The following is a 1,058,019-nucleotide window of genomic DNA, read 5'->3' as shown; positions in this document are numbered from 1 at the left end:
GTTGGAGAACTTATTTTATCTTTCATAGCAGTTATTATTTTAGGCTTCGGTATATTTTTATGTGAAAAGAGGTAACCTTACAGTATCTTAATCTAATTAAGGTTTCTAAGAGTTCCTGATTTTATTAGATATTTACCCTATCTTCTCTCAGCTTGTGTGATTGAATGGGTTCTGTAAATGTGTTATTGATCTAGTCTAAAAACAGGTCCCTTGTTTTTTCTTTTTTTTTAATCATTTTATTAGGGACTCATATACAACTCTTATCCCAGTCCATACATACATCAATTGTGTAAAGCACATTTGTACATTCATTGCCCTCATTATTCTCAAAACATTTGCTCTCCACCTAAGCCCCTGGCATCAGCTCCTCATTTTTTCCCTTCCCTCCCCCTAATGAACCCTTGATAATTTATAAATTATTATTTTGTCATATCTTGCCCTGTCCGACATCTCCCCTCACCGACTCTTCTGTTGTCCGTACCCCAGTGAGGAGGTCACATGTTGATCCTTGTAATCAGTTCCCCCTTTCAACCCCTCCCTCCACCCTCCCAGTATCGCAACTCCCACCACTGGTCCTGAAGGGATTTTCAGCCCTGGATTCCTTGTGTTTCCAGTTCCTATCTGTACCAGTGTACCTCCTCTCGTCTAGCCAGATTTGTAAGGTAGAATTGGGATAATGATAGTGAGGGAGGAGGAAGCATTTAGGAACTAGAGGAAAGTTGTATGTTTCATCATTGCTATGTCACACCCTGACTTGCTTGTCCCCTCCCCCAGACCCTTCTGTAAGTGGCCTACAAATGGGCTTTGGGTCTCTACTCTGCACTCCTCCCCTCTTTCACTATGATAAGATTTTTTGTTCTGATGATGCCTGATACATGATCCCTTCATCACCTCATGATCGCACAGGCTGGTGTGCTTCCTCCATGTGGGCTTTGTTGCTTTGAGCTAGATGGCCGCTTGTTTACCTTCAAGCATTTAAGACCTCAGACACTATATCTTTTGATAGCCAGGCACCATCAACTTTCTTCACCACATTTACTTATTCACCCACTTTGTCTTCAGCAATTGTGTCAGGAAGGTGAACATCATAGAATGCCAATTTAATAGAAGAAAATATTCTTCCATTGAGGAAGTACTTGAGTGAAGACCCAACATCCATCTGCTACCTTAATACTTAACCTATAAATATTTGCGTATGTACATGACTTTATTTAGACCTCTATAAATGCCCTTTGCTTCCTAGCTTTTTCTAAAGACAACAAAATGTGCAACTTTGGGTGCCTTGATGTGTCTTAAAATATATATATATAGTGTATAACATGAACACAGTAAGCTCATCTGCCACACAGAGGAGATTTAGTGTATGCCAGGAGGGACAGCAAAACAAAACATTAAAAGTAGGTTGTTGTTAGGTGCCATCACATCAGTTCTGGCTCATAGCAATGCTATATACAACAGAACAAAACAGCCCAGTACTGTGTCCTTCTCACACTCGTTTTTATGTTATAACCCATTGTGGTGCCCTCTGTGTCAATCCATCTTGTGAAGGGCCTCCCTCTTTTTTGCTGCCCTGCTACTTTACCAAGTATGATACCTTCACTGGTGATTACGCTCACCTGATAGCATGTCCAACGTATGTGAGAAGTCTCACCACCCTGCTTCTCAGTAGCATTCGGGTTGTATTTCTTCCAAGGAAGATGTTATTCTTGAGGCAATCCATGGTACTTTCGATATGTTTTGCCAGTACTGTAATCTGTAAGCAAAGGTTTGGGGCGGGGAGGGTTGTTCAGTATTCCTTATTTAATGTACCAACTTTTATATGCGTATGAGGCAATTGAAAATAACATGATTTAGGTCGGGTACACCTTTTCAACACTGTACAGAGATCTTACACAGCGGATTTACCCAATGCAATGCATCATTTGATATCCTGGCTGCTGCTTCCGTCACGTAGATAAACATTATGAACCTGGGACTTCTTTGCATTGATCAGTACAGAAGTATATCCAGAATATTTCCTTATTATCATTATCTATGAATCTTACATGAATTGATTCACTGTTATCATATATTGTCTGATTAAATATCTCTTTTTTTTCCCTTTAACCGAGAAGTCATTCAGAACCTTTCTCACTACTGCTTGCTCTATTGTTTGAACTAAGAAGGCTTGTTTGTGGGTAGAGATCAGATTTTGTAATACACTTAACTCTTTTGAGATACTCTTATTCTCCTTCCATTCAGAGCTGAGCTCAACAAATAAGTTAATGCCTGCTGTATGCTAGTTATCTCCTCTCATTCTTTCTGTACCGCAGTGAGCAGTGAAGTCCGTGTCCTTGTGGTGGTGGTTGTTAGGTGCCATTGAGTCACTTCCAATCCATAGCAACCCTGTGCACAACAGAACAAAATACAACATGGTCCTGTCCCATCCCCACAATTGGTCTTATGCCTGTATCAATCCAATTGTTTGTTGCTGCCAAGTCTACTGTGACTCTTTTGTAAGCTTTTATATAATCAAATGAAATGTGGCCCAGCCCTATACTGTCTTCACAATTGTTGGTATAGTCAAGCCCACTAATGTGATCACTGTTTGCGTAACTTTCAACTTAGGGGGCTCTCCTTCTAGGTCTATATCGGACAGTATGTTCTTGTGATCGTTAAAGTTTTCCTTGCTGATTTTTCAAGTAGATTTCCCAGCCTTTCTTCCTCATTTATCTTAGTCTGGAAGCTCTAAAAGCTGCCTACCATGGGTGAGCATGCTGGGATTTGAAACAACAGTGACCTATCATCCAGCATCACAGCACAACAGATTTTCTTGTCCTTTTCATTCATTTTTCTTCTCTAGGGTTGGGCACTACTGACCACTCTTTTCTCAAAACTCTGCTCTTCCTGGTTCTCTCTAGATATCACTTTTTGGTTAACCTAATTTTCTGATCATTCCTTAGCTATTTTTATGGTTTTCTTTCTTCTGTTGACTTGACAATCTTATCCAGACAGTATTCACCCAGGCTTCTGTGCATGTGTTCTCTAGCTTTGCCCAGGAATGCATGCTAAAACCCACTACCATTGAAGTAGTTTACTCACTGTAGTGACCCTATAGGACAAATAGAACTGCTCCTTAGGGTTTCTGAAACCATAAACTTTTAAAAATTATTCAATACTTTTTTGGGGGGCTCCTACATCTCTTATCACAATCCATACATTCATCCATTGTGTCAAGCACATTTTTACATGTTACCGTCATCATTTTCAAAGCATTTTTTTCTACTTGAGCCCTTGATATCAGCTCCTCATTTCCCCGTTCCCTCCCTCGCTCATGAACCCTTGATTAGTTATAGATTGTTCTTTTCATATCTTCCATTGTTCCCTGTCACCTTCACCTACTTTTCTGTTGTTGGATCCCCCGGGGGGGCAGGGGCTTAATATGTTGTTCCTTGTGATCGATTCCCCCTTTCTCCCCCACCTTCCTGTTGTCCTCCTGGTATCTCTACTCTCATTGTCGTCCCTGAGGGGTTTATCCTGGATTCCCTGTGTTGCAGGTTCTTATCTGTAGCAGTGTACATGTTCTGGTCTAATCCAATTTGTAAGGTAGAATTGAGGTCATGATAGTGGGGGAAGAAAACATTAAAGAACTAGAGGAAAGATATGTTTCCTGTGACCCTCCTGTAAGATGTCCAATTGTTGACAGATGGGCTTTCGGTCACCATTTCATGTTCCTCCTCCCCCCCACCCCACCCCCTTCACATTGATATGATTTTGTTCTGGGTCTTAGATACCGCATACCTGATCCCATCAACACCTCATGATCACACAGGCTGGTGTGCTTCTTCCATGTGGGCTTTGTTGCTTTGGACTTTGTAATGAAAGTAGTGATACCAGGAGGGGAAGGGGAAGGTGTTGGAGAAAGGGGGAACCGATTATAAGGATCTACATATAACCCCCTCCCTGGGAGATGGACAACAGAAAAGTGGGTGAAGGGAGATGTCAGACAGTGTAAGGATAGTGTCATATGTAGTGAGGTAGGCATTCCAAACCAACCCATGTGTATGTTGACCTTTAGATATGACAAATGGGGACATGGCAGTCAGTGTAGAAAGGAAGGACTTAACAACACAAGTATTTTAAACAAGTGATGGATTGAGAGAATTTGATTTCTGCCTCACAACAATCAATTTCAAGTATACTAAGGGCTTAAATACAACATGCAGATTTTTTAAATGTTTGTATGAAGAATGCCTTAGAATAAGAAAAAATATACATAAAGCGCTAACTATAAAAGATGATTAAAGCAACTATATTTAATTAAAGACATCTTAGGCAACGTAAGCAATTTAAGTGAAAGGAGAATCACAACTTGAGGTATTTGCAATATAAATAATTAAAGGATTAGTAATATATAAATGATTTATATTTTAAAAAATCAAAAGGACTTGGGAAGACATTTTATAGAAGAAATGCATAGAGCTTATAAACAAATTTAAACTACATCAAAGCAGTGATAACTAGTAGAGTATAAATGAAAGACCACATAGAATTCTACTCTATACCCAACAAATTGAAAAATTAGAGTCTGACAATACCAGATGTTGAAGGTATATATAAGGCACGGTTCTCTAGTCAAGCAAAACCAAGACATGTATATTTTTAAAATTTCTTTGTATAGCAAAAAGGAATATAACAAATTAGTATCCACAGCAGTACAGAGAGCTCAGTCCAACTCACTTTTGTGAGTCAGTTAATATACTGAAGGTCTTTCTAACTCATGCAGCCACTAGCCCAAGACCAAGGAAGCAGACAGTAGAAAGATGAAATGGCAAGGTAGAGCAGAGGCCAGTGGCTCAGCATAGCAAAGTAGATCACAGTGGAGCTTCACAGGGTAGCAAGGTGACTGGCTGGAGGTGTGGCATGTGGAGCAGTGGCAGGTGAACAGACTGAACCCACAAGCAATTGACAAAGGCAAGATGCAGCAGTAGCACAGCATGGAATAGCAAGGCGCGGGACACATTCTGGCAAGGTGGTCCAGAGCACTGAACGACCTACAGGTAGCACAGCACACATGATGAGGCAGGCCAGTTTGCTTAGGCAGCGTGCTCGTCCAACCACAAAAGGGTGAGAGGGCACCTTCAGAGAGCCATATATTTCAGTTGTACCCCTAAGTGAGGTGATTGGGCTGTGACCTGATTAACAAACTGACTTCCACCCATATCTTACAGATGCTATGCTGACACAAAAACCTAACTCTCAGCAGATGAGAGTTACTACACGGGGTGTGTGAGGAGGCAACACTGTTCTAATGACAAGTATACCTCACCAAATTGAGCAGTTCTCTAGATATGTATCTGTCAGAAACTCCTGTACATATACTGCTGGAGCTATGTGTGAGTTTTGTTTTATAGTGATGGGAAAAGGCACTTTGATAAAGGGTAGGGCTGCAAATTTATTAAAGTAATTATTGTCAACACAATGTAACTAGGAAAAAGTGAATTGGCAGAGGTTGTGAGATAGATATATTCGCAGAAATGGTGGTCATGTGGGGGAAGCAAAGCAGAAAAACTTTTAAGACTGCTTATGCAGAGCCAAACAACTCAAGGGTTTTTATTTTTTGGTTTGGAGTTTTAGAGTCATATTTTCATGGGACCTCCCAGTTAATTGACTTTATATTAGTGCTTCTTTTCTACTTTCTGAGGTCATTAAGGTTTACAAGGGACCATTGAAAATTCAACAATGGTCTCTGTTCATCTGGAGCAACTTAAAAAGCCAGAGTAGAAAATTGTCCCCACAAATAATTGCTTCTTTTGCCATGAGATCAGAATTCATGGTGTCTGACTACCATTAGTGAACATTTTGATCAAAGATCTTGTAGAAGAATCCTGATCAAAAGAGGGAAGTGCAGAATAGAATTTCAAAATTCAAGGAATCCAGATTTTCTAGAGCCATGGACCCTGTATGAACCCATGATGCTATTGTCCTCATCTGATCTTTAAACCTTAAATATCTCCTCAAGTCATCTAAAAACCAAACAATACTTTAGCTTAACTAGTAACGAATGTCTTCTTTAAGCATTGAGCTCTTTTAAGCTCTATAGGAAATCAAGTTGACAACAATAACGGGAAATACTGAGCTTAGAAGGCGGTGAGTTATATTAATGATAAATAACTCAGAAAAGGAGGGTGAAAATGGTTACACACTTCAAAGTCAGTGCCCTGAATTACACCTGTAGAAATTGTTCATTCTATGTATAATTTGCTGTATATATTAATAACAAAAATATATTTCTAATATATGCTCATAGTAGTATTCACTAACAGTTAAGAACTCAAAAGACAAAAATAGCAGGTTACTAAAGAATGGACAAATAAATTAGATATATCCATGCTAAAGTGTATTATTCAAGAGTGAGCATGAGGTTTTGAGTAGAAAGAGAAAAAAGAGGAGTTGATATCAAAGTATTCAAGTAGAAGGAGAATGTTTTGAAAATGATGATGTCAACATATGTATAAGATTCCCTTGAGATCATTTTTGGATTTTTATAATATCTGTAAGATCTCCCAATAAAATGTTTTTTTTTAAAAAAAGAGTAAGCATGAGTGAATTAACAGCTATACTTCATGAATAAGTCAATGTTGGAAAATATTTAGAAGCAAAACATTCTAAGAGATCATATATAGTGTATTTCTATTAAGCTCAATACCAAATAAAAACAAAAATCAATATTATCCAGCCATGTATATGCAATAAAACTATTGTAGAATTGTTTGTTACTATTGTAGGATAAGAGAGGATTATACATATGTTAGTGTTCTCATTCTTTTATTAGGTGGTAAGTTTATGGTTGCTCATAATGCTTTATTACTAATATATATAGTTTTGTGTTAAATGTTATATTTGATACATATAATATACTGTTTAAAAGTTGATAAATTATAAAATGATAGGATAAACTGGGATGGTAGTTTTGTGAATAATGTTCTGTATATGTCAAGTATATTTTTTTAATCATTTTATTGGGGTCTTGTACAATTCTTATCACAATCCATACATACATCAATTGTATAAAGCACATCTGTACATTCTTTGCCCTAATCATTTTCAAAGCATTTGCTCTCCACTTAAGCCCTTTGCATCAAGTCCTCTTTTTCCCCCTCCCTCCCCGCGCCCCCCTCCCTCATGAGCCCTTGATAATTTATAGACTGTTATTTTGTCATATCTTGCCCTATCCGGAGTCTCCCTTCACCCCCTTTTCTTTTGTCCATTCCCCAGGGAGGACGTCACATGTAGATCCTTGTAATCGGTTCCCTCTTTCCAACCCACTCACCCTCTACCCTCCCAGTGTCGCCCCTCACAGCCCTGGTCCTGAAGGTATCTTCCACCCTGGATTCCCTGTGCCTCCAGCTCCTATCTGCACCAGTGTAAAACCTCTGCTCTATCCAGACTTGCTAGGTAGAATTTGGATCATGGTAGTTGGTGGGAAGGAAGCATTTAGGAACTGGAGGAAAGCTGTATTCTTCATCGGCGCTATGTTGCACCCTGACTGACTCATCTCCTCCTCTAGACCCCTCTGTGAGGGGATCTCCAGTGGCGGACAAATGGGCTTTGGGTCTCCACTCTGCACTTCCCCCTTCATTCACTATGGTAAGATTTTTTTTTTAAGATGCCTTGTACCTGATCCCTTCGACACCTCGTGATCTCACAGGCTGGTGTGCTTCTTCCATGTGGGCTTGGTTGCTTCTGAGCTAGATGGCCGCTTGTTCACCTTCAAGCCTTTAAGACCCCAGACACTATCTCTTTCGATAGCCGGGCACCATCAGCTTTCTTCACTACATTTGCTTATGCACCCGTTTGTCCTCAGCGATCGTATCATGGAGGTGTGCACCCAATGATATGATTTTTTGTTCTTTGATGCCTGATAACTGGTCCCTTTGGAACCACGTGATCACCCAGGCTGGTGTGTTCTTCCATGTGGACTTTGTTGCTTCTGAGCTAGATGGCCGCTTGTTTATCTTCAAGCCTTTAAGACTCCAGATGCTATCTCTATTGATAGCCAGGCACCATCAGCTTTCTTTACTACATTTGCTTGTTCACCCACTTTGGCTTCAGCAGTTATGTCGGGAGTGAGCATCATAGAGTTCCAATTTAATAAAAGAAAGTATTCATGCATTGATGGAGTGCTTGAGTAGAGGCCCAACGTCCTTCAGCCACCTTAATACTAAACCTAAAAATATAGACACATAGATCTATTTCCCCAACCTCATACATATATTTGCATGTACATGTCTTTATCTAGACCTCTATAAATGTCCTTTGCCTCCTAGCTCTTTCCTCTATTTCCCTTGACTTTCCTTCTGCCCCACTATCATGCTCCATCTCCACCTGGGTTACAGCTATACCTCTTCGTTGTGTTACCTTATCCTTGATCATTCCCTACCAGGCCTGCCACTCCCACCTCACCACCAATTTGGATCCCATGTTGCTCCCTTGTCCCTGGGTTTGTTAACACCACTTACTTCCCCCCCTCCCACCTCCCCCTATCCCAAATCCACCAGGAATTGTCGGTCCCATTGTTTTTCCTCCAGGTAGTTCATCTAGCCTATCTTATGTCAAGTATATTTTTTAAGGAAAGGAAGAACATTTTCACCCAATTGACTAGTAAAGATAGGGAGACAGGAGAGTAATACTAACGTTGCGTCTGGGTCTTGACCAATAGGACTAAAGCAGTATGTAAACTCAGGGTGGTAGAATATGAGGGTAAAGATTCAAAAGGTGGATGATGAGAGCTTGTACATGCAATCATATACACTGGCCTTAATCTAGAGCAGTGGTTTTCAACCTTCCTAATGCCAACACCCTTTAATACAGTTCCTCATATTGTGGTGACCCCCAACCATGAAATTATTTTCATTTCTACTTCATAACTGATTTTGCTACTGTTGTGAATTGTCATATAAATATCTGATATGCAGGATGTATTTTAATTGCTAAAAATTAAACATAATGAAAGCATAGTGATTAATCACAAAAACAATATGTAATTTTATATTGTGAAGTATTTATTTCTAATTACAAATAAATTAAATTTTGTCTTGAAGCATGGTGTAGCATGGGTAGCAGTCTTTATGCTGGGTACTCATATGTGGACGTATCTGCATGTGGGTGGACCTCCCTGGAGATGGATAGAGAAGCAGAGTCTTAGTTCCTAAGACCATCAGAAATTTGTGTTTTCCGATGGTCTTAGGCGACCGCTGTGAATGGGTCATTCGGTCCCCAAAGGGATTACGACCTACAGGTTGAGAACCACTGATCCTAAAGGGTGATGGGGAAGAACCATTAAAATAATTTTCAGCTTGCACTCTGAATTACAGATGTGAAGAGGGGGTAATGGGTGTGAGGTTAAAATCAGGTCAGAAAAGAGGGCAATCATCTTTTCTTGCTGGTCTGTTAGGGTCATGAGAGAGGAATAGGGAATCACGGGAGAGATGATTCCCAATATCTGTCTTTCATCAGTGAGTGTGTAGTGGTGCTGCTTGCTGAGATTGGGCATGTAGCAGGAGAAAAGGTATTAACAGAACAGATATAGCATGACTATTATGAATATTACTGTTAAGTGCTGTGTAGTCGGTTCCAAATCAGTGACCCTATGTTGGATAGCTACATAGAGCTCAGTCGTGTGCCATCTTTAAGCCATTGCTGTGTTTGAGCCCATTGTTGTGACTGTGTCAATCTATCTCTTTGATTGTGTGTCTCTTTTTCATTGACCCTTTGCTTAATCAGGCATGATATCCTTCTCCAAGAATGACTGGTCCTTTCTGGTAACGTGTCCAAAGTATATGATGTGAAGTCTTACCATCCTTCCTTCTAAGGAATATTCTGATTGTACTTCTTTTGTTCATTCATTTGGCAGGTCATGGTATAATCAATATTCTTTACCAACTTCAGACTTCAATTCTTCTCTGGTCTTTTCTATTCATTCTTCTATCCATTCTTCAGCATTGGCATGCTACTGGGGCGATTGAAGTGGAGACTAGTCAGGCCATGGTTGTGGGTGAGATAATTTACAGAGACCATAAAAAGAGCCTAAAGTGTAATTTAGAGGCCTAGAAGTGGAGGATAGCCATAAATACAGTGAAATGCTAAGGAGACCAGAAGAAGACCGTTTCAAGACATGGTAAGCAGAATCCAATGCTATCGAGTTCTGCTAATAGGATACAGAACACTTATGGCACTTGTAAGAGTAGTTGATGTGGAATTTTGAAAACCATTGCTAGAATGTGTTCATTGAAGTTTGGGAGAAGAAGAAGCTTTGTCAATTATTTAAAGATAGGTTGTAAAAGGAACATATCTTATTTTTACTTCAAAATAAGATACGTGCAGTATGCATAGGAAATTGTTCATAGTTTAAAACAAAAACCAACTATAGTCCAGCCCTTCAATGGGTCTGAAGGACAGTGAACTGGCCCCCTTTTTAAAAAGTTTGAGGACCCTTGCTCTAAAGCACATGTGCTGCCATCATCATTTTCAAAGCATTCTCTTCCCACTTGAGCCCCTGGTATTAACTCCCCATTTCTCCCTCCCTCCCTCTCCTGACCTCCCTCCCTCCCTCATGAACCCTTGATAAGTTATATATTATTTTTTCCATATCTTAAATCATCCTCTGTTGCCCCTCACCCACTTTTCCATTATTCTTTTCCATGGGAGGGGGTTCTAGGTTGATCCTTGTGATCGATTCCCCCTTTCCCCAACCTCCCCTAAGCCTCCTGGTATCTCTACTGTCCTTGTTGACCCTGAGGGGGTTATATGTCTTGGATTCCCCATGTTTCAGGCTCTTACCTGTAGCAGTATGTGCACTCTGGTCTAATCCGACTTGTAAGGTAGAATTGAGGTCATTGATAGTAGGGTGAGGGAGCTTGAGGAGAGTGGTTTATTTCACCGGTGCTGTACTGCCCCCCAACTGGCTCATCTCTTCCCTGTGACTGCTCTGTGAGAGGATGTCCAAGTGTCTACAGATGGGTATTGGGTCTCTACTCCATATCCCCCTTATTCACATTGGGTATGGTTTTATTCTGGGTCATAGATGCCTGATACCTGATCCCATTGACACCTCATGATCATACAGGCCGGAATGCTTCTTTCATGTGGACTTTGTTGCTTCTGAGCTAGATAGCCGCTTGTTTATCTTCAAGCCTTTAAGACCCCAGATGCTGTATCTTTTGATATGCAGGCACCATCAGCTTTCTTCACCATATTTGCTTATGCACCCATTTTTTCTTCAGTGATTGTGTCAGGATGGTGAGCGTCACAGAATGCTGGATTGTTAAAACAAAGTGTTCTTTTGTTGCGGGAGTATTTGAGTTGAGGCCTAGTATTTTTTTTAATCACTTTATTGGGGGCTCTTACACCTCTTTTAATAATCCATACATCCATTGTATCAAGCACATTTGTACATATGTTGCCATGATCCTTTTCAAAACACTTTCTATATGAGCCCTTGGTATAAGATCCTCTTTTTTTTTTTTTAATCATCTTATTGGGTCCAACCTTAATTCTTTTTTTTTTCTTCTTCTTTTACATTTTATTAGGGACTCATACAACTCTTACCACAATCCATACATATACATACATCAATTGTATAAAGCACATCCATACATTCCCTGCCCCAATCATTCTCAAGGCATTTGCTCTCCACTTAAGCCCCTTGCATCAGGTCCTCTTTTTTTTCCCCTCCTCCCTCCCCGCTCCCCCCTCCCTCATATGCCCTTGGTAATTTATACATCGTTGTTTTGTCATATCTTGCCCTATCCGGAGTCTCCCTTCCCCCCTTCTCTGCTATCCCTCTCCCAGGGAAGAGGTCACATGTGGATCCTTGTAATCAGTTCCCCCTTTCCAACCCACTCACCCTCCACTCTCCCAGCATCGTCCCTCACACCCTTGGTCCTGAAGGTATCATCCACCCTGGATTCCCTGTACCTCCAACCCTCGTATGCACCAGTGTACAGCCTCTGTCCTATCCAGCCCTGCAAGGTAGAATACGGATCATGGTAGTTGGGGGGAGGAAGCATCCAGGATCCGGGGGAAAGCTGTGTTCTTCATCGATACTACCTCACACCCTAATTAACCCATCTCCTCTCCTAAACCCCTCTATGAGGGGATCTCCATTGGTCGACACTTGGGCCTTGGGTCTCCACTCTGCACTTCCCCCTTCATTTAATATGATATATATATACATATATATACATACATATATACATATACACATATATACACATACATACACACATATTTTTTTTTTTGCATGATGCCTTATACCTGGTCCCTTGGGCACCTCGTGATCGCACTGGCCGGTGTGCTTCTTCCATGTGGGCTTATTTGCTTCTGAGCTAGATGGCCGCTTATTCACCTTCAAGCCTTTAAGACCCCAGACACTATCTCTTTTGATAGCCTGGCACCATCAGCTTTCTTCACCACATTTGCTTATGCACCCATTTGTCTTCAGCGATCCTATCATGGAGGTGTGCAGTCAATGATATGATTTTTTGTTCTTTGATGCCTGGTAACTGATCCCTTTGGGACCACTCGCTCACTCAGGCTGGTGTGTTCTTCCATGTGGACTTTGTTGCTTCTGAGCTAGATGGCCGCTTGTTTATCTTCAAGCCTTTAAGACCCCAGTCACTATCTCTTTTGATAGCCGGGCACCATCAGCTTTCTTCACCACATTTACTTGTTCACACACTTTGGCTCCAGCCGTTGTATCGGGAGAGTGAGCATCATAGAGTTCCAATTTAATAAAAGAAAGTATTCATGCATTGAGGGAGTGTTTGAGTAGAGGCCCAAGGTCCTTCCGCCACCTTAATACTTGACCTATAAATATAGACACATAGATCTATTTCCCCATCCTCCTATATATATTTGCATGTACATGTCTTTGTCTAGACCTCCATGAATGCCCTTTGACTCCTAGCTCTTTCCTCCATCTCCCTTGACTTTCCTCCTGCCCTACTACCATGCTTCATCGCCACCTGGGCTAGAGTATACCTCTTCTCTAAGCAACCTTACCCTTGATCATTTCCCACCAGGCCTGCCACTCCCACTTCTCTACCATTTGGGGTCCCATGTTTTTCCCTTGTCCCTGGGTTTGTTAACACCACTTCCTTACCCCCCCCTACCCCCCCACCCCAAGTCCCCCCAAAACTGTCGGTCCCGTTGTTTTTCCTCCAGATAGTTCATCCAGCCTGTCCTATTCAGACAGACCTGTGGAGTCACTAACATGCACGAAACTAGACAGAGGAAAACAAAGCAACAGTATACAACCAGACAACAAAACAACAAAAACAAACCACTGACAAAGAACAGAATAAAACAGTTCACAAGAGAAAAGCTTGTAGTTAGTTCAGGGATCGTTTGCTGGCCCTTAGGAGCGTTTTCCAGTCCAGTCTGTTGGGGCACCACGCCCTGGCCCCGAAGTCCACTTTCAGCATTCCCTGGGGACCTTGCCACTCCATTCCCTTGCTGTTCCGCTGCACTCCCCCAGTGATTTGCCTCGGTGTGGTGGGATCAGGTCAGGTGCAATTCCCACACTGTGTCTCCGGTGCTGTCCCCTGTATCGCCCTTAGTCACTGAGGGGCATCATGTCTCATAGTGGGGCCAGCCATGTTGTTCTCTCTGTGGACTGGCTGCTCTACTCAGGAACATCATCATCATGGCCTGGTGGGCCAGGCTGTGCTCCACTCTCTCCTCCTGCCCCTTCATCTGCTCCCGTGTGCTCTGATCAAATATGTCCATCTCCCAGAGCTGCAGAGTCAATGTCATCCTTTGGAAAAAATTCTTTTCGGGGGAGGGGCAGGAATCCACTTAATTTATGGTGCTGGGGTCAGCCTCCCCAACCTTAATTCTTAACATATAGATATGAGTTCATAGTTCTATTCCCTTCTCAATATATATGCCTATATTTACACCTCTATAAGTGACCTTTGCCTCCTGGTTCTTTCCTCTATATCCTTTTTACTTCCCTCTTGTCCCACCATCATGTTCGGCCTTCATTAGGGTTTAGTAATTCCTCACTGCTACATTGCCCTTGATTGAGACCCACTAGGCATCTTACGACCTTCCTTCTATTGATTTTAGTTCACTTGTTCCCTTGTCCCTGGTTTGGTTCCCCCACCCCATTTCCTTTCTCCCACCTCCCCTTCTCCAGTATCCCCCCAGAACCATTGGTGCCATTATTTTCATCTCCAAATTATTTATCCCTCCTATCTTATCTAGATAGACATTAAACGCAAAAAAACAGGCAAAGCCAAATAAGACAACAAAGGAAGGCAAAATCAACAAAATAATGACAACAACAGAGGACAAGAACAAAATAGTAGCAAAAAGAATGCCACTGACAAAAATGAAAAATCCTATAAATAGTTCAAGGTCTGTTTGTTAGCCGTTACGAGTGTTTTCCAGTCGAGTTTGATGGGTTGCCACACTCTGTCTCCCAAGTCTATTTTTGGTATTCCCCGGGGGTTTCATCAATCTGCTTCCCCTGCTGCTCTGCTGCATGCCCTCAGTGCATCCCCCCAGCGTGATGGGGCCAGACCATGCACTATTTCCGCACTGTGTCTCCAGTGCTGTTCCCTGCAGCCTCGTGGGTCAGTGAGGGACACCTTGTCCTGTGGTTGGGCTGGCCCTACGATCTTCCCCGTACGTTGTCTGCTCAGAGCAGGAACATTGTCCTCAGGGCTTGGTGAGCTAGAAGGGCCAGGATGTCCTCTCCTCCCACACCATCCCTTTGCATTTCTCCCATATGCTCTGCTCCTACGCACCCTTCTCCCAAGCTGTAGTCCCAGTGCAGTCTTCTGAGGGGAGGGTTGGAGGGTTGTCAACCTAGTTGGGACTGGGGCTGGCCCTGCAGACCTCTCTATTGGTTTCCTGGTATATGACAATATGTCGTATCCACATCTTTGCACATCAAGTTGAAGCCTGGTCTTTCTCCTCCTTTGGAGATATAAACAATGTCCTCTCCTTGAAAATTTTTTTAATCTGACTTTCAGAGAAACTGACTGTACTTTTTGTTTGTTTTCAAATATTAGTCTGCAATAAAACTGGCTTCTATTGCATAGGTTCCCAAACATTTTCAGAAAAAAAATTGCACACGGTCCCCCTAGCAATTAAAAATTTTTGTAATAATGCCCATAATCCAGGATAAATTATAATGTATGTACTTTTGCAGTCTCCCATGGGTCATTCCAGCATGCCCCAAGGGGCAATATCACCCACGTTGCAAATACTTCACACAATAGTTACACACAACCTCACCCTCCAGATAGATGTTGAGACCAGGAAGGGAGGAAGGGCAAATATATGATGCCATGACCTCAGGCACCCCACTACACCCCACTTGTCTCACCAAGTGTCTTTTCATGTGGCCCTCTCTGCAGCCCTCAACCCTGTCCAGAAATGGCCCGTTCACGTCTGTGAATATGTACTATCAAAAACTTTACTTACACATGAAAATTTTGACTTGGAATCATGCTTCTACCATATGAAATCTTTATGAGTAGAGAATGAAGGACCAATGAAAACCATCCCACAGCATAACACACTGAAAACATTAGCCAAAAAGAAGGATCCAGGAGTTGATAGAATACCAATTGAAATGTTTCACCAAACTGATGAAGCACTAGAAGCACTTACTGTGTATACTAGAGTATGAACCAACCCGATATCAGCTGAGGCACATAATTTTACTGAAAAAAACGCATTTAAAATGTGCTGAAGATGTAGTGAAAAGCTAATGGTGTAGAAAGCTAATGGTGCCCAGCTATCAAAAGATATAGCATCTGGGGTCTTAAAGGCTTGAAGGTAAACAAGCAGCCATCTAGCTCAGTAGCAATAAAACCCACATGGAAGAAGCACACCAGCCTGTGTGATCACGAGGTGTCGAAGGGATCAAGTAGCAGGCATCATCAGAACAAAAAATCATCATTGTGAATGAGGGGGTGTGTGGAGTGGAGACCCAAAGCCCATTTGTAGGCAATTGGACATCCCCTTATGGAAGGGTCATGGGAAAGAGACGAGCAACGATGAAACACAACTTTCCTCTAGTTCCTAAGTGCTTCCTCCCTCCCCCCCTCCCCCGCCACCATCATGATCCCAATTCTACCTTACAAATCTAGCTAGACCAGAGGATGTATACTGGTACAGATAGGAACTGAAAGCAGGGAATCCAGGGTGAATGACTGGGAGGGTGTGTTGAAAAGGGGAATCTGATTACAAGAATCTACATTTGACCTCCTTCCTAGGGGATGGACAACAGAAACGTGGGTGAAGAGATATCGGACAGTGTAAGATATAAAATAAGTTATAAATTATCAAGGGTTTATGAGGGAGGGGGAGCAGGGAGGGAGGGGAAAATGAGCTGATGCTCGGGACTTAAGTGGAGAGCAAATGTTTTGAGAATGATGGTAATGAATGTACAGATGTGCTTGACACAATTGATCTGTGTATGGATTGTGATAAGAGTGTATGTGCCCCTAATGAACTGATTTTTTAATGTACTGAAGAACTCGGTTTATACTCAAGTATATATGATATTCATCTATGCCAAGAAATTTGGAAGACAGCAACTTGGTCAGCTGAGTGAAAGATTCATATCTGAACCTATTCCAAAGAAAAGTGACCCAAAAGAATGCTCAAATTATCGGACAAATTCAAGTAAAATTTTGCTTAAGACCATCCAACAGTGGTGATAGCAATACATTGGCAGAGTGCTACCCGAGGTTCCCAGAAGATTCAAAAGAGGTCTTGGAACAAAATCTCTTACTGCTGATATCAGACGGATCTTGGCCCAAAGCAGAGAAAACTAGAAAGATGTTTACTTGTGGTTTATTGATGATGTTCAGGCATTTGCCTGGGTGGATCATAACACTGCATAACATTGAAAAGAATGAAAATTCAAACACACTACACTGTGCTCTTGCAAAACTCGTACATGGGTCCAGAACCAGTTGTGAAAACAGAACAAAGGACTACTCTATGGGGGAAATCAGGAAAGGTGTGTGTCAGGGTTGTATCCTCTCATCATACTTACTCAATCTATGTGCTGAGCAAATAATCAGAGAAGCTGACTTGTATAAAGAAGATGGCATCAGAATTGGAGGAAGGCTTAGTAACCTGTGATAATGCAGAGGACACACTTTGCTGGCTGAAAGTGAAGAAGACTTGAAATACTGATGAAGATCTGGAATTGTAGCCTTCAGTGTGGATCACAACTCGATGTAAAGGAGAGCAAAATCCTCACAACTGATAATAAGATAAATAGGGGAAAGATCAAAGTTGTCAAGGATTTTGTCTTTCTTGGTTCCACAATCAGTGCTCATGAAAGCAGCAGTCAAGAGACCAAAAGACAAGTTGTATTAAGTAAATCTGCTGCACAAGACCTCTTTATAGAGTATTGAATTGCAAGGATGTTACTGAAAACTAAGGTATGCCTGACAAGCCATGGTATTTTCAATTGCCTCATATGCATGTGAAATTTGGACATAGAATAAGGAAGTCCAAAAAAGAATCAATGCATTTGAATTGTGCTGTCAAAAGATATTGAAAGTACCATAGAGTGCCAAAAGGACAAATAGTCTGTCTTGGAAGAAGTACAGCCAGGGGTATTGTGACAGTTACATAATCTGTCAACTAGAGTAAAGGGGTGGAGTCTAGCTTATCAATCAGGCCTGTCAATAGCCAAAGAGGCCTCTGTGTGGACATGCCCTTCTGAGGAATCTGGGAACTCCTATCTTCCCCCCTGGAGGTAGACACACACTTTCGCTCTGCTACACATTCCTCTTGACAAGCCAGATGGAGCTGTGCTGATAGAGCCAGACCCCTGGAGCTGGAGGAACCACATGGAGACGCCTGCCAGCACTGAGATGCTTCCACTGCCACTGGATCCACAAGACTTTCCACCCACTGACCTGTGATCTTGCATCCGGCACCATTACCCACTGGCCTATGATGATCTTGCATTCAGTGTGAGTGAAGAGGAATTTATAGACTGGTAGCACACATATGGGCTAATATTGTAATGGGCTTGATCTGGGCTGGGATGTTTTCTCAATATACAATTTCTCTTTTATATAAAGCTCTTATACACATGAGTGTCTATGAATTTGTTTTTCTAGTCAATGCAGACTAACACAGAGATCCTTAGAGGCAAGAATGGTAAGCCTTCATCTTTCATACTTAGACATATGCAGAGAGACATCATGTTTGGTAGCAGGGAGGGGCAGGGAAAAAGAGGAAAGCCCTCAAGAAGATGAATTGACACCATGGTTACAACACTATAAGAACTCACGATGTGGTAAAAGAGCCGAACCTGACATTACTTAAAATAGAGGGATGCTAAAGTGAAGAAGATGGTTTATTCAAGGTGAATGAAAAGATGTGAGACAGCAGTGATTACAAAGCTAGGGATTATGTCCTGACAGAGATGTCAGCACAACCCTGGAACTATATGGGCCTAGTGCTTAGCTTGGTTGAGTCATTTAATACCTTTGGCATTGAGGGGGAAGGAAGATGCTAATTCTGGATGGTTTGTATCAGATTAGCAGGAGCATCTGACTTAAGAGAGCAGAATAATTATTGGGTTTTATCAAGCAAAAAATAAAAGCATGGTGTTTAATTCGAGATGCCACCTTTAGGGTTTTTTGGGGGTTTTTTTTACTTAATGTAAAGTTGAAGGACATAGGGGACAGTTAAGATTTTGGTATGGTGGAAAGAGAATAAATGCTAAGGACTTAGTAATGTAAGTAAGGACTTAGTAATGTAAGTAGCAGTTATCTGTTGGTATTTGGTGGGGTAAGAAAAGTTAATCAACTCTTGCCTACTATAAAATGAGGGCAAAAAAGGATTCCATCCAATGTTTACTATTGTCCTGTTAGGGATAAATGCAAATTATCAGGAGGAAAAACAATTGTGTACTAATTCGCTTTCAAATTATGACTACAAGTCTTATTACTATTTTCTGGTAAAAATCTGCGAGAAACCATTCATTTAACAAACTGCTCTTTAGAGATTTATAGATACAGCTTTCCATCCTGCCATAGCTATCTAAATGATGACTCAATTATTTTTTTCCTTCTTGTATTCTTTTCTAAAAAGTTGGGTGGATTTTGCTTGTCATTTGAGCATTTAAACAATTTCCCAAAAGTTTGTAATTTTAAACTTTCTGTTAGTCTGGGTAGACTAGAGAAACAAATCCAGGGAGATTCATGTATAAGAAAGAGCTTACTATAAAGAGCAATTGTATATTAAGAAAACATCCCAACCCAGTCCAGTTCAAGGCCATAAGTCCAGTATTAGCCCATATGTCCAAAATCAGCCTATAAATTCCTCCTTCAGACTCATGCAACACATACAATGATGCCGAATTCAGGAAGATCACAGGCCAATGGGTGGAAAACCTTGTGGATCCAGTGGCAGTAGAAGCTGGTTTGTGTCTCCATGTGGCTCCTCCAGCTCCAGGACTCTGGCTCCTGATTATCAGGTAGCTCCATCTGACTTGTCATCAGGAATGTCAAGCAGGGATAGTGTGTGTCCCACCTCCGGGAAGGAAGACAGGAATTCCCAGAGTCCTCGGGGGAAGGCCATGCCCATACAGAGGCCTCATTGGCTGTGACCTGTTTGACAAGCTAGACTCCAGTCTTCACATGTTACAGAGTATGTAACTGCCACGAATTTATATAAGCTGAAAACAAAAACATGCCCCTGCCTCACTAAAATGCCCTTTTGCTCCTCATTTAAGTATATGAGAACTGGTTCAGGATGGGGCAGTATTGGGATCATGGGGTCACTAAGAATTGGAAACAACTGGAGGGCACGTAACAACAATAAATGATGAAGAACAACAGAAGTGCTTTAATTATCACATGAAAATATGTGCCCTCGTGTTAACTGCTGAGTGAATTCTGACTCGTGATGACCCCAGGTGTTACAGAGTGTGCGAAGACTGCAATCTTAACTGAAGCAGATTTTCCGGCCTTTCGGGCGTTACTTCTGGGTGGGTTCAAACTGAAAACATAGGTTAGAAGCCAGGTACAAACCTAGTAAAAATAAATCTGTTAATCACCAAATAGTCTCCTGTCATTGACTCTGTCCTGATCACTCCTTTAGTTTGCATGCCTTGGCCCTTTCTCAGTCACTTTTGTGCTGCATTTTTAAGGACACACACATTGCTTTGTAACACTTACTGTTCCATCATATCAAGAAGAATTTATACAATCACTACCACAATCAGTTTTAGAACATTTTGTTTCATGGTTAAATCACTTTTAAAATGAGTCGTATAATCACAATTAGTTCTAGTGCTACCTACTCCCTCCCGCATACATTGTTGGCTCCCCCAATCCCCTCCCCTCACCCTCCCTAACTGCCACTCTCCACCACCACTTCCTCTAAATGTTTGCATCATTTATTAACTATGCATCCACTCCTGTGCTTCACAAACTGGAAACCCAACAAGAACAATTAAAAAACAAAAATAGTGGTATAGGTAAAATAATATAAAGATAAAATAATGTATGAAAGAAAAGACCATTAACACTTATAGTGTGTATTATTATCTCTCAACTAGAGTGTAGGGTATATAACAGGAAAAGAATAAACTCTCCAGCTTTCCTTGTATGTTTTTAGAAACCAAAAAGTTTGAAATGAGCAGATGCTTAGAAAATGCTTGTTAACTATTCATCTGACTTGAAAGGCACTGTGAGAGGAGCCCTGAGTCGGATGTGCTGTTTAAGTTTTCAGTGAAAGCTTGGTGATGAGCTGTAGGTTTTATCATATGTGCCTCTTCAGATGTCTCCAGTGATTACTAACGGGAGGACTTTGGGAAAGTTAAGTAGCCTCTCTACGCTGTAGCTTCTCCATCTTTAGAATAGATACTTCCCTCATAGGTGCCAGAATCAAAATTTGAAAATCCAGGGAAAGGAAGGGGAAAGCAGTGTTCTTCGGTGATAGGGTTCTTGCCTTCCATGCAGGAGACCTGGATTCATTCCCAACCAGAGTGTCTCGTACAGCTGAAACCCATCTGTCAGTGGAGACTTGTGTGCTACAATGATGCTAAACAGGTTTTAAGACCTTGCAGACTAAAACGAACCTGGAAGAAAAACTTAAAAACAACCAATTTCAGAAAATCCGCCAATGAAAACCCTAGATCATGATAATTCAATTCACAACTAATCATTCATATGGCAAAGAAGCAGGCATTTTGTTCTGTACCTGGTATCATCATGAGTAGTCAGCGGTCATGTTATTAGTACCCACCACAAAAAGCATTCAGCACAGAGCCTGGCTAAAATGATGAAGATGGCTTAAGGAGATGAAGAAGAAAACTACATTAACTAAAGCGTGATAATGAAGACACTTGGGAGACGTTCCATTTTTTTCAGAGCCATGCAACAAATATACCTCATTTCTTAGATGTGTGTAAATCTAATTAGACACTGCCAATAGCATAGTAAAGCTTAGGGATGTGACACCTGCTGTCGTGATGTGGTGTGACTGGAAATTCTCCAGAGACACGACCAACTCTGTCGATGCAGTGGGGAGCTATTACAATCAGGTTGCAAATTAAGAGAAGGTGTTTAATGACCTTTACCAAATATATTCTAACTATAGCAGTTTGAGGGATTAAGTACCTTCTCTATATGAGTTTTTATTTTAATTTCATATAGGCTCATTCCTAAAGAAAATCATAAGGGAGTCATTTATTTGTTTTCACAATTATGGATCACCTTCCTGTTACAGGATTCACATCTTGCAAATGGAGTCGTCTTGTCATCAGGGGAATTATATGAGAAATAATGGGTAGTTTATGTATGATAGGGTGAATAATTTCTCAAAAATATGTGATTAAATTAAGTGTCTTGAGTAGGAAACAATAGGGGCCCTCATTAAGTGTTGGTGAGACTTTAAGTTGGTGCAACTACTATGGAAAATGATATGATACTTCCTTTAAAAGGTTAGAAATAGAAATGGCACATGTCCCAACAGCTTCAGTATGTGCTATATATCCATGAGAAATAAGAGCTATGACATGAACATGTTTATTAAAACACTATTCAAAATACCACAAGGATAGAAATAACTTATATGTCCAGTACATTGGGCCTCCACTCAAGTACTCCCTCAATGCAAGAGTTCTATTAAACTGGCATTCCATGATGTTCACCTTCCTGACAATCACTGAAGACAAAGCGGGTGCATAAGCAAATGTGGTGAAGAAAGCTGATGGTGACCAGCTATAGCGTCTAGGGTTTTAAAGGCTTGAAGGTAAACAAGCGGCCATCTAGCTCAGAAGCAACAAAGCCCACACCGAAGAAGCACACCAGCCTGTGTGATCCACGAGGTGTCAAAGGGATCAGGTATCAGGCATCAAACAAAAATATCATAGCATGGTAAATGAGGATGCGTGTGGAGGGGGAACCCAAACCCCATCTGTAGGCAACTGGACATCCCCTTATGGAAGGGTTGCGGGGAGGAGATGAACCAGTCAGGATGCAGTGTAGCAACGATGAAACATACAACAACTTTCCTCTAGCTCCTAAATGCTTCCTCACAACCCCCACCCACTATAATCCCAATTCTACTTTACAAATCTGGCTAGACCAGAGGATGTACACTGGAACAGATTGGAACTGGAAACAGGAAATCCAGGATGGATGATCCCTTTAGGACCAGTGGTGAGAGTGGTGATACCAGAGGGTGGGGTAGAACCGGGTAACCGATTATGGGGATTGAGATATAATCTCCCTGAACAATGGACAACAGAAAAGTGGGTGAAGGGAGATGTTGGACAGTGTAAGATGACAAAATAATTTATAAATTATTGTGAGGTTCATAAGGGAGGGGAAAAATGAGTTGATGCCAGGGGCTTACATGGAAAGCAAATATTTTGAGAATGATGAGGGTAAAAAATGTACAAATGTGCTTTATACAATTGATTTATGTATGGATTGTGATGAGTTGTATGAGCCCCAAATAAAATGATAAAACAAACTTATATGTCCATTAATGGAAAAATGAGTAAATAGATGGTGTGATATGATACATACCACCAACATATTACTACTCAGTATTAAAGAATAACAACTCTGCAAAGCACCTCATAATGTAGGAAGAAAGACAGCTACTGTGACAGGAGTCCTGTGGATATTTGGCCACTTCTTCATGCAGTTTGTGCTGTCAGATTCTGCTTACGTCCGTTCTTGTATATAATACTTCTATTTAAGGAAGTACTCCTGTACACATCCAACTTTATAATTCTGTGGGTCAGACAACCCTGTTCATGATATGCACCACAGGCTGCTCAGTGACTTGGTACCCACAGTTAGACAATCTCTATTACCCAGTAACTATTTCTCAAAATAATCATCTGACGAGTATGGCAGGCCTTTGCTCCAAAATCCTAGGAGTCTGTGCTGTGATTTACTAATAAGCATCTGCCAACGATTCCAAACTGCATCTTTATCTTCTATTGCCCCTTCAAGCACTAAAGCGTCCATTGAATCATATGGCTCAGTGTGTATGGCAGCCTGAACCTGTTGCAGAACCTTCTCTTGTTCTGGTCCCCACACAAAAGTATCAGCTTGAGTCACTTGATGAATAGACTAGAGCAGTATCCAGAAGGACCCATCATATATTATGCCTCCTTTTTTAGCTGTGGGTGGAAGAAGATACAATAACAGTCTTCACCCAAGTAGGAATATCTCAACGTGCCTCATACCACTTGACCCCTAGAAATTTCACTCAGGTGGAATCTGCCTAACGGACAAGAAAGTCAAAGTAGTAATAAGAATAGTCTGACATATGGATTTAAGGAGCTTTGGCCACTTAGGCAGGGTGTGAAATAGATGGGAAATCTACTGAATATTTTCTTGATCTGCACACATAGAAGAATTCTAAATCAGGTAAAGTCTAACTTTCTCCAGAATAGAGAAGCTAATTTCCACTGTTTAACATATAGCTGTTTTAACAAAATTAGATACTTCCTCTTTACTAGGTCCACTCGGCATAAGGCCATAATTTAAAGCACCAGTGTGGCATCTTGTGGAAGAGAAAGGCAATCAAGGTCTCTGTGGTTTATTTACATTATGATTTGGAGAGGTGATATTCTTCTATGGTAGCATGGCAAACTGCTGAAGGCAAACTGCTTGTGCTGATCCTTAGAAAACAGAACTGAGGAAATGGATGTTGACTAGATCAATAATTTCATACCAGGTACCATAAAATGTATGTATAAATTAGTTCAAACAATGTGACAATTTCTAGAACAGCAGTTAACACGGTGTCACCGTATAGTTAAATTTATCGGAATCCACTGTCATTGCCCAAAATCTAGTTTTTATTACACAGGACAAATAAGTGAGTTAAGTGAGGGAGTGGTCGGTATCATCAGTCTGCATCCTAAAAGTCCTTGGGGGTGGTACTTGTAAGGAATTTTGGGGCGCGAAACAGAATCAAAGATCCAATCGGCAAAATTTAGAAGCAGGCTTTATTGGGAGGCTTGCAGGCGGATTCAGCAACTCAGGGAATTGAGATACTGAAACCACACTTTGGAAAATTTAGGCTGCGGTTTTTATACCCCTGCTGGCAGGCACAGCGGGGAAGGGTCCAAGCTGGGGAGGATCTGTGCACACAGGTGCTTCAGAAGGGAGAAGGTCTTGACCTTATCTATATGCCAAGGATGGCTAGAGTGGAGTGTGCATATCTTCAGAAAACATTCTGGCTCCGGGAGGAACTGGCTCCAGGAGGAGCCGGTTCCAGGAATGTGAAGGTTGAGCAGGGGAGGGGGAGATCAGTGAGAGAGGGAGGTCAGTGAAAGGGAGGTCTAGGAGAGGTGAATTCTGAGAGGCAAGCTGAAGGCACCAGATTCAAAATGCAATCCCTTTTGCCAAGGTCAGGCATACCCAACTCTGCCTTATAGTGAAAAGGGGCGGAGTCAGTCTCTTCTGTAACTTCTTCCTGCGGACACAAGGACGACGAACTCAAACCAGGGAGGGGATTTTAGGCAGAGTACTGGAATGCCTGGCCTGGCATAGGGTGGAGAGGCTGGTATTGCTGCAGCATCATCTGGTGGACTGCTATACGGGTGATCTCACGGAGCCGGTTTTGCAGGAGCTGAATGAGACAAAGGGCAATTAAGAGCAAAATTATAGCTAAAATTATGGGTCCTAGTATGGGGGCTAGGAAGGAGTACAGAGAAGAGTTCCACCAGGAAGAGGATTCGTCTGTTCTGAACCTGGTGTTTTGCAGCTTACGGTTTAGCTTGAGGGTCTGGACTCTAGTTTCCACAATTCCCCACAGCATTCCTCTTGGAGGAAGAGGCAGGTTCCTCCTTTTTCAGCTGTGATGAGGTCTAAAGCGCGGTGGTTCTGCAAGGCAACTTGGGCAAGAGAGGTTATTTGTTTCTGCAGGGAGGCTAGAGACTCAGCAAAGGCATCGATTGCCAGCTGGAAGCATGCGGATAACTTGTCTGCTGTGATGATAGAGTGTCCAAGGGTTCTGCCGCCGAGTCCTACTGCACCTGCTGCTGAGGCTAAAGAGATGCCCACTGCTATCGGGAGAAAAACTGCTCTTTTAGTATGGCAACTGTATACCTGGATGTATTTGTCCTGGAACTCAGCTGGAGTGTATATAGTGAGCTGCGGAACCAGAGTGACGGGCAGGCACAAAGGTTAGAGGTGGGACTGATGTTCAAATGCTTAGTGAGTGTATAGTTGCAGCAAAAGAAAAATCCTTCTGGGGCTGTTAGTGGTTTGGAGGGGACCTGGGTGACATTACATGTCTGTGCAGATGCATTGGAGTAGCAAAAGGGCACTTGAGTGTTTTCTGGTTAGATGTCTAAGAAATGTTGCGGAGCAAGGACAAGTATGGAAGGTACGAAGCTAGCGGAGGGCAATCAGTTGCAGGAAAAAGCGAGAAAAGGAAAGGTCGTTCATGGAGTATTTCGAAAGGACTGAGGCCGGACGGCTCCCGAGGGGCCGTGTGAAGGTGAGTAAGAGCAAGAGGTAATAGTTGAGACCAGGACAGCCGAAGTTCAAGTGTGAGTTTGGTGAGCTGTTGTTTTATGAGACCGTTAGCTTGCTCAACCTTACCAGAAGACTGGGGGTGGTAGGCTGCGTGGAGTTTCCAGCAGATGCCCAGTGAGGCGCTAACTGCCTGCCTCACCTTACATATGAAGGCTGGGCCGTTGTCCGACTGAATTGAAGAAGGCTGGCCAAAACGAGGAATGGTGTTTTGAAGAAGGTGAGCGGCGACTATGCTTGCACTCTCAGAGGAGGTGGGAAAGGCTTCGATCCATCCTGAAAATGTGTCAACCATAGTGAGGAGATATTTAAGCCGCTTATATTTTGCCATGTGGGTAAAGTTTATCTGCCAGTCCTGTCCCAGTAGGTGCCCTCGCATCTGGTGGAGCTGTTTATGAGGGTGTTGAGCTCCCTGGCTATTGGAGAGGGCACCAATGTTGCATTTTGCATGTACTGTGTTGATAGTGCCCCATAGTCCAGTGGGGTGAAATATGGGAGTTAGAAACTTGTAGAGATTGTGAATATCGGTGATGATTGTTTCCTGTTGTAACTTTGGGAGAATTAGTAAGTTATATTTGTATACCCACTCTTTTCATTGAGGAAGAGAGCAATACTGGGTGTTTTCCTGATCAGTGTAAGTTGGAGTGTAAGTGGGAGATAAAAAGCATACTGAGCTAGGAGTGGGGAAGTTGTTGAGCTAAGTCAGTAAGAGGATTATGCTACGTGAATGCAAATAGGAAGTGAGAGTCTGGGTGAATAGGAATAGTAAAGAAAGCATTTTGAGATGCAGGAAGGTAAAGTGGGTAGTGCTTGTAGGGATTTGGGAAAGGAGAGTGTAGGGGTTAGAGACCACAGGGGTGATGGGGACCACTGCAGCATTGAACAGGCGGAGATCCTGCACGAGGCGGTATTATCCATTAGGTTTCTGTACTGGTAAAACAGGGGTGTTACATGGTGAGTTTATAGGGGTGAGCAGACCTTGTTGAATAATTTGTCTCTTATGGGTTTTTTACATTTTTCCTGAGGATTGTGGGTGGTATGTAGCGTGAAGTTTTCAGTTAATTTTAAGGGAAGTGGCGACCTGAAGAAAAAGAGTGGCCATTGGATTGATGATCCAAAGGCCAATTTTATTTCCAAAGTACAGCTTTATATATGAATGAGGCAAGGGTATATAGCTTGCATAGTGTAACAATAGCATCCTGATATAATTGCTTTAAGCACAAACAATTCCTTGGGACTAATTTTATTTTAACAAGGGCAGCTGTGTTCTCAGTTTACTTAATGCATCTCGGAACTTGGGAAAGCATAAAGACACAGTGTCTTAAGAGAGTTACCAATACACTTTCGTTAAAACTCAGTGATTCTCTATAATTTCCCCTTTTTTTATTTTATAGCTAACACTGAAGAGTTAAAAGGCAGTTATCTGCTGAAGCTGTAGTTTCTCCCAAAAGCTGCAGGGCACAGAAGCAGAACATTTGATTAAGCTGAACTTTATGCAAGGTTGGGATCATCTGCTTTTTTCTCTTTTTATTACAAACCTAGAACAGTTTTACCCAGAACAATCGTACCTTCCTTACCACCTAGAACATTCTCAATTTTGTTATCACTCAGAACAATTTCAACTTCTTTATTACCTTCTCCATCACATCACATCCTCATCACATCCTTATCACATATTCTGTCACATCCTTACCACATAGTCATCACATCCTTATCACATCCCTTATCTTTCTTTACTGTTTTGGGGGCATACCCAGTTTTCTGACTCAGTTTGACTTGATCTTACACAAACTTTTACTTTTTCCTTACTTCTGCTTGGATCTGCCTAACAATTCCAGTTTTGTTTGCAATAAAAGTAACCTTAGGCCTAGTCGGTGGGTTTTAGAAATAGGGAACTGCAGTCAGTTGGGGTAAACCTCAGGATGTTTAAAAATTTAATTAATACTGGGGTGTGATGGGAAGCAACAGAGGGGGTGCTGGTGTCCCATACCTCTGGTGACACTTTTGGTAGGCGGGAAACAACAGGGGGCACCAAGGAGGTATGCTCCTGATTATCAAGCATAAGCATTAGGAGGTTAGGAGCAGTTGGGAGGCTAAAAAGGAAACAGAAGCCTTTAGCTTGGATACAATATCTCTGCCTAGCAACGGGGCCGGGCAGGAGGGAGTGACTAGGAAGGAGTGCGAAAACGGAGTTTTGCCAAAAGTGCAAAACAGAGGTTGGGTCTGTCTGGGGGTTGAGGGGGACCCATCAAACCCTACCACAGAGATCTGGGAAGGGAAAGTAAGGGCCTGAGTGAGAGGGGATTACAGAATAGGTAGCCTCCGTACTTGCTACCTGGAGCGTGACCCTGGGCTCAGCGAGGGTTACCGGAGTCGAGGAGCCAGGGCCTCTTCAGTCCATAAACCCCAGCAGCTCCACACCTTGCAGCTCTGTGCCTGGAGTTTCCTGGACTCGGCGCCTCGGCTTTGCTGGGCCGGGGCAGAGCCAGGGTCAGGCAGTCCGACTTCGAGTGGCCTGGCCGTTTTCACAGCAGGCATGGTTTGTTAGGAGGCTTGGGGTTGGGGCAAGCCTTTGTCCAGTGGCCGTCTCGGCCACATTTGAAGCAGGCTCCTGGCGGTAGCCGCTGACTCCCCTGGGGAGCGTGGTGGCGATGGACGATGGACGGGATTGCCTGCCGGCCTTAGGGCTGCTACCAGGGCTTGGGAATGGAGGTTAACTATTTGTTGGACTCTCGCCTGGTGAGTGGCCTCAACCATCTCCTCTAGGGCGTTAAAGACTTTAAATGCCATTTTTACCAGATCCTGTATAGGGGTCTCAGGGCCCCTCTCAGCCTTTTTTAGCTTCTTTCTGATGTCAGGGGCTGACTGAGAGATGAAATGGGAGGCTAAAATAGAAGCCCCGCTCTTAGACCCTGGGTCTAAACGGGTATATTTGGTGAGTGCCTCCTGGAGGCGGTTAAGGAAAAGAGCCGGGTTTTCGTCTGCTTTTTGTGTAACTTTTTCAACTTGTTGTAATTAACTACTTTATTCGAGACTGTCCCCAGGCCCCTGAGGACATACCTAAGCATGAGATTTCTATGTGGGAGGTCAGACTCCCGGCAGGGTTGGTAATTCCAACCCGGGTCCTCTAGTGGGATGGCGTGCGCCCCCAGAGGGACGTCTGGATTAATGGTGTGGTCTTTGCTATCTGGCGTCCGGCCTTGGTCACCTTTGCATATTCCTCAGAGGTAAGGGTGGAAGCGAGGATTACTTGGATGTCATGCCAAGTTAAATCATACGTTTGGGAAATATAGGTAAATTCTTTAATAAACTTAGAGGGGTCTGCCGAGAAAGAGCCCAGACGGGTTTTTATTTGTGGTAGATCCTGCAAAGAAAAAGGAACATGGACCTGGACGAGTCCCTCCTGGCCTGCAACTTCCCTCAGTAGGTAATGGGCAGCAGTGTGAGCAGCTACCAGAGAGGATAGGGGAGAGCTTTCAAAATTGATCGGCGAGGATAGCCGGGAGCTGTTGGATGACCGGTCAGGCTGCGAGGAGGGTGGAGGGTCCTGGTAAGGTGGTGGGAGCAGCGCGCTGAGGAGTTCGGGTAGTTCCCCGAGAGTGGGGGGGTACTGGTTTGGGGGGCCTGTGCTAAGAGGATTTGACGGGTGGAACAGTGGCTACAGAGCTGGGATGGGAGGGGGGAACGCAAGTCCCAAAAAGCCTGCACATAGGGGACTTCAGAATCCTTACCAGTCCTCCTACAGTAATTGTCCAGGTCCCGTAGAATTGTGAAATTGAAAGTGCCAGTCGGGGGCCAATGAGACTGATTACCAAGACGATATTGAGGCCAGGCAACTTGCGAGAGAAAAACAAGCTTTTTCTTTTGCACGTTTTGGGTATATCCCAGGCTAGAGAAGTTTTTTAAGAGACAGCCCAGTGGAGTCAATGGGTCAATTTTGGACTGCCCAGCGCCCATGGTGAGAGAGGGAGGAGAAGACAAAGAGATTCAGCTTACAGACACCGCAGAGGAGGTGTGAATAGGAAACACACAGCTAGGTGAAACATTCCTAGGCTAACCCTCTGAGAGTTAGTCCAGTCTGGGGGGTTAGGGGGGGAGTGCCTGGTGCCCATGGTGAGAGTCAGAGGGAGTGAGCAGAGACAAGGTTTCGGCTTTCTGGTGAACAGGTCTAGGCAGGAGGCTCCCAGGTGTCCCCAGTGAGTCCTGCCTAGGATGGCGGCAAAGGAGAGAGGGAGAGGGATTGAAAAGATGTCTCAAAGACAATCACTCTCAGGCGGCGACCCCTGGGGTCTGCAGAAGGAGAATTCCTGGTGTGGCCACTCAGATGGGAAAACTCCAGTGGAGCTCAAAAGCCGAAACCAAGCCAGAAGGGAGTGAGAGGGAGATAGAGAGAGAGAGTGTGTGGAAGAGGGAGACTCACCAGGGCATCCGTAGACTGGTTTGAACACGTCCAAGCGTGGAAGGCAAGGAGATAGGGGGGCTCTCAGAGGACCCCCAAAGGAGGGGGGAGCCGAACGCCTATTCCGGGCGCCGCGCCTAAAGGTCCTGGAGATTTGGGGAGACAGGGGGGCTCTCAGGGACCCCCAAAGGAGGGGGAAGCCGCACCCCTATCCCGGGTTTCGGTACCAAGAATGTAAGGAATTTGGGGGCACGAAACAGAACCAAAGATCCAATCGGCAAAATTTAGAAGCAGGCTTTATTGAGAGGCTTGCAGGCGGATTCAGCAACTCAGGGAATTGAGATATTGAAACCACGCTTTGGAAAATTTAGGCTGCGGTTTTTATACCCCTGATGGCAGGCACAGCGGGGAAGGGTCCAAGCTGGGGAGGATCTGTGCACACAGGTGCTTCAGAAGGGAGAAGGTCTTTGACCTTATCTATATGCCAAGGATGGCTAGAGTGAAGTGTGCATATCTTCAGAAAACATTCTGGCTCCGGGAGGAACTGGCTCCAGGAGGAGCTGGCTCCAGGAATTTGAAGGTTGAGCAGGGGAGGGGGAGATCAGTGAGAGAGGGAGGTCAGTGAAAGGGAGGTCTATGAGAGGTGAATTCTGAGAGTCAAGCTGAAGGCATCGGATTCAAAATGGAGTCCCTTTTGCCAAGACCAGGCAGTACTTATATCAGGAATCCCTTCAGGAATGTGACAGTGCTTTTGGTTTACGATTTTCATAGGTAGATAGTTTTAACGGTGTCTGCTTGGCTTTTTCTACCTTAATAGCTTTCATTTCACATGTCAAGGAGCTAATGTGTGGGTTCTGCCAGTTGCTATATACATCTACTTCAATTTTACATGCTAGAACTGGAGAAGTAAGTACAATATTGGCTTGTAGACCTACTTTGAAAGGGACCGGAGCTAGGACTTCATTAATAACATACCATGTAGCCCCACTCTGACTCAGAAGTGATATTTTGTATCTCCTGGAATTAGTCTCAATTTAGGGCCAATATCCTATAATCCCTGAAAAGTCACCCAAAAAAGATCATAGATTCCTTTGGGGACGGCTTGGAGAAAGGCAAATAGTGTATATTTTTGGTGGTGGTGTGGGCTCCTTCATCAAGAGAACCTGGGTTCGTCTTCATTCAAGGAGTTGTGGGTTTGTAAATTGGCTCAACTCTTGTAATTGATTGTGAAACCATGGCTCTCTATTCTGAAGAGTCAAGTTAAAACTTTACCTGACCTATAATTCTGTTTGTGCAGACCAAGAAAATATTTAGTAGATATCACATCTATTCCATGCTATAGACACCCTGCTTAAATGGTCAGCTCCTTAAATCCATATGTGTCAGACTATTCTGATTACTACTTTGACGTTCTTGTCTATTAGAGTACCACACTCACCTTGTCTCTATTGATTAAGTGCTGCCATTTAGGCCCCTACCAGCACAAGTACCAATAAGCCCCATTTTACTTAGGTGTCTTAACTTAATTACAGCTATTTCCATTTTCAAATCTTGAAGATTGTCACAGCAGTCTTCAGGAATGCTGAGGCTCAATCCATAAACTTGTTTTACTCCACTGTGTGACCTTCAGGTACTGCACATATGGCTCTATGGTTCTATCTTGATAAATTGACTCAACATGCCAATATCCCTGAGCTTTGGGGAACAGTATATCAAGGCAGGTCTGATACCTCAAATTGTAGGCTACTATACAATCCATGCTACAGCGAGTGAAGAATATGTGCTTAGCACCAGCCTGCATGATCCAAAGATGATGATAACAAAATCCAAATATGATGAAGGAAAAGGTATCAGAGCTGAAATTTGGAACGCCCAACTGGTAAAAGGCCATGGAGAACAGTGGGAATCCAAAATGCATCTGCAGATAGATTAAGCTTTTGGCAGATACCCTCTAGCCATAGGCAAGGGACTGCATAAGCTTTACTGTCAGAGCTAATCACATACTTGATTACAGTGACTCAAACCATGGTGTAATATATTTGGTCAGTTTACATCCCTCTTGACCCAACCTGAACTTGCTCTAGATTCAGTTATTTCTCACTTGTTCCATGACAGGGACTTTTTCTCTGACTTTTTAAATATTAATGGTGGTCGTTTCTTACTCTTTAAAAATTTTTCATATTATTATTTTCTCCTTGCTGTTTTGGTTTTCTTTTTTTTAATTTAATAAATCTTTTAATTGGGGTTCATACAACTCTTATCACAATCCATACATACATCAATTGAGTAAAGCACCCTTATACATTCGTTGCCCTCATCCTTCTCAAGATTTGCCTTCCACTTGGGTTTGGTTTGGTTTTCATTGTCTTTTGGGTTTCCCAGTATGTGAAGCAAACAAGGAATGGATACATAGAGACAATAACTGATACACTGGTTTATCAGGAATGGGGCGGTGATGGTGAGGGTGTTCGGGAACCAAACAATGAGTGCTAGAGGGTAGGAGGAAGCATTAGAACTGATTGTGCTGGTATATATAACTCTTTTAAAAAAACAATTTACCTGTGGAAGTGTACAATATGTGAATATTACATCACGAAAATGACCCCAAAAAGGAAAGAAAACCAAACAACCTGTAGTTACCATGGGAGAAGGGAAAAGAGTTTTTGCTTAGGGGCATTGAGTTTATGTTCATGGTGGTAGAACCATTTGGAAAAGGCTATCAATAACGATTGAACAACACTAAGAGTATAACCAGTGTTCTGAATTATGCATGTGGAAGATACTGAATTGGAGAATGTTTTGTTGTATTTTTGCCACTATTAAAAATAAAAATTACATGAATACTAATAATAAGGAAGAAGAAAATGTAATGTACATTGTAATGATTGTATAACTCTTCTTATGATTGAGTCATTTAATTGAATGGCATCTGGATGAAGTGCCAATAAAACTGTTCAAACCAATCTGTGGTTAGTTGCCCTGTATGAATAAATTCAGACTTATTCAAATTTGTGTTCCTTGCACAATTATCCCATACTCTTAATAGCCATTATCACATATATTTTCTAGATTTCTGTTTATATATATTAGAAAAGTCTAGCAGTTCTTTTGGAGTATAGGGCATCTCTTCCCAGGTCACAATCTGTATGTCATCTTTAAGGACTTAAGTCTAATTATAGGTCTAGAAGCAAAAATAGGTGGCAGGCTGTTTCCCGGGAGCATTGAATGATGTCTTAGAAGACATCTTTCTCAGTCTATGCCTGAAACAATACCCCAGGTGCCTTATCAACAGATAAAGTTAGCCCATCAAATGTGGGTGTAAGGGATCATTGTTTTACTGATAATGGATTTTCAGACAAATCTGGAGTAATCTTCTCAAATGGGCTGGGGGGTAGTGCTCTTGAGAGGAGTGATACAATGGAATTTATGGTTATAACGCCCCCAGTTTCCTGGTTATCTCCGTAAGTGTCCCCACTCTATAAATTTCAAGATTCCATTTCCTCCCAATCAGTAACCTCACTTTAACTCCAGACAGGTTAGGAATTCATTTCCACTGTAATTAAACCACTCAGACAATAAGACTCTAGGTTTTGTTTTCAGCAACATCAGCTGTGTTACTTCAAGAAATAATCAAACGTATGGAATATTGTAAGAGTCCCCAATAAAATAATTTTTTAAAGGCAAAAAAATAAGATGAACTGTTAATTCACACATCACAAGTGGGTCCACATGGTATCATATATTGAGAAAGTAACCATTATAAAATCAGACCTGCTGCTGTGGACCCTATAAAACACATGAGAACTGTCCCATAGGGCTTCTAAGGATGTATTCTATGGAAGACTGCCACTTTTTTTTCAAGTGGTGCTCAACTGCTGGCTTGGGTGGGTTCAAACAGCTGACCTTTCTTTTAGTGCTTTAACCATTGCAACACCAGTATTCCCAAGCATATGTAGCCAGTCTACAAATATTACTTCCATAATGATACATTTTAAATGAAATAGGGGACAAAACAGAACAAGGACAGAGAATAAATTGGTATTTGTCAGATAACTGAGAATTTGACTCCAGAGAAACCAAAGTAAACCTTTTGAGGTGATGGGATGCTTCCTTATTTTTAAAGTGTTATGGGTTACATTCATCTATGTGCTAAAACTCATAGAGTTGTACACCAGAAAAGGTCAATTTTACTCCATGTAAATTAAAAAATCTGAACATAAAATAACAAAGGAAAGAATCATGTTTAAGACCTGAAGTGCTACTCAGTAAAGTTGTATGTAGAACATTGTCTTTGTGACCTATGTTACACCAATTGACATTGTTGTCCTTGAAACTATGGTCCTGATACCCTATGGTGTCTGTGGTACTTACATAATTTCATGTCAACTTGAAGATATAAACAAGGGTAGGGGTGATGTCTAGTCTGTCAATCAGGTCACAGCCTGATGCTGACTCATGGGGGTGGCCTTCTCATAAGGAGGGTCCTGGAAACCTCCCCATATCTGTTGGCCTTCACCTTCTTGCTGGTGGACCCTGATTGCAGCAAGAGCCACCACCTTTGGATCCACATGACTTTTGCACCCACCATTCTGTGATCTTCCTGCATTTTGCATCATTGCATGTGGCTGTGTGAGTCTGAAGAGGGACTTATGGACTAGTATGGGATTTATGGACTTGAGTTGGACTGGGCTGGGACATTTTTCAGATATATATATACTTCTTGATGTAAACCTCTCTCTTACACATATATAAGTGTCACTGATTTGTTTCTCTAGTCAACCTGACCTAACGCATTGTCCCAGTGATTCATTCCCTCAAGGAGTTTGGTTATGTTTAAGTAGTTTTCATAATTTTGTTTCCTGTATGTTCCATCTTATTTATGGATATATTTGTAGCAGTAAATACACATATACAAATATCTTCTGTCAAACCTGTATAAACTTGTGTGTATACTCTGACTCTCCCTGTCCCGCCTGTGAGTGTCTATCTAAGCATCTATTTGTAAATTCCAATTATATATAACAGTAGTTACCTCTGTTGTCTTTAACCTTGTGAACTTCCTAGTCTTCTCCTGTAACCACTATGTTTTACTAATCTTCCTAGTATTATGTATTGATTTTTTTCATCCAAATTATTACTTGTCTCCCCACCAATGACTCCCTAATCCCTTCCCCTCCTGTTAACCATCAAAGAATGTTTCCTATGGTCTGAAATTTTATTTTTATTTGCTTCCACTGCCACTGGATCCACAAGACTTTCAATACACAGGTCTGAGATTTTCCTGCATTCAACTTCATTGCATATGTTGCATAAGTTTGAAAAGGAATTTATAGATTGGTATCAGACATATGGGCTAATATTAGACTTATGGACTTGATCTGAATTGGCCTTGGGTGTTTTCTTTTTTGGGAGGTGGGGTGGAGGTGGTGGGTGTTTTCTTAATATAAAATTATTCTTTGATATAAAGTTCTCTCTTACATATATATGAGTATAAACACATGTGGGGTTAATTTAAGGGCCGAGAGATAAATGGCTCCGTGAGCCTTGCCTTTCAAGTTCTCTGATTTCTTGATTTGTGATGGTTGGACCAGGGTGGAGCTGCCTTAGCCAATTCCCTGCTTCAGCTGGTAAGCCTCACTTCCTGCAAGACATCCCTGAGAAGAAGCTGTATGGACCTAACCTGATGCAGTCCTGGATGCTGGAGCAGCTTTGTGGAGACCCCTGCCAGTGCTGAGATGCTTACATATTCACTGACTCAGCTTTCCTCCTGCATTCAGCATCATTGGGTGTGTTTTGTGGATTGGTGTCAGACATATGAGTTAATGTTGGACTTGTGGGATTGGGCCGCACTGGGTTGGGATGTTTTTTTGATGTGCACTTAAGATTTATATAAAACTCTCTTATACATGAGTTTCTGTGGATTTGTTTCTCTAAAGTACCCAGACTAATACAGAGTGTCAATGAATTTGTTTCTCTAGTCTACCCAGAGTAATAGAGATATGTCCTATTTCACTCTTATGCAAATGGTAGCCACCACTATTTCCTAAAGAGAGTTTCAGCTATTTGTGAAAGAAATGTTTGTTGCTGGATAGCTTTACATGTGGGTCCTCAATTCTGCTCCTTTGGTCTACATACCTAATGCATATCTGTACTAGTACCATATTTTGACTGCTGAGGCTATGTAGTAGGATTTGTACTGTGCTCATCTCTCAGTTGGTGTTTAGAGTTGGTATTTAGGTTTTCTATCTCTTTAAAGAATAATGCTGGAATCAAGATCAGAATTGCTTGTTTGTAGAGTGCTTTGGGTAATATTGACATTTTCACGATGTTGTCTTCCTAACCATGAGCATGATATATTCTTCCTTTTATCTAGGTCTCATTAGGTTTCTTGCAGTAGTACTTTGTTGGTTTCTTTTTACAGGTTTTTTGTTACTCTGCTTAGCTTTATTCCTAAATATTTAATCTTTTGCAAGGCTAATGTAAATGCTATTGTTTTCCTTCATTCCCTTATAAAACACTCTTTGTCAGCATAAAGAAATCTAGCTGATTTTTATATGTCAATCTTGAATCCTGTCACTTTACTGAATCTTTCCATTAATTCTACTAATTTTCTATGTCTAGGATCCTATGCATAGGATCATATCACTTGTGAGCAGAGAGAATTTTACTTCTTCTTTGCCAATTTGAATGCATTCAATTTTCTTTTCTTGTCTAATACCTCTGGCTAAGACTTCTAGCATGATATGGAAGAGGAATGATGCATTCTTTTCTGGTTGCATTTGAAAGAGGAATATTGGTGGTTGGTTTTGTTTATATCCTCTATACTATGTTGATTAATTCTCTTTCTATTCCTATTATGTTGGGTTTTTTAAATTAAGAATGGTTGTTGAAGTTTGTCAAATGTCCTTTCTGTATCAGTTTATCTCATTATGTGGTTCATTTCTTTTGTTTTCATTATGTGATGGATTACATTAGAAAAATATTGAAACCCTACTTGGTCATGATCCATTATTTTGGCTTATTTTGGGTGCATTATTTATGAATATAGCTAGCGTTTTGTTGAACATATTTTGCAACTATGCTCATGAAGGATATTGTTCTGTAATTTTTTTATTAATGATGACTCTGCTTGGTTTGGGTATCAGAGTATTGCATACTTCATAAAATAAAATTGAAAAGGGTCTATACTTTTCTATGTTCTATAATTTTTTCAGTAGAATTACTTCCTGCTCTTCTATGAATGTTTGGTAGACTCCAATAGTGAAACTGTCGGAGGTAGGACTTTTGTGGTTGTTTTTGTTGAGCGTTTTAAATAACTCAATCAATGTTTTCTCTTGTCATGAGTCTGTTAAGGTTTTTTGCTTCAGTTGGTGTTTGCTTAGGTAGGTAATGTGTGTCTAGAAATTTTCCCATTTCTCCCATTGTTCTTGCTAGGTGCTGTTGAGTCTTTTTTGACTCATAATGTGGAACAGAATGAAACACTGCCCATCCTGTGTCATCCTCATAGATTTTCCTATATTTTAGCACAATGTCAATCCATCCTATTGTGGAGCTTCCTCTTTTTTTGTTGTCTGTTCAGTTTACCAAAAATGATATCCTTTTCCAGGATTGGTCTCTCCTCGTAAAATGAGACTGAAAATATGTGATACATAGTGTTGCCTTGTTTGCTTCTAAGGAGCAGTCTTGTTGAACTTCCAAGACAAATTGGTTTATTCTTTTGGCAGTCCATGGTACTTTCAATATTCTTTGCTACCACCATAATTCAAACAAGTCAATTCCCCTTTGGTTATCCTTGTTCAAGGTCCAACTTCTACATGCATATGTAATGATTCAAAATATTGGATCTTGCATCAGGCACACCTTAGTGACATCATAGCTTTTGAACTAAAAAGGTTTTATGCAGCATATTTACCCCCATACACTGCATCATTTGATTCCTTGATTGCTGGTTCTATGGGCATTGTTTAGGAGCCACACAATATGAAATCCCGTTTAGTTGTCAAACTTCAATCTTTTCACTAGTTATCATGATGTTACCTATTATTCCAGTTGTGAGGATTTTGGTTTTCTTTACATTAAGTTGTGATCCATATTGAAGGATGAAATATTTTATCCTCATGAGGAAGGTTTAATATAAAGGCAGCAGATGCACACTGGGTCTCCTCTCAAGTACTCTCTCAATGCAAGAACAATTTGTTCAATTAAATTGGCATTCCGTGACACACACCTTCCCAACACAATTGCCGAAGACAAAACAGGTGCATAAGCAAATGCAGTGAAGAAAGCTGATAGTGCCCAGCTATCAAAAGATGTAGCATCTGGGATTTTAAAGGCTTGAAGTCAACAAGCCGTTATCTAGCTTAGAAGCAACAAAGCCCACATGAAAGAAGCATACCAGCCTGTGTGATTACGAGTTGTCAAATGGATTAGGTATCAGGCATCAAAGAACAAAAAATCATATCATGGTAAATGAGGGGCAGTGCAGATTGGGGACCCAAAGCCCATCTGTAGGCAACTGTAGGGTCATGGGAGGAGATGAGCCAGTCAGGGTGCAGTGTAGCAATGATGAAATATACAAATTTCCTCTAGTTCTTAAATGTTTCCCCCACTATCATGATCCCAATTCTACCTTACAAATCCAGCTAGACCAGAGGATGTACACTGGCACAGATAGGAACCAGAAACACAGGGAATCCAGGACAGATGATACCTTCAGGACCAGTGGTGAGAGCAGTGATACCAGAGGGTGGAGGGAAGGTGGGGTAGAAAGGGGGAACTGATTATAGGGATCTACATATAACCTCCTCTCTTGGGGATGGACAACAGGGAAGTGGGTGAGGAGAGGCATTGGACAGTGTAAATATGACAAAATAATAATAATTTATGAATTATAAAGGGTTCAAGAGGGAAGGGGGAGCAAGGAGGGAGGAGAAAAATTGAGGCGCTGATATCAAGGGCTCAAGTAGAAAGCAAGTGTTTTGAGAATTATGAGGGCAGCAAATGTACAAATGTGCTTGCCATATAGTGGATGTGATAAGAGTTATATGAGCCCCAATAAAATGATTTTAAAAATAAAATTTAATTAAAAAAATACAAACTTTCAGCAAGTAAAAAGCTATCTGCAATATCTCAGGTTGTTGATAAACCTCCATACCTGATGCCTCTTTCTTTGACATATAGTCCATATAGTCCAGTGTCTTAGATTATTTGTTCAACATACAGATTAAATAATGATAAAAAATACACAACCCTGACGCAAGCCTTTCCTGATTTTAAACCATGCAGTAATCCCTTGTTTTATTTGAAAGATTATGCAGGTTCTATTGGGAGAATGGAGAATATCTGGGAAAAGTTACATGGGAAGTGCCTGTGATAATATAAATGCTCTCATTGGTCTGAGGGGGTGGCCCCAATTCCAACTACGTGGACAGCCCCACCACCCCCACCTGAAGAATTCATTTCAGAGGACAGCACTGAAGCTCAGGGAGAGGGACATGTCTGATCAAAGCATAAAAGAACAAATGAAGGGGGAGGAAGAGAGAATGGAGCACATCCTGGTCCACCAAGCCCTGAGGATGGTATTGCTGCTCAGAGCAGCCAATGCACAGAGAGGATCATAGAGCCAGCCCCACTAGGAGACACAATATCCCTCACTGACCCAAAACACTACGTGGAGCAACACCGGAGACACAGTGCAGGAATTGTGCCAGATCTGACCCCACCTCACGACTAGGGTCGTGCATAAGAACAGCAAGGGGAGCAGAGCAATGAAGTCTTCAGAGAATATCAAAAATAGACTTAGGAGCCAGGGCATGGCACCCCATCAGGCTTCACTGGAAAATACTCCTAAAGGGCAACAAACAGACCATAATTATTTATAGGCTTTTCTTTTTGTGTGTCATTGGTTTGTTGTTGCTGTTTTGTTTTGTTGCTTTTTTTGCTCTGTCTTTTTTGTGCATATTATTATATTTATATATTATATCTAGATAAGATAGGCAGGATAAACTATTTGGAGGAGAAAACAACAGGACCAATGGTTCATGGGGGGGGGGATGGGCATGGGAAAGGGGGAGGGGGGAAAGACAGACTAGATGAATAATCTGGAGGAGAAAACAACAGGACCAATGGTTCATGGGGGGGGGGAGGAGGGAATGGGCATGGGAAAGGGGGAGGGGGGAAAGACCGACTAGATGAATAGTCTGGAGGAGAAAACAACAGGACCAATGGTTCTGGGGGAACACGGGAGAAGGGGAGGCGGGGGTAAGGAGGTGGTGCTGACCAACCCAGGGACAGGGGAGCAACAAGTGATCCAAAATCAGTAGCAAGGAGGGTTTGAGTGGCCTAGAGGGATTCAGCAAGGGCAAGGTTACTGAGAGAAATTACTGAAATCCAAATGAAGGCTGGGCATGATAGTTGGACAAGAGGAAAGTAAAAGGAAATGGAGGAAAGAACTAGGTGACAAAGGGTATTTATAGAGGCCTAAAGACTGGAATGTACATATGTAAATATATTTATATAAGAGTGTGGGAAAACAGATCTCTGTACATATATTTACAGATGTAGTATTAAGGCAGCAGGTGGGCATTGGGCCTCCACTCAAGCACTTACTCAATGCAAGAACATGTTGTTCTATTAAATTGGAATTCCATGATGCACACCTTCCCGACAGGCTTGCTGAAGAAAAATGTGTGCATAAGCAAATGTGGTGAAGAAAGCTGATGGTGCCTGGCTATCAAAAGATATAGTGTCTAGGGTCTTAAAGGCATGAAGATAAACAAGCGGCCATCTAGCTGAGAAGCATCAAATCCACATGGAAGAAGCACACCAGCCTGTCTGACCACGAGATGTAGAAGGGACCAGTTATCAGACATCAAAGAACTACAAATCATATCAGTGGGTGCCCACCTTCCTAATACAATCACTGAAGACAAATGTGTGCATAAGCAAATGTGAAAAAAAACTAATGTTGCCTGGCTATCAAAAGATATTGCGTCTGGGGTTTTAAAGGCTTGAAGATAAGCAAGCGGCCATCTAGCGGAAAAACATCAAATCTTCATGGAAGAAGCACACCAGCCTGTCTGACCACAAGGTGTAAAAGGGGCCAGTTATCTGACATCAAAAACTAAAAATCATGTCAGTGGGTGCCCACCTTCCTGATACGATCACTTAAGACAAACGTGTGCATAGGAAAATGTAGTGAAGAAAGCTAATGGTGCCCGGCTAACAAAAGATATGGCATCTGGGGTCTTAAAGGCTTGAAGATTAACAAGTGGCCATCTAGTTCAGAAGCAACAAAGTCCACGTGCAAGAAGCACTCCAGCCTATGTCGAAGGGATCAGGTATCAAGTATCAAAGGACAAAAAAATCATATCATTGTAAATGTGGGTGAGCGCAGATTGGAGACTCGAAGCACATAGGTAGGCAACTAGACACCCCCTCACTGAAGGGTTGTCGGGAGGAGATGATCTAGTCAGAGTGCAGGGTAGTAACAATGAAACATATAACTTTCCTCTAGTTCTTAAATGCTTCCTCCCCCCCACTATCCTGCTCCCAATTCTACCTTACAAATCTGGCTAGACCAGAGGATGTACATTGGTACAGATAGCAGCTGGAAACACAGGGAATCCAGGACAAATGACTCCTTCAGGACCAGTGGTGAGAGTGGCGAAGCCTGGAGGGTGGAGGGAATGTGGGATAGAAAGGGGAATCAATTACAAGAATCTACATATAGCCTCCTCCCTGGGGGATGGACAGCAGAGAAGAGGGCATGGGGGAGACGTCGGACAGTGTAACATATGACAAAATAATAACAATTTATGAATTATGAAGGGTTCATGAGGTAGGGGTGGAGCGGGGAGGGAGGGGAAAATGAGCAGCCGATATTAAGGGCTCAAGTAGAAGGGAAATGTTTTGAGAATGATGATGGCAACAAATGTACATATGTGATTGACACAATGGATGTATGTATAGATTGTGATAAGAATTGTACGAGGCCCCAATAAAATGATTTCAAAAAAAGGAAACTAACATTTGACTAACTGATGTTAGATATAAATTGTAACTCTTTCAGATTATGTACAAATTGATTTAGAGACAGACTTGAAAGATATATGAATGAATGGAATTTATTCACAATGTAGAGACTACCTGTACAGTGTCAACAACCAACCCAACAGTACTTGCTCTCTTCAGGGAGGGTTGCAGGAACTCAACTTATGCTCTAAAGAGATGGTTCTTCCTCAAGAAATACTCGGATTTATCTTTTTGTGCTTGGAAAGAACCAGGATCTTGCTTCATCTCTTTTCTTGAATAAAATATGTGTGTGTGTGTGTGTGTGTGTATTGTTTGTAAGCATAAACATTTAAAGTCAGAGATATATTTGAGTTTATAGAACTTGAGAGATTTGCTTCTTTTATTAATTAGAGAGAAACACCCATTTATATGTACACACACATTCATGTGGTTAATTTTGTGCATTTAAAATATACATGTTCACGGGATATCTGCTTCTGTTCACAGAAAATTATGTTCATCATATATCCAGGATAGGAAATTGCTTCTCTATCACCCCTCCCACCCCCAATCATTTATATATAGCTCTCAAACTATAAACCAAAGTCTGTTGTTTATTTACACTTGAAGCAGGCAACAGCCTGCTAGAGGATGACTTGGAATTCACAACAAATTCACTACACACTTGTCAGCTGAGTCCATTCACAGAATGACCTAGTCATACAAACTGTGGATAAGCTTTTTCATCTTCCTACAATGCCAATCTGTCTAGAGGAGGCTGGGCTTTATGTAGATATGTTAGGGTATAGATTTCTCCCTAGGATATGCTTTTTAGTCATTTGCCTGTGACGTTTTTGTTTCTGTGTAAAGCCATCAGCTGTCTGGAAGTAGGAAATAGCCCAATGATACAGTTTGGGGAAGGAATAAAGATAATCACCATCTTGAGCAGAAAGGAATATGAACTATGAGCAGATGTAGGATAAATCCTCAGGGGAAAGTCAGCTTCCAGTGCCCAAATTAAAGAAATCAAATGTTTCAATGCCTGGGTTAAAATAAGGGGGCAAAGAGGGATAGCAGAAAACAGAGTGAGACAGAAGGCTAAAAAAAGAAAACATGTCTGGACAGGTGAGGACTTACTTTCTTCCAAAAATATAAATTGCTGTAGAGTCAACTCCAACTCAGGGCAACTATGTGTGTCAGTAAAACCTGTATTCCCTAGGGTTCGCATAGTTGTTTCTGAAGCAGATCACAGGCCATTTTTCTGAGGCATTCTGGATGAACTCGCACCTTCAACTTTTTCGTTGGTAGCCAAGCATTAATCATTTGTACCACCAACGGACTCATATGATAAAGTTGTTGTTGTTGCTGTTGTTAGGACCCATTGAATTGGTTTCAGCTCATTGGGGTTATGCACAACAGAATGAAACCCTGCAATATTGTTGCTATATTTGAGCTTATTACTGTAGCTACCGCATCAATCCATCTTGTTAAGGATCTTCTGCTTTTTCTGCTGACCCTCGAGTTAAAAAGACTACAAACATTGTCTTTGTCAGGGACTGGTCCTCAGCCCAATTATGAGCTCAAACAAAAGAACAATTGTGAAGATGGTACTGGACTGGGTAGCATTTTGTTTCATGTTATATAGGGTTGCCATGAGTTGGAACCAACTCGACAGCACCTAAAAACAACAACAAAGAAACAAAAAAATCTGTACAAAGACATCTACAGAGAAACTATTACAAGAAATCAAAAAGCACTGTACAAATCAAAGAATATCCTGTGTTCTTGTTAGAAAGACTTAATATTATGAAAATGCCGTTTCTACCCAAAACAGTCCATAAATACAATGCAATTTTGATTAAAATCCCAAATTAATTCTTTAAAGTAATGGAAAAACTAATGACCAACCTCATATGGAGAGGAAAGAAAGCTAGGATAAGCAAAAACAAACAAACAAACAAACAAACCAAAAAAACCTTCTAAAAACAAAGAAGGAGGCAGTGCACTCCTGATCTGAAAACCTAATACACAACCGCCAGAGTAGTCAAAACAGCCTGGTGATGGTGCAATGATAGATTCACAGACCAATGGGACAAGATTTAAAAAACAAAACAAAACAAAACAAATCCAGAAATAAAAGCATCTACCCATGAGCAATTGATTTTCAGCAAATGACCAAAAAACATTCAATGGAAAAGGGACATCGTACTTAACAAATGGTGCAGGCAAAATTGAGTGTCCATCTGCATAAGAATGAAACAAGATCCATACCTTGACCCATGAACTCAAGATGAATTAGAGACTTACATATAAACCCCAGAAATATAAGGCTCATCAATGAGAAAATTGGGATGAACTTAAGTGAATACACAGTGTGGTAAATCATATTGTCTAGAGAAACAAACCAATGACACTTATCTATGGATAAGAAATGACTTCCTATTAAGAAGTTACTTTTCATCAAGAAGGTGCCCAGCCCAGTCCAATTCAATTTCACAGATTTAATGCTATCCCGGCCCTCTTAAAGTACATTGAGCTGCAAGACAATTATGCACTAGAGGGAAGCAGGAATCAGGCAGATCACAGGCAGGCTGGTGTAGCCTCATGGACCCCAGGTCCTAAGAGGGATGGCAAGGCACTGAAAGCTCTCAGAGTTCGGTGGTCCACATGGGGCAAACCCTAGAGGCAGGGATAGAGTCCCAATGGAGGCCCAGCAAGAGGAAGGTGAAGTGACAGAGAAAGAGGCAGTTTCCTGAGTTCCTATCTCTTATTCAAAAGGACACAACCTCAAAGAGGTGTCATCCAGCTATCACTAGGAGTACTATACTAGAAGTACTACACTAGGAGTTGGCTAGGACTGTCTAGTTGACATAAAATCACCAAACTATCACACACAGACTACCAAGTATAATAAAGGAAGCATACACAGTGGAATGCAAAATAGACCACTGGTAATCTATTAAAAATAAAACACGTACATCAAAAAAGTAAAACCAGAGCCCACAAATTGGGAAAAAATCTTTGTCAGTGACTCAATATTACTAAAATCTATATAATACTGCAACATTTCAATAAGAAGCCAACAAATCATGTAATCAAATGGTGAGCAAGAGCCATGAATAGACAATTCACAAAGGATGACACTTTTTTCATTTCCCACTCCTGAAATCCCCTGCTCTCCCTATCACCCACTCCCACCCACGCATCCCATATACATTCCTGTATTAGTTATCATCAAAATGTGCCCACTTCTCCTGTGAGTCCCAACTGTGAAACCCAATAGAAACAATAAAAACCAAATTTGAAATAAGGTGGTAAGGATAAAAGAATAAATAATATAAAGACCAAAATACAAATGATGACTAAGAAAGAAAAAAACCCTCATCAACATCTTTGGATAACACAATCTGGTGTGTTTCTTCTGTGTGGATTTAGTTGATAGCTACATTTAGATAGCTGCTTGCTTAAATACAAGCCTTTAAGACCTCAGAAACTATTCCAATTGATAGTTCCAATATCCAATTGATTGATTCCTCTATTCATCATCTGCTTTCTTCACCGCACTTTGCTGTAGCACCCTCATCTTCAGTGATCCTTTCATGAAGGTGAGTATTGAGCAGGGCCATGTTATCAGAACTAAGTGTTCTTGAATTGGGGCTAGAGTTAAGTAGTAGCCCAGGCTCCATCTGCTTGTCCATGGCATTTGCATGTCTCAGACTTATTTTGGTGGTTGTAATATTTCAAAAATCACAACCCTATAATACCAATTGCATCAGTTGCAGCCACAAGCCAACCATCAAACAAACAGAACCCCCCCTCACACACACACACACGCACAAAAAAGAGAAAAAATATCACACAAAAGCAAGCTACAAGCAGGAGAGTAAAAACCCATATGAACAAAGAAGAGCATTGTCAATCACCCTCCTGGGGTATATGTCAATTGCACTATTATCAGTATCAATTTTCTTAATGACCCAGCACTCCAAAAACAGGATGTGGCATCTGTATGAACAGTTTCACCTTGAGGCACAACTCACAGGTTTTTGTCCTACGCAGTTCACTCTCTCATTTCATTGGGCTCTGTTGACCCTAAGTATGGGGGTTGATGCCAGTGGTGGCCTGTCTGGGCTAACTCTCTCAAATATAGATCCCTGTTCAACAGATCCTAACCTGCGGGGTGGGCACTGAGGCACTACATGGATGGTGATCCTGAGTCCCCTTCCATCAGGCACCCAACAAGCTGGGGGTTCCTCCTAAAATCCAATGATTACCATTTCTACAATCTTGGGGGGCAGCTACTTTCTGCTTCCTCTCCCATCCAAGTACCCCAGCCCTCAGTCCAACGGTGTAGGCAGCTTTGAGGTAAGATTCAGTTCAGTTAGTGGGGTCTCTATGTTAATTCCTTCTGGTGTTGCCCCTCCATTGTGTCCTGCTGCCTGTCATGTCAGATTCCACAATAATCTTGGTACTTAATTTCAATATGGTACTTTCTAAAACAACTTGGACTAGAAATACCATGTGTTCCAGCAATACTTTTATTTTTGCATATACTCCAAAGAACTAAAAGAAAAACAGATATATGCTCTCCCATATCCATTGCAGCACAATTTACACTAGCAAGAAGCTGGAGACAGCCAAAATGCATATCAGTAGAAGAATGGATAAAGAAACTCTGGTACATACACAAAATGGAATACTCATTAACTCACTCACTCACTCACTGCCATTGAGTAAATGCTGAATCATAGCAACTCTGTAGGACAAGATAGAACTGCCCTGTGAATTATTGAGATTGACAGTGGAATTCTATGCAGCCCTGAAAAACTGCAATGAAGCCATGAAACACCTCATGACATAGATGGACCTGTAAACTATTATGCTGAGTAAATTGGGTCAATCAAAAAATCACAAATATAGGATTAATCCACTACTATAAGGATAAATATCAAGAAGAAGACTGGTATTTGCGTCACATCATGTAATCTTCTAATCTGGTCTCCTAAGCAACAAAGTAGAGAGCCTGCTGGAGTCAGTTTTTGAAGATGGGGACCAAGGGAGAAGACCATTCAGTTGTTGCCATACAACACTGTTTTATGGTCAACCCAAATCAACACACACTCCTACAAGAGTGATAAGCAAACCTTACTGGAAATTGAAATCAAGATAGGGGGAGGGAGATGTGTATTTCCAAGAAGGCTATCATATTTCTGTTGGGTAACTCAAGAGAAACAACCTCCCATGTGGAAAAGGCTTAACAATAATTATACAGACCCAAAAGGGGAGAATAAGCCCAGGACTATCTTCCTAATCGGAATTTTTTTTAAACCTAGCTTCTATCCAGCCCTTAGTGGCCCAGATCATGTACTGTGGACTACTGGGAGTTTAGAATTTGTCTTTTTAAAGCACACAATATATTTCTTAGGCTACACCAGAAGGATTCAATGTGGAAACTTCACCAAGTGAACTGGGATTTACTGCAAACTCACATGTAGATTTGTGGAACTGACATATTTTCTTGGACTTGAGGCTGAAACTCCATACTATGAGAAGCAGATGACTGATACCCAAAGTTATGAAATTGACAGTGGTTGGACTATGGTTTGGATCTCTTGCTTTAAGGTGCCCAATTAATGGTGCCCTAGGACTACCATATATTTACTGTTTTAATGCCCTCCTTGCTATTGATAGCATGTATGAATCTTATAAACATGGTTTTGCCTTTGTTAGTCAGTGTAATTGAAAGTTTTTCCCTATCACTAACCACCATTATTTGTGTACATAGTGTCCAGTCACTTAAGAATTTAATCAATATATTTCAGCAATTCAAGTATTGTGGTCTGAAACTGGCCTATACTTTTATAATTTCACTTTCTCAACAATGTTTCATAGTCTATACCATTAGCTAAATTAATGACACTGTCAATGATCTTAAGCTCCAAGGGGATGATGTATAATGTTCTCTACTATAACATGATAATGATGTTTCTAAAGTAATTCAGAGACATATATAAATCATTGATATACGATTGGATTTGGGGCTCACACTTAATTCTCACCCCAATCAGAGAGCAATTCATTCTTATGACATAGCCCTTCTCTATGCTTACCCTCATGAAGAGATCACTGAAGGTATGTGTGCAGATAACAAAGTGTGGTGAAGAGACTAGAGAACTATCAGAGAAAATAGCATCTGGGATCTTAAGGCTTGTCTTCAAACAAGCAGCTGTCTAAATGAAGCAATATATAAGTCTACATGGAAGAAGCACATCACCATTTGTGATCCAAGGATTGTAAATAATAAAAAACCAAAGGAGGGAAAGGTATCGGAGTTTAAATTGTGAATTCCTGGTTTGCAGAAGGTTATGGTTGACAGTGGAAGTTGAAAATCCACTGGTGGGGTCCCCACATGGATTGTCTCCAGGGAATCCCCTCTGATCAAAGCTGAGGGATGTGAATGGCCTTGCTACCAGACAGAGAACATTGTAAAGTCAATTATGGCAGATGCTGTTAGGTTAAAATGTAACACCTTATCATTTGATCTCCTTTTCACCCATTTTTAAGTTGTTTTAGTTTTTAATAATTTCTGCTTTCTCTTTGACTATGTTTTTCTATGTTTTATCTAGTCATTTTTGTTATTTTTGGGTGGTATGATTTTGAATGATTATGTTTTGCTTTGTTGGATTTCTGTATAAAAAATGCAGAATGGATACAGTAACTGGAAAGGGGCAGGACAGGGGAGGATGGAAGGAATAGGGAGATAGCAATAATGTGTATGAAAAGAAATGTCCTGAAATTGATTATGGTGATGAATGCACAAATTTTAATGTGACAGTGATTAAATTGTATGATATGTGAAATATATGCCAATAAATATACATTTTAAAGATGTTTTGGTGAATGGCCTTTAGAAATTGAGAAACAGGAAGGATCTCTAGTTGGGAAATATTACCTAGATAGTTTGAAAATATTTCCTATTTGATCATAAAGATTACATTTTCTTTATTGAAAAAACCTCTCTTCAAGAACATACAGGAGAAAACACACATGTGGACCTCACTAGATAGAATATACAACAATTAAACTGACTACATCTATAAGAAATGATGGAGAAATATAACCTTAAGTACATACCATCTAAATTTGGAAACCATCTAAAGAACAGATTTGGGCAGCTAGTGCAGTACATTGAGGCCCATCAACAGTAACAGACCAGGCAGAGCCGGACAGCACAAGGTGACTCTGTGCCTCTCAGACGAACAACAACAAAACCATCACATGGGAAAAGGCGATCCTAAGAAACCGTGAGGCAAAATGTCATCATATACATTTTTTTCCCCACAAACTTTCAGGGAGGAATACAAGAAGCAGCATTGAGAAGCTTCTGTCAATTTCTCAGTTTTCTAAAAAGTGGTCAGCAAGGTGGAAGACCATATCTGCTAACAAAAGGGGAAGTTTGAAGGCATGGCTTAGGTGGATAATGCTCATTATGAAAGATAAATGAAAACTTATATTCCTCCTATCGGGGAGACAAAAAAGTGCAGGGATCCCAATGCACCCATGAGACCTCCTTCAGGCTTTTCCTTGTTTTGTTCTGAGAATCGCTCCTAAATCAAAGGGGAGCTCCTCGACTTATTCATCAGGGAGGTTTAAAAGAGCAGGGAGAGGCATGGAGTATCACTGTGGCTGACAAACAGCCTTAAGAACAGGCCTCTAAGCTGAAGGAGAAATGTGCAAAGGATATTCCGCATACTGCCTAAAGGAAAGCTTGATGAGGCCAAAAAGGGAGCTGTCAAAGCTGAGAAAATCAAGAAAAAGAAGGAGTAAGAGGAAAACGAAGAGGAGGGGGAGAATATGAAGAATAAGTTGGTTCTAACTCAGTTTCCCCCTCCCCCTTGTCTATAAAGTATTTAACACCCTGTATACAATTCACTCCTTTTAAATTGAAAACAACTGTAATGTAAGTCTGTGTAAGATTTGTTTTAAAATTGTACAGTGTCTTTTTCTGTATAGTGGTTAACACAATACCAAATATATCTATATATACCCCTGTCCTGATGGTCTATTCAATAGCAACTAATTATGCCTATCAGGTACAGTAATGAGGGCTGTAAATTGGCATGGATATTTAAAGTGGGTCCTGTTGGTGCACAGCACAAATAAGTTAATATCGGAACAGAAGTTTTTGTGCATTTGTGTTTTTTTTTCTTTTCAGTCCTCCCTGATGTGGCTTATATAAAATGATTGTTGTTCTGTTAGCTGAATACCACTCTGTAATTGCAAAAACAAACCAAAAATGTTGGAATGTTTTTTTTTACATTCTGAATGTTTCTAAGTAAATAGAATTTTTTTTATTAAAAATTGAATAGATTTGATGCAATGAACAGTAGAGAGACAGGAAAAAAAGACCAAAATGGATGCCAGAAGACTCTGAAACTTGTTCTGTGTTATGTTGTTAGGTATCATCAAGTCAGTTCTGATTCATAGTGACCCTGTTGACAACAGAATGAAACACTTCAAGTCCTGTTACTTCCTCACAATTGTTCTTATGTTTGAGCCATTGTTGCAGTCGCTGTGTCAATTCATCTCATCAAGGGTTTCCTCTTTTTAGCTGCACCTCTCTTTTATCAAGCATGATATCATTTTCCAGGAACTGGTCTCTCCTGATAACAAATCCAAAGTGTGTGATATACAGTCTTACCTTTTTGTAACATTCTGGCTACACTTCTGCCAAGACAGATATGTTCGTTCTTTAGGCAGCACATGCTACTTTTAATATTCTTCTCCAGAACCATAATAGAAACACATGGATTCTTCTTTGGTATTCTTTATTCAATGTCTACCATTTTTCTCCAGCTCAAATATTTTATTTTATATGTAGGTAGTTTATTTTCTTTCTTAACTTCCAACAGTTTTATTGGGGGTGGTGGGGGGAGCATTGAGGAACTAGAGGAAAGTTGTATTTTTCATCATTGCACCCTGACTGGCTCGTCTCCTCCCTGAAACCCTTCTGTAAGGGGATGTCCAGTGACCTACAAATGGGCTTTGGGTCTCCACACCACACTCCCTGCCTCATTCACTATGTTAAGATTTTTTGTTCTGATGATGCCTGATTGATCCCTTTGACACCACATGATCGCACAGGCTGGTGTGCTTCTTCCATGTGGGCTTTGTTGCTTCTGAGCTAGATGGCCACTTTTTTACCTTCAAGCCGTTAAGTACCCAGACGCTATATCTTTTGATAGCTGGGCACCATCAGCTTTCTTTGCCACATTTGCTTATGCATCCATTTGTCTTCAGTGATTGTATCATGGAGGTGAGCACACATGATATGATTTTTTGTTCTTTGATGTCTGATAACTGATCTCTTCGGCACCTCATGATCGCACACATTGGTGTGCTCCTTCCATGTGGACTTTGTTGCTTCTGAGCTAGATGGCTGCTTATTTACCTTCAAGCCTTTAAGACCCAGTTGTTATATCCTTTGACAGCAGGGCAACACAACTATCTTTGCCATATTTGCTTATTCACCTGCTTTGTCTTCAGCATTTGTGTCGGGAAGGTGAGCATCATAGAATGCCAATTTAATAGAAGAAAGCATTCTTGCCTTAAGGGAGTACTTGAGTGGAGGTCCAGTGTCCTTCTGCTACCGTAATATTAAACCTACAAATATATGCACATAGATATATTTCCACATCCTCATATATAAATATATTTGCATATGGACATGTCTTTATCTAGACCTCTATAAATGCCCTTTGTCTCCCAGCCCTTTCCTCTATTTCCTTTTACTTTCCTCCTTTCCCACTATCATGCTCAGTCCCCACCAGGTTTTTAGCAATTCCTCTTGGTTACATTACCCTTGATCATGCCCAACCAGGCCTCCCACACCCTCCTCACCACCAATTTGGATCACTTGTTGTTCCATTGTTCCTAGGTTTGTTAACACCGTTGATGGTTTATAATCCTTATTCTAGCCTTTTGAGGAAATGCCGTAATTATTTTCAATATTGGGCGCACCATTTAGAAATCTCTCCAGTAGTGTATGAGGGTTGAAATATTCCTACACCCTCACCAGAATTTGCTTTTTAAAAAAAACTTTGTTATTAATTTTAGTGTGGAAGACAAGGTTGTCTAGAGAAAACAAAACCGGGACACATATGAATACACATACACAGAGAGAGCAAAAGGCAATATAACAGCTAATTAGTCCATACAGAAGTATAGAGGGTTCAGTTCACTTTTGTTAATATACTGGAAGTCCTTCAACTAATGTGGGCTGCTGAGTCCAAGGTCAAGGAAGCAGACAGCTGAGTTCTCACTTGGGCAAAGCAGGCAGGGTCTGCCAACGGGCAGCAAACAATGGGGGTGAGGGGGAAGTAAGTGGGTCATCAATAGTCAGTAGCTTGGGACCTTAACAAAGCAGGCCCAGATGGAATATTGAACTTATTCAATACAAGGTGACAGGATTGACCAGCCTCAAGCTTAAGTAATGTGTGCACCAGCAGCGCGGCAAAGCATGTCTTGAAAGAGCGTCAAGCTCTAGCAACGTGATCTATGGGTTGGCTTGGCCCACAGGTATTACAGCTCACATGTTGAAGCAGAGAATTAGCTAAAGCAGCAGCACACTGGTCAGATCACCATAGAGCAAGAGAGAGGGGGGTGGGCCTTACAGAGCCATTTATCTCTTTGCCGTCCAATCAAATTGCGATCTGATTAATCCCACATGTTCCTATTGGCCATGTTGGCACAATAAACCTATTACATCTAGGAACTGCTGTTTTGATTCACATTATGCTAATGACAAAGGAAGATAATGAACATCTCTTTATGTGTTTTTTAGCTACCTGCAACTTCTTTAGTGAAGTTTCTATGTCCTTTGCCCATTTTGGGATTAGTTGCCTTTTGCTGTTGAAGTGTTGATGTTTTATATTTTTAACTCTTTAGAGATATGACATTGCTAAAAATGTTTTTCCCAGTCTGTAGGTTCCCCTTTGAATCGACCTCAACCCTTTGTCCTAGATCATAACAGAATGAATTTACTCTTGACTTTTCTATTTTGTTGTATTGGGCTATATGTCTATTATTCACAAATGCAGACTATCTTAGCTATCATGGGTGTGTAGTAAATTATGAGATTAAGAAATACAAAGCCTTCTACTTTGTTTTTTTCAATAATGACTTAGTTACTTGAGGTCTCTTTATTTTCCGTATAAAGTTGCTTAGCTTTTTCATTTTGTTATTTATTGTTGTTGGAATGTGTATTAGAATTATATAGTATCTATAGATTGCTTCAGTCTTGTTGACATTTTCAAAATGTTAATCTTCTAATCATGAGCATGATATATTTTTTTCATTTAGGTAGATCTCTTTGTTGCCTACAGTAGTGGTTCTATGGTTCTATTTAAATTTTCATTTATTTGTTAACAATTTTATTGGTATATAATTCACAAAACGTAACAATTCATAAAACAGTTTAATAGTACAATCATGTAAAGAAGAGTTGTAAACTTATCACCACTCAATTGTCAAACATTTTCCCTTAATTTTTGTAGTCAGCCATTAATCCATCTATTGTCTCTGTAGCTTTACCGATCCTGATTTCATATACAGAGAAGCACTAAAAACAAACAAAGTTGGCAACAATAACACAGCAAAACATAAAAATCCAATAGAAAGGAAAGCATAAAATATTAAAACCAAAATTTTAAATGCATCTAAAGGCAGATCCATGAAAAAGTGTTAAATTTAAACCTACCTTCGTCTTCATCAATCCACTTTCTTTTTTTTTTCTACTCGTGGAAGAAAACTTTAATTGTTTTTGCAAAAGAAAAACCTGTATGAAGTAGAAATTGGTTTCAGTAACATTCATTCAGAGAGTGTGTGTTCTAGAAACTGGAGGTAACTGGATGTACACTTATGGCAGCAACTGAATAGAACAGTCCCAGATGGCTGGCGGAGGCCAACGCCTAATGAGGACGGAAGCCTTGTCTGTGGGGAATTTTGGGTGATACCTGGAGAAATATTATACTGTGCATAAACCACATTGAATTGTTTTCACAAGTGTTGTAAAGTTTCATATAGTAAAGGGTTTTTTCTACATGCACTTCAATTTCACAGCAAGAGTGGCAGAGAATACCTAAACACAGGAGAGAGCATTCTTGCAAGACATCTAACTCCTTGATATAATAATGCATACAATTCAAAATGATGACACTGTGATTACATCTAGGGCTTTCTGCAACTACAGGCGGTGGCTACGGAAAGCACGGGCCCCGGGATCAGTGTCTGGAAAGCAGCCACCACCTTCCTCTATGTGTGTTTTCTTTTTGCGTTTTTTTCTTCATGTTTCTTAATCAACTCTGCTGCTGTTGCTCCTTCTTAGCAAAACTGGTAAAAACAAAGTTGTAATCATTGAACATAGCACTCTGGCAATCAAGACGTTTAAAACCTTCAGTCTTCTGGGGCGAAGAAAGCACTGTGCAACATTTAGAACTCTGGTTTACAAACAGGGTGGTCACAAATTTTCCTGGCTTGAAGACTTCCACAACTTTTCTGATCAGGTCGTCATAGGAGGTCTGACTTAAGTTTGTTTCAAAGCTAACATAAGAAAATTCTGGTTCTGGAGTGATGTGAATAGTCCAATAAGTTCCATCCGATTTCATTCCATTCATTGAATACCCACAAGGATTGAATAGTGTAGCATCAATGACAGAACCTGGTATCAGGTCACGAATTCCACTCTCACGAGTGACATCCTTTGCAGTAACACCATCTTTCATGTAGAACTGGTCCATAACTGCTGGGTCAAGCTCACTCATCAGAATTTCCAGGGTTTGATCTGGCTGGCTGATTACTCGACTCTCTGGGAAATCCAGAGTATATAAGTACCAACAGTCAGAATTCATACATCCCATACAATACGCTGCTCCGTTTGGGAAAATTGCATTAAGAAACTCTATTTCTTCCTGGAAATTCCGGTGTGGGTACTCTTGGTGAGAAGGCTTCATGAAATTCTTACGAGAACAAAAGAAGCTTTGAATGGAGTCAAACCCACTGTAGTCCCTAGCAAGCTTCAACAGGGGAACCAGTGCTTTCAGTAAGAGGGTGGTACCACATGTCTTCAAAATGAAACGTCTCTTGGAGACAAACATGCTACTCTCACTGAGTACATAAGCTTCCTGCTTGTCAGTTTCTGTCACACTTATGATTGAACATTGCACATCCTTCAAAAGTATGTCCCATTCGGATCTCGGGATGGTGCGAAGATCCCCAGATCCTTGGTTTGCGTCGGGCTGCTGCCGGGAGAACCAAACCTCCAGCAGCTTCTTGGTGCCTTCGAAAAAATGTGCAGCTTCCCTCACCGTGACACTAGCGAACAACCAACAACCACAGAAAATCCACTAAATTAAATCTCTTCTCCCGCCGCTGCCGCCGCCGCCGCTGCGGATTGTTTCAGCTGTGTTTTAAAGTTCAGGCTCCATTTTTTTCCTATAATTGTATATTAACTTTTTTAAAAAAAGGATTAATAAAATTTTCCCGGCGTGTGTGTGTGTGTGTGTGTGTGTGTGTGTGTGAGCGAAAGTTGAATGTGAGTCTGTTGGAAATAGAGGCAGATACAGTTCAGTCTCTTGCAGTCCGCTGTTTCCCCGTTACAGAGAGCAGAGCGAGCACTAGCTAATGTCGCCGGCCATACTGTGAAAGCCCATCAATCCACTTTCTAATGCATGTTCACACTAGTAAGATACACATACAGAGATATATATATGTATATATATATATATATATATGAAACTGTTAAAATGGGTAAAAAGGGAGATCAAATGATGAGCTATTACATGTTAACCTAACTATGTGCACCATAATAGAGATTAGATTGCTCCCTGTATGATAACAAGGCTATTAACATCCTTCAACTATGATCAGAGGGGATTACCAGAGGTTTAATTAATATATGGACCTTGCAAATGTAAATCTGTAGAAATGACTTGTTCAGATGTAACAGTTAGATGGTTTTATGTCAACTTGAAGATGTATGAAATGTGTCCATCTGGACACAATGGACAAGTAGAATCCAACCTGTCAATCAGGTCACAGCCTGATGGTGCCTCCTTATAACTGGGGGAGATTGGGGAACTACCCCTCCTTTTCTTCCCCTTTATCTTCCTACTTTCTAGGACTCTGTCATTGACCCTGAGAGCTGCTGGAACCCTCCAAGGTTTCCACTGACCTTTGATCCGCATGACTCTGGCCTGTGATCTTCCTGCATTCTGCATTGTTGCAGTGGTTGTGTGAGTCTGAAGATGGACTTGTGGACTAGTGTGGACTTATGGACTTGATTTCGACTGGGCTGGGTTGTTTCATTTATATATACTTATAAGTTATAAGTTTATAATTATAAGTTTCATTTATATAATTACTTCTTGATATAAAGGCCTTTCTTATACATATGTGTCACTGGATTTGTTTCTCTAGTCAACACAACCTAGCACAACAGATTTAACTCTTAAACAACTGGAGACTTTACACCAACAATGGGGGCTGGGGATAGCACAATACACTCAATAAAGTTCATTCACAATGACAGAACCATGCCTACTAGATTAATATATGTAATAATTTAACAAGGTAAGCATTAAAATAGTAAGTATATGATAGTTTGGATTCATAATCTCATTTCTTTCTTTCTTTTTTTAAAAATACTTTTATTGGGGACTCTTACATATCTTATCACAATCCATATATTCATCCAGTGTGTCAAGCACATTTGCACATATACTGCCATCATTATTTTCAAAGCATTTTCTTCCCACTTGAGTCCTTGATATCAGCTCCCCATATTTTCCCCCTACTCCCCCTCACCCATCCTCCCTCATGAACCTTTGATAAGTTCTAGATTATTTTTTCTGCATCTTACATCATCCTCCATCACCCCTCCCTTTTCTTTTATTCATCCCTCTGGGAGGGGGTTCTAGGTTGAGCCTTGTGATCAATTCTCCCTTTCTCCCCAACCCTCCCCTAATCCTTCTGGTATCCCTCTTTGTTGGCACTGAGAGGCTTATCCTGAATTCCCTGTGTTGCAGGCTCTTATCTGTAGCAGTAGGCATGCTCTGGTCTAATCTGATTTGTAAGGTAGAATCGAGGTCATGATACTCGGGTGCAGGAAGCACCAAAGAACTAAAGGAAAGTTGTGTGTTTCATTGTGCTATACTGCACTCTGACTGGCTCATCTCCTCCCTGTCACCCCTCTGTGAGGGGATGTCCAATTGTCTACAGATGGGCATTGTGTCTCCACTCCATGCCCACCCCCCGCCCCCATTCACCTTGGGTATGGTTTTATTCTGGGTCTTAGATGCCTGATACCTGATCCCATTGACACCTCACAATCACACAACCTGGTGTGCTTCTTCCATGTGACTTTGATGCTTCTGAGCTAGATGGCCGCTTATTTATCTTCAAGCCTTTAAGACCCCAGATGCTATATCTTTTGATACGTGGGCACCATCAGCTTTCTTTATCACATTTGCTTATGCATCCATTTTGTCTTGAGCAATTGTGTCAGGGATGTAAGCATCACAGAATGCTGAATTGTTAGAACAATGTGTTCTTGTGTTAAGGGAGTACTTGAGTTGAGGCCCAATGTCCATCTGTGACTTTAATTCTTAACATATGGTTATGAGTAAAAAGTTCTATTCCCCTCTCGTTATACATATATATATATTTTTCATATGTACCTGATTTTATTTAGGCCTCTATAAATGTCCTTTGGCTCCTGGTTATTTCCTCTATTTCCTTTTTACTTTCCTTTTGTCTCACGATCATGTTCGGGCTCCATTTGAGTTTACTAACTCCTCGCTGCTACATTGCCCTTGATTAAGCCCCACTAGGCATCCTATGACCTTCCTTCCATTGATTTTTGTTCACTTCTTGTTCCCTTGTCCCTGGCTTGGTCCCTCCTCCCCCATTTCCTTTCTCCCACCTCCCCTTCTCCCATATCCACCAAGAACCATTGGCCCCATTCTTTTCATCTCCGGATTATTTATCCTGCCTATCTTATCTAGATAAGCATGAAGATACACTAATAAGTGCAAAAACCAAGCAAAACCAAATGAAACAACAAAGGAAGTCAAAACCAACAAAACCAACATAACAACAACAGCAGAAAGCAAGAACAAAATAACTATAACAAAAAAAAAAGCTACTGACAAAAATGGAAAAGGCTATAAATGGTTCAAGGTATGTTTTTTACGTTTACGAGTGTTTTCCAATCAAGTCTGATGGGGTGCCACACTCTGTCTCCAAAGTCTCTTTTTGGTATTCCCCAGACGTTTCGTCACTGCTGCCCTGCTGCTCTGCTGCATGCCCTCAGTGCGTCACCCCAGCGTGATGGGCCAGACCACGCACTATTCCCGCATGTGCCTCCAGTGCTCTCCCTGCAGCTCCATGCTTCAATAAGGGATGCAGTATCTCGTGGTGGGGCCAGCCCTATGTTCCTCCCATGCGTTATCTGTTCCCAGCAGGAACATAGTCCTTGGGGCTTGGTGGTCCAGGATATTCTCTCCTCCCTCTTCGTTCATTTGCTTTTCTGCCGTGTGCTCTAATCGAACACGCCCCTCTTCCCATGCTATAGCCCCAGTGCTGTCCTCTGAAGTGCATTCTTCTGAGGAGGGGATGGGGGTGTCCACATATTTGGGATTGAGGTCAGCCCCACAATTGGTTCCCTGGTACATGCTTGGCGACTCGGGTTGAAGCCTGGTCTCTTTCTCCTCCTGTGGAATTATAAATAAAACCCTCCCCTTGGTGGGTTAGTGCCCTCCTCCCCTGCCACCCATATCTTTGTTCTCTCTTTCTTTCCCCTTCTTATTTAGTTGGCTGCCGTATGTATCCCGGGATTGGGTTTGGCCCCTGCCATAGTTCCTGGACCTCACCCCAGGGATGTATGTATATGGTAGCTTTTCCCCTATGCCCCGTTTTTTCCCCCTCAAATTTACCTCAGTGGCCTCATATTGTACTTGTCCTTGTTTGCTTCCCATGATATCCTCCAATTCGTCCCATGAGACAATGTACTTCATGCGTTCAGCACTGCTTTTTAGTGATGCATAGTACTCCACTGTGTGTATGTATCACAGTTTTTGATCCAATTGTCTGTTGATGAAAGTTTGGGTTGTTTCCAACTCCTTGCAATTGTGATCTGTGCCGCAATGAACATTGAAGCACAGATGCCTGACCGTAGTTTGTTTCTTGCTTCTTCTGTGTATATGCCCAGTAGGGGGATTGATGAGTCATAAGGTATGTCAATCTCCATTTGTTTTAGATATCACCAATCTGATTTCCATAGTGGCTGTACATACCTACAGGTTCACCATCAGGGGATGAGAGTTCCTATCTCTCCACAGACACTGCAACACTTGTTACTTTCTGATTTTTTTAAATTGGGCCATCTTTGAGGGTAGTAGGTAGTATGTCATAGTTGTTTAAATTTGCATTTCTCTTATGGCTAATGATCAGGAACATTTTCTAATATGTTTATTGCCATTCAGATATCTGCCCCTGTGAAACTTATTTTCAGGTCCCTTATTTTCAGGTCCCTTTGCCCACCTCCTTAGTGGGCAGTTAGTTTTTTTCTTATTGTAAGCTTGCAAAGTATTGTAGATTTTAGCAATAAGGCCTTTGTCTGATGTGTCATTGCTAAAGCTGTTTTCCTAGTATGTGGTGTCTCTCATTACTCCCTTGGTGAATTCTTCTGGTATACACAGGTGATTTATCTTCACTATATCACATTTGTCAATTTGTGACTCCTCTGCATTTGCATCCTTCCCTATTTCTGATAGCTTATATATTCTCTGTGCCAAGGTTTTCAGGTTTATCCCAATCCCCTCATTAATGGCCCTAATAGTTTGGGGTTTTACCTAAAGGTCTGCTATTCACCTTGAGTTTATTCTTGTACATGGAGTGAGGTAAGGGTATTGCTTCATTTTTCTGCAGGTAGATATCCATTCTTCCAGCACCACTTATTGAAGAGGATATCCATTTCCCATTTGATATTTTGGGGGTCCTTATCAAATATCAGTTGCCTGTATGCTAATGTTTTTATTTTGGGGTCTTCAGCTCTTTTCCATTGTTCTGAATATTTATCGTTATACCAGTACCACACTGTTGTGACTACTGTAGCCCTATAATATGTGCTAAAGACAGGTAGAGAAAGCTCTCACACTTTGCCCTTCTTCTTGAGGAGTTCTGTCCTAATTCTGGGCTTCTTCCCTCTCCATATAAAGTTGGTAATCAGTTTTTCCAATTCTTTGAAGGATGATGGTATTCGTATTGGGATAGCATTAAACTTATACAGTGCCTTGAAAAGAACTAACATCTTTAGTACATTGAGTCTTCCAATCCACCAGCATGGGATAGTCTTCCATTTGTTGAGTTCACTCTTAGTTTCTTGTAATAGTGTTTTGTAGTTTTCCTTGTACAAATCTTTTGTTTTTTTAGTCAGGTGTATCCCTAGATATTTCAATTTGTGTTTGGCTATTGTAAAGGATACTACCATTTTATTTGCCTCTTTTGTGATCTTGTCTTCTGTGTATAGTAGTCCAATAGACTTCTATTTGTTGATCTTGTATCCTGCCATTCTGCCATATTCCTCTATCACTTCCAACACTCCACTTGTGGAGTTTAGGGAATTTTCGATGTATAAAATCATATAGTCTACAAATAATGATAATTTTGCCTCTTCTTTCCCCAGATGAGTACCTCTGATATCTTTTCTTTGTCTTATGTTGTTAGCTAGGGCCTCCAGTATGATGTTAATTAGGAGTGAAAAAAAAGGGGCATCCTTGTTTGCTCCCCTTTTTCAGTAGAATTGTTTTAGTTTTTTTCTCCATTGGCTACCAAATTGGCTGTTGTTTTTCTTATATAACTTGTACAATATTGAGCACTTTTCCTTCTATTCCTTTCTTCTTGAGTGCCTTGAACAGGAATGGGGGTTGGATGTTGTTGATGCTTTTTCTGCATCTATTGATATTATCATGAGTTTCTTATAATTTTTCATGTCAATGTGGCATATAATATTAATAGATTTTTGTATGTTGAATCATCCCTACATCCCTGGTATGAACCCCACTTAGTCAAAGTGAATTTTTTTTATATGCTTTCGTATTCTATTGGCCAGTATTTTGTCAAGGATTTTTGCACTGATGTTCCTTTTTAAAAAATCATTTTATTAGGGGCTCATACAACTCTTATCACAATCCATACATACATCAATTGTGTAAAGCATATTTGTACATTAATTGCCCTCATCATTCTCAAAACATTTTCTCACCACTTAATCCCCTGGCATCCACTCCTTGTTTTTCCCCTCCCTCCCTGCTCCTCCATCCCTCATGAACCCTTGATAATTTATAAATTATTATTTTGTCATATCATGCCCTGTCTGACGCCTCCCTTCACCCACTTTTCTGTTGTCCATTCCCCAGGGAGGAAGTCACATGTAGATCCTTGTAATCAGTTCCCCCTTTCCAATCCACCCTCCCACTACCCTCCCACACCACTGATCCTGAAGGGATCATATGCCCTGGATTCCCTATGTTTACGGTTCCTGTCTGTATCAGTGTACATCCTCTGGTGTAGCCAGACTTGCAAGGTAGAATTGGGATCATGATAGTTGTCGGGGGTGGGGGTGGAGGTAAGTATTTAGGAACTAGAGGAAAGTTGTAGTTTTCATTGTTGCTACATCACACCCTGACTGGCTCATCTCCTCCCTGAGACCCTTCTGTAAGGGGATGTTCAGTGGCCTACAAATGGGCTTTGGGTCTCCACTCCACATTCCCCCCATCATTCACTATGATATGATTTTTTGTTCTGATGATGCCTGATACGTGATCACATTGACACCTCATGATTGCACAGGCTGGTGTGCTTCATCCATGTGGACTTTGTTGCTTCTGAGCTATAAGGCCGCTTGTTTACCTTCAAGCCTTTAGGACCCCAGACATTATATGTTTGGATAGCTGGGCACCATCAGCTTTCTTCGCCACATTTGCTTATTTACCCATTTGTCTTCAGCGATCGTATTAGGGAGGTGAGCACACAATGATATGATTTTTTGTTCTTTGATGTCTGATAATTGGTCCCTTCAGCACCTCGTGATCACACAGGCTGGTGTGCTTCTCCCATGTGGACTCCACTGCTTCTAAGCTAGATGGCCACCTGTTTGCCTTTAAGCCTTTAAGACCCCAGATGCTATATCTTTTGGTAGCTGGGCAACATCAGCTTTCTTCGCCATATTTGCTTATTCACCTGCTTTGTCTTCAGCGTTTGTGTCGGGAAGGTGAGCATCCCAGAATGCCAATTTAATAGAAGAAAGTATTCTTGCATTCAGGGAGTTCTTGAGTGGAGGCCCAATTTCCTTCTGCTAAACCGACAAATATATGCACATAGATATATTTCCACATCCTCATATATAAATATATTTGCATATGTACATGCCTTTATCTAGACCTCTATAAATGCCCTTTGCTTCCCAGCTCTTTCCTCTATTTCCTTTGACTTTCCTCCTGTCCCACTATCATGCTCAGTCCCCACCTGGGTTTCAGCAATTCCTCTTGTTTAAATTACCCTTGATCATGCCCAACCAGGCCTCTCACACCCTCCTCACCACCAATTTGGATCACTTGTTGTTCCCTTGTCCCTGGGTTTGTTAACACCACTACCTTTCCCTCTACCTCCCCATCTTCCATGTCCCACCAAAACTGTGAGTCTGTTTGTTTTCTCCACCAGACTGTTCATCCAGCCTCTCTTATTTAGACAGACCTGCAGATATAATAACATACACACACAAAAAAAAAAACAGAGCAAAACCAAGCACCAATATACAACAAAAAAACATCAAACCAATGAAACAAAACAAAACAAAACACAACAAGAAAGAAAAGCTTGTAGTTTATCAAGGATTGCTTGTTGGCCTTTAGGAGTGTTTTCTAGTCCAGTCTGTTGGGGCACCACACCCTGGGCAATGGATATTGGATGTTGTTGAATGCTTTTTCTGTATCTATTGATATTATCATGTGTTTGGGTTTTTTTTAACCATTTTTCTGTCAATGTGGAGAATAATACTAATGGTCTTTCGTACATTGAACCATTCCTATATCCCTGGTATGAACCTCACTTAGTCATGACACATTATTTTGTGTGTGTGCTTTTGTATTCTATCAGCCAGTATTTTGTTTAGGATATTTGTATCGATGTTCATTATGGATATTGGTCTGTAGTTCTCAATTCTTGTGGGATCCTTGCCTACTTTAGGTATCAGAGTTGTACTATATTCATAGAAAGATTTTTGGAGGTTTCTTTACTTTTTCTATATTCTGGAAGATTTTCTGTAGGATTGATGTCAGTTCTTTCCTGAATGCTTGATAAAATTCCTGTAAAGCTATCTTGCCCGAGGGATTTTCTGTTGGTATTCCCTTGATAACGTTCTCTATTTCTTCTATTGCTATGGGTTGTTGAGGTTCTTGACATCCATCTGGGATAGTCTAGGGAGGGATTGTTTTTCCAAGAATTTGTCTATGTCTTCGAAGTAGTTGATGCCTTAATTTGTGTAAGTTTTGTGCCAGCATATCAACCACGAGTCTCTTATCCTTTTTCATGTGTACATGTATCACCATCAGCCTTCCTTTGATGCGTTCCTTTGCTGTATCCCAAAGGTTTTGGTGCATCCTATTTTCATTCTCATTGGTTTCTAGAAACTTCTTTATTTCATAACTGGTCTGGACCAATACCCACTCCTTTTGCAATAGAGTTATTCATCCTATAATTGTTTGCCCTTGTTTTCTTCATTATCCTTTGTTGATTTCCAGCTTTATGACACAGTGGTCAGAAAGAGCCATCTGTATAATCTCTATATGCTTGAATTTATACTGTGTCCCAGCATGTGATCTATCTTCAATTATGTACAATGTGAACTTGAAAAGAATGTGAATTTGTATGCATTTGGGTGGAAAACTATGAAAATATCTATTAGGTCAAGTCATCAAATTGTGCTGTTTAGGTCTGTAGCCTCCTTGTTAAGTTTCTTTCCCAGTGATCTATCTTTTTCAGAGTGGTGTATTAAAGTCACCTACTGTAATCATTGAGCCTGTGGATTTTTTATATCTTTTAGAATGTTTGATTTATGAATTTCATGGGTGACTCATTGGGCATGTATATATTTATTACGCTCACTGGTCCTTGGTCTACTGTTCCTTTGAGCTTGATATAGTGTCTCTCCTTGTCTCTTATTATGGTTTGTACCTTGAGATCAATTTTGTCAGATTAAGATTGCTACCCCTGCTTTTTATTTTTGCATTGCCGTTTGCTTGGTATATTTCTCTTCTTCCCTTAAGTCTTGTGTTTCTCTTTGATGTGTTGCCTTTATCTCCCTTCTCATTTCATCCTTTTTCTGTATTGCTTCCCTCATATCCTGTATACAAGCATTCTTAAATTTTCTTTCTGAGTCTTCTTCTTTTATGCATGTTGTTAGGTTCATGACTTCTTCCAGAATTGGCTACTGTTTGTCCTGCTTTTTCATTGAGGCTCTTGGGGATGGTTGCTTTTTATGTATTCTTTTAGAGGATCCTGGCACTATCTTCCAGAGTTGAAGAGCACTGGGCTCTCTCTTGGGGGACTCGTATGAGTGCTTCCACAAACTTCCTGCAGGTAGCTGCACTGGGGGTCAGGCTACCGGTGTGTCTTCAATCTTAACTTAGCCAACCAGTTCTCCATTGTTTGGAATGTAATTTGGATAGTCCTCTCACAGGACACTGGCCCAGTGGTTGTGGGCCTGAGAGGGTCACTTTTTACTGGCTGATCTCACAGTAAGCCATAGTTGTGTTTCTCATGGTACTTGGAGCACCATAGTTGGCTTGTGGTGTTTCCTATGCAACCTGAGTCCCAGGGAGGGCATGTGGGTGTACCCTATTTGGTGTAGAGTACCATAGATGGCAGGTGGAGTTACTGGTCTGAGAGATCATCATGGAGGTTGGGTGGATGTTCCCGCAGCAGTGTGGAGTACCACAGTGGATGTTCCCCCCAATCACTGTAGGGCCTTGAGATGTAGGCTGGAGTTCCCACAGCCGTTTGAAGGGTAAATCCCCCCACCCTCTTGGGGTATGATGGAGGACTGGCGTCATTTCCCCAGCTGTGTGTAAAGTCAACAAGTGCAGGGGGAGTGCCCCCAACTGGGCCATCAGAGTAGTCATAGGTGGAGGGGAGTGGCCTGGGGCCAGTAGTGGCTTGTAAAAGCAAAGCGAGGGAGAAGAGAAGAAAAAGAGAGAAAGGAAAACACAAAGACAAAAGCAAAATAAAAAAGCAAACCAACACACACAAAAAAAAATGCACAGACAAAACAAAAGTAAAAACAGCCAAATAAAGACTACAACAAAAAAGGAAAACAATCTGCTGAGACTGTGGTGGGAGAGAGAAGAGGCAGAAGAAGAGTAGAAAAGAAAAAGCGAAGGAAGAAGAAAAGAAAGAAATAGAGAAGAAAAAAATAGAGATTGCTGAGCCCCATGCCATGTGTAGCATTGCCCTGTCACAGGGAACAGGCTGGAGCTCTTCCAACTTGGTGGGTGGAGTTTCCCTAGGCAGAAGGTTGGGGTTGGGAAACCAGCAGTGGCTTGTGGAAGGAAAGTGAGGGAGACGACAGAAACAGAAAAGAAGAAAGAAAGAAGAAGATGGGAATAAAAAGAGATAGAAAAAAGGAAAGAAAGAGAAAGAGGGGCAGAAAACACAACTGTGCTTGCTAAGATTGACTGTGGTGGGAAAGAGAGAAGAAGAAAATAAAGAGTAAGAGATCGCTGATCCCTGATCACCTGAAAGTGGAGCCAGAAGAATTTAAACCCGGTCCTAAGGTGGCAGGTTGGTGTGCCCTTTTAGTGCATGGTCCCACCTGTTTGGGCAGAATTTTCCTAGTTGGCAAAATCACAGTAGAGGCCAGACTGAGCTTTCCTCGGCAGCGTGGAGCACTGTAGAGAGCTGTCACAGCTGCCTTGTGTGATGTGCCGCACTCCTACAGAGGGCAGGCTGGAGTGCCTCCTTCTGTGTGGGTTGAATTGCCCTAGGCAGAGGATAGTAGCCTGGAAGCCAGCAGTGGTATATGAAAGGAGAGAGGGGGATAAAAGAAGAAAAAGAGAGAACAAGAAGAAAAAAGAAAGAGAAAACAAAACAATACTGGGCCCATTGAGATCAACTATGGTGGGAAAGATAGAAGACAGAGAAAATAGAGAGAAAACAATAGTCACTAAAGAGATAACTGAGGCTTGATCACCTAACTGTAGGGCTGGAGGAATGCCAACCCTGTCTCAAGGTAGCCAGGTGGTTTGCCTGCTTGGTGTAGGGTCCCACCATTGCTGGGCGGAATTACCCTCGAAGGCAAGTTCACAGCAGAAGCCAGGCAGGGGTTCCTGCAGCGGTGTTGAGCGCTGGAGTTCGCTGGTATACCTGCCTTGTGCTGTATGCAGCACAGGAGCAGTTGAGTGGGGGGGTGGGGGGAAGTAATCCCTCAGCCTTGTGTGTGGCCTCAGGACAGACAGGACCTTCTCAGCTATGTGTAGGATCACTGAAATAATACAGTTACTCCCCCTGCCAGGCTTGTGGTACTAGCTTGTGCCAGAATGGCTGGTGCCCTAATAGCTCAGAGGTTTGTTTTGTGGTGTCCCCCCAGCCGGAATTTAATTAAGTTATTCTGAAATGGAGGCTTGCTCCTCCCTGTCTGGGCTCTGTAGCTAACTTCTGGCATTCCATAGCATAGGCCCCCTTATTATGCTAATGTATGTTCAAGGACTTGTTCTACAAGTTGTTTTGGAGTTAAACAATGAGCCTGGGATTTTCAGTTTTATATTGGGCTTATGGGGTGCCCTGATTTGGGGGCTGTCACACTGATCTCCAGAGGAAGAGATCCTGCTTATTAGAGAGGTTGTTTTCTTCTCAGCCAACTGGAAGTTAATTCTCCCCCTAGACTATGACTATCAGCTTATTTTCTGCTACACAGCAACCTGACTCAGGTAAATTTCCTTATGTCTTTTCAATTCCTCCAATCTAAGGCTACCCACCTATCCGATCCCCAGGCTATGAGCTCAAGGTAGCTAAGAGCGAAGAGCTTTGGTGTGGGGTCCTGTGATTAGTTTTCAGAGATTCTCCTCATGTATGGGATTATGTCCCCTTAGGGAGCCAGCCTGGGGAAATCACTACTTGGAGACAAACGAGGGCGCTGGTAGCTGTTGAGCTGGAGCCCATGAGCCCAGCACGACAAACCTAGAGAGATGTAGTGCGTCCTTGCTTCGCTTTGTGAGTGGAAAGCAAAAAAGGGCAGGTTTCAGGACATTCCCTAGTATTCTGTTTCTAAATTCAAGACTCCGCCTCCCAGTGAAAACCTCCCAATTTTCTGGTCTATCAGCAGGAGCTCTGGGTGGGTGAATCTAGCTGGACACCATCTTCTTAGATCTCCCAGCATCTCATTTCTTATTTTGATTATTTTTAGCTTTCTTTTTATTTTTGCTTATTTTCCCTGTGGTTTTTCAATTTGATTAGTCGTCTCAAAGAATCAACTTCTAATCTTATTGATTCTATTGTATTTATTTTTCTTTCGTTTTCCATTTCTGCCTGCTTTGATCTTTATTGTTTTCTTTCTCCTCTTGATGCTCTTTTTCTATTCACTTTTTGGAGCAGTTTTCACTACTTTATCTTAAGGTTTTAATGTATAAGGATACAGAAAACTCACAGACACAATTCATGATTAAACATGTTTATTAAGGAAATGTCAAGTTGCAAGGCTGGTGGAAATGCTCAGAATAGTCTTTCTGGTCTGCTAATAAGTGCCCCAAGTGGCATACCACTCCTCTGGAAGCCTCAACCAGAAGACATTCAGCTCAAGTTCCATGGGTCACCATACATAGTTCCCTAAATTAAATGCACAGAGATGTTCTGATTTAGGATGGTCATTCTGGTATCTATGAATGAAGCAGCCCCCATTCAGATAAACCATAGAGCTTTAAACCTAAGTGGATGGTGGCCTGATAACTCCTTGAAAAATGCAGATTGTTTCATTTCCCAAGAGACCTGCTTATTTTGTTGCATGGTTTGGCATCCTGTAATCACTGAAAAAAAACTGCCAATTACTTTTTGTGATCATTGCAAAACCTGATTTCTTTTCTTCTTTTTTTTTGGCACATGGTTTAAGATACATGACTTAGTTGATTTTTACTGAATTTTAAAGCAGTTTGGAAATACCACACTTCATTGTTTCCTTCTAACTCTGGATTTAGAAAAACTTAGAGTTTCTTAACTCAACCTGGTCTTTGTCTTTGACTAAAAGAGTGACAGGCAACCACCAAATAGACTAAAATAGTGACAGACAATCCCCATCAAATTGAAGCCTCATCTTCAATTAATTCTCCCAATATTCCTTCAAGTGAATCTAGGAAAACTGGAAGTCATCAAAAAGAAAAAGGAATGCAAAAAAATCAGTATCCTAGGGATTATTGAGCTGAAAAGGGCTGGTATTGGTCATTTGGATCAGACACTTGTAATGCTTACTATATTAAGCTAGTAATGAAAAATGAAAGACCTTTACCAACTTCTTCCATATGAAATTGATTCACATGTGATCAAAATACATTGATAATTGTTGGAATGCAAAAGTTAGAAACAATGAGGAAGTTAACAGAAATTGGAATATATGACTTTGGTGATGGAAAGTACAGAATTTTGCAAGACCAACTTCATCACAAATCTTTCTTCGACAAGAAGCACATATGAAATTCTCCAGATGAAATAAGCAAACTGGTTACATTTATGAGAAGAGAAGATGAAGAAGCTCAATTGTCATCTAAAGTGAAGCTAGGGGCTTACTGTTGAACAAGTTCATGAGAACAAAAATATGACCTTGAATATTTCCCACTTGGATTTCAAAATCATCTCAAAAATAGATTTGAATAATTGTCACTAGTGGCAGAAAATATGATGAGATATGAGAGGTTATCAAGAACGCCATATATGAAGAAAGTAGAGGGTTACTTAATACACAGGAAAGGAAGAAAAACTCAAAGTGAAAAAGTTGCTCTACACTAACTAAAGTAAATGGAAGAAATTATGAAGTAAAAGTGTTGAAAAGAAATTGCAAAGGGCACCTGGGTAATACAAAATATTATCATGAAATGTGCAAAGACTGAGAGTTAAAAAACCAAAAACATGCTCAGCATATCTTAAAATGAAAAACTAAAAATTTTAAGAACTAAAATATTCCAAACTCAAGTTATAATATTAAAAGATTCTATGGACAAAATATTGAATTATGCAGGAAAAATCAAAAGAATATGGAAATAATACACTTAGTCACTGTACCAAAAAGAATTAGTTGACATTCAACCATTTTAAGACATAGCATGTGGTCAAGAGCCAATGGCACTAAAGGAAGTAGTCACATGCTGAATGAAGGCATTAGGCAAAAACAAGACTCCAGGAATTGATGGAATTTGAATGGAAATGTTTCCACAACATTGAGAATCACTGGAAGTATTCAGTCACCTATGTTAAAAAATTTGGAAATCAGGTACCAACCCAATTGACAGGAAGAGAACCATATTTGGTCCATTCCAAATGAGATCCAGCATAATATAGAAATTATCAAAAATTATCATAAACAACACATATAAGTAAAATTTTGCTGATGACCATTCAGCAATGGTTGCATCAATACATAGACAGGAAGCTGCTAAAAGTTCCAGTCCGATTTACAAGTAGACATGTGACAAGGCATATAATTTCTGAGATCAGATGAAACTGCTGAAAGTGAATACAAGAAACATGTTTACTTGTATTTCATTGATTATGCAATAGCATTTGACTGTGTGGATCAAAACAAACGATGGATAGCCTTGAGAAAAATGAGAATTCTAGAACCCTTAACTGTGCTCCTATAGAACTGATACATGGATCATGAGGGAACTATATTAATGCAAGGTAATATTGCATTGTTTAAAATCAAGAAAGATGTGTGTTAGGTTTGTATCCCATCACCATACTTACTCAATTTGTATGCCGAGAAAGCAATCTGAGAAGCTAGACTCAATGAAGAAGAATCCAGCATCAGAATCGGAGGACAGTTTATTAACAACCTCTGATATGCAGATGATAGAACCTTGCTTGCTGAAAGTGAGGAGGACTTTAGACACTTTCTAATGAAGATCAAGGATTACAGCCTCCAATGTGTATTACAGCTCAATGTAAAGCACCACATCCAGAAGGAAGCTGAAACAAAAGAAGGAGAAAGGACGTAGTGGAGTACACCTGGGTCCACCAAGCCCAAAGTCGATAGACCAGCTAGAAGGGCCCGTCATACAGAGAGGACCATTCAGCTGACCACACTAAGAGATATGACATCCTGCACCAACACATGGCCCTACACGGGACAGCACCTGAGACATAATGGGGGATGGGCGACTGAGCTGACCCCGCCACACTGAGGCAAACACTGGGGGCATGCAATGGAGCAGCGGAGGAAGCAGAGCAAAGGGAGCCCGAGGGAGTAGAAAGGATGGTCTAAAGGCCAACAAAAGGACGTTGAAATACTAGCAATTTTTCTTTTAATATTTGCTACCTTTTTGCTTAGTCTTTTTTAATTTGTTTTGTTTTTTACCTTGTAAATTTGGTATGTTACTGGCTTTTCTGCTTATCAGTGTGTCGATGTTGCTTCTGTCAAAGCCATGTTCTTATGGGCCACTTGGGTGCAGTCAAAGTCATATCCATTTGTATGCACATATTACTATGTCAGCAGGTCCACCTAGACAAGATAGGCTGGACAAATAATGAGAGAAGAAAACAACAGGACCAATGGTCCTGGAGGGACATGAGAGCGTGGGAGGTAGGGGAAGGGAGGAGGTGTCGCCCAACACAGGAACAAGGGAACAGCGAATGGTTCAAAACCAGAGGAGGGAGGGGAGGGGAGGACTGGAAGGGAGTGACCAAGAGCAAGGTAACTGAGAGGAACTACTGAATCCAGAATGAAGGCCAAACATGGTAATGGGTTGGGAGGAAAGCGAAAGGAAATAGAGGAAAGGAGTAGGAGGCAAAGTGCATACAGAGAACCCTAAATACAGACATGTACATATGTAAATATATTTATGTTTATGGGGGCAATAGATTTATATGCATATATTTATAGGTTCAGTAGTAGGGTAGCAGATGGACATTGGGCCTCCTCATGCATAATCCCCCAATACAATAGCACCTCGCCCTGCTAAGCAGCCATTGCAGGATACCCATCTTCCCGACATGATCACTGAAGACAGCCGTGTGTGTAAGCAAATGTGGTGAAGAAAGCTGATGGTGCCCGGCTATCAAAAAATGATAAGCGTCTGGGGTCTTAAAGGCTTGAAGGCAAATAAGCGGCCATCTAGCTCAGAAGCAACAAAGCCCACAGAGAAGAAGCACACGGCCTAAGCGAATACAAGGTGTTGAATGGACCATGTAGCAGATACAAAGGAACAAAAACAATCATTGTGTGATCACCTTCCTCACATAATGGCTGAAGACGAAAGTGTGCATAAGCAAGTGTGGTGAAGAAGGCGGATGGTGCCCGGCTACTGAGAGATATAGTGTCTGGGGACTTAAAGGCTTGAAAGCAAACAAGCGGCCATCTAGCCCAGAACCAACCGAGCCCACACGGAAGCAGCACACCAACATAGGTGACCATGAAGGACAGAGGAGACCAGGTCTCCAACATCAAAGATGAGGTGGTGGTGAGAATCACGTCACCGTGAAAGAGGGGGAGTGCATGATGGGGACCTGTAGAGAGCTGAACACCCCTTCCAGAGGGGTAGTGAGGAGGAGATGGGCCACACAGGGTTCAGTGTAACAACAATGAAACTCAAAACCTTCCTCTAGTTCCTGAACGCTTCCTCCCCTCCCAACCATCATGACCCCAATCCTACCTTGCCTTGCGGACCTCGTTGTACCAGAGGATGTACAGCGGTGCAGTGGGGATCTGGAGGCACAGGGAATCTAGGACAGACGAACCCTTCAACACCAGCGGTGGGAGTGGTGACACCAGGAGGGAAGAGCATGTAGAAAGGGAGAACCGATCTCGGAGATCTATGTGTAACCTCCTCTCTGGGAGATTGTCAAGGGGGAGGTGGGTGAGGGGAGACGCTGGGGAGTGTAAGATAAGATATAATAATTATTTATAAACTATCAAGGGACCAGGGGTGGGATCGGGGAGGGAGGGGGATGGGGGGAAAAAAGGGGAAAACGAGCTGATTCCAGGAACCCAAGTGGAAGGTGAATTATGGGAGTGACGAGTGCAACGAATGTATAAGGGTGCTTTGCTCATGTGATGTATGTACAGATTGTGATAAGAGCCTTATGAGCCCCAATAAAAAGATTAAAAAAAAAAAGAAAGAAAATGATTAGGGCAAAGCATGTACGGATGTGCTTTATACAATTGATGTATGTATATGTTTATGTATGGATTGTGATAAGAGTTGTATGAGCCCCTAATAAAATGTAAATAAATTAAAAAAAAAAACTTCTAGGACACAGGTTCAGGGAATTCTTTAAAATAAAACTAGCAACATTACTCTGAAAAAAAAAAAAAAGAAAACAAAAATCCTCACAGCTGGACCAATAGGTAACATCATATAAACAGGGAAGAGATTGACATTGCCAAAGATTTTATCTTGCTTGTATCCAAAATTAATGCTCATTGAAGTAGCGGCCAAGAGTCCAAATTGTTGCTCTTGATTCATGTACAAATAGCTCCCTATGCCACTATGTATTTTTGAAAAGAACTAAATCCTATCATGTGATCTCCAGCTTCATTTCTATCAACAAGGTCATATTTTCCAACAACTGTTTTTCCTCTTTGTTTCCAATTTTTGCATTCCAGTTGCTAATAATTATCCATGCATTTGGTTGCATGTTTGATCAATTTCAGAATGAAGATAGTCAAATAACCTAAATAAATGAATAATAGTTATATTCATTGGATTTCCTTTAAGGTGGATAGATACAATGCTTTCACAGACAGCATTGTACTTTGAAATAGATCCTGAAATTTCCTTTTAGACAATGAATGAATGACATTCTTCTTGTTTCATTGTCAGCATAGTACACCATATGAATTTCTGATTCAAAATAGCCAATACCAGTCCATTTCAGCACACTGTTGCTTACAATGTTGGTTTTTTAAATATAATTTTATTGGGGGACTCTTACAGCTTTTATAGTATTTCATATATCAATTGTATCAAGCATATTTGTACAAATGTGCTTGACACAATGGATGGATGTATGGATTGTGAAAAGAGTTGTACTAGCCCCCAATAAAATGATTTTAAAAAGATATATCACCTGGGGTCTTAAAGGCTTCAAGTTAAACAAGCAAACATCTAGAAGAGAAGCAAGAAGCCCACGTGGAAGAAGTAAACCAGCCTGTACGATCATGAGGTGTTGAAGGGATCAGGTAACAGGCATCAGAAGATCTAAAACAAAACAAAACAAAAACATTTTTGAGTATGAGGGGGGTCAGAAGAGAGACCCCAAATCCATTTTTAGATAATAGGACATACCCTAACAGAAGGGATGATTCAACTAGGGTGTAGTATAGCACCGATGAAACACACAATATTCCTCTAGTTCTTTGATGTTTCCACACACCCCCACCCCCCAGTATCATTACTCCATTCCTGCCTTTCAGTTCTGGCTAGACCGAAGCATGTACACTGGTACAGATAAGAGCTCAGAACACATGCCATCCAGGTTAGGCAAATCCCTCAGGAACAGAAATGGGAGTAGCAATACCAGGAGGGTAGAGGAAAGGTGGGGAGAGAGGGGAGGAAAGGGAAACTGAGCACTATGATGGATATATAACCTTGCACCCCGCACCGGGGAAGACAAGCAATAGAATCAATACCTTTATGACTCTCTCCTCACTGGTCCTGGTGGGTGGAGGGTTCAGGGAAATACCCCTCTTAGCCCAAAGTCTATTTTGGGGGCTCATCAGGGGGGTTGTGGCATGGCTTTGCTACCATTGCTGCTCTGTTATGTTCCCTTCTTGGTTCACTACAGTGTGGGGGTGGTTAGACTGGACTCACTCCCTGCCGTTTGTCCCCAGTACTGTCCTCTGTCATGGTAAGGTCCAGCAAGGGTACATCATGCTTCGTTCTGTTGTCAGCCCTACAGTCCTCTCTGTGCCTGATGTCATCCTCAGGTCTTGGTGTTCCAGTATGAGGTCTAGTACTTCACTCTATTTTCTTCTTGGTTTGCTTCTGTGTGGGCATGGCAGGCCAGCCACTCTCCCCAACCTGTAGGTTTAGTGTAGCACATACTTCTAAGGAGGAAGGGGGAATGCTTAGTTTGGCTCCGATTGGGGTCAATCCTTTAGACCTTTCTGTTCATGAGTTGCTCCAGGTGGTTATGTTGCCCTCAAGGTTTGGTGCACTGTGGTGGGGTCTGCACTCACCCACCCATTTCTGTGGAGACAAAAACCCCTGGGTGGATTATTGCCCTACTCCCAGTGTGGAATGTTGATTTTTATGCATTCCATTTCATTTTTGACAGCTTATAATTTTCCTAGATTCATAATTCTAATTTCCTATTACTTATTGATATTTGAAGCTGTTTCTTCTCATTTTGAGGGATGCCCTATCAGCAAATGAAGGTACTGCTAGCTTCCCTAGCACAGACTTGACTCTATCCATATCATCACAGTTGACTACTTGAGAAGGCAGCTCTTCCTTAGTTATACTTTGAGTGTCTTACCACCTGAGGGGATCTTTTTTTTTAACGGGCACTTTATCCAAATAGCATACAATTCAAATATTCAATCATATGAAGAAGAATTTTGCAATTATTACCACTAACAGTTTTAGAAAATTTCTTCTTTGTATTCCTTGTTATTCATATAACTATTTTTTAATTGTGGAAAAAATATACACAACAAACATTTCTCCAATTTAATAACTTCTATATATATAATCCAGTGCCATTGATTTGTACTCTGTGCTGTCCAACCATTATTCATATAATTTTCCAAACTGTTCCACTACCATTAAATTAAACTAAAGTAAACAAAAATAAACTCAAATAAAATAAACTCCCCCTAAGCAAAAACCCTTCCTCTTCCCCCCATGATAACCATGGATCATGTTTGGTTTTTGTTTTCTTTTACTTTTTGTCGTCATTTTCTTGATTCACATATCATACACTTCCATAGTTAAATCGCTTTTTAAAAGAGTTGTCCATTCATCATAACAATCAGCTCTAGTGCTTCCTCTCTCCTTCCACATTCCTTGTTTGCTCCCCACATCTCTTCACCCTCCCAACCTACCACCACCCCTCTTCAACCCAGATAAACCACTGCATTGGTTATTATCTCTATGCATCAAATTCTTCTGTCCTTCACAAACTGGGAAACCTAACAGAAACGATAATAAATAAATAAAATGGCAAGAAGAAAATAATAACAATGTAAGGATAAAGATAAAAATACAAATAAAGAGTAAGAAAGAAAGACTACCATCAATATTTTAAAAGCCCAGTAAGAAATTTTGTCATGGAACAAGCAAGAAATACTTGTGCCTAGAACAAATTTAGTTTGGGTTAAGAGGGAGGTCAACTGACCAAGTATCGAATTATATCATGTTCTATCCTTAATAATCAAGCTTACAATAATCTCTGTCTGAAAATAAAGCCGTTTGAGTCCTTTGTCTGTGGCTAGAGGGGATCTGCCTGTGGCTTAATGTGGCTGGATACACTGCAGATGGATTTTGGTCTCCCATTGACCTTCATAACCTTATAGTAATTGGGTGTTCACAATTTAATCTCTGATACTTTTCCCTTTGTCATATTTGGATTTGTAATTGTCATCTTTGGATCACACAATCTGTTGTGCTTCTTCCCTGTGGACTTAGTTGACACCTCATTTCACGGCTGCTTGTTTGAATGCAAGCCTTTAAGACCCCAGATATTATTCCAATTGGTAGCTGAGCACTACCTGCTTTCTTCACCACACTTTGCTATAGCACCTTTATCCTCAGTGATTATTTAATGAAGGTGAATATCGGATAGAATGTATTGTTATCAGAACTTATTGTTCTTTGACTGGGGCTAGAATTATGTGGGAGGCCAGAATCCATATGCTTGTCCCAGGGTGAGGAGCCCTGTGGTTTACATTGGCAGGAGTAGAAAAATGGAAAAAATGTTCTGAAATTTATTGTAATGATGATTACACAACTCTTCTTAATAAAATCAAACAATTGAAGAACAAATGCAATCAGAAAAAACAAAATGTTCCAATTTTTAAAAGGAGAGAATTAAAAGAATATTGGAGTTCCAACTTTAGGGGTTTAACACCCAAATAATAGTATGCAGAATAAGATAAGGAAGGAACTAAAAAACAAAATTTAAGGACCTGAGGTTCCATTTGAAAGGGCCTAGGAAATGTTCAGGATATTGTCATAAATTCAGAATAGCAAGGCCAAATAATGAATTATGAATAAAAATGTACCCAAAACAAAAGATAAGGTCAACATGACCTAAAAGTGCAAAAGTAAGATTATTGACTAACTGCACCACTATATTCAGTCAACATATCAAAATGACAAGGTGGAATAAAGACACATTTAGATGTACAAAGTCTTATAAATTTACCTGTCATTAACCATGGGGATTTCAATTACCTGAAGACACTACTCCATCCAAACAATTGAATAAACCAACAAACAAATAAGTAAACAGAAAACTACAAACAAGCATGAGATACAGGAAACAGAAGATTCAATCAGATAGTAGAGAAACATGACTAAACATGACAAGTCACAAGTCATTGAAGACAAGCAGAACATACTGGAACCCATTAAGAGAAAATAAAAGATGAAATTGATAGAATATCTATTCCATCTGAATGTATTGGGAGGAATATTGATTAAAAAAACTAAGCAAGTGAGTTCTGGAGAAATACAAATATTTTTTCATTAAACTTAAAATAATTTGTTTACTCTGGATAAAATTTGAATAGCATTTATGAATATTGATCTTTCCAAAATTATGCTACAAGTAAATGTTTTGCAAAGTTGGGTTAGGGTATTGAATAGCTGGATAATAGTGGTGGAAAAGTGCAGGTAGTGAGAGCTAAGTAACAGAACAAGATTCAGTATGGTCCAAACAGAATAATAAAGAAGCAACTATTGAACCATATTGTTTAGATATATTAGGGTAGAAACCAAAAGAATCAGCTAAAAGACATGAAAGTGTTGTCCTATGAGAAAGAGAATTGAAAGGGGTGTGAATAGACTTGCTATCAGACAGAGGTGATTATGGCAGTTGTAGTTAGGTTGAACAATAATGTGTTATCATTTGATCTCCTTTTTAGTCCATTTTAAAGTTGTTTCCATTGTTGATATTTTCTGCTTTTTTGTTACTGAGGGTTTTCTCTATTTTGTCATTGTTGTTGTTTTTGTTTATTCATTTCTTGTTTTTGTTTTGTATAACTTTCTTTATATGAAATCTAGGGCAGGAAAATCTATAAAGTGATTTCCTAAGGGTATGACTGATGTAGTTGGGGAGCAGAAAGGGGGAGCTAACAACATGTATTCAGGAGAGAGGAAAATGTTCTGATTGTAGCAGATTACACATTTCTTAATATGACTGAACTACTAAATTGTATGTTATGTGAATTATATGCAAGTAAGACTATTTTTTAAAAAGAATGGAAAACAATAAGAAAACCCAAATCCTGTTCAACTCCTGGACTGAGTATATCCTACACACTACAACCTGACAGAAAAGGCAACATTTCTACTTTAGGGCATAAATATTATTTACCTTTGTCTCTGTTACTCTGCATACATGCCTGGTATTCAACAGAAAAAAAAAACTCACCGTTAAGAGACAAAACAGTCAATAACATCAGATTCAAAGATGATCCTATAGTCAGGGATTTTGGAACTATTAAACACTTTAAAATAACTATAATTAATATATTAAAGGATCAAGTAATAAAAAGCCAAATCATTGAATACCCCAAAGTGAAATTTCAGCAAACAGTTGGTGATAGAGCTTGTATTAACTTGGCTAGGGCAAGATTCTCAATTGTTTGGCAACCTGGGTCTTGTAATCCCCTGTGATGTAGCATAACACAGTGTAGTCAACTCCGTAGTTGGATCTCCTGTGAGCATTCAATTAGTTGTAAGAATATTAGGGAGGACTGTAGACCCTTATTAAGTCACAGCCCTGATGCAATTGAAAGAAAGTTTCCTAGAGAGTGTGGCCTATTTTCTATATGAATAGATATGGGGGGAAGCTTGCTTAGTTTTTTCCTGGGTCTGGAGCCTGTATGTGGCTCATCCACCCTTTGGTTCTTTGGACTTGAGCCAATGGCCTTTCCCATTGCCTGCTGAACACTTGGGTCATCAGTAACCTGCCATATGTCTTTGGATTCACTGACCTCACATGTCACCAGTGACCTACTGACCTTTGATTTATCCACCTCTACAAGCTGTAATAGCTTGTAATTCTCCTGCTGAACTTGGGCTCATCAGCCTATGAAGCTATGTGAGTAAGGAGAAGTCTCAAGTTTAACATTTGACTTATAGAACTCAGACTGGATGTGCCCACTTTTAAAACTATGAGTCATTTTCTCAGCATAACCATTTCTCATTTTCTATCCATCTCTGTCTCCCTCTCCCTTCTTCCCTCCCTCCTTCCTTCCCTCCATCTCTCTCTCTCTCTCTCTCTCTCTCTCTCTCTCTCTCTCTCTCTCTCCGTGGAGCACTGATTTTGTGAATTCAGTCTAACACTGTTGAAAACTCTTTTTAAAGTTAAATGGAAATACTAGAACTGAAAACATGATATCAGATATGAATACTTATTTGATGGGATCACTATAAAATGAGAAGAAAATGATTATAGAAAAATAGAAAATATTCAAAATTAACTTCAATGAGAATAAGAATGAAAATAAAATAAAACCAGGAATCCTAGAACAGTTGGACAACAATAAATACACCAACTTAGAACTGGAGTGCTAAAGGAAGAAGACAGATAAAATGGTGAAGAAATGATAAACCATGGATCCTAGGACATCAGAAAATCCCGGCTAGTTAAATAAAATGCACACACATGTATATACAACTATATCTAGGCATATCATAGTCAAATTTCTGAAAACCAAAGATAAAATAAAACTCTCATAGCCAAAAAATAAGAGATATTAATGTGAAGAGGTCATCAGAGACCTAATAGCAAGAAATTTTACAACTCATGTATATAGGGTGGATTTATTACTAGTAGAAAATATTTTAAACAGGGAAGTGATCTGATAAAATTTTATTTTAGAGTGATTTTTCCAGCAGCAATGTGGAAAGTTTGGCAGTGTCAAATCAGAAGGATAAATAAGTACATTGCGAGAGATACTTACAGTGAAATAATAAATAGCATGGGTAAACTCCATAAACATAAGCCTAAATGAAAATATAAACTCTCAGAAAAATTGCAAAACACTATAAAATGTATATATAACTTAAAAGCAATTAGTATTTAGAAATTCAAATTAGAATGAAAGATTTTGTTCATGAGCATGTTAAAAAACTAAGTGAGAGAAGGGGAAGTAATCAATAAAAAAATACACAAAGGTTTCAACTCTCTTAGTGATATGTATATTTTTGAAAGGACAAGAGTTAATTTTATTATTTTCATTCCCTGTATTTGAAATATAGTACAATAAACTCAAAATTAACAAAAACTTTAAAGAAAATGTTTTTATAAGTTCATGGAAAGGGTACATAAGTTTTAGACATGTTAATGAGATCACTGACAGAAAGTCAATCGTTGAAGAAAGCAGAATGGAAGAACCTGATGAGAAGTGATGGATACAGGTCCCTGAAGAGTATGAGTAGATTCGATACAGAGTACTATTAGAGAAAAAAATCAGCAAGAGGAAGGATTTCTCTCCCAGGACATGACCAAAAGAGGCAGAAAGATAAGTGGTGAATAGAAAGTCCAGCAGTGGTTGTTGTTGTTGTGATAGGTGCTGTTGTTTTGAGGCTACCCTGACCCATAACTACCCTACACACAACCCAACAGAACACTGTGCCTGCACCACCCTCATGATTGTTCCTATGTCTAAGCCCAGTGATGTAGCAACTGTGTCAGTCTATATCATTGAGGACCTTCTTCCTGTTCACGGCAACTTCTATTTTACCAAACATGGTGTCCTTCTCCAGGGACTGGCCTCTCCTGTCAATATGACTACTGTTTCCGTGAGCATTGATTTTGGATTAAGGTAACACAAAATCCTTGACAACTTCTATGTCTTCTCCATTTATGATGATATTACCCTATTGGTCCACTTGTAATGATTTGGGTCTTCCTTACATTGAGTTGTAATTCATACTAAAGGCTACAATCCCTGATCTTCATCAACAAGTTCTCTAATTGTTCCTTACTTTCAGCTAGCAAGATTATGTCATCTGTGTACCACAGGCTAATGAGCCTTTCTCCAATCCTGATCCCACATTTATCTACATATAGTCCAGCTTTTCTGATGATTTTCTCAGTGAAAAGATTAAATAACTATGGTGAAGTGAAACAAACCTTATGTACACCTTTCCTGATTTTAAACCAAACAATAGTCCCTTGTTCTGTTTGCACAACTGCCTCTAGATCCATGTACAAGTTCCAAAGGAGCATAATGAAGTGTTTTAGAATTCCAGTTCTTCTCAAAGTTATCTACAATTTATTATATTCCACAGAGTTGAATACCTTTGCATAGTCAATGAAACACAATTTTACTTCTTTCTGGTATTCTCTGCTTTGCAAGAAAGATGTGCATCAGGGTTGTAGTCTCTCATCATTCTCATTCAATCTTAATGCTGAGAAAATAATCAGAGAAGGTAAATTATATGAAAAAGAGTGAGGCAGACTTCCGGGAAGATGGCGACAGAGTGACACATACCAGAGGAACTCCGCAGAATCGAGCCCAGGAGAGTTGCTCAGAGGGAAATTCAACGTCACTGGATCACAGGAGGCGCATCATAAAGATAAGTAGGCACAGATCCACGGGGTTTTAAGGGGCTGAGGGCTTTTGGCTTACCTCAGTGGAAGCCGGCTGGGGCTCAACCCTAGCCTAGCCGCTGTGTCTGCCCAAGCCGGGACCATTTGGAGCCTGTATTGGGCTTGGCCTCAGCGCAGCCACAGTTTTCCCCTACCTGCCTCAGGGCAGGGACAGGGCCCTTGAGGCTCCACCAGCAGGGTTTGGGGTTCAGCTGCATTGTTGCTTCTGTTTGCATCTCTGCTCTATATTCCCACGCAGCTTTGGAGGGCTGCGCAGGGGCTTATTCGGGGCACAGCCACAGCTTGCCGTGCCGCGTGGGCTGAGCAGGGACTGAACCCAAACACCCACAGCTCCATAGACAGGGATCAAGCTTCAGCTACACTGCGGCATCTGTTAACATCTCTGTTCTCTGTCCCCCCACCTCTCTGGGGGCTGCTCAGCAGCTTTCTTGCGACTCTTCTTGGGGCTCAGCTGCAGATTGCCACTGGGGCTTGGGGCAGGGAGTGGGACTCAGCTGCATAGTTGCTTTTCCTTCCCTCACTTCCCTGTACCCCTGCACAGTCCGGTCTCACTTTTTAATTTTTCTCTCCCTCTTGTTCCTGAACTGCTCTCTCACACTCCATTGCAGACTTACAGGACACTCCCATTGCCCTAGGGCATTTGCGCCTGGGCCACACCCAGCTAGGTGAGCTCCACCCTGCATAGATAGCCCAGTGCTAGGGAAAGGCCTGCTTGCTCTCCAGGGGATACTCCTCGGACTCCTCACCAGGGAGTTCCTGCCTGTGTACCTGGGGACATAAGGCAGCTCAGCCAACACTTATCAATATTCAAACCAATAGCAGGAACTTCAGCCCAGCCTCTGCAACACTGGGGCAGGCAGCCGACCTGCCATCTGGGGCACTCCCCTGATAGGGAAGCCACAGAAAGATAAAGTGGTAGGTTAATCCCCTAGCAAAATCAGCTGTAGGCAGTTCGAAGAAGCATTCCTATAAGTCTTCCAGAGAGAGACTAGAAAATAGCACCTGGTCCCTCAAAAACAACTCAACGCAAACAGCCATCAGCCCCAACAACCTGAACGAAAAAACCGGAGAAACAAAAGACAAAGGCAGGAGATGTGCTGAACATAGCAACATACAAAGAAGAAGCAGACATTGAGATGCCATACAAAGAAACTCTCTGAATGCTGCTTGGAGCCATGCAGGATATGAAGGAAACAATACAGAAAGATGATGAAACGATAGAGGAGATAAAAGCCACACACCAAAGGGAAATACAGGAGCTTAGGGAGGAAATAACGAAAAACAATAGCAAAATTGTTAGGTGGCTTAGCCTAGGGAATTGGAAAGCCCAGGAGAGCCAGCAAAGGACAAAAGCTGGATTTTCCCGCCGGTGGGCTCGGATGGGCGTTACACCTGGAGCAGCCCACCTGGGCCGGGTGATTGCAATTCAGCCAATGGGATCAACCTGGGGTCATTCACCACACCTCCTCCGGGAACCCTTGAAAAGCCAGGGACCGGAAGGGAGAGGCTTCTTGGCTCTTGGGCTCTTGGTCTTGGCTTGCTTGTGCGGTCTGGTCATTTCGTGGGAGGGGAGAGATCCTTGCGTGTCCTGGAGCAGTCTCTGCCAGGCCGCATGGTCAAAGGAATCCTATGGGTGCCGCGTAAAACCTGATGCTTCTTTGAACTTTCATTAAATTCACTTGGATCACGAGCCTGGCTTCAGCGTGAAATCTTTCTCGCGCGGAGCCAAGGACCGAGGCTGAGATTTAGGCCAGAGAGAGAAACCTAACAAAATCATGTTCCTTGAGAATCTATTGGAGGAATCAGAGAACTGCATCAGTGTCTTGGAGGACAGCCAAGAAGACTTTAATAAACGTGAACAAAAATCTAATAAGAGCATCAGAGAAGCCAAACAAAACCTAAGAGCTATGTCTGATGCTATGAAGAGGAACAACATTAGAATTATTGGCCTACCGGAGGAAGACACAACAAAGAAGTCATCTGCAACAGTAGTGAGAGAATTCTTGGAGGAAAACTTCCCCAGCCTAATGAATGAAAACCAAGCAACCATCCAGGAGGCTGAAAGAACACCAGCACGACAGGACCCCAAGAAGAAATCACCAAGGCACAAAATAATTAAACTATCCAACTTTGAGGAAAAGGAGAAAATCATGAGAGCAGCTAGGGAAAAACAAGCAATCACATATAAAGGTCACCACATAAGGATATGCTCAGACCTATCAGCAGAAAATATGAAAAAAAGGAGAGAGTGGAGTAACATATTCCAAAAGTTGAAGGAAAACAATGCAAATCCAAGAATACTCTACCTAGCCAAATTATCGATCAAGATCGATGGAGAAGTAAAAGTCTTCCCAGACAAGGAAAAACTCAAAAAATACGTTACAACAAACGCAGCCTTACAAAAGATCCTCGCCGACTCAGTATGGGCAGAAGAACAACACTCACCAAGCACAAATAAGAGACCAACACATAGAACAACTTCACCCAGAGCACAACAAAGAGAAAACAGGCCCCAAGATAGCAATGGCTTAAGGATGGAAAGAAGTCAAAAATGAAACACACACAAAACACATACTAATGATAAAGGAAAGTAGGAAAACTCCCAACACAAAAGGTATAAAATGGCATCACAGAGTCTGCACATTGAGATAATAACCCTGAAAATCAATGGCCTGAACTCAGGCATTAAAAGACTGAGACTAGCAGAATGGCTTAGAAAACACAACCCATCAATTTGCTGCCTACAGGAGACACATCTCAAGGCTACTGACAAAAATAGGCTGAGAATCAAAGGCTGGAGAAGGACCTACCAAGCAAACAGCAATACAAAAAAAGCAGGTGTTGCAATCCTTATCTCGGATAAAATTGACCTCAAAGTGCAAACCATAAAAAGAGATAAGGAGGGACACTATATAATGCTCAAGGGAATCATAGACAATGAACCACTAAGCATTGTAAACATATATTCCCAGAATGAGAGACCAGCTCAATACATCAAGCAAACACTCCAAAAGATTAAGAAAGAAATCACAATCTCGACAATTAAAGTGGGCGACTTCAACACACCACTCACTGAGAAAGATAGATCACAGGGAAAGAAGCTCAACAAGGAGACTAGAGAGCTAATCTCCACAATCAGACAATTTGACCTAATAAATATTTACAGAATTTTTCATCCAAATATAAAATATTTCACATTCTTTTCAAGTCCCCATGGCACATATTCGAAGATAGACTACATGCTGGGGCATAAGGCAAATCTACATAAATTTAAGCACATTGAAATAATACAGACCTCTCTCTCTGACCACTGTGCCATAAGACTGGAAATCAACAAAAAGAAGACAAAGAAAATAAGAGCAAATAATTGGAGGATGAATAACTCTCTACTGCAAAAGGAGTGCGTACTGGTGCAGATCAGAGACAAACTCAGGAAATTTATAGAAACCAACAAAAATGAGCACACGGCATACCAAAGCTTATGGGACACAGCAAAGGCAGTCATCAGAGGAAGGTTCATAGCACTACAAGCACACTTAAGAAAGGAAGAGAGACTCATGATGGATACGCTGACACAAAATTTACAAAAACTAGAGCAGAGTCAGCAGGACAACCCTACTAATAGCAAAAGAAAAGAAATTATAAAAATCAGGGCTGAGATTCAGGAGAGGGAAAATAAAAAAAACTATGGAAAAAATTAACATCACTAAAAGTTGGTTCTTTGAAAGGATAAACAGGATCGATAGACCATTGGCAAACCTAACCAACGAAAGGAGGGAACAAATCTCAATAGCAAGAATAAGGGATGAAAGAGGGGTCATTATAACAGACCCTAATGAAATCAAAAGGATAGTTATACAGTACTATGAAGGATTGTACTCCAGTGAATTCAACAATTTGGAAGACATGGACAAATTCCTGGAAAAACAATCCCTCCCTAGACTATCCTCGGTGAACATCAAGAATCTCAACAGACCCATAGCAATAGAAGAAATAGAAAAGGTTATCAAAGGATTGCCAACAAAAAAAAAAAAATCCCCTGGACCAGATGGCTTCACTGGAGAATTCTACCAAGCATTCAGGGAAGAACTAATACCAATCCTACACAAACTTTTCCAGAATATAGAAAAATATGGCAAACTCCTGAACTCCTTCTATGAAGCTAGTATAACTCTGATACCCAAACCGGGCAAGGATCCCACAAGAATCGAGAACTACAGACCAATATCCCTAATGAACATTGATGCAAAAATCCTTAACAAAATACTAGCCAACAGAATACAAAAGTATATAAAACAAATAATTCACCATGACCAAGTGGGATTCATATCAGGGATGCAGGGATGGTTCAACATACGAAAGACCATTAGTATTATTCGTAACATTGACATGAAAAATATAAGTATCACATGATTATATCAATAGACACAGAAAAAGCATTCGACAACATCCAACACCAACTCCTGTTTAAGACACTAGCGAAGATAGGAATGGAAGGAAAGTTCCTCAAGACAATACAAGCTATATATGAAAAACCAACAGCCAAAGTGGTAGTCAATGGAGACAAGACTAACACAATCCCACTGAAAAAGGGGACCAGACACAGATGCCCCTTGTCCCCACTCCTATTTAATATCGTGCTGGAGGTTTTAGCTAACAGCATAAGGCAAAGAAGTGACATCAAAGGTATTCGTCTGGGGAAGGAAGAGGTTAAATTCTCATTATTTGCAGATGATATGATTCTATATATAGAAACTCCCAAAAGTTCCACAAGGGGAGTACTGGAAGCAATAGAGGAGTTTGGGAGAGTGGCAGGATACAAGATCAACAAACAGAAGTCCATCAGACTGTTATACACATCAGATAAGACCACCAGAAGAAGAGATCAAAAAGGTGGTACTCTTCACAATAGCCAAACACAAATTGAAATATCTAGGGATACACCTGACTGAAAAAACAAAAGATCTATATAGGGAAAACTATAGAACACGATTACAAGAAACCAAGAGCGACCTCAACAAATGGAAGAATATCCCATGCTCTTGGATTGGGAGACTTAATATAGTTAAGATGTCAGTTCTGCCAGAAGCACTATATAAGTTTAATGCTATCCCGATACAATTACCATCATCTTTCTTCAAAGAAATGTAAAAACTGATTACCAACTTCATATGGAGAGGGAAGACACCCAGAATTAGCAGAGAACTCCTCAAGAAGAAGGACACCGTGGGAGGGCTTGCTTTACCTGACTTTGGAACATACTATGCAGCCACAGTTCTCAAAACTGCATGGTATTGGTACAATGACAGATACACAGACCAATGGAAAAGAACTGAAAACCCTGAAATAAAAGCTTCAGCATACACATAGCTGGTCTTTGATAAGGGCCCCAAAAATATCAAATGGGAAGCCAATGCCCTCTTTAACAAGTGGTGCTGGAAAAAATGGATATCTACGTGCAGAAAAATGAAGCAAGACCCTTATCTCACTCCATGCACAAGAATAAACTCGAGGTGGATCACAGACCTTGAAGTTAAACCCCAAACTATTAGGGCCATCAATGAGGGAATTGGGACCAACTTGAGAACTTTGGCGCAGGGAATACACAGGCTATCAGAAATAGGGAAGGACACAAACACAGAGGAGGCACAAATTGACAAATGGGATATACTGAAGATAAAACACTTGTGTACATCTAAAGAAATCACCAAGAGAGCAATAAGAGATTCCACACACTGGTAAAACATCTTTTGCAATGACACATCAGACAAAGGCCTTATTACTAAAATCTACAATACTCTGCTAGCGTCCAAAAAGATAAAAAACAATAGCCCACTTGAAAGGTGGGCAAAGGACTTGAACGGAAATTTTATAGGGACAGAAATCCGAATGGCCAACAAACATATGTGAAAATGTTCCCGATCTTTAGCCATAAGAGAAATGCAAATGAAAAAAACAATGAGGTACCACCTGACACCCTCAAAGGTAGCCCAATTCAAAAAATCAGAAAGCAACAAGTGTTGGAGGGGCTGTGGGGAGACAGGAACTCTCATCCACTGCTGGTGGGCCTGTAAGTATGTACAGGCAGTATGGAAATCAATCTAGCGATACCTAAAACAGACGGAAATAGAGTTACCATATGACCCAGCAATCCCCCTGCTGGGCATATACCCAGAAGACGCAAGAAACAAACCAAGACCAGACATCTGTGCTCCAATGTTCATTGCGGCACAGTTCACAATTTCAAGGAGTTGGAAGCAACCCAAATTTCCATCAACTGACAATTGGATTAAAAAACTGTGGTATATACATACAATAGAGTACTACGCATCACTAAAAAGCAGTGGTGAACGTATGAGGCACATAGCGGCATGGGAGGAACTGGAGGAAATCATGCTAAGCGAAGTAAGTCAGGCACAAAAGGACAAGGACAACATGAGCCCGCTGAGGTAAGTATTAAAAAAAATTTTTTTAATGCAAAAGTGGCATAGGGGAAAAAGCTACTGTATGCAAACATTTCTGGGGGTGGAGACTGTGTAGTATGGCAGAGACCAGACACAAACCAGGGATGCACATGGTAGACAATGGTGGAGGAGGTGGGGAAAGGAAAATAAAAGGATGAATATAAGGAAGAAAAGGGAAGTGGGGGCATGGGGTACTAATCCACCCAAGGGGAGGGTATTGCTTATATCTCCACAGGGAAAGTGGGACCAGACTTCAACCCAGTGCCACAAGGTGTGAATGCAATATCCCGGCGTGGAGTAGGGAACCAGTGGAGATGTCTGGGAGGCTGGCCCCAGCACCATAAATTAAGTGGATTCCTGCCCCTCCCCCAAAAAGAATTTGTTTCAAAGGATGACATTGATTCTGCAGCTCCGGGATATGGACATATCTGATCAGAGCACATGGGAGCAGATGAAGGGGCAGGAGGAGACAGTGGAACACAGCCTGGCCCACCAGGCCGTGAGGATGACGTTCCTGAGTAGAGCAGCCAGTCCACAGAGAGAACAACATGGTTGGCCCTACTATGAGATATGATGCCCCTCAGTGACTAAGGGCGATACAGGGGACAGCACCGGAGACACAGTGTGGGAATTGCACCTGACCTGATCCCACCACACCGAGGCAAATCACTGGGGGAGTGCAGCGGAACAGCAAGGGAATGGAGTGGCAAGGTCCCCAGGGAATGCTGAAAGTGGACTTTGGGGCCAGGGCGTGGTGCCCCAACAGACTGGACTGGAAAATGCTCCTAAGGGCCAGCAAACGATTCTTGAACGAACTACAAGCCTTTCTTTTGTGAAGTGTTTTGTTTTGTTCTTTGTCAGTGGTTTCTTTTTGTTGTTTTGTTGTCTGGTTGTATACTGTTGCTTTGTTTTCCTCTGTCTTGTTTTCGTGCATGTTAGTGTCTCCACAGGTCTGTCTGAATAGGACAGACTGGATGAACTATCTGGAGGAAAAACAATGGGACAGACAGTTCCGGGGGTACAGACGGTCCCGGGTGCGGGAGGGGGAGGAGGGTAAGGAAGTTGTGTTAATAAACACAGGGACAAGAGAACAACATGGGACCCAAAATGTTAGTGAGGGGGGAGTGGCAGGCCTGGTGGGGAATGATCAAGGGTAAGGTTGCGTAGAGAAGAGGCATAGCTGTAGCCCAGGTGGGGACAGAGCATGGTAGTGGGGCAGGAGGAAAGTCAAGGGAGATGGAGGAAGGAGCTGGGAGTTAAGGGGCATTTATGGAGGTCTAGACAAAGACATGTGCATGCAAATATATATAAGAGGATGGGGAAATAGATCTAAGTGTCTACATTTATAGGTTTAGTATTAAGGTGGCTGAAGGACCATGGGCCTCTACTGAAGCACTCCCTCAATGTATGAATACTTTCTTTTATTAAATTGGCACGCTATGATGCTCACTCTCCTGACACAACTGCTGAAGCCAAAGTGGGTGAACAAGTAAATGTGGTGAAGAAAGCTGATGGTGCCTGGCTATCAAAAGAGATAGTGACTGGGGTCTTAAAGGCTTGAAGATAAACAAGCGGCCATCTAGCTCAGAAGCAACAAAGCCCACATGGAAGAACACACCAGCCTGGGTGATCGAGTGGTCCCAAAGGGATCAGTTATCAGGCATCAAAGAACAAAAAATCATCATGTCATTGGCTGCACACCTCCATGATAGGATCGCTGAAGACAAATGGGATCATAAGCAAATGTGGAGAAGAAAGCTGATGGTGCCTGGCTATCAAAAGAGATAGTGTCTGGGGTCTTAAAGGCTTGAAGGTGAACAAACGGCCATCTAGCTCAGAAGCAAAAAAGCCCACATGGAAGAAGCACACCAGCCAGTGCAATCACGAGGTGCCCAAGGGACCAGGTATAAGGCATCATGCAAAAAAAAAAAAAGAATATATGTATGTGTATATATATGTGTGTATATATATACCATATTGAATGAAGGGGGAAGTGTAGAGTGGAGACCCAAGGCCCAAGTGTCGGCCACTGGAGATCCCCTCATAGAGGGGTTTAGGAGAGGAGATGGGTCAGTCTGGGTGCAAGGTAGTACAGATGAAGAACACAGCTTTCCCCCAGATCCTTGACGCTTCCTCCCCCCAACTACCATGATCTGAATTCTACCTTGTAGGGCTGGATAGGGCAGAGGTTGTACACTGGTACATATGAGGGCTAGAGGCACAGGGAATCCAGGGTGGATGATTCCTTCAGGACCAAGGGTGTGAGGGGCGATGCTGGGAGAGTGGAGGGTGAGTGGGTTGGAAAGGGGGAACTGAATACAGGGATCCACATGTGACCTCCTCCCTGGGAGAGGGACGGCAGAGAAGGGGGGAAGGGAGACTCCGGATAGGGCAAGATATGACAAAATAACGATGTATAAATTACAAAGGGCACATGAGGGAGGGGGGAGCGGGGAGGGAGGGGGAAAAAAAAGAGGACCTGATGCAAAGGGCTTAAGTGGAGAGCAAATGCTTTGAGAATGATTGGGGCAGGGACTGTATGGATGTGCTTTATACAATTGATGTATGTATATGGATTGTGATAAGAGTTGTATGAGTCCCTAATAAAATGTAAAAAAAAGAAAAGAAAAAAAAGAAAGAAAATGATTAGAGCAAAGAATGTACAGATGTGCTGTATACAGTTGATGTATGTATATATATGGATTTTGATAAGAGTTGTATGAGCTCCTAATAAAACATTAAAAAAAAAGAGTGAGGCATCAGGTTTGGGGAAGGCTTATTAACCTGAAATATGCAGACGACATAAACTTTCTTGCTTAAAGGGAAGATATATTGAAGCACTTGCTCATGAAGATAAAGGATTATAGCCTTCAGTATGGATTATAACTCAATGTAAGGTAAATAAAAATAATTTCAACTGATCAATAGGCAACATCATGACAAATGGGAAAAGATTGAAATTGTGATAGAGTTTCTCTTGCTTGGATCCACAATCAAGGCTCATTGAAGCAACAGTCAACTGGTAAAAGGATATATTAGGTAAATCTTTTGCACGAGATCTCTTTAGAGTATAAGTCTAGAGTCCATAAGCCTGATATTATTCCATAGGTCTGATACCAATCTATAAAGTCCTCTTCAGACTCACAAAACACATGAAATGATGCTGAATGCAGGAAGATCACAAGAGAGTGGGTGGGAAATCTTGTGGATCCAGTGATGTTGTAAGCATCTCAGTGCTGCCAGGGGTCTCCATGTGACTTCTCCAGTTCCCAGGGCTCTGGTTTCATCAGGGTAGCTTCATGTGGTTTATTATCAGAAATGTCTTGCAGGGAGTGAGCCTTGTCAGCAGAGAGTCTCCAAGGGAGTGAGCTGAGACAGAGTGTCTCCCACCTCCAAGGAGCAAAAATACAGGAGTTCCAAGAATCCTCAACAAAATGCCATTCCCACACAGAAGTCTCATTGACTATGACCTGATTGACAGACTAGACTCCAGCTCCTTAACTCTTACTCCTCTCAAGTCCCAAATTGACACCACATTATGTAACTACCACAGTGAGCTTGAAGATAAATCACTCAATACCAAGCTCCAAGTAAAATCGTCCATACAAGGACTTTTAAAAATCCAAAAGAAGTAAAAGAATTATGTTGGACAGTATCAAGAGGAATAACATACATGAAATAGGAATTACAGAAGAGGAAAAAGCCACACACACACACAAAGTACAGGAAAAAAATATCCAAGGCTACTAGAAGAATACTTCCCTATCATTATGAAAGAGAAAAAGCGTAGTAAATAGAAAAAACATGGTAAGAAATGAAATGGGCAACATCACAATAGAATCAAATGAAATAAAACATTTAATAATACATTATTGTGAATACTTCAAGAAATTTGAAAATCTAGATGAAATTGTCAGATTTGTAGAAATATACTACCTACCTAAATTAAGACAGATTGATGTAGAAAACTGGACTGGACAAATGAATGCACCTATAACAAAAGGTCATTTTAAAAACTGTCAACAAAAGAAAAATCCAGGACCAGAGACAGCTTCTCCAGGGTATTCTATCCCAGTTACTCAAACTGTTCCAGAATACAGAAAAGGATGATAAACTCATAAACTAATTTTTTTCATAAATTCATTTCATGAGGCATGTATACCCAGATACCACAAACAGGCAGACATTACCAGAATAGAAATTTACAGATCAAAATCCATTATGAACATAGACACAAAATTTCTGCATAAAACAGTTTAACTGTTGAATTTTATGATAAGTGGATGAAGTATCATTAAAACTGTTTTTTTTAAAACATACATCATGAGCAAGTGGGATTCTTTTATATTTATCTTTGGCTAGGGAATGAATAATGAATGATGAATAAAACAAAATATGCTTTCAAAACCCCTGGTTCAGAGCTTGCACATAGTAGGTGCAATATGACTCAGAAATAATGGTGGAGTGAAGTTTTGTAAACTATAGCAATAGTAAGGCCCAGCTCAGACTTTGTTCCAGAATCCAGGTCTCAACAGCACATCAGTCATGGTGAACTAGGCAATGCTTATACCTGCTTTCTACAAATAACAACTTAACCAGGATGTCTAGGCCTATGTAAACAGTTCTTTTTTAAGAACTAGTTTTTTATTCCCATACCCCTTGGTTTATGAGCAGTTTCTTGAGAAAATTTTCTAGTCACAGGCTAATAAGCCATTTTCAGGGTAGGGACTGGGTCTTTAGCCCATTTGGTGGGGATGTAAGCCAGCATGCTGTAGAGAAGTGCACCTTCCACCTCCCCACTCCTGATGCCAGCCCTTCTGCTCCTTCCCTCCTTCCCACTCTTACTTCTGTGGTTTCCAGAGCAACCATAAAAAATATTACTCCACATATTATAGGAACAAATTGTCATTTCACTTTACTATTGTTTTAATTTAAAATTAAAGTGTGAAAATAACTCTAGTTTGAGAGAAATTCTTCTGGCAGACAATGCCTTTCGGAAAGAATAAATACATGTATGAGGAACTCAGGAGAAGCAGCAATGCTTAGAGTGTCTAAACTCTGATGTCGACACAATGTTAAATGAAAGAAAGAATGAAAAATGTAACATAACTTTGCTGTAAAGACTAGAAAACACACACACACACACACACACACACACACACACACACACACACACACACACATCTTAAAAGTAAAACTAACTCCTGGAAGTAATAATACATTTTGGGATGATCGGTGTCCCTCTCATAATCTCATGTCCACCCCAAACCTTGAAATGTGACCTCTTTGAAAATAGGGTCTTTCCTGGTTTTAGATGAGCACTGAATCCAATGACAGATGTCCTGTAAGAAGAAAGTCACATTGTAGAGAAGGTCATATGAAGATGTAGGCAGAGCTTGCAGTGATGTTGCCACAAACTAGAAGAAGGAGTCTCCTCTAGTTTGGTGACTTTCATTGTAGAGTTCATGCCTCCACAGCTGGGAAAAAATACATTTCTGTTCTATTCCAACAAAGAGCTACAGTCTCCGAAACCAGAGTGCCAGCTCTGCCCAATCCTATAGGGTCGCTCTGAACTAGAATGGACTTGATAGCAATGAGTTTTGAGTTTATGGTAATTTGTTATGGCAGTTCTAGGAAACAAAATGGGATATTTAAAATTAATATTGACATGTTTGCTCATTATTGGTAGTTAAAACCAGTGGTAAAGGAGACCTGGTGGTGCTGCCGGGTGAGTATTGGAATTGTTAACTCCAAGGCGGGTGGTCCAAACCTACAAGCCACACATCCAGAGAAGGATCGTGTTATCTATTTCTGTAATAATTCACAGCCTTGGGAACCCTCCAGAGGGAGGGTGGTTACCAGTTGGAATCAACTCAGTAGCGGTGGGTAGGGGTTGTAGGGTTGCACAATAAGTTAGGTACAGGCTTATTTGTGCATATTTTCCAGTCTGTTGTGAACAATTTCACTTTATTCATCAGCTCAAGGATTCTGCTTCTAGGTGTAGTTAGATCAGTGAGAATAAAAAAAGTTCAGTGGGAAATTCCTCGTCACAGGATGGCATAGAAACTTCTGAGAGTATCTGTGTCTGATCATCAGTTTCAGATTGTTGGCTGTAGTGCTATGTCATAGCTCCCAGCTGTGCTGCAAAGGAATATAAGATTCAGCAGCCACAAGAAGCAGTTCTACTCTGCCCTATAGGCTCACTGTGAGTAGAAATCAACTCAGTGGCAGTGGGTTTTGGTTCAGGACTCCCCGTAAAATGTCACATCGAGGTGGTAAGAGTAGACAGGTTTGCATTGTTTCTGAGTCAGGGGAAAGTCACTATTAAGGATAGTCTTAGCTCTCAATTTCAAATAAATACCCATTACGAGGTTAAGGAAGAAATCTTCTGTTTCTAACTTGATGAGAAATTTTATTAGTAATTTATTTTGAGTTTTGGAAGGTAATTTTTTATGATTATGTAGTCTTTATGTTTTAATCTATTAATCTGGTAAAATACATTGATAGATTTTTAAATAGGTTAAATCAACCTTGCTTTCCTGAGATAAAACCCACTTGGTCATAATGTACCATTCTTTTTTATGCATTGTATTTTATTTCTGATATTTTATTACAAATGCTAAAGGGGATGTATGGATATATGGCTATTGGTTTGAATTTCCTTTTCCTGTAATCATTTTTTAATAAATCATATTATTGGAGGTTTTACAGATGTTATAATAATCGATACATCAATGATATCAAGCGCATTTTTACATATGTTGCTATCATTTTCAAAGTATTTTCTTTCCACTTGAGCTTTGATATCAGCTCTTCTTCCCCCACCCACCCACATCCTCTTGTAATCTTATTGTCAAGACTTGTTTGGGTACAAGGAAATTAGTTAGAAGTGTTTTCTTTTTCGTTGTTTTCTGAAAGAGTTTCTTTTAATTTGGTATTATTTTTTCCTTATATGTTTGATTGAATTCACCAGTAAAATTATTTTGTCCTGAATAATTTGAAAGTTTCATCTGCCTTATTAAAAGTACTCTCCCTCACCAAAAAAATTATAACATTACCTAATCTTTTAAATGAGTGTAGAATCAGTGGTGAGTTGTGCTTCCTATCCCTTTATTGATTATTTGTGTGTTTGTTTTTATTTTTCATCAACTTAGAGATTTACCCATTTTATTGATCTTTCCAAAGTACCAGTTTTTTATTTTATAGACTTTATTGTATTTCTTTTTCTATTTATTTCTGTTCTTATTTTTAATACTTTCTTATTTATGCTTGGAGCTTCATTTGCACATAATTTTCTAGTTTCTTACTGGAGAGGCTAAAATATTCATTTGAGACCTTTCTTTTCTAATATGTTTAGTACTAGCAGTTTTCTTCTAACCACAGACTTTTCTGTATCCTACAAATTTTGATGTGTGCTGCTTCATTTTCATTCCATTCAAAATATGTTTTAAATTCACTGACAATGTTTTCATTACATATTAAAGGTGTTGGTTAATTTTCCAAAATGTCATGGATTTTGCAGGTATGCCTTTAATATTTCTTCTGTTGTGATCATAGAACATACTGCATGTGACAGCAATCCACTTATATTTATGGAGACTTATTTTATAGCCTACACTATGGTCCATGTTGGTGAATGTTTCATATACATTTGAAAAGAACTTGTGTTCTGCTCTGGATAGAGTGTTCTACAAATGCCAATTAGATCTATTTGGTAGATGAACATATCTTCAGTAGTCTCATTGATATTTTTCTACTTGCATTATTAATTAATGAGAAATTAATGTTGAAATCTCCAACTTTATTTTTGTATTTCCTTGACAGTTTAGGTTTTGCTTTAAAGCTCTGTTACTATATACATGTAAATTTAGGACTTACGTTCTCTTGATATTGACCTTTTATACTTTTGGAATAATTATCTTTATTGAAACATACCTTATCATATATTAGTAGAAGCATTACAGTTTTTCTTTGATTAAAATTTGCATGATACATCTTATTCCCTTCTTTAATTTTTAATATATTTGCATCTGTATATTTAAAGTGAATTTGTATAGCCAGTATACAACTGGGAATTACTTTTTTATATCCAATCTGACAACTTTACCTTGTAATTGAAATGCTTAGACCATTTACATTGGAAATAATTAACTATGTTTGGTTTGAATTTGCTTTTTGACCAATCTATTATTTGTTTCCCTTTTCTTCTTTTTCTATTTTCTTTTGGATCAACTATTTTCATTTTTAATTCTTTTTAAAAATCATTTTATTAGGGGCTCATACAACTTTATCACAATCCATGTATACATCAATTGTTTAAAGCACACCCACACATCCATTGCCCTCATCATTCTCAAAACATTTGCTCTCCACCTAAGCCCCTGGCATCAGGTCCTCATTTTTCACCCTCCCTCCCTGCTCCCCACTCCCTCATGAATCCTTGATAATTTATAAATTATTATTTTACCATATCCTGCGCTGTCCAATGTCTCCCCTCCCCCCCGCCACCTGTTCCCCAGGGAGGAGGCCACATTTTCATGGTTGCATTTTATTTCTATTTTGTGGGGAGGGGCTTATTAGCCATACTTGTGTTATTGCTTTATTATTATTATTATTGCGATTACTATAGGTTTTGTAAGATACATCTTTAATTTATTACAGTTCCACTTCAAGTAATCTTATACCACTCCATATATAGTATAAAACTTTTACAATCATCTACTTTCATTTCCTCTTCCTATTCATTGTGTACTATGGTCAAATATTTTACAGAACATTATAACAGTGTATCTCAACACACAGGGACCCTATAGGGCAAAGCAGACCTTTTTCCAAGTCTGTAAATGGAAGCAGGCTGCCACCTCTTTCATTTTTCTCCACAGATATAGTCAATTTGATTCATGTGTGGTCCATCTGGTGAGGCCAATGTCAAAAATCCCTGTTTATGTTGTTAAAAGAGATATTTTCAATGAATAAGTTATTGGTCTTTCAAAATTCCATAATTCAAATTCCTTCAGCATTCTTTCTATCACTGAGACCATGCTTTTTTCCAAGTGCTGTTTTTCCTTTGTTTCCAACTGTAGCATTTCAATTATCTTGATTTCATGTTGGATGGATTTCAGAATGCAGAAATTGGCCAAAATCTTCAATTGATTCATCTTTGGCATTAGTGGTTGGTGTAGAGTTGGGAAACAGTCATATGAATATACCTTCTTTGAGGGTGTGTAGACAGTATCATATCACTAACAGTGTTGCACTTCACGATAGATCTTACAATACTCTTGTCATTCCAAACACAGTAGACCACAGGATTATCTGATTCAAAATGACCAATACCAATCCTTTTTGTCTTACTGATGCCTAGCATATTTATCTTTATATCTTTTATTTCATTTTTTATGACTTCCAATTTTTCAGACTTATACTTTATACATACCATGGTCTGATTAGTAATAGATGTTTGCAACTATATCTTCTCATTGTGAGTCATGGTACCTCAGCAAATGAAAATCTCAAAAGTTTCATTCCATCTACTCCATGGAGATCGACACTACTTTGAGGAGGCAGCTCTCCAAAAGTCATAGTTTGAGTGTCTCTTAACCTGAATGGCTCATTTCCCTATATTAGAAATGATACTTGGCTATTCTCCAGGTTGTCACTAACCATTTTTTGTCCTTTCCAGAAAATCAGGAAAGTTACGTCAGTGCCGTATTATTTTACTATAGTTACTCAATCTGTATGCTTAGCAAATAACCCAAGAAACTGGACTATATGAATAAGTGTTTGGTGTTGTGATCAGAGGAAGGATCATCAACAGCTATGGGAGGCAGATGATACAGCCTTGCTTACTGAATGTGAAGAGGACTTAATGAATTGAGCACTTAATGATGAAGATCAAAGCCTACAGCTTTCAGCTCAACATAAAGAAAATACAAATCCTCACAACTGGACCAATAAAAAACATCTTGAAAATGGAGAAAATTTTTAAAAAGAAACAAAATTGAGAAAATATTGAAGTTGTCAAGGATTTAATTTTACTTGGATCCATAATCACTGCCAATGTTGTTGGTAGATGCCTTCCAGTTGTATCAGATTTATAGTGACCATACGCAAAACAGAATGAAAACCGCCTGGTATTGAGCCATCCTCACATTTGTTATTATGTCCAAGCTCTTCCTTGCAACCATCGTGCCAATCCATCTCATCCAGGACCTCCCTCTTTTGTGCTGCCCCTCCACTTTACCAAGCATGATGCTCTTCTCCATGGACTTGTCTCTTCTATAATATGTCCACAGTATGTAAGGTTAAATCTCACCAGCCTTGTCTCTAAGGAACATTCTGGCTGTACTTTGTCAAAGAGAGATTGGTTTGCTCTTTTGGCAGCCCATCATACTTTCAATATTCTTCTTAAGCACCATAGTTCAAATGCATCCATTTTTATCTGGGATCCAACGTTCACATTCACATGAAGTGGTTGAAAATAGCATGGCTTGCATCAGTCACACATTAGTCCCCAAAGAAACATTTTTGCTTTTCAATACTTTGAAGAGATCGTGTGCAAAACTGACTTTGGAACTTTCTCTTGAGCATAGAGTAGCTAAAGTATATCTAAAAAATGAAGGAAAAGAGTTGAACAGAAATTTCAAAGGACGGTTTGCTAATCAAATGAAAGCATTATAATAAAAGGTACAAAGACCTGAAGTTAGGAATCAGAAGGGATGGACGCAATCAGCGTATCTCAAGCTGACAGGCTGAATATAAAAATTCAAGCCTCAACCTGTAATATTGAAAGTTTCTATGAAAAAAAATTGACCAATGTAGGAAGCACTAAAAGAAGTTGGAAGGAATATATAGGGTCTGTATAAACATAATTTGCCATCATTCAACCATTTTAAGAAGTGGCATATGATCAAGAACTATTTAGATTGAAAGAAGCAGACCAAGCTGCACTGAAGGCATTAATGAGAAACAAGAGTCCAGAAATGGATGGAATATCAATTGAAATGTTTTAAAAAGATTATGAAGTCTTAGAAGCACTCACTTGTCTGTGCCAAGGAATTTGGACGACATCTCCTGGCAAACTGACTGGAAGAGATTCATCTTTTACTCATCACAAAGAAAGGAAAATTATCTAAGAGTACCATTAATATCACATGCAAGTAAAATTTCCTGATGATCATTAAACAACAGTTGAAGCAGTACATTCAAAGGGAACTGCCAAGAAGTCAATCTAGATGTAGAAGATAACATGAAATAAGAGGCAATATTGTTATATCAGATGGAGCTTGGATGAAAAGGGAGAATTTCAGGAAAAGGTTTATTTATGTTTTATTGACTATACGAAGACATTAAACTGTGTGGATTATAACAAACTATGGGTAGCAATAAGAAGAATTGGAATATCAGAATATTTCACTGAACTCATTTATGTAAAACCTTTACATATGAGGGAGTACTCTCCCAATAAAAAACCTGGATTTTTTTTTCAATTTCATTTTTTTTTAAAAACAGCCTTATCACCTTCAAAGTACTCTCCATTATACTTAATATATTTTTCAAATATGTGACTACATTCTTGGAAACATTTTTCAAACTCATCTGTTGGGATGACTGACAGCACCTCTCTCGTCTTTTTCTTCACCTTTTCTATGTAATCAAATCCCTGTCCTTTCATGTCCCTCCTCATTCATGGAAACAAAAAGAAGTCACATGGAGTCAGATCAGGTGAGTGGGGCAATAGAAGCATGTTGTATTTTGCCCAAAACTGATGGACTGAGATGACTACATAAGCAGATGCACTGTCATGGTGGCAAAACCAGTCCCCCATCTGCCACGAATCAGGCCTTTTTTGGGTTGTACACGCTTATGCAATCTTTTTAGAATTTCTCAATAGAAAGCTTGATTAACAGTCTGAAGGTGGAAAAAATGACAAATACACCCTGAGTCAACCTTTTCATCTGTTCAGGAAGTTGGCGGATATCCAGACGAGGTTTGTCATCAATTGAAATTTCACCTTTTTTGAAATGAGAAAACTACTCAAACCCTTGAATCTTCCCCATAGCGCTGCCCTTGTAAGTCATGCTCAACATCACAACAGTTCCTTTTGGATTTTTTTCCAAGCAGGAAACAAAATTTCACAGCCCCACACTGTTCTCTTAAATCAGTCATCACAAAAAAACGAAGTTCAAGCCAAACTGTTTTTATGAAAGAAATCACTGTAACTGGAGAGAACCTTCCCAGGAGACACCACTGGATACACCAACTCAGAGCAATTTCCTTGATGCTCATTGTGTTAGTCTGGGTACTTTAGAGAAACAATCCACAGAAACTCATGTATAAGAGAGAGTTTTATATAAAGGTTAAGTGTGCATCAAGAAAACATCCCAACCCAGGGCCGCCCAAGCCCACACGTACAACAGTAACCCATATGTCCAACACAAATCCACAAAGTCCTCCTCCATCTCACAAAACAGATGCAATGATGCTGACTGCAGGAGGAAGGCCAAGTCAGTGAATGTGTAAGCATCTCAGTGCTGGCAGGGGTCTCCATACGGCTGCTCCAGCACCCAAGGTCCATGTGGCTTCTTCTTGGGGATGTCTTGCAGGAAGTTAGCCTTGCAAGCTTAAGCAGGGAACTGGCTAAGGCAGCTGCACACTGGTGCATTCATCACAAAGCAAGGGACCCTAGAACTAGAAAGGGGAGGCTCACCTAGCCATTTATATCTCTCCACCCTTCAATTAACCCCACATGCATTTATCGGCCAGGTTGACACAATAAACTAACCAACCCACTCATCTAGCGGGGAAAAAACATGTACTATGAAAGCTGCACTCTGCCCAGTGCAATTCCAGTTTGTGTGTGTGTGGGGGGGGGTGCACCCCTGTAGACCTACACCTTATAGGCAGTTGTGAGAACAGAAAAGGGAATGTTGCATGGTTTAAAAACAGGAAAGGTGTGCATCAGGGTTGTATGCTTTCACCAAACTTATTCAACCTATTTGCTGATCAGATAATATAAGAAGCTGGACTATTGGAGGAAGATTTGCTTACAACCTGAGATATGTAAATGACTCATCCTCGATTGCTGAAAGTGAGGAGGACTTGAAGCACTTGCTGATGAAAATCAAAGACTGCAATTTTCAGGACAGATTGATTGTAACTCAATGTGAAGAAAATAAAAACCCTCACAATTTAGTAAAAAGAAAACACCATGATAAATTCAGAAATGATTTAAATTGTCAAGGATTTCATCTTGCTTGGATCAGCAATCCATGCTCATAGAAGCAGTATTCAGAAAAACAAACAATGTCTTGTATTGGGCAAACCTGCTCTAACATCTTTGGTGTGCTTGACCCATGCCATGGTCTTTCTAATCATTTCATATATAGGTGAAAGTTGGGTCATGGATAAAACGAATTGATGCTTGTAAAAAGAATGTTGGCAAAGAATACAATAAACTGCCCGAAGAACAAACAAGTCTGTCTTGGAAGAAGTACAGCTAAAATATATCTTGGTAGCTAAGCTAGAATGTGTGTGTGTGTGTGTGTGTGTGTGTACACACACACACACATATATAATGTTTAAAATGAATAGTTTGTCTAACTTTAAAAACTCCAAGTCAACTTCAGTTTTACTTTTCCCTCTTTTTAGTCACGTGGATCAAGATCTGAGGGGTAAGGACTCTGGAGGGTTTTTTTAATCTCACATATTTTTGACATATTATCAGGAGAGACCCGTTCCTGGAAAATGGCATCAACTTGATACAGTATGAGGGCAGCACCAAAGAGGAAGACCCTTGACAAAATGGATTGAAACAGTGGCTGGGGCAAAGGGCTCAGACATAACAATTGTAAGGATGGTGCAGGATCAGGCAGTATTTTGCTTTGCTGTATAAAGTGTCATTCTGAGTCCGAACTGACTTGGCAGTACCTAACAACAACAAAACCATTATTCATGTGGTAAAAAGAGAGGGTTTAAGTGATCATTTCTAATTTAAATCTTATTAGATAATTATAACAGATAAACCCAAACAGTAGTTACTATGGGTTCCAAAGGTCAACAGTTTGGGGGACTGACCCACTTCATTGTACTAAAACACTCCAATTACTAATGTCTAGAAAACAATAAAGGAACCCTGGTAGTATAGTAGCTCATGCACTGAGTTGCTAACCTAAAGTTCATTAGTTCAAATTTACCAGCCTCTCTGTGAGTGAGAGATGAGACTGTTTTTGTAAAGATTTACACCCTTGGAAATCCGTAAGTGTAGTTCTACTCTATCCTACAGAGTTGCTTTGAGTTGGAAGTGACTCAATGACAATGGCTTTGGCTTTTGGTTTCGTGCAGTTACATATTCTGTTAACATTTATTTGGGGAGGGATGAGTATATGACAAAGTACAGGAATAATTATCCTTCAGATGGGTTTTGTATAGAGTTATTGGGAGAGAAGACTGTGTCAAAGAACACATGTGCTCTTTATCTCAGTGTGAATGAAGGATTCAGCAAGAGAGGCATCTTGGAACAACAATAACTGCATAAAGGGATGAATGGATGAACTGTGAAGCTGGTTTCCCAATGCAGTATGACATTTGATATTCTGATCCCTGCTTCCATGGACACTGACTATCCCTTGTCTGTCAGTTTGTCTTACTGTGGTGGCTTTCGTGTTTTGATGCTGGAAGCTAAGTCCATGTTATTATGGACATGATATCAAATATCAGTAGGGTTACCTAAAGTGAGAACAGGTTTCAGCAGAGCTTCTAGACTAAGAACAGATAACAAAGGAAGAGGCTGTCCACTACAGAGAAATTAACCACTGAAAATCCTGGGGTAGCATTAAAACATTGTCAATTACTGAAGACCTCATAAATAGAAGCAAACCATTGTCAGAAATAGTGACAAAAGATGAGCCTCTTAGGAGAAAATGCATTCAAAATATGACGAGAAGAGTTACCTTCTCAAAGCAGAGTCAACCATAATGACTAAATGGAATAAAGTCTGCAGGAGTAAAGCTTTTGGGGCCTTTATTCGGGGCATTACTAAAAATGACAAGAACCAGCTGCAAAAGTCTACTAATAATCAGAAGATGAAATGTACAAGGTATGAATCTAGGAAAATGGAAAGTCATTGAAAGTGAAATGGAATATATAAAGATCGGAATAGTAGGCATTCATGAGCTGAAATGGATTTGTATCGGTCATTTTGAATCAGAAAATGATATGGCTTATTATGCTGGGAATGACACAGCGAGAGGAATGGAGTTGTATTCATCATAAAATGAATGTTTCCAGCTATATCTTGAAGTACAATGATATCTGTGATGGAATAATGTCTATTTCCAGATTTGGAAATGCAATCAATACAACTAGTATTCAAATTTATGCAACATCCACGAAAGCTAGTGATGCAGAAATGGATGAATTCTACCAACAGTTTCAGTCTAAAACTCATCAAACATGCAATCAAGATCTAGTGATAATTATTGGTAATTGGAAAGTAATAATTTGAATCAAAGAGGAAGGAACTGTAGTTGGAAAATATGTCCTTCATTGTGGAATTGAAGCTGGAGATTGCCTGATGGTAATTTTACAAGACCAATGACTTGATCATAGCAAATATCTTTTCTCAACAACAGAAAAGGCAACTATACACATGGACTTCTCCAGATGTAATGCACAAATCAAATTGAATCCATCTGTGGGAAGAGATAGGAAAAAGACTGGGCTCTTAAAGGTTTGTTTCCAAACAAGCAGCTAGCTTAGTGAGACCTCAACTAAGTCTTCATGGAAGAAGCACACCAACATCCATGATCCAAGGATTGCAAATGATATAATCCAAATTCAAAAGAGGGAATAGTGTTAGAGCTTAAATTTGAGAGTCTGGTTTGTGGAAAGCTATGGATGATAGTGCAAGCCAAAAGTACATTTGCAGGACCTACAGAGGGAATGAAAATCTAGTAAGTTCCCTCCAACCATAATTGAAAGATGAGAATAGACTGGTTATCAGACAGAGAGTAATGGAAAGATGAAAATAGTATATTAAAATGATAAACCTTGCCACTTGATCTCCCCTCTATTTTGGCCGTGATCTGGTAATATATATTCATGTTGGGTTTTATCGCTGTAATTTTTTCATTGTGAGTAGTCTTCTTGATCTTGTTATGCATTTTTCTATAAATTTATATAATTTCTATAAATTTATAAAAATAAATTATAAAACCAACTCTTAAATACTAAACCCTGATTTTTTTTCTTTCTGTTTAATTTTATTTATTTATTTTTTAACAATTTATTGGGGCTGATACAATTCTTTTCACAGTTCATACATATACATACATCAATTGTATAAAGCACATCTGTACAGTCTTTGCCCTAATCATTTTTTTCTCTTTTCTTCTTTTACATTTTATTAGGGACTCCAACAACTCTTACCACAATCCATACATATACATACATCAATTGTATAAAGCACATCCATACATTCCCTGCCCCAATCATTCTCAAGGCATTTGCTCTCCACTTAAGCCCCTTGCATCAGGTCCTCTTTTTTTCCCCCCCTTCCTCCCCTTTTCCCCCCTCCCTCATATGCCCTTGGTAATTTATACCTCGTTATTTTGTCATATCTTGCCCTATTCGGGGTCTCCCTTCCCCCCTTCTCTGCTGTCCCTCTCCGAGGGAAGAGGTCACATGTGGCTCCTTGTAATCAGTTCCCCCTTTCCAACCCACTCACCCTCCACTCTCCCAGCATCGTCCCTCACGCCCTTGGTCCTGAAGGTATCATCCACCCTGGATTCCCTGTACCTCCAACCCTCATATGTACCAGTGTACAGCCTCTGTCCTATCCAGCCCTGCAAGGTAGAATTCGGATCATGGTAGTTGGGGGGAGGAAGCATCCAGGATCTGGGGGAAAGCTGTGTTCTTCATCGATACTACCTCACACCCTAATTAACCCATCTCCTCTCCTAAGCCCCTCTATGAGGGGATCTCCATTGGCCGACACTTGGGCCTTGGGTCTCCACTCTGCACTTCCCCCTTCATTTAATATAATATATATATACACATACATATATACATATACACATATATACACATACATACACACACTTATATCTTTTTTTTTTTTGCATGATGCCTTATATCTGGTCCCTTGGGCACCTCGTGATCGCACTGGCCGGTGTGCTTCTTCCATGTGGGCTTATTTGTTTCTGAGCGAGATGGCCGCTTGTTCACCTTCAAGCCTTTAAGACCCCAGACACTATCTCTTTTGATAGCCGGGCACCATCAGCTTTCTTCACCACATTTGCTTGTGCACCCATTTGTCTTCAGCGATCCTATCATGGAGGTGTGCAGTCAATGATATGATTTTTTGTTCTTTGATGCCTGGTAACTGATCCCTTTGGGACCACTCGATCACACAGGCTGGTGTGTTCTTCCATGTGGACTTTGTTGCTTCTGAGCTAGATGGCCGCTTGTTTATCTTCAAGCCTTTAAGACCCCAGTCACTATCTCTTTTGATAGCCGGGCACCATCAGCTTTCTTCACCACATTTACTTGTTCACCCACTTTGGCTCCAGCCGTTGTGTCGGGAGAGTGAGCATCATAGAGTTCCAATTTCATAAAAGAAGGTATTCATGCATAGAGGGAGTGTTTTAGTAGAGGCCCAAGGTCCTTCCGCCACCTTAATACTTGACCTATAAATATCGACACAAAGGTCTATTTCCCCAACCTCCTATATATATTTGCATGTACATGTCTTTGTCTAGACCTCCATGAATGCCCTTTGACTCCTATCTCTTTCCTCCATCTCCCTTGACCTTCCTCCTGCCCCACTACAATGCTTCATCGCCACCTGGGCTAGAGTATACCTCTTCTCTAAGTAACCTTACCCTTGATCATTTCCCATCAGGCCTGCCACTCCCCCTTCTCTACCCTTTGGGGTCCCATGTTTTTCCCTTGTCCCTGGGTTTGTTAACACCACTTCCTTACCCCCCCTACCCCCCACCCCCAGTCCCCCCGGAACTGTCGGTCCCGTTGTTTTTCATCCAGATAGTTCATCCAGCCTGTCCTATTCAGACAGACCTGTGGAGTCACTAACATGCACGAAAACTAGACAGAGGAACATAAAGCAACAGTATACAACCAGACAACAAAACAACCAAAACAAACCACTGAAAAAGAACAGAACAAAACAGTTCACAAGAGAAAAGCTTGTAGTTAGTTCAGGGATCTTTGCTGGCCCTTAGGAGCGTTTTCCAGTCCAGTCTGTTGGGGCACCACGCCCTGGCCCCAAAGTCCACTTTCAGCATTCCCTGGGGACCTTGCCACTCCATTCCCTTGCTGTTCCGCTGCACTCCCCCAGTGATTTGCCTCGGTGTGGTGGGATCAGGTCAGGTGCAATTCCCACACTGTGTCTCCGGTGCTGTCCCCTGTATCGCCCTTAGTCACTGAGGGGCATCATGTCTCATAGTAGGGCCAGCCATGTTTTTCTCTCTGTGGACTGGCTGCTCTACTCAGGAACATCATCATCACGGCCTGGTGGGCCAGGCTGTGCTCCACTCTCTCCTCCTGCTCCTTCATCTGCTCCCGTGTGCTCTGATCAAATATGTCCATCTCCCATAGCTGCAGGTTCAATGTCGTCCTTTGGAACAAGTTCTTTTCGGGGGAGGGGCAGGAATCCACTTAATTTATGGTGCTGGGGCCAGCCTCCCAGACCTCTCCACCGGTTCCGTCCTCCACGCTGGGATATTGCATTCACACCTTGCGACACTGGGTTGAAGTCTGGTCCCACTTTCCCTGTGGAGATATAAACCATACCCTCCCCTTGGGTGGATTAATGCCCCATTTCTGTCATGCTGATTGTACTTACCTCAGGGGACTCATGTTGTACCTGTCCCTTTGGGTCTGGCTTACCTCGCTTAACATAATTCCTTCCAGCTCTTCCCATGAAATAACGTGTTTCATGTGCTCATCGGTGCTTTTTAGTGCTGCATAATACTCCGTTGTGTGTATGTGCCAAAGTTTGCTAATCCACTCGTCTATCGATGGAAACTTAGGCTGTTTCCAAGTCTTTGCTATTGTGAATTGTGCCGCAATAAACATTGGAGCGCATATGACTGGTCGTGTTTTATTTGCTGCTTCAACCGGGTATATGCCCAGTAGAGGGATGGCTGGGTCGTAAGGTAGATCAATTTCCATTTTCTTTAGGTATCGCCAGATTGCTTTCCACAGTGTCTGTACAAATCTGCACGACCACCAGCAGTGGAGGAGGGTTCCTATTTCACCACAGCCCCTCCAACACTTGTTGCTCTCTGATTTACTGATCTGAGCTAGCCTGAGGGGTGTTAGGTGGTATCTCATGGTTGTTTTGATTTGCATTTCTCTTATGGCAAGGGACTTCGAGCACTTTCTCATATATTTATTGGCCATATTGATCTCCTCTCTAGTGAAAGTTCTTCTCATTTCTCATAAAAAGCAAAGAACACCTCAATATCAGCAATACAATCAGGCTTGGTGCGTGAAACAGACTATCATTTTCTCATTTTTAAGCTTAGGTTGACCTTGAAGAAAATGGAAACAAGTTCATGAGAGTCAGAATACTATTTTGAGTATATCCTACTCAAATTTTGAGAACATCTTCAGAACAGATTTGATGCATTAAAGACTAATGACAGCATACCTAATTAACTCAGGGATGACATTAAGAAATCATACATGAAGAAAGCAAAAAGCTATTATTAAAGTTAGAGAAAACAAAATATTAAAAACTGAAGCAACTTTAGAATGGGTCAAAAGGAGATAAAATGATAAGGTATTAAATTTTAACCTAAATAAATCTGCCATAATAGACTTTACAATGTGTTCTGTCTCAGAACAAGGCTATTCACATCCCTCAACTATGGTCATAGGGAATTCACTGGAGGCTTAATCTATGTATGTACCCTGAAAACTCATTTTGGGCTTCCACTGCCATTCATAGCCTTCTACAAACTGAGTGTTCACAATTAAGGCTCTGATATCATTCCCTCCTTTAGATTTGGATTTTATTATTTATAATCCTCGGATCATATAGGTTGGTGTGCTTCAAAAACAAAACCAGGACACTTATTATTTTATACTTACACACACACATGGATAGATTTATACAGCAAAAAGGAATATAGCAACCAATTAGTCCACACAGCAGTACAGAGGGCTCAGTTCAACTCACAAGGGCTGCTGGGTCCAACGCCAAGGAAACAGACCACTGAGTCTTCCCTTAGGCCATGCAGGAAGTTCACCCACAGGCAGCAAACAGCAGGGTGGGTCATGAACAGTCAGCAGCACAGGAGCTTAGGGAAGCAGGCCCAGATGGGATATTGAACCCAAGCAATGCAAGATGATAGAATCCGCCAGCCTCAAGCTCAAGCCATGTATACACCAGCAAAGCAGGTCTTGAAAGAGCCTCAAGCTCTAGGGACACGATCCACGGGTTGGTTGTCCCACAGGTAGTGTAGCTCACAAGATGAGGAAAGTACTAGCTAACGCAGCTGCATGCTGATATGATCACCAGAGAGCAAGAGAGAGAGCGGAAGACCTTGTATCTCTTTGCCCTCCAATCAAACTGTGACCTTATTGACCCACATGTTCCTATTGCCCAGGTTGGCACAATAAAACTACACATCACAATATATATACATACCCAGGACAATATGGTTTCTTCACTACATTTTTCTATAGAATTTCATATCTTCAGTGATCTCTCCAGGAGGGTGAGCACCGAGCTAGGTCATATCATATGAACTAATTGTTCTTAGATTGGGTTTATATATGCTCTGGTTCACTTTACAGACATCATTATCAATTTATGATAGAGAATATTATATATCATTCTCCTGGGGCGTAAGGGGGATATTGTCATTAATTTGATAAGAGTCATTGATAATGACACTATTAATGACACTATTTAAAAAATAATTTTATTAGGGGCTCATACACCTCCTATCACAATCCATACATACATAAATTGTGTAAAGCACATCTGTACATACATTGCCCTCATCATTCTCAAAACATTTGCTCTCCACCCAAGCCCCTGGATCAGGTCCTCATTTTTCCCCTTCCTCCATACTCCCCCTCCCTCATGAACCCTTTATAGTTTATAAATTATTATTTTGTCATATCTTGCTCTGTCCTATGTCTCCCTTCACCCACTTTTCTGTTGTATGTCCCCCAGGGAGGAGGTCACATGTAGATCCTTGAAATCGGTTCCCCCTTTCCAACCCAACCTACCTATGCCCTCCTAAGTATCGCCACACTCATACCACTGGTCCTGAGGGGATCATCCACCCTGGATTCCCTGTGTTTCAAATTCCCATCTCTACCAATGTATATCCTCTGGTCTAGTCAGACTTGCAAGGCATGATTTGGATCATGAAAGTGTGTATGTGGTGGGGGGGAGGGAGGGGTGGAAGTATTTAGGAACTAGAGGAAAGTTGTATTTTTCATTATTGCTAAATCACACCCTGACGATCTCATCTCCTCCCCATGCCCCTTCTGCAAGGGGATGTCCAGAGGCCTACAAATGTGCTTTGGGTCTCTACTCCACACTCCCCGGCTTATTCACTATGGTAAGATTTTTTGTTCTGATGATGCCTGATACCTGATCCTTTGACGCCTTGTGATCGCACAGGCTGGTGTGCTTCTTCCATGTGGGCTTGGTTGCTTCTGAGCTAGATGGCCGCTTGTTCACCTTCAAGCCTTTAGGACCCCAGACACTATATCTTTTGATAGCCAGGCACTATCAGCTTTCTTCGCCACATTTGCTTATGCATACATTTGTCTTCAGCGGTCGTATTAGGGAGGTGAGCACACAATGATAAGATTTTTTTGTTCTTTGATGCCTGGTAACTGATCCCTTCAGCATCTCGTGGTCACACAGGCTGGTGTGCATCTTCCATGTGGGCTTTATTGATTCTGAGCCAGATGGCTGCTTGTTTATCTTCAAGCCTTTAAGACCCCAGACACTTTATCTTTTGATAGCCAGGCACCATCAGCTTTCTTCACCACATTTAGTTGTTCACCTACTTTGTCTTTAGCGGTTGTGTCAGGAAGATGAGCATCATCAATGCCAAGTTAATAGCAGAAAGTATTTTTGCATTGAGGGAGTATTTGAGTGGAGGTCCAATGTCCCTCTGCTACCTTAATACTATAAATATATGCACATAGATCTATTTCCCGATCCTCATGTATAAATATATTTGCATATGGACATGTCTTTATCTATACCTCTATAAATGCCCTCTGCCTCCCACCTCTTTCCTCCATTTACTTTGACTTCCCTCCTGTCCCACTATCATGCTCAGTCCCCACCAGGGTTTCAGCAATTCCTCTTAATTGCATTACCCTTGATCATGCCCAACCAGCCCTCCCACACCCTACTCACTACTGATTTGGATCGCTTGTTGTTCCCTTGTCCCTGGGTTTATTAACACCACTACCTTTCCCCCCACCTTTCGGTCTCCCACGTCCCCATGGGACTTTCGGTCATGTTGTTTTCTCCTCCAGATTGTTCATCCAGCCTATCTTATTTAGACAGACCTGAGGAGATAATAACATGCACAAAAACAAGACAGAGCACAACCAAGCAACAATATATAACAAAACAACATCAAACCAATGACAAAAACAAAACAAGAAAGAAAAGCTTGTAGTTAGTTGAAGAATTGTTTGTTGGCCTTTAAGAGTGTTTTCCAGTCCAGTCTGTTGGGGCACCACACCCTGGCCCCAAAGTGCACCTTCAGCATTCCCTGGGGACCTCGCCGCTCCATTACCTTGCTGTTCGATTGCCCCCGCCCCATCCCCTTAATGTTTTGCCTTGGTGTGGTGGGATCTGATCGGGTGTAATTCCCACACTGTGTCTCTGGTGTTGTCCCCTGTAGGGCTATGGGTCAGTGAGGGACGTCGTGTCTCATAGTGGGGCTGGCCATGTCGTCCTCTCTATTGACTGGCTGCTCTAATTGGTAACATCGACCTCCTGGCCTCATGGGCCAGGATGTGCTCCACTCTCTCCTCCTCCCCCTTCATCTGCTCCTGTGTTCTCCGATCAGATATGTCCCTCTTCCGGAGCTGTAGATTCAGTGGCGTCCTTTGAAATAAATTCTTTTGAGGGGAGGGGCAAGTGTCCACTTAGTAGTTGGTTTTGGGGCTGACCCCCAAGACCTCTCCACTGGTTCCCGACTCCACGCCAGCATGTTGCATTCACATCTTGGAGCACTGGGTTGAAGTCTGGTCCCTCTTTCCTGTGAAAACACAAACAATACCCTCCCCTTGGGTGGGTTAGTGCCCTGTGCCCCCGTTATCCTTTATTATTATTTTTTTCCTTTCCCCACCTCCTTTTTAGTTGTCTATCATGTGTACCCCTTTATTTGGTCTGGTCCCTGCCATATTACCTGGTCCTTACCCCAGGAATGTTTGTATACTCTAGCTTTTTCCCTATGCCCCCTTTGCCTTTTATTTTTTTAAAAGCTTACCTCAGAAGCCTTTCAAATCTTTCTATATTTATGTCAATGCTATCTTGAGGTCTGTTTTCTCTTTTTTGCCCTCTGGGTGAGGTTGTTCTATGTGGTGGTCTCTTATTTATGTTTGGTGAGTGTTGTTCTTCTGCCCATACTGGGTCGGCAAGGATCTTCTCTAACATATTCTTTGAGATTTTCCTTGTCTGGGAAGACTCTTACTTCTCCATCTATCTTGATCGATAGTTTGGCTGGGTAGAGTATTCTTGGGTTTGCATTGTTTTCCTTCAGTTTTTGGAATATGTTATTCCACTCTCTCCTCTTCTTCATAGTTTCTGCTGAGAGGTCTGAGCATATTCTTATTTGGGAACTTCCAAGGAACATAATAGTTAAATTATCCAACTTTGAGGAAAAGGAGAAAATCATGAGAGCAGCTAGGAAAAAACAAGCAATCACATATAATGACACTATTAATTTAGCCAAGGCTATTGAAGTGCAAACATTGTTTGGCAGTTACATAGTCTCCTGTCCACTTTAGTGTAGGGTGGAGTCAGTCAGGTCAGAGCTTGATGATCTCATTTGGAGGTATGAGGGAGATAAAAAGGTAACTGGAGGCCAGACCTACTCCCCTGCAAGACACATCCTATTGACAAGCCACATGAATCCATTTTGATGAAGCCAGAGCTCTGGAGCTGGAGGAGGCATGTGGAGACCCATGTCAGCATTGAGAGGTTTGCGCCACCACTGGATCCACAAGACTTTCTACCCATTGGCCTGTGATCTTCCTGCATTGGACATTCTTGCATGTGTTGTGTGAGTCTGAAGAGAAATTTATAGACTGGTATCGGACACATGGGCCAATATTAGAGTTATGGACTTGATCTGGACTGAGCTGGAATATTTTCTTAATATACAACAAACTTTTTAATATCATTTTATTGGAGGCTCATACAATGCTTATCAAAATCCATCCATCCATCCATTGTGTCAAGCACATTTGTACATATTTTGCCATCATCATTTTCAATACATTTTCTTTCTACTTGAACCCTTGGTATCAGCTCCTTATTTTTTCCCTCTCCCTCTTCAACCCTCCCACCCTCATGAACCCTTGAAAATTTATTAATTATTATGTCATGTCTTACATTGACCAATGTCTCCCTTCACCCACTTTTCTGTTGTCCATCTCCCGGGAGGGGGTTATATGTAGATCATTGTGATCAGCTCCCCTAACTTTACCCTTACCATCCCGCTATCACTATTCTCATTATTGGTCCTGAGGGGTTTATCTGTCCTGGATTCCCTGTGTTTCCAGCTCTTATCTGTACCAGTGTCCATGCTCTGGTCTAGCAGGATTTGTAAGGTAGAACTGGTGTCATGATAGTAGAGGGCAGGGGAGGAAGCATTAAAGAACTCGAGGAACGTTGTATGTTTCATTGGTGCTATACTGCATCCTGACCGACTTATTTCTTCCTGTGACCCTTCTGTAAAAGGATGTCCAATTGTCCACATATGGGCTTTGTGTCTCCATTCTGTCCACAGATGGGTTTTGGGTCTGGATTCTGAACTCCCCCTCTTTCACATTGGTATGAATTTTTGTTCTGGGTATTTGATGCCTGATACCTGATCCCATCGACACCTCGTGATCACATAGGCTGGTGTGCTTCAACCATGTCAGCTTTGTTTCTTCTCAGCTAGATGGCCAATTGTTTATTCTCGAGCCTTTAAGACCCTATATGCTATATCTTTTGATAGCCTGGCACCATCAGCTTTCTTCACTGGCTTTGTTTTCAGCCATCATGTTGGGAAGGTAAGCACAATGGAATGCCAGGTTAATAGAGCAAAGTGTTCTTGCATTGAGGAAGCACTTGAGTAGAGGCCCAATGTGCATCTGCTGCCTTAATACGTAGTTTATAAATATACCTACATAGACTTATTGCCCTATCATTACGTGTAAATATATTTGCACATGTACATGTTTATATTTAGACCTCTATAAATATCCTTTGCCTCCTAGTTCTTCCTTCTATTTTTTTAACTTTCCTTTTGTCCCACTAGCATGTTCAGCCTTCATTTGGGTTTCAGTAATTCTTTTTTTTAAAAATCTTTTTATTGGGGCTCATAAGGCTCTTATCACAGTCTGTACATACATCAATTGAGCAAAGCACCCTTATACATTCGTTGCACTCGTCATTCTCATAATTCACCTTCCACTTGGGTTCCTGGAATCAGCTCGGTTTCCCTTTTTCCCCCCATCCCCCTCCCTCCCTGATCCCACCCCTGGTCCCTTGATAGTTTATAAATAATTATTATATCTTATCTTACACTCCCCGGTGTCTCCCCTCACCCGCCTCCCCATTGCCCATCTCCCAGAGAGGAGGTTACACATAGATCTCCAAGATTGGTTCTCCCTTTCTACACCCCCTTCCCTCCTGGTGTCGCCACTCCCACCACTGGTGTTGAGGGGTTCATCTGTCCTAGATTCCCTGTGGGTTTCAGTAATTCTAATCGCATACATTGCCTTCTATCAAGCCACACCAGGCATCCTATACCCTCCTCGCCATTGATTTTCGATAACTTGTTGTTCCCTTGTCCCTGGCACAATTACTCTTTCATTTAAAGCCCTATCTTACTTATGTATGAGTTACTGTGTATTTGTTTCTATAGTCTACCCAAACTAACACAATTGTTGATAACAGGATATTATACAAGTATAGGCTAACTTCAGACCATAGGATTTGAATGGTTGACTTGTACAGATTAAATTCTTAAGTGGTTGAACACTATTTATACAAACAATGGGCGTTAGTGATGGGGCAAACCTTTCAGTAACACTCATTCACAAAGGCAGAATTGTGATTAGTACACGTGATAAGAAAGTACAAGGGCATTAAAATCATAACTATATAATAGTCTCAGACCACCATTCATTGGCCACCATCAAAGCAAGACATCCAAACTAAAGTCGAATTACCACCAATTCCATAACTTTGGGATAGCAGTCATCTGCTTCTTCTCACACGAGTGCGTTTTAGGCTTATGTTCAAGGGAGTGTCTGCTATCAATGGGTTTGAGGTAAAGCCCAGTTCATTAAGGCGGGGGGGCGGGGAGTTGCACATTCAATCTTTCTGGTATGGTCTATGAAGGATGTGGGGTACCCCCAAAGGACAGCGTCTGAAGTCTCAGTACTCCACAGCACACTGCCTTGTTTCCAGGGCTCTCTAGAAATTCCACTAAATGCGTGCAATTAGGAGCATAGTAGCAGGTGTATTTTCCCCTTGGGTGGTTTTGTTTGTTTTACATTTTTTGCTTTATTTTTGATTGAGAACTTTCTATGTTTTTTATAGTCACTGTTGGACTTTTTGTTTGTTTCTTTTATTCCTGTATGTGTTTTGTATAATCCTGTATATGAAATTCAAGATAGGTGGAACTATAGAAATAGTAACTAGATTGAGAAGTGCCTAAGGACATGACAAAGGATGATGGGAGGAGGGGGGAGCAAACGACAGTGAATATGAGAAGAAAGCATTCTGAAATTGATTTCAGTGATGATTGCACTAAACTTCTTAATATGATTGAACAATTGAATTTTATGATATGTGAAGTATATGCCAATAAAACTATTTTTACAGCTGTTTAAAAAGATAGAAAAGATTGGAATAAATGCCAAAGAAGACTCTGAAACTTGTGCTTAATCATAAAGTAAGTAGCTAGGGCAAAAGGAAGAAATGATGAAATAAAAGATTTGAACAGAAAATTCCAAAAGGCAGCTCCAGAAGACAAAGACACTGTTATAATAAAATGTGCAAAGATTTAGAATTAGAAAACCAAAAATAAAACCTGTTCAACCTATCTTAAACTGAAAAACTCAAGAAAAAATTCAAGCCTTAAGTTGTAATATTGACAGAGTCCATGGGCAAAATGTTGCATGATGCAGGAAGCATAAAAATAAAATGGAAAGAATTCAGAGTTACTGTACCCAAAAGAACTAGTCAACATTTAACCATTTCAAGGGGTTGCATAAGAGCAAGAGCCAATAGCACTAAAAGAAGAGTCCAAGCTGAAAGCATTAGCTAAAACTAGGGCCCAAGAATTCAAGAAATACCAATGGAAATGTTTCAACAAACTGATAAAATATTGAAAGCACTCATTCATTTATGAAAAAAAATTGGAAGACAGATATTTGAATATCTGCCTGGAAGAGCTCCCTATTTGTGTCCATTCTAAAATGGTGACCCAATAGAATGCTCAAATTATAGAACATTGATATCACATGCAATTAAAGTTTTGCTGAAGATCCTCTAACAACAGTTGCAGCAGTGTCTTAATAAGTTGCTGTCAGAGGTTCAGGACAGTTTCAAAGGATGATGTGGGAACAGGGATGTCATTGCTGATGTCAGATGGGCCTTGGTTCAAAGCAGAAAATACCAGAAAGATGTTTACTTGTTTTATTGACTATGCTAAGGCATTTGATCATGTGGGTCATAACAAACTATTGATAACCTTGAGAAGAATGGTAATTCTAGAACATTTTACTGTGCTCATGAGGAACTTGTACATGGATCATGAGGCAGTTGTGTAAACAGAGTAAGGGAATATTGCATGGTTTAAAATCAGGACACGTGTGCACCAGGGTTGTATCCTCTCACCATAGTTATTCAATCTGTATGCTGAGCAAATAATCAGAGAAGCTGGATTATATAAAGAAGAATGTGAAATCAGGATTAGAGGAAGGCTATTAACACCTTATGGTATGGAAATGACACAACCTTGCTTGCTGAAAGTATGTAAGAATTGAAGCACTTACAATGGAGGTCAAGGATTGTAGCTTTCAGTCTGGATTAAAATTCAATGTAAAGAAGACCAAAATCTTCACTGCTGGACCAATAGGTAATATCATGATAAATGGAGAAAAGTTTGAAATTGTCAAGGATTTTGCCTTATCTGGGCCCACAATCAATGCTCATGGAAGCAGCAATCAAAAGATCAAAAGACATGCTGAATTCGGTAAATCTGCCACACAAGACTGTTTTAGAATATTGAATATCAAGAATGTGATTATGAGGAATAAGGTGTGTCTGACCCAAGTCTTGGAATTTTCTATTACATCATATGGATGTGAAAATTAGAAATTGAATAAAGAAGACCAATGATCAATTGATGCATTTTAATTATGGTGCTAGAGAAAAATGTTGAAAATACCAACGACTGCTAAAAGGACAAACTGATCTGTGTTGAAATAAGGCCATCCTTAGGGAGAAGGATGGGGAGACTTTTTCTTTCATACTTTGGATATGTTATCAGGAGAGACATCATGTTTCGACATGGAGAAGGACATCATGTTTGATAAAGGAGAAGAGCAGAGAAAAAGAGGAAGGCTCTCAAGGAGATAGATTGACACCATGGCTGCAACAATGGGCTCCAGCATAGGAACAATTTTGAGGGTGTTGTTGGACCATGCAAGGTTTCATTATGTTGTAAATAGGGTTGCTATGGGTAGGAACTAACTCAAGGCACCTAACAACAATGTCATCTTTGACTTTACTGGTTGGTCTGTAAAATTGAATCTGTATTTCTGATATTCCTTGTCGGCAGTTAGGTTTTATTCAATCCTCTACAGCAGCAGTTCTCAACCTGTGGATCACGACCCTTTTGGGGGTCAAACGACCCTTTCACAGGCTTTGCTTGATTAATAACATTAGCAAAATTACAGTTATGAGACAAAATTATTATGAAATAATTTTATGGCTGGGGGTCACCACAGCATGAGGACCCTGTATCAAAGGGTTGCGGCATTAGGAAGGTTGAGAACCACTGCTCTACAGCATTGCACTTCAAGATATATCTTGAAATGTACGTTTTAGTGATGCGTATGATGCCATCAGTCTTGTATTTGTCCTTCCTTCAGAGTAAGCCATCGGATTGTCTTATTCAAACTGTCCAATGCTACTCCATTTCAGCTCACTAATGCCTAGGGTATCCATCTTTATACATTTTATTTCATGTTTGTGACTTTCAATTTTCCTAGAGTTATACTTCATACATTTCATATCCTGATTTATTGGCAAGTAATTTACATAACATATAATTCAATGGTTGTATCATGTGACCATATCAAGGAGAATTATACAATCACCCACACATCAATTTTAGATCACACTCCCCCGACTCATGGTCAAATCACCTCTAAGATGAGTTATGCAATCACCATCTGTTCTACTGCTCCCTCACCCTCCCTGTGGTATTTACATAGCCTGGTGTCAATTTGGGACTTGAGGGGATTAAGAGTGAATGGTGGAGTCTAGTCTGTCAATTAGATCATAGCCATTGAGGCCTCTGTGTAAGCATGGCCTTCTCCTGAGGATTCTAGGAACTCCTGGATTTCCTCCTTGGAGATGAGAGATACATACTATCTCTGCAAACTCCCCGAGAGACGCTCTACTGGCAAGACGCATGACGCTACTCCTTGGGAGCTGGAGAAGCCACATGGATCTACCCTGATGCAACAAGAACCTCTGGAGCCAGAGAAGCCATGTAGAGATCCCTGCCAGGGCTGAGATGCTTACAACACCACTGGATCCAGAAGACTTCCAAAACACTGGCCTGTGATTTCCTGCATTTGGCGTCATTCTGTTTCGTGAATCTGAAGAGGACTCTATAGACTGGTTTTGGACTTACAGGCTAATACTGGACTTATGACCTTGATCTGGACTGGCCTGGGATGTTTCTCAATATTCAATTGTTGTTGTATATAAACCTCTTTCTTATACACATATGAGTGTCTATGAACTTGTTTCTCTAGACTACCCGGACTAAATCTCGTATTCTTTTCTTTGTTTTATTTATTTTTTTTCACTCTCATATTCTTTACTTACTCTTGAAATCCCCTTATTGTCCTTATTATCTATCCCCGACTCCTGTATTCCCTCTAACCCATTGTATCACTTATTCTCATTATACATCCACTCCTCCTGTGCTTCACAGCTGGGAGACCCAACAGAAAACAATAAAATATCAAAATTGCATTAAGGTGGTTAGGGTAAAAACATAAAAATATACAGACAAAAAGACAAGTAATATATTAGAAGTAAAAGACTCCCGACAACATTCAAAAAGCCAGGGAAGAAATTTATCTCATGGAACCAGTAAGAGACACTTGCACCCAGAACAAATTCAGGTTGTCTATAGGGTGGTCAACTGGCCAAGTATCAAGGTCGATCCAGCGTTATCAAGATTACAATGGTCTCTGCTTGATAGAAAGGCTGTTCAAGACACTTGCCTGTGGGTAAGGGGATCTGCCAGGGGCTCAGTTTAGCTACATCCTCCGCAGAGGGGTTCGGCTCCCACTGTTCCCCCATAGCCCTCCACAAATTGGGTGATCATGATTTTTGTTCTGATGCTTTTCTCCTCGCTATATTTAAATTTCATAATTGTCGTCTCTGGATCACACAGGCTGCTGTGTTTCTCCTTTGTGGACTTAGTTGACATCTTGATTAGATGGCTGCTTATTTGTATACAAGCCTTTAGGACCCCAGACACTATTCTGATTGAGAGCCAATTGATAGCTGGGCACCATCTGGTTTTTTCACCATGCTTAGGTATAGCATTCTTATATTGTTATCATTTCATGAAGGTAAGTATTGAAGGTAAGTATGATAAAAGAACGGATTGTTCTTAAGTTGGAACTAGGAATTAGAGCAAGGCCCAAACATATTCCTGGATCTATGCTTTTTTTTTTTTTAATTTGGTGTAACCTGGGAGCCAATACCTATGCATATCATTCCACAATTCAATCATATCAAACATAATTATCCTATTTCTTCCATAATCATACATGTTTTCCAAAACCTACTTTTCCTACCTGGACTTCTTGGCATCAACTCCCTCTTATATCTCTTCCATCCCTCCTATCCCCTCCCCTGAAACCATTTTTATAGTTTCTTTCCCTGTAGGCTCAACATCCCTGGGTTTCATTTACCAAAAAACAAATAAACAAATAACACAGCTTCTAGGGGGTGATCCCCAATGGCGATGTATCTCTGAAATACACCTTAATATAAACGAGCTTAAGCATAATATAACAGGATTGCTGGGAAAAGATGTATCTTAATATAGGGCGTTGATGTACCAAGGCCTTGTTTGCTCACCAACTGTGGTAAACTGAGGACTTGGTAGAAAGTATTTGACCTTATTTCTATGCTCAAAACCACAGGCACAGAAAATTAGCTCTATTTTGAGAAAGAGCTCTAGTACTCTGAGATGGAAATCTTTTAAAATACATGTTCTTTAGGCTGAATAATATGGGCATACAATAGCCCTCCATTAAGGAGCAGACTTAAAGGAGCTACCATAATAGATGAACATGCTGTGTCTGCCTACTTCACTATGCCTGAGGGTTATTTGTAGAAAAGAGCAATCAGGATCTATACCTTGACCTTGCCACAAAATGTAGGAAACTCTGATATATAGCTATAGGTTCTATAGCTAACCACAGTAAAATATAGTAACCTCTGTTTTGACCTCTCTCTTTTCATTTTAATGGGAGATCTACAGATATTATAACAATCCATAGTTCAATTAGATCAGCATGATTATACAATCGTTGCCATTATCATTTTCAAAAATTTTTTTCTTCTTGTACTCCCCTTTGCCAGCCTGTCTGGTCCCCTGCCAGAAGATTCGAATTGGATGGCACGCTTGAGCTTGTGCCCATCCTGCTGCTTGTTCCTACTGCAGTGGGCTCAGACCATATTTGTCCTTTTGTGCTTGACTAATTTCACTCAGCATAATGTCTTCCAGATCCCTCCATGAGTTGAAGTGTTGCGTGGTTTCATTACTGTTTTTTAGGGATGTGTAGTATTCCATTGTTTGTATATACCAGAGTTTTTTTTAATCCACTCTTCCACTGATAGGAATTTAGGCTGTTTCCAGTTTCTTTCCTATTGTGAACTGTGCTGTGATGAACATGGAGGAGCAAATGTCGGTGTTCGTGATCTGTTTCTTATTTCTTTTACCTAATGGTATTGCTGGGTCATATGGTAGTTCAATTTCCATCTGTGTTAGGTATTGCCATATTGCCATCCATAGTGACTGTATGTATTTACAGGTCCACCAGCAGTGGATAAGAGTTCCTGTCTCACCACAGGATCTTCAATATTCGTTGTTCTCAGTTTTTTAAAATGGGCTACAGTAATGGGCGTTATGTAGTATCTCATTACATTCTGATTATTGATGAATGTTTGTAGCTATTTCTTCTCATTTTGAGTTGTGCCCCACCAGCAAGTGAAGGTCTCGAAAACTTTGGTCCTTCTATATAATTAAAATCATCTCTACTTTGAGGAGGCAGACATAGTTTGAGAGGCGTATCTTCTGTTATTATACCAGACAATGCTCTGCTGCTATTAATAAGTATTTCTGTAGCCTACCCTGTTCTTATTCTAAAAGCACAAGAATAAGTTTTGCCTTAGAATACTTCAAATGAAATTTTTACTATGGTTTTCATAGGCAATTTATACTAACGCTTACATGTATTTTTATCATTCCTTTTGCATGTAGTACTCCTGATTTTGTTTTATGGCTATAGTAACTTGTATTGACATCCATGGTTGCTATTATGATTTAGTTTAATTGTATACTTAACATACCCTGTTTCTTTTATCCTTTTAATTCTTATTATCATTTTTGTTGTCAGGAGTTTCCCTGAAATATTTGCTTATCTTTAATTTTATATTTTCATTTAAAATTATAGTATAATACAAATTAGAGAAATGGTCAAAGTATACTATAATAAAATTAGAGGAGAAGATCTAAAGAAGAAAAGAAAGTGTCTTAAATGAGGTAGAAATAATTCCTTTATTAATAAAGGACTGGAGTTGGAGGTCCAGACTGATGGGGATACTTGTTAGATTCCTCAGGTGGGAATGCCTCAGTCCTTGGCTTCGCAATAGAAAGAATTCACGTTGAAGCCTCGTTTGTGATCAGGCATTAACAGTAAACTGAACACAAGCCAGAGAGAGACAGAGAGAGAGAGAGAGAGAGAGAGAGAGAGAGAGAGAGAGAGAGAGAGAGACTGTGGCCCAGCCAGACAGGACCACCGAGGTGCAGCTCAAAAAGAGGGCTGCGGTCTCAAAGTTCTGTCCTTTTTAAGGGGGTCTGCTGGTGCTTGACGGTACTGGTTGACCCCGCTGGCTGAATTAAGCTCACCTGGCCTAGATTGAACACACCCTCATCCCCAGGTGTACTGCCTTCTCTGACTCCAGGACCTGAATTTATGCATTCCCTTTAGCCTTTATTGGCTTCCAACTTCCTGTATGGAGAGGAACAACCCCTATCAGGGTACATAACATATTCTGTTCTGCAAAGTCATTATGAGTCTTTTATCAAAAGGTAAGTGTGGCAAACATCTCCAGGGTTTGGGGAGTGAACAGTGGAGAGAGGAGAAATAGCATGGAAAGAATGAAAACATAACAAGGTATTTAAAAAAAACTAATTTTATTGGGGCTCGTACAACTCCTATCACAATGGATAAAGTTCAAAATTAGTTGGGTTGTTGGCACTTAGAAGTATAGGTAGGAAGGCCATAGGAAATTTTCACCAGAGACAGAGCTTGGGTGCCTGAAGTGGAGTCTGACCATTGCAGTGGATAATCTCAGTCTAGAAAGAGAGTAGGGTGTTAGAGCAGGACAAACAGGTTATGCCCTGAGTGATCTAGAAGCTCAGTAACTACACATTGCTGCAAAATATGCAGCCATAAATGAAATTAGTGCCTCTTGCCTTAGGCTTAAATTATTTGGTGGGTCTAGGAAAGGGCCCCAGCATGTATAGCATTAAATGACTCCAACTGTAGTGTGGTTTCATGAAGAGTAGGCCTTCATTGTTCTTCTTGTTAGTTTCCTTTGGATGGAAATGAAGAGAGCATTTGTTTACTGTTTTTGTTTTTGGTCTCTAAGAGTCAGAATTAATTATTAATTAGACTGCAGTAAGTTTGGCTTTGGGTTTGAGAAAGATATACTAAATGGATTAAAGTCGATGAGAAAATAATGAAAAATGCATTTTAAAGGTAGGAAAATGGAGTTAGTATCAACTGAAAAAGAAATGAAACAAAGGAATCTGGAGATTGTTCTGTGTACTTTATTAAGAACAAACTAGTCAATTCCACATATTGGAGAAAAAATAGAAAATGAATACTAATTGGCTAAGCAAAATATCTCTAAGACATAGGTTATAAATTGGAATATTACATGAGTGAAAGTACGGCAGATTACCTGGAGAAGCATAAGAGATGTTTAAAGTTAGTCAGTCAAATTAGAAAACTATGGTAAATTTCATTGAGAATTAAACAAACAAACAAGTGTTGTGGTAATAAAAATATGTAAAATAAATTATTTTTTCTACTTGAATGGAAATAGAAATCTGATTTTAAATTATAACTGTATGGTAGTGGGACTATAAAAACTCCTATCTATCTGTCTATAAGTACAGCATGATGTAGCTTATTTTGTAGTATAAATTGAATCTAAAGGAATGAAAGTTTTTAAATCACATGTTTCTACAAGTTTTTTGTTAGTTATAGTTTTAGGTGTTGATCACATATTGGTACCATTGAAAAGAATTTGTAGAAAAGTTTAGGAAGTAATAAAAATTAGTATAGTTATATATTTATGAATGTTAAAATCTAAGTCTTCAAATTGATCATCATAAACTCCATTTCAAGAAAGAAACCAGAAGAAGTGAGCTACAAAACCAGTTTATAAATATTTCAGTAATCAGAGTAGTAAATCACTTGGTGTTGTAAAGAACAAATGCTGTCAGAGTAAAATAATCTCCAATGACAGAATGACAATTATGCAGTGATGGGGGAAGGTGTTATATATAACGTTAGAAAGTATTATGGGGGAAGGTATTATATATGACTTTAGAAAGGATTTTGACTCTATTTGGAAAACAAATAAATAAAAATTTCAGGTAGTCAATATCAGAAGGAAATAAAGCGGGGAGCTGAAAAGGGACGTGGTGGAAGAAGACTGGTGCCTCAGAAATGCTGGTCAGGAGGGTTTCTCTGAATAATGCCAAGGAAGTTCGAAGGGAGAATGCTCTACAGAGGGCATAAGTAGGTGACCTTGGACTGTTTAACAGTCAAGGGAATAAGTAGGTGACATTGGACTGTTTAGCGCAGCAAGTGGAGAAGCAGCGTGAATAAAGCAGAGAAGACTGTGAAGGAAGGCAGTGGGGGTGAGTAGGAGGACCGAAAAGCAGGACCTTCTCAGTGCATGGTAGAGGCTGGTAGTCAACGCATTCAGGAAGCGATGTGACCAGCTCATGTCTGTGAAAGGTCACCTTGCTCTGTGTAGGGACAGGACGAGAGTGGGCCAAACGGGAGGCCAAGAGAAGCAGGTGAGTGGAACAGAGCCATTGACTTAGACCAGGATGCCTGCAGTGGACATGATTAGGAATACTCAGATAGAGAACATATTTAGAGTACATTGACTTGGCAGTGGATTAAACATGGACAATGAATAACAAGAGTTTAGTTTCACAACTGAGAGAAAACTTGAGGGAATTAAGATGTCTATTAAATTAAAACGAAAACCACCAGTGCACTTCTGCAATAGATATTTCAGCTTAGGTGGAGATTCTGGGATGACAGCACTATTTCTCATCTTCTGTAGTCAGTTCTGGGTTTTTTTTTTCTTTCTCCGTTGTCATTGTTGCTCTTATGTTCTTTCAATCTCTATATACCGCTCTTCTTGGACCACACTTCCTCTATATCTAGGTGACACCTTCCTACCACTCAGCTTACAAGCCACTTCTGTAGTGTTGGAGTGGTTAAGTTATGCTTGGGCTGCAATTTTCAAGGCCCACAGTTGGAAGCCAGAAGCCACTCCATAGGAGGAAAATGAGAGTTTTTATTCTATGAAAAACTCAAAGAGTCACCATGAGTCACCACTGACCAGATGGCAATGCGTTTTGTTTGTTTGTTCAGTCCTACAAGGAGCATCCCCTTATCATCCTTTCAGCTTACCCTCTTATGCACCCCCTAAAACACACACACGCACACATATACTTTGTGCTTGGTATAGCACTCACCTTTCTGCATTTACCTGTAAGCACCATAAAGACAGAATTACTTTGTTTTTGCTTATATTTCAAGTAGAGATCATAGAGCCAAGCAATAAATAATGCTGGATTGGTACCAAGGCATCAGTTGTAAAGCCTCTGAGTAAGTTGTAGAGGGGATCTGTCTTGGGCTACAGCTTTTTGCTCCCCTTACAGAACTCTGCTTATCAAGAGAAAGGGATTGGTGGATTTTGCCCATGTATCACAACATAGAAGCTGATCAACCATTTTCATCTTGAGGTTCATAGTCCTTTTTCTCGAACTGACATTTCTTAGTTCATCACCTTTAGATGTTTTACTGTTATTATAACTTTCAATGAAAAAAATTAAAAAACAAAGGAACATACATAATTATATTTGTATAGTAAGTTCATTATTCTGTTTATATTCAGATAATACTGTAGGAAGCAGTGTTAAGGTTCTTTTTTTTTTTTACTAGGCAAAGAATTTTATTAACCTCTGTTTCAATTTTTATTCCCAGGCTTCTTCAGCGTATCTGGCTGCAAAGAATGAGTCATGTATAAGCGAAACGTAAAAGAGCTGCAAAGTCCGAAAGGCTTGGGCTTAAAAATATTAGAGATCTAGATTTTATCAGATCCATACACAAAACAAATTTAAAAAGCAGTCATATAAAATAGCAGCTCCAAGTCACTTCCTCAAGTTTCATCTTCCCAGAAGCCGACTCAAATCAGTTAGCCTCATTCTTGGATGCCTCATCAAAGTTCTCCACAAGATCTGGAACCTCATCATCATCATCTTCTCCTGTAGCAAGTGGGGCCTTTCCATCCATAGATTGCTTTGGCAGTGCTTCAGCCAGTCTCCTTAAGCTAGTCAGGCTGTCTGCGCCCAGCTGGTTCAAGATGCTGGGGTGCATCTCTGTCAGCTGCTTTGTCTCAGCATGGCCGGTGATGGTGAAGGTGTTCGCAGCCAGTGATGCTTGGACTTTGGGGTTGTTAAAGTGGATCAGTGTTCCCTGGTTTGTAAACATATTCACCTCTTCAATACCAGAGATATTGTTGACCCCGAGCTTCTTTAAGGAGAACTGCAGTTTTTTGTCATCTGCTGTGGCTGTTCTGTGAACCACCTTCTTTCTGCGGGCAGTTCCTTTCCCACCAATGCGCACTTGTACCTGCAGTTTGGCGAGTTTCTCTTGATTCATGATCATCTCTTTCATCTTGTCGGAGCGGAAATGGGGCTGCGCGGGGGGGGGGGGGGGGGGGGGGGCTAGGGCTGGCGCTCAGGGGGTCTTTGGCAGACCAGCTGAGATTAGGCGCACACACGCGGGGGTGTGTTAATATTCTTATGGATTTTAAACCCTTCTAAAAGTTTTGCAATGTTGGATGCATATATTACACATTTTTTTCTCAGCATGACCTTTACCCTAGATAAATGAATCTCCTATAGTGAAATCAAGTTGAAGCTAGAATATAGTAGGCCTTGTGATTAAAATAAAAAAGCAAACCATAAACATCCAATATATTACATGTACAGAAAGTTCATTATGTGTGACAAGTAAAGCTAAAATATGGAGAGAATATTTTGGTAAATTACACAACTAGATGTGTATGTGTTCAAATTGGGAATACTTAAATGTATCCATTTGGGGTCTAAGCCTTTATACCATCTGATGAAAGAAAATCCCCCTTTTAGGGAACTCTTGGTATTCTTGGGACTACCTTCTTAAGCTGTAAAATCTTGATATTATTCATATGAAAAATACAATTACAATGGGGTCGAAGTTGAATCTGCTTGTTGTCTATGAATGTTTACCTTTGCTTTGTTTTCTTCTTTTTTAAAAAAAGATAATTTTATTGGGGGCCTCCTAAAGCTCTTTTAACAATCCGTACATCAATTGTATGAAGCATATTTTTGAAACATTTACTTTCTATTTGAGCCCTTGATATCTACTCCTATTTTTACCCCCGCTCTCTCCTCCACACACCCTTGTGACCCCTTGATAAATTATAAATTATTATTGTTTTCATATCTTAACACTGACCACTATCTCCTTTCACTCATGTTTCTGTTGTTCATCCCCCAAGGTGGGTGGATGGGGGTGTTATGTGTCCATCATCACAATCGGTTCTACTTTCCTCCCCTCCTCTCTCCACCTTCCCCTTCCTTCCTTGTATTGATATTCCCATTTCTGTTCTTGAGGGGTTTATGTAACCTGGATGCCCTGTTTCATGACTTCTTATCATTACCAGTGTACATGCTCTGGTATAGCCAGAACTGAAAGGCAGGGCAGTGGTCATGATAGAGTAGGGTGATGAAGCCTAAAAAAATCCAGAGGAATATTGTGTGTTTCATCGGTGCTATTCTGTGTCCTGGCTGACTCATCCCTTCCTTGTGACCCTTTGTGAAGGGAGGCCCTATTGTCCACAGATGGGTTTTGGGTCTCTGCGCCAACCCCCCTCATTCTCAACAATGTTTTTTTGTTGTCGCCGTGTTTTGTTTTGGGCCCTTTGATGCCTGTTACCTGATCCCACTGACACCTCATGATCGCACATGTTGATGTGTTTCTTCCACATGGGTTTGTTGCTTCTCTTCTAGATAGCCATTTGTTTAACTTCAAGCCTTTAAGACCCCAGATGCTATATCTTTTGATAGCAGGGCACCATCAGCTTTCTTCACCACAGTTGCTTATGCACCCATTTTGTCTTCAGAGATCATGTTTGGAGGGTGGGAATCACAGAATTCCAGGTTGTTTTTGTGTTGAGGGAGGGCTTGAGCAAAGGCCCCAATTCTATCCACTTCCTCTATGGATTGCCATATCAATATATGTACATAGGCCAATACCTCTATTTTTAGGAATGAATATAGAAACATATGTACACAGCTATGTTTATACCTCTATCTATAGCTTTGCTTCCTAGATATTTCCTCTGTTTACTTTTAGTTTCTTATCTAACGAACCTTGCTTTTATTGAGTATAATATTATAACCAGTTAATACTTATATCTCATAAAAACATAAGAATTAAGCAAACAAAACCCCCTCATTTAGTCAATTCCAATTAATAGTGACCCTCTATACAATTTTCAAGGATGTAGATCTTTACTGAACCCTCAATTGTGATAGCCTCAATTTTCTCTTTGTAAGCAGCTAGAGGATCTGAACTGGCAAACTTAGCAGCTCAGTACTTACAGCACCGCCAGGGTTCCTAGCCTTTTGTATAAGGAGACTAGACTGAATTCTGATAAATGAGCTATAAATGGGCATTATTGATGGAACTCTACAAATGGTAGGCAGATTCATGTGACATGGGCCCCTTTGCCCACCCTATACATCTTCCCAAATGCAACTTGGACCTGATTTCTGGCGCTGCAGCACCTGTTTACAACAAACTGTCAGGTGCCTCTGAGGATTAACTTCATATCCTAAACATGTTAGAGCTGAAAGAGAAAAGGGGCATGGCACATGGTTAAGTTATAGATCTACTACAGCAGCCTTGAACTAGTATTGGGGTTAATGTTACAGAAGAATAAAAAAAGGTACTATCTAAGCCCCTATTTTTTGGGACTTGTAACCAAATAAAATTTCTAAAAGGCAGTGGGTGTTTATAGGAAAGCAAGTGTGTTTGTGTTACAGGTAAGAATTCACTATAGAAACTATTTTTTACAGTTATAATAACATTGAAAAATTAGAAAAATCCATGTTCTAAAATGAGTATCAATATTATTTCTATTCTAAATTTAACAGGATCCACAGATAACTATTCATACTTCATCCCCTGCCTGAATTCTCCCCCACCTGCTGTGCCCCAGCTACTGATCACTCTGGGTATTGTATTTTGTTAGTTACTCACATTATTTGATGTTCACAGCATCCTTTGAAGGTACTTTTTACTATTTCTATGTGTTAGTCTGGGTACTTTAGAGAAACAAATCCACAGAAACACATGTATAAGAGAAAGTTTTATATAAAGGTTAAGTGTGCATCAAGGAAACATCCCAACCTAGTGCTGTCCAAGCCCACAAGTCCAACATTAACCCATGTGTCTGACACCAATCCACAAAGTCCTCCTCCAGCTCACAAACAGACACAATGATGCCGACTGCCGGAGGAAAGCCGAGTCAGTGAATGTGTAAACATCTCGGCGCTGACAGGGGTCTCTACATGGCTGCTCCAGCATCCAGGGCTGCACTGGGATAGCTCCTTGGGGTTGTCTTGTAGGAAGTCAAGCTAAAGCAGGGAATTGGCTAAGGCAACTGCACCTTGGTACAACCACCAGAGAGCAAGAAATCCAGGAACTAGAAAGGTGAGGCTCACCGAGCCATTTATATCTCTTCACCCTTCAATTTACTCCACATGTATTTATTGGCCAGGTCGGCACAATAAACTAATTCATCCTGTCTTACCAGATGGTAAAATAGATAGCTAAATAACTTACCAAGGCCATGAAGCTACTACCCTGTTTCTCCGAAAGTAAGACATCCCCGGAAAATAAGACGTACTTACAGTTTTGCCTCTTGTAGAAATATAAGGCATTCCCCTGAAAATAAGACCTCCCAGAAAATAAGGCCCCCTGAAGCTGGACTCTGCACCACAGCCGCGGGTGCCACAGCGCAGCTCGAGCAGACAGGAAGTGCGAGGTCTCTTTTAATAAAAAATAAACAATAAATGTGTACCGTATTCTTCTTCATGGAAAAATAAGACATCCCCTGAAAATAAGGCCTAGCGTATCTTTGGAAGCAAAAATTAATATAAGACACTGTCTTATTTTTCGGGGAAACAGAGTATGTGTAAAGAAGGACTAGAACTGAATTTATACTCAGTGGAAGATGTTAGCCAGGTTCACAAATTCGAAATGCCAGTTTCCTGGACATTTTGCAGGGACTGAAGGAGCTGTGGGCAGTGCAGTGGGTAACACTTTGGGCTGCTAACTATTGGGCCAGAGTTTAAAACCACAAGTCAGTCCATGGGAGAAAGATGAGTTTCTACTCCTGTAAAGAGTTAGTCTTAGAAACCCACAGGACCAGTTCTACCCAGCACTATAGAATCACTATGCATTGACTCAATGTCAATTGGTAGAGATTTCAGTTACCTGTTAAATCTTACAGCCAACTGCCCTAACCTAACAGAGGTTAAGGTCTGGGGGGTAAAGTGATTTGCCCTGGACCACTATTGTAAAGGTTGCTGGGGAGCCCACCCAGTATTGCCCTAGAAGAGATGCCTAGTTTCTATGTACTAGTTAAGAAAACTCTATGAAACATTACTGCTCCACCACACATGCGATCAGTATGAGTAGGAATCTATTCAATCACAAGAGGCCTTTTGTTTTGTTTTGTTTGGGAATGGAGGATTGCTAGAGATTGACATTTGTGGTTTAATTCTCATACTGTAATTCTCATTCTTCAGAAGTAAACAATTTCCTAGCAAGGATCATTAGTGGTACCAATCAATATTCCTTGTTGAAGTAAGGCTTTTATTTATGTAGACAAAAAGCGCCCTGGTTTGTCTGGTATCACAGTTTCTGGCATAGGCACTCGTACATACGCATTTGTTAAATTAATTTGCACCAAATTCTTTGCAAAGAAAACACTCCGGATTGTACGGATCATCTGTGAAAATCATGCTGCTAGACATTGTAGAATTTCCTTGTCAGTCGTGAAAGGAGGTAGTCTAAGTTTAAGATTCTGCCTTGTAGTATGTGTTTGGTAACCTTTTCTTAGAGATTACCCGCCCATGTGCCCAGGCAAGGATGATTCTGTGCAATCTCAAATACTGTCGAAATTACTGCCTTGGTTCCCTCCAGGAGGAAGGAGGGTGTGCGTTGGGATTAATTAAGGTCAGAGGGCAAGAGAATGAGTTGAAGGGCCATAGCTGGACGCAGAACGTGCACAGACCTGGTACCCCGAGCCACGGGTAAAGGGCTCTGGGTCAGGCAGGGCAGGAGGGCCAAAGTAGCGGGTTGCGGATTACCTGCGGCAGAGAGAGCTGGAGCTCCTCCCCGCCCGCCCCCGCGCCCTGCCTCCACCGCAGCACTGATCCAGGCTCCTCTGCTGGGAGCTACGCACTCTCCCACAGAGCAAGCCGGAGCCGGTGGCCGGGGCGGAGGCTGGGGGCGGGGCTAGCGCTGGCCCCTCCTTCCGCCCAGTGCGGTGCCTTGCTCACCTCCTCCCGCCCGCCCACTCGCCTCCGCCTCCGCTCTGCAGGCAGCAACCTCAGGGCGCTGGGCTCCCGGCCGCTGTGCAGTCCCTCCCGCCGCCGGCTCCGAGAGGAAGCAGCAGCAGGAGCCGCGGCGTGGGAGCCGCAGTAGGTGGTCTTTGGGGCTCCGCAGAGGAGGCTCGGAGCCATGGCTGATGGGGGCGAGGGCGAAGACGAGATCCAGTTCCTGCGAACTGTAAGCCCCGCGTGTTTCGTGTTCTCTCGGCATCCGCTAGCGGGGTCCGGGCCAGACCGGAGTGGGGAACGGAGCTGCCTCGGCGGGCGGTTGCTGGGTGTCCGTTGGGGATGCGGGCGGAGCTGGAAATCGCCCAGTGTGCGCAGGGTTGTGAACTGGGGCGAAGGAAGGGCAGCGTGCGTGTCTGTGCACGCTCGTGTCCAAACCAGAGACCTAGCGCTGCAAGACCACGGCCGCGGGCGAGGCTGAAGGATCGGTCCCGGGCCCCGCAAGAGCAGCGACTTGGAACTGCAGCCCCCTGCTCCGCCGGGGCGCCTACCTTCTCGGCCAGCCATAGTCCCCCCAGAGTGGGTTGGGGCCGGGGGACGGATCAGTACCCGTAGCTCTGGGTCAGAATTCCTCCGCAGCGCGGTTTCTCGGGCTTTCAGTCTGGGAACGTGCGCTGTCACAGACGAAACAGAGAAATGGATTCCCGTCCTTGTCCTTGGGGGCGCCATGACCTGGCAAGGAGGGGGTGAGCAGGAAACTGCCTAAGATTTTCACCAAGTCCAGGTGCTGCGAAAAGGAGAAGAGGAGGAGTTGCCTCTGTGATCAATTTGGTCACCTGGGGCTGCTGCTTTTTGTGGTGCATTGACTGCTTGCAAGGGTGGAAAGGCAGGGGAGCTCACGTGCGCACAAATGTGTGTGTGTGTAGAGGCACGTGTGTGTGTGTGTGTGTAGAGGCACGTGTGTGTGTGTGTGTGTGTGTGTGTAGAGGCACCGTGAACGTGTCGTTTTGTTACGGAATGCTCAGTGCAGCAAACAGAGACACACAGAGAGACAGAGTGGGAGGCTGGGGTGGGCGATGGGTGGCTGCCTGGACTTTCCACACTGGTGGCAGGTCATCTGGGGTAAGTTTGGCTTTACACTAATACATTTTGCCTTTCCCTAAGTACCTCTTGGCACTGCTCCTTCCTTCTCTTGATTTGTTCGAATACTGCAGATACTTCCCAGGCTGAGGCGGTGAAGGCTGAGGGCTAGAGAGCTCCTGCCCAAAAGCAAAACGTCAGAACTTCGTGTTAAGAATAACCTAGTTATTTATCCTTGGTACCAGATGGCCCCCTTCCCCACTTCCCTCCGTCTCCCTGAAAGGTTATTTATATTTACTTGCAGGTTTTCCCCCACCCTCCAACCGAAGACTGCACCTCTACTGTTAGCCCTTGCACTTCCCAGTTAGCACTACCTTCATAGTCACAGAAAAGGATTGGTTTGGAAATCGTAAGCAGACAGTAGCTTTCAGATTAGAATGTACTGAACAAGTGTGTACGAGAACATTGCAACGGCCTCCCACCCTCTCTTCTATTTATTTAACACTTATTTGCACATTAAAACGTAGGCTGAGGAGCCTTTGGACCAGATCCAAGCTGAGACATAGCAGGAGATTGTGAATTATTTGACCTATAAGCTGCCTGGTATGCCCCATTTCATATGCTGTTTGAGGCACTGTTGGTCCAGAACTTGTCTCTGCGGAGCCTGTTCACTAATAACTTGCACATGGAGAATTTTAAGCCCTCTAATAATTCATGCTCTGTAAAGTGGAAAAACTCACTGTTATCGAGTCAATGCTGACTCATAACGACCCTATAGGACAGAGTAGAACTGCCCTTGTGAGGTTTTGGAGACTGTAACTCTGTACTGGAGTAGAAAGCCCCGTCTTTTCCCATGGAGTGTTTGGTGGTTTCAAACTGTTGAAAAGCTGTTCTTGTGAATTGTACCCCAACGCATGGTCTGTCTATAAATCAATCAGTAAGCCACATGCAAATATATTTCTCCAAACCTCTCCAAATGAAGGGATCTTTTATTAAACTGGACAAAAGAGTTAATTGCAATGTAATTTTTGAATTAATTTGTATCAAACTCCATAGGGTTAAAAATAGCTAAAGAATTTTGCAAGATATGTACACTTAAGGGCTTTCTGCTGGCTTACATGTTGAGCTCATGGAGGTGGGGTTATCAGAATGCTTAATGGGGACTAAGGTAATGTGCTTGCCGAAGGGCTTCTGTACATATAAAGTAAAGTTAACTCTCTATCATTTGGCAGCTGCCTGTCAGCCCAAGCGACACCCTGATAAGTGGGTCCTAGGGAATAATCTGGCAGGCCTAAGCTAGGATTTTTCTTTTAATAAAACCTCCTCTGTAGGTGGTTGTGCTAATGACAAATGACCTTGAAGGAGGGAGTATAGTGGAGCAGAGGATTTTCCTCATGGAGTATTGACATCTGAAAGGAGAACATGCCTTCCACCCAACCTCCCAAATTGTATAATCTTAAATACTCAAATATTTTTTTACTTAAATACTTAACTCTTAAGTCTATTGTCCTGGACTCTATGCTATTCATTCTCTTAAGTTGGGTATGTGGATGGCTCAGAAACGTTAATGACTTCTAAATATGAATTGTAGTTTTCATTGAATTCATTTAGATTTTTGGAGGGTTCATTTATTTCTCTTTTGTGTGTAATTATGTCACTATAAGATCTTTATTAAAAAAAGATCTTTATTTAATTTTATCATTATTTTTAATTTTAATATAATATTCTTATGGACATATCTTACTCCTTCCACTATATCCCCCTTTAAAAGGCAAATACCCCGGAGAATGTTAACAATCTAGATAAAATAATTATAACTCCTGAAAGTACTGGATGAATCTATATTGATTAGTAAAAGAATATCAAATACTTTGTTATTAAAAATATAGTCGTGAAGTTGACCAGATGATTCTGGTTATTTTGATTAGAGCACCCTTGTTATTATCTTGAACACATCATTGTCCATCCATCCACAAAAAGCTTTTTAATTTTTTTCCTGGTAGGAGGTCTAAGATCTTTGTCAAGGGAAGCAGAGGTGAACTTTTAATAGACTAGATCCATGAAGCATATCTGCTACTGTAAATTAATTCCACATTTGTGAGGAGAAATTTTTATCACTTTGTAGTTTGTCAGCCCCCTCTCCCATCTCTTTTCCATTATAGTATTGTTTGTGAGTTTGTTACCATTCTTATAAGTGTGATATAGATTAGTGATCATCTTCAGTTGAGTAGCTTTCCCACCAACCAGAAATGTACTTACTGTGTCTATGGTTAAGTCCTACTGTGTATATGGTTAAGTCCTTGGCTGCTGACAGATAGATTGGAAGTTTGAGTTCAGCTAGAGGTGCTTCATATGAAAGGCCTCATGACCTACTTCTGAGAACTCAGGCTTTGAAAAACCTGATGGAGCACAGTGTTACTCTGATATACATGGGGTTTGATCTGAGTTGGAATCCACTCAGTGGCAATGAGTGGGTACATGTCAATAGTTGCTTCTGATTTCATCATCTTCCCTTCCTGCATCAAATCAGCAACCCTCCTTGAATATTCAACACCATTTTCATCCTAAAACTCCTTTCTTCATTCTACTACTTCAAGATCTTGTCACATTATCTAACTCTGTGCTTGACTTAGAATTTTGAAATATAATGTAGTCTGTCTTTTGATTCCATGAGTTTGCCATCCTTCGTGGAGCTTTCTTGGTTCACTCCAACAATTTTGACCATATCTTTTCCTCACTGTCTTCCGATCTTCTTACCGCCACACACTTTAACTCTTACTCGTTCTTGGAATATTTCATGTATGATAATTCTCCCTAAACTCTTTAGAGGGTTGAGACTGTGAGGTGTTATTTTCCCATGATGCCCACCACAGGGTTAACTAAACATCATAGAAAAACAGGAACAGGCTTGAGGGAAATGTTGGCAAACAGAAGATTGGGACTAGAGCAAAGAAAGCCCTCTAACCAAATTAGTTGTGAAGATCATGTGAATGTGTTCAAATGAAGAAAGAGTAAATCTGTAAAAATGAAGGAAATATGCAAAGATAATGGGTCTAGGCGAGGTGGGGAGAGAACATTGAATGAAAGATAAATTAAGATTTCTTCTATAGGCAGGAAAGTAAGAAGGTTGATGGGTTACATTTCAAAAGAGGAAAGAAGAAGTAAACTGGATAGGATAGGTGAAGTGGTGGTTGCTGACTGGGAGTGCTCAGTAACTTCCCACGGGCAGGAAAGTACAGTAGTCTCAAGCCTGTGAGGAGGGAAATTTGAGAAGGAAGTTGCAGTTCCCAATTTTTGGTTCACTTGAACTAAGGAGTGAGAGAATGCATTACAGATTGAATGAATTTAAGTGATTAGGCCTGCCCATTAGACAAACTAGATTCTGGTCAGAAATTATATTTTTAAATAAGAAATAGATCCTAGATTGTGAAATAATCCAGGGAGCTTTGTAGGAGTATCCAAGTGATATATTTTTATCTGTTATCATCTTATTGATCATGGCAAGACCATTGTGTTAAGTGACCTGGCTGTTGGAGGGGAAGATTCAGGGAAAACATTTTGTTAAAATTCTCTCTGTAAAGGTAATGGGGGGAGGTGGTACAATGATAGGTGCATTAGTCTGGGTACTTTAGAGAAACAAATCCACAGAAACACATGTATAAGAGAAAGTTTTATATAAAGGTTAAGTGAGCAACAAGAAAACATCCCAACCCAGTGTTGCCCAAGCCCACAAGTCCAATATTAACCCATTAACCCATATGTCCGACACCAATCCACAAAGTCCTCCTCCATCTCACAAAACAGACACAATAATGCCGACTGCAGGAGTAAAGCCGAACCAGTGAATGTGTAAACATCTCAGTGCTGTCAGGGGTCTCCACATGGCTGTTCCAGCATCCAGGGCTGCATCTGGGTAGGTCCATGTGACTTCTCCTTGGGAATATCTTGCAGGAAGTCAGCCTTGCCAGCTGAAGCTGGAACTGCTAAGGCAGCACCCTGGTGGGACCATCACAAAGCAAGAGACCCATTTATCCCTCCACCTTTCAATTAATTCTACATGTGTTTATCGGCCAGGTTGGCACAATAAACTACCTCAGCAGTATTCTTGCCTTTCAGTCAGAGACCCTCGTTTGTTTCTTGGTCAAGGCACCTCTCTGTCTTTCAGTGGAGACTTCATGTGTTGCTATGGTGCTGAACAAATTTGAGCAGAGCGTCTAGTTTATAGCAGATTAGGAAAACAGTACTGCTTGTGATATATTTCTGGAAAATCAGTCAATGAAAATCCTTCATGGTCCAATCCTATGGGTTTCCATGACAGGCTGAGGGGAGGTTTGACTGGACTAGCAGCAGCAGCAGCAGCAGCCACCATAGCAAGGTGAGGATTATTTGTTGTCTCTGAGGCTCTCTGCGAAGTTGTTTTGAGTTGTCAAATTTATAGTGATGGGGTCAGACAGATGAAAGCCATTTTGGAAGATGAACTAATCAAATCTTGCCTCTTTGTAGAAATATATTTTTTCATGGATTCTGGGGCCCTTGGAAAGTCTTGTTCTGATAGTTTACAACATCAATAACTAAATACCAAGAGATCTTTTTTGTAATTATCTCTTGCTTCTTAATAGAAAATGCTTCTCTTTTCCCCTTTTATCACCTTCTCCTGGGCTAGGTGAATAAGTCACCCATGTCTCTGGGGCTTCCTTAAAAGATAGGGTCAATCTCAATGCCTACCTGGAAGGTATATTCCCTGGTCCTGTAACCTACTCTGTTTTTGTTGTGTTTTTTTTAAATCGTATCAATCCATGCACACATCCATTGTGTCAAGCACATTTGTACATGTATTGTGATCATCATTTTTAAAACTTATTCTTTCTACTTGAGCCCTTGGTATCAGTACATTTTCCCCTATCTCACCTCTCCCTCCCTCATGAACCCTTGATAATATATATATTTACCCCCATGTAATCTACTCAGTATTCTGGGTATTTCTTCCCAAGAAATGGAATTCTAAGGCTTTATTGATTATTAATTTGGTGTATTTAAAGGATTTATACATATTGCTTCAGTGCTACTTATCCACCAAAGTTTTCCTTTCAGAACAAGGGCCAAAGAGAGCTAGTCACTGACACAGGTCAGCTCCCCCTCTCCTCTACCCCCCTCCCCCACTGCCAGCTCCCTGTCTCCACCATCTGGTGGCCATTATTTTTCAGGGGCACATGTCTCTTCTTAGGCAATGAAAACCTTAAATGTAGTTAAGGACTCAAAGCAGATACCAGAGAAAAGTGGTTAGAACAGCTCCACCTGCTGTTGTGAGCACTTCCTAGGTATGAGACGCAGTTGAGATAGGAGAGTAATTTGGGTGCTATGAGCAAGCACACATTTGCTGACAAAAACCCACCTACAATATAAGAGTATCTCTCTGTGCATTGAGGAGCCAGTAAGAGAGGGCACACACACAGTATATCATGGTGGCAGGATAATTGACTTTCTATGTTGAATTGGTTTCTTTTTACTAAGGTAAGCACTTTTTTGTCCTTTAAAACATAATTTAAAAGAAATTTCTTCATATTAATCTCTTCCTAATGAATATTTTTAGTTTCTTTTTGAAACTTTCACTTTGAATTCAGAATATGACATGATAGCTATCCATTATGTGTGATATGATATTCATGGATAAGTTATGTGATATCCATGGATGTCACTCATAGTTAATATATAATCAAAAGGTCAAACAAAGGATATTTTTGAGAGAATTAAAAAAGAGGAAGAAAGGGAAAATCAAATCTTTGGTTTTAAAACAATTTCGGTATTGTTAAAAGCTCTGAATACTACACTGAATTTATACCCATTAAAAGCCCTGCCCTTTTTATTTCTATAGCAGATTTCTACTTATCAACATTAAAGGTTGTCTTCTTTTAGATTTTCTTGATTTTTTTTATTCATTTGACTCTCAAAGACTTTTTCATGCAGAAATTTTGGTCACATGCACAAACAAAAAAGAAACACAGCCCTTTTCTTGATTACTGTTGCTCTGACCCAAGTACCACATGTTTGTAGCTTTTGAGAGTGGAGATTTATTTTCTTACAGCTCAGTAGCTGTGTTAATCCGGGTTGATTAGAGAAACAAATTCACAGACACTCATGTGTATAAGAAAGAGCTTTCTATGCAAAAGCAATTGAATATTGAGAAAGCATTCCAGTCCAGCGCAGATCAAGTTCCTATGTCTGACATTAGCCCATATGTCCAATGCCAATCTATAAATTCCTCTTCAGACTCACGAAAGACAGGCAATGATGCCAAATGCAGACAGATCACAGGTCAGTGAGTGGAAAGTCTTGTGAATGCAGTGGCAGTGGAAGCATCTCAGTGCTGGTGTGGGTCTCCACATGGCACCTCCAGCTCCAGGGCTCTGGCTGCATCAGTTTTGTCCTTAGTAATGTCTCGCAAGGAGTGTGTGTCCTGCCTCCAATGAGCTATTTATCAACTTTGCTCTAAATGAGGTCATCAAGCTGTGACCTGATTGACAGGCTAAATTCCACCTCTTCACTCTTAAGCCTCAAATTAGCACTAGATTATGTAACTACCACAGACCACCTCTTGTATGCGTGACACTTTCACACAGTTAGTCTGGGTAGACTAGAGAAACAAAATTCATAAACACTCATGTGTATAAGAATGAGTTTTAAAACATCTTAACCCAGCCCAGATCAAGTCCATAAGTCTGATATATTAATCCATAAAGTCCTCTTCAGACTCATGAAACACATGCAATGGTACAGAATGCAGGAAGATCACAAACCAGTGGGTGGAAAGTCTTGTGGATCCAGTGGTGTTAGAAGCTTCTCAGCACTGGCGTAGGTCTCCACATGACTTCTCCAGCTCTCTGCGTTCTGACTGCATCAGTGTAGTTCCACCAGGTTCGTCTGTAATAATGTCTCGCAGGGAATGAGTGTGTGTCCTGCCGCCAAGGAGCTAGTTATCTCCTTAGTTCCTCCAAATGAGGTCATCAAGCTGTGACCTGATTGAAAGGCTAAACTCCACCTCTTCACTCAAGTCTCCAATTGACAACAGATTACGTAAGGACCACAGTTAAAGCGTTAGCTGCTCCCTAGGGACTCCTGGGCTCTAATCTTTAAGTAGCCCTTTCTTCTAACGCATCACTGAGTAGCTTTGAACCACCAACCTGTAGTTTAGCAACAAAATGTGGCTCCCTTTGTGCTGGAAATGAATGTCATGTAAAACTAGAGGGAGGTATGATGGCATTCCTCTCTTGGGAGGTAAGTACATTAGAATATCCAATGTGAGCCCCATTCAAGGTCATGAGATTTCTTAAGCTACCAGTACCTCACAGGGTAGCTATCACATAACGTATATTTCTAGAATGAATTGGACTGACTTTGTGAAACAGCGATTCAGATACTATAGAATAGAACATTTCTAGGGAAACTACCAGCTATCTTAATTGAAGATGCCTAGATTTTATATCTCCTTGCCTTACCATATTATACCAGGTGCATAGGGTCTCTGTGAGTTGTAATCAACTTGATGGAAGTGGCAATAAGAGGCAATACCTTTGAGGTAGAAGCCAGCCTGAAATATAGAGTTGAAATTATCCAGTAATGGACCATGTCTACATTCATAGACCTGTGAAGGCCTGTTCAGAATGGATGGAAGGTGAAGAGGTGAGGAACATGACCTTGAATTGTACTCAGAGACCCTACCTTCAGAAGGTGAAATCTCTGACTGCAATAGTACATCGATTCATAGGAAGTATGAAAACCACGATGAGGGACTGTATAATGTAGAAAAACAAAAGGCAGTTTTAGGCTTCCGTCAGATTCTATAGAGATTTGTGAAAGTTCCACCAAAATTCATTTTGTAACGTTTCTGAACATTTTTAAGATATTTGACTTTCAGAACAACTGAAATTTGGCAGAGTGGGTCAAGGTGGTGAACATACATTTCAAAGTGTGTGTGTTTAAAGGTATTTTTACACAACTGTATTTCAGAGACACGCAGTAAGTATGAGCTCATAAAAGAAAATATATTCCGCATCGCTCCCCACTCCAAATCCTTTTAGAGAAGGACAACATATCTGGTGATTGAGGCAGTTGAACAACATAGCAGGTACAATTAATTCAGTCCTCAATACCTTTTTACCTGTTTTCCTCAATATCTTTTAGAATGTCTCCTTAGTTCCCTTTGGTCATGGACAAGTCTGACATAATTTGTCTAAAAGGACAATGACAATGTTGAGAGTCTATTATGAGATTACAAGTTGTGATTTTTTAGGCTCAGTGAAATGTCAGGAGAAAAATACTTGAGTCACAGTACAAATAAAATGCTGAGAACGAGCTGTTTCTGCTTGATGGCTGTCTAAGAAGTTTAGTGTTTCTGACCCCTCTGCTGTCCTCTTTATACCAATAAAAGAGGGTGCCATCTCTGAAGATGGGGCATCGTTAATGAGCAGAAAGGCCTGCTGTTTTCAAAAACAGCAACATTGTACAGGGAAGTTTGCAAAACGTCTTAAAAGTTTCACAAGAGGATGAATAAGATGGTGAATGAGATAAGAAATTGTGGGTTTATCCCTTCCTCCTCAATATCTGACCTCTTCCTTTTAGTTTATCTTGAAACTGTTATTGATGCTTGCTGTGTGCCAGACCTGTGCTTGCTGTGGGGATTCTAATCCTCTCTATGCAAATTGGATCAGGATGTAATACCGTTGGGGACCAGGTTTTTTTTATATTGAAAAAGTTTATATTTAGCATTAGCCAGCTGGGCTCACTTTAGATGATTCCAATTTGGTTGGCAACATCTAAAGCGTCATAGTCAGGAGACAGTCAAACATACGCCTTCTTCTCCCCGTCAGGCCTGGTCAAGGTGTTGACCTTGGCTACGTCAATGTCATAGAGCTTCTTCACAGCCTGTTCGATCTGGTGTTTGTTGGCTTTGACATCCACAATGAACACAAGTGTGTTGTTATCTTCGATCTTCTTCATGGCAGACTCTGTAGTCAGGGGGAACTTGATGATGGCATAATGGTCCAGCTTATTTCTCCTGGGGGCACTCTTCCGAGGGTATTTGGGCTGCCTTCTTAGTCTCAAGGCCTCGGGCCGCCAGAAGGTGGGTGACGTGCGGATCTTCTTTTTTTTTTGTGGCTGTGGACGCCTTTCAGCACGGCCTTCTTGGCTTTTAAAGCCTTTGCTTTGGCTTCCGTTTTGGGAGGGGTAGGAGCTTCCTTCTTTGCCTTCGGCGCCATCTTCGTGAAAAGGGTCCTAATTTTGTATTTTTAAAGCAGGTCCATGTTAGCATTCCTGATAGACTTACATGTTTGTAATTTCTTTAGATTCTTCTTTGAACCCAATGTAACATCATACTGGTTCCTTCATTAATGAATGAATAAATAAATAAAATTTTTGTCATACCTTCATTTTGTATTTCTATACAAGTCCGATTTTTACATTAAAAATGATCTATGGCGTTATTAATTGGCCTTGCAAAGTGGGTGGGAATTTGACACAGGGAGTGGTGGAAGATGGGGAGACTGGACTGAGGAAGAGAAGTGTTGTGATTATCTGCCTCAGTCCAGACGTACTCTCCCCTTTTCTCTGCTTTGTGCCCCAGGCTCTCACAGTTCTTGCACTCCAGACATTCTGCTTGGCCTCCTGCTGCTTCAGGTTGAGAAAGGGTAGCAGTTTTTCACTGTCGCTATTCAGTAGATTTACCACTATCTCTTGTTGGACTCTGTCACTCTGCCCACATGGTGGCCCTTCATGTATCTCCTTTCAACTAAACACTTTTGAGTGCTGTGTCTCAGGTAGGACTCTGAGAGCTCAGGTAGGAAGCATGCCTGGGAATGAGAGCATTTTAGAGTATGGGATATGATGTGCTAGGAGGTCTGAGGAACTCTGAGACCAGAGACTCAAGATTTATACTTTATTCAGAAGGTAAAGGGAAGCCTTCAAGGTTTTTTCTTTTTTTCCTTCTCAAAGAAAGTGGGTCAGAGTTGTACTTTAAGATGAATGTGGAAGCAATTTATAAAAGAAATTGGGAAATAGAAATATCAGAGAGGAACTGGAGCTGGTTCAAGATAAAAATAAAAACCAAACCATTTGCTGACTCATCAACTCTGCCTCGTGGAAGCTCCGTGTGTGCACAGAATTGTGCTCCATAGGATTTTCATAGGTACGACCTTTCAGAAATATCTCCAGCCCTTGCTTCTGAATCTGGGGGGAGTTCTAACTGCCAAACTTTCAGCTGCTTATTGAGTGCTTACCCAGAGATTTCTGTATAAGATAATTCAGGCTTAAATTATACCAGCAGTTGTAGAAATGAACAGATTGGGAGAGGTTGAAGAGCTCTTGCTGAGGAAGAATTTAGTGTATTGGTAACTGACTAGATGTGTTAGTCTGGGTAAACTAGATAAAAATCCACAGAACCTCATATATGTATGAGAGAGTTTTATATATAGGGTAGTATACATTCAGAAAGCACCCCAACCCAGTCCAGTCCAATTCCATAAGTCTGACTTAGCCCTTATGTCCGACATTGATCGACAAAGTCCTCATCAAACTCACAAAACGCACACAATGACACCGAATACAGGAGGATCACAGGCCAGTGGGTAGAAAGTCTTTGGATCCAGTGGTGGTGTAAGCATCTCAACCCTGCCAGGGGTCTCCACGCAGTTTCTCCAGCACCCAGGGCTGCATCAGCATAAGTCCATGTGGCTTCTCCTCAGGGATGTCTCGCAGGAAGTGAGCCTTGCCAGTTAAGGCACCCACACATTGGTCCAGCCATCAGAGAACAAGAGACCAGAGAACCAGAAAGGCGAGGCTCATGGAGTCATTTATCTCACCATCCTTCAATTAATCCCATATGTGTTTATGGGCCAGGTTAGCACATAAACCTTAACTATCTCGCTAGATATAAGCAGATGAAAAAGACAAAGAGTTGCTAAGAATAGTGGGGCCAACAATTTAGAAAAGTCCAAGAGAAGGGTTTAGAAGAAGGCAGCAGTATTTGTTGTGGGCATGTATTTTAAATCATAGTTCTGGAACTGTGGGCATAATATTTTGGAGAGAAGGTGACCTAAAAAGTTAATCTTGGAAGTCATTGACATAATAGAAAAATCATGAAAACTGATGGGTAAATGACCTGGGATTAAGGAGTATGTCTAGTGCTTGAGAGCTGCAGTTGTTATTGCGAAGACTGTGAAGACGGCAACCTGAGAAGAGACCTTTGCTATTACCATTAGGCACGCACTGGTGGTCTTTAAGAGGGAGGAGAAAGATACTACAGAAGATTAAGTGACTGGGTGGCACTGAGTGGGTGGAGTCAGACATCAATTAATTTTTCACCACACATGTTGATGAAGAAGAAAGAGAATTATTAAGGAAGAAAGAGAGAATTAGCTCTAGAGGGAAGCAAAGTTGACAGAAAGTTATTGAACTTTTTCTTTTTCTCATGAGATACACCGTAAACTAAGATTATAGAAAAGGAAAACTTAATGACTCACTGAAGTTCTAAATGGTATAGTGGTTACACGTTGGGCTGCTAATCACAAGGTTAGCAGTTCAAAACCACAATCCACTTCACAGGAGAAAAATGAGGCTTTCTACTCCTGTTTTAGGTTGCGTTGACTAGAAAAACAAATCCAGAGACACACATATGTGCATAAGAAAGAGCTTATATCAAGAGGCAATTATATATCAAGAAAACCTCTGAGCCCAGTCAAATTTAAGTCCATAAGTATGATCCTAATCTATATGTCTCCAGATTCACACAGCCACAGGCAATGATGCAGAATGCAGGAAGATCACAGACTGGTGGGTGCAAAATCGTGTGGATCCAAGGTTTGGGGAAACATGGCAGGGCTCTGGAAGCTCTTAGGGTGGTCAGGAAGCAGGAAAATGAAGGCAGAGAGAGAAGGAGTTTCCTTGGGGCCCTTCTTATGAGAAGGCCACACCTATAAGGAGGTACCATCAGGCTATGACCTGATTGACAGGTTGTATATCATCTGTCATCAAGTTGACATAAAACTCTGAAACTGCCACAACTTCCATCAAGAGTTACAGTCTCAGAAACCCACAGGGGCAGTTGTACCTTGTTCTATAGGACTGCTGTGAACTGGAATCAACTCCATGGTATGGATGGTTTTGTTGTTGTTAAAATTCTAGGTATAGAACAGAATTGAGCAATCATTATTGAACACACAAATAAATGGATATAGTCATTTAAAATTTTTATTTATTCTTAATAGTTTCACCATCATACAGTTCACATATCAGATATCTCACTAGTTAATTCACATTCACAAGAGTTGTGCAACCATCCACACTATTAATTCCAAGACATTTCTTATTCCTTGCACTCCTTGTTAGCGCTCCATTTCTTGCCAACCTCCTCTGCCATATCCCTTTGCAACTATTAACCCAATTTTTGTCTCTATAGGTTTACCTGTCCTGGGTTTTATATCCAGAAAAATATACAAGATCAAAACAAAACACAATCAAATGGCCCAACAACAATGAAGGAATGAACTAGAGAAATGCCTTAATGAAAAAGAAAGTATAACATATTAAAAACTGAAATTTAAAGCTAGGTCACAAGGGGATCAAATGATAAAGTATTACATTTTAATCTAAACACATCTGCTATAATCGACTTTACAGTGCTTTCTGTCTGACAGCAGGCTATTCACATCCTTCCTATATGGTCAGAAGGGACTTACCTGAGGCTACTCCGTGTAGAGACTCTGTAGGTAAATTTTGGGCTTCTACGGTTTTATCCATAGCTTGCCAAAAACCAGTTATTTGGAATTTAGGGTTTAATACTGTTGCTTCTGGGTTTGCTTTTTATTATTTACAATTCTTGGGTCACATAGATTGCTGTGCTTCTTCAGAGTGTGGAACTAGCTGAGGCCTCACTTGGATGGCTGCTTGTTTTAAGGAAGGTCTTTAAGATCACAGACAGTATTATTTCTGATATTTGGGCGCCATCTGATATCTTCACCACACTTTGCTATAGCATCCATATTTTCAGTGATCAATTGATTGGGGCAGGAATTGAGAAGGGCCATGTCATAAGAACTAATTATTCTTATATTAGGGCTCTGATTAAGTTCAAGCTAAAATCAATTCATGTATTTATGGTTTTTATATGTTCCTGATTCACCTTAAAGATAATATTATTTTGTTGAAGGACAAAAATTATCCCCATTGGAAATATAGTAGTTCTACTGATATTACCATTAATTTTGTCAATGGAGTAGAATTTAAAACACTGTTGAAAAAAGAAAAAAGATACATGAATAAACCATAAACCAAACTTGCTGCCAGCCAGTTGATGGATGTATACTGACCCTATAGGCAGGGTAGAACTGCTCTTGGGGGTTCCCAGGCTATAATTCTGTTTTACCCCCCAAAATTCATTTTACTGAGAGTTAATACAGGTATCATATCATTCCATTGTTAATCACATCAAGCTATATTGTACAATTGCTATCACAGTTTTCCAGCCCTTTTTAAGAATGCTTCATTATTTGCTGCTTTATCTAATTTGAGAACACATGTTATTTTCATTTGATTTTGCTTTGTTGTTGTGCTTTTGATGCATGACACTATGTAAAACTGAAAGAAATACTGCCCAGACCTGCACCATCCTTACAATTTTTATGTTTGAACCTATTGTTGAAGCCACTGGTCAATCTATTTTGATGAATGTCTTCCTCATTTTCACTGTCTTTCTATTAACTATGCATGATGTTCTTTTCTAGGGACAGGTCTCCACTTATAACATGTCTAAAGTACCTGTGATGAAGTGTCTGATCTTCTTTGCTTCTCAGGAGCATTCTGGCTGTACTTCTTCCAAGACAGATTTGTTGTTTCTTTTGGCGTTCCATGGTACTTTTAATATTCTTCACTAATACAATAATTAAAATGTGTAGATTTTTCTTCAAATTTTCTTATGTAATACCTAGCTTTCATATATGTATGAAGCAATTGAAAATACCATGGTTTGGGTCAGCTGCACCTTAGTCCTTAAAATCATATCCTTGCTCTTTGTACAGCCTATTCACACAGGCAATGCGTCATTTGATTTCTTGACTATTGATTCCATGGGCATTGATTGTGGACCCAATCAAGAGGAATTTCTTGACAAGTTCAATCTTTTCTCCATAACCTATTGGTCTAGTTATGTGGATGGTCGTTTTTTTATGTTGAATTTTAATCCACATTTAAGGTTGCAATCCTTGATCTTCATCAGCAACTACTTCAAGTCCCCCTCTTTTTCAGCAAGCAAGGTTGTATATTACTGGTTGTTAAGCTTTCCTCCAATGCTCATGCATTCTTCTTCATATATTCTGGCTTCTTGGATTGTTTGCTCAGCATACTATTTAAATAAATCTGGGGAGAGGATATAATCCTGATGCCCAGCTTCACTGAATTTAAACCATGTAATATTGCCTTGTCTAATAATTGGCTTTACAACCATGAACAGGTTTTGCAAAAACACAATATAGAGCATGAGAATTCCCATTTTCTTGTCTATCCATAGTTTTTTATGATTCACATAGATGAATGCCTTTGTGTAGTCAATGAATCACCAGCAAATATCTGGTTTTCTTGGCTTTCAGCCATCATCTGAAGTCAGTATTGATATCCCTCATTCCATGTCCTCTTCTGAATTCGGGTTGAATGACACTTCTCTGTTGATATATCACTGCAACCACAGTTGAATTATTTTCAGAAAAAATAATATTTACTCGCATATAATATTAATAGTATGATTTGATAATTTATTCACTCTTTTGGGTCACCTTTCTTCAGTACCTTTGGTTCTTGATCATATACTATCTCTTAAAATGGTTGAATGTTGATTACTTTTTTTTTTTGGTATAGTGACTCTTTGTATTCTTTCCATTTTCTTTTCATGCATAATTCAATATTTTACCCATGAAATCTTAGAATATTACAGTTGAGGTTGAATTTTTCTTTGGTTATTTGTTTAAAATATGCTGAGTATGCTATTCCTTTTTGGTTTTCTAACTTTAGGTCTTCTCACATTTCATTATAAATACATTGTTTTCTGGAGTTGCCCTTTGAAATTTTCTTTTTACTTGTTTACTTAATCATTTCTTTCGTTTGCTGTAGCTATTCTATGATCAAGAGAATTTTCAATCTTTTATGACATACAGTTTGGATTTTCTTATTTTTCTGCCTTTCCTGATGTTTTTACTTTCTTCATGTGGGATGGTCTTGATGCCACACCCCAGTTAATCAAATCTTCCGTTATCAATGTTCAGTGGACCAAATTTACATTTGAAATGGTCCTAAAATTCAGGAGGGATATAGTCAAGGTTATATTTTCAAGGTATGACTCTCATACACTTATTTTGAGTTGTTTTAAACTCCATCTTGAAGATATGATCCCCCAAAACCTGGAACTGTGCTGAGTAGAACTTTCTTAGTATGTTTTTTTTTTCCCCTGCAACACGAACATCCAGCAACTTGCTCTGAGCTAGTGCACCTGGTGGCGTCACCTGGAAAGATTCTCTCTGGCCTCAGTGAATTTTTTTGTAAAAGCAGTTTGGCTTGACCCTCATTTTTTTGAGATGGCAAATTTAAGAGACAGCATGCGGGTGTGAAATTTTGTTTTCTCTTCTGGAAAAATGCCCAGAAACTATTGTGATGTTGAACATAGCTTGTAAAGACAGCACTATGGGAAAAACTCAAGTGTACAAGTGGTTTTGGATGTCTGTCAACGTCCTGAATGTACAAAAATGTCGACCTGTCATACATTTGCAGTTTCTTCCACTAGATCAGACTGCTAATCAAGCTTTCTATTTAGAGGTTCTGTACAGGTTGTGTAACAGCGTATGGCAACAACAAAAAAAAGGAAAAAAAAAAACAAAGACCCGAGTTGTGACAGACAGGGACTGGTTTCGCCACCACGACAATGCACCTGCTCATGCAGCCATCTACTTGCACCAGTTTTTGCCAAAAAACCAAACAAACAGCATACCTCTCTTGTCCCATGCTTCTTACTCACCTGACCTCACTCTTTGTCACTTCTTGTTGTTTCCATGAATGAAAAGGAACATAAAAGGACAGTGATTTGATGATGTAGAAGAGGTGAAGAAAAAAACAAGGGAGGTGCTGTCAGCCATACAGACAAATGAGTTTGAAAAATGTTTCCAAGATTGGAATTGCACCCATTTAACAAATGTATTAAGTGTAATGGAGAATACTTTGAAGGTGATAAAGTTGTTTTGTAAAAAAATTAAATACATAGCTAAATTGTTTTTGTGTGTGTTGAGCGGGGGGGGGGGGGGGGGAAGCTACTCTTTCAAATTCACAATTGATGATCTGTTTCACAGTAAAGCACATTTCCTTGTTTTGATTGCTGATCCTGATGTCTCCATTTTCTCTTCCCACAGGTGTAATCAGTTTGATTTCTGTGTATTTCATCTGGAGAAGTCCATGTGTTTAGTAACGTTTATGTTGTTGAAAAAAGTATTTGCTATAAGAAGTCTTTGGTCATATAAAATTCTGTCATGTGAGCTCCAGCTTCATTCCTAACACCAAACCCATATATTCCAATTACTATCCATTCCTCTTTGTTACTAACATTTACATTTCGATTGCTAATAATTATCAAGCAATCTTGACTACATGTTGAATCAATTTCAAATGGAATAAGTTGATATATTTCTTTAATTTTGGTTTTAGTGCTTGGTGCATAAATGGGAATAATAGTTGTTTTGACTGGATTTCCTTGTAGATGTATAAATTTTATCCTATTAAACACAGCATTCATTCAAGATAGTTCTTCAAATGTCCATTTTTATGACAGTTTTCATGGTAAGCAATATAAATCTCTTAATTCAAAATAGCCAATATCAGTCCAGATCAGCTCACTAATGACTAAGATATTGGTCTGTTTCCATCCCATTTTGTTTTGGAGAACTTCCAATTTTCATAGATTCATATTTCATATATTCCAACTTCCAATTATTAATACATACTTTCAGCTGTTTCTTCTCAATTTGAGTTGTAGCCCATCAGCAAAGAAGTTCCTGAAAGCTTTATTCCATCCACATAATTATGGTTCACTCTACTTTGAGAAAGCAGCTTTTTCTTAGTCATCTTTTGAGTGCCTTCCAGCCTGAGTGGCTTGTCTATATCTGGCATTGTTTTGCTGATTTTTATAAGGTTTCACTTGCTAATTCGTCATAAGTGGACAGCCTATTCATTCTTCATAGTCTGATACTAGTCTGGATGCTGGGCTGAAACCTGATCACAGTGGTGCCTGTGATATTTGAATATCAGTAACACAGCTTTCAGCATGGAAGCAACGTTGCAAGACACCACAGTGTAACAAAGTGACAGGCACGGGATGGGACTTTTGCTGTAGTTTTGTATAATTTTATTTTCCTTTGGAGACCTTTTGTTAAGCAATTAAAATACATTCTTTATAAAATCTGAATTGGTTCTAAACTGGACACTTTTTATAGGGAGGTTGCCTGTTGTTGGTAATTAAATAATCAAGCTAGGTTTGAAGCAAGGACACCTTATTAGAACGGATGGGAGAAGTTCTTATCTCTAATGTTTTGTTTTGTTTCCCAGATTTTACTGAAAACCTTATGAATAGCAATGGAACATTGTTAGATGCTGAAAATGTCATGAATAGCAGTGGCATATTCTGACAGGTTGGAAGGGACAATGTAATTGACAAAGGGCTGGATGCTCAAAGTAGAATCAACCATCATGATGTGGATGGAGTAAGGCTTTCTGGACCTTCATAACTACTGAAAGACTACTGACCTTACATAGGTATATACAATTGTTATTTTAGCAAGCAGATAGCCTAGGAATATATTGGAGTAATTTACTGTCAGTTAACTTAGATCAGGGTTACCCTTGCCTCTGTGATGAGTAGTTTAGCTGGCTGAATCAATGTCATTTAATTCTGAGAAAATTTAGGAGTTTGTATTTCTCATATATTATCCCCACATTTTTATGTAATAATCACTATAGCATCTATAATTTTGTAACTTTATGTTTTTGTAATTAGTTTTGTCTTCTTAAAAATATAAGCAGTAAATTAGGTGTGCTTATTTCAGTTTGTTTTATACTTAATATCAGTGATTTAAAGCAGCTGCTTTCTTATTCACAATTGCCCAAAGGTGGAAACAACCTAAGTGTTCATCAGCAGATGAATGAATAAACAAAATGTGGCATATATGTACAGTGGAATATTACTGAACCATAAGAAGAAATGAAGTTGTACATGCTACAATATGGATAAATGGTGATAGTCTTATGCTTAGCAAAGATGCCCAAAACAAAGCATTATACGGTCCAATTTATATGAAATATCTACAAGAGTCAAATGCACAGAGCTGGAAATTTATTAGTGGTTACCAGGGTCTGGAAGAGGAGGTAAAATAGAGACTTATATTTAAAAGGGACTAAGTTGATTTTTGATAATGAAAACCTTTTAGAAACAGATTTGATGATGGTGTGTGACATGGTTAATAGATTTTTAAAAATAAATTTATTGGGGCTCGTACTTTTATCACAATTGTACATTTGTTGCCCTCAGCATTCTCAAAACATTTGCTTTCTACTTGAGCCTTCCTCTCTGCTCCCCTCTTCCTCATGAACCCTTGTTTCTGGTTCCTATCTCCACCAGTGTACATCCTCTGGTCTGGCTGGATTTGTAAGAATTGGGATCATGATAGTGGCTGGGGGGTGGGTGGAGGGGTAGGGGCGGCGAAGGGGGGAGGAAGCATTTAAGAACTAGAGGAAAGTTGTGTGTTTCATCATTGCTACACTGCACCCTGACTGGCTTATTTTCTCCCCATGACCCTTCTGTAAGGGGTGTCCAGTTGCCTACAGATGGGCTTTGGGTCCCCAACCTGCACTACCCCTCATTCACAATGGTGTGATTTTTTAATTCTTTGATGCCTGATACCTGATCCCTTTGACACTTCCTGATCACACAGGCTGGTGTGCTTCTTCCATGTGGACTTTGTTGCTTCTGAGCTAGATGGCCACTTGTTTACAACATGGTAAATATAATTAATGCCACTCAATTGTAGAAAAAATGATTAAAATGGCAAGTTTGTTATGTTTATTTTTTCATAACGATTTTAAATAAATATCTGCACTTTGTAACAAAAGGATTGTCTTAACCTCTTTAGTGAATTATTGACTACAACACTTTTTTAGAAGGAACCTGCTTTAGAGATGATAATTGTTATAGGATCACCTCAAAAGTGGTCAACCCAGTTTTTCTCTTTCAAACAATTTTATTAGGTCTGAATCCAGACATCATTCCATACTTCAAGCAGTGTTAAACCATCACTACCACAATCAGGTTCTTTCTTCTTGTAGTCCTTGATGTCAGCTGCTGCTAGCCCCTACACTTCATCTGCTGTACCCCCAGGAACCTTTATTTTAGTTATTGTCTCTATGATTCACCCATCCTGGGGGTTCATTTTCATAGGAAAATACATAATAGACATTCAAGAAGGCTACCAACAAGCACAAATATTTACTATGCATCACATATACAATTAAGAACCAAGAGTTTTCAGGGCAGGGCCCTCTGTCACATGACTTATATGGATAGCAATATGCAAATCCTGGACTTCTGCATGTTTCAGGCAAAGGAACAGAAAAAGGAAAAGTGCTATGCAGGAATGGGCAGGAAGAGCAGTGAACTAACTTTTAAGGTCTATTCTTTTCCTTACAAACAAAAATCATCAGCATAAACCAAATCCATTGTTGTTGAGTTGATTTTGACTTAGGGAGACCCACTGTGTAACTGAGTAGATCTGCTTCATAGAGTTTTCTTGGCTGTCGGCGTCACGGAAGCAAATTGCTAGACCTTTCTTCTGTGTTGCCACTTGGTGGATTCAAATCACCAAGCACAAATTGTTAGAGTCCAAGATTTTTGTTAAAGTCTTTTGTTGTTGTTGCTATTGTTCAATACATTGGAAATGAATGTATAGACAAAGATTTAAGAAACAAGAAAACGTTGATGTGTAATTGATTCAACACTATTGAATTAGGATATTGTGAAGGTAGAAAATATTACCCTGGTATTATGAAAAATTGGAAATTGCAACCAAAATAAGGTAAAATTCTTAACAATTAAGAAACTTCATATGACACTTTCCATGACTTTTATTAAACTAGATATCTTCAACTGACTGTTCACATGTACAACATAAATTAAGAGCGTTCCTTTGACTGGTCCTCATGTTAAATATTTTCCCCAGCTCTTTTCTCAGCTTCTTAAGGAGGCAGGCCACCATACCCATCACTTGAAAGAGTTTGTGAATCATTCCATCGTCATCTATTTGCTAGCAACCCTCTCCCCACCTTGTACTTCTGCACACGAAGACTTTGTGTTCTAGGAATACTGCATCAGAAAGTATTAAGCGGCACATAGAAGGTAAGTATGTTAGACAAAGACTGATATAGCATTAAATATATATGTGTGTATATATATACACACACACATCTGTATATACTCAATTCATTAGAAGGGGAGTACAATTTCTGTATTCCAAAAGTTGCCAAAAATGCCTTCATTTATCAGTAAAGGAAGTTAGAGATTAATTCTCCCAAATTATTAAACAGTAGAAAAATTTTTTTGAAAGTCACTCATCCAATGTATCCTAGAAAATTGGAGAGGCATGATCGGTTCCACCTACTTTCATCAAATAATGCACCTGTTGAAGTGTGGAGAGAAAAAGCAACTTCCAAAAAGAAGTATGTTATTAAGTGGTACACTTACTCGTTCTTAAGGTTGGGCGCATGTTTTCTAAACTAAATCTAAAAAGTAGAATGTGAAATCATTCTCATCCCTTCAAGGGCTATCCACTGGTTCTTGAATTAAAAATCTGTAACAAAGTAAAATGAACTCTGCACACACTTCCTCCAGAACAGGGCAGGGGTGTGTGTGTGTGTGTGAGTCACTAAAATGTCTCCAGAGAGGATACAGAAAGCGGCTTCAACAATTTCAACTGTCTGTTGCAGATTCATCAAAAATCATGCTTTGGTTTTAAACACTCCCCCTCTACTTCTGCTTTTTAACAGCTAAAGAAACACTAGTATTGACATATTTTTTTGACAGTATACAATCACATAAACTTAACTATACTGGCAGGGGGCATGGGAGCCTTGTCTCTGTTGAGTATATGTGGTAAGTACAGGGCATTGGACATTATTGCAAACATGAATTTTAATTTTTCATCTTTAGTTTGATTTAGACATTGCTTTTAATACAATGTCAACAGCAGCTGTGCAGAAAGGGCTCCGGAGAGAGTTTCCTAACAGTAAATACCCGCTGCTCGTCTTCGGCTCTGAGGGCTCTGGGGCAGTCGTTATTGCTTAATCAAGGACATTCTCTAGACTTTTCTGTGTGAGTAGAGAACCCTTCTCACTTTTGACCACCTTCCAGTCATGGGTCAGCTTTCCAGCAGTATCAGGGTGATGGGCTTCTATTTGAAGCAGTCATCTCTGAGATCATTTTGGCCCCAGCAAGCAAGAAAAGAGTCTTTGGATAGTGGTGAGTTAGTTATCTTGGGCAACCCGCTCTTCTTTCACATTTTGAAATGAAGATGGAGAGATCATTGGAAGACAGAGAAGAGCCATCTGTGGGCAACTCGGGTTGTAATCTGCCACGATTCTATTTCCCTGCAGTACCAAGAAGTCTCAGAATATATTGCTCTCCACCAATCATAACCCTGGCTGCATAGTTGTCAAAACTGTTTGTACACAGTTAGATGAAGATTAGTTTGTTGTGTAGTATATCAGGAGCATGTTTTACTTGCAGCAATATTTGTCTACTTTGCTGAAAGAGTTTTGTATCTACCTTAAGTATTGAGTATTCGATATTCACTTGAGCCTCTCCTCCAGGGTCTAGAGACCATGATTTTTAAACTCGTGTGTTCTGAGTTCATCCCATTTTGTTACCTTTGTCTTTTAAGGTAACCTGATGAAAAAGGAAGAGGTTGCTGACCTTAGGAGGGGTTTTAAGGATGTTGGTAACTAATCTAAGCCAGAGTTTGCTTAGTGGATTTTATTCCCTGCAACATCATTGGCACCCTTTGTGGTTAGGAGGGCTATCTAGAAGTTACTAGGTTTACTCTACCTGTCCACTCCCCTCTTCACCCCTACACAAGGATTTGTTTGTATTTTTACTTCAGCAACTCCCGATCTGGAGTCCTTGTGAAGGTTTAGTTGGGTGTATGGGCTCTGATTGTGTACTTATTCCCTTCATTTCTACCCAGTCCATCCCCGAGGAGACATGTGAGGGTCAGGAGGGAGCAGGACAGGGGTTCCAGAATGAAGTAAGAGGTCACCTCACTTTTATCACGGGGATGTGATGTTTGGGGCCTTTTGGAGGAGAGGTCATGGGCAGAGTTTGTGATGTCAAAAGTGTAAAGATTTGGAGCTCAGTGGAATTAACCTAGCATAAAGCAGTTAAACTTGTCCTCTTTAATGAGATTAAATATATAATAACCAACAAGTTAAACATATGCCTGGTGTGTGAAAGGCCCTAGGATTTGAATATATGTACAATTTTCAAATTACTGTGTTATGACTTGACATGTTATATTAATTCTCTGTTGCTTATTTTTTTAAAACTATATATTTTCATGGCTCTAGAAAAATTGTTTACAACTTGCCTCTCCAAAAAATGGGAGGCACACTCACATGAAGGCTTTGATTACCTGTAGCTGGCACTGCTTTAGGGAAATTTTTTTACTTGTTGAATGTCTTTTATTCTTTGATGAGTTGCTGTTGTTGTCCCACGTTACTTGAGCCAGCATGTGGGCTTAGTCTGATGTATCAACTGGTTTTCACTCCTTGTCCCTAGTTGTTAGTGAGTGTGTACATAGTAACTTGTGAGTGTGCGGTACACAACATGCCCTTCTGATTCTATGTCCAGTTTCAATACTTAATATTTAGTGCTCACCTGGCATTTCTTTGCAACCATTTTTTTCCCTTTTTTGTACCTCATCACCTAACAGAGATGAATCATCTGATATTATAGCTACAAAATCAGGATAAAACGTATGCTTCATACAAGTGTGGAGTGCATCCTTTGGTCCCTGAGGTCCTTGTGCACCAAACATCCTAAGTATAGGGACAGAGAACAGTGACACCAGAGTAGCTGCGGAGGAATAATAGCAGAAGAGCCAGAGCCTGGAAGAATGTTGGACTCACCAGCACTCAGAAGGAATTAATCTGAGCACCTTTTGGCAAGTGTTTTCTTGTGCAGTGAGGTGCCTCTAGGCACTTAATTGGTGGCGTTAGGTTTGCTAGACCCTGGAGCTAGAACTGAATGCCCTTGGGTTGAGGTTTATGATTGAGTGAGTACCTTTTGGACATTTGTAATATTGCTGGAGCAATGCAGCAGCCAGACTAAGAGGCTAAGGGGCAGAGGGGCGTGGGGGGAGGGAGACAGGCTTGACTCCAGGCATGACAAAGAAGAGGGCATTCTGACAGAACAACTGGAACAACTGCATTCTAAGAATTTCTCACTTAAATTTTAACCTATTAACTTTCCTAATAAACCCCACAATGATGAGCATGTTCTGTGTGTTCTGTGTGGCCATTGCAATGACTTTTCTAACCTAGCTGAGAACTAGAGAGTGCTGTATGAGGGATAGTGGTGTCAGAATTGCTAAGAAGGTTGGAGACTTGATTGTGGTGGTAAGTAGATAAAAAGCATGATGCACTGAAAGTTTTCTCCACTTCAATTTTATAGGGATATAACTGGTAAATAGTTGTAAATGGGTTGGCATATTATGGCATGTGTGCAAATTTGTGGACAGTTAGTGAGGTCTTGAACACCTGTAAGGTCACCTGGATGTCTACCACTTCCTTTCCTTTTCTTCTTGTGTTCGTGGATTCATAAAGTACGTATGAGAATGTGTTTTGCATGTCTACTGGATGTTGGTGCCTTTCACACCCCCTGCCAAACTCTTGTGCACATATGTTTTATGTAACTTCCTTAAGGAGGCTAATTTGCATGGTTTAAAATCAGGAAAAGTGGGTGTCAGGGCTGTACCCTCTCACCATACTTATGCAATTTGTGTGCTGAGCAAGTAATCAGAGAAGCTGGGTTACACAAAGAAAAATACAGCATTAGGATTGGAGGAAGGCTTATTAGCAACCTGTGGTGTGCAGATGACACAAACTTGGTTGCACAAAGTGAGGAGGACTTGAAGCACTTGCTCATGAAGATCAAGGATTGCAATCAGTAATAAGTTCAGATTACAACTCAAGGTACAGAAGACAAAAATCCTCACAATTGGACCAGTAGGAACAGCATGATAAATGGAGAAAAGATTGAATTCAAGAATTTCATCTTCCTTAGATGCACAATCAATGCTGGCCGCACAAGATCTTGAGAAATAAGATTACTTTTCTGTCCACCACGTTCATTCTTTCCAGTTTTGTTTCTGTGTTTAGGTAGTGCTTTTGTTGTAGTGTTTGTTAGTTGCTTATAGGTTGATTCTACTCATCATGACCCCACGTAGGTAGAATAGAAGTACGAGGAGCTACCCCCCCTAAAAAAATGGATTTTTTTCAAAGCTATGTATTTAAATTTTTATACAAAACAAGCTTATCACCTTCAAAGTACTCTCCCATTACACTTCATTATTTGTCAAATCTGCGATTCCATTCTTGAAACATTTTTCACTCATCTTCTGGATGGTTCCTTCGATTTTTTTCACCTCTCCCGTGATCATCGAAATCGCTATCCTTTCATATTCCTCTTCAGTCACGGAAACAAAAAGAAGTCACACAGAGCAAGGTCAGGTGTGTAAGGTGAGTGGGGCAAGAGAGGCATTGCTGTTTTTTGCCAAAACTGGTGCACTGAGATGGCTGCATGAGCAGGTGCATTGTTGTGGTGACAAAACCAGTCCCTCACCTGCCACACGTCAGGCCTTTTTGTCTCTCACTGTTATGAAATCTTTTCAGGACTTCTAAATAGAAAGCTTGATTAGTAGTCTGACTTGGTGGAATGAACCCCAAATGCACTATCCCGTTCACGTGAAAAACAAAAACAAATGCTCATTGTCTTGCCCTGTGATTTCATTTGATGAGTTTTTTTTTGGTGAGGTGACGATGGCATCTTCCACTGACTTCATTGATAGTTGCTCTCTGGGTTGTCAGCAGAGCACCTTGTCTCATCACCAGCAAGGACCTTGGAAAAAAGTCTGGATCGATTCAGAGCTGTTCCTGCAAACAATGGCGTTTTCCCATCCAACACTTTTTCTTGGTCCGTCTGAACCCGGGGCACAAATCTTACAGCAGCCCTTCTCATTCTCTCCATGGAGCTCCAAGAAAGTCCAGGTAATGTCCCCATTTCTTCCATGGTCCATCGTCGCCAGGCTTTGAGCACAAGTGCGCAAGTCTTGTAAACATTTTTGTCCATTCGAGAAGTTGACGGGTGTCCAGTATATGGTTTGTCATCAATCCATATTTTGCCTATTTGAAACGAGAGAACCACTCGTACATGTGAGTTTTTAAAATGGTGTTTACCTTTTAAGCTGTGTTCAGCATCACAACAGTTTCTGCAGCATTTTTTCCAAGCAGGAAACAAAATTTCACAGCCACAGGCTGTTCTTTTGAATCAGCCATCACAAAAAATGAGGTTCGAATGAAACTACTTTTACAAAAAATTCACTGTGACCTGAGAGAACTTTCCCAGGCAACACCATTGGGTACATAGACTTGCAGCGAGTTTCTGGATGCTCGCCTAGTAGGAAAAATGTGTACGATGAAAGCTCCGCCCAGCGGAGCAGAGCTTTTTCTGTCTTTGGTGGGGGTGGGGGCGGGGAAGGGGTGGTTACCCCCTCCTATCCTCCATAGTGTTTTCAATACTGTGACCTTTGTTAGCACATCAAGAGGCCTATTATTTTGGTACCTTATGTGGGTTTGAACATAAAACCTTTTGATGGGTAGTCCAGTGCCTAAATATTTGCTCCACTGAAAAGACATGTTTAATTAGTTATTCTCTAGTAGATAAATATATCTCTTAATATCTTGTTTTCTAAATGAGCAAAAGGACAGTATTCTAAGATATAGCAAGTTGTTGAATTTGAATTAATTATTTCAAAGACAAAATAACCCTTCCTCACCCGAGTTTCCAGAAAAAAAGAGGTCTTTCTTTCCCTCCCCAGTAGAAAACCAAATGCCTCATAAAATGGAACTGCTTGTGCTTGGATTGAAAATAGCCTGAAATGCACAGAGAAGTCCCCTTCAGTTCTTTACTGTTTTCACTTGCCGAGTCTCATTTTTTTAAGTGTTTCGGGTGTGTCTGAGATCTCTACTAGGTCTATTAATTTCATCCATCCCCAACTTAATTCACTCTTAATAGTGGGTCACTTTATTCCCTACTGAATCTCAGATTAGTTTCTCTTACATGCTAATGCAGAAAGCTAACATTTAGAAGTGTGTGTTTGAGAATAAGCAGAGCCCCTTTTTCCCATTCTTTTGACTGTCATATTTGATCAGCATTTTTATATAATATAATAACCATTTCTTCCCATCTACTGTATCATTCCTTTAAATTAATTTTATTATTGGAAGTAATTTTTTTACTCAAGAAATAATTCAAATCTATCACTTTTCCAATATGAGTCACTGAGAGGTATCCACACAGTCACATGACTAAAAAAATTAAGCTACTAAGAGTGAATTAAATAAAAAATATATCAAATTTTTATAGAACCTCATTTTAAATGTAGTAAAACCCACACTAAATTTAGCAAATAATAATTGCACTCTTAAATATTAAAAAAATAGAAATAATCGAGAAAATAATTCACATTCCTTTTCATTGTGTAGTTTATTCCATCTGATGTTGAAGTGTGTCCTATAAGTATAAAACGTCAGCCGATCAGAATGTGTAATACATTTTTAATTAATGTATGGCACAGTTTGTGACTGGTGGCTAACTTAAAGCCTGGTGGTTTCAACAGTGCCCTAGCAGAAGGGTTTGGTGACCTGATTCTGTAAAGATTAACCCAAACTAAAATTCATTGCTGTCATATCAATTCTGATTAATATCGAGTCTGTAAGAGTATAAATTATCTGTAGGGTTCTTTTAAAGCTCTTCATAAAATTATATTTATTAAAAATTAATATAGGCTCTTTGTATCGGGAGTTATGCTGTTGTTTTTAAACATATGTTTTTCATTGTGAATTTTGTAGGGGGTTTACATGTTAGAGCATCAGCTTTGCATTCAACAGTTCAAACCTCTCAACAGTCCTCACCCCTGTATTTTAATATTTCCCCATCCTCATTTTTCTTTGGTTTTTATGGATCTTTATCCTCCCTTTCACCCAACCCAATACCTGCCAACCTTCTTGGCATTTGCTTCATCTTCATTCCCTTTCTTTCCCCTTAAGAAAGTAAAAAATCTGTTCCTTTTGGTGTGCAAACTTTGCCTTTGTTTTTATCCTTATGCCCTTGAGGCTTATATTCTTATTATATGGTCTCATGCAGTATTTGCTTTTTGGAATTGAGTAACTTCACTTGGCTTAGGGTGGTAGTTACATAATTTGGTGTCAACTTGTGAAGGGGTAGAGTCTAGCTTGTCAACCAGGTTGCAACTTGATCTCATTGGGAGGTACCACCCAGATAAATAGCTCCCTGGAGGCCAGATACACTCACTCCCTGAGAGACTGTACTGACAATGAGCCTGATGCAGCCAGAGCCCTAGAGTTGGTGGAGCCATGTGGAGACCCATGCCAGCATTGTAATGCTTCTGCTGCCACTGGATCCACAAGACTTTCCATCCATTGGCCTGTGATCTTCCTGCATTTGGCATCATTACATGTGTTTTGTGCATCTGAAGATGAATTTATAGATTGGTATCAGACATTTGGGCTAATATCTGACTTATGGTCTTGGTCTGGACTGGGATATTTTCTCAGTATTCAATTGCTCTTGTATATTAAGCTCTTTCTTGAAAATGTTTTGGGAATGATGATGGCAACAAATGTTCAAATGTGTTTAACATAGTGGATTTATGTATGGATTGTGATAAGAGTTGTATGAGTCCCAAATAAAATGATTTAAAAAAAAAGCTTTTTCTTATACACATATGAGTGTCTATAAATTTGTTTCTCTAGTATACCTGGCCTAGCACACCTACTGTTCTTCGAGACCATGCATCTCATGAGCTATTTGGTGGTAATATTACTGTTTTTTAGTGATGTATTGTATACCATTTTATATTTATACCGAATTTTCTTTAGCCATTGTTCAATTGATGGACATTTGGGCTATTTTCAAATGCTTGCTATTATGAACAGTGCTGCGATGAACATAGGAGAGCATATATCTGTCTGCGCTATGATTTTTACTTCTTCAGGAATATAGCAAGTAGAGGTATTGCTAGTTCATGTGGGATTTCTATTCACAGATGTTTGAAGTAGTGACATATCACTTTACAAAATGGTTGTACATATTTACAGCTCTACCAGCAGTGTTTGAGTGTTTCTATTTCTCTGCACCCTCTCCAGTGTGTTTTCTCTCTCTCTCTCTCTCTCTTTAAATTAGCCTCTCATTGTCAGTGTAAGGTTACAGCTCATTGTTGTTTTGATTTGCATCTCTATAGCAAATGCTCATAAGCATTTTTTCATCTTTCTTAGGTATTTGGATGTAATTTCTGGTGAACCGTCTATTCATTTCTTTTGCTCAATTTTAATTTCAATTATTTGACTTTTTTTCTACCTTACTGAAGTATTCTATTTTTCAGTAGATTTTAGAGACTAGTCTCTTGTCTGTTGTGTGAGGGCTAAGTATTTTTTTTCCCCAGTTTGCGGGTTTTCTTTTCACTCTTTTTATGCACTTAAATGTCTTATTTCCAGTAGGTCCCAAGCATATATTTTGTCTTCTACACAGTTGTACTTTGGTGGTGGCTTTTATGTTGGGGGCTCATAGAACTCTTTTCACAATCCATACGCACATCCATTGTGTCAAGCATAGTTGTACATTTGTAGCCACCATCATTCTCAGAACATTTTCCCTCTACTTGAGCCCTTGGTATCAACTCAATTTTTCCCCTTCCCTCACCCATGATCCCTCGACAATTTAGAAATTATTATTTTTTCATGTCTTATATTGTCTGCTGTCTCCCTTTACCCACTTTTCTGCTGTCCGTCTCCCAGGGAGGAGGCTATGTGTAGATCATTGTGATCCGTTCTCCCTTTCTTCCCCAGCTTCCTCCCAGCCTCCTGGCATTGCTACTCTCATTATTGATCCTGGGGGGAAGGAGGTTATCTGTCCTAGATTCCCTATGTTTCCAACTCTTATCTGTATTATCTGTATGAGTGTACATCCTCTGGTCTAGCCGGATTTATAAGGTAGAATTGGGATCATGATAGTAGGCGGGGAGGAAGAGTCAAAGAACTGGAGGAAAGTTGTATGTTTCATCAATGCTACACATCAGGCTTTTTTTTTTTTTTTGTCTCACACTGATTTGCAACCTTTCCGGAACCTCTAAATAGAGAGTCTGACCTGCTGGAATGAACTCCAGATGCACTATCCCACTTACATAAGAACAAAACAAATGAATATTTTCTTACTCTTTGATTGCATTTGAGGAGCTTTTGGGGGGCGAGGTATTGATGGCATCTTCCACTGGCTTGATTGATGTTTACTTCCAGAGTCATAAAAATAGCACTATGTCTCATCACCAGCAATGACCTTGGAAAAAATCTGGGTTGCTTCAAAGCTGTTCTTTAAAAAAAATGGCATGTTTCCACTTGACGCTCTTTGTCCTGGTCAGTAAGAACCTGGGGCACAAATTTCACCACAGCTCTTCTCATTCCCCAAGTCTTCTGTTAAAATTCACTGAGCCAAGCTACAAGATAGACTCGATAACTTCCCTATTTCTTCAGTGGTCCATCGTCTTTGTCAGTCTTCATGCATTTTGTCAACATTTTTTGCCCATTTGAGAAATTGATGGACATCCAGAATGAAGTTTGACATCAATTGATATTTTGGCCTTTTAAAAAAGTGATATTTTTAATTCATCATTTTATTGGGGGTTATTTCAATCTTTTTTGAAATGAGAAAACCACTTGAGTGTTTCAAGTAGCAGTCTTTATAAGCTGTGTTCAACATCACAACAGTTTCTGCTATATTTTTTGAGGGCAGGAAACAAAGTTCCACAGCCACATGCTGTTTTTTTAAATCGGCTATCACAAAAACTGAGGTTCAGCGAAACTGCTTTTATGATCAATGTGTCCCGAGAGAACCTTCTCAGATGACGCCACTGGTGCACTAACTCATAGCAAGTTGCTGGATGTTCACCTAGCAGGTAAATTGCATATTACAAAAACTCTACCCTGCAGAGCTTTTTTTCCAATTTTGGGGGGGGACCCCTTGTATATCATTGCTGATGACAGACGGAGTTTGGCTGAAAGCAAAGAATACTAGAGAGATGTTTACTTGTGTTTTATTGACTATGCCGAGCATTTGACAGTGTAGATTACAAACTTTGTGGATCATAACAAACTTTGTGGATCGTAACAATCCATGGATAATCTTGAAAGGAATGGGAGTTTCAGGATGCTTGATTGTGCTCATGTGAAATTTGTACATAGACCAAGAGGCAGTTGTACTAACTGAAAAGGGGAATATTGCATGACTTAAAATCAGGAAAGCCGTACGTTAGGGTTGCATCTTTTCACCATAGTGATTCAGTCTGTATGCTGAACAAATTATTTGAGAAGCTGGAATATATGAAGATGAACGTGGCAAAAGGATTGGAGGAAAGCTTATTAAAAAACTTTTGATACGCAGATGACAGAACCTTGCTTGCTGAAAGTGAGGAGAACTTGAAACACTTGCTGATGAAGATCAAGGATTGCAGCCTTTAGCATGGATTACAACTCAATGTCAAGAAGACCTCACGACTGGACCAATAGGTAACATCATTGTCAATGGAGAAATGATTGAAATTTTTTGAAGCCATCTCATTTCCACAATCCATGTTCGTGGAAGTAGCTGTCAAGAGATCAAAAGATGCGTTGCCTTAGGTAAATCTGCTCCACAAGACCTGTTTAGAATATTGAAAATGTAGGATGATACGATGAGAACTAAGGTGTGCCTGACCCAAGCCAGGGAATTTTTAACTCCCTCATATGCATGCAAAAATTGCACAATGAATATGGAAGACCAAAGAAGAATTTAGTTGTTGTGGTGGATAGGAATATTCAAAGTAGTTGGAATGCCGAAAGAACAAACAAGTCTGTCTCTCCTTAGAGGCGAGAGTGGTAAGACTTTGTCTAAAATACTTTGGACATGTTATAGGGAGACAATAGTCCCTGAAGAAGGATGCCATGTTTGGTAAAGAAGAGGGCAGTGAAAGAGAGGAAGACTCTAAGCAAAATGGATTGACACAGTGGCTACAACGATGGGCTCAAACATAGGGACAATTGTGGGGATGGCACCTGAGGTAGGTAGTTTATTGTGCCGGACCAGGCTGAAGCTGCCTTAGCCAGTTCCCTGCTTCAGTTGGCAAGGCTCACTTACTGCAAGACATCCCCAAGGAGAAGCCACATGAACATACCGTGATGCAGCCTGGGTGCTGGAGCAGCCGTGTGGAGACCCCTGATAGTGCTGACATGCTTACACATTCACCGACTGGGTTTTTCTCCTGCAGTCGGCATCGGCGTGTCTGTTTTGTGAGATGGAAGAGGACTTTGTGTATTGGTGTCGGATATATGGGTTATGGGTTAATGTTGGACTTGTGGGCTTGGGCAGCACTGGGTTGGGATGTTTTCTTGATGCACACTTAACCTTTATATAAAACTCTCTCTTATACATGAGTTTCTGTGGATTTGTTTCTCTACCCAGACTAACACAGTGCTGGACCAGCTGGAGTTTCAATCCATTGTACCTGGGTTCACTATGCGTTGGAGTAGACTTGGTGGACCTAAGAATAACAATATATATGCTTCCTTCCTTATGTTTCGTAGTTTGTCTATGCCCTGCAGTAGTGCCCTTAAGTGTCACTATTTTCTTATTGATAATCTGAATAGCTTTGGACTATGTAGGGCAGTGGTTTTCAACCCCTCTCTTACAGAGGTCGCCCGATTTATGACAGTAGCAAAATTACAGTTATGAAGTAGTCATGAAAATAATTTGATGGTTGGGGGGGGGGGGTCACCACAACATGAGGAACTGTATTAAAGGGTTGCGGCCTTAGGAAGGTTGAGAACCATTGATTTAGGTCTTTGATCTAACCTCAGTTCAATTTTGTACATGGGGTGAGGGGTATAGCTCCTGTCTCATTCTTCTTTGCATGGAGATCCAGTTTTGCCATCACCATTTGTTGAGGAGATTTTTCTTTTTCCTATTAATTCTATTTGCCCCTTTGTTAAAGATTAGTTTCCTGTAGGTGATGGATTTCTTTTGAGAGTTTCTATTCTGTTCCACTGGTCTATTTACCTATCCTTGTACCACTACCAGGCTCTTGTGACTCTTCTGGCTGTGTAATAGGTTTCTAGGTCAAATGGCCTCATATTTCGTTCTTCTAAATAAGTTATTCGCTTATTCTGGGTTTCTTCACTCTCCACATTAAATTATTAATTAAAGAATTTATTTAAAGAATGTTTTTATTCTGGTTTAGAATTGCATTATATTTATAGGTTGCTTTGGATAGTATTGACATTTTCACAATAATAAGCGTTCTCCCACTTAATGTCATTCTTTTTTTTTGTTTCTTATAATAATCTTCTATAGTTTTCTTATACAAGTCATATCTTTGTAAAATTATTTTTTAATATTTTATTTTTTCAACAGTTTTATTGGCACAGAATTTACGCATCATACAATTGAATCATTCTAGGGAATCCCCACATCCCATGGTTACATCGCCTACAAGTCTTAGTTCTCTGGTTCAGTTTATTCCTAAGTATTTTGTCTTTCATGATTTTTGTAAATGGTTTATATTTTTAGAATTCTTTTCCAGCATACAGAAATTGTATTGATATTTGGCTTTAATCTGGTATCATACCACATTGATGAATTTTTTGATTTTTTCCATCATTCTTTGTTCTTATTGAACATTTGGGGCTTTCTGCATATAAAATTATATCATCAGCAAGTAGTGAGATTTTTCACTTCTATGGCCATTTGAATTCCTTTGATTTCTTTATTGTCTAAATACTTCCAGCATAATGTTGAATAAGAGTTGTGATAAGGAGTATCTTTGTCTGGTTCTCATTTGCAAGAGGCATGCTTTCAGTTTTTTTCCTTTTAGTGATGTACTAGTCACTTTATTGTCTTGGGAAATGTTTATTGTCTTGGGAAATGATCCTTCTACTCCTGTTTTAGTGAGTTTTTTATTGTTAATGGGTGTGGGATGTTGTCAAATGCCTTTTCTGTGTCAATTCATATGATTATTTGCTGATTCTGCATCTTGTTTATAGAGTGAATTACATAGATTTATTTCTTGTGTTTTTTCTGGTTTTATTTATTGTTAATTTTATTTTAATGATTTATTTATTATTAAAATAATTTATTATTAATTTGGAGTTTATATAGATATCATTCCATAGTTCAATTACATCAAGCAGAATTATACAATTGCTACCGCAGTTTCCAAATATTCTTGTTGTTGTGAACATGCAATGAACATGGGAGAGCATACGTCTGTTTATGATCTGTTTCTTATTTCCTTTGAGTACTCAGTAATGGTACTGCTGGATCATATGGTACTTCAGTTTCCATCTGTTTTAGGTATTGCCCTATTGCCTTCCATAGTTGCTGTACGTATTTACAGCAAAGCAGTAGTGGATAAGTGTTCAGCATTTGTTGTTATTAGTTTTTAAAGTTGGACTACAAATATGGGTGTTAGATGATATCTCATGGTTGTTTTGACTTGCATTTGTCAGTTGCCTAGTGAACGGGAGCATTTTCTCATGTATTTATTAACCATGAGAGTGTCATCCTTTGTGATTTTTCCGCTTAGGTCTTGTGGCCACCTTCTTAGTGGTTATTAGTTTTTCCTTTGTTGTAGGTTTGTAAAATACTGTAGGCTTGTAAAATACTGTAGGCTTGTAAAATACTGTAGGCTTGTAAAATACTGTAGGCTTGTAAAATACTGTAGATTTTAGCATTTAGTCCTTTGTTATGTTGTTACTAAATATCTTTCCCAATCTGTGGGCTCTCTTTTTACTTTTAATAAAGTCTTTCAGTGTACAAATGTGTTTTATTTTCAGCAGGACTCACCCATCTATTTTGTCTTTCATGTAGCGTGTTTTCTTTGTTATTTCTGATAGCCCATGTATTCCCTGCACTAGGGCACTTAGATTTGTCCCAATTTTCTCATTAATGATCCTGATAGTTTTACATATAGGTTTTTGATTCATCCTGAGACTGCTCTTGTGCATGGGGTGAGATATAGATCTTGTTTCGTTCTTCTGTAGGTAGATATCTAGTTTTTCCAGCACCATTTATTAAAGAGGGCATCTGCCTCCCATATAATGCTTATTGGACTTTTGTAAAAAATGTAGATGTTTTACATTTGGGGTTTTCTGTCCCAATCCATTGGTTTGTGTATCTATCATTATATTAGTAAAAGGTTGTTTTGACAACTGTGGCTGTGTAGTACATTTTGAGGTCAGGTAGTGCAAGACCACCTACTTTGTTCTTTTTGTTTTTTCAGTGTTTTATTTATTTATTTATTAAGCATTTTATTAGGGACTCATATACAACTCTTATCACAGTCTATACATACATCAATTGTGTAAAGCACATCTGTACATTCTTTGCCCTCATCATTTTCAAAACATTTGCTCTCCACTTAAGCCCTTTGCATCAGGTCCTCTTTTTTCCCCCCTCCCTCCCTGCTTCCCACTCCATCACGAGTCCTTGATAATTTATAAATTATTATTTTTTCATATCTTGCCCTGTCCGACGTCTCCCTTCACCCCCTTTTCTGTTGTCCGTCCCCCAGGGAGGAGGTCACATGTAGATCGGTTTCCTCTTTCCAACCCACTCTCCCTCTACTATCTCAGTATCGCCACTCACACCCTTGGTCCTGAAGGGATCATCCACCCTGGATTCCCTGTGCCTCCAGCTCCTATCTGCACCAGTGTACAACCTCTGCTCTATCCAGACTTGCAAGGTAGAATTTGGATCATGATAGGGGGGGGGGGGCGGGCGGGCGGGGTGGAGGAAACATTTAGGAACTGGAGGAAAGCTGTGTTCTTCATCGGTGCTACATCGCACCCTAACTGACTCATCTCCCCTAAACCCCTCTGTGAGGGGGTCTCCAGTGGCCAACAAATGGGCTTTGGGTCTCCACTCTGCACTTCCCCCTTCATTCACTATAAGATTTTTTTTTCTGATGATGGCTTATAACTGATCCCTTCGACAACTTGTGATCACACAGGCTGGTAGTGCTTCTTCCATGTGGGCTTTTTTGCTTCTGAGCTAGATGGCCGCTTGTTTACTTTCAAGCCTTTAAGACCCGAGACACTATCTCTTTTGATAGCAAGGCACCATCAGCTTTCTTCACCACTTTTACTTATGCACCCGTTTGTCCTCAGTGATCGTGTCATGGAGGTGTGCACCCAATGATGTTCTTTGATGCCTGATAACTGATCCCTTCGGAACCACATGATCACACAAGCTGGTGTGTTCTTTCTTTCTTTTTTTTTTCTGGTGTGTTCTTTTTGAGTAGTTCTTTGCCTATATTACCTCTCCATATGAACTCACCAATTTTTCCACTTCTATAAAGAATGATGTTGAAATTTGGATCCGGATTGCATTAAATTTGTAGATTTCTTTAGGTAGTATTGATATTTTCACAATATTGAGTCTTTGATCCACGAACATGCGATATTCTTTTGTTTCTATAGATCCCTTATGGTTTCTTTTTCTTTTCTTCTTTATATATAAGAAAGAATTTTTAGCTTTTGGTTTCTTGTAGTAATATTCTATAGTTTCTTTGTACAGGTCTTTTGTTTCTTTGGTTAGGTTTATTCCTAGGTATCTCAACTTTTCTGTGGCTGTTGTGAATGGTATTTCATTGATATTTTTTTTGGTATTTCTATCACTGGTATATAGGAATCCTATATTTCTGCTTGTTAATCTTGTATCCTTCTATCCTACTAAACTCCTCTATTGTTTCTAGCAGTTATATTGTGGACACCTTAGGAATCTGAAAATAGTGAAAGTTTCACTTCTGGTTTGCCCAATCGTATTCCCCTTGATTTCTTGCCGTTATTTTGTGATACTGGCTAGAACTTATAACACAATGTTGAATAAGAGTGGGGGTAAGGAACGTTATTTGTGGGTTCCCTTATTCCAGTGGTTTTCAACCTTTCTAATGCTGCAACCCTTTAATGCAGTTCCTCATGTTGTGGTGACCTCCAACCATAAAATCATTTCCGTTCCTATTTCATACTTTTGCTACTGTTATGAATCATAATGTAAATATCTAATATGCAGGATGTATTGTTACAAATTGAACATACTTAAAGCATAGTGATTAATCACAAAACAATATTTTAATGATATATTGGGAAATATTTATTTCTAATTACAAATAAATGACATTTTTGTCTTGAAGCATGGTGTAGCATGGGTAACAGTCTTCACACCGGGTGGGCCTATCTGCATGTGGGTGGACCTGCCTGCAGATGAATAGAGGAGCAGTGTCTTAGTTCTGAAGACCATCGGAAATACGTGTTTTCCATTGGTCTTAGGTGACCCTTGTGAAAGGGTTGCGACCCATAGGTTGAGAACCGCTGCCTTATTGGGTGGAAATGTTTTCAGCTTTTCTCCCTAGAATGTAATACTGACTATTGGTTTTTCATATATGGCCTTTATTATATTGAGGCTTTTCCATTTTAATCTTATTTTCTTGAGAGCTTTTATTATGAATGGGTGTCGGATATGGTCAATGCCTTTTCTGCTTCAATTGATAAAATCATGTGGTTTTTATCCTTTTTGTTTGTTTTGTGGTGCATTACACTATTTGTTTTACAAATATTGAACCATCCCAAGATCCCTGCTATGAAACCCACTTGGTCATAATGTATTATTTTTTTATTTATTGTTGGATTCTACAATCTTTTGTAATACTGCTCTATTAATCTTTTTATTTCATTAGGGTCTGTTGTGACTTCCCCTGTTTCATCCCGAATTCTAGATATTGTCGTCTGCTCCTTCTTTTCCTCTGTTAAATTTGTAAGCACTTTGTTGATCCTTTTACATTCCCAACTCTTTGTTTATTTTCCGTAGTTTTTTTGTTTTCCGTTTTCCTTTATTTGTGCTTTAATTTTTACAATTTCTTTTTTTTTTTTTTGCTGTTGGAAGGATTATGCTGTTGACTCTGTTCTAATTGTTGGGGGTGTTGTGTTAAGGTGTTGACCATGATTCTGTCTTCTTTTTTCATGTGAGCATGAATTGTGATTAAGTGAACTTTCATAACTGCTTTTGCTTTATTCTATAGGTTTTGATATGTTGTTACCATTCTTATTAGTTTATTTATTGAGTTTTTTACCTGTTCATCTATCTTTCTTTGAGAATGGTGTATTGTAATCACCTACTATATTTGTTGAACTGGTAATATCTCTTTTCATCTTTTTGAAGATTTGGTTTATGAATTTCCAAGGTTTTTCTTTGAGTGTATATATGTTTATATGGTTATCAGTTTTTGATCTTTTGACCCCTTGAGCATTATGTCATGTTTATTTTTGGCTCTCATTATATTGTGTACCTTGAGTTCTAGTTTGTCAGAGATTAATATTGCAACCAACCCCTTTTTATGATTGCTCTTAGCTTGGTACATTTTTTGCCATCCTTTGACTCTCAGTTTATTTTTATTTGTGAGTTTGAGATGTATATTTTGAAGGAAGCAGATTGATGAGTCTTGTTGTCTAATCTCATCTGCTACTCGTCTTTTGATTGCTGTATTTAGTCCATTGACATTCATTGTAATTAAATCTAAAAGTAGATTAGTTGCTGTCATCTTGTTTTATATATTAATTTCTTCCCTTTTTATAGGGTGTGTGTGTGTGTGTGTGTGTGTGTGTGTGTATGTTAGGAGTTTACACTTGTCTTCATTTCTCCACAACATCTGTAATGTTTTCAATGGTTTCGTTTCTAGTGTTACACCCTGTGATTGAGTGCTGTGGTTGGTGGTTTTCTGCCCATAAAGAACTGGAAAATATTTTTCATAATGCTGGTTTTATTTTTAAAAATTCTCTAAACATTTCCTTGTTTGAGAAAACTTTTGTTTTTCCTTCAAATTTGATGGAAAGCTTTGCTGGATAAAGGATCCTTGAATTACCGTTTTTGTCTTTCTACTTTCAGATGATGTTTTTTCGCTGTTTTACTTCCTGCAGGCTCTCTCAGAAGAGGTCTGAGCTTATGTTTATCTGTTTAACTTAATATGTGACTGCTTTTTTCTCTAGCTGCTCTCATGATTCTCACCTTTTCCTTGAAGTTGGATAATTTGATGATTATATGTCTTGCTGTGTTTTTTGGGTGGGGTTTAATCAATTTGTTGTTCTCTTTGCTACATGAATGGTTATTGTCGCTTCCTTTATTATGTCAGTGAAAATTCCCTTACTATTTCAACTGTAGACTTATTTGTTCTTACTGCTCAGGCAGGAATAATATTCTAATAATTAGATTATTATATTGCTTCATGGGATTCTACATCATCCTCAGACTTTCTTCAAATTCTGTCGCTTTTTTATTTGATTGTTTCTCTCATTTGCTGAATTCTGCTAGCCTGTCTTTCAGTTTGCTGATTTGATTTTCCATTTCTTCCATTTTATTGGTCAGATCTTGTACTTAAAATTTTTTTTAAAATTTCTGCTACGTCATTCCTTAACTAATGAATTTCTTTGGATGTGAGGTTTCTAGAAGCTACATTTTTTCCCCATCTGTTTTTAGAATTGATTCCCTAATCTCTTGTAAGGCCCCCAGCATCTTTCTCTTATATTCTGTATCTGAAATTCAAGGGTTTCTTCTACTGTTTATTTCATTGGGTTTGGATAGTCTTATGTTGTTAACTTCTGTTTCTCTTGAGTTTTTGCTTTTCTGTAGCTGTTTTTTTTTCTTCTTTGTGATGACTGGTTGCACAGCATAGTAGTTGAACTGTATGTAGGTGATGTGTAGACTTCTGGGTTGTGTAGGGAGTGAAGGGGTTGGCTCCTTAGGTTAGAGGAAGATCAGATAAATGCTTGAAATCCTGTTGTGTGTATATGAGGAGGGAGTGAAAATTCAGTGGGTAGGAGAAATAAAATATAAGTGCTTGGGAGTAGGTTTTAAATGGTGGTATTACTCATAAGAAGCCTTCCTATTCATTGTACTAATTTTTGATGAATTGGTCAAGAGCGTTATGAAAGATGTGTTGTTACTTGGCACATTATAAGAAAATATGTGTTACTGAGGTGCTGGAAGCACAGTCTTGAGGTAATGGTGGTTGAGATAGGTGAGGGTTATATTAAGAAATCTACCAGAGTCACTTACTAACCCTGTATATTACACAGGGAGAGCACAGCCCTTCTGTTTCTTTGTTGATAACACAAGTCTATTTTATGGTTGGTTTCTATACTACCCAGTACTATCTGCTCTTGTGTGTGGTCCCATGGTGGAAATAGACTATTACAGTGGGGGCCGAAGGGGCGGGGACTTCCAATCTGGAAGAAGTCCTGCTATGGGCCTAAGTCCCTTGTTCACCAGACACATAGAAAGTGGACAGGGGAAGCTGCCAAGAGACACAGGAATGCTGTGTTCCAGTACCATTGGGAAAAAGAATTTTCTGGTTTTCTTCCTTAAAAGAAGATACTTACAAGTCTAATATACTCTTGTAGCCACCAGTGGGTCCAATTTGTGTTCCTGTCTTACCAGAGCTGGATCCCTTTCGAGTTAGCTGGGAGTTTATATCTGATGGCCATTAGAGTTGCACCCTTGCAAGTAAGGGGGAAAAGGGGATTCAGTAAGGAAGTATAATTATGAAAGCTCTGTTCAGCTGGCTGTGGTAAACTCCTTCATTCAGGGCTGCCAGTGTTCCATGCCAGGGTGCATGGCCATGAGCTTCACTTGGGAGATGGTCTGGGTTGGGATACTCCTTGCATTTTCAGTCGCAGAGTGAGTGGAGAAGGGAAGAGGATGCCACTCCCCGTCACACTGACCCTGCTAAGGTAATGGAGAGACTTCAGAGAGCTAGGTCTAAAATAATCCTGGAATATTTGATAGTCTAGATCCTGCACCTAAATACCCAGAATTGGCCTCCACACCTGTCGATCTCTGAGCCACTGCAAGGGGAGTTGTAAACAGGGAATCTAGCTCAGTACCATCTTCTGGGCCCTCTTGATTGTTTTTTTAATGTTGAGTCTTCTTTACATACTGGATATGAATTCCACTTGAGCATGGTGTATTGTTTTGATGTTGTTGATATATTGTTTGATTATATTGAGAATTCCTTATGTTACAGTTTTTGAAGAAACTGGGTAAAAGTGTTGAATTTTATTTTTTCCTCTCTTTTCATCTGTCCACTGATTGCCATAAATTGTCTTTGGATGACTGCTTTTGCTATATCCCCAAAATTTTGCTATGTTTTTGAAATTTCACTCTAATTTGTTTCAAGGAATTTAAAATCTTATCTTCTACTCCATTTATTACTTAGCCATTTTTTAAGTAGTGTGTTATTCGATTTCATTGCAATAGATCTTTCACTGTTCTTCCATTACTGGTTTTGAATTTTATAGCATTGGGGTTTGAGAAAATGGATTGTAGAATCTTAATATTTTAAAACTTATTAATACTCGTTTTGTGACCTATTTATATTTGGTCTATTCTAGAGAATGTTCTGGGTGCACTGGAAAAGAATGTATATGATGTTCTTGGTTGCTGTGCTTTGCATATATCTAGGAAGTTGAGCTGATTGATTGTATTGTTTAGTTCTATATTTTTATTGACTTTATTTCCTGATGATATATTTTTCATTGAGAGCGGTATAATGAAGGCTCCTAGGACTGTGCTCTATTGTCCATGTCTCTTATCAACTCTAAGAGTTTGATTAATTCATTTTGAGTGTCTTTCATTGCAGGTGTATGTTTTTATTATTGTTATGTTATCTTGTTCTGTATTTCCTTTAACATGAGGTTAGCAGGGCACATCACTTGGGTGCATTTCGATTTCCTCAATGAAAATTGCAGAAACCATTTACATTAAATTCCTACTATTTATGCTGACTTTTATCCATTTAATGAGATAAATATATATTCAAATTATTTTTCTTCTCTTTTATTTCTTTTTTTTTTTTTAAAAAAAAGTCTATTTTTGCTTTATTTTTTTAAAACATTTTATTAGGGACTCATACAACTCTTATCACAGTCCATACATACATCAATTGTATAAAGCATATCTGTACATTCTTTGCCCTCATCATTTTCAAAGCATTTGCTCTCCACTTAAGCCCTTTGCATCAAGTCCTCTTTTTGCCCCTCCCTCCCCGCTTCCTCCTCCCTCATGAGCCCTTGATAATTTATAAATTATTATTTTGTCATTATCTTGCCCTGTCCGGCATCTCCCTTCACTCTCTTTTCTGTTGTCCGTCCCCCAGGGAGGAGGTCACATGTAGATCCTTGTAATCAGCTCCCTCTTTCCAACCCACTCACCCTCTACCCTCCCCGTATCGCCCCTCACACCCCTGGTCCTGAAGGTATCATCTGCCCTGGATTCCCTGTGCCTCCAGCTCTTCTAACTCTTATAATCTAGAAATTCTCTATGTGGTCTATCTATCTCTATTGATAAGCATCAATTTGACACAAACAGAAATTAAATGTTAATAAATTGGTTTCATTTATAAAAGCATTATTTCTGTCATAAATATTGGTTTCACTTATAAAAGCACTATTTTAGTCAAACATATAAGGATCGTCAAAAAGCTCTTAGAAAGTAAACTTCAAATGTAAAGAAAACAGTGGAGTGGAGATTGTCAGATGGACAATATGTTGAACCCAATATCACAGTGTTGTTTACTGGTAAGTATTATATATTTTTAATAAATATATATTATCACATAGTTTCATTTAGGTTAATAATGTTAAATTATGCTGTTTTTAAGTATATAAGTTTTTTTTAAAGAAAATGTGTGGTTTCATTCACATGTCCATTTGACACAAGTCTATAGCGATAGCTACATAAGAAATATCTCTAAACATAGTGTTAATCATTATGAGTGCATATTTTTGTGTCTTATGGTTTCTTTTTTTCCTTGAAATCTATTTTATTGGAGATTAATATTTTCACTAATTTTTTGGTGGGGGGGTTGTTTCCATTGATTTAGTAAAATTTTTCTATTTTTTGGTTTTTAGTTTATTTTTGTCTTTGTGTCTCAGGTATATTTCTTGTAGTAATATATTGATGGGTCTTCTTATCCAGTTTGCCTTGACTGGTGTATTTTAATCTGTGAGCAGTCAGTCTCATTATTGATACATGTGGGCTTGTTTGCTCTGTGATTTCTTCTTTGCTGACTTTTCTTTTCTAAGCTGTTTTGAGTACTGTTTTTATATGTTGATTTTAGGGGCATTTTCTTGTTTGTTGCTCTCAAGTTTGTCTGTGGCTATTATTGATTCTTTGTTGAAAGTATTCCCTTTAGTAAATTTTGTAATGCTGGTCTGGTTTTTATAAATTCCATTAATGTCTCTTTTTCTGAAAGTACCTTTTTTTCTCCCTTATAGTTGAGGAATAATTTTTCTGGATATTAGATTCTAGGTTGGCAGTTGTTTTCTTTCAGGATGTTATATTTGTTATTCCATTGTCTTCTTGCCTGTATCATTTCTGCTTAGAAATCCAAGCTTATTCTTACTGGTTTTCCTATACAGGCTACTTCTTTTTCTCCTAGCTCCTCTGAAGATTCTCTTCTTGTCTTTGACTACTATATACCTACCACAAGTTTGACTACTATATACTATAGTGTTTTTCTTTTCAATTCTATCAGTTTAGTGTTCTCTCGGTTTCCTCAATATTTATTTTCTCTTATTTTATGTGTTAGGGAGATTTTCATTCATGATTTTTTATATTATTGTCTATGCTGAGTTTTTTCTTGCTCGGAAATCTCAATGATACACAAGTTGTTCGTTTTCATATTGCCCCACATAAGTCTTTGGTTTACGTCATTACGTTGCTGTTTTTGTTGATTCTTTCTCTTTGCCAGTTGTAGTTGAGGGAATTGCCTTCAAACTCATTAATTTGCTTTCCAATTTGATCTCATTACTTTGTTCCTTTACCACATTGTCTAATTCTGTTATATTATTATTTATCTTTTGGAGTTTTATTTGGTGTAGGGTATCTGCCTTTGTTCCTCTGTTGTTCTCGTGAACATTTCCTTTATACATTGAAAGAAATTGAACATCAGTCTTATAAATCTATTTCGGGAAACTCCAAGATCTTTATTTAAAAATATTCCTTTGGATACTGGTGTTGTCAAGTTGTTTTGCCTATTTTGCTTGCTCGCTTTTTTTTTTTTTGCGTGTGTGTTTGCTGTTATTGACTGCTACTTTTGTGGCATGTGTTGCAGCTGTTAGTATTGTGAGGGTTGCTAAGCTCTTTTGTGAGTGGTTGGTTTTGCCTTGTAGGGTGTTGTGATAGGGGCTTCTTTGCTGGTGTGTAGGGGTGGCTGGGGGCTTCCTTGCTGTGCTGTGGGCATAAATGGGGGTGTCCTTGTCAACCTTCAAGGGAAGCTGAGACTTCCTTGCTGGGCGTTAATGGCGTTAGATAGCACAGATAGAACTTCACTGCAGGCCATCCTACTGTACAGGGCTATTATACAGTACTGACATGCCCATAGGCCACACACACTCCCACTGCTCTGGCCCAAGTAAGGCATGGTTCTGCACATAGAAGTGAAAATGTGGTGTTACTATAGTGTGATCTATCCAAGAAATACCAGGAAGAAATTTAGTTTTGAGCTATATTTTTTAAATCATAATTAGCATTATCTTATATTTGTGTCTAGGACCCATCTGTCAGTTTGTCATATTGTGGTGGCTTGTGTGTTGCTTTGTGTGGTTATGATGTTGGAAGTTACACCATAGTTATTTAAAATACCAGCTAGGTACTTGGTGAGGATCAGGACCATAGTGTTAGGGGACACTAAGATGAGCTTTCATAATATAGTTCATGTTACATGTTACTTTGGTGAGTAGTGACTATGGTCTTAAAAGCTCCTGAGCTGCCATACAAGGTTCAACTACTGGTCTTTCCCCATCCAAAGGAAAGATGAGTAGTGTAAATTGAAAGACATATGGAAACAATTAGTCCAGTGGACAAATAGAACACACAAGCACCAGTTTCCACAACCATGAGACCAGAAGAACAAGAAAGTCTCTGACTACCACTGCTACATGTTATGAAAGGAATCACATTAAGAAGGTCCTGGATAGAACTGGAGAAAAATGTGGGAGAAAATTTAAAAATCGTGTAAGAGGTCAGATTTACTGGTCAGATAGATTGGTAGAGCCCTTAGCACTATGGTTCTCATTCAACGAAACTGAACTCATCCCCATGTTAGAATAATCCACCACTTACAGTCAAAAGGGTAGCAGTTACTCAAAGACAAAATTCAGAGGATTTGGAAATAGAAACAGGAAACACTGGGAAAAAGTGGGATAAGTAAATGTATATTGAGGTCTGCAATACATGAGTTGAAACAAATCTGTTTGAATTATTGAATGTAAAACTAATAATCTGTTGTATAAACATTCACCTTGGTAAACTGAGGTCTTGGAAGAGTGTGTTTGGCCCTATTGCTACACTCACAACCGCAGGCATGGAAAACTAGCCCTATTTTGAGAAAGATCTCCATTGCTCCGAAATAGAAATATTTTCAAATTCCACATTCTCCAGATGGAAAATGTGGCCCCATATCCCCCAGCAATAGCCCACCAGTAAGGGGCAGTTGTAAAGGAGCTACCATAATTAATAAATCATTCCTGTGTCTAGCTACTTAGCTATGCCTGAGGGTTATCTGTAGATAAGAGCAATCAGGATCTATTCCTTGACCTTGCCACAAAATGTAGGAAACCCTGATCTGCTGTCCTCTTCTGATAAGGATCATAGATTGCTCCCCTGGGGCAGGCTCAGGGGCATTCAAGATCAACTAGCATTAGGTCAAGATGATGATCCACTTTATTGCTTATTTATTATAATACTCGCTTATGATATTACCCATTGGCTATGTAATATACTTGCAGTATGATGTGTCTGCCTTTTTGATAGATCTGTAAGCCCATCCATTGGAAAATACACTCACTCTCTTGGTCCTGACATAGGACAAAGAGCCCCTGTGCCCCACTGTCTGTATATCTGTATTTATAATTTTCATCATTTTCCACTATTGCAAAGTCACTTTTGAGGATCTATTTAAGTGTTGGGGACCCTGTACCCTGACACTGTTCTATAAACCTTGACCTAATTTAATATATATATATATATATTTAAAGAATAAAATATCTGCAAGGTCATTCATTGTGGAGTGAACTCAATGGAGCTCCCAGACTTAGACAAACTTGGCAAAAAGAACTGACACCCTATTTACAAAAGCTGATCTGTGTTAGACTGTCTCATTGGAAGCCCGATGGTACAGTTCTGGTCTGTCCTACAAGGTCATTATGGGTAAAAATTGACTGGTTGGCAATGAGTATGGGTAACTGACACAGTTCAGGCTTTGAAGAACAGGTCTTAGAATAATAGTTCTTAAGTGTTTTAATAGTCATGGGGATTCTATTTTTGAGCTAGAGCATCAGGAACTTGGAAAAAGGATCTCACCTATATGAGTTCTTTCATACAGACATCCAAGTCCATTGGGTAAAAAACAAGAGCATGTTTCCATCTTTCAATTAAATAAAAAAACAAATTGCTTCATATTGACACTCTTATAACTGTAGTTCCCAACTTTTTTTCTAGGTGTGGCTAAAGTTTCCCAATACTTGTTAACTGTTGACCACCCTATTCCAGTATGACCTCATACTAACACATAACGCCTTCCTTTTCAGAAATATAAAAACTATTTCCAAATAAGGCCACTTCATTTGTTCCTTGTTCACAATTACCAATATGTACTCTGGGGTTGGCACAGTGCAATCTGTGTATTAACCAATTAAATTCCTTCTAAAAACTTGCTGCCATGGAGTTGATTCCAACTCAGAGAATTGTCCCTGTGAGTTGGCTAGACTGTAATTCTTTACTGGATTAGAAAGCCTCATCCTTTCACCATCAAAATACATACTAAAAAATTCTACATGAAGGTGTGTTCCCTAATAACTCTAGGAGGTTTAAGCACAAATATATGAGGAGGCCTCAAAAACTTCATACAAAAAATATCATTGAAAAATACTGGAGGTAGCATCCAGTGATGGGATCTCCATATGTGGTTCTCACAGATGCAGCTTCTGGAGCATGCTGTGTACCCTGGGGATGCAGAATTCAGTGTCCCAGTGCTCTACAGCACCTAACCTGGGTTCCCAGGATACCCCAGATGGCCTAAGTCAATTCTTCCCACTAAAGACCCTACCCCACCTAATGTTTCCAAGAGCATCCTCAATCTGTTTTCCCCCTACCCTCAACAGACATGCACCTATTTTCCCCACAAACGTGAACCAGTCCCTTAGCCCACTTCTGAGCTGCCTCAGACACACATATAACTTGAGGACTTAAGCCGGAAAACACATTGTGTGAGAAAGCAGAAGACAGCTGTGCTAAGAGCAGTGTACTGTTGGTTGGTGGACAAACAAGATCTTGTTATATTAATGCCCTGAATGCCGTAATAAGAGATGTATTATTCCAGCAATCCTGTGACAGCCATTCTGTTACACTTTCCTTGTTGCTTGGGTATATTTGGTTTTCTATCAGAGGTGTGTCACCATTCAGGAGTCACCCTCTTGAAGCTGTGCTATTTGTTTCCCTGGTTTTCAATAGATGAGCTTAGGCTCATCTAAGCATTGAGCCTCTAGGGAAAGAAAACATAACATGGGTTTTGGAGGAGGAACAATATACTGTATATAGTCAGGTATAAGCTGAGTTTTTCAGCATGTTTTTAATGCAGTCTTTGTGGTAAAATTAGGTGCTTCAGCTGAAATACGGGTCGGCTTATAGTCGAGTATATATGGTAGGTGGTGGGGGGTGGGGAGGAAGATAAAAAGGAGATGATGTCAAGAAGCCCAGAAAGGAAAAGTATGTTTAGAAACTGATTGTGAAAGTAACTATATAATTTTATTTGACATGCTTGAACTATGGAATGATATGACATATATATTAATTCCCAAGTTACAGTAAATTTAAAAAAAGGGCAAAGATCTGGAAATGAGTTCTGGGCCTGAATTAACCCCTAGCTCCAACTTAAGCACAATCAGTTCTTACACCATGGCCCTACTTGATACTCATCTGCATGAAATGATCAATGCAGATAAGGATGCCACAGCAAAGTGTGGTGAAGAAAGCAGATGGTGCCCGGCTATAAATCATAATAGTATCTGTGGTCTTAATGGCTTGTATTCAAACAAGCAGTCATCTAAGTGAGGAGTCAACTAAGCCCACACAGATGAAGCTCACCAGTTTGTGTGATCCAAAGATGACAATTACAAAATTCAAATATGGTGAAGAGAAAAGCATCAGAGCTAAAATTATGAACACCCAGTTTATATAAGTTTATGGAGGATGGTGGGAGCCCAAAACCCGTCTTTCAGACTATCTAGTCAGATCGAGCCATTGGCAGATGTGCTCTAGCTAAGGCAAGAGTCCCGAATAGCCCTACTATTAGGCAGACCATTGTAATCTTGATTATACTGGATCAAATCTATACTTGACCCATTGTCCTCCCTATAGACATGACCTTAATTTGTTCTGGGTGCAAGTTATAGCATATAATTCCTTCCATGGTTTTTTGAATATTGATGGGTGCCTTCTAGCTCTCATGAATTATTTGTATTTTTTTCTTTATATACTAAGATGATTTTCTCCTTACAACCTTAATATAATTTGTTTTTCACTGATTTCTGTTGGTTTTCCCAGCAGTGAAGCACAGGAGTGGGTATATAATGATAACAACTGATACAAGTTGTTACAGAAAATGCAGGGATAGGGGATGGTCTATAGGGAATGAAAGGGCTTCAGGAATAAATAATGAAGGCGGGACAGAGAAGGAAGCACTAGAACTGATTGTGAAAGCACAGTTCATTTTAAAGTCAATTTAACCATGGAGATGGGGAATGCTCTAAGGTAGATGTGATGTTGATTGTATAATTCCCCTTGATATGACTGAATGATTGAACTTTTCAATTGTATATGTAAATTATGTGCCAAACTGTTGACAAAAAGAATGAGCTATATGAATCAAAGCTAGAAATAACAAAAATAATATTCCATTTAAATAATTAGAGTTTCTACACAGCTTTTTTGGAGCCCCCTTTTATAACAACCTTAATAAAAGGCATACCTTAATGATATTGAGTTTGATTGTAGATCACCATACTAAAGTAAACATCACAAAAAAGCAAGTCATATGGATTTTTTTTCTTTTCTAGTATGTGTAACAATTATGTTTATACTCCACTGTATCCCATCAATTACACAATGGCATTATGGAAAAGTCTAAAATAGTGAGAATTACAAAAATGAATCAAAGACACAAAATAAGCACGTTCAGTTGAAAAATGGGGCTAATAGATTTGTTTGACTCAGGATTGTCGCAAACCTTAAATTTACATTAAAAATAAATAAAACAAAGAGAGTGCAATAAATGGAGAAGCATTAAATTAAGGTATACCTGTACCTAGGAACTCAAATGTTGTTTTGCACATATAATGATGTCAACAAACAGCCAATTGTGACAGTGACACAATTGCTCTTGACTTTAAATTTCATCATTGGCCTTCCAACTCAAAATTGAGCCATACTCTTAGAATGTTTTGTCAAGTAAAAAAATCTCTCCATAAATTTCAGTAACTGAAAATTTTTTAACATTTAAAAGTCAAATAACAGCTAACACTCTTCTTGGAGAGCAGAGAGGGCAAGCAGTCCTTTTGAAACAAGAGTATACAAAGCCTAAAACCTTTCAGACAGCTTTTACTAATGTGTCTATCAAAATATGATTCTTCTACATCCAACAGTTTCTTAGTGCTGCTGTCACTAATTACCACAAAAATAGTTGTCTAAAAGAAATGTATTTTTACAGTCCTGGAGGTGAGGAATTTAAATGAGCTGGCAAGGCTGCATTCCTTCTGATGATAGGAAATAATTCATTAGCCCCAGGGCCCTTCAGTAGATCATCAAAGCTAGCAGCCACATAGTGCTTCAAGCCGCACTCTCTCTGGTACTGTTACCATTACCTCCTTTCTCTGACACTGATCCCCTACCTTCATCTCCTTAGACTACCCTTGTGATTATACTGGGTACCCCTAGATAATCTTAAATGATCTTTCCATCACAAAATCCTTAATGTAATCACATCTTTCAAGGTGACATAGTCACAACTTTGCAGATTAGGACCTTGCCAATTTGGGGGACATTATTTAGTGTGTCAAACTTATCACTGTATATTAACTGAATAGGAGTATTGTTAAAAGGTATCATTATTAACTTTACAAAAGCAAGAAACCTTCAATTGTAGAATCAATTTCAATTCCATAAGGTGAGTCCATGTGTTACAGAGTAAAACTGCTGAATAAGGGTTTATTGTCTGTAATCTTTATAGGAAAGATCCCTGTAAGCAGAGTGGTTAAGTATTTGGCTGCTACTCAAACCATCAGCAATTTGAACCTACCAGAAGCTCTAAGGTAGAAAGCGGTGGCAGTCTGCTTCTTTAGACTTCAAACCTTAAAAACATAATGGAGCAGAACCCAGTTCAAGATGGCCAACGAATCATATGGTGAGTGAATCCCTCCCCTACAATCATCAGAAAGATATCAAGAAATCCCCATGCCGAAGCCCTCAATGCCCAGCAAAGAAAACCTAAACCTAAACCTATCTGTCACCATTAAGTCCTAAAATGTGCCTAGTTTAACCAAGTAACTGAAATTTTAATTTAAATGACAGAAACGTAAAGAGATGCACAAGACTAGGGGCTATTGTATTGGATAGCTCTACTCTGTGCGGCCACTTGAACAGAGATAATGACCATAAGCTCAGAGCCCATCCTTTAGGGAAGAACTGACTTTGAGACAGACATTAGCATAGAAATTGATGGCACATAATTAATTTTTGATTTGGAGCAAGACAAAGATGGGAACTATGGCAGAGCCCAAGGCTAACACTTCTATGGGCCCAGGTAACTAAGAAGAGAGCAGTTTTAGTCCACAAAGTCATGGGGTTTCTATAGAAACATTGAAGGCTTTGGAGGAAGCGCTTAGCTTTGGACAAGGGCTGGAAGTAGAAATGAGAGTGGGTGTATAGGCAGGTTAGAGCTTGTTTTAGGAACTAGATATCAGAAGAGCCAGCGTATGGATTGGCAAGAGATAGAAGTGATTAAAGAGATTAATCAATTAGTTTGTCTGTACTTTAGGTAATTTTCATCTTTGGAAAGAGGAAGAAAAACTAGATTTGACATTCTTTCTTTTCCTTAGTAGAGGTTGTTGTTGTTGTCAGCTGTTTTCAAGTTGGCCCCTACTCACGGTGACCCCATGAACAATGGAACAAAAAGCTACCTACTTTGTACATCCTCATGATTGGTTGGGGACCAGTCTGTGTAATCTGAAAATCAGATAATGGATCACAACAGTCTTATTCCAAGGTAATTATGGAGTGACAGCTCAGAGTTTTGTTACATTGTGTATGGGCTCACCATGTCCCACAGGAGAATCTACCAGCTAACAACAGAAATAACAAGGGAAGCCTTGGCTTCAACTACGCAATTTGGAATTAAGTAATCCAGAGTTGGTCACTCTGCTTTTCTAGAGCCTAGTCTTCAAGTGATGCGGTCACTGCAATATTGGGTTCAAACGTATGATGATGTGTGTACATAGGACTTGTCATGAATCAGTACCAACTTCATGGCATCTAACTACAAGAACAACAACAACAATATACATGTAGGCAACCAAATTGAGTGGATTTCATCCTATGTATTTAGGAGAAATGTAACATTTCACTTTCATCATATCTAGAACACACTCTATAGCCTTGAGGTGCTAGACAAAATAATAGTGTTATTTATTGTAATTTACAGCAGGACTGCTAAAGCTGTTTATCATTGAAGGGAAATGTCTACTATGTAGGGACTGTGCATGCTAATAGCCTGATAAAACAAGATCAATGAGCTGACCATTATTGTTCCTTCTATAAGGGACAATTAACATCTGTGAGGCCTTTGGGAGATTTTAGAGCAAAGGAGACCAATCAAAGACAAGGCAGCATGTAATAAATTACTAATTGCCTGGCACAGGTAATGACTCAGGCAAGAGGAATCAGAGAAGTGAGGTGACAGCTGGACGTACAGGGAGATGGATTTGTGCTTGACTTTGAAGATGGTACATTCCACACAGGGGGACAGCATGAACTCTGCAGAAACATAACTAGCTCTGCTCAAATAGTTCTACTATAACAGTGCTCCTTTTCATGCAGAGGTCAGATTCTTCAAATAAGTCATTGTGAAGAATTGTGCTTGTGAAGTATCACAAGTAAATGGTGATGATCCTGGCTTTAGGATCTTGAACATTATTTTCTGTTCTCATAGACTTTCACTGGCCTGGTTTATGGGAAGGAGGCACACAAACCAGATTTGGCAGTCTCTTCCCTTTAGCAGAAGAGACACGTCTTGTAGTTATGAAATTAAGCAATGTCCCACTTCAAATACTTTCCACTGAAGAAGGCATGCCCTTTGCTGTGCAGTTGCCAGTCTGGGAAATATCTTACTGGGCATGTTTTGTTTTTGGATTAGATCACATGGAATTCTTCTTCAGCTCTGGCTATTTACACTCAAAATGTACCTACTTTTTCCAAACTGCAGGCTTTGTTCTTTCTTTAAACTACATAATTGCACTTTTTAGTTATACTCCCAATTTTCCTTTAAGAATTGTTTTTTGTAGAGCAGTGTTTAAAGGACAATGAAATGTTAAACAAAATGCTTAGGATCCTTTGGTTTTCTATTTTAATTTCCCTGAGCAGCCATACACACACACACACACACACACACACACACACACACACACAATCATTTTATTGGGGACTCTAACAGCTCTTACTACAATCCATCCATCCATCCATCCATCCATCCATCCATCCATCCATCCATCCATCCATCCATCCACTGTGTCAAGCATCTTTGTACATATATTGCCATCATCAGGTTCAAAACATTTTCTTTCTACTTGAACCCTTGGTATCAGCTTATTTTCGCCTCTCCGCCACCCTCCCTCCCTTATGACCCCTTGATAATTTATAAAATTTTTTTTCATGTCTTACACTGACTGCTCTCTCCCTTCACCCATGTTTCTGCTGTCTGTTCCCCAGGAGGGGATTATATGTTGATCATTGTGATAGATTCCCTCTTACTCCCTCCACCTTCCCCTTCCCCTCCTGGTATTGCTACTGTCATTTTTGGTCCTGAGGGGTTTATCTGTCCTAGATTCCCTGTGTTGAGAGGTCTTATCTGTACTAGTGTACAGGCTCTGGTCTAGCCAGATTTGTAACGTAGAATTGGGATTATGATTAAAGATTAGTATTAAAGAGCTAGAAAAAAGTTGAATGTTTTGTCAGTGCTATATTGCACCCTGACTGACTTGTCTCTTTTTTGTGACCCATCTATAAGGGGATCTCCAATTGACCACAATTGGGCTTTAGTGTCTACTCCGCCCTTGCCCCTCATTCACATCAATATGAATTTTTGTTCTGGGTCTTTGATGCCTGATACTTAATGCCATCAACACCTCTTGATCACACAGCCTGGTGTACTTCTACCATGTGGGCTTTGTTGCTTCTCAGCTAGATGGCCACTTGTTTATCTTCAAGCCTTTAAGATGCCAGACACTATATATCTTTTGATAGGTGGGCACCATCAGCTTTCTTCACCACATTTGCTTATGCACCCATTTTGTCTTCAGTGATCGTGTCGTGTCAGGGAAGGTGAAAAATCACAGAATGCTGGGTTATTAGAACAAAGTGTTCTTGCATTGAGGTAGTACTTGATTAGAGGTCCAGTGGTTGTCTGCTGCCTTAATACTTACCATATAAATATATGTACATAGGTCTATTTCCCTATCATTATACATAAATATATTTACATTTGTACATGCCTGTATGTAGACCTCTATTTCCTTTTACTTTCCTCTTGTCCCACTATCATGCTCAACCTTCATTTGGGTTTCAGTAATTCCTCTTGGCTACATTGCCCTTGATCTAGCTCCAGCAGGCATCCTATGCCCTCCTTACCATTGATTTTAGATCACTTGTGTTCCCTTGTCTCTGGGATTGTTGGCACCCCCTTTTTCTTCCCCTACTTCCCCCTCTCCTCCAGATTGTTTATCCCACTTATTTTATCTAGATAGATATGCAGAAACAATAATAAGCACAAAAACAATACAAGGCAAAAGAAAACAAAACAATAGCAACAAAAAAGGAAATACTTATAAGTCGTTCCAGGTCTGTTTGTTGACCTCTATGAGTGTTTTCTGGTGGAGGCTGATATGGCGCCATGCCCTGGCCCCAAAGTCTATTTTCTATATTCCTTGGGGACTTCATTGCTTTGCTCCCCTTGCTGCTCTATTGCACAAGTATTTAGTGTTTTGCCCAAGGGTGGTGGGGTCAGATGGGGTACAAATCTTCAGTGTTGTCCCCCATAGTGTTATGGGTTAGTGAGGGACCCATAATTTTATATTTTTACTATTTTTACAGGGAAATATACATTGATATTTTACTTGTTTGACTCCAGTGTGTCCCTTCTGTGTGGTGACACAGTAGTGATTCAGTAGGAGAATTTTACCTTCCATGCATGAAACCTGGGATTGAGTCCCTGGCCAGTGCATCTCATACACAGTCATTAGTGGAAGTCAGTGGAAGCTTGAAGGTTGCCTGTCAGTGGAAGTTTGAAGGTTGGCTATGATGTGGAATAGGTTTCAGAAGAGCTTCTAGACTAAAACGGACTAACAATAAAGACGTGGGAATCCAGTAAACCTGGTCACTTTTAGGATTTTGAGTTTTGCTCTACATTCCCATTTTGCCCAAGACCTTTAATGTGATCCATTTCTGAGCTTTTGATAGTGATAGGCAGGCAATCTAGTTCTTCTGCTTTTAGGATAATGGAAACTGATGCTTATGTAGTCAATTAGTTCATTGGAGTAATTATTTCCATATGTCTTATGATCCCAATTACTCATCTTTCCTCTAGATGGGAAGAGCAAATGATCTAAGTTTGCAAATTAGCCCAATGGATCACAGTGATCTCTGGTTCACAATGGTCTTATCAACCAAGAGTCATTGGGATGGTGCTGTACTGAACAATGTTTTTGTTCCATTGCTTTGAGGACCAACTTAATGGTTGCTAACAAAAGCAAATGCTACTTTTTGTTGTGTCATTGGTTGCAAGATGAGTCCAAGGAAGCGGCATATATATGTAAATATAAATACTTTTATGCTTTCAAGTTCACCACATTGTGACTTCAGAATAAAATATTTAAAGATTTTAACTATAAAATAAAAGTTACACAAAATTAACCTCCTGGACCAAATTGGAAAATTCCAGAAGTGTACTTATTGAACTCTTTTGGGAACCCTGGCTGCTAACTGCAAGGGCAGTAGGTGAAACTCCCAAGGAGAAACATGAGGTTTTCTACTTCTGTCAAGAGTTACAGTCTCAGAAACCTCACAAAGGCAGTTTTACCTTGCCCTATATGGTTGCTAAGAATCCACATTCACTGGTGACAGTGAATTTGTTTGTTTTGGATTTTGATATGTTAAGGCATGCTTTCTATGACTTGTCCATCAGGGGACAACATCTCATGCCCTGTTAAATTTCTGGGAATGTGTTCAGGAAGCCCTTAAGCACTTTTCTGGAGCTGCTATGGCATTAGAAAACTTATGCGCCCAAGTCGTTGAAATCAGTGCCTGGTCCAGCTACTGACTGTGAGAGCAGATCTCCAAATGCTGTGATACTCCTGATGTTAGCCTATTTTAACATCGCATGCCTGTCCAGCACTTTGCTGAACTTGGGGTTGACTAAGAGCCTTCTTAAAATTGGGTTGATTTTAGCTTGAGGATATATTTTATTTTCTTTCTCAGCTTCTGGATGGCACATATTCCAACTAGTATGATACAAGTCTTCCAGTGCAGTAAAGGATCCAATCTGTGTTCCGTAGGTAAATAAATAAATAGAGTAGAACTCTTTAGGACTGCCAGACTGACCTTTTCCAATAGCAACAAACCCTGAAAAGTAGTAAGAGTTTAAGGCCTTAAGTTAAAAGGGGAAGAGACTGAGATTCTTCAGTTATGGAATTAACAAATTCTAGACTATTTCGTGCTTTCTTCTCATACATTAATTTTTAATAAGGACAGATACCAGGACAGATTTGTGGGGATGTGTTTAGGAAGCCCTTAAGCACTTTTCTAAAGCTGTTGCCAGGACAGATTAGGACCATTTCTTTTTATTGGGTGGAATGCATTTTGTTGCTTAAATCCCACCCTAAAATGCATTGGCATCAAGTTAATTCCAGTTCATTGCTTAGATAATAATGAAATAATTTTTGTAAGTCTGGATTCTAGGTCTCTGGTATATTTACAAAGATTTCTACTTAATGCCTTCTTTGTTTCTCAGAGGTGCTTAGAATATTATCTTATAAGGGAATCAAGGAGAATAAATGGAAATAAAAATATTTCTATTATATAATCAATGCTGCTTCAAATTTTTTTCAAGGAAGATGTGGACTTGAATAGACGACTCCTAGGATTTTTTTTTGAGACAGTACAGTAATATTCCATGTCTACTCACTAACAATAGTAACGGTACTGTGGCGGGTTGGAGAACTGCAAAGGGAGAAGCCAAGCCTGATATTCTGAGATCTCTTGGCAAGTCTGTGCTCTAATCCTGTTGTCTTGTGCTACAGTTGCATCATCACATTGGTTCATGATTCGAATTTGAATTCAAATTTCTTTAAATTTTCTCTATTAAAACATATGCATATTGTTGAATATAAAAATCAAGATCAATTCCATTCTTTCAGTTTTTTCATATTATTTTATTATTTTTAAATCATTTTATTGGGGGCTCATACAACTCTTATCACAATCCATACATACATCAAATGTATAAAGCACATTTGTACATTAGTTACCTTCATCACTCTCAAAATATTCGCTCTCCACGTAAGCCCCTGGCATCAGCTCCTCATTTTCCCCTCTCCCTCCCCACTTTCCCCTTCCTCCCTTCTCCCTCATGAACCACTGATAATTTATAAACGATTATTTTGTTATATCTTACACTGTCCGACATCTCTTTTCACCCACTTTTCTGTTGTCCATCCCCCAGAAAGGAGGTTATATATAGATCCTTATAATCAGTTCCCCCTCTCTGCCCCACTCTCCCGCCACTCTCTGGTATCACCACTCTCACCACTGGTCCTGAAGGGATCATCCACCCTGGATTCCCTGTGTTTCCAGTTCCTATCTGTACCAGTGTACATCCTCTGGTCTAGCCAGATTTGTAAGGTAGAAATGGGGTCATTGTAGTGGGTAGGAAGAAAGCATTTAGGAACTAGAGGCATGTTGTACGTTTCATCATTGCTACACTGCACCCTGACTGGCTCGTCTCTTCACTGCAACTCTTCCGTAAGGGGATGTCCAGTTGCCTACAGATGAGCTTTGGGTCCCCACTCTGCACTCCCCCTCATTCACAATGATATGATTTTTTGTTCTTTGATGCCTGATACCTACCTCATCCCTTTGACACCTCATGATCACACAGGCTGGTGTGCTTCTTCGGTGTGGGCTTTGTTCCTTCTGAGCTAGATGGCCACTTCTTTACCTTCAAGCCTTTAAGACTCCAGATGCTATATCTTTTGATAGCCGGGCACCATCAGCTTTCTTCACCATATTTGCTTATGCACCCACTTTGTCTTCAGCGATCGTGTCGGGAAGGTGAGCATCATGGAATGCCAGTTTAATGCAGTTAGTCTTGCATTGAGGGTGTACTTGAGAGGAGGCCCAGTGTCCATCTGCTACCTTAATACTAAACCTAAAAATATATGCACATAGATCTATTTCCCCATCCTCATATATAAATATATTTACATGTGTATATGCCCTTATTTAGACCTCTATAAATGCCCTTTCCCTCCTAGCTCTTTCCTCTATTTCCCTTTACTTTACTCTTCTCCCACTATCATGCTCAGCCTTCATTTGGGTTATAGTAATTCCTCTCGGTTACATTACCCTTGAGCATGCCCTACCAGGCCTCCCACACCCTCCTCACCACCGATTTGGATCACTTGTTGTTCCCTTGTCTCTGGGTTTGTTAACACCACTTCCTTTCTCCCCACCTCTCCCTCTCCCATGTCATCCCCCGAACTGTAGATCCTATTGTTTTCTCCTCCAGATTGTTCATCCAGCCTATTTTATTTAGACAGACCTGCAGAGAAAATAACATGCACAAAAACAAGACAGAACAACCAAGCAACAAAAGAAAACAAGACAATAGCAGTAACTAAAAGCCAATGACACACACAAAAAACTAAACCCAACCCAACAACAAAAAAAAATAGAAAAGCCTGTAGTTATTCAAAGACTTTTTGTTGGCCTTTAGACGTGTTTTTCTGTAGAGTCTGATGGGATGCCAAGACCTAGCCCCAAAGTCTGTTTTTGGCATTTCCTGGGGACTTTGTTGCTCAATTCCCCTAAAATCAAGATCAATTCTGATGATCTTGTTGCTCCTATTCAGTCCCTATGGTAATGATAAAGGTAAGTTATTCATGAATAAAAATGGCATAGAACCTCAAACCTGTGCTGACGCATAGCAATCCAATAGGACAGGGTAGAACTGTCCCAAGGGTTTCTGAGACTGTAATTCTTTATGGGAGTAGAACGCAGGCAACCATAAGACATTTAAAATTGCAGAAAATTTGAAAGGGAAAGTCACTTGGCCTGGAACATGTCTGGAGACAGAGAGAGGACCTGTGATTTAGTAATGACTAAAAGGGAAGTATATATGAAGCCCTAAGTTCATTCAGGACCTGAGGCAGTTTCTCCTAAAGGCTGTTCAGAGCCTCTTAGTTCCTGAATCACATCAGATATATAAAAGACTTTGAGAAACATCACATTCCTCATCTTCATGGACACTGAGCCCTGTTGTTGCTAGTAGATCTTGAGTTGGTTCCCAAGGACAGACATGAAGTGCTGCCCAGTCATGCACGGCCTTCAGGATTGTTGACATATTGGGACCGCTGTATATTTTAAGTACCTTTCAACTGAGGGGTTTCATCTTCCAGCATTTACATGGGACAATGTTCCGTTGTGATCCATAGTGTTTTCCCTGGATAATATTTGAAAGTCAAGCATCAGGACTTTCTCCTTCGTCTGTCTTAGTTGTAGGTACTCTAATTAAACTTGCCCACAATGGCCGATCCAAAGGCGCATTCCTTCCTGAAAAATTAGCAGTGTTAACAGTAATTTTTAACAGTGGTGATCTGCAAGGTCAGCAGTTTGAAACCACCAGCAGCTCCTCATGAGAAAGACTGGGCTTTTTACTCCCATAAATAGTTACAACCTTAGAAACCCACAGGGGGTCATTGTGAGTTGATTCTGCAGCAGTGAGAGTTTTACCCACTACTAAAGAGTCCTGGTCGTGTTGTAGTTTAGGTGTTCACTGTAAGGTGGGCAGTTTAAAACTGCCACTCTGAGGGAGAAGGATGAGATTATCTGTTCCCGCAAAGACTGACCACTTCAGAAACCCTACACAGTTTGCTATAAGTCAGAATTGACGATGTTAGTGGTTTTGGTGTTTGGTTACTTTCTACTATGGATTTATGGAATGGCACATGCCATATTCTGTATTGTCAAAACCATGAATTATATTTTACAACAAATATTTAGGTATTTCTTGCTAAATGCATAATCATATGAGTAGGAAATGGTTAGTAATAATTATATTAAAATGATTGAGTGCTGGGCACTAACTTTTTATTCATTTTTTCTTCCCCCAAACATAATAAAATAGGTACTCTTATTTTCTATAGTTTATTAAGTTTAAAAACAGAGAAATTTGTAGTTCTCCCAAATTTAAACAGCTAATTGTAGCATAAGTGGGATGCGAACCTGGGGGTATTGGCTCCAGAGTCTGTGTTTTCAGCACTGCAGTATTCATCCTCTTGGTGCCCTTCACAGAACACCAGCAGTTCTCTCTTCCTGGTGCGAAAGTAACAGCTACCTCCACACCTCCTACTTGTGCCTCTTGACTACCCATGATAACTTAGGTTCACCAACCAGTTGCTGCCATGTTAACTCTAACTCAATGTGAATGTTGTGTGTGTGTGAGACTAGAACTATATTCCATAGAGTTTTCCATGGTTGGTTTTTTTCCGTAGTGAATTGCCAGGCATTTCTTCTGAGGTATGTTTGAGTGGACTCAGACTGACAATCTCTCAGGTGTTAACTGTGCCATCCAATCACTCCTAACAGTTAGAAATTTCCTTTTTTTTAAAAAAAAAAACAGGGTGTGCAGTGGTAATTACATAATCTGGTGTCAATTTGGAACTTGAGAGAATTAAAAGTGGAGGGGTGGAGTCTAGCTTGTCAATCAATGAGGCCTCTGTGTGGGAATGGCCTTATCCTGAGAATTCTGGGAACTCTTGTATTTCCTCCTTGGAGATGGGAGACACTTTCTCTCTCTGTTCATTCCCTGAGAGATGCTCTACTGACAAGTCACATGGCACTGTGCTGATAGACCCCATGCCCTGGGAACTGGAGGAGCCACGTGGAGACCCCTGCCAACTCTGAGATGCTTCTACTGCCACTGGATCCAGAAGACTTTGCACACACTGGCCTGTGATCTCCCTGTAATCAGCATCATTGCATGTGTTACATGAGTCTGAAGAGGACTTTATAGATTGGTATCAAATATATGGGCTAATATCAGACTTCTGTACTTGATCTGGACTGGACTTGGATGTTTTCCTAATGTACAATTGCTCTTTGATATAAAACTCTCTCTTACACACATATCAGTGTCCATGAATTTGTTTCTCTAGTATACCCAGACTAAAGCATGGGCTGAATCTGGAGCTTTTCTAGGAATGCATATTTAAAAAATAAGGACTAGGAAGGGTGGGGTAGTTGCATAACTTCATGTTATCTTGAAGATATATACAAGTGTAGGGTGGTAGTCAACCTGTCAGTCAGGTCACAGCCTGATGCTGCCTCCTTGTGGGAGTGGCCCTCTCATAAGGAGGGTCCTGGAGAACCTCCCTGTTTCTATGCCTTCACCTTTCTGCTTGCTGGTCACTCTGAGAGCTGTGGAGCCATGCCATGTATCCAACAACCTTGGATCTGGCCTCTGATTTTCCTGCTTTCTGCATTATTGTGTGTGGCTGCATGAGTCTGAAGAGGGACTTATGGACTAATATCGAACTTATGGACTTCAGATATCCTGGGCTGATATACAATTCTTGATGTCAAGCTCCTTTTTACACATATATGAGTGTCACTGGAGTTGTTTCTCTAGTTAACATGACCTAACACAAAGATAGTGAGAAATTTAAGAAAAGGAAAAGGAAAAGCCTAAAAAGGCACAGATAAATTAAAAAATCTTGTATGTGTATGCATTGTTTATTGTATGCATAATTTATTATTACTTCTCTTTGTGTATGCATTACTTACTGAACCTCCACTGCATACATCCAGGCATTCAATCATGGATTTAGAATTTAAACCAACAGTTGCTGAGTGAAAAGAGATAGAGAAAGGCAGGTGTTCTATGCTTAACTTTCTTGAAGTTTTCAGTCAGCCATGATTGCAGCCTTTGTTGCCTGACCCCAGGAGTTTCTCTGAATTTGTCCTGACCCGTGGTTGAGAAAGACCTCCTTATGTGGCAGGCCCCCTGCCTCCTCTTTTTCTCCTGCTCTTCTTGTTCTGACCTCACTCTTCATCCGGCTTTCCAAACCGCAAATCTTAGCACCTGGTTGCTTAGGAGAACTTGCCCTTTTCACCTCTTTCTAAGCTGTGTGCTGCTAAGTGAAAGATCATCAGTTCTTATCTTCTTCCTTCTCTTAAGAAGAGGCAGTCTGCTCCCTGAACATTTATTTACAGCCTTGGGAAGCCGCAGAGCGGTTCTGCATCTCTAGGCTTACTGTGAATCAGGATCCACTCCACAGCATTGGGTTCTAAGTTAATGGAAGCCTGTGGTGGCATGGCACCCAACTCTGGAACTGCATGGCTCTGCTGTCTTTCAGAGTTCTAAAGCTCCTCTCTGTCTTCCCTTTCAGTCTGACTTACTGCCAGAGGCCCTGTCTGTTTGAGGAAAGCTTTCCATTTTAGCTTTTTGGCAAAGATGAAATGACTTTTAGGTCCCCGGCTCAGAGAATAGACAAGTTCTGAACCTTGCCTCTGTCCATTTTGTTTCCTTAGACTTGCCCATTATATGCCTCCAGAGAAATCACCTGTCAAATTTCAGCCACTGCTATTTATGGTTGGAAAAATGCACCTCACAAATGAAACACATTTTTGTATAGATGCAATAATAGGTTCACTATTATCTCATATTTAAGACAGAGATAAACCTGTGATGCAGAGACACCTTCACCTGTGTTTATTTCTATTTATTATTATTATTTTAAGTCATTTTATTGGGGGCTCTTATAATATTACATACATCATTTGTATCAAGCATATTTGTGCGTATCCTTCCATCATCATTTTCATTTCCCAAATATTTTCTACTTGAACCCTTGGTATAAGCTCCTCCTCACAATACTACCTTACCCTATCCTATTTTTATTTTTAATTCATTTAGTCATTCAGCATTTCCTAGGTTTTGTAGAGGGAAAAAGCACACAAGCAGAAAATATAAATCCTGCTGATAGAATCTTATCAATTATGATTAAAGTATATGTACATACAACAAGCTAATTAATTTTATAAGCTTGTATCAGATACATACCAATGGGCATCCAGACAGGTTTCTAAACACAGCACGCACCTTCATTTGTGCAAAAGCAGAAATAAGCAACCTCATAGTTCATATAAGGGTTATTGCATACAATAACTCTTAAATAATTATATAGAGGACACTTTTCATCACTACTTCTGTTTTTCACCCAATCAGTTGATTGACATTTAATGACTATTTCTCTAAGACAAGCTAGGACAGGAAGAGGATGATAATTCCTGCATCTCAGTCTTTCTTAAAGTGTGTGCATCAATCAAGATGAATTAATGATGTAAGATAATATTAGGGATGTGCCCATGGTCCCTGTGTTGGTCTAGCTTAACTAGAGAAACATTTTCACCCACTCATGTGTATAAGAAAACTTTATATCAAAGAATATTTGCATATTAAGAAAACATCCTAGCCCAGTCCAGATCCAGCCCATAAATCCAATATTAGCCCCCTTGTCTGTCACTAGTCCATTAATTCTACAGACTCGCAGAGTGTGTGCAAAGATGTCAAATGCAGGAAGATCACAGGCTAGTGGGTGAAAAGTCTGTGGAAGCATCTCAGCACTCCCTTGGATCTCCACATGTCTCCTCCGGCTCCAGGACTCTGGCTCCATCTGTGTGTCTACATGTAGCTTATCTACAGGAATGTCTCGCAGAGAGAGTAGCAGTGAGAATGTGTCTGGACTCCAGTGAGCTATTCATCTCCGTTATACCTCCAAATGAGGTCATCAAACTGTGACCTGATTGACAGGCTAGACTCCATCCCTTCCTTGAATTGACATATTATGTATGTAGCTGCCACAGTTCCCCAGAGGGCCAGTGTTCTGGGAATGTAGAGGCAGGACAGATCATCGCAGGATGAGGTGGAGTGTGGTGGACTTGGGGCTGAGCTAAGGATTTTAAATGGATCAAATTTAGGTCGATGCATTGAGACAGGACAGGCAGGTGGTGAGAATGCCAAAGAAGTGTGAGAGATGCATTAAATCAATCTACCTAGGTTTGAGGTTGGTTTGGGGGGAAGGTGGTGGTGGTAATGATATTGTTTATCCAGAAAAGAAATCAAGGAAGGTAAGAAAAAAATTTCTATCACCACTTCCTCTCTGATATGCAGTACATACACATGCACACACCAACACTTATTTTCTATCTATTGGCTCATTTTTGGAAATAAGGAGTTCTTGTGGTACAAGGGTTAAATGGCTTGAGTATTGGCAGATCTATGGGAGAAAGATGGATCAGTCGGCTTCCATAGTGATCTCTCCTCTTAGAAGCCCTACGTGGCAGTACAGCTCTGCCTTGTAGGGTCTCTGAGTCAAATGTGACTTGACAGCCATTGCTTTAGTTCCGTTCTTTAGATATTCATCCAGAAGTTTAGTTTTGTACATCCTGCTCATTTTGTGAAGAGGCAGTCTACACTAGGGAAATGTAGGCATCAATAAATAAGTATAAACTCAGATGTCTTCCTTCTACCTTTGATCAAAAGAATGGGATTTAAAAATATTTGACAATAGAGACAAGGCGAGAAGGTTTTCTGTTTTTCTTTTATATGTGGGTACTTCCTAGGACTAAGGAGCCTTACTAGTGTAGTGAGTTATGAGTTAGGGTGCAAAGCAAAAGATTACCAGTTCAAACCCACCAGCTATTCCAAGGAAGAAAGATGAGCCTTTCTATTCCTCTAGAGATTTATAGTCTTGGAAACTCCCAGAGTCAGTTCTACTTTGTCTTAGAGAGTTGTTTTGACTCAATGGCAGGGAGTTTGGTTTTCCTAGGACTGGGAACTCCACCCTGGATATTAAACCATCATGAGGACTTAGTGACTAGGACTCAGGATTTTTAGTAGCAGTAGGGCTGGCTGGACAACTAAGATAAATTTATTCATTGGAAATTAGGTTTAGAGATAAAAACTATGCAATGGAAATGATTATTAGCATATTTTAGTATGCTTGGTTTTTGGATGTTTGACATCTGTGTTTGGGGAACTCTTTGGAGATTTTACCTCCCATAGCAGAAGCTGACAAAGTTACTTACTACCTCCTATCCCTGTGCCCTGCCCCTCATTGTGTGTCCTTGACCTTAGCACCACCTGGGACTTTGAACCTGAACTAAGCAGTGTGCAGAACCAGGAGACTCAGGTGTTGCGTGTTCTACTTGCAACAGTGTACTTTGGCTGGTGGCCTTCTTCTGGCCACCCAGCTACTTGTCCATTTTCCAAGATAAATTCTCCAGTTTTCCTGTCAATTCTATGTGTATCCATCAATGGCTGGTACTCTGTTGTCTACCTCCCTCTGTGGGCACTTATGCTAGGGATCGCATGTGTCTCTTTTAGTTTATCTGACCCTATGCTGAACTTCTCTAAGGGGTCCTTACTCTTTTGTGGCCGCAACTCCATCTTCATTCATAATGCATTTAACTCAGTGTCTCCTCATTCTTTGCCCAGCAAGAGTGGCCAGAGGTTTTCTTCTGCCCCACCCATCTTCCACTGTTTTATTTGCTTTGTCATCTGGAACAAGAAAGGATTACGTCAGGAATTTACTGACTAGTAGCTTGGAATTGGAGGGAATTAATTTGTACTCCCCAGGTGTTATAGTTGGTGCTCAAAAGCTTCCTTCAGTAGCAATAAGCTTCAACTTGTCCCATCATATTCTGGATTTTCTGCTTTCTACCAAACTTGTGTCTTTTCCACTTTCCAAAAAGTCTTCCTAGGTAATTGACATAAATAACTCTAATCCTCTGCGCTAATTCTCAGTGCTCTTACCTTGCATCAAGCCTGCCTTGTTTTTCACTAGGACTAATATGACAACCTTTTTATGAAGTTTCCTGCTAATAATATCTCTTTCTTCTAGTTGTCTGATTTTCAGATGTAGATCATATGGCCATATGTGTTATTGCTGAATTGTCTAGAGAAACAAAAGCAGTGGCACTCATATATATGTAGAAGGAACTTTATATCAAGAAAGCATCACAGCCCAGTCCAACTCATGTCCACGAGTCTGATGCTAGCAGGATTCCTCTTCAGACTTACGTAGTCAGAGGCCAAGGACACAGAAAGGTAAAGCGGGATGCAGGGATATCACAGGCTGGCAAGCGCGGAGTTCTGTGGCTCCAAGGTCAGTGGGAACATGCAGGCAGGGTGCAGGTTGTCTCCCACGGTCGGCAGCCTGTGTGGGGTGGAGGCTGACGTAGAGTTCCAGCAGATCTGACATGAAGGGTAAGAGAGGAAGGAGAAGTTCTCCTTCTCTCTCTCTCTTTTTAAATTTTTTTTTTCTCCTTGTCTCTCTTGAAGAAAAAACCATACCCCCCAAGGAGACATCATAGGGCTGTGACCTGATAATGCACTTAACACTTGATGTGACACACTTAACACTTTTATACAAATTGAAGTTGACATAAAATGTAACTACTGTACCTTCTTAGTCTGGAAGCTCAGCTGAAACCTGCCCAGCATTGCATAGATGGCTGCTGGCTGTTCTTTGGGTGCATTAGCTGAAAGTCAACCTGGGCCTCTTGCATGAATGGTGAGGATCCTACTACTGAACCACCAATGAATGCTAGAAACCTGTCCTGCTTTTAAACCTCTGAGGACTCCTTTCTACCTATAAGACAAAGCTTCTTTGCACAGCACTTCTTTCAGCTTCATTTTCCACTACTCTTCTGCCCCATTCCCGTGCAATAAGTTCATTGACAGCAGTACTTATCTGTTTTAAGATTTTTGTGGCTTTGTATGTACTGTTCTAATTAATTCCTTTCTTTACTTGGTGAATTCTGGTGGTTCTTTAGCCGTGGCTGCTCTCCGGTAATCTTTGTGTCTCTCTCAGGCTGCTATTGGACTCCCAATCAGCAGCCCCACAGGGCACCAGGCACATCATTTTTGCAGGTTTGGCTGCAAGTTTCTGTACGCATCCCTCTCACTGACTACACTCTTAAGGTTCTTGAGGATAATTACTGAGTTTCAATTTAATCTTAGAAACCAAGTTCAATGTGGGATGTCTGGGAGGCCTTCTGTAAAAGTTGTTAATTGGAATGAAGTTCAAATAGACTTATGTGTGCCCAGATGATAATGACTGTAAATTTCCCACAGTATTCCCCTTTCCCCGGGGGCTGCCTACCAAGGATTGATGCCGGTGATGAGAATCTCAGATCCTCTATAGTCCATAATGGGAGGTATTTTGGTGCCAAGGGCCTTCTGCAATCTCACAAAAGAGATTTCAGTAAGGTTTGCTGATCACTGAGTGTGAATCATCTCTCCTCCTAACAGAGCTTCAGTTCTGGCAGATGTGGCCAAGTGGAGCAGTTTTTGTCGGGGGAAAACCCACTTATTTATTGAGCACATACTCTGTCTAGGCACTCTTCTAGGTGCTTGTGCTACATTGTTCAACACACCAGCTGACCTTATGGAGCTTTGATTCTTTGGGAGACAGGTAATAAAAAATAAATATCCCGTGAAATGCAATCTATGGTAGAATTTATTGGGAACAATTAAAAGTAGAACACTTTAACAAGGGAGGCAGAGGAATGAGTTACAATGTGAAACCTGGTTATTATGATGGGTCTTCTAAAATGATCACCTGTTAGAAGACTTGGTGGTGGTAAGAGAACTAATTAGGGGGCCATCTATGATTCTAACCACAAGGTCATCAGTCCAAACTCATCAGTGACTCTGCAGGAGAAAGATGAGGCTTTCTGTCTCTATTAAGACATACAGTCCCAGACACCTCAGGAGAAGTTATATTCCATTCTATAAATAATTATAGTTTCAGAAAATCACAGGCACAGTTCTACCTTGTTCTATAGGATTGTTAGGAGTCAATGGCAGTGATTTTTTTTTAAGGGAGACTGAGATGTGCATCTGATTATGACTGCCCAAACAACCAATGTCATTGAGTCAATTATAACTCATAGTGACTTGATATAGGGTCTCTGGGGCTGTAAATCTTTATAGGACCAAGCAGCCTCATCTTTCTTCTTTAGAGCACCTGGTTCATTTGACCCACCGACCTTGAGGTTAGCAGTCTCTTCCCTGACAGTGACATCATCTCCTTGCCAATACCTAAACTGCAATATACCTGATGGCACCCCATAGGCCATGCCACTACTGTACAGCCATGGGCTTTAGTTCTGAAATTACTGCCTGTGAGTGCTTGCCTCTGTGGGTATGCTTAACAGAATAACTATGGGTAAATCTAACTTTAATTCTGAAAAAATGTTGCATTCATAGACTGTTAGTTGGAAGGAAACACATGTAAATTACTATGTATCTTCAATGTATGTATGTATATATGTATGTACGTATGTATGTATATATATTTAATTGGGAAATGGTAATTTTAGACAACAGAAAGCATTTTTTCTTCTTTTTAAATTGGCAAAGAAAGTGCAGTTAAGTTCAGACAGAGTTATTCTGAGAGAAGATTGCCTTGAAAAAGTTTTTAAAATTGAATTTTGCCTCTGAAGGTAATTGGATATTTGAAAAATGTTAAAATCCTATCTGATTACCAGTGCCTGATAGCCATAAAACCACCAGCACCCTGGCTTTTCGGAAGAGTCCTGAAAGATGCTCACTGGGAAACCCCTGCTGTTGCACTGGGTTTGTTGCTTTTATACAGAAGAACTGCAATTTATTTGGGGAGTGTGTGTTGGGGGGGGCGGTATGGCGGGCATGGGGGAAGTGTTTGAATTACCATATATACTCGTGTATAAGCTGAGTTTTTCCACACATTTTTTATGCTGAAATAGCCCCCCTCAGCTTATACTCCAGTCAGGGTGTTCTCTGGTCTCTCCTGCTCATCTGCCGGTGTTTGCAGCCTCTGTGGGTGGTCCAATGATTGCTCATATCATCTCTCATGTTTTCTCCTACACGCCAGCAGCCTCTATGTTATTCGTGCAGTACTGGGCAAGAACCTGCCCACTTCTGTGTGCTGGTACCTGGGGCGCACAGCATCTTTGTCAGAAGAATGTCTGATGCAGTGCTCTTCTCCTCCTGCTCTTCTCCAGGGCTGTGACAAATCAAGTAGCCTTTACAGTCTTACTCGGGCTTGGTCACACCCCATAGCTGCCCAGGCACTGCTGATTACAAGTACTGGTATATCTCTGGTCTTGGATATACAGTATGCTTATTTACAGTACTTAGTCTGCTATATTTTATTTTCTTATTAACCCCAATCTGGACCCATTGTTGACTATGCTTGCATAGAACAGTCTGTGTTAGGGCTCACAATATACAAAATGCATTGTGTACATACTGTGTTACTGCATGTGTGTGTTAACACGTCACATATATATGTGGTAATGCATATGCAGTCATGCAACACATGCAGTAACAGAGTGCATGCACCATGTGGTGTGCATATTATGAGCCCTAACACAGGCTACTCTATGCAAACAGTCATGTCATCACATTCTGGACTATCATCAGCCTGCATTAGGCCTCAAACTATACAAGCTGTGTTGTGTACTTGCGGCAAGGCTGCGTATGTAGTAATGCAGTGCATGTAGTAACACAGAGTGTATAGTATGAGCCCTAACACAGGCTGCTCTATGCAGATAGAGTCATGTCATCACATTCTGGAATATTATCATGCCAAACTCTCCACACCCTGAATTATTGTCAACTCCCTTGGTGATCCAGCATGTTTTGGGTCTAGTCGTGTCTTTTGAGTGTGATTCTTTTGGGGGATATCTGTTTTCTGTGGTGAAGTCTATCTGTCTTGCTGAATTCTATTGCCAATTGATTTTACTTGTTTATAGGTATACTGAGAGTTGCCTGGGCACCACTGTTTTTCCTGTAAATTGACCACTTTTAAAAACTATAACTAGGGCTTATTTTTGGAGTAAGGCTTACGATATATTTTGAGAATTCAATCACTATGGTATGGTATTTTTCAAAGTCTTATTTTTTAAAAAAAATCATGTTAGAAAATGGATCCCGATACTTCTAATCTTGAACCAGAACAAAAGCATAGGCCATATGAAGCCAGTTGCAAACTTAAGGTTGTGTCAAGAGCAGAGGAAAGCAATAACAGTATTGCAAGTAGGGAATTTTGGGTTGATGAAAAACAAGTAAGGGAGTGACAGAAAAGGAAAGCTGACTTGGAAAATATTCCAGAGGCAAAAAAAGCTCGACATGGTTGAATGATTTCATATGGAGCTCTAGAGATTGAATTGCATAAATGTGTTATGGAGTGTCGTCAAAATGGTTACTTTGTAACACGCATGGGAATTCTCTTACGTGCCCTTCAAATGACAAAAGACGACAAATTAAAATCACCAGTCATTGAAAATTTAGTTGCATCAACAGGATGGTGTACCCGCTTCATGAATAGGTTTGCCTTATGTTTGCAGCAAAGAACAAAGATTTCACAGAAGACCTCGATGAAAAGGTAATGACATTCCATTCATTCATCATGACACAAAGAAGGATCCATAACTATGACCTGGGTGATATTGGGAATGTGGGTGAAACATCTATGACCCTTGATCTTCAAAGCAACAGAACTGTGGCAAGTTTGGGAGACAAATTATTTTATTCAGAATCACAGGAAATGAAAAAAATCCAAAAACATTTCACAGTCATTCTGTCATGTTTGGCTTATGGAACTAAGCTAAGGTCTGTCATTAATTTTAAAGAAAAGACTGCCTAAAAAATGTCAAATTCCCACCATGAATTACAGTACGCACATATTAAAGGCTGAATGGATGAACGTGGAACAAAAATATGGGTGGAAGAAATTTGAAGCGAATGACCCGGAGCAGCCTTAAAGAAAAACATATCATTGCTCCTTTGGGGTATGCTTAGAACCCACACATCTGATGTCATAAAAAAATTGGCAAAGTCTTCTCAAGTTACTTTAGTCATTATTCCAGGTGGGCTTACTGCAGCTCCTAGATGTGTCTTTAAATGAACCTTCTAAAGACCGTGTGCAAAAGTGTGGCATGAATAGATGCCATCTGGTCAAACCGACTGACAAAAGATAGAAATCTGATGAAGCCCGACATAGAATTGATAGCAAAGTGGGTTCATGATGCATGGGAAGAGATTCCAGAGGACATTGTGTACTGCGCCTTCAAGAAATGTGGCCTTAGTTTGCTATGGGTGGCAGTGAAGACGGTGCTTTGTATGAGAGTGACAGCAGTGATGGTGATGACTGGGAACTCAGTGAGGATAACATGTCTATGCTGATAACCTCACACCGGGTACAGCTGAAGCTCTGTTTGGACATCTCATACAGATAATGATGAGGAATCGAGTTTTGAAGGATTTTAACTCTTGTGTTTTAGCTTGGTTGCTAATTGAGCTAAGGTTTTTATACTTTTAAAGTTATTGTTGATACCATGCTGTTTTTTGACCCTCTTTTCCACTTACAGTTTTAAAAACATTTAACCTACTGATTCCTCAATTAATGCAATTTCATTGTATCTATTTTTATTTTGAAATTTACCAGTAGCAGCTGCATTTCCCACCCTAATCTTATACTGAGTCATTACGTTTCCCAGTTTTTGTAAAATTAGGTGCCTTGGCTTATATTTGAGTCAGCTTATAGTGCAATAGAGCAAGTTAGATGGTTATTGGGATGACAACTAGTATTTTTCAGGGAAGAAAAGCCTTTTGCTTTAAGTATCATTTGCATGGGGCTCAGATAATCTAATGGAGCTTGAGAGTGGCCTGCAGCATGCAGAGAATCACCCAGTAAGACTGGTTTTGTCATGAGACAAACACATAGCCCGTGAGGTACAGTTGGCCATATCGCGATTGTGAGGTTGAGAAATCCTAATTCCCTTGCCCATTTGGTAGACCGGGGGTCCATGCTATAAACTGTTAATTTTCCTGCTAGAACTCTAGAGCCATATAATTTAATTTCCTCTTCTCCTGAGTTCACTTGCCAGTGTTTCTCCGACATGAGAATATATCACTATCACTGGAGTGTTTCTTAAAATGCAGATTGCTGGCACTCTGTGCCCAGTGCTCCTGATTAGGTCAATCTTAAGTGGGTCTGAGAATTTTCATTTTTGAGAAGTTTCCCATGAGAGCAGAGAACCACACAACTTCAATTAGAATTGTCAAGCTGGTCTCACTTCATCGCATCCCCATTCCATGTCACTCCTATCTTATAAAATGTTCTTCTTTACTCATTTTAATTACAACATCGAATACAGAGTCCACTCATTTGAATGCCTGAGAAGTTCCAGCTACTCTCCAAGTGCTTGCATTTGTTCGTTAGTCTTCACCTCAGCTTTGTGAAGCAACCTTGTAGTCCCATTTTATTGAGAATGGGAGAGTTACTATTAAATTATATGATATATGAATTATATGTATATTTTATATGAAAATATACTATTTTTAAAAGTTAGTTGAATATTTTTTGATGTCCCATTTATTTTTTATAATCCTTTCTATTTGTGCTTTTGTTATTCAGTAGGCAATCCACAAAAACTAGGTCTGACAATATTGTCTCTGCATTTTCTTCTAAGAATTTTTATGGTTTTTCATGCCTAAAGGTCAACAAACAGTCCTTGAACTAACTACAAGCTTTCTTTCTTGTTATGTTTTGTTTTATTGTTTGTCATTGATTTGTTATTGTTGTTTTGTTGTATATTGTTGCTTGGTTTTGCTCTGTCTCTGTTTTGTGCATATTATGTCCACAGGTCTGTCTAAATAAAATAGGCTGGATGAACAATCTGGAAGAGAAAACAACAGGACCGACAGTTACCGGGGGGGGAGGGGGCATGGGAGAGGAGGAGGTAGAGGGAAAGGTAGTGGTGTTAACAAACCCAGGAACAAGGGAACAACAAGTGATCCAAATCGGTGGTGAAGTGGGTGTAGGAAGCCTGGTAGGGTGTGATCAAGAGTAATGTAACCAAGAGAAATTACTGAACCCCAAATGAAGACTAAGCATGATAGTGGGACAAGAGTAAAGTAAAAGGAAATAGAGGAAAGAGCTAGGAGGGAAAGGACATTTATAGAGGTCTAAATAAAGATATGTATATATGCAAATATATATGAGGATGGGAAAATAGATCTATGTGCATATATTTAGCATTAAGGTAGCAGAAGGACATTGGGCTTCCTCTCAAGTACTCCCTCAATGCATGAATACTTTCTTCGTTTAAATTGGCATTCTTTTATGCTTACCTTCCTGATACTACCACTGAAGACAAAGCGGGTGAATAAGTAAATGTGGTAAAGAAAGCTGATGGTGCCCAACTATCAAAAGATGTAGCGTCTGGGGTCTTAAAAGCTTGAAGGTTAACAAGCGGCCATCTTGCTCACAAGCAGCAAAGCCCACATGGAAGAAACACACCAGCCTGTGTGATCACGAGGTGCTGAAGGGATCAGTTATCAAAGAACAAAAAAATCATATTGTGCGCTCACCTCCATGATACGATCGCTGAAGACAAATGGGTACATAAGCAAATGTGGCGAAGAAAGCTGATGGTGCCCGGCTATCTAAAGATAGAGCATCTGGGGTCTTAAAGGCTTGAAGTTAAATAAGCGGTCATGTAGCTCAGAAGCAACAAAGCCCACATGGAAAAAGCACACCAGCCTGTGCAATCACAAGATGTTGAAGGGTTCAGAACAAAAAATTGGATCATAGTGAATGAGGGGGGGAGTGCGGAGTAGAGACCCAAAGCCCATTTGTAGGCCACTTACTGGCCATCACCTTACAGAAGGGTCTTGGGGAGGAGATGAGCCAGTCAGGGTGTGACGTAGCAATGATGAAGCATATGGCTTTCCTCTAGTTCCTAAATGCTTCCTACTCCCCCACTGTCATGATCCCAATTCTACCTTACAAATCTGGCTAGACCAGAGGATATATACTGGTATAGATAGGAACTGGAAACTGGGAATCCAGGGCAGATGATCCCTTCAGGACCAGTGGTGTGAGTGGCGATACAGGGAGGGTGGAGGGAAGGTGGGTTGGAAAGGGGGAACAGATTACAAGGATCTACATGTAACCTCCTCCCTGGGGGCCGGACAACAGAAGAGTAGTTGAGGGGAGACGTTGGACAGGGCAAAATATGACAAAATAATTTATAAATTGTCAAGGGTTCATGAGGGAGTGGGAAGTGGGGAGTGGGGAGGGAGGGGGAAATACAGATCTGATGCCAGGGGCTTGGGTGGAGAGCAAATGTTTTAAGAATGATGGCAATGAATGCACAAATGTTCTTTACACAATTGATGTATGTATGGATTGTGATAAGTGTTGTATGAGCCCCTAAAATGATTTAAAAAATAAAAAGGAACCCCCCCCCCAAAAAAAAAGAATTTTTATGGTTTTCATTTACACATTTAGATCCCGAATTCCCTTTAGTGTTTAGTGTATGATGGGAGGCATGATGCTAGTTATGCAATGTTCTCTTTTCTCACAAAAATTTATTTTCTCATGGTTAGGATATTAGACGTCAAAATTCAGAGGATTGATGCTAGTGGAAAGGTTTTCTCTCTTTTGCTCCTGAGCAATCTTTATGTGGCTTGGCACAACACATATTTGGGGTGCACACAATTCAGTCCACAACAGATAGGGCAGTGATTCATTTTTCTGTATGGAGAACTCCAATTTTCCCAACCCCATTTATTCTTTCTTCCATTACTGTATCCCTTAATTTATCTGGCTTCATGATTCCCTTTTTAATTTTGTTTCTTTTTTTTTACACCCCACCTGCTGATTTTGTTCCTTTTTTTCCACCAAAATATTTTGATCAGTCCCTGGATGATGCAAATGCTTGGCTGCCATGTCAAAGTTTGGAGTTCACTCAGAGGTGCATTGGAAGAAAGGTGTGACAATCAACTTCTCAAAAATCCAGCCATGGAAACCAAATGGAATACAGTCCTCTGACATACATAGGATTATCACGAGTTAAAATTGACTCAATGACACCTGTTTTCTACCTTAGAGAGGTAGATGTTCCACCATTTCTTCTTTCTAAACTATGGCATTAAAAATAAATTAGCCCAAGGCTCCCCCTGTTCATGCTTATTCCTTTGGGGTAAATGATAATTATATTTTCCTCTGATATCAATCTTCACCTTTCCAGCCCACATAGAGTAATAATTATAGGTTTATTTTTTCTGGGGATTCAGTTTATTTGATTTATCCCCTAAATAGAACATACGCCTCTTAGGAATGGGGTTCATGATTCTTTTGTGACATGCAGCTGACTTTTAAAATAACAATTTTGTTTCTGACTCATACGTAGTTTATGTTTCATTGTCTAATTTGCTATCATTCTTGTGTTTAGCTCATCTATCTTTAATCCTGTATCTTGCTCTTTGCTTTTTTTAATGCCTAAGTGTCTTACTTTTCATAGCCCCAGAGTTACATAAATATTCTGTTAAATAGCTTAACAGAATCTCAATCAAGGGCTCAATCAAACATGCTCTTTCATAACTTATAACTTTTACATATAGTGTTTTGTAAAGGTCTTCTAAGTAAAAACACTTGATTTTTAATGGTTGAATAAGACCCCATACATACCGTATATACTGGTTTAGAAGCTGAGTTTTTCAGCACATTTTTTTAAACCTTTTATTAGGGACTCATATAACTCTTATCATGATCCATACAGGTACATGCATCAATTGTATAAAGCACATTTGTACATTCTTTGCCCTAATCATTTTCAAAGCATTTGCTCTCCACTTAAGCCCTTTGCATCAAGTCCTCTTTTTTTCCCCTCCCTCCCCGCTCCCCCCTCCCTCATGAGCCCTTGATAATTTATAAATTGTTATTTCATCATATCTTGCCCTATCCGACATCTCCCTTCACCCCCTTTTCTGTTGTCCGTCCCCCAGGGAGGAGGTCACATGTGAATCCTTGTAATCGGTTCCCCCTTTCCAACCCACTCACCCTCTACCCTCCCAGTATCACCTCTCACACCCCTGGTCCTGAAGGTATCAGCCACCCTGGATTCCCTGTGCCTCCAGCTCCTATCTGCACCAGTGTACAACCTCTGCTCTATCCAGACTTGCAAGATAGAATTCGGATCATGATAGTGGAGGGGAAGGAAGCATTTAGGAACTGGAGGAAAGCTGTATTCTTCATCGGTGCTATGTCACACCCTGACTGACTCATCTCCTCCCTTAGACCCCTCTGTGAGGGGATCTCCAGTGGCCGACAAATGGGCTTTGGGTCTCCACTCTGTACTTCCCCCTTCATTCACTATGGTAAGATGTTTTTTTGTTTTGATGATGCCTTATACTGATCCCTTCGACATCTCGTGATCGCACAGGCTGGTGTGCTTCTTCCATGTGGGTTTTGTTGCTTCTGAGCTAGATGGCCGCTTGTTCACGAGGTTTCAGCACATTTTTAATGCAGTTTTTGTGGTAAAATTAGGTGCCTTGGCTGATAGTCAGGTTGGCTTATACTTGAGTATATACGGTAGCTTATTTAATCAATTCTTCAAACTGGACATTTAAACTGTTTGTAAAGTTTGCTGATATAAAGAATAAGAAAATGTTTGAGAAGAATGGGAATGACAGAACACTTCATTGTGCTCACAAGGAACTGGCACATAGATCAAGAGGCAGTTGTGCAAGCAGAAGTAGGGGATATTGCATGGTTTAAATCAAGAAAGGTGTGCCACAGGGTTATATCCTCTCACCATATTTGTTCAGTCTGTATGCTGAGCAAATCGCCAGAGAAGCTGGCTTATCTAAAGAAGAATGTGGTATCAGGATTGGAGGAAGAGTTATTAACAATGTGCAATGTGCAGATGATACAATCTTGCTTACTGAAAACGAGGAGGAAATGAAGCACTTGCTGACGAAGAGCAAGGTTTACAGTCTTCAGCATGAATTGCAACTCAATGCCAAGAAGAAAAAAATCCTCACAACTAATAGGAAACATCACGATAAATGGAGAAATGATTCATGTTGTCATGGGTTTTGTTTTGTTTGGGTCCACAATCAATGCTAATGGAAAACAGCAGTCAATATATCAAAAGACATGTTGCATTGGGTAAATCTCCTGCACATGATTTCTTTGTAGAATTGAAAAGCAGTGATGTTACTTTCAGGACTATGGTGTGCATGACCCAAGGCATGGTTTTTCCAGTTGCCTCATATGCATGTGAAAGTTGGACATTGAAAAAGGAAGACTGAATTGTGGTAATGGTGAAGAATATTGAAAATACCACGGACTGCTAAAAGGACAAACAGATCTGTCTTGGAAGAAGTATGGCCAGAGGATTTTTTAGAGGCAAGGATGGGAAGACTTTATCTTACACACTTTGGATATGTTGTCAGGAGAAACTAGCAGTCAAGAAGTCAAACAATGTATTTTATTGTATTGAGCGAATCTGCTGCGCAAAACCTCTCTAAAGTGTTGAAGCGGAAGGATGTCACTTTGAGGACTGAGGTGGACCTGACAGAAGCCACGATATCAGTAGCCTCATATACATGTGAAAGTTGGATGCAGAATAAAGAAGAGTTAATGTCCTTACATCAATTCTTAATTTTGAAGTTTACTCTTTAATTGTAAGAATTAAGCCTTGGTTCTGCCTTCCCCGCAGTGGTGATTTTGAGTAATTTTAAATTGTACTGCATAAGATAATGTTATTTTGGCTAAATAAGTGAATCTTCTTATCTTTGCAATGTATCCTAAATGGGAAGAAAATCACAATGATTTGTAAGCTACATTAAAGTATTTCAACATAAAAAAAGAAGAATTAATGTCTTTAAATTATGATGTTGGTGAGGAATATTGAAAGTACCATGAGTTAGCAGAGAACAAATAAATCTGTCTTGGATGAAGTACATCCAAAATACTCCTTAAAATCAAAGATGACGTGACTTTGTTTCATATACTTTGGGCATGTTATCAGGAGAAACCAGTCCTTGGAAAAGGACATAATGCTGAGTAAAGTAGAAGGTTAGTAATAAAGATGAAAACATTCAAAGAAATGGATTAACGAAGTCGCTGAAAAAAAAAAAAGGTCTCAACATAACAGCTAATGTGAAGACGGCACAGGGCTGTGCAGTATTCCAGTCTGGACTCAGTGGCACCTTACACCACCGTAGTGGTTTTACTAACTGGAAACAAACACATACACTTCACTTAAAATTGATAGTTGTAGAGTTTAAGAGAAGAAGGAGGCTACTTCTAGTCCTTTGCCTGAAGAGCCTTCCTTCTCTGTCTAGGAAGGTCATTCTCTTGGACACATCCTCAGGAGGGATATACATGGAATGAATATTACACATGTATCCCGATCAGTTGGCAATCAATGTGGGAACAGATGAACCAAGCAACCTGTCCTCACAGACTCTCAGAATTTCATTTCTAAAAACCCTTATGCCATAGTAACCATTCTATAGAGAATAAACTTGGGCCATAAATACAGCAGCAGCAGCAGGAACAACCTCAACAACAATTGTACAACAATAATAGTAATTCAATAAGTACAAAGCTCCGTGAAGCATGCTGGAGCCTTAGAACAAACCAAACTGGGTTCTTTGTACTATTCCTTATAGTTTACCAACTAGGAAACGAAGATTCAGGACACTTACTTTCAAATAAGATTTGTATTTACTCTGTATGTTTTATGCTGATGTTATTATGTGCCGTTGAGTCTGTTCTGATTCATAGCAACCCTATGTAAAACTGAATGAAACTGCCCATAATCTGCCATTCTCATAACAGTTATGTTTGAGCTCATTCTTGCAATCACTGTGTCAGTACATCTCATTGATGATCTTGCTCTTTTCTAGTGCTCTTTTGTTTTACCAAGTATGTTGTCCTTTTCCAGGAATTGGTCTCTCCCAGTAGCATAGGTGAGATGAAGTCTTGTCATCTTTGTTTCTAAGGTTAATTCTGGCTGTGCTTCCTCTAAAATTCTAGGTTAGATTTTTCCCCCCTTTGTGTGCTTTTGGCAGTCCATGGTACTTTGAATATTATATAACAGCACTATAATTCAGATGCATCAGTTCTTTCTGTGGTATTCCTTATTCACTGTCCAAAATTCACATATATTTGAAGTAAATGAAAATACCAGGACTTGGGACAGGAATACATTATAACACTAAATTCCACTTACAAATGAAATATTTTGTGCATATTATCTTCTACCTATAGACTCTTAACAAATAGCAACACTTAAATTGGCTAAATTTTTGACATAAATATAGTGAGGGGGGTCAGAGTAGAGACCCAAAGGCCATTTGTAGACAATGGAACATACCCCACTGAGGGGTTCCAGGGAAAGGGTGAGTAAAGCACTGATGAAACACAATATACCTTTGGTTCCTTGACGCTACTTCACCCCCCACTGTCATGGCCCCAGTGCTGCTTCTCACTGTGGACTAGCCCAGAGCATGTAGACAGGCATAGATAAGAGAAAAGAACTCACAAGCTGGTGTGTTTCTTCCTTGTGGGTTTTGTTGCTTCTAAGTTAGATGGTCGCTTGTTTATCCTCAAGCCTTTAAGACCCCAGATGCTATATCTTTTGATAGCTGGGCACCACCACCTTTCTCCACCACATTTGCTTATGTACACATTTTGTCTTCAGTGATTCTGTCGTGTCAGGGAACGTAAGCATCATAGAATGCTGAGTTATTAGAACAAAGTGTTCTTGCATTAAGGGAGTACGTGAGTAGAGCCCTAATGTCCCCCTGATACCTTAATACTTAATATATAAATATATGTACATAGATCTATGTCCCTATTGTTATATATTAATATATTCATATATGTACATGTCTGTTTTTATAGCTCTGTATGTGTCCTTTGCCTCCTAGTTCTTTCCTCTATTCCCTTTTACTTTCCTCTTGTCCTACTATCATGTACAACTTTCATTCAGCTTTCAGTAATTCCTTTTGGCTACATTGCCCTTGATCAAGCCACCAGGCATCCTTGCCCTCCTTGCCATCAATTTTAGATCATGTGTTGTTCCCTTGTCCCTGGATTGGTTGACAACCCCCTTTCTTTCCCGCACCTCCTCCACTCTTGTGCCCTACATCCCACCCCCACCCCCAAACTGGACCTATCAGTCCCATTGTTTTTCCCACCTATCTTATTTAGATAGACATGTAGAGACACTACTAATGAGCACACCAGCCTGTGTGATCATGAGGTGTCGATGGGATCAGGTGTCAGGTATCAAAAGACCCAGCGTAAAACATCATGTCAATGTGAATGAAGAGGTGTGCAGAGTGGAGACACAGAGCCCAACTGTAGACAATTAGACATCCCCTTACAGAACGGTCACAAGGAGGGGGTGAGCCAGTCAGGATGCAGATAAATCTCTCAGGGCCAATAATGAGAGTAGTGATACCAGGAGGGTAAGGCGAAGGTGGGGGAGGAAAGAGTGAACCGATCACAATGATCTACATAACACTCCCTCCCAGGGGGATAGACAACAGAAAAGTAAGTGAAGGGAGACATCGGTCACTGTAAGACATGAGAAATAATAGTAATAATTTATAAATTACCAACGGTTCATGATGGAGGGAGGGTAGGAAAGGGAGGGGAAAAAATGAGCCCATACCAAGGGCTCAAGTAGAATGAAATGTTTTGGAAATGATGATGGTAACAAATGTACAAGTGTGCTTAACACAACGGATGGATGTAATGATTGTGATAAGAGCTGTGCAAGCTCCCAAGAAACGATTAAAAAAAAATAAAGGTCACAATATATGGAATCCAGAACCAGGAATGACAACAGTGATCCCAGAGGGTAGGGGAATGGGGGGAGGGATGGGGAGAGGAAAGGGGAATGGAGAGCAATGAGAGACACATAAGCACACACCCCTCCAGAGGGAAGAACAACAGAAACCATGGGAAAGGGAGACAGCAGTTGGTGTGAGAGATGAAAATAAAGATTTATATACCAAGGGGTCACATGGCTGGTGGGGAGGGAGGGGAAAAAAGAGGAGCTGATACCAAGTACTCAATAGAAAGTAAATGTCTAGAAAAGAATGATGGCAGCATATATACAAATATACTTGATACAATTGATGTATGTATTGTAATAAGAATTGTAAGAGCCCCTAATAAAATTGTCTTACACACACACACACACACACACACACACACGTAATTAAATACTTAAACTCAAGGTTTCTGGATTCAAATCTATAATTCTAAGTAGGGAAATTTCTAACCTACGTTTTGATGGAATGTTTTAAAAGTATAACAGCAGGAAATGTGACATGGGCCATCAGAAAGTTACATCATCACACCTTCAAATACCCATGACATAACACTACTATTTTATTAACTTTAGAGATGAGGTAACTGATAGTCAGAAGAATCAATAAGTTTGATAAAGGATATAAAGTTACTCAATTGGGGATATAGAAGTCAAATGCACATCATCTGACTCCAGACCAGAGTCCATGAAAAGAAATACTACATTATACTATCTCTGCTTTTACTCTTGAAAAGAAAAGCCATTCCTGTCCTTTCAAAGACAAACTAGAATAAACAAATTCTCAGTTTATCACTCAATGATACATATCGTGGAGTTCCTGGATGGAATATTAATTAAGCTTTTGACTGCTAGCTGAAAAGTTGGCGTTTCTGAATGAGCCCAGATACACGTCAGATGCCCGTCTGGTGATCTGTTTTGGAAAGCTCATAGCCTTGAAATCCCTATGAAGCAGCTCTACTCTGAACAGATGGGATCACCATGAGTCTAAATCAACCTGAAGGGAACTAAAACCAGCATATAGTATACTGTCCTGGTGGTAAAGTGGTTATGCATTGGCTGCTAAATGCAAGGTCAGCAGTTTGAAACTACCAACTGCTCCATGGGAGAAAAACGGGCTTTCTATGCTGGTAGAGTTACAGTCTAGGAAACCCATCCAGGCAGTTCTACCCTGTCCTATAGGGTTGCTATGAGTCAGAATCAACTCAATGGCAATGATTTTTTAAAAGAATTTTATGTAGTTTATTTTACAAGGTAGCCATGGGTCAAAGATGATCCAAAGGCAACTAATAACAACAACATATATGTTGTGAACAGAACTAGAATAAAAGTTATAACATGAGATAATGGACAAACATAAGAAAGAATGTGATCATAAATTTTCTCCATGACTGAACTGTCACAGTTGAATCAAGGTATATGCTTTTTCCTTGGTCTTTGCTGTAGTCTCAATCTCTGTCCCTTATTTCATCAACTAAAATGTTAAATGTGGAACAATGGCATGCCCCTTCAGGCTAACCTGGCCTCTCTTTCCACTCCTCAAATGCGGATCTTCGAAACAAATTGGCTGACCTTAGAAGGACCTACTAGAGGTTCTTTGTCTACTATTTGCTTGTGCACTATATTGTGTCCCTCCTTATCTCATTTTATGATTCGCATTTTGAGGTCAATTTTATCCAAGTTTAGTATGGCAACTCCTGCTCTTTTTGAATTGTTGTTTGCTTGGCACATCTTTCTCCAGCCTTTCATTCGGCCCATTTTTGTCTGTAACCTTGAGATGTGTCTCCTGTAGGCAGCAGATTGATTGGTTATGTTTTTCCTTATTTATTTATAAAATCATTTTATTGTCGGCTCATACAATTTTTATCACAATCCATACATACATCTAATGTGTCAAGCACATTTGTACATTTGTTGCCATCATCATTCTAAAAACATTTTCCTTCTACTTGAGCCCTCCATATCAGCTCCTCGTTTTCCCCCCTCTCTCCCACTCTCCCCTCCCTCATGAACCCTGCATAATTAATAAGTTATTATTATTTTGTCATATCTTATACTGTCGGATGTTTACCCTCGCCCTCTTCTCTGTTGTCCATTCCCCAGGGAGGAGTTTATATGTATATTCATGTAATTGGTTCACCCTTTCCACCTCACTTTTCCTCCATCCTCTAGGCATTGCTACTCTCACCACTGGTCCTGAAGGGGTCATTTGTCCTGGATTGCCTGTGTTTCCATTTGCTATCTTTATCGATGTATATCTTCAGGTCTAGCCAGATTTGTAAGGTAGAATTGGGATCATGATAGTGGGCAGATGAGGAAGCATTTAAGAGCTAGAATAAAGTTAAATGTTTCATCATTGCTACCCTGCACCCTGACTAGCTTATCTCTTCCCCACCACCCTTCAGTTAGGGCGTGGCCAGTTGCCTACTGATGGTCTTTGAGTCTCCATTCTGCACTCACCCTCATTTTTTTTTGTTTTAAATGTTTTATTAGGGGCTCATACAACTCTTATCACAGTCCATACATATACATACATCAATTGTATAAAGCACATCTGTACATTCTTTGCCCTAATCATTTTCTTTTCTTTCTTTTTTTACATTTTGTTAGGGACTCATACAACTCTTATCACAATCCATACATATACATACATCAATTGTATAAAGCACATCCATACATTCCCCGCCCCAATCATTCTCAAGGCATTTGCTCTTCACTTAAGCCCTTTGCATCAGGTCCTCTTTTTTTTCCCCCTCCCTCCCCGCTCCCCCCTCCCTCATGTGCCCTTTGTAATTTATGCATCATTATTTTGTTATATCTTGCTCTATCCGGAGTCTCCCTTCCCCCCCTTCTCTGCCGTCCCTCTCCCAGGGAGGAGGTAACTCACCCTCATTTACAGTGATATTTTTTGTTCTTTGATGCTTGATACCTGATCCCTGTGACAGCTCATGGTTACACTGGCTGATGTACTTCTTCCATGTGGGCTTTGTGGCTTCTGAGCTAGATGACCACTCGTTTATCTTCAAGCCTTTAAGACTCCAGATGCTATATCTTTTGATAACCGGGCACCTTCTTCTTTCTTCACCACATAAGCTTATGCACACGTTTGTCTTCAGTGATCATATCTGGAAGGTGGGCAACCACTGATGGATTTTTTTGTTCTTTGATTTATGATACCTGGATCCTTCTACACCTCGCATGGTCACACAGGCTGGTGTGCTTTTTCCACGTGGGCTTTGATGTTTCTGAGCTAGATGGTTGCTTCTTTATCTGAAAACCTTTAAGACTCCAAACCCTATTTCTTTTGATAGCCGGACACCATCAGTTTTCTTCACCACATTTGCTTATGCACACATTTTTCTTCAGCAATTCTGTCAGGAAGGTGTGCATCATAGAATGCATCATAGAATTTAATAGAGGCTCAATGTCCATCTGCTGCCTTAATACTAAACCTATAAACATATGCACTTAGATCTTTTCCCCCACCATCCTTTATAAATATATTCACATATATACATGCCTGTATTTAGACCTCTGTAAATACCCTTTTCCCCTAGTTTTTTCCTCTATTTCCTTTTACTTTCCTCTTGTTTCACTATCATGCTCAGACTTCAATAGTGTTTCAGTAATTTCTCTTGGTTATATTACCCTTGATTTATCCCTATCAGGATTGTCACACCCCCTTGCCACTGATTTTCAATCACTTGTTGCTACCCTGTCCTGGGTTGGTCAACACCACCTCCTTACTCCAGCCTCCCCCTCTCCCATTGCCACCACGGAACCATTGGTCCTGTTGTTTTCTCCTCAGGACTGTTCATCTAGCCTATCTTATCTAGAGAGATATGTAGAGATAATGATATGCCCCTAAAAACAAGGCATAGAAAGGCAGGCGACAAATGAGAAAACAGCAATGGCAACAAAAAAGAAAACCCATAAAAGAATAAGGGAGGGAATAAAGGAAAATGAGGAGCTGAATCCAGGAACCCAAATGGAAGGCGAATCTTGAGAATGATGAGGACAACGCATGTATAAAGGTGCTTTACACAATTGATGTATGTATCGATTGTGATGAGTTGTATGAGCCCCAATGAAATGATTTTTTAAAAAAAGATATAATAAAAGGAAAATATTTTTAAAAGATAGAAAAACCTATAAATATATCAAGGTCTGATTTTTAAACTCTAGGTGTGTCCTCCAGTCAAGTCCGATGGGTGCCTCACTCTGGCCCCAGAGTCTATCCTTAGTACTCCCTTGGGAGCTCCCTGCTCTGCTCCCACGGTTGCTTATGCCGAAAGCCTTTAGTGTTTTGCCTTGGTGTCACGGGGTCAGTCTGGGCCAGTCCTGACACTAACTCTAGTGTTTTCCCCCATAGGGCCCTGGGCCAGCGAGGGATGGTGTGTGTCATAGTGGGATCAGCCATATGGTCCACTCTGTGCATTTGCTGTTCAGAGCAGAGATATCATCCTTTAGGCCTGGTGTGCCAGGTAGTGGTCAACTCTCTCCTCCTCCCGATTCATTTCCTCCTGTGTGCTCTGATCAGACATGGCCCTCTCCCCTAGCTGCAGCTTCAGTGCCATCCTCTAAAGTAAATTCTTTTTGGGGAGGGGCAGTTGTCCACGTAGCTGGTAAGGGGACTGAGCCCTCAGGTCCCTCCACTGACTCCTCACTCCATGCTGGCATGCTGCATTCCTATCCCAGAACCCTCTTTCCCTGTGGAGACACAGGGTTTTCTAAGCCACTCTGCTAGCCTTAATCTTTTAATGCCTGAGTTCAGTCCATTGATATTCAGGGTTATTAGCTCCATCTCCGGACTCAGTGATGTCATCTTATACATTTTGTGTTGGGTGTTTTCGTACCTTCCTTTTAATTAGTGTGTTGTGTGTGTGTGTGTGCGTGTGCGTGTATCATTCTTGACTTCTTTCCATCCTTAAGCCAATCCTATCTTGTGGTCTGTTTTCTCTTTGTTGCTCTCTGGGTGAGTTTGTTCTATGAGGCAGTCTCCTATTTATTCTTAGTGAGTGTTGTTCTGCCCATACTGGCTTGGCAAGGGTCTTTTGGATTTCTTCTAACATATTCTTTAAGTTTTCTCGTTTCTGTGAAGACTCTTACTTCTACATCTATCTTGATAGATAATTTGTCTGGGTAGAGTATTCTTGGGTTTGCGTTATATTCCTTGAATTTCTAGAATATGTTACCTCACTCTCTCCTCTTCTTCATAGTGTCCACTGATAGGTATGAGCATATCCTTATTTGGGAACTTTACAAGTGATTGCTTGTCTTTCCCTAGCTGCTCTCATGATTTTCTCTTTTCTCTCAAAGTTGAAAACTTAAATATTATATGCCTTGGTGACTTCTTCTTACGATTTAGTCTACCTGGTGTTCTTTCAGCCTCCTGAATGGTTGCCTGGTGTTCATTCATTAAGCTGGGGAAGTTTTCCTCCAAGAATTCTCTCACTATTGTTGCAGATGACTTCTTTGTTGTGTCTTCCTCCAATAATCCAATTATTCTGATGTTGTTCCTCTTCATAGCATCATACATAGCTCTTAAGTTTTCTTCAGCTTCTCTGACGATCTTATTAGCTATTTGCTCGTGTTTGTTGAAGTCTGCTTGGCTGTCCTCCAAGTCACTGGTGCTGTTCTCTGCTTCCTCCAGTTGATTCTTTTGATCCGTGAGATCTGATCAATGCCTGCCTCATTTATGACATCATTGGGTTCAGGATATCTGCAGTTGTCTCGTGTTTCTCCTGTTCTTTTTTTTTTTTGTTGAGGTCGTTGGAGCTGACTGCACTTTGCGTTGTGTTGGTTTAGAGGAACTAGGTGCTATTTTCCAGGGAGTTGAAGAGCACTGGCTCTTTCTAGGAGACTCGTAGGAATGCGTCTTTGAACTTCCTACAATTAATTTTGCAATGGAATTAGCCTGTCACTTTATCCTCCTGTGGCTTCACTCTCAAGGGGATTGGCCCAGAAGGCTGCTGGTTTGCCTGCTTTGGTTTAGAACATCTCGAATTGTGGGCAGAATTCTGTGAGGCACTAAGGTCGGTTGGAGGAAGTTCCCTCAGTCACATGGGCCCAAAGAGGATAAAGAGGAGCTCCCCAGCCACACAGGAGAGGAGTGTATGGTTGTGTAGATCATTGCGATCGGTTCCCCCTTTCTCTCTTCCTCTCCCCCACTTACCCCTACCCTTCTGGTATCACTATTCTCACTCCTGTTCCTGGGTTCCATGTGTTGTGAACTCCTATTTCTTATCTATACCTGTGTGTATGGTCCAGTCTAGTCTGAATTGAGATGCAGGATCAGGGTCATGATAGTGGTGAGGAACCTCAAGGAACCACAGGAAGATGTGTGTTTCATCGATGCTTACTTCACCATGGTTAACTCATTCCTTCACTGTGGCCCCTCTGTGGCGGGATTATTCCATTGTTTACAGATGGTCTTTGTATCTCTGTTCCAACCCCCCTCATTCTCAACAATATGTGTTTGTTTGTTTGTTATGTGTCTTCTGATCCCTATCACCTGGTCCCGATGACTTCCCATGATCACACAGGCAGTGTCTTCTTTCATGTGGACTTGTTGATTCTCTGCTGAATGGCTGCTTGTTTAGCTTCAAACCTTTAAAACCCCAGATACCATATCTTTTAATAGGCAGGCACCACTCGTCTTCTTTAGCACATTTGCTTATACACCTATTTTGTCTTCAGTGATTGTTTCAAGGGTGAGCATCTCAGACTGCCGATTTGTTTGAACAAAGTGTTCTTGTATTAAGGGAAGGTATGGCAGAGGCCCAAAGTCCATTCACTACCTCAGTGTATTGCCATATAAATATATGTACATTGGTCAATACCTCAGCTTTTGTGGGTTAATGTATTTGCATATGTACACATCTATGTTTATACTTCTAGCCATTGATTTGCTTCCTATCCTTCATCTGTTTCCTTTTACCTTCCTCCTGCCGCACCATCACTTTATTCCTATTTTTGACTCTTGGTACTACCTCCTAGCTAGTTTGCTGTTGCTCCGAAATCCCCACCCCCGGATCCTTTTCTCCTCCTTGTTGTTGAATCTAATTCCCTTGTTGTTCTCCTGTCTATATTGCTGCTTGTTTATTGCCCTCTTCCCCCACTGCCCTCACCTCCACAGTCCCCTCAGGACTGTTGGTCCTGCTACTTTCTCCTGGGGATTACTTCCTGTGCCTGTCTGATTTAAGTAGGCAAACCAACTATGACATCGATCAAACAAAAAGCAAACAAAAGTTTGAAAAATGAAAAGGGCAAGAAAATTAAAAAGCGTGAGAGAAGAAATATGCTTTTCCAGGTCTGTTTGCTGAGCTTTATGACTATCTCCCCAATGGGCGTGGGGGAACTTTGGGACAGATTCGTTTTTCAAAATAAAATAAGGAACATAAAAACTACAAAATTCCAGCTTTGAAAATACCAGCAGTTTTAAATCTGAGCCTTGTAGAAAATAATTGTATTGTGCAAGTTAATTCATATAAAGAAAGATCATCATCCACTGGCTGTGACATTAACATATGAGTGTATTTTGTAGAGAGTAATCAGTTTGTGTTTGCTGGAAAGAAGAGAATTTATGGTGCTTGTGCACACAGGATTTCGGATGAAGGGGCCAGAAGGATATGGATTGATCCATAACTTAGCTGTAGTATTCTTAATTGGTTATTGTTGGGAAAGTGCTTGTTTCTACTTTTTATTTTGTTTAGGATAACAAATTTTCCGAGCAAATTGGTTTTCAACAATTAATATAGATTTTTATTCCTGACACTGATTGCAGTCACTTTCCATTCATTTTTCTTTTCCCTTTCTATTTCCTGAACTTAGCCCTAGCCGAATGCTGCCCCTTTGGTCTTGTAGGGTTTATTGTTCTAAGAGTTGTGTATCTCCTTGGTGTTATTTCTAACCTTTAGACCTGGCCATGGTTTGGCTAAAAGTTGAGTCATGGGAGTTGGTTCACTTCTAGTCTGAAGTGTGTTTGGAAGGTGTTTTTAAGGTTACTGTGACATAGACCTCAGAGGTTACATTGGATGTGAGTGATTCTGGACATTCTTTGTCAGCATTGATTTTATTAGAGATTTTCATCTGCTGAGTTATTTGCTCCCTGTCGTTCTTAGTCACAGGGGGGAAATAACTAACCTAAGGGATGACTTTAGTAAAGGCTGTTAAAAAACAAACAAAACACTTGTAGGTCTTGTGGGTTACCAGTTTTGTGTTACAACTGAAATGGTAATAGTTGACTATTTTTTAAAGGTATTTTACAGTTAATGAGAATATCTTCACTTTAGAGGGATTACAATTTAAGTGTAGATTTTGCAAATAGATAACTGAGGAATGATACCAAAGCCCCCATGACATCATACCTATTGACATCATATATCACGCCTCAACTGCATGTAGAAGATTAGTGAACTAAATGACAATTCTGTTTAGGCATAGCATTGCTAATTAAAGTCCTTGGTGAAAGCTCAATCAAAACACAAGTGTGTAATATCATGGATTTTACTTTTTCTTTGGACATTTTTTTTTGTTTTAATTTAGATGGAACAAGAAGAGACCACTGCTACTTAAAACATATGCTACTTCTCTCTTTCCCCCCCACTGTATAGATAGAGTTAAGTACATATTAACAAAAATGAGGGTCATGAAAGGTGCCACCCAGACCTCCCTTTCAGAGTTCAGAGAACCTGCTGTAAGCACCAGCTGCTACTCTTTGTGTAAATGGCAACGTTCATGCGGAGACTACCTTCTCCCTAGCCTAGGCTGTTCACAGCGCCTGAGCTGGGCCTGCATATATAAGTGCTCATGGTAAGCTCATTTGTTTCCTCATTAACATAATTTTGACTCTGTATTCATATTTTATTATATTACATATGCCTTTGGTTAAGAACTACCTTAAACATTTTAAGGAAAGAAATTGGAAATATAAGTTAATGAATACATATGTACACTCCACAAATAGTGATGAGCGTCTAGTTTTGACCTTTTTAGTGCTACAATTGGAAAAATCGCAGGTAGCAGTTGGAAACTTACTGAAGGATTTGTAAGTTCACTAAAGATTATCTGTATCCCAGTTCAGTTGCTATTAGAAGTAGAAACCCAAGCAGAATTAGATATGAAACAATTTATAAGATCAACACCCATGATGGTAAAGGAGAAAAGAAGTAGGTGTTGATAGAAGAACCTGTAAGAGGAGTCTCAGGTGGGGAGAGTAATAATTATTTTATGTGAGAGAAGTTTTCTGTCAGGAAGCAAGGGCCCTACTAGTGCCCTGCCCCACTCAATGCATCTTAGCATTGTTGACTTCATGAAGTCCCAAACTAGTGAAATACAAGTCTATAGTGTCCTGGCCATCTAGTGTTAGCTGAGGAGAGAGCTTAGCATTACAGAAGGAGAGGATATGTTATATGGTCCTATCTCTTAAAAAATGTGGTACTCAGAGATGAAGAAAATGGCTCAAAATTTGCTCCTATAAAAATACTGTATTCGCTAACAAACCTGCAATTAATTATATATGATAAATTGCATAGCAGAATGCTGTACGCATGCAAATAAGGAGTAGGTAGGCTTTTTAAGAAAAATCAATGCATACATTTTTCCTTACTTTGCTGTCTTGTTATCCAACATTTTACATTTATGACAATAGGGAAAACTCGATCCCACCCTTTTGAGTGTTAACAATATATGCTTGGTAGTAACAAACACTGGAGTAAGAGATGGCTGTGATGATTCAGGTTGTGTGCTTGAACTGTTTTACACAATGACTTGATCTTTAGACTCTATGTTGATAAGGGAAGAGTGGATATATATACATATATATATATATGCATATGTGTATATATATGAATGTATCTGTTAATGTATGTTTTTCATGAACTTTTCAAAGCCCCTTTCTGTGAGTGAGAGTTTGTGTATGTGTGTGTATTAGTCTGGGTATATTAGAGAAACAAATTCACAGAAACTCTTATGTATAAGAGAGAGGTTTTTTTTTTTTTTTAATAAAAGGTAAGTACACATCAAGAAAACTTCCCAACACAATGTTGCCCAAGCCCAAAAGTCCAACATTAGCCCATATGTCTGATACCAATCCACAAAGTCCTCCTAGTATCTGACAAAACACACGCAATGATGCCAACTGCTGGTGGAAAGCTGAATCAGTGAACATGTAAGCATCTCAGCTTTGGCAGGGGTCTCCACACGGCTACTACAGCATCCAGGGCTGCATTGGAGTAGGTCCATGTGGCTTCTCCTTGGGGATGTCTTGCAGGAAGTGAGCCTTGCTCCTTGGGGATGTCTTGTAGGAAGTGAGCCTTGCTAGCTGAATCAGGGGACTAACTAAGGCGGCTGCATCATGGTCCCACCATCAGAAAGCAAGAGACCCCAGAACTCAAAAGGTGAGGCTCAGTGAACCATTTATCACTTTGCCCTTCAATTAACCCCACATGTGTTTATTGGCCAGGTTGGCGAACTTTAACTATCTCAGTGTGTATAAAAATATTTTCAGATAAGCAAAAGCTGAAGAAATTCATTGTCAACAGATTATCAATATAAGAAACTTTAAATTAATTTCATGAAACAGAAATTTGGATATACATAGAGGTAAAATGCTATTCACTAAAGGGAGATTGTCATAAGTTCATTTTGCAGCAACCTTATAGACTGTAACTTGCGACTGCAATGCATTAGTTGTGCACCAAGCCTGAAATCCTTGGTGTAATCTTCTGTATAGCTTGTAATGTTCCACACTATATCAGACTGAACAGTTACAGATCAACCCATGCCATTGCCGCTCGCAGACCCTCCACAGGCTTTTGCACATGAAGAGAAAACATTATTTACAAATTCTTAAAGTCACAAAAGGCCTCAAAATACCCTGCCCTCCTTATTATCTGTTTTTATCACCTCCTCTTCCTTAACTATTCTGCTTCAACCATCTGGCTCCTTGGTGTTCCCCTCAAAAGGCAGCCATGGTCCTTTTTCTGAGTCAGCTGTGCCCTTCAAATGGAATGCCTGGTGTCCCTGGACTCACTCTTACTTCCTGCAGGGCCTAAAACAAACACTATCGTCTCAATGAGGGCCATCGGCTATCTTGCCTCTAATTTTAACTCGTCCCTTTCTCCACATACTCTTCCTTTCTGTCCCGTTTATTAATTTCCTAGGCATTTTACTAACATACTGTTTTGTCTATCCTGTTTATTGTCTAGACCAGTGGTTCTCAACCTGTGCGTCGCGACCCTTTTAGGGGTCAAATGACCCTTGCACAGGGGTCACCTGATTCATAACAGTAGCAAAATTACAGTTATGAATTAGTAATGAAAATACATTTCTGGTTAGGGCTCACCATAAACTAGGGAACTATATTAAAGGGTCACGGCTTGAGGAAGGTTGGGAACCACTGGTCTAGACACTTGTCACTCTAGCACCAGGATTTTTTAAAATGGTTTTGTTCTTTGCTGTACCCCGGTACCTATTCCTGGCATAACATACTCTGTTGACAGAAAACACGGACTAGATCACTGAAGCTGGATTGAAAATGTGAATTTTGGGGGAAGCTATAGATAGGGCATCTACAGTGTATCTACTGTATTTAACATGAGTAGAATGAGGGAGCACATCTAAGGAGAGAGGAGAAGAGGTGTGAAAAGGACTATGTCTTACAGATGAGGAGGATCCAGCCAACTATTGAGAAGAGTGGCCTGTGAGTTAGGGGAAAATGTAAATGACAGAGCTTAGTGATGAAAATGGTTCAGCATTGAGAATGATTGATGGCACCACGGTTCAGGTTGTTTCTTAATTTCTTGACATGTAATAGCCTACTTAATCCTGATAATAGCTGCTTTGAAGTAGATACTATTATTATCACCTGCACTTCACAGATATGGAAACTGAGGCACATATATATTAAATGAGTTACTTAGGATTTGAGCTTAAGGAAGCCTGGATACATATATTATGTTCCTAAATATAAAACTAGGTCACATATGCTAATCTCAAGTGTGGTGGTAATTGAGGACAAAATTCATTGCTGACCTTGGAATGAAGTAATAGAGATGAACTTCTGCTTGTAGTGCTTCATGAGCAAATAGAAGATTACCGTATATGCTCGAATATAAGCCACCCTGAGTATAAGGCGAGGTACCTAATTATTACCTGGGAAACCAGAAAAACTGATTGATTCGAGTATAAGCCTAGGGTGGAAAATGCAGAAGCTATGGGTGAGTTTCAATAATCAAAACAAATGAAAATAAAATTACTAAAATTTGAGACATCAGTGGGGTAATGTATTTAAATATTTATTTTAAATAAAAAACATCAATAAAGGGACAAGTTATTTAACATTAGTAAACTAGCACAGTAAGGTATCAACAATGATACCTTAAGAGTACGATTCCCTGAGCTCAATCAGCAACCAAGCTAAAATGTATAGAGCTAAAATCCTTCAAAACTGGATTCCTCATCATCATCCGTATCGCAATGCAGAGCTTCAGCTGGTGTGAGGTCATCGTAGAAGCTGTCTTCACTGAGATCGCCGTCATCACCATCACTGCTGTCATTTTCATACAAAGTGTAGTCTTCACTGCCATCCATAGCATTACTAATACTACATTTCTGGAAGGCACATCACACCATGTCTTCTGGAATGTCTTCCCATGCATCTCGAACCCACTTTGCTATTAACTCTATGTCAGACTTCACGAGATTTCCTCATTTTGTTAGTCAGGCTTGACCAGATGACACATCCATTCCTGCCACATCCTTCGCACACGGTCTTTAAATGGCTATTCAAAGATACATCCAGAGGCTGCAGTGCAGATGTAATCCCACCTGGAATAATGGCTAAAGTAACTTTACTAGATTTTGCCAATTGTTTTATGGCATTGATTGGTGGGCTCTGAACATATCCCAAACAAGTAACAATGGCTTTTTCTTTAAGGCTGCTCCTGGTCCTCGGTTCCAAATTTCTTCCAGTCATTTTCTTGTTCCGTCTTCATCCATCCAGCTTTTAACATGTGCACGCACAGTAATTCTTGGTGGGAAATTGATCTTTTTAGGCAAGGTCTTTCTTTTAAAATTAATGACAGGACGCAGCTTAGTTCCATTAGCCAAACATGATAGAACAACTGGAAAGTGGTTTTTTTTTTTTTTTCATTTCCTCTGGTTTTGAGAAAAAAATTTTTTTTCTCCTAAACTTGCCATAGCTCTGTTGCTTGGAAGATCAAAAGTCATGGCAGTTTCATCCATATTCTCAATATCTGCCAGGCCATAATTATAAATCCTTTGTTTTATAATAAATGACTGGAATGACATAATTTTTCTTCAAGGTCTTATGGCAATTTCTGGGAAATCTTTGTTCTTTGTCTCAACCATAGTAGGCCAAACCTATTCATGAAGCGGGTACACCATCCTGCTGATTCAGCAAAATTTTCACTGCCTGGTGCTTTATATTTGTCATCCTTAGCCATTTTTAGAGCACGTATGCGGATTCCCATGCATGTTACACAGTAACCATTTTGACGACACTCCATAACCCATTTATGCAATTCAATCTCTAGAGCCCCATAAAAAGACGTTAAACTATGACGAGCTTTTTTAGCTTTTGGAATCTGTTCCAAGTCAGCCTTCATTTTCCGCCACTCCCTCACATGCTTTTTGTCAACACAGAATTCCCTACTTGCAATACTGTTATTGCTCTCTTCTGCTCTTGACACAACCTTCATTTTGAAACCAGCCTCATATGACCGGCATTTTTGTTTTGGTTCAAGAGTATCCATTTCTAATAGGATAAAAATCAAGACTTTGAAAAAGAACCTCCATGGTGATCACTCCCCCCTTCACCCTCCATTCCCCCCCACCCCCCCACCCCCGCCGTGACATGTTAGCCGGGAGGAGGTGGGGGAGTCCATGCGGGCGGGGGAATGCAGGATGTGAATTAACACAGAGACCAGAGGGGAGAGACGGAGCGCAGCCGCAGACACATCCTTACCAGTTCAGCTGCCGGGGTAAGTGAATCACTACGGGTGCTTCTGCGCATTGGAGCCGTCCTCATCATAGGACAGCTCCGATTGGTTAGATGTGAGTAAACAAACATTCAGAGCCCTGCAGTGTCAGTGGGGCTTTGAATGAACAGCGGAGAAACTGCACGCAATCACCCGTGAGATAACGGGTTCTCGTCCATTACCTGGGGGGGGGGGGGTGTCGCCAGCAAGATGTTATACCTCACTGGGGTACCACTGACCCGTGTATAAGCCAAACCCCAGTTTTTCAGCACATTTTTTTTGTGCTGAAAAACTCGGCTTATACATGAGTATATACGGTAATTAGATTCATTGAGAATGAGTGTGACAGTTGTGTTTTATGTCACTGTGTCACTTGCACCTGCGTGAAAGTGTAGGGGTGCAGTTCAACTTATCAACCAGGTCACATCCTGATGATACCTCCTTGGGGGTGCGGCCCTTTTATAATTGACACACTGGAACTTCTCCCTGTCTGGTCCTTCACTTTTCTGCTCATTGGGATTTTGTGTCTCCCTCCAGGGACAGAGCCTGTGGCCCCTGACCCTGGGAACCAACCTCTGAGCATATAGGGCCCTGCTATATTCTCATTGATGTTGAATTTGTGTAACTCTGCACCTATGATATTCCTGCATCCTGCTTCCCCGTTTTGAATGATCAGCCTTTGGCTAAGTGAGTCTGAAGGAAGGCTCCAACTAACAAAGGGCCCGTGGACCCATTGACTTGGTTGACACTTATTGATATAGGCTTACTTCTTGATAAAAATTATTTCTTATACATATAAGAATATTACTGGTTTAATTTCTTTAGACAACTCAACTTAATACAATAAACAGCTCATTTAAACCATTTGACTTGGAGAGACGGAGAGAAGAGGGGTGATAGCTGGATTGGGATGCAGAGCTAAAATATTTTTGTGACACAGAAATCAAAGCATATCCATTTGCTGAAGTGAAGGGTCCAGTTAAGAAGGGGACATCTTGTTGCTTCAGCAGAGAGGTGAGTGATGCTCTTAAGAAGAGAAAGGAGGCAATGAGGCAGAACTTTTGTTTTATGTAGGAGCGAAGAATTAACATGAATGAAGGCAGAGGATATGGACACAGATGCAATTAATACAGAAATTATAAAGATTTTTTTATTATTTTAATTTTTCCGTGAAATATGGGGCCAGTTCTTTCACTGAGAGTAAGGTTTAAAAAGGAGATGCTGGAATGTTAAGGAGAGAAGAAATGAAATAATCTCGGGTGGGGTGAGTGTGAGCTTATCAAAAGAAAGACCAAACAATTTACTGTGGACCCACTTGGGTTTAGTGTTTAGATATTTGTAGTTAGCTGCTATCCAATTAGTTACTGACTCATGGTGACCCCAGGCACAATAGAATTGATGCTGCCCTGTCTCATACTGTCCCCATGCAGACTGGACTGTTTTGATCCATAGAGTTTTCATCAGCTGATTTTAAAATAAGTCTCCAGTGATTTCCCTCTAACCATAATTGAAGGATGGGAATACTGGTTACTTGACAGAGCGTATTAGAGAGATGACTAAAGTAGATAAAATGATAAATCTAACTTGAACAGTGAAAACCTCATTTGATTCCCCTGTTGATACACATTGGACTTGATCTGGCTTTTAATATTTTCTCTGTTCATTTTCTTACATGTTGGGGTTTATCTTATATTTTGTCATGGTGGGTACCCTTCTTGAATATGTGTTATTTTTTTGGTATGCTTTTCAGATATGAAATGCAGGATAAATGAACCTACAGAAACAACAACTAGAATAAGAGTATAGTGGGTGACGTGGGTACGTAATGGGGAGCTGATATACAAGAGTTCATAAATGAATAAAATTCTTTGAAACTGATTGAGGTAGCAATTGTGCAATACTGCTTGATGTGATTGAACTATGGAATGACCTGATGTCTAGATTAGCTCCTAATAAAATGGTTTAGCAAAAAAAAAAGTGAGGACTGCAAGATTCCATCTCAAGTACTTTGGACAAAAGAGACTAAGCTTAGTAACATAGAAGTTCAGTGATAGAGGAACATTGTCAACTACATGGATTGACAAGGTTCCTGCAACAATGTGGTCAAACATAACAACAATTGTGAGGATGATGCAAGACGGGGCTGCATTTTATTTTATTGTACATATGGTTGCTATAAATTGAAACTGACTAGACAACAACATAGTGTTACTCTGAGTCAGAATCAATTTCATGGCAGTGAGTTTTTTTATGGCACTCTTCCTGATTCAAGGCCTGATTATACCCTTAGGGTTTTCATTAACTGGTTGGAGAAGTGGTAGACCTCTCTTCCTATTCCATCTTACCTTAGAATCTCTGCTTAATGCTGTATTACATCATGAATGCAAGCCTACACTGACAGATGGTAGTGGCTTCTCTTGAGGTTCATTGGCTGAGAATCAAATCCCTGTCTTCTAGCTACAAGGTGAAAAATGCTACCATTGAACACCAATGCCTCTTCCACATGTAGTTTAAAGGTTAAAATGAAAGTTGTAAAAATTACGTATTTATAAGAATTATAGATTCTCAATCAGGTATATATCAATCTTTGCCTAATAAAATATGAGCAGTAAAAGCAAATCTCAATCCAACAAACATATTTTGGGCTTTCACAGACTTCTGAAATTTCACATTTTAAACTCAGATACTTTCCCTTATCCCAATGGATTTGGATTATATCATTTACAATCCTTGGATCACGGATGTTGGTGTGATTCTTCTATGTGAATTTAGATGATGTCTCACTTAGATGGTTGTTTGTTTGCAAACATGCCTTTAAGACTCCAGGTATTATTTTATCTGAGAGCCAGGTACCATCTAATTTCTTCACCATACTTTGTTACAGCTCCCATATCTTCTGTGTTACCTTCATGAGGGCAGGTATGGAGCAGGATCATATTGTAAGAGCTATTTCTTTTTAGATTGGAGCTTGGATTGAGTGTGAGCCCAAAATCCATTCCTGAATCTATGTGTTTTTTTAAATTACATTTTTATTGGTACCTAATTTACATATCATACAATTCCATAGTTCAGTTGTTCAGCCATATCAAGAAGAGTTGTACAATTCTTACCTCAATCAATATTAGAGCACCCCTTCCTCCCATTGTTAAATCGCCTTTGAAATGGGTTGTGTAAATCACAATCAGTTCTAGTACTCCCTCCCTCCTCCCATCTTCATTGTTTACTCCCTAAATCACCTCACCCTCCCTATCTCCCAGCTTTCACCTCTATATCCTCTATAAACTCTTACATCAGTTATTATTTCTATGCATCCACTCCTTTTGTGCTTCACAAACTGGGAAACCCAATAGAAACTCTGAAAAGCAAAATAGAAATAAAGTGGTAAGGATATAATAATAATAATATAAAGCTAACAGTACAAATGAATAAGAAAGAAAAGACTATCCTCAGTATTTAAAATTGGGAAGAAATTTTGTCATGTAACACAAAAGAGAGATTGAACAATTCAGGTTGGATCAATTGGGAGGTCAGCTGACCAAGTATCAAGTTAGATCCAGCATAATAAAGATTACAATGATCTCTGTCTGATAGTTCAGCTGTTTAAGACCTTTGCCTGTGGCTAGTGGAGGTTCTGCCAGTGGCTTAATCTAACTAGCTACTCTGCAGATGGGTTTTAGACTCTCACTGTCCTCCATAGCCTTATACCTTCATAGCTTTCTGATACTTTGCCCTTCGTCATATTTGAATTTTGTTTTTGTCGTTGTTGGATCACACAAGCTGCTCTGTTTTGTTGATTTTTTTTTTCTAAGTGGGCTGAGTTATCACCTCATTTAGATGGTTGCTTGTTTGAATACAAGTTTTTAAGACCCCAGACATGACTGACTGCCAGGCACCATCTGCTCTCTTCATCACACTTCGCTGCAGCACCGTTATCTTCAGTGAGCACTTGATGAAAGTGAGTATCAAGTTGGGCCATGGTATCTTCTTACATTGGGGCTAGAGTTAACTAGGAGCTTAGAATCCATCTACATGTCCATGGGAAATGCATGCCTCAGGTTTACTTTGTGACCAACATATGACAAAATAAAAACCCCATAAGATCAACTATAACAGGGATGTCAAACTCAATTAAAATGCTGGCTGTTTGGTGTAACAGGCAAGATTCACATGGGCCACATTACATATACAAATTTTGTTAAATTATATTTTGAAGTGAGGATTCAGAGATATTGATAGGATCATTAAAATACTATATAATTGCTTTTATTTAAACATTTATTTAATGTATTTATAAAACTAAAATTGTTCTATTTTACCTGAAACTTGCCAGCGCTTTCCTCCTACTATCCGTCACTTACCTCTTATGCTGTGATTGGAAAATATAACAAAGTAACTAAAAAAAAACATAAAATGTTGGGGAGCTGACAAACGTGATGCACAATCATAATGGCTTCCCTCTAAAAATGTTAACTAGCGCTGCCGCTACATCTGATTCATAACAGCACAACCCAGAGGTCTCTTTTTATTGGGATCTATTTACATTATGTGACACCGAGAGTGGCAGACATATGGCTTCCAAATGCCCCCAGAACGGAGTCAGCGCATTTATTAGACATGTCCACAGGCCCCTAGGAAAGGCACTGGGCCACGTGTATACTCATCTTCAGTAGTCAAAGGGTTAATGAGGGAATTGTGTGAACGGCATTGCCTCAATCTCCCCTTAGTGCTATTTTCTTCATAACAATTTAAAAATTTTATTTCAGAGCATTGTGGGCCACAAAAATTACCTTGGGGGTACATGCGACCCGCAGGTCACCAGATTGACACTCCTGAACTACACCAATTATAGCAACAAACCAACTAGCAAACAGATAAAAAAGAAGTGGGAAACAAACGCAAGCAAAACAAAAACAAGCTAAAAGTAGGGGGAAATCCATAGAAACAAAAAAGTACAGCATTGTCAATCATCCCCCTGGGGTGTAAGGAGATTGCACTGATAACATTGTCAACTTTCCAAATGCCACATAACTTCGGACACTGTCAGTATGGGAAGTCTATGTGAGTACATTTCTACCTTGAGCTGCATTGCCCTACACAGTTCGATCTCCCATTCTATTGTGCTCTGCTTATGGGAATTGGTGCTAAGGGGGTCTTTCTTGGATCAATTCTTTCAAGTGCGGATCCCTGCTCAGTAGATTTAAGCCTGTCATGTCACTGAGATGGCATGTCACCTGTCATGCCAAATGTATGGTGATTCAGGGACCCTTTCCATTGGACACCAAGGCAAGGGTTCCCTCCAAGGTCCAATTTCCTCCACTTCCACAGTCCTGTGTTGGTCCCTCTCTGCTTCCTCTCCCATCTAAATATCCCACTTTTCAGTACAACGGTGCAGCAAACATCCAGGCAGGGCTCTGTTCATTCAGCTTGGCCTCTATGTTAAGTCCTTCTGGTGTAGCCATTGCGTTATGCAATGCTGCCAGCAAAGTCAACTTCCATGGTCATCATGGTGCTTAGTCCATGGCGTGATTTATCAAAGATTGGGTAGAAACATATTCATAGTGTCTACCTAGGAATGTAAAATGTGGCCTATTTCCCCCCTAGGTTTCCTACCATCTTTGTTTAGCATCCCTTGTGATGTTACTTGTTTAGCATCCCTGATGTGAGTTTACTTCTCCCCAATCATCCACTATACTTACCAACAGAACTCTCAGAACCTCCTCCACAATGCATATGGTCCCCATCCCCAGGTCTTAGCTTGGTTTTCCAGCAAGATGCTCCTTCCATTCCTGTGTGTGTGTGGTGGCGGGGAAGGGAGATTGATTTGTTCCAGCCTTGTTTCCATGCTGTACAGCCTCAAGTGGTTGGTCATCTCCAATTTCCCCCGTCTTAGAGGAGTGACTCCAGGCATTGTGAGATCTTCTCCTTCAAGTTGGCTCTTGTGAAGTGTGCCAAAGAGAAGTGATGGCGGTAGGTTCATGGCGGTAGGTAGCCTTCTCAGTTTTGTTTATGACTTGGTCTTATGTTTTTTATTCTGCTTTTGGCTCACTTTATAATCATCCTTGTTAATTTATGGTAGAAAACTTATCTATCATCTCCCTGGAGCCTAAGGACCTTCTGTTTATAGTGTCACTGATTAGCCCATAATAGTAACTTTAAAATAATCTTAAGAGAGGCAGACTGAACAAGTGTAGGCTAACTATATATCTCAGTACTTGGATTATTCACTTGTACAGAATAAATTCTTATGTGACTGGATGCAATTTACACAATGTGAATTGTTGGTCGGATAGAACTTAATATTCACTGACAATGTCAGACAATGTCAGACACAATATTGACACAGGTCAATAGATCATGCATAGAATAAGTAGAGCATTGAAATAATAAATCAATGTTGGTCTGCCTAGCGACAATTCAATACTTTTCATTTAGCTGCCTTCTGTGTCTTCACACACCATGTAATTTCAGTCTGAAGTCCTTAGGTTACAGCTGGGTTTGAGGTAGAGTCTGGGGTTTCCTCATCGGATCTCTCTGGTATGGTCTTTAGAGTGTGTTGTGTGCCCTGAAGATTCAGGATTCAATATCTCAGTGTATTATGGCATATGGTTCGGGTCCCCAAGGGGTGTACATAAACTTGGGCCATATGAGGTGCATATTATCAGGTATACTCCCCCATTAGGGTTCTTAAAAGTATTGTTAATCAATTTTCTTTCTAGAACAATTTACTTGTTCTTTTGGCATGCATGGTACTTTCAATATTTTTTGCCAGTACCATAATTCAAAGGCATCAATTTTTCTCTTGACTTTCTAATTCAATGTCCAACTTTGACATGCATATGAAGCAGTTGAAAATACCATGCTGTGGGTCAAGCCGACCTTATTCCTCAAAACAACATCCTGTGTTGTCAACATTTTAAAGAGGTCTTGTGAAGCAGATACCCAAGGCAATGTGTCATCTGATTTCTTGACTGCTGCTTCCATAAGGATTGAGTGTGGATTGAAGTAGGTTTTAATGCTTGACAACTTCAATTCTTTCTCAGTTTATTAAGATGTTATCTACTGGCCCTGTTTTGAGGATTTTGGTTTTCTTAATACTGAATGTAATCTACATAGAAGGTTGCAGTACTTGATCTTCATAAGAAAGTGCTTTAAAACCATCTCATCTTTCAGCAAACAAGGTTGTGTCATCTGCATACTGAAGGCTGTTCATGGTTATTATTCTAATATCAATGCATGGCCAATAAAATTCAGTATTTATTAAAGTGTATTTTATTTAAAAGATGAATATAGAAAAGTTGATGAATCCCTGAATGTAATACATTCATATGTTTGTGTTTTTTGACAAGCATTTTGGGAAGTTTGCAATCTTTTAGGAAAAGCAATCAAAACCAAATATTCATCAGGTAACATTGCAGAAGTTAGCATGTAAACCAATAATTTCCAACACCTTTTTTAGCTTTCCTGTTTTATATAGTTAAGGCCCATTAGAATATTTATTTATCTCCATATAAAGTATCTGGATTTTTATGTGTCCATTTAGCATCTTGATCATTTTGAGGTGAAAATTAAAAATATATATCTTACTGGGGAAAATGAAGCTCAGAGACAAGATAGAAAGAAAGCTTTCCCAGGAGATAATGCTGTAAATTCAGACTTCTAGCCTCTGAATTTGTGGGAAAATAAACTTGGTCATTAAAACCACTCACTTGTGTGGCAATTTTAATGTCAGCCTTAGATAACTAAGACACTACTAACCTAAAAATGAGCGGTTCAAATTCACTTATAGGTGCCTGAATAGAAAGGCCTGGTGATCTACTTCGGAAACAGCTCATAATAACCTTACGGAACCTAGTTCTACCCTTCTAGAGCATAGTTCCACCCTTACGGAATATAGTTCCACTCTGGCAGGCAGTGAGGTCTCCAAGAGTGAAAGGTGACTCAGTGTAACTTTGTAAAGAAAGTATGCTATATTAATAGATTTGTACTATGTAAACTTGCAAATACCTCACTCATGAATGATCCACATAAATAGTAATCTGAGTAACTTTTTCCAAATCACTCTTCTCCAAAGCAAGGTACTTGCCAGTTTAAACACCAATTCAAATAGAGAAACCACTGACCTTTTATAATATAGACCATTAACAGAAGTCTGTGCAAAGTACTTCACTGCTGTCTTGGCATTGCCAGAGAGAACAGGAGAGGCAGTGATAACATGTAGCACTTGGTCCCTGCCCTTCTCCACCTACAGGACCCCAACTCATCTTTATGTCGGCAACGCAGAAAAATGGTGTCCGCAGTGATGGCAAAAGATTTGGCAGCGGGGCTTCCACTCCTCCCTCCGTGCAGATCTCGCCATCTGATCTTTGCGTTCTTATCTCCAGATCCTCCTCTGGAAGATTGCTCCGGGGGGTACGTATCAACGACTAGAGCTGGTATATGAGGTGGAGCCAGCGCCTAGAGCAGGCCAAGTTGACTGTGGCTTCCTGACAAAAGTTCCACCCAAACTCACAGCCACTCTGCTACTATCTGAGGCCATCAAGACTAATCTCAAAGAGCCTCTTGTTATTAAAAATTTCACACATGCTAAAGTTGATGTGTTAGTCTGGATACTTTAGAGAAACAAATCCATAGAAACTCATGTATAAGAGAGAGTTTTATATAAAGGTTAAGTGCACATCAAGAAAACATCCCAACCCAGTGCTGCCCAAGCCCCTAAGTCCAACATTAACCCATATGTCCGACACCAATCTACAAAGGCCTCCTCCATCTCACAAAACATCCACTATGATTCTAACTGTAGGAGGAAAGCCAAATCAGCGCTGGCAGGCGTCTAAACACGGCTGCTCCAGCACCCAGGGCTGCATCGGGGTAGGTTCATGTGTCTTCTCCTTGGGTTGTCTTGCAGCAAGTCAACCTTGCAAGCTGAAGCAAGGAATTGCTAAGGCAGCTGCACCCTGGTCCGACCATCAGAGAGCAAGAGACCCAAGAACTAGAAAGTTGAGGCTCACTGAGCCATTTATTGTTTCACCCTTCAATTACCCACATGTGTTTATTGGCCAGGTTGGCACAATAAACTACCTCAGTGGAGAATTGTACAGTGCAACACATTTACCCATCATCCAATTTTATTCATTAGCTTATGGCAAGTGTTCTTCCTTAGAAACTCACTATTTCCTTTTCCCCGATTATTTTAAAAACAACCCCCAGGCATATTTTTTAATCTCAGAATATATCTCTAAAATATACGGGATGTATCTCTAAAAGACAAGGATTCTTCTTTTTAAATATAACCATAATGCTATCACCATTTTCTCAGATTCAATAATTTCCTAAATGATTTATATCAGTCTCCATGACCAGAAAATCCAGTAGCCATCAAATTAATCCTGAGTCATGGCTAAGCCACTTGTGTCAAGGAAAGCTTCCAATTTAACACCTGACTTATGGATTGAACCACACTGGACTTAACTACGTCTTCAAATGTGTGAGCTAGCTTTTTTGATAAAAAGTTCTTTCTTTATATATCTAGATATCATTGGTTTTACTTCATCAGTGAAATCAACCAAGAATACCATTCTCAAGAGATAGGGAATAAAGCCCAAATCCATGCAGAACACTAGTGAATTCTTTGGGTTAACAGCTAAATTATTTTCCAAAAGCTATATAAACAGGTTAAGGAGTGTTTTATTGATCATTTGACTCCAAAAATAGCCCACAGCTTACTTTCTTTAGTCAACAGTTCTTCCAGCCTTGAGAGGGGAAATCTCATCATAGGAAATCAGTGCTGCTCTCAGGTGGCTTTAATCAGCTGTGTTTTTTCAGCATCTCTTAGGAAAAGCAATGAAGCACTGCCTTATCATTGCTTGAGGTCTCTTGTTTGTGTCAATATAAAGTAACAGTAAAAGAACAAAATAATAGTCTACCAGGAGCATTCAGAATTGTAAATCTAAATTGAGCAGAAATCCGGAATCTATTTGCATAGAAAACCATGCAGTTTGTAATCCAGCAGCTCCGTGACTCTTTTCCCTTCAGGGAAATTGGTTGAGGCTGGCAGTTGGCTAGTAATTATAGTGGAGCCCGGAGCCCCTCTGCCAGCCTGCAACTTTCCCTCCCACTCATTTTCCTCTGATAGTACATTAATCAATTAATGACAAAGCTGGCACTCCAAGGTTAAATACCCGTTAAGTGTTTAAATCTGTTCTTCTGAACAGCAATTTTAAAAAGTGCTAAGTACTGACTTAGAAAATTTTAAAAGCCATATTATTTTAATCTTTTTCTCAGACTCAAAATGCACTCTCAATGTCTAGTGTTGGAAAAGTATTTCCACTGTAGAAGACTCTGTTTCCAGTACAAACATTGGGGTGATTTAAGTGAAAATATGTAACAACTCAGAGAAGCATCATCTAAATTTGTTATGTTCATTTTCTAACATTGACCTTAAAAATGGGGTTTCAGGCACTCTATAGATTTTTTGGAAAAAAGATATTTGAGTTGTGATAAATCACCTTCAAGAACTTCTAAAAATAATAAATGAATTTCTCTCATACACATATCCTATCTGTATCTATTTATAACTGTTCCATGCATGCCAACTGACATATGTCCAAATTAACTGTTCCAAATGAACTGCGTCAGTGAATCAAATTCATTTCATAGAAATGTTATCACCTAATCTGAACAGAATAAATATTAATAGTAAAGTCCAATCATTATGACATCAATACAGAATAGTTTAAGTTTCAGTTAAAGTTTTTCTAGGGAACATGCAAGCCCTGGAGGTGTAATATTTATGTGTTGGTTTGTAACCCACATAGGCAGCAGCAGGTCTGAGGGAGAAAAGACCAGGCTTTCTACTCCTGTAACTGGCTGCAGTCTTGGAAACCCAGCACCGTTTTCATCACAGTGAGTTTGGTGTTTTTGGAGGGAGCATGCTCTCTCCTTTTTAAATCCCCACCAATTTTTTTTCCTTTTTTCATATACAAGGAGGGGTCTTCTCCATGGAAATAAGGAATTAAAAAAAAAACCACTGATCCCCCCCCCCACCCCCCCACCAACTTTTTGAAGCCCTCGTTTATATCCTGTTTCTATTAAGAACACCATTTACCAACTGCCAACACTGGAAACTTTAAAACCATTCTTAAACCATTCCTTTTAACCCTTCACCCTTTTCCCCACTGCCACTCTTCACCATTTTGCTTTCTGGCCTCGGTATCGTCTGCTGTTTAGTTGATTCTGACTCATACTGACTCCATAGGACAGAATAGAAAAACTCCATCAGATTTCTAAGGCTTTAACTAAAATCCAGTAGTATGTAGTTAATTACATTCCACCCCTGATGTTGTGACCTTCTTGCAGTAAACAGTCCAATACTTACCTGAAAGGTGTGTATCAGAATGGTATCCTTTCACCCTGATAGTTCAATGACTACATTGAGCAAATAACCTGAGGAATCTTCTCTATGAAGAAGAACACAGCATCAGGACTAATGGAAAGCTTCTTAAGATGACACCATCCTGTTTTCTGAAAGCGAGGACGTGCAGCACTTGCTGACGAAACTCAGCAATGGCAACTGTCAGTATGAATTACAACTCAATGTAAAGAAAACCAAAATTCTCACAATTGGACCAATATGCATCGTGCTGAACAGAGGGAAACAACTGAACCTGTCAAGGATTTTATTTTACTTGAATCCATAATGAAAGTTTATGGAAGCAGCAGTCAAGAACTAAAACAACATATTCCATCGTGCAACACTGTTGCACAGAACTTGTTGAAAGTGTTGAAGAACAAGGATGTCACTTTGTGGATTAAGGCTTTTCTGACCCACGTTATAGTACTTTCAATTATCGCACATGCATGTAAAAGTCGGATGATGAATAAGGAGGTTTCCGGAGGAATTGGTGAATTTGAATTACGGTGCTAGTAAAGAACATTACACATTCTACGGACTTCCAGAAGATCAAACAAATCTATACTGAAAGAAGTACGAAAAGGTTGCTCCTGAGAAGAGGAAAGGGTGAAACTTCCCCCCGCCCCCGCCCCCACCCCCACATATTTTGGGCAGGTTATCAGAAGGGGGCCAGTCCCTGGAGAAGGGTCTCATGCTCGGTAAAATAGAAGTTCCAAAAATAAATAAATAAACGGAGAAAGGTCTTCAATGAGATGGGCTGACACAATAGCTACAACAGTGGGCTCAGACAATAATGAATGTGGGAGTGCCATAGGACTGGCAGTGTTTTGTTTTGTTGCTGTGAGTTGAAACCCACTGAATGTCAACTAACAACATTTTTAAAATGTTTTATTAGGGACTCATACACCTCTTACCACAAGCCATACATACATCAATTGTGTAAAGAACATCTGTACATTCATTGCCTTCATCAGTCTCAAATGATTTGCTCTCCACTAAAGCCCCTGGCATCAGATCCTCATTTTTTCCCTCCCTCCACATTCCCCACTCCCTCATGAGCCCTTGATAATTTCTAAATTAGTATTTTGTCATATCTTGCCCTGTCCAACATGTCCTTACACCCACTTTTCTGTTGTCTGTCCCCCAGGGAGGAGGTCACATGTAGATCCTTGTAATCGGTTCCCTCTTTCCAATCCACTCTCCCTCTACTCTCCCAGTATCACCACTCACACCCCTGGTCCTGAAGGTATCATCCGCCCTGGAGTTCCTGTGCCTCCAGCTCCTATCTGCACCAGTGTACATATTTTGCTCTATCCAGACTTGCAAGTTACAATTGGGATCATGATAGTGGGGTGGGGGGGGGCTTTTAAGAACTGGAGGAAAGCTGTATTCTTCATTGGTGCTACATCGTACCCTGACTAAATCATCTCCCTGCACTTCCCCCTTCATTCACTGTGGCAAGATTTTTTTTGTTCTGATGATCCCTTTGACACCTCTTGATCTCACTGGCTGGTAGTGCTTCTTCCATGTGAGCTTTGTTGCTTCTGAGCTAGATGGCCACTTGTTTGCCTTCAAGTTTTTAAGGCCCCAGATGCTACATCTTTTGATAGCACCATCAGCTTTCTTCACCACATTTGCTTATTCACCTGCTTTGTCTTCAGCGGTTGTGTCGGGAGGGTGAGCATCAAAGAATGTCAATTTAATAGAAGAAAGTATTCTTGCATTGAGGGAGTACATGAGTTCTTCTGCCACCTTAATACTAAACCTATAAATATAGGCACATAGATCTATTTCCCCATGCTCATATATATATTTCCATATGTCTTTATGTAGACCTCTATAAATGCCCTTAGGCTCCCAGCTCTTTCCTCTATTTCCCTTGACTTTCCTCCTGTCCCACTATCATGCCCCGTCCCCACCTGGATTTCAGCAATACCTCTTGGTTACATTGCCCTTGATCATGCCCTACCAGGCCTGCCACACCCACCTCACTACCAATTTGGATCACTTGTTTTACCCTTGTCCCTGGGATTGTTAACACCACTTCCTTTACCACCACCCCTACCTCCCCCTATCCCATTTCCCCCCAGGAACTGTCCATCCCATTGTTTTTCCTCCAGCTTGCTCATCCAGCCTATCTTATTTAGACAGACCTGCGGAGAAAATAACATGCACATAAACAAGACAGAGCAAAATCAAGAAACAATATACAACAAAACAACAACAACAACAAACCACTGACAAAGAACAAAACAAAACACAAGAAAGAAAAGCTTGTAGTTAGTTCGAGGATCATTTGTTGGCCTTTAGGAGCGTTTTCCAGTCCAGTCTGTTGGGGCACCACGCCCTGGTCCCAAAGTTCACTTTCAGCATTCCCTGGGGACCTTGCTGCTCCATTCCCCTGCTGTTCCGCTGCACTCCCCCAGTGCTTTGCCTCGGTGTGGTGGGATCAGGTCGGCCACAGTTCCCACACTGTGTCTCTGGTGCTGTTCCCAGCAGGGTCATTTTTCAGTGAGGGACATCATGTCTCATAGTGGGGCTGGCCATGTGATCCTCTCTGAGGACTGGCTGTTCTACTTTGGGTCATCGCCCTCAGGGCCTGGTGGGCAGGATGTGTTCCACTCTCTCCTACTGCCCCTTCCCGTGTGCTCTGATCAGATATGTCCCTCTCTCAGAGCTGCAGATTCAATGGCATCCTTTGAAATAAATTCCTCTCGGGGTAGGGGTAGGCATCCACTTAGTATTTGGTACTGGGGCCAGCCTCCCAGACTTCTCTACTGGTTCCCTACTCCATGCCTTTATGTTGCATTCATACCTTGGGGCACTGGGTTGAAGTCTGGTCCCTCTTTCCCTGTGGAGATATGAACAATACCCTCCCCTGGGCGGGTTAGCGCCCCATTTTCCCAATACCCATTTCTTCCTTATTTTCATCCTTTTTTTTTCCTTTCCTCACCTCCTCCCCAGATGTCTACCATGTACATCCCTGGATTTGATCTGGTCCCTGCCATACTACACGGTCCTCAACCCAAGAATGTTTGTATAGAGTAGCTTTTCTCCTATGCCCCTTTTGCTTTTTAATTTTTTTTTAATGCTTACCTCAGTGGGCTCATGTTGTACTTCTTTTGTGCCTGACTTACTTCGTTTAGCATGATTTCCTCCAGTTCTTCCCATGTGCTTCATACGTTCATCACTGCTTTTTAGCGATGTGTAGTCCTCCATTGTATATATATACCACAGTTTTTTCTTTTGTTTTTTTTTTACATTTTATTAGTGGCTCATACAACTCTTATCACAATCCATGCATATACATACATCAATTGTATAAAGCACATCCATACATTCTTTTCCCTAATCATTTTCAAAGCATTTGCTCTCCACTTAAGCCCTTTGCATCAGGTCCTCTTTTTTTTTCCCTCCCTCCCCGCTCCCCACTCCCTCATGAGCCCTTGATAATCCACAGATTGTTATTTTGTCATATCTTGCCCTATCCGGCGTCTCCCTTCCCCCCCTTCTCTGCCATCTGTCTCCCAGGGAGGAGGTCACATGTGGATCCTTGTGATTGGTTCCCTATACCACAGTTTTTTAATCTAATCGTCAGTTGATGGAAATTTGGGTTGCTTCCAACTCCTTGCAATTGTGAACTGTGCCGCAATGAACATTGAAGCACAGATGTTTGGCTTTGGTTTGTTTCTTGCCTCTTCTGGGTATATGCCCAGTAGGGGAATTGCTGGGTCATATGGTAACTCGATTTCCATCTGTTTTAGATATCGCCAGATCGATTTCCATAGTGGTCTTACATACTTACAAGTCCACCAGCAGTGGATGAGAGTTCCTGTCTCCCCACAGCCCCTCCAACACTTGTTGCTTTCTGATTTTTTGAATTGGGCTACTTTTGAGGGTATTAGGTGGTACCTCATTGTTGTTTTAATTTGCATTTCTCTTATGGCTAAAGATTGGGAACATTTTCTCATATGTTTGTTGGCCATTCGGATTTCTGCCCCTGTGAAACTTCTGTTCAAGTCCTTTGCCCACCTCTCAAGTGGGCAATTAGTTTTTTGGTTTTTTTTTTCATTATGGAAGCTAGCAGAGTATTGTAGATTTTAGTAATCAGGCCTTTGTCTGATGTGTCATTACTAAAAATGTTTTCCCAGTCCACGGACTCTCTTATTAGTCTCTTGGTGAATTCTTTCGTTGTGCACAGGCGTTTTATCTTCAGTATATCCCATTTGTCAATTTGTGCCTCCTCTGTGTTTGTGTCCTTCCCTATTTCTGATAGCCTATGTATTCCCTGTGCCAAAGTTCTCAAGTTGGTCCCAATTCCCTCATTGGTGGCCCTAATAGTTTGGGGTTTAACTTCAAGATCCGTGATACACCTTGAATTTACTCTTGGGCATGGAGTGAGATAAGGGTCTTGCTTCATTTTTCTTCAGGTAAATATCCATTTTTTCCAGCTCCACTTGTTAAAGAGAGCATCTGCTTCCCATTGGATATTTTTGGCATACAGACAACTGATCTTTGATAAGGGCCCCAGAAATAACAACAGTTTTTATGGAAGCAGACTACCACATCTTTCTCTTGTGGAGTTACTGGTGGGTGTGAATTGCTGACTTTTCTGTTTGCATCCTAGAGGTTAACCAGAGTCACCCAGGCACATACTTCTGTCCAGATTAGTGTCAAAAGGTTTCTCATATTTTCTTACTCTGGGTCCAGACCTTTATCATCTCTCACCTAGTGAAATGGCACGATTGATCTCCCTATCTTCAGTCTGTAAATACATACCCGTAAGGCAACATTCTGAAACACAAACCTGGAACACACAACAGCAGTTGTTGTCAGGAGAACTCCGTTTGTGCGCAGCAGAGTAGAACTGTTTTTAATGGCTGACGTTTTACACGTCTTTCTTCTAGGGTGCCTCTTCATGGACCTGAACTTCCTATTTTCCTCCCACCATTTTATTAGTTGCCTAGCATGTTAACCACTGACATCACTCAGGTACTCCCCTAAATGAACCAGGATCAATTGTTTCCAGAAGCCCCTTGCTTTAAAAGCCTTTGATTACATCCGTAGCCTGCCCCCCTCCCCTTTACTAAGGCAACAACCTTAAGGACACTCTCTGCTTTAAAAACAGTCACCTTCATGTTTTGAATGTCATACACAATGATAATAATAGCAGCAATAATATTTCTACATAAGACAAATACCAAATATACACGTATTAAAGTGAACTTCCCTTAGCAGATGTGAAGATCGGAGCTGAATAAGAAAGCACAGATAGGTTACGATGAGCAAAATGTGAATTAAGTAATGCTTGAAAGAACTTTGCCATTTATCAGTGATCCTGCTTTAGCACACCAGGACACGCTATTGAATTTGGGTTCATTTTAAATTAGAATTACAAATCACTTCCAAGAGACCATTTTGAGGCGTGCTTTCAGCATGGCTAAGAGCCATGTCCTGTGGGTCAAAATGCTGTCTGAAAGTTTGGATGGCTGATCTTCTCGGAAAATGATCCCATTTTGACATAGCCATTACTCGACTGGCATCTATATCCTTGATTCAGTATTTGCTTTAAATAATAGCTCTTTGCAGAGTTTGGTCTTGCAAGCTTTGGTATCTGGATACTTCCCTCAGTTGTAGAACTATATTTGAATACTACCTTGTTGATGCTGCGATTATTCCTAAGTATAAAATTAATCAAAAGTAAAAGATGGGAGAAAAATTACTCAATCCAACTTTTAAAAATAGTTTACTTGGCATTTAATTCATATATATACGATTCAGTAATTCAATTACATTAAAAAAAGCATTGTGCAATCATTACCATAACCAATTTTAGAACATTTTCTTTTTTCTTGAAGTTGTTATTAATGCTGCATTTACTCTAACCACTCCTGCCATGCTCCTAGGTAATTATTAATTCAGTTACTGTTCTTATAGATTTACATATCCTTGATTTCATATATAGAAAACATACAAAGCAAAAACAAAAGGATAAAAATAACAAAAATGACTAAATAAAGCAAAAGCCTTCATTTAAAAGAAAGCAGAGAATATTAAAAGCAGGAATCAATATAAAATGAGTTCAAAGAGAGATCAAATGATAAACATGTTACATATTAACCTAACTCCATCTGACATAATTGACTTTATAATGCTCTCTGTCTGATAGCAAGGTTATTAACATCATGTGATTTATGCTTGTTAAATCCCACCTTCAAAATCATGACCCTGAAATTTAAAAGAAGAGAGATTTATGAAAGTAAAATTAAAACCACTGAGTGAAACCCTGATCACTTGTGGTAGAGAATTAGAATTCTCTTCTTGCAGCAGCACATGGAGTTGAGTAGAATCCTGACAAACAAAAGAAAAATTAAAGTCTTTGAGATCAAAATATGTGAGATTTTCTATTTATTTCTGTGGACATGCAATCCAGGAGGATTTATATAATCTGTCCGTAAATATACTACAGCATTTTATCTCTGCATTATTCCAATCGTAAGATACATAATTTGATATCTATACATCTATAGATACACAAATTGGCTTCAGCCTTGCCCAGAAAGTTGTTACTCAAGATTATTCTATTCCTATAGCTTTACTCCATGAATAACATTTCTAAGTCACATTTCAGCATGAAACTATGTGCTGTCTTTATATGCATGCTTTTTCATTTCAATCTCTCAAGAAGTCACGCCACAGATGTGGAGGCATATAGTAATGGTCAAGAGCAAAATCAGACAGATTCATTCAAATCTCAACTCGTTTCATACACCTGAATATCCTTGACACGGTTAATAATGTCTCAAGCAAAGGAAAAAGAAGGCAAGAGAGAATAATAATGAGGCCATCGGCCATAAGTGAGCCTATGCAGAGAACACTCAGCACTGTGGGTAGCACATAGAAATTCTCAGTACATGTGGATTTTTGTTGTATTAAGTGAATCTTCAGAAAATTTAAGAACACAGAACAGCAAGGAAAGGTGAAAATATCAGTGACAATGGCTTAGATATTTTGAAAATACTGAAATAAATCTTTCTAACCTAAAAATTGACAATAGTATCCAAATATGTTGGGTTCAGTTTCACATAGAAAACAAGGTTAGGCTGGATAGGGCAGAGGTTGTACACTGGTGCATAGGAGGGCTGGAGGCACAGGGAATCCAGGGTGGACGATACCTTCAGGACCAAGGGTGTGAGGGGCGATGCTGGGAGAGTGGAGGGTGAGTGGGTTGGAAAAGGGGAACTGATTACAAGGATCCACATGTGACCTCCTCCCTGGGAGAGGGACGGCAGAGAAGGGGGGGAAGGGAGACTCCGGATAGGGCAAGATATGACAAAATAACGATGTATAAATTACCAAGGGCACATGAGGGCGGGGGGAGTGGGGAGGGAGGGGGAAAAAAGAGGATCTAATGCAAAGGGCTTAAGTGGAGAGCAAATGCTTTGAGAATGATTGGGGCAGGGAATGTATGGATGTGCTTTATACAATTGATGTATGTATATGTATGGATTGTGATAAGAGTTGTATGAGTCCCTAATAAAATGTAAAAAAAAGAAAAGAAGAGAAAAAAAAGAAAATGATTAGGGCAAAGAATGTACAGATGTGCTTTATACAGTTGATATATGTGTATGTATGGACTGTGATAAGAGTTGTATGAGCCCCTAATAAATTGTTTAAAAAAAACAAACAAGGTTATCTGATAATCAAGTTATGAAATGTCCCACTATTACAATGAATGAAGAAATAAAAATAAAAAGCGAAGACAATGTATTGTAGTGGTCTATAGCAGGTGGGAGGGGGAAACTCCATCAACCTTGATAAGAAAATAACGAACTCTTTTCCCACTGTTAATGGAGTGGCACCCATGACTTACGTTGTTAAATGATTCTGCTGTTTTATTCATTTCAAGTGTACTTTGGTGACCTAACTATTAAATTTCACAAAAAGCACTTACTGAGATAAAGTAATTAGCCAGACCAAGTGCTTCACCGTTCACTCTTTAATCCCTTTTCAAGTTTTACAAGGTTATAGGTAAGCATAGAAAGCAATGTGGGACATTTTTTTGAATAAAATATCCAGATCTAAAACAATTCTCTTTCTCATGTTTGCTATTGATTTTGCCTTAGTTCTTGCGATCCCGCATCCCAGTACACTTGCCCTTTTAAAATTCCATTACTTTTTGAATTATTTATCTTTCTAAATTATTTTCTCACTCAAAAGGGAAATGTAGCTAAGGTTCCAGCCCAGAAGTAACCACAAAACTTACTAATGTGAAAAATATCCTAGTATATTAGGAAGGACTCTGGATTTCCCCAAATTTGAAAGTTGGGGTAGAAGGCAATTTATCTAGATCCTAATTTATTACCTACTCTGTACCTGGCAGAAGCCCTAGTGGTGCAATAGTTAAAGCACTTGTCTGCTAACCAGAAGGTCAGCAGTTCAAGTTCCCCAGCAACTCCAAGGAAGAAAGATGTAGCAGTTTGCTGCCATAAAGATTTACAGCCTTGGAAACCCTATGAGACAGTTCTCTTCTGTCCTAACCGTGTAACTGTGAATCAGAATGAACTCAATGGCAATGAGTATTTACCCGGCAGAGTCCCTGGGTGGTGTTTCAGTGGCTAACTAAAAGTTTGAGGGTTGGAGTCTGATTAGAGCTGCCTAGGACAATAAATCAGCCACTGAAAACACTATAGAGTACAATTCTACTTTGATCGTGAAAGCAGCACAACGGCACTGATTATGTACAAGTAACTGATGGTATCTCTCGTCATTCCAACAGCCCTACAAAATAGGTATTTTATCATATTTACAAGACAAGACAGCTGGAAAGAAGATTGAGGCGCAAGTCCATCAGTTCCCAAAGCCAAATTACTTCCACTATTTGGTGCTGCCTTTTAAAATAAACTTCTAATTACAATAAGCATTCTAAGAGTCACATACATATATTTTGATGAAAACCAATTGTGTTAGATGGATTGATTACAAGAAACAAAATCTTCATACATGTGACACTTCATACATGTGTAAGAAGGAACTTTATATCAAGAAGGCACCATAGCCCTGTCCAATGTAAATCCATAAGTCCAATGCTAGCTGCTTCCCCCTTCAGACTCATTTAGCTGCAGGCTAATGATGCAGAAATGATACAGGAAGATCACAGGCCAGCAGGTGCAAAGCCTCATGGATTCAAGGTCAGTGAAAATGTGGCAGGCTGCTGACAGCTCTCAGAGTATCCCACATGGAGTTGCCCCTGGAGGCAGGTACAGAGTCCCAGAAAACAGTAATATGGGGGGGAGGGGAGTGGGGAGGGATCCTCAGTGTCTGTCTTATAAAAAGGCCACACTTCCCAGGAAGCATCTTCAGGCTGTGACCTGACTGACAGGTTGGACTCCACCCCTTCACAAATTTACGTTGATGCAAAATAGAACTGCCACACCATTTTCTCAAAAAAGAGAAGTTGAGAAAGAGAAACTTTTTATTACTTCCTATTTATTCTACCACATGATTTGTATTAGACACAGCAGCCAAAGCCCTTTTGCATGTTTGTCATCTCCGCTACAATATACATGTGACAATACTTGTGGTGAAGCATGATTCAGGACAGAACTACCATGTCATATTAAATTTTAGTGTGATCTGACCATAAGGCTTTCTAAATATAATTGAGTCTGGCCTGAATGAAAGCCAGAGAAAGTAACATTAGAAGGTTAAGGTGAGTAGTGGCATTTCCCCCCCCACTGAAGTTGGCCAGCATCATTTTATTGGTTATTATGTTAACATGCCACCATCTCTCTGTCAGCTTCTTTTAGTGTGGTGTATATTACTCTGATGCTGAAAGCTATGCCACAGGTATTTCAAATCCACTAGGGTCCCCCATGGTGGAAAGCTTTCTGAGAAGTTGACAGATCAGGATAGATTAGGAAATATGGTAGTTACATAATGTGGTGTCAATTTGGGACTTGAGAGGATTAAGAGTGAAGGGGTGGAGTCTAGTTTTTCAGTCAGAAAATAGACAATGCGTCCTCTGTGTCTACATGGGCTTCTCCTGCGAACCTTGTTTTTTGCTTGTTTTTGCTCCTTGGAGGTGGGAGAGACTCTCACTCTGCTCACTTCCTATGAGACATCCCTGAGGACAAGACACATGGCACTATGCTGATAGATCCCCGTGCCCTGGGAACTGGAGAAACCACGTGGAGGCCCCTGCCAGTGCTGAGATGCTTACAACGCCACTGGATCCAAACACTCTCTACCCACTGGCCTGTGATTGTTCTGCATTCAACATCATTGCATGTGTCTCATGAGTCTGAAGAGGACTTTATAGATTGGTATTGAACATATAGGTTAATATTGGACTTATGGGCTTGAACTGGACTGGGCTGGGATGTTTTCTCAATATTCAATTACTCTTGTATATAAACTTTTTTCTCATATACATAAGCATGTTTATGAATTTGTTTCTGTAGTCTACCTGGACTAACACAGGAAGAAAAGCCTGTCCATATACTTTAATAATTAGCCAATGATGGCATTATGGATCACAATATAATATTGTCTAACATAATTTTGAAAGATAATATTAGAAGACACTCAGAATACACTGTGGCTGTGACAATGGGTTAGAGCACATCAAGGATTATAAAGGTGATACAAGACCAGGTAGTATGTCATCCTCTTGTACACAGGGTCACTGGGAATCTGATTCAATTTAATATCAGCTAGCAATAACAACATCCCAACAGAAGAGCCTTCACCTGTAGTGATCTATTTAGTCTTTACTGTTAATTTCTATAACAGACTCTGTGGTTTTCCAATAAACAGCATGTTCCAAGATTCCAAAACTTGAGATATGAGCTCACAAGATAATTGAGCTCAATAAATATCCGGTGAATACATACTATGTGCCAGAGAGATTACCAAGAGACTCAACAAATGTGTAAGTCATGGATCCTCTTATCAAAGAGCTTGTTTTACTTTATGTGCTTATCATGAGGCTGGCACTGAAAAGTTAATTATAATGCAATTTTATGAAGTCCCAAAATTGTGTAATTTGCTCTGAAACTCAGATTGTTGAAGATGCGAGACAATGATTCCTTGAGCAGAACTAGGATGGATTTACGAAGGGCTTAAGTTTACATTAAAAAGCGACTAGAAAAACCACAGACAATTTGTGTTGTTTAGTTCCTATATTCCTCATAGTCTCCTAATATTTTATTTCAGTGGATGCATCTGGTGTGCTACCCAAATGGCTGCACACGCCTTCCCCTTTATAGTAATAGAAACAGAGGAATTTACTATGATTAGTCAGACTAGCAAGTTGTCACTAGCTTAATTATTAATCTAAATTTAAAATAGTCTTAAGGTCCTATTATGATCCTTTCAACAAGAGAAAGACCTTTTAGCCTTGTATCTTCCAACTATATTTAAGTATGCATCTTATTTAATTACATATTTAATTAAGGGTATCATAAATCTTTCTGGACCCTGAATATTGTTATATGAAAAGGGTGTCCTGAGATTCTAAATCTATGCTTTCAGGTTATATGGTTGACACCAAAGACTTTTTGCAAAACATACAGAATAAAGGGAATTCACAGCCCCCAAATTTCAAAGCTTTTAGAAAATGAAGGACATTTAGGTTTAGAATGCATTAGGTTTGGTGTTAAGAATCCTTAGTAACACAATAGTGAGGTGCTTGGCTCCTAACTGTGCTTGGCCATTGGAACTCACTCAGCAGCTCTGTTGGAGAAAGATTTGGAGTTCTGCTTTTATGAATTCATCCAAGAAAACCCTATGAGGCAGTTCTATCCTATCACCTAGCTATCAATTCAGAAGCAGCTTCATGACACAAAACTATTGGTGTTTTGTGTATCATATTGAACTAATGGTAAATGAGTGACTATACTAGACTTTAAATGGAAAGAAACTCTAAAAGAAATATGATTCCAGACTACATTCACTTAAACAAACTCAGCAAGAGGATGTGTCTGTAATTTGAAGTTCAGATTTAAACAACTAGGATAGATGTGGGTAATGCTTAAGATGTGTTCCAAAATTAGAGTAACACATTCTCCAAGTGAAAGAAAACTGGCAAAATGACCATTCAAAACAGCCCACCTCTCAGAGGAGTGAAGAAGTTTTTAGTAGAAAGTTGTAGAAATGAATTTAAAGAGGATTTTAATGGTCACAATTGAATCCTTTTGGGAAAATCAGGCAACAGAGGAAAGAAACTGTATATCCCATAAACAGTGAGGATTGTTTACCCTAGGAACTAGGCTGCTTTGCTCTCTACATAGTTGAAGTGTGTTCCCAGGAGAGCCCACTCAGTGATTCTTGGAAGCCTTTCCCATGCATTCCTGTCTATATCAAGTGAGACAATTTTCTCCAAGATACACACCGCACATTACATTCAGCACTTTCTAATACCACTGTGTTTTTAGCTAACTTTGTTGTTGTTGTTAGCTACCATCGAGTTGGCAACCCATGCCCAAGGGAAAGAGACACTGGCCAGTCCTGCACTATGCCCATGGTTTATTCTGGATCAGACTATTGTGATCTACCAATTTTCAGTGGCTGATTTTCTGAGGTCGAACTCCAGCCATTTCTCTCTGGACTGTATTAATCTGGAAGCGTGGCTGAAATTTGTTCAGCTTCATAAAAATGCACAAACGTCTTCTGACTGAGTATTAATCCTAGGGCTCCTGCATGGGTGGGAAGAATTTTACCACCGACCCATCATTGTAACTGTGGATAACACACCCCAAACGAGAACTCATGATTCAAATGATTGGGATTGTTGAAATAAGGGTTTAAATTGTACTTAAAGAGTTCTCTGTACATTTCCAAATCCTGACATCTGATAAAGTTCTTTTGTTCCTTCTAAAGGATGGCTTTTTAGGAGTAATTCAACAACATATTGTATTTTCCTTATGACAGCCAGCACACCACATGCCAAATTTGTTACCAAATGGATGCTAACCTTAAATCTCTCTGCAGTCACTATTCATTGTCAGTATACATTCCTTTCTTTGGTGAGATTTTGAAGTCTTAAACATGATTTTTGTTTACTCAGACACAGTTCTAGCTGGAAGAGAACATCCTCTCACTTTTCACTAATGGATAGATCCTGACCTTAAAAAACACGTGTTTCCTGTACTCCATTTTGTTTCTCTCTTGCCATCGTCAGAATAAGCAAAGGGCACTCTCTGGGGCCCACATTTAGATAAGATAGTAATCAGGAATAAAACAAGAATTTGTGGACTCTTTAGGCAGCTGGGACTTTATAGTCACTGGACATAGCTTATCTGTAAGAGATGGCTTATGTACGAGAGACAGACTGCAAGGAAGCAGCATTAAGAGGAGAATACCTGCAGGAGACTGGTGAGGGAGTGTAAAAAGTAATACAAGGAGGGGGAGGAAGTCAACCAATGGGGCCATGGGAGGCCAAAGTGCCCAATCCCCAGCGAACTTGAGTCTGATGCAGACTTATAAATGTCCTACTAGCCAAGGCAGCGGGGACTGTCATGCTCCCAGACCTGCAGTTACAGGGAGGGGCACGGTAACAGCGAGATAAACTTACAGGCACAAACTTCTGTAGACAAAGTAGCTTGAGGAATTACATCCAAAAGGAGCTTCAAAAATTTGTGAAAAAAGCTTTCCAAAGTTGGGAGGAAAGAATATATTGTTTTTTAATTAAGAAGGAAGTAATACTATGAGACCTAGTTTTGCTATGGAGTCCCCGGATAGGACAAAAATGTGAAAATTCTGGATTAACCATAAGTTGGGGTTCAAGTCCACCCAGAGGCGCGACAAGTCCAAAGTAGGGAAATGCAGGTTATTGCGAGCTTAAGCAAATTTACAAAATTCTGGCTATGTACCTTTGGGCTATTCATCAAGATAAACTGTGAACGTTAAGTTGAAGAACACCAAGAATATAGATAAAGTCTTACTCAAAGGAAGAAGGAGTCAGGAAGGAACTCTAGATTTACTTAAACCAAGTCGCAACCAAGTCTATTCCAAATGGAAGCTGGTCCTATACGTGTCAAAGTGGGACTGCTTTGTGAGTTGTATTGCCAGTCCTTCCCTCTGAGGCACCTCTGGATGGATTCAAACGTCCAACATTTCGGTGAGCAGCCTGAGGAGAATACGCTATTTGTTCCATCCTGGAGCTCTCAAAGGAGCCCTGTGGCATAGTGGTTACGAGTTGGACTTCAATCCAAAAGGTCAGCAGTTTGAATCCACCAGACTCTCTGAGGAAGAAAGAAGGGACTTTCTACTCCCATAAGAGTTATAGTCTTGAAAACTCACAGGGAAGTTCTACCCATAAGGTCAATGTGAGTTGGCATAAACTCGATGGCAGTGTTGGGGGCTCTGAATTTTTTCACTCAAGGGCCTGTGCTATTGTGGAGCTAGTGAGGCCTAAAGTCTGGCAGAAATTACATATGCGACTTATTTCCACATTTCTTGGAGAAAGCAGATGTGACTATAACTCTGAAATCTTTCCTTGTACACAGCTTCCAGGGGAAAACCAAATCAACCATCTGTATGGACCAGTATGTGGCCCTCTGGAGGCCTTGAGCTCGTGGTGCAGATGCGGACCTCCCAGGAATGCTTTAGTCCAAAACTTCTTCACCTGCCTCACCTGGCAGCAGGAATTCCAGCAGTCATGCCACTGATAGGTTATTAAGGTCCCTTTCCCTCCAACCCTCTGAGGTATCATCAGGTTACTAGGACTGTTCCTCTTCATCTTGTCATATCATGTCCTTCCCTGGGGCCCATGTCCAGAAATGTTATTTAAATTTACCTAAGATAAATGGGGCTCGAGACAATTTTGTTAATTCATCGTCCCACCTTCTAACATTGTTTGACTTTCCTTTAGAGCAAACAGGACATAGAACCATGATACATCACTGAAAGTGCAGCATGAACAAGAGACTATACCTATTTGGCTTTATACAAGCAGCTGCTAAGTAGCCCTTCCGTCAAGAAGGTGAGCAAAACAAGTAGAAGAGAGCGCTGTTCAGAGCTTTCTCCTGTAGATGCTACAATAGATACTAAAGATAATCACCAAGCAATTGGTTTGGCGGGACCCACCAAGGCAGTGAGGACAATGTGACATCTGACTGACCTGCTGTGGTTGGCTCAACCCATAGGCACTCTTCTGGTCATTGAAAGGGACGGACTCCATTTGTCGGCCACTGGAGACCCCCTCACAGAGGGGTCTGGGGGAGGAGATGAGTCAGTCAGGTTGCGGTGTGGCACCGATGAAGAATACAGCTTTCCCCCAGATCCTGGATGCTTCCTCCACCCCCCCCACCGCCCCAACTACCATGATCCGAATTCTACCTTGCAAGTCTAGATAGAGCAGAGATGGTACACTGGTGCATATAGGAGCCAGAGGCACAGGGAATCCAGGGTGGATGATACCTTCAGAACCAAAGGGTGAGGGGCAATACTGGGAGAGTAGAGGGTGAGTGGTTTGGAAAGGGGGAACTGATTACAAGGATCTACATGTGACCTCTTCCCTGGGGAATGGACAGCAGAGAAGGGGGTGAAGGGAGACGCCGGATAGGGCAAGATATGACAAAATAACAATCTATAAATTATCAAGGGCTCATGAGGGAGGGGGCAGCGGGAAGGGAGGGGGAAAAGAAGAGGACCTGATGCAAAGGGCTTATGTGGAGAGCAAATGCTTTGAAAATGATTAGGGCAGGGAATATACAGATGTGCTTTATACAATTGATGTATGTATATGTATGGATTGTTATAAGAGTTGTATGAGCCCCTAATAAAATGTTAAAAAAATAAAAGTCAAACATACAAAAACCAAAAATAAAAAAGAAAGAGACGGACTCCTTCAAAGACATAGAAGCCATCATTGATTCACTGATGGTCAGTGACTCTAAACTATAAACACTGAGAAACATAGGAAGATCTGATAAAAAAACAAACCAAAATAAAACCCAACAATAACAGATAGCTAAGAAACATTTTGATAAAATTCCACTACTACAATTTTCTTAAACAAAGAAGGAGTAAAGGAGAATCTCCTTTTCTTGCCAAGGAGATTCTACCAAAAAGTCAGGAACAAGCCAAGGATATCTAGCAGCACTATGTCCGTTCACCATAGTCCCAGATTGTCTTCCTGTATAATGAGGTAAGGACAATAGAGGACGTGTATACTCTGTTGCTTAGCAATTTCATTCCTATGTATATTGGAAAAATGTTCTGATACTGTGCACCAGCAAGCTTGTACCCAATTGTGTCTCTCAGAGTTTGTGAGATTTAAAGAGAGAAAGGGGATAGGAGGAAGCAGAATGGCTGTTCATAAAACGTATACCATAATACATTTCAATATGTTTCTACATTAGAATATATCACAGTAGCTTCCCTCTTGACCTGCAGTTGATAGAAAAAGAAACCGAATTCAGCTTAGCTTTCAATATCAGTAGGTTCCAGAGAAGCCCACATACTGATAATGTGAAGGGATTTTATCTATGTATTTCAGATTAATCTCATGGTCCAAACAGAGTCAAGTTAATCAGGAATAGTTCAGAGTCACTTTACAGTACTTAACCCATGTGTACAGGAAACATATGGTCTAGATTCAGAAAATTCCACAGGTTCCAAGAGTCTTCGTATGACATCCCCACCCCTCCCCCCACACACACACTATCCAATTCTCCAACTTTAAAAGAACTTCATAGCCTTCATAAGAAACTCCACTAATTGGACATGCCGAATTTTAAACCGAGGAACCTTGGTGATATCAGCAGGTATGTACTTGTTTGAGCCCCCACCCACCAGCAGCTTGTCAAGACAAAAGATATGTCAGTTTGCTTCCATAAAGATTACAGCTTGGGAAACCCCACAGGGAGGCTTTATTGTCACCTGTCAGATTGCTATGAATTGGATAGAATCGATATTCAGCTTGGGAAACCCCATAGGGAGGCTTTATTGTGTCCTGTCAGATTGCTATGAATTGGATAGAATCGATAGCTATGGGTTTGGAGTTTCCTTTTAATAGCTTAGCTTTATTAAATTGTTTATTCAATTGTAAATAAGAAAGTTGAACAAAAGCATTTCTCTTGACTTCCTGGTATCACAGTCTGTTAAAAGGAACATAAGTGACCCTGTTTTTAATGAATTTTAAACAGGGTGTTTCAGATACTTGCAGATGGAACATTTTAAAGAGACTATTAAGACACAGAGCAATTTAAAGTAAAAGTCATCAGAACTTGATTTATGATAGCTAGCATAATCAGAGGATCTGTGGTAGTAATGCTGGGTAAGTTTGAACTAACCACAACTAACTACAAGGAGGAACGGAAAGGAGGATGAAGGTGGGGAGGAAGGAAAGAAACGTGTAGGTAATGTTTCTTGCCTTGTTAACACACTTGGTCAGGAAGATGTAGAATTGCTTACAGGCTATTTTTTTTCTGGACTAGATATATTAAGGATCTGGTTTTGCTTCTTTGTGCCATGTCAACAGTGCTTAGACCTTTACATTAAAAATTAAAGAATATATACATTATACATATAACCATCTATCACCTTACAAGTACATATCTTTTGGTAAAAAAAGGGAGAGAACCAAATTGCTAGTGGGGGCAAAGTGCCTCTCAGTACTTTTATGGATTCTAAGGAAGGAGTAGGTCTGTTACTGGCTCCTAACAGGCCACAACGATCTGCGTTTTGGTACATCCTGTGGGAATGCAGGCCTTTTGCCTTAGAATACTCAGACATTGAACCCTGAGTCTTCAAGGTACACAACATACTCCAAAGGCCGTAACAGAGGGACGTGATGTGGAAAATCCATTAGGTGAAGTAGGCGCTACCTCAAACAGTGCTGTAACCTGAGGACTTGAGACAGAAACTACATGGTGTATAAAGCAGCAGAAAATAACTAAATCAAGAATACTGAACTGATGGTAGGCACACTAACATTTACTTACTACTTCAATGCCCTACTTGCTATGTTAAGATATATATTATTCTGGCAGACTTGTGTCTGACATTGTTGGTGAATATCATTATAAACTTTGACCACCAACTATCACTGTTTGTGTAAACACTGTTCAATCACATACAGATTTATTCTGTACAAATCAATAATACATGGATTGCAATTTATAGTTATTCTACACTTGTTCAATCTCCCTTTCTCAATCTCTTTTTATACCATCCATTCAATGCTGAGTCATAGTGACCCCTGTTTACAGAAGTAGAAAGTCTTGTTTTTCTCCCTCTGAGTGGCTGGTGGTTTCGAACTGTGGACCATGTGGATCATAGCCCAAAGCTTGACCACTATATCAACAGGGTTTAAGTCTTTTGTCAACAGTGATTCAAAACTTATACCATGGAATAATCAATGACACTATAAACAGAAGGTCTTTATGATCCAGGGAGAAGATTGATAAGATTCTCTGCCGTACAATAACAAGGATGTCTGTAAGGTGAACCGGAGGCAGATAAAAAACAAAACAACAACCAACCTAGATTCAGGAATGGATTTGGGCTTACTCTTAATCCCAGCTTCAATTTAAGAACCACTAGTTTTGTTTTTAAATCATTTTATTGGGGGCTCATACAATTCTTATCACAATCCATATGTACATCCATTGTGTCAAGCACATTTGTACATTTGTTGCCATCATCAATTTCAAAACATTTTCTTTGTATTTGATCCCTTGGTATCAGCTCCTCATTTTTTCCCTCCCTCCCTCATGAACCCTTGATGTGGATTGTGATAAGAGTTGTATGAGCCCCAATAAAATGATTTAAAAAACCAAAATGATAACTCTGAATTAAATCTTAACACTTTATCATTTGATCTTCTCTTTTCACACATTGTGTGCTTGATCTTCCTCCCCACCCCCCAACAGTTTTATAGGCACATAATTTACCTGTAATACAATTGAGTAGTTCAATTGTTCAATATTATCAAGGGGAATTATACAGCCAACACCACATCTATTTTTGAGCATCTCCTCACACCCCCATGATTAAATCCCCTTTAAAATGAGTTGTGCAACCATGAATGTTCCCTTCCCCCTTACCCTCCTGACCCCCCACCCCCCACTCTTCCATTCCTTATCATACCTTGGATCAGTTATCATACAAGATGTTATGGAAATGCAAGGGTGGGGTGGGCAGACAATAAGGAAGGTTTAAAATTATTTCTGTGTGTGTTTTTTTCCTCCCTTATTAGAATTTTGTCATTGTTGGTAGCTTTATTGACTCTCTGTTATGTATTTTTCTGTTTTTTGGTGTATGAAATCCAGGATAGATAAATCTGTAGAGACAATAACTAAAAATGAGTTCCTGAGGTGTACGGCAGGGAGGTAGGCAGTGGGTGTGTAATGGGGAGCTAATAGCAAGGAGTTTAAGAAGTGAGAAAATGTTTTGAAACTAATTGTGGTAGCAATTGTACAATAATATTTGATATAATTGAATTTTAAAATGATATGATATCTGAATTAGCTTGTAGTAAAGTGGCTTGGGAAAAAAATTGTGACCTTAGAAATTGAAATACTGTATTTTATAATTTATTAATTTTAACTCATTCAACATGAGAAAAGCAAACTCACTATACATTAACATAAGTAATATTTTAATGAATAATTATTTAAATTTTTTAATGAGAAGCATAGCATTGGCTTACTTTTTTTGGGTAAATTTCTAATGTTTGGCTTGGAGAAAACAACTGAATTCTAGGATCTGGTTTGGTATTCACTTTGCTATGATATGTTGTTTTGTTTGAAGAATATGAAGAAAATATAGCCCCACCTCTGCACTCACCAAGGGAGTCAGCAGCACCTTTGGGTCCTAACATTACAGATTGAGTATCACTATTTTAAACTATTTTTTACTGTGCACCATTCCATTAGTAAACTTTAAGTTACTTACTCTTTTTTTTCTGTTAAATTAGTCAATGACTGTGCCGATAACATTGTCTTGCTTGCATTGTAATCACTATTTTTAAAAATTTGATATCTTTCTGCATAAATGCTGTGATTAGCCATTTTTTCTTAGTCATGTGGTTTGTGTCATAGAGACAGAAATAAGTTGCTTTCTCTAAACTTCAAAATATTTTATACGGTAAGAGCATTAACTTCAGAGCTTGTTGGACAGAGGTTGCCTAAAATTCCTCTCATCTGATTAAGGTAATCACATCAAGTCTTTCTCATTATGCTTTTCAGGCAAGTGTGAAGATTCAGCCAAGCATTTAGGAGCTTATATTAGATTCTCCATGTGATCTTCGAGGAAATTCTTTCAATTTAATAGACTAAGGCTACTTCCAGAAGTCTTTGAGCTGATATTCTGCAAGGAAAACCTTGACATTTATGGGCACGTATAAATGTCAACTTCTCTTTAAATCCTTTGTTTTCATCATTTCATTTAACCTTACAGCAATTCTAGCATGGGGAGATCTGAAGTCTTGGGGAGCTGAAGTTTCCGTTTTCATAAGCATAAGTTTAATAAGCAGACTAAGACTACTTACCCCATCCTTCATTAGCAGAGCTCACATTGTTTCCATGTACCCTGTCTTCCCCAGGAGCCTCTGAGGATAATGATTGTATCTTGGGAGTAGATACAGAGGTGTAAATGGAAGAGATAAGGGCAACCCTGGGGAGTGAAGATGACTGTCAGTTGATGATGTGCCTGAAGGAATGTGAGGTGTCTGCCATTCTGGAGCCGAGGAGCTCTAGCCACACCCAGATACTCCAGTTGTCCTTGCAGAGTTGTGAGCTCGGGCAGATTCTGTCTGACTGATCAACAGAGAAGCAAATGGGATCAGAGGAAGGTGGGTTCTGACCAAACTTCAGGTTGTTATGTCTCAAGAAAGTTAAAGCTCTAACTTTTTGATATGTTGTTGATATGAACTCCAACATATATATTAACTGGCCATCAAGATGAGCCATACCCATCAAGAGGAGTCATAGTTTAATATCAGGGAAGTTTAGCATCCGCAATGGTGGAGACTGGTTGAGAAACATCACCAATGACAACCTCAGGTCTGGAAAGAGGGGCCTGGGTTTGGGTGATGGACATGAGAAGGGAGTGAGTGAGTATAGCACAGGAGATCTAGGACTGGTGAGCTGTCCATACTTGCCATCCTTAAGTCTTCCCCTCTTATTTTTTTTCTCTCCTGTCACTTGTAAACTACAGTTGCATGGTGTTGCCTGTGCTTTGCAGTTCTTTTTATTTTTATTATTATTTTTAAATTATTTTATTGGGGCTCATACAACTCTTATCACAATCCATACATACTTCAGTTGTGTAAAGCACACGTATACATTCGTTGCCCTCTTCATTCTCAAAATCCACTTTCTGCTTGGGTTCCTGGAATCAGCTCCTCATTTTCCTTTTTTTCCCTCCCTTCGTCTCTGCTCTCCCCTCCCTCATTAACGCTTAATAATTTTAAAAATCATTATTGGGGGCTCATGCAACTCTTATCACTATCCATCCTTCCATCCATTGTGTCAACCGCATATGTACATTTGTTGCCATCATCGTTCTCAAAACATTTGCCTTCTACATGAGCCCTTAATATCAGCTGCTCATTTTCCCCCTCCCTTCCCACTCCCCCCACCTCTTGAACCCTTCATAGTTAATAAATTGTTATTATTTTGTCATATGTTACACTGTCCAACGTCTCCCCCTGCCCTCTTCTCTGCTGTCCATCCCCCAGGAAGGAGGCTGTACCTAGATTCTTGTAATCATTTCCCCCTTTCTATCCCACCTTCCCTCCACCCTCCAAGCATCGCCACTCTCACCACAGATCCCGGAGGAGTCATCTGGATTCCCTGTGTTTCCAGTTGCTCTCTACCAATGTACATTCTCTGGTCTAACCAGAGTTGTAAAGTAGAATTGGGATAATGATAGTGGGGGGGGAGGAAGTATTTAAGAACTAGAGGAAAGTTATATGTTTCTTCGTTGCTACCCTGAACCCTGACTGGCTCATCTCCTCCCCACAACCCTTCAGTAAGGGGGTGTCCAGTTGGCTGCCGATGGGCTTTGCGTCTCTACTCTGCACTGACACTTTTACAATGATATGATTTTTTTGTTCCTTGATGCTTGATACCTGGTCCCTTCGACAGCTCGTGGTCACACAGGCTGGTGTGTTTCTTCTATGTGGGCTGTGTTGCTTCTGAACTAGATGGCCACTTTGTTTATCTTCGAGCCTCCAAGACCCCAGATGCTATATCTTTTGATAGCCGGGAACCATCAGCTTTCTTCACCACATTTGCTTATGTACACATTTGTCTTCAATGACCATATCAGGAAGGTGGGCACCCACTGATATGATTTTTACTTCTTTGATGTCTGATAACTGGTCCCTTCTACACCTTGTGGTCAGACAGGCTGATGTGCTTCTTCAATGTGGGCCTTGATGCTTCTCAGCTAGATGGCTGCTTGTTTATCTTCAAGCCTTTAAGACCCCAGATGCGATATCTTTTGATAGCCGAAACCCTTAATAATTTATAAATTATTATTTTTTCTTATCTTACACTGTCCGGCATCTTCCTTCACGCACTTTCCTGATGCCCATCCCCCAGAGAGGAGGTTATATGTATATCCCCATGATTGGTTCCCCCTTTCTACCCCTCCTTCCCTCCTGGTATCGCCACTCTCACCGTTGGCCCTGAGCGGTTCATCTGTCCTAGATTCCCTGTGTTTCCAGATCCCATCTTTACTGCTGTGCATCCCCTGGCTGGTCTAACCAGGTTTGCAAGGTAGAATTGGGATCATGATAGTTGGGGGGAGGAAGCGTTTAAGAGCTAGAGAAAGGTTGTGAGTTTCTTTATTTGTACACTGAACCCTGAGTGACTCATCTTCTCCCACTACCCCTTTGCAAGGGATGTCCAGTTGTCTACAGATGGGCATTGGGTCCCCATCATGCGCTCCCTCCATTCATGATGATATGATTTCCCCCCAGCCTTCGGTGCTTAAAACCTGGTCCTCTCAGCCCTTCATGATCACACATGGTGTGCTGCTTCCATGTGGGCTTTGTTGCTTCTGGGCTAGATGGCCGCTTGTTTACTTTCAAGCCTTTAAGACCCCATATGCTATATCTCTCAATAGCTGGGCACCATCAGCCTTCTTCACCACAATTAACTTATGCCCACATTCATCTTCAGCGTTTATGTGGGGAAGGTGATCACACAATGATGGTTTTTGTTCTTTGGTGTCTGCTACCTGACCCTTCAACACCTTGTGTTCTCATAGGCTTATGTGCTTCTTGTCTGTGGACTTTGAATCACTATAGAGTAAACCATGAAATAAGATTATACATCACCACAAACACTTCTCTTTATGAAAATGCATTATCCCAGTTTCTTACCATTTATATATAGAGCTTGCTTTTTTAATTCATTCAGTAGATTTATTACTGTAATCTTGGGTTAAGACATTCACTAAGAGTTTGGTGGAGGAAGAAGAACTTGTGCAAACATGGCTTGGAAAGAGAAATTAGAACAAAAATAAGAAAGAAAAGAAAACAGAGAGTGTTAAGAATTTGGGGAAGGGCCATGTTCCATGTATGAAGAGGCAGTGCCCAGTAGGATAAGATGGTTGGTTTGGTTGATAACTAAAAACAGTCCTTTGTATTTAACAGATTAGATCCCACTGGTAACCGTTGTAGATAGCCTTCTTAGGGAAAGGGTGGGATTGGAAGCCTCAGAGCTTAATAAAACGAAGAATGTTTCAATGTTAATATGATATTTAGGTTAGAAGAGAAAACAACTATATAGTAAAATTTAAGAAAGTATATGTGTAAATAATGGGTTTCTCTTAAGACCTTAGTAAGAAAGTGAAATGTCTCAAGAGAGATTGAGCTTTATTGTGAAATCAGGGGATGGATTAAGTATGTGACATTTTTAAGTGACCCAATATTGTATCTAGTCCTTTGTTTCATTTAGAAACTTTCTTATGCTAAATTATCAGTGATAAGAGGAAAAGAATTGACTAGAAGAGAGGGTTCTTAATCTGTAAATTAGAATTTCTAGTACCAGTCAGATTTTCCATAATCCTTTTGACAACTGGAGAAATAGCTTCATATTGCATATTCATTTTGGGATGTCAATGTTTGATGTTTGTAGCTACCATTCAGTTGTCCCTGATTATGGTGACCCTCTGTACAAGAGATGCAAACACTACCCAGTCTTACACCGTGGTTATGGGGCTTGCCTGTAAAGCTGTTGTGATCAATAGCATTTCCGGGCAATTGGCTGGGACTCGAACGGAGAACTTCCACCACTCAATATGAGGAATTTCCAAACACAGCTAAGACCTGTTAGTTAAAGTGATCAGGGCTTGTGACTTCGTGTGGAAAGCTCCATCGTTTGCTACTTTAGGAAGTCTTCTGTCTAACTGCCTCTCCTACAGTACTTGCCTTAGTGTGAGGTGTAGCACTTGAATGTGCTGTTCTTGGAGTCAGTGTGGCAAGGCATGTAGGTCTTACATTGAATTGGTCTGACATCGCAGCTGAGCCTCTTGGAATGTGGCCGGAGTGAGTGGATATAGACGAGCAGACCACTGACAGCGGCGAGGAGCCCCTCCCTTAATGGTGATTAACGTGGCCTGTCTTGGAAGGAAACAGGATTCCTGTCCTTCCTCCCCTTACAAGATGGTGAAATGCTGGCTCTGTTCAATCATCCAGATGATTCAAGTTTTAGGTTTTCACAAGCTATGATGAAAAATAATTTACAAAACAGAGCTACTTTTCAGGAACCATAAAGAATCTTCATCACAGTTTCATTTAATTAACAAGAGAATATTTTTAAGAATCTTAAATAATTATTTTCTGTTAAATAATAGACTTAGTTGCGCGTAAATGTCTTGACATAGTTTCCTTTTATTTGGCTAGTAGATAAGGACTTGCATCATCCCTGACCACAGTGCCATTTGGAGAATGATGGTGTCTGTAACTAAGTTGGGATGGTCTCAGCCTGCTTTTTTAACATTGATTTTGTCCTATAGCAATGCTTTTATCTTCTTAACATGATAAATTTTGCTATAACTTTTGTTGTATATATATTTTACAAAACGTTGATAAGCTCTCCTGTGCACTCACAGAAAACAGGGCTAATTTCTTTAATTCAAGTATTGTTGATTCCTTATGAAGAGTCTTGAACACCACTATTATACAGGTATAGTTAGCATAACGTTTCAAAGTTTTGGTGACCTTTGGAATTTCTTTTGATTAGCTTTGTACTTCATACATGTAAAGCTCAGTATCATTCCTCAGAATGCTTATTTACTTCACACATGCCCTACTCTCTATTCCTTCTCCCAGCATTCATGTTGACATCCTATGGAATGCAGAAGAGGCACCGCAGTGTGAGTTCTCTGTTGTCAATAAAAATCACATGGAGCAAGCCTGAGTCCGTGGGTGGCACAGCTCAGCTAAGTGCTCAGCTGCTAACTGGAAGGTTAGAGAGTCAAGTCCACCAAGGTGGGGCACCTTCAAAGCAAGGCCTTGTACTCTACTTCTGAAAAATCAGTCGTTGAAAACTCAATGGAGCACAGTTCTACTCTGATGCACATGAGATCTAATGATGCCAACTGATTTCTTTTTTAACAGTTTTATTGGTATATAATTCACATATCATATAATTCAGTAATTCAATCGCATCACGAGAATTGTACAATCATCAAGACAATCAGTTTTAGAACACATTCTTTGTTTTTGTACTTATTATTATTGGCTCCCCATCTCACTTCATTCTACACCGTCAGACCCTAATTTGACTACTTTGGATTTCATATACAGAAAAACATCAAAACAAAACTATAACAAAGTAAAGCAGATAAAAACATCAATAAAAATAAATCATAAAGCACATCCGCACATTCCCTGCCCCAATCATTCTCAAGGCATTTGCTCTCCACTTAAGCCCTTTGCATCAGGTCCTCTTTTTGTTTTCCCCTCCCTCCCCGCTCCCCCCTCCCTCATGTGCTTTATACAATTGATGTATGTATATGAATGGATTGTGATAAGAGTTGTATGAGCCCCTAATAAAATATAAAAAAAGAAAAGGTAAAAAAAAGAAAATGATTAGGGCAAAGAATGTACAGATGTGCTTTATACAATTGATGTATGTATATGTATGGATTGTGATGAGAGTTGTATGAGCCCCTAATAAAATGTTTAAAAAAAAAAGTAAATTCTAGAAAAGAATAAGGGCAACATATGTACAAACATGCCTGATTCAATTGATGTATGGATTGTGATAAGAGTTATATAGGTCCCCAATAAAATGATTTAAAAAAAAATAAATAAAAAGTAAAAAAAATAAATCATAAAATATTAAATAGTAGAACAAATTTAAAAGGAGCCAAAAGGGGTATCAAATGATATTACATTTTAACTATGTCTACTATTATTGACTTCACATGCTCTAGATCTGATAAACAAGGTGATTCGCATGAGTCTTTTTCATATTTATTTATTTATTTATTCTCTCTTTTTTAAAAATCCCCCGAGGGGGTGCACCGTTCCTGGAAGTACTGCAATACCAGGTCGATGCGTGGAGTGGACGGAGCAAGCATCTATTCCAACTCCCTGCTCCAAAAATCCATTTAGTATATTGTCCTCGGATAGAAGACGTATCAGATATTAAGCTGATAAGAACAGATACTATGCTTGATCTTAGCCAAAAGGCCGAGAAGCGATACACATGAGTCTTTTTAATGGGCAGTGCAGACACAGAGAAATAGGGAGAAGACAGGGTTCTGTTCTCCCAGCTTCATGTTGTGTTTGGAAAGGTAAATGGTGGTATGTGGTTGTGTTTTCACAGGATCAGATGAGTGATGCTGATCAGTGTTAATGAATGTGACCAGGCCATTAGGGCCTTTGTGTCTGTGATATTGCCAATGTGTGTTGACAAGGCAACTAATATCCAAATGAGTGTTAAGTGTTCTGGCTCTGCTTTTGTGCACATGGTCAGGATGTAGTTCAGCTTCTGGATCACATAGTGTTCAGTTTTCCTTAGTAATAAAACAGAGAAGGCAGGAGGTTCTGCCCCCTAGTTCACCTGTAGAGATGAGGAAAGAAATGTACTGCTAGTTTCTGATCCAAGTAAATTACTTCCGGGGTTTAGACCATTGATTTCTTAGATTTCCATGAACCTAAGGTCTTCCACTTTAAAACGTCCTAGGAACTGGTCCTCTCCTTGAAATTCAGCTGGCCCTTGCATATAAAAGATACGTTCTTATTCATGGGCCATGGTCAGTGGTGTGTGTGTGTGTGTGTGTGTGTGTGTCTTTAGAGTGATGCATTTGAAAGCCAGTTTTCTCTCTCTTTTTCTCTGTAGGTAATTTACAAACATAGTTACTACCTGTGGCAAAAGCTTCCTGTTCCTGTAGGCTGCACATTGTCATTATGTTCACGTGTCTCTGTTTCACAGCTTATCAAATAGAGTAGGAAGAGGGGAGTCATTGTCTAGGAGCACTGAGCTTCTGCTAATGGTCACTGGGAAATTTGGAAATGGATAGTGATGATGAACATGATTAATGACACTGAATTATACATACATATCAAGTTAAGATAGCAAAATTTAAAATATACATTTATATTACCAACCTCCCCTGCCCAATGCACAGAATATACATAGTCTTAGAGTCCCTGCATGGTGCAAACAGACTGCAAACCAAAGACTGGAGGTCAGTTTCCCCAAGAGGTTCCTCCAAAGAAAAGCCCAGTGATCTGCTTCCAAAGTTTTCACCATCGAAAACCCTGTGGTGCACTGCTCGCCTTTGACACACCCAGAGGTTTGCACACGTCTCAACTAGCTCTACGGCAACTGGTGAGATCCTCAGCAAAGGCAGTGAAACCTGGGAAGACGGAAATGAAAATATTTTCTATTAATAGAGATGAAAGAAAAGTGGTAAATGTGGAAAACTTGTGAAATCCAGAAAAGGAAGCAAGCAAGTTCTGTGGAGTTTGGGGGTCCCACAGGGACCACAGTGTATGATTGAGAACCCAGACTCAATTCTGGATACAGTGGCATTTTGGTGCCAGCTTAACTAGACCAAATAGAACATGGAGTGAATGTATGAGGCAGTTAAAAAGTTTGTTTCTAGCAGTTTTACCAACATACAGTTTACATATATATCATCATTTCATTTGTTCAATCACACTCATAAGAGTTTTACAACCATCACCACCACCAATTCCTTATATACATTGTTGCTATTTCTCCATTTGCCACCCACTTCTCCTTCCATGTCCATTTGAAACTATTAATCCATTTGTTTCCATTGGTTTATCTACACTGGATTTCATATGCAGAAAAACATAAAAAATCAAAACAAAATAAGAACAGTGGCCAAATGAACCAGAGGAAAGCCTCAATAGTAAACTAAGGAGATATTAAATATTGGAACCATTATACACTGGATCAAAAGGAAGAGCATATGACAAGATGTCATGTTTTGATTTAGCTACAAGTATAGGAATCTGCCTTACAATGTAGTCTGTTTGGTAACAAGGCCTTTCCTGTCTCTGGTCCATAGTCAAAGGGATTCAACTGAGGCTTAATCTGGATGGGGGATCCTGGGAATGGATGTTGGATTTTCATTGTCATCCACAGTCTTCTGCAAACCGAATATTCAGAATTTAGGCTTTAACACCATTCCGTCCTCTGGGTTTGGTTTTTATTATTTGAAATTCTTGGATCATATAGACTTGGTGTGCTTCTGTGTTGACTTAGGTAATGCCTCACTTAAATGACTGCTTGTTTGAAGACAAGCCTTTAAGACCCCAAACAATATTCTTTCTGAATAACATTTTAAAACATCAAATAATTAAAGGGCTTTTTTCCCCAAAGGAAAAACTGTTGTTGTTGTTAGGTGCCATTGAATCGGTTCTGACCCAGAGTGACACACACAACAGAATGAAACACAGCCCAGGCTTGCATCATACTCGTAATCGTTCCTGTGCTTGAGCCCAATGTTACAGTCACTGTGTGCACCCATCTGGGTAAGGGCTTTCCTCTTTTCACTGGGCCTCTACTTTAACAAGCAAGATGTCTTTCTCCAGGGACTGGCCTCTTCTGACAACATGTCCGACGTGTATGACACGAAGTCTCCCCGTCCTGGCCTCTAAGCAACATTCTGGTCATACTTCTTCCACGGCAGATCCGTTTTTCTGTCCTCTTAGCAGTCCGTGGTACTTTAAATATTCTTTCCCAGCACTGCAACTCAAATGCATCCAGTCCTTTCTTCCTTGGTCTTCCTTATTCAATGCCCATGCATATGAGGCAGTTAAAAATAGTATGCCTGGGGTCAGGCACACCTTTGCCCCCAAAGTAATATCTTTGTTTTTAACATTCTGAAGATTTCTTCTGCAGAAGATTTGCCTACTGTATCATTTGATCTCTTCACTGTTGCTTCCAGTAGCATTGATTGTGGATATAAGCAAGAAAAAATGCTTGAAATCTTGCACCTTTTCCCCATTTATCATGATGTTTCCTATTGGCTCAGTTGTGAGGATTTTGGTCTTTACATGAGCTGGAATCTGTACTGAAGGCTGCAATCTTTTATCTTCATCAGCAAGCGCTTCAAGTCCTCTTCGCTTTCAGAAGGCAAGGTGTGTCAACTGCACATTGCAGGCTGGTAACATGCTATCTTCCAATCCTGATGGCGCGCTATGTAACCCAGCTTCTCTGATGATTTGCTCAGCATACAGATTGAATAAGTGTGATGAGGTGATGCAAGGCTGACACACACCTTTCTTGCTTTTAAACCGTGCTGTATTCCCTTGTTCTGTTTGCACAACTGCCTCTTAATCCATGTACAAGTTCTTCATGAGCAAAATAATGTGTTCTGAAATTCCTATTTTTCTCAAGACTATCTATAGTTTGTTATGATCCATAGAGTTGAATGCCTTTGCACAGTCGATAAAACTCAAGCAAACATCTTTCTCGTGTTCTCTGTTTTGGGCCAATAACCATCTGATAGGTACAATGATATTTCTTGTTGAATCTGGCTTGAATTTCTGACAGTTCCAATTCAATGTACTTCTGTAACTGTTATTGGATGATCTTCACAGAATTTCACTTGGCATTTGATATTGATGCTATTGTTCTATAACTTGTGTGGTCACCCTTCTTTGGAATGGGTACAAATATGGATTTCTTACAATCATTTGGCCGAATAGCTGTCTTCCAAATTTCCTGCTATGGATGAGTGAGTGCTTCCAATGATTCATCAACTTGTTGAAATATTTGAACGGGTATTCCATTAATTCCCAGAGCCTTCTTTTGTGCTAATACCTTTAGTGCAACTTTGCTTCTTTCAGTAATATTGGTTCTTGATTATGGAAATGGTCTCTTGTTTACTATTTTTGATACAATGAATATGTGTATCCTCTCAAATTTGCAATAAAGATGCAGTGATAATTGTGGGTTATTATAATGAAAAAATTGGAAAGAAAGAGGAAGTAACAGTAGTTGGAATATACTGCATTAGTTATAGATGTGAAACTTCAGATTGTATTAATTTCACAAGACCAATGATTTCTTCATCACAAAAACCTTTTTCCAGCAACAGATGTGCTGCATAGGAACACTAATGACAGAAGACCCAAAGAGCTGTGGGATGACATCAAGAACATCAACCAATGGCACACATATCGTAGAATCATTTGTGTTCAAATTGTAAAGTGGGGACTGAATTTTCAATGTCAATTTTCACTTTAAGCACAATAAAATGCTTTTAAAAAGAAAAAAAAGGAATGGAAGAAAGGATCAAAGTGGATGTCAGAAGAGACTGACACTTGCTTTTAATCCTATCGTAGTTAAGACAAATGGAAGAAATGATGAAGAAAAAGATCTGAACATAAAATTTCAAAGAACTGCTGAAGAAGACAAAGTAAAATGTTATAGTAAAATGTACAAAGACCTAGAGTTAGAACAAAAGAAGAAAAAAGAACACTGCGTATTGTCAACAGACAGAACTAAACTAAAAATCAAGCCTTGAGTTGCAATGGTGAAAGATTCTATGAGTAAACATTAAAAAATGAAGAGAAGTTATAAAGAATAAACAGTCACCATAGGAATTTGAACTTACATAAGAACAATTGATTTGTTCAATACTTGATTCCTTGGCCTCAGTTCAGTTGCTGATTTGAGCATATCCATTACAAGGAGGTGCCCCCCCCCCTGCAAAATGGAATATTGTTTTTCAAAGCTATGAATTTAAATTTTTTTTACAAAACAACCTTATCACCTTCAAAGTACTCTCCATTACACTTAATACATTTATCATATCTGCAATTCCATTCTTAGAAACAATTTTCAAAACTCATCAGTTTGGATTGCTGACAGCACCTCCATTTTTTTCTTCACCTCTTCTATGTCTTTGTCAAATCATTGTCCTTGATGTTCCTCTGCATTCACGGAAACAAAAAAGAAGCCACATGGAGTGAGGTCAGATGAGTAACATGCAAGGGGCAATAGAGGCATGCTGTTTTTTGACAAAAAATGACTGTGTGAGCAGGTGCATTGTTATGGCAAAACCAGTCCCCTATCTGCCACAAAGCAGACTTTTTTGTTGCACACTTTTATACAGTCTTTTCAGAATCTCTAAATTAAAAACTTGATTAACAGTCTGACCTGCTTTAAGAAAATCCAAATGCACCACAAGCCGACATCTTCCATTTGGGAAATTGACAGACGCCCAGAACGAGGTAGCCATCAATTGACATTTCACCTTTATTGAAGTAACAAAATAACTCATTCACTTGAGTTTTACCCATAGCACTGTCCTGGAAGCTGTGTTCAACATCGCAACAGTTCCTGTGTCATTTTTCCTGAGCAGAAAACAAAATTTCACAGCTTCACGCTGTTCTCTTAAATTGGCCTTCACAAATAATGAGTGAAACTGCCTTGACAAAAAAAATTAACTGTGATCATAGAGAATCTTCCTAGGTGATGACGCTACTGGATGCACTAACCCAGAGTTAGTTGCTTGATGCTCACCTAGTGGGAAAAATGCATACTAAGGAACCACTGCTCTGCCTAGTACAATTCCAATTTTGGGGGGTTACCTCCTAGTAGTTCTTCCCACAGATGTAGTTAATTTGATTTGTGTTTATTCCATCTGGGGAAATCTGTGTATAGTTGCCACTGGCGTTGTTTAAAGAAGGTATTTTTTTAAATCATTTTATTGGGGGCTGGTACAACCCTGATCACATACATACATACATACATACATACATACATACATACATACATACATACATTGTATCAAGCACACTTGTGCATTTGTTGCCATCATTATTCTCAAAGCATTTGCTTTCTACTTGAGCCCTTGGTATCCGCTCCTCAGTTTTTTCCTTCCCTCCCTACTCCCTCCTTCCTCGTGAACCCATGGTAATTTATACATTATTATTATTTTGTCATATCCTACATTGTCTGACATCTCCCTTCACCCACTTTTCTATTGTCCATCCCCCAGGAAGGAGGTTCTATGTAGATCCTTGTAATCTGTTCCCCCTTATCACTCCACCCTCTAGGTATCGCCACTCTCACCACTGGTCCTGAAGGTATCATCTGTCCTGGATTCACTGTGTTTCCAGTTCCTATCTGTACCAGTGTACATCCTCTGGTCTAGCCAGATTTGTAAGGTAGAATTGGGATCATGATAGTGGGGGCGGGGGGGAAGAGGTTAGCATTTAGGAACTAGAGGAAAGTTGTATGTTTCATCGTTGCTACACTGCACCCTGACTGGCTTGTCTCCTCCCCGCGACCCTTCCATAAGGGGATTTCCAGTTGCCTACAGATGGGCTTTGGGTCTCTGCTGTGCATTCTTCCTCATTTACAATGATAATATTTTTTTGTTCTTTGATGCCCAGATACCTGATCCCATTGACACCATGTGATCACACAGGCTGGTGCGCTTCTTCCATGTGGGCTTTGTTGCTTCTCAGCTAGATGACCGCTTGTTTATCTTCAAGCCATCAAGACTCCAGATGCTATATCTTTTGATAGCTGGGTACCGTCAGCTTTCTTCACCACATTTGCTTATGCACCTGCTTTGTCTTCAGCAATTGTGTCGGGAGGGGAGCATCATGGAATGCCAGTTTAATAGAACAAAGTGTTCTTGCATTGAGGGAGCACTTGAGTAGAGGCCCAATGTCCATCTAATACTTTATTATTAAACATATAAATATATGCACTTAGATCTATTTCCCCATCATCATATATAAATATATTTACATATGTATATCCTTGTATTTAGACCTCTATAAATGCCCTTTGCCTCCTAGTTCTTTCCTCCATTTCCTTTTACTTTCCTCTTGTCCTACTATCATGCTCAGCCTTCATTTGGGTTTCAGTAATTCCTCTCAGTTACATTGCCTTTGATCAAGCCCTCCCTGGCCCCTTACACCCTCCTCGCCACCAATTTTGGATCATTTGTTCCCTTGTCCCTGGGTTGGATATACCACTTGCTTTCCCTCAGCTCCCCCTCTCCCATGTCCACCGGAAACCATTGGTCCCATTGTTTTCTCCTCCAGATTGTTTATCTCGCCTTTCTTATCTAGATAGACCTGCAGGGAAAATAATATGCACAAAAACAAGACAGAGCAAAAAACAAAGCAACAAAAGAAAACAAAAAACAACAACAGCAAAATACCAATGAGAAAATAAAGAAAAACCTGTAAATAGTTCAAGGTCTGTTTGTTGAACTTTCGGAGTGTTCTCTGGTTCAGTTTGATGGGATGCCACCCCCTGGTCCCAAAGCCTATTTTTGGTATTCCCTTGGGACTACCTTGCTCTGCTTCACTTGCTGTTCTGTTGCAGACACTTAGTGTTTTGTCTCAAGTGTGGTGGAGTCAGATCGGGCACAATTCCCACACTGTGTCTCCCGTGTTGTTTGCTGTAGGACTATGGATCAGGGATGGATGTCTTGTCTCCTAGTGGGCTGGGCCAGATGGTCCTCTCTGTTCATTGGCTGCTCTGAGCAGGAATATTGTCCTCCAGGCTTGGTGAGCCTGGATGTGCTCCACTCTCTCTTCCTTCCCCTTCATTTGCTCCGTGTGCTCTGATCAGACATGTCCCTCTCTCTGAGCTGTAGCTTCAGTGCTGTTCTCTGAAGTAAATTCTTCTGCAGGGAGGGGTGGCTCTCCAAGTAGTTGGGATTGGGGTCCGGCCCCTCAGACCTCTCTACTTGTTCCCAGCTTCATGTTGGTATGTTGCATTCACAGAAAGAAGGTATTTTAGATATAGAGGCTATTGGCTTCGCAAATATCTATCATGAGCTCTCCACTTCCTTTCTATTACCGAGGCCATATTCTCCAACTGCTCTTCCTTCTTCTTATTTCTAATTTTTGCATTCCAATCACCAATTTTTATCAATTTATCTTGATTTCATGTTTGATCAATTTCAGACTGAAGCCTTGGTAGGATTCTTCAATGTCTTCATTTTTAATTTTAGTGGTTGATGTATAAATTTGAATAATAATTGTATTGATTATATTTCCTCATATGCAGATATATATTATCCTATCACACAGTGCATTGCACTTCAAGATAAAATTTGAAATGTCCTTTTTGGCAATGAATGCCAAGAATTCCTCCTGATTGTGTCATTTCTAGCATAGTAAACAAAATACTTCTCTGAAATTGGTCAGTACAGCCCATTTCAATTCACTACTGCCTAGGATGATTGATCTTTATGTACTCTATTTCATTTGTGATAACTTCCAATTTTTACAGGGTCATTCTTCATACATTTCAAGTTCCAATTATTAATAACTGCTTGAAGTTTTTAATCCTCTTTTGAGTCCTGCCCCATCAGTAAACGAAGGTCCCTGAAGGCTTTTCTCCGTCCCGCCCAGGATAGTTAACTCTACTTTGAGGAGGCAGCTCTCCCTAGGACATATTGTGATTGCTTTCCTGTCTCTGGGGTTGATCTTTTGCCACTGTCTTTGAAAATGTTCTCCTGCTCTTCTGGAGGTTTTCAGTATCTGGCAATATTATGTTTCTATTCATGTGATTTTTTAATGGCTATTCCTTTTTTGTAGTCTGTTCCTAATCTGGAAGCTCTATTGGTTGTGAATTACTTGTGATTTATCTCCAGCATCGTAGCAACACGTAAGCTACCACAGTACAGCAAACTGGCCGACAAGTGGTGGATATTGACATTAGAATATGGTAAATTTATTTTCAGCTTTTTGTATACACTAATTGCAGATTTCACTTTATTCCATTTTTTGTCTTTTCTTGCTGCCCTTTGGAATTTTCTGTTCATCTGTTTGATTTCATCATTTCTTCCATTTGCCTTAGCTAGTCTATGACTAAGAACAAGTTTCAGAGTAACATCCACTTTGATCTTTTCTTTCTTTCCTGTCTTTTTAATGAACTTTAGCTTTCTTCGTAAATGATGTTTTTAAAGTCCTCCCACAGCTCATTAGGTCTCCTGTCATTAGCTTTCAATGTGTCATATCTGTTCTTGAGATGTTTGCAATATTTAGGTGGAATATACTGAAGGTCATATTTGGGATCTTGTGGACTTGCTTTAATTTTATTCAACTTCAGCCTGAACTTTCTTAAGAGTAATTGATTGTTCTACGGTCAGTTCATAGTCTTTTTTTAGCCTTCTGATAATTGAGCTTCTATATCATATCTTTCCACAAATGTAGTCAATTTCATTTCTATGTATTCCATCTGGAGAAATCCATAAGTATAGCTGGTTTTTGTGTTGTTGAAAAAGATATTTGCTATGAAGAAGTTGTTGATCTTACAAAATTTTATCATACAATCTCCACCCTCATTTCTGTCTCTGGATCTATATTTTCCAACTACTGTTCCTTTCATCCTTCCAACTTTTGAGGTCTCCAGTAATTATGTATGCATCCTTGTTGTGTGCTTGATCAAATTCAAACTGAAAATGTTGCTAGAGTTCTTTATCACGTGCTTTTATTTGAATAATAATTGTACTGTGTGGATTTTCTTGAAGGCCAATTGACAAACACCTGGAACAGACAGCATTGTGCTTCAGGGTAGATCTTGAAATGATCTTTATAATAATGAATGCAACTCCATTCCTCTTGATTTTGTCATTCCTGGCACAGTAAACCATATGACTATCTTACTGAAAGTGGCCAGTGCCACTCCATTTTAGTTCACTCACCCTTGAGATCTCAATTTTTGTGTTCAATTTCAGTTTTGATGACTTTCCGTTTTCTTACATTAATAATCTGTGCATTCAAAGTTCTCATCGTTTGCATAATTTTGAAGTTGTTCTTTCTTATTTTGAGTTGTGCTTCATCAGCAAATGAAGCTCCCTAAGGCTTGGCTCCCACAAGCTCTACTTTAGTGTGCGCCATCATCAACTCAGCCGTCAGAAGCTGCTCCTCCTCGGAAGGCACTGTCACATTTTGCGTGCTTCCAGCCCTAAGAACAAGTCATCTAGCACTGTCTCCCTCAATATTTTGCTTTTATTCATTAGGCCTTCAGCCTCTGACTAAAGTTCAAAGCTATGCATAAAGTTTTCAATGGCTTCTTCCTCTGAAATGGACAGCCAGTTCCTTCTACATAGTCTGTTCTCAGTGTGGAACTCTGCTGACACTCTTCATTTTGAGTTACCCTGGTGGTCTTTGAAATGTCTGTGACACCGCTTCCAGCATCACAGCAACACACAAGCCACCCCAGTACAACAAAGTGACACACAAGCGGTGGTTGTCAGATTAGTTCACACTATGTCCTTGGTGTTATATGCATTAAATTAGCATTGGGTACAGAAGATTTACTAAAAAAAAACCCCCCAAAAAAACTCTGTTCATTTCTCTTTTGAGTTCAATACCATCTTTTCAAAGACATTATAGCAATTTTTTTTGTTTTTCATAATGCAAACATCATGACAAGTGAAGATATCATTAATCACAAGTGTCAAAAAATGGTAGCTTAAAAAACTATTTGGGTTTATTATTTAAGAATACTTAGTGACATGTACTTCTGGTATGATTTTTTTTATATTTCCATAAATTATTTTTAGTTCTATCTGAAACCCAGTAAAGAAATAATTTGCGACAAAGACAATATTAATTTTTTATTGTTGAGTTGAATGACCTGTGAAATGAGTCATGAAATAATAATGATCAAGTTTATAATAATGATATTTTCTCCTTATGTTTTTATTGTATACTGTATTCATTTCACAATGTTTTTATCTCTCTTATTTTATTGGCATCTCTAAGACTGCAATTCTTTTATGAACAGATGGCTTCAACTTTTACCCGTACATCAGGGTGGTGGGTTTGAACCATTGACTTTGCAGTTTATCCCATAGGACTTCTTAGGTGAGATGGGTTGAGGAAATTGATTCATTAAATAATTGGCCAAACACTAAACTATTGACACAGTTAGGGTTTCAAAAAGTTGGTGGGAAAATGAAATTAAAAGATAATGGAAATTTCTAACTTTTTAAAGCTCCTTGTATGTGGTCAGCTAGGGTAGACTGGCTGTGATATGGTTACTAGGATTTTCCTACAAAGAACAAAAAAACTTTGGATTTTAAATATGAATAAATATTTTTACTACCTGGTTCTTGTGATCTAGTGTTGAACTATTAACTACAAAGCCAGCAGGTCTAAACCACTCCCTTGGAAACTCACAGAGGCAGTTGTACTCTGTCCTGTAGGGTTATTAGCAGTAGGAATTGACTCGATGGCTGTGAATTTTGAGTTTGGATAGCATCAAGGGTAAAATAACTTTGCTATCAACTGAAAGATTGGTAGTTCCAGTCCATCCAGAGGATATAAAACAGACCTGGTAATCAAGTTCTGAAAAATCTACCCTTGGAACCCTTGAAGAGCCACTTCTGTGACACACATGATGCCCCATGAGCCAGTTTGACTCTATAGCAATTGGTAAAAATAATATTTTGTAAGTGAAGAAATGTGAAAAAGAGATACTTTCCATGCTAATACAAGTTACAATTAAATCTACTCTTTTAAAATAATTATTGTTTTTCTTTAAAAATGAGTAAATTTAAAAACTTTAAAAATATTGTATCCATATTTTGGCTACTTACTATTCTTGGGAAATAAAGGTTATACGTAGACTGTTAGTATTTGAAACATTTTATATACACTAATTCTACAAATAACAAGTTATAAAAATTTTACTTAAAAATACCTTATTGAATCATATGCATACAATGCAGTGTATCAATTTGTAAGTGGGAAGTCTGCTGACTTTCACAAGGATATGCATCCAGGTAATTATCTCCACAATCAGTTTATAGAATATTTTCATCATACCCCAAAGAGTCTCTTTTGTCTTTGCCATATTATTGTTCCTTGTCTTTTACCCACTAACAGATGTGTAATAACCACCTTCCCAATGACAGACCTGCCCTCCCTGTACTTAAATATCCATTAAGGGTCACTGAGTCCTCTTGTTGATTTGGGTGACTTAGAAATATGTTACACATAGGAAAGCTTTGTAAAATCTCTTCTTCCTTGATGACTATTGGGCTGTTTCCCACTTCTTGCTGTTGGGAACAGTGTTGCTGTATATATGGGAGTCCATTTGTCTCTTGCTTATTTCGAGAATATTATCACCAAAGACCTTGCTGAATTATACAGAATTTTTACTCCACGCTGTTTTAGTTAGTAGCATATGACATTCTACAACATATTTACAAATTCACGAGTATATGAATATCCTAGATCTCTGCAACCTCTCTGGTGTTTGTTGTTTTCTATTTTTTTTAACCTTCTCTGTCATTGTCAGTGTATGGTGGTATCTCATCATTGTTTTGATGTGCATCTCCTGGATTGCTAGTGGCTGAGAATTTCTTAATGTTTGTTCTCCATTTGGATCTGGTCTTTGGTGAACTCTATATTCATTTCTTTTGGCTATTCATATTTTTCTTATTGAATTATTGCAGTTTTCTATAGATTTTAAAGATTAGTTTCTTGTGCATTGTGGTGTCAATTTTTTCCCCACCGTGCATTCTTTTTTTCCCTTTTAATAACATCTTTTGCTGCACCCATGTCTTATTTTTAGTAGTTCCCACTCATATATTTTGTCATTTACTCTGTGTTTCCTTTCTTATATTTGCTAATGTCTCTAGACCTTGTAATAGGACCCTTAAGTTATTCCCTATTTTCTCAGTGGTGATCTTTATAGTTCTGGTCTCTGATCCCTCTTGAGTTTGTTTATGTACATGGGGTAATGTGTGGGTTCTGTTTTTACAAATGGAAATCCAATTTTGCCAGCACTATTTGTTGAAGAGACTATGTGTGTCCCATTTAAGGTGCTTTGACACTTTGTTGAATATCAGTTGCCTATATGTTGATGATGTAGAATTTAAATATATTTATTAGGAAGATTTTTTTTTTCAAACCTTTTTAGGTCATTGCCATATCATATAGAAAGTACTAAAACAACTTGATTACTGCAAAGGAAAAAATTCTAGGGTCATGAAGGATTTTAGCAAAGGTAAATGCCATGTTTACCTGTCTTGTAATGACCTGAGAAAAGAGTATAGGTTCATTATATTTAATAAAAACCATCATTGACAGCCTAGCTTATGATTTTTGTTGTTGTCTCGGCTTAATGTGCTCAGTGCCATTCAATATGGTGAAGTACAATAAAGGGAACTACAATGAAACAAGGAATGCCTGTATATAACTGCCAAATTACATCATTGCCCAGTCAAACCGACACATTACCTTAACCATCATGCCAGCATTACTTTCATCTTGTGCTCAGTAACTGTTACTGTCAGGTGTATATTGTTAATGCTAAAAGTAATCAGATAGTAGGAACTAGTGGTTATACATTGGATTGCTAAGTGAAAAGTCAGCGGTTCAAAACCATCAGTCACTTTGAGAAAGAAAGTCAAGATTTTCTACTCCTGTGAAGAATTACAGTCTTAGAAAACCATGGGACAGTTATTCCATGCTCTGTGGAAGAATTGCTATGAATTGGCATCAACTTGATAGCAATGAATATATATATTTTTAGAAGGTAATATTTTTTTACTACTTTAATAAATGAAAAATGTTGGATGACAAGATAGTTGGTGAAGGGTAGGTTTAAATAAAAGTATATTTGTGTGGAAATAGACTGGAGAATGAGGTTTACCTCATGCATATCACATATTATTTAAAATATTGTAGCTGTAAATATTCAATTTATTTATGTGAATAATCAATTGATTATGCAGGAAACAATTAAATAATTTCAGTCACTTGCAAAGATGTTTAAACATCTTTGTTCATATCAGACCAAAGATGATGTGATGAAGCTGAAACTGTGGCTATTCTTATATAGAGAAGACCTTTTCTGGGACAAATAAGAAAAGAAAAACTGGATAATTAACTTTTAAAGAATTTGATTCTGAATATCCAATATGACAAATTATATTGGTGGTGTGTCATAGGATAATATGAAACTTCTTTATGTTAGCATAACTAAAAACTCATCCTTTTTTAATAGTTTCTGTTTTTAAGGACATTTTTTCACAGCATTCATTGGAATTCAGTGAAGGATGATTTAAGTTGAATCTCATGGTCATCTGGTTCTACTATCATGGTGATAACATAGGTTTGAATCTGACTCAGTTACATATAGATAAAAGGTAAATGGTTAATTTTTTGTCTATCTGGAATATGTTTAATTTCCTCCCAGTTTGGGAAAATTATATACATTCAGTTTAAGACTTCAGATGAAGTTGTTTCTTCTTAAGGAAATTGTCCTGGCTACTAGCCCACATTGTACTGGATATATTTATTCAAAAACGTAATTTTTCAACTGGAGGGGTTAATTTGTTCCTGATGTCTGGGAATGACTTGCTCTAAGGGCCTGCTCTCAGAAGGGACGGTAGCAATTGCAAATATATTTTCATTGGGTTCAGCAACAGCTAGGATCTGAATAGTGTCAATAATTCATTTTGTAGTCCACAATTTAAAGGGACCTGGAGAATTTGAATATGGATTCTAAAAGTTACTAAGGAAGAGAAAGTGGGAAATATATATATGTGTGTGTGTGTGGAGTGTGTGCAGAGGATGCTTGAGTGTATAGGTGTGAGGTGAGTGGTGTGTGTACTTTTCTTTTTTCTGTATATAAAGGATAGTTCATGTAAGACATGGAAAATATTTACAATAGTTTGATGGGTTATCTACTTTTGTTTACTTTCCCTAAGAAATTAACACATTTAATTCAACTTCAGGACAATACCATATGAATTAATGTCAGATTAAGTAATCTAGGATCAATTTGACAAGTATTTACTAACTTTATGTCTATTTATTTATGGAATCTTATGGAATGCAATGTGAAATGAAATTTGGATATGGATTTTTTCTTCAGTATAAATTTACTTTCATGGTAGAGACAAAACTTTACTGGGTTAAATAAACAACAATACATAACAGTTTGGGGAAACAAGCTCAGAATCATTTCAGCTCTGTGTATCTATGAAAAATAATTTTGTATAATTAAATATCATCTACTGACGAAACTTGGGATACTAGTCATAAAACCAGAGTTTTATAAAATTTTAAAAGATTTTTTTTCCACCCTTGGGTATACTTTTAGTATTTCAGTTTGTTATCCTGACCCCTAAAGAGTAGAAACCTGGAAAATAGCATAATACATTTGGTTATGTTATCTATGGTAGTTGCTTCTGACCCATAATTACCCAATATACAATATTATAAAACACTGCCTTGTCCTTCAGCTTCAAAGTCATTGTTCTATTTGAGCCAATCATTGCAGACATTGTTATGAATCCATCTTGTTGAGACACACCATTCCACAAGACAGCCTCCTGCCCAAAGACACTCAGCTTTACTTGCTGTGTGGGCCGGGAAGTGTACCACTGTGTCTTGGGTTCTTCCTCCTGGTTCTGCCTCTCCTGTGCTGCTCCTCTGCCCTCGGTTGCTACTCTGGGGTCACACTGACTCATGGATCAAGGACGGTCAATGTGCAAGGACCTCAGAGTTCAAGGGGCCTCCAATCATGGCTCTTTTATTAAGAATCCCTGATTCCTTCTCCTTCTCTTCCCTACTGCCCCTCCTTCCTGCCACTGAGATCGCTCATTTTATACTCAGCAGATGGGAACCATAGTTAATAACCAGGTTAACAATTAGCTCATAATTGAGCCTTATATCAGTATTTTCCCTCACCTCCTTTTACCTGGTTCTATGAAGAAACAATTTGATGGGAGCAGCAAAGATTATATTAAATAATTCACTGCATTGCAGAGAGTAACAGTGGGGTATAAGCCATTCAGGAATTTGGCTCTATTAGATTAGAAATAAGATACATATTGATTACTCTTCTGCAGGAATGATATAAGAGTACCCAGTAAGGTAGGTGGTGGTGGTGGTGGTGGTGTTAGCTGCCATTAAGTTGACCCCTGACTCATAGTGGCCCCACTCGTTACAGAGTACAAATGCTCCTCAGAATTTTCTTAGCTGTTATCTTTGTAGTAGCAGTTTGTCCTTCTGTGGTGCTGCTGCTGCTGGATGGGTTTGAACTACCAACCTTTAGATTAGCAGCCAATTGCAAACTACTTTTGCCATGTAGACTTATCTGTAAAATAAGTTATTATTCCTATTCCTTCTGCCAGGCCTTCCCATATGATTTTTAATGACAAAGGATAATATTTGTAAAAAGATGGCAAGTGTGATGTAAAGAAACACCAGAGTATCTTTTAAAATTTTTTTTAAGTCTTTTAACTTTTGCACAAACTTTCCAGTATAGAGTGAAAATGAGACATGTTTAGCCCATTCCTGTCTTTTCCTTACTGGATATAGGAACCAGTCTTGATGTCTGTTTCATAAGTTTTGACAATTTGAGGTGCTGACATTGTTACTCTTGCTATATTTTAGAGTCTTGTTTTACTGGCAGAACTTGGACTTAACAGCTATCTAGTTTCCCCCCTAATAGTTCTAGTCAGGTATATTGACTTACATACAGTACCAGCTCATATGCATACTTGTCAGTTTGGATGAGATAGTTTTGTGATTCTTCTTGTGAAATTTTATTTGTGTATTTCTGGTTGGTTTGGAGAAATTGTACACAATGCAGATAAAATGTCATTTTCCTAAAAACTAGAAAAACTAAATCAAGTGAATGTTTAGTCCATAGGTTTAGAGTTTAAACTAACTTAGGCAGTACCTTTCCAAAAACTAATATCATGTGAATCTTGAGATACCCCCCTTTTCCTATTATAATCATCACTGAGGAATTCTTACGTGGCATTGGTTTGTATGGAGACGGCTTATGTTAGGTCTGCATGTACTAACAATATCAGGTAAATAAATATTTTAAAAATTGAAGTAAAAATTTTTATTCAAGTGTCTAAAAGACAAGGTATCACAATTTGGTCTCCTCAGTTGTAGCCTAGGTCTCCTCAGACAAAGTAGCTTCAACTGAGTGTGGGATTTGCGAATAGAGAAGCTGGAGAAAGAAATCTGAGGGAGACAAAAGTCCTCCTATGTAGGACCTGGAAAATTCTATTGGTTACAATGACTTTTGAGAAGGAAATTATTTAGCTATGTAGGAAAAGATTTTTTATCCTAACACCATTGACTTCCTTTATTACTTATAAGCTTTGTTTTAAAATATTCTTCAAAATAGACATATGTGTGATCTGATGGGTGTATTTTAATGTCTGATGATTTTCTGCTCTCATGGTTTTGCTACTTATTTCTAATTATAAGCCCTTCTCCCACCTGGAAGATCTAATCATCATTTAACAGAATACAGATTTTCCTATAGTCCTTTTCCTTTAAAAAGTGTACAGTGCTGCCTTTTAAAAAAGTTTTCATTGAAAAATTGTCATTATAGTCATCATTTAGGAATTCTAAAGATAGCTGTCTGTATTTTCAGTGTGCTGTTTCTGTTCCACGCTTTTCTCTCTCCTGTGATCTTTTGGCTCCATGGTGCTGGCGGGTAGGAAGGGGAAGGGTGCAGCAAAGCGGACCTGGGAAGCCAGATTGTGAGAGCTAGACCCTCTCAAATAAAATATGTATTAAATGAACGAATGTGGAACAACATAATCAAGTTTTTCTGAAAGATAAAGTCTTCCACGGTCATTTCCTAATAAATTTAGCCCCTACTTACATAATAAAAATATAGACTGGTTTTCATATATTATCATACTGGCATATTCATCCAATACTTTACTATATTTCACATGAGAGTCTATTTTTAGTACCAGTCCTCCTCCTGATGTTTTCATCCTTAAATTTAAAGTCAAGTTTTATCACCAGTCTGTACTTGAGTGCTACTATAACTTCTCCTCTGATCTGGAAATTAAGTTCACATGATATACCTGGACAGTTTGCTGATGTCTCCTGCCTACTCTCTGGCATATGTGCCTATCAGGTGACTCTCTTAAATCCTCTTGTCAAGATGTGCTCACTGTCTCTGTCATGTGCTCTGCTGACTCGATAGCCAAGATGGAGTTTTTGCCTGAGCCTATGCTCTCCTGACAGCCTGGACTAATGTGAGTGATTGATGGAGGAGGGGACTGCTCCCACCATCTCAGAAGCAGGCCAAAGACCACTAACGGAGGCATCACTGGGACCACCTGGGCCAAAGCTATCATGATTCCTCAGAGACTGATCACTGATCAATTGTTTTTCTTAATTTTCAATGGTGTTATAATTTTGCCTTTTTTTTCTGTGTTGGCATGGATACTGCTGTTAGAAATCGTGGGAGGGCAAGTGAAGCTGAGTTAGTAAGGATAGTGTTACTTCAGCAGAGATTTTTTTACACAGATTTATTAAATGTTAAAGTTAGGGTAAAAAAAGTTAGGGTGTGGGGGTATAATCCAATTCAGTGTTGGCCTTGAACATTGCTAAGGCTATCAGATATGCTTTAAATTTTAGGGTTCTAGAGCCTCACATCACAGGCTTGTCATAACCAAGTATACTCTCCTTACATGACACTGACCCAGGAGACTTGGGTGTAGACCATGCCATGTGTTTTACACACACGCACACACACACACACACACACACACACACCGAGCCAAGTGCCTCTCAGTTTATTACACTGCGGCATATTACTGTGATGCTGGAAGCAGTGTCATCAGTACTCAGCCTAGTCATTTAACGTTGTCTTCTTGTCTATTGTCTGGCAAACATGGCTCTCAAGTGTATCTCTGATTGAATCAGAATTTGAGTCAGGTGAACATGTTTTAGTGTAGTTTCTAGGAAGAAAAGCTTGGAGATCTAGTGCCAAAATTTAGCCAGGGAAAATGCTATGATTTACAACAGAAAAATAGCCAGTAAGTAAGATTTGGAAGATGAGCCCTATACAATGGAAAGCATTCAGAATAAATAGTGACCTCAAACATATCAATAGTTGTGAGGAAGGCTCAGGACTAGTCTACGTTTCATTCTGTTGTACATGAAGTTGCTAGAATAAAGTTAATAGTAACAACATATATTTATAAGTAATAAACTTATTACACAACAATAATGCTAAGATTTGTATTAATTGGTCATGCTTTTTAAGATGCATCCTTTTTATCATGATTAAAAAAATTTCTTTTGGAACAATTATCTAATGTTTTCAGTTAGTATTATTTCAGGTGAGGACATCATGAATCAGATAGATAGGCGTGTGCATGCTCATACAACTAGTAAACAGTACACCTGAGACAATACTCTGTCTTGCAGCACTGGATAGTTTACCTTACAGAAGGCAATTACAGTGAATCTATTTGCTTTATAATTTATCCACTTGAAAAGATTTTGTACCACGATTATCCCGCTTTTAAGAAGTACCAACAATGCTACACTTGATTTACCTGAACACCCAAGTACTTTCTGTGTATATTGAATGAGTGATATTTATATATTATTCTTTTTTATTTACCCCTCTTAATTGTCACTTGTACTAGCATGATGGATAAGTCAGATAACTGTGACACCTTTTATGTGGGGCATATTTCGTATAAACTGCATGGTGGAAGCAAATGAAGTTAATTAGGTGAGGGAAATTAAAATAGATAAATAAAATATTTTAATTTATATTTGCACAGAACAGCAAGATTTGCAAGAAGATAGGCCATTTTCGTGTGTTTGGTAGGTAACACTAAATATTTATTTAAAAGCAGACATCTATCTTGTTTTTGAATTTTTTTCACAGTGTTTTTGGAATTTTGCTGTATTTAATGAGGATTGTTCTTTTTGTTGTTCAACATTTTACTGGGAGCTCTTACAGATGTCATAGAATTCCAGAATTCAAAAAGATGATACATACTTGTACAATTGCTACTACAATTAGTTCCAAAACATTTACTTTCTTCTTGAAATCTTTGGATATCATCTCACCTTCTCTTTCCCCTCCCCCACTATTCCCAGGAACCCTTGTTTTTGCTATTATATATTACTACTATTCTATTATTGTTATCATATATATGCCGTATATTCCCCCCATCCAATATATCCATTCACCTACAATTCTGTTATTCACTCCTCTCGAGAGGAGTTATATAATTGTCATTGCTATCAGATAGATCCCCACCCCCCACCCCCCAACCACCCACCATCTTCCCATATTCTCAGGGAATTATTACTCCTGTTACTGCTCCTGAAAGGTCACCCATCCTGGCATTCCTGCATATAGTAGTAATTATACATATGAACATACACAGGTCTAACCGTATTAGTGAGGTGAAACCTAAACCTTGATAGTAAGGGGAGGAAATATTAAAGAACTAGAGAATATTTATGTGTTTCATCTGTGCGATACTGCACCCTGAATTCCTCATACCCATGCCCACCCCCCACGTGGTCTCTCTGTGAGGACCTGTCCAATTGATTTGCAGGTGAGCCTTGCGTCTCCACTTTATCTACGTTCCTTCACATAAATTTCATTGCTTGTTTTTGAACTTCTGATACTTATTCCCGTGGACACTACATGATCACACAGGCTGTTGTGCTTCTTCCATGTGGGCTTTGTTGCTTCCGTGCTTGATGGCCACTTGTTTGACTGGAAGCCTTTAAGACCCCAATGCTATATTTTTTAATAGCCGGGCACCATCAGCTTCTTCACAACATTTGCTTATGCACCCATTTTGTCTTCAGCAAGCTTGTCAAGATGATGAGTTATCACACAGTGTCACATTGTTAGAATAAACAGTTTTTCTACTCAGGTGAGATTTTAGTAGAGGTCCAAAGTCCATCTACTTCCTTATTGTATTTACATATATGTACATGTATAGACAAACACACCTCTATTTATATAATTATATATTTACATTTTTATATATCTTTATATACTTACAATATTTTTGCTTTCTTCTTCTTTCCTCTTTTTCTTTTTGTCCTGTCCCACTATTATGCTTACCCATTGGTCTTCTCTCAGTAATTACTCTCAGGAACTTTTCAACTGATCAAACCCAACAGGAACACTCCGTCCTCCTCACTGTCAATTTTATAACCCATGCTATTCCCCTGTCCCTGTCATTACTGGCTTACCATTTATCTCCCACCACCTCCTTCCTGCCCATGTTACCCGATCTCCCCAACTCTTACAAAATTTCACAGCCTCACGCTGTTCTCTTAAATCTGCCTTCACAAAAACAACATTCATTGTGACCAGAGAGAACCTTCCTAGGCAATGCCACTGGGTGCATTAGCTCAGAGCAAGTGGCTTGAGGCTTGCATACTGAGAAAAATGCATAGACTATCAAAGCTCTGTCCAGTGGAGGTTTTTCCCTCTTTTGTATAACAAGTAGGGTTATCTTGGTTCAAGAGCCAATTCAATGGCAGTTAATAACATTGTAATAATGAGGTTGAGCTTTCTCTATATTGCTTTTGTGTGTGTGTGTGTGTGTGTGTGTGTGTGTGTATGTTTTTGGGTTTTTTATTGACTGTTATTTGTTCATTTTTTCTGTTGGGATCTCTTCTCAATATATAAGAATTCTTTATATGAAAAAAAACTTTTAGTGAATTACGATGACAGTGTTTCTCAGCATTTAATTGCTCTTTAACCAGGTTTATGGTGCAGGTCATGTACATTTTTTTTCTTTTTTTACATTTTATTAGGGGCTCATACAACTCTTTTTTTTTACTTTATTGTTGGTGGGGAGAATATGCATTTTTTAAACAATATATTGGGGCTCATACAACTCTTATCACAATTCATACATATACATACATCAATTGTATAAAGCACATCTGTACAGTCTTTTCCCTAATCATTTTTTTCTCCTCTTTTCTTTTTTTATATTTTATTAGGGACTCATACAACTCTTATCACCATCCATACATATACATACATCAATTTTATAAAGCACATCCATACATTCCCTGCCCCAATCATTCTCAAAGCATTTGCTCTCCACTTAAGCCCCTTGCATCAGGTCCTCTTTTTTTTTCCCCCTTCCTCCCCGCTCCCCCCTCCCTTATGTGCCCTTGGTAATTTGTACATTGTTATTTTGTCATATCTTGCCCTATCCGGAGTCTCCCTTCCCACCCTTCTCTGCCGTCCATCTCCCAGTGAGGAGGTCAAATGTGGATCCTTGTAATCAGTTCCCCCTTTCCAACACACTTACCCTCCACTCTCCCAGCATCGCCCCTCACACCCTTGGTCCTGAAGGTATCATACACCCTGGATTCCCTTTGCCTCCAGCCCCCATATGTACCAATGTACAACCTCTGCCCTATGCAGGCCTGCAAGGTAGAATTCGGATCATGGTAGTTGGGGGGAGGAAGCATCCAGGATTTGGGGGAAAGCTGTGATCTTCATCGGTACTACCTCGCACCCTGACTGACCCATCTCCTCTCCTAAACCCCTCTATGAGGGGATCTCCAGTAGCCGACACTTGGACCTTGGGTCTCCACTCTGCACTTCCCCCTTCATTCAATACACACACACACACACACACACACACACACACATATATATACATATATATCTATATTTTTTGCATGACGCCTCATACCTGGTCTCTTTGGCACCTCGTGATCGCACTGGCTAGTGTGCTTCTTCCATGTGGACTTTTTTGCTTCTGAGCCAGATGGCCACTTGTTCATCTTCAAGCCTTTAAGACCCCAGACACTATCTCTTTTGATAGCCGGGCACAATCAGCTTTCTTCACCACATTTACTTGTTCACCCACTTTGGCTTCAGCAGTTATGTCGGGAGTTAGCATCATAGAGTTCCAATTTAATAAAAGAAAGTATTCATGCATTGAGGGAGTGTTTGAGTAGAGACCCAAGGTCATTCCGCCACCTTAATACTTAACCTATAAATATAGACACATAGTTCTATTTCCCCATCCTCCTATATATATTTGCATGTACATGTCTTGTCTAGACCTCCATAAATGCCCTTTGACTCCTAGCTCTTTCCTCTATCTAACTTGACTTTCCTCTTGCCCCACTACCATGCTCCGTCACCACCTGGGCTACAGCTATACCTCTTCTCTACGCAACCTTACCCTTAATCATTCCCCACCAGGCCTGCCACTTCCCCCTCTCTACCATTTTGGGTCCCATGTTATTCCCTTGTCCCCGTGTTTGTTAACACCACTTCCTTACCCACCCTAACCCCCCCACCCCAAGTCACCCTGGAACTCTCGGTCCCGTTGTTATTCCTCCAGATAGTTCGTCCAGCCTGTCATATTGAGACAGACCTGTGGAGACACTAACATGCACGAAAACAAGACAGGGGAAAACAAAGCAACAGTATACAACCAGACAACAAAACAACAAAAACAAACCACTGACAAAGAACAAAACAAAATACTTCACAAAAGAAAAGCTTGTAGTTAGTTCAGGGATCGTTTGCTGGCCCTTAGGAGCATTTTCCACTCCAGTCTGTTGGGGCACCACGCCCTGGCCCCAAAGTCCACTTTCAGCATTCCCTGGGGACCTTGCCACTCCATTCCCTTGCTGTTCTGCTGTACTCCCCCAGTGCTTTGCCTCCTTGTGGTGGGATCAGGTCAGGTGCAATTCCCACACTGTGTCTCCGGTGCTGTCCCCTGTATCGCCCTTAGTCACTGAGGGGCATCATGTCTCACAGTGGGGCCAGCCATGTTGTTCTCTCTGTGGACTGGCTGCTCTACTCAGGAACATCATCCTCACGGCCTCATGGGCCAGGCTGTGCTCCACTCTCTCCTCCTGCCCCTTCATCTGCTCCCGTGTGCTCTGATCAGATATGTCTATCTCCCGGAGCTGCAGAGTCAATGTCGTCCTTTGGAACAAATTCTTTTCGGGGGAGGGGTAGGAATCCACTTAATTTATTGTTCCGGGGCCAGCCTCCCAGACCTCTCCACTGGTTCCCTACTCCATGCCGCGATGTTGCATTCACACCTTGCGGCACTGGGTTGAAGTCTGGTCCCATTTTCCCAGTGGAGATATAAACAATACCCACCCCTTGGGTGGATTAGTGCCCCATGCCCCCACTCCCCTTTTCTTCTTATATTCATCCTTTTGTTTTCCTTTCCCCACCTCCTCCACCATTGTCTACCATGTGCATCCCTGATTTTGGTCTGGTCTCTGCCATACTACACAGTCTTCACCCCAGAAATGTTTGTATATAGTAGTTTTTTCCCCTATGCCACTTTTGCTTTTTTTTTTTTTTTTTAACTTACCTCAGCGGGCTCATGCTGTACTTGTCCTTTTGTGTCTGACTTACCTCGCTTAGCATGATTTCCTCCAGTTCTTCCCATGCCGCTATGTGACTCAGACGTTCATCACTGCTTTTTAGTGATACGTAGTACTCCATTTTATGTCTACACCACAGTTTTTTAATCCACTGGTCAGTTGATGGAAATTTGGGTTGCTTCCAACTCCTTGCAATTGTGAACTGTGCCACAATGAACATTGGAGCACAGATGCCTGGTCTTGGTTTATTTCTTGCCTCTTCTGTGTATATGCCCAGTAGGTGGATTGCTGGGTCATATGGTAACTCTATTTCCATCTGTTTTAGGTATCGCCAGATTGATTTCCATAGTGGCTGTACGTACTTACAGGCCCACCAGCAGTGGATGAGAGTTCCTGTCTCCCCACAGCCCCTCCAACACTTGTTGCTTTCTGATTTTTTTATTTGGGCTACCTTTGAGGGTGTCAGGTGGTACCTCATTGTTTTTTTCATTTGCTTTTCTCTTATGGCTAAAGATCGGGAACATTTTCTCATATGTTTGTTGGCCATTCAGTCAGATTTCTGTCCCTGTAAAATTTCTGTTCAAAGCCTTTGCCCACCTTTCAAGTGGGCTATTGGTTTTTTCCTTTTTGGAAGCTAGAAGAGTATTGTAGATTTTAGTAATAAGGCCTTTGTCTGATGTGTCATTGCTAAAGATGTTTTTCCAGTCTGTGGAATCTCTTATTACTCTCTTGGTGAATTCTTTAGATGTACACAAGTGTTTTATCTTCACTATATCCCATTTGTCAATCTGTGCCTCCTCTGTGTTTGTGTCCTTCCCTATTTCTTATAGCCTGTGTATTCCCTGTGCCAAAGTTCTCAAGTTGGTCCCAATTCCCTCATTGATGGTCCTAATAGCGTGGGGTTTAACTTCAAGGTCTGTGATCCACCTTGAGTTTATTCTTGTGCATGGAGTGAGATAAGGGTCTTGCTTCATTTTTCTGCATGTTGATATCCATTTTTTCCAGCACCACTTGTTAAAGAGGGCATCGGCTTCCCATTTGATATTTTTGGGGCCCTTATCAAAGACCAGCTATGTGTATGCTGATGCTTTTATTTCTGGGTTTTCAGTTCTTTTCCATTGGTCTGAGTATCTGTCATTGTACCAATACCATGCAGTTTTGAGAACTGTGGCTGCATAGTATGTTCCAAAGTCAGGTAAAGCAAGCCCTCCCACGGTGTCCTTCTTCTTGAGGAGTTCTCTGCTAAGTCGTGTACATTTTATTGGAGCAGTATATATATTTTTTCAATCTATATTTTAGTAAATAATTTGTTTCCCTCAGCATATCTTAAACTGAAACAACCACAGAAAAAGTTGAAACCTGGAGCTGCAAAAGATTCTATGGGAAAAATATTGAATGATACAGGAAACTTCAAGGGAAGATGGAAAGAATACAGAGCATGTGTGAAAGAACCAATGGTGTTGATGAAAGAAGTTCAAGTTGCACTAAAAGCATTATCCCAAAACAGGTTCCAAGAATTGATGGAATGACAATGGAAATTTTTCAAGAAACTGATGAAGCACTAGAAACACTTACCGTATATACTTGGGTATAATCCAAGTTTTTCATCACAAAAAAATGTGCTGAAAACCGGGTTTAGCTTATACAGGGGTCAGTGGTAACCCAGTGAGGTGTCCGTTATCTCGCTGGTGATTGCTATTTTTCCGCTGTTCATTCAAAGCCCCACTGACACTGCAGGGCTTTGAAGGTTTGTTTACTCACATCTAACCAATCAGAGCCGTCCTATGACGTGTATCTTCAAATAAGCTTTTTAAACACTGTTTGCAAAGGATGTGGCATGAATGGATGTCATCTGGTCAAGCCCTACTAACCAAAGGAGGAAATCTCATGAAGCCTGACATAGAGTTAATAGCAAAGTGGGTTCAAGATCCATGGGAAGACATTCCAGAAGACATGGTGCGACGTACCTTCAGAAATGTAGTATTAGTAATGCTGTGGATGGCAGTGAAGACTGTGCTTTGCATGAAAATGACAGCAGTGATGGTGGTGACGGAGATCTCAGTGAGGACAGCATCTATGATGACCTCACACCAGTTGAAGCTCTGCATTGGGATACGGATGATGAGGTGGAATTTCCAGGTGTGAAGGATTTTAACTCTTTACATTTTAGCTTAGATATTCTTAAGGTATCATTTTTGATACCTTATTGTTTTTGTTGAACCTATTTTCTACTTACTGTGCTGTTTACTAATGTTAAATGACATGGTCCTTTTTTTAAAAAAATAAACATTTTATTAGGGGCTCATACAACTCCTATCACAATCCACACATATACATACATCAATTGTATAAAGCATATCTGTACATTCTCTGCCCTAATCATTTTCTTTTTTCCCTCCTCTTTTCTTTTTTTATATTTTATTAGAGGCTCATACAACACCTACCACAATCCATACATACACATACATCAATTATATAAAGCACATCCGTGACTTGTGGTCCTTTTATTGATTTTTTTATTTAAAATAAATATTTAAGTGCATTACCCCACTGATGTCTCAATTTTTAGTACTTTTATTTTCATTTGTTTTGATTATTGAAACTCACCAATAGCTTCTGCATTTTCCACCCTAGGCTTATACTCAAGTCAATCAGTTTTTCTGGTTTCCCAGGTAATACTTAGGTACCTCGGTGCATACTCGGATCGGCTTATATTCAAGTATATACAGTTCTTGTCTATGCCAGGAACTTTGCAAGACTGCTACTTGGTCAACTGACTGGAAGAGATCCATATTTATGCCCATTCCCCAAAAGGTAACTGAACAGAATTCTCAAATTATAGAACCATAACTATAGTATCACACACAAGTAAAATTTTGCTGAACAACATCCAACAATGTTTGCCGCATTACACCAACAGGGAGCTTCTAGAGTCTCAGCCCAGATTCAGACCAAGTGGGGTAACCAGCCATTGGGAAAAATGCTTAACCACACTTTTATAGAACCCAAGGGAAAATTATCCTTGGTACTATGTTCCCAATTGGACACTTTTGACCTGATTTCTAACCCACCTTTGTTGACCCAGGTCATGTGCTATATACTACTGGTACTTTAGTGTTTGTCTTTTGAGGGGCACACATCTTTGAGGGGCATACATCTTCTGTAAGCCACACCGGGATTTGATGTGGAAACCCCACTAAGTGAATTGGGCTTCACCTAAAACTCAGCTGTAGTAGATTTAAGGAATAGACATACTTCCTTAAAGTTACAGCTGTGAGAAGAAGCTAATGAGTACTGTCCAAAGACGTGGGGTTAGTGGTTGTTTGACTTTGGTTCAGATTTCTAGCTTTGAGGGTGCCCAGTGAATGCTGCCCTGGAACTAACATGTTTGTTGTTTTAATGCACTCTTGCTTTCTCATGGCATGAATTAATCTGACCAGCATTGTTCAGCCTTTTGAATGAGTATAAATTAAAGCTTTTCCCTATCACCTACCCCCATTGTTTGTGTAAATAGTATTCAGTCACTTGGGAATTTAATCTGTACAAGGCAACAATCATGTATTGCAGCCTGGAACTAGCCTATATTTGCATAATTTCTTTTTCTCAGCAGTGTTTTCAATTCTGTTTCTCTTGCTAAATTTATGACTCTATCTATAGAATTACCTTATGCTCCAATGGTATGATTTATGATCTTTTCTATCATAAAATTTTTATGGTGTCTCTAAAGCGAAACTTTTTAAAATCAGAAAAGTTGTGTCTGGTTTATATCCTCTCATCATACTAATTTAATCTCTATGCTGAGCAAATAATCACAGAAGCTGGATTATACAAAGAAGAATTTTGTATTGGGATTGGAGAAAGGCTTATTAACCTGCACCATGTAGATAACACAACCTTACTTGTTGAAAATGAGGAGGACTTGAAGCACTTGCTCATGTAGATCAATAATTTTCCATTTTAAGCATGGATTACAACTCAGTGTAAAGAAGACCAGGGTCCTCACAACCAAACCAATAGGTAACATTGCTATAAATGGAGAAAACATTGAAGTTTTCAGGGTAATATCTTTTTTGGATCCACAGCCAAGGTCTGTAGAAGTCAAGAGATCAAAAGATGCAGTGCTTTCAGAAAATCTGTTCCACAAGGACCTCTTTAGAGTACTGGGAAACAAGTGTGTTCCTTTGAGGACTAAGCTGTGCCGGACCCAAGCCTTAGTATTTTTCATTGTTTCATATGCATGTGAAATTTGGGCACTAAAAAAGGAATAATTGATGCATTTGAATTGTGTTGCTGAAGAAAAATAGTGAAAGTACTATATGGACTGCTAAACGACAAATCTCTCTTGGAAGAAATATGACCAGTGTCCTTTTGAAACTAGGATGACAACACTTCGCCTCTCATACTTTGGACACCTAGTCGGGAGAGACCATTCCCTGGAGAAGATCATGGGTGGCAAAGTGGAGGGGCAGCAAAAAAAGAAAAAAAAGGACGGCTTTCAATGTGATGGATTGACATAGTGACTGCAACACTGGGATCAGGCAAAGGAACAATTTTGAGGATGGCATGTATGTTAGGCAGGGTAAGGAAACCAGGACACTTATGAGAGAGAGAGAGTGTGTGTACACACACACACACATATATACATATACATGCACACATATGGAAATGTTTACATAGTGAGAGGACATACAATAGCTCATTAGTCCTCACAGCAGTACCGAAGGATCAGTTCAACTCACTTTCCTGGGACAGTTAATAAACAGAAGGTCCTTTAACTCACAATAGCCACTAGTCCAAGATCAAAGAAGCAGACAGAGGAATCTGTCCTCAGCCAAGACAACACTAGACCCACAGGTACAGCAGGGTTTAGTAGCAACAGCAGTAAGATGAGAAGTTGAAGCAGAGCAGCGACCTGTAGCAAGACCTGTAGCACGGCAGCATAGCGAAACAGGTCCGCCAGGAGCCTCAAGCTGTAGCCATGCATAGCATGATAGGAAGATCCACCAGCAGCGTGGTGAAGTGGATCCTGATGGAGCGCCAAGCTCTCGTGATGCCCAACATAGTGACATTGTCCACGGGTTGGCTTGGCATGTATAGTATGTGGTTGTATAGCACGTGGTTGAGGCAAAGGACTAGTACAGGCAGCAGCAGCTGGTCTGATCACCAGGAGAAAGAGAGAAGGAGGCCAGCCTCAGAAAGCCATTTATCTCAGTTACCCTCCAATCAAGCCGCGACCTGGTTGACAGGCTAAAATCCACCCACATGTTCCTACAGGAGCCCTGTTGACACAGAAAACTTAACTATTATAGCATGGTACCCGTCGGTGTTTCTTTCTGTTGCACATAGGCTTATTATGGGTCAGAACCAACTGACTCCATGCACCTAACAACAACAACAAAGTGAATCAGAGACATGAATAAACCATAGCTATATTAATGGATTTTGGGTGCACACTTAATTCTAGATCTAACCTAAGAACAATTAGTTCTTATAAAATGGCCCTGTTTCTTGCTTGCACTCATAAATAGAAAACTGAAGAGAAGCATGCTTTAAGAAACTAGATGTTTCCCAGCTAACAGAAAGAATAATGACTGGGGTCTTAAAGGCTTGTTTTCAGATAAGCAGCCTTCTAAGTGAGACATCAGCTAAGTGGAAGAAGCACACCAGTGTGTGACCCAAGAATTGTAATTAATAAAATCCAAATCTGAAGGATGGAATAGTCCCAGAACTTATATTGTGAACACTTGGTGTGCATAAGGGAATGCATGACAGTGGAAGTCCACAATCTATTTATGGGTCAACATAGAGATTAATTCCCTTAGATCATAATCTAGGGGTGTGAATAGTCTGCTACCAGATTGAGAACATTGTAAAGTTGGTTATGGAAGATATAGTGAAGTTAAAATATCATACTTTATTATTTGATCTACTATTTAACCCATTTTAATGGTTCAGTTTTTATTATTTTCTACTCTCTTTTTGAATGAGTCTTTCCTGTGCCTGCGTGTGTTTGCGCGCATGTGTGCTATTGTTAGGTATTGCTTCTTGTTTGCTTCCTGTTTTGTATGATTTTCTGTATGTGAAACCCAACACAAGTAAATTTATACAGACAGGAATTGGATTAATAGTTACCTAGAGGCAGGGGTGTTTGTGGGGATATGAAGAGCTAACAGTGATTATGAAAAGGAAACATTCTGAAATTGATTGTGACGATTGCACATCACTTAATATGATGGAACAAATGGTATGATATATGAAGTATTTGGCAATAAACTATTTGAACATAGAGATTTTTAGAAAACAAAACTTCCTCATAGTAAGCCTCATATGTCCTTTAAGAACACCTATCAAAGTGACCTCTTTGGAATGTCAAGAAACAGCCCCCATAAAATTCTGAGTCAACCTGTCTTCCTTTAAGTTGAGGGTCCACCAGATCAACCTCAGAAGCCCCTTTTTTCACTTTTTAAATCTGTACCCTCTCCCCCCACCCCCACCATTTAAGGCACTTTGATGAGACAAAAGGAGCCCTGGTGATGTAGTGGTTACATGTTGGGCAGTGACTCACGTGGTTGGCAGTTCAAAACTACCAGCAGATCCTTGGGAGAAAGACTGGGCTTTCTTTCACGGTAAACAGTTCAATCTTGGACACCCACAGAGAGTCGCTGTGAGCCAGCATTGACTCTATGGTAGTGAATGAGACAAAGATAAGGGTATTACTGAGAGAACTAGTCTGTAGCCTTCTTAGTATCTCAGACTTTCATCCTGTTTAGACATGTTATGACAAGTTAGTAAGAGATAATTTGGGTATACATTTTTAAAAATCCATGTATAATACTTTCTAATATCAATTTTACATGAACTTTGTGAATGCAAAAGCCAAGTGGTCCTGTTGATAAAGTATGACATAGTTGTGTTCTCTGGTTAAATTTAACCTGTTGTTGATCCGAGGTCTGATGTCACTAAGATAAAACACAACTTACATGTAGGCATTGATTGGATGGAGAAAATGAAAGATCAGGATCACCTTCAGGAGTGGCCATTGAGCCGCTCCCCTCAGCATCTGATGCAGACACATGCATACCCCTCTTGTACTGCAAAAGAGGGTCTCTGTTTTCTTTGTACATAGAACAGATATAGTAGTGGGGCTGACAGGACAATATGACATGCATGCATAAACAGGATGCCGACTGTTTGAATCCAGAACAGGGAAGGAGTTTTCCCCCATAAGGAATATGAAGAAAGTGGAAAAGAGTGAGTCTCAATTCTCAAGCTCTCTTCTCAGGGAACATTCTAGCCCAAGAATTCTGCTTAGGTGGTTCATGCTAGAGTAAAAAGACTGTGCAATAGACCAATTCCCCAGTAGCAGTGATGACTACTGGCCCCCTTCTTTGTCCATGCAGAGAAGGTCTCAGAGTGTCTCTGATGTATCCTGAGTAAGCACTAACAGAAAGCAGTGATATGCTATGGAGGCTACGCTGTATTTGTTTTGCTCAGAGATTATTTCTGTGACTTTAAGAATGGGAAATAATAGTTAATAGGTACCAAAGGATTCATAAATATTGAAAATAGTTTATCGAGTATTAACTTAGTGGTCTATAAAATCGTTACCTTGATATGCAGGGTCCTATTGACATTGTAAGTAAAATCAGTTGGATGCTTTTCAGAACACATTATTTTTCTTCTTTGCTTTTCCACTCAGGAAACATCGATATGGTTTAATAGACCTTGTCGGTTATAGAAAGAAATAATATTATAAATTCGTAAGTGTTATTTTTCATTTTATGGTAGAGAAACAGTAAGAAAAATCCTTGCTGAATGAAAATTTTGAGTTATTGACTGTGATTACAGAATCAATGTGAAGCTATTCAGATGTATCAATGCTCATAAATTCTTTAGCTATTGGCAATAAATACTATTAATGATGATTACTTTTGAATATTGAGCACCTACTCATTTCCACATTGCATTATGTACTTCATATGCTTTATTTTTGATCCTCACAAAAATTTCTCAGAGTAAGTTTTTTTACAGGCTTAGTAAGCTTGCAAAATGGACCCAAGGTGATACTTGATTTTAACTCCTAAGCTGGTTTTATTTCTACTAACCACGCTTTATAATAAAGGTAATTTGTAATACTGAGTGCCCCTAACATAAAAATATTCTTTTGAATTTTAGTGAAATCTGTCTTTCCATAGAAGGTAATTCACTATGAAAGGTAAATTCAATATAATGAATTTAGCATTGAAATTCAGGAATCAAATGCTTAGCAATGGGATTAAATTAAATACCATATGCAAAGTTTCTACATTAGAACTGCTATCAGTTCTTCTTCTTTACCGCAGTCTCTGGTTTTGAATTTGTCTCTTGAAGCCCTGGTGGCACTGTGGGTCAGGTATTGGGCTGCTAACTGTATAGTCAGAGACTCAAATCCGCCTGGTGTACATTGGGGGAAAATGAAAATGTTTGCTTTAGTAAAGACTTACAGTTTCAGAAACCTTATATAGGGCTGCTATGTGTTGGAATAGACTCAATAGAACTGAGTTTTGTTTTTGATTTTAGTACTTTTTGAGGTCCAGTGGAATACAGTAATTAAGAGAACAAGCTGGGAAAGTAGGGTGAGCAGAGTTTGACATGGCGCTTCGTAATTTACTACAATGCATGAGTTGAGTGTTTTGTCTTCAAGTAAAATTTCTTAGTTCCACATGGTTTATACCAGTTTTAATTCAGAGGAAGAACTTTTCCAGCATTGGCTGATCCAGGTCATCTCTCTCTGTTTAGTCACCGTTAGTTCTATCTATGAAGTTGTAGCAACATGGCTGCAGGACTTCTGTAAGTTATACACAGACACGATGGATAACAGTGGATTGGAAAGAAAGGGGCCATTTCTTCTCATGGATCCTTCTTAGAGAGAGGTAGCTCTTTAAAAACAAAAACACTGTCCCACGAGACTTATTCTTTAGCCAGATTAATCAAGTGCTCATTTTTGAAATAATTATGAACACAATGATTTACCTTGTCAGCTTAGCATATGGTCACTGTTTGGAAGCACATGGCTCTGTGAGGGAGGGAGAGATACAAGCACAAAAGTACAGGAAAATCTGCTGGAGAGAAGAGAGGAGGAATAGGAAGTTAATATCCTTTATGAACCTTAATTTTCTCATGTATAAAAATGGGAAATCTCACCCTACTACCTAACCCACAATGTTGTCTAACAAGTAGGCATTGAAGACCAGCATAGAATAAGGGATTTGGGGAGTTTTAAAGCACAGGAGATTGTGTGGCACAAGTTCTGGGTTTGGTGAAGGCATAGTTACTTTAGGATATACATTTTTAAGTAATTTCTTGATGTCTTTTACTCATTTATTCAACATTTTTTGAGAGCCTCTCATGTGGCTTCCTAGGGGGCAGTGGTAGAATTCTTACATTCGGTGACGGAAACCCAGTTTGGTTCCCTGCCCTGTTATGACTTGTCTGTCAGTAGAGGCTTATGTGTTGCTATTGGCCTAAACAGATTTCAGCAGTTTCTAGACTAAGATAGTCTGACAGTGTAGTTAATTCAGGTCTTTGGAAGAAAGACCTGGTGATCTACTTGAAAAAAAAAAAAAGCTATTGACAACTGTATGAATCATAATGATCCAATCTACAGTTTTAAATACCCTTTTATACGTGGGAAAATTGAGTTTCATTGAGTGTATCACCATCCTTTCCCACCTCCCATCTTTCCAGCAGACTTTCAGGTCTTTGGGGGCAGGTATTCATTCCTCTAATGCTGAATTATGCACTGTGCATGCATTATATCTGATCATTATCATGGCTTCTCAGAGTAGACTTTTTACAACCGAAGGCATGCATGCAGGAATGTACTTAGGCAAAGTGGCTAGGAGAAACACAGGCACCTCCAAGTTCCAAGTATTCTCATGGATTTGAAGCATCCAGGTAGTCAAACTCTGCTTCTCTCATTAGTGAGCATTGTAGTCATGTCACTTTGCCTTGTAAATTGGTGAATAAAGTATCTCACATTTATAGTCTATTAAAATGATCATTTTTCTGTACAATGAGAATTTATTATTTGATTACTCAAAGATCGACATCAACACATTGATTTGATGCAACACCAAAATAGCTCAATCTCTCGTCTGCATGTTAAAAACATCAGGTTAGTTTAGGAAATGTGCAACAGAAGCAATTTACAGAAGAAAGTCAATATTCGAAATGGTGATATGATTAATTTTGTTTTGAGGACAGCCATGTCATTTCCAGCACTGTAACTTATTACATACTTCAGACATGTTATCTGGAGAGACCAGTCCCTGGAGAAGGACGTCATGTTTGATAAAGTGGAGGCCAGTGGAAAAGAGGGAGGCCGTCAGTGAGATGGACGCACACAGTGGCTGCAACGATGGGCTTCATAGGCCGGAAAGAGAAACACGAGCCTCAAAAACTGGATCCGTGATTCATCAGAATCTTTCCTTGGGGTCAGCTAATAGTATCCCATAGGACTCTAGGATAAGTTCCTGCATAATGCTTTGTTAAGGTGAAAAAAAATTCAATTTGGGGTACTTGTGGACAACCTAAGTGTATTCATTGAGTTGGTATTTTAGCAATAGGCTTATTTGGTCAATTAAAGTATACTCTAGTGAGTCAATTAAGAAAACTTTCTTCTTGTTAGCTAACAGAAAGTTGACTCTGATTCATAGCAATCTTATGTACAAAAGGACAAACTATTACCTTGTGCTGCGGCACCTTCCAGTACTAGATTGGACAATATTCTTCCACGATGCATAATGTTTTTGTGGGATAGAGTTTGGTTGTTGATCATCAGGCCTCTCTTCTTAGTCCTTGATAGTCTGAAAGCCCCACAAAAATTTGTCCACATCCGTAAACCTGCTGGTATTTGCAATATGAAAAATGAAAGATACATCATTGTTTCTATCATACTTATCCTATTTTGTTTTTTATCTTTAGAAGATATTGTTATTATTGTTTTTTACCATTGAGTTGACTCTGTCTCTGTCAAACAGAAGGAAGCATTGTCTGATCTTGTGCCGTTGTGCTGTTTCACTATTTCTCTGTTGTTTGCTGAACTTCTACTTTAGCAAGATGTCCTTTTGTAGTGATCTAGGTCTTTCCTGATGACATGGCCAAATAAAGTCAGTGTTAAAGCCCCTGCGGTTGAGTCAATTTTGACTCGCAGTGATGATCTAAGCCAAAGTAGAACTGTCCCATAGGGCTTCTGAGGCTGTACATTTTTATGGGAGCAGACAGCCCTATTTTTCTCCCAAGGAACAACTGGTGAGTTTGACATTTGTATTAGAAGGAGGGATGGCACCCCATCAGAATCAACGGGCAAACACTCTTAAAAGCCAACAAACAGTCCTTGAACTAACTACAAGCTTTACTTTATTGTTGTAATTGTGTTGTGTTTTTGTTTTGTTCATCATTGGCTTTTTTGTTGTTGCTATTTTGTTTTGTTGCTTGGTTTTGCTCTGTCTTGTTTTTGTGCATGTTCTTATCTTCGCAGGTCTGTCTAAATAAGATAGGCTAGATGAACAATCTGGAGGAGAAAACAGAGGGACCCACAGTTCCGGTGGGACATGGGAGCGGGGGTGGTGGGGGGAAAGGAAGTGGTGCTAACAAACCCAGGGACAAGGGAACAACAAGTGATCCAAATCGGTGGTGAGGAGGGTGTGGGAGGCATGGTAGGGTGTGATCAAGGGTAATGTAACCGAGAGGAATTACTGAAATCCAAACGAAGGCTGAGCATGATAGTGGGAGAAGAGTAAAGTAAAGGGAAATAGAGGAAAGAGCTAAGAGGCAAAGGGCATTTATAGAGGTCTAAAATAAAGGCATGTACATATTAAATATATTTATATATGATGGGGATTTATGTGCGTACATTTCTAGGTTTAGTATTAAGGTAGCAGATGGACATTGGGCCCTCACTCAGGTACTCCCTCGATGCAAGAATACTTTGTTCTATTAAGCTGGCATTCTATGATGCTCACCTTCCCGACACAATCACAGAAGACAAAGTGGGTGTATAAGAAAATGTGGTGAAGAAAGCTGATGGTTCCCGACTCTCAAAAGATATAGCATCTAGGCGCTTAAAGACTTGAAGGTATAAAAGTGGCCATCTAGCTGAGAAACAACAAAGCCCACATAGAAGAAGCACACTAGCCTGTGTGATCACGAGGTGCCAAAGGGATCAGTTATCAGGCATCAAAGAAAAAAAAATCATATCATAGTTAATGAGGGGGGGTGTAGAGTAGGGACCCAAAGCCCATCTGCAGGCAACTGGACATCCCCTTATGGAAGGGTCGCAAGGAGGAGATGAGTCAGTCAGGATACAGTGTAGCAACGATGAAACATACAACTTTCCTCTAGTTCCTAAATGCTTCCTCCCCACCCCACTATCATGATCCCAATTCTACCTTACAAATCTGGCTAGACCAGAGGATGTACACTGGTACAGATAGGAAGTGGAAACACAGGGAATCCAGGATGGATGATGCCTTCAAGACTAGTGGTGAGAGTGGAGGGTGGAGGGAGGGTGGGGTAGAATGGGGGAACTGATTACAGGGATCTACATATAACCTCCTCCCTGGGGAATGGACAACAGAAAAGTGGGTGAAGGGAGATGTTGGACAGTGTAAGATATGCCAAAATAATAATTTATAAATTATTAAGGGTTCACGAGGGAGGGGGAAGTGGGGAGAGAGGGGGAAAAATGAGAAGCCGATGCCAGGGGCTTACGTGGAGAGCAAATGTTTTGAGAATTATGAGGGTAACAAATGTACAAATGTGCTTTATACAATTGAAGTATGTGTGGATTGTGATAAGAGTCGTATGAGCTCCAATAAAATGATTAGAAAAGAAAAAAGGAGGGAAGTGACTCATCCTGAACTGTAGGAAATTCCAAACCAAGAATATCTGTGTACTCTTCTGTCACTCAGAACTATATCCAGATCACAGGTTTCATGCTCTGTATATTATCAGGAAGATGCTTGGAGAGTATTTTCTTGGTTAGTCTATCAAAAAGCATAGGGACAGAAGCCTAGGAAGAAACCTTCCTTTCTCATAGAGCTCTGCCATCTGCTTCTGTAATATGCAATCTAGAGTTGTTCTTTACTCTCTTATTATAAAGGTGAAGAAAATATTTATTTGAAATGTTCTATTCCTCTAAGAAAATTTATTCCATTTTTCATGAAGAATAGCTACCTTTGATTTATACTTGAAAAAATAATGAATTGAAACAAAAATGCTTCATCTTGTGGCTGACATAAACACAGAAAAGGAAACTAAATCGCCCTGAAAGTTTTAACACCTTCTAATAGGAATGCTAGGGATAATACTCCTACCTCTACTTGATTAATTTTAATGAGTATCCTGACATAACTGTCTCTTTTGTGACTCATCAATATAGTTTTAGACTCTATCAAATTGCTTAGTGGTTGGTCACTGTGATCATTAGTATTTTTGTGCCAACCTGGCACCTGTAAGAAGATATGGGTGGAGTTTAGTCTGTCAATCAGGTCCCAGCTTGATGACCTCATTTGGAGGTGCCACAGAGATAAATGGCTCTCTGGAGGCCAGCCACTTTCTCTCATTTTTTTCACAGTCTTGTTGACGAGCCACATGGAGACCTGTGCCAGCCCTATGGTGCTTCACAACCATTGGCTCCACAAGGCTTTGCACCCACCGGCCTGTGATCTTCCTGCATGCTGCATCAATGCACACGTGCCGCCTTGAATCTGAAGAGAGACTTATAGACTAATGTCAGACTTACTGACTGGGCTGGTTTTTTTTTTCCTTTCTGATACACAGTTGCTTCTTGATATAAAGCTCTTTCTTACACATGAATGAATATCGCTGAGTTTGTTTTTCTAGTCAACCCAGCCTAACAGAGTCACTTTTATAAAAGGTGAAAGCAACACTCAGCAAAAGTTTCACAAATGTATACTATTTATTTTCCAATTGAGATGTTTTAACCAGTTGTCATTGAAAATTACATGGATTTTAAAACAAAACAGGCTTATATTTTTATCAGATTAGATGTAGTACTGGCTCTGAAGATTAGATTAGTTGGCTCAATTGATGTTAATTCTGTACTGGGAATTTCTATAATGATTCTCCAAATATGTGATCACATAATTTTGACCATTCTTACTTTTCCTTGTATGAAAATTAAATCCTTGATAATTTTATGAGAAGCATGATATCATCCCAATGAATAAGAACTATGGAATGTCCTCTTTTGTGTATGTAGGTAATGATTTTGTATATGAGTACAAAGAAATAGATGTCTACTTTTCATTTCTTCTTTTAAGTCAGTGTAATGCTTTACTTAACAGAGTAGATAAGGCAAATGTATGTTCCTTAGCACCTCTTCAACAGATTTAGTTCCCTGTTTGTTATGTGGGTATGAATCTATGATGGGACAGCCAGCAGTAACATAAGGGAGCAGATGTGGTTTATTAGAATAAATACCATATTTCCCTATGTTTAGTTTTACCCACTTCCGCTCCCCTTGGGGCTAGAGATCTGTAAATCTAACTCTATACTGGGCTATGGATAAAGAACATCTTTCTTAACTGAGGGAATGGACCAAATATGTAAATTGCATGTAAATATACTCATAATTGGAATGAATTCAATGAAGTAAGTTTAAAAAACCATTAAATGGAAAATAAATTTAAATATAATGTTACTATGGACATTAGAAACTGTTAGACTGTGAATATGTATGTGGAAATTATGCACACGTTTGTCTTCTGCGATCATGTCAGGAAGGTGGGTCTCATGGAATGACTGTTTAGTTGGGCAAAGTGTTCTTGTATTGAGGGAGTATGAGTGTGGAGGCCCAATGTCCACCTGCTACCCTACAACTAAGCCTATAAATATATGCACATAGATCTATGTCCTTCATAATCATAAGTATATTTACATATGTACATGACTGTATTTAGGCCTGTATGTATGCTCTTTGCCTCCTACTTCTTTTATTTCCTTTTGCTTTCCACTTGTCCCACTACCATGCTCAGCCTTCATTTGAGTTTCAGTAATTCCTCTCGGTTACATTGCCCTTGATCAATCCTTACTAGTCCTCCCACCCCCTCCTTGCCACTGGTTTTGAATCATTGATTGTTCTCTTGTCCCTGCTTTGCTTAACACTTCTTCCCTACCCCCACCTCCCACTCTCCCATATCCCCTGGAACTGTAGTTCCTGTCGTTTTCTTCTCCACTTTGTTTATCCAGCCTATTTTATCCAGATAGACTTGCAGAGATAATAATATGCACATAAAATTGCGGATGGCCTTGACAGCACTAAACAATGTGACATTAAAAACAAGGGGATGACGGCAGCAACAACAACAAACTAACAAACAAAAAAGCCAATGACATACAAAATCTAAAGGAAGAAAAAAAGGAAAGAAAGAAAGAAAAAAGTCTGTTAATAGTTCAAGGTCTGTTTGTTGACCTTTTGGAGTGTTTTTCTGACTAATCTGATGGGATGCCATGCCGTAGCCCCCAAATCTACTTTTAATACTCCCTCGGGACTTCCTTACTCTGCTCCCATCACCGTTATATTGCATGCCTTTAGTGTTTTGCCTCAGTGGGGTCAGCTCGATCACACATGCCGCACTGTGTCTCCAGTGCTGTCCCGCATAGGGCCATGGGTCAGTGCAGGATGTCACATCTCACAGTGGGGCTGACTATATGGGCCTCTCTGTACATTGGCCACTCCAAGCATGTCTGTTGTCCTCTGAACTTGATGGGCCATGGTATGCTCTGCTCCCTTCCTCCCCCTTCATTTACTTCAGCTTCCTTCAGGGTATGGTAGGTCGGTTCCTTTCCCACACCAGACGGTCTATTTTCATTTTCTGTCACACTTCATTCCATGGTAGGGGTCAGGCTAATTCTGGTTGGGGCCGGGCATATAGTCCAGTTTTTTTAATGGATTCCTCTGAGCGTTACATTGCCCTCCTGGTTTGGCATATCATGGTGGGGTCTGTATGCATTCCAGTTCTGTGGTGACACAACCAAACTCCCCCCCCTCCCCTCGGTGGATTAGTACCCTGTTCCCCCCATGTCATCATCTCAGTTCCTTCCCACCCCAATTCTCCCTCCTCCTTCCCCCTTTCCCCTTCTTTATGTTGCACTAACATGTACCTACCTGGGTGTGGTCTGCCCTCCCGCTGCCTACCTATGCTTCTACCCGTTTATTGTGAGATAAGTGTCTATTCTTCTATTCCTGCCATGATAATTGCACTTACATCAGGGGACTCATGTTGTAACTCTCTTTTTGAAATTGGCTTACCTCGCTTTACACGGTTCCTTCCAACTCTTCTCATGAAATGACGTGTTTCAGTGCTGCATAGAACTCCATTTTGTGTATGTGCCAGAGTTTACTAATCTACTCCTCTATCGATGGAAACTTAGGTTATTTCCACATCTTTGCGATTGTGAATTGTGCCGCAATAAACATTGGAGTGCAGGTTACTGGTCGGGTTTTGTTACCTCCTCTGGGTATATGCCCAGTAGAGGGATGAATGAATCATAAGGTAGATCAATTTCTATTTGCTTAAAGTATCCCTAGATTGCTTTCCACACTTCCTATACAAATGTACACGGCCACCAGCAGTGTTAGAGGGTTCCTACTTCACCATAACCCCTCCAACACTTGTTGCTCTCTGATTTACTGATTTGGGCTAGTCTCAGGGGTGTTAGCTGGTATCACATGGTTGTTTCAATTTGCATTTCTCTTATGGCCAATGACTGGGAACACTTTTTCATATGCTTGTTGGCCATATGGGTCTCATCCCTAGTGAAAGATCTTTTCAGTTCTTTTGCCCACTTCCTTAGGGGGTTAACTGGGTTTTTTTGCAGGTCATGAGGGTATTGTAGATTTTAGTAATGAGCCCTTTGTGTAGTGTGTCATTACTAAAAATTATCTCCCAGTCTGTGTGTTGTCTTGTTACCATCTTGGTGAAGTCTTTCGAGGTGCACAGGTGTTTTATTCTTATTAAATCCCATTTTTAGATTTCCAGTTCACCTGTGTATGTCCCCTTCCCTATTGCAGTGAGCTTATGAATTCCCTGAGCCAATGCTTTTAGTTTTATCCCAATTCCCTCCTTGATGGTCCTGATAGTTTGGGGTTTAGCATTTAGGTCTGTGATCCACCTTGAGATTATTCTTGTGCATTGGGTGAGGTAAATGTCTTGTTTCATTTTTCTACATGTGGATATCCATTGTTTCCAGCACCACTTGTTCAAAAGGGCATCCGCTTCCAACTTGATGGTTTTGGGACCCTTGTCGAACATCAGTTGTCTATATGCTGATGGTTTTATTCCTGGGCTTTCTATTCTTTTCCACTGGTCTGAGTGTCTGTTGTTGTGCCAGTACCACACTGTTTTGACCACTCTAACTGTGTAAAAGGCATTAAAATCGGGTAGGGCAAGTCCTCCAATGCTATCCTTCTTCTTAAGGCATTCTGTGCTAATTCTGGGTTTCTTACCACTCCATATGAAATTGGTGATGAGTTTTTCCAATTCTTTGAAGAAGGTTGTTGGTATTGGAATTGCAATAGCATTGAACTTGTAAAGTGCTTTAGGTAAGATTGTCATCTTTACTATGTTAAGTCTTCCAATCCACGAACAGGGGATGTTCTTCCATTTGTGGAGGTCACTTTTGGTTTCCTGTTGTAGGGTCTTATATTTTTTCTTATATAGGTCTACAGGGTTTTTTTTGGTTTTGTTTTGTTAAATACATTCCTAGGTATTTCAGTTTGTTCTTAGTTACTGTGAAGGGTACTTCCTTTTTTATCTCCTCTTCCATGGTCCTATCTGATGTGTATAGAAAACCTATCGGCTTCTGTTGTTGATCTTGTATCCTGTCACTCTTCCTCTATCTCTGTCAGTACTCCAGTTTGGGAGCTTTTGGGGTTTTCAATGTACAGGATCATGTCATCTGCAAATAGTGATAGTTTCACCTCCTCCTCTCCAAATCAGATCCCTTTAATGTCCTTCTGCTGCCTTATATTGTTAGCTAGAACCTCCAGAATGATATTGAATAGAAGTGGGGACAGGGTGCCTCCGTGTCTTCTACCCCTTTTCAGTAGGGCTGTTTTTCTCTTTTCTCCAATAACTATGATGTTGACCGTAGACCTTTCATAGATAGTTTGCATCAGATTGAGGAATTTATCTTCCATTCCTATCTTTGTGAGTGTCTTAATTAGGATTGGGTGTTGTATATTGTCAAATGCTTTTTCTGTGTCTGTTGATATTATCATATGGATTTTATCCTTTTTTTCGTGATGTGGTGTATGATAGTGATGGATCTTTGGATGTTAAAACATTCCTGCATCCCTGAAATGAATCCCACCTGGTCGTGGTGGATGATATGTTTTATATACTTTTATATTCTATTGGCCAATATTTTGTTAAGGATTTTTGTATCTATGTTCATCAGAGATATCGGTGTGCAATTCTCTATACCTTTGTGGTTCTTGCCCTGTTTGGGTATCAGTGTTATGCTGGCTTCATATAATGAGTTTGAGAGTTTGCCATCTTTTTCTATGCGATGGAATACTTTGTGGATGATCATCAGCAACTCTTCCCTGAGTGCTTTGTAGAATTCTACTGTGAAGCCATCTGGCCCAGGGGCTTTTATGTTGGTAGCTTCATGGTAACACTCTCTATTTCTTCTTTCACTATGGATTTGTTGAGGTTCTTGACCTCTGTCTGAGATAATCTAGGGAGGGATTGTTTTTTCAAGTATTTATCCATGGCTTCCAAGTTTCTGAATTCATTAGAAAACAGACATTCATAGTATTTTGTGATTATCCTTTTAATCTCATAGGGGTCTGTTGTATTTATCCTTATGTCATCCCTCATCCTGGCTATATGATGTTTGGTCCTTTCTATCCTTGGTCATATTCACCAGCTGTCTATCTGTTTTGTTGATCCTTTCATAAAGCCAGCTTTTAGCTGCATTTATCTTTTGCATTGTTCTCTTTTCTTCCTACTAGTTTAACTCTGTCCTGATTTTTATTATTTCTTTTCTCTTGCTATTGGAGGGGTTGTTCTGCTGACTCTGTTCTTGTTGTTGGAGGTTTTGTGTTAACGTATCTGTCATAAGCCTCTCTTCTTTTCTCATATATGCATTTAATGATATCAAGCTACCTCTAATAACTGCCTTCGCAGTATCCCATAAGTTTTGATACATTGTATTCTCGTTCTCATCAGTTTCTAGAAACTTCCTAATATCCTCTCTAATCTGGGACTGTACCCATTCCTGTCATAGGAGATCATTGTTTATTCTCCAATTGGTTCCCCTTGCTTTTCTGGACATCCTCTTATTAATCTCCAGCTGTAGGGCATGGCGATCTGAGAAAGACGTCTGAATAATATCTATGTGTTTGAATTTACTCAGGCTTGACTTGTGTCCCAGCATGAAAATGACCCATGTGAGTTTGAGAAGAATGTGAAATTTTTTTTTATGTTTGGATGGATAGCTCTATAAATGTCTATCAGGCCTCGTTACCTAATTACATTATTTAGCTCTATAGCCTCTTTGCTGAGATCATTTCACAATGATCTGTCTTTGTCTGTTAGCGGAGTGTTTAAGTCACCTACTATGTTTATTGAATCCGTGATTTCTTTTTTCATTGTTTTAATAGTTTGACAAAATTTGCCGCACTATTATTGGGTGCGTAAATATTCAATATCCTCACTTGATTTACTCAGCCTTTGAGCATTATGTAGTGTCCCTCCTTGTCTCTTTTTATGGTTTGAACGTTGAGGTCTATTTTGTTGGGGATTAAGATCGACACCCCTGCTTTTTTAAGTTGCCATTTGCTTAGCATACTTTTTACCAGCCTTTTATTCTTAGCATGTTTTTCTGTGTGCTGAGGATTTGTGTCTTGCAGGCCACAGAGTGAAGGATTATGTTTTCTGAGACAGACCGCCAGTCTTTTTCTTTTTTTTACATTTTAAACATTTTATTAGGGGCTCAGACAACTCTTATCTCAATCCATACATATACATACATCAATTGTATAAAGCACATCCACACATTCCCTGCCCCAATCATTCTCAAAGCAATTGCTCTCCACTTAAGCCCTTTACATCAGGTCCTCTTTTTTCCCCCTCCCTTCCCGCTCCACCCTTCCTCATGAGCCCTTGATAATTTATACATTGTTATTTTGTCATATCTTGCCCTATTCGGAGTATCCCTTCCCACCCTTCTATGCCGTCCATCTCCCAGGGAGGAGGTCACATGTGGATCCTTGTAATAAGTTCCACCTATCCAAGTTCCAGGATCATTTGTTGGCCTTTAGGAATGTTTTCCAGTCCAGTCTGTTGGGCCACCACACCCTGGTCCCAAAGTTCACTTTCAGCATTCCCTGGGGACCTTGCCACTCTATTCCCTTGCTGTTCCGCTGTCCTCCCCCAGTGCTTTGCCTCGGTGTGGTGGGATCAGGTCAGGTGCAATTCCCACACTGTGTCTCCGGTGCTGTCCCCTGTATCGCCCTTAGTCACTGAGGGGCATCATGTCTCATAGTAGGGCCAGCCATGTTGTTCTCTCTGTGCACTGGCTGCTCTACTCAGGAACATCATCCTCACGGCCTCATGGGCCAGGCTGTGTTCCACTCTCTCCTCCTGCCCCTTCATCTGCTCCCATGTGCTCTGATCAGATATGTCCATCTCCCGGGGGTGCAGAGTCAATGTCATCCTTTGGAACAAATTCTTTTCCGGGGAGGGGTAGGAATCCACTTAATTTATTGTGCTGGGGCCAGCCTCCCAGACCTCTCCACTGGTTCCCTACTCCATGCCGCGATGTTGCATTCACACCTTGCGGCACTGGGTTGAAGTCTGGTCCCACTTTCCCAGTGGAGATATAAACAATACCCTCCCCTTGGGTGGATTAGTGCCCCATGCCCCCACTCTCCTTTTCTTCCTTATATTCATCCTTTTGTTTTCCTTTCCCCACCTCCTCCACCATTGTCTACCATGTGCATCCCTGATTTTGGTCTGGTCTCTGCCGTACAACATAGTCTTCACCCCAAAAATGTTTGTATACAGTAGCTTTTTCCCCTATGCCACTTATGCTTTTTTTTTTTAAACTTACCTCAGCGGGCTCATGTTGTACTTGTCCTTTTGTGCCTGACTTACTTCACTTAGCATGATTTCCTCCAGTTCTTCCCATGCGGCTTTGTGCCTCATATGTTCATCACTGCTTTTTAGTGAAGTGTAGTACTCCATTGTATTTATATACCACAGTTTTTTAATCCAATCGTCAGACTGATTTCCATAGTGGCTGTACGTACTTACAGTCCCACCAGCAGTCGATGAGAGTTCCTGTCTCCCCACAGCCCCTCCAACACTTGTTGCTTTCTGATTTTTTTATTTGGGCTACCTTTGAGGGTGTCAGGTGGTACCTCATTGTTTTTTTCATTTGCATTTCTCTTATGGCTAAAGATCGGGAACATTTTCTCATTTGTTTGTTGGCCATTCAGATTTCTGTCCCTGTAAAATTTCTGTTCAAGGCCTTTGCCCACCTTTCAAGTGGGCTATTGGTTTTTTTCTTTTTGGAAGCTAGCAGAGTATTTTATATTTTAGAAATAAGGCCTTTGTCTGATGTGTCATTGCTAAAGATGTTTTCCCAGTCTGTGGAATCTCTTATTACTCTCTTGGTGAATTCTTTAGATGTACACAAGTGTTTTATCTTCACTATATCCCATTTGTCAATCTGTGCCTCCTCTGTGTTTGTGTCCTTCCCTATTTCTTATAGCCTGTGTATTCCCTGTGCCAAAGTTCTCAAGTTGGTCCCAATTCCCTCATTGATGGCCCTAATAGTTTGGGGTTTAACTTCAAGGTCTGTGATCCACCTTGAGTTTATTCTTGCGCATGAAGTGAGATAAGGGTCTTGCTTCATTTTTCTGCATGTTGATATCCATTTTTTCCAGCACCACTTGTTAAAGAGGGCATCGGCTTCCCATTTGATATTTTTGGGGCCCTTATCAAAGACCAGCTGTGTGTATGCTGGTGCTTTTATTTCTGGGTTTTCAGTTCTTTTCCATTGGTCTGAGTGTCTGTCATTGTACCAATACCATGCAGTTTTGAGAACTGTGGCTGCATAGTATGTGCCAAAGTCAGGTAAAGCAAGCTCTACCTAGGTGTCCTTCTTCTTGAGGAGTTCTCTGCTAATTCTGGCTTCTTTCCTCTCCATATGATGTTGGTTGTCAGTTTTTCCATTTCTTTGAAGAAAGATGATGGTATTTGTATCGGGATGGCATTGAACTTATATAGTGCTTCTGGCAGAACTGACATCTTAACTATATTAAGTCTCCCAATCCACGAGCATGGGATATTCTTCCATTTGTTGAGGTCGCTCTTGGTTTCTTGTAATCGTGTTCTATTGTTTTCCCTATATAGATCTTTTGTTTTTTCAGTCAGGTGTATCCCTAGATATTTCAATTTGTGTTTGGCTATTGTGAAGGGTACCACCTTTTTGATCTCTTCTTCTGTGGTCTTATCTGATGTGTATAACAGTCCGATGGACTTCTGTTTGTTGATCTTGTATCCTGCCACTCTGCCAAACTCCTCTATTGTTTCCAGTACTCCCCTTGTGGAACTTTTGGGAGTTTCCATATATAGAATCATATCATCTGCAAATAATGATAGTTTCACCTCTTCCTTCCCCAGACGAATACCTTTGATGTCACTTCTTTGCCTTATGCTGTTAGCTAAAACCTCCAGCACGATATTAAATAGGAGTGGGGACAAGGGGCATCCTTGTCTGGTCCCCTTTTTCAGTCGGATTGTGTTAATCTTTTCTCCATTGACTACCACTTTGGCTGTTGGTTTTTCATATATAGCTTATATTGTCTTGAGGAACTTTCCTTCCATTCCTATCTTCGCTAGTGTCTTAAACAGGAATTGGTGTTGGATGTTGTCAAATGCTTTTTCTGCCTGTATTCATATAATCATGTGATTCTTATGCTTTTTATGTCAATGTAACGAATAATACTAATGGTCCTTCGTATGTTGAACCATCCCTGCATCCCTGGTATGAATCCCACTTGGTCATGGCGAATTATTTGTTTTACATACTTTTGTATTCTGTTGGCTAGTATTTTGTTAAGGATTTTTGCGTCAATGTTCATTAGGCATATCGGTCTGTAGTTCTCGATTCTTGTGAGATCCTTGCCCGGTTTGGGTATCAGAGTTATACTAGCTTCAGAGAAGGAGTTTTGGAGTTTGCCATCTTTTTCTGTGTTCTGGAAAAGTTTGTGTAGGATTGGTATTAGTTCTTCCCTGAATGCTTGGTAGAATTCTCCTGTGTAGCCATCTGGTCCAGGGGATTTTTTTGTTGGTAATCCCTTGATAACCTTTTCTATTTCTTCTTTTTCTATGAGTCTGTTGAGATTCTTGATGTCCACCGAGGATAGTCTAGGGAGGGATTGTTTTTCCAGGAATTTGTCCTTATCTTCCAAATTGTTGAATTCATTGGAGTATAATCTTTCATAGTACTGTGTAATTATCCTTTTGATTTCATTAGGGTCTGTTGTAATGACCGCTCTTTCATCGCTTATTCTTGCTATTGAGATTTGTTTCCTCCTTTCTTTGGTTAGGTTTGCCAATGGTCTATCGATCCTGTTTATCCTTTCAAAGAAGCAACTTTTAGAGATATTAATTTTTTCCATAGTTTTCTTATTTTCCCTCTCCTGAATCTCAGCCCTGATTTTTATAATTTCTTTTCTTTTGCTATTAGTAGGGTTGTCCTGCTGACTCTGCTCTAGTTTTTGTAAATTTTGTGTCAGCGTGTCCATCATGAGTCTCTCTTCCTTTCTTAGGTGTGCTATATTGCTATGAACCTTCCTCTGATGACTGCCTTTGCTGTGTCCCATAAGTTTTGGTACGTCGTGTGCTCATTTTCGTTGGTTTCTATAAATTTCCTGATTTCGTTTCTTATCTGCACCAGTATGCACTCCTTTTGCAGTAGAGAGTTATTCATCCTCCAATTATTTGCTCTTATTTTCTTTTTCTTCCTTTTGTTGATTTCCAGTCTTATGGCACAGTGGTCAGAGAGAGAGGTCTGTATTATTTCAATGTGCTTAAATTTATGTAGATTTGCCTAATGCCCCAGCATGTGGTCTATCTTCGAATATATGCCATGGGGACTTGAAAAGAATGTGAAATTTTTTATATTTGGATGAAAAGCTCTGTAAATATCTATTAGGTCAAACTGTCTAATTGTGGAGTTTAGCTCTCTAGTCTCCTTGTTGAGCTTCTTTCCCTGTGATCTATCTTTCTCAGTGAGTGGTGTGTTGAAGTCACCCACTATAATTGTCAAGTCTGTGATTTCTTTCTTAATCTTTTGGAGTGTTTGGATGACGTATTGAGCTGGTCTCTCATTTGGGAATATATGTTTACAATGCTTAGTTTTTCATTGTCTATGATTCTCTTGAGCATTATATAATGTCCATCCTTATCTCTTTTTATAGTTTGCACTTTGAGGTCAATTTTATCTGAGATTAGGATTGCAACCCCTGCTTTTTTTGTATTGCTGTTTGCTTGGTAGGTCTTTCTCCAGCCTTTGATTTTCAGCCTATTTTTGTCTGTAGTCTTGAGATTTGTTGTGTTTTCTAAGCCATTCTGCTATTCTCAGTCTTTTAATGCCTGAGTTCAGGCCATTGATATTCAGGGTTATTATCTCAATGTGCGGATTCTGTGATGCCATTTTATACCTTTTGTGTTGGGAGTTTTCCTTCTTTCCCTTCTTATTAGTGTGTGTTTTGTGTGTGTATCATTCTTGACTTCTTTCCATCCTTAAGCCATTGCTATCTTGGGGTCTGTTTTCTCTTTGTTGTACTCTGGGTGAGGTTGTTCTATGTGTTGGTCTCTTATTTGTGCTTGGTGAGTGTTGTTCTTCTGCCCATACTGAGTTGGCGAGGATCTTTTGGAAGGCTGCGTTTGTTGTAACGTATTTTTTGAGTTTTTCCTTGTCTGGGAAGACTTTTACTTCTCCTTCGATCTTGATCGATAATTTGGCTGGGTAAAGTATTCTTGGATTTGCGTTGTTTTCCTTCAATTTGGAATATGTTACTCCACTCTCTCCTTTTTTTCATAGTTTCTGCTGATAGGTCTGAGCATATCCTTATGTGGAAACCTTTATATGTGATTGCTTGTTTTTCCCTTGCTGCTCTCATGATTTTCTCCTTTTCCTCAAAGTTGGATAGTTTAACTATTATGTGCCTTGGTGTTTTCTTCTTGGGGTCCCGTCGTGGTGGTGTTCTTTCAGCCTCCTGGATGGTTGCCTGGTTTTCATTTATTAGACTGGGGAAGTTTGACTCCAAGAATTCCCTCGCTATTGTTGCAGATGACTTCTTTGTTGTGTCTTCCTCAGGTAGGCCAATAATTCTAATGTTGTTCCGCTTCATAGCATCAGGTTTTCTTCAGCTTCTCTGATGCTCTTATTAGATTTTTGTTCATGTTTATTAAAGTCTGCTTGGCTGTCCTCCAAGACACTGATGAGATTCTCTGATTCCTCCAAACGATTCTCAAGAAACATGATTCTGCTATTTTTTTTTCATGATCTCCTCGCCAAGTTCCTGTATTTCCCTTTGGTGTATGACTTTTACCTCCTCTATCGTTTCATCCTTTTTTTGTATTGTTTCCCTCATATCCTGCATGGCTCCAAGTATCATTCTGAGAGTTTCTTTGTATGGCATCTCAATGTCTGCTTTTTCTATGTATGTTGCTATGTTCAGGACATCTTCTGCCTTTGTCTTTTGTTTCTCCTGTTTTTTCGTTGAGATCGTTGGGGCTGCTGGCTGTTTGCATTGAGTTGTTTTTGAGGGACCAGGTGCCATTTTCTAGTCTCTCTCTGGAAGCCTTATAGGAATGCTTCTTCGAACTGCCTACAGCTGATTTTGCTAGGGGATTAATCTACCACTTTGTCTTCCTGTGGCTTCCCTATCAGGGGAGTGCCCCAGATGGCAGGTCAGCTGCCTGCCCCAGTGTTGCAGAGGCTGAGCTGAAGTTCTTGCTATTGGTTTAAATATTGATAAGTGTTGGTTGAGCTGCCTTATGTCCCCAGGTACACAGGCAGGAACTCCCTGGTGAGGAGTTTGAGGAGTATCCCCTGGAGAGAAAGCAGCCCTTTCCCTAGCCTTGGGCTATCTATGTAGGGTGGAGCTCACCTAGCTGGGTGTGGCCCAGGCGCAAATGCCCTAGGGCAATGGGAGTGCCCTGTAAGTCCACAATGGAGTGTGAGAGAGCAGGTTAGGAATAAGAGGGGGAGAATAATTATAAAGTGAAACCAGACTGTGCAGGGGTATAGGGAAGTGAGGGAAGCAAAAGCAACTATGTAGCTGAGTCCCACTCCCTGCCTGTGGACCTGTACGGGCTGCCTCAAGCCTCAGTGGCAGTCCGCAGCTGAGCACCCAGAAGAGTTGCAAGAAAGCTGCTGAGCAGCCCCCAGAGAAGTGGGGGGACAGACAGCAGAGATGTTAACAGAGGCTGCAGTTAGCTGAACCTTAATCTCTGCCTGTGGGGCTGTGGGGGGTTGGGTTTAGTCCCTGCTCAGACAATGCGGCATGGCAAACTGTGGCTGTGCCTTGAAACAGCCCCTGTGCAGCCCTCCAATGCTGTGTGGGAATATAAAGCAGAGACGCAAACAGAAACAACAATGTAGCTGAACCCAGATCCCTGCCAGTGGAGCCGCAAGGGTCATGTCCCTGCCCTGAGGCAGGTAGGGGAAAACTGTGGCTGTGCTGAGACCAAGCCCTGCTACAGGCTCCAAATGGTCCTGGCTTGGGCAGATAGAGAGGCTGGGCTAGGGTCATGCCCCAGCTGGCTTCCACTGAGGTAAGCCAAAAGCCCCCAACCCCTCAAAACCACGTGGATCTGTGCCTATTTATCTTTATGACTCGCCTCCTGCGATCCAGAGACATTGAATTTCCCTCTAAGCAACTCTCCTGGGCTGAATTCTGCGGTGTCCCTCTGGTCTGTGTCACTCCATCGCCATATTCCCGGAAGTCTCCAGTTTTTTTCTTTTAATGTATGAAATTAGTCCATTGGATTTCAGAGTTATTATCACAATCTGTGGATTCATAGTTGTCGACCCTGTCTTGTATTTTGGGTGTTTTCCTATCTCCCTTCATATCAGTGTGCTGTGTTAGAGTTGAGAGTTTCTATCCTGTCTTCTTTTGCCTCTGAGAGCCTGTTGTCCTGGTAATTGTTCCTGGCACATTGGCTTCTAGATGGAGATGGGCTGTATAGTGGTCTCCTGTATGTTCTTGGTGGAGGTTGATACTCTGCCAGTATCTTCCTCAGGGTTAGTTGTCTTGCATCATATTGTTTGATTCTTTCATTGTTCTGGAAGACCCTTATCTCACCATCTATCTTAATGGATAACTTGGCAGAATAAAAGATTCTGGATGAGGCGTTTTTTTCTTTCAGTTTTTGGAAGATGTTCCACTCTCTCCTCCTCTTTATTGTATCTGTTGATAGGTCTGAGCATAATATTACCTGCACTTCTTTGTATGTGACTATCTTACTTTCTCTTGCTGCTCTTAAAATTTTCTCTTTTTCCTCAAAGTTGGATATTTTTACTATTATATGTCTTGGTGTGTTCTTCTTTTTGTGCCTCGTCTAGCTGGTGTCCTTTCTGCTTCCTGTATGAGTGCCTGGTTCTCACTTGTTAGGGTGGGAAAGTTTTCTTCCAGAAATTCCTTTGCTATCATGGCTGTCAATTTGTGTGCTGTGTTGTGCTGCATTAAACCAATTATTCAAATACTATTCCTCTTCATATCATCTGTCATTGATCTCAGGTTAGCTTCTGCTTCTTTAATGTTTCCTTTCTGACTGTCTTTCCTGCTTTCTCAGGTCTGTTTGAGTGTCCTCGAGCTCACTGATATGATTCTATGCCTCCTCACTCCTAATCGTAAATTCTGACTTTGTGTGTGTCTTCTGTTATCTCCTCTGTTAGCTCTTGCAGTTCTCTTTGGTGTGTCCACTGTTGTGGACTTCTTCTCCATTCTTATTCTGGGTTGTTTCCTTCAGCTCCTGTTTTATTGCGAACAGACTTATGAAGATTTCCTTCTGTGACAGATCTGATTCTTCTATGAGAGATGTTAGCTCGGCTACTGTGTTTTGTCTCGCTGGTCTTTTTGTCAGGAGTTATGTGGTTGGTTGATTTTTCCTCGATCCTTTCATAGGCCTCATGTTTATGGGAGACCAGGGGGCCCTTATCTATGTTACTGATGAGGATGCTTTCAGGGGGCTACCTATGACCTACTATAGTGATGTGTTAGACTGCTGTGTAGGCAGAGTTCCCCAATGGTTTAGTGGCCAACAGTGGTCAGAAGTTTCAGTGACTGGAGTGGCGGCTGGAGCCTCAATGAATGCCCTTAGGCTGCTTTGACCTGGTTTGTCAGGGCACTCTTAGCAGCCCTTTTTGTCTAATAAAACAAAACATTAAAATTATTTTGGGAGGAAAAAGAAAAAAAAGGATAGAGAGAACAAAGTAAAATGTATAAGATAGAAGTAATAATAATGAAAAAGGAGGTCGCAAGAAGAAAAAAATGCGAGACAAAAGAAAGCAAAGCATGGGAAAGAAAGAAAAAAAGAAAAGAAAAACCAGCAGGAAAAACAATATACATTTCCCCCTCCTTTTCCATCCAGTTTCTAGAGATGTCTAATAGAAGACGGAGGTGAGAGAGGCTTTGCTGCCATGGGAAGTGGTGCTGATCTAGGACTCTGGAGCTAGGCTATGTGAGGGGGAAAATATTCTTCAGATCAGCATGCACTCCCCAGGTCCCTGAAGGCCTGTAGTGTTAAGCCAATAGGCAGAGACTACACCGGCGGGAAACGCACCACAGCAGCGAGCCACCTGCACTTGCCAGAAAGGGCTGGGGCCGCTAGGAGTTCTGTGGGAGATGCTGCCCGCAGCGCCGCCTCTTTGCCGGCATGAACGGGCGTAGAAGCTGGCGCTGGGACCCCACAGGGCACCACAGTGCTGTGAGCTGGCCAGGGCCAAGACGGCTCCACTGGGAGTGGAAAGCCATGTCGTTAAGGTTCCATAGCAGGTAGCTTCCCTTTTGAGCCACCGGCCCTGTGAACGGCACACAGCGATGGGGGCCAAGCCTATCGGACAGTGGCTGCTTCGGCTGGAAACAGAGGACAGTGTCGCCCGCCGTCTGCACTGGGAGGAAACAGTTCTGGCAGGCAGGCTTAGCGCTTGGAGTTGGCCGGTGCTGGGCACCCCGTAGTGCACCGCAGAGGCTTGGGCCTTCCGGAGCAGAAAAAGACGTCTCCGACAGAAACGCAAAGCCACATCTTTCGCCTTCTTAGTAGGCAGGAACACACCTTGTCCATGTCGCTGGCGGCAGCCCTCGGCACTGGGAGGAACTCCTTGGGGCAGGCAGGCTGAGCGCTGCGGCCGCAGGCCCAGGGCTCCACAGTCTGAAGTGGCTGTGGGGGAAATGCAGGGCCAAGTGTAGGAGCAGGATGGACCCTGGCAGCCAGCTGGCGCTGGCGGGAAGTGCACAGCGCTGGTGGCTGAGAGTGCGCTGCAGCACAGGCTCCTCCGAGGGAGGGATCCGGAGCTGGTGGGCGGGCGGGCAAGTGGGGTGCCGGTGGAGAAGCCCCAGGCAGCCATGGAGGTCCATCATCCCTCATGTAAGTAGACCAGCCAGCCTCTGGTAGATTGCAGGTCAGTTGCGGGGCTCTGGGGGAATGGAGGAAGGGGCCCGAGCCCAAGGGCGGATTCTTGCCACGTGTGGAAAGGGGAACAGTGAAAAAAGGAAACTTCTCTCCTCATGTGATCCCACGAGTGGGCAGCTGCTGTAGGGGGTCCCACCACAGCTGCGTGTGCCTCGGCAGTGCAGCCTGGCGACTCCTGGCGCGGGACCCTGTTTGGGAGTGGAGTGGGTCTATCGCTGGTCACAGCAGCAGTGATAGCGCGTGCTGGGTTTGTTCAACCTGATGAACCCAGATGTCCCAAGAATCGGATCCTGGATCATTGAGGCCCAAGCTCAGGACAATTGCATAGGGTGGGGGTCGGGTGCTGTCCCAGGAGGATTTTTCACTCACCAAACTCCTTCCACTGGGCTCCCTGGACAATAAACCCCCCTTGTTCGAAAGAGCCCTCAGTGTGCAGCTCACCTGGTCCGCCATCTTCCTCAGCTCATTATTATTTTTTAATTCTCTTTGTTTTGCATCCTGTGTTTTCCTCCTTTATTTACATAGTTTGATGACCACTAGCTTAATTTGAAAATCTTTATTAGCAGATATTTTAAAACAGGATTTTCAATTTTATTGGAAAATTAATAGAAAACGTTCTACTTTTGGCCTTCTTGTGGTACTTCATGTGATTATTTTAATAAGCTTGATACTAGCATGATTGTTACTTTTCATTTTTATTTCTAAAAAGCACCCTTCCAATGATGTATAGCTTATTAGTAGTACTTCTCTAAATGACTTTGTTTTTCCAGGTTTCTATGAATTTACTTTACAAAAGGAAAAGAGAACCTCCTCAAATGTATAAAATGACCCTAGGAGAATAAGCATTTGAGTCCTGTTACAAAATAGCTGTTTCATTGAAATTTGTTATTTAGCTTCAGTGCATGTTTGCTGTCATTTCTCTTGGACTTTGAGGCTTGGATTACATGGACTTTGACACGTAGAGAGCCCACTCATCCACTGCTGTTGATTAATCTTTTTTCTTTTTACCAGAAGGCACCTTTATGTGCTAATCATATGGATAAGTAGGAGGTTAAAGTAATTATAGGGTAAAGAAAGCATTGAAAACTAGCCCACTTGAGTTCTCATGAACCTGCATTTATTGGAGAGTAGAAAGTTTCATTATATTCAACAGCTGTAAAAGAATGTCTATTTCCAGAGTTGATTAAGGACAATGGGTTCAGATGACAGTTTAATAACCTGCCCCTTGCTGGCCATTGTGGTTCTGCCAAGAGAGTGTTGGTAGCATGGAAAGAAAACATGAGAGAGAGTAAAAGATAGAACCAAGAGCATGACACAGCTATTCAGCTAACAAAAGAAATGTGAAAAAGAACCACATAATAATAAGGAAAGGAAATAGTTATTCTAGAGAGAGGAAAATATGAAAGAAAATATAAGTAGTGGAGAGTTACACTGCCATTGGCATTCTCAGTAGGTAGAGACTGGACAAAAGGTTTGAAAATATTAATACAGCAATTATAAATGATAATAAGTATTTTTGCAGATTCAGATTAGAAGTAATCTAAAGATGATATATCTTTTTGAAAGATCCATTTATCTCAAAGGATCAATGCTACTTTGGATTGAGTTTTTCTTAGTGTTTGAGCATGTCACTCGTTACCAAGATGAACTTCCCTCTTCATTCACATTTAACCGTAGTTAGTGCTTGTACATAGACTTTCACCTGTTGCTTATTCTATGTTCAAAGTGCTTCCCTTAATATTTTTTGTAAAGGTTGGTAATGTTTTACAGATTCTTTTCATTAGCCTTATCCGGAACTGTCCTTATTTCTGCTTTAAATTTGAGAGGCAATTTTGCCGGACATAAGTTTCTGATGTCAGAAAATTTTGTATTTCAGAATTTTATGTAAGTTATTCCACTCTCTTCTTGCTCACATGGCTTCTGCTGAAAAAAATGAACTTTTTCTTACTTGTGCTGAAACATTGAATGAAGACTCTGTTTCTAGAAGAGATAACAGTTCTGTTACTAGATGCGATAAGGATTTTTCTCATGGCACCAATAGAAGATTTCATGAATTATATATGGAATTTGAGCTGCATTTTTGAAGCTCTGAGTTCATCTCTTTCCTTTATCAGTTTGTTTATTGTAAGTAGTAACAACCCGTATCCCTACAGTTCTCATCCTGATAAATTTGTAGAAAGATATCAAACACACGGCCACCCAGACCAACACTTCATCTTATCAAGGATGTTATTTTGGGTACTGATTTTGCTACCTCATGCCATGTATAAATATCACCCTTTTTACTATTAGCGACAGACTTATTAGAACTAGCCGATACAGAATCTGAATTCTCAGTGCCGTTAAGCCTAATATAACTTGATAACTAATTTAAAAACCACATTCGAACAATTTTGGTTTTCTAACAAAGCGAAGCCAGTGATGCTTGTGTGTATATTCAAAGAGATTTATATGGAGAAATGGGTCACACAGTCATAGAAGTGAGTAAGTTCAGTCTGGTTCAAGTCTGTGTGTCAGATGCTGAAGGCACATCCTCACTCCTGTGTAGTTGCAAGGGCTGATGAGCAGGAAGCAGGAAGACGAAGCAGAAGACCACAGGCTCGTGGATGGTGAGCTGAATGAATCCAAGATTGTTAGGCAACTGATGGCTCCTGGGATTCACAGGCAATATAATAGGATATAGATCAACCAGATACAGGATTCAAATCAAGCAGCAGATGTGACATAACTTACACAGACTGTCAATTCTTAGAATAGACCACACCCTGAATGAATCCTCCCTAAACTCTATGAAGACCGTGACCAGATGTGGTAGTTTTATAATCTGGTGTCAATTTGGGGCTTGAGTGAAGGGGTGGATTCTGATATTTCAATCAGATCATAGCCAATGAGGCATCTGTGTGGGCATGGCCTTCGCCTGAGAATTCTGGGAGCTCCTGGATTTTCCCCTCGGAGGCGGAGACACTTTCTCTCTGCTCACTCACTGAGAGGTTCTCTACTGACAAGGAATGTGGAACTACGCTAGTGGCCTGAGCTGGTACAGCCACGTGGAGACACCTGGAGCGCTGATACGCGTAGAGTGACATGATCTATAAAACTTCCCACACATTGGACTGGGATTGTCCTGCATTTGGGATGATTGCATGTGTTTAGTGAGTCTGGAAAGGACGCTATAGATTGGAATTGACGTATGGGCTAATGTCAGAGTTATGGACTTGATGTGGACCGGGCTGGGATGTTTTCTCAATATTCAATTGCTCTTGTATATAAACTTCTTTCTTATATACACATGAGTGTCTATGGATTTGTTTCTCTAGTCCACCCATACTAATACACCAGAAAAGATGTTCTAGTGTACCCACAATTGCTTGGCTTGTTCACAAATATCCCATCATGGAGTTGGCTGCATTTGTTTTAATAATATCTTGGGACAACACCCCCACTGGCTCCACCCCCACAAATCAAACTGTCATACAGCACAACACTTAAACTACTGTGCCACCAAACTTTCTGCTGTTCTTTTATTGTTCACTTAATCTTTATGATTGTTTTCTTTGTCGAGAATATTTATTAATTTTTATTAAGACTATACTATAATGTATTATCTTCTCAAGTTTAAAACAGTCCATTCTATCTTAATGCTGTATAGACTTCATTTAAAGTTCTATAACTTGAACCGATTATTTTCTCTTCTTGCTTTGTTGTTATCATTTACAAATTGATTACTCGGGTTCCATGTTTTCAGTCTTAGAGGTTTATTTTATTTTGTATACTTCTCTACCATAGCATCGGAATCAAAGCCATGCTATTTTCGATTGTTTCATATGCATGTAGAAGTTGGACATTGAATAAAGAAGCTTGAAGAAAAATGTATACATTTGAATTATGGTGCTGTAGAAGAATATTGAAAGTATCATGGACTGCTAAAAGGACAAACTGATCTCTTTTGGAGGAAGTGTGGCCAAAGTGTCCTTTGGAGTCAAGGATGGCAAGACTTCATCTTATAAACTTTGGACATGTTGTCAGGAGAGACCAGTTCCTGAAGGAGGACATTATGCTTGGTAGAGTAGAGGGGCAGGGCAGGAAAGGAAGGCCCTCAAAGAGACGGATTGGCACAGTGGTTGCAACGGTAGGCTCAAGCATAGAAACGTTTGTCAGGATGGTGCGGGGCCCTGCAGTGTCTGTTCTGTTGTGCACAAAGTAGCTATGAGTCCATGGCACCTGACAACAACATATCGGGGTTAATTTTTGTCTGATGTTGTTCTGTGCCTTAATAACAGGTTGTAGTCCATTATTAACACTCCGAAGGACCATTTTTACTAATTCTTTTAAAGGGAACTTAATTTCTACAGTTTCTTTTTATCTAGAAATGTTCTAATTTTGCCATCATATTTGAGGGATAATTTTACTGTATATAAGGTGTGGCTGTTTATTGGCAATTATTTTCCTTTAGGGCAGTGGTTCCCAACCTTCCTAATGCTGTGGCCCTTTAATACAGTTCCTCATATTTTGGTGACCCCACAATCATAAAATTATTTTTGTTGCTACTTCATAACTGTAATTTTGCTACTGTTATGAATCGGGCGACCCCTGTGAAAGTGTCGTTTGACCCCCCAAAGGGGTCTTGAGACCTTCTGCTTAAGGATATCCAGTATATATGATTCCGTTGTCTTCTTGTCTGTATCATTTCTGCTGGAAAATTAGATCTTAGTTAATTGCTTCTTCTTTCTAGGCAAACATTTATTTTTCCAGAGTTGCGTTTAGGATTCTTTCTTTGCCTTGGTTTTGGGAAGTTTGATTATGATTTGTCTGGTGATTTTCCCTGAGGTCTATCATGTTTGGGAATCATTGAACTACTTGAAGGCATATTCATCTTTCATGATATTAAGGAAGTTTTATTCAAATAGAACTTTAACAATTTTGTCAGTACTTTTAAGAAATCTCTTCCTGTTCTGGGATTCCAGTCACACATAAGTTGTTATTCATGATGCTATTCCCACACATTTTTTTTACTTTCTTCATCCTTTTTTCAACCTGTTCCTTTAACAGAGTCTTGTTACTAATTCTGTTTTTCATTGCTTCAATTCTTTGCTATGTTCATTCAATACCATAACTACTTCTTCCAAATTTCTACCTGTTTTTTATGTGATTTCTAATTTCCACTCATTTTGTCAATATATATTCTTGTATTTTCCTTGAATTCTTTCAGAATTTTGTACATTTTTCTCGATTTTGTGTGTGATCTCTTTGTTGTCATCCTTGGTTTTTTTCTTGATATCTTTCTTAATCTTCTGGAAGAACTTTAGTGTATACTTTTGAATTGCTTATCAGGTAATATTAATAGCATTTCTTTTTCGAGAAGATTTTTCTGGTTTTGTATTTTGATCACTTGTTTAAGCTATCTTATCCCGTGTGTGTGTGCACGTGCTCCATTGAGATATATCTTGTTTTGGAGACACTGGTGTTATTGTACTGATTTCTTGATTGGATGCTGCTTTTTCATCCTGGTATTTTGTTTTGTTTAATATGAAATTGCTTCAAAACATTTGCGGAAAATTTTATATTTGCTTATTTTCTGCAAACTTTTTGAAGTCCCCTTGCATATCTAAAAAAAAAATTGTGTGCATGCTCCTCAGGTCACTCTTCTAGCAGCATTGGGGTATGTAAGTCAACTTAGGAAAGAATGGGTGGGTGTTGGCCTCCATCTGTCATCAATCTAGTCATCCTGTTGCTGCTGGTATCATATTTCTGGTGAGTGTAGTACAGGTTTGGTAAGACTGGGTACTATTGCTGGTTTCTGACTGTTGTGGGAACACAGAGAAAAAAAGGTGTAATGAAAAAAGAAATATGTACACAGTTGAGTGATGGGAAGAGGTTAGGGAAGAGATTAAGAAAGAGATTAACATTGGTTCTAGTGTTAGCCCCCAAGCATGGCTGCTCAGGAATACAGATCTCATCTTAAGAGGAGGCAGATCACTAACAGAGGGTGGGGCAGGATATTGCTGACAGGGAGTTGGAGAGGGTATAGTGTTTTTTTCTGTAGTATCTTGTACAGTCTGCAGAGGCATGGAATGCCAGCCATAGAGGCAACAGGAGCAGGACAAGAACTCACCACGAGGAAACATTTGAAAAGAGGTCATCAAAGAACAAGGAGGAGAAAACAGGAAAGAAAAGGAGATGGAGGTGGGAGGGAAGATGTGGAAACTATGAAGAAAGTAAAATAGGAAGAGCTAAAGGGAGCAGTAGGGAGCAGTGACACAGAACAGGTGCAAATCCCAGCTGCCAAACATGGCTACAGTGAAACCACGACACACTTTTCTGTAGTAAGCATTGCCAGATGTAGAGAGGTGGGGATGCGTACTCCAGGCTGTGGAAGCAGGACTTGGGACAAACTTGCTCTGTAGGATCACACACACACAAATTTTATGTAACAGGAAAATAGAAACAAAAAGAATACAAACAGGGGAGAAGAGAGTGACAAACTATGAAGAAAGAACAAAGGTAAGGGGATTGTCCAATTTAGTACCGGCACAAGTGATTGTTGCCAAACTTGGCTGCAGTGGAAACATGATGTTTGCTTAACAAGACCATAGATCATCCATCAACTCCTGAGGATCAGTGGGTAGATACTGCTGATTTAGGAGACAGCTGGGACTGGGCATCTAGTTCTCGAGATTAAAAGTGCGAGGGGAATAAAGTGAAGAAAGTAGATTTTTAAAAGTGGGGAAGAGGAAAAATGAAAAGTAAAAAACAAAGGGAGAGATAAAAGGAAGAAAAACAAAATGGCACAGCACTCGTAGAGGGGTGGGTCTGGTTGTCTCCAGGTTGGTGGGCACTGGGGCCTGTGCTTTTAACCACGGGGGAGCTGTGTGTGGTGGGGGGAGGAAAATGATCATATATTTCTGGTTTCTGATTCCTCATGTGATGTTTGGTGCATTCCTCAATGAACAGAATGGTGGTCTGGTTCCTGCCCCAATTAAAATGGTGCTTGTAGTCTTTCAGAATGGCCACAGTATGCCTGGGTCACTGGCAATTCACTCTTCCATTTGCTTTCTTGTTTGTTGTTTTCATCCACTCTCCTCATCTAATTAATATTTGGTGGACTCCTTTGTAATTTCCTTTGATGCTTAGGTTTGTATGGATTCATCTGTATCAGTAGGTTGATGAGATTTTGGTAGAGGGCCTGGATAGAGTATCCACCTAGTCTGCCATCGTGGCCACACCAGGAACAAAAGATGAATCCATTTAAAAGACCACCTTATGTGGTCCTATTTTTTTATTTTGCCTTTTGCTGTTTATACTTTTGTTGTACTAGATAATCCGTTGTTAATAGCTAGATCTGACAGCATAGATAGGGATTTCTAATGAGAATTTTAGGCTTAAATGTTTTCGTTTACATATTTGGATCTCTAATCTGTTTTGAGTATGTTCTTGTGTGCATGGTGGGAGGAGTGGATCCTGATTCATTTTTCTGCAGGTGAAAATCCAGTTTTTCCTGATACGATTTATTAAACAGACTCTTCTTTCCACATCTAATGTATTTAGTACTCTCTTAAAAAATCAATTGACCATAGATGTGTGGATTAATTTCTGGGCTCTCAATTGTATTCATTTGGTCTCTGGGTCTATTGTTAAGTGTCTTGATTGCTGTACCAAAGAACAAAACAAAGCAAATCAAACTCACTGCCATTGAGTCAATGCCGACTCATAGTAACCTTGTGACTAAGTGTTTAAGGTAAGTAGCCATGGTAGTGTAGTGGTTAAGAGCTGGGCTGTGATCCATATCTCCAGCAGTTCGAAACCACCATGGGAGAAAGACTCGACTTTCTACTCTGTAAGCAGTTACAGTCTAGGAAATCCACAGGCTGTCCCTGGTTTTGGTTAACTGTTCATTTCACTTTCACATTTCTAATTGATAGTGTATAGTAATCCTAGTGATCTGTGTGAGTTCCCCTGTTGTTGTTAGGTGTCTAAGCATCAGTGGCCCAATGCAGAACAGAAGGAAACAGTACCTGATGTTATACTGGCCTCTTCATCTTTGCTATGGGTAGCCATTGTTGTATTCACTTCCTTAGTCTCATTGAGGATCTTTGTCTTTTTCACTGGCCCTCTCATTCATCAAGCATGTTATCCCTTCCAGGAATTTCTCTTTCATGATTACATGTCTAATATTGTCCTATCCCTATGTTACTGAAATCAATCTCACTTGGCCATAGTTTAAGCCCTTTAATATACTGTTGGATTCTGTTTCCTATCATTTAAAAATATTTTGAATCTATATTCATAAAAGATACTGTGCGTGTGCGTTGTCTTTGTTTTTGGTATTTGTTCTTCGGTGCTGTTGAGTAAGTTCCAACTCTTCACGACCTATGCATAACATGACGAAACCCTGCCTGGTCCTGCGCCAGCCTCACATTGTTCATATATTTGAGCCCATTGTTGCAGTCACTGTGTCAATCTATCTTGTCGAGGGTCTTCCTCTTTTTTGTTGCCCCTCTACTTTACCAAGCATGATATCTTTCTCCAGAGACTGGTTTCTTCTGATAGCTTGTCTAAACTATTTGAGATGAAGGTTTTGCATCTGAGGATTATTCTGGCTGTATTTCTTCCATGCTAGATTTGTTTGTTCGTTTGGCAGTCCATGATACTTTCAGTATTCTTCACCAGACCATAATTCATTGATTCTTCTTCAGTCTTCTTTATTCACTATCCAACTTTTACATGCATATGAGGTGATTGAGAATGGCATGACTTGGGTCGGGCACATCTGAGTCCTCAAAGTAATTTTCTTGGTGTTTAACACTAAGAGCTCTTGTGAGGCAGATTCATCCAATGCAGTGCATTGTCTGATATCTTGACTGGTGCTTTCATGAGCATTGATTGGAGATCCAAACAATATCAAAATCTTGAGAATCAAATCTTTTCTCTTTTTATCATATTACCTAATTGTCAAGTTGTGAAAGTTTTTGTTTTCTTGACATTGAGTTGTAATCCATACTGAAGGCTGAAATACTTTATCTTCATTAGGAAGTCCTTCAAGTGCTCCTCAATATCAGCAAGCAAAGTTTTATTAGCTGAATACCAAACTTTGTTAATAAATATTTCTCCAATCTTGATACCACATTCTTCATATAGCTAAGTTTATTACTCGTTCAGCATACCGATTGAATAAGTGTGATGAGGGTATGCAACCCTGACACCTACTGTGCTAGGTTGGGTAGACTAGAGGAACAAATTCAGGGAGACTAAATTTGTGTATAGGAAACAGGTTTATAAACAGTTTGTGTATAAGAAACAGGTTTATATACAAGAGCAATTAAATATTGAGCAAACATCCTAGTCCAGTCCAAATCAAGTCCATAAATCCGATATTAACCCAAGTGTCCAATACCAGTCTATAAAGTCCTCTTCAAACTCTTGAAACACATGTGATGACGCCGAATGCAGGAAGATCACAGGCCAGCGGATGGAAAGTTTTGTGGATCCAGTGGTGTTGTAAGCATCTCGACACTGGTAGGGGTCTCCACATAGCTATGTCAGGTTAGCTTCATGTGGCTTCTCGTCAGATATGTCTCACAGGGAGTGAGCCAAGAGTGTCGAGAAATACATGCAATGGCACCAAATGCAGGAGGAAATACAGGAATTTCCAGAATCTTCAGGGGAAGGCCATGCCCACAGAGAGGCCTCATTGACTGTACAGTGATTGATAGGCTAGACTCCACCCCTTCACTCACAATCTTCTCAAATTGACAACAGATTACATAACTACCATAGACCACCCCATGTCAATTTGACACTTGCACACAACTCTTTAAACATATATAATTTTCAAACAAATAATAAAATAATATCTGTACCTAACAGGATAAAACTAAAATGCATATAATTCTTTATGTGCCACTCTCATTTAAACATAGAATTCTGTAAGTGAACAACACAACAATATTCCAAATAGCAGTTGCAGTTAAGTAATACCTACCCCTTAATCCTATAAATATATTCCCCTACCTATTACAGTTTGTAAGCCAACCTCTTCATGCCTTTATCTGCCCCATTTGTGGTATCCAATTTCTATTCTGCCCACTTACATCAACCCAGTGCTCTGTGAAGAATCTTCAATCTAGTTATAATCCTTGTGATTCTGCATCCATAATCAAAGTCAAATCAGGACAGGTCAACCATATAGTCTGCAGCAGCATGCACCAATTCACAGGCTCAAAAATCTTCTGTTCATCTGGTTGGGTTCTAGTCAACTCAATGTGGCTGCCTAACATAGCCTCACCAGGGTGTCCATTGGTCACCTCGCCTTTAGACCATAGGCTTATCACCAATACTCAATAAGACTAGCCCCCTCGTGCTAGATCATGAACTTCAGACCAGTCAACCAGCTCTCATCTTCTCCTCTAATGCATGTACACAAGATCCACGGGTATCAGTGGCCAGACTCAACCCGTCTCTTCATTGCTGAATTTCTCTCACTTCCACTCAACAAATGGATCCAGGTGGTCACCTAGAAAGCATTTCAGCCTGCCTACAGGCTTCCTTTAACATTCAGTCCTAGAGTGGATATTTTCTTCAGGGATCCAGATTTTTTTAAGTTTCTGACAAAAACTTCTAGAGTTCAAACTTCAAAAAGCCAAGGAGTTCATTTTTCTTCAATCTGTCAACAGCCCCCAGCAAATCTCTTGGAATGCAAATGTCCAGAGTACTCCAAAACATTGGGTGTGACTTATCTTTTCAGAGCCTTCTTTGCAGGTGTGTCCTAAACTCATTTAGAGATCCAACTTTAGTGACTGAAGACAGGGGGCTGACAAGCTCTCTATTTTCATCCTTCCCAAAAACATTTCTATCAATCATTTCAATAATAAGCAGAAGAAATCTGTACAAAGTAGAATCAGATACTAAACTCAATTAAAACTGTCAAGTTCAATCCTTATTTAGCTTATTAAATCATTACCTAAACTATTCTGTTGATACAAAAATATGGGATTAGGCTCGGAGAGCATCAAACCAGATCCAGGCTTTCTGTCAGACATTTTGACCTTCTGTCAGCTATCTTCCTTAAGCAGCATGGTCTCTGAGAAATTCAATGGGCAATTTCTACCCCCGAACTCAAAATGTACATGAAACACATTCATTTTTGCCATTTCACAAAGGAATAAACATAGACTACAACCAAACAAAATAATCAGAATGTTAAGTTCCCTTATTCTTTTCAGAAAACAATCCAGTAAACCACATGGACATATCTACCTTCTGGCTAGCCAAAGAAGAAACATTACCATGAGGGAGAGGTCAAACAAACATCCACTCTCCATATTTATGAATTATTTCTCTAGTACCCCATTCCTGAGGTATCATAATGTGCCAGCCCGGGTAGACTCTAGAAACAAATCCAGGGAGACACTCATATGTATATAAACCTCTTATATACACTAGTGTCTCCCTGGAATTGTTTCTCTAGTCTACCTGGACTAACACATTATTAATTCATATCTAAAGATCAAATTAATGACTCAAGGCAAGTGAGTTGGAAATTTTGTGGATCCAGTGGCATTGTAAATATCTCAGTGCTGGTAGGGGTCTCCACATAGCTTCTCCATCTCCCAGGGTTCTGGCTATATCAGGTTGGTTTCATGTGCCTTCTTGTCAGAATGCCTCACAAGGAGCGAGCCAAGAGAGTGTCTCAGAACACATGCATTCATGCCAAATGCAGGAGGAAATTAAGGAATTTCCAGAACCTCAGGGGAAGGCCATCCCTACACAGAGGCTTCATTGGCTCTACAATGATTGACAAGCTAGACTCCACTCCACTCAGAATCTTCTCAAGTTGACAATAGATGATATAAAGTTACACAGGAGCACAATGAAATGTTCTGGAATTCCTCTTCTTTTCAAGCCTATCCATACTTTGTTAATGATATATCTTGTTCCATGTCCACTTCTGAATCTAGCCTGAATTTCTGGCAGTTCCCTGTAAATGTACTGCTAAAACCATTGTTAGATCATCTTGAGCAAAATTTTACTTTCATGTGATATTAATGATACTGTTCTATATTTTTTACTGTTGGGTCAATTTTCTTTGGAATGGATACAAATATCAATCTCTTTCAGTCAGTTGGCCAAGTAGCTGTCTTCCAAATTTGGAAGACAAATTTCCTCAACTTGAGGAAACATTTCAGTTGGCATTCCTTCAATTCCTGGATGCATGTTTTTGACTGATGACTTTAGTGCATCTTGTACTTCCTTTAGCATCATTGGTCTTTGCTCATGTGCTACCTCCTGAATTGGTAGATGTCAACTAGTTCATCTGTCCTGGATTCCTTGTGTTTCCAGTTCCAATCTGTACCAATGTATGTCCTGTGGTCTAGCCAGATAGATCTGTAGGGTAGAATTGGGATCATGATAGTTGGGGAGGAAGCATTTAACAACTAGAGGAAAGTTGTATGTTTTATTGTTGCTACATTGCACCCTGATTGGCTCATCTTGTCCCCACAACCCTTCAGTAAGGGGGTGTCCAGTTGCCAAAGATGGGCTTTGGGTCTTTGATTTTCTTGATGTGATCCCACATCTCATCCTTCTTCTGTCATTAGTGTTAATGACACTATTTTTGAAATCCCGGTGGGATATACCCTAGGCTTTATTTTACCTTTTGTGGTCTTGTTTTGAATGTTTCTCAGCTTTGAGGTAACCTTGAATATGAGCAATTGATGGTCTGTTGCATAAAAAAACCCCTTGGTCTTACTTTAGCTGCTGCTATTGAGCTTTCATAGTCTCTTCCCACCAATGTAGTCAATTTGATTTCTGTGTCGTCCATTTTGGGAAGTCTAACTATATAGACACCTTTTGTGTTATTGAAAGGAAGTATTTGCAATGAAAAAGTCATTGGTCTTACAAACTTCTATCACCAAGACTATTTTTCCCAACTCCTGTTCCTCTTTATTTACAACTTTTGTATTCCAATTACTAATAATTATCAGTGCATCTTGATTATATGTTTAATCAATTTCTGATTGAGGAGAGAAAAATTCTTCAATTACTGTATCACTAGCTTTATTGGTTGTTTTATAAACTTGGATTAATTGTTATATAGACTGAATTCCTTGTATGCAGATAGAGATTGTCCTGTTACAGAGTGTATTCCAGTTTACACTAGAGCTTGAGATGTCCTTTTTGATGCTGAATTGGATGTCATTCACTGGTCATTCCTTCATTGGTTCTATCATTCATAGTAAACTGTATCATTGTGTGATTCAAAATGCCCCAAACTAATTCATTTCAACTCAGTAACACATAGAATATTGATTTTTATGTGTCTCATTTCATTTTTGTTGACTTCCAATTTTATTAGAGTTATAGTTCATATATTCCAGGTTCCATTTATTAATAGATGCTTACAGCCATTTCTTCTCATTTTGAGACACACTCCATCAAAAATGAAGGTCCCAAAGACTTTTTCCATTCAAGTCATTTAGGTGGACTCTATATTGAGAAGACCATTGCTCCTCAGTCTTATTCTGAGTGCCTTCTGACCTTAGGGTCACATCTTCTGGCACTCTCTCTGACAACGTTCTGCTGCTGTTCATGAGCTTTTATGTATCCAATGATGCTGCATTGTTATCAATATGGATTTCAGTAGCTAATTCCTCTGAAGTTGACAACCTATTCCTTTATTCTCTCTTCTTAGGCTGGAAGGTCTGTTGAAACCTCTTCACAGGTGACTCTACTAGTATTTGAAATATGAGTGGCATAGCTTCCAGAATCACAGCAACACACAAGCCAACACACAACATCAAATTGACAATTTGCGGGGTTTGGGCTTTAGAAAATATTTTTCATTTTCATCTGTTTGGTTTGTCAATTGTGCTGTAAATTTTTGGTAGAATTCTTCAGTAAGACATCTAGACCAGGCATTTTTTTTGTTTGTTTGTTTCTGGGAGAAGTTTGATCACTGATATGGATTCCATTTTTATAAGTTTGTTGAGACTTTCTATTTCCACTTGAGTCACTTTCTATAGGTATATGTGTCTAAGAAATCTGAACATTTCATGTTGGTTATCCAATTGGTTATGGTTCAGTTTTTTTTTTAAATAACATTATATAATAATGTTTTCTATTTCTATTGGGTCAATTAGAAGATCTTCTCTTTCATATTTTTAGGGCTGTTTTTGTCTTGTTTTTTTTAAAAATCATTTTATTGGGGCTTATACAACTCACAATCCATACATACATCTATTGTGTAAAGCACACTTATATATATGTTGCCTTCATCATTCTCAAAATTCGCCATCTGCTTGGGTTCCTGGAATCAGCTCCTCATTGGGTTATCAATTTTATTGTTCATGTCAAAAAACTAATTTCTAGTTTTGCTGGTTTTATTTTTAGAAATTTGTTTGCTGTGATCTTTATTATTTCCTTTATTCTAGTAGGTTTAGGCTTAGTTTGAGCTACTCTTTCTAGTTTCTGGAGTTTTTGCATATGCCAATGATTGAAGTTTTTCTTAATAAAATTTCCTCTGAATATTGCTTTCATTGTGTACTGTATTTTGTTATGTTGTGTCTCATTTTCTTTAAAAGCTAGGGAATTTTAAAATAGTTTTTTGACTAATTCCTTGATTTATTGTTGGTTTAATAGTGTTTTGTATAATATCCATGTTTGCTCATTTTCTATTTATTACTGTTAGTTGTTTTTTGCTTTGCATCAAATCAGTTCTTCATCATATTTGATATCACAGCAACATAACAGATGATTTCTTATTAAGTGATGCTAATGTGGAAGTCTTGTAGTTTACTGTTTTGCATATACACATAAGTATGTTAGTATGCTAATGTGAAAGTCTTGTGTAGTTGACTGTTTTGCATACAGATTGCCTAATGAAATAAGTAATGATAATGGGAGATCCATGGCTTGTCTTGAATGTCAATGTCCCCAATCCTTGTTACTTTTCTGAAAATATAAAATGCTCTTTGAATGGATTCTTTAGTTTAGTTGAGAGTTCTGCTGTGCTGAATTTTAAAATGTACAAAATTCACATGTTTGAAAATCTAGTTTAGATTTTTCTTGTCATATCAAATCTGACTTTTCTTCTCCTCCCTCCTGCCCCTTCACAGGATGATGAAGTAGTTCTGCAGTGTACTGCAACCATCCACAAAGAACAACAGAAACTATGTTTAGCAGCAGAAGGATTTGGCAACAGACTTTGTTTCTTGGAGTCTACTTCAAATTCAAAGGTGGGATAAATTTATTTGTGGCTATTCAGATATCTATATTTTACTTAATGCATTAAAGTTATTAATCAGCATTGTACTGTTTTCTGTGGAATACATAACACAGATTAGGTCACAAAGTATTGCTTTTAGGGTCCCAGTTCATGCATGCACAGGTTTATTAAAAACAAAGTATGTTTAATCATTTCAGTAGATGGCTGCAAATGACTGCTCTTAGTAAAATATTTTTCTCAATCATGAAAGGGTGCCCTCACCCTTTTTTTAGAGGTTCATTTGAAACATTGCCTTTTGAAAGTATATGTTGGAACACTTACATTCAAAGCAGTCAGGTCAGCTCAGAAGGTAATGGCAAATTTTTGGTAATTATGAAGAGGTGATCTCTATAACTTTTTTGAGGGATAAAGAATGATGATAACCGGGATTATTCTGAAAATGTTTTCAGAATATTTAAAATGTCAATGGTGAGAAAAAAGCTAGGAAGTTTTCACTGAGGTTTGTCCCCCCCCCTTTCACTCCCCAATCCTGAGGAACACCTGCTTAGTCTTCAAGAGTTGTACAGGCTGCCCTATGAGAATTTCCTTATGTTGCCCCTCTAGATGATTTTATTCCCTAACCTCAAAGACCATTTCAGAAGAACATGATTGAGCCCCTTAAGCATGACAAAATCCCATTATGATTTGTTATCCATTGAGAAGGACAGAATTTGTTTTTCAGGGAAAGTTTGGAGAGATGGAAACACAGCCTTCAGACCTAGATAGGGGAATGTTGAGTAGCAATAGCTGCACATTTTTGTTCCATAATGTTTCTATTATTTGATAACAATGCCGTTTTGAAAAATTACATAGCATTAATAATTTTTATTATGTATTAGTTGGGGGTTGGAGGGTTACATTTCAGACCATTAATTCTATATTCAGTAGTTCAAACCACTCATCACTACCCTATCTATTCTATGTCCTCCCTATCTCTGATTTCTCTTCTCCTTCTATGGCTGGCACTCCTCCCTTTCACCAAAGATCTATCAGGCTTCTAGGCTACTGCTTCATCTTCCCACCCTTGTGTGCTACTCCTTGGGAACATGAAAAGTTCATTTTCTTTAGTATGTAAGTCTTTGTCTTGGTGTTTTATCCTTATAGTAGTAATCTTGTAAACCATTTTGTTCTTTTTTGAAGGACTAACTTTACTCAACAAAGTGTTCCCCATGTTCATCCATTTTGAGGTTTAATAATTTTTTTAACTATGTAGTGATACTTTTCCACATACCTTTATATTAACTATAAGGTATTTTTCTTTTTTCATTAGCCAAATTTTAATTGATTATGCAAAGACATAGGATATAATGGTTAACAAGAAAGGGCAATATTTTTATTCTTATGATTTTATATCTTAGTAAAAAAAGACGCAAGTAAACAGTAATATACTTTTACAACTGAAAAGGGATGTTAAAAACAATCAGAGTAATTTAGGTACATGTTTTGGAGACACCAATATTTTTGAGCAGATCAAAAGAATATGAGCGAGTGAGCAGTACTGAGTATTGAGCATTCAAAATGTAAGTCCCTGAGTTAGAAATGAGTTTTCAGACTATTGAAGCGTATCAAGGAGGCTGTTACAGGTGTTGAATGAAGAGTTGGAAATGAGGTCCCAGAAGGACCATATCATGTAAGGCCTTATAAATCATGATTAGAAGTTTTCATTCTTTTGTGAAGGGAGGGTTATTGGAGGTAAATGATATGGTTCAATAACAAGTTTCAAAGATTAAACCAGTTACTATCCTTAATTTTGACCCAGGATAACCCAGCTTGTGTCAGAGTAGAAATGTGTGCTCCATAGGACTTTCAATGGCTGGATTTTGGGTAGCAGATCACAAAACTGTTGTGTTTTCAAACCCATTTTATTGGGAGCTAATACAGATATCATGTCATTCCCAATTTCAGTCACATCAAGCAGTATTGTACAACTGCCACCACAATCAGTTTCCACACATTCTTTTCCTTCTTAAACTCCTCGGCACCAGCTTCCTCTTACCCTGCCACTGCACACCCCAGAAACCCTTATTCTACTTGCTGTCCCTATAGGGACATCCTGTACTCATCAAGCCTGAGTTTCATATACGGAAAAACAGGCAAACTGTCTTACAGAGATGCTTCTTGGTGAATTCAAGCCTCTATCTAAATTTGTATTTAGCAGCAAATGCATTATTGTTTGTACCACCCAGAGGTACAATAAAAAGCTTCGGCTTTAAAAGTTTCAGCGTAGGGAAAGTGAGCAAAGGTGAAATTTGGGAGGCTAGGGGAATTAGTGAAAAATAATTAGGGATTTTAGTAAAAATTGGAGGGTAGATACAAAAGTTCAGGTGAGAACAAGTGGTGGTCGGACAAGAATAGACTCAATAGTGATCGGTTTGGTGTATGCTTCAAGATGTACTAGCTAGTAGATCAGATTGCATAGTATACAGGAAAGACAAGCATGTCTCTGGTGTGGTAAATAAACAATAGTCACTTTAATGTTATTTTGAATATTATTTTTTTGGTTTACATGTTACTTTAACATACATTTTCACTTAATTCACAATGAGTATATAAGGAGTTATTGTTCCCATTAATTTACTGAAGAATTTGAAAGCTTAAAAATGTTAAGTTCCTAAAATACTTACTCTAACTTGGAGTAACAATGGTAGGAATAACTTTTCATACTTAGGTCTTTTAGCTTCAAAATATGATTTTTTCCTCCATATCATATGACCTCTTTGGTTTTTCTGTAAACAAGTAGCCAACAGTGTATATATACAGAGTTATTTACTTAGAAAAATGCAATGCTAGTGTTAATATTATAATAGTTTATGAGAAAATCTTACATATTCTGTCAGTCTTATATTAATTTTCTACTTGAAAGGTTTTTACTGAATATTTTCATTGTGCAAATCAATGCCATTTGTGGAAAACATTTATTCTTAAAAAGTAAATTGTTTAACATTTTAATTTTGGCCCTTTTTCTGTGTGGTTTGGGATGTTTTGAAGTTACTAGAACCATGTCGCTATCTTCGTGGAAGAGCGTTTTTATCTCTGCTTCCCATAGGAAATGATGGGTACTCTACTGCTGCCACAGTTACGCACGAGGTTATTGACAGTGTGAATCTCCCCAGAATAACCATGCAGCAAGGACTTGATGACCTGCTGCTGTAAATATGCCAGCCAGAAAATGCTAAAGCAGATTTCTACTCTGTCATATTGGGATCTGTATGAGTTGGAATCAACTCAACTCTATCCAATAAGCTGTAGACTCCTGTTTTAGCAGGAGCCCTGGTGGTGTAGGGGTTAAATATTGGGCTGCTTTCTGCATTGTCAGCACTTTAACCCCACAATTGGCTCTGAGTCCACCTTAGGCTCGAGGGAGAAAAATTTGGCTTCTGACTCCTATAAACGCAAAGGGCCCAATTTTCCGCTGTCTTGTACTCTGTTTCATCTTAGGCCACAATGAATCGGCATCGACTCGATGGCACTGAGTTAGTTTGTTTCTTACTGTTTTAGCTGTTATTCTCTCCCTCGGTTTTAATATAAGAGCTAATTTCCAATACTAAAAATAAATGCCCCCAATTCTGGAGTAGATACATCATATAATAGTCAAGGCATTGAAGTAGAACTAAACTTTCACTTTGACTAGGCACTATTTATGACCAATGAACTGGACATCTTAACACTTTGTGTCTTAGCTTATACTTTTCTGACATCTGAAAATTTGGATTTAGTTTGAAATATTGCAATTTATAAAAGAAGCACAAAGTAAAAAAGAAATTGAAGTCAAATAAAGCAGCCTGTTTTGTTCTTAATTTTAAATTCTTAACACAAAAACCATTTGTTTTCTTCCCGCTACTCAGATTACATATTTGATGACCCTACATGATGCCAGATTTTTTCGCTTCTTCAGTTTCCTTTGTCCTCTCACTTGTGTGTCCTTCCCATGCTTTCCTGCCTACTAAAAAGTTGGTTGTTTTTCAAAGCCTGGCATCAACAGTCCCTCTTCTGGGTTGCTTAAAAAAAAAAAAAAGTCCTAGGTTTTCCTTTGTTTCTTTTTTTTATTAATTGAACTAATTAGGAGATTTGCATATCAACCTATCATTTTTATATTCATCAATTTAGATAATTTATCAAACCTCCTAATAGCTTGCCCTGTTGCTCCTTTTTTCCCTTCTTCTTGTACAATAATACCTTCCCCTTCACTCACTCTAGTTAACACCTGTTTTCTAGTTTATTTCTTTCCCCACTGCTCCCCAGTCCCTGCACACAACATATGTGTCTTTTGGTATAAAAAACATCTTTTATTTAAAAAAAACAATGGTTCCTACAATATTTCTACTTTTGTGATTGTGTCTTAAGTGCTATTTTTCCATTTCTTTATGTTGGTAATCATACAAAAATACTAAAATCAGATGTCATCAAGTGAATTCTAATCTGCAGGGACAGTGCATTATAAAGTGTAGTTTTTCTATCCAAAGCCTCTAACTCCCACGAAACGGCTTTTCCTTGCATGGGTCTGGTAAGAAGATGGGGGAAGATGCTGATAGGATTCACCTGTGAGTAACTGTAAACAGGATTCTCTGGTGTGCCATCCTACTATGGATAAAATGAGCCCTCTGAGAAATAGGAGTAAGGATCTCATTACCAGCAAGAGGCGGGAGTGGACCTCCTGGATCCAGATGAGAGCTACAATATCAAAAGAGCAGCAGCATAACCTGAGCATGGAATAGAGTGACGGACCTTTCTAACTGATGACGTTAGTAATGATGAGTGCTTTTGTGCAGGAGGCCGGCTTGCATAGTGGGGGTGCCTCTGGGCACTTGAGTTGGGATATTGAACTTACTGACTCATGGTAGTAGAGATGAATGCCTTTGAGCTGAGGCTGACTGGAGTGGCGTGCCACTGGACACTTCTTCAAGGAGCTAGTTTGCTGACCCTTGGAGTGTAAGCTGATTGCCTTCGGGTTGACACTTATTGTACAGTGGTATGCCCTGTGGGCATTTGTTAGTAGACTTTAGGAAACTATAATATGTCATGATAAACACCTCAATCCTGAGCATTTCTCCCTGGCATTACAACTTGTTAACTTTCTTAATAAACCAGTTAATCATGAATTTTGTCTGTTAGATTTGTGTAGTCATTGCAATGAATATTAGAACATGGAGATAAAATAGAAAAATTAAGTCAAGACAGAATATATATGTCAGAGGATAATTATGCTCCTCAGAGCTTTTAATGACTATATATATTGTCAACAAGCCCTTCTTCTGAGGTGCAGCTTGGGGTTGATTCAAACTGCCAAGCATTTGGATGGTTGCCGAGAACTTAACCATTAGCACTACCCAGACACTATCTAAATATTGCTTAATTCTGTGCAATATCTACACTCTCATCTCTCCTTGAATAAGTACATGCATATACTTCACTTTACAGAGAAGCTGTATTATATTGAAGGAAAGTAAATGTGGCATTTGGATCGAAGGAAGGTTTATTAACAATCTGAGATATGCAGGTGACACAACCATGCTTGCTGAAACTGAGGAGACCTTGAAGCTCTAGAACAGCAGTTCTCAACCTGCAGGTCATGATCCCTTTGGGGGTTGAATGACCCTTTCACAGGGATTGCTCAAATCATAACAGTAGCAAAATTACAGTTATGAAGTAGCAACGAAAATAATTTTATGGTTGGGGGTCACCACAACATGAGGAACTGTATTAAAGGGTCGCAACATTAGGAAGGTTCAGAACCACTGCTCTAGAAGATAAAGATGAAATATTGTAGCCTTCAGTATGAATTTCATTTCAGTGTAAAGAAGACAAAAATCCTCCAACTGGATCAAATGGTAACATCATAATAAATGGAAAAAATATTTGAAAATTTCACGGATTTTATTTTGCTGTATCCCCATCAATACTCGTGGAACCAACAGTCAAGAGATCAAATGACTGGTTGTATTGGATAAATCTGCACAAGGACCCGTTAAGAGTGTTGAAAAGCAAGATTACTTTGAGGACGAAAGTGCATCTGACCCATGCCAGGTTTTGTTTTTTGTTCATTGCCTCATATGCCTGTGGAAATTGGACATTGAATAAGGAGGACTGAAGAAGATTCAAAGCATTTGAATTTTGGTGCTGGCAAAGAATATTGAAAGTACTATGGACTCCCCAATGGAGAAGCAAATTTCTTTTGGGAGAAGTATGGCTAGATTGCCTCTTAAAGGGAAAAGATAGTAAAGTTTTATATTACGTACTTTGAACTGTTGTCAAGAGAACTGGTCCCTGGAAAAGGACATCATGCTTGGTAGAGAGGCAGTGAGTAAGAGGAAGACCCTTAGAGAGATGGATTGACAGTGACCGGAACGGGTTCAAGTACAGGAACAGTGCGAGAATGACAGAGGATCCGGCACTGTTTCCATTTGGCGTGTATCGGGCTACTATGGGTTGAAATGAACTCGACTGCCCCAAATAAAGTGATATACTTCAAGACACATGCCTGATTTTGCACTCTGTGAGCCAGAGCACTTCTCATTCTTTCTTCTGCTTTCACACCAAGCACAGAGCCTTGAGTGAAATGCTACTGCATGCTGTCCAATTGCTTCTGACTCAGATACCTACATGGCTCTATAGAATGACCCCATCGAGTTTCCCTTGCTGCAGTACTTATGGGAACAGTTATCCATATCTTTTCAGATGATCCATAAAATGTAATGAATTACTAAGTTTGAATTGGAATCAGTAGACTTAGTTCAATTATACTATGGACTTTTAATATTTTAAAATAACAGTGTCAAAACATGAGATCTTGGTCCATACTTGAAAGATGCAAACCTGGGCCCAGTTTTGTGCTACACAGAGACATGTCTGCTTTTGACTTTCATTTTTTTCCCCTCAAATTGTTGTGTCCTGCATTCATTAAAAGGTGAGTAAAGCTCATGTGGGAGGGGGGGAAAAAAGAGGACCTGATGCAGAGGGCTTAAGTGGAGAGCAAATGCTTTGAAAATGATTGGGGCAAAGAATGTATGGATGTGCTTTATACAATTGATGTATGTATATGTATGGATTGTGATAAGAGTTGGATGAGCCCCTAATAAAATGTAAAAGAGAAAACAAAGGTGAGTAGAGCATAATGATTTCTGGTGGGAATTAGACACTGAATGCTGTATACTATTTATGTGTTTCTAGAAATGATATCAGAAATAGATTAAGGTACAGAATCTTTTAATCAAACACAGGGCTTACTTTTTCAGAAATATGAATTTTATTATTCTTAAAACAAAACAAAAAAATGCAGTGCCATGAAATTGATGTTCATTCCAACTCACAGTGAGCCTGGCCCTGTGAGTTTCTGAGACCAATTCTTTTTGGGAATACAAATCCTCTTCTGAGGAGTTTCTGGTATTTTTGAACTACTGGCCTTGCAGTTTTATTCTTGGATAAATACTATTCCTGCCTCAAACATAATCATAATGGTGTATAATTTCAGTATAGATTTTTATGCAGAAAATATAAACATTTACATATGTCTCAGTTACTTATTCATAATTCGTAACTATGGGTATTTGCTGTGTATTCTTTATGTGAATAACTTTTATCTTTGTTTCTATGTGTATAATTGAAAAATTCATTTCTTGCTTTTAAGAATGTATCACTTAAAGGCAAGTCTACTAATCACTAACGAAGATGATCTTACTCCCATAAACATGAGACTTTTTTACTCCTGTAAATAGTTCCAGAGTTGGAAACTCACAAGGAGGGTTTTACTTTGTCATGTGGCATTGCTATGAATTGGAATTGAGTGAATGTTTGTTGAATGGAATTAATTTTTTGATTTGTTTTTGACCTTTGACTTACCTTTGTGTGTATATGTTACTTTATAGATAAAAGTGAAAAATAACACTTTACATTTATAGTTGTATCTTGCATATATAGTGTATAATACATAATATATAACTTTATATTTAAAAGAGTGGTGATAAGGAGTAGCATTTTATCAGTAGTAATAAAGACATACCAAATAAACAAGCCCATGACTATTACCTGTTTTTTAAATAAGGTTTTTTGTATATTGTTTCCTATATATCTATATAGCTGTATAATAATTTAGTTTTAGATATATCTAAACCTCTAAACATATATCAGTATAGGTACAGATATAGATAAATAGACATTTTTGTTCAGGAAGTTTTCAGTATCTGTTATAATAATTACTCTTATACCAATGTCTTTGAATATCTGCTTTAAGTCCTTACTTTCGGGCTGCAAATACTTACCAAATTTTTTTCATCAGTAATCAGTCCACACATATAACGTTTGGCAGAGAGCACATTTATAAAAATACCATCTTTAGTCTGAATGGTTGGCAAAAGCCTCCAGTATCTCTGTTTTTTGGGGGGGGGGGGTACAGTAATTGTCCATATAAGCATTGTTGAAATGAGCTAATTATTTCTTCCTCCATCTCTTTTCTTTGGCATCTAATTTGAAGGACTATCTTTTTTACTTCCAGGTAATACTTATGAAGGAAAATCTTCAAAAAGTTCATGAAAAAAATGAAATAAAAAGATAATGGAATTTTTCCATGAACTTTTGAAGCCCCTTCATATACACATGTATAAAATAACTATGTAAGCATATACAGTTATAAAATGTTTTAAATAAAAGGACTGTTTCCTTTTTAACTTAAATGAAATGATAAATTTATATTCATTTAAGTAAATATATATTTTTAAATAATATGAGGGAATTGAAACCTAAACAATGATTATTTAAAATATGAACCCTCAATTTTATTACTTAAGTAAAAACTAATTAAAGATTGACTAGCACAGCTGAATGTGATGCCATTTATACTACAACAAGGAATTCAGAAGAGTAACAGTGGAAGAATATAGCAATATATGTATATGCAAATAAAAGGAAGTAAGTGTATGGAAACCATCAGTGTCAGCCATTGTCTAAATTTACAAGTAAGGAAACTCTTCACCATCACAAAGGTGATTCCTCTGGGATGAGACTCCTTGTCTCTCTGCTGGGTTTAATGATGAACTACAATGGCCACACAGAACTCACAGGCTATGCTCAGTATTACATCTTTTTTGGGGGGAAGTAACAGGCCACAATTTGGCGTCAGAAATGACTTGGATTAATCTGTATCCAACTCAGAAGAAAGAAGACTATTTTTCAACCAAGTCAGTTTTCAAATGTTTCTCAGCAGTGCTTTCCAGTATACCTTGCCTCCATCCCCTTTCTACTGCAGGACTCCACTTAGACCTGACTTCTGACCTGTTTGAACACATATAATAGTTCTTTAGCTCCACCAATAAGTATCCATAAGCACCCCACTGCTTCAACAAGCCTCTTGCCTGCCTGAAGGTACTCAGCACACTTGTTCTTGAATGATGAGGTCACTGAAGTTGTCTATCACTGGTCCTCATGGTTTGTATTTGCTGTTTTGTACCATCTTCACTGCTTTTTGTCTCCTGTTCTAGAAAGTTCTCAGCACAAGATCCTGGGTACAAAGGATATCTCCCGCTCCAGGTTCTTGATGGCACTGAGGTCCTACCTTGACCTTTGAGTGATTGGTCCTTTTAAAATCCTACCCTTGTCACCAAGATCACAAAGTGGTTAATCTCTTCAGAAGGCCACAGTCACCTAAGTTGCATGATAACTAATTGTAAAGTTTTAGGGACAAGGGACAAGATATGAAAGATAGAATATGAGTATCAGTTAATGAGTTTTATTTAGGGATGTTGGGAGTTACAGAAATCAAAGGGAATGAGATAAAAGGGATGAGGGTAGTTGAGGGAGATTGGAGTCTAATGAAAGAAAAGGAGACACCTAGCCTATAAGGTATAGAGGCTACAAGAACCTTATTTGCACAGAAAAACAGAGAAACAGGTTTTAATTCAGACTCACTAGCAAGCTACCATAGAGTTTGGTGAAGGAGTTAATGGGTTCTTCCTTGGCCACAGTCACTGGCTGCTATTTTATTGCAGAGAGCATGTGTATGGTCGAGAACCAGCAGGTTAGGAAAGAAGGAGCTGGCAGATAGAAGCAGAGAAATGAACCGAGAGAGAGAGAGAGCGAGTATGAGAGAGAGAGCTAAGAAAAACCCGAGAGCAGTAAGAGAGAGCAATAATAACAGTAAGCGAGAAAGGATGTTGATCTGGGTGTCGACAGCTGTCAGACAGGAGGGTTCCCATGCATCTTTCTGGTTGGATCCTTCTGCGCCACTGGGTGGACACTCACATCTGTAGGCTGTGTTGATGATGTTTGGCCTGGCAGCTGTGCAAATGAGATAGGGAGAAAGGATTTGGTTGTAAACAAATAACAGAGGATGAAAGCTGGCTGGAAGCTGCAAACAGTCTTGATATTGGACCCTTTACTAACCACTCCCCACATGGAGATTTTTTCCACCTTCGTTGTTTAATAGAATCACCAATATCTCTGTAGGATTATGGCCTAACAAATCACAGCAGCATTTCAAACCCTGTGTTAGAAATGCCATCCCAAACTGCTCCATGCCTCCTGCCACTGAGTTTATTCATAGCAACATTAGTGGATAGAGTAGAGTTGTCCCTGTGGGTTTCTGACCCTATAACTCTTTATGAGCGTAGACTTGTTTTTCTCCCATGGGGCAGCTGCTGGTTTTGAACTGCTGACCTTGTGGTTAGCAGTCCAACTCATAACAACTACATCAGGGCCAATGAGGCAGGAAACTCACTGCTTTGCAGTCCATTGGTCTCAACTTGACAAAGTATAAATTATATAAAAACCCATTAAAAGATGCAGAGAATGATTATAATGCTGAAAGACACACTTAACAATGAAAATAAAATAGTTGTTAATTCTTATGTTTCTAGTAATACAAAAACAACTTTCATAAAGCACAAATCCAGGAAATACAAGGAGAAACAGAAAAAAAATCTAAGATGGAGAGATAGCATAAGTCAATTAGAAAAAACAAAATGCTCAGCATAATTCATGAGATTAACCTTACAAATAAATGTATTGAGCTGCAGTCAATGAATATGACACTTTTAGTCAAAATTCTTTATGTAATATAATTCTGTACTTAAAGTCCGAGGCTCAAATCCCATCTTAGAGCGTATGCCCTACTATACTAATGGGCAGGATCAGGATAGCATTAAGACCTGACAGTTTGTCTAGGGTGTGAACCAAGTCACGCCCCTTGTTGGGAGCATCTTTCAGATTTATTTATGATTGTGTGTAATTTATGGCACTATCTTTTATATTCCTTGAATGGGTATAAATGCTGGCTCCACTGTACAATTATCAATCAAATCACTTGAAAATCAATACCTCTATTTATTGACTGACTTCGGTAGAAATAAGAGGACCTCCTTTGACATCTGGACATGTTTGACTTCTGGCCCTGGACCCTGCATTTGACTCACCTCTATCGGGGAACCTAGGTAAAGTCGAGGGACACTGAAAGGGAGGAAAGTCCTTGACAGGGTAGATTGACATAGTGGCTATAGCAGTGGGCTCACCCATATGAACAATTGTGTGATTACACAGGACCAAGCAATGTTTCCTTCTGTTGTGCAGAGGGTGGATAAGGGTCAGAGTCAACTTGAAAACACCCAACAACAACAATAACAATTGCCTGAACTTTTATTTGGGGACTGAACAGTATGTGAAATATTTTTTTAGATTTTCATGAGTTTCTGTGGGATATTACAGCAAATAGCAGAACTCAGAGCTATGAGGGGGTATTCTCAAGGGAGGAGTTGGGGACATGGAAGAGAATAATATGTGAGAAGTCTTAGACATTTGGGACATTTGGGACATTTTTAATCTCTAACTCCTCTGGACTACTCTGGTATGAATTTTTCTAAAATAAATTATTACCACATGTATGTTAAAATCTGAGCTTCCGAGTAAATCCATAAAACTGAAGCCCACTGTTAGAGAAGTCTGCCTCATAGAAGCCCCTTTAAAGGACAGCCAAGGAGCGTAAGCGTTCTCCAATGGCGAGTCTTCACAGAAGCAGACAGCTTCATCGTTCTCCCACTGAGTGCTTGGCGGGCTTGAATGGCTGACCCTTTGACTTGTATCCCATTTCACCATTTTCTTTAAATGCACATATTGAAAGAGTATTGACTGTGACTTAAGTCACAAAGAAAATCTCAGCAAGTCCCACAGTATAACAGAGTAGCAATAATAAAGTAAATATCAAGGAGTACAATGAGAAATTAATTTTTACGAGGTTAAAAATTCACACTCCCAAATAATCCCAGTATCTGGAAATTAAAAAAGAAGAACAATGTTAAATAAATCTTGAGTTAAATACATATAATTTAAGATTGAAAAACTATTTAAACAGGGATAATGAAAGCATTATGTTTTTGAATATGTTGGGTATACATAAAGAGGTTAACAAAATAGCATTTATAACTGTAAATACCTCTATTAGTATAGAACATTAAGATAAATTAATCAAATAACTATATTTATAAAAATAAAAGCAACATTAACAAAAACAATAGAATTAATGAAAAGGAAATTAATGTACTAATTTAATTTTTTAAAATGAAGTAGCTAAACTAGCAATTAAGCAAATCAATTAAATGGAAGGAAGGATAGAGGTTACTAGGGAGCTAATAATGAGTACAAGATTGAGGAAAATATTCCAAAACTGATTGTGACAAAGATTGGACGACTTTTCCTGATGTGATTGAACCATTGAATTTTATGATATGTGAATTATATGGCAATAAAACTGTTGGGGAAAATGGAAGAAAGTATGCATATTAATAAAATAAATATAGATTACATTAGATGGAGTATAACTACCAAAACTGAGGAAATAAAATCATACGCCATCTTTTTACCAGTAAATTTCAGAATCATTTTCTAGAAAATTAACTTTCCCACAGTTTAAATTGGACCATTTCAATTTTAAAAGTAGTAAAAGAGTTCCTTGGGCAAAAATTCCCAAGATTTGCTTAATATCTGCTTAACTGTACATTTTAATTATCCTGATTATAGAAAATGAACATTTTAAGAATAGAGTTGACGCATTGAACACTAGTGCCAGAGACCTGATGAGCTTGGGTAACATCAAGAACATTATATATGAAGAAAACCAAAGGTCATTAAAAGGACAGACAGAACAGCTCAAAGTGGGTGTCAGAGGAGACTCTGACACTTGGTCTTAATCGTAGAGTAGATAAAGTAGATGAAAGAAATGATGACGTGAAAATAAACAGAACAGTTCAAAGGGTAACTTTGTTTTCTCCAGGGGAGAAGACAAAATAAAGTTTTATAATGTAATGTGCGAAGATGTAGAAAATCAACAAGGAAAAATACACATCATATCTTAAGCTAAAAGAACAAGAAGAAATTATGATCTCAGGTTATAATTTTGAAAGATTCTATGGGCAAAATATTGAAAGACACAGGAAACATCAAATGACAATCAAAAGAATATATAGTCACGGTACCAAAAAAATATTCAACCATTCCAAGAGGTAGCATATGATCAAGAATGTGTAAATTATTGAACAATATCATTAATAACACATGGAATTAAAATTTTGCTGAACATCATTTATAGTTATAGCCTTCTGACAGAGAGCTACCAGAAATTCAGACCAGATTCAGAAGAGCACTTGGGACAAGGAATATCATTACTGAAGTCAGATACGGATCTTGCCTGAAAGCAGAGAATATAAAAAATATATTTTTTTCGTGTTTTGACATCAAAGTACAAAAAATCATATCATTGTGAATGAGGGGGAGTGCGGGGTGGGGACCCAAAGCCCATCTGTAGCAACGGGACATCCCCTTGCAGAAGGGTCTCGGGGAAGAGACGAGCCAGTCAGGGTGCAGTGTAGCAACAATCAAACATACAACTTTCCTCTAGTTCCTAAATGCTTCCCCTCCCCCGCACCCCTCACACTACTATGATCCCAATTCTACCTTACTAATCTGGCTAGACCAGAGGATGTACACTGGTACAGATAGGAACTGGAAACATAGGGAATCCAGGACAGATGATCCCTTCAGGACTAGTGGTGAGAGTGGCGATACCAGGAGGGTGCAGGGAAAGTGGGGTAGAAAGGGGGAATAGATTACAGGGATCTACATTAAAACCTCCTCCCTGGGGGACAGACAACAGAAAAGTGGGTAAAGGGAGACATCGGACAAGGGTTCATGAGGGAGTGGGGAGCGGGGCGGGAGGGGATAAAAATGAGGAGCTGATGTCAGGGGCTTAAGTGGAGAGCAAACGTTTTGAAAATGATGAGGGAAACGAATGTACAAATGTGCTTTATACAATTGATGTATGTATGGATTGTGATAAGCGTTGTATGAGCCCCCAATAAAATGATTAATATATATGTGTGTGTTTTATTGACTATGCAAATACTACATGGATCCTAAGAAACCTGAATAGTCTTGAGAAGCACGGGACTTTCACAGCCCTGAATTGTGTCCCTGTGGAACCGCTACATGAATGAAGAGGCAGTTGGTAAACAGAACAAGGAAGCACCTCATCATTTATATGCAGGAAATGTCAGGGCTTAAAAGTGAGGGTTGTAACCTCTTACCATATTTATTTAATCTGTATGTTGAGCAAATAACTTGAGAAGCTATACTTGATGCACACGAATGTGTCATCAGGATTGGAAGAAGGCTTATTTGCAATATGAAGATGACACAACCTTGCTTGCTGAAAGTGAGGATGACTTGAAGCACTTGCTAATGAAGAGGAAGGCCTGAAGTCCAAAAATTTCACAAGTGGACCAATAGTTAAAATCATGATAAACATAGAAAAGCTTGACATTGTCAAGAATTTTGCCTTGCTTGGATCAGCAATCAATGTTCATGAAAGCAGCGATCAAGAGATCAAGGGATGAATCATTTGGGTAAATTGGTTACACAAGACCTCTTTAAAATATTTAAAAGCAAGGATTTTTAGAACTAAAGTGAGGCTGACTCAAGCCTGGGTATATTCTATTGCTCATATTTTTGTCAAAGGTGGCCCTGGAATAAGGGTACTGGAAAAGAATGGATGCGTTTGAAGAACCAAATCTGCCCTGGAAGAAGTATAACCACAATGTTCCTGATAGGCCAGGATGGAGAGACTTTCCTCATGTTCTTCGATTATGTTATCAGGAGAGACCAAGCCCTTCACAAGGACATCATAGGTGGTGACGTAGAGAAGAGGAAGCGCCCCATAACAAGATGAATTCGCATAATTTTTGCAATAATGGGCTCTCACATAAGAACAATTCTGAAGATAGCACAAGACCGGGAAGTGTTTCGTTCTGTTCTGCATAGGGTTGCTATGAGTCAACAACAGCAATAGCAAAAAGAAGAAACATTTCCAAATTTATTTATTAAGTAAGTGTAACATAGATCCTAACATCCTGAAGGAAGTAATTTGATATGGAATGCTTACCATTTGCAATTAAATAACACTGTCAAAGATCTTTTAAAACAGTAAAAACCAGAATTACAGTAAAAGCAAATGTTTTGAGAATGATGATGGCAGCAAATGTACAAATGTGCTTGACACACAAGGGATGGATGTATGGATTCTGATAAGATTTGTACAAACCCCCAATAAAATGATTTTTAAAAAGGTAGATACTTAACCTCATATACTTCACAGAAATTAGCTCAAAATGTATCATGGGCATTAATATAAAAGCTAAAACTATAAATTAAATACACATACACAGAAGAAAATATCCAGCACCTTGGGGGCAGGCAAGGACTTCTTAGCAGAACTATGAACTGCAAAAGAAAAATGATCATGAAATTTCATCCAAATGAAAAATTTTGCATCTCAAAATATTTGATTAATAAAATGAAATACAAATAAATAAATAAATAAATAATAAAATGTATAGATGGGGAAGACTTGGTCATTCCAGCAATCACTGTTTCTATTTGTAGATTATACTCAAATATCTAGGGGCCCCCAAAAGAATAAATGGAAAAACTCTTCCAAAAAAGAAGAGGATTCTAAAAAAACAAACAAATAAATAAATAAATAAATAAATAAAAAAGAAGAGGATTCAGCACCAAGTTGTAAAATTAGCATACAAATGGAAATAACATTCTTCTAGACAAACAAGGATCAGTTAAAAGGTATGTTCAAATTTATACATCCATACATGTGTGCACTCAAACATACATTAAATTAGAAAGGGGTCCTTTGTTAATTAGTTGCTGATAAATAATTGTTAAATACAATTATGCACATTTTTCTATTTTATAACAAATATATTAATAGAAATGGTCTTATGTGTGCTTATAGTAATTATTAATTTCAGATGTGTATGGTACACAAAAGCATTTATGAACAGTGCTTGATTTGAAGTGCTATTTCTGATTCTCTTTGTGGATTTTTAAGAAAGTCAAGTAGAGGCACAAACTTTTGTGAAGATACTTCTGTGTTTTATGGAAAAGAATATGTCCATTGTCCCAGGGCATCTACTCTTGAAATAGAATATATGATATTACATTATTAACATTTAAAATTAATGATCTGTAAATTTGAAGCCATGGATTTTATTTTACAGTAAATAACTGAATAAAATGTCAGTTCCTAAGAGCTGATGTACTATTTGCCACATCTTTGTTAAAGTAAAAATTCACATTCTATGCTACTTGGATTCTACTGTGGATAATATTGACTTAAGTTTTAACTGTGGCCTGAACTGGTCTGTTTGCTGCCGGCCTTCTACTATCATGGATAAGCCACTCTTGGCTAGGGCAGCTTATAAAATTTGGTTTTTTTAAATCATTTTATTCGGGGCTCATACACCTCTTACCACAATGCATACATACATCCATTGTGTCACGGACATTTTAAAAATTTGTTACCACAACATTTTTAATTAAGTAAAATTATTACAAACAAACATTATTTCTCTGGAGATATTTAGGGTTTTCTGTAATATACACAAAGAAGCAGTTACTCTATAACTTAATTAGGTTTATTCAGTATATCAGCCGATGCAAAATAAATATTCCATATTTCTTAATAGTTAGCAGAATAACTGTCGTGAGATGAATTGGACCAGCTCTGGTTCAAAGAGTTAGTGTTAATGTTAGTTTAAATGATCGAGGAGAGAAAAGGCTAAAAAATAAGGCTCTGCAGCTCGGTGAAGGTTGGCTTCATTAATTGGTGAGGCAGTTTCCATGGGTATTCATTCATTCTACTCTTCAGACAAACCTGCAGTTTATAATAATGAACAATGATTAATATGGGCAATCGCATGAGATGCGATATGTTACTGAATGCCAGCTTGTTTAAATGGTCTAGACCGAGTGGAAATTCACTCTTTAATAATTAAGTATCTTATTATGTAACATTATATATAGTCTAGTTACTATAGGTTATTAGGTTATAGTTTTTAAATGTATGGGAACAAAAATTTTTGCAAAGATTTTAAATTGAGAAAAATCTGTTGTAAAGTGCGAATGATTTTAGTATAAGATCACAATTTGAGGACCACTGTTTTATGTGGCTCTTACCCACCAGCAACTCTGAAGGACAAAGATGAGGCTATCTGTTCCCATAAGTATTTACAGCCTCAAAAATCCTGTATAGGTTCACTATGAGCCAGAATTGATTCTACGTCAGTGTGTTAGTGGTTTTTATACAGGCACAATGACTTAATCTATGGTTGTGCTGTACCCCCCCCCCCCAAAAAAAAAGAATATTCTGCTTTTCCATCATTGTTTACTTCCTTTTAATAAAAGTCATTCTGGTTCAGTAGTCTTATTGCTGAAAGTCTGATCTTTTAAGCTTTAACTTTGTAAACTCAGGGTGGTGAAATGATTTTTTATCTTTGGAAGGACCTTTTATCTTTTATATTTATATTAGGAAGAATCCTAATACAACAATGATTCTGTATTTCTTGAGCTGGTTTCTATAAGGCAAAATTGTTAATTTTTACCAGGCTTCCAAAAGTCAATTTGAAACTTATAATCAGAGCAATATCAAGGCTTTAAAAATTTTCTTTTAATATCTATGACATCAATTTAATTAATAGAATTTCTTCCCATACTAGAACATGATATAACAATATGTTACTTTCAGTGAGTGAGTTCTTGTTTCAGGATATTATTCACCCTCATACATAATGCACTAGGATATTAATGATGCATAATATTGGATATTCCAGATGAACTACTCGTTTTATTCAAGTGAGAATTTTAGAATAGTAAAAATGTCAGAAAGCAAAAAATTCAAAAAGGCAAAAAATGCAAAAGGCAAAAATTATGTCTGCCATAAATCTAAACTTGTTTATCAATGTAAAGTTATATAAAATTAATTTAAATAATAAAACAGTACTATATGGCTATAAGGTGGCACAACCTTGCTTGCTGAAAGTGAAGAGGACTTGAGCACTTGCTGATGGAGACCGAAGATTACAGTCTCTGTACTGATTACAACTCAATAGAAAGAGAACCAACACCATGACCACGGAGCTAATAGGTCACATCATGATTAATGGAAAAAATTTTGACGCTGTCAAGGATTTCATCTTGCTTGGGTTCAAAATCAATGATCATTGGGGCAAATCTGCTGCATAAGACCTCTTTAGAGTATTAAAAGCAAGAATGTTACTTTGAGAAGTAAAGGGCACCTGATCCAAGCCATAGTATTTTCTCTTTTTATTAAATACTTTTATTGGGGGCTATTACACCTCTTATCACAATCCATACATTCCTTCAGAGTGTCAAGCACATTTGCATATATGCCACCATCATCATTTTTAAAGCATTCTCTTCCCACCTGAGCCCCTGATATCCTCTCCCCATTACTTCCCCCTCCCTTTCTCACCCACCCTCCCTTAGGAACCCTGGCTAAGTTGCCCCTCACCCACTTTTTTGTTATTCATTCCCCTTGGGAGAGGCTTCTAGCTTTGATTCTTGTATTCAGTTCCCCTTTTCTCCCCACCCTCCCCTAATCCTCCTGTTTTCTCTACTCTCCTTGTTGTGCCTGAGGAGTTTTTCTATCCTGGACTGGAAAACGTTCATAAAGGCCAACAAACAGACTTTGAACTATTTATAGGCTTTTCCATTTTTGTCAGTGACTTTCTTTTTGTTGTTATTTTGTGTTTGTTTTTTGCTGTTGTTGTTATTGCTTTGTTGCTTTTTATTTCCTTTGTTGTTTTATTTGGCTTTGCCTGTTTTTTTTGCACTTACTAATGTATCTGCATGTCTATCTAGATAAGACAGGTGGGATAAATAATTCAGAGATGAAAAGAATGGGACCAATGGTTCTTCGGGGATATGGGAGAAGGGGAGGTGGGAGAAAGGAAGGGGAGAGGGGTCCAACCTAGAGATAAGGGAACTAAAATCAGTGGAAGGAAGGTCATAGGATGCCTAATGGGGCTCAATGAAGGGCAATGTAGCAGCGAGGAATTACTAAACCTGAATGAAGGCCGAACGTAATGGTGGGACAAGAGGGAAGTAAAAAGGAAATAGAGGAAAGGACATTATAGAGACCTAAATACAGGCATTACATATGTAAATATGTATGTATATAATGACAGGGGAATAGAACTGTGTATATATATTAATAATCAAGGTTGCAGATGGGCATTGGGCCTCGACTCGAGTCCTCCCTTAACACGAGGACACTTTGTTCTAACAGACTGGAATTCGTAGTGCTCACCTTCCTGACACATTCGCTGAAGACAAACGGGTGCATTAGCGAATGTGGTGACGAAAGCTGATGGTGCCCGGCTATCAAAAGACATAGCATCTGGGGTCTTAAAAGTCTGAAGATAACCAAGTGGCCATCTAGCTCAGAAGCAACATAGCCCACATGGAAGAAGCACATTAGCTTGTGTGATCCTGAGGTGTTGATGGGATCAAGTCTTTGGCATCAAAGACGCAGAATAAAACCATACCCAAGGTGAATGGGGGTGAGGGGAAATGGAGTGGAGACTCAATGCCCATCTGCATACAATTGGACATCCCTTCACAGAGGGGTCACAGCGAATAGATGAGCCAGTCAGGGTGCAGTATAGCACCAATGAAACACTCAACTTTCTTCTAGTTCTTTGCTGCTTCCTTTCTCCCACTATCATGACCTGAATTCTACCTTAGAAATCGGATTAGACCAGAACATGCACACTGCTACAGATGAGTCATAGTATTTTCAATTGCTTCATGTGCATGTGAAAGTTGGACATTGAGTAATGAAGACTGAAGAGGAATTGATACATTTGAATTTTGGTGCTGGACTGCTAAAAGGATAAGCAGATGTTTTAGAAGAAGTAAGGGCAGAGTACTCCTTAGAACAGTGGTTCTCAACCTTCCTAATGCTGTGACCCTTTATAAAATGATTTTCATTGCTACTTCATAACTCTAACTTTGCTAATGTTATGAATCGGGTGACCCCTATGGAAGGGTCATTCGACCTCCAAAGGGGTTGTGACCCACAGGTTAAAACCCACAGGTTGAGATCCACAGCCTTAGAGAAAAGATAGGGAAACTTCATCTTGCATACTTTGGACATACAGTCCGTGGCAAAGGGCATCCTGTTTGATAAAGTAGAGAGGCAGTGAAAAAGAAGAAAGTACAATGGCTGCAATAAGGGGCTCAAGCATAGGAACATTTGTGGAGACGGCAAAGGACCAGGCAGTGTTTAGTTCTGGTGTGCACAGGGTTGCTATGAGACAGAGCCAATTCGATGGCACCTAACAACAACAATATGGAAATAAATATTAACATCGTATTTATTTTTCCTATTGCCTAATTCATTTTTACTTTCACAATATGACCAACGAAGTTGGAAAAAAAATCACAAGTATTCAGGCTGTCACAATGGGCTTTGGCACAGGAAAAATTGCGAGGATGGTACAGGACTGGGCAATGTTTCTTTTTGTTGATGGCATCTAACAGCAACAGGTATCTATAGGTTTTCTGTGAGTGGGCATCAACTCATCAGTGAATTTTTTATGTATCTAAACATAAGAAAAATATGACTTCTATCCTCTAGAAAATTGCATTTCACTTCATGTTTAAACATGTTTTGTCATATACAGTTTAGAGATGCTCTCAATGCGAGCATTGAGAGTTTATCTAATGTAAGCATATAGTACAAAAGAGTAGTATTAACTATTTCCAGATTGATCAGACTAGAATAAAAGAGGTTTTTAGAGCAGTCTTCAATACTTAAGTTTTGCTTGCTTAAATAACATTTGAACAGTAAAACATGGGTTAAATTAAAATATAAAGAAACATTTATGTACATTAGGTCAAGTGGACTCTGGTCTGTGAATGTTTAAGGCTATATCATGCATTCAAATGAGATTCCCTAAGGGAATATGCGTTATGGAAGAGAAGGTTTTTAGGTCAAGTTCTTTAGACATTTAGAGGTAGATTAGAGGAGAATGACTTCTTAAAGGAGACCTTTGTCTTTGTATCTGCTAACATATCAACATCCTTTCCTGAACGTTTATTATCTAAATAAGCTGAAAGAATGCATTAAGAATTTCATAATGTAAGAAGCCATTGGGAAATAAATGTAAATATTATATATAGTTTAATTTTTGGTGCTTTTTAAGCAACAGAATTCGAACAAATAAGCAGAGAAATAAAATTACACTTTTGAAAATTCTTTAATAAAGCCCACTTTACCCCTAGCCCCCCCCCCCAAAAAAGTGCTGATTCAGAGATTTTTGTGTTTTACAAATCTCCTAATCTTAGAGAATCATTCCTTCTTTAGTGCTAATATTAATACTAAAAGACAAATAATGAAGCAAATTTTCTTTCTTTATTTCTTCTGAGTTTAGGACCTTTTAATTTGTTCCAAAGTCACTGAAGCAAACTCTGTGCCCCACCCCTACCTCCACCCTGCAATGCAAAATAAGCAAACAAACAAGCAAAGAAAACAAACCCCCAAACCTTTCAGTAGGAAAAACCTGGGTTTATGCATAGGATGAAATGTCATTTCCACAGGGCTATGTACTCGGAATGTTCCCTGAAGACTCTGTCATGGTCTGGCAACAGTCTTTTAAACAGAAGTGGGAAAGAGTTATTCAAGCTTCACCATCTTTCATTGTGGCTTGTGGTCTCCTCCTCCTCTTCTTCCTCCCCTGAAGCCACGCTGCCCTCCTAAGCCTCCCTGGCCCTTGCCAGCGAATCCACTGAGGCCTCCTCTGCTTTGACCACCTCTTCTTTCAAACCCTTTTTCTTCCACCACTTCATCCCCTGAAGCCACATGTGCCCTCAGGCTTGGCCCAGTCCAGTGACACTTGCTGATGTCTACCTTGCCATCCTCCATTGCCTCCTTCACTGGTTTAGCATCCTCCTACTGTTGATGTTCAGGAAGCTAACCCTTTGGAAGAGCCAGTTTCCTGGTCAGGACTATCCTGGCCTGAACAGAGCCATGGCAGAGTTCTTTTAAGGCCTCCTAAGGGGTATCTGCAGACAGACCTTTGACAATTGGGTTTTGAATGGTGAGATCCATGCAGAAGGTAACCCCCCGAGTCCTTGCAAATCCAATCAGATTGCTCTGCCCTCGATTTCTTTATTTCTATTACTAGAACTTAATGCTTTGTAAGTATCTTCAAAGGAAGCAAATTCTATGGATGCATACCCTATTTCTGGTTCTGGGGCACCTGATAAGAGTTTCCTTCTCAAACACCTTCTGCAGTGTCTCTCCTGTTGCATTGTAGAAGAAGTTGCTTAAAACAAGTTTTGATTCACTGTTCCAAATTCTGGTCCTCATGAGGATCCTTCTCCCCAGTGTCGTCCAAGTACATGGAATGGCCATCGATCTCTGTCCCTTGCTTTTCAAGGGTTTTCCAGCATTAGCTTCTGTCTTAAACTCAAGATACACAATCCCTTTACTCTCCCATTCTTTGCTGATTAATCTGATATCCACATCTTCAAAGACTTCTTTTAATTCATCCTGAGTGACTTTGTAAGGCAAATTTTAGGCCAACATTGTCCTGGCATCTCTATCTGTTTTTTTATTGTGCTTTCCCCTAGGTCTCTCTAATTTACTCTTGTTGCCCAAAGCGTTTAAGCCATTGAACTCCAAGGCTTTTTCCAGGTCGTCAGCAGATGCCAAACCCACAGAGCCCAACTTCCTCATTATACCAATTCTAATGTACATCAAAGTTAGATGGTTTTGAACAAAAAGGTCACTGAGACTAATGTTTAATCCAGGAGCAGATTTATTGCAGGTCAGGATTCTAATACAGAGGCTACAAGCTGTAGTTTGTAGACAGCTTCCAATGTCTGTTTCTTGGCTCTGGGAGCACCTTTTTGCTCGGCCATTTCCTTCTTCCATTTTCCAGGTACTTTTTTGACAGATTCATCCTAGTCCTCCTCTTCATTAGCTTCCTCCTTGTTATCCTCATCCTCATCATTCTCGTCCTCAGCCATACTTTAAACAGGACTGCGTCTGTTGGAACTTTCTTGCTTTTGGCTGGTATGATCTCCATAGCCTCTTCTCAGGGTCATCGCCATCATCTTCATCCTCCTCCTCCTCCCTCTCCTCCTCCTCCTTTGAGGCACGGGGCAGTGGCTGATTTCATTGTGGCCGATTCACATTCCTCTACATTCTCGTCATCGTCTTCTCCACTTGTGCCTTTATCCTCCTCATTACTCTCATCCTTCTTGGCACTCTAGCCATTCTTCACCTCTCAGCTGATGAGACAGCTCCACTTTTCCCTGGGGTGGCTACAATGGCTTTGCCAGGCATCTGACTACTTTGGCTGGTATCACCACTTTCTTGGCTGATGTGGTGGCCACCTGTTTGCTAGGAGTGAGAGCTGCTTTCTTGGCTGAGGGGCAACTACCACCTGTTTTTGTTGGAGAAACTGTCACCTTCTTTGATAGCGTTACAGCATTCTTCTTGCCTTTTTTCTAAGGAATGATAACCTCCTCTTCTCCACTGCTTTCTTCTTCATCATTGTCTGACATGTCCTCTCATCCTATCATCTGCTTCCTAATTCACAAGAGGAGCCTTCTTCTGTGATCACCTTGATTTTATGGGCCTTTCCCCCCTTTTTTTATGATCACCACGAAGCCACATTTTTTATTGACAACTCAACCCCTACATATTATGGTACTGTACAAATTTTAAGTGGACCAACATTACATTCATGAAACAAATTTGTTTGCTGTTCCCATGCCAGGTACTTGAGTGAACAGTAGCAAACATGACGGTTCACAACAAGGCTTCAGTTCAGGAGAATTAGTATTCAAAAAATACATCTGTCAATTCATACCATGCTTATATGCCAAACCCAGGAAATTTAGTAACTAAATGACAAAATAAGTGATCACTGTGAAAGAAAAGTTGGGGATACAAATAATAGGTTTGAAATTTTGCAACTGGGTTTAAGAGAAAGCAGATATTAAGCAACTGAGAATTTGGGGGAAACATTTCATGTTCTGTTTCACAATAATTAATACATTGCAAAAGAACTAACTAGATTGCTAGTTCTTATGTGCTATCCTAATCTATTGCTTTATAGTTCTAAAAAGCCAGGCAATAATTCACATAAATGGGTTTTACAATAAGATTCTTCCACCTCAGAATAAAATAAAATTAATACAATATATATAACTCAATAATGAATTTTATAAAAGTATGGATGAGAAAGAGCAGCTAGGCCATCCACTTAAACTTCTTCACCTGTCTGAAAGCACAGAGCACAGGGCACTTACAAGGGGATATCTGGGAAAGTTGATCCCTGCCATGAACTTGCAGCCCAAGGAAGTATGTTAAAGTCCTCAGCTTCCTGGGGTTTGGCTTCCTCGGCTACAGAGCCGAGGGCTGGGCAAGATGGCCTGTAGAAGTTCTTTCAATGGCAAAAACTGAAGTGAGATATTTAGGGGGATGAGAGGAATGATATAAAAAAAATCAGATAAGGTGATTTTTCTTTTTGATACCACCACTATTCTGTGCAACAGTTCTAGGAAATCTTTGTCCAATGCTTCCATCTAACTGGCTTATACTGTTCAAAGGTAAGCAAATGAGGTATCAGCAATAACTTTTTAATAAAAATGTGAGAAAAAAAAAGGCTGGCCCAAGTTGGGGTAAAAACAAAGCCCTGCCACAGTCTGACCTGCAGTCAGGAGAGTTTTTGCCCCTGAATCTTAAGGGCAACCAACCTGGTTGGGGAATGCCAGTGTTGCACAGTTCAAGTCATTCAAGAAAGGCCTATGCATGCACATAAAGAAAGAATGGGTTCCCATGCTGGCAGCTTGGGGTGGTGAAGGGTATGCAGGGTGAGTGGTGACGAGGAGCCTACAGGCTGTCAATGGCAGCCACGGTGCTGAAGAGCCTGCAGTGCGCACTTTTGACTGCCTGCTAGAGCTTTAGACTGAGGCCACAAATTTTCTATTCAAAAGAAAACATCACTTTTATCTGGTTTGGTGTCATATGAGCGCCACTATTTGTTAAACTGTCTATCCAAATCTGTCCAATAGTGTTTTTTTCTGGGTGAGCATTTAAATCACAATTCCTAAGAGATTTAAATTTTTAAAAATTTTTATGTAGTTTGCTCTAAATGATAAACTGAAATTTATGCTTAGATTAAATTTGTAGAATGACATGCTACGGACTCTCCTTGTTTCTCCCTTTTATTTCACTAATGTTATAACCCAAACCAAACTCACTGCCATTGAGTTGGTTCAAACTCACAGCAACCATATAGGCCAGAGCAGAAGTGCCCTTTGGGGTTTCTGTTACCGATGGGAGTTCTGCCCTAATTTAGCTCCCAGAAGGTATGATTCTGCCTGAAAGAAAGGAACTATATGTGATTGTAGTCTTGTTTGAGTGTAAAATAAAAAAAGTATTAGGTTGGAAACATTCAGTAGGTTAACAATACAGAGGAATTACACAAAATAAGGTTATTAAACATTGGGCTGCTAACTAAAAGGTCTGTGACTCAAACCCACCTACCTTTCTATGGAATACAGATGAGGCTGTCTGCTCCCATAAAGATTTATGGTTTCAAAGACCCTAAGAAGTAGTTCTTCCTTTGCCTTATAGGATCTCTGAGTTAGACTTGCCCAATGGCAGTGGGTTTGTTTTGGTTTTGAAAGTGCACTTCCTCCAAGAGCTCTGCAGTAGGGAATTGTCTTGTCACTAGGTGAAGTTGTGTGTTGGACTTCTGAGGGATTTCAGCTTCTTTTCCCACCTGTATTATTTCAGAGCAGAAAAGCTTTCCTGAATGATGATGGACTCTTCTCGCTAATAAAAATGTTTCACATGCTCTGCTAAACTTTTGTTGTGTATTTTGAGTCTTTAATGACCTCATAGGGACTTTTAAGAGAAATGTTTTCATGGCAAATGTGATGCCAATATACTGGGACCTAAATTAATGGGTTTTAACTATGCAATAATGACCTTGAACTACTGACATAGTGGAGTTTAACTTGCTAGGATGGAAAGCACAAACCAAGGTTTAATCTTTTTTTCTTTTAATTATTTTATTAGGGGTTCATGCAACTCATCACAATCCATACATAGATCAATTTTGTAAAGCACATTTGTACATTCATTGCCCTCATCATTCTCAAATCATTTGCTCTCCACTTAAGCCCATGGCATTAGCTCCTCATTTTCCCCCTCCCTTCCCGCTCCCCACTCCCTCATGAACCCTTGATAATTAATGAATTATTATTTTGTCATATCTTCCACTGTCCAGTGTCTCCCTTCACCCACTTTTCTTTTGTGTGTCCCCAGGGAGGAGGTTATATGTAGATCCTTGTAATGGGTTCCCCCTTTCCAACCTACCCTCCCTCTACACTCCTGGTATCACCACTCTCACCACTGGTCCAGAAGGGATTATCCACCCAGGATCTCCTGTGTTTCCAGTTGCTATCTGTACCAGTTGCTATCTGTACCTCTGGTCTAGCCAATTTTGTCAGGTAGAATTGGGATCATGTTAGTGTGGGGGAGGGGAGAGGAGGAAACATTTAGGAACTAGAGGAGAGTTGTGTTTCATCGTTGCTACATTGCATCCTGACAAGGTTTAACTTTTAATAATGTTCTGAGAATAAAATTATTTGCTAAGATGTCTCATATTATGAGAAATATTGGTTGAGTCATTCTGAGGACATCTGTGTTATTCACTTTTTCATGGTGCAAGAGAAAATGCACTGGTTCTTGAGTCTGGGAGGCTGATTTTGGATCCGAGTTTTCACTTACTTTCTATTTGAATTTGAAAAGTCATTTGATATCAAATACTTTCTTTGCATTGAGTGTTACATGGAGAGAGCTGCTGTGTTTACTGAGAGAGGGTTATTGAGAACACTACAGAACACGGCATATAAACAAACAGTAAAGATTTGGGATTTTTTTTCCCTCTTGTTTTGGTATAACAGTTTGTGGTTTAGTCAACTCCTACGTGTGGCGACTTCAAACGTTACAATGCAAAACTGTCCTCCATACAATCACAATAATTCGATGTCCTAATGTCAATTCTGACTCATGGCAATGCTACACGATGGTAGAAGTGCTCCTGTGGGTTTCTGAGGCTATAATTCTTTTTGGAAATAGAAAACCCTTTCTTCTCCAGAATGGCTGCTGGTTTCGAACCACTGAACTTGTGGTTAGCAGCCCAATGCATAACTGCTATTCACCCAAGGTTCCTGTTCTCCATAGGGTTTTCAATTATTTTTATTTAATTAGATTGCCAGTTTTTTTTTCTAGATGCCCCTGAATAGACTTAACCTCGAAACTTTTCATTCGCAGCATTAACCGTTTGCACCACCCAGGAACTACCTGGAAGGGCTATTAAAAATTAAAGACCTGATACAAAAATCTACTTAATTTAAAAATATTCTTCATTTTTTATCATTGTAACAACCCCCCGAAATGGCTGCATTCCCATATCTACTAAACATGACTTTCTGGTGGCAAAAGACCGGTTGTGGTCCAGTGGCAGATTCTCACCATCCATGCACAAGAAACTTGAGTTTTATTTGTCATCAATGCAATTTATGAACCAAATGAACCACAATGGACATGTGCTTGTTGCTGTGATGTGGAACAGAATTTAGTTGAGCTTTTAGAAGATTATGCTAGACTAGGAAGAAAGTCTGGTCTTCTACTTCTGAAAACAAGACAGTGAAAATCCTGGAGAGCACAACAGTCTTATTCCCATAAATCACGGTTGGAACAGACCTGAGCAACAGTTTGCTTAGTTGTTCGCAGGAGTGGCAAAGTCAGGGTTTCTCACTGGAGCCAACGACAAGCTCGTTAAGACGCATTTCCTTATGTGTTCAAAACGGCACATATGATATATATGATTTTTTATATTTGCCCATTTATTTTAGTTTTGATATTGGAGAAGGCTAAATACCTTTAAAACTGGAGACTTGAAAATACCTTTTCAACTAAAGCATTCAGTAGAGTTCTGCTTCTCTCTATAAGCCCTTTTGTGATGATGTATGCTAATTCTCATGACTTCCTAGCAATTCACAAGACAAAATAGTACCAAATTTAGTGGGACTTCTCTCTTAATTTTCCTATTGATGGTTCTATAGTTTGTACTTAGATGTGGATAGCTACAGTGATAGGAATAAAATGGTTGGTGCTGGAAGAAATCATGTGACATTTCCATATAGTTTAATAAAACACTTATTAACTTGCTAGAGATGCCAAGTTTTATTCTTACAGCACTGCTCACATGGTGGGTGATATAAATAAAATCTATTCATTTTACTGCTATTTAAAATAATGTGTAACCAAGGGTTAGTAATAGATTTATGATAACTTGAGTGAATGTAATGGAAAAGCAAGGTTTCTGACCCACAGTAAGTACTCAACAGTGCTTGGGGGAATTAAACTGCTGAAGCCTTCTCTTCCCTAAGATGAAGGAGGTGATTGTGCAATAAGTTGTTAGAGGAATTCTAACAGTTGAGTGTGCATCTTTCATTTCTTTACAAATCTTAATGTTGAAAGTATTTTTCATAGGATATAGTGTTTTTGTATTTCCTTAGTGTTTTATATTTCTATAAGGGTTATTAATATCTTTTTACAAACTGCTAAGGAAACAGCACAATGTTTTGGTAGGCACATTGTAGAAAGCACAATTGTTTATACATGGTGTTAAGGAAACTACCATTTACTATATGAAATAATTTGTAAACCTGGTGATTCCAGAACTTTCTAAGTAGAGGATAAGCATTTCCAAAATAATTAAATGCCCTTGTTCCTAAAACTAAAGCCTCCTATTACAACTAGAATTTTCTTATGTAGTATTTTTCTCCTGTTACTATTATAAAACACCATTTTCTTAGTATTGAAGGCCACGGGTTAAGCAAATCTTACACTGACCAAAAAAATTCAAGCCTTGTATCAAAAGAGATAGTGTCTGGGGTCTTAAAGGCTTGAAGGTAAACAAGCAGCCATCTAGCTCAGAAGCAACAAAGCACACATGGAAGAAGCACTACCAGCCTGTGTGATCACGAGGTGTCGAAGGGATCAGGTATAAGGCATCATAAGAAAAAAAAAATCTTACCATAGTGAATGAAGGGGGAAGTGCAGAGTGGAGACCCAAAGCCCATTTGTTGGCCTCTGGAGATCCACTCACAGAGTGGTCTAGGGGAGGAGATAGGTCAGTCAGGGTGCAATGTAGCACCAATGAAGAATACAGCTTTACTCCAGTTTCTAAATGCTTCCTCCCCACCAACTACCATGATCCGAATTCTACCTTGCAGGCCTGGATAGGGCAGAGGTTGTACACTGGTGAATATGGGAGCTGGAGGCACAGGGAATCCAGGATGGACGATACCTTCAGGACCAGGGGTGTGAGGAGCGATGCTAGGAGAGTGGAGGGTGAGTGGGTTGAAAAGGGGGAACTGATTATAAGGATCTACATGTGACCTCCTCCCTGGGGGACGGACAACAGAAAAGGGAGTGAAGGGAGATGTCGGACAGGGAAAGATATGACAAAATAATAATTTATAAATTATTAAGGGAGCATGAGGAAGGGGGCTGCGGGGAGGGAGGGTACTTGATGCAAAGGGCTTAAGTGGAGAGCAAATGCTTTAAAAATGATTAGGGCAAAGAATGAACAGATGTGCTTTATACAATTGATATATGTGTGGATTGTGATAAGAGTTGTATGAGTTCCTAATAACATATTTTTAAGTGAAAAAAATTCAAGCCTTGATTTGCAATATTAAAAGTTTCTATGGGCAAAATATTGAATGATACAAGAAGCCTGAAAAGGAGATGGGAGAAATACATAGAATCAATTATCATCAAAAATGAAATAATTGACATTCAGCAATTTCAAGAAGTAGCATATGGTGAAGAGCTAATGGCACTTAAGGAAGATGTCCAAGCTTCACTGATGCCATTAAAAACAAGGTTCCAGGAATTGAAAGACTATCAATTGAAATGCTTTAATAAGCTGATGACGCATTGGGGACACTTACTCATTTTTACTAAGAAATTTGGAAGACAGCTACCAGGCCAAACAATGGGAAGAAATCCATATTTATGCCCATTACAAAGAGAAGTGACTCCGGAGAATGGAATATCCTTCATAGCACATACAAGTAAAATTTTGTTGAAGATCATTCAATAATTTTTGCAGTAGTATATTTACAGGGAGCAACAGTTGCAGGAATACATTGACAGAGAGCTGCTAGAAATTCAAGCCATATTCAGAAGAGAATGTGGCATGTGTGAGATCACCATCGATGTCAGATGGATCTTTGTAGAAAGCCGAAAATATAAGAAAGATGGCATTTATTTATTTATTTTCCTGTAACATAACAAAGTGTGGATAACATTGAAAAGAACGGGACTTCCAGAACACTTCATTGGGCTCAAGCATGACTTGGAAACAGATCGAGACAATTGTGTCAACGGAACAAAATAATACTGCATGGTTTAAAATCATGAAATGTGTGTGCCTTCACTATCCTTATTAATCTGTATGCTGAGCAAATAACCCAAGGAGCTGGACTATATAAAGAAGAACATGGTATTCTGTATTGGAAGGTTCATATATACAGATGGAAGGTTTATATATACAGGTTGATATATACAGTAAGCAATCTTGCTTGCTGACAGTATGAAGAACTTGAAGCATTTGCTGATGATCAAGGACTATACAGCCTTCTATATAGATTTCAACTCAATATAAAGAAAACAAAAATCCTCACAACTGGACCAATAGACAACATCATGATAAATGGAGAAAAGATCACTGGCATGAAGGAAATCAGTTAGCTTGTGTCCACACTCAGTATTCATGGAAGCAGTAGTCAAGAAATCAAAGAATGCATTATTGCATTGGGTAAATGTGCACAAATCCTCTTTAAAGTATTGTAAAGTAAGGATGTCAGTTTGTGAACCTTATATGCATGTGAAAGTTGGACAATGGATAATAAAGGCCGAAGAAGAATGGATGCATTTGAATTATGGTATTGGTGAAGACTGTTGAAAGTACCATGGACTGCCAAATGAACAAACAAAACTTTACACAAAGAATTGCTAGAATGCTCCTTATTAGCAAGGAATGCAAGACTTTGTCTTATGTATTTTGGTCATGTGATTAGGAAACATCAGTCCCTTGGAAAGAACATTATGCTTCGTAAAGTAGAAACGCCCCAAAGTCATTGCTATCGAGCTGATTCTAATTCACCACAACCACATAGGACTGGGTAGAACTGTCCTTGAGAATTTTTGAGACTATGGCAGTAGAACTAGTGGTTAGCATGCCGGCTCATAACCACTATGCTACCACGCTACTTGCTAAAGGTGGAAGTCAGTGAAAAATAGAAAAGACCATGAGGAAGATGGATTGACACAGTGGGTTCAACAATGTGTTCAAACACAGGAACTGTTGAGAGGATGGTGCAGAACAATTGTTTCATTCTGTTGTTCATAGTTGCTCAACAGCACTAGCTAATGGACCAGATCTCTGTGTGTCACTTCAAATTAAATGAATTTTCAAAAGTTTTTTTTAAAACTCATATAAATGTAATAGAAAAGTTAAATTAGGATGTTGCCTACTCAGGAAAAAATTCATTTAAGGTTTCAATACGAGTTTAAAAGGCAAAAATAGTTTCACACATTCCAAGTAATGAGCCTTAAATTTGAGCTTTACTGGAAAAGGAGTTGCATTTTTATCATATCATCACGCAATGTGTTTATTTCTGAAAATGTAAAGTTATATAGGTTAAAACAAGGTGTTAGCCTTCTAGGTCTTCAAGTTGCTCATCTGAATTTGAATATCTTATAACAATCGAATTGTTAGTTTCTGGTATCGATTTATTCTGAGCTGTGTGAGTTGGTTATTGTTACAAGTGTATTGTAAATTGGAAAAAAGTGGAGATGAAATGCTTCAGACAGAAGAATTCTGTTGAACAGAAATGAGCGGTGTACTACTATCTTGGATACTTTGTCTTTTTTACTTTTCTTTATGGATTATGCTTTGTTTTAAAAAGAAACCAATAATTTGTGAAGGAAGTGAAATTGGTGTAACAATGTACTTTTCAGGACGCCCTAGAAACTTACCAGACCAATCATTCTTTAACCACGTATAGCCATAAACATACACCATTGTGTAATGTGGATGAAATCAATACAGACTGAAGTTAGTTTGGAGAAAATAGAAGGATGATTAATTTAATGACTGGTAATATTATTGAATCTCATTAAGCGTGACACCAACCATTAGATTCTATTATGGTATTTTTCAAATGAAATATTTAGAAATATGTAATTTTATTATCAAATAATTATAATCCTATGAAGATCCAGCAATAGGTTACTTATATAGGATGTGTACGGAAAGATGTTGTGAATAGAAAGAGTGTATTTTAATCTACTTAATTCATTGCTTTAAAATGCTTTGCTGAAATTTTTTGTTTTTAAATTTTGACTCTGAATTTCTAAAAATGTCAGCATAAATAAAAATATTTAGACCATCACGTAAATCAGTGTTGTCCAATGTGGGCAATACTGCTCCTAACAGGTGCGGGAGTAATCCAGGATACCTGGTGTTAGAGTGGTTATGTGTTGGGCTGCTAACCACAAGGCCAGTAGTTTGAAACCACTTGTCTGGAGAAAGACAAGTCTTTCTACTCAGATAAAGAGTTAACTTTCTTGGAAACCCACGGTGGCTATTCTACACAGTTAGCATAGAATTGACTGGATGGCAGTGAATTGATGTTTGCATTTAGAGCCCTGGTAATGCAGTGGTTTAAACTCTTGGCTGTTAACCAAAAAGTTGGTGGTTCAAACCTATCAGTCTCTGCGCTGGAGAAAGATATGGCAGATTTCTTCTGTAAGGATTACAGTGTGGTAAACCCCATGGGGGGGGGCAGTTTTCCTTTGTCCTATAGGATTGTTTTAATCTTTGTTGTAAAGTAAGATGACAGGAACAAGAATATGGCAACCAAACAAACAAACAAACCTACCTAGAAAATTCCTATGGAACAGGGGGAACCTTTGGGAAATATGCATTTCTGGGATTATAGGGAAATACTGTGGCTTGAGTTTTATGGAAGCATAAAAGAAATGAAGATCTTACTTATCGCAGCAAATGGCAGTGGAGTTGAACATATCTGAACTCCTCTGGCTTCCTTATTGCCACGAGGCAGGGGTCAAACATGCCTCCTTGCTTCATCCTTTGTCACCTATTCTGACACCAACCATTTCTCCCTTATCACTCTGCATCTATGCTGGGTTCGATAATTCATCGCACTGGCCACACAGAATCCACAGACAGCATTCACTATTAAGGGAGTGTATTAGGAGAGTCAATAGATGACCACAAGTTAAGATCATCAAGCAGCAGGGATAGAGTCATTGGTCTCTTACACCAGCAGCCAAGTCTATATTTCCAGTTTTCATTCTTTCAGCCACATGTTCCCTTGCCTCCAGGGGCCTGGAAGCCAGGCTGCCTGTCCCACTGTCCCACAGTACCATAGTCTTGGGCCAGATAAGGAGAAGATACCTCATAGTTTTTGCCATGCTCTTTGAGTCTCTTATTCACAATTGCGGATATAGCTGGTTTCTGCCATTTCCTCCACTTCAGAAAGAGATCTTGGCCATGCGCTCCCAAGGTCCTTGGGGTTTGTTTTTCTGCTGCTGTTGCTGCTTCAAAGATGGCTAACCTGGCGCGCGAGCCCCCGGCGGCGGCGCTCCAGTCGCGGCGCAGAGCCCCGCCCAAACGCGCGGAGGCGGGCTGGAGCGGCGCCGGCGCCGGGGGCGGGCCCGGGAGGGCGGGGCCGTGGCGTGCCCGCTGAGGCAAGTCTGGGCCGCCCTGCCCGGTTGGCCTGGGCCACGGCGGAACCCAAGGGCTGGGTGCCACAGGATTTAGGGCCAGTAGAATGCTTTCAGCCTGCGAGCAAGCCTCTGAGGCCGCCGGAGGTTTCTCCTCCGCGTGTCTGCCCTCCCCCAAGAGCATGAACTCTGACAGCGAGGGGGTGCAGCCCTCCCATCTGCTGGGTGAACCAATCCACCTGGTCTCCCGCCATCCAAAGTCCGTTTCCATGAGAGGGGGCTGGGCTGGCCGCTGCTGCTCACAGGCCCAGCCAGGTGCCGAAAGGCGGGCGGTGCTGCCCGTGGCCAATGTGTTGGGGAGAGGCCTTGAGCCCCCCAGACCTAAGGGGAAGGTGGGGGCAGAGTTGTGGCCGCCCCTCAACCAAAATGCTGCACCAAAGCTCCCCCCAGCCCCTCCAGCATCGCCAGCCTCCTGCCAGGTGGGTGGCTGCGATGCACCTGCTTCTAGAAGCTGAGCAATGGACCAGCGGACTGCCCCCTGGCATGGCTGTCTGGGCCCCTCCCTTGTCTGGTGCAGCCAGAGACAAAACAGCCTTAAAGTCTGGTGGCCAGGGCATTGCAGGGCCGAAGGCGGCCACGGCAGCGGCCAGAGGGCGGGCGGCTTTCGTACAAGTCTAGTTCTGCTTCACAAAGTGTACAGAATTGGTATTTATGTTTCTCTTATGCTTCCTTGAAGCCATAGGACGTAGGGGCTTAAAAAAACAAAAATGAAACACACACAACAAAAGATGGCTCATCCTTATGGCCAGGGTGGTGATAATGAAAACTGACCAACCCCTCTCTTAACGTGACACATATCCTATTTGGATAGCCCTTTAACCTCTAATCATTTAGTTGGGGTTACAGACACATAAGTGCAAGAGCCATATTAAGAAATTTATTCCATATGCACATATCCTATTTGATATATATTTTTTCAATATACAAGTAAATTGGATAAACACCATAGCTTTATTGTCACTGGTAAAAATACACATTTTACAGGGGTCTCTGTGGGAAAGGTAATTTTCAGTTATTTGCTAACGTAAGTGGTGGTTTGAATTCACCCAGTGACACAATGGAAGAAACACCTGGTGGCCTATTGTAAAGATTATAGTCAAGGAACCCTTTGAGGAGTTCTACTCTGCAACATGTAGGGTTGACTGAAGTTGGAAGGGACCGACTTAATGGCCATGATTTTTTAAAATTCTGTGAATGAACTACACTCTGGTTTATGTCCGCCAGCTGATACATCTTAAAAACAAAAAAGCTAAAAAATTCTCTTAACTTTTGGACAAGCTAGAGATTAATATCTTCATGGTTTGCAAAAAATGTTGGTCCTCAACAAGTTGTAGCTCTTTGCCAAACGTCACTCAACAAATGGCGTGAGCAAACTAAAACAAACCTGCTTTAACTTCGGACCATCTGTTCTATGTGAACGTGTCATCTAAACATTTCTCTATGCGTATTTGGAAAAAAGATACCCTGGGATTCTGAGCTTTCAGTTTGATGTACGAATTTTTAAACTTAGGCAGATAAAATTACATTTCATTGCCATTTCAAGTTCAGGATCACTAATTTGCTTAAAGTATTTTCTACCTAATAGATGAAGAAATTCATGATGACTTCCCTACAGTCTCTTCCCTAATTATGCACAGACCTGGATTATATATGTCCTGATAAATTGATTATACTCTTTCCCTGTGCTTTTACTCCATCAACCATTTATTTTTGATGTTTATTTTGACATAACTGCATCACTTTGAATGTTAGTTGGGGCATAGTTTAAAAGGCAGTGTAAAAAAATAAGTCATTTACTTGCTTTGGTAATTGACCTTGTTCTTTTTAGTGTTCTTGTCGCTGTGAAGCTGGGCCCTGGCTCATGTCAATCACACGCACAATGAGATTAGACTTTGTGATCCATACGGTTTTCATTGGCTGCTTCTTCGGCCTTTCTTCCTAATTTATCTTCATCTGGAAGCTCTACCTACAAAGGTGGCGTCAATGTCTCAGTTTTTTTACAGAGGGAAACTATGAAAATAAATTCGAGGTTATCATCTTTAATGGAACATGTCAGCAGGTCTGTTCTGTCTCCCATAGAGCTACTGACAATTTGTTTACCAACAGAGCACATAATCACTGCATCTTTAGGGCTCTTGGGAGCCAAAAAATTCCATGCCAAATTAGAAGCAAAATATCTTGAAAAAACAAAATAAGACTTCTCTTTGAAGACATTTTGGAAGCTTTGTGTAAATGCATGTTTTATACCGATTTATTTTTGTATTTATTCAAATTCAGTATTATTTTGAAGCAACTATTACTTTCCCTCCCTTTTTGTTTTGTATGAACAGTCTTCTTGCTAGGTTAAGAATGGATGCTAGAAAGTGAAATAAATCTAGGTTTTAATCCTGGTTTGAACATTCAGTAACACTCAAACTAGAAGAAACAGTGGTGATGCTGTCAGGGAAGCAGTGGGTGGAGCCGCTAACTTCTAGGTCAACCACTCATACCCATCAGCCACTCTGAGGGAGAAAGATAGCCCACCAGACGGCTGCTATGAGTTGGGATTGACCTGATGGCTGTGGGGTTTGGTGGGTATCTGAAGATGACAGAGTTTTAGAAACATGTTTAATGTCTCTGCTTAGTCTTGTCCACACAGTGTATGTACTATGAAACATGTAAGAGCCAGAACTTTATGAGACTGCCTTTTTTTCTGAGTCTGTCAGCAAGCTTTAGAACACTGTTGACAGAGTACAATTTTATCACTTTTATCACTTCTCTATCACTTGTTTTAGTGGAAAATACTTGAGGTTTTTTTCTACACAGGTTCTCATTTTTGCAAATTTTGCTGTAAAAATCTTTACCATTGACTATCACAGTAGGTATTGATCAAGCTTCGAGTGCAGTGCTCATCAGAGTATGCACTCAATACACGATATCTATTATTTTAGCAGCAATGCTATTTTTAGGTGTTTAGGGTGGTACAAGTGGTCTGCACTTAACTGCTAAACTCACAATTTTGTGCACCCGCAGGAGAAAGGCTTACTTCTGTATAGTCAAGAAAACTTTACAGAGCAGTTCTACTTTATAACACATGGTGCGGACATGTGTACGAACCCACTTGATGACAATAGATTTGGCTTATTTTTTGTTGCAATCCATGGAGTCCCTGGGTGCTGCACATAGTTAACATAGTTAACAGGACTACTAACCAAGAATTTGGTGATTCAAGTCTGTTCAGAGATGCCTTGGAAAAAGTTCTAGCAGTTTAGCCATTAAAATCCTTTAGGGCATAGTTTTACTCTGGTATACATGGAGTCAACATGAGCCAAAGTCAACTTGAGAGTGACTTGCTTGGTCATAGATTTTTTTCCTTCCTGGTATGAATAATATAAATGATAAACTAAGCTGATTATTTTGAAGTTCATATTAGAGAAGCTACAGATACTTCTTTTTCTGTGATAGAAGCTAAATTTTGAGAAGGTTAACTAGATTTAAGTGGTTACTTTAAAGATGCTGAATTTGGACTTACCTTTTCCGAACAGAATGTTCCACCAGATCTTTCCATCTGTACCTTCGTATTGGAGCAGTCGCTGTCTGTCCGGGCCCTACAGGAGATGCTGGCTAACACCGTGGAAAAATCAGAAGGGGCAAGTACTTCGTTATGTGCAGTTGGAGTATTTTGATGAACTCAGCTACTGTAGGAATGATTTCTTTCAAAAGTATGGTGATTTTCATTCTTTGCTGAAAGAAGTCAATTCCCTTGGCTTGTGATTTCCTTATGTTTAACTTTTGGGTTTTGTTTTTGAGCAGAACTGTGATGTATAAAAGAATTTAAAAAGAAATATCCAACCTTCAGTGACCTATGTCTTTGTCTCAAATTTGCGTATATCCTTCATTTTTGGAAGTGTATTGACTCTATTAACTGCTTTTTTACATGGCCATTTGTCATGAAACTTCATTTTGTTTTTTAAATACCTCTAATCATATGACTATATGCAAAGCTTCTTTAGGGCAAGTGAAATTTCATGACACTGTTAAATATTTTAAGTAATGGAAGTATGGTGTTACTGATTTTTCAATTGCAGTTTTGCAAAGAGCTGATAATTTTATTCTTAAAATTAAAGTGATTATTCTTTCTCTCAATGTAAACATCCTTTTTTGAAGGGTTATTTTGGCTATTTAATCATGTTCCATGAAACTTACTAAGACTAATTTGGGGAATGTTGCCCATTCTAAACCAATTCAGGAAACCTTAGAATTCGCCAGGGGAATGAAAGATCAAACTTTATTTTCCTGATGTGCTTTTTGGTGAGTGAGGGGAGGGGGTAACGACAGTGTAATTGCTGAAGGGTCATGTCTGAAAAAGTATTCCCAGGAATAAAAATGAGTTACATGTCTTGCCCTCATTACTCATACCATAGCTTTTATGATTGTTAATTATAGTTCCAATTTGTTTAAATACATAAATTAGAGAGAAAGAGGTTGCCCTATCACCAACTCCAATTGTTCATGTGGATGGCGTCCAATCACTTAAGAGTTTAATCTGTATAAGTCAATAATTCACAGATAGTCATCTGAAGCTGGCCTATATTTGTGTAATTTCATTTTATCAATGATGTTTTAAATTCTATGCGACTAGCTCAATAAATGGCACTATCAATAGAATACCTTATTCTCTGGGAGATGATTGATATTGTTCTCTATCATAACATGATAATGATGTCCCTAAAGTGAAACACACACACACACATACCGTAGATTATATAAATGGATTTGGGCTTGCACTTAATTGCCCCAATCTAAGAACAATTAGTCTTTATGACATGACTCCACTCCATACTACATATAGATGTCACTGAAGACATGGGTGCTATAGCAAAGTGTGGTGAAGAAACTAGATGGTGCTAGGCTATCAGAAAACATAATGTCTGGGGGTCTTAAAGGTTTGTAATCATACAAGGCATCAACTAAATCCACATGGAATTAGCATACTAGCCTGTGTGGTCCAAGGATTTTAAATAATAAAATCCAAATCTGATGGAGGGAATGGTATCGGAACTTAAATTGTAAATACCTGGTTTGAGGAAGGCTGTGGAGAACAGTGAAGTCTAAAATCCATTTGCAGGGTCGTCACATGGATTAAGCCTGAGGTGAATCCCCTTTGATAATAATCAGGGACTTGAATAGCCTTGCCATGAGGCAGAGAGCATTGTAAAGTCAACTATGGCAGATGTAGTTGGGTTAAAATATTCTTTATTACTTGATTTTTCTTTTGATTCATCCTAAAGTTGTTTGTTTTAATATTTTCTGCTTTCTTTTTGATTGGGGTTTTTCTCTTTGGTCTAGTCATTGTTGTTTTTGTTGTTCACTTCCTGTTTTATTTTATTCAATTTTCTGTGTATAAAATCCAGCACAGGTAAATCTGTATAGACAGCCACTAGAAAAAGAATTAACTCAGCGCACGGCTGGGGAGGGTAGGTGGAAATGTGGAGCTAACAATGAGTATGAGAAGAAAATGTTCTGAAATTGATTGTGGTAATTATTGTACAATCCTTCCTCTTTTTTTTTTTTGGTCAAGAACAATGATAGTTTCACATTTTAATAGTTTTGGCTAGTAAAGATTTATATGACTTTTGTAATACACTTTTACTTACCCTTTGATAAAATTCAATCATTTTATTGGGGGCTTGTACAACTCTTATAACAATCCACACATACATCCATAGTGTCAAGCACTTTTATCGTTCTCAAAACATTTGCTTTCTACTTGAGCCCCGGGTATTCACTCCCCATTTCCCCCCTCCTTCCCTGCTCCCCATTCCCCATGAACCCCTGATAATTTATAAATTATTATTATTATGTCATATCTTTCACCATTCGACATCTCCCTTCACCCACTTCTCTGCTGTCCATCCTATAGGGAGGAGGTTCTATGTCGATCCTTGTAATCTGTTCCTCCTTTCTCCCTCACCTTCCCTTCACTCTCCTGGCCTAGCCACTCTAACCATTGGTCCTGAGGGGTTCATCTGTCCTGGATTACCTGTGTTTCCAGTTCCTAACTGTACCAGTGTACATCCTCCGGTCCAGCTGGATTTGTAAGGTGGAATTGGGATCATGATAGTAGAGTGAGGAAGCATCCAAGAATTAGAGGAAATTTATATGCTTCATCATTGCTACATTGCACCCTGACTGGCTCATCTCAGATTAAATTGGATCATATATAAAGTAAATGCCAATAAAACTAGTTTAAAAGTACTTAATGAAAAAGTATAATTAATAGAGAAAAATGTCAATTTTCATTTAACAGTATTTTCATCAGTGTTGCATTTTATTTATTTTATTTTTACACAGTTCAGGGTTTTATTTAACTTTTGCCTTAGTTCTAAGTAAAATTCAAACTTTAACAGAGTGAATAGCGATCAAGGAAGAGGAGATTTAATACTTTTTATTTTATAGTGAACTCTATGGCCATTTTGCAAGAGCTCCAAATATTTTAATATGTTGTATGTGTGTTTATTTTTCTCCCCAATATTTGGTTATAACAGCTCTGAAATAACTTGATTAAAATACAGAGATTATGTCTATGCATTTATTTTCTGTTTTCCTGACATATAATTCATAGTGGTTTAAATATACTAAAAAGAGTTGTACAATAATCACTACATGAATTTTAGAGCATATTTTTTATTCTTATACCCATTATTATTAGTTCTCCATTACCCCACAACCAACCCTGTCATTACCCTGTGGAATCATTTATCTGGTTGCTGTGTCTATGGATTACCAATTCTAGATTTTATATAAAGAAAATCATAAAAAAAATTCCCAACAATAGTAGAAAAATAAAATGCAAAAAACCAACCCAATAGAAATCAGAATATAATAAAACTATAACAAAATAGAAATGTGTCAGGAGGGAAAACAAATGATAATATTTCGATTTGGACTACATTTCTGAAGTAATCCACTTTCCAGTGCACTCTGCCTGAGGGCAAGATTATTCAAAGCCCTAGTCAATGGTCTGAGAAATTTCAATGGAGGCTTAATACAGGCGGGGAATATACAAATGGATTTTTGTCTTCTCTTGTCATCCATAACCTTATGTAAGTGGGTGCTGAGAAATTAAGCGTAGTACTTTTCTGTGTTAGGCCAGGTTGACTAGAGAATCAAATACAGTGACACCTATGTAAGAAAGACCTTTCTATCAAGAAGTGATTACATATCAAGAAAACTTCCCAGCCAAGTCTAACACAAGACTATACGTCTGACACTAGTTCATAAGTCCCTTTTCAAACTCACTCCGTCATATGCAATGATGCAGAATGCAGGAAGATCACTGGCCAGTGGTTGCAAAGTTATGTGAAACCAAAATCAGTGAAAACCATCACAGGGCTCCAGAAGCTTTTAGGGTGGACAGCAAGCAGGGAGGCAAAGAGAGAGAATGACCTGCCTCCAGAGAGCTATATATCTCAGTCATACCTCAAAGATAGGTTATCAGACTGTGACCTGATTGACAGGTTAAATGCCATCCCTACACTTTTTTAAATACCCTCAAATTGACATGAAATTACACAATTACCACATGTTCCTTCCTCTGGGTTTGGGTCTTACTTGGAGTCCTGGGATCATACAGGCTGGTGGACTTCTTACAAGTGGACTTTGCAAATTTCTCACTTAGATGGCTGATTGTTTCAAGATAAATCATTAAGATTTATGAAAAAAGGTGCTATTCTTTCTGATAGCCAGGTACCATCTAATTTCTTCACCAAACTTTGCTACAGCACCCACTGAATCCTCAGTGATCCCTTCATGAGGGCAAGTATCAAGTCAGGTCATGTGATAGGAACTAATGGTTCTTAGATTAGACCTACATTTAAAGGGCAAGCTCTAGGGTTAGGGTTAGGGTTAGGGTCAGGGTCAGGGTCAGGGTCAGGGTTACGGTAAAAAAAAATAAATAAATAAAGGGCAAGCTCAAAAGCCAGTCATATATCTATGATTAATATTTTTTTCTGGTTTCCTTTAGAGACATCATTACCCCTTGGGGGGGGGTATACATTATAAATGATCTCCATAGGGCATATGGTAATTCTATTGATAGTATTATTAATTTAGCCAATAGTATAACATTTTTAAAGCTGCTGAGTAAAAGAAAATATCCATGTGACCAAGATATGTAGATTGTTGATTTGTACAGATTAAAAACTTCAGTGACTGGATAATATTTACACAAACAATAAAGGGTGGATTTAGAGCTATATTTTAAATAAAATTAATTCACATAGGCAGAACCATGCCAGCTAGATGAACAGATGAAAAAAACAACCAAACCTAATCAAGCTCACCACCATCAAGTTGCTGCAGACGCACAGTGATCCTACAGATCAGGGTAGAACTGCCTCTGTGAGTTTGCAAGACTAGCTCTGTAGGGATGTAGAAGGTCCTTCTTTCTACCACAGAGCAGCTGGTGTTTTCAAACTGCTGACCTTGCAGTTACCAGCCCAATGCATAACCACTACTCCAAGGCTCCTTAGGAGAAAGCAAAGAGAGAAGCAAGAACCAAAGTTCAATAACCTACACACCAATAACCTCCTCACACTTGACTGTTTCATTCTTAGATCCAAGAAAGTATTTCAGTTCCTTAAAACTTCTTCAGGTGAGTTTAGGTAAAGGTCAGTTTGCTTAGGGTTTTCAAATTAGATACTTTGACTAGTGAAGGATGTTTTGCACCTGAAAAGGACAAAGTCTTAAGTCCCAGTTGTTTATAGCCCATGGCCTAAGCCACCAGTGGCTGCTTTGAAACTAGGTCAAAACTGACCATATCAGGCATATTCTCCCTGCTTTGGGGTATATATAAGTAATGCATTTTTTCCCAATGGCAGGTTGTACCACCAGAAGGGTAATTACCTTCCCAAAGATAGACATGCTCCTGAATACCCCTAGACTTGAATTTCCATTAAGATTCACCTACCACTCTTTAGGGGTATCAGTTGATATGTGATGACAGTAGAACGATGTTATATGGCAGGAACTGATTAGTCTTCTCCCCGTCCCCACATCATGAGAAATCGACTCAAAATGAGGTGCGGCTTCCCTGTCAAAGTTATTTTTAAGATGTACAAATAAGGGGGTGACAAATGGTTCATGGGCACTTGGCTGGCATACTACCTTACTGCTTGGCAGACCAGATTAGAAGATTAGATGACCTGAGAACAGAAGCCTACCTGTGTATTTATACTTATAGTATTGATCTCAATATTTGTCCTTTGTGATTGAACTAATTATACCCAGCATCATGGTTTCTAGGTCTATCCATATCATGAAGTGTTTGGGGGCCTCATCCCTTTTTTAGGGATTCATAGTACTATGATTTATTTGTTTCATTTATAGCTCAGTTTATGCAGTTAAAATTGATGAGCATTTTTCTGAATATTAATTAAGTTTTAATTCCTAGTATAATTTGAGACTTGTACTATATATGAACACAGATATCAAGTGGCAGTTAGCATGATATAGTTAAAATAACTTGGATTGTGGAGCCCACAGCATTATGAATAATTCTTGCTTTTTGAAACAATATTTATATCAAAACTATTATTAAAAAGATGTTTTATTTATTGGACATCGTAAGTATAGTAAATGGTCTGCTTAGTAAATATTCTACTTATGAAAGTATATTTAAAAGCTATAACCTGACAGTCATCTTTAGCAAAATGTATTTGTCTCTAGAAAAAATGTAGTGTCTAGGGAATCATTTGTTTCATTGATTCAACTAGGAAAAAATGACAACATTTTATATTTTCATCCAGGTTTTTGGTGAACCATTAAGTTGAATTTTAGAATTTAGATTATTATGATCTTTACCACTCATAGATTTAAATTTATTTACTATATTTTCCTCATTTGTCAGGGGAAGTCAGCCCCTAACACATCATTACGGGTCTAGTAGGCGCAATTGTACAGCGATAATAAGTAAAGATCATAGTAAAGTTATAGAGAGCATGAGAGAGATAGAAGTGAAGTATAGAAATAAATGAAGTCAAATAACAATTCATGGTAGCATGTGCACCTCAGCCCCGCTTGGTGGTCCACGTGGAGGGAGAGAGAGTTTTTAATGCTAGCCCAGGCTTTTATCTTCTCTGGGGACATGCAAGCCCCCTAATTACAGGTGAGGACATCCGTCACAGGAAGGGATTGTGCTATGATAGGATTAGATCTAATCATGCAAAGAAATCTAGACAATACAACTATTACTGAAATTTCTGCATCTAAAGCTAGTAATGAAGACATTGAAGAATTTTACCAACATCTTCAGTCAAAATTGATCAAACTTGCAAGAATGATGCCTTGTAATTATTGGCGATTGGCATTTAAAAGTTGAAAACAAAGAATAAGGAACAGTAGTTGGAAAACATGGCCTCAGTGATAAAAGAGAAGATGGTGACTACATGACAGGATTTTGCAAAATTAACAATTTCTTCATCATGATATCTATTTTCAACAATATAAATGACAATTATTCACATGGACTTCTCCAGATAGAGTACACATAAATAAAATTGATTCTATCTGTGTAAAGAGATAATGGAGAAGTTCAATCAATATCAGCAGGCAAAAACAGGCCAGGGATGACTGCTCATATGTAAGTTTGCGTTGAAATTGAAGAAACTTAAAGCACATCCATGAGACTGTAAACACAAGCTTGAGTATACTCCACTTGAATTTTGAAAAGCATCTTAAGAACAGAAGATCTGATGAACTGTGAGATGAAACCAAGACTATCATACATGAAGAATGCACCCATATCTTCTTACAGGTGCCAGTTCGACACAAAAAAAGTATCACAAGTAATTTTTCATTGTGTTGTACATGTGGTTTCAAAAAGGTGGAGGCAACTCAACACCAACTAACAATAGTTCTTTTCCATCTATTTGAAATTAACAGTGAAAATGAGAAATACACTCTCCTCAAGAAGAGAAAATTCTGGGCAATATTTCCAAAGGCTTAAAAGGGAAATGAGCATTGTCTTGGAAAGAAGAAGTAGAGAAATAGGACGATTGCTCTATTACTAATATCTGATATTCATAAAGAGTTATGTACCACATAAAGTTTTGGGGTAGTATCCAACTGCATATATATCTGTGATCTCTTAAGATTATAATATTATAAGATCATAAAGCCCAAATGGAGACTAGGACATAGGAAATATAACAGCTTTCTGGCATGAAACACTTGGACCTATGTTTCTTTTGTATAACACAATTTTTTGTTTGTTGATTGATTTCGTTATTTCTTACCAAAAGCAATGCCTGGACTAATTCAAAAGAGATACCTATTTCACAGACTATGCCTTGGACATTGAGTGATGCAAGGAGGTTCCAGTGTGCTTTTAAATTCATCATATCATTTTATCCTGCCAACAGTTCTTGAGGAAGGTCTGGCCCTAACTTTACAGACAAGTAATCAGTGAAGTCTCAGAAACGATGTGTAAATCTATATCAAAATCACCTCCCTGGACTGAAAGCCAATAGAATCACTTCACACTTCCTTGGCTTGCCAAGCTGACCCTGCGCAACTCACAATGCCCTCCTCCATACTCAGTATCCCGTCAGTGTAGGTGACTTGTTTGTTTCTAGGAGTCAAAGACAAAGCGACCTCTTTAGGCAGCAGTTACAACCTACTACCGCAACTCTGATCCACTTTAAGCCTGAACTGTGCCATAGTCCCCGTTTCTTCCCTCACAATACCTAATGTAAAGCCTCTCCCAGATGATCCAGATTTTTCATCTGTACTAATTCAAAATGAATATAAGTATTTATCTCATATGTCCTTCAATTAGATCATGAAATTGAGCAGAGGGTTAGTCAAATATCTGATGTATTCACAATCTGGATAGTTTCCTTAGTTACTCAAGAAGAAGGTGGCAAATTTACTAAACCTGTTCCATCTGGGCAACTGAAATGTCACTTTAACTTTTACTGATACCCATTCAAAGTAGGCTCTTCAGTGTAACAATATTCGAAGACATTCTTGAAGACGGAGGCTTAACAATGCAACAAAATGCTATTTACTAAGGACAGAACCATAACTATAAACAGAATAGTACATGCTTAGTAAAGCTACCTTAGTAAAGCTATCCTAAGTCACACATATAGTATGCCACTATAAAAAAACAATGACTGGAGAGTCAGTCATTGGTTTTTTACAGTGGCATACTATATGTGGGACTTGGGATAGGGGAAAGTGGGGGGAAAGGAAGTAGTGTTAACAAACCCAGGGACAAGGGAACAACATGGGATCCAAATTGGTGGTGAGGTGAGAGTGGCAGGCCTGCTAGGGTAAGGTAACATAACGAAGAGTTATAGCTGTAACCAAGGTGGGGACGGAGCATGATAGTGGGACAGGAGGAAAGTCAAGGGAAATAGAGGAAAGACGTAGGAGGCAAAGGGCATTTATAGAGGTCTAGATAAAGACATGTACATATGCAAATATATATATGAGGATGGGGAAATAGATCTAAGTGCCTATATTTATAGGTTTAGTATTAAGGTGGCAGGAGGACCTTGGGCCTCTACTTAAGCACTCCCTCAATGCATGAATACTTTCTTCTATTAAATTGGCATTCTATGATGCTCACCCTCCCGACACAACCGCTGAAGCCAAAGCGGGTGAACAAGCAAATGTGGTGAAGAAAGCTGATGATGCCTGGTTATCAAAAGAGATAGCGCCTGGGGTCTTAAAGGCTTGAAGATAAACAAATGGCCCATGTAGCTCAGAAGCAACAAAGCCCACATGGAAGAAGCACACCAGCCTGTGTGATCACGTGGTTCTGAAGGGATCAGTTATCAGGCATCAAAGAACAAAAAAAATCATATCATTGGTTCACACCTCCATGATATGATTGCCGAGGACAAACGGGTGCATAAGCAAATGTGGTGAAGAAAGCTGATGGTGCCTGGCTATCAAAAGAGATAGTGTCTGTGGTCTTAAAGGCTTGAAGGTGAACAAGCGGCCATATAGCTCAGAAGCAACAAAGCCCACATGAAAGAAGCACACCAGCCTGTGCGATCATGAGGTGTTGAAGGGATCAAGTACAAGGCACCATCAGAAAAAAAAAAATCTTACCATAGTGAATGAGGGGGAAAGTACGGAGTGGAGACCCAAAGCTCATTTGTCGGCCACTGAAGATCCCCTCACAGAGTGGTCTAGGGGAGGATATGAGTCAGTCAGGGTGAAATGTAGCACCGATGAAGAATACAGCTTTCTTCCTGTTCCTAAATGCTTCCACCAGCACCACCACCACCACCACCCCGCCACCGCCAACTACCATGATCCGAATTCTACCTTGCAAGTCTGGATAGAGCAGAGGATGTACACCGGTGCATGTAGGAGCTGGAGGCACAGGGAATCCAGGCGGATGATACCTTCAGGACCAGGGGTGTGAGGGGCGATACTGGGAGGGTAGAGGGTGAGTGGGTTGGAAAGAGGGAACCGATTACAAGGATCTACATATGACCTCTTCCCTGGGCGACAGACAACAGAAAAGGGGTTGAAGGGAGCTGCCGGACAGGGCAAGATATGACAAAATAATAATTTATAAATTATCAAGGGCTCATGAGGGAGTGGGGAGGGGGGGGGAAAGAGAGTACTTGATGCAAAGGGCTTAAGTGGAGCAAATACTTTGAGAGTGATGAGGGCAAAGAATGTACAGATGTGCTTTATACAATTGATGTATGTATGGATTATGATAAGAGTTGTATGAGTCCCTAATAAAATTGTTTTTTTTAAACTGTCCAGAAAATTTTAAAGGACAGCTTAAGAAGACAAAGTATTATAATGTAATGGACAAAGACAGAGTAAGAAAACTAAGACGTAAGGATACACGCTTAGCTTTTTTAAAGACCTGAAGAAAAAATTCAAGTATGGAGTTGCAATACTTAAAGATTCTATGGGCAAAATATTGGAAAATGTAGGAAGCATCTAAAGAAGTAAAGGAATACACAGAGTCACTGGACTAAAAAGTACAGTCAATATCCAGCCATTTCAAGGTAGTAACCTTAAGAACTAATGGTACTGAAAGAAGAAGTCCAAGGTCCACTGAAGGCATTGGCCTAAACTAGGTTCCAGTAATTGACAAAATACTGATGAGCAGATTTCAAAAAGCTGATGCGACACTGGAAGCCAAGATATTTGGAAGAGAGCTACCTGACCAACTGACTGGAAGAGATCAGTATTTATATCCATTCCAAAAAATGTGACCCAAGATAATGCACAAATTATAGAAAAATGTCATTGATATCACATGTAAGTAAAATTTGACTGAAGATCATACAACAATTGCAGCAGTACATTACTAGGGAGATCCCAGAAATTCAGGCAGGGTTCAGAAGACAATGTAGACCATGGATATCATTGCTGACATCACATGGATCTTGGCTGAAAGCGGAGAATACCAACCCAAAAGATGTTTACTTGTGGTTTATTGACTATCCTAAACATTTATCTTTTGGACCATAACAAACTATGGCTATCCTTGAGAAGAATGGAAATTCATTGTGCTCATGAGGAACTTGTCCGTGGATTAAATGGTAGTTGTGTAAACAGATGAAGGGAATACTGCATGGTTTAAAATCAAGAAAAGTGTGCCTAACTCTTTTCCGTAAGCTGAATAAATCATCAGAGGAGCTGGATTGTGTGAAGAAGAATGTGACATCAAGTTAGAACCAAGGGTTATTAAGAGTCTACGATATCCAGATGACACAACCTTGCTTGCTGAAAATGAGGACTTGAAGTACTTGTTGATGAAGATTTTCAGTATGGATTATGACTCAATGAAAAGAAAAACAAAATCCTCACAATTGGTCCAATAGGTAACATCACATAAATGGAGAATTGATTGAAGTCATTAAGAATTTTGTTTTCCTTGGATCCAGAATCAATGCATATGGAAGCAGCTGTCAGGAGATTAAACAACAGACTACATTGAGGAAATCTGCTGCAGAAGCCTTCTTTAAGGTGTTGAAAATCAAGGGTGGTACTTTAAGGACTGCTTTGAATGTGGTCAGCCTGATTCAAGCCACATTTTCAGTTGGCTCATATGCATATAGAAGTTGAACACTGAATAAGGAAGAAGATAAAAAACGTGTGGCCTTTTTGGTAAGAGAGCCAGGGAGAAGTTTTCTTCCCTTCACCTTCCTCACCCCTTGGACTCTGTGTGTGTCCGCAGGGGTGGCCCCATTGGAGCTGTCACACTGCTGTCTTCCCACCGACCTTGGTTTCATGGGACTCCACCCTCACCAGCATGTGATCCCCCTGCAGTCCACTTCACTGTTCTTTGTCTTCAGTCGGCAACTACATGAGTCTGAAGTGTGCTCCACATAGCAGCCAGCCTATGTATATGAGTTGAATTGGGCTGGATATCCTCTCGATATAAAATTACTCCTTGATAAAATGTTCTTTCTCACACACATATAAATGTCACCTGTTTTGTTTCTCTAAACAACCCAGCCTAATACAAGGACCCTTGACAAGGTGGGTTGATACAGTAACTGTTACAATGGGCTCCAACATAACAACCATTGTTAGGATGGTGCAGGACTGGGCAGTGCTTCGTTCTGTTGTACAAAGGATCAGTATTTATCAGAACTGACTTGGCAGTATCTAACTTGCTGTACGCTTAAGCATGTAGAGCAAATGTTCAAATGCTTTGCACAATATTATTGTGCCTCAGTTTTCTCCTGTATAGAGATAATAATAGTATTATTCTCATGAGTATGTTTTGAGATTTAAACAATTTAATATGAGGGCTTAGAACCATTACTTGGCTTTTTATAAAACATTATGTGTATGTTATTATCACAGTTATTATGATTTCAGCTTTTAAAATAGATGTCTAAGTGCCAACCACACGTGACCCTTCTGGAAAAAAAATATGAACAACAGACAAAATATTATTTACCTACAAACAATCCAATGACTTTAAGACACTAGAGTGTTAACTGAAACAGGTAGATTGTAGAGAGGAATGAAATTTGAAAGACCCAATTTGTATATGGAGAATTCCACATTTTTAGGACCTTTTAAAAACTAAAGGTAGACTGAAATAAATAACAGGAGGTGACTTAAGGCCTTAAGAAAAGCACACTGTCTTTCTGAGGGTAGAATTCAAGCCGTCGGAAGTAAAGGATAAGCCTGAAAAGAAAAAAAGCCAGAGAGAGGGAGCACCAAGTTTCTGTGTAAAAATTATTCTCAAATTACTGACTGACCATGAGCAATATTTGTGTAGCTCAGGCATCACTTGCCACCAAACCAAAAACAAAAACAGAAAACTCACTTGCCACAGGTAAGGGCAAAGCTACAGGGAGATTTTTGTTTCTGTATCTTAGATGCTTAGGGCTGCCGTAACAGATGCAGTAAAAACAGTGACTTTACATAACAGCTTTTTATATTCTCACACTCTGGAGACTTAAAATAAAAATCAGGGTTTCAGCTGTGTTGACTCACTTTGTGGCCTCTACTAGTTTATTAACAACCTTTGCTTATAAGATGGTCTTCACACTATATTTACTTCTCTCTCTGTGTTTGTTTTTGCCTATTTGATTGTTTTTATAAGATGCAACTTAGAAGTGATTCAATTTAGGATTCACCCTACTCTGATATCACTTAGTAAAATATAACTACAACAAAATAAAAACCCTATGTCCAAACACAGCTTAAGACTTCAACTTTATTTTAAGGGGACATAATCAATAATAAAATCTATAATGGGTGAAATAATGTTTAAAAATCTATGTCCTCCTGAACTTCAGAATGTGACTTTATTTAGAAATGGGGTCTGTGGAGTCTTATCTAAGAAAAGGAAACAAAAATCTATGCTGAGTTATCTCCAACTTGTGACACAGGTCTTTCAGAAAGCCCACACCTCTTCTCACCCAGCTGGCTCATGAAGCACTCAGCTCACAACAACATTGAGTGACTATTGTGAGTTCTCAGCTGAGGATACAGAGATACATAATAATGTATCTTTGCTCTTAAGCACTTCAGCAACCCGATAGCAAAGAGGGAAGATAGGTAACGAATGCTAGTGCAGCCTGCAGCGTGCTTGAGTAGTCAGTAGTTCAATGAGAGCACCAAGAAAAGACTCTCGAATCCAGCGCTATCCCTTGTTCACAGGAGCACCTAACTCAAAAGCAAACTCACTGCTATCGTGTTGATTCTGACTCAGCACCAGGCAGAATGGGCCTTGTTGGTTTCTGGAGCAGCTAGTGTTTTCAGACTGCAGATCTTGTCAGCTGCTCAACTCCTGACCTGCTGCGATACCACCAGGATTCCTTCAGATTACACCATGTTCTCATCAGATCAAATGTGAAAATCTGAATGAATTCTTCTGTTTACACTTAAGATGTTATGGCAGTGGGAGCCACTTATAGTTGAAACAAAAATCCACAAATTTATGCTGTTCACTGCAAGGTCATCAGTTCAAACACACAAGCAGCTATGTGGAAGAAAGGTGAGAATTTCTGATCTTGTAAGGGGCAGTTCTATTCTGTCCAGTAGAGTCACTGTGGGTTGGAATTCATAATGGCTGTGAGTTCGAATATAATTTAGATGTCCCTGGGTGGTGCAAACAGTGAATTACACTCAGATGTTAACAAAATTGAAGTTTCAATTCCAATAAGAGGTTCAAATCCACTCAGACACACAGGGGTCAACTAGATGGCAACTAGTATAAGTTCAATCACTTCACACTGTCTTCCAAGAGGCTTTGTTTACATTTGTGTTTAGGGACAATTTTGGTTAAAAACCATACAGTTCTTTCCCAACTATTCAATTCTGTTGTAGATGAAACTCAGCTATAGACAACAGATAAACTAGTGGGCCTGGCTGTGTGCTATTAAAATTGTTTATCGCTACTGATAACTTAATTTTTTTTGAATTTCATATGTCACAAAAGATTCTTCATTCTATTCTGTCTATGTATTTTGAAATGTAAAAATTAATTTATCTTGCAAGCTTTTGTCCAAGACAGGGGTCAGCAAACTGCGGCTCTAGTGCCATGTGTAGCTCTTTTGGTACTTACATGTGGTTTTGAAGTAAAGTTGACAATTTTAAAGGATATCACTCAGATAATGGTGATGTCGTTTCTTTGTTAAAATGTATGTATGGATCTCAAATAATTTTTAAATTATTGAGAGGGATAGCATTGGTTCTTTTGTCTTAAAAGTTTGTAGACCCATGGTAGGGAAGAACAAATTCACTTCTACTTTAAATAAAGGTTTTAAAAATTAGCCTCCAAAAAATTATATTACTTCAGAGATAGAGCTATAGTGCTAAGAAAAGCTTAGCATTTCTAAGCTTACTAAAGATCTTACTGACAATATCACCTTTAATCATCATATTATTTAAAGTCACAACTACATAAAGAGATGCCTACACCCTCCCCCCCACCCTTTAAATCATTTTATTTGGAGTGCTGACAGCTCTGTCACAATCCATCCATCCATTGTGTCAAGCACATTTGTACATATGTTTTCATCATTTTCAAAACAATTTATTTCAACTTGAGCACTTGATGTCAACTCATTTCCCTCATCTCCTACCCTTCCTCCCTCATGAATCCTTGATAATTTATAAATTATTATTTTTTCATGTCATATACCATCCACTGACTCTTCACTCACTTTTTTTGTTTTTCATCCCTCAGGGTGGCGGGGGAGGGTGTTGTATGTCAATCATTGTGATTGGTTCCCCTTTCCATCACCTTCTCTTCCTGGTATTGCTACTCTCATTATTGGCCCTGAAGGGTTTATCTGTCCTGTATTACTTGTGCGTGAAACTCTCATAAATACCAGTATACATGCTCTGGTTTAGCCTGATTTGTAAGGTAGAATTGGGGGATGATTTAATACTTTACAAGTAAAACATTCTTTCTGGTTTTTTGGCCTTCTGTCTGAAGAAATTCTACTTCTGCTCAGAAGCAAAGGGTGCTCCATATTAATAAATATTTGAGGGTCGTAGTTTCCATGAACTCCAGAGATCCTAGCATCAAACTCAATTAGGCATTCAATTTAATCAGCATGCAATTTAATCACAGTGGCAGAGCTCTGTCCTGTTTTAGATTATGAATCTTGAAGTAGAATTTCTTTTGATTACTGTCATTCAATTTGAATATCCTCAGATTTCTTTTGAATTTATAATAGAAGAATATTTTATGTGTGAATTTTTGATAGCAAATCGAATTGTAAATTTCTATGATAAACTATTCACAGGTATACAAGAGATATAAAGATATACATAACTGTTAAGGGGAAGAGCTAGTTCAGTGATAGTATTTTTGTCTTCTGTGTAGGAGTCCAGGCTTGAATGCCACCCAAATAAACAACCATATAGTTCACATCACGGAATGCCAATTTGTTAGAAAAATGTGTTCTTGTATTGAAGGGAGGTAAAAGCCAAGGTCCAAGGCCCGTCTGCAGCTTTAGTGTATTGCCTTAGAAATATATGTACATAGGCCAATACCACTATTGTTATAATGTATTTAAATAAGTGCACATCTCTGTTAATCTTCCTATCCAAGCCTTTGCTTCCTAGAGCTTGCCTCTGTTTTCCTTTTGCCTCCTCCTGCCCCACCGTCACTATCCCCATCTTCTTTCCCTTATTGCTTCCTCTCCACTAGTTGGATGTTGCTCTAATACGCACAGGATCTCTACCCTCTCCTAGATGCTGCTTCTGCTTCCCTAGTTGTTCCCCTCTCCATGACACTGTCCGCTCACCACTCCCTTCTCCCCACCTCCTTCTTCCACTACAGTGTGCAGTGAAAATTTAATTAAATCATTTATTCATATCTTCTGCACTTCAAGAATGGATCTGAGCAGTCTTTTGATTTCTTGACTGCTGCTTCCAGGAGCATTGCTTGTGCATCCAAGCAAGACAAAACTATCAACAACTTCAACCTTTTTTTTAATTTATCATGACGTTGCCTATGAGTTTGAGTTGTGGGAATTTTTATCTTCTTCGCCATGAGTCATACATAATCCATACTGAGGGCTGCAATCCCGGATGTTCTTCAGCCAATGATTCAGGTCTTCTTCTGTCTTCTGTAATCTGGAAGGCTGGCAATAAGCCTTCCTCTAATCCTGATACTAAATACTTTTTCATAGAAGTCAACTTCACTGGTGCTTTGCTCAACATGCAGATTGAATAAACATGGTGGCAGGATGCAACTCTGACGCACACCTTCTGATTTTCAACCATGCTGTAGTCCCTAGTTCCATTCACACAGCTGCCTCTTGATCAGAGTACAAGTTCTGCATGAGCACAATGAAGTGTGCTGGAATTCCCATTTATCCATAATTTGTGATGATCCACACAGTCATATACCTTGGCATAGTCAATAAAACACTTGTAAATATCATTTTGGTACTCTGTTTTCAGCCAAGATCCATACAATGCAGTAGTATCTCTTGTTTCACAATCTCTTCTGAATCTGGCCTGAACCTTGGGCAGTTAGCTTCCTGTCAATGTACTACTGTAAATTTTGTTGGATAATCTTCAGCAAAAATTTACTTGAATGTGATTTTAGTGATATTATTCTATATTTTGAATGTCCTTTTAGTCACCTTTCTTTGGAATGGGTACATATATGGATCTCTTTCCAGTCAGTTGACCAAGTGGCTGTCTTCCAAATTTTTTTGTATAGACAAGTGGGTTCTTCTAGTGCTTCATCAGCTTATTGAAACATTTAAATTGGTATTATATCAATTCCCGGAGCCTTGCTTTTGGCTAATAATTTCAGTGTAGCTTGAACTTCTTCCTTCTTGGTTCTTGCTAATATACTAGTTTTTTAAATGGTGGAACGTTGACTAGTTCCTTTTGCTACAGTGGTTGCATATCCTTTCCATCTTTCGATTCTTTCTGCGTCGTTCAAGATTTTCCCGATGGAAACTCTCAAGATTATAACTGGAGGTTTGAACTGTGTCTTGCATTCTTTCAGTTTAAGATATGCTAAGCATGTTCTTCCTTTTTGGATTTCTAACTCTAGATCTTTTTGGATTTCTAACTCTAGATCTTTTTGGATTTCTAACTCTAGATCTTTTTGGATTTCTAACTCTAGATCTTTGCACATTTCATTCTGATATTTTACTTTCTCTTCCTTCAGCTGCTCTTTGAAATTTTCTGTTCAGCTCTTTGACTTCATCATTTCTTCCACTTGCCTTAGGATTAAGAATGATTTTCAGTCTCTTCTGACATTCGCTCTGATCTTTTCTTTGTTTCCTATATTTTTAATTAACTTTGACTTTCTTCATAAATGACGATCTTGGTATCCTCCTACAGATGAACAAGTCTTCTATCGTTAGCTGTCAATGCATCAAATTCGTTCCTGAGACATTCTTGAAATTCAGGTGGCAAAGACTGAATGAAGGTGTTCTCTTTCACTGTTAGCTCCTGGCTTAGTTTGAGCTGTTGATATTGAGCTTCTCCATCTTCTCTTTCCGCAGATGTAGTCAATTTGATTTCTGTGTATTTCATCTGGAGAAGTTCATTTGTCTAGTCGCCATTTGTGTTTAAAAGATAAATGCAACAATAGAAAATAAAACAATAGTTACAACAACAAAAAGGCAACGACCAAAAGAAAGAAAGAAATGCCTATTAGTAGTTCAAGGTTTATTTGTTGTCCTTTATGAGCATTTTTCAGTTGAGTCTGATGTGGAGCCACACCCTCGCTCCACAGTCTATTTTTGGTGTTTCCTAGAACTTCATTGCTCTGCTCTTCTTGCTGCTCTGTTGCACACCCCCAGTGTCTCGCTTCAGTTTGGTGGGCTCAAGGCAGGCACAATTCCCACCATGTGTCCCCCATGGACCTATGGATCAGTGAGAAATGTGTCTCGTAGTGGGGCTGGCCCCACAACCCTCTCCATGCATTGGCTGCTCTGAGCAGAAATATCATCCCCTGGACTTGGTGGGCCAGGATGTGTTTCACTCTTTTTTCCTCCCTCCTCATTTGCTCCTGTGTGCTCCGATCCGACACGTCCCTCTTTTTGAGCTGTAGCTTCAATGCTGTCCTCTGAAATGAGTTCTTCTGGTGGGTGGTGGGGCGGTCCACTTCGTTGGTAATGGGGCCGGCCCTTCAGGTTTCTCTATTGGTTCCCTGCTTAATGCCAGTGTGCTGCATTCTTGTCTTGGAACACCAGGTTGAAGTTTGGTCCCTCTTTCCCTGTGGAGATATAAACAACACCCTCCCCTTGGGTGGGTTAGTGCTCTGTTCCCCTGGCTGCCCATACCTTTTGCTTTTTAACCCTCCTTTTTAGTTGGCTACCATATATATCCCTGGGTTTAATCTGGCCCCTGCCATATTACCTAGATCTCACCCCAGGATTGTATTTATACAATAGCTTCTTCCCTGTGCCCCTTTTGGATTTTTTGAGTTTACCTCAGTGGACTCATGTTGTATTTGTTCTTTTGTGCTTAGCTTACTTCATTTAGCATAATTTCCTCCAGTTCTTCCAATGCGGTGATGTGTTTCATGGGTTCATTACTGCTCTTTAGGGATGTATAATACTCCATTGTATGTATGTACCACAGTTTTTTAATCCATTCTTCTGTTGATGGAAATTAGGGTTGTTTCCAGCTCCTTGCAATTATAAACTGTATCGTGATGAAAAATGGAGCACAGATGACCGTGGTTTGTTTCTTGTCTCTTCTGGATATATGCCCATTAGGGGGATTGCTGGATCATATGGTAGCTCAATTTCCATGTTTTAGATATCATCAAATCGATTTCCATAGTGGCTGTACATACCTACAGGTCCACCAGCAGTGGACAAGAGTTCCTATCTTTCCACAGCCCCTCCAACACTTATTACTTTCTGATTTTTTGAATTGGGCTATCTTTGAGGGTGTTAAGTGATATCTCATAGTTGTTTTAATTTCCATTTCTCTTATGGCTAGAGATATGGAACATTTTCTCATATATTTGGATTTTGCCCCTGAGAAACTTTTGTTCAGGCCACTTGCCCACCTCCTGAGTGCACAGTTTTTTTTTCTCCTTGTTGTAAGTTAGCAGAGTATTGTAGATTTTAGTAATAAGGCCTTTGTCTGATGTGTCATTGCTAAAGATGTTTTCCCAATCTGTGCTCTCTCGTGGCAAATTCTTTTGATGTACACAAGTGTTTTATCTCTAGTATATCCCACTGGTCAATTTGTGCTATTGTTTCTTCTTCTGTAATTGCTTAGTTGTGCTTGGTCTAGTGTTTCTGCATATTGTTGTCCCTACGTGTCTGTCTGGATGGGATAGGTGGGATAAACTAGCCAGAAGATAGAACAACGGGATAACAGTTCTGGCAGGAGATGGGAGAGGGGGAGGTGGGGGAAAGAAAGTAGGTGTTTACAAACCCAGGGACAAGGGAACAACAAGTGACTGAAAATAATTGGTGAGGAGGGTGTAGGAGATCTGATAGAACTTGGTCAGGGGCAATGTAACTGAAAGGAATTCCTGAAACCCAAATGAAGGCTGAACATTTTAATGGGACAAGAGGAAAGTGAAAGGAAATAGAGGAAAGAGCTAACAGGAAAAGGACATTTATAGTGATCTAAATACAGGCATGTACATATGTAAATATATTTACTTATGCTAATGGAGAAATAGATCTATGCACATATATTTATAGGTTTAGTATTAAGGAAGCAGATGGACATTGGGCCTCCACTCAAGTACTCCCTCAACACAAGAACACTTTGTTCTAATAATCTAACACTCTGAGATGCTCACCTTCCTGACATGGTTGCTGAAGACAAAGAGGATGCGTAAGCAAATGTGGTGAAGAAAGCTGATGGTGCCTGGCTATCAAAATATATAGCGTCTGCAGTCTTAAAGGCTTGAAGATAAACAAGCAGCTACCTAGCTGAGAAACAACAAAGCCCACATGGAAGAAGCACACCAGCTTGTGTGATCATGAGGTGTTGATGAGATCAGGTATCAGGCATCAAAGGTCCAGAGCAAAAAAAATCATAATGTGAATGAGGGGGACAGTACGGAGTGGAGGCCCAAAGCCAATCTGTAAGCAATTAGACATCCCCTTACAGAAGGGTTGTGGGGAGAAGATGAACCAGTAAGGGTGCAGTATAGCACCGATGAAACATACAGATTTCCTCTGGTTCTTTAATGCTCCCCTTGCCCACCCCCACCCCTACTATCATGACTTTAATTCTACCTTACAAATCTGGCTAGACCAGAGCACGTACATGGGTACAGATCAGAGCTGGAAACACAGGGAACATAGGATAGATAAACTCCTCGGAATCAATGTTGAAAATAGCCATACCAGGAGGGGATGGGGAAGTTGGGGGGAGAAAGGAGGAACTGATTACAATGACCCTACCTAAAACCCCCTCCCAGGGAGATGGACAACAGACAAAGGGATGGGGGGAGACATCAGACAGAGCAAGACATGAAAAAACAATAAATTGTAAATGATCATGGGTTTATGAGGGAGGGAGGGAGGATGGGGATGGGAGGGGGAAAATGAGGAGTTGATACCAAGGGCTCAAGTAGGAAGAAAATGCTTTGAAAATGATGATGACAACATATGTACAAATGTACTTGAGACAATGCATGTATGTATGTATGTATTGTGATAATAGTTGTATGAGCCCCCAATAAAATGATTAAAAAGAAAAGATAAATGCAATGAACTAGTTGTTGGTCTTGCAAAAATTTCATCATGTGATGTCCAGCTTTATTTTTATCACCCAGACCATATTTTTCAACTACTCTTCTTCCTTCTTTGTTTCCTCTAAAGGTAGAGCATATCCTGTTTTGATAAATATATAAAGAAAATTGTATTAGTTTCTTGAATTGTTTTCCTTAGGAGAGGATACGTTTTATTTGTCCTTGTGAGGTTTGATTTTAAAAGATTGAATAACTGCATCGCATTGTGTTTAATTTATAATTTGTTTACACTCTGCCTCATGATCAAAAGCAATCATCACTCAGTCCATGCATTCATTAACATTGAAAATGAGGATTTTATATAACAGTTAAATATCTTGCAAAATATGGAGTGCCACAAGTCTTTTTTCATTTAGTCCAGAATCCTTTCTTAAGTCATAATTACGTATTATGTTAGCAAAGGAGGAAATAAGAATAGTTGTTTCTGTAACAGTAACACGGTAAATAAATTATTAAAAAGAGCTAAATTTTTCTGTTGTAAGCTGTCAATTGAAATTTCCCAAAGACTTCAAAAGAATTTTGTGTACATAATGAGATTACTTTTATTGTTTTATAATGTTTGAAAATAATCACTGTGTTTGTAGTTACATAATCCGGTGCCAACTTGAGAATATTATGAGTGAAGGAGTGGAGGAATTTAGTCTGTCAATCAGGTCGCTGCTTGATGACCTCATTTGAAGGCACGAAGGAGGTAAATAGCTCCTTGGAGATGGAACAAACGCACCCTCTGCTTTAAATTCCCAATAAGAAGACACATGGAGCTACACTAGAGCCCTGGAGCTGCAGGAGCCACATGGAGACCCCTGCCAACTCTGAGATACTTACACCACCACTGGATCTACAAGACTTTCTACCCACTGGCTTGTGATCTTCCTGTATTCGATGTCATTACATGACTGCGTGTTTAAAGAGAAATTTATGGACTTGTATTGACATATGGGGTAATATTGGACTTATGGACTTGATCTGGACTGGGCTGGGATGATGTTTTCTTAATGTACAATTGTTCTCTGATATAAAGTTCTCTATTACACACAGATGTCTGTGAATTTTTTTATGTTGTGTACCTGAACTAACAGACACTGTATTTAGCATATATATCATCTTCTAGGGCTTGCTTATAATAGCTGATAATTTTTAGCTTATTCCCAGGTATCCTTCTAAGTAGCATCTTCTTGTTTGATTAATTAATTTCTAAGGAAAAAAATTACAAAGGAAAATGCTTAAATGATCTAAGGCCAACCTTATTTCTAATAGGATGCTCATCATATAGCATCTAAGATGTACATATGAGGGGGTGATATATGGGACATCAGCATCACTTCTATATGTACATCTTAAAAACCACTTTGATAGAGGAGATTTCACCTCAGCTGGGTCAATTTGTCAAGATTGTGGGAGAGGGAGAACACCATTCAGTTGCTGCCATATACCACTGTGCTAAGGTCACCGCAAATCAACTGACACTCCCACAAGAATTATAACTGATCTTACCTGAGAATTCAAGTCAAGGTGATATATATCATCTAAGACATATATGTCTTAGAAAAGGCTATTGCATTTTGGTTGGTGCATAAACTGGGAGACCAGCCTCCCATTGAGAAAAAATTGCATATATATATATATATATATATATATATATATATATATATATATATATATATTCCTAATTGTATCATTTTAACCTAGTTTCTATCCACCTCTTGTTGACCCGGGCAGTGTACGATAGATTACTGGGCTTCTAGACTCTGCTGTTTGGAGGTACACAAGATCCTTCATAGGCCACAGCAGGTTTTGATGTGGAAACCCCACTAAGTGAACTGGTCTTTACCTCAAATTCACTCTGTAGAAAGTTTAAGGAAGCCCATACTCTTGGACTTAAGTTTGAAACACCTTAGTATGAGAAGAAGCAGATGATTGCTACCCCAAGATTATGGAATTGGCAGTATTTGTACTTTGGTTCAGATCTCTTTATTTGTGGGTGTCTAATGAAAGGTAACCCAAGACTTCCATATAGTTATTATTTTAATGTCTTCTTGGTTTCTTATGACATATATTAATCTTGGAAGCATGGCACTGACCTTGTGAATGAGTGTTATTGAAAGTTATTTTCTTGAACTAACCCCACTGTTTGTGTTAATAATGTCCAGTCACTTTAATGTGTACAAATATTTAATCTGGACAGATCAATAATTAATGTATTGTAGGTTGGCTATACATGGATAATTTCCTTATATCAACAATGTTTTAGATTCTGTACACTTGGCTAAATTAATAGCACCATCAACAGATTTACCTTATGCCTCAGGGGGATGATTGATAATGTTCTCTATCATAAAATGATAATTATGTCTCTAAAGTGAACCATAGACTTACATAAACCATAGACACATGAATAGACTTTGTGTTAACACTTAATTCTAGCCCCAATCTAAGTAAAAATAGTTCTTATAACATGGCCCTGCTCGAAGCTCACCCTTGAAGAGATTGCTGTTTTTATGGGTGCTTTAGCAAAGTGTGACCAAGAAAACAGGTGGTGCCCGGCTAGCAGAAAGAAGGACATTAAGAATCTTCAAGGCTTGTCTTACATAAAGCAACTTTATAAGTGAGGCATCAACTGAGTCCACCTGAAATAAGCACACCAGCCTGTATGATCTAAGATTGCAAATAATGAAACCCAAATCCAAAGAAGGGAATCATATTAGAGCTTAAATTGTTACAGGTGGTTTGCAGTAGCCTACAGATGATAATGGAAGAACAAATCCATTTGTAGTGTCCCTGCAAGGATCAAGCCTGTGGTAAATCCTCTCTGGCTCTAGTCAAGTAATGTGAGTAGCCTTCCTATGAGACAGAGAGCTTTGTGAAGTTAATTGTGGCAGATGTAGTTGGGTTAAAATGTAATACTTTACCATTTGATCTAACCTTTAGACTCATTTTAAAGTTGTTTCCATTTTTAATACTTTATGCTTTTTCCCCCTGCTTGCTTCTTTTTACTGAAGGTTTTCTATATATAATTGAATCATTTTTGGTTGTTTCCCGTTTGTGTTTTGTACAATTTTTTATATGAAATCCAGGATAGGCAGATCTACAGCCACAGCAACGGGGTTGATAATTGCCGAGGAGAATGGCAGAGGGAGGAAATGGGGAGCTTACAATGAGTTTTATAAGAGTTTGTCCTGAATTTGAATGTGATAATGATTGCGATTATGAATTCCTTAATATGATTGATTAATTGAATTGTCTGCCATGTGAGGTATACTTCAATAAAATCATTAAAAATATATTTATTTGCTTTTTAAAAAGTCACACAGTGATTGTGAAATCAATATACATGTATTAAGAAAGGGAGTTTAAAAATTTATTTGATTGTGACATATATTCAAAATTATTTGGTAAGGCCTGCCTTATTTCATATTGTAAAATTTTATAAAAGCAGAAAGACTGATATACATTTTTTTGCTTTCTGTATATTTCAGTAAGTCAGCATTATACTTAGGTGCCATATTTCTCAATTGAACTGTAGAGTTGATTTGGACTCACAGAGACTGGATAGGCCGAGAAGCATTGGCCTATAGGTTTTTGAGGCTTAGATCGTTTTAGGTTATTTGAAGGCTTAATGTCTTCTTCTGTGAAGTGGCTAATAATAACTAGTAATTCCTAAATTAGAAGGCTTCTAGGTTTGAGAGCTAGGCAAATATTCATTGTTTTTTTTTTTTAGTGCATTGCATTATTGTTATTTTGTATACCTCATAAATTTCTAGCTTATTTTTGAAGTTTTGAGTAATGGATTAATGAATATCTTTGTTTTAGGAGATTAAATGTTAGTCATTAAGAGTTTTTGAATAGTGTTCTCTACCAGGTAGAATTAGATTTGGGTGCAAGGATAAAATTTTAATTCATTTAAATGGCACTGATTTAAACATTTGGTAGCTATTTGATATTTATTTATTGTTTTCTTTCCACAGCAAGTTGATGTGGAAAAATGGGTATGTGTTTATATGTATTTATATACAAATTGTGGTTTAAGTAAGTGCATGTTTGCTGTTGCCTCTCATCTTTTTATTTTGCTTTCTAATGTGGCTTATAGTATTTGTGTTCAAAATAACTTCTGTGTGTAATGAACATTTCTTTTATAGGCCCCTCATTAGATCCTTATACATTTTTAGTTTTGGTTCTACTTAAATGGGATATACTAAAATAAACTGCAATCCTAGAATCATACAGTTTTTATATAATTGGCTTTATATTTACAATATGCTTTTGGCCAACAGAAAGGAATTGATTATTAATACAGTATATCTTTGCCAATAAACCCTGCCTGTTTAATTTAACAATTTCCTATTTAATCCTAAAGTTTTCCGTGTACAATAAGAAAAAAAGCAGATATGTATTTATATGGTCTTATAAAAGTGAGGTAAATGATATTGTCGTGTGGAAAGAATGCAGGATTCTGGACCCTGGTCTTCTTATCTGCTTATCCCACAAAATAAATAAATGAGTGGATGGTGGAGGGAAGGAACCAAAGGAAGGGCGCAGGACAGGAAGGAGAGCTTCATTATTCTGAGTAGGTAATCAGAGCAACACAGATCATGCCAGTTATTTTCTTCAAGAGTGTATGAACAGTGAGGTTTCTCATTGTTTTATTTGCCCACATGACTTATAAAACGAATCACTTAAGATTGATTTAGCTGATCACTTCATTAATAGGTTCTTCACTTTTCTTAGTTCTGGAATCCAGTTTTCTTGAAGCAATATTTTGAGAATATAGCTGCCTTTTCAATAGCTTTTTAATGTTCATACATTAGAAATTTTTGAACAGCTGTTTGCTTGCCAGGGCCAATTAAAGATTTTTCCCCCCTATTTTTCTGCTTCTTTCAGCCTCATATATTGTAAATATTCTTTTCAGATCTCCCATAATGGTGATGTCGTGTTGAAATTTGAGTACTGCCCCTTCTAAATTCCTGTGTGCAAATTGAATTCATCATCCTTCCCTTCACAACTAAGTGTTATTAATTTTATTTAAGTATTTCTTTTATAAGGTCCTGACTTTACTTTATTCTTAGAGTTATAATTCTAATCCATGCCTTAGTAGTTTTCTTACCTTGAAAATAGAAGCCTGTTTCTAAGAACAGATATGCCACCTCTATGTTTCTATGTCCACCACACACACACACACACACACACACAAAATTTATCATTCTGAGATAAGTTATCCGCCTTTTCTTCATCTTTGCATTTCCAATCTTTCTTTGCATCATTTCTATGCCATAATCCAGATTGATATTTCTTGAACCAACCACTCTAGTTTCTTTCAGTTATTCTGGACATAGAATATAGGAACACACACATGAATAGTACTGTATTCTCTTTTCTTCATTTTACATTTTTTTAATTTGATCTGCCTCACTATGCAGTTTTTAATTTTTTTATATAACAGCTCTTAACTTAAAATATATTTTACTTCATTTATTTGTAAATCCTCAGAGTAAAGAATACTTTATAGTTCTGTGATTTGTAAATCATCTTTACTGAAAATCATGAAGCTTACATTTACTGGTAACTATTGCTGTAGTGTGACGTAAGCTATCTCTGGGTCAGAGTTCTGTTGGCTCTCGGATTTGAATCTGCACTAGCTCTTTCTTACGCTACTGTATGTACTGTTGCATCAATGAGAAAGCACAGAGATGTTAAAACCTGTTCATTTAGGTGTGAAAGGTTCCCCTAGATTTATTTCAGAGCCCTTGTAATCATTATTATATTCATGTATCTTAGTACGTTGTAGACATCAAACTATTTCTTTTTTTTTTTTTTTGACAGAGAACAAAACAAAACACTTCACGAAAGAAAAGCTTGTAGTTCGTTCAAGGATCGTTTGTTGGCCCTTAGGAGCATTTTCCAGTCCAGTCTGTTGGGGCACCACACCCTGGCCCCAAAGTCCACTTTCAGCATTCCCTGGGGACCTTGCCACTCCATTCCCTTGCTGTTCCGCTGCACTCCCCCAGTGCTTTGCCTCGTGTGGTGGGATCAGGTCAGGTGCAATTCCCACACTGTGTCTCTGGTGCTGTCCCCTGTATTGCCCTTGGTCACTGAGGGGCATCATGTCTCACAGTGGGGCCAGCCATGTTGTTCTCTCTGTGGACTGGTTGCTCTACTCAGGAACATCATCCTCATGGCCTGGTGGGCCAGGTTGTGCTCCACTCTCTCCTCCTCCCCCTTCATCTGCTCCTGTGTGCTCTGATCAGATATGTCCATCTCTTGGAGCTGCAGAATCAATGTCATCCTTTAAAACAAATTCTTCTCGGGGAAGGGGCAGGAATCCACTTAATTTATGGTGCTGGGGCCAGCCTCCCAGACCTACTGGTTCCCTACTCCATGCCGGGATGTTGCATTCACACCTTGCAGCACTGGGTTGAAGTCTGGTCCCACTTTCCCTGTGGAGATATAAACAATACCCTCCCCTTGGGTGGGTTAGTGCCCCATGCCCCCACTCCCCTCATAAAACTATTTCTTACCGATGAAACATACAACTTTCCTCTAGTTCTTTAATGCTTCCTCCCCCCAACTAACATGATCCCAATTCTACCTTATAACTTCGGCTAGGCCAGAGGATGTACAGATAGGAACTGGAAACACAGGGCATCCAGGACAGATAAACCCCTCAAGACCAATAATGAGAGTAGCAATAACAGGAGGGTAAGGGGTAGGTAGGGGAAGAAAGGGAGAACTGATCACAGTACACTACATATAAAACCCCTCCCTGGAGGACAGACAACAGAAAAGTGGGTGAAGGGAGGCATCAGCCTGTGTAAAACATGAACAAATAATAATAATTTTTAAATGATCAAGGATTCGTGAGGGAGGGAGGGTGGGGGAAAGAGGGGAAAAATGAGGAGCTGATTCCAAGGCTCTAGTAGAAAGAAAATATTTTGAGAATGATGATGGCAACAAATGTACAAATGAGCTTGACACAATGTGTGTATATATGGATTGTGATGAGTTGTTTGAGCCCCCAATGAAATTACAAAAAAAGCAAAGTTCAAATTTTATGTTTGTCATTGTTTTTAGCAGTCATTTGGTTGGTTCTCAATTTACATTGATACCATACGTATTAAAATAAAAAATATCCATTCCTGTACCATCTCCATGAACAGTTGCAGATCAGACAATTATTTATACTGTTTTCTTTGACTGCTTTTGGAAGTTATCTCACCAAACCTTTCTTCCTAGTCTGGATTTCTGGAAGATCTACTGAAACCTCTTAGGAAGATTGAGCTTCTGTAGTGGGTATATTGAAAGGCAGCAGAAATCTATTTTTACTGTTGCCTGTCTGCTTAAAACTGCTCCCTGGGGCCAGTTCTCCTGTGTCATTGGGGTTATTTCTAGGATGGTGCTCATGAGGTACAGTGGGAAGGAGGGAGAAGAGGATGTTGGCAGGTAATGTCTCCTTTGATGATAATCATCAGACATGCCAAATATTTGAGGCCAACTCTTTCTTGTGTGTGCTTGAGAGGTTTTGCAGTCATTTCCTATTACCAGAATTTGCTGGCTTGCAGTTTTCTTTCTGCAGCCATACAAATCGTTTCTATGGTCAGCAATGTGTATGTATTTGGTCCCTGAATGTGTTTGTGCTCAGATTTCTTGGACCTTCCAGTTAGCATGAGATGGGTCTTTCCAGGTTGGCTCTACCATGGGTAGCCTCCATTTGTTTGGGGATAGTGCAATCGCTTCCCAGTTCTCCTCTGTCACAGGCCACTTCAATAAGCCTCTTGCTAGTCAATCTCTGGGCATTATGGATACTAGTATACTGAGTTTCAGCCCTTGGAGGCACAAGTCTTGCTGAAGCTACCCCCACTAGGCTTGAGGTGAAGACAACCTCAGAAGTTAGTGGGCTTAGAGCTTCTCTTTAAGAAACCCACCACCTCTTTCAATGAAACTATCTTCCCCACATCTGAGCTCTTCTGGCAGGTTTGGTGTGATGGCCAGCTATGGGCACAAGCTGATAATCAGCGGTTTACTGTAGCAATGTGAGCCATTATCGTGTGGCTTACAGTACATAGGACTGACCACTATTTTGTTCCTACACTGATTTCCCCTTTTAACATAGTTTATTCTTGTTTCCCTACAGCAGTGGTTCTCAACCTTCCTAATGCCACGACCCTTTAATACAGTTCCTCATGTTGTGGCGACCCCAAACCATATTTCATAACTGTAATTTTGCTTCTGTTATGAATCAGGCAGCCCCTGTGAAAGGGTCATTAGACCTCCAGAGCAATTGAGACCCACAGGTTGAGAACCCATGGCCTACAGGGTATCTTTAAGGGCCTCAGGTTTTCAGATATTTACAAACCCTATACAATTCTATGAGGACGTGACAATGGCCGGTAACATAAGTGTTCTGGTAATACTCTGGTTGATTTTACAAAGGGCAAATCAATCGGTTTCTCTCCCTTCATTTCTCTGTGTCTCCTCCAATATTCTTTGCACATTTGTACACTTGCTTAAACATAAGCCCACTGAGTGATCTAAAGCTGCTCTTCATATACAGAGAGAATTAACTTTTCCGAGTTCTCGGAAAACGTTCTACCCTGCCTTACCTTTACCCGCTAAAGCATTGACCCATTAAGGAGGCCTAGGATGCAGGTCGTGAGTGGGGATGGGAGAGATGGACTTGTTTTCTATGAAGCATTGTCCATAGGCAGAATGTTAAGTTGTATGCATATACTTTTTACATAGACATATGCTATTGCAATTGTTAAAATGCAAAATCATTAAAAATATCTTAAAGTCATGTTACGAGGAGCCACCGACCTGGTTCCAGCTCACAGGGACTCCGTGTACAGCAGAAGAAAATCCCGTCCAGCTGGTGCCATCCTCACGATGGATGTGTCATTCAAGCATCATCGTGTCGGTCCGTCTTGTCGAGGGGCTTCTTTCTTCTTGTCACTGCTCCTTACCAAGCGCAATGTGCTTTTCCAGGGACTGGCCTTTCTAGATAACATGTACAGAGTTTAAAAATGTATTACATGTTTATTTCTGTTATGTGATGGTTTGTGAAAAATTTTTTTATCAAGGTTCATTCATATTTGAAATAGCTGGAAAAATATGTCAACTCTTCCATGTCATTTTAGAGACTACTTTTATATGTAATTAATGATCTGAGTATAGGAGATATTGTATATCATTAGCTTGTTATTTTGCAAGTGTCCTGTAATGATTAATTTGTGATTTCTGATTTAGTGAAATTCTCTCTTGAGATAAACTGTGGAGACAGAAAGGCCCCCACACTGCTTCTGCTTCAAAATATAGGCAGCCACACACCTCAGGGATTTATGCACATGTTTCAGAGATATTAATGTTAGGGCTTATAGTAGCTTATTAGAATCACTTATTTTCTTTTTCCATTTTGGAGAGAAATTAGATTATTTCAAAAGAAAATACAATCAATTTAAGAACAGTCTGTGCACAGCTTTCTGTAATTGGGCTTTTACGCAGCAGCACGTACTCATTAGTTGTTACCAGTGACAGACAGGAACACAAAGGAAGAACAGTGTTATGGACTCTCTCAATATAGGGTCATTGTTTCCTTTCATTGTTTCCTGAGCCTCGAGTTAATATGTTTGTCTATTAGGGCATTCTTGGATATTTTCAGCTAAGGGGGCCCTAGAGACGTAAGCATTTATGCATGATATTTGCGTTATGAAATCTATTGCCAATATTATTCACAAATATACATATCCATAAGTGCTATTATGATACAGGCTTTGGATTTAGAATTTTTAATTTCATTTTAATTTTATTTTGCCTCATAAAATTTGTTGGGACATTAGTAATTTGAAACAGGCATCACTAAACCAGTCTTAGATGGTGAAAACTTTTTTTAATATAATAAAGTTTAACAGACAGTTCCTCTTTCCAAAAAAAAAAAAAATTAAAAAGAGAGATTACTCATTGAAACATTCTGGAGAGTGCATTTTAATCCAAAGAGAGAAATCGTAACAAAAGAAAATGAAATTATATGCTTATTTCATGTGCTATACAGCACAGTTTTACTACCTTAATAGAAACCTATTGCTAGGAAGACTTGTAAGCCTGACTTTGGCCTTCATATCAGACTGTTGCATTTGATAATTCTTTTATGACAGCACTTCTCCTCTCACCAATTATTTGTTTTGTTGACTTCTAATTCCTTACATAGTTATTCAGGAGTTGTTTCAATAAAACTTTTTTGAAAAGTTCTAAGACCTATTCAAATTCAGGATATTAATTTTTAAAAAGATTTTTTTCCGTAAGCTGGAATCAAACTTAAAAGAATTCAAGATTGAATCAAAAGGTATTACATTGTCAGGATTGCTTTTTCTTGCTTTGCATCAGTAATACGATGACACAATTTTGCATTCTCCTGATGGCCAACCTTGGATTGCAATTTCCAAATAAAATATTGCTATTTGATATGTTTTTCTACTTATTGCGGTTCACATATGCTGAGAAAATCACTGATGTCTTATAGATGTGCTAAAGTGACACAATCTTATAGCTCAAAGAACATTCTGCTTTTTTTACAACTATTTGATGCCTAGGGTCAGTGAGGTTTACATTAAACCATAGCAATTACTCTTCCTGTTTTTCATATGAAGGTAGCATTATGGATAAAGGGAGCCTTTTATGCCCCCACCTCTTGCTCACATTTGAACCTTCCTCTGATTTGTCTAGTTTGAGGTCATTAAACTAATCCTGGGACACTAAGTTACTGCTACTTGCATTTTGACTCTAATGAAATAAAAGCTTCCCCTTTGATCATCCCCCAAATATTCTAACTAGATAGAAAGTAATGCCGTAATTCATGCTATCTACCCCAATTGTTGTTGTTGTTGCTTTCCATTAAATTGATTCCGACTGCTCATGTCCCCATGTTACTGTGGAGAACTGGTCTGTAGAGTTTTCTTTATGGAAAGAGATCCCCAAGACTTTTCTTTTAAATGGGTGGAGTCATAATCCTTTAGATTAGCAGTCAAGTGCAAACCTTTTGTACTGTCTGAGAACCTCCATGCCACTCTATCAAAACAAAAGAAAAAATAGATCCACTGTTGTGCAGTCTTTTAAGACTCAAAGGTACAATATGTAGGGTTGCCAAGACGATTCATCTTTATGGGCACATGCAGTCTCCTCTTTCTCTTGCAGAGAAGCTGGTATGTTGAACTACTGACCCTGTGGTTAGCAGTCCTAGGTTTTGTAGTCATCCCTTATATGCCTTAGAATTCTAATTAAATTTTCATTTATATTTAGTGTAAAAGCAAAACTAATATTCTTCAAACTTAAAAGTCGGTGACTTTCTTTAGTATTTATCTTTAGGTATGATTTTCTTTTCCTTCCTTTTATCATGTCATTAACATTGAGAGGTTTTGTGTTGTTATGATTCCTGTTCTGCTTAACACTATTCATCTTATCTAGACAATGTTTAAATAAAGGTCAAGATGTCCTATTCATTATTTTTATTTTAGTATATTGTGTTTTCTTCTTTGTCTTTGGATAATTATCCTTTTCAAGTATTACATAATATTATATATATTTTGAATACCCGGCGCTTAAAGCAAATTGACTACAAAATTATTTTTTAAGTTAATATCAACAAAGTTCCAAATAGATTTTTATGTTCTTGGTTTTCATTTTAAAATAGTGTGAGTTGGCATGAACTTGATGGTGGCAAGTTTAATTTTTAAATATTAGTCTTTGTCCTCTGGCCTTTACTAGCGTGCAGATTTTTACCATATGGACAGCTAGCTCTCCTCTGCTCTTTGGTTCCTCTCCAGACATAAACAATTTAAAAATTCCGAGTTGAGGACTTCAGTAACTTCATTAGTTTTTAAAAGCAGTACAATGCAGAGAGAATCAGTACTTTAATCTAGACACAATCAGATGAGAACATTTGCAAAGAAAACTGAAAAAAATAGATGAATTCTGAGAACATGTTGAAAGAAATTCTCCTAAGCAGAAGAAAAAATATTTTATGAATAAACTATGTATTAGAAATGGTGTTCTATAGCAAATTGTTGGGTTTTAAAAATCAAATTAGGTTTAAAAATGAGTTTTACTATAACACCATTGCTATTTTCTTTTTAAAATGAAGGTGGCTATGCTTAGACTAGCATTTCCCCTTAGGGTTTATTCGCTTTCCTTATAGCTACATGTAGCCCTAGTATTAGATACAGAGCATCATTTTGCTTTCTCTTTTTAAACAGTGAAATAAGAACTTAGAGAAAATTTAATGGATCTAGAAAAAGTGAAGGAACACACACACACACACACACACACAGTGAAAAAGTATTACTGCCTGGTTTCTAGATCATAAATGTACAGGTTTAGTCCAAGCAAAACATATTTAACTTAGCCTGTGTAATCAGCAGTGGTTATAGACAAGTTCACTGAGTAAGGATATACTTGTTTTATTCTCATTAGGGTTCTTTAAATAAATAAATGTTCAATCGAGACAGTAGCTTTGAAGGGGGTCTTCTGGACCAGTAACTCAAAGTAGTGAGAACAAATTTAAAGGTTAAGGTGACAATCTGGGGGGGACTGCAAAGGGGTAATTTTAATAGATTTTTACCCTAGGACATAGGATGATCAGGGGAGCTATTATGAAGAAAAACTATGAAAACTGAAAATTGGGTTGGTGAGGAAAAGGGCAGAAAAACTGTACCAAAGATTTTGTTTCCCCTCCCAACTCTGCACCGGCTCCTTCATCAGGGGAACAAGGTCTCTTCTATGAGAATTTCATTGGAAACCTTTTCCAATCCACCCTATGGCCCTGATCCTGTCCCTTAAGATTTCTTTTTTGTTCCTTAAACTCAAAGTACATGTGAAGGGAGCGTGATTTGAGTCCTCCAGGAGAGGGCATCTGTGGTTTGGATGTGGAGTAATTCAAAGAACACAAAATTCTCTGGGGAAAGCTTGGAGAGGTGGAAACACTGCTTTCAGAAGGGTGTAGAGCTACAGGGAGGCTATTGCAGGAAATGATAGTTTCATATATTGGAATTTCCATTAATAAAGGTTGCTTTTTATGTACTTTTGTGTGTGTATGTGTTTATGATGTTTTCTAGCCAGAATAAGTGCTAATATAACACAAATCACAAGGCTGTGCTGTTTTTATTTGTAATCACTTTATTTGGAACTCGTACAAATCTTATCACAATCCACACATACATCCATTTTGTCAAGCACATTTGTACATTCGTTGCCATCATCATTTTCCAAACATTTGCTTTCTACTTGAGTCCTTTATATTAGCTCCTCATTTTCCCCCTCTATCCCTGCTCTCCCCTCCCTCATGAGCCCTTGATAACTTACAAATTATTCCTATTTTGTCATACCTTACACTGTCCAACATCTTGTGTCACCCACTTTTCTGTTGTCCACCCCCAGAAAAAGGTTATATATAGATCCTTGCAATAGGTTCCCCCTTTCCACCCCACCCTCTCTCCACCCTCCCAGTATCGCTACTCTCACCAATGGTCCTGAAGGGGTCGTATGTTCTGGATTCCCTGTGTTTCCAGTTCTTATCTGTACCAGTGTACATCCTCTGGTCTAGCTGGATTTTTAAGGTAGAATTGGGATCATGATAGTGACTGGACAGTTTTTTTTTTTTATTATCCATCTTTTTAAAATTTTATTATTATAAAAAGACTATTGGACTGTTTTTAAAAAGTTTCTGTGATGTTTTTGAAAGGTGCATCTCACAATATTTTGTATCTAAGGATTTTCTTATTATGTTGCATGTAATATGAACAGCTCAATTCAACATACTTGTCTATAATCACCTACTTCTAATTCATTGATTTTATTAATACCATTGAATTTCTTACACAAAAGATGAATTTCAAAAACTATTCATAGGGCATATTTTAAAGAATATCCTTTTATATTTATAAAATTTTTGACAAAAAAGCCTTGGTTAACTTGAAGGCCTGTACCTTTAATTTTTACAGTGCTTATTATGTTAAATACATTGAAGCACACATTGCAGTGGCATGTTGCACAGAAAAAGTAATACAAAGCAAAAAATTTTTAAAGTGTTGTTGCAGCTCTTTTCTAACATGCAATTGATATTATGCTTTATTGTAAAAACACTGTGTGAGATGTGTATGTTTTTATGTTTATTGTTCAGGAAGCTTTTATAAGTAAGTTCTTTTAAAATAAGTGTTTGAAATTATGGATATTTAACATTGTCTCTCTTTTCCTTATGTCCTTACAGAAATTCATGATGAAGGTAAGATGTTGGACTGTCTCCTATTTAAGTGCTGTGTGTATGCTTTAAGTTTGGTTACCTGTTGTTTTATTTTTGAGGTCATAGGTGTTATTTTAAAGTTAAAATATGAAATAAGGCTCTGGCAATTTTAACTTCAAATAACTAACTCACATTTTGATTTAACAGGTTAAACATTTGTTGTCTTTGAGTCATATTTTAAAATATTAACTTTTATTTAGCCAACCTTATGAATTTCTCTCATAAATCATAGACATTTTATAGATTTCCGTTTAGAATTTTTACTCTGTGGTTTATATTTACTATTTTGTCTGTAAGTCCTCTTCTTTGAACGAGTAAATTAGGAAATGAATACACTGGGAAATTAGAAGAGGTACCGAGAAACTACAGTCTTATTAGCTACTTCAGATTAGATAAACTCTCAACCCATTTTATATCTCAATGGAAAAGCTTTTAAAAGGTACCAAAACAGAGAGCAAATGCTCTGAGAATGATTGGCGCAGGGAATGTGCGGATGTGCTTTATACAATTGATGTATGTATATGTATGGATTGTGATAAGAGTTGTATGAGCCCCTAATAAAATGTTTTAAAAAAGGATACCAAAACAAATGGGCAAGATTATGTAATGAAAAAAATATGTGGTGAAGAGAGGAAGAGCAGAGAGTGGTTACTTTAGGTCACACAGTAGAACTGTGTGTGCGTGTGCGCGTGCGCGCACCTATCACCCATATCAAAAGCCCTGATAGCATCAAGGGTAACACATTGGACTACTAATCATAAGGTCACCAGTTCAAAACCACCAACTACTCCAAGGGAGAAAGATGAGTCTTTCTATTTCTGTGGAAACCCACAAAGAGAGTTCTACTCTGTACTGTAGGATCATTATGAGTTAAAATCTACTAGATGCCAATGACTTTGTTTGTTGAGCTTGACTACCTGTATCATATAATACTTATGAGATTTTATTTTTACTATAAAACATGAGAACCAACATTTAGAGATATTTGTTATCTTTTCATAAAAGCTTAGTATAATTTAGAATTTTTAAAGTGTTGCTTCAAAAGATCCCGCTTCTGAAAGTTTCAGATTGAGATTTAAAACATAACATTGAAGGAAGTAGAGTGCTCATATATATCTATGTGATTAGTGTAGCAAAGTCTATTGTTCAGATTTTACAGAAACTAGAGTTACTTACAAACCATAAGAAGTTGATAGTTTCAAAGTCGAGACTAAACAAATGTGGCGGCGGTGACGAAGACGGCGGCTACTGGGACGGCAGTGGCGTTGAACCAGGCGGTGGGGGTTACTCGGTGCGAATGTCTGGAGCTATAACGAACTGTAACCTTCAAACGGAAGCCAAGATGGGTGAAAAGAAACCCGAGCCTCTGGACTTCGTGAAAGATTTTCAGGAGTACCTGACTCAGCAGACCCATCACGCGACCATGATCTCTGGATCAGTCAGTGGGGACAAAGAAGCGGAGGCTCTTCAGGGAGCTGGAACAGATGGTGATCAAAGTGGACTGGATCACCCATCTGAAGTTTCTCTGGACGAAAACTCAGGAATGTTAGTAGACGGGTTTGAAAGGACCTTTGATGGGAAGCTCAAGGGTCGGTACTGCAGCTACGCCAGCAAAGGGACCGCCCGGTTTATCGAGCACAGTAGAATCCACACAGCGACCGGAGCAACCTCTCCCACCATCGGAGGCACAAGCATAAAATGGTACCAATGAAAAGTACCAGGTCTTCCCTGAGCAGCAAGAAGATGTGGGGGGTTTTACAGAAGAAGACCAGCAACCTGAGCTATAGCAGAAGAGCCCTGGTCAACCTGAGCCCGCCGTCCATGGTGGTCCAGAAGCCCGACTATCTTAACGACTTCACCCACGAAATCCCACACCTTCAGACGGACGCCTATGAGCATGGTGAAAACCACACCCACGGGGGCCTCCCAAGGGACCCCCAAGAACTCCTGGTTGACAACCCTTTAAATCAGCTCTCGACTCTAGCCGGACAGTTGTCCAGCCTGCCTCCAGAAAACCAAAACCCCGGCTCCCCCGTTGTAGTGCCCTGCTCCGACGAAAAGCCTTTCATGATTCAGCAGCCCTCTGCCCAGGCCGTTGTTTCTGCCATGTCGGCAAGTATTCCTCAGAGCGCCTCGCCCACCAGCCCCGACCCTCGGCCAGGACCCGGTCAGAGGAACTACAGCCCAGTGGCAGGGCCCAGCAGTGAACCAAGTGCCCACGCGAGTACTCCCAGCCTAGGAAACAGCCAGCCCAGCACGCCGGTCCCGACCCTGCCGGCCCAGGACCCCAGCTTCTGCACCACTGCCAGCACTGTGACATGTATTTTGCCGACAATATACTGTACACTATTCACATGGGATGTCACGGATACGAAAACCCTTTTCAATGTAACATATGTGGTTGCAAATGTAAAAACAAGTATGACTTTGCCTGTCATTTGGCACGAGGTCAACATAACCAACACTGATTAACAACAATCACCCCACACCTGGGGTTGGTTTGGGGGGATTTTTTTGGTGGGAATTTTTTGTTAGTGTGTTTTCGGTCATCCCCTTAATTGCACCCAAGAGCAGGTAAGGTGTCTGCTAATTTAAAGTTTATACATTTTAATTTATAGACTATAAATTTGACAGTGGAAACAAAATCCCCCACCCCATAAAAGTCTAGCCAGGGCCATCTCTGTGTTAGAGCAGCTAGCCGGCTGGGTGTCGGGTTTCCCCTTGGTTAGCCATAGGCGAATGAGAGTCCAGTCATGCTCGTAGGAGGTATTCATGGAAATCATCCCCTACATAGATCGTCCAGGAAACTGAAACTGGTACAGACTCGTGCGATTTCAGGGCAGGGATTGCAGTTGGCTATTCTTTCTGCCCTATTTCACAACGGGAGAACAGCTACTTTTCTTATAGAAAACCTGTTGCAATTTATCTCGGGGTGTGTATAGAGTAGGTGAGTTGCCTTGAAGTTTCTCTGAATTAGAATGCTATTTAATTCACATAATTTAAGTTGAAGCAATAGTTTCATTTCAACTGATAGGGGGATAGTAAATCATTTTCACAAGGGGAAATGTAAAACGAATTGATATTTTTAAAAAGTTATGGAAACATGAAGGAAAGTTCTTAAAAGAAATGAAACCCATGACTTGACATGGAAAATGTCATCCGTTTTCTAATATATCTGAAATATTGAGCTTTTAATTCTTAAAAGACATTCCATTTCTAGCTAGATTTCATGCTGTTTCCATTGGCGTCTTCTGATATTCCAGTTTATTTGATTTCAAACCAAACCCATATGAGACGGGCCCGAGAGAAAGGGTCATCTCGGGCGATGCTCGCTCTCACCCTGTGTGCTGGACCATGTTATTGCAGCCCTCCATCCGGGGTCAGGGCATCAGGTGAGGCAGTCATTCCGCCCATTCCTTTGATGACCAAAGAGGTACAATGGAGTGTCAGCCACCTTCCTTCCCTGGGGAAGGCCAGGCCTTCCACACAGATCTGGGATGCTTCCTTTGCTTGCCTTAGCTCCTGTCGATGTTCGTTTTATGGGTCCAGGGACACATGGAGAAATGGATCTGAACAGGTGCTCACAATGGGTTCTGGTGTCCTCGTGAGAATTAGCCTCTAAGGTCAGTAGGGCTGTAGATTCAGATTGTAAAGCCGCTTTGCCATTTTACCCACCTTTATGATGAGAACACTGTGGAGACTGATTGGAATGTCATCTCAGCAGGAGACCATACAGTGGGGTGAGAAGGGTCTAAGATGCATTTACACGTGGATGTCTGTTTACAGAAATGAGAGTTGTCAATCTAGAGTCATTTTGAACAAGAGGTTTTATATTGTGTAATTAGCTTACTCTGAAGAATAGCTTGGTCAAACAATAAAAGACATTGTTACTAAAAAAAAAAAGAAGTTGATGGTTTGAGTGAGATGAGAGAGAAGAACACTTCATTGAAGGTATCTGTCAACAGGGGACAGAAAATATCTTCCAAAATGGCAAATAACTGCAGTTAACCTTTTCAGTAGAAAATAATATAATTACATTGAGAAGATAGGACATTAGTGACTACTAACTTAGATAAATTAGCTACATACTGGAATGATGGCCATGGTTGATGAAACGATGTAAGCTCCAGCAAGATACAAAATGGTTTTCTTTGCAAATATTTACAGCTTAGCTAGGTTAGAAAACTAGGTTTTGTTACCAAATCTGCATAATTTTTTAATTTAATTACCTTGTTACCATTTAATGTCATATTCCCTTGAAGGATGGAGGGACAAAGTTCCTGAAAAAGGTATCTCAAGTTCTGCCATGAGTTCTGAATCATATTAGGAAAAAAACAATAATACAAAGCAAAACCAAAATAAAACAAATAGCTTCAGGAAAATAAAACAGATGATATGGAATCTGCTAAAACCAGATGATGTTGTGTCTCAAATAATTTAATAAGGCTCTGATTTCTTTTAACTCTGAAAAAAATTAAGGGCTTATTTAATAAATTTAAATATCCTGAAAATGTTAAAATTTGTTAAAGGAAGGTCATTATGCTGCTGAATTTGATTCAACTTTCACCTTTCTATCATGATTTGCTTTGAATTTTTCTCTTTGAACATACATTGTATAACACCTCAGAACTAGATAGATGTTTTCTTATTGAGATCCCACTTCTGTTTGTTGAACTAAACAGTGATTTAACCAGTGATTAAACCAGGTAACTTTGAGTCACTTCCATATTGTGGTGATCCCAAGTGTATCAGATGAAAGTTCTCTGATGTCACAATATGACAAATGTGTACAAATAGTCGTAGGGGAGCAGGAATCTGCACCCAAATGGCAGCTTTATTTTTTTTTTTACTTTTGCTTTATTTCCACCACCCCCACCACCCTCCCCTTTAAAAATATTGTTTTGCTCTCCTTTCCTGGTTTTCTCTTATTTCCTCTTCTCATGCAACCCTTTCCCACCTCCTGTGACTCCACAAGCCTCCCAGGCATAAAGAGAGAGGCCAAGCAGATCAGCAGGCCCACCCAAGTTATTATTTTTTTAAACCAGTTTTTTATCTTTTTGCCTGAGAGCACAGATCCACCCACAGCCACATTGCCATTAAGCCAGAACTCCAGTATTCACACCCAAGCCACACCTTCATCTTTAGTTTCCCCTTCTTTTCTCTGCACATTCAGACATTTTCATTCTTCTATTTCTCCTTACCTCTCTCTTTTTTCTTTAATATTCTGCCTCTTCATTCTTTTCGGCTTTATTGGTACACACACACACACAAACACATGTATATTAATCCTCTTCTTTTGCTCTACTTACTTGTTTACATTTTTCTCCTGCCCTTCCCACTATCTCTTTCTATTCACTTTCCTTGTGAAATAGTTTACATTATATGATACCTACTAATTTTTATTACCCTTACCTATTAATTTTTATTATACTTAAAAATATATTTATTATTATTACAATATTTTTGCCTAATCATATGGTCCCTTAAAATTTATTTTAACTTTTATTTTATTCTCTCCTCCGCCCCATCCCATTTTGCATACTTACTCAATGTTTCCTTTGTTCCTGAATTCCCCAGGAATAATGTGCACTATACGATAAGTAGGGAATAATATAATAAGAATACATGATAATGATATACATATATACCACCCTAATGAAACACCTGTAAAATACATCCTTCAAATGCTCACAGAGTTGAAGAGAGAAATAGACAGTTGAACAATAATAGCAGGAGGAGTCAACACACAACTCAGAACAATTATCCAAAAAGAAACTCAATTAAGAAAAAGAGGAGTTAAACAAAATAATCAACTGTCTTGGTGTGGGAGTTACACAGTTTCACGTCAACTTGATAAATAGAATGAAGAGGTGAATTCTAACCTGTCAATCAGGTCATAGTCTCTCTTCCTCCCTGGAGGAGGGTCCTACTTTCTCTCTGCTGTGCCTTGTTGTCAAGCCAATGGAGTGACACGCTTCCACCATCACTGGATCCACAAGACTGTCTACCCACTGGACTGTGATCTTTCTGTATTAAGCATCATTTCATGTACTTCATGAAGCTGAAGATGAATTTATAGACTAGTATCAGACATATGGGCTAATATCAGATTTATGGACTTTATCTAGACTGGGCTGGGATTTTTTTCTTAATATACAGTTGTTTTCTGATATAAAGTTCTTTATTACACACATAATACTTTCTCTGGACTTGCTTCTCTAGTTAACTTGGACTAACACACTTGATCTCCAAATATATACAGAGAATTCCACCTAACACAATGTACAGTAGACATTCTTCTCCAGTTCACATGGTAAAAACGCTAGAATAGACCATATGTTAGGCCACAAAGCAAGCCTTACTAAATTAAAAATATATATACCCTGCAAGCCGTGTTCTCAGACCACAATGCTATAAAACTAGAAACATACAGTAAAAAGAACAAGACCATAAACCACATGGAGCATGAACAGCATACTACAGAAAATGAGCAATAGATCAAATAAGGGATTGAATTGAGAAATTTATTCAAACAAATAAGAATGATAACACAACATACCAAAACTTATGAGGTATATCAAATGAAGTTATTTGAGGGAAATTTATAGCAATCAATGCACACATTAAAAAAAGAGGACAAATCCAAAATCAACATCTAACACAACTCTTCCAACAACTAGAGTAAGTGAAACAATATAAATCTTCCAATAACAAGAGAAAATAAATTTTAAAGATCAAAGTAGAAATGAATAAACTGAAAATAGAAAAATAATGGAGAATATCAGCAAAACAAAAAGGTGATGCTTTGAAGGATTAGCAAAATATACTAGCAAATGTAGAAAAGGAAAAGAAAGAGACGATGCAAATATCTAGGATTAGAGATAAAAAGACGACATCACAACAGATACAAATGAAATAAGAAAGGATACCAGCACTAGGAAAGACGAGCTTGATAATCGAGGAGAATGAACAAATGACTGGACCCCATCTATGCAAATTAATGAGGACAGATGTAGAAAACTTGAACAGACCTATAACACAAGAAGAAATAGAGACAATCATCCAGAAATTTCCAACCAAGACAAAACCAAGGAAAATCTGATGAATTCACAGAGAAATTCTACTAAGTATTCAGGGAAGAGGTGTTACCGATTCTACACAGATTTTCTGGAATGCAGAATAAATGCATATTCTCGAACTCATTCTCTGAAGTAAGTTTAACTCTGATGCAAAATCCAAGCAGAGACCCAATAAATATAGAAAATTATAGACCAATATCCATGATTAATATAGATGGCAAAAGTATTCAACAAAATTCTGACCAATAGAACCCAACAAATCAAAAAAAGAATTCATCTTGGCCCAGTGGGATTCATAACAGGGATGCAAGGATGGTTCAATATTTGAAAATCTATCAATGTAATCTACCACAAAAACTAGACTAAGAACAAAACAATCAGATGACTAAATGCAAAAAATGCATTTGGCCGTATCTAACACCCATTTATGATAAAACAGTCAACAAAATAGCAATAGGAGAGAAATTTCCCAACATAATAAGGGTTATATATGAAAAAATAAGTATCAACAGGATACTCAATGGGGAAAAACTAAAAGCATTTCCCATGCGAATGCAAACCAGGCAAGGATGTCCCCATCATCACTCTTATTCGATATTATGAAGAAAGCCTTAGCCAGAGTCATTAGACGACAAAAGGAACCCAGGAAATACAGTTGGGCAAAGAACAAGTGAAAATTTCGAAAAGAGCCTACCATAAGATTGTTAGAAAAACATAAGGAAGTTGGTAAAGTAGCAAGGTACAAGATTAAGAAGCAGAAATCATTTGAATTACTATATACCAGGAAAGAGCTCTTAAAAAGACAAGTAGAAAACAATATCTTTTACAGCAGCCACACAAACAATGAAGTACTTAGGAATGAACCTTGTACATATCTACAACCATTGTGGTAAGAAACACGGCACTACCTAAAGAAACACGGCACCACCTAAAGAAACACGGCACCACCTAAAGAAGAAACACGGTACTACCTAAAGAAGAAACACGGTACTACCTAAAGAGGAAACACGGCACTACCTAAAGAAACACGGCACCACCTAAATAAACACGACACCACCTAGAGAAACACGACACCACCTAAAGAAGAAACACGGCACTACCTAAAGAAACACTGCACCACCTAAAGAGGAAACACGGCACTACCTAAAGAAACACAACACCACCTAAAGAAGAAACACGGCACTACCTAAAGAAACACGGCACCACCTAAAGAAGAAACACGGCACTACCTAAAGAAACACGGCACCACCTAAAGAAGAAACACGACACCACCTAAAGAAACACGGCACCACCTAAGGAAACACAGCACTACCTAAAAAAACACGGCACCACCTAAAGAAACACGGCACTACCTAAAGAAGAAACATGGCACTATCTAAAGAAACACGGCACCACCTAAAGAAGAAACACGGCACTACCTAAAGAAACACGGCACCACCTAAAGAAACACAGCACCACCTAAAGAAACAGGGCACCACCTAAAGAAACACGGCACCACCTAAAGAAACACGACACCACCTAAAGAAACACGACACCACCTAAAGAAGAAACACGGCACTACCTAAAGAAACACGGCACCACCTAAAGAGGAAACACGGCACTACCTAAAGAAACACAACACAACCTAAAGAAGAAACACGGCACCACCTAAAGAAGAAACACGGCACTACCTAAAGAAACACGGCACCACCTAAAGAGGAAACACGGCACTACCTAAAGAAACACAACACAACCTAAAGAAGAAACACGGCACCACCTAAAGAAACACGGCACCACCTATGGAAACACGGCACCACCTAAAGAGGAAACACGGCACCACCAAAAGAAACAGGGCACCACCTAAAGAAACACGGCACTACCTAAAGAAGAAACACGGCACCACCTAAAGAAACACGGCACCACCTAAAGAAACACGGCACCACCTAAAGAAACACGGCACCACCTAAAGAAACACGGCACCACCTAAAGAAACACGGCACCACCTAAAGAAACACGGCACCACCTAAAGAAACACGGCACCACCTAAAGAAACACGGCACCACCTAAAGAAACACCGCACCACCTAAAGAAACACGGCACCACCTAAAGAAACACCGCACCACCTAAAGAAACACGGCACTACCTAAAGGAGAAACACGGCACCACCTAAAGAAACACGGCACCACCTAAAGAAACACGGCACCACCTAAAGAAACACGGCACAACCTAAAGAAACACGGCACCACCTAAAGAAACACGGCACCACCTAAAGAAACACGGCACCACCTAAAGAAACACGGCACCACCTAAAGAAACACGGCACCACCTAAAGAAACACGACACCACCTAAAGAAGAAACACGGCACTACCTAAAGAAACACGGCACCACCTAAAGAAACACGGCACCACCTAAAGAAACACGGCACTACCTAAAGAAGAAACACGGCACCACCTAAAGAAACACGGCACCACCTAAAGAAACACGGCACCACCTAAAGAGGAAACACGGCACCACCAAAAGAAACACGGCACCACCTAAAGAAACAAGGCACCACCTAAAGAAACACGCCACCACCAAAAGAAACACGGCACCACCTAAAGAAACACGGCACCACCTAAAGAAACACGGCACCACCTAAAGAGGAAACACGGCACCACCAAAAGAAACAGGGCACCACCTAAAGAAACACGGCACTACCTAAAGAAGAAACACGGCACCACCTAAAGAAACACGGCACCACCTAAGGAAACACGGCACCACCTAAAGAAACAGGGCACCACCTAAAGAAACACGGCACTACCTAAAGAAGAAACACGGCACCACCTAAAGAAACACGGCACCACCTAAAGAAACACGGCACTACCTAAAGAAACACGGCACTACCTAAAGAAGAAACACGGCACCACCTAAAGAAACACGACACCACCTAAAGAAACATGACACCACCTAAAGAAGAAACACGGCACTACCTAAAGGAACACGGCACCACCTAAAGAGGAAACACGGCACTACCTAAAGAAACACAACACCACCTAAAGAAGAAACACGGCACCACCTAAAGAAACACGGCAACACCTAAAGAAACACGGCACCATCTAAAGAGGAAACACGGCACCACCAAAAGAAACACGGCACCACCTAAAGAAACACGGCACCACCTAAAGAAACACGGCACCACCTAAAGAAACACGGCACCACCTAAAGAAGAAACACGGCACCACCTAAAGAAACACAACACCACCTAAAGAGGAAACACGGCACCACCAAAAGAAACAGGGCACCACCTAAAGAAACACGACACCACCTAAAGAAACACGGCACCACCTAAAGAAACACGGCACCACCTAAAGAGGAAACACGGCACCACCTAAAGAAACACGGCACCACCTAAAGAGGAAACACGGCACCACCAAAAGAAACACGGCACCACCTAAAGAGGAAACACGGCACCACCTAAAGAGGAAACACGGCACCACCTAAAGAGGAAACATGGCACCACCTAAAGAGGAAACACGGCACCACCTAAAGAGGAAACACGGCACCACCTAAAGAGGAAACAAGGCACCACCTAAAGAGGAAACACGGCACCACCTAAAGAGGAAACACGGCACCACCTAAAGAAACACGGCACCTCCTAAAGAAGAAACACGGCACCACCTAAAGAAACACGGCACCACCTAAAGAGGAAACACGGCACCACCTAAAGAAACACGGCACCACCTAAAGAGGAAACACGGCACCACCTAAAGAAACACGGCACCACCTAAAGAAACACGGCACCACCTAAAGAGGAAACACGGCACCACCAAAAGAGGAAACATGGCACCACCTAAAGAGGAAACACGGCACCACCTAAAGAGGAAACACGGCACCACCTAAAGAGGAAACAAGGCACCACCTAAAGAGGAAACACGGCACCACCTAAAGAGGAAACACGGCACCACCTAGAGAGGAAACATGGCACCACCTAAAGAGGAAACACGGCACCACCTAAAGAGGAAACACGGCACCACCTAAAGAGGAAACAAGGCACCACCTAAAGAGGAAACACGGCACCACCTAAAGAGGAAACACGGCACCACCTAAAGAAACACGGCACCTCCTAAAGAAGAAACACGGCACCACCTAAAGAAACACGGCACCACCTAAAGAGGAAACACGGCACCACCTAAAGAAACACGGCACCACCTAAAGAGGAAACACGGCACCACCTAAAGAAACACGGCACCACCTAAAGAAACACGGCACCACCTAAAGAGGAAACACGGCACCACCAAAAGAAACAGGGCACCACCTAAAGAAACACGGCACTACCTAAAGAAGAAACACGGCACCACCTAAAGAATCACGGCACCACCTAAAGAAACACGGCACTACCTAAAGAAGAAACACGGCACCACCTAAAGAAACACGGCACCACCTAAAGAAACACGGCACCACCTAAAGAAACACGGCACCACCTAAAGAAACACGGCACCACCTAAAGAAACACAACACCACCTAAAGAGGAAACACGGCACCACCAAAAGAAACAGGGCACCACCTAAAGAAACACGACACCACCTAAAGAAACACGGCACCACCTAAAGAAACACGGCACCACCTAAAGAGGAAACACGGCACCACCTAAAGAAACACGGCACCACCTAAAGAGGAAACACGGCACCACCAAAAGAAACACGGCACCACCTAAAGAGGAAACACGGCACCACCTAAAGAGGAAACACGGCACCACCTAAAGAGGAAACATGGCACCACCTAAAGAGGAAACACGGCACCACCTAAAGAGGAAACACGGCACCACCTAAAGAGGAAACAAGGCACCACCTAAAGAGGAAACACGGCACCACCTAAAGAGGAAACACGGCACCACCTAAAGAAACACGGCACCTCCTAAAGAAGAAACACGGCACCACCTAAAGAAACACGGCACCACCTAAAGAGGAAACACGGCACCACCTAAAGAAACACGGCACCACCTAAAGAGGAAACACGGCACCACCTAAAGAAACACGGCACCACCTAAAGAAACACGGCACCACCTAAAGAGGAAACACGGCACCACCAAAAGAGGAAACATGGCACCACCTAAAGAGGAAACACGGCACCACCTAAAGAGGAAACACGGCACCACCTAAAGAGGAAACAAGGCACCACCTAAAGAGGAAACACGGCACCACCTAAAGAGGAAACACGGCACCACCTAAAGAGGAAACATGGCACCACCTAAAGAGGAAACACGGCACCACCTAAAGAGGAAACACGGCACCACCTAAAGAGGAAACAAGGCACCACCTAAAGAGGAAACACGGCACCACCTAAAGAGGAAACACGGCACCACCTAAAGAAACACGGCACCTCCTAAAGAAGAAACACGGCACCACCTAAAGAAACACGGCACCACCTAAAGAGGAAACACGGCACCACCTAAAGAAACACGGCACCACCTAAAGAGGAAACACGGCACCACCTAAAGAAACACGGCACCACCTAAAGAAACACGGCACCACCTAAAGAGGAAACACGGCACCACCAAAAGAAACAGGGCACCACCTAAAGAAACACGGCACTACCTAAAGAAGAAACACGGCACCACCTAAAGAAACACGGCACCACCTAAAGAAACACGGCACTACCTAAAGAAGAAACACGGCACCACCTAAAGAAACACGGCACCACCTAAAGAAACACGGCACCACCTAAAGAAACACGGCACCACCTAAAGAAACACTGCACCACCTAAAGAAACACGGCACCACCTAAAGAAACACGGCACCACCTAAAGAAACTCGGCACCACCTAAAGAAACACGGCACCACCTAAAGAAACACGGCACCACCTAAAGAAACACGGCACCACCTAAAGAAACACGGCACCACCTAAAGAAGAAACACGGCACCACCTAAAGAAACACGACACCACCTAAAGAAACACAACACCACCTAAAGAAGAAACACGGCACTACCTAAAGAAACACGGCACCACCTAAAGAGGAAACACGGCACTACCTAAAGAAACACAACACCACCTAAAGAAGAAACACGGCACCACCTAAAGAAACACGGCACCACCTAAAGAAACACGGCACCACCAAAAGAAACAGGGCACTACCTAAAGAAACACGGCACTACCAAAAGAAGAAACACGGCACCACCTAAAGAAACATGGCACCACCTAAAGAGGAAACCCGGCACCACCTAAGGAAACACGGCACCACCTAAAGAGGAAACACGGCACCACCAAAAGAAACAGGGCACCACCTAAAGAAACACGGCACCACCTAAAGAAACACGGCACCACCTAAAGAAACACGGCACCACCTAAAGAAACACGGCACCACCTAAAGAAACACGGAACCACCTAAAGAGGAAACACGGCATCACCAAAAGAAACAGGGCACCACCTAAAGAAACACAGCACTACCTAAAGAAGAAACACGGCACCACCTAAAGAAACACGGCACTACATAAAGAAGAAACACGGCACCACCTAAAGAAACACGGCACCACCTAAAGAGGAAACACGGCACCACCTAAAGAAACACAACACCACCTAAAGAAACAGGGCACCACCTAAAGAAACACGGCACTACATAAAGAAGAAACACGGCACCACCTAAAGAAACACGGCACCACCTAAGGAAACACGGCACCACCTAAAGAAACAGGGCACCACCTAAAGAAACACGGCACTACCTAAAGAAGAAACACGGCACCACCTAAAGAAACACGGCACCACCTAAAGAAACACGGCACTACTTAAAGAAGAAACACGGCACCACCTAAAGAAACACGGCACCACCTAAAGAAACAGGGCACCACCTAAAAAAACACGGCACCACCTAAAGAAACACGACACCACCTAAAGAAACACGACACCACCTAAAGAAGAAACACGGCACTACCTAAAGAAACACGGCACCACCTAAAGAGGAAACACGGCACTACCTAAAGAAACACAACACCACCTAAAGAAGAAACACGGCACCACCTAAAGAAACACAACACCACCTAAAGAAGAAACACGGCACCACCTAAAGAGGAAACACGGCACCACCAAAAGAAACAGGGCACCACCTAAAGAAACACGGCACTACCTAAAGAAGAAACACGGCACCACCTAAAGAAACACGGCACCATCTAAAGAGGAAACACGGCACCACCTAAAGAAACACGGCACCACCTAAAGAGGAAACACGGCACCACCAAATGAAACAGGGCACCACCTAAAGAAACACGGCACCACCTAAAGAGGAAACACGGCACCACCAAAAGAAACAGGGCACCACCTAAAGAAACACGGCACTACCTAAAGAAGAAACACGGCACCACCTAAAGAAACACGGCACCACCTAAAGAAACACGGCACCACCTAAAGAAACACGGCACCACCTAAAGAAACACGGCACTACCTAAAGAAGAAACACGGCACCACCTAAAGAAACACGGCACCAACAAAAGAAACAGGGCACCACCTAAAGAAACACGGCACTACCTAAAGAAACACGGCACCACCTAAAGAGGAAACACGGCACCACCAAAAGAAACAGGGCACCACCTAAAGAAACACGGCACTACCTAAAGAAGAAACACGGCACCACCTAAAGAAACACGGCACCACCTAAAGAAACACGGCACCACCTAAAGAAACAGGGCACCACCTAAAGAAACACGGCACTACCTAGAGAGGAAACACGGCACCACTTAAAGAGGAAACACGGCACCACCAAAAGAAACAGGGCACCACCTAAAGAAACACGGCACTACCTAAAGAAGAAACACGGCACCACCTAAAGAAACACGGCACCACCTAAAGAAACACGGCACCACCTAAAGAAACACGGCACCACCAAAAGAAACACTGCACCACCTAAAGAAACACGGCACCACCTAAAGAAACACGGCACCACCTAAAGAAACACGGCACCACCTAAAGAAACACGGCACCACCTAAAGAAACACGGCACCACCTAAAGAAACACGGCACCACCTAAAGAAACACGGCACCACCTAAAGAAACACGGCACCACCTAAAGAAACACAACACCACCTAAAGAAACACAACACCACCTAAAGAAGAAACACGGCACTACCTAAAGAAACACGGCACCACCTAAAGAGGAAACAAGGCACTACCTAAAGAAACACAACACTACCTAAAGAAGAAACACGGCACCACCTAAAGAAACACGGCACCACCTAAAGAGGAAACACGGCACCACCTAAAGAAACACGGCACCACCAAAAGAAACACGGCACCACCTAAAGAAACACGGCACCACCGAAAGAAACACAACACCACCTAAAGAAACAGGGCACCACCTAAAAAAACACGGCACCACCTAAAGAAACACGACACCACCTAAAGAAACACGACACCACCTAAAGAAGAAACACGGCACTACCTAAAGAAACACGGCACCACCTAAAGAGGAAACACGGCACTACCTAAAGAAACACAACACCACCTAAAGAAGAAACACGGCACCACCTAAAGAAACACAACACCACCTAAAGAAGAAACACGGCACCACCTAAAGAGGAAACACGGCACCACCAAAAGAAACAGGGCACCACCTAAAGAAACACGGCACTACCTAAAGAATAAACACGGCACCACCTAAAGAAACACGGCACCACCTAAAGAAACACGGCACCACCTAAAGAAACACGGCACCACCTAAAGAAACACGGCACCACCTAAAGAAACACGGCACCACCTAAAGAAACACGGCACCACCTAAAGAAACACGGCACCACCTAAAGAAACACGGCACCACCTAAAGAAGAAACACGGCACCACCTAAAGAAACACGACACCACCTAAAGAAACACAACCCCACCTAAAGAAGAAACACGGCACTACCTAAAGAAACACGGCACCACCTAAAGAGGAAACACGGCACTACCTAAAGAAACACAACACCACCTAAAGAAGAAACACGGCACCACCTAAAGAAACACGGCACCACCTAAAGAAACACGGCACCACCTAAAGAGGAAACACGGCACCACCAAAAGAAACAGGGCACCACCTAAAGAAACACGGCACTACCTAAAGAAGAAACACGGCACCACCTAAAGAAACACGGCACCACCTAAAGAGGAAACCCGGCACCACCTAAAGAAACACGGCACCACCCAAAGAGGAAACACGGCACCACCAAAAGAAACAGGGCACCACCTAAAGAAACACGGCACCACTTAAAGAGGAAACACGGCACCACCAAAAGAAACAGGGCACCACCTAAAGAAACACGGCACTACCTAAAGAAGAAACACGGCACCACCTAAAGAAACACGGCACCACCTAAAGAAACACGGCACCACCTAAAGAAACACGGCACCACCTAAAGAAACACGGCACCACCTAAAGAAACACGGCACCACCTAAAGAAAAAACACGGCACCACCTAAAGAAACACGGCACCACCTAAAGAAGAAACACGGCACCACCTAAAGAAACACGACACCACCTAAAGAAACACAACCCCACCTAAAGAAGAAACACGGCACTACCTAAAGAAACACGGCACCACCTAAAGAGGAAACACGGCACTACCTAAAGAAACACAACACCACCTAAAGAAGAAACACGGCACCACCTAAAGAAACACGGCACCACCTAAAGAAACACGGCACCACCTAAAGAGGAAACACGGCACCACCAAAAGAAACAGGGCACCACCTAAAGAAACACGGCACTACCTAAAGAAGAAACACGGCACCACCTAAAGAAACACGGCACCACCTAAAGAGGAAACCCGGCACCACCTAAAGAAACACGGCACCACCCAAAGAGGAAACACGGCACCACCAAAAGAAACAGGGCACCACCTAAAGAAACACGGCACCACTTAAAGAGGAAACACGGCACCACCAAAAGAAACAGGGCACCACCTAAAGAAACACGGCACTACCTGAAGAAGAAACACGGCACCACCTAAAGAAACACGGCACCACCTAAAGAAACACGGCACCACCTAAAGAAACACGGCACCACCTAAAGAAACACGGCACCACCTAAAGAAAAAACACGGCACCACCTAAAGAAACACGACACCACCTAAAGAAACACAACACCACCTAAAGAAGAAACACGGCACTACCTAAAGAAACACGGCACCACCTAAAGAGGAAACACGGCACTACCTAAAGAAACACAACACCACCTAAAGAAGAAACACGGCACCACCTAAAGAAACACGGCAACACCTAAAGAAACACGGCACCATCTAAAGAGGAAACACGGCACCACCAAAAGAAACAGGGCACCACCTAAAGAAACACGGCACTACCTAAAGAAGAAACACGGCACCACCTAAAGAAACACTGCACCACCTAAAGAGGAAACACGGCACCACCAAAAGAAACAGGGCACCACCTAAAGAAACACGGCACTACCTAAAGAAGAAACACGGCACCACCAAAAGAAACAGGGCACCACCTAAAGAAACACGGCACCACCTAAAGAAACAGGGCACCACCTAAAGAAACACGGCACTACCTAGAGAGGAAACACGGCACCACCTAAAGAAACACGGCACCACCTAAAGAAACACTGCACCACCTAAAGAAACACGGCACTACCTAAAGAAGAAACACGGCACCACCTAAAGAAACACGGCACCACCTAAAGAAACACGGCACCACCTAAAGAAACACGGCACCACCAAAAGAAACACTGCACCACCTAAAGAAACACGGCACCACCTAAAGAAACACGGCACCACCTAAAGAAACACGGCACCACCTAAAGAAACACGGCACCACCTAAAGAAACACGGCACCACCTAAAGAAACACGGCACCACCTAAAGAAACACGGCACCACCTAAAGAAACACAACACCACCTAAAGAAGAAACACGGCACTACCTAAAGAAACACGGCACCACCTAAAGAGGAAACAAGGCACTACCTAAAGAAACACAACACTACCTAAAGAAGAAACACGGCACCACCTAAAGAAACACGGCACCACCTAAAGAGGAAACACGGCACCACCTAAAGAAACACGGCACCACCAAAAGAAACACGGCACCACCTAAAGAAACACGGCACCACCGAAAGAAACACAACACCACCTAAAGAAACAGGGCACCACCTAAAAAAACACGGCACCACCTAAAGAAACACGACACCACCTAAAGAAACACGACACCACCTAAAGAAGAAACACGGCACTACCTAAAGAAACACGGCACCACCTAAAGAGGAAACACGGCACTACCTAAAGAAACACAACACCACCTAAAGAAGAAACACGGCACCACCTAAAGAAACACAACACCACCTAAAGAAGAAACACGGCACCACCTAAAGAGGAAACACGGCACCACCAAAAGAAACAGGGCACCACCTAAAGAAACACGGCACTACCTAAAGAAGAAACACGGCACCACCTAAAGAAACACGGCACCACCTAAAGAAACACGGCACCACCTAAAGAAACACGGCACCACCTAAAGAAACACGGCACCACCTAAAGAAACACGGCACCACCTAAAGAAACACGGCACCACCTAAAGAAACACGGCACCACCTAAAGAAACACGGCACCACCTAAAGAAGAAACACGGCACCACCTAAAGAAACACGACACCACCTAAAGAAACACAACCCCACCTAAAGAAGAAACACGGCACTACCTAAAGAAACACGGCACCACCTAAAGAGGAAACACGGCACTACCTAAAGAAACACAACACCACCTAAAGAAGAAACACGGCACCACCTAAAGAAACACGGCACCACCTAAAGAAACACGGCACCACCTAAAGAGGAAACACGGCACCACCAAAAGAAACAGGGCACCACCTAAAGAAACACGGCACTACCTAAAGAAGAAACACGGCACCACCTAAAGAAACACGGCACCACCTAAAGAGGAAACCCGGCACCACCTAAAGAAACACGGCACCACCCAAAGAGGAAACACGGCACCACCAAAAGAAACAGGGCACCACCTAAAGAAACACGGCACCACTTAAAGAGGAAACACGGCACCACCAAAAGAAACAGGGCACCACCTAAAGAAACACGGCACTACCTAAAGAAGAAACACGGCACCACCTAAAGAAACACGGCACCACCTAAAGAAACACGGCACCACCTAAAGAAACACGGCACCACCTAAAGAAACACGGCACCACCTAAAGAAACACGGCACCACCTAAAGAAAAAACACGGCACCACCTAAAGAAACACGGCACCACCTAAAGAAGAAACACGGCACCACCTAAAGAAACACGACACCACCTAAAGAAACACAACCCCACCTAAAGAAGAAACACGGCACTACCTAAAGAAACACGGCACCACCTAAAGAGGAAACACGGCACTACCTAAAGAAACACAACACCACCTAAAGAAGAAACACGGCACCACCTAAAGAAACACGGCACCACCTAAAGAAACACGGCACCACCTAAAGAGGAAACACGGCACCACCAAAAGAAACAGGGCACCACCTAAAGAAACACGGCACTACCTAAAGAAGAAACACGGCACCACCTAAAGAAACACGGCACCACCTAAAGAGGAAACCCGGCACCACCTAAAGAAACACGGCACCACCCAAAGAGGAAACACGGCACCACCAAAAGAAACAGGGCACCACCTAAAGAAACACGGCACCACTTAAAGAGGAAACACGGCACCACCAAAAGAAACAGGGCACCACCTAAAGAAACACGGCACTACCTAAAGAAGAAACACGGCACCACCTAAAGAAACACGGCACCACCTAAAGAAACACGGCACCACCTAAAGAAACACGGCACCACCTAAAGAAACACGGCACCACCTAAAGAAACACGGCACCACCTAAAGAAAAAACACGGCACCACCTAAAGAAACACGACACCACCTAAAGAAACACAACACCACCTAAAGAAGAAACACGGCACTACCTAAAGAAACACGGCACCACCTAAAGAGGAAACACGGCACTACCTAAAGAAACACAACACCACCTAAAGAAGAAACACGGCACCACCTAAAGAAACACGGCAACACCTAAAGAAACACGGCACCATCTAAAGAGGAAACACGGCACCACCAAAAGAAACAGGGCACCACCTAAAGAAACACGGCACTACCTAAAGAAGAAACACGGCACCACCTAAAGAAACACTGCACCACCTAAAGAGGAAACACGGCACCACCAAAAGAAACAGGGCACCACGTAAAGAAACACGGCACCACCTAAAGAGGAAACACGGCACCACCAAAAGAAACAGGGCACCACCTAAAGAAACACGGCACTACCTAAAGAAGAAACACGGCACCACCTAAAGAAACACGGCACCACCTAAAGAAACACGGCACCACATAAAGAAACAGGGCACCACCTAAAGAAACACGGCACTACCTAAAGAAGAAACACGGCACCACCTAAAGAAACACGGCACCACCTAAAGAAACACGGCACCACCTAAAGAAACACGGCACTACCTAAAGAAGAAACACGGCACCACCTAAAGAAACACGGCACCACCTAAAGAAACACGGCACCACCTAAAGAAACACGGCACCACCTAAAGAAACACGGCACCACCTAAAGAAACACGGCACCACCTAAAGAAACACGGCACCACCTAAAGAAACACGGCACCACCTAAAGAAACACGGCACCACCTAAAGAAACAGGGCACCACCCAAAGAAACACGGCACCACCTAAAGAAGAAACACGGCACCACCTAAAGAAACACGACACCACCTAAAGAAACACAACACCACCTAAAGAAGAAACACGGCACTACCTAAAGAAACACGGCACCACCTAAAGAGGAAACACAGCACTACCTAAAGAAACACAACACTACCTAAAGAAGAAACACGGCACCACCTAAAGAAAAACGGCACCACCTAAAGAAACACGGCACCACCTAAAGAAACACGGCACTACCTAAAGAAGAAACACGGCACCACCGAAAGAAACACAACACCACCTAAAGAAACAGGGCACCACCTAAAAAAACACGGCACCACCTAAAGAAACACGACACCACCTAAAGAAACACGACACCACCTAAAGAAGAAACACGGCACTACCTAAAGAAACACGGCACCACCTAAAGAGGAAACGCGGCACTACCTAAAGAAACACAACATCACCTAAAGAAGAAACACGGCACCACCTAAAGAGGAAACACGGCACCACCAAAAGAAACAGGGCACCACCTAAAGAAACACGGCACTACCTAAAGAAGAAACACGGCACCACCTAAAGAAACACGGCACCACCTAAAGAGGAAACACGGCACCACCTAAAGAAACACGGCACCACCTAAAGAAACACGGCACCACCTAAAGAGGAAACACGGCACCACCAAAAGAAACAGGGCACCACCTAAAGAAACACGGCACTACCTAAAGAAGAAACACGGCACCACCTAAAGAAACACGGCACCACCTAAAGAGGAAACACGGCACCACCTAAAGAAACACGGCACCACCTAAAGAAACACGGCACCACCTAAAAAAACACGGCACCACCTAAAGAAACACGACACCACCTAAAGAAGAAACACGGCACTACCTAAAGAAACACGGCACCACCTAAAGAAACACGGCACCACCTAAAGAGGAAACACGGCACCACCAAAAGAAACAGGGCACCACCTAAAGAAACACGGCACTACCTAAAGAAGAAACACGGCACCACCTAAAGAAACACGGCACCACCTAAAGAAACACGGCACCACCTAAAGAAACAGGGCACCACCTAAAGAAACACGGCACTACCTAAAGAAGAAACACGGCACCACCTAAAGAAACACGGCACCACCTAAAGAAACACGGCACCACCTAAAGAAACACGGCATTACCTAAAGAAGAAACACGGCACCACCTAAAGAAACACGGCACCACCTAAAGAAACACGGCACCACCTAAAGAAACACGGCACCACCTAAAGAAACACTGCACCACCTAAAGAAACACGGCACCACCTAAAGAAACACGGCACCACCTAAAGAAACACGGCACCACCTAAAGAAACACGGCACCACCTAAAGAAGAAACACGGCACCACCTAAAGAAACACGACACCACCTAAAGAAACACAACACCACCTAAAGAAGAAACACGGCACTACCTAAAGAAACACGGCACCACCTAAAGAGGAAACACGGCACTACCTAAAGAAACACAACACCACCTAAAGAAGAAACACGGCACCACCTAAAGAAACACGGCACCACCTAAAGAAACACGGCACCACCTAAAGAGGAAACACGGCACCACCAAAAGAAACAGGGCACCACCTAAAGAAACACGGCACTACCTAAAGAAGAAACACGGCACCACCTAAAGAAACACGGCACCACCTAAAGAGGAAACCCGGCACCACCTAAAGAAACACGGCACCACCTAAAGAGGAAACACGGCACCACCAAAAGAAACAGGGCACCACCTAAAGAAACACGGCACTACCTAAAGAAGAAACACGGCACCACCTAAAGAAACACGGCACCACCTAAAGAAACACGGCACCACCTAAAGAGGAAAACGGCACCACCAAAAGAAACACGGCACCACCTAAAGAAACACGGCACCACCTAAAGAAGAAACACGGCACACCTAAAGAAGAAACACGGCACCAACTAAAGAAACACGGCACCACCTAAAGAAACACGGCACCACCTAAAGAAACACGGCACCACCTAAAGAAACACGGCACTACCTAAAGAAGAAACATGGCACCACCTAAAGAAACACGACACCACCTAAAGAAACACAGCACTACCTAAAGAAACAGGGCACTACCTAAAGAAACACGGCACCACCTAAAGAAACACAGCACTACCTAAAGAAGCTGGGAAGGTGGGTCCCATATGATACAGCAAGGTTTCTGCTGGGCATATACCCCAAAGAAGTAAGCTACACATCATAAAGAGAGCTATGCTCATTCAGACCCTTAGCAACACAGTTCAAAATATCAAGAAGCTTGAAACTGCTAAATAGTAGAATTGAATAAAATTTAAAAATGTAGCCTCCGGTATATACATGCAGTGGAATATTATTCATCCTTCAAAAAGTGTGAAAAAACCGTGAAACATCTTGTGATATGGGTGAATCTTGAAATCAATACACTCAGCAAAATTAATCACAAAAGGATTAATATTGTACAAGAACACTGCTAAAAGTGTAAATACCAAGACAAAGGCAGGCATTTGTTCTCAGATCGTGTAATCTTTTAATCCAGTTTCCCAAACACCAGACTGTGTGCATGCCTAATTCGCATGATCCACATATGACTCCCATATTTGTTCACCTTAATGACCACTTCAGTAGAGGCGGTCTTTTCTCCTGTTGGAGGCAAAAGAAGAAGACCCATCAGTTCCTTCTGTATAGCACTGTTCTAGAGTCACTCCAAATCAACAGATACTCCTACAAGGATTTTTAGTAAACCTTAATTGAAGTCCAAAGTGGAACAGGGTAGACAGGGGAGGCAGAGCTGGCTTTGAATAGGTTGCTATGCCTTTTTCCATGGGTAGTCCAGGTGCAACAGCGTTCCATTGAGAAGAAACTTGAGTATTTTTATATACCACGCTAAAGAAAATGCACCTGACAATATGTTCCTAATTGGGTACTTTTGGCCTAGTTTCTATATCACCCTTGGTGACCCTGCTTGTGTGCTATAGACAAACGGGCTGTTGGACACTGCCCTTTTGAGGTACGCAACATTCTTCAGAGGCCACGCTGGGATACCCCACCAAGTAAACTGGATTTTATCTTAAACTCACCTGTAACAGATGAAAGGAATTGAATTAGTCCCTTGGTCTTATGACTGAAGTGCCATGAGCTAGAGAGAATTCACTGGAGGCTTAATCCAAGTGGGGACCCTGCAAGTGGATTTACACATTCACTGTCATCCATGATTGACTACTATCCCAAGGTTAGAGATTTGTAGGTCAATGGATCTCTTATCGTATGCGCTCTTGTATAAGCTGAGTTTTTTGGCACATTTTTTGAAGCAAAATTAGGTGCCTTGGCTGATATTCAGGTTGGCTTATACTGAAGTACATACAGTATATTGAGTGGTGCTACCATATATTTGCTATTTTCATGCTCTCTTTACTTTCTTACGTTTTTATGATGTCTTAATCTGACAGGTATGGCACTGCCTGTGTGAATTTCCTTTTGAGCGCTCTGCCTATCTCCATATCTTATATAAATTGTATAAATAATGTCCAGTCACTTGAGGTTTTGATTGGTACAGGTCAACTATTTTGTCCAAATATCTGTTCTCTACATTTATACTTTCCTAAATGACATTTGAAATCCTATAAAACTTGATAAACGAATGAAACCCTCAATAGAATTCCCATCTTCTTCACAGGAGCTATCAAGACAGCGTCCTGGCCCAGTCCAACTCAAGGTCATAAGTCCAATGCTTGTTCATAAGCCCCTCTTCAGACTTACAGGCCCACATTCTGGGAATGCAGAATGAATGTAAACTGGGAAGCAGGAAAATCACAGGCTAGTGTGTGCAGAGTTATATAGATCCAAAGTTGGTAGAAACATGGCAGGACACCAACAGCTGTTAGGTCAGTGGCAGCATCCCACCAAGTAGGAAAGTGGAGGAACAGAGAGAAATATTGTCTCTATTGGTTCTTCTTGCTGTTATTCACACAGCTTATGATATCAAGAATGTGTCCTCAGGCTGACACTTAACAGGTTTGACTCCACCCCTAACCAGCAGTGTCTCTTTGACATAATCCTTCAGTAACACAGTGAAGAAATCAAATAGTGTGAGTTGTCAGAAAGAATGGTGCCTGGGGTCTTACAGACGTGGCTTACAACAAGCAGCCATCCAAATGAGGTGAGGAGGGGTAGGTTCACATGGAAGACTTATACCAGCCTGTGTGATCCAAGGATTATGAATAATAAAGCCAAATCATAAATAATAAAACCAAATATGGAGGAGGGAATGATCTTAAATTCTAAACACCCACTTCAGAAGGCTCTGGATGACACTGAAAGCTGAAACCCCTTGGAGGGTCCCACATGGGTTAAGCTTCTGGTGAATCCCTTCGGACTATTGTGAATAGCCTTTCTCTCAGACAGAGTGCACTGGAAAGTGGACTAATGCAGATGTTGCTAAATTTAAGTTGAACATCTTACCTTTTGACCCATGTTAAAATTGTCCTAGTTTTCATAAATTTGTGTTTATCTTTTCAAATGATGTTTTCCTCTGTGTTATATGCTGTTATTGTTTTGTGTGTGTGTTTTTGTGTGTGCACATATATGCACATGTATTTTCTCTATATGAAACCTAGGATAGGTAAACATATAGAGACAGTAACTAGATTAATAACTTCTTGGGATTATGGAAGTAGAGGTGGTGGTGGGGAAATGGGAGCTAATAACAATGAGTACATGGAAGAAGAAAATGTTCTAAAATTGGTGGCATTTACGTGTACATGGCTATTTTAATATGTTTAATGATTTAACTGTGTGATATGTAGATCATATATCAATAAAACTATTAAAAAATTTTAAAAACACTAATGCAGAAACACCTATTCAGTTAATTCTCTAATTGTACATTTCTAAACAAGATTCTGGGAAGCTAGAGGCCCAGGAATGGAACACCTAAAAATACTAAGTTGGTACTAAAATAATTTGTAAGCAGTGTGTACTCTAGGCTGTTTTTTTCTGCTTAACTTTCATGTGGTTGTTTTAGACACCTGTTCAATGTTACTCCTGCTCATCATCTCAGTAATAAGAAAGCCAAACCCACATATAGAAATAAATATTTTATAAACAATATTTAAAAAATCAAGTTGTACATCTTATTAAATCGTGTTTGGCTCTACTATAGCAAAAATATTTAGATTTATTTTAAGAGTTTAGATTTTTTTCTCATAAATGAGAAACAATTATTTAATATAAACCATCATAATAACCGATTGTTGTTGAGTCAATGCTGACTCATTGTAATGGTGTGTGTATCAAACTAGAACTATATTCCATAGAGTTTCCAATGACTATAAGCTCAAATGTAGGGTGCCAGGCCTTTCTTCTGAGACACTCTGGTTATACTCAGACTTTTCAGTTGCAGCTAAATGTATTTAATGACCCGGGGACTCTGGGTATTCTATAGATAATTACAGTAGTCCCACAGACTATTCTATAGGCTCCTGGTGCTGCTGAAGACCATAAAAAAGAACTGGTGAAGTTCATTAAGAGAGGATAACAGCAGTACACTGGCAGCTTGCATTTCCCAGGTGAGGTCAAACCTACATCACATTTGGGGATTAGCTGTAAAGGCATGTAAGTCCAGACAATGCTTTTACTAAGTCATCATCTTTCATGTAGTTGGAAGTGTTCAGTAAAATGATATGATTTTAATGATATGATTTTTAAATCTCCCTTTTATTTGCTACTAGAATAAAAATATTTGGAAAGAAATTGCTTGAGGATCAGTAAATATTCCTGGAACGAATGACTAGAGTTTTCAGGGCAAACTCTCACTTTCAAGACAGAGGAATACAGTCTGGGAGCTTTTTGTATAATGTCCTCTGCATTTGTACTGTGCCTTGCATACCAAAAATTTAAATGAATAGTAAAGAGTGTGTTATTTATGTGCTATTCTTTACTAGAGAATTAATGTAAATATTTAACATATAGTTAGCATTAATGTGAATGGAAAGTTTATGTGTGTTTTTTACAAATTAATTTTCTGGTTTCACTGTAATTTGGTGGAATTAAAAGCATTTATTTTGTGTGTTCTTGATGCCAATGGACAATTAATTTGTAAACTTGAAACACCAAGGTCTTTTTTTTTTTTTTACATCTTATCTTGAGCTGTTGGCCAGTTTTAAGCTTGCCTAACTAGCTTGTCATACAGTTAATTAATTATTCCTGGGTGGATCCTCATATCTAAATATGGTAGTTTCAATGTGTTTATTGTTTAAATTTGGGGGATTTGGAGGGATAATGGAAATCTTGTTTCTGAGTACTGGACAACTGTCAGAGGTATATTGAGATTTCCTTTGTGTAGTATACTGAAATTTCTTTCTCTTGTGTTTTCTGTTTGTTTCTTTTTTGAGTGTTTGAGTAGTCTCAGATCACACCTAAGATGGGGTGAGGTCGGGTCTAAAGGAATAACCGTAGAAGTGACTAGATCTTATGATCATACTAGTTAGATTCTGATCATTTTTATATTAGAGGGAGTCCATAAGCATTCGTTGAAGTAAATTAAGGCAAGACTCGGGCCAAATTTGAAAAGAAAATTGACATAGAACAATAGCAAGACATTTCTTTATGCATATCCCACATATAAAATTATCTTGATAAATGTTTGTTGGATAAAACCGGTCTGTTCGAGTGGAAATTGTCGTGTTGGGCTTTTGAAAATGTCATAGCCAATTAGAATACAGGTTAGAGGCAGAGTACCGAAGACCATGAGCTGAAATTGCATTCACCTAGTATTCATAACAGATTTATCTTTTAAGTAAAATAAAACTTTAATAACTTACTTTCAGATTTTTACAAGAGTGTTATTAAAACTCAATCTGTTGTGTTAGCATGAAAAATCTAGACTTGTCTAAAAATGTAAAACCTGTAATAGAAAAAAAATCCACATACTGAAATATAACATCTTAGCTAACCAAGTAGAACATTAGATTTAAGGATGCATATTTCTGGACTTTGAGCACGTTCAACTTGATTCAGTCATAGCCAACAAGGTAAGACCAGAAAATATCAGAATTTGTAAAAGTATGAACAGAATGATAACCAAATGGGAAATATTATAGGCCAATGCCCTGGTAGAAACATTATCTTCATTTTAGAAAACAGGAGCTGTATGTGTATTGTATAGCAACCAAATCTCTTGACCAATAGAGTTGGAACGCCACTGTTCCATTCAAAGATGACAGCCAATAATACAGCTTTTTAATATGTCACTTTTCATAATCCTAGAAATAAAACAGTCTTTCATATCAGCCTCTGCCTATTCTAATACTTTGACTATTAATTTGCCTATTCTAGGGCGTTGTCTATAGTTCCTCTCTGCTCCCGCTTCACTGCATTGATCATGATTGCACAGGACAGGATCAGTTGGATGCTCTAATATCTGTATTTGTATATATTTATATGTTTTATATATAGTTATATACATGCATACACATATGTTAGATGTATATTTACAGCTATCCATATATATGTGTATAAATATGTATATCTAGAGTGAGAGGGAGACAGGGAGAGAGGGAGAATGACAAACACACATTACCCTGGGTGGTATAAATGGCTAAACACTTGACTACTAACCAAAGGCTTGCTGGTTCAAGCCCATCTAAAAGTACCTCAGGAGAAGCTAACAACTGCTTCCCAAAAGTCATAGCCTCGAAAACACTGTGGAACACGTTCGTCTGTACAACGAATTGGTCACTGTAAGTTAGAACTGATAAAACAGCGACTGGTTTGGTTTTTATTTGGGATGTGTGCATGTGTATCTGTGTATTTAGGTACACATATATACTATGTATACACACATATATTGTATTGTCATGCTGTGGTGGCCTTTGTGTTGCTATAATGGCTATAATGGTGGAACGTATGTCACTGGTATTGTACATAGCAGAGGGGCTCACTCAAAGTGAACCATTTTCATCAGTGCCTAAACTAAGAACAGACTGCGAAGGAGGAATAGGCCATCAAATCCATTGTGAATCACAGTGGAGCATTGTCTGATACTAAAACTCATGCATGGCAACAGAACATTATCAGCTGTAGTGCCTGAAGATGAGCCCCTGAGATTGGAAGGCACTCCAAATATGATGGAGAAACAGCTCCCTTCTGAAAGTAGAGTCGACAATAACGATATAGTTGGAGTAAAGCCTTCAGAACCTTCATTTGCTGATGGGGCATGAGTCAAAATATGGAGAAACAGCGTTAAGCATAATTAATAATTCGATTATGCCAAGCGTGGATCTAAGAAAATTGGAAGTCATGAAAAATGGAATGCATCCAAATTGATGTGCTTGGCATTCATAAGCCAAAATGGACTGGTATTGGCCATTTTCAATCATATGGTTTGCTATGCTGGGAATGGCAAATTTAAGAACGGCATTGAATTCACCATCTAGAAAACACAACTTTCAAGAGCTATGATAAAGTACACTACTGAATGTAAGTAGTATAACAGCTATCTATCTGCATACAGGAAGATACAGTCAATTCAAATATTCAAATTCATGGAATCAAACTAAAGGCAGTTAGATTTGATGTAAACTTGAATTTGTATGAAAGTATAAGTCTGGAATTCAACTTATTGATCTTATTTGCTATCTTTTATCAAACATGATGTCCTTCTCCAGGGACTGGTCTTTCCTGACAACATGTCCAAAGTATATGAGGCAAAATCTCACCATCTTTTCTTTAAAAAAAAATCATTTTATTAGGGACTCATACAACTCTTATCACAATCCATATATGCATCAATTGTGTAAAGCACATTTGTACATCCATTGTCCTCATCCTAAAGAATATTCTGCCTGTACTTCTTCCAAGACGGAATTTGAGCACTTCACGCACCCTGTTTATCCAGTAGAAGAGATCTTCCCGATGCCGCTAAATGTGGATGCTTCATGCCTGGCAACTTAGCTTAATGGCCTGGCTAGCCTCCTTCCTGAATTAGGACGCTTTAAAGGATTACCCCTCATTTTCTTTTTATTGCATGGGAGAGGGGATGTTACATTTGGATTTTTTAAAAACAATTTATTAGGGGCTCATACAACTCTTACCACAGTCCATACATATACATACATCAATTGTATAAAGCACATCTGTACATTCTTTGCCCTAATCATTTTCTTTTTTTTTCTCCTCTTTTTTTTTTTACATTTTATTAGGGACTCATACAACTTTTATCACAGTCCATACATATACATACATCAATTGTATAAAGCACATCCATACATTCCCTGCCCCAATCATTCTCAAAGCATTTGCTCTCCACTTAAGCCCTTTGCATCAGGTCCTCTTTTTTTTCCCCTCCCTCCCCGCTCCCCCCTCCCTCATGTGCCCTTGGTAATTTATACATCGTTAGTTTGTCCTATCTACATTTGGATTTTTAACATCCTAAAACTTAAGTTACTTCTAGTATTTTGAGTAAAAGTAGGCTCTTCCACTTTTTCTGCGAAGAGAAGAGTGTAGCTGGAGTGAAGTACAGGGAGAACATGAGGTGTGGATAGGAAGTAAGGTACGGGCTGTGCCAGGCAGGGCTCCACGGGTGCTTGTGTCTTAAGTGTGAGGGAAAGCTTACTGGGGATGTGGAAAGGATTGGGGAAAGATGACTGCTTAGGAAGCTATTGCTTGTACCTAGAAGAGAGAGGCTAAGGTTTGAAGTTAGTTAATGGTAAAGAAAGCAAGAAACAAGTCGAAATCTTTAGTAATTGGATGATAGAGTAGAATGTCTGAATGATTTACGGGAAGAAAGAAACCTGGAAGTCACTCCCTTATTTACTGAAGTCAACTCTAGTGTTCACAAACTAGATAAAAATGCTAATCCCACAAAATTATTTTTTGGTTTGTTTGTTTTTGCTTTACCCATTGTACGTCTTCTTGCTACAGTACTTTGCTTGTCTGCAGCAGCTTTTACTTAATTCTTTCCTACTAAGCAGCATTTCTGAAGTTATTGCTTAAGTTCTGTGCCTCTCTGTCTTCTCCCCTTTCTCTGTGAAGACGGCTCAAGGAGGTGGTCATCGGACATTGCTCTATGGACATGCGATATTGCTGCGTCATTCTTACAGTGGCATGGTAAGTAGACCTGCTGACTCAGTAAGGTTACTTGTACAGGAACTATTGGCAGTAGCTTCACGGTAACTGTAATAAGCTTGGATACATCTATCTTTAGTTTAAACGGTGCCTGTTAAATTTTCTCCATGGGACAGGTTGCACGTTGATGACATTTAATGTTGATGACCTCCATTCTACCATTGTATGATCCTACGCTCATTATCTTACTTGAGATAGACTAAGTTTAAAGGAGAGAAGCATGAGAGCTGCATGGTTTTGATGTACTTTAGCCAGTTAATGTATTAGATAACTGAAATATCCTTACTGAAGATATAAAGTAAATTAAATGTACCTGGAAGTACTCGCATTTCTTCCAGCTCACTTTCCTCCCCTCTTAACTAGATGTTCTTTTTCGTATTTTTCAAAATCAGTTTCTCTTTTAACCTAAGAATTTACTAGATTTGTCATAAGAACAATTCCCTATTGTCTATTTTCTAAATATTTATAAAGTTTTATTCAATTCTTTAAAAATGCTTTTTCAAATTCTAACACCATAGATTTGTCCAAATTGGATTTAGAAATAAGAGATTCTATATGATATTCATAAGAAAAAAATAGTAACTTAAAATAAATAATTTTCTTTTCTTAATTTTTATGTATAGAGGAGAAATTTTTACAAGATGAAAATTATATTCTGATAATTTTTACATAGTATAATAGCATTAACACTTTCCATGGTTTTAAATTCTCCATTAATATATTTCTAGTGTCTACATGGTGTTCATATTTCTTTAGTTATAGTGAATCATTCATTATTATTCTAACAAAATTTTGAAAATGTTATGATTGCTATATGTTTCAAAACAGGAAAACAAGTACAGTTTCAATACCAATATAGATGACAGTTGACTCTCTCTCACCCACACCCACAAATTGTGGACCTGAATCATAAGTATTAATATGAAAATCGGATTCAAAGGACTGATTAATGGAATTCAACAGTACAGGGAAAGAAATATAGGAAAAGCACCAGTGTGGTTTTAATGATGCCTTAATACCATTTCCATTAATGCACTGTGTCATCCAACACAAATAAGGAAAAAATCTGATCTTTTTAATGAGGGTTGTGCAGTCTTTAATAAAAATCAATACTAATTCTTAGTAAAAATATTTATTTTAATCATTGATGATTATTTTTTCAATTTTAAGTTTCACAGTCAAATTAATAGCCAGCATGCTTAATTGTGATATACTGATATCATTCTTGATAAAAATAACTAAAGAAACCAAAAGCTAGAACCTATTCTATCACTATTATTGTTTAAGAAGTCTTCTATATGCTAAGATAGAAATTAAAATACTTTCAAAAAGTAGCTGGATAAGAGAAAGTATATTAAATTTACCTTTTTTTAAACTGTATAAAGCAATCACATATTAAAACATCATAGAAAAAAATCCAATTTCAATAATAATTAAAATACATAACCACATGAAATAACCTGAACAATAAAATGTGAAGGAATGTTTTAAGAAAACTACTCTTTATATGTAACAGAAGAGTTTGGGTGGCTTACTAGCCTTTAAGTTAAGCTCCTAACTGTAAGGTCAGCTGTTCAAAACCCCCAGTGGGGAGAAAAATGAAACTTTTTACTCCAGTAAAGAATTACAGTCTCTGAAACCTACAGGGGTAGTTAAACCCCATCCTGTAGGTTTGCTATGAGTCAGAATCAACTTGATGGCGATGAAATGTATACATAAGAGAGGGGCTAAGATCCTTGAATTGCTTATTAAATCTGTGCTCAATTTCAAGATGCTGCATTTTTATTAGCCTTTCGTTCCTCACTGAATCTCTGTAAGTAAGCAGATCTATGGAGAGCCATTCATTCTTTGAGTTGGCATGAATGGAGTTTAGTGTTTATTTAGGATGATCCTTGGTAATTTAGTGAACACGTGTTGGGCTACTAACCACAAGGTTAGTTCGAAACTACTAGTTGCTTCACAGGGTCAAGAGAAAGTTATCTCTTTCCATAAAGAGTTGCCGTCTTAGAAATCCACAGAAGCAGTTCTACCTGTCCTTATAGAATTTTTATGAGTTGCAATCATCATGAGTCCAAATCAACTTGTTTACAAGGAGTCTGGTTTGGCTTCGGTGTTTGCTTAGGAGCTCTGGTGTTGTAGTGAGTTTGAGTGCCCTGCTAGCCCAAACATCAGTAATTTAAATCCACCAGGACCTCTGAACTGATAAGGCTTCTGGTTCCCCCAAATTTATACCCTGAATTGCATAGTGTTTCTAAGTTGAGTTGGTCCTTGGGAGAGTTATGAGACTTTCTATTCCTGTAAACATTTACAGTCTTTGAAACTCACTCTGTCCTATAGGATCACTGTGAGTCAGCATTAACTCTGTGGCAGTGAGTTTTGGATTTTTGGTTTTAAACTTATAGGGTAGCTTTATTCTATCCTATAGAATCTATATAATGGCGGTAAGTTTGGCTTTTGATTTGGTGTTTATTTAGTAAGGATTGCTGGGGGCAGAGTCTACTGTCAACTGCCAGTCAGTGGTTCGAACCCATGAGCTTCTCCAAGGGAGAATGATGAAACTGTTCTTCCATAAGATGTACAGTCACGAAAACCTTAAGGAGTATTTCTTCTCTATCTTACAAGATTGCTGTGAGTCAGAATTGACTTAATGGCACTTGAATTGATTTGGTGTTTATTTAATGGAACCCTGGTGTATTTTAGGTAGATCTTGAGATGTTAAAACACAAGGTCAGCAATTTAAGTCCACCAGCTTCATTGAGAGAGAAAGCTAGGCTGTCTGCTTGCATAAAGATTCATAGTCTTGGAAACCCGAGGATCACTTTGAGTCAGAATCAACTTGCTGCTGGTGGTTTTTATTGTTTTGTTAGAGATTTATTTAAGAACCCTGGTGGTACTGTGAACTAGCATTAGGCTGCTAACCAAAGGTTGGCATTCACACCCACAGGAAAAAGATTAGGCAGTCTTCTCCTGTGATGATTTATAACTTCAGGAAGCCTGTGGGGGAGTTCTACTTTGTCTTATAGGGTTTCTATGAGCAGAGTCAAACTCAAAGACAGGGGCTTTTTGTTTGCGTATTTTTTTAGAGAAGCCGTTCCAGGTGTTAGTTCCAGTTGTGTGTATGACCAAGCCCTTATGCTATGGAACTTGAAATAATATTTAGTGGGATAATACCTAGGAGTTTCTGTGCATATTAGAAGACAGAATCCATGCTAATAGTAACATGTCCTGTATATTTTTGCCTCAGATGTCTGAAGCTGTCACTTTTTTCTCGAATAAAGGCAGATGGCTTGATACGCATATAGTTTAAATCTCATATTTGCAATCCTTAAGGATAAATGCAGGTTGCCTAGCAAATTCACACTTCTCACTGGTTAATGACATGTTTGGGGGCCATTTAAGTCCCTCTCCCGTAACTGAAGGAGTCAGTGCTTTGCAGACAAAAGGCAAATTCCGAGTCCTCCAGATCTCTGCCTTCTTACACTTATACACACCTACTTAGTTGGAGCGGTCCTGTTCCATAGTGGGCATTATCTGACCTCTTCGTGGGTTATCCAGTGTTGTAGGGAGTCTAATCTGGGATTGTTCAATCCCCAAAACTTCCTCAGAACTCTCAGCAAGTCTCTTGTTTTCAATGGCAGTGCACTTGGTTAGTGTGCATGTTGGTTTATGTTTAATTAAGGTACCATTAGTCTTTGTGTCTAAACTCTTAATACCCACAACAAGGCTTTTAAGATTGAAGTGAGGGTTGAAAACTTGCACTAAAGATAATTCTAACCTTTATGTCAAAGAATATGCAGTTAAGAAAACCAAAGGAGAAGAATTGAGGAGAGAGAGAACAATGGTGCTATGGGAGTTTGCTTTCCGTTAGGAAGCACACACATACTTGCACATGAAAAAGCTCACTGTACTGTGATTTGGTATATGCCAAAGTCAGTTCTGGGTGGATTTCCAAGTGTTACATTTAAAAATGAAGACAAAAGTAAATGATAACAGGGAATACTTGTATGCCAGATTTCCAACTTTCATATCAGACTGTGCTTTTCTTTTGATCATAAATGTTACATGATGCTACAGATGTGCAAACACATCCCCAGCAACTTGTCTTCTTTTCATACTGGAACACATTACTTTAGCTTTTGATAAGAAGAAAAAGACCACATTGTGTTTAGAAAATCACTCTTGATGAATGCTTTGCAAATGCCATTCTCTTTCTCAGACACATAGGAACCTGGGCACTGCATGAGAGTTTCTGATTTTGGAGAAAAAGACTGTATGAGCCAAGATAGATTATATAGATAAATTATGTGCAGAGTAAGAGATATGACTACAAACATTTAATGACAAGCACTCATTTTGTTTCTTAGTATCTCTGCTGCTTGTCCACATCCCGGTCTTCAACAGATAAACTGGCCTTTGATGTTGGCTTACAAGAGAACACAACAGGTGAGTGGGGGTGGGGCAGGCCTAGAAGGGGGGTGGTGGTGAGGTGGTGATAGTATTGGAGTCATTCAGAGAGAGTCCTGAAGAGATTGGTGGGAAAAAGTCATTAGACATAACAGAAGATAGTTTAGATGATGAATGGTATTCTGATTGAGTCAGGAAAAAAATGAATGATATTTCAAAGAAGGATTATAGCAGAAGGAGAAAGGGTACATAATTTCTGTTGGTCATTCCCACAAAATTAGTTGCATGTTAAAACTAGTCATATTTTTATGTGTTCAAATGAAAATTAATATGTATTAATGATGTGCTAAGTGTTACCTATACAAATTTGTATTAATTTAGGAAGTATTGCTACATAACTTTTGTTATTCTTCATCTGAAAATATCTTGAAATCTAAGCATTAATATAAGAAAGTCAAAGTCTCTTTCTCTCTGTCTAAATGGCATTTTGTCACAACTGTCTAAGCAGACATGTATTTATATATTTTAAAGTTTAAAATGCATGTATTAATATATTCATCCTTAAAGAATGGAAAGAAGAAAATTATCCTTAATTTCAATACTCCAAATATTTTCAATTTTACTTACTTTTTATATAAGAAATCACTTAGCAAATTTTAGATAACAATATATTGCAGGCATTTTTTTAACCAGCATCAGAGAAAAGTACTAAAATTTCTGCTATTATTGTTATGCATCACACAACCCAAAGTCTATGAAAATCAAAGGGCAGCAAATTAGACTTGATTACAGAGAGCAATATGAACAGCACGGTTGTACAAAGAATACAGTAAGATCAATATGAGTAGTAAATTTGACCTGTGTTAGCATAAATACTCTTTCAAGTGTTGTTTGCAGAATGGGGAGCAGTCAGGGACTAAAGTCTCAAAATGTAAAAAAAAATTTCTTTGAACATCATCTCATTTCATTGTGCCTCGTCTTAAGCTAATTTGTTTTCTAAACATTTTTGATTGTCTAAGAGATTCATTTACCTTTCTGAAATTTGTGTGAATGGAACAATTTACTTTTAAAGAAAGTGATTTTGCAGCCTTATTCCATTTCTCCCTTTTATTTTTGTGTCACTGAAAAATAAAACAGATGAAAGGTACTTCTCTATGTTTCATGTTTCAATCATTCTGCAGGTGAGGCTTGTTGGTGGACAATACACCCTGCCTCCAAGCAACGATCAGAAGGGGAAAAAGTCCGAGTGGGAGATGACCTCATTTTAGTTAGTGTGTCCTCTGAGAGGTACTTGGTAAGTATGAAAAATAGGATTATGTAGGTGATTTATTAAATAACAGGTCAATGAAATTATTGAAAACTATCTAGAAAATTGCTTATAAACAACCCTAGGTCTTTATTTGACTGATTATAAATAATTCCCTAAATAGGAGCATAATGCTGTATGAAAGTGCTGCTTGCTCTGGTCACTTAGTAAGGCTTGCCTCATGACCTTGGCATGCATCTTCCTGACTTTGATAGTGCTTACTCTTGCATTATTTTACTGGTTTTTTATAAATGCAATTGGATTAAGAATTCAATATTTTATGGTGTTCACTTTGTGTCCAATGAAAAGGATTATTAATGAAGTTGTGATTATTTGTTTGCTATTTATAAAAGCAAATTATATGAGAAACACTTGCATATTAAGAATGGATAAGCAACAAGAAAAGAACAATTTGTTGGTCAATAATTTCACCATAGTTCAAAGGATAAGGCTTGAGATTAGAGTATAGAATAATAGTATCATATTTAATATGGAATCTTTAGGGTTTTTGTCAGTAGAATGCATCTGATTAATCTTATTCATATAGTAAGTTATATTATTGCTGAAGTATCATCATGTACACAAGTTTGCAGAATTAAGGATAACACAGAATTAAATGATGGAAAAAATAAATCAGTATGAAATGGGGATTGTCTTTGGCTGGGTTCTCTAGAGAAGCAAAACACATATTTATATGGAGAGAAGTTTGTAGTAGGGAAATGACTCACACAGTGGTAGACATAGAAAAGTTCAAAGTCCAAGGGTCACATGTAAGGCTGGAGTTTTCTTTTGACTCATGTAGCTGCAAAGAACGAAGATTCTAAAGTCAGCAGGTCAGTATATGGCAGGCAATACAGCAGTCCAAAGAACCAGAGATCACATAATAAGCCAGATGCTATCTTCAGATGCAGCAAAAATCAAGCAAGGTTTTCCCCAGCACCCATTTATTTGGAAGCAGGCCACAACCTTGGGGGCACTAATAATGGGGATGACTATTATGTCTTAATTATCAATTCGTGTGCTTGGACATAACCTCTCCATGCACCAAAATGCTGTCTTTTGAATAGAACAGAGGAATAGCACATGGTTTGAAATCAGGAAAGGTGTGTGTCAGAGTTGTACCCATTCACAAAGTTTCTTCAATCTGTTTGCTGAGCAAAGAATCTGAAACTGTATCAAGAAAAACACTGCAGGGAGGATCATTAACAACATGCAACAATCAGCAGAGGACGTGAAGCATTTTGCGGATGAAGATAAAGGACTAGATCCTTCAGTGTGGCCCAAAGAAAACAAAAATCCTCAGAACTGGACCCACACAATGTAATTAGAATGGCAGAGAAGAATGAAGTTGTCAACGATTTAATTTTCCTTGGGTCAACAGTCAATGTTCATAGAAACAGCAATCAGGAACTCAAAATGTATTACATTGGGCAAATCTGCTGCACAAGACCTCTTGTGTTGAAAAGCAAAGCTGTTACATTGAAGACAAAGGTGCTCCTGACCCAAGCAATGATATTTTCAATTCCCTCATATATGTGTGAAAATTTAGCAATGGATAAGGAAGGCCAGAGATGAATTGATATATTTTAATTGTGATGCTGATGAAGAATATTTAAAGTATGTCAAAAGACAAAACAAATATGGTTCAGACAAAGTACAGTCAGAATCCTTCTTAGAAGCAACGATGGCAAGCTTTCATCTTACGTACATTAGATGTGTTATCGGGATATAGCAATTCTAGAGTAGAAGATAATGCTTGGTAAAATGGAAAGTGGCAAAAAAGAGGCAGACTTGCAATGAGAAGGATTGTCACAGTGGCTGTATCGGTGGCCTCAAATATAACACCAAGGGCCAGGATGGTGCAGGACTGGGCGGTGTTCTGTTCTGTTCTACGTAAAGTCATTATGAGTTGGGAACAACTTACAATGAGTGCGGCATTGAAGAAAGGCTTATTGAAAACCAGTGGTACACAAATGATGCATCTTTACCTACTGAAAGTGAGGAGGACTTGAAGCACTTGCTGACGAAGATCAAGGATTTCAGCCTTCAGTGTGCATTACAACTCAATGCAAGGAAGATGAAAATCCTCACAATTAGGTAACATCATGATAAATGGAGAAAAGCTTGAACTTGTCAAGGATTTTGCCTTGCTTGCATCCATCATCAATGCTCAAACAAGCAACAGTCAGGAGAGCAAACGATATATTAGGTAAATTTTCTACACAAGACTTCTTTAGAGTTTTGAAGAACAAGGATGTTACTTTGGGGACTAAGGTGCTCTTCACCCAAGCCATGGTATTCTCCATTGCATCAAATGCATGTGAAAATTGGACACTGAATAAGTAAGACCATAGCAGAATCTATGCATTTGAATTGTGGTGCTGGAGAAGAATATTTAAAAAGGAAAAACTGATCTGTATAGAAGAAATAAGGCAAGAGTGGTCCTTAGAGGCAAGGAGGGAAGACTTTGTCTTATATACTTTGACCATATTGTCAGGACAGACCAGTTCTTTGAGAAGGACATCATGTCTGGTAAAGTGGAGGTGTGGCTGCTTCAGTGGGCTCCGGTACAGAAGCAATTATGAAGATGGTACAGGATCCTAAAGTGTTTTGTTTTGTTGTGCATGGGTGTCTGTGGGTTGGAGCTGATGTGATGGCACCTAACAACAATAACAACAAACCACAACAATGAATTCAATACCACTTAACAACAACAACTGCAAAACCACCGAAATTATTGCCCAGTCAAGTTGACACAAAACCTTAACTATCAAAGTGACATTAGAAACTTTATATAAATATCTTCAGGAAAAGCTCATAGATCATAATGGATTAAGACTAAAATGAAAGTCAGAAATATATTGCATCATACACTGGATTATGAAAAAAATGTATTAAATCAAAAATATTATTTGTGAGAAACTAATTGGTTTGTAAGGCACCCTGGTGGCTGTGTGTTAGACATTGAACAGCTCACCCCAAAGTCAACAGGTCAACTGGCAGGAGCTATTAAATTAGAAGGATTGCCTAATATTGCATTGCAGTGAGAAGGAAGACAGACTGGCATGCCTCTGTAGTTTATCAAATAGTGTAGGAAGAAACCAACACATTTTTAGAACACATGAGTATGACTACTTGTACCAGCTTGTCAAATAAGCATTAAAATAGAAAAGCATGTGAGATTCCTGGAACAATTTTTTTTGCTTTATGGTATTTTAGTTTTAAAGGTTGCCTGAATTTAGCACATGCATGTTTATTAAATAACATTGTTAGATGGTAGGAATATTGTTTTGAACCTGCTGTTAGATTGAACAACAAGGAAAAATAAATGCTGCAACCTCTATAATTTGTGATTATAATCCTTTTTGGGAATGGGTTTCCTCATTTATATTAATTAGTAGTATTATTGTAGGTTGTATCTTGAGTCACTATTTTTTGAGATATATAAGATATTAAACATCCAAGCAGAGGAGAAATGAGAAATGCCAAAGCACATAAAGATTGCCTGGGAGCAGACATTCAGAGACAAAGGACTTTTCTCCAAAGTCAACAGAAAGAGAAAATCCTTCCTTCCAGTTGGTGCTCTGAATTTTTACTTTTAGCTCCCTAAATTGTGAGAAAATAAACTTCTGTTTGTTGAAACCATCCACTAAGTAACTAAGACCTTTGTTACTGAATATGGTTAGAGAAAAGTGGGGTGCATACCTGTAAGCATACTTGTAAAGCTTCATAAAATGTGGAAGTCGTTTTGGAATTGGGTGATGGGAGAAGCCGAAAGCATTTAAGTTACATAACAGTAAAAAAATCTCCCATTGCCTTGAGGAAACTGGTGGTAGAACTCTGATGGACAGTCACTCAGAGGTGAGGGCTCTGCCTCGGTTATCAAGTGCTGCTGTAGCAGAAATATCACAAGTAAATGAATTGAATAAGTAGAAATACAGTCTCTCACTGTTCGGAAGCTAGAAGTCCAAATCCAAGGCGTCAGCTTCAGGGAAGTGTCTCTCTGCCTGTCTCTCCCTTTCCCTCGCTCTCTGCTGACTCCCAATTTAGCAGGAAGGTCCTTTTCTCTTTTCAGTGTCTAGCAGACTGTAATCCTTGGAGATCGCCACGTGTCTTGGCACGAATCTTCTCTTGAATCTGAGAGGCTCCCAGCAAAACTACTTGTGTTCAAAAGTCATACTTTGCTCCAGGCTCGTTTTTCTTGGTAGGAGTAAGTCCTTTCACTCTCTGTTTTTATCTCTTGAAAGATACAAAGTATTGCAGGCCACACCCCAAGGATTCCCATTACATTAAATCTGACAATGTCTTAAAATTATGGACAAGATTTTCTGCAGCTCTTTTTTTGGAAGTGGGATACGGAGTCCTTCTTTGTCTGTTCTTAATCAGAATACTCTCCAAAAACCTGTTCACTTGATGTGGAATTTGAAATACTGGTGACACAGCTTCCAGCATAACAGCAACACATAAGCCATCACAGTACAAATAAATGACAAACAACAGAATGCTTAAACTTTAGAACAACATCACTGATATCACATGTGCGTTAGGCCTGGTTGCCTAGGGAAACAAATTGACAGCCGTATATCTATAAGAGAGAACTTTATATCATGAAGTAATTAATTACATATCGAGCAAACACCCCACTCTGTCCAGTCAAGTCCATAAGTCAGACACTATACATAAATCCCTCTTCTCACTCACACGGCTACATGCAATGATGCGGAATGCAGGAAGATCATAGGCCAGTAGGTACAAAGTCTTGTGGATCCAGTGACAGTGGACATCTTCAGGGCTCACACAGGCCTTAGTGTGTCCCGGTAGCTCTCCGCGTAACTTGACAACAAGAAGGTGAAGTCAGGGAAAGAGAGGAGCCAGCCTCCAATGAGTCATTTAAAATCAAGCTGTGACCTGATTGACAGGCAAAACTGTGCCCACAAGTTCCAATGGAAGCTGTGTTAGCACCAAAACCCAGTTTATCACAACATGCAAGTAAAATTTTACTGAAGATCATGCAACAATGGTTGCAGTAGTACATTGACAGAAATGCAGGCAGGGTTCAGAAGAGGACACAGAACAAGGAATGTCATTGTTGATGACAGAGAACTCGACTCAAAGCAGAGAATACCAGAGAGATATTTACTTTTACTTCAGTGACTGTGACAGGCAATTGTGTGAACAGAATAGGGTGATACTGCATGATTTATAATCAGGAAAGGTGCGTGTCAGGGCTGTATCATCTCACCATATGTGTTCAATCTGTATGCTGAGCAAATGTCATCAGAGAATCTGGATTATGTGAAGAAGAACTTGGCATCAGGATTGGAAGAAGGCCTCCTACCAGCCTGTACTATTCAGACTACACAGCCTTGCTTGCTGAAAGTCAGGTGGGTTGGAAGCGCTTGCTGATGAAGATAATGGATTGTAGCCTTCAGTATGGATTACAACTCAATGTCAAGAGAACAAAACCCTCACAAACTGAACAATAAGTAACATTGTGATAAAAGGAGAAAAGTTTGAAGTTGTCAAAGATTTTCTTTCTTGGATCCACAATCAATGTGCATGGAAGCAGCAGTCAAAAGATCAAAAGAGGAGTTGTTTTAAGTAAGTCTGCTACACGAGATCTCTTTAGAGTATAGAAGAGCAAGAATGTTACTTTGAGGATTAATTTGCACCTGGCCCCAGTCATTGTATTCTCTGTTGAATCATCTGCATCTGCAGGTTGGACACTGAATAGGAAAGAATGCAAAGTTAGAGGCATAGGAATTGTGGTGCTGGAAAGGAAAATTGAAAGCATGTGCTGCTTAAAGAACAAACAGTTCTGTATTGAGAAAAGTAAGACCAGAAGCAAGGATGGCAAGACTGTCTTACGGAATTTGGCCACATTGTCAGGAGAGACCAGTCCCTAGAGAAGGACATCGTGTTTGGTAAAGTGGAAGGATGGTGAAAAGAGGAAGGCCCTCAGTGAGATGGATTGACGCAGTGGCTGCATCAATGAGCTCAGGCATGGGAACAATTGTGAGGATGGAGCACAACCATCAACTATGAGGGTGGAACAGTGTTTCTGTTGTGCATAGGGTCGTTATGGGTCGAAGTCAACTTAATGGCACCTAACAGCAAAAACATTGATCCAAGTTTCTATGCATATAAGGAGACTAAAAACCATAGTTTGGATGAGGATCACCTTACTCCTCAAGGTAATATCTTTGCTTCTTAATAATTTTATTTAAAATTTTTTAAGGTGTCAGCAAAATAACTTTATTCACAGGCAATGGAGACTCCATGCAAGTTTTAAAAATCACTTCGTAATCATTTTAAAAGACCCAGTGTAACAGATTTGCCCAGTCTGTAGATTTCTTGGTGGCTGCTTCCATGGACATTGACTATCTATCCAAGAACACTGAAATCATTGACTTTTTAAAAATTATTATTACCAAAAAAATTATTATTACCATTTATCCATGAGGGCTTTGATTTTAATTTTCTTTAAAATCAGGTGTAGTTCATTTTTAAAGTTGCAGTTTTATACCTTAATCAGTAAATATTTCAAATTCTCTAAACTTTTGTCAATTCCCTTAAGCTTAATAAGGTCTCTTTTATCTACCTTTGGCAAGCAAAGTATTCTCATTTGTGTAGCTCAGACTCTTAATGAGTCTTTTTCCAAACCCGATGGCAAATTCTTCATACAGCCGGATTTCTCAAATTATTTGGTTAGCATTTATGAGAGGGTTTCATTGTTTCCATTATCTTTTTTTAAAATTGTTTTATTAGGGACTCATACAATGCTTATCAAATCCATATATACATCAATTGTGTAAATCACATTTGTACATTCATTGCCCTCATCATTCTCAAAACATTTGCTCTCCACCTAAGCCCCTGCATCAGCTCCTCATTTTTCCCTCCCTCCCCGATCCCCCTCCCTCATGAACTCTTGATAATTTATAAATTATTTTGTCATATGTTGTCCTGTCCAACGCCTCCCTTCACGCACTTTTCTGCTGTCCATCCCCCAGGGAGGAGGTCACATATAGATCCTTGTAATCGGTTCTCCCTTTCCAACCCACCCTCTCTCTACCCTCCCAGTATCGCCACTCACACCACTGGTCCTGAAAGGATCATCTGTCCTGGATTCCCTGTGTTTCAAGTTGCTATCTGTACTAGTGTACATCCTCTGGTCTAGCCAGATTTTTAAGGTAGAATAGGGATCATGATAGTGGGGGGAGGAAGCATTTAAGAACTAGAGGAAAGTTGTATGTGTCTTTTCTGCTACATCGCACCCTGAATGGCTCAACTCCTCCCCAAGACCCTTCTTTGAGGGGATGTCCAGTGGCCTACAAATGGGCTTTGGGTCTCCATTCAGCACTTCCCCCCTCATTCACAATGATATGATTTTTTGTTCTGATGATGCCTGATACGTGATCACGTTGACACCTCGTGATTGCACAGGCTGGTATGCTTCATCCATGTGGGCTTTGTTGCTTCTGAGCTAGATGGCCGCTTGTTTACCTTCAAGCCTTTAAGACCCCAGAAGCTATATCTTTTGGTAGCCGGGCACCATCAGCTTTCTTTGCCACATTTGCTTATTTACCCATTTGTCTTCAGTGATCGTATTAGGGAGGTGAGCACACAATGATATGATTTTTTTGTTCTCTGATGCCTGATAACTGATCCCTTTGGCACCTCATGATCCCACAGGCTGGTGTGCTTCTTCCATGTGGGCTTTGTTGCTTCTGAGCTAGATAGCGGCTTGTTTACCTTCAAGCTTTTAAGATCCCAGACGCCATATCTTTTGATAGCCGGGCACCATCAGCGCTCTCTTCACCACATTTACTTAATCACTCACATTGTCTTCAGCGGTTGTGTTGGGAAGGCGAGCATCATAGAATGCCCATTTAATAGAAGAAAGTATTCTTGTATTGAGGGAGTACTTGATTGGAGGCCCAATGACCTTCTGCTACTTTATTACTAAACCTATAAATATATGCACATAGATCTATCTCCCCATCCTCACATATAAATATATTTCATATGTATATGCCTTTATTTATTCTGCTATAAATGCCCTTTTCCTGCTAGCTCTTTCCTCTATTTCCTTTGACTTTCCTCTTATCCACTATCATGCTCAGCCTTCATTTGGGTTTCAGTAATTCCTCTCAGTTACATTACCCTTGATCATGCCTTACCAGACATCCTACACCCTCCTCACTACCAATTTGGATCACTTGTGGCTCCCTTTTCTCTGGGTTTGTGAACACCACTACCTTCCCCCCCCCCCCCACCTCCCCCTCTCCCATGTCCGTCCACCACCCCCCAGGAACTGTCAGTTCTGTTGTTTTCTCCTCCAGTTTATTCATCTATCCTATCTTATTTAGACAGACTTGCGGAGATAATAACATACACAAAAACAAGACAGTGCAAAACCAAGCAACAGTACAACAAAACAGCCACAACAAACCAATGACAAAAACCCAAACAAAACACAACAAGAAAGAAAATCTTGTAGTTAGTTCAAGGACTGTTTGTTGGCCTTTAGGAGTGCTTTACAGTCCAGTCTGTTGGAGCACCACGCCCTGTCCCCAAAGCCCACCTTCAGCATTCCCTGGGGACCTTACTGCTCCATTCCCTTGCTGTTCTGTTGCAAGTGTTTTGACTCAGTGTGGCACGATCAGATTGGGTGCAATTCTCACAGTGTGTCTCTGGTGCTGTCCCCTGTAGGGCTATGGGTCAGTGAGGGGCGTCATGTCTCATAGTTGGGCTGGCCATGTGGTTCTCTCTGTGCACTGGCTGCTCTAATTGGGAACACCATCCTCAAGGCCTGGTGGGCCAGGATGTGCTCCACTCTCTCCTCCTCCCCTTTCATCTGGTCCCGTGCACTCCGATTAGATATGTCCCTCTCCCAGAGCTACAGATTCAATGCAGTCCGTTGAAATAAATTTTTCTGAGGTGAGGTGCAGGTGTCCACATAGTATTTGGGATTGGGGACAGCCCCCTCCATTATCTTTTAACTCCATTATGCATGAACCTTTTGAAGCTTGCTTATAAATTGACTAAATAAAGTGAGCAATATTACCCTACGACATCCCGTTTTTCTGTTCTCTTCAGACAACCACTTCTTGACTCATATACAGGTTTGTGCTAAGCACAATTAAGTCACAGTGTTAACTGTAATTTGTTATGATACACATAGTTAAATACCTTCCAAAGTCGCTAAAATACAAATAAACATTTTTTTCTGATATTCTCTTCTTTTGGCCAAGATCCATTTGACACCAGTAGGTATATCCATTTTTCTATAGCTTCTTATGAATCCAGCTTATATAATAGTCATCAAACCACAGGCTAATAAATGTCCTCCACAATTCAGATACTAGATATTTAAATTTCCTCATTAAAAGTAGAAATTTAAAATATAACACAATAGCTCATGCCACTGAGAGTCAAAATATGAGTATCCAATGACAACCAAGAAACTATTATCCACACAACCAAAAACCTTGAGTAATAAACTACTCCTATGCTCCCTAATGTTTAAAACATAAAGAATGTTCACCTGCTTATTTTTTGTCACATATCCTCATCATGTTTGTAAAACCCTTTTCCAAGCCAGATGACTTCCTAGGTTTTTTAGCCTGCCATTCTTATCATAACGTTCCTGAGTCTGAGGCCTCCTACTTATATGCAGGTCTACTACAGTGTGCAGTAGTGATCTCAGTTGTTCCCCCTGACTTTCCATTCTGTAAAGATCTATTTTACCTAAATCCTTTACTAAATCTACTAGGAAGTAGCGAGGATATTAGAAGCAAGGATGGCAAGATTCTCTCTCATATATTTGAACTTATTATCAGGAGAGTCTGTTACCTAAATTCGGATATCACACTTGTTAAAGTAGTACATCAGGGAAAAGATGAAGACCCTGGATCATAGAGGTTGCCATCATTGCTGCCATGATGGGTTCAAACATCCCATGAGGATGGCACAGGACTAGACAGTGTTTCACTCTGTTGTATATGGTACATAAAAGATTTCTCTTAAAAACAAGACTAAAGACATTTTGGTCCCTGAGATATGTTCACAAAATTTTTATTAGTAACTTTTCTACTCAGTGGATATAAAATATTACCAGTTGCCCCTTCAATTCACCTAAAATTTGCTCTACCTTCTTATCTTCAACCCCATCTGCGTTTTCACATCATATTTTCCACAATGTCAGCCTTGTTTCTATGAAGCATGATCTCAACCTAGGTCCCTTTGTTGACAAAACTTGTTCCTCCAGTATGGTGAATTATTTTGTTATTCACTGTCTTAGCTATCTGTTGCTATATAACAGACATAGAACAGTTGGATGGATATGACTGCTCACTGAGCTTTGGGCAACCCACCTCATCTCTTTGACCAAATCGACCATTGGCACCAGACTCTCGAGTCAGTTTGATTACACAATACAATGAAGTGTTATAGAATTCCCATTTTTCTCAAGGTTATATATTGTTTATTATCATCCATAGTTGAATGCACTTATATAGTCAATGAAACACCAGTAGACATCTTTCTGGTATTCTCTCCTTTGAGACAAGATCCAGCTGACGTCAGAAATGATATCCCTTGTTCTACTGCTTTGTCTGAATCTCATATGAACTTCTGGCACTTCCTTGTGAAGGTACTCTTGCAACCATTGTTGGATGATATTAAGCAAAAATTGACTTGTGAGCCTTATCGGTGATAATTGTACTATAGTTTGAGCAGACTGTTGGGTCACCTTTCTTTGGCATGGGCACAAATATGCATCATATTTAAATATCCAGTCAGTGGATATCCACTCAGTGGTCCAGTCAGTGGACCAAGTAACTATCTTCCAGTTTTTCTGGCATAGATGAGTAAGTCCTTCCATTGCTTCTTCAGCTTTAAGAAACATTTTAGTTAGTATCCCGTCAATTCCTGGAGCCTCATTTGTGGCCAATACACTCAGAGCAGTTCGAACGTCTTCCTTCTTCATCATTGGTCCTTGATCATGAAGGCTACCTCCTGAAATGTTGGACTGTTAACTAGTTTTTTGACACAGTGACTGTTTATTCTTTCCATCTTCTCTTGATCCTTTCTGCATAATTCAATATTTTCCCATAGAACCTTTCAACAAAATCAAAAGGAATGACATATGACAAACTGACAGACAAGTGGTGGTAATTAATTATCAATGATCAGGGAAGAGGAAAGAAGAATAAATATATTCGAATTGTGGTGTTGACAAAGAATATTGAAAAGAGTGGACTTCCACAAGAATGAACAGATCTGTATTGTGGGAAGTATAGCGAGAATATTCCTTAGAAGCAAGGATAATACAAAAACAAGTTCCTTTAAGTTTTGTTCAAGATTGGTCTCAAGTTAGTAGAGGTTAGAAATGTCCCAAAATATTACTCTACTACTTCACAACCCCTGATGTCAATTGACACTCATCGCCTCAGTATTGTTCCTCATGTTTCAGAGTTCTGTAATTCGCTTCTGGTCAATATCAAATTGAAAGTTCAGGTGTCCATCTGAAGGATACTTCTCTTTACAAGGCTGCAGTAGCTGGTAAATCAGGTCAGGCGATAGGTCAAAACTCAGCCCCAAGGTCCAGAAGTCAGGCAGAGGAAGACAGGTGAAGGCTCAAAAGCAGGAGAGAGAACTTTACCAAAGTTACTTAGCACCAATACAGTGATTCAAAGTAGCAGAAAGCGAAAGCATCCTTAGCTGGAAACAGATGCATTCTGGGACCCTGTTAAGATGGCTACCTTAGTCCATGGTCTTGTGATGTCAAAAGTGTAGGTAGAGGACACACTGATTGCTTCTGTGCATCTTAGTTGTCTAGTGTGAGTCAGTTCCATGATCCAATGCTCCTGCTTCATTAAGGGTGCAGCTGGTGGTTTGTCTATGAAGGAAATTGCTGACACGTCAAGTTCATTCTTGCTTTAATATAGATTTCAAAGATAAACTCGCCCAGTCCCCTTCATTATTTTCTGAACACAGGTTTAAGTTAGTTACTGAGAATGCAACAGGGATATATTTCAAATGGAACTACATACTCTTTTTTCACTGGTGTCTTGATATTTGAAAGGCAATATTGAAGTCTGTTTTTTAGCCCATGTCCAGCTGTGATGCTACATTTGGGTGGGCAGACACTTATGTATTAGGGTTTACCAGAGACTGAAGTGGCACCTTCTTTTACCTCTTACATAGCATTTGTCCTACGGCAACAGCAGCTTGCATGTGGATGCTGCCTTCCAGCAAACTCTCTGGAGTGTGGCCCCAATCAGCTCAGGAAGTGAAGCTGCCCAAGGTAAAACGACCACTCGAATTGGAGGATGATTCCTTGATGAAAAGTTGTCAAACAGGTTTAGAATTTTGATAATGAGCTAGTTAAGTAAGGCTGGTTTTCATCAAAATGTTCTGTGACGTACACACATGATAACTAAAATTCCATTTAAATTTTTTAATAAAGTGACTTGTATTAAGATTTGTCTTACTTAATTTTTATGATATTCTAGATTTTAGGGTATTCTGTATGTTTTGGGTTCACTTCTAGGCATTGTTTTTGGCAAAATTTTGGGTGGAGGTCATTTCACAGACTAATGCCAATATTTCTTATTCTGTGGTCTTTGCCTTAGTGATGCAGCACAACAAATTTTATACAGTGGAGTATCAGGAAAATATTTACATTTGTTCTGATTTTTCTAATTTAAATCAATTGGATTATGTAAATTAATACTCATGCTGACACTATTGATGTAGAGTTGAACTGTGTACCATTGAGCTTTCATTGGATGATTTTTCAGTAGCTGATTGCCAGGTCTTCTGAGATACCTAAGGATCAACTCAAATCTCCAAACTTTCAGTTTGCAGTTAGCATGTAAACCATTTGCACCACCAAGGGACTCCTTATTTTGTAAAAATTTCCACTAAATTATAAAAATGCATGGTATCCTATTTGAATCTACCAGTTATAACATAAGTATATTAAAATTGGAGCCTATACATAATTATATTTCTAATGAGGGGGTTATGTCAGTTGAGGTTCTGAAATCTAATGGGAACATCATGGGCTGTGGGATTCGGATGCTGTATTTGGAACCTTCTAATTCTGTGAACTTGGCAAGTGACTTAAACTTTCCTAGATTACTCTATGTCTGTCTATGAAAAGAAAAAATGAGACCAGAGGGCCGACAGCTATGATAATAAACGACTTCTGCTTCCTCCAAGGGTATCTGATTGGTGGTGATGTTCTACGGCTCCTGCATGGACATATGGATGAATGCCTCACAGTTCCTGCAGGGGACCATGGAGAAGAGCAGCGAAGGTAGGCACTCAAGACCAAGGCATTACACCTGTGTGTTTAAATCTTGATGTGATTGTAAAAATTATAGCTATCTCTGTTCAGGCGATGAGTATAATAGAAAATAGGCCATACATGTCCTTCAGTGAAGTAGTTTATTTACTTACTTAAAAGTTCTCCCTCAATATCATGTGCTCAAGTGGGAAGAGAGTGCTTTGAAAATGATGATGGCAGTATAGGTGCAAATGTGCTTGACACACTGGAGGAATGTATGGTTTGTGAGAAGAGATGTACGAGCCCCCAATAAAAGTATGAAAAAAACACCCAGACAAGAGTACTGGGATATTAAGGTAATCATTCAGAAGACTACTATAATTTGCAACAGCTTTGCATGCATTAATTTTTTGGCTATAAAATAATTTTCTATAAAACAATGAATATAATTTTGAAAATGTCTGCAGATGTTATTTACAACAAAGGTTATTACTCATATAGTATTCAAATATCTACTAAGTAATACTGTTGTTGGTAGATGCCATTGAGTTGGTTCTAATCCACAGCCACCTTCTGTACAGAAGAACAAAACATTGCCTAATCCTGCACCTTTCTCAGAGTTGTTCTTATGTTTGAGCCAATTTTTGTAGTTAGTGTGTCTGTTAGTCTGGGTAGACTAGAGAAGCAAACCCATGGACACACATATGTGTATAAGAAAGAGATTTATATACAAGAGCAATTGAATATTGAGAAAACATTCTAGCCCAGTCCAGATCAAGTCCATAAGTCCAATATTAGCCCATATGTCCAATATCAATCTATAAAGTCTTCTTCAGAATCACAAAACACATGAAATAATGCCAAATGTAGAAGATCACAGGTCAGTGGGTAGAAAGTCTTTGGATCCAGTGGCACTGGAACATCTCAGTGCTGGCAGGGGTCTCTGCATGGCTTCTCCAGCACCCATGGCTGTATCGGGTTGGGTCCATGTGTCTTGTCAGCTGCTATGTCTCCCAGAGTGTGAGCAGAGAGTCTCCTACCTCTCAGGAGGAAATAATGGAATTCCCAGAATTCTCAGGAAAAGGCCATGCTCACACAGAGGCCTCATTGGCTATGATCTGATTGACAGGCTAGACTCCACCCCTACACGCTTAATCTTTAAATTGACAATTATATAACTAGCACAGTGTGGCAATCCATCTTGTCAAGGGTCATCCTCTTTTTCACTGTTCCTCTGTTTAACCAAACATGATGTCCATTTCCAGGCACTGACCTCTCCCGATAATATGTCCAAAGTCCATATGATGAGAGTTTTGTCATCCTTGCTTCTAAGGAGCTTTCTGATTGTACTTCTTGTAAGAGAGATAGGTTTGTACTTTTGGCAGTCCAAAGCACTTTCTGTATTCTTTAAAACACACCATAATTTAAATCCATCAAATATTTTCTTTCAGTTACATTTCTGTTTTCAAATGAAAGTACATATTCTTAAGTGAAATGATTGACCCAGATTTCTTATTTTAAGCTCATTGGAAATTACTAAGACTTCCTACCTCACCTGACATGAAATTATTTCTGTGTAAATTTAACCTGAGTATATATCACATCAATATGTCAGAGCTCTTTCTAAAACAGTACATTTTGATGACTTAAAAAATACTACAAAATTATTTGATTACCGTATATACTTGAATATAAGCCGACCCGAGTATAAGCCGAGGTACCTAAGTATTACCTGGGAAACCAGAAAAACTGATTGACTCGAGTATAAGCCTAGGGTGGAAAATGCTGAAGCTATTGGTGAGTTTCAATAATCAAAACAAATGAAAATAAAATTACTAAATTGAGACATCAGTGGGCAAATGTATTTAAATATTTATTTTAAATAAAAACATCAATCAAAGGACAAGTCATTTAACACTAGTAAACCAGCACAGTAAGTGGAAAATAGGATTCAACAAAAACAATAAGGTATCAACAATGATACCTTAAGAGTACTATTCCCTGAGCTCAATCAGCAACTAAGCTAAAATGTAAAGAGTTAAAAGCCTTCAAAACTGGATTCCTCATCATCATCTGTATCCCAATGCAGAGCTTCAGCTGGTGTGAGGTCATCATAGATGCTGTCCTCACTGAGATCGCCGTCATCACCTTCACTGATGTCATTTTCATATAAAGCACACTGCCATCCATAGCATTACTAATACTGTGTTTCTGGAAGGCACGTCACACCATGTCTTCTGGAATGTCTTCCCATACATCTCTATGTCAGACTTAATGAGATTTCCTCCTTTTGTTAGTCGGGCTTGACCAGATGGTATCCATTCATGACACTGACCCGTGTATAAGCCGAACCCCAGTTTTTCAACACAATAAATGTGCTTATACACAAGTATGTACAGTATAGGTAATCTTTTCTTTTGATTCATAACTCTTTGCTCTCATTATGAGTTTGCTATACTCATTCATTTTATCTTGTCATTAAAGTTATATAATAAATCAGATTTCTTAGTATGCATGAATAAGGAAGTAGTATAAATGAATTGAGGGGATAGGAAGGGGTGATGGTGTCTTCGTAAAATTTTAAGAATATTTTATAAATGCTGTGTTCCTAAGTGAATTTCTTAACCTGTGCATACCTGGTCTCATTGATGATTAGTAGATAAATATACACATGTACACACAATAAAATATATTATGTATATACTATATAGATTATGTAGTATATTTATAATACTGTTATGTGTATGTATATACACACATGTATACATATATATTTATACATACATACAATACATTGCACATATAATTTACTTATATAATATTGTATGTGTGCACATACATACAATATATTAGATAATATTGTTTATATAATGTTATATATTACATATATATTTGTTATAAGTTATTACTTATCATACTTTCTATATTATATATTACTTATATAACATATTATATATGACATATAACATACAACAATATTATGATAGATAATATTGTTAGTGGCTCTCAAGTCAGTTGCAACTCATGGCTGTGTAGAATAGAACTACTCTGCAGGGCCTCATATAAGCTATCTTTCAGAAGCGCATCACTAGAGATGTCTTCTGAGATCTCTAGGTGGGTTTGAACCCAACTTTCTGACTAGCAGGAGAGCACTTAACAATTTGTATCATCCAGGGAACTTTAGTCAATATATAACAAAGCTGATTTTAAAAACGTTCTCACATTTCATTTTGTTATTTCTTCAACCACTTACTGATTCTAAAGAAATTCCACCAGTCTCCTTGTTACCGTTTAGCAATCTGATTTGGTCTAGAGCCATATTTTCCAGGTAGGATTAGGCTTGAATGGTGGACTTTTGAAATTTCAGACTTAAGACAAGGATAGAAATAGCTATAGAGATTTGAACCCCTGGATTTCCGTAAAAATGAAGACATAAGTAAGACATAATTAAGGTGTTTGATTCAGCTGATGTAAGGTGATTTGGAGAAAATAAAAAGCCAACATTAAGAAAAGTAAATCTAATGAATTTCTCAGTTAAAATTTAACATACTTGTTCACATTTGGTTTATTAACTAGATCTAAATCTAATCAAGTTAAATCTAGACAAATAGACTAATTCAAGGGAAGAAACGGAAAGGAAAATTATCTTTTTAAAATTTCCAACTGCTTTTGTTGTATTTTGTCTGGGGTGAAAGTAAAAGTGACAACATAAATTTTGTTAGTTTTCTGTTCTAGTCATATCTTTATCTATCTATCATATATCTAATTCATCTATCTAATGTTTATATGATTCCTTTACTGTAGATTGAAACAGAATATTGTTGTTTTCAATCCATGCTCAATCATTTGCATTTTATACTCATCTATCCTTATAAAGCGTATCTATTTTCCCTTTGCAGTTACTTACTTAGGGTTATTGTAGTGAACTCAATCCCTGAATAAATATGTAATGTTTCTTTACGTGCTTTTTAGGCGTTTTCTTTTTAATTTTCCTAGTCCTTTTAAGTGACTTTCATCAGCGTGCTTTAGCCCCTGTCCATGACTCGGCAGCTCTGTCAAAGACTGTTAGGCACTGACATGGAAATATGGATTTTATACTGTGAGAATGTAAAAATTGAAACACATATTTTCACGCTGACATAATTTTTTTACCTATGCTTACTTCACTCTAAGTATAGGGGAGTGAAATTTTCCTCTAATTATTATTGAGCAGTTTTTATGTTTAGTGAGTGTTTTATGTGTATTTACTAGAGAAACAAATCCAGAGACATGCATATGAGGGTTGGAGGTACAGGGAATCCAGGGTGGATGATACCTTCAGGACCAAGGGTGTGAGGGACGATGCTGGGAGAGCGGAGGGTGAGTGGGTTGGAAAGGGGGAACTGATTACAAGTATCCACATGTGACCTCTTCCCTGGGAGAGGGACAGCAGAGAAGGGGGGAAGGGAGACTCCGGATAGGGCAAGATATGACAAAATAACGATGTATAAATTACCAAGGGCATATGAGGGAGGGGGGAATGGGGAGGGAGGGGGGAAAAAAAAGAGGACCTGATGCAAGGGGCTTAAGTGGAGAGCAAATGCCTTGAGAATGATTGGGGCAGGGAATGTATGAATGTGCTTTATACAATTGATGTATGTATATGTATGGATTGTGGTAAGAGTTGTTTGAGTCCCTAATAAAATGTAAAAGAAGAAAAGAGAAAAAAATGATTAGGGCAAAGACTGTACAGATGTGCTTTATACAATTGATGTATGTATATGTATGAACTGTGAAAAGAATTGTATGATCCCCAATAAATTGTTAAAATAAATAAATTTAAAAAAAGAAAAAAAAAGAAATAGCTTTATCCCAAGAAGTAATTATATAACAAGAAAACACCCGAGCACAGTCTAACTCAAGTCCATTAGACTGATAATAGTCATTATGTCTGCCTTCAGACTATGCAGCCAGTTGTAGTGATGCAGAGTGCAGAAGATCACGAGCCAGTATTTACCCAGTCACGTGGATCTGTGGTCATGGAAACATGGTGGGGCTCCAGCTGATCTTAGGGTGATCAGCAAGCAGGAAGGTGAAGGCAGAGAGAGGTGAGAGAGATCATTCTTCAGAGAGCTATCTATTTCAGTCACACCTTCAAGGGAGGTCACTAGACTGATCTGATTGACAGGCTAATCTCCATTCATATCTTTTTACAGGTGTCATGTTAGCACAAAAAAACTGTCCCATTAAAGGGGTTTTAGGATTATCGAAGAACAGATATGTCTCGGGAACTTTGGGATGTTGGGTGTAAAGAACAAGACTCAGATTCCCCCTGACTATTAAAATAGAAGTAGTGTAGTCAAGAAGAAATATATGTAAAACTGGGAGAAACTCTTCACTAAGAAAAATAGGATAGGGGAATTGCAGAAAACATGCCTGACAATTTTTCTAATAGATGACGATTAGTTAAGGTAGGGATATTTTTGAGTTTTGGTTTGATTTTTAATGACAATTTGTCATTCTGCTTTAAGCAAAACAGACCAAACAGTTGCTGTTGAGTTGACGCAGAGGAAAACTTCAGAGGGCTCTCTTTCTTTCTTTTTCTCTTATTTGTTTTCAGACGTGAACTTTTTTTCTTTAGGTCAGAGGGAGGCATGGTTTTCCAGGCGAGCATTGCTTCTTATCCCCGTGTATGTGTGTGTGTGTAGCATAGTTTATCTGTCTTCCCTTGATGAGCACACAGCCTTCCATCTTTGGGTTATTGTGATGCACATAGCTATCTATGTATCTGTTTGTGTTGCAGGGTTTTTTTTTTCTCTCTAAGAAATTTGCCAAGCAGAAGGATCCCTGTATGGTATGGTATTTCTGTTTGCTACAGTGGTTGCACCATTTTACATTTTCATCAGGTTCTATTCTCGCCACTCACTAAAACAAGAATATATTTTGTTTTCTTTTGAACTTTGTTTTTAATACTCTGATAAGATATCTCTGTTGTTTTGATTTTCATCTCTCTAATGATTATCATGATGTTCATATGATGTTGACTAATTGAAGTCTTCTTGGGTGAAGAGTCCGTTAATATCCTCTGCCCATTCTTAACATTGAATTGTCTGTTTCTTGTTGAGTTGTTGAAACTTTCTATACACTTTAGAGATCAGTCCTTGCCTGATATATCATTGCAAAAATGTTTTACCAGGTTGTGGGTATGTTGTTATTAAATCTTGTACACAAGTGCCTAATTTTTTGGAGGTCTCAGTCATCTGAATTGTCTTCTGTTGTTTATGCATTATTTATTATGTTTGATCATGTATTTATGTGTTATATTAGGGCCCCTAGGTTTGTTCACATTTTTATAGTTCTACGTTTTACAATTAAGTCTTTGATCCATCCTGAATTCATTTTTTTGTATATGGTGTGAATTATGAGTCCTGTTTCATTTTTTTCTACTAATGGATATACAGTTTAACAGTACTATTTGTTTAAGAAACTACCTAGTCCCCATTTAATGAGTATCAAAGATCAGCTGGCCATAAGAAATGGATTTACTTCTGACTCTCAGTTTGGTTAAAGCAGTATATACATAGGACAATGTACCACTTTCAGGCTATTTTGATTGTAGTGGGTTTGGAGACTAGGAAGTATGAGGTCTCCTAATTTGTTCTTCTGTAGTCGTGCTTTGTTTATCCAGGGTAACATTCCTTTCCCTATAAAGTTTGTGATTAGTGTTTCCATTTTTTCAAAGAATGATGTTGGAATCTGGACAGGGATTGAATTGTGTCTGTAGTATTGACATTTTCACAATATTATGCCTTTTTATCCTGAGGATGGTATACAATCCCATTCATACAGATCTCTTTTGGTTTCTTAAAGCGTGTTTGTAGCTTTCTTTGTGTAAGTCTCTAGTTTTCTAGTTAACTTTGTATCTCTAGTTATATTCATTCCTAAATATTTCATTTTTAGAATGACTGTTGTACTTGTTCTTTTATTTTCAGAATTCTTGGTTAGAGTAAATAACTATGACTGATTTCTGTACTTGATTTTGTTCTTGCCACTTTGGAAAATCTTTCAAGTAGTTCTACTAATTTTCATGCTGAGTTCTATATTTTCTATCATCTTCAAATAGAAATAGCTTCATGTCTTTTGGGGAACCATTTTTATTTATCATTCTTGTTTGTTTTTTTTTTGTTTTGGATAAAATTTCCAGCAAAATACTGATTAAATGACACCAGCAACAACAACAAAATCCAAACTCACTACTATTGAGTCCATCCTGATTCATAGTGACCCGATAGAACAGAATAGAACTGCCCCTATGGGTTCCAAAATTATAACTGTTTATGGGAGGAGAAAGCCTGGTCTTTCTCCCACAGAGAAGCTAGTAGTTTGAACTGCTGACCTTATGGATCACAGTCCAATGCGATCTATTATACAGCCAAATACGGAATAAGCATCATAACAATGGGCATCCTTTCTGGTTCCTGTTCACATGGAGATTGCTTTCATTCGCTCTCCTTAGAGACTCACCGTGGTCACTGGTGTTGTATACATGCACTCCATTGTGTTGAGAAATTTCCCTTCTCATCCTTATTTGTTAAGCATTTTTATTAGGAATGGCTGTGGTGTTTTATCTCTGTGGTGTCTTAACTCTTCTCTGTTGTGTGATATGATCATTTGATTCTTATCCTTTCTTTTGTTTGTGTGGTTGTTTATATTTATTATTTTTCTATTGTTGGATCATCCTTGCACACCTGGTATGAATTCTACTTGTTTATAATGTATTGTTTATTTTATATGTTTATAGATTCTATTGGCCAGATTTTGTTTAGATTGTTTGTATCTATGTCAGTGAGTACTATTAGTCTTTGCTTTCCGTTTCCGTGTTGTCTTTGCCAGTTTTTTATATTAAGGATATGCTTGTTTCATAAAATGAACTTCAGAATATATGATCCTTTTATTATTCTGGCATAATTGGTGTCAGCTTTTTTCTGAATGTTTCATAGAATTTACCAGTGAAGTTCTGTGAGACTGGACCAATAACCCTCATAAACATAAACAACATAAAATTCTCAACAAGATTTTAGTCAATGCATTAAAACTTCACACCCTCAAATCCACTGCCATTGAGTTAATTTTGGCTCACAGCACACCTTTATATAGGGCTTTTGAGAATATAAATCTTTCTAGAAACAGCTTCATTGTTCTCTTTTTTTTGAGTGGCTGGTGGTTTTGAATCTCTGACCTTGTAATTAGCACTGCAACACTTCCCCAACAGTGCCACCAGGGTATATAATGCCAGTTGAATTGAATTTGGTTCAGGACAGGTGTAATATTATTAGTAGGATTGCCTTTAAATTTCCCACACAAAGTGCACTTATTCCATACTGCCATCTCTTATCTTTTTTGGTGTGCATGCTTATCACTTCTGTTCTGTTTTTTAGCCCTTTTACATAGCCGCCTATAGGTGGAGATCTGCTTAATTGTGTTTCTTGCGAAACACAATTTGTGAAAGGAACAAATCAAAAAAGAAGCCGTGTATTTTGGACCAGTGTAAGACATGATAAAATAATAATAATTTATAAATTATCAAGTGTTCATGAGGGAGGGAGGATGGGATAAATGAGGAGCTCATACCAAGGGCTCAAGGAGAAAGAAAATGTTTTTGAGAATGATGATGGCAACAAATGTACAAATGTGCTTGACATAATGCATGTATGCATTGAGTGTGATAAGAATTGTATGAACCCCAAATAAATTGACTTAAAAATAAATAAATAAAAATATTTCTTAACTTAAAAAATGAAAAGAAAAAAGGTTTCATGGCTGTGACCATTTGGAAGCATATTTCTAGACCTATCTTGAAAGATGTCTCTGAGTGTCTTTGAACCTCCAACCTGTGGCTAGTAGTCAAGTGTCAAACTGTTTTCTACTCAGAGAACTGTGTGTTAATTGATGTTGTGTGCTGTAAAGTCTATTCTGATTTATAGTGGCCTTAAATAATAGAATAGAGCTTCCTCATCTACAGGGCTTTTCTCCCTGAAAGTCACTGGTGGGTTCAATCCGCTGGCTTTTTGTGAGTTACTGAGTGCTTAACTACTGTGCCACCAGAGGTATTTGTGGGTTAATGCGGGTGATTAGACCAGCTATTCTGCATCGAGTTGCATCTGAAATGAGACGTGGGGATGAAAAGAAAAGAAAGAGACATGTACAAAGCATGGGATTGGGAGGACAGCAGTCTGATGGACTGAAGTACTGAGTACATTCAAAGCTTGGTTTTCATACTCTCCTTACAAGGGAATGGTTACAAAACAAACACCAAAGAACTTAAAAAACATTCCTAAACTCTTATCTATGCAAATATTATTTAACTAGTCACACTTTCTTAACATTTGAATAATAAAAGCACTATGTTCTAAGACAAGCACTTGGATATGCAAGATTCAAAAGAATCTTAAAGAGGTCCTAAATAACTGAGTTATCTATCAATGTTTTTAGCTGTGAGGTCATTAATAACAGTTATTTTGCAATGCTTTTGTCTGCAAAGACACAGAGGCATAGGGGACTAATTGGTCACCCATCAATAAACACTCTGATCAGCTGAGGTCTCCTAGAGGTTAATTAGCGTGGTAATGTTTCCTCCCTGTGTCTCCCTAATCTTCTCCCCCATACAAATGGAGTGCACTTCTTATGCTCCTTGGAATTGGGTTCCACATGTTTTCTACAAGGCACTTCTCTTGCTACCATTTAGTCCTAAAGACTGAATTCAAGGAGGCTGTTGGGCCCATTGTCTTAGATGTAGGAGAGAGGGAAAAGGGAGGCAAAAAAGGAGGAAAGAAGAAAGAATTCTCTTTTCATATGCTTAAAAGACATTCACAACCAGAACTAGATAGTGCCTAGTTGCCACTAACACCTACTCAACAACACAACAGATGTGCCCAGAAAATGAGAGAAAATGTATAAAAACCTTAAGTTTTAAAAAAGGGGGGCCAAATTAAGAATCCTTTATAACTGTCACCCAGATATGCCCTTTAAATTTGGAATGTAGCCAATCCTTTGGGTCAACCTTTGGCCAATTTCAGATACGCACATAAAATAAACTATGTCACTCTTAAGTACAATCTCCTTTAAGCAACCGTCTGTAGATAGCCTAATGCTCAACATTTTCCCCAAAGAAAAGACGAGAGATTAATTGTATGTGCGTGGGAAGTGGGGAAGCAGGGAAGCTTGATTAGTAGACAAATAACAGAAATTATGAGAGTGCTGACATCTGAAAAGTGTAACCAATTTTAATGACTAACGTGTACGTTGTTGGTAGGTGCTATTGAGTTAGTTCCCACTCAAAGGGACCATACGCGTAGCAGAAGGACGCATTGCTGGTCCTGGGCCATCCTCATAACTGCTATGTGGGAGCCCATTATGACAGCCACTATTTCAACCCAACTTAATGAGGGTCTTCATCTTTTGGGGGGACCCTCTGCTTAAATAGTTAAATGAGAGCCTGAGTTACTTTGTAAACTTGAAACAAACATGCAGTTCCACAATTAGAAAATGTACAGTAAAAAATTAAAAAGACATGTAGATGTAGACCATGGACAATAATAGACAGTGTTGACAACCTCGGTCCCTTTCAAAGCAGCAGTTGAAAGACCAAAAAATAAAAATGAACAGGGAGAACTTTACTTTGGTTGTTCAGACAAGGAACATCCTTGGGCTAGAGATTCTAAGGAAAGCTCTTGGAAAAAAAAGAGGTTTCCAGGTTTATGCATGTACAATGGAAGTAAAATTGAGTGAATTTTGAATAATCAACAGGTTTTACATCAAGTAATGAATATGCACTAGGACAGGGTTATGAGTCTTGACAGAATGTGGCCTATCAAATCTCTCATTTTCAAAAATCTTCCAATTTGATGTGATGAGATTGTTACAGAAACTTTTGGTTCCTTTACCAAAGCACTTTTGGCAAAAGACACACAGAAACATTTCACTGAAGAGGACATAGGAAGAGTAAATAGCACAGTGAAAGATGCTCATCATTGTTAGTTATTACAGAAATACAAATTAAGAATAGATAAAATTCAGAGTGACAACAGCAAATATTCGTGATGATGCAGAAAAAGGATATCATGCTTGCAGGTTGTGGTAATGTAAAATGCTACAGACACTCTGAAAAATAGTTTGCTGGGAAAAAAGAAAAGAAAAAACACAATTAAACATGCAAGTCCCTATGGTCCAATAATTACACTCCTGAACATTTATTCCAGAGAAATGAAACATGTTCACACAAAGACCTGAATATTGATATTTCCTGGAAAACTGCTCTGTTTGTAATGGCAGTAACAGGAATCTGTCCAGATGCCATTCAACAACTGGTTTGTCAGGAAACTATGGTAGGACCACTGCATGGAATATTACTCAGAACTAAAAGGAATGAAATATGGATACACGCAACATTAAACAAAACTGCAGGTCCATTATGCTAAGTGAATGATGTAAATTTTTAAATGTTATATTCTGTTATAATTGCAGTTATATAACATTTTTGAAATGATACAGTTTTATAAATAGATGATGAATTATGGCTGCCAGAGGTTCGGAAAATTGTCAGGGAAGATAGGCAAGTAAATCGTATAGTTATAAAAGGTAGTACAATGAATGCTTGTGTAGAGATTGTTTAGTATTTCCACTATGATGATAGATACATGAACCTTTACAAATAATAAATAAGGATATATGCACATAAAAATGAGAAGAGTCTAAGTTGATAGATCTAATAAGACTGCTGGTATATTATATAAATATGTGTATGTTGGTTACAAAACTACTATAGTTTGGTATAATATTAGTATTAAGGGAAACTTATAGAGGATAAAGGATATATCTGTGTTATTTCTTATAACCAATTTATCTAGATTATGTACAACCAGAGTGCTTCTTAGAGGCAAGGCTTCATCTTACATACTTTGGACAGGTTGGACGTGTTTGCAGGAGAGGCCAGTCCCTACAAAAGGACAGCATGTTTGGTAAAGTACAGGAGTGGTCAAAAGGAGGAAGGCACCCCAGGAGATGAGTTAACACTGCAATAATGGGCTCAACGTAGGGAAAATTGTGAGGATGGCCCTGGAACAGTCATTGTTTTGTTCAATTGTACATAAGATAGCTGTGGGTCAGAATGGACTCAATGGCACCTAACAACAACAACAAAAGTAATATGCTGTACAAAATTATGGTAGATGAGGTTAAATGAAAATAACCCTGAGGAAAGATAAAAAGTATTTCTTAAGATAGATAAAAAATATTACTAAAACAAAGTTGTTTGATGATAATAGACAGCAAACAAGGAAGTCAAAATATTTGAAGCCAATCAATTGACTTTGAGTTAATAAAAACCAAGATTTCTGTGAGAAAGCCTTAAGAAGGATAGGGTCTGTCTCAAAGCCAGAGAATCTCATTATGGCTTTCAGGAAGTAAACTGCTGTGTTGTGAAAGTACATAGGATGGAGCCATGTGTCAAGGGCTAAGAATAGTCCCCACCTGTTGGGAAGAAAATGAAGGCCTCCATCACACATCTGCAAGGGTTTGAATTCTGCCAACTGGGAGCTTGGAAGAGGATATCTAGCTCCAGGTAAGGATTCAGGTCCATCCAACACCTTGATTTCAGCCTCTGAGATCTGAAAGACAACCCAGCTATGTGTCTTCCCAGGCTTATGACCTATTGTGGAATAATCAATAACTCATTTTTAAACTCTTTGGCGCACATACGAAGTCACCAGAATTTGAATCAAATTTATGGCAATTAACAACAACAATGATAATTCGTTATCGATTAACAACAGCATTAGTGAGCAGAATGAACTGGCACGGGCCATTTTGAATCAGACAATCTTATGGTCTACTGTGCTGGGAATAACATTCAAGAGGAAAGGCATGCATTCATTGTCAAAAATGACATTTCAAAATCAATCTTGAAGTACAATGCTGCCTGTGATAAGATAGTATCTATTGTCATACAAAGATGTTCCTTCAATACAAATATTATTCAAATTTATGCAACAATCTCTAAAGCTAGTAATGAAAAAAATGGAAGGATTTTATAAATGTCTATAATCTTAAATTGATCAAACATGCAATCCATATGCATTGATAATTATTGGGGACCAGAATGCAATGGTTGGACACAAAACAGAAGAAACAATAATTGGAAAATCTGACCTTGATATTAGAAATGAAGCTGGAGATAAAAAATAGAATTTTGACAGACCAACAACTTCTTCATTGCAAATAACTTTTTTCAACAACATAAATATACACTTCATGTTCTCCACATAGAATATATAGAAGTCAAATAAATTCATCTGTGGGAAAAAACGATGGGGAATTTTATTATCACCAGTCAAAAGGAGGGAAGGACCTGACTGGAACAAGCCCTTGATTGCTCGTGTGCGAGTTAGGTTAAAGTTAACTAAATTTAAAGTAAGCCCACTAAAGTCAAATACAACCTTGAGTATATCCTACCTGAATTTTGAGAGCATCTCAAGAATAGAGTTGACTGAATTATCTGTAGGATGATATCAACAACATGCACGAAGAAAGCAAAGCTTATTTAAAAGGCAGGATAGCAAGAAAAGAAAAAAGTGGATGTCAGAAGACATTTTGAACATTGTTCTTGATACCTAAGGCAAAAGGAAGACCTGATGAAGTAAAATAATGGAACAAAATTTCAAATAGCACCCCAAAGAAGACAAAGTAAAATACTATCATAAAATGTAAAAAGATCTAGACTAAAATGATAAAGGAAGATATGCTCAGCATATTTTAAATGGAAGGAACTAAATAAAAAACTTTAAGCTTCAAGTAATAATATTGAAATATTCTGTGGGAAAAATATTAAATGAAGCAGGAAGCCTCCAAAGAAGATGGAAGGAATACAATTTCATTGTACCAAAAAGAATTAGTCAACATTCTACCATTTCAAGAGGTACCATAAGTACAAAACCAATGATGCTCAAGGAAAAAGTTCAAGTATTCAACAAAAATAAGGTTCCAGGAATTGATGGAGTACCGGTTGAAATATTTAAACAAGCCGATGAATCCCTGAAAGCACTTAATCATCCATGCTAGGAAACTTGAAAGATGGGTATTTGGCAATTTGACTGGAAGAGGTCTATATTTGTACCCATTTCAAAAAAAAGTTGATCCAATAGAATGATAGACCAATATCATTAATATCACATGCAAGTAAATTTTTGCTGAAGATGATCCTACTATGGTTGCAGCAGCACATTGACAGGTCGGCTGCCTGTTAAGGCAGGATTAAGAAGAGGAAAATGTGATTTGAGGGCTATTATTGCTGATGGTAGATGGATCTTGACTGAAAGCACAGAATATCAGTGAGCTATTTATGCCCAGGCATTTGACGGTGTAGTTCATAACAAACTATGGTTGGCCTAGAGAGTAATGGGAACTCCAGAACAGAACTTGTACATGGATCAGGAGACATCTGTGTGAACAGGGCAGGGAATACTGCATGGTTTAAAATCAGGAAAGGTATGAAACAGGGTGGTATCCTCTCAAAATACTTATTCAATCTGTATCCTGAGCAAATAGCATACTGAGAAAGACAAAGAAACTATTATATGATGAAGAATGTAGCATCATGATTAGGGGATGACGAATTAATAACCTTAGATATGTAGATGACACAAGCTTTCTTGCTGAAGTTGAGAAGACTTGCAGCACTTGCTGATAAAGACAGGGGAATGCAGCCTTCAGTGTGATTACAACTTCATGTAAATAGACCCAAAGCCTCACAACTGGACTAAGAGCTAACATCAGTTGTCAAGGATTTTGTCTTGGCTTGGATTTACAATCAATGTTCATGGAAGCAGCAGACAAGAACTCAAACTATACATTGCATTTGGGTAAATCTGCTTCACAATACCTCTTTAAAGTGTTTAAAAACAAGTACATTACTTTGAGGACAATAGTGAGCCTAATCCAAATGATCGTATTTTCAATTGCTTCATATGCATGTAAACCTTTGGCATTAAATAAGGAAGACTGAAGAACAATTGATGAATTGGGATTGTGGTGCTGATTAAGAATATTGAAAATACCATGGACTGCCAAATGGACAAACACACACATCTTGGAAGAAGTACAGCCAGAGTGCTCCTTAGAGGCAAAGATGACAAGACTTCATTTACGTACTTTGGATATGTTGTCAGGAGAGATCAGTCCTTGAAGGAGGACATGATACTTGATATAGTAGAGATAATGATGAGCTTCATAATTTAACAACTGTTACACTGATATAATGATGTTTTAAGTATTAAATTTTCATACATAAAGTGATAGTTCATTATTTCATACCATTGATACTTAAGAAAGAATAATAAAAGAGAGACACAAAACTAGATTACAAGAGTTTTAAAGCAAATGTTTTGAGAATGATGAGGGTAACAAATGTACAAATGTGCTTGACACACAATGGACGTATGTATGGATTGTGATAAGAGTTGTACGAGCACCCAATAAAATCATTTAAAATAAAGAAAGTAAATGTTTAGAAAATAATGATGGCAACATATGTACAAATATGCCTGATACAATTTATGTATGAATTGTTATAAGAGCTGTAAGGGCCCCTTATAAAATGATCTTTTAATTAAAAATGGTAATGGACAAATATGAAATCGTACTTAACAAAAACAATAAATCTGTTATTTAAAATATTTACATATTACTTTTTAAAAATCATTTTGTTGTGGACTTCTACAGCTCTTATCAAAAATCTACTCATCCATTCATGTATCAAGCACATTTGTACATATGTTGCTATCATCATTTTCATAACATTTTCTTTCTACTTGAGCCCTTGATATCAGCTCCTCATGACCCTAACTCATGAACCCCTCATAATTTATAGATTGTTATTTTTTCATGTCTTACCCTGTCTGATGTTTCCCTTCACCCACTTTTCTGTTGTCCATCCCCCTTGGAGGGACTTATATGTAGATCATTGTGATTGGTCCTCCCCTTCTCCCCACAACTTCCCTTTCCCCTCCCAGTATGAGTACTCTCATTATTGGTCCTGAGGGGCTTCTCTGTCCTGGATTCCTGTATTTTCAGCTCTTATCTGTACTCGGGTACATGCTCTGCTCTAGCTCGATTTGTAAGGTAAAATTGGGGTCATGAGAGTAAGGGGGAGGAAGCATGACAGAGGAAAGTTGTGTTTTATTGGTGCAATACTGCACCCTGACTGGCTTGTCTCTTCCTTGTGACCCTTCTGGATGGGGATAACCAATTGTCTACAGATGGGCTTTGGGTCTCCACTCTGCCTTTCCCCCTCATTCACATTGATATGTCTTTGATGGGTCTTGATGCCTGATACCTGATGCCATTAACACCTCATGATCACATTGGCCGGTGTGCTTCTTCCATGTAGACTTTGCTCCTTCTCAACTAGATGGCTGCTTGTTTATTTTCAAGCCTTTAAGACCCCAGACGCTATATCTTTTCATAGCCTGGCACCATCAGCTATCTTCGCCACATTTGCTTATGCACCCAGTTTGTCTTCTGCAATCATGTTGGGAAGGTGAGCATTCTGGAATGCCAGGTTGTTAGAACAAAGTGTTCTTGCATTGCGGGAGTATTTGAGTAGAGGCCCAATGTCCATCTACTACTTTAATACTTAACATATTAATATATGTACATCGATCTATTTCCCTATCATTATAGATAAATATATTTACATTGCGTAGTAATTCTGGATTGATGTCAACACTTGCAATGTTCTTCTCTTTTATCTATGCATCATCAACTGTGTGATTTATCTTTAACCATCTTTTTGTTGTGTTTGATAAATTAGAAACAGTTTAGATGATTTCTCTTCTTTGAACCTAGTATGTTCATCTTTGAAAAATTCCCTTCCACTTCTGTTTAATTTACAGCAATTGTTCTGACAATATCTTGAGTTCATTAAACATTTTCAAGAATTGAAAAATTCAGTATCTCATGGGAATTTGGAGCATGACAAAGTTGAAATGAGTGACAGCATGTCACCCTCTAATTGCTTGGCACTTTTCCTCTTCACATTATGTTTGTTTACTGATGTAAGAAATGAGAGGGAATAAAAATGAATTCCATCAAAAGTGTAATATGTTTTATGAAATGAATAAATATTATAAGCATTGTTCTAATTTTTTATACATCTGTGACTTGAATGGACATTACTACAGGTATTTAGAATATGCTGTTGTGCAGAGAAACATTCAAAAGAGTAAGGGACCTAAATTTGTGATTTGCCCATTGATTGGGTGCCTAGCCGACCACCATAGAGACAACCTTGATCACAGATGCCATTTTAATAAGCAGGTTAAGAAACTCAACAAAAACTTAGATGATGGTTCTGTTGAACCAGTTGGAACTGACTGAACCCCTGAGTAGTGGGGCACAACAAAGAGGAAGGCCTTCACAAGATGGATTGACACAGTAGCTGTGACAGTAGGCTGCTGCATGGGAACAATTGTGAGGATGATGCAGGACTGGGCAGTGTTTAGTTTTGCTGTGCAGAGTTTCACCATGGATCAGAACTCACTCAGTGGCTCTTAACAAAATAACAAGATGACCAAAGTATTGATCAATGTGGGAACCATCAAAAGAAGATGGAAAGAATACACAGAATCACTGTACCAAAAATAACTAGTCAAAATCCATCTATTTTAATAGATGGCACATGGTTAAGAAGGAGTGGTACTGAAGAAGGAGTTCAAGCAGAACTAAAAACTTTGGCCCAAACCAGCTATCCAGGAATTGAATGAATAACAATTTAAATGCTTAAGTAAGCTGATATAGCGCTGAAAGCATTCACTTGTCTATGTCAAGAAATTTGGAAGACAGTTACCTGGCCAATCAACTGGAAGAGACTCATAGTTGTACCCATTCCAAAAAAAGGTTACCGAACAGAATGCTCAAATTATAGAACAATATAATTAATATCACTTTATAATTTAATTAATTCTCAAATTAGGTAATAATATAATTAAAATACTTTATCAATTTAATATACATTTTCTAATTATCATCCAACAATGGTTGCAGGCATACACTGACAGAAGCTGCCAGAAATTCAGGCCAAATAGAAGAGGAGGTAAATCAAGTGATAGCATAGCTGATGTCAAACTGCGCATTGTACTGCTCTACTTCACAAGATCTCTTTAAAGTGTTGAAATCAAGTACGGTACTTTGAGAACTAAGGCTCTGCTGACCCAAGCCAACATGCTTTCAGTCATCTCGTGTGCATGTGAAAGTTGGACAGTGAATAAAGAAGACAAGAGAATTGATTGGTTTGAATTATAGTGCTTTTGAAGAATATTGAAATACCTGGGATTGTCAAACAATAAGCAGTTCTGAAGTTGGCACAGGATTAAGTGGTGTTTCATTTTGTTATACTTAGCATTGCTACTTGATGGAACCTAATTGATGGCATCTAAAAATAACAATGGTGAGTCTAAACTTCATTGACCAGTCTTTTCTATAATACTATGTACAGGGTTGCAATAATTCATACTCTAGTCAACAGGGACCCACAATAGTAATTTATACCAAAAAGACATGAATCCTTCTTGTTAGCATACTTTTGTTTAAACAGTACATTTCAATAAATGCTGATAATTCTTGTGCATTCCTATGTTGATTTTAAAACTATTTTGTTAAGATCAATCAATAACTACAATTTTTCAAAGAGAATTGAATACTATGATGGATTATACATTAATTTAACATTAGTTTGTAAAAACACTGAGCATTTTCTTATATTCCTTTACAAACTTTTATTAACATAAGCAAAGTGCATCATTATGTCTCTTTCTTAAATTATGTTTTGTTCCTATAGCATTCTACATAAGCAGTTATTAAGTACTATAATTAGGAAGAAGATCTTCAGAGGCTGACAAAATATCTTCTCTTCATAAATTATATAATTAATTCAACATCAAAATGTGATGTGCAGATTAAATTATCATTTATTTTTATTCTCTCTGACATAAATTTGTTCCATGCTCTAGCTTCTCTCTTGAAAAAATGAAATCAAATTATATGTACATTTAGAAAGCAGGAAATTTGTTAGCTGGTTCTTAGAGCTTCACTGCTTAACAGTCATAAAAAGTCAACACTCCAAGTGAATGTAAATAAGAAAGAATGTCCAGTGGAGGGTCAGAAAAAATAAAAAGTGCTTGAGTAATAATCAGCTACGGTAAATAGTGTACAAATAGTTCCCAACTCAGGAAGGTGATCTGCTCTGATGAATCCATTGTGAGTTGATTTTCACATAAGTATAATACCTCATATTTTTAGTTCCATTTTTTGCTTTCATTAATATATTTATAAATTCCATCTTTGTATTTTATGGTTGAGGACATTACATGGAAATGCACAGATACATTTTAATATAAATATTTACACAAATGATAAAGATGAGTTGGACAACATTGGTATTTTGTTACAGTGGTACTAAGCCCAATTGTGGAAAGCTCTAGATTATTCTGGATTATTTCTGAGAATGAGGATGATGTTTTCAGTCACAAAATTAGGAACTGTTCTATATGTGCCTTTTTTTATTCCCTTCAAATATTTTGTGGTAACATCTCACTGCTTCTCAAATCTGTCTGCCCACTGCAACAAAGTTATCAGTGTTTGGGTCCATGTTTTCAAGCAACTGAAGCCCTAGATTTCATTTAGGGCGGAAACCCAGCTAATCTTTTCACTTTATATAGGTAATTAATTAATTAATTTTATATATGTTTGCGTGAATATAGTTTTGACAACATTGCTCTTTCCTATTGTCTGTACTCTCTCTCTCTCTTCTTTAGCATTTATTTTTTCTTGAAAGTTGATATCTGACCCATCAGTTCTCTCTGGAATATAATCAGTTCCACATATCAAATTCTAAACCAGCACTCTTGCCACATGAATGATTCTCCCACCTATCTTTCTCATCATATTATCTTGATCAAATGCTTGGTATGTGTTCACATAACTCAACTTCACTGGACCATCTGCCCCCATTGACCTTGCATACATATTCTCATAACTTCTTGCCAGGACGTTGCAATGATCTCGACGCGCATGGTGGTTGTTAACCAAAGTTTGTTGTAACTCACATGCATAGTAAGTTGGAAGTTTCAAGTACCTACTTCTGTAGGGCTTCTTTATTAGGATGAAACAAAGTTAGATTGGATACGCCCATTTGTTCTTTTCTGTAATTCAGTTATAATAATCCTATTTTTAATGCTCATTTATCAAACTCGATATTTAGGAGATGAAGTAAAATATCTGAAGTACTGTAGCTTTATCTGTATTTCTCTTGATGAGAAAACAGAAATAGTAACAATAGAAATGTGATTTACAATAAATTAGTTCCATATTTGGAAGTTATCTTTTCTCGCAATTAGTTATGAAAGAGAATGGATTCTCACTCTCATCCACCTGGCTCTCTCTGAGATTAAAATTGCCACTGTTGTGGGAATGAATTTCTAACCCGAGGGTCTGGAAACTGCATCCCATGACGCAAATTCAGTATGCTTTTGTAAATGCAATTTTATTGGAACATAGCCATGCTCATCTGTTTACATGTCTATTGGTGCTTTTGTATTAGAACAACAGACTTGATCAGTTATGACTCATAACTTTATTACCCCCAAAGTCCAAATTGTTTACAGCAAAACTCTGTACAGAAAAATTTGTCACTCTGTTTTAGACCATCCTTTCATGCTTTCAGTGAATCCTGAGATGGGCTGTAAGCCACAGTGCTGGAACATATGGCAGATTGTTTGCTGTGAGTCAAAGACTTCAGAAACCAATTTTGCAAAAGGGACAGAGTACTCAGGAAATGACATATATTTTAATCTTTGTAACATATGCATCATGAGCAGAGCTCAAAATTTTTATAGTGTCATTTTACTATCAGAGGATATGAGAGCATGTCCCCTAAAAGTCCTTAATAAAACTGTGTGTGAATTTGAGACCGCAAATACATTTATTTGATACCTAAAATGATTGGGCACAAAAGGGGTAATGGAGATAATACTTGAAAATGAAGTCTTCATAAGAGCCTACTTTTTCCTAAGGGCATCATTGTGCTCTACAAGAGTCTGGAACGGAGGTTGGCTGAGTTCTGATGAAGATTCGTTATGTCAATTTCTGCTTATAGTTAAACTATGTACAACGGAATGAAATATGGCCTGGTCCAGTGCCATCCTTGCAATCATTGCTGTGTGAATCCATTGCTGTAGCCAGTCAGTGCATCTCATTGAAGGTTTTCCTTTTTTTAACCTTTACTTTGGTCAGCACAGTGTTATCAGGCTAGTTCCTCCTGGTAATATACATGTTCAAAGTGTTCACAATGCAAGGTCTAGCCACCACGCTCATGTTGAAGAACTGTACTTCCAAGACAAATTTGTCCATTCTTTTGGAAGGCATGTTATATTCAATATTCTTTTCCAATACCGTAATTCCAGTACATCAATTCATCTCCAGTTTTCTTTATTCATTGTTCAGCTTTCCAATGCAAAGGAGATTACTGAAAATACTATACTTTGGGATAAAGTGCCTTAATTTCAAAGTGCCAATGTGTGCTTTAATGCTTCAAAATCTCTTTTGTAGCAGATTTGTCCAGTGTAATACTTGACTACTTCTTCCATGGGCATTGATTATGAATCCAGGTAAAATGAAATCCTTGACAATTTCGATATTTTCTCCATTTATCACAATGTGAATTGGTTTAATTATAAAGGTTTTTGTTCATTTTTTTATGGTGAAGTATAATCCACTACTTAGATCATATTAATATCTTCATTGCATTATCTTCGTTTTCAGCCAGCAATGTGCTATCATTTGTATATCATTGGTTTTTAATAACTTTCTTTAATCTCAGTGCCGAATCTCTTCAAATAATCCATCTTTTCAGATTTTTTCTTTAACATGTAAATTAAATTCCATATCTTCTTCTGAACCCAGGTTGGATTTCTTATAGTTCCTTGTCAATATCCTTGCCTATGTGCATCCTGATACTGTTGAAGAGATTCTGACTCATAATGATCATGTATGACAGTGGATTTTATATCCCATCAGGAGGCATAGAATAGCTTTTTGTATATTTTTATGATACTAAGATTCATCAATGAATTCCTAATAACTTAATCCAACCATTATAATTTAATGGCCAAAGTAGTGATGTTCAATTGTGGTATATTATTTAAAAGTATAAAAATGAATTTCTAAAATTTGCTGCCAAAAATATGAAACATGAACTGGAATATGCTACTGGATTTTAAGCAACTACCAGGTTAGTGTGCATGCTAAAATATACCATGGGTAACCAATTACAAAATTAAAAATGCAAATAGTGCAACAAGACAAATGATGTATTTTCCCCCAACAAAATAAGAAGAAGGTGAAAAAAGATACCTAAGAAATAAATGAATCTTTTGGGGATCATGTTTTGAGAAAGAAACCAAAAAAGACATATGTGAAAGAGTTTAAGAAACTTAAAATTAATTATTTGATATTATCAAATATCTAATCACTATTCAAGTGTTTTCAATTGTCTCATGGAGGTCTGAAATCAGAGCTTGTTAGCTGTTGTCTAATCAGTTCTGATTCATGGTTTTAGAAAAACAATGCAATATTTCCCATAATGTCTTTGGTGGTTAAAAAATTAATTGGATTTGGCAATTTAAAAGTCACCATTGAGAACTGGTTTGAAAACCCGCAGGAAGGTCTTCAATAGAATCTGGAAAGTGAATACAGCAGGAGAGGAAATGTGCCATTTTTGATACAAGCTAACCTGCATGTACTTAAATGAAGAGAAGGACCCACGGGAGAGGGAGATACTAACTTCTCTGAAAAGAACGTTACAGGAGGAAGATGAATGAGCTAAAACATAGCCCTTGAATGGGTAGAAGTTCTTTTTCAGCAGCTTTTTTAGGGAGTCTCTATGCCCTGGTGGTATAGTGTTTGTGTGGTGGGCTGCTCACCACCAAGTCAGCAGTTTGAAACCACCAGCTATTCCTTGAGAGACAGACAGGGCTTTCTACTCCCAGACAGAATTCTAGTCTGGGAAACTTACAGGAGCAGTTCTATCCTGTCTACAGGGTTAGAATCAACTCCATGGCGGTGAGTTGGGTTTTGGTTGAGTGCACAAAGATGAATTTGGATGATGTACGTATACGATTTAGCATATGTCTGGTACATTGACAAGTTATCATTATGATACTTTTGGATATTGTGTGTGTTTTCATGTTTGTGTGTGATCTGTATCTGAAAAGATTGTTTTGTAATTTTAAAATTTACATGTATATTTTTCTTGTCGTGGTGTACACATTGTATTACTAGCAACAAGATCAGCAATCGAGACCACCAACGAGTCAGTGGGAGAAAGATGAGGTTTTCTACTCGCCTAAAGAGTCACAGTCTCAGAAACCCTATTCTGTCCTACAGGGTTGTTATAAACCAGATTGTGTTGATGACAATGAATTTTTAGTTGATTTTAATATTTTGAAGCTCGTTATATTTAAAAATAAAAAATATTATCCTCACATTTCTTTAAAATGTTTTAAATCTCTAAAACAAGTTAGAACTGAAAATATTTTTATGTATTTTATTGACATAAAATATATTAAAATGCACTTAAAGTCATAGCGTTGAGTCAAATTCTATTCTAGTTTGAGAGAAAGAAGTTAGAATAGGTGAGAGAATAAGAATAATGGAATATGTTTACATCAAAAGTTCCCTTAAGGACAAACATGTTGATCATTGTTACTGTTATTGGGTTCCTTTTATTGTTAGATCGTCTGTCTCTTGCCTCTCAGTAGGACTTAAGCTGTCTGTCCATAAAATTCACATATGTTCTTTTGTAATTATCTTGAAAAATAAAGAATTCAACTAAAGATTGGCCTTTTTTGTTTCACAGAAATGTTCATTATGAAGGTGGTGCTGTATCTGTTTATGCACGTTCCCTTTGGAGACTTGAGACACTGAGAGTTGCGTAAGTAAATCTCTGAAACCTAGTATAACACTCCCAGGTTGCAAAATCGTTCTAGTGTTCTTAACTTGTGTATCTATGGGAGCGTTTATTCTAATAACGAAACATAAATGAATGCAATTTAAGCTTCTTCCTAACTTTACTTATAAAATTATGGTAGGGAGAGCAGGTGGAAACTGAGAAAATATAAAGTGAATTTGTAAACTCTGCTTTTGTCTCCAGATTGATTTGGTTTTGTAACAATATCTCATCCAGACTATACATCTTCTGGCCAAAAGAGTTGCTAGAAAGGAGTGACGGAAGGGTTGGAGACAGGACAAATTGTTTGCAAGCCAATCATGCATTTAAGTTATGATAGACTTGAGATTTAGCCTTCTAAAGGAACCTATATAACTTCCAAATGGTTTATGTAGAGGACTAACATGTGTCTGGTATTTAAATGGTCTGAACCAGCTCTGCAAGTGACTGTGTTTTGTATTCCTATGAAAATAATAAAATGTAGTTACTACAATGAAAGAGAGTCTGCTTAATTTCTTAATTTCTACATCCTTCCCCTACTCTTTCTGGATTTCCTTTCAGTAGGCATGCTCCTAATGTAGTCCTTGTTTGTGGGAATTCAGAAGTGTTAGGTTGAATGGAAAAGCATTTGGCATTTCTGGCTTGGGGGTCACATATTGAAATGGCTCCTATGTAATAGATTATGAGGTCATGTACTTCTGTGATGAAAGAGAGTTCCCTTGTTCACTTCCTTTTACTCTGTTTAAACAGACAACTCCCTGTCCGTGCCTGCCTCTGTAGTTCTGATGTTCACTTAATTATGTAATAGAAGTAGCAGGTTTTTGCCAGGATACAAGCATTGTTTTTTTACTCTTAAAATGCATGCTATTTCTTAACACACTAGCAAGGGGAAATAAAGTACACAAGCCAAGCCTAAAACATTAGTTCTTTTCCCTGCACATTTGTGCATATGGGAGAAGGTATCCATTTTGTCTAATGATTGTTGTTTAGAGAGTTGGACCACTATTGTGTGTTGCTAATCATTGACTTAGTCCCAGAAAAGCCTTGGGAAAATATTATACCCTATGTAATAGCAGAGAAATCTAAAATATGGTAATATTACATTTTATGAACCCCAAAAATGAACTTATAAAGCAGAAGAAATTTCAACATGAACAAGAGTAATTGCTGACTGTCAGCTTGTCTTGCTTGCGAATCACATAATACCTACTTACTTAAAAATAGTTTGATAGCTGAATTTAAAATAAAATCTGTATTGCCACAGATTCACTGTGTATTCATCATAGTAATAAAACAAAGGTAGAGTGAGAGAGAAAGACAAAAATCCAGACTCACAGTTATTAAATTAATTCTGAATCTTACCAACCCTAGAGGACGGAGCTCAGCTGTTTCATAGGGCTTTATGAGCTATCCACTCTCCATCTTTCTGCTGTGGAATTGTAGATGTGTTCCACCAACCAGTCTTTGGGTATAGCAGCTGAGCACTTGAACAACTGCACTTCCAGAGCTCCTCTGGCAGGTAAATAAGTAGGTGTTTGTTTTAGTGACTGATGCTATGTTTCATCTTCAGAAAATGAGCTCATCTTGAATTCTTTTAGATCTGCAGCTCTAAACTAGTGGGTCGTGACCTCTTTGGGGGTCATAAGACTCTTTCACAGGGGTTGCCCAATTTATGACAGTTGCAAAATTACAGTTCTGAAGTATCAATGAAAATAATTTTATGGTTGGGGGTCACTACAACATGAGGAAATGTATTAAAGGGTCGTGGCATTCAGAAGGTTGAGAACCACTGCTTTATATACATATGATAGTGATGATAAAATGTCTTTTTAAATTATTTTGAATAAGATATCAGAATAAAACACTTGAAAAAAAAGAAATGATAGGGAATGATGTAGTTGAATTGTCACTTTCCAAAATAGGTGGTACTATGTTATAACAGAATCAGGACACGAAGAAGGTTAAGTCCTTCTCTGAAAGTAATATTTTAACTAGTATCTTTTGTTCATTTTTCTATAATGTTTTTGATCAACTAATAAATATTTGTTGAAAATTTATAAGATGTCTAGCAGACAAGTATTATCTTTTTTGTTTTTGTAATTTTACCCAACATCACTTTTATTTCCCCCCAACAGTTTTGTTAGCATCTAATTAACATAAGTAAGATTTTTAAGCTACCTAAACAACACCATATGCATTGGACCAGTCCCCAGAGAAGGACAGCATGATTGATAGAGTGGAAGGGGCAGTAAAAAGAGGAAGGCTGTCAACAAAATGGATCGACACAGTGGTCACAGAAAGGGTCTGAAGCATTTGGTCATTTTCTCCTTGAAATCATGTTTCTGGTTACTCTCTTATGACAGAACTTTACCTAAAGTAATCTATATTAATGATTGAAACATTTTTCTCTGTTCATTTTATCAAATACCTTTGTGGAAAAAATATATCTTATTGTCATGTTTCTTGTGGCAAAAACCAGTTTGCTTAAAAAGAATGATTATAGAATTTGTTGAGTTGTTTTGTGATTTGCTTTTTGTGTTCTCAACATCAGCAACAATATAAATTATTGAAAATGAAATAAGACATAATGTGATTCAAAACTTTAAAATACTTTCATTCCATTCATTGATTATTTATAATATTGAGTTCCTTCTATATAAATAAATAGTTGATGATGAATATTTACATAATGAAAACAATGAAATTAATTGAAAATGCACGTCTTAGGGGATAAGGGATGTTATTGTATCTGGGTTAAAGGCGTATTCATTGGTGCCTATTATTTCAGATTATTTGGTTACTTGAGATTCAGGTCTTTGGTTCCCAGGCCAAAGCATCTTGTGTGAATAAGAACACCCTCCATTTTTTATGTATTAGAAAAAAATGATAGTAAAGGTATTGTTGGAAAGGAAAACTGCTAAAATTTCCTACCCAGCTGATTGGCCAAAATTGAGAATCTGAATATATATATATATATATATATATATATATACATATATATACACCTCTGGCCACAAAGGTAGGGAAATCAGATATCCTATTATGCATATCACCATTTTAGAGAAATTTTAGTATATTTATATAAGGAGAGTAAATGGATATTTATAGTAATGCAATTAGTAATAGCAAATGCTTGAAAACCAACTGCATTTCTGTCAATCCAAAAAACTCACTGCCATTGAATCACTTTTGACTCATAACAACCCTATAAGTTGTGACAGTCATTAAATGACTATTACATTATAGTTAAAATTAACAAAATAGAGTTAACTATATATATCTGGATGGATTGTGTAATAAAATATTTCACAAAAAGCCATTTTCAAAAAGATTCTATAATACTATTGATAGAAAGCTTGGAAGCCAAAGGTTTGTATAATTTTAGATGTACAATATGTAGTGCAGGTAAATATCACGAGTGCATGCACTAGAGTGATAGATACCCCGAATTAAAACAGAAGTTAATTGGGACAGAACTTCATTGTGTTTTTGATATTGCAACTTAAGGCAGATGTTGAGTACATATAGGTGCTCCCTATATTTGTTTTTATACCTTTGAGTGTTTTAAAAAATTATGTAGGTAAGAGCAAAAGAGGTGGTACAGAAATAAAGACATTTTATCTGTCACTTGCTTATTAATAGGGACAGTAAAAGGAGATGCAGCGGGAGGCTAGTGAGGCTACAAAGGAAGGACTTATTGGTTTAAAAAAGTCTACAGTCAGTTTGGCAGTCTGTCAGCCTAGTTTTCCAGATATACGGTAAATGGAAATGACATCTTGGTAAACTAAGGTTGGCTCTAAGAGCCATGATATTTTTAAATAAGCAAACGAAAGTTTCATCTTTACAGTGGCAAGTAACTTTGAAAAACTAAGCTTTTTACTGTACTTGCAAGCTAACAAGCTAGCCTGTCAAAATAATCTAGGGGAAAGACATAAGATTCCAGGGTCGGGAGTGCGGGGGTGGGGTGGGGGAAGCAACATCATTAACCAAGTACAGCAAGCAGCATGAGCTTTTTATTTACATCAATTCTTCTTGCTTCTTAACCCTAAGTAAACAATGATGTTGTGCTAGCAGGATTTGTGTTACAACAGAGGAACCCTGAGCTTGGGAACCCCAATGACTTTAAAGGGCTGTAGCAAACCTGACTACTCTTTCCCATAAAATAAAAAAACAATAAAGAAACAAGCTCCCTGCTCTTGGGTTGATGCCATTTCACAGTGACCCCATTGGACAGGGTGGAACTGCTCCAGTGAGTTTCTAGACTGTCACTGCTGAAGGAAGTAGAAGTCCTGTTTTCTCCCTTTGAGTGGGCGGTGGTTTGAGCGGGTGGATAGCAGCCATGATTTTGGTCAAGCTGATGAAGAAACAAATCTTCTTTGCTCTGTTGTCCAAGGCTACACAAGCATTCTTGAAATGGTCGTGCAGAAAAAGTTGTCAATATCTCCTGCTGGGAAGATGTGCAGAAAGTGTGCAACTACATTCTAGACTTGTATGAAGAGCAAGGGTCGAAATGCTCCCTCTTTCTTTCAGCTATTAAAATACGTAACTCTCAAGTCAATGCAAATACATAACTTTGGAGCCTCTTGAAGGACAGGATACCAAAATCTATGAAAGCATGAGAGGAAATATAAGAGAGAGATATATAAGACAAAACTCAATTTTTGTATGCTAGGTACATTGTGTAGACAATTCAGAAAAAGGGACTTCAAAATATATATGTAATTACTTATGTGCTTATTTATTACATAATGAAGGATTTATACACCATAGAGGTATATGATGAAATGTAAAAATAGAAAGTGAAATACAGATTTTGTTGCTTTTACAAAACAAATTCCAGATATGTTTTCAAAAATCATAGCTATTTCTTCCCTTCATACTGAGTCCACCACTTGTCTGTGAGCTTTTTGTGCTGTGTTACTTTACATGTTTCTGTGACTCTGGAAGATATGGCACCGTTATTTCAAAGATGGGCAAGGTAACCCCAAATGGTCACATTTTGGTGATGTTTTAAACTAAGACAGACTATTAAGAAGGTCTGGACCGTCTCTTTCTAACAGAGTTGCACAGTGAGGATGTTGTGAATGGCAGATGAACATTATGTGATATATTGGTGAAGATCAGCTTAAGATTTAAAAGCACTCAAAATAGGACTAGGGAAGAGCTGCTTCCTCAAGAGAGAGTCTACATAAATTATGCCGATAAAGTAAATCTTGTAGGACCTTTATTTGCTGATATGACACAACTCAAAGAGAGAAAAATACTGGCACACACCCATGAATAATTGGAATTACATTGTAGGAACAATGAGTCTAGAAAACTTAGAAGTTGTCAGGAGTGAAATACAACACATTAAGATTGATACCCTAGAAATTAATGAGCTGAACTAGACAGGCATTGGTCATTTTTAATCAGATAATCATATCACCTATTCAGACAGGAATTAAAAGTTTGAAAAGAATGGCATCACATTCTCAAAAACTTTTCAAGCTCTATCCTGAAGTTCAATGCTGTCAGTGGTAAGATAATACCCATATACTTACACTGAAGACCAGTTAATGCAAAGACCATTCAAATTTGCACACTAAGTCCTAAGTCAAGGATGAAGTTGAAGTTGCTTTTGGTGCCATCAAGTCAGCTCCGGTCCATAGTGATCCTATGCACACAGAACGAAACACCGCAGGGTTCTGTGCTATCCTCGCCAATGTTCCTATATTCAAGTTCATTTATGCAGCCAATTTGTCAATCCACTTCTTGTGCATCTTCCTTTTTAGTTTTATTTTTTGGCTACCCTTCCATTTTACCTAACATGCTGTGCTTTTCCAGGGATTGGTCTCTCCAAACAGTAGGCCCAAAGTATACCTCTAAGGAGCACGCTTCCCTTACTTTTTCCAACACTCTGGCCTTATTCTTTGAATGCCAGGAAGAAGTGGAAGACTTTTTTAAAACAAATTCTGCAATTTAATGTTAATCAATATGCAATCAAGAAACACTGATAACTACTAGAGATTGGAAGACAACAGTTAGAAACAAAGAAAAACACCAAGAGTGGAAACTATAGTCACTGTGATAGAAATGACACCAGAGACCACATGATAGCATTTTACAAAACTGGAGACATTAATTGCAAATGCTTTATTCATAACATAAACTGGTTGATTTCACAAGATGGAATACACAGGAATCAAATGGGCTATATCTGTGGAAAGGGATGGAAAACCTCAGTATAATAAGTTAGAGCAAGATCAACAGAACAGACCTATCGATTGCTCATATATGCAAGTTCAGGTTGAAGCCGAAGAAAACTGAAACAAGTCCATGCGAGCCAAAGTATGTCTTGTAGCACATACCATCTGAATGTCCAGAACATATCAAGAATAGATTTGACACATTGAACGTGAATGACCAAAGGTCAATGACTTTGTGGGATGACATCATACATGCAGAAAGTAAAAGGTCATTAAAAAAGAAAGGAAGGAAAAACAAAAACTGATGTTGCAAAGGGCTCTGAATACTTTCTTTTGTTGGTAAAGTAGCTAAAGCAAATGAAAGAAATGATGTAAAACAGGTATCATCTGTTTTGGGATCCAAGGGTTGCTTGAGAAGACAAAAAAAAGCTATATGTTGAAATGTTTCAAAACCTAAATTGGAATATCAAAAGAGAGGCATATAATCAACATTTTCAAGCTTGAAGAATGAAGTCAAAAAGTTAGGCAATAATTACAATATTGAAGTATGCTATGGCAAAACATTAAATGCAGTTCACCAAACTGACCTTCACCAAAGGACCTAAAACATAATGGGGAACAGATAGTCTCCTCAATAAATGGCACTGGAAAAATCGCATGCCCGTCCACAGAAGAAACAAGGCCAATGCCTCCTCACTCCACACACAAAAACAAACTAAAGATGAACCCAAAACCTAAGTAAATCCCAGAGTCATAAAAAGCACCACTGAGAACAATTAATGGCCCTACTCCAGAGCATAAATACACGATCAAACAACAAAACCACACACCATGTTGTGGTTAGGCGCAAGTGAGTAAGTTCCAACCCAAAGTGACCCTATGCACATCCGAATGGAGCATTGCCTGGTTTTATGCCATGTTCACAATTGTTACTGTACTTGAGCCCATTGTCAATCCATCTTGTTGAGGGCCTGGCTCTTCTTTTGCTGCCTAAGTATGATAAGTGACGCACCGTAGATAACAAATTGATGATTGGGACTTAACTAAAAAGAGGGCGCTTTGATGCACACTAGTAGGTCCCAGTCATCTACTGTGCGTGGTTTCTTTGTTATGCTAGAGAGTGTCTTTAGGTAAGAGAAAGCTTGAAATTGATTTTCACCTTCAGCCTCATGGCACAGTGTTGAAAGTCTTGGTCAGCAGGACAGGTCAGAGGTCACTTGCTATGCCTAGGGAGAAATATTTGGAAATGTACTTCTGGAATGATTTACCACCTTTCTATAGGACAATAGAAATTCTATTTGTGAAATTATGAGTTGAAACCCACTCAAAGCAGTGGATTTTGTTTTGTTTTGGAATTTGGATGACGGGCATACAGTAATTGCCTTCTGGTTAGGTTCACTGGAGGGTAACTATGAGACCTGAAGTTATTTTATGATGCTGCTAATCACAGTTCAGCATTCAGATGACACTGGTGAGAACTTTACACCACAACAAAAGAGGAGTGTGGTATCCACGACACCTTCAAGAAATTAGGGTAAAAACTATAAATGTAGTCTAAATTTTATAGTATCTTGTTAATGTAGGCTAAGTTGATGATGATTAAGATGAATGATTATTTGAAAAAATATTCAAATATTTCTTCAAATGTATTGTTCTCACAGTATATAAATTTTTAGTGTATAAATTTTTGTTTTTGTGATAATTCTACATTATCATCAAGGTTAATTGGCACATGATAATGTATTTAGTGTGAAACTGTTCCTATTTAAATGTTTTACAAGCAAAATCTATAGAAAAACAAACTAATTTAATATTCTCCTGCTAATTCTTCGTGGTAGTTTTGCAAGTCAAAAATCCAGATTAGGAAAATAACCCCAAATTGATATATACAATTGATATATACAAATTGATATGCAAAGCTATATGACATACTTCTCTTGAAACTCAGTGTCAAGTTAGCGCTGATGCATAGTGACCGCTGTGGGTTTCCAAGGCTGTAACTGTTTATGGCAAGAGGCAATCCAGTCTTTCTGCCACAGACTTGCTGCTGGTTTCAGCCTGCAGACGAGGAGCATCACAGTGGAATGCATAACCACTGCACCACCAGGGCTCCTCCCGGATTGTTTTAGAGTATACCTTTTCCCTTCATAAAATACCTGTCAGTATTCTCTTCATGTCATTTAGCTACCATTTTAGCTTATCTAATATCAATTTTGCCATCATAATTTCCTTTTGGCATGGTAAATGATTTTCCCTCATTTATTTATCTACTGTATTTTGTGTTGATATATAGCAATCATTTACCATTTCAACGTTTCTTTTACTTATATAATTCAATGACATTACTTAAGCTCATCAAATTGTGAAACCATCAACACTATTTGTTTCAAATTCTTCATCATCCTTGATAGAAGCTCAGCCTCCTGAGCAGTGATTCTTTCTGTCTCCCTCCTTCCTGCCTGTCTCTGAGCACCAGTAACAAACTTTATCTCTATGTGCTTACTTGTTTTAGATATTTTATACAAGTAACTTCATGCAGTATTGCTTGCATGTCTGACTTCTTTCACTCCACATGTTTCCCCCTGTTGCTCCATGGTACAGCAGGATTTCTTTTCCTTCGGTGGCTGAGCACTGTTCCAAATTAAATGAGTATGTCACATTTTATTCTTCTGTCCATCTGTTGAGTAATATTTAGGCTAATTACATGTTTTTATTATTATGTGTATTGTTGCAAACACTCATTTATTTGAGCAATTTTGCATTAAATGTTATTAAGTATGTGTCCTATTCACGATATGTAGGCAGTCATATAGCCCAGTTCTGTAGTTAGTGACATTCATGATATTAGAGCTGGGCCCTCTCTCAGCCCTGGAGTACAGGCATAGTTCTATAATGTATGCTACTATTGTGCAATGTGGACTCTGGATCTAGATTTTGTTTTCTGTTCTTTATGATAAATAGGGTAATATTTTAAACCAGATTTTAATAATCATAACTTCTTTATTTTAACTTTTCTCCCCTCTAGGCTTTTCACAACTCTAATTTTCTTGAGTCTTTTACTTTTGGTTGCTGTTCATCAATTTTTAATGATATGATTTTTCTACAACATTAACATTTAGATAGCCAAAGACAACCTAAATACTGTTCAATAGGAGAATGAATAAACAAACAAGGGTATATCAACAAAATAGAATAGTATAAGATGTTAAAGAATAAGGATGATCTGTGAAATACCTCATAACATAGATGAGCCTGAAAGACACTATCCTGAGTGATTAGTCAATCACAAATGGATAAATGTTGTATGAAACCATTAGTATAAAAATTCAAAAACAGTTTTCATACCAAATGGACACTCTTTGATGGTTGCCAGGGGCAGGAGAGGAAGGGTACATTAACTGCTAACTAGCAGGTAAGCAGTTGGTTGAAAGGGAAGACAGTATACGGTAAGAGTGAAGTCAGCAAAGAAGATGAAGGTTAAAAAAGACAACAGGGCAAGAGAGACAATACTATATATATAAAATCCTGAAATAACAATACAGTATGAGTGACTATGTAGATTAAGCATGCGTGCTGACACAGATGGGATAATTCAGACCATATCCATAGGAAGAAAAAAGTAAACTAAAGCATAGGGCTAGAATTCTATTGTCAATAAACTATGCTCTAAATAAACATTTTAGTTTAAATATATGATTTTCAACGAAATCTGTTTTAAGATTGACTATGATACTGTTATTTTTCATGTATATTCTGTGCAAGTACAGTTCAAAAGTATATTCTAATTTATTTAAATTTATAATTCTTCTTTCTGTAAGCATGATTATAGGTTAACTCAGAACACAAACTCCTAGTCTGCATTTAAAATTCTATATAGGATGCTCTGAAATAAGAAAATCTTGACTTAAACTTCATGATACTTGTGACTTAGATTTGTGGCATTGGATATTGCTTAATTGTTCTGAATAGTCATTTGTGATATGTAAAATAAGATTAATATCACAAACATAAGATTTTTGAGAATACTTAATAGGGGAATGCGTGCAAAGAACCTTTGTTCATTGTCTGACATACACATTTTACTGGCTGTTTCTCCTGTTATTATGGCTGTTATTGCATCCAGTCCTAATATTTTTTGTTAGATGGAGTGGAAGCCATATAAGATGGGGCCAGCCCTTCCGACTACGCCATGTGACAACAGGAAAATATTTAAGTCTCCTGGAAGACCAAAACCTTCTACTCATGGACAAAGAAAAAGCCGATGTAAAGTCTACAGCATTTACCTTCCGGTCCTCCAAGGTAAGACAGAAAGAGTATTTTTAATTTCTTGTATGGATATCCCTATTACATTTATTTTAATGTGGAAATGCAAAAAAATCAATGTTGTGAGCATGCTTTACATATATTTCCAAATTCTTAATTTTTCTCCAAACTGTTCTTACAGAGTAAAACTCATTTCTTGAATGTGCCAAAAGTGTTTCATCTAGCTAAGAGTTCTGCAGTTATATAGCTCCTTTCCTGTCCTTCAGGAGTTGACAGTAGTGTTTGCATCCCTGTGCTAGAGTATGATTAAATACTAATAATAAACTAGTTTGCATCTAATCAATTTTGCTTCAGGGTGATCCCATGCAAATCAGAATATACCGTGCTCCATAAGATTTGATGGCAACAAGTGTACAGCTGTGTTTGACACAATGGATGGATGTATGGATTGTGATAAAGAGTTGTTCGATCCCTCAATAAATTGATTAAGTAATTAAAAAAAGAATACATAATGAAGAAAAAAAGATTTTCAGTGACTGATTTTCAAAAGTTTATCTCATGTTTTTTCTTCTGAATAGGAAGGCCATTTCTTTAGACCACTTCTTCCTACTTCACTTATGGCTGATGAAGTGAAACCAGAATGAGCCAGATTTGTAAACTGTGGTGTACTGGAACAGTAACTGAAACAAGAACATATATGTGCTGATGCTCAAGTAGAAACTTAATTTTCCTTTCTCAAAACACAGGCAAAACCACGTTACTTTGCCAACTGTATTTCTTAGCAAGCAGAATTGAGTGCCCTGATGAAAAAAAACTGTCACAACCAACTGTGCCTCACCAATGTGTGTCACTCTCCATCCACAGTCCTAGCAATAATCCAATATTCTGCACCAGGCGCCTCAGAGAGCTGACTGTGCTTCTTTTGAGGCACTGTTCCAGGGCTTTGACCCATATTTTTCTCATTGTGGTTATTGTTCCACTTCACTTAACACCTAAAATTTCACTTTTGTTCCAATTTTATTGTGATACTATGATTGAAACTATTAGAAGTCCTGCTCATGAAGAACCTATGCATGGGTAGACTTGAATTCCAAATCTTTCAGCTAGTAATCAGACTTTAGACTAGACAAAATTAAAGGCACATCAAAATCTGATTGGAATGCAGTACTGTACTCCAGCATATGCAGAACTCCTGTGTGCTCGCTGACCCACCACACATGCCATGAATGTTGCACAGCAAAGTAACAAATGCCTAGAATAGTTTAGTGTCTCAATGTCACGTTCATTAGCAATAAAAGAAATACAGATTAAAACAACAATGAGATGTCACTTCACACCAACACTTTTGGCAAAATTCAATAAAAATGAAAATAACAATGCTTGAGACTATGTGGAGAGATAGGAATGCTTTTACATTGCTAATGGGACTGTGGAATTGCACAACCATTATGGAAATCAGTGCAGAACTTCCTTAAACAAATGCAAGTCCCTTATGATCCCCAATTATGAAGGAATGTATCAACAAACTCTGGTACCTTTATACCATGCACCCATTAAAAAAATAACAACTCTCTTAAACATCAAAATAGATGTTTTGGACAAAACTGGAAAAATGGTATGCTTAGAAAACTCAGGCAATCTTATACAAATAGATATTTAATATCACCATTATTATATGGAAAAACAAAGAAACACCAGCATACTTTATAAACCAGTAAAACAAGACTTTGATGAGTATAAGTAGGCCAGGGATGGAGGCAGTAATGGGGGATAGGGAGACAGTCTGCAGTGGGTAGGTAGATGAGAAACAACAACAAATCCACATATTTGGAATGTTTAATAGGATATTGGTATTGATTTCATTCTTGATATTGCCTGTGTAAATCTATATATAATGATTTTAAAACGTAATATATAAAGTAATGGATTATATCCACAATAATTATATTATATACTGTATGTTATATTAATATATTATATGTTATTATATATTATGTTTTTTTAAAAACTAACTAAAAACCTCCCTCCAGATTTCCTATCTCTCAAACCTAAATAGTGGTATGATGAGAGGGTGAGAGAGAGAGGTGGGGGTGGGTGTTTAGTAAAATTGAAATGGACTTGGAGTCTTTAGTGATAAAGGATTTCATGTAAAACAAACAAACAAAAAATACCTGTTCACTTCATATGTTCCAAAGAGTTTTTGAACTTAATATGCGTATCAGATGAGAGGAAATTTGATCAGATGAAACTGAATGGACCGAAGAGGGGAACTTCAAGGGATTGACACGTACAATGAGTGATGCAAAGTTACAAAAGTCTACATAGAAAACAAAATCTACAGGAGAGAGAAGAAAGTATAAATAAATAGTAAAAAAAAAACCATTGCTGCATTTCTGTTTTGTTAATTAAGAAAATATGATCAATATTTTTATTGTTGTGTGCCTATTGAGTCAATCCAATTCAGCAACCCTGGAGGACAGTGCAGAACTTCCCTTCCGGTTTCCTAAACTGTAATCGTTAACAGAAGCAGATGACCAGATCTTAGCTCCTGCAAAGAAGTTGGTGGGTTCAAAGAATGCATATTTTAGTTAGCAGCTAAGTAAGTAATCATTGTGATACCATAGATTCTTTACGAAAATGAATAGAAGGTGTAAATAACATATAAGAAGGTATATCATTCACAAATAAGAACCAGTTGTCATTGAGTTTATTCCAATTGATGGCTATCCCATTTGCATCAGAAAAACTGCTCTACAGTTGGTTTATTGATTTTTAGAATAAACCACCAGGTCTTTCTCTTGAGAAACCTCCTCAAGGACTCAAACCTCCCACCTTTTGGTTAGTAAGCAGACACTTATTTGCACTACCTCATGACTCTTACTCATCTATTGCATCTATATCCATATCTCATACTTGGAACTTTGGGGTGTCTAAGGCTGGCATCCTACAGGGATTCTTCTTCCAATTGGAATTTCTTTCACTTGTGAGTCTGCAAGCACTGACCCTAGGCTTTGCTTGGGAACCTAAGATTTCACCAACCCAGAACTTGAGAGATATAGTCAAAAGAAGGGACTCTCCTCACCTCCACTCCTTGATTTTTAAACAAATACTATTTATTTTAACAGTTTTATTGGCATATAAATCACATATCATACAATTCAATAGTTCAATCATATTAAAAAGGGTTGTGGAGATAATTATCTCCACAGTCCATTTTAGAAAATCCATTGTCTTCCTTTACTTATTGTTATCAGCTCCCCAATTCCCATCCACCTCCCTGTCATACGCTCCGAGGAGCCATCATTGCAGCCCCTGTCTTTATGTCTTCACGCATCTTGGATTTCATCTACAGAAAAAACATAGGAAAAATTCAGGGGGTGGGGGAAGGCCACTGAAGCTGCCACCTTAAAAACCACTTAAATAGAGGAGACCCCACCAAAGCCGGGGTGGCTATTTCAGAATTTGGGGAAGGGAAAGGGTTGTTCAGTTGCTGCTACACAACATTGTGCTGAGATCACACAAAGAAACAGACATTTCTAGCAGAATGATAATCGAAACTTAATAGAAACACAAGTCAGGATGGTGGGGAGTTCTCAGAGAAGACAATTACATTTCTGTTGGTGGGTAAGCGAGGAGGAGCAATTTCCCATAGGAGAAAAAAAAATAGGCTTAACAGTATTTGTATAGAACTCAAGGAGAGAATATGCCCAGTACTGTGTTCCTAATTGGACACTTTTGACCTAGTTGTTACCCAACCCTGGATGATACAGGCTGTGTGCTATAGGGGACCTTAGACTTTGTTCTTTTGAGGCAAACATCCTCCTCCATAGAACATACCAGAAGGACTTGATGTAGAAACCCACTTAAATGAACCGGAGTTTACCCCTAACTCACTTGTCTCCCTTGATCTTACGGTTGAAACTCCCTAGTATTTCAGAACCAGTTTACAGCGATCCCAAGGATATAGAACTGGAGTTTTTGGACTTTAGTGTGTATTTCTTGCCTTGAGAAGGTGTCCAGTGAATTGTGGCCTGGAACTACCTTACAGTTACTATTTTAATGGCCCCCTTGGTTTATTTTGACCAATTTTAATGACTTTTCTAAGGTAATAAAACATCTTCCATTTTTAAAGTTATGGTCCCCCAATTAAAATTTTAAAAATAATACAAACGATTCATATACTAAATTATGTTTTTCCTTCTAAGATATCATGCCTACAGAAACACATACCTAACAACTACGCAAACAAGAAGCTCACTGCCACTGAGTCTGGGCTGACTAATAGTGACCCTCTGGGTCAGGGCATATCTGCTTCTGCGAGTTTCTGAGAATAGCACTCCTATGGATGTAAAAAGCTCAGTCTTTCTTCCATGGAGCAGCTGGTGGTTTAAAAATTGCTGACCTTGTGGTTAGCAGCCCAGCGCAGAACCACTACATCACTAGAGCTCCTTAAGTGCTAGTGGACTCTTATTTCCTTTACAGTTCTACTTCTGTTAGCTTCCAAAGTTCATCTATATGGATCATAATAAATTATGGATAATTTTAAGGATAAAAATGTTTTAGATCTAATGAAAATAAATGTTATAGGAACTTAGAAAATTTATATATATATAAATATATGTGTATATCTATATATCATATAGATATATTTAAAACCTTATTGCTATATAGTAGATTATAACTCATAGGGACCCTATAGGACAGAGTAGAATCACCCCTGTGGGATTCTGAGACTTCAAATTTTTATGAGAGTAGATAACTTAATCTTTCTCCCTCAGCGTTGCTGATGGGGTACAGCTTCTGACCTTGCGGTTGGCAGCCCAACACCTAACTAACTACACCACCAGGACTCCAAAGTCAGGATTTGGCAGAAGACTCAGTAATGAAACATAATCAAATATAGAATGGTTTTTCATATAATCCTGGTGGGTCCTCTCTGTGGAAAATAGTTTACCCAATAAAGACCCTAATTTGGTTCATGTAGTTTTTTTTAAGAGACATTTTTCACTTTCTCTACTCTTAAGACTCCTCCAGGACCAGTGGTGAGAGAGGCGATGCCTGGAGGGTGGAGGGATAGTGGGGTAGAAAGGGGGAACTTAATACAAGAACCAATGTATAGCCTCCTCCCTGGGGGAGGGACAGCAGAGAAGAGGGCAGGGGAGACGTCGGACAGTGTAACATATGACAAAATAATAACAATTTATGAATTATGAAGGCTTCATGAGGTAGGGGGAAGTGGTGAGGATGGGGGAAATTAGCAGCTGAAATTAAAGGCTCCAGTGGAAGGCAAATATTTTGAGAATGATGATAGCAACAAATGTGCATATGCGCTTGATGCAACGGATGTATGTATGGATAGTGATAAGAATTGCACGAGTCACCAATAAAATGATGTTTTAAAAAAAGAACCTTGAACCATCATTCCACTATGCTGAAATGTCATTCTTGAAAATCACTCTTATATTATTCTTTATTAATCATACTTGTGTAGTTAATTCGGATGCATGCACTTTGATTTTTAGCTAACATTTTCATCATAACATCCCTCTGTAGATTACTTCTCCCACTTAACTCTTCGCCTTGATTCATTAACAGAAATCGTTTACTATTAGAATGATAGAATAGCAATCTCAGATAAAACTACCAATAGGATTACAAGGCTAGTGAAGCAATGAAAATTAAAATTACAATACATTTCCAGGACATTTTTCTTTGTATTTTATTTGAGATTTTTATTTTAAGCATACAAGCATCACACGATTAAAATAAGAGTAACTGTTAACAATGTAATATGTGCTAATGATGTGTTTGGTATAGTACCTGAATATTAGTATAATCCTATGGAATTTAGATACTATATTTAATCATTATTATGCAGATGTGGAAACTGAAGCTTCGACAATATAGGACTTCTATCTTGAATAGAAGTGTTAAATTATAGTCAGTTTTAGTAAGAATATTAAAGCTTTAAAATAATACTGGTAACAGAGTAGATAGATGTGTCAGTTACCACTGATATAATCTCTGACTGTGTTTAAAGAGAAGTTATTCCTCTTAATTCAAAGAGTAAAGCATCAGAGTTGGAGGAAGCCTTATTAAAATCCTTCCATATGCAGATGGCACAACCTTGCTTGCTAAAAGATAGGAGAACTTGAAGCACTCGCTGATGAAGATTAAGGATTGCAGCCTTCAGTGTGGAAAACAACTCATCTTTAAGAAGACAAAAATCGATAGGCACCTAATAAGCCGCATTGGTCCTGGTTTCTGTACATTGTCTGGGGACCCAGGCCATGTGCCATAGAACACTGGGAAAATGAATACTGGATCTTCAAGGTGAACATTACACTCCAAAGACCATACCAAAGGGAGCCTATGTAGAAACCCGATAAGGTGAACCAGACTCTAACTCACACACACCTATAACCTGAGGACTTAACGACATTACATGGTGTATGAAGAAGCAGAAGACAACCATACTAAGAGTAGTGAGCTGTCAGTAGGCAAGCCAACATTGCTTTATTACTTCAATACCCTAATTGCTGTATTATGATATGTATTATTCTGGCAGATCTGTGATTGACATAGTCAGTAAATATTATTGAAAGGTTTGCCTGAAAACCAATTCCAATTGCTTCTGTAAATAGTGTCTAGTCATGGAAAGGATTTAAGGTATTGCAATATGTAGTTAGATACACATGTTCAATCTCTCTCAATAGTGTTTTAAAAATTAGTACCATGGGATAATTAATGACACGATAAGCAGAAGTCTATTATGCTCCAAGGAGAGCATAGAAAAGATTTTCTACCATAATTACCAAGGATGTCTCTAAGCCAGAAGCAGATAAAAAACATAGATTCTTGAATGAATTGGGGCTCAAACTTAATCCTAGCTCCAAGTTAAGAACAATTAGTTCTTATGACATGACCCTGCTCCATACTTGCCTTTTTGAAGAAAAAAACAGAAGATATGGGTGCTAGAGCAAAGTGTGGTGAAGAAAGTAGATGATGCCCAATTATCAGATATAATAGTGTCTGGAATCTCAAAGGCTTGTTTTTAAATATGCAGCCATCTAAGAGAGACTTCAACTAAATCCACGTGGAAGAAGCACCCCATCTGTCACCCAAGGATTATAAATAATATAATCCAAATCCAAAGGAGGGAATAATTTCAGAGCTTAAATTCTGAGATTCTGTTGTTCAGAAGGCTTTGGATGACAGTGAAAGCCCAAAATACATTTGTAGCATCTATATAGGGAATAAGTGTCTTGTGATTTCCCTCTAACCATAATTGAGGGATGGGAATGGTCTGGTTATCAGACAGAGAGTATTAGAGAGGCAACTATCGGAGACTAAAATGATCAATCTGACTCGAATGGTTAAAACTTTGTCACTTAATCTTTTCCCTGATACACTTTGGCCTTGATCTAGTTTTAATATTTTCTGTGGCTTAATTTTTTTTCATATTGGGGTTTATCTCTCTGTTGTATTTGGAATCGCTGTTGTATGATTTTCTATGCTCAACAGTATATGAAACCCAAGATAGATAAACCTGTAGAGATAAAAATTAGAATAAGTGTTCTGGGGGTACTGTGGGAGAAGTGGGAAAGTAAGGGGTGTTAATATCAAGAAGTTCAAGAAGGTAGAAGATCTTTTGAAAGAGGTTTTGGTAGCAATTGTGCAATACTGTGATTGAGCTATGGAATTATATGATGTTTGGGTGTGCTCCTAATAAATAGATTTGGGGAAAAATGAATATTATGGGGGGAAATTACACAATAATTTACATAAAATAAAGGTATATCCTTCTGCTTTTATTTTTAGAAATTAAAATGTCAGTTGTGTACATTTATAATATCCCTTAGAGAATTTAGTTTCAATACTCCTGTTTGCAGTTGTAGTTAAAGCTTCCTTCTTTTGGCTTTTTCTCTTGGTATCTTCTTATATTCACTGTACTGTCAAGTTACTGCCTTATTGTTATTTTTATCTTAATTGTTCATGATATGACAGACATCTCATTCACTTATTATTACCAAGCATTGTTCATGCTCCATCACTTAATGATAAATAATGGTGTAGGATAGACATGTTCATGAATATCATTTTAAATTATGTTTTTATATTTTGCATTAATAAATATTCATTGAATGCAACAATAACAACAAACGAGGAAACCAAAATCTTCAGAACTGGACCAATAGATAACATCATCATAAATGGAGAAAATATGGATGTAGTCAATGATTTAGTCTTGCTTGATCCACAATCAGTACTTATAGAAAAGATCAAATGATGCATTACACTTCTCATGTGTTGAAAGGCAAGGATGTTACTTTGAGAACTAAGGTGTGCCTAACCCAAGCCATAGTATTTCGAGTTGCCTCATATGCATGTGAAATATTGAATGTTAAATAAGGAAGAGAGAAGAAGAATTAATGCATTTGAATTCCTGTGAGGGTAAACCATATTTTGGGAAATGAACAAATAACATCTAATTTTCATAACCACTCAAGGCCCCACAAGCCTAATCCTGAGTGATATTCTGTAACACTGAGATTTAATATTCTTTTTTCTTACCTACTCCCTCAGTCCAAGATATAATATTCTTTCTTTTTGTTGTTGTTTTGAACTTGTATGTTTATTTTTTTGTTTTCATTTTATTAGGGGCTTGTACAATGCTTATCATAATCCATATATACAACCATTGTGTCAAGCACAATTCATTCATTCATTAAACAAGTCTTTATTGTATAAGAATCCTGCCCTGGTGAGCTAATCTATAGTTAGGTGGGCAAAAAGACAGATTAGGGGCAGATTTAATAAAGTACCAGCATTTCTTTGTCGAAATACAGGGTTATATGGGCATACATGAACTAAGAAAGAATATCTATCTAAAGAGACCTATTACAGTCCAAACAAAGATTTCACCTCTCTTTCTTTGCTGGAGTAATATAGAAACATGATATTTTAATTTGACTAAAAGCGAAATAAAACTTGAGTAGATGTATCAATATTAGATCTGTCCTACCCTCCTTCCCTCATGAACCCTTGATAATTTATACATTATTATTTTTTCATGTCTTACACTGCTGTCTCATTTCACCCACTTTTCTGTTGTCCATCTCCCTGGGAGAGGATTATATGTTGATCATTGTGATCAGTTCCCTCTTTGACCCCCCCAACCTTCCCCTTCCCCTTCCCCTCCTGGTATCACTACTCTCATTTTGGCCCTGAGGAGTTTTTCTGTCCTGGATTCCCTGTGTTTCCAGCTCTTATCTGTACCAGTGTACATGCTCTGGTCTAGGCAGATTTGTAAGGGAGAACTGGGGTCATGATAGTGGGCAGAGGAAGCATTAAAGAACTAGAGGGAAGGTGTATGTTTAATTGGTGCTATATTGCACCTTGACTGACTCATCTCTTCCTTGTAACCTTTCTTTCTCTCTCTCGCCCTCTCTCTCTCCCTCCCTCTCTCTCTCTCTTCTCTCTGGCAATTCTTCTTGATATGACTGAATTATTAAATTATATGATATGTGGATGAAGTTCCAATGAAACTGTCAAAAAAAGATGCCAATTAAAATATGCCAACAAACTGATGAAGGGCTCTCACTCAACTATACCAAAAATTTGGAAGAGAGCTACCTAGTCAACTGACTGGAAGAGATCCATATCTGTTCCTATTTTATAAAAAAGTGACCTAACAAAATGCAAAATTATCTAAAAATTACCATTAAATGCAAGTAAAATTTTGCTGAAGATTATTCAACAGTGGTTGCAGCAGTACATCAACAAGGAACTGACAGAAATTCAAACCAGAAGAGGGTGTGGAACAATTGATATCAATGCTGATGGCAGATGGATCTTGGGTGAAAGCAGAGAATAGTGTTTCAATGTTTTCTTGTGGTTTATTGACTATAGAAAGGCATTAAACTGTAAGAATCATAATAAATGATGGCTAATATTGAGAAAAATAGTAATTCCAGAAGACTTCATTGTGCTCATGCAGAACTTATACATGAACCAAGAGGCCAGTTGCTCAAACAACTAGGGAATTCTGCAGGGTTTAAAACATGGAAAGGTGTGTGTCAAGGTTGAATACCTCTCCATTTGTATTCAATCTATATGCTGAGCAAATAGTGGCAGAAGGTGGTCTACGTGAAGAAGAGTGTGGCATCAGGTTGGGAGAAAGATTTATTAAGAGCCTTCAATATGTAAATGATATAACCTTGCATGCTGAAAGCAAGGGGTTCTTAAAGTACTTGCCGATGAGGATCAAGGACTCTAGCCTTTAATATGGATTGCAACTCAGCCAAATCTGTACAACTGGATCAATAAAAAATACCATGAACTTCCAGGAGAAAAAATCTGTATAAAAGTATATATATATATATATATATATATATAAAACAAATAACTTGTATCATGGATAGGACATATAACAAGTAGCTTGTACCATAAATATGATATATAACAAATAAGTTTTATAACCTTTATAGATATATCTTTATATATCTCTTCTTGAGAGCACGTACTAGTTAGGACTATATCCCAAGAACTAATACTTTTTAGATTAGGGCTACAATTTACTGTGAGCTCAAAATCCATTCATCTATCTAGGCTTTATATATGTCCCCAGTCCACTTTGTAAATATTGTCTCTTAGGCACATGGTAATTCTATTGCTATTACTATTAATTTAGCCAATTGTATAGAACTGAAAAACTGTTTCGAAAAGAAAAGCATACGTCTATAATATAGCTTTTTAGACTAAAATTCATTGATAGTTGATTTATACAGATTAAAAACTTAAGAGACTGGATCCTATTTACACAGATAATCGTTTGGAGGTCATGGAAAACTCTGAGTAAGCTCATTAACAATGGCAGAGCTCTCCTACTTAAATTGAGCCATGTCATGGAGAACGCAACGAGAGTATGAAAAAGGAAATGTATGGTAGTTTTCAATTGCCATTTGCTGGGCACCGTGCTTCTTCACACACTACACAAATATATTGTTAAGTCCATGGGAGTATGTAAGTTCTTTCAATGAGCTATTTTTGTGTTTAAGTTTATGTCTAGTTTTCTCAGTGGAGTTTCCAAATTGGATGTTTGGTGTGGCCATCAAAGATGTTGTACACCTCGTTTTCTAAAATCTAAAAGTCTAAAGTCTTGGTTTTCTATACATGGCCTGGGTTACCAAATGCTGTATAGAAAAGCAGTCAAAAGTGTCCTGTTAGAAATATAATGCCAGGTATCTTCTCTGCTTGGGGGATTTATGTAAGTAATGTTAAATATATTTTCCAATGGCAGGCCCTACCTATTATTACTTGCCTACATTGAAATGATCCTCTCCAAAACAGACTTATGCACTTGAATTTCCAGTAAGATTCAATGAGCACCCCTCTAATGTCTGTTGATTTGGAGTGACCATGGAACAAGAAGAATCAATGCATTTAAATTATGTTGCTGGTGAAAAAATATTGAAAGTAACAAGGACTGCCAAAAGAACAAACATCTGCCTTTGAAAAAGTACAGCCAGAATGCGATCTGGAAGCTAGGATGGTGACGCTTCATCTTATGGACATATTGTCAGGAAGGATCAGTCCCTGGAAAAGGACTTGATGCTTAGTAAAGTAGAGGGGCCATGAAAACGAGGAAGACCTTTGATAAAATAGATTGGCACAGTGCCTGAAACTGTAGGTTCAAACATAAGAACAATTGTGGTATTTTGTTCTGTTGTACGTAGGGTCACTATGAGTCAGAGCCAACTTGATGGCATCTAATAACAACATGGAACAATGTACAATGGGAGGTGCTGACAGGTCTTCTTCTGCCCACAGCATGAGAAACAGACCACAGTTACAGCGAGGCCTCCTCTAAGGAAGTAGTTATTGAGATATATAACTAAGGATCATGAACCCCTAATTGCTTGGGCACACAGAAGTAGAATCTTGTATGACCTTATATAGCTTTATAATAGTGGACTCATATAGTGTTTGTCATTTTTTGATGGACTTAGTTCATTCATAATAATGGTTTCCAGGTCTGTCCATTCCATGAGTTGTTTCAGTTTTATCAGTGCTTTTTTAGAGATGGATAACCTTCCATTGTTTTTATGTACCAGGGGTTCTTTATCCGTTCTTTTGTTTCTGGGAATGTTTGCAGCTGTGTCTCCTCATCTTGAGTTGTGCACTATGAACAAGTGAGTATAATAAAGGTCCCACTCTCACAGGGTTTACCTGACTCACTTCACCTTGGTTGACTCCACTCCAAGAAATCAGTTCCTCCTGATTATATTTTGAGTGCCCTTTGGCCCAAGGGACCCATTCTCTGCCACTGTCTCAGCCAGTATTCTACTTCCATTCATTAGGCTTTCAGTTTCTGACAATCTTTTGAAGCTATGCATAAAGTTTTCAGTGGCAACTTCTTCTGAAGTAGGGAGTTGAGTCTTTTTTCATTGTGTGTAGTCTAGAAGCTAGGCTAAACTTGTTCACTTTGGATGATCATGCTGGCCTTTGAAATACCAGTGACATAACGTCTAACATCAAGCAACAAACAAACCACCACAGTATGACAACATGACACACAAGTGCTTGAGTGCTGAGAATATGTGCATCAAACTTTCCACATGGTCTGCTATCCAGGCCTGGCCCTCCTGGGCCTGCAAGGTTGGCTGGCTGAGTTGACTCAGGGCCTGGTCAGAAATCAACTGTGCTGGGGATGTTGTGGGGCACAAAGAAGAGAGAGTGCTACTGTTCAGTCGTAAAGGGAAGTCTGAGCGCAGATGTTGCTGAGCTCCCAGTTTTTAAAGAAACTTTGTTCGACTTAGTTTTATGTTGATTTTCTTGCAACCAAGGAGCTCAGGCTCTCTCTCCTAGTGGACTCTCCCAGTAGCTCCTTATCTACTCTGCTTGTTATCTGGCAGCCATAGTCGCCCACTGTTTATAACTTATTTTGATTTAAAGTCCACTTTACCTGATATCATTATCAGATAAATCTGATCTTTTTCAGTTTAATGATTGCAAGGCATATTTTCTTCCATTTTATTCTAGATATTTTTGTGTATCTTTGTATCTGAGAAGTTGTTCTTGCAGACAACAAATGGATGGTCCATAGTTTTGTGTCCATCCTGGCTTTTTGGGCCTTTTACATGGGTTGTATAGACACTTCCCATTTAAAGTTATTCCTTAAAATAAAGCTCTACTTCATTCATTTTTATGTTTATTTTTGAAAGTGTTCTATCATCTTAGTTTTTATATTCTGAGAGTTCAATTTTTGTTTTAATTTGCTTGATTTCTTACCATGAGTCTGTTTGCTTTGTTCTACTTTTTCTTCTAAATGATTTTTCACGATGATTTCTTAGTAGGTGATCACATAAAATACATTACAAAATGTACAATTGAAGCAATGTTTAACAAATGAAATTACATTAGCATAATAAATCGATTTTTGCTATTGATCCTCCCCTCTTCATTTAAGGTGGTATGTTTCTGTTAACAGCAGTATACAACCGATATTCCATATGGATGCTTTGTACTTATTTCTTACAAACTTAGTTAGAATGTTTTTGGAATTTAATTATTAAATTTGATTTCTGAAATTTTATACTTTTGGTTCTTCTGACGGTCCATGTGTGGGTTTTTTTAAATTTTTAATCTCTTTTCTGTTCAAACACACACATAGACACACTCACACTCATGCACATACAGCAGTTCTGGATGCTTGATAGTTATAATTCAATATACATGCATGGGAAGAAGCGTGTACTTAGAAGCTGAGATAAGTGGTGGGTGCTAGGTCCTGTGACAAAAATGGAGGGTTCTACAGCTTTTTTCTAGTCACCTATAATTCTGAAATGTCCCCCTTGCCTGCTACCTTGGAAATTCTTCCTGGTCCTAATGTCTATCCATTCTCTGGCCTTAGTGAGATTCCCCAGCATTCTCTGACAGCATCACAGTCTCATTAAATGACTAATGAGCAAGAGCTACTGTTGTTAGTGAGTAGGTCTCCTAGCTTCGGTGGTGTCCCTGCTCCTTGTCTCCCATGCTTATGGAAACACTTTGGTTTTCTAACACTTTAGCTGCCAGTGAGATCTGCCATCTCAATCTGTTCTTGCTCTTATTCATTGTTCAGTGAGTTATTTTCTGTGTGTGTAAGTGGGAGCATCCACTCTTTTCCCCATCTTTCTCCATCATTCCAAAAATTAATAGGAATTTGTATAAAACATCAAGTTACTGTCTGAAAATTGCCAGCTTCTTTATAGCAAAAGATGCCTGTGCATGACATCCCTTTAAACCTAAGTGCCAGGGCTAGTTGAAACTGAATTGTAGCCTTGATTAGTTCATGAAAGCTCACCATCACTAACAACCTTCTCATCCTTATCATCACTGCACCTTTATTATGGCTTTAAAAGCTATTAGTGTTTATTTTCCCACAGCTCTATGCTGAGGGATTTGCAAATATAAGTTCATTTATTGTTCAAAAGGTACTTTTATTGCCTTTATTTATAGATGAAAAAACCGAGACTCAAAATTTTCAAGTGAACTATTCCAAAAGAACAGAAATAAAAAGTGGCAATTGTTGGACTCAAAACTGGATACTTTTGTCTCCAAAGTTTATGTTGTCAATCACCAATCAATAAAAAAATTATGGATGAATATTAAATATAAAATACTATTTAAAAATTTGATTTGGAGTTTTTATTAAGCAATACTAAATCATACTTTATGATCCAAATTTTCTGTCAATGTGAATAGTTTAAGACTATATATATATTTATTGTTATAGCTTCCTATTTTCATTTTCAAGGTATGTTGAGTGGAAGTGGAGTAGACAATTTGTCTCTTACTATTTCAGAGGGCTGTCTTTTTTCACAGATCATATCTATGATCAGATAATTTCTTTTGATTTATGCTAATGTTTTCCAAGTGTTTGATTATATGATTTTGTTTTCTCTCCTTAGGAAAAATTGGATTTAGGCATAAGAAAAGAAGTAGATGGTATGGGCACATCTGAAATAAAATATGGGGACTCAGTGTGCTATATACAACATGTGGATACAGGCCTCTGGCTTACTTACCAGTCTGTGGATGTGAAATCTGTGAGAATAGGTTCTATTCAACGTAAGGTAAGATTTGGGGAAACTCCAATTTATAGCAGTCATTTTATATGTGTGAAATGCTCAGACACAAGATGAAGAGTTAATTAACATTTTAGGTATATCCTATGTTCATTATTTCATATACTCGATGTATTGTTTGTTATAGGCTAAATTCAAGCATAAAGAGACCACTTTAAAAATAATGTAATGTAAACATTCCTGAGGGTATACTCTCCTTCATGGGATTTATATATTTGAATATTAAATTAGGAATAGACTCTCTTCTGGACTATAATCTTGCTGTATCCAGTTGAAAGTCCATGCTGCTGCTAGATTGTTTCCGAAGACAGAAATATTCATGTACTTTCTCAGCCCTAAGTTATTCAGGACATCTCTTTGCTCTCAACATAAAGGCCTAACTTTTTGGTAGCAAGCCTGATTCCTGTCTCACCTTTGCCCTATTTTCCTGTACTTTTACTAATCTGTAGTCATCATTTATAATTTCTTCAACCTGTCATTTATAGCACACACATTGCATTTCCTCTTAGTTTATACCCATCTGAGCCTATATGTGTGTGTGTGTGTGTGTGTGTGTGTGTGTGTGTCTAAAAGCAACTTCAAAAAGTTAACAGAACAATGGAATTAAAAGATTGTGGATGATTCTCAGTGTTACAATTGTTTGCCTTATTCAATATGAGCTGATGATTTATGTACTTGCTCTTTAATGGTATGTGAATCTTCTTCACTCTAGTATAATTGGATGGTTGACTTAAGCCCTCCTCTCAATAGATTCTTCCTTACAGTCACCTTCCCTTGCTGCACGTGCAGCTTTTAAATCATTGAAAAAGCGGATATTTTCTTTCGTACATATGCACACATGAGGCTATTAATAATCATATGCATCTTTTTAAATTTAATGATGTGCTTAGGAATATATCTCGTTCGTAACTCAGGGAGAGACCCTATTAATTCCTCAGTTTGAAATACCCTTCAAAGTTCTTTAATCCTCCATTAAATATAAAGATCATGTTAGGAATTACTTCCATTTCATATTATGTGCTTTGCCCTACTTGGAGTTATCATAACATATGTATATAACTTATTAACTTATATTTGTGTACATTTTATAAGCTACATGTCTCTCTTTCCTAATTTATATTACACTGTTTGTATATATACACTCACCATGCGGAATAATAAATATCACAAAGTAATAAGACAAATTTGATTTCTACAAATGTGAGACTTTAGAACACAATGCTGTAATGGAGCAGAGCATTGTATTTTCATACATGTGTTAACCTCCTTTGTGCATATATTCCAATATCGATTGCTCAGCATTACTGTGATCTACTTGGAGGCTGACTCTACACTGTTAAAGTTTAGTTGCTGTCCATCCCTACAAATCTTTTTAGAGCTTTGACTGGTGGTCCTCAGACACTATCCTACAAGACCCATATAAACTTTTAAGGGAGTGTTCCCTTGTCTTTGAAGCCTGTGATCTAAATTCATAAGCTTAAATGTAAATATCAGTCTGTATGAAGCATTATCTATTTCCTGTGACTGAGGCTCACTATTGTTAAGTTTTACTAGGGAAAATTAATATATACACAAAGTAAACAAAATAATATAGTGAATCCCTGTGTACCTATCACTAATCTTCAGACTTTTTAACATTCTATTATTGCCTCATCTGTCCTTCTGTCCATTTCAGAAGATTATTACTATTATTTTATTTTTAGTTTTGAGGAAAGTAAAATATATATAAATAGAAACGAGGACTTAAATATATATATATCCTGCGTTGTTCACAAACGTATTTTCCAGAATACACCTAAGGATTTTTTCCCCTAATTATAGTCACCACCCACATAGCCAACTGCGCTTATAATGTCCCTTGATTCAGGATATTTTAGAATACTTATCTCCTCTTACCCCATATTCATTTGCATTCTAGTTATCCTGTAGTTTAATTCATTCTTAATTATGGATTAAACTAAATTGAAAATGGAACTTATATTTCTCACATGAAACAGACATCACCTGAATCAGAATCAAAACCAAAGATTTGAAGTCAATTCCAGCTCATAGTGCTACTGGAGGACAGAGAAGGACTGCTCCATTGGGTTTGCAAGGCTGTAAATGGTGAATGGAAGAGAAATCCATCATTTGGCTGTTATTATTTCAAAGAGCGATGTTTTTAACTGAAACAGATTCTTACATTTTTCCTCATGTGGTCACTGCCGGCTCTAACCCTTTGAGTGGCAGTCACAAGCCTAGTGCCGTTCTACAGGGACCCATGACAGGCATATAGAGTGTCTTACTAGAGTAGTTCGGCAAGAAAGGTCTAGACGCTTCCAGTCTTGTTTGGGGTAGTGAATTAATTAGACTCTTTAGACCATTAGAGAGTTAATTTAAATAAAACTCGAAACCCCTCATACTTTTACAGAGTTGTACTTTTTCATATGGTTTTCTTTTTTAATTAAATACTTTCATTGGGCGCTTACGTTTCTTATCACAATTCATACAATCATCGATTCTGTCAAGCACATTTGTACATATGCTACCATCATCATTTTCAAAGTATTTTCTTTCTACTTTATATCAACTCCTCCTTTGCCCTCTCCCTCCCCCATCCTCCCTCCTTCGTGAACCCTTGATAAGTTATAAATTTTTATTTTCACATCTTAAATTATTTTCTGTTGCCCTTTACCCACTTTTGTGTTGTTTGTCCCCTGGGAGGGGTTATATGTTGATCCTTGTTATTGAATCTCCCTCTCTCCCCCCACCTTTCCCTCATCCTCCTGGTATCTCTATTCTCATTGTTAGTCCCGAGGAGTTTATCTATCCAGGATTCTCTGTGCTGCAGGCTCTTATCTGTAGCAGTATGCATGTTGTTGGCTCTTATCTGTAGCAGTATGCATGTTCTGGTCTAACCCTATTTGTAAGGTAGAATTGAGGTCATGATAGAGGGGGGAAGGAAGCATTAAGGAACTAGAAGAAAGTTGTGTGTTTCATCGGTGCTATACTGCACCCTGACTGGTACATAAGCAAATGTGGTTGGTGAAAGCTGATGGTGCCCGGCTATCAAAAGATATAGCATCTAGGGCCTTAAAGGCTTGAAGATAAACAAGTGGCCATCTAGCTCAGAAGCAACAAAGTGCACACGGAAGGAAGAAGCATCGCCTGAGGATTTCGATCTCTACTGTAAATATGTCACTACTTTTAAAGCTACTTACATTACATTAAAACTTTTTTTTGGAGATTTAAGTATGGCCATGAAATACTAAAAGTTTTCCACTGTGTACCTTCCAGTTTTTATATACCTCCTAGTTAGCTTATGTCTTTACATTATTCTTATGGTGATACCATGCACAATTGGATCGGAGCCTTGAGATGTATGGAGTTTCACTGGCTGCTTATTCAGAAAGCAGGTGAAATTATTTTTATTTCTGCATACTATTAGGTATTTTCATATTTGAAACTTAAAATAATATCACTGAATCTGCCTTTATTCCACTTAGTGTATATATTCCATTCAGTGTGAATGATCCTTATATTCATGGAATTTTTACATGAATTTGCCCACTGTGTATTGTTTTATGAAATCCTACTGCGCTTGATTAAGTAATATTTTATTTAGAGTTACTACAATGGTAATTCAGAAAGTATTGCTACAAAATCATAGAATCCTTCTAGTTTATTAGAGTTCAAGTGTGGATAGAATCTATCCCTAAGGCCTTTCAAATCTTGGATTTACTTTTCCAATCTGCACTAAAGGAATCATTCAATTTTCTACTTTCATAGTCCTCCTACTTATTTTTAATTTACTAAAAAGTCATCATTTCCTTTCAGCTATCTTTTTGTCCTTTCCTCACTTCGTATTGCTGGTAGTACTGATTAATATTAATTTTAATCTTTTTTTCTACCTTATTCCCTATTATGTTTTGATTTCTAATTTTCTTTCCTCTTGGTTTTGAGAGATTTATCTTCCCAAAGTACCCAATTTTAGGTTTGATTATCCTTTTCTAGGCGCTCTGGTAGTGTAGTGCTTCCAGGTTGGGCTGTGCACCTCGAGGGTCAGTAGCTTGAAACTGCCACTTTGGGACAAAGATGGGACTTTCTCTTCTCAGAAAGGGTTCTAGTCTCAAAGCTCACCAGGGCTGTTCTACACCCTCCTGTAGAATCCCTATGAGTCAGTTGTGACTCCATGGCAGACATAGAGAGAGAGAGACTTTGCCTTAATGCCAGTGAGGGTTTTGGTTTCATCATTTTCTCATATTCCCTTTGATTCCTAGTTCATTAAATATTACCCAATCTCACTTTATTACAATTATTTTGTCATTCTTTGTATAAAGCACTAAAATGAATATTTAGTTTCTTTATTTTAGTAATATTTTAATATTAAAGGTATTTAATGCTCTGATACTGCTTTAAATTTTTAAAGTTTTATTAGCACACGATCCACATATCATTCAATTTAATAGTTTGATTTGTATAAGGTTGTACAATTATTACCACAATTATTGTAGAACATTTTCTTCTTTATTATACTTATTAGCTCTCTATTTTCTCACAACTCTCCTTTTATACCCCCCAAGAAACCATGTCTCTATAGCTTTACCTATCCTGGATTTCTTATACAGAAAAAAAAAAAACATGCCAAAAAAACAAAACAAAAGAACTAACAACAATGAAAACATAAAAGAGAGGAAAAACCCTTAATAGAATATTAAGCAGAAAAGATTAAAGCTAAAACAAAATTTAAATCGGTCAAAGGGAGATGAAAGGATAAGGTGTTAAATTTTAACCTTACTGTATCTGTGATAATCTACTTTCCAATGCACTCTGAATGCTAGTAAGGAATTCACTTCCTTGGTCTATGGTCAGTGGGGAATTCACCAGGGGCTTGATACATATGAATTTCCCTTTCCCTTTTTAAAAATTTAAAACTGAAACAACTTTTAAATAGGTTAAAATATAGTTAAACCATGAAATAGTATGGCATCTAAATTATATGTCAATAAAACTGTTCAAAATCTGTCTATCTATGGATATGGACTGAAGAAAGCCAGATACAAAACTTCATGTTGCCTGTCCCATTTACATGTTGGGCAGAACCGACACGGTCAATCTGTACTATAAAAGTCAAAGGTGCTTGACATACTTTATGAATGTATGGATTGTGATAAGAGATGTGAGAGCCCCCAATCAAAGTATTAAAAACCATGTGGAGAACAGCAGCAGGAAGGGACAACAGCTAGGGGCTATGTGAAGATGGTGGAATGTTCTGTTTGATGTGAGTGTTACCTGGTTATTCATTTGGTAAATTTTGCCTCTTATCTGTCCAAATGTTTTACTTTAATAGAATGTCCAAAAATTTCAAAGTATTAGAAAACTAGCAATAAAATGAATATGTAATTTCAATGATTCAAAGTTTTAAAAGCATTGGTTTTGTTCTTATTGATTAATTGCTCTGATTGACTCAGAACTACTGTCACTCATAGTGGTGATGTAATATTTCCTTTGCAATGTAGTTCAGAGATGTACTTGGGCTGTGGCTCAATCGCTGCGTGTAGATGAAGGAAAGCACTGCTGTTTGCTTTACTCAGCTCAATAATTTTGTTAACTCAATAATCAAAACTGTAATGGGATGGATACATTGGGTGACAATTTTTTAGAAGAAGCTCTGCATATAACTTTAGCAACATATAACAACTTTTCATTCTCTTTTGACATATCTTTGGATTCTATGTATTCTTATGATTCTTAATATTTTAAGTATAGATTTTCTTATCTCACAAAGGAACACGTCTGTTTTGTTGATGAGGTTTTTCAACTTTTTCATATTCTTATTTATTTTCTACTTGTTCTATTTATTCTTGCGAGGCTGTTGAATATGTGAATATACCTATGAATTTTTCCATTTTTCGTACAATTCTATCACTCTTTATATATGTTGAAGTTCTGTTATTAAGTGCAAACAATGGTATTGTGTGCTTTCTTACAGGCTATCATGCACCATGAAGGCCACATGGATGACGGCTTAAATTTATCGAGGTCTCAGCATGAAGAATCTCGTACAGCACGAGTAATTCGTAGCACAGTCTTCCTTTTCAATAGATTTATAAGGTTTGTTTTCTGTGACTGTGGTCTTTATTTGATATTTTCATTTGTTATTTGGATTTAAAAATAGACAATTTAGAATAGTAATTAAAATAATTATTGAAATAAATGTAACTTGATACATTTCATTTGATAGGTTTACAGAACCTATCAGGAAATGTTACATGGTTTTGTATCTTTATTTTTATAGCAAACATAAAAAATACAACATGCTTTTAGAAATTCTATGTGTAACTGGAAAAGCGAAGATGAATAATTACACACACAAACACACACATATGTGTCATATATAGCATATCCGTCCTGTTGCTAGTTGTATTTAATTCATTTTGCAATGAGAGCCATGAAGCCTAGATCTTGGTGTGTTTGGACATATATTAAAAAATGAAATGACTTTTGTACACAGTTAAAACATTTGTATACCTCCATTACAATCCAAACTTTTGATCAAATTGCTCCCTGGTAATTTACCAATTTACATTTTGATCTGAGAAGGATTTCATCTATCTTTAAGCTTTACCATTTTCAGAGAGGGGGAGGAAACCCATATATATATATATATATATATAATTGTATTTTCACTTTTCATATGTCCCTCTTTGAAAATATATTTGTTGACTATTTATTTCTTTATTATTTGGGGGATTTACCATATTATTCTACCATACTTCTATTAAGGTATTAGAAACTTTTGCTATGGTTTCCATACTTCTACTAAGCTATTAGTCAACATATTGTGAATTCTAATTGTTTAGCCAATTTGTTGGTTGGAAATAATTTTAAAGTTTTTATTTAAAAAATTTATCAAATCAAATGGTGCAGTTACAGTATAGCAAGATGGCACCTATCCAAGATTATATAAATACTCATCTTTTTCCTGCTTCTTTTGTAGGTCATCTGACTGTATATGTCTATGTTCACACATGTGCACATATGTATGTAATTAAGGAATGTTTGGCATTTGGCTTCATCACATCCTTAGTGTTGCTCTAATTTTCTACATCTAAGCCATTAAATCCTGAGCTGCATCAGATAAAGTCAGGTTTAAAGGCAGAATGAGCACAGAATTTTAAATTAAATTTATTGAATGTATTATTTTAAGTGTTACTTTTGTTTATTGTCTCACTTTTTCAGATAGTACCCATCACTTATAAATTATATAAGCCTTGTTAAATTTTAATCCTGTATAAAATCAGTAGTTTCAAATATTACTGGAAATTATAACATTTAAAAATTATAACACTTAATATTTTCTATCTTATTCTTTCCAGCCATTCTTACTTACTACAGTCTATAATAACAATTAAGGATATTGCTCAAAGGCCTTTAATAATACCAATTTCCTTTATATATCTTTCAGTACAGAATTGTTCAAATATGTCTGGGAAAACTTCATATTAAAATGTGTTTTTTGTGCCATTTCAGATATTTCATATGATAAGTAATATCTAACTTGCGACCTTACAAAAAGACAACTGATTATTTGTTCTGAAGATGAACATGTCATGAACATAGCACTCCATTCATATATTAGTTGAGTAATGGTATAGCACTGTTGTTATTGTGAAGTGACACAAGTCATTTCTGACTCATAGTGACACTTTGTACAATAAAATGAAGCACTTCCTACAACTGAACACTCTCACAATTGTTGTGTTTGAGCCAGTTGGCAGCTGCTATATCTATCAATTAATCTTTGCCACAGTCTTCCCCTCTTCCTTGCCTATCTCCTTTTCCAAGAAAAGAAATTTTTCCAGAGAGAAATTTCCTGATAACATCTCTAAAGTTCAAGAGATGAGTCTTGCCATCTTCACTTCTTTATTTATTTATTTATTAATTTTTGGGGGGCTCATACAACTCTTATCACAATCCATACATACATCAATTGTGTAAAGCACATTTGTACATTCATTGCCCTCATCATTCTCAGCCCTTGGCATCAACTCCTCATTTTTTCCCCTGCCAACTCCTCATTTTTCCCCCTGCCTCCCCGCTTCCCCCACCCTCATGAAGCCTTGATAATTTATAAATAATTATTTTGTCATATCTTACACTGTCTAACTTCTCCCTTCATCCACTTTTCTGTTGTCCATCCCCAAGGGAGAAGGTTATATGTAGATCCTTGTAATCGGTTACTCCTTTCTACCCCACCGTCTCTTTACCCTCCCAGTATTGCCACTCTCACCACTGGTCCTGAAGGGATCTTCTGTCCTGGATTCCCTGTGTTTCCAGTTCCTATCTGTACCAGTGTACATCCTCTGGTCTAGCCAGATTTGTAAGGTAGAATTGAGATCATTATAGTAGGGGGTAGAGGTGGGTGGGAGGAAGCATTAAGCAATGAGGGGAAAGTTATATGTTTCATCATTGCTACACTGCACCCTGACTGGCTTGTCTCTTCCTAGCGACCCTTCCATAAGAGGATGTCCAGTTTCCTACAGATGGGCTTTGGTTCCCCACTCCGCACTCCTCCTCATTCACAATGATACGATTTTTTGTTCTTTGATGCCTGACCTGATACCTGATCCCTTTAACACCTTGTGATCACACAGGCTGGTGTGCTCCTTCCATGTGGGCTTTGTTGCTTCTGAGTTAGATGGTCGCTTGTTTACCTTCAAGCCTTTAAGACCCCAGATGCTATATCTTTTGATAGCCGGCCAGCATCAGCATTCTTCACCACATTTGCTTATGTACCCATTTGTCATCAGCGATTTTATCAGGGAGGTGAGCACACAATGACGTGATATTTTTGTTCTTTGATGCCTGATAACTGATCCCTTTGCCACCTGATGATCACACAGGATGGTGTGCTTTTTCCATGTGGGTTTTGTTGCTTCTGAGCTAGGTGACCACTTATTTACCTTCAAGTCTTTAAGACTCCAGATGCTCTGTCTTTTGATAGCTCGGCACCATCAGCTTTCTTCACCACATTTGCATTTGCACCTTCTTTGTCTTCAGCCATCGTGTCTGGAAGGTGAGCATGATGGACTGCAAGTTCAAGAGAACAAAGTATTCTTGCATTGAGAGCTGGAGGCCCAATGTCCATCTGCTATCTTAATACTAAACCCATAAATATATGCACATAGATGTATACAAGGAAAAAAGAGATATATATGTATATATATAGTGTGTATGTGATTTGGAAGATTAATTTTCAATTTTATCAATTGTTTAAGAATTTAACATTGCTGTTATTCAGGCCTATCAATTTGGTTCTGACTTATAGCAGCCTTGCGTACAGCAAAATGAAATACTGTGCAATAGTGTACCATTCTCACACTATACTGTATTTGGATAGGTCTTTTATCACTTTGGGTTGATTTATTCCTCAGTCTTACTTCTCCTGAGTAGCTGTTATAAATGGTACTGTTTTCTTGATGTTTTTTCAGAGCTCTCTTCATGATTATATTTTTTTCATGTGTTTTCAATGAACTTGTTTGTCACGAAACACTCCAAGTACACTTCATTTTACCTTGCCTCTTTTTATTTTAGACTCTCAGACTAATGTGTAGGTATGATGGATAAAACAATTGGAGCTATTTTTTAAAGTATTTTGAATTTTAAGTAACAATATTGTACATAGTTACATATCCCATCTCAACAAAAGAAATCAGTAATAAAATCTTGCTGCTGTTATTTTTTCGTGTCATCCAGTCTGTTCTGACCCATAGCACCCTTATGCACAGCAGGATGAAACACTGCCTGGGCCTGCTCCCTCCTCACAATTGTTCCTATTCGTGAGCCAATTTTTGGAGCCAACATGTCAATCCATTTCCTTGAAGGCCTTCTTCTTCACTGTCCTTTTACTTTACCAAACATGATGTCCGAATTTTCCAAACCCAATTTCTTCAGAGATAGGTTTTTCCTGATAACATGCCCAAAGTATGTAAGACAAAGTCTCACCATCCTTTCCTCTTCAGAAGCACTTTGCCCATACTTCATCAAAGACAGATCAGTTTGCCCTTCAAGCTGTCCATGATGCTTTCAAAATCTTTCCCCAGGACAATTCAAATGCATCCCTTCTTCTTCAGTTTTTTTTATTCAGTGTTGAACTTTCACGTGCATATGAGGCAAATGAAAATACCATGGGTCGAGTCAGGCACACTTTAGAACTCATGTAATGTCCTCTCTTTTCAAGGCTCTGAAGAGGTCTTGTGTATCAGATTTACTTAATGCAACCCATCTTTCGATTTTCCGGTGGCTGCTTCCATGAGCATTGATTGTGGATCCAAATAAGACAAAATCCTTGACAACTTCAATCTTCTCTCCATTTATCATGATGCTACCCATTGGTAACTTGTGAGAATTTTGGTCTTCCGTTTGTTGGGTTGTAATCCATACAGAAGGCTACAATCCTTGATCTTCATCAGCAAGCGCTTCTTGATAAACTTTCCTGCAATCCTGATGCCACATTCTTCTTCAAATAATCCAGATTCTCTGATGATTTGCTCAGCATACAGATTGAATAAGTATAGTGAGAGGATACAACTGTCTGCATCATCTTTCCTGATTTTAAGCCATGTAGTCTTTTTTGTTCTGTTCTTGCGGTGGTCTTTTAATCCATGTAGACATTCCACGTTAGCAACATGATGTGTTCTGGAATTTCCATTCTTTTTAAGGTTATCCATATTTTTATGTTACAATAGTCGAATGCCTTTGGATAGTCACTGAAAATCAAGTAAACATCTCTCTGGTATTCTTTGTTTTCAGTCAAGATCCAGCTGACATCTGCAGTGATACTGTTTGTTGCATGTTCTCTTCTTAATCTGACCTGATCTTCTGGCAGATGCCCATCAAAGTACTCCTGCAACCATTGTTGAAAGAGCTTGAGCAAAATTCACTGGCATGTTAGATCACTGATTGTTCTTCACTTTGGGCATTCTGGTGGTAAACCTATCTTTGGAATAGGTATGAATATTGATTTCTCCAGTCAATTGGCCAAGTAGCTGTCTTCCAAATTTCCCCCATAGGTGAGTGCTTCCAGTGCTTCATCAGCTTGTTTCCTGGAACCTTCTTCTGGGCTGCTGCTTTTACTGTGGCTTTCGCGTCTACCTTCTGTACCACCGCGCTGTTTCTTGCTCAGATGCTACCCCTGAAATCAGTGGGAAGTCAACTAGTTCTTTTTGGTGCAGTGAATTTGAGTAATCTTTCCATCTTCCTTCATCATGGAATATTTTGCCCACTTGGGGGAGGGGGAGGAAACATACCTCTTAAATCCCCCAATGCATATGGTGATCTTTGTGTTTCCCTCCTTCCACATTTCCTCCCTCCTGCTATAACTTCCTATCCCTCCCTTGTACTTTATTCTTCTTCGATTGCTGGCCTCCTCATAGTTTTCCAATTCTTATCTTTTGGTGTAAAAACAATGCTTCTTTTTCATTGTTTTTCCTTATAATAATGGTGTCATTAAATATTTGTCTTTGCAAGATTGTATTAAAACTTAGTTTTGCTTCCATAGTTTTCCCATTTCTTTCAGTGTTTCAAAGAGTTGTCATTATTTTTGTTGGTATATAATATTTCATTGTATGAATGCATCAGAGTTTATTTATCTATTCCTCTATAATCCAAGTTTTTAAACTGTTTCCTTGTTTTTGCTATTATGGAAATAACTGCAATAAATATAGGTGTGCGTGTATCTTTTACATCGTATTCTTAATTTCTGTACGGTATGTACCCAGTAGAGAGATTGCTGAGTCATAAGGTATTTGTATTTGCATTTGTTTAAGGAAGTGCCATAATGATTTCCACAGCGGCCGTACAATTCCACAATCTCACAACCAATGTAGACGTATTGTAATATCTTCGCATCATCTCCAGCATTTATGAGTTTCTGTTTTTTTGAATTTTTCTAAGAGTTGGTGTGATGTGTTATCGCTTTGTTGTTTTAATTTGTATTTTTCTAGTTGCTCATATAGTTATTGACCAGTCAATAGCAATTTTTCTAATTGCTCATAGAGTTATTGACCAGTCTTCGGTAAAGTACCTAGCCATCTCTTTTGTGTATTATTTTATTGGGTTTTTCATGTTTTCCTTGTTAAGATTTTTATTTATTTCTAGATTTTGGAGATTAACCCTTTATCTGAGGTATAGCTTCTTTATACGACAGAGTAGAGTTGCCCCTGTGAGTTTCTGAGACTGTAAGTCTTCATGGGAGTAGAAAGCCCCATCTTTCTCTCATGGACTGGCTGGTAGTTTTCAACTGCACACCTTGTGGATTACAGCTAAATATGTAACCACTAGGCAACCAAGTCTCCTGTTCCCAGAATTGTAGCTTCCCTTTTGATGAGCATGCATGTCCTACCTTAGAAGATTCTGGGTTCTATATTTTGTCTCCTATATGGTAGATATTTTCCATTATGTTTGATAGTCTGTGTCTTGTATCACAACCCTTAAGTTTGTCCCTATATTTTTGTTGATGTCCTTTCTTTATAATTGTGTGGTTTATATTTAGGTCTTTGATCCATCTTGAGTTTGTTTTTGTACACGGTTTGAGGTATGCTTTCTGTTTCTTTTTTCAGGTGAAGTTCCAGTTTTTCTTATACTATTTATGGAAAAGATTATATCTTCCCCACTTAATGTGTTTTAGTCCTTCATCAAAAATTAGGTGTCTATAGGTTCTTGGTCGTATTTCTGGCTTCTCAATTATAATCCATTGGTCTTCATATCTAACATTGTACTAGTACCAGGCTGCTTGATTTTGCTGGGTGTATAATAGATTTTTAAAATCTGGGAGGAGAGACCTCCTACTTTTTGGGGAGTAGGGATGGTATTTTATTTATCTTGGGTTTCTTTCCTTTCCATATAAATTTGGTGTTTGGTTTTTCTACTTCTTTGAACAATTGTGGTGGGATTTGGATCAAACTTGCACTGAATTTATAATTTTTTTCTAACAGTGACATATTCACATATTCACAATGATTAATCTTCCTATAGCTATCTGGGAGCATGGAAAGTTAATTCCATTTATGTACATATCTTTTGGTTTATTGTAAGAGTGTTTTGTAGTTTTCCTTTTCTGGTATGGTTTATTATTAAATATTTCATCTTTTGTATAGTTATTTTAAATGGTATTTTTATTTTAATACCTTTTCAGTATAATCATCTTTCATATACAAGGATCCAGCTGATTTCCAATGGAGCACTCTTTATTATTATACAAGAACCCAATTGAGTTCTGCTGGTTAATTTTATATTCTGCCATGTTACCAAATCTTTTGATTGTTTCCAATAATCTTTTTGACAAACCTCTGGAATTTTCTACATATAAGATTATGTAATCTGTAAATATTTCACCTCTTTGTCCATTTTGATTCCTTTTATTGTATTTGATTGTCAGCAGTTCTGGATATAACTTCTAGCACAGAATTGAATATGAGTGGTGACAGGGACACTGTTGTCTGGGTCCCCGTTGCAGCGATAATGCTTTCAGTTTTTTCATCATTGTTTCCCCCCTTTTTAAAAAATATGGCTTTTATTTCTTTAAAAATGTCCCTTCTATACTCCTGTTTTGTTTAATGTTTTTGTTCTGAATGAGTGTTAGATACTGTCAAGAGCCTTTTCTATATTGATTGCTATAATAATGTGGTTCTTATTTTTTGTGTTGTTTATCTGGTGGATTATATTGATTTTTTTCTCATCAACATTAGAAAAACCATCCTTGATCATTATATATTATATTTCTAAGTATATTTTAAAATTTTATTTGTCTAGGAATTTATTTAAAATTTTTGTGTCTGTGTTCATAAGGGATATTTCTATAGTTTTCTGTCCTTGCAGTGTTTTTTGCCTGGTTTTGAGTTCAGAGTTATGCTTGCTTCATAAATGAGTTTGGGTGTTTGCTGTGCTTTTTTATATTCTGGGGCTATCTGTGTAGAATTGGTGACAGCTTTTCTCTGAATAATTTATACATTCTCAAGTGAAACCTTCTGGTTCTACACTTGTTTTTCTCTTTTGATGCACATGTGTGTCTTATTGTTAGAATATACCAGTCAATGATTTTTTCTTTATCCATGTATGTGTTTTTCATTATGTTTGTTGGTTTGTCCCTCTATCTCTACATGAATAATCTTTCTAAGGTTTGTATTTAGGTGTTTAGTTTGTCTTGAGTTTGTTTTTGTATATTGAATGAGCTATGGGTCTTATTTCATTTTTCTGCAAATGGCAAATCAATTCAACCATTTGTTGAAGAGAATATCTTTTACCCATTTAATGGATTTCAGACCTTTGTTGAAGATCAGTTGTCTGTTAGTGGATGACTTTTTCTCTGGATTCTCTATTCTGTCCCATTGGTTTATGAATGTATCAGTGTACCAGGACCAGATTGTTTTGACTTCCTTAGCTTTCTTGTAGGTCAGAAAGTGAGGGACCTCCTGCTTTCTTCTTCTTAAGCAATTGTTTGCTTATCTTGGGTGTCTTGCTTTCCATATGAAGTTAGTGATTAGTTTGTCTCTTTTAAAAATGACATTGAAATCTTGATTGTAATTGCATTATATTTATACCTAACTTTGGGTAGGATTGGCATTTTCACTGTGTTTAGTGTTTCTGTCCATGGACATGATAGATTCTTCCATTTGTGTTGGCCTCTTTGGGTTTCTTGTACTAGTAGTATGTATAGTTTTCTTTATATGTGTCTTGTGTTTCTGCTTAGGTTTATTCCTATTTACCTCATTTTTATGTGGCTATTATAGTAAGTTGTATTATTTCCTTTTAAAAGGTCTCTTCTTTGCTATAGAGAAATCCAGTGGATTTTTGTAGGTTGTCATGCTGCTGCCCACTCATTTAATTATTTCCCACAATTTTCTTGTTTAGTCTTTCGTGTATTCTCCATATAGAACCATATCATCTGCAAATATGAGACATTTATTTTTTGTTTGCCAATTTGGATGCCTTTGAAATTTTTTGGTTGTATAATGACTTTAGCTAAGACTTCCAGCACAATATTGAAGGGGCGTGGCTATAAAAAGCCTCCATATCTATTTTGAGATCTCAAGAGGAATGCTTGTGATTCCTCCCCATTCAGCATGTGGTAACTATAGATTTTGTTTGTCTGAACTTTACCTTCTATGCCTATTTTATTAAGTATTTTTATCAGGTGTAGATGTTGGTGTTTTTTTTTATGTTGTAAAATCGAAGTGCTACTGTATTAAATGAGGCTTTTAACAAGGATGGACTGAGTTTTGGATATTCAAATCAGAGCCAACTGTACATTTACACAGCATTGTCTTTGCATGAAGCCCAAAAGGGCACAGCATGAAAAATGAGTGTTTCTGTAGCCCCTTTATTTTTGCTGATCAACAGTTTGCTAGAAAAGCAGCTACAGGTTTTTTACTAAGGTCTGAGACAGTAGAAGAGTCCAAAGTATCATGAATTCACCTGTAAATAACTTTATGCTGGAACATCAGCCAATTCTGGAACTAGGATGTTGGCTTTCAACGTGCTGCTTGAAGGTCTTAGGGTCTGGCATTTGTGGCCGACACACAGTGCAGGTATATATTAAAGTAGATTTTGTCCAGCTTGCTTTCTGGCATTTTTCTGCTAATGGATCTTCCGCTGCCCACGAGCCATACATAAGTGAGGAGAGGGGGGGGGTGCGGGGGGAGCCAAGATTACAGCACCCTCCTAGACTGGAACTGCAGGGGACATGGCCTCTGTTCCCAGGCTCCTGTCCATGCTGCAGCATGCTTTTCGCTGGGCAGCTCCTTCCCCAGGCCCTGGCAGCCTTGTGATCCTGGTCCTGGGGCGTGGCCGGGTTGCAGGTTGTTACACTGTAGATGTTGGATTTTAATGAATGCCTTTTCTCCATCAATTGACATGATCATGTAATCTTTTCCCCTTTGTTTTGTTTATGTGCTGGATTACGTTAATTGTTTTCCTAAAGTCGATCCATCCTTGCATTCTTGGTAGGAATCCAACTTAATCATAGGATATTATTATTATGTGATGGTTTGTTTTCTTCTGTTGGCTAGGATTTTGCTCTGAAGTTTTATATATGTTCATAATATGGGTTTATAATTTTCTATTTTGGTAAAGTCTTTGCTTGATTTTAGTATCAGGTTGTACTCACTTCATAAAATGATTTCAGAAGTTCACTACCCTTTTCTTTATTACGGAATAGTTTGTTTGGAATTGGTGTCAACTCTTCTCTGAATACTTGGTAGAATTTCCCAGTGAAGCCACTTTGTTGTAAGTTTTGAATGGCTAGATCAATTTCTTCTTTGTATGGGTCTGTTACATTTTCTACATCCATTGGTGTTAATTTAGGTAAATAATGTCATTCTAGAAATTTGTCCATTTTTTCTAGATTTTCAAACTTGTTGGAACAGTTCTTCATAGTATCCATTTATTATCTTTTTAAAACTTCAGTCGGTTTTCTTGTGATATGCCCTTTAAGAAATTTTTTCCCTTGCCTTATACTTATATTTTCTCCTTCTTTTCTTCTGTTAATTTTGTCACTGGTTTGATTTTGTTGCTCTTTTCACAAAACCAACATCATGTCTTACTGATTTTTTTCTGTTGTTTTGAAGTTCCCCAATTTATTTATTTATGTACTAATCTTCATTTCTTTCTTCTGATGGCTAGAGTTTTAGTTTGCACTTATTTATTTATTGAGAATGTTAGTTTGAGGTGTTGATTTTGGTTCTCTCTCTATTTTGATGAGTGCATTTATTGCTATAGGTTGCCTGCTGAGTTCTGCATTTGCTGTGTCTCAAATTTTTGTATTTTAATTTTCACTTGATGAAAGGACATTTTTAAGATTTCATTCCTTAATTTTCCAATTACCTAGTAGTTTTTAAAAAAAACTGTTTTATTGGAACATAGTCCACCGGTCATTAAATAGTTTAATCATATATTTCTATACAGTTATACAGTCACCACAATCGATTTTAGAATGTTTTCATCTTTTTTATACTCGTTGTTATTAGCTTCCCTCCCCGCCTCCCCTGCCATGCCCCAAGAAATCATTAATCTAGTTACTACTGGTTCTATAAATGAACCTATCCTAGATTTCATATTCATAGAAATATATTAAAAAATAAAATAACAAAGTAAAACAGAGGAAATTCTCAGCTTTACAAAAATTCAATTGATGGTGCCATTAATTTACCCAGTGCTCTAGAATTGCAAACAGTGGTGAGAAAAGAAAATTATACTAGTATAGACCAGCTAAGAACCACAATACATGAATTGTTGACTTTTACATATTAAACTCTTAAGCGACTGGTCACTATTTGCACAAACAATGGGGACTGGTGCTAGAACAAAACTCAATAATATTCATTGTCATAATATTCATGGGCAGACCCATGCCTACCAGATTAATGCCTGGCAGAATAAAGCAAAGAGGACATTAAAATATAGTAGGTATTTTAGCAGTCCCACCCCACCATTCTTTGGACACTCTCAGGACCAAAGAGCTGAACCAAGTTCAATGACCACCAATTCTATATATAATGGGGATAGAAAGTCATTTTCTTTTTTTCCCTTTAGGAACCTTTAGCCATAAGTCGCAGGGCTACAGGTGAGTTTCAGGTAAAACTCAGTTCACTTAGTGAAGTTTCCACATCAAATCCTTCTGATGTGGCCTGAATATTGTGTACTTTGAAATGGCCTGGATCACCGAAGGCTAGATAGAAGGCAGTTCAAAAATATTCATTTAGGAAGATAGAATCAGGCATATTCTTCCTTTGGATTCTCTATAAGGATTGTTAAGAATTTCCTCCCAATGAGAAGTTGATCCTCCCCATTTTCTTACCAACGGACATGTAATTGCTTTCTTTGAACCATGAATGCCCCTCTTTCCCATCCCGACTTGAATGTCCAGTAAGGTTCGCTTATCACTCTACTAGGAATGCCACTTGATTTGCGGTGACCTAAGCTCGATTTTGTATGGCAGCAGCTGAATAGTCTTTCCCAATAAAAAACAGACCCCGCTGTGATGAGGTTTCCTCTTAATCTGGGTATTGTTCTGTTTCTGTCTATTCTTGTTTCTGTATCTTCTTGTGGGTTTCTAATTATATAGCATGATGGTGTGGGAAACTGATTTGTAATACCTTGGGGTTTTGTAATTTATAAAGGCTTATTTTGTGGCCTCCATATTATCTATTCTAGGGAATGTTCCATATGTACTGTAAAAGAGCATACATTGTGTTATTGTGGGGTTTTCTTTTTAATAGTCCTTCTGTCTAGCCAGTTATTCTAAACCAGAAGCCTTGTTTTATGTAATTTTATTTTTTAATAATTTAGATTTTAATATTTGGTGTTTTAAAGTTTTTCCCAGGCAATGATAGTTGTGGATTTTAACACTCAGTAAGTATATCAAGTATGTTTGCCAAATGAACATGCCAATAATGTTTTCTTCAAAGGCTGAAAAATGCTTCATGATGTTTCTCTTGGTCTAGATTTTAAATGTATTTCTTTCAGGTAACAAAAAAGGATTTGACCAACTATTTCTGGTTAATAAACAACTTTTCTAAACCAGCATATTTGGAATGTATCTTTAAACCAGTAAGAAGCAAACAGAATGGCTGTGCCTGTCTAGGATAACCTAACCACCCAAACCAAACTCACTGCCATGGAATCAATTCTAGCTCATAGCAATCCCATAGGACAGAATAGAACTTCTCTGTGGGGTTCTCACACTGTAAATCTCTACAGGAATAGAAAGCCTCATCTTTGTGTAGAGCAGCTGCTCATTTTGAACTATTAATGTTTTGGTCAGTAGTACAATTTATAACCCACTATGATACCCATGATCCTCCTAGGATAATATAACAGTTAACAATTTCATCCCACAAAAGTAGTAAATGGTTTAGAAGTAAATGGTAAATCACTTTTTATATTAATGCTTACAATACAAAGGGTTTTCAAAAAGTTTTGTGGAAAACTGCATTAAGCGATAATGAAAAATTCCCCAAAGTTTTCAAAGTGCTTTTATATAACATCATTAATATATGACATCATTAATGGTCTCTAGGTGGTAGAAATGGTTGGTGCTAGAGCTAAAGGTTGATACTTTAAACCCACCCAGCAGAGCTGCAAAAGAAAGGCCTGGCAACCTGTTCTCTAAAAGTTACAAGAGAAAAAAATGCTACAGAATGGTTTTATTCTATAACAAAGGGGGTTACCATGAGCTAGAAATAAACTTCAAAATAATAAATTTGATTATGGTTTGCACATAATATAATTCAAAATTTCTGGCATAAATAAATTTATTATTGCTGTTTACATTTTCCTTTTACAGTGATATAGTGAGTAAGGCACAACTGTGCCACACTCCAAATAAATACAGGTGGATCACTAATGCAGAGAATTGTTCACCATTTATTTTAGAGGCCTTGATGCCCTCAGCAAGAAAGGGAAGTCTCCCACAGTAGATCTGCCTATAGAGTCTGTAAGTCTAAGTCTGCAGGATCTGATTGGCTACTTCCACCCACCAGATGAACACTTGGAACATGAGGACAAGCAGAATAGACTTCGAGCTCTGAAAAACCGCCAGAATCTTTTCCAGGAAGAGGTGAGTCCCTGTCAGCTCCCATTTGTTTCTCTTCTCGCTGAGACCATAGTTTCATCATGGGGAAATTTCTTACCTATACATTTGGGTTTACAGAGCTAGAGGAGCGCCCCCTCCCTTGGCAAGGAAAATTTTATACTACTGTATCCTCAGTCCTCCACTGGTCATGTCTAAGCACCATCATCTACTTCATGTTGGCTACATACTGTAAATAGAGAATCTTAAACCGGGCGACTGAGGATAGGTTTCAGAGAACATTCGAATTTTCAAACTGTTTTTCAAATTCTTTGGGACTCTGAACTATGCCTAGGATCCACCTGAGAGCATTGTGTTGGTGATGGAAGCTGCCTACGGGGGATCATCCTTTCTGGCAGAACTAGGGCTTCCCTGCATTTGCAGGGCAACCCCACTCTATTGCAGATTTTAAGTTTCTAGGCATAATTTTACTTCTCCAAAAAGTCCAGTGCCCCAAAGAGCTTAAGCGCCCTATTTTATATTCACTGTACCAGAAGGACCGTGAATTACTTAATGCCCTAATCAATGTCAGAACCAGGACTATAACAAGGGTTTCAATGCAGGGCTGATGGCAAATCAGGGTAGCTCAGTAAACATTCCATTCCTTTCAGTGCTCCTTGACTGTCAGTAATGAATATTTCTTAGTCAAAATATATTTGTCAACGTAGCCAAGAAAAAGTTTAGAGGACATTGCTAGTTTCTCATTCCTTAAATATATGTTACAGCTTAAAAACAAAAAATCCGCTGCCACCACATGACCCAGCACGTGCTCCACAGGGAGTTCAACTGCAGAAGTCGGTCACTAGGCTTTTCTTCCTTCTGACCCACCTCCGGGTCCGTGCACTTGCCTTGACAACCAGGAGATTAACACAGAGAATGTTAACTATTGACACTACTCAGGGACTCTCCAAACGCCAACATTGTTTTTTAATTTTCCATCAGAGACCTTTGACTGTGACATTAATTTCTGAAGATGTCTTCACTGTGTCGACAAATGAGTACCTTCCTGTAGACCTCACTGTCATGAAACGAGAGACTTATCAGTATAAGCAAACACTAACAACGTGGGTAGTTCATTGCGAGCTTTTCTCTTCATAAATGTTGACTTCTTGGATGGTTTACTATATTTATTTAATACCTGCAAAAATAAAATCAAACATTGGGGTGTGAATATTTATAATATTAACTTTGGTGGTTATTGGTTTGTTTTGTTTTATTTCTTATGTAAGTCAGTCTGGATATGCATCTAGAGACATCATTAGGTTCTTGATGCTATAAACTTTTCTGTGTCAAAGAAGTTACTTTGAGTAGTTAACTTTTTATATTTTTCCCCTTCATGTAATTGCCTCATTTAATGTTATTCTAGCAATAAAATTTATACTTTAAGTTATATAATGGATGAACATTAAATTTTCTTTTAACTTTCTTGAACTCTTTTTTATTTAATTTATGATATCTTCAATTTACTACCATGAATAATTCCTATCCTAAGAATAGGATCCATTACCTTGCTTCATATGGAATATCATTATGGCTGACTCATTTCATAGAGTATTAACCTTTGCAAATACATATAAAGCATGCATTTTTATGATGTCCAGAAGCTCCTGCTTGAGGAGCCCTGGTGATGTACTGGACTACACATTGGGCTGCTAACTACACCTGAGTTCAAACCCACTAGCCATTCCCAGGGAGAAAGATGAGGCTGTTTGTTCCTGTAAAGATTTATGGCCTTAGAAACCCCAAGGAGCAATTTTTCTCTGCCCTGTAGGACCTTCTGAGTTGGAATGAACTTGATGAGGCCGCGTGTTTGGTTTCTGTTTGACATTTTGAAGAGTTGAGAATGGTTTTCAGGATTTAAAATCCATGTAAATTATTTGAAGAACATTTTCTCTGATGAGTAAATTATTTGTCCCACCCACTACTCTTCCCACCCCGGTCCTTTGAATAGACTAAGGATTTTCTTTATGATTAACAGAGTGTTGATTAAGACCAAACTTCTTTTTGGTAATCTCCACATATTCTGGTCTCCCCCGCCCCCTCAGCCCCCCACCCCCACTTTTGAACCTGATCCTAGTTTCTGAAGGTGAGTGTTGTTGTTCTTTTCTTTCCAGGGAATGATCAGCCTTGTACTTGAGTGCATAGACCGGTTGCACATCTACAGTAGTGCAGCTCACTTTGCTGATGCTGCTGGGAGAGAAGCTGGAGAATCTTGGAAATCAATTTTAAATTCTCTATATGAATTACTTGGTAAGATATATGATCAAGTTTTTAAGGCAACCTAGTTAAGTGTAATGAAAATGATCACATAAATTACAATTACAGTAATTTTTAATGGGTTTTCTATTTGATATTTTCAGTTTTTCACTATAGCAGGATTCTAAGCCCAATGATGTTTAGTGTTGAGATCTGTCTCTCAGTGAGAAGTGGCCAGCGTAGGGGATTTTATTTGGGTTAAGGAAGTTCACTGCTTAGCCCATTTGTGACCCATGGAGCATAAAAAGGGGCTTCAAAAATGTCTTGGAGAAATAGAATGAAAGATATTAGGAATGTCCCACAATGTTTTTAAAGTGACCTTCTTTAAATTCAACCGTTTTCAGTGTTTTGGGTGTCCAACTAAGGAGTCTGGTGGCACGGTGAGTTACTTGTCAGGCTGCTGATCACAGCTTTCAAAACCCCCCAGCTCTGTTTCACAGGATCTCTAATGAGAATCCACTTGTTAGCAGTGAAGTGTAATTAGTTTGGTTTGGTCGACATCCTGGGGAGTGGCTGCTTCAGTTGTAGTAGAGGTTGCCACCTGGTGGAGACCTGTGTAAGGGAATGACGGATAAATCTGAAGAAACAGGCTTTATTCTACCCATTCTACAAGGAGAGTCTACTTGGGACATGGTCCCACATAATTGTATAAAAATCTATGTATCCTCAAAAACCAAAAATTGTTTCTTTTGACTTCAACGTGCTTTCTATTCCTGACAATTCATGCTATCAATGAAAATAAAATTCAAAGCAGAATATAATAGGGTTAGGGCCTCTAAAGGAGGGTGTATATTAAGTATGTATCCATTGTTGTGAGATTAGTTCTCAAGAACCTCATTTTTTGTTCTCAGGTATTGCCTCCAGTCCACTTCTATGGTGTTTCTTTGTGGTCTACATTTGACAATGTCTAGGTATTCTTGACATTTGGCAATGTCAAGGAATTCTTGACTTGGTATGATTAAACTGCATTGTGATAAATCTTGAAAATAAAAATATGATCATGTACTTTTATATTGGTACTATGCAGATGTTGATTCTAAGTTTTGGTATGAAGTATTAGAGTTAGGCAGTAATTAAAAATGAACAGGAATTATATCAGACAAAGTGGACATGCATTGTTTGTCCCTGAGTCCTAGTTCTTACAGGGCATTGTCCAGGGTGCCAAATGACAGTTGGTGTACAGTTAGCTCTTACAGGAAAGGGGCCTTGAGCATAGGGAACTCAGATTTATTACTATGGGTAGAAGATCTCTCCTTTGTCCTGGAGGGACACACCTGTCTTCCCAGCTGGTGAAAACACTGACTGGATCAAAGGCCCCATTGCAAATTGTTAATCAGAGACTCACCCAGATTGCCTCTATCTGAACTACAGCCCCTATGTGAAAAACTCTCAGTAATTTTTTATTCTGCTCCTACATTTGTCTTACCTTTTAAAAATGCCTATATTTCCCCATAATTTTTGGAAGTAATGTCAAAATGCTTACAATTGCATATGAGACCCTGGATAACTCTATTAGCCTTATTTTCTCTCATCCCGTCTCCTCTTACCATGGGCCCTGCCAGGTCAACAGTTTGAAACTCCCAGCCACCATAGGGAGAGAGACAGGGGTTCCTACTCTTGAAAAGAGTTACAATTTCAGAAACTCACGGGGGCAGTTCTGCCTTGTCTTACAGTTACTGTGTGACCTTCAATTGACACCAAAGCCTTTGCCTGTTTGATAAATCTCTTATGTATCTTTCAAGGCCAGTTTACTTACCACCAAATTTTGAAATTATTCTTGACATTTTTATAAGCTCTCAACAGAACAAAACACCTTCCTTCTTTGTGAGCCCCGGTGGTGTAGTGGGCTGCAAAAAGGATGGCTAATGGCAAAGTTAACGTTTGACCCGACCAACTGCTCCCCAGGAAAAAGATGATACGGCCTTGGAAATCCACAGGAACAGTTCTGCTCTGTCATAGAGGGTCAGAGTCAACTTGACAGCAGTGAATTTTGTAGTTAAATTTCTCTGTCACAGCTTGGCAAATAACATTTACCTGTATGATGAAAGTAGTCACATTATTTATTTGGTCACGTATGTGGCTGTGAACAAAACAGTAAGAAATGCACTTTTGTAATGTGTGTATCTGTCACATAATGCCTAACATCAAGAGAATACTTAATGAATGCTTACTAATTAAATGATCAAGTTCTTATAAAATAGGATCTTATTCTTAAATATAGAACATATACATCAGAGTATTTTTAGTAAATGTGTTGCCGAAGCGAGCACATCAGAGTATTTTTATGTGAAAAATGAAGTGAATTTAAAATATTTTAACCAGATTAGAAACCATAAAGTCATAAATCTATTTAGTAATTAAAACTCTGGCAACTACTAGAATTTTTAATGTTTCCATTATATTGGGATATTTTATAGGATATTAAGTCTAATACAAATAGCTTGGTACCATCAAATTAGATTCTTCATGCCAAATATGATATTTGGCAGGCATTTCTTTGAACAGAACAAGGGACATTGTAGCTTTATAGGACTCTAGATTCATTATCTGACCCACAAGAATCATCAGAGTAAGGATTTTATGGCACCAACATGTGAAAGACTATATTTCTTTGAAAAATGCATAAGTGAGCAGTGTATTTCTGAATATAAGTTTTGTTTTTATCCATCACTGATGTGGCCACCAATTTACAGTCTTCTCATGTCCAGTTGTATTCTATTTCATTGGATAAGATTTTGAAAGTGGCTCACTAGGCCTTTTGTCCTCCACCTAAGTATGGAAGTTCAACTGAAGTCTGTTCAGCATAGAAGCAATAAGCAAGCCTCTGGCAACAGTTAGATGGGAGCTGTATCTTAGGTGCATCTGGTCAGGAGCCACATCTATTTTAAGGAAAGGCCAAATCTTCAAAGATGCCCTGACTACAGACTGAAGTTTATTACTGGTTTAATACTACCTTGTGTTGAATTCTTCACTTAATCTGATCCTGGATTGATTTCTCTGACAAGTGAGATGCCTGAGTAAAGAGTTTAGCTCTTCACCCCTAACCAGGAATCTCTAAGAAGGTAACTCTTTTAGTTGACAATAATGTTCTCAGAATGTCAGTATTGCCCATTGTGGAACTTTGGAATATTACCAGCTCTGTGCTTAGTTTCTTCATATGCGAAATGGAAGACATAATAGTATTTATTATTTAGAGATACTGCACCAATTACATGAATTAGTGTAAAGCACTCAGAAAAATGCCAGGTCCACAGTAACAACACCTTTATTTTTCAGAAATATGAACCATGAAATGACAATGATTTCCCTAATAAGGTTGTTGGGAGGTTTAAATATGATAATATGTGAGAAATAGTTATCATGTTAGGTTATTTGTATCATTATCATTCCCATTTTATGTAAATAAGGAGCCCTGGTGGCAGAGAGGTTAAGTGCTCGAGTACCAGCTGAAAAGAGGACAGACAGTTCATACCCACCTCCATGAAAGAACAATGTAGTATGTTTCTATAAATATTTACAGACTCAAAATACCTTGGGACAATTGTATTCTGTCCTATAGCATCACTATGAGTTGTAATCTATTCTGTGGCAGTGGGATTGGATTTTTGGTTATATGAATATTTATTGCCATCATCCCTCTCCCTTTTTAACAGAGTAAAACTTTAATTTTCAATCTCTGTTTGATTATGGTGTCTTTTCCTTTGAGTTATGTTTTGTAAAGAAAGGTTATTAGAAAATGTTTGGTTATTTCAAAGAAAATTCAAGATTACCTGCTAAGAAGACATTGGATCGTGATTATTGCAGATATACACTGACTTTTGGTGCTCTGGAAATGGAAAGAACCGTTTTGGGTTTTTTTTTTTCTTTTCAGTTTTTCCAGACAGAATGTTTTATATTGTATTAATCAGTCATATCCTGTCTTCTTGTACTTCCTTATGAAAATTTTTGCTCAGTTCTTTTTACTTCATCATTTCTTCTATGTGTTTTGCCTACTTTACAATCAAGAGAAAGTTGCAAAGTAGTTCTTATGAGGTGTCCCTACTCAACACTTGCCTTCATAAAGAGATCACTGAAAATATGGGTGCTATCGCAAAGTTTGGTGAAGAAATCAGAGGATGCCCAACTATCAGAAAGAATAACATCTAGGGTTGTAAAGACTTGTCTTACAAGCATCCATCTAAGTGAGATGTCTGCTAAGTCTATATAAAGGAAGCACACCAGTCTGTGTGAGTCAGTGACTGTAATAAAATCCAAGATCAGAGGAGAGAATTATATTAAAGCTTAAATTCTGAACACCTGGTTTACAGAAGGCAATGGATGACAGGGTAAGCCCAGGATTCCTTTACAGAGTCTCCAATGGGTTAAATATCTGGAGAACCCTTTCTAAGTTTTGGTAAGGGGGTGTAGTGTAAATACCCTTGCTATCCATACAGTTCATTGGAAAGTAGATGAATTCATGTGTAGAGAGGTTAAAATCTAGTGCCTTATTATTTGTTCGATTTTTGACTCATTTTAAATTTGTTATATTTTCTCCTTTCTTTTGAATTGAGGTTTTACTCTGTTGTATTTTGTTATTTTATTGGTATGCTTTTATTTATATGAAATGTAGGAGGTTAAAATTTAGTGCTTATTATTTATTCTAATTTTTGACTCATTTTAAATTGGTTCTAAGTTTTTTATTTTCTCCTTTCTTTTGAATTGAGGTTTTACTCTGTTGTAGTTTGTTATTTTATTGGTATGCTTTTATTTATATGAAATGTAGAGAGGTTAAAATTTAGTGCTTATTATTTATTCTAATTTTTGACTCATTTTAAATTGGTTCTAAGTTTTTTATTTTCTCCTTTCTTTTGAATTGAGGTTTTACTCTGTTGTAGTTTATTATTTTATTGGTATGCTTTTATTTATATGAAATCTAGGATATGTAAACCTATAGAGATAATAACTTGATTAATAGTTTCTTAGGGTTATTGCAGGGGACACTTTGGATAGGAGAGGTGAGCCAATAATAATATGTACAAGGATGAATAAAATGTTATATAACTAATCGTTTTGTATGTTATGTGAACTATATATCAATAAAACTTAAAAATTTTAGAAAAAAACAAGTTGCAGAGCCTATTCTGACACTCTCTTTGGCCTTTTCTTTCTTAATTGTCTTTTTAATGATCTTTTGCTTTCTTCTAGTGTGATGCTCTTGATGCCGTCCCGTTTGTCAGGTCTACTGCTGTAATAGGGTCACATTCTGTTCTAATAGGGTTGGTATGAGTAGGGCACTGACTTGATGTCACCTCACAACACAAATCCTCTGTGTACCATATCACCTATCTCAAAAATATACACATCATTGTCAGCATCTGACACATAGCTCGTATTGTGATATGAAATATTTTAGGAACTGCATGATTTTGAATCAATATCTCTGCCTCTGCTCCTTCTTCCCATGAATATTTCTTTAGTCCTCAGAGAACGGTCAGATATTGTCTTAAGAACTTTGATTGATGTGCTGACACCTAGTATACAGATACCCCTCTTATTCTGGCCTTCCGTATATGATAGCACCATGCCTGTCCCATCTCTTTCTTTCTACCTATCACCTTTTTAAGGTGAAAAACTATTTCTTTTTTTAAATCATTTTATTGGGAATTCTTACAGATATTATGAGAATCCATAATTCAATTAGATCAAGCAATTTCTACCACATCAGTTTCAAACATTCTCTTTCTTCTTGAAGTCTTTGATATCAGCTCCCCTTTATCCCTTCCCTCCTCCACCTTACTCTACAGGAACCCTTATTATTATATTATATATTTTATTATTACTTGTCATCTCTTACACCATCCAATGTATCCATTCACTTACATTTGAGTGGGGTTATACAGTCATCATTGCTATCAGTTCCCACTTCCCCCCTTTTGCCACCTACCTTTCCATATCCTCAGGTAATCATTACTCGTGTGACTGTTTCTGAAGGGTTCACCCATAGTGGATTTCATGCATCAAACAATCATTTTTTGTTGTTCTTATTTATTTAGTTTCTTAATCATTTTATTGGGGGCTTGTACAACTCTTAATCACAATCCATACATACATTCATTGTGTCAGCACATGTCTACATTTGTTGCCATCATCATTCTCAAAACATTTGCTTGCTACTTCAGCCCTTGGTATCAGCTCCTCATTTCCCCCCTCTTTTCCTGTTCCCCCTCCCTCATGAACTCTTGATAATATATAAATTATTATTATTTTGTCATATTTTACACTGTTCGACATCTCCCTTCGCCCACTTTTCTGTTGTCCATCCCCCAAGGAGGAAGTTATATGTAGAGCCTTGTAATTGGTTCCCCCTTTCCACCCCACCTTCAGCATCAAACAATCTTTTTTTTAAATTGTTTTATTAGGGGCTCATACAACTCTTATCACAATCCACAATACATCAGTTGTGTAAAGCACATTTGTACATTCATTACCCTCATCATTCTCAAAACATTTGCTCTCCACTAAAGCCCTTGTCATCAGCTCCTCATTTTCCCCTTCCCTCCCCACTCCCCACTCCCTCATGAACCCTTGATAATTAACGAATTATTATTTTGTCATATCTTGCCCTGTCCGATGTCTCCCTTCACCCACTTTTCCGTTGTCCATCACCCAGGGAGGAGGCCACACGTAGATCCTTGTAATTGGTTCCCTCCTTCCAACCCACTTTCCCTCTATCCTACCAGTATCACCACTCACACCGCTGGCCCTAAAGGTATCATCCGCCCTGGATTCCCTGTGTTTCCAGTTCCTATCTGTACCAGTGTACATCCTCTGGTCTAGCCAGACTTGCAAGGTAGAATTCGGATCATGATGGGGGGGGGGCGGCATAGAAGCATTCAGGAACTAGAGGAAAATTATATTTTTTCATCGGTGCTACATACAAATGAACATGCACAGGTCTAACAAGATTAATGAGTTAAAACCAAGACTGTAATAGTAGGAAGAAGAAATATTAAAGAACTAGAGGATAGTAATGTGTTTCATCAGTGATATAATGCATGATGGATATATCATCCTTTCTGGGGGGCCCTTCTATGAGGGATTGACCAACGATCTTACAGGTGGGTTTGGGGTCTCCACTTTGTCTAAGCTCTTTCACATCAATTTGATTGCTTGTTTTTGAACCTCTGATACCTGTTCCTGTGGATACCTCATGATCACACAGGCTGGTATACTTTTTTCATGTGGTCTTTGTTGTTTCTTTGCTAGATGGCCGCTTGTTTATCTTCAAGCCTTTAAGACCCCATGTGTTAGTATGGGTAGACTAGAAAAACAAATCTAGGGAGACTATCTGATGTGTATCGAAAAGAGCTTATATAAAAAAAGTAATTGTATATTAAGAAAACATCCCAACCAGTCCAGATCAAGTCCATAAGTCCATTATTAGCCCATACATCTGATACCAGTCTGTAAATACCTCTTCAGACTCACGCAACACATGCAATGACTGAGTTCTGAAATTTCGCAAGCCAGTGGGTGGAAAGTCTTGTGGATCCAGTGACAGTAGAAACATCTCAGTGCTGTCAGGGGTTTCCACATGGCTTCTCCAGCTCCAGGGCTCTAGCTGCATCAGCATAGCTCCATGTGTCTTGTTGGCATGAAGATGAAGGACAGAGTGTGTGTGTACCTGGCCTCGTCAGATATTTATATTCATGGCGCCTCCAAATGAGTTCATCAATCTGTGACCTGATTGACAGTCTAGACTCCACCTCTTCACAAGTTGACAGGAGATTATGTAACTGCCATACCCCAGATGCTATACTATATCTTTTAATAGCTAGGTGCAATGAACTTTCTTCACCACATTTGCTAAGGCACCCATTTGTCTTCAGCGATTTTATTGGGAAGGTGAGTATCATTAATTGCCACATTGTTAGAACAAACCATTTTTGTACTGAGGTAAGATTTACGTAGAGGCCCAAAGTCCAATTCCTTCCTTGTTGTATTTACATAAATATATATATACATAGAAAAATACACATCTTTATATTTGTATATATTTTCATATATACATGTCTATATTTATACCTACATATATAATTTTTACTTTCTTGTTCTTTCCTCTTTTTTTAGTTTTTGTTTCCTCCTTCCCCTCTATCATGTTTACCCATTGTTCACCTCTCAGTAATTCCTCTCGGAAACATTTCAATTGATCAAACATGAGCAGGAATGCTACACCTTCCTCACAGTCAATTTTAGACCTCTTGTGTTCTCCTGCTCCTGTCATTATTGGCTCATCATTCCCCTCCTCCTGCCTCCTCCTCTCCCATGCCCTCTTCATCAGTCCCATTTCTGACTTCTTGGGATTGCTTATCCTGCCTATCTTATATAGATAGACACCAGAGGGAGAAGAGACCATACAAGGAGTTCCAAGTCTTAACTGCTCTGTCAGCCCAGAGTAGATGAATATCTCTCTGTTAAATAGTGAGCAGGTCCTGTTATAATCCATCAGTCCAATCTCCTTTTAATTCAGGGTTCCATATTCCAGGACCTGCTTACCTAGCAGTATTTTTACCCCTTTATTCCTCGGCATTTATGACCAAGGGGCGCAGCTTCTACAACTCTCCCGTTGCTCTTACTTTAGTCAGGGATGACGAATACCTGCCTCCCTCCTAGCCATTGCACCTTTAAACTTTCAGTGTAGCTTTCAGTGTAAACTTTCAGAATCTTCCATTGGGAAGATTCCCCCAAATAGTTCAGATGAGGTCCCAAGCCCTGTCCCCTGAGTCAGAAGTCTCCAATGGGTATTCCTCAGGGTTTTCCTGGCTTTGCGCCCATTGCTGGTCTCTTACACTCCCTTCTTGGTTTGTCCCCCATCCCCCCCCCCTCATGTGGGAAGTTATACCAGCTTTATTCCTGAACTTCAGTGCTGTCCTCCATAGCGCTGTCATCTAGGGATTCGACAACATGTCATGAGCTAGCCCTGCAGTCATCTCTGGGAACAAACTGCTCTGAGCGGGAACATAGCCTTAAAGGTTTGGTGCACCGGAATGGGGGCTAACCTCTCTCTGCCTTTACTGTGGAAACCTAAACAATACTCTCCCCTTGGGTGGATTAGTGATGTATTTCCCCCCTACCTTTCTGTGGGCTGCAAAGGCATATGGAGGAGGGGGATGTCTTTCAGCACCAGGGCTATCTGCATCTTTTTTCTTTTGAATGGTATATGCACCATTGTGTTGGTCTGGCTCTTATCAGAGTATCTGGTCCTCAGAGCAGGAACTATGTGATATGTATATTTTACTCTATGCCCACTCCGCTGTTTCAACTTATCTCAGTGGACTCAAATTGTATGTTGTCCTTTTGTGCTTGACTAACTTCACTCAGCATCATGTCCTCCAACTCACTCTAGGAAATGAGTTGCTTCATCATTCTTCACTGTTTTTTAGGATGTGAGTACTCCATTGGGTGTATATACCAGAGCTTTAGATTCATTCATCAATTGATGGAAATTTAGGCTATTTCTAGTTCTTTGAGATTGTGAACTGTGCAGCATTAAACATTGGAGTGCAGATGTCTGGTTGTCACCTGTTTCTTATTTTTTCTGGTTATATGCTCAATAGTGGAATTGCTGCATCATAAGGTAACTTGATTTCCATCTGTTTTGGGTGTCGCCAAATCACTTTCCATAGTGGCTGTATACATCTACAAGAACACCACCAGTGAATGAGAGTTTCTGTTGGGCTATCCTGTGGGTTTTAGGTGGTATCTCATGGTTGTTTTGATTTGCATTTCCCATGTGACCCATGATCGGGAACATTTCTCATATGTTTATTAGCCATTTGGGTTTCCTCCGGTGTGAAACTTCTGTTCAAGTCTTTTGATCACCTTCTCAGTGGGGTCTTCATTTTTTATCTTGTTGCAGTATTCTGTAGATTTTAATAGTAAGACCTTTGTCTATTATGTCATTACTAGTATCTTTTCCCAGTCTATAGATTCTCTCATTACTCTTGATGAAGGCTTTCAATGCACTCAAGTGTTTTATCTTTAGTATATCCCACACATCTATTTTATCTTCCGCTGGGTGTGTATCTTTCATTATTACTGATAGCCCATGTATTCCCTGTGCTAAGATTCTTAGCTGTGTGCTAATTTTCTCATTAATGATCCTGATAGTTTTAGGTTTTACCTCTACACCTGTGATCCACCTTGAATTTGTTCTTAGGTATGGTGTGAGGTAAGGGTCTTGCTTCATTCTGCGTGTTGATATCCAGGTTTTCTGGCACCATTTGTTAAAAAGTCTTCTGCTTCCCATTTTAAATTTTGGGGGCCTTATCAACGATCAGCTGTCTGTATTTTTCAGCTTTTATTTCTGGATTTCCTGTTCTTATCCATTGATCGAGTATATATCATACCAGTATCATGCTGTTTTGACACCCACAGCCATATAATAAATTTTAAAGTCAGGTTAGGCAAACCTGCTCACTTAATTCTTCTTGAGTTGTTTCTTGCCAATTATGGGCTTCTTTCCTTTCCATATGAAGTTGGTAAGCACTTTTTCCATTTCTTTTAAAAATGATGCTGGTGTTTGTATCAGGATTTTAATGTACCTATATAGTGCCTAGGTAGGATTGACATCTTTACAATATTAAGTGTACTAATCTACGAGCATGGGCTATTTTTCCATTTTTGAAGGTCCCTTTTGGTGTATTGTAATAATGTTCTGTAGTTTTTCTCATACAGATATTTTGGGGTTTTTTGGTTAGGTCTAGCCCTAGATATTTCAATTATGCTTGGCTATTTTGAAGGGTACTACCTTCTTGATCTCTCTTTCTGTAATACCATCCGTTGTATTTGGCAATCCAATTGACTTCTGCTTGTTGACCTTGTATCCTGCTACTCTACCAGATTCCTCTATCACTTCCAGCACTCCCACTGTGGATTCTTTCAGGTTCTCAGTATGTAGAATCATCTCACCTGCAAATAGTGATAGCTTTACTTCTTTCCCCAAACAAACACCTTTAATATCCTTCTGTTGCCTTATCTTATTAGCTAGGACTTACAGGATGATATTGAACAAAGGTGTGGACAAGGGTCCTCTTTCTCTAGTCTCCTTTTTCAGTGGGAATATTTTTGTCTTTTCTTCATTGATTGTAGGGCTGGCTGTTGCTTTTTCATATATAGCTTGTATTATGCTGAGGTAATTTCCTTCCAATCCTTCTTCTTGAGTGTTTTAATTAGAAATGGATGTTGAATTTTGTTGTGATAAGTAGGTTTATTGTGCCAGCCTTACCAATAAGAACATGTGGGGTTAATGAAATCGCAGTTTGATTAGAGGGCAAAGAGATTAATGAATCAGCAAATCAGCAAGCCCTGCGCGTCTCTCTCTCTCTCTCTCTCTCTCTCTCTCTCTCTCTCTCTCTCTCTCTCTCTCTCTCTCTCTCTCTCGTGTTCTGGTGATCGAACCAGTATGCAGTTACGGTTCTCTGCCTCAGCTTGGGAGCTACACTACCAACCCATGGATAGTGTCGCTAGAACTTGAGGTTCTTTTGAGACCTGCTTTGCCATGCTGCTGGTTTATACATCATTTGAGCTTGGGACTGTCGGATCCTGTTATCTGGCTGACTGTTGGTGACCTGCCCTGCTGTTTGCTGCCTGTGGCTGGCCTGCCTGCATTGCTCTATAGAAAACCTAGCAGTCATTGTGAGTTGAAGGACTTCCAGTATACTAATGGTTCCACGGAAGTGAGTTGAACTGAGCCCTCTGTACTGCTGTGTAGACTAATTAGCAGTATGTATGTGTGTGTGTGTGTGTATGTGTGTGTGTATATCATAAGTGTCCTGGTTTTGTTTCTCTAGAGAACCCTGTCTAACACAGTTATCAAGTGCTTTTTCTCCATCTATTGATATTATCATGTGGTTTTTGTCCTTTTTCTTATCAATGTGGTAGATAATATTATATGGATATTCTGATGTTACACCATCCTTGCATCCCTGGTATGAATCCCAGTTGGTCATGATGAATTAGTCATCATATAGACTATTGTATTCTATTGACCAAAATTTTGTTTCCAATTTTTTTTTTCTCAAAATGTAGTTCTCTTTTATCGTGGTTTCCTTGCCTGGTTTTGGTATCAGCGTTATGGTAACTTCATAGAATGTGCATGGAAGTGTACTGTTCTTTTCTATACTCTGGACCAGCTTGGGTGTCTGCTCTTCCTGAATGTTTGGTAGAATTCTCCTGAGAAGCCAACTGGGCCAGGACTCTTTTTACTTGGTAGTTCCTTGATAAGCTTATTTATTTCTTCTTTTGATATGGGCCTATCCAGGTTCTTGATCTCTATGTGAGATAATCTAAGGAGGATTTTTCCCCCAAGTATTTTTCCAGGTCTTCCAAGTTGTTATATTCATTGGAGTACAGACCTTCATAGTACCATGTAATCAGTATTTTATTTTCAGTAGGGTCCATTTAAATTTCCCCTGTTTCATCCCTTATCCTGGATATTGATGTCTGCTCCTTCCTATCTTTTGTTAGATTTTCTAACAGTTTATTGCTTCTGTTAATCCTAAAGAGCCATATTTTTACTGCATTGATTTTACACATTCTATTCTTGTTTTCCACTCATTTATCTCAATCCCGATTTCTATAATTTCTTTTCTTTTGCTATTAAAAGGATTGTTCTGTTCACTCTGCTCCAACAGCTGAAGATTTTGCGATAGCTAAGTCTCTCTTCTTCATATGTGCATTTATTTCTATCAAACATCCCCTGAAAACTGTCTTTGCTGTATATATAATATGTTTTGATATATTGTGTTCTCATTCGTATTGTTTTCTAGAAACTCCCTAATTTCATCTCTTATTTTGGCCAGTACCCACTCATTTTAAAGAGAAAATTATTCATCCTCCAAAATGTTTGTCCCCTCCCCGCCCTTTTGGGCTTTCTTTTGTTGATTTCCAACTTTGTGATCGCTCTGGTGGGATGTCTGAGTGACCACTATATCTTTGAATTTACTCACCCTTGACACCCACCATGTTGTCTACTTTTTGAATATGTGCCATGTGTACTTGAAAAATGTGAATTTTACTACCTGGTGGATGGAAAGCTCTGAATATGTCTATGTCGAGTTGTCTAATTGTTGAATTTAGTTCTGTTTCCTCCTTGTTGACTGCCTTTCTCACTGATCTGTCTTTCTAAGAGAGTGGTGTATTGAAGTCTTCTACTATTAATACTGCTCCTGTGATTTCTTTTTCATCTTTAGAAGGATTTGATTGACAAATTTCACAGGTTTGTCATTGGGCATGTATATGTTTATTTTGCTCACTGGCAGTTAATTTACTTATCCTTTAACCATTATTTAGTGCCAATCCATATCTCTTGTCCTGCCCTGCACCTTACTATCAATTTTTCAGAGATTAGTATTGCAACTCCTGATTTTTTTAAATGACCGCTGCCTTGATTTATTTTTCACCAGCCCTTGATACTCAATCTGGTTTTGTGTGTGAGCTTGAGATGTGTCTCTTGTAGATAACAGATGGTTGGTTTTAGTTTTCTAATCCAGCCTGCTAACCTTTGTCTTTTAATGGGTGAATTCAGATCATTGACATTCAGTTATTACATCCAACTGTGAATTCTTTGTGGTCATCTTGTATCTTTTGTGTTAGCTATTTTCCTACCAATGGGTCAATGATGTCTTGGGCATTACTTTCAGTGCATTGACTTCTGGATAGTGTTACACTATGTGGTAGCCTCATGTTTGTGCTCCGAGGATGCTTGTCTTCTGTCCAAATTGAATTGGGAAGAAATTTTTGTAGTGCTGGGTGTTTTTTTTGTTTGTTTGTTTGTTTTTAACACATTCTCTACACTTTCCTTGTCTGAGAACACTCTTAAATTTCCATCTATTTTGATGTAGTTTGTCAGGATAGAGAATACTTGGGTTACCATTATTCTCCTTCAACTTTGGAAGATGCTACTCCACTCTCTCCTTTTATTCATGGTTTCTGCTGGTTTATATGACCATATTCTTATTTGATTACCCTTATAGATGATTGCATTTTTTTTCCTGTAGCTACCCTTATGATATTCTCCATTTCCTCAAAGTTGGATAAGTTGACTAATGGTGTATTTTTCTTGGTGTTTATTCAGCTTAGGAATCCCCAAACCCAAAAATTGTTACATAGCTCCCCACATGGACACCCTTACCACAGTGCCATCTTCCTGAAAGTCCCCCAGTATTTTTTTGTCTTCCAATGGGTTACATACTTTTATGAAATTATCATTTGTATTTTAATGTTCTTATGATATTTATCATAGTCTTTAATTTGTATGTAGTTGAATATCTAATAGAAAAAATAGACAACACATGGAGACAGTTCATAGAAAAGGAAATAAAATGCTAGTAAACATGTTAAATCCAGCATTTAAAGAATTCGAATTAAAATAATAAATCATCATAATAATTTACTTCTTAAATTAACAAGGATAAAAATGCATAATATCCACCTTTGGAAAGGATGTTGGGTAATATGTTCTTGATTAATTATAATAAACCAACCCCGTTTGATAATATAAATGTACTTTTACGTGTGTTTATCCTTTTGCTCAGAAATTCTATTCCAGTGCATTATTTTAGAGATTTATTTGTACAAATGTAGGCCGGATGCCCATTAACAATTGTTTGAATATAGTATAAAGTTGAAAATAATTTATTTCAGGGTTGTTGAGCATATCAATCTAGTACACCAGATAGAGTAATACAGTGCTGGGCAATGTAAGATAAGATAAAACAATAATTTATAAATTATTAAGGGTTCATGAGGGAGGGAAAAAAGGAAAATGAACTGATTCCTGGAATCCAAGTGGAAGGCGAATTTTGAGAATGATGAGGGCAATAAATGTATAAGGGTGCTTTGCTCAATTGATATATGTATGGATCATGAAAAGAGTTGTATGAGGCCCAATAAAATTATTTAATAAAAGAAATTTAAGTCGATTTAAATTTGGAAATTCACATGAAACAACCATGAAAAACTGGTATTCTTTTTAACATGACAATTAATAGAATAATGCTTAGTGATAAATGAGCAAGATGTTTAAGATATGGTTGCAATTTCAATTTTTTAAATGTAGAGATATATTCTGTTTGTTTATCTCTGAATACATATTTATTTTCATTTATTTATGTTTTGATCAAGATAGATTCTTATATATTATATAAGGCCATTTCAAAATGTTAGTGGAAATTTTCATTATATTTTAATTCCATTCCATTTAGTCAGCACCCTTGTACATTGATGTTTTCTGAAAAGACGCACAGAAAACAGGTGGCCACTTATAAATAAATTGTGTGATTTTAATTTTCTGTTATGTATTTATTCTTAACTTTTTAACATGTATTATCATCACTGGGAAAAGTTCTTAAACTATGTTAAATGCTAAATTTATACTGAAAGAGCAAATGTCTTAATTACATTGAATTTAAAAATAGTGTGTTTGTAAATCAGTACAAAAATAATGTGAGATTTGTTTTTGCATATTTCTTTGAGTTTATCTTGATTTGGGTATCATTAAAATAAACAAGTATCAATCTTGTAAGCTGGAAAATCTTGGATATAAACTTACATTGAATATTGATATGCAAAAGAATCATGAATTATCTGCAGCTATGAGGGAGAAAGACTGGGCTTTCTACTCTGGTAAACAACTACTGTTTTGGACATCTATTGGGGAGTAAGGATGGAGGGTTGGGGTGGGGTAGTCTATGAGTCAGCATTGACTAGATGACAATGAGTTTGAGGGAGTGAGAGTAGTTTTTATTGAAATCAGTATGATCAAAAGATAGGTATCTGGATAAACTTGAGTGTGCCTGGAGAAGTCTTAGCTTTGCAGCAAATACTGACGTTCTATAAAATATTAACATATCACTGTCTGTATTAATCACTATTCAAAGGTGTCTGGCAAATTGCCCTTGGAAAACTCTGAGAATATTCATTTCCTGATTATGTAGAATATTAAACAAAGAGGACAGAGGGCTGCCCTTTTAAGTATGGTAGGACTTATGAATTTCTGAATCCTTTAACGACTTGCAAAGGTATAACAATTAGGGAGTTTTATACATCCAGACTAATTTCCAAGTGCCTTGGGTGACAAGTCTTTCTAAATGCCAAAACATACTGGGAGAAAGTAGCTAAGACATGAAGGAGAGCACATTATCTTTGATTCTACTCAATATCATGTTACGCCAGTATTCATTAATATGAAAATTTCCCATCTTGATCTCCAGGAAATCTTGTGGAGGCATTTTGTAAACATAACACATTAATTCCAATTTAGTAACAATCTCATCTTTTTATATTTAATTGTCTTATTGTTTCAAAATACAAATAAACCTTGTAAATTGGCTCTAATGTGACACTAAAGGTCATGTAGGAATTTCCTGGATTCTTTGCTTAACGTACTGCTTTTTACACTATACAAAACAAAAAACTCCAGATTCATTGCTATGGTGATTCTGCCTCATACTACCCAATAGGACAGAGTATGATAGCCTCTTGGAGTTTTCAAGACAGTAACTATTCACAGGAATACAACGCCTCATTTTTCTCACAGTTGTTGGTGGTTTTGAATGTGGTGGTAGCCCAGTGCATCACCCATTATGCCAACAGAGCTCCTTTCCATGAAATTCCTTCATTCCCTTTAGGATCGCTTTATTTAACACAGTGCTTTTTACACTTTACTAAATAAATTCATAACATTTCTGAGCCTAATATGCATTGTGAATGAGAAGAAAAGAAGGAAATAAATGCTGTCTGAACTTTATATCCATCAGCCCTCCCATTTCTGTTTTTTTAAACATGGTTTTTAATTATAGCTTTATAACTAAACTATATATGAGAAAATATAATAGTATTTTATAATACTATATATAGTATTTGGTGATTCTAGAGTAAAACTGAGGGGTTTCAGCTTTTTTACTATGCAGGCCAGAAAATGAAGCCCTAGAATGATTTTAATGATTGAGTATTTTGCCTAATTAATGGTAATAAGATATTAGAACACAAGTGAGGAAATGTCCAAGACACAGGGTTTTCACTTATCCTTTATCATTACTTACTTATGTAATTTTTACTTTTAGAAGTTATGTTTCCTTTGATTAAATAGTATTTTAAAATTCCTATTGATAAATTTCTATTTGTTTGAATATGTATGAATATTGATATTTCTATATGTTTTGAATATAAAATAGAAATTGTGTTCTTGATCTGGCATTTTAGGAATACTGTCATAGTGGTATAGTTTGTTATACATTGGGCTGCTATTCACAAGATCATCAGTTCAAACCTGCCAGTTCTCCCATGGGAGTAAAATGAGGCTATTTATTTCTGTAAAGATTTACAATCTCAGAAACCCAAAGGGGCAGTTGTACTCTGCCCTGTAGGGTCATTATGAGTTCAAATTAACTAAATAAAATAAACTTGTTTGAGTTTAAATTTTTATTAGCTTGACATGATTTTTAGACTGTAGCAGGAAATGATATTCCTCTGAAATCAGTTTATTTTCTGTTTCCTTTCTTTTCTTTTTCAGCGGCTCTAATTAGAGGAAATCGTAAAAACTGTGCTCAGTTTTCTAGCTCGCTTGACTGGTTGATCAGCAGATTGGAAAGACTGGAAGCTTCTTCTGGTATGTTTTCCAATTATCTCCTTATTGTCACATGCAAAAAGGCTTCAAAATGTTTGTGGGAAAATGGAATTCAAACCAACTGTTCACAAAAGTATCACATTAGAAAGTCCTGGTCAGAGTGAGCAGAAAATGATTTTATGGTCCACACAGTTGAATGTATAGCTGTAGTTAATAAAACACAAGTAAACATCTCTCTGGTGTTCTCTGCTTTCAGCTAAGATCCATCTGACATCAGCAATATCCCTTGTTCCACATCCTCTTCTGAATCAATACTTTACTTACATGTGATATTAATTACATTATTTTATCATTTAAGCATCCTGTTGAGTCACCTTTCTTTGACATGGGCAAAAGTGTGATTCTCTTCCAGTCAATTACCAGTGCTTCATTAGCTTATTGAAATGTTTTAATTAGTATTCCATCAGTTCCCAGAGCCTTGTTTTAGGCTAATATATTCGATGCAGCTTGAACTTCCTTTATCATCATTGGTTCTTGCTCATATGCTACCTCTTGAAATGGTGGAATGCCATTTAGCTCTATTTGGTACAGTGAAATTTGTGTAATTCTTTCCAACTTTTCTTGATTTGTCCTACATCATCAATATTTTGCCCATAAAATCTTTCAATATTGCAACTCAAGACTTGAATTTTTTCTTGAGTTCTTTCCATTTAGATATGCTGAGCATATTGTTCCCTTTTGGTTTTCTAACTTTAGTCTTTTGACATTTCATTATAAGATTTGGTTTTGTCTTCTCAAGCTTCCCTTTGAAATTTTCTGTTCATTTTGACTTTATCACTTCTTCTACCCTCTTTAGTTATTCTCTGATTAAACACAAGTTTGAATCTCTTCTGACTTCCATTTCGATCTTCTCATTCTTGCCTTTCTTTTTAATGACCTTTTTTTCTTCATGATGTTCTTCTTGATGTTCTACCACTAATGGCAGAAGGCTTGACAAGGGTTCATGACGCCCTTCCCAAATCTGTGGCCTCCCTCAGAGAGCATGTTTTCTAAATGTGAGGTTAATTGCTATGATTGGCCTCTACTTATTATTGATGAACCAGGAAAACATAGATATAGACATATACAATTAACTTTTCATATTATCATTAAATATTTTTTAAAAATGTTTCTATTCATTTATTTTTAAACTTGAAGGATATATTCCATTTTATCTTTATGATGCTGAGTATATAAAATATTGTTAATCTTACTCATTTTTGTATGATATATAGTTTTTGCATTATTTTTCATATTTTTAAATTTTGCAAACAACAAAGTATAGTTTCCTCTCCACTGAGAGGTTGGAGATGCGGAGCAGAGATAGAATTTAGCCAGGGATGTGAAGTTGAGAAAGATTTTATTGAGACAGGGAAAGAACTCCTGAGAGGGAAGGGAGAGCAGAGAAGGACGGGGACATCTTGAGCCCCGGCGCAGTTCCCGAGACCCAACAAGTAATGTCAGGAAAATCGCATCTGGCACTGAGGCAGTGGGACCTATATAGGGTTTGAGCCAAGGACATAGGTACTGTAAAGGGAAGGACGACCTTCTGGTGCTGCGGTTGCAGGGTCTGAGTCAGGATGTGGTCTGTGAGTAAATCATCCTGGAACACTGAGGGAAGGGGCTGAATAGACCTGGCCCGGAGAGATAAGCTCCTCAGGATGCCGGAGGCAGGGACTGCACAGTCCAGTTCTGGCCTTGGGAGGTGGGGGGAAGGGGCTGCAAAGACCAGCAGGCTATCTTTCAGGAGAGCTGGGGGAGGCGTTTGCATGGTCTGGTCCCAGCCGAAACATACACCTCATTGAGACCATGATGATCCCCATAGGCTTAGGATTCATCCTGATAGGGCTGTATTTTGAGTGACAAGATGCTTCATGATCTAGACTTAGCCTACTTGTCCCCTGAACCATAGTTTGAGCTTCAGATGCTCCTGGTAACTTATTCTCTATTGAAGATTTCACTCATAATCATACTTCCCTGCCCTCTACGTCGTTTGGAAAATTTCCATTATTGTATTCTTTCAGGCTTACCTTAATTATTTCTTTCTTTTTCTGGCCTTTCCCAGATAAATTTACTTGTGTACTAGCTGAACATTGTTTTTTATCTGTATGATTTTCTCACCAGACTGAGTTAATAATCTTTGGATAGCACTTCGCTTTCCCAAACAACATGTATTGCAGATCAAATTTCCACTGTGCCTTAAACAAAACCAAATTCCAAACTCACTGCCACTGAGTTAATGCTGACTAATAGCAAGCCTATAGGACATGTAGATCTGCCCCTGTGAATTTTTGAGCCTGTATGTCACCAGGGTTCCTGATGTAACAGACACAGACAACACAAAATTGTAGTTAGTTGAACTGAAAAAACATAAAAAGAAAAGGTAATGAACTGATCCGGCAAACTCGCGAATCACAATTCTTCTCCTTTATTGTTTCTTTAGGCATTCTTGAAGTTTTACACTGTGTGTTAGTAGAAAGTCCAGAAGCTTTAAATATTATAAAAGAAGGACATATTAAATCTATTATCTCACTTTTGGACAAGCATGGAAGAAATCACAAAGTAAGTGAACCATTTCATTGACATGAAATCTAAAATAAATCTGAGTATGTTTTTATATAAAACAGCTGTTAAAATGTCAATTTTTATGAATGTTGTGGCCTATTAATTTAAATCACACAATGCTAATTACTGCTTCTTTGTAACATCAGTGAAAGAATGAAGAGCTCTCAACTAGGGTATGTAGGAAAATCATTGAGCATATTGGTGTAATGTTAAAATAAATGGTTTAAGTTAATGAGAGACAACACTCTTGCTTTTTGAAAAGTATAGCCTGTGCTTGAATCTGAAAGGAGAATTGAAGTCAACTTGAATTTGTTCTTTCTTAGGTCCTTGATGTCTTGTGCTCTCTTTGTGTTTGCCATGGAGTTGCAGTTCGTTCTAACCAGCATCTCATTTGTGACAATCTTCTACCAGGAAGAGATCTGTTATTGCAGACACGTCTTGTGAATCATGTCAGCAGGTAAATCTATAGAGGATCTCCAAATATGTAGCACAGCAGGAGACTACATATTCTGTCTCTATATTTATGCTGTAATATAGCTTATTTAAAATTTAGTAGTATATTTTATCTAATTTCTATTAAACAGTGTATTTTTTTCTTCCAATCAGATGAGTTAATCATAGTATAGTACTAGATAATCATAGTATTAGATAATCAAGCAGATATGCACTTTCCCCCAAATAAAATATATAGAACCATGTTTTTCTATTCATGTATTGGTGGATTATACCTTCTTCCCAAGGTGTTTAACATGGCCGCCAGTTTGCCAAGTGCTTTGCATGTACATGTACTGTTTAAGTTGGTGTTTTTTCTAGCCACTATCCTTTCCCATATTTTATAAATTAACAAACTAGAACTGCAAATAAAACTCAGCTATAACTAACTCAAGAGACTTAGCCTGTAAACCTCATACACCACTCTGAGTTTTTCTACAAAAAATGCTTATAGTTAACAATATGTTCTGAATGATAGTAATAACTTCAGGATAGTAGTATTTTAGGAAGTAGCTGAAAATTTCCTATATGATTATATTAAATGAGAATTTGGTGAATATTCTAGCTTATGGATTTGTACTCAGCAGAATTTATTTAATACTTTCTTGCTGCTGCTTTATGTTATATAGCTACTATTAATGGATAATATTTATTGAGGCATTAATTAATCATGTTATTACCAAAGGAAATGTGTAAGGCCCATCATAAAATGGAACTAGATTTTACTGAAAGTTCTATTGTTCACAATGAGGCATTGAGAATGACACAGAGGACAGGTATATTGGCTCCCACACTAACCTGACCTACTTCAACCTTTTACTGAGTGTATGGATATTTAAATGAATGGATATTTAGCATAGAAATATTTCTACTGTACCAGTTGTCTCAGTTTATGACTTCAATTTGATCTATACAGTAATTAAGGAGAAAAATAATCTTTGAGTGTTATTGCCAAGTAATCCATAAAGCAAACACTATCACTAAACCTTAGCCATAATGTAGGATACTACTGCATGTAATTTTAGTGGTTGTTTTAATGATTTCATGGAATTTATGGAAGCATATTTCATAGTGGAGTCCCTGGGTGGTGCAGATGTTTAAATATCCAACTGCCTATTTAAAAAAAAGTTGGCAGTATGAGTTTACCTAAAGGCACCTTGGAAAATGCCTGTTATCTACTGATGCAAAATCATTGAAAACTACCCTGCACACACCAGGACACCATGATTAGAGCCGACATGATGGCATTTGGTTTGAGGTTTTCTTTTTCTTTTTGAAGATTATCACATCTTTAAAAAAGCAAGGCTAATGTTCAAAATAATGAGATGAAAATTAAGGAAAGGTTATCTCGTCTTGTCTCATATGATGTTCATATCTCTTTAAAGCATGAGGCCTAATATTTTTCTGGGCGTCAGCGAAGGGTCTGCTCAATATAAAAAATGGTACTATGAACTGATGGTGGATCACACTGAGCCATTTGTGACAGCAGAGGCGACACACCTTCGAGTGGGCTGGGCTTCCACTGAGGGGTACTCTCCCTACCCAGGAGGTGGTGAGGAGTGGGGAGGAAACGGCGTTGGAGATGACCTCTTCTCCTACGGATTTGACGGACTTCATCTCTGGTCAGGTAAATATGGCCTCTTTTCTTTCACAAAGTTCTAAAAGAGAATCCTTTGCCCTTCCTTGACATTTCTGAAAGTTTATGGTGCTGCTTATTTTGGATAAAAGTGAAATTTCACTAGAGGGAAAAGAAGACATTAACAATTGTATTATGTTTCCAACATATGTTGCTTATAAATAATATTTTTAAAGGTGCATTATAATGAGCAGGAAAAAATACTTGTTTCTTACCTATATTAATTAATTTTGTGTGGAACTTAAGTTTCCAACTTTAAATGAATTAAAAGCAAACTCTTGCAAATAATTGAAGAAATAGGCTAAGTAAAACTTCTTGCCAGATAACATAATGTGGAAAACGGGTAAAATCTAATGTTTGGAGTCATAGTTAATGCAGAAACTTAAAATGTTTGTCTCAGAATTAAAAAAAAATCAATGTGAACCTTATTTTACAAATTAGCAACTATCAGCTGCGCATGACAAATGAAACAAAATAATCTGTTCTCTGATTTATGAAGAGATGTAGTCTAGTGGGCTAAAACCAACATCTAGTGGGCTAAAATCAACATCTTTGCTTTTGATTATATTGACGGATTTTAGATAGATTCTTGAAAAATATGCTATATTGATAAATTTGCTTTTAGAATCTAGTCCTTATGTAACCTTGACATCTTCCATAAAGCATTTAATGAATTGAAAATTCAGAACATCACTTTACATTATTAAGAGTTATACTTTGTTTATTATGACCTACAGATGACATTGTTTGTTAGTATTTTATATTCCTAATAAATTATAAATGCAATTAAAATTAAGTTTATGTATAAATAAAAGCATTTAATATAGCTGTAAATAATGATGATATTTATTGAATTTTACCACTTAATAGCAAAAGCGTAGATGTAGAGAAAAGAGTAATGATGTTTGGACATTTCATCTGAACTGGGGCATCTGTTTGGGAGTCAGCGGAGTCTTAGGGTGTACTTCCTTGGATTGCGGTGATGCAGTGAAAGTCAGAGAATGTATTCCTCATTGCCAAAGCATCTATTTTATTGGCCAACAAGGGGCAAAGAATATTAATTTCAGGAAACATACCAAAATGGGGTAAAATTTGTTTTATTATTGATATTCCTTATAATCTGTCAGTTATTGATTTAAATGATCACAATTACATGGCATATTCTCATTACAGAGGGCCTTAAATAATTTCATGGAAACATTCCAATATATTTTCCATTTGTTTTACTATGAACATATTGAAGCTCCCTTGTACTTGTGTTGCATTTAGTTTCAAGATTTTTTTCATATTTATTTAATAATTTTATTTTGATACATATATATGTGTGTGAATATATACCTATCCACTTACACAAGTGGAGAGTTTCAAAAGTACATGGAAAAATAGAATTAAAAGAACATGAATTTTTCCACAAACATTTTGAAGCCCCTTCCTCTGTGTGTGTGTGCATACATATGCATATGAAGGTAAGTCAAAATATTGCTACATGACCAAGCTTAATGGGCTGATAGAGCCTGAGTCTATGGCCATACTTAGAATAGAACTCAGCCATGACTGATTTTTAGTTAAACAGTTGACAGGTCTATACGGTGAACAGGGGCATATATAAACCATAGCTATATGAATGGGCTTTGGACTTACTCTTAATTCCAGCCCTACTCTATCTTCCTTTTAGATAGTGCAGAGAATAGAATTGCAATTTTCTTTAGTTTGATATGAGTGTATATAAATGCAAATTGAAAAATTTTTATAAATTATTTACAGATTGTGGATAGCATTCAAAATATTAGGTTGTGCACTAATGATCTCACCTAGTAATCTGTTTTAGACATTGCAAAACAATTGATGCATATAATTTTTAATAGTTATTAAAATTAGCATCATAATATTCTTCCAAGTGGGAAATAGTTTTGGATAATACTAAACATTTATGCAATAACATCTTTATAACTTTTATATACAATTAAGGGGCTAGATATTTCTCTGTGAGCTGCATTTCTTTTATTTGTTATTTTCAAAATGGTTTTACTGTAGTTAATATTCTAGAACAGCTGTTTGATAGTGAATTTATTACCTGAGGATTTGAATATTGATAAAATACAAAATGTACACATTCTCTATTATCTGCCAATTAGTCCATTTTGATTTTCAATTATATTTATTTCACAATTAAGAACCTTATACCTCAAATGTGCTACTTCTAAACCTCTTGACAGAAAGTGAAAAGATGATATAAAAATTCACAGTCCCTATATCCTTGGGACCTGTCAGTTATGGTGGTCTCCCTTCCTAGCCATGGAAGAAAATATACTTAATTGTCAAAGCTGCCACCATTTAATTGGTATCAGATTCTGACTGGCACAAGTAAGAGTCTTTGCTGTTAACCTGATGTGTTTAGGGGGGCTATTGGAAAAACTTTTAATTGTAGTTGAAATTTTTCTTAAAAAAGCAAAAACAAAGATTGTGTCATGAAACCTACTATGATCTTGGTTCCTGGGGAGAGTGCTCCATGCTCATGAATGGGTTTAGGAGACCGTCACCTCTTTTATTTCACTGTACTATGAGAAACAAATTCCTATGAGGCTAATTAGCAAAGCAGTGCTGAAATGACCTTTATTATTCCTCGCCACAGATTTATTTGCCTGTAATGAAGATGCTAACCTAGATCTTCTTAATTGTGGAATAAATATAATTGAGAATAAAGCAAAGCAGTTGACATGTGGTTATCTCCCAATGAGCAATGCATGAATGAACGATTACAGTATTTGATTTAATTATCTTTGTGTATTTTAATTTATAGCAGAAAGATGATTTACTATTTTAAAAATTAAGGGAAACTAGCATTATGAAGTACCTGCTCTGTTTAAGATTTTGTGCTACTTATAAACCACGATTTTACTCTTCATAGCAACTCTATAAAGTAATGCTATTTGGTCTTCTGTTTATTAGATACTAAGTTTCAAACAGATTAAGTAATTTTCTGGTTGTCATACAATTATTAGGTGATAACTGTATCTTTCCAGGCATATTTCCTCTTATATTATTTATTATATTTTCTACTCTAAGATTATTTCTGCATTAAATACTATCCATCTGCATGTACATTTCATTTGTATATCAAAAATTCATTTTTTTGACAAAGATAGTAGCATGACTCCTGAAAAAACAAATGCTTTTTTTAAAAGGGCTTATCCTATACTATGAATTTGCATTAACATTTATTCAACTTCAGTTTTGTACATTGAACTTTGATACCTACTCATAATTTTTACTTTGGCTTCAAAGATACCCTCCGATAGAAATGCATTACTTCCTTAATGTTTCCCCCCAATAGGTTGTATTGCTCGTACTGTAAGCTCACCAAACCAACACCTGTTAAGAACTGATGATGTCATTAGTTGCTGTTTAGATCTAAGTGCTCCAAGCATCTCCTTCCGCATTAATGGCCAGCCTGTTCAAGGAATGTTTGAGAATTTCAACATTGATGGCCTTTTCTTTCCAGTTGTTAGTTTCTCTGCAGGAATAAAGTGAGTATTTTATTGTTTAGCTGTGGTTGTTTTTCTGGTCTGTTTCTTTCTCACAGCTCACACTCTTGTAGCACCACTTCTTTTCCAACCTTTGTTGCACTCCTGGACATCCAGCTCACCTGGCATTTTACCTTTGAAAAAAAGGTAAGGTCCATCCAGGAAGAGCATCTCTGGAAACTGAAAATTTTATCCACAGGGTCTATTATTAAGTGTGATAAGCCAGGTAACTTCTTGCAAATGAATTTCATGTTTCCTTTCTATGTGACTGTGTTGCACTTAATTAATTATCTTACCAAGTCAAGATGAAGATTTTTATAACTCATCCTTTCAGTAAATTGCTGTAATGTTTACGAAGCAGGTGTCTCTTAGTAAGGGGAAACTTCATTATTCACAAATATTTACATGCATTTACCTACCACTTATACACATTTACCCTCAAAAATGACACCAATTACCACTGGCCATCCATTTATTCTGGTCATTTTTCATTATAATTAAACTCACAGAAGTATTCCCCAGTGAGAGAAGTACCATACTTGGGAAGGGGTGGAATAATCATACAATATTAACTATCAATGTACCAGTGAACTTTTCTAGTGTATACACACAAATTATGTTTTGTTCTATAAACGTCTAGAAGGTTTTAATTTATCCCCATATGTTTTACTCTTAATACTATTTTATATTCTCTTTTTAATTTCATTTATTTTAATACCCTTGAACTAAAGCACAAATTCGTAAAACTAATTAGAGATAAAAAGAAATTTTTATTTAAGTGAGCCCCAAGAAATGATCATTTAGCTGTTTTATAAAAGTGCAGTTTATTGGACATCAGATTAAACTCTTTTCAATCATGACTTTGCTTGAACATGATTAGACTGTTTTGTTGCTAAATTGATAAATATTTAAGATTATCTTTTCTTCAGCAAATGGAAGTTCCATTTGTTTATCACATTAGAATTTATTAGGAAATCAATACTGGAAAGTGACTCTTTTTCAGATTGTACCTCGTCAAGTATCTGTGATTTTAAGCATATTGATAGAACATGTCTGCTCATTCTATGTTGATTCTTGGTACCCTGAAGTATTATATGATGAATTGATAAGAACATGTACTAAATTCACATAGAAATATCGTACATATAATTATAGTCATTTTTTCTTCTCTGGTCTGTTAACCTCAATTAAATAGATTTCCTCTTTTGACAAGTAGGCCTCACCCTGTTTTATTTTTTTATGATTAGAACCTCGTAGATTCTGAACTGAAGAGATAGTGATGCAAAGGGAAGGAGATAGGACTTCTAATAAAGTTAATTTTATACTAGTAATTTATTTGTTCAGATGATTAGGAACTTCATGTACATGAGAACATAACTGCCCCTGATCTCTCTCTCTCTCTCTCTCTCTCTCTCTCTATATATATATATATATATAAATATATATATATATATATATATATATATATATATATATATATATATATATATATATATATATATATATATGGTTTTTTTTTTAGGGTTCGCTTTCTCCTTGGGGGAAGACATGGAGAATTCAAATTCCTTCCTCCTCCTGGGTATGCTCCTTGTTATGAAGCTGTTCTTCCCAAAGAAAAACTGAAAGTGGAACACAGCCGGGAGTACAAGCAAGAGAGAACATATATACGGGACCTGTTGGGCCCAACAGTTTCCTTGACACAAGCAGCTTTTACTCCAATTCCTGTGGATACCAGTCAGGTACCTAGATCACTTCTAAGGATAATGTGTTGTATGGTAGTTGTTCTGATAAGCAGTGCCTTGCCAGTTTTTAGTCTGCAACCCACATTTTACGGTAATATAATTTGAATGTGTAATTGAAGCAAGCTTCACAACAGTGTTCTCTTTACCAAGTCTGGTTGCCTATTTCTATTTTGTTTGACTTTTTAAAAACATGATCCTAATAAACTAAATAGATTTCATAATTCATTTAGATATCACAACCCCAAATTTAAAAAGCACTGCAATGGTTTTTTTAAGGTTTTATGAAAATACTTAATACATATAAAATATTTATCTCAATATGCATGTTATATTGCTTAAGGAATTCTGGTGGTGTAGTGGGTAGGCTATATAGTGGGCTGCTAACCACAGGCTAACAATTTAAAACCACAAGCTCTGGCTCAAGATAAAATAGTCTCTCTCCTCCTTTAAAGACTTATGCTCTCAGAAACCTTCAGGAGTGGTTCTACTCTGTCCTATAGGGTTGCAGTGGGTCAGAATTGGCTCAATGCCATTGAGTTTGGTTTTATTATATTGCTTATTTCTAACTTGGTAATATTACAACTGGTGGAAATCAGTTCAAAATTATTCAAGAAATTAGAAGGATATAATAACCTTGAAATGATTTAATATCTGGAGTAGAGTTCTAAACTTTAATATTGCATAATTGAAGTACAAGGGGTACCCCTCCCCCAAAATGGAAACCAGCTAGGCTGGGCTGAGTTTTCTTAGGATGCATTTTTCCTGTTAGGTGAGCTCTGGGCAACTTGCAACTGGGAAGGTTCTCTCTGATTGCAGTGAGTTTTTTCATAAAAGCAGTTACACTCAAACCTCGTTTTTTTTGTGATGACTGAATTAAGGGAACAGCATGAGGCTGTGAAATTTTATTTCCTGCTGAGGAAAAATGCTGCAGAAATTGTTGTGATGTTGAACACAGCTTACAAGGACAGCACTATGGGGGAAAACTCAAATTTTTCTCATTTCAAAAGTGGTCAAATGTTGATTGATGTCAAACCCTTTTCTGGACATCCGTCAGTTTCCTGCATGGACAAAAATATCAACTTTTAGTACATTTGGATTTCATTCCACCAGATCAGACAGTTAATCAAGCTTTCTATTTAGAGGTTCTGAAAAGATAGCATAACAGTGTGTGACCAAAAAGAGAAACCTGATTTGTGGCAAACGGGGAACTAGTTTTGCCACGGTGACATTGCAGCCGCTCACGCAGTCATCTCAGTTCACCAGGTTTTGGCAAAAAACAGCATGCCTCTCTTGCCCCACACACTTTACTCACCAGACCATGCTCTGTTTGACTTCCTTTTGTTTCCATGAATGAAGAGGAACATGACAAGACAGCGATTTGATGACAGAGAAGAAGTGAAAAAAAAAATTGAGGGTGTGCTGTCAACCATATAAACAGATGTGTTTGAAAAATGTTTCCAGGATGAAATAGCAAATTTGACAAATGTATTAAGTGCAATGGAGAGTACTTTGAAGATGATAAGGTTGTTTTTTTTTTTAATTATGAATACTTAGCTTTGGGAAAAAATACACCTTTTAGGAGGGGGATACCCCCTTGTATATACTTTTGCTGTTAAGTACCTTGGAATTTATTCCCACTTATAGCAAGAGAACAAAACGCTGTGTGCTCTTGTGCCATCCTCTCACTATTACTATGCCCCTTGTTGAGTCATTTATCTTCTTGAAGCTTATCATGTTTTTCTCTGGCCATCAACTATACCAGATATGAAGTCCTTGTCCATGAATTGGTCCCTCTTGATAATATATCCAAAATGCTTTAGACTCAAGTCTCAAAAGAAAGGACTCTAAGGAGCCCTCGTAATGCAGTCAGGTGAATTTTGAACTGCTAACTACAAGGTCAGCAGTTCAAATCCATCAGCTGCTTTGTGAAGGAAAGATGACATTGTCTACTTGCACATGTTTACATACTTGGAAACCCTGTAGAGTATATTTATATGTCAGTATCAATTTGATGGCAGTAAGTAAGAAATATTCTGGCTGTACTTATAAGACAGATTTGTTCATTGTACATTCAGCACTCTTCATCAATAACACAATTCAAAGGTATAAATTCTTCTACAAACGTTCTTATTAATTGTAAAGCTTTCACCTACATATGAGCATGGGTTAGTAGTACTTCGTCCTTAAAAAGATATCTTTGAGCCCCTTAGTAATGATCTACACACCCACTGTGTTAGGCAGAGTTCTCTAGAGAAGCAAAATGAGGACACATATGATTAATTAGATAGATGATAGATAGGTTTATACAGCTAGAAGGAATATACAACCTAATTAATCCATACCGCAGCACAGAGGGCTCAGTCCAACTCACCTTCTTGGAACAGTTAATTTACTGGAAGTCCTTCCACTCACTCAGGCAAGACAGGCAGGGTCTTCCCACAGGTGGCAGACAACAAGGTGGGTCAGCAACAGTCAGCAATAGTCAGTAGCATGGGAGCTTAGCAAAGCAGGTCCAGATGGGATATTGAACTCAAGCAATGGAAGGCAACAGGGTCCACCAGCCTCAAGCTCAAGTGATGTACACACCAGCAGTGTGGTGAAGCAGATTTCAAAGGAACCACAAGCTTTAGTGACATAATCCAAGTGTTGGCTTGCCCAGACGTAGTGTAGCACAGAGGTTGAGGCAGAGAACTAGCTAAATAAGCAGCATGCTGGTGTGATCACCAGAGAGCAAGAAAAATGGTGGTGGGCCTTGCAGAACCATTTATCTCTTTGCCATCCAATCAAACTGCGACCTTATTCATCTCACATATTCCTATTGTTACAGGAGAGAGATTGCCAAGGTTGGTACAATAAAGCTAATTGTCACACTCACCCAAACAATGGCTTCCCCCACATACACCCCTCAGTGCAGAGATCCCACATTCATGCAAAATATCTTTAGTATCCATTTCCAAGCAGCACTGAAGTCTGTTGCCTCTTTTATCTCTCCTTTTCCATGGAAATCTACCCCCATCCCCATTATTCTTTTCTTCTCTCTTTTTCCTTTGGTATATATTTCCAGGGAACTTATTAATTCTGGTTACTTCTCTTAAAACACTTTTCCAATTGTTTTTAAGTTTTTTTTGTTTATCCAGAGAGCCACTTGTTATTACTACCATTATTTTATTTTAGTGTCTTTCTTCTTCCCTTCTACTGTTCTCACTTACTCATTTCTCTCCCCTTTTCTGCATTCACACCATATGTTTACAGCTCTTCTTAGGTCTCTACCATGTTACGAGACAGAGCCAACTACCTCTATACTATCCAACAGCTCACATGCCACTAGTAGCTGTACACAATGCCAACGACACAACAGTCAATCACAGAACATCCCCAAAGTCAGGAAAGACTAACACAAACAACTGAAAATCACCATAGTCCAATCTAGTACTCTGAACATGCTCTGGAATTACCAGAAAGAGAATTCAGATAAATTAAATTTAAGCCCTTTCAAGAGATGTGGTGAACACTCATACACAATAGAAGGAATGGGATTACTAAAATTCTTAAAGCAAAAGGAATCCGAGAAGATAAAAAATGAGATAATAAAATTAGGCAACATAGTAATAGATCTGAGGACTACAATAGAAGAGGAAAATTGAATCAGTGAGCTTGAATTCAATCACTCTGAGTACAGTCCACAAAAGAAATAATCAACAACAACAAAAGAATCCAAAAAACTAATGAATTATTTAGGACACTATCAAGAGAAGCAACCTATATCTCATCAGGATCCTGGAAAAAGAAGAGACTATATATATATATATATATATATATATATATATATATATATATATATATATATATACATACATACATACAGATAAAATATTATGAGAAATATGTAAAAAATATATATTCCCTACATCACAAAACAGGATTCCATAATCTAATAGAAACCCAAATATGATATATACCCAAAGAAAAACACTATAATAGATTGTGTGGAACTCTCCAATTTCTAAAAAAAGGAGAGAATCTTGAGGGAAGCTAGAGGAAACTAACAATCTCCTACAAAGGAACATGGAATATCTTGGACTTCTCAGCAGAAATTATAAAAGCAAGAAGACAATGGAGTGACACATATAAACTTCTGAAAGAAAAAAACCGCCAACCAAAATCCTATGTCCATCAAAAATTATCCCTCAAATATGGTGGTGAAATAAAGGTATTTCCAATCAAGGAAACACTAAAGGAATTTGTAGAAAACAAGGTCAGCATTAGAAAAATATTAACTGAATACTATGGGTGGAGAAACAACAGAAACCAGGAAGCATCAGACAGGATAACACAGCCCAGAGACCAATAAAATGAAAGTAGCACTTGAAATACAACAGAAATATAAGAGAAGCAAGAACACCAATAGAGTCACACATAAAAGGGAGAAATAAACAACCACAAACACAGTAAAATGGCAAAACAAACCCATGTATATCAATAATGACAATGGATATTAATGGAATAAAAGCAACAGCAAGGCAACAGAGATGGCAGACTGGATTAAAAACAAGACCCATTTATATACTGCCTACAAGATGCACACCTGAAACTCAACGATTAAAAATCAAAGAAGGGTGAGAATTTACTAAGCTAATGGCAACCATAGAAAGTCAAGAGTGACTATAATAATCTCTGATAAAATAAATTTTAAGATCTGTAATATAATGAGAGACAAGAATGTATGCCACGTAATAATTAATGGAAAGACGATAAAGGAACATACCATATATACTTGAGTATAAACTGAGGCTCCTAAATTTACCACAAAAAACTGTGGGAGAGGGCTTCTTCAGCATAAAAATTTGCTGACACGGAGAAAAACACTAGGTGCTTGCAACAGAACTGCAAAGGAAGCAGAGCATGGATGTTCCGAGGGAGTGCCTAATATGGACTTTGGGGTCAGGGTGTGGCACACCATCAGACTTGCCCGGAAAACACTCCTAAATGTCAACATTTAGGAGTTTGAACTATTAGGAGTTTGAAACTATATTAGGAGTTTGAAACAGACTTTGAACTATTTACAGGCTTTTCTTTTTGTGTGTGTCATTTTTGTTGTTGTTTTGCTTTGTTGCTTTGTTTTGCTCTGTCTTGTTTTTGTGCATATTATTATCTCTGCAGGTCTATCTAGATAAGATAGGCTAGATAAACAATCCAGAGGAGAAAACAATGGGACTTTGTGACATGAAAGAGGGGGAGGTGGGGTAAAGGAAGTGGTGTTAACAAACCCAGGGATAAGGGAACAACAAGTTATCCAAATTCAGTGGCAAGGAAGGTGTAAGAGGCCTGGTACATTGATCAAGGGCAATGTAACTGAGAGGAATTACTGAAACCCAAATGAAAGCTGAGCATGATCGTATAATTGTCTAATCCTGTCTCCCAAGCAGTAAGGTAGAGAGCGTGCCTAGAGCCTATGCACCATAAATTTCCTGCTCGCTATGTACATCTTAAACATCACCAGATCTCACCTCATTTGGCGTCAGTTTTCAAAATGGGCATGGGGTAGAAAGAAGACCATTCGTTGCTGCCATATACCATTGTGCTGAAGTCACCTTCAATCAGCCGACACTCACACAGGAGTGAAAATCGAACCTTACTGGAAATTCAAGTCAAGATGTAGGGTCAGGGTTATGCATTCCTTGGAGAAGGCTATTACATGTTTGTTGATGGGTAAGCTTGGAGGAGCAATCTCCCATAAGGAAAAATTGCTTAACCATATTTAAATAGAACTCAAGGGGATAATATGTCTGATACTATGTTCCTAATTAGACGCTTTTTATCTACTTTCCATTTTTTGATAACTCATGTTCTCTAGGCTACTGGGATTTTTGACTCCGCTCTTTTGAGATGCACACTATGCTTAGTAGTTCACGCCAGAATGATTGGATGTGTAATCCCTACTAAGTGAACTGGGCATTAGCTCAACCTCACTTGTAGCAGATTTAAGGAAGAGAAATGCTCTCTTGGACTAAATACTGAAATGTCCTAATGTGAGGAGAATAAGATTATTGCTTCCCAAGATTATGGAATTGGCATCATTGGACTTTGGTTCAGATCTCTTGCTTTAAGAGAGTCCAATGAATTTATTATTTTAATTCCCTCCTTGCTTTCTATGAGAGGTACTAATATAGTATGTACAGTCTGCCTTTGTGAATCAGTGTTATTGAATGTTTTTCCCAATCACTGTTTTCCACTGTTCATATGAATGGTGTCCAGTCACTTAAGAGTTTAATCTGTGAAAATCAGCAATTCATGTATTGAGGTGTGACATCTGTTTATATTTGTTTGCTTTCCTTTTCTTAACAATATTTTCAATTCTATACCAAAGGCTAAGTGAATGACCTTATGTCCCAAGGGATGACTAATGATGTTCTATATCATAAAATGATAATGATGTCATTAAAGTGAACAAAAAATATTTATAAGCCATAGTTGTATGAGTAGATTTTAGGCTCACACTTAACTCTAGCCCAGGTTAAGAAGAATTAGTTCTTATGGCTTTGTCCCAGTTGATGTCCATCGCCATGAAGAGATCACTAAAGATCACCAAAATATGATGAAAAGACTAGATAGTGCTGGGCTATCAGAAAGAATAACATATGGTTGTTAAAGCCCTGTCTTCAATCAAGCAGTCATTTAAGTGAGGCACAACTAACTTCACATAGAAGAAACATACCAGTGATATAACTATTGTAAATAATAAACTCCAGATCTGGAGGAGGGAATAGTATCAGAACCTAAATTGTGAATATTTGGTTTTCATAAGACTACAAGTGACAGTGTAAGTTCAAAATCCATTGCAGAGTCCAATATAGATTAAAACTCTAGTGTATCCCCTCTGAGCACAGTCCAGGGATGTTAATAAAGTGGTTAGCAGATAGAGAGCACTGTAGAGTTGAATTAAGTCAAAATGTAATGCTTTATCATTTGATCTTCCTCTGGACCCATTTCCCCCAAAATATTAGTTCTTCTACTTATTAGCTAAACAATTGTAATTCTTCTTCTTCTAATTATTTTATTGGTGGCTCATACAACTCTTATCACAATCCAGGCATCCATCCGTTGTGTCAAGCACCTTTGCACATCTGCCGCCATCATCATTTTCAAAATATTTTCTTTCCACCCGAGCCCCTGATATCAACTCCTCATTTTGCACCTCCCTCCCCCACCTTCCCTCCCTCATGAACCCTTGATAATTTATAAATTATTATTATTTGTTCATGTCTTAAACTGACCGATGTCTCCTTTCACCCACTTTTCTGCTGCCTTTGCCTAGGAGGAGGTTATATGTAGATCATTGTGATCGATTCCCCCTTTCTCCCGCCACCTTACCCTTACCCTCCTGGTATCGCCACCGTCAATATTGGTCCTGAGGGGTTTATCTGTCCTGTATCCCCTGTGTTTCCAGATCTTATCTGCACCTGTGTACATTCTCTGATCTAGCTGGATTTGTAAGGTAGAATTGGGGTCCTGATAGGTTGGAAGGAGGAAGCATTAAAAAAATAGAGGAAAGTTCTGTTTCATCGGTGCTATACTGCACCCTGACTGACTCGTCTCTTCCTTGTGACCTTTCTGTAAGAGGATGTCCAATTGCCTACAGATGGGTTTTGGGTCTCCACTCCGCATGCCCCCTCATTCACAATGATAAGAGTTTTTGTTCTGGGTCTCTGATGCCTGATACCTGATCCCATCGACACCTCATGATCACACAGGCTTGTTGTTTCTTCCATGTGGACTTTGTTGCTTCTCAGCTAGATGGCCACTTGTTTATTTTAAAGCCTTTAAGACTCCAGAAGCTATATCGTTTGATAGCCGAGCACCATAAGCTTTCTTCACCACATTTGCTATGCACCCATTTTGTCTTCAGCAATCTTGTCAGGAGGTGAGCATCATGGAATGCCACGTTATTTGAACAAAGTGTTCTTGCATTGAAGTAGTACTTGAGTGGAGGCCTTTGACCCACTTTTAAAGTAGTTTCAGATTTTAATATTTTCTGCAGTTTTCTTTATGGAAGTTTTTCTATTTTTATGTAGCCATTGTTGATTTCTGTTTGTTTGCTTGATTGATTCCTGTTTGTGTTTTGTTTGATTTTCTGTATATAAAATCTAGAAAAGGTAAACCTCTAGAGAGAGTAATTGAATTGATAATTGCTTAGGGGCATGGCAGGTGAGGATGGTGGGAAATAAGGGGCTTACAACAATGAGTATGAAAAGGAAATGTTCTGAATTTCTTGTGTTGATTGCATGAATTTCTTTACATGATTTAATAATTACATTTTATGATATGTGAAGTATATATACATAAAACTTTAAAAAATATATGTTGTGTTAGTCCAAATAGACTAGAGAAACAAATTCATGGACACTCTCATATGTATAGGAAAAATCTTTATATACAAGAGCAGTTGAATATTGAGGAAACATCCCAGCCCAGTCCAGATCAAGTTCATATGTCTGATACCAATCTATAAAGTCATCTTCTGACTCATGGAACACATGCAATGATGCCGAATGCAGGAAGATCACAGGCCAGTGGGTGGAAAGTCCTGTGGATTGAGTGGCATTGTAAGCATCTCGGCGCTTGCAGGGGTCTCCACGTAACTTCTCCAGCACCCAGGGCTGCTTCAGGGTAGGTCCATGTGGGTTCTCCTCAAGGATGTCTCACAGGAAGTCAGTCTTGTCAGTAGAGCGTCTCAAAGGGAGTGAGCTGAGAGAAGTATCTCCCGCCTCCAAGGAGGAAATAGAGGATTTCCAAAAACTCTCAGGAGAAGGCCATGCCCATACAGAGGCCTATTTAATTATATATTGATTGACAGGCCAGACTCCACCCCTTCACCTAGAATCCTCTCATATTGACACCAGATTAAGTAACTAGCACATGTCTTTTTTTCCCCTTTTTTCATCACTGTCCTCCCCTATTCAATCATGGCTGCTAGAGGCAGGCAGGCAGAATTCGGGAGGACATTCTCTCTTGCATCTGCAGGAAACCTTAAGAGCAGACAGTAACTGCTCCAGGTCTGTCAATAGATGCTTGTCTTTTCTTCTTAACACTTGAAAGTGGTCTTTAACAATAGATTTGCCAAATGCAATATCTCCTTTGATTCCTTGACTAGTGGTTTCATGACATTGGCTGTGGACCCAAGTAAAATGAAATTCTTGAAAACTTGTATTTTTCTTCATTTGTCATGATGTTACTTATTGATTCAGTAATGAAGGTTTATTTTTTCTTCTTTGTGTTGAGGGATAAGGCTAAGTCCTTGATCCTAATCAGTAAATGCTCTTTTTAGTCCCCTTTGGTTTCACCAAATAAAGGGGTGTCATCTGTATATTGACAGTTGGTAATGAATCTTTCTGGAATCCTGATGCCACATTCTTTTCATAAGGACCAGATTCTCAGAAAATTAGCTTAGCATACGTGTTGGATAAATATGGGGAAAGGATGCAACACAGACACATGCCTGTCCTGATTTTAAACCAGGTAGTATTCCCTTCTTCTATGTGAATGACTGCATCTTAGTTTATGTTCAGTTTTTGCATGAAAACATTTAATTGTTCTGGAATTCCATATCTTTACAATGGTAGTCATAATTTTTTTTTAATTCACACAGTCCAATACCCTTTGTTACATAGTCAAAAAGACATAGGTAAACACCTGTCTGATATTTTCTGCTAGCTATCAAAATCTAGCTGATATAAGCAATGATATTTCTTGTTCAATATCCTCTTGCAAGTCTTACTTTAATTACTGTAAGTTATATCTTGATATTCTCATGCAACAATTTTAAAAGTTCTCCTCTGAAAACCTTTTTGCGTGTGAATTAATGATATTGGTAGATAATTTCTGCATTCTGTCAGATTATCTTTCTTTTAAGTGGACAATTATGTGTCTCTTTCAGTCCATGGGCCAGTTAACCATCTTCCAAATTTCTTGGCACGAACAAGTGAGGTCTTCCAGTGTTGCATCTGTTCCTTCAGACATCACCTGTAGTGCTTCCTGCGTTTGTTGAGCCTTCTTTGCCAGTGTCTTCAGTGCAGCTTGGTCATCTTTCTTCAGTACTTTGGGTTCTTGATCATATTTCATGCCTGAAATCATTGAATGTTGACCAGCTATCTTTGTTACAATTGCTCTCTCTATTCCTTCTATCTTCTTTTGATTCTTTCTGCCAATCAAAATTTTAATATTTCAACTTAAAATTTCAATTTTATTCAGCTCCTTTGAAAAATTCTGAAAATATTATTCTTTTTGTTTTACAATTCCAAAAATTTATAAATTTCATTATAGTAGTATACCTTGCTTCCTTGAATTACCCTGTGAAATTTTCTGTTCAGTATTTTTCACAGGTAATATTGAGAGCCAGTATTCTGAAGAAAGGTGATCCAACTGGATGTATAATTTAGTGAACAAAATCATTAATATCACACTCCAGGTAAATTGTACTGAAGAGAATAAAAAATTGACTGCAGATGTATATTGACAGAAAGCTTCCAGATTTACAAACCGGATTAGGAAGAGAATGTAGAAAAAGTGATGTCATTGCTAATGTCAGATGAATCTTAATTGAAAGCAGAGACTATATCAGAAATACTGGTACAGATTTACTGTGTTGTATTTACAGTGTGGGTTATAACAAATGATGACTACCATTGAAAAGAATAGGCATTCCATAACGCTTAATTGTTCTCATCTGGAAGTATATGTAGACTAAAAGGCAGCCAAATAGAAGAAGGGTATACTTTGTGGCTTAAAGAATAAGGAAGCCCTAAGAAGAATGCAAGGGCTCACGTAGGCCATGACTTCAGCAGCAGGGTCTGCACAGAAGGCGATTATATTTCCAACAACAGCTTATATATTCTTGGGGCAAGCAAACTCCCCTAATTATAGGCAACCACATGTGTACCCTAACCCTAAAGGTCCCTGAGTTCCTTGGAGCACTAACTGACCACCAGTTCTGGGGCAGGCAAGGATAGTGACTGTCCCCTTCACAAGATGAAGAACAGCCCATGTCTGTCTGGTCCTATAGTTAAAGCTGCTGGCTAGATAGCAATCAGCCGTTGCTTGTAAAAGGTAACTTTAAGGCAGCGCTATTGTGGGGGGATATACTGGGGAACAATATTAATTATAAGAATGTGATTGGCACTCATCTCTAACTCACAAGTGTGAAGGCCTCCTTTCACTCCAGAATCTTGGCTTGCCAGGCTTAAAATATGAGAATAAAGAATTTAGCCACATACACTCTCTTCCTGTTCCCCAGTTTCCCACAGACTGCCAAACACACGGTCTACAGTTCCAAATTACCAGACACTATGCAAGAGAAAGGCAAGGCTTTCTACTACCCATAAAGAGGTAGAGTCTTAGAAACCCAGAGACAGTTCTATCCTATTAGGTCACTATGAGTTCAAATGGACTTGATGGCAGTAAATTCAGTTATTTGGAGATAATCTCTGTATTTCAGGGGGAACAGCAGTGACAACCAGTTCCTATAGAAACACTACTTCATCAGTGGATATCATACACATTGGCCCACTCTATTATTCATGTGCTCAGTATAGGGTGATGCACAAGTGAATTATCACCAAGACCAAACTCATTGCCATCCAGTCAATTTTGACCCATGGTGACCCTGTAGAGAAGGGTAGAAATGCCCCTGAGCATTTCTGAGACTACACAATTAACGGGACGGTGGGGCCTCATTTTTCTCCCACGGGCAGGTGGTTACTAACTTCTGACCTTGGGATTATCAGCCCAACATGTAATCAATATACCACCAGGGATCCTGTGCATTATCAAGGTGTGAATAAATAACCTCTCACTTTGTGAAAGCCATTTTGTATTTAACTTCCTTCTTTAAATGAGAACATATAAAGAAAATTCCCTTGAGATTTGTATTTATAGACTATAAAAAGTAACATAGAATCCTTTGATGGTACACATGATTAATGTGCTTGACTTCTTTCTGACTGAAAAGTGAGGAATTCAAGTCCAAACACAGGGGCTATGGAAACAGTTGTTGGTGATCTAGTTCTGGGAAATCGGTCATTGAAAACCCCATGTCGTACTATTCTACATTGACACACACAGTCAGCAGGAATTGAAGCTAATTCATTGGCAATTGCCTTTTTTTTTGTTTTTGTTTTTAAGTAACAAAGCAGTTAGAAAACTCTCAATAATTACAGTCAGATCACACACAACAGGGAGGAAGTGTGGTCTGAAGCCCACCCCCACCCCACCCCCACCCCCGCAGTGGGGCAAACCAAGAAGGTAACACAACAGATCAGTAACAGGAGCAAAGCCAAGCCACAAAGCCCCTACAGAGCCCCCCAAATAGACTTCAGTCTAGGAGGGGCAGTTCCCGAAATTCCCCCAGGGCCAATGGGGAGATAGTCATAAAGGTCAGATGTGGAGCATGCATTTTTTTTTTTTTGCTGTTGTGTTTTGTTCTTTTTGTTTCTGTTGGCTTTTGTTGTTGTTTCCTTTTTCTTCTTCTCTTTTTTTGGTCAATCATTTGTTTTCTATTTGTTTGGTCTATGCCGTTGAGGAGAAAGCAATGGGACCAACCGTCCTGGGGGGACTTTGGGAGAGAAGAGGGTGGGGGAAAGTAGGATGGGCAAATAGCACCATAGACAGGAGAACAACTAGGGAGTAAAAAAAAAAGAAAAGGTGGATCTAGAGGTCCTGGGAGCGCTGGTGCAACAGCAATCGAGCTGAGAGCAAATACTATGAGGCAGAAGTAGGGAGAGCATGAGGGTGGTGCAGAAGGAAGGTAAAAGGAAACAGAGGAATAACCTAGGAAGCAAGGCTGTGGACAGAGCTATGAGCATAGGGGTGTCCATATATAATTACATTAATCCATAAAAATAGAGGTACTGGTCTATGTACATATATTTATATGGTAATACATTGAGATAGTGGACAGACTTTGGGCCTCTGCTTATACCCTCTCTCAATATAAGTACACCACGTTGTTCTAACAAATTGGCCATCTGAGATGCTCACCCTCCCAACAAAATCGCTGAAGACAAAATGGGTGCATAGCAATGTGGTGAAGAAGGCAGATGGTGCCCGGCTATTAAAAGATACAGAGTCGGGGGTCTTAAAGGCTGGCAGTGAAACAAGTAGCCATCCAGAAGAGAAAGAAAAAAATCCATATGGAAGAAGCACACCAGCTTGGGTGAGCATGAGGAGTCACCAGGACTAGGTAACAGGTATTAGAAGACCTTTAACAATCAAACAAACAAAAGCATATAGGATCAGAGCAGAGACCCAAAGCTCATCTGTAGACAATGGAACATCCCCCACATAGGGGTCATAGGTAGGGATGGGAAGAGAGATTCCAGATGGAAAGGGTAAAGCAGGGGGGAGGGAAGAAGGGGTAACCGGTCACAATGATCAACACAAAACCACATAGCACACCCCCCTCCAGGGGAAAGAACAATGGAAACCATTCGGGAAGGGAGAAAGTGGTAGGTGTGAGACATGAAAATAATAAGGATGTATAATCTATCAAGGGATCACGGCAGGGGGGCGAGGGGGAGAAAGAGCTGATATCAAGGGTTCAATAGAAAGTAACTGTCTAGAAAAGAATGATGGCAACATATGTACAAATATGCCTGATACAATTGATGTATAGGTTGTAGTAAGCTTTGTTAGAGTCCCCATTAAAGTGATTTTTGAAAAGTAGGAAACTTCTGGCATAAAAAAATATATATAGACAGACCTTTTCAACTTCCCTGAGCCAGTCGATTATACTTGGGACACCACATTTTCTACGGATGTTTTGCTAAGTCAGTGTAAGAGCTTTGAGGTGATTTCCCTTATAAATAATGCATATTTTGGTAGTATCCTGAGGTCAATGAGGCATCATTTAGACATTGCTATCAGCACTTTATTTACCTTCTTTCTTTCTAACTTTTGTCCATAATTTTTTTTTGAAAATCTAAACTGTAAAAATAAATAAACCAAACATAATTCTCAGTATTTAATATCTAAAGAATATCATAAAATAGTATCAAATCGAGTTATACTATTACATTTTTATGAATTATTAGTAAGTTTTATTTAATTCAATTCATGTGGTAGACAACTAGAACTGCATTTTTGAGATTTTTTTCTAATGTGCCTTTTATTTTGATTATAGATTGTGTTGCCTCCTCACCTGGAAAAGATAAGAGAAAAACTTGCAGAAAATATCCATGAGCTCTGGGTTATGAATAAAATTGAACTTGGCTGGCAGTATGGTCCGGTATATAATTTTGAAGTTTATTTTCTGGGTCTTGTAGTGTGTCTTTCTGACAATATACCTTTTCCCATTTATTTTGCTATGTGCTTGCATGAATCATTTGATTGATTTTCTTTTCCCCTACACATTACTTTCAATGTAAGTTTTATTTACTCAAGGAATAACTTACTGGTGGATTCATTAAAGGTTTACCTGAGAAAGGGTTCTTTGTTTGTTTTTTTAAAAATCAAGCTTAATGTATACAGGCAATGGGCATTGAATCCTAAGTCTTAAAAAAAATCTCATTAATATTGAAAGTGTGGCTGTCCTCCATGAACCACCTCACAGTGATGCCCATGTGTTTAGGTTTCCAAGAGGAGAAAACAAATAAAATATAATTGATACTGGAAGGAAATGAAATATCTTTCTCATTAATTTATAGCTACAATTAGTCATATTGCTTAAATACACCTAAGATTTAATGTGAAATGTATGTATTATACTAATATATTCAATAAAGGTCATAGAGCACTTATGAAAGCAAGAGGTAGCTCATAGCCTGTGAAATGTACAGCCATAATCATCTCAAATAAATGACATCAGTCAGTTATGTTGTTAATTTATCTTCAAATTAGTTTAGCCCTAACATAAAAAAATTATTACAAAGTAAAGCTAAGTCACTCCCATAACCTGATACAGAGTTCAATTCAAGTTACCAAACATTTGTATTGTGTGCCTGCCATTTGCTGCGTATGTTCTTGGTTCTTCGAATATATATAAGAACAAGAGATAACAATTCCTGTTTTGTTTTGTTTATTCTACAATCTAATATGGAGAACAGACCAAGAAAATAACAAGAGTTAGTGTCCAGTCTTCTCTAACTCGTAGCAACCTTATGCATTCCTAAATACAAAAAACTCAAGTTCCTTTAGACTCATATGCACCCTATAGGACAGTAAGGAAGGGTAAAATTGCCTCTGGGTTTCTGCGACCGAAAATCTTTATAAGAGTGCTAAAAAACAAACAAACAAAAAAACCATTTCAAACTTACTGTCCTTAGTAGATTCCATCTCATGGTGAGCTGATAGCGCAGAGTTTCTGAAGTCCCGTGGGTTTCTGAGACTGCAAATCTTTATGGGAGTAGGAAACTCATCATTTTCCTGCGGAGAGGCTGGTGGTATATTGAACTGCTGACCTTGCTGTTAGCAACCCAACATGTAACGCCCTGTCACTAGGATGTTAATGAAAAACAAGCCTCATCTTTCTTCTCTGGAGAGGCTTGTGACTTTGAACTGCTGACCTTGTCAACCCAATGAATAATCCACCATACCAACAGGTCACCTGCATTTCAAACTAGCACTATGCAGTTTGGGATTTCAGTGGATCATTTTTCAAAGCAGGTCAGTAGGCCTTTCTTTCTTCAGAGATGCCTTTCAGTGGATTCTGTGTGCACAGGCTGAGAACCAATTTTTACCACTCACTCCAAAAGGAGATGAAGTTCAAAAGTAGTGAGATTGCGCTGATCATACATGCACTGACTTATTCGAAACAAATCATGTTTAAACATATGTGTGCAATCAGTTTATGGTTGCAGATAAGCTCTGTCAGTAACATGCTTGTCTTAGCCACATTAGGGTGTCTTAAAAAAATAGGTCTAACCATAACAGTAGCTTCATAAGGAATTTTCTAGGCCAGTTGAATCCAAGACATTGAGATCAATTCAGAGTTTACAGTGACTGCTGAGGTGTGGAGTCCAAAGGGGGTAATTTTGATATATTTTTCTGAAGGACACATTCCCATTACAAGGGATAATTATGGAGAAGTTTTAAGAAAATGGAACATTGTATTAGTGGGACAAAATATCTAGGAAAATTGTCTTGAAGGATGTTTTTCCATTAAAGTGTATACGCTCATTCTTGAAGGGTAGCAAGGGCTATCCCAAGAGAATTTCATTTGAAACTCTTGCCCCATCCAGCTCAAGCCCTGTTCTTGCCCAATTCTGACTTCTTTTTGTTCCCTAAACTCTAAAAACATTGAAAAGGGACATAATCTCACAATTAAAATCCTCTGAAGATGCCCAAATTACTGTTTTGAGGGCGTATAAAATGGAAGAATTCTTCAGGGAAACACTGCCTTTGAAAGGTGTAGTTCAATATGCATAGAAATAATAGTTTCACACGTTGACGTTTTTGTTTAACAAAGGTGTGTATGATTCTGTAGTAATCCTTTTTGACTAACCCTTTTTCTTTTCTGTATCTGGGAAACTGCAGGGGCTTCTCTGGGTTGATAATCTGGCTTTTTCTCTTGCTTTTCTCCTCCACCTCCCCTTCCTTTTGCTTTTACTTAGTTGGGTCACTTTTGTTTTTGTGTGACTCTAGAGACAATTATATGCTGACTTTTGGTCCTATTTCCAGGTTAGAGATGATAACAAAAGACAACATCCATGTCTGGTGGAATTCTCCAAGCTTCCTGAACAGGAACGCAATTATAATTTACAAATGTCACTGGAGACCCTGAAGTGAGTTTACCCTTTATTTTCACCCCTCTCAAAAGCCTCACAGAGAGCCCTGGTGGTGTCGTGGCTTAGCGGTTATGCACTGGGCTGATAACAACAAGTGAGCAGTGTGAAACCACCATGCTGGGCTTTCTACTCCCATCAACAGTGACACTCGTAGAACCCACATGGGGTAGACATACCCTGGCTATCGGGTTGCTATGAGTTGAAACTGATGATGACAGTAAGTTTTTGTTTCATTCTGTTTTAAAGGATCCCTGGTGTTGAGTTGAGCTGAGCTGAGTTGAATTGAGTTGAGCTGCTAACTGGATAGTTCACGCCCACCAGCTGCTCCCCTGGAGAAAGATGAAGTTTTCTACTACTATAAAGATTTACAGTCTCAGAAACTCATGGGTCAATTTTACTCTGACCTATAGGATCTCTATGAATTTGAATAGATTCATTGGATGGCAGGAACCCTGTTGGGGCAGTGGGTTTGTGAGTCAGACTCAACTAGTAGTGAATTTGGATGGTTTTTGGTTTGTAACTTTTGCCATGGTTCCTCCTTCTCTTGTGAGTGCATTCAGGCAGAAATCCTTTTAAAGACCATACTGCCTCCCCTGTAATTTGTAGCACTGTACGCCATACATGGATGGCGTGATGTCTGTTTTAAAGTGCTTCTAGTTATTCCATTGAAATTTAAAACTTATTTTCTAGTAGAACATCAGTTAGTGTTTTACTAAGATATTATGGTTCATATCTGATATGAGAAAATGTTTGTTTAGTAAAACAACACTCTAGCTCATCAAGGATAGAAAAAGTACCACCTAAGAGGTACAGACTCAGGGAGAACTTGAGAACTCTTTCATAATACATTCTGGTATAAACTGGTAACATTTTTTGGTTGGTGTAGTCTGTGACTTTTACTACTCCAGGTCTCCCCTGGCACAGCTGAGAGGCGAAGACAGAGACTGGATAAGAGTCAAGGAACAGAATCTTTACTTTGGTCAAGCAAAGAGAAAGCTGAATTAAAATTGCTATGGCTAGCTCCTTCAAAAAGGGGATTGCAGTTTCATGTATGTGTCACAGGAGTTAAATTGAGGGAATTATAAATAAATAAATAAATAAATAAATAAATAAATAAATAAATAAATAAATATATATATATAACAGCTTTCACAGGCATAATCATGAAGATGCATTAGCGTGGGGTAATGGTTTTTTATAAGATATGGCTTATTGGATGCCTAGCTTTCAGATGTCATCTGTGTTCATCTGGGAGCATTTTACCAAGTGACTTTTGGGTTTGTGACCAAAGTTTTCTTGTTCTGGAGTGACTTCAAGCTTGTGATTGTCCTTCGTGTGTATGTTAGGCGGGCCAGGTCTGGATATAGCCACTTGCGGTGGTGGGATACTTTCCCAGGAGGCAGGGGACTGAAAATAGACCGATTATCAGGTAGAGGGTTAAGAATAGGTAATAGATGGGGAATGTTCCAATATCCTGTGACATATTATATCCTAAGGGTGAATTCCTTTGGCAAGCTCTATTATTTACAATGTTATATAAACTAAGCAGGTTGGAAAGTGGTCTCATGACCCACTTCTTTTTCTCAGTAATTCCCATCAAAATCTATAGAGCTTCCTTTGGGTGATTCTAATATATAGAATATTATCCTGCTATAGAATGTCAAGACATAAATAAAACAGTGGGGTCAGGATCTAATTCCTCACAAATGTCGATCCAATCCATTATAGCATAGGGAAGTTTTTGCTAGAAATATCAGCTGACTTCAAAAAGTTCAACACAAAATTTGATTGTCTTTCAGATCCTGTTTTCTACACACTTTTGGTAAACCTCTTGTAGTTTATAGCAGAGGTAAAGAAGAGCATCACTATTTTTTTTTTTTTCACAAAAGGCAGATTGCACACCCCTCGTGGCCATTAAGTTACAGGACAGGGAAGAACTTCCCTTGTGAGTTTCGGAGCTGTAAAACTTTACAGGAGCAGGCTCCTCTTTCTCCCTTGGAGCCGCAGGCTGGTTTGAACTGCTTACCTTGTTGACTTACCCAGCAGTGCCGAGAGGGAGCCTTAAAAGTTGTAAAGCATTTGTTAGACTATGAGCGTGAATTTTTCAATAAGCTTATTTAATGTATCCCAAGGTGGCTACAGTTGGAAAATTACTTAGCAAAGCACTGTGTCTGTTGCCTTCTCTGAGGCTAGCTGCACAAACATTCTTCACAGGCCTCCAGCAATTCTGCATCCATGTAGAAGTCCTGACATTTGTCGTTTTCTGTTGTTCATTTATTTTCAAGCAGTAAAACTTTGACAAAAAGACTGAACAGTTTCTTTGGGAATGCAGAAATTAAAATCTTATTTTAATTCAAAATGGACTTTCAATTTGTTTCAAGTCATTTAAGTCATATATGGCAGTACCTTAATTTTTCTGAAGTTTACTTCTCCATTAAAGTCTTTAACATTTTTTTGTCTTGGTCATGTTAAGAATAAGGATTTATTTTTCATTGATGTTTATTTACCAGTGATTCACAGGACAAAATGGAAACAGTATTTTAGATTATAGGATTTAGGTTAAAAGTTGTTGGTTTTATTAAAACTCTGGAAACAAATGAATTAGGAATGAGATAAATTTGGCAGCTTTATAAAGTCTTGCGGTGTGGGGAGGGGCATGCAGCCAGCTAAACATCTAACTATCTAACGACAAACTGAAAAGCTTCCGTTTTGAACCTACGCAGGGCCCAAAAAAGGCCAGAAGGCCGCGTCTGAAAGGCCACGATCTTGAAACCTCTATGGAATACAGGCCTACTCTGACAGTAAGGGGTTGTGATGAGTTAGAATTGTGTTGAAGGCAACTCTTTGTTTTTGTGTTTGCTTCATCATTGTAACTATATAACAACATACCAACAGCAGCAGCAAAGCAAACAGTCCATTGCCATGCAGGTGACTTCAACTTTGGGTGGCACCTCGGTCGGATTTGAATTGGGATCCTTAGGGTTTTCAGTAGCTGATTTTTTTTATATAGACCCCCAGACCTTACTTCCTAGGGTAGGTTTGCAATGCCACTGTTTGAACAGACCAGGAGTGACACTAGGAGACATGGACTTTATTAGCTATGAGAAGCTTATGGACAGGGATGCAGTACGGTGGCCCTGGGTGGCTGGCAGGGTTAGGGTTTTGTATGCACTCAGGAGAGTGGGGGACCAGGCTGGGTTTCTGTCTGTTGTACGAAGGGTTGCTATGAGTGGGAACTATTTTAATGGCATTTAACTCGCCTTTCTTCTCAATAAATTCTCTCCTATTTAAAATAATAAAAAGAATAACTGATTTGTAAGATATGTGAATTATGTTAGTAAAACTTTCTTTTTTTAAAAGACACTCAGAATTTAAGCTCTAATACATTTCCCTAATCTTATCTTAGATTTATAATTCTTGGTTCACACAAGGTTATGTGCTTCGTCTACGTAAACTTGGCTGGCATCTCATTAGATGGGTGCTTGTTTTAAGAGAAGCTTTTAAGATCTTTCTGATAGCTGGGCACCATCTGATTTCTTCACTACACTTTGCTATAGCACCCACATCAATATTGAGTAGGGCCCTCCAAAAATCCAATCATATATTTAAGGTTTATATATCTTTCTGGTTAACTTTAATATGTTGTCCACCTTGAGAACAAGGTCTATAGTGGGATATAGTATGTGGCCTGTGTCACAAAGGGTAGAAAAGAAATTCTGCTCAACATGCATGATTACCCATATAGTACAAGGTGAATTCTCCCTGTTGGGGGTCCATAACAGCAATGTCAAGCATTTTCTCCGAGAGCAGTTCACTGCCTTCTCCCAACCTCGATTCATCAACAGAGATGAGATTCTTTTTAAGACAGCCACAACCTCCTTATTCCACTGAGTCCTCTTAGTCATGAATATCTATTGAAGTGCATTAAACAGCAATGTAGAGGTCTCCACCCAGGAAAGGGGACTGTAGGGCGTTGCCATTGTGGCCTGGCCCATTGGTACTCTCTCACTCCCCTCCAATGAGAAGTTGTCCACAGCTGAAGTGAAGCTTTCCCTGGAGAAGGGATCTTTATGGTGTACAAATAAGGGACTGATAAATGGGTTACAAATGTTATATGTCTTATCACTCCAGTCATTGATTATGGAACTGGGTTGAATAAATGCATGACCTAAAAGTCCATTGTCTGTCTTTGTCATGGTGTTTCTCTTTATTGCAATGATCTCATACAATGTCCATAAGTCTGTGATTGAGTAACTTTGCTCAGCATAATGTTCTCCAGGTCTGACCGTGTAGTGAGGTGTTCAGTTATTTTATCATTGTTTACAGCAATGGATAGTATTCCATAATATGTGTGTACTAAAGGACAGCTTATTTTCCAATTAAACTTATTGTAATAAATGGAAATGGAGGGCTATATCTGATCTCCTCTGTCTTCTATATTGCCATCATGCAGGGGGCAGACAAGTCTCCATGGTCCATCCTTGTTTGCCTATTCTGACACCAACCATTCCTCCCACATCACCCCACACCATCTATGCTGGGTTTGCCAATTCACTGCAGTGGCCACATAGAACTCACAAACAATGCTCAAAAATCAGGGAGTTTATTAAGGAAGTTAGAATCAATGGCAATAAGTTAATTTTATTAAGAAAGTAAGTAGGTCACCATAAGTCAGGATCAGCAAACAGTGAGGATACAGCAATTGGTCTCCTCAGACAGCAGCAAAGTCTCTCTCTGCTTTTTAGCTTATCTGCCATATAGTTCCTTGACCTTGTCCCCCATGGGCCAGGAAGTCAGCCCACCTGTCAGCCTGCCTGTTACACTGTCCCATAGTCTTAGGCCAGATCAGACGTGTCCCATAGTCTGCTGCTACCTGTTTGAGTGTCTGTGCCACAATCTGTGATGTGTCTGCTCTCAGCAGTCTCTGCCACTTCAGACAGAGATTTTGGATGTGCTCTTCAAAGGTCCTCAGAGTTTCTCTCCTTCATACTGATGCTTCAAAGATGACTCACCCCTCTGTATAGCCAGGGAGGTGATAATGAAAACAGACCAACTCCTTCTCTTAATATTACAAGCGCCTGTCTACATAGTCCCACCCAATCCCAGCATAGTGGTTACACTAGGAGGGTTATCCTACACGTCCTGGTAGTGAGGAATTCAATTCATAAGCCAAGGAAATCCAGGTTTCTTAAACTGCGAGAACAGCAGTGTCTGCTGAAAGACTCCCCTTTATCACTGACCAGCAGCACAAGCTATTTCTGTGCTCTGCCCCTCCCTGGCATGTCCATTTTCCCCAACTCTGAGGTAACCCAGCCAAGCCTTACCATCTTATCTCTTACCCCCAAGTCAGCAGTTTGAAACCACCAGCAGCTCTGTGGGAGAAAACTCCTAGAAAGTCTGAGCAACCACACAGGGGCAGTTTTTCTATGTCCTATCTGGTCTCCATGAGTTGGCACCAGCTCAGGGACAGTGGGTTACCCAATAGTTTGGTCTGAGTTACAAGACTTGCTGTAAAGAGTCATATTAAACTAGTTCACTCCCGCACACTTCTCTTCGGAGTCTCTAAGACTCACTCTGACTTTCTATTTTTTTTTCTTTTTCTCATTTCAGCCCTATGATTGTTTCCCTCTGATTAAAAAAAAATCATTCACTTTCTGTTCTAGCTAGTACAAAAGAACAAAATTTGGGATACACAGGGGGAGTATGCCTTTGATTTATCAGTCAGAACTGCATAACAATGAGAAAAACGTTAGTCTTAAGAGACCCAACAACACTCGAGTTAGGTTTACAGCTAGATCCTTACAGTTTAGGATAGAATGGGATATTATTTTGAAATACAAAGAAACAACTTTGTATATGCTACAACCAAAAATCCCAAACTATTGCCATCCAATTGATTCTAACTCATTACAACCCCACATACTAAGCAGTAGAACCGAGTTCTACTATAGATGGTTCTTTGCTATAAACTTTACAGACGCAGATTGACTGGCTTTACTTTTGTTGCCTCCGTATGAGTTCACATTGCCAACCTTCAGGTTCGTAGTTGAACTCAAATCATTTGTATCACCCCGATGAAAAAATCCTGCCACACGAGACTTCATGTTACATTATTCTGGTTATTTGACACATGGGCATGGAAAAGAAGGGTTAATCTGTATATAAAGCAGACCAGTGATTTGGGGATGGGGATGAACATGGGAGTGGACTGCAAAATGATATGCAAGAACTTTGAGGGGGGGATGGAAACTATGGTGATGTTTTCACAATTTTATAAATTTGCCCAAAATAGGAAAATTTAAAATCAGAATTATAAAGATAATTCTGTACCTACCTCAGGACTCTATGGGAACTGCTAGTTGCAAGGTTCATGGTTCGAACTCACCCGACACTCCATAAGAAAATGATGTCTTCCATAAAGATTTACCTCGGGAGCAGTTCTACTCTGTCCCACAGGGTTGCTATGAGATGAAGCAAGCCACTGGCAGTGGGTGGGGAGTCCCTTAGAATATGTAACTGTGACATCTCCTGGTCTATCAATGTAAATGTCACTCCCTTATATTAGTACTTGAGTTCCTCAGTTAGTAAGCATGGTGGATTTGTTAAGCACATACTATGCCATAGATTCCCAGACTCATTTGACTCACCTTCCCCCTTTTCAGAAAAAAAAAATTACTTAGCGCCCATGGCAATTGAAAACCTTTTGTACTACTGTCCACAAACCAGGATAAACTTGAAGCATCTACTTTTGCAGCCTTTGAGATTCATTCACTATCCCAGCATCATATCACCCATTTGGGGAAAGACTTTTCTGTGTCATAAGGAGCCCTGGTGGTATAGTGGTTATGTTTTGGGCTGCTAACTAGAATCAACAGTTGGAAACCACCATCAAGTCCACTCAGGTAAAGAGGTACAGACTTCAGTGCTGAGGAGACAATCATCATGTAACTATTATAATTGCAAAGACTGAGAGAGGCTCGTAAGGAAGATAAAGCAGTAAAGGTTTGTTTATTCAAACAGATCAGTCAGTCTCTCCATAGGAGTTGTTTATCATAAGTAATTTTTGGAGTTGTGGTGGGGGTTTCCTTAACCAATGTTGTTTTTCAGCATTCTGGGGCTTGGATACTATTTAATTTTTTTCAGGATGTTGTGCATGTTGTCAATCTGAAACATTTACCTTCTGACCCTTTCACCCCACATACTTGTGTATCTTCACTTATATGATATTAAGTCTGTTAAAACTATCTCAAAATTTGAAACTGTGACTTTACTATTTTCAATCTCACTTAGCGTTATTTAAGAATCCTGATGGCACAGTGGTTTGGCGTTGGGTTGCTAACCTCTTAGTTAGCAGTTTGAAACAATAGCTCTTCCTTTGCGGGGAAGAGGAGGCTTCTATTCCCATAAACGTTTTGAGTATAAGAAACTAACAGGGGATTTCTACCCATTTTGTAGGGTCACCATGAGTTGTAATTGACTTGATGACAGTGAATATGGTTTTTAGTTTTATTTTAATTATTCATTGTGTCTTTTTCTCCCATTAAGCTACAAGCCTATGAAACAGAAATGTGCACTACAAACTGCCTTATAAATAGTGATAACTCAAATATTTTTTTATGTAGGAGTGATTGTGTTTTATTGGCTGTGTGAGTTTAATTCATGTTTATCTAAGCAGTATGCCCAGAGGAGAGGATTATAAAATGAAAAGTGTTAGTTAAAAGAAAGTCATGGTATAATTCACAAAAGGTTAGTTCTTCCTCTCTCAGAAAACCATGGGGATTGTGTTAACTTAGTAACTGGTGGCTTAGACTTACTTTGGATATCAGCACACTGCATGGCTTTATCTCTCAGTGAGGATTCAAATGAGCCATATTTATGAAGCATAATATGAAGTGTCAATTTCCTGTGGTGATAATAATAGATATTAACATGCCAGAATACACACGGTGACCATTCTATGTTTACAGATCAGCTTGGAAAGTTACAGTATACTTATAAGATTTCTTGATGAACATGGATTGAAAGGTTTAAATACCTCAGTGTAAGTTAAATCATAATACTTTTTTATACCTAAAGCCTTTCAGATTCTGGCTTGGCATCCCTCCTTGATGTCGTCAAGTTATCAAGCATACTATCACAGGAACATCACAGGCTTTCACAAGTAGAAACATGCTTTTCTCAATGCAGGAAGCCATCAGTCTGAATTCAGAGCTTGGACTCTAGCAGGGGGCTTTCTCCCACTGTTGTCTCTGGTGGAAGATTATTTTCAGCTCCAGGTTCTTTAGCGATCTCACATGACCAGACATCTGTCTTCCACATCTGCGCTCTTGTTTGATTGCTTTCGCAATCTGCTCAAAAGAGATTGATTTAATTCACACTGTACACTAATACTGCCTCAATAATATAGCAAATCATGGGATTATTCTCAAATAGGATTATTACCACAGGTCTAAGAGTGGTTACCCAATAAACAGATTTTTTCAATACTATGTACATAAGTTATTTTTACAAAACAACCTTATGACCTTCACAGTATTCTCCATTACACTTAGCATATTTGTCAAATCTGCTATTCCATTCTTGAAAACATTTTCAAACTCCTCTGTTTAGATATCTGACAGCAACTCCCTCTTTTTGTTTTTTTCACGTTTTCTACTTCCTCTAATCGCTGTCCTTTCATGTCCCTCTTCATTCGTGAAAACAAAAAGGCATCACATGGAGTGAAGTCAGGTGGGTAAAGTGCGTGGGCAAGATAGGGATGCTGTTTGATTTTTAGGTTTTTTTTGCCAAAAATTGGTGTACTGAGATGGCTGCATGATCAGGTGCATTGTCATAGTGGCAAAATCAGTCTTCTGTAACATCTCAGGCTTTTTTTTGTTGTTGTTGCACACTGTTACAAAATCTTTTCAGAACCTCTAAATAGAAAGCTTACTTAACAGTCTGGCCTGGTGGAATGAACTCCAAATGCACTATCGCTCTCATAATAGCAGAGGTTTATTCCATTTGGAGGAGAATACTCCCTTGTAGATGTTAGGATTTACAACACACATTTTTGAGGAACACAATTCAATTTGCAACATCTTCTAACTGTAAATAAAACATTGTACTTTAATTGCTTACTGCCTGTAGATCTCAATGACCTGTAACTTTTTTGGCATAAGTGGTTTTATCTTCACATCATTCTGTATACAACTCAATTCACTGTCATCGAGCTGATGCCAACTCATAGTAACTGTATGGGACAGGATAGAACTGCCCGTGTGACTTTCTGAGACTGTAACTCTGTATGGGACTAGAAAACCCTGTCTTTCTCCAGAGGAACGACTGGCGGTTTCGAGCTGCTGATTGCAGTTAGCACGCTAACTTGGTACCACTACGTCCTAGTTTAACACCACTTGTTAAACTGACATACCAAGGTATTCAACCATGCTTTTTCAGCAAACAGATGAATGGATGAAGCATGATGATAAAAGAGTTCCTCTTCCTTAGAGAAACCTTTAGCTGTATTTGTTCAATTTTAAAACTGCCCTAATCATTTTCAATGCATTTGCTCTCCACTTAAGCCCTTGGCATCAGGTCCGCTTTACCCCCCTTCTTCCCCACTCCCCCCTCCCTTGTGAGCCCTTGATAATTTATAAATTATTATTTTGTCATAAATTGCCCTGTCTGACATCTCTCTTCACCCACGTCAAAGTGGGATCTTTTGTTACATTTTATTCCCATCTATTGTAAAGTTGGGTTATTCAGAAATATGGAAGAAATTAATGTAGCTTATTGTTGACTTTATTTTCCAGGACTTTGTTAGCATTGGGATGCCATGTGGGCATATCAGATGAACATGCTGATGAAAAGGTGAAAAAAATGAAGTTACCCAAGAAGTAAGTTGAAAGTCAATCAACGTTTCTTGGGCAGAAGTTGCACTCAACAGAAACCTTGATGCTTTTCTGACACTTAAGCTATAATATTCTTAATGTACACTTACTGAATTAAACTATGTGTGATATCAAGTCTCTGGCAAGACATTAATGTCTGTAACATTGCCCAGAGGAGAGAAAACACTTAGAATATATTGGGGGGTATGTTATAAAAAGTGCATTATTTTTCCTGTGTATGTGTGTGTGTGTGTGTGTATATGTGTATATATATACATGGATACATGTATCCCTATTCTTAACTCATTTAGTTGATTCCCCTGACTAAAAATACAAAATTGTATACTAATATTGTTTTTACAAAGAAAATATTTTAAGGAATACTTATGAAATTGGTATTATTACTCATATTTTAAGATAAAAAAACAGACATATAAGTTCTACCATGGTGTTTTGCCTCCTTTGTGCGCAGTTTTTTAATAATTATGTTGGTACAGGTTGACTAGAGAAACAACTCACTCATATGTGTATAAAAAATAGCTTTATAAGAGTGATGATATATCAAGGAAGATCATAACCCAGTCCAGATCATGTCCATAGGTTCTATATTACCCCATGTGTCCCATGCCAGTATATAAATTCCTCTTCAGACTCAGGCAACACATGCAATGACACCAAGTGCAGGAAGATCACAGGCCAGTGGGTGGAAGGTCTTGGGGATCCAGTGACAGTACAAGCATCTTAACACTGGCGTAGGTCTACACATGGCTCCTCGAGCACCAAGATTCTGCCTCCATCAGTATAGCTTCATATGGCTTGTCAACAGGAATGACTTGCAGGGATTCTGTGTGACCTGCCTTCAGGGAGGAAGACAGGAGTTCTCAGAATCCTCAGGAGAATGCCATGCCCACACATAGGCCTCATTGGCTCAAGCATGACATGATTGGCAGGCTAGACTCCACCCCTTCACTCAAGTTGACAGGAGCTTATGTAACTGCTACAATAATATTGAACTCAAACCTGTGCTTTATCACCTGGAACAAGTTAATATTATGAGAGTAAGCAAAAAATATTGTTACAAGTCCTAGAAGCATTTTTTAAATATCAAAATATAAAGCTATTGTTTTTTAAATATCCTCCATCTAGGCCTATATACTTCTGAAGGTGGTATTTCTAACTCTTCCCAAAAGAATTCAGAGTTCTTCCATTTACACCATCTCAAAACAACATTTTCTTAATCTCAAGGAATTATCCCTTTGTAGTCCTTAACAATGGATTTTCACATCTGAGTTGACCTCTGCCTTGAATCTCATGGGCCCAGCAGAGCCCCTAGGAAGGCATTGTTTTGCTGGGCCCTTTTTGCTGAAGGCATATTAATGAAATCAAGACAAGTGTATTCCAGAGATCATGGAAATATGTATGAACATGCATTTGTGAACTGGAACTCGTCGCAAAACTTTTCAAAAGTATTAAATGAATAATGATCGATAAAAATAACTGAATCATATTATTATTGTGTTTATTTTAATTTAAATATTCAAGCCTTTAAATATGATAAATAACAGACCTGGAAATGCTTTTATTAACATACTAGGGATGAACACAAAGTAAACCTCCGTAATCTGTAATCTCCCACCAGACAGGCCAGGCTTCCAAGTTATTCCAAATCAAAACACAAAACCAATAGCTAGTCAATTCCAATTTGCACAAGTCTTGAGGAGCAGGGAAGTCCTGCTCCTTGTTATTGTTGCTAGGTGCCACGTGCGGCTTCCTACTCAGAGCAACTCTATGTGCGACAGAACAAAACACTGCTCGACTCTGTGCCATCCTCACAGTAGATTTTAAGTGGGAGCCCATGGTTGCCGCCACCATGTCAATCTATTTTATTGAGAGTTTTTCTTTTCTTTTTACTGCCCCTTTATCTTAAAGAACATCATGTTCTTTTGCAGACTGATATCTCCTTAAAAGACCTTCAAAGTAAATGAGATGAAGTCTTGCCATCCTTGCTTCTAAGGAATATTCCGGCTGTGCTTCTTCTAAGGGAGATCTGTTTGCCTTTGCCATCACCTTTACTCAAATCCGTCCTTTTTTTAAAGTCATCCTTAGTCAGTGTCTCACTTTCATAGGCATATGAGCTGGTTGAAAATACTATGGCTTGGGACAGGTGCACCTTTGTTCTCAAAGTGACATCCTTAGTTTTCAACACTTTAAAGATACCTTGGGTAACAAATTTACCCAGTGTTCTGTGCCATTTTATCACTCGGTTGCTGATTTCATGAGCACTGGATTGTGGATCCAAGCAATGTGAAATCCTTGACACCTTCACCCTTTTTCTCCATTTATCACTATATTACCTACTGGTATAGTTGTGAGGATTTTGGTTTTCTTTACTGTAAATTGTAATCCAAACTGAAGGTTTGAATACTAAGTCATCATCAGCAAATGCTTCCAATCTTCCTCACTTTCAGCAAGCAAGGTTGTGCCATGTGCCTATCGAAGGATGTTGATCGGCCTTCCTGCAGTCCTGATGCCACATTCTTTTTCAGGTAGTCCCTTAATTGGATTATCTACTCAGCATACAGATTGGGGACAGGATACAATGAGAAGATATCACGGTGACACATACCTTTCTTGATTTCCATCCAGACAATACTCCTTTTTCCAACTACCGCTTAAATGATGTCCAGGGTCTGCATGAGCACAATGAAGTGTTCGGGAATTCCCATTCTTCTTACGATTATGTATAGTTTGTTATGATTCACACAGTTGAAACCTTGGCTTTGTCTATAAAATACAAATATCTCCCTAGTATTTTTTGGTTTGTGCAGAGATGTCAGATCCATCTGCTATCAGTATTGATATCTCTTGTTTGGTTTCCCGTCCCAAACTGCTTCTTGAAATTTTCTATTCAGATCTTTGACTTCATCATTTCTTTTATTTGTTCACTGGTATGTAGTTAGAAATAAGGAGCCCACTCTGGTAGCAGAACATTAAAGCACTAGTGTGTTAACTGAGATGTCAACAGTTTGAATTTAACACCCCAATACTTGGGTAACACCCGGCTTCTGTAACGATTACAATCTATGGGGCAGTTCTACCCTTGCTGGTTTGGTTCACTTTGTACATTATTTGAGTGGGTTGATTTTTTATGGTAGTGTTTTGTATATTGTTTTTAGGCTATTGGCTAATATAATTATTGATTATCTGTCTAAATAACTCCCTTTAGTATTTTAAAAATAAGGTTTCTCTTGATTTTATGAATTTTCTTATCTTTTTTCTTTTGCTTGAAAATACCCTTTTTTTCTCCCTCATATTTGAGGGATAATATTACAAGATAGAATTCTTCATTAGAAAATACTTTTCAGGGTTTAGTACACATTATTACATTGTCTTTGTTTTGCCAGCATGGTTTCTATTGAAGTTTCAATGTAATTCTTATTGGTTCCCCACTACAGATAATTTTTTTTCCCCTAAAGTTGTTCATAGGATTCTTTCATTTTCTTTGATGTTAAAAACTATGATAAGTCACAGTGATTTTCTTTTGAATTCAAATCTATTTGGGGTACTTTCAATTTCCCAAATAGTTATTTTCTGTTCTGCCCTGATGTTTGGAAAAAATTCTTTCAGAATATCTAGGGTTTTTTTCCTGCTTTTTGTCTCTTGTACTTAGAAAATTAAGAACTAAGGTTTTGTATTCTTCTTCCACCCTCTTTTTAGACTTTTTCTGGATATGGTGGTGATAGAAGGTCTGTTTCCATATTTTTCTATAATCTCCCACAAGCTTTTCTTTATATTTCTAGAATTAAATATGAAACCTTATAACTAAAACCATTTAGTATTCAATATTAATGTTAATCAAATTTTATTCAAAAGGCTTTGTTGTTTTACAAACTACCACAAAATAATAGTTCAAATGAACAGTTGATTGACACTTATCTACCTAATGGAATGCTTTAATAATGTGAAATTGATTTTCTCTGGCAAAATACATCAATGTACTTTTAAGATTATCTCACCACTATAGTAATTCGTCAAGTTGTACAACAAATGACGAAATTGTCTTATAAATCACTGTTAATACTGTTAAGTCATAAAGCATTATAGCAAGTGTTTTCGCCAAGTGCTCTACCATTAAGATTCAATACACATTAAAATTTAAAGAAATTAGAAAAGACAATTCATTTATTTTTGATGTATAAGAAAATTTGACATCCAGCAGATTTTTTTTCTTCAACCAGCAGATTTTGAAATAAAAAGAAATCTGGTAAAATATTAACTTCCAACTATTTGTGAATTTAGTCATTTAAGAGAACCACTTTAAATACTATACTAATGATTGTGCTGACAATCAGCAGATGCAAATGCACCACCGTGTGCTTTCAGTGTTGACATAGATTAAAGCAACTTTCGAAGTTCTATATAAGAGTAGGGAAACTGAGCTATAAAAATAATTATGACAGATTTCCTCTTTTTCCCTACCTCTCTACTTTACCAAGGAGCACTGGTAATATAGTAGATACACATCAGCTGAGATTACACAGTTCAGTAGTGCAAAATCACAGCCCTCTGATGGAGAGGGATGGGGCTCTCTAGTCCTATACCCAGTTAGTCTAGGAATCTCCCATCAGGGTTGCTGTGATTTGGCATGGACGCATGACAGTGAGTTTGGATTTTTTATTTTCTACTTTACCTAGCACAGTGTCCTTTCCCTAAGACTGGCCCCTCCTGCTTACATGTCAAAAGTAGGTGAGACAAGTCCTGTCATCCTCATCTCTAAGGAAAATGGTCATTGTAATTACTCCAAATCCGAATTTTCTTTTCTACTGATAGTCAGTGGTATCTTCAATTGTTTCCAATATGTTTCACCAGCACCAATGTCCAAATGCATCAGTTCTTCTGTAGTGTTCTGTATTCACTGCCTGTTTTCTACACGCATCTCAGGTGATCACAGAGACCATGCTTGGGTCAAGTGCAATTTGTTTTCAAAGTGACATCTTTGCTCTTTAACATCTTAAAGCGTCTAGTGCAGCAGAGTTCCCCAATGCAAGATTTTGTTCGTCATTTAAATTTTTGGCTGCTTTCTCTATGGGTATCGTTTGCAGATCAAAGCCAAATGAAAGCATTAACAACTCCTTTCCCCTCCTTTTTAGTTGGCTGCCATATACATTCCTGGATTGGGTCTGACCCCTGCAAGAGTGCCTGGACTTCACCCTAGGAATGTTTTATTTTGTAGTTTTTCCCCTATGCCCCTTGCACTTCTTAAGCTTATCGCACATGACTCATGTTGCACTTGTCCTTTTATGCTTTGGAAAAGAATAAAAAGAGGAAGTGGATAGTGGGGAACAGGGAGTGCACCACTAACCCACACACGTGGAAGTATTGTTCTTGGCTGCACAGGAGCGAAGGACCAGACCTCAATCTGGGCCGCCAAACCTTAAGGGCAACATACTTGCATAAAACAGCCAACTAGCAGAAAGATCTATGGTCTGGCCCCAAATCCAGCTATGGGGACCCCCACCACAGCTCTAAGCGGGGCTGCACTGGAGACAGTACGGGAATTGTGCCCAGTCTGACCCCACTTGACCCAGTGACACAGAAGGGAGTGAAACAGAGCAACCAGGGGAACAAGGCAATGCAGTCCCTGAGGAATTCCAAAAATAGACTTTGGAAATGGTGAGCAGGGCTTGGCACCTCATCAGACTCCATTGGAAAAGATTAGTAATGGTCAGCAGACGGACAGGGAACTATTTATAGGCATTTGTTGTTGTTTCTCTCATGTCTATCTATCTAAAATAGATAGGAGAAAAAGTTCTGAGGAGATAACAGTGGGGGCCGACTGCTCTGGAGGGATTTGGGAAAGGAGAAGACAGGGAAAAGGGGCCTACAACAAACCCAGTCACAAGTGAGCAACAAGAGATCTAAACTTGATGGCTAGGAAGGTGTATAATGTCTGGTAGGGTTTGATGAAGTGCAATGTAGCTAAGAGGAATTACTGAGAGCCGAATGAAGATTGAACAGGAGGAAAGTAAAAGGAAATAGAGGAAAGACTAGGCGGCAAAAGACATTTATAGAGGTGCTAATGAAGGCATGTATGTATGTAAATATATTAATATATAATGGCAGGGCTATAGGTTTATGGACATATATATTTTACTGTTAAGTAGTAAGGTAGCTGATGAACATTGGATCTCTGCTCAAGTACTCCCTCAATGCAAAAACACTTTGTTCAAATAACCTGGCATTCCCTGATGCTCACCTTCCTGAGAGTCACTGAAGAAAACTGGGTGCACAAGAAAATGTGATGAAGAAAACTGATGATTCCCAGCAATTAAAAGATAAAGCATCTGGGTTCTTAAAGGCTTGAAGTTAAGTAAGCAGTCACTAGCAAGGAAGCAACAAAGCCCACATGGAGGAAGCACATCAGCTTTGTGATCACAAGGCGTTGACAGAATTAGTTATCAGGCATCAGAAGACCCCCCAAAATTATACCAATATGAATGATGGTCTGAGTAGAGACCCAAAGCCCATCAGTAGACAATTGGACATCCCTTCACAGATGGGACACAGGAATAAACGAGTCAGCCAGGTTTGCAGCATAGAACGGACACACACACACAATATTCCTCTAGTTCTTTAATGCTTCCTCCCCCAAACCCTCCACCAATTTCACGACCCCAGTTCTACCTTACAAACCCAGTTAGACTGGAGCATGTGCACTGAAACAGATAGGAGCTCAGCACCGGAATCCAGGACAGGTAACCCCCTCAGGAACAGTAATGGAAGTAGTGATACTCTGAGGGTAGGGGACAGATGGAGGGAGACACAAGGAACCAATTGCAGTGATCAATGTATAACCCTCCACCTCCCCCCACCCCACCCACCCACCTAGGAGGATAAACAACAGAAGCATGGGTGAATGGTGAAAGATATGAAAATAATACTAACTTATAATTTATAGAGGGTGAGAGGGTGGGGAAGTGAGGGTTAAAAGAGGAGCTGTAGAAAGAAAAGATTTTGAAAATTATGGTGGCAACATACATACAAAGGTGCTTGATACAACTGATGTATTTATTGTTATAAGATCTGTAAGAGCCCCAATACAAAGAATTATTAAAACAAGAAAGAGCGTGTTCACAATTTCAATGTTCCCTCTATTTGTCATGATGTTACACACCGGTTCATTTGTGAGTTCCAGTTTAGTTCCCATTACATTGAGTTGTAACCCATAAGGCTGTCGTTTTTTATCTACACCAGCAAGTGCTGCAAGTGGCCCCTGCTTGCTACAGATAGTTTAGGTCATGTTATTCTTTGTATTGTCCAGCTTCTCAGATTATTTGTTCAGCATACAGGTGGAATAAATATGTTGAAAGGACACAACAATGACACATACCTTTCCTGATTTTAAGCCACATACTGTCCATTTTTGGATAGTCCTAATGTCTTAATGACTGCTGCGTGGTCCATATACAGGTTCTACAAGAGGACAGTGAAGTGTCCGGGATTCCTATTATTCTCAAGATTATCCATAGTTTGTTATGATCCATAGAGTCTTTCGACTTTCTGAGATTCTCTACTTTCAACTAAGATCCATCTGCTCTCAGCAATATCTCTAATGCTATGTATCCTTGTGAATATCTGGCATATGTATTATATGTTATATGTACTCTTAAAACTCCTTTTGAATTATCACACTATTTTACTGGCATAAGATTGTTTGATAATATCCACATTCTGTTGAGTCACTTTTCTTTGGAATGATCATATATATATAAGTTGGTACCCCAGGTAGCTGCCTTCCAAATTTCTTGGAATAAACCAGTGACTGCTTCCAATACCACATCACTTTTTTGAAAGCTTGGCATGCTGTCAATTCCTGGATTCTGTAATGCTTTCAGTGCAACCTGGGTTTTCTTCATACCATTGATTTTTTTGAAAACCATGTTCAGCCTCTTGAAATGGTTGAATTTTGACCAATTTCTTTTATGAAAAGTGATTCTATGTATTCTCATATTTTTAACCGTTTTGCCCATAGAATCCTTCAATATTGTACCATCTGAGGCTTGATTTCTTTTCCTTAGTTCGTTGAGCTTGCGATATGTTTTTCTAATTTCAGATATTTCCATATTTTATTGTAATATTTTACTTTGTTTTAAGCTGTTTTTTGAAATTTTCTGTAAACCTCTTTCATGTCTTCATTTTTCTTTTAACTTTAGCTACTCTCCATTCAGGAAGACGTTTCAGAGTCTCTACTGAAGTCTGCTTTGGTCTTTACGTTATTGCCTGTCTTTTTACTGATATTTTAATTTCCTCATGTATGATTATCTTGATGTCATCTCTCAACTTCTTTGGTATTTAATCATTAGTGTTCTACGCAGCAAGTCTATTCTTGAGATGGTCTATAAATTCAGATGGGAAAAACTCCAGGCTACATTTTGGTTCTCACAGACTTGTTTTACTTTTCTTTTGCTTCAGCCTGAACTTGCATACTGACAACTGATGGTCTGTTCCACGGACATCTCCTAACCTCCTTTTGGCTGAAGATATTATGCTTCTCCGTTGTCTTCTCCCATAGATGTAGTCAATTTGGTCCCTGAGTATTTCATCTGACAGGGTCCCTGTGTGTATTTGTCATTTATATTGGTAAAAAGTATTTGCAGTAAAGCAGCCATTGGTCTTGCCAAATTCTATCATGCAATCTCCAAGTTCATTTCTGTGACAAATAACTTATTTTCCAATGACTCACCCTTCCTCTTAATTGCCAAATCTAATTTTAATCACTAATAATCATTAGTGCATCTTGATTTAATGTTTTATCAATTTCTCATGAAGGGTTGTTCTAATTCTTCAATTTCTTCATCATTGGCCTTAGTGGCTTATGTGTAAATTTGAATCACAGTTCTATTAAGTGGTCTTCCTTATAGGAGTATAGATATGATCCCATCAGAGGCCGCATTAGACTTACAGATAGATCTTGAGATGTTCTATTTGATGATGAATGTGATACCATTCCCCTAGAATTTGTCATTTGTTGCAGTGTAAGCATTTGATTGTCCAATCAAAATGGCCAGTAGCAATATATACTGACTTAATAATACCTAGGATTTTGATCCTTGTGTATATCATTTTCAGTTTGAAGACTTTCAATTTTTCTAGGCTCCTACGTTTTACATCTTATGTTTGTTTTGTGGGGTTTTTTTTTTTTCATTTTATTGGGAGCTCTTACGATGCTGTAAGAATTTGTCATTTAATTAGATCGTGCATGATTGTGCCGTTGCTTCCACCGTCAGTTTCAAAACATTTTCCTTCTTTGTGAACTCCTTGATGTCAGCTTGCCTTCACCCCCCCCCTGGAGCCCTTATTCTTGTTATATATGTTATAAATTGTTATTATTGTTATCCGTGTCTTATACTGTCCAATATATCCATCCAACTACGATTCTGTTACTTACTCCTCTTGAGTGGGGTGGTACAGTCACCATTGCTGTCAGCTCCGCCTTTCCTCCCCTGCCCTCTTCCCGTACTCTCAGAGGCTATTACCCCATTACTCTTTCTCAAGGGTTACCTACCCTGACTTTCATCCATCCATAGATCTTAGTTATACACCTGAGCATACGCATGTCTAACTAGGTTAATGAGGTAAGCGAAGAACCATAATAGTGAGGGATTTAAGAACTGAGGACACTTGTGCGTTTCATCAGTGCTGTATTGCATCCTGGGTAAACATCCCTTGCATGTGGCACTTCTGTTAAGGAAGTTTGGGGCCTTTCTTTCATTCAGGTGGGGTTTGGTCCTCCACCCTGTCCATGCACCTTCATGTCTATTTAATTGCTTTTTTCAACTTTTGATACCTATACCCACCAACACCTCATGATACACAGGCTGGTATACTTCTTCCATGTGAGTTTTGTTGCATCCCTGCTAGATAGTAGTTTGTGTGACTTCAAGCCTTTTAGACCCCAGATGCTTTATCTCTTAATAGCCAGACATCATCCACTTTCTTCACCACATTTGCTTCTGATTATTAGTGAATTGTTGCTGCTGGCTCTTCATATTTTGTGTCATGCTCATCAACAAATGTTAGTCTGGAACTTTTATTCCAAGGAAGACCTCCTTCCCTGCCTTCGTCCTTTCATACATCCCTCTCATTCCATCTGGGAAACTTCTGGAGATTCTGCCACTAGATTTGGTTGCCACAGAAGACATGCTGTTTTCCTTTAGCATGTTTAATTCAAGTTGCACAGGCTCTTAGGCTTCCTAGTCAGGGAGAGACCAATAGATGGAAGCTCTGGCAGCTAGGAGGATGAAGCAAAGACAAAAGAGAATGAGAGAGAGAGAGAGAGAGAGAGAGAGAGAGAGAGAGAAAGAGAGAGAGAGAGAGAGAGAGAGAGAGAGAGAGAGAGAGAGAGAGAGAGAGCTCAAAGTAAGGAGAATCACAGCGGAATATAGGGACTAGGGCAAGAACTGAGACGCGAGAAGATGAAAGACTGAATTTATTGACATTGTTCTAAACTACTTCCAGTAAATATTCTTAAACTCATAAATTAGACTGTGAGTACTAGCTTGATCATTTGTGTGGTATATTTGAAATGTACTTGGAGGCTTGTTTGAAGAAAATATTTTTCATATAAAAATTTGTACACATAATGGCTTACAGATTCCATATTTGTGTTTTCAATAATAGAATTTTATAAGATACAATGATTCGTATGACTGGTTAAGAGGTATTAATTATATCTTCTTTAAGTTTTTTGTGTGTAAATTGGGTGAAGATTTACAAAACAGATCACTTTTCTTTTCAATAACTTGTACACATTTTGGTTCACATCATTGATTGCAATCACACAATGTAATACCATGTCCCCCACTTCCTCCCTATGTTGTTTCCATCCCTTCTTTCCTAACTCTTCTGAACTTCTCTTTTTTCTTTGAGTAAATGCGGCCCTTTTATCTTATATAGTTGATTCTAGTAAGGTGTGTGTAGACTTTTCTACTGATTGGCTGAAAATTGAACCATTGGGTGAATTCATTTCCATACCTGGAGGGTGACTAAGGGCCATAATCTCAGGGGCTATATCAGTCTTTATCCCAACCAGTAACTCTTTTTATGATTTCAAATTTTGTTCCCATTTATTTTTTATCCCACTCTACCTAGTAGTAGCTGGGCACCATCTAGTTATTCTGGCTTTAGGGTGGTGGTGACTGATGTTCTCCATGATGTGATCCCTGAGTCCACCGTACTAAGTTATCCATATGAGTGGATTTATTTTATGCTTCATTCCTTTAGACAGAAGAGACCAATAGTACTCTACATGACTGCTTTTAAGATTTTTAGGTCTTAGAGTGGTTACGCTTTAGGTTGCTAAACAAAAGGTCAGCAGTTTGAAACCACCAGCCACTTCACAAGAGAAAGACTGGACCTTCTGCATTAAAAACTACAGTGGTCGATCTACCCTGCCCTACAGAGTTACTGTGAATCAACAGCAACTAGTGAATGAGTCACTACTCATCTAAGTAGGATGTAAAACATTGTCTTTGTAGGCTGAGTCATACCAATTTATTTTAGAGCCCCTTGAGACTGGTCCTAAGGTTCTAAGCCAAGCAACTCAATCTCCAAGATGTTTTCACGTCCACAAAGTCTTTATAAATTTTCCCTGTGATCTACCACATTTAAACCTATTTATATTTGTGATTATAGTCCCACTCTTCCATCACAAAGACTGATTACTTTTACATATAGAGTTCTGATTTAAATAGGTAAGTTGTTATGTCTATAAAGTTACCTTGTGAACATAAATCAAATTATATAAATCAAAATTAAGAAATTACTCAGCCAGTATAACTTTTAAACAGAGTTTTTCTGAAGTTTCTATCCTTAAGTAAAATATATATAAAAAAGAAGTAAGGAGGTAAAGCCAACTCTATTCAGCATCAGAAATTATTCATTGCTAAAATACATCAATATAATTGACAAATACAATTCCATTCAAGGACCTTATTCAGGATAATGAAATGAAAGGACCATTTGCATAATTTCTATTCAAAAGTTTTATTTTCTTACATGGTCACATCATTAATGTTAATTTAGCATACTTATCTGGTGAACTTTTTTTTCTTTGCACAAGGTGAGAATATTTCCCATATGTCTATATGAACTCATTACATGATAATTCTGTGGACTGAGTACTGTTTTATGTATAATAGTTGATAGAAAAAAGGGGTCAGAAACAGATTCTGAGTTCAATGATCTTACGGTGTAAATATGGGAACTATAATATGGCAGATGAGTGAAAGAAATGCAGCTGTAAAGTAGGCTGTGCCCAAGTGCGGTTCAATGCAGTGAGGCTCTGGGGGCGTGGGGAAGAAGGGCGGCACTACTGCCCTTGTGCAGGCATTTCATTACACTGCACAGATATTACTGTTTTCAAAATGTGAAGTTCATGGCAATCCGGAATCCAACAAGTCTATCGGTTCCATTTCTCCAACAGCATGTGCTTTTTCTCTGTGTTGCATCTTGGTCATTCTCACACAATTTCAATATCTTTTACGTAATACTGTTGCACATATAATCAACTCCGTGGTTAAGAATTTTTATATGCACTGCGAAAAAAGAAAAAAAACCGGATTACTCTATTGCAATATTCACCTTATTGTGAAACTGAGGTATATATGTGTTGAAAATGTAGTATTTTTCAAAAATTAAAATCTACACCTATTTCAGTACCTTTTCTTTCTAATTCAGAGTGTGGAAATAGTCTCTAGTAAGAATCTCTTAGAATCTAGACCACATTAATGTTATAAATGATTATGTAGCTCAAGTTTTCCCACATCATAGCCTCAATCTTATTTTCAGACTTCCTAAATAAGGAAAATAGTCATGACAAGATAGAAATAATTTAAATTAAATAATTAATTTAAATGCATTACAGTTTCATTACAGAATAATGAATGTGCAGTATCTAAAGTATTTTGTGAAAAATAATTGAGGTAGTTAGTTTATTGTGCCTTTTGCTACGCATCTATAGGAACATTTCTATTATTAGCAACTCAAACAGTGATTTCTCACCTTTGAGAGTCCATTTCTATTTTTTTGGTTAAAAAACAGCAACAAAAAAATACCACAAAGATTGTGTGCCTTTTCTATAAAATGAATGCAATTTGAATTGACAAGGACCCAGGCTTTTTGGATGAAGCTTTACCAGGGTTGACTTATAGAACAGCTAAATTTATAGGGGCCATTCAAAAACCATGCTAGGATATTTTAAACGTGATTTATAAAAAGACCAATTATTGTATTCTTTTGTTTTGCTTTTTAGTTACCAGTTGACCAGTGGATACAAGCCTGCTCCAATGGACCTGAGCTTCATAAAACTCACTGTATCTCAGGAAGCTATGGTGGACAAGTTGGCTGAAAATGCCCATAATGTGTGGGCTCGAGATCGAATCCGGCAGGGTTGGACTTATGGCATCCAGCAGGTACAAAAGATCTATGGTTCCAAAGCACATAGACTGCGATTTATTTTAGCAGGGATAAGCATATTTTGTAGCGGGAAGAATTAATTACTGATTGCTTTAAAACTCTTACCATATAGGATCTAATCTAACTGGTGTCTTAATCAACTTGTGTATATGAAGTAAAATGCTTTTTTTAGGGCTGTACACAAGAAATTAGCTGGCCTTTGTTCTGGTTATTATGACAAAAATATTGTAGGTATATGGTAGGTATTATTAGAACTGTGATTTTCAACATGGTTTTATAATTTTTTCTCTGAGAGTGCAGTTTTGAGCAAATATGGGAACAAAAATTTGAGAAAAATAATTCTTGGAAATTTCATATGAATTTCAGAAATCAAATTCCTTTTTTAATGGTAATGAATCTCATTATGCACATTCAGTGGTGTAGCAGTCTGTAAATTAATATTTGTATAGCAAACAAAAGATTGGTCATACTAAGAAACAGACATAAAGATAATACAAAGTTTTTTGACTAATTCAGAACAAGTTTTGCCTATAAATATATTTTCATTAAAATTAGGAGTCGGGGGAACAGTAGATTATAGAATTGTCTGAATTTCAGAATTGGAGTTCAGTGGCTGTGTATTACTTTTGATTGTGTGTATGTGTGTGGGGGAGGAGAACTTGTGAGAGTAGCTAAATGTTATTTCATTATTGAGACAGCAGAGCATAGAGGCAAAGAGCAAACATTAGCCTGAGTGATTGATGCATGTGACTTGGAGCATACTACTGAAATTCACTGTTACTGTTTTTTCACATCCATAAATTATTTAACTACATGACAGGCAGTCCCAAGATTACATATGAGTGCCATTCCTAACGTTGTCTGTAAGTTGAATTTGTATGTAAATTGGAACACTTAAGTCAATTTGTATCTCAGATAAGTCCATTTAAAAAAAATAATGTACCTTTTTATGCATTAAAAAGTTATGAAACATTTCTTGATACATTAAAACATCTTTAACATCATTACATAGTCATAATAATAATGTTTAAATTCACATCACTAAGTAGCACCTATTTGTTATCATAAACCGTTATTATCCATATAGTTATCCCACTATATCTGTGTGAGATTGGATCCACTTTGGATAAGAAAATCTGCAGATACTCCGGTCTCTTATATAAAATAGTGTAGCATTTGCCTATAACATACTCACATGCCCTTACATACTTTAAATAATGCGCAGATGACTTATAATACCTAACATAATAAAAATGTTATCTAAAGAACACTTTGTACTCCTTGTTACTTATTGAAGGATTATTTTGACCACTTAGTAGCTTGTTTATTTTAATTTTTTTTTATTTTTGACTGGTTAAATCCAAAGACTGGAGGGCTGACTGTAGGCACTCTGAATTTTTAACTAATATACACTCATATCAAGATATATACTGCACCAATTCTCCCTCAATAGTGTAACAAAGGTAACTTACTTCTAAATGGATTACAACCACAGGCATAGGTGTTGGGGTTTAGAATGTATATATTTAAATAGATACATAAAGATATGTATATATTTATAATGTATATACTTTGGGGTACACAATTCATTCATTAGGACTTTCCTAATAAATGTCCTATAGTTCTTTTAGGTAGTAGACCCCAAGTACTGCTCTTAATAATTTCTGGTTCAATTACAGCTTTTAGCTTTCTTTCACAACTCTGAATAACTCCAGTATCAATTTGAATTCCTTTAGTACTTCGGTTAAATCTTCCTAATAAAAACTGTATTACGCTTTCGATAAAAGGCTCCAGCTTTTTAGAATCAACAAACTGTTACGAGGAGGCTTCTGAGCCTTTACTTGGTTAGTCAAATTTACTGCAGCAAGAACAGAACCTGGGCCCCGTCTCCTCTCCGGCGCCGCAGAAACCGCTCGCTTCTGCCCTCCGCGTTTCCCACACCTGAGAAGCCGCCTCGCCCCATAGTTACGATGCCGCGCGGAAGCCGGAGCCCTACCTCCCGCGTGGCCACTCCGGCCAGCCGAACCCCTCAGATAAAAGCTGCCCCCAGGCCAGCCCCAGCTGCCCACCCACCAGCTGCAGCCCCACCAACTGCGGTCTGCTCACCTGCTACAGCACCCTGACAACCCGATCTGATGGCACAGATGGCGACCACAGCAGCCGGTGTGGCTGTGGGCTCTGCTGTTGGGCACACACTGGGCCATGCCATCACTGGAGGCTTCGGTGGGGGGAGTGGCACTGAGCCCGCCAGGCCTGACATCACTGACCAGGAGCCTCCGGGAGCCCAGCCGGTGTACCAGCAGCAGCAGCAGCAGTTTGGTCCTTGCCACTATGAGATGAAGCAGTTTTGGGAATGTGCCCAGAAACAGGGCGACCTCAAGCTCTGCGAGGGTTTCAGTGAGGTGCTGAAGCAGTGCAAATTTGCAAACGGATTAGCCTAATCACATTCAGACCGAGGAACTGGGATCTACATCTCTCATGACCAAGTTAATTTAGTATAAATCGATAACTGATAGTAGCTGTGTAACGTGTACAAGTTAAACCTCTTTTCCATCATTAATCACTTCCTTACTTTCAGAATCACCTTGGAAAAAGGCATTGTTCTGTATTGAGATGATGTCACATTTGGGGCTGGGTTCGTGTGGCCCCCTTAATCTAGCTGTTGTGATATAATTATTTGAATTAACAAAAATAAAGTTATTTCCTGTCAAAAAAAAAAAAAAAGAACAGAACCTGGACTTTCACAAGTTTGGTCAGGTTTCGTCTCCTGCTGTGAGGCTGGGTTATACCTGCAATTTCTCTCTAAGATTTTTCTTGCTCCAGCAGGCAGATACCTCGCCTTCCATGCTGGGTGGGGTCTGTATCAAGCTTCATTCTCTGTTTCCCTGCCAGGAAGCTTTTGCTAATGACAATCCTTTATTGCTGACTGTTGAGCAACACTGACCCCCCAATGCGTTCTTTTCCTCCAGAGGGTGCAAAATCTGGTTACTTTTAAACCCAAACTCAGTGCTCCTGGCCCATGCTCTGGCGCAGCCCATGGCTTGCTTTTTAACTTCGCCTCTTTGCTTCTATTTTCTGCGCTAGTTTTCTGGGCAGCTATATCTATAAACTTCACTTCCTGAACTTCATCGTCTGTGTTAGCTCTCTCAGTTTGCATTTCTTGGAGCTAATCTCTCTACCTCCAGCACTGGCTTGGTTAATTGCATTACAGTCTCTAGTCTTTCTAACACTAAATTTCAGCAGGGGAGTGTTAGATTCGGACAAGGAAGGTGAGCTCACCTTGGGCGCACGGAAGAATAGGACCAGTTGAGATGCGAAAGCGGCAAAAGGAGTTTATTAGCTAGCTCGAGCTAGGGCTTTCTCCCTCCGCTGCCTGGTGCAGCAGGGACCCAGCGTCCAAAAGGGAATCAGCCCTGAGCGCTTTGTTCCCCAGGCTTTTATAGGGCCAGGGGCAAGGGGCGGGACAAGGGGCAGTCCAGGGTTGCTGTTCTTTAAACTTATTGGAGAAAACTTCTGGCGCCAGCAGTGATTAGTAAGTATGTTCGCGCATGCTTTCCTGATTGGTCGGTCACTGGTGGGCTGTCACTCAAACTCTATTGGCTAAGGTGTCATTAGGCGATGTGTCCCATTGGTTAGGTTGGATCAGGTGATGTGTTGCATCAGTAACCAGGTACTTGAAACCGAAACTGAAAACCTAGGCCTACCTCAAACCCTGGCTTTCATACAGCCTGTTTTACCTTTCACTCTGCTGATTCCAGCAGTGGCACCCCCGTGCCCCACAGGAGCAGATGCTTTTCCTACGCTGTCCCCTTCTCACTCAGGCTTAGTTTTCTCAGCTTTGTCTAGAAATATTACCTCTGTTTGATGCCCATTCTGCTTGCTTTCATAGCATTATTTAATAGCCTCACTTTGGGTCTTGCAATGTACTGCCTCTAGTGCTCTATCACCTTTGAACCTTAAGTCTCCAAGGGCATATGGGCTTTGGCCATGAGGCTTTGTTTATAATCAGAGGTCTTAGATAACTAATCAATCCCAGCTTCTTCAGTTTTTTCTAAAGTTTTATCACCTAATTCATACTCATTCATAGAGACTTTAGTTGCTTTCCTAGATTTGGATAGACACAAGATTTCTCACTAAACTGATAATCTTTCTCTTCCTCCTGCAAAGGTTCTAAGACTATCTTCACTTGAGCCCACAGAGACCATGTCTCCCCGGGGATCTTTTCCCCTTCTCTGTATGCTTTCTTCAAGTTTGTATCTACTCCCTCCCAAGTTCCTAGATCTAAAGTTTCTTCCTCTGGGAACCATGGATTATACTTTTTACCACTTATAAAATGCCTTGCATTTTTTATTCATTACTGCTGCCTTCTGGTTTTTTATGTTTTTTTTTTTTTTCAATAAATGTGTGAGAGTGATAGCATAAGTCTTGGGTTTACTTCCTTCTTGCCCCATTGTCCTCTTGAAAATATTATACTACTATTCTTATTCCTATTTATCTGCTAATCCCCATATCCCACAATTTCTCCCGTTCACACTCCTGTCTGCTGGGGTCGTACAATTGTTACAGGGGGTATAACTCAAAAGAATTCTTTTCCTTGCATCACATGATGGCCGCCATTAGTGGAGATAGCCAGTCCCCCACAACTAATCACAGGTTTGATAGGCACAATTGTATGGTTAAGAAGCATAAAGATTATAGTAAAGTCATAGGGAAATGGGAGAGATGGGAGAGAGAGAGAGTAAAATAAAGAAGTCAGACACATTTCATAGTATCATGCTCACCTCAGCTCCTCTTAGTGGTACATGTGGAAGTGGGGGATGAGAAGGCAGGAGCTCTTGTGAGGTTTTATTTCTAACCAAAGCTTACATATCTTTGCAGGCATGCAAGCCCTCTGATTCCAGATAACAATGTAAGTCATGAGAAGGGGTTGTAACAGCAATACAAGCAATAGAAGGGGATGGCCTAGGGGCGTATACACAATAGTTCAGGGAGGGAATAAGGGTACATATGTGGCAAGATGGGTGGGCTCTAGACTCAATATAGTAGCTTAAACTTAGTCATCCTTGAGTGGTCCTGGGCTTGCCTTTGGGCACTCCTTCAAGGGAACAATATCAGAAGGGAGTGGGCTCTACTTAGAATGAGTCAGTTTACACAGTCTGGCTGCTCTAGATACCCTTAAGGAGAATAACCTCAGACCTACTTTCAGTGACCTCCTAGTGTACAGTTATTTACCATGTGTAGCAAGCAGCGTCTTGGTTTTGGCATATATTTGAGGGAGACAACTTGGGAGAAATCTTTCTGTTTCCTGAGAGGTTGGAGATGGAGATGATGGAATGTTAAATTGAAAAGGGCTTTATTGAGGCAGGGAAAGAACTCCCTGGAGGGAAGGGAGAACAGAGAAGGATGGGGACATCTTGAGCCCCTGGGCTGGTTCTGAGACCCAACAAGTTAGGTCAGAGAAATCGCAGCTTGTTGGTGAGGCGGTGGGAGATATATAGGGCTTGAGCTAAGGGAGGTATACTTGACAACAGGAAGGGCGATTTTTTTTTTTTTTGCTTGTAGTTGCAGGACCTTGAGTCAAGATGCAATCTGATCCCTGGGAAAAAGTGCCTTTGTTGTTTGGCAACCAACTCCCTGGAGTGCTGGAACAAGGGAGAGATAAGCTCCTTGGAATGTTAGGGCATACCTCAATAGGTCATTTATCTTCCCTAGAGGCTGGAAAGGGGGTCCTTGAAGGTTTATCTTCCTGAGGAGCCAGAGAGGAGATGGGGGCTGCCTCTGCCTCGTCTGGACCTGTCCCAAACATTTCCCACTAATATTATTCTCTTTATGAAATTCAGGATAGGTAAATGTATAGAGAATATAAAAGATTAATCGTTTCTTTGGGTTATAACAGGGGAGGTTGAGGTGACATGGGGCGCTAATAATAATGAATACAAGAATGAAGAAAAGAATATAAAATTGTATACACAACTTTTATATTTTTAAAATATTGATTTGCATGGTATATTAATCATTTGTCAATAAAGTCAGGTAAATTGAAAAAAAAAACACACTAAAAGGCATCCTCACATATAGGTTGCAAAGATCTGACTCTTTAAAACCTAGGACTCTATGGTCCTGTTATAGGGTAAGCACCACGAGGGCCCACTACCTTAAAACTAGGTGAATTAGGAAAATCCTAAATTTTATTTTCACACTTATGGGAAAGGAGAATGGGGTGGGTCCTTCCTCCAAATGCCTGTCCCCTCATCCCTTTGTTTACACTGGATATATGTAAAGACACAGTGAAACAGTTCTTTCAAAAAGATCTTGGAATGGCAAGTACAAATTAGGAAAACAAAGTTTTGTTTTAACAAAAATCTTGTGTTACAGAGCTTTCATTACTACTTAGGGACCCGAAATCTCTGGGAGACAGACCGAGTATACAGATCTTGAACCTAAGTGAGGAGAGGGATGAGGCTTGGACACTGTTATAGGGCACTCTGTGAGACAGGATAGATGGGTCTAGCTCAGAGTCAGAGCTATGGAAGGCTTCCAGGGGTCTAGCTCAGGGGCACAGGTATGGAAGACTTCTAGCTAAGTTACATCTACACAAACAATATAATTCTCCTAACTACATTATATTATTTCCATCATAAAATAATAGTGGACTGACTTTTCAGATCACTTCCTATCATTCTGACCCTTTGAGACCCTAGAGGCCATGGTCCCACCCATTGAGACACAGACAGCTCTGTTCTGGGGTTTGTTTGTTTAATTATTTTATCTGCATTTCATCCACATATCATACAATGAAATAGTTCAATCATTTCAAAAAGATTTGTGCAATCATTATCACAATCAATTTTAGCACATTTTCTTCTTCCTGGTACTCATTGTTATTCGTGTACTTTTAAAAATTGTGGCAAAAATATACATAACAAAATATTCTCCAATCCATAACTTCTACGTATCTAATTCAGTGCCATTGATTATCCTCTTCATATTTTCAATTGGTATCCTTTTCCAGATTATTCCACCACCATTAAAATGAACTCAATGTCCCCTAACAAATACTCTTTCTTCTTCACCTGTGGTAACCCTAGGTCAAGTTTTGTTTCTTTTTTCTTTTTAGTAGTTTTAATTTAATATTAGCATATCATAAACATCCATAGTGAACATTTTTTAAGTTGTACATACATCATCACAATCAATTGTTATGTTCCCTCCCTCCTCCTACTTTCATTGTTTGCTCCCCAAGTCCCCTCCCCGTCTCCCTTACATCCCCAATAAACTGTCACATCAGTTATTGTCCCTAGACATCCACTCTTGTGCTTGACAAACTGGGAAAGCTAACAGAAACAAAGCAAAAGAAAAAAAGCAAAATGAAACAGAAAGACCAATAATAATATAATAATAAAAATAATGAGTAAGACTGAAAAGGCCACTAACAATATTTTAAGTCAGAGAAAAAAAAACTCTGTTGTGGAACAAGTGAGACATATTTGGGCCCAGGATAAATTCAGGTTGGTAAGAGGGAGGTCAACTAATAAATATTAAATTATAACATGGTCTGAGCCAACATGATCAAATTTACAATATTCTCTGTTACATAGTAAAGATTTTTGGGTCCCTTCCTGTGGCTGGAAGGGATCTGCTGAAGACTTAATCTGACTAGATCTTTTGCTTATTGATTTTGTGTTTCCACTGCCCTCCATAGCCTTCTACAAATTTGGTGATCACAGTTTAAGCTCGGACACTTTCCCTTTCATCATATTTGGATTTTGTTATTGTTATCTTTGGATCACACAGGCTGGTGCTTCTTCACTGTGGGCTTAATTGATGCCTCACTTAGATGGCTGCTTGTTTGAATACAAACTTTTAACATCCCAGATACTAGTTCAGTTGATAGCAAGTACCATTTCATCACAATCCTTTGTAGTAGCACCCTTATCTTCAGTGATTTCATCCTGAAGGTGAGTATCAAGCAGAGCCATGTTATAAGAAGTGTTCTTGGATTGGGGCTAGAATTAAGTGGCAGCCTAGCATCCACAGGTCGTCCACAGGTTCTTAACAACTTTCATTTACTTTGACAGTTATATTACAATAAAAACCCAAGTCATCAAGAACACTAAGAAAAACAAAAGCAAGCAAACACTAAAACAAACAAATAACACCCCCCCCAAAAAAAAAAAACCCAACAACAACCCAAAACTAAAATAACTAAAAAGAAAACCTTTGCAAATCATTTACCTGGGGTATCCAATGGGATAGGTCCTGTTGATAGGAGGAGTTTATGTGTGTAAAGCCCAACTATGAGCTCCCATCTATCAGTTATTGCTTTGTATCAATTGGTTTCTTAATTTTTTGAGCTCTGTTTAGACTGAGCATGGGGTTGGTATTAGGGGAAATTTTCCTGTATACTTTTTTACAAGGGCACATCCTTGACTATCAGGTTACAATCTGTAATATTAATGCGAGGGGAACATTGAGATACTAGATACATGGTGACTCTGGGTTCTCTTGACAGCTCTGTTTTCTATGTCCCTTACAATCAGTTTTGCTGATCTCTAAGGTGCTCCAGAGCTCCAGAAGTATCAGTAATCTTTTTTGTTTGTTTGTTTTCTCTTTTTCTTAGAGGACAACACATGTAGCTCCTTTGCCTATGTCCTGCTATTTAGGAGGCTACAAGTTCAAATTAGCATGCCGGCTCTATAAGCAGGATTTCGTTCTGTGCTAGCTCTCCGAGCTTCTCTGCTCAAGGGTGATCTTGATGCGCCTTTGCATCTCTCTTGGCGCATCTCTGCAGGTGCAATTTCAAGATGCAGTGCTCTTCCCTTCTTTTCTTTGCCTGTCCCCTTCAGTCTAACCCAACTGATAGATGTTCTGTTTTGGTAGTTGTTGAAATCCACCAATCGCAGACTTACTCTCGTTAACAAAAGACTGCGTGGCCATATCCATTGCAGAAAGGTTGTCATGTGGGCACCAAGAGGGCTGCATTTCCCAGTCACTATTGCCGGATTACAGAAACCAGTCCAGAAAGAGTCTACATTTTATTGTCAAGTCGTGGAAAGGATAAATCCTTCCTCCAAATGCTGGTCTCCTCTTGTCTTTATTCTCACAGGGAATATGTATGTGTATATTTATGAAACAGTTTTTATCTCTCTCACACACACACAAATCTTGGAATGACAGGCAGAAATTGGGTAAACAAAGTTCTGTTTAATAAAGATCTTATGTTACAGCACTTCCATTACTTAGGGACCCTAAATCTTGAGGAAACAAGCCAAGTATACACATCTTGGCCCTTGGTGATGAGGAGGAAGCCTGAGAAATTCATAACACTCAAATAAGAATCAGGTCATTGGCTTAGCTAGTACCAGTGAGAACTCATGCCTGGATACTATCAAAGGACACTCTATGAGGCAAGTTAGAGGGGGTTAGCTCAGGGTCACAGTTGTGGAGGATTTCTAACTAAGTTCCATGTAACAAAGTATATAATTCTCCTAATTGTATTTCCATCATAAATAATAGCGAATTATCTCTTCAAGTCACATCCTATCAAAAACACTAGGACACATGTCCTTAGTTTATACAATAGAATTTTCCAAATCTTAAAAATTTCACTTTCCTTTCTACAGTCCTTTTTAAAGCCCACCTCTTTCCTAACCCATGTTTTTATAAGCTTCAGGAAAAACCACATGACCACTTTGCTCCTCCTTCGAAAGCATCACCATTCCTTCATTGTTCAATTACATTAATCGTTTTAAGACCTCGCCAGAACTATACTTAATCTCCATATTTCTAACAATATTCTAGATAATTTTTAAGAATACTCTGCAACACAATCTATGATTTTACTCTTAGGCATCATAAAGCTTTCTCAACCTCACCCATGAACCTGTCCCCAAACCACTTCCGCATTGTTGGTATTTGTTACAGCAACGGCACTACTTCTCCTACCGAATTGTGTCTTTGTGCTGAAGGAACAGAGTATAGCACGTGGCTTTAAGAAGCACAAGCTTATGTCCTCACAGATTAAGAGGCGAGAGGTCTGAAGTAAGTTTGCCACAAAGGGAAACCTTTCTTTCTGCAGGGGCTAGAGTCTGTTCTTGGTGTTTCTGCTCCTTCCATCCTTCTAGCCTCTCTACCTCTCTGCTTATTTGCTAGCCTCATCTGTTGTATTCATTTCTGTTAGTAATCTGACTCAAAAGCATCCTCATAAAATGATGCCTTATTAACATAACAAATGTAACTCATACCCCAAAGGGGATTATCACTTCAAGTTAGGATTTACAATACAAATTTTAGGAGTACTCACTTCAATGCAATGTAATCCTAATGACATAGTAGATGACATGCTGGCTGCTAACCACAAGGTCAGCAATTCAGACTCCTCAGTGAAAGCCCTGGAAGAAAGACGGGACGTTCCGCTCCTGCGAAGATTGACAGCCTTGGCAAGTAGTTCCATTCTATGCACCAGAACTGACTCTATGAAATGAAGTGGGTTTTTTAAAATTTTTAATTCAACCTATAACAACTCTTTATTCCAGCGTCAAAGTTCTTCATTTGCTTATTAAATTTCTTCCTGCCTGAATATGATTTTCACTATTAAAATAGATTGTCTCTAATTGATTTAGAATATGGTACAGTTTAAAACCGCAAACTTAGTTTGAAAAGTATATTTTCAGAAATTGTTTTAATCCAGTGGCCTTTATAATTTGGTAAAAACAGAAAATTTGAATATCTGAATTTATTTCATAAAATTATATTCTTTTATCTGGAATAAGGATTATGGATGGTGGTAATTTAACCACTATGTGATTATTAAACTGTTGTGGGTGACATTCTGGTCCTTATCTTGTCATTGTTATGTGCTGTTTATACCAGTGGGATGAAGAATTAAGAATTTTGTATTGGATCTCTGGAAAGAAACATCTTTTTCACTTGGAAGATTTTGTCTGTCAGACAATACAGGATTTCTGGATAACCACTTACTATTGGAGGTTTCTATTTCTGCCACATGATACAAGTTCCAAATGAATACAAATGAGTTAACACTTCTCTGGCTCTCTTGCATTCAAAACTAGTTATCTGTGTTCACTTTGAACCCTTGACAAGACCGTGTGTGTTACAGTAGAGCTGTGCTTTATGGGATTTTCAAGGCCTGAGTTTTTTGGAAGTAGATCATTAGTCTTTTCAATCAATGTACCCTCTAAGTGGAATAGAAAGTGAAACCTTTCAATTAGAAGGGAAATGCCTTATACTAATCATGTCTACCAGTTTTATCACAAATATAAATATTTATCCAAGGAAATACTGAAGGAGTGCCATTTATGAGCAGACTTCCAGAATTCACCTCCAAGAAGCATAACCCTCTAGAGATTCCAGATTTTCACTGTTGGAAAAGTTGAGTTTAGCAACCATGTGACAATAGCAATATGTTTGGAAGATTCATTGGTAGCGCTGGCAGTCTGTTCATGCTATGTGTTCATTTTGTTGTAGCTTTGTGATTGTCATAATGGAAATTCCTGAACTACTTACTCTTGGTGCTACCCTAACAAGCCACCCGGCTGCTGTTGGCTCCAAGTCTCTGTATCCTCAAAACCAAATCAAACTCACTGCCATTGAGTCCATGCCAGCTCATAGCAACCCTACAGGAAAGGGTACAACTTACTTTGTCAGTTTCTAATAGTAGAAACTTTATGGGAGTAGAAAGTTCTATCATACTCCCGTGGAGCATTTTGAACTACTGATCTTGTGGTTAATAGCCCAATAAGAAACCACTATCACAAGACTCATTTTGTCACTATCCTACATATGGAGATTCTTTTCAGATATTCATTGCAAATTTGCTCGAGGGTATCAAGAAGGAAGGGTGGAGATTTTTCCAAAAAGGTATGAGAATTCCCACAATCCCCAAATTCTTCTTAATGCTAAATTAAGAACTGATTTTGCTTCTGGAAATAAGAAAAATTTGACAAATTCTGCAGCAGATTCTGTTACCTCTCTATCCATTTCCACACACTTGAATCAAACTCTGCGAGACTCCTTAGGGAAACGTAGTATTGCCCTAGATGATTGTTAAGACTGTAATCTTTATAGGAACAGATTGCCATAGCTTTCTCCTGCGGAGCGGTATGTGGTTTCAAAGTTCTGTCCATTTGGTTAGCAGTTTGGCGCTTAATGATTATGCCACCAGGGTTTCTAGAGGCCGTTTGCATACAGAAGTTAATTTCTTAAGTGGTAGTAACTCATAGGACCTAATACATCTCTACCATTCCAATGAAAATACATTTTTTACCCTATATTTAGTGTTGGAAACTCAAAAAGAGGAGGGCAGTTCTACTCACTCCTATAGGATTTCTGAGTTGGAAATGACTCAATGGCAGTGAGTTTGTTTGTTTGTTTTATATTTAAGCATCTTTTTGCTAAGATAATAAAGTGTTTGCCAACAACATTTTAACCATTTATTTAAACAAAATAATAGCCAAGGTTAAATTTTCTTCTTTAGTCATATGTATGAAAAAATGGAGGAACAATGAAAACTGAATAGATTCATTTGAATTATGATATTGTGGAAGAATATTGAATATACATTCCACAGACTACCAGAAGAAAGAACAAATATTTTTTCTTTAGGATATTCCTTAGAAGTTAAGATGATAAGACTTCATCATACATACTTTGGGCATGTTATCTGGAAGAACTCGTCCCGAAGGGAGCCAATATACTTGGTAAAGTAGAGGGTCAACACAAAAAGGTAGACCGTTCACAAGAGGGGTTGATACATTATTGCCCGCAAAAATGGGCTCAACTCTAGCCATGATGGTGAGGACGGCGTAGAACCAGGCAGTGGTCCCCGTTGTGCATTGTGTCACTGTGGTTCCAAACCAACTTACAGCACTAACATTACACAGCAGCACCCCTTTCAGTGATCCCGTTACTACTTTCCCCAATAGATACTCTCAACTTAAATATTTTCCCAAGCTATTTGACGGCTGTCTGTATCCTGCTGAGTTTTCTCTGAAGAAGGGAAAGCAATTTGTTATTCATTGACTCAAAACCACTGACTGGGGCCCGGTACTAATTTAGAACAAAGACTTGTCAGTTTCATACATGGAATTATAAAGAAATTATAAGTGAACCCTTTCCTTGTGGCCATTGCCTATGGTAGATGGTTATGAGATGATAAGCTGAGTTATTGTTTTTACTTTTTCTCCTTGTGGCAAGAACTGCTTTTAAATGTATGCATTTGCTAATTTGATCGAACCTTTTATTAATAGAATCTTAGTAACTTCTACATCCTGGAAAGATGAAGAACATATGGAAGAGACAGATTTTACTGCAAAATCTTCAAATTTGGTAGCTTTCTACTTTTTAAAAGCCATTGGAAATGCTTCAATGATTTGTGCAATTTTTCTTTCTATAGGATGTAAAAAACAGAAGAAACCCCCGTCTTGTTCCCTACACTCTTCTAGATGACCGAACCAAGAAGTCAAATAAGGACAGCCTTAGGGAGGCTGTGAGGACACTGCTAGGATATGGCTACAACCTAGATGCTCCTGATCAAGATCATGGTATTTTTGTTTCATTTGTATCCCTTTTGCTTGCAAAACCATGTAATGTCGCTGTAAAGCCCGATACATAAAAGGGGAAGTTCTAGATAGATAGTCTGAATGTTTAATTTACCAATGGCTTATACAGTTATTCTTTATCTCCTGCCTGAGAACAGCTGAAGGAACCTCTCAGTAGGGTGATTCAGTGTGCAGTGATTATTCAAGGGGATGAAATAAGCTTCCCTGCCTGTAACTGGTTCTGGAATTGTTCCTTTTACCCAATTCTCTTTCAAAACAGGTGAATCAAATTGGTAATGGAACTTTGCCTCTAGGAGGAGCTAGTGTTTTGTACAATCCCATACTCATTACTTATATTGGCTCATACATTGTTATTGTTAAGATCCATTGAGTGGTTCCAGTTAATAGTAGCTCTTTGTGTAACAGAACCAAATGTAACCCAGTTCTATACCATCTTCACTCTCACAGCTATGCCTGAGCCCATTTTGCTACTACTCTACCAATCCATGTTCGTAAAAATCTTCCTATTTTTGCTGACCCTCAGCAATACCAATGATGCTTGTATTCAGGGAGTATGACCTCCTGATGACATGTCTAAAGTATGTATTATGAAGTCTTGCTCTCCTGGCTTCTAAGGAACATTCTGGCTGTACTGCATTTTGGCCAGATTTGTTGGCTCTTCTAGCAACCCATGGTATATTCAATATAATTTGCCCATATCATAATTCAAAGGCATTGATTTCTTGGTTTTCCTTTTTATGGTCTAGCTTTCACATGTGTTTTAGTCAATTGAAAACAAAATGGGTTGGTTCAGGAGTAGCTTAATACTTAAAGTAACATCCTTGCTTTCTAACCTTTTTAAAAAGGCATTTTGACCCTGATTTTCTAAATTCATTTTGTTGTTCGATTTTTTTTTGACTGATGACACAGTAAGTATTGATCGTCGATCCAAGTAAAATGAAATCCTTGGCACTTTCAATATTTTCTTCTTTTATCATGATGTTGTGAATTGATATATATGTGAAAATTATGTTTTACTTTATGTGAAGATGTAGTTCATGTTGAATGCTGCAGTCTTTGATCTTCAGCACTAACTACTTCAAATGCTCTTCACTTACAGTGAGAAAGGTTGTGTCACCTCCATATTGCAGGTTGTTAATGAGCCTTCGTCTAAGCCTGAGATAGCACTCTTCTTCATATTGTTTAGATTTTTGGATGAGTGCCTCACCAAACAGATTCAATAATTATGGTGAAACAATATAATGCTGACACACCCCTTTCTGATGACAAATTACTCAGTAATACATTGTTCTATTTGAATGATCGTGTCATAGTGTACGTACAAATTTTACATGAGCATAATGAAATGCTCTGAAATTACCATTCTTTTAAATGTTGGGCTAACTTTTTGTGATCCAGACAGTTGAATGCCTTTGAATAATTAATAAAATATTAGTAAACACCTTTCTAATATTCTCTGATGTTAGCTTTGATTCATCTGACATCAGCAATAACATCCCTTGTTCCATATTCTCTTTTGAATTCTGCTTGGATTTCTTTCCGTTCCTTACTGGTTTACTACACAACTTTCTTTGAATTTTCTTCAACAAAGTTTAATTTTATGTACTATTAATGATACTAGTAATACTATTAATGATAGTTTGGTCATTTCTGTATTTCATTGGGTCACCTTTTTTTGGACTAGGCATGTGATAGGTAGGTTTATTGTGCCAACCTGACCAAAAGGATTGTGGGATTAATAAGGTTCACTATTGCTGTGTGCACTAATTATGTTATGTACCTATGTGAATATATGTGGAGATATATATATCTATCTATATTCATAAGTGTCCTGGTTTTGTTTCTCTAGAGAACCCTTTCTAACACAGGGCACAATTATGTATCTCTTCAGTGTACTAGATAGCTGTCTTCCAAATTTCTTGGCCTAGCCAAGGAAGCACTTCCCATATTGCATCTGCTTGTTGAAACATCTCCATTAGTTATCTGTCAATTCCAAGAGCCTTACTTTCATGGAGAAGTCCAAGGAAAGCCTAGTTTTTGGTATAATGACTGTGTGTTCATTTCATCCTCTTTTGAATCTTCTTGAATTTCTGTTATTTTTCCCATAACTTCCTTCAATATTGCAACTCAAGGCTTGAAATGTTTCTTAGTTCTTTAAGATTGAGAAACATCAAGTGTACTATTACCTTTTGATTTTCTAACTGCAGGTTTTTGCATATAACATGATAATACCTTTCTTTATTTTTCCAGCCTGACCTTCAGAACTTTCTATTCAGCTCATTTACTTTATCATTTCTTTTGTGCTCTTTTGTTATTTTATGTTCAAGGGAAAGTTTCTCTTCTGACATCATTTTGGTCTCTTCTCTTTTTTACAATAAAGTTTTATTTCTTTACATATCATGTCCTTCAATAACTTTTCATCAAATATTTTCTTTTGATGATCTTTAAATTTTAGTGGGGTATATGTTAGGTCATAATTTGGCTCTCATAGATTGGTTTTAATATTGTTTAGCTTCCATATGAACTTGCGAAAGAGCAATGATATTGTTCCATACTTGTATTCAATATGATTTTTGCATATTCCATTCAACGGCATACATGTATATAATCTTAGATTACGTTGCTGAAAATGAAGCATTTCCAGTTACTAGGTCATTGGTCTCACACAATTCTATCACACAATCTTTGTGTTGGTTCTATCACCCTGGTTATATTTTCCAACTAATGTAAGTCCATTTCAACTCGTGATTGCTTAGGATATTGATCTTGAAGTTTTATTTTTGACAAATTAATTTTTTTCCTATAGTAACACTTATCTATTGCACATTCAGAGAAGTACATCATGCTTGGTAAAACAGAGCGACAGAGAAACAGAGGAAGGCGATTAATGAGATGGTCGGACACTCTGACTACAGCAATGGGCTCAAGCATAGGAGCAATGATGAAGGTGGACACAGACCAGGGAGTGCTTCATGCCGTTGTACATAGGATTGCTATGGGTCAGAATGGACCGTGCGGCACGGGACAACAACACATTCCATATTCTGTTTACTAACGAACGTTTTGCAGCTATTTCTTTTACTTTGAGTCATGTGACATTAGCCAATGAAAGCCCTCATGCTTTCTCTTTGGAAGTCATTAAGGTCTGCTCTCATTTTGAGTGTCTTCCAAGGAGAGGCGCTTATCTTCCAGTGTTTGATCAGACAATGTTTCCATTTTATGCATAGGGAATTTTACTAAATAATAAATTATAAAATGCTTTATGAAAAGACATTTTCTTGAAATAAAACCTTTAAGAATATAGTTTGAAGTAATAAAGCCCTTGAGCTCTCGCTCATACATTTTGGTTTAATATCCTATGGTGTCATTGCTCTTGTTAAAATACAAAGTGAGTTTCCTTGCTAAGAGGGAAAAACTGAAGAAAGTTATACTAAGCAGGCATATTGATGAGAGCATTGAGTATTCTCTGTTTTTTCTTTCAACTTTGAATATTTAATCCCATTTGCTTTTGAGCTGTATGATTTTAGGTGAGAAATCAGCTTTTAATCTCATCTATGTGATGAGTCACTTCTCTCTTGTGTTTTTAAATCTCTACTTTTAAATTGTTTATTTTATAGGTGTAGATATTTTAAGTTATCCTACAGTAAGTATATTGAGCTTCTTGGATGTGTAGATTAGTATTTTTTAAATTAAACTTAGGAAGTATTTGACCATTATTTCTTCCATCATTCTCTATGCCCCCTTTAATCTCTCACTTCTGCTTCTGAGACTCACATTATGCCTACATTGGTAAGCTTAATAGTATTTCGCAGCTCTGTAATAACTCAGTATATTTTTTCGTTCTTTTCTCTACATATGCTTCAGATGGCACCACTCACCGGTCGGCCTGTCATACTATCGTGGCTTGTGGGTTGCTGTGCTGCTGAAAGCGTGTCATGGTGTTGTAAGATTCGCAGGGCTGCCTACAGTGAATGGGTTCCAGCAGAGCTCCCAGACTAAGTTCAAACTACTAAGAAGGAATGGACTTTCCCACGGAAAACCCCATGGTTTTCAGGGATTATCCACTGAAAACCCCATGGATAGCCCCACAGCATTATTAATTAATGAAACTATAATAAATAGAAGCAGACCATTGTCAGAGATAATGCCAAAGATGAACTCCTCAGATTGGAAAGCAATGTGACTGGGAAGAGCTGCCTCCTCAAAGAAGAGTCAATTGCATGATGTGAAAGGAGAAAGGCCTATGGCAATCACACCTTCAGGACCTTCCTTAGGTGATGGGGTACGCTTCAAACGGAGAAGACACAGCTGAAAACCTCAATTATTAATCAGAACTTGGAATGTATAAAGGATGAATCTAGGAAAGTTGGAGGTCATAAAAAATTACATAAACTCATAAAGATTTATAGTTAGGAATTAGTGAGCTGAAACAGACCAGTGTTGGCAAGTTTTAATCAGAAAATCATATGGTTTACTACACTGGGCATAACACAATCAAGGGGAATAACATTATATCCATTGTCAAAATGGACATTTCAAGATCTATCTTGAAGAACAATGCTGTCTGTGATATGTGAATGTGTATCCACTCACAATGCAATCTAATCTGTACAACTATAATTCAAAGTTAAGCACCAAACCACTAACGCTAATGATAAAAATTGAAGAAGTCTATCATTATGAGTCTCAAATTGATAAAACATGCAATCAAGATGCATGTATAATTACTGATAATTGGAAGGCAAAACTTGAAAGCAGAGGAAAGAACAGTAGGTAGAAAATATTATCTTGGTGACAGAAAGGAAACTAGAGTTCACATAATAGATTTTGGCAAGCACATCACAAATTCATATTTTCAACAGCACAAATAGTGACTATATATGTGGACTTAACCGATGGTATTCAAGGACATCAAATTGACTAAATCTGTGGGAAGATCAATGGAGATGTTCAATATCAGCAGCTCACATCAGGCCAGGTGTTCACATCAAGTGTTCCTATGTAAGTTCAGGTTGAAGTTGAAGTTGAAGAAAACAAAAACAAGTCCATCAGAGGCAAAATGCAACTTTAAGTATATCCATCCTGAATTTCAAGCATATCAGAAGCTCAGACATGCTGCATTGAATCCTAATGACAGCAGACCTAATTAGCTGTGGGATGACATGAAAGACGACGTTCATGAAGAAAGCAAATGGTGACTAAAAAGACTGGAAAGCAAGGAAAGATGTTCTAGCATATTTGAAATCGTTTATTTAAAGTCTTTGTTTATTAATTCCAAGACTTAGGTTTCCTTAGCGACGGTTTCTATTGATTCTCTCTCTCTCTCTGCATGTGTGCATATGTCATATTTTCTTGAATTTTTAAATGTCCCACATAATTTTCTTTTGTTCTTCAAAATGGGATAGTTTATATAATTCTCTGAACACTGGATTCTCATAGCCCACACTTTTTCTGTTGATGTTTGTTTTACATTTTCATTTAGTGATTTTTCTTAATTATATAAAGTTTTGTTCTTTTGTGAGTAGTTACTAAAATCATTGTTCCAATATTCTAGTGGCTAGTTAGTGATTATACAGCGTATTCCTTAAATTTTTGGAAGTGATAAATCTGTGTACCTCTGCAGAGTGGCCTGCATGTGTTTTGGGGATGTGTAGATGTGGGCGTCAGAAATACCTTTAATATTCAGTCAGGTAGATTAAAACTTTACCTCAGGATTCATTTACTGCTTATTCCCAATTTTAAGGTCAAGTCAGATGTGAGAATGCACAGTCTTCTCAGGTTTTGTTATGTGCATAGCTCAGGACGCATGTGTACCTGGCTGCCTGGGATGCAAGATTATGTTGGACCTTATCACAGTTTTCTATGAGCATTTTCTTCTTCGGCTTTTCCTTTGAAGGGTTTTGATCAGTATTTTGTTTCATCTCATTTTCTGCAGGCCCCTCAATGTGACATCATCTATTCTACTTACCCTGTGCTTTCGTTTTCCATTCCTCCGTATTTCCTAATCTGAACTTTGTTCTTGAATTAATGCTGCCCTTTTGATTTCAAATGGTTGATTATCCTAGCAATTATCAATTGTTTCTCTCTCCCTGGGCATGCATAACTTTTCAAATGCTTACAACCTATCCTCTCTGTCTCTTCCATAGAAATGGTTGTTGGCTGGTTTGTATTTGCTGACAAACCGAGTTAGACCAAATCAAGATAGGTCTTATTAATTGATTTTCCAAAAAAGTACAAATCTAGACAGTTACCTCGGAATTAGACTTTGGAAGAACTTCAATTCCATTCTGTCCTCTTTACATGCCATTGATTTACATTGTGATAGAGGGGCCTACTGATCTTACGCATCTAAAGACAGGAAATGAGATAAAGTCAAGTTTGAAGCACCCCAAAAGTCACTGTTACTGCCTAGATTCTATCGGTTTGTTTGGATAGAGTCCCTGGATTGCTACAGGCCATTGATGAACATCCAGGGTTCTGAAAAAGTTAATTTTTACAAATTTGCCAGAGTGCTGCTTATTTATTTTTTGGAGAACAGGATCTTTGGAATTTTTTGTCCTTGTTTTTTTTTCCTTTGTGCCATTCTTCTGATGTAAACATTATAGACAGGATCTTTTTAAAAATCATTTTACAAGGGCTTGTACAACTCATCACAATCCATCCATCCATCCATTGTGTCAAGCACATTTGTACATTTGTTGCCATCATCATTTTCAAGACATTTTCTTTCTACTTGAGTCTTTGGTATCAATTCCTCATTTTTTTCATGTCTTACACTGAACAATGTCTCCCTTCACCCATTTTCTGTTGTCCATTCCCCAGGGAGCAGGTTATATGTAGATCATTGTAATAATTTCCCCTTTTGTCCCCCCACCTTTCCCTTACCCTCCTGGTATGGCTACTCTCAATATAGGTCCTGAGGGCTTTCTCTGATTGGTATTCCCTGTGTTTCCAGCTCTTATCTGTACCCATGTACATGCTTTGGTCTAGCCAGATTTGTAAGGCAGAATTGGAATCATGATGGGGGGTGGGGAGGAGGAGGAAGTATTAAACAACTAGAGGAAAGAAATATGTTTCATTAGTGTTATTCTGCACCCTGACTGGCTCGTCTCCTGCCCATGATAAATAGGTTCTTTGAGAGATGGACGCAAAGCAGATTTCAAACAGATTGAAACTGCAGAGAAACATTAACAATTGAGGTTGGAGGCCATGAGCTAGTGTTGGTGCTACTGTATATGTGTGTATGCATGTTTTCATCCATCCGCAGAGCAGATATAAATGCTGAGAATAAAGACAGTGAAATATGACAAACACTGAGGTTCATGTACCAAGTGAGGATGACAGAGCAAGATAGTACAGGAAAATGTACAGATGAAAAAGGAAGCCAAAATGAATTTATTGTTCATTGAATTGGAAGAGTCAAAGTCTTTGTATTCTAAAAAATTTAGAACAGTGAAAAAAGTTAATCAAATAAAGCTACTGCCAGTCAATTAACCAGTTATCTTAGTAAATTTATTTGAGCAGTGGGTGGTATGTATTCCATAATAGAGATTGCAGCCATGCTCTCTCTTCACCATGGTTCCTAAATTCAAGAGAGCATGCCTACCTCATGGAAAGAATTCATTTTTTTAATGAAAAATAAGAAATACTGATCATCCTATTGGCAGAATCAGTGAAGGAACAAAATATCATGTGAGTTAGATGTTGCAGGGATCAGAATATCAGCAAGTAGAGATTCTTGTAAGAAAGAATTTCCATATGATACGATAAAGTTTAGAATTAGTTAAAAATAATGTTACCCTTAATAATAATGTTCCAGTAAATTATGGAGTTAAAAATAAGAGTTATATTTACACTATTTAACCCTTTATTTTACCTTATCATAGGAAAAAGTAGAAAATTATTTGATTATGCATATCAGGCTGGAAGTGTTCTCGATAAGCTTTCTTTTTTCAATTATATTACCATCATTATGTACTCCACATATCATGCAATTTAATCATTCAATTGTATGAAGAAGAATTTCGATAGTTGTGATTTTTCAGATGTACATCACCAACCCCTTTTTTTTTCAGGCACCACTGGGTGAATTAAAATCTATAACATTTCAGTTAGTAAACAAGTGCTTAACTGTTTGTGCCACTGATAGACTGTAGGGGAGGTGAATAGATGCGAACACGTACTCTTTCACTGCCTTGAATATAGTCCAGCTAACAGAGACCTGATAGGGCAGAATGAAATGGCCTCTGTGAGTTCTCAAGACTACACAGTTTTATGGGAATAGAGAAACCCTCACTTCTCTCCTGATTTAATAATCTAGTTAATTGAAATACAGAGTAAATACAGTAAAGGATGAGAGTGGGAACCATATTAGGATTTTCATCTAACATTAGGATTTTCCAAAAAAACAGAATGGTGACCATTTGCTTCTTTAAGTTGTGCTCATAAATTTCCCTAGAGTGACCTAAAATATTTTAGATTGTGTACTATGAGCTACATAGACATTCAGATGGAGATCCATGAAAGTTTAAAAAATGATATAAAAAGTAAATTACCATGAAATCCTTTTCATGATGGTGTCTATGAATAACATTTTCATTTCAAGCCCAGTTAGTAGATCTTAATGTCAAGAAAAGCACAACACAACAAAAAAGTATCAGGACAAAGAAATTCAGTATCACTGTTACTTAACACTACTCAACTCTCTATGTGGTCCTCCCAATTTTTATTGTCAATTGCCATTAAAGTGGATTAGAAGTATATCATAGTGTTAAAAGAAAACCCCAAATACCCACTGCTGTCCTATTGATCCCAACTCAAAGCAGCCCTGGAAGGTGCAGTGGAACTCCTCCTCAGCGTTAGCAAAGCAATAAAGCTTCCTAAACGCAGTAGCCCCATCTTTCTCCTGTCACTAAAGGACATGTATAATGGGCAGGTGGAAAAGTTGTCTGTTGTGTGTTTTAGGTGAAATATATATTTTTAAAATATTTGACTTTCTCTAATATTAACATGTTTTTGCCTCCTTGACCACACTGAGCATCATTGTGGAAATTGTGCCATAGAGACATAAGTAAGGCTTTTCCAGTAGTTGAGTTTTCTAAAAGCTTGAATGTTTCGTACTTAAGAAATGAAAAATGAACCTATTCATGTGTTCTAGAATATAATGTATAGTTTTATTTGCCAATATTGATGTTGATAAAACTAAAAATAATGACCTGAGTACTTTTCTCTCCCCTGAAAAATATTTTCAAATGTCTGTGTAATTCATAACCCCTGTCTGTCTCCTGGATTAGTTAAGTAGAGACAATCATGATCTCAGGAAAGAACAGATTAGAATGCTAGATTGCAAAAAAATAGTAACTGAATGAAAATGTGACCTTTCTTTTTTTAAGTATTGCAGACGTTATGATTATCATAATCATAGGTAACTAATTTAAATATCCTAAAATGTGATGGTATATTTTTCCTCAGAAAGTAATTTACTAGCCTATCTTTAAAAAATCTCAGCTGTTAATAGAAATATTGTATTTAAATGTTTCAAAAGCCAATCTTCTCTCATCAGAGCACTTGAACATATTCAACATAGTATTATAGGTCTAATAATGTTTAACCATGTTAATGTGTTTAGCTTACACTAAGGCATTTGAATGTAGTGTAGGGCATGTGAGTGCAATTGCATGTATATATGCGTAAGGCAGGGTTTTGACTACAAATACAAATCTGTCATTACTAGAAAGTAAGCATCAGCTGGAGCTACCATGCTGTCAGGTGTGTATGCTTTTATACATATGAGGGAGATATAAAGTGCTATGTTGCTTATTCAGAAACTTAACCCCCCTCTTGGAAACATTAACCCACAAATATAGTTCATGGGTGTGTGCTCTATCTTTACTACCACATTTTCATAATGTCGTTATGAACATAAGCTCCTATTATATAGTAGAACTTCTTCAGTCATTTATCTTTACCTCAGTCTAATCTTATAATTATGTATATAATCTAACTCTGTGTGTAATAGTGACCAGGAGAGCTTAGACTACTTTTAAAGCTCTGTGTTGGTCCTATCAAATCAATGCTAAAACTGTAAATAAGCCTTTATTCTATATAATCACTCTCATTCCCTCTCTTCTTTCACTTGTACATGTCTACTAATTTCTTATTTCAAAGAGTCTAGATCATTTTGGAATGGTCTCTTTTTAATTAATTCCCTCAAGGTTATTTCAGCTTCCAATACCAAGCTACCAATTAATTTATTAGTATTCTCCATAAAAAACAGTAAACTATCCAAGAAATTTTAAAAGTAATCCGCTCCCTCCAAAAATGGCTGATGATGGCAGTGTTAACCACACCACATTGCATGTTATTGATGTTTCGTCACCAGTGTCTTCAACTGAGCCCCTCCTTAATCTAGTTAGTTTGGACCATGGCTGATCAACTGTATGAAAACACTTTGTAAAATTTGAAACCAAATAAGAATAGAAGGACTCTTTACCATCACTGTACTTGTAATGACATAGTGGTTAACGCACTAAGCTTTAAGTCGGTAACTGGAACTCAGAGTTCCTCAGGAGAAAGATCGGTTAGTTTGCTTCCAAAAAGAGTTTCAGACTTTCAAACTCTATGGTAGGGCACTTCTAGTCAGTCTTGGAGGGTGACCGAGTTGTAGTTGATAGATGGCAGTTACGTTTGTTGTATTTGGCAGACATATCTTCCCTTCTTATCTGCTGTTGCATCCAGTGACCACCAGACTCTTTTTAAAATCCACAGCTGCCAGAGCTGAAGTGTGTAGTGGCACAGGAGAAAGGTTCCGAATCTTCCGGGCTGAGAAGACCTATTCTGTGAAGGCAGGAAGATGGTATTTTGAATTTGAGGCTGTCACTGCTGGGGACATGAGAGTTGGCTGGAGCCGGCCAGCATGTCAACCTGATCAGGAGCTTGGCTCTGATGAACATGCTTTTGCGTTTGATGGCTTTAAGGTGAGTGGAGTTTGCAATGCAGTAGGCTCCACATTTTCAGAAAGCACATTTTCAGGCTCTTGTGCTCCAGGGAGAAGAAAGACCAGGTTTTCTATTCCCGTTAACACTTACAATCTCGGAAACCCACAGGAGCAGTTACAGGGTCTCTATGAGTGAGAATCAAATTGATAACAATGAATGAGTGAGTGAGTGAGTGAGTGAGTGAGTGAGTGAGTGAGTGAGTGAGTGAGAGAGTGAGTGAGTGAGAGAGTGAGTGAGAGAGTGAGTGAGAGAGTCAGTGAGTGAGAGAGTGAGTGAGAGAGTGAGTGAGTGAGTGAGTGAGAGAGTGAGTGAGTGAGTGAGTGAGTGAGTGAGTGAGTGAGTGAGTGAGACCCAGGCACAAAAGTATTGTCCTTCCCCTCTTCCTCACCTCCTCAGCCCATCTCCCTGCCATTGCTGGGTTCTCCCTGGTATTTCTTTTGTTACTATAATATTGTCAGTACTCTCCAGACCATAATTGGAAATATAATTTATCAGCAAACCTGTGTCTTTGTGGTCTCAAGATATTTTCTTTATCTCACAGTGTAAAATTCAAGAACTAAAACATTGCCTCTCTATGGTATCAAAAAAACTTTTTCTTAGTATATGTATTATCTCTAAGCAGTAATTAATCTGCATAGAGTCAAAAGTCACAAGACAGTTTAAGACAATATTGTTTATATTAACAATTTTAGTAATTATTAGTAATTTCTCTAAATAGCAAAGGTTATTTTATCTGTCTAAAATACTATGAAATAAAAATTTTAAGTATGTGGACATATGTGTATACACATGTCTCACTACATGTATGCATATTAATTTTAAAATTTTGGGTTACATATAAGGAGTCCTGCTGTTGCTATTAAATGTTGGACTGTTAACTGAAATGTCAATGGCTAAAAAATTCTGCAAGAGAAAGATGAAGCTATTCCCAGAGAGATATGTAGATTCAGACAGATATATAGGGTTAGTATGGATCAGAATTGACTCCATGGCAGTGGGTGTGCATAATACACACACAGACTCACACACACATTGGGTTAATAATACATTCTGTCCTCACTTATCAACTATCTTGTTATACAATATTTCATTTGTTACAACAGTAGACAATCTACTGTCTGACTATTTTTCACATTAATTAGTGCATCTGACAGTAACAAACACTGAGCTACAGATTAAGAGTAATGCCACCTGGAATGGTTGAGGTTGTGTTTCAACTGGGCCATGATTCTCAGTAGTTTGTAATGATGTCTTTGCAATTATGTAATAATGTAAGTTGTCAGATATATAATAATGGTTTTAGAAGTTACATAATGATGCAATCATCTTCCATTTTCTAATCATATGTATTCATCCTCTAGTTTCACTTAATATTGATTTTCACATAAAGATGTGGTCTTGGAAGCCAGTTCACTGATAATGAGTAGAGGACTTGTATTTTGAAATAGATGGAATTTTAGAATGGCATTTTCTTCTTGATTTCTAGTTCAGACTTTTTTGAATCTGGAATGAAAGAAAAACAATTCATACAGACAAGAAAATTCAAATGATATGTATTTTTATTTTAATATAATGTATTTAAAGTTAGATTAAAAAAATAGTAGACTCTCAAAATCATGAAACAGCATTTTCTTTTTCTCAATATTTAATGAACATTCCCAGACAACTCTGTATCCCTTAGGACATTGGCATAGATGGGTGGGCTGACAAGAGTTCATGCTACTGCCATGTAAATAGTGTGGACTGGTGGTGAGTTATCCTAGTGAGTGCTAATTGTTTATGACACGTGGCCCTTCTTTCTTCTAGGCTCAGCGATGGCACCAGGGAAATGAGCATTATGGGCGCTCTTGGCAAGCAGGTGACGTAGTGGGGTGCATGGTTGATATGAATGAGCATACCATGATGTTCACACTGAATGGGGAAATCCTTCTTGATGATTCTGGATCAGAACTGGCTTTCAAAGACTTTGAAGTGGGAGATGGTAAGTTAGTGTGCTGCATATTGTGTTGTTTTAGGATTAGAACAAAGCAAAGCTATTGGTTCTCAAGCATTATTACCAGCAATTGTCATTTTAAATCACAGATGTGCCATTTTAAATCACAGATGTGCCACATGGCTTATTTGAGCATATATCTTTGAAATTACTTCAGCAGAAAAATGATCAAGACTTAATATGCAGAAATGGCTTTTATAAGTGTATGGCAAGGCAAAAGTAATTTTCACACAAATGTTAGATTTTCATTTGGAATCCCAATATGACATTTACAAAGCATGCAGTGTATACATGTCTTGTCTTATGTAAATGATTCATGACATGAATTTTTCAAAATTGTGAGTTTTTCTCTAAGAAACATGTATACATAAAATTATAATAATTAGGAGATACATAAATACAGTTATAATAATAGCTAGAAATAATAGTTTTGATTTGTATTTTCCATCTGAAAAAAGAGGAAGAAAAATTGCATTCATGTTGTTACAAGGCAGCATAGAATTATTTTCCATGAAAAAAACACAATTATTTTTGAAATTAAAATATATGCACAGACTAATGGCTAACTTCTATTATGGATTCTGTCATGTTGACTTAAAAAAACAACAAACCCAGATCATCTAACAGTCACTGAACAAGTACAGTACCCTTTTTACTCTCCACTGAAATAGTGACAAGTTAATACTTGATATAAATGTGACAGTGAAGTTAGATGATTGATATGTGTACAGAATAGTGTTTTGCAGCATGGTGTTGAATTAAGGATTATTTTTCCATTTCTAGCGAGTTGATCCTAATATGTGCTCATAAGGTTTTCCGTGGCAGCATTTTTAGCAGTTTATCAACAGGCTCTGCAGACATGATCTTCTGTCCTTTTGGTTGGTAGCTGAGATTGTCGGCCATTTGTACCACTCCAGACTTTAAGGATTAGGATGTCTGACTTTCCAAGGACTATTATAGCAAAATACTACAAAATTGGTGAATTTAAAGAACGGCGATTTAGTTTTTCACAGCTGTAGAGGTTATAAGTCCACATTGAGGTGCAAGGGATGCCGATACCTTCTGAGGTCTCTGAGGAAGTAACTGTTGCATGCTTCCTCACTGCCTTAAAGCTCACATTCCTGAAGCATTGTCAAAGAAGAATCTGGTAGTTACTGGTATTCGTTAGTGCTCGGTTGCTGTTAATGCATACATCTATCTCTATTGCCACATAGCACCTTCCTCCACGTGTATGTGGTTCTCTTGCCATGCCTATCCTTTGATTCAACTCACACCACTCTCTTATGACCGCATTACTTTGACTAATGATATCGGAAAAGGAAAACCTTCTTCCTCCACACAAGGTCACTTTCACGGTTGCATGGATTGGAACTTAAATATATCTTTTTGGGGAGCACAGTTCAAATCATAACTGAAAGTGTGTCCCATTTCAAATATCCACTTTTCCAGGTATGCCATAATACCCGTAATTATCATCAATGAAGAGACTGTGTAACCACAACATTATGTTGAAGAGCTAGCTAGGGAATCTCCCTAATTAAAAGTTAGAGCATTTGCGGTAAAATAATGTAAGGCTGTGCAGCACTTTGTTGAGGGAATACAACGAACCAAGGACAGGATTGGCGCGCTAGATATTTGGAGTACAGAGGAAAATAATGATACAATAGTGGACGTTTTGAAAACGAATTAAGATGTTGAAAACCAACATCATTGGATATTTTGTTTTCCAAGAATTAGCAGTGAGCGCTATCCTAGAAATGTTTTGGGTTTGTTAATTTGACACTTAAATCACTTAAATATATACTATATTCATGGGGTAATATAAAACACGAGGAGGGATTTATTTTGAATATGTTGGGCAAACGTTTAGACATTATTTAATTTTAACCATTTGAGCTTATAGTTATGGTAATGTAATATAGGGGAATTCATGTAAAATAATTGGTGAATTGAGTGAAAATCAAACTTTGTTTAAGAGGCTTGCTAATTGAAAATTAAGTTTTATATACTGGTAAAGAGAAGAGAATATTCTTTCAGAGACCATTTTGAAAATAAATGAAGCCTGTATATATTAAGGTAGTTTGTATGTATATCTGAAGATAGTTTTGCACATGTTGAATATATATTTGAGGTATTAGAAGTAATGGTATGCCCACACAGCACTATAAAGCCGCTCCTGGGTAAAATGCTGCCAGGTGTTTATTTTTCTAGAGAAGGACAAACAAATGTCATGATGTCTCCAATTACAATTACTTTATTTAACCAAAAAAATAGAAAGCCATAATATCAAAATAAAATTCAGTATTTCAATTCTATATATCCAGCTCTATGAGAAAGTCACAATATTCTTTTTCTTGTTCCATGTCTCTTCTAATCCAATGAGTTCCGGAACTACTCACTTTTACACAGCATGGGGGTGTGAGGACTTTTGCTGGTGGTATAGACAAGCCTAAAAGTTTAGAGTTTTTAATAACATAAATTTCCAAAATTATTATTGAAAAATGATGGTTTCAAAATGGAGTACAATGTTAAAAAATTTTTAATCCAGTAATCTCTATTATCTGAATTAACCGAGAACCTGGGAGAGAACATTTGAATGTCCATTTTCTGCCAAAGTAAACATTAAAAGCTCCATGTAGCATATTTTTCTATTAACTTTTTGAGTCAATATGAAATCGAAGAATCATTTATTATGTGAATCACTGTGTTCCTAGCTCAATTGTGAAAATAATTCTTCTTAAGTGATCTGGGGCAAATGAATTCTTCTTTCCATTTATCAAAAATAAAATTTTAATTGGAAATGTTCTCTTCATACCTCATTCAATTGTAAAGATCTGATGCAAGTGGTTTTTTTTGTTTTGTTTTTTAACTTTAACCTCCCCACAGATCTAGCTATAAAGTCTTGGAGAAACACTTTAATACATTAATCTGTTTTCTCTTAAAAATAACTTATGGGGAAGTACTCATATATTAGCTGGTTCATAATTGACTACCAAAGGTGTTACCCTTTCTTCTTGTCCACTTCCCATCTGCCGTTTGTCTTACTGTGGTGGCTGTGTGTTGCTGTGATCCTAGAAGTTATACCACCAGGATATGTCACCTACAGAGGGCAGATTATAGCCGAATTTTCAATCTAAGACAAATTAGGAAGAAAAGGCTGGCGGTATCAACCAATGAAAACCTAGATTACGATAGAATAGTATACAGCTCACTTACTTTGAATATGTAGTCAGAAGAAATCAGTTGCTGAATGTCGTCTTTGGTGAAGAGGAGGACCAAGGAAATTCTTGGTAAGAAGGAATGGACACAGTAGTTACACTGTAGGCTTGACCATGAGGGCAATGATGAGGATGATACAAGCCAGGCAATGGTTCATGCTACTGCACGTAAGATAACTGTGACTTTAAGCTGACTTGATGACAGCTGTCTAGTTATCTTCCTTCTAATAGAGTAACTCAAATACATATTTTAAATAATATTGGTTATTTTTAACTGTTTGGACCATTTGCTTTGGGTTATCCAGGTGGACTCCTATCTGTATTTCAGAATTTTCAAATTTTAAGCTATATGTTCTTAGGAAAAGCTGGTGTTGTTATCATCTGTTTATCTGTCTTTTTTTTTTAGACCCAAGCACAGGTTTTTGTCACCTACCTCGCACCTCCATATCCTTATGATTGCCAACTCTTTTGCTGGACTTGCCTACTTGTTTTGCATCTCTCTGTCCCACCGCATGGCACTTCATTACAGGATGACTTAAAATGTGCTGAAGCCATCTGTCTTGTGTTGGATGAAGCAACTTAGTTATAAATTGTATCTCCAATTTTAACAGTTTTACAAATAGTTAGCTCTAGCAAAAGTAACCATTTGTGCTCTAACTTAAGATCATCTGTGAGGAAGCCACTTTCCATTAGGTACCATCAGGTTCATCTACTGGTACATTATCAGTTCCATTAATGAGAATACAAAATATGGTTCAGAAAACTCGAACCCTAATTTTATTTGTGTTAAAGCATAACAGGTATGTTGAAAGTTTTTTTTATTGTTAGAATCTGTATGTGGTCTTCCACTAGCACTAAAGGAATGCACTTAATTATCAAGTTTGGGTATGAAGCAACTATTAAAAATTATGTCATTTATCAAATGATCTTGTTCAATTTATGCCAGATATTCTTCTTATTCATTTTTTAGTGTGAACAATGTTTTTTACTTTTTACAATAGTGATCTCATACAGTATTTGTCCTTTTGAGATTGTATAATTTCACTTGGCATAGTATCTTCCAGGGGAAAGGAGAAGCTGATGCCAGGGGCTTGGGTGGAGAGCAAACGTTTTGTGAATGTTGAGGGTAACGAATGTACAAAAGTGCTTTACACAATTGATGTATTTATGGATTGTGATAAGAGTTGTATGATGGTATGTCTAAATAAGATAGGCTGGATGAACAATTAGAGGAGAAAACAACGGAATTGACAGTTCCGCAGGGACATGGGAGAGGGGGAGGTGGGGGGGGGGAAGTAGTGGTGTTAATAAACTCAGGGACAAGGGAACAATAAGTGATCCAAATCAGTGGTAAGGAGGGTGTGGGAGGCCTGGTTGGGCATGATCAAGGGTAATGAACTAAGAGGACTTGCTAAAACCCTGGTGGGGACTGAGCATGATAGTGGGACAGGAGGGAAGTCAAAGGAAAGAGCTGGGAGGCAAAGGGCATTTATAGAGGTCTAGATAAAGACATGTACATGCAAAGATATATATGAGGATGAGGAAATAGATCTATGTGCATATATTTATAGGTTTAGTATTAAGGTAGCAGAAGGACGTTGGGCCTCCACTCAAGTACTCCCTCAATGCAAGAATACTTTCTTCTATTAAATTGGCATTCTATCATGCTCACCTTCCCAACACAACTGCTGAAGACAAAGAGGGTGAACAAAGAAACGTGGTGAAGAAAGCTGATGGTGTCCAGCTATCAAAAGATACAGCATATGGGGTCTTAAAGGCTTCAAGGTAAACAAGCAGCCATCTGACTCAGAAACAACAAAGCCCACATGGAAGAAGCACTCCAGTCTGTGTGACCACGAGGTGCCAAAGGGATCAGTTATCAGGCATCAAAGAACAAAAAAATCATATCATTGTATGCTCACCTCCCTGATACAACCGCTGAAGACAAATGGGTGCATAAGCAAATGTGGCAAAGAAAGCTGATGGTGCCCGGCTATCAAAAGATATAGTGTCTGGGGTCTTAAAAGTTTGAAGGTAAACAAGCGGCCATCTACCACAGAAGCATCAAAATCCACATGGAAGAAGCACACCAGCCTGTGTGATCACAAGGTGTCAAAGGGATCAGGTATCAGGCTTCATCAGAACAAAAAATCTTACCATAGTGAATGAGGCAGGGAGTGTGGAGTGGAGACCCAAAGCCAATTTGTAGGCCACTGGCCATCCCCTTACAAAAGGGTCTTTGGGAGGAGATGAGCCAGTCAGGGTTAGATGCAGCACCGATGAAAAATACAACTTTCTTCTAGTCCCTAAATGCTTTCTCCTCCACTCCCCACTCCCCTAATCCCACCCACAGTCATGATCTGAATCCTACCTTGCAAGTCTGGCTATACCAGAGGATGTATACTGGTACAGATGGGAACTGGAAACATAGGGAATCCAGGGCGGATGATCCCTTCAGGACCAGTGGTGTGAGTGGCAATACTGGGAGGGCATAGGGAAGGTGGGTTGGAAAGAAGGAACCGATTTCAAGGATCTACATGTGACCTCTTCCCTGGGGGGGAAAGACAACAGAAAAGTGGGTGAAGGGAGACATGGGACAAAATAATAATTTATAAATTATCAAGGGTTCATGAGGGACGGGGAAGTGCGGAGGGAGGGGAAAAATGAGGACCTGATGCCAGGGGCTTGGGTGGAGAGCAAACGTTTTGAGAATGATGAGGGCAATGAATGTACAAATGTGCTTTACACGATGGATGTATGTACGGATTGTGGTAAGAGTTGTATGAGCCCCTAATAAAACAGTTTTAAATAAATAAATAAACAAACAAATAAATAAAACTTTTTTAAAAGGAGTTGTATGTGCCCCCAATAAAATAATTTTAAAAACAAAAAAAACATAACATCTTCCAAATTAAGCCCTGTTGTGAGTTATTCGCTGGTTTACTGATAGTATTTTAATGTTTCATATATTCCATTTTATGTATATACCATTCTTTATCCATTCTTCCACTGACGGGTATTTAGACTGTTTCTGTCTCTGTGTTTGATGCTGCTGGTTTCATTGTTTCACATTACTTTCTGTCCTGGATTCATTTTGTGTGTGGATTTACTTGCCATTTTCTTCATTGCTATGGTTTAATGTTTCCCAAATCTTTAGTATTTTCATTTTTTTATTTTAATAAGTGTGTTAGGTAGGGTTCTCTAGAGAAATGAGACCAAGACACATGATTTATTTACATATCTACGTAAGTTTATACAGAAGAAGGAATAAAACAGCTAATTAGTCCACACAGCAGTACATAGGGTTCATTTCAACTCACTTCGTGGAACAGTTAATATACTGGAAGTCCTTCAACTCACTTGGGCTGCTGGGTGTAAGGTCAAGGACGCAGACAGTAGAGTCCTTCCTGGGACAAGGCAAGCAGAGTCTGCCCACAGGCAACAAGCAGCAGGGTCACTTATAGTCAGTAGCTCCGGAGCTTAGCGGGATATCAAAGGCAAGGTGACACAATCCACCTGCCTCAAGTTCAAGTGATGTATGCACCAGCAACGTGGTGAAGCAAGTCTTGAAGGAGCCTCAAACTCTAGCTACATGATCCTGAGGCTGGCCTGGCCCACACAGGTGGTGTAGCTCACAGGTTGAGCCAGAGAATTTAGGTACAGCATCAGCACTAAGGCTCCAGCATGCTCTGATCACCAGAGAGCAAGAGAGATGGGGGTGGGCATTGAAGAGCCATTTATCTCTTTGCTCTCCAACCACATTGCAGCCCAATTAATCCCACATGTTCCTGTTGGCCAGATTGGCACAATAAACCTAACTATACAACAAATTTATTAATTTTTGTTGAGACTGCCATATAATTTAAAATGTCCTAACATTTAAAACAATATATGTTCTTTTTTTGAAATCTACTTGATTTTGTCTCCACTTGAAAATTCTATTGCTACAATTCCATTTTTTTTTATTTTGAAGTTGTTCTCAGTATAAAATAATATCTCTGGTTACCCAATCCTGGGTGTTTGACTTCCAGAGAGTGTGGCCATGTATGTTAATCTTCAATAGACAATTTGACCTTTTATGAAGTCAGAAAACTACTCACGCACTTGAATTTTTCCCATAGCTCCGTCCTTATAAGCTGTGTTCAACATCACAACACTTTCTGTGGCATTTTTCCCAAGGAGGAAACAAAATTACACAGCCACAAGCTGTTCTCTTAAATCAACCATCATAAAAAATGAGGTACAAGCGAAACTGCTTTTACAAAACAATTTCGTGTGATCAGAGAGAACCTTCCCAGGTAATGGCACTGGGTACAGTAATTCAGAGCAAGTTGCTCGACGCTCACTTAGCTCCATTCCATTTTTTTAGGAGCACCCCTTTGTATGTCTCCTGATTGATAATTTTTTCCAGTGTTTGTTATGTATCATCTCATAGTTTTATTGCCTGCATGGCTTTTGCAGAGAAATCAGAGCGTAAGATCTTGTAGGTCACCTTTATAGATAAATTTCCTTTTTTTTCCCCCTGAGCTTCTCTCAGAATTCGTTCCTTATTGTTGTCTTTTGAAAGTTTGAAATTTTCTTTTGTAATCTGCCTTGTTTGGCTAGTTTCCATTGTCAGCTTCTTTGACAATTTCTTTGGTGCTATTTCTTCTGTTCTCTTCTTTCTCTGGCATCCAATTTACAAGTATTCATAATTCTAATCACAAAAGATATTTTTGGAAATTCTTCACATGAGCCTCAGGCTTTCTTTGGATTCTGTTGTTGTTATTATTCCTCTAAAGTCTAGAAATATATCTTCAAGCTCACTAATTTGACCCTTCAAATTGACCCTGATTAAATCTGTTTCTGAAATCTTAGAATTAAATCTTCTAGGTTTTTACTTACTGTTTTTCTATGTTTTTTTAACGTTATATTTTGTCATTTTGATCTTGTTTTCCTGTATTTTTCTGCTTTATTTGCTTTCATCTGAGTTTTCTGGTTCTTTCTCTCAACCCATCAAAGGAAACTAAATATCATTATTTGAAATCATTGTGATGTTTATCAAGTGTCATTTCATTTTCTGAAAAAATATCTGGCTCTGTATTTCGGTTACTTGTTTGAATTGAAATTATCTGTGCCTCCCAGACTGCGTGATGTTGTTTTGTCTCCACTTACTCGCTAATTGTATGTTTGTGTGATCATTGGTGCTCACCACCTGTCTCCTGGTACGTATAATACAGAATGTGATCATTTGTGGACTGCCTTGTTTGCTGTTTATGTAGCCCATTTGAGAGTGGGTGTATCTGGTACTTCTTGCTGTGTATCAGTTAGACAGAAGTGGTACAGAAGTGGGTAGTGGCCCTCATTCAGTAGGTGGGATCACAATAGGTACAGGTTTGGCTGCACACAGCTATTTTCTCCCATTTTATGGAACAAGAAAAGCAACATCAGAGAAGAAAATAATAAAGAAAAATAGCAGCAGGGAGATGTAGGCAAAAAACAGAAAGAAAAGAGGATTCAATGTTAAAAAATGGAATGGAAAATACAAAGAAAGAAAATAGTGCAGTGAAAAAAACTATTACTTTTGTTTGGTGCATAGAGTTAATTCCAGTCAATTGTGACCCTATGTACAGCTCAACAAGGCACTGCCCATGTCTGCACTACTATCACTGCACTATCAAAACTTCTGTCATGTTTTAGACCATTGTTGTAGCCACTTTATCAATCCTTCTAATTGAGAGACTTCCTCTTTTATGCCAACCCTCTGCTATACCTTGAATGGTGTCCTTTTTCAGGGATTGGTCTCTCATGATAACAAGTCCAAAATACATGAGATGAAATCTTATCATCCTTGAATCTAAGGAGGAAAACAGAGAATATTAAAGGAACAGAAAAAAAACGAAAAGAAAGAACAAAGGGAAAATAAGAAAATAGAGTAAAAGAAAGGATAAAGAGGGATAAAACAAAGGAAGAGGAAAAAAGGGGGGAAAATAAAGTAACACAGAAACTGAGGTAGGGGTAGGATCCAGAGAGGATAGAACTATGGATGACAAGGTACCTCATATAAATTGACACCATAACCCAGCCAAGGAGCTCCTGGGATGAGTTATGGAGCATGAAGAAGTCTTATCTAAGTGGAATTTCCACGGGCTTAGCTGTTGTCTAGCGATAGGAACCTAATGTGGAAATAATGCTCAGCATATGGCAGAGGCCAGGGGTCTTCTTACTTTAAGGCACACTCTCAGGTCCAGGGGCCATTTGGGATGAGATCGGGTGCTATGGAACAAGTTCATGCCCACCCAGGATGGCGAGTAACAACCCCCTTGCTTAGCATTGCACTCTGTGCTGCTCTGATGAAGTTGAGCTCATATGCCTCCAGAAATGGGTTTGGGTTATAAACCCAATTCACAGGAGTGTGGCTCTGACTTTAGGCAGAACAGGGGCTCTGCAGGGGGTGGGGTTACGGTAGTTACATAATCTTGTGTCAACTTGAGGATATTAAGAGTGAAAGGGGTGGAATCTAGCCTCTCAATCAGGTCACAACTTAATGATGCCTCCTTGTGGACATGGCATTCTCATCAGGGTTCTTGGAATTTTCTCTGCCTTGGTCTTCCTGTTGACAAATCACACTGAACTTGCTAAGTGCTGCTAGAGTCTCTCTCTCTCTCTCTCTCTCTCTCTCTCTGCTTTTCCTTGCTTTTGAGGACCCACACTTAGCTGGAGGAGCAAAAGACCCATACCAGTGCTTAGATGCTGCCACTGCCATTGGATCCACAAGGCATTGCACCCACTGGCCTGTGATTTTCCTGAATTTTGCATCATTGCATGTGCTGTGCTGAATGAGTCTAAAGTGGAACTCATGGGCTAATATACGACTTACATACTTGATCTGGACTTGTCTGGGATGTTTTCTAAATATACTCTTTTATATAAAGCTCTTTCTACGTATATGAATACCTCTGGATTTGTTTCTCTAAACAACCCAGACTAGCACATTATGATAACTCGAATGTGGGGTACCAGAGAAATAAATAATGAAAATGGAGGGTGGATGTTTGTCTGACTTCTACCTCAGAACAGTTTTCTCTAGCTAGCTGGAGAACAGATATGGCTTCACTGTCTACTTGATTGTTTTTTGGAAAGAACATAGGAAGGTAACGCTTTGATTACTAGAGGGTTTTTTTTTTAATTCCTCTCTGAAATGGTGGAAATGAATGTGATAAATGTGAATTTTGAGGTCAGGGGGAGAAATCATTCCTTGAATTTCTTGGAGACCATGCTGCTTAGTCACAAGGGATGACAGAACCCCCTGCCCTGGCTTGATGCAGTCAGAGGCATAAAGCCACATGGGATAACTTTAGAATTTGACTGTTTTAAGAATTGAGTTTAAGATCTGGCTGTTCTATGCTGTTTTCTTCTGCCTATTATTATTAATATAATGTGCAATATAAATGATTATTTTGTAGTAAAAATAGAGAAGTTGTAAGCCTACTATCCTTCAGCCATTAAATTCGACCTTTAAATGAGTTCAGGACACCACTGAAAAGATAAGCCCCACCCACTGCTTTGAGCGTTCTGTGCATTTGCATTTGAAAAGAGTTGCAGAGAGAGCTGTTGACAGACTGAAGAAAGAAAAAGGAGCCTTTTGACTTCTTAAATTTTTAATTGGTCGTTTGTGCCTGAAGCTGGAAAAATTTGGAGCCTTGAAAAGGCCTGAACATTAAAGGGAACCTGTGAGCAGCATTAAATGCTTGCTAGCTGACCACCTGCATCTGCCAGTTGAATGGAAGTGGGAGAAATGCAGTAATAAAGAGATGGGTTCAGTCTGGTCACTGACACCCATGGACCTGGTTCACGGGGACTAGAAGAGACTTGATCTGGATTGGGTCAGGATGTTTTCATAATATACAGTTACTCTCTGATATAAACCCCTTTCTTATACATGTATTAGTGTCTTGCTTACACAGGGGTGTAACTGGCTGCTGGATGAGTGCGAGTGCCACATTTCTCTTTACCAGACAGTAGTGTGCCTTTGGCTGGTTAAGTTGCTGGCTGGTATGAATACTGTGCAAAAGTTTGAAATGTCTGCCTTGTACCAAGCTAAAAAACAATTCACTCATCATCTTCTCTGCCTATTATATTCAATTTTTATTCCTAGTCAATCTAAAGCCACCTGTCTGTTTCTACTATGGGAGTCAAATAGCCAAGAATGGCATCCCACTATTTTAGGAAGTAGGATATGAGCAAAAGCCAGCGGGCTGAAGGAAGAAGTTCAAAGTGCACTGGAAGTATTAACCAAAAATAAACTCCAGAAATGGATTAGATACTAACTGAAAGATTTCTAAAAGCTGATGATGTACTGGAAGCACTATGCCAGGAGATTTAGGAGACAACTACTTGGCAAACTGACTGGAAGAGATCCGTATGCGTGCACATCTCAAAGAAAAGTGACCCAACAGTATGTTCCAGTTATAGACCAAAATCACTGTTATCACATGCAAGTAAAATTCTGCTGAAGATCATCTAACAATGGTTTCAGCAGTATATTGACAGTGAGCTGCCAGAGGTGCAGGCCAGATTCAGAAGATGACTTCATTGCTGATGTCAGATGGATCTTGGCCCAAGCAAATACTAGAAGATGTTTTGTTTACTTGTGCTTCATTGGCTATGCAAAGTCATTGGACTCTGTGGATTGATCAAAACAAACTATTGATAACTTTGAGGAGAATGGGAATTCCAGAACTCTTTATTGTGCTCCTGTAGAACTTGAACATGTGGCAGTTGTGGGAACAGAGCAAGGGAATACTGCAATGGTTTAAAATCAGGAAAGGTGTGCATTGAAGTTGTATTCTCTCGCCATTGTTATTCAAACGTATGCTAAGCAAATAGAAGCTGGCTTATATGATGAAGAACCTCACATCAGGATTGGAGGAAGTCTCATGATCAACTTTCAGTATGCAGATGAAACAACCTTGCTTGCTGAAAGTAAAGAGGACCGGCTGATACAGATCCAGGATTTCAGCCCCCAGTATGGATTCCTGCTCAATGTAAAGCAAACAGAAATCATAGGGACCAATAGGTAACATCATGGTAAATGGAGAAAGAGCTGAAGTTGCCAAGGATTTTTTTCTTGCTTGGGTTCACAATCAATGTTCATAGAAGAACAGTCAAGATATCAATAGGTGCATTGCATTAGTTAAATATTTTGCACAAGACCTCTTTAGAGTATTGAAAAGCAAGGATGTTTCTTTGAGGACTAAGGTGCTCCTGACTCAAGCCATTGTATTTTCAGTGGCCTCAAATTCATGTGAAATTTGGATATTGAATACAGAAAACTGAAGAAGAATCAAGGCATTTGAGTTGTGATGCTGGAGAAGAATGTTGAAATTACCATGGACTACTAAAAGGATAAAACAATAGGTCTTGGAAGAAGTATGGCCAGAGAGCTACTTAGAGGCAAGGATCACAAGATTTCATTTCATATATATTTCATGTATTTTGGATATGTTTCCGGAGAGATCAATCCCTAGAGAAGGACATTATGTTTAATAAAGTAGAGGGGCAGTGAAGAAGAGGAATGCCCTCAAGGAGATGGATTGATACAATGGCGGAAATAGTGAGCTCAAGCATAGGAGCAATTATGAAGAAGATGTAGTACTGGGTAGTTTTTGTTTTGTTTTTCTGTTGTGCATAAGGTTGCTATGGCTTGGAATCCAGTCAATGGCATTTAACAATAACAACAACAATCTCTAAGGCAAAGCCTTGGCTTCAAGGATTCTTATATTTATCTCTGTCATTAGTTCTCTCGTATCTGTTTTTGAGAGGGTCTATGCAACATAATTGTCTAATGTACCCTCTTGGTTGAAATACAGACATTCAATATGACATTATTATTTTCTGGTATGATATAAGTGAAAAAAGTATTTCAATTTGTGTTTCAGTTCCTATGTGCACAGATTTGTTTCAAACAAAATATGTTTAAACATGTCTCTGCAATCATTAGTTGGCTGCAAATAATCCTCTCCCCTCTTCCTGCTGCCCTCCCCCCACCATAATACACTAATCTTAGTCTTGTTAAGGAATTCTAGTAGTATGGTGGTTACACGATGGGCATCTAACTCCTTGGTCAGCAGTTTTAAACCATCAGTGGATCTTTGGGAGAAAAGAGGCTTTCTACTCCCACAGGAAGTTACAGTTTTGGAAACCCACAAAGGTCCTGTTCTAGAGGGTCACTATGAGTTGGAAATGAATCAGTGTCAATGAGTTTGATTTGGTTTTTATTCTTGTTAGGAGGTTCATTCAAGATAGGTGATTTTGAGGCATAAAGACTCAGAATATTATGGTGACTGTTTTTTGGGGGGACACCAAGGGAACAATCTAGATATATTTTTTGAAGGACATGGGTTGATCAGAGGGGTTAGACTGAAGACATTTTAAGAAATTGTAAACTGCATTGCTTAGTAAAGTTGTCCAGAGGAATTTTTTTCTCCATCACAACAAGGAACCTGCTCATTCTTTAAGCCTAGCAAAGGCTGTCCTACAAGAATTATCTTGAGAAACCTTACCTTGTCCATTATTCACCTTGATTTTTTTATATCTCCATACTTATTTCTGTTCTTCACCCTTTGTGGCAGTTACTTAATCTGGTGGCGATTTGAGACTACTAAGAGTGAAGGGGTGGAGTTTAGCCTGTCAATCAGGTTGCAGTGTGATGAGGCAATATGGAGATAAATAGCTCCCTGGAAGCAGGACACAGAGACTCTTCCTATGAGACATTCCTGTTGACAAGCCAGTTGGAGCTACACTGATGGAGCCAGAGCCTTTGAGCTAGAGGAGCCCTGTGAAGACTCATGCCAGTGCTAAGATGCTTCCACTGCCACTTGACCCACAAGACTTTCCACCCACTGGCCTGTGATCTTCCTGCATTTGTTGTCATTGCATGTGTTGCATGAGTCTGAAGAGGAATTTTTAGACTGGTTTGGACATATAGGCTAATATCACACTTAAGGATTTGAACAAGAACGGGCTGTAATGTTTACTTGATATATTATTACTCTTTAATATAAAGCTCTTATGCACAGGTGAATGTCTGTGAATGTCTATGAACGGGCCCTTAAAAATTTATTCACAGATGTCCCTCAAGATTGCCAATAACATACTATAAATGGTAGAATACAGAACTCTTTGTGGGAAGGGTTAATGAGATGGAAATATTGCCTTACGATGTGCACACATCTTGAAAGTGGATGTGTTGTGAAATAATACCTTTATATTTTAAAAATAAAAATATAAAATTTTATAGGAATACTTTTTGCCTTATTTCAACATGATGCATACCATTGATATTTTCTTTATTTTTTATATTTCTTATAATTTTTCTTTTCTAAAGATAATCTTCATAAAATCAAGAGTTTTCTGAGCTCTGTACACAGATGTATTCTTGTTCCTTAGAACAATGCCTTGCACATTGTAGGTGTACATTAAATATTGGTTGAGTGGAGGCATCTAACAATGTACAGAAGCAATAGAAAATAGTCATTCAAAACAGGTATTAGCAAACTAATGTCTGAATGCCAAATATAGTCCTTCACCTGTATTTTAAATGCAGTGTGTTTGTTTGTTTATTTATTTAATAGAAGTAGCAACCTGACCTGAGTCTGATCAAACTAATATATGTGTGTGCATATTTATATTGTTATTCAATATTACAGTTTAGGTTACTTTGTTTTGATAATATATATACAACACAAACATATACCAATTCAATAGTTTCTGCATGTAAATTCAGTGCCAATTAGATTTTTAAATTCAGTAGTGAAAGGTGTGAAATTATTAATCATGAAACAAAGACCCCAAACTATTGAAGAGTTTGAAACATTACTGTTAATTTGGATAGATAAAAAACAACTCACAATACCATATCCCAGGCAGTTTTATGCAAAAAATATAACAATCTCCATAGTGAATTTATAAATGTAATTTTGGGGCCTCGGAACCAATTACTTGGTTTTTATTGATTTCTTATGGGAAAAAAAGATGTTCAGTGCTCAAACTTTGCAGTGTTCAAACAAAATTTGGCACGCACTGAGTTGGAAAACAAGGTATGACTGTGTTTCACATTGCTACTGTCAATCTGATTCTTTATGTTCTTGGTAGGTGTCATTAAGTTTGTTGTGATTCATGGTGAGCATGGTTTTGCATTACGTTCATAATGATGGCTATTTTGTAGCTGATTGTTATGGGCATTGTTTCAATCCATCTTGTTCAAGGTCATTTTCTTTTTGGCTGACCCTGCCTTGCTTAGTCTTTGGTCTTTCTTTTTCATGGCTTTCTTTTATCATGCATTTGAAGCAATTGAAAATACCTTGGCTTGGGTCAGGGTCACCTTAAACCTAAAAAGGCATCTTTTATTTTTAGTTTATTAAATGGCAGCAGATTTTCCCACTGTAATGTTTTATTTGATTTTCTGATTTCCATGGTTATTTACTGAAATTCCAAGTAAAATGAACTCCTTGACAACTTTCAATTTTTTTCTAGCTATTGGTTCAGCTGTGAGGAATTTTTGTTTTCTTAATAAAGAGGGATAAACCATGTTGAAGGCTATTGTCCTTGGTATCTATCAGTAAATGCTTCAAGTCTTCGTCACCTCAGTAAGCAAGGTGATGTGATGTCATATAGATATTACCAGTTGTTTATAAGTGTTCCTCCAGTTCTGATGCCACATCATTCTTTCATAGTCAAGTTTCTCAAATTACTTGAATAGCATATAGTTTGAATAAGTCTAGTGAATGGTTACAACCCTCATGTACATCTTTCCTGATTTTTAGTAATACAGTGTCCCTATGCTCTGGTCCAATGAGTGCCTCTTCCTCTTCTACTTAGATACGGAGGCTTCAGATCCTCATCAAAAATCCATTATATTTTCATTCCATTTCACATGAACATTTTGAAGTTCCTTCATAACTATAAGTGTGTTTCAAAAATTAATGAAAAATGGAATGAAAAGATTTTGAAAGGAAACAATAAATACAAGGGAAAATTTGGATATAAAAATTATGGAATTTTCCACAAACTTAAAAAAATTCCCTTGTGTCCACCCACTTTAAACATCTTGCTATTGATGGATGATGCATTTGAAAGTTTTACTTACCCCTCCTTTATCTTTAGGTTATACTGTTTGACTTGTTCTATCAAATTCTTCGGCTGAATAGAAAATCATTACAAAACAAACACCCCCCCCCTTTGTTACTCACCTCCGTTTTACTTTTCTAAGAGAGTCACATGCACTCCGGGACCAGTGGGCTTAGGATGCGTCTTACACTGGATTTGCGCAGATCTGGAGAGTGATGACTGCTTAATAGGATCTCATTTCATACATGTTGAGAATCAGAGAATAGCGAAACAAGGGAAACAACAAGTAAACCATAATGCCAAGATCATGTATTGGTCTTCTATTTATTTCCTTTAATATTAAATTTCCATGATTTCTTTAATATGCTATGTTTTTAATTTAGGGCAGTGGTTCTCAGCCTTCCTAATGCTGCCACCCTTTAATACAGTCCCCCCCAACCATAAATTATTTTCATCGTTACTTCATAACTGAAATTTTGCTACTGTTATGAATCAGGTGACCCCTGTGAAAAGGTCGTTCAACCCCCAAATGGGTCTTGACCCACAGGTTGAGAACCGCTGATTTAGGGTAATGTGTTTCACAAAGGTAAGATTTCTCAACCAATACTTTGATAATCCCACATGAATACAATTTCATAGTAATGATCCCAAAGACTTTGAGTTTTCTTTTTCTTCCCAGGATTCATACCAGTATGTAGCCTTGGTGTGGCTCAGGTGGGCAGGATGAACTTTGGAAAAGATGTCAGCACCTTGAAGTATTTCACCATCTGTGGCTTACAAGAGGGCTTTGAACCATTTGCAGTGAATACTAATAGAGACATTACCATGTGGCTAAGCAAGAGACTTCCTCAATTTCTTCAAGTTCCATCAAACCATGAACATATTGAGGTTCGCCTTTTCCTTAAAAAAGCTACTCATGCCAAGATACTTTGAGTGGGCTATCTTTAGGATTTCCACTTGTACAACTATAAAAATGTATTTAAAATGTTGACCTTATTGTATTGCATACATATGAGATGTAAGTACATTAGTAGCCTCTTATACTGAGTATATTGTGAGTGAGTGATATGGTAATCAAGAATAATCAATTGCCTCTTTATATAGTTAATGTCAGGACTAATCTGACTGAATCTAATTATGTTGTCTATTTCCCAAATGACCTTTTGAATTAGAAGCAAAATTATGAATATATTCGTATCCCAGTGATCTTTGTTTTATAATGTCTTTTACAAAATGAGAGCATGTTTCACCAGTATTTAGAATTCTGAGAGTACGCTGAGCAGTAATCATCTCAGAACTAAGAATCGAAAATGGTCACTAGAATCTGAACTATTACTTCTTCATTTTGTAGGTGACCAGAATTGATGGAACCACAGACAATTCTCCATGCTTAAAGGTGACCCAGAAGTCCTTTGGGTCACAGAACAGTCACACTGATATCATGTTCTATCGGCTGAGCATGCCAATTGAGTGTGCAGAGGTCTTCTCCAAGCCTGCTACAGGAGGGCTTCCTGGAGCCAGCTTTTTCGGGCCCAAGAATGACCTGGAGGATTTTGATGCAGATTCAGATTTTGAGGTTTTAATGAAGACAGCACATGGCCATCTAGTACCTGACCGGGTTGACAAAGAGAAAGAAACAACAAAATCAGAGTTTAATAACCATAAAGATTATGCTCAGGAAAAACCATCTCGTCTAAAACAAAGGTCATTATGATCATACAGCATGATCTAAAATGTTTAGTTATTAGGTTGAGAGAGGTATGATAGAAAGTCAGAAATTTCCCAGTGTTAATTTCTTTCCTCTCCTCTTTTTGCAAAGTAGTCTAGAGAAACACAAGTGCAACCCTTGATCATTTAAATTACTAGCACGTATATAATCTATCCCAATAATCACTTTTAAAGATATCTATATATTTACTTTGGGGGGGTTAACATTTACTGAACATTCTGTATGAATGGTATGTTTTATGAACAAGAATACGGGTTACTTTAAAGTACTTTCTTGCACTGAACTAGTGATGCTCAGCATCAACACTGTCGGCATTTTTTATCAGAATATTTTATGTGGTAGGGGATGTCCTATGCATTGTAAGATATTTGGAAAAATGCAGGCTACTTGCATCCTTTTCCAGTGACAATCAAAATGTTTTCAGGCATTGGCAAGCATTCCTAGTTTACCTTATTTCATATTTGGAGTAGACAGAGCTTTTAACATTATGTATTCCTGATCCTCTAATAATTTCAGATTTTTGCTTAGAAGAACAAAGCCAGATTATAGCACAAGCCATTCAGCAAGACTCACTGAAGATGTCCTTGCTGATGATCGGGATGATTATGATTATTTAATGCAAACATCTATGGTATGCAGTTGAAATATTTTGCATTTATATTTGTCTGACTATTTATTATAAGTATATTTTGAACAGTTAATTTTATTCATAATATTTAGTAAGTTTACTTTTAAAATAACTATTTACTTATTTTTAAGAATTATTTTTAGAATTAAAGTTTTGTGTATATGTGTTACGTGTGTTTATGTGAGTGAGAAAGTATTGGTGTAAAATCACAAATATCAGCCACAATAACCTTCTGAACTGACTTCTCTCTCTTAAATTTAACTGGCCAAGATATGACAAAATAATAATCTATAAATTATCAAGGGCTCATGATGGAGGGGTGAGCAGGGAGGGAGGGGAAAAAAAAGAGGACCTAATGCAAAGGGCTTAAGTGGAGAGCAAATGTTTTGAGAATGATTAGGGAAAAGAATGTACAGATATGCTTTGTACAATTGATGTATGTATATGTATGGATTGTGATAAGAGTTTTATGAGCCCCTAATAAAATGATTTAAAAATTCTAACAAAAAAAGAAAAAGAAATTTAATTGGCCAATGCCACTTTCTGTTTGTGTTATTTTTTGTTTTAAACCACCACAACAAAACTGAGACAAGTGTATTACCGAGATAACTTCCCTGCAGCCATCCACTGATGAGAAGGTCATGTTTAGTAAAATAGCCTGTATAAAAATAGAGGGAGACCTACAAGGAAATGGATTTATGTGGTGGATGTAACAATGAGCTCAAACCTAACAATGATGGTGAGGCTGGCACAGGGGCAGATGGTGTTGCATTCTGTTGTATATTGGGTTTCTTTGAGTTACAACCAACTCCATGTCACCTAACCACACACATAAACATACTCATACATATACATGCTTGTGTATTTGGAAATATGAAAATTCATTTAGTATATTACTCAGATACATATCTTCCGTATTTCCAAGTTCTTTATTATAAGACTCTCCTCATTTTGTAATGGCAATAATTCTAAACAAAGAATAAATTTTTTGGCTGCATAGACTGACAGCTGTTCAACTTTGATTTCCTCCTTGCCAAAATTTTGTCCTTCCTCTTTTGACAGTACTATTACTCTGTGAGGATCTTTCCTGGACAAGAACCTGCTAATGTCTGGGTAGGCTGGATTACTTCAGATTTCCATCAATACGATACTGGCTTTGACTTGGACAGAGTCCGTACAGTAACAGTTACTTTAGGAGATGAAAAAGGAAAAGTTCATGAAAGGTTGGTCTTCCTTATTATTTTTACATGAATTAAATCTGATAAAAATGTTGGAAACTCTAGATATTTTTCTCTTTGATTTCTTATGCAGGGTTATATTTCTATTTATGTGAGAAATAAAGTACAACCATAAATGTCAATGTCCTTTCTGTTACTCATACAAGCCAGTAAAGGGATCTAAATATATTAGAAATAGAAACAATTACCAAGTAAGGGTAGTGCATCCTTTTTGGGTAATAACTATTGTACATGTCTGATAATTTGGGTTACCAATACTTAGCCTTTTTAATGAATTAGATATGGGTGATAAAGGCATTTACAATATAGTATCTGATACGTATCTTGGGAAGCGGTTATGTGGTTGGGTAAAAAACAGTGAAGACAATGCGGGCTAGTAGTTTAGACCAGGTAGAAACATTTGTACTCAGACTGAGGAGTAGTGGGTTCTTTCCTCAGCTTTGCCATTGACTCGCTGTGTGACTTTGGGTAAGTCAGTTAAACTTTCTGTGCCATCCTTTTTCATTTGTAAAACAAACCAAACTCAAACCAAACCCTCAAAAAAGCGAATGAGATAAGAGAAGATCTCAGTACTCACATTCACCTTTTGTGCCCAATTATTCTCACTGATCTGCTGTGACAGTTCTTATCGAAAAAGCCTGCCATGATGTTGTTTTACCAGTATAGCTGCACCACTGTTTTTGGTGATAGGTACCCTAATTCTTCTGCCTTCTGGTTGTAATACTTAAAAAGCTTGAAGCTATGGCTTTGGAAAAAATCCGGAGTGAAGTGTAGTTTATTTTAGAGTAGGATCAACAGCAACCAACTTCTAGGACTTCTCTCAGGGGTGCATTTGATTTTCAGATATGGTGACAATTTCACAAATGACTCAGTGAGGAGTCAGATGACTAACATGATCCTGGTGTAGGTTGTAAAGGATAGAAAGGGACAGTTGATGCTTATGTCAATCAAGCAAAGAAACACAGCTGAATTTGACTATTCAGAAACTGATTTTTGTCTCAAACTCTTTTTCTTTAACTCCTGGTAAGGTTTAAAGTCAGTTGCAATTTTGGTAACTTTGGTAATCTTACTGACTTGAGTAGCACAAATGCATTACTACTCACCAAAGTGTTTGTGTTACAACCCGATTATGTGTCATCTTGAAGACAGGACTGACTGACTCTGCCTGTAGGGATCACAGCCAAGGAAATGCTATGAGTCAGTTCAACTGTGCAGCACATGGCCTTGGCATGCATCGGTATCTATTCAACAACAATAAGCTTGGTCTCTCATAGCAGATCACTGAGAGTTTCGATTAAGGGGCATTAAATTTAGCCAAATTTTTAACATATTGAATGACTGTTGTAGAATTGACCTAAGTACATTGATGTGCTTGAAAATGAATGCTTCTCATCTCAGAACAAGAATAAAAACATGAGAATGTAATTGATTATTGTTATTATTATTAATACATAGATATGAATATTATTGCATGGTTAAAACATGTAATACCTAAAGAAAAAAGGTTCTGTTTGGTTTGAGTTTTTTGAGGGAAGAGGCAGGTCAGTTCTTACTTGGTTCAAACTGGTTGACCTGTCTCCATTAGGTGTGGCATTTAGAGATGTGTAAGACCTGATTCAGAATTTCCACTGATAGCAATGGAGTTTTGCTCAGAGTCTCAGAATCAGGCCCATTCTTTTCTTTCTTTCTTTTTTTTTTGTGCACCTGTCCCATTATAGCATGAGCTTGTTGCTTGCGCAGAATAATTTAGGTTTAGTTTGCAAAACATACATGTTTTTAGTATATTTGTGGTTGTGCAAATATAACATTATTACTATTTTCTTAATTCAGCATCAAACGCAGCAACTGCTATATGGTGTGTGCGGGTGAGAGTATGAGCCCTGGGCAAGGTCGCAACAATAATGGATTGGAGATTGGCTGTGTGGTGGATGTTGCCAGTGGGTTGCTCACTTTCACTGCTAATGGCAAGGAATTGAGTACATATTACCAGGTATGTGTCCAGTCCTGGCATCGTACTTCCAGGGAAATTTCAAGGAAACACATTTTTTAAGACCAAAAGATTAGGAGGAAATCATTAAAGAAATTACTTAACTCTGTACATTTGTTCTTTTTGAATAACAACAGCATCTTCATTTCAGAGTTGAAAGACAGTATATTTGTCAGAAATGTTCATTTAGTAATGAAATGTTTTTGTATGTTTCAAAGAAGATGTCTATATGACAGGAATTTTAAAAATCAAGGTCACATTGTATAAAGAAATGTATTTTCTTTGCCTTTCTGACTTCCCTAATATTAAATTCATTTGTTTAAAAAGGTGGAGCCAAGCACAAAACTATTTCCTGCAGTTTTTGCACAAGCTACAAGTCCCAATGTTTTCCAGTTTGAGTTGGGAAGAATAAAGGTAAGAGTTAATTGTCCTCATATCTTATTTGTATTATTTTCTAATAGAATACAGCATTTTACTTCTGCAAGATTGAATATACTTGTTGAATGCTTATATAGGAATAAAGTCCATCATTCTTAAAAAGAAAAGTATCCTTATTTGAAAATTCTATAATTTTTCTCAGGCCACTTGGATAGCATAATTAATTTGAAACAGTTTCATTTTGTCACAATAGTTATACACACATAATTTGGCTTATATAAAATAGAAAATGCCAATATACTTTAGTAATCATTGGAATCATAGTTGAGTCAGTGAGTGAGACATGAAATTCTGCTATACTTTGGTACTGGCATGTATTAAAATAGTCTCAAAATAGAATGAAGAATAATTAAATTAGATGAGGTGGATCAGAGAAAGTTACAAGAAGAGGTAACCTTTAAGCTGGCTTTAAACTGTTGGGTGGAAATTCAGATTACTGGGAAAATGGCATCCCAAACAAACAACAAGAGTAAAACATCTGAACGTTCAGTAACTTGAAGTGATTGTGCCAAGGATGCCTTCTAGTGTGGGGTTGGAGAACGAATGGAAGAAAAGTACAAGTTGTGAATATCTTGTAAATCAGGCAAAGAAGTCAGCACAATACTACAAACAATGACAAATCTCTGGAAATTCAATTAAAAAAATGTTGTTTTTATATATATACAGGAGGGTACACACACACTAATTTAACAATATCTACATTTTTACTTTAGGGATATGGATTACATTCTTAAAATAGAGTGTCCATGCTCACCCTCTTTTACTCAATTGTCCCCATTAACATAAACCCACTTCCCTGAAGATTCCCATCTAATCTTTCAAGTTGTTGTGAATTTGATCCTGTACAGGTAGCTCTTAAAAGAGCACAATGCTAAGGCACATATTATTTGCTAATTAAACTAAACTGTTGTTTGCTTTACAATAGTTTTCTGAGGATACTTACGGTTTGGGCTTAAAAATTTTTGTGTCAGGGTATTAATTTCTGGGATTCCTCTGGAAATTTGAAGAAGCAATGAAGTATAATGAGACATGCTTTGGAAAGATTTCTTGATGTCATAGTAGAGATGTATAAGAAAAGTGCAGGCGGTAGCAATCTGAGACATAATAAAATCTGTAAAGGACTGTTGGTGGTACTCTTGGTAAGCTTTAGATTGCAAACAGCAATATCAGCAGCCTAAAGTCATTAAATACTCCTCTGAAAAGATGAGGCTCCATGCTCTCAGAAAGGTTTGCAACCTAGACAACCTTACATAGGATAATTACGAGTTGGAATCAGCATCTTAGCAGTAGGTAAGTGGTGGTAGTATATAGTCTATATGTATCATGGTTCCATGAAAGTAGTAATGGATAGAAAGTGATAAGCATGTATATGCTTTAAAGGAAAAATTAATATAATTTTTGAATTATAGGTTGTATAGAGGAATGATAGGTATTAAAGACAACTGAAGATTCAAAGTTTCTTTAAATGTCCTCATTGGACAAATGGGAGACACTAATATAGTAAGAAGAAAATCTTCCTGTAATCCAGAAAGACTTTAAATTTCATTTTGAAACCGCAAAAATTGAAGTGCCTGTGATATACATCATGGTGTATTTAGTTTATAATTTCTGTATGCTGGTTTAATTACTATGTGCATCTTTCTCAATTATGTGCACTTCAGTGTCTTCTCTTGTCAAACCAGGCTCTCAATTTGTTTTATATTATTGTTAGATGCAATATAAAAGAATATCTTCAATAATGTTTTATATAGTATCTACTCACTAATGTATATATAATATGTATCTATAATACACGTGTACATCTAATACATATAGATATATGGCAATAACTTATTTTAGAATAATTAATAACAAATTAGTCCCAAGAAGATAGAGATTACAGATATCTCAAATGTCCAACTCTGTTGTGATATTGTATACTGTTGCACTTCCCCTCCACTATTCCATTTAGTATATTCCCCCACATCCCTAGGTTTTTTAATTTGTTGCAATTTCTCACAGAAACTCAGGAGACTCTAAGAAAATGTCTCACATGGCTATAGTCCAGAGCCAGAAGCCAAATATGTCCAAATGTAAAAGCAGGTGTTCTCGCTTCTATCAGCACTCAGTCAAGAAAGAGAGGGAAGACTTTGATGGAGAGCGGTTTTGTCTTTCCGCAGTCCATACCCCCGAGGAAAACTTAGTTCACAGCTTTTCCAGGGGTAAACACTCAGGATACAACCCACCTTACGCTTGTGGTAACGAATTCCCTATAAAATGAGATTAAAACCATAGGCAGAGAGGCTAGAATTTATAGTACATCACCAAAAGGATTGTGGCTAGAAGGACCACATTAAGCTGTTGATTACTTCCCAAGATATGTGGATCTAGTTGTAGTTTTTAAAGAGGCCTATGGAAGAGATTAAAATTTTAGTCATCAGTAAACTTTTAGTCCTCAATCAATGAAAGCTAGCTCAGAATAAATTTAGAGAGTGAGGACAATATATGGTTAGAGCCTGTGGTTGTACTAACTAAGAAAAAGGGACTTATAGGAGTAGAGAGGAGCAATGATCAGGAATGTAGAACTACAGAGAATATCTGTATAAAGGCATGGGGGTGGCCTTATCTATTCTCCTGTGGCTATCCCTGTTCCCATGAGGCAGGGTTCAGACATGCCTTTGTTCTCCATCTTCCTTTACCTATTCTGGCACCAATCCGTCTCCCACAGCGCTCTACATCTATGCTGGGTTCAAAAATTAGTTGTAATAGTCACACAGAACTCAAAGACAAAACTCAGATTTTTAGAGGTTTATTAGGGAAGTTACTAAGGTACCACAAGTCAGGATCAGTAAAGAGAAAGGATATAGTCATTGGTTCACAGAAGTAACTCCCCTCAGCCAGCAACCATGTCTCTCTCAGCTCCGCAGCCTCTCAGCTTTGTGAATCAAGAAGCCTGCCTATTTTTCTGTCTCGCAATTCTATAGTCTCAGGGGTGCTTCTCTGTTCTGCCTTGTTTTCCTTGTCCTGACCTCTGGTCTCTGCCTTGCTCCTTTGCCTAGAGTTTCCATAAGGAGCCCTGGTGGTATAGTGCTTATGTGTTGGGCTGCAACCCAAAATGCCAGCAGTTTGAAACCACCAGCACTTCTCTATATTGCTGTAAACAGTTACAGTCTCAGAAACCCAGCGAGGCTACTATGAGTCAGCATTGATTCCATGGCAACAAGTTATTTATTTATTTATTTGTTTGTTTCTATGTCACAGTCTTTGGAACCTCTCGTCTTGCCCTCTGACTCAAAACCTGTGAATATGACCTTCTTCCAATGGTCCTAGGATTTCTCTCTCCTGCTGCTGAGAACGTTCCTCCTTATTGCCAAGCCTCGCTATTAGACTCACACACACCCCAATTAAATGATTTCACCATCATTTTGTGGTAGGGGTACCTAGAAGAGTCACTTAAGAAACTTCACTCCACACAGGCCACCCTCTTTTCCAGCCCTGTCACTTTCATTTTAGAAAAACTAGCTTCCCACTGTTTAAGTTACATCAATTACAGTCACAACTTTACAACCACCATTAGCCCTGTTGGCAACCACACCTAATGACCATCTCCCCCTAGCCACATTAGGAAAAGAGAAAACTACTTAGTGGGAATCCTTCCCTGTTCTACTTATTTTGAGACTAATCACACCCCTGTGATTAGTAAACTAGTCACTTCATGCCTTTACCACTCCCCAAGTCCTTACATTTCCTTATTCAATTTCTAAATTTACCTCCCTATAAACCCAGTATTCTGAGGCGATAAGCCTGTTCTTTGATGTAAAGAATCTTCAACTAGTTGCAAGTCTGGAGAAAAGTACACCAACTCACAAGGTCAAACTTCTCTTTATCGGATCAGGTTCTTATGAACTCAGCTCTGGCAATTTCTTAATGAAAGCCAAATAAAGGAGACATTTTCAAAAGCAGTGGCAATCAATAAATAATATCAGTTATTAAATGCTGATGAAAGTCCAATCTAATAAGGACTAAAGGAATCCACTGATTTTCTTAACTAGGAAGAATTTGATACCCTTACTGGAATAATTTCTTCAAAATAAAAAGAGAAACCATATTATGGTAAATTCAAGTTTGAAATTAAGAGAAAAGATAGAGCTGTTTTATCTGTCTTTTTTATGACACTTGACAGGGAAATGACATTGTATCCGTACCATGACCTGTGTATACAATTTCCCTTTTAAATGTATGAAACGTTCATAGCAATTGCACAGTTATTTGTTTATTTTCTTTTTTTGAATTAGGTTAAGGTGCAAATGATCAGTTTTACTTTCAGCAAGTCATACACATTTTGCCCCAGCTCATCCACTATGATGCCTCCAGTTATCTCACTTCCTCCCTGTGTTTCCTGTTTCTATTCCTCCTTTTCCCTTAAACCTCTGAATGTTGTCCTTGGGTGAATACTATCTTTTGATCATAAATGGCTTATTATTCTTATACAGATGAGACTTGAAGAGTGACTAAAAACCACAGTTTTATCTGACCAGTAATCTGGCCTTTTTTATGTCCTTAAGTTTTATTCAACATCTTTCTCCCACTTTATCCAGGACTTCCAATAGGATCCTTTAGTTAGTAGCTGTAGCCAGGAAGTATCGAATTCCTCTGAGTTTGGGCTTGGGAAACTGATATTTAGGAGGCCCAGTAGCCCATTGGACTAATTGTTTCCATGTCTTTTGATTTTCCTCACTCTTCCTTCTTCCAGACAGAGATAAGGTGATAATTGCCCTTTAGAGGACTGTTTATGAGCTTTTGGTCAGTCACTACTTACTAAAGCAAGATGAAGAACAGTGCCTTTGTTTGCTGTCTTCTGATATGATGTGTTTTTAGTTTTGTTCAACTGGGGCTCCATTTACATGACTTCAAGTCCCTTCGCAGTCTGGCATCATGTTACCAGGCATTATAGCCTACCCCTCTCTTCATTGTATTCCGGCCTCATTGTTGGTGTTGAGTACTGTTGAGTTAATTTGGACTCCCAGGGACCCCTGAAGACAGTACAACTATTGCACATGGATTCAATCTCTATGGAAGCTAGTGGGTTCCTTTTAGTTGGCAGCCAACTAGTTAACTATTGTACCACCTGGACACCTTATTGCTCCGTTTGGCAGCCAAGCTGCTTTTTCGAATCCTTTATACTATTTTCTCTCTATGAGCATTTCCTTCCCAACATAGCAACATAGTTCATCTCCTATGACTTTGCTTTAATATCAACTTCTCAATGACCACTGACCACTATTTGTAACTATTGCCTTCAAATATGGACTCCTATCACACTTGTTTTTTCCCCCCGTTAATATAGCATTTATTCTAATATACTATTTGATTAATTAATTTTGTTTATGTTTCTAGTAAGAAAAATGAAAGCTTAGATTTTGTCTGTTTTGTTCATTGGTATATCCTTAGTGTCTGGTTCTGCCTCCCTCTACCAATAAGTAACAGAGGCTAGAGAACTCCTTTGAGAATGAACTTGTCTAAAGAATGAAGTAGAGAAGGTCCTAGGTTCCAGATTGTATTAGTTTAAAAAACAAACAAACAAACAAAAAACCCAAACTCACTGCCATAGAGTCAATGCCAACACATAGTGGCCCTATGGACAGAGTAGAACTGCCCCTGTGGGTTTCTAAGACTGTTTATGGAAGTAAAAATGGCTGGTTAATTACATTTTCTCAGGTGACAGGATGAGATGAACATCAGGGACAACAAAAGATAGAGTATCAAATTGGCTTGACCTCTCTTTGAGGAAGTTTGCCACTGATAGTAGCTGAAGGCTCATCAGAATACCCTAAGAGGTAAATTTGGTGGATACCTAAAAGGAACATAGAGTTCTATTTACATCCCTGATATGCTAAAGGGCGTCCAGGAAGTGACTATCCCATGACCGGAACTGTCAGGTGGTTTACTTCATAATATATTCTCTGCTTGTCACTTCAGGAAATTTTCAACCCAATAGATGCGATTTCTTACATACTGTATCTCCTACTGTGTCATATGTTCATTATCTCTTTTCTCTGCAGAAGTCTAATTATTCCTTTATATTCCCATGTGATTTAGTGAGCTCATCCTTGTTCTGCTTCACCCTCTCTAGAATGTAATGCCTCTGTCAGCTGGATTATTCAAAAGTGAACATAAAAATCCTGTGCCACAATGTCCTCCACGTCTCCATGTGCAGTTTTTATCACATGTTCTTTGGAGCAGAATGCCAAACCAGTTCTTGAAGGTAGACGTCTCTCGAATCAGTGAACGCCAAGGCTGGCTGGTGCAATGTTTGGACCCTCTGCAGTTCATGTCTCTTCATATCCCAGAGGAGAACAGGTTAGCCCATGTATGCTTCAATGTATGGCATTAGACTCACCTACCACTCAGGACTGGAAATGTAGCGAGAAAAAGAAACATACAGACAAGCATAAGGTTTCAAAATTGTCAGGTTGATTTGGAGACAGAAAGAAGACAAAGGTAGAAAACAGTTTCAAGTAGAAAACCGTTTCAAAGATTTATTTCAGAACTCTGGGGCGAAATTCTTGGGTCTCTAAATCAGGGCCAGGGAAAAGGCACTGCCCTGGAAGGAGAGGAAGGGTTTTGTAGTACTGGTCTGGGGGACGGGCAGTTTGGGGAATCTGCCATTTCGGTTTGACTGTTCTGCCAGGTGGGCAATTAGAACTCAGTAACAATGTAACAATGCTATGGGAGCTGCCTCCATCCGTGTCAGGGCTTCGAAGGCCACCATCAGGAGTCATTGCGCACTGTTGAGCACACTTGCCTGCCCCACCAGTTCCCGTTTCTGCTAACAAAAATGTTTTTTTTTTTTAAATAACAGATTTCTTTTGGAAATGACACTGTTATTTTAAATGTTCCAGGTTTAAATCTATTTCTCAACCACATAATTGGTACAAAATTTACTTTGAATCTTCCACATTTACATCTATTTCTCAACCACCAAATTACTGAAAAATAATACTATACTACAGTTGAATTAATGTACAAGTTTTTTTTACTTTTGTCTGCTTAGTATATCAATTGTAATTAAAATACAGACATATTTGTAATTTGAATTGTGACTTAACAGAACTCCAGGACGTTAAGGATGAACTCCTTGGGAAGCACTTTGGTAAACCCTTTTGTTTACAGATGTAAAGATCTGAGACTAAGAATTATTAATGAAACAAAATTGTGAAAATATTTCAAGGAATTTGGAAACAAGTTTATATACACTCAATCATTGATAATATAAACGTAACACATTTTAAAGGTACCTTTGTTTATGATTTGCAGTGTTCCCATATGATTGCCAATTGAACAGTGGACATTTCTTTTCAGAAGCCTTCTTATCACAAAGAGTTAAGGGTCTGGTTTTGACATTTTCTTGCCAACATACCACAGCCAAGTGAAATATTGACTGAAAGCAACATAAGTACAAATGCATTTGTTGAACTTCTTGTTAAGAGCTATCCAACCCATAGGGATCTTTAGAGATGGTTGGTATTCCCTTTTATTATAACTTTATATGTTCACCCATATTTTGGAAAACAGTTTGGAGGTGCCTCCTAAGTTAAATAGAGACGTTATCATAAACTCAAAGCTCAAACGACTGCCATCAAGTAGATTCCAATTCAGAGTATTACTGCTCCTGGGGGGTCTTCGAGGCTGTACTTCTTTATGAGCATAGAAAACTTCTCCCGTGGACTGGCTGGTGGTTCCAAACTGCTGACCTTACTGTTAGAAAACACATATGTAATCACTATGCAACCTGTCCTCTTTTCGGAAGAAGCAACTATTCATGGGAAGCAACCATTAGACTCTTATTTATATACCCAAGAGAAATGAAAATGTATGTTCTCAAAAAAAACTTGAACATAGATGCTCATAGAGTGTTATTCATAATAATAAAAAGTAAAAACAACACATGTGTCTATCAATATGTTAAATAAACTGATCAATCCTTGTGCATGGAAGATAGGCAAATTTGTGAAAGATTCCATATATTTGAATAGCCCTAGTGGGACTTTGGTTTTGGCATTGAGCCCCTAACTCCCAAGTTTAGCAGTTCAAAACCCTTAGCCTCTCTGTGAAAGAAAAATAAAGCTGTTTTGGAAACTACATTCAGGTTTCAGTATGCACGGGAATTTGGCCAATAGTACTAGAGTGTGTATATATATATATATATATATATATATATATATATATATATATATATATATATACATATATATATAATTAATTAATTATTCAGCCACTTAAAAAAGAATGACTTAATGATATGTGCTACTAAATTGATGAACCTCAAAAACACTATAGTAAGTGACAGAGGCCAGTTGCAATAGGCCATATGTTATAGAATCAATCCCCTTTTCATAAAAATACCATGATAGATTAATCTGAGTGAATTTCAGAAAGTTAATTAAAAAATGAATGAATAAAAATGGAATTTTTCCATGAAGTTTTTGAAGCCCCCCACAGAGAAAGGAGATTAATATTTGCTTACTATTGGTGGGGCGGAGGAGGGAAGTAGGAAGAGGAATTACTGCTAGTGAATATTGGGTTTCTTTATAGAGGATTCATGATGGTGTAATGTTTAATAGCTCACTATTTACCAACATGTCAGTTTTTCCAATCCATTGGCTGCTTCTCCAGAGAAAGATGTCGAAAAACTTGGAAACTCTGTGGGGTAATTCTACTGTTGCCACCAGTCAGAATTCAACTTGAAGGCTGATAGTTAAATGCTGTGTCAACTTTACTGGGCAAGCATTCTCCGTGGTTTAGCAGTTGTTGTTGGGTGGCATTAAGTAAGTTCAGACTCCCAAGAACTGTTGTACAACAGAACGAAATACTGCCCAGTCCTGTGCCAACCTCACAATTGTTATATTTGAGCCCATTACTGCATCCATTATATCTCATCAAAAGTTTCCTCTTTTTTGCTATACTTCTACTTTACCAAATATGATGTGCTGTATTGGGGACAGGTCTTTCCAGATAACATGTCCAAAGTATATGAGATGAAATGTCACTATTCTTACTTCTAAGAACCATTCTAGTTGTACTTCTTCCAAGACAGAACTGTTTGTTCTGTTGGCAGTTCATGGTACAGTCAATAGCTTTCACCACCACCATAATTATTGATTTTTCTTCAGTCTTCCTTGTTCAGTGTCCAACGTCCACATGCATATAAGGCAACCAAAATTATCATTGCTTTGGTTTGGTGCACCTTGGTCCTCAAAGTGATATCCATGCTCGTCAATACTTTAAAGAGATCTTGTGAAACAGATTTACCTAGTGCAATGCACTGTTTGAATTCTTGACTGCTGCATCCATGAGCATTGATTGTGCTGCCAAGCCAGATAAAATCCTGACATCTTCAGTATGTTTCTCTATTTATCATGATGTTACTTATTGGTTGAGTTAGGAGGATTCAGACTTTCTTTGCATTGAATAGTAAGTCCTTCACACTTTGAGAAAACAAAGTTGTTTATTTGCATATCTAAATTTGTTAATAAACCTTCTTCCAATCCTGATACTACATATTTCCTCATTTAGTCATTTCTTGGATTAATTGCTCAGCATACAGATTGAATATGTACAGTGAAAGGATATAGCCCTATGCACACTTGTCCTGTTGTAAACCATGCAGTATATGGTAGTTAATATAATTTCATTTCAACTTGAAGATATGTAAAAGTGTAGAAGTGGAATTTAGTCTGTTCGTTAGGCAACAGCCTGGTGGTAACTCCTTGTGGGCCTGGCATTCTCATAAGGAGGGTCCTCAGAACCTCCCCACTCTCTCTGCCTTCACCTTCCTGCTGGAAGACCCTGTTTGTTTCCAGAGCAGTAGAAATGCGTCCACAGCCATTGGATCCACAAGACATTGCCCCCACCAGCCTTTGATATTCTTGAATTCTGCATCATTGCATGTGGCTGTGTGACTTATGGAATAGTATCAGACCGAGCTGGGATGTTTTCTTGATATACAATTACTTCTTGATATAAAGCTCTTTCTTATACATATATGAGTGTCCCTGGATTTGTTTCTCTAGTCAACTGGCCTAAAACACCAAATTCCTATTTTGCATTTGAATGATTGCCTCTTGGTCCATGAACAGGTTCCATATGGAATTTTCTGAAATTTTCATTCTTCTTAAGATTAGCCATAATTAATTATGATATACACAGTTGAATGCCTTGGCAAAGACAATAAAACACAAGTAAACATCTTTCTGGTATTCTCTGCTTTCAGCCAAGATCCATGTGACATCAGCAATGAGCCCCTTGTTCCACATTCTCTTCTGAATCCAGCTTCTATTTCTGGAAGCCCTCTGTCAACATAGTCCTGAAACCATGCTTGAATGAACTTCACTAAATTTTACTTGTATGTAATATCAGTGATATTGTTCTGTAATGTGTACATTCTCTTAGGTCACCTTTCTTTGGAATGATTACAAATATAGGTCTCTTCCAGCCAATTAACTTTCTTCCAAATTTATTGGCATAGACCAGCAAGTGCTTCCAGTGCTGTTTCAGCTTGTTGAAATCAATTCCTGAAACCATGTTTGCAGTGAATGCCTTCAGTGCAATTTGAACTTCTTCCTTAATTTGGACTTCTTATCATAAGTTATCTGTTGAAATGATTGAATATCCAATCATTCTTTTTGATATAGTGAAGGTATGGATTCCTTCAATCTTCTTTTGATGCTTCCTGCATTGTTCAATATTTTGCTCATAAGAACTGCCATACGCTAATTCCGACTCATAACGACACTGTAAGACATGGCAAAAGTGCCCCTGCTCGTCTCCGAGGCAGTAACTCTTTACTAAGTAGAAACTGAGTTGCTGTCTTTCTCCCAGCAACTGCAGATTATTTTGAATTGCTCACCTTGCAATTAGCAGCCCAATGCATAACCATGATGCCACCTGGACTCCAATTCTGTTCATAGAATATTTTAATATTTACAATCCAAAGTTTGATTCTTTTACATTTTTATTAATGTTTGAAATGGATTTGTATATCACTAAAGATTCCCAGTCCATTTCAGTTTTACGTTTGATCGTTTTTTTTAGTCACACAGATCAATAATTAGGTCTGAGTGGTAAGGAACCTAGAGAGTTTTTCTTCCGTTATTTTATCTTGAGATGCATTGACTGTGTCTTTCCTTCTTGGTTTTCTAACTACAGGTTAGAACTGTAAATCTCTGCACTTTTAATTATGGCTCCTTACTTTGTTTACTTGAGCTGCCCTTTGAAATTTTCTGTTCAACTGTTCTACTTCATTATTTCTTCCATTTGCTTCATTGTGATGAAGAAGTTATTGGTCTTGCAAAATTCTATCATGTAATTTGAGCCTCATTTCTAGCACCAAGGCATATTTTCCTAGTTTCTTTTTGTTTCTAATTTTTGCTTTCAATTCCTCTATAATTGTTGGTTTATCTTGATACATTTGATGTTTCACACTGAATAAGTTGCCAAAGATGATTCAATTTCTGCCTCACTCCCTTTAGTGACTAGTGTACAAATTTGGAAAACCTAATTTCTTTGTATGGGAATAGATATCCTATCACACATGTCATTGTACTTTAACGAAGATCTTGAAATGTCCCTTTCTACATAGAATGTGACGCCATTCCTCTTGAGTTTGTCATTCTTGGTGTCCTTCCCAGGCAGTTCTATGGACCGTTGGATTAAAAATGGCCAGTGCTAGTCCATTGCACCAAACATATGGACTCTTTGATGAAAACAGGACAAATGCCAATCCAATGCCTATTGATGTTGTCACCATCCAATGACTTGGTTCCAAACTTTAGAGACCCTGTGCACATCAGAGAAGTACACTGTCCAATGCTGCAGCCTTCTTATAATTGTTCCTATGCCAGAGCCCAGTGTTGTATCAACTGTTATAATACATCTCGTTGAGGACCTTCCTCATTTTTTTTTGCTGCCACTCTGCCAAGCATGATGTCTTTCTTCGGTGTCTTCTGACAACATGTCCAAAGGATGTAAGATGATGGCTCATCATCCTTGCCTCTAAGGAGCGCTCTGGTTGGACTTCTTCCAAAACAGCTTTCTTTTTCCTTCTGATAGCCCATATTATTTTCAATAATCTTCACAAATACCACAATTCAAAGGAATCAATTCTTCATCGATCTTCCTATAAAGTCTAGGATATTAATTTTTATGCAGTACACTTAATTTTTGATGACTGCTAATTTTCCAAGATGCACACTTTATATATTCCATGTTGTAATTATGAATTGATGTTCATAGCCTTTTCTCCTTATTTTGAGTCATGCCCCAACATCAGATAGAAATGGTGACGGTTTTGTTCCATTTACATTATTATTGAATTTACGTTGGGAAAGGAGCTCATCCTTGGTCATGTTTTGAGTGCCTTCTAATTTGAGGGGCACATCTTCTGGCCCTCTATATGACCTGTTGTTATTCATGAAGGTTTCAATACATGATAGTGTTCTACTGCTGTTCATAAGATTTTCAGTGGCTAATTTTTCAGAAGTGGAACATGTATTTCTTCTTCATAGTCCATAAATTCTGCGAAACCTTGAATGACCTTTCTATATTTGAAATAGTAGTTCTATAGCTTTCAGCAGTATAGCAACATGCAAGCTACAACAATAGGACAAACCGACTGAAAAGAGGTGAAACTTGACTATTAAGAGCTTTGTTGGTCTCGATTTCCTTTGCTGTTTTATTTGGGTTTGCCAGGTTTTTGTGCATATTTATGTAACTGCATGTCTATCTAGACAAGACAGGCAGGATAAATAATTCGAGGATGAGAAGAATGGGACCAATGGTTCCGGGGGGATACAAGAGAAGTGGAGGTGGGAGAAAGGAAGGGGGATGGGAACCAACCCAGGGACAAGGGAACAACAAGTGAACTAAAATCAATGGAGAGAAGGGCATAGGATGCCGAGTGGGGCTTAATCAAGGGCAATGTAGCAGTGAGGAATTACTAAACCTGAAGGAAGGCCAGACATGATGGTGAAACAAGAGGAAAATAAAAGGAAGTAGAGGAAAGAAACAGGAGGCAAGGGACATTTATTGAGGTCTAAGTACAGCCATATATATATATATAAATAGAACTATGTATTCATATATTTATATGTTAAGAATTAAGGTTGCAGGTGGACATTGGGCCTCTACTCAAGTACTCCCTTGACACAAGAACACTTTGTTCTAACAATCTGGCATTCTGTGATGCTCACCTACCCGACATGCTCGCTGAAGACAAAATGGGTGCATAAGTAAATGTGGTGAAGAAAGCTGATGGTGCCTGGCTACAGAAAGATACATCACCTGGGGATTTGAAGACTTGAAGATAAACAAGTGGCCATCTAACTGAGAAGGAACAAAGCCCACATGGAAGGAGCACATCAGCCTGTGTAATCATGAGGCGTCTATCAGGTGCCAGGCATCTAAGACTCAGAACAAATCATACCTAAGGTTAATGGTAGGGGGAGGCATGGAGTGGAGACCCAATGCTCATCTGTAGACAATTGAACATCCCCCTACAGAGGGGTCACAGGGAAAAAATGAGCCAGTCAGGCTGCAGTATAGCACTGATGAAACACACAATTTTCCTCTAGTTCTTTGGTGCTTCCTTCCCCCCACTATCATGACCTCAATTCCACCTTACAAAATGGATTAGATCAGAGCATGCATACTGCTACAGACAAGAGCTCACAACACAGGGAATCTAGAATAGATACCCCCCGAGGGCCAACAAAGAGAGTAAAGATGCCAGGAGGATTAGGGGAGGGTGGGAGGAGGAAAGGGGAATCAATCACAAGGATCAACTTATAACCACCTCTCAGGGGGACGAACAACAGAAAAGTGGGTGAGGGGGGGATGGAGGATGATGTAATATGTGAAAATAAGTTACCAAGGGTTTATGAGCAGTGTGGGCAGGGGAGGGAAGAGGAAGAATTAGGGAGCTGATATCAGGGACTCAATTGGGAAGAGAATGCGTTGAAATTGATGATGGCAGCATATGTGCAAATGTGCTTGACACCGTTACACTATTTTTTTCAGTACCTTTAAATTGAAAGCTTCATTAACAGTCTAACCTGTGAAACAAACTCAAAATGTACTATGAGTTGACATTTTTGTCTGTTCTGGAAGTTGACAGATATCCAGAACATGACTCGTCGTCAATCAACATCTCACCTTTTTTTGTGAAATGAGAAAACCACTTGTATACTTGAGTTCTTCCCATAGTGCAGTCTTTGTCAACCATGTTCAACATCACCACAGTTTCTGCTTCTTTTTTCCTGAACAGGAAACAAAATTTCACAGTTGAATGCTGTTCTCTTAAATCAGCCTACACACACACACACACACACAAAATTAGTTTTGAGTGAAACTCTTTAAAAAAAAACTCACTGTTATCAGAGAGAACCTTCCCAGGCAATGCCACTGGGCACACTAACTCAGCTATTTGCTAGATGCTCACTTAGCATGGAAAATGTCTACTATGAAAGCTTCGCTCCACCCAGTACAATTCTGGGTTTTTGGTACCCCCTCATATATGTAAGAGAGAGCTTTATATCATGAATTATTTATATATAAAGCAAACATCCCAGCCCAGTCCAGACTAACTCCATAATTCTGATATTAGTTCATAAGTCCCTCTTCAGACTCACATAGCCACATGCAATGATTTTGAATACAGGAAGATCACAGGCTGCTGGGTGCAGAGTTTTGTGGATACAATGACAGTGGTCACCTCACAGGGCTCACGCAGGTCCCAGGGGGACTCATCAACAGGAAGGGAAAGGCAGAGAGAGAGATGGGCCAGTCTCCACAGAGCCATTTATGTAGGTGCCACCTACATCATAGTAAACAATAAACTATCACAGTAAACAATAAAATCCAGATCCAAAGGAGGGAATGATATTAGAGCTGAAATTCTGAACATTGGTTTACAGAAGGCAGTGGATGACAGTGGAAACCTATAATCCATTCACAGGGTCCCCCATATAGATTAAGCCTCCAGTCAATCCCCTCTGACTATGGACCAGGATGGGAGAGACCGTGCTATTAGATAGAGTACATTGTATGGTAGATTACTAAATTTGTAATTATGTCAAAATGTGATACTTTGTAACTTGATTTTCCTATTGATCCAGTGTATAATTGTTATAGTTCTTAATATTTTCTGCTTTATTTTCTATTGAAGTTTTTCTGTTTCATTCTGTCATTGTTGCCATGTGGACTTTTGTGTGTGTTTTGTTTTGATTATGTATGTTTTTCTGTATATGAAACCCAGTATAAGTAAAACTGTAGAGCAAAAACTGCAGTAACAGTTTCAAAAGGAGATGGCTGGAGACAGTAGTGGAAAATGGAGAGCCAACAGCGAGTACAAGGAAGAAGAAATATCCTGCCATTGTTAGTAGTGATGGTTGCATAATTCTTACATGTGTGATTGAACTATTGAAAGTATATGTGAATTGTATGTCAATGAAACTGTTAAAAATAAAATAATTAATAGAAAGTTATGACCATGTGTCCACTTGCAAAAATGAAAACTATGATCATTATATATTGAAGGGTATATGTAACTGATTGTGTATGTGTTGTTCTTAGGTGCTGTTGATTTGATTCCAACTCACTACCCATTCCACATAATTTTTCTTATGTGTGAGTCCATTGTTGAAGCCACTGTGTCAATCCATCTTGTGGAGGGCCTTCACTTTTTCCCTGTTCCTCCATTTTACCAAGAACAATGTCCTTCTCCAGGAACTTATCTCTCCACACAGTATGTCCAAAGCACATGAGACAAAAATCTCGCCACCCTTGCTTCTAAGGAGAAAGTGCTGTACTTCTTCCAAGAAAATCTGTTTGATAGTCCATGGTACTTCCACTATTTTTCCCCAAAGCCTGGTTCAAATGCACAGATTTTCCTTTGGTCTTCCTGATCCAATGGCCAATTTTGATAGCCATCTAGGACATGAAAATATAATAGCTTGGGTCAGGTGTATCTCAGTCCTCAAAGTAACATTGATGCTTTCCAACACTTCAAAGAGGTCTTGTGCGGCATATTTGCCCAATACAAGTTGTCTTTTGATCTCTTGATTGCTGCTTCCATGAGAAATGATTGTGGATCTGAGCAGAATTGTGACAATTTCTATCTTGTCTCCATTTGTCATTGTGCTACCTATCGGTCCACTTGTGAGGATTTTAGTCTTCTTTACCTTGAATGGTAGTCCACACTGAAGGCTAAAATCTCCATCAGCAAGTGCTCAAGTCCTTTTCACTTTCAGCAAGCAAGGCTGTGTCACTACATATCACACGTTGTTAAGAAGGCTTCCTCCAATCTTGATGCCACATTCTTTTCCATATACTCAAGCTTTCATGGTGATTTTCTCAGGAGATAGATTGAATAAGTATGGTGAGAGGATACTGTCCTCATAAACACCCTTCCTAATCATAAACCATCCATTAGTCCCTTGTTCTGTTCTCACAACTCTCTTTTGATCACTGCACAGGTTCTGCATGAGTGAAATTAAGTGTTCTGGTGTGTGTACAAACTCATTACCATTTTGACTCATAGCAACTCTATGGCAGGGTAAAACTGCTGTGAATTTCTGAGACTATATTCCTTTACGGGAGTAGCAAACCAGCCAATGGAGTTGAACTGCTGATTTTGTGGTTAGCAGCCCAACATATTTTTGTATTCTTCCCTCACAACATTTAAGGTGGATACAGACTAGTGTGTTTCAGTTGTGTGCATGTTAACTATATCACATTATAATTGGCATTTAGAGATTTTGTATGATTTAAGGAAATATGTTCAGATGGAAAGTTGAAACAGGATAGATTGTGACGCTTAAAGCTTTGTATCAACTTTGCTTTCCTTGAGTCCAGTACTTGGCAACTATGTAATGATGTATTTTTGAAGTTATGTAATGATGGTGTCATCCCCATGTTATTAGTCAATTTGTTTTAAAACAAGTTTCTCTGGGGTGTGGTCTGCATCATGTGTATGTATATGTGTGTGAATATATATATGTATGTATGTTCTGGAAAAGTTTGCCTGCTTGTTCTGGTTCCTGCATCTGGCTTGTCTTCATCATATGCCAACTTTAGAAATGAATTCATAGGTCTCTAGAACCTGTGACCTAGTGTACCCTGCCAGCTTACTTCTTTTTGGATATTCATCAGCCTCCTCAGCAACCTGTTTTCTGACTAGCTGATCTTGGATTCATCAACACCTGCAGCTACATGAATCAGAAAAAGCCTTCATCCTGATGCTTGATGCCACATACTTAGGTTTGCCAGCCACCAAATCCTGGGTTGCTAGGTCAACCAATTTATCTATCTATCTATCTATCTATCTATCTATCTATCTATCTATCTATCTATCTATCTATCTATCTATCATCTATCTATCTATCTATCTATATATCTATCTATCTAAATATTAGATGTTCCCTTATGTTATATTGCCTATGCCATGTCATTCGACTGTGTGGATCATAATAAACTATGAACAACCTTGAGAAGAATGGGAATTCCTGAACATATACTCATGAGAAACATGTGCATGGACCAAGAGGCAGTTCTGTGAATAGAACAAGGGAATTCTGTGAATCGAACAAGGGAATTCTGCATTGAATAAAATCAGGAAATGTGTGCTTCTTTTTACCATACTTATTCAATCTGTATGCTAAACAAATAATCAGAGAAACTTCCCTAGATGAAGAAAAATGTGGCATCAGGATTGGAGGAAGGTTTATTAATGTGAGATATATAGACAGAACCATTTTGCTTGCTGAAAGTGAGAGCTTGAAACACTTGCTGATGAAGATTGAGAATTGTAGCCTTTAATATGGATTACAATTCTATTTAAAGAAAACACGATTAGACCAGTAGATAACATTATGGTAAATGGAAAAAAAGGGAGAATTTGTCAAGGTTTGTGTTGTGCTTGGCTCCACTATCAATTCTCATGGAAGTAACAGCCAAGAAACCAAAAGGTGTATTGCATTAGGTAAATCTGCTGCACAAGACTTCATTAGCATATTGAAAATCAAGGGTGTTGCTTTGAGGACTAAGGTGTTACTGACCCAAGCCATGGTATTTCAACTGTCTTATATGTGAAAGTTGGCCATTGAATAAGGAAGAGCAAAAAAAAAAAAAGGAAGAGCAAAGAGAATAAATGCATTTGAATTATGGTTCTGGAGAAGACTATTGAAAGTGCCATGCACTGCTAAAAGGACAAACAGCTTGGTCTTGGAAGAAATATGGCCATAATGCCTCTTAGAGGCAGGATGGTGAGTCTTGGTCTTACATAGTTTGGATGGTTATCAGGAGAGACCAGTCCTTAGAAAAGGACATCATGTTTGTTAGTGGGACAATGAAAAAGACGAAAGCCCTCAACCAGATAGATTGACACAGTGGCTGTAACAATGGGCTCAAGCATAAGAACAATTATGAAGCTGACACAGGACCCAGCAGTGTTTTCTTCTATTGTGCATAATATGGCCGCTATAGGTTGGAATGAATTGATGATACCTAATGCGCGCACGTGTGTGTGTTTTAACCCCAAACTAAAATTATCCTAAAGTCGATTCCAACTCATAGAAACCCTATAGGACAGAATAGGCCCTGCCCTTTGAGTTTCCAAGACTTTAATCTTTATGGGAACAGACAGCCTCACCTTACTTCTGAGGTGCAACTGGCTTGTCTCTATGTCTGTCTGTCTTTATCTATCTATCTATCTATCTATCTATCTATCTATCTATCTATCTATCATCTAATCTATCATCTCTCGATAGAGAGAAAGAGAGAGAGGCACAGTGGACTACCCATATACCATTGAACAATTTGTGGAAAAATGAATAATTGAATTTTTGCACAAACTTTTAAAAGTCACTCACTCCCCCGCCACACACACACAGATTTTATTGCCTTTGCTTTATCGAGAGACCAATCTGAGACATGTGCTATGTGAATTTTTATATGCTCATAAGAAATATTAAATGCTATCAAAAGATCCATGATGATGCAAACATTTTTCTGCATCATACAAGAAAATCCATGTAGTGCACTTAAGTAACTCCTGCACAGGAGGGGGTTCAGTTCATAAACCAATGTGGAATTTATGCATTGTTTCATTAAAATAAGATACTTTGATCATTAGTTGTTCTGAAAGCCCTCTTGAACACAGTTCTACTCTCATACATATTTGTCACCCCAAATCACTCTAGCAACAAAAACCCAAACACTGCTTGAGCTTCTTGGTGCTAGATGCACAGTTGTAAGCAAACACACAGCATATAAAGGCATAAGCGTCCCTGTGGTCATAGACGTCATAGAGAGGTGGTCTGTATGTCATCAAGGGCAGCTTCCTAATTCAGTGAATAATTCCTTTGTCATGGATATATTGAGCTTCTACTTGTAGTGTTCCATGATCACACATGAACTATCTAAAATGTATATAGTTTGGAAAACATCTATATATGTAGGAGAACTTACGTTCTTTTTATAAAATAAAAATGTTTTATTGTGTTTTCAGATTACCTAGCAAATTAAGTTTTATTTAACAATCTCTACACAGTTGTTCAGTGACTTTGGTGGTTTTTATTATGTTTTTTATAAAGTGTGTCAACTTCCTCATTCATTTTATTCTGTTGCTCCATTTCCAGTAGTTAATACACCCGCCCCTCCTTGCCTTTGCTTTTGAGTCAATGTGGACCACCGAGTGTCAGTTAGATGATTCTGATTTCTTAAAAGAGCACACTATTCATGGGTGAAACTACTTATAATTCAATTTGCTATTTAGCTGAAAGGCGACCCCTGAAATCTTTTTCTTTCAACATTTAGAGTATCTAAGGACAGTAGTCTTGGAGCATACCCCAATCTCAGAACCATTTTAAACCATATTTAAAATTCAGCCCTGCTAAAAGTGCAATGCCTCTCAGCACAATCTGACCATAATTTGTATGCTTTATGGGTAAGATATACATTCTAGAGAAAAACAAACAAACAAACAAAGATTTGGATATAAATTTTGATTCTCAACAGAATGAATTGCTTCCTTTTACCAAATGGGTAGTGTCATTAATAGTGTCTGCTTTAGGAACTTTTTGAGATACATGATATGGATTTCTTCTCAGATACACATTAAAAAATGTTTGTTCTAGTCATTTATATTTTCTACTTTCTTTTTAATTGAGATTTTTAAATCAATCTTGCCGTATCATTATTAGTTTTTTATTTTAATGTTTTTCTGCATGTGAGGTTCAGGATAGGTAATCTATTGAAACAGTAACTGGATTTACAGTTCCTTGGGGTGTTGTAGGGGAGGTGAGAGGACATGAGGAGTGGTAATGATGAGTACAAGGGTGAGCAAATTGTTCTAAAACTGAGTGTGGTGATGAATATACAACTCTTCTTTATGTAATTGAACTATTGAATAACAGGATATGGGAATTATTTGCCAATAGCTCTGTGAAATTAATAAAAATCCATACTTAATCTTACAACCAATATTCTTTTCTCTTCACAGATCAGTGGACATACTAGAATTGACGGAGCAGGAGGAATTGCTGAAGTTCCATTACCATACGCTCCGCCTCTACTCTGCCGTCTGTGCGCTGGGGAACCACAGGGTGGCCCACGCCCTGTGCAGCCACGTGGACGAGCCTCAACTCCTTTATGCCATTGAAAACAAGTACATGCCTGGCTTGCTGCGATCGGGCTACTATGACCTGCTCATCGACATCCATCTTAGCTCCTATGCCACTGCCAGGCTGATGATGAATAATGAATTTATTGTTCCCATGACGGAAGAGACCAAGAGTATTACTCTCTTCCCTGATGAGAATAAAAAGCATGGTCTCCCTGGGATAGGACTTAGCACATCTCTCAGGCCTCGGATGCAGTTTTCTTCCCCCAGTTTTGTGAGCATTAGTCACGAATGCTATCAGCATAGTCCCGAGTTTCCTCTAGATATCCTGAAAGCCAAAACCATCCAAATGCTGACAGAAGCCGTGCAGGAGAGTAGCCTTCATGCCCGGGACCCAGTCGGGGGAACCACTGAATTCCTCTTTGTACCTCTCATCAAACTGTTCTATACCCTGCTTATCATGGGCATCTTCCACAAGGAGGACTTGAAGCACATTCTGCAGCTGATTGAGCCCAGCGTGTTTAAGGAAGCTGCCACACAGGAAGAGGAGGAGAATGTAGTGCTGGTGAAGGAGCTTCGAATGGAAGTCTTGAAGCTAGAAGGAGCTGAGGAAGAAGTCAAAGAGGATAAGAGGCCAAAGGAAGGCCTGCTCCAAATGAAACTGCCAGAGCCAGTTAAATTGCAGGTAATCTGAAGAGAAGATACTCTGAAATTCAGAACTACTAAGCCCTAAACTATTAAACTTTTACTTTGTCTCTTTCTGCACAAGTGTCTTCCTGCATAATCTTAGTGCTTCACAGAGCAGACTTCCTATAGTTCCTTGAGAAGTGCCTGCTTGATTTGCTTTCACTTAGAAAGGAATTAATGAATTTTAAAATTTAGTCAATTAACGATAAGTTAATAGCTGCTAAGTTTAGGATTTTTGTCATGCTGTTTTCTCTGGTCAAATATATGTTTGTGTGTCATAGATATCCACATGTCTGCATGTATGGCTGGTTCCTGTTGTTTATATGTGTGTATATGATGGAAAAGAGAAGAAGTGAGTGGGTTTTTGCCCTGCAGCTGCTCTTCCTCTCCTATCCATTAGCAATTTTTGTATATCCTCCTTCTTATGTTTGCGGATATATATACAGATATATACTGGTAATACTAATTATGTCTGTCATGCTTAAGGTTATGAGACATGATTCATTATTAGTTGACACAGAGCTGATTCTAGCTCATGGAAACCACATGTGTTATGGAATAGGATGGTCCCATAGGTTTGCTTGGCTCTAATTTCAACAATAGATTGCCAGGCCTGTCTTGTGGCACCGTTGGGTGTATTTGAACCACCACGCTTTCAATTATCAGATGAATGCATTGGCTCCATTCTTCAAGAATCTATTTTACTCCCAGCAATCTGTGTTTTGAACACTCATATACCAATAAGAAGCCTCAGTCTCAGAATGAAATATTTTATTTCTGCAAGCATGTTCCTCTTAGGATAAATCAATTATAAATCAAATAAGTTCAATCATAATACTTTTGTTTAACTGGGGAGCATTTGAGAGTTGTGACATCAACTTGTTTCTCCACTCTTCATTCCTTCAATCCAACATTGTTGTGATCTTCCTGTGTCCCATGATGTTGAAGGAAAGAAACAAAAGGGCCCCTGCCGATGGGATGTTCAATTTCTGTGAAAAAAATACTTGTTTATGTATTTTATTTACTATATCATGCTGCCGATACCATTAAATGCTCTAAAGAAGAGGAAGACAAGGATTACTAGAACAAAGAACACTTTAAGTTTTAATACTTCAAGAAAGGTCAGGGAACAGTCCTCTGAGTTGGTGAATTTTAAGGTGAGGAAGGCTTCAGGAGTTGGAGTATAGTAGGCCAAGTGCAGGGGATGGGTGTTCCAGGAGCTGCTCTTATTTAATAAGTAGCTTGTCATATAGTCCTGGGAAAAGGGAAAAGGCCAGTGTGGTTGCCACTTAATGAGCCCAAGAGTGAGAGGCAGGGAGTACTGGTAAGGTAAGCAGGGATAGTTCATTTGGAATTGATTCTGTTTTCTGAAACCAGTCAGGTGGTAGATCTTGAATTTTATTTAACTGTAACAAACCTTTGAAGAATTCTCAGCCTGATTACTGTGAGAAAAATAAATGAGAAATGAAAGAGAATGGGTGAAAATTCCAGTTTTTAAGAAGGCTTTTGCCCTTATTCAGACCCAAGGGATAATGTATGAAGGCAGGGTGGGGACAAACTTGATGGGGAGGGGTAAATGGACTCAGAGGCCCTGCGGGAGGCAGAGGTGCCACACCTTGGCTATGTTGGTACATTGCAGGGGCTTCAGATAGCTCATGGGGGGCTTCAAAATGTTCATGGAAATGGATTGAAAAGATAATGGAATTTTCCCGTAAACTTTTTGAAGCCCACTTCTGTAGGTTTTTGAAATTAATTTTTACAGCAAGCTTTTCAAACTTGGCAGAGAATATTTCAGCAGGCATATTTCCACCAATGCATATCATATCAGTAATAAATCCTTTTGGCTCCCAGAAAGAAAACGACAAGCTAACGATTTCATAAATAACAAAAAAATATTACATTCAAAAGTTATATAAGTAAAAAAAAGTTATATAAGTAATGTAATGGTAAATAGATCAATGCATCTCAATCCACCAAAGGCCCTGCTCTTAATGTCTTCCTGTTGCAATACCCTTTGCATGCGGTTTGCATACTAAGAGTCATGTCATGTCTGCCATCACGCAATTGTTCTCATCGTGATGAGAAAGCACTGATGTATGCTAGTGGTGCCAGTACTAAAGCTAGTAGGAAAACTGGCAACCACAGTCAAACAAAGGCAGAATTAAAGAAAAAAATCATTATGAAAGTTGGTGACTGAATACAACACGGCTGAGTCAACAATATCAACACTTGGGGGTGGGGAGATGTGATTAGAGTGGCTAATGTAATGAAAAGTGTGACATCATGAACCAAGAACCCAGACCATCGAAGAAGTGGAAAAGTTGCTGTTCCTTTGTATATCAGAAACAACTCCATGATGAAAGCGTATCTGAGACAATAATAAATGAGAAGGCAAAATCCCTCCATAGTAAAGTCCTCAAAAATGAATTTGTCAGTGTAATTTTAGGGCATCAGAAACAATTGAGTTTTCCACTATTTCATATGGGGAGAAATCTGTTTAGTTCTCTGTGGTTTCAGTGTGCAAGCACAAATTAGGAGTTCAACAACTGAGGTCTCACTGTGTATGCCACTGACCATAGCATCTGCAGGTGTAAATGGGATGCTGGTCATTTAAGTGTCTGTCAAAGGGAAAGGTGTTTTCCAAGAATAGCGTAGACAAAATATATTTTAGTCCATAGGACTGCAGGTATTGTTGCCCATGCAAAACCAGGATTATATTTGCCATGGAGGGAAGTAGGCCACAAAGCACATCTGCCACGATTTATATTTGAAGCATATTAATTATTTAAAGATTCATAAATCATATTTGGTACCATTTTCATCTTCTTAGATGTGCCTACTACTTCAATACCTCTGTGACTGCCAGGTCCGGCACCGAATAGAAGCCATTGTGGCCTTTTCAGACGACTTCGTGGCTAAACTTCAAGACAATCAGCGCTTCCGGTACAATGAAGTTATGCAAGCCTTAAATATGTCAGCTGCACTCACAGCCAGGAAGACGAAGGAATTCAGATCACCTCCTCAGGAACAGGTACCAGAACGGAACGGAAATGGTTCCCATTCCCTTTGCTCTTTAGTTTATTCAAGATTCATATACAGCAAATAGATGCTTCAGCATATGTAGCATGTCCTGTGTGTGTCTCCTTTTCCTGTTAAGCCTAAAGCAATCCATTGGCTTGAGTCACTAATCAGTTTCATCCAAATAATTGAATTGTATACTTTCCCAAAATAACGATGTAATGAAGGAGAATTGTTTACATCACAGATCTTTTGGTGGCATCGGTATGCCAACTCCGAGGCTGTGCAGACAGGAACACTGTCCACTCAGAAAGAAGGCAGTCACCGCCAACCAAGGTTGCAGGGTAGTCAGTATTGGGACCCCTTAGTTTCCAGGCTTCAGTACTGGAGCTTTCTGTTTGATTCCCTTCTCCTCAGGCCCCTGCTTCCCTCCTCTCCCTCCTCAAAAAAAAACCCAAAACCCAAGTGCCTCTACTACCACCTTGCCGATGATGGTTTACCCTGTTTGTGATCTCCCTCTTGTTGCTCACCTCCAAAGACAGATCTCCCTGGAATACAAAAGAGCCTCTTTCACATGCCTGAAACAGAAAATATCAACTACTTTGGAGACATGAGTGTTCTGGATCACTCACACATTGCTATTTCACGTATGAAAGAACCAGGCCCTCTGGTTCCGACTATCAACTCCACAACATCTCATTACAACAGCAAACATAACCAAGCGGTTGTACTATTGAGCATTAATCATAGACAAATAGCATGGCCACACAAACACCTTTACAAAAATATCCATAGCAACTTTATTTGTAAGAGAAAATTTTTTTCGATGTATTAATGTTAAACAATTAAAAGGCATTTTTCCACACATCGCAAAGCAGTGAAATATTGATACAAAAGTAACCTAGATAAAACTCTAGAAAATTAAACTGTAAAAAAAGCAAATCCCCAAAGCTGATTTCATTTATGTAAGATTTTTGAAATGACAAAATTATGCAAATAGAGAATAGTTTTCAGGAGTTAGGAGCTGATAAGAAAGATGTGATGTGGCTGTAAATGAGCAACAGGAAGAAGATCCTGGTGATTACGGGCTTGTATTATGTTTTGACTTTATCAATGCCAATATCCTTGCTATAATATTATAATAGGGATTTATAAGATTTCACCATTGGGGAAACTGGATCAGGAGTGCATCCTGAAAACCGTACATACTGCCACTGAGTCAATTCCAACTCACAGCAATCACAGGGTACACAGGAGAGCTGCACCAGTAGAGTCCCATGCTGGAAGCCTTCCAAAAGCAGACGGCTACAGTCTTCTCCGCATGCCTGACTGGTTTGTTCAAACCTCTGAGCTTTCAGTTAGCAACCGAGCACTCTATTCTCCTTGACACCGTGCTCACTAAAAGATGCACAAGCTCTCTACATAGATCAGCATGTGGAGCTGTGATTATCTCAAAACAAATGTTTAACTTTAAAAAATCATATAAAAACACACACCTTTACAATTGTTTCCTAGAGGAGAGTATGCACCACTGACAGATCTCTTTGTATTCGTAAATTTAGGAGTGCGTCCAAAGTAACACCACTGAGAGCTCCTCTCTTTTTGTTTTATTAGTCTTAGCAACAACATCCTTATTCAACAGTACTGCCTTTCAATGATATATACATTCTCAAAGTTCTTTAAATTAACATACAGATTATGGAAAAATAGCATATTTGTTGTGTCATTCCTGAATTTACTTTTTGTTTCTCCCCTGTTTTTCTTCTTTCTTGCTTTTTCCAAATGTTCAGATCAATATGCTTCTCAATTTTAAGGATGATAAAAGTGAGTGTCCATGTCCTGAAGAAATCAGAGACCAACTTTTGGATTTTCATGAAGATTTGATGGCACACTGTGGTAAATAGTTATTGATTTACAACTCTTATTAATATGTGTATTTAATGTATGTTTATTGTTACAAATGTATGTGATTGAATTTAGATATATATGTTACCTATACTCAGTTCATACCAGAACTTTGCTGTATCATATGACAGTGGTAGATTAATTTTTTGTTTTTTTAAATCATTTTACTGGGGGCTCATACAACTCTAATCACAATCCATACATACATCCATTGTGTCAAGCACATGTGTGCATTCATTGCCCTCATCATTCTCAAAATATTTGCTCTCCACTTAAGCCCTTGGTATCAGCTCCTCATTTTTCCCCCACCCTCCCCACCACCCCTTCCTTCATGAACCCTTGATCATTTATAAAATTATTATTATTTTGTCATATCTTATACTGTCCAACGCCTCCCTTCACCCACTCTTCTGTTGTCCATCCGCAAGGGAGGAGGTTATATGTAGAACCTTGTATTTGGTTCCCCCTCTCCACCCCACCTTCCCTCCACCCTCTGGTATCGCCACTCGCACCACTGGTCCTGAAGGGATCATCTGTCCTGGATTCCTTGTGTTTTCAGTTCCTATCTGTACCAGGATTTGTAAGGTAGAATTGGGATCAGGGCAGTGGGGGGAGGAAGCATTTAAGAATTAGAAGAGGAAAGTTGTATGTTTCATTTTTGCTACACTGCAAGCTGACTGGCTCGTCTCCTCCCCGTGTGTCCCATTACCTACAGATTGACTTTTTTTGGTCTCCACTCTGCACTCCCCCTCATTTACATTGATATGATTTTTTTGTTCTTTGATGCCTTATACCTGACTGTTTTTATGTAGGGAAAGCATCCACATGGGAGGGAAGATCAGAAAGACACTGTCTTGGCAAAAGAGGACAGAACTTCTTTTATTTCCTCTTATTCCCAGATTGACAGGCAGATTGATGGAAGATGAGGCATGTATTCGTGTAATGGAGAGTACTTTGAAGGTGATAAAGTTGTTTTGTTAAAAAAAAATTAAATACATGCCTTTGAGGGCAACAATTCTACTTTTGGGGGGTACCTCCTTGTATATCCTGTTCCACTTTAGTGGCCACATTGTGAGCATGATCTAGTCTACCTCATCTCTCATTATGTTGAGGCAACTTGAAGTTCAAAGGAGTATATCACTTCTTTTGTTCTACGACAGGTGTTTTTAAGGTCACTTAGTGGATTTTCCAGTTTGAGTACACATTGAGAAGACAAACCTAAATTCCAGGTAGCTTATAAAATAGTGTCTTAGTCATCAAGTGTTGAAAATAGAACCAGTTAAAAATGCATCTCCCTTTTGATCATAGTTGATGTGAATAGTCTTGTTATCATACTGAGGTGGTAGTAAAATCAACTATGGCAGCTGTGGTTAGATTAAAATGCAACAGCTTAGCATCTGATCTTTTAACCCATTTTAAAGTTGGTTCTGTTGGGGGGAAAAAAAGAGTGAAGAGGAAACACATGTGGATTAAGCCTGTGGTGAATTTCCTCTAATCAAAGACCTGGGATGTGAATCCCTTTGCTATCACGTAGAATGCATTGGAAAGTGGATTGGTGTAGATCCTATTAGGTTAAATTTTGACGCCTTATCATTTGCTTTTGTTCCATTTTAAATTTGTTCTAGTTTTTATTTCTTTTCAGTTGACCTCTGTGTAGGAGTCTACGTCTTTTCTCACTAGCTTGATACAAACTGATACTAGGTTATGTTACTTTGTTGTTTTGGTTAGTTTCCCTATTACCCCCACCCCAACACCCTTATGTGAAATCCAGGATAGGTAAATTTCTAGACCTTGTAGCTGGGTTAATTAATTAATTGTAGTAGGGGATTAATTTTGTCTAGGGGCGATAGCAGGAGAGGTTGGAAGGGAATGCGATAATAATTATGAGTACATGAATGAAAAAACTGTTCTAAAATTGATTGAGAATGAATGTACAACTCTTCTTGATGTGATTGAACTATTGAATTATATAATATGTGAATTGTACATCAATAAAACTATTAAAATGCATATATTAGCAATAAAACAATACAGGACAGAGTCTTCCCTTAGGGTCAATGTAAGCAATGTCAAGTATTTTCCCCAAGGTCAAGCTTCTCCTTGCCCACTCCACCCACCAACAGAAGTGAATCTTTTTTTTTTTTGAGACTGATACATTCTACTCCTGTCTTGATCATGAATCTCCACCAAAGTGCACTTAACACCAATGGAAGAGTGCCTACCCAATTGGCGTTTATGCATCTATTCCTGTTATTTCTCTTATTTTTTAAGGACATGTGCAGCATAGTTATGGTATTTCAATTCCCAGATGTTTTAGGTCGTGCTATGTCACTTACCACAACGGAGAGAGTTCTGATCTCTCCATAACCTCTCCATCATTTGCTTAATTCTGTTGGCTTTTTTTTTTTTTCAATTGAACTGTAATTGTCGGTGTAAGGTGGTATTTTATCATTGTTTTGATGTTTAGTGATCATGAGTACCTTTTCATGTGTTTGTTGCCCATTTGATCAACTTTTCTGGTTCATGTATTGTGCCCATACTAGGCTGTTTTGACTACTGTGGCTGTGTATAGGTTTTGTCTTTTGGGAGTGTGAAATCGCCTACTTTGTTCTTCTTAAGGAGTACTTTGTTTATCCTAGGACTCTTCACTCTCTATATGAAGGTGGTGATTCATTTCTTCATTTCTGTAAAGAAAGAAGTTGGTATTTGGATCAGAATTGTATATAAATTGCTTTGGTCATATTGACACTTTCACAATATTAAGCCTTTCTATCCATGAATATGGGATATTGTTCCAATTGTGTAGGTATCTTTTGGGGTTCTTGTAATAGTGGTCTATAATTTTCCTTGTACAAGTCTTTTGTGTATTTGGTTGGATTTATGCCTAAGTAGATCATCTTTTGTTTGGTTGCTGTAAATGGCATTTTTTAAAGGTCTTTTTCAGAGTTCTCTCTGCTGGTACACAGGAATCTGATTTATTTCTCCTTGTTAATCTGGCATCTGAACACATTACTGAATTGCTCAAATGTTTCCAACAATCTTGTTATTTAGTCTTTGGATTTTTCTACATATAAAATTATAGCATCTGAAAATAATGAGAGTTTCATTCCTTATTTACTCAATTGTATTTCCTTTTTTTCTTTCTGTTGTCTGATGGTTGTGGCTAAAACTTCCAGCATGATATTGAGTAAGGGTGATACTAAGGGGCATCCTTGTCTGGTTCCTGTTTTCAGAGCAACATTTTCAGTTTTTCTTCATTGAGTGAGATGCTGGCCATTGGTTTTCCACATATGGCCTTTATTACATTGAGAAATATCCCTTCTATACCTATTTTGTGCAGTGTTTTAATGAGGTTTAGGTGTTAGATAATGTCAACTGCCTTTTATGTATCAATTTATATGATGATGTGGTTCCTATTGTGTGTCTTGATTATGTGGTGGATTTTATTGATTGTTTTTGTAATGTTGAACCATCCTTGTGGATCTGGTATGGATTCCACATTTTATTGATTGTTTTTGTAATGTTGAACCATCCTTGTGGATCTGGTATGGATTCCACTTTTCATGGTATATTACTTCTTTCATATGTTGTTGCATTATGTTAAAGACGTTTGATTTTTGTTCATAAGTGATAGGTTTCTATTTTATGGTGTCTGCCTGGTTTTGGCATCGGGGTTATGCTTGCATCATAAAAAGAGTTGGGGAGTGTTCTGCCCTTTTTGTATCCTATACTAGTCTGTGTAGATAGAATTAGTGACAACTCTTTTCTGCACATTTTTTTAGAACTTCTCTGTGAAGCCGTAATGATCCTGGGCTTTTCTTGGTTGACAGTTTTTTGATGATCTGCTGTATTTCTTCTTCTTCTTCTTCTTCTTTTTTTTTTTTTTACAGATGTTGAGGTTGGGTTCTATGTCTGTCTGCATTAATTTTGTTAGATAATGCATTTTTAGAAATTTGTCCATTCCTTTGTGTGTGTGTGTTTGTGTGTATGTACTATAGTTGCTGCTTTCTTGTCATTGTCATTGTCGTGTCTGTCTTAGTGATGTGTACCCTGCTGGTTCATGTGGACTTATTTGACTTCGTTGAGTGGCAGAGGAGAGAATTAACAGAAGCCAGATAACAGTGGAGAGATTATGAAAAAAGTGAAAAGAGAAGTCAAAGAGCAGAAAGTAGAAACTGTAAAAAAGATATAAAAGGAAAATAAAATAAGTGGCTGTTGAAAAAACAAGAGATTTATTAAAATGATGAAAATATTATTAAGATGGGTATTAAAATTATAGGTATTGTGAAAATATTCCACAAGGCGGGGAAGAAACAACAACAAATAGGAAAGCTTTCAATGAGATAGATTGTTGCGACATCAGAACAATTCTGAAGAATGGTTCTGGATAGGGTGGTGTTTTGTTCTGTTGTGCACAGAATTACTCCGTTGTAACCAAACATGTTGGCATATATATATATATATATATATATATATATATATATATATATATATATATGTAGCATTAAGGTGCTTGCTTCGGCGGCACATATACTAAAATTGGAACGATACAGAGAAGATTAGCATGGCACCTGCGCAAGGATGACACACAAATTCGTGAAGTGTTCCATATTTTTTTTTAAAAAGTAGCATTAAGGTAAACCAAAAGAGAGAGAGAGAGAGAGGAGAAAAAAAGAAAGAACAAAGGAGAGAAATATGAAACAGAGAGAGATAAATGACAGAAAAAAAGGAGAAGTTATTCTTTGCAGGGGGATTGGTGGGTCTGTGGGGTGGGCGTGCAGGTATAGGAAGGAAAAAGTAAAGAAGGAAAAACAATATATAGCAAAAGCATTGCCTTTGCAGTCATGTGCAGAACCAGGCAAGTGTGGGACCACAGTGAGCAGGGGAAGGGGTCACAAACCCACTTTAAGGGTGGAGAGAACCTTGGGAATAAGAACAAAGGAGGGAAAAAAGGCAAAAGTGTTGCCCTGGAAGGGATGAGCTGGTTGGTGGCAGTGGAGGCAGTGGCAGCAGCAGAGACTGCTAGGCTGGAGGTTGAGTGTGGGGCCTGAAGGGTTATGAGCAACAAGAGATAGAGGGATGGGGGTATCTCACTTTGAGTGGTCTACATATACTTCTGAGCTGAGCAAACACCAATCAGAGGCTTTAGTCTTAGGAGTTGTGCCTTTGAGGGAGGGTGAGAGTAGGAACAGAGAGGAAACCTCTCTCAATGTTCATCAGTGTTTCCCTGCAGTGCATGCATTTAAGAGTGCTTAAGTGCTCTGAAGGAGCTCATAGTGGCATTGGCTCCTGGTGGCTAAGCCACAACTGCTGCCAGTCACCGTTGCTGATTTCTGCATGTATGACTGCCTGCTCTCCTTCCTCCATGTGTTCTCATGGACTCCGATTTGGAGAAACCTTAGTCTACTTAGCTTTGAAGTTGGTTTTTTTTCAGGGTTCCGAGGAGCCCAGGATTTGTTTCTCAATGTGATTTTCTTTGGTCAGTGTTGAGGAGGTCTTCCTTTACTTGTCACCTGAGGGTCAAATTCAAACATGGTCAACATAACCCAATAACATATAAAAAATCTAATATACCATGTCACCGGGAACTTAGAATTAACTATATTTTCTGAGTATTATTTTAACAAAAGTATAATTTTATTTTTGAAATATCAATTTGAAGCCATTGATACATATGTCTATACTAGTACCAAACTGTTTTGATTACTATAGTTTCATAATATGTGTGTTAGGCAGGGTTCTCTAAAGAAATAAAACTAGGACACATTATTATAGGAATATATATATGTGTGTATATATATGTATATATAGAGAGAGAAGAAGCTATATATATGCATATATATATCTAGATAGATATCTAGATAGATAGATAGACAAATAGATGGATATACAAGAGGATAGGTTTATACAGCAAGAATGAATATAACAGCTAATTAGTCCACATAGCGATTCAGAGAGTTCAGTTCAACTCACTTCTGTGGAACACTTAATGTACTGGGCTGCTGTGCCCAAGGTCAAGGAAGTTGACTGTGGAGTCTTCCCTCAGGCAAAGTAGGCAATGCTTGCCTGCAGACAGCAAACAGATGGTAGATCACCAACAGTCCGTAGCTCAGGAGCTTAACGAAGAATGCCCAGATGGGATATCCAACACAAGCAATACAAGGTAGCAAGATCCACTAGCCTCAAGCGTAAGTGATATATGCACCAGCAGTGAGGCAAAGCAGGTCTCGAAGGAACCTCAAGTTTTAGCGACATGATCCACAGGTTGACTTATCCCACAGGTAGTGTAGCTCACAGCTTGTGACAGAGAACTAGTTAAAGCAGCAGCATGCTCCAGCATGCTCTGATCACCAGAGAGCAAGAGAGAGGGGCGTGGGCCTTGCAGAGCCATTTATCTCTTTGTCCTCCAATCAAACTGTGACCTGATAAATCCCACTTGATCCTATTGGCAAGGTTGTCACAATAAACCTAACTATCACAATATGTCTCAAAATGAGGAATTATGAATTATTCTACTTTATTATTCCATTTAAAGATTGCATTGGCTATTTGAGGCCCTTGCTATTCCATATAAACTTGGGGATTGGCTATTTCAGTTATAGAAAGAAGACTGTTTGAATTTGGAAGAGGGTGTCATCGAATTGATTGTTTGCTTTAATTAGTATTGACATCTTAAAAATATTAAGCCTTTCAGTCCATGGACACTGAATGGTCTTCCATTCATTTAATTTCTTTTGGCAATGTTTTATGTATGTGTACATTGCAGTTTTAAATGTATAAGTCCTTTGCCTTCATCATTAAATTTATCTGAATGTTCTTTAATCTTTTGAATAACATTATGGATGGAATTGTTTCTTTAATTTCCATTTTAGCTGACTTATTGCTGTTATAAAGAAAACCAAGTGATTTTTTTAATGTGTTGACCTTGTACCTTGATATGCTGCTGAACTTATTTATTAGTTTTCTTCTCGATCCTAGGTATTTTTGTTATATTAACTTTATGCCATTTTCATACTAGGAATTGAGCTGGATGAAGATGCATCTCTGGATGGAAACAGCGATTTAACCATTAAAGGGCGCCTGCTGTTGCTGGTTGAAAAGGTGACAAATCTAAAGAATAAACAAGCAGAAAAACCAATTGAGAATGACTCCAAGAAATCCTGTAAGTGCTATGACTTCACTGCAGAAATCTATCTTTTGAATGAACAATATAGTAGATGAGCCATTGAGATAATCCAAGTAGCTATTGATGCCTGTAGGTACCAGAAGTATACTGCAGGCTCAAAAAATATTTTTTAGGAACAGATTCAGAACTTGAAGCATTTTAAGAGTTGATGGAGCATCATAGAGAACTAAAAACGCAGATATTTGATCAGTGATATTTCTGAAAACATGAAGGGAGTAATTGAAGTTTCATAACTAAATACTATGGTGTTGCTTTTAAGTATCCTTGCATCTAATGAAATATTTTGTTAATGTTTAAGTAGATGCTATCATTACTGCATTTTGCCTCTAACACATTGTGCATGTTATCCACGCTGGTTCTTTCATATCCTATTTAACTATAAAGTAATGATTACTCTTTGGGGAATTGTCCTTATTAAGTGGGTGGTGATACACTGATACAAGGGGGTTAAAGAAGGCAGTCTGAGAGATACAATGTATTTATCTCAACTTGGAAACATTACTGATTTCAACTTGCAATTGAAAATCATTTGTACAACTATTACTCGATTTGTTCTTTATTATTATACACAAACTTGAGTTCAACATATTTTTTAAAAAAACATTTTATTGGGGGCTCTTAAAGGTCTTATCACATTCCATGCATCCATTGTGTCAAGCATATTTGTACTTATGTTGTAATTTTCATTTCCAAAACATTTTTTACTTGAGTTCCTAGTATAAGCCCCTCTTTTTGTCCGTCCCATCCTCAGGAACCCTTGATCAATTATTTATTGTTATTATTTCATATCTTACACTGTTCTTGTCTCCTCTCACCCACATTTCTGTTATTTGTCCCCATGGGGGGGCCTATATATGTAAACTTGTGATAGGTTTCCTCTTTCTCCCCCTTCCCTCTTCCCGACCATCCCTCTACCTTCATGATATTGCTATTCCCACCATTTTTTCCTGTGGGGTTTATTTGTTCTGAATTCCATGTGTCAATAGTTCTTATTTGTATCAATGTCTGTTTTCTGGTTTAGCCAGATTTGTAAGGTAGAACTGGGTCATGGTAGGGGGGAGTAGGAAGGAATCAGGAACTAGAGGAATGATGTATGTTCTGTCGGTACTATTCTGCACCTTGGTTGTATCACCCCTTCCTTTTAACCCTTCTGTGGGCGATATCTAATTGTCTACAGATGGGTTTTGGATCTCCACTCCAAAGTCCCTTGTTCACATCCATATAGTTGTTTGTTTTGTATCTTTTGATACCTGATCCCGTCGACACCTCATGATCACACAGGTTGGTGTGCTTCTTCTTCCATGTGGGCTTATTTGCTTCCCTGCTGGATGGCTGCTTGTTTAACATCAAGCCTGTAAGATTTTTGATAGCCGGACATCATCCACTCTCTTCACCATTTGTTTATGCACCCATTTTGTCTTTAGTGATTGTGTTGGGAAGGTGAGTATCAAAGAGCGCCAAGTTATTAGAACAAAATGCTGTTGTGTTATGGGAGGCCTTGAGTAGAGGTTCAAAGTCCATCTGCCATCTTATTACTTAACATATAAATATATGGACATTGGCCTCTATCCCTTTCATTTTAAATTAGTATATTTACATATACACATACCTGTAGCTATACGTAATACAAATAGCTTTTGTCTCCTATTTCTTTCCTCTATTTCCTTTAAGCTTCTTCCTATCCCACTATCACGCTTACCATCCATTTGGCTCTCAGTATTTCCTCTTGGATACATTCCCCTTTATTAAATCCCATCAGGCATTATACACTCTCTTCACCATCCATTTTAGATCTCTTGTTGTTCCCTTATCTCTGAGTTTGTTGGCTCCCCACTCCCTCTCCCAGTTTACTCTTCTCACATGTCCTCTTATCACAATAGGGAAAAACAAACAAAATAAAACAATTACAGACAACAAAACAGGGGGGGGGGAATAGATAGCCTCAGGTCTGTTTACTGACCCTTATGAATGTTTGCCAAGCAAGTCTGATGAAGTACCAATCCCTGTTCCCCAAGTCAGAGTCTATTTTCAGAATTCCTCGGGGGCATGGTTACTTTGTTCCTCTTGCTGCCCTATTGCACTCCCTTTGATTTTCACCCACTGTGCATGGGGCAGACTGGCACAGTGACTCCAGTGCTATGGGTCAGTGAGGGCATGTCACGTCTCATGTTGGGGCCAGCCTTATGGTCCTCTCTGCACATTGGCTACTCTGCATTTTTAAATATGATCTGCTTGAGAGATTCTTATGAGTCTAGAAGTTTTCAAGTACTATACTAATCTGATGACATAGTGGTTATGCATTGTGCTGCTAATCATAGAGTCAGCAATTCAAAACCACCAGCCACTGCATGGAGAAGGATGAGGCTTTCTACTCCCTTAGAGTTACACTCTTGGAAACCTACATGGGCAGGGCTATCCTGTTCCATACATTTGCTTTGAGTCAGAATCAACTGTATGGCATTGAGTTTTTTAAGTTACATTGCATATTGTATTGCAAATAATCTTCTTTGAATAAAATATTTTCACTTAATATACCATGACAATTTCAGAAGATACTTTAGGTAAAATTAGAACTTCATATATAAATGAAAATTGAAGTCAATGTTATAAATGATTCAACTGAAAAGACAATTAGGAAACTAAATAACCTGGCATGCTTATGACTGCTTTTTTAAACAATATATGATGCTTGATCTTCCGGGAGGAATACAATGGATGTAGGCAAAAATAATAATAGTAAGAAGGCATCCCATAGGGATGCCATTCTTTATTTATAGAGTATTACAAGTAGGTAAAAGACATCATGCTTGGAAAAGTAGAGGGGGTATGAAAAGGAGGAAGAACCTTGACAAGATGGATTCGTCCTGTGATTTCAACAGTGAGCTCAAACGTAAGGATAATTGTGGAGTTGGCGCAGTACCAAGCAGTGCTTCACTCCGTTATACATAGGGCTGCTGGGCGTTGGACTTGACTCGACTTCAACTAAACAACAACCAGTAGTTTTGTGAAAAGAGCTAATTTTTAAGCAGCTTAAATTCTTTAATTATAATTATGGGTATTTTTTTAAGTATTAACAGTTTGGGCTCTATTTGGCTTTAGATTTTCTCTCTCTCTCTGTTTTCCTATAGGAGTTTATTCCTGACGTATTTTGTCATTGTGGGTAGCCTTCTTGAATCTTTGTGATATATTTTTCTGTTTTACAGTATTTGAAACCCTGGGTTGATAAACCTATAGAGACAACAATTGCAGTAAGGGTTCCTGGAGGATAAATGGGTCATACGGTGGAGGGTGGTGATAGTAAAGGAATTCTGATATCAGGAAATTTAAGAAGTTAAAAAAAACTGATTGTAGTACCAATTGTATAATGCTGCTTGTGTGATTGAACTATAGACTGGTAGGATTTCTGGATTTCCCAATAAAATAATTTATTAAAACAAAGAAAGTATTTTTAATCATTGTATATCCTTGTTCAATCTTTATTACACATCTGGTATGTAATAAATGGAATTAATTTTCTTAAAATAATATTGTTAGTTTTTAGTTCCAGTTCAAATATAGATAGCCATTTGTGTATATGGAATATGTAGTTAATATCTAATTGACCTACCTTCAAATATTACTTTCTTTTTTATGAACCATCCAAAATGACTGCAGCCACTCTTCAGCAGTTGATTTCTGAGACAATGGTTCGATGGGCTCAGGAGTCTGTCATTGAAGATGCTGAGTTGGTGCGGGCCATGTTTGTGCTGCTGCATCGGCAATATGATGGCATTGGTGCTTTGGTTCGGGCTCTGCCCAAGACATATACCATAAATGGAATCTCTGTGGAGGATACCATCAATTTGCTGGCTTCCCTTGGTCAGATTCGCTCTCTGCTGAGTGTCAGAATGGGCAAAGAAGAAGAAAAGCTTATGATTCGTGGATTGGGGTAAATTTTTTAACTCTTAACAATTTTGTCTTCTGTGTTTCTTTTGTTTATCCCCAAAACAATGAAGCTATTAAGGCAAATACAATATCTAGATTATATGATCATTTAATTAGATTGTTTTACGACAGCTAATATAGTAAAGCAAAATAAGAAATTCTCAGTTACAAAGCATGACAAATAGTAAAACTGAAAGCGAATGTAGCCATAACAGGCAGTACTTATCTTTAGTTATTATTAAAAAAAAAACCCTACACCTTTTAGTAATGTATAATCATATATGCAATACAGGTTGATAAAATCCTTTTTACCTGTGTGTATGGGGTGAGGTATCCCCCCAAATGAAAATTTTTTTTTAAGTTATGAATTATTTTTTTTTGTTTTTACAAAACAGCCATATCACCTTCAAAGTACACTCCATTACGCTTAATATACTTGTCAAATCTGTGATTCATCCTTCATTATTCAAACTCATCTGTTTGGATGACTCGATTTTTTCTTCACCTCTTCTGTGTCAAATCACAGTCTTTTCATGTCCTTCTTCTTTCGCGGAAACAAAAACAAGTTGCCTGGAGCAAGGTCAAGTGAGTGAGGTGTGTGGGACAATAAAAGTATACTGGTTTTTGCCTAAAACTGATGCACTGATATGGCTGTGCACCATGGTGGCAAAAGTAATACCCCATCTGCCACAAACCAGGCCTTTTTGTTGCACACTGTTAAACACAATGTTTTGAACCTCTAAATAGAAAGCTTGAATAAGAGTCTGACCCAGTAGAATGAACTCCACATATACCATCCCCTCACATCTAAAAACTAATGAGCATGTCTTGATCTTTGATTTCATTTGACAAGCTTTTTTGGGTGAGATGATGATGGCATCTTCTACTGGCTTGATTGATGTTTGTTTGGAGGATCATAAGAATAGCACATATCTTCTCACCAGTAATGACCTTGGGAAAAAGTATAAAAAGCCTGGGTCCCTTCAGAGCGGAGGTTCAAAGCATGTTTCCAGTTGATGCTCTTTTTCCTGGTCAGTCAGAACCCGAGGTACAAATTTCCCAGTGACCCTTCTCATTCCCAAATCTTTGCTTAAAATTTGCTAAACCAAGATAGTCCAGATAACTTCCCTATTTCTTCAATGGTCCATCATCTATCTTCAAGCAGAAGTGCATTAATTTTGTCAACATTTTCTTCTGATCAGGAAGTTGAGGGATGTACAGAATGAGATTTGTAGTCAATAGACATTTAACCTTTTTTGAAAGGAGAAAATCACTTGTACACTTGAGTTTTTCCCATAGCACCGTCCTGGTAAGCTGTGTTCAACATCACAAGTTTCTGCGACGTTTTTCCTGACCAGGAAACAAAATTTCATAGCCACCTGCTGTTCTCTTAAATCAGCCATCACAGAAAAACAAGGGTCAAGTGAAATGCTTTTACAAAAAAATTCATTGTGACCAGAGAGAACCTTCCCAGGTGATGTCACTGGGTGCACTAACTCAGAGGGAGTTGTTCAATGTTTGCCTAGCAGGAAAAATGTGTACTACATGAAGTTCGACCAAGCAGTGCTTTTATCTGGGGTTTTTTTGGGGGGGAGGGGAGAGGGAGGCACCCCTTGGTATCTTGAAGGATTTTGTCAGTAGGAAGTAACAAGCTTTCCTATATCTGCTTGGGCCATGGAAAAAGAAGGAAAACAAACAAAAAAACTAATCTTAAAAATCCAACATCATGAGCCCATACTCCCTATCATTTTAATGACTATGCATAATTTAAAAACTCTAGCTTACCACCAGAAATTGTGGAACCATCCACCATAAATAAAAATTAGTAGATGTAGCATTCAAAGTTCTGAGGAAAGTGGCTATTAGTTTACAATGTGCTACCCAAATGAGAATTTAGCTTACAGTGAGGGCTGTAGTGATGTGAAGTTTAGAGTTTATATCTCATATTCAAGACTAGCTGGAAGTTTTTCTAAAATTCTCATAATAAAGGCCTGGTTTTGGAAAAAGAAAATGAATCCTGACAGCAAAATATGATAAAATTTAAAGGTATACTCTTGATGTACATGAGGGGGAATTCAAGCAATCATCAATAAATATGAATTCTTTTAAGATATAAGAATAAGATGAAATTAAATTTCCCATCAGGATTAAAACTTAAATCTTAATTAACCAAATGAAAATAACTTTGTTAAAAAATGGAGAGTCCTTATTTCTTAAATGAATACAAAATAACAATCATTGGTATAAGAAACATTATATGATATATAGTATATAAACCTTTCAGCAGCACCAAGACGCAAAATGATTATGAAAAAAGTGTATGAAGGGAGAGTGTTACCCAAACCATAGTATTTTCAGGCACTGCGTGTGCATGTGAAATGTGGACATTGAATAAGACAAATCCATGCATCTACATTATGGTGCTGCTGGAGAATGTTGAAAGGATCATGGACTGCCAAGAGAATAAGTGTAACTGACATGGACGGGAATATAGTTACAATGTTCCTTAGAAACAAGGATGGCAAGACTGTTGCCTCACATATTATGAAAAGAGACTAGGCTCTGGAAGAGGACAGCATGCTTGGTGAATTGATGGATTTACATGAAGCCAACAACCCTGGGCTCAAACATAAGGGCAATTGTGAGGATGGCCCAGGAGTTGGCAATGTTTCATCCCTTCAGATTCACAACCTATTCAATGGCCTCTAACAACAATAGAAACACTTAATTTTTTATTAAAAACTTAACCATACAAACCATTGTAATCCACTTTTCTATAAAGCTAATGTAACTAAAATTTAGCATCCTATGACAAAATGAAATAGGAGAATGACTCAATTATTAAATTAAACTTGAAAATAAGGCTTCTGTTTCCTCATATATTAGGTTCCTGCTGTAGTTCTAACATGAAATGTCTCATGAAGAGACATATAAGTGTGTACATATCTATATATACATGTATATTGATTTATGTCAAAAGATCTATGCATATGACAGTTCTTTCTCTAGGGCAGTGGTTCTCAACCTTCCTCATGCCACAACCCTTTAATACAGCTCCTCATGTTGTGGGGAACCCTGTACATAGGTGTATCTGAGTGTGGGTGGACCAGCCTGGGGACCCTTAGAGGAGCAGTGTCTTGGTTCCTAAGACCGGTGGAAATATGGTCTTAGGTGACCCCTGTGAAAGGGTCATCCAACCCTCAAAGAGGTCGTGAGCCCAGGTTAAGAACCGCTGCTCTAGGATAATAATGGTATTGCTAAATCATATGCTGTTTCTACTCTTGCTGTTTTACTAACATGCCATACCATTGTATTCACAGTGCTTTTACCAATTCAGAGTACAACTAACAGCATTACATTGTATTTTTTGTTAAACTATTAGTGTTTTTAAATTTGCTTGCTTTGTTTCAAATATGGCATAATTATTTCTAAAAGACTGACGTCTCAGACAAATTTATGTTTAAAAAATTCGTTCACTTCAGTACCTTATATGATATCTGACTTGTCCTTTTTAGGGATATCATGAATAATAAAGTGTTTTACCAGCACCCAAATCTGATGCGGGCTCTTGGAATGCATGAGACAGTAATGGAAGTCATGGTGAATGTTCTTGGTGGTGGTGAGTCCAAGGTAAAGCATAGCCTCTGATTCTTAGGATCTTGTCTTAGTCTGGTTTCTCTTTGTTAGAGGAAAAGAACCAGAGATATGACACTGGACTGGCTCACATGTTTGGGGAAGAGTAGCATGCTCTAATGGGCACTGGTAGCATGGTGAGTTACATGCTGGGCCCCTAACAGCAGATGTTTGAAACTTTCTGCTAGAGAAAGTTGAGGCTTTCTACTTCTGTATTTACACTGTCACAAACCTCTAAGGGAATTGGAGTCAACTCAATGGCAGTGAGACAAATTCAAAGTCTTTAAGGCAGCTGACAATCTGTTGACTCTTAAAGGCTTATGTTGCAAGATACTTAATTCAGAGCATTGAAAATTTAGATTGAGTGAAGTAAAAACTGTGACAAAATGTCTGTCTTAAAAAATGGCTGTCTTCTGGACACACAGAACACATTTTAGGAAGACTCCCATTTTCAATTAATGGATTGGTTGTATTATAGTAGTTAAAATGTTTGTTTGTTTCACTTTTGGAACATAATCTTCTCTTCCAAAAACCAACTAATTTATTTAATCCACGTAATTACTCCATAAAGGCAATTAATACAGTATTTGACAAACCTCTGGGGACAATAGTTGGGCCTAGTTGACACATAAAATTACCTATTACAGATACCATTTATTATGACCCATTGAAGTACTTAGGTTATGTGATCACAAGAGGGTTTTCTTTATTATTGTTGGAGAATTGTTTAATGATGAACTTTTTTTCATGTGTGTGGGTGTGTAAAGAAAACAAAACTTTGAAGATTGAGGGTGTGTACAATTGGATGTGCTAATTGTTATTTTCCCTTGGTTTTGATAAGTTTCTATCCTATACTATGTGGTTTGTTATCTCCTAAATTATTCTATTTTAGGAAATATTTTCAAATGATAAAGTTAGTACTATACAATTTTTCAAATTAGTTCCCATCACATCCCTTTGATTCAGACTACAGTGGGGTCTACTAAATTTTTCCTCCAAATCAAAATTGGAGAATGATGTTGTAGAATATTCTGTATTTTTTGTAAGACTCCAGAGTGTATTTTTAAGTGAGTATAATGTAAAATAAAGCTCTTAAAATAAAATTAAAAATCATATGATAAGTGACCACATAAATCTGTGCAATATCATGACCGCTGGCTACAAAATATATTTCAGTGGTTTGTGTGTGTGTGTGTGTGTGTGTGTGTGTGTGTGTGTGTGTGTGTGTGTGTGTTTTAAAGCACTATTTTTCAAAATGTAGTGTGGTCAAACACTAATCTCGTTGTCCTCATGGAGTAGTTTCAAGAAATAAATGAGCTGACCTTAGGGAAGGCAGATTACTTTCTCAAAGTAATATAGTAGCGCAATCTGTATAATCAGTGCATATTTCTCATGTTCCACTTACCAGTTGGTCTGATTTATAAGATATTTATTTGATACATTCTGGTAAAGATGGACTTCAGGGTATACAAGAACTCCGGGGAAAGAGTTTGATGTGAGCTAGCTGGCAGCCTTTCCAGTCAGGCATCCATGTAGGCAAGGAGTATCCAAATCAGTGATGTTCTAAATCGCCAGAGAATCGGCCCAGTAATAAGAACATAGTAAGATTCCCTTTCATGTGTTTTGAACATTGAACTACTGGGTGGCCTAATTAACATGCTTAGATCTAACTAAGGTTGCTTGTTGAAAACTACCTAGAGGTACCTCAGAAGAATAGTCTATTGACATAATTCTGAAAAAAACAGCCTATCTTACACAATTCTCTGACATATTTCAGTCACCATGAATCAGTCAACTCAGTTACAACTGATTGGTTAAGTAATGAAGTTGTGTTAGTTTTTATTCATACTTTACCTCATTGAATGCTTTCTCTACCCACACCATATTGTTCCAAGTTTACAAAACAGAATCCAAGAGATTACACAATTTTCCAAGGAATGAGATCGAATTCTCAAGGGAGATGTGTTCCTGAAAGGAATCACAATTCAGTTTGCTTGCTTCCTAAACTAGACGTATGCCACCAATGGGATTTTACAGAATAATTCCAGATCCAGCCCACCAATTATAATATATGTTATTCTTGATTTTCTGTGGCTCAAGGTCGATGAAAGGCATAGTCTGCATATTTTAATATCTCCCATATCTGATCATGGGCAGAATTAATTGGTAATATGATTTGGATATTAACTTCTGAACTCAATGTTACAAAGATCATTTGCTCAAACTATCAATTAAAATGTTTTTTATACAGGAAATCACTTTTCCCAAGATGGTGGCCAACTGTTGCCGTTTTCTGTGTTATTTCTGCCGTATAAGTAGACAGAATCAAAAAGCTATGTTTGATCATCTTAGTTATTTACTGGAAAATAGCAGTGTTGGTCTTGGTAAGTAAAAGAATATTATGTTGCACTTAGAAACTTACCTTTAAAGATTAAATTAATCCAGTACATACTGCATTTAGAAATTTCAAATGGAAGCGCGTTCTTATATTGAATTCTGTAGTTGCACCACAATCCCAATTTTATTTTACTTTTTTCTTCTTCATGAACAGCCTCTCCAGCCATGAGAGGATCCACCCCTCTGGACGTGGCTGCAGCCTCGGTGATGGATAATAATGAACTTGCCTTAGCTTTGCGCGAACCAGATTTGGAAAAGGTGAGCAACAATACTGCTCATGTATTTGTGCGAGTTATGCTTCTGTGTAGTTATTTTATAGATTATTTAAATCTCTGAAAATGGTTACTTACTGGACTCCTAGCTGAAATGTTGGCAGTTTTACTACACCTTGAGATGCCTTGCCTGGCTACCTTTTTTGTAAAATCGTGTCTTGTAAACCTTTTCTGCTCTGCGCACTTAGGGTAGCCATGAGTTAGAATTAACGCCTTGATAATTAAGAAGACCAATAGCAACAAAGTTATAAACAACAGGAAGTTTGGGATAATTTATGTTCTCTTAAAATAAGTATTTCTTATGTTAACTTGAGTTAGGTTATCAACTTGTTTATGAAATTGGTAATTAAACGGTAGAATTCTCACCTTCTATGTGGGAAACTTAGGATCTATTCCCACAATCCACTTCATTCACAGCCATTACCCGTCCATCAGTAGAGTTTTGTGTGTTGCTCTGGTGCCGAGCAGGTTTCAGCAGACTCAGGCAAATTAAGGAGAAAGGCTTGAAGATTTACTTCTCAAACACAAGCAGTGAAGAGTCACCATGGTCTGCTATGAAACCCATCGTGAGTTGAGATTGGATGGTGCAGGATCTCATTTATTGGTGCATGAGTTATTGGCTTACTCAACAGCAGTTGCCAACAGCAAATTTCTACACCTGTGTTCTTGTGTGCTTTTCTCTTGTCACAATATTTGCTTCAGTAGTACATTTTCAATTTTCTAAATGGTTATTTTAACATCACAGACACACAGCTCATCTTAAAAATAAGTTTATGTATTTAAATACAAAGTGCTAATAAAATGCTACATATTAGACCATTTATATATATTTGCCAGAATATAGATTATTTTCCCACAATTGAAATTATATTCAAAGTCTCCACATGATTTTATCTTTGCATCTTTAAAATCTATTCTTAGATTAGCACCTAGAACTCTTGTATGAAAATGATCATGTCAGTCATCTGCTCAGGACTCCCGAAAACCGCCCATCTCACTCATTAAAAACTGGAGTTGTTACAATAGCCCCTACACCATCTGATGACATTATGAGTCTGATTCCATTTCCTACAAATGTCTCTCGCTCTCTCTCTGTCCCAGCCACACTCTTTGCTCACTGCCCCAGGAACACATTCCACCCACAGATGTTTATACTTGCTATTTCCTCTATCTTCATATTTTTTCCAGTTATGAAACCACCTCCTTGATCAAACTGCACTGCCTTTGAGCCAATTCTGACACCAAGCAACACCATGTCCAAGATTGCTCAGTACCTTGTGGTACCCTTTCAGTTACGTTTGAGCCCATTGTTGTAGGCATTGTATCAATCCAGCACATTGACGTTGGCATTTTAACTCACCTTTTTGCTGGTCCTCTACTTTGCCAAGCATGGTGTGTTTTTGCAGGGACAGGTCTATCCAGATGAAATACTCAAGTAAGTATGGAAAGACTTTTTTCCATACTCTCTTCTCTTGAGAATTCTGCCTATACTTCTTCCAAGACAGATTTGTTAGCTGTTCTGGAATTTCATAGTACTTTCAATATTTTTCCATAGCATCGTAATTCAAATGCATCAATTCTTCTCCAGTCTGCTTTAATCATTGTACATATTTCACATCTATTATATGGCAATTCACAATACCTTGGCATGAGTCAGAAGTACCCTAGTCCTCAAAGTAACATATTTACTCTTTAATATTTTAAAGAAATCTTTTGTGTCAGACCTTACCAATACAATATGTTGCTTGATTTTTCTTTTATTTTAATTAAAAATCATTTTACTTGGGGATGTACAGCCTTTATAAAAATTCATACATAAATTGTCTCAAACACATTTGAACATATGTTGCCATCATCATTTTAAAAATATTTTCTTTATGCTCAAGTCCTTTTTATCAACTCCTGTGTTCTCTGTCCTTCCCACCCTCCCACCTTTGTGGACCATTGATAATTATTATTATTTTCATATCTTATACCATTCACTGTCTCCCTTTGCCATATTTCTGTTGTTAAACCCCTGGGTGTAATATGTCGATGATTATAGTCAGCTCTCGGTTTCTCCTCCTTCTCCCTTCCTCCCTCCCCTCATGGTATAACTATTCCCATTACTGGTTCTAGGGGCTTTATCTGTTCTGGATCCCCAAAACAGGCAGTTGATAGTCAAAATCTCTCATCTGTGCCAGTGTACGTGCTCCAGTGTAGACAGATTTGTAAGGTAGAAATGGGGTCGTAATAGTGGGGAGGAGGAAGCATTAAAAAACTAGAGGAATGTTGTGTGTTCTGTCTGTGTCTTGGTGCACTCTGGATGTTTCATACTAGAATGCTTGATGAGGTTTGACCAAGTCCAGGATAGCCAAGAAAAAGTACTGAAGGTCAAGTGAAGGTCGAAATAACAGTGAACCAGGAGGAAAGTAAAAAGAAATAGAGGAAAGAACTAGGAGGCAAAAGACATTTATAGAGGTATAAATATAGGCATGCACCCATGTAAATTTATTAATATATAATGGTAGAGATACAGGTCTATGTACATATATTTAAATGTTAAGTATTAAGGTAGCAGTATTTAGTTATCTACTCAAGTACTTCCTCAAAGCAAGAACATTTTGTTTTAATAACCTGGCATTTTGTGATGCTCACCTTTCCAACACGATCACTGATGTCAAAATGGGTGCATAATAAAATTCCCAGCTATTAAAAGATATAGCATCTGGGGTCCTAAAGACTTAAAGTTAAATAAGCGGTCATCTAGCTCAGAAGCAACAAAGCCCACATGGAAGAGCACACCAGCCTGTGCCATCGTGAGGTGTCATTCAGGTATTAGGTATCATAAGACCCCAAACAAGCAAACACATGGATGCATATGATAGGGGTTGAAAAAGCAAATTGCCCCTCTGTAGACAATTTGACATTCCATCACTCATGACTGCTGCTTCCATGAGTATTGATTGTAGATCCAAGTAAAATGAAATCCCTGACAACTTTGATCTTATTCCATCTATCATGAAGTTAGTTATTTATTGGTTCATTTGTAAAGATTTTGATTTTCTTCACATGGAATTATAAGCCACAGTAAAGGCTGTAGTATTTGATCTTCATCAGTGTTTCATGTCGTCTTGGTTTCCAGCAAGCAAGGCTGTGTCATCTCCGTGTCAGAGGTTGTTAGTGAGCCTTCTTCTAATCCTAATGCCAAATTCTTTTCCTGCACCTCAGCTTCTCAGATCATTTGCTTACCATACAAATAATCTGTGAAATATACAAGCCTTATCCATACCTGTACTGACTTTAAAACATGTGGTATTCCTCGAATCTGTTCCAATGACTGCCTCTTGGTCTGTGGTATCTACAGATTCTGCATGAGCACAACTAAACATTCTCGAGTTTCCATGCTTCTCAATTCGTAGTTTGTTACATTCCACACAATATACTACCTTTGCGTAGTCAGCGAAACACAAGTCAACATCTTTGCTATTCTGATTTCAGTCGAGATCCATTAGATAGCAACAATGACATCCCTGTTGCACCTCCTCTGCTCAATTTGTCTTGAATTTCTGGCAACTTCCTCTTTATAAATGGCTTCAACCATTAAAAATTTTTTCAGCAAAGTTTCACTTTCTCGTGATATTAATGATATAGTTTGATAATTTTTGCATTCTCCCGGTTCATCTTTCTTTGGGACAGGTACAAATGTGGAGCTCTTGCATTTGGTTGTCCACAGAACTGCCTTCAAAATTCTGGGCATAGACAAGGCTAGCCTCAATTTGGCCGCATCAAGTTGTTGATGTCTTTCAAATCGTATATATCAGGGCCGCATTAAATTGCTGATATCTTTCAAATGGTATTCTGTCAGTTTCTGAGTCTTTGTTTTATATTTTATTTTATTTGCTAATGGATTCAGTGTACCTTGTACTACTTCCTTCCAGCTTGATCATGTAGAACCTCTTCAAATGTTTAAAAGTCAACCAGTTCATCTGGAACAGTGAAAACAGTGTATTAATTCCATCTTCTTTTGATCTTTCCCCCATATCATTCAATTCTTTGCCCATAGACTCCTTCATTATTTCAATTTAAGTCTTGAATTTTTTTATTCATTTCTTTCCATTTGAGATGTGCTGAGCATTTTCTTCCTATTGGGCCTTTTTAGCTCCAGGTCTTTGCACATTCCATTATAATATCTCACTTTGTTCATCTCTAGCTGCCTTTAGAACTCTAAATCTTGTACTTCATCGTTCCTTCTAGTTGCTTTAGCTACTATAAGTTCATGAGCAATTGTTAGCCTCCCTTCTGACACTCATTTGAGCCTTTTCATTCTTTCCTATCTTTTCCATTTCTACCTTTGACTTGCTTCGCGTGCACATTTCTTGATGTCACCCCACAGTTCATCGGATCTTTGTCATTTGTGTCCAAGGCATCAGTTCTTCCCTTGAGACACTCTCTAAGTTTTGGTGGGATATGTTGAAAGATGAATTCTAGCTCTAGTGGATTTTTAAAAATTTTCTCAGCTTTTACTATGTGTACTTGCATATGAACAACTGTGATATGGTCCAGTCAGAACCTGGCCTTACTTTTGCTTTTGCTATTGAGCTTCTCCATCATCTCTCCCTATTAATGTGGTTGATTTGATTCCTTGATACTCCCATCTGGTTCTATCCACATGTACAGTCACTATTTCTTTTCCTGGAAAAAAAACTATTTGCAATGAAGAAATTATTGATCTTGTAAAATTCTATTATGCAGTTTCCACCTTTGTTTCTCTATTCCTGACCATATTCCCCAGGTACCGATCTTTTCTCTTTGTTTCCAACATATGCATCCCAATCAATAAAATTATCAATATATCTTGATTGCTTGTTTGAGCAATTTCATATTGGAGAAGTTGATATAATTCTTCAATTTCTTCATCACTGGTTTTAGTGGTTGGTGTGTAAAACTGAATAATAGTTGTATTAACTGGTCTTCCTTCGAGGTATATAGATATGATCCTACTATAGACAGTATTACACCTCAAATAGATCTTGGAATGTTCTTTTGATGATGAATATAACACCTTTTCTTTGAATTAGCAATTCAAAATTGCCAATATTAGACTAATTTTCATGATTTCACATTTAATATTCCACTTTATTTTTGACAACTTATCCTAGATTCATATTTCACATATCCCCATGCTGTTATGTGTGGATATTTGCAGGTGTTTCTTCTCGTTTTAACTCTTGCCCAATCTCCAGGTAAATTTCTCAAGTTTTGTTCCGTCATTGTCATTAAGGCTGACTGGACTTTGAGGAGTAGTCTCTTCTTCAGTTGCATTTTGAGTGCTTTCTCCCCTAATGGGCACAATATCAGACATTTTTGCTGTTAGGCATAATCCTTTCAGTGGCTAATCCCTCAGAAATGGACAGCCTATCACCTCTCCCTCCTTAACTCTCATTCTAAGACGTTCCCTAAAGCCTGCTCCCCATAGGCGACCATGCGAGTACTTGAAATATCAGTGGCTTAGCTTCCCACATCACAGCAACATGTAGGCCTTCACAGTATGACTAACTGCTACATGAGTAGTGGAAATATAATTTTGCTATTTTTACACTTTTTTTACACGTACAATTTAGGATATTAACTGCTTTTGCATTTTTCTAATTTTTTTCTCTATCATTTACTGCCTTTTAATCAGTAATTTTTCTTTTCCCTCTTCTACCCTTCGTAACCATGAATAAATTTTAGTGTCAGCACAGTTGCCTGTTTTAGTAGTCCATACAACTTGATTCAGAAGTATTTGTCTTTTTGTTTGCATCACTCAGTATATGTTTTCAAGAATGATCGATGCAATAGTATTCATCAGAGCTTAATTTCTGCTATGGCTAAATAATATTCCATTTTATGTAAGTATCAGGCTTTTTTATCCATTCAGTTGTTAGTGGACGTTTTGCTTGTTTCCATATTTTGCTATTGTGAATTTGCTGCAATGAATTTGAGTATACAAATCTCTCTTTTCAAATATTTTCAGTATATAAGTAAGGGTGGAATTCCTGGATATAGACATGTTCAAAGTTCAACAAGATTATTGTAGAGATATGGATCTCAAATTAAATGATATGAAAATTATGAATGTTTATTTCATAGATTTGGTTAATAAATATTTCTATTATGATTATACTTTTAAAAGAATGCCTAAATGTAAGGTTTTATTAACAGGCGTTAACAGGATTTGGATTAATATGAAATAAAAATATTTTTAATCACTAAAATGCATTTGTTTTAAAATATCTCCTTTGAGAGTATTATTTACCATATTTATGGTAAACAACTATTGACTTCTCTCCTAAGCTCTTTTGCTTGTAATCTTCTTTGTAGGTAGTTCGATATTTGGCTGGTTGTGGACTCCAAAGCTGTCAGATGCTAGTGTCTAATGGCTATCCAGACATTGGGTGGAATCCCGTCGAAGGAGAGAGATATCTTGACTTCCTTCGATTTGCTGTCTTCTGTAATGGTAGGACTTGATTGCTTTACTTCTTTTGGGTCATTATGTAAACTTCATTAAATTCACTCACTGCCATTGAGTCGATTCTGTCTCAGAGGTGTATTAAATAGGATTCATCTTAGTATTCTTATACATAAGTGAATATTTAGTAAAGAAACAGAATATTTTATAATCAGTTTTTATAATATTAATTTTTCTATTATTTCATGCTATTATTATTTAAATCAATATCTTAAAGTCCCTGAATTCTTATAAATTTTCTATTTCAGTTCTAATGATAGTTATCATAATATCCCTCATTACAATTTAATGATGTATGCCTTCATATTGTATTTAAAATTCATATTGTATTGAAATTTTTAAGCAAAAAAAAGAAAAGAAATGTACTGTGTTCTGTATATGTAAAAGTAGTCATTCTTATTCAGTTTTAATTAGTACTATAAGCTTGGGTTTAAAATGTTGTTTTAAAAATGATTACCGATTCTAACATTTATTTGTTCAGAACTCCCATGTAATGAATCTCTTTGTATTTTCTCCATTTAATTTTAGGTGAGAGTGTGGAAGAGAATGCAAATGTTGTGGTCAGATTGCTCATTCGGAGGCCTGAGTGTTTCGGTCCTGCTCTACGTGGGGAAGGAGGCAATGGTCTTCTCGCAGCCATGGAAGAAGCCATAAAAATCGCTGAGGACCCTTCCAGAGATGGCCCCTCACCCATGAGTGGATCCAGTAAAACACTGTAAGTCTGGTGCACACACATTCACGAGGAGAAAATTATAGCGCTTGATATGAGAGTCTACGAAAAATATAATTGGCATTCTACCATTTTCAAAATAACCCTTAAGATTTCAAACTCACTGCCATTGACTGCATGCCAACTCCTAGTGACTCCTCTGTGGGTTTCCAAGACTGTAAATATTTACAGAAAACCCAGGCTTTCTCCTGCTGAGCAGTGGTGGTTTAGAACTGCTGACAATGTGAATTGCAGCCCAGGTGTAACCACTGGCTACATCAGCAGGACTGCTTTTAAGCTTACAATAGTTCTCACCTTGAACATAGAATGTTTTAGACTTGGAAGAGAGGGTGGGATTTTTTGCTGGAACATATACTATAACCAAAGAGAGAACCGAGGAATATTGTATGGATTTATTGGAGAGATATTGAATTTTAAGGAGGAGATACATTTTGTGAATTTTTCCAGGGCATGTCAAAGTGATTAATTACAAATGACAGGAGATAATCTTGCTAATTAGTCTAAAGGTGAATGAGAAATTAACATAGAGTGAATTTGTATGATTCCCTCACCCTTGAGGGAAGATGAGACCTTTATCAGTAGCATGGAGAACTCCAGAAAAAGATTGAAAGGTTCTAAGTGTGAAGAAGAAAACACATGAAGTATAGTTTCAGGGAAGGTAGTCATGTTCTTCATTTACTTTACACTATGTGTTGCTAATATTTGGTTCTCCTGCCAAGCAGGCATGCCACTTCGTGAGTCTTCAGGTTTTCCTTTTAACTACAGAGGTAATTGGTTTGCCAGGGAATCCGGAGTCCATTCCACTAACCACAGGGACCGTTATGACACAGGCCTTAGTAGAGTAAACTTGCTAAGCAAAGAAGTAACAGAAGTCACACAGTTCTGCAGACTCTTGTTGTTGAACACACAGGCATAGGGTTTTGCACAAAGCAGGGCCAGGGTGCTGGACTGGAAGCACTCAGAAAACAAGCACAAGCCCACTTGACCTCTGTGAGATATGTGTTAGTTAGCCCAAGATCAGCGAGGCGTCCTTTGTTTCTCTTTGGAGGACAAACAGTACTCTAGCTCAGACCAGCTCTGAAGCAGCCATGCATGCAGGAATGAGGATGCCATCAATTCTTCTTCAATCTTTCTTAGTCAGTGTCTAGATTTCACATGCACACGAGGTGATTGAACATAACGCGATATGAGGCAGGCCCACCTTGCTACTCAAAGTGACATCCTTGGCTCTTAGCACTAAGTGCAGTAGATTTACCCAATACAATGTGGCATTTGATCTCTTGACTGTTGCTTCCATGAGCATAATGACTGTAAGACAGAGTAAAACTTCCCCTTAGGGTTTGCAAGACTTTTGATTTTATAGGAGTAAATAGCCTCACATTTATCCTGTGGAGCAGCTGGTGGATTCAAATCACTGATATTCTATTTAGTCATCAGGGCATAGCCTACTATGTCACCAGAACTCCTGCTCAGTGCTAAATGGAAACAAACAAACAAACAAACAAACAAACAAAAAAGGCCAGAAGAGAGCGAGTTTAAAGAATAGATAATTATTCTCTCTTATTTCTGGAATATGAAACATCAAATCAGAGTCTCAGTCATGGCAATTCTTTTTGTGAACATCTCCTAGTTTTTGGTGTCTGCTCGTGATCTGTAATGTTCCTTTGTTTCTTGTAGATGCATCTGTGGCATCTTTCTCTGTGTAATTTACTTTTTTATAAGAAGTAATTAGGTTTATGACCCATGGTATTCCAATATGACTTTATTATATGACAAATGAAAAAAACCTTATTTCCAAACAGGGTCACATTCACAGGTAGAGGGATTAGAATGATAGCATTCTGGAGGGACACAATTTAATCAATAGCAGCTGGGAAGAGAGACTTGTTAAATTTTGGGAATAAAGGCTAGGACCTTATCTCTGCAGAAGGACATCATGTTTGTTAAAATAGAGGATCAACAAAAAAAGAGGACGACCCTCAATGAGACTGATTGAACCTTGGCTGTAATGGATGTAAATATAGGAATGACTGTAGGGAGAGTGTAGTCAGGGCAATGTTTCGTTCTCTAATACAGGGTCCCTTTGAGTCAGAAATGATTCCATGACACCCAACCACAGAGGCAACAACAAAAGTAGTGGAGGCAGAATAGAGATAGATGAGCACATAACAATAACATTTATAAAATGCAAGTATCCATCACTTTCCAAAAGCATTTAAAGAGGCAGTATGCCCCCCCTAAAAGGAGCCCTGGTGCTGTAGTAGTTATGTGATGGGGTGTTAACCTTAAAGATAACAGTTGGAAACCACTAGCTACTCCTTGAAAGAAAAAAATAGGGCTTTCTCCTTCCTTAAAGAATTACCAAAAACCAAACTCACTACCATTGGGTCAATTCTGACTCATAGCAACCGTATAGGAGAGAGTAGAACTGCCCCCTGTGGGTTTCAGAGACTATACCCTTTTATGAGACTGAAAAGACAAGCCTCTCTCTCGAAGAGTAGCTGACCTTGTGTAGAGCAGCCTACTGAGTAACCACTAAAGAATTGAAGTCTTGGAAATGCCCAGGACGATTTTACCTTGACCTGCAGGCTCACTAGTAGAATCAACTCAGTGGCAGTGAGTTAACGAGTATGTATCCTAAACATAGGGAGTAACATTGCCACACTTCTTCACTGGATCTGTGAACACTGCATATTAGTGTTATTTTACATTTTATGAAACTTGGCATAGGTTGCTAGGTTGTAAATTAATGGCAATGGTTTCATCTATTTATGCCCCGTTCAGTAGTTTGGAGATGAGGACAGTGCTAGTTACCCTTTCTATTAACATGTGCGATTTATAAAATTAACTACGCTTAATTTTTTTTGCTATTTTAGTAAATATACAATAACTAGAAAAAAAGTAGAATATATCAAATTAGTAATATTTCTTCCCTTTTGGAGAAATCTTAATTATTAAATTTCTAAAAATTTGTTCCTGGCCAAAGAATGTGAAATATAGTCTTTTACACATTGTGATTTTTCTTTAAATGTTCTTAGACGTAAACAAAAACCAGATGAAAAGGCATGAATATCATAATGGCCCCCGTCCTATGATTGGTGTGTAATAAATTCGAAATGTCGCTTCATGGTCCTGCTAACTTGTCATATTTTTGGAAAATTTTCCAAAAGCGATCCAGAAGAAGAGGAAGACGACACCATCCACATGGGGAATGCAATCATGACCTTTTATGCAGCTTTGATCGACCTGTTGGGACGCTGTGCTCCCGAGATGCACGTGAGTGACGTGATACCTAGGATCTTGTTTTCCAAGTGTGTGCCTGGACAGCAGTAGCTTGCAGAAACCACACATTCAGAGCCAGCAGCACTCATGCCCCATTAGAAATAATAGTCCAGAGTACTGACCTAATTAGTAATGCCTCAACATGTCAGAGTGATCAGTAGAATAGCCATGTATCTATATTCCGCATAGTGGTTAAACACTCGCTGCTAACAACAACAACAAAAATCAGTGGTTGAAGCTTCCATGTCCCCATGGGAGAAAAGATCTGATGAGTTCCTCTCATAAAGCTTCGAGTTTAGAAAACCCCGGCGACCATGTTTTCTCTATTCTATAGGCTTGTTGTGGATCTGAATTGAATCATCGGCAAACAACATCACCGAAACCACTATCTTCTCCCCACACTTTAAGAAGAAAAAGAAATGTTTCCCTACATAATCCCCCCTCATTTTAGTACACACTGAAAGCAACCATGAGTGCCAAGAACCATTTTCTTTATGAATCATTCACTTTCCCTGAAAGCACCCGGCTATGTGCTTGCCACTGGTGCGGAAGGAAGTCGGAGGGAGGGGGCCACAATGGGGAAGCATAAACTTCCTCAGTTTAAATCAGGGTTGGCATTGCTTTTTAAATATTTTGAAAACATGACAATATAGCATGATGAATTCACACTTATTTTTACCTGTAATACAATTTTGATATTTTATACTGTAGTATATTCCATTTGTTCGAATGTTTTTATTTAAAAAATGCTAGTCTGGATTCCTAGAGTTGATATTGGGACTTGTTAATGGGGAAGACCCCAGTGATTGAAGTTGCGCTGACGTATGCGGTGTGGAAAGTTATGCTCTGCAGATCCACTTCACTGGGCGGTGAGCATGAAGCGAGGGGAACCCCGTGGAGATCTCCACATTCTCTGCCTGAGGCGGTATCTAGTTGTTTTGTTTGGTTTTGTCTCTGCCTGTGTCTTTCACACATGACACTCTTCTCAGGGAGAGAGAGGAATCACAGTCGATACAGAACTGGAAAACCTTCCTATAATTTTTGTAAATCTCGAACAAATTTTCCTCAGTAAATAGCAATTAATGAAAGTTAACAACCTATATGATGCTGGTAATTGCAGAAATAAAACTCACCAATTTTATGTTTATAATGTTGATCCTTTTTATTCTGAGGATGAAAAGGTCAAAGGAACTGAGAGAGAAATTAAGCTAATAGAGTGTGTTTTTTCTGTTTTCATGTCTATTTAAATAGAAAAAAAGTGCATAAGTAAGGGACAGCCTTGACATTCTTGAAATTTATTCATCTCCAACAACTATTAGTTGATGTCAGAAATTGTGTTTGTACTTGACACCAAGTGGCGGAAGAAATAGATGCCTGATCTAATAGTCCACATACTATTAAAGATACTCACTGCAAGTTCTTTGAAATGTTATCCGTGATATAGGGATATTTTTTGAGTAGGGTACATAGTACTACATTAAATAGTCATTGTGATTATTTTCCTAGACAGTGGGATTGTAGTATTCAAGTTCACTACTTCTCTCCTTTTTTTAATGTGAACTTCTTTCCAAATTCTCAATATTTAATTACAACACGCATACACACACATGCACAATGTTTTCCTGTCACATTTTAAAACCATTATTTGGTGCAGTTAGGTAGAATGTAAATAGACCTACAATTAAAATTACAAAACAATAAAGAATACAAATCATTCACCAATCAGTACCCATTCTTGCTCTAAAAAGAATTGTTTTACCCATGTCTGACTGCAGTAAATTTCCTGCGGCCTGTATTTGACTTCTGGCTTTCCCGTTGCCACAAGGCAGAGTCAGACATGCCTCCAGGCTCCACGCCTTACCTTTTCTGACACCAACTATTCCTCTCAAGACACTCTACCTCTATGCTAGGGTGGATAACTCCTGGCAGTGGCCACACATAACTCACAGACAATACTCACAATATGGGGTTCTTTCAGGGAGTTAATAGGTCACGATCAGTAACTAATAAGGATAGATAAAGTCATTGGTCGGAAGGAATGCTTCAACCTCAGTCAGCAGCCACACCTCTCTGCTCCTCACAGCCTCAGTCACGTGCTCCCTTGCGCTCTCCCCTGTGGAATAGGAAGCCCAGCAGTTGCTCAACCTCACAGTCCTATAGTTGCAGCACGGCTCCTCTTGCTCCAGCCCATGGCCAGCATGCCACAGGCTCTTTGACCTCTGGTCTGGCTCAAGTCACTTCAGACAGAGATCTGGAATGTATGCTTCTGATGGTCCTGGCCTTTTACCCTTTGTCCCTCTGTCTGAGATTGCTCCTATAAACCAAAGAATGACTTTGATGGATGTGTAGATTTTGTTTTTAGCCTGTCAAATCCCCAAGAAAAGTGAAGGATGGTGTCTTAAGTCACACCCTCTATTAACGTAGAGTTTAAAGATTTCCTTCCCCAGCAAAAAAACAAAAACAAAACCTCAAAGGTTGGGACTTGGTTCATAATCCCCTAAAATCAGTACTTAACCCCACCTTAATTTAATTCTGCCCACTCCTGTCGCAGAGAAGCATAGAGATTCCATGCATAATGCATATGTCTAGAAGGGTTATCTCAATTACTTTTTTTTATCTTCTTCCTTTCAACTTGATTTTGCTGAGGACCATTTTGAATTAATATAAAGTGATTGCATAATTATTCATGGGTCTTGGCGTCACATGTAACTAGAGAAAAATACATATGGTGAGAAAAATTATTAGGCTGCCATTAAAAGAATGTAATTGTCCAGGTTTGCTTTTTTTCTCACCCTCTCTAGCATCTGTGGGATCCAGAAATTTCAACTCAGAGGACAGTTCTTGAATTCTCACTTACTAATTTCAGGGGGAAAATAAATAAATATTTATTTGAAAGTTCAAATGGAAAAATATTTCAATTTGTCATGAGATTTTAATATTTTACTATGTCTTGCATTAGTAAATAACTTTACAGCAGCAGATGCCAACTTTATAGTATACTACTGTTTACAATATACCTAGGTCTTTTGCTGGGCCATTTTTTATATTGATTTTGTTGTTTATTTCTACATCAATAATTCTTTGTTTTAATGATTGTGACTTTTTATTATGATTTAGTATCAGGTTAATTGCAATGTTCCACTTTTTATAGTGTGTTTTGTTATATGGTCTATAAAAAATTGAAGTATTTTTGCTATGTATTTAAGTATATTATAGGAAACTACATGAATAATTTTACCATTAACTTCAGATTCTAACTTAGATCCTTAAATGGAGTTTCATATTATGTATTTGTGTTTATATATAATTTTCAAGGGATTTATGTGATGATATACTGATCAGATTTTCAATATTATTTAAAACTTCAAAGATGTTTGAAAATAGTCACTACAATGCATAGGCTCCCAACATACTTGGCTCACCACCCCCTTAAAAAATTACTTAGAACCCCTTGGCAATTAATAAAGTGTTGGTATCTGCTTTTGCAGCCCCATTCATGGTTCTAGCACCTCCTCTCGGCGGGTGATATCACCCACTTTAAAAAAAAACTAACAGATAAATGAACTAGCCTAGGCCATAGTATAATTCAGTTCATACTGAAGTCAATAAAAACTCCATGAGCAAGTAAATATCTGCCTGTAAGCCTGAAACAACAATTTCTGAAAGAGGTCTAATTTTATATGCATACTTCTTAGCATAAAAATGATTTAGACTCAGATTTCTGTATTTCACATTTTCTAGATTTAATTACAACACTGATTTTACAAAATTATTTTAATTTTCCTTTATTTCCCTCTTGTTTAGTTGATCCATGCTGGGAAGGGAGAAGCCATTAGGATCAGGTCTATTTTGAGATCTTTAATTCCACTGGGAGATTTGGTGGGCGTAATAAGCATTGCTTTTCAGATGCCAGCAATATCCAAAGGTAAGGCTACTTCTATTCTTTGCTAATGACATGATGTTTTAAGTAATATCAGTACTCAAAACTCTCCCCCATATGGTTTTAAGAAAGAAAACCTCATGTGTGTTAATATAACAAAAAATCTATAAAGTAGTATAAACTGCTAAAATAATTGGTTGTTCATTATAATTTTAGGAGGGAAACTTGAGCTTACAGATTGCGTCCTGACTTTGTGTACTCCATCTGTGAACATTTCTTGTTTCTCGTGTTTACTTAATCTGCCTTTCTTTTCACGTCACTTCCAATGCATGCCCACACTGAACTGCAAAGTAACCTTGTGAAAACAGAGATAGGAACTATGTCAAATTCTAAGTACAGAGTGTGTACAAAGATAAAAAAATCATTACAAGATTATTGTAGTGAGGAAAAACAAAACTTTATTCAGCCTTTGAGGTAGAGAGAGAGGAGAGATGGGAAGCAGACTGACATCATCAGAGCTCTATCCAGCCAAATCCCAAGAGCCATTCACAATTCCTGCTTTATAAAGAGGGTGGGTGATGGTTTGGTTCTTTTAGTAAATGTGATAACAAGAAATGATAGCTTCTGAAAAATCTTTGTTGACAACTTTGTGATAAAGCCAGTCAGAAGGAGTCTTGTTAATCCATTATACCAGAATTGGAGAAGACAAAGGAGATGGCCCTCTTCTATTTGCATATTTTAGTCTTGAAAGAGTATTCCCTTAAAACTACTTTTATTCTTTGTGTATATTCTACCTTAATCTATCCATCTTTCCTGTAAGCAGATGCACCTCTCTGTCTTCCAGAATTTCCAAGAACATTGCCTTTCATGGTCTCCTTGAGATTTCACCTTGGCCATCTGATGGTCAGAAAATGAATGTGTGGTATGCAATATGCCATTTGGACTATTGCACAGCTTCGGATGGAGCCAGGTCTCGTTCAGGAGTGCCTCTGGGTTTAAGCACTAACTCAAGACACAGCAAAGATCCAACACACTGCACTCTGACAATTCTTTTGTCTCTCAGAATTGCCCCCAAACTGTCCACCTCGTTCTCAGTCACTGAGTCAATTCTGACTCAGAATGAACCTATCACACATGCCCCAGCGTATTTCCAAGACTGTAACAATTTACAGAAGTAGAAAGCCTCATCTTTCTCCTGCAGAGCAGGAGGTGGGTTTAAACTGCTGATCTTGCAGCGGTTAATGGTTTATTCAACATTATTTGCCAAAACCATAGTTTAAATACATTAACTATTCCTCAGTCTTTCCTATTCATTGTCCAGCATTTGGATGTGTATGAAGTAAATGAAAATAAGAGGAGGTACCCCCCTAAATGGATTTTTTTCCAAGCTATGTACAATTTATACTTTTTTTGTAAACAAAAAATACCCCTTATCACCTTCAAAGTATTCCCCACTACTCTTAATACACTTGTCAAATCTACATTTTCCTTCTTGGGAACATTTTTCAAACTCATCTGTTTGGATGCCTAACAGCGCCTCCTTTGTTTTTTTCTTCACCTCTTCTACATTCATGCCCCTCTGCATTTGTGGAAACAAAAAGAACTTGCAGAGTGAGGTCAAGTAGGTAAGGTGTGTGGGGAAGAGGTCAAGTAGGTAAGGTGTGTGAGGTCAAGTAGGTAAGGTGTGTGGGGAATGTACATGCTGCTTTCTTGGCCAAAACGGGCATACTGAGATGGCTGTGTGAGCAGGTACATTGTCATGGTGGCAAAACCAGTCCCCTGTGTGCCACAAAACAGGCCTTTGTTTTTGCACACTATTATGCAGTCTTTTCAGAATCTCCAAATAGAAAACTTGATGAGCAATCTGACCTGGTGGAACAAATTCCAAATGCACTATCTGCTTCATATCAAAAAAACAAATGAGCATTGTCTTGAACTTTGATTTCACTTGATGAATTTTTAGGGGGTAAGGTGAATTTTGTTGGGATTTTCATGCATTTTGTAAATTGATGGATGTTCAGAACAAGGTTGGTCTTCAATGACATTTCACCTTTTCTTATGAGAAAACCACTTGTACATGTGAGTTTTTCCCAAAGTGCTGTCCATGTAAGCTGTGTTCAACATCAAAACAATTTCTGCAGCATTTTTCCTGAGCAGAAAACAAAATTTCAACAAGCACATGTGCTGTTCTCTTCAATCAGCTATCACAAAAAAAAAAAAACAAAAAAAAACGAGGTTTGAGCGAAACTGCTTTTACAAAAATATTCACTGTGATAAGAACCTTCCCAGGTGACTCCACTGGGTGACCTAACTCAAAGCCAGTTGCTTGATGCTTACCTAGTGGGAAGATGCATGTTTCGCAATGAAACTGTTTTTCCATTTGGGGCGGGGAGTAACCCTCTCATGCAATGACTCATGTCACGTGCATCTTCATTGTCAAGGTGATGTTACTGATGTTCTTGTCTTTTATACAGAGAAAGAATTGCTCTGCTCCGACATGGAGATGATGCTGGAGATTTTTATTAGGAAGCCTAGAGCCTGATCTGAAAGGCTAGTGTGGTCAGAAGAGAATTCCCCTGGGCACATGTTGGCAGGACTATTTAGGGATTCCCAGGAGGGTTTGGGGGGTGTCTATCTGAAAACACTATGTTTCTAGAAAATGCCATCAAATGCAAGGCATTCTGGGGAATGTAGTTAGTTTGTTCATTATGATGAAGGTTATGCAGGACATTTGCATGCCCTGCCGCTACAGAAGTATGTATAAGTTTTGTTTCCACACGATTACACTGGGTCTCAGTCCCTAAGGTAGTATTTCAGGAAAACAGTTTAAAAGTTTCATTAAGAGAGCAGGTCTGCTCCCCGCTCCCTCATGAGCCCTTGATAATTTATAGATTGTTATTTTCTCATATCTTGCCCTATCCGGAGTCTCCCTTCACCCCCTTCTCTGCCGTCCATCTCCCAGGGAGGAGGTCACATGTGGATCCTTGTAATCAGTTCCCCATTTCCAACCCACCCACCCTCTACTCTCCCAGTATCGCCCCTCACATCACTGGTCCTGAAGGTATCGTCCACCCTGGATTCCCTGTGCCTCCAGCTCCCGTATGCACCAGTGTACAATCTCTGCCCTATCCAGCCCTGCAAGGTAGAATTCAGATCATGGTAGTTAGGGGGAGGAAGCATCCAGGATCTGGGGGAAAGGGGAGAGTGGGGAGGGAGGGGAAAAAAAAAGAGGACCTGATGCAAAGGGCTTAAGTGGAGAGCAAATTCTTTGAAAATGATTAGGACAAAGAATGTAGGGATGTGCTTTATACAATTGATGTATTTATATGTATGGATTGTGATAAGAGTTGTATGAGCCCCTAATAAAATGTAAAAAAAAAAAAAGTTACAGTCTTAGAAACCTAGAGGCGCAGTTCTACTCTGCCCTATAGTGTTACCATGAGTCAGAATCAACTCAATGGCAGTGCGTTTCTTTTTCGGTTTTAATTTTTCACTAATACCTTCCATGCAGCTTGGACTTCTTGGTTCTTGATTAAATACTATCTCTTGAAAAAATTAATAATAATTTATAAATTATCAAGGGTTCATGAGGGAGTGGGGAGCGGGGAAGGAGGGGGAAATGAGGAGCTGATACCAAGGGCTCAAATAGAAAGCAAATATTTTGAGAATGATGATGGCAGCAAATGTACAAGTGAGCTTGACAATGGATGGGTGTATGGATTGTGATAAGAGTTGCATGAGCCCCCAATAACATGATTTTTTTAAAAAAAATTTTAAAAAGAGAGCAGGTCTGTCTCTAAAAGTTTTTCTCTCTGAACTCTCATCAGACTCAATTGTACAAGAGATAACTCTCAGTGTCTGGTCAAGTAGCTTCCAGTTTTGTGCCTCTGCACTGTCTGTGACATTTTATTTCTTTGTTTATAATGATGCTCCTTATTGGTCTAGTTGTGAAGACTTTGAGTTTCTTTATGTTGGGTTGTATACAATCTTTAATGAAGACTGTAGTCTTTGATTTTCATCAGTAATTAATAAAAGTTCTTATCATGTGTTAGACAGGGTTCTCTAGAGAAACAGAACCACAATGCTAATAATTTTATATATATTTATACAGATAGATATATAACATAAGAAATAAACAGTTAACTAAATTATAAAGCAGTACAAATGGCTCAGTGCACTCACTCCCGTGAAACAGTTGTGAGACACTGGCAGTCCTTCGTCTTTTTTTTTTTTAATCATTTTATTGGGCCTCATACAACTCTTATCACAATTCATACATACATCAATTGTGTAAAGCACCCTTATACATTTGTTGCCCTCATCATTCTCAAAATTTGCCTTCCGCTTGGGTTCCTGGAATCAGCTCATTTTCCTTTTTCCCTCCCTCTCCCTTCCCCTTCCCCCCTCCCCTTAATAATTTATAAATTATTATTCTATCTTATCTTGAGGGCCTCCAGGTAGTCTTCTGTAGAGCAATTCAGGCTATCCAGGCACAGGCAGCAAACAGCAAGCCAGGTCACCAACAGTCAGCCAGATGACAGGGTCTGACAGTCTCCACCTCAAGAGATGTAATTTCCAATGGTGTGGCAGAGCAGGTCTTGAAGGAACCTCAAATTACAGTGACACAGTCCACAGGTTAGGTGCCCCACCAGTAGTGTAGCTTGTAAATTGAGGCAAAGAACAAGCAAGGCAGCCTCACCCTGATCTGATGATCAAAGAGCAAGAGACAAGAAAGGCGAGGCCATTTATCTCTCCGCCTTTCAATTAATCCCACATGTGTTTACCTCACTTCATTTCTGACAAGTAAGATTGTATTTCTGTATTGCAGGTTGTTACTGTGTCCTTCTCCAATCCCAAAGGCACATTCTTCTTCATATAGTCCGGTTCCTTATTTATATAACATACACTTTAGATAAGATTGGTGGAAAGACACAACCCAGATGCTCACCTCTCCGGATTTTTAAAAATAATTAAATGATTTTTTGGGGGGCTTGTACAACTCTGATCACAATCCACACACATCCATTGTGTCAAGCACTTTTATACATTTGTTTCCCTTATTCTCACATTTGTGTTCTACTTGAGCCCTTGGTATCAGCTCCTCATTTTTCCCCTTCCTCCCCAGTCCCACTCCCCCCATGAACCCTTGATAATTTATAAATTTTTATTATTTTGTCATATCTTACACCACCCAATGTCTCCTTTCACCCATTTCTCTGCTGCCCATCCCTCAAGGAGGAGGTTATTTGTAGATCCTTGTAATGTTTCCCCTTTCTCCCTCACCTTCCCTCCACCCTCCCGATATCGCCACTCTTAACACTGGTCCTGAAGGGATCATCTGTCCTGGGTTCCCTGTGTTTCCAGTTCCTATCTGTACCAGTGTGCATCCTCTGGTCTAGCCGGATTTGTAAGGTAAAATTGAGATCCTGATGGGGGGCTGCAGGGAGTGTGGAAGCGCTTTCCCTGATTTTAAATCACACAATATCTCTCTTGTTCTGTTCAAACACCTGCTTCTTAGACTATGTACAGGTTTCACATCAGCATAAATTAGTGTTCTGGAATTTATATTATTAACATCACTATCAGTAGTATTTTTATGATCACAAATTTTAAAATAAACAAACAAACAGAAACCACATTTGCATAGTCAAACTGAGGGAAATTTCTTGTATTCTTGTTTTCAGCCAAACTCCATTTGACATTAGTGATGATATCCTTCATTCCACACCCTCTTCTACATTTCTGGCAGTTCCTCTTCAATGTACTACTGCAACTATTAAAAAAATCGCCAGCTTAAATTTACTTTTATGTGATATTAATGATTTGTTCTTTAATTTCCACACTCTGTTGGACTACCTTCCTTGAAATATTGAAATAGACATGCCGATGATGTATCTTTTCCGTGCATTGGCGTATCTAAATAAATTCTTCTAGGTTTGCATCTGGTGAAACATATCAGTTGGTATTCCACAAGCTCTGGAAGCTTTGGCATAGCGAGTACTCAGTGGGCTGCTAACCACAAGTTCATCAGTTCCAAACCTCCAGCCACTTTGCAGGAGAAAGATGAGGCCTTTCATTCCCATGAAGATGGGGATTGACTCAGAAATCCCCAGACACAATTCTACCCTGTACTATAGGGTTGCTGTAAGTTAGAACTGACTTAATGGCAATGGGTCACAAGCTTCTGGAACTTCGTTTTCTGCAATACCTTCAGTCCCACTAGAGCTTATTCTTTCAGTACTTTCGATTCCTTATCACTTAGAACTAGCTAAATTTTTGAACCTCAGGAAATTCTTTTGGGCACCGTGGCTCTGTGTAGTTCTTCTATTTTCTTGATGTTACCCATGGATTCAACATTCTTCCCGTTGTGTCCTTCACTATTTAAATAAGACTCCCCCACCCCCTCTTCATTTCTTTCAGTTTGAGAAAAACATTTTATGTTCTTCCCATTGGGTTTTCTAGTTCTAGGTCTTTGTACATTTCCTGATAAAAACGGTCTTCTCAAGTTTCCCTCTGAAATCTATTGTTTAGCTCTTTTGCTTCATCATTTCTTCTTTTGACTTTAACTCCTATATGTTCAAAAGCAAATTTTGAAGTCTCTTCTGACATCCCTTTTGTCCATTTTCTTTTTCATTTTTTTTAACACCCCTTTACTCTCTTCATGTATGATGGCTTTGATTCTGACTTTAAGTGATTTAAACATAACCTTAGTTAACCTTAGGCTAGTCATAATGATTCCTTAGTGTGACTGTGTGATTGGAAGGATATCACGTCTATAGTACTCAAAGCACAGTGTCTGACAGTGTAAGCAGTAAGAGCTGGTCTTCATCTTCATGCAATTATGAAGAAAGGAAGGTATTAGGTATATTAAATCCTTGAATGTTATATTCTCGAAGACATTGTGATTGATTTTCACCACTGAAATATGAATAGGTATGCATATATATTCAGTAGCTACTTGGATATGTGTTTGTGAACAACAGAATTTAACAGCCCTGTTCTACATCATCCTCACAGTTTTCTTACGTTTGAGACCACTGTTGTACCCACAGTGTCAATCCTTCCTGTTGAAAGTCCTCTTCTTTTTCACCACCTCTCTATCTTACTCAGTCTAGTTTTTGTTGGTTTGTTGATTGACTAAAAGGAACCTTGATAGCACTGCAAGTGTGCCTTGGACTGCTAATCACAGTGATCGTGGTTCATATCCACCAGTGCTTCTGTGGGAAAAAGATGAGTCTACCTGGTCCCCTAAAGTTTTATAATCTTGTTAACCCTATAGAACATGCCTCTGCGTCAGAATTGTCACTATGGCAGTGGGGTATTTTTCTGTGACAAAAGCTCTATCAAATAAGTTGTCACTTCTTTGTTTTAAGATTATTAGGATCATGTTTTATCTTTCTATGATGTCTCCTTTTGTCAACATTTATTACTATTATATATTCTGTATTATTTGTAAAATATTAAAACTTGTCTATACAGCACAATTTGAAAAATGTTATGTGATTATAGGAAATGAATTGGTTTTTCAATACTTCAAATTGGCAAATAATCCCATAACTTCTTTATCCATTTCTAACCTATGAAGCTATCTAGTTTTCTTGAAGAGTTTATATGAGTATCAATGATTGAGTGTTAATAGAGAAAATAATATGGCTCTCAAATATGTTTTATACGTTGCTAAATGCTGTGATGATTACCTAAACATATTTTATTTAAAATTCCCACCTTAAGGTTCTTTAGTATTATATATAGATTTATTTTTAAGATTTGGATCATATGATTGTGGGAGGTTGGAAGTTGAAACTCTGTAGATCAGGCAACAGGCTTGATATTCCTTCAGACTTGTTAAAGGAATAGTGAAAAAGCAGGAGTTCGGGCAAGATGTCTATTTGTGTTTTTTGCTTAAATGCATCTTAGGAAAATTCCCTTTGGCTCTTAATGCCTTCAAATAATTGGATAAGGACCACCCATGTATGGAGGGTGATATGCTTTACTTAAGGACCGCTGATTTAATCACATGCATTTACTTCAACTCAAACCTCTAGATGCATATTTGACCCAATAGTTGGATACCACAACCTACCCAAGTTGACACATATAATTACCCATATCCATGCTACCTTCATAATTTTATCATTTTATATGTTTTAAGTCATACATTTCTAAAGGCATCCTGCTTCTCAGATGGGTGTACATAAGTGGGAAAATGGTGTGGAAGTCATATAGGACTTCCTTTAGTTACACCAGGGATAAGGTGAATCCATCTCCACGGGAGCACAAGGCCAATTGCTAAAAGGCAGAAGTCGGACATTCTCCATTCTCCAACTTCCTTTACCCAAATCTGACACCAACAGACCTGCCCAGGATACTATATTTCTCCTGGATTGAAAAATTCATTATAATGGTCACACAGCCACTTTGAGTCAGAATCAACTTGATGACAAAGAGGGCATTATTAGGAGTGTTATAAACAAGCGGCCATCTAGCTCAGAAGCAACAAAGCCCTCGTGGAAGAAGCGCACCAGCCTGTGTGATGAGGTGTTGATGGGATCAGGCACCTAAGACCTAGAATAAAACTATACCCAATGTGAATGAAGGGGACATGGAGTGGAGACTCAATGCCCATCTGTAGACAATTGGACATCCCCTCACAGAGGGGTCACAGGGAAGAGATGAGTCAGCCAGAGTGCAGTGTATCACTGAAGAAACACACAACTTTCTTGTAGTTCTTTGGTGCTTCCTTCACACCACGATCATGGCCTCAATTCTACTTTACAAAATGAATTAGACCAGAGCATGCACTCTGCAGCAGATAAGAGCCCGAAACACATGGAATCAAGGATAGATAAATCCCTCAGGGCCAACAAGGATTGTAGAGATATCAGGAGGATTAGGGGAGGGTGGGGGTAGAAAAGGGGAATTGATCACAAGGATCAATCTAGAAGTCCCTACCAGGGGACGAATAATGGAAAAGTGGATGAGGGGCGACGGAGGATGATGTAATATATGGAAAAAATAATCTATAACTTATCAAGTGTTCGTGAGGGAGGGTGGGCGGGGGAGGGAAAGGGAAGACATGGGGAGCTGATATCAGGGTCTGAAGTGGGAAGAGAAGGCTTTGAAAATGATGTAGGCGGCATATGTGTAAATGTGCTTGACACATTCGAGGAATATGTGGATTGTGAGAAGAGATGTAAGAGACCCCCAATAAAAGTACTTTTTAAAAAAGTGTCCTTACCACAAGCCAGGAGCTGTAAACCTGAAGGATAAAGCTATTGGTCCACAGCAACACCTCTTCTCAGCTGGTAGCCATGACTATCTACTAGAGTCATCTCTCCAGTACTCTGTGTCGCTGTTTTTCAGCCATGCTGTCCTTTGGACTGTGCCTCTGCCTCCATGAACTAGGAAGCCTGCCCACTGTTCTGCCATGCAGTTTCATAGTCTTGGCCGTGATCATTTGCTCTCATGGTTTTCTTACCTTGTTGTGGCATGCCCTCTGCTGCCTCTGCCACCTCAGGCAGGGATTCAGAACATGTTCTGCTGATGGCTCTTCTGTGATGGCCCTGGGGATTCTCTCTGTTCCTGCTTGCAAGTTGGCACTTTTATATGTAGGAGAATGGCAGCCAAGACTAGCTAATCTGCTTTAATCATGATTAACACATGCTATATCCGTGGTACCACCCAATCATTTGGTTGGAGATACAGAGACATGGATAGATGAGACATAATTGGGCATTTTACTTCACCACAATATTTATTCAATTAATCCCTCCACCCCCTTCCAAAACCATTTTATTAGGAGCTAATCAGACATCATACCATTCCATAGTGCAATCACATCAATAGCTACCAAAATTGTTTGAAAACACTGTCTTTCTTCTTGAACTATTGGATACCAGCTACCCCTTACTCCCCATCCCCACTTCCCTCACCATCCCACTTAGGACCCCTCATTCTAATGGTTGTTTCTATTGGTTTATAAATACTGGATTTAAGATACCAACAAATATAGAAAAATTCAAGAAGGCTACCCACATTGACAAACTGTATCAGAGATAAACCCCCAAATGGAAACAAAAATAAACAAAAACACAGAAAATATCAAAAACAAAAACAGATCAAGCACAAAGTGTATCAGCAGGGAGAGCAAATGACAAGGTCTCATCAATTCGAGTCAGCGATGTCATTTTCATCCACTACACTCGTCTCTCCAATACTCTGTGTCTGAAAATCAGTTTACTTCCATCCCTCAATCATGGTTAGAGGGAAGTCCCAGAAGGTTTATTCCCTGTGTCAATCCTGCGAATGTATTTTAGGCTTCCACATTCATCCGTAGCCTCTGTGTACCAGAAATAATTTAAGCTCCGATACTATTCCCTCCTTCAGATTTGGATTACGTATATAATTCCCATTCTTTGGCTCCCAGATGTTGCTGTGCGTCATCCATGTGGACTTAGTTGATGTCGCACTTAGATGACTGCCTGTTTGACAGCAAGCCTTTAAGACTCCACACACTATTCTTTCTGATAGCCAGGCACCATCTAATGCTATAGCACCTATAACTTCTTTGTTTCCTTCATGAGGGTATTAAGCAGAGACATGTCATAAGAATTCATTGTTTTAGATTGGAGCTAGGATTAAGTGTGAGCTCAAGATCCATTCCTGAATTTGTTTATCTGCCTCTGGTTCACTTTAGAGACATCCTGGTTAATTTATGGAAAAGAATCTTATCGATCATCTCCCTGGAGCATAAGGTCCTGTTGATAGTGTTATTGACTATAATATTTAAAAAATTTTAAGTCTTCCTTTACTTTTTTGTTTTTAATTCCCTTAACTCAGATAACAAATGAATGGCAAATAAAATGTTCAGTAATCTTGAATTTATATTATACTGCAGAACTTCCTCAGCCAACTCCTAGCACTTGTTTGTGGATGATAAGAACAGAAAAATAATTCTAAGGATAACTCTATTTTACAAATAAAAATAGTTACTTTACATAGTTTACTGTGAGCATATGCCCTTTAATATCTCAGTGTTATCTTCTCTCTTTTAGATGGGAATGTGGTGGAGCCTGACATGTCTGCAGGGTTTTGCCCAGATCACAAGGCAGCCATGGTTTTATTCCTTGACAGGGTCTATGGGATTGAGGTTCAAGATTTTCTCCTCCATCTTCTTGAGGTTGGATTTCTTCCAGATCTCCGGGCTGCTGCCTCTTTAGATACGGTAATGATTTGAATAAGCGACTTCCTTAATTTTGACTCTTTTTTCCTTTGGCTTCCTAGATCTAGTCATTCATTTATAAACAAACATTTATTGGATACTTAATATGTTTCCAGACAAGTTTTAGGAATCAGAAAAAAAACAAAACAAAAAAAGACATGTATTCAACAAATTCACTGAGAAGTGGGGGGAATTTACAACTTTAAGACTATGGTAAGAATTCTGATAATAGATAATAAAAGGTTCACATAACCCTGGTTTTAGAAGACTAAGTATCTCCTATCAACCTCTACTTATATTATTCTCTAAACCATTATGCTTCTCAATGAAATTGCATATTAAAAAAATTGAATGATCACTCAGTCATTGAGTCATGCTAGTCAGAGCATTACCCTGGTGCCTTTATTTGTTGAGAAAAAGATAGCGTGAAAAGCAGCCTGTACATTGAGCGGCCTGTGTGGAGGCTCCATTATTACTGGTGTAATTTTCCCGCTTTTTCAAAAACGTGGAATGAAGTGAATTTTAAAATGCAGGTTTAGTAGTTATCACAATAGATAACTTCTTCCCAATTAAGTGGGGCTTGAGATTTTTGAAGAAGAAATTTATTTGAATCGACTTGATGGCAATGTATTTGGGTTTAAACTTTGGTTAGGTATGTCCAAGTGAAATTCTAAACCTAAATTAGTGTATATGTCAACATATTGATAGTGTCAGCATTTCATCATTTATTCTGGTGCATATAAACAGACTCGTCAATATTATTAATAATAAAATAATTTATGATTATTAAATGTATTATGAAAGTGAGTTTTTTCTTCCCCCTCACCTATGAAAACAAATGCTCAACCTTTTTATCACTAGCGTCTTCATCTTTCATTGATCCCACATTTGATATTTTATTAAAGAACTTCAACCTCATGGATTTTTTTAAGAGCTATCTTTTAATTCATTTTTTATGTAGGTTTTAAAACTAGTTTTTTTTAAGAAGTAAAAGATCAGATGAACCATTTTTAAAGATGTGGAAGAATACTCATTTATTTTTTCATATTTTAGTTACTTTCTGCATAGATAGTGAAATTGCAATTCAACCTCTTGATTATATTGAAAGTGTCTACTGCTAAGCAAAATTGCTTTCTATTTTTCATTCCTTTTGTAGGCTGCATTGAGTGCTACAGACATGGCCTTGGCCCTCAATCGATACCTATGTACTGCTGTCTTGCCCTTGTTAACAAGATGTGCTCCCCTGTTTGCGGGCACAGAGCACCATGCTTCCCTCATTGACTCACTACTCCACACCGTGTACAGACTCTCTAAGGGCTGCTCGCTTACCAAAGCTCAACGGGATTCCATAGAAGTGTGTTTGCTCTCCATTTGTGGGTAAGTGGGCATCTCACTTTATGCCAACTTTCTGCTTCTCTAGAAATTATCCTGTGGCTATTGATGACCTATTTTTAGAGACAATTTCTGCACCCACACTTAATCTATAGGATTTATTATCCTGTAGGTAGTCCTTTGTACTGAGGTTTGAGTCTTATCAGAGCTCACTTGCTCCTCCTAGTCATGTTAACAATTAGTCCTCCCAAACTTTTCAGGGTATCTGGCACTTGCACAGAGGTCTTGACTAAATATAGCATACTCTTTTGGTTGCTGGTGATGGAGTGATTGTGGGAAGGGGGGTCCCTGGCCACATAGTGTATGGTTCAGTCCTTTGAACCCTGTATGATAATATTTAATTTTTCCATGCAGGAAATAAAATGAAAGAAAGATGATGTAATTAAAAGTATAAAAATGCATCATGAATGAAAATATTTTGCTTTACTTGTTTGTATGTGGCAGTAATTTAGGCTGAATGAGTGCTCCAGTCTGGAGAGTAAGCATTCCATCAGCATCATTCTTTTGAAAGAAGTGAAAAGTTACCACCTTTAACTTGGTCTCCCTGGTTACCTGCTTCCTGTTTCAATGAAAGGTTTAGGATCTTGGTTCAAGCAGAATGTGATGCAGTGCTTTAGGGAGGCAGGAGGTCTTGATTGAGCTGAAATGGTAAAGTGTTTAATTCTAGGAATTTCTGAAGGCTGGCAAGAAGTCAAACCAACTCAATTGAGGGACTGATGTCCATTTCTGTTCTAGAGAGTTGGAATCATTCTTCTTTAGATCTACACATATATTAGTGCACAAATATATTGGTTTTCGTAGACATGGAGAATCTCCCAAGCTAGACAGAGGATAAAAGAGCAAATGTGACAACAGTGTGTGAGCTTGTGTGCTTCTAGGTGTCTCTGTGTGTCATTGTGAGGTAATGTGGAGACTCAAAAAAAAGGCAGACCTTGAACATATAATCAGTCTGTGTTTAATGGAAGATGACAATCACAAAACAGACCTCTCTATTGCCTATACCAGCTGTATTACCTATATGAATAATTGCAAACTGGTTCTAAATGCATTAAATAGTTGCTCATTGCTATTTAGAGTTCAATGTTTGGCTTTTCTGTCTTACTCTTTGGTCAAAATAGATTATTAATGTTAGTAGCTAAGATTTTAAAATGGTAAGTTTTAGCTTAATGTCACAGGTTAAATGTTTTAGAATAAACAGTATTCAGCAATTTGTGATCCTAAATATTGAACCTCATTTTCCCAAAATATAATTAGAGAAGGGTGCATTAAAACCAACAGACAAAGAAAAGAGTAACATGGATTCTTGAGTTAAAAGAAATTGTGTTTGGGTTTCTTACTAATTACATTACTTAGATTCCTAACATTCCCTCCCATGACCCTAAAGGTCTATAAAATGGAAGCAATAGTACCCATTTCACTGGATTTTTTGTAAGAAGTAAATGAGGATTCCTGGTTCAGTAGTTAAAAGCCATCAGTAACGCCGTGGAAGAAGAGTTGTAGTCTTGAAACTCACAGGGGCAGTCTTAAAACTCACAACCCCATCCTAAAGGGTTGCTATGAGTTGGCATCAATTTCAGGAGAAGTGAGTTAGAGCTTTTTAAATGAGGTTTAAACCAAAACAAAACAAACTCACTGTCATTGAGTCAATGCCAACTAATAAGTGACCCTATAGGACAGTACAAAACCGCCCCTGTGAACTAACAAGACTATAACTCTTTATGAGAATAGAACACCCAGTCTTTCTTCCTCCTGAAATTGAGGTAACGTGTTTAGTAATTCTTGACATGGTAGCTTTCACTGTATGTCAGTTTTCTTTCCCTTCCTCCTAAGGCAAAAATACTGTCATAACTTTTGTTTATTTATGTATTCCTCTTCTTTCTACTCCTACACATCCTCTTCTTTCCTCCTTCTGATCTAGTCACTGAGAGTCCCTCACTGAAATGAGGATTTTCTAGAATGGGGTAGCAGTTTATTCATGCTAGTCGTGGCAAAGAATGTAGCCCGCAGCAGTGAGTGGTTAGGAAGGAAGAGCGTCTCCGATAGAAGATTATGGGTGGTTTTCATCTCTGGCGGATTGAAGTGAGGTGGGCGATGTAACCTTTTCTGAAATTATGTCAATAGTTCATTTTGATAACCTAGTGGTAACAATTATTACCATCTGAAGCAAGGTATAGGTATGGTTCTTGGGTGATATAATTTAGAGTATTGAATCAGCTGCTTGGTTTAGTCATATTTCCCTTTCCTATTAAAACTGTCTTTGTTTCACAGTCAGTTGAGACCTTCCATGATGCAGCACTTACTGAGAAGATTTGTATTTGACGTCCCATTACTAAATGAACATGCAAAGATGCCTCTTAAGGTAAGAGCAGGAGACACGGCTACGAACGTGCTCACTGAGCATTGTGACCGGGTCCTCGGCTGCAGTTCCCAGATACATCATGTTTCCTCACTGGCGCGTGGCTTCCCTCCAGTTATTCAATGGATGCATTATGGGAATGTTCGCCTTTGTCTAAAGGGCAGCGAAATGCTCAGATTGATTTTGAAGTGGGTCACAAAGGAAAGATGAGACAAGATAGTCTTCGGCTGGATTTATTAAAGCAACTTCATGAATAAAGATCAGGCTTTACGAACCACATTTCCTAAGTTGATAATCAATGACACCTTCCAAATTCCATTTTATATAGCTCAAAACTGTGCAGTTACAGTTTTTCACAGTTTACTTGAAAGAGTGTCTCACATTTTCCCTTCCCTGCCTTGGTAATCCTAAAGAAAGGAATGAATTGTATAAATTAAATAAAGCCCTCCTAAAAATTCTATTTTTATCATTTTCACAATGTAGCATAGCCCCTGACATGCAAAAATGTGTATACACAAAATAATTAAAAGATATCTGAAAAAGATATGGAAATATTTTCTTATCTTTATGCAAAAAACGTTCACATTGTAAGCATTTTAATGTTAATCTAAACATACTAGATCTTCATACATCACGATTTGAGATGCCCAAAATTTTCGTGGGAGTGAGAGATGTTTGTCTGTGTGGATGTGTGGATGTATAACTGAATTGCACACCAAACCAGAAGAAATATTTCAATAGTAAGAGACTTCAGCTCTAGGTCTTACAAGAATTTACAGAGCACTGATGGTGTAGTGGTTATACTTTGTGCTACGATACTTATGGTTGGTGGTTTGAAACCACCAGCAGCTCCCTGGGAGATAGACTAGATTTTCTGCTCCTGTAAGCTTTCACAGTCTTGGAAACCCACAGGGGGATTACTATGAGTGAGCCTTGGCTCAATGGTTGTTTGGTTTGGTTTGATTTGGATATACTTGATTAAAATATATCAATTTATTAATTTGATAACTAGTTTTAATTTGATATACTAGTTTATATATTTAGAATGCATTAACAGAAGTGTTACCAAATGATTGAAAGATTCTGTCTTTGTCATTGTACTTTCAGTTTAGTATTTTACAGTTAAAATATATGTAAGTGGCTCTCAAGGAGAGACAATGGGCTCAGAACCATGATAGTACTATATTTAAAGGAATGATACAAGTCTAGCAATTTTGATGCTTATTTAGGAAAGCAAGTTTTCAGGCAAATTATGAAATGTGATCATTAAAGATAGGCAGACAAGAAACTAAAATATTCACAGACGGATATTTCCAAGTATTCATAAAATCAAGAATGTGAACACCAGTTTTCATCATATCACTGTTTATAATAGAAGCAATTTAAATGCCCATCAGCAGATGAATATGAAATTTGACATATAATTAAAAATTAGTCTACCATGAAGAGAAATATGTCTTTTTATTCTTTTACTTTTACTTTTTTGTAGTCTCTTTTTAAAAATTATTTTACTGGGGCCTCTTACAACTTTTGTTACAAACCTTATATCAATTGTATCTAGCATATTCATACATATTCTCTATTGTTCTTTTCTAGACATTTACTTTCCACTGAACCCGAGAAATATATCTTAATACAGACTATGTAAATGAATTTTGAAAACCTAATGATGATTTAGATAAATCCATCACAAAAGAATAGTGAAATAATATAATCCCACTTAATATGAAAAATCTAGAATATACAAATGTTTATAGACTAAAACTTATTGTTTTTGAAGAAGGAAAGGAGAGGGGACATGCTTGCTTAGGAACCTAGTTTCTGTTAAAGGCAGAATTTGGAAATTGTAGTAGTTATGGTTTATGCAACATGATGACTATGTTCAATGTCACTAAATTGTATATATTGAAATATGTTGAATGTGAAAGTATATATATGGACCGCAATAAAACATTTTAGTTGATATAAAAATACAATTATGATAAAATTTTCTTATAAATCACGAGAGGATGACAATAACTTAAAAGTAGAACACAAGGATATAGAGCTAGACAGATGATCTCACTAAGAAGTCTTAAATAATGATTATTCGAACAATTGATTATGTGGACCCCATAGTGATTGAAATAGTGAATTTAAATAGCTCATATACAAGGACATAATTTGAATTCTTCTGAATCAATCCATATGTAATTTAGAATTTTCATTTAGGTTGAACAAATTGTGTGGCACTTAAATATAGATACAAGAAAATAGAAAAAAATGAAAAATACATATCATTGCTTTTATAATTTCTTTCCCATGTAGCTGCTGACAAATCATTATGAAAGATGCTGGAAGTATTATTGCCTACCTGGAGGTTGGGGAAACTTTGGTGCTGCATCAGAAGAAGAACTACATTTATCAAGAAAATTGTTCTGGGGCATTTTTGATGCCCTGTCTCAAAAGGTAATTTAATATCTCATGATTTTTTTGTATTGATAAAATAATAAAACCATAGGTTTTTAACTATATATTTACCCTAGAGAAAAATACTTCTACTAATCAAAATTTATATACTGGTGTGTGTGTGTGTGTGTGTGTGTGTCTGAGGGGATAGAGACCCCCCAAACAAACAATATTTTTTAAAAGCTATGTACTTAATTTTTTTTTTTTTACAAAACAACCTTACCGCCTTCAAAGTACTCTGTTACACTTAATTGATTTGTCAAATCAGCAATTCCATTGGAAACATTTTCAAACTCATCTGTTTGGCTAACAGCACCTCCCTCATCTTTTTCTTCACCTCTTGCACATTGTCAATCGCTGCCTTTCATGTCTCTCAGCATTCGTGGAAACAAAAAGAAGTCTCACAGAATGAGGTTAGGTGAGTGCAGTGTGTGGGTTAAGAGAGCTGTTGCTGTTTTTTGACAAAAACTGAAGCACTGAGATGGTTGCATGAGGAGGTGCATTGGCAGGTTGTCAAAACCAATCCTCAGATGGCCACAAATCAGGCCTCTTTTGTTGCAATTGTAATGCAATCTTATCAGATCCTCTAAATAGAAAGCTTGATGAACTGTCTGACCTGGTGGGGGAAACTCCAAATGCACTATGAGTCGACATTTTCATCTGATAGGGAAGTGGAAGGATGCCCAGAATGAGGTTTGTCATCAATCGACATTTTACCTTTTTTGACAGTATCCAGCATCACAACAATTTCTGCAGTGCTTTTCCCAAGCAGAAAACGACTTCACAGCTATCCGCTGTTCTCCTAAATTGGCCATCACAAAAAACAAAGTTCTTTTGTGCTTTTATGAAACTGCTTTTGTGAAAAAACTTACTGTGACCAGAGAGAACCTTCCCAGGTACCACTGGGTGCAGTGACTCAGATCGAGTTGTTCAATGTTTGCCTAGCGGGGGAAAATGCGTACTAGGGCAGCTCTGCCCAGAAGAGTTTTCTTCTCATTTCGGAAGGGGTTATCCCTTCATATTTGCCAGCCAAAGAACAGATGTTGAGAGTAAAATTTAACTTGGATTTTTCATGATTCCACTGGTAGCATATTCCTTGTGATCATTGCACTTCCCCTATTTTATAAATTATTTAATTTTTCAAACACCTGGCCTGATAAACTTCTTGTTCATTTTGAATTAGGTTGAATTAACCTCTCCCCAGTCACCACCTTATGCTTTTAAATCCTGAATAAATCTTACAAAAATAAAAAATATAAATTATTTTCAAAAAGAAAATTCTGATGGACTTACCTATGTTGTGTTGGTATATAGATTAAAGACCATTGGCTAGCTATTTCATGTGTGCTAGCCCGTCATAGAAGTCCAATGTATACTGAATGTTTTATGAATTTTCAGATTGGCTAGATGTAGGGGCAGAGGGAATGTTAGAATATGTATTGTACTGTTTTAAAAAATCATTTTATTGGGGACTTATACAACTCCCATCACAATCTATATATACATGCATTGTGTCAAGCACATTGGTGTGTTGTTGTGATCATCATTCTCAAAACATTCTCTTTCTACTTGAGCCCTTGGTATCAGCTTCTTGTTTTTGCCCTCCCTCCCCCTTCCTCCCTCACAACCGTTGATAATTTATAGATTATTATTTTTTCATGTTTTACACTGTCCGATGTCTCCCTTTACCCACTTTTCTGTTGTCTGTCCCCCAGGGAGGGGGTTATATATGCAAGAGCAATTGAATATTGAGAAAACATCCCAACGCAGTCCAGATCAAGTTCATAAGTCCAATATTAGTCCTTATATCTGATACCAATCTATAAATTCCTCTTCAGACTCATGCAGCCATGAATTTAAGCCATATGCAGGAAGATCACAGGCCAGTGGATAGAAACTCTTGTGGATCCAGTGGCAGTGGAAGCATCTCTGCTCTGGCAGGAGTCTCCACATGGCTACATCAGCTCCAGGGCTCTAGCTTAGCTCCATGTGTCTTGTCCGCAGGAATGTCTTCCAGGGAGTGAGCATGTGTCTTACCTCCAGTGGAGCCATTTATCTTCTTTGTGGCTCCAAATGAGATAATCAAGCTGCAACCTAATTGACAGGCTAAATTTTACCACTTCACTCCTAAGTCTCTACTTGACAACAGATTATGTAACTTCCATACTCTCCCAGGCACTTTTCAGCTTAAGCTTTGGCTAGCTTTCTCAAAACACTGACATAATTAACTGATGTTATCACTCCTTGTCCCTCCTAGTCAACAGCAAAATGCCTTGAGCAATGCAAAAAAGCCATTGCCAAAAACCTTTGTTCTTGTCTGGTCTATTTTTGCTTTGATTCTGCTTTGTCTTCAGATTTGTACTTGTAAACCATATTTCATCTCCTGTTATAGTTCTTTCAAGAAATGCTTCAAGATCTTCATTCCACTTATTTAAAATTCCCTAGAGATAAAAAATCAGACAGTGATCTATTTACAGGTTTTTCTTTCTTTTTAATTTTTTTTCTTTTAATTAATTTATTCTTCTATGGGTAATTGGTTTCCCTTTTTATTGTCATAGCTGTGTTCTCACTTATTGCCTATCTTGCAATGGCTTGATTTTTGGTGAATACTATTATCTCTACGGATCTATCTAGATAAAATAGACTGGATGAATAGTCTGGAGGAGAAAACAATGGGACCAGTGGTTCTGGGGGGACACGGGAAAGGCAAGGGGGGGGCAAAGAGGTGGTGCTGACCAACCAAGGGACAGGGCAGCGATAAGTGGTCCAAAATCAGTAGCAAGGAGGGTGTGAGTGGTCTGGTAGGGAGTCAGCAAGGGCAAGGGAACCTAGAGAAATTACTGAAACTCAAATGAAGGCTGAGCATGATAGTGGGACAAGAGGAAAGTAAAAGGAAATAGACAAAAGAACTAGGTGACAGAGGATATTTATAGAGGTCCAAAGACTGGAATGTACATATGTAAATATATTTATGTAAGTGTGGGGAAACAGATCTGTGTGCATATATTTATAGGTTTAGTATTAAGACAGCAGATGGACATTGGGCCTCCACTCAAGTGCTTACTCAATGCAAGAACACTTTGTTCTATTAAATTGGCATTCCAGGATGCACACCTTCCAGACACGATGTGCATAAGCAAATGTGGTGAAGAAGCTGACAGTGCCCGGCTATCAAAAGATATAGCGTCTGGGGTCTGAAAGACTTGAAGATAAACAAGAGGTCATCTAGCTGAGAAGCATCAAAGCCCACATGGAAGAAGCACATTAGCTTGGTTGGCCATGAGGTGTAGAAGGGACAAGTTATCAGACATCAAAGAGCTAAAAACCATATCAGTGAGTGCCTACCTTCCTGACACAAGCACTGAAGACAAACGTGTGTATAAGCAAATGTGATGAAGAAAGCTAATGGTCCCCGGCTATCAAAAGATATAGTATCTGGGGTCTTAAAGGCTTGAAGATAAGCAAGTGGCCATCTAGCTGAGAAGCAGCAAAGCCCACATGGAAGAAGCAAACCAGCCTGTCTGACCACAGATGCAGAAGGGACCAGTTATCAGACATCAAAGAACTAAAAATTATATCAGTGGGTGCCCATTACCCTGATATGATCAGTGAATACAAACGTGTGCATAAGCAAATGTGGTAAAGAAAGCTGATGGTGCCCAGAAGGCTTGAAGATAAACAAGTGGCCATCTAGCTCAGAAGCAACAAAGCCCACATGGAAGAAACACTCCAGCCTGTGTGACCATGAGCTGTTGAAAGGATCAGGTATCAAGCATCAAGGAACAAAATATCATATCTTGAAAATGTGGGTGAGTGCAGAGTGGAGACTCAAAGCCTAATGGTAGTCAACCGGACACCCCTTACTGAAGGGTTGTGGGGGGGAGATGAACCAGGCAGGGTGCAGTATAGCAACGATGAAACATATAACTTTCCTCTAGTTCTTAAATACTTCCTCCCCCCACTATCATGACCCCAATTCTACCTTACAAATCTGGCTAGACCAGAGGAAGTACATAGGCACAGAAAACAACTGGAAACACAGGGAATCCAGGACAGATGACTCCTCGAGGACCAGTGGTGAGAGTGGCCATGCCTGGAGGGTAGAGAGAATGTGAGGTAGAAAGGGGGAACTGATTACAAGAATCTACGTATAGCCTCCTCCCTGGGGGAGGGACAACAGAGAAGAAGGTGGGCGGAGATGTCAGACAGTGTAATATATGACAAAATAATCATATGAATTTATGAATTTATGAATGATGAAGGGTTCATGAGGTAGGGGAGAGTGGGGAGGGAGGGGGAAAATGAGCAGCAGATATTAAGGGCTCAAGTGGAATGCGAATGTTTTGAGAATGATGATGGTAACAAATGTACATATGTTCTTGACACAATGGATGTATGTATGGATTGTGATAAGAATTGTACGAGCCCCCAATAAAATGATTTTAAAAATAAAATAAAAGAAATTTCCCATCAAAAGTTGTAGTCTTGTCAGAAACTAGTCTGTAAACCTATCGACTCAACATTAACGTTTCTGTCAGAATTTTGTAAGCTGGAACAAATGAGATTTCTATCGTGTTGTCTAATGTTTCTACCATTCATCATTGGTCATCTTCTATCAGGATATGAAAAGATTCATTGTTTCTTATAAATTGATGTGGGAGTTGTGCTGATACAGGCTTCATCTTCAACATGATTTTCTTTTCTTAACATGAGTTATTAATAAACTGCTGGTTCAAGAGCAGTTGTCCCCATTTACTTTTGATAGCATTAGTAATTTCACCATTCATCCTACCAAGCTTTACCAGAAATTTGATGTTTGTTCTTCCTTTGATTTTGGCAGAATTCCTATAGGGCTTTTTTTCAAGCTGATCTCTTGTCCTTCTTGATACTCAGACTAGATATTGTTCATACATATTATGAATATAACAAATTGGACTGAATAATTATTTTAGTGCAAAAGGAGAAAACTATGGATAATTTTTTCATAAAATATTTTTCATGAACTTTTGAAGATTACCTCATAAAATTAATTATAAGAAATATACCCCTCATTACTTAAAATTATGTTTATTAAGACATGTTACTTTTAATATTCAAGTTAATTTGAAATATTGAAAGATAAACTATTATAAAAGCCATAATTTAATTCTTCTTAAGTTTATTCATTATATCTTTGATCTCTTATGTGTGATGAGATTTGAAGGTTTATATTTAATTTTCTAAAAAGAAATCTATCCATGAGTTAAGTTAGCCCAGACTAATTTACATTTTTCAGTGACACTGAACAACCTACACTGCTCATGTTGCCTTGACAACTTTTGCCAAATAACATTTTTGTGGATTTTTTTCTGTCTCTTTTTCTCTTCAGAAATATGAACAAGAACTTTTCAAACTGGCTCTTCCTTGCTTGAGTTCAGTTGCAGGAGGTTTGCCTCCAGACTACATGGAGTCAAATTATGTCAGTATGATGGAAAAACAGTCATCAATGGATTCTGAAGGGAACTTTAACCCCCAACCTGTTGATACCTCAAAGTATGGACTCTTTCTATTGCAGCAGATTTTTATTGTAAATGATGTGTGAAGTCTGAAATTGAATAAGGTACTAAAGTGAACTTTCTCTAATCCATGCCCCTTTGAATTGGTATCCTTTTATAGGAGTTCATTTAATTTATAAAATTATAATAGTCATGATAGTAATTATATTTAAAATCATAAACAGACCAGACTCTACCTTCCAAGATACTTCTAATCAGACTTCTCAACTTGCAACCATAACATCTACTTATAATCAGAAGGATCTCGAAACTAATATTTTAGTAGAAATTTTGCTTATTTATGAATAGTTTCTGCCAACCTCTGTGTAGCATCTTTCCCCGCTTGATTGCATCATGCACTGCAGTGCTCTTTATTTATACATGCTGCACGGAGTCGCTTATATCTCAGCAATGCCTAGGATTTTAAAGCATCGTAAAGGTTTTTGCATCATAATGCTCAACATGGAGGGATAAAAGGGAATGCCAAATGAGAATATTTGTGTGAGAAATTTAACATGCAGTTAGAATGCAATTCAACAACACTGTGCAAAGATAAAATAGCATTTCTTAACATTATGGGACTTTTATGTGTGTTTAGTTATGTAGATTGCTCTATTAACAGAAAGTTTGGGGCATCTCAGGTGTTGGAAGTTTCAGCTACTTTTTTTACTTTATTAATAATTGTCTTCAAGTCGGACCATGATCTCCCATTTGCAAGGAAAGCTGCCACTTCATGCCACACTTTCTTAGTGACTTTATCAGGACTCAGCAGGAGCACTTTTAACCAGGCAATCCCTTGGTAGTTACTTCCACAGCTTCTGAATATGCTTTTGAGTTAAATTTGAGGCTTCTATGCTGCCCCCAGCTGGTTTAGCTTTCAAATTTCAACCTGAGCGGTATGCCGTTTATTTAATAATGCTTTACATTTTCATGTTTGGCATTTGATGAGAGTCCTATGAGAAAGACTTCTCTCCCCAGCATTTGGCTCATGTGATCCTTTGTATCTCTTCCAAAGTAAGTAAACCCAACTATCACATGTCCACATTCATAACTTTGGTAAGTTCATGGTTTGTAAATATCTACCATAACCCAGGATTATGAAATATACTCAGAATGGTGTCATGTATTGAGTACTGATTAATCACGTATGTGTATTAATTTACTAAGACTTATCACTAAAGGGGTAATTCTACATCTTTGTGATTTGTATATATTTACTTCTTAAGTATTTGTGCCAGGTAGTTCAGACATGTGTCAGACATGGTCATCAATTAAAAGCATTCAACATTTGTTCAAGAACTTAAATATCTAATCGTGAAAGGTGTTAAGAATAAATGCTTTAAAAGCTATGAAATATGAGTTTGTTACTTTTCCCTATGATAGGTATGAAAGAGCTCTAGCGGTGTAGTAGGTTGCTTTGAGCAGCTAACTTTTTGGAAGATTCTCAGGAGAAAGATGAGACTGTGTATATCTGCTAGGATTTTTTTTTAAGCCTCAGGATCTCAAAGGAGCAGCTCTACTCTGTCTTAAAGGGTCACCGTGAGTCAGAATTGATTCAATGGGAGTGTGTGTGTTGTTTTATAGTAATATTAGCAGAGCCCTGGTATTATTATTAACAGAGTTCGGGTGCTGCTGTGCTAGCCACAAGACTGGTAGTTCAAATGCACTAGCCTTTCCACAGACACTCTGCACAAAAGGTTGTAAGGAGTTGGTCTCAAGTTGATGCCAACGGTAAGTGGATAGTAGATATTGGTAACACTTGAAATGCTTTATACGCCATTGAGAGGAACCCTGGTGGGGTGATTATTATGCTTTGGGCTCAACCCACTAGGTCAGCATCTTGAAACAACCATCAGTTCTATAGGAGAAAGACTAAACTCTCTACTCCCATAAACTGTCAACGGTCTCAGGAACTCACAGACACAGATCTACCCTGTTCTTTAGGGTCAATGTGAGTCAAGATTGATGCAATGGCAGTGAGTTTGAGTTTTTGAATGCTTCAAGTTATTTACAGATGTATTGTATGAAGTTGGAACGTCAATAATTGACAGATTGAATGTCTGGAGCTTTTTACTCATTTTTTGTTACAGAAATGATGGATAAAAAGGGAAATTGATGTCAAAGAGAGACTATAGGAGATATTCCTAAGATTGTTGAGTGTGACTATATTTTGAAGTAGTTGTGAGATTTTGTTTTGTCTATATTTTTTTACTATATTTTATATAACATGGTTTTTTAATGTTTTCCTAAAATGTGAAAGTAAAAACTTGGTTAAAACTACCGTACTGTTATTTAATATGATGTAAATACTCATAAGCTTTGAGTAAATGGATATTATTATTATTTTCTATAAGTAATATAAAAATCAACCTTTTAAATTTTTTCTTATAGTGTTACCATTCCTGAAAAGTTGGAATACTTCATTAATAAATATGCTGAACATTCCCATGACAAATGGTCAATGGACAAGGTAAAAGACTGAGATGTGCTTTCTGAGTCACCAATGTCATTGTTAAATTGCGGTTACTGCACCAATGCATCTGACAGTGACAGTTTCTACTTATGAATGATCACTATGGGGGTAAGGAAGTGGTGTTAACAAACACGGGGACAAGGGAACAACATGGGACCCAAAATGGTAGTGAGGGGGGAATGATCAAGGGTAAGGTTGCATAGAGAAGAGGTAAAGCTGTAGCCCAGGTGGGGATGGAGCATGGTAGTGGGGCAGGAGGAAAGTCAAGGGAGATAGAGGAAGGAGCTGGGAGTCAAGGGGCATTAATGGAGGTCTAGACAAAGACATGTACATGCAAACATATATATGAGGATGGGGAAATAGATCTAAGCGTCTACATTTATAGGTTTAATATTAAGGTGGCGGAAGGACCTTGGGCCTCTACTCAAGCACTCCCTCAATGCATGATTATTTTCTTGTATTAAATTGGCACTCTATGATGCTCACTCTCCCGACACAACTGCTGAAGCCAAAGCGGGTGAACAAGTAAATCTGGTGAAGAAAGCTGATGGTGCCCGGCTATCAAAAGAGATAGTGACTGGAGTCTTAAAGACTTGAAGATAAACAAGCAGCCATCTAGCTCAGAAGCAACAAAGCCCACATGGAAGAACACACCAGCCTGTGCGATCGAGTGGTCCCAAAGGGATCAATTATCAGGCGTCAAAGAACAAAAAATCATATCATTGGCTGCACACCTCCATGATAGGATCGCTGAAGACACATGGGTTCATTAGCAAATGTGGTGAAGAAAGCTGATGGTGCCCGGCTATCAAAAGAGATAGTGTCTGGGGTCTTAAAGGCTTGAAGGTGAACAAGCGGCCATCTAGCTCAGAAGCAAAAAAGCCCACATGGAATAAGCACACCAGCCAGTGCGATCACGAGGTGCCAAAGGGACCAGGTATAAGGCATCATGCAAAAAAAAGATATATATGTATATATATATATATGTGTGTGTGTGTGTGTGTGTGTGTGTATGTATATATATATATATATATATATATTTTCAACATATTGAATGAAGGAGGAAGAACAGAGTGGAGACCCAAGGCTCAAGTGTCGGCCACTGGAGATCCCCTCTTAGAGGGGTTTAGGAGAGGAGATTGGTCAGTCAGGGTGCGAGGTAGTACCGATGAAGAACACAGCTTTCTCCCAGATGCTGGATGCTTCCTCCCCCCAACTACCATGATCCGAATTCTACCTTGTAGAACTGGATAGGGCAGAGGTTGTACACTGGTGCATATGGGGGCTGGAGGCACAGGGAATCCAGGGTGGATAATACCTTCAGGACCAAGGGTGTGAGGGGCGATGCTGGGAGAGTGGAGGGTGAGTGGGTTGGAAATGGGGAACTGATTACAAGGATCCACATGTGACCTCCTCCCTGGGAGATGGACGGCAGAGAAGGGGGTGAAGGGAGACTCCGGATAGGGCAAGATATGACAAAATAACAATGTATAAATTACCAAGGGCACATGAGGGAGGGGAGAGCGGGAGGGAGGGGAATAAAAGAGGACCTGATGCAAAGGGCTTAAGTGGAGAGCAAATGCTTTGAGAATGATTGGGGCAGGAATGTGCGGATGTGCTTTATACAATTGATGTATGTATATGTATGGGTTGTGATAAGAGTTGTATGAGCCCCTAATAAAATGTAAAAAAAGAAAAGGAAAAAAAAAGAAAATGATTAGGGCAAAGAATGTACAGATGTGCTTTATACAATTGATGTATGTATATGTATGGATTGTGATAAGAGTTGTATGAGTCCCTAATAAAATGTTTTAAAAAGAAAGTCTAATCACTATCAAGATAAGAAAATAAAATTTAATTACAATTTGCTAATATAATATTTTAACAAATTCTGTCATTAGCAAGTATGCTACACATGCAGCTAGGAATTTTATGACTTAAATGCACAATTTTAACTTTTAAAACATCTACAAATCCAATAAGAAAGATGGTCTCTAAGCACATTCAGTTTCTGGGGGTGAGAAGGAAACCACCAGTCACCAGAAGCGTCAAGAGGTGATGCTGACCCTTAAGGAAATCTTGTCATTTTAGATGAAAGATTTTTTAAAAGCCTAATACAGGTTCTAATCTCCTGTTATTATTTTTACTCCCAAATAGATCTACAGTTCACTGAAAAATCGATGTCATTGCCTGTTTTGTTTCTGTTCAAGTAGGCAATATAGGAGAGGAGGTTTAGCTTGTTTAGGCTGACCATATTTTGAAGTAGATGTGAGATTTTGGTTTTTTTTCAATATACTATATGTAACATGGCTTTTTAATATTTTTCCTAAAATGTGAAAGTAAAAACTTGGTTAAAATCACCTAACATGCATGTATTGAATATGATATAAACACTCATAAGCTTTGAGTAAATTAATATTGTTAATATTTTCTATTTTATTATAATTTCTATTTGGTATTTTAACTGCCACATAGATTTGTAGTTCACTAAAAAGTAGACTACATTACCTATATTCTGTGTTAACTAACTAAAGCAGTAAGAAAACATGGCGTAATCCTGCACATCACGAAATCTTCTAAAGGGAAACATCATGCTTCAGAACTCACCTATATCTTGGAACTGATTTAAATTTGAGAGGATGATTAAAATAGATTTGTCAAAGATGTTGAGTTGAAGTAGTGCAAAAATCTAAATTAAAATCATGGTTATGTGAACATTAGAAAAATATTCCAAAAAGTATAGAATATGCTAATTTTCATATTCAATCTCCGACCTTTCACTGACCAACCAAGTTCTCACCCCCCTCTTAAAAAAAGCCCTTTCCAGTTTTGATAAACATTATTCTCGATTCAGTAATAGATTTTTTTCAATAAATCAAGCAGGATTAACTAATTGTCTGCCTTATGTAAATGTACTGAGCTGGTAGGGGTAGCGATAGAAGATAATCCATCTAATTAACCTGATGGATTTATAGAGTAAACATTATAGGGAAACAGTTATATTTACAGATGGGCAAAATGATATTGAACAATCAATCTCCAGATCAGGGCAACTCCGTGATCCATGAAACAAAATGCGCCTGGCTGCACCATTCTTATGATATGTTGTGTGTTGAACTCTTGTGGTGTTTAGGCTTTCACTGTCTGAGTTTTGGAAGCAGGATTTTCTTCCCAGTCTGTCTTAGACTGCAGAGCATCACTGAAACGACTTCAGTATCATCAAAATATGCAACCTACTGAGACGGTTACATAGTGGTGGTACAGGAGGTGCATTGGCTGTGAACTGAACCTAGACTTCAGGCAGAGAAGACAAGCTTTCTATCCCTGGACCATCTATGCCCCCAGCACAAACATGCTCAGATATAATTGGCTATACAACTGGGGAAAATATCATTAATCAGGAGTGCTTTTAAGACACGTACTCCTGTTTAAAAGGAGCATTTCACATTAATTTATCATATGTGAAGTCCCAAAATACGGCAGGATTAATATAGAGCTTTGTATCATTATAACCTCTCAAGAGCGTGCCCATGGATACGATCTCTGACCAGGGCCTATTTAAGGAAGATGGGCATCTTAATCCCTGCTTTAGAAGACATGTTTCAGATGAGTATTTAAAATACCATTGACTAGGATGGCAATCTTTAGATTGATTTATGCTAGATGAAATTCAAACTATGGTTCGTATTTGGGTATATTGTGTTTATTTTATCAAAAACAATAAGCATATGCATACTTATATTCTCTAAAAGTAACACATTTTTTCCATTTCTGTAGTTGGCAAATGGGTGGATTTATGGAGAAGTATATTCAGACTCTTCTAAGGCTCAACCGTTAATGAAGCCATATAAACTATTATCTGAAAAGGTGAGGGTTTTGTTTTTATTGAGATGTTATATCGTTTTTAAGAATGTTTTTTCTTTTCAAAACATTTTCATTGTTTAATTTTCTTATTAAAGTATCTGCTTTATTTTATATGTACTGCTTTTACCACAATTTAAAGGTTTCATTTTTTTCATTTGTACTTTTTTCCCTATTTCCTTGTTCTATCAATATTTTACTGGTATTTGCTTCTCTACTTTAGACTTTTCTGTTCATTTTCAAATATTATTTCTTTCCTATATATTTAAGAACTGTATAAAAGAATCATATACTAAATAATTCTCTGATGAGGAATAACAAAGTAATATTTAATATGTTTACTATTAATAAGTTTTCATGTACTTTACTATTGTGGTGGGAAATCTTGAGAAGTAAAGTAAGAAGACCTTTTCTATCCTGATACTTTGAGAAGAAGATGTATTTCTCTGTTTAATCAAGTAGTTGAAAGTTTTCACACATTTATCATATAATCTGTCTTTTTTCTCCATGTTTCTTTTTTCCAATTTCAAAATCAGGAAACTACTAGTTTATTCTCAAGGCCTTAGTAATATAGAGCCCTTTTTAGCAACGTTCAAGTTATAGCTCAACTCAGACTCTGCTTTTCACAACTTTTATTCTCCCTAGTGTTTTTCTTCTTCTTATAAACAACCAATATCAATTTAATTTTTATAAAGTGAGGGAAGTCTATTTCAGAACAAGTAATTCAATATTTTTAATGTTTTGATTTAGAATAATAATATTTTTAATTGATATATTTATTTGTTTGTTTATCCTAGGAAAAAGAAATTTACCGCTGGCCAATAAAGGAATCTTTAAAAACTATGTTGGCTTGGGGCTGGAGAATTGAAAGAACAAGAGAGGGAGATTGTATGGCCCTTTACAATAGGACACGTCGTATTTCTCAGACAAGTCAGGTAAGAATTAAAGCAATGGAGTCAGTATTTATTTTAAAAGTAATTTTAACATTTAATTAATTAGTGGGTTCTTCAAAACAAATAACTGGAGATTTCTGAAGGCAATAATCATAGATTTGTTTGCTTTCAAAAAACAATAGTTTTATTGGCACATAATCCACATAGTATACAATTCAATAATTTAATCATAGCAAGAATAGGAGTACAGTGATTACCCTGATTGATTTTAGAACATTTTCTTCTTTCTTGTACTTATTATTGCCTTCCCATTCCTCCACCCCCACCCCAATCTCCCCTGCCATAACCCCAGAAAGCAATCAATCCAGTTGCTGGCCCTGGAGCCTTTCTTTCATTCTGGTAAGATCCATTTACAGCGGCACAAGGAGTTCAGTTGACATGTCAGAGCTCACTTTTCCTGGCCAGCATATAAATGAACAATTAATTTTAAGTTCCTGGAGTTTAACTAGTGAAAGGTGCAGTACATGTTCCCTAGTTTCCTTCTCAGTTCCAACAAGACTGAATGTTGTTCTTCAGGAGGAATGGGGTATTCAGGCAGTAATAATCATGACTGAGGCCTGGCTGGGTATCCCATACATGTAGGCTTGGGGTTGTCACGTTGCAAAGGGGAGACTCACAGCTTGACAGGCAGACCAAAAACTCAGAGCATGTGTTCCTTGGCCATGTCAAGGAAGCCTGGTTAGCAGAATGTAGTTCTGACCATGGCTCTTCAATGCTCAAGGTGTCAAGGGTAAGTCAGAGCCTTGACTCAGAGACATTGAGTTCTAAGACGGGCATGAAATGCTAGATATAAAAATTAATTACAAGGTTACCTGGGCTGATGACCACTGGCATATCATTTTCTCCCAGGAATTAAACATGTCAGTATCCTTTTCCTGATACTTCATGAGTTTGGTTTACACAAAATATTGCCATTGAGTTGCTTTCATAACAACCCTACAGCACAGAGTAGAGCTCCATTTTTGATCCTGTAAATAGTTATAGAAGCAGAAAACCTCTTTTCCCCCCCAGAGGAGCCACTAGTGGGTTTGAACTTCTGACCTAATCCACTGCACAACTAAGGCTCCTTGAAAATGCAGCACACACTTTCCTCACTAGATTGAATTTGGTTTTACCCTGTTTGACAAACAGTAAGCATAGATTGCATGCTATGCAATGGGAATAAAGAGGTAATTCTAATGACTCACAAAATGATATTAGAGCACATAAAATTCATCCGGATTTACTATTGCCACCTTATTGCATGGGTCTTAAAGACCCATGGCCAGAACTACACTATGTGAACCTCGCTTCCTTGGCATGGTAACCATGAGCATATGCTCTGAGTTTTGATGTGACATCGGTTACAGTAAAGAAGATAATGGATTAATTGAAATCACTTGCTGGATTTATTCTGGAGCCTGATTTGCTCAGTCTCCTCTCACTGTGTAGTAGAGAGATTTATAATTCAGAGAATTAGAGATACAAACTATAAATATGACATGAGATTTGAGAAAAGGATGAGATGGGCGAGAGAGATGCATCTGCTTAGGATATTACAGACATCTCCAAAAAAATAAAGAAAGAATGAAATTGGAACAAAGACTGGAAGAAAGTGGATATATCATGCAAACAGTTTGGAGGTAGAACAGACAGAATTCCCTAGCAGTGGCTATGGAGGAGGAACCAGAGGTGCTGCCATGAATTGGTTTACAGAGTGGGTGGTTATGTTAGCTGATGACGAGAACACAGAAGTGCTGAGTATTATGAGGGACTGGCACCCACATAACCAGAGGGTCTTATCTTGCATCTGACAGTGAGGTAGAGGGTGGTTTGCCTACACCTCTTTTGTGCTTTAGAAAGGTCCTTTTTATTCATCACCATAAACAAATGTAGGGCTGGCCAGGTGCCATACATACAAATGTTTAGCGATACAGTTCGTGGGAGTGTTGGCATATGTTCAGGTCCAAGGAAAGGAATATTCTGTGGTCTGCTGTGGGATGTATTTTAGATCCAGAAAATGAAGTATGAATATATGCTCAACCCATCTAAGAAACCATCTAAGATGCTCCATCTGGCCCTGAACATATGGTTCATTTGTGAGACTTCTCCCCTTAAACTGAGAATTGATTTGTAGTCAATTTGATTTTAAATGCTGTGGTAAATGGAATTGTGTCCCTAATATCCTGAAATCTAAAACAGGTGGACCCTTACATTTTATAGTTTTAGTTAGAGAGAGATGTGACTACAGAAGGATGCTTAGTTAGCTGCAATTCTGCTGACTTGGCAGATGGAAAAAGAGGCTCTGAGCCAGGGCACATGGGCAGCCTCTAGAAGCTGGCCAAGACAAGGAAATGGAAGTTCCTTAGAGCCTCCAGGGAGGAAGACAGCCCTGACAACACTTTTAGATTAGTTCTATTGGGACCCGTGCTGGACATCTAACAACTATATATTGTTATGCCACTAAATGTGTGGGAATTCATAATAGCAGTAACAGAAAACTAATCCAAATAGAGCACCCATTTAAGTATGGTAGTAATTAATAGTGTCAGCATTGCTAAGGGAGCGATGTGAAAGTGACAACATTGATTTTTGTTGTATCAGCAAATAGTTACGTTTCATATGAAAATAGATATGGGCACCTCGGGATGAATTTGGAATTTTCAAAAGAGAAGGGATACAACACAAGACTAAAATTAAGGGATACAACACGAGGCTTCAAAAATTGTGGGAGAATTCCCTTATCTTTTAAATCCATTTTCACTGACATCTTTGAAGCCCCCTCATAAATGTTCAAAAATAATTTATGAAAATGAGCCAGAGGTGAAAATTGAGGGACAGTGGTCGGAGACGTGAGCAGTGAGCAAGGTGGGTGATTCAGGGTATTTCCCAAAGAAGGTCAGTCAAGGAGCAACAAATAGTTGTACCAAATCTAGCAGGACTGCTTTGGTGGTAACTGGAAGAAAACAAAAACAAAATTCACTGCCATTGAGTCGATTGCAACTCCTAGTGCCCCTGTATGACAGGATAAAATGGACCTTTAAAGGGGTACAGAGCCTCAGCTTTCTCCGAAGAGTTGCTACTATTTTCAAACTTTGGTGCTGTGGTTAGCAGCCCAGCCCATAACCACTACATCAATTGGAAACTTGGAATGTTGTATTATTTGAGATGACAATTTTGACAGATTGTTGGGGAAGGAAATATCACAAGGAACAAGAAGAGAGAAGGTTAAGCCTTAGTTGGAACCTGTCTCCACAGAGTTTCAGCTCGGTAACTGTGAGTGAGTCCCTTATGCTTTCTAAGTCTATCTCGTCTCAGGAATAGTATATCAAAAGGAAAACATAAAAAACAGTAAATTTAGCAGCTTTCATAACACTTGGATCATCACCTTTCAGTTAAAGTGTAGCAAGAGGGGAGACAGATAATATATGTATCTTATAATCTTCTGCTGTCAGTTGTCATCAAGTTGGCAGCAGTTCATGGTGAACATATGCACAACAAAATGCTGCTTACATTTCCAAGGTATTGAATGTATACTTGAGTAATAAGCAAAAGAAAAGTTATCACAGGTTTATCACAGGTGACTAAAAAGATGATTAATTGAGCAAGGTCTTAGAAAATGTGATAAGGAATAGAGATTCTCTTTCCTTTAATCAGGAGAAAAAATGTGAGCATCAATTCCCAGGTGACTTTCAGGACGTCTTTGCCGTTCTGGGGACGACGGGGAATAAAGTGGGGGCAGCAAGAGGGGTAAAGTAGTAACGAAGGATGCAAATAACGGTCTGTAGAAAGATAAGTAATCAGAGATTTACCAGGCCACGTCCAAATAAATGTTAGGATGTAAAGGGATTTTAATCCCTTATCTAGGGTGACTCTTAACAGTGATCTATATCAGCAAACAGAATGGTGGGATAAGGACGACAGCGATGATGGTAGTTATAGGGTGTAGTGGTAGTGGTCGTAGACAGAAATAATAATAATAATTAGGCAACATTCATGGACCAGTTTCTGTATGTTGAATATATATTGACTAATGTCATTCTCACCTTTGAGGTAAATTGTGTCATTAGACTGAGCCCCATTTAACAGCCAAGCACACTAGTCCTATGCTGTAGAGCCCAAGCAGTCTCTCACTACAGATAGAGTTTACTTCGTTACCCAGGATATCAAGCAGTCGTTCACTATCCATAGAGTTTAGTTCATTATCCAGGACATGGAGCTAGACAACAGCAGAGATTGACAGGCTAGTGGTAAGAATAGTTCCTGGGGCAATTTTTAAGTTTTGAGGAAATTTATGCCCATCTAATCTTGTTATTTTTCATTGATATAAAAGGTAAGATTAAGGTGATGAGCAAGCTTGATAGTTAAAAATACTGACCTTTTTTTCATTATGAATAGAATAGAAAATCAATAAATATTAACTTAAAAGCAATGAGGTTGGACAGGGTCAAGTTAGAGTATGAAGTGTTTTGAATTTTCTGTAACTTTTATCAGTTTGGTAGTATACTATTCTTTTGCCTGACCTATCAATGTTCAGCTAGGTAACAAAAATATTACCAATCTTTATACTTATTGTTTTAAATTGAAATTCAGAATTTTCTTTTAGATTGTGTAAGCCTTTGAAAAAAATCTTAGGTAATGTAAAAATACACTTTAAAATAGAACCAGGAGCTTGCTTGGGGAATGACAAATGTTACCATTATTTGATGATACCAATCAGTTATAAAGATACAGGAAACAAGCATCACAACATAACTAGTAGGTTGGCTGTGGTTGGAGCTCATTTTTTCATTACACCATACTTATAAAAAACAAAACACTAAACACAAAGCAACAACGGCTGTTGAGTTGATTCTCACTTGGGTGGTCACGTGTGTAGATCAGTTTGTACATAAGGCTTTAAAGTAGCTGGTTTTTCAGAAGTAAATCACCAAGCTTTTCTGACCAGGCACCTCCAAGTGGAGTCAACCTCCAGAGCTTTCAGTTAGCAGTTGAGTATACTAAACCTTTGCACTTATTTATTACCCTCCTTTTTATATTGTAACAACCACATGGGGAAATCCTATCTTTTAAATTTTACTTTAATTCATATTTAAAAATATAGAGAATTTTGAAATATACAAAATTTTAATTTTAAATTATAAACACTAATGAGAACTCATCCATAGTACATTTTCATTATAGTCGCAGTAAAATGCACTATTTTATAGAAAGAGACGAGAGCCTAACATGGTACTAAACTTTGCAGGGATGATGAGAGAAAAAATTGTATTTCTCAAAAGCCAAAATTTTGAATTAAAGAAGTCTTTTGGTTATTGAAAATGTCTTCATAAACTATTGTATATGCTATTTGTACATCCAGTTTAAATTAAAATGTAAGTTATAGTTTATCATAAGAATATTTATTATGTAGTAGAATATATTTACTTGGGAGACCTCAGGATGCAAGAAACTCTAGAAGAAGATGAGCCTTTGTCTAAAGTAATGTTTCATAATTCTCAATGCACTTTACAGTTAGTCCAAAATAGTTGCTAGGCACACAGATACAATTTAACATGATTGCAAAATCTTTTGTATAAATTCTTGCCAGTTTTATCTGAGGAAACATTATGTTTGCAAATTATTTGCTAGTTGTTTCATAGGTAGTACCTAAAGTACTACTTAAGTCTCTCCCCAGTTTTTCTTTTTTACCAGTTGTTATTTTTGCACATAAATCATCTAGGTTTCCATAGATACTGCCCATGGCTATAGCCCCCGAGCCATTGACATGAGTAATGTTACACTCTCCAGAGATCTACATGTAAGTAATGTTAATTTTTAACTTATATTACTAATTTTCATTCTAAAATGTCATACTTGCCTAGCACTTTCCTGTATATGTTTTAAGTCATGATTTGTTTAAATGTGATGATCATAAGGAGTTTGTATTTCTAATTCTTTGTATAAAGATGATACAATTTTTCTTGCAAAATTATAAATTTTTAAAATTAATATTCATCTTTAAAATTCTTACATTATTAAATAACTTGCTTGAAAAGGAAATAAATACTTAAATGATTTATTTATGATGTTCAAAGGGTACCACAATTAGTCATAAAGCAATATATATTTTAAGTTGTTTATTAAGGAAAATGATAGTATTGTGCTGGCTCCATCCATAGACTTATCTGTTCTTCTTTGTTACTAACGATCCTACTTATGAAATCACTGGTTGAGTGAAAGATTAACTGTGTTACCAGGAACCTTGATATAGTTTGTTTTTCCCATAGTACTGGCATTATTAGTGTTATCTAAAAGAAATAAAGATGTAAACATAAAACATCTGTATTGTTATTGTTCCTGTGTTACTACATTAAAATGACATCCACACTCCCAAAACCAAACTCATTACATCAAGTTGATTCCAACTCATAGTGACTTTAGATAGGGTTTTTGAGGCTGTAGATCTTTATGGTCACAGACAGCCTGGGCTTTCTTCCACAGAGCAGCTGGTAGGTCTCAGCTTTGAACCACTAATCTTGCTGTGATAAATCCAAACATCAGTAGTGAAAGGAATCTTAGAGGTAATCTTATCCAAAACATCACAGAGGGGGTTGACATCCAAGTTCCCTCACCTGTATATGGTTGCTATGAGGTTCGAATTGACTCAAAGATGGTGGTTATAATATTCTTTATGTTTAGTGGTTAATTAGGTTAAGATCATCTTTTAAGACTTTGGAAATTAAAAAAATAAATAACTTGTAACATAAATATGTATAGCCATTTTTGTTTTCATTACTGCGTTAATAAGACATGTCTTTAAATATTATAAAATAATAATGAGAATTCCATCAAATGCAGGAGAACTTTGAAGTTTACCTCTTATTGTTGATTTGATTCCAACTAAAGCGACTCCACTGGAGAGAGTGGAGCTTCGAGTCACGTGTGGGCTCCAACTTCAGACATTTCTTTTTTTTTTTTTAAATCATTTTATTGGGAGCTCATACAACTCTTATCACAATTCATACGTACATCAATTGTGTAAAGCACATTTGTACATTTGTTTCGCTCATCATTCTCAAAACATTTGTTCTCCATGTAAGCCCCTGGCATCAGCTCCTCGTTTTTCCCCATCCCTCTTTTATTTCTTTTTTTTTTACATTTTATTAGGGGCTCATACAACTCTTATCACAATCCATACATATACATACATCAATTGTATAAAGCACATCTGCACATTCCCTGCCCCAGTCATTCTCAAAGCATTTGCTCTCCACTTAAGCCTTTTGCATTGGGTCCTCTTTTTTTTCCCCTCTCTCCCCGCTCCCCCCTCCCTCATGTGCCCGTGGGAAGTTACACATCATTATTTCAGACATTTCTTTTGGTTAGCAGCTGAGCACTTAGTCATTGCTCCGCTAGGGCTCCCTTGTATAGGGCTGGCTGTATAATTTGGCAATTAAAATTTTTTTTCTGGATTTCAGGTTCTAAATCAAAGATCTGTACTTTTATTTTATGATATAAAATTAGTTTACCAATAATACTGCATGGTTTTATTACTGGAAAGCATATTTTGCTCTTACATTTTGGAAAGCAATGCTATCCTTTCCTACTCATTAAACAGCTGCTAAATATCTTCTTCACTTAAGGCGATGGCAGAAATGATGGCTGAGAACTACCATAACATCTGGGCCAAGAAAAAGAAACTGGAACTGGAATCCAAAGGTAATCTTTCTAAAGATTTTTTACTAGAAAAATCAGAGTCCAACTACATAAGTAGAAGATGTGGTTCAAGAAAACAAAAATTTATAGGTCAAGATTTCATTATATCTTTATTTTATAATAATGGTTTAGATATATCCATGATAAGCTTAAGATAGAGAGCCTGTAGTTCCCTGACTCCATTTCCCCCCTTCTTTTGACACTTCGCTGTAGATTCAATATTCTTCACCAACACCACAGTTCATATATTTCCATTTTTCCCTTGTCTTTCTCTTTTATTTGATTTTTAAATTTTTCTCTTGTGAATTAAGTGGCCCACACAGAGATTAGTTTTCCTTTAACAGTACATGTACATTTTATTTCATATTACTGATCGAAACTCCCATTTATAAAACTCCCTCTCTGTGCTTTGTATTTCCAAGCTTCCCTGTACTTAGCCATTCGGAACTTTACCCTTGGGTAAAATTTTGCCCTTTTGAATTCATATGGTGTTCCTACTTTATAAGTGTTATTCCCATTATAGGCCAATTGTTTGGTTGGAAATGAGCTTTCATATGAATAGAAGTCAATAGAAATGTCCCTGGCTTTGGTCAGATGTACTTAGTCCTCAAAGTGTCATGTTGGACTGTTCACCAAAGGAGACATTCAGGCAGTCAACAAACATATGAAGAGATGTGCATGATTATTATCCAGTTGAGAGATGTGAATCAAAACAGCAGTGAGATAACATCTCACTCCAAAACGAATAGTAAGGTTAAAAACAAACTGTGTGAGTTCCGGTTGACTAGATAAACAAGTTTAGAGACACATATATGTGTAAGAGAGAACTTTATATCAAGAAGGAATTAAGCATCTATAAAATATCCCATCCCAGTTTAGATCAAGTCCATAAGGTCAGTATTAACCGTTAAGTCTTATCTTAGCCCATGAATTCCTCTTCAGACTCACACAGCACAGGTAATGATGCCAAACGCAGGAAAATCACAGGTCGGTGGTGGAAAGTCCTGTAGATTCAATGTCAGTGGCTGCATCTCCAGGGCTCTGGCTGCCATCGGCGTGGCTCCATGTGACTTGCCAATAGGAAGTTAAAGCAGAGAGGACATGTGTCCTGCTTCTAGGAAGGAAGAAAGAAAGTCCCAATATCCTCATAAGAAGGTCATACCCACAAGGAGGGAATCACCAGGCTCTGATGTAATTGACAGGCTAGACTTCACCTCTTCATTCTTATTTATCAAGTTGACATGAAATTGTGTAACTACCACACAAACAAACAGAAACAAGAACTGATTTGGTCAGAAAGCTTAGAACACTTGCACACTGCTGGTGGCACTGTGAAATGACATAACCATGGTGGAAAGCTGTGTGGCATTTCTTCAAAAAGTTGAGAATAGAAATTACATAACAGTAACCCCCTACTTGGTATATATGCTAAAGAAATAAGAGGTATACCATGATTTTACATACTCACCCATGTTCAAAGTAGCAGTGTTCACCACAGCAATAGAATACTATGCAAAGTTAAAGAATAATGATGAATCACAAAAGCACCTCATAACATTGATGAATCTGGAAGGCATTATGCTGAATGACATTAGTCGATCAGAAAAGGACAAATATTGTAGAAAACAACATTTACAAAATGTCAATAAAAGGATTCACACAAAAGCAAGCAAATGTTGATGATAACCAGGGGCAGAAGGGAACATAAATCACAGGTTATTTGTAGATGAGTTTAACTGGGGTGAGGAGAAAGATAATGCACAAGAAGGAGTAGATTAAAATTGATGGAGGCAGGATAACAGTGATGACCTACAAGTAGATGCTTAGGTAGATACGTGGGCTGAACAGGTAAGGAGAAGGAAAGCGGGAATATACCAACAAATATACATATTTGGCAGAGGGAGCTGTATAGATTAAAATTATGGATACCTCTTAGACACAACATATCTCCTCAAACGAATGATTAGGTAGGGCTGGGTTATTAGGACCACAGTCTCGGGATGGGGGTGGGGAAAGCCTATTGGCATAATATAGTTCACAAAGACAATATTCTATTATTGGGTGCTTAAATACTCCTGAGCAGTCATCTAAGTTTCAGCTACTGATGTCGCTCCATCTGAGGTAACAAGAGTAATGAAAATCAAATCGGAAACAATTAGGCCAATAAAATATTGGACCGCACATATATCAGTCTTTATAACTCTGAGATGGGGAAAAAAAACCAAAACTAGCTGATGTCACTCTTTCCCTTGTAACTGTTCTAAACAGATCCCATTAGAAACCCCTAAAAAAGGGGGAACAAAATTCACAATTATGAGAGATCAGCCAGAGATTTGTTGGACCCCCAAAACTATGGCCCTTCCCTTGAGGTCTGGAAATGAACTCATCTCTGTGATTAAAATAATGTATTACGAGCAAAAGGGCGGCATTTACCCAAGGAGAAAGTTAAGAGGGCTAGGAGAAACAGGAAGCAGGGAGGAAATGGGATAAGTGATAGGACTGAAGTTGATGAGATGAAATAAAATGTGTATGAATTATTGAATTTAAAACTGATATGATATGCTGTGTAAACATTCACTTAGTCCACAATACACTTTAAAAATTCAGTGGAGTGCCATTGGGGCATAAATATGTAGCATCTTTACTATAGCTCGCCCACTTAACTGTGTAAGTGCGTCTTTTCTAATATAATCTTTCTCTTAACCACTTAGCCTGCCTTTGCTAATGCTCATCCAAAGATCAATATACCTTTTATATACAGTTTCTGATCTCCCCATTACTGTTTGACTCTATTTGGATTATGTTAAGGTTTCTTACGTGCTTTTTCAAGTTCTTTTTTGCTGGTTATATTTAAAAATACTAAAATAACCTCTTATTCTCTCAGTCATTTTCAAATGTTTTCCCCATTATTTTTTTAAATTGACTGTATCCTATACTAATTATCTCTTTGTTATTTATTCAGCAATAATCTAAACATTGTTTATAACCTAGATACATACTTGTTTTCTTCGAACATTTCTGTAAAGTTTTCTTTCCCCCAACCAGAATATAATCTTCTAGAGTTTAGTGCTGTATCCGTATTTCTTGTGTAATCGTTATTGTAAAATTCTGAGTACCAAATATCAAACACTAAGCAGCAGAGTAGTAGTCATGGAGACTGGCTACGGAGAATTACTGGTCTCCTTTCCCCAGCAGATTCCACATACCAAACTGCTTTATTACAAAATCTGACCCAGAGTTAGGTCTGTTTTTATAGAATCGCTCCATAAATGTTTGCTGATTTGTTGCCCTACTAGTTGTCTGATTAGCTGGCTAGCTTGTTGTCCAGCAAATATGTAATAGAGTATACTTAGTGAAATTCTGTAAATGGCATTATCCGACCTCCTTCCTGGGGGACAGATGGACAACAGAAAAGTGGGTGAAGGGAGATGTTAGACAGGGCAAGATATGACAAAATAATACTTTATAAATTATCGAGGGCTCATGAGGGAGGGAGGAGTGGGGAGGGAGGGGGAAAATGAGGAGCTGATGCCGGGGCTTAAGTGGAGAGCAAATGTTTTGAGAATGATGAGGGCAAGGAATGTACAAATGTGCTTTACACAATTGATGTATGTATTGATTGTGATGAGTTGTATGAACCCTTAATAAAATGATTTTTAAAATAATAAAAAATAAAACAAAAAAAGTTTTTTAAGCAGTATTTGCAAGCAGAATACATAGGAGAAAAAAAATCTATTCCTCTCCACCACCCTTAATTTGTTTAGTCACCATGAATAAATGTAAATTAATAAGGGTACTTCTTTTATAAATATGCCTGCTAGGAAATCAACATTTGCTTTAATTTCTAGGCCAATTATGTAGGTATTCTAGGTTCAAGGCTTTCTTTAAGGCATTCCAAGCCATTCATACCGCTGCCCCCCTCTAGGATGTGTCGGGATTCCTCTTGCATGATTGCAGTATGTGATCAGTTTTCACATACGTGGAACCCATCATATGCATCTCTTTGTGAAGCAGGAAGGACTACAATGGGAGACAAGCCAGAGAAACATGGACGTACACAATACTGGGTCTCAGGTGTTTGAAACTCAAAAATAGAGAATTGAATCATAGGAAAGAAAGATAAGGTTAGAAACAACGTACGATTTTGAAGCCATAGCTACTTGTCTTTTCTAAAATGTAACTTTTCTTTCTTCTGCAACTTGTTCGGCGGTTACAGTTCGATAGCCACCACATGTTCTGCCACCGCTAAGGAGATCTGGTGGGAAATACCTTTCTGTGCTTTCCTTAGCAGTGTCTTTCCTCAACAGAAAAAAAGCGACAAGACTATGAAAGTATTAAAAATACGTAAAGAACTAGTTTTCTTTGACTTTTTTATTTGCTGACGTTATGCATTGTGTATTGTAATGCTCTGTCATCAAGCCATGGAGCGATCTAATACCAAGCCCTCGATGCTTTCTCATGGATTCATTCCAAAGCTAGGAGGTTTGAGGAGGCATTCTAGGAATCACCTATCCATATTCATTTTTTTCTTGTATTTACTTCCATCCATTCCCCTCCTAACACAAACTGTATTTATAATTGTGTTACAAATGGGGGAGCAGAATATGGGAGGGGCAAGGTCACTCTCTACTTTCCGTCAGTTATTAAGTGATGCAGCACAGATTTAGGACCCAGTCAGCAGCTGCCTTCAAAGTTTTAGGGTTCTTTTCTCCTTTTTTTTCCTCCCAGCACCCCTTTCTTCCCCCAATTGACTACTGTCTGACCTCCAAATCATTGTGGAATATAAATTAAGTTGTAAAATTAACATAGTTTGTATGCGTAATTATAATACAATTGTAATACAGCTCTTCATAGGTTAAAGTCCCAAAACAATTAAATGAGATGTTTTTAAAATTTTAAACGCTTGTATTTGTCATGAATATTTTTCTGCTAAATTATTTCTTTGATTATGATAGAAGTAAACCTGAACCTGGGAACATTTTAAATCTTTCTCATTGGTCATAAAATGCTGGTTAGTATTGTCTTCTGACAATCTTGTTGAACATGCTTGACTTATATCCTGTAAGAAACTAACTGATGGTTCTATTTAATGTACTCTTTCTTTGTTAGCTTGGAAGTTAACATGCATTTGTTCACTTGTGATGGTAAGGTGCATTTAAAGATCAGAAAGTTCTGTGTAGTGAGTACCTTTCTGTAGATGGCACTCGAGTTCTAGTAAAACATAGAAATTCTCCTTTGTACTTTTGTTTGCCTATTTATTTTTGTGGGAAAATTTGACATTTGGGATTTTCAGTAACTCATATTGATACATCAGGCTCCGTGTTTTCATTATAAATCAAATGAAATATTTATTTTCATATTTTTCTTTCTGGTATTCGCTTAGCATTTATAGTTTAGAGCTCTTCAGCACTCCACACAAAATATTTTTACCACACTTACAAGAGGGTGCCCCTCTCCCAAACCAGAATGGCGCTGGGCGGAGCACACTGAGCAGCTCACGCTCAGTGAACACACCACGTGACGCTGCACGGGACAGTTCTCTTTGGTCACAGTGACTCTTTTCATAAAAGCAGGTTAGTTCCAACCTCCTCTTTTTCTGATGGCCATTTTAAAGAACAGTATGCAGCTATGAAATTTTATTTCCTGTTTGGGAAAAAATGCCACAGAAACTGTTGGGACATTGAACACAGCTTACAAGGCCAGTGCTATTGGAAAAACTAGAGTGTATGAGTGGTTTTCTCATTGCAAAAAAAGGTGAAATGCCAATGGATGACAAACCTCATTTTGGACATCAGTGAACTTCCTCAACATACAAAAATTTTGACTCAGTGCATTTGGAGTTTGTTTCACCAGATTAGACTCTTATCAAGCTTTCTATTTAGAGGATCTGAAAAGATTGTGTGTGACAAAAAAGACCTGATTTGTGGCAGACGGGACTAGTTTTGCAAACACAAGAATGCACCTGCTCATGCAGCCTTCTCAGCGCACCAATTTGGGGCAAAAAGCAGCATTCTTTTCTAGCCCCACCCATCGTACTTACATGACCTCCCTCCTTGGGACTTCTTTTATTTCCACGAATGAAGAGGAACTTAAAAGCACAGCAATTTGATAACATAGAAGAGGTGAAGGAAAAGACGAAGGAGGGGCTATCAGCTATCCAAACAGATAAGTTTTAAAAATGTTTCCAAGAATGGAATCGCAGATTTGGCAAATATGTTAAGTGTAATGGAGAGTGCTTTGAAGATGATAAGGTTATTTTGTTAAAAAAATTAATAAATAACTTTAAAATATCCATTTTGGGGGGGAGGTACTGCCTCGTATTTTATAATTTTACATTTGGGAAAGAAATAGCATGCTATTCACTTTGTTGGTACTATAAAAGCGTTCTTTGAGTTAACAATACATTTTGACATTTTTTTAAATTAATAAATCTTTTTATTGGGGCTCATAAAGCTCTTATCACAATCTGTACATACATCAATTGAGCAAAGCACCCTTATACATTCGTTGCACTCGTCATTCTCATAATTCACCTTCCACTTGGGTTCCTGGAATCAGCTCGGTTTCCCTTTTTTTTCCCTTTCCCCTCCCTCCCCGCTCCCCCCCCCTGGTCCCTTGATAGTTTAAAAATAATTATTATATCGTATCTTACACTCCCCGGCATCTCCCCTCACCCACCTCCCCATTGCCATCTCTCAGAGAGGAGGTTACACATAGATCTCCAAGATGGGTTCTCCCTTTCTATACCCCCTTCCCTAATATATTATACTAAAATGTTTTTTAATGATTAGCTATTCTTAAATACCCTGTAAAATGTTCAAATCTAAAATAATATTTTTAATATTTTCTCCACAATAAGTACACTAGCTAAAGGTTGTTTCGCAAATTTTAAAAATCAATACATGTTTGTTATGCTAATTAAATATTTAAGAAGAATCAACTTTTAATATAACATATCCAAGTATATATTTTTTGGCATATTCAGAAATAATAGGACTATAAAGTACTCTTTGATCTTGGTTTCATAAAAATTTCATGTTCAAATATGTTTTTCCCTTGTGAGGTAGAAAATGAAGTATAAATTTTGAAACATGCCTTATAATTTTACTAGACCCAATTGTGCATTAAAAAAATCATTTTATTTGGGCTCATACAACTCTTATCACAATCCAAGCATACATCAATTGAGTAATGCACCCTTATACATTCGTTGCCCTCATCATTCTCAAAATTCACCTTCCGCTTGGGTTCCTGGAATCAGCTCATTTTCCTTTTTTCCCTCCCCACTTCCTCCCCACTCCCCCCTCCTTCATGAACCCTTAATAATTTATAAATTATTATTTTATCTTATCTTACACTGCCCGGCGTCTACCTTTACCCACTTTCTTGTTGCCCATCCCCCAGAGAGGAGGTTATATGTAGATCCCCGAAATCAGTTCCTCCTTTCTACACCACCTTCCCTCCCAGTATTGCCACTCTCACCGTTGGTCCTGAGGGGTTCATCTGTCCTAGATTTCCTGTGTTGCCAGATCCCAACTATACCGCGGGGCATCCTCTGGTCTAACCAGGTTTGCAAGGTAGAATTGGGATCATGATAGTTGGGGGATAGGGGTGGTGAGGAAGTGTTTAAGAACTAGAGGAAGGTTGTGAGTTTCATTATTGCTACACTGAACCCTAAGTGACTCATCTCCTCCCCACTACCCCTCTGCAAGGGATGTCCAGTTGTATACCGATGGGCATTGGGTCCTCATCATGTACTACCTTAATTCACGATGATATGATTTTCCCCCCGCCTTTGTGATCACACAATGATGTTTTTCGTTCTTCCTCAGGGTTGGGTGACTTGTAGCATATTCTTTGAGTCTTTCCTTGCTCTGGAAGACCCTTATCTCACCATCTATCTTAATGGTTAACTTAGCAGGTTACAGGATTCTTGGAGAGGCATTATTTTTCTTCCAGCTTTTGGAAGATGTTGCTCCATTCTCTCCTCCTCTTCATGGTATCTGCTGATAGGTCTGAGCATATTCTTACCTGTGCTCCTTTGTATGTGACTGTCTTCCTTTCTCTTACTGCTTATAAAATTTTCTCTTTTTCCTCTAAGTTGGGATATTTTTACTATGATATGTCTTGGTGTGTTCTTCTTGGGATTAAGTCTAGCTGGCGTCCTTTCTGCTTCCATTAATGAGTCTCTGGTTCTCCCTTGTTTGAATGGAAACGTTTTCTTCCAGAAATGTTTTGCTACTTGGCTGACGCTTGTGTGTTTTGTTGTGCTCTGGTACATTGATTACTTGAATATTATTCCTCTTCATAGCATCTGTCATTGATATCAGGCTATGCTTCTTTAATTTTCCTATCTGACTGTCTTTCTCACTTGATTAGGTCTGTTTGTCCTCGAGATCACTGATACGGTTCTCTGCCTCAAGCCTAATCGTAAATTCTGTGACCTTGTGTGTGGCTTCTGCTACCTCCTCTGTTAGCTTCTTCAGTTCCCTTTGGTGGGTGGAGTACATCCCATCTATTGTGGACTTCATCTCCTCTATCATTGCATCCTTATTCTTGGTTGCTTCCCTTAGCTCCTGTATTACTACTAGCAGACTTCTTAAAACTTCCTTCTGTGGCAGATCTGTATCTGTTTCTTCTATGAGAGACGTTAGCTCTGCTACTAAGTTTTGTCTCTGTTTTTTGTTGGGAGTGTTGTGGTCTGTTGACTTTTCCTTGATCCTTTCATAGATCCCATGCTTCAGGGAGGCCAGGGTAACCTTCTCTGTGTTACTGCTAAGGATTCTTTCAGGCAACTAACTGCCTATGACCTACTATAAGGATGGGTCAGACTGCTATATAGGCAGAGTTCCCCAGTGGCTTAGTGACCAGCAGTGTTGAGATGTTTCAGCAACTGGAGTGGGGGCTGGAGGCTCAGTAAGTGCCCTCAGGCTACTTTGACATGGTTTGTCAGGGTTCCCTTAGCAGCCTTTTTTTCTTTAGTAATAAACAAGAATTTTAATGGTTAAAAAATTGAAAATAATTTTTAACAAAATTTTGGGCAGATAAAGGAAAAAATGGAGAGGGAAGAAGGAGAAGCTCTAAAAGAGGAGAGAAAATAAGTGATAGTAGTACAAGTGAAAAAAAGAGATAGAAGGGAAACCTATAGAAAAGGGGCAGAAAATAAGTACTAGCAATAATGAAAAAGGAAGAAAGAGAGAAAAGGCAACACAGAAAGTAAAAGAAAGAAAAGAGAAAAACAGAGTGAGATAAAAGTTGTGTATATGTATATATATAAATTTCCCCCCTTCTTTTCCCTCTAAATTCTACGGATGGCCAACAGAACGTGGAGGTGGGGAAGCCTCGCTGTCATTTGACTTGGTGCTGATCTGGGCTCCGGTGCCGGTCTTTGTGGAGGGGATATGCTCTTCAGATCAGCAGGCCCTCCCAGGTCCCTGCAGACCTGTAGAGTTGGGCCTGTGGGCGGGGCTACACAGACAGGAACAGCTCCCCACGGATGGGCTTCCTGCACCGGCTGGACAATGCTGGGCCGCTTCTGGTGCTGAGCGAGGCACAGGCAGCAGTGCCTGCCTCCTTTGCCGGCTGGGGAGGGCTGGGGCAGGCTTAGGAGCTGGCACTGGGGACCCCACAGGGCCCCTCGGTGGTGAGAGCCAGCTGGAGCACACAGACGGCTCCGACGGGGACTGCAAAGGCAAGTCCTAGGCTCCCTCGCAGGTGGGGACATTTATTGCTTAATCTGCTGGCCCTGTGACAGCGCAGGCAGGCTCCGCATTGACGTGGTCGAGCCGGATCGGACAGCGGCGGCTCTGGCGGGAAACTGCGGGCAATGGCGCTTGCCCTCCGCCCAGGCTCAGAGCTCGGAGCAGCTGGAATCCCCGCAGTGCAGCGGGGTGGGCAATGCCACTCCCGCAGGAGTGCAGGACCCTGTCGCTCGCGCTCCCAGTAGGCAGGGGCACCCACTGTTGCGCCTGGCGCTGTCGACGCTGGGAGGGGCGCCCTCAGCAGGCACACTCAGCGCCCCGGGCAGCGGCTACAGGTCTGCAGGCTGGCCCGCAGTGGCTCCGGCGGAAACGCAGGGTGGGGTAGGCGCGGGCTGGCCTATGGTGCGGCTCCAGCCGGTGGGAAGTGCTCAGCGCAGGTTCTCGGCCGGGAGTGGAGCGGGCGCTTAGCTGACCAGGGTTAGAGGCCAGGCAAACGGAGTGCCGGAGTGCCGGTGGAGAGGTCCCAGGCAGCGGTGTGGGTGGATGCTCCCCCGTGGGGGTCTCCAGGCAGCCCCTGGTGGCCTGCAGGTCAGTTACCCGGCCTTGGACGAATGCAGGGAGGGACGCAGGCCCAGGGGCACATCGCTGCCACGTTGGGAGAGGGGAACCATGGGAAAGGGAAGCTTCTCTCCCAGTGGGGTCCTGTGAGTGGGCAGCTGCTGTAGGGGGGCTGTGCGTGTCTCAGCAGGGCAGGCAAGCACTCTGGACTTGGGGTCCTGGTCTGGGGGTGGAGTGGGGCTATAGCTAGTCGTGGCTGCGATGGCGGCAGCCTAGTGACCAGAGATGTCCCACGAATCGTGTCCTGTATCACCAAGGCCCAGACTCAGGACAAATGCGTGGGGTGGGGGTGAAAGGCCTTGTGCGCTCTACGATTAAGGAAACTCACAAGTCCTGTATTGTGGTCATACTATATTGTTGTTTCTGTAAGTGCTATCAGAAGGACATACTCCTAGGTCCTGTGCCAGCCTCACAATGGTTGCTATGTTTGAGCCCATGGGTACAGACACTGCATCACACAATCTTACTGTAAGACTTCTCTTTTTTTAACTAATTTTGCCAAACATAATATCATTCACCTGGGTCGGTCTCTCTTGATAACAGATCCAAAACATCTGTGGCTAAGTTTTCCAATCCTCAAGTTCATCGAGTCATTTAACTAAGCTTTCTCCAAGATAAATTTGTGCGTTCTCTGGAAGTCCTGAGTATTTTCAAAACCTTCACTGTAATTCAAAGGCAGCCAATCTTCTCGTCTTTCTTATTCATTGCCCAGCTTTCACATGCATACGATGTGCTGTAAACACCATAGTGTGGCTCAGTCACACCAGAGGAACAGCTTTTCTCTTTAAAATGTAGAGAGGGGTGTTTGGGTGGTGCTTTTTTTTATAACGGATTTTCCCAAGAGAATGTGCTCATTGATTTTTTTTTGACTGCTGCTTCTATGGGCCTTAATTTTGAATTCAAGTAAGATGATAGCACTGATAACTTCAAACTTTTCTGTGCTTACCATGATGTTGCCTTTTGCTCCAGTTGTGCGGATTATTATTATCATTATTATTAAAGTGTAATCCATACTTCAGACTGTACTCCTTTTTCTTCATCAGTAAGTGCTTTCCATCTTCTTTCCTTCTGCAAGAATGGCTGATCCATCTTTCTATTGTAGGTTGCCATGTAGTCCGGTGTTTCAGAGTGTTTGCTCAATATACAGATTAAATAAGTGCAATGAAAGGATACAATCCAGAGACAATGTTTCCTGACTTTAACCCATGACTCTTCATCTTGGTTTGTTATGTCACCGTTTTTCCTTTTAGATTAAATTTTTTAACTGCTATGTGGTATACTTGTCTTGATTTCCTTTAGGAGGGGGAAATCATCCCCTACTGGTGCCGTATGATACACTGACTGCCAAAGAAAAAGCCAAGGACAGGGAAAAAGCCCAAGATATTCTCAAATACTTGCAGATCAATGGATATGCTGTATCCAGGTAAAAGCATATAGAATCCAGTTACACATTATTTTTAGAACATGGAATATTTAAATATCACCCTCATATTTTAAGCCACAGATGACTCCGGTGATCTTTAAACTAACTTTATGCTGCTATTTTGTATGATTAAAATACACATCTGTCAGAAACATCAGTACTCTTGGTTGTTAACGTCTCACAAGCAAGTTCCTCGTGCTGATTACATTAAATCCCTATCTATCTTTTAGGCGAAATCCCTAAGCTAAGGTGACATTGTTTTTCTGAAGATGATAACTTACTGCACTATAATTGTGCTGTTAATTACAATTCTAATATCCAATGTAAAGTTTTCCTTAATAATTAAATCTCAGTTTTGCTTTCAACTGCAGGAATATTAGATGCATTTTAACAAGTTTATACATTTTTCTTTGTACAAAATTTCATTTCCAATAGACTTTTTAAAGAACACTGGTGACACCGTGGTTAAACACTTAGCTCCTACCCAAAAGGTTGGTAGTTCAAACCCACTAGCTGCTCAGATGGGGAAAAGACCCGGTGAACTACTCCCTCAAACAACAGTGTTGAGGAAACTCTCTGGGGCAATTATACTCTGTCATAACAATTGACTTTAAAAAAATGACTTTTCATGTCTATTTTTGCTATTTCAGAGGATTCAAGGACCTGGAACTGGATACACCTTCTATTGAGAAACGATTTGCCTATAGTTTTCTCCAACAACTCATTCGCTATGTGGATGAAGCCCATCAGTATATACTGGAATTTGGTAGGTGCCATAGTCCTATTTTTAGCAGCCGCAAATTTGTTAGTTTCAACAGCAGGGTATAGAAATGCACTTTCTATGGGACTCTTTGTTTTTCCTCTCGTGAACTTTTGAAACTACCTTACATATAAGAAATTATATTTTGGTCACTTTAAGTATAGTGTCTTCTGGTTGTCTGTTTTCATATTCTTTACTACTCTCATTTTTCCTTAAATGTTCATTATTTTGGAATTTCTGTCTCCTAACTCCTTACCTCAGGGCCCCATACTTAGTTCCCGAGGAAAGGCTCCAGTTTCTACTGTGTCAACCCCTCCCCATCCCCAATTTAGGGTTTATCCTTAGTGTTTGGTATAGAATTAGATTAAAGTTTGCAGAATTTCAATATCTGATAGTCTCTTGTTCCTAGCTTCCTGTTTTCTAAATTTGATTGCAGATTTTCCAGCTAAGCTTCATTCTAACAGAATCTCCCTCTCTTAAACTGGCCTTAGTGTTGCTCTCTTCTTAACTATCTCTTTAAACCAAACCAAACAACAATAACAAATGTGAAAACACTTTGTAACTCATTTAACTATAATTTTAACAAATTGATTTCTGATTCATTGTGACTTAAAGCTGAATTAGTCTAAAATGATGAAATTTGACCAAAAGTCAAAAGCAAAGCAGTGGTGAATATTAATCAAAAATATATGTTCATAAAGTTAAAATTCAGTTAATATTCTACATTTCAAAAGATCTGCTATGGGTAGCAACATAAGATCTGCTATAGGTAGCAAGATGAGATCCTTTGCTCATTTTGAAATGCAGTGGGGAAGAGGGAACAAAAGAGTAATCATTTGGTAAAGAGAGAAAGAAAGCTTTTCCTTTACATAGCAACAGAAACACTGATTTGAAGAAGGGAATATGTTCATGCTGGGTTAAAAATCTTAATGACATATTTAGTCTTTGATTTTAAGGAATTGAAACATTCTTATGCAAAGTGAATATATCTACATTTTATTCTTTCTACCGGGTCTTATAAAATAATTCTAAACCAAAAAAACCCCCATCAAAATCAGTCCTTACAGTTCCAAATTTTCGTGTACTAGTTTAAAATGGCCTTGAAAAGTCCAATTATAGATGAGAACTCTCTTAGGGGGACAGGAGATGGGTGAATGCCAATTCTTTTGGTGTTATTGTTTTATTTGAATTCATTGTTCCTATGAATTAAATATTTAAGTGATTTTCTCTTGATTCTTCACTCTTTTTGCAACTCATGTTTAATTTACTTAGATTTAGACTTACTATCATGCTCATTATATAGTTCCTTTTTTATAATTTTAGTATATCATGGCTCATCATCTGTTGAAATATTTTTCAAATTTTGCAGGTAACATTTTTTCTGTTAAAATGTAGAATTAAAGAAAAAGATGACTTCTTTTCATTCCCTTTAGATAATTACAGAAGTCTGTGCTGGCATGATTTATAGAAGAAAGTTATAGAAATAGATTCAATCATTTGTGGAATGCAATTAAGAGAGGTTTTGTTTATTTTATTTTGATACTATGTCTTTTCTAGCCATGTACTGAGATCTGTGGTTCACCTATTGTACTTCATCATTTCTTCCTTTGATTTTGTTTTTCTACATTGAAGAGTGTGCTGCTCCTCACAAATCCACCTCGATGATTTATTTTTTTCCATCTTTTTAAATGACTTTTTGCTTTCTTCATTCATGATGTTCTTGGTGCTATTTTATAACTCATCTAGTATTGGTCGCTAGTGTTCAGTGTCTCGAATCTATTTTTGAGGTGGTCTGAACATATAGGGAAAATATAAAGGCCTTATTTTAAAATTTCTCAGCTTCAAATAAAATTTTCAAATGAACAATTGATGATTTGTTCTATAGTTGGCCCCTGATCTTGTTCTGACTGATAATATATACCCTATCTCATTGTACAGATGTTGTTGGCTTGATTTTTGTGTATTATCTGGTAATATCCACATGGATTGTTCATCAAGAGCACTATACTTTAAGATTATGAAATATTCAATTTGACAATGATTACAGCACGTTCCTCATCAGTTTGTTTATTCTGGTAAAGGAGAATGTAGGATTATCCAATTCAACATGTCAATACCAGTTCCTTCCAATTCACTAATGCCCAGGATACTGGTCTTCAATCATTCAATCTTTGACCATTTCCAATTTTTATTGATTCATATTTTGTGCATTCTACATTCTAATTATTAATGAATGCGTTTTCTCATTTTGAGTCATGGAACACAGCAAACCAAGGTCCTAAAATCTTGTACATGTCCACATCTTTCAAGTACACTTTCTTGGAGGCGGCATCTTTTCTTCAGTGGTTTTTCCTTGCAATCATAGAGAAACATTCTCTGGCCTATATGACATTCCATAGTTATTCATAATGTTTTCCTACACAATATTTTTAGAAATAGATATGGAGGTCTTTTTTGCTAGTCTTTCTTAGTCTGCAAGATCCACTAAAATGCTTCCACCAGGATGAACTTTCCGGTATTTTAAGCACCACTGGCAGAACTTCCAGCATCATGGCACCACCTAAGGCAAGATAGTGGGACTTAAGGCAAGATAGTGGGACTGACTTGTAGGTGAGTCATAGAGAATTACTGCATGGGCAGCAGTTTCACCCTAAGAAATATACCTGAAATTTATGATAGCAGGACTTGATAAGATACTTGTACACCAATTTTCATTGTAGCACTATTCACAATAGACAAGAGGTGGAAGCATCCCAAGTATTCATCAACAGGTTAGTGAATCAACAAAATGCAGTACATACATACAAGGAGATATTATTTGTACATAGAGAAATGAAGCTGTCATACATACTGTAGCATAGATGAAACTTGAAAACATCATGCTGAGTGAAATTAGTCTCTCATAAAAGAACAAATACTGTATGATTTTGTTTATATGAAATATCTAGACTAGGAAAATATATGAAGACTAAGATTTATTTATGGTTTCCAGCAATGGATGACTGGGAAGGTAAAGAGGAAATCTCTAGAGTATTTAGAAACAGATAGTGGAGATAGTTGTAAAACATGATTAATGTAATTCATGTCACTGAATTATATACATAAAAATGGTAAATATGAAACACTTTGTCATATATGAAATTCAAGGAAAATAAATCTAACCAACTTGATTACTCTTTTACTCTCAGCTCTCTTGTCCTGGTGACAATCACCTTAAAATCTACTGACAATTTTTTTTAACTGATTTTATTCCAATTTACCCTCTCCATATTAATAAAGGCTCAGAGCTACAAAATTGTGTTTTCACACATACCACATGTATTGGCTCTTCCTCAATTATGCTTTTAAAATTCATTTAAAAATTTTATTGCCAAATTTAGCCTTTGTCATTTTGGTTGAATTTTAGCCTTTGGGTCAGTGCATAACACTTTTCACAATGCATTCTAGACTTTGTAGTTCAGGTGAATATCTTCTTATGTTTGATGTGGAACTATATATCTACAATTTCTTCATCTATACAGATGGTGGCAGCAGAAGCAAAGGAGAACATTTCCCTTATGAACAAGAAATCAAGTTCTTTGCTAAAGTACAGTATACAATTCAATCTTGTTTTTGCTTCAGAATGTTTGTTTAGAAAATTATATTCTTTTTTTTGAAAATTATATTCTTTAGACCAATGCCTCCTTTGAGAATGTATTTACCTACAAATATGAACTTCATTACAAGTGAATATTTTAAGGCAGGAAAGTATATTTCATTGTTGTTGCTCATTAAACTTGGCAATAATTTGTACTGAGGATGAAGTCATCCTTCAGCCAATAAGGAATGGAGGTGAAGAGCTATAAGGCCTGCAAGCTGAGCTTTTGTTCTGTTTACTGAGCAAAACTCACTGAGTGTCCCAGCCAAATTCTGGGGCTTTCTGTTGAACACAGGAATCATGGACACTGTCATGAGAACCAATAGCCTCTGGAGAAGGTTTTCTTTGTATAATAACTTTGTAGTTAACGTTGAGAAATAATACCTGCTATCAATTTCCTTTCATTGCTTTTTTATTAGGAAACACTATTTTAGATAATAGTAACATGCTCATCGACTTTAAAATATCAGCCTAATTTCATTGAGTATAATTAGTTTTTCTAAATAACAGCCTAATTTGATTGAGTATATTTGATTTTTCCATGTTAAAAGCTGTTAGCTTTATGGTAAGGGAAGTTTCTTTTCTGTCTTTTTATTTCCAATCAGTATTTGAAGTCTATACCAATGATATGAATTTTTTTCTGGGCTGAAAACTGGCAATTACCTGTTTTTCTGTAGATATACAGTGCCTAGAATCATGTAATCTTCCTTGTTAGTGAGTTATCAACAATTCTTCCTATATGGCTGCTAATGATTTGCCCTTCAAATAAATTCACCATATTGTATTGTCTGCATACTTAGTACCCCAGTGAGTATTGTAATACCTAAAGCAGTTTGTTGATGTATGGCGCATTCGCTCAGCAGATTTAGTGAGTACCTACTATGTGCTAATTACTAAATGTAGGCAGTGTGAGAGCTTCAAGGAAGATGAATAAAAACATGTTTTTTTCTAACTATAAGATTACCCTATGGCAGTTTTACTCTAGCATCTACAGTCACTATGAAGTGGATTATGGGTTAGGTAGCACATACCCACAAAGATCTGCAAAGACTTACCTGAAAGGTGAACTGGACGAACATCTCATAGAGCAGAGTTAATAGGCTAAGGATGGGAAGAGCATTTCAGACTGTAGGTATGGGTGAACAGAGTGAAGAGGTGGCGTAGACCAAAAGCCACCAAGGTTACCATGCAGAATGGAAAGCAGGTATTGAAAGAGACCAGATAATAAGAACTGTTTGTAGGCAGCCACCTAACAGTGTGACAGAGTTGCTTCCTTTCTATATCTCAGATTCAATACCTATAAACCAGGTGCTGTCACACCTACCATACAAAGTGTTTACTAGGATAAATTGAATAACTTCTGTCATTCAGTTAGCACAACAATGCCTCAGCCATAGTAGAGACTCTAAAACTGGTCATCATTATCTTTGCGTCTTGTAAGAACTGAACAACTATCCTGTATGAAAATAATCAGAACTACATTTCCAAATCATTGGATATTTTACTTGCTCCTTATAGTGTCACCCATACTTACTTTCTTTCTTTCTCTCTCACACATACATACATACATACATACATACATACATGATGGTGGAATGAGATTGAAAACTACATCAAGCCTGAAATGCTCTAAAATCCTGGCTGTGGGTATTGGGAAACCATGGCTTTCATTCAGCCCTTAACAAATCCCACTGTGTTGACTTGTTTTCCTTTCCATTCCTTCAGGTTGTGCTTCCTTTAATTGATCAGTATTTCAAAAATCACCGCTTATACTTCTTATCTGCCGCAAGCAGGCCTCTCTGTTCTGGAGGACATGCATCAAACAAAGAGAAGGAAATGGTGACGAGGTAAAAAGCAATAAACGTAAAGAACGTTGTCTGAATTATGTGTTTGTGAATTTGTGAAAGAGATTCGGGACTCTGAAGTGAGAGTGTGAAAAGTGTGTTCTACCCATCTGTCCTGCTTCCTGCCTTCTTGGAATCAGTCCCTGGAAGGTGGGCAGTTTTGAAAAGCTAATGTATGCCTTCTAGATGCTGAATTTCCTTATTTAGCTGTTAAATGGAATGTGGAATAGGATCAATAGAAAAGTATCCAGAGCTTATAAAATCCACAAGTAGAGGCTACAGATACATGAGTCTATTAGTATTTTTGATAAATGCTTCTTTTAATGATTTTTGTTTTGACCTTTCTTTTCTGCAAAAATCCAAGCTTTTTCTGGGCTTCACCTTAATGGTGTGCCTATAATCAAGGAATGGCCATGCTGTATTAACCATTAAAGCAGAGAGGCAGGGGATAGAAGCTTATTTTCAAAATGTTGAAGGAGAAATACCATTTATGACTGTATAACATTAGGGATGTGGACTAGAAGTGAGTCCTAAACATTTCCTTTTCCTCTAATTTATTGTATATTTTGCTACCATCTGGTAGGTGGCCAGTCAAGTTTTCTAGAATTGCTAACAATATTAAAAATGTTTCAGAAGGTTAAATAATAATTTTATACGATTTTAATAAAATGATTAATAATAATATTTTAATGTCAAATTCCAGTGTGACACTTTGTTATCTCAGACTGTATTACCAGAGGTAGATATTTAGTTGCTTTCAAAGAATGTGCTCCTTCCCTCCGACTCAGTGGTGGATGTTCCACCCAGAAGAGAAGCTGCCTTTCCCCACTGCACTCCCACACACCGCCCCGTGCAGGTCTTCCCTGTGAGCTCTGGTGTGCACACACAGTCAGGAAAGCACCATGAGCTAGTTCCCATCATCCCTTTGGAACTGGGGACTCTGGAAAGATTTCTTACCCCCCCCCCCCTTGTCCTGTTAACTTTTTGTAATAGAAGCTTTGTTCCCAAGATGCTTGGTTAATTTAGATGTCATGATTATATAAATGCCCCCCAAAATAATTAAGATAAAATAAGGAATAATGAAAATAAAACAATGTTTTTCCTTCCCTCTTTTCTTGTGTTTTATTATTTATACTCTGTTTTCATACTTGCCCCAGGACTACTCACTGATCACAAGCTTACTTTCTTTTTCATTACTGACCGACTGTATCCTTCCAAGAATAAACCACCAGAGGAGCATTATACTTTTTGCTGGCTTTGGCTCATGTGCCCTGGGTTCCCTGTAGCAGAACTGCAGCCACCATTTAAAAATGATTTCATCTACAGATTTTCTTCACATAAAGGGGCATGATAAATTTGACTTCAACCATTTTTACCTTTAATGAAAGCAACACACATCATTTAAAATTTTAGCACATAGGAGATGGAGAATATATAGACTCTGTTTAAAGTAATCGACACACACAAAACAAAAAACAACCAAATGTTTTCTCAGATGTGTTGCCTTATAATCATAAAATCACTGATTGTATGTGTATATATGTGTGTTTGTGTATATATAATAGATGCATATATTTATGTATAAAATGATTATTTATAAATGTTGATTGCTTGCCACTTCAGTGAAATATTACAACTTCAGTGAATCTGAAGCACTATATTGTTTTGGGATCAAATAAGTAAAACTGGCCCTACTTTACCAAATAAAGAAAAGTTACCTGCATACACAGGAGAGAGACTGCAATGATAGTTTCAATTCACCACGAGTGCTTTAAAATACGTTGGCAGTTATGAACAACAGGAGTTGTGTGTGCCTTAGTTAATTTCTCTACAACAAAAATCTTTCTGCTTCATTATGTGTTTAGACGTTTACTCTGTGGCACTGGCAGTGATTTATTGTTTACTGTGTACGGCGTCAGCATTACTGTGTTTGTCCGCAATGAGGAGTAGCAGTTGGTCTTTGCACTCCAAGACTGTGCATGTCGTAACTAACTTTGTGACTATGGACCTAGCTTCCTTAGAAGAGGGCTCAGAGAGGCTGGGCATTCCGAACAAAATAGGACCACCGTGGGTGATTGTGATGGTCGTGGCTTTTAAAATGGACCTTAAAGAGTATTTAGATCAGATACTGAGGGAGGGTATGATTTTCCTTAATGTAGGTAGGATAATGTGCAGTCACTAATGATTTAGCCGAAACTGCCTGCATAAGGTATGATTTCTTTCCTTTAGAACAAAACTTTTCCCTTCCTTTCCCCTCCTTCCCTTATTTCCTTCCTTCCCTTTGAAACCATTGAAGTGTTGGAAGTAGGAGAACCGTGAGAACTGGCCTTTGGGAAGCCCCCTGGCAGAGTAGCATTGAGAAGAGTGGGAAAGTTGGGAGGCTGTGTCAGGAGGCAAGCAGTTAACACTGCAGTCCAGGCGATGGCCATAGCTGACCTGGCTCAAAATCTGTTGCCACTCACTGATTGATTCAAGAAATGAGTCCGAGCCCCTGGATGGGTGTCTTTGGAGAATGAACACAAGCACATACGCGCACACACCACGCAGTTCCAAGCTTTAATGAACTTAGAAGTACATCAGAGTAGACAGATGTATGCAGATAATAATTTATGCACCTAGGCAATAAATTGTGATGAACGTAAATTAGAGACCTATAAGAAATTCTGAGATAGTAGAGGATCTATCAAGCGAAGTTGGAAATGGGGAGATCGAAGAGGAACCTCCTTGACTTGGCAATGAGCAGACATGGCCAGTAGAAAGGAATTCTCTGTGGTGCTGCAGTTTCAAGCACCCGCGGATCCTCACAATGATGTTGGTGCCTCTAAAGAAAACAAGAGTTTTCAGAACTGCTTTGGAGAAGAAGGGGTAAACTTTAGTTACCTGTTGAATGATGAGGCATGAGAGCCAGGGAAAAGTACTTTAAAACAGAATCCAGAATCCAAAGGTAGTGCACGGTTTTAAAAAATTAAGTAATCAGCCATGCTGTGTACTATAGAGAACTTTCTAAGAAATAGACTGAACAAGAGGTTCTTTATTTGTTGAGTGGAAGTCAGTGGTGAATTTCAAAGAAGTGTTTGAACGGAGCATTGAGTAAAAGCTGAGGAAATGTAGATGCACTGCACAATCTCAGCCATGTTGGTAAGAAGGGAATAGTACTATATAATAGCATTGTTTATTAATAAATAAGGGTGATTAAGGGAGAGTGTTAGAGAAATTTAAGACCAGAGCTTCATAAAAAACCATGTAGTCTCTACAGTAACTGCCCAGAAAATAGCTAGCACAGGAGGATAAAGATAAAAGTCGTCTTTTTTATCAGGCACTGTGGTAAGTTTGGGACTGCTAACCCAAAGCAGGTGGTTCAAACCAGCCAGTTACTTGAGAGAATGATGAGGCTGTCTGTTCCCTTAGTAGTGAAACAGCTTCAGAAACTCAAAGCCAGGGTTGTCTTTCAGCAGGGGTGGGCAACCTTTTATCCTGTTATGGGGCCATTTGGATATTTATAGCATCATTTACGAGCCATACAAACTATCAGCTTAAAAACTAGCCTGATGTATTTGGTTAAATACTTAACTCGCCCCTAATGTGAGGGCTGGAACGGCTTCTCTTTGGATAGGCATGGGATGTTAGCTGGTGTGGAGGATTGGGAGGGCCTCGGATAGCCTGTGGGCCTGATGTTCCCCACTTCTGTCTTATAGGTTCCCTAGGAGTCAGAATTGATTCAATAGAAGTGTTTTGGGTTTTTTAGTCATTGTTATTCCTTTATCCTTATGGATCTGTTTCTCCTTCTGTGCCCCTCTGGTGGTACTTCTGTTACTGAGGTGGTTTGGAAGCAGTTGAGATTGTGAAGCCATTTTTATCTCTGAGGAAGATTAAGATAAAGGCAAGTCTGATCTTCATTATAGCAGAACATCTTAGGTCTGAAATAATTGGGTTACAACCTAGCCCTAAGATTATGAATTTCATATGACCCCCAAATTCCCAGGGATCTTGGGATCTTTTCCTTGGGTTCCCAAAGAGTATAAGTAACAGCTAAAATATCACTTAAAAATTGGAATACAGGAATCCGAAAATGACATCTGAAGGTATCATCACTCCGTTAGGAGACAGATCCTTATTGAGTTAGCATTCCCAGGAATCATCAGGCACAAAACTCCACTAATGAAATCACTTCGAGCTAGTTACTCATAATTTGTTTTGTTGTTATTGTTGTTTTGTTTTTAAAATTAAGAAAGCAATTAAGAGGTCTATTATCTATTTTATATCCAATAGCTACTTGAGTAGTTTCAAAACAAAATATTGGTTCTGGACATTTGAATAGGGTCTTATGTTATTAATGTTCAGTGAGAATTTATCCCACATTGTTACGAAAGTGGGGGATTCTGACTAAAAGTTGCTACAAAAGAGGCAAATATCTTCAGTGCCTTTCTGCCCTGCCTGCCTCCTGTGCTAGTGCCCCTGGGCCTGATGAGCTCTGCTGGTGTGGGAGGCTCTGCTGGTGTGGGAGGCTCTGCTGGTGTGGCGGGGGGGGGGGGGGGGGGGCGGGCTTACTCAGAACACGGCAGGGCAGCCACAGCGGTTATTTTTTGGAGAAAGCCAAACTGAGCTTGCGCAGGGCTCTGCAAATGGATGGTCAGTGATAGGCTTTGGTAAGTGCAAGCTATTCAGTGTGTTCTATGGAGCTCCAGCTGGTGCGGGGACATGTGAAGATCGTGTCAATTATAACATGGGGAGTTGAGCACCCTGGTAAAAATATGAAATGGCATGTGGGGGCAGTGAGGATGAACTCCCTTTTAGCTTGGGATGTGAATGTGGAGGGGAACTGTGTGTTAGTTAAAGCTTCCAAGAACAAACTTTGAATTGAATCCTGAGATGGGTAAAAGGCAGTGTAGGGTGGAAATGAGTGAAAGGTATTTTTGAGAAGACAGTATCAAGGAAAATGTGGGACTTAGTTTTGATGAAAAGATAGACTAGCAAGGCCCCTGGTGTTTTATCCGAGAGTTAGTGGGACTCAGTGCTGCCATGCATTTACCAGACGAAGGCACCTGTGTTCAGTACCATACTTGAGAGATACCACCATGGTACATGAACCAGGGACCTGCTCTGGAGACCAGAAATGCAAGTACATGCCACTCATGAGCATTAAAAGTCTGTTACATTTGTAAGGTTTACATTGTGTGATTATCAGTGCCAGTTCTGTTTCCATGTCACTGCTTTCAAATTCAGTGATTCAGTGTCTTTGTATGTGTGTTATGGTTGCAATCAAGATCGGAAAGGAGAGTTCAAATGATTTAATATGCCGTTAAGTAAAGTAGCATTTAATGACTAAAGCACCATACATTTGCCGGCAATAATGTCCAAAATTACTTTTTAATTTAAGAATTTCAGTGATATATCTGGGTGGATAAAATTAATTTTTCCCTGTGGTTTCTCGGTGGATTTCTTAGAAGTTGCTGTTATATTAGTTAGCTTTGCTTTATTTTTCCTTTTGGTTTCTTATAATACGTGCTTTTTAAACCATATTTGTCAAAGAGATGCATTCAAAGACTCTTTCTTTAAAATCTTTACTCCACATTCTGCTCAGAGAATTGATTCTTCCTGTGTGACATCATGTTGCTTTTTTCTGGCTCATATATCAGCTGTTTATTTTTCTGTTTTCTTCTTGTTGTTTTTAATTTCTCCCTGTCTTTTCTACCTCCCCATCCCCTTCCCTTTTCTCTTTTGTTTTTCTTTTGTCTTCAGCCTATTCTGCAAACTTGGAGTTCTTGTCAGGCATAGGATTTCACTATTTGGTAAGGAGACCCTTGAAAAAATAATAGCATGGCCTTCACCTGGTTTTCTTTGCCATTTTGCACTGTGTTGTATGTGGTTTTGTTGCATGAATGCACGGTTGCATGGCTACATGCATGGTTGTCATAGGCCAAATATCTTTGGTGCAATTGAGGACTATAACCCTTTTTAAAGTAGTGTCAAGCAAAATTTGAAATCAAAAGGATTAGACTTAAACAACAAATGAATGACAATAGCAGCTGTGTTATATTTCAGAATCAAAACTAAGCCAATCAGTTTATGTTGGATTAATCTCTGACAGAGTAGATGATAATATAGGAATTTGTTAAACTACCCGTGTACTTGTAATGACCTTGACCACAGAAGTGCATCTTTGCCACGTTCCAGACATTGGAGCCCCATGGTCTAGTATCACTCACCCCAGAGTAAGTCTTAGTTTCTGACAACTCCCATAGCCAAGGCTCATATTCCTGGACACCCAAAGGACAGGTGCTCCCATTTACACACTTTTCCCTGCTGGGGAGATTTATTGGTACACAGCAACTGTACATTTTCCTGTATCGGCTTCTATTAAAAAAAACAAATCAAATTATATCCTTTTATTCTCTGGATTTGAGATAGTATTGAGAAAATTTCAATTGCAAAATAAGTAATGTGCTGGTAAGATTCTGTGAACTCAACTTCATTTACAGGATAAACTAAAGTTTGAAAGAAAAAATGGCTGTTTGACAATAACCACAGTGAAAAACGGTCGTATCTGCAAGCACATTTTATGTCCTTTACGACATTGCTCGAGTGAGAATGATAGTCTTTGAATATAATCAGTGATACGGAATGGTGTCTGGCATTATTGCATCCAGGAGTTGGTACTCTGAAATTTAGTAATGAAAAGTTATATTTTATGTTCCCCAAGTGTTAACATTGATGTTTTAGTTATTTAGAAATTAATGAGGGAAGTATCAGCAGAACTTTGTGTGTGTCAGGAAGGTGCGATTAGGAACAGGAAGAAAACATTACAATAAAGAAGGAAAAAATCTTTGTCTTGGCAATGGTAATTGTGGGTCAGAGTCTGATACGTGACGGAATGTGTGCTTCAGTCTGCTGCCTCGATAGAGCTGTATCTGTGCGCAGCTGAGATACAGTTCTCCTATGGGAAGTGAGGACTTCCCCACCTTTGACTTTTACATTTGGCTCTATCTTTTATCTACTTCAAAGATCCTCTATATTTGAAACACAGAAACACTTGCCTTATGAGCTAAGGATTAAAAACCCGATGAATAAATAGTGTTTATACATCACATATATGTGTTTGAGGTATTTCATTAATTTTATCTAATATGGAAAAAAGGTAAGGTTCCTAAAATTGCATTGCTGTAGAACAGGAATTAAAGGATTATGTGAAAAAAATATCATGTTCATAGGTTGGTCGTGTTGGAGGGAATGGTAAAAGGGAACCGGTGCCAAGGAGTCCAGAAAGGAACAGAATACTTGGAAACTGATTGTGGTAGCAATTCTACAATATTGATTAAAGTGATTGAACTGTGGAATGATAGGATATATGTATTAACTCCCAATTAGAAAACAAAAATGAAAAATGGTTGGTATTTCACTGTTGATTAAATATTGTATTTCAAATGCAAATATTGTATTGCAAAGGCCAGTGGTTCAAAACCACCTGTTGCTCAATCGAAGAAAAATATCTGCCCCCTTAAGGATTTACAGCCTCAAAACCTCTATATGTAGTGGTTCTATGTGTTAGAAATCACTACATGGCAGTGGTCCAGTATTTGAATTCCGAGAAGTTTGCTAGTGATTATCCCTTGATCCACTAATTTCTGGAAATTTAATTAGTATTAAATAGGACCTGAGAAGGCTGACAAGTAATAGGATCCTCTTTATCATTTCAAGGACTCATTTATTATTAAAGAAATAATGCTTTTAATGTTATATATTGCCATCACCGTACACTTTTATAAACTAGAAATTTTTCTAACTAATTTCAAAGAATATATGCAAGTTCTCCTGTTAACATCTTATTTAAACATTGCAGTAACATTTCGATGAAGTGAATCTGGTAACTAAGGTTTTGATAGACCATTTTCCAATGGATAGGAAGGATGGAGGCACAAGTGTGTGCATAACAGGATGTCTCTGGGCTTTGTTTCTTTTCATTTCAAAATATGCCTCATGGTACTCATTCTTAAAATTTAAATCAATGAATGTTTATGTATGTCTGCAATGTGGGTTGCATCCTGGCAGACTATGGGGATAGAAAAATTATTTCTCTGCTTCTCCATTGCTATCACCTGAGACATATGACAACCTGACAATTCTCTCGACTCTTTCTAATCTGTGTTCCACAGCAGTCTTATCCCCCAAACACCAGCCTGTCAATCAAATTCCTACCCTTTCAATGACTTTCCATTTATTTGATAGTAAAGGTCAGAATTCTTAACACGAAGACATGCTGCTTCACAGTTTACTATCTATGTGACCCTCCATTCTCAGTCCCAGAATGTTCATTCTTGCTTTCTATTTCTCTTTATCCGGCCTTCTCTCCGGCTCTGGAATGTGCTAGATCACTCTCTGGATCTTTCTCTGTGCTTGCGTGGGATGAGAGCCCCATACATAATATTTTCCTCCCTAACCACCACACCTAGAAGGAAACAAACTCGTCTTTCAGATTTCTATTCAAATATAAATTTTAGGGAAATTTTCCTGACATCCACAATGATAGACCAATAATCACATTCTTTTGGATTCATGCACCATTTCTTCCTCTTACTGATGATGTGATTACTCCACTGTTTGTTTCCTCTAACACGAAACTCTGTTTTTGAGCGCAGGATCCCTGTCTGATTTTGCTTAATGCTGGATAAGCAGTGCCTGGGTATGTTCTTGAACATAGTAGATGCTTTGTAAACACCTGATAAGTGAGCCAATGAGGTCCTGTGGTGAAGGGTCTGTTGTCTCATACACAAGAGAGATGAGTAAGCACAGAATTAAACTGTGATAAGTACTTTGCATTTGAAATTTTTTTACATTGCTGCATAACCCAATGTAATTTGATTATTTTCTTTTACATTTTGCATGGGATAATATTAAGAATAAGGAGCGCTGGTGGTGCAGTGGTTGCACATTGGGCTACTAATGGTAAGGTCAGCAGTTTGAAGCCATCAGCTGTTCTTTGGGAGAAAGAGTTTTCTGCTCCCATCAAGAGTGGCAGTCTCAGAAACCCACAGGGACAGTTCTACCCTGCCCTGTAGGGTCACCATGAGTTGGGCAGTTCTACCCTGCCCTGTAGGGTCACTATATGTTGGGAAGTTCTACTCTGTCCTGTAGGGTCACCATGAGTTGGCATGAGCTTAATGAGACAGTAAGTGTTCAATTACACAGCAACTTATTTGAATCTCTCTATTTTTCAAGGTCCTCAAAAGATCTATGAAAACATTTGGGCACTTACATTGGAAAGGAAGCACTTGATACATATGTAATTAGTGACTCTTCAAGCACTTTATACTAATAATAATCCTTAGTTTTACTGGAAAAGGCTGGCACAAATTATTTCTTGAAAGTCTTTTGCACATTTCCTTTTTCTGGTGAAATGCTGACATTCTAATAAAATTGCAAATCCTCCAGAGAACAGTGGCTCTCAAGCTGTGGGTCGCGACCCCTTTGGGGATCGAAGGACCCTTTCACAGGGGTCACCTGATTCATAAGAGTATCAAAATGACAGTGATGAAGTAGCAATGGAAATAATGTTATGGTTGGGGTCACCACAACATGAAGAACTGTATTAAAGGGTTCAGGCATTAGGAAGGTTGAGAACCACTGCTTTAGAGTGACTAAAGATTTTCCAAACTGAAGATAATAGACTTTTAGAAATGCGTTCAACAAAGCTAGTGTTTGGTCACATAACTGAGCACCAAACCCAAATTTGTTACTGTCTAGTCAATTCCAACACACACCTACTGTATTAGTTATAGTAGAATGGCCCCAAAGGTTTTCCAAAACTGTAAAGTTTAAGTGCTGCATCTTCCTTCTGCAGAACCCCGGTGTGCTCCAAATGCCAAACTGTTGTTAGCATCAGAACATTTAAACACGATACCACTAGCACTCCTTAATGGACCATAGTGCTCCTATATTCCTTCAGGTTTGACCTGACAATGACCTTTGAACTCAGTATATAACGTGATTATTACAATGATGATATTGGCTACAGGAATATTGAATAAGGGAAATACCATATGTTCAATTGAAGTACTGTCTTTGAATTGAATGTCCCATTAAATTGAGAATGTTAAGGCTGAGTCATGCACAATGGATATTCTTTGTTGATCATTGTTATCCATAACAAAGGAGCCTTTGTTAATATTTATTCAGTTAAAAATATAATTAACTTAGAATTAGTTTTAGAATTCTTTTCTTAGATGACAATGCCCATGGCAAATTTCTTGGATTTAACTTGTTTTATTTTTATTATATATATATATATATATATATATATCATCATACTCTATTTCCTATTGACAGAGTCAGAAATTTCAAAATCAAACACCTATAAGTAAAATAATGTCAGAAGGTCATATTACAGTGACCCAGAAACTTCTTTCATTTGAACATAGCATAATGGGAGAATTTATTTACTTTGCGACAAATTAGTAGTTAGTTATTGGGCAATTCCAGTTTCTGAAATGTGTTACCAGTTTATCTGAGACTTCTTATCTAATTAGGGAATCAAATAACTTTATTCTTTCAATATCTTGATCTTAGACTATAGTAAAGTAATATGATCACTTCCGTTCCTTTCTCCTTATAATTTGAAGACAATATTCTGTCTTCCAGTGTTACTTTATTTCACATTATTGATAAGAACGGTTTTAAAATGAATTATTTATGCAAGTAATATAAAAGACATTGTTTTAAGTCATACTAGAAAATAGAAAGAATAACGATTACATGACTGCTACTGCCATGTCCAGCAACACTTTGAGAATCCACAATGTGTCTGATTTCAAGACAGAATAGTAGTTGATATTAAAGAAATAAACCATGCTGTGAACAAGACTTAGTGTAGTAAGAGCCACTTGGACAGTACGTGTCCAGTGTGAGGTAACTTTCCAGATTGCAGAAGTGGAGCAATCTTATGTTCAAGACCATAAGACAAGAGAGACTTTTCATTTTTGCAGCTTAATTTTCACTGTGCTGATTTTAAGAAGCCCTGGTTGTGCTGTTGGGTAAACTTCTAGCTACTGGCATCAAAGTCAGCTGTCCTCGCCACTCTGAGAGAAATAGGGGCTTTTTGCTCCCCTAGAGATCAACAGTATTGGAAACGCTGAGCCCTACATGAGTTGGAATAGACTCAACGGCAATGAGTTTCTTTTGTGGAGGGATGTTTTTAGTGTTTGCATTTTTATGGGAGTGCAGTTTGATATGAGTTGGAATTGACTTGATGGCAATGTCTTGTTAAATAAAAAGTTTCAAAAACCAGTCAGTTTTTAAAAAATTCAGAATAAACTATGAACTATGGTTTAAAGTGCATTATCTTCTGTGTGCACAGTCTTTGATATACAACTGGCAAGTCTTAAGCATTTTTTTTTACTTTTAACAATTTATTGGGGCTCATACAATTCTTTTCACAGTTCATATATATACATACATCAATTGTATAAAGCACATCTGTACAGTCTTTGCCCTAATCATTTTTTTCTCTTTTCTTCTTTTACATTTTATTAGGGACTCATACAACTCTTACCACAATCCATACACATACATACATCAATTGTATAAAGCACATCCATACATTCCCTGCCCCAATCATTCTCAAGGCATTTGCTCTCCACTTAAGCCCCTTGCATCAGGTCCTCTTTTTTTTCCCCTCCTCCCTCCCCATTCCCCCCTCCCTCATATGCCCTTGGTAATTTATACATCGTTGTTTTGTCATATCTTGCCCTATCCGGAGTCTCCCTTCCCCCCTTCTCTGCTGTCCCTCTCCCAGGGAAGAGGTCACATGTGGATCCTTGTAATCAGTTCCCCCTTTCCAACCCACTCACCCTCCACTGTCCCAGCATCGCCCCTCACACCCTTGGTCCTGAAGGTATCATCCACCCTGGATTCCCTGTATCTCCAACCCTCATATGCACCAGTGTACAGCCTCTGTCCTATCCAGCCCTGCAAGGTAGAATTCAGATCATGGTAGTTGGGGGGAGGAAGCATCCAGGATCCGGGGGAAAGCTGTGTTCTTCATCGATACTACCTCACACCCTAATTAACCCATCTCCTCTCCTAAACCCCTCTATGAGGGGATCTCCATTGGCCGACACTTGGGCCTTGGGTCTCCACTCTGCACTTCCCCCTTCATTTAATATGATATATATATACATATATATACATACACATATACATATACACATATATACACATACATACACACACTTATATCTTTTTTTTTTTTTGCATGATGCCTTATACCTGGTCCCTTGGGCACCTCGTGATCACACTGGCCGGTGTGCTTCTTCCATGTGGGCTTATTTGCTTCTGAGCTAGATGGCCGCTTGTTCACCTTCAAGCCTTTAAGACCCCAGACACTATCTCTTTTGATATCCGGGCACCATCAGCTTTCTTCACCACATTTGCTTATGCACCCGTTTGTCTTCAGCGATCCTATTATGGAGGTGTGCAGTCAATGATATGATTTTTTGTTCTTTGATGCCTGGTAACTGATCCCTTTGGGACCACTCGCTCACTCAGGCTGGTGTGTTCTTCCATGTGGACTTTGTTGCTTCTGAGCTAGATGGCCGCTTGTTTATCTTCAAGCCTTTAAGACCCCAGTCACTATCTCTTTTGATAGCCGGGCACCATCAGCTTTCTTCACCACATTTACTTGTTCACACACTTTGGCTCCAGCCGTTGTGTCGGGAGAGTGAGCATCATAGAGTTCCAATTTAATAAAAGAAGGTATTCATGCATTGAGGGAGTGTTTGAGTAGAGGCCCAAGGTCCTTCCGCCACCTTAATACTTGACCTATAAATATAGACACATAGATCTATTTCCCCATCCTCCTATATATATTTGCATGTACATGTCTTTGTCTAGACCTCCATGAATGCCCTTTGACTCCTAGCTCTTTCCTCCATCTCCCTTGACTTTCCTCCTGCCCTACTACCATGCTTCATCGCCACCTGGGCTAGAGTATACCTCTTCTCTAAGCAACCTTACCCTTGATCATTTCCCACCAGGCCTGCCACTCCCCCTTCTCTACCATTTGGGGTCCCATGTTTTTCCCTTGTCCCTGGGTTTGTTAACACCACTTCCTTACCCCCCCTACCCCCCCACCCCAAGTCCCCCCAAAACTGTCGGTCCCGTTGTTTTTCCTCCAGATAGTTCATCCAGCCTGTCCTATTCAGACAGACCTGTGGAGTCACTAACATGCACGAAAACTAGACAGAGGAAAACAAAGCAACAGTATACAACCAGACAACAAAACAACAAAAACAAACCACTGACAAAGAACAGAATAAAACAGTTCACAAGAGAAAAGCTTGTAGTTAGTTCAGGGATCGTTTGCTGGCCCGTAGGAGCGTTTTCCAGTCCAGTCTGTTGGGGCACCACGCCCTGGCCCCGAAGTCCACTTTCAGCATTCCCTGGGGACCTTGCCACTCCATTCCCTTGCTGTTCCGCTGCACTCCCCCAGTGATTTGCCTCGGTGTGGTGGGATCAGGTCAGGTGCAATTCCCACACTGTGTCTCCGGTGCTGTCCCCTGTATCGCCCTTAGTCACTGAGGGGCATCATGTCTCATAGTGGGGCCAGCCATGTTGTTCTCTCTGTGGACTGGCTGCTCTACTCAGGAACATCATCATCACGGCCTGGTGGGCCAGGCTGTGCTCCACTCTCTCCTCCTGCCCCTTCATCTGCCCCCGTGTGCTCTGATCAAATATGTCCATCTCCCAGAGCTGCAGAGTCAATGTCGTCCTTTGGAAAAAATTCTTTTCGGGGGAGGGGCAGGAATCCACTTAATTTATGGTGCTGGGGCCAGCCTCCCAGCATTTTTATATATGAGGTATGTTTACGAAAATAAAATTAGAATCTACCTTGCAATGAGATGTTCGTGTATCAACTTTTGGTTTTTATACTATTCAGAGTAGTTGAGCAATTACATAAAGATAAATTAAGACCTGACTATTTTACCTCAGACGCCACTCTCAGTATTCTTGTGAACATTGAGGCATCTGATTATCCTCAGGTGCTTTGGGGACCATTTAGGCCAGGCTTTGTCCTGTCAAATCACTCAGATGGTAATTCAAACCCAGCAGCCAGTCCTAAGGACAAAGATGAGTCTGTCTGCTCCCTCAGGCGTTACCGTTTTCAAAAGCCTGTCTAGGGTCGCAATGAGTCAGAGAAGACTTGATGGCAGTGAGTTTGGTTGGTATGAGAACATGCTTTATTTCCTTAAGACTACCAATTTTCTTAAATATGTTCATAGAATGAATGCTTTGACCTGGTCCACAAATTAAAATGTTGTAGATTACATCAAAATTTGAATTTCTTAGAGTTCATTTTTCACCATTGAAATAGTTTATTTAAATTTATGCTGAACCTAATATGGGCACACCAAAACATGTTGGCTCAGAGTATAAAAATTGTTACTTCAACAGTGACAGAAATCTCATATTTGCAATGCACATTTTAATTTTGATTCTTAAAACTTGCCTGGTTACTGGCTTCTTCCTGCTACCAACCACATCCACTGGAAAATAGTGTCTTAAGGTCCAGTGATATGTCAGACATCAGAGAATAAGACCAACGAAAAGCTTGGTGCCGTGGGCTTATGTGAATGGCGGTTGAAACATCTTTTTAGTCAGAGGAGGATGACGTGCTCATACAGTCAGGGACAGACGAGAAGGAGGACAGGAATGGAAATGCACTGTTTCAGACAGAGATCATTAAACTGGGGGACCAGCCTCTCTGGAATGGAAATAGGAATTGTCAAAGCTGCATACACCTTGCAGTATCCCTCCTTCCTCAGAAGCATTCTTAATCATTTTCTGAGCTGCATCCTCTTTATTTTTAGATTCTGCAAACACTGGAGGCCCTAGAACCTCTACTATATTTCTACTCCTCTTGGTGATTTGCTTCAAACTCATAATTTTAAAAAATCATATATTAAATGGTGTCTAAAATGATAGCTCCTACTTTTTTCCCCCTGAACAACAGGTTTTTATTACAACTTTGTATTTACATTTCTAAGGAGTCTTGATGGCACAGCATGTTACAAGGGGGCATAGCATCAGGAACCACTGAGCTGCTCTAATCTGATTCAGCTGTTCTAATTGATTCTCGAATTAGATTCATCCTAGTCTCTACTATTTTTTAAAGTGTTGACCTGATATTATAGTGCTTTTGCTATATGTTATCAATTCTGACGCAGGGTGGCTTTATATATGGTTTCTCAGACTGTAAATCTTTACCAGAACAAACAGCCTCCTCTTTCTTTTCTGGAGTAGCTGGTGAGTTTGAACTGCCGACTTTGTGGTTCGCAGCCCAGTGCCTAAGCCACATCACCACCGAGGCTCCTCAGTGACCCTATCAGACAGAGTAAAATTGCCCATCATGTTTTCTACACTTTTTCTTTTCAGGAGCAGACCACCAGGTCTTTTCTCCCCAAAGCAGCTATTGAGTTGGACCATTGACCTTTTAGTTTAGTTGAGAGTACTCACACATAATCACTGCACCCCAAGGGCATCGTGTATTATACATTGATTTAATTTTGCTTTTTAGTTCATTATCTCTAGCCCTCATTAAAATGCAAGTACCATAGGATACTCCATGTTGCTGAACTCTTTAGAATTCTTGATATATAATGCAAAGTACTTTAGATACAGAAAAAAATAACACGGGGCTGTAGGAAAAGCCCTCAGAGCGGGCTTGCTGCCAGACAAATAGCACAGTTTGCCTTTTGGCTGATTTTGCCATCAGTCTTAGTAGATAATCTTAGATTGGCGAATAAGACAAATGAATTATTTTCTCAGTAATGCCTTAATTTTTCTACATGTATATTTTATCACTAACTTATCCTGGCCACATGCAATGGAAATTATAATATCTGGATATAGTCAATTCAGTCATTTAACAATACTTTAAAATCATTTTATGTTTGAAAATATAACGTATTATAATATTATTTTAAAATTACAAAATGAGATGCATCAATTTCATGTACCAGGAGTAATTATATACATAGGAAAGTATAGCTGGAGGAGCTGATGATATTGAATGTCATTGTCAGTGCTTGAATTACGTTGCCTTAGATTCATCATTTTGCTTTTCAGTATTCCTATAAAAAATGAAATAGTAGTGCTTGTATCATTTGACCTATGTCCTGATAAGAAAATGTTACGAATGAGTGGGTTTCATCTTACTTTCAAGAATGTGCCACTATTTTCAAATATTTTATAAGAGTCATTAATATCTCTGAAGTCTTTTCGACATGTTTTTGTTTTGGTGCTTCTGTTTATCCAAAGAGCATAAATATTCAGGAAAATAAGGTTATCTCACTTGAATTAATTAAGAAAGCAGAGGCACTGGGATAATTAAAATGGAATTAAGTTTATTAGGTTTTTCAGACTCCCTCATTTCTTTAAGGAGTTGAGTTGACTTTTAAGTGTGCATAGAAAAAAAATTTGTACAGCTATCTAAAACTAAGATGAGTTAGTGTGGGAAAGAGGATATATTTTTTATTTTTTAAACATTTTTAATAAATCATTTTATTGGGGCTCATACAACTCTATCACAATCCATATATACATCAATTGAGTAAAGCACCCTTATACATTCGTTGCCCTCATCATTCTCAAAATTCGCCTTCCACTTGGGTTCCTGGAATCAGCTCATTTTCCTTTTTGCCCTCCCCCTCCCTCCCCCTAACTCATGAACCCTAAATAATTTATAAATTATTATTTTATCTTATCTTACACTGCCCGGCATCTCCCCTCACCCACTATCCCGTTGCCCATCCCCCAGAGAGGAGGTTACATGTAGATCCCCGAGATAAGTTCCCCCTTTCTACGCCCCCTTCACTCCCAGTGTCGCCACTCTCACTGCTGGTCCTGAAGGGTTCATCTGCCCTAGATTCCCTGTGTGTCCAGATCCCTACTGCACCACTGTGCATCCTCTGGTCTAACCAGGTCGGCAAGGTAGAATTGGGATCCTGGGGGAGGAAACGTTCAAGAACTAGAGGAAGGTTTTGAGTTTCATTGTTGCTACACTGAACCCTGAGTGACTCATCTCCTCCCCACTACCCCTCTGGGGAAAGAGGATATACTTAAAAGAATTCAATGATAAGATCTTTAGCCTGGCAGTGCTTTTTAATGCTTCTTGAGTATAATAGCCATTGATGAAATGTGCTTTATTGCTTTTCTACTTACATTCACTTTGAGCAGAAAAATCGCATGATTTTTAACACGGTTATTAAAATATTTTAAATGGATTATTAGTGAGTAGTGACATTAGGTTTTTAAAAGGCAGGGGTTGATTAAAAATAATATTGAGACATTCTCAGGGAAACTTATACAGCATGCTGTTTTCTCTCTAGGAAATGATGCAACATCAATTGTCAACTGTCTTCATATTTTGGGTCAGACATTGGATGCAAGGTAACATGGTTCCATTTCTCTTAAGTCAATCAATATAATATTGATATATAAGAAAGAACGCAACTCTTTCTTGATCCATGTACATTTTCTTCATGAACACAGTTAAGAGTTCTGACATTCCTGTTATTCCCAAGGCTATTATTCATAGTTTTGTTGTGGTCTGCACAGTCAATAAAACAGAAGTAAACATCTTTCTAAACAAAACAGAAAATAAATTCCCTGTTATCAGGTCAATGCCAACTCTTCGTGACCCTATAGTACAGGGTGGAATGGCCCTGGTGAGTTTCCAAACTGTAACTCTTGATGGGAGTAGAAAGCCTCAGCTTTCTGCTGCAGAACACATGATGGTTTCCAGCCACCCTCCTGCAAAGAGCAGCCCAGCATGGAACCACCACACTACCAGAACAAAGAATATTGAAAGTGTCGTGGACTGCCAAAAGAACAAGCAAATCTGGCTTGGAAGACGTACAGCCAGAATGCCCCTTAGAACAAGGATGACAAAATTTCATCTGATATGCTTTGGAGAGACCAGTCCCTTGAGATGGACATCAGGCGTTGGAAAGTGGAGGGGCAGTGAAAAAGAGGGGGGTTTTCAGCACGAGACACTGACTCGGTGCCTGCCACAATGTACTCAGACATAAGAACACTGGTGAGGACGGTGCAGAGTCAGACGGTGTGCCGTTCTTTTGTCCGGAAGGTTGCTGTGAATCAGAACTGACTCACCGGCACCTAACAACAACATATAAGAAAGTTAAGAAGAAAGAACCTAATATCTAGCTTTTATTCTTTACAAGTATGATAAAGACTTTAGTATAGATAGATAGATAAGGCAAAAAGCATTCTGTAAGCTTTTAAAACATTTTGTAAACCTACAAAGCACAATAAAATGGTAACTGATTATTTTTATGATTATATCTAGAGGAGACCTTTCACACACGGATTAAGTGCTTTGTTACTAATCTAAAGGTCGGCAGTTTGAAGCCACCAACCACTTCATGGAGAGGATGTGGCATTCTGCTTCCCAAAAGATTCTAAATTAAGAACAACAAGCCCTATAGCTTCGAGTTGATTCCAACTCATAGCAAACCTATACAGGATTTCTGAGACTGTGAATCTTTGTGGGAGCAAGATAGCCTCAACTTTCTTCAACTGAGCAGCTGGTAACAATGTGTCAGCATCGGGACTCCTTTCCATAAAGATTACAGTCTTAGAAACCCTGTGATAGTTCTGTTGGTCCTATGTGTTTGCGATGAGTCAGAGTTGGCAACTTGCGTGTGTACGCGCGCATGCACTGTTATTTAAATTTCTGTAGCAGCTAAGACTACAACAGATTTGAGTTAACCTGTGAGGATTAATGGGAAACTGAGGACTATGGTTGTCTTGTTAGCTTCCACTCATGATGCCAGCTCTATATTTGCATTGTAGATAAACATTATAGGAAACAGAGTTTTATTCTTCTTTTTCAGATGTCTAAAGTTTAAGATGCCATAATAGGTGTGGATCTAGATTAATTCCCACATACCCTGGCATATTATCAAAAATGACCACAAATCCAATATGTTGACTAAATGGAAAATCTGTTTATTTAGCATGATTGAGTCAGTTTTTAAGTCATACTCAAACTCAGAGACAATACCATCGAGTAGATTGCAATTCATATAACTGCCCTGTCAGGTTTACAATACTTTAAATCCTTATTTAAGTAGACAACCTTATCTTTCTCCTGCGAAGCGGTTCTTGGGTTCCAACCACTGACTCTGTGATTAGTTGTTGAGTGTGTAGTCCACTAGATGACCAGTGCTCTTTTATGCCAGAGTTAACTTGTGTAACATGATGGATAAATCTAAATAAGAATTCCTAAAAAAATGTTTCTTGCAAAGACTACTTCCTGATACTCTTTGATTGGTCTTATGTTAGTAATTTTATTTGAGATGTTTTCTATAGTAAATGAAGAAAGGAAACACAATTATACAACTATGTTAGCTGCTAGAAAGAGTGACATAAGACTGTCCTTTCTGTATAAATTCAGCCTTTAAAGGATTTTTTTAGATAAGACATGTTTTCTAACTGTGTTAGTCTGGGTGGACTAGAGAAAGAAATTCATAAACACGCGTATGTATATAAGAAAGAGTTTTATCTAGAAGAGCAGTTAAACAGTAGTTCAAAACCACCACCTGACCCATGAGAGAAATATGAGGCTTTCTATTCTCATACAGATTTATATCTTGGAAAGCCAGCGGGGCAGTGCTACCCTGTGCTATAGGACCACAATGAGTTGGGATCAACAACATGGTAGTGAGGGTTTGAGTTTAGTGTAGTTTGAGAGCAATGTTGCTGCAGTTTTAAATCTACTGAAAAACATATATGTAAATATTTTATGGAGCCATCAAAAGATAAGTAGATTAACAAAATTTAGCATATGTATAGAGATTTAGAATATATATATGTATATATATATATTTGATGCATGGCACAACCCAGAAAACAGTATGCTGATTAGCACAAATCAGTTGTAAAAAGACAACTACTACATGTGCGTCCATCAATATTTTTAAACAGACGTATTTAATCAAACTTTGTTAGTGTTTATCGGTGGTGGGAGTTCTGGAGGATTTTGCCTTGGGAGCTTCGAGTTAATGGCCTTGGGTCAATTTGGACAAAGATACCAGTGACAGCTGCATAAAACAAAGGATGTAATCAGTGTAGCCGCCTGGTACATGTGGGAAATGTTGAACTGGCAAAGATGTAAGTGACTAAATGGATACTCTAATTGAGAAATACACCTACTGTGGGAAAGTCTAGTATTTGTAGGATGATGTAACTTCCTCGTATATCTGCCCTAGGACTGTGATGAAGACTGGTCTGGAAAGTGTTAAATGCGCCCTGCGAACATTTCTGGACAATGCGGCAGAGGACCTGGAGAAGACCATGGAGAACCTTAGACAGGGTCAATTCACACACACCCGAAACCAACCCAAAGGCGTCACTCAGATTATCAATTATACTACAGTGGCCCTGCTGCCAATGCTGTCATCCTTCTTTGAGCATATTGGGCAGCATCAGTTTGGCGAAGATTTAATATGTATGTAATTCCATTACTTAGTATTTCATTTGCTATGTAATAAAATTAGAAAATTTAAAAGACTCATCTGGGTTATTCAGACACTGCCTATACATCAAAATGCTTTATATTTGTAAAAATGGCGTTTATATTTGAGTAATAGATGCTATTATACAGATAGATTATTGAACTAAGTGAACTAAAAGAGGGGACTGGTAAAGCATGCTAAGGAAACTAGTTTATACATTGTTGAAATACTAATTCCAAATTTTACTCTTTCTTTGTATCTTTTTTGCTCCCTTTTATTTCTCTCACAATATCTTGGTCTCTTTTCATGCCAATCTTCTAATACAATTTAACTTGAAAACATGCAATGTGAAATGCTTTGAAGTTATTTCTGATTCAGTTCTCACACGCTATACAACCAAATGACTATGAAGACCATTGATACAAAATCTATGTATAAAGAATTGTGTAACTAGAATGACTCAAATGACTTCCATTTGTAGCTTTCTATGTATTTCCATGCATGGTTTAATCAGATGTTCTTAGTTGGCATTCTTTATTTACTATAAATATTCACAGAATGCTCAAGGTTACACGCATATAAAACATCACATGATCTGTCCTAATTACTGATGCGAACATGAAAATGTCCGTTGGCCTTGTTGAAGAGATACTTTGTCTTCATTGTTGACTTTCATGCTCCCAAGGGAGATTGAAACTGTCAAAATGAGTACAGCACTCAATGGACGCCCTGGTATTTGCAGTAACTCACTGTAGCGAATGAGAGCAATGCTCACAGCAAGTGTGGCCATAAAATCAGTCTGGGAGGCAAGGATTCGTTTTCTTTTTACCTCTTGGTTTTTCCTCCAAGATATGGGAGCAAAGTTAGAATTAGACATTCAGGGTCCTTAGATTTCATTTAAACATGCCTTCCCTAATGATTTATAAAGTCTTACTTCTTTTTCTACCTTCAAATATTGGTAATGATTTATTTATTTAGAATAATATATCTTAGATGTCAGATAGTTTGAGAAATAACTAACATAATATATTCACTAGCATTCTCATTATTGCACTTTGGGGAGGAAAAAAACCCAAATCCAAAAAAACAAAAATCTCTCTTCTCCAGTTAGTCTTGAGTTTTATTTTATTCTTGGGGAAATATTTTATATCAATACCAATTGAAAAATTACAAAGAATTTGTTTCTGACAATGTTCTGAACAACCAGTGCATTTTGAAGATGGTTTAATGTTCCTTAAATAAATAAATATTCCTTAAAATTGAGAAAAATGTTACTTATATTTATTTATCACTATAGGTCTTTTCCTTTTTTCACATGTTAAAAATTAGGATAACTGTTGTATGGAGTTATCAACTTAAACGTTCTCTGGAAAATATACAAATAAGAATTCCTGTGTATTTATATGAGATTCTCTTTTCCCTTAGTGGAAGATGTACAAGTCTCTTGTTACAGAATCTTGACTAGCTTATACACTTTGGGAACCAGCAAGAGTATCTATGTAGAGAGGTAAGATTTCAACCGCTGTTTCAATTGCGAGTGTTCCTTTTATAAACTAAGTCCTATTGCCCTACTGAATTCCTGTGGCAGAAATTAGATGTGACCTGTAAGCTAAATAAGAATTAATTTAATGCAACATAATTAAGTTGTGCAGAATAAGTAAAGTTATGATGGTAAAGTTTAAGTTTATACTTTTCTGAGTCTTATGAATTGGCGAGTTGAGTTTCTTTTGGTTTTCAATTAGAAATACCAAGTAAATATTAACATAAAAATTATGATTAAAATATGTCTAATTTGTTTCATGTTCCCATTTTAAAGAGGACCGATTAATAATATAAAATGAAATGCTGTTGTGAATTAAGATGTCACCATTGAATTTAACAATAAGAGAGATCACTTACACCTTGAGTAAGAAATTGGAATAGGCACTAAAGGCAGAAATTTCCTAAAAAGGATTAAACTATATTTAAAAAAATTCTGATGGAAAATTTAATATTCAATAAGTGTGAATTTTCTCCTTCACTGGTCAGTAATTCCTTATAATAAAATAGAAATAGAAAAATTAAAATGTGCTTTTAATGAACTGTAAAAAGTGATTTGATAAGCCCATGAGACTAGGCAATAAAATCTTGATGTCAAGTAATAAAAAAGGGTCCTCGTCTGGCCTTTTAGATTAAAACTTATAAAGCTACAGTAATTAAAATGGTAGGGTATTTGCCTAGAAACAGGTAAGCGCATCAAGATAAAATGATTATTGATTAATTTTTAATATTATAAAACTTATATTTAATTAAAAAACTTATTTCACACATGATTTTCATGGCTATAAAATATCCTAAATAAGCACTATAGTCTATAATGTCATTTTATTTTGGACATTTAACTGTTTTTTATAGCACATTAACATAAAATGCTAAATCTTTGTTCATAAATTTCTGTGTATATTTATGCTTATTTTCTCTAGTTATGGTCTCAGAATTTGGAATTCTAAAGAGTGCTTATATTAAAGATTTTAGACTATCATTTCTAACTTTTTAGAATATCATTTTACCTAACAATCTTTAATTTTTCTTATTTCAGTTTTTTTTTCATGCTTTTTGTTTATATGTGTTAAAGTTCAAATGGAATCTCATTTTTTATTAGACACATTTCTTTAAATACCAGTTAATGTATTTTTCAAGTTTACTTGGTGACTTTAAAAATGAATGATCTCTTCTCATTATTTCCATTTTTTTCTATTGATAATCTCACCTAATCCGACTGACTACCATTAGAGGCTCTATTTATTTTTTAGTTGTTTACTTCATGATGGGTATTTCTTCAGTTTTTATGCATTTTGAAATTTCATAGCATTTTGAGGTCTTTATAGTTCCTGTTTTAAAACATTATATGCTTGTAGTGTTTTATGACGGAAAGTTTAAAATTTTTAATAATTATAATTGTTAAACTACTGTATATTATGTTTTCCCTGAAATTGTATGGTTTTAAACATTTTCTCTATGCTTTTATCAAGTAAAAGTTCAAATATTTTCTGTGAAATATTCATACATTCAGTGGTTTGGGATAAATGTTTATTTATTTTTTAATCATTTTATTGGGGGCTTGTACAACTCTTATCACAATCTATATATACATCCATTTTGTGTCAAGCACATTTGTACATTTGTTGCCCTCATCATTCTCAAAACATTTGCTTTCTACTTGAGTCTTTGGTATCAGCTCCTCATTTTTCCCCCTCCTTCTCCACTTCCCCTCCCTCATGAACCCTGGATAATTTATAAATTATTATTATTTTGTCATATCTTATACTGTCCGATGTCTCCTTTCACCCACTTTGCTGTTGACTGTCCTCCAGGGCGGACATTATATGTAGCTCTTTGTAATTGGTTTCCCCTGACTACCCCACATTCCCTCCACTATCCCGGCATTGCTCCATCCTGGATTCCCTGTGTTTCCAGTTCCTTCTGTACCAGGGTACACGTTCTGGTCTAGCCGGATTTGTAAGGTAGAATTGGGATCCCTTTGTTCTTTCAAAGACTTTTATTATATGAAAGTTGCTATATATCTCTTGGAGTTTATATCTGTTATGGCACTAAAAGCAAAACAGAAACAAATTTAATGTAATAGTGAAAGGCTATAATTTGTCCTCTGAATTTGCAGACAATGTAAGGAATAACATGGTCTGATGTAGTAAGGTAATCAAGAATATCTCTTAGAAGAGCGATTATTCAAACGCAGCATTTTGTTGTTGTTCAACAAATGAATCAGATATGAAGAGATTGTATCTGATGGCAACTGCTTTCTCTATGAAGTATCATGTGTGTCATGATTCCCCCAAGGGATGATTGACGAGAGAGGTATGGGAAAGTTGCGGAGAGGAGAGTGTTAAGGAACAATCACCTCTGATAAAAAGGGAATGTACTCGATGACTATCTAAATTCTTTGTTTAAATATACATTTCATCTATGGATTTAAGCTAAAAACATTGACCATCTTGGGTTTATAGAATTTCTATTCTATTCTATTACTTTATTTTTTACACTTGATTTGTGACAAAGGTAAAAAAAACTAGTTGGTATTATTATTTATTTTAGTGATTAAGTCACAACTACATTGCTATAATGATTGTTTTTGTAATATAACTTAATGTGTGATAGTTTGTTGCTATTGATACCATTTTCCTATGTATTTTTCTTGATGTGATTTTGTGTCATTTAGGGGGTTAATTTTATTAGAATCAATATTATTTTTATCTGTTGTATTTAATTTTAAATAGCAATTTTAATATAATTTCTTTAGTTATTCCCTTGGAAACTTTAAAAAGTAATCATTTTATACTTCTAGGCAACGCTCTGCATTAGGAGAATGTCTGGCCGCATTTTCTGGTGCCTTTCCAGTAGCATTTTTGGAAACCCATCTCAACAAACATAATGTTTATTCTATCTACAACACTAAGTCTTCACGAGAGAGAGCAGGTAATGCAGAAGCATGTGTCCTAGTGTAAGGATGGGGCTAAGGTGTGATGGTACTTCTGTATCTCTACTGTGATACTGTCTCCAGTGTGACTTGTTCGTATATGCTATCATTTGTGTTATTATAGAATACTATATGTCATTCATATAATAGTTCTGAAAAAAATTTAGTTTAATTTCTTCTAAGGTAATCAGCCACAGGTAAATTAACACTTGTAAAAAGAATAAATAAATTTATACAGGCAAATATATATCCTGGGTTCTGATTCCGCTATCTCTTGTCACCAGTCAGCACAGAAGGAGTTTTAATTTGGATATGCATTCATATATTTCATTTTCCTTTTTACCAGATATGATGACACGAGAGGGACAGTGTTACTTCATGCAAAATTTTTTAATGGATTGGTATTCTGTTAATCATTTAAAAAATATAATGTACAAATGAAATTCAACCACTGTAATTTCCACCTAAACCTAGTTTATATTTTCCTAAAGTTTATTATATACAATATATTTCTATCTATTATCTATCTATCTACCAATCAATCAATCAGCCGTCTATGTATCTATCTGTCATGTATCATGTTGGTTTCCATTTGGGAAAATCTGCTTAATTTCTCAATAGATTTATTCCTACACTCCCAAACTATTCCGCTGGGGACAAGAATCTTTTAGAATAATTTCTAAAAAGTCCAATAACCTATTAGAACTGATTACAGTTGTCTTTTAGGATTTATATTGAGTAAGGTACACAAATATTTAATATTATATAAACCTACTTCACGTGAGCAGAGTGAAGTTCTAAGAACCTGAATTTTATACAGTTCCCTCTCAGGTAATGATTTTGTTCGATATTCTCTGAGCTTGTTGAAGTATATTTTATTTTGAAGCCATTTTATTAGGGCATGCTCCAGAAACCGTACCATTTAATATTAGTCATACCAAGAAGTGTTGTACAAGTGTTATTACAACCAGTTTCAAAACATTTCTTCCTTCTTCTATTCCTTGATAATAGATCTCTATAACCCCCACCTCTCTTGATGCACCTGCCCAGGAATCCTTAATCTAGATATTGTCTCTCTAGAGTCACCTATCCTGGATTTCAAAAAACACAGAGAGTACATAACAGAGCATCAACAAGGCTACCAACAATAACAAAATACAACAGAGCTAAACCCCAGTTTGAAAAAAAAAACTCGATCAAATTCAAAGTTGTGTTAAAAGGAAGATCAAATGTTTTAATCATCCAATTCAGATTATTTTATTTCAGTCTACTATAATCATCTCTACAATATGCTGTCTGATAACAAGTTTATTTCCATTCTTGAATTAGGGTCAGAAGGAATCATCAGAAGCTTATTCTATGTGTAGATCCTACAAATATATTTTGGGCTGCCACTGTCAATCATAGCCTCTGTACCAGAATTTCACTATTTAAAGTCTACTACCATCCCCTCCTTCAGATTTGTATAATGTACAATCCTTGGATCACAAATGTTGGTGTGCTTCTTCCTTGTGGGTTTAGTTGAAATTTCACTTAGACGACCCCAGACGCTATTCTTTCTAGTAGCTGGGAATCATCTAGTTTCTTTACCACATTTTGCTATAGCATCCATATCTTCCTGTTTCTTTCATGAGAGTGTATTTCAAGAAGAGCCATGTCGTGAGAACAAATTGTTCTTAGATTGGAGCTGGGTTAAAGTGTGAGCCCAAATCTATTTCTATAGCTATGTTTTCTATATGCGTCTGGTTCACCTTAGATAGATCTTTGTTATTTTATGTTAGAGAACATTATTGATCATCTCCCTGGAACATAATGCTTTTCTGTTAATCGTGTCATTGATTTAGCCCATGGTAATATATTCAAAACGCAATTGAGAAAAGATTATTAAACAAACGTAGGCTAACTACAAACTGCAATACATGGATTATTGACTTGTACAAAGTAAATCCTTATGTGACTAGACACTGTTTATATAAACAATGGGAGTTGGCAGTCAGGCAAAACTTATAATATTCACTGAAAAAGTCCACCTAGGTCCACTAGAATAAAAGATATCTTAATAAAGCAAGTATGGCCTTGAAGTAGTAAGTAAATGGTAGTCCTCCTACTGACAGTTTGTTACTGTTTGATATAGCTGCCTTCTTCACACACCATGTCATTTCAGCCTTAAATCTTCATGCTACAGGTGTGATTAAGGTAGAGCAATTCACCTGGTGGGGTTTCCATATCCCTCTTACTTGACTTTTGGAGTATGTTATGTACCTCAAAGATTCAGGGTTCATTGTCCCGGTATTCTGTGGCACGTGGCCTGGCTCCCCAGGGCTATACAGGAACTGGGCCAATGTGCTCTGTTAGGAGAATCGTACCAGGCACACTCTCCTTTTGGGGTCTATGTAAGTATTGTTAGTAATTCTTTCCACCATTGAAGGATTGGTCCTCCACCTTTTCTATGAACAGTAATGCATGTGTATGTTCCTTTCCCCGCTTTTGACTTGATTTTCCATCAGGATCGTTTATCCCTCGGGTAGGAATGGCTGTTGGTTTGAGGGGATCGCATCCCATTTTTACGTGGCAGCCACTAAATAGTCCTGTTCCTTTCCCGTGATCTTGAAAATCTGATGTAGGTTGAAGTGCGAGCTCCTCTGTCAAAGGGTTTTCAAGATCTACATATAGAAAGAACGGTCTAGTGGTCATGGCCGTTAATCAGGCTTTTTACCGCGTTGCTTGGCAGGCATGGTTAGCAGATTTCATAGCCAGAAAACGTGAGTTTGCCTTCATCTTCTTGTTTATCTTGACAGCAGGAGACTCAGACAATATTTGTCCTCGTGTGATTGTCTACCATCACTCAGCATAATGATTTCCAGATCCCGCCATGTCATGAGTTGGGCCTTGTTTCTATCACTATTTTTGAAGAGATGCATTACATTGGCTCTAAACAGCAAAAGTTTTGTTTGTTTGCTTGTGTGGATCTGTTCTTCCACTGGTGGGAACCTGGGCTCTTTCCAACTTCTTGCTGTTGTGAACTGTGCTGCAACATGGGAGATCATACGTGTGCTTGTGATCTGTTTCTTACTTCTTTGAGCTATAGGCCCAGTAATGGTATTACTGGGTCATATGGTATTTCTATTGTCAACTGTTTTAGGAATTGCCATACTGCTTTCCACAGTGGTGGTATATATTCCCATGCCCATTATCAGTGTGCGAGTGTTCCAAACTCTCCACACCAGCTTCAGCATTCTGTTCTTGCTTACTTTTTAAAAGGGCTCCAGTGTTGGGTGTGAGATGGTGTCTCATCTTGTTTTGATTTGCGTTCCCCAGGTGGCTAGTGAAGGGGCCATTCAGGTGTAGCCCTTTGAGAACTCTTTGTTCAGGTCCTTTGCCAAGCCGGTAAGAGGCTTACTTGTTTTGTTTTATTGTGAAGGTGTTGCAGAATTCTGTAGGTTTTAGTAATTAGTCCTTTTTCCATGATATAATTGCTAAATATATTTTCCCAATCCACAGGCTCTCATTTTACTTTTGATGGAATCTTTTGGTGTATGTAAGTGTTTTATTTTGAATAGGTCTCATTCATCTACTTTCCCTTCTACCATGTGTGCTTCCTTTGTTCTATTTGGTAGTCTTTGTATACTCTGCACTCAGCCCTGGCGGTTATCCGAATTTTCTTGCTGGTGATCCTGATAAGTGTAGGTTTTACATTTAGGTCTCTGATCCACCTTGATTTTGTTTTTGTGCATGGCATGAGGTATGGGTCTGGTTTCATTCTTCTGCAGATGGCTATCCAGGTTTGTCCGGCACTCTTTATTGAAGAGGGAATCCCCTTCTTACTTAATGTGTGTTGGGCCTTTGTCAAAAATCAGTTGTATGTAAGTGGATGCTTTTATTTCTGGGTTTTCTCTCCTGGTCCATTTGTCTATGGATCTGTCATTATATCAGTGTCAGGATGCTTTGACACCTTTGGCTGCTTAGTAGGTTTTGAGATCAAGTTTATACCTAGGTATTTCAACTTTTGTGTGACTATTGTCAAGGGTATTGTTTCCTTGATGTCTTTTCTGGAGCTCTCTTAACTGATATAGAGGAGTCCAATTGATTTCTGCTGGTAAGTCTTGAATCCTGTTACCTTACTAAATTCCTCAATTGTTTCCAACAATCATTTTGTGGATAACTTGGGGTTCTTTCTATATAAAATCATACTGTTTACAAATCGAGAGAATTTAAATTCTATTTTTCCCAGTGTATTCCTGTCATTTCCTGTGTTTGTCTTATGGTTCTGGCTAGGTCTTCCAGCAAAATGTAGAGTAAGAGTGGTGACCAGGATCATTAAGACTTCACATCTGATTTCCCAGAATGTGAGTTAGATTCTGGCTGGAACTAGCAGAGTTTTTGATAGGTGCTTCTATCTGGCAGCCATCACTGGATCATCTCCAGCATATTGTATTATGGTTGACTTTGAATAATCATAGAGTTTTCAGAAATCAGGAAAGGAATATTTGATGTTCACACATGCATACTTCTCTGTTAATGGTATTGTTTCTCTGTGTAAATCATTTTTGTATTGGAGCATCAGGTTATTGTAATTCTGTAGTTTAGAATTGTACCAAATGAATAATCTTATAAAGACTTGAATACTATTTATTTATTTATTTAATCTACCTGATATAGAATTTTATGTACTACTCTTCCCTGTTGCAATGTCTAAGTGCTTGGCTGCTAATGGAGAAAGATATAGCAGTGTGATCCCATAAAAATACTGTCACCAAGTCATTTCCCACCCTAGTGACCATACGTGGCAGAGTATAACTGCTCCTTTGGGCTTCCTTTACAGGAGCAGGAAGTCTGGTCTTTCTCCTGCAGAGTGACTGCTGGGATCTAACTGTTGACTTTATGATTAGAAGCCCAGTCCATTACCCATAATGCTACTTGTGCTCCTCTATAAATATTACAGCCTTTGAAACCCCTTGGGACAGTTCCACTTCATCCTACAGGGTTGCTAGGAATCAAAATAGACTTGATTGCACATAACAACATATGTTCCATGTAACAGATGAAATAAAAGAAAATAGGTTAAATTTGCCTTACAGTATTCTTTTGTGTAATTCTACAATGTATTTGTGAAATATTTAGCAAAGAATTGTTGAGTTTGAATCATCTGTATAAAGATCGAATGATCTGTCATACAGATAATTCTAACTGGTTATTATTTTTACTACGAATGAAAAAGGAAGCAGATTTTATAATTTATTAAGGATAAAGATATACAAAAGCAGGTATTTCACATGCTATGTTTCTATAACACGACATTTGTACACAAAGTAAAAAAAATACACAAAGACTTTAATCACTAAATTTAATAGAATTAGAATTTTTAAAAAGGCAACAAACCAAAACAAACCATCAGCTTTAGCTGGGTCACTCAGAAGGGCTTCCAAAAGTTGGTTATTCTTGAAATTGAGAGTTGCCACTGACTCCTGGTGACCCCGTGTGTGTCAAAATAGAGTTGTGTTCCTACAGTTTTCAATGGCTGTTTTTTTTTTTTTCAGAAATAGATGACAAGAAGTTTCTTTAGAAGTACCTAAGGGTCAACTCAAATTTCTCACTTTTAGGTTAGCAGTAAGGCATGTTAATTATTTACATCATGCAGAATTTCTGTCCTTGGCTTTAGACAGTTAAAGTCTGTACAGTTTGAAAAACTGAAAATACTCTGATGTTGTAATTCAGTAGATAAAATTCTAAGAGATGAAACAAGAAGAGCAAAGATGAGGAAGCATATCACGTAAGGACTGCAGACTCATCTATCAGCAATAGGAAACTGTTATTGGGTTTAAACGTTTTAAAAAAGCAATAAGAAAATGAATGAGTCCAAGTCACCAATTAAATACATGTAATTCAAGTGAGATGTGGTTGAATCAAGGACCCTTGCACAGGTCATGCAGTGAAGTGCTTAAGAGAGATAACAGAGGTAGGATCATCTCATGTGGGAGGTAAGGGAACACCATGCCCTAGAATTTCTCCAGGGTCCCAGCTTCGCTAGCCAAGTGGATAGCATTGCCTTCACCGAGAGCGAACCCTCTCAAGGAGTAGACTGGAGAGGAAGGATACATTTCAAATTTAGCTAACTTGTGTATTTATTTTGATATACCCAGTATTAGACTACACTAATTAAATATGATTTTGAGACTTTTAAATTTATGACAAAAGCTCTTAGCACCGACCTAAGCAAACATGTAAACCAAAACAGAGAAGAGTTAAGTATAGATCAATGGAGAACATCAGTCCTTAAAATTTCAGTAAGGCAAAAAAGCGTAAGCAGCAGAGATGAATAGAACTCAGGAGATCAAGGAAAACAACGATCTCCTAGAATTTAAGGAAGATGGGCATTTTTTTGGAAAAGAGAACAAGGTCAGTGAGGTGGAGTGCCACTGAGCAGCCAAATAAGATAAAGGATATTAAAAAATAAATCTAATGGGGAGGGGCAAAAGCCTACATTACTGTGGAATGAATGGTGTCTGGGAAACAACAATAACTCAACAATGTAGGAAACATTTGAATTGTGTATAGGTGGCTGAGAGAGTCTGGGTATCACAAATAGTTCATTTTAATTCCATAACTGATGACCCAGAATTTAAAGGCCTAAGTCCATTCAGAGGCACCTCGGAAGAAAGACCTGGCGATCTAAAAATGTATCCCTTTAAACCATGTGGAGCTCAGTTCTACTCTGACACACGTGGGATCAAATCAGTGGTAAATGGTGATGGTACAAGCTTTAAACAGGAAGAGGCTGACAATGCAGGCTGAATATTGTCCCTTACATGGAACACAGGTCTTTCCCTGAAAATGAGAGAAATTGAAGGTAAATATGAGTCAGGTATAGAAGGTTTGTAGACATGACAACAGGAAGTTAAAGAAAGTGATATTGGTGTCCCCTTTACTGATTGTTAAGGTAGGGTAGAAGCTTGAGGGAAAGAGTGGGGGTTTGAAATAGCAATAGCTGAAGAGCACCCAGGGGCCATTGCTGAGTTTTAAAGACAAAAATGAAATAGTTGCTTGCGTTTATTTATTATAAGCAGAGAAAATCTGTCATGCTTTCCTTGCGCACAATTATATTGAATTCTTTTGTTGAACACAATTCCTTTCTATGCGTTTTTTTTTCCTCCAGCTCTCAATTTGCCAACGAATGTGGAAGACATTTGTCCTAGCATACCGTCTTTGGAAAAACTCATGGAAGAGATTGTGGAGCTAGCTGAGTCTGGCATTCGCTATACACAAATGCCCCATGTCATGGAGGTTATATTGCCCATGCTGTGCAGCTACATGTCTCGCTGGTGGCAACACGGACCGGAGAGCAACCTGGGCAGAGCGGGAATGTGTTGCACAGCTCTGAACGCAGAGCACATGAACACACTTCTTGGAAATATATTGAAAATTATTTACAATAACTTGGGAATTGATGAAGGTGCCTGGATGAAGAGGCTAGCAGGTAAGTACTGTAAGGAACCATAACACTATTATTTACAAAAATATTTCAAATACGGGAGACTAGTATTTTCTCATCCTAGGCAATCAGTATTTTGTTTTGTATTCAAATATAGTATTATTTTTAGTGTCATGCTGCTTCTGTGGGAAAAATAGGTAGAGTCAAATATTAAGTAACTTGCTTCTTTTAGTAAATAAAAATTTCAGATTTATCTGTATAAGATTAATTAATAAACATAGCAGCAACCATGAATAATTTTTATAGACAGAGACAAAAATCTTAACTTTTAAACAGCTCACTGTTAGAAACTTGTTCGGGGGGGGGGAGGGAGGTAAAAGATACAGTAAAATATTTACATTTAAATGTGTCTGTTACTGCAATAGTTACATTGAAAAACTGGAAGCAATGTAAATACTGAGCAACTGAAGAATGCTTAAATAAGTTATACACACTCCCTTGCCACAATAATATGCTACTTTAAACATTATAGTTTCAAATATATTTTATCAATTGGAAAATCTTCAATATTAAGAGTGAAAAGATTTTTAATTGAATATAGAATATGTCTATACTACATATCCTTATAATTTAACTATTGATTAATATTTCAAAGGAATGTAATAGTTGGTCTTACTACTTAGGTGGGAGCAGTTGTGATGGATTTTAATGTTTCTCTTTTATATATTTCTATAATGTAGACATGTACTTTTAGGGGGAAAATTCCTTTCAGAAATGATCAAATCACTTTATATCTACAACAATTATTGAATAAACTACAGTAATATGTATAATGTGACTCTCCTATTGAGAAGGGGCTAGGGATGGATAAAGTGAGATTAACATTCTCCAACTATACTTAGGTTTTTACAAAAGTATCCAGTGATCTGTGTATCTCTTCTAAAGAATGAGAAACTTTCCTATTTTGAGAATTTGCTTCCTTTTATGAGAATAATTTATTTCCAACTCCTTTTCAAAACACAAGCACGTTAAATTCAATTCAGTGTTCAACGTGGATAACAACTGTGCATTTTGGTTTGAGAGGTTCTAAAATGACCAGTGAATGGGCGCTACCCTTAATAAAGCCGTGTGAGCAGAGGGAAGCCTTGCCCATGGGACAGTCATAATCACAAGCTGCCCTCATAAGTGAATGTTTACGCAGATGATGATACTAACATCCATCTTCTTCAAACAGTGTTTTCCCAGCCTATTATAAATAAAGTAAAGCCTCAGCTCTTGAAAACGCACTTTTTGCCGTTAATGGAGAAACTCACGAAAAAGGCAGCAATGGTCGTAGCTGAGGAAGATCATCTGAAAGCAGAGGCCAGAGGTGACATGTCTGAGGCCGAACTCCTCATTCTGGATGAGTTCACTACGCTGGCGAGAGATCTCTATGCCTTTTACCCGCTCTTGATTAGATTTGTGGACTACAACAGGTATAGTTTTTAAAAATAATCGCTATCTCCAATCCTGGCCCTTGACTACTGTGACCATACAACTTTGTTTTTGTTTTGTTATTTCCTGTTTATGTATTATTACTTACTTTTTCCATTCCTTGCGGGGTTTTTGATAACGTCATTTGAATTCTTGATGTATGAAGACATTAACTATTGAGTTTTTGTGTTTTCTTTTTTTAGCTTAAAGGATTCCATTCTTCAATTTCTCTCCACTGTGACTTGAGTGATAATGTGCAGTGTGAATTGTTTTCCATTCAACAATGCCAGCACATTTTGTTCCGTAACATTGATTGCACTCCGCACCTAGATCAGCCCGTTTCCCAGTCCCTCCTGTGTTTGCTGCTTTCATTTGGTCTCTCTCATTCTGCTCTGCTTTCTGACCTTCATCCCTGGGCAAAAGCTGCCCTTTTGAGTTCCTCTGGTGGGTTAGTCTAAGAACTCATAACCTCTCCCTCCCTGCTGTTCACCTTCTATGCCTGGCAACTGTTTTGCTAAAAGGTGACTCAGAAGTGAGCTCAGGTCCAGGCCTGTGGGGGGTTTAAGGATCATAATCTTACAGGATCCACCAGTCTCTGTTCAACCAGGAAGCCTAGTCATATTCATGATTTTGAGTTTTGTTCCATGTGGTTCTCATACTCTATACTGGTCCTTCTATGACTGTGACCCTTTTAGAGTAGTTGCCATCTATTTCTTCTGGCCTTAGGGTCCTGGAGCCTAGCGTTCACGTGCCCATGTGTTTTTTTAACTAATTGCTTATTTTGTTAGGTCTTTACTTTGTTTATTCCTCATTGTTCCATATGGAAAGAGAACAATAGTTGCTCCTTAAATGACAGCTCACAAGAGTTTAAAGCCCCCATTGTTACTCAGCAAAGTGGGATATAAAACATTGTCTTTGTGGTTTGTTATGCCATAGCTCAACCCAACTCCCAGACTCTTCATGGTGTTTGGTTATGGTTAAGAAGTTTTCATGCCCTTGCCTCCATCTGCTTGACTATATCCAGGGTTATATTTGCAACACGTAGAAATGCATATCCTCTATCAAGTCTACAGAGAGTCATGTGTGTAATCCCATTTGTCTTTCTAACCCTGTTCAGGTTGAGTATCTGTAGAGTTTTCACTGATTTCTAGAAAGGCATCACGAAACCTTTTTCTTAGTCTATCCAAACCTGTGATCTCTGTCCAGCATAAGAGCAATATACATGCCTTCACTGATCAATGGTTGATGGCTGTGTATGATGTCTGCTTTCCAGACTCAAGCCTGGGTCTTCTGTATGAAAGGCAAGACTCCTACCATTGAGCTGCCAGTTCCCTCATGAGTATAACATAGCTTAATGTTTATAGTGAAGTAAAGTATCACTGAGCATCCTAAAATCAGAAATCTCATTCTAAAGCAGACTGCTTTTGACATTTCTACAGTTATGATTTTTTTCTCTTGAATCTTACTTATATTGAAGCCACTATACACTCTGTTGAAATCCTTAATTTGGTTTAAAATTTCATCTGGGGGAGAGAATTTATTTATTTAGTTATTTATTTATTACCTTGATGGTATATTTCTTCAATGATCCAGGGCCAAGTGGCTAAAAGAGCCTAACCCAGAAGCAGAGGAGCTCTTCCGTATGGTGGCTGAAGTGTTTATCTACTGGTCAAGATCCCATGTAAGTAAGAAAGTCTGAACAGAGAGTGATTATTGTCTCATAAGGGAATTTTAGATTTTACTTAGTTTTAAATTTCCATCAGGAACTACTATGTCTATGTTTCTCAAACTTGTTCACTTAGTGTTTCCAATAGTTGAGGATAGGGAACTAGAGGGTATGTTTGTTGTCCTGTTTAGCCCATTAATTTAGAGTGATACATTTGTTCATTCAGAAGACCTTAATGGAAATTTGAAATCTAGAGGAAATCCATCTATCTTGGGCAGAGATAAATTTTTCTTCACCTACCTTTTATTTTCTGTCAGGTCAGTGACATAATTTAAAATACCCTTTAAGTAAATATGACAAACACAGAAAATATTCAAGTAAAATGCTAAAAACTGCTTTTTTCTTCTTGAAGAGGTGGGAATCTTCTTCAAGAATAATTGAATATTCAAGAAACGTTTTTAAATTTTCATTCATTACAACATATGAAACAGAAGCATTTATAGTAAGCTGTTTGCTTTTAGGTGAATATATAATTATATTTTAAATGAAGAGAAAATATGGATATGTGCTTTTGAATTCCCTATGATTTATGCAAAATTAATCTTTTAATATATGCTAAATACATCTCCAAATGCTTAAAGAAAAAACAAGTGTCCTTATGATTATGAATGGTAAACTGAGTGGAATAAAAGTTGAAACTTAGTATAAATATACCCATACCATTTCATGCAATCCTTTTCTTATGTATTAGTAATTGAGACTTAAATGCTTACTATGGGATCGCTTTACTTGGTTTTGCTCATCCAAAATGAGACATACAATTCAACTTTTGGATTTACTTACTCCAGATATTTTATCAATACAGGGTTGTGTATTTGTCACATTGTGTCTGACTTATTGCTCTTGGCATAGTGATTTCAAGGTTGATTCGCATGGTGACAGGCAGCAGGACTTAATTTCTCTCTCTGTTTGACATGCCATTGTTCGCATATACCTCCTTTTGTTTATCCATTCACCTATTAAGGGACCTTGAAACTGTTTCCATTTTTTGACTATTTTGAGTTGTGCTGTAGATAAGTATGGATTTACAAACACCCATTTGAGTCACTTCTTCCAAATGTCCTGCGTATATTCCTAAGTCAGGTTGTTGGGTCATAGTTAATTCTTCTTTTGTTTAATTTATTTTATTGGAGGCTCATCCAGCTTTTATCACAATCCATCCATCCATTGTGTCAAGCACATTTGGACATATGTTGCCATCATCATTTTCAAAACATTTTCTGTCTACTTGAGCCCTTGGTATCAGCTCCTCATTCCCGACCTGCCTCCATCCCCTACTCTCCCTCCCTCATGAACCCTTGATAATTTATAAATTATTATTTTTTCATGTCTTACACTGACAGATGTCTCCCTTTACCTACTTTTCTGTTGTCCATTACTTCACTTTCAGGTGAATTTTTAACCATTTTCTCCACAGTTGCTGCCCTATTTTATAAACCCACAAGCAATAGATAAGGGATTCAATATCTATGCATGTTTACCAACACATGTTATTTTAAATGTTTTATAATAGCCATCTTCATATTGGTGACACAATATTTCATTGTAGTTTATTTTTCCACCATTTCCTAGTTTATGGACTTCGTATTTTAATGGCTTTGACTTACATTTCTTTTGCAAATTCTTAGAATTTCAAAAGAGAAGAGCAGAATTTTGTGGTACAAAATGAAATCAACAACATGTCTTTCCTCATTACTGACACCAAGTCAAGGATGTCAAAGGTATTGTTAACATCTGTTTCGCTGTTTAAAAAAAATTCTGGATGTAACTTTTATTGGTTGATATTTTTAGACCTTTTAGATGTTGATGCATTGGGTAAAGTTATTTACTTACTTATTGTATATACATACTCATTCACAAAATTACCCAATTAGTATACTCTTGTATGTATGAGTAGGCAACGTTATAAATTTGCCGAGTAAATATATGTGTACCATGGTGGCATGGTGGTTCACTACTCAGCTTCTAACTGAAAGCTCAGAACTTTAAATCCACTAGTCATTTCTTCAAAGAAAAATATAGCAGTGTATTTTCATGGACATTAAAGCTTGAGAATCTGTATAGGGTGGCTCTACTCTGTCCTATGGGGTCACTGTGAATTGTAATGGACTTATGGCAATGAGCTTGGTTTGGGATTTAAATATTTTAGCTATATACTAAAAATCTCATTGCTGCCATTTTGTTCATTCTAACTCATAACAATCATTACACGTATAGACTTCAAAACAATTGCTTCATTATTTAAATACCACAGAGAGAGGTGGGAATATACCTTTGTATTTCTTTTTTACTCATTTAACTTGTAGGGAAAGGGGAAGGCTCCTCTCTAAACCCATTAAAACATATGGATTTACCTTTTGAGTTACCACCAAGTGAAATAAAACAAGTGTATCTCATAAGATAGCATATTTGATTCCCAAGGCTACTACAAAAACAATGCCACAGATTGGGTGGCTTATAACAACAAATTTAATCTATTGTCCTGTTGTCTGGTAGTATGAAGTGAGTATGCTTTCATGACAGATGTTCTCTCTGAGGAGCTTTAGGCAAGATCCCTTATTGCTGAAGTTTTAAATTTCCTAAACATGTATTAACAAATTTATGCAGGTAGTCTTTGATGGACTATTTTGCTATAACAGAAATTCTTTGCAAGTTATCACTGAGGGAACATGTGGTAAATAGTACGTATTAAAGATGCATGTCCTGTTCTCGGTGTGGTAGAGGAAAGAGAAAATCTTTTGAAGGTACACATATTGAGAATGCCAACTCTGCCACTTTATAATATGATTGCTTCATTAATTTCTTGACCTCGCTTACCCTGACAGAAGGTTGCAACAATCAAAGCAGGTTGTATACACTGCCTTGCAGATTTGTAAGCACCCCGGGAACATTCACAAGTATCACTGTAGTATCAAACGTGACAAAAGGAAATGCAGTGACATTCCAACCAATAACGGGTATTTGGACAAATGGACAATCTAACGAAGAAAGCCTCACTGAGGAAGAGAGAGGGGGGTATTGACCATGAACGTTGGGAAGTTTCCAGATGGCTTACGAGGAGACAGGGGAAGAGGAAGCCAACAACTGGCTTCACACTTCTCAGAATTGCTTAACTGAAGGCTTAGAATATCATTCAAGAACAGCAGTCTGCTTGATGTATCTTTGTTATTGTTGTTTTTCATTGATCTTGATCTCCTATTTACAAGTGTAGATGTTTTAGAAGAAACTTTGAGAATCATATTGAAGTCTATATGTGAGCAGGCTTCAAAAAGTTTACAGAAAATCTCATTCTCTTTTACTTACATTTATCGAAAACTATTTCGAAGCCCATATGTATGTGTGAACGACAGATGAGGTGACTGACTGGTTTATTAGAAAGATCAATTAATCCTGATGGCAGGTGTTAACTATGATACTCCATATTTATATCTGATTCAAATATTAGAGGATAGATTGCAAACCAAATATCACAGCATTTGTTAGCTATATCAATTTTGATTAAATTATTGAGCTGTTCCTCTGGGCCAGGCAAAGTGCTTGGTATGAGAATATAAGGAGCAAAAAAGTTCAGGCCACAGCCCTAGTGGAGCTCATCATATTAGAGAGAAATTCGATTTTAAAGGATTTGTTTTAAAGTAAGCAAAACAACACGTGCTATTTGTCTGCTTATAGATTTCCTTTCTTCGTGTTAATGATGTATATCAATCACCCTTAAATGATCAAGCATTTTTCACTTATTTTTTCAGTTATAGATACCATGCAGTAAAGTAAGCATGGTAATTATTTAAAGACATGTGGGAATTCCACCCAGGTAGTGTAATGGTTATACACTGGGCTATGATCTGTATAGCTGGCAGTTCAAAACCACTAGCAACTTCACAAGAGCTAGGAAAAAGACGTGGCATAACTATTTTAACTTAGACATTAGAACTTGCCACCTGAATAGCCGGAGGAATCTTTACTACCTAATGAAAATTACCAAATCAAAAAATCTAAAGTCACTGCCATCTAATTGATTCTGACTCATAGCAACCCTGTAGGACAAACTAGAGTTGCTTAGGGTTTATGAAGACTACGGAAAAACACATACCCATCTTCTCCGGCGTGTGGGTTTGAACCATCAGACTTGCGATTAGCAACCCCATAAGGCGTCACTAGAAATTATCAATGAAAATTTGACTCTCATTTGAGGTGAGTCTAGGTAGCAGCATAATCTTTAATGAAATCACCAAAAAAAAAAAGCACTAAAGAAGCCTGGCATTCAGTTATAAATATGTCATCCAGACATTCCTGCATATTCAAAACGTCCATTTATGTACTAGGTCAAATCGCTAAGAGCCCTAGGGGCAGAGTTGTCAGCAGTTCGAAAGCACCGGCTCCCGTGCCGGGGAAGACCAGGTTGTCTACTCGTGTAAAGAGTTCAAATCTAGAAAATACCCATGTTGGGCCACTAAGAGTTGCCATTAACTCAATGGCAGTGAGTTTGCTTTGGTTTGGTTTTCCAGTTCACTAGCATGAAATGAGGCCCTGAGGAGACAAGATTATTAGCAACAGCAACAATAAAAACCTTGCTCTCCAGCCAATTCTGACTTATAGTGAGCATTTATACTGTATGAAAGGAGAATGTATTTTATAAGGTTATTATGTATACATGCATTATATACATAATATATGTATCAGACATACATCAGTACAAAAGTAAAGTTTTTATTCTTAAAATTGTTCCTTAAACGATGAAAATTATAAAACAGATATTCTTATATTCCTACCTGTTACTTTTCCCACTTAATAGTTTCGTAGAAATGCATATTAATGAATTGTAATGGCTAGGACACATGGGAATAGTACTAAAATTTTAAGAAAGAAAGAGAAAAATTATGGTCAGCACAGTATGCTTTTCAATAAAATAAAGCCTAGAAATGGGAGAGGGGCCAATAGAAAATGAGGAAGATAAACCACATTCAGTTTAATTTTCCTAGGTAGCAAGTTCTGAAATTGATCAAAGCTGGCAGAGATTCCAGAATGAATGTTTGTTTCGTAGGCAGCTGTTTCTGAACAAGAAAGGAAGAAAATGAAACGCAAAGGCGACCGGTACTCTGTGCAGACCTCTCTGATTGTAGCAGCTCTGAAGCGACTGTTGCCCATTGGCTTAAACATCTGTGCCCCTGGGGACCAGGAACTCATTGCTCTGGCCAAGAATCGGTTTAGTCTGGTAAGTGTCCTTTCCGTGCCCGTGGTGATGCTCATTCTACCTCCAGAGAGCAGAGAGTTTGAGTCTCTTTCCTCAGCACTCTATAGCAACATTTCATTTGCACCAAGTGCCTTATTAAGCCGAGTTCCTGCAAAGATATCGACAGATCACTGTTAGCGAAAAACTGGTTTTAATATAAACTGCTGTATAAGATGTGTGATGAGAGATACATTCAGATTTCTGGAGTGATTTTTCACTACTGGAAGCAGTGTATTGTGCTGCTTGCAGAATAGACAAGGTGTTGATTTTTAAATAGACAGTTGTCCTTTGTAAGCTTCAAATTCTCATATTTCATTTATGTTTTCTGCCCTCTTCATGGTTGCAGAGATGAGGAAATCATATTTAATAAATGTACACTGAAATTGCGATTTTGTGTTCCATACATCGGAGGGCATTGCGTCCCCGTGCCATATCCACAGAGAATCACGAATGCAAACGGCACTTCGATGCCAGAGCGAACGGAGGGAGGTGGCACAGAGTGATCTGCATAGCTGTGTTGACGCTGGATTGTGGACACATTTCTCAGAGTTAAAATACCTTGTTGGAAATTTCAGAGAGTACTAGACATATGTTTGTCTCTCATCCCAAAGAAACCCACTTCTTGCTGTGAATTATGGATGAGAAACTCACTTCCATTAAGTCTTTTTAATTTTTATATTTACTGCTGTGCAATTCATGTATCATACAATTCATTTTTTCAATAATAATAAGAATAGTGTGCAATCATTTTTAGAACATTTTTTGTACTTAATGGTTTAGCTCTCCATTTCCCCCCAAATTCCTCTGCCATGTTCATAGGTAATTATTATTATTTTGGATCCTGGTTTTCTTTATATAAGAATAATGTGATACCTGATCAAGAGTATCAGTGAAGTTCAACTTCCCACCTACTGGGTATCTTCCACCCCAAATCTGCCCACACCCTTTTTTTTTTTTTGACATTTTTTTTTAAATTTTAACAATTTATTGGGGCTCATACAATTCTTATCACAGTTCATATGTATACATACATCAATTGTATAAAGCACATCTGTACAGTCTTTGCCCTAATCATTTTTTTCTCCTCTTTTCTTTTTTTACATTTTATTAGATACTCCTACAACTCTTATCACAGTCCATACATATACATACATCAATTGTATAAAGCACATCCATACATTCCCTGCCCCAATCACTCTCAAGGCATTTGCTCTCCACTTAAGCCCCTTGCATCAGGTCCTCTTTTTTTTCCCCCTCCCTCCCCTTTCCCCCCTCCCTCATGTGCCCTTCGTAATTTATACATCATTATTTTGTCATATCTTGCCCTATCCGGAGTCTCCCTTCCCCCCTTCTCTGCTGTCCCTCTCCCAGGGAAGAGGTCACATGTGGATCCTTGTAATCAGTTCCCCCCTTCCAACCCACTCACCCTCCACTGTCCCAGCATCGCCCCTCACACCCTTGGTCCTGAAGGTATCATCCACCCTGGATTCCCTGTACCTCCAGCCCTCATATGTACCAGTGTACAGCCTCTGCCATATCCAGGCCTGCAAGGTAGAATTCGGATCATGGTAGTTGGGGGGAGGAAGCATCCAGGATCTGGGGGAAAGCTGTGTTCTTCATCGGTACTATCTCGCACCCTAATTAAACCATCTCCTCTCCTAAACCCCTCTATGAGGGGATCTCCATTGGCCGACACTTGGGCCTTGGGTCTCCACTCTGCACTTCCCCCTTCATTTAATATGGTATATATATACATATACATATACACATATATACACACACTTATATCGTGTTTTTTTTTTTGCATGATGCCTATATCTGGTCCCTTTGGCATCTCGTGATCGCACAGGCTGGTATGCTTCTTCCATGTGGGCTTTTTTGCTTCTGAGCTAGATGGCCGCTTGTTCACCTTCAAGCCTTTAAGACCCCAGACACTATCTCTTTTGATAGCCGGGCACCATCAGCTTTCTTCACCACATTTGCTTATGCACCCATTTGTCTTCAGCGATCCTATCATGGAGGTGTGCAGTCAATGATATGATTTTTTGTTCTTTGATGCCTGGTAACTGATCCCTTTGGGACCACTCGATCACACAGGCTGGTGTGTTCTTCCATGTGGACTTTGTTGCTTCTGAGCTAGATGGCCGCTTGTTTATCTTCAAGCCTTTAAGACCCCAGTCACTATCTCTTTTGATAGCCGGGCACCATCAGCTTTCTTCACCACATTTTTGTTTCCGATTTTTTTCCTTAATGAATAAAGAACATAACAACGTAACCCCCCAAACCCTGATACAATGCCCAGAGTTCTATTTTCCTACTTTCTCCCCTTCCTTGGACACCTGTTCCTGGAAGGGGTAGGCGTCAAAGTATGACTACATGGGAAAGCCCAGATGGTTACCTGGCGAGAGGGGAAGGCTTTCCTTTCAGGAAAAATGACTGAGAAGTACAGAGCAGTAAATTGAAGGACTCCATCACACCAGGTACCAAAATGGGGCTTTGGCAAAAATGGGCACAAGACATGAATAGACAATTTGCTAAAAAAGGACATCCAGGTGGTCACCAAACATATGAAGAAATGTTCATGTTCAATAGCAATTAGAGAAAGACAAATTCCAACAATAGTGAGGAGCTATCTGACACAGACTCTTTTAGCAAAATTCAAAGAGCAGTTAATAATAAATGCTGGAGAGGATTTGTAGAGATTGGGATGCTCATGCATTCTGATGGGACCGTAGACACTGCCTTGAACTGCCTTGAACAAAGAAACAAAAATTACATTATGATCCTGCAATCCCTCTGCTGGATATATACTCTAAAAAATAACAAACATAACACAAACAGACATATGTTTATAATAGCACAAAGATGAAAACAACCTAAAACCCTGATTATAGAGAAACATATAACATACTCTTTTATCTATTACCCCTATCTACATGAATTCAATGGAATATTATGTATCAACACATAACTATGAAGACTCTCTTAAACATCACAAGGCATGGACAAAACTAGAGGATATCGGCTCAGTAAAGTTCATCAATCCTATAAAAATAAATATTTAATGATGCCATCATGATAGGGAAAATAAAGAAAAATATTTTCACATAAAGGATAAGACTTTGAAGACCATACGGAGGCCAGGAATGGGGTGAAGGGATGTAAGAGGAGTGGGAGGCAAGAATATCATGGAGCTAGAGGAAGTAGGAGGTGGAAGGAAAAGAAACCACATTTTAATGGGAGGGTGGGAGTCAATGAGACACTTACTGATTTGATGAGATGGGTTGTGCAATTGCACAGCTATGTTTTTCTTTAAAAACAAAATGAAGTTGCATATTTCTTCCTTAGCCTTTGTATCTGAAAATTTATCTGAGTGGCTTTAAAAAGAGCAAAAGTAAAACTAAAGTGGACTTAGATTCATTAGAGACACGCAAGTTCATTTCAACAAAATAAAGCAGAAAATATTAAGAACTGCAAAAAGTTTCAAGTGATTTAAAGGGAGATCAACTTTTCCTTTTTAACCTGGATGCATTTGCCAGAATAGACTTTAGTATGTTCTCTGTCTGATCGCAAGGCTACCCATATCTTTGACCTGAGGTCGAGGGATTCACCAGAGGCTTAACCGCTGTGTTGTTGCTGTGATGTTAGGTGTCACCCAGTCAATTCCAGCACACAGTGACCCTGTGCACAACAGAAAGAAACACTGCCTGGCTCTGGACCAGCCTCACAATTTTTCCTATATCTTAGCCCATTGTTGTAGCCATGGTGTGAACGTATCTCATTGAAGGCCTTCCTGTCTATCACTGACCCCCTGCTTTATTGAGCCTGATAAAGTGGGGACTGTTCTCTCCTAACATGTCCAAAGTACATGAAAAACAGTCTCACCATATTTTTGTCTAGAAGCACTGGCGGTACTTCTTCCAAGTCAGATTGGTTTGTCCTTTGAAGTGGGGCGGGGGGGGGGGGTCCAGGATATTTTCCGTATTCTTTGCCAACACCACAATTCTAATGTATCAATTCTTCTTCAGTGCTCCTTATGCAGTGTCCAACTTTCACGTTGCATAGGAGACAACTGAAAATCCCCTGGCATCCTTCCTTTTTAATAAAATAAAGATATCTTATACAGGAGATTTACTCAATGTACACACTCCTTTGATATCTTGGCTGCTGTTTTCAAGAGAGTTGATTATGGATTCAAGCAAGAAAAAATCCTTGACAACTTCAATCTTTGTTTATCATGACCTTACCTATTGGTACAATTGTGAGGGTCTGGTCTTCTTTACATTGAGTTATAATCCACACTGAAGACAGCAATCCTTGATCTTCATCAGCATGTCTGCCTCCTCACTTTCAGGAAGCAAGGTTGTATCATCTGCATAGTTCAGGTTGTTAATAAGCATTCCTTCAATCCTGATGCAAAATTATTCTTCATATAATCCAGTTTCCCTGATGATTTTCTCAGAATACAAATTGAGTAAGTATGATGAAAGGATACAAATCTGAAACACACTGTTCTTGATTTTAAAGTGTGGTGTTCCCACATTCCGTTCATACAACTGCCTTTTGATTCCTGCACTAGTTTCTCAGCAGCAAAATAAGTGCTCTGGAATTCTTAATCTTCTCAAGACTCTCCATTGTTTGTTGTGACCCACGCAGTCAAATGCTATAGAAAGTCAATGAAGCATAAGTCAGCACCTTTCTGATATTCTTTGCTTTCAGCCAAGATACATCTGACATCAGCAATGATACCCTCGTTCCGTGTCCTTTTCTAAATCTAATCTGGACCTCTGGTAGCGCCTGTCAATGTATTGCTACAACCTTTATTGGATGATCTTCAAGAAATTTTGAGTTGAATGTGATACCAATGATATTGTTCTATAATTAAAGAATTTGGTTGGATCACTGTCTTTGTAACGTATAAAATTGTGGATTTCTTTCAGACCGTTAGCCAACTAACTGTCTTACAGATTTACTGGCAAAGACAAGTCAGTGCTTCCAGTGCTTCATCGGCTTGCTGAAATATTTCAATTGGCCTTCCATCAATTTCTGGATCCTTTGTGGTTAATTCTTTCCGTGCAGCTTGAACTTCTTCCTTTAGCTCAATTGGTTTCTTCTTATAAGCTACCTGCAGAAATGATTGAGTGTTGACCAGTTCTTTGTGGTACCGTGACTGCATTCTCTCCATCTTCTTTGGCTGCTTCCTGTGTCATTCAATATTTTTCCCATAGGACCTTTCAATATTGCAGTTCTAGGCTTGGATTATTTTTTGAGTTCTTTCAGTTGAAGGTATACTTAGCATGTTCTTCCTTTTTGATTTTATAATTCTAGATCTTTGCCCATTTCATTGTAACATTTGACTTTGTTTTCTTGAGCATTGTCATCACGGACATTTCCTATTTATCTCTGATTTCATCATTTTTTCCATTGGCTTTATGATTAAGAACAAATTTGAGAGTCTGTTCTGACATCCACTTTGATAAATTCTTTCTTGCCTATCTTTTTAATGACCTTTTGCTTTCTTCATGAATGATGGTCATGATGTTCTCCCAAAGCTCATCAGGTTGTCAGTCAGTAGTGTCCAATGTATCAAATCTCTTCTGGAGATGTTCTCTAAATTCAGGTTTGATAGACTCAAAGTCATATTTTGGCTACCTTGAACTTGTTTTAATTTTTTTCAGCCTCAATCTGAACTTTCATAGAAGCAATCAACTACCTGTTTCACAGTCAACCCTTGGTCTGATATTAGCTACTGACATTGAACTTCTCTATTGTCTCTTCCAATAGATATAGTCAATTTGATTTCTGCAAATTCTATCTGGGAAACTCCACGTGTATAGTCGCCATTAGTGTTGAAAAAGGCATTTGCTATGATATAGTCATTGGACTTGTAAAGTTCTGTCATGTGATCTCTAGCTTCCTTTCTATCTCCAAGACCATCCTTTCCAACCACTCTTCATTTCTCTTTGTTTCCAACACTTGTATTCCAGTCACCAATAACTATCAATGCATCTTGGTTGCACATTTGATCAATTCCCAAGTAAAGATGTCGGCAGCATCCTTCAACTTCTACATCACTAGCTTTAGGGGTTAGTTCATACATTTAATTAATAGTTGTATTGATTGGAGTTCTTGCAAGCAGATAGGTATAATCCTATCACAGAGAGCAATGCGGTTCAAGCTTGGTTTTGAAATATCATTTTTGGCCATGAAGTCAATGCCATTCTTCTTGATTGCACCATTCTATACATTGTAAATTATAGGATAGTCTGATTCAAAATGGCCAATCCCAGTCCATTTCAACTTCCTAATGCCTAGGATATCCATCCTACCCTCATGCATCTCACATTCAGGCTCAGACCATTAGCAATTTTATGCTGCTGTTTTTCCCTAACTCGAATCATGCCCCATCATGAAATACAAATCCTGAAAGTTCTATTTCCACAGGAATACTTTATTCTATTGATTTCATTATGGTTATCTCTGTCTTGAGAAAGCAGCTCCGCCTCAGTCACACTGAAATGCCTAAGGGTCTAACCTAAGGGTCCTGTCATTGGCACCATTTCCGACAATGGTCTGTTTCCACTCACTAGGCCTTCAGTAGCTCACGGTATTTTGAAAATATGCTTAAGGTTTTCAGTGGCAAACTCTTCTGAAGTGGAGAGTAAATACCTCCTACGTGGCCTGTTTTTAGTCTGGAAGCTCTACTGGAACCTGTTCACCTTGGGTAGCCTTGCTGACACTTTAAATACCAGTGACATAACTTCCATCATCATCACACACATACACGCGCGCACACACACATGCACATATACAAGCCACCACAGTATGACAATCTAAGAAAAAAGTGGCAGTAATGAATGTGGGGACCTTGAAGAGGCATGTTGGGCTTCTCCTGTTATCTTTAGTTATCTGCAAACCAGTTATTTAGATTCAACTTCTGATACCATTCTCTTTCCCATATTTTGGTTTTATTATTTATAACCTTGGATCACATGGACTGGTATGCTTCTTCTGTATGAACTTAACTGACATTTCATTTAGATTGCTGCTTGTTTGAAGACAAGTATTTATGATACCAGATACCATTCTTTCTGATATCCTGGCACCATCTGCTTTCTTCATCACATTTTGCTATAAAACTGATATATTCAGTGATCTCTCAATGAACACAAGTATCAGGTAATATCATGTCATAGAAATAATTGTTTATAGATTAGAGCCATGATTAAGTGTGAGATGAAAATCTATTAGTATACCCGTAGTTTATATATATATACCTGGTCAATTTTAGAGATATCATTATTATTTTATTGAAGATGATAATTTATAAATCACTCCCATTGGGTATAAGGTAATTCTAATAATAGGATCATTGATTTAGAATTTAAAACACTGGTGAGAAAATAAAATTTTAATGTATAGGCCAGCTATTTAGGCCACAGTACATAAATTTTTGACTTGTAGAAGTTAAAAGTTTAAATGATTATACACTACACATACAATGAAGGTTGGAGATAGCACAAAACTTTCAATAACACTCATCCACAAAGGCAGACCATGCTTACCAGACTAACACATAAAATTAAAAAGCAAAGAGAGCAAGAACATATTAATTATATGTTAGTCCCAGGCTTTATCCATTGGATAACCTCAAAGGAAAACTCTGAATGAAGATCCATTGACTACCAATTCCATAACCTTGTAATAGCAATCGTCTGCTTCTTATCACACTAGGGTATTTCAGCCTTAAGTCAAAAGAAATCTTTCACTCAAAGCCCAATGTTAGCCAACCAGACACCCCTTGCTGAGGGGTTGTGGGGAGGAGATGAACCAGACAGGGTGCAGGGTAGCAACGATGAAACATATAGCTTTCCTCTAGTTCTTAAATACCTCCCCCATCCCCAGTATCATGATCCCAATTCTACCTTACAAATCTGGCTAGACCAGAGGATGTACATTGATTGGTACAGATAGCAACTGGAAACACAGGGAATCCAGGACAAATGATTCCTCCAGGACCAGTGATGAGAGTGGCGATGCCTGGAGGGTAGAGAGAATGTAGGGTAGAAAGGGGGAACTGATTACAGGAATCTATGTATAGCCTCTTCCCTGGGGGAGGGACAGCAGAGAGGAGGGCAGGGGGAGATGTCAGACAGTGTAATATATGACAAAATAATAATAATATGTGAATGATGAAGGGTTCATGAGGTAGGGGGCAGTGGGGAGGGAGGGGGAAATGAGCAGCAGATATTAAGGGCTCAAGTAGAAGGCAAATGTTTTGAGAATGATGATGGCAACAAATGTACATGTGTTCTTGACACAATAGATGTATGTATGGATTGTGATAAGAATTGTACGAGCCCCCAATAACATGATTTAAAAAAAAATCTTTCCATTCCTTAAACCTGCTAAGGGTAAGATTAAGGTAAAGCTCAGTTCACTTAGTGGGACTTCCAATTAGGGTCCTTTTGTTATAGGCTGGGAAGGGTGTTGTGCACCTCAAAAAGTCAGACTCTAAAATCCTAGTTCTTGATAGCACTCAGACTGAGTCCCTTGGTCTGCATAGAATCTAGGTCAAAAGTACCCTATGAGGAACATGATATTGGGCATATTCTCCCCTTGAGGTATATATAAGTAATCATAAGCATTTTTCCCAAATGGCAGGTTGCTCATCTGGCTTATACACCAACAGAAGTTGAATTGCGTCCTCCAAGACAGACCTGCCCCCATCCACACTTCCATTGCAATTAAACTAAGCATCCTTATAGGATTATCTGTTGATTTGAGGTGACCATAGAATAATGTTATATGGCAGGAAAATATTGGTCTTTTCTCTCTTACCCCAACATGAGAAACTCACCTCAGGTGAGGTGAAACCACCTCTGTTGAAGTGGATTTTCAAGATACATAAATAAAGGCGTGGATATATGGTTCATGGTTGTTATGCAGGCCCTCTATCTCATTGTTTGGGAGATCAGATTAGGAGATTACATGACCTAAGGAGAATAAAAGCATGCATTTTCCTTGATATTTATCTAGTGGTTGGATTAAAATGATTTATTAACCAGTTCACTGCCCTAACAAATGTCTTAAGTATTTTTAAAAAGATATACCAAAAGGTAATTTATTATTTCATATGGTTAATACTTAAATAAGAACAATAAAAAGGTACACAAACTAGATTTATGTTACAAGCGTTACAATATAAATGAAAAATATTAAATAATATCTGAAAAAACAATAAAATTGTTATTTAAGATATTTCCATATTACTCTTTGGCTGGCATCCTCACTCATGGTAGTCTTCGCTTTCACACGATTTTTCCTTAGCCATCTTTTCACTGTAGGAGGAGGATCCCATTATTTAAAGGTAGGCCAATTAAACAATAGTTACTCTGTTTGATGTATTAGAAATATTAGGGGACTTCTCTGAATATATTATACCTTTCTTGGGAAAAAAAATCCTTTTCATTTCTGCTGAACTTACAGCACTTGTTCTGAAAATATTTTTAGCTCTTGGAACACTTTCAATTGCATAATTCACTCATAAGATCTTTAGGTAACTGGGGCAGGACACAAAGTTGAAATGGATGATAGCATGTTACCTCCAGTCGGTTGGCACTTTTTCTCTTTATGTTATAGGTTTGTTTACTGAAGTAGCAAGTGAATGAGAATAGGAATGGGAGGAGAGGAGGCCGGGGGGTGAGGGGTGGGGTCGGGTGAGCAGCGAGCCAATGAAGATAGGGACAGGGGAAATCAAAGGTTCTAAAATTGACAGTCAGAAGGGTGTAGCAGTTCTTTTTGTGTTTGATCAATTGAAGCATATCAGAGAGAATTATTGGAGAGGTAAACAATGGGTAAACATGATAATGATAATGTGGCTGAAGGAAAGAGGAAAGAAAAAAGTAAATATATATGTAGGTATTAATAGAGTGATATATACATGTAAACATATAAAGATAGGTGTATTTGTCTATGTATGTATATACATGTAAATACAACAAGGAATCATATGGACTTTGGGCCACTACTTAAATATTACCTCGGTACAAAAATAGTTTTTTCTAATAATGTGGCACTATATGATACTCACCTTCCCAACACAATCAGTGAAGACAATAGCACCTGGCGTCTGCAAAGCTTGAAGTTAAACAAGCAACCATCTAGCAGGCAACAACAAAACCCACATAGAAGAAGCACACCAGCCTGTGTGATCATGAGGTGTCGATGGGAATAGGTATCAGAAGTTCAAAAACAAGCAATCAAAATGTGTGAAGGAATGTGGACAAAGTGGAGACCCTAAACCCATTGGTAAGATAATTGGACAGTCCCTCAGCGAAGGGCCACATGAAAGGCATGATAAATCTTGGGTGTGGTATAACACTGATGAAACACATAACTATCCTCTAGTTCTTTAATATATTTTAGCCCTTACTATTATGTTTTTACCTCATTAATCTTGTTAGACCTGTGTATGTTCATTTGTATAATTAAGATTGTAAGCTGCAGGAAAGACAAGATAGAAACAGTAATAGGAGTAATGAATCCCTGGGAATATGGGAAGAGAAAGGAGGTGGGGGGGGGGCAGCTGATAGCATTGATGACTGTACAACCCCACTCAAGGAGAACAAATGACAGAATGGATACACGAATACATTGAATGATGTAAGATACAGTGTGTGTGTGTGTGTGTGTGTGTGTGTGTGTGTGTAACCAATCATAAGGGTTCTTGGGGGACAGGGTGGTGAGTGGGAGGAGATAAAGTGGAGCTGATATCAAAGAGTTCAAGAAAAAAAAAGAACATGTTTTGAAACTGATGGTGGTAACAATTGTGCTTGATCTAATTAAATAATGGACTATTATAATAGCTATAAAAGCTCCCAATAAAATGATTAAAAATTATATAGTATTTTAGCAACATATAACAAGTTTTATAAAATTAATAAAGAAATATTGCAAGCATAATTCTGTCTATATTTTACCCGTATGGATGGAATGGAGGTGCTTATAACACATTATTGCACAAATGAATATTAAAAATGAGTAAGGATTGTAAATTTGTGATTTCCACCTTGGGCAGCTGCCTAGCCACTCACCTTAGTGAGAACTTGTAAAATTACAAGTGTAATTTTAGCAACTGGTTCACAGAATTCAACACAAAATTAGGTATTGGTTCTGCCAAACCTGTGAGAACCAATTGAATCCCACCACTGTTTATCCTTATAGTAATGGACTCATAGATTATTTGTCCTTTTTGTGACTGACTAACTTCACTTAGTATAATGACTTTCAGGTGTAACCATATCATAATGTGTTTCACGGTTTCATCACTGTTTTTCAGGTATACATAGTATTCCACTGTGTGCATGTACCAGTTTCTTTATTCATTCTTATACTGATGGCTATTGGTGTTGTTTCCAGCTTCTTGCTATCATAAAATCTGCTGCAGTGCACATCAGAGTGCATACATCTGTTCATGTTGTGTTTCGTATGTTTTTAGAGTATGTACCCAGCAAAAGTATTTCTGGATTGTCTGGTATTTCTATTCCCAGTTGTTTTACGTAACGCTGTATGTGTTTAAAGGCTCACCAGCCATGTATAAGAAGTCCAATCTCGTCAGACCCTTTCCAGTGTTTTTTGAATTGGGCTATCATTGTGGGTGTAAGGTGATATTCCTTAATTGGTTTCATTTGTACCTCCTGGATAGCTCGTGATTCTACACGATTTCTGATGTGTTTGTTAGCCATTTGTGAACTATCTTTCATGTCTTTTGCATGCTTTTTAAATGTTATTATTTATTTTTTTCTTAGTGAAGTGTTGCAGAAGTCTATCGTTTTTTAGTAATTAGTTCCTTGCCCATTATATCAGTGCTACACAATTTTTCCCCCAGTCTCTGGGCTCTTGTTTTACTCTTTTGATGTGCAGCTTTATTTTTAGTATGTCCCAGTCATCTAGTTTTTCTTCTATTGTGTGTGCTTCCTCTATTATATTTGCTTATCTGTATACGCTATGCAATAGGATCTGTTGGTTTATCACAATGTTCTCATTGATGACCCTGATAGCTCTGGGGTTTGCATTAAACCTCTAGCCCATCTTGTGCTAATTTTTGTGCGTGGGGTATGGATCATTCTTCTGCCGATAGAGAGCCAGTGTTCCCAGTACCATTTGTTGAAGAGGTATATTCCTTTCTCGTTTAATGTTTCTTGGTCCATTGTTATAAATCAGTTACCTGCAGGTGGATGTTTTTATTTCTGGGTTTTCTATCCTGTCCACTGGTCTGTGTGTCTATCATTGTACGAGTAGCAGGGTCTTTTGACTGTTGTGGTTGTGTAATAATTTTTTAGTTCAGGTAATGTGAGCCCTCCTCCTTTGTTCTTCTTTGTAAGGAGTTCTTTGGCTACCTGAGTCTGTTCACACTCCATATCTTGGTAATTAATTTTCACACTTTTTTAAAGAATGAAATCGGGATTAGGATCAGAATTTCATTGTATTTATAGATTGCTTTAGCTAGAATTGGCATTTCCAAAATTTTGTCTTCCTAAGAATATCCATGAACACAGGATATAATTTTTCAACTTGTTTAGGTCTCTTTTGGTTTCTTGCAATAATGTTCTGTACTTTTCTGTGTACAGGTCTTTTGTTTCTTGGGTTTGGTTGATTTCTAAGTATTGCATCGTTGTGTAGGAATTGTAAATGATATTGTTTTCTTGATGTCTTTTTGAGAACTCTCTTCACTGGTGTAACCAAAAAAAACCTCAAACAAAACAAAACAAAAAACCAACAAACAAACTCAATGTTTGGTTGATGCCAACTCATCATGACACTGTAGAACAGGGTATGCTGCCCCTGTGAGTGTCTGGGAGCATACTCTTGGCAGAGGTAGAAAGCCCCGTCTTCCTTTTACAGAGCAGCTGGTGGTTTCAAACTGCTGACCTTGCAGTTGACAGTCCAGTGAGAAACTAGTATGCCACGAGTGCTCCACCATCTCTGGTGTACAGGGATTCAATTGATTTCTGCCTTTTCATCTTGTTTATTTCTACTTTACGAAATCCATCAATTATTAATGCACTTACTATGGAGTTGGTTGCTTCAAATCACACAGTCTTAAGAAAGTATCTGAAAAAGAAAAACCCCAAATATGTGAAACAGGTTTGGTTAAAAAAAAAAAGGCTTTCTGTATATACTCGAATATAAGCCTACCTGAGTATAAGCCTAGGTACCTAATTATTACCTGGGAAACCAGAAAAACTGATTGACTTGATTATAAGCCTAGGGTGGAAAAAGCGGAAGCTATTGGTGAGTTTCAATAATCAAAACAAATGAAGATAAAATTGCTAAAAATTGAGACATCAGTGTGGTAATGTATTTAAATATTTATTTTAAATGAAAAACATAAATAAAAGGGCAGCAAATCATTTAACATTAGTAAACCAGCATAGTAAATGGAAAATAGGTTCAATAAAAACAATAAGGTTAACAATGATACCTTAAGAGTACTATTCCCTAGCTCAATCAGCAACCAAGGTAAAATGTAAAGAGTTAAAAGCCTTCAAAACTGGATTCTTCGTCATCATCCATTTCCCAATGCAGAGCTTCAGCTGGTGTGAGGTCATCATAGATGCTGTCCTCACTGAGATCGCTGTCATCACCATCACTGCTGTCATTTTCACACAAAGCGCAGCCTTCACTGCCATCCATAGCATTACTAATACTACATTTCTGGAAGGCACAGTGTCGCACCATGTCTTCTGGAATGTCTTCCCATGCATCTCGAACCCACTTTGTTATTAACTCTGTGTCAGGCTTCATGAGATTTCCTCCTTTTGTTAGTCAGGCTTGACCAAATGACATCCATTCATGCCACATCCATTGCACATGGTCTTTAAAAGGCTTATTCAAAGATATACGTCATAGGACGGCACTGATTGGCTAGATGTGAGTAAACAAACATTCAATGCCCTGCAGTGTCAGCGGGGCTTTGAATGAAGAGTGGAGAAATGGCAATCACCCGCGAAATAACAGGCACGCATCCCGTTACCTATGGGGGGCCCCAGTGAGATGTTGCACCTGGCTGGGTTACCAATGACCCGTGTATAAGCTGAACCCCAGTTTTTCAGCACATTTTGGTGCTGAAAAACTCAGCTTAATCACAACTATACACAGTATTCACAATTTATATATAGCCAGATTAAATTTTAGCATCATATCATTTGTCTGAGGAACCCTGGCTGTATAGTGGTTATTGCACTGGGTTGCTATCCACAAGCTCTGCAGTTCAAAACTACTTGCTGCTTTACAGGACAAAGGTAATTCTATTTCCTTAAACAGTTATGGTTTCAAAACTCACATGGGAGGTTCTCCTGGGGGCGAGTAGTTATGAGTAGGCATTAACTTGATGGCAGTAAGTTTGTTTTCTAGTTTTTATCATTTGTTTTCCCTTTTGGCCCATTTTGAATTTGTTCTAGTTTTTATTATGATTTTTGCATTCTTTTTGATTGAGATATTTCTTTGTTTTATTTGATTATTGTCATTGGATGGCAGATTGTCTGATTTTCTTTGTATGAAATCCAGGACCGGTAAATATACAGACAGTAACTAGATTAATAGCTTTTCTGTGTTCTGACTGGGGAGGTTAGGGAGGAAGAGGAACTTTTGTCATTACAATGGCTACAAAAAGGAAGAAAATGTTCTACAATTGTCTGTATTATTGCACAACACTTTATAATATATTCGAGCCTTTGAATTGTATAGTTTGTGGATTGCATATCTATAAAACTGTTTAAAATGAATGACATGAAGCACAATGTGTGTGAATTGTTGAATAGAAAACCGACTATCTGCTTTTCAGCCAATTCCCAAAATGATAATAAAGTTTCATATTACTATCCATTTTATTAGAAAAAGTAAGAAAGAAAAAAAGTATTGAAGACATTCTGAGCATTGTAATTCAAAGTATATGGTAACATTCTGTGCCATAACTGGTTTATCGTTCAAAGGATGTATTGATAATTGTTTCTTGTGTTTAAGTCAATGGCTTTGTTGAGAAATAAAATGGATTGTGCTTTAAGTACTATAGAAAAACAGGTTCATTCAGACATACTTTATTTTAGAAAAGAAAGAACTTTGTGTTATCTTTAATGACTTTGAATATTGATAAGACTTCCTTTTGGTAACATTTATTTTTTGACAGAAAGACACTGAGGATGAAGTACGCGATGTAATCCGCAGTAGCGTTCATTTACAAGGCAAGGTAAGCTGAAGTCATTCTAATGCACATTTAGTGCTCATAGGTGTACACGTCAGTCATGTGTGCATATATGTTGATATGTGACTGCAACAATGAGTTCAAGCATGAGAACAGCTGTGAAGAGGACACGGGATTCAGCATGTTTGCTTCCGTTGGCACCTAACAACAAATGCACCCACATACAAATCAGGGGTATTTTAAAGTATGTTTTAAAATTCTTTTTACTTTATAACCATTTCCCACAAACTTTTAGAACTACCTTCATTAAAGTCAAGAAATCTTAGAAGTCACAAAACCATAGAAACTTTTATTTAGCAAATATATAAAAATTTTAAGCTAATATTTTTGGACATATCCTCCATCTAGGTCAATATACTTGTGAAGATGGAGCTTCTATCTCTATACCTTCCCCCCAAATTCTACATTCTTTCACTTACACTACATCAAAAAGGCAGTTTGAGCATTGAAATCTTTGAATTTGAGGAACCAAAATAAATCTGAAGAAGTAAGATCAGAGATGTAGGATGGATATTAGTTTCTCAGTTAAATATTTTAGGACAGTCCTTGCTACAATTGGAGAATAAGAAAATACATTTTGATGGGGAAAATAAAACTTCTTTCTTTTTAAGAGATAAAATTTTTATTATTTCTTTTCATTTAAAAATAATTTTATTGTAAATTATGTGGGGCTTTACATTTGACATCAATTTGTATTCAAAAGTTTTAAACAATCAACCAACCTTTCCAATAGTGGACCTTTACCCCCACTCCTTGATTTTTCTTCTACATTTTGTAGATTACTGCCTTTTACTTCACCAGTGAACACCTATCAACTGTCTAGTTTATAGCTTTATCTTTCTTTCCTTGACATCCATTCTCTAGCAAATTCCAAAGTCTTTTCATTCCTTTTAAAATCCTTGTTTTATTTTCCCCTACACCACTGGTCTCATAAGATCTTTGTCTTCTGTAATTGGCAAATGTCACTCAGCCAAATACCTTCCAGGTCCATCCATGGCATGAGCATTGTTTGTATCAATGCATATGTCTCTTTTACTGGTGGCCACCTCAGTTGTGTCCATCTTCTAGTTATCATGAACCATCTGGTGACAAAATGGGTGTGTGTATGTGTGTTCTGGTTATGGCTCTTAATTCCTTAGGAGATATGCCCAGAGGAATTGCCTAATGGTATAGAATTTCTATTCCCAATTGTTTGAGGTAGCACCATACTGTTTTCCACAGTGGTTGTACATATTTACAGCTTCACCAGCTGTGTATGAAGGTTTTAATTTCTCTGCAGCCTTTCTGCATTTATTTATTTTGCTTCACTAAAATTGTTGATATAAGGTAGTATTTCATTTTTTTGAAATCATTTTATTAGGGGCTCATACAGCTCCTATCACACTCCATACAGACATCAATTGTGTAAAGCACACTTCTACATTCATCCTCAAAACATTTGCTCTCCACCCAAGCCCATGTCATCAGGTCCTCATTTTCCCCTCCATCCCCACACCCCGCACCCTCATGAACCCTTGATTATTTGAAAATTATTATTTTGTCATATCTTGCTCTGTCACACATCTCCCTTCACCCACTTTTCTGCTATCTGTCCCCCAGGGAGAAGGTCACATGTAGACCCTTGAAATCGTTTCCCCCTTTCCAGCCCACCCTCCCAATGCTTTCCCAGTATCGCCACTCACACCACTGGTCCTGAGGGGATAATCAGCCCTGGGTTCCCTGGGTTTCCAGTTCCAATCTGTATCAGTGTACCTCCTCTGGTCTAGTCAGACTTGCAAGGTAGAATTCAAATCATGACAGTTGGGCGGGGGGGTGGGGAGGAGGAGGGGAAAGCATTTAGGAACTAGAGGAAAGTTCTGTTTTTCATCACTGCTACATCTCACCCTGACTGGCTCGTCTCCTCCACAAGATCCCTCTGTAAGGGGATGTCCAGTGGCCTACAAATGGGCTTTGGGTCTCCACTCCACACTCCCCTGCTCATTCACTATGGTAAGATTTTTTGTTCTGAGGATGCCTGATACCTGATGCCTTGACACTTTGTGATTGTGCTTCTTCCATGTGGGCTTTATTGCTTCTGAGCCAGATGGCCGCTGGTTTACCTTCAAGCCTTTAAGACCCCAGATGCTATATCTTTTGATAGCTGAGCACCATCAGCTTTCTTCACCGCATTTAATTGTTTACCCACTTTGTCTTCAGTGGTTGTGTTGGGAAGGTGAGTAACATAGAATGACAATTTAATAGAAGAAAGTATTCTTGCATTGAAGAAGTACTTGAGTGTAGGCCCAATGTCCTTCTACTACCTTAACACTAACCCTTTAAATATATGCACATAGATGTATTTCCCCCATCCTCATGTATAAATATATTTGCATATGGACATGTCTTTATCTAGACCTCTATAAATACCCTCTGCCTCCCAGCTCTATAAGCTCTCAAAGTCTTTCCTTTGACTTCCCTCCTGTCCCACTATCATGCTCTCTCCCCACCTGGGTTTCAGCAATTCCTCTTAGTTACATTACCCTTGATCATGCCCAACCAGGCCTCCCACACCGTCCTCACCACCAATTTGGATTGCTTGTTGTTCCCTTGTCCCTGGGTTTATTAACACCACTACCTTTCCCCCGACCTCTCCATCTCCCATGTCCCCACGGAACTGTCGGTCCTTTTGTTTTCTCCTCCAATTGTTCATCTAGCCTATCTTATTTAGGCAGACCTGTGGTGATAATAACATGCACAAAAACAAGACAGAGCACAACCAAGCAACAATATGCAACAAAACAACCACAACAAACCAATGACAAAAACAAACAAACAAAACGCAAGAAAGAAAAGCTTGTAGTTAGTTCAAGGATTGTTTTTTGGCCTTTAGGGGTGTTTTCCAGTCCAGTCTGTTGGGGCACCACGCCCTGGCCCCAAAGCGCACCTTCAGCATTTCCTGGGGACCTCGCCGCTCCATTCCCTTGCTGTTCTGTTGTACCCCTTAATGTTTTGCCTCGGTGTGGCGGGATCCGATCAGGTGCAATTCCCACACTGTAATTCCGGTGGTGTCCCCTTTAGAGCTATGGGTCAGTGAGGAATGTATTGTCTCATAATGGGGCCAGCCATATGGTCCTCTCTGTCGACTGGCTGCTATAATTGGGAACACCTACCTCCTGGCCTGGTGGGCCATGATATGCTCCACTCTCTCCCCCTCCACCTTAATCTGCTCCCGTGTGCTCCGATCAGATATGTCCCTCTTCCGGAGCTGTAGATTCAGTACCGTCCTTTGAAATAAATTCTTCTGAGGGGAGGGGCATGTGTCCACTTAGTAGTTGGGGTTGGGGCCGGCCCCCCAGGCCTCTCTATTGGTTCCCTACTCCATGCCGGCATGTTGTATTCACATCTCAGAGCACCTGGTTGAAGTCTGGTCCCTCTTTTCCCCGTGGAGACACGAACTATACCCTTCCCTTGGGTGGGTTAGTGCTCTGTGCCCCTGCTACTCTTTTCTTTTATATTATGTTTTTTCCTATCCTTACCTCCTTTTTATTTGTCTACCATGTGTATCCCTGTATTTTGTCTGGCCCCTGCCATATTACCTGGTCCTCACCACAGGAATGTTTGTATACTTTAGCTTTTTCCCTTTGCCCCTTTTGCTTTTTTTTTTTTTAAGCTTACACCTCAGCAACCTTTCAAGTCTTTCTATATTTAAGTCAATGCTATCTTGAGGTCTATTTTCTCTTTTTTGCCCTCTGGGTGAGGTTGTTCTATGTGGTAGTCCTTTATTATGCTTGGTGAGTGTTGTTTTGCCCATACTGGGATGGCAAGGTTCTTTTGTAGGGCTGGGTTTTTTTCTAACATATTCTTGGAGTTTTTCCTTGTCTGAAAAGACTTTTACTTCTCCATCTGTCTTGATCAATAATTTGGCTGGGTAGAGTTTCTTGGGTTTGCATTGTTTTCCTTCAATTTTTGGAATATGTTACTCCACTCTCACCTCTTCTTCATAGTTTCTGCTGATAGGTCTGAGCATATTCTTATTTTGGGAACGTTTATATGTGGTTGCTTTTTTTTCTCCAGCTGCTCTCATGACTTTCTCCTTTTCCTCAAAGTTGGATAATTTAACTATTTTGTGGCTTGGTGACTTCTTCTTGGGATTTAGTCCTAGCTGGTGTTCTTACAGCCTCCTGAATGGTTGCCTGATTTTCATTCATTAAGGTGGGGAAGCTTTCCTTCAAGAATTCTCCCATTATTGTTGCAGATGACTTCTTTTTTTGTGTCTTCCTCGGGTAAGTTTTCTTCAGCATCTCTGATGATCTTATTAGATTTTTGTTCGCGTTTGTTAAAGACTGCTTGGCTGTCCTCCAAGTCGCTGATGCAGTTCTCTGATTCCTCCAGTCATTCTTGAGGTCCGTGAGTCTGCTACTAGTTTTTGGTATCTCCCCCCTAAGCTCCTGTATTTCTCTTTGGTTTATAGCTTTTGCCTCTTCATTTCATCTTTTTTCTGTATTGTTTCCCTCATATCCTGTATGACTCCAAGTAGTATTCTGAAAATTTCTTTCTGCGGCAGCTCAATGTCTGTTTCTTCTGTGCATGTCATTATGTTCAGGACATCTTCTGCCATTGCCTTTTGTTTCTCCCATTTTTTTGTTGAGGTCGTTGGGGCTGATGGCTGTTTGTGTGCATGTTTTAGAGGAGTCGGGTGTCATTTTCCAGGGAGTTGAAGAGCACTGGCTCTCTCTGGGAGACTGGTAGGAGTGCTTCTTCGACTTGCCTATAGCTTATTTCACTATAGAATTAACCTACCACTTTATCCTGTGGCTTCCCTCTCATGGGAGTGACCCAGAAGGGTTGCCTGCTTTGGTATTGTAGAGGTTGGGCAGAAGTTCCTACAGCAGCTTGGAACGTTGAGGAGTGTTGGCAGAGCTGCCTTATGCCCTCAGGCACACAGGCAGGAACTCCCCACTAAGAAGTTAAGCAGAGTATCCCCTGGTGGATGTCAGCAGGGCTTTTACCAGCCTTGCTAGCTACACAGAGTGTCTCTCACCTAGCTGGGTGTGGCGCAGGCATAAGTGCCCTAGGCTAATGGGAGTGGTCTGGAGGTTTGCAACAGTGTGTGAGAGACCAAGAAAGAGACAAAGAGGAGCAAAAAAAGCTAAAAAGCAACCCAGTTGAACCTGTGGGGGACAGGAGGAGGGGGTGAGGGGAAGTATAGTCAAAAGATGGAAACAAACGCAACAATGTAGCCGAGTTGCAATCCCCACCAGTGGAGCTGCAAGGGTTTAGTCCCTGGTCAGAAACAGCAGTGGCAAGCTGTGGCTGTATTGATAAAGGGCCCCTGCACAGCCCTCCAAGACGAAGGGGGGGACAGAGATGAGCTGGAAGGGTCTAGTCCCTGCCCAGAGGCGGGTGGTGGCAAACTGTGGCTGTGTTGAGACCAAGCCCCCCTACGGCTCCAAATGGTCCCGGCTCCGGCAGACACAGTGGTGGGGCCAAGGTCAAACCCTAGCCGGCTTCCACTGAGGTAAACCAAAAGCCACCAGCCCCTTAAAACCCCGTGGGTCTGTGCCTTCTTATCTTTATGATGCTACTCCTGCATTCCAGCCGCGTTGAATTTCCCTCTAAGCAACTCTCCTGGGCTGAATTCTGCGGAGTCCATCTGGTATGTATTACTCCGTCACCATCTTGCCGGACATTGGTAGTATCTTATTTTATTTCTATTTCCCAGACGGGGATGGCAAACATTTCTTAATAAGTTTGTTGGGCACTGAATATCTTTGATTAACTTTCATGTCCTTTTCCCACTTTTTAATTGGCTGATTTATCTTTTTCTTATTGAGGTGTTACTATCTTCTGTAGATTCTAGACCCTTGTTCATAGAATTTACCCCCATGCTAGGTGTTCTCTTTTTAATCTTTTAATGAAGTCTTTCGATACCCTTAAGTAGTTCATGTATTTTGTCATCTACTATGTGTGTTTCCTTTGATCATGTTTCTATGCTCTGCAATGGGGTTCCTAAGTTAGTTTAAACTTTCTCATTGATTATCTTTAGAGTACTAGGATTTGCATATTTCTAGGCTCTGTTCTGACTTGAGATTGTTTTTGTACATGGGGTGACAGTATCCCAGTAAACCTCTCATATATGTGACTCTTTCCTCTCATTTTGTTTTCTCTTTCCATCTTCTCTACTTCTATCACGTTTCTTCTTAGGGAGTTCTTTGCTTATCTTAGATCTCATCCTTTTCTATATAAAATTAGTAATTCGTTTTTCCATTTCTGTAGAGATGAAGTTGGGATCTGGATTTATAGTGTGTTGTATTTGTGGATTGCTTTTGGTAATATTGACATTTTCACTATTCATAATTCTTGTCATAAGCATGGAATATTGTTCCGTTTCTGTAAGTCTCTTTGGGGTTGCTGGGTCTTGCTAAGCTGCAGGGTTCCCCAGGTCTTGCTTGGTGCTGAATTGCATGGGCCCTAGTTGTGGTTAGGAGTGGGGCTGGCTGTGGTCAGTGGAATACACTGAGCTACAGGCAGCTGGGAAAGTAGTACAGTGAATACTAAGTGCCTTGCAAGTTTCCCTTTCTTCCTCTTTCTCTCCTTAATCACACAGTCTCTGGGACATGGAAGTTTCAGATAACTCACCTTTTAATCTGTTTTCTTTTTAGTCATTTTATTGGGGGCTCATACAACTGTTATCACTATCCATACACACATCAATTGTATAAAGGACATTTGTATGTTCATTACACTCAACATTCTCAAAACATTTGCTCTCCATATAAGGTCCTGGCATTGATTCCTCATTTTACCCCCTCCCTTCCCACTTTGCCCTCCCTCATAAACCCTTGATGATTTCTAAATTATTATTTTGTCATTTCTCACAATGTACGACGTCTTCCTTCACCCACTTTTATGTTGTCCGTCCCCCAGGGAGGAGGTTATATGTAGATCCCTGCAATCGGTTCCCCCTCTCTACCCCACCCCAGTATCACTACTCTCACCACTGGTCCTGAGGGTATCATTTGTCCTGGATTACCTGTGTTTCCAGTTCCTATCTATACCAGTGTACATCCTCTGGTTTTGCCAGATTTTTAAGGTAGAATTGGGATCATGATAGTGGGTAGGGAGGAGGCACTTAGGAACTAGAGGAAAGTTGTATGTTTCATCGTTGCAACCCTGCACCCTGACTGGCTCGTCTCCTCCCCACGACCCTTCCTTAAGGAGATGTCCAGTTGCCTACAGATGTGCTTTGAGTCACCAATATGCACTCCCTCTCATTCACAATGATATGATTTTTTGTTCCTTAATGCCTGATACTTCATCCCTTCAACACCTCGTGATCACACGGGCTGTTGTGCTTCTTCCATGTGGGCTTTGTTGGTTCCAAGTTAGATGGCTGCTTGTTTATCTCCAAGCCTTTAAAACCCCTGAAGCTATATATTTTGATAGCCAGAAACGATCATCTTTCTTTACCACATATGCTTATGCTCCCATTTGTCTTTAGCAATCGTGTCAGGAAGGTGAGCATCATGGAATGCCAATTTAATAGAACAAGGTATTCTTGCATTGAGGGAGTACTTGAGTGAAGGCCAAATGTCTATCTGCTACCTTAATACTAAACCTATAAATATATGCACATAGACCTATTTCCCCATCACATATATATATTTACATATATACATGCCTATATTTAGACTTCTATAAGTGCCCTTTGCCTCCTAGGTTTTTCCTTTATTTCCTTTTACTTTCCTCTTGTACCACTATCATGCTCAGCCTTCATTTGGGTTATAGTAATTCCTCTCAGTTACATTACCCTTGATCACACCATACCACGCCTCAACATTCAAGCTGTTTTCATGAAGATTTTCTCCTGATTATTTTAAAGAGATCTACTGCCTATTAAACATGAATTCCAAGTAGTCTTTTGATAATTCTTCCCTGGAATATACATCGTCATTGTAAACTAAAAAAAGAAATGCCTTATCTTTTACTACTTTAAAATATTTATTTAAAAAAAGACATCAAGTGTTTGAGAGCAAATTTAATTGAACTGCTATAACAATTGTTACAAGCCAGAGGTAACATAGATTGAAATTTAGAAAATAATGTTTTCTACAGGAGAAAAAAAAAGAGCTTTATACATTTAATGACATGATAAAAGCCATTTATACTTTAATCAAACAAATTCTTTTCTTCAAGTAAATTTTCATCTCAGGATGAAATTTTGGTTATTATACATTCTTCCCTATATTTGAAAAAAATAAGTAAAATCTTCATTTTTCTCTACCCTCTCCGATTTTACTCTCCCAAAAGCCACTAGGAGCACATTAAATCATTTTTTTGTATCTGTATCTCTCCATAAACACACACAAATCAACGAGCTAAATAGAAAATGTCCAGGACAGCGTAAGAAGACAAAGTCAAGTAGTATAATAGAAAATGAAAAGACCTTGGGTTAGAAAACCCAAAGGGGAGAAGAACATGCTCAGCTTAGCTTCAACGGAAAGAACTCAAGAAAAGGTTCAAGCTTAGAATTGCAAAATTGAAATGTCCTATGGGAAAAAATGCGGAATCATGCAAGAAGCATCAAAAGAAGATGAACAGAATACGCAGTCATTTTACTAAAATGAACTGGTTGACATTCAACCATGTCGGCAGGTTGCCTCTGATTAGGAACTAATGGTGCTGCAGGAAGATGTTCAGGCTTCACTGAAAAGGATTAGCCCAAACAATGCTCCAGAAATTGATGGAACATCATTTGGTATGTTTCAACAGGCTGCTGAAGTATGGGAGCACTTATTTGTCTATTCCAGGAAATTTAGAAGACAGCTAGTTGGCCAACTGACTGGAACAGATTCATATTTTCATGCATTCCAAAGAAAGGTGAGCCACCAGAATGCTCAAATTATAAAATAATATCATTGATATCACATGCAAGTCAAATTTTGATGAAGAGCATCCAACAACAGTTACAGTGGTGCATTGACAGAAATCTGCCAGAAGTTCAGGCCAGATTCAGAAGAGGACACAGAACAGGGTATATCAAGGCTCACTTCAGATGGTTATTGGCTGAAAGCAGAGGATACCAGAAATATGTTGACTCATGTTTTGTTGATTATGCCAAGATATTGGACTTTGTGGATCATAATATATTTTAGATAGCCTTGAGAAGAAAGTGATTTTCCGAACACTTCATTGTTCTCATGCAGCACTTATACATGGATCAAGAGGAAGTGTGTGAACAGAACAAGGGAATACTGCATGATTTAAAATCAGGAGAAGTGCATCAGGATTGCATCCTCTTACCATTATTCAGTCTGTATGCTGAGAAAATCCTCAGAGAAGCTGGATTATATGAAGAATTTGGCATTCAGTCTGAAGGGAGACTTTTTAACAACCTGATAGCACAACTGTGCTTGCTGAAAGTTAGGGAGACTAAAGAACTTGCTGATGAAGATCAGGGATTACAGCCTTCCCACTGTGTTACAACTCAATTTAAATAAAATCAAAATACTTACAACTGATTCAGGAGGTCACATCATGACAAGTGGAGAAAAGTTGAATTCGCCAAGGATTTTGTCATGCTTGGCTCCACAATCAGTGGTCACAAAAGCAGCAGTCAAGAGATCAAAAGTTTTAGGTAAGCTTGCTGCACAAAACCTCTTAAGAGTGTTGAAAAGCAATCACATTACTTTGAGGAGTAAGGCGCACCTGACTAAAGCCAAAGCATTTCCAATTGTTCATATGCATGTGAAATTTGGACATTGAATAAGTAAGGCCAGAGAAGAAAGAGTATTTGAGTTATGTTGCTGGTACAGAACATTAAAAGTACTATGGACTGCTAAAAGGACAAACTAATCTGTGTTAGAAGAAATACTGCCAGATTTCCCTCAAAGCCACGAATGGTCGGACTTTGTCTTACCTACTTTGGACATGTTGTAAGAAGAGATCAGTCTCTAAGAAGGACATCATGGTTGGAAAAGTAGAGGCGCAGCGAAAAAACAGAAGGGCCTCAAGAATGACAGAGTAGCTGAAAGAATGGTCTCAAGCATAGGAATGCTTCAGCATTGTTGTGAGACTGGTGCAGGATTGGGCAGTGTTTTGTTCTGTTGTATACATGTGCCAAATTTGATTATGGCTCATAACATTAAACAAACCCATTTAATGGGAAACAGATAGTCCTCATTAAATAATAAACAGTTCTTTTCAACAAATGGTGCTGAAAAAATTGGATCCCCATCCTCACACAATATACAAAAGGCTAATTTAAGAAGGATTAATGACACAACTATAAGTTATAGGTCTATAGAATACATGAAAAACAGGTGGAAATTTACAAGCATTAATACAAGGCATTAAACACACTAAAAAATTATTTTAAAATATCCACAGTACAGAAAACAATATAGAAGACTGGAAACTCCTAAAATACAACATGTAAGTACACCAAAAAACGTCTTCGAAAGAACAGAAAGAGAATCCACAGATTTGGAAAATATTTTTCAATGATTTATCAGATTAAGGGCTAATCACAAAGATCTATAGAAAAATGCAATAATTGAATAGGGAAAACTGGAATAGCCCAATAAAATGGACAAAAATAGGCAATTAACCAAAGATGACACCCAGACAGCCAACAATCGTATGAAGAATATGCTCAGAATCCCTACGTATAAAAGAGAGAGGGAAGTGGGGAAAAGGAGATGGTGTTGACCAACCCAGGAACAAAGGGATAACAAGTGATCTACAATCAGTGGCAAGGAGGGTGTGAGAGTCCTAGTAGGGATTGATCAAGGGCAGGGAACCGAGAGGAATTATTGAAACCCAAATGAAGGCTAAGCATGATAGTGGGACAAGCGGAAAGTAAAAGGAAATAGAGGAAATAACTAGGAGGCAAAGGGCATTTATAGAAGTCTAAATACAGGCATGTACATATGTAAATATATTTATATATGAGGATGGGGAAATAGATCTACGTGCATATATTTATAGGTTTAGTATTAAGGTAGCAGATGGACATTGGTCTCCACTAAAGTACTCCCTCAATTCAAGAAGACTTTCTTCTATTAAATTGGCATTCCATGATGCACACGGTCCCGACACAATTGCTGAAAACAAAGCAGGTGCATAAGCAAATGTGGTTAAGAAAGCAGATGGTGCCCGGCTATCAAAAGAGAGAGCCTCTGAGGTCTTAAAGGCTTGAAGGTAAACAATCGGCCAACTAGCTCAGAAGCAACAAAGCCCACATGGAAGAAGCACACCAGCCTGTGTGACCATGAAGTGTTGAAGGGATCAGGTACCAGGCATCAAGGAACAAAAAATCATATCATTGTGAATGAGGGAGTATAGAGTGGAGACCCAAAGCCCATCTGCAGGCAACTGGGCATCCCCTTAGAGAAGGGTCATGGGGAGGAGATGAGCCAGTTAGAGTGCAGTGTAGCAATGATGAAACATACAACCTTCTTCTAGTTCTTAAATGCTTCCACCACCACCCCCAATACTATCCTGATCCCAATTCTACCTTGCAAATTGCATATTCAGCTAGACCAGAGCATATCCACTGGTACAGATAAAACCAAAACACAGGGAATCCAAAACAAATAATCCCTTCAGGACCAGTGGTGAGAGTAGCGATACCAGAGAGTGGAGGAAAGGTGGGGTAGAAAATGGGAACCGATTTTAAGTATCTACATATAACCTCTTCCCTGGGGTATGGACAACAGAGAAGTGGGTGAAGGGAGATATTGGACAGTGTAAGACAAGACAAAATAATAAATTATCAAGGGTTCACGAGGGAGGTGGGGAAGGAGGGGGAAATGAGCACCTGATTCCAACGGCTCAAGTAGAAAGCAAATGTTTTGAGAATGATAAGGGCAAGAGATATACAAATGTGCTTGACAGACAATGGATATATGTATGGATTGTGATATTGGGCATCCACTCAAATACTCCCTCAATGCAAGAATACTTTCTTCTATTATTAAATTGGCATTCTATGATGCTCACTTTCCCGACAACCGCTGAAGAACCTCTGATGAACCGCTCGGTGCATAAGCAAATGTGGCGACAAAAGCTAATGGTTCTCGGCTATCAAAAGATATAGGTTCTGGGGTCTTCAAGGCTTGAAGGTACACAAGCGGCCATGTAGCTCAGAAGCAGCAATGCTCACATGGAAGGAGTACACCAGCCTGTGCGATCACAGGTGTCGAAGGGATCAGGTATCAGGCATCATCAGAACAAAAATCTTGCCATAGTGAGTGGGGGTGGGGAATGAGTGCAGAGTGGAGACCCAAAGCCCATTTGTAGGCCATTGGAGATCCCCTTGAAGAGGGTCTCAGGGAGTAGATGAGCCAGTTAGGGTGTGGTGTAGCCACAATGAAAAATACAACTTTCTTCTAGTTCCTAAATGCTCCACCAACCCCCCACTATCATGATCACAATTCTACCTTTCAAGGCTGGCTACACTAGAGGATGGACACTGGTACAGATAGGAACAGATAGGAACTGGAAACACATGGAATCCAGGGCAGATGATCCCTTTAGAACCAGTGGTGTGAGTAGCGATACCGGGAGCATAGAGGGAGAGTGGGTTGGAAAGGGCAAACCGATTACAAGGATCTACATGTGACCTCCTCCCTGGGAGATGGACAACAGAAAAGTGGGTGAAGGGAGACGTCAGACAGGGCAAGATATGACAAAATAATAATTTATAAATTTTCAAGGGTTCTTGAGGGACAGGGGAGTGGAGAGGGAGGGGAAAAAGGAGCTGATGCCAGGGGCTTAAGTGGAGAGCAAATGTTTTGAGAATGATGAGGGCAATGAATGTACAAATGTGCTTTACACAATTGATGTATGTGTGGATTGTGATAAGAGTTGTATGAGCCCCTAATAAAATGATTACAAAAAAAGAAATGCAAATTAAAATAGCAGCACTTACAAAAAAAATAAATAAATGCTGGAAGGGCTGGCGAGACACTGAAACCATCATACATACCTGGTGGGTTGCAGAAGTGTACAACCACTATGGATAATAGTAAAGCACTGCCTTAAGCAAACAGAAGTAGAAATATCATGTGACCCAGAAATCTCTCTCCTTTCTGTATACCCCAAAGAAATTTTTTTAAAGCCATATTTATTTCAGTGTTATTCACAGTAGAAAACAAAGTGAAATAACCAAAATGCCTGTCTGTGCAGGAGTGCATGAAAAGAAAACAAGAAAAATCTAACGGAATATATAGCATCCCTAAAAACTCTGATGACCCTGACAAGAACGTCAGACATGGGCCAATTTGGAAGACATTATGTTCAGCAAAGTTAAGCCATTTCATAAAGGCAAACACTATTTGGGACTACTGTTAGAAATCAGAAATCAAGAAAAATGGTTTTGACACCAGAAAGGGCAGGCTTTGAAAGATACTAGGCGGAAGGGGAGATAGAAAGGGCAAAGGGAGGGAGTATCACTGAAACTCATCCCCGAGGAGTTGATGCCATCTCATAGCGACCCTAAGGGACAGGGCAGAACGACCCCAGTAACTGCTTGTGGGAGGACAAAGCCTCATCTTTCTCCAGTGAACTGGCTGGTAGTTTTAGAGCAATGACCTTGAGGATAACAGCCCAGTGAATAATCACTAAGTCACCAAGGCACCTACAGGCAGGGAGGGGCGACGATAGATAGATAATGAAAAAACTGAGACACATACTGATACACGTTGAGAGATATGAAAAAGGAAAGGGGGGTGGGTGGGACTCTAGGGATATAAGATGCATTTGTATGTGTTTGCTCACATAGTCGAAGAAAATGAACCATCCTGGAAGTAAAGGCTGTGAGGCTCTAAACAGGCGTTATATTCCAGGGGCAATCGGTGTGCACTCAGCAAACCAAACTCACCGCTACATTCAGTGCCCACTCATCCCGAGGGTTTCCAAGACTAACTCTGTGGAATCAGAATGCCCCTCGAAGCCTCAGATTAAATCTCAGAACCACAGTGTATTATCCTTTGAACTCTGGGCAAATTTGTTATGAAAATATATAGACACACGCCTAGCACACAATAAATATATTCAATGTTTATAATAATTATTTTTATATCTTTTTTTAGTGGAAATAAGATCATATGAAAAAGGTACTTTGCCTCCCCCCTTTTACGGCTAACACATTTTAAGTGATAGTTAAAATTGAATTTGTGTAGGGAAATCTTTCTAACTACCTACAGATTAGGTGAAGGCTCTTAATATCTTCTGATATTTATTAGAGGTCTCCTCACACCTGGCACCATGTATGTTGTCATGTCCATCTTCCTTACAAGGTTATAAAGTTCATCAGTCAGAGGATTCTGTCTTTTCTAATTCTTGCACCTTTTAAAAGCCTGTCTATTCTCATAATTAAATTAACATAATTAACCAGTCTATTCTCATCATTAAATTAACATGATTTTTCATTGATTCTTTAGAAGTAGTTTTCTCCACCGTAGATTGCAGCCTAATATTATGTCAACCCTTTTCTTCTTCTTCTGCAGTTGGAAGACCCTGCTATTCGATGGCAAATGGCTCTGTACAAAGACTTGCCTAACAGGACTGAGAGCACGACTGATCCAGAGAAGACTGTAGAAAGAGTATTGGATATAGCAAATGTCCTGTTTCATCTCGAACAGGTTAGAGTCTGTGTTTATTTAATAACATTTGTATCAAACACATAAAATATTTTTAAAACACATACAGGTTAATTTAATTATGGTTCCAAAAGCGCATCCTAGGGGTGTTCAATTATTTTAATATGCAAATTAAGGAAGTTTCATATCTAGTAAACACAACTTTTAAACATATAATTCTTACAGAACTATAAAGATAAGATATTTGGGAGATTTAATCTTTGTCTTATGCTTTTCAAAATAAAAATTATGTAGATAATTTGAGTTATGCTTTAATTCTTGGTTACTATACCCAAATCAGAGTTACACCTGATTTAACATATTTAATGCATATATAACTTTAAGTAATATTTTGTTGTATTTTGGTGAAAATTCACAGCTAATTAGGTTTCCATTTGACATTTTGTACACTGTTCAGTGGCATGAGATACATATTTCAATGTGTCAGTGCTTTTAAAAATTCTTCTCTGGTGGTTCAAGTTTCGAGTAGTGTAGTTTCCCTGCCTCCTTCTCCCCTCTCTTTAATTTGTTGTTATTTGGGTCTCATGTAGATTTTTTTAATGTTTCTATCATATTTCATTACTGTTCTTTTTTTATGATGTTATTGGGGGCTCATGCAACTCTTATCATGGTCCATACATACATTCATTTTCTCGTGTGCATTTGTACATATGTTGCCATCATATAGTTTTCAAAGAATTTTTCTTTTACTTGAGCCCTTGGTATCAGCTCCTCATTTTTTCCCCTCTTTCCCTCACCTTCCCTCCCTCACGAACCCTTGATAATTTACAGATTATTAATTTTTCATGTCTTGCACTGTCTGATGTCTCCTCCCACCCCTTTGTCTGTTGTCCATCCCCCTGGGAGGAGGTTATAATAGGTTATTGTGATTGGTTCTCCATTTGTCCCACCTTCCCCTTGCCCTCCTGGTATGGCTACTCTCAATATTGGATCATTACTGCTCTTAACTACATGTTTGTGATATTATCTTTATTAGTTTAATATGCAGAGTAATGTTTTTTGCTCGCTTAGTCTTCCTTTTTATTAATTTTGTCTAGCTAGTATTATCTAAGATAATTCATATGCAGTAACACATTGATATTAAAATCATATGAAATAGATATTTTATAGTATTTTCCAACTGTAATCTATTTCATATAACAATATTCAATCTGTGTTTGATTTTATTATTCATTACCTTTTCTCCAAAATTCCTAAAATAATAATATTTTAAACATTATAATCAGTGGATTGTATTTTTTGTATAAGAGAATTCTCTAGCTAAGGCAAACTATGTATAGAATTGTATTTTCAATTTTTTGTCAACTCCATTCAGCAAAGTAACACTGCACTTAGGAAACTACCAACAAATAAAGTGATATGTCCTTAGGCTTTATGACAGTACCTGCCAGACATGACCAATGAGTTCTTTTACACTGAACAAAAATAGTTAAACTCCTTATATCACTCCAATGACCCCTAATGCCCCTGTGGGCTAGACATTGATCTGCTAAGCTCACGATTGGCTGTTCAAACCCACCAGCTGTCCCACAGATGAAAGATAAGGCTGTCTGCTCTCAATATTTGGTGTCAGAAACCCTCCATAGGTTGCGACAAGTGGCAATAGACTTAAGGGCAGTGAGTTATATCATTTCAGGAGCTCTGTCACTTAAGTGTTCTGAAGAATATTTGAAAAAACATGTCTCTCTTAATCTTAATTTTTAAAATCCCAAACTTCCTGTCATCAAGTCAATACCAACTATAGCAAATCAATAATAAACATTTTGCTTCGAGTCCTGTTTTGCGGTATCTGGTCAGGTCAATAACATAATGATCACATACAAGGGAGCCCCAGAGCAGTGCAAATGAAACTACTCACTAAAATGCTGCAGGTTCAAATCCCCCAGAGATGACTCGGAAGAACTGCCTGGGAAACTGCTTCAGAAAGGTTAGTCTCATGAGAGCCTCATGCCCATTCATTCTCTGACACACATGGGTTCTCCTTCAGTCCGAGTTGACTCGCTGCCAAGTCTTCTGTTGTTATCCTCAACAATGATATCTTTTACATTTTCTTCTTCCTTATTCAGATGGCCCCAACATGCTAGAAAGGCCTCCAATGTCATCTATTTTACAGAGACATAGGATGAGATTAAACTAATTAAGAAACTAATAGACCATCTTGACATCAACACCCATTTGTATACCTTCTCACTTAATACTTTTCTTTAAAAGCTCTATAATATTTTCAAGAAATACTAAATAAGTATTGTCAGCAGATAAGATGACTTGAATTCATAACATTTAAGTCATTTATATAAAATTACAGAATCATGTTTATAGGTTATATACATATTCAAGAATATTATTACATTATAATTAAGCAGTTATTGATGTGCCAATCTGGGCATCCATTACTCTACCTAAGGTCTCTAATTCTATCTGATTTTATTACATATTTATAGGGTTAGGTAAATAGATTTTAGACCAATGGATGTTAAACAAAATTTATTGAAATCTCATTACATTTTTATATGCCTCAAATATATGTAATCATACTGAATAATTTCATTTGCATAAGATTGAGAGCTACTTTAATAAGCATGCACTTATTTTTTTAAAAATTGGGTGCCTAACCACATGCCAACTTTATGCTCAGCTGGTCCTAGTGGTTGAACACTATCTCAGTCACACTCTAAGAAAGGACTTGGCCACATACAGAGATAAACATGTCATGATAGAGATGTGCTTGGATTCTAAAGTACCTGAAAGGGGTTATCAAAAGAGCCTAACTTAATGTAAAGTAGATAACCCTTGAATAATCTTAAAAGACCTACCTGGAAATACAGTAGATAGAGAGTTCATTTGTATCTCTCTCATCAAATTCACTGCCATCAAGTTAATTCCAACTGACAGTGATCCTATTGGTCAGAGTAGAACCACCCTTGGGAGTTTCTGAGACTCTAAATCCTTCCTGGACTAGGAAGCCTAATTTTTCTCCTGTGGGAGGCTGATGGTTTCAAAATAGTGACTTTGGGGTTAGCAGCGCAATGTGTGACCCACTATGCTGTCAGGGCTAGGGTCTTAGTGGGTTACGCATAGGGCTGGTAACCACAGTCATATAAAAATAGTAGGAACATAAAACTCCTTGTTGATTTAATGTGTATCCAATATAAACAGCTTTAAAGATGTATAGTTTGTATTACATATATGCAAATTTATCTCAAGAACATGGGTTGTCTCATCAGGAGTTCTTAAAATTAAAAAGTGGATGAAGGGAGATGTCAGACAGGGCAAGATATGACAAAATAATAATTTATAAATTATCAAGGGTTCTTGAGGGACAGGGGAGTGGAGAGGGAGGGAAAAATGAGGAGCTGATGCCAGGGGCTTAAGTGGAGAGCAAATGATTTGAGAATGATGAAGGCAACGAATGTACAAAGGTGCTTGACACAATTGATGTATGTATGGATTGTGATAAGAGTTGTATGAGCCCCAATAAAATGATTTTTAAAAGATAGAGAAAAAATGAAATGATCGTCAAGCTAGCACAATCACAAATGGAAGCATTCAAACAATTTCAAGGTACATTTTGGTTTTACCTGTGAACTGGTAGGGCAAGTCTCCGTTTCCTTGGTCTACAAAAAGCTCACCGTGTTAGCTCCTTCTTTCCCAGTGCAGTGCTGGCCAGTGTTCAGCTTCAGGGCAGCCAGGCCCTTCCACACCACACACGCTCGTACTTCCAGGGCCTTGGCAAGACGTGTGTCTGTGGATCGTGATGATCATCCAAGTTGATCCGAATGCCTTATTCTCAAAAAAGAAAACCTACTGTCTTCGCAGCCTTGAATGACAAAATAGAAGTAAAATGAAAAGTTAGCTCTTTAATATCTGTATTTCACTGTAGTTCAAACATTCCTTATGTTTCTCCAGGCAAGATTACATTAATTGTTGGCCCTTTTAGCACCACAAAGGATAATGAATTTAATTTTTCATTAATAACCATTTTTCTTTCTTCCAGAAATCTACATATATGAGCCAGAGATATTACAGTCTGGGAAGTATAGTGTTTAATTGCCTAGAAAGTACTAACTTATTTTAGAATTATGTTGGGCATTTCTTCACTCATACTTGTGATTAATCATATTCCACGTGCACGTTTAAGCACCATTAGCTAATCAGTGGAGTGTGCTTGCTTTATTCCTTGCACATTTTCAATCTCATTTGTACCTAACAAAATTGTGTAAATATTTTAACATATCTGTAAGCTTCAATATTTTTACTCACTCCTAATCACCTCAACTCACAAAAATTCCTGTAGCTTCAAAGATCAATTAGTTACAATGGATGCATATATAATATAAAGAGTAGTGGTGTATTTTTATTTACGTAACACATAGGAATGTTTGTAATCTTGTTTGTCAAATAGTAGTGAAAAACATGGGAATTAGAACTGTGCTTTTAATTAAAATCATATATATATATATCAATTTGTTCCTTAACAGAAAATACTTTTTGAAATCATAATGTAGAAGGCAAAAGATATTTTGAGATGAGAAATAATTTTATAAACAGTAGTTTTATATTTCCCTGATTTTAAAAGAAGACATAGTTTCTAATTGTCACACATTATGGGGACATTTAGTACTTCTACTAAAGAAATTCTACACTATTTGAAGCTTCCATATATTTAGCATTGAGCAATTGCTAGGAAGTGGACTTTTCCACAAGAACTTCAAGGTCATTTTGACATTAGGATCGCAAATGTTGATTAGCTAGAAAATGCATCCCTGTAGTCTGATATATTTGAAACTAGGTTCGGTGTAAATTATTGATGTTTTTGTTTCTTTGTTTCTATCATTCTACCTCAGGTGGAACATCCTCAGAGATCAAAAAAAGCTGTTTGGCACAAGCTGCTCTCTAAGCAGAGGAAAAGAGCAGTGGTGGCGTGTTTCCGCATGGCTCCTTTATATAATCTGCCAAGGTGAGGGCTTTTTACAGCTTTGAAACAGGTTGCAGCTACTTCCCCTAATAAGGGATCACAGAGACTGGCCTCTACGTAAACATGAGTTCTATAGCCCAAGAAAAGGGAAAGGCTTATGTAAGATTTAGCCTTGTTCCCGTTGTGGGATATTCCCAGAGAACGGTAGTGTGAACTGTTAAGTGATCCTGGAACCCCAAGGAAGACCTGCTTAGCCACGTGAGACGAGCTGAAAACATTGGGAGGTTATTCTTTAGTAGTAGACTGCCTGAATTTGAGACCGGCTCTCTCAGCTTCGGCTCTGTGTGACATAACTCAATGACGCTTCTTCTCATTGATGCACTGATAGTCTGTCTGATTATTTCATGGGGCAGTGTATGAAAGTGTTTGCATCTGTCTGTGCTTGGCCCAATTAGTTGTCATTAGTATTTCTTTAATTAATAGCATTTAGGATAAAATCTAACAAGCCTGTTAGACATAGTGGCATGGTAGGATATGTGTTGGGCTTCAAACCATCAAGCCAATAATTCAAGCCACCAGCCGCTTCATAGGAGAAAGAAGAGGCTTCTTTTTGCTCCTGTAAAGGTTTACAGTCTCAGAAACCCACAGGGCCAGTTCTACTCTGTCCTAACGGGTCCCTTGATGATTCCGAAATAACTGGCTGACAGTGAGTTGTTGACGAGGGTAAAGTCTTGAAATGGAACTGACTTATGGGACTAAAGAAAATAACTTTACATACCCAACGACTTTCCATTAGTGGTCCTCACCCTGAGGCTTGCTACCCCTTTGGGGGTCAAAAGACCCTTTCACAGTGGTCATTTGATTCATAACAGGAGCAAAAATTACAGTGATGAAGTAGCAAAAGAGTCATTTTAAGGTTGAGGGGTTACCACGACATGAGGAACTGTAGTAAAGGGTCATGGCATTAGGAGGCTGAGAACCACTGCATAGAGCAGGCATGTCGACTAGGAGACACAGCCTAGGACATCAAGCCTGGCTTACTGGCCTTAGGTAACCATTTCAGTCTTGCAATTTCTATACCAACTATGCCTTCTCAGTCTGAATTAGAAACAAGTGCATAATTCCCATGTATGCTGCATAGGATTCAGCTCAGCTCTACCTCTTGACTGTAAGTGAGTCTCATTTTCTTACACCATGCACCTGGAATGCTTCCATTTGTCTCCAGGACACATTTATGCATATCATTAATGGTAGGATTTTACTTTAGTATTGAGGCTATTTTTCCTGCGGATTCAGAGGTTGAAATCCTTTACAATTTTGCTCAATCTTATGTTCTCAATGCCTGGAATGCTGCCTGATCCATTTTCAGTACATGAATGAATGAATGAATGATGAATGAATATCAAAAATAAGGGGAACTAACAATCCACAAAATTCCCCCAAACCAAAGAAGCATATAAAAAGTCACAAATCTACCTTATGTTTAGATAGGATTCTACGTTGAGAATTATTGAAGAGGTAAAAGTCCATACTACTTACATTGTTTTCATTATAAATAAACAGAATTGGAGTTAAGAGATTGAGCTCATTTTAATGAAATGGCCCCCGCACACTGTTCATCTCTCATGAACTTCATGATGGTCTTTTCTTATCCTTCTACTATTTTATTTCATAGAACGCATAACTTCACTATCTTAAAAATTGTATCACTACGTATATATTCCCATATATTTCAATTTACATGTTTTGCTTTGCTCTGCTCAGGAAGTTCCTGTAATGCTAACTCAAACAGAAACATCCCACTAACGATTCTTCTCCCATTATTTATCAGAGCCTCGGAGGTTCAAATAGTTAGCCTCTGCATAATGTGCTTTCTTTTCTTTACCTCTTCTTAAAATGCGCAAAACTTAAATAGAGTGGAGGTCATACTAGGTTTTTAAATGGGAAAAATAAAAATTAGAAAATTTGATAACTTGCTCACTTAGTACTACGAAGCTTAGAAATGTCAGAGCCAGAATTGAAATGCACATTAGTGTGGCCCCAAAGCCTACTAAATCCACTGGGATGTGTCCCTACCCCAGCGAAGGATAAGAAGTTCCGTTAACAAATAATCTAGTGACATGTACCACTTAATGACCTTTCCATTTAAATTCAAAGACTGTTGTTCGAAATTGTGCTTATGTCCTAGGCACCGAGCTGTCAATCTCTTTCTTCAGGGATATGAAAAGTCCTGGATTGAAACAGAAGAACATTACTTTGAAGATAAACTGATAGAAGACTTAGCAGTATGTTTTAAATGGGATTATAAAAAGAAAGAGGGTTTGGGATTGATGGAATAAAGTTGATGTGGGCAATTCTCATATGACTGGAAGAAAAATATCATTTCAGTGTGTTGATCTTTGGAGACTTTTGTCTCAATTATTACCCTATTTTGGATCTAGTGGAAAATCCCCTATTTCAGAGATATGCCATCATTCATAGTCTAAGATGAAAAATACAAGTTTATTATAAACCAAACTTTGAATTTTTTCTTTCTCTTAAGTTCCTACTTAAAGCACCATGAAATGCCACAGAAAGAAGATAGAACTAAAAAATTAAAAATAAGGTGTACTTTATTGTATTAAGTTGATTGATTCATGAGTCTCTAAACTCTGAAAATGTCTTTAGAGTGAAAACAATCTATAGAATATTGAATGGATTTTAGAAATTTACCAAGAATTCTTAACATTAAGTCTTAAGCCAGGAAATAAATCATTCACGTAGAGAGATTCTGCCTATAACCGGGTTTAATAAAAGGCTAATAAAAAGATGCTGGTATAAAAAATTCCACAGGGCAGAGAAGATGTGCTAGATATGAGAACAGCGGTCTTGATGGCCGGCGCATGCCACGTGGAATGGTAGCGTGGCTTTGCGCTTAGGAGAATTGTTTTTAAGAGAGCGGCATGTTGGAAGGATCATCTCCAACATTAAGCCAAAGACTAATTTAAAACGATGACAGAGACTTTGGGTTATATTCTCAAAGAAATATATAAACATACAGTAAATCTTAGATTTATTTATGATAAAATATCTTTCAGTCTCAGAGATTTTCTTTTTCATAAAGTAAATATCATAAAATGTTTGCTATTTCAGTATCTTTAGGTTTACCACTCAGCAAAATTAATTATAATAACAAATTTATGCAATCATTACTACTATCCTTTTCCAAAATACTTTTATCCCAAACAGAAACCCGGAAATTCCTTAAGCAACTTTCCATTTTCCCTACTCCCATTCCCAGGCATCTACCAATGAATGGTTGTTTCTGTGCATTTCCTGGTATAGGTATTTAATTTTTTGTAAGTGAACACATATATTATTTGTACTTCTGAGGCCCACTCATTTGCAAATGAGATTAGGGACTTTGTGATTACAGGTTATGAACCATTTATCTTAATTTTTTGCGTATGTGTGTGGTAAACATATGTCACAAAACACCATTTAAACAATCTTTACATATATAGTTTAGTGACATCATGTTCATCATAATCTCAAATTTTTCATCACCCTTACCAAAGTGTCCCCTAAGCAGTGAGTCCTTTCTTTCTACTAACTGACCTGCCCCTAGTAGCTATTAATAAACCTTAGTCTCGGTAGTCTCTGGACGCTTGCCTATTCTAGATATTTCAATTGAATATACTTACGCAGTATTTGTTCTTTTGTGACAGTTTTATTCTACTAAACAAAATGTTTTCAAAAAGTAAAATGTTTTCAAAAATGTTTCCATAAAGTAATACAATCAGGTATTTATTTCTCTTTGTGACAAAATATAAAAGTCATTTCTCCAGCTAACAAATTATTAGGGAATACAGTAAATAAATAAAAGCAATTCTTATAAAGCCTAATAGTGAATAGACCTCATCTTTTCTTACATAAATGCCTTTTGTCTTTAGAATCAAAATAACCCATAGAATATTGGATGACTTGTAGAGATATGCCAAGAACTCGTAATCTTAAGTATTAGCCAGGAAATAAATCATTTATGTAGAAAAACTCTCAATCCAAATGAATAATTACGTTAATAAATAAATACAAGTAATTCAATTAATCAATAAAAATAAAAGTATAATTCAATAGTCAATAAAAATGGCTAATAACTTTCCTGGATGTGAAAGATTTATCCAATAATGCATTTTAAAACTGAAAATGCAATAAAATTAATATTTAAGTAGTTCAAGCATTAACTCATTTAGAATTCATCAATTGTCATTTTTTTGTAAAGGTAAATGTTTTTAAAATTTCATAATTACATTACATTTCTATATGAACTAAATATTTATAATCAAGAATATAGCATTGTATTAAAAATCTTTGCAAATTGAGTCCTAAGAAAATTAAAATCTGCATAGCAAATAACTACCCTTTCAGTTCATCTTGATTCAGTTTTATAAGAATGCCCTTTCAAATGTTAGGAATCATTGTCTATATTCTTTATTGATTAAAAATGTCTGTATTTCTGTTTTACAGTATACTGTTTTACATAGGGAACATAACATATGCACATGACACACACATGTCACAGCAGAAAGAGGAAGACTTTCCTGTTAGTCTTTGTTCCTAAGCAAATTTCAGTTGGATTTCAGTGGACATTTGTTGTAAATATGAAATGACATGAATTTGACTTTTTTAATAGAAGCCTGGAGATGAGCCTCCAGAAGAAGATGAAGGCACAAAGCGAGTCGACCCTCTACATCAGCTGATCCTTCTGTTTAGTCGGACAGCCTTAACGGAGAAATGGTATGGCTGCCTAGGTTCATATGAGACATAGGCGACATAGTGCAGTCCATGTTGGAGTGTTTCATGTATCATATGTTCCTATTTCAATTTCATCTTTTTCCTCTTCAAAGAGAAGGGCTTCAAAAAACTGTCGATTCTTGGTTGTTCTTATGAATTATTTTTCTCTTATCAAAAGCAGTTTTATAAATGAATGAATCTGAAACAAATCCCAGTACCAAAAATATACGGAGATTAATAGTGCCTGCAATTTCCTAGGTAGATTGTATCTCCACTGCGGGATGGGTCCATGGAAACCTGATGAGCCATCATTCCAACTTTGAATTTTCTCCAAGATCCACTTTAAGATTTGGGGCTTGGCTTGGCTCTTACTGTCTTAGTCATGAGAATTCACCAAAGTCACACAGGGAAAATATCTGTGTAGTTAAATAAGAAATCTATGCCTGATAATCAAAATAAATTATTTCTCTGTAGAAGAAATACCTCAGAAATTTTCAAAGCTGTGTCTGCCTCTTTACCTTTCAAAAGAGAGCCATTTTTTTGTCCCAGACTTTGCACGTTCTCTGCAAACCCTGGGGATGTACTCTAATCGACAGTCTCCACACACGTCTGTCTCCTCAGAAGTCGTAAAGAGTCCATTTGACACCATGCATGCCATAATAATGTACATTTTTCCCTCTTAGCTAATGGGCTCCATCCCCTCGCTCACTATTCCTCTCACTCTTGTTATTTCCTAACTAACACAAGCATCTCGGCCCTAAGCATCGAGCAACTCTTTGTATCGCACTGTCAGGTAATGAGGTATTTATCATAAGTAAATTTTTCCGATTGCTGAAGTTAAAATCTGCAAAAATAACACTGCAGAATTCAGGGTTTTATTGATAGAAGGCATTCTTAATATATTATCTGTCTCCATACTTCCTCAAAAAGGTTAATGAACATTTTTAGCCTAAGTTTTTAAGGACCATCATTGTGACATCTTACATTTTATTTGATAGCATGTCACGTCTGATGTCAAACTCCCACATCATTTGAGTTTTCTTATCTCAAATTTTGTATTTTGAAAAAATGAAAGTTATTATGTGTGTGTAGAACATTCAATCATTTATTTTGTGAATCTTGAGACACTCTTCTGTAAGGTAAGGTAGGATAGACTTAGAGAATGCTGAAGTCTTTGATTTCTTATTCTAGGGTATTTTTATAAAACATATTACCAATGTTTTGTGTTAATTTATTGGTGGAAAACAAAGATTATATATATATGTATATATATATCCTTGGTATTTTTATCTCTGCACAGCCTTCTATTTAATGATTAATGTTTTTTTCCTTTTTTTCTATAGCAAACTAGAGGAAGATTTTTTATATATGGCTTATGCAGATATTATGGCAAAAGTAAGCAACCATTCTTTCTCATTTTATTGTCTAATTTTAATAAAAGCAAATCTATTGTATCTGATAAAGGAGAAGAATCAATATTCTGGGATAACTCAAAAGTGGCATTAAGCTTTAATTTCACTTGTTGCATGAGTCTCTACTAAAACTTTCTTGACATCTAGTCATTGTTGCCTCCTTTGTCATTTCACATATTGTGCACTCATTTATTTTCCAAACAGTTATTTATTCATCAAATATTCTTGGACATCAAGGTATTTGGGGATAGAATTTTGAATAAGCAAGAAGCACATGCAGTGTGCTTTCCTAAACAGCTGATTACAGAAACTCTAATATATGCAATGACATACAAACTGTAAGGTGTTTGGAACACAGGTTACATAATACAATAATGGGACCTGCATAGTCTAAAGCTTACTTAGGGAAATTGAATGTTGAAAGATATGTTGGTCGAGAAAAAAATAGTAATATTATTTCCTGAGCGTTTACTTGATTTTATCCTTGAACAGAGAATGTATAAGGAAATTAGGCTAAAGGAACAGTTAGGATTCTCTGAGACCTCTGACTTAGAAAGGGAGTAGTTGGTGGTGCCATTACCAAGGTGGAGAGCATAGAATAATGTTTGGCTTTGTCTGGAGAGGAAGATAATGGATTATAGACATACTGAAAATGCCTGGGAGACATCTATGAGCTCTGGTGGTATAGTGGTTACATATTGGGCTGTGATTCACCCACACGGTCAGAAGTTGGAAACCACCTCCAGCTCCATGGGAGAATGACTAAGCTTTCTACTTCCGTAAGCCATTACAATCTCAGAAACCCACAGGCGGTCATTATGAGCCAGCAATGACTCTTTGGTGGTGAGTTTGGTTTTAGTTTGGGAGACATATAAGTAAAGATGTGTAGTATATGATTTGCATTTGTGTCAGGCATTCATTATACGGGGTAAGAATCACTCAGTGGTACAGATGTGGGATTCATCAGCATCAAGTAGTAGTTAAAGTCAGAGGAGTAGATGATATTGCCCACATTGTCAATGAAGAGAGGAAAACCTAGGTAAGAACCTGTAAGAATATAGAAATGTAAGTGACGGTTAGGATGTAAAATGTTTAGAAGTCTATGCAACACAAACACATACGAGAATCTTAACTGTGGCCTGATATGGGGAGAATTATGTGGACAGCAGATTAATAATCTGTTGAGAGGTTACATAAGGAAGGATTGAACATTCTCCAACATTTTTTACATGTATGTCATGGGACAATAGTGAAGGCAGTTTAGAGAATTAGGGAGTGGTGAAGAGGGGATGGAGTGGTGAAAGTGCCATATTATAGAAATGTGAGTTGTGGTTGAGATTTGAGGAATGATAATATAAATATTACTTTACTGAAAAGATAAAGAGCAGAAGGGAAAGGTGTAAGGTAATAAATATATAGAACCATGCTATTGTTGAAAGGAAATTCATTTTGTTTTTCCATTTTCAAGAAAGACTTAGGGAAAAAACTAACAAACTCTAAACTCAATACCTTCAAGCCAATAGCAACCCACAGTGACCCTACAGGACAAGGTAGAACTTCCTGGGTTTCTGAGACTGTAACTGTTTATGGGAGAAGAAAACCTCATCTTTCTTCCTTGGAGGAGTTCATGGGTTCAGATCGATGCTCTTGAAGTTAGCAGCCCAATGTATAACCATTGTTCATCACGTTTATATACGTGTGGGAAGGGACAATAGAGTAGGTGAATGAATAATTTGTGGTGTAAGGTCCCTGATAGGTGGGAGGAGAGTTCAGATTATGTAATATAAGTGAAAAGAAGAACTTCCTTATTTTAAACCACAGAATAGAATATAAAATGCATTTATTTAGTGCATTTATAGAAATATAAAAATATAAACCTTGGAAGAAAAGTTTTGTGAATTTATACCCTTTCTGTGAGCAATATAACCTGATATTTCATTTGTATTTCTAATTTTTAAACTGTGTCATCTGGTAACTCACAAAATTATTTCATGTCCAATCACTGGATTGAAACCCATAGTTTGAAAACCACTGGGTAAAAGAGGGAAGCTGTGAAGTGTAGGCTGGCCAGGGTAAGTGTGCTTTTACTTCGATTTTCTCTCTGGAAAAGAAAGTGCACTCATGTGTCAGGACTGGCAGATGGATGAAAGGGATCGATCTGTAAAGGAAAGTTTCAAGAGAAGGGCTAAAATAGACATTTTGGAAATTAGGAAGGAACATTGACTAGAAACAGAAAAAGGCTACTTAGGCAGGGTAGAAAGGCCAGATTTTATTGTCTGTAAATTTTTAGAAGCACCAGTACACCAAATGAACAAAGAAGACAAATTAGATTCATCTGGGAAGAGGATTTTTGCCATGTTAGGGCAGAAGGAAAATAGATCCAAGCAGTTTTGTATATTGCTGATTTGTTGAATTGTGGATTCCAATTAGAATGACTAAAGATCTAGAATAAGAGGGACCTGCTTTAAAAGACAGTGACCTCGTGAGTGAACTTTACATAAGGGTGAATGTTCGGTGAGAATACTGAAGTCTCTGGTTCGAAAGGAGGGTATGTCTAAGTGTTAAAGCCCTTCCTTGTGACTGTAGTAAACTCTGCCATTACATTTATTCCAGTGAAAACTAAAGCGAAACTTAATATCATTTTCCACTGGGAAAAATGATTTGAGACATTACTTTTTAAATATGTATTCTGATGATAAAGTCTTGTTACTTCCAGAGTTGCTACAGGTGATAAAATTTATGTATCAGGTGATGTAATGGGGGAAAAAAAACAAGACTTTATATCCTTAAGGGATATTTATATTAGTAAATATAAATAGTAAACATGCTTGTTTCCTGATAAAATCATGAAGCTTTTTACTCCTAATTACAAATGCTGCTGAAGAGAAATTGTAGAATAGCTGATCTTATAGAGCAGAAAAACTAAAAGCAAACAAACAAACAGCCTCTCCTTGACAATCACAAAACCCTTTGCCACTCATGCGTCCCAGTCGTGGTGGGTGCTCCTTGTGGTACAGAGCACTGACCCGACGTCTTGGCTTCCAGCAGGTCACATTGTCGAGGGGAAACCAGGGACCTTTCTGGATTCAACAAACATGAAAAAAAAAAAAACCAGCAAACAATAAGAGCAGAATACCCCTCTGGGCTTCCAAGATTGTAATTCATAATAATTCTTGTCTTAAAGGGCTGCAATTTGGTATGACCATGGCAAATGTGAGCATCAGTTGTTTGTGTAGTATGATAGGAACCTGATCAATTTCTGCTATGAAAAAGCCAATAATTTAATATCTTAAATTTATAAAAGCAGTATGTAAGTTTCTTTGGGTCATGAGTTCATCACTCCTGTTATTTAAGCTTATTGTATATTATGTATTCTATGTTGTTCAACAGCTTTAATGACAAGAATTGAAACTAATATAGATGATTATTATTCCACAGTAAATTCTGTTGTACTTTCTACCTCATCCTAGCACTGACAACTTCTTTTTCTTGCATGCCAGAGTTGTCATGATGAGGAAGATGATGATGGTGAAGAAGAAGTGAAGAGTTTCGAAGTAAGATGGATTTTTCTACATTGATCATTTGTACATTTTGCAACATTATTTCATAGCTTATACCTGACATTTCTGTTTCTGGCTTTGTGGCTTATTGCAGCTTATTGTGTCAAGGAACTGCATGTCAGAAGCTGGATGGGCAAATCTGTGTCCTAACATTTGCTGAAGTTAAAAGCAAATGAATAGAAGAGTGAAATAATAGCATAAAACCCATATGTTCAGAATGAGTGTTCCCGCGAACTCTCAGAGATGAGATGACTTCAAATTTTTCTCATCTCATTGAATGTTGTGGTCTGGCAGTCCCAACAACGCTGGGGACAAGATTTATTGAAGAGCAACATGACATTGAAAGTTTTATTAACCACCTTGGTAATTTCTGCTGAACTGAAGCGGTTTTCCTGATTGAGCTCATTTTAGCTTCTGCCTAATTAGGTCGCTCATTCCTTGTACATATGTAGATGGTAGCTAGCACCTGATGCCATTTGCTTGCATGAGGTAGGAGCACATCTATTCCTGAACTGTGTTCTAGTTTATGATTATTTTCTGAGGGATTCTCGGGTTTTCAATATTGTATGTCATTTGAAATGCTACTTGTGTTAATAGGCTAGAAGGAAAGTAAATATTCACCCCTCCCCTTTTTCCTTCAACCACATTTTATTTATCAACTACTTGTTGATAACCGCTCTTGTTTATTGGCTCCATTTCTTTTTGCTTCTGGGGGGTGGGGTTGTTTCTTTTTTAACATGAATTTCCAAAGTAAATTAAGGGGGAAAATAGATTAGATTCTTGTTTGTTTTGTTTTTAACTAATGTACATTCAGGACATCGAACTAAGCATCTGGGCATATGTAAGTAATTAGCAATAAATATTTAATTTCTGAGGCCCTATGAAAGATATAAAATGAATTTAGAATAATACCCCATTCAGTAACAGTTTAATATGCTCATCTTTGCATCAATGAGGTCAATATGTAAAAAATCAATTAATGTGAAATGAATCCATTGATTATTACTGGCTGGGAAATATTCCATGAGATAGTTAATTTCCTCTATGACATTTTAATGCTTTCTAATGTATGTGTATTCTATTCTTAAAACCGTCTTTATGGCTAAGAAAGTGCAGCAAACTGGAATGTCTGTGGGTGGCAAACAATACTGTTTCTCTGAAGTGCACACCATTTGTGCTCTCTTGGTTGTCTTTGGAGCAACTGTTTATTGCTATTTTGCTTCTCGTCCTCATCCTTCCTTAAGGTCACAGGATCCCAACGCAGCAAGGTAAAACTATATATGTGTATGTATTTGTCTGGGTCTCAGTTTCAGTTTCTTGTGACTACCTTTGTTAGACCCAACATCTTGGATTCATTAATAATGAAAGGTCTTGAAATTCTTTCTATGTTTTAGGTCCAATGCAATTGATATCTTCAAAACCACTTATTTAATGCAGGTTTATTCTTCGTACAATTTAATTGATTCATAATTCAAAATTATATTCTCCATGCTAACTTTGAGATGTTTACTGTGCTGGAAGAAAAGAGTCCAGCTCTTTAGAATATGAACATGTATTTAGGAATTTATAGCAGCATATTCTGGAATTCTACTCTTAATTTTTAAAAATATAAATATCAGTTTTGTCTCTATGGAAAACAGAGGCTGGGAAGAAGTCTGCTTTTTTTCCATTATGTTTCTAATATCTTTAATTATTGATTAGAGAATATGTTTCATGATGTAAATACAGTGAAGAACTAAATCATTATTTCCATTTTTTATTTTTATAAATAGCTTGAAATTTTTCCTGACAACATAGTTTATTCTAGAATTTCAAAATAATATTTATGTCCTTTATATTTATGTCCTATGAGCTTACCTTTTACTTTCCTGAGGGTATTGAGTTGGCAAATCAGTACTAAACATCCCAAGAGGATGACTGCAGTTAAAAGAAAAGATAGAGAGAATAAAATTTCAGTTTATATGTGCTATTTTTTCTGCTACCTTCTATGAAATATGAAGAACTTGCTCTTAGTATTGATTTAAAATATCATGAACAATCTATTTACCAAAAACAAATGATACTGTTTTAGGTCACTCTTTTCTTTGGAGCAATAACTGTTTATGCTCCTTATACATTCTTAAATTTGAATTCATAAAAAAACTCAGCGACAGTTTGATCTGTTACTCAACGGCATATAAAGGACATAGCAATAATATGAAGGGGCTTTAAAACATTTATGGGAAATTTCCTTTACCTTTCCATTCTAGTTTTCAATGAACTTTATGACGGGGTTCAATGTTAATAATGGGTGGTGTAATATTTTGTTAGACATGAATATTTTTGTCACTAGTCATCTGAGAGAGAGACGAAACCAAATCCAATCTGGTCCCTAACTCGGGAGAGTGAAGATGAAGGGCAGGATCGAGATTATGAAGTGAAATAAGGAGCTTCATGAGAGAGAGAGAAAGAGAGAGAGAGAGAGATGCCATGACTGAATTCGCAATGACAGGACTGCCAACTAGAATTTCTTACCGGTTCAGTTATGAACAGATAAATATGAGTATACCTAAATTACTTGGGGGCGGGGGGTGATTGTGCTTTGATCGCTGCTAGAATTTTAAGCACTCTCCTAAGAAATGTGCGGGTTTTATGGCAGCTACAATAATGGAATGGCAGTTAGAAACAATGGTGCCAGGCTCGAACTTGGCAGCCAACAGCACAGAGCTTTGCATGTGTGTTTCTCTGCACAGCTCTGGCAGTAATCCAGTCAGCCACATCAGACTGTGCAGACTGCTGAATGAGCTAAGGACACTTTTGCTGAGCCTCCCTTTCCAGGCAGTTGACATGTTTGTCTCCCCCACCCCCCAACCCCCGCCGGCCTCAGTTATGGTTCCAGTTAACCTACATATTTCAAATTTGGTTTGGTTCAAATTTAACTGTGTCTGCCTTAATTAAGCTAGTTTGAATAGGTTTAAATCCTTGAAATGAATTTGACAACTAATTCCAAGATACGGGATATGAATCAACAGATACGATGATCCTATCTGTTTTAGTTGCTGGCAATTCCCCAATATCCTTAGTTTCCACATATCCTTAAGTTTAATGCAAGATGTGCGAACTTTCACTTCTGAACCAGTTAATCTATTAATACTTAAGTGATTTGGGACTACAGCTTATTACTTAAGGCTGTTTTTTGTAACATATTACCTTTCACAAAATACTTACTCTGAACAAGTGACCAATTGGAAAAACAATAATGTTACATTTTCATTAAAATATGTCTGCATGTTTTACATCATTTAGATATACTTTAATTGTAAATTATTTCATCTAACTTAAAACGAAACAAAAAAATTGGCAGCCTGCACTCCTTTAACACAATCACGTGTGAAAAGTATAAGAATGAGCCAGTCAGGGTGCAATGTAGCAAGGATGAAAAATACAACTTTCCTCTGGTTCCTAAATGTTTCCTTCCCCCCACTATCACAATCCCAGTTCTACCTTGCAAGTCTGAATAGACCAGAGGATGTACACTAGTACAGATAGGAACTGGAAACACAGGGAATCCAAGGTGGATGATCCCTTCAGGACCAGTGGTGTGAGTCACGATCCTGGGAGGGTAGAGGGTGAGTGGGTTGGAAAGGGGGAACCGATTACAAGCATCTACTTGTGACTTCCTCCCTGGCGGATGGACAACAGAAAAAGGGGTGAAGGGATACATCGGACAGGGCAAGATATGACAAAATAATAATTTGTAAATTATCAAGGGTTCATGAGGGAGGGGGGAGAAGGGAGGGAGGGGAAAATGAGGACCTGATGCCAGGGTCCTAAGTGGAGCGCAAATGTTTTGAGAACAATGAGGACATTGAATGTACAAATGTTCTTTACACAATTGATGTATGTATGGATTGATGAGTTGTATGAGCCCCTAATAAAATGATTAAATTCATCAGTAGAAGTTGATGAGAACAGAGAAGTAAATATAAAGAAAAGTGACATGTTAAGGAAATTTTTCAAAGGAAAAAAAAAGGTCAACTAAACATGGAAATCTGAATATTTGCCAGGTTTTCTTTTTTTACAATGAAGTTTGTATTGATATGATCCTAACAAAACTTGCCTGATTTAGCTTGATAATTTAAATCCACTTTTTATTTAGAATACATGTAAAATTATTTATCTACAGTGATTTATTTAATAATTTTATTTGGAGCAACTTTAATATGAAAACAGTGAAAATGATAGAACATTAAAAGAAAATCTAGGTTTATTTAAAAGGGTGATATGTTTTACTAATGATAAGTTTATTAGTGCAATTGAGTGTTCTGTTTAACTTTGAGTTTTTCATAAGCCCAAGGAAAAATAATATTAAAGAAATAATAGTGCTTCAAGTTGAAGTATCTACATTTTAATGAGCACTATGGATTTTTCTCTTGTGTAACTGCAATGAACTCTGGGGCATAAGCAGATCACATGTTAATCTATGATTCTGAAAAAGATTCAGAAATATTCCTTAAACCCATGCTTCTTCTATTATACTGCTCTATCATCTAAGTGTATGAATTAAATTATACTTTCATGAAAACATTTCTTGGAATATAAAGATAATATTACATAGGTTGATTACTTACCCAAAAATCTAAATAGTCCTAGAGCTAAGATAACCTCCCGGGAGACTATTTTCTTCGGTGCCCTCTTCCTCAAATATTAAGCAAATCGCATCATCTTTTGATGCTTAGTTTCTAATTCACAGAAGAATTTGATGCTGAGATTTTTGGGTAGTGAGCTATTGATTAAATAGAATTCCTGTGTCTTTGTTGCTAAGTCTGCCCGTAGCTAAGCTCTATTCTTTCCCAGATGAGCTTCAATCTTTACTAAAATTGCCTCATGCTAGCTGAAGAACTCAGACTAATTACTGGGTTCATACTCTAAGTTAATATAGCATTAAGTAAAGAAGAATTAATTTAGATTCAAACCATTTTATGTAGAATTCCTACATCAGTGAAAGAAGCACTTTTGCTTCCAAAAATCTTATTTTGATTAGAATTTTCCTTTTATAACTCTGTAAGAATGAGCTGACATTCAGTTGTATCGGGGTTCTAGTTCATATCTACGCAGGTTTATTCCAAATAAAATATATTTGAATTATCTCTGTGATCAGTGGATGATTGCAGGCAAACTCGCTTAGTGATGACCTCTTCACAATCTCATTGTGCTGCATTTCAAAGGAGGAGCCAATCAAAATGTTAAATTCCAAAGGGATCTGCTATTCTAGTCTAATGCAAAGAAGAAAGGTCAGCGCAGAAAGTTATGGTGAATGTTATATGGGATTCCCAACGGATAGTCTTCTCTTTTCAAAAACCATTTTATTGGGAGAACTTATGGCTATCATACCATGCTACAGTTAAATCACACGAACCAGTATTGAGCAATCGCTACTAAAATCAGTTTCAGAACATTTTCTTCCTTTTTGAACTCCTTGATATCAGCTCCCCTTTACCCGACCACCCCCACCATACCTCTCAGGAACCCTTACGCGACTTGTCTCTATATGTTCGTCAGTTCTGGGTCTCTTACACGGAAAAATAGAGAAACAAAGAGCAACATTTCAAGAGGGCTACCCACTGAAAAAATACCTTGTAGATAAACCCCAATATGAAAATTTTTTTTAAAAATTTAAAGCTACAAAAATAACTAGAAACCAAATCAGGCCCAAAAAGAGGCCTTCAAGTGATGTTTTAACAATTCAAGTCATCTATCATTTTGATTTCCTATAGTCATCTCTCCAATACTGACTGTGTAGTTTACTCCTGTCCCTTAATTATGGATAGAGGCACAGCACCAGAGACTCATTTCCTCTGGGCTTCCACTGATCTCAATAGCCTGCTGCAAACCAGAATCTCACAAGTTCAGTTCTGATCCTAGCCCTTCCTTTGGATTTGGATTATATCGTTTACATTCTCTGGGTCACGCGTGTTGGTATGCATCTTCCATGCAGACTTAATTGACATCTCACTCAGATGGCTGCTTGTTTGGAAACAAGTCTTTCAGACCCCAAATGCTGTTCTATCTGATTGCCAGACACCATCTGATTTCTTCACTACACTTTGCTAATTCCTTCATTAGTTGTATGAGCTAATTGTTCTTAAATTGGAACTAGAATTTAGTGTGACCTCAAAAGTCCATTCCTAAGTCTATGTTTTTCATCTGTCTCTTGCTCCCCTAAGAGACCTCCTTATTCATTTATAATAGAGACGCTTATCAATAATCTCACTGGTGCATAAGGATCTTCCATTAATAGTGTTATTGATTAGCCCCTGCTCCTAAGTTTTAAGACACTCTTGAGGAAGGAATATTGGACCAGTGAAAGGTAACTGCAAATCACAATACCTAAATTATTCACCTGTGCAAAATAAATCATTATGTGGCTAGATGCTATTTACATAAACAATGGGAGTTGGTTGTTTAGGGAAAATTTACAATAATATTCACTGACTATGTCAATCATAAGCTAGAACAACATATCTCTTAATTCAGCAAGTAGGGCATTTATATACTAAGTCAAAGTTTGCCTAACAAGAGTTCCGTACTCTGTGTATAGCTGTCTTCTGCTTCCTCAAGCACCATACATTTTCCCTCTAAAGTCCTCAGGTTACAGGTGTTTAAGCTAGAACTCAGCTTACCTAGTGGAATTTCCACATCAAATTCCTCTGGTATGGCTTGGAGCATGTTGTGTGCCTTAAAGATTCAGGATACAATGCCCTAGTCTACGGCACTTGGACTGGGTCTTCAGGGTGTATGCAGAAACTTGGGCCAATGTGTTTTCCTACGTGAATACTACCAGGCATACTTCTCCCTTAAGATCCTTAAAAATATTGTTAGACTGTGTCATTTTTTTCCCACTTGGAAGTTGTTCCTCCCCTTTTATGATAGGGTATCTCATCATAACTTTGCACGGCAGCCACTAGGTGGTCAACATCCCCTCCCAAAGGGTAGTCCTGATATGAAGGACACTGGACCATCACAGAGGCTCATTAGGAAGAAGGTTTAAGAAAATTGACAAGTGCATTGGGAAGCAAGAGGTCAGGAACGTTGTGCCCAGGATTCCCAACCCCCCCACCCACCCCCGTCCCCCTCCCCGCCATGACATTGCTCCTGCTCATTCTTTGAGGGTTACATTAGGAAACCTGACTCCATCTGCTGTACAGCTCTGGACTGGTCTTTTCAGACTTTTCTGTTCCCCAATCTCAAAGAACACGTTGAATGAACACTATCAGAATCTCTTCAACAAAACATCCAAGCTCATTGCTATTAGATGAATGCTGACTCAGATCGACCCTCTCGGGCATTGCAGAATGGCCCCTTTGGGTTTCCTTTCAGGAGCAGAAAAATCCTTTTTCTGCTAGGGGGGTTTGAATTGGTGACCTTGCTGTTAGCCACCTAAGCTGTACCCCAATGCACTACCAGAACGCAGAGCCCTCCGGATGCCAACACGGCAATTTTGGTGGTATACATTGAAGAGTGCAGAATTCCTCAGGAGAGTCTTAGAGAGATGTAAACGCTGCCTTCGGCAGTGTATGGAAATATACACTCATGAAACAGTAGCTTCACGTATTTTATTTTTGTTTAGTAAAGGTTTTTTTGTATATTGTAGCAATACTTTTTGAATTATTTATACCTATCCCCAAACACTTATGTAATTTAAACTGTGAATGGGTTTTATATCATTATCCATTTAAACCTTGGGGAAAATGTTGAGAAAGAAAATATTCACTTTAATGCAATTTATATGAAGTTGTTCTTTCTATGTTAAATAGCTTGCTTTTGGTAGGTGCTTTCTCACCATTTATAATGCTTAAATTTAGAGATAATAACCCAATTCAGAGTCTAATAAAGAGCACCAGAATCCGATGTTAGAGACTGATTTTCAACCAATGATGTTTATTTCATCAAAAATAAAGAGATAATGCATTTTCTCAAATGAAGAGATAATACTTCATCAGAAATGAAATACTTATCAGAAATGAAGAGATAATACATATCTTCCAATTCTGCTTTATAACTAATTTACCTTGCAGACTTTCCAAGTGATTGATGTGTAAATTTAAAGGAAGGAGAATGGGGACGTAGTTTTAGTATATGCATTGCAGAGTCAGACTTTGCTTACCAGAGAAGTTTTCCTTCCTTTTTTAGTTTGAGCATCAATATTATGAGGCAGAGTCTCAAAAAAGAATGGTTATGTGGCCAGATAAGCATCACAGAAGTTTCTTGTCTCTAGTTTAATGTGAAAACAGAATAAGGCATCCAATCAAATATTTTGTTATTCTTAGTATTGTACACAAGAATATAGCAAAATCAGTTGTTAAAGATTGTTGTTGCCGTTAGGTACACTAAAGTGAGTTCTGACACATAGAGACTGAATCAATGATCCAGTTTGGATAGCAACTTAAAGCAACATATCAAGAATTTTAATAGTCCTTAAAAAAGCCTTTATTGGCACATAATCTTTGTATCATACAATCCAGTAGTTTAATCATATCTAGAAGAGTAGTAATCTTTATACATGGATAAGACAAATATTTAGATCAAATTTAGAGAATGTAACTTATTGAGAATGGTCGACATTAACCTAAGATAAAAATATATGATATTGGTCTACACTCCTAAAGTCAATTTTTTGGTTGGTCGTTTTCATTTAAAGCAGGTTAATCTCATGACCACTTTGTCAAAGAAAACCCTTCTTGTATTAAAATGGAAAATAGATCTGTGAATGTAAAATAGATAATTATTTCTATTATCAAGGGAAATTGTAGTCTGATTCCTTATAATGTCTGCAGGACGCAAAAGTGTAAAGAGTTGCTCGTCAGAAACGAAACGGGAACAGGATTCTGATGGCCGTTGTTCTGCATTATTTGGGTACATTGCTCCAGTATGACGGCTGAATTTTTATTTCTTAGCCTGAGATTTTACTGCCTTCTTGTTAATAGGTGCTATTGAATCTGTTCTCATTCATAGTGCCCGCTCCTACGTCATCTTCACAATCATTCCTGTCCTGGAGTCCAGTGTGGCAGCCACTTGTGTCCATCTATATTGTTGAAGGTCTTTCCTCTTTTTTTTAACTAAATCTTTACCCAGCCTGATACCCTTCTTCTGTGACTGTTCCCTCATGGTAACATGTCCAAGCCACATGCGCTAATGTGTACTTTTGTCATGCATTCTTCAGTCTTCAAGGTGACATGAGACAGGTCTCATCATCTTTGCTTCGAAGAAGCGTGTGTTAGGCCAGCTTGAATAGAGAATTACATACAGAGATAGTCGTATGTATAAGAAAGAACTTTATGTCAAGAAGCAGTTATATATCAAAAAAGTATCCCAGCCCAGTCCAACTCAAGTCCATCAGACTGATACTAGTCCATAAATCCTTCTCCACGCACAGAGCCACATGCAGTGATGCAGAATGCAGGATGATCATAAGCTGGGGGGTTGCAAGTCATGAGGATCCAATGGTGGTGGCTTTGGCAGCAATCCCGGTCGGCCAGCAGGAAGGTGAAGACAGCGAGAGGGGGAGTTCCCAGGGCCCTCCTCATGAGAGGGCCACCCCCCCAGGAAGGCGTCGTCAGGCTGCGTCCTTTCATCCAGCTGCCATTTGACATGGAGCATCTACCACAGAGCAGTCTGCTTGTCCTCTTCCAGCAGGTTGTCCTCGCAGGTCACGGAGTATTTAATATTCTGTGCCAGCACCAAAATGCAGTGCTATGGATTCTTTTCCAGGGTGTTGTATTCATTTTGCATCTTTCGTACTCAAAGGAGGTGATTAAAAATACCATGTCTTTGCCATGCATTCCTTGGTCTTAAGTGATGGATGCAATGCCAATTCCCTTCGATCTGTCATTCCCCACCTAGTAAATCTTATGACTGCTGGTTCCAAGTGGCCATATCAATCCACTTCAACTCACTAGTGCTTAGTATACCAATCTCTATGCATTCTATTTCATTTTTATGACCGCCAGTGTTCCTACATTCGTATTTTGTACAATCTGTGTTCTGATAATACATAAATGTCTGTAGCTATCCCTTGTCATTTTGAGCTGTGCCAATCAGCAAATCAAGGTCCCCAAAGTTTTGTCCCATCTCCATCATTAAAGTCTACCTTACTTTGAGCTGACAGCTCCCCCCCACTTTTATTTCAAGTGACTTTCAGACTTGGCGACAATGTGTCAAATAATGTTCTGCTGCTATTCATACCACTTTCACTGTATAGTGTTTTCAAAAGTGGGCAACCCAGTTCTCCTTCCTAGTATGTCTTAATTTTCAATTCCTCTGAAATATGTTCACTATCAGTGATTCTGTGATTACTGGAAAATTCAGTGGGGTAACAGTGAAATAGCAAGTATCCAGTATCACAGCAGTACGCACTCCTCTGGAGTACAAGAAACGAACAGACTAATGATGGTTTATTGACTGTTTTTTTTGCATGTTTCCTACCAGTGAGTCAATTGGGACTCATAGTGACCCTATAGCACAGGACGAAACTGCCCCTGTGGGTTTCTGTAAGTGTCCATGAGAATAGAAAGCCTCTGCTCCCTGGACAGAGCTGTGCAGGTGGTTAGACCAGCTATCCCGCATCGAGCTGCATCTGAAATGAGGCGTGCGGATGAAAAGAAAAGAAAGAGACATATACAAATCATGGGACTGGGAGGACAACAGCCTGATGAAATGAAGTACTGAGTACATTCAAAGCTTGGTTACAAAACAAACACCAAAGAACTTAAAAAACATTCCTAAACTCTTATCTAGGCAAATGTTACTTAACTAGTCACACTTTCTTAACATTTGAATAATAAAAGCTCTATGTTCTAAGACAAGCACACTGATATGCAAGATTCAAAAGGATCTTAAAGGTGTAAATAACTGAGTTATCTCTCAATGTTTTTAGCTACAAGGTCATAAGTAACTGAGTTATTTTGCAATGCCTTTGTCTGCAAAGACACAGAGGCACAGGGGACTAATTGGTCACCCATCAATAAACACTTAGATCAGCCCATGTCTCCTACAGAGCTGTTGGTGTTTTAAACTGCTGACAGTGAGGTCAACAGCCAGGATATAACATGCTGCACTACCAGGGATCCTTTACCTTTTCATTCTGTTAATTAAGTTGAAATGTGCCAGGTACAGAGGAAATAATATTCCAAACAAACTGCAAGTATATCTGAGATGGGAAGAAGTAAGATGAAAAGCCATCTTACTATGTCAGTCTAAATCTCCGATTCTCCAACATATTAGCTAAAATATGTCACTGGTTTAGGGCTTTTGTTTTCTTTGACTGGTCAGTCTTTGGTACAGCATTTACACCAGGTTTCTTTTGAGATTGAAATGTCTGTTGGTATACCATCCAGACATATATTTCTCTTTTTGTTGAGAACTAATAGACTATGCTCAGTCTACTCAGAAGTTTAACTATGGGCTGTTATTAAAACACTTGAAATGCTTTCAATAGAAAAAATAAGTAAAGATAAAAGATTCAAAAAAGAAATTAAATTAAACATAATTCTAAAACCTGTTTGTCCATTCACTGACAATAAACAAAATAAACATTTACACTGTACTAAGTTTGTAGCTCTTCAAACTAAAAGCTAAACCTAGAACTATTTCATATAGTTGTATAAACAATATAACATCAAACTATTTAGTATTTTCATTCATTTATTAAAAGTCTATCATGTGTAGAGACCCATACTGTGTACACAAAGTACAGGCATGGTGTTCCAGGTAAAACAAGCAAAGATAGCCCCTGTCTTTGAAAGTTTTATACCAAGGAAATTCCATATGTATTAAGTGTTTTAAAATTTTATTTTGGGAGAGTGCATTATTAAACCAAGCTACAGTTGAAGAGGAGAAGGTGCCTTTTCTATCCCGTGCTCTGCCACCGAATCCTTAGCATCAGTTTGCCTTTTTGTGTTGTAAACCATGTGTAACCATTTATTGTCTTTCATGTTCACCCTCATGGTTGTCCCATGGAATTTTCTGTGGTTTCAGTCTTCTTTTTAACTTGTGCTATTGAAACTCAATATACTTTTTAGGTTGCAAGTACATATAAGATGATAGTTCAAATAGTTTATGTTGAATTAAGACATTGCCAAATTATGGTAAAAATGAAAATGATTGAATTCCTGGAAATTTGTATTCTTGTCTAATATAACCTGCTTCTGAGTTCAACTTAAAATGAACATCTTCTCAGGGAGTGTTGAAGGTGCGAGCAAGAATAAGTACAAGAAAGAGGAGAAACCAACTGTTCTTATTTGACACTGTTCAGAGTTCATAAATTAGGTAATTTCAGCCTTAGGAATGTGTGCTGCCTTAAATATCCATGTAAATGAAGATGTCTTTTAGAAGAATGTTAATTTCTTTGTGTCATCAAGATCCCCTTCTTTAAAAACACTTTCATTTCCATATAGAAATAAGCTAATTTTTCCCTTAAGAAAAAGGAACACTTTTAATTTACTCTTCTTATTTCATGATTTCTTTCTCATATAAGACAAGCTGCCAGAGAGCCAAGCCTTTTTTTTTTCAAGCCTTTCTACTTCCAAACTCCACTTGCTAAAGATAGAGACACTCAGAGAAAAGCAGCCACTTTATTAAAAACTTCAGTTATGCTGTAATCAAGCCATGATGTTAGATGTTTTCATTCAGAGGCACTGATTTGATCATCTGATCATGGGCCTGATTTATTGTTATGTGTGACCCTGAAAAATTCATGAAAATCTTATTAGGATAACTGGTTTATGTCGCAGTTCTTGGTGATAAGAACTATGTACTTAACGATAAACTCATAACCTGGTGCTTGTCTTTCCTTTCCTCTTTAATTTCCATTTCCACTATTGAAATAGCATAAAGTTCAAACTCGTATTGAAGGTATAATTGTGTTCATTTAAGACCCTTTCACAGTTTAGGAATAGCTCTCTTTTTAAAAGTGCTTTCAATAAATTACAGTAAACTTGAAGTGAATTTTTTTCTTTCTATCTAATCCATCATTTAATTCTGTGAAAACATGTTGGATTTTCTCGCAAGGTTTTTATGTCATATAATGTGATACAAATTTCAATACCTGGATTAAATTACATACTAAAAGAATTTCTCAACCAAGCACTGGAAGGAAATCATATTAAAGAATTTTGAAGAGATAGCATTCAACTCATCTAACAAAGAGGACATTTGCAAAAGATGTGAACTGGCTTGGTTTTTATCGAGTACAGTTTTGCCTACTTCTTTGTCCACCATGTGTTCTTAAATATCTCACATCATGACCTCCGGCACACACTGGTTATTGTTGACATTAAAGGACTGTCTAAGAAAAGGGAGCCTGCCCTCTGACGGAGGCGGGTTTTGTTTCTGTTTTTGACAAAGAAGACCACCATTTGGATTCCTTGATCTTTCGGAGGACCTAGCCCCCATGCGTGATTTCGGTCATGGAAGGGGACACTGGACACTGAGAGTCGGTTGTGCAGGCTGTTCCAGTGTGTGTCTTTGGGCCTGTGTGCCCATGCAGAGAGCACGCATGGCAAGTGGTCCTTTTGTAAAAAGTCATGCTGCCATCTTTAGTCTTCCTTGGGTTGCCTGATGATGATCTTTGTTTTCTCGTATCAGTAGAATAATTGCTTTTTCTGACTTACTTGCCTCCATGGTGAATGAAAATGTTAGGGACATACTTTAGGCTAATTCTCTTCTTACTGAGAAACTTTCACCAACTGGAGAGCAAATGCCCCACATATGATGACAGCATTTGGAGGAAAGTCAAAGATTGTTGGGTCTAAAAGGAAGAATCAAATGTTGCTCGTCGATTGTAAGCAGGACGTGAAGAGCAGACAAAGGGTCTTCTTTAGTTTTCCTGAAAGTGTGTTGTAATGGCAGTATGGTTTTGTCTGTCTGTGTGGTTTTGTTTTCGTTCAGTTCTATTTCACAGGAAGAGGTTTAAACAAGAAGGCAACCCTTTTAGATGTTAGCATGGCTGAACACAAAGCACAGCTGCCTTTTTCTTTTCTCTGCTTCCATTTAGGCCTATCGCATAATTTAAGGAAAAATGAAATTTAATCACGGTAGCTCTAACTATAGTGTGAAAAAAACACAACAAAACCCTGATCAATTTTGTTTTCGCAGCACGATATAATCAAAGATTTAAGAAACAAATTTGCCAGCCTCGGCGAGAACTCTCTGGTAACAGCATAAATGTCTGTGTTGGTTGCTTTTGATTTAAAGGTTTCTTTTTTCATTTGTTTGAACCCATTTATTTCCCCCCTCCTTTTAGTTCACTTTATTTTTCATATTCTGTAACTAGCAAGCCTTCATTTTTTAAACCTCTTCCATCTCCCAGTGTCTATTTTCCGTACTTTGGATGGAAAGTGTATGGCAGCAAAGCTGTCATCTGGCTGCTTCTGCTGCAGCTCTTCCTGCTCTTAGGTCATATATGTTTTGGCCGTTGTGTTTACGGACATGATACTAATTGACTGTTTCATGTCCCATTGACTAAGCTTCCCTTTCACTCCATTGGATGGACTCGCTGTCATAGGGCTCTATGCAACTCTCACTTTGCAACTTATACTGCTTAGTTCTGCCTCAATTCTCCAGTGAACTGGATTGCTCAAGTGAATGATCGTACCAGTCTTGATCTTGCTGTGCCTTTATATTTTATTTAATTTTCTTTCGTTTTGTTTGCAGTGACAGTTTAAGTGGAAAAGAACCAACTCTAGCCATTGCTCTAGTAGCACCATGCAGTATCATTTGAGAACACAAAATATAAAGGCACACTGCATCTTTTACTTTTTGGGGCCGGGGAGAGGCGACTGGGAAGATCTGTATTCAAAGCTCATGACTTCGTTGAAGCCTAACTTTTTTGTTTGTTTGTTTGTTTGATCATATCGGCTTTCAATTATGTTTAAACTCCAAACATCTCAGTTAAAGGTTTTCCTTGGTTCAGTGATAACTTGCAATGGAGCCATTTGCTGAGCAGTATCAAGTTACGGCCATGAGCTGGGAGATAATTAACCTGTGACAAACTGACGCACAAATCCTAATTCAGAAAGTGCAAGTTTAACGATGATGTACAGTACTGAAAAACTGTGATACAGGTTTTGGAACTAATCAAATCATTAAAATTGAGAAAATCCATCTTGATAAACTAGTACCAAAAGTATATCAAGAAAAATATCAAGGAAAAAGCAAAGAGTTGAATATGTTCATCCTTGTTTAATAACATTGTTTGTATGGAAATGGTCCATAATGTTGTCATAGAGCCATACATGAAGAGATGACTAAAACATGGTCTTAGAAAGCTGCTTGCATTTTGAAAGCCACAATGTAAATGGTTGGGATTTGTGTTCAGGAAAAAGAAATGGAAAAGCAAAAGCTGCTGTACCAGCAAGCCAGGCTCCATGACCGAGGTGCTGCGGAAATGGTGTTCCAGACAATCAGTGCCAGCAAAGGTGAGTGTGATGTCACCACCCGCAGAAGGACACACTCCGGAGATGTCCTTTTTGTCTCTGCAGACATTCTCTCCTTTAAGCCCCACTGATGTAGTTGGCCCCTGGATGCTTGGTTCATGACTACTTCAGGTGACTGTTTAATAAACACCAGCTCTCATCAGGCCCAGGGACGGTGTTCTTTTTCCAGACACTTCGTCTACCATTTCTTTTTATTACTGTCATTTACATTTTGGCAGCCAACCTACATTAGTACAAAATTCTAGCAAGCATCACACAAATCAGGGTGTGGCAAGCTTTTCCTTTGATAAGTAATTTCAATTTTGCAGGCCATATGAATGCAATCACTATTGTAATTACTCAAATCTGTCCTTGAAGCATAAAATCAGTCAGATATCACTTATAAACTAATGGCTATTACCACATACCAATAAAGCTTTATTTACAAAAACATGTGCCCAGTGGATTTGGTCTTCGGGCTAGAGTTTACTGGTCCATAATATAAGTGATTAGAATTATTAATGTGTACTTTTTAACAGCAGAAGTTCTATTGTATATCTCATAAGCCAGCTAAGATGCTTTGCCTTACATTGTAAGATCTTTTATAAACACATTTAAAATATAATTTTTCATGGAATGAAAATGCAACGGTAGTGCAATCTGTTACTAAGTTCCCAAACCCCAATTAAGGGTACCATTTCTATTTCTAAGATTGGTAAACGTGATTAATATGAAAATAAATGATAGTTGGTGTGTCAGTCTGGGTTGAACAGAGGAAGAGATCCAGAGAGACACCCATATGCATATAACAAAGCTTTATATAAAGAGTAATTTTACATTAAGCAAACATCCCAGCCCAGTCCAGATCAAGTCCATAAGTCCTATATTAGCCCACCTGTACAATACCAATCTATAAAGTCCTCTTCAGACTCAAAATTTGCATCCAATGACACCCAATGGAGGAAGATACAGGCCGGTGGGTGGGAAGTCTTGTGGATCCAGTGGTGTAGTAAGCATCTCAGCGCTGGCTGGGAGTCTTCATGTGGCTCCTCCAGCACAGGGCACTTGCATAGCTCTGTGTCTTGTCAGCTGCAATGTTTCCCAGGGACTGAGGGTATGTCCTACTTCACCCCCACCACTATATAATAACAATCTTGAAAGGAAAAATGTTGAGCCGAATAGGTTAATGTATTGGATAAAATAAGGTCTTTTTTTTTTTTTTTAGGTGAAACAGGGCCAATGCTTGCTGCTACTTTGAAACTTGGAATCGCTATCTTAAATGGTGGGAACTCAACAGTACAGCAGGTAATATCTTCAAGCCACCTATCGAGTGTACTTTTTCAAATAAGTGGACCACATAGCGAAATAACTGCTAATTATGGAATGGTTAGCTTTCAATCTTCTGCTCAGGTTTTCTCAGTATTCAAGTACTTTTTTTTTTAGTAAATGAGACATCTGTGAGACATGAATTCTCTTTAGAAATCTGAAGGCATGCCCTATGGTGCCATGAATAGAAATTATATATTTTATGTGCTTAAGTCAACACAAACGAATTTTTTGAAAGAGTGATAAATAGTGTGCCAACACTGGCAATATGTTTTATAGTGTATTTTTTCCAGTAAATTGATTCTACTGCAAATTGATTTTATTAAGCCTCCTGCTATGTTAATGCGCTATTAAGATACACTGTTGTGAATGTTTTTCCTGTAATTCTTTTAAGTCTCTTCGGGCAAGAGAAAAATCACCTTCAAGCAAGTTTTGTAACTTTGTTATGTTTAAGAGACAGATATGGTCTGGGCTGTGGTTAGTGAGTAACCAAAAGATACACTCTTTTAATCCAACTGAGAGTCAAAATCTCTAAATTTGTAAAATGAACATGGGGGGGTATTTTAAAAAGACTTCCTGAAAACAAACTATAAGAACTTTTCTACTGTGCATGATGGGGACACTGGTCAAGTGGCCTGAAATGTGGTACTGATAGGGACACTGGTCAAGTGGCCTGAAATGTGGTCCTGATAGGGACACTCACTGGTCAAGTGGCCTGAAATGTGGTCCTGATAGGGACACTGGTCAAGTGGCCTGAAATGTGGTCCTGATAGGGACACTGGTCAAGTGGCCTGAAATGTGGTCCTGATAGGGACACTGGTCAAGTGGCCTGAAATGTGGTCCTGATAGGGACACTGGTCAAATGGCCTGAAATGTGGTCCTGAAATGTGGTCCTGATAGGGACACTGGTCAAATGGCCTGAAATGTGGTCCTGAACAGAAAAAATATTTTGGTAATTAAAGAACAAAGCAAAAACAAGTTAAGTAATGAATTGTGTGTTGGTTTTTAATCTTTAAAATCTATTTTTTCTGGTTTGAGCATCTATATGAGAAAAGATACAGGGTTTATTAGCATGAAATGTGTAACCATTCATCTGGGAAAATGGCACCTGGGCAGTAAACAGTTATCTTTTCTTATGTAATTATGAGATACGTGGAAATCCTAGCCTGCAAGGTGTTGTGCACCTCAGAATCACCACCTTTGAGGACAAAAGCACGTACGTATTCCTAGAAGACCTTGAATCTCAGGAAAAAATTGAAGATTGCTTTTGGATTGGTGACATTTTGAGTTGATTAGGTAGCACCTCAGAATATTTGATATTTTCATCTGCAAATTTCTATCATTCTAAACTATTTCCACAAATAGTATCACAGCATATTAGAACTGGAAAAGAGCATATGCTCCAATTAAAAAGTTTTCAATCTTTTCCATGTTATTCTTATTTTTAACACCATAGACTCCTTTTGGTAAGCTTGTGAGGCCTTTGGACCCCTTTTATAATTATAATTTTTAAATCATAGCATAAAATTGCATAGGTTTACATAAGAAACCAAATAAAATGAAATATAATTATTATCAAAATATTATGAAAATGTTTTGAAAAAGTAATAGGAATATGTAAGTTTATTTATGGACTTATTAAATAAAAAGATCTGGTACGAGGTTTAATAATAACCATACTTAAATAACTAGTGTAAATATTTTGAAAGATTTTCAACAACTCTAAGATGATAGAAAAATATCTGGGATTTCGACTACTGATGAAATCAGTTACTTTGGACCTACTTTGATTTGTGCATGAAGAGCTGAGATCAATGCTGAATTTAGCATTAGGCTAGTGAGAATAAAATGAGTGACCATTGCTTTGTTTTCCATAAATAAAGGCTACATGATGTAGAAAGCCTCCTTATCTCTCTGCAATATTTATGAAATAATTTCCATTGCTCTATGCTTTGCTCCTAAAGAAAGGCGATGCTTTCTATTTCCGTAAAGGGTAGCATCTGGAAACCCACACAAATAGTTCTTTTCTGCTTTATAGGGTTGCTGTCTGTCAGAATTAACTCTATGGCAGTAAGTTTGGGTTTGGGGTTATACTATACTTAAGAAGTCCTTCGTTGTATATAGTGTGTGTACATTCAGAATTAAGAAAACTATACATCAGTTTTATTAGCATATAATTCTCATATCATTACAATTTAAGGAGAGTTGGACAGTCGTCACCACAATCAATTACAGAACATTTTTTTCTTTCTCGTCCTCATTCTTGTTGGCCCCAGACCTCCAATACCATGCCCCTCGGTGAGTTATTGTCTCTGTAGCTTTACCTACCCTCGAAGGAGCCTAGTGATGTAGTGATCATGCTTGGGTCTGCGATCTGCATGGTTGGTAATTCAAGCCCACCACAAGCTCTGAGGGAGAAAGACTGGGTGTTCTACTCCCATAAACAGTTATAGTCTCGAAACCCACAGGGGTTACTAAGAGTCAGCATTGGTTCCTTGGCTGTGAGTTTGGGTTTTGTTGCTTTGGAGTTCATATTCAGAAAAGCATAGAAAACATAAACAGACCAAAAAAAAAAAAAACAAAAAACAAAAAACCAACAACAATGACAAAACAAAGCAGAGAAAAATTCCATTCAAAAAAATTGAAAGTGTTAAAAGCTGAAACAATTTAAAAATACGTCAAAAAGTAAAAATAAGTGAGAAGGGATATCATATGGTAAGTTGTTAAATTTTAATCTAACAGCATCTTCCCCAGTGGAGTTTACAGTGTTCTCTTGCTAATAACAAGGCTATTGAGATCCGTAGGTTATGATCCGACGTAATGCGTGGGAGACTTAATCCAAGGGGGGTGCTGGAAATGAATTGTGAGTTCCTATTGTCATTCACTGTCTTCTATAGTACTTGCTAAATTAATGATATTATCTATATGCCCTGTGGGAATGATGTTCTTTTTCATAAAATATTAATGATGTCTTTAAAGTGAACCCAAGAATTTATAAACCATAGGTATATGAATGGACTTGGGGACTTAAACATAGTCCTAATCTAATAATAATCAGTTCTTATGACAAGGCCCTTCTCAATATTCACCCTCTTGAAGAGATCACTGAAGATATGGGTGCTACAGCAAAGTGTGGTAAAGAAACCAGGTGGTGCCTGGCTATCAGGAAGAATGACATCTGGGTCCTTAAAGCCTTGTCTTCAAACAAGCAATCACCTAAGTGAGGCATCAACTTAAGTCCACATAGAAGAAGCTCACCAGCCTGTGTGATGCAAGGATTGTACATTTAAATACCTACATCTAAAGGAAGGCACAGTATCAAAGCATAGATTCTGAACACCCAGTTTCCAGAAATTCTTAAAGCCAAAAGGATTCTTGAGAGATAATGTCTTATATATCCTTACTCTTCACTCAGATTTCTCTCTTTTTTTTTCCCTAAGAAAAACTTCAAATGTAAATCCCCCAACCTCCTTATGGCCAAATTCCTTTTGTGTTAAAAGAATAAATATTTCATGCTTAATGTTTCATTAGATCAATAAATAATCTTTCACTCCCCAAAATGACTATGTTTGGGGACTAGACTACAGAGGACAGTGGTTACATACAGGGCTGTGATCAGCAAAGTTGCAGTTTGAAACCACCCGCCACTTGGAGGGAGAAAGATGAGGCTTTCTCTTCCCCCAAAGACCTACAATCTCAGAAACTCAGAGGTGCAGGTCACCATGAGTCAGAAACAACTTGATGGCAGTAAACTTGAGTTTTATGTGAACCTTGTTTCTATATATCTCTGTGTGTGTATGCTCCTTTGTTGATATGTGTGTATATATAGAAGTCTGCAGAGTTTTATGTGCATTCTTTTTATATTTAGCTTTACATGACATTCAGCTCTGACTTCTGAAACGAATCACTACTGAACTATGAGTGCTTAGCTGGGCCCTTTCAAGAGTAGCACATATAGGGATTATTCTCTTCCATTCAAGATTTTGAAAAAAGTAACATTTATTGATTTCATTGAAATCTTTGAGAGTGCCATCTACCATCTTGTGTAATACTTATTTGAAATCTCCAATATGTTTAAGGCACTTTTATAGAAACTCTTCGTTTTATGTTATGTAATAGTAAACTAACATGATAAACTTGTGTTACTATAGCGTTTTTTACATTTATGTCTCATCAAACCTTTGAGCCCAGATTCTGCACATCAAATGTTACTAGAAACAGAATTTATGGATATAACATTAACATACGAGAGTCATAGCTATCAGATCATTTAAGGAAATCAATTTTGAACGGAAATCTGTGAATTGTATCCATACCGGGTGATCATGTTCTCAGCTAACTTGACTAAGCATCTGGATCTCCAAGTATTTAAGAATGACTGGGAGAGACTTAAGAGATGTAATAACTCCCTTAATATTTATGGCCCTTATGGTGTTGATATGGACTACCTAGCTGGTGCGAATGGTTAGCATTTTGACACTGGCTGAATATTGGAGGTTTAATTCTGTCCAGAGGATCCTTAGAAGACCTGCCAAGCTACGTTAAAAAGAAAATAAAAATGTAAAAAAAAGAAAAGAAAATGATTAGGGCAAAGAATGTACAGATGTGCTTTATACAATTGATGTATGTATATGTATGGATTGTGATAAGAGTTGTATGAGGCCCTAATAAAATGTTAAAAAAAAAAAAAAGAAAGAAAGAAAATGACTCAATGAAAACATTATGAAACACATCCCTACCCTGACACTAGGGGTCACTGTGGATCTGAATTCACTTCTTGACATCTGGTTGGTTGGATGATTGGCCATGAAGTCACCTCTCTTGCTCCCAGCAATGTGAATTTCCGATTGCACACATAAATGTACAATTTTGCATTGATGTATTTGTTAATATTTCATGGTAAAGATAACATGAATAATATTGTATGTATCTCATATTTTAATCTGTATTCCAAACAAGGACGCATGTACTTAACTGTTGTTTTAATATATTTAACAAAATATATGATTATGTTTAGTGATAATATGGTTTGTATATTTAATATAGAAAATGCTAGACTACCTCAAGGAGAAGAAGGATGTGGGCTTTTTTCAGAGCCTTGCTGGCCTGATGCAGTCCTGTAGGTAAGGAAAGTCGCTCTTGCAATTGATCCCAACCAATCTATTATATTTTATAAAGTACTTATTTTGCATTATTAAAAATAATTATTGATAAAATAATTTTACTAAAGCAGGATGATAGACATGCTTTCTTTTCTACCATGTTGTTAGGGTGTTAGGAATGCCTTAGTTTCTAAATTAATTTACTTAGTATTAATATGTTAAAATAGTTTTCCCTGCACATAAAAATTTACCCAGGGTTCTTGAAGCATGAACATGTATTCTGTATATTTTAAAATATATATCATATGGTTTGAAATAAAACCAAACTATTTTACTCAGTTTCATTTGGTGACCTGTAGTCTATTTTTCTCTTTTCTAAGTAAATGATCCATAGCCAACTAATTTATGATCTTCATTTCTAATTTTTTATGATACATAAAATCATTGATTAAGGAGCCTGACACATGCTTCTAGTTAAAGCAAATTAACTGTGTCCTTGAAGATGAAATGCATTCCTAAAGTTGAGGCTCCATTCAATTATGTCTACCTCTCACAAAGCTTGTTGTGGTTTGGGTGCTGGGAAGCATCTGGTCAGCTCCACAGAACGATGACTTGTAGATGTTGCCTTGCAATGTGGTCCTTTTGGTTCACACTTCAAAATATGCGCAGTGTTTACAGTAATTTACTTTCCTGGATTAGAACATTTATATTATTGTTTTAATACTTTTCTCCCTGTTGCTGTAGTGTCCTTGACCTAAATGCATTTGAGCGACAGAACAAAGCTGAAGGACTTGGAATGGTAACCGAGGAAGGATCAGGTATTTGTCACTTAAATCAAAAGGTTTTCCTGTCCCCCTTCCTCCCAGAGATGAGTCAATCCTCAATTATTTTTTTCCAAACAAAGAGTTACAAGGTCATTCTGATATTGATAAAATGCTTTTGTTACTCATTTAGAATATATATTTAGTTCCATAGGTCCCACTTGAAAATCAACCTTGCATGTCATTCGTTCACCCCTCTTTGTGCCCTCCAGTCCATGACCTTATTGAAGACTCATCTATTAATACAGAGCATATGGATGGACTAAATGAGAAAACCTTTGACTTCCTCTTACCACAGTAGCAAGTTTTTAAGCATTCAGGTTCTTCTTTCCTCCCTTGTAGTATCGTTCCCTCTTTCATATCCTACATCATTGTAGGAAGTAAATATTTGATGAAAGGATCATTTTTGTGTTCACGTGACTGCAGTAGCATTACTTAAATGTGCACCACAAGAATGACTCATACAAGCTCAGAGTTTTTCTCGCTCTAAAGGTAGGTAAGTATAGACTAGAATATTTAGTAGGCAGTGCATTTAAAGTGAAGGTAAGCTTTGATGCACCTTCATTTTAGGGTATTAAATTTTTTTCAATATTTTTGGTTTGATTTTTTTCATATTTGATTTCAAACTAATTTAATTTCAGTAGGTTTTGTGTGTTCAACCTGATTTTTACTTGTCGTATTGTCAATGTAGTCATTTTGAAACATTGGGTCTTTTATAGAACTAATCTTGTTGCAAAAGTAATTTTTACCCATCTGTCATCTGTAGTCATTGTTTGCCTTTCTGAGATAATTTAAGCATAATCTCTCTAAGTATCTTTTAGTTTTTGTGTTCTTAAAAAAAGAAAGAAGACAACTGCACATTTCTTGATTTGTTTTACAGTTTATCATTAGTATGCATTCTAGGTTGCTATGATTTTGTGGCTCCTTGTCATTTTATTTTCTGTTGGCATTTTATTATTGATTCAATCATTAGATATAAGCCATGTAATTACTTATTCAATCTAGCTAATTTTAAAAAGGGTTACAAGCACACTTTAAACATAATTCATTGTTCTGAAAATGAAACTATTTTTCTCTGTTGGTTAACATCCATTTCAATGAGAGCCTTTCAAGGGCCTCTAAGTAGCTCTAAATCAGAGATATATTGCCTGTCTCACAGATATACCAGGCATTTTTCACTAGAAAGTGCCTAAAGGTGCAAAGGCTGACTTTCCTGCTTTGGAACTTGACTTTTTTAAAAATTATTTTCCCTTAAGTTTTCACCTACGTTCCTGACACTGAGCCAACCTTCGCTGGCCACCCGTAACCACTGGCAACAGCATCATCCAGAAAGGAGTAGCCCCCACACAGGTTTATTCGGCACATGTCCTTCCACCTGGTCACCTGGTGTGGATTGGGATAAAATTAGTAAGCCCTAAATCATAAACAAATTATTAGAGTGAAAATTCTGCTGAACATTATCTGTGTTTCTGAGTGTGATTGTTTTGATTTACTTATTCTCTCTCAGCTCATAAAGAATAGCCCAAACTGATTAGTTTTATGTTTTATTTCCTTACAAATGTCAAAACGAAAACAAAATCTCAACTTCTTTTTCTTTCTCCATCTCCTTTTCTTTCAACTACTGTTAATGTACTGTCCTCACTTCCCGAGTCATCACCCATGAGCGTGGTAATTATTGAACAGGAACTACTGTTTGTCGGTTTGCTCTTTCATTTGTTGTCAGCTTTGGGCCCAGCACTGCAGTTCACAGGGAGAGGTGTGCTCCTCCCCCGCCCCTTTAGCGACTGTATTTAGAAGTCGACGATTTCATTTTCATCATTGTGCCTTTTATCATTTCAAAAACTTTAATACCCAGTTATCCTGTCCTTTCCTCCATCCCTTCTTTCTCTCAGGATGTGCAGTTAATCACATATTAGATGTGGAGGGACAATAAAAATTTTAAATTATTTGGGAATATTTGTTACTTACATTTAAACTATTTCTAGCAGGCCCGGTGTTTGTGAATGTGTGTAAATGAATGGATAACAGAATGCGTGCTGTTGTCCTTCTGTGGGGTCTCTGTTTGAAGACGCCGTGGCTTTATGGCTGCCCTGACTGGTGCACTGACCCTCGGGGCGGATCCAGAATGCGCTGTGTTGGCTGAGTTGGTCTATGTGCAGGGTGCTCTGTCGTGTTCCCTTCCACATACTCGGAGACCTGTAGAGTTTTTCACTACTTTAAAAGGAATATCACATATTTAAAGCCAGCATAAAAAGTAAGTTTATGCTTGAGACAGTTCACAGTTGCTCTCCAAACTAATATGAGTGAAGATTCATTAGCATTTCAAAATGATTTCTAAAAGACACTATTGACAATGGTAATAAAGAAAGAATTTGCTTCCTGAGTTCCTAGGATGTAAAGATTTTAGAAGTGAAATTATGTTTCTTCAATGTGTTCTATTTGTTTAATCAAGGTCCCATTAGTAGGATAAAAAGCAAGAGTAAATTAGTAGCTTTATTAATATCATACTATTTCACATATTACTTTAAGAACCTTTATGTTTTTTTTAAAATTTCTATTCAATCACAGAGAAGAAAAAAAGCAATCATTCCCCTAGGAGTGCATAGAAAGGCTTGAAAGGTCAACCTGTTAGTAGTAAGTGTTTCAAATCATGAAGCGCAGGTAACCTAGACTAAGCTCTGAGAAAGACTATCTAAACCCTCTCTCAAATTAACTCTCTTCCTTAGGGCTAATGTCTTCCTCATGATTCTAATATGACCGCAAATTATGTAGCAATAGACAATCTATAAATTTAAATGTGTGAACTTTTTGACACCCAGCCTTCCCATGAGGCAGCTAATATCGCCATGGACTAGATGAGGAGGCCCAGGAAGAGAAAGCTGTGTACTGGGTCTGAGGAAACGCAGCTAACTGGTAGGGCTAGTGGCACTCTGCCTTCCAAGAGGTTAAACCACTCACCTCTAATCTTGCAATGTCCTTTCAGGACGTTTCACTTGTCCAGCACTGGCTTAAGCAGCATCGATTGCCCCATATTTGTTGCTCATTGCTCCCTTGAAGAACATCATGCTAATTTCCAGTTTTTACACTCTGTGAACATTGGAAATTTACTTCTTTTCTTGAATTATTAAATTATTTTATCAGAACCCTTTAACTTCATTATGAAACCATCATAAGCTTGAAAGTGCAATTTTGTTTTACTTAGAGTTCTTTTGAAAATCTTTGAATCGTAATTGCTTTTGGCCTTTTAATCATTTTTTGGTAATCCTAGACTTTATAAGCAATATGAAAATTTGAAATGAATCCAAATCCTCCAAAATTGATAGACTCAAAAATTCCTATATAAAACACTAGCTACCAATTAATATTTATGAAATTCACAAATATATTTGATGATGTAGTGTATTGAGGTTATTATTGATTTATAGTGACCTCATCAAATTTATGTGGGATTGAATCAGAATGGATTTTTATTATTGCTTAAGTACTGGTTTCTCTAACTCTTTAATTTCTTTACTTCTTTATTAATTTTTAACCATTTGTTCCCAAGCATTTCAAGGTATTTTCACAAAAGTACTCTCACACTAATACTTGGTTTCTGATTGTTCCACCCTATTATTCATCTAATTTGAATGGCATTTGTGTACCAAAAGCTGTCCCAGCATGGGAAAATGCTCTAGATGCAGAGTGTGGTGGATGCGCACCCTGTCAGAGCCTCGCAGTAGACATAGAGTTAATGTGGGAACAGGAAAGACCAAGACCGTGAGTTTTTTATCTAGGGGACCAGCATTTGCCAAAATGTAAGACGGAAACCATGTCAGATAATCATAATTAATCTATTCTGGTTGAAATAAAGCAAATGAATTAAAGTGGACAATGAGTAATTAGGAGGTTGTGAAGGGCTTCCTGAAGGGACAACGTGTAAGCACTTTGCTGCTAGCACCCAGGTCAGCAGTTCACACTTACTAGCTGCTCTTCAGGAGACAGATGTGGCCGCCACTTCTGTAAATAGATCAGCTGTGAAAATCCTACTGGGCGCTCTGCTCTGACCTGTAGAGACTGAGATCGTCCTCATAGTAATAGTTCAGCTTTTCTTTCTACTGTACAAACTAAGACTAACCCTTTCAAAAATTATTAATACATGTGGTTATACTCTTCCATTATCTTTAGTGATAGACTCAAGGGAGTTCTTTAGTACAGAATTATCATACTTACTAGTAAAGGAATCAATGTATTTATCAGGGAAGTGTGATAATTGGCTGATGCTTACACAAAATGATAGGAATTCTGTGGGGTAAGGTTTAATTCAAATTTAGATAAGTGGACATAATAGGATTTATAGATTATATCTATAATCACTACCTACAATGATTCTAGGTCTTCTTTTGACCTTATGGATTAGCAACATATAAGTTTTACTCAAATATCTGTTGTGTTGTGCATTTATCAAAAGCATTTTTATTTGAATGAACCAATTCAACTATTCCAAAGGCTCTATCTATTGAAGAAAGCCAACAAGGAATTTGTTAATCCTCATATTAAAATAATAAACAAAAACTCAATGATGTAAATTATCTTTCACAATGCCACAAATCAAGAAAATACATTTGTTTTTTTCCTTGGTTGTAAAATTGATGGAAACATTTGGCATAATACATAGTTGATACCATTATTGTTAACTTTTCAAAGGTTAAAAGCTATAGCATTTTGGATTTAGGAAGAACATGTATTTAAGTGATCTGCTTAATGCTTGTGAGGAATTTTGTTATTGTTTTTTTTTTTTGATACCTTGTGCCTCACAGAAGTAACATTTAGTGAATGTTCAGTGAACTTCACTGGGTTTAAATCATGGTGTGACCAGTTAATAGTAGTTTGATATCTTTTAAGTTGAACGACTCAGTTATTTACTAACCAAGCCACATATAACGTTGATATAATTTACCTTTTAGAATTGTTGTAAAACTGCAGTGAAATGAGATTTTATATATATATATATATATATATATATATATATATATATATATATATATATATATATATATATATATACATATACACAAAACAAACTTATCACCTTCAAAGTATTCTCCATTTCACTTAATACATTTTTCAAACTTGCGATTCTATTCTTAGAAACATATTCCTATCTCATCTATTTAGATGGTTGACAGCACCTCCCTCATTTTTAAATTCACCTCTTCTAAGTCACAAAATTGCTGTCCTCTCATGGCTTTCTTCACTTGTGGAAACAAAAAGAAGTTACACGGAGTGAGGTCATGAGAATAAAGTGTGTGGGGAAAGAGAGAAATGTTTTTTGCAAAAAACTGGTGCACTGACATGGCTACATGAGCAGGTGCACTGTCATGATGGCAAAGCTAGTCGCCCATCTGCCACATATCAGACCATTTTTGTCACAAAGCTATGCCATCTTTTCAGAACCTCAAAACAGAAAGCTTGATTAACAGTCTGACCTGGTAGAATGAACTCCAAGTGCACTGCCAGTTGACATTTTTGACTATTCAGGAAGTTGAGTGATATCCAGAATGAGGTTTATCATTATTCCACATTTCACCCTTTTTGAAATGACAAAACCACTCATTTACCGGAGTCTTAAGTTGTGTTCAACATCACAGCAGTGTCTGCAGCATTTTTAATGAACAGGAAACAATTTTCACAGCCACATGCTGTTCTCTTAAATTGGCCATCACAAAAAAAGGAGGTTTGAACAAAGCTGCTTTTATGAAAAAATCCATTGTAACCCGAGAGAACCTTCCCACATGATGCCCCTGGACGTACTCAGAGCGGGCTGTTTCCTGCCGCCTAGCAGGTGAGGATGCGTCTGAAGCTCCGCCCAGGAGAGCCTTTCTGCATTTTTTGGGTGGGGGCGGGGCACCCGCTCATATTCAGCACAGTGTGTGGCACATTGTAGCCACGCGCTAAATGTTAGCAATCAACCCATTTTAAAATGTGATTCTTTGTTAGTTGAACTGTCAAATAACTTAGCCATATTAAGCAGTAATATTTAAACTACCCTCAAGGATTGAAAACCTGATTTTTCACTATTTTTAATATTATGTTATTAGTTCTTCATGTTTGTCATTGTACAAAATAGCAATCTAAGTTTTCTGAATATGGATATCTCCCAAGGCAGGCAGGTGCTTGATTTCATTTAATAGAAGATAAGGACAATTCTTTGATTCAGCCCTATAACTTTACTTTCAGGTTTGTTTATCTCAACTGTATTATCATTTATACACACTAGCTAGTTTAAAATTTTTTATCAATAATTGTTTATTTCTAATTAAACTGCTTTTAAAAAAGTTAAACTGCTTTCCAAGCTTTTTCTGTAAAATAGTCTGAGTACTTTGGGCTGTGTCCATGGGTAGTCCAAGCAATTGCTGCACACATACAAACTGTTTTTTTAAACTTCAGCCAACACTTATACAAGGGGACTTCGGAAAGTCCACACAGAGATAACATTCAAAGAGAAAAGAATTTTTCCATGAAGTTTTAAAGCCTTTTTGTATGTTTTTCTAATCGTGGATTGTTGGAGTGAAACCGTAGCCTTTAGAATGTACTACATCTATTATATCTCTACAGTATTGTTTCAGTTGTAGCATGAATAAATAAAAAAGGACTACTTAATACTAATTTCAAGTGAAAATTATACTAGAGAACACTTTGGTCTATTGTATCAGTGACAGGAATCAGGAATCCAGGATTGCCTGTCACTTTTTCATCCAACGGTAGAGACCAGAAACTCAAAGTTTATTTATGCAAGTGCTAGAGAGTAGGAAATAGTGGCGTTTACTCATAACCGCCCCCCCAACCGCTTCAAACATTCAGTAAAACATTAAAAAAAAACTATATACCTTTAAATTTTGAGACAAAGAAAAGAAAACAAGCAAATTTTCTAAGTACCAGAAACAAGTGATAACTATATTTCTCGGTCACTATTGGAACGCTATTTGATATGTGCAGTCTCGGGGGCATTTCAGACCACTGTCCCCTGAGGTCTCAAGTCCCCCTTGTTTATCTAAATGCACTTGCTTGCCTCCCTCCTGAGTTGGAAAATTCCTGCTAGATTTTAAAGGAAATTTTACTTCAAGGGAGGGGACTGTTCTGTTCTGGACTTTAAACAAATGAAATCTTAAATGTTTAATTTCTAACATTTTGATTAACTACTAGTAGTCTAACTCTTTCACTTTCCATTTTTAATATTATCTATAAAATTAAGAGCGTTTTCAGAAAATATAAATGCTCTTAATATATTCAACAACTATGTCACCTGGAGGTGTTCCCATCTTTACTTAGTTTTATTGCCACTGCTACAAATAATAACATTTTCACAAGTTCTCAGGAGTCAGTTATCCTCATTTTACAGGTGAGGGAACTAAGATTCATAAACTAACTCCTCGGTAACAATAATAACTCTCACTTTATTACTGTATTAGAAGCCATAAATCCCTTATTATTAAAAATGAAGCCAAAAGAGTACCCTTCACATTATTTACATGTAATCACCATGCAGTTCATGCGAATAAATCCTCACTTTGGGCTGCTCACCACAGGTCAATAACATGAAACCACCAGCTACTCTGGGAAAATGACGGGGTTTTCTATCCAGTAAAGATATGCAGTCTCTGTAACCTGAAGGGTCAGTCTATTCTGTCCTATGTGAGCTCTAAGATTGGGAATAGACTCAATGGAATTGAGGGAGTAGAGCCCTTTCAATGACATCATATGCTACTTCACTCTTTGTTATCAATCTTAGTTTTCAGCTTCTAATGGAGTTTCTTATGCATACATCAACAATAGACTGTGGATCCTGTGCCGTCTGCAGACATAAAGCCATCATGCATCTCTGGTACGCAGCATGGGCAATGGCAGCATTTTCCTTAGCGTGCTGTGTTTGTGCGGCACTTGCACCCCAGACAAGGCAGCACTTAATGCCAACTGAAGACCTGGCCGGTCTTTTACTTCCATCCTGTGTATTCTGCAATGAGTGGTGCGCCCTCCTGTAAGTGCAGTTGTTTGTATGTGCTTCTTTATAGAGGCAAGAAAACAGTCTGCCTGCCAACAGACTGGAACATCTTACACATCAATTTTCATTGTGGAGCTAACTTTTCTAAACTCTTCCACACCAGGGTTATTTTACATTGAATATGTGAACATTTTAAGTATGCACATGACTTTTTATTCTATTGACACTTTTTTTAATCTTGGCTCACAGGTTAAAGGCAATACACCTATGTATCTCATAGTGTTTTTCTTTAAATATCATTTCAAAGACTTTCTGATGAAGATCCATCATGAAATGACATGCAAAAAAATGGCATGCAATATCACCAGTGGAGAGTTTTAATACTTTGAGTGCTCTCCCTCCTTCCCTGTGGTGGCACGAATATAAAACCGATGGAATAGATTTATCAGCCATGTGTTAAAACCCAAATCCATGTGCAGTTCGCACTGAAACGTACCCAGCATCTGATTTACCTCCTTGGTGATTGTAGTTTGATCACCAAATATCATCTCTTGCAGGCGGACAGGGAGATGAGTACAGTGCTTTTATGTACTTTAAAAATATTTACATTAGTTTTCACAATGGTTTTGCTTCCTAATCCTACCATTATATGAAGCCTCTCACTTTGAAAGTCACGGGCTGCGGAATGGTATGTCCATCAGTTCTCTGTCATTAAAGTTATTCATAATTTTAATTAAAACAAACACATGCCCAATGTGTATTTTCCTTTCTTAAACCAAATTATTTCCAGTATGTGAAACGTTTATTTTTTACATTAGTACATATTCGTTACCTTTCTCTAGAGCCTTTGCCATCATTATGTGTTCAAAATAATTTTAGATTTTAGAGCACACAACCCTAATGCTGATTCTTTTTATCACTAATGCCTTATGTGTTGAACTCAACATTCGTTTGTGCGTTACTGTTTGTTTTTTCTTTCTTTATGCTTTTGTTTTCTGAGTAACTTGTGATTAAGATGCATTTAAATGGAGCATAGCATAATCTATGAATCCTCTTCCAAAGTGTTCATTTTGGGGGGATCCGGAGCACCTCCAAAGCTATGGGATGATCTTCCTTGCAGCTTCCATTTTGTGCTGTGCGTTGGAATCGACTAACTGAGACAGACTTTGTTTGGGGGGTTTTGTTTTGCTCATGCAACCAGAATCACCCATCTGTTTATCTCGGATTCACATTTAAAATAAAGTCAGCTTGTCAGCTCCTAGTTTTAGCACGAATACTCCAGGCAATCACATTTTATTTTAGATTCATCTTGGAGTCAACAGATAAACTGGTGAAAGAGTTCATTAAAATGAGTCAGGAAACATTTACTAGTCATTATTTTATGTTTTTTATAGATATCTTTTCTTCCATAGTTTAAGACACTGTCACCCATAGTATGTATTTATGTATGTATGTATGTATATATATGTATATGTATATATATATATATATATATATATATATATATATATATATATATATATATATACTGGCTGCCTTTTGTGTGGAATTCTTAGGTCAGAGGCTGGGAACAAAGAAAATTTAACATGAGCATTTTAAAGAGATGCAAAGTTCTTTCCTATACACATCTGATTTTAACAAGCTTAAACTTTCAGGTTATTTGTAAAATGTTGCCAAACCCATGCTGCTAACTTTTAACAGAGAGAAATCTTGAGTTGTAGTATCCCAGTGTTCTTTTCTTGAAAAAGAGTACATCTATCTGCCAAGCGCATGATCTCATGAGCTGCAGATAGACGTGTGGCTATGATTTGCGACTGTTTGGGTTCAGAACAATGCTAGATTGAAATACGAGTATGATGGAGGTGTGGTTGGGAAGGGGAGCTGGGGAAGGTTCTTGGTAATGTTTGCTTCTTTTTGCAGGAGAAAAAGTGCTACAGGATGATGAATTTACCTGTGACCTCTTTCGCTTTCTCCAACTTCTTTGTGAGGGTCATAATTCAGGTTTGTGAGATTTCAGACTCTGTCATGGCAACAAAAATTAATATTTGGATACCAGGTATGGGAGGGGACTTGTAGATCAAATGTATGTTTCTTGCCCAAGTCAGCAAACAGTTTCCTGTTCATTGCATTATATGTGTGGATTTGTGACATTTTATTTTTGCTTTGCCACTTTCAAATCCGTCGATTGCTTTCATGTTAGGGAAGACAGGTACTACAAAAACAGATGTGTAGTAGGTAGAGGCATAGAAGAAATCTATAGCTTTATTGTTTTGTATGATTTCTGTTTACATTAGAATATTGAAAATCAAACAAACATTGGTCCTTAAGTCCATTCTCATTCATAGTGGCCCACTTATGTTAGGGGGGAGATATGCTCCACAGTGTTTCCAATAGTTGAAAATTCAGAAGTAAATATTCCAGGCCTTTCTTCTGAGGTACCTAATGTGTCTCAAACATCCAACCTGTCAGTTAGTAGCCAAATGAATGGACTGTTTTCACTATTCAGGAAATCCTTGGCAATTTAATATAATATTATTTCCGTTAGTTATTTATGCACTTAGTTACTTAACGTGAAGACCGGAAATTTATATTCCTTTTTCCTGAAATTTAGCACAGTAATGAGGAACAAATTATGATTAAATAAATCATTTAATTACTCTCTATAAAGTATTAAATATCTTTAAATTATTCACATGTCCTAAGCACTAGAAGGAATATAGAGATAGGTTTCAGCAATATCTTGGACAAGAAAATGATTGTTGATATATTTTGTAGCTATGTTTTATGTTATGTTATGATTATAGCTATGTTTTGTGTTATGTTATGATTGTAGCTATGTTTTGTGTTAATTATTTACTTATGGAAAATATGGATTATTTAATATTGAAACTATAAGTCCGAACACTTCCCTTAGCCACAATGATTTACTGCTCTCAGTGTCTATAAAATAACTGTATTTGCCTTAAAATTTTGTGTTTGATAACTTTTTCATGTTACATAGATTTTCAGAATTATCTGAGAACTCAGACTGGCAATAATACGACGGTCAATATAATCATTTCTACTGTGGACTACCTATTAAGAGTTCAGGTGCGTTGCCATACATTTAGTATCAAATAATTAGATTTATTGATAATATATAGAAAAATTGTTCAACTGACAGGTTTTGATGGGTTTTGTTTTATAACTGGGCAGAATTTTGAAAATATCTTGTCTTCATCATAGTCTTCCACCGAGTCCTTGGGGAAAAATTGTTGCTGTGGTCTTGTCCTCTGATCCTGGTGCCCCAGTTTGCTCATGTTGTCATTCTATACAGTGGTGATTTTCTTCTTTTCTTTTTTTTAACTTAATGGTATATTAACTTCATTTTCTTTTTAAGAATCACATATACACTCTGCTCCTTTTTCTATAGTTGATAGGTATAATTGGGGGAATTTTTAAGAGGGCTTCAAAATGTTTGTGGAAAGAATTGAAAAATAATGTACTGCTGCTCCCCTTATTGGTCTTGAGGGTGAAAGACGTTAAAAAAAAAAACAATTTATAAATTATCAAGGGGATATGGGGAAGGGAGTGTGAGGCTGGGGGCAGAATGAGGAGCTGATGACAGGGGCTCAAGTAGAAAGAAAATGTTTTGAAAAAGATGATGACAACATATGTACAGATGTGTTTGACACAATGGATATATATATGGATTCTGATAAGAGCTGTAAGAGCCCCCAATAAAATGATTTCTTTTTTTAAATGAGAAGGCTGAAATAGGTCAGTTCTTGAGGAACTGACTGTTATTTTCCTCTGTGATTTTGGGGGAGTGCTCTATGCCTTAGTCTCATTCGTAAAATGCAAACAGTATTACTACTTTTCAAAGTTATTACAGCTACTCGACTTATTGACTCAAAATCTGAGATTTTGCATTTATGATAATAGTAAGAAAAAAGCGCCATCTGACAATTTTAGGCATGAACAACGAGGTGCAAGGAGAGAATCACACTGGCTGCTTTGCTAAAGTTATAGGTAAAGTCGACTTGGCCATGATTCTCAGTGGCTTGGGAGCTTCGTAATGATCTAAATTTAGAAGTTACACCTGATGAAAGTTGACAGTTCTGATGTAGTCATCCGCCCTGTGCCAACTAATGTAGTCAGCCATTACTTTCTCATAGTCACCCATCTTTTAGGATGTCAATATTTGAGAAGTGGAATATATTGTGAAATATAAGTGAAATATTACATATAAACTATTTAGTACAATGTAACATGGTAACTACTCATCTAGTGTGTGATATTAGTGGTATCAACTCTTGGTACTTTTGCCGGACCATTTGCAAACAAACCTATGACATAATTTTACAACTACCATGATTTCAAGTTGATTAGCAACCAAAGATAGCCCTGATGGTGTAGTGGATTATACATTTGTCTGTTAATCTCTAGTGCCACTGGGCTCTCTGGCTCCTCTGCATAAAGATGAGGTTCTCTGCTCCTGTAAAGATTTACAAACTCAAACACAGGAGCAGTTCGACTCTGTCCTACAGGGTTGCTATTTGCTAGATGACAGTGAGTGCTTGTTTGTTTGTTTTTCTAAGATGTTTTTGCTTCAACCAAAAAACCAAAGTTATATATCCAAAGAACGTATATTAAAATATGTTTGAGGAGACTAACTCTGGAAGTTATTCCTCTGTTTAAAGTACAGATGTGTTTCGGACATCATGAGACATCTTTATCTTTAGAAACTTAAAACCTCTTTAAATACTATTCTAAAATTTGTAAGTTACTGTAAATCATAATATTGAATACTACTGTTTATCACATTTTAAGAATCTTCTAGCTTCTTACTGTGATATTAATATTCAATCTATGATATGTATCAAAATTAATTGACCTTGAAAAAAAGATAAGGTAATTTTTTGAAGATCTTTTTGATGTCCTCTCATATTTGAAACATTGTTAGCAATGAAAAAGAAAGACTTTCCAATGGCCTACTATCGTCTTAAATTCAGTAGCCCCAGCTTAGTTCCTTTCCATTGTTCTAGTTTTTCAGTAATTTTAAAATTGTAATATGATACTTCAGCACTTAAAAATTTATTTAATGTCATAGTCATATTTTACAGAGGTACGTAAGAATGTTTAACTGTCCTCAATAATGAGAGTCAAATGTAGCTTTTTTATTTGCTTTATTTTATTTATAAGAAAATCCAGGTAAAGTGTTATGAAGTAGAAAATTCAAATTTTGAATTTTTTCCTTAATCTTGTAAGCCTCAATACTTTAAATAAATTAAACTTTGATAGGAAAGACAGGCTATTTTAAAGCAAATATATCATAATGCATTGCTGAAAATATATTAGTGATTTTTAAAAAAAATCTTGTCACATACTCAAATTTAACTTGTGACTTGGCCTAATTTGTTTTATGTATTTGGCCAAAAATTATAAGCAATTGTTGAAAATATTGTTTGGAAAATTTGGTCTTATTTAGATTATTTTTTAACTGTTGGTGTAAGTGTTTATAAACAGAACCACCGGTGTGATCAAAGCAATTACAAAAGCAATGGACTGGCTGGAGTTCTCATTGATAAAATATAATTGGTTTTGTTGGAGAGAAAGGAGGCTCATTGCTTCAAAAATATGCTGTCATGATTGGTCTACTTTTGATTGTTGCATAGTAAACATCTTTGTCCAATGAGTCCTTCTTTTGCAAAGTTTAGGGTCATTCGAGGTGACAAAGCAAGTTTTGTAGTTAAGTTGTTGTCTCCCGTTGCCACTTACATCTAGGACATGAGTTGCCATATTGCATGCCTAAGAGAACATTTACAAATGGCATTAACATCATAGATATGTTTGTTTGATTTTGAATCTATTGTGTAAAATGTTTTTCTATTATATAATCCAAACCACACACCTTTAGAATGTGCCTTATTAACATTATCTCTATTTTCTAGGAATCAATTAGTGATTTTTATTGGTATTACTCTGGGAAAGATATTATTGATGAACAAGGGCAACGGAATTTCTCCAAAGCAATTCAAGTAGCAAAACAAGTATTTAATACTCTTACAGAGTATATTCAGGTAAATGTTTACACATTTCTGATATTTGAAAAAAGAATTATGCATGTAACTCCATAGAAAAGTACATTATGCCTAAAATAGTTGATTGAATAAAAATACAATAGAAAGCCTATATCTTTACCAAGAAACAAGATTTTTCTTTTACTCAATTATTGTTAAAAGTTATGAAACTGTGGTCTTACATGGAAATGGTTAGTAAAGTGGTTTTCTATATGCTAAATGAATCTCCAGTGCCTTTTCAAACACTAAGTGGGCACTTTTTATTTCCTAAAAATCAGTGAGATTCCCGAATGCATATAAAACTAGAGGTGGCTATCATTTTATTATGCTTTTTATAAACTACCTCTTTTATAGTTTTTATCCAGTGCTTCCTCCTAAATATATTTTGATAAGATGTTAATCAATGCAGAAGGTAATGAGTTTACAATTTGGTAGATGGAGATATCATTAATTATGTATAGGCATGAACCATGATTTTCACTCATAGTGCTTTAAAACCTCACAGTTTACCACATTGTATAGTGAAATACATTTTTTAAAAGCTTATCTTAGATTCAGCTCTACTGATATTCGTACTGTAAAAAGGGAACTGTTAACTTCGTGCTTATTTCAGAATACTTTTATATTACAGAATCACAAGGTGCTTTGTTATTTAACTTTTTTGTTGACTATTTTGAAAGCCCTCGTGCTGTGGTGGGTTATTCATTGGACTATTAACCACAAGGCCTCCAGTTCAAAAGCACTGACAGCTCGAGGGGAAAAGATGAGGCTTTCTGCTGCCATAAAGAATGGTAGCCTGAGACACCCAAAGAGCAGTTCTGTGCTGTCTTGTAGGATCCCTATTAGTCAACATTGAATCCAGAGAGTGAGAAGTAGACAGAATTATATGGGGGAGATTCATGCCTATGGGAATAAAAGTTAATGACAGATTCCAATTCCAATTTTGATTAGGGAAGAGAAGAAAAAAATTTTGAGTAAAAAGACATTATATTGTCAAGGTTCGTAGAGTAGTAAGAGGTAATTGATGAGAAATGAGAACGCTTTCTGTACTGTTGCAACAAGATCAGTCTATGCACCCGCCCTGCTTTGTGGCAATCAGCAATGGTGTGTGGAAGGGGGAGAGGGAGGGGCATTTGTTTTTTTATCTCGGGGCCATCAAGTTGGCTCTGACCCATTGCGACCCTCTGTGGGCCAGAGTAGAATCGCTAAATAGGATTTTCAATGGCTGATTTTTCCTCAGACCCTCCTTCTGAGATTTCTCAGAATGACCTCAAAGCTCTAACATTATAGTTGGCAACTAAGTATCGTAAACCTTTGCACCATTCTGAGACTCTATTTTATTCAGTGTTTGGGGCACTGAAGATTTAAAACTCCCTGCCATCTATTGATTCCCACTAATAGTGACCCTATAGGACTGAGTTTAACTGTCATTGGGGGTTTCTGAGACTGTAACTTTTCAAAGTAGTAGTAAACATTTTTCTCGGGGGAGCAAGTGATGGTTTCAAACTGCTGACCTTGTGGTTAGCAGCCCAGCGCATAACCCACTACACTGCCAGGAAGAGAGGCTGTTAAGCAAGGGAGGGAGATGTCCCTTCAAATGAGTTAACAGTCGCAGATGTAGATGGTGTAAAGTTGAGCACATTTGGGAAAGTAAAGTGCATTCTCTGTGTTTCAGATTTACAGGGGAAACAAAACAAAGAAACTAAAAGTACTTTAGCCTTGGGCTTTGCAGCTCTGTCAGGAAGGATTTGCAGAGGTTACACAGAGGTTTCAGAAGAGCTCGACCCTTTAAATGATATGCTTGGATTTTTATTAAAACCTTAAATATATGAACAAATATTTGACTTGAAGTTCATTTCCTGAGAAAGCAACAGAAGTATAGTAGCATCTTAGCGCCCTCGGTATTTCTCACTCCCTGGATTTGGGGAAAGCTTGCCTCCAGCTATGATAAGCCCCTGAGACCAATTCCTTTGAAGCCAACGATTTTAACAGTAGGTGCAGGGGAAACTCTAAAAGCACACTCTCTACTGTCTCAGCTGTACTAAAGTTAATAACCTACAGATTAACTTATTCGTACATTGAATAATTCTACTCTAATGCTTCTGAAACTGTCCCTTCAGACGTAGCCTGTGAATCATTGTTTTGTTCTTCCCTACCTAGCACGGGTGAATTCTGTCCCTTGGCCATTCTCAGAGAGTGAAATGCCATCAGTGACTTTGTCATAGCAGGAGCTCATGTCGACAATAGTGCAGTCACAGTCACATCACTTTTATACGTTGTATAACTTCCTTTCCCCGCCACATTTGGGCTAGATTGGATCCTGGAAAGTCGGAGGACTGGTTATGGAGGGCAAGAGTCATGATCTGGGCTTCGGTGCCTCTTCTGCGTCTTTCCGCTCTCCCTCTTTCCCTCTGAATTCAGAGTAGTTGCTGTGAGGACGAGAAAAAGCGTTTCTTCAGGGCACGTTAACCCAGGACTGTGCCATGGAGCCGGCTTGTTGGTGCGCGGCTTCTTTCTCTAATTAGGGAACTGCAGTATTATGAGTTGCTTAAAGATACCCCTGGTTTGTCTCTTGTAATGTCTCCAGTCTCTGTAAGTTTAAATTTATTTTCTCCACTCAATTAATTTTTTTCCCACAAGCCCAGTGAATCTGAGTTCTCTCCGCCATTCCCTTACAGACAGTACTGTTTATGAAGATTTAAATGACAAGGCGGCACTCTCTTAGGTCCCACCCTGTTGTGAGCTGCTGTCAAGTCAGCCCCTAACTCCTGGCACTGTGATTTATAGCTGTCGGTAATATTGCCTCGTCCTGCACTATTCGTAAGATTGGCTGTTAATGTGTGCTCCATGGGTTTTCAGGGACTGATTTTGGGAAATAGCTCTCTAAGCCTTTTTCATAGTCAGCCACAGTCTGGAATCCTGCTGACTACTGCTTGGTACCCTTGCATCACACAAGCCTCAATTGATGGGAGGGTGTTGACTGCACTTGAGATGCATAGGCCAGGATCAAAACTACATCGCCCTCGTGGAAGATGTGCTAGACCCAATTGACTAGAGAAACAAATCCAGGGGCATATGTTAAGAGAGAACTTTATATCCAGAATTAGGCATGAATAAAAATCCCAGCCGAGTCCAGATCAAGTCCTTAAGTTCAAAATTAGACCATAAGTCCGATATTAGCCATTGAATTCCTCTTCAGACTCCTGCAGAACATGCAATGATGCTGAAAGCAGGAAGCTCACAGGCCTGTGGGTGGAAAGTCCTGTGGATCCGGTGGGAGTGCATGCATCTCTCGGGCTCTGGCTTACATTCGTGTGGTTGCATGTGACTTGTCAACAGGAAGGAGAAGCATAGAGATACTGGCTTGCTTCTTCTGATGGCAGAATCAAGAGAGAGTTCCCAGAATCGTCATGAGACGACCATGACCACAAGGAGAGATCATCAGGCTGTGACCTGATTGACAGGCTAAACTCCACCCCTTCATTCTTTTATCAAATTGACAAGAAATTGTGTAACTACATGGAAGCAGTAGTGTGCCCAGGCAGCCCATTGTGGACCTGTCAGAGATACACATCTTTCCTCTTTTTGAACTGTAGAATGTACTCTCTCCTCCCATTCTCTGCCACACTTTCTAACACAAGACATTTCTGCTACCCAATTGATGAGACTGAAACACCACTCTCTCAATGGTTCTCCTGAAATCTTCTTCTTATATGAGAAAGCCACCCCGCTCTCCTCTTCCATGGCACATAGGATATGGATTCCTCCTAGGCTCTCTTTTAAAACATTTTCATTCCTTAAGGTGGGAATATCTATTTTTATTCATTCTCTTGGGGTGTTGAGATTAGTATGTTGGAATATTGACATACTTAGGACATAGTTTTGGGTTTTTATTAATCTTTTTATTGTGAGATCATACAACTCTTTTCACAATCCATATACATCCATTATGTCAAGCACATCTGTAAATTTGTTGCCATCATCATTCTCAAAACATTTGCTTTCTGCTGGAGCCCTTGGTATCAGCTCCTCATTTTCCCCCTCCCTCCCCACTCCCCACTCCCTCATGACCCTTGATAATTTACAAATTATTATTATTTTGTCATATCTTACACTGTCTGATGTCTCCCTTCACCCAGTTTTCTGATGTCCATCCTCCATGGAGGAGGTTATATGTAGATCCTTGTAATTGGTTCCCCCTTTCTACCTCACCCTCCCTCTACCCTGCCAGTATTGCCACTGTCAGCACTGGTCCTGAAGGGATCATCTGTTCTGGATTCCCTGTGTTTCCATTTCCTATCTGTACCAGTGTACATCCTCTGGTCTAGCCAGATTTTTAAGGTAGAACTGGGATCATTATAGTGGGTGGGCGGATGGCAGGGGGAGAATGGAGCATTAAAGAGTTAGAGGAAAGTTGTATGTTTCATCATTGCTACACTGCACCGTGACTGACTCATCTCCTTCCTGAAACCCTTCTGTAAGAATATATCCTGTTGCCTATAGATGGGTCTTGGGTCCCCTCTCTGCATTCCCACTCATTCACAATGGTTTCATTTTTTTCTTTGATGCCTGATACCTGATCCCTTCGAAACCTCATGATCACACCGGCTGATGTGCTTCTTCCATGTGGGCCTTCTTTCTTCTGAGCTAGATGGCTGCTGGGACATGGTGGTTTTTTTATAGGTTGTAATGGTGTCAGTAGGAGCTGACCTGGGGAAAAAGTTCCATCTCAACATCTGTTAGGATTTTCATTGCAGGCATCTTCCAAGTAATTGCTTGCAAAGGGAAATTTGAAATGTTTGCATGTACTCTCCATTCTGAGCTTCTTGTGATCGTTTGTTGAAAAGAACAAAATGACTAGTGTTTTTAAACTGTGCTCTACGTGTGTGTGTGTTTAATAAACAAAAATCCCTGTGATGTATTTTTATGGTTGGTAAAATGTGCTTGTCACAGTGCACATACGTATGTATTTTAAAAAGAACTGTATGAGCCCCCAATAACATGACTAATAAATGTTTTCAAACCTGAGTGATAGATAGAATTTCCCCTGGGGAAATAGAAATTGTCTGAAACACACTCGCTTTAGTGTTACACTTCAAAGTTACCTTCTGACTGCGGTGACTTCTCGGTTCATGTGGGAACAGCCAATCACTCATCTTTTAAATTCTCAGTGGTTGCACAGTTATTACAATATTTTAATTTATTTTTGTAAAAGAAAATATTGCAGGGGATTTTCTTTTTCTTCTATATAATCCAGGTTACTATTTAGGAAGAGGATGTTATCAGGTTCTTTTCCCAAAAAAGGAATGGCTACTGATTAATTTGACTTAATAACCACAACTGAATGGTACCAGATAACAGGGTATTGGCTCATCATTTTGTTGTGTCGATGTTTTATTATTCATTAGAAACAGAATATGTATAGTCTTGAAAAACTATTAATAGACATGATAATCATGACTATAAATCTTTCTTTCCTTGAGGGTTCCTTCACTTTCAGTAGCATGTTAAAAGATGCCATATAAAACTTAAGTTCATTTTCCCTCTTACCGTAATCATTTTTGGTAATTAAATTCCCTGGAATAATTGTTGTCTGGATTTTTATGCTTCAGGGTCCCTGCACTGGGAATCAGCAGAGTTTGGCACACAGCAGGCTGTGGGATGCCGTGGTGGGTTTTCTTCATGTCTTTGCACACATGCAAATGAAGCTGTCTCAGGTAAATTACCTGCCTCCTACCCTCTTAACCCACGCATTGATGATCTGCAATCACCAACAAACTTAAAAGGGTCTTCTTAGATAATTTCTTTATACATATTTTACTTGACATATATATAATATACATATTATATATATATATATATATAAATTTACTTGACATTCAGATACACACACATATTTCATGCAAGCTGAGAATATCAGGGTTCCATTATTAAAATTTGTCAAAAGAAGGATATTAAGCAATTAAATGGAATGAAGAAATGAAACCAAATTGTCTCCAAATATTTTAAAAGATACAGTGCTTCAAATACCTGTTTTCCGATAGTTGCTTACTGAAATTTTCATCCCCACTGTAGATCATTATAAAAGGACTTGTAGCCTGTTAGTATGACTTGTTAAAGGAAAGCAATTTTCTCATAGGTTTGTAAACAAACAATTCTTCTCAGTAGATGATATTTCCTCATTAATAAGAAATTTAACTTTGTGGAAGTCAAGGGGAAAAACTATCCAAAAAGAATATACATATTTTCACAATGTTTTAACAATTAATTTGAAAGTGCATCTTTATAACCATCCTGTTTCCTACTGCTGTATTTATTCAATTAATATTAAGAAATGTATGACTAGGCAAATAGTTAATATAAAACATGAGTAAGTATACCTATTTAATGTCTTGGGGTTTGATTGTATGCCCTGAAGGTATGATCTCTCAGGACGTAGGTGTTTGCCAGGTGATCAAGTGAAAGACAGAATTTTAGAATTACATTTGGAAGATTGAGAGTGAAGTCCCCTCTTAGTTTACTCATTTACTTCTCCCTTGCACTTCAGCCAAGCCTCCGCTTCCCTTACCCACCCTCTCTCCACCACATAGTGTACTCAATTCTGCCACCTGCGATTTGTATGGAAACATATCTAATTACTGGGCACTTGAGCGAAATATGTAAAACCCATCATTCTTTCATAAGGCACAGGCGATACTTTAGTAAGTTAAAAGAAATCAACAGGAAAAACTCTGTACACTCATAAAAGAAGTATCATTACTATGCATTTTGATTATTTTAGCATCTACTGTTACCCGGAAAGTTGTAGACTGAACTAAGGTGATATCTATTTGAAATGAAAAGCTGTTATTGTTTCAGCTCTTGAGGAATTTAGTAACACAACCCAGGTGAAAATAAAATGCCTGTTTATAATTTTCAAAAGGCAAACGGGTATCTGGAATTAAAAGAAATTTTGACAATATGTGAGGTTGGTATATAGAAATAAGTATGCCACATATTTCTAGATATTGGGCATATGTGTGATGCAGATCAAATGTCTTAGTATAAAGAAAAAGTGATGGTGAAAATAATCAAAAGAAAAAATCCATAAAATTTAACAGGAGAAATATTAGAGAACTCAATGAAATTGGTAAATAAGGTATACTATTATTATAGGTTGTACTTACATACATATATTGTTAGATTTATGGAATATGTTTGCTTAGATTAATATAAATTTAGCTCATGAGCCTTGTTTTTCCAGACTAAGCTAACTATTATGTAAGATATAGCAGCAGTAAATAATGAGGGAACAAAAATAAAAAACCATCAAAACCCAACAAATCCACTGCCAACGAGTCGGTTCCAGAGCATAGAGATCCCACAGGGCAGGGTCGAACTGCCACATAGGGCTTTCACGACTGTGCTTTCTGGAAGTCGACTGCCATAAAGGCTGTTGCAACCTTGTAAAGAGTCACAGTCTTGGAAACCCACAAGGCACTTCTACTCTGTCCATGTGACCACTGTGAAAGAGCGACTACCTCGCTTTCTTCCATGAAACAGCTGGCATGTTCAAACCATTGACCTTTTGGTTAGCAGCAAGCACTTCAACTTCTGCACCCACAGGTCTTCTTAAAATAAAGAAATCGAGTGGTCCCAAAGGGATCAGTTATCAGGCATCAAAAACAAAAAAATCATATCATTGGCTGCACACCTCCATGATAGGATCGCTGAAGACAAATGGGTGCATAAGCAAATGTGGTGAAGAAAGCTGATGGTGCCCGGCTATCAAAAGAGATAGTGCCTGGGGTCTTAAAGGCTTGAAGGTGAACAAGCGGCCATCTAGCTCAGAAGCAAAAAAGCCCACATGGAAGAAGCACACCAGCCAGGGCGATCACGAGGTGCCAAAGGGACCAGGTATAAGGCATCATGCAAAAAAATATATATATACATATATATATGTGTGTGTGTGTGTGTGTGTATGTATATATATACCATATGGAATGAAGGTGGAAGTGCAGAGTGGAGACCCAAGGCCCAAGTCATCTGTACAGGAAGTTTACGATTTAACATCTGAAGTAGGGACTCTAATTCTGAAGTCTTGCTTTCATAAACTGTGCACTTGGGCTTAGTCTTCTTTTCATAATACAATACTTTAGGTAGTATCAGTTTTTATGTGAGAAAAAGAAATGGTGTTCTTCTTGCTTGGTTTCCTCAGCTAATTTCAATTTCATTGTGTTAATATTTTCAGGATTCCAGCCAGATTGAGCTATTAAAAGAACTAATGGATCTCCAGAAGGATATGGTGGTTATGTTGCTGTCCATGTTAGAAGGTAATTTTGATTTATATTTGCAATTTGCTTTTATACTTTTATTTTAAGGGTCACGGTGTGCTTGCTTTTGGAATCAGAATGCTGTAAAGAATGATAACAAGTACTAGGAAGTGACAGCTACCTGGCATTGATTTCTTACTTTATTACTCTCGTCACATCAAAGGCTTTTTAAAAAAGAAAATCCTGACTATCTATCTTAGTGCATCTCTTACCAAATGAAAGCAGTAGCACTTTTCATTTCACGGTGATATAATAAAATAAGCCTTTCAGATAATATGTAAAGAAGAATTTTGTGTATATGCATGCACATACATATCTTTAATTGATGCGGGTTGTAGCCAGTTGGATAAATTCCGAGTATGTGAATAGCTGTTCTTGAGATCACACATTGCAACTCCCATGGGTTTCTTAAAGCATTAGAGGAAAGGAGTGCTGGGAGGGCCTTAATCTCTCAGGCAGCTGCCAGGGGGGGGGGGGGGGGTTGCCATTAGAATCCAGGCTCCCAACCCTGGCTTTCCCCTTTCCTTACAGTGTGACTTCTGGACAAGATAGGTCTTCCTTGTCCTCTTCTGTGAAATCGAGTTAACAATAGAAGAACATAAAGTACTTACTTGTAAATTCAATAAAATCATATATGTAAGATCAAGTAACCCAGGAATTACTGTTATTTTATTACATAGTATTTTAGATGGGGTTCTCTAGAGAAACAAAACCAGAGCCCTAATAATTTGTATCTATTTATATAGATAGATATATAACATAAGAAATAAACAGCTAATTAATCAATGAAGCAGTACAAATGACTCGGTGTAACTCACTCCCATGAAACAGCTGTGAGACACTGGCAGTCCTTCAAGACTTGAGGGCCGCCAGGTAGTCCTCTGTAGAGCAATTCAGGCTATCTAGTCACAGGCAAAAAACAGCAAGGCAGGTCACCAACAGTCAGCCATATAACAGGGTCTGACAGTCCCCATCTCAAGATGTGTATATTCCAGTAGTGTGGCGAAGCAGGTCTTGAAGTAATCTCAAATTACAGTGACACAATCCATGGGTTAGGTGTCCCATGGGTAGTGTAGCTTGCAAACTGAGACACAGAACAAGCAAGGCAGTCACACACTGGTCCAATGATTAAAGAACAAGAGACAAGAAAGGCGAGGATCACTGAGCCACTTATCTCTCCGCCCTTCAATTAATCGCACATGTGTTCATTGGCCATGTTGGCACAATAAACGTTAACTATCTGAATCTACCCCTTGCCAACTTGGCACCTGTACACAATTCTTTAGCAATATATTATTTCGGACATTAATGAAATCACACTTATTCTTAACATCAAACATCTATCATACATATAAATGAAAACACACTGTGTCCAATTGTACCTGATATATCATACATGAACAAAGAAAGATATACAATAAGCAATCATTAACCTCGCTTTTGCAATTGATCACATGGTCGTAACTGATAAGTAGAACTACCTTCTACTACTACCCATTCTGAATTACCCTAAGCAAGCACCTCAGGTGGCTGTGGTTTTTATGCCTGGTGGGGTGACCCAGACCTTCATTCCTGAGGTGTCTGGGTCTTAAACGTCCTGTCAGGATTGTCATTTACTTTAATAACAGGGTATGGTAACACTAAGAGTCGGCCTATGGGATCTTCTGGATTCCAGACATATTCTTCTTTATCTCTATTATGTAACACCAGTCCAATTTCTCCTTGGTAATCAGGATCAATCACACCACTCAGTAGAGTGACACCCTTCCTGATCTGTTGATCCAAAAGGCATGAGAAGCCCAAAGTGGCCAGGGGGCATTCTCAGCTGCCAGTTCAGTGGAATCCGTGCTGTGTTTCCAGGTGGGAGAGCTCCTTTCTTCGGGACCAGGACCTCCAGGCCTGAGGAACACAGGGTTGTTGGAACAGGAAACAAAAATGCTGCAAGGGGATCACTAGGAGTAATAGTGAGTGGTGCCACTCCAGCTTCCACCCCTTGGTTCCTGGACCCATGAATTCTGGCTATTGGAAACACACCATATATTGACCACTGGCTTACTATTTTCCTAGGGAATGGCAGTTCTAATGGTGTCCACTTGGCCTTTCCTGCCATGATAGCCCTTATTCCATATTTCAGGGATCCAATAGGGAGGTTCTGCCAGTTACTAAGTATGCAATGTTGCTAAGTATGCAAGACTGAGTATTGCAATGTTACAATATGGAGGTTCTGCCAGTTACTAAGTTCCAATGATGCATTCTGGAACTGGAGAAATAACCACAGGATGGGTCCAGGAACCCACTGGACCCACAGTGAGGCGTACCTGAGCTAAAACTCCAGTGATAACTTGACCTCCATAAGCCTCCACTCTGACTGGAAGGCCTTTGAAACACTTTGGGTCCCCTGGAATTAGTGTCAGTTCAGAGCCAGTGTCCAGTAATCCCCGAAAATTCTGATTATTTCCTTCACTCCAATGAACAGTCACTCTTGTGAAAGGCCGCAGGTCCTTTAGGGGAAGGCTAGGAGAAAGACTAACAATATAGACCTCGATGATATAGCAGGGTCCTCCTTCAAAGGGACCCAGCCTTCCCTTCATTCAAGGGGTTGTGTTTCTGTAAACTGGCTCAGGTCCGGGAAGTGATTGAGCGATCGTGACTGTCTGTTCTGCTGTTCACCTGATCTACCATTCTTTCACCTGTACAGATCAAGTAAATATTTAGTAGGTTTCCCATCTAGTTCATTCCTTGGGACACAGTGGCTAACTAGCCAATGCCATAATTCCACACGAGACAGATTGCTTTGATTACTGTGGAAACCTTGCTGTCTATTATAACCATGCCTACCCTGTCTCTGTTGATTCAGTGCTACCAGCTGCCCTCTACCACCACAGGGCACGATCAGCCCCACAGTGGACAAATGTCAGAGTTCGGTTAGGGCAGTGCCCACTGTTAATCCTGGTGCACATGAAATAGCAATTACAGAAGTCTTCAGAGATGTTGGGCCCTATTCACAAACGTGTTCTTTATGGTTGTGGTGAAGGGTATGTCCTCAGGACACCCCCTTTTGGGGTCTATAGGAATATCTTGAAGATCCATTCCAACATACCAGTTTCCCTAAGGTTTTGGATGCCTTCCTCTACAGTGTACCAAGGTAGATCAGGTACCTCAAGTTGTTCTAATCTAGGCCATCTGGCAGCCCATGCTTCAGTGAACCAACCAAATAAGGAATTAGATCCTCTCTTAGCCTCTCTCACAGAGACATTGAAGGAAGAATCTGTGCTCAGGGGTCCCATATCCAGAAATTCAAACTTGTCTAATGTTACATTTCTTGAACCAGTATCCCACATCCTCAATAACCATTCCCAGGGATATTCCCCAGGCTTCTGCTTGTACGTATTTGAAAACTCGAGCAGGTCTTTGTGAGTATAGTACGCTTCTTGGGTAATCATCTCAACCTCACCCTTTGGAACTTTCTGAGCCTTAATTTTAGTTTCAGGTCTAGAGGAAATAATAGATGGTGAGGGCGTTTCCTGGGTGCTCTCAGCAATATCTTGTAAGGCATCTTCCTCAGGCAATGCTACAGATGCAGCCCCACCTGGCATCTGAGCCTGGACAGTTCAGCTAATCTGCTCAGGTGTGGGTTGTTTTATTGATAGTGGATTAATACCCTCAGCTGGGAGGAGTGAATCCATTGATTGGGGTGGGTCCATTGCCTCTAGAGGCTCAATATCCTCCTCTTCTAGATCATCAGCCCATATGTTCCCATCCCATGTTTCATGGTCCCAACTTTTCCTGATCAATGCCCTCACTTTGGTATCAGACACTGCTCTAGATCTGCAATTCAGCTGATGTTGTAATTCAGCCACTTGCATAATGAGACTCTGGACCTGGTTCTCAGCAATGTCAGCTCTTTTACTAGAGGAGAGAAGGCTCTCCTTTGTATCTTAGGGGAAACTTTGAAATCTGTTAGTCAGAACCCAAGGTGTGCTTCTGAGGCTCTGAGATCATCACTGTCCATTGTAAGAAGGACCAGCCAACCAGCTTCCCTATACTTGTCATCCTGACAAAACTGCTGGAAAATGTCAAACATGCTATCACCCAGAGCCTCTCCTTTAACCAGCACCTCATCTATCGGTGGTGCTACTGTTGGTATTAGCTTTGCTATTTTACACCATGGATCAGTAAGCATTTATTGTGCTAATATGACCAATAAACACCTAGTCTTTTTTTTTAATCCTTGTATTCTCCCTCTCTCTTTCTCGTTCTCCCTACCTATTTATTAGACTGTTACACATTACTTCATTAACAGAATTTGTTGGTATATCATATCTAGGATTTCACAGATACAGCATTTGCTTAAAATTTATAACTAGAAGCAGTAGTAATCGCTTCATATACACCTACCAACCCAAAGAACTGTTTACCGTAATCAATCCCAAATCAAATTTAATCTAAGTAGTAACAATACCTTAAAATGAACTGCTTGTAATGTGACAGATAATATTGTGTCATTTTCCTTTTAATGATATATCTGTGTGTTTGGTACCCTCATTATCCCCATTTTCCAGAAGAGGATACTGAGGCGCAGGGAGTTTAATGAGTCTTCCCAGGCTTGTTTAGCTAGTACATTGTGAAGTCTGCATTGAAACCCACCATGTGGCTTCAGAATCCGCATTCTGACCTACTGTGTTTGCTGATTTACAAAGAGATCATACATACCTTACCTCAGCACTTCTTTCTTCTGCTGTCTTTATATTACACAACACATTCTGGTCAAAAAAATAAAAGCATGATTCTATGATTTTGCATACATGTAGTTTTTTTAAGCTTATCAGTAATCTGACATTTTCTAAATGACAGTCTGCATAATGAAGACATAGAGGAAGATACTTTTCATTGTAAATATAAAAGAGCATGCCATTTACTATCTGTTGGAAGATCTGGCTTAAAGTCCTGGCACTAACCCTACCTAACTTTGCCACAATAGGCCAATTGAATTAGCCTTGCTAAGCTCCTGTTTCCTCATTTGTGAAATCAGAAATTATGCAGAGTAGTTTCCTTACAGACATAAAAGCATTAAATGGTTGATTATGAATAGTGATCTCTTCAACCATAATATGCGTACCAATGTTTGTTTTTATTAAGACATTAGAGTGAATTCATTTTCCTGGCTCTGCTCTGTTTTCATTATGCCAAAACACATTGTTTCATGAATGGATTTGAGGGAAATATTTGCTTTTGTTCAAGTATCCTTGTACGGGTTGATTGATTTACCATGTTAAGATTTTTCATATATTATTATAATCACCTTTTTAAAAGAAATGTTTTATTGTATTTTTGGGGTAGTTTTACATAGCAGTTTAAATTTCCAATCAACAATGTATTCTTAAATTGTTAAGTGACATTAGTTACATTTTTCACAATGATCCATTCTGCTTGTTCTGTTTTCACTAGTCTCCTTGCCTCCTTAGAGGTTCATCCTTGTTTCTTATTAAGGGCTGACTGTTTGATCTCATAAAAGTGATTTAAAAAAAATAGTAGACCATTACTTTGGCCATATTTTCAGGAGAGAATGGTCCTTGGCGAAAGTCATCATGCTTGGTAAATTAGAGGAGCATCAGAAAAGAGGGAGGGGGTTGAGATTCTGTTCCACATATTTCCTCTAATTTTATCATTTCATCTGTTATATCCTTGATCAGTATAGTTGTCAGTGGTAGACAGGAACTTTCTATTTTTCCTCCTATACGTCAGGATAGTTGCAGCGGTAGTTAATATAAAAGTTTCTATAATTGCTTTCAAAACTAGTAACTAGTTATCCGTCCTTTTCCTAAAACTTATACACTGAAAGATAAACAAGGATTTATTCTTGATATTATAACTAGATTGCTATTTTTCTCTGTACACTTTGGCCGGACTAAGGACATTCATTTTAAACAATTGCAATTGCTTTACCCCTAGGCAACGTTGTCAATGGAACGATTGGCAAACAGATGGTGGATATGCTTGTGGAATCGTCCAGCAATGTAGAGATGATTCTCAAATTTTTTGACATGTTCTTAAAACTAAAGGATTTGACATCATCGGATACATTTAAAGAATATGACCCAGATGGCAAAGGAGTGATTTCCAAGAGGGACTTCCATAAAGCCATGGAGAGCCATAAGCACTACACACAATCAGAAACGGAGTTTCTTTTGTCCTGTGCAGAGACAGATGAAAATGAAACACTGGACTATGAAGAGTTTGTCAAGCGGTTCCATGAGCCTGCAAAGGACATCAGCTTCAACGTGGCTGTCCTCCTGACAAACCTCTCGGAGCACATGCCCAATGACACGCGCTTGCAGACCTTCCTCGAATTAGCAGAGAGCGTGTTAAATTACTTTCAGCCCTTCCTGGGGCGCATTGAGATCATGGGGAGTGCAAAACGTATTGAGAGGGTTTATTTTGAAATCAGTGAATCTAGTCGGACTCAGTGGGAGAAGCCTCAGGTCAAAGAATCCAAAAGACAGTTCATATTTGATGTGGTCAATGAAGGGGGAGAAAAAGAGAAAATGGAACTGTTCGTAAACTTCTGTGAGGACACCATCTTTGAAATGCAACTGGCAGCTCAGATCTCAGAATCAGACTTGAATGAGAGGTCCACAAACAAAGAAGAAAGCGAGAAAGAGAAGCCTGAAGAACAGGAGCCGAGAATGGGCTTCTTTTCTGTTCTAACCATCAAGTCGGCCCTGCTTGCCCTCAGATATAACATCTTAGCGCTGATGAGAATGCTGAGCCTGAAAAGTCTGAGAAAGCAGATGAAGAGAGTGAAGAAGATGACCGTGAAGGACATGGTCATGGCCTTCTTTGCCTCCTATTGGAGTATTGTTTTGAGCCTCCTGCACTTTGTCGCCAGTGTTTTCAGAGGCTTTTTCCGAATCATGTGTAGCCTGTTGCTGGGAGGAAGCCTGGTCGAAGGTGCCAAAAAGATCAGAGTTTCAGAACTGTTAGCTAATATGCCAGACCCCACGCAGGATGAGGTGAGAGGAGACGGAGAGGAGGGAGAGAGGAAACCCATGGAAGTTGTCCTGCCCGCCGAAGACCTGGCCGACTTAAAGGACCTCACAGAGGAAAGCGACCTCCTTTCGGACATCTTTGGTTTGGATCTGAAGAGAGAAGGAGGACAGTACAAACTTATTCCACATAACCCAAATGCTGGCCTTAGTGAACTAATGAGCAACACAGTCCCCATCGCGGAGGTGCAAGAGAAAAATCAGGTAATTTCCCCCCTGTTCATAGCAGCTCTCTAGGTACAGAAAGTGAACTTCTGCTAAAGTAGCATAAATATGTGCCTTAAATTTCCAAAAGGAAATTAGGTTTTTGGGGCAAACAAAGATAGACTCTTAAAGAATTTTAAAACAATCATTGTTTTGCCTTCCCTCATTAGAGGGATTAGAAAACTAGCTTAGAAATAGGAAATCATTCCATTTTAAATAGGCTAGACAGCGATAGTCGAGGTTGTGTTTGTGGAGAAAGTGTAAATGCTATATGGTTTAGAGTAGTGGGGTAAGACTTCAGAAGTGGGATTGAAGTTGACCTTGAAGGATGAGTGGGGCTTTAATCGGTGGATCAGATCAAGGAGGATATTTCTGAAGTGAATGAAGCCGGTGAAAAGAGTCCAGAGAGTTTATGCTGCTGGTGCAGTAGGTAAATGTGTCGAAGGGAAAGATGCTTGCAACAGTGCAATGAAAGGCAGGTGTGGAAATTGCATCTCCACGTTGGCAGGTAGCTATCATTGCTAGTTTGGCTTTCGAACTCAGTCACTTGTGGCTCATTCAGAGGTGAGAGCTTATCCTGATTTTCCTTTCCCACTGATTCATTCAAGGAAGAGAAGATAAAAGAAGAAAGGGAAGTAAAAGAAGAAATCAAACCGGAACCTGAGAAAGCTGAGTAGGTATTGCTTCATGTGCTTTGCTTTGTGCCAGTAAGTCTCTCCTTTTTTGGTTCTGTTTCTGGAAACAGCAGCAGAACATCTCATGTTTTCACACTGCTGAAAGCCTCCCCTGAATCCTGGAGCCTCCTAACAAAGTCTCGTGTTCCCATGGAGAGCTGCTGATTGCAAGCGCTAGTGATAAAGCCAAGCCCAGCTGCCCCTCTAGCCCTTTCCTTCTTAGTTTATGAAGATCGCATTTGCGTTTCTCTCTCAGGAGAAAAGCTCCAGAGATTATATGTAATATGCGCCTCAAGTTCACACATTGCCACTGTTCTACCTTGAAACTATATTGATATTGCTTTGCATAAAGACTTGGGGAGGAGATGTTCCCTATGTATAGAATCCTTGTAGTTCCACATGCATAACAGTGGCCTGGAGACTTTATTAAAACCACAGACCCATGGATCCCATCCAAGGGATACTGATTGAGCAGGTCAAGGATGAAGCCCAGGATTGTTCAATTGTTCTGTTTTACAAACATCTCTGATATTGCGGAAAACAATTATAAATAACAGCAGCAATAATAAGTAAAGATCTGGATCTAAGGCAGTGAAAATACGCACCTATAATTCTGTCATGAGAAGATGGAATCTTACATATTTTTCAAGATTATATAGATTTATAGGAATACTTGTTTATACTGGGGAAAATTTAGGGGCCAATAATTCCACTACTCGCATAAACATCTTATATTTTTCTCCTCGATTCTGCTGCTTTCATTGATCGGCTTTCATTTCCTGGTCTCTAAAGTCAGCAATATTCATTATTGCCAAGATCTATTGGATCAGTTGTAAGAGCAGCTCCAAAAATGACTCAAAAAGCCAAAAACCCTCACTGCCATTGAGTCCATGGTGACTACAGTGACCCTCAGTGGGGATCTGAAACTGTGATTGTTTACCAGGTTAGAGCGCCTTGTCTTTCTCACATGGAACTAATGGTGGTTCTCAACTGCCAACTGTATGAATTGCAGCCCAGCGAGTTACCGCTACACCACCAAGGCTCTATCTAATGCAGTTATATATCTTTTTAAAATCATTTTCCACAATGTATTTTTATGTGGACTTCAAAAGAAAAGGATGGGTGGATTGATGACAAATAATTAGATAGAAGTACTGGAACATGGAGGTCCAGATTTATTAGAGTTTTCTCAAATACATACATATATATATATATCTCCAAAAAGCTCATTGTAATCAACCCACTTCTGACTCAGAGGGACCCCCTGTGAGTTTCTGAGACTGTAAATGTTGACGAGAGTAGAAAGGCCAGCCTTTCTCCCATGGAACTGAAGGTGGTTTTGAACCACCAACCATGAGGATCACAGAACAATGCAAAACCACCACACCACAAAAATGAATGAGTGTTAAATCTATTACATATGGATTAAAGTTATGGTAGGTTTTGAAAATAGGAATAAATCGCCAACAAAACAAACCCAACCCATTACCACAGAGTCCGTTCCAGCTCCCTGTGAAAGTAGATGGTTTCTGAGATGCATTTTATAGGCACAGACAGCCTCGTCTTTCTCCCACAGACAGGGTGGTAGGTGTGAACCACTGACTGCTGTTAGCACCTGATGTTTTGCACCACCAGGATCCTTAGACATGACTATACATATCCACAAATAAACTTCCGTGAATGTTTTGTATTTGTACCCACAGGATTTTTAAATATTAACCATCAATGCTTCTAATTCTATAACTACATCCAAAAATACCACATTGACATCCTTTATACATGTGCCTCTATTTTAAATTTTATATAAATATTGAACATTAAATTTGTAACATGAATAAAGCATATTGGAAAGTCATAGCAAAATTAATTCTTCACTGTTATTTCTTTTCAGTTAAATATTTTTTATTATAAAGTTGTAACAGACGAAGCTGCTTATAAAAATAAAGATTCTTGAAGTTAGCAAAATACTCTTCGGGTTTGAATTTCTCTGAATAACCCATCTGCCAGGTGCTGTGATCCCCAGGACACCTCACCACTAATTCTAAAATTCTGAATATGGTCATTCATTGAATGTGAACTTAGTTTTCCAAACAACACGATCATCTAAATTATTGGGTCATTTCTTTATATTTGAACACAGCCTGTTGCCTCTTTATTTTCTTGACATCTTATATTCTTTTTATTTGTTTTCATAGGGGAGAAGGTGGAGAAAAAGAAGAAAAATCCAAAGAAGACAAGGGTAGACAAAAGTTAAGGCAGCTTCACACACACAGATATGGCGAGCCAGAAGTTCCAGAGTCAGCATTCTGGAAGAAAATCATAGCATATCAACAGAAGCTTCTAGTAAGATGCCTTAAAATGAATATTTTATTGCTATATAATGAGATCATAATAAAAAAGTGAGTCCAAGAATGAAGATAGAAATACACCCTACGTTTCACAGACGTGCCCCTCAGCTTACGGAAATGCATGTAAATTAGTGAGTTCATAAGCGGGCAACATGGATGTGAGTTCTTTATTTGGTTTCTAACTCACAGTCAACAAATCCTGAGAGTCCTATTTGAAAGTCATGTAAATGTGTGTGTTTGTATTTACATATACATAAATATAAATTTTAAAGGTCTTCCAAGATCTATTATCCTTTCATTTCATTTCCCTTGAACTCTTTGAAGTTCCTTTATACAATCTAACATCTGTGTTCATAAAAACCAAACCTTCTGAAAAGGGTCAACTGATTACAAGGATCTATATGTAACCCCCTCCCTGGGGGACGGAGAACAGAAAAGTGGGTGAAGGGAGATGTCGGACAGTATGAGACCTGACAAAATGATAATAATTGATAAATTATCAAGGGTTCATGAGGGAGAAAGGGTGGGAGAGGGAGGGGAAAATGAGGAGCTGCTCCCAACGATTCAAATAGAAAGGAAATGTCTTGAGAATGGGGAGGGCAACAAATGTGCTGACACAACGAATGGATGGATTGTGATAAGAGTTGTCTGGGTCCCCAATAAAATGATGTAAAGAAAACCAAACAACCATTTTCCCACTGCATGACTTGACCCATAGTAACCTTATCGAAAAGAGTGTAGTTGCCCCATAGGCTTTCCAGAACAATAATCGTTATATAGGAAGAGTGTTACATCTTCCTTCCTTATACTTCAAACCCCCTCCACTCAGTTACCAGCTAAGCACTTACTCACAGTACCCTAGGGCTCCTCCCTCTAAATATATGGCGATAGTGATAGAGGGATAGAGAGCGAGAGAGATTGAGAGAGAGCTATATATGTGAGCCAAAAGGTGTTGCTACAAAATCATATAACCCCTATTTATACGAAGATATTAAAAAGTCAAGCGATTGTTCCTTGACATTGCTTCCTGTTAAGCCAATACATTTCTGAAGGCACTTGTTTACGTGTCTTTACCCTTCCCTGAATAACTCTGTGGCTTTGTATTTACATCACATCAAGACAACAATTCTGGCAACCTCAAGGGCTCACGTTTTGGTCCTTTGAGATTTTTTCTGATGTGGGGAGAGAGAAAGAAATCTAAAGACAGGATCAAGGCTGTAAAATGGGTGCCTTGCAACTATAAAAGCACGAGCAGGTGCATTTTCATGATGGCAGCATATTCCTCGAAGCAACATTCCCGACACTTTTCTCACCAATGCAATTTTCAATTTTCATAAAACTTCCTCAGGATAAGTCCAAACAAACATTTGGTATATTTCAAGAAAATGTATTAAGATTGCTTTACCAGGATTCTAGGCAGAGTTTAGTCATCAATCTGTATTATTTTCTGGGCAAACGGTGCCTCAGGCTCATTCCCATACAGTGTTCAGGTCATGTCTGCACCTAGCACCTCCAGAGACAAACTTTTCCTGACCACCTGCCTCCATGCCGCTCACCTGCATCTTAAAACAGCCCACAGCTTGCCATGCCCTTCTCCTGATAGCGTTTTCTTCAGAACATTAAGCATTCCCTGAAGTTGTGTTTCAAATTTCTGTGTGTGCTTCTTTATTATTTGTCTCCTTCCTGGCGGCAAGTGTTGTTCTTATTCTCTGTTCTATCTATAGCACTAAGAATAAATCCTAGGTCCTCAATAAACATTTTCCAGGTGAATGAGTGAATGGCTTTATTTGTTGTCAGATTTCAATTTCCGGGTTCAGTGACCTTTTGGTAATTCTTTTTTTCACCTTCAGAACTATTTTGCTCGCAACTTTTACAACATGAGGATGTTAGCCTTATTTGTCGCCTTTGCAATCAACTTCATCTTGCTGTTTTATAAGGTATGTATATCTTAATGCAGAGCACTGCAAGTGGACAGAATTGAATGTAGAGATCCCTGAGACATCGTGGGGTATAATTAAACCTGCTCTTTAATGCATGTTGGTGAAGAGTCTGGCTTCAAACGCATCACCAGTTATTAGCTAAAATGGGATGGAGTTGTTAATCTGAAGAAATAGTTGAAATGTGAGAAATGGCTCGAATGAGGACTTTGCTGTGGCCGAGGGGTTGCCCACAGCGTTGCTGCCCAGTGTGACTGAATGATGCATGTGTGGGCACATCTTGGCGTGCCATAGCTCCGCTCCACCAGAGTGTCTGGCTAGCTCCGAATCCAGCGCGGTTATCTCATTTCCCCTGACTCTGTTGGAATCCTCGTAGCATGTGGTAACATTCGCGCAATTTCAGAAGAGTTCTAGTGTTTTCACTCTTTGCGCCTAGTTTTCGAAAATCCTCTTATAATCTTTGCTTTCAGTCCTTTCATTTTCCAGTGGTTTCATCTCCAACTTGATATATTATTTGCCGAACGGCTCTATTCCACTGTTTTTCGTTTGCAGCATCTTAATGTACTGACTGTAATGTAAATGATTTGGACTAGGTCTCCACAGCCTCTGTGGTAGAAGGCAAGGAGCTGCCCCCTCGAAGCCCAGGGGAAAATGACAAAGTGAGCAACCTGGAGAGTGACTCCCAAAGAATCATTGCTGTTCACTACGTCCTGGAGGAGAGCAGTGGCTACATGGAGCCCACGCTGCGCATTTTAGCTATTCTCCACACTGTCATTTCTTTCTTCTGCATCATTGGATACTACTGTTTGAAAGTAAGAGAGTAAGACACGAGGGGATCTGGATGCATGAGTTTATGTGTACGCATGTATGCCGCAGGTTGCAATTCCCAGAGAGCAGGTCTGAGATGGAAACTAGTGTGCACGAAGCCTACTAGGGAATATTCTCTGAATCAACATAGGACGAAGAAAGGAAAGCCCGAGCGTTTGGCAAACAAAGAAGTTGTTAGGTTTTAGCCTCAACAGGATGTAGTCATGGGCCTAGCCTTAAAACTGTGTGTTTCCTCAACGTTTTCAGGTTGGGTCGAGGAAGTGTGGCATTTATATCCCCATGTTGGCCAATCATTGGCTCCACACTGCCCTCAGCCCGAAAGATGGCCTTAGGCTATTCCTATTGCAGCTTTCTTTCTCATATATAAAACGATTCATATAATGGACAATTTCACCTGTAACTTGACCCATCCATAATGTCTCATAGCAATGGTCCAGTGGACAAAGAATTAAATAAATGTCAGCTGGAAACCACAACAATGTTGATTTTTGTTATGCACTACCTATCTACTACTATCTTTGTCAGAAATGTTTCACAGTTTGTCACAGTTCACCCAGAAATTCATACACCTTTACAAATAAACTCTACCTAGAGTCCTGCTAAGGAAACAACATAATTGGATAAAAATTACAGTTTTCTCCAGTTAGAGTGAAGTTGCCTGTTGCTTTTTCAAGCCTCTTCATATTTTCCAGCAACATGCTTTTTCACTACTACATTTTTATCTAACCAGCTCTTCTGCCTCTGCTTGTGAATCCTCCAAAAGTCTGGGAAAACCAGGTCTAGAATCAAGACTGGAATGAAAAACCCTCGGAACTCCCTCTTTCACCTTTTTCTTCCAAAGTCCCCTTGTTTCAAGGGGAGCGGGAAGGGGAATTCCAGAATATCTCTATCTCCTTGTTTCAGTTCTTTTAGAGAGTCTGCTCATGTAAAGGAGAATCAGTATGTTGTACAGGCATTTGGCAAAATGGCAAGGATTTTTGCTGATGTTGAAATTAAAACAGTTCTCAGAATAGCATGTGGCATGCTGACAGTGGAATTGTTAAAGAGTGTTTTTAAATAAAACTATGCACTTTGATCAATATGAATCTTGAAACAGTAAGATTGTGGTATTTTATTTCATTTATACATGTTGAATATACATATATGCACATATACAAGATGGCTTCAAAATTATGGAAAAAATTCAATTATCTCTTAACTCTATTTTTCCAAGAACTTTTTAAAGCCCCTTTGTATTGATATATTCAAAAGGAAAAACGTGATTTTGCACAATCACAATCATCTTTTTCTCTTCGGTATTGAAAAGTGTTATTATTCGTGCAATTATCTATTAGTTTCTATTTTGGAAAACATAAGACTCATAAACTCATTCTATATAACATCTACTCTATCTTCTGCTTTTTCCCATATCTTCTAGATGCCTCTGGCTGCCTGAATAGAGTTGATTCATTTTCACTCAATTTTTACCTTTTTCAAACCACATGGGAAATCTTTCTTTCCTAAAGCTTTTTTATAAAGATAGTAACCACAGGAGATCCCACTGATTTTAAACCGATTTTGACATGTTTGTTTTTCAAATGTAGGTCCCATTGGTGATTTTCAAGCGAGAAAAGGAAGTAGCAAGGAAATTGGAGTTTGATGGACTTTATATTACAGAGCAGCCTTCCGAAGATGATATCAAAGGCCAGTGGGATAGACTCGTCATCAACACACAGTGAGTAAAGAATTCTGTGAGGTGTTTTGTGCTCCAGAATGTCAGCACATAAAATACTTTCCTGGAGTTCTTGCAGATGTGTCAGAAGGTGAGCAGAGGCAATTGTAGTTTTATTCAGACAAGGACAAAATAAAGCAGCAGTAAGTATGTCTGCATCTTAATGTGTGCTGCCGACTTTCCCTTCTGTCCTCTGGATTTCTCAATCAAAAGTGACTTTGAGTCCATTTGCACAGCCCTGACGGAACATAACATCCATTACTCAGCCCTCAGGGAAGTGTGCTGCTAGAGGGACAATGCCTGTGGTGGGGGGTTATCTCATCCACATGCACAGAGGAAGCAAAAAATTATTCATTATGGAAAAAGCTGCATCACTAAAGGCAAAGATATTGAACTTTACATTCTTAATGTATGACGCAAAAACTTCAAATACCCTAGCACAAATCTAGCTAAACAATCTGACAGGTAATATAACATCAAACAGACAACAATTATTTGTACACTAATTATTTGACCTCGTACAATTAAGATCCATACTAGTATTACTACTCTAGGGATAAATCTGTCACAAATAGGTTATTTTCCACCCTATAAAAGTATTACTGACAGGCTATTATTTTAGTAGTTTACTAATCAAGAATGAATTTTATTTTCTTTCTGTTGATTAATTTACTTAGTTCCTGAAAAATTATCATGTCTAATGGTTCTGAGTTTTCCAATGGAGTGATTTAATACAGGAGGGTCCCACAGTGTTATTACTGGAATTACAGTCTATTCAAGCACAAGTTTGTTCCAAGTGAAACATGTTTCAACATAACTCTGTTATCAGTGGATGGCTGCAGACAAGTTCTTTCAGTAGCACACTTGTCGGAATCTCATTGGTGTGCCGCCCAAAAATATATCTCTAAGTTCTAATGCTGCCACTGGCTTCTGAGGGGATCTGGCAGGCTACTTAAATTCAAGAAGAGAGGTGCAGTCGGAAGATTATGGTGACTGGTTTTTTTTATCTTCCAAGGGATAATCTTGACAGATTTCCCTGAAGGATGCCGAATGATTGAAAGGGCTGATCATTTAGAAATTTTAAGAAAATTGAAAACTGTTGTAGTGAAAAAGAAGTTAAGAAAATTGCACCAAGGAATTTTTTTCCTACCACAGAAATATATTTGTTCATTTTCTAAGAATAATAAGGATGTGAGGATTTAATTGGAAAGCCTTAACACGGGTATCCGACAGCCCTGATTTCCATCTTTCAGAGTTCTTTTTGTTCTCAAAACTCAATGAACATTTAAAAAGGAAGGGATTTGAATCCCTCCAGGATCCCAGAGTACCATTATGTCCTGGTGTAAATAGAGGAGCACAGAATTTTTCAGGGAATAGTAGAAACACCACTTTCAGAACTGTGTAAACCTGGATGGAATTAAGAATTCAGAACTTTACATTTTGATATGTTTGTTTAATAAAGGTTTCTATCATTTTATTGCAATACTTTTTTATTTATCCTTGTATATACTGCAAATAAATACTCTAGAAACTGTCAACAAGACGGATTAACATAGTGGCTGCAAGGCTAGGTTCGAACATAACAATGGGGAAGATGGCACAGGGCAAGGCAGCGTTTCATCCTGTTGTAAGGAGGGTCACTGTGAGTCAGCTCCGACTCAGTGGCGCCTAACAGCAACACACGCGTTACAAGAAGGCCTGGTGGGATGAGGGGTGAGTGTTCAGCTGCTAACCAGAAGTTTAATGGCTCACCCGACTCAGTGGTGATCTATTTCCCTACAGATTGATAACCTAAGGAATCTTATGGGGCTAGTTCTACTCTAACAGATATTATTGCTGTGAGTTCAAACTGACTCAAATGACACCTATCACCAACAACATCCATTATATCAGAATGGGATCAAGCCTACCTCTTGTACTTGTGTGGTTTGGTGCCATGCCAAAAGTTTATTTAATGATGACCAGAAAAGCAATGCCAGATTTCTGATTTGTTCATTTCAAGACAGCGATCAATGCATTGTAAATACTGGTAATTTGTAACTTAAATAACAACTATAAAGTACTGTTTATTAATAGTAAATGTGTTCATATTACTCTTCATTGAAATATCAACTCATATATGTGATTTATCAGTTTACATTCATATTTAAAATGTTATTTTATATACTCATGAGGCAGAAAAATTATAGGGTCAGGTGGTAAGGATGACACAATGTGCTGGTAAGTTTGAATATAATTTCTATGTATTTTATAAGTTCCCAGTAATGTGTCATTATTTATCTTTCTGTTTTAATAAGAATATTTGACATCTGTGCATTTATGTCTTTTAGGTCATTCCCCAACAACTACTGGGACAAATTTGTTAAAAGAAAGGTAATGTTTCCTAGAAGCAATTCATTCTCTAATTTTTTCTCAAGTCCATCTCCATTTTGAACTCGATGCAATGTGTCGGTAGTTAGGGACATTGAAGTGCACTTTAAGCCTGCTGATGTCTTTTGAAAACGGCAATTCAATCAAATATGAATTCTAAGGTAAATTAGACAGCTATACTCAGTAGCTTCTCAATAATTAGATGGTGTTTCAGCCACCCAAGCCCTGATTCAGGTGTAAAAGCAGTACCCTGTCTATGACATTAATAAGAATTGGGGAGGGTGCTCCATGAAATTGTTTAGAAAACCTAAGTGGGCTGAAGGCTATTTTGAGATAATTCACCTATGATAACCAAGCCTGGGATCCTCAAGGACACAGCAGTAAACTTGTTGGATGATGACAAAAACTTAGTTGTATTTTCATTTTACAACTGTAAAGACTTTTCAAATGAACTTTTCTTTGAATGCTGACTGCATTAGCTCAGCTTTTGGGTAGGTTATAACTAAAGGTCTGGTAATGAGAGTTTGTGATCACCCATGTGGTCAGAATAGCCATGTCTTTCTTTCCTACTAACAAGGATTTTTACTTTTCCTAAATGGATTTCTATTTTTCATGAACAAAATAATGCACACAAAAGTGATTGTGGCCCAAGCAGGAAGAAAATGCTTTGAAAATGATGATGGCAGCATTTCAATTAAATAAAAAAATAGGTGGGGATAAAAACAGAATTTAATTTATGCATAGTTTTGAACTTGGGTAAATTAAGATAAGCTAATAAACATCATTAAAGACACCCCCCAAAAAAGTGGTTGTGTATAATAAAATGCAACAATCATTATCTAGCTGACTGAATGGCTCTGATTGCCAACCTGCTCCGTTCCCCTTGCTTTTCAGTATGAGTTCTGGTTCCAGTCAATATTTGGAGTAAATGACTAGAAGTGCCTGTAAAAATAAATTGGTCTTTCTCTCTTTGATTCCCTGAGGTCAGTCAAAGGTTAGCTGGCAACTACCGACCTACACATTTTTTGCTGAGAAAAGATGTGGAGCTTGCTGCAACAATATAAACTATGCCATGAAACACACTGTTATATTTTCCCTATGGCAAGCCTTTTGAGATAAAAGAAGCATAATGTTTGCTAGCAGAGTGTTTATTATTTTATTTTGCTGCAAGTTTCTTGTCTCTTTGAGATCATGTAGGTATTCTCTGGCATTTTGAATAACTTTGCATTAGGCTATATGAGCGCATCCAAATTGGGCAGAAGCTTTAAAAAATAATAATTTTACATAGATATTTAAACAATGTACTTTTCTTATATGTAAACTGACCCAAATTAGGCGGAAGTTTTAAAATAATAGTTGTAAAAGAAAACTTAAACACTTTACTCTTAATTATTTAAGAGAATAAAAAGAAAGTTTCTAATTTTAAAAAGCAAGATTTATTTGAAGAAAATGATACATTTATAATAAAATAAATTCATAAATCATCTGTAATGATTCCTGTATTTGGGTCCTGAGGGTTCCTTAACAAGATACCATAAATTAGATGGCTCATTAGAACAACAGACATCTATCCTTTCACAGTTCTCGTGGCTAACGGTCTAGATTCAGCGACACGCTCTGACATTTTAACCCTTAACCACTAAAAGTGTGCGTGTCCTTCCTCCACACAATCTATTAGGGTTAAAAATACATGGAGAATTTCTGCTCGGATTAGCACAATCTGTGTTTAATGATGTGAGAGAAATGCAAATTAAATCACTTTAATTAACCTTTGGGTTCAAAGGAGCTCTAGTGGTGCTGTCGGATAAGTATTGGACTGCCAACCAAGTGATCCACAGTGAAGTCCACCAGGACTTCCACGGGAGAAAGATGAGTCTGTCCGCTCCCAAAACACTTGTAGTCTCAAAAGTCCTATGCATCTGAATTGATTTGATAGCAGTAGGTTTGGCTTTTTTTGGTATATTTTTTTCAAAAGCATTTTAATGGAGCTAATACAGATATCATATAATTCCACGGTTCAAGCAGTATTGTGACCATAATGAGTTTCAAAACATTATTTTCCTTCATGAACTCCTTGACATCAGCCCCCTTTTACACCCTTCCATACCACCACCACCACTGTACCTCCAAGAAACCTTTATTCTACTTGAGGTCCCTTTAGGTTCATGAACCCTCAATTTCTTATACTGAAAAGCAGAAAAACATAAAGGGTCATTATGAGTTGGAATTGACTCAATGACAAGGAGTTCAGTTTGGGAATAAGGATTTTATTTTGTTATGTTAATATCGTCATATGGAGTAAACCTAATCTACTATGAATTATATATAAAAATAAGAAACAGATTTACAGCGATACACACAGGGAGAAGAATCCAAGCTAAACAAACTGACAAATTCCAAGAAATGCAGGAGGAAAGACCATCCCCTAGACTTGATGTCCAGCTAAGGTCTCTAGTCTGCAAATCTGTGAGAGGATAAATCCAGAAAGCACTTGTTGGATTTTTTTTTCCCCTTAAGGCCACCCTCGGAAACTAAGATGCTTTTAATTAGAAATATTGTCTCCAAAATATTATTTTAAATGTTACAATTTGATCAGGCTTTAAACAGTGTGATCACAATACAAAGATGAACTACAAACTAGTTTTTTAAGAGAACTTTAAAATATGACAATATGTAGTCAGTAAAATCTCTAAGTGTTTTAATCCAAATACATATATGGTTTTATTTATTGCTTAATGCCAGTAAAACAATTTTTCCTGACTTCCAGGTTATGGACAAATATGGAGAGTTCTATGGTCGAGATAGAATCAGCGAATTGTTGGGCATGGACAAAGCAGCTCTGGATTTCAGTGACACCAGAGAAAAGAAGAAGCCAAAGAAAGACAGTTCCCTATCGGCAGTGTGAGTGGTATTTTGTTCCATCTTTTAGTTTAGAGAGAAAGGGGAGAAGTAATGCCTTTCTAAACTTGCTAGTGCATTTGTTGAATGTCTTTTTTGTAGGATCAGAAAAACAAGACATTTTTTCAATTCTGGATATTTGAGCCAGTGGATGATTTGCTTATTTTCATTAATATTGTAATGTTTCCTTTTCATTGTTTACATAAAGGAAGAGAAAATTTAAAAAGACCCATGCTCATAACTTAATTTGACTTCACCCTGGTGATGTAGTGGATTTCTAACTAGAAGGTCAGCAGTTCAAAACCATGAGCTGTTCCATGGGAGGAAAATGAGGATTTCTACTCCTGTCAAGAATTGTAGTCTCAGAAACCCACAGAGACAGTTATGGTATCTTATAGGGTCACTGTGAGCCAATTAACTCACTAGCAGTCACTATTATATATAAGTCCAAATAAATCATATGTAACAGTGTAATCTATGACTGTATTTTATGATACTACCAGTTTGAGTAGAAATCAATTCACTTGTGTTTTATAAAAAGGAATATCATAACCTTTTTGCTACAAGGGCTCAAACTTCATGTTCTATTATTATCATTACTGTTTTATTTGAACAATAAAGGCTAAGTTTGCCAGAAGCTACTATACTGCCATACATGTTTAAAATGAGGCTGTAAGAATAGTGATTGGATTGATTAGAATATTTGAGGTATAGTAACTAGATTTTGTAATCAAAAGGATACAGTTAACTGTTATGAATTTATCTAGACTGAATAAGTATACACTTCCAAACATACACATAATATATATGTGTGCAGTATATGTGTGAAACTGATAGATATCCATCATGCACGTGTATATGCATATATATGTAAATTTTGGTCAATTGAAATTCTAGAATAAATATGAAGTATAACTTAAAAATTACAAAATATTATTGTAACAATACAGTAATTTTTGAAGTAACTTATTATTTCCTACCCTGAAAAACATAGAAATCTTATTGTCAACAGTTTTATTGGCAAGTAATTTACATATTGTACAATTCAATAGTTCAATCATATCAAGGAGAACTGTATAATCACCCCACATCAATTTTTTTTAGAACATTCCCTCTTGAAGGTTAAATCACTTTCAAGATGAGCTATGCAATCACAACCCATTCTAGTGTGCCCCTCAATGCCGTCCACCATCCACTCCTCAGGCCCCCTCACCTTCCCTATCTAGCCCACTAGCCATTCATACCCTGTAACCCCGTGTGTCAGTTATTTCCATTATGCACCCACTCCTCCTGTGCTTCACAGCTTGGAGACCCAACAGTAAACACTAAAACAATAGCACTAAGGTGATAAGGCTTAAAACATAAGAGTATACAAACAGAGGTTCAAATAATGCGTATCAAGAGACAGACCCCAAACAACATTAAAAAATCCAGGGAAGAAATTTCTGTCATGGAACCAGTAAGAGATATTTGCACCCAGAACATGTTCAGGTCCCATCTATAGGGTGATCAGCTGGCCAAGTGTCAAGGTTAATCCAGCATAATCAAGATTACAATGGTCTCTGCCTTTTAGTCAGGCTGTTCAAGACTCTTGCCTATGGTTAGAGTGGATCTGCTAGTGGCTCAGCCTTTCTAGGTATTTGGCAGATGGGGTTTGGGCCCCCCCATAGCCCTCCACAAATTAGGCATTCATAAATTTTTGCTCTGGTGCTTCTCTCTACACCATTGTCAAATTTTGTAATTGTCGTCTCTGGATCTCACAAGCTGGTGTGCTTCCACCATGTGAACTTAGTTGATTCTTCACTTAGATGGTTGCTTGTTTGAACACAAGCCTTTAAGACCCCAGACTAATTGGAAAATTAGTAGCGGGCACCATCTACTTTCTTCACTGCACTGTGCACCCATATGTTTAGTGATCCTTTCATGAAGGTGAGTATGGAACAGGGTCATGCATGTTAATCTATTTTTATCTGAGTACTTATGCTCCCAATCAGAAATGTGATTGTTTTGAAAACATATGTATCTACGAATCTTTAGATCAGTATTTATTATAGATTAATATTACAGCGCTTACTAAAAGATATTTTTTATGATCTAGATCCATCTCTTTGGTTATATACATTTTATCTGTTTCAAAACATGTTAGAGCTACATGGGTCTTTAAAAATATATTTAAATCTTTTGAAAAGTAGTCAGATAAATAAATATATAACAGAAATTTATTTGGGTCCTTTAAGAAGCAAATGTGACATTTAAAGACTATGTCACGGTATGTCAGATGAACTACAGCTCTGCAGTCCTTAGGAAGCAAACTCTTGACTTAGAACATCACGTGTCATGAGCACTGTGGAATGAAAGAACCCCTGTGGTGCAGTGGTGAAGCAACCGAAAGATCAGCAGTTGAACTCACCAGCTGGAGAGAAAGATGCAACAGCTGACTTCTGTAAAGATGGAAATCCTCTAGGACAACGCTACTCTCTCCTAGAGTCTCTATGGGTTGGAATCAACTCATCAACAATGGATGGGATTCCCCAGTAACACTTTCAGATCCATGATCAAAAATAGAGAATTATCTAGTTCACTAAATTATCCATTTTTCATGGTAATATTTTTGCTGCTAGGAAATAAGTGAAGAAATAGGAGGAATATGTTAGATTGTATTTGAATTACCAATAATTAACTTTCCATTTTGCATTGATTTACATAATTAATATTTTAATTGAGCCCCCCAAAATTGTCAGGAAATTTATATGAAGAATTTATTTATGATCTTTAAGTATGGTTTTTAAATAAGAAAAATAAAATTAAAAATGAGGTACATTACTGGAGAAAATATTTACAGGAAGTATTAATTTACTAAAGCATTTCATTCTTATTATGAGAGATTATCTATTTTCTAGTGATTATTACCTTAGAAGGACCATTTATTAACTTGTATGGCTCATTTACTTTAGTCTACACAGATGAACACTTCCGTAGTGCATAATGTATCTACTTATAAATATATGAATAGCTCAGCTCCCTCCTAAGGGTACAAGAACTTTTGGCAGCTAAATGGTTACATGCATCTTCTGTTTTGTTTTCATAAGAAAAGAAACAGGACACATCACAATATCATGAAACAAAAATGATCAACTCTAGCTTATATTTTATCATGATCCAAGTGTAGAGTTTATCCAGTCCTTGTGGCCAAATAAAATACCAGGTCTCAATTGACTGATATCAGTTATGTCACATCTCTTGATATCAGTCATTGCTACCACCACTGTTGAGAAAGTATAACAGACTACCAAAAGGAAATGCTGCCTAGTATCAAAGTTTCCATTCCAAAATAAAATACGGATAGGGAAAATTTTTTTTTAAAGAATGAGATTTTAAAGTCATGAATAAATGACCAGGGGAAATTTAGATATATTTTTAAAACTTTCATTTGGTTTTAGATTGTACTCTTGCCAGTCATGGATTCAGCTGATTCACACCAATTCAGTAGAACCAGTACCTAGTTTTTTGGTTGTGTTGAGCAAACCAATCTTTAAAATGGCACTTATTATCAGTATTCTCCGTAAGGTGAGCAACTGGGCAGCGCCCAGTGTGGAAATCACAAATTTACATTCCTTCATCTTTTTTAACATTCATCAGTGCCAACAGCACATTCTACGCACCCGTAGTAATATACATTCTGGCCATGGTATTAAAAAAATTGATGAACTATGCTTGTAATATTTATCTATTCACTTCATTAAAATCCATTATACCTTTGATATCACATTTTTATTTCCTTATATATGTTACTTCAGTAACAAGCATATAAAAAGAAGTGCTAAACAACCAGAGCATGACACACTGATTCATTTCAGCCTATGTCAAGCCATAGATTCCCATGAGATATTATGAGTGAATTTTGAAATTCTAGAAAGTGTTCAAAGAACAAAGAATATTGTCAAAACAATTGCTGTAAGTCTAGCAGAAAGGGATTTTCCAAAGATGAATATGTACAAAGTGAAGTTTCATGTTTCTAATATATCAAACTTAATGATTGTTGTTCTAAAGGAACGGAATCCTACTCTTACAGTGAAAAAATGGTTAAGGATAAATCACATAGTTGATGATATTCAGATGAAAGTAAAGAATTTTGCAAGTGGGAACACCAATCAATAAGCAAATATGGAAATATCTTCAATAACAGTTTTGGTTTTTATTTTAGTGTCAGATATTATTTAATATTTTTCATTACATTTTAAAAAATCACAAAAACTAGTTTTGTGTACCTCTTTATTGTTCTTACTTGATTAACTGCATGAAATAATAAACTACCTTTTGGTTATCTTTTTTAAATACTTAAACAGTCATTAGATTGTTAAATTATTTGAATCCCACCATGGATCCAAGTTAAATAGTCAAGCTCTAGTAAGAGCAAATTGACTAATTTCCCCCGCCCCCCCATTATTTTGATTTTTAATCAGAAAGAACTATTCTTTCAGAGAAACTCGTAAGCATGCATTGAACTTTTTATAAAAAGTGGATTAGCTATAGCTCAGGCAACTTTATTTCTTAAAGATAAAATCTGAAATTAAGAAAATGATCAGACTCTAGCTAGCCTTTACTATGCAGTGCAACTCTCAATGTCAACAAACAAAAATCCTCACAAATGTAAACAGAGCAGATCACGATAAACCACGTAAAGCTTGAAGTTGTGAAGGTTTTCTTTTACTTAGATCTGCAGTTAACCCTCATGATAACAGCAAGTAAAAAGATCAAACCTATTGTATCGAGGGGCAATTCTGCACAAGACCTCTTTAACGTGCACAAAGCCAAGGCATCACTGGGAGGACTAAACTGTGCCTAGGTCAAACCATGGTATTTTCAACCACTTCATCTACTTGTGCAAGGTGGTCAGTAAATCAGGAAGAGTAGGGAAGAATTGATGAATAATAAGGTTAGTGAAGAATATTCAGAGTGTGGGGCCCACCCAGTGAGCTGGCTTGCTGGCAGTCGCTAGCCCCAACCCCCCAAAAAAAGAATATTCATGGACTGCCAGAAGAACACACAAATCTGACTGTAACATATACAATCCAAATGCTCCTTAAAAATAATGGTGGTGAAAATTTGTCTCAAGTTCTTTGGACCAGTGCTTGGAAAGAGACAGCAAAGAGTCTGTGAACATGAAGAAGATTGTCAACTAAATGGATTGACACCATGGCAGCAACAGTGGGCTCCAACAGCAATTATGAAAGTGTACCCTGCGAGCGGTGTTTCATTCTGTTTAACATGGGGGAGTTATGGGTCACAGGGGCTTGAGGGCACCTAAGAGCAACAATGTAAATGAAACTCTCAGGGGAGGGAATTTCCTAAATTATCAGCTTTGAGTAGCACCTAATTATTCTAGAATTTTAAAACTCAGCATCAGCCTAATTAATAGAAGCAGTGCCCTGGGGGGATGGTGATGAAGCTTCAGCTGGGACTCCAACAGGTCAGCAGTGCAAACACATGAGCCCATCAGCAGGAGAAAGAAGTTGCCGCCTGCTTCCATAGCGACTGCTGTACTTACAAGAATTGAACCCGGTGAAAGTGTCCTTACCTTAGCCCCAGACTGACTTAGGAATAAAGTTGTCAGAGTTACAATGAATTCATTTTATTGCATATCCAACCTTCAAACAATAGTAAGAACAATTATATACAAGTGGATCCATAACTAGATTCTCACAAGGAACTGACATATGAAGAATGGGACTACACCCATGAATATATATGCTTACACACACATATATAAATCTATGCATGTGTGATGGGAAGAAGACTTGGCTCCTTGTGTGTTAATATGTGCTGCAAAGATTTCTATATATAGTAGATTTTGAAGAATTTTACCAACTTCTTCATTCTGAAATTGATCGAATACACAGTCAAGATGAATTGGGAACACAGCCCAAGAAATATTTTTCTCGATGACTTGCTTTTTAGGCCTGTTCCTTGGGTTATTTGGGTGCTGATTCAAAAAATTGCATTCAGTAGACTGCATCAGTTCTAGTTTCTTTGATACAGTGTTCCACTATATTTCCAGCTATTAAGTTATACTAGTTTATTAACATACCATCCCAGTTTTAAATATGAGAATAGTTCAAGCCCTCCAATTACCAGATAAGACAAAAACCTTAAGAAATATTTGAAAAATAATTAGGTATTACGGGATTCCCAAGGGAAACTGACAACATTTGGTAAAGTGGATGGACGACAATAATGAGAAAGGCCCTCCATGAGATTGGTTGACACAGCAGCTGCATCACTGGGCTCAGGTATAAGAACAATTGTGAGGATGGCACAGGATTGTGCAGTGTTTCATTCTGGTGTGCATAGTGTTGCTATGGGTCAGAGTTGACTCGATGGCACCTAACAACAACAACAACAACAAATGGGAATTGTATATGGACCTATGGTGGCTAGTTGGTTATTCATTGAGTTGATAATCATAGAGTCAGTGATTTGAACCCAACTTTAGTGGATTTAAAATTTTGGAAAGCCACAGGGTCCGTTTTCTCTATAAGTTAGCACTGATGAGATGACAGTGTTTTTTTAATTTTTGGTATGGGTGATTGTGCAATATGTACAGAGACTATAAGTTGGATACTACAAAGCCAGAACACAGCTTGAGAAGAATGGAAACTACAAAAGAAAATTGAAAAGGCACATATATGGTATGTGTGAGGACAATTTGGAATGCTGAAAATATAAGATTTCATAGCACTTTTTTCAAAAGTTTACTGGCATCTAATTCATATATCATAAATATTCAGTTCAGACATGACCAGAAGAGTTGTACAATCATCACCTCAATCAGTTTTAGAACTTTTTCTTCATTCTTGTACTCATCCTTATTAGCTCCCCCTTTCCCGTCAGCGTCCTCTTATCATACCTCCAAAGAAACTTTGATCCAGTTACTGCCTTTATAGAATTAACTACCCTGGATTTTATATATAGAAAAACTTCAAAAACCAAAACCTAACAACAATAACAAAGTAAAACAGATCAATCACAAGAAAGCATAAAATATTAAAAACTGGAACAAATTTAAATATATCATGAGAGATCAATGATAGTGTGCCAAATTTTAACCTAACGGCATCTGCGACAATCTAGTCTCCAGTGCGTTCTCCATCATCACAGGGCTTTCCACACCCCTGTTACATGAGCAGGGGCTTCACCAGGGGCTTAATCCACGTGTGTTTCCTCTTCGCCAGGGGCTTAATCCACGTGTTTCCTCTTCATCAGGGGCTTAATCCACGTGTTTCCTCTTCATCAGGGGCTTAATCCACGTGTGTTTCCTCTTCACCAGGGGTTTAATCCACCTGTGTTTCCTCTTCAACAGGGGCTTAATCCACGTGTGTTTCCTCTTTGCCTTTTTTTTTAAGGACCAAAAGAGAGATCAAATGATACTACATTTTGACCTAAATACATCTGCCATAATCTACTTTACAATGTTCTCAGAGAACCGGGGTGTTCACATTCCTCAGCTATGATCAGAGAGTTTTTAACAGAGGTTTAATCCATGTGTGAACTCTGCAAATAGATTTTTGGGCTTCGATCTGTCACCCCCAGCTTTCTGCAAACAGTTGTTCACTATTTAAACTCTGAGACATTACCTCCTTTAGATTTATATTATATTATTTACAATCCTTGGATCACACAGGCTGGTTTGCTTCTTTCCCATAGACTTAGTTGATGCCTCACTTACATGGCTGCTTGTTTTCAAGCAATCTTCTAAGACCCCCAGATGCTAGTTTTTCTGAGAGCCAGCCATCTAGTTTCATCTACACCAGCGGTTTTCAACCTGTGGGCCATGACCCCTTGGGGCTCAAATGATCCTTTCACAGGGGTCACCTAAGACCACTGGAAAACACATAAATATTTCACAATATATAATTACATATTGTTTTGTGATTAATCACTATGCTCTAATTATGTTTACTTATGTTCAATTTGTAGCAATGAAAATACATCCTGCATATCAGATGTTTACATTACAATTCATAACAGTAGCAAAATTGAAGTTATTAAGTAGTAACAAAAATAATGTTATGGTTTGGGGTCACCACCACATGAGGAACTGTATTAAAGGGTTGCGGCATTAGGAAGGTTGAGAACCACTGATCTATGCAGATAGCACTCAGATCTTCAGTAATCTCTTCATCAGGACAACTATCAAGCAGGGCTATGTTATAAGAACTAATTGATCTTAGATTGGGGCTAGAATTAAATTCAAGCCCCAAATCCTATCATGCATCTATGGTTTATGGTTTATATATGGCCCTGGTTCACCTTAGAGACAACACTGTTATTTTATGTCAGAGATCATTATCCATCATCCCCCTGGGGCATCATAATAACTTTCTTTAATATTTTGAAGATCTAAAGTTTTTTTCTTCAAACTATGCAGTAAACATTTTAGAACACATTTTAATATAGAGAAGTCAATGGACAATTCATGTTATAAGTTTCAGAGGTAAAATAGAATCCAAGTTACTTTATAGAACATTCTAACTCTGCTTTTAAGATTTTCTCTGCATAGTTAGAGAATTTGGGCTACCTTATACCAATAGTGGAGCATTTTAATTTGAATAAATGAGTGTGAACTCTGACATTCCATTTTGGGTTTCAGAACATTTGAATCTCTCTTTGTTGTACCAAATTCATTACTATCTAGTCTATTACTACCCAGTGACCTTATAGAACAGAGTGGAATTTCTCCTGTGAGTTTCTGAGACTGTAAAATTGTATGTGAGCAGAACATAACCTTGTTCTCTTGCAGAGTGGCTGGTAGGTTTGAATAACGAATCTTCTGGTTAGCAGTCAAACACATAACCCAACTATGCCTTCAGGCTCTTTATTTATTATACAGTAACTTTTATTTATGCCATAGTGGTTACATATTGGGCTGCTAACTGTAAGGTCAGCACTTCAAAACTACCAGCCACTCCTCAGGAGAAAGAGCATTCTACTCCCATAAAAAGTTACACTCTCTGAAAGAGTAGTTCTATCCTGCCCTCTGTCAATAGCGACCCAAAGGCAATGAGTTTGGGGTTGTTTGTTTTTTTTTTTTTTTGGTCTTACTTCTGGTTCCTTTTTAAGATAACAAATTGGAACTGACTGCCATTTAGTTCCTAATAAAAGTGATTTGACACATGGGGAAAATTCCAAGTTCATGCAATTTTCACTGTTCAAATATAGCTTTGTATCAAAGGACACCATGTCATAAGAACTGTGACACATAGCTTGATCTAGATATTTAGTACTGCACGAAGTACTTTAAATGAAGCCACCAGATACTTTCTGTATCTCAGGCTAACTAAAACAATATTAAAATATTCTTATGGGGGGGGGGTGAACAGAGTGAAGAATGGTATATGACATATGTTCTGTATCTCAAAATCAACAAATTGTTACCATTTTTGGAACCAGCAGGTCTAATATACTCAGAAACAAATCTAACATTTGAGAAACCAAAATGAGTTTTGACCCATGCAACTCATGTAGGTTGGAATATGTAAGGTGGAGAAAAGAGGAAGGGGCAATAGTTGCAGATGCATGATAGCATTTTTAAGACCAATAACTTCATAGCAAATATATTTTTCAACAATGTAAATAGCAGGTATATGTTTGGTTTTCCCTAGATGAAATACACAAGAATTATACTGTCTTACAGGTCCCATGATGGCACACATGAAAAATAACTCATCACAGTACACCTCTTGCTGACTTGACACTTGTACCCAATTCTTTAGCCATATATAATTTAAAAGCAAGGACAATAGTAAAATCATATTTGTGCCTAACAGGATTAAATTAAAATACATACAATTCAAAATATGCCAGCCTCCTTTAAACATAATACACTACAAACAAACAAGACAAAAACATTATATACTTAACAACTGCAGTTTTGTGAAAACTTATACCATAATCCTATGAACATATTCCCTCACCCATGAAAGTTTTTGTAAGCCAGCCACTTCATGCCTTTAATTTCCCCATTGTGGGTATCCAGTTTCTATACAGCCCATTTATATCATGCCAGTAATTTGAGGAGATAAGCATATGCTTTGATGTGAAGAATCTTCATTCCAATTGGAACCCTGTGAGGCAGCATCCATAAACAAAGTCAAATAAGGTCAGTCCATCCAGAAAGTCAGCAGCAAGATGCACTAAATCACAGGTTCAAAAATCTTCATCTGTTTGCATTCTGGTCAACTCAAAATAGGCCACCTTGCTTAGTCTCACCAAGGTTCCCATTGATTGCCTCATCTTTTGGCTATGGGCACCCATCACAAATTCTTAACAACCCTAGCGCCCCTTGGGCTAGGTCATGCCATAGTTTCAGGTCCCACACAACTCCACAAACTTCAGACCAGCCAACCTACTCTTGTCTTCTCTAGTGCCTGTGAATCAGGTCCATGGGTGCCAATAACCAGACTCAACCTATCTATTGCTGCTTTTCTCCAACTTCCACTCAACAAGTGGATCCAGGTGGTCACCTAGTGAGCCACAGGTTGCCAACAGGCTTCCTTTAACTTTTGGTCCTAGAGAGAAGAATTTCTTCATGGCTCCATTTTTTTTTTCTAGCTCAGGCACAAACCCCTAGTTCACAATTCAAAAAGCCAAAAGACTCTCTTTTCTTTCTACAGTCTAGCAACAGCTTTCTCAGCAAGTCTTTACAAATGCAAATGTCCAGAGCACTCAAGGGCTTAACTTTTCAGAGCCCTCTTTGCAAGTTGTCTTATACTATTTAAATATTGCTTTTAATGTCTGAAAGTGAACTTACAAACTCTCTAATTTCATGCTTCCCAATAATTATTTGTAACACACATTATATCAATTACAAAAGTAGAAGAAATCAGTATAAACTTAGCACAACCAGATCCTAAACTCAAATCGTAAAACAGTCAAGTTTAATTCTTATCTAAACTCTCTCATTCATATGCAATATGGCCTTAGGCCCCTGACTGTATCAAGTCAGGGTAGGGTCTTCTGTCAGCCATTTTGACTAGGCAGCATGGTTTCAGAATTCAAGGGGCCATTTTGCCCCCTAAGCTCAAAATTTACATTCAATTTTCACCATTTCAGACAGGAATAACCAAAGACCACAACCAAAGAAAAGAATCAAAACTTTAGCTAGTGTGGGCCTATCTGACCACTGGCTTTATCTGTTAGGTCTCTCTCTCCAGCCTAAATTTCAGCCTCGGTCCTTGGCTCCACACGAGAAAGATTTCACCCGGGCTCGTGATCCAAGTGAATTTAATGAGAGTTAAAAGAAGTTTCAGGTTTTACACAGCACCCATAGGATTCCTTTGACCATGCGGCCTGGCAGAGACTGCCCCAGGTCACGCAAGGATCTCTCTCCTCCCAAGAAGATGACCAGACCGCCCAAGCAAGCCCCTCTCCCTTCTGATCCCTGCCTTTTCAAGGGTTCCCGGGGGAGGCGTGGTGAACGACCCCAGGTCAATCCCATTGGCTGAATTGCAGTTACCTGGCCCAGGGGGGCTGCTCCAGGTGTAATACCCATCCTACAGCTTTGTCCTATGCTGGCTCTACGGGGCATGCGTAAATGGACTTCCCAATTCCCTAGGCTAAGCTACCTAACATATCCAAAGAAGAAACACTACCATAAGGCAGGGTTCAGACAAACATTCACTCCCCTTCTTTATGATTTGGTTTACTAGTACTCCACTCCCAAGATACCATAATGTGTTAGGCCAGGTTGGATAGAGAAACAAATCCAAGGACTCTATCTCTCTCTCTTTGTGTCAGATAGTTAGATAGATGATTGATAGATAGATAGATAGATAGATAGATATTCTCTCTCTCTCAACTATCTAAACCACAAAAATCTAAACCAGTGGTTCTCAACCTTTCTAGTGCCATGACTCTTTAATGCAGTTCCTCATGTTGTGGTGATCCCTCCCCCCAATTATAAAATTATTTTTGTTGCTACCTCATAACTGTAATTTTTCTGCTGTTATGAATCAGGTAACCCCTGTGAAAAGGTCATTTGACCCTCAAAGGGGTCGTAACCCACAGGTTGAGAACCACTGATCTAAACTATCACAGATACTAATGACAGAAGACCTAAGTAGTTCTGAAAAAAGGAAAAAGAAAAAAATGGGTATCAGAAGGGACTCTGAACCTTGCTCTTCAAAGTAGAGTAGCTAAATCCAATAGAAGAAATGATGAAGTAAAAGATCTGAACACACAAAAAGAGCAATTCCAAACGACAAAATAGAGTATTGTCATGAACTGTGCTAAGACTTGTTCTAAAAGCGAAAAAGGAAAAACACACTCAGCGTACCTGAAACTGAAAGAACTGAAGGGAAAAACATCAAACCTCATGTTCAAATATTGATGCAATCCTTGGAAAAAATACTGAACAATGCAGAAAGCAACAGAAGATGATGGGGAAAACTACCAGAGTCATTGTAATAAAAGGAATTGGTTAATAGTCAACCATTTCAAAAGGTAGCAGAAGACTCAATGGTATTGAAAGAACATGCCCAAACTGCACTGAAAGCATTATGGAAAAACAAGTTAAAGGAATTGACAGAATACCAATTGAAATGTTTCAATAAGGTGATGCAGCACTGAAAATATTCACTCATCTATGCCACGAAGTTTGGAAGTCAGCTGTCAACTAGAGAAGATCCATACCTGTGCCAGTACCTAAGAAAGGTGAACCAACAAAATACTCAAACTCTAGAAAAATTTAATTATGCCACATGCAAATAAAATTTGTCGACGATATTTTAAAACACTCATAACAGTATGTGGACAGGGAGCTGCTGGAAATTCAAACCTGATTCAAAAGGGAATAGAGCATTAAAGTAAATGTCTAGAAAAGAATGAAGGCAGCATATGTACAAACATGCCGGATTCAAGGAATGTATGGATTGTGATAAGAGTTGTATGACCCCCCAATAAAATGATTAAAAAAAGAAAATCTAAATTAAAAAAAATAGATCATTAGACATGTCATTGCCATTGTAAAGTGAATCTTGGCTGAAAGCAGAAAATACTAAAATAATTACTATTTGTCTTATTGATTATGCAAAGGCATTTGACTGTGGATAGTAACAACTTTGGAGAACATTGAGAAGAATGGAAATTTCAGAGCTCTTCATTGTGCTGAGGAGGAACCTATACAAGGAAAAAGGACAATTATTTAAAAAAACAAGGGAAATACTACATGATTTAAAATCTGGGAACGTATGTATGTGCTATGAAAATAAAGGGGAAAGGTTAGGTAGACAAGGAAATGTAAAAGGTGACGTTTCTGAAAATAAAGCAAAACAAAATTAAAAACCCTTTCATTGGTAAAATAAATTATTTATAAAAACAAATGTACATGGTTGAATGGTTTTGTAAGCTTTTATTCTTATTAGAACCATAAATTATGCTTTTGGAATGCACATGAGAGGGAATGTGTGGATGCTTGTAAGCCTCTAGTCTTTGATTAAAATAAATACCTGTGAGGTTTTTTTTCTCTCTCTCATTGCAGACTCAACTCTATTGATGTGAAATATCAGATGTGGAAATTAGGAGTCGTTTTCACAGACAATGTAAGCCTACTTTATTACTGTAAAATACTCTGATTAGATTAATCTGTAGGCATTCTGCAAATGTAAAACCAGTTATTGGAGAAAGTTACTCAAATATAATTTCAGTTTATAAAGATCATTTCAGTTTATAAAGTAAGGAAGATTCACAGGAAGTTAATATTAATAAGCCCTTTTGTTATTCTATCTTCTTCAATAGCTGAGAGATTAAAATGGAAGTATATTTTCACACACAAAAAAACTGAGATGTAATTTAATATGTCTGTTTATTTTTGTTGGTCAGTGGCATCCTTCAAAGTTTTATAGATGTTAAAAAGAAAGTTCTAACGGGATAAAAATAGGTTTTTAAACAAAATATTAATTGCAATACATTTAAATCCTCCTAGATTTAAAGTACATTAAATTATTGTTTCTTTTCTTGATATATCCTTCATTTATCAGATAGCCTTTGAAATTTAACTATAGGCCCCAAATAGATATCCAAATATAATGCAAAACTATCACATATTGCTGAAAGCCACTTGATGTCCGAGAAGGTCATCCCATTTTATTACCCTGGGCTAATCAATAACTTGAGATTTCCATTTCTTGGAGTTTTCTATGCAAACAAAGTTCACTATCAGTTGTTTTTGTTCTTCCATCACCTGGCTACGAGAAGTTTCTGCAGACAAGCATGAAACTATGGAATAAGTTAATTACAAATATGTGCTGTCTGGTCTTCGCTGGCACTCTCCTTGCCGCTGCTTAGTGCACTGGCCATCCTCACTCCCCGTAGGAACACACCCAGAAGCCTATTCCTAGAACAGCTGCTGAGGCTTCTGTGTTCTTCCTTGGACATTTCATTTACTAGCAAGAGTTCATGCTATACTTTTAGCACTGACTTTCATAATTAACGTTAGTTCTATTCTAAAAGCCTTTGATATTCCTCAAATTTACCTTCATCCACCCCTCATCTCTGCCTCTCAGTCTAGGTATTTTCGACAATTCTCTTAAGAGCACAAAACCAAGCCTTTTACATGAATATCTATTAGAGCATCAATAGGTAATGGTATCTGACAGAGGCCAGCATTGGTGCCAAGCATCCTACAGTGCACCGGGTCGCCTCCACACAGAGAACTATCTTGAGAAACCTGATCTAAAGTGGTAAATCAATAAATTTTGCCTTGTAGGAAGATAAGTGTAAGAGTTACTCTATATTAAAGGAGAAAATACAATTAACCTTTTACGACAAACTAAAAAATAAAATAAAGCACACTGCAAATAAACCCCAATACACCTAATTAGAAGATTAAATAAGTGAATTGAAAAGAAGGAAATCAGAGTGGCTGCGGCGATAGTCACGCATTCTGTCTTCTGATACCTTTCTCCTCCCTTACCCTTGTTTTGTCTTCCCAGTCCTTCCTCTACCTCGCTTGGTATATGACTATGTCCATTCTGGGGCATTACAACAACTTTTTCTTTGCCGCTCATCTTCTTGACATCGCTATGGGATTCAAGACTTTACGAACCATCTTGTCATCGGTAACTCACAATGGCAAACAGGTAAAAGTTTATCTCCACCCTACCCTCGCCATCCCCTGCTCCACATGGCAAAAGCTAAAGAAGCTACAAATAAAAAAACAAATAAACACCTAGAAATGATAACAAGACACTCTGATGGTCTGCTGGGCTATGCATTGGGCAGCTAACCAGAAGGGCCACTGATCAAGCCCACCAGGTTTCGGCAGAAGAAATATGGTGAATTTCCGCCCTAGTAAAGGTTTACAGCCTCATAAACCCACAGTTGTAAAGGTTTACAACTCTAAGACTCAGAATCAGTTGGGTGACAATGAATTTGGTTTGAATTTTGGACAAATGATAATGCACTTAAAAATTTATTGGATAGAATGCCTCAACTTACCACTTTACACTTCAAAGTTATTAACGGTTTGAAAACACCAGCCCTTCTTAGGGAAAAAGTTGAGATTTTTTTTTTACTCCCATAAAAAGTAGCCGTCTAGAATACATACCTGGGAAGTGAAGGTCCGCTGCAGAGAATCGGTCAACAGCAGAAGACCTTCCAGAAAGCAAGCGTATGGTGGGGTGTCCACTATTAGCAGAAGATAAGGTTCTGCTGTACATTCCGCCAGGCCTTTCAGACTAGCTAATGGCCACTTCTCAAGGGAAAAACAGGGCTTTCTATTCCCATAAAGATGTTATAGTCTCAGAAACTCACCCGGGCAGTTCTACCCTGCCTTAGTTGGTCGCTGTCGACTTGATGGCCATGAATGTGGCTTTTGTCTTCATGATCCATTGGACTTCTTTTCCAAAATATCCCCTTTAATATATTCTCTCTCACAAACCTGAAAAAAAAGTTACAGTTTCATAAACCTCCTTGTACGGTTGCTGAGTCCTGACTGACACAGCAGTGAGAGTTGGGAGGCTGAGGTTGAACTCTTGACTCAAACAAGTGTCTGCAAGACTGAAGATAAATTATTTAGGATGTATACATTTAACTTCCTCATTTTGTAACAGAAATTATATAACCACCTACCTTATAGCATTCTTATGAGAATTAAATACAAAACCTGTGGCGAGAGACCTAAGCATAGCTCCTGGCACAGACTAAGTTCTCAGGCTCTCATTGTCTCCCTAATGCAGTGCTTACACGCACTATAGGGAACCAGCTTGAGCTACAGCTCTCCCATGTCTAGTCTTAGAAATTGAGCATCAGATGCTGTATATATAACATTATAAAACTGCATATCTAAGTGCTGTTTTCTTCACTTTAAATTGAATTAGAATGTTAACAGTATTTTATATTTGACCAGTTCATACTTGGAGTAAAACTTGTCTGGGTCTAGACCTGGCGTGAGGAAAAATTGAGGCCTGGGAGCCATATGTGGCTCATTTGGCACGCATCTGTGGTTCCGAAGTAAAATTGAAAAAAATTTAAGGACATTATTCAGATAATGGTGATTGTATTCGTTTCTAAAAAGTATATTTATGGCTCTTTAATAATTTTAATATTGTGAGCAGCAGGATTGTCTCTTCCATCTCAAAAACTTGCCAACCCTGGTCTAGATAATTAGCTTCTATTCAAATGGAATTCAGTTTTAATGTTTAAAATCTCCCCATATTATGAAACATATAACAGAAACATGCATTTCTTAATTAATTTTCTATGTATCCAGTGTGTACTGAGTCACACAGTTTATATTAGTATCGAAAGATTCTATCGTCCGGCCCATTTTGTTGTCTTCCTGAAAACCTGGATCATGAACAAAAATTTCCTAATTTCCAGGGAATGGTTCTTACATATATCATTTTCATTTCTAAAACCCAAACATTCCATTTGTAATACATGGAATAGCTTACAAATTTAATAAAAACAAAGTCTGCTTATATATGTAATGGACTAGAGAGACTTTGTGCACTGTGATTTTCACACAAAACATCTGACACTGTTTTCAATTAACTTCTGAACTTTTGTGGAATCAATTTTTCATTTTTAGAAACATAAGGGAGCTTCAAAAAGTTCATGGAAAACCTATATAAAGAGGATAGAATTTTCCATCAATTTTTGAAGCCCACTCATACATAGAACTGAATAGTTTTAATGAGAAAATCATATAGAAAATTGCAATGACCTTTTATTTCATTTATAAGATCAACACTCTCTTCAAATGACTTGTTTTTCCCCTTACCAAAAAAGTGATTTTTAAAAACAGACCTAACTCAATATATGCACATATAGTGAAGGGCATGAGGATGAATTGTAATAAGAGAAGTTGGCTGGAAAAATAATGTATTTTTAGTATGGTTGAATTTTCTGTGATAGAGTCAGAAGAAGATTTTTACCAACTTGACAAAATCATATTATAAAATATACATGTTAACAAATATACCTTCATAAAAATTACATATAATAGAAGCAAAGTATAATTTTGAATTAAATTTGCATAGAAATAAGGAAGGATCTTTCCAACTGTGACATTTAATTATACATTAAGAAAACTAACCTTCAAGATAACTTTGGTCACTAAACTAGGATATCCTTCACATAATTTTGCTGCAAATTATTAATAGTTGTGTGTTTCCCATGTAAATTCATATTTTAGCATATGATTGAAAAATATTATTTCTCATAATTGTATCATTTATATAACTTTCCTTAGGAATGTCTATTACTAAAAGAGATTTAATCTTATAAAAATGGAGAAAGTACTTAGGGAAGTTCATGCTACCAAATATTTAAAGATAGAAAAGTGAACATTTTAAACTACTTAGCTGCTAATCTCAAGGTCAGTGGTTTGACCCCACCAGCCACTCCATGTGAGAAAGACAAGGCTTTCTACTCCCATTAAGAGTAACTATCTCAGAAAACCACAGGAACAGTTCTACCCTGTCATTTAGGCTGACTATGAATCACAGTTGACTCAATTGCAGTGAGGTATGGGTTTCTTTAGATTCCTGTCAGTAAATCAAATATAGTCACTGGTGTGTTCCATTTCCACATCACTGCAAAATGCACCAATCAAATATCTTGTATCTCTAATACATGCTCCTTTTCACTTTGCTTTACAGCTTGTCTTAACTGTTGGCTTGTTAGCAGTTGTTGTTTATTTATACACTGTTGTGGCATTCAATTTTTTCCGAAAATTCTACAATAAGAGTGAAGATGGTGACACGCCAGATATGAAATGTGATGACATGTTAACAGTAAGTTCATATATTTTCACCTTATCTGAATGAAACATCCTTGTGTCTCCTTAAATAATTGTTTGTGTATTAATAGCACAGAGTAGAAAATAAATACAGTTAAAATTTGTGGATCCTCGAATCAGTGGTCAGGAGGATGCAGGATTCCTGGTAGAGCATGATCAAGGGTAATGTAACTGAGAGGAATTACTGAAACCCAAATGAAGATTGAGTATGATAGTAGAGCAAGAGGAAAGTAAAAGAAAATAGAGGAAAAAATAGGAGGCAAAGGGCATACATAGAGGCCTAAATACAGGCATGTACATATGTAAGTATATTTATGATTATGGGGGAAATAGATCTATGTGCATATATTTATAGGTTTAGTATTAAGGTCGCAGATGGACAGTGGGCCTCCACTCAAGTACTCCCCCAAAGCAAGAATATTTTGTTCTATTAAACTGACATTTCATGATGTTCACCTTCCCAACATGATTGCTGAAGACAAAGCGGGTGCATAAGCAAATGTGGGGAAGAAAGCTGATGGTGCCCGGCTATCAAAAGATTCAGTATCTGGGGTCTTAAAGGCTTGAACGTTACCAAGTGGCCATCTAGCTCAGAAGCAACAAAGCCCACATGGAAGAAGCACACCAGCCTGTGTGATCATGACGTGTTGAAGGGATCAGGTATCAGACATCAAAGAACTAAAAATTCAAATCATTGTGAATGAGGGGGAGTGCAGATTGGGGACCCAAAGGCCATCTGTAGGCAACTGGACATCCCTTAAAGAAGGGTTTTGGGGGAACCTGCAGCCAGCTCCGCTCTCCGTCAAGGTCTCCGGATCTCTTCCACTGGCCACCGGCTCCACCTGCAACCATGACCGCCCACAACCGTGTGGCGGTGGTGACCGGGGCCAACAAGGGCATCGGCTTCGCCATCACGCGTGAGCTGTGCCGACACTTCTCCGGGAACGTGGTGCTGGTGGCACGGGACGGGGAGTGTGGCCGGGTGGCCGTGCAGCAGCTGCAGACGCAGGGCCTGAGCCTGCGCTTCCACCAGCTGAACATCGACCACCCGCAGAGCATCGGCGCCCTGCGGGACTTCCTGCTCCGCGAGTACAGCGGGCTGGACTTGTTGGTCAACAACGCAGCCATCGCCTTCAAAAATGCTGATCCCACACCCTTTCATATTCAAGCAGAGGTGACCCTGAAAACCAACTTTTTTGGTACCCGGACCGGGGCCGTGTGCACAGAATTACGGCAGAGTGGTCAGTGGGTCCGGCGAGGCTCGTGTCATTGCACTGAAGTCCGCAGCCCGGAGCTGCAGCAGAAGTTCCGCAGTGACACCATCCCAGAGGAAGAGCTGGTGGCCCTCATGAACAAGTTCATAGAAGACGCAAAGAAAGGGGAGCACCAGAAGGAGGGTTGGCCCCACCGTGCATATGGTGTGTCAAAGATTGGCTTCACCGTGCTGTCCAGGATCTACGCCAGGAACCTGCGTGCACAGAGGCCAGGCGACAAGATCCTCCTGAATGCCTGCTGCCCAGGGTGGGTGAGAACGGATATGACGGGACCCAATGCCACCAAAAGCCCAGAAGAAGGGGCAGAGACCCCTGTGTACTTGGCCCTTTTGCCCTCAGATGCTGAGGGGGCTCGTGGAGAGTTTGTTATGGAGAAAAAGGTTGAGCAGTGGTGAGCTTGACTCACAGAGTGATATCCTCAGCCACCATTTTGTTCCTACTTTGATTCAGTTACAGGATATCAATCTGATACTTGTCAACATTTCTAATCCTACTAGTTCTTTTGTGATTTCCCCTCCACCTCCTACCCCCAAATATTTTTAAGGGAAAAAATATGTGTAATCTGTGACCAAGAATTAGTAGATGAATAAAAGGGGTTCTTGATTAAAAAAGAAAAAGACAAAGAAGGGTTGTGGGGAGGAGACAAGCAGTCGGGGTGCAGTGTAGCAATGATGAAACATATAACTTTCCTCTAGTTCTTAAATGCTTCCTCCCTCCCAACCCCCATCATGATCCCAATTCTATGTTACAAATCTGGCTAGACCAGAGGATGCACACTGGTACAGATAGGAACTGGAACCACAGGGAATCCAGGACAGATGATCCCTTCAGGACCAGTGCTGAGAGTGGCGATACCAGGAAGGTGAAGGGACGGTGGGGTGGAAAGGAGGAGCCAATTACGAGGATCTACATATAGCTTCTCCCTGGGGGATGGGAAACAGAAAAGTGAGTGAAGGGAGACATCAGATAGTGTAAGATATGGCAAAATAATTTATAAATTATCAAGGGCTCATGAGAGAGGAGGGAACAGAGAGGGAGGGAGAAAATGAGGAACTGACACCAAGGGCTCAAGCAGAAAGCAAATGTTTTGAGAATGCTGAGGGCAACAAATGTACAAATGTGCTGGACACAATGGATGGATGTCTGGATTGTGATAAGTGTTGTACGAGCCCCCAATATGATTTTTTAAAAGAAAAATAATAAGGATAGATACCAAGTTTTAAAAATAATCATTTTAACATGGTGCAACATCTTTCCGAGTAAAACATAAAATTCAGGGTCATGAAAGCATAAAATTGTTTTTTTTTAATACTAGCTTTGAACAATAAAAACAATTTGAAAAGCAAATGACACACTAGGAAAAATATATTCAGTATTTTAACAAGCAGCCTGTTTGATCCATTTGCAAATCCTCTGTGATTTTAATAAGAATAAATAAACTGGCTAGTAGTGAAGATGAACAAAGTATACCACCTGTCAATTCATAACAAAATTAATTCAGTTGCCTCTTAAATATGTAAAGATTTTCAGTTTTTATCGAACTAAATACAAAAGTGAGAATCACCGTTTTTCCTTATCAAGTTTGCAAAATACTAAAGTTTGTTACTAACCAGTTTTTACTTTATAGTACTTCACTTTATGAAAGATTACCATTCATACTGTTTTCACTAACCAAGAGAAATCTGAAGAGGATTTTCACTTTCAAGTATAATGTGAAAAGAAAGCCTAGCATTCAGCATTTCTTTTGAAACAAGCTGTTAAAGCAGCAAAGAGTACCCAGCACAGTAAGGGCGGCATCCAGAAGCTCTTTCCCCAGGGACTACACAGCGAACTCACTGCTATAGAGTTGATTCCGACTCACAGCGAACCTGAAGAACAGGGTAAAACTGCCCACGTGAGTTTCCAAGACTCTAACCCTGGACTGGAGTTGAAAGCCCTGTCTTTCTCCCAAGGAGTGCTGGATGGTTTTGAACTGCTGACCTTTTGGTCAGTAGCCCAATACACAGTCATTAGGCTACCAGGACTTTTTAGGAACTAACTACACAGCTTATATAAAGTTATGTCTGCTTTATATAGGCTCTGTGGAGTCTTGGTAAATGTAGTGATTTACACCTTGGTCTGCTGACTGAAAAGCTGGCAGTTAAAACCCACCAACTGCTCCATGGGTGGAAGATGAGGCTTTCTCAGAAGCCACATGAACAGCTCAGCAGTCATTGAGGGTCACCGTGAGTTGGGTTTGCCTTGACGACAGTGGGGATAGTCTGTGTACTCGTACCACAGCACAGTTCTCTGGAGGATGTGTGATGCTTTCCAACCTTGCCTGTCCAACATGTATCCCACTAGGCCAGCAACCTCATGTGTTGTTTAGTAGGATTCAGTCACTTATTTGGGGAGTCTAAAAACAGAAATTTTTCCTATATAAATTCATTATAGTTGCTTCTTCACTAAGTGTCATTTGGCTTACAGAGTGTCTCAATTTTGAAGAGCTAGGAGAGGTATATTTGTCAAAACATATCAAACATGTATACCCTTGGCCTTTCAATTCCATGGTTATCTATTATGGTAAATCCATATCATAAAAAGTATGCAGCTAAAATGAGGTAATTTGCATATTCTGACTTGGAGATACATATAAATAATAGTTAAACGCTTGTTGTTTTTTAAAAGCAATATCCTGAAAAGTGTTGCATGATCTGACCCTAATTGTTTAAGATTACACACACTCAAACACACACTAGAATGCATATTTATGTATGTTAAAATATGTATATGATGTTTCTGAAATGCACAAGATGCATAGAAAGCAATGATATATTCCTGTAGAAAGAAGGACCAAGCATTTTGGGAGAGAAAAAACATGCTGTTTTATTTTATTTTGTATGCTTCTTCGATGTCTTCGAGGATCCTTGGTAGCGTAATGGTTATACATTGGGCTGCTAACTGCCAGATCAGTGGTTTGAGACCACAGCGGGGCTGTTTGATGGGAGGACAAGGGAGGCTTTCTCCTCCCACCAACAGTTGTAGTTGCAAAAACCCTCCAGGGAAGTTCTACCCTGTTGTAGAGGGTTGCTATGAGCTTATTGACACTAAAATTAATGCAATTTTCCAAGGTGAAAATAAGTCTTAACCCTATAATGCCGAACACCACATTTCCATAACATTTAATTAAATGTGTATATTAATATATATTGATAACTGTGAAAGTAAAGAACAAAAACAAAATTTTTTCCCCTGAAATAAAAAATTCAGGCATTATAGGGTTAAAGAAAAAGAGTGGTTTAAGAGGAACTGCAGGGACAAAATTTCTAATATGTATTATTTATATGGTTGACCAATAAGCCATTTATGTTGTCCTTATGATAATTGATCATTTTAATGATTTTATAACATTATTACCATCCTCTAGATATGTTATATATGATTTGTTATTTTTATATCCTAGTCACTTACTTAGAGAATGTGAAATACTAAAAGCTAAAATATTAAAAGGATGATGATCATGTCTGTTCATCCATATAAAGAAAAACCTATGGAGCAGGCACCTGTGCAAGGCAGAAATGTCTCACACAATGAAAACCCAAACACTGTCCAATAATAGACAAAGTGGAAACACTCTACCTTGTCAGGAGCAGAAAACTGGTAAGTTTTTGAAAGCCAGGCAGCCCCATCATGTTCTTGTTCTCATGGGTTTCATTTACTTGATTTCTCAGACAGAAAGGAATATTCTATTACAAATGCATACTCTTTAATCTGGAGTATTCATTCATTCAGTGTTACATAACACTTATTATAAATGATATTGTGCCAGGTACTCTACCACGAGCATAGAGATACCGGTTCCTTTCATTGCTCAACAGCACCATGCTGCTTGTAGGAAATGTCATGATCCCTATTTTACAGGTGAGGAACCTGAACTGCCAACAATTTGAGTAGCTTGTCTAAGGTAATACAGTTCAGAAGAGGTCAGACACATTAACCATGGCTGTGATCTACTTGAAATATCTTACTGTCATAAACTTGTGGTATGCATTCAGTTTGTTAAATATGTCTTTAGCAGATATTTTGTGTCATGTACTTGCTGAGGATATGGCATATTTAAGCACAGTTCTTATCCTCCAGAAATATGCTTGTGAAACCTTTGTGAGTAATTCTGCTAAATTCAATGTTTTTTCCTATGAAGATCACCCCCTAAAAAAACCCCCAGAAAGTACTGATATTTTTGAAAGCATTACAGAGTAGCTTGATCAATATTCCAATTGCATATATAACTATTGCATAATGATACCAAACTTTAAAGAAAATTAATTGAACATCCTTCTTTAAATATTACTATTGAAAAGACTACTTGGCAATAAAATAAAATTTCAATCAAATTAAATTAGTAGTGAAGTAAAAATAAAAATCCACTTTAAGTTGCTTTTACAGTTTTGTTCTGTCTGAGTCATGGTCACTACATGTAGGGATTGGCTCAGTGCTGTGGTTTGACTTAGAGGAGTGTACATGTATACATGCTCCCTTCACCTCTCCCCCTGATCCACACCCAATCCCCAACTCTGTGGAAGAGGATAGCTCATCGGCACAGCACCTCATTCATGTGCTGCCCTAACACTGTCCACACTGCTCGACGCTTCTCTGCGCCAGGTTTTGTGTAGCGCTGGCCAGGGAAAGCTGGGAAAAGCAAGCAGGAATGAAAACGGGGTCATGAATACTAACACCAGGCAGTTTTTCCCCGACTCCAGAGAGATGCATTTATATTCCAAAAGAAACATCAAACGGTGTTTCCCAATTGCAAACTCCACTGCTCCAGGTCAGAGGGTCTACTTATGTCACAAGTTTCTGGAGGGCATCATACTCAAGGGATTCCCCACACTAGGAGAAGGTAGGGAGAATGCCACGTGTGACCTCAGCTCCTTCTCATGCCAGAAGCAGGGCCTCTGCACCACCGCTCTTTCTTTCCACCAGCGTCATAGCTGCTCCAGTTCAACTGCCCTTAGATGATCACTCCGCTGCTCCCTCTGTATGAATTTCCATTGCTGTGGCCAGCATGTTTGAGAGTACTGATTACAAGGAGAATCATGAATACTTTGAGCAAAAGGTTGGTAAGGAACACAACTGTGATTTGCTTCGTTAAGTTTACCCAATTATGCAGGGCAAGGATATAGAATATAGGGGCGTTTTCCTCTTTTTTTGTTGTTTTTTTTTGAAATTATAAAACAGTATCATTGATATCACATGATGCACGTAAAATTTTGCTAAAGATCATTCAAAAACGGTTGTAGCAGTACATCGCCATGGAGATGCCAGTTTCAAGCCTGGTTCAGAAGAGGCTGTAGAATGAAGACTCTCATTGCTGACAACCCGGGTAGATCTTGGCTGAAAGCAGAGAATACCTGCAAGATGTTGACTTGTGTTTCAATGACGATGAAAAGACATTCAACTGTGTGGATTGTAACAAACTAGGGATAGTGTAGAGAAGAGTGGGACTTCCAGAACATTCCGTTGTGCTCATTTGGAACCGGTACATGGACAAAGACACAGTTGTCGGAATAGACCAGGGAGAGACTGCATGGTGTAAAACCAGGAAGCATGTGCACCAGGATCATATACTTTCCTCATACTTTCTCGTTCTGTATGCTCAGCAGGTAATAGGTTCGGAGGCTTATCAATAACCTGCAACATGCAAATGACACACCAAGCTTGCTGAAAGCAAGGAGGACTTGAAGCACTTGCCGGGGAAGTCCAGGGACTCCAGCCTTTAGTATAAATTACAACAAAATCCTCAAAACTGGACCAATAGGAAACATCATGATAAACAGATACGGTGTTTTCGAGCGCCTCATATGCATGTCCAAGTTGAACAGTGAGTAGAGCACAGAAGAACCGCGGCATTGAAGCGTGCTGCTGGTGAAGCGCGTTGAAAGGACGCGGTGTGCCAGAGGAACAAGCACATCTGTCCGGGAGGCACCAGTCAGAAGGCTCCTTAGGCATACGGAGGGTGAGATTTCGCTCACGTCCTCTGAACACACCACAGGAGCGATACGGGCATGTAGTCGGAGTGACGTAATGCTTGATAAAGTGGAGGGCAGTGATGACGGAGACCGTCCAGGAGATGAATCACCAGTGACTAAGACTGCTGAGGACGGTTCAGACCGGGCAGTGTTCCCGGCTTTGGGCCCAGGGCCACTGTGGGTCACAACGAGCTCACTGACGACGACGTTAGGCAGGACTCCAACGACAGTGGTCGCCACTACCTGCCCGTGGTTCTTTCTGCGTGGCTGGAGGCAGGGCCTCAAAGTCCTTGCAGTCCTGGCGGGCGTAGGACGCAGGGAAGGGCCGCAGCACCGAGTCCCGCTTGTAGCTCCGCAGGGCCGAGGCGAAGAGGCTGCAGCGGAGGTCGGCGGCCAGCACTTCGCGGCCGGCCGCCTCCCGGGCCGCCACCCAGCCAGAAGGCTGCATCCGGGGCTGGGGTGCGTTGTTGGGGGGGACGCGCCGGCCAGGAGCGAGGACTGAGCTTGTGGCCAGTGTGAGGCTGGGCCCCGGGACCATGGGGCGGAGGGGCCGGGATCCCAGGCCTGGGTGGAGCCGAGCCTCCGTGGGTTGCCGCCCGGTGTCCCTCGCAGTTCCCGGACCAGAAACTGCCCTGCGTCCCCTTGGCCCGCCCCGACTTGCCCTTGTCCCAGCCCTCTCACCGCCGGGGCTGCGCTGCGTGTTGAAACAAAGCAACCGAGGACGCACAGGACTGGGCAGGGTGCGCACCCAACGCGGCGGCAACGGCCCCCACTGCTGCCGCCCGCAACATCTGGGAAAGCAGGTTCCTAGTGACGTGGCGGCGCAATCCGTTTTCCTCGTTTTAAAGGGAAGAAGCATGACTTTTTAAAGTGTTAAACTCTGTATTTAGGTAGAATATGGATTTTCTTCAGCGTAAGAGATTTTTATCCTTATGCTTCAGACTACTGAGCGAAGTAGCTCTAATTTAGATGTTTATATCACTATACGTGACAATATACTTTCTATTTTGCCTTTTGCTGGGGTACAAGGATGGAGTGGAGGGTCATAAATATGCATCTCAGGAGATTTCGACTATAACTTTCTTCTGCAAGAGAAAATTCATTTTCAAGATCACAAACTACACCTCCTAGCTTTTTCCTGCTATGTGTTGCCGTGGATAACTAGAACCAGAAAAGAATCTGTGTAGCTTTGGACTAAAATAAATAATAAATACTGCCATATCAAAATAAATAATACATCATAATAATAAATATTACCACAAAATCAATAATACCACATCAAAATAAATATATATAATAAATAATACCACATCAGTTGGTAAATAAATAATACATCAAAATAAATTAAATAGCAAAATAAATAATACCATATCAGATTGTCCATAAGTACGACTAATTTCAGATCATAATATCTAAATTAACCTTAGAATTTTAGGGTTTAAAAACTTCCTTTTATGTACCCCTTACCAATACTTGTCCTACATACTGGTATGACATCCTCCATGGGGCGCTAAAGGTTGGCTGTTCAGTTCTACCTAGAGGTGATTCAGAATAAAGGCCTGGTGATCTGCTTCTAAAACATTAGACTTTGAAATTTTTATGGGAGACAAGAAAAGCTCAATTCTCCTCTTACACACATGGAGTCACTGAGTGAACTGGATAGAAAATATTGCATATGAGTATCTTTAAAATGCTGAAAAACAAATTATTATTCACAGAAGTTTCTATTAGGCCCACAAGCTATGAAAAGATGTTACCACCTACCAAGAAAAAAGTACTGGATAGGAAACATCAGATTTCTTTATTTGTTTTCAAACAATATGCCTTTTCTATATTAGTTGCTTTAGCATTCCCACATTACAAGGTGAACTCTGGTGTTCTATGTGGAAGTGCATATTTACCCCGTTATATTATATTTTATTGTCATGATGCTAAGTTTCCCTAACCTTTTCTGTGTTTGGTGACTTCCTCCAATCTGAGGAAACATTTTGAATTTTCTTTTGCATGCAATTCATTCTCCACAGTGATGCTTCATAATGTACAGCAGGTGGTGCTCTAGCTGCAATTTTGCAATCTTAATGGTGATTCACATTTTTTTTTTGATAAGTTGTTTTTTACTTGAAAATCTAATTAAACCAGAAGGAGTATTCTGATAGAATTGCAAATTTAACCCAGGCTTGCCACCTGAAATCCAGATATTTTACCCTGGAGCAGTGCAACTAGTTACCCACTCCAAGTCAAGAAGAAGAGGAGATGCTTTTTTATTTAGAAGGCTTACCCATGAAGAGACCACAGCAATGCAAAACACACTGACTTTGTGGTGTCCTGTTTGAAATCAGAATACACGGAGAATATATACTTTGGGCTTTGGAATTCACAATGTCAGGAGTCACATACAGTTTACATTAACTTGGGTTTCAGGGTAACCACAGAGAACAGCTGTTGTCTCTGAGCAAACAAACAGAACAAAAGGATTCCTTAAACCTTACACCAGTCTCAGGATGCCTTTCTAGACTGATTAGAACAAGTAAATAAGACTCTCAGCATTATCGAAGAACGATGGGGCTTTCTACACAAGTAACGAGTTGAAGTCTCAGAAACTCTTAGGTACAGTTCTACCCTGTCCTATGAGGTCACTATGAGTTGGCATGGAATCGATGGCAGTGAGTTCGTGTTTTATGTTTATACAATATTGTCTGGCCTTTTAAAGTGATATTTGCATCCAACCTGCCTTCATTTGAACCATGTAGTAAGTTACAAAAATTCCATAGAGATCACATTAAGTAAAGTAACTTAGACTAACTGCCTAATTTGTAAGGGAGATTTTTTCTAACAACATTAAGTAAACTAACTTGGGTTATACCTGCAAGAATATAAGTGGAGAGAGTGAAAGTGGATTTAAAGTGGAGGCTAAAAAGGTTGTTATAGCTCGATAGCCCAGGAGATAACCAGAGAGTCTGATTTGAAAGCTATCAGGACGTTCATCTCAAAGTGAGCAGCCCGTTACCTCAAATGCAGGTAGCAACCACAAGGGCGTCCTTGATGAAATCCATACAAGTTGCACATGATAGCAGTTTTCTGGGTGACTGAGATGAATGAGTGACACCATTCGCTGCCTGGAGAAGCCTGCTCAAGTAATCATTCTAAATCATTGATTTTACCCAACCTCATCCTCTTTTTCCAAATTAAGGTTCTGTAAGGATCTTCACCAATTCACCAGAATTTAGCCATCAGTTTTCCCTAAAAGCAGCATAAAAAAAGACTAGCCCAGGCAGCAGTAGGATTTAACGATCAGTTCACTGTCTATATTACCTGTTGGTATATATTATTTCATACAGTTAATACTCAAATAAAAACAATAAAAGAGATACATACTCAAAACTATATTGTTATAAGAAAGAGTTTTAAAATATCAATGAAAAGATATTAAATAATACCTGACAAAAACAATAAACCTGCTATTTACAGTATTTCCATATGACTTCTTTATTGGCGTCCTCACTTGCAGTAGTTTTGCTTTTACCCACGCATCAACAGCTGTGTGACTTGTCCTTCACCATCTTGTCACTGTAGGAGCAGGAGCCCATTCCTTTAGAGGTCGGCCAGTTAGACAGCAGCAATCATGATGGACAGAATCGAAACAGGCGACTTCTCTACTCTGAACATGTCGTGTTCATCTTTGGCAAAATGCTCTCCACTTCTCCTGAACTTACAACATTTGTTCTAACAATATTTTTAGCTCTTTGAATATTTTGCAGAATTGCATAATTCACTCATAATAGCTCGTGGGAACCTGGAGCTTAATACAAAGCGGAAAGGAATGACAGCATGTAATGCTTTGACTGTTTGGCACATTTTCCTTTACATTACATGTTTATTTACAGAAGTAACATATTCAAGGGAATAAAAATGTAGTATTTCATGAAATGGATAAATAAATAGTTCCAGCATAGTTCTATTTTTTTAAAATCTATGACTGGAACAAACATTAGTACAGGTGCTTAGAGTATGCTGTTGCACAGATGAACATTAAAAATGAGTAAGAAACATAAATTTGTGATTTACATATTAGGTTCCTCCACATACCATGGAAAGAACCATTGTAACAAGTGTCACGTTTCCCACACACAACAAAAAAGTTATTGGTTGTGCTGAACCAGTGAAAACTAGCTGAAATCCACCACTGCCTCCAGAACAAATCAGGTTAGGAGATGAATGAGAGAGGAAGCCAGAGAATATTAAATCGTGAGTGTTAACAAAAGTCTGTCTCCAATTTATGAAGGGTTAGGCACCTTCTTTTGTACACGTTACAAGGACAGACCAATCCCTGAAGAAGAAGATCATGCTGGGTAAAGTACCGGGGCAGTGATACAGAGGAAAACCATGGACAGATGGATAGACACCGTCGCTGCATCAATGAATTCAAACACAAGAACAATTGTGATTACGGCACAGGACATCAGGTCACTAGGTTCTGTTGTACATAAGGTCACTATGACTTCGAACCAACTCTGTGACACTTAACAACATTATGTTCCTGCCTCATTGTTCATGTCCTCTAGACAAAGTATTTACTTTGTTTCCCAGAAATTACTTCCCATTTTACAGCTTTTATTTTCATGTTTAGGTTAAGTATATGAAAATGTAGCAAGCTGAAGGGATTTTCATGTCAGTATACAAGTGTCTGTATAAGAGCTGACATCCCAGCAGCCGATAATTGTGGGTAGTGGCCGTTCCACCAAACTGCCACCTACCTGCTTCATTCTGGGGATAGCCAGGTAGTGACAGGTAAGATTAAAAGAAGCAGTATTAAAATCTACAATGTGAATCGTGTGTTTTATCCTTTCTCGGTTTTCAAGTCTAAGAGTTATCATAAACACAATATTATCTACTTTTCACAAAGCTATCAATCTGCTGTTGAAATATACTTCCTCAAATTCTCAAAGCTATCATAGAATGAAGTAAGATAGGGATATTACCAGGTGAGACGGGCTTAGATAGCCATGGAGTGATCTGTAAAGAAGAAACCATTCACTTTGGTGATTGCACCTACCGTAATTCTGTCATCTTGTCCTCAATGTTTCATATCAGAAACTAAGCTTGGATTGGTCACTTAGGGATAGACTCACATTATCTAAGCTATTAAGTGTCTGATTGATGAGTCTGAAACTCATCATAGTACTTAATTATTAAAAGTTTATGTAACAGTCTCCTTCCTGTAGCAAATTATGTATGTGGGAATTGACTCCCCGAATTTATAATTCAAAAACATTTGTCAACAGGAAGCAGTGAGGGAAATTAGCTAAAGTTAATCACTGGGGCTGTCACAATGACCGTGCGTAAGCTTTGGCTTGCAGAGACTGATTCAGTAGGTGAATCAGTCCTCTGTCTTACAATGTTTCTGTGAGTTGGAACTAATTCAAGGGCAATCCGTTTCAACCAGTTGCCATCTACTGGAATCTGATTCACACAACCCTGTGTATATCAGAGAAGAATCATGCTCTATGGGTTTTTCAATGGCTTGCATTTCTGGAGTATATTGCCAGGCCTTTCTTCCAAGGCTCCTTAGGTCAGACTTATACATGCAATTTCTTTGGTTATCATCTGTGAACTTAACTGTTTGCCCCACCCAGAAACACCAGGGGCACCTGGCCCTAAAAGTTACCAAACTGGGGATATCTACAAAGGGGTTGTCATAGTAAACTAAAGAACTTGGTCATGGAACCAAGAGACATTGGAGTTCCTGAAGAAATACGGACAACAGGACAATTAGCATGGGAGACTGAGGAAAAATTTCCAGACTAAAGAAGAAAACCAGGGAGTATGGTGTCTCTCTAAGACAGGGAAGGGACAGTCCCAAGGCCTTTTCCCCCTTCATTATGTTAGGTAGTAAGTAATTTGAGTGTGAATGGCATCAGCATGGGAAATGACATTGCAAGAAAGAAAAAGTGTAACAAAGAAAATTGGAAATGATTTATTTGAAGGAGGGCAAGAGACTAACTTGGATACAGTGGAGGATTGTAGGGGAGTAGTGGAAATCAGTTGAGAAACATGAAGTGTGGTTAAGTTGCCAGGAATAAAATGAGGAGTTTGAACTTGTCCGGAATAAAGGGAATTTGAATATTTTTAAGGCAGTGGTGCTAAGTAGAGCGGGGAGTGATTTTGTCCTCCAGGGAACCAAAGGCAGTGGATAAAGAGATTTTGAGCTGTCACTGTAGATTGAAATGCTACTGGGTATTACTGGATGGAAGCCAAGGATGATGCTCAGCAGATAATCTTACAATGTACAGGACAGCATCCCAGTAAAGATTGTCTTTTGTTGTTGAACCATCAAGTCATTGCCAATGTGAACAATGTTGCTGCTGAGAAATGACGCTCCAGTATGTTTGCCAGCGCCCTTTATCTGCCCTGGTAATCGTGCCAGTTGTCTGTGCTTTACACAGCTAATCACTGATTTATCTCAGCCTCTCCCTCTGTCTTCCTTTTTAATTCCAGAAAGAAATGTAGAGAAAACTGTTTCAGCATTGGGTGTCATGCCCCATTTACATGGGTGGATGCGTCCGTTTTTCTAGCTTAATTTCTGAGGTTTCATTTTGTTGTACATTTGTCTTTTATTCACCTGTGATAAGCAAAGGAAATGAGTGATACAATTAAATTTAATTTTGTGCACCTTAATGTAATCACCTTATGACCCCAGATGCTTTGGAGTCAACATACTAGTTACTTTCCATTTTCCGTGAAGTGAGGCAGTGGCGTTAAGCAGAGTACTAAGTGTTGAATTTTGCTTAAAAACCTTAGAGCTGTGCATTGGCCAGCATAATGATGTTGAAAGGTAAAGGGGGACCAGGCAGTGAATGAGCCTCAGTGTTTTGAGAGCGGGGGGAAGAGCTGGAGAGGACGTTGCCCTTGTCAAGTGCAAGACGAGAGCTATTCCAAGAGCCGGTATCACCTCCTTTATTCCAGTGCTACATGTTCCACATGTACGTCGGAGTACGTGCCGGTGGGGGCATTGGTGATGAGATCGAAGACCCGGCAGGAGATGAATATGAGATTTATCGAATCATCTTTGACATCACCTTCTTCTTCTTTGTCATTGTCATTCTCTTGGCCATAATACAAGGTAAGTAACGTGCTCAGAGAAACTAAAAAAATAAATGTAGAATTGGACTCATGAATGTACTCAGCTGCCAATACACCTTGTGGCGCACAGGTCTAGTCTGGCTTGCAGAGCAGCCCCATGAACAGGAGTGAAAACCACATCAGCTGGTATGAATTATTAATGCTTTCTACCAAATAACACACTTCCTCTCAGTGTTTCTTCAATGTGAAATCTATATGGAGAACAATGATGCTTGAGGTTCTACAATAATGGAAAGATACACCCAATTTTCCTTTGTCTTCATCTTCAAATGATACGATGGGGCGAGCGCTTTTAGTCACTGAGACCAGGGTTTAAATTGCCTCCCTAACATTTTGTGGGTGAGCCATTTCACCTTTGCATCTATAACGTGGAAATGATATAAGTGTATAAGTTATGGGTCTAGTGAGAGTCCCATAATTTACAACCATCTGCAGGCAGTTATTTACAGACTAGGAAGAAAGTTCTGGGGTTCTTCTTCCAAGAATTAACCAGTATAAACCCATAGATTACAGCAGAGAATTGTCCCTGCTGAGTGCCGCATAATCAGCATACCATAAATAATTATAAAACTATAATTATTGCTGGGTACTTAGTACCTTACAGACATATTCCTAGCTCACAACAACCTTATGAGAATGACACTGTTCTCCACCATAAGTCTAAGTAACTTGGTCAAGGTACACAGCTAAAAAGTGTTAGACTAGAGCCCAATCCAGGCAGGTGGAGTGAGAGCACGCACTTAAAACCGTGGTGCTGAACTCACCCACTCATTCTTTTAATACAGAGCAACTTGAGGGATGATATTTTTCTCACTCAGGAAAATCACTTCCATTAGCTTTTTCTGCTTATACTAAAGCTTTATCCTGGCTTAAAACAAATGTCTATAAATAGGCATTATTGATTAACTTCCACAGATGTAAAATGATCCTTATCTGTTTCTGGTAAAGTGCAAGGAGAGGTCTAAAGGACTAAGAATTCGTTCCTTATGTCCACTTGGAGCATAACCATATGTGTTGCACAAGAGCGCAGAGTCATGAAGCACTTGTTAGAAAGGGTGCCACTGATGAGCGTCAGGAGGAAAGGTGTGGGCTGGCGCTGTTTGGCACCCTTGAAAACGACAGCAGGCCTGTCAAAGGCAGATGTCTCACTGTAATTGTTTGCCAATGCAGTAATGATTTCGTTTCAAATTAGCACTGGAGAGTTCTATCACAAAGTTGTCTGTAATTTCTAACCATAACCTCATCAGTAAGTAGCATCCAAATGCCAAGCTATGTGAAGGTTTTTTCTTTGTCATTATTCAATTTTTGAACAATTTTTTCAATAACTGCATATTTTGCTCACCTGAAAGATGTAGCCTCACTTCTTTAGTTAGAGTATCAGGTACATACTTATATTTTACTGAGTTTTATTGATTTACCTTAAGAATGTATATCTTCGCTGTCATTGAAAGGATTCACCAAAGCCCTGTACATTTTATTATTCGCTTGTTGGTAAAGATTGCATTGTGTCTTTCTTTCATATTAGGCTTAATTATTGATGCTTTTGGAGAATTAAGAGACCAACAAGAGCAAGTCAAGGAAGACATGGAGGCAAGTCTCTCCATTTCTGATTTCCCTGTTTTGGTTGCCTTTATTAGACAAATAATCCGAACATAGGAAAATGAGAAAAGGGATAAGAAATAAGTGTACTTTATTTGAATAGTGTACTTGTCTCTGGCCCAGGTCAGTTTCAGGTGTATGGTGTTGAAAATATTGCACATGCCGAGAGCAAAGCAGTATCACCTCTGCCTCCCAGGACGAGAGTGACTGTTCACTCCAAAATGCGACTCGCTGGTGTGAACAAGCAGGCAGAGAAGAGTGTGCTGAGCTCTCTATAGCAGCCAGCCATGAGTATGACATCTCTGGTGTTGGTGATTAATTCATTCCTGAAGCCTCTGAGAAGAGCCCTTAACAGGGGAATCCAAGCCAAGGACTGGAGTTATGTATATGTTCCCATGTCCACAAGTCTTTGAAGGATTTTTGTCCGAAATGGAGGGAACAGTGTACTGGAGGAAACTGCCTTAAACCTTCCTCACTGTTGCCCTTTTCCAGAGGTGTCATTCCCATTGTGTGCTGTAAAAATGCCATCTTCTGAGATTATGAACTAAACCCAGAAGATGAGAAAAGCCGTTTTTGTTTTTTTTTGCAAGCATAAGTGATTCAGGATGACTGAAGCATTAAGCTCAAGAAATTATTTTGGCAAAGGCAACCAGCTACTGAAGAATGTAATAACTCATTTGGCAAATTTGTAGCATGTTGGAAATTTTTTTAAAAGTGTTTAAAATGGGCAGCAATGAGGTAATGGAATTAGAAAACTGTGCTTTAAAACGTGAAGCACAAATTAAAATATGGTAAGACCAGGAATAGGGAAGTGGTTGTCAGCATTTTTAGGTTGTGGTTTATTAGTCGTTTGCTAAGATAATCCCACAGGGAGATTAGGGTAATAGATAGATTCAAAGGAGTTGGCAATGAGCCCAATATAGAGGATAAAGAAAGGAACAAAGAAGAGTGATAGCTAGGTTTAAGCCATAAGCAAGCACCCGGATGGGTGGTGGTATACTTACCTGGACTGGATCGGCCACAAGGGAGAGTAGATCCCTGAGTTAAGTAGAAGATTCCTGATGAGTTAGGTTTTGAATCTGTTAAGCTTCAGAAGTAGCAAACTGGATAACATAAATGCTTTATAATTCTCCCAAAGTCATGAGTGGAGCTTATCTGTCATCAGCAGTTGTTGATCAGTAAAGCAGGAATCATTTTATGATCATCTTGATTCTAGGTCCCAGAATCAAGGGATCATAAACACACCTTGGGTGGTATAAGGGAGTGAGTAGCTACAGTCCCACAAGGAAAATAATGATAAACTTCCTTTCCATTGGTGATGGATGCAATTCTAATCCCAAAGTAAAGGGCAGATCTCTATAGGTGCCCTATATCACCTTGATGGACAAGGGTGTGGTTGGGAGTAGGACAATATGAACAAAGCAAGTCCTTCATGCTTAGAGATGCCTTCTGGCACATCCAAGGGTATTCTTGGCTATGCCTTCTGGAGCATATCCAAAGGTACAGCGGTGATTCGATGATAGAATTCTTGCTGTCCATGATTTAGAATCAATTCCAAATCAGTGCTCCTTATGTGCAGCCACCGCATATTGGTCAGTGAAGGTTTGACTATTGCTACAATGCTGGACATGTTTCAACGGAGATTCCATACTAAGATGGACTAGAAAGAAAAGCTGGAGGTCTGCTTCCAAAGATCAGCACAAAAGCCTTACAAATCATGACTAGGCCAATTGGTGACATCATATGGATGGCACAGAGCGGGCAGCATTTCCTTCCATTGTGCACATGGTTGCCATGACTGGCTTGGTTTTTGCTGTTAGCATTATGTGTATAGGAGCACATAAAGTTTTTCTGTAACAGTCTGGTGTTCGGCCCTCCACAAAGGGAAATACACTGAATCTCTTTCCCCCCCCCCTCCCCCTGGGTTGTCAGACTGCCTACAGCTGGGTACCAAATCTATGGACTCAGTAGAAAATACATTCATTTCTACCAATATAATTGGTATCTGAGCAAGAATCACTAGACTAAGAAACCATCATTTAAGTTACAGAAAATAAAGGCATTGCTTTTTAGTCATAATCGTTCTGCACTCAACTACATCTGTCATGCCTTGCTACTTACACCGATGGACATTTAAACTTATAGCAAAATATAGTCGTTTCAATCATTACATTTGTATTTATGTTCTTGGCACAACTATCCTTTCATTCGCACGTATTGAGAAAGCAAAACAGCTAGGTTTGGTACGATAGGTTGTGCACTGGGCTGCTAATGCAAGGTCTGCAGTTTGAAGCCACCAGCTGTTCTACCAGGAAAACATGAAGTTTTCTTCTCCTGTAAAGCGTTATAGTCTATAGGGCAGTTCTATAAGGCAGGCTACTCTGCCTTCTGGAAGTCCGAATTGGCGCAATGGTGGTGCAGTTCTTATTACGAGGTGGACTCGAGCCCATAGGTAGTGCAAATGGCTCACACACTTGGCTACAGAGCAAATGGGGTGCAACCAGTGGTGCTGCAAAAAGGTGGGGTGGTCTCCTTTTGAAACACGAGGCCTTGCAGAGCCCATGGGGCACAGCTGTGCACTGGTATACGTGGACCACAAAGCCTTAGAATTGACTCCACAGCAACTGGTTTGTTTAAGGTGTGAGTTGTGTTTTCCTTTTTTTTTCTGAACTCTGACACTTTTCTATTTCCTTTGCCTTCTAGACAAAATGTTTCATCTGTGGCATAGGCAACGATTACTTCGACACAGTGCCACATGGCTTTGAAACCCACACTTTACAGGAGCACAACTTGGCCAATTACCTGTAAGTGTGAGCCACGCCCCACGTTCATGAGTTCTCCTTCAGCTCAGGAAGCTTGGGAAACATGAGCAAACATGGCTCCTTTTTCTTTGTGTTGGCATTCTGGCTTCAGATAACTTCTGCAAGACTGATACCTGGTCCCACTCTTTTCCTCTGAAATAGACGCACTTGTGGACTGAGGTTGCACTTGTGTGTGGAAGCACAAGAAAACGTTGCCCTGTTCAAAATAGGTCAAGTTCCAAGTAGTTCATAGCCCTCACCACGCTGCTCTTCCTGTGTTTTGACTGAATCTCATATCAAACAGGAGAAATGGAGGGATGCATTATAGATAAGCAAATGGGCTTTGCAATGAACAGATTTGTAACTTTATGCACATTACTTTACCTTTCAACATCTAAACCCATTTCCTATAATTGTGACTCCTTACACATGGCGCAGAGGTGTGTATTCAGATGCACTGAGCCTGGCACATAGCAGTTCCAAACATAGGGAACTTGCTCCGTGCTTAGAGTTCATCTCTCTTTGAAACCTAGTTACTAAGAAGCTTAAGCATATGGTCGACACAGCATGTTTGCTGTGCAATTTGAACCTATTCCTTTACAATTAGTATCGACCATGAGGGGAAGTGCATGGACACATTGGATCAGCAAGACGGCCGGCCCCTCCACACAGTAGAGCATCTGAGAGCATCTGAAGGCTAATATGACAGTTTTCTCAGGGTCCAGCTAAAGAAATACATTTAAATCCTAGTCTTTCAACTAATGCATCAGTGTATTTCTGTAGTAAGCTACTGAAAATGCAAATTATCTAACCAGGAATAATGAAACTTCAAAAAATCAATGTCCCAAAATTATTTACAGCAGTAGAAATGCCGTTAGGAAAATATGACATGAAGCATTGAAGAAAATGATTCTATCAAATATTCATAAATTTTTTGTGGAAAAATAGACTTTGATGAACATATTTTCTGGTAAAATGAAAATTGAAAAAAATTAAAATAGATTTAACTATACTTAATTGAAACTTGATCGGGAAATTAGAACTCCTCATTAAGTTCATCTTCACTTTAAATGCATCAGCATCAATTCTGTTCTGACAAACAAGTTTCTATTTCTAAACTGAAGCCCAAGTATCTGCAAGGTAAAAATCAGCCATCAGCTCAGAACAGCCAAGTTAAAAATGCTCCTTACCTGTTGCTGGTGTGATTTAATTATTTTTCCAAAAACTGTACTTATGAAAATGGTGCAAGAAGGGCACCACATCCAACCTCTGCTGTCTGCCCTCTTATCATGAGGCATGGTCAGACATGCCTCCACACTCCATCCTCCTTTACCTATGCTGACACCAAGCATTCTTCCCAGGACACTCTACTTCTGTGCTAGCTTTGATCATTCATGTAATTCATTGTGAAGGCCACACAGAACTCACAGACAAAACTCAAAATTATGAGGCTCATTAGGGAAGTTAACAAGTTACCATACGTCAGGATCAGTAAACAGTAAGGATATAGTCATTGGTTCACATCAGCACTTCCCCTCAGTCAGCAGCCACGCGCTTCCCTGGTCCTCTTCCAGTCAGTCACTGTTCCCAGGGCTCCTCCTGCTGTGGTCCAGGAAACCTGCCTGCTGCTTTGCCTCACAGAGGTCGTAGGAACAATCTCTACATGGTTCCTCTGCTCTGTCTCATGGTTTCCTTGCCTCAGCCTCCAGTGCCTCTGACCTCAGCCTGTGTACCTTCAGGCAGATCTCAGCCATGCTCTCTAGTGACTTCTGTTGATGGCCCTAAGGTGTATATAGATATATCCCACCTTAATCCTGTTCATTAGAATAGCAGATAACGCTCTTCAGAATGAGTTTATAGAGTCCAGAATTTATCAAATAGATCACATAAGGAATTATAGCTAGAAGGGCCATATTAATTAACTACATCTCATCATTTGTGTTGTTTTTTTTTCTTGCTGACTGTAGCTCAATGCTGGCACATAACATGTAAAACTTGTTTCCTGTCTTTTTAGCTGGTTATTTAATCGGTTTTTTAAAAGTCTCTCTGTCTCTGTAGGTTTTTCCTGATGTATCTCATAAACAAAGATGAAACAGAGCACACAGGTCAGGTAGGTAAATCGTGTGTACAAGTTCTCCATCTCTGAAAGAAATAATAGAATTCTTATAGGAAACGAAATATGTGCGTTAAGCCTTATGGGAAGAATCACCTTCCAATATCCTAATTTTGTTATCATATTATAAAATGCATATCTTCTTGGGTGAGTGTGTAATATTTGCTTTGGTTGGAAATAATTCTAATGTCACACAAACATGTACATATAGACATATAATGTTACACAAAAATGTACATAGAGATAACAGATGATTCCAACTGAACTACAGTTCAGTAGCATTGTCAGTTAAAAAGAAATATATTTGAAAGTGACCCCACTTCAGCAAGAGTTTAATTTGAGGTAGTATAATACAGTTAATAATAATAATAAATTTTTAAAGAACTCTCAAAAACAAATGACACAAAGACACATTCTTGTGTTTATTATATTATTGTCAGAATGAAGATTCATTACCTGTGTGTTTATTGTTAGAAGTAAACAAAGCCTGATACAATTAGTTGGAACTCCATAGGTGGTATATACTCTTCGTATGCTCAGCTGATGAGCAAAAGGTTGGCATTTCTAGTACACTGAGAGTTCCCGCAGAAGAAAGGTAGAGTGCTTTAGTTCTGAAAAATCATCCATGGAAAACCCAATGGATATGGTGAAAACCAGATAGTTCCCAGCTATCAAAAAGAATAGTGTCTGGAGTCTTAAAGGCTTGCTTTCAAATAAGCAGTCATCTTAGTGAGATATCAACTAAGCCGACATGGAAGAAACATGCTAGTCTGAGTAAACCAAGGAGGACCAAGAATACAATCCAAATCTGAGTGGGGGAATTATATCGGCGCTTAAATAGTGAAATTCTAGTTTGCAAAAAACTGGATAAAAGTGGTGTCCAAAATACTTCATTATCCATACACAAAATAAGCCTCCAATGATAGCCTGGTTATCAGACAGAAAGTATCATAGAGATGATTTTAGTAGAGTGAAATGAAGATTCTGATTTGAGTGATTAAAACCTTATCATTTGGTCTCCTTTTTGACAAATTTTGAATTTTCTCTGGTTTTCAATATCTTCCGTTCTCTTCAAACCTGGGATTTATCTCTATGGTATCTTGTTATTGTTGGAAGCCTTTTTGACTCTCTGTTATGTATTTTTCCAAGCTTTTTGTTTTGTGAAACCCAGAATGGGTGAATCTATAGAGACCATAACTAGGATGGATGCCGTTACTAAGGAGTCCTAGGGAGGGCGCAGCAGGGGAGTTGGGGGGTAACAAGAAGGAAGAAAATGTTTTAAAACTGATTATAGTAGCAAATGTACAACACTTCCTGATATGATTGGTATGGATTATATAATGCCTGGATTCTGTCCTAATAAAATATTTTCTAAACAAAGAAAAGGGAAGAAACCCCTGTGGAATGCATTTCTGTACTGACACACATGAGATTGCCATGAGCTGGGTTGACTCCATCCCAATAGGTTTGTAGTCAGGAATGATCTAAGTCTGGCTGTCTTCAATCATGTAAGATACTTGTAATAAAATTGAATTGCTTTTTGTTATTTTATAGTAGCATACATTTTTAGGGAGAGATATACTGTTAATATATTTTCTTTCCTTTCACAGGAATCTTATGTCTGGAAGATGTATCAAGAAAGATGCTGGGAATTTTTCCCAGCAGGGGATTGTTTCAGGAAACAATATGAAGACCAGCTCAACTAAGCTCAGATACTCCTGACCTCCACCTCTAGAAACCAAATCCTCTCTCTCCTCTCTCTCTAGACTCTCTCTCTCTCTCTCAGAAATATTTTTCCTGATGTTGTGAATAGCCAAGGTTGCATGCTTTTGGGGAGCATTGCAGCTGTTTCTGAAAGTGTGGCTGCAGCTTTACCCTCACCTTATGTATTTATTTTGGGAACGGGAACAGAAGAATAATCCAAATTCATACACAGACAAACAAGGAACTCTGGAAATGAATCCATTCTGGATATTTGTCTGTCATAATCCAACTAGACAGATTTTCTTCTGAGATTCTGGACATCTTCTGGAACGATCGATATTTTCCAAGAAGTGTGGTTCCGCATTCTCCCAGTCTTTTTAGTTCATCATTCTGAAAGGAACTCGCAAATGGTCGCAGAGCACTGGGGCACTTCGTATACTGCTGTGGTCACCAGTTGCAAAGAGAAATAGTGCCTTACTATCTGTGGGTTGAGCTATGCAGAAGGAATGTGCATGAAAAAAATGTTTATTTTCTTTATGTAGACTCCCCTCCCCTCCCCACTTAGACGGACTGTGTGAGTTGTTTTCATTTCTTCATTCTTTTCTTTGGTGGGGAGGGTATGGAAAGCGGTTTGTGTGCACCTTTTTTACAAAGAGTGAAGACTCAGGACGAGAGGGGCCTCTTCTCATTCAGCTTAATTCACATTTACCCTCCCCTATGCTTTCGCTTTTATTTTGGTAATGCTCAGATGCAAGGTAGCAACTTTATGAAATCTTTGTAGGAACACAAAAATACTGCAGAAAAATACACGTTGAAAATAAATAATTCATTGCATGTTTATTATGCAAGTTTAAACAAACAACAAAATCTTCAGAAGTACGCTGATCAATGTGAGAGAACTTTCATGGTAATTACAGTCATAGTAATAAAGTAACGTGGGCTTAATTGTATCTTTGGATCCAGTGTCATCAACCAACAATGTGATACATATTGAACAAGACAGTCTTCCCCCCCCCTTTTTTCTTTTTCTTTGGCCACCTGTGAACAGTGCTTGATTAAGGACTTCTCATCAGGCTGCCATATTTTAATATCAAAGCTGAAGCAATATCCATTCAGGGATTTCATCAGTTGCATAAAAGATGCTACTATAAATCACTCCATTTTGAGTCCTTTTAATGTAATGCTGATCTTTACAAATAAAAATATGTCAGATTCAGAATGGAGAAAGGTCATTTTGCAATCATTGGAGCTCTTTTATTACAACTCTGCTCGTTAATTTTAAATTGTAAAACTGCTCTGATTAAACTATTTAACTAACTTCGCACTTTCTTTATTTCAGTTATGTTCAAGTGGGCATAGGGTAATTCTAAACCTTGTGGTGCAGTGAAAACCTGAACATTGTCAGATTTTCTTATCTCTAAGCGAGTTTACATGGAATTGTTATGGGAATTAGATTCTTTTATCAAGAGAAAGAATTATGGTCAGAAAATCTAGGCAAAGATGGAAAATTTTATTATACCCACTAGAGGAAATTCATGCTATGATCTAAAACTTAGGGAGGTCTAATGACAAAAATAGCTTAGCTTGCAAGAGTGCTGGGGGAATTTAGAAGTTCCTGGGGGGAGCTCTGGTGGTGTAGTGGCATTGGACTGCTGTCTGCATAGTCAGCAGTTCGAAACTGGCCTTTCTAGTCCCATAAAGAGCTACAATCTGGAAACTCACGTGAGTGTCAGTATGAGATATCATTCACTCGACGGTAGTGAGTTTGGTTTTATGGGGCATGTGGGATAGCTGACATAGGGAACAAGGGATTCTGGGATATGTAGTCCTAGGGGTGAAATCTAGTCCACAACTTGGTGACAGTTTTCCATCTCTGAGCCAATAGTTATGTAAAATGGCTTAAAGATTCCATTAAGAGAAAGCAAAAAAACCAAACCCAAACAAAATATAGGCACTTCTCTGTGATCTTTTCCCACTCAGTTGTAGAAAAGAGCCACTTGCATTTCTGTCTGTATCTAGTTGTCTTCTGCTCCCTTGCCTAGTCTCAGAATGATGGTGCTTCAGTGGTAGAATTCTTAGCTTATTCACACATGGATGACCCAGGTTCAATTTTTGGCGATGCACTTCATGCACAACCACCACCCAAATATAACTCTGATGCTGAACAGATTCAGTGACACTTTCAGAATAAAGCCTACGAGGAATGTTTCTAGAGGGAAAAAACCCTAAAGATAAAATATATTTTATACAGATCCCTTTATAAATCCTAAAAAGTGCAAACACAGAAAGACAGACAGACAGACAAGAAGAAAGAGAGAGAGAGAGAGAAGAGAGAGAGAAAGAAAAAGAAAAAGGAAGGAAGAAGAAAGAAAGAGAAAGAAAGAAAGAAAAGGAAGAATCATATGGACGAGGGAGACCATCAGCATAAGGGCATATGGTATCCAAATATGTGACAGCTACATTTATATAGAATGTAGCATAGTGATTACACATTCAGCTGTGATCTGCAAGATAAGCAGTTTGAAACCACCAGCAACTTCGCTGGAGAAAAATGGGGCTTTCTTCTGCTGTAGAGAGTTACATTCTCAGAAACTCACATAGGGCAGTTCTACCCAGTCCTCTAGAGTCACTAGGAATGGGTATCAACTCTATGGTGGTGAGTTTTGGTTTTGGAAAACAGAAACTTGTCACAATATCATGATTGACAACAGATCAATTCATCACAGGCAAAACTATGGAACTATGATGGATACATACACTTGAAAATTAGAAAATTGTACAGTTTTGAGGCCCTTAACCCATCTTGGTTGGGGGATGACTCATAATCAGAGGACCCTAGCACCCCAATTTCAATCAAGAGTTACCCAGGCAAGTGCCTTGGCTGGCCAGGGGAGGAGCAGCAAACATACTCTGCCTAAGGGAAAGCTGTTTCCATTGCCAGTCAGAAAGAACTCAATGAAGGCTTTATGGGTAAACTCACCAGAGACGTAGGACTCCCACTGTAAACCTTAGACTTCCACAACCTAGACTTCCACGAACCTAGTGCTCAGAATTGAAGTTCTACTACAGCAAACGAGGCCCGTTAATCTACAGAAACCAACCAATGAAAAGCCTTTGGATAACCAAGATCTGACTTCATTGTGCATGAAGTCAACTCACTCTAACACCACCAACAAGCAAGTGTATAACCATATTTATAACCATGGAATCACCCGACATCACAACTCACCACCCTGAAAATTATATATATCTTCAACACATTTCTCTGTGGTGAATTATAAAGATGTCTTGAAACCCTCCAATGAAAAGAAAAACGTCTCCCTAAATGTTTACATACGATTCTTATATTAGAAAGTGCAGCACTCCCTTGCTGAGAGAAAATTTGTTTCCCACTTCTATAATTTTCCTTATTCATAGGAAAGAAACTTGGTACAGCAGGCCCAAGCCCACTACCATTGAGTGATTCTGACTCAAATTGCCCCCTTTAGGTACTATACAGGTACGGACAGTCTCTCCTTTTTTTACAGGTACGGACAGTCTCTCCTTTCTCCTGCAGAGGAACTGATAGCTTCAAATACCTGCCCAATGTATAACTTCCTATGCCCCCAGGACGCCTTTCAGTATGCTAGTAAATGGCATGTTAAACACACCACTAATGAGTATTTTCTATGAGCCAGAGATGAGGCATTAGTAACATGTCATCTGATATTTTGCAATTTATTGTCCCATCACCCAAGCTATGGCACGTAGATTTTACATTTGTCTTTCAGTATCATTTTTATTTGCAGAAAGGAATACACTTGCCAGCAGAATGGGAATTTCTGACCCTGTTCAGGGACCTGATCTTATGAATAAAATCAATGAGGTCAGCTCCATGAAACATCAAAGAGCACATTCACGGTGCCTTGAAACCCAGCAGAGGAAACACAGTGGAGAGGAAGAGTCTGTTTTCAATATATAAAGTCCACGGATCCTTTCAGCTTTTCTTTATATTACCAAAATCAGAGTTGACATCCCACAGCAGTACAGGTGAGAGTTAAATGAACAGACCCATGCTTGCAGCCTGTGCTTTGCAGACTAGAACAACAGACTCTCCTGAATCATTACACTTGACTCTACACAGAAGAGTGCTGGCAGAAGTGATCAAGGAGAAGCAGAGTGAAAGGGGGAAGGGTTAGTGGAAAGGATGCTTCCCTCAACCAGTGAAAATTCCAGTCAGTAAGGAGGAAGAATAAAAGACAGAATTCTGTCACTTTAGAAAGACTTCCTAGCCTGTTCAACATCTGGGGATACCTCTTCAATTCTTTCTTAACACCTCCTAAAGTGAGGAAGTGGTGGATTCCATCAGCATTATTAATTCTCTAGAAAAATGTCACATTAGCTCTCTAATACAATATGGTTTTTCCACTTCTTTGATTAAACACAGACTCAGAGTATCCTTACCAAAGCTCAGGAAAGTGAATGTTTTTAAACAATTTTTCATTGTGTAATATTCAAACAAATGGAGAATATGTTAATAAACACCAATGCATCTTGTCTTCCACTATTCTTATTTTATCTATTCTTTTTGCATCATCGCCCTCCCTGGAATACCATATTTGATCAAGCTTTTTCAAATAAATGTTAAATTAGAGTTAAAACGGAAATTTTCCAAATGCAATGTAGTATATCTAAATATACTCTTCAATGATAGTTGGTCATTATTTTTCAGGTACAGGAGGCAGTTGGTTCTTAGCATCACAAAAACTCTTTTTTTGTTTGTTTGTTTGTTTTCACAAAAACTCATTTAAAAGTCATCAAAATACTTTGTCCCTGACTTAAAAATTTGTATATAAACTGTATATTTTTCATTTTTAAATTTTACTAAGGAAATGTTCATATGGTGTAATTTCTGATTTTCTTATTGAAGATACTGATATATTAGGGGGCTTCAAAAAGTTGTTTTAAAATGGATTTGAAAGGTAATGTAATTTTTCACCAGTTTTTTAAGACCTCACACATTCCACTTGAAATCCAGTTAATTCTACCGATACATGTCAGAGTAGAATTGGGCTTCATAGAGATTTCAGTGACCAATATTTAGAAGTAGATAACCAAACCTGTCTTTTGAGGTGCCTCTGAATAGATCACAACCCCCATTACTAGTAATGTCTTTTGGTGGTTGTGAGTGATAGTGTCTCATTTACTCTGAACTCAGCAAAAGAGAACTTGTAAAAAAATGTATTTATTATATGTATCCAAACCTGTAATTCGTGTAAAATTGAGTTAGAAAAGACATAGACAGTTTATATGCTTCACAAATTATTTCATAAATACTCTGTTGTAGAGATAATAACATCACTCATCTTAACATTTCTGCCCATCATTCAAAATTATCTGTGATATAAACTAGCAAGCGAACATCCCTAATTTTGATATTAGTGCAAGGATAGCCCCAAGGTTTTTTAAGAGCAATAAATGTCAATAGAATGTTTCTTTTTTTAATTTAATCATTTTATTGGGGGCTCATACTACTCTTATGTCAAGCACATTTGTACATTTGTTGCCCTCAGCATTCTCAAAACATTTGCTTTCTGCTTAAGCTCTTAGTATCAGCTCCTCATTTTCCCCTCCCCACTCCCTCATGAACCCTTGATAATTTATAAATTATTATTATTTTATCATATCTTACACTGTTCAATGTCTCCCTTCACCCAATTTTCTGTTGTCCATCCCCGAGGGAGGAGGTTATATGTAGATCCTTATAATCTGTTTCTCTTTTCTACCCCACCTTCCCTCCACCCTCCGGTATCACCGCTCACACCACTGGTCCTGAAGGGATCATCTGTCCTGGATTCCCTGTGTTTCCAGTTCCTGTCTGTACCAGTGTCAGTGTACATCCTCTGGTCTAGCAGGATTTGTAAGGTAGAATTTTTAGAATTAGAGGAAAGTTGTATGTTTCATCATTGCTACACTGCACCCTGACTGGCTCGTCTCCTCCCCATGACTCTTCTGTAAGGGATGTCTAGTTACCTACAGATGGGCTTTGGGTCCCCAATCTGAACTCCCCCTCATTTACAATGATAGGATTTTTTGTTCTTTGATGCCTGATACCTCATCCCTTCAACACCTGGTGGTCACACAGGCTGGTGTGCTTCTTCCATGTGGGCTTTGTTGCTTCTGAACTAGATGGCCACTTGTTTGCCTTCAAGCCTTTAAGACCCCAGATGCTATATCTTTTGATAGCCAGGCATCATCAGCTTTCTTCATCACATTTGCTTGTGCGCACATGGGGTATCAGTGATCGTGTCCGGAAGGTGTGCATCATGGAATAGCATGCTTCTTTTAAGAAGACAAAATTTAGGGTTAGATTAAACAAAAATATGTGAGTAAGTCAAAAAGTGTTGCCACAAAAATCATAACAACATTATTAAGCAAAATATAATGTGATTGTGTTGATAAACCTAGTCCAATAGGCTTCTGAAGAGAATAGTTCCATCTCTCTAACCCCCAAAGAAGTTTTCCCTGCTACATTTACCCAACATGAAAACGACAATTTGGGAATCCTTAAGGGACTCAAACATGGCTTATTTTAAATGATTTTTGAGTTTGGAGAATAAAAGAGAAGTCTGAGAGGCAAGATTAGAGATGTGGGGCAGATGGGATAAAGTTTTCACACAAACTTCTAATAGGACACTTGGACTACCCTTGAAGAAGGATCAGACACAATGCTGTGATGGAACACTATTCCTCATGACAGCTTTCCTGGACTTTTTCTCGCTAATGCAGTTTTCAATAGAAAACAAAACAACAACAAACCCAACCTCTTCCTAATACACACCTAATGATCATCCTGTGTCATTTGAGAAACGATCATGAATGCACCTCAAGAACCCCTGAAAACAGTAGCCATCACCTTCTGAGCTGACCTCTTCACCTTACATTTACCTATTCCATCAGATCACCTTGTTCTCTAAATTGTGTTACTTAACCCCAAACACATTATATATATATATATATATATATATCTGTATAGTCATTTTTCTTATCTGATGTTATGAATGATTCCATAAAATCGTCTTTATTGGCTTGTGGAGTCAGTTCTGTCTCATTAGCTACCCAAAATACAACAGAATGAAACAATGTCTCTTTTGCTGCCACTCTACCTTTCCATGTGTGTTTTCCTTTACAAGGGACTGGTCTGAACTAAGAATTTTAAGGAATGTTGGGGAAACTTCAAAGATGAGCCAAGAGAGGGAAACTTGTCAAACCTTGACAAATGAAAGAAACTGAGGCTGAGGTCCAGAAACTGGTGGAAGAAGACAATAGAATATGATTAGCTACTGATGTCAGGATCTCACATGGTATTGGCATGGCATTTTCACTTTATGGCAATCATCTTTGCTTTAGCAAGTTTTCAGTTTGCCGAGTGTCATAAGTATTGCTCAAAGACCAGCTAACACAAAGACCTGATCTTTTCATCAGTCTATGAAGCAAGAGCTAAGGATCAAAATATCTATACATTATTGACAGCAAGTGTTATAAAGGTAAAGAGGGGTGAAGACACCAAGAAGGAAACCAAGAGTACAAAAATGCAAACTAATGGCCTCATGCACTATTTAGGCTCCATTGGGTTGCTATGAGTGAGTATCAACTCAATGGCAGTAGGTTTATGGGGCATAAAGTAAATTAGTGGCTGCCTAAGTCTTGGGGATGAATTAAAGAGGAATGGAGAGCAGCTTATAATAGGCATGGGTTGTCTTTTGAATATGATAAATATTAAGTACTGGATTGTGATACTGTTTATATAACTTTATCAGTATACTGAAAATCATATACTTTAGTTCAGTAAATTATATGGTGAGTATACCATGGATAAAGCTTATTTTTTTAAAGAAAAAAAATCAGTGAACTAGGAACAACTTCAAACAGTATAATGAACTAGCATTTTAAATCACTGAGAATCAAGAGAGAAAGAATATTCTTTGTAAGAATAATGGCTGAAATGATCCAATTTTGAAGAAAAATAAACCCATAGATTCATGTAGTGTAACAAAGGTCAAACACAATCCACATTAAAATCACATCAGGGAAAATCATACTTTGAGTGCTTAAAACCAGTTATAGGTATTAAAAGTGTTTAAAAAAATAAGAGAAAAAGAGGTCAACTTACATACAGAGGAACAAAGAAATAGAGAACAAAGAAATTTCCTGGCTTCTCACAGGAAACTCTACAATCAAGAAGACAGTACAGAAACATCCTAGAAATAGTGAAACAGAAAACAGTGAAAAATAATACAGAGCAAAAGAAGTAATAACATAAAAAGAAGTAATAAAAATAATAATTTCCCAGACAAATAACTCCTGAAAGAATTCATAAATGGCTAATTTGATCATAAGAATTATTAAAGAAAGTCCTTCAAGCAAAAGGCAGAAAAAAATCGACTATTTTCTAATAAAGGAAGGAAGACTGGATCAGAAAATAAGTTAATGAGTATTAGAATATTTTTCTTATTTTTCAAATTTGACCCTTTAAAGCAAATTAACTGATGACTGATCAAAGCAAAATTAATTATAATTATTGTGTGGTTACAACACACATAGAATTAAAATGCAAATCTCTCTGTACACACACACGCACACACACACACACACATATGCCAATTGGTCCTGCTGTGGTGGCTTTTCTGTTGCTGTGATGTCAACATATGTTGGAAACTACACCACTGGGATTTCAAATACCAGCCGGGTCGAACCAAGTGAACAGGTTTAGAGGAAACAGACACTGAACCTCCTTTCGACAGCAACAAAACATTGCTAGATACTGAAAAGTTTACGAATAAAAGCAGAATGTGATAGGAGATAGTGCTAGGAGATGAGCCCTTCGGGTAGGAAGTCATTCAAAATATGACTGAAGAAGACCTCTCTTCTCAAAGTAAAGTCAACCATAATGACCTAGTAAAGCCTACAGGAATAAAGCCTTAGGACCTTCATTTGCTGATGGGACACAGAGAAGAAACAGCTGCAATCATTGATTAATTATTGGAACTTGGAATGTTAAACTATGAATCTAGGAAAATTGGAATTTGTCAGAAATGAAATGAAAGGCATAAAGATAAATATTCCAAGGATTAGTAAGCTGTAAAGGACAGGTATTGACCATTTTGAATCAGAAAATCATATGGTTTATTTTGTTGAGATTGGCTGACTCAAGAGGAATGGTGTTGTAGTCACATCAACAAGGGCATTCAATATCTATATTGAAATACAATGCTGCCAGTGATATTATAATATCTATCTTCATACAAGGAAATCAAATTAATACAAATATTACTCAAACTTGTGCATCAACCACTAAAGCTATTGATGAAGAAATTGGAAGTTTTTCCATGTATTTAGACTGACATTGATCATATATGCAATTGAGATGCATTGATAATTATTGGTGATTGTAATACAAAGGTTTCAAACAAAGAGGAATAGTAGTTGGAAAATATAGACTTGGTAATATAAATGAAACTGGAAATTTCATGATAGAATTTTGCAATATATCTTTTTTCAACAACACAAAAGGTGACTATATACATGGACTTCTCCAAGTAGAAAACACAGAAATTAAATTGGTTATATCTGTGGAAAGTAACAATAGAGAAGCTCAGTATCGAGAGCTAAAACCAGGACAGAGGCCAACTATGGAAAACAATTTCTCTTGTACTCTTCGTTATTAACACCCAGTTATGGTCTCTATATATTCACCCATCCTGAATTTCATCTACACAAAAACACAAAACAAAGAGAAAAAATAACAACAACCTAATAAAACAGAGAAAAACATTATAAAATAACAAATATTAGGAAACTAGAAAAGGGAAGAACAAATTAGAAGGTGTTAGATTATAACCTTGTTATAGCATTTGGCTTAATAGCAAGGCTGTTCACACCCCTTGTTTATATTCAGAAGAGATTCACTGGATGCTTCATACATACATATGAATTTCTCATTCTTTTATCTTTTCTTTTTAAAAAATTAAATTTAACAACTAGGGCCCTAGTGAGCTCTAACCTGGTGGGCTAGAGCCCTGATGGAGTGGTTGTGATTTAGGCTGAAACTTGCATGGTTGGCAGTTAGAAACCATCAGGAGCTCAGAAGAAAGACTGGTTTCCTCAGTAGAAAGACTGGTTTTCTACTCCCGTAAACAGGTACAGTGTCAGAAACCTACTTGCGGTCATTATAAGCCAGCATTGACTCCCTTGCAGTGAGTTTTTGAGAACCTTTTACATGCACCACCAAAAAAAGATCAAATCAGCTATTACATTTTAACCATTCAAATCAGATGTTACATTTTAATCCACTCTAATAGTTGCTACGAGATCTTTGTCTGATAACCAGGCTATTCACATCCCCTATGATAAGAGGGAAATCACCTGAGCTTTAATCTGTGTGTTGTTCTTGTTAGGTGCCATCAAGTACCAACCCATAGTGACCCTACACACAACAGAACAAAGCAATGCACAATCAAGTGTCATACATACAATTGTTCCTATGCTGGAGCTCTTGGGTCAATCCATCTAGTTGAGGGCCTACCCCTCCTTTGCGGCCCCTCCACTTTACTAAGCATAGTGTCCTTTGCAAGGGACTGATCTCTCCTGACAGAATGTCCAAGTATGTAAGAAGGAGTCTTGCCACCCTTGCCTTTAAGGCGCACCTGTGGGTTGTGACCCCTTTGGGGATCAAATGACACTTTTACAGGGGTCACCTAAAACCATCAGAAAATGCGATTTCCAATGGTCTTAGGAACAGAGACACGGCTCCTCTATCTGTCTTCTAGGTCCGCCCACATGCAGATACGCCCACATATAAGTACCTGTCATGATGACATCATTGTGCCAACCCCATTACATACACCTCATACATAGGTGTATGTGACAGGGTTGGCACCATAATGTACTTATGTGTAGAGAGCAGACACTGTGTAGAAAGCAGCTGCTATGTTGAAAGCAGTTACTCTGTTAAAAGCAGCTACTGTGCTGAAAGCAACAGTATTGGAGGTAAAACGACATTTCATGAATTATAATTACTGAGTAAATGTGAAATTATGTACTATAGTATCATCAACTACTGATATATATATATATATATATATATATATATATATATATATATATATATATATATATATATATATACACATATACACACACACACATATATATAATCATGGGAACTTAATCTGGATGCTGATCAGTCTTTTTATATTCAGCTGTGGTTGATGTGAATACTGCCCCCTTGTGATAGTAACAGGTTGTAAAACAAACAACACAGAGAATGGTAACTTCTAGGAAACTTTAATGAACTGTCTTGACTGAATTATGCCATGTATCATCTTTTTATTATTAAAGCTATTGTTATATATTATTTTCATTAGCAAACCATCCCATGACAATGGATTGTGTAGAGAAAAATGTTAAGAAAAGAAAATATAGTGAGGATGTTTTACAGTATAATTTTACCTTAATAGTTACAGCAGGAATTGAGAAACTACAATGTGTTATTTGTTGTGAAGTTCCATCAGCTGAATCTCTGAAGCTGAACAAACTAAAAAGCCATTTTGATAGCAGGTATCTGAGCTTTGCTGGCAAGGATACCAACTATTTTAGAAGCAAAGCTGATGGACTTAAGAAAGCCAGACTTGACACTAAAAAGCGTAGCAGCCATTGAAGCTTCATAATTGATGGCACTCAGAATCGCCATAGCTATCTATGAAACCTCACAGCTTTGCTGAGGATTTACTGTTGCCAGTGGCCAAAGACATTGCTCGAGTTATGATTGGAGACAAATTTGTAATGATATTGAGTGCAATTTCCTTATCAAACAACACTGTCTGCAGAACAGATGACATTTCTGCTGATATTCTTGATCAGGTAATCCTGGAAATTAAATCTGCTCCACTTTCAATATTTAGCATCCAGCTTGATGAATCTATAGACATTGCAAACTATTTACAGTTACTTGTTTACATGAGGTATATTAATGTAGGTGACTTTAAAGATCAGTTGCTTTTTCGTAAACCTCTTGGAACGACAGCTACTGTACATGATTTATGTGACACAGTTGCTTCATTTCAAAAGACCATAAGATCTCTTGGGAAAAGGTTTGTGGTATTTACAAAGATGGTGTTCCAACTATGCTAGGATGTCGATCTGGATTTCAACGTTTGGTACTGAATAAGTCACCAAAAGTCGTGGGAACTCACTGTATGATCCATCAACAAACATTAGCAATGAAGACGCTGCCACAAGAGTTACAAGAAGTAATGAAAAGCATCATAAGTTCTGCCAACTTTGAAAAGGTGAGCATTTTAAACAGTCAACTGTTTTTGCAACTGTGCAACGAGTGGGATGTGCCAAATAATGCTCTGCTATTTCACACTGAAGTGTTGTTGAGAGGAAAAGTTTTAAAATGTATTTTGAACTTTGTGATAAACTCAAACATTTTTTAACCAGGAAGAAAGACCCAGTTCAAAGCACTTTTCAGCAATAAAAATGACCTGCAGAAAATAGCTTACTTGGTTGCCATTTTCAGGAATTCTCAACCTGTGGGTCATGACCCCTGTGGGGGTCAAATGACCCTTTCACTGGGGTCACCCGATTCATAAGTAGCAAAATTACAGTTATGAAGTATCAACAAAAATAATGTTATGGTTGGGGGTCCCCACCACATGAGGAGCTGTATGAAATGGTTGCAGCATGAGGAAGGTTGGGAACCACTGAGATAAATTGATCACTTCAAGGAGCAAATGCAACATGCCTCAATTTGTCTGAAAAGATCCAATCATTGCAAATGAAATGTCAGCTTTGGCAAAAAAAAAAAATTGGATGAAAATAAAATTCACGTGTTGCCTACTTTATCTGCTTTATTTGAGGAATATGGCATTGAACCAGACAAAGGGATTACAATGATCATTTCTGTGAAAGAACAGTTGCACATGCTTGCAGAAGAAATTTCATTGTACTTTCCAAATCTACCCCATTTTCACTTGCCAGAAGCCCATTCATAGTCAAAGTTGAAGATGTTCCTGAATCAGCACAAGGGTTCATTGAATTTAGTAGAAGCGATGCAGTGAAAACTGATTTGTCTACAATGCCAATTACAAAATTCTGGATCAAGTGTTTGCAGTCTTCTCCTGTTCTGTCTGACACTGTATTGCACCTTCTTCTTTTATTCATTTCCAACAACATGTCTTTGAGAAACTGGTTTTCCAGCTTGTTGGTTATCAAGCCTAAATACAGAAGTAGACTTGTGGAAGATGATCTTCATTTGGCTCTTGCATAGACTGCCCTGAGAATGTCAGATCTGGTAAGAAAGAAGCTATCTCAACCTTTGCACTGATGTTGGCTTTTTACGAATACCGTCGCAAAATGTAGCAATTTAGTTTACTGCTGTTATATTAGGACTGTTACCCATGCTACACCATGCTTCAAGATAAAATTTCATTTATTTGTAATTAGAAATAAATATTTCACAATATATAATTACACATTGTTTTGTGATTAATCACTATGCTTTAATTATGTTCAATTTGTAGCAATGAAAATACATCCTGCATATCAGATATTTACTTCAAAATTCATAACAGTAGCAAAATTACAGTTATGAAGTAGCAATGAAAATAATTCTATGGATGGGGGTCACCACAACATGAGGAGCTGTATTGAGGGTCACGGCATTAGGAAAGTTGAGAACCACTGATGTAAGGCAATGGAGAATATCATTGCTTGGGTTAGGTTCATCTTAGTCCTCAAAGGACATCCTTGCTCTTCAATGCTCCAACAAGGTCTTGTGCAGCAGATATACCTAATGCGATACATCTTTTGATCTCTTGACTGCTGCTTCCTTGAGCATTGATTGTGGACCCAAGCAAGACAAAATCTTGGACAGTTTCAACCTTTCCTCCATTTATCAAGGAGTTACCTATTGGTTCCAGTAATGAGGAATTTGGTCTTCTTTAGTTGTAGTCTAGACTGAAGGCTACAATCCTGGATCTTCATGAGTAAGTGTTTTAATTCCTTCTCATTTACAGCAAGGAAGGTTGTGCCATCTGCATATCAAAGGATGTTAAAAAGCTTTCCTCCAATCCTGATGTCACATTCTTATTATATAATCCAGCTTCTCTACTGATTTGTTCAATATAGATATTGAATAAGTATGCTGAACTGATACAAAACTTTCTCACACCTTTCCTGAATATAAACCATCTAGTATTCCCTTGTTCTGTTTGCTCAACTGACTCTCAATCCATGCTCAGATTTCTGCAACTCAGATTTCTGCAACTCAGATTTCTGCAATATTTTGTTTTGGACAACCTTGTCATGCCATTTAAAATAAATAGTGCACACTTTAGATGGATTGTTCTATTTAAAAATTTGATGATTAGGAATTATATCAGTTGGACACTTCTGTGTAAAAGTAGAGGTGGATCCCACCCTGTCAATTGGGTCCTAGCCTGATAATGGTTCCTTGAGGGTGTGGCCTTTTGTATAAGAAAGAGACCGGGAAACTTCCTGGAAGATGGTGACAGAGTGATACTTACCAGAGGGACTCCGCAGAATCCAGCCCAGGAGAGTTGCTCAGAGGAAAATTCAACACTGCTGGATCGTAGGAGGAGCATCATAAAGATAAGTAGGCACAGACCCATGGGGTTTTGAGGGGTTTGGGGCTTTTGGCTTACCTCAGTGGAAGCCAACTGGGGCTTGACTTTGGCCTCACCACTGTCTCTGTCTGAGCCGGGACCATTTGGAGCCTGTAGGGGGCCTTGGTCCAACACAGCCACAGTTTGCCCCTGCCTGCCTCAGGGCGGGGACAGGACCCTTGCAGCTTCACAGGCAGGAATCAGGGTTCAGCTACATTGTTGCTTCTGTTTACATCCCTGTTCTCTGTTCCCCCACAGGCCTGGAAGACTGGTCAAGGGCTTTTTCTTGGCACAGGCACAGCTTGCTGCCGCCAAGCCACGTCTGGTGGGGGGACTAAACCCTAACAGCTCCAAGCTACATTGTTGCTTTTGTTTACATCTCTGCTCTGTGTCTCCCCCCCCAACCCCCCAGATTTTGAGGGCTGTACAGGGCCTTTTTCTCAGGTCAGCTTTGGCTTTCTGCAGCTGCCTCAGGGCAAGGACTAAACCCTTGCAGCTCCAAGAACGGAGAGTGGGACTCAGCTACATAGTTGCTTTTGTTTACCTCTCTCCCCTATATTCCTGCACAGTCCAAACGGTCTTACTTTTCAACTTTTTCCTCCTCTGTGTATCTTTCTTGTTCTCTCACACACCACTGCTGACCTCCAGATCACTTCCCTTATCCTAGGGCATTGACGCCTGCACCACACCTACCTAAGTGAGCTCCACCCTGTGTAGCCCTGCTTTCCCTCCAGGGGATACTCTGCACAACTTCTCTCGGAAATTCCTGCCTGTGTACCTGGGGGCATAAGGCAGCTTGGCCAACACTCATCAAAATTCCAAGCTGTTGCAGGAACCTATGCCCAACCTCCGAACCAAAGCAGGCAACCCAACAGCCTTCTGGGCCACTCCCCTAATAGAAAAGCCACAGGAAGATAAAGTGATAGGTTAATCCCATAGTAAGATTAGCTGTAGACAATTCGAATAAGCATTCCTACAAGTCTCCCAGAGAGAGCCAGTGCTCTTCGGTTCCCTGGAAAAGGGCAGCTGGCTCCTCTAAAACAACGCAACACAAACAGCCATCAGCCCAACAACCTCAATGAAAAAAACAGGAGAAACAAAAGCCAATGGCAGAAGATGTCCAGAACATAACAACATACATAGAAGAAGCAGATATTGAGCTGCCACAGAAAGAAATTTTCAGAATGCTGCTTGGAGTCATATAGATTATGAGGGAAACAATACAGAAAAGGGATGAAATGACAGGGGATATAAAGACCACACACCAAAGGGAAATACAGGAGCTTAAGGATGAGATAACAAAAACTAGTAGCAGAAACACGGACCTTGAGAATAGACTGGAGGAATTAGAGAACTGCACCAGTGATTTGGAGGACAGCCAAGCAGACTTTAACAAATGTGAACAAAAATCTAATAAGATTATCAGAGAAGCTGAAGAAAACCTAAAAGCTATATCTGATGTTATGAAGTGGAACAACATTAGAATTATTGGCTTACCAGAGGAAGACACAACAAAGAAGTCATCTGCAACAATAGTGAGAGAATTCTTGGAGGAGAACTTCCCCAGCTTAATGAATGAAAAGCAGCAACCATTCAGGAGACTGAAAGAACACCAACTAGACTGGATCTCAAGAAGAAGTCACCAAGGCACATAATAGTTAAATTATCCAACTTTGAGGAAAAGGAGAAAATCATGAGAGGAGCTAGGGAAAAACAAGCAATCACATATAAAGGTTCCCAAATAAGAATATGCTCAGACCTATCAGCAGAAACTATGAAGAAGAGGAGAGAGTGGAGTAACATATTCCAAAAATTGAAGGAAAACAATGCAAATCCAAGAATACTCTACCGAGCCAAATTATTGATCAAGATAGATGGAGAAGTAAGAGTCTTCCCAGATAAGGAAAAACTCAAGAATATGTTAGAAGAAACCCAGTCCTACAAAAGATCTTTGCTGACTGGCAGAAGAACAACATTCACCAAGCATAAATAAGAGACCGTCACATAGAAAAACCTCACCCAGAAGGCAACAAAGAGAAAACAGACCCCAAGATATCATTGGCTTAAGGATGGAAATAAGTCAAGAATGATACACACATACATGTGTAACACACCAATGAATAAGGAAAGTAGGAAAACTCCCAACAAAAAAGGTATAAGATGACATCATAGAGTCCACAGATAGAGATAATAACCCTGAATATCAATGGCCTGAACTCAGGCATTAAATGACTCTGATTAGTAGGCTGGCTTAGAAAACATCAATCTGCTGCCTACAGGAGACATATCTCAAGGCTACAGACAAAAATAGGCTGAAAATCAAAGGCTGGAGAACATAATACCAGTCAAACAGCAATACAAAAAAATCAGGGGTTGCAATCCTAATCTCAGATAAAATTGACCTCAAAGTGCAAACCATAAAAAGAGATAAGGAGGGACACTATATAATGTTCAAGGGAATGGTAGACAAAGAACCACTAAGCATTTTAAACATACATGCCCCGAATGAGAGATCCGCTGAATACGTCAACCAAACACTCCAAAAGATTAAAAAAGAAATCACAGTATCAACAATTAGAGTGGGTAACTTTAACACACGATTCTATGAGAAAGATAGATCACATGGAAAGAAACTCATCAAGGATGCTTGAGAGCTAAACACCACAATTAGACAATTTGACTTGATAGATATTTATAGAGCTTTTCATCCAAATACAAAAATTCATATTCTTTTCAAGTCCACATGGCACATATTCGAAGCTAGACCACATGCTGGGGAATAAGGCAAATCTACATAAATTTAAGCACATTGAAATCATACAGACCTTGCTCTCTGATGACTGTGCCAGCAAGGCTGGAAATCAACAAAAGGAAGACAAAGCAAACAAGAGCAAACGAGGACGAATAACTCTACTGCAAAAGGAGTGCATACTGGTGCACATCAGAGATGAAATTAGGAAATTTCTAGAAACCAACGAAAATGAGCACACGACGTACCAAAACTTATGGGACACAGCAAAGGAAGTCATTAGAGGAAGTTTCATAGCAATACATGTACACCTGAGAAAGGAAGAGAGACTCTTGATTGATATGCTTGCACAAAAAAATTACAGGTAGAGCAGCGTCAGTGGGACAATCCTACTAATAGTAACAGAAAAGAAATTATAAAAATCAGGTCTGAGATTCAGGAGAGGGAAAATAAGAAAACTATGGAAAAAATTAATGCTGCTAAAATTGGTTCTTTGAAAGGATAAACAGAATCAATAGACCACTGGTATCCCTAACCAAAGAAAAGAGGGAACAAATTTCAATAGCAAGAATAAGGGATGAAAGAGGGGATATTAGAACAGACCCTAATGAAATCAGAAGGATAGTTACTCAGTACTATGAAGAATTCAACAATTTGGAAGACATGGACAAATTCTTAGAAAAACAATCCCCTCCCCCCCAAGACTGTCCTCGGGGAAGTCAAGAATCTCAACAAACCCATAGCAATAGAAGAAATAGCCAAGGTTATCAAGGGATTACCACCAAAAAAATCCCCTGGACCAGTTGGCTTCACTGGAGAATTCTACCAAGCATTTAGGGAAGAACTAACACCAATCCTAAACAAACTCTTCCAGAACATAGTAAAAGATGGCAAAATCCTGAACTCCTTCTATGAAGCTAGTATAACTCTAATACAAAAACTGGGCAAGGATCCCACAAGAATCAAAAACTACAGACCAATACTCTAATGAACATTGATGCAAAAATCCGTAACAAAATACTAGCCAACAGAATACAAAAGTATATAAAACAAATAATTCACCATGACCAAGTGAGATTCATACCAGGGATGCAGGGATGGTTCAACATACGAAAAACCATTAGTATTATTCGTCAAATTGACATGAGAAACTATTAGAACCACATGATAATATAGATCAATGCAGAAAAATCATTCGAGAACATCCAATACCAATTCCAATTAAGACACTTGAGAAGATAGGAATGGAAGGAAAGTTCCTCAAGAGAATACAAGCTATATAAGAAAAACCAACAGCCAACGTGGTAGTCAATGGAGAAAAGACTAACACAATCCCACTGAAAAAGGGGACCAGACAAAGTTGCCCCTTCTCCCCACTCTTAGTTAATATCATGATGGAGGTTTTAGCTAACAGCATAAGGCAAAGAAGAGACATCAAAGACATTTGGGGAAGGAAGAGGTGAAACTATCGTTATTTGAAGATGATATGATTTTATATATGGAAAATCCCAAAAGCTCCACAAGGGGAGTGCTGAAAGCAATAGAGGAGTTTGGCAGAGTGGCAGGATACAAGATGAACACACAGAAGTCCATCGGACTGTTATACACATCAGATAACACCACAGAAGAGGAGGTCAAAATGGTGGTACCCTTCACAATAGTCAAATACAAATTGAAATATCTAGGAATATACCTGACTAAAAGTACAAAAGATCCATGTGGGGAAAACTACAGAACATTATTACAAGAAACGAAGAGCGACCTCAACAAATGGAAGAATATCCTATGCTCGTAGATTGGACCAAAGACACTATATAAGTTTAATGCAATCCTGATACAATTACCCTCATCTTTCCTCATAGAAACGGAAAAACTGATTACCAACTTCATATGGAGAGGGAAGAAGCTCAGAATTAGCAGAGATTTCCTTAAGAAGGACAAAGTGGGAGGGTTTGCTTTACCTGACTTTAGCACATACTATACAGCCACAGAGGTCAAAACTGCATGGTATTGGTACAATGACAGATACTCAGACCAATGGAAAAGAATTGAAAACCCAGAAATAAAATCATCAGCATACAGACAACTGATCTTTGATAAGGGCCCCCAAAATATCAAATGGGAAGCAGATGCCTTCTTTAGCAAGTGGTGCTGGAGAAAATGGATATTTACCTGTAGAAAAATGAAGCAAGACCCTTATCTCACTCCATGCACAAGAATAAACTCAAGGTGGATCACAGACCTTGAAGTTAAACCCCAAACTATTAGGCCTATCATTGAGGAAATTGGGATGAAGTTGAGAACTTCGGCACAGGGAATACATAGGCTATCAGAAATAGGGAAGGACACAAACACAGAGGAGACACAAATTGACAAATGGGACATACTGATGATAAAACGCCTGTGTACATCGAAAGAATTCACTGAGAGTAATAAGAGAATCCATAGACTGGCAAAACATCTTTAGCAATGACACATCAGACAAAGGCCTAATTTCTAAAATCTACAGTACTCTGCTATCTTTCAAAAAGAAAAAAAATCTTATTGCCCACTTGAGAGATGGCCAAAGGACTTGAACAGAAGTTTCACAGGGGCAGAAATCGGAATGGCCAACAAACATATGAGAAAATGTTCCTGATCTTTAGCCATAAGAGAAATGTAAATTAAAACAACAATGAGGTACCATCTAACACCCTCAAAGGTAGCCCAATTTAAAATATCAGAAAGAAACAAGTGTTGGAGGGACTGTGGGGAGACAGGAATGCTCATCCACTGCTGGTGGGCCTGTAAGTATGTACGACCACTATGGAAATTGATCTGGCGATATCTAAAACAGATGGACATCGAGTTATCAAAAGACCCAGCAATCCCCCTACTGGGCATAGACCAGAAGAGGCCAGAAACAAACCAAGGTCAGACATCTTTGCTCCAATGTTCATTGCGGCACAGTTCACAATTGCAAGGAGTTGGAAGCAACCCAAATTTCCAACAACTCACGATTGAAATAAAAAACTCCACCCCTTTGCAAGGTGACAGATTATTTAAATGCCACAGGAACATTTGCTGCAAAAGTGTTGAAAAGCAAGCAGGTTATTTTGAGGACTAAGGTTCACCTGACCCAAGGCGTGGTACTTTTTATTACTGTTCCTATTATGCATGTGAAAGCTGGCTTTTGAATAAGGAAGACTAAAAAAAAAAAAGAAGATGTGTTTGGATTATGGTCCTGGCAAAGAATACTAAAAGTTCCATGGACTACTAAAAGAATAAGTAGGTCTATCTAGGAAATAGAACAGCCAGAATTCTTCTTTTAAGTAAGGATGATAAGACTTTGTCTCACCTACTTTGGACATGTTCTCAGGAGAGACCAATTCCTGGGTAAAGACATCATGCTTGGTAAACCAGAAATGTAGCGAAAAAGGAACCCCCTCAAAAAGATGAACTGACACTTTTCCTGCAATAATGGGCTCAAACACAGCCACAAATTGTGTAGATGGAACAAGACTAGGCAGTGTTCCGTTCTGCTATGCATCAGAACCACCTTGAGTACTGAACAAGGTGAGTCAGACTTGACTACACTACATGGATATACATACAATAAAATACTGTAGAACCATGAAAATGAATGAACATAATATATACAATACTTTTAATAATTTCATATTTCAGTAAAAGAAGCCAGACATAGACACATAAATATCACATGATTCCAAGCACAGGAAGTGAACCCATGTTTTAAAGAAAACTTAAGGGGAAAATGTTAGGGTTTGTGACTTGAGCAGGGGTACAAGGCTGTCTTTTGAAATACTACTTCTAATACTTTTATTGTTCTGGATGTTTACCGCATGTTCACTTTGTGATAATTCAACTGTGATTATGTGCTCTGTTATGTAGTATGTAATACTTTAATAAAATATTTATTTCAAGCAAGATTGGATTTTATATTTTATTTAACATTGTTAGTTGTTAAACCTGGGATTATTGATCCAGAGGGCTGACCTACCATACAGTCAGAAACAATGACCCGATTCACAGTACTTTGTATACGTTTGTTTTATGGACAATGAAGTTTTATTTCAAGTTCTTCAACATATGCTCTTGTTGTTAGTCACTGTCTAGTTAATTCTGGCACAGGAAGACTCCATCATACATAGTAGAACTGCACTGTAAGGTTTTTAATGCTATAGCCCTGCAGAAACAGATTGCCAGGCCTGTTTTCCGAGGCACTTCTGGAATGGGTCACCTGCCACCTAGCATAGACTGCTTCACCATTTGCAACCCCCAGGGACTTTTCAAACTATACAGTGGTAAGGTAGGTATTTTCTTCCAACGTAGCAGTTATATATGGCAAAGGAATTGCATAAACTAGGTTTACAATTAAACCCAATTTTACTTTTTCTCTGATTACTTTAGTCACTCAATGCACTGTGGAACTTGGAAAAGCATAAGCATATTTAGTGACCCAGAACTACATGCTTTCATGCTCTATGTTTATATATGTAGATACACACACATAAAATTCCATTGTATTTTGTGCTCAAATTTTTAATGTTTTTCTCACAAAATTACCTTTTCAAAGATTTTTATGTATAGATTCAGTACCATTTATTATATTAGCCCTTAAGTAAAAGCTTCCTGTTCTCTCCTTTGCCAGCCCCTTGTGTGCGGGGGATTTAGACCAGCTATCCCACATCAAGCTGGGTTCAAACTGAGGCGTGCAGATGAACGGAAAAGAAAGAGCTATGTACAAAGCATGGGATCGGGAGGACTCCAATCTGATGGATTGAAGTGTATTTGAAGCTTGGTTTATATACTCTTCTTACACAAGGGAATTGGTTACAAAACAAACATCAAAGAACTTAAACATTCCTAAACTCTTATCTATGCAAATGTTACTTAACTAGTCACAGTTTCTTAATTTTAGAATAATAAAAGCACTAGGTTCAAGGACAATCACACGGATATGCAAGATTCAAGAGAGCCTCAAAGAGATCTTAAATAGCTGAGTTATCTCTCAATGCTTTTAGCAGCAAAGTCACTTTGCAACAGTCACTTTGCAGACACAGAGGCACAGGGGACTAAATAGTCACCCATTAGTAACACCTTGATCATCCTGATGCTTCCTACACTTGTGATCATTAATAAACTTGTATTCTATTTGCATCTTCTAGATACTATAAGTGATTATAAGTGGGAAGCATCTCATATTTCTCCTGAACTGATTTCAGCCTTTATAGTGAAACCTTGCAAACTAATTAACGTCAGTGAAGGCATACGCAGAGTTAGGGAAAGTCAATTAACCAGAGCTAAAGAAGTGCAGTTTCATTAGAGTAGGTTTCAGACAGGGAGGCCTCCCTGGAGGTCACTAACAGAGGAGCGGAGCAAGGGGAAATTATTCTTTTGAGGTCTAATTTGCTTCAGCATTGTATGGTCTTCTCTTTATATAGTTATCATGCAACCATGTTGTACCAACTTGAGACAGCTTGAGTGTTTAATTGAAGTAGATGCATCAATAATATGGGACCGAATTTCTCCTTTCACCAAAGTTCAACGAGTCTAGTTTTATTTTTTTCTCAGATCATATTTTGAAAGTTTTCTGAAGGGGCTTCAGCTCTTGTCTCCTGTAAGCATGGTTTCTTTTTCTTTCTTCTATGCTTCCTGCCTGCCTGCCTGCCTTCTTCTTTCCCTCGTATCCTCTCTCTCAATCTTCCTCTTGACCTCCTTTCTCATTCCTGCCTCCATTTCATTTTTTCTTTATTCCCTAAAACACCAGTATGAGAACTGCCTGATGATCGCTTGATAATTTGGAGTTTAATTTGTTTAGAAGGTTGGATTTCCGCTGCTGTGTTAGTGCACATTCCCTCTAATTATTATTTTTTCAGCCTATCTTGGATTAAGGGATCATTTTTGGGTTTGGAAAACCAAGCAGCAAAAAGATGAGTCGCAAGTTTTACCTACCTTCTACATAGATGCTGGGAAAGAGTAGAAGTGTAGAAAAAATGATGTGGCATATTTGTCTCAGTGACTGTTGAAAATGGCCTATATTGCAAAACTCAGTTTTAATTATACTTTAAAGTCTCCTTAGTAGTAAGCAATAGCAGAGAGATGTTGAACTTTAAAAAATCATTTAATTGTGCACTCATACAACTCTTATCACAATCCATACATATATCCATTGTGTCAAGTACATTTGTACATTTGTTGTCATCATCATTGTCAAAACACTTGCTTTCTACTTGAGCCTTTGGTATCTGCTCCTCATTTTCCCCCTCCCTCCCCACTCTTCCCTCCCTCATGAACCACTGATAATTTATAAATTATTATTATTTTGTCATATCGTAAACTGTCCAATGTCTCCCTTCACCCATTTTTTTCTGTTGTCCATCCCCCAGGGAGGAGGTTATATGTAGATCCTTGTAATTGGTTCCCCCTTTCTACCCCATCTTCCCTGCACCCTCCAGGTATCGCCACTCTCAGCACTGGTCCTGAAGGGATCATCTGTCCTGGATTCCCTGTGTTTCTAGTTCTTATCTGTACCAGTGTACATGCTCTGGTCTAGATGGATTTCTAAGGTAGAATTGGGATCATGATAGTGCACGGGGTTGGGGGGAATATTTAAAAACTAGAGGAAAGCTGTATGTTTCATCATTGCTATACTGCACTCTCACTGGCTGGTCTCCTCCCCGCAACCCTTCTGTAAGGGGATGTCCAGATGCCTACAAATGCGCTTTGGGTCCCCACTGTGCAATCTGCCTCATTCACAATGATTTAATTTTTTGTTCTTTGATGCCTGATACCTAATCCCTTCGACACCTCCTGGTCACACAGGCTGGTGTGCTTCTTCCATGTGGGCTTTGTTACTTCTGAGCTAGATGGCTGCTTGTTTACCTTCAAGTCTTTAAAACCCCAGACGCTATAACTTTTGATAGTTGGGCATCATCAACTTTCTTCACCATATTTGCTTATGCACGCATTTGTCTTCAGTGATCATGTCAGGAAGGTGAGAATCATAGAATGCCAGTTTAATAGAACAACGTGTTCTTGCATTGAGGGAGTACTTGAGAAGAGGCCCAATGTCCCACCTATTACCTTAATACAAAATTTATAAATATATGCACATAGATGCATTTCCCCATCCTCATAGATGAATATATTTACTTATGTACATGCCTATATGTAGACATCTATTACTGCCCTTTGACTCCTAGTTCTTTCCTCTCTTTTCTTTTACTTTCCTCTTGTCCCACTATCATGCTCAGCCTTCATTTGGGTTTCAGTAATTCCTCTCGGTTCCATTGCCCTTGATCAATCCCTACCAGGCCTCTTACACCCTCCTTGCCACTGATTTTGGTTCACTTGTTGTTCCCTTGTCCCTTGTCCTATGTTCCTCCAGAACCATCGGTCTGTTGTTTACTCCTCCAGATTGTTTATCCAGCCTATATTATCTAGATAGATCTGAAGAGATAATAATATGCACACAAAAAGAAGACAGAGCAAAAGAAAGTGAAAAATGGAAACAAAACATCAACCATAACAAAAATACCAGTGATAAAAAGAGAAAAGTCTGTAAATAGTTCAAGTTCTGTTTGTTGACCTTTAGGAGTGTTTTTTTTCTGGGAGAGCCTGGCCCCAAAGTCTATTTTTGGTACTCCCTCAGGACCTCCTTGCTCTTGTTCCCCCTGCTGTTCTGTTGCACACCCTTGGTGTTTTGCCTCGGTGTGGTAGGGTCAGATCAGGCGAAACCCCCACACTGTGTCTCCAGTGCTGTCCCCTGTAGGGCTATGGGTCCATGAGGGATGTCGTGTCTCATAGTGGGGCTGGCCATATGGTCCTCTCTGCATTGGCTGCTGTGAGTGGGGATATCATCCTCAAGGCTTGGTGGGCCAGGATGTGTTCTACTCTCTCTTCTTTCTCCTTCATTTGCTTCTGAGTGCTCTGATCAGACATGTCCATCTCCCTGAGCTGTAGCTTCAGTGCTGTCCTCTGAAGCAAATTCTTCTGGGGGGAGGGGCAGCTGTCCATGTAGTTGGAATTGGGATTGAGATGGTAAACTTTTGTCATTAGGTAATCCCAGATGTGAATCTAGGTGCCATATGTTTACTCATCTTTTCACTCATTTAGCACATAGTTACTGTGGTAGATAGATATTAAATCAACTGGACTCTCCTGGCTAGGGGCAGAATGTAACCTGTGAGTCAAGTCACAGACTGAGAATGCCTCCTTGGGAGTGTGGCCTTCTTATAAGGAAGAAACTGGGAACTTCCCTCTCTCTCTGCCAATTTGCCTTCCACTTCGCGGGGACTTCACTGGGACTCTTTGTCTGCCTCCAGGGGAAGCTGATGGGAGCCCCCTGACTCTCAGAGCAATTGGTGCTCTCTAATGCTTCCAGCAACTGTCAATTCATGTGACTCTACATTTACCAGCCCGTGATCTCCCTGCTTATCACGTTGTCATAATCGGCCTGCAGCTGCATGAGTCTGAAGAGGGCCCTCTCTAACTCTGAACCTGTGGCCTTGAGTTGACCTTGGCTGGAGCACCTTTGTGAAGTAAAGTTGCTCCTCCATATAAAGTTCTTTCTTGTACATAGATGAACATCACTGATTTGTTTCTTTTGACAACCCAGCCTAACAGAGTTACTAAATGCTTCTGTTCGCTACACATGTTGCTAGGTTCAATGAACAAAGGATTAACAAAACAGAAATATACCTATCATTTTAAAATCTTTATTTTATCCTCACTAGAAGATAACATTATCTGGGTATATTATGATGCAGATTAAATAAAGCACTTAGCATTACTTATGTGACTAAAACCAATTGTGATTGAGTTAATTGCTACCTATTTGTGTCAGAGTAGAACTGTGCTTCCTAGGGATTTTCAGTGGCTGCTTCTACCTGGACGCAAACCTTTAACTTTCCACTTAGTATTCAAACTCACTGCTATTGAGACCACACAATGCTCAGGAAATACTAATCTTTTTCAAATTTTAGAATAGTCTTTAACCATGTCTCAAGCATGCGGTAAATCAAATACATAAAATCCCCCTTAATGTTTTCAATTAAATTGTTTTGGAAGTTTGAAATATTGCAAAGTTCAATGTTTGTTGGGATGTGTGATTATATTATAGCAATTTGCACAATGGGATTACAGCCCATTGTAGGCGCCTGAAGGTAGCACTTTCCTTGAGGACAGAAGTCGAACTTTATGACTTTTTCTATTCATTGGTTATTTTTCCCCCTGTTTTCCGTAGTTACCTTTATTTAAATCATAAATAAAAGTACAGAAAAGTATAAATGGTAATTTCACTTAAAAGCAAAGACCAATATGATTAGAGTTTTTTTTCATGATTAGAATTTTTGTCTCTTTCTTTTTATTTTTTGTGCTTTGCATAAATATTTCTCAATAAACATAATTTTAAAAATCATTTTATTAGGGGCTCATACAACTCACAACTCGTGTCAAAACCCACATATCCATCCATCGTGTCAAGTACATTTGTACATTTGTTGCCATAATCATTCTCAAAACATTTGCTTTCTACTTGAGCCCTTGATATCAGCTCCTCATTTTCCCACTCCCTCCCCACTCCCCACTCCCTCAAGAACCCTTGATAATTGTAAATTGTTATTACTTTGTCATTTCTTACACTGTCTGACATCTCCCTTCACCCACTTTTCTGTTGTGCATCATCCACGGAGGAGGTTATATGTAGATCCTTGTAATTGGTTCCCCCTTTCTACCCCACCTTCCCTCCACCCTCCAGGTATTGCCACTCTCAGCACTGGTCCTGAAGGGATCATCTCTCCTGGATTCCCTGTGTTTCCATTTCCTATCTGTACCAGTGTACATCCTCTGGTCTAGCCAGATTTGTAAGATAGAATTGGATCATGATAGTAGTGGGGAGGGAGCATTTAAGAACTAGAGGAAAGTTATATCCATTGGTTATTATACTTGCTTCCTGGAAGCAGATAATGCTAAATGATCTTTTGTGTTCCTTAACTTGACATTCCTTTCCATAGTAATTTGTACTTAATTTCTACATTCCTTATTCTAAATCTCTTTGATAACCCCAGGAGGACAAACAACAGAAAAGTGGGTGAAGGGCGGCAGAGGATGATGTAAGATATGAAAATAATAATCTATAACTTAAGGGTTCATGAGGGAGGGAATGGGGGAAAGAGGAGGAAAATGAGGAGTTGATACCAAGGGCTCAAGTAGAAATAAAATGCTTTGAAAATGATGATGGTGGCATATGTACAAATGTGCTTGACATAATGGATGACTATATGGGTTGTTATAAAAGATGTTATAGCCCCCAATAAAAGTATTTAATAATTTTAAAAGATAGAAAGAAAATGTGTTGGGCAGGGTTCTTTAGAGAGACAAAATCAGATTGCTAGTAATTATATATAAATATATTTATAAATATAGATATAATACAAGAAATGAACCATTGAATTATATACAGATAGATAATACAAGAAATTAACTGTTAAATTATAAAGCAGTGAGACACTAGCAGTCCTTTAAGGCTTGAGAGCCACCAGTAGCCAGTCCCTTTCTGTAGAGAGAGCTGGGCTATATATACCCAGGCAGCAAACAACAAGGTAGGTCACCAACTGTCACCAACTGTCGGTCCCCAGCTCCAGAGACGAACATTCCAATCATGTGGGCTTAAAGGGACCTCAACTTACAGCAACACAGTCCACAGGCTAGGCATCCCACAGGTAGTGTACCCCTTTAAACTGAGGCATAGAACAAGCAAGGCGAGGCTCACTGAGCCATTTATCCCTCTGCCCTTCAGTTAATCCTACTTGTGTTTATCGGCTAGGTTGGCACAATAAACTATTGCAATCCACCCCTTGCCAACCTGGCACCTGTACACAATTCTTTACCCATACACACTTATATAATTTCCAGATATTAATGAAATCACACTTATACTTTTCATCAATCATCTAGCATACATATAAATGAAAACACACCGAGTCAAATTATATCTGATATATCATACTTGGACAAAGGAAATATATGCAATAATCACATACAAAGAAAATACATTGAAAATTACAAGCCTCGCTTTTGCAATTGATCACGTGGTCATAATTGATAGGTAGAACTACCTTTACTGCTACCCATTCTGTATTACCTTTGCCCTCAGCAAGCACGTCAGCTGGCTGTGGTTTTTGGCCTGGCGGGGTGACCCAGACCTTCATTCCTGAGGGGTCTGGGTCATTATAAGTCCTGTCAGGATTGGGTTGTTGTAACTTACCATTTACTTTAATAACAGGGTATGGTAACACTAAGAGTCGGCCTATGGGATCTCCTGGATTCCAAACATATTCTTCTTTACCTCCATTATGTAGCAACCAGTCCAATTTCTCCTTGGCAATCAGGATCAATCACCACTCAGTACAGTGACACCCTTCCTGACCTGTTGATCCAAAGGTATGAGAAGCCCGAAGTGGCCAGGGGGCATTCTCAGCTGCCAGTTCAGTGGAATCCATGCTGTGTTTCCAGGTGGGAGAGTTCCTTTATTCGGGACCAGGACCTCCAGGCCTGAGGAACACAGGGTTGCTGGGACAGGAAACAAAAATTCTGCAAGGGGATCACTAGGAGTAATAGTAGGTGGTGCCACTCCAGCTTCCACCCCTTGGTTCCTGGACCCATGAATTCTGGCTATTGGAGACACAGCACCATATATTGGCCGCTGGTTTAGAGTGTATACAGCTTCCTGGAGAACATTGTCCCAGCCCCGCAAGTTGTTGCCACCTAGTTGTTGCTATAATTGTGTCTTTAGGAGCCCATTCCATCATTCTATCAAGCCGGCAACTTCAGGATGACGAGGAACATGATACTACCAGTGGATTCCATGGGAATAGGCCCATTGCCGCTTGAAATTAAACAAGCAGCCATCTAGCTCACAAGCAACAAAGCCCACATGAAAGAAGCCCTCCCGCATGTGTGATCATGAGGGGTCGAAGGGATCAAACAATCAAATTATTGTGAATAAGGGGGAGTACAGATTAGGGACCCAAGACTCATCTGTAGGCAATTGGACATCCCCTTACAGAAGCGTCACAGGGAAGACAGGAGCCAGTTAGAGTGCAGTGTAGCAACGATGAAACATACAACTTTCTTCTAGTTACTAAATGCTTCCTCCCCTGCCCACCATCTTGATCCTAATTCTATCTTACAAATCTGGCTAGGCCAGAGGGTTTACACTGGTACAGATAGGGACTGGAAACACAGGGAATCCAGGACAGATGATCCCTTCAAGAGGAGGGGTGGGAGTGGTGATACCCGGAGGGTGGAGGGAGGGTGGGGTGGAAAGGGGAACTGATTACAAAGATCCACATATAACCTCCTCCCTGGGAGATGGATAACCAAAAAGTTGGCAGTGGCAGACATCAGACTGTGTAATACCTGACAAAATAATAATAATTTATAAATTATCTATGGTACATGAGGAAGAGGGGAGTGGAGAGGGAGGGGAAAATGAGGAGCTGATACCACGGGCTCAAGTAGATAGCAAAGTTTGAGAATGGTGATGGCAACAAATGTACGTATGTGATTAACATAATAGATGTATGTATGGATTGTGATAACAGTTGTATGAGCCCCCAATAAAATGATTAAAAAAGAATAGGTTGAAATATTTTCTCATTTCAATTATCAAACATGAGAATCATTCCCTATATGAGAAGAGCTTTGCATCCACACTGGGACAATTTTTTAAAGACATTTCAGATAAAGGTTTATTGATAACTTTTATTGGAAAGAAAGTGTTATCAGAGGACTAAAGATACAAAAAATAGTAGCTATTAATGGAGCAGAAGAGGTAGGGGCTGAATTTTTACATTGCAGTTCCTTAGTTTAATTTGGCTACTATATCCTGCAAGGGAACAATCGGACTGTTTTGCTGTCCCATGCAAGCTTTTACGTATCAGTCAAATAGATATCCCATTGAAGTTGGGGGCTTTATTTTCTAATTTGCTGTGTAGTTAAATAAGTTTATCAAACTCAGAGAAAACTAATCTAGAGCTTGCTTTTCTAAACTCTCTGTAGTAAAACTATGTACACATTCCAAAAGGACCTATGGAGAACATGTATTTTCATATAAAAACAGCAGGATTGCCCAATGTCGCTCTTGCCAAGTTTTTAGAGTTAGCATCTCCTATGTAACTAAAACAGTCAACACATGTGCTATTGAAATATTTGTAATCCAGCTTAAATTCTGAGCACACTGGTTTACAGAAGGCTATAGGTGATAGTGATAGCCTAACATCCATTTGCAGAGTCCCACATAGATTAAGACACTATTGAATTCCTTTTAATCTTTAACCAATAATATAGATAATATTGCCCTTGGGCAGAGTGCATTGGACATGGATTATCTCCATCCTTCTCTAGCCAGCCCGAGTGTGTTCTTGATAGAGATCACTGTGGGCACCGTAAACTAAATATCTGGATTATCACCATCTCAGGGACTGACAGAGTGCCTTTGAATCTTACTTTTCATGCCAAAAAAATCAAATTAAGAATTTTTAGTCTGCTGAAATAAAAGTTAAGAGATTGAGGAATTAAAAAAAATTGCAAATTGCGTAGCAACCCACAGAGAATACTAAATATCTATGAAGTATTAAGGGAAAGGTATGCTTGTATAAGTAAAAATGGGGGCCGGATGTGCATAATCAATGCACGATTATAGCTACAAAGTGAGTAAGTTCTATTTTCAACTGTCTTCTTTCTGGAATCTGTTGAGTAAAGTTCTCCTACAGTCACATTCCTGATCTGCGCTCCTTTTTCCAAAGAGTGCTTAAGACAAGAGCCAGACCAGTTAAATAATATGATTGATAGGGGTCAAAATTTCCTGGTTTTACCGAGGCACTGGCCAAATAGTACATGCATAGGAATAGGGGGGAAAAAAATCAAGGTTATTGTGGCAGTTACAACATCTCCTGTCAACTTGAACGAAGGGGTGGAACCTATCCTGTCAACCAGATCGCAGGTTGATGACCTCATTTCGAGATGAAAAGGGGCTAAGTAAGTAGTTCATTGAAGGCTAAACCTAGTCTCTCTGCTTTCCTTTGCTACTGATAACACACTCAGAAGAGTAGAGGAGACATGTGGAGACCGTGCCAGAATTGAGATGCTTCCACTTCCATTGGATTCAGAAGACATTCTACTCACTAGCCTGTGATTTTTTCTGCATTCCACATCATTGTGCTGTGTGAGTCTAAAGAGGAGATTATGGACTGGTATCAGACAGATGGGCTAATATCGTACTTATGGACTTGATCTGGACTGGGCTGGAATATTTTCTCAATATGCAATTGCTCTTTTATATAGAGCTCTTCCTTATACACATATGAGTGTCTTCTTTGGATTTGTTTCTCTAATCAATCCAGACTAATACAGTTAAACTCTGAGAAATGCAGAAAAGGGAGCTTGTAACAAAATAGAGTTCAGATTCAGACATTTAAAAAAATCATTTTATTAGGGGCGCATACAACTCTTATCACAATCCGTACATACATCCATTGTGTAAAGCACATTTGTACTTTCATTGCCCTCATCATTCTCAAAATGTTTGCTCTCCACCCAAGCCCCTGGCATCAGCTCCTCATTTTTTTCTCCTCCCTCCCCACTCCCCACTCCCTCATGAACCCTTGATAATTTATAAATTATTATTTTGTCATATCTTGCTTTGTCCCACGTCTCTCTTCACCCAATTTTATGTTGTCTGTCCCCCAGGGAGGAGGTCACATGTAGATCCTTGAAGTCAGTCCCCCCTTTCCAACCCACAATCCCTTATGCCCTCCCAGTATCACCACTCATACCACTGGTCCTCAGGGGATCATCCACTCTGGATTCCCTGTGTTTCCAGTTCCCATCTGTACCAGTGTACCTCCTCTGGTCCAGCCAGACATGCAAGGTAGGCTTTGGATCATGAGAGGGGTGGGGGTAGGGAGGGGAAGCATTTAGGAACTAGAGGAAAGTTGTAATTTTCATCATTGTTACATCATACCCTGACTGCCTCGTCTCCCCCCCCTAGACCCTTCTGTAAGGGGATGTCCATTGGCCTACAAATGGGCTTTGATTCTCCACTCCGCACTCCCCAGCCCCGTTCACTATGGTAGGATTTTTTGTTCTGATGATGCCTGATACCTGATCCCTTTTATACCTTGTGATCACACAATCTGGTGTTCTTCTTCCATGTGGGCTTTGTTGGTTCTAAGCTAGATGGCTGCTTGTTTACCTTGAAGCCCGTAAGACCCCAGATGCTATATCTTTTGATAGCCGGTACCATCATCTTTCTTCACCACATTTGCTTATGTACCCGCTTTGTCTTCAGCGATTGTATCAGGGAGGTGAGCACACAATGATATTATTTTTTGTTCTTTCATGACTGACAACTGATCCCTTTGGTACCTCGTGGTCACACAGCCTGGTGTGTTCCTTCCATGTGGGCTTTATTGCTTCTGAGCCAGATGGCTGCTTGTTTATCTTCAAGCCTTTAAGAACCCAGACGCTATATCTTTTGATAGCCGGCACCATCATCTTTCTTCACCACATTTGCTTATGTATCTGCTTTGTCTTCAGCAGTTGTTTTGGGAAGGTGAGCGTCACAGAATGCCAATTTAATAGAAGCAAGTATTCTTGCATTGAGGGAGTACTTGAGTGGAGGCCCAACGTCCTTCTGCTAGATTAATACTAAACCTATAAATAAAGGCACATAGATCTATTTCCCCATCCTCGTGTATAAATATATTTGCATATGCACATGTCTTTGTCTAGACCTCTATATATGCTCTTTGCCTCCAGCTCTTTCCTCTATTTCCTTCAACTTCCTCATGTCCCACTATCATAATCAGTCCCCATCAGGGTTTCAGCAATTCCTCTTAGTTACAGTACCCTCGATCATGCCCAACCAGGCCTCCCACATGCTCCTCGCCACTGATTTGGATCGCTTGTTTTTCCCTTGTCCCTGGGTTTATTAACACCACTACCTTTCCCCGCATCTCCCCTCTCCCGTGTCCCTGTGGAACTGTCAGTCCCGTTGTTTTCTCCTGCAGATTGTTCATCCAGCCTATCTTATTTAGACAGACCTGTGGAGATAATAACCTGCACAAAAAGAAGACAGAACAAAACCAAGCAACAATCTACAATAAAACAACTACAACAAAGCAATGACAAACAAAACAAAAAAATACAACAAGGAAGAAAAGTTTGTAGTTAGTTCAAGGATTTTTTTGTTGGCCTTTAGAAGTTTTTTCCAGTCCAGTCTGTTGGGGCACCACACTCTGGCCTCAAAGTACACCTTTAGCATTCCCTGGGGACCTTGCCGCTCCATTCCCTTGCTGTTCTATTGCACCCCCTTAAGGTTTTGCCTTGTTGTGGCGGGATCCAATTGCGTGCGATTCCCACACTGTGTTTCTGGTGTTGTCTCCTATAGGGCTATGGGTCAGTGAGGGGTGTCATGTCTCATAGTGGGGCCGGCCACATGGTCCTCTCTGTCAACTGGCTGCTCTAATTGGGAACAATGACCTCACGGCCTGGTGGTCCATGATGTGCTCCACTCTCTCCTCCTCCCCCTTCATCTGCTCCCATGTGTTCCTATCATATGTGTCCCTCTTCGGGAGCTGTAGATTCAGGGCCGTTCTTTGAAATACATTCTTCTGAGGGAAGGGGCAGGTGTCCACTTAGTAATTGGGGTTGGGGCCAACCCCCAGACCTCTCCACTGGTTCCATACTCCATGCTGGCATGTTGCATTCACATCTTGGAGCACCTGGTTGAAGTCTGGTCCCTCTTTCCCTGTGAAGACACAAACAATACTCTCCACTTTGGTGGATTAGTGCCCTGTGTGCCCACTACCTTTTTCTTGTTTATTATTATTATTTTTCCCTTCCCTCACCCCTTTTTACTTGTCTACCATGTGTAACCCTGTATTTGGTCTGGTCCCTGCCATATTACCTGGTCCTCACCCCAGGAATGTTTGTATATCATAGCTTTTTCACTATGCCCCTTTTGTCTTTTTTTTTGAGAGCTCACCTCAGCAGCCTTTGAAGGCTTTCCATCTTTAAGTCAATGCTATCTTGAAGTCTGTTTTCTCTTTTTTGCCCTCTGGGTGAGGTTGTTCTATGTGGTGGTCTTTTATTTATGCTTGGTGAGTGTTGTTCTTCTGCCCATATTGGGTCGGCAAGGATCTTTTGTGGGGTTGGGTTTCTTCTAACATGTTCTTTGGGTTTTTCCTTGTCTAGGAAGGCTCTTACTTCTCCATCTATCTTGATTGCTAATTTGTCTGGTAGAGAATTCTTGGGTTTGCATTATTTTCCTTCAATTTTTGGAATATGTTACTCCACTCTCTCCTCTTCTTCAGTTTCTGCTGGTAGGTCTGAGCATATTCTTATTTGGGAACCTTTATATGTGATTGCTTGTTTTTCCCTAGCTCCTCTCATGATGTTCTCCTTTTCCTCAAAGTTGGATAATTTAACTATTATGTGCCTTGATGACTTCTTCTTGGGATTCAGTCTAGTTGGTATTCTTTCAGCCTCCTAAATGGTTGCCTGGTTTTCATTGATTAAGCCGGGGAAGTTTTCCTCCAAGAATTCCCTCACTATTATTGCAGATGACTTCTTTGTTGTGTCTTCTTCTGGTAAGCCAATAATTCTAATGTTGTTCCGCTTCAAAGCATCAGACATAGCTCTTGAGTTTTCTTCAGCTTCTCTGATGATTTTATTAGATTTTTGTTCACATTTGTTGAAGTCTGCTTGGCTGTCCTCCAAGTCACTGATGTGATCCTCTGATTCCTCCAGTCGCTTCTAGAGGTCCGTAAGTCTGCTACTGTTTTTTGTTATCTCCTACTTAAGCTTCTGTATTTCCCTTTGGTTTATGGCTTTTTCCTCTTCTATCATTTCATCCTTTTTCTGTATTGTTTCCATCATATCCTGTATGACTTCAAGTAGCATTTTGAAAATTTCTTTCTGGGCAGCTCAATGTCTGCTTCTTCTATACATGTCATTATGTTCAGGACATCTTCTGCCATTGGCTTTTGTTTCTTCTGGTTTTTCATTGAGGTCTTATGGGCTAATGGCTGTTTCCGTTGCGTTGTTTTTGATGAGCCAGGTGCCATTTTATAGGGAGTTGAAGAGCACTGGCTCTCTCTGGGAGACTTGTAGGAATGCTTCTTTGAACTGCTCCCACCTTATTTCACTATGGAATTAACCTAGCACTTTATCCTCCTGTGGCTTCCCTCTTAAGAGAGGGACCCAGAAGGCTGCTTTGGTGTTGTGGAGGTTGGTCAGAGGTTCCTGCAGTAGCTTGGAATGTTGAAGAGTGTTGGCAGGCACACAGGCAGGAATTCCCCCATAAGACGTAGAGCTGAGTATCCCCTGGTGGAAGTCAGCAGGGCCTTTCCCAGCCTGGGGGTAGCTACACTGGATGGAGCTCACCTACCTGGGTGTGCTGCAGGTGTAAATGCCCTAGACTAAGGGGAGTGGCCTGGAGGTTAACAGAAGTGTGTGAGAGACCAAGAAAGAGACAAAGAGGAGAGATAAAGTTAAAAAGAAAGCCCGCTGAGCCTGTTGGGGCGGGGAGTGGGGCAGGGGTGGGCATGTTGTGAAAAGATGGAAACAAATGCAACAATGCACTTGAGTCCCAATCCCTGCCAGTGGAACCCCAAGGGTTCAGTCCCTGCTCTGAGGTGGCAGCGGCAAGCTAAGGCTGTGCTGAGAAATGGGCCCTGTGCAGCCCCCCAAGACTGAGGGGAGGACAGAGAGGAGACGGAAACAAAAGCAACAATGTACCTGAACCCTGATCCTTGCCCGTGGAGCCGCAAGGGTCCAGTCCCTGCCCCAGGGTGGGTGGCAAACTGGCTGCGTTGAGACCAAGCCACCCTACAGGCTCCAAATGGTCCTGGCTCTGGTAGAGACAGTGCCGGGGCCAAGTTCAAACCCCAGCCGGCCTCCATTGAAGTAAGCCAAAAGCCTCCAGCCCCTCAAAACCCCATGAGTCTGTGCATACTTAGCTTTATGATGCTCCTCCTGCATTCCAGCAGTGTTGAATTTTCCTCTAAGTAACTCTCCTGGGCTGAATTCTGCGGAGTCCCTCTGGTATGTGTTACTATTTCGCCATCTTCCCAGAATTCCTCAGCCCCTGCTTGGTGGTCCATGTGGAGGGAGAGTGGAAAGAGAAGGAGGGCAAGGGGAAAGGGAACAGAGGATGGGAGAGGAGAGGGGGAACAGTGTGAGCGAGGGGAGGTAAGAGGAAGAGAGCCAGATTCAGACATTTTATTGTGCCAATTACTTTGCTTTTAGTGGTTTGCTAGCATGCACATCATTTATTGGTTACTTAATAGTGATCATACTGATGCTAGTATCTGAGGCTGCAAGGGCTTCTGACTATAACTCTTTAAAAGTCTGAAAATTATAGGCTTAAATCTATCCAGAGAATGTAAGGAAGAAAGGTCATGCATCTATAAAATAAATTAATGAGAACCCTAGAGAACATTTCTATTTCAATACACCAATACACCATGGTCTGACTCAGTTTGATTAGCAACTGATTTGTTATTGATTTCTCTCTCTCTTTTAAAAAACACAATCAGCGTTCTTCTTTTAATTACTTTTCTCTTTCTCCTTATTTATATTTTGTTTTCTTTATAATAAATCCAACCAATGTGATCCTCTATTAGCAGTTTGAAATAGGACAATGGATAAAATTAAGCATTTGCCTGGTAGGAATATGGCCAACTCTAAAGAATTTGAGTCTTATCTCAATACACCAGAACTTGCCTGGAGCTAAGTAGTCATTTGCTTTACAGATCTGGTCTATTTCTGACTAGCTTAGAGTTTACTTGTTTTTCCTTTGTTTAAGATGGGGGAAAATTTTATGGAAATTGGTGTCAGTCATGTAAAGCAGGTTTAATGATCATTTATGAGTATAATCTTCCTCGGTTCAAAAACAGGAGCTGGATTGTTCTTGTGTGGATTTAAACTCTTCAGTTTAGACCTGATTAAAAGGAGTGTAATCCGTTCTTTCTCAGAGGAGAGTGCAGACTGTGGAATCCAAACTTGCCTTCACCTAGGAGTCCATGGAAAGCTGCTTGGGAAGTCTGATGTATTATAAACTCTTGCTATACTGGCCCATTCTCAGGGGAATATATTGTCCCTTTAATTTGAAAATGGGGAAAAAACTAAGATTTCAATTCCTACTCTATCTTCAGAGTAACATGTACAATATTTGGAAGGTGATCCCCCAAAGGGAAGGTATAAATCTAAACCATGACACTGATGAGCTATTGTTGCTGTTTTTGTTGTTGTTGGGTGCCATGGAGTTGGCTCCAAGCCATAGTGACGTCATGCACAACAGAGCACAAGACTGCACCAACATCGCAATTATTTCTATACCCAAGCCCACTGTATCAATTCATCTCATTGAAGGACTTGCTCCTTTTCACTGTCCTTCCACTTTAGCAAACATGATGTCTTTTCCCAGGGACTGGTTGCTCCTAGCAGCATGTGTAAAGTATGTAAAACAATGTATCTCCATCCCCGCGGCTCAGGAGCATTTTGTCTTTGTGATAGTCCATAGCACTTTCAATAGTCTTCATCAGAATCACAATTCAGAAATATTGAATCCTCCTCAGTCTTCAGTCTTCTTTAGACAATTTTTCTTAATTTGGCTATTGATAGAGGAGGTGAAAGAGCTAGTCTGCTGTTAATCAAAATACTAGAAATATAATTTAATATTTAATTTATTAAAAATTAAAAACGTAACGCTCCTTTCTCCTGCAGTAAAAATTCCTTTTAGCATCCAGTCTGCTAGCCAGTGTTGCCAGACAGCATGGTAGAGAGCCTGACTGGTTAAGAAGAAACATATACAATCCATTCTTAAGATACATAAGGTATGTATCTTAAAGGTCACTTTGGTGAGGCCTCCTCACATCAGCTGTGATCAAATTGTCAAGGGAGGAGTAGGAGATATTAACAACTGAGTGTTGCCATACAAAGTTATGACAAGGTCCCCCTAGACAGGTACACATCCCAATTAGAGGTATGAGGGATACTGATGGGAAAGTCAAGTCAGGAGAGGGGAAAGAGAGAAGACACGTCTGGGGGAAAAGCAAGTGAATTACTGTTGATAAGGAAAAGTGAAAAAACTCACTTCTTACTGGGGGGAAAATTACAAAAAATACTTTTGAGAATCCTAAGGAGAGCATGTGCCTGGTAATGAGCATCAAATCAGCCCCATTCTCCTGAGTTTCTGGGCACATCTGGGAGACCTAGGCCAATGACATAGAGCACTAAGGCACTGAATCCTAGATCTTCAAAGCACACAATTTGCTACAAAGTCTGCACCAGGGAGATCCGATGTAGAAATTCCACTAGGTGAACTATAATCTGCCTCAAACACACTTGTAACCTGAGGATGTAAGAGTGAAAACTCATGGTGTTTGAAAAAGCAGAAGACAACTATTGCTAGGAGTATTGAACGGTCAGAAAGTGGGCAGTCATTGATTTATTTACTACAGCAATGCCCTATAAGATATATATTATTCTGGAAAACCTGTGACTGACATTCTCAGTGAATATTATTGCTACTTTCTCCTGACAGCCAACTGTCATTGTGTGTGTAAATAGTGTCCAGCCACAGAGAATTGATTCTACACAAGTGCATAATTCAGGTATTGCGATATAAAGTTAGCCTACATGGCCTCTCTCAACAGGACTAGGAGCTATTCAATGACAATTAGGGTTTTTAGGGGGAGGGGGTTATAATTATTTTATTGGGGACTCTTACAGCTCTTATATTGCATACATCAATTGTATCAAGCATATTTGTACATAAGTTGCCATCATAATTTCCAAAACATTCTTTCTATTTGAGCCCTTGGAATAAGCTCCTCTTTTCTCACCTCTCTCCCTTCCTTTTAACAGAAGATCTTTTGACCCAGTGAGATTGTTGATTAGACTGCCATAAATTGACAAGGAGGTCTCTAAAAGGAACCAAAGACAGACAAAATAAGTAAATAACAACATAAATCCAGGAATGAATTTGGGGATTGCACTAAATCATAGCTCCAATTTAAGAACAAGTAGTTCTTACAACATGGCTCTGCTTGATACTTGACCTCAGGAAGGGAACACAGAAGATGTAGGTGCTACCAAAGTGGGGTGCAGAAATTAGATGGTATCAGATAAAATAACATCTGTGGTCTTAAAGGCTGTTTCCAAACAATCATCCATCTAAGTGAAATGTCATCTAAGTTCATATGGAAGAAACACACCAACATCGGTGACAGAAGGATTGTAAATCATATAATCTGAAGCCAAAAAAGGAATAGTATCAGAATCTAAATAGTGAGCTTCTCATTTGCAGAAGGCTACGAATGACAGTGGAAGCTCCAGATACATTTGTGAGATCTACACAGGAAATACGTCTCCAGTTATTTCCCTCTATCCATAAGAGAGGGATGAGAAGAAACAGTGCATTTAAAAGATGACTATAGGAGGTCAAAATGATAATTGTGACTTGAATGGTTAAAACCTTGTAAGTTGATCCCTCCTCTGAACATGGGGCCTGCTATGGTCTCCAACATTCTCTGTATTTTGTTTTTTCATATTCGGGTTTACCTCTGATGTATTTTGTCATTGTGCGCAACCCTCTTGTACTTTTGTTACATGTTTTTCTGTTTTCCAGTATATGAAACCCAGGATTGATGAACCTATAGAGACAGCAAGTATAATAAGGATTCCTGGGGGGTACAGTGTGTGGGTGGTGGGATGGGGTAAAGGGAGCTAATGTCAAGGAGTTCAAGAAGGAAGAGAATGTTTTGAAACTGATTGTGGAGGCAATTGTACAATACTGTTGATGCGATTGATCTATGGAATGAGTTCTGTATTAGCTCCCAATAAAATGGTTTTGGGGAAAAAATCCTTTTAAACTTAATCAGGAAGGATGCTTTAACTTGGTAAGGAAGCAAGCAAGGCAATTTAGGTAAGTAATGGAGCCTGATAAGTAATGAGATCTCAGTGGATGGTAGCCCAGAGAAATGTAGGTATCAATTGATGGTCTAATAATGCCAGGGAGAAATGTAGACTCTTTTACTGTGAAGTCTCATACCTTTCTCACATTTTTGGTGTCCTCTGATCATTTTAAAACCTGCTAATTATCACCCAAACCTGTCGCATAAAGTATATAACTTCTTTGATTTTCACTGAATTGTTTGAAGTAATTTGTCGGCAACAAACTCCTCTTCTGTCTAGTGTTTCAGAAATAAACTTACAGTTTCTAAAATCAATTTGAATACTGTTCCCCCAATGGTGTAGTGGGTTCTGAATTGGGCTGCAAACCTAAAATCAATTTGATTTCTGTCTTTGCCTGTAATAGTGATATGCATTCCCCAGGCTTTGTTTCCTGGCAACACTATGGTGCTATATATGAGGGATCTTCAAAAAGTTCACAGGAAAATTTTATTATCTTTACTTATATTATTCCATGATTCTTTTTTTTTAAATGGGTATGTGGCTTTATTAAGCCCAGGTTTCATCAAGTCAGAATCAGAAAACATTAAACATTCAGTCCTTTTGTCTGAAATCTCACTTCTCAAACTTGTCAGCAGCCATGTATTTCTGATCCCCAGTCTTTCAGCCATGTGGTCCCTTGCCCTGTGCGCCTGCCCCACCTCTCAATCTTTTTATTAGGGGCTCACATAACTCTCATCACAACCCATACATACATAAATTGTGTAAAGCACATTCATACATTCATTGCCCTCATCATTCTCAAAACATCTGCTCTCCACCCAAGCCCCTGGCATCAGCTCCTCATTTTCCCCCTCCCTCCCAGCTCCACACTCCCTCATGAACCCTTGATAATTTACAAATTATAATTTTGTCATATTTTGCACTGTCTGATGTCTCCCTTCACCCACTTTTCTGTTGTCTGTCCCCCAGGGAGGAAGTTATATGTAGATCCTTGGAATCTGTTCCCCCTTTCCAACCAACCCTCTCTCCACTCACCAAGTATCGCCATTCACTTCTGAAGGGATCATCTGCCCTGGATTCTCTGTGTTTCCAGTTCTGATCTGTACCAGTGTATATCCTCTGGTCTAGCCAGATTTATAAGGTAGAATTGGGATCATGATAGTGGAGGTGGAGGAAGCATTTAGGAACTAGAAGAAAGTTGTATTTTTCATCGCTACTACATTGCCTGACTGGCTCCCTGAGACGCTTCTGTAAAGGGATATCCAGTGGCCTATAAATGGGCTTTGGGTCTCCACTCCGCACTCCCCACCTCATTCACAATGATATGATTTTTTGTTCTGATGATGCCTGATACTTGATCCCTTCAACACCTCCTGATCGCACAGGCTAGTGTGCTTCTACCATGTGGACTTTGTTGCTTCTGAGTTAGATGGCAGCTTGTTAACCTTCAAGCTTTTAAGATCCCAGATGGTATATCTTTTGATAGCCGGGAACCATTAGCTTTTTTTGTCACATTTGCTTATGCACCCATTTGTCTTCAGCGATCATATCATGGAGGTGAGCACACAATGATATGATTTTTTGTTCTTTTATGACTGATAACTGATCCCTTTGGCACCTCGTGATCATGCAGGCTGGTGTGCTTCTTCCATGTGGGCTTTGTTGCTTCTGAGCTAGATGGCCGCTTGTTTACCTTCAAGCCTTTAAGACCCCAGATGCTATATCTTTTGGTAGCCGGGCACCATCAGCTTCCTTCACCACATTTGCTTTTGCACCCGCTTTGTCTTCAGCGATTATGTCAGGAGGTGAGCTTCATAGAATGCCAATTTAATAAAAGAAAGTATTCTTACATTGAGGAAATATTCAGTAGAGGCCCAATGTCCCGCTGCTTCCTTAATACTAAATCTATAAGTATATGCATATAGACCTATTTCCCCATCCTCATATATAAATGTACTTACAGATGTACATGCCTTTATTTAGGTTTCCATAAATGCCATTTGCCTCCTAGCTCTTTCCTCTATTTCCTTTGACTTTCCTCTTGTCCCACTATCATGCTCGGTCTTCATTTGGGTTTCAGTAATTCCTCTTGGTTATATTATCCTTGGTCATATCCTACCAGGCCTCCTACACCCTCCTCACTACTGATTTGGATCACTTGTTGTTCCCTTGTCTCTGGGTTTGTTAACACCACTACCTTTCCCCCCCACCTCCCCATCTCCCATGTGCCCCCCGGAACTGTCAGTCCCGTTGTTTTCTCCTCCAGATTGTTCATCCAGCTTATCTTATTTAGACAGACCTGTGGAGATAATAACATGCACAAAAACAAGACAGAGAAAAACCTAGCAACAATATATAACAAAACAACAAATCAATGACAAAACAAAATACAACAAAAAAGAAAAGCTTGTAGTTAGTTCAAGGACTGTTTGCTGGAGTGTTTTCCAGTCCAGTCTGTTGTGGCACCAAGCCCTGGCCCCAAAGTCCACCTTTGGCATTCCCTTGGGACCTCACTGCTCCATTCCCTTGCTCCATACTGTTGCACCCCCTTAGTGTTTTGCCTCGGTGTGGCGGGATCAGATCGGGCGCAATTCCCACACTGTGTCTCCAGTGTTGTCCCCAGTAGGGCTATGGGTCAGTGAGGGACATCTTGCCTCATAGTGTTGCCGGCTTCCATGGTCCTTTTTAATGATCCTTATACTTTTTCCTGCAGGATCATGTTGGCCTGGGTAAAATGAGGTCCTAGACAGAATGGGGAACTAAGGAATCTAGGTCAAAATAATAGAAGTCTGAAATACTCTGATTGTTTTCCATGTGCTATTTTGTTGCTCTTGTCCATTGTAGTGATATTTTATATATCGAAGTCTTCTTCAATACAATTTGCATATTTATACTTCAATGCCATTGATTATACTTTTCATATTGTGCTACCATTATAACTATACTTTAAAAAATATTCTAAGACATTGATATAAAAAGCAACGCACACAATGAAAGACTACATTCTTTCCTATCTCTAGTAACCATTAATAATCTTTGATCTCTCTATATTTACTTATTTAATATAAGTGAGATCATTCAGCAACTGACATTATTTTCTTTTAAAAAAAATTAAACACTTTTATTGGGGGCTCTTACATCTCATCATAATCCACACACTCATCCATTGTGTAAAGCACATTTGTACACATGCTGCCATCATCATTTTCAAAGCATCTTCTTTCGTTCTCCACTGCATGCCTCTATCCCCCCCGCCCAATTCACATTGGGTATGATACTATGTATTTTGATCATTAGGACAAAAACCTGTACCTCAAAGTTTATTTTAAGTAGCTTTCACAAAGCTCAAAAGTAGGAACAGCCTACCATATAGACTCGAATATAAGCTGACCCGAATATAAGCCGAGGCACCTAATTAATATCTGGGAAATCAGAAAAGCTGGTTGACTCGAGTATAAGCCTAAGGTGGAAAATGCAGAAGCTATTGGTGAGTTTCAATAATCAAAACAAATGAAGATAAAATTACTAATAATTGAGACATGTAATGTATTTAAATATTTATTTTAAACAGAAAACATAAATAAAAGGACAACACGTCGTTTAACATTAGTGAACCAGCACAGTAAGTGGAAAATAGGTTCAACAAAAACAATAAGGTATCAACAAAGATACCTTAAGAGTACTATACCCTGAGCTCAATCAGCAACCAAGCTAAAACATAGAGTTAAAATCCTTCAAAACTGGATTCCTCATCATCATCCGTATCCCTATGCAGAGCTTCAGCTGGTGCGAGGTCATCATAGACGCTGACCTCACTGAGATTGCCGTCATCACCATCAATGCTGTCATTTTCATACAAAGAGCAGTGTTCACTGCCATCCATAGCATTACTAATACTACATTTCTGGAAGGCACGTTGCATCATGCCTTCTGGAATGTCTTCCCATGCATCTTGAACCCACTTTGCTATTAACTCTAAGTCAGACTTTATGAAATTTCCTCCTTTGTTTAGTTGGGCTTGACCAGATGACATCCATTCATGCCACATCCTTCGCACACGGTCTTTAAAAGACTTATTCAAAGATACATGTCATAGGTTGGCTCTGATTTATTAGATGTGAGTAAACAAACCTTCAAAGCCCTGCAGTGTCAGTGGGGCTTTGAATGAACAGCAGAGAAATGGCAATCACCAGTGAGATAACGGGCACTCATCCTGTTACCTGGAAGGGGGGGGGGGTCCCAGCAAGAAGTTACACCTCACTGGGATACCACTAACCCGTGTATAAGCCAAACCCCAGTTTCTCAGCACAGTTTTTGTGCTGAAAAACTCAGCTTATACACAAGTATATACGGTAAATATCTATTAATAGATGAGTGGATAAATTAACTATGGTGTGTACATACAATGGAACATTATGCAGCACAAAAGAGAAAGGAAATCCTGTTTCATGAGCAGCATGGATGAACCTTGAAAACATTATGTTGAAAATAATGTCAGTTCATTGGGCCCTGACTCAAGTACCCCCTCAACACAAGAACACTTTGTTCTAATAATCTGGCATTCTGTAATGCTCACCTACCTGACACAATCTCTGAAGACAAAATGGGTGCATAAGCAAATATGGTGGAGAAAGCTGATGGTGCCCAGCTACTGAAATATCTAGCAATTGGGGTCTTAAAGGCTTGAAGACAAATAAGCGATCATTTAGCTGAGAAGCAACAAAGCTCACACTCCCTGGCTTTGTTTTGGCTGATGATATGGAGCTTATCCATTGTCTCTTCCCACAGATATAGATAATTTGCTTATTGCTTTTTCATCTAGCAAGGTCCCATGTGTATAGTCACCATTTTATGTTGTGGAAAAGAAAACATTTGCAATTAAGAAGTCATTGGTGTTGCAAACATTTATAATGCAATCTCCCACTTCATTTCATTTTCTCACAACTCATCCTCTTTGCTTCAAACTTTTTCAGGTAATTCATCAATAATTATTAATAATTGTATGTTTGATCAATTTAAGATTTAAAAATTTCATAGCATTCTCAGTTTATCACTAGCCTTAGGATTGATGCATAAATTTGAAAATAGTTGTATCATTATCATAGATAATTGTTATTTCTGATAATGAATAGGATGCCATTCCTCTTGGATTTTTCATTCCAGGCATAGTAAACCATATTTGTAAAACACAAAATGGCCAATATCAGTCCATTTCAGGTCACGAATGCAAAGGATATGAATCTTAATGTGTTCCATTTCACATTTGACTACTTCTAATTTTTCTATATTCCTAATTATATATTCCACATTTCAGTTACAGATGCTTACAACTGCTTCTTCACATTTTGAGGCACGACCCACCAGCAGGTGAAGATTCCAAAAGCTTCACTCCACCCACATCAACATGGTAGACCCTGCTTTGAGGAGGCAACGCTTCCCTAGTTGTATGGTGAGTGCCTTTCTGGCCCAGCCTACATAGGATGAAGTTTTGCTGCTATTTATAAGGTTTACAGTGGATAATCTTTTAGAAGCAATCTATTTCTTCTTCTCAAAAAGGCAAACTCATCACCATCGATTCAACGGCTTGTGGCATGCTTTTCAGAATCACAGCAATATGCAACTTATAGCTCTAAGTATAGTTTGGCTGAATTTGGGGTTATCATAGTGAGCTCAGTTCTAGGCCTGACAGGTGTTTAAGAACCATAGTCTCAGGGGCTTCACTGATCTATCTGGGCAGTACCGGGGTCTTATTATTATTGCTGTTGTTGAATTATGTTTCCTATTTTCCTCTCACTCTATGTCATCCTATTTGGAACCCATTCAGAGCTGTGGTGGCTGGACACCAGTTAGTTCTACTTTTCTCAGAATTATTGAGGCTCAAATTTGGGAGCTCCATTAATTTATTGGACTGATTGCTTACATGAGTATTTGACTTTCTTAAATCTTCTTTTCTCTCATTGTGAGAAATTTTTCTCTCAATGTGAGCACCTTAAATGACCTCTCACAAGATTTTAATATCCAAGTTGGTACTCATAATAGTAAGATGTCAAATATTTTCTTTATGGACTTGGTATATCAAATGACATTGCTGTCCTCTAAAACTATGATCTTGAGGCCCAAGGCTCAATGAATCCTTCATTCATGTTGTTAACTTATGGATAAGAAATATTTATGACTTTGTGTACATGAATATATTTGAAGCATATATAAATGTAAATGTAGAAATGTCCTCAATCACACTTATATGGATATAACCTCATTTGCCTTTCCATGCCTATTCAGTATGTGTGTGTCCACTTATAAGTTTTTATTACTATTAATTCAGACCACTACTTGCCTGTTGGTTTGTTATACTATGATAGCTTCTGTGTTGCTGTGTTGCTTGAAGCTATGCCACTGGTATTTCAAATGCCTACAGGGTCACCCAACAGGTTCATAAGAACTTCCAGACTAAGAACAGACAAGAAAGAAGGATTCAGCTTCCCAGTTTGGACAAAGTAGCCAATTAAAATGTGGTATACAAAAGACATTTCCGCAGCTTTGTCTCCCCCAAAGATATGCCAACATTAGAGGCTGTTTGTCAGAACATGGTGAGAGGTCAAATGCTTAGACATATTCTCCCTGAAGGCATCTGGTCCACTGTAGGTGGTGTTCACACCCTACTGATAATGGTTTCCATGGAGAGCCAGAGAACAAGTCAAACCTGTTCAGTGACATCCAAAGTTAGGCTGCCATCCTGTACCTAGGATCCGTCCATCTTGTCACATGTATACTCCCAATTCCTCCCCTCCTATTGCGTGTTTACCCCTAGATCGTCCTCTCTCATTACAGTATTACCTAAATTACAACCCCTTCCTGGGACATATGCATTTACCTGTAATTAGGGGGCTAGCACACTCCCAAAGATGTATAAGCCTTGGTTAGCAATAAAGAAGCCCTCTCTCCTGGTCCTTTCTCCCCTGTCTTCTCCCCCCTTGTCCTCCTTCCCCTTTCCCTCACTCCCTCCTTCTCTCCCTCTTGCCCTGTACCACCAAGAGGAGCTGAGGTAAGCATCCTACTATGACATGTGTCTGACTTCTTTATTTCACTCTTTCCTATTATTCTCTATTACTTTATTATTATCTGTATATATTTTAACTACAATAGCACCTATCAAACCTGTAATTAGTTAGGGGTGGCTGGCCTTTCCCCCCAGAAGTAGCCAATTAAAATCTTAAGTAAAGCGTCAAATTACTGTCAGATACGGAAGGCCTAATAAACGTAAGCATAACATTGTTGAAGAGACTGCTAGAGAATGGGCATTTGGCACTTGAAATGTAACTGAGGAGCAGCTGCTTTCTCAGAGTGAAGTAGACCATGATGGAGTAAAGTTTGTGGGAGTAGAGCTCTTCATTTGCTGATAGGGGACAACTCAAGGTAAGAAGAAAAATCTGCTAGTGATCCGAACTTGGAATGTATGAAGTATGACTTTAGGAAAATTGGAGGTTGTCAAAACTGAAATGGAATGCCTCATATCAATATTCTAGGCATTAGTGAGATGAAATAGATTGGTATTAACCATTTTGAATCATAAAATCACATGAAGTGCTAAGCTGGAAATGACACAATCAAGAAGAATGGCAGTGCATTCATTTTCAGAAAGGACATTTCAAATAAATCTTGAAGTACAATGCTGTCTGTGAAAGGATTATAGCTATCAACTTTCCAGGAAATCCAATCTATACAACCATTATTCAAATTTACTCACCAATGACTAAAGTTACTGATCAAGAAATTGAGGAATTCTACCAATGCCTTCTGTCTGAAATTGAACAAACATGAAATCAAGATGCATTGGTAATTACTGGTGACTGGAATGGTAAAGTTGGAAACAAAGGAGATGAAATTGTATCTGGAATATGGTCTTGGTGATAGAAAAAAAAAAGCTGGATATCCCATGAAAGAATTTTACAAGACCACTGGCTTGTTCATAGTAAATACCTTTACCGACAATACAAAAAGTGACTAAATATTTTTCTCCAGGTGGAGTACACAAAAACCAAAGTGACTATATCTGTGAAAAGACGATGGAAAAGCTCAATATTTGAAGTTAAAACCAGGCCAAAGGTTAACTGTGGAACAGGGATAAACTCAAGAAATTTTAAACAAGTCCACAGAGCCAAAATATGGCCTTCAGTTTAGCTCATTTACATTTTGAGAACATCTCAAGGACAGATTTGATGTAACACTTGGGGTCACTATGGGTCGCTTGACCTGATGAGTTGTAAGACCACCATAAATAAAAAGACAGGCAACAATGAAAAGGTCAAAGTGGTTGTCAGAATAGACTTTGAAACTTACTCTTAACCATAGAGTAGCTAAATCAAATGAAAACATTTATAAAGTCAATGAGTTGAAAAGAAAATTTCAAAGGGCAACTCCAGAAAACAAAGCAAAATATAATATAATGTGGTAAGACCTACTGCTAGAAAATGAAGAGTGCAGAGCATTCTCAGCATGTCTTCAACTGAAAAACTTCAAGTAAAAGTTCAAGCCTTTAACTCCAATATTGAAATATTCTATGGGAAAATATTGATTAATTCGGGAATTATCAAAAGATATAAAGAATATGCAGAATTATTGTATCAAAAAGAACTAGTCACCATTTAACCATTTCAAGAGGTGGCAAGAATCAGTGCTTCTGAAGAAAGAAGTTCAAGCTGCACTGGGGGCATTAGCCAATATCGATGGAAATGTTTCCACAAGCTGGTGAAGTGCTGGAAGCACCTCCTCGTCTATGTTAGGAAGGTTGAAAGACAGCTGCTTGGCAAACTGACTGGAAGAGTCCCATATTCATGCCCAACAAAATTCTCAAATTATAGAATAATATCATTGACATCATATGTAAGTAAAATTTTGCTGAAGATCATCCAACAATGGCTGTAGCAGTGCATTGACAGGGACCTGCCAGAGTTTCAGGATGGATTAAGATGAGGCCTTGGAGCAAGGAATATCATTGCTGGTGTCAGACATATCTTAGCTAAAAGAAAATATCAGAAACATGCTTACATATGTTTTATTGATTATTCCAAGGTATTTGACTGTGTATTCCCCCAAAACTATAGATAACCTTGAGAAGAATGGGAATTCCAGACTACTTCATGGTGCTCATGTGTACATGGATCAAGAGGCAGTTGTGTGAAAAAAACAAGGGGATATTGCATGGTTCAAAACCAGGAAAGGTGTGTATCAAGATTATATTCTTTTACCATACTTATTCAATCTGTATACTAAGCAAATCATCAGAGAAGCTGGAATATCTGAAGAAGAATATGGCATTAGAATTCGACGAAGATTTATTAACAATCTGTGGTATGCAGATGACACAACCTGGCTTGCTGAAAGTGAGACTGACTTGAAGCATTTGCTCATGAAGATCAAAGATTGTAGCCTTCAGTATGAATTGTAATTTAATATCAAGAAGACCAAAGTCCTCACAACTGGACTAATAACATCATTATAGTTGGAGAAAAGGTTGAAGTTGTCAAGGAATGTGTCTGGTTTGGATCCACAATCAGTGCTCATGGACGCTCATAGAAGCAGCAGTCAAGAGATCAAAAGACATATTGCATTGGTTAAATCTGTTTCAGGAGACCTCTTTAGAGTATTGAAAAGTAGCGTGTGAATGGCGATACTGGGAGGGTGGGTTGGAAAGGGGGAACAGATTACAAGGATCACATGTGACCTCCTCTCTTGGGGACAGACAACAGAAAAGTGGGTGAAGGGAGATGTTGGACAGGGAAAGATATGACAAAATAATAATTGATAAATTATCAAGGGTTTATGAGGGAGTGGGGACTGGGGAGGGAGGGGAAAATGAGGAGCTTATGCCAGGGCTTCAGTGGAGAGTAAATTTTTTGAGAATGTGCTTCACACAATTTATGTATGTATGGATTGTGATAAGAGTTGTATGAGCCCCTAATAAAATGATTTTAAAAAATCAAGAGACCCACAAACTAAAAAGGTGAGGCTCACTGACCCATTTATCTCTCCGCCCTTCAATTAACCCCACATGTGTTTATCGGTCAGGTTGGCACAATAAACTTTAACTCTTCTGTCCAAATTTCCATCTTTATGTTATCTTTTCATCAAAACTGCTTAAGTATTTTCATTGTACTATCATAGTTCAGTTATTAATTTCCATGCTTTATTTTTCTTTAATGGTCAAAAATATGTATCTGAGGAAAAAGGGATTTATTAAAAAGGTTAAAATTACAATTTAGAGATCTAGTACATAAAGTTAGTGAGACAAAAGGAGGAGGACTCATTCACAGGAAGCACAGAATACCAAGTTGACTGGCAGGAAATCAAGGGCATCAAGTCATCTGGAGATGTCTTAGAGCTTTAATGTGTTATACTTTGTTAAACATGGTAATTGCAAAAAGGATTGATTCATCATATTTAAATGTGACTTTGATAGAGGGCTTCTTGCCGAGGTTTCATTATGGATGGACTTATTTCTGAGTGCTTTTCCATTACCCCTCTCTGTAGCTGAGGAACAGCAAATGCTAGAGACAGTGTGCTTGAAAGTACAAATACTTTGAAGGATACTAGGAATAGCATGTAGAACACTATTGAGAATATGAAACCTGTTTTAATAGCCTGTGCAACATGTAATACAGGACCATCCTCTCTCCTCTGTGGACTATTTCCTTTGATTCAAACACAAACTATGTGCTGCTGTCAACGGTAAAATCAAATTAATCTTGTAAAAATGGATTTTTCTATATACAGAATACTTTACTCTGCCTCATTGGAAGTTATAAGGTGCCCCACTGACATAGTAATTAATTGCTCAGTCACTTACTGGACGTTTGAGGGATGAATTCTCCCAGACACTTAGTGGGAGAAAGATGAAGCAGTCTGCTTCCATAAAGATTACAGTCTTGCAAAATAATACTAATTAATAAATTATCAAGGTTTCAAGAGGGAGGGGGGAGTGGGGAAGGAGGGGGAAATGAGCAGCAGATATTAAGGGCTCAATTAGAAAGCAAATGTTTTGAGAATGATGATGGCAACAAATGTACAAATGTGCTTGACACAATGGATGCCATGTATGAATTATGATAAGAATAGTACAAGTCCCCAATAAAACGATTAAACAAAAAAGATTGCAGTCTTGGAAGCCATAAGAGGGAATTTCACTCTATCTTTATTTTGTATGAATTAGAATTGGCTGAATGGCAAGGGATCTTTATTGTTATTATGGGAAGATATAAAGGGGGCTGGGAACAAGAGATGCTTTTCTCTCTGGGACTCATGTTGGGTAAACTCATCAGAATGTACAAACAAGTTCTATTCCTCAGAAACCAAAGGCCTTTGAAAATTTCATAGAAGACCTTTCTGGATTAAGTAATAACTCATGAAGTACTGATAATGGCATATATATATATTTTAAACTGCATAATGATATATATTTTTAAAACAGAAATTAAAAGTTATTTCAATCAGAATTCTGAGGGTTATAGCTATGATATGAAGTTTAAACAAAGGGGAAATAATCAGGAAATTATAAATGTGTTTCCTGACTGATCAAGTCTCAGAGATTCTTCTGGTTACAGTTTGCTCACAGAGAATCAGAAATTTCCATTAAGTGAAATGGCGGAAATAAAGGTGAGTTAGAGATTTAGATCAGCGAGCTGATAGCAGGGGATAGTCAGGGCTGTGAAACCTCAAGGAAGAGAGCAGGAGCTCTGAAGGCCATTAGTAGAAGCGGGCCTCCATAGAGTCCAGGGCTCAGCCGACAGCTTCTGCGTTATGGAGAGGGAGAAGCCATTCTGCTAAACAAGGTCAGGCTGAAGAAGATCTTTTCCTGAAGATACTGTCATGGGCAATAAACCATAGCTCTATGTTCTCATAGTCCTAGGTACAATCAGTTGATTTTCATGTACTGCCTGACCTGCAGTCATATAGAAGAATTGACAAAGAGAAACTTTGCCACACCTCCTAGTTCTTGCCACTCCCAACACTTGCTTTTTACTCACTAACACGGAGTCAACGCTGACTCATAGTGATTCCCTGTAGGTGTCCAAGACTATAGCTATTTATGGGAGTTCTCCCATGGAGTTGGACCTGCTGGTTGTTGCTAACTGCAGACCAGGTAGATTGTAGCCCAATGTGTAACCACTAACTTACTAGGATTCCTTTTCTCTATCACTCAACAATGCTGACATTGTATACTCTTATCTAGGAAATTTATTAAAAGGATTGCCTCTGAGCTGGTCCTAAGCTATGTTAGTTACAGTTGAAGGCCTGGGATATGTGTTCAAATTTCCTGCTCATAATCATCTGTTATTCTCCCTGGAGAGTATCCTAAAACACAATGAAGTTTTCAGTAATATCCTTCGTCACTAATAGACCCCAATTCTCAACCTGTAGGTTATTTTTATATGATTTCCAAAGTCAAAAGCAGGGTCAAAGGAAATAATTTTGACCTATTGTGTGATACTACAGGAAGTAAATGGGCACTGGAACAAAACAAATCATTCATTGCTATCACAAGGTTACCTTCTCTATTATTCCCCATCACAGTGCACAGAATTCCAGGGCAGTTGGAGTGGGATCATATTCAGAGACAATTGCAATGGAGATTTTGGTACCTTGGGAGCAGTGGAAGTCCCTGAAGCAGAGGGGTTGGGTAGAAGCCAGATCCTCTCTTCCATTCTTAAGCTTTTGTGTGTTTTTTATATGCCTCTGAGAGTTTGGTATTTCCAGCTAATGCCCTTGGTGCAAATTTAGCCATCCAGAATAGTGTTTGAATTTTGGCTCTGCCATTTACTATGTAACTTTAGGTAATTGTGTTAGTCTGCGTTGACTAGAGAAACAAATACATAGATACTCATATGTGTATGAGAAAGAGCTTTACAACAAAGCCCACATGGAAGAAGCACACCAGCCTTTGAGATCATGAGGTGTCGAAGGGATCAGGTATCAGGCATCATCAGAACAAAAAATCTTACCATAGTGAATGAGGGGGGGAGTGCGGAGTGGAGACCCAAAGCCCATTTGTAGGCCACTGGAGATCCCCTTGCAGAGGGGTCTCAGGGAGGAGATGAGCCAGACAGGATATGATGTAGCAATGATGAAAAATACAGCTTTCCTCTAGTTCCTAAATGCTTCCTTCTCCCCCCACTCCCCAGCCCACCACTATCATGATCCCAATTCTACCTTGCAAGGCTGGCTAGGTCAGAGGATGGACATTAGTACAGATAGGAACCAGAAACACAGGGAATCCAGGGCGGATGATCCCTTCAGGACCAGTGGTGAGAGTGATGATACTGGGAACATGGAGGGAGGGTGGGTTGGAAAGGGGGACCTGATTACAAAGATCTACATGTGACCTCCTCCCTAAAGGATGGACAACAGAAAAGTGGGTGAAGGGAGATGTCGGACAGGGCAAGATATGACAAAATAATAATTTATAAATTATCAAAGGTTCATGAGGGAGTGGGGCGTGGGGAGGGAGGGGAAAAATGAGGACCTGATGTGAGGGGCTTAAGTAGAGAGCAAATGTTTTGAGAATGGTGAGGGCAATAAATGTGCAAATGTGTTTTACACAATTGATGTATGTATGGATTGTGGTAAAAGTTGTATGAGTCCCTACTAAAACGATTTAAAAAAAGAGTTTTATATACAAGAACAATTGCATATTGAGAAAACATACTAGCCCAGTCCAGATCAAGTCCCTAAGTTCTATATTAGCCTATATGTCTGATACCGATCTATAAATTCCTCTTCAGACTCACAGAACACATGCAATGATGCTGAATGCAGGAAGATCACATGTCAGTGGGTGGTAGTCTTGTGGCATCTAATGATAGTTGAACTATCTCAGCGCTGGGCTGGGTCTCTACGTGGCTCCTCCAGGTCCAGGGCTCTAGCTGCCATCAGCATAGCCCCATGTGTCTTGTAAATAGAGAATCTCTCAGGGAATGATCTTATGTCCTGCCTGCAATGAGCTATTTATTTACTTTGCACCTCCAACTGAAATCATAAAGCTTTGATGGTATTGACAGGCTAAACTCCACCCCTTCACTCATAAATCTCAAATTGACAACAGATTAGGTAAATACCACAGTAACATATTAATTACATGATTCATCTGTTACAGGTAGTAGTATCTGTTTCTTTTTACTTAGCAGTTAGTATTCAGAACTCAGAATGTTGTTGTTAGGTGTCATGAAGTCAGTTTCAACTGACAGTAACTCATAGCTCCTGCTCCTTGCACCATCCTCACGATTTTCCTTAGGCTTGAGCTCATTGTTACAGTCACAGTATGAATTCGTCTTGTCAAAGGTCTTCCTCTTTTTAGCTGCCACTCTGCTTTACCAAGTATGATGTCCTCTTCCAAGGACTGGTCTCTCCCGTTAACATCCACATATGTAAGACAAGTCTTCATCCTTGCTTCCAATGAACATTCTGGCTGTACTTCTTCCAAGTAGATCTGTTTGTTCTTTTGGAAGTCCATGTTTCTTTCAATATCCTTCACCAGCACCACAGTTCAAATGCATCTGGTTTTATCTTCCGTCTTCTTTATTCAATGTCCAATTTCATAGGCATATGAGGCAAGTGAAAATATGGGTTTCGTCAAGCACACTTTAGTTCTCAAAGTAATATCTTTGCTTTTCAATACTTCAAAGAGTTCTTGGGCAACAGATTTACCTAATGCAATGCATCAGGCTGCTGTTTCCATGAACTTTGATTGTGGATTCAAGCAAGATCCTTGACAATTTCAATCTTTTTCTGTTTATCATTATGTTACCCAGTGGCCCAGTAGGAGAGTGTGTGGCATGTATATACTCACCAAGAGCCAGTTTTAACATTAGAGAATAGTTTATGACATTAGAAAAAAGTATTTTGAGATTCAGTGTCCAAAGAGCTATCAACCACAGATTGGTTATTCTTTGTGATTAGATTAAGTGTCTGTCTGTAACCAAGTATCAAAAACATATATTTAATTTATTTTTTCTATTTTAATTTCTTAAATCCTTATTGTTAATTCTCAATGATGATAATTTGAGAATACAGAAAACTCAGTTATTTAGAATCTAAGTGTTCTAAGTAACAGTGATTATATATTAACCTCAAACAATCATTTTAATTAAAAAAAATCCCCACTCTCGGGGTTTAAGGAACAATAGTGTCACCATGGATAAAGCATGAGGCTGCCAATCTAAAAGTTGCAGTTCCAACCCAATAGCGTTCTTTAGGAGTATGAAGGAGTCAACTTGCAGAAATATTTATAGCCTCAGATACCCTATATAGTAGTTTTATACTGTCCAATCGGCTTGCTTAATCATACTTTATTGGATGACTGTCTCCTTTAATTATGGAGAAAAGTGCGCATGATATCCTATCCCAGATTGGCATACAGTCACATAGGTCAAAATCTGGGCAACCCAAGAGATCATTTTAAAAGAAGAGCAAAGTAAAGCCAAGTAATAGTAAAGTTGGCATTTAAAGACATCATTGATTTCTTGGGACTCATTAACATTAGATTTCCATAGACATCTAGACAATTAGAATAGGTATGTCCTTATCACATGCTACAGATTTTCCATCTGAGGAGACATAAAGGCCAAATTATATTGTAATAAGTCCCTTTTGAAAGAATACCAACAAGATTTGTAGAAGCAGTGGAATTTCTTACCCCATCCTTTCAAGCATACCTCCCATCCCTTGAAGAACACCATTTCACTTCATTTCTATCTCAAAAGGTAATTCCTCCAACTTCAATCTTTTAGGGACACAGTATAGCTACATAGTTTTAAACTTCACCATCTAAGAGGTTTTCAGACACCAAGAAAATGTGGCATGTTTTAGCAAATGAGGCCTTCTCAGAGTTGCTTAGTATAGCACTAATTAATCCATTTCAAAATATTGTTTTGCAAGGATTTACAAATCTGGGTATGAATCCTATCTCTTATTAGCTACATGAACTGTGTAATTTATTATTGCCTCTAAAAGTCTCCATTTTCATCAATAAAATGAAATGATTAGGTGAGATATTCCATATCAAATGCCAATGATATTGGGTGAAAGTGGAGCCTTGATGTACCCTTATGGTTCCTCCTCTGTTTCTTAGAAAGCTCTTATGAAAAGGCACTGTGATAAGTTCCTTGGGAGACATGTCAGAAAAATTTCATCTTGATTCCTGGGAAAAGCTCATCTGGAACTTTCCCTTAGTCATAAGTGTCTTTACTTGGCAAATTCCAACAGTTTGGTATATTTTTCCTATTGTCTAACCCATCGTCATTCTACTACTCCATCAAAGGATTTAGGAGAAACTTGGATTAGGACATGAATTTCTCAAACTAATCCTGCATCTTCCAGGTCTTTATAAATCTGTTTGCTTTTATCTACTTTTAATTATATTTTATTAGATCATAGTTATATAGATATCCTAAGAGCCTGGTAGTACAGAACTGGACAGTGTTTCATTCTGTTGTATCTGAGACAAAGCTGATTCCACAGCACCTAACAACAAGATATTGAGGGATGTATTATGAATATTGGATGCTAGAGCATTAATTTCTATAAATGGCCTTCTTATTGGATTTAGCTGTACTTAACATTTGGAATTTTTCTGTGTTGACTAAACTCTAAAGTGCTGAGCCTGTATCATGATATGTCTCTAATTTTCTTTGATCAATAAAAGAAAATAGTTGTCTTCCAGGGAAATTGGATGATCCATTTTACCACATGGTAATAAAATAGTTGAGGAAAGAGTGAACTCTGACCTCAAAGATATGACAAGGTTTCCCTGACATCCATTATCTGGGTTAAGTGCTAGCCACTGGATCCACCCAACCTCATTTTTGTTCTTGCAGTCAATGTTGTTGTTGTTGACTGCTCATCAAGTTAGCCCCTGACTCCTGGCTACCTAATGCACAAAAGAATGAAATACTATTAGGTTCTTAGACATTCCATCATCAGTTGCACATTGAAATATTATAATACATAGGATTTCCATTGGCTGATTGTGATGATGACACAGGACAGGGAAACATTTTTCTTCTTTCTGTTGTATATAAGGTCACTATGAGTTGGAGATGACTCTATGGCAGTTAACAACAACAACATATTGATTTTGGAAATGGGCTAACTGAGGTACCAATTCTGAATCAGTTACTTACTAGCTTTGTGTTTTCTATCTCTCTGCTATAGTTTCAACAATTGTAAAATAGGCATAAAAAAAGCTACCTCCCATAGGTAATATAATAATCAACAGTTCAGGTGAAATAATAAAAAAGTGTTTTAAAGATTTATTACAGCACTTTCTGCATAAGGGCCAATTAACTTGTCACAAAGATCAATGAGAATATCCTCCAGCTCTGGAAAATAAGGGTGAAATGGAAGCACATGGAAAACAGATGCCAAATGATGGAGGCATGTGCTACCTGGAGGACAATGCATGTGGGGAGCTGCATTCCTCAGTAGGGATATCTGTTTATTTAAGCAGTTTAAAAATTAACACAGAAGGGTGGAAATGTGTTGACACAGTTGAATGTATACGTGTGTCCACAGCAAGCACTGTGCTGCTGCAAAGAGGTGAAGGGTAGAATCCAAATAGACTGGATCCCCATGTCAGTGGGGTCTATTCCCTGTCAAATCCTATGAGGGATGTATCTTTCAACTCTACACCAAATGTAAAGACAGGAATAATGTGTATTTATTACACCCATGGAGCCCAGGCTTACCAAAAGAAAAAACCTGCTCCTAGAAACGAATGCTCTGCACTTTGGTTTTGTAAGGGAAAATGCTATTCTTAATATTCACTTTTTTAGAATTATTGGTCTTTAAAAAGGAGCCCCTAATAAAAGGATTTAAAAAAAAAAGAAGCTCATTGGATGGTTGAACATACCAACCTAGAGGCACCTGGAAGAAAAAAAATCAGTCAATGAAAACCTTTTGCAGCATGTTTTTGCACCATAAGTCGGAATCAGTTTGACAGCAACTGTTTTGTTTTGTTTCTTAATGTCTGTAGTGTAATTGCAGGCAAAACGTGATGCATCAGAACGTGCAAAATCCTTATAAAAAGATTATAGATGACACCTTATCTAAATTGAAAGGGCAAATTTAATAATTCTTTCTGTGTCACCTATTTAAGGACAGGGGAGTTACCCAGAAGGCTAAACTGCCTTCTTCTCTTTCACAGTTCTGACCAGTGGACATCGAACTTCTCTTCAGAGATAGGACATGGGAACTGTAGGCCACAGGGAAAAGCGCATGCAATTTCCAAAAACATGCCCAAGCTAGGAATATGTTTCCTAAGTCACATTTGCATATTTTAATTTAAATAGAGGTTAAGTGAATTCCTTACTTAAAAAGTGCATCCTTATTAGGATATAAATTTCATCAGCACTTACTCTAGGGATTTGTTGTACTCTTTTGATAGTACCAGTATCAGTGTACAATGCTTTCAAGTACAAATGAACATAAAAGTTCATTGGAATCCTATGCACAATGATAGCTTTTCAGATTGTGTTTCCCAGTCTGGATGTGAACAAAATAAATAATAATAATAATCCTCTTTTCTGTTGTCCATTGCCCAACAGAAAATTGGGTTTAGGGAGACGTATGACAGTGTCATAATTTATGAATTATCAAGGGTTCATGAGGGAGGGCGAGTAGGGAGGGGGTAAAAATGAAGAGCTGATAACAAAGGCTCAAGTAGAAAGAGAATGCTCTGAGAATGATGATGACAACAAATGTGCAAATGTCACAATGGATATATGCATGGATTGCGTTAAGAGTTGTACAAGCCCCCAATAACATGATTAAAAAATAAATTTAAAAATCTTCATGGTCATCGTGTTGATTCTGACTCATAGCAGTCCTATAGGATACAATAGAATTGTCCTCCATAGCTTCCAAGGCTATCATCCCCACAGAAGCAAAGCCCCACATCTTTCTCCCTCTCTGGATGGTAAGTTTTAAGGTAATTAAGTCTCCACAAGACACTCTCGAGTCTGAGAAAGGAATAATCCAAGTCATCCTACTTTTGCTTCTTTGGGGGTGTAATACCCATTCTAATGGCTACACAAAAACTCACAGAAAATACATGTTTAAAAGGTTTTATTAAGAATGTTAACAAGTCATAATGCCAGTGGGAAATGCTCTGGGTAGTAGTTTACCAGGAAATGTTACAAAGTTTCATGTCGGCTAATAAGTATCCAACAAGGCACACCGAGGGCATTCAGCTTACACTCTGTGGGTCAGCAACCCAGCTTCCCCAATTAAGTACCTGGAGGCTCCATACTCTGCAAGCCATCCTGGGTTGGAAATTCAGTCACTCTGCCCCATGCTTTGTTTCCCCGTGTCTGTTGGTGGTATAGCTGTCATCTAAATCCAGAAGATTCACTACACAGAGATCCCGGCCCTTGCAGGTAATGATTAGCTCCCTCTTCCTGCTTCTCAGAGGATTTGTGGTTTGGTTTGTTTGTTTTGATTATTTGCTGAAACTTTTAATTGTGAATTGGGTGTAGGTTTGCAGAGCAGATCATGAGTTTTACATTGATTCATAAAGAGTATTTCATTTATTTCAAACTCTGTCAATGTCCATTCCTCCATCTCTCCTAATCCTCTGAACACTGAACACTATGTACACTTATTTCCAAATGATCAGTTACTCGAAGGTGTGCAAATCTTGACAGTGTTTTTGTTTCTTGTGCCACAGCGGTAAGTTCCATACCAGAGCCTGAGGGTGACTAAGGGCCAAAATCTTGTGGGTTTCACCAATCTCTATCCAGCCAGCAAGCCTGTTCTCTTTCATAAGTATGAGTTTTGTTCCACATTTTTTCTCCCACTATATTCAGTACTTTCTTTTTTCTTATATTGAAAAATAATTTTATTGGAGCTCTTACAGTTCCTATAACAATCCACCAATCCATCCATCCATCCATCCATCCATCCATCCATCCATCCATCCATCCATCTATCCATTGTGTCAAGCATATTTGTACATACGTTGCCATCATCATTTCAAAATATTCTCTTCCTATTTGAGCCCTTGGTAGCAGCTTCTGATTTTTCCCTCCCTACCCCACCACCCTCCCTTATGAATCCTTGATAACTTATAAAAAATTTTTTCATGTCTTCCACCGACCACTGTCTCCCTTCACACACTTTTCTGTTGTTTGTCCCTGGGCTCAGGGACTTCACTGTTTTGTTCCCCGTGCTGCTCTGTTACACACCTTTAATGTTTCACCCTGGTGTGTTGGGGTCATATCGGGCACAATTCCTGCACTGTCTCCAGTGTTGCCCCCCATAGTGCTATGAGTCAGTGAAGGGCATTGTGTCTTGTGCTGGCACCAGCACTATGGTCCTCTCTGTGCATTGGTTGCATCATTGTATACACATCAGGATGGCACAGGTGAATCCTGTCAGTATTTTCCCATACCTTCTTATCAGACCCATGCAGGAAAAGGTGGTCTGGTGGTAGTTAATGAAGTTGGCTGTGTGGTAGTTACATAACCTGGTGTCAATTTGAGGATTCCGAGTGAAGAGTGGAGTCTTGCCTATCAATCAGGTCACAGCCAATGAGGTCTCTGTGTGGGGATAGCAATCTACTGAGGAGTCTGAGAAATCCTGTATTCCTCCTTGGAGGCAGGAAACACTCTTTCTCTTGGCTCATTCCCTGGAAGACATTACAGCCCACAAGACACATGGAATTAAACTAGTGCCCTCAGCTGGAGAGGCCACGTGGAGACCCCTGCTGGCACTGAGATGCTTACACTGGCACTGGATCTACAAGACTTCCCACCCAGTGGCCTGTGATCTTCCTGCATTAGGCATCATTTCATATATTTCATGAGTTTGAAGAGGACTTTATAAATTGGTATCAGACATATGGGCTAATATTAGACTTATCGACTTGATCTCGACTGGGCTGGGATGTTTTCTCAATATTCAATTGCTATTGTATAAAAAACTCATTCAGAGTTGTATGAGCCCCAATAAAATGATTTGTAAAAACAAAAACACTCTTTCCTATACACGAATGAGTGTCCATGAATTTATTTCTCTAGTTTACTCAGGTTAACACAGGCTGGAAGTAACATATTAATTTGTTCACTACCCTTGCACCTCAAATATGGAAAGCAAATTAGATTATAGTGTGTGCTAATGAGTAATTAGACAGTTTGAGGGGTAGCCAGCTGTATGTGACATGCAGTAGCTGCTAGGGCTTTTTTTGGCCAATGAACACTGAGTTTCTGTTCTGAGGGAAGATGAAAACTTAATTTAGTGTGAGTACTTCAGTGTTGTTGTTTTTTCAACAAGTTAAAATTTCAATGGGAGCCTGATCAGTAAAGAGGTGCTGAGTACCATGACTTAACCTATTCTTTCACTTCCTTGTTCCTGCCTGACTTCCCCTGGGCCTGTCCAGCACCCACTCTGCTTCAGTTTTCTCACTCACTCCTCTCCTTTTCCTGTCCTTCATTTGCTGAAAACCCTCATGTGATTGTGTTTTGAGAATAAGGACTATTTCTCTGGTTCCGATGGCCACTTTGCAACAAAGGACGTGGTAGATGTGCCATTTTAAATGGAAAATGCCAATAAACTCTGTGTGTGTGTGTGTGTGTGTGAGAGAGAGAGAGAGAGAGAGAGAGAGAGAGAGAGAGAGAGAGAGAGAGAGAGAGAGAGAGAATTTGAAGTTGTTTTGCAACCTGTTGAAAAACTACATTAGAGTAGCTGATCTTTGACCTTATTTGAAACTTTTCCTTTTTTTTCTGAACTTTTAAGTCTGCGTCTGCTTTCTTTGATTTTATTATTTTTATCTTTAATTTCCTGTTAAAATTCCTTTGAAACATATCAACCTTGCTTTGACTAAACTGAAAGGATTTTTTCTATCTCTTGGTTACAGAAAAAGAATCAAATATGCTCCAAATTGCGTTGTTTGGTTAGTAATTGCTGTTTAAATTCATTTCAAAAATCCAAACTACACTGAGTTGATTTTGGCAGAATTAAATTGCTCTTGACAGTTTCAGAGATTATAAATTGTCATGGGAATAGAGAGCTTCATTTTTCTTTGGCAAAGCAACTGGGGGATTTATACCCCAAATTTTATGGTTAGGGAATTTTATGTTTAGTAATCCAAAGCTTCAGTTTACAGGGTCACCAAGTTACCTTCAATGGGGTTCAGCTCAGAGAGCACAGAAGCATAGGGAGCTAGGACACATCAAGGCTGGAACAGTAAATTCAGTAGAAAAGACCTCCTGGAAGAACTGACACTAATTCTAGCACAATTGCTCTCAGCTGCCTGGAGTCAATTAGGTTACTGACTCAGCATACCTCTAGTGGGTGATCTAACAAACAAAATTATTTTCTCAAAAGTTTTCTAAATTTTATTGATTAATTTTACCATTTTATTGGGGGCTCGTACAACTCTTATCACAATCATACATGCATACATTGTGTAAAGCACATTTGTACATTTGTTGCCATCGTCATTCTCAAAACATTTACCAGTTTAATAGAACAAAGTGTTCTTACATTGAGGGGGTGCTTGAGTGGAGGCTCAATGTCTATCTGCTACCTTAATACTAAACCTATAAATATATGCACATTTATCAGTCATCATATATAAATATATTTAAATATGTACATGCCTTTATTTAGACTTCTATAGATTCCCTTTGCCTCCTACTTCTTCCCTCTATTTCCTTTTACTTTCCTTTTGTCCCACTATCATGCTCAGCCTTCATTTGGGTTTCAGTGATTCCTCTTGGTTACATTACCCTTGATCAAGTCCTACCAGGCATCCTACACCCTTCTCACCACCAATTTGGATCACTTGTTATCTTATCTAGATAGACCTGTGGAAATAATAACATACACAAAAACAAGACAGAGCAAAATCAAGCAACAACAAAATACCAATGACAAAAAAAAAAAAAGAAAATGAAAACCTGTAAATAGTCCAAGGACTATTTGTTGGCCTTTAGGAGTTTTTTCCATTCAAGTCTGATGGAGAGCCACGCCCTGGCCCCAAAGTCTATTTTTGGTATTCCCTTGGGACTTCCTTGCTCTGCTCCCCTTGCTGTTCTGTTGCATGCCCTTAGTGTTTTGCGTTGGTGTGGTGGGGTCAGATGGGGCGCAATTCCCACACTGTGTCCCCAGTGGTGTCTCCTGTAGGGTTATGGGTCAGTGAGGGATGTCAAGTCTCATAGCGGGCCCAGCCATATGGTCCTCTCAGTGCATTGGGTGCTCTGAGCGGGTGATATTATTCTCAAGGCTTGGTGGGGCTGGATGTGCTCCACTCTCTCTTCCTCCCCCTTTATTTGCACCCGTGTGCTCTGATCAGATATGTCCCTCTTCCGGAGCTACAGCTTCAGTGCTGTCCTCTAAAGTGAATTCTCTTGGGGGGAGGGGCAGCTGTCCATGTATTTGGGATTGGGGCTGGCCCCTCAGACATCTGTTCTGGTTCACTGCTTCATGCTGGTATGTTGCATTAACATCTTGGAGCACCGGGTTGAAGTCTGGTCCCTGTTTCCCTGTCCAGGTATTGTTCCAGGGGCCAGAGAAAATCCAGGGATACATATGGTAGCCATCTAAAAAGGAGGGGGGAAAAGAGAAAAAAAAATTAGTAGAGGGTATCAGGGCACTAATCCACCCAAGTGTAGGTATTGTTTAATTTTATTTTGTTGTTAATAAAGCCCATCGAGTTGGTTTAGGCTCAGAGAGACCCTAGATAAAACAGAAAGGAACACTGTCTAACCTTGTGCCATCCTCACAGCTGTGGATATATTTGAGCCTTTTGTAAACACTGAGTCAAGCCACCTCTTTTTCATTTCCTACCTCCCTGAGTGAGAATACTGGCTGTTTGAGCTTAAAAGGAATCTTTACTGCAAAGGAGGGAGCTGTCACATTTTGGTTTATAACAAATTAACTGTTAAATTATGTTACATTTCCAGTAGTTTGAATAAAAACAGGCTGATTCTTTCAGGCTCTTATCAACATTAGCAAGAACTCATCCAAGGCCCTATGTCAAGAAAGGGCCACTTTTTGCTGAGTAGTCATTTATACAAGAGTAGATTACCCATCTGTTTGAAAATAAAGAAGATTTGGGGAATTATTTCCGAAACACACAAATAGTTCCCTAATCCATGGTATTCAAATCCCCATATTGCTTTGAATTCTCTGTCCTTCACGTCAAGTCACTGGTACATTATCTATGCCCTGAAGCATGAAAATGTAGTGCATAATTCAAAAGCATTTCCCCCTGTGCTGATGCAGAAATGTCAGTTTGCCCTATCATTTAGAAACAGAAGAAAGCTACTGATGAGATGAGAAAAGTGTGACCAATGATTCCAATCACTTAGGAAAAACTGTGGACTTTATGATTCAATAAATTCCTTAAAGTTTCAGAGATGAGTTAACATGTATATAAAATGTTAGGCTACACTTAACTCCTTTCCAAGAGAGTTTCACTTTTTATTTCAATTGCATTTGTACTTCTGATTTCTTTTCTTTCCCTTGTGCTCCCCTTCAGTCTTTTCACATACATTAGTGACTAAGATAGAAACTACTCACATGCATATTCCTCTGTCTGCTGTGGAAGTGATGGCAACAAGCGTAGACTAGGGAGGGAGAGAGAGATCTTCATTCCCAGCTTATTTCTTTGATCTCTTAGACATAAAATCAAAAGCCATTCTATAGCAGTTCATTCAGGCTCTTAGCGATGCTGTGGGGCAGAATTGCCCCCAAAGGGTTCCTAAGACTATAATTTTTACGGAAGCAGACTGTGCACCTTCTCTCACAGAGTGACCAATGGCTTCTAACCACTGACCTTGTGTTTAACAGCCAAGCACTGTGCCACTAGGAAACCTTTCACATAATATAGAAGCCAAACCAAACCGCTGCCTGCCAATCACTCACTCAATCAATCAATCAATTCAGACTTATGGCTGGTGATGAAACTACTAAGGGTCAGTCACTGCAAGCAATCACAGAGACAGGGTAAGAATCATTTTATTGACAGATCTGGAAGAACAGCGAGTTCTTTGTCAAAGACTGTCTTGCCTTCTCTCATCTGGTCTCATATCTCTTTCTGGATGTCAGGACATTTGTCTTATTATTTCGTAGAGTTCAATGGCCTTCCCATCTTGAGATATAATCTATTTTCCTTTGAGTGCTAGTACATGTGGTTTGTTACATTCCTTTGTCAAACTTAATGACTTCCCTATCCAGGTGTGCAATCAATTTTTCATGGAGTTACAGGACTTACACTCAGTCCACTTCAGGCAATGTTAATGCTCTAAAGGAAACATCTGTCTAGGGGTGTATTCTTTCTCTTAGTATCACAGCCTTCTGGTTTTCCTCTCTACTTGCTCCCTAAGTTAAATATTGCAGCACTAAATTATTTACAGCTCTAACTCATTAAGGCCAAACACCCGGGGTAGATACCAGAGAGGAAGGAAAGGGGGAGTTAGAGTGCGATAGCAGGATTAGACAAAATCTCAGCTTCTGCGAACAATAATCAAAACCTAAAAAGTGATTAAATATAAGCAAATGAGAATTTATTAAAGGTCCCTCTCACTGGGTTTGAACCACCAAACTTATGAGTCACAGTCCAATACTTAATGGACAGTTAGAAGGTAAGCCCTCATGATCGAACTGTTACGTTGCATTAGTAAACCCCATATTACAATGACATCATGTAACCACTCTTTGCTATTTGAGGACCAGTATTTTGGTTACGTATTTTTACATGAAGGAAACCTAGTAGGACTGTATGTTAGGCATTAGACTCCATGACAGTGGATGTGATTTGGTTTTATTGCTCTTTAACGAACTATTACAAAACTCATAAACAATCAGTTGAAAGGACTAATGGACCCTGAAAACAGCAGCCCCCACCTCCCCGAGACCCAAAGTTGATGGTTCCTGGTGATAATGACACACTATTTTTATCAAAATCACAGTAGAAGACTGGACAGAGAAGGGGAGGGAAAAAAGTAGAAAAAAATTTTAAATCATAAAGAAGACCAGATTTATTGATCTAATAGAAACTAGTAGAATTCATGAGACATCCTTTAGGCCTAGAAGTGAACCCATCAACTTTCGGCCAAACACTACACAGGTCAATAAAGTGAATAACAACAGGGACCATGTCAGCCTTATACAGTCAGCCATGTAGAAACAAGAGGGTAAAATTTGCCTAAAACCCAAGCTCAGAAGGCAGGGACTGGCAGTAAAAAGAGGTAAAAAATAAATGGAGAACCCAGGCAGGAAATTGGAAGAGTGCTATTACATTGAAGGGATTGCAGCCGGTGTCATGGGAAAAAAAAAAAGCCAAGAGTGGAGTGTATCTTCTGACCCTGCCATCTGCCTCACCCCTGCCTGAACTTTGGATTTTAGACTGAAAAGCACCCACTACCCTGAGATATTTCCTCCAAATTTCATGAGTTTCTGTGGGATACTGCAGAAATTCAAAGAACCCAGAAACACAAAGGAATATATTCAAGGGTGGATGGGATGCAGATGGAGCAGACTAGCATCTTTAATGAGCTGGACATCCCCTGAAACATAGCACACCGCTTAATCAATGTCACAATGCGAACATCTCCAGCTCTAAACTATTCTTCTCTCAATTTGTACTCCCAGTGGGTAACAGATGAGACTTATGGCTTGACCAGATCAAACTAGTCTCTCAACACAGGCTCCTTTCTCCACTGAATATGACCTATTTATCCTTCCATGCAATACAACCTACTGATTACTGAAGTGCTTGCTCATTTATTAGTCAATTCATATTATTAATTGTTCATAAAACCCCACCCCATGCCACTTCTCCCTCAGTTTATCATACTGTGGTGGCTTGTATGTTGCTGTGTTGCTGGAAGCTGTGTTACTGGTAGTTCAAGTCCCAGCAGGGTCACCCAAAGTGAACAGGTTTCAGTGGAGCTTCCAGACTAACAACAGACTTAGCTGCCACTTTTGAGAAAGCAGTTGCTGAAAACTTTCTGCACAGCTTTGAAAAATTGTCAGAGAAGGCCCGACAAATGAAAGCAGAACATTGTTGGAGAGAGTACTGGAGGATGGGCCTCACGGTCAAATGTGGAGCACCAGAAGTGTGACTCAGGGGGGGAGTTGACCATTGTGCTAATGGATGGAGTGGAGCTTTTGGGGTCTTCATATGCAGACATGACACAACTCTGGGTGTGAAGAAACAGCTGCAAAAATCTGCTAGTGATGTGAACTTAGAATGTACTAAGTATGAATCTAGGAAAATAAGAAGTCATCAAAAATGAAATATGAGGAATAAAGATAGTTTCCAGCTAAAATTGACTCACATTTGGTCATTTTGAATCAGAAAACTATATGATTTACTATGCAAGGAATGAAACAATCTCAAGAAATGGTGTTGCAATCATTTATTAAAAACACATTTCAAAATCAATCTTGAAGTACAATGCTGTCTGTGATAGGATTATATATTTATGCCTTCAAGGAAATCCAATCCATGCAACCATTGCTCAAATTTATGTACCGACCACTAAAGGTAGTGACAAGAAAACTGAAGAATTCCACCAACGTCTTTGGTCTGAAATTGATCAAACATGCAAACAAGATGCATGGGTAATTACTGGCAATTGGGATACAAAAGTTGGGAACAAAGAGGAGAAATTGTAGTTGGCAAACATGACCTGGGTGATAGAACTGAAGACAGAATTTTATATGAAAGAATTTAATGAGGTGATATGACAGAATTTTACAAGACCAATGACTTGTAAAATGGTAAATATTTTTTTCAACAACACCAAAGGGGCCTAAACATGTGGGTTTTTTCAGCTGGAATACTCAGAAATCAAATTAACTACATCTGTGGGAAGAGACTATGGAAAAGATCAATAACAGCAGTTAAAACCAGGCCAGAGGCTGTAAGTTCAGGTTAAAGCTAAAGAAAATGAAAGAAAATCCACAAAAGCCCAAATACGATCTTGATTATATCCCACCTGAATTTTAAGAACATCTCAAGAACATATTTGCTGCATTGAACAGTACTGACTGAAAACCTGATCATCTGTGAGAGGACATCAATACTATCTATCATTCATGCAGAGAGATAAATGTTATTAAAAGGACAAGAAATAAAGAAAATATCAAAGTGAATGTCAGAAGAAACTCTAATATTTACTCTTAATCATAGAGTGGATAAAGCAAAAGGCAGAAATGATGAAGTAAAAAAGCTGAATAGAAAATTTCAAAGACCAGCTCAAGAAGACAAAGCAAAACATTGAAATGATCCCAAATGAAGGCCAAACATGATAGTGGGACAAGAGGGAAGTAAAAGGAGATAGAGGAAAGGACGAGGAGGCAAAGGACATTTACAGAGGTCTAAATATGGGTATATTTAATTCATATATAATGATAGGGAAATAAATCTAGGTATTTATATTTATATGTTAAGTATTAAGGTAGCATATGGACATTGGACCTTGATTCAAGTACTCCCTCTATGAAAGAACACATTGATCTAATAAGCTGACAATTGCTGAAGACAAAATGGGTGCATAAGGAAATGTGGTTAAAAAAAACAAACATGATGGTGCTCAGCTATCAAAAGGTATAGCATCTGACATCTTAAAGTCTTGAAGATAAACAAGCAGCCATCCAGCTGAGAAGCAGCAAAGCCCATATGGAAGAGGCACACCAGCCTGTGTGATCATGAGGTGTTGATGGGATCAGGTAGCAGGCATCAAAGACCTAGAACAAGAAATCATATCAATGTGAATGAGGGGGGGCTCAGAGTGGAGACACAAGGAAGAGATGAGCCAGTCAGGGTGCAGTAGAGCACTGATGAAACATACAACTTTCCTCTAGTTCTTTAATCCCCCCCCCCCCCCCCCGCACTGCTATCATAACCACAATTCTATCTTACAAATCTGGTTGGAATAGGAGCAGGTACCGGTACCGGGTACAGAAAAGAGCTGGAAACACAGGGAATCCAGGATATATAAACCCTTCAGGACAAATAATGAGAGTAGTTATACCAGGAGGGGAAAGGGAAGGGAAGGGAAGGAAGAAAGGGGAAACTGATCACAATGATCTACATACAACCCCCTCCCAGGGGGATGGACAACAAAAAAGTGGGTGAAGGGAGGCATGTCAGTGTAAGACATGAAAAAATAATAATAATTTATAAATTATTAAGGGTTCATGAGGGAGAGAGAGTGGGAGAAGGAGGTGAAAATTGAGGAGCTGATACCAAGGGCTCAAGTAGAAAGAAAATGTTCTGAAAATGATGATGGCAACGTATGTACAAAAGTGTTTGACACAATGGCTGGATGTATGGATTGTGATAACAGCTATATGAGCCCCCAATAAAATGATTAAAATAATAATAAGTAAGTAAAATGAAGAAAACAACTTCTCATCCAAAAAAAGAAAAGAAAAAAGAAATTTACAGAAATCTAGAGTTATAAAAACAAAAAGATAGAACATGATCAGTATTCCTTAAATTGAAATAATAAAAATAAAGATTAAAGCTTTGAGTTGCAAGAATGAAATATTGAATGATGCAGAAAACATCAAAAGAATACACATACTCATCGTTCCAAATAGAAATAGTTTACATTACACCATTTCAGTAGCCCTGAGGAATCCCAAAGGTAGACTTAAGGGTCAGGAAATGACATATGAACAAGAATCAATGGCACTGAAGGATGAAGTTTAAGCTGCTCTGAATTCATTAGCCAAAAACAACCTTCCAGGAATTGATGGAACACCAATTGAAATGTTTCAACAAGCCGATGAAGCACTGGAAGTATTTATTCATCTATGCCAGGACATTTGTGTGGACTCTTACAAACTGTGGATTATCTTGAAAAGAGTGGGAATTCCAGAACATTTTATTGTGCTCATATGGAATTTGGACATAGATTAAGAGTTAGTTCTGCAAAAAGAAAAAGGGAAAACAGCATGATTTTAGATCAGGAAAGGTGTGCTTCCGGGTTGTATTCTATCACCATATTTATACAATGTTTATGCTGAGAAAATAATCAGATAAACTGAAGTATATGAAGCAGAATTTAGCATCAGGATTAGAGGAAAGCTTATTAACAATCTGTGATATGCATGTAACACAACTTTACTTGCTGGAGGTAAGGAGATCTTAAAGCACTTGCTGATGAAGATCGAGGATTGCAGCCTTCCGTGTGGATTTATGCCTCAATGCAAGGAAAACCAAAATCCTCACAATTGAACAAAAAGGTAAACTTATGATCAATAAATAAAAGGTTGAAATTATCAAGGAATCAATGCTCATGAAAGTAGCAGTCAAGAAGTCCAAAGAAGAGTGGGTATAAATATGCTGCACAAGATCTCTGTTGAGTATTGCAAAGGACTAAGGTGCTCCGACCCACGCCATGGTATTTTCCTTTGCCTTTTGAGCACGTGAAAGTTGGGTATTGAATAAGGAAGACCAACGGTGAAGAAATGCATTTGAATTGTGGTGTTGGAGAATATTGCAAATACCATGGACTGCTACAGGACATGGTCTGTCTCAGAAGATGTGTGACCAGAGTATCCCTTAGACGCATTAATGGTAAGACCTAAAGATAAGTCCTGTTAACATTTTAGTGTGACTATTTTCCTCAGAAAAAGTTTTGTTATACTGTATGGGTAGGATAAGGAAGAGAATTAGCCAAAGCAGCAGTACACTGGAAGCAAGAAAAGATGGATTGCCAGTTGTCTTTGTTTATTTTGGTTGCTGTCCAATCAGGCTGTGACTTGAGTAAACTTTGCCCACATGTTCCTATTGGCCTGGTTGGCACAATACACCTAGCCATCGCAGTAAGCTTCTTGTCTCTATATGTAAGTATTCATGGAGTGGATGAATAGCTTATGAGCAGAGAATGCCCTGTGCAGAATGGAAGCTGGCATAATTCCCACGCAGTATAGTCTGTCAGATTTTTAAGGCAACTGGTATGGTTTTCATTATTGTCTGAAAGCTTCACAAGTGATTCTGAGCTCAAGCACCTGGAGCAGACACTACCTCTGTTGAATGAATGAATATGTGAACATTAGTTAGGGTTGCTAGATTTAGTAAGTAGAAATCTTAGGGTTCTGTTAAGAAGCACATGAAGTATACAGGTAAAAGAAAAAGAATAGCTCCAAATCATAGAAAATTTCATGAAACATAGGTACCAATGTGTGAGCTATATTTCTCAACATGTCCTCCATTTAGATTCATATGTTTCTTAAGATGGTGCTTCAATCTTTCTAACCCTTCACTGAAGAATAAGAATTATGTTCTTCTCCAATATATATCAATATAAAGAGCAAATTGTCATCCTTAAGGAACTCAAATGATAACAATGTAGCAGCTCTTCTATTTCATTGGGAAATGTCATCCCGTTCCTCCTACAGCCTTGATCTTGCCCCTTGAGACTTCCCCAAACAGGAAAGTAGCTTGGGATGTGGTGAGAATCACCCACCCTGATTCTTTCATGCCCTTCATGGGAGCACTGATCCCTGAAATCACTTGAGGAATGTGTTGTTGTTTTTGTTTTACTACTTTTCTAAATAGAGAAAGTTCTCATTGTTTCTACTTGGTTTTTATTACCTGATAGCACTAGGACTTTGCCAGTGGCTATTCCAATTATGCATGCTGGTACTGGGGAGACCACTACAGGATGGATTTGAGGACCTAATAGACTCATTGTGAAATGGATCTGACTTAAGACTCTATTAATGATGTAACTTCTATATGACTGATTAATGGGTCCCATTCTGGAATTAGTGTCAATTCAGAGCTAGTGTCCATTGATCCCTCACAAGTTTGAATATTTTCTTTATCCCAATGAACAGTCATGTTTACAAAGGCCACAGATCCCTTTGAGATATGCCGAGAGAAAGGAAAGCAGGGACAAAGACTAACAGTATAAATTTTTGGTGGTAACGTAGAATCCTTCCCCAAAGGCCTCACACACTCATAGTCACCGAGTTGATTTCTACTCCTAGTGAACCTATAGGACAGGGTAGATTCCTGTGGGTTTCTGAGACTGTAACCCTTTACGGAAGTAGAAAGTCTCCTCTTTCTCCCTAAGGAAATGACTGGTGCATTCGAACTTGTGGTCAGCAGCCCGACTCATAACCACTAACCCCCCAGGGCTTCTTTGAAAGGACTTTACTTTCCCTTATTCAAGAACTTTTAGGTCTGTAACCTGGCTCACGTCTGGGAATTGAATGAAGGTTTATGCCTCACCAGTGATTCAAGTTATACTGCCACTCGCTTGACCTAGAATTAAACATTTACTAGGTTTCCCATCTATTTCACTCAGAGGGACACCCTCCCTAAGCAGGCCAAGCCATAAATCTATGAATCAGCTTCAGTGTACTACTTTGACTCTGCTCTTCATTACATTAACCATGCCCACCTGGTCTCTGTGGATTAAGTACTGCCACTTGGCCCCCACCATAAGGGGATCCAATCAACTCTATAGTAATTACATGTCTAAATTTAATTAGGACAATTCTTACCGTAAAATCAGGCTTAAATGAAACAGCAATTAAAGATAAGTGTCAAACCTTGCTGTCATCAGAGGTACTGGGCCTCCCTTCACAAATTTTAACTCACCATTTTAGTAAAATGTGTCTTCTGAGCACTCTATGGGTGGGTGTGTTAGTCCGGGTAAAGTAGAGAAACAAATTCATAGACACTCATATGTATGTGAAAGAGGTTTATATACAAGAACAATCAAATATTGAGAAAATATCCCAGCCCAGTTCAGATCAATTCCATAAGTCCAATATTAGCCCAGATGTCAGAATATAAAATCCTCTTCAGACTCATGAAATACATTCAATGATGCCAAATGCAGGAGGATCACAGGCCAGTGTATTGGAAGTCTTGTGGATCCAGTGGCATTGTAAGCATCTCAGCACTGGCAGGGGTCTCCACATAGCTTTTCCGGCTCCAGAGGTCTGGCTGTATCAAGGCAGGTCCATGTGGCTTCTCCAGCCCCCAGGGCATAGTGTCATGTGTTTTGTCAGTAGAGTGTCTCTCAGGGAGTGAGCAGAGAGAGAGAGTGTGTGTCTCCTGCTTCCAAGGAGGAAATACAGGAATCCCAGAATCCGCAGGAGAAGGCCATGTACACACATAGGCCTCATTGGCTATGATCCGATTGATGGACTAGACTCCACCCCTTCACTTTAATCCTCTCAAGTCCCAAAGGGACACCACATTATGTAACTACCACAGTGGGTCTATGCGTCTATCCTGATAGACTCTATCCGTTCTAACATGTCAATTTCCCTAAGCCTTTGTATACCATCTTCTGCAATGTACTGACAGGTCTGGCATTTTAACTTGAAGTACTGCATGTCACTCCCCAACCCGTGCTTATGTAAACCAACCAACTAAACCATTAGATGCTTTTTTTTCACACTTCAAAGTGAAGCACTAAAAGAAGAAGCTGTGTCTAGCGGTCACGCATGGATAAACTGATCAGACTTCATGAGTTTTGCAACATTATCTCACAACCTCAATAAGCATGCTTCACATATTTTCCAGGTTTCTTGTTGTACATATTAGAAAAGAATTAAGTGGTCCTTTCTGAGTGTAGCGCTGCTCTTCCTCGGTCAATATCTGCACTTCATTTTTTGTGTCTCACTGAAACTGAAGTCTATTTCTAGGTCTACAAACAGTAATGGGTGATGAGAGTGTTTCCTGGGAGCATCCAGCAAGGCTTTGTAAGTCACCTGCTTTAGAAAATGCCCCAAGCACCGCATCAGCGGACACAGTTGGCTTAATCTCTCAAATGTCAGAGGAAGGGATCATGTTTTTACTGATGATGAATTCACAAACAAATATAGAGTAATGTCTTCAGCTAGGGGTGGTGGTCTGATTCGGTGAACTTTAGGGGCCCAATTTTCAATCATCCTCATTATCCATATGGCCCCATTCAAAGTTTCAGGACTTCATGTCTTTGTAATTAGTACTCTCATGTTAAATCAGAAATTATTTGAGGTTGGAAATAACATTGGCATTATAGTTCAGATAAGACTCTGGGTTTAGCTTTCATCACTGTCAGCTCTTTTACTATAAGATTATATGTGGATGTGTATGATTTCTTACATATATGTGTGTATGGACATGTGAGCATCTCTCTCTTTCATTATAGCAAGGAAATGATTCATACAGTTGTAGAAGCAAATGGGTTCCAAATCTATGGTCACATGCTAGGCTAGAGTCTTCTGACTCATGTAGTTCCAGGGACTGATGAACACCAGGAAGACAATAAGCAGAATTAAATGGTTCCAAGGCTGGCAAGTAATATGGAAGCAACTGATAGCTCCCTGAATACTAGTCAATATGGCAGGCCACTAGCAAAATTCCAAATAATTGTGCATAGATTAGCCAGTTGCTGAATTCAAATGAGTTAAATGCAAGGAAACCTTTCTACTGTCTATTTACAGTGGAAGCAGCTCACAGCCTGGAGGTTATCTCATCATGGGAGATTACTAGGTCTTAACTGCCAAACCACTGTAAACTCTGGCTTAGCCAAGTTGATATAAACCTTAACTGTTGTGATTTTTAGGTGTCATTGAGTTGGTTCTGACCCATAGCAACCCTATGCACAACAGAGCAAACATTACCCAGTTCTGTACCATCTTCACAATTGTTTCTATGCTTCAGCCCATTTTGCTGCCTCTGTATCAGTCCATCTGGTAGAGGTTCTTCCTCTTTTTCTCTGGCCTCTAGTTTACCAAGCATGGTATCTTTCCCTAGGTATTGGTCTCTCCTGAAGATGTATCCAAAGAAGGTGAAGTCTTGTCATCTTGTTCCTAAGGAACACTGGCTGTACTTCTTCCAAGACAGCCAGCAGTCCATGCTACCTTCAATATTCTTCTCCAGCACCACAATTTAAATGCATTGATTCAGCTTTGGTCTTCCTTCCAACTTTCACATTCATATGAGGCAATGGAAAATACCATGGCTTGAGTCAGGAATACCTTAGAACTCAAATAACATCCTGGTTTTCAATAACTTAAAGAGATCGTGTGCAGCACATTTACCTAATTAATGCAATGTGCCCTTTTGATCTCTGGACTACTGCTTCCATGAGTATTGATTTTGGATCTAAGCAAGACAAAATCCTTCAATCTTTTCTGCATTTATCATGTTGTTACCTAATGATGCAGTTATGAAGATTTGTGTCCTTTTTACTTTGAGTTGTAGTCCGAAATGAAGGCTGCAATCCTTGATCTTCATCAGCAAGTGCTCCAAGTCTTCTCCACTTTCAGCAAGCAATGTGTCCTCTACGCATAGAAGTTTGTTAATAAATCTTCCTCCAATCATGAGGCCACATTCTTCATATAATTCAGCTTCTCTGATTATTTGCTCAGCATACAGATTGAATAAGTATCATACTATAATTGTAAGGCATTTACATATATTATTATTTTTCAACTGTTGGATTTTTGTCCTTGTCTACTTGCTGACCCATTTTTCCAGTTAGGTTTTGGTTGATACTATTCTGTGAGCAATATGGGGGCATAATTTGCAGATATTTTAATCTAGAAAATATCAGATAGGCTCAACCTATGGTACCGCTATGAATCAGAATCAACCATGCAGTTGTTGGTTGTGAGTTTCCTTCAGAGAGGTTTTACTATGAAATCTCCTGAGGATGCTATTAATTTGGTATCACTTTTAGTCTTTTCATAGGTATCTACTTAATTTGAAAATTTTTATTATTTGTATCCCTACCTCCATGTGGGTCAACAATTTTAACTTCATAGGAGACTTTAAAGATTTTTAAAGGGAATAAAAAAAGGTGTTATCAGAGAAGTCTCATTATTATGTCTCTTATCCTTGCTATACTTTGTACATTGTGATTTTTTTCTTTCTTTGTGCATATTTCTGTCTAGCACTTGTGAATATAATTTGCATTTGCTCCCCTGTTAGGGAAATGATGGATGTATTGGCAAAGCTAAGTCAGAATCAGGAATATCAGGATCTTTGGGTTTTTTGCCTTGACATTTTCACTAATAGTTGGAAAAAAGTGTAAGCTATTGTTTCATTTTATAGAAAGTTTGTAATACCATAATATGAAAGAACAGTACAAATTAAATGTAAGATATTTAGAATGAAACATTTAGAGACTTACACTCCTCATCTTTAAACAATTCACTGAAAATATATGGAGTAGGGTATTTGAGACATGTCAATTAAGTAGCAGAGAATTAAGTAGTAGTTAAAGAGGTGACAAGAAACAGGAAAAATCGAACACTTTAGATGAGGGACCCTGTTACATCATGAGCTTTCTCTCCAGGAACTACCAAGACTTTGAGAGCTGTGGATAATGTATTAACCACTATTTGTCATGTTGTTGTACTGTGATACTTGGTTGTTTCTATAATGGTGGAAGTGATTTCACCACAATGGACAGATTTTAGTGGACCTTCCATACTACGATAGATTAGGAAGAAGGACTTGAAAATCTTCTTCTAAATATTAGCCAGTGAAAACCTTACGGGACACAATAAAATATTGTTTGATATCATGATGAAAGATACACTCCGTAGATTGGAGGGCACTCAAAATACAGAAGCAGCAACAATAACCAGGAGACTATCAATGATAATGAAGATGGTAAAGGACTGAAGGTTTCATTCTGTTGTATATGGGTTGCATAAGTTAAAGCCAAGTTACATGTAACGAACAAGAGCAACAAATAATGTATACAGAATAGGCTACCATCATTTATTTAGAGACAAGGAATACACAGGTATTCTTGGAAGAGGGTGGGATAATGGATTTGTATATATGAATGTGTTTATACGACGTGGACTTGGCCCTGAATTGTGAATATGCTTGATCAGGGTCTCCAGAAAACTATTGCACTTGACTTGAGACAGCTATACTCACTATTTTCCTGTTTATAAGGAAAAGATAATTGTAGTGGTAGCAGTAGTAGTACTAGTAGTTACCAGATGTTTGTCTTACTTTGTAGTAGGCTCTCTTGGTACAGTGGTTAGAAGGCTCACCTGCTATCTGAAAGGTTGGCAGTTCAAAGTCACCTGCTTCCCCACAGGGGAATGATACAGCAATTTGTTTCCATGAAGATTTACATCCTTGGAAACCTTATGAAGTAATTCTCCTCTGGACTACAGGGTTCCAATGAGTTGGAATTGATGCAATGGCAGTGGGTTTGGGTTTATTTGCTACTTAGATGATGTCAACAACAATTTTTGGAAAGCAGATAGCTGTTAGTTGTTATCAATTCATAGGGGGATAGAGTCCTTCCTGTATTATTATCTTCCTGGGGTACACATGTACAAGATTAACTTCCAGGAGTAAATGTAAGATGGGTAAAACTTTAACCAAAGTATTTCTGCCTTAAAGTTGTATAGGATTCTCTTAGATGACACCAGGCTTGGAAGGTATTCATAAAAGTCAGAGTGAGGGAAAGCAGCTTGGAGCCCTCGAATAAGGAGAGGTCAAGAAGCTCCTAGCTCTGGGCTTGGCGAATTGGGCAAAACTAACTGAACTTAATTTAGCTCTGAAGTCTGACAACCCACTATATAGATTCACATATTTGAAAATAAATGGAACATCATTTTTACAGTTTACCAAGCTTTCTTTATTTTAATTCTGCACTTTCCTTTTAATTTAGTTTCATTGTTATTTAGTTAGAGCTGATTCTGTAAAACTTGCAGGATACGAATTGTATGAGCCCCAATAAATTGTTAAAAAATAAAAATTAAAAAAAAAACAAAAAACTTTCAGGATACAAAGCAAAGTGAAACAATGAAATTACAAAGAGCAGAATATAAATAACAAACACAATTTTCTTGCCCAGTTATTTCTTGTTTCATTTGTTATCTTATATTGATGTGAGTCTTAAGGTCCACTTTCAAAAGGTGTGAGGACATGTTCTGTGTCTATCTAGAAGCCTAATAAAATTGTTCTCCAACAGAATGGCCTTCATTACAAGGAAATGGATATTGCACCAAAAATTCAATGATATCCATTTGAAGAATCATAAAGGAAAAATAGAAATTTCCAGGAATGGAAAAGCCACACTCTTGGTCTCATTTCTCCAGGTAAATAATACTTAATTTAAAATTACTCTTATTATAAAACAAATTGCTTACAAAGATTTTTCTAAATTTATAAAAGCATTAATATTAACTAGACAAGACTTCAAATGCAAAAATATTCCCCATTTAATTGGGCCACAAACATGGAATACAAATTACACAACCCAACAATGAAATTTTTTTCCCTTGATGTCTTGTTTTTTTTAGGCCATTCTTGGGGTTATTTGGGGGTGTTGGTTAATAAAATTGTATTGTAGAAGATGCATCAGCTCTAGTTTCTTAGATATGATGTTCCACTATATTTTCATCTCTTAAGTCATACTAATTCATTAATTTACCATTCTAGTTTTATATATGAAAATAATTCAGATCCACAAAGTTTCATAAGATAAAAAAAGTAAGAAACATTTGAGAAAGAATGGAGTAAGGAGTTTTCGAGGGAAGAAGTAGTATGTCGATTGGTTATGGATTAAGCTGCTAATCATAAAGTCAGTGAACCCACCAGGCACTCTACCGCTTCTACAAGTTTAAGGATTTGCAAACCCAAAGGGGGCAGTTCTCTGTGCTATCGGGTCACTTTGAGTTATCCTCGATTAGATGATAATGAGTTTTCCTTTTTGGTATGAGAGGTTGCACAATATGTACAGAGGCTACAAATTGGATACAGCAAAGTCAGATCACAGCTTGAAAACACTGGAAAATAAAAAAGAAAATTGAAAAGGCACATATATTGAGGGTATGAGTATAATTTAGATGTCTAAAATATAAGACTTTATAGAAAGTTTCATAAATATTTTGAAGATCTGTTTTTCTTCTTTACATTATGCAGTAAACATTGGCAATTCCTGTCAAATGTTCTATAGGTGAAATTGACTCTAAGCTTCTTTATAAGAAAAATTTGAACTTAAAAAAAAGTTTCTGTGCACCATTGGAGAACAGTTGTGCCATCTTATAATAACATAGGACCATTTTGATTTTAATAAAGGGGTTTGAGTTCTGATAGATCCACTTTGGGTTTCAGAACATTTGAATCTCTATTTATTGTTCCAAACACCCTACCAGTCAGTTGATTGTGACTCATAGTGACCCCAAAGGACAGCTTAGAAATTCCCCCGTGGGTTTCTGAAGCTGTATGTCTTTATGGGAGCAATCATTCTCTTGCTGAGCTGCTGATAGGCTTGAATAACTGACCTTGTGTTAGCAGTCAAATGCAGAAGGCACGATGCCAGCAGGACTCCTTATTTACTGAATAGTAACTCATTTCTGGCTCCTTTTTTTAGAAAACAGATTAAAACTGCCTGCTATTCAGTTCCTAATAAAGGTGAAGTGATACTTGGGGAAAATTCTAATTTCATGTAATTTATATTGTTCAAATATATTTTGGTATCTTGTGAAATATAATGACCTAATTACTCATTACAACAAAAACAACTTTAAATAAAATCAGTGTGCCCTTTCTCAGAGTGCATACACTAAAATAGCCTGATTTTCCATGGGTGAGCAGAGTAAAAAGGGGTATGTGGCACATGTTCTGTATCTTGAAAAGTAGAGCTGATAAGGGAAACTGGTGCCATTTGGGGAATCAGAAAATCAAATATACCTAGAAACAGGTATAGCAGTTGAAGCATCAAACTCTATATTAGTCAGTGGTAGTACATAAACGGATGGAAAAGGCATGGGATTTATGCTGCAAGCTTAGTATAATTGGATCTGTCCTTGAAGAACTAATTTGGGGGATTGTTTTGCATGCAAAACTTGTCAATGAGCTTTCTTCTGCAGAGATATCTTCCTTTACCATCAGTGGAGTCAGTTTTCTCCAAGCTTAATGAGATTTCAGAAATCAAAGAGAGACTCTTCAATTCTGATTTTTGAGCTTATTGAGTATCAGGAAGGATTAGAAGATGTGCAAACAGTAAGAAACTTGGAAAGAAAAACCGAAAAGAATGAAGCTAAGAGGGACAGAGAGAAGGGAAATAAGGAAAACAGGAAAGGAAAAAAGAAAACACTGAGATAGTTTGCCTATAAACCCCACTAATACACATGATTTTATTGACATAACTGTGCAGTTCTCTCAGTATTGGAAAGGGCAATGCTTTAAGATGACCCAGATAACATAATTCACCACAATTGAGTATCTCTTTAAAAAATAATGTTAGTGGCCACATAAAAGAAGGTAAGACTGGAAAGCAAAACTCAACATAGACAATTTTTTTTTAATTATAGAATGTGTTATTGTTAATTGCCATTGGGTGGACTTGAACTCATGGCAATCTCATTGCAACAACAAAACCAAATACTGTCTGCCCTTGCACCATTCTCATGTTCTTTGGATTTATAGAGTTCATACTTGAGCTTGAAATTCTTATTACTGTGTTAACGACTTCTTTTATTTAACTCATCATATGCTAGATAAGAGAGATTACTGCCATCAGTTTGACTCCTACTCGTGTCATGAGAACTCTGTGTATTGTAGAATGAAATTTTGCCTAGTTCTGCTGCTACCTATTCATGATCACTGCTATGTTTTCATGGCTATTGTGCCAATCCTCCACTTTAACAACCATGCTGTTCTATTCTAGAAATTTGTCTTTCCACAGAATATGTTCAAAGGAAGCAAGCCAAAGTCTCACATCCTTATATCTAAGGAACAATTTGGATGTATTTTTCTTAACACTACTTTGTTCTTGTAAAAATTCACGATGTAGTTGATATTCTGTACCAACACCCTAGTCCTAACAATTCTTCTAACATGAAGAACTTATCCTCTATTACTACTTCAGATAATGTTCTATTGCTATTTTCTTGAGGTTTAGTTCTCTTGAGAAACAAAGCCACTTGTTTTATTTGTGTTTGTTGTAGATAGAAAGAGACTTATATCAAGATATGGCTCACACAGCTGCAGCATCTCCTGACATGTGTAAGCTGATGAACAGGAAGCAGAATGATGAAGCAGACACAGCGTGGTGGATGCAGAAGTCCAAAGTCAGCAATGAATCCATCTTTAGTCCACTGATGGTTCTTGTGATCTATTGGCAACCCAACAGCTCCCACCTAAGGTGAAGGGGCAAAGAGAATTCTACTCTCCTGGGTATTTCTCTCTTATACAAAAAGCTTATGTCACAAGGAGGTCCCATCCCACATGGCCCGATTGATAGGTTGAGTTCCACACCTACCCTTATCCAGGAATGTTTAATTGACATAATCCCTAACCATCACAGACCACTTGTAAACTTCACATCTTCATATAACTCTTTAACCATACATAATTACCAAAGACTATAATGAAGTCATACTAACACTAACAGGTAAACAGCAAGAAAAGCATCAACCTCATTTTCATCTTATATATTTTATAAGTGAGCAAAAATCTATTTGGTGCATACATACAAAGAGCAATTGCTCATAACAACTAAAGCCCTGTTTCTGCAGCTGATCATGTGGCTGTAGCTTGTAGTTAGAACCACCTTCTTCCATTACCCACTGCACATTTCCTTTACCCTCAGTGAGCATCTCAGTGGGCTATGGTTTTTTGTCTGATGGACTAACCTAATCCTTCAGTCCTAAAGAGTGTGGGCTATTATTAGTCATGTCAGAATCTGGGTGCTGTACTTGATCATTGACTTTACCTAAGGAATCTCCTGATTCTAGACATGTCCTTCTTTACCTCTATTAATCAACATAAATCCAGCTTCCCTTTGGTAATCAGGATCAATCCCATCATCAATACAGTAACACCATTTCTTACCTATTTTTCCAGAGGCATGAGGATTCCAAAATGGCCAGTTGTCATTCTTGACTGCCAGTTCTACAGAATCAAAGTTCTGTTTCCAGATGGGAATATTCCTTCTTTTGAAACTAGCACCTGCAGGCCTGAGGAGCATAGGACCATTAGGAAAAAGAACAAAAACTGCTGCAAGTGGGTCAAGAGGAGTAATAGTGGATGGTAACACTCCTATTTGCACACGTTGGTTCTTGAGCCCTTAAATTCTGGCTGTTGGGTACACCACACAATATATTGGTCACTGATTTAGAGCATATATGACCTGTGAAGAATGCTAATCAAAGTGTTGCCATCTAGTTGGTGCCATAATTGTGTCTTGAGGAAGCCATTCCATTGTTCTATATATCCAGCTGCTTTGGATGACGAGGAACATGATTGTGACCAGTGAAGTCCATGTGCATGGGCCCATTGCCGCACTGTATTTGCTGGGAAGTAAGATCCCCAACTGAAACAATGCTTTGTGGGATAGCATACAGGTTGAGATGGTATTCTGCAAGTACACAAGTGGTAGTTTTCGCAAGAGCAGTGTGTTCAGGAATCCATAACAGTTTCATTGTTACATTTTTAAAAGTAGATCATTGAGATTTTGTTTTCTATAGTCTTAGGTACTCTGATAGATACATTGAACTCTGTTCACCATACAAACTCTACAGGGAAAAACCTTCTAGCATTTTATCTAGCAACACACAACTTCCATAGAATGAGAAACTGAGAAATGAGTAGTGGTGATACAGAGTGTCCTGTCCTGTTCCAGAATGTGTTAGTCTGGGTTGACTAGAAAAAAAAATCCAGAGACACTCATGTGTATAAGTGAGAGCTTTATATTAAAGAACAATTGTATATTGAGGGGAAAAAATCCCAGCTCCGTCCAAATCAAGCCCATAAGTTTGATATTAACCAGTATGCCTGATACTAGTTTGTAAATTCTTCTTTAGACTCACACAGCACATTCAATGTTGCTGAATGCAGGAAAATCACAGGCCAGTGGGTGGGAAAGTTTTGTAGATTCAGTGGCAGTGGAAGCATCTCAGTGTTTCTGCCGGTCTCCAAGTGGATCCTCCAGGTGAAGCAGAGAGTGAGACTCTCTCATGGTCTCAGCAAGTCTCCAAATGGCTTATCAACTAGACCAAGGCAGAGAGAGGAAGTTCCAGAATTCGCCTGAAGGCCATGCCCACAGGGAGCCTGATTAACAGGTTCAACTCCACCCCTTCACTCTTAATATCCTCAAGTTGACAGGAGATTGTAAAACTACCACATAGATAGTCTGATAGATACATTAAACTCTGCTTACCATAGAAACGCAGCAGGGTCATAATTTCTAGCATCTAGCAGCATACAAACTTCCTTAGTATAAGAAAATGCGAAATGAGTGGCGGTGATACAGGGTGCCAAGTCCTGTTCCAATGGCAGGTCGTTTTGTGGTGTTTATATGTATGTGTTATATACTTATAGAACCGAGATGAACACCTTTTACTGTCTCTTACCAACTCTTTGAATTTAGACAGGTTGCTAAAATTCTGTCTTTATTTTCTCACCCTTAAAATGGGGATGCCATTATATAACTCTTAGGTTTTGTTGTGTATATGAAGCAGCAAAGCACATAAAACACTGTTTTATGATAAAAATTATTTCAGTTGTGATAATGATGACTTTGTCTTGAATCTCGTGATTTGACAGAGCAATGGTCTCTCCATGGAGCACAGGTGTGGGTACAGGGAAGATCATTTCAGATAATAAGGAGTAGATGAATGCCACACGTATGGCAGTCTACTCATTTGCCACATGACAGTTCTGGACAAGCATCATAGAGCATTATCCTCAAGCTGCTAGTAATTTCCCACAGGAGCACTATTATAATTTAATTCCACAAATATGAATTGAGTGCCATTATATCCTAGGCACTGTGCCAGGGGCTAGCAATTTTGAAAGAGAATAAAATAAAGCTCCTTTCCTCCAGGGTGCACAATTTAAAAAGCAAAGTAAACCCAAAAGCAGTAGCCATAAAACTTGATCCCTAGTGGGGTCAAGATAAGATTATAAACGTGTTCTAGAAATAGTCTTGGGTTGAGCCTCAGTTGCATGTCCTCAGACATATATTTTCTTCTTTTTAATTTTTCAAAATAATCTTTTTTTATAAATTGAGTGATTTATTATTGTTATTATGAATCAGATCAGGGTTTACATTGAGACCATCAACTCTACAATCAACAGTTCAAACCTCTCATCAATTGATACCTCTACCTTTATTCCAGTGGGAGAGAGTGACAGTAAAAAACACACATAAACTGAATAAATAAAGATCGGAATCTTTTCAGTCATCTCCAAACAGCCCACACCATGCTAAATACTTCCCAAATTTTTCACTTCTAACGAAGTGTAATGTGTGAAGTATGCATTACTTGGGCTCATTAAATGGACAATGAAATTAAACTTGGTGAAAATGAGATTGAGTAATGCCTTAAATTTCACAATCACGGGTTGGAAAAATAAATATTCACAGTCTAATTTCATCATCTTGCTCCTGAAAATTCTGATGCTCACATTGGTTATTTAGGATGCTGACTTTGAACAGTTAAAACAACAGATTGATATATTTGGCTGAGGAATATTTCTTTAACTATTCTTTATTAGAAAATCTAAAATAAAACTTTATGTAGAGGAAATATTTAGAAGTTTTCAGAAAGCTCTAGTTCTGTGTAATAAGATATTAATAGATTGTGGTTAGGGGCAATGGAGGTTGATGTAATATATGGAAATAATCTATAATTTATCAAGGGTTTGTGAGGGAGGGAGGGTACGCAAGGGAGGGGGAAGAAATATTTGCAGATGACATGATTTTTTTTTAAAATAGAGAACACCAAAGTCTCCACAAAATGATTTTTAGAAGCAAGGAATTTAGTCAAGAAGTAGGATCCAAGATTAACAATCAGACATCCATCAGATTCCTATATATCAATGAAAAAAGCTTAAAAAAAAAGCCATCAAGAAAACAATAGCCACACATTCACAATAGCCACATAAAAGATGAAATACCTAGGAATAAACCTAATCAAAGAAACAAGAGAGCTGTACAAAGAAAACTACAGAAATTAATTACAAGAAGCCAAAAGAAGTTCACACAAATGGAATAATATTATCCTATAATCATGGATAAAAAGACTTAATATTGTGATAATATCAATACAATCTAAGGCCATCTACAAATGCAATGCAATCCTGATCCAAATCCTATCATCATTCTTGAAAGAAATTGGAAAACTAATTACAAAATTCATATAGAGTGGGATGAGGCCAAGGAGAAGCAAAGGACTTCTTTAAAAGAAGAATAAAGTAAGATGTCTTTGACTATCTGCCTTCAAACCTATTACACAACCACAGTTGTCACAAGATTCTGGTACTTATATAACCTTAGATATAGAGAGCAATGGAACAAACTGGAAACCCAGAAATAAAAGCACCTGCCTACAAACAACTGATTTTCATCAAAGAACCAAAAATAAATAAATAAAATATTTAATGGTAAAAAAAATGCCCTCTCAAACAAAGGGTGCTCCAAAAATTGTCTATCTATCTGCATAATAATGAAACAGGACCCATGCCTCACCCCATTACCAAAAATGAGCTCTAAATGATTTAGAGACCTAATAGAAAACGCCGAAGCCATCAAGATCATCAATGAGATAACTGGGATACACTTAAGGGTCCGATTGCAAGCTACACACGGACTACCAGGTATAATAAAGAGAGTACACACATTTGAAGAAAAAAAATGAACAGACATATGATCTCCCTTGCTAATTTCAGCACAATTCACAATAGCAAGAAACTGGAAACAGCTCAAATTCCCATCAAGAGAAGAATTGGTAAAAATTTTGGTACAGACACAACTTGGAACACTCAACCCACCAACCAAACAAATAAATAAACTTTGCCATTGGGTGAATGCCAACTCATAATGACCCTATAGTACAGGGTAGATTTGTGCCTTTGAGTTTCTGAACTGTAACTGTTTATGGGAGTAGAAGGACCTATCTTTCTCCAGAGGAGTGGCTGGTAGTTTTGAACTGCCAACCTTGAAGTTCACAGCCCAATGCATAACCACTATTTCAACAGGGCTCCTAATAGAGTACTACACATCCCTAAAACACAAAACAAAACAAACAAACAAAACAAGAGCAACAATGATGAAATCATATAACACCTCATGACATGGGGGGATCTGAAAAACAGTTATGCTAAGTGAAATCTGGCATCAACAAAAGCACAAATATTGTTTGAGCCCACTATGATAAGGATAAATACAGGGATGAAGGCAAACACTTGCATTTTGGTCATGTAATTTCTAACCCAGTCTGCCAAGCAATGCAGCACTTTCGCTACATATTCATTTAAAATCCATTCCGATAGAGGAGACCTCACTTTAGTTGGGATCAGATTTTCAAGAGCGAGGAAGAGGGAAATGACCATTTAGTTGTGGCCATGCAAAACTGTGCTAAGGTCACCACAAACCAACAGACATTCCTACCAGAGCAATAAGGGATCCTGATGGGAAACTCAAGTGAAAATGGGGCTGGGGGAACAGCCATATCTTAGAGGAGACAAGTGCATTTCTTCTGTTGGTAGAAAAAAGGGGAGGGCCAACCTACTGAGAAAATTCCTGAACAACACTTATATGGAACCCCAAGGGAGAATATGGTGGTACTATGTTCCTAATGGGGCGCTTTAGACATTGTTTTTATTCAGTCCCTGGTGACCAGGGTCATATGCTATCTATCGCTGGGACACAATATTACTAAGCATAACAGTCCTCATAGGCCACACAAGAAGAACTCAATAGATGGAAAACCCAACTGGGCTCTATTTCAAACTCACTTGTAACCCTTGGTCTTAAGGCTGAAACTACAAGGTGTGAGAAGAGGCAGAAGTCAGCTGTACCAAGGGTATTGAACTGGTGGTCCTCAGACTACCATATACTTACTACTTCAATGCCCTTCTTGCTTTATTTAGATATGTGTTGATCTGGTAGGTCTGGTTCTGCCACTGTCAATGAATATTATTATAGTTTTGCCTGACTACCAACCCCGATTATTTGTGTAAATGGTGTCAAGTAACTTAAGAATTTAGTCTGTAACATTTAATAATTTATATATTACAGTTTGTAGCCAGTAATACACTTGTTTAATCACTTTTTGAAACTGATTTAAATATTCACTAAATGAATGTCACAATCAACAGATTGAATATATAATCCAGGGAGATGATTGATAATGTTATATAACCTAAAATGACAATGATGTCGCTAGGTGAACCAGGGACCTATATAAATCATAGATATGTTGTGGCAGTTACATAATCTATCACCCTTGAGCAAAGTGGTGGAGTCTAGCCTTTCAATCAGGTCATATCCAATGTTGCCTCTGTGTAGGCATGGCCTTCTCCTGAGGATTCTGGGAATTCCTGTCTTCCTCCCTGGAGGCAGGATACATACACTCTCTGCTTGACATTCCTGTTGGCAAGCAACCTGGAGTGATTCTAATGGCAGCCAGATCCCTAGAGCTTGAAGAGGCACATGGAGACCCATGATATCACTGAGATGCTTCCCCCACCATTGGATCCACAAGACTTTCTACCCACTGGCCTGTGATCTTCCTGCCTTGAGCAATATTGCATGGGTTGTGTGAGTCTGAGGAGAAATTTATGGAATGATATCAGACATATGGGTTGCTATCAGTCATATGGACTTAATCTGGACTGGGTTGGGATGTTTTCTTAATATATAATTGCTCTTTGACATAAAGCTTTCTCTTACACATATATGAGTGTATCTGTATTTGTTTCTCTAGTCAACCCAAACTAACACATATGTGAATGGATTTTACACTTAATATAAAAAAACCAAGAGTTCTCATGACATGATCCTGCTCGATACACTCACCCTCAAAAAGAGATCACTGAAGATATGGGTGCTACAGCAAAATGGGGCAAAGAAACTAGATGGTGCCCAGCTATCAGAAAGAATAACATCTTGAATCTTAAAAGGCTTATCTTCCTTCCAGCAGCCACCTGGGTGAGGAAACAACTAAGTACACATGGAAAGGGCACATTAGCTTGTGTGATTCAAGGATTATGCATAATATAATTAAATCCGAAGAAGGGGCAGTGCTGTTAGGTGCCATTTAGTTGACTCCAACTGGTAACAATGCTATGCACAGCAGAATGAAACACTGCATGGGCCTGCACCATCCTCACTATTGTTCCTATGCCTGAGTCCATTGATGGAAGCCACTGTGCCCTTACTTTTTCCAAGACAGATCGCTTTGTTCTTTTAGCAGTCCATGGTATTTTCAATCTTCTTCTCCAGTACCACAATTCAAATGCACCAATTTTCCCATGGTCTTCCTTATTCAATGTCCAACTTTCACATACATATGATGCAATGGAGAACACCATAGTTGGGTCAGGCGCATCTTAGTCCTCAGAATAACATCCTTGCTCTTCAATACACCAAAATGATTTTGTGAAGCTAATTTACCTAATACAATATGTCTTTTGATCTCTTTAAAAATCATTTCATTGGGAGCTTTTACAGCTCTTAGAACAATCCATACATCCATGTGTCAAGCATGTTTGTACATATGTTGCCATCATCCTTTTCAAATTATTTTCTTTCTACTTGAGCCCTTGGTATCAGCTCCTCAGTTTTACCTACCCCCCTCACCTGCCCACTCATACGAACCTTTGATAAATGATAAATACTTATAGTTTTCTTTTAAAATTTATTTATTTATTAATCATTTTATTGGGGGCTCATACAATTCTTATCACGATCCATAAATACACCCATTGTGTCAAGAACATATGTACATTTGTTACCATCATCATTCTCAAAACATTTGCCTTCTACTTGAGTCCTTAATATCTGCTGTTCATTTTCCCCCTCCTTCCCCATTCCCCCAACCTCATGAACCCTTCATCATTCATAAATTGTTATCATTTTGTCATATATTATACTGTCTGAAACCTCCTCCCACCTTCTAATCTGCTGTTCACCCTCCAGGGAGGAGGCTATACTTAGATTCTTGTAATCAGTTCCCTCTTTCTACCTCACCTTCTCCCCACACTCCAGGCATCACCACTCTCATTATTGGTCCTGAAGGAGTCATGTGTCCTGGAGTACTTGTGTTTCCATTTGCTATCTTATAAATACTTATTATTTTCATATCTAACATGGTCTGCTGTATCCCTTCATCCATGTTTCTGTTGTTCATCACTCCATGTTTCTGTATCCACTTTCTTCCCCACCTTCCCCCTACCCTCATGGTGTCACCACTCCCAGCATTGTTCCTGAAGGGTTTATCTGTCCTGCATTCTGTGTGTCAAGATCTCTTATCTGTACCAGTGTACATGCTCTGGTCTAGCTGGATTTGTAAGGTGGAACTCGGGTTATTGTAGTGGTGGGGAGGAAGAATTAAAGAACTAGAAGAATGTATGTTTCATTGGTGCTATACTGCATCCTGGCTGGCTTGTCCCTTCTTTCTGACCCTTCTATGAGGAGATGTCCAATTGTCTTCAGATGGGCTTTGGGTCTCCACTCCATGCCCCCCCCCTCATTTGCATCAACATGATTGTTAGTTTTGGGTCTTCTGATGTCTGATCTCTGATCCTCTCGACACCTCATGTTCACACAGGCTGGTGTGTTTCTTTCCTGTGGGCTTTGTTGCTTCACAGCTAGATGACTGTTTATCTTCAAACCTTTAAGATCCTTTTAATAGCTGAATACCATCAGCTTTCTTCACCACTTTTCCTTATGCACCCATTTTTTTTTTCAGTAATTGTGTCAGGAAGGTGACCATCATAGAATGGTAGGTTATTAGAATAAAGTGTTCTTGCCTTGAGGAAGTACTTGAGTAGAGGCTTAATGTCTGTCTGCTACCTTAACTCTTAACATATAAATATATGTACATAGATCTATGTCCCTGTTGTTATATTTAATTATATTTATATATGTACATGTCTGTATTTATAGCTCTGTAAGTGTCTTTTGCCTCCTAGTTCTTTCCTCCTCTTTACTTTCCCCTTGTCCTACTCTCATGTACAAACTTCATTCGGCTTTCAGTAAATCCTCTCGGCTACATTGCACGTGATCAAACCTAACCAGGCATCCTATACCCTCCTCACCTTTGATTTTTAGATCACTTGTTTTTCCCTTGTCCCTGGGTTGTTAGCAACCCCCTTTCTTCCCCCTACCTCCTCCTCTGCCATTTCACTGTCCCCACCAAAACTGTCAGTCCCCTGGTCCCATTGTTTTTGCCTTGAGATGGTTTATCCTGCTTATAGATAGACATGAAAATAAAAGGCCTATAAATAGTTCCAGGTGTGTCGGTTGACTTTTACAAATGTTTTCTGATCAAATCTGATTAGGTGCCAAGCCCAGTCCCCAAAGTCTATTTGTGGGATTCCTCAGGGACTTCATTGCTTTGCTCCCCTTGCTGCTCTGTGGAACTCCTTTCATGTTTTGCCCCTTGTATGTGTGGGTGGGTGGGGGCGGGGGGTTGGACAGCACACAATTTCCACACTGTGTCTACAGTGTTGCCCCCCGTAGCTCAATGCGTCAGTGACAGGATGCTGTGTCTCATGGTCGGGCCGGCCCTAACTGCTCCCTGTGCATTGGTTTCTCTGAGCAGGAATATTGTCCTCAGGGCTTGGTGGACCAGGATGGGTCCACTCTCTCTCTCCTGCTCCCTTAGTTTGCTCCCTTGTGTTCTGAGCAGACCCACCCATCTCCCTGTGCTGTCCTCTTTAGTTCAATCTTCTGGGCAGGGTGTCCTCCTAGCTGGGATGGGGGCCAGCTGTACAGACCTCTCTGTTGACTTGCTGCTCCATGTTGCCTTCAAGTCTTGGCACTCCAGGTTGAGGTCTAATCCCTCTCTCCCTTTCCTGTGGAGACATAAAATATACTTACCCCACAGGTGTGTTAATGCCCTGGCCCCTGGCCCCTACTCATGACCTCTTCTTTTTACCTTCCCCCTCCTTTTTAATTTCTTGACTGCTACTTACATAAATATTGATTGTGAGTCCCAGTAAGACAAAATCCTTGACAACTTCAACTTTCCATTTATCATGATATTACTTCAAACTTTACTCCATTTAGCATCATTTTACATATTACTCCAGTGGAAAGGATATTGGTCTTCCTGGCCTCGAGTTGAAACCATAAGAAGGCTACAACCCTCGATCTTCATCAGCAAGTGCTTCAATTCCTCCTCACTTTCAGCATGCAAGGTTATGCTATCTACATACCGCAGAGTGTTAATAAACCTTCCACCAATTCTCAGGTTGTTCTCATCTCCATGTAATCCACCTTTTCTGCTGATTTTCTTGGCCTATTGATCGAACAAGTATGGTGAGAAAATACAACCCGATGCACATCTTTCCTGATTTAAATCATGCAGAATTTTCTTGTTCTGTTGGCACAACTGCATTTTGATTCAGGTACAAGTTCAGGACGGGCACAATGATGTGTACCAGAATTGCCATTCTTCTCAAGATTATTTACAGTTTATTATGGTCCACACAGCCTTTGCATAGCCAGTGAAAAATAAGTAAACAGCTGTCTAATATTCTCTGCTTTTGACCAAGATCCATCTAACACCAGCAATGCTATCCCTTGTTCCACGTTCTCTTCCAGCGTGAACTCTGGCAGTTCGCCAACAATGTACTGCTGCAACTGTTATTAAATGATTTTAAACACAATTTCACTTGCATGCAATATCAGTGATATTGTTCTATGCTTTGAGTATTCTGTTTGGCCAGCTTTCTGTGGTCACCGTTCTTCTCTTCCCTTTGAAATGTTCCTATCCAGCTCCTTGACTTCATTCTTTCTTCCATTTGTTTTAACAACCCTATGATTAATAGCAAGTTTCAGAGTCTCTTCTGACATCCACTTTGATGTTTTGTTTCTTTCTTGTCTTTTTACTGACATTTTACTTTCTTCATGAATGATGTTCTTTATGTCATCCCACAGTTCTTCACATCATCTGTCATTAGTGTTCAGTACATCAAATCTGTTCTTGAGAAGTTCTCAAAATTCAGGTGAGATAGACTTAAGGTCATATTTTGGCTCCTGTGGACTTCTTTTAATTTTCTTCACCTTTATCCTGGACTTATATAAAGCAATTGATGATCAGTTCTACAGTTGGCCCCTGGTCTGGTTTTAGATCTTGATATTGAACTTCTTCACCATTTCTTTCCACAATATGATTTATTTTTATTTCATATGGAGACATCCATGTGTATAATTCACCTTTTGTATTATTGAGAAAAGGTAATTTGCTACAAACAAGTCATTGGTTTTCAAAATTTTATCATGTAATTTCTAGTTTTATTTCTATCACCATGTCCATGTTTTCAAACTACTGTTTTTTCCTCTTTGTTTCCAACTTTTGCATTTCAATTGCCAATAATATGAATGAATGCATCTTGATTAAGTTTTGACTGAAGTCATTTGTAAAATCTTCAGTTTCTTCATCACTAGCTTTTGTAGTTGCTGCATAAATGTGAATGGTAGCTTTATTGATTAGATTTCCTTGAAGGGTGATAGATATAATCCTATTGTGCTTCATGGGGAATTTAGGGAGATCCTGTCTGACAATGAATGTGACACTATTCTTGGTGATATTGTTATTCCTGGCATAGTAAATCATATGGTTTCAGATTCAAAATGGCCCAAACCAGTTCCTCTCAGTAAAATTCCTCAAGATCTAGTGGTGTAGAGCATGTCAAAATATCTTACCAACGTGAAGAATAAATGGTTGCATCTGGCCCCTCCTACGACTAAAAAGGAGACTCAACAACTAATGGTCTGCTTACATTTTTTAGGTACCATACCTTTAATTTGAATGTGTATATTAATCACGTGACTAGAGAAGCTGCTAGCTGGAAGGAAGCCAAGAACAAGATAAGCATCTGTAGCAGTTTCAGGCTGCATTGCAAACTGCTCTGCAAGTAGGGCCCTATGATACGGCTAATTTAAAGTGCACAGCGTGTTAGTGGCAGATCAAATGTATAGTATTTGGAAGGCTCTTATTAATAACTCTCAGGATTTGAGATCAAAGTATGGCTATACTCTGTCAATAAGTACCCTATACTCTCTTTTGATACTTAAACTTAGTGAACACTGAACATCTAACCATGGGTCATCATGTGGTCTGAGATGCTCATCATGAATTGGATATGGTCTGATCCATATAGCCATAAAACTGAAAGTACATACCAACACTTGTGTTTTGTTTTAAAAAAATATTTTTTACTTTATTAAAAATCATTTTATTGGGGGTTCGTACAACTCTAATCACAATCCATACATACATCCGTTGTGTCAAGTGCCTTTGTACATTTGTTGCCATCATCATTCTCAAAACATTTGCTTTATAATTGAGCCCTTGGTATCAGCTCCTCATTCCCCCCCTTTACCTTCTCCCCCTTCCTCATGAACCCTTGATAATTTATAAATTGCTATTATTTTGTCATATCTTATACTGACCGATATCTCCCTTCACCCACTTTTCTTTTGTCCATCCCCCAGGGAGGAGGTTATATGTAGATCTTTGTAATTCGTTCCCCCTTTTCTACCCCACTTTCCTTCCAAGCACCCAGTATTGCCACTCTCACCACTGGTCGTGAAGGGATCATCTGTCCTGGAATCCTTGTGTTTCCAGTTCCTATCTGTACCAGTATAATGGGAGGTGGGAGGGGTAGGGAAGCATTTAAGAATTAGAGGAAAGTTGTATGTTTCATCATTGCTGTACTGAACCCTGATTGGCTCATGTCTTCCTCATCACCCTTCTGTAAGGGAATATCCAGTTGCCTCCAGATGGGCTATGGGTCTCCAATCTTCAATCCCCCTCATTCACAATGATATGATTTTTTGTTCTTTGATACCTGATCTCTTCAACACCTTGTGATCCCACAGACTGGTGTGCTTCTTCCATGGGCTTTGTTGCTTCTGAGCTAGATGGCTGCTTGTTTACCTACAAGCTTTTAAGACCCCAGACACTATATCTTTCGACAGCCGGGCACTATCAAGTTTCTTCACATTTACTTATGGACACATGTATCTTCAGCGATCTCATCAGGAAGGTGAGCATCATGGAATGCCAGTTTAATAGAACAAAGTGTTCTTACATTGAGGGAGTACATGAGTGGAGACCCAGTGTCCATCTGCTACCTTAATACTAAACCTATAAATATATGCACAAAGATCTATTTTCCCATCATCCTATATAAATATATTTACATATGTACATGCCTATGTTTAGACCTCTATAAATGCCCTTTGCCACTTAGCCCTTTTCTCTATTTCCTTTTACTTTCCTCTTGTCTCACTATCATGCTCAGCCTTCATTTGGGTTTTGGTAATTTCTCTTGGTTCCATTGTCCTAACAGGCCTCTTACACCTTCCTTGCCACTGATTTTGGATCACTTGTTCCCTTGTCCCTGGGTTGGTTAACACCACTTCCTTCCCACCCTCTCCCCATCTCCCATCTCCCTCTGGAACCATCGGTCCTGTTGTTTTCTCCATGGAAGCCCATGGAAGATTTTTTTATCCAGGCTATTTTATCAAGATAGACCAGCAGAGATAACAATATGCACAAAAAAGAAGACAGAGCAAAACGAAGCAACAAAACAACAAAAAAAGAAAAGTCTGTAAATAGTTCAAGGTCTGCTGTGAGCTGGGGATAATATCCTCAAGGCTTGGTGGGCCAGGATGTGCTCCACTCTCTCTTCCTCCCCCTTCATTTGCTCCTGTGTGCTCTGATTAGACATGTCCCTCTCCCTGAGTTCCATCTTCAGTGCTGTTCTCTGAAGTAAATTATTTGGGGGGAAGGGCAGCTGTCCATGTAGTTGGGATGGGGTGGGCCCTTCAGAATTCTCTACTGGTTTCCTGCTTCATGCTGGTATGTTCCATTCACATCTTGGAGCACCAGGTTGAAGTCTGGTCCCTGTTTCCCTGTGGAGATATAAATAATACCCTCCCCTTGGCTGTTAGTGTCCTGTTCCAGGGCCACACAATTCTGGTTTTTTTTCTTTCTACTCCCCCCCCCCTTTTAGTTAGCTATCTTATGTACCCCTGCCATACTACCTGGACCTCACCCCAGGAATGTGTGTATGCAGTAGCTTTTTCTCTATGCCCATTTTGCATCTTTTTTTTTTAAGCTTACTTCATAAGACTCATATTGTACTTGTCCTTTTATGCTTGGCTTACTTCACTTAGCATAATTTCCTCCAGTTATTCTTATGTGGTGATGTGCTTCATGCATTCATCACTGCTTTTCAGCGATGTGTAGTACTCCAATTTATGTATATACCACAGATTTATTTATTTATTTATTTCTTGTTCTTCTTCTTACAGTTTTTTAATCCATTCATCTGTTGATGGAAATTTGGGTAGGTTCCAACTCCTTGCAATTGTGAGCTGTGCCACGATGAACATTGGAGCACAGATATCTGGTCGTGGTTTGTTTCTTGCTTCTCTGGGTAAATGCCTAGTCGGGGGATTGCTGGGTTGTAGGGTAGCTCAATTTCCATTGGTTTTAGATATTGCCAAATCAGTTTCCATAATGACTATACATACCTAGAGGTCCACCAGCAGTTGGTGAGAGTTCCTGTCTCCCCACAGCCCGCCAACATTTGTTGCTTTCTGATATTTTGAATTGGGCTCTCTTTGAGGGTGTTAGGTGGTATCTCATTGTTGTTTTAATTTGTATTTCTCTTATGGCTAATGATCAGAAACATTTTCTCATATGTTTATTGGCCATTCAGATTTATGCTCCTGTGAAACTTCTGTTCGGGTCCTTTGCCCACCTCCTCAATGGGCAATTAGTTTTTTTTCTTTTGGGAAGTTAGCAGAATATTGTAGATTTCAGTAATGAGTCTTTTGTCTAATGTGTCAATGCTAAAGATGTTATCCCAGTCCATGGGCTCTCTTATTAGTCTCTTGGTGAATTCTTTCACTGTGCACATGTGTTTTATCTTCAGTATATACCACTTGTCAATTTGTGACTCCTATGTGTTTGTGTTCATCCCTGTTTCTGATAGCCTATGTGTTCCCTGTGCCAACTACTCAGGTTGGTCCCAATTCCCTCATTGATGGCCCTAATAGTTTGGGGTTTTACCTCGAGGTCTCCACCTTGAGTTTATTCTTGTGCATGGAGTGAGATAAGGGTTTGTTTCATTTTTCAGCAGGTAGATAACCACTTGTTGAAGATGGCATCTGCTTCCTATTTGATATTTTTGGCCTCTTATCAAAGATCAGTTGTCTGTATATTGATGCTTTTATTTCTGGGGTTTTAGTTCTTTTCCATTGGTCTGAGTATCTCTCTCTATACCAATACCATAAGGTTTTGACCCCTGTGGGTGTATAGTACGTGTTCCAGTAAGGTAAAGTAAGCTTTCCCACTGTGTACTTCTTCTAGAGGAGTTCTGTGCTAATTCTGGGTTTCTTCCCTCTCCATATGAAGTTGGTCATCAGTTTTTCCATTTCTCTGAAGAATAATGAAGGTAATTGTATTGGGATTGCATTAAACTTATACAGTGCCTTGGGCAGAACTGACTTTTTACTATATTGAGTATTCCAGTCCATGAGCATGGGATACTCTTCCATTTGTTGAGATCACTCTTGGTTTCTTGTAATAATATTCTGTATTTTTCTTCACATAAATCTTTCGTTCTTTCAGTCAGGTATATCCCTAGATATTTCAGTTTGTGCTTGGATATTGTGAAGGGTACCACCTTTTTGATCTCCTCTTCTGTGGTCTTATCACCCACTCTCTCAGTAAAGAACTGTTACTGATTCTGCAAACATTATTCTAGAACATAGAAGGAAACAAAAAACTCCCAAGCTCATTCTATGAAACAAGCATAACCCAGATATACCCACCCCCAGAACTAGAATACAACAAATCAATTTTCCACATGAACAGGCAAAAAATTCTCAACAGCATGGTGGCTTATAGAATCCAACAACATAAAAACAATTTCATGATAACCAAGTGGGATTCATACCATGGATTCAAATATTCCAATAGTAGAAAAACAATCCCTTTAACTCTGGGATCTACACTTATGTCTCTAATCCACCTTGAGTTCATTTTTGTGCAAAGGTGAAGTATGAATCCTGCTTTATTCTTCTGCAGATGGAGAATCAATTTTTTTCAGCAGCATTTATTGAAGAGGGTGTCTCTTTTCCATTACATGTTTCTTGGTCCTTTGTCAAAAAAGCAATTGATTTTAGGCCAGTGATTCTCAGCCTTCCTAATGCCACGGCCCTTTAATACAGTTCATCATGTTGTGGTGATTCCCCTCAACCATAACATTATTTTCATTGCTACTGCATAACTGTAATTATGCTACTGTTATGAATCAGGCGACCTCTGTGAAAGGGTCATTTGACCCCCAAAAGGGTTGCGACTTGCAGGTTGAGAACTGCTGCTTTTAAGTGGATGTTTCTATTTCTCATTTTTCTATTTTGTTCCTTTGGTATATGTATCTGTCATTGCATAAGCACAGATTACTTTGACTATTGTGGTTGTGTAATACATTTTGAGGTTGGGTGGTGCAAAACCACTTACTTTGGTATAGCTTTTGAGGAGTTTTTTTGCTTTTGCTGGGCCTCTTTCCTTTCCATATGAAGTTGGTAATTCATTTTTCCATTTCTTTAAGCCATAATGTTGGCATTTGGATTGGATTTGCATTGTATTTATAGCTTGCTTTAGGTATTAGTGACATTTCACAATTCCTATCCATGAACTTGGGATATTATTCCATTTGTGTGGGTTTCTTATGGTTTCTTGTAATAATGTTCTGTAGTTTTCTTTGTATAGGTATTTTGCTTCTTTGGTTAGGTTTTTTGCTAGGTATTTCATCGTTGTTTGGCTATTGTGAATGATATTGTTTCTGGATGTTTGCTTCAGAGCTCTCTTACTTGGAATACAGTAATCCAATAGATTTCTGTTAGTTAATCTTGTATTCTTCTATTTTCCTAAATCCCGCAATTGTCTCTAACCATCTTTTGTTGAGCTCTTGGGATTTTTTCATATATATAAACAATAATCATAATCCACTACATAAATAGGACAAAGAATAAAAACCACACAATTATACCAATAGATGCACACTAAGCATTCAGCAATATCCACCACCCATTTCTGATAAAAGCACTCAGTAGAACAGGAATAGAAGTTCCTAAACAATATAGGGAATATCCAAAATTCCTATGACCAGTATCATGCTCAAAGGGGAAAATTTTAAACATTTCCCCTGAGAACAGGATGCCCCTCACCACTAGTCTTATTCCACACCATGTTGGAAATCTTAGCCAGAATCATTAGACAACAGAAGGAAATCAAAGCAATATAATTTATCATAGAGAAATCTTGCTATTAGCAGAGGACATGGTTTTTACATATACATTCTTAACAAGCGGCCATCTACGGGAGGAGTCAGTTAAGTCCCCATGGAAGAAGTATACTAGGCAGTGTAATTCAAAGATCATCACTAATAAAATCCAAACCAGAGGAAGCAATATAGCAGAGCTTGAACTCTAAACACCTGGTTGGTTGAACACTATGGCTGATAATGGAAACCTAAAATCCGTTTGCAGTGTTCTTGTATGGATTGAGTCTCTGGTGAATCGCCACCGAACATATTCTAGGAATGTGAATAGACAGTATCAGGTAAAGAGGATTCTAAAGTGGATTTTGCAGCTGTGGATAGGCTGGAATGTAACACCTTGTCATTAGATCTCCCTTTTGACCCATTTTGAATTTATTCTGTTTTTTGAAAAAAATATTTTCTGCTTTCTTTGAGGATATTTTCCATTTTATTTGTTTTTGTTGCTGGGTCTTTTATGTTTTGGGTTTTTTGTGTGTGTTTTTTTTTTGTATATTTTTATGGACAGGAAAGTCAGTAAGAGTGGATGTATAACGACAGCACCTGAAATAATAATTTCCTGGAGAGGTTTGGGGTAAATGGGAGTCAACAACAATGCATACAGGAAGGAAAAAAATATTGATTGTGGCGATGATTTTACAATCCTTCTTGATAGTATTGAACTAATGAATTGTATGATATTTTAACTATATCTAAGTAAAAGTATTTTTAAAAAACCCAATTTGTGCTTGTTTACAGATAGTTCTGCACCATTGGCAGGCAGGCACCACTGCAAAGTGGAAAGCAATATCAATAAGTTCCTTTAGTTAGGGAAATCCTCCCAGTGTACAAAACCTAGAACATTATGCTTGGATCTTCTTCGCTTTGCTTGGAAGGAGAAATGGCTATATGTGTGGATAAATACAATATTAATTAATAGGTGGTGGCCAATTATTTGGCTGGATGATCAAGGAACGTGACCGGAAAATTGGTGATAATGAAGTACGCAGAAGAATTATGTGGATAGACCTCTGTGACTGGTCTGGAAAGGTGAAGATATGGGTATCTTCTGTGAATGCTCACCAAAGGGTTATCACTGCAGAGGAGGATTTTAGTAATCAAGTCCGTAGTATGACATCTCCTGTGGAAAGTAGTTCCCTTTCTTCAGCACCTTCTGTCATTGTGCAGTGGGATCCTGAGCAATGCCATGATTGAAGGGATGTAGATAATAGAAGGACTCAGTAACACATACCAGGCTGACTTGGCTACAACAACTGCTGCGTACCCAATTGGTCTGTAATATAGAACACCCCCCTCCTTTTTATTGTCAGCCAGAATGTGGTTGCAGATTGATGACTTTAAACCACTTTCATGAATGGAGAATTGTTTTATTATTCTTCTTTATTATTATTGGGACAGACATGTTCCTTGGATTTGGATTTGTCTTCTCTATTTGGGATGCTTCTGTCCAAACTATTGTACATGGATTTAAAAATTGTCATATCCAAAATCATGGGAACACAGACAGCATTGCCTTGAATGGAGAGACATACCTTAACACAAATGAAGTGTGAAACAATTCAAAGACCATACCAGTGGAATGAGATGTGGAAACCACACTTGGTGACCTAGGCTTTACCTCAAAAACCACTGTAACCTGAGCACATAAGATTGGAGCTACATGATATGTAAAGAATTAGAAAAGAAAATATCTATGGCAAGGGTATGGATCTGGTGGTAGACAGACATGTTGGGCCAGGTTCTTTAGAGATAAAAAGCCAGGACACTTATGATTATAGATAGATAAACAGGTACATAGCTAGATAAACAGGTTTTTATAGCCAGAAGGAATATAACAGCTAATTAATCCACACATCAGTACAGAGGGCTCAGTTCAACTCACTTTAATGGAACAGTTAGTATACTATAGGTCCTTCAACTCATGCGGGCTGCTGTTCCAAGATCAAGAAAGTAGACAACATAGTCTTCCCTTAGGCAAGACAAGCAGGGTAGGGCAGTAACAGCAGGAAGATGAGCAGCTGAAGTGTAGCAGAGGCCAGTAACCTCAGAGGTAGTGAAGCAGTCCCCAATGGATCCTCAAGAAGCTTGGCGAAGCAGGTCTCAGTAACAGCGGTTCTCAAGCTGTGGGTCTCGACCCCTTTGGGGGTCGAACAGCCCTTTCATAGGGGTCTCCCGATTCATACCAGTAGCAAAATTACAGTGATGAAGTAGCAATGAAAATAATTTTATGGTTGAGGGGGGTCACCACAACATGAGAAACTATTAAAGGGTCGAGGTATTAGGAAGTTTGAGAACCACTGTGAACCTCAAGCACTAGTGATGCATGCGTGGCAAGGCCACACCATCCAGGGGTGGAATCAGCCCACAATAGTGCAGCATCCAGTTGAGGAAAAGGAGTAGCTTAGGCAGCAGAACACTGGTCCAATCACCAGGGAGAAAGAGGAAAGAGGGTCATCCTTGGAAAGCCACTTATCTCATCATCCTCCAGTCATACTATGACCTAATTAAATTCCACCCACATGTTCCTATGGAAGCCTAGTTGGCACAATAAACTGAACTATCAAAGCAGACTAACATTTACCTACTATTTCAACGCCTTACTTGCTGTTTTAAGATATGTCTTATTCTGGCAGATCTGTGTCTGACATTGTCAATGAATATTATTGTAAGTTTTGCCTGACCCCCAACTCACATTTTTTGTGCAAATAGCTTCCAGTCACATAAGGATTTATTCTATACAAGTGAATAATACATATATTAAAATATGTAGTTAATGCACACTTGTTCAATATTCTCACAATAGTGTTTGGAAATTACAACCAGTGACACTATAAATAGAAGGTCCTTATGATCTAGAGAGGAGATTGATATGATTCTGTACCATAAATTAACAATGAAGACTCTAAGGTGTACCAGAGGCACATAAAAAACAGATTCAGGAATGGATTTTGTGATCACACTTAATCCTAGCTCCAATCTAAGAATAATGAGTTTAAATGACATGGCTCTGCTTCTTACATTCCCTCATGTAGGAAACACAGAAGATATGGGTGCTGTAGAGAAGAGCAGTGAAAAATTCGTTGTTGCCTGGCTATCTAATGGAATAGAGTCTGAGATCATAAAGACTTGTTTTCCAACAAGCATCCATCTAAATGATATGTCAACTAAGTCCACATGGAAGAAGTACACCAACATCTGTGAGCCAAGGATTGTTAACAATATAATCTAAATCTGAAGGAGAGACTAGTATCAGAGCTTAAATTGTGAGACTTTGGTTTGCAGTAGGCTATGGATGACGTTGGAAACCAAGATATATTTGAAGGATCTACACAGGGAATAAGTCTCCGGTGATTCCTCTCTGACCATAATTGAGGGATGGGATAACTTAGGTATCAAACAGAAAGTATTGGAGTGTCAACTCTAGTAGATTAAAATGATAAATCTGACTTGAACAGTTAAAAACTTGTCACTTAATCTCTCTTTTGATACAATTTGTGCTTGATCTGGTTTTTAATATTTCCTGATTTGTTTGGTTTTTTATATTGGAGTGTGTCTCTGTTATATTTTGTCATTGGGGTAGCCTTCTTGACTCTCTGTTTTGTGTCTTTCTATGTTTGGGGTGTATGAAACCTAGTGTGGATGAATTACAAAGACAATAACTAGACTGCAAGTTCCCAGTGGGCACGGTGCGAAGAGGGCAGGGTGGCAGGGGTAAGATGGGGAGTAGGTAAGGGAAAGATGATATCAAAGAGTTGAAGGAGAGATGAAATGTTTTGAAACTGATTGTGGTAACAATTGTACAACACTGTTTGATATGATTGAACTGTGGAATAGTATAATATCTGGATTAGCTCCTAATAAAAAGGTACTATTTGTGAAATGACAACAATAACAAAGAAATGAAGTGTGACAATAGGCCCATACTTATGGAATTCACTGATCTTACCATGTTCCCCATCATCCTGAAGCAGAAAGCTTGATAGAATAATGAAATGGCCTTCTAAAGACAGGCAGAATTATAGAACCAGGTAGATGGAAACACCTTATAGGGTTGGAACATTGTTCTTCAGGGTGCTGAACAGCATTCAGTTTAACAGGTTCAGGAACCAATGGATGAAAATGAGAGTGACACCATTTCCTATTATTGCTAGTGACTCACTCACAAAATCTATGCTCCGTGGGTCTACAGGTCTTCATACCAATAGAAGACACATCACTAATTCTATTTAATTGGAAGCTGGGTGTCTCGTGTCTTGCTTGGTAAGTAAAGAAGGTGGCTACTATATTGGCTGTTGTGATTGATTCTGAATTACAAAGAGGATATTTTAATGTAGTTAAAAGACTGTGTCTGAAATCCAGGATATTCTTTAGGACATCCCTTAGCATTACCATGCTCTATGATTGATTTCAATGGGAAACTATAGCTACCCAATTCTGGTGTAACTTTTAATGCTCCAGATATTTCAGGTCTGAGTCACCCCACCAGGCAAAGAGTCATGACCAGCTAAGGTACTTTCTGATGGCAAATTTGTAAATACTAGCTATAACCACATGATTAATATCAGAAACAAGACCTGTGACTGTTATGATTATTTCTTCTTTGCATGCATCAAATATTTTTGTTTGCTTAATTTATAAAATACAAAGATGGAAATGGAATTAATGAATTTTTGTTTGATGTGTGTTAGTTGTATTATGATTGATGCAAATATGACTATATAATTATTTTATTTAGAGATCGCTATGGCTTAAGGAGATGTATACAAGGGCAAAATTGGCAATGTGTGGACTGTGGCCATTAAGGATCTGTGTCAAACATGATTCTCTGTGGTTTGGTAATTATGATATGGTCACCCTCCATGACAAGATTTGATATGAGATAATCACATCCATGACTATATCATCTATGAGCTATTAATACATTGAAAAAGGATTTCCTTGGAGATGTGGCGTGCTTCCAATATATGTGGACCATCTGTCAAAGTACTCTTGTTTTTTTGATGGATTTGGATCCTGCATGTAGTTTGTCATGTCACCTCTGGTCCTTTTGCCTTGAACCAATGGCCTTAGTATTTCCTGCCAATCCTGGGAGGAGTTAGTCTCTGAAGTCTATATGTCGGCATCCTGTCATCTTACCTGGGAAGCTTGGATTCATTCATCTCAGGAGTCAGCAACCTGATATGTCATCTGATAATCTGATGTCAGTAAAAACGTCTAGTTTGTTGGAAGTCTACTGGAAGTAGAAGCCAGTAATTAAAATGACATAATATATTGGGAAAATCTGAAAACTATTGCTTTACAACTTTGAAAAAGCAAATATCTCACTTTGAGGACTAATGTGTGACTTGCTCAAGTGATGGTAGCTTCAATTACCTTACATTATTGTTAAAACAAGGAAGAATGGAGACTTGATGCCTTTGAATTTTAATATTGTCAAAAATATTACATATAGCTAGGAATTCCAGGCAAATGAATAAATCACTGCTGGAAGAAGGACAGTTAGAATGCTCCTTAGAAGCCAGGGAGGAGAGACTTGGTCTTATATTCTTTGGATATGTTTTGAGGAATAACCAGTCTGGGGAGAAAGACACCATGGTTGGTAATGTAAAGGGTTAGCAAAAAAAAACACCCCAAAACAACAAAAACAAAAAACATCCCAAATTGAGATTTCCTCAATTGACACTTTGATTGCAACAATGGAATCAAACATAGAAACAATTTTGAGGATGACACAGGATCTGGAAGTAGTTCATTCTGCTGTATATAGATGAGTTGGAACTAAATTAAAGGCACTGTGTTAGTCTGGGTACTTTAGAGAAACAAATCCACAGAAACTCATGTATAAGAGAGTTTTATGTAAAGGTTAAGTGCGCATCAAGAAAATATCTCAACCCAGTGTTGCCCAAGCCCACAAGTCCAACATTAACCCATATGTCCAACACTAGTCCACGAAGTCATCCTCCAATTCACAAAACAGATGCAATGATGCCAACTGCAGGAGGAAAGCAGAGTCAGTGAATGTGTAAACATCTCGTCGCTGGCAGGGGTCTCCACACCCAGGGCTGCATCAGGGTAGGTCCATGTGGCTTCTCCTTGGGGATGTCTTCAGTAAGTCAGCATTGCAAGCTGAAGCAGGGCAGTGCTAAGGCAGCTGCACCCTGGTGTGACCATCACAAACAAGAGACCTGAGAACTAGAAAGGCGAGGCTCACCGAGACATTTTTCCCTCTGCCCTTCAATTAACCCCACATGTGTTTATTGGCCAGGTTGGCACAATAAACTAACTCAGGCACATATCAAGAACAATGACTTGGATGTTTAATTTTAATTTTTCCCCTTAGGTTTGCAAAGAAATAATTCATGCCTCTTCATATTACCACTTCATTATTTTATCTATTGTTGTACTCTGCAAGGTGAAAAAAAATTTAAAAATATACCACCAACATCATCAAAATGTAGTGAAACAATAGATAACATTTTTTTCTGAAAACCCTCACTACCCCAAAAATGTACTATTCTATTTTCTGGTTAAATTGCATGTTGGTATCAGTTGCTATACACAATCTTTTTACTGTGAGGGGCAGAAGTATTGGTTTCTATAGATTTATGATTTATGAAGAATTATAATAACTATTCCATACACTGTATGCATTTGTAAACCTGGGGACATAAAATTACATGTTTCCAAGTCTCCACTGTGTATTTTTCCGAATTTTCCTATTACTCTTCTGTAGGTACAAGAGGATGCCAGATCAGGTATGTTTTTTCAGAGCTCCTTTGAGCCTAAGTTCATATTTTAAATCTGATGGTACAGAGTGCACCCGTGGTTGTCATCTGGAACAGCTCTTCTTTACTTCTTTGCAGAGATCGGAGTCAGTATGGATGTGGAATTGGATGCCAGACATTTAGTCACAATCCTAGCTCTGCTCTGAACCAGCCTCATACTTTTAGTTTAGTCACTTAAGCTTCCTGAACCTTGATTTCTTCACATTTAAACGGGGATAATGGTATTGGGGGCACTGAGGAAATAGTAAATGAATATTTCTTTTTTATAGTGATATTATTTATTTATTGGTGGGGTTATATGCTTTTATTTTTTAAAGTTTTAAAGTAAACGATCATATCAAATATTTCTAACTAGAAGCACATTGTTAACAAACACAAGCAAAGGCATTTAAAAAATATTTATTTGCGTGACATTGGTCTTTAAAAATTGTACTGTTCCTCTATTGTAGAAGCCAGAGCTACCTATGTGTAGCTGATGCCCAACAGGAGTGTCGCCCAAGAGGATAATTGAGGCCAAGACGCAGTTTGCATTCTGTCTGCTAACCTTTGTCCTGCCATGGGGCTGCAACTGTCTGCCCAAAGGAAGGAATGCCTTATTTAATTTGCACAGAAGGCACAAATCTGCTTTAACTTAATGGGACTATCTTTGTTTGCATTCACATTCCAACTACAGTAAAATGAACGAGAAGAGTAAAAAGTTCAATACACCTAATTCTGAAATCTCAAAGGATGGCCAATTGATTGTACCTCTAATCACTGTATTTCAAAGAGAATTATACTGCCTTTCCGACTGTTTGAAAACTGTGCCACTGCGTCACCTGCAATAGTCTACCCCACAGTCTTTTATTTTCTATACCAACAAGTAAAAGTAACAAACAACCCCTAGTGCATATTCCCAGGAATTACAATGACTTCTCTCAGTCTTTGGACTGCATAGCTCCTTCTCTTGATAATCTATCAGCTTCTTCATTGCCTACAAATCCTGAATGCCGATATTTGAAGCATTGCCTTGCCCCCAATACACTCCAATTCCTGCTCAGATCCTTCCCCGGACATTACTGGAGCAACATCTTTGTCAACGACTACAAAATCTCATGCTTCTCACTTGGTTCTGCATTTTCATCTTCCTCTTCATCACTGATTCCAATTTGCTTGTTTGCTTTCCCTTGAGATTCTTGAAAATGTTAATTTTTCTGTCCTTCTGAAGCAGCAGGGCTCACAGAATTCCTGACAAGGCCCAAGTGTCATCTTCAGTAGGAAACTTCCTAAATCTAGCAGCAAAAAACCAGTCCACCTGTGTTCTACATTCATTCGAGGAATGAAAAACCCTGGTCTTGCGGCCACTTCTTATTTGATATTATTTATTTTTATTCTGGTTGAAGCTGATCATGTTTGGCTCTTTTAAGACCACATACCAGTTTGACATCATCACAAGGACTCTCAGTATTTTAAAAACCACTTAATTGAAATTTTCCACATTTACTTATTTAAAGGAGATCAAAAAGGGTTCAATATTTAGAAAATTAGTTTCATATACTTGAGTCTTGAAGATAAAATATTTTCAGACTCCTGCTGTATACATTTAAGAAAAGAGAGATATTCAACATTTCATATTTTGAAAACTAAGATAATAGCTTCTATACATTGTAGAAAATTTCTAAGCAAGGTCAAGAAATCTTCAAAATTCTTGAGAAAATTTCTCCACAAAGTCAGCAAGTAATGTGCCAGATGCAACTTTTTTCTAGAAGGTAATTTAAAATAAAGAAATGTGGTTTTCAAAATAATTGTGCTCAAACCTAACCATTGGTACTGGAACAAAAAATTCCAAGGCCTTTTCATCATCATTATTATAATTATTATTATTTTAATGTTGCTTTTCAGGCACTGAGTGAAATTAGTGTAGGAGATTTTGAATATGTAAATATTACCTGAAGTATTTTTTTAGCTTTATAAATGGCAATGCACAAGCAACAATTAGAAAAACATCACTATCCACCAAGACTGAACCCATTTCAACAACTATTAATGATGGGTTTATCCAAAAGCAACTTCGCTCTGGTTGTCCATGCATAGAAGGCATTTCTAATAATATACGTGCTATCATCTCTATTAGTTATAAGTAGTTTATGTAGTTGCAAGCATAGAACACAGTCTCTGCTCTTCTACGCTAATAAAAAATTCCTGGATATCATGATTGGAGAAGTTAATGCAAATGAAAAAAACGCTCAGTGAGATAGATTGGCACAATAACCAAAACAATGAACTTGAATGCAGTAATCATCACAAATATAGTGTAAAATTAGGCTATGCTTCCTCATGTCATGCATGTTTTCCATGAGTTCTTATCAAGTGTATCTTGTGAATAAATGGACAGATAGATGATAGAAAGATAGTGCACATGTACACACACACACACACACATACATGCAGGACAAACTTTGAGAAAGCACTAAGATTTGCCTAGCTATTATAGTTCTGTGTTCTTTATTTTAGACTTTACTTTCTGCTTTAATTTTTTTTAATTCTAAAGTTGGATGGGATAAGAAGTTCTGATGTTAAGAAAGTAGCCTATGTGTATCACCCATGAAAGGATAATACCAGCTTTTAGTGTTTCAAAGAATTGGGGCAAGATGCAATATGATTTAAGATGAAGTTTAAAGGCCATAAAAGGCTTATTAGGTAGAGGCAACCTAAGGCAGATATATTAATTATATGTATAGTGTAGCACGTGCCCACTGGGCTGCTATGTAAATAAGACAGAGGCTTTGCCCTTTAATAGTAGAGAGAGAGTGAGAAGGAGAGAGAAATAATATGGGAATGAATTTCAGGTAAGGAAAGAATAAAACGGAAGGCAATGGTGGTTTGATAGTAGAAAATTGCCACTGTATGCTGAGACATCTTGCAGCTATTCCTTGATAGTCAATGGATATATGTGGATTTGTATGAAGATGAAATTAATTCCATTAGAGTTTCTTGCTAAGATAAACTAGGAAAAAGGTTTGATGATCTGCTTATGAAAAGTGTCAATAGTTTTAAGGGGCCCACTGAGTTTATTAAAATATACAACCAGGTAGTACTTCATTGTATTGTGCATTGAGGGCCAATTCAATAAAACTAACAATGTGGAATGAAAAAGAAACTTCTTAGTGTTACAAAGGTTTTAAAAAAATCACATATATCTTTGTATTCAGGGATGTGGAGTGAAGGTATGTAGAGTATAGGTGGACATAGGTAGA

At 38.5% G+C, this 1,058,019-nt stretch overlaps 1 protein-coding gene, 1 long non-coding RNA gene, 4 other non-coding genes and 6 pseudogenes across 6 annotated transcripts; 6 read left to right on the top strand and 6 right to left on the bottom strand.

The window, feature by feature from the left end:
* Nucleotides 1-54,738: 54,738 nt before the first annotated feature.
* On the bottom strand, nt 54,739-55,800 carry LOC142454339 (S-adenosylmethionine decarboxylase proenzyme 1 pseudogene; annotated as a pseudogene).
* A 69,330-nt stretch (nt 55,801-125,130) lies between these two features.
* On the bottom strand, nt 125,131-125,819 carry LOC142454337 (transcription factor BTF3 pseudogene; annotated as a pseudogene).
* Nucleotides 125,820-130,813: 4,994 nt separating this feature from the next.
* On the top strand, nt 130,814-950,445 carry RYR2 (ryanodine receptor 2). Its single transcript, XM_075556394.1, has 106 exons — nt 130,814-130,976; nt 332,474-332,593; nt 370,411-370,515; nt 395,558-395,578; nt 405,838-405,852; nt 436,634-436,708; nt 441,091-441,169; nt 442,312-442,424; nt 454,650-454,749; nt 455,670-455,766; nt 479,681-479,755; nt 490,101-490,257; nt 505,176-505,340; nt 511,324-511,445; nt 524,766-524,949; nt 527,076-527,211; nt 544,772-544,867; nt 547,308-547,426; nt 547,753-547,886; nt 549,307-549,548; nt 552,892-553,084; nt 554,604-554,820; nt 568,997-569,101; nt 571,492-571,595; nt 581,393-581,476; nt 594,783-594,942; nt 608,361-608,508; nt 619,294-619,502; nt 621,330-621,504; nt 638,524-638,732; nt 639,196-639,548; nt 640,090-640,204; nt 641,264-641,424; nt 643,270-643,429; nt 643,754-643,840; nt 649,977-650,203; nt 664,401-665,205; nt 668,038-668,238; nt 670,016-670,121; nt 677,149-677,292; nt 680,971-681,244; nt 684,756-684,870; nt 687,125-687,257; nt 687,425-687,528; nt 693,888-694,023; nt 694,564-694,750; nt 697,936-698,041; nt 701,852-701,972; nt 712,982-713,151; nt 714,305-714,525; nt 716,809-716,899; nt 719,204-719,344; nt 724,713-724,876; nt 727,270-727,348; nt 731,129-731,218; nt 732,010-732,147; nt 737,867-737,944; nt 739,770-739,845; nt 751,461-751,584; nt 752,235-752,350; nt 755,866-755,930; nt 757,707-757,828; nt 763,565-763,614; nt 775,204-775,264; nt 778,108-778,346; nt 779,779-779,860; nt 782,696-782,826; nt 789,981-790,301; nt 791,491-791,731; nt 793,323-793,410; nt 795,084-795,176; nt 798,497-798,667; nt 813,876-813,935; nt 828,443-828,577; nt 832,590-832,620; nt 833,175-833,179; nt 833,440-833,552; nt 835,699-835,795; nt 838,183-838,286; nt 839,627-839,678; nt 843,196-843,249; nt 858,611-858,710; nt 859,933-860,012; nt 865,080-865,156; nt 865,880-865,953; nt 875,858-875,938; nt 876,939-877,027; nt 879,871-879,999; nt 885,612-885,716; nt 888,230-888,311; nt 894,264-895,561; nt 896,170-896,234; nt 898,431-898,578; nt 900,434-900,520; nt 901,114-901,332; nt 902,932-903,062; nt 905,390-905,432; nt 908,197-908,330; nt 921,865-921,925; nt 923,318-923,464; nt 926,489-926,623; nt 940,874-941,030; nt 942,576-942,640; nt 945,353-945,453; nt 947,509-947,560; nt 949,174-950,445. The coding sequence occupies exons 1-106, from the start codon at nt 130,929-130,931 to the stop codon at nt 949,267-949,269; spliced, it is 14,901 nt and encodes a 4,966-aa protein (XP_075412509.1). The 5' UTR covers nt 130,814-130,928; the 3' UTR covers nt 949,270-950,445.
* On the bottom strand, nt 263,516-263,706 carry LOC142455634 (U2 spliceosomal RNA). The gene has a single exon (XR_012785810.1). It is a non-coding gene; the product is annotated as a U2 spliceosomal RNA (small nuclear RNA).
* Nucleotides 342,325-366,730, bottom strand: LOC142454336 (uncharacterized). Its single transcript, XR_012785695.1, has 2 exons — nt 366,558-366,730; nt 342,325-342,888 (listed from the first exon to the last, which is right to left on the bottom strand). It is a non-coding gene; the product is annotated as an uncharacterized LOC142454336 (long non-coding RNA).
* On the bottom strand, nt 354,665-366,529 carry LOC142454587 (nucleolin-like; annotated as a pseudogene).
* LOC142454335 (zinc finger protein Pegasus-like) lies at nt 407,085-408,389 on the top strand (annotated as a pseudogene).
* LOC142455839 (small nucleolar RNA SNORA24) lies at nt 551,803-551,930 on the top strand. The gene has a single exon (XR_012785955.1). It is a non-coding gene; the product is annotated as a small nucleolar RNA SNORA24 (small nucleolar RNA).
* On the bottom strand, nt 563,765-563,894 carry LOC142455821 (small nucleolar RNA SNORA31). Its single transcript, XR_012785943.1, has one exon. It is a non-coding gene; the product is annotated as a small nucleolar RNA SNORA31 (small nucleolar RNA).
* LOC142454334 (coiled-coil-helix-coiled-coil-helix domain-containing protein 2 pseudogene) lies at nt 596,917-597,387 on the top strand (annotated as a pseudogene).
* On the top strand, nt 674,640-674,746 carry LOC142455689 (U6 spliceosomal RNA). The gene has a single exon (XR_012785839.1). It is a non-coding gene; the product is annotated as a U6 spliceosomal RNA (small nuclear RNA).
* LOC142454333 (carbonyl reductase [NADPH] 1 pseudogene) lies at nt 927,479-928,297 on the top strand (annotated as a pseudogene).
* Nucleotides 950,446-1,058,019: the final 107,574 nt, after the last annotated feature.

Source organism: Tenrec ecaudatus, chromosome 8 (assembly GCF_050624435.1).
Source record: "Tenrec ecaudatus isolate mTenEca1 chromosome 8, mTenEca1.hap1, whole genome shotgun sequence".
NCBI classification, from domain to species: Eukaryota; Metazoa; Chordata; class Mammalia; order Afrosoricida; family Tenrecidae; genus Tenrec; species Tenrec ecaudatus.
Note: the sequence above shows the minus strand (reverse complement) of the source record. Positions and strands in the feature narration are given on the sequence as shown.

Coding starts and splice junctions, on each gene's coding strand:
- RYR2 (XM_075556394.1), top strand. CDS start 130,929: ATGGCTGATGGGGGCGAGGGCGAAGACGAGATCCAGTTCCTGCGAACT. Junction 643,430..643,753: donor AATTGAGTACATATTACCAG/GTATGTGTCCAG, acceptor TTGTTTAAAAAG/GTGGAGCCAAGCACAAAACT. Junction 694,024..694,563: donor ATTTGCTGTCTTCTGTAATG/GTAGGACTTGAT, acceptor ATTTAATTTTAG/GTGAGAGTGTGGAAGAGAAT.